This window comes from Drosophila gunungcola (genome assembly GCF_025200985.1).
Source record: "Drosophila gunungcola strain Sukarami chromosome 2R unlocalized genomic scaffold, Dgunungcola_SK_2 000004F, whole genome shotgun sequence".
Taxonomy (NCBI): Eukaryota; Metazoa; Arthropoda; class Insecta; order Diptera; family Drosophilidae; genus Drosophila; species Drosophila gunungcola.
Window position 1 is genome coordinate 3939360 of NW_026453167.1, and position 995906 is coordinate 4935265.

General features: G+C 41.2%; 126 protein-coding genes, 5 long non-coding RNA genes and 1 other non-coding gene across 217 annotated transcripts; 70 read left to right on the top strand and 62 right to left on the bottom strand.

Annotated features, from left to right (window-relative positions):
* The first annotated feature begins 4683 nt into the window (after nucleotides 1-4683).
* Nucleotides 4684-44332, top strand: LOC128253791 (uncharacterized). 4 transcript variants are annotated; one of them, XM_052982473.1, is made up of 4 exons: nucleotides 5495-5631; nucleotides 14438-14578; nucleotides 32582-32788; nucleotides 42779-44332. In XM_052982473.1, the coding sequence occupies exons 3-4, from the start codon at nucleotides 32638-32640 to the stop codon at nucleotides 43003-43005; spliced, it is 378 nt and encodes a 125-aa protein (XP_052838433.1). In that variant the 5' UTR covers nucleotides 5495-5631; nucleotides 14438-14578; nucleotides 32582-32637; the 3' UTR covers nucleotides 43006-44332. The 4 variants fall into 4 exon arrangements, with proteins under 4 accessions (XP_052838431.1, XP_052838430.1, XP_052838433.1 ...); XM_052982471.1 differs by lacking the exons at nucleotides 32582-32788; nucleotides 42779-44332 and adding an exon at nucleotides 15134-15218 and having other exon boundaries at nucleotides 4684-5631; XM_052982470.1 differs by lacking the exon at nucleotides 14438-14578 and having other exon boundaries at nucleotides 4805-5631.
* Nucleotides 38864-40930, top strand: LOC128253794 (uncharacterized). Its single transcript, XM_052982476.1, has one exon. It carries the CDS (start codon nucleotides 39029-39031, stop codon nucleotides 39653-39655), a length of 627 nt encoding a protein of 208 aa, XP_052838436.1. The 5' UTR covers nucleotides 38864-39028; the 3' UTR covers nucleotides 39656-40930.
* A 4389-nt stretch (nucleotides 44333-48721) lies between the features above and the next one.
* On the bottom strand, nucleotides 48722-49174 carry LOC128253796 (uncharacterized). The gene is given in 3 exon segments (XM_052982478.1): nucleotides 48722-48867; nucleotides 48869-48881; nucleotides 48946-49174. Coding segments are annotated over 3 exon segments (237 nt in total). The 5' UTR covers nucleotides 49077-49174; the 3' UTR covers nucleotides 48722-48774.
* Nucleotides 49175-54246: 5072 nt separating this feature from the next.
* Nucleotides 54247-56681, bottom strand: LOC128253786 (Golgi pH regulator). The gene is made up of 7 exons (XM_052982465.1): nucleotides 56458-56681; nucleotides 56125-56395; nucleotides 55844-56069; nucleotides 55592-55776; nucleotides 55352-55533; nucleotides 55111-55296; nucleotides 54247-55050 (listed from the first exon to the last, which is right to left on the bottom strand). Exons 1-7 carry the CDS (start codon nucleotides 56497-56499, stop codon nucleotides 54775-54777), a joined length of 1368 nt encoding a protein of 455 aa, XP_052838425.1. The 5' UTR covers nucleotides 56500-56681; the 3' UTR covers nucleotides 54247-54774.
* A 297-nt stretch (nucleotides 56682-56978) lies between these two features.
* On the top strand, nucleotides 56979-59930 carry LOC128253784 (nischarin). The gene is made up of 4 exons (XM_052982462.1): nucleotides 56979-57320; nucleotides 57380-57613; nucleotides 58508-59387; nucleotides 59449-59930. Exons 1-4 carry the CDS (start codon nucleotides 57105-57107, stop codon nucleotides 59592-59594), a joined length of 1476 nt encoding a protein of 491 aa, XP_052838422.1. The 5' UTR covers nucleotides 56979-57104; the 3' UTR covers nucleotides 59595-59930.
* LOC128253790 (ankyrin repeat and LEM domain-containing protein 1) lies at nucleotides 57624-58487 on the top strand. Its single transcript, XM_052982469.1, has one exon. It carries the CDS (start codon nucleotides 57671-57673, stop codon nucleotides 58448-58450), a length of 780 nt encoding a protein of 259 aa, XP_052838429.1. The 5' UTR covers nucleotides 57624-57670; the 3' UTR covers nucleotides 58451-58487.
* Nucleotides 59931-60056: 126 nt separating the features above from the next.
* LOC128253782 (uncharacterized) lies at nucleotides 60057-62188 on the top strand. The gene has a single exon (XM_052982460.1). It carries the CDS (start codon nucleotides 60268-60270, stop codon nucleotides 62062-62064), a length of 1797 nt encoding a protein of 598 aa, XP_052838420.1. The 5' UTR covers nucleotides 60057-60267; the 3' UTR covers nucleotides 62065-62188.
* A 71-nt stretch (nucleotides 62189-62259) lies between these two features.
* On the bottom strand, nucleotides 62260-69515 carry LOC128253774 (uncharacterized). The gene is made up of 7 exons (XM_052982449.1): nucleotides 68503-69515; nucleotides 68133-68437; nucleotides 67545-68069; nucleotides 67393-67483; nucleotides 65987-66840; nucleotides 65565-65932; nucleotides 62260-63581 (listed from the first exon to the last, which is right to left on the bottom strand). The coding sequence occupies exons 1-7, from the start codon at nucleotides 69386-69388 to the stop codon at nucleotides 62705-62707; spliced, it is 3906 nt and encodes a 1301-aa protein (XP_052838409.1). The 5' UTR covers nucleotides 69389-69515; the 3' UTR covers nucleotides 62260-62704.
* Nucleotides 63590-65539, top strand: LOC128253783 (uncharacterized). The gene has a single exon (XM_052982461.1). It carries the CDS (start codon nucleotides 63782-63784, stop codon nucleotides 65537-65539), a length of 1758 nt encoding a protein of 585 aa, XP_052838421.1. The 5' UTR covers nucleotides 63590-63781.
* A 1179-nt stretch (nucleotides 69516-70694) lies between the features above and the next one.
* On the bottom strand, nucleotides 70695-72072 carry LOC128253788 (lipase 3). Its single transcript, XM_052982467.1, has 2 exons — nucleotides 71920-72072; nucleotides 70695-71846 (listed from the first exon to the last, which is right to left on the bottom strand). Exons 1-2 carry the CDS (start codon nucleotides 72010-72012, stop codon nucleotides 70743-70745), a joined length of 1197 nt encoding a protein of 398 aa, XP_052838427.1. The 5' UTR covers nucleotides 72013-72072; the 3' UTR covers nucleotides 70695-70742.
* A 529-nt stretch (nucleotides 72073-72601) lies between these two features.
* LOC128253793 (probable splicing factor, arginine/serine-rich 7) lies at nucleotides 72602-73440 on the top strand. The gene is made up of 2 exons (XM_052982474.1): nucleotides 72602-73245; nucleotides 73311-73440. The coding sequence occupies exons 1-2, from the start codon at nucleotides 72673-72675 to the stop codon at nucleotides 73389-73391; spliced, it is 654 nt and encodes a 217-aa protein (XP_052838434.1). The 5' UTR covers nucleotides 72602-72672; the 3' UTR covers nucleotides 73392-73440.
* On the bottom strand, nucleotides 73392-74034 carry LOC128253795 (39S ribosomal protein L41, mitochondrial). Its single transcript, XM_052982477.1, has one exon. It carries the CDS (start codon nucleotides 73931-73933, stop codon nucleotides 73433-73435), a length of 501 nt encoding a protein of 166 aa, XP_052838437.1. The 5' UTR covers nucleotides 73934-74034; the 3' UTR covers nucleotides 73392-73432.
* A 228-nt stretch (nucleotides 74035-74262) lies between these two features.
* LOC128253781 (angiogenic factor with G patch and FHA domains 1) lies at nucleotides 74263-80758 on the top strand. The gene is made up of 9 exons (XM_052982459.1): nucleotides 74263-74532; nucleotides 74593-74713; nucleotides 77343-77479; nucleotides 77652-77747; nucleotides 77973-78381; nucleotides 78454-78939; nucleotides 79000-79120; nucleotides 79178-79283; nucleotides 79349-80758. Exons 1-9 carry the CDS (start codon nucleotides 74341-74343, stop codon nucleotides 79496-79498), a joined length of 1818 nt encoding a protein of 605 aa, XP_052838419.1. The 5' UTR covers nucleotides 74263-74340; the 3' UTR covers nucleotides 79499-80758.
* LOC128253787 (hexokinase type 2) lies at nucleotides 74712-76290 on the bottom strand. Its single transcript, XM_052982466.1, has one exon. The coding sequence runs from the start codon at nucleotides 76130-76132 to the stop codon at nucleotides 74768-74770; it is 1365 nt and encodes a 454-aa protein (XP_052838426.1). The 5' UTR covers nucleotides 76133-76290; the 3' UTR covers nucleotides 74712-74767.
* LOC128253779 (uncharacterized) lies at nucleotides 80092-99178 on the bottom strand. Of its 2 annotated transcripts, none has more exons than XM_052982457.1 (8): nucleotides 98787-99178; nucleotides 92270-92929; nucleotides 90908-91093; nucleotides 89837-90846; nucleotides 89585-89732; nucleotides 86958-87203; nucleotides 80296-80423; nucleotides 80092-80230 (listed from the first exon to the last, which is right to left on the bottom strand). In XM_052982457.1, exons 2-8 carry the CDS (start codon nucleotides 92913-92915, stop codon nucleotides 80117-80119), a joined length of 2478 nt encoding a protein of 825 aa, XP_052838417.1. In that variant the 5' UTR covers nucleotides 92916-92929; nucleotides 98787-99178; the 3' UTR covers nucleotides 80092-80116. The 2 variants fall into 2 exon arrangements, with proteins under 2 accessions (XP_052838417.1, XP_052838416.1); XM_052982456.1 differs by having other exon boundaries at nucleotides 89585-89735.
* LOC128253797 (uncharacterized) lies at nucleotides 82871-84036 on the top strand. The gene is made up of 2 exons (XR_008267486.1): nucleotides 82871-83214; nucleotides 83472-84036. It is a non-coding gene; the product is annotated as an uncharacterized LOC128253797 (long non-coding RNA).
* An 8207-nt stretch (nucleotides 99179-107385) lies between the features above and the next one.
* LOC128253775 (integrin alpha-PS3) lies at nucleotides 107386-119154 on the top strand. Of its 2 annotated transcripts, none has more exons than XM_052982450.1 (8): nucleotides 107386-108030; nucleotides 114669-115662; nucleotides 115741-115843; nucleotides 115909-116493; nucleotides 116554-116683; nucleotides 117134-117496; nucleotides 117566-118454; nucleotides 118519-119154. In XM_052982450.1, exons 1-8 carry the CDS (start codon nucleotides 107840-107842, stop codon nucleotides 118621-118623), a joined length of 3360 nt encoding a protein of 1119 aa, XP_052838410.1. In that variant the 5' UTR covers nucleotides 107386-107839; the 3' UTR covers nucleotides 118624-119154. The 2 variants fall into 2 exon arrangements, with proteins under 2 accessions (XP_052838410.1, XP_052838411.1); XM_052982451.1 differs by lacking the exon at nucleotides 107386-108030 and adding an exon at nucleotides 112777-113187.
* A 1171-nt stretch (nucleotides 119155-120325) lies between these two features.
* Nucleotides 120326-126479, top strand: LOC128253777 (integrin alpha-PS3-like). Its single transcript, XM_052982452.1, is given in 10 exon segments — nucleotides 120326-120592; nucleotides 122471-123399; nucleotides 123402-123460; nucleotides 123525-123627; nucleotides 123826-124404; nucleotides 124458-124587; nucleotides 124824-125186; nucleotides 125258-125993; nucleotides 126054-126298; nucleotides 126354-126479. Coding segments are annotated over 9 exon segments (3186 nt in total). The 5' UTR covers nucleotides 120326-120434; the 3' UTR covers nucleotides 126183-126298; nucleotides 126354-126479.
* A 561-nt stretch (nucleotides 126480-127040) lies between these two features.
* On the top strand, nucleotides 127041-131317 carry LOC128253778 (integrin alpha-PS3-like). 2 transcript variants are annotated; one of them, XM_052982453.1, is made up of 8 exons: nucleotides 127041-127287; nucleotides 127839-128763; nucleotides 128828-128930; nucleotides 129129-129704; nucleotides 129764-129893; nucleotides 129974-130336; nucleotides 130401-131097; nucleotides 131152-131317. In XM_052982453.1, exons 1-8 carry the CDS (start codon nucleotides 127118-127120, stop codon nucleotides 131194-131196), a joined length of 3009 nt encoding a protein of 1002 aa, XP_052838413.1. In that variant the 5' UTR covers nucleotides 127041-127117; the 3' UTR covers nucleotides 131197-131317. The 2 variants fall into 2 exon arrangements, with proteins under 2 accessions (XP_052838413.1, XP_052838414.1); XM_052982454.1 differs by lacking the exons at nucleotides 130401-131097; nucleotides 131152-131317 and having other exon boundaries at nucleotides 129936-130149.
* Nucleotides 131318-131365: 48 nt separating this feature from the next.
* Nucleotides 131366-159133, bottom strand: LOC128253773 (transient receptor potential cation channel trpm). The gene is given in 32 exon segments (XM_052982448.1): nucleotides 131366-133352; nucleotides 133861-134018; nucleotides 134244-134381; nucleotides 134652-134858; nucleotides 134975-135359; nucleotides 135716-136003; nucleotides 136691-136923; nucleotides 137335-137458; nucleotides 138016-138137; nucleotides 138208-138307; nucleotides 140319-140464; nucleotides 140926-141116; nucleotides 141314-141471; nucleotides 142076-142225; nucleotides 143247-143303; nucleotides 145026-145178; nucleotides 145240-145451; nucleotides 146143-146176; nucleotides 146178-146333; nucleotides 146396-146588; nucleotides 148831-148932; nucleotides 149043-149199; nucleotides 149276-149462; nucleotides 150313-150460; nucleotides 150809-150965; nucleotides 151949-152085; nucleotides 152207-152366; nucleotides 153328-153400; nucleotides 153539-153679; nucleotides 153745-153907; nucleotides 156845-156927; nucleotides 158150-159133. Coding segments are annotated over 32 exon segments (6090 nt in total). The 5' UTR covers nucleotides 158477-159133; the 3' UTR covers nucleotides 131366-132302.
* An 11304-nt stretch (nucleotides 159134-170437) lies between these two features.
* LOC128253785 (NADH dehydrogenase [ubiquinone] flavoprotein 1, mitochondrial) lies at nucleotides 170438-172004 on the bottom strand. Its single transcript, XM_052982464.1, has one exon. The coding sequence runs from the start codon at nucleotides 171927-171929 to the stop codon at nucleotides 170469-170471; it is 1461 nt and encodes a 486-aa protein (XP_052838424.1). The 5' UTR covers nucleotides 171930-172004; the 3' UTR covers nucleotides 170438-170468.
* A 12229-nt stretch (nucleotides 172005-184233) lies between these two features.
* On the bottom strand, nucleotides 184234-185598 carry LOC128253762 (G patch domain and ankyrin repeat-containing protein 1 homolog). Its single transcript, XM_052982433.1, has one exon. It carries the CDS (start codon nucleotides 185513-185515, stop codon nucleotides 184502-184504), a length of 1014 nt encoding a protein of 337 aa, XP_052838393.1. The 5' UTR covers nucleotides 185516-185598; the 3' UTR covers nucleotides 184234-184501.
* Nucleotides 185599-185997: 399 nt separating this feature from the next.
* On the top strand, nucleotides 185998-192275 carry LOC128254328 (DNA repair protein complementing XP-C cells homolog). 2 transcript variants are annotated; one of them, XM_052983353.1, is made up of 6 exons: nucleotides 185998-186463; nucleotides 186525-187360; nucleotides 189138-191080; nucleotides 191142-191609; nucleotides 191673-191841; nucleotides 191900-192275. In XM_052983353.1, the coding sequence occupies exons 1-6, from the start codon at nucleotides 186282-186284 to the stop codon at nucleotides 192175-192177; spliced, it is 3876 nt and encodes a 1291-aa protein (XP_052839313.1). In that variant the 5' UTR covers nucleotides 185998-186281; the 3' UTR covers nucleotides 192178-192275. The 2 variants fall into 2 exon arrangements, with proteins under 2 accessions (XP_052839313.1, XP_052839314.1); XM_052983354.1 differs by having other exon boundaries at nucleotides 186528-187360.
* On the bottom strand, nucleotides 192257-196907 carry LOC128254329 (uncharacterized). 2 transcript variants are annotated; one of them, XM_052983355.1, is made up of 4 exons: nucleotides 196811-196907; nucleotides 196486-196673; nucleotides 195075-196397; nucleotides 192257-195018 (listed from the first exon to the last, which is right to left on the bottom strand). In XM_052983355.1, the coding sequence occupies exons 2-4, from the start codon at nucleotides 196528-196530 to the stop codon at nucleotides 193075-193077; spliced, it is 3312 nt and encodes a 1103-aa protein (XP_052839315.1). In that variant the 5' UTR covers nucleotides 196531-196673; nucleotides 196811-196907; the 3' UTR covers nucleotides 192257-193074. The 2 variants fall into 2 exon arrangements, with proteins under 2 accessions (XP_052839315.1, XP_052839316.1); XM_052983356.1 differs by having other exon boundaries at nucleotides 196747-196827.
* A 472-nt stretch (nucleotides 196908-197379) lies between these two features.
* Nucleotides 197380-200200, top strand: LOC128254330 (ADP-ribosylation factor 6). Of its 6 annotated transcripts, XM_052983359.1 has the most exons (5): nucleotides 197380-197613; nucleotides 198289-198405; nucleotides 199046-199348; nucleotides 199413-199582; nucleotides 199650-200200. In XM_052983359.1, exons 2-4 carry the CDS (start codon nucleotides 198324-198326, stop codon nucleotides 199553-199555), a joined length of 528 nt encoding a protein of 175 aa, XP_052839319.1. In that variant the 5' UTR covers nucleotides 197380-197613; nucleotides 198289-198323; the 3' UTR covers nucleotides 199556-199582; nucleotides 199650-200200. The 6 variants fall into 6 exon arrangements, with proteins under 6 accessions (XP_052839319.1, XP_052839317.1, XP_052839318.1 ...); XM_052983357.1 differs by having other exon boundaries at nucleotides 199413-200200; XM_052983358.1 differs by having other exon boundaries at nucleotides 197380-197583; nucleotides 199413-200200.
* A 13338-nt stretch (nucleotides 200201-213538) lies between these two features.
* On the top strand, nucleotides 213539-224304 carry LOC128253832 (photoreceptor-specific nuclear receptor). The gene is made up of 10 exons (XM_052982517.1): nucleotides 213539-213957; nucleotides 216443-216797; nucleotides 219663-219766; nucleotides 221357-221471; nucleotides 222293-222348; nucleotides 222425-222742; nucleotides 223202-223410; nucleotides 223613-223774; nucleotides 223836-224000; nucleotides 224056-224304. The coding sequence occupies exons 1-10, from the start codon at nucleotides 213912-213914 to the stop codon at nucleotides 224236-224238; spliced, it is 1713 nt and encodes a 570-aa protein (XP_052838477.1). The 5' UTR covers nucleotides 213539-213911; the 3' UTR covers nucleotides 224239-224304.
* Nucleotides 223277-224210, bottom strand: LOC128253833 (uncharacterized). 2 transcript variants are annotated; one of them, XR_008267490.1, is made up of 4 exons: nucleotides 224076-224210; nucleotides 223825-224009; nucleotides 223484-223754; nucleotides 223277-223415 (listed from the first exon to the last, which is right to left on the bottom strand). It is a non-coding gene; the product is annotated as an uncharacterized LOC128253833 (long non-coding RNA). The 2 variants fall into 2 exon arrangements; XR_008267491.1 differs by having other exon boundaries at nucleotides 223821-224009.
* Nucleotides 224305-224838: 534 nt separating the features above from the next.
* Nucleotides 224839-225381, top strand: LOC128254139 (uncharacterized). The gene is made up of 3 exons (XR_008267515.1): nucleotides 224839-224965; nucleotides 225025-225188; nucleotides 225244-225381. It is a non-coding gene; the product is annotated as an uncharacterized LOC128254139 (long non-coding RNA).
* A 753-nt stretch (nucleotides 225382-226134) lies between these two features.
* On the top strand, nucleotides 226135-248484 carry LOC128253750 (netrin receptor unc-5). Of its 7 annotated transcripts, none has more exons than XM_052982404.1 (11): nucleotides 226135-226686; nucleotides 227376-227905; nucleotides 234762-235656; nucleotides 236523-236804; nucleotides 237577-237747; nucleotides 239618-239671; nucleotides 241426-241770; nucleotides 244348-244476; nucleotides 244573-244783; nucleotides 245506-245579; nucleotides 245969-248484. In XM_052982404.1, exons 3-11 carry the CDS (start codon nucleotides 234984-234986, stop codon nucleotides 247279-247281), a joined length of 3252 nt encoding a protein of 1083 aa, XP_052838364.1. In that variant the 5' UTR covers nucleotides 226135-226686; nucleotides 227376-227905; nucleotides 234762-234983; the 3' UTR covers nucleotides 247282-248484. The 7 variants fall into 7 exon arrangements, with proteins under 7 accessions (XP_052838364.1, XP_052838362.1, XP_052838366.1 ...); XM_052982402.1 differs by having other exon boundaries at nucleotides 227381-227905; XM_052982406.1 differs by having other exon boundaries at nucleotides 226135-226549.
* LOC128253751 (mismatch repair endonuclease PMS2) lies at nucleotides 248474-251712 on the bottom strand. The gene is made up of 8 exons (XM_052982410.1): nucleotides 251516-251712; nucleotides 251295-251454; nucleotides 251094-251237; nucleotides 250464-251032; nucleotides 249769-250408; nucleotides 249002-249715; nucleotides 248694-248948; nucleotides 248474-248633 (listed from the first exon to the last, which is right to left on the bottom strand). Exons 1-8 carry the CDS (start codon nucleotides 251639-251641, stop codon nucleotides 248593-248595), a joined length of 2649 nt encoding a protein of 882 aa, XP_052838370.1. The 5' UTR covers nucleotides 251642-251712; the 3' UTR covers nucleotides 248474-248592.
* Nucleotides 251713-252023: 311 nt separating this feature from the next.
* On the bottom strand, nucleotides 252024-257409 carry LOC128254158 (DNA replication factor Cdt1). Its single transcript, XM_052983017.1, is given in 4 exon segments — nucleotides 252024-253336; nucleotides 253338-253830; nucleotides 256188-256870; nucleotides 256956-257409. Coding segments are annotated over 4 exon segments (2223 nt in total). The 5' UTR covers nucleotides 257037-257409; the 3' UTR covers nucleotides 252024-252370.
* On the top strand, nucleotides 257377-265876 carry LOC128254157 (SRSF protein kinase 3). Its single transcript, XM_052983016.1, has 5 exons — nucleotides 257377-257516; nucleotides 258156-258310; nucleotides 258602-259168; nucleotides 260459-261412; nucleotides 262238-265876. Exons 3-5 carry the CDS (start codon nucleotides 258670-258672, stop codon nucleotides 263185-263187), a joined length of 2403 nt encoding a protein of 800 aa, XP_052838976.1. The 5' UTR covers nucleotides 257377-257516; nucleotides 258156-258310; nucleotides 258602-258669; the 3' UTR covers nucleotides 263188-265876.
* Nucleotides 265877-290790: 24914 nt separating this feature from the next.
* Nucleotides 290791-291067, top strand: LOC128254161 (metchnikowin). Its single transcript, XM_052983021.1, has one exon. The coding sequence runs from the start codon at nucleotides 290836-290838 to the stop codon at nucleotides 290995-290997; it is 162 nt and encodes a 53-aa protein (XP_052838981.1). The 5' UTR covers nucleotides 290791-290835; the 3' UTR covers nucleotides 290998-291067.
* A 6910-nt stretch (nucleotides 291068-297977) lies between these two features.
* Nucleotides 297978-362678, top strand: LOC128254156 (uncharacterized). Its single transcript, XM_052983015.1, is given in 19 exon segments — nucleotides 297978-298780; nucleotides 302308-302508; nucleotides 303702-303810; nucleotides 303872-303977; nucleotides 304555-304671; nucleotides 305031-305276; nucleotides 306081-306260; nucleotides 306342-306467; nucleotides 307808-307954; nucleotides 342029-342180; nucleotides 342878-342934; nucleotides 345604-345728; nucleotides 346714-346869; nucleotides 348916-349353; nucleotides 354826-355041; nucleotides 355731-355864; nucleotides 355995-356090; nucleotides 357259-357453; nucleotides 357524-362678. Coding segments are annotated over 19 exon segments (5964 nt in total). The 5' UTR covers nucleotides 297978-298119; the 3' UTR covers nucleotides 360026-362678.
* On the bottom strand, nucleotides 306540-307474 carry LOC128254160 (uncharacterized). The gene is made up of 3 exons (XM_052983019.1): nucleotides 306958-307474; nucleotides 306780-306903; nucleotides 306540-306727 (listed from the first exon to the last, which is right to left on the bottom strand). The coding sequence occupies exons 1-3, from the start codon at nucleotides 307324-307326 to the stop codon at nucleotides 306630-306632; spliced, it is 591 nt and encodes a 196-aa protein (XP_052838979.1). The 5' UTR covers nucleotides 307327-307474; the 3' UTR covers nucleotides 306540-306629.
* LOC128254159 (uncharacterized) lies at nucleotides 310257-312109 on the bottom strand. The gene is given in 4 exon segments (XM_052983018.1): nucleotides 310257-310947; nucleotides 310949-310974; nucleotides 311027-311153; nucleotides 311456-312109. Coding segments are annotated over 4 exon segments (624 nt in total). The 5' UTR covers nucleotides 311837-312109; the 3' UTR covers nucleotides 310257-310857.
* Nucleotides 362679-363131: 453 nt separating the features above from the next.
* LOC128254171 (uncharacterized) lies at nucleotides 363132-375130 on the bottom strand. Of its 2 annotated transcripts, none has more exons than XM_052983037.1 (5): nucleotides 374580-375130; nucleotides 367918-368327; nucleotides 365554-365774; nucleotides 364176-364747; nucleotides 363132-363894 (listed from the first exon to the last, which is right to left on the bottom strand). In XM_052983037.1, exons 1-5 carry the CDS (start codon nucleotides 374764-374766, stop codon nucleotides 363548-363550), a joined length of 1737 nt encoding a protein of 578 aa, XP_052838997.1. In that variant the 5' UTR covers nucleotides 374767-375130; the 3' UTR covers nucleotides 363132-363547. The 2 variants fall into 2 exon arrangements, with proteins under 2 accessions (XP_052838997.1, XP_052838998.1); XM_052983038.1 differs by having other exon boundaries at nucleotides 363764-363894; nucleotides 364146-364747.
* Nucleotides 375131-378795: 3665 nt separating this feature from the next.
* Nucleotides 378796-391263, bottom strand: LOC128254163 (nuclear factor of activated T-cells 5). The gene is given in 7 exon segments (XM_052983023.1): nucleotides 378796-379331; nucleotides 379893-382599; nucleotides 382602-382739; nucleotides 382956-383106; nucleotides 383108-383323; nucleotides 390988-391044; nucleotides 391127-391263. Coding segments are annotated over 6 exon segments (3429 nt in total). The 5' UTR covers nucleotides 391009-391044; nucleotides 391127-391263; the 3' UTR covers nucleotides 378796-379135.
* Nucleotides 391264-393834: 2571 nt separating this feature from the next.
* LOC128254021 (uncharacterized) lies at nucleotides 393835-395631 on the top strand. Its single transcript, XM_052982786.1, has one exon. The coding sequence runs from the start codon at nucleotides 393835-393837 to the stop codon at nucleotides 395629-395631; it is 1797 nt and encodes a 598-aa protein (XP_052838746.1).
* Nucleotides 395632-396153: 522 nt separating this feature from the next.
* LOC128254022 (uncharacterized) lies at nucleotides 396154-398462 on the top strand. The gene is made up of 2 exons (XM_052982787.1): nucleotides 396154-397894; nucleotides 397978-398462. Exons 1-2 carry the CDS (start codon nucleotides 396154-396156, stop codon nucleotides 398379-398381), a joined length of 2145 nt encoding a protein of 714 aa, XP_052838747.1. The 3' UTR covers nucleotides 398382-398462.
* A 1202-nt stretch (nucleotides 398463-399664) lies between these two features.
* On the top strand, nucleotides 399665-404251 carry LOC128254023 (uncharacterized). Its single transcript, XM_052982788.1, has 2 exons — nucleotides 399665-401417; nucleotides 402519-404251. Exons 1-2 carry the CDS (start codon nucleotides 399665-399667, stop codon nucleotides 404249-404251), a joined length of 3486 nt encoding a protein of 1161 aa, XP_052838748.1.
* A 935-nt stretch (nucleotides 404252-405186) lies between these two features.
* On the top strand, nucleotides 405187-407006 carry LOC128254170 (uncharacterized). The gene has a single exon (XM_052983036.1). It carries the CDS (start codon nucleotides 405187-405189, stop codon nucleotides 406969-406971), a length of 1785 nt encoding a protein of 594 aa, XP_052838996.1. The 3' UTR covers nucleotides 406972-407006.
* A 4328-nt stretch (nucleotides 407007-411334) lies between these two features.
* LOC128254169 (polypeptide N-acetylgalactosaminyltransferase 1) lies at nucleotides 411335-416240 on the top strand. The gene is given in 6 exon segments (XM_052983035.1): nucleotides 411335-411394; nucleotides 411480-412393; nucleotides 412395-412456; nucleotides 413841-413973; nucleotides 413975-414363; nucleotides 415026-416240. Coding segments are annotated over 5 exon segments (1806 nt in total). The 5' UTR covers nucleotides 411335-411394; nucleotides 411480-411793; the 3' UTR covers nucleotides 415648-416240.
* A 196-nt stretch (nucleotides 416241-416436) lies between these two features.
* Nucleotides 416437-433933, bottom strand: LOC128254203 (kinesin-like protein KIF13A). Its single transcript, XM_052983096.1, is given in 19 exon segments — nucleotides 416437-419482; nucleotides 419546-419857; nucleotides 420152-420769; nucleotides 420828-421238; nucleotides 421327-421389; nucleotides 422788-422880; nucleotides 422942-423044; nucleotides 423410-423439; nucleotides 423923-424068; nucleotides 424129-425632; nucleotides 425634-425792; nucleotides 426094-426408; nucleotides 426471-427043; nucleotides 427101-427677; nucleotides 427853-428369; nucleotides 428443-428606; nucleotides 428740-428827; nucleotides 432799-433051; nucleotides 433791-433933. Coding segments are annotated over 18 exon segments (5808 nt in total). The 5' UTR covers nucleotides 432854-433051; nucleotides 433791-433933; the 3' UTR covers nucleotides 416437-419402.
* Nucleotides 433934-435141: 1208 nt separating this feature from the next.
* On the top strand, nucleotides 435142-440800 carry LOC128254164 (nose resistant to fluoxetine protein 6). The gene is given in 7 exon segments (XM_052983024.1): nucleotides 435142-435353; nucleotides 437151-437508; nucleotides 438301-438993; nucleotides 438996-439137; nucleotides 439200-439565; nucleotides 439922-440465; nucleotides 440530-440800. Coding segments are annotated over 6 exon segments (2202 nt in total). The 5' UTR covers nucleotides 435142-435353; nucleotides 437151-437177; the 3' UTR covers nucleotides 440656-440800.
* Nucleotides 440801-441021: 221 nt separating this feature from the next.
* On the top strand, nucleotides 441022-442897 carry LOC128254173 (uncharacterized). Its single transcript, XM_052983040.1, is given in 3 exon segments — nucleotides 441022-441828; nucleotides 441830-442402; nucleotides 442466-442897. Coding segments are annotated over 3 exon segments (1599 nt in total). The 5' UTR covers nucleotides 441022-441156; the 3' UTR covers nucleotides 442820-442897.
* Nucleotides 442852-444259, bottom strand: LOC128254184 (uncharacterized). The gene is made up of 3 exons (XM_052983062.1): nucleotides 443577-444259; nucleotides 443333-443516; nucleotides 442852-443279 (listed from the first exon to the last, which is right to left on the bottom strand). Exons 1-3 carry the CDS (start codon nucleotides 444147-444149, stop codon nucleotides 442912-442914), a joined length of 1125 nt encoding a protein of 374 aa, XP_052839022.1. The 5' UTR covers nucleotides 444150-444259; the 3' UTR covers nucleotides 442852-442911.
* A 57-nt stretch (nucleotides 444260-444316) lies between these two features.
* Nucleotides 444317-445381, top strand: LOC128254188 (V-type proton ATPase subunit D 1). Its single transcript, XM_052983065.1, has one exon. It carries the CDS (start codon nucleotides 444414-444416, stop codon nucleotides 445152-445154), a length of 741 nt encoding a protein of 246 aa, XP_052839025.1. The 5' UTR covers nucleotides 444317-444413; the 3' UTR covers nucleotides 445155-445381.
* Nucleotides 445382-445536: 155 nt separating this feature from the next.
* LOC128254180 (translation initiation factor eIF-2B subunit gamma) lies at nucleotides 445537-447277 on the top strand. The gene is made up of 4 exons (XM_052983056.1): nucleotides 445537-445787; nucleotides 445847-446355; nucleotides 446411-446551; nucleotides 446616-447277. Exons 1-4 carry the CDS (start codon nucleotides 445631-445633, stop codon nucleotides 447180-447182), a joined length of 1374 nt encoding a protein of 457 aa, XP_052839016.1. The 5' UTR covers nucleotides 445537-445630; the 3' UTR covers nucleotides 447183-447277.
* On the bottom strand, nucleotides 447188-454058 carry LOC128254183 (putative mediator of RNA polymerase II transcription subunit 12). The gene is made up of 3 exons (XM_052983061.1): nucleotides 453835-454058; nucleotides 448375-448836; nucleotides 447188-448313 (listed from the first exon to the last, which is right to left on the bottom strand). Exons 1-3 carry the CDS (start codon nucleotides 453837-453839, stop codon nucleotides 447455-447457), a joined length of 1326 nt encoding a protein of 441 aa, XP_052839021.1. The 5' UTR covers nucleotides 453840-454058; the 3' UTR covers nucleotides 447188-447454.
* Nucleotides 454059-461267: 7209 nt separating this feature from the next.
* On the top strand, nucleotides 461268-469359 carry LOC128254191 (formin-B). 13 transcript variants are annotated; one of them, XM_052983082.1, is made up of 3 exons: nucleotides 461268-461397; nucleotides 461453-461489; nucleotides 468707-469359. In XM_052983082.1, exons 1-3 carry the CDS (start codon nucleotides 461335-461337, stop codon nucleotides 469120-469122), a joined length of 516 nt encoding a protein of 171 aa, XP_052839042.1. In that variant the 5' UTR covers nucleotides 461268-461334; the 3' UTR covers nucleotides 469123-469359. The 13 variants fall into 13 exon arrangements, with proteins under 13 accessions (XP_052839042.1, XP_052839030.1, XP_052839041.1 ...); XM_052983070.1 differs by lacking the exons at nucleotides 461268-461397; nucleotides 461453-461489 and adding exons at nucleotides 461555-461693; nucleotides 461767-461857; XM_052983081.1 differs by lacking the exons at nucleotides 461268-461397; nucleotides 461453-461489 and adding exons at nucleotides 461910-462176; nucleotides 462232-462295.
* Nucleotides 469360-470130: 771 nt separating this feature from the next.
* LOC128254182 (solute carrier family 35 member F5) lies at nucleotides 470131-473245 on the bottom strand. Of its 2 annotated transcripts, none has more exons than XM_052983060.1 (7): nucleotides 473037-473245; nucleotides 472162-472490; nucleotides 471952-472092; nucleotides 471841-471894; nucleotides 471174-471777; nucleotides 470702-471113; nucleotides 470131-470643 (listed from the first exon to the last, which is right to left on the bottom strand). In XM_052983060.1, exons 2-7 carry the CDS (start codon nucleotides 472249-472251, stop codon nucleotides 470595-470597), a joined length of 1350 nt encoding a protein of 449 aa, XP_052839020.1. In that variant the 5' UTR covers nucleotides 472252-472490; nucleotides 473037-473245; the 3' UTR covers nucleotides 470131-470594. The 2 variants fall into 2 exon arrangements, with proteins under 2 accessions (XP_052839020.1, XP_052839019.1); XM_052983059.1 differs by having other exon boundaries at nucleotides 473020-473245.
* An 8559-nt stretch (nucleotides 473246-481804) lies between these two features.
* Nucleotides 481805-520987, top strand: LOC128254162 (uncharacterized). The gene is given in 7 exon segments (XM_052983022.1): nucleotides 481805-481858; nucleotides 483957-485870; nucleotides 498783-499547; nucleotides 514363-515057; nucleotides 515476-515584; nucleotides 515586-515634; nucleotides 515693-520987. Coding segments are annotated over 6 exon segments (3903 nt in total). The 5' UTR covers nucleotides 481805-481858; nucleotides 483957-484583; the 3' UTR covers nucleotides 516691-520987.
* Nucleotides 520988-522121: 1134 nt separating this feature from the next.
* Nucleotides 522122-526238, top strand: LOC128254181 (beta-galactoside alpha-2,6-sialyltransferase 2). Of its 2 annotated transcripts, none has more exons than XM_052983057.1 (7): nucleotides 522122-522345; nucleotides 523214-523482; nucleotides 523566-524108; nucleotides 524747-524844; nucleotides 524939-525218; nucleotides 525809-525906; nucleotides 525979-526238. In XM_052983057.1, exons 2-7 carry the CDS (start codon nucleotides 523317-523319, stop codon nucleotides 526147-526149), a joined length of 1356 nt encoding a protein of 451 aa, XP_052839017.1. In that variant the 5' UTR covers nucleotides 522122-522345; nucleotides 523214-523316; the 3' UTR covers nucleotides 526150-526238. The 2 variants fall into 2 exon arrangements, with proteins under 2 accessions (XP_052839017.1, XP_052839018.1); XM_052983058.1 differs by having other exon boundaries at nucleotides 522299-522320; nucleotides 523300-523482.
* Nucleotides 526239-529969: 3731 nt separating this feature from the next.
* On the top strand, nucleotides 529970-549309 carry LOC128254167 (matrix metalloproteinase-14). Of its 9 annotated transcripts, none has more exons than XR_008267526.1 (7): nucleotides 529970-530257; nucleotides 536561-536758; nucleotides 543722-544125; nucleotides 544365-545280; nucleotides 545342-545510; nucleotides 547803-548053; nucleotides 548310-548451. XR_008267526.1 is itself a non-coding variant. In XM_052983031.1 (6 exons), exons 2-6 carry the CDS (start codon nucleotides 536600-536602, stop codon nucleotides 548471-548473), a joined length of 1722 nt encoding a protein of 573 aa, XP_052838991.1. In that variant the 5' UTR covers nucleotides 529970-530257; nucleotides 536561-536599; the 3' UTR covers nucleotides 548474-549309. The 9 variants fall into 9 exon arrangements, 7 of the variants coding, with proteins under 7 accessions (XP_052838991.1, XP_052838987.1, XP_052838993.1 ...); XR_008267527.1 differs by having other exon boundaries at nucleotides 545342-545420; XM_052983031.1 differs by lacking the exon at nucleotides 547803-548053 and having other exon boundaries at nucleotides 545342-545420; nucleotides 548310-549309.
* An 18-nt stretch (nucleotides 549310-549327) lies between these two features.
* Nucleotides 549328-551496, bottom strand: LOC128254177 (protein painting of fourth). Of its 2 annotated transcripts, none has more exons than XM_052983048.1 (4): nucleotides 550887-551496; nucleotides 549927-550811; nucleotides 549636-549842; nucleotides 549328-549541 (listed from the first exon to the last, which is right to left on the bottom strand). In XM_052983048.1, exons 1-4 carry the CDS (start codon nucleotides 551188-551190, stop codon nucleotides 549414-549416), a joined length of 1524 nt encoding a protein of 507 aa, XP_052839008.1. In that variant the 5' UTR covers nucleotides 551191-551496; the 3' UTR covers nucleotides 549328-549413. The 2 variants fall into 2 exon arrangements, with proteins under 2 accessions (XP_052839008.1, XP_052839007.1); XM_052983047.1 differs by having other exon boundaries at nucleotides 549328-549577.
* Nucleotides 551497-551591: 95 nt separating this feature from the next.
* On the top strand, nucleotides 551592-552391 carry LOC128254202 (uncharacterized). The gene is made up of 3 exons (XM_052983095.1): nucleotides 551592-551674; nucleotides 551736-552095; nucleotides 552152-552391. The coding sequence occupies exons 1-3, from the start codon at nucleotides 551595-551597 to the stop codon at nucleotides 552357-552359; spliced, it is 648 nt and encodes a 215-aa protein (XP_052839055.1). The 5' UTR covers nucleotides 551592-551594; the 3' UTR covers nucleotides 552360-552391.
* A 102-nt stretch (nucleotides 552392-552493) lies between these two features.
* On the top strand, nucleotides 552494-554740 carry LOC128254166 (RNA-binding protein 28). The gene is given in 4 exon segments (XM_052983026.1): nucleotides 552494-553688; nucleotides 553747-553774; nucleotides 553776-554003; nucleotides 554064-554740. Coding segments are annotated over 4 exon segments (2001 nt in total). The 5' UTR covers nucleotides 552494-552552; the 3' UTR covers nucleotides 554673-554740.
* Nucleotides 554741-554749: 9 nt separating this feature from the next.
* Nucleotides 554750-555459, top strand: LOC128254198 (uncharacterized). The gene is made up of 2 exons (XM_052983090.1): nucleotides 554750-554961; nucleotides 555024-555459. Exons 1-2 carry the CDS (start codon nucleotides 554903-554905, stop codon nucleotides 555409-555411), a joined length of 447 nt encoding a protein of 148 aa, XP_052839050.1. The 5' UTR covers nucleotides 554750-554902; the 3' UTR covers nucleotides 555412-555459.
* On the bottom strand, nucleotides 555428-556474 carry LOC128254196 (NADH dehydrogenase [ubiquinone] 1 alpha subcomplex subunit 8). Its single transcript, XM_052983089.1, has 5 exons — nucleotides 556411-556474; nucleotides 556185-556348; nucleotides 555832-556007; nucleotides 555680-555770; nucleotides 555428-555626 (listed from the first exon to the last, which is right to left on the bottom strand). The coding sequence occupies exons 2-5, from the start codon at nucleotides 556311-556313 to the stop codon at nucleotides 555495-555497; spliced, it is 528 nt and encodes a 175-aa protein (XP_052839049.1). The 5' UTR covers nucleotides 556314-556348; nucleotides 556411-556474; the 3' UTR covers nucleotides 555428-555494.
* Nucleotides 556472-557411, top strand: LOC128254190 (uncharacterized). Its single transcript, XM_052983068.1, is given in 2 exon segments — nucleotides 556472-557147; nucleotides 557149-557411. Coding segments are annotated over 2 exon segments (732 nt in total). The 5' UTR covers nucleotides 556472-556553; the 3' UTR covers nucleotides 557287-557411.
* Nucleotides 557412-557427: 16 nt separating this feature from the next.
* LOC128254200 (larval cuticle protein 9) lies at nucleotides 557428-557923 on the top strand. Its single transcript, XM_052983092.1, has 2 exons — nucleotides 557428-557556; nucleotides 557611-557923. Exons 1-2 carry the CDS (start codon nucleotides 557545-557547, stop codon nucleotides 557878-557880), a joined length of 282 nt encoding a protein of 93 aa, XP_052839052.1. The 5' UTR covers nucleotides 557428-557544; the 3' UTR covers nucleotides 557881-557923.
* A 145-nt stretch (nucleotides 557924-558068) lies between these two features.
* LOC128254199 (pupal cuticle protein Edg-78E-like) lies at nucleotides 558069-558718 on the top strand. Its single transcript, XM_052983091.1, has 2 exons — nucleotides 558069-558150; nucleotides 558210-558718. The coding sequence occupies exons 1-2, from the start codon at nucleotides 558139-558141 to the stop codon at nucleotides 558627-558629; spliced, it is 432 nt and encodes a 143-aa protein (XP_052839051.1). The 5' UTR covers nucleotides 558069-558138; the 3' UTR covers nucleotides 558630-558718.
* Nucleotides 558719-558998: 280 nt separating this feature from the next.
* LOC128254194 (isochorismatase domain-containing protein 1) lies at nucleotides 558999-560205 on the bottom strand. Its single transcript, XM_052983084.1, has 3 exons — nucleotides 559982-560205; nucleotides 559698-559907; nucleotides 558999-559353 (listed from the first exon to the last, which is right to left on the bottom strand). Exons 1-3 carry the CDS (start codon nucleotides 560102-560104, stop codon nucleotides 559060-559062), a joined length of 627 nt encoding a protein of 208 aa, XP_052839044.1. The 5' UTR covers nucleotides 560105-560205; the 3' UTR covers nucleotides 558999-559059.
* A 15256-nt stretch (nucleotides 560206-575461) lies between these two features.
* LOC128254179 (leucine-rich repeat neuronal protein 2) lies at nucleotides 575462-577420 on the top strand. Its single transcript, XM_052983055.1, has one exon. The coding sequence runs from the start codon at nucleotides 575600-575602 to the stop codon at nucleotides 577004-577006; it is 1407 nt and encodes a 468-aa protein (XP_052839015.1). The 5' UTR covers nucleotides 575462-575599; the 3' UTR covers nucleotides 577007-577420.
* Nucleotides 577421-577743: 323 nt separating this feature from the next.
* On the bottom strand, nucleotides 577744-579120 carry LOC128254187 (antigen 5 like allergen Cul n 1). Its single transcript, XM_052983064.1, has 2 exons — nucleotides 578986-579120; nucleotides 577744-578613 (listed from the first exon to the last, which is right to left on the bottom strand). Exons 1-2 carry the CDS (start codon nucleotides 579118-579120, stop codon nucleotides 577864-577866), a joined length of 885 nt encoding a protein of 294 aa, XP_052839024.1. The 3' UTR covers nucleotides 577744-577863.
* Nucleotides 579121-579300: 180 nt separating this feature from the next.
* LOC128254193 (antigen 5 like allergen Cul n 1-like) lies at nucleotides 579301-581038 on the top strand. Its single transcript, XM_052983083.1, has 3 exons — nucleotides 579301-579568; nucleotides 579624-580012; nucleotides 580465-581038. The coding sequence occupies exons 2-3, from the start codon at nucleotides 579678-579680 to the stop codon at nucleotides 580796-580798; spliced, it is 669 nt and encodes a 222-aa protein (XP_052839043.1). The 5' UTR covers nucleotides 579301-579568; nucleotides 579624-579677; the 3' UTR covers nucleotides 580799-581038.
* Nucleotides 581039-582563: 1525 nt separating this feature from the next.
* On the top strand, nucleotides 582564-611833 carry LOC128254178 (translation initiation factor IF-2). 5 transcript variants are annotated; one of them, XM_052983050.1, is made up of 8 exons: nucleotides 582564-582657; nucleotides 583645-583851; nucleotides 598063-598404; nucleotides 599408-599490; nucleotides 599634-600316; nucleotides 603488-603830; nucleotides 604618-604998; nucleotides 611221-611833. In XM_052983050.1, the coding sequence occupies exons 3-7, from the start codon at nucleotides 598401-598403 to the stop codon at nucleotides 604990-604992; spliced, it is 1488 nt and encodes a 495-aa protein (XP_052839010.1). In that variant the 5' UTR covers nucleotides 582564-582657; nucleotides 583645-583851; nucleotides 598063-598400; the 3' UTR covers nucleotides 604993-604998; nucleotides 611221-611833. The 5 variants fall into 5 exon arrangements, with proteins under 5 accessions (XP_052839010.1, XP_052839009.1, XP_052839012.1 ...); XM_052983049.1 differs by having other exon boundaries at nucleotides 582571-582657; nucleotides 583648-583851; XM_052983051.1 differs by lacking the exon at nucleotides 582564-582657 and adding an exon at nucleotides 582673-582861.
* Nucleotides 588752-591049, bottom strand: LOC128254175 (cytochrome P450 9c1). Its single transcript, XM_052983041.1, has 3 exons — nucleotides 590761-591049; nucleotides 590159-590693; nucleotides 588752-590102 (listed from the first exon to the last, which is right to left on the bottom strand). The coding sequence occupies exons 1-3, from the start codon at nucleotides 590937-590939 to the stop codon at nucleotides 589242-589244; spliced, it is 1575 nt and encodes a 524-aa protein (XP_052839001.1). The 5' UTR covers nucleotides 590940-591049; the 3' UTR covers nucleotides 588752-589241.
* Nucleotides 611834-612206: 373 nt separating the features above from the next.
* On the top strand, nucleotides 612207-616734 carry LOC128254195 (uncharacterized). 4 transcript variants are annotated; one of them, XM_052983086.1, is made up of 4 exons: nucleotides 612207-612296; nucleotides 612384-612519; nucleotides 612582-612639; nucleotides 616310-616734. In XM_052983086.1, exons 2-4 carry the CDS (start codon nucleotides 612454-612456, stop codon nucleotides 616630-616632), a joined length of 447 nt encoding a protein of 148 aa, XP_052839046.1. In that variant the 5' UTR covers nucleotides 612207-612296; nucleotides 612384-612453; the 3' UTR covers nucleotides 616633-616734. The 4 variants fall into 4 exon arrangements, with proteins under 4 accessions (XP_052839046.1, XP_052839047.1, XP_052839045.1 ...); XM_052983087.1 differs by having other exon boundaries at nucleotides 612211-612326; XM_052983085.1 differs by lacking the exons at nucleotides 612207-612296; nucleotides 612384-612519; nucleotides 612582-612639 and adding exons at nucleotides 612979-613330; nucleotides 613397-613454.
* On the bottom strand, nucleotides 613478-615707 carry LOC128254176 (aarF domain-containing kinase 1). Of its 4 annotated transcripts, none has more exons than XM_052983042.1 (4): nucleotides 615574-615707; nucleotides 614095-615219; nucleotides 613938-614037; nucleotides 613478-613875 (listed from the first exon to the last, which is right to left on the bottom strand). In XM_052983042.1, the coding sequence occupies exons 2-4, from the start codon at nucleotides 615205-615207 to the stop codon at nucleotides 613520-613522; spliced, it is 1569 nt and encodes a 522-aa protein (XP_052839002.1). In that variant the 5' UTR covers nucleotides 615208-615219; nucleotides 615574-615707; the 3' UTR covers nucleotides 613478-613519. The 4 variants fall into 4 exon arrangements, with proteins under 4 accessions (XP_052839002.1, XP_052839005.1, XP_052839003.1 ...); XM_052983045.1 differs by having other exon boundaries at nucleotides 615438-615575; XM_052983043.1 differs by lacking the exon at nucleotides 615574-615707 and adding an exon at nucleotides 615289-615431.
* A 172-nt stretch (nucleotides 616735-616906) lies between the features above and the next one.
* On the bottom strand, nucleotides 616907-620407 carry LOC128254172 (probable ribonuclease ZC3H12C). Its single transcript, XM_052983039.1, has 6 exons — nucleotides 620134-620407; nucleotides 618583-618690; nucleotides 618326-618529; nucleotides 617553-618265; nucleotides 617266-617487; nucleotides 616907-617201 (listed from the first exon to the last, which is right to left on the bottom strand). The coding sequence occupies exons 1-6, from the start codon at nucleotides 620290-620292 to the stop codon at nucleotides 616997-616999; spliced, it is 1611 nt and encodes a 536-aa protein (XP_052838999.1). The 5' UTR covers nucleotides 620293-620407; the 3' UTR covers nucleotides 616907-616996.
* On the bottom strand, nucleotides 618839-620101 carry LOC128254201 (uncharacterized). Its single transcript, XM_052983094.1, has 3 exons — nucleotides 619566-620101; nucleotides 619389-619507; nucleotides 618839-619328 (listed from the first exon to the last, which is right to left on the bottom strand). Exons 1-3 carry the CDS (start codon nucleotides 619854-619856, stop codon nucleotides 619112-619114), a joined length of 627 nt encoding a protein of 208 aa, XP_052839054.1. The 5' UTR covers nucleotides 619857-620101; the 3' UTR covers nucleotides 618839-619111.
* Nucleotides 620408-621229: 822 nt separating the features above from the next.
* Nucleotides 621230-623564, top strand: LOC128254165 (transcription factor grauzone). Its single transcript, XM_052983025.1, is given in 5 exon segments — nucleotides 621230-621456; nucleotides 621521-622809; nucleotides 622868-622925; nucleotides 622927-623259; nucleotides 623320-623564. Coding segments are annotated over 5 exon segments (2037 nt in total). The 5' UTR covers nucleotides 621230-621339; the 3' UTR covers nucleotides 623560-623564.
* Nucleotides 623565-623593: 29 nt separating this feature from the next.
* Nucleotides 623594-624715, bottom strand: LOC128254186 (S-adenosylmethionine sensor upstream of mTORC1). The gene is given in 3 exon segments (XM_052983063.1): nucleotides 623594-623869; nucleotides 623871-624095; nucleotides 624097-624715. Coding segments are annotated over 3 exon segments (912 nt in total). The 5' UTR covers nucleotides 624631-624715; the 3' UTR covers nucleotides 623594-623716.
* Nucleotides 624716-625159: 444 nt separating this feature from the next.
* On the bottom strand, nucleotides 625160-626251 carry LOC128254189 (uncharacterized). Its single transcript, XM_052983067.1, has 3 exons — nucleotides 625718-626251; nucleotides 625548-625655; nucleotides 625160-625490 (listed from the first exon to the last, which is right to left on the bottom strand). The coding sequence occupies exons 1-3, from the start codon at nucleotides 626105-626107 to the stop codon at nucleotides 625254-625256; spliced, it is 735 nt and encodes a 244-aa protein (XP_052839027.1). The 5' UTR covers nucleotides 626108-626251; the 3' UTR covers nucleotides 625160-625253.
* A 130-nt stretch (nucleotides 626252-626381) lies between these two features.
* Nucleotides 626382-629643, bottom strand: LOC128254205 (uncharacterized). The gene is given in 5 exon segments (XM_052983097.1): nucleotides 626382-627687; nucleotides 628600-628823; nucleotides 628826-629124; nucleotides 629168-629264; nucleotides 629267-629643. Coding segments are annotated over 5 exon segments (1413 nt in total). The 5' UTR covers nucleotides 629523-629643; the 3' UTR covers nucleotides 626382-627150.
* Nucleotides 629644-630210: 567 nt separating this feature from the next.
* On the top strand, nucleotides 630211-630953 carry LOC128253741 (putative ATP synthase subunit f, mitochondrial). The gene is made up of 3 exons (XM_052982390.1): nucleotides 630211-630269; nucleotides 630336-630418; nucleotides 630543-630953. Exons 2-3 carry the CDS (start codon nucleotides 630340-630342, stop codon nucleotides 630785-630787), a joined length of 324 nt encoding a protein of 107 aa, XP_052838350.1. The 5' UTR covers nucleotides 630211-630269; nucleotides 630336-630339; the 3' UTR covers nucleotides 630788-630953.
* On the bottom strand, nucleotides 630835-632415 carry LOC128253740 (uncharacterized). The gene is made up of 4 exons (XM_052982389.1): nucleotides 632371-632415; nucleotides 631592-632041; nucleotides 631200-631536; nucleotides 630835-631141 (listed from the first exon to the last, which is right to left on the bottom strand). The coding sequence occupies exons 2-4, from the start codon at nucleotides 632025-632027 to the stop codon at nucleotides 630955-630957; spliced, it is 960 nt and encodes a 319-aa protein (XP_052838349.1). The 5' UTR covers nucleotides 632028-632041; nucleotides 632371-632415; the 3' UTR covers nucleotides 630835-630954.
* A 92-nt stretch (nucleotides 632416-632507) lies between these two features.
* LOC128253739 (uncharacterized) lies at nucleotides 632508-655199 on the bottom strand. 4 transcript variants are annotated; one of them, XM_052982385.1, is made up of 9 exons: nucleotides 655070-655199; nucleotides 654340-654591; nucleotides 645340-645398; nucleotides 644704-644752; nucleotides 640331-640559; nucleotides 640192-640258; nucleotides 634650-635134; nucleotides 634272-634590; nucleotides 632508-633674 (listed from the first exon to the last, which is right to left on the bottom strand). In XM_052982385.1, the coding sequence occupies exons 3-9, from the start codon at nucleotides 645388-645390 to the stop codon at nucleotides 633477-633479; spliced, it is 1398 nt and encodes a 465-aa protein (XP_052838345.1). In that variant the 5' UTR covers nucleotides 645391-645398; nucleotides 654340-654591; nucleotides 655070-655199; the 3' UTR covers nucleotides 632508-633476. The 4 variants fall into 4 exon arrangements, with proteins under 4 accessions (XP_052838345.1, XP_052838346.1, XP_052838347.1 ...); XM_052982386.1 differs by having other exon boundaries at nucleotides 655074-655188; XM_052982387.1 differs by lacking the exon at nucleotides 654340-654591 and having other exon boundaries at nucleotides 655070-655162.
* A 2304-nt stretch (nucleotides 655200-657503) lies between these two features.
* LOC128254394 (testis-expressed protein 9) lies at nucleotides 657504-659848 on the top strand. The gene is made up of 2 exons (XM_052983472.1): nucleotides 657504-658308; nucleotides 659173-659848. The coding sequence occupies exons 1-2, from the start codon at nucleotides 657692-657694 to the stop codon at nucleotides 659765-659767; spliced, it is 1212 nt and encodes a 403-aa protein (XP_052839432.1). The 5' UTR covers nucleotides 657504-657691; the 3' UTR covers nucleotides 659768-659848.
* A 134-nt stretch (nucleotides 659849-659982) lies between these two features.
* Nucleotides 659983-660353, top strand: LOC128254395 (neuropeptide SIFamide). Its single transcript, XM_052983473.1, has 2 exons — nucleotides 659983-660156; nucleotides 660213-660353. The coding sequence occupies exons 1-2, from the start codon at nucleotides 660024-660026 to the stop codon at nucleotides 660296-660298; spliced, it is 219 nt and encodes a 72-aa protein (XP_052839433.1). The 5' UTR covers nucleotides 659983-660023; the 3' UTR covers nucleotides 660299-660353.
* A 71-nt stretch (nucleotides 660354-660424) lies between these two features.
* On the bottom strand, nucleotides 660425-664095 carry LOC128254393 (steroidogenic acute regulatory protein-like). The gene is given in 13 exon segments (XM_052983471.1): nucleotides 660425-660787; nucleotides 660845-660968; nucleotides 661033-661574; nucleotides 661637-661651; nucleotides 661653-661742; nucleotides 661798-661950; nucleotides 662129-662262; nucleotides 662327-662459; nucleotides 662529-662582; nucleotides 663109-663267; nucleotides 663339-663487; nucleotides 663554-663694; nucleotides 663779-664095. Coding segments are annotated over 12 exon segments (1752 nt in total). The 5' UTR covers nucleotides 663654-663694; nucleotides 663779-664095; the 3' UTR covers nucleotides 660425-660688.
* A 119-nt stretch (nucleotides 664096-664214) lies between these two features.
* LOC128254392 (peptidylprolyl isomerase domain and WD repeat-containing protein 1) lies at nucleotides 664215-666890 on the bottom strand. Of its 2 annotated transcripts, XM_052983469.1 has the most exons (10): nucleotides 666594-666890; nucleotides 666333-666536; nucleotides 666090-666273; nucleotides 665802-666034; nucleotides 665528-665741; nucleotides 665168-665470; nucleotides 664986-665104; nucleotides 664719-664839; nucleotides 664443-664662; nucleotides 664215-664386 (listed from the first exon to the last, which is right to left on the bottom strand). In XM_052983469.1, the coding sequence occupies exons 1-10, from the start codon at nucleotides 666757-666759 to the stop codon at nucleotides 664240-664242; spliced, it is 1911 nt and encodes a 636-aa protein (XP_052839429.1). In that variant the 5' UTR covers nucleotides 666760-666890; the 3' UTR covers nucleotides 664215-664239. The 2 variants fall into 2 exon arrangements, 1 of the variants encoding a protein (XP_052839429.1); XR_008267545.1 differs by lacking the exon at nucleotides 664215-664386 and having other exon boundaries at nucleotides 664523-664662; nucleotides 664719-664903.
* A 123-nt stretch (nucleotides 666891-667013) lies between these two features.
* LOC128254389 (RNA polymerase II subunit A C-terminal domain phosphatase) lies at nucleotides 667014-670758 on the top strand. The gene is given in 8 exon segments (XM_052983467.1): nucleotides 667014-667558; nucleotides 667560-667603; nucleotides 667708-667801; nucleotides 667876-668312; nucleotides 668433-668614; nucleotides 668668-669840; nucleotides 669968-670183; nucleotides 670238-670758. Coding segments are annotated over 8 exon segments (2679 nt in total). The 5' UTR covers nucleotides 667014-667159; the 3' UTR covers nucleotides 670372-670758.
* An 8-nt stretch (nucleotides 670759-670766) lies between these two features.
* LOC128254391 (unconventional prefoldin RPB5 interactor-like protein) lies at nucleotides 670767-673172 on the bottom strand. Its single transcript, XM_052983468.1, is given in 5 exon segments — nucleotides 670767-671197; nucleotides 671250-672720; nucleotides 672777-673015; nucleotides 673017-673076; nucleotides 673143-673172. Coding segments are annotated over 5 exon segments (2121 nt in total). The 3' UTR covers nucleotides 670767-670876.
* A 782-nt stretch (nucleotides 673173-673954) lies between these two features.
* Nucleotides 673955-677512, bottom strand: LOC128254017 (E3 ubiquitin-protein ligase ZNF598). The gene is made up of 6 exons (XM_052982781.1): nucleotides 676922-677512; nucleotides 676719-676864; nucleotides 676084-676647; nucleotides 674784-676023; nucleotides 674520-674717; nucleotides 673955-674463 (listed from the first exon to the last, which is right to left on the bottom strand). The coding sequence occupies exons 1-6, from the start codon at nucleotides 677216-677218 to the stop codon at nucleotides 674266-674268; spliced, it is 2643 nt and encodes an 880-aa protein (XP_052838741.1). The 5' UTR covers nucleotides 677219-677512; the 3' UTR covers nucleotides 673955-674265.
* Nucleotides 677513-678094: 582 nt separating this feature from the next.
* LOC128253697 (inorganic pyrophosphatase) lies at nucleotides 678095-680217 on the top strand. Its single transcript, XM_052982304.1, has 6 exons — nucleotides 678095-678319; nucleotides 678745-678863; nucleotides 678940-679335; nucleotides 679398-679549; nucleotides 679611-679720; nucleotides 680041-680217. The coding sequence occupies exons 1-6, from the start codon at nucleotides 678118-678120 to the stop codon at nucleotides 680070-680072; spliced, it is 1011 nt and encodes a 336-aa protein (XP_052838264.1). The 5' UTR covers nucleotides 678095-678117; the 3' UTR covers nucleotides 680073-680217.
* Nucleotides 680218-680230: 13 nt separating this feature from the next.
* Nucleotides 680231-705762, bottom strand: LOC128253698 (crustacean hyperglycemic hormone). Of its 6 annotated transcripts, XR_008267477.1 has the most exons (5): nucleotides 698355-698706; nucleotides 696591-696868; nucleotides 684219-684436; nucleotides 681576-682923; nucleotides 680231-681163 (listed from the first exon to the last, which is right to left on the bottom strand). XR_008267477.1 is itself a non-coding variant. In XM_052982307.1 (3 exons), the coding sequence occupies exons 1-3, from the start codon at nucleotides 689378-689380 to the stop codon at nucleotides 681055-681057; spliced, it is 375 nt and encodes a 124-aa protein (XP_052838267.1). In that variant the 5' UTR covers nucleotides 689381-689738; the 3' UTR covers nucleotides 680231-681054. The 6 variants fall into 6 exon arrangements, 2 of the variants coding, with proteins under 2 accessions (XP_052838267.1, XP_052838265.1); XR_008267478.1 differs by lacking the exons at nucleotides 696591-696868; nucleotides 698355-698706 and adding an exon at nucleotides 705666-705762; XR_008267479.1 differs by lacking the exons at nucleotides 696591-696868; nucleotides 698355-698706 and adding an exon at nucleotides 701446-702464.
* Nucleotides 705763-706628: 866 nt separating this feature from the next.
* Nucleotides 706629-707305, bottom strand: LOC128253930 (chorion protein S38). Its single transcript, XM_052982642.1, has one exon. The coding sequence runs from the start codon at nucleotides 707245-707247 to the stop codon at nucleotides 706792-706794; it is 456 nt and encodes a 151-aa protein (XP_052838602.1). The 5' UTR covers nucleotides 707248-707305; the 3' UTR covers nucleotides 706629-706791.
* A 1155-nt stretch (nucleotides 707306-708460) lies between these two features.
* LOC128253754 (zinc finger CCHC domain-containing protein 8 homolog) lies at nucleotides 708461-710379 on the top strand. Its single transcript, XM_052982417.1, has 4 exons — nucleotides 708461-708599; nucleotides 708657-709322; nucleotides 709374-709493; nucleotides 709550-710379. Exons 2-4 carry the CDS (start codon nucleotides 708741-708743, stop codon nucleotides 710219-710221), a joined length of 1374 nt encoding a protein of 457 aa, XP_052838377.1. The 5' UTR covers nucleotides 708461-708599; nucleotides 708657-708740; the 3' UTR covers nucleotides 710222-710379.
* LOC128253755 (small integral membrane protein 14) lies at nucleotides 710331-712377 on the bottom strand. 7 transcript variants are annotated; one of them, XM_052982421.1, is made up of 6 exons: nucleotides 712061-712126; nucleotides 711939-711996; nucleotides 711737-711844; nucleotides 711359-711455; nucleotides 711255-711300; nucleotides 710331-710842 (listed from the first exon to the last, which is right to left on the bottom strand). In XM_052982421.1, exons 4-6 carry the CDS (start codon nucleotides 711428-711430, stop codon nucleotides 710631-710633), a joined length of 330 nt encoding a protein of 109 aa, XP_052838381.1. In that variant the 5' UTR covers nucleotides 711431-711455; nucleotides 711737-711844; nucleotides 711939-711996; nucleotides 712061-712126; the 3' UTR covers nucleotides 710331-710630. The 7 variants fall into 7 exon arrangements, with proteins under 7 accessions (XP_052838381.1, XP_052838385.1, XP_052838379.1 ...); XM_052982425.1 differs by lacking the exon at nucleotides 711737-711844 and having other exon boundaries at nucleotides 712061-712147; XM_052982419.1 differs by lacking the exons at nucleotides 711737-711844; nucleotides 711939-711996; nucleotides 712061-712126 and adding an exon at nucleotides 712307-712377.
* LOC128254024 (uncharacterized) lies at nucleotides 712336-714568 on the top strand. Its single transcript, XM_052982789.1, has 2 exons — nucleotides 712336-712408; nucleotides 712833-714568. Exons 1-2 carry the CDS (start codon nucleotides 712336-712338, stop codon nucleotides 714566-714568), a joined length of 1809 nt encoding a protein of 602 aa, XP_052838749.1.
* LOC128253752 (breast cancer type 2 susceptibility protein homolog) lies at nucleotides 712505-720442 on the bottom strand. 6 transcript variants are annotated; one of them, XM_052982414.1, is made up of 7 exons: nucleotides 719509-720442; nucleotides 719385-719456; nucleotides 716994-719324; nucleotides 715894-716473; nucleotides 713974-714580; nucleotides 712810-712941; nucleotides 712505-712749 (listed from the first exon to the last, which is right to left on the bottom strand). In XM_052982414.1, exons 1-3 carry the CDS (start codon nucleotides 720365-720367, stop codon nucleotides 717022-717024), a joined length of 3234 nt encoding a protein of 1077 aa, XP_052838374.1. In that variant the 5' UTR covers nucleotides 720368-720442; the 3' UTR covers nucleotides 712505-712749; nucleotides 712810-712941; nucleotides 713974-714580; nucleotides 715894-716473; nucleotides 716994-717021. The 6 variants fall into 6 exon arrangements, with proteins under 6 accessions (XP_052838374.1, XP_052838372.1, XP_052838376.1 ...); XM_052982412.1 differs by having other exon boundaries at nucleotides 713974-715812; XM_052982416.1 differs by having other exon boundaries at nucleotides 713974-716473; nucleotides 719385-719450.
* On the top strand, nucleotides 714734-716515 carry LOC128254025 (uncharacterized). The gene is made up of 2 exons (XM_052982791.1): nucleotides 714734-714740; nucleotides 714786-716515. The coding sequence occupies exons 1-2, from the start codon at nucleotides 714734-714736 to the stop codon at nucleotides 716513-716515; spliced, it is 1737 nt and encodes a 578-aa protein (XP_052838751.1).
* Nucleotides 720443-720670: 228 nt separating the features above from the next.
* Nucleotides 720671-723604, top strand: LOC128254387 (polyadenylate-binding protein). The gene is made up of 3 exons (XM_052983465.1): nucleotides 720671-721051; nucleotides 721120-722031; nucleotides 722275-723604. Exons 2-3 carry the CDS (start codon nucleotides 721315-721317, stop codon nucleotides 722497-722499), a joined length of 942 nt encoding a protein of 313 aa, XP_052839425.1. The 5' UTR covers nucleotides 720671-721051; nucleotides 721120-721314; the 3' UTR covers nucleotides 722500-723604.
* Nucleotides 723605-725127: 1523 nt separating this feature from the next.
* Nucleotides 725128-726561, bottom strand: LOC128254026 (uncharacterized). Its single transcript, XM_052982792.1, has one exon. It carries the CDS (start codon nucleotides 726559-726561, stop codon nucleotides 725128-725130), a length of 1434 nt encoding a protein of 477 aa, XP_052838752.1.
* Nucleotides 726562-727125: 564 nt separating this feature from the next.
* On the bottom strand, nucleotides 727126-728852 carry LOC128254027 (uncharacterized). Its single transcript, XM_052982793.1, is given in 2 exon segments — nucleotides 727126-727841; nucleotides 727844-728852. Coding segments are annotated over 2 exon segments (1725 nt in total).
* A 278-nt stretch (nucleotides 728853-729130) lies between these two features.
* On the bottom strand, nucleotides 729131-733201 carry LOC128254028 (uncharacterized). Its single transcript, XM_052982794.1, has 2 exons — nucleotides 733122-733201; nucleotides 729131-730647 (listed from the first exon to the last, which is right to left on the bottom strand). Exon 2 carries the CDS (start codon nucleotides 730640-730642, stop codon nucleotides 729131-729133), a length of 1512 nt encoding a protein of 503 aa, XP_052838754.1. The 5' UTR covers nucleotides 730643-730647; nucleotides 733122-733201.
* Nucleotides 731435-737620, top strand: LOC128254386 (mitochondrial proton/calcium exchanger protein). Of its 2 annotated transcripts, none has more exons than XM_052983464.1 (5): nucleotides 731435-731455; nucleotides 731852-732177; nucleotides 733804-736127; nucleotides 736195-736491; nucleotides 736560-737620. In XM_052983464.1, the coding sequence occupies exons 2-5, from the start codon at nucleotides 732105-732107 to the stop codon at nucleotides 736917-736919; spliced, it is 3054 nt and encodes a 1017-aa protein (XP_052839424.1). In that variant the 5' UTR covers nucleotides 731435-731455; nucleotides 731852-732104; the 3' UTR covers nucleotides 736920-737620. The 2 variants fall into 2 exon arrangements, with proteins under 2 accessions (XP_052839424.1, XP_052839423.1); XM_052983463.1 differs by having other exon boundaries at nucleotides 731439-731530.
* A 1830-nt stretch (nucleotides 737621-739450) lies between these two features.
* Nucleotides 739451-740806, bottom strand: LOC128253911 (uncharacterized). The gene is made up of 2 exons (XM_052982617.1): nucleotides 740304-740806; nucleotides 739451-739913 (listed from the first exon to the last, which is right to left on the bottom strand). Exons 1-2 carry the CDS (start codon nucleotides 740682-740684, stop codon nucleotides 739581-739583), a joined length of 714 nt encoding a protein of 237 aa, XP_052838577.1. The 5' UTR covers nucleotides 740685-740806; the 3' UTR covers nucleotides 739451-739580.
* A 6142-nt stretch (nucleotides 740807-746948) lies between these two features.
* On the top strand, nucleotides 746949-748848 carry LOC128253813 (proteasome subunit alpha type-7-1B). Its single transcript, XM_052982493.1, has 3 exons — nucleotides 746949-747136; nucleotides 747196-747425; nucleotides 748110-748848. Exons 1-3 carry the CDS (start codon nucleotides 747035-747037, stop codon nucleotides 748537-748539), a joined length of 762 nt encoding a protein of 253 aa, XP_052838453.1. The 5' UTR covers nucleotides 746949-747034; the 3' UTR covers nucleotides 748540-748848.
* A 462-nt stretch (nucleotides 748849-749310) lies between these two features.
* On the bottom strand, nucleotides 749311-751201 carry LOC128253760 (T-complex protein 1 subunit zeta-like). The gene has a single exon (XM_052982429.1). The coding sequence runs from the start codon at nucleotides 751136-751138 to the stop codon at nucleotides 749540-749542; it is 1599 nt and encodes a 532-aa protein (XP_052838389.1). The 5' UTR covers nucleotides 751139-751201; the 3' UTR covers nucleotides 749311-749539.
* Nucleotides 751202-751676: 475 nt separating this feature from the next.
* Nucleotides 751677-752766, top strand: LOC128253910 (suppressor-of-stellate-like protein). The gene is made up of 3 exons (XM_052982616.1): nucleotides 751677-751759; nucleotides 751832-752371; nucleotides 752430-752766. Exons 1-3 carry the CDS (start codon nucleotides 751749-751751, stop codon nucleotides 752587-752589), a joined length of 711 nt encoding a protein of 236 aa, XP_052838576.1. The 5' UTR covers nucleotides 751677-751748; the 3' UTR covers nucleotides 752590-752766.
* A 2959-nt stretch (nucleotides 752767-755725) lies between these two features.
* LOC128254366 (trichohyalin) lies at nucleotides 755726-758918 on the bottom strand. Its single transcript, XM_052983434.1, is given in 3 exon segments — nucleotides 755726-757249; nucleotides 757993-758215; nucleotides 758217-758918. Coding segments are annotated over 3 exon segments (2226 nt in total). The 5' UTR covers nucleotides 758787-758918; the 3' UTR covers nucleotides 755726-755816.
* A 571-nt stretch (nucleotides 758919-759489) lies between these two features.
* On the top strand, nucleotides 759490-761478 carry LOC128254370 (uncharacterized). Its single transcript, XM_052983438.1, has 5 exons — nucleotides 759490-759596; nucleotides 759659-760129; nucleotides 760808-760896; nucleotides 760957-761274; nucleotides 761335-761478. Exons 2-5 carry the CDS (start codon nucleotides 759676-759678, stop codon nucleotides 761476-761478), a joined length of 1005 nt encoding a protein of 334 aa, XP_052839398.1. The 5' UTR covers nucleotides 759490-759596; nucleotides 759659-759675.
* Nucleotides 761479-762009: 531 nt separating this feature from the next.
* On the top strand, nucleotides 762010-762640 carry LOC128254376 (uncharacterized). The gene is made up of 3 exons (XM_052983444.1): nucleotides 762010-762066; nucleotides 762120-762445; nucleotides 762505-762640. Exons 1-3 carry the CDS (start codon nucleotides 762010-762012, stop codon nucleotides 762638-762640), a joined length of 519 nt encoding a protein of 172 aa, XP_052839404.1.
* A 923-nt stretch (nucleotides 762641-763563) lies between these two features.
* Nucleotides 763564-764134, top strand: LOC128254029 (uncharacterized). Its single transcript, XM_052982795.1, has 2 exons — nucleotides 763564-763929; nucleotides 763988-764134. The coding sequence occupies exons 1-2, from the start codon at nucleotides 763564-763566 to the stop codon at nucleotides 764132-764134; spliced, it is 513 nt and encodes a 170-aa protein (XP_052838755.1).
* A 3817-nt stretch (nucleotides 764135-767951) lies between these two features.
* On the bottom strand, nucleotides 767952-809367 carry LOC128254365 (5-hydroxytryptamine receptor 1A). The gene is given in 10 exon segments (XM_052983433.1): nucleotides 767952-769239; nucleotides 769913-770038; nucleotides 770156-770287; nucleotides 771076-771246; nucleotides 771248-771567; nucleotides 771648-771720; nucleotides 774308-774424; nucleotides 775421-775546; nucleotides 775633-775861; nucleotides 808264-809367. Coding segments are annotated over 9 exon segments (2262 nt in total). The 5' UTR covers nucleotides 775855-775861; nucleotides 808264-809367; the 3' UTR covers nucleotides 767952-768264.
* LOC128254377 (dynein light chain roadblock-type 1) lies at nucleotides 784856-785468 on the bottom strand. The gene is made up of 2 exons (XM_052983445.1): nucleotides 785318-785468; nucleotides 784856-785246 (listed from the first exon to the last, which is right to left on the bottom strand). The coding sequence occupies exons 1-2, from the start codon at nucleotides 785398-785400 to the stop codon at nucleotides 784931-784933; spliced, it is 399 nt and encodes a 132-aa protein (XP_052839405.1). The 5' UTR covers nucleotides 785401-785468; the 3' UTR covers nucleotides 784856-784930.
* On the bottom strand, nucleotides 785947-786981 carry LOC128254375 (leucine-rich repeat-containing protein 40). The gene is made up of 2 exons (XM_052983442.1): nucleotides 786861-786981; nucleotides 785947-786808 (listed from the first exon to the last, which is right to left on the bottom strand). Exon 2 carries the CDS (start codon nucleotides 786794-786796, stop codon nucleotides 786077-786079), a length of 720 nt encoding a protein of 239 aa, XP_052839402.1. The 5' UTR covers nucleotides 786797-786808; nucleotides 786861-786981; the 3' UTR covers nucleotides 785947-786076.
* On the bottom strand, nucleotides 788475-789897 carry LOC128254368 (uncharacterized). Its single transcript, XM_052983436.1, has one exon. It carries the CDS (start codon nucleotides 789778-789780, stop codon nucleotides 788554-788556), a length of 1227 nt encoding a protein of 408 aa, XP_052839396.1. The 5' UTR covers nucleotides 789781-789897; the 3' UTR covers nucleotides 788475-788553.
* A 2371-nt stretch (nucleotides 809368-811738) lies between the features above and the next one.
* Nucleotides 811739-814247, top strand: LOC128254367 (luciferin 4-monooxygenase). The gene is made up of 4 exons (XM_052983435.1): nucleotides 811739-811931; nucleotides 812009-812403; nucleotides 813031-813147; nucleotides 813207-814247. The coding sequence occupies exons 1-4, from the start codon at nucleotides 811782-811784 to the stop codon at nucleotides 814147-814149; spliced, it is 1605 nt and encodes a 534-aa protein (XP_052839395.1). The 5' UTR covers nucleotides 811739-811781; the 3' UTR covers nucleotides 814150-814247.
* A 446-nt stretch (nucleotides 814248-814693) lies between these two features.
* On the bottom strand, nucleotides 814694-858472 carry LOC128254378 (uncharacterized). Of its 3 annotated transcripts, none has more exons than XR_008267541.1 (3): nucleotides 858360-858472; nucleotides 858069-858262; nucleotides 814694-815660 (listed from the first exon to the last, which is right to left on the bottom strand). It is a non-coding gene; the product is annotated as an uncharacterized LOC128254378 (long non-coding RNA). The 3 variants fall into 3 exon arrangements; XR_008267540.1 differs by having other exon boundaries at nucleotides 814694-815677; XR_008267542.1 differs by lacking the exon at nucleotides 814694-815660 and adding an exon at nucleotides 857137-857228.
* LOC128254369 (probable isocitrate dehydrogenase [NAD] subunit alpha, mitochondrial) lies at nucleotides 819620-820957 on the bottom strand. The gene has a single exon (XM_052983437.1). The coding sequence runs from the start codon at nucleotides 820882-820884 to the stop codon at nucleotides 819754-819756; it is 1131 nt and encodes a 376-aa protein (XP_052839397.1). The 5' UTR covers nucleotides 820885-820957; the 3' UTR covers nucleotides 819620-819753.
* LOC128254374 (serine/threonine-protein phosphatase Pgam5, mitochondrial) lies at nucleotides 836297-837692 on the top strand. The gene has a single exon (XM_052983441.1). The coding sequence runs from the start codon at nucleotides 836372-836374 to the stop codon at nucleotides 837188-837190; it is 819 nt and encodes a 272-aa protein (XP_052839401.1). The 5' UTR covers nucleotides 836297-836371; the 3' UTR covers nucleotides 837191-837692.
* LOC128254373 (chymotrypsin-2) lies at nucleotides 838763-839869 on the top strand. Its single transcript, XM_052983440.1, has 3 exons — nucleotides 838763-839097; nucleotides 839156-839432; nucleotides 839494-839869. Exons 1-3 carry the CDS (start codon nucleotides 838835-838837, stop codon nucleotides 839845-839847), a joined length of 894 nt encoding a protein of 297 aa, XP_052839400.1. The 5' UTR covers nucleotides 838763-838834; the 3' UTR covers nucleotides 839848-839869.
* Nucleotides 844505-858541, top strand: LOC128254364 (uncharacterized). The gene is given in 20 exon segments (XM_052983431.1): nucleotides 844505-844619; nucleotides 844622-844862; nucleotides 847571-847626; nucleotides 847685-847917; nucleotides 848000-848187; nucleotides 848424-848519; nucleotides 849668-849879; nucleotides 850900-851056; nucleotides 851701-852226; nucleotides 853238-853529; nucleotides 853673-853926; nucleotides 855342-855474; nucleotides 855476-855771; nucleotides 856213-856440; nucleotides 856516-856656; nucleotides 856732-856935; nucleotides 857020-857205; nucleotides 857377-857460; nucleotides 858105-858170; nucleotides 858412-858541. Coding segments are annotated over 20 exon segments (3774 nt in total). The 5' UTR covers nucleotides 844505-844541; the 3' UTR covers nucleotides 858515-858541.
* LOC128254371 (UBX domain-containing protein 2B) lies at nucleotides 845741-846826 on the top strand. The gene has a single exon (XM_052983439.1). The coding sequence runs from the start codon at nucleotides 845856-845858 to the stop codon at nucleotides 846807-846809; it is 954 nt and encodes a 317-aa protein (XP_052839399.1). The 5' UTR covers nucleotides 845741-845855; the 3' UTR covers nucleotides 846810-846826.
* A 194-nt stretch (nucleotides 858542-858735) lies between the features above and the next one.
* LOC128254032 (serine protease inhibitor 42Dd-like) lies at nucleotides 858736-859937 on the top strand. Its single transcript, XM_052982802.1, has 2 exons — nucleotides 858736-859723; nucleotides 859785-859937. The coding sequence occupies exons 1-2, from the start codon at nucleotides 858736-858738 to the stop codon at nucleotides 859910-859912; spliced, it is 1116 nt and encodes a 371-aa protein (XP_052838762.1). The 3' UTR covers nucleotides 859913-859937.
* A 463-nt stretch (nucleotides 859938-860400) lies between these two features.
* LOC128254088 (GPI mannosyltransferase 4) lies at nucleotides 860401-864213 on the bottom strand. Its single transcript, XM_052982902.1, is given in 4 exon segments — nucleotides 860401-861177; nucleotides 861883-862315; nucleotides 862318-863775; nucleotides 863830-864213. Coding segments are annotated over 4 exon segments (2472 nt in total). The 5' UTR covers nucleotides 863987-864213; the 3' UTR covers nucleotides 860401-860753.
* Nucleotides 864214-864843: 630 nt separating this feature from the next.
* Nucleotides 864844-866206, top strand: LOC128253982 (serine protease grass-like). The gene is made up of 4 exons (XM_052982737.1): nucleotides 864844-865101; nucleotides 865175-865226; nucleotides 865292-865473; nucleotides 865579-866206. Exons 1-4 carry the CDS (start codon nucleotides 864846-864848, stop codon nucleotides 865965-865967), a joined length of 879 nt encoding a protein of 292 aa, XP_052838697.1. The 5' UTR covers nucleotides 864844-864845; the 3' UTR covers nucleotides 865968-866206.
* A 360-nt stretch (nucleotides 866207-866566) lies between these two features.
* LOC128253931 (sodium-dependent serotonin transporter) lies at nucleotides 866567-875979 on the top strand. Of its 6 annotated transcripts, none has more exons than XM_052982647.1 (8): nucleotides 866567-866689; nucleotides 869748-870204; nucleotides 870784-871060; nucleotides 872911-873121; nucleotides 873176-873628; nucleotides 874268-874562; nucleotides 875200-875400; nucleotides 875461-875979. In XM_052982647.1, exons 2-8 carry the CDS (start codon nucleotides 870016-870018, stop codon nucleotides 875704-875706), a joined length of 1872 nt encoding a protein of 623 aa, XP_052838607.1. In that variant the 5' UTR covers nucleotides 866567-866689; nucleotides 869748-870015; the 3' UTR covers nucleotides 875707-875979. The 6 variants fall into 6 exon arrangements, with proteins under 6 accessions (XP_052838607.1, XP_052838604.1, XP_052838605.1 ...); XM_052982644.1 differs by lacking the exon at nucleotides 866567-866689 and adding an exon at nucleotides 867059-868400; XM_052982645.1 differs by lacking the exon at nucleotides 866567-866689 and adding an exon at nucleotides 867059-868400 and having other exon boundaries at nucleotides 869759-870204.
* Nucleotides 875980-876628: 649 nt separating this feature from the next.
* On the bottom strand, nucleotides 876629-878161 carry LOC128253932 (26S proteasome non-ATPase regulatory subunit 7). The gene is made up of 2 exons (XM_052982649.1): nucleotides 877790-878161; nucleotides 876629-877728 (listed from the first exon to the last, which is right to left on the bottom strand). Exons 1-2 carry the CDS (start codon nucleotides 877962-877964, stop codon nucleotides 876887-876889), a joined length of 1017 nt encoding a protein of 338 aa, XP_052838609.1. The 5' UTR covers nucleotides 877965-878161; the 3' UTR covers nucleotides 876629-876886.
* A 565-nt stretch (nucleotides 878162-878726) lies between these two features.
* LOC128253814 (serine/threonine-protein kinase 10) lies at nucleotides 878727-888179 on the top strand. Its single transcript, XM_052982494.1, is given in 13 exon segments — nucleotides 878727-878886; nucleotides 879703-879852; nucleotides 880087-880503; nucleotides 880570-880768; nucleotides 880829-881139; nucleotides 881207-881347; nucleotides 882359-882434; nucleotides 882501-882830; nucleotides 882833-882861; nucleotides 882929-885175; nucleotides 885236-885342; nucleotides 885398-885530; nucleotides 886328-888179. Coding segments are annotated over 11 exon segments (4953 nt in total). The 5' UTR covers nucleotides 878727-878886; nucleotides 879703-879852; nucleotides 880087-880179; the 3' UTR covers nucleotides 887384-888179.
* A 4001-nt stretch (nucleotides 888180-892180) lies between these two features.
* LOC128253815 (muscarinic acetylcholine receptor DM1) lies at nucleotides 892181-903977 on the top strand. Of its 4 annotated transcripts, none has more exons than XM_052982497.1 (5): nucleotides 892181-893006; nucleotides 897690-898860; nucleotides 899311-899494; nucleotides 899549-899736; nucleotides 901378-903977. In XM_052982497.1, exons 2-5 carry the CDS (start codon nucleotides 897899-897901, stop codon nucleotides 902510-902512), a joined length of 2469 nt encoding a protein of 822 aa, XP_052838457.1. In that variant the 5' UTR covers nucleotides 892181-893006; nucleotides 897690-897898; the 3' UTR covers nucleotides 902513-903977. The 4 variants fall into 4 exon arrangements, with proteins under 4 accessions (XP_052838457.1, XP_052838458.1, XP_052838455.1 ...); XM_052982498.1 differs by having other exon boundaries at nucleotides 897696-898860; XM_052982495.1 differs by having other exon boundaries at nucleotides 892181-893002.
* A 137-nt stretch (nucleotides 903978-904114) lies between these two features.
* LOC128253825 (uncharacterized) lies at nucleotides 904115-905328 on the bottom strand (the record flags this gene model as incomplete). Its single annotated transcript, XM_052982510.1, is given in 3 exon segments — nucleotides 904115-904908; nucleotides 904911-904955; nucleotides 905214-905328. Coding segments are annotated over 3 exon segments (405 nt in total), but the record flags the coding sequence as incomplete, so codon positions are not given.
* Nucleotides 905329-907145: 1817 nt separating this feature from the next.
* On the bottom strand, nucleotides 907146-937847 carry LOC128253821 (serum response factor homolog). The gene is made up of 4 exons (XM_052982506.1): nucleotides 935944-937847; nucleotides 931422-931670; nucleotides 907885-908266; nucleotides 907146-907817 (listed from the first exon to the last, which is right to left on the bottom strand). The coding sequence occupies exons 1-4, from the start codon at nucleotides 936559-936561 to the stop codon at nucleotides 907654-907656; spliced, it is 1413 nt and encodes a 470-aa protein (XP_052838466.1). The 5' UTR covers nucleotides 936562-937847; the 3' UTR covers nucleotides 907146-907653.
* Trnan-guu (transfer RNA asparagine (anticodon GUU)) lies at nucleotides 909566-909639 on the bottom strand. Its single transcript has one exon. It is a non-coding gene; the product is annotated as a tRNA-Asn (tRNA).
* An 11563-nt stretch (nucleotides 937848-949410) lies between the features above and the next one.
* LOC128253822 (CCAAT/enhancer-binding protein) lies at nucleotides 949411-952361 on the top strand. The gene has a single exon (XM_052982507.1). It carries the CDS (start codon nucleotides 950020-950022, stop codon nucleotides 951406-951408), a length of 1389 nt encoding a protein of 462 aa, XP_052838467.1. The 5' UTR covers nucleotides 949411-950019; the 3' UTR covers nucleotides 951409-952361.
* Nucleotides 952362-954322: 1961 nt separating this feature from the next.
* LOC128253827 (uncharacterized) lies at nucleotides 954323-956545 on the bottom strand. The gene is made up of 3 exons (XR_008267489.1): nucleotides 955798-956545; nucleotides 954934-955070; nucleotides 954323-954741 (listed from the first exon to the last, which is right to left on the bottom strand). It is a non-coding gene; the product is annotated as an uncharacterized LOC128253827 (long non-coding RNA).
* Nucleotides 956546-976122: 19577 nt separating this feature from the next.
* Nucleotides 976123-985902, bottom strand: LOC128253823 (tubulin beta-3 chain). Its single transcript, XM_052982508.1, has 4 exons — nucleotides 985632-985902; nucleotides 978928-979036; nucleotides 978626-978870; nucleotides 976123-977997 (listed from the first exon to the last, which is right to left on the bottom strand). The coding sequence occupies exons 1-4, from the start codon at nucleotides 985686-985688 to the stop codon at nucleotides 977044-977046; spliced, it is 1365 nt and encodes a 454-aa protein (XP_052838468.1). The 5' UTR covers nucleotides 985689-985902; the 3' UTR covers nucleotides 976123-977043.
* Between the last annotated feature and the right edge of the window lie 10004 nt (nucleotides 985903-995906).

The window sequence follows — 995906 nt, forward strand, 5'->3', positions numbered from 1 at the left end:
CTTATAAATAATAAATACAACATGTTTCATCATTAATAAGGGGAAATTAATTAAATCACACGTACGATGGATATTTCATTTCAACGCCTTTTCAACGTTGCGTATGATTAATTGGCATTGTTAGGGAAACAACAATATAGAATATCCGTACATATATCATGTCAACCCTAATTCAATTACCGTTAGTGACTTTCTCTGTTGCCACAAATCAACGCGGCAGATGAAGTCGGCTAACAAATGAAGGTGACAAAAGAAACGCTTTTATCGCCGACATGACATCAGATATTCAGATATAAGGGACGTGAGATAAAGGGCCTTGACCGTTCAAGGTGAAAAAGTCGAATAAATAATGAGACAGGAATGCGAATAAATTGCTTTGCAAAAAGAGTGCCATACATACAAATAATAATACTCAACAGAAAAGCGGAAACGGCGGAGTTAAGCCGCGGAATAAATACACAGATAAATTACTTGGCAAGTTTTGCGCTTCTTTCAAGTACTTACGGAAAATCGGATTCTCTTTGCGGGAAAACCTTAAGAGCACATACAAAACTTCGCTTTAAATTTATTTGCTGGCTGTCAGTTTTTCTAGTAGACCTGAAAATTGTTGCGCTCCGCTGAACTTCAGACTTGAAAAGAACGCAAAAAAAAGGACGCGAAAAACTTTCCATTCGGCTCAAGTCTCGGGAGGGTAGTGCAAAAACAAAAAAAATACACATACACAAATATAATAAATAAAATAGAGCCGAAGTAAGGAGGCGGCAAATGAGTTGGGAGGAGGAGGCGGAGCAAAGTCCAAAGGGCATGCCAGAGTTCGCAGCCACGCGGCGTATACGTATTTTTCTTATTCCCATTCCTATTCACAGAAAACAAAACACAAGAAAAATCGAAAAGCCAACACATTTTTATCTGAAAAACAAAGCTATTTATATCTTTTGGGCAACATAATGACCTGGCATTTCTGCTGGCAAATGATGCGCAAAGTTTTGGGCCTTAAACTCTCGAGTCTAGAGACTCTTGAGTTGTCAGTCATTTTATCAGGCTCCGAAAAAGGGTTTATGTGTCGCTGGCGCGTTTTTGCCATCATGAAGTCGTAGTCGAGTGCCAGGGGATTCTGGAATTTTTGGCCATGAATTTACGCCACCAAGCCTTCTGGGTCCTTCTGTTTGTCCCTACATTTTTGGGGTGTGCGAACTCACGCTTTCAAGGCTGTTTTTCCATCAGTTTTGGAGCGACGACAAGTTCTGGCTCTTGTCCTGCCACGTCCTGTTTTTGTCTGCCAGAATGCAACTGCTGAAAAGGACTCAAGGCAGTCGCAGCTGTATGCCAGTTCTTCACACTTAATTGTTGGCCCTTTTGGCATCCTTCCTGCCCAAGAATTTCGGAAATCTTTAAAGAGAATTTCGGGGGAAGCCAAATTTAGCACTTCGGAATGAATAATTATTTTAAAACTGCTTCATGCTCAATCAATATTCAATTTGCTTTTTACTTTTGAAATATGAATCGGAATTCAGCGGGACATCACAAAGCCCTGGTTGCTTTAATGGCCATTTTAACTCAATTAATTTACATAAATTGGTTTTTTGTTGGGCTTTTATTAAATTTGACTGAAGCTTCTGTCAATGTTTGACTTACCATGGACATTTCAATTAAATAAAATCTGTCGTTTTGTTAATTAATTATTTTTTTTGTGGCGACTCGTACTCAAGCGGCACCCAAGTTCATTACTAGAAAAGTTTCGTTACTTAATGGAATACCAGTGAATTGTTTAAGTTTAAATCTAAACTCCTTAAGCACGTAAACATATTGCCAGGCTATCATGGATTTGTTAAATAGTTTATTTAAATTAAATTAATTTATCTTAAAACTTAGTTACATTATGTTTCAATATATCTGCTTTTTGGTGGATATTCTGAGTCTCAGCTCAATTTCTGTTTGTTTGTTCCACTTATGCCATTTGCAATGTGAAGCTTATTTGCATATCCTATAATATGCATGTGGGGAACCAAGGAAAGATTTGATTAAAACTGCCGCAGGTTCACATATGCAGGTTTACGATTATTCGCGGCTTGCACTCGAACTAGACTAAACGGACTTTATTATTTTATTATTATCTTTAAGGTAAACGTGGTATACACTTCTAGAAAATAATATTTAAGATAATAAAAGAAAAAAGTAAACTTTAAGAAAAACAAAAAGTTAAATCTATAAAAAGGAAATTTCAAAATATTGATGCGTATTATTATTGTAATTTTTAATAGTTTAATAGTATAAATGGAGATTATTAATAAAGATTTGAATATTTTTTCCTCCGTTTTTTGACAACTATATACAAGCCCTTATTAAGTTGGTAATTTATTGAATTCCTTTAAAAAGTTTTCCACCACAACGATTTCTAGGCCTAATAAATTTTAAATAACCCATTTAAAATCTTTGTAATTTTTTAGGATGTACAGAGAGATGGGATGGTAATGAAAGAGCCAAATGGGGAACTAAAGAGGAAGCCACAATAAAAGCCAACCAATTCATTTGTCTCACGCACACTCTAGCACATTTTATAGCACAGTGAAGTTGAGTAGCCAACTCCCAAAAATAAATACTATACCAACAAGAAAACAGAAAAGGAAGCCAGATGACAGCTGAGAAGCAAAAGATATAAGCTAGTTGCCTTTTATGAATTGCTATATACGTTCAAAGGAGCGGCCCGTGTATTCATTGATATTTTTATGGGCCAGGTTTTCAGCTCGGTAATATTCCTTTTTTATTTGCATTCCCTTTGGCTGGGCCTTCATTCAGCTGTGTTACACGCAATGTGTATGTGTGTGAGAGAGTCCTTTGGCCTGCCCTAGTGTGAGTGTGGCTGTGACTGTGAATGTGTCTGTGTCTGTGGTGATGATGATGCCATTGCCATGGCTGCTTTTGCTGCTCTTAGGATTCTGGTAGCACCGCAACGCTTTCTGCGGCTCCTCTAAGCCACATTGTCCTGAATGACCTGCGTATGTGTGTGCGTGCGTATCTGTGAGTCGGCTTTGGCCGTCGGTTTGTTTATTTGCGAAAAAGTTTGCAGCCAGAGCTGGCTAACAACAACAGAGGCAGCTGCTGCTGTTGCCGCCTGGCTCAAAAGCAACTCTCTCTTTTTGAAATCTCTTCTCTGGTCTTAAGCAAAACAGTTCCTAAACAGTGGAATAAGATTGGGGATATCTAGCCGAACAAAAAAACAATTAATTGAAAACATTTTAGGAGCTTTAGATTACTTTATTACTCAGCTTTAAAAATAAAATTTTATTTTTAAGCATATTTTAATTTAATTAAATTTTTAAAAATGAAAATAAAACTATTTTGAGCAGAGCAACTATCCAAATATTTATTTATAGTCACAAATCTTAAAATTTAAGAATATATAAATTAATATTAAGTTCACAGATTTAGATAAATTGATTCTGTAATAAATTTCCTGAAAACAAAAACATTAATATACATGTGGTTTTATACATAAATTATATATTACTTATATCAAAGAGCGATGAGTGTGTGGGTGCACTTGAAACAGAATACCACCAGATTCTGCTTAAATAAACAGATATTAAACTAGTCTCTCAGTTTTAAAGCTATCTGCATGAAACTTTCCCAAAAGTTGTCTTTCTATTGCAGGTAGTATATAAGTCGGAACGAGCCGGATCGGACGGACTATAGCATATAGCTCCCATAGGAACAATCGGAAAAATAAATGAAAAAAAATTATAACTTTGCTGTTTTTTAATTTTTTGTTTAGTTCTTCGACATATAGTAATGGTAAAATATTTCCGATTTACGGTTTAAATTTCATCAAAATCGGACGACTATAGCATATAGCTCCCATAGGAACAATCGGAAAAATAAATGAAAAAAATTATAACTTTGCTGTTTTTTAATTTTTTGTTTAGTTCTTCGAGATATAGTAATGGTTTAATATTTAAAAATTACGGTTTTAATTTCATTAAAATCGGACGACTATAGCATATAGCTCCCATAGGAACAATCGGAAAAATAAATGAAAAAAAATTATAACTTTTCTGTTTTTTAATTTTTTGTTTAGTTCTTCGACATATAGCATTATTTTGTTCTACTATCTTGCATACTACTTTCCTTATATATTGGTAAAATTAACACGAATCCCAACTACTTTAAAATTCTATTACAAAAATGATCTTTTAAAAGCTGTTTTGGAAATATAAATATGTGAGGAAATTAAGTCTTTCAGTAAGTAACTTCCCTTTCAACAAAAAGTTACAACTTTATTAAATTTTCAAAATTATTAATATGAAGAGGCACAGATCCTTGTTAGGATGGTCAAAAGAATCTAACAATCTTAACAATAGTAAGGACTTTGGATGGATTCATCCTGAAAATGACATTCTTTTTTCACTGCATTTAAAAAAGGTTAGAACTGACTTTACAAACGCCATTAAATTGCTTCAAACTTTTATTTTTAATTGTATAAGTTTTTATTGGAAAATTGTTGTATTAAAAGTTAAATTTTTTATAAATACGTTAAAAAATTTTGAAAAATGAAACCTTTGCTTGAGAAATTGTATTTTTTTTCTTTTGTTTGAATTTAAAATTTAATTTAAAAATTTTTAAATTGTCATTGGTTACCAGCCCACTGTGAGTCCTGCGAGAGAGAGAGAGTACACATTCTCGCTCTCGCTTTGAGGTCCTGTCTCTCTGTTTCCCTGGGCTTTGTGTTTCGTTGACTGCCGGCTGGCGCGTCGCTGCTTGTTGAGCTCCCAACTGCTGCTGCTTCTGTTGCTGCTCCTGCAGGATTTGGGGATTTCGGGCATTCGGGGTCCGTGGCATCCGCAGTGAGGACGCGTCGCAGGCGCCGTTCAGTGTCAAAGTCAGTTGTGCCTGAGCTTGTGCCAGAGACAGTCAGTTTGTTGCGCTGCGAGTCTGCCATTTAGCTGGTTTCCGCTTCCGGTTCCGTGCGAGTTCTTTGGCTGATAACCTGTGGTTGTGCACCTTTTTCTAACGACTTTTGTAAACAAAGAAAAACTTTTTTCAAGGAATAACATTAGACCAGCGTATTTTTCTAAACATTTTTAAGCAAAAAAAGGTTTCGTCTCGTGAAAGTCAAAGTGCAAATTGGCCCAGAAACAACAAGTATAGTTCCATAAACTAGTTTCCAACTTGCTACTGTGGGTGTGTCTGTGTGTGTTAGTTGGATCGTGTGTGTGTGTGTGCAATTGATTAAACAAAATAAGGGTAACCTAGGCCAACTGAAAGCGGAGAGACCCCACCAAAATCCGCGGACTAAATATCCGAATCCGAGTGAATCCCAATCCAGAAAGATGGGCTGCAACACTAGCCAGGAGCTGAAGACCAAGGATGGCTCGGCCATCGATGCGGTCAGCAATGGCGATGCGGAGCCAAGTGCTCCTCCCCTGGACGGCGAGTCCTCCTCCAAGTCGTCAGCGAACAATCACACAAATCACGCCAAATCCAGTTCAATTATCTCCAATGGCGATGCGAAGGCGGCCAACGGGGGCGGCGGCGTCGGCGGGGGGAGTGGCAAGTCGGAAGCAACAAATGGCATTGACCGGCCCTGCGACAAGGCGGCAATCACGGAGCTCAACGACGACGACGAGGACGAAGGTAAGGCGGGCTCAATCTTCGATATTCAATACATTCATATCAACACCTATTTAACATTCGGTGTGACTGTGTGGGTGTGGGTGCACTCGGAAAAAACGAACCCCAGATTGTGTTTTAATCAAGAGATATTTTTTTATTTTGCTATCTATCTTTCGAACTATAATTTACAAAAAACATCGTTCTTTAGTTTCGTTACGAAAAATAAAACTTTGCCAATCTAAAATTCTGAAACAAAGATGTTTAATTGATATTTATAATTGATAATATTTGCTTAATATTTAAAGACAAAGTATTTTTAATCTTTTAAAATGTTTTTTTAGGCAGTACCAATATTATTCTTTTCTTATATAATACGTCGTTAACTAAATAAACCTGCTGGTATAAAATAGTGCAGTTAATTCATTAACGAATTAAACGTGCTGAAATGAAAGATTGTAGTAAATTAAGAAATTAAAAAAAGATTTATTTTTATCCTAAAAGAACTTGTTGACTATTGCAAAATTAGTTGTTTATAGTTCTCAATTTAAACTTTAATAACTTCTAATAGGGACACTGAAACAAGTTTAATTGACAAGTTACTAGTAGTCAAGACTTATTTTTCTCCGAGTGTGTTGTGTGTGCGGATGAAAGGAAATCCTGTGACCAGGGGTTTCAGCCTTATTTACTGTATCAACACGCTGGGCGTTCTCCGTTATCGCAGTCGCCTTTTTGCTCGCACTTTTCCATTTTTCAGCTCAGCTTTTCCTGTTTCCCCTCTCCTCCCGTGCTTAATGGTGTCGCAAATATGAATTGTTTAACTGTACACGATTGTATATAAGGAGATGTATACATTTGTGTGTATACACTGCACTCCATTACAAGCCACTACGTCCGCAAGCATTTTTATACGCCAATGGCAAATTTGTGTAAGATCCTTAACTTTGTTAAGTAGCCGCCGCGTTGCCGGCCAGTCGCCTTGGGCACAGTTTTTCTTAATGCACGTTAAGGCAGTTCATGCTTCTGTTTATGTTATCTAATAAGCGTAGACGGAATTTACTTTTATGGCCAGCGATATGGGCCATATCATAAGACAAATTCCATAGCTTGCTTTTGGGGACACAAGTTGAGTTTACGACATATGAATCGGGAGTAGGGTGATAATAACGTTTACATTGGCCAAAAGAAAAGCTTTTAATACGTTTCATTGAGGGGAAAAGATCTTGAAGAGAAATAGTAGTGTGCCCTGTTAGGTCAGTTCACTGGAAATTTTCAGTAACTATTTTAAAAGCTTCGATACATACTATTGAATAGAAAATATCTTAAAGAGTATTATTTATTGGGAATTGCTATGTTTCAATTTGCTCCTTTTACTAGCCATTTATTATAAACTATTTTAACTGCTTTCGAATTTTTACCACAGCAAAGGAACTATTAAATGAATAAAATGGTCAAAACAAATTGGTAAATCGGAATAATAATTGCTTTTGTTAAGCTGCTGTGTTCATATTTAATGGACTACTATTTTCTGCAAAAACAAAATATAATACAATTATTTTCAATTTGCTATAAATTCAACTGCATTTTCACCTCAATAACTTTTTACTCATCCCAAGACTCGGACACAAAGTTCGGGTAATGCCATTTGCAAACCTCAAATAAGCAGAAACGAGCACCACAAACATTTAATTAATTTTTGCTTTTTTTTAAGAACTTTGTGCGGTTTATTTGCTCCTTTTTTTGAAATAATGAAAATATGAAAAAACCAACGAAGCCAAAAACGAGAGCATACATCGTTTCCAGAGAATGACTCATAAATTACCACAGCCAGCTTTCCCCAGTGGCAGGTGCAGTAACTGTTTGTTTAGCTGCCGTTTTCCGCACATTTTCCCGCTCGCTCCCTCTTTTCGTTTCCCAGTTTTTCCCAGAGGGAGTGCTGATAAATTGTATAGCGACACTTTATCAATGGCTGGTTGCACGGCGAAAGTTACCCAGAAAATTTGGCTCCCTGCTAATGCCACAAATTATAATTATTGCTTAGCAATTTCCCTGCTGCTGACTGCTTTTAATTTGCGAATATATATATTCGTTATTCACGGCAGCTGCTCACCATATTTTCCGGATAATATTTTGCAAAGGGCTTAGCCAAACTTATTGTGGCTTTGTGAAATTTCAAGAATATCTCGAAATATAATGAACTTTCAGGAATTGAGGCTAAGTTAGAAAATTTAAATGAGTTCTTGAAGCCAACCATGGTTATTGAATATTCAATTTCATTTGGGTTATAGTGTTTCATAAATATTTGCCAGCAGCCTTTCGGATTCTTTATCTTTTTGCTTACCATAAAGTTACTTACTATAAAGTTTAGGAAGCTCTTCAAACTTTTTGGGTTTCCTCTGCAGAAGCATAAAAGAAAAGCTGGGTAAAACATAAAAAGAAACTAAAGGAGAAACCCAAATCAACCATAAAACTGCCGCTCGGCTACGCCATTTATTCCGCCACCCAGAACACTTCGTATTACAAACACGTAGACTGTATTTCAATTTCATTCCGGTTGCCAGTTAAACAAAATTAAAAGCATAAATCCGCCGATGGTTAAGTCGAAACTGAGTTTACTGAGCACACTTTTTTGCGGCCTGTCAACTAATTAAGAAATGGCGATGACGACGCCCATTTTATTTCATTTCCTTATGATCTTGGCTACGCCCAAAGCGGAATTACCTGAGAATTGTGAATGGGCCAGGAAGGATATAAATTGCCAATAAAGATGTCAACTCATGCAAAGTATAAGCCTAAACAAGCAGACACGAGACGAAGGGCGGCAGAACATGCTAAGTCCTTGCAAAGCTCCTTTTCAGACGCTTTTGCCTAATGTGAAATGCAAATAAGTGCCATCCAGTGTTTGGTGTTCCTGCTAGAGACAAGCAATTAAACTCTACATATACACTTACGGACAGAGGGAATTATCCTTAAAAGGTTATTTAACGTCTTAAGTCCGAAATATCTAAAAAGGATTTAATTGACACGTCTTGTTGATTAAAAATCAAGTCTTGTACTTAAACAGCTTAAAGAGTGTGATTAAATTATTTGAATATTTTTATTATTATTCATTTCTTTGTTTATTTCATTCAAAATTTTAAGATTTTAGTTATAGAATTTTATTATCATATAATCAATATAAACAAAAATGTTATAAAACTCTATATTCTCAACCATGTGAGTAACAAAATCCGATTTTCCGCGCACAAAAGCGCGCATTAGCGGCAGATTAAAAAGACTGCGGGCTTCTTCAAAGACATAAGGCAAAGACATAAGCTTTTTAATTGCGTTTATCGCTGAAATTTGCATAATTTTAATTAAATTTTTGACAAGTCCTGAAGCGTTTTCTATTCCCGCTTGAGGAGAGTGTACGTAACTTATTTCACTTGGTTAATTATGTAGCAACTTGTTTGTCCTGCTAACGTTCAAAATGTCCTGCTAATGTTCAACTAATTGAGAGTAAATACGATGTCCTACTTGCCAGCAAGCAGTCAATTTGATTTATTGAGTAAATGATTTTCTGTGGAAACACGTATTCTGTTTACACTTGCCATAAGGTGGGTGCGGCATTTGCTCGATTCCCGGTGGAAAGGTTGTCATGTTGATGAGGTGCGTGGCTGTTGTCGGTCTAATTAGCGCAATTCCTGTTCATGGGTGTGTCCTGTTGATAAGCTGTGGGTTACGAATGCGGACTAGGCGTTGCCATAGGCAAGGGTTGAGAATGTATTCAATTAGTTAAACACAAAAATTTGTTATAATTATTAGAAATGATACATAATCCTTGTTTTTATTCCTTTGTTAGCAATTTTTTCTATTCTTTAATGTATTTTTAATACAAACATTTTATTTTTCGGTTATGTTAGTAATACGCTTATAAATTGTTTTTGTCATAGTATCCAATTAATACTCCAACTTTTTTAATAAAAGACCAAAGTATCGAAGCTATAAAACTTTATTGTTAAACATTTAAATTTATTATCCAATCGTTTTAAAGAAATAAAAACACCTTTTCCCCCTCCATTTTGCGTTGACAGTCTGAAAATCAATAACTATAAAATATTTTCACGCCAAGATATCGAGAGTCGTTAAATTCTACCGGGCAAAAGCATTAAAATTCAAATTTAGCAGAACGTTCACAGTCCATTTGGTTGGCAAGTCAGCCGTACCAATAACACGTATCCGCCGCGTTGGCCCAACGCATTTATTTCAATTTTGGCGCCGGAAAGAGAGAGGATCGTCCTGTCCTCGCCTAAAAATACTTTTTGGCAATGGCCTTGCCCACAAATATGAATAATATGTGGGTCGTCAAGGGAGAGAGGCAGCGGCATATTTACACGAAAGAAATGCATAAAATTGGACACTGGGGCGGCATTAAAGAGCCAGACAAATGCCAGAAATGCGTGCCCGAATGATATTTAATATCTATGTCCGACTCCAGGATGGCCACAAATTGAAGAAAGTCGGCGCCAAGACAGGACAATTATGCATACCACAATGGGGTGGGGCAGAAAAGGGGAACTGGGCCATTAGAGCCCATTTATATGGATGGTGATGTGTGCGGCGGTGGTTCTAATGTCTGCGTGTTTGCCCTGCTAAAATGCCTTTTAAACAGGCGCGCAAAGCATTTCCTAAGCTCTGCAATTTGCGTCGCCTCACCATCGGAAATGATAAATTGACATTTGTCCGCCCTCTTTGCTGGCTGGATATCCGGTGTTTCCATCCAACTCCATCCAACTCGTCGGTTCAGGTTGGCTCGTCGTTATTATTGTCATTGTTCTGTTTTTATTGAAGCGCTTCCGCACTGACTGCTGATGCTGCCTCTGGGATTGCCGTGACATTCTTGTGCCACATAGCGTTCCGCGGAAGGATTTCGCTTATTGGACTTGAGATGTGTTCCTCTTCAAAATTCCTTTTAGGAATAGTCCTTGACTATTTCTTATTTGTATTATACATTTGCTTTTTGTTTATTCCTAACAATTTTTTTTTTTTGCGATTTGCAGTTATCAGAAATTTAAAATGTCAAATGATTCACAAATTATTTTAAAATTCATTTTGCAAGTAATTTAAGATTTTAAATTTTAAATTAAATGACTTAATTCTTTTAAAGGCATAATATTTTATTTAAAGTTTTTAGTTTGGTAGACAAATTGTAATAATTGCTTAACTTACTATAAAAGTTATTTGAAAATTACTTTTATAACATCTTGGTTGACACAAAATAAAAATTATTTATATTTTTGTTTTCCATGAATACATTTTACTTTACTTTTCCCAAATTTTTATAAATAATTATTCATGTCCATTCATTGATCTAAATAAATGAAAAGAAAGTGTAATCTTATTTAATATGAATCCTTTTCTTGCCTTATTTTATTTTTGCACTTCCAGCAATTTCTATTTTAGGAAAAAACATGATTGTCTTCGAAGAGTTTACTTTCTGCGACTTTGTGGACTGGCTTATGAATTTCTTATGTAGCAATTGATATGCCCACATTATTTATGATGCTTATCGCTCGGGTTTGACACATCCCCCTTCTGTTGTCTTGGCATTTGTCACTTGATGCAAATGTATGCGCATATAATTTGTATTTGTGCTGATACACATTTCAGAGATATCATGGCTCTTGAATAAACCAAATAGCGACGAAGAATAGAGCCTGCTAGCTGTGAATGATTGGTAACGATTTTTGGTTATCGCATTGCCTCCGTTAGAAATGTGTTTTATGGCTTGGAAGACCATTTTTTAAGCCAAAATTTATTGCGTTTTGAATCTGGTTCAGTGCCCCTATGATTCAAAAATTCCATAAATGGGTAATGTCATGATAATGTCTTATTTATAGGAGTAATTTCCTATATCCAATTTAGGCCAAGGCTTCCGAAAATAGGCTGGAATTTCTTATTTATAAAACTCTCGAAAACTTACCCCCAAAAACAATTTCAAGCACGCAGTGCAGCGAAGCACACTGAGGAGCCAACCAAATTGGAAAATATTTCAATGACTACTCTACTTTTGGAGTGTGTGTGTGTCCTAATCAAGAGCACACAACATAAAGGCTAATTGCACAAAGCCAATGCCAGCCATCCCCTACTATCCACATTCCAGCCCAGACAAAACCGAAGCGGTGGAATGGCCCCGAGCAGCCAAACAGGCGACTAATGAAGTGCCATCCATTGTTATTCTCAAACACGATAATGGATATTACGTATATATGTACTATACCCATATATATTCGTATAATAGCAAATTTAATTAAAAATTGTGTACTCCGTACTTAACAAGATGGGGTGATTGGCCCACGCTACGTATACGTCATATTTGAACAATATTGGCAGCTGAGCTGTTGCTTCCGCTTTCCAAAACAAAAACGATAACAACAAGGGCGCGGGAAATAAGTCAAAGCACTGGGCCACTTTCACGTTCCTTCGCCGCCAAGTTTCCTTGACAAACAAAGCGGAAATTGATTGTATTACCAGCAAAAGCAACAGCAACGGCCACGGCAACGGCAACGACAAGATACGTTGAGGGCAGCAAAGCATAAAGTAGCAATCGAGCATACGACCCCATGTACATGTTTTCGACGCCAGGACAATAAAAGTGGCGCCGATTTACCCTATCGGCTTAAGTTCCTCGTAAGCTCTAATGGCAGGGGCCTATAAGTTGGGCGTACTTTAGCATGGCTGAGTATGCACAAATTGATGTAAAATACGATTGATAAAAGAGGGCTGTAATCCCTGGGAAAGCTTGATGAGCTGATAAGAAGAGGTACATAATCCCTGATTTCCTGCTGCTGTATGGCTTTAAGGCTCAGGTCGATGCTTATTTAAATTTATTTTAATTTTCTCACTTGGAGTTTCTCAATTAAAATGATCAAGATTTATTGAGTTTAAGTTGATTTTTTCGTAATGTAATAGATAGTATATATAAATATTTAAATAAAAAGCTGCTCGTTTCAGATTAATTATTTTTCCTTAACAAAAAGCTATACATTTTTAATTATATGCGCAATATTAGACAGTATTGGGAATTCATAGGGAAAAAGGAACACTGGGTATGAAAGTATCCATTCATTTCTTCCCAGATCCAAAAGACTTCGTGTCTCGTCTGAAAGCCTTTTCCTTTCTCTTATTTCTTGTGCATAGCATTCTTTATGCAATTAAGCTGATTATGTTTTTGTTGCTCAGCAAATTTGGCAATAATTGCGTGCCCCAAAAGAGGGTAGAAGTTTTCCGCCGCCCATTTTTTTGGGGCTGATTAAAAGTTTAGGGAAACAAGTTGAGGCAGGCAGGCAGCCGTCTGTGCGATGTCTAACTTTGAGTAGACTTTACTTAGTCCTGTCAGTGCACAAGTGTGTATGTGTGTGTTTGGGTGTGCCTGTATTGGTGCCTTGTCATTGGCAGCCCGGCTCATAATGCTTTTATGTTTCGGGCCGCCGGCATCGGCTTGCACAGGGAAATGAAAACTGTTGGAGCCAAGCTAATTCCATAATGAATTTCTCAAGTCTGGCCACAGGCAAAACATGCCTATGTGCACAAGTATATAATTTATAAACATATAATCGATATTGTTTCACAATTTATTGGCAGCCATGTCGGGGTAATGGCTTTTGGTTTTCCGACAAACTTATTTAAGGATCGAATGGCAAGTAAATGGAAAAATTGGAATGACCTAAACAGAGAAAATCCTATTTTTGGCCTAACCCACTTTGGTAAGAACCAAAAATGGACTAAAGAAAATGGAATTTAGTAATCTAGTATTTGAAATTTACTGAATTAAAATTTAACGAAAAAATAAATACATACTCTTAGCTCAATTTTTTGGTTATAATAATGATGAAGAATTAACTGAAGTAAAGGACTTTATCATTATAAAGAAAATAAGAAATTTGCAATTATTTAATGAATCGAAAATATAGCTGAATGCAGAACTAGCTATTCAGTCATTTTAAATCTACAGACTATTTAACTAAAATACAATGGGCTTATTCAAACTGCAGTATCAAGTTAGCATATCCCCTTCACAGGTTTTCAAACTTTTATTGCGAATTTCGAAGCACACTTATACCAAGTTAAACTTTCGCAACTCCACTTGGCAATTCTTTTATGTCATAACTTCACCCCGAAAGGCCACTTCACACGGAAACACCCCTACAAAGCCGTTCGTAGACACAAAGTATCTCGACTTCAAGAGCTCACATTTCAATTCGGTAGTTTCTTTATTTCTTGTTCTAGACAAAGGCAAAAAAATGAAACTTTTCGTTATAACCAACGACTCGCACTTAATGGCTATTTATATGATTAAAAAGTTGAGTATGCAGGAAATTAGCTGAAAATTTATGATATGGCCGGGCGTTGATGACTGGGGCGGTATTTTGGGAAAAGGGAGCTGGGGAAAACTGTGACAAAAGGCACTACTAATGCGAACGGACGTCAAGCTGGCAGGTAGTGCGTGATTCGTTGAAATTGACTTGTATAAACAAATATCGTGTATACGCAACGTTTTCATTTGATACATTTATGATTGCGTGTGTCTTGTCAATGTGAATGTGAATGTGCAACTGTTCTCGACTTTCACTTTGCTTCAATACACATTTAATTCACCCACTTCATTAGCCTATTCGCTGTCTCTTTTTCTGATTGCATTACTTTACATAAATATACAAATATAAATACAAATATTTTTCCATATTATTGATGGCATATTTTAATGGTTTTTCTTCTGTATTTGTCTCTAAACACACACAAATCTTGATAAATGATTTGAAAATCTATTAATAAACCCAAACCGATGAAGAACCGGAGGTGGAGATACACATACCACATCACCATCATCATCATGGCAGCAAAAAATTCCGTCGAAATCCCTTGAAAAATTTGGATCTCGATTTTAAATTCGATGTCAATTCGTTTTAGCCAACAACAAAATCCTCGACTGGTGTGTGATTATCGCAAGATATCCGCCTTTGTTGTTTATTCAGAGACAACAAGCGGAACATCTAGCAAATAATTGTATTAGCTAGATAATATTTCTAAGTGTGTCGCTGTTGTTGTTAATGTTTATGCAATTGTTGATGTTCCTTGTTAATACTAATAAAAATTGTTGAACTCTTCGTAAAAGTAGCCAAGAAATAGGCAGATGTTTCATATAAGAATGCACGTACTCACACAGTTTTCTTAGATTTTCGAACTCTACTAACATTGTATTTTAATCGTAAGAATTGGCATGTTTTCTCACTAAAGACTTTCTAAGAAATCCTTTCCTACAATTTAAATTAATATTTTTAGCTGGCAACACTTTTCCTAACCAAAAAAGCTTTCACTTAAAGCTTTTCTGAATTCATTTTTTTATAACTAACCAAAGCTTGAAAAGTTCATATGTCTATCCATAATATCCCTTTATTAGCGAGTTGAACGTTATTTGTGAATTACTTGTGTGTTTTACGTTTGGTGCTTACTTTAACTGATTTACATTTATTTTGTGTACTTGCAGGTAAATATTGGCATTTAAGATTCAACCAAAAACATCAGACCCTTTGTGGCACCAACAGGTATTTAAAGTTTTTCAACTCCTTTCATTTGGCCTTGAATAAATAGGGGGAAATTGTGAAAAAGCTCGTGAAAGCTGGCCAAATAAAAAGCTGAGCTTTGCGAACTTCACTCAAGGTGCCTCGATTAATTTCCCACTCAGACCTACTTTCGGCTCGTTTCCCGGACCGTTTCAGTCAACACCAGTTAACAGTGGCCCAAACACAACATCGGCAACCCATGTCGGCCACCCGAATGGTTTACAGGGCCACCAGAAACACGTTTTTAACCAAACCCACACGCCAAACGAGGCCAGTTTCACAAATCAAGCGGAGCGTTCGGTTCGATAGGTTGCCCCACTAAGAATCCAAGCGGAAGTCCTTTGAGCCTTTGACAAAAGAGAAAGTGCGCGCGAATTTAAATATTAATAGAGAAAAGCAAACTATTGCTTTGCCAGTGTCTTGTGCTGAGCCTTTTCTAAGAAGCGCTAAGGTAATTTTTTAATTAAAATATAGTATTTTTAGTTTTTATTTTAAAACCTAAAACCTAAATAAATAAAACATTTGATAGTTCAGCATTTTTGTGTTGTTCACTTTACGACTTTCAGGTGTGCTGAAAGTGGGCATAAAAATCTGAAGCATTCCGATAGTAAAATAAATATTTCTCGGCATCCAGTTGGGTAACATCTCAGTCCCTGATTCCTGGTGACGCACACCAGTCCTCCGTGCCCATGAATAAATAAAACTTTTGTGTGTTTCGCCCCTACACCTCTCCCTTTTGCCAGGGTCCAAAGGACCTCCGACGCTGGTCCCCTATTTTTAACATAAAATAACATAAAATCTGCCTGGGCTCTGCAATTTTTTTCCCTCCAGCTTTCTGTAGTTTGTTTTGAAGTGTCATCTTGGAGGTCGACTGAGTGCGGGCTGATGCCGAGTAACGACTTAGTTGGATATTGATTTGGTATTTTTATCTTTATCACAGCCATTTGCATCTAATCAGCCTAAAATTGACGCCCAAACTTGGCATATTTGATTTTATTATTATGTACATCAACATACCATTGGTAATTATAGTTGTTGAGTGAAATATTTATTCAGATTTTCTGTCGTGCGCATTCTGTGACCCGATTCACTTTGTCATTTTTTGTGCGGTCTTAATGATTGAGTGTTGATGCTGTGGGGTGGATTTTCTTTTTAGGCTTTTCAGTCCATTTTTTTTCAGCTGAGCCGCGCTATTTTTGGCAAAGCGTCCAATTTAATTAAGTGGCATTAAAAAAGGCGCCAGAAGGGATCAAAAAAAGTGCAGAAGGGTGGTGAGGATTAAAATAGCAGTAGGCAGAGGAAGATCCTTCGGATTTACTGTGAATGCATGGGCGAATAATGGTCGGAACGAAATTTAAAACTTGATAAGTGTCAAAAAATGTTAATACATTTTAATCTTTTCAATTATCTGTACTTGAGCCAGACTTAAAAATGAAGTACCAACTAATTTATTATGTTTTTGTATTGAAATCTTTAAATATATACTTAAAAAACAATTAAAAACTTTAATTTTATTCAGTAGTATTTAATTAATTTTAGATTAAGATATTAAATATTGGTTTTTTGATTGAACTTCCTTTTTACTAGCTAAAGATTTTATTTAAATCTTATAACAATTTTCTAGTATTCAAAAAAACTATGGCTACAAAATGTTGAAAATATTTGTATGGTTGGCTTAGTAGATGATTAATAACTCGTTCAGCTGATTTACAGCTTTGATTAATGAAAAAAGCTAATTATATCCAATTATTCAACCCAACAATCCGGGTAAATTATAAATCGACGGTGTTGAGCAAAAAAAAAACAAAAATTAGTCTAATTTTTCAGGGGTCTCTAAAGCAATTTTAATACCATACCTCGTGACAAAATTGGAATTCCAAAATGGCAACTTCCTTTTTGCCGAAACTAAGACAAAGTTATGCCAAATACTTGCGCCCAACCACCTTTTACAGGATCATCTGCTCCCGTGCATCAGCTGTCCAAACTTTGGAGGAATTTCATTAATGCCTTACTTTGTTCTCACACCCCAGCGGGAATTTGTTTCAAAACGCGACAAAGCAAAAATTAAATATTCAATTTCAGCCCCGTGGCAGCCACGGCACAAAATGTTTCTGTGTTAAAGTTTGTCACACCCGGAGCTGAATGGTGTACGGGCATTATATCTCGGCGGAGTGCAAACAAACATGCCACATGCAATATGAGCCGCCGAGTGAAACAAAACAACAGAAAACAAAGCGGAACTCAGGACTCTGCGGATGACACATGACCTACAACGTTTTGTTATTTCGGCTCGTCTCGGCTCTTTTCACTTTTTTATTGTTCGGTGAAATATTTTTATGACTTGCTTTACGTGAGCTCCGGATCCTGCCAAGGTTATGGGGCTAATGTCGTGTTGCCTCCCTGGCCAATCAATCATTGGCAAGTCCGCTTAGCGGATAATTTGAAAAAATAAATAAACGAGAGGAGTTATGCAAATGCAGGCACGACAGAGTTTTTGAAGGCCCAAATGAAATTAAACAAATGTGATGGATGGCAACACAGCAAACGGAAACAAAATGTTAAAAATTGTAATAAATGTTTATTAATGTGATATTTTTTAGCTGAGCTCTTGAATTATTGGTAAATATTTCAAAGATTTATTTTAAAAGCAGATAGGCATGGTTAACTGTTTGGTATAAACCGAAACTCTCAACTTTTTGCGAATTAATTGAGAGGAATATCTTTTTATTATGAAAATTAATGAATTTTTTCAAGCTTCAGTGCAAGCGCCATAAGTTATCATCACTGTCTAAATCTGCTGAAGAAAGTACTTGAAGAAAAATTCTTATCTCACCACATGACTGCTCAATATTTTCACAATGACAGCACCAAAAAAAATTTATATATTCCTACAAAATCCCTTGTCAGAATTTTCTTGGCCCTAAAGCCCTGTACAACTTTAATTTGTGATAATCCACAGACCTTGAGGCAGCACATAATGCCAGGCTGGATGTGAAGCATTTTAAACCATCTCGCATACAGGACATCCCCTCTTGGATATACACATTTATATGTTGTGTGTATACAGAGTTATCAATTTCACAAAAGAAATCATTCAGGCGCATAACAACAAAACAGAGAGGAAAATGGTCGACATGAATGTGTCCTGGCAGCATTTCATATTTCATATATGTATTCCAACCGCTCTCCTGTTTATACAGATGTCAAGTGACGTATCACCACCGCCCCTTTTTGCATACGGATACAGAAACTCGTACTCGTACTCGTACTCCCATATAAGTATGCTACACCCATTTATTCGTAACAAATTGGAAACGTGTTTGCTCGTCTGTTGACACTGACTTTGACTTTTGTGCTGCGCATTCAGTTCGCCATAATTCAATTTTAGAGATATACTGTGACAACAGCAGAGGGCACTTTGCGGCACACCTTTGTCATTTTACGTCTGGTTTATTCTGTGGCCACACATTGCTATTTTCAAATCAATGGTCAGCCAGCATACAAACATTTCACAATTCTGACACGTCAAATTATAATGCTAAACTAGTCCAACGCTAGTGACAAGTTGTCCACTTTCATTCCTGACTCTGCTGACTATGCCACATAATTAATGCCATTGACAAACAGTTATTTTCCTGGCCAACTCGGCCACTTTCAGCCTTCGAGTGTTTGCTCGTCAATCAGCGCGTTAAATTGTCGCACCACCAGCTGCGTTGCTCATACGCCGCGTGTTCAGGCGAACTTTTCGGGCCATTCCGCTACAAGAACTCGGGCTGCTTGTGTTGACTTTGCATCTTTGATGGTTAGTTGGGCTTTCATGCCAAGCCCCCAAGGCTTTGAATCGCATAAATTTGCCTTTCACTTCAGTTTAAGCACAAGTTTCTGGGTAGTTTGCCTGGTTAGCTGATGGAGTGTTTAATAAGAGTTAGGCCACAGTCTAGCGATATGGGTAATAGTCCAAGTTTAGCTTTTCAAGTTGGAGACTTCAAATAAACTAAATAATAGTGCAATTTAAAACTTTTCTTGTTGGCTCAAAAATATTTGAAATAATTTAAAATGAAATTTAACAATATTTTTGAATATAAATTAAATTTAATAAGTTAAAATAATGTTTTCAAACTCGACAAAAATATTTAAATTGATGCAAAATTGGTAAGCATTAGGATTGTATATAATCAATGAAAAAAATAGCATTATTTTATTTTATTTCATTTTATTATTCCCTACATATTAATGCTCCATATATGTCAACTACCCACACAAAGAGCCTAAGCCATATCTATTTTAATCCGGCCTGTTCAATTTTCCGAATATCCGTCACTCTGGCTGCCAGGCCAAATTGTGCTGCTATTAATAAGCCCACGAAGGCCTCCTGCTGACCAGAACTTCAGCCATCTCCCATCGGCCATGGCCTGCAATTTAGTGGGGCACTTTTCACGGCACGCATCGCCAGATGGAGCCGCAGTGTTGGCCATTTGTCTAACGCTGCGACACCGTATTCAATTAAATATTGAAAGACGTGGCTAATAAATTACCTAACGCAACGGCAGGAAGCAGAAGTCCAGACTCGAAACCGAACAGGGTGAATTATTCAGGCCGTGCTCATAAATATAACCCACATTAGGGGCAATCGTTATAGATCTACAAATTGCCTAATATTTAATAGCCATGGGTCTGGTTGCGGCACGAGCACTTTTAATGGCAGGCAGTCATCGGGATTGAGTAGCTGAAGAGATTTATACGCCCCGTTGACAAGGCACACGCACGTGTTTGGGTTCTGATTGGAAGGGGTTTGGGTTTGGGTTTGGGGCCGGCATAAAGGAAATCACTTCTTTTTTTTTTGTTTGTTTGTTTGGCCACATCATAATTCATTTGTTCGAGGCCCGAAAATGTAATTTCCTAAATCAAACCCGGCCTATTGTCTGTCGAATTCAAATTGTGTTCAGCGCCGCTGAACCCCGAATCCCGAATCCCGATTCGCAGTCAATAACATCAAATTCATTTCAGTTAGGGATTTTCGGTCATTAAATGGAATTTGTACGCCCTGAGTTTTCCTGTTTTGAGCTTCGCTGTGCTCCATTAATTCACTCCAGTCAGGAAATTGAAGTGAAAGTATTTCGGGATCTCTGAAATGTATCTGTTTGGGCATCAGTGATTGTGTGGGGATTTTAAAATGTTCAATCTGACAGGCAAACTAACCTTTATCTACTCGTTAAGGTTGAGCTAAGGTAGGCCAGGGTCATCAATAATTCCGAGGCAATTTCGGGCTGTTTTAAACCAATTTTGTGAGCAGTTGATAAATCTCTTCATTGGGCCAGATAAACCCCGTTGAAAGTCCATAGCATGCACTTTCATATTTTAGCCAAGACATCCTGTCGATACTTTTGACTTCTTGCCTTGACAACATTGACTGCCGTCGACAAGAACGACAAACAGCTATAGTATACATAGTAGTAGAACTAGTAAATTGGATGGGCCAATGTTCAAAGTATGCAAAGTCAGTGGCGAAGCAGCCATGTTGCCACAGTAACCAACTGGCAGCAACCTTGTTATGGCCAACGAAGGAGCCAGCACCACCCCCATTCCTGATTTCCCTGCCAAACTAAGATCAGATGACGCCGCATAAGCTGTCCTCGGGACATTTGATACAGTTAGTCGGGACGTAAGAGCCAAGAGCCAAGTCCGTCAGTGGCTCAATTCACTCGATACACGCTCCTGTTTCTTTTCCTTCGCCTTTTCCGTCCGTCAGACAGCCAGTCGAGCATGTATTTCCTTCCATTTCTGCGCTGCAGCGCAGAATTTCCGTTCCAATGCACTCTGATTGAAAGTCTTATGTGCTGCACGGTTTCTGGTGTTGGTATTGGTACTGGTATTGGTTCTGGTACTCGTACTCGTATTGGTTTTGGTATTCCTACTGGCACTTGTATTGGTGTACTGCCTGAAGGACCTCCACGCCCAAGAGCCACTCGACTGTGTCGTATTTTTTGCAATTTTAATGTGCAATGACGTAGATGCATGAGCTGATAATGTCGAAGCGCCCCCGTTTTCGATAAGGCAGCAACTCAAATAAAATTTGCAGACTGAAACGGAAAGCGATCGGGCTAAACTGAAACGAACAGGGAAATACCCTGCATAAAATTGGCCAAGAACACTAAATATGTATATAGGAACACGTTATTGTCTTATAATATATTCCCAACAGCTTAAAAATATTAGGTACTTAAAATAAAATATGGAAAAATATAAAAAAAGGACTAGTCACCAAAAAGAAAAAAAATTAAAATTAAATTTTTTAGGGCTTAAATGGGATGAATTTAAAATAATTAAAATTTCTAGAGTTGTACAATACATACTATTCTTACCTTGCTTAACTTAAACCAATAAAAAATGTGATTTAAAAATGGATTGTTAAAAATACAAAATGGTCCTAAAATATTTTGAAACTCAAGTTAAAAATAAAATTCTCATACTCAAAAATATTAAACATGTTAGCTTAAAAATATATTCTTCCAACAACTATGGATTTAATTTATTTTGTAACTTAGGCAAATAGTTTGGTATTACTTTTAAAATGCATTAGTTTAATCCACCTCTTAGGCTAGATACAAGTCAGCTATAGAAGACCCGGAAAATCCAAAGTAAAGTGCAAAAAGTCGGTTACATTCTTATCCATTATCCTTTCAACACCCACAGATTTGGGCACTCCAGGTCTCGTCGTCACCGCAATTCAATGGTGGCGATGTGAATGCGAATGTGTAAGCGAATGCCCCTCCAATCATCGAGTGCATTAAGTGTGTCACTCGGCAATGGCCTCGCCTTTGTCCCCCGGAGAGAACCCTTTGTTGCACGTGCAGCGCTGACAATGCAACTGTCCACGAACCCTTCAGCCAGGACAATGCGAGACAAAACGCTTTTCACTGCTTTTGGCCTTTGTTAATCGGTTTCCCCGCGAGCTTTTCGGCCCGCTAGTCCGCTGGCCCGTCATCGAGTACGAGTTCGAGTGTCTAATTAAACCGAGCGAGTGCTCTACTTAGGCGCTATCAAATGTATCTTTCGCTTTTTTAAGAAGACTTCAAGGCTGGAATGGTTTTTTGTGAAATTGCTTTCGCTTTAATTGGATTGGGGTCGCCGGTTGCGGTGGGTCGTGTTTATCCAGGACGATTTGGGCGATACGAAGTACGAAGGACCAAAGGGCCACGCGGGCCAAGGTCCTGCAAATAAGAGAATTTACCACCTTCGCTCGGATTTCTTCTCGCATTTATTTGCTTTACAGCATGTTTGTGCTCATAACTGTAAATCCGTTTTTATTATCCGCTTTTAAATTACCCAAGAGCTCCAGGCCAAACTGGCGGATGGATCCTTTTTGCGCATACTTTCCGATGTTGTTATTTCTTCTTTCCCTCTGGAAATTCTTGGGGCTACAAATTTTAAGCTCACTATTCCTCCTTTTCGCATGTAAACTCGAAACTTGAACTACAAAGGTCGCTGGCACTGGGCATCGCTCCATCAGCCCACTCAACATCATTGCTATTCGGAGTATTCCTTTTGTTGTCCTACTTTGCCATGTTTGACTTTTACAACACAAACTATTGGGGTCTCAAAATAAATAACCAGCATTCCTTGTAAGTATGAAATATGCGGTGGAGGACGGAAATCATTCTGAAAAGCAAGCCAAGGACCTTGATTTATGAGCCTGATTGGAGCAAGGGAATTCCCTTTTAATTGGGAGGAATTCTGCAAGGAACGCAAGGGCTTCGTTGAATGTGTTCAAAGATGTGCTTGAAATTGCCATTTATTTTGCTGTTGCAAAAGTTGCGAAAGTCTCTCTCATTTCAATGAATTTGACAATTTCTACAGTCATAACATTTTTTAACCTCTTACTTTATTTTTGTGGCAATAAGCATAATTCTTAGAAAGTAGAAATTATGAAACTTGAAATTTGTATTCAAGTTGAATAGGTTTCCTATTAAATAGCTGTACAATTTCATCCCCACGGATTTGTGAACCCAAAATCTCGATTAATTTCATGCCCGACAAAGCGCAATCCAGTTCCTCGTTAAAATTAATCCCTCACCTCAATTATCGTAAGCTCCAGTCGGTTTTAATCTCTTATCCTAACATATCATTTACTGGTTCTTAGCTGTTCGTATTTATAATTAAACCATTGCCGAAGGCTCCATGTTCTCATTAAATGCCAAATACACCTCTGGCGCATCAGACAAAAAATTGTTTTTTGGCAAACACGACGACTTTACAGCAACCCACCTGTCAAAAACTCGAGTAAAATCTGCTAACGAAAACCGGAGATCCCTGCCTCAACTGCTCGGGGGCTTTAATTGATTTTAATATTTAATTGCGACAACATTGAAATGCAAATATGCTCAGAGAGTTTCGACATAAAATCAATTTGGCAAACTGCATAATAGAAAGGAGGAGGGAAAACTGCAAGCGAATAAATTTCAAATTTGCTTGTACCTTAATCGACATGTGCAATTTCAAATCTATTGCAAGAGTGTCTAACAATTTTGGCTATGCATAAAAGTACTAGAAAGGATATGTGATACCATTAAAAATAAATCTAATGTCGGGGAAGTTGATTTTCCTCGAATTGCCATTTCGGAATTCATTCTCTCACGCTGCTAAACAACTCGGTTGTCACTTTGCAAACATTTTTGAGTGACAAACAATTTGATAAGCTTCTTTTCAGCTGAGCTGCTTTTCCACTGTTGACTTTCCTGCACAACAAAAATACATATAATGACAAACTTCAGGCAGCTTAGAGTTTCCACTCAATAGCTGCAGAATTTAAAGCTTGCTATTTTGGGGCTCATATTTGCTGGACTCTTGAAAAATCGCACCCTTGTTTGCTAATCAACTACATAAGTGTCACTGAGTCTTTGGCTGTTGTAATTTGCTGGTAGTAGTTTGTAAGGAGCAATGTTAGAAATAAGTTCTTTGGCATCAGAATATCACTCTTGCATTACACTGAGAAGAATACTTCAAAATGAACTCCTTAAATGGTGTCTTAATTTTGTATTAAATGTGGGTGCTTCATATATTGTATTTAATATTGCATACATTTAGACACCTTTTTAACACATTTAAAAAACCTAGGGACTTCTGTACCAACCCCCGTTGACATAAGGAAATAATTTTTCTTATTATTTTTGCATCTCATTCGATTGTAGGTGTGTCATTATTTTTTCTTCAAAGCTTTTGTATGTAATATTGTATTGTAATTTTATTTAAGATCAAATTCTATCTTAATTATAGTTCAGCAACAACATTTACGCTTGGTACCAAGCAAATAATACTTATACTTTCATCTCAGAGTAGTCATCTTGCTGCCTGGTTTCAATTCTCTAGATCATCGTTTTGGCTTGCCACTTTATGTCCGTCCAGCGAGTTGTTTGTGGGAGCGGTTAGTGTTGTCTATTGATGAGCTTGTTGTTCTTTCATTTCCTTTGGTGCTACTGGCAACAAAATGCCACAAAATGACACTCGAGACCAGCAGGCGTCTCCGTTTCATTTCCACTCAGTGTTTACATTTGCATGTTTGCATTAGAACCCACACACGCGAGGGGCTAAATAATATATAGTATGCTATGTACATCCAAGGGTTTTCGGGGACCTTTGCTTATGACTCTTTTGGGGCCGTCACCAGTTAATTTAATTCAGTTTTCCACTCGCCCGTCTAATTGAGTGGTTGGTCAAGCTTTCTTTGCGTTTGGCGGGGTAAAATGGAAGAGATATGTTTAGTCAAGTTGGCTTAGGGCTCCTTGGGGTCTCCGAAAAGGAGACACACATGACATGCTACTTAATTTGACTCAGCTAGCTTTATGTCATTTATTTTGTGACACTGACAGTGGAATTAGTTCAATTGGAGCAAGGCAGCTGGTTGGTCTTGTAAATTATGAGTTGATATGTTATGTGTATACGAAAGTGGCTTAAATTCTGTGTGTATGAAACAATAAATTATCTGGGGTTATTAAGTCATTTTATATTAATAGCGGTTGCTAAAAAGCAAACATTTGCTGAGATTATTATTATTTTATTTCAGTTCGATACACTTTTCCATTTAGTACCGAAAACACCATTCGACTCTTTTCAACTGTCAGATAAATGTCAAATTTGGACCCACTTCTTCAACGTTTTGCAATTTATTCTGCTCATGAGCTGACAGTTTTGTTAATTTAAACTGACATTTGAATGCGCGCTCACACACACAAAATGCGCGCTTGCATAACCATAGCCATAACAATAACAATAACAATAACCATCTCACTTAAGAACAGACAAAAGGTGACAGCCGCAAACAACAAAAACGGAATCCTTTTGCGCAGGCAAAAGTTTAAGTATAAATTACCACAATAAATATAACAAAAACCAAAAACAACAGCAATAATGCGAACCACTTTACAAAACAACAGCAATAACAAACAAACAATGGCAGTCAATAGCTCACGCATCAGTGGCAAAGAAACAAAATATATAAAAAAATAAAAAAGGAAAAACGAGAAAAGGCCAACGGAAACTGCTGCACAGCACAATAATGGAAATGAAAATGGAAACGTGGCCAAAACAGGCAGGAAAAGTAAAAGATTTCCTCGTAAGCATGACGCTTCGTTAAGTTTTTTAATGGTCACTTTTACGAGCTCACCATATATAAAAGGTGAAAATTAATTTTTCGCATGTCAGCTTGCAATTAATTCTCCAACTCCACAGAGCTGCGAAAACGGAAACTACCTTTACCTTAACAATATAATAAAATACCAACTACGAAACAATAAAACACCATATGTTACTCAAACAAGTATTACAGGAAATTGATTTTATGAAAAAATGTTTAAGAATATACACCATCAATACCCTATTCATAAAAAATACCTTTTTATACAATTTGTAATTAATTTGTTGTCCTTTATATCGATAGTTACGATGCACAACAATTTTACTTTAAGAAGATGTTAAACTTGGTCCTTAAAAATATAAGTTTCTTGTAGAAAATATGCTTTCCCTGAAAAATAAACGTAAATAAAGACTTTTATCTTAGTGTTCTATATTCCAAGTTGTACATGTTTAAGTTAAAAATCCGCTTATAAACTTACCAGCTGTCTGCATTAAATAAAACCATTAACCCCTTTTAAGATAGGTTCCATACGCTGTTCGTTCAATTCATGATTAAAACTGTACTCAATGACCCCAACCTGGACGAGCATCAAAGGCCTTGAAAATTATTGGACCTCTGACCAGAAGAACCAGCCTGCAAATCGCCATTTGGCATGCTAGCCAAGGCAGTTAACGTTGGCTCAACATGAACTCTGGCCTTTTGCAGAAGCCAAAGGACCGCCAGCCGAATCCTTTGCACTTGCACTTGGGTTTTATGGTCCTGGTAGCTTGTTGCTCCTCTTCACTGCCATCCGCGTCATCGACGTAATAAGTTTCAATTTCAATTGTACTGCACAAAAGGAGGGCAATTCAAGGGCCAGATGCCCACAGATAAAAAGGGGATCCTTTTTGCCCTTGCAAGGGGATTCTTTATTAATAAATGAAACTTTTACAGGTCTCTGGCGCTCTAGCGTTCTGGCGTTCTGCTCCTGGCTTTGGCCACATAGAAACTCTTTCTGCCTGAAAACTGAATCTGGTAAAAGGGCGATTGCGAATGTGAATGTAAATGCGACTGTTGCTAGAGTGCATTTTTTTGCCATAACTTTTTGTGCTGCGTTGGCGCGCTTTGGCTGTTTTAATTTTGTTGGCAAAAGTTACAGGCGCATTTTGAGTAGCATTTTAATAATAAATATTGCACACGCTAGCAACTTTTCCTAGAGTTAAGTTAAGAGGAAGGCAAGCGTGGAGTATTCTGAGTGTTTTTTATAAAAACACCGGAAACATGCAAATACGTGGGGTGAGTAAAAAGAAACATAGAATGTAAACACAGCTCAACACATCCGGCATACTTACAGCCCTAAACTGCAGACAGTAGTTTTGCAAAAAAAAAAAATAAATAAACTGCAAGTAAGCTAGAATTTTAAATACCATTTGTAAAAGTTTCCTCATTAAATATCAAATATTTTCTCACTTGGCTATTTTTCATGCACTTTCCCTAATTTCACAAACTTGTCAAGCTTGAAGGAAAAGTTTGGACGTTTGTTAATTGAATTCTAAAGTTTTCCTTTCCCATCGCAACCAATTGTATTTCTAATCAGCGGGTTTCCACTGCAGGGAAAATATTTAATCAAAATCAACAGTTTGGTCAGCAAATAGTAAAATAAAATTCTTGCGAAGCACGTAAGCAAATTGTCAGCAAATGGAATTATTTATTTTGTATTCTCAAAAGTAGGACGTGACTAGCTTATGCCCTATCGCCGAATCGCCAATTGGGACTCAGGCTCAACGGTGTCATCAGCTTGTTCGTCTTCATAATTTCCTTGTTGTCCCTTCTTGCATACCAAATGGTTTAGCTTTTATTTGTCTTCTGTCCGGGGCGTACGGAGCATATGGCCAACTTTAAATAATGTTTACACTGGCTGGCTGCCGAAAAAACTTTCAATTTCTAGTCCCATAAAAAATGAATTTTGTGGTAATTCAATAACGTATTTTTCCCATATAAAAACAATTATGCAGTCAATCAAAATTGAATTTCATTGATAAGAGTAGATTGGATATAAATTAAATATATGCATTGAAGGAAATATGAAAATATAAATTATAATAGATATATATGGTTCACTTGGGCATGTTTCTATTTAAATTGGTTTTTATCATGAATGATGTTTCCTCATTTCCACCCAGTTGGACTCCTTTTTCCTACATGTCCATTATAGAAAATTGTGGTTGGACTGAGTTTAATTATGCAAAGCCTGTTCATTATGGGCCATCTGATTGTGAGTGCCAGCAGCCAGTGTTGGTAAGTCACATTTAACTCAGATAAGAGCCCTTAATTTATGGCACATTTTGACCGTTGGGTTCTGCACATAATTTCCCCGGGCTAAGCCCAACAATTAGGTGAGCCCAGTTAAGCAAATTGCACTACATAAACTCCAATGTTCATTTCCGTAAGGATCAGAACCCCTGGGCCGGTACTTGATTGGAAAAGGAAAACTTCAAAGTAGTAATCGATAAACCACAACTGTTTCGGAGTGACACACTGTGGTTTCTCTCCCACTTCGCTGCATTACACTTTATCAGAAATGTTTCCATTCCCTATTTGTGGTTGCCAGCACGTGCGACCAACATTTCCATTTCGTGAGCCCCCCCCCCCAAAACAACTTTCGCCTGATAAATGTTGGCGTTTTACAAAACGGTAATCAACCAAGGTCACGAATTGAAAAGAGTGGGGCGAAATTTTTGCCACGCACACTAAAACTACTATTGAAATGGGAGAAATTAGAGCGCAAACAAATGGACGTGGCAACCGTTCACAAACAGTCACGGAAATAAATAAAATAAATCAACAATATAAATTATGACTGAACAAAACGTTGAGTGTCTGCTGGATAACAGTTGAATTACAGCGTACAAACCCAGCCAAGCAAACTCATAAATAAACAATTTTAGTTGTGTGCTATTAATTTGCCACCAAAATATGACATACATGTATTATCGCAGCCACAAAATAGATCGTATCAAACCAAACCTCTCAGGTTGGGAAAGTCTGGGAGTGTGAACTGATGGACCTAAGTGGCTGGATAAGTGAATGTGAATGGGAAAAAGTTGGCCAAGCTGTATATGAACATTTAATGGACTATGTCAAGCTTAAATGGCTGTCAAGGGTTGAGCCATCTGACAGGCATTAAGGTTAATGAGTCATGTGTGGTCAGGGGAATCCCAAAAAAGCAGACTATAAAAATTACCCACCTAGGCTGCATGGAAAAGTTTCGGTTGGGTGAAATCTGTTCATTAAAAAAATTTCATAGATCGATGTTATATTTCTTCAATGGCAAAATAAACATTTGAGAATGGCCCCACGTTTGGAGCCATTTAGTAATGGAGCGTCAAATTGTTTACTTAACAACATAAAGTGAGATCAAACTAGATGTTATCTCTCTAACTAACATAAATCGTTTAGTAGATTCTCAATTTGTCAGTTCTATGTCTCTCTTCAAGGTAAAGAAGAAAAGAATCTAGTTCTGTGTTTTACTTTACTGTAAAGAAGAAAAACATCTAGACTAAAGTTAGTTCCTACCGAGGGCGTCTCCTTTGGGGCTCACATTACGTCTCATCGTCCACGGAAATTACAGTTTACGTTGTCGGATCTGTAATACAAACGAAAATCTTAATAAATAAAATTGTCCTTCTTAAGCGGAGAGAAATCTGAGATACAGTTTGGTTCCTGCTGTTATGACATCGCTGTTTGCTTATTTATTTAAGTTCTGGCTCGACTGAGCTCACTGTTTATGTTGTTAAGGCCAAGAAACAGCTGGGCCAAGTTTTTTCCTGCTGCTCCTTTGCCTCTGGTCTCGTGCATAACTCATTCGTTTTAATATTCTCCAGGCATTGTTCGTTCGCCCTCCGGTTAGCATTTATTATATTTTTTTGTGAAAAAAGAACTGGGCCACCTGAATATAGGTTTTAATGCCAAGTAAAATTCAAATAAAATTGCAGCAAGCATCTGACAGTCAGCAATTTAATTAAAATAATAAATTGCATGTAATTTGCTGCAGGCGATGTCGAGCAGCAGGTATTTTATTGCAATTTTGATGTGTATTTTAGGACAGGTTTAAGCGACAATATTTTAAATTAAAAAATTAAAAACATCAGATGGTTTTGTTAAGCACAAACTATTAAAGTATTGCCTAAAGTTTTCTAAAAACCAAACGCCGGAATAGCATTAATTTGTCCGAACAGGACAAACGACAATTGTCAAGAAAAGATAGAAAAAAAGCTCAGAAGAAAAGGGAAATAAAGAGGAATACGAGCTCTTAGCTTATGAATTTTAATTGCGTAAATAACTTACTTGTTCATTGTGGCCAAGTCGAAACCAGAACTTGAATCCTGCCAAGGAGCTGAGAATGGAGAAGAAAAGGAAAAACCGACGAGCTTGACAAATTTAATCATATTTTTCCTGCCGGAAGCGGAAATGATTCCGGGTTATGACCTGGCAAATGGCGAATTATGAATGAATTAAGTGGCAAGATGGAAGATGGCTTTCCACGTGCGGAGGAGCCTGTTCCTGGCACCATATTGAGAGTACCTCGTGGGTAATTGGGTGCGTGTTGCGTTTAGTGTCAGGCACTTTATATACCTGGGAGATACAGGTGTGAAAGTGAGCCCTCATTCCTCTTCTGTGTTATTCAATTTTTGTTGCCATTGGGACGCTTTGGCATGCCTCTCCTCGCTAAAATTTATTTCTCTGCGGCTGTCAGGGCTAATGAGCCACATGTAAAATTTATTTAATTATTTTGCATGCATTTTTCACTGTATTTTATAGTCATACTAAAGCGGAGGTCATTAGGCAACAGTGTCAGGTGGGCTATATAAATTTTCATTTTCTCCCTGTTAGTTTTTAATTATAATTTATTAACTAAACTTCTGCAGAACTAACCAATATAAACAAAACACAAATTTTTATTTAATACAAAAAGGAAGCCGCTGGACAATTAATAAACAAAGCATTGTTTGGCGATCTCATTTAAAATGCAGCAAACATATATTTATTCAAATGCTCAAATATTTCAATGAATCCTTTAAATTTCGCTTTATATGACGCAAACTTTCATAGCACGCTTCTGTAGCAGATGGCAGATTGATAAATCCAGTTGAGCGTAAAATTTGCATTTCTATTCAAGTGTAAAACAAATAAAGATTTTTACGGTTTTGTGGGAATTTATTAAAAAACGTTCGTGCAATATATATGAGATATTTACGAGATTTCCCAAGCGCAAAGCCCCCAAGGCAGGAAGTAAATATGTTTTTATTTGATGCGAATCCGATAAAAGGGAAAACCATTGCAAAGCGGAATAATCCTTAAAGCGTAACTGGAACTCAATGCCGTTTGGCTTTCATCTTGATTCGGGATATTCGATGATTTAACAGTAGTAGGGCCAGCAGAGTGGGCAGCTATTAAAAGCATAGCATTCGCCACTTGACAGCGCAACCTTGCCACACCCCTTCTACCGTTAGCACTTAATGCCCACAAACCAACAACCTACCAACCACCGCCCACTGGGGCAACCTTGTGCCAAGCACAAACAACTAGTTTTTAGGAAACGTTTCCCTTTTGGCTTCGCTTTGCCTTATTGATAGTGTTTGGCAGGACGGCCGAACCAAAAGCCTTACGTGTCAATTTATTATAACTTATTCAAGGCCAACAGGGCTGTTTTTTTTTTGTATTTCTTCGGTATCTGCGTGAAAAATGCCATAAAAAATGAATGCTGACCCAGGCGGCAAACACGAGAAGCGTTGGCATGAGTGGGCCACAAAATGGGGGAGCAGGAACATGATCACTATATTTCAGTTTATTGCATACATTGCCTCCATTCTCGCCCTCATTCACTTCCTTCCCTCGTTCTTCGCAACGCAAGTTGCGCTTCAAGTTTATTAGCAGTATTTTGGCCCTTTTTCCCTTGTCCTTTGAGCCAACTCCTCTGGCAGAGGGCCAAAAATTCCGAAAATGCGCTCAGCTCGATTCAAAATCGATTGGATTGAGTAGCCCGGGGTAGGAGATTTTGGGCAGGGGAAATGCCCGAAGACCCCTTTGAAGTTAATTGTTTGAAAGCTGCAACCGAAGTTTTAAGAACTGTCGATGATGTGCCAAAGCAAAAGTTGGCCCGTCACTGAAGCTCGAAACACATGATAGCCTGGTCATAAAACTCATTTTTATCCATTCGCAGTGTTGAAGGAGAGACATAAATTTGATATAGCGTATTTCAAAGTGGTCTTCACTAAAGGAAAAAGTCACAATAATGGGAGATAGTTTCCAAGTTTATCCTGTGAACAATTTTGTCTTTGAAGCTATTGACTTAAACTGGGAATTTTGTTAAAGAAATTTGTCGAACGTGTTGAATGAAAAATGTTCTTTTGAAAGAGCTGAAATTTCACAAAGAGTAAAGCTAAATTTGATAAGCTCTGAATAAAGGAAAATCCAAGCAAACTATTTAGGAACATAAGACCTCTGAAAAAAAGGAAAACAAAAGGGGAGACAGTTTAATTTTTTGTTTAAAGCTTTTGAGTTGGTTCGTTTTTTATTTATTTTATAAAAAAAGAAAGGCCAAAAGCCAGTAACTACCTTCAGCAGCTCAGAATAAAAGAGAAATCTAAGCTTGAATTTAAATTGGTAGAATAATACCGCTTTTTTTGGGAACACATATTTACCATTTCCCTATGAACTTTCCATAATGTCTCCTGTTTCCTGTCTCCACTTTTAATTGCAGCAAAAGCCGCAACAAAAATCCAAGCCGTCTTTCGAGGCCACAAAGTGAGAGAAACCATGAAAAAATCGGAAACCAAAACTGCGACCAACAACGGCAGTGCCGCCGGAGCCGCTCCATCGGCAGCAGCAGCAGCCGCAGCCGAGGCAGCCGCATCCGCAGAGCCAACCAAAGCCGAACTAGAGGCTGAATTCGATCCCAACGACAAGGGTAAGTGGAAGTTACAGGACCCTTAAAGCCTCTCATAAGGTGCGCCAGCTTGGGTCCGTGATCTAATAAAACTAATAAAAGCTTAAACTCTAACTTAAGACCCTTCACTTGCAATACAGTTTTATGAAATCTACGTAGAACATAGCTATAGATGGGTACAACCAAAATAAGGGAAATGAATTAATATTGTTTACAATTAAACAGTTTTTTAAAACACCCAGAAAATTTGTCATAGAAAATAAACTATTGTTACATGATTTTTTAACTTTGGAGGATGAACACGAAAGTAAAAAAATAAAACTTATGTGGTTTAAAAAGAAAAGGGCTCAGACCTAAGTTTTAGACTCTTCGGCGTTGAAATAAAATTAGTACTTTGAATCTAATACAGTCTGTAGTTAGTTTATTTGTTTATTTATTTATTATTTAATACAGTCTTTAGTTTATTTTAAAGACACACTTTTTAATTCTAAACTTTCAGTTTGGTTTTATTTTTTTTCTGTGTGCTAGAAGTTATGTTTATTTTCAACAGATTATTTTAGTTATTTAAAACGAAATTAATTTTTGAATTATTTTGGTCTTTAAAAAAACTAATATTGCATTCATATTATATACAAATATATTTCTTTGCAAAATAATATCAAAGACAAAAAAATAAAGAAATTGGGATCGAAAAATTCATTTAGAAATATGAAAATAATACAACATTTATTTTAGCAAGTCAATACTTGTTTATAAGATTTATTTTAAACACAAATGTACAAAACTCCTATCCATGCCTAGATTGTTAAGATAAATAAATAAATATATATATATATATATATATATATAATATAGGGTTTTTCTAAATAAATATCTTTATTTTTTGAGTGCCCTTCAGGTGTGGCAAAGCCAAGCACAAAGGGAGAAACTTTCTTAGAAATCGAATTTGCAGCTCCCGAGCATTGTAGATTCCCCTGCAAATATTGTCGTCGAATCAGCGGGCTTACACAACTTCGACTTCAAGTTGGGGATACAAGCTGAAATTACAGTTGGGCTTCCGCCCGCCAACCGTAATACAAACTTTTCGTGTTGCGCAATATATGAGAATTTTCAGCAAAAATATTTGTCACTTGGCTGGGACACAAGCTGGGAAAGTTTGTGCCTCCACGACGAAGAATAACCGGGTTATTTGGGAAGGGGGATGCCAACGCGTGGACTGGGTCTGGGATCTGGCGGTGTCAGCCATTGGTTATTTAATCGCTACGCTCATAAATAATGAAATCTTGAAGACAGCTTAACCCTATTAGGACGTTTCAGGCGTTGGCAGTTTTCAGCTATAATTTGCCTAGGGCACAAAGAGCCGAGGGCACTGCGAGTCGAGGAGGAAACCGTGCCCGGCTCCCTGGCTCATTAATAAGTCAGAGGCTGTCATCGGGGCGTATACGCAACCGCATTAGGCAGCACTCGGCTCCTCAGCCAGACAACAGTTTCCATTGCAAGTGCTCACGTGTGAGCCGCCTTCATGGGCTTAATTATAGTACCGGGTGGGTCTCGAAAGGCGGATTCTTCTTCAGTGGCCTGCCATTCATACGACGAACATTTGTGCGACGGCTAATTAGACTCGCCTGAGAGCTCAAAGGATGCATGGGGCATGCGGAGGACCCTTCTCTTTTGTGACCGAACACATACTCAATTAGAGGCGTTGAATGGCACGGGCGTGAATGTCTGCCAGGGGGTAAGTTAATTTTAAAACTTTGACCGAAAAATTCATAATCAGGACTGTCTCTCATAAATCTCTGCAGAGTTCGCAGAGGCTTTGGGAAAATTCCATTATTCATAGTCATAATCAAAAGTGTCACAAAATTGTCTAGACTTTAAGGAGTGCTTTGCGATTTTCAAATTAGTTTATATATGTTATGGCAAAGGCCTTGTTCATAAATTTCATGTTATTTCATTTCAATGTTTCTTTGTATAACTAAGACTTATACCTAGGTTGAAAAGGACATTTAAGCATTTGCATCAATTTAAGTAATAAATTAATTTTATTTAAAAATTTTATTAAAATAATAAAAGGTGTTCCATTTACAAAGCCTTTATAAACCTTATATATAAACAATTCAATTATTTATGGTCATAATCAAAAACTGTCTAGACTTTTAGACGTGCTTTGCAATTTTCCAAATAAGTTTTTATATGTCAAAGTCTTTATACATAAGTTTGATTTCAATTTTTCTTTGTTAACCAATAACTTAATTGTATTTACATATTTTATTTAAATAATAAAAAATATTTCCATTATTCTTTTCAATAAACATATTGCATAAAAGAAAGCCTTTACAAGCCGTATAAATACGCGATTGCGTATATAAGCCGAATAAGTCCATAAAATTTAAGAACTAAACAATCGGAAAACTCAGCTCTTTTGTACCACATAATTAGATCCACCTCATGGCCTTATCCCATATTTAACCAACATGGCAGGCACGCTTGGCTTATCCGAAGTAAACCAGTTAGGACTTCATCATTATTCACAGTTATCGCTCGCAGGCGGCCAACAACGACAAGCTAATGGTGTTGGCCTAGTTGTAAACTCGCCTTGCCGACGGCATATTGTGAAATTGCATAACAATAAAAACAACGACCACAACGAACTCTGTTTAAGGGTTTAAAGGGAGCAAAACAAAAAATTGAAGCACACATATGGCCAGGCAAAAGCAATTTCTGAGCCCAAAACTGCGATTTTAGCCCATTTGGTATGCAAATGCGAGCAGACATATGCACGTACGCACACAAAAGGGACAGGGAGACTCTGCATGTGCACGAAAATCGAAAGCAATTTAAGGATATTTTCTAGTACGTGTGTGCATTTCGCATTTGGCGCAAACATTTGCGGCTTTGCTTTGGCCATTTGACTTGCAATCCCCTGTCTTTGTGCAATCCATAAACTTCCCGGAGCCAGGAATACAACTCACCTACGCACTTGGCCCAAAGCCTTGTTTTGTTTGTGTCTGTTGTAGTCTGACCCCAATGCTGTTTGCCTAATCGCTCCCTCACTAATTATTGTTCATGGCCAAAACGCCCACCAACAAGTCAGCATCCCGCCCTCCCAATCAAAAAGAGGGCCAAAATCGTCCCCCAAAATCTATGGTAATTGAACTGCATCCGGATGGTTGTCTGCCTTAATTGTTGGCGGATTCCATTCGACTGTGATGAATTATGAGCAAGCATTAGGCCTGGTTTGTTTAATTTGTGGGACATTTGATATACATTATCTACTGTTTGCAAAAACTTAATTGGATTGGCATAATAAAATAAATCATATTGTTTATTTATGGATATTTAAAACACCACTTAATGTTGACTCACTTGGAAATCTTTCATAAACGCTTTGATTTTCCTGCTAATATAGTTTTAATCAACGCTTATAAGTTGTAAAATAATAAAAATTTAATTGCAAAAATCTGTCATATCTTTTCCTGTATAGCTAAAATATTGCATACTGTCTTCTTAAATAATTAAACTTTTTAACCAACTAAAAATAAAATGTTTAGGATTTTTATAAGATATAGTTAATTAAAAGCAAAGTTGAACATTATTTCCGATTTTTGCATCATTTAATTTAAGAAAAAAAGTAGGTAACGGGCTCAATTTATTTTAATACACACTTAAGTATAAGATACAACAAATCAAACAAAAATTTAAACCACTAAAAAGTATAAAGGGGCTTATCAACTTTAAAAAATGCCTTCTTTATGTGTTTACGACGTCAAGTAAGATAATCGACAAAACTAAAATTTTCATTTTTCTTTTTGTTTAATTTTAGCATATTTATAATTAGAAGTTTAAAAATCCATAATTTTAGCATTGTTTGAACTTGAAGATTGTTGTTTCATCTCAACATGACGTCTTGAGGACATCAAAATCATGACCATAAATTCATGTGTCATTTTTTAAGACCTGTTCGTGATGTTGCTGCTAGTGCTCCCAACAGCAACAGCAACATGAACAGCAGCAACATCAACTACATCAGCAACTGCGATAAAACAGCAGCGCAGCGCGTTCTCCTAATTGGATTTTTGGTTTTAAGCAAGCTTGTAATTCCATTTGCACCGCCCGGAGACCCACAAAAAACCAACAATGTCAGGCCAAGCCATTTAAGTATAATGTTAAGTGCTCCGCCTGTTGTTGGGCGAACAAAAAGGCGGATCCAAAAAAACATGCGACAAAAAAAGAAAATATAAAGCAGGAGGAACAAAGGCGGAAACGACAACATTGACATGAAACACGCAATAAGCAGCAAGCCAGCTAAAAACAATGTTTTAGCCGCTGAATTGGCGATTTTTTGCTAGCCCCAAGAAACCCCTACAAAAATTTATTGTATATACTATATATATATATATAGATATATACAGGTGGACTGTGGACCGCAAAACGGGCCAAAATAGACAAGAGAATGTCGGAGGCTTGGACCCGTATTTATATTGCACGGTGGCCACAATATGCTTGTATATATGGCTTTTCTCGGGTGACAGCTGGAGGTCGGGTGTTTATTTAGCTACTGCTAAACGTTTAGCAAGTGCCGACTTTGTTGGGCCTTTTAAATATTTCAACGATGCTAGCACCTTTACGTGCATTTTCTGGCCCTTATCCAACGTGTTTATTGAGGCCCCAATAAAATTCACTTTGTTAACATTCAACTGCTCGTTTGAATGCGATTTGCTTTGCCTGCCATGTGTGGAGTAAGCAATTAACTAGGTCACACACTTAATCTTAGTCAAATTTAAAAATGAATATTTCACGAATTTTCAATCCTTTGCCTTATTAAATCAGCGCCCTAATCCAGTTAATAATGGGCAGGATTAACTTTAAAACAAGCAAAGTTTTAATGAGTTTCCCAGCAAGGTTTGGCCATATTGCATAATAAGCCTTAATCAGGTTTTGTGCCAGGGATTAATATTAATTAAAGTTTTGTTTGAATTGCTAGGCCAGAGCCCCATCTGCGAATATTGGACTAAAATACATATTATTCAACGTACTTAACGTTGGTAGACAAATTTGCACAAAATCTACAAATGCAAACAGGAGAGAAACCAATAAGTATTTCTCAACGGGTGACTGTTTGTCCTTCCAGTAGATTTATTTGCTCTAACAACAGGACCATGGAAATGAGAAAAGCACGTTTGGAGGAAAGCCCAAAGTGGACAAAAACTGAGCAATGCGGAAGGAAAACCACAAGACTTTGTTCTGTCGGAAATTGAAAAATGGGCTTAGTCCTTATGGCTGTGGGGTCGCAAGCAAGAAGCAAAAGTAGATGGCCAAAAGTAGATGGCCAAAATGGAATCACAAAATCTTGGCAACCGCAAAAGCTCTCACTCACAAAAACGTTTGGCTTAAAAATTCCATTTAGCGGCTTATTATCGTGGTTGATTTGTCACAATTTGTCGTTACTTTCAAAGGCCCACAAAAGTAGGCAATGGAGTCTGTGACCCACAAGGTAAACTGTGCGTTTGGCATATAACATTTCGGATGGCCATTTTGCATGATTTAAATCAAAATGGAGTCACAGCTGACAGATGTTGCATGACGATGTCCTGTAGTGAAGGGCCGAGCTTCTGGACTGGGTAATTAAAATGTATATTTACGACAGCAACTTAACATCGTAATTATGACTGCCGACCGACGACAATGACAAACGCAGGACTCAGCACACTCTGTGCGAGGAAATAAAATTGTGCACGCTATAAATCATCAAGGTTTCCAGAGATTTCAGGGGATATGTATTTATGTTGAATATTTACTTAAAGGTACTTATTAATTTGTTTTTCTTACTGCCCACTTTACAATGTTGAAAGTTTGTTCCTAGGTACTCTTTTAAATTAAATAAAGTATAGATTTTATAGAAAGATCACCATAGATTAAAGGCATGTAATTGTTTAAGTTTTCTTTCTTTTTGTGAAATATTTGGATTTGATTTTCAAGACACACTTATGTAAACTAAGACTTAATTTTTTTTTGAATGTATACAATTTCTATCCTTTTACCTTTTAAAATTAATTTGCTCTTAGAATGGTTTATAAAATATTTATTAAATGATTACAGTTACGGAGGCTTTCAAACTTATTGTAAGCTCAGTAATCACTGAAAAAACTGTCTTCTTTTCACTTTTATCTAACTTTGCAATCACCAAAAAAAAAAAAAAAACTGGTAATTAAATTATTTCTTACATAATATTTAACGAATCGAAAAACTATTTCATGCGAAATGCCTGGTCAATACACGAACTACTGGTTCATCCGAGTGGTAATGGTGCTGCTTCGCTGTTTGTGGGCCATGTTCTATCTGTGGGGAATGATCCATGCTGCTGCCATTCTGCCGGTTCCAGTGGAGTGCTGGACGCCAGGTTTCTGGAGCAGCAAACGCTACTATGTATTAGGATACAAGAGCCTGATCGACTTTGATATCAAGACAGAGCTTTGTATCCATATCCTGGTGAATTTCCTGATGTACTGTCTGTTTCGCTGCTGCAGCTGCAGTTTCTTAGGAGCCCGATATCTGGTCGGTAATGTGAACAAACCCCATATGGATTATGGCCTATTGGTCTTCAAAGCTCCGTATCTAATTGCCTTTCTTGTCTGCTGGGTGGTCAGCACCTCAATCACGGTACTCGGAGTGAATCTTGTGGCTAAACAGGATCAGAGTGACTCTATTTATAGTCTGTACGGTCAGTTCGGCATTGCCCTGCTGTTCAAGCTCCTGGTTGTGGCCAATTTCTATTCGGTCTGTCTAAAGACCTGGGCCTATTTGAAGATATTCGAGGCGGAATCCAATGAAGGTCTGATCACAAACCAAAATTTCGGCGATCACTTGAATTTACTCTTTCGCGTTTGAGAAAGTTCAATGATATTTTTACCACCTATTATTGTTATTTTGAGGGAAAAAAAAAGTTGGCTGATAAAAAATGTTCTTGTTTTATGGGATTTTTCACTTAAGTTTGAGTATAGGGTATCCCTAATTCCACATTTTGCAATCCAAAACATCTTGTTTGTCTATTTATGCTCATTATGTGCGTGTCTGGGTCGGTTTTTGTTTATTATTTCTGACACAATTACTAAGCACACGTCACGGATTTGCACTTTCGCTAATGGAACTCACCGCCATACACACGCTCGCCAGCACACTGTCATATTTCATAGACCAGCTTTGTTTTTATTTTCCTTCTGTTTTAATACAAATTTGCATTGTTGTGCGAATGTGGGTCAAGAGCGTTGAATCCTCCACACACACACACGGTGACGCTCAAATACGGGGAAAAGTGATACACGTGTGCTGGAGCTTTTGCTTTCGTCCCCACTCAATATTCGCAATAAAAAGGAAAGCGAAGGACAGGTGGAAAGTGCAGGTGATGTGTGGCTTATGATTGATTTCATATCCTTTGGGGATTGCCGCTCAATGGAAGCTGAAAATTGGGTTATAAGAAATAAGAGAGACACAGAAAAAAACTAAAAACCTTGATTTGAAAGGAATGTTAAAAAAACCGAAACGGGCATGCAAGTTAAGCAAACTCCAGGGAGAGCGAAAAACGGGCAGCGTGTTAGTCAGTCAATCAGTGGGACGTGACCAATTGCCCCAAAGCCTGGGCACATGCAAATCCAAGTCCCATGCCAAGGTGTGCATCTCCGCCCACTGTGCAAACGCCCACCGCCCCCGGAAGTGCATGCCATGCCCACACAGAAGCACTGACATTTTGCCAGAAAGAAAAGCAAACTCAATTTGTATGCCTCGCCAACAGGCAGGACATCGGGACATCAGGACATCAAGCAGATAGCAGATAGGAGTTCGCAGGACGAAGGACGAAAGCCGCAGACACAAAAAGCAACATGCATACGGCCTGCTGACAACTTTTCCGACACTCCAGCTTGGATTTTGGACTTATGCGGTCCTGTGACAGGACACGCAGTGTACGTGATCGGCTTTTAACATGTGTTGCACGGCCGGCGACATGTGCAAATCTCTGCCAGAAAACTTTGCACTTGGAAAAACTTATACAGAAAATGTTTAAGTGCTAAATAAACTTGTATTGATTTAAATAAACTAGTTAAGTGGCAAGGATATGGGGTACTTTTTTATTCTTTCAAAAGTTTTTGTATTTATTTTATAAAGTAAAACTCGATTATTAAATAACGATTTCACAAATGATAAAACAGGTCGAGTCTTTAATAATATCTTTTAAATGTTTCGAATGCTGAATATAAACTTATTAAAAGTATAACTTTGTATTTCTAAACATTTTTAAATTAATACACATTAAAATTAATACACATTATTTGAACATCCTATTAATCCGTTTATTTAACTTTCATATTTGACTTTTAAGTTTGTTTTTTATATACAAATAAACTAAATGTTAAATTGTAAAATATAGCACTTTTTAAAAAGATTAAAACTTTAAAGCAAAAATCAAAAAAACAAAATTTAACTTTCTATAATCTAATTACAATATATGTCTAAAGTAAAGATATATTTTTGTTGTGTACATTTTGGTATGGCTCCAAGGCAAAAAGAAAAAAACTCTAGAAAAGGAGAACAAATTTTTCCTCAGGTAGAAGATTAAAACGTGGAATGAATTGGAGACAAATTCTATTTACGGGGCGTACGAGTCCTAGTTGATTACTGACCGAGCAGCCGCAACAGCTCAGATCGGCTCAGCCTGTCTAACTAGTTGCAGCCACATCCTGGCCCGGAAAATGTCACAGCACAGCTATTTGCACGTCTTGCTGATATTTTTAAATATTTTATAAATAAACATAAATGCAGCAGCGGCAAATGGCACGTGCCGTTCGGCCGGGTCACGATATTTAGCGGCCTTGTGTGCGTAATTTTATAAAATAGCACATGCCATAAGTCCTGGGCCAGGACTCTTCCGATGCCAGTCCTCTAGGCCTCGGCCAAATGCTTATCTTGGCCCAACTCCAATTACGCTTAGCGAATTAACACAAACCCACTTTCCCCCTGCCCTCTGGCAATATTTGCATGGCCCAGTGGGCTAACTTGGCCCGCAGGCAAAAGCGAAATTTCGTTGCGGAAATTGGCCAAGTTAAATGTATGCACTTTCGTAGCGTAAAAATCTCAACAAAAAAGGAACATTTTTAAATGAGAACTTTCTCTGAATTTGCATAAATGCAGAAGTGAGCAATGGGAAAAGATGACAAAAATGGGAAACGACAGCTGCAATGATGTAATCTTGCGGCTGACAACGTAGAAAAAAGCGCGTTTTTACAAGGCTATGCATAGTTTAATGACTTTTTCCTGTGGCCCGAAGCACACGTATTTCCTGAGCATTTTTACACAATTACTGGCTAATTAGGATGAGCTTGTGCTGGGGCAAAAAACTGAGTTAAAGTGGCACGTAGTGAAAGACACGCGTGACTTAACCGCAACCACATGCATCCTGGGCCAGCTGTGAGCTTAATTTGCGGTCAGTTTCCTCCATCCATCCATCCATCTGGTCCGCACTTGGTCTGGATTATATATGCGTCCCGCTGCGCCCAACGTTGCGTATACGTAATGAGATTAGCCGGAAAACGTGGTCAAAAGAAGAAGCATTTATGCTAAACATTCTGAAGAGCGACGAGGGAATAATTCGCTTCGTGATTTCGATTATTTCTCTTTTTTACAAGCAATCTGGGATCCGTGGAAAAATTATGGCCAGTGTTGGGCTATAAAATACAAAGTGGTGGTCAGATAGCGAAAAACTATAACAATAAATTAAAGTAAAAACCACACAAACTCAGTTGAAGCTGGCATAAGGACCCTGGCTAATTGAAAAAAGTTCACAACAAATTTCGAGAAACAATGTTTGAGTATCATCTAAAGTTTCAATTGGCCAAGAAACACCAGACAAGTTTGGACACTCTTTTATATGTATTTCGGGGCGTTGGCCAAGTAACCATTTAAGCGCAACTAGAACACTAATTCACACAAACTATCCGTTTCTTTTCGCTTTGCCCGCAGATCTGTGCCATGCTGCATTGAAGATTCAGTCCACTTTCCGTGGCCACTTGGCACGAAAACTGGTCAACAAGGATGCGCCCGAGGACGAGGACATCCAGGAGATAACCAAGAAGGTGGCCGAGGAGTTGGACATAGATTTAACCGATCCCGAGCTTAACAAGGCTGCCACCAAAATCCAGGCCTCGTTCCGCGGCCACAAGACCCGCAAGGACACCAACGCCGAGTAAGGAGTCCACAGATGCACATGTGGAATTTTTTTGGTCCTGGCTGGTCGAGGCACAGATGAAGCGTCAACTAATGCATACGCAAGTGAATAAAAAATTTGGTAAATTGTAAATGTGTAAGAGGCCAACCAAGATGAGGGAGGGCACACAATTGTAAACTTTTTAGTGAATATGTTTTAGCCCGAACGGCAAAAAACCCCAAATGATTCTCATAATAATTATATAAACTAAGTCGAAAGCAAGGTTACGTATTATTTGCAAAGCTTTAATAAATTAACAAAGAAATCACATTGTGCGAGAAATGATTCGGAATAAGAAGATATTTACGGAAACATATTTGCGGCTTGTCATGTTTTGATTACTAACCTTTAGAACCGTAAATTTGCGTTAGTTAATGTTTAATTAAATCTAATTTGGTTTTTGGACAACTCAATTAATCCCAAGACAGTAACTAAAACCAAACTAAAGTAAACTAAAGTTAAATTTTCAAAGAAAAACCTAATGTTACAAGAAAAGTAAATAAATAAAAGGCACGATGTTCCATAAAGTTTATTGTAGGAAAATGCGAAACCAAACAAAACAAGACAAATGCAAGGAAAATGCTGAACAAATTTTTTGGAAATCATTTCCATTTTGTCTGGCCAATGCCAAAAGTAAAAAATTAATTGTACCTACATGCATTCACATGACATGAAGTAAAAACCAAAGAAACTCAATGTTGTTTCAAATTAAGGCAAATTAGGGGTACCCAAGCAACATGATGCAGCTTCAAAACGTCAACTCAACAATTTTTCAGCCCCCGGGCTCTATATAAACTGATAAATCAATGAACATGAAGATAACTAATCTGGTGGCACAATTTTCGTTTTTCTACCAAGTGTATTACATATTTGTCTACTTAACAATTGATCCTCGAGAGGGAAACTGAAATACACATATATATATATATATATATATATATATATATACCTATACAAAGGCAAAGAAATGTATTAGAGCGAGTTGAATTGGAAAATATTTTTTTTCGGCCACGGCTGAGAAAATTGTTACCATGTGGGCAACCAAAGCCACTAAAGAAATATTTAAAATTCAAATCAATTAACTACAAAGAATTAATAACAAGCTAATGAAGATAATTGAAATTATATTAGAGATCAAAGTCAAATTCGAATAAATTGCATAAAATTATTACATTTAAAAAACAGATGGGTAAAACCAGTTATATGTGGATAATTGACAAGAAAAAACCAAATATGAAAGCAAACCATATACAAGCCGATGAAACCAAAACAAAGAATGTCCCAACTAAATTTTAATTGAGTAATAAAAATAAATACAATAAAGATGCCAACTTTGATTATTTTAAATGGTTCAATGACAGGTAAGTAATGTCTGCTTTTATTCATTATTGGTAGCTAAAATTATTTTATTGACAGAAAATAAAATTTTGGTTTAATCCTAATCTAAATTTAATATTTTCAAAGCTCTCAGAGGAAAGCACTTAATCTTTATGGCATCCTCACATAATCATAATCATTTGCTGGCCAGTTTGGCACTAGTCCTTAACCATTCTCAACCACTCACTACACATGGCCAACATTTAACGATTTTTAGTTGCCACCTCAAGAGCTGGAGAACTCCTCCTCCAAAAACAGTGGCTTCCTGCGGCGATGGTGTGCTGCCACTGTAACTGTCAGTCGTCAAGGACATTTTAACGTTTTAAAGGATGGTGGTCCGAAAACAGTTGAATCTCTGCTGAATTTTCCAACAACTTAATGGTTGGAATATATGTAAGTATTTTCTTGTGCATTTTACTGATGGGTGGGTCGGAGAAACCACTATATTCAGGTGGCTTGTGGCTCACAATTTTTGAGATTCTCTGGCCCACTGTGCCAACGACTGACATGAACTTCAGTGACAGTTTTAGCACGAGAAATTTTCATGACAATGACGTTGATGTGGCTGACTCTGACAATACTTGACCTAGATGGGCCTGTGTAAATTATCTAGTGGAGGTAAGTCCCGGGCACTTGAGACGCCAGAGGACCAGTAAAGGGACTTTCAGCGCATTATCCTTTGGGCCAGTGTTTACGGCTTTCAGGCTCAGTCAAAGGCAGCAAGTATTTGAGCGGAAAATGCTCTGTGAATTTTCCCCCTCCCTCCAAATCCACAGAGAGTGCTTCGTCAAAATTTGGCAAGTGTAGGTGTGACTTCCAAATTGAACCTGCCACCAGAAGGACAGCGAGATAGCGCGAGAAATTTGCATTCCACAGCATCGTGCATGCATGTCAATTGGGAATCCCCAGTCCTCAGGCGCACCGCGTGGATGTTTTAAAGTGCTCCGGAGCATTGAGTTAACTGCTTTTTCTGTTTTTTTTTTTCGTGCGGCGTCGCTTTACGGCTCGCAAATATTTCACCCCGTTGAATTTATGCGTGCTGAAAAGAGGAAGCCATGTTGGCGATGCAACATGGCGTATGCGCAATTTATGAGGCTTTCAAAACAAAGCGATGTGCAAGTGCACAGCAACACCGAACAGAGGAGCAGGAGCTAAAATGGAGCAATCGCCTGTGCATTGAGTGCCCTGAAGGGGAAACAAATGTCACTTTAATAGTAGTTGCCAACGCGCCTTTGACGAGAGCTAAATTTATCGCTGCAACCACTTAATTTGTGTTGGATAAAAATAAAAACGTGGTGGCGGATTTAATTTTTCCTGCCGTTTTTGCTCATAAAATTCGCCGACACTTCCGTTCAGACAGTGCTCCCTAACATTTATCGCACATTTGCAGCGGTACACACATCGACATTCAATTTCGAAAAACCTCGCTCGCGCGGTGGCAGCCGTCAGCAGCCAATGCCACCAAAATCCGTGCCAAATAAGCAACAGCCTCACATCGGTGTCACCGGATGCCACTCCCTGCACTGTCCTGGCCTCCCACATCTGCATCTGCTTTAGCTGCAAAAACTGTCACCTTTTAAGCTGCTTTCAAACCGTTAAATGTGCCACGGAGACGCAGAGTCCTCGACAACCCCAACTGATTCCAAATTGGGGAATGGTATTGTCAAACTAAATATGTGGTTACTAACACTTCTGATGCGATATACGTATGTTCAGTGTTATAAGTTCCTGAATTTCATTTATTTGTAATTGCTTAGAAAGCTTACAATTACAGCTATGTTAGCAGCAGAAAAAAACTAGACTCAATCTATAGCTTATCATGTTGCTCACCTCAACTGTAAACTACATTTTTTAAATTTGTCCCAGTTTGGACAACTTTTATACTTATGGTTGTTTCCCATTTGAATAACAAATTCTGTTTCTCATTAAATCTCATACATTTTAAAGGAAAACTTTCGAGTGCATGTGGACAGAGAATTATATTTTGTTTAACGAATATTATGTATGCGTCCAGTTGAACCACAAAATGTTGTGCTGGCGTTATTGTAAAAGTTGAAAAGTAGAAGCGACATATTAAAAGTGGAGCGTGACTTTGGAACTAGTTTCGTTTTCAAGTTGGAAATTTAAAGTATATAACTTTTTAATATAAATAGTAGCAGATTATATAGCAATTAGTATAGCAAATGTTTTATCAACTAGACTTAAAATAAGTATTCAAACATTTTTGTAAAAGGAAATGCATTTTACATCAGTATAGTACTCAACAAATTGTACTGTCTTTATGATTGCAATTGGCTGGCCAACTGCCATGACTTTCTCGCCCTTTTGCATAAATGCTGCCTGTTAACAAGTCGTTTTCAATCGCTTTCTCCTTTCATAGTGCACTTTGATTGCTGATGTTCATTATGCAAACGTCTTATAAATCAACGCAGCAATTTATTGTTTTTTATTTTTTTCATTTTTTGTCTCTTTTTAAAAATATTTTACTCTTTTGATTCTTCACATGTTTATTTTATTAATATAATGTTCGAAATTTGAAAAACACGGAGGAGGCGGACAATAATGAGGATTCCAACGAGGATTATACTGTTTTTTCCTTGAAAAGTAATTGAAAATTACCTTCCGGTTCCAAAAGATATGACTTCAAATCACTTGCATCCTTTTTTTCTTTTACGCACATATTTCTCAAAGATATAAATCCTGTGGGACACTTCTTCATTTTTTCAGGGGACCTTATTGCTTTTTTTTCTGGGAAATATCCAGTCATAATTTGACTTAATTTGACACACCTCTGCTTTGATGACAACCAGTATGAGCCACCTGAGGGATTTCAGTTACGAATATTATGCATATTATATTCTGTTGTAGGTAAATAATACATACGTCGGCATTCTACTGGAGGTTTTGTAGTCGGTTCTGCGTAGCAACGTCCACTTTTTTTGTTAAAAACATATCCTTCCGGACACCCGCAGCTTAGATCGAGAAAGCTCAGGGCTAAAAGCAAATATAAATACCTTCGATCCATGAGAAATCCAAAAATGATGTGAAGTATTGTATCGATGATTTGGCTAAGATGCTTTAGCCAAGAAAATTTGTATTGGCTACGGTGATTTTTCATAGCACAGAACAAAAATCGTTCAGAACAAACTAAATTTGTTACAAAAAAAAAATCAAAGATAAATTTATTAAAAATTGACGCCAATTGTATGTCTACGGGTTTTTTTTTTAGATCTAAGCAAACTTTTTTTTTCCAATTTTTTTAAGCATTATAAAAGTGTAAACACCTCATAAGCCTCATAAGCCTCATAAACCTCATAAAGTTGTTTATTTTAAACTTTATAAAGATATTTTAAACTAAATAATTGAAATAGATTTAAATTGAGGTTTCTGATGCTATTATAATACAGTTTAAAACTGCCAAAAATTAAATTTGTTATTAAAAGTTATTAAAAATCCATTTATATTTTAATTTGTTTGACGTTAACCCACTAATTGCAAAACCTTAAAATCTAAATCTTATCTAACCAACGCAAATCAAGACTAATATACATTTGTTTCCAGCTGCTCCCACAGCAATTTTAGTGTCATTTTATTTAATTATCGGGTGGAATGAGGACGCATATGTAAATGTGTATTGGGGGTTTGGGATTGGGGGTCTTCGTTTTGCATGACCAGCTATTCACCTGACTGTAATTACTTTTACTCAACGCAGAACGAAACGGGGCGGTAAATTTAATTTACCGCTCTATTATCCAATTTGCACACGACAGACGGAAACTCACAGATAATAATAATAAAACTATAGCGAGGCAAAAAATCGATAAACATTCAAGAATTTTTCATGTACACGTACTGCCGTTTGCGGATATTTTGACAGGCAATCTTGATTATATTTTGTTGCACAGCTCGCTCGTTAATATTTATTTTTGTGCTACCTGAATGCATAAATGTAGTGAAAAGTTTTGCTCTTTCAATGGCTATTGATTGGTTAGCAAACAATTCACATACAATAGAGGTGTTTGTTTTTTATTCGCTGAGAAAACTTCTAAAAATGAAGTGGCTTCAATGATTAATGAAAATTCTTAAGGGAGGACCAACCCTTTTCAACCTTTCTAGCAATTTTGAAGACACATCTTGAACTTATAAGAGTTTTGATTACGGCACAAATTGTTGCCCATTTGCTACATATTGAAACAAGTCGATAAAGGGTTGTTTGAAAAATTCCCTAAAAAGGTCTTGCAACACCATGGCCCTAAAGTATCACTTTGTTTTGCCAGGAAAAAGCCAACTCAACCAACCAAGAGAATGGCATTTAATTTTTCACATTTTTTGTCTCCTCTTTATTTGTCTGGAAATCCTTTTATTTCTGCAAATGTTATAAATTATGTTTATGCTTTTGTGGGTTTATTCCTGGCTTAACCCAGAAATTAGTTGTCATTACTTTTAATAGTCTCGCCTCACCTTTTTTTATAGTTATTAATGCTGCAGACCCTAATGGTCTGTTTGGGTTCATTAAGTCCGACAGGAGTGAGGTCCATTGTCTGGCTATGAGCCGAAGTAATATTTTATACACTTTTTTGTCATTGGGTTCCACTGCCTACCCAATGGACATTTGCCGTAGCCACCGACGGCTTCGAAAATCATAATCAATACTACAATGAAGGGAGAAAGTTTCATTTCTAGTGAACCATTTCCCAGTTTTGTGCCCCACTCGCCTCAACTTTATTGATTAGCCAAGGTTTGGGCCTTTCAGCTCCGAGGCGATTGTCACACAACTGCCAGGTTGCTTCGCTCCAGAGGGAGTAGTCCGAAATGAAAATGACAAATTACTGCGCCACCACCACACCTGGCAGTGTGGCAATCGAAGAAGTACAAAATGAAAATTTAGCCACGAACACGTTATTGGCCGCAGGCTCAGACCATTGATTGCGTTCTATGATAAAGTAGGGTTTTCGGTGATGTTTGAAAATGGATTAGGTACTTAAATTTAGATTACTCATGACCTTATATTCTTTAAACAATATAATGTATTGTCATTTATAGCCTTTAGTAACGCATATTGATTTCTTTTAATTGGACTTGCAACTTATATAACAATAATTCAATTCGATTCTAAAGTTTTCAAAACAACGCCCTCAGGCCTTCAACATTTTGCTTTTACTCTTACCTTAGTGCCGACACAGTTTACAATTTAAACAAAAAGTCGTGTGTCAATGGGGCGTATTATACAAACTTTGCTCACCATGTCTTGGGGAAAACTTAATTTTTAAAATTCTTCTGTTATATAAATAAAGCTGAGAAAATGGTTTTTAACACCTTCTTAAACAAAGTTTCAATACAAGTGATGGCCAGAATTGTAATAGCTGTGTAGACTGTAACAAAGAAGAATTAATAGTTATTTCTCTTTTTTTCGTCACCATGGAGATGCAAAAGAGGCCAAATTTAACATATCTAAGCCTTTAAGACTTTTCCTGCCTCTTCAGATATTCCTTATCCTCACGAAATTCGTATATAAACACCTTTGCAGCGAGAAAACAACTTAAACACCGCTTAATGGGTCTCAGTCGGGCTCGGCGAAAGTCAATTCAATTTGCATAATTTCCATATTAATAGCACTGGATGGCACCACAGCAGAGACACAAAACTGAGCCGATGGAAGTGTCTCGCTCTCCATCCGTCTCGCTGGCAATCGGGATGTATCCTGGATATCCTTCCCTTTCGATGGACCATCGTGTAGCCACGGATGCGCAGAGACGGAAGGACACTGTCGCTGTTTATGACAGCTGTGATTGAGGCCATCATTGACAGCGTTAGCTGCTCGCTGGAAATGGCCAGTTGGCCCTACAATCACAATCGCATGGGTTGTCCTGTCGCTAATGGAAAAATGGGTGCAATTGTGGCTTATGAGAAATTAGTGGTTACACAGAGGAAAATATATACTTTAGAGGACAGTTAAAAATGTAGGATTATATATTTTTTTATGTCCGCGTTTGGTTTTTTTGTTTTTAATGATCTTAGCTAAATTTATAGCTAAGTGCATTAAGTTTAAAAAAAAAAAACTTCTGAAATTCTTCAGCTCTGACTTTATTATTTTGAAACTTAATATCAAATCATTTGAAATCAAGATTTGCATCAAGTGCTCTCCTTTATGCATATCCTTTTAAATAAAATGATTTCGAGGCTGCAATATTTTTAAACGATATGAACTTTTGAATTAAATTCCAAATATTGTATTGTATATGTATTTAATAGCGTATTAAATTATAAGCTTTATACTTGTAGCGTAAGGAAAAACCCATTTTGTAATAAATTAAATCAAATAAAAACATTTAAGACAATAAGCCCCCTTATACAATTCTTATACTTTTTTATACCATTTAAGAATTTTACTCATAATGACACACATTTTACGTTAACCAAATACGAATCAACAAAGAAGGCACCAAACTATTCTGGAAAAACAAAAATACATTTCTGATAGTGCCCTATATGTCTTTTGATTTATTTTTTGATAATTTGGGACGCTACTTATTTTAAATGTATATTTTTTCTTGGCGCAGATACTTCTAAGCGAAAAATCTCTATAAGGTCTCTTCACGCCCATAAAGAAGGCTTTTGAGCCCCGCGTAATAAGCTGACAAATTGGGATGCAGATCATAAATCCGCACAGACGGCTCGGCACCCGCATTGTGCTCGTTCGGGGCGTAATAAAGCAATCTGCGGGATATCGGGCCGACAAACTACTTCGCACTTTCTCTGCTTCTTCGCCAGGAAAATCTTGCAGGTGCAGTCAGAGGTGCTGACACACACAGCACACAGGCTCACCTATGACAAACATGTCTTATCAACATTTATGGCACTTTTATGGGCCGCTGGCACACTCACGTGCCCGTTAAGCTTTGGCGTGAGTTCTGCGAGATTCATTGGAGCGCAAAATGGAGCAATAATCCGGGTAAAGTTTCCAGGTGCAAATGCGATGCCGATGGGAAAGCACCTGCATAATAAATAGCTGCACTTTTCGACGGAGTGTGGGTCAATCGTTAATTGAACACACTATGTTTTTCCATTTTTTTTTAATATTACCGGTCATTAAATTATTGAGTCGCTATATAGATTACCCTTGACCACCCACCTCAGACACAGCATCATCAGCATCATCATGATTGTCCACGATGATGGCGCACATCTGAGTTCTATTGGGAGTTAAAAAAAAATGGCAATGTTCAACATACATCAAGGCTATGCAACAAAAAACGTTAATACATTTTCCGAAACAGGGTGTCTTTAAGGGAATACAGAATATAAGCGAGCTTTAACGTATGAAAAATTCAAATGGTTCACCTATAATTACAAGTAAGTCGATACTTGTATGCCCCCTGAATCCCTTTAAATATTGATTAACAGATTACCCTGTTTTACTGCCAATTCAATTGGCCTGCTATCATTTCTCATGGCCGGGGCACGTTGCAAAACCTTTAAATATTTGATATGGCAAATAATTTGATTGGACAAAGATATTTTGTATCCAGTGTTAAGTTGAAAAGGTAAGCACCCCCCCGGTGGATATTCACCTCAGCGCCAGACCTAATGAACTGGACATTGCTATGTATAGGAAACGGAGTCCCAGTCCCTCTTTATTTCCTCTGTGGACTGGCCATCGCGTTCTACGGCCATTTATGGCTTTCATCTGGTAATCAATGTAATAATTGCCAAGTGCCTTGATTACTGTGCTGTTGCATTTCGGTTTCGTCGGAATTGTTGCTTTAATTATGTGGAGCCGAGCCGTCCACTAATGAGTCGTCCAGCTCGTCGATGGAGATGGTCCTAATTAGTTGGTTGGTTGCTAGGTGGGAACTCTTGGACGCTGGCAATCGATGAGGTTAAATGGACCTAAAGCTAAAGCGAAAGGTTAACGGATGGCAAACGCTGGTCATTAAGAGCCAGTTTCAGTTGCCTGCGGATGGAGAAAAAAATCTGATCAAGTTAATGTTATATAGACCAATCATTAAGATTTCCCTTTCTAACTCAGTTTTCAGAAAATTAAGCATTATATATTATATAACCCATCACATAAAAAGGAGAATCATACCTTACTTTTCATATTCATATTACAAAGTTATCAAAAATACTTGTGCTTGCATTTGAATTTTAAAGCTATTACTCATAAAAATAAAAAATAGTAGAGTGCTTTTTAAGCCAGTTTTCAATTGAAACAGTTTAGTACTTATGGATTAAAATAGTTTATAAATTTCTAAGGAGTCTAGACGTTTTGGTATTACTAATTTGGAATTCTTTTTATATTTAACGAAACCATTTATCTCGTTACCTCGTTTAAGGACAAGACACTTTATTTTCTTATGCCCCAACTAAGTCCCCCACGTGCTATTATCCCAGGCACATTTATCTCACGGGGAATCGTATGTAAATCTAACCGAAGAGCTATTGCATAACTTGTCACAAAATCGTCGGCAATCTGACCAAATGCCGCCTGCTTATGCTAATGTCTTTCTCATGTCCCGAGGCGAGACGCAGACAGATAACCGCAGTCACAAACGCCAGTTGTTACCTTAGCCGAAAGTCGGGCGTCGCGGATCTGACGCAATGCAAGTCAAAAGGTCAAATGTCAAGCGGAAAATATGCTAAATATGCATAGGGCCATCAGGAGATGAGAAGAAAGGGGTAGAGAAATCGGGGACTTTGTTTGCGCAACAACAAACCGTTTAAGCCTTAAGCCAAGCTATGTGCTCCTTTCTGTCAATAAGATCAGCCAGATTTATCCACATAGTATAGTATAAACGTGTACTAGTTTAGTAGGGTAGGGAAAACTCCGAAGATAACCGAAGGTGCAAACAAGGAAACTAATTGAATTTATGCTAATTAGCCCACCGTGCATGTGGCATGCAGCGTTAATTATGGCAGCCTCGGCATACGGAGCGTATGCGTAATGTAAATGAAATTCTAATCAATTGCTTGGCAAATTTGCATAATGGCCATGAAGTCGTCCCAGGCAGAGCAAGTGGAGCAGGCCAACACACATTATCAATCACTAATCGATATGAAATCGATAAGGTTTAATGTAAACACGCAAAGCGAAGGGAAAGCAATGCCCCATTTTCCATTGCATTTTCTGTCTAATTAGGCAAAGCGTTGTCTCTCCTCCGTGTTTAGTTACGAATTCATCGGGTTTCCAGCCGATTGATTCGCCATCATATATTGCGCTTTTGACTGCAGTTTTTGGTACGCAACCACCTTCTTGCTTCTTTTCTGCCCCCCGACCTCACTTTTTGTCGCCCCGTGGGAACCCTTCAATCATTTTTATTTCATGATTTATTCATCTAGACACCCGGAATGCTTTTCACTCGGCTGGAACTGCGGCAGCCGCAACATTTTAATGGCATTTGTAGCCAGCAAAGTGCGCACATGGTTATATCCTTATCCGCCGGCTTGGGACCTGGAACAGTTGGCCATTTTTATTTTCCGTCCCGTAGCATCGCGTTTTTCGGGACTTTTAAAAAGTTGCCCATCTTTAATTGCAATTGCAATTTTATGTTGTCATTTTTTTTCTGCTCTCCAAAAGCCCTCCAGCAGTGGGCAATGGATTTGAGTGTAGGGGCAATTTCCTTTAAAGAGGCCTCAGGTGTTTGGCAAGGTACATATACTGAAACGAAGGATTTCTTCCCGAGCTAGGTCAAATTTCGTAGTGAGCATTTGCAAAGCAAGATTGGCCAAACTTGAGTAAACCCTGGAGAGATAAACATTATTTTAAAAGAATAAATATTTAGATTTATTATTTGTTGTAGGTACACAAATTTTCTACCCGACCCAAACTAGCCCATTAGAACTTCCCACTCTAAGCGAACCCGCACCAAGTTATCCAACAATTCGTTTCAGTTCCACTCAAGAAGCCACCGGAGTACTATTTTTAGACAAGGGAACATTGGGATTGAAATTACAGTAGTAATTTTAACTGCTGCAATGTTAAAACGTGACTCACTCAAAGTTGAGTGAACACCAAAAGGCAACTGGTAACCTAAAGACCTAAATCAAACAGCTGAAAAGCTTTCCGGAAGCTTTAAACAAGGATGTTGAAGCTCCGAGTAAATACCTATTATTTTACGATGGGAAATTATCTTAGTACTTTTCTAAAGATAAACAGTTCGTTGTTTTATTTTACCTAAACAAACATATGTAACTTTGATTTTTGTGCATCGATATACAGACATTTATCTTATTCTGCATTACTTACATACATACACACTGGTATATACACGGATTAACATAACTTAAAGCTTGCACTAATTATGCTAACTGATTCTAAATCAAATCTGCTTATCCTAACACGGGAGCCGAGGGCCCCCAAGCGTTCAAGCTGAAATCAGTGCAGATCGGAATCGTCTACGCGAACTGGCTTGCGAGACAGATAAAGAACAATGATGGTGGTCAAGGCGCTGACCAGGAATATGACGTCGAACCAACGATGGTAGAAGTTAAAGTGCAGGTTTCCCAGCACCTCGGTGATAATCACCCGATATTCGGCTGGCATGTTCATGCGCATGAGCAGCACCGAGGAGCAAAAGTACATGCCCATGATCTGACCCAAGATCAGCACAATTATGTTGCTCGACTTGCTCGATGAAATGCGGTAGAAGAACTGGAAAAAGTTTAACTTGGCTTGGGAACATTGTAAAATGTAAGGTATTAAGCAACGCACCTTAGTGAGAGTTAACAGCAATCCTCTTATGGAGGTGACCACAATGCAGCCAACAAGCAAAAATGAAATATGCTGGTTCCAAAAGGCAAAGTCTATGTCAAAACCGCACCAATGAATGGCAATCTCCAGGCCACGTGTCACTGGATCCTTGCGGCCCACTCTATCAAAGATGATGTTGATGCAACACTGCAAACAACAGATATTATTAATAATCAATAGGGATAAAGGTTTTAAGGCGTACCATAAATATCTTGTAGACACAGTAAACACTAAAAAAGTGGCCCAGTACATTAAAGTATTTTCCCTTTAATGTTTGCGACCATCTTTGGCGTTCTTCCATGTTTTTCAAAGAACTTAGTTCCAAGAAAACAGAACGTAGTAACTCCTCCAATCCATAAACTTCTTGTTTCAACTGATTGATGTCTGAAAGTATTCATATATTGAATTAAATTATAGACTCAAGCATGGCAGCTATAAGAACCTTCGCCGTTGCTCGTGTTGCGTTGAACTGCCGAGGTCAGCATATCCCAAATTCTGGGTTTTGCTGGGTGCAGTTTGTTGTGATTATAGACAGCCAGGGAAATCCTCCGCTTCTTGGCCGTCAGCATGTCTACCGTCAGAGCCAAACGACGCTCGAAGCAGATGATGTCATTCCGCGACACTGGCCTGCCAAAAATGGGAAATAAGTGCATGTCACACAGAGATAAGGGGAAAAATATAGCATTTCAATTACTTGATGAAGTAGGCCATGCTGGTGTAGGGATAGTTGACGGCGCCGAAGCCGGAGAGAATGGCCATTACGGTGACCCCAATCACACTAATCCGGGAAACGCCCTGTTCGATCGTAAAGATGCCATGGGAGGCGCTTAGCAAGGGAAATGGCTCCCCAATCCGCCAGAGTCCGTAGAGAAAGACGAACCAACAGAATGTGGTCAGAATTCTGACCCATCTATCGGAAACTATAAAAAGTATAACTAGTTATATGGCAATTTGATCACAGAGGGGCTCACTTACAGATCGAAATGCTGTGTATCACAGAGTAGCAAATGTAAATGGGTATCACAGCCGTCGTCATAAACAGTAGCAACGTGAGACCCAGTCTCCAATGAAAGTACCGCGAACTGGACTCCAGAACGCCGATGATTTCGAATATGATCAACTCGAACATGGTAATGGATAGCGCGAATGTGGATGAGAAGATCAACTGAACGGATATGTGTCGGATTTCATAGTGCTTGAAGAGTTCCTTGTTAAAAAACAACCAGCCGCCGGCGAAGAACACCATCTGCAATTGGGTAAAATGGGTGTTACTCTGTATAACATATCCAAATTGAGACTCCCACTTGCCTGCGACACAAAAACGATCACACAGTCGCCCAGGAAGGCCATTTTTGGGGCTCGTCTTCGTTCAGCTCGGATATGTTAATTACTATTCGAATTGCCTGGTCACTGGCATTGCTTAGTTAAACTATATAACGTTTAAAACAACTGCTCTAAGAACTGAAAATGCCAACAAGCAAATATAAACAAAAAAGCCGAATGACCAACAATCGATTTTTCGATAGCTTTTGAGTAAGGGCTGGTTATATACTGAAAAATATACTATTTGGTATTTATATTTTTATTGTGCTGCTATTTTAGCTTTTCTAAGGCCAGATTTGTTTGTAGAGGTCAGAATTTATAACTTTCTCAAAATGTTTGGTCATTATACAATTTATAAATATAGTAAAATTATTTTTATTATGGTTTCAATTGCAAATGTAATTTTCTGAATGTGTGAAAACTGTATTTGAGTTAAAAATTGGTTATACATATTAAGTATATTTTTTGTTTATTTTAGCTATAGCCATTTCTTCTAGCTGACTTATTTTGGCTGCGCATATCTGTCAGCACTAGTGGAGGAACGGGCTGATTGGCAATGTTTACCAAATGATTACCTGCTGGATGCGCAACCGGATGCTTGAAAAGATCTTAGGGAAGCGGAAAGGACAGCGATGGCTTGCTATTATCGCCAACACGAGGACACGACGGTGACGGTTCCGAAGTTCACCAACGAAAACTCCAGCGGCGGGGTGACCTACTACGACATCAAGTTGCGGGTGGGAAAGGTAGAATGGCTTGTGGAGCGGCGCTATCGGGATTTTGCCCAGCTCCACGATAAGTTGGTGGGCGAGATATCCATTAGCAAAAAGCTCCTGCCGCCGAAGAAGGTACGCCCCCATGGAAAGTGTAATGTAATATGGCAATGTGATTAACACCCCACTTTTAGCTTGTTGGAAATAGACAGCCCGCTTTTCTGGAGCAACGGAGGGAACAGCTGGAAACATATTTGCAGGAGCTGCTCATCTACTTCCGCACGGAACTTCCCCGGGCTCTGGCCGAGTTCCTGGATTTCAACAAGTACGACATCATTTATCTGCTGCAGGATCTGGCCAAGCTCTTTAACGAAAGTGGAGATGCCTTGCTCAGCTCCAAGAAGGAGTACAACCTTTCAGCCCTGGAGGTGAGTTTTTATCCTTTGAATTTATTGTTAACTCGTTTCCATCTTCCACACTGAAATATGTCAAAATTATTAGTATTTAGTTTTACACAAACTAGGCCATTGCAGCTTAGAAATATCTTCAACAACCTTGTCAAAGCTAGAGGCATAAACTATTCCCTGGGTACGCTCCACAAACATCACACTAGTTTCTCTGCAGAACTGGAAAAGACCATCAATTCGGAGATCAGTTTTAACAATATCAGGTACCTCTACAAGTATGTCCAGCAGCATTGTAAATGGTATCAGGAGAATGACTGTGTCAGTCGACATTACTTCAACTATTTGTTGCTGGATCCCCGAGTTACCAACAAACTGAGGGAACGGGCAGGAAATCTTCATAAGATGGATGTTTGGAACACATTCCTTCGAGCCATTTTCTACGTAGGAAAGGGCAAGGCCACCCGCCCCTATGTTCATCTTAAAAAAGCCCAAAAGTCACTGGATGAAGTCAACAGCATTGCATTAGTCAAGGACCCTAAATTAGCCTTAATAGTGTCCATTTGGAGAGCGAAACGTGGCGTCTTACTAATACAAGCCTTTCAAGACATTTCGTCAGAAGATGCGCAAACTCGTGAGGCTTCTATTATCGATGCTCTCAGTATGAATCACTTGACCAACCGGCGGTTGGGTGTTTACTGCGGTCCAGCTCGAAGTAGTTTATCAAGTAGAGAGCGAAAGTATCTGGGAATAGCTTTGCTCCATAAACTGCTGGGGAAATTCCTAGCAACCGAAGAGAGTGAACTGTATCCTTTGAAGAGCACCAAAAATGTTAAAGACAAGGCTGCAATCGGAGCCTAAAATATATTTCTTTGTAGTATTTACAATATTGTTTTTCTTTTTATTCCCCTTTTGCAGGTCTTCGCTATTAGTGAGCGGCTAAGTCTTCCCTGTCCGCCGAGCCTGGATCGTGGTGGCAAATTTGACTTCTCCCATGTGCTGGACTTTTGCACACAACTAGTGGCCTTGGTGGTGACACCGGTGAAGGACAACGCCAGCTATGCCCAGGACTACAATACGGTGGATGTGCCCATCGGTCGAAGCAATATCATTCCGAATAGACTAAACTTCAATCTGAATGCCTTTCGCAATCTCAAGACGCTCAAGTTCTCGGCCTTGTCCACGGAGAACATAGTGGACATCGAGCTTCTCAAGCCAACTCTCCAGACAATCTGTGTCCATAACACGACCATACAGAACATAAACCAAGTGCTGCTCTGCGACAATCTGCACAAGGACTGTGATGTGCCAAGTCTGCTGCCAGAGGCAATCATAGCATCCTCCTCCGGCTGCAGTCCCTCCACTTCGAATGGTAGTGCCTTGCTTAGTGCGGACGCCTGGCAGGAGATTACCGAACTGGATCTGACTGGCAATCTGCTAACCCAAATCGATGGCAGCGTAAGAACAGCTCCAAAACTGAGACATCTAATCCTCGAGCAAAATCGAATACGGAACGTCCAAAATCTTGCCGAGCTTCCTCATCTGCAGCTGCTCTCGTTGTCCGGAAATCTCATAGCAGAGTGCGTTGACTGGCACCTGACAATGGGAAATCTTGTCACTCTGAAGCTGGCGCAGAATAAGATCAAGACGTTGAGTGGTCTGCGGAAGTTGCTTTCACTGGTGAACCTTGATCTGAGCTCCAATCAGATCGAAGAGCTCGATGAAGTTGATCATGTTGCCAATCTTCCACTGCTAGAGACTCTTCGGCTAACTGGCAATCCCCTGGCGGGCAGTGTGGGTAAGTTTTCTATTATATTCTATAAATATATATATAGAAATTCATTTTCATACCGCTTTAGACTATCGAGCTCGTGTCTTGGCCCGTTTCCACGAACGTGCTGCTGAATTATCTCTGGACAATGAACCTGGAAACCAGCAAGAGTTGGATACCGCTCTGGTTTTGTCTGCCCTGTTGCAATCTAAGCAAAGGCAGCAACAGAAATGATAATTCTTGATTCCATGACTTCACAAATCTCTCCGAGGAATTTCATACCATTTTGATTTAAAAGTATTAATGGTTGAATTTTCCTTGCGATTTACCCCTTAACAAATATTTGTATATAAAGGTTGTGGACTTTTAACCATTTAAAGATTTCCTACTATGATATTTCCATGTTTAGCCGTAATATTCTTTATTTATTTTACGTGTTCTTTATACTCCCACACGTTTTCAGCGAAATTTTAAATATGTTTTTTCGTTTTTGTCCACCCGAAGTGCAATAAATCAATGCTCACCTCCAAATGAATAGTTAAGTAATTTAAATAAATTATATAATCTGACAAAAAACTGTTTCGCATTGAATTTTTTATTAATTTAATAACTAAGTGTAACACGAATGTAACTGCAACTTTTAGTTCGTGTTCTTAAGATAATTATCAAAACTATTTAAAACCCATTTACTGATACTTAAGGATTAAGAGTACAATTTGACTGGTAACGTCTATATCCACATATAACTAATTTCGATGTCAAAATGACGGTTGCACAATGTAACATTCCCTCTTTTTTGATCATTGATAAGGCCAATCAAGGTTGATTATATTTAATTATTTCAATTATAGCCTACCTTATAAGTCTGATGCAAGGACTTTGAGAAATCACAACGAATTCAACCACAATGCGTGGAGTGCTTGTATTCCTGCTGGTCATTTCCACACCTGTCCAGTTGCAACTAATTCGAGGAGGTCACAACATAACTTTCGTGAAATCGGTGCTGACAATCATAGGGAGAAGGGAACATTGGAAAAACACCCCCATCTTTACGGGCCACAATACGAATGCGGATGAGCTGAACAGTCTGATCTTCTGGCTTCAACATGCGATGGAAGTTACCTGTCACACGGTGGATACGTCTAGAGCAGCTCATATGGAGTATCCTCTGGGTCACTACAACATAAATTCGGATAATTCGGTCAGTTTGCTCTTCTGCTTTAGCACCCAAGAACTGATTTGGTTCAATCTGGATATGGGACTTCGAAGGTTGCGTCGTATGCGGCTGATTGTCGTTTTGCCCGTCAAGCGAAGTGCTTCTTACAAGGCTATGATGAGCTTGTTCAAGAGACTGTGGCACTTTCAGTTCCTCAACGTGGTTGTTCTTCACAAGAATCAGATTTACTCATACACTCCGTATCCAGCTATACGTTTCTATAAGCTGGACCTAAGCTCTGATCCACTTTTTCCGCCATTAACACTAGATTTTCAGGGTTATGTGGTGTCCACCCCGGTGGAGAATGATCTGCCGCGAGTGTTTTTCGTGCGGGATCAGAAAACCGGAAACATGCTGACGAGAGGATTTGGATATCGCACATTTGTGGAGTATCTGGTGCGGCACAATGCCTCGCTGCACGTGAGCAATCCCCACCAGGATCATGCCACCAACAGTAGTGTGAATATGGGGCGAATGATGCAGCAGATATGGGATGGGAAACTGGAGATCTCCTTGCATCCATATGTGGATGTGCCAGAGAAAATGGGAGACCATAGCTATCCCTTGCTGGTGGCCACCAATTGTCTGATAGTTCCCGTGAGAAATGAGATATCCCGTCACATGTATCTTTTGCTGCCTCTCGACCAGTGGAGCTGGGTAATCCTGCTCGCTTCTGTTATCTATATAAGCGGCGTACTCTACTGGATTCAGCCTGGACTGCAGCACCGCAGCTGGGATCAACGGATTGGCTTTAGCATTCTGGAAAGCATCAGTTGGATAATATATATATGCGGCCCCTTAAGGGTTTACAGACCATCGCTGAGGTACTTCATGGTTTCGTTTCAGCTAACTATTCTGGGCTTTGTGGTCACCAGCTTGTACAGCATTCAGTTGGCCAGCTTCTTCACCACACTGGTGGTCGGTGAGGAGGTGGACAGCATGGAACAGCTCATTCAGCAACAGCAGAAAGTACTGGTGAAGCATTACGAGATCAGCACTTTGTTGCGCCACGTGGAACCACATTTGGTCAACGAAACAGCCCGACTTTTAGTGGGCGTAAATGCCAGCGAGCAGGTTTCCGCTCTGCTGGCATTCAATCGCAGCTACGCCTATCCTTTCACCCTGGAGCGATGGGAGTTCTTCTCGCTGCAGCAACAGTACGCCTTCAAGCCCATCTTTAGGTTCTCCTCCGCATGCCTGGGATCCCCGATCATAGGCTATCCGATGCGACGGGACTGCCATCTGCAGTGGTCCCTCAACATATTCATCATGAGGATCCAGGCGGCCGGATTGCTGCAACATTGGTTCGTCTCCGACTTTAACGATGCACTGCGTGCTGGCTACGTTAGGCTCCTGGACAACGAGCTTGGGTTTCATTCCCTGGACATCGATTATTTGCGACTGGGATGGTCTGTCCTGGGAAGTGGATGGCTATTGTCCGCTATGATTTTCCTTGGCGAGCTCTGGCGTTTTTACCATCGCCTCTAATTTATAATAACCTAATTATATTCCTTATCTGCTGGTAAAATTATTTCAGCTCTAATTTGTATCTCAATTATATTAACATTTATCAAATTACCATTACTTGAAATGGGCTTTCTTATTAAGTCATTCAAATCTATCATCTTAATTAAATGACTTCTTGGAATTTCGAAGCTACCTAAAATCCAATTAAAAGCCAAATTTAAGGACAAGTAGATTTATTAAAATTACAATGTTTTTGCGTCATTTACAAATGATTAGTTTCCAATATCCAAATGATTTTTTATGTATTAGACATATTTAAAATATAAGATACAGATCCCATTGGAGAGGAATGGTTACACCGGGATAAATGGATATTTTTAGGCGTAAATGCGTAAACCCGGTGTGGCCAACCTTTGTGCAAATGAGATTTCATTCAAGATGTTGATTAATGTCAAAAGTGCTTAATTAGATAATCCTATACAATTTTAACTGCCTTCATATTGTATTGTTTGTGCTTAGATATTGCCGTGTTGATTTCAGTTGCTATAATGAATCCGGGATATGGCCGATGTGTGATCAGAATGTCAGGGATGAACTCCAGCTAGTAGTTCTGCCAGTGGAGAGTGTAGTCGCGTGATTTCAGCTTTCCATGTGGCTTGTATCATTGTGGGTGATGATGGTGCTGGGCGTGATAGTGCTGCTGCTCGGCGGCGGCCACTGCGTCGAACATGGGCGTGTGCACCTCGCCCAGAAACTGTGGCGTGGGAGGAGCGTTTGGCTCAGACAGCTCGCCAATCAGCGGCATGTCAATGTCCGTGGCCAAAGAGCTCTGGCCGTAGTTGCTCAATCCGTAGGGCTGCTGCTGGTGGTGCTGCTGCACCACCGAAACTTGTGCGTAGTCCTGAGTGGCCTGCACCTGCTGCTGCTGCTGCTGGGCATCCAGCATGACTGGGGCCGCCTCCATTTCGCCGAATTGTATTGCCCCCGGCTGCTGCACAGGCATGCTCTGGTGAACCGGATGGTTCTGCACGGGTTCATGCTCCACTGGCGCCGACAAGTACTCCTGTTGCAGCTCCGCTTGGGGCTCAACCTGTGGCTCCGGCTCATGCATCTGCTGCTGGTGCTCCACTTCCTGATGATGACGATGATGATGATGCTGCAACTGCTGATCCTCCGGCGGAGGCAATATATCGGAGTTGTGATCGGCGACATCTTCGGCTGCCTCGCTGATATCCGCACCCTCGCCCGAAGTCTCCCCGTCGCGTCGCACCAAACCCAACATGTCCAGCATATTGCGTTTGACGGCATTCTCGTTGGCCGCCTCCAAACTGGGATAGCAGGTGCTAAGACCGCAGTTGGCCAAGTGCTGGGCCATCTTGTTGCCATTGCCGGTGGCAAAGCCGCATATGCAGTGCATCTCCTGCGGCATATTCACCTCCATGGCGTCCACAAAGTTGCCGTTGCAATCAACGCCATGACGGAACTGAGCTCGTTCGCAACAGGTCTGGTAATTGCACTTAACGCAGTGCAGCCAGCCGCTAAAACACAAAGAAAGAGTACATTTTTGATTAGAGGTTAGTTGCGTAATGTGCTCACACCCCCAAAGAACCTATCCTACTACTTATTACCTCCCTTAATTCGGGCCAATCAGGCTCTATTAAGTTGCATTAAATCAATTATATTCTAGCTTATAAACCTTTTTCCCGGGTTCTCACCTGCCACAGTTGAATTAACCACCATGTGCAAAGTGCCAACGATTCTGTTCCTGATTTCAATCGCAGACGTTACAAGTGGTGGTTACAATGTGACTATGTTGAAATCAGTCCTAGCCCGGGAACAGTGGACAAATACTGCAATCTTTGTGGGGCACAACACGAAAAACGAGGATCTGAGTGGTCTGATCATTTGGCTGCAACAAACAATGCGTGTAACCAGCCTGGTGACAGATTCAACTATCCAATCCGAGAAGCTAAGACCTCTTGGCCATTTCAATTTCACTGAAAAGAATGCCATCAGTTTGCTCTTTTGCCATGGAAAACAGGACGTGGTATGGTTGACTCTGGATAGTAGTCTTCGTAAACTACGACGCAGTCGTTTGATCATCTTGCTGGGCTCCCAAAGAAGTGGTTCCCATAAGGCTATTTACTCCGTTTTCAAAACACTATTTCATTATCAGTTCCTCAAAGTTGTTGTCCTGCACAGAGATCAAATGTACTCCTACACTCCATATCCGTCGGTGCGATTCTTTAACCAAAATATTAATTCTAGTACGCTCTTTCCACCTGCAACAACGAATTTCCGAGGATATGTGGTGTCCACCACAGCGGAAAATGATATTCCAAGGGTGTTTCATGTGCAAGACCCTGTCACAAAGCGCAGGAAGATGCGGGGATATGCCTATCGTGCATTTGTGGAGTATTTGCATCATCATAACGCCTCGCTACACCTTACTTACCCCGATGAGGATCTTGGTCCTGCGACCAGTGTAAATATGAGCCGCATTATGCAGTTGATAATAGACGGAAAATTGGAAATCTCCCTGCATCCTTACGATAGCACCCTGGTCAACACCGTCAAGAGTCATCCGCTGCTCATATACGAAAACTGTTTGAATGTGCCAGTTCGCAATGAGATTTCCCGACACATGTATCTCTTGCGACCATTCCATTTGCACAGCTGTTGCATTTTGTTCTTCGCAGTGATATACATAAGCGGCATACTCTATTGGCTGAGTCCGAACGGAAGCACCTGGGCGCAACGCTTGGGTCAGAACTTTCTAGATGCCTTTAGCAAAGTTATTTTCATCAGCTCACCTATAACTACAACAAACTACAGGCCATCATGGCGCCACTGCATCGTTTTTCTAAAACTGACTATTCTGGGTTTCATCACCACAAGTTGGTACAACATCCAGTTGGGTGGTTTTTTTACAACCTTGGTGGTGGGAGAGCAAGTGAATAACATCGATCAGCTCGTCCAGCAGCAGCAGAAGGTTCTGGTTAAGGAGTACGAAATCAAAACGTTTCTGCGCCATGTGGAACCGAGATTGGTGGACAAGGTGATGCCTCTACTGGTGGGCGTTAATGACAGTGAGCAGGTGTCCGCCCTGCTCGGTTTTAACCGCAGCTACTCCTATCGATTCACCGAAGAACGCTGGCACTTTTTCGCCATGCAACATGCCTTCAAGCCGATCTTTCGCTTCTCGACCGCTTGCTTGGGATCCCCACATATTGGTTATCCCATGCGCATCGACAGCCACTTTGAGGCGACCCTCAACATGTTCATAATGAAGATCCAGGATGCGGGACTGCTGCATCACTGGCTGATCTCGGACTTCAACGATGCATTGGTGGCCGGATATGTGAGGTTTCTAGATAATGTTCTGGGTTTTCAAGCTATCGATTTGAACACCTTACGATTGGGTTGGTGTGTTTTGGTATTTGGGTGGATATTGTCTGCTTTGGTTTTCACTTGCGAACATTTAGCTAATAAATGAATGATTTAAAGATTTCTGCACTCACGTGTAATGTGTCTCTTCGCTGGCGTAATCGGTGTTGCACTCGGCACAAGTCTTGCCCTCCAGGAAGGCGAAGAATACTGGGCGCTTGTAGGTGGAGAACGGCGGCTGCTCCCGGTGGTGGGTGCGAATCTTTGGCGGCGGAATCAACAGCGAGTTGTTGAGCAAAAGACGCACCGGTTTGTTGGTCTTGATCATGCTGACATGATGCTGCACGGCATGCTGCTTAAGATCGCCCTTCTCGAGAAAGGTAAGCGAACACTTTTGACAGCGCAGCGAGGGATCCCGCTTGTTGATGTGCTCGTCCAAGTGTAGGAAGTAGTGTTCGATGCGCAGCTGGTTAACAACGCCGCGTTTCGAGAAGTAGAATATCTGAAATAAATAAATGAATACCTTGAACAATCAACTTTAATCTAAGGTACTCACATCCAGGCAGTAGGGACACTGCAGGAAGTTCTGGTGCTTGTGGTCGTCGTAGAAATGCCTGACCAGGTCGCGGTGAGAGGATGAACGATAGCCGCAGGAGTGGCACCAATATGGCAGCTCCAGCGTGCTGTGCGCCTTCTGCAGATGGGCCGTCAGCAGGTGCAGGGAATTGTGACGCTGCTGACAGATTAGGCAGTAGTAGGAGGGCGAGCCCTCTGTCTTGGTCTCGGTTGGATGCATGATCTGGTTGTGCTTGGCCAGAACGGACTCCGTGGGGTGCTTCTCCAGGCAGAACAGGCACTGGAACTGATGCTGCTTGCCTTCGGGCGAGATGTGCGACACCAAGTGCGTCTGCAGCTTCTCGTTGGAATCGAAGGAGTCGCCGTTTAGGCAGATGGGGCACTCCACTGTCTTGGCCAGGTGGCTGTGTGCGGTTCGGGGCGTGCTGTACGGGAACATCTCGTAGTACTCGTCCGTGCCATCGCTAATGCCGTAGTAAAGCTCCTCGAGGCCCTTAAGATCGTCCACCTCCTTCTTGATAACCACCGGCATGTTCTCCTCCTTTTCCTTTGTTTTTTTACCGGGTGTTTTAGCTGCAAGTCCCTTGGCTGCCAGCGATTTGGCCAGGCCTTTAGATGCCGATGCAGGTCCAAATGCCTTGGAGGTTGTCGCTTTGTCACCTTTTGGCTGGTTGGTACTGCCCGGAGGACGACCTGGACCCTTCTTAACTGGCATTAGCGGTGGTGGAGTGCTCACCGTATTTGGTGGACGGCCACGCTTCGCTCCGGTTGGTATCATATCCTTTTCCTTCTTTGGAACCTTTGAGGAGGCAACGTAGTCGGCATCGTTGATTGCTAAAAACATACAACAAACCGATTTACAATAAATTTTTACTAGGTCACAAAACTTATCCAAAAAGCAGAAAAACTCTTCATAACTAAAATACTATAGCATCCATTTCTCAGCGGAAATTTCGTGCCAATCAACTTAAATATAACATTTTACTTTGCGTTTTATCACTCCAAATGAAAAAGGAAATCAAATAAAAACATATTTCTTAAATTTCATGCAAGTTTATTGGTTGTTCTCTTAAGAGTGTGCTTTAAAATAAGTTAACACGAAAGTTGCCAAAATGTAAAACTTAAATTTTATGTTTACCACTTGAGTATAACAAAACTACACTCCACACCCAATGATTGCATAAATTCCGAATTCACATAACACAATCAGAGGATAATAACTTGGACCTGAGCTCAATATTTGGCTTAAGCGAAAGTAATCAAACAGAACGAAAACATTTCACTTTGGAGTGAGAAACGCAGGCACTTTCTTAACAGATTATCGATACGCATTATTTTAGTCACGGCCTAAATTAAAACTGGGTACAAAAGAACGAAACTACTAACGTTTCTTCAGGCGCTTGGGAGCCGCATTGGCCGGGGTCTCCTTATAGTTGGCGGGCAGAACACTCCAGTCCTTGAACGGATTGGTGGCCACCTAAACGGAAGAGGCATTGAGTGTTTGCTGGCAGTCATTTCATTATCTCTTTACTGCTTACCTGATACAGTCGCTGGGTGATGGTCTCATTGGTTGTCACCCTCGTCTGCTCGGCGATGTGTATAATAATGTTGTTGAACGCCTGCAGGGCATAGGTGCCAAAGGATTCCCGCCAGACCAGCTCGTCAAGGAACTGCTGGATCATTTGGCGCGAGAGCAACGACAGGGTGTTCTGGAACATGCGCGGCACAATCCGGCGCAGGTACTCCATTACCGCAGAGTTGTTGTGCTTGGCCGTGTTGTCGGTGGCAGCTGCCTGCACGATATTCTTGAATCCCATGCTGAACAGGGTGATCTTGTCCACGGTCAAGTCAATGCAAATGGTGCTGTCCTTGTGCACCCAGCGCGAAAGTGGCTCTAGAATGGCCTGGAAACGCTTCTTGTAGTTGCGATCGCCATCGGTGATTGGCTCCACCGCGCGCAGTCGAATGGATTTCTCCGCGTAGTCATAGACGCCCAGAACCTCCACCTTAACCTGGCGCTGGGATCCGTCTTGTGAAGTGGTGCCCAGGGAAATGACACCCACCTTTAATTAGGAAGGTAAAACTGTGATTAAAAACCCTTTTTTTTACTGCCAACTATTAGTTACCTCCACAAACTTGCCGGGGCCGCCCAACTTCTTGCACTTTTGATGCACCGCTAAGGTGCAAATGGCTCGTAGCCAGGTGTAGATTCCCTTGATGTAAACACTGTCCACCTTGACCCACTGCACCACGTTCTGTATGCTGGTCTGGCAGGCCCAATGGTAGATTAGTTTCAGCAGGAATGTGGGCGGGTGCTGGGCTCCTTCGAAAATGGAATTGTTGAATACGGACACAAAGCGATAGGGGCAACATTCGCTGATCCAGACATAGCCACCAGTGTAGGGGAACTTGGTCACATCCGAATAAATGCCTAGGTCATGAAAATTTTCAATTATACAAGGGTTTAATGATTGTAGAGGATCCTAAGGGACTCACCCAGCTTCAGCTCGTTGTTGCGATGGTTGATGCAGTGCTGTTGGGCGCGGAGCAGTCCCTCCTGGAGCAGCCACTCGCAGAACTTGTTGGGCGTAAGCATGAGCACCAGCTTGACCTTGGAGTCCAGCTTGCTGCGCGTGGCAGCCATGTCCTTGATCTTGAGGAATGGCTTGGCCAGCACCACGAGCGAGGGGTATGTCTTGCCCTGCATCTTGTTGTCCTTGCTCTCCTTGCCGTCCTTGCTGTCCTTGCTCTCTTCGGTGCTGCCCACCACCAGGCCGCCCACCGAGTTGACCTCTGCGGGGCGGTAGTTCTTGGGCGGCGACTCGATGTCCGGCTTGTGTTCCTTGGGCGACTTCCCGCTGCTCTTCGGCAGGGGTGAAGATTTTCCAGAGGAGCCGGCTGCAGCGGCTGCCTTCTTGCCCGGCTTCGCAGAGGATGTGGAGGATGCATTGGCTACGGCCACGGCTTTTTTGCCCACCGACAGGGCCAATCGCTTGGCCAGCGGAACATCGTCTTCGCCCTCGTCCGAGGACTCCAGGTAGGCGATGTTGGAGGGCTGACGCGGCGGTCGGCCACGCCCCCGTCCGGTGCCAGTGTTTGGGGTGGCGGGCGACGGAGGGGGGTCCGCCGCCTTGGGCGGCTTCTTGGGCAGCGTGGCCTCCTTGAGCTCCTGCAGCACCTTGCCCTTGAAGGAGTAGGCCTGGAACACCTGGCCACTGAACAGCTCCTTGCCCTCGTTGGCGCTGACCGCGCTCTTCAGCGCCCCCTTCACCGCATTGTGCTCGCTGGTGATCTTCTCGTAGTACGCCAACTGTGCCGGCGACAGCTCCTCCACCCAGAACTCCATGTCCAGCGAGATTTCACTTCTCGTTACGCGCGTCATCTTGGGGCTCACTAGTTAACCGACCACTGGGCCAGCGAAGGCGTTATTTTTATATCAATTTGGAGCTACAAGAATTTTTTCTCCGCTCGAATTAGCTTTTTTTGCGTGGATGTACCTGCCAGTGCGAACAAACATCGATTAGCCTATCGATATCATCGGCTTGGGTCTTGAAGCAACAATCGGTTTTACGATAGTTTACAGATAAATGGACATATAATTTTAATATCAAAACGTTTTTTAAAACGTTATTTTTGAATTATTATTATATCTGTGGTAAGCCAATTATATATTCGAATTATTATAAATTTTAACTCTCTACTGCATGAGCATAGGAATAAATTACCAAATTTTTTTTTATAAAATATTATGTGTTTATTTAGGTACAAATAATATAGATTTAAATTTGTTTTTTTTGGGACATAGTTGAAAAAAATATATGAGACGCTTACCTATGGACAAATTATATATTTTTTATAAAGAAAACTTCATATTCTGTTACAACAAAAATAATATTAAAAATTATTTTTAGCGATATGGGTGTTATTTGACTAAGCCAATTAAGTTTCAAATTCAGCGGCTGCACAAAACTGATTAAAACTTGAGATAAGGCAACAGAAAAAAGTTTTGAAAATATAATTCCAACAGATAATAGTGCAAAGGAAATAACTGATAAAATTCAGATCAACTCATAAACATAAACAGTTATATCACAAAAAAAAATTATTGAAAATAAGAAGCCATATATGGCTTTGTAAGCGGTAGAGGGTTAATTGATTTGAACACGATTGTAATATAATTTTATTTATTTATTTTACTAAATTTGTTAAATTTCACTTTGATAGATATTGGTTGTTCTTGAAGGAATACCCTATTTTATATGAGGAATACCCTCAATAGTCATATTACCTATCGATATTTTGAGAAGCGATTACAGAGATTTAAGATAGCGCGAAATTTAAACAACTTACAAACTACTGTCATATCAGCATGACTTCAAGGAAGTATGTAATTTTTACGTCAGGCCCTCGTGGTCTCGATTTAAGTTTTAGGTTAATAAGTATTCAAAATTGCCCCATATTTGCTGTTTGCGAAAAATGCATGTTTACCTTAACAAGTATTAATAAAATTTTTTTTAATGTTGGTTTTAATTTTGTAATAAACAAACTCTTTATTTAATTAGAAAGCTAAAAATAGCTGTTGTCTATTTGCGTTGTTTTGACACGGTGAAGTGAAAAATTCAACTTTAATTTATGACCACTTGTAAATTGTCAGCTCATTAAGCCCCCGATTAAGTAGCCACCCGGTGGAATATTTTTGTATCACAATGGCAAGTAGCTTTATTGACAGAGCTTGTTTATGCACTATTGATGTCATCAATAACTCGGTCGTAAAGAATTTCCTTGATATTTAGACCCCACAAGAAATCAATGTGGTTCCAACGCTCCTGCGGCAGGCGATATGCACTTCTGAGGGCCTTTGGATTCATGGTGTACCGGAGGCGATCAACGTCGATCAGACTGGCGAAGTAGTCGTTGTCACTGTAGTACAGATAGGTGGGCACCTCGATGCCCTCCACGTCGTATTCCGGCGGAGTCTTGCTGCTGTACTTCTTCTTGTTGCGCGTCGAGCCGTAGTCGAACTGCCGGAAGTAGCCCGAGTTGTACTCCTGCAGGTAGTGGAAGATCTGGTTGACCGAACAGCCAGCTGGAGTGGTGGCCATGATTTCCGGCAGCATCGTTTCGTTGATATACGGCGAATTCCAGCCGCCCAACAGGAACAGGGTGTTGGTGCACATGAACTGGGAGATGGCCTCGTCGCTGCAGAGAAGGGCTCCGAACAGATTCATCAGCTGCGTGTTGGGCAGGAACTCGGCGCTGCCGAAGAGCTCCACGAAGGCATTGGGCTGACCCAACAGGGGACCGCCCACCGTGGCCAAAGGACTCTCCATGTGCTCCATCCACGCCACGGGAGCCAGCAGATGAGCCGACCTGATGCGACTCTTGAAGCGAGGGATCATCGAGTTGAGGACGAAAAAGGAGGTGGTGCCTTGGGAGTGACCCACATAAGACAGTTGATCCACACCAGTGCGGTAGAGTACGTAGTCCATCATTGCGGGCAGATCGTAGATCCCAATGTCGTGCCACTCAAAGTTCCAGAACGGCTGGAGGAGCGGGGATTTGGTGGCATGCTTCTTGGAGTAGGTGTTGCCCCTGGCATTGCCCATCCACACATCATAGCCCGCCTCGGACAGCAAGTAAGCCAGTCCGCTGTGGGGTCCTCCGAGCACCCAATCCGAGGAGGAGCACAATAATCCGTGCATGAGGAAGACGACAGGTCGTCGGCCATCGTTACCCGTGTTCTTGGAGTAGGGAATACGATGCATGGTCAGGATGTAACCATCTGAGGTCTGCACCTCGTGCTCCTCGATCACATAGCCATGTCCTTTAACGAGGGTCACCTGGTAAATGGGAAGATCACTTGGTTAGCCAGGACATTCGAGAGTGGGAGTCAAGGACCTCCTCAAAACTTACAGTGGTCACCACACTGGCTCGTCCCGCATCCGCTGGCAAGGCTATAACCAATCCCAGACTTAACAAACCGGCTATTAATTTTAGCAGCCACATTTTATATATCACGGCTGCAAGTGCTTTGACCACTGACTTGGTCGCCCTTGCCTTTTATATGCCCCCCAGGCACTTGATAATAATTCCTAGATTTGGCCAGCTAATTTATGACTGTTTTTTTTTTGACCACAACGTCGTTTATTCGCCAAGACTGATAGATCGTGTGGGAATTTCGATGGTAGGTGATTTAACTTACTAGCGGTCAATGGCGATAAGGCTTTCCCTATCATCCTCGTTAATCTTGATAGCTTCTGATTAGGCATAATTGCTGTGCGTTTGAGAGCAAATAGTATTTCCTGCTTGTACTCCATTGAACTAGGCATTACTTAACATTTAATCAGGTTTTTGACTAAGTACAAAAAAATAGGCATAGTTTATATATTTCTAATTAAATATATATGTACATTACTAAATAAATTTTATATTTTAATTATACCACAAATATATATATTTTTTATTAAACAACGATAATTACAATTCAAACTCGCGCCATTGTACTTAAATTATAACTTATCGATATACCAGAAAATCGATAATTACACACACACGCATTCAAACAACAATTTAAATCGATAAGTACACAATACAGACATTGTTCATCCCTAATAGTTGCAAATTAAATATTTATTTGTGCCCACTTTTTAATTAGGATAATAAATAATGAGGGATCGGGACCGTCGTGAGAGAGATCGTGAGAGGGACAGGGATCGGGACAGGGATCGAGAGCGGGATCGCGACAGACGCCACCGGTCCAAGTCGCCCGCCAGAAGCAGCCGGCAGAGCTCCAAGTCGAAGAAGAAGAAATCCAAAAAGTCGAAGAAGTACTCCCGGAGGAGTCGCAGCAGCAGTCGCAGCTCCTCGCGAAGCTCCTCCAGCAGCAGGAGCAGTTCCCGCAGCAGACACAGCAAAAGCAGGAGCAGGGACCACAACAAATCCCGATCCGCATCCCAGAGGACCACAAGGGCTCCCAGTTCGGAGAGCAACTCCAGGTCCGCGATCACATCCTCAGTTGCCCCTGCCAAAACCAAACCCATTGATCTGCTGGACACCAAGGTGCTGAAGGCTCTGGAGACCATAGACGAGGACTCCTTCAAGCCAGCCTCCTTCTTCAGCTCCCGGGATTCAAAGGAATCCTCTGAGAAGGTGATCATAGACCTAAACAACGAAACGGTCACAGTTGCCAACAAGCCAGCCATTGCAGTCAGAAACGAAGATGTAATATTCCATCCGAACGTGAGTGGGTCACCTGGTGCTCCGATCTCCCTGCTAATGGTCTTTCTTTTGCAACCCCCTCACAGTTCCTTGGCGACCCGGATCTCAAGGCAGAGAAGTGGCTGCGCAAGCTCTACAATTACCGCCAGAAGTACACGCAGGAGTAGTCGAGTTCGGACTCTGTATTTAAGAAACAATAAACCTATGCCTAGAATATATCGCTGCCCGTCTTCCGGGCGCGCTGCAAGGCCTCCGCCGGAGTCAGTTGCTCATTGGCCGAGGGCTCCTTGGCACTGCCGTCTGCCTGCAGTGTGCCCGCCTTGAAGTCCTCGATGATCTTCTGCGAATAGACGGCATTGAACAGGTCCAGGCTGGTGAACTCCGATTGGACGACATCCGGCGCCTTGTAGGACACATATGGTTTCAGTTTGCAGCCGGTCAGGTCGGGCACTATGATGTCCGGAATCTTTTCGGGAATCTCCACGTACTGCCCGTCCACCATTATGCCCGTGTCGCGCACTCCGCGCTTGTGAATGGACACCGGCGGATTGGCCATGGTTTTCTGGGCCTCCTTAACCACGCGCGTTCCCCGCTTGTTGTACACATTGAATTTACGGAAGTTCCGCTTGCCCTCCAAAACGGATGAAGTGCTGATGGTCCTCTGTTGGCAGCGGAGTGCTATGGGCACTAGTTTCACACAGCTATTCATTGTTATTTAGCTTTTTGGCGAGGAAAATGGTTAAATAACAAATGCGGGTGCAGTGAACAGCTGATTGCTGAACTAGTGATGACACTTAAGTGGATAAGGAATTGTTTCGAGATTAAAATTGAATTTAAAATTATAAATGCAGTTAATTATTAACTGTTATAAATTTAAGGAATATTTTAAGACTTGTCTCTGCTTTGTTATTTTATTTTTAAGTTTTTATACATTGGCAATACTTATTTTTGAGTGCAGCTAACAAACATCTCTAAATTATCGATATTCTTACGATTATTTTTGCCGCTTGGCAGTGTTAAAAAGCACTGTTAGATTAATAGTGCAATAAAACTCCCAAAACGGCTTGTGTTTCTTATCACAATTTGTAAATTAAAAAATTTCCTTGTTTTCAAGCAATGTCGTTGCCGGCTGAAGAGGAGGAATCAACGGAAGGTTCCGCGGATCATGATTTTATCGAGCTGAAGAGCATGGAGGATGTGCAGGCCTGCGAGCAGCAACAATTGCTGCAGTACGTCGAAAAGCTGCACGGAATTATTCGGAAATACGACACCAAACTAGCGGCCTATAAGCAAAAACTGCTGCACTTTGTGAGTTCGGATATTTGGGTTACCTAAAACCATCTCATTTAAAGTGATTTATCCCCAAAGCTAAACCAAGAAAAGACTTCCTGCGACAAAGCCGTCCAAGCCACCGAATCGGAGTTGCAGGAACGCCAGGATTCCCCAAACAATGATGAAGACACCGACAAAAAAGACAAACCCAGCGATTGTGAGTCAAGAGTTTCTTTATTCCTTCTATTATTGCTACAATTGTAGTTAGTACCTACTTCGATTTGCTCGCCACCGCGGCCACCAGCGCGGCTCCACGTCCCGATCCGTCCTCCGAGAGCATTATGTCCCACTCCTTGTCCGCCTTCACCAGCTTCTGCAGCGTCTGCCGCATGTAGGCATCGAACTTCGGATGATACCGGTACACTGAGCCATCCATGCCGACTATCACACGACGGTTGGAGGTCCTGTTGACCAGGCCACTCACTCCGATGGCCACCAGAGTGGCCGCCCGCTTGGCCACGCACTCGCAGATGTACCTCAGCGTCTGGCAGTCCTCCACGGAGGCCTTCTCCAGGCCGAACACTTGCTTCACGATCTTCCTGGTGCTAGCAAACTCCGGGAACGAGTCGTCCTCGATCTCCGAAATGTAGCGCGTCTCGAAGACCTCCGGGTTCTTCTGCAGCACACTGGCGAACTCCGGCCGCCGGCTGCTTTGCTTGAAGATCAGCCTGCGCTCGAGGGCGCGCAGCAAAACAAGGCGCACCAGGTTGCCCAGGTACATGCCCGCCGTCATCTTTTCGAACAGCTGCTCCGAACGGTTGATGGACTTCTCGTCCACCTCGCGATCGTACTCGGTGCGCACAAAGTCCAACTGCCCGCCCTCGCCAAAGGCACCCCACTCCGCGTTCACAATCACCTGCCGTTTCGTCCTCTTAAATTCCGCTTGAAGGAGGTCCACATTCTCCACATCCTCCACGTAACAGGCATTGCAGCCAGTGCCCACGATAACGCCCAAACGGCAGTCGGCGTTGCGATGGGCGCAGGACATCAGTGTGCCTGTTGTGTCGTTAAGAATGGCCACCACGGCAATGTCGGCATCGCCGCGCCGCTGAATGGCCTCGTGCAGCATGCGGCCCACATCCTCGCCCTCCACGCCGGGACAGTCGAAGCCCTTGGTCCAGCGCACCAGGAGGCCCTCCTTGAGGCCCAGCTGCACGCAGGGAAATGAGAAGGTGAAGCCCAGCGGCAGATAGGCGGTCTTCATATCGTGCTTCTCGACGAACTTGGCCAGGCAGCCGGCGATGTGATCGAACAGCTCCACGCCTGGTCCCACCATCAGGTCCTTGGGCACGGCGTAGATCTGCGAATCGACCGTGGCATCGTGGTGACCCTTCAGCGAGACAAGCAGCACCCGGAAGTTGGTGCCGCCGAGATCCAAGGCCAGGAACTTGCCCATCTCGTCGCCCGTGGGCAGATCCTGCACGTACGTGGGAAAGCACTTCACATTGGCCTGCGGATGTGTGGAGCGCTTCAGGCCGCGGGCTACCTCCAGGCAGAAGCGACTGTACACCTCCTGCACCTGGTAGTCGCTCAGCACAAAGGGTTGCATAAGTTCTCGCACCTCGGCGTCCAGCATTTTGCTTGGCTAATCTTGGTTGTAACCGCCTCGAACGATGAGTAACGACTAACCAGGCGCCTGGCCAGCCCACGGCGATTTGGAACTGCACTGGAAACTGCCTGATAAGACGGGATGCAGTGCGCCAGACGTGGAAACAACTGCTGCCATTGCAATCTGGGCGCTGCGTAGCAAATTAAAAACGAAAACACACCTATGTAGCTGATTTGCGCGGATTAGGAATCTGAATCTGAAACTACAACTGCGCGATATGCTAATCGCTTAAGTCCCGGCTGCTGCTCGTCAATTGCTGGCGATAGCTCCTGATTTGGCACCCTACAAATTAGTTGTAGATCGAGTCTAGTTTACTATTTGGATGGTTAAAAAAGGCCACCATTCACCAATGCAACTCAATCAAGAAAGACATGTATTACTTAATCTGAATAACCTAACATTCTACATCCTTAAAATCCCATTGTCCATTTTAAAAGGCTGGCTTATAAGGAAAACTAACTATAAAAATTGGTTTCTTTATGCTTATGAATTTATTTTAATATTAAGAATTGTATAAAAATTCATTTGGTAAGGTTATTTACACAAGTCAGACCTTTATAAATATTTTAGGGTGAAGTTTAATATATAAAAATTAAATTAAATTTAATTTTCTTATAAAGAGAGTGCAGAATTCGTGCAAAAAAAATGGCAAGGCCACTTTTCCATTTGCTGGCCACCATATCGAAGACAATAAAAGTCATAAACTGTCACTGGGAGGGTAAAGCTGGAACACGCCTCCTGAGCTATCGCAGAGATAGTGCGGCTTCAAGGAGTGCATCTTACATGTACAGCCCACCCACTTCCCTATCTGTTGGGGTCTCAGGTCGATTAATATAGCGTGCGTCAAACATCCCGGCGCGCTAATGCCCGAGATTAGCGCTAAAGTGTCGCACGGGCTAACGCCACTGCCCCTGGCTGAAAAACCGACCAGCCCTTCACACCACTTCTAATATGATTGCAATGATTGCACAAGAAAGCCGGTTGTCACGTAACCTGAACTACAGTTTTACGAGCTTTAATAAGGATATAAATCAATAGCCATATCTAGAACAATATTTATTTAATTGATCGATATAAAAGTATACCCTTTCAAGGCCTTTTAAATATTATAAAACCTAATCAATAACAACCATAGTATTCGTATTTACCATGATTAAAATGCATTTCAATTTTGCAGTATCGGCGACGGATGCATTCAGCTTTGTGGACGAGATGCGGCAGGCGGCCAAGCACGCCGAAAACCTAAACAACTTCGTCTACGAGCCGACCTCGGGCATGTACTACGATCCCAAGACGGGCTACTACTATAACGCGGTAAATAAGCTATAAACAGCGTACGTAATCTTTATGACGTTCCGTTCCGTTCTATTCCGCGATGCGCCGATGCCGACTGCACCACGGTGACTTTCAGGGGTTATCGCACCGGCGAACCTACATCAATGACTCGAATAGTTGCTAATCTCTCTCTCTCTCTTCCTGCTTCCAGGAGTACGGGTTGTATTACGATGGGAACACAGGCTGCTACTACAGCTATGACCACGGCAAAGACTCTTACGAGTTCCACTCGCAGGCGCAGGTGCAGGTGAGTGAGTTCTTAGCCACGGACTCCTGTGCCACACCACGACCACATTAACCAGCGTTCTTCTCCTTCTCGCTGCGCAGCCTGTGAGCGACTGCGCCTATAGTAGCCTTTTAGCCGGGTTTCACAAACTAAGCATAGACCGAATGCGTAGCAATGCATTAGGTAAGCGCCAAGGCCCAGAACTAGCGATAAAAACGCGGATTTCTTTTCTCCACTTGGTTGCAGGCGAACGAGGCGGCGGCGGCCAAGCCGGAATCGGCGGACGAGGACGAGCAGCAGGTCGAGTTCGATGAGCTGGGCGGCGTCATTACGGATCCAGAAACGCTGAAAAGGATCAAGGCCGAGAAGCAGAGGGTTAAGGAGCGAGCCGAGAAGTCCAAGCGCAAGGCCAAGGCAAAAAAGAAGTCGAAGAAGCACAGCAGGAAGAAGCGCAAGAAGGAGCGTCGCCACAAGTCGAGGAAGCGGCACAGGGACTCCGGGGATGACCGGGATGAGGATGCCGAGGAGGGCGAGCTGTCGCAAAGCAGCGACTCCAGCTCCGACTCCAGCGACAACGAAGCTGAGAGCAGCAGCAGCAACAGCGACACGGAGGACAGCAGTGTTCCGGTCTTCAAGGCTGCCGGTCGCTTTCAAGGTGCTTAGAAATTCCGCGTTTTTATCGCCGATTTCTTAGGTCTAAACCACTAATTCCTTTCCTTTTCCGTAGACATTGCCAAGAAGTATCCGCCCTCGCTGCGCATCATTGTCCAGGAGACCAATGTGGACGCTCTAAAGGTGGGAAGTCTGCATTTGATCACCTACAAAGGTGGCTCACTGGGTCGCGAGGGTGCCCACGATGTCATCATTCCGGACGTGAACGTGAGCAAGTGCCACTTGAAGTTCAACTACGCGGCCAAGCTGGGAATCTACAAGTGCCTGGATCTGGGCTCCCGCAACGGCACCATTCTCAACGGTTCGCCCATGGCCAGCGATGCTATGGACCTGGTGCACGGCAGTGTCATCACCTTGGGACAGACTAAACTCCTGTGCCATGTGCACGAGGGCAACAGCACCTGCGGGCTGTGCGAACCGGGTCTGTTGATAGAGTCACCTGCGCCGGCTGTGGCCACAGTTGGCGCATCCACCGCCACTGTATTATCCCACAAGGAGCAGCTCAAGAAGCTGCAGCGCAAATATGGCCTGGAAAACGAGAGTGAGTGGGTCTTACTTAAAGCTTAATAGATCTTATTTCTCGATTTATAATGTATTTCAGAATTTGTAGAGACCATTGGCAATGGTCAAGCCTCCAACTACAATGATCGTGCCGCAACTAGACGTGTCAAAGTGGGCAGCAGCACGGATAAGGAAAAGACCGAGGTGGCTTGTGTGAACACGTAAGTAGTTGCTTACAAAATTCAGCTTTGCGGTTGATCAATGGCCATATTTTTTAGTGAGATTGGCAGCTCCAACAAGGGCTTTAAAATGCTGAGCAAACTGGGCTGGCAAAAGGGCGATACTCTGGGCAAGACCAACGCCAGCACTGGACTTTTGGCGCCTGTAAGTATTTAGGAAAGCTTACCATATACAAAACTTACCCATTGCTGATTCTATTTTATTCACAGATCAGTGTGGTGGCCAATGAGGGCACAAGTGGACTGGGGAACAGTGACCCAGTGAGCTCCCGACCCATGGACAAACGAAAGTTGGCCAACTTAAAGATCACCCAGGCGCGGTATCAACGCGCCAACGACATATTCGATGACAGTGATTAGAAAAAAGGCATTTATGATTGTTGGAAACACATTTAATTAACAATTACTCAAACATATTCATAAGTATTGTATATATATGTATGCATATATACATCGGTTCTATATATATTATATGTATATATTAATTCAAAAATCTTGCTATAAGGTTAAGCTATCAGTCAATTAATTAATTTAGCTTCGCTTATGAACAAAAAGAATAGAGGGAAGGTTATGTTAAATAAATATGACGTTGCGTATGTGGATCGGATCTAAGCTAAATGCGAGCGAAATGCGCATACAAACCAATCGTTTAAAGTAATTACGGTGTAGCCTATGTTAATGTTAAATACAAAAGCCTCTTAAGATATGTGGTTTCTCTTGCGATACATGCTGGATAAGAATTGCTGCAATACGTTATGTTGTATGTTGTATGGTTGATAATACTTTGCCCTGTATGTATGTAAAATGTATCCGATAATATAGTGTAGTGTAAGCTTGGTTGGCAACAGCCTAAGGCTAAGGCCCATCCACCGATTACAACACGAAAACGCACAACGAGAATCTTTGGATGTTGGAACTACGGAAGAACACGCTACATAATGTGGACTATGTGGGCCGTGGAGATGCCTCCTCAATCCTCTAGCAGCTCCCCTGGGACTTGACGCCAATGAAGTATCGGGATTCGCAGGAGTGCTTGTGCATCTCGCACCACGAGCTGTATGTATGGTTGTTGTAGCCGCATATTTTGTGTACCTGATTGAATCATTCACTCACTGATTAATGGAACATTTGGGTAGCGGATGGACGTCTACACTCACCGGTCGCTGCTGCTTCCGCGGACACTTGTAGCGACAGGACACGCACCGCGGCTGGCGCGTCTGCAGATCCACCAGGCAGCTATCCTTCGGCCCACACTTGATGTCCGCACAGCTCACAGCTCGGCCCGCTGCAATATAAAGTTTACGATGCGAGCGCATTAATGGCGGCTGCCTGTGGTTAAGTTTCGGCTTTGTTTTATGACTGGCAGTTTCGGTTTAATGGCCCCTGCACACTCGACTGCATGTCCTGCCCTCCACGAGACTTCGGGCAGGTGCTGCCCAGATTACAGGAGACGAGTCGCACCAGTTTGGGGAAAACTTTCCAATATTTTAGGGCCCAAACCAGTCAATTTCAATAAAAAAAACTTGCCCTTGGCGATTCATTTACTCATTAATGTACAATTTGTAAGGATATTTTTAGAACTTAGTCCTTAATACTTTGTAATAAACTTTATAGAAATTATTTCTGGCATTTTATTTGGAACAAAAACAACTATGAAGAGTTGATTTAAGAGGATAAAGGATGCATATGCATATTTAAATCTGCTGTTCTTTCCTTGTGCCTACTGCAAATTCAATTTTCTAAGCTAGCACATTATTTACACCACGCGCTCGGATACAGCAACACAAATCCACAGAAAAAAATAGTTTCAAAAAACAAATGTTTTAAAGTAATTTAGTAACAATTTCATTGATTTCGGAATAAAAGTAAAGCCAATTTTTATAAAGCATTTTGCTAAATTAACGGTGTAAAAAAGAAATGGATTGTTTAGTTTTAATTATAATTATTGGTTTTTAAATTTTAAAAAAGAAATTAAGAATCAAAAATCATAACGTTATCAGTTTTTTGTTCACTTTGCATAGTTCATTTAGGATAACTAAGTTTTGTTCTCGTTTGCCTTCTTTAAATCTGTTTTACTAAAATATCCATAAATCGTTAAATCTGTTTTACTCAAATATCAATAAGATCACCGAAATGGAATCATATTTCTTTCTGTGCACAAGGGCTCTTCCTTTTTGCCTTTCCCCATCCGCATCCCCATCCCCATCCCCATACCCATACCCCTGCATCATTGAGCCATCCGCGCAAGACTGGTAGCATCTTCGGACCGGGCCAACAGCCCACATCCGACTGGTGCGACGGCCAGTTAGCCAGTTAGCCAGCTAGCCAGTCAGCCAGTCGAGCAATAAAGCAGCCAAGCGGTGCGCAGCCGCAAATGCGGGGCAAAATATATATGTATTTATCGTCGACATGATCTGCGACTTGGCAACATTGTTGCACAGAGCCCTCCGGGCATTGTCGATCGGAATTGCATTGGCAATGGAGGTGGAGCTGCAGCTGGAGCTCGAGCTGAAGCTGAAGCTGGAGATGGAGGTTGTGGCTTGGGTTTGGGCTTGGGTGGAGCCGCCAAGGGAGGTTGGATGTGTGCGACTGCATCTGCAGTTCGGTGCGTGAAAGTCCGCCGTCTAGCAATTCGTAACAGTTAAAGTTTATTAATTTCAACTGCCAATTTAGCTTTAGGCAGATACGTCCTTTATGCAGAGAGGTGCAGGAGGGGAGGAGGTTCTCCCCCCTCGATGTCCCGCGCACTTGTTGATTGTGATGGATGTGGCAGTGGCCTCCAGAGCGGGAGCTGCTGCACCGCTGGTCATGGCTGATAATGCCGTCACAAGGCGAGCCAACTATAATTTGTTATGTCGACGTGGTTTAATCAACGCCGGCGGCCGTTGGCGGAACTTATTGCAACATTGTGTGGATGGGATGGGATCTGAATGGAATGGAATGGGATGGGCTCTTCTGGTCCGGTTCGGTTCGGTTCGGTCTGGTCTGGTCTGTTTTGGTCTGGGATGCGTCGTGGGTCATGTGTCTGGTGTACATGAGTGTTCCCATTCAGCCAAGACCGGCCATTTTGGCATTGCGTGTTGTTTAAGGTGATTTTAATACGATCATAAACTACAGTCGGCCCAGAGGAAGAAGAGCCAGACGCTCGACCAGACAAAAGTGACGTCGCGACGTCGTTGGACAGTTGGACAGTTGAACAGCTGGACAGCTGGACAGTTGGACAGATGGCCATCCCAGACCCAGACCCAGACCGGACTTCATCCACTCTTCGAGAGTTTGCAATCACAGAACCTGCGTCGCCGCAGAACGTTGCGAAAATGGCGTTTTAATGGTTTGTACGTGTAGTCATATTTCTTGGGGCCAACGGCAAACTTTTCGTGGCTTGTGCCGTGGTTTGCCGGCTCTGCCCCTCTCCTCTCGTTTCCCCCTCTTGGAATTTTTTCAAGCCTGAGCCCGGATCGCGACGGCAAAATATTTATGTGAAAGCAGACAAAAACAAACAAATGCCCAGAGAGCCATAAACTTACTAACCATGAAGATAAAAAGGCTGAGGAGCCAACGCATTATCTTATCGCCAGACGATCCACGTAACATAACGAGTACAGACGCACATTAAGCAGCAGGAAGGAAGCCCAGAGACGCGGAAGGAGCAGGGCTCGAAACCAGGGGCATTCGGTTGGGACGGGCATCGCAGATCAACAAACTGCATGGACTCACGCACACGTGTTTTTCATCTTGACCATAAGACTAAAAGCAAGAGTGAATAGTAGCTAATGATCTTTATTTAGAACCCGGCTACCGTTAAGGGGGATTACGAAAATGGACGGACAACCAGTGAATGAATATGTAAGTGCTTGTATCTCTTCTGCAATCTAGAAGCTATCTAATGTAATTAGCAAGTAGGCTTTGAAAAATATATCTTAGAATTTGGAGTTGTTTGTGCTTTACCTAAGGAAAGTCCATTCAGTTTTGGTTCATTGTGCTGTGAGCTCTTATACAAACCACATCAAAATTAAAAAAAAAAAAGTTACATAAAAAAAAAAAAATTTGGAAGAATTTCACGACTGTGCGTTAAGGTGTGTTAAGTGAGAAATGTGTATATAGAGTGGTGTGTTCTGAAATTAAGTGAAAGCTAAAGAAATCATGTGAAACCGTAAAAATCTTGAATAAATCGAGTGTGAATGTGTATGTGTATCTAGAAATCTTTCCGAAATTTGAGCGCTGTGTTTTCTAAAATGAAGTGAAAGCTAAAGAAATCATGTGAAAAACAAAACAAGAAGCCCCAAGAAGTTCTAATAAGTACGGTTTCCTTTTTTAATAATTTGTTTTTCAGGTTCAACTTTCCCAAGTGGATATATCAAAATGCATGAGCTCAGATGGTTAAACGTTACACGCAATAAAGGTTAATAAATGAAGTATCATGTAGTGACGCCGAATACTTATTATGAAAATTGAGGACTACTACACAGCCACATCATTGATAAATAATAATACCGAACAGAATGACCGTATGGGGGAATTTTGTCAATGGCAGCTGCTGTTGGAGCTTTTGTTTTCGCATTAACTACACGCTGTAATTTGCAGCAAAACACTGCAATTAACAGGCAATTGCAGCACGGCAGCCCTCTTTTGTCTTCAGCCCCCATGGCATACTAAACTAGTTTATTCCGTCCGTCTCCATCTATGTCTCCCATCCCATCCGATTTGCTCAGAGGCTCTCGAGTTCGTCTCCGGATTTGGTGCGACAGCGACACGCCCTCCACGCCTTCCAGCACCACTGATTGCCACACAGGAAGAAAATTTATGATATATACCAAGTTTCTTATAACTAAATGAAACTATTGCCCGAACGTTTAAACAGAATAGTATAATATTTAATATACCTAATATCAGCATGAGACGTGTGATGACTTATTGCCTACATAAAGATACTTGTTAGATCTGTTAGAATTATAACACAACCGTCAATGAATACCTAATATTAAAAAATACCTTATCAAAATGATAAATATGTTTTCAGAAATGTAATTCAATGAGCTCAACAAAAATCAATATTATTTCGAATTATTAAAGTTACTCTTAGATCTGTAAGAACTATATCAAAAACGCCGAAATGAAATCGACTTTCATAATGAATACCAATATCAAACCAAAACTCAGCAAACTGCAACTTTGTTTTAAAAATGTAACTCAACGAGTTTAACAAAGCAAATTTAAACTAAATGGTCATGCTATGAACTGCGAGGAATAAACATATATATAGATTAGTTCAGTTATTTCGGTTTAAAATGAAACGTTTAAATTTGTTTAAATGGTTACGTTAATATAAGTAATTAATATAATTTTTTTATATTTTAAATGAAAACATACATGTTTCCAATTGTCTAGATCAATTATAGATGTTAATGCAATGTGAATGGCTGAAGAAAAGTTATCATATAATCAAAAATGTATAACTATCTATTTCGTAATATGCAGAATGTAAAAATTGGATTTATTTTTTATATCATAATTAAAAGATTTGTAATAATAATTTAATTAGCTCAAGCAATACATATTTTTTTAAGTAAATCAGGTATTTTCATGAGAACATTGCTGATATATTTCTTAAAAACAAATGTAACCGATTGTTCCAGGAAAAAAAAATGATTGGTTCGAGGGTCATGGTATAAAAAGAAATCGTTTCAATTAGTTTAATAATTAGCTTACCTTTTAAAATTTTTCAGCATTTTCTTTTATTTTAAATCATTAAAAAATGTATGAGGTTCTCAAATATTACACATCCTATGAAATGAATATAGCGTTTACGAATTGTATTTAACGAAGACTTTATGAAACTTGTATCAATATTAAATTAATCTTTCTGGTGGATGCGATTGTTCCAATTAAAAAATTTATTGGTTCTGGGGTATAAAAAGAAATCGTTTCAATTAGTTTAATAATTAGCTTAACTTAAAAAATTTTTCAGCATTTTCTTTTATTTTAAATCATTAAAAAATGTATATGGTGCTCAAATATTACACATCCTACGAAATGAATATAGCGTTTGCGAATTGTATTTAACGAAGACTTTATGAAACTTGTATCAATATTAAATTAATCTTTCTGGTGGATGCGGTTGTTCCATTTAAAAAATTATTGGTTCTAGAGTTTTTGTATAAAAAGAAATCGTTTCAATTAGTTTAATAATTAGCTTAACTTTTCAATTTTTTTCAGAATTTTCTTTTATTTTAAGTCAATAATAAATATTTCTGGTTCTCGCACTTATGGAATGTTAAAAAATTAATATTTTTCAAAGAAAATTATAAAATCGATAAAGAAGAAAAAAATGGACAAAGAAATAATATCCATGTTACATAGATCAGTTTGATATTATGTAATAGATGAAGATAAATGTCTGTCGCAAAATACAAAATTATGATTGAATCGGGAGCCTCGAGTCTTCATACATTATATAAAAAATTTTAATCAATTTATATGTAGAAAATATATTTCTGATATCAAAGTTAATTTTAAAGAAATAATTTTAAAGAATTAAGATTTTTTCTTTTCCTAAAAATCGTTCTGGTCAAAAATGACACATCGAGACGTCTTCATACTTTTTATAACAATTTTAATCAATTTATTAGATTTAATTTGCTTACCACTAGTTTTGCAAAGGATATAGTTCAGATATCGAAATATTTTTAAAGAATTAAGATTTTCTTTCATTTCTTCATATTGTTCTTAATATATTAATATGAAAATAATATGTAAATGATATATAAAGAAATAAGATTTTTTCTTTTCCTAAAAATCATTAAATAAATGCTGATATAGTTCAGATATCGAAATATTTTTAAAGAATTAATATGAAAATAAAATGTAAATGATATATAATATATAATTGGATGAGACTATTAACTGTTCAATGCCAAATGCAGCTATAGCATATATATACAATGACAAGGGTGAGACGCAATACAACATCCCAAGATTTAATTATTCCTGTACTCTTATTATGACTCGGGATTTATTTATCCCTGTAATTCCTATACAATATCTCAGGATTTTACACAGCACATCGGGATTTAATTAATAATAATAATAAAAGTAAAATAAATTTACCAGATTGGAAAACTATGACAAGGGCGAGACATATTTGTGAAATCTCTTTACCTTCTATGGCAGTCATCTGATCAAGCGATTAAGTTAAAAATATGACAAATATGAGGAATGACACTTTACAATAAAGTTGGTGTGCAGCACTGAATGATTTCTCGCTGTGCACTTTCTGTCGTGGGCCGACTTGGGGCATTATAATTAATTGGAAATCGGAGTCGATCAATCGGATGGCAACCGCAGAATTAATAAGCATGAATGATGCCGACGACGCGAGTGTTCGCTGTAATTGTGGATGCGCCAGTACCCGTACTTGTAGTCAATGTGGAGCAGAGCTGACGGGCTAATCAAATTGCTGGCAATCATGGAGCCGTATAAGCAAATGTAGCAATTTCAGTCAAACACCGAGAGAGCCGGCAACTTGATATGGCCAAGCTGCAGACGACAACAACAACATCAACAACAACAACTTGTGGCTGTGACGCGATTCGATTCGCCTTTAACTCAACTAAACTCGGTTCAACTTGGGCTGGCTGGAAACCTCAGTCAAGTCAATCAAATGCAAAATTGCGGTTCTTTGTTGATTGTTGTTAAATTCGCACAACCGCTATTCAGCACCGCGATTGCAGGCAACAATTTGCATTTGCCGAATGCAACTAGGCTTTCCATACCAATTAATTTGATGGATTTTCGCTGTCTGCAGCCAAAAAATACATACCTCGACAGGGTCCCGGATATGCCACGGCAATGGAACGTCCAATTTTGCAAATCATTCGATTTATATCACAGGCGCTCCTATATGTCTTGCCATCCACGCCGCACACGGCCTCACTGGCATCCAACTCCGCATCTGCATCCAGTCCATCCCAGGGACACTCGATCCGGCAGGAGATGCAGTGCGGCATCATGTACTGGTCCTCCACGCAGGACAACCCATTCAGGCACTGGACTCCGCTGCAACTGTCTACGGAAGGTGGATAAATTAAAGGATTTTGTTATGAAATATGAAATATATTCTGGGATTAAATGTACAAGGACTTAGAAACTGGCTCAGCTTAATAATTATAGAGTATATGTGGTTAGCTTTTTGTATTAAAATTAACAAAACAAATATTTACTTATTGTTGTTATATTTGAAGTGTAGTACCTTCACAATACAATTAAATGTAAGCCACAATACTTTTGTATCAAGTTAAAAAAAAAAAAACATATATTTTATTGTATCTTAAATATACATAGTACATATACAATACAATTATATGTAAAACACACCCTAAATATAATTTTACTCAATACTTTTACTAAAAAATGTCATTTAGTTAACAACGTCATAGCTTATTTACAGTATTACAATATGTAAACCACACCCAAAATATATTTTTAATTAAACTACTTTTGTAAACGGTATCATATTGTATGTTTAAAATAAATATTGAATTTCCCCTTTTGTAAATAAAATGCACCAAATAGTTGCTTTTCTAAAATGTAACCTTTAACCTGTAATATATGTTTTTAAATTAAGTGTCCACTATTAATTCCTTATTTTTTGTCCCTTTCAACCATTTGAAAAGAACATGGCCACTAATCATCGCAAGATGCTGCACCTTGCAACTATGTTTTTGACATTTACGAATGCTTTTCGCATAGAGGCGCTGATTGTGCCTATAAATAAGTAGTTGGCCAATGTCTATGATTAGCCTGAAGACCGTACCGTACCGTACCCCCACTCGTGGACTCTCGGATCTCTTGGGATATACATGCGCTTATATGGCCGGCAATAAACTGTCGAAATTTATCAGGGGGACATATGCGGCCCGTTGATGCGAAAAAAAACGCGAAACGCCTTGGCGCCAACTGCGACACTCGCGAAATATTGCAATCATTTTTCTGCTCGCAATTGAATGCGAATGAGTGGTCGCCGGAGATCGGATCGGAATTGCCGATTGGGCATTCCATTCGATATATTGGCACGCGCCAACGTTAGATTGCTGGAATTGCTGTTGCTGTTGCTGCTAGCCAAGTTGGTGTTGCTGCTGTTGCTGTTGCCACTGCCATTGCCGGTTATGTGTTGCAAGTTGCTCGAAGCTAGTTGCTAGTTGCAGAAGCAACAGAACAGAACAGAACAGAATAGAACAGAATGTCGTGTGCTTGCGGCTAATCCAACAAGTTCTTTGGGTTCTTGGCTCATCGTTCTTGTACGCCGTTTTTATTGATCATTTGAGCATGTTTGCGAGTGCTTCCTGTATCATTAAATTATTACACAACATTTCTGGCTTCAGTCTGGCTGGCTGGCTAGCTGCTGGCTGGCTGGTTGGCTGGTTGGCCAGTTGATTTCACCACTGGCGACAAGTTGTTGGCCGTAATTGAAATGTGCAATAATTTGTCATCTAATCTAATTGTGGCGCTGCTGCGTTTTGGCACGCGAGCAACCCAGTCCACCTACACTCACAGAAATGTTAAGAATTAATGTAGCCAAAATAATCACTTAGAAAAGCACACGGCCTAAACTAAACATAGAGCTGAGAACCCTCAAATAATAAAGTTAAAATCTACACAATTATAAATATCTATTTTGTTATCAAATTAATGAACCATGATTAATTGGTCAACTTAGTTTTAGCACATCGGAGCTAATAAGGATGATAATAATTATTTTTATAATTAAATTAAAAATGTATGGATTTGTTTTACAATATTATATCATTATTCAATTTGCGGTAACTTATGATCTAATGCTTATCAAAGTAACTTATCTATACTCCTCTCCTCATTTCAATTTGACCACAACTCTGAATAAAAAATACTCGAAAATAGAAATTAATAAAAGTGCATACAAACAGAAAAAAAACTATTTTTACATGAATTTTAAACTGCTGGGTATGAAAAATGTCTCAATAAGTATTATATTAACACCAGCTTAGTATCAAAATAAAACTAACTAACTTACTATCTAATTAAGGCCTATAGGACTATAGCTTTAGGCTCTTCGGTATAGAAATGAAACTAAAGAGTATGGGGGCTATATTATTATTTAGTATTGAACTAATACTTATACTTTAATGCTGTCTTAGAAAAACTAAACTTTTAATTTTTTTTGGGTGCACTAACATTCAAGTATTTTAAAATATTTATTTTTGTACTCTTTTAATATATTGTTATAATTTTTTGGGACGATAAAGGTATGTAGAATTTTTCAATTTGATGTATTATTTTATACTAGTTCAGTGGCTATAGCAAACATTATTCTTAATTAATTAAATCCCAATTTGATGTATTATTTTAAACCAGTGCAGTGGCTATAGCATATGGCATATGGCGTATGGTAAATGATATTGGCGGACTCACTCTTGCAGTGGCCCCGATAGGCGACCTCCAGTTGGGCGTTGTTGGTGCGACAGGCGCGCTTGCGCAGCTGGCACTCGGTGTTGTAGGTGCGTCCGTCGGAGCCGCAAACCGGATTCGAGTGCTGTGGCTGCTGTGGATGCTGCTGCTGCTGCTGGTTAAAAAGCATCCGAGTTAGCCCCGAGGAGTAGGCAATGGTCAGTGGGCAGTGGTTAGTGGTCAGTGAGTGAGGAACAATGGAGAATGGAGACTCACCAGTGGCAGGGGCTCGTAGATTCCGATTCCGATGCCGATGCCGATTCCGCCCAGAAGAGCCAAGTCATGGGCATTAGCGAGGTCTGATGACGCAGCCGTTTCACTTCCGCGTTGCAACTGAAAGATGCGATTTGGCTTCGGATTCGGATGTGAGCCAAAGTCAGAGCCAGAGCCAGAACCAGAGACAGAGCCAGACATTGTGGTATTTGCTGACTGCTGGGCTTCTGTTGCCATTCGATGGTGCAGTCCATTGTCTGGACTTGGTCTTGGACCGGGATTTGGAGCATGCTCAATGCGTCTGGCATGCTGGTGTCTGACTCTAGCCGACTGTCTATTAATGTCGTTGGCGGGTTCATTAGCATTTGCCAAGTCGCCAAGTCTAGACTGAGCCAAGTCTGCAACTGCATCGGCATCTGCATCTGAATCTGCATCTGCATCTGCATGTACAGGCGACTGCCTGGGCGTCTTGTCTGCCGGGGACGAGTCATTGGCTCTGGCTCCTGTCGTCATTGATCTTGTTAAGTGTTTGCCATGGCTGTTTCTGTGCCTGCGCCTCTCATAGCCCCTCATCTCCACTCGGCCACGTTTGGCAGTGCCAGCATTGGCATTTGCGTTTGAGTTTGAGTTTGTGGGCTGATCTGGCACTGGCTTTGGCACTGGCACTGGCACTGGCACTGGCAAATTGCTGCTGTCTATGATCAAAAGTCTCCGGTGCTTCGACTCGCTCGGCAGCTGCAGCTTTCTTTGGTTATCAGCACGTTGGCGTTGCCTGCCGCCGTCTAATTCTAAATTGTAGTTGGAATTCTCGCTACTTAGGCTACGGGATTCGCGCGACATGTCCTGTTGCTGCTGCTGTTGCTGTTGCTGTTGCAGTTGCATTTGCCGTTGATGTTGCTGTTGCGTCCTGCGACGCAGCGCTGCCCCGCATTCAGGGGCACAAACGCACTTGGGCCGACCCTTGCGCTTCACACACTTTTTATTGGCCCCGCACTTAAAGCCCTTGCAGCTTTCTAGTAGGCATAAATAAGGCATAAAACATAAGTTAATAGTCCCCAAACCATAGCCACTCACCCATGCAGGGCGAGCACTCCACTCCGCCACCAATGGCCGTCGCAAAGAAGTACTCCACGCTGCTCAGCTCGCGATCTGTGTAGGAAAAGCTCTGGCTGGCGCCACAACACTCCGACCTCGAGATGTTCGTGGAGAAGACTTGGCCGCACTTCCCACTGCCCAGGTGCGTCTGCCAACAGGTGCCACCTATTAAGGACATCAAAACATTTATTTAAAAATTTCAGAAAAATCCCTTTTCCCTCCAAAAGGCCAGAAAAGATGCCTTGTAACTCCCCTAAGTTTTGAGGAATCAACTTAAAACCTATCGCAAATAATTCTAAGCTTCTCATTGTAACCTTCTTCTTTATCCGGTTGTTGCACAAATGTTATACCACCAAAAACCAACTACATTTTTATGGAGAGGCCAAAATCTTTAATGAACAAATTGTGTACTCAAAAGCAAAAGTGCCAAATATATATACAATTCATAACATTTTTATCACCGAAAAGTCATTGCCAAAAATATATGTAATTCGAAACATTTATTACATATATGTATATTCATGTAAAAACATATATATTTGGGAATCTTTGTTTAAAATTCTTAAAACTCAAATGCCAAATGTATTAAATCTTTGATTTTGGCATTGTTTAAATATTAAACCATAAAAAAAAACGATTATATTTATAGCAAATATCTTTTAAGCTAATGAAAAACATTATATACAACTTATAAAACAAATATACAATATTTCTTTTTTTTAATGGTGTAATGAATCATGCTAGCCATGGCCAAAAAATAAGTTGAGTTGACAGTTTTAATGTGTTTTCGATTTCTCAGCGTTTATATAAGGTACATGAAAACCCAAAAAAAAATAAGGTGTAAAATGAAAATTGTATTTCCCTGAGCTAACCGGAAGAAAACAGTTCGAGCTCCCCTTTCACAGTGGTCAAATTACGTGCAGGTATTGGACTAAGCAAAACAAATATTATTTGTTTACGTTTGAGATTCAGCAGGAATGCGATGTGCCGGCTGCTAATGGAAATCGCGCGAGCTGATTGCAAATATTGCTGTGAATTCGCGCGGTTTTTCACACATTTTTGTTCATCTGGATTTTGATCTTCTGCTTGTTGTGATCGAATCGATTTGGCAGACCCAAGCAGTTTTTTGGATTTGCTGGATAAACAAACAAGCGGAGATATGGGCTGTGAGAAATTGCGTCACATTTGAGAATAATGTGACACATTTATCAAGGCGAATGAACTGGCGAATATACATATATGCAGGCGCCACTCTCTTGAGATACTATTCAGAGATTCAGATACAGATGTATCTGGCAGATGCGGAGAAACTGACATGCAGCTAGCTAACTAACTACTTACCCGCCGCCAGGCGAAAATTCAGTAGCAGCAATCCAATTAACAGAGCCATCAAAGGCTGTCCAACCAACTGATGGCCAGCGCCAGTAGTTGCTGCTGCTGCTCGCGGTGTTGCTGCGGTGTCGGCTGATGTTGCTGCCGTGCCTCTTGGTGTTGTTCTCGTGCAGCGTATGCTTTTCATTGGACTAGAACTGGTCAAGTGTTCGTGTTGCTGCTGGTGTTGCTGTTGCTGTTGCTGTTGCTGCTGCTGCCGGTGTTGTTGCTGATGTTGCTGTTGTTCACGTGCCATTGACACCTCGTCAGAGCAATCGGGCAACGCATTGACGTCACGGCCATGGCAGCAGCAATTGGCCAACTCTTGCAAAACGCTCCATGCGCTTACTATAAATAAACTTAGAATTGTTCTACATTCGCGGCTAGTTGCTCTTGCCAATTGTGTTGCTGCCGTTGCTACTGATGTTGATGTTGCTGCTGACGTCTTTGACATTGCTGCCGCTAATTGGCTCAGTGTACGCGCTTCCGCTGCCGTCGATCTCGCAGGAAGTGCGCGGATGGCCGGCATCGCTGCTCTGCGCTTGAATTTGTAATTCGATTTTAGAAATGTCAAATTGTTTTGGCTGCTCGTCGGCTGATGATGATGATGAGGCATGACAACGGCAAGTGCTGCGGATAAAGAAAAAAAAGGGTAGGCAAACGCACTCGAGTAACAGGTAACAGCTAACAGGTAACAGCTAAGAGGTAAGAGGTAAGAAGTAAGAGGCAAAGGATGGATTCAATTAGACAAAGCACACTGCCACTCCAGCTCGAAGTTGGAGTGGCACGCCAGCAACATGATGCAACCGGCGGCGACAGCAGCAACAGCAGCAGCAGCAACAGCAGCAACAGCAGCAACCACAGTCAAGCACCAAGAATGTTTTGCACAAAAACGACGGCCAAGAGGCAACAATTAAGTCTCAAACGTTGAGTTGACATTGAGCAGGCGGTTTTCAAAATGCGACTACTAAAAATAAAGAACCTGTTGCTGCTGCCGCCGCTGTGTTGTAGGTTTGCCGCATTATGCACCGTCTGTCTGGCTCCGTGCACATAGAGAAAGTTTGGAATAAATAATCAAATTATGAAAATTTAAAAAAATTTGCTTATTTTACTTCATGAGATGGGCAATCAAATTTCATTCAATAATTTACATTTGTGGCATATAAAACCCTTACATTTTTCCCATTTGAGTACAACCTTATAGTAGGAAAAAATTGTTCCTGAAGTCAAGCTACCACATTCTAGAACATCGATTGATTTTTTCAAATTAAAAGCTTTCGGGAGAATTCAAATAATGAACTTTACGAAACAGCTAAGTTCAATCACTCCGGTTGACTTTGTTTTTTTTTTTGGAACATTTTTGTTATAATACTTGATAGGGTTTTTTAAAAGTTTTCGAACAAAAATCTTTTAAGAGAATTTAGGTACTAGATTTTTCGATTCCACTGGAAATAGTTAAATTTTATTTTGGGAAATTTTTTTTATTTGAATTGCACTTTGCCGAAATGCATTCCCATTATCAATTTTTTGACTAAGCTTTTCATGTTTCGCTTTTTTTTTCTTTGAGTGTATCTTTCCCCTTTAGCAAGCCTCTATGCCTGCCTGTCTGTCTGTTTGTTTGTTTGTTTGTTGGTTTGTTTGTTTGTTTGGCTGGTTGTTTGTGACTTGCAGTTTGGCGCGCTAGTTTGGCATTTGTTTTATTTTGGCTGCCGTTGCCATCGCCGTCGCCGTCGACGTCGCCATGACTTAAAGGACGTGCTCAAGACAACAACATATGCAGACGGAAAAGAACAGACTGAACGTGACTGGAGTGTGACGACTTGGCTGGAGTATCCTAATTTGGCCAACTCGGCGAACGTCCTTGAGGCGACTGTGCTACCCTATTCAATTAGCCCACTTCAGCTGGGTCTGGCCCTCAACCCCCAACCCCCTCAACCGCTCAACCCCTCAAGCCCTCAAACCAGTATCGAAAGTTCAGCTGCTGTTGCAGAAACCGAAACTGCAGCCCTTTCCCTCCGGCAATTAATGACCTACTGCGTCTGGGCCTGGAGTTCATGTCCATGGCCCGGCCAAAAAAATTATTGCGTTAACACGCGTTGCGACATTTTAGATGGCGGTATGTCGGTCGACTGCAGTCGGACTGCAGTTTCGTCGACGTCTCCGCATCCGGCGGTTGTCCATTGTCCAGTTGGCGCGCCAGACGATGTCTGCACTCACACAGAGCCGCATAAAAAATATAAAAAAAAGAAGCACAAAAAAATAACACACGCACTTGCCGTGGAGCTGGCGATTGGCGATTGGGGACTGGGGATTGGGGATTTTGCAGTGCAGTTGCACTGCAGTTGGAGCAGCAGCTCGGTCTTCGGCTCGAGCTGCATTCCTGCAGCCCAGGCTATTTTTAGACCCCGGTCAGTCAATGGGTTTTTATAACCTTTGCAGACGGTATCGCAAATAACTTGGTTACGACAAATGTAACGGACTAATCCACATGTACGAGCAATATATCCCCCGTTTGCACCGAAAAAAACCGCTTTCGATTTAAATAATAGTCTCGAAATCTATTTAAACAAGAATTAAACTTTGATTTTTGCATTTTTTTGGAACTTTACTAATATTCTATTTTTGAAATAACTATATCTAAAAACATTATACACAATAATCTCAAAATATATTTAAATCAAGAATCGATTGCTAGAACTAAACTTTGACTTTAGTTTTATACATTTTTGTCCAAATTGCATTTTTTGTAAACTTCAATAAATTTATGTTTATAAAAATTGCTTAGAATTTAAACAATATTTTCGAAACCTATTTAATACAAGAATCTGTTGCTTGAAATAAACTTTAACTTTGGTCTTATATCTTTTTGTCCAAATTTCATTTTGTGAAACCTTCATAAATTTTATGTTGTTGAAAAGCTGGTAACTTGTTTTATTTAATTTCTTAATTTTTCTTAATTTTTCTGGCAGTGCGGTGAAAGTGTTAATCAGACGTGGCCGTGCCTAGATAAAATGCCGCAGATTGCAGATTGCAGCACCCACCGATCGCGACTGATCCGCTAAGGACATTCGTTTGGCTGACTGGCGAACCTACCAGGTTTTGCTGTACCCAACGTTTTCGTAAGCAAATGCTTCGAATTCCTTGATGCTCGCAGAAATGTCTTTTGGGCACAGCCACAAATAACAAATAAGAAAAGTACAGGAGCAGCAGCGCGAAAAAATGCAAGGAGCGCCGGAGCAACAGGAAGGCACAAAATGCATTCTCTTCGGCAACTGCATTGCCCAACTCAGGGTCCACACAAACACACACACCCCAAGAAGCAGACTGTCTGGGGCTATATATATATATATATATATATATATATAAATATATATACACCATATCCATACCATATAACTATGGCGAATGCCTTCTTCTGGAGATGCAGTTTGACCGTTGGCCGCCGCTTCAAAAGACCTGTTTTTATGTTTTTGGGCATTTATTCTGGATTTTCGCAAAATGTGTTTTTTTTTGTTGTTGTGCGCATTTTCGTTTGTATTGAATTGCATCTTCTGCTGCGCTGATCCTGGGCTGTTGTTGTTGTTGTTGCTGTTGTCGCTGCTGCTGCACTTCAGCAACAAGTGCATAATTTCAACCTCAAGCTCGAGGCTGGCCAAAAAACTTGCATCAAACGTGGTGCTAAATTTCACTGCGGTTCTCTCAGGTATTCCACCATAAACAACTTGCACCGCCTTCAGTTACATTTGCGTATTAGATTAAGCTGCTCCCAGGCATTTCAGATCCCAGATCGCAGAACTCCAAACCATCTGATACGCATTATTGTGAGGTGGACTTAGTTGGAAGCACGTGCTCTGTGTCCCTTTGTCCGGCCCAGAAAACCGATTCTCCAGACGGCGGCCCAGAATAATTTAGGGAAAACAGATAGAGTTGCCAAACAAACAGAACGCGACAACAAGCTATCCTATCCTGAGAAACTTGTAGATAAATAATCCAACTGCACAGAACACAATTAATGCGTTAATAACAAACTGAGATTACTGACAAGTTAAAATTGAGTTAGGGCTTTTATCAATTTGATCTGTGAAGAAGTTCTTTGTGCTAACATTTCTTAAACTAATATTTTGTGCGTTATAGATTGAGAAACTAATCTAGGGCTTCACAAAAATCTTAAGTTACGTTGATAGTTTTCTGCTAATTTTGGAAATTTTTGAAGCTCAGACTTTTATCTATTCAAACGTAGTTTGTTTACTTACTCTTTCTGCTTAAATTATATTTGGGTTATTCACAATCAAGATTATTGAAAGTTTGGATTTATCTCTTGAAGCCTGTTGAAACTTGTACTATTTTTTTTTTAGTCTGAATAAGGCATCGATTGATTTAATCCTTTTAAAATAATTGAACAATCCTTATTGAACATATGTTCTAACTTCTTGAAAAATCCTTATTAGAACATTTATTCTAACTTCCTTCAAAATCTAGAGATAGGGTCATAGCGATCGTTTTACGACTGAAGTAATGACCTCGTATCGCATCTGATTTCTTTCCGTGTGGCTAAGCATCCATTCTACATTCGCCTGGACTCGCAATCCAGTCACCACCGACCGACTTTGAGCTCCATTCAGGCCGATTGCGCAATACCGATCGCGAATGCCAGACCCGGCTCTAAAGCTATTTTTAGCTTTTTCCGTTCTGCGGAACCCTGTGGGTCGCCCAACAACTGAATAACTGTGCTGTGCTGTGCTCTGAGGTTCAAATCGCTAAGAAAAAAACAGAAAAAAAAAAATAAGGGTCAACGTATTTGGTTTCATAAGAGTAACAAAACGGCCCAAATCGAAATCGATGAGGCTGGCCGGAGTTTGGGGGATTCTAAGGAAACAGTTTGTCATTCGCCAACAACAGGAAATTCCTTTCGGCAAACTCATCAGCCAAAGTAAACTGTGCGTCTCCGTTTTGGCGCGAGATGAGATTAATGACACTTGGACGGCAGCCCCGCCCCCTTTAACGCCATACGCCCACTTGGGCATTTGCATATGACAGCAACAGCAGCAGCAGCAGCAGCAGCAGCAGCCTCGTTGTTTGTTATGCAAGCAGTAAATTTTCAATAAATATACATAAGCCAACAAACAAATCAAATCGAACCGACTGTGGCTGTATCTTCAGCAGCAGCACCGCAAGAGGAGACAGCTGGACTGCCTGCACGGAAAGAAAATAGGCTAAATATCAAATCGAAGTGAGCGGGTCAAATAGGTAGTTCCCATAAAAATGAGGACGCACTTCCATTAATCACACTACCATCTGCCAGCGAAGTACTGGAGATTTTACTAGCTTTTTTGCAATAAAAAAGTTTAGCTTTAAGTAATAAACTTAGCATTTAAATAATAAAATTGATATAATTTTTTTAATCTTTTTGTTTATTAGTAGTAGGTAGGTTTTAAAATAAAGAAATAAATAATATTCTTTGTAAACAACAAAAGCGTAAAACTTTAGACTCTAATAACCAAATAGCCTTATAAACTTTGAACAATTTTGAGCTTTCTGTGACAAGTGCCCTAGCCATTAGATGATCGTTCTAAAACAGCAAAGCTAAATTATAAAGCAATAAAAATTAATTTAATATTTAAACATCAAAATTAAATATTCAAATATTACATATTAATTTAACAATCAAATCAAATTAAAATTCAGTCTCCAAAATGTTTATTTAATCGAATAGGTCATAGCATCACATTTTTTTTCCAGTGCACTGTTGTTATTGCTGCTCTGGGCGGAGGCTCGGCTGATAAACACAGACATATAGACAGTCACTGACCACTGAGATCCGTAGACTGCGACAGCTAAATGTTTGTTTTGCCAGCGCTCGAATGCCACGCGTTGCACATACGCAGCGTTGGCCGAAAAGAGGAAAAACAAAAACAAAAAACGCCACTTGTCACTCGAAACTGTTTGTAGTTGATTCGCTTAGAAGAATCGCTCGACGGCTCATTAGCAACGGCCAGAAATGTCCAAAAGTAAACAGGAAATATGCAGGATGGCCGGGAGAAAAGCGCGCGCGCTCTTCAAATTTGTTATTTGCTTATTCGACTTCGCACCACTCATCATCTTCCGAATCTGAATGTGAATGAGAATCAGTATCAGAATCGGAATCTGATTCTGGAGCTGGAGCTGGAGCTAACGCTGAATCTGAATCTGAATCTGAAGATGGAGCTGTGAGCTGCGAGCTGCGAGACTCAGCAAACCGCAAATAAAAACAAATATCGGCTCACATGAAATCCGAGCTGTTATTGAGTCTTTCGATCGCCTTTTGTTGACAACTATGCAAGAATTTTGTTATTGTCTGAGATGGGCAAATGGTACGTGGAAAAATCTGTCTGTTACAAATGTTAATTAAACAAAATATCCAAATAATACCAGTTTGTCTGGGGCTGGGATTTCATTCCGGAAAGCGTTTCAGGAACTCCTGAAAACTAAACGATTATTATGAACTCACCTTTTTAACTGCGCCTTCTAGCGATGTTGCGGTTTTAGAAATAACTTTCGCACTTAGACTTGTTTGTTTGCCAATTAATTAGCGACCAACATGCAGAGAGTATGTGTATGTATATGACACTTTTAGGTATTACATGAAATCAAGTTTAATAAAAAACCCAAAAAAATAAAAACATTTTCTGCACGAATGAAAACAAAATGAAAAGTTGCCGACTCGCGATCGCACTTTTGCCCACAATTTTCGCTGAGCTTTCGAATTTCGAGACTTTCTGCCTGGCTTTATTTACATTTCCCCGATTTTGTCTGTTCTGTTCTGGAATCACGAAACTGGGCACAGCACTAGTCTTTACTTGTTACTTTTAACTGGGGACCAGAGACGTGCGCTCCATCTGATGGTCGAATGCCGACTGAATTTTGAAAACCAAAGTTCTCATTTAGGTAAGAAAAGAGGCAGCACTCTTACACCCATACACATGCTAAGCGCTGCACTGTGGGACAAACTAGCACTTAGTGTGCCATTAACTTATAACTAAAAATACTGTTATTTATTTATTTTTTAGAAAAACAAACGAAGGAAAAATTTTTAATTATTTAAATCAGACAAAAAAAAATATTTAAAAAAAATACAAAAATTGTTTGTTAAATTATCAAATGATTTCATGCCAATTTACTTAAGACTCTATATAAAAAATAGAACCAGGCCTAATAAATGTTATTTAATGGAAAAAACTTTACAAGCTTTAGCTCGACTTTACATGCAGCTCCTTTAGCAAATTGGTTTCTGCGCATTTTGTGTTTAGTTAAAATTACAGGGACGTTTGAGAACTTTTTTGAAGAAACATCTAAAGCATCTTGTGCTGCAAACACATATTAGCAACTATTACGATTGATTTAATTTTAAACTTATGATCGCTAAAAGGGCATTTTGTCCCATTGTGCAAGGCTGCTGTGCAGCTGTGTGCGTGAGAGACACGCAACATTTGTCGGAAATGCATTTCCGGTTGGATCGCAACATGTTGCCGCAACATATAAGCTCGAACGCTCATTAAATGCAGCGAAAATCATGCAGCGGCCATATAGAAAACATATCTTATCTGCGGCCTTAACTGTCTATTGTTTGGCCAGAGCAAAGCGGCAGTCAGGCAGCCGAGAAAAACGATTTCTTTATGGTGCAAACAGCGTCATAATTTAGATCTAATTGTCAGATACTCGTACTCGTACTGCCGGGCCACAAAACTGCATGTCGCTGGGCCCAGCAGCCTCGGAAAATGTGAAAATGTGGAAATTAAGACATTTGACGAGGGAGCCGGCGCACTGGACAGCCGAGGAGCCGCTTTGCCAGTTGCGATTTTTACGTCAATTACGGCGCGGAGCGTTTTATTGGGCAATGGCGTGCTGGGCGCGTATTAAGCCCGCTCGCTGATAGCAACCACCTTCGCCTTTCCTTTCCACTCGTTTCCCGCTCACCTGCCCATCTGCCCATATGCTCACCAGCCCACCTTAACCCACTAATGATGGCCAGAATGGATACAGATGCATGCGGCTGCCACATCGACGGCTATTTATTGGAAGTGCATCTAATGAGACATTGCCATTGCTCGCCACAATTCGAGGCGAGTGAACCGGCGACGCTTGTTTGATACATGCCATTCACCCTTTCAATGGCAAAGGAAATGTTTGAAAACGCATTTAATTAAACCTAAAATTATGTAGCCATGTCCAAAGTATTAGTAAAAAACCTAGTTGCAATAACAATTCATAAACTTATTCCTTTTCGAAAGAAAAAGTACCATTACTTGACGATAACAACAGTATATAAGTTATATTATGTCTTATAGCAGATAAGCAAGCTTACCATTTTAATTCAGATTAGTAGAAGAATAAGACAATATATTTAATTGTTAATCAGCTTTCTTCCATTTCGATATATGTTATGGAAAATGTATGAAGTATTTACTTTTGTGTTATATGTTGTATTATAAATATTCTTCTTTAAATATTTTACTACACTTACAGTTAAAGTTACCAACTAACTCCAAAAGGATATACCTGTTGTATAAGTGGCTTAGGCTTCTAGTTTTAATTTTAAAGATGTCTAGATTTAATATAAAACCTTATTTACTCCTCTCGTAGATCTGGAACTGGATTTAAATTATCAATGTCAACTTATAATTTTGTTTCCACATACTTACAAACTACCTACTTAAAAAAATAAAAAAAAACAATTAAAAGTTTTCTAATTAAGTGACAACAAATTTCTATATCTTTGTAATTAACATAATTCCAATTCGAGTTATTATGCTTTCCTTTTTGAACTCATGGTCCTAATATTTTAAGCAGATAGGTATTTTAAAATGCATTTAAAATAAAAAAATTCATATACTCACAATGGCTATAGAATTCGATTTTATGAATGAAATTGGCAACCACATATTCCTCCGCTTGTTTTAGTTTCCGCCCATCAGAATAAATCAAATGTCTCAAGCACATCAAAGCGCCTTCTATGACATTTGAACTGCCAGCGGAAATGAATGAATGGTCTTCGAAATAATTTGGCTATAAATAAGCCCATTTCCCCGAATTCAGTTATGCAAATCCAACCCACAACGTTGCGTATGCGTGATATGGCCAAGTTCAGCTATCTTTGACATTTCTCACGATAATTAGTACCAATCAGTGGGCGGCAGTAGGCGTTGGGCGGTGTGTGGTGCAAGGGGGCGTGGCTCAGGTGGGCCTGGGGCAGCTTAAGTGACGGCAATTTGCGGTGCCTCAAGGATATTCGATGACAAAAAGAAATTGCTTTGTATTAAGCCGTCTGCCAGTGTCTAGACTGATTTCCCTAGCCCATGTGTGGTGTATATGAACAAATATATTTAGTGTGTATGTGTGTGTGGGGGAGTTGTGTGTAATAGTCCGCTTAGGCTTGCCATGCTGTCGGCACTTTACATCAAAGTAAAGCCATTGCAATTGGCTAGACAGCGCCTTATAATCCTCTGTCGTTAGTCGGCTGTGTGTTTCGTTCCGTTCCCGAACTCCATTCATACGCACTTGCTTGTGAATTTGCTGCTGCGGTTTGGTAATGGATAGTGCTGACCAGCTAGCACAATTGGCCCATGCATGATTAATTGCGTTTGGTGTTTGTTGGCCAGCGAAGGGAGCCCCAGAATCTTGGCCAAAACTTAGCTCCCAGTATGTGATTTTTCCCTGGGCGGCATTTCCGATCGCCAAAGCTGTTCGTTTTTATTTCACTTTTAGTACGTGCTGCCCCTTAAATAGTTTAATGCATTGTTTTATGGCCGAATGACTCATTTCCTTGGCAACTCAGTGATAGGCTATTTCAGTTAAGCTATTACAAGTTCAGAAATTGCCAGTCGGAAAAAAAAAAATAAAACAATTGTAAATTTGAAAGTAATTATTTTTTTTTTTAGAAAAGTATGTTTTACTGATTAGCAAATAAAGTCAACACGAATATTTTTGAACATCCAGCGATTATGTACAAAAAAACATTCTTAAAACTTCTTCAAATACATATAATATATTAACAATAAAAAATAAAATTGGAAAAAAATTGTTTAAAAATCAATAAAGTAAACAAAAGATAACAAATTTGAAAACATGATAAACCGCTTTGTTTTAAAATTCCGATAACAGATACGGCTCACTCACTATCGAAAAGCTGGTTATAGTATTTTTCAGTATCTACATTTTGTTGGTACAGTGGCGACCTCTACCTCTGAGTATATGCTACAGTGGCGACCTCTAGCTCTGATGCAATAAACACTTTCTTTTCCATCTGGTAACGCTATGCTTAACTGTCTATAGGCAGTTTAAGCCTAAATTAAATTTAAATAATATTAATTCATATATTTTAGTTTCGAGTTAGGTAAAAAAAAAAAACAAATGTTTGAAGAACAAACTGTTATTTTAGTATTGGTTTTCTTATAGTCGATCTGTATAACCTGGAACATTTAAAGTAAAATTTCCAATATATTCTTAACCAAGCTAGAAATTAAATGATAACATTCTAAAAAATATAACGTTTTTTTATCAAGTTATTTGGACATACCCTGATAAAAATTTATAATAAGTTGCTTTATAAAAGTGTCTTGTAAGTATGCTGATAAGTGAAGAAAAAACTTGCTAATTAGTTATGGAGGAACATTGCAGATATGTTTGGAAAAGATAAGAAAATTAAATTTTTAACGTAAATTACCTCTTATTAGGCTTTAATCTGTCCTTAAGACGCCAATCAAGTGTATAATGGCATTCAAACAATTGTATATATACAGACGTAGGTATATTTAGGTATGCATACGTTCCCCAGACTTTTAAGCCTAATTATGTAAAAAACCATAAACGAAGAAGTAAGCCTTTGTTGGGAGTTTGAGATGTGTGCAGTGGCTTTGCATTCATAAATCCGAAAAAAATCCAAACGGCAGCTGCGACCGCAGCTAATCACGTTCTTAGCCGGTCATGATTTGAATTTTAATTTTGATGGCTGTTCTGGGCAGGCGACGACAGGCACTCGCTGTTTTTATGTGATGTGTAAGGAGCATTTAACAGATAGTCTGATTGTTTTATGACGACAACGTGCCAGGCGCAACGAACGAGTGCCGATGGCGACACTAAAGATGACAATTACAACTGCCGATCTTACGGATCGAAATGGCTCATTTGCAGTGACATTGTGGGATTCGAAACACGAGATTGCCTTTCAGCTAACCCTGAGCCAAAAAATTAAAAAAAAAAAAAATAAACGATCAAAACGGCTTAAGCTGACGTTTAGCGTATCAATTACATGTCGTTCGGTTACTCCCTGATGGTAAATTGCGGTCCCACATCTCGCGTTACACACTTGACATATATTTCGAGAGTTCGGCATTTATTTCGAGTTCAAGAAGCATTGGAGACAGAGTACCGAGATCACAGCCGGAAGGAGAGTGAAATGATATTTTGTGTTCATTCATTGTTTTACGACACTATCGCAGTGAAAGTGTTTCATGTCTTATGGCCGATTTTTCGCATGAAAGGTGGCATTATGTGGGCGTCGTCTGACACTCATTCGGCCTCCGATATTTGGGCCAGTAGATCAATTACGAACTGGCCTTTTTTAATGAGCGCAACCTGTCGCCGGCGCTCGAAACTCAAAGGGTTGTTGGTTGCTCATTAGTTTTACGACTCTGTCTCGCTGGCCTACAAAATCCTTGCTATTCCTTGAGGATTTATTGCTCACCTCACTAATATGCAACAATTTTATTCTCTGAGCTGCATGGAGGTATATTTTTTTCTGGCTGGCAAACAAACCCCTCTATCATATTATTAATATTTTGGTGACGTCATAGGAAGGCGAACACCTGCATTGATTCACGGACGTGTTCAGTTTTTTTTTCTTTACACTTCCTTTTGACATTTATGCCTTCAGAATGTCCAAATAAGGCGCCGCAGCTCTGCAACTCAAGCTCACGTCGCCGATTCGGTTAATATACGTATAAGTACATTGCATACTTACAAAAACACACGGAAAAATAATACAAATTGTCATGGATTTTTATGGTTTTACAAATTTTAAATGCTAGACATTTTATAGTTATGGTGAGTGTCAAGATACTTAAAGTTAAAGCTCCTTCAGTTGAAAACATGAAACATTAGTTAAATAATAAGTTCAGGACATATTCTCATCTTTAATTGCCTGTAAAACAAGATCATAAAAGTTTCTAATTATTTCTTTAAAATTATTTATTATTAAGAATTGATTTCTCTATTATGATTTAAGGACAGCAGCATATTTTGATTTAATTTTGCTTGAAAACTTTTTTCCTTAGTGCAGCTCACACCGCCACGGCTGTGTTATTGTCGATTTGAGAGATGCATGTCGCTGCGTCTCCCGTTCAACTATTTAATCACAATGTGCTGATAAATGCCCGCCGCTCACAATGCAATTGTGACAAGTTGAAGCGCTGAAACTTCCGCCAAGTGTAGCGACAGATTGTAGCTGGGAGCGATCCATTTCAAGGGCAGCTCCCCCATTTCAACCATTTCATAGGCTCATAAGACCGATTCGAACAGTTCAATTTGCACCCTGTTTTTGTGCGCTGCATGCTCGTACATCTGGAGAATGGGATGTGATCCAGAAATAGCTGCTGCCCCCGATTGCGGAGGAGGTACTGGGGTTGGGGGGCTGGGTCATGAACTTCAATTATGTGGCTGTTAAGGGGGCGTGGCCTCTCCGCCCCCCGCCCCAAGCCGCCCACCAGCAGGTGACGTGTTGTTGCTGTTGGGGCGCTGCAATCGTTGCCGTTGCTGGCGTGCACTCATGTTGCCGTCGGGCAGCAACACATAATTGCTGTCAAATCGCCTGGCGAGCATTTAATAGTGCATTTCAGTGGCGGCATGGCCCAAAAACACTTGCCACGCCGCATTTGAAAGCCGAATTAGCTGCCCTTTTGAACTTCTTGTGTTTACTTAGGGCCACGCCAAGCATTCGATTTTAAAACTTTTAACAAGAATTTTATTTATGAATCGAAATAGGAGCGTTCGACGACTTGTGAATTGACTTTTATGGGGGTAATCTGCTGCTGCTGCTGCTGCTTCTACGGCTGTTCTTATCGGTCCAACTTTACCAGACCTCAGACCCCACTTTCGTTTTATTAGTTTTTATTGTTGTACATTGTCTTGATAAGCGGAATGGTTGGACTGCGTTGGAAATCAATTACTTGGACGCACAAACACTGGGCGATCTAAGCGCAGTTTTCCAGCTTATCAGGGCAACGTCAACTGAAGTTCTCCCCTGCTGATCTAATTGAACCCACTGAACCGCTGAACCCCCGCGTGCTGGGCTCAATTTCATGTCACCGTATCGTAAAGTTAATAATTTGTGGTCACCATCCAAATTCAACATTCAACCTACCCCAATGTTGGGTGGATAGCGCAGCAACTCGTATGCCAGGCAAATATTATATGTGCCCTAGAGCTGATAAGCAGTTTGATTGCTGTATAAACAAGGAACTGTGGCCAAGTTCAATGACAGCGTATAGAGCCACCCGTGAGCCGCTCAATTCGGGTGGCTACTCGTCCGGCAATCGTGATCGGCATCCTTTATGTCCGCCATATGCTCTCCGCTTCCATTTGCACTCATCCACATCCCAAAATGTGATCACTCAGAGAAAAATGTAGAGATCATTTCAAAGTTGATGATTCGTCAGTACAAAACAATGTAGAGAAATGCAATACAATTTATAAAAAATAGTTATATACTTTTTGAATCAGATGGGTTATCTTTAGATTATATCTCTAGATTTGGCATAAAATGTGTATATTAGCGAAGAATGCCTATTGGCTTACATTAATTGTTCATTCTTTAGCTTCCAATGGAGGAGATAAAATATGCAGCTGTAATCTACAACTCAAAGGTCTTTACTAGTCCTACTTTTGATGTGATAAACAAATGTTCTAGTTGGAAAACATTCTTACTAGATATGCCATTGTATTTAAACTTTAAGTTGTCTTGGAATATCAAGATCAATTAGCTCTTTTTTACTGTGCTAGTCCTGGATGGCCTGCATAAAGCCCATTGTAAATATTAATTATAACGAAATATAAGAGATGATGAGGAACAAATAAGCAGGGGCTCCTTCAATAAGTATTCATAATAAAATACGGCTCCCTGTTGGAACTCCATGGTGACAGGCAGCGAGAAGGCGACGGTGCTCGATGTGTTCTTTCTTTTATTTTTTTTTTACACAGGCCCTCGCACTTGGGCGTGCACTTATTTATGTATGTGCGTCCCAATGTGTGCGGCAATCGCGTAGGGGGAGTGTAAATGCAAGTGGCGTTTCGAACAAGGAGAGCCACCACCCGAAAATGTCAAAAGCGGATTGAGGTTGTACTTAAAACGTATCCTTATATATAACAATGTAGTAACATTGTAAGATTCACACATGTTTTAGATTAGTCATGTTATACAATCGTTAACTTTTTAACAAGAATAAATTGAAATGATGACTACATCACCACCTTTAAATCAGTTGTTTTTTTTCGGCGCTCGAAACTTATACATAGAATCTTTCCCAAACTGGTAAAACAGGTTTAAACATCTATTCAATACTAGTTAAATTTTGTATTCTCAAGTTTTAAAAATTACATCTATTTGAAAAAATAGTTATTTAATATATCAAGAATATATTAAAACAATAAAAGGGAACTAACATAAGTGAACAACAAATATTGGTCTTAGGCTCAAACTGTTTTCTATATAATTCTCTGTAGCACTACAACAATCGAAAGAAATTACAATAATTAATTAATTAATCAACATGAATACAAAATATTTAATTCAACTTATCAATTAACAAAAATAAAATAAAAATGTAAAGTGTCAAACGTAAGGAATATGCATATATTAATTCTTCACAGTCGAACATGCTTTATTGTGTGTTCGCAGGCCAACACGCAGTGATATATGTGTTGAGGTTTTCGTCACAGGTCAGAATTTCTTTTTCGACCATCGTGTGGGGTGGACACACCGGGCAGCGGATTCGACGGCTGTCGCTGTCCAAGTCTGCTGCAGCACTTGAATTCATTTCATTTCGGTTCGAGTCGTCGGGGAGTGAAAACGTGCCAAGTTCGGTTGCACCACTGATCTCTTGCCTCGCTTTTGGACTAGTGTTGCGGAAACAAAATCCCATATATGCTGTGTATATATATGCTACATATTAATGCAGATAGCATGGTCCACTAGTCGTTATAGCGTGTGGTTTACAACAACTTGTCGCCGGCAAAAGTGACAAAAGCCAAACAAGTTTGGCCCGATTTTAAGCTAGATCTCGCGAGAGCATGCCAAAAGCCGGCTGGGCTTAATTAAATTAATATAATTTCGGGAGAACGATCTCGAGTGTGTGAGTGCTTCAATTAAATTCAATAAATCATAAATAAGTGAGTGCCAACCCAACGGATCCTGTTTTAGTGGTGTGTTTCCCTCACGCAATTGTGATTTATTGGCCGAGGGTGAATTCAAGTGGAATTACGAATGCGAAAACTTAATTTTGATGAGTTCCAATGAAAGTTGAATCGAAAATGTTCCCCCTCATATTCCTCGCCCTCGTGGCCCATCTGTCCACGCAAATCGAAGCCTTTAATTTCATGCCCCGAGCGAGCATGGTGATAAACGCCCCGACGAATCTTAAGTTCTACATGAACCAAACTCGCAGCTCCTACTTTGGATACACGCTAGTCATTCGTGAAACCAGGTGAGTGCTTGCCATTGCCCATTTTCCAGCTGGGAATCGCTGTCAATATTTGCATACATGTAGGGAGTGTGAAACTTGGATACTCCATCCGATAACCAACATACCCACCAAGTGTTTGACTTGGCGCAAGACAAGCAAGGGCTTTCAATTCGGAGCCAACACCTCTGTCAATATTTTGAAACTTCTGACACACGGAAATGACGAACCGAAGCTTGCGAAATGGGTACCAACAGAAGTTGCAGCTTGACAAAATTAGTATAGCTATTGGGCGGTTTATTGGCACTTAACACTCGGTCGCTCTATTTGCCTAGCAATTAAAATGTTATTTTCGCCTACTCGTAATTGGATGCCCAGCGTATGAAAGTAGATCGAATTTCAGGACAGAACTAATGGTGTGTCGAAAAAAAAAACCCAACTTGAAGACCTCTCGAAAACAATACCACTTCAGGCGGAAATTTCCAAAAATAACAAAAAACTGGCTACTTCAACTTCAATTGCCAGCAGTATTACAATCGCCACAGATCTGAGAGATCGCGACTCAGTCTTGAACAATTGACAAACCCGAAACACTTTTCAGTGAGCTGGGGCGACCTACATATCATGTGGCCAGATATGTAGACCCGATGGCGGCGACTTTTGCTTGGAGTACGGGCCCCAGAAATGACATCACACACCTCAAATGGCGCCACAAATCACAGTTAATTGAATAAGAAGAAAGTGGCCAGATCGAGGTTCAGATACACTGCTTGAGTTACTTTTGTGAAATATGAGCCCCGAAGTACTAGCTCAAGTTATATGGTTTATTATTTGTTGCAAAAAACAAAATATTAATTAATTTTTTAATATTACCTTAGAAATTAGTATAGAGTATCTAAAAAGTTGCCACTTAAATTATGTTTGCCAAAATCCAGGCCACAGCTTCGGATAAAAGACTTTTGTTTTTTTTCTACCTGATGAGTACATCCATATCTTGTTTTTATTCTGGCCATCAGCCAGCCTAGTTAGAATGCAGTACTCGTACGTGATCATAACGAGCTAGCTCTTGACCATACTTTATTTCCATAAACCTGGGTGGGTAATTTGGAACTTCCTCTACAGTACCCCCCTCTGCTCATTTTTTATTACCAGCACTTTAAAGCCAAAAAATACCCATGACTCTTGGCCATTACGAAGTGCGGCTAATTATGTACGGAAATTGCGCGTAAAATCACGTCAAGCTGTAATTTATTTCCCATCAATTGAAGTTGGCTGAAACAAACAAAAAATTAGAGGGTTTGTTTATGGCAGCAGGCCGTTGTATGTGCTGAAATCGAAATAAATGTAAAGAAGAGTGCACTCCACTGCTCACTGTTGCCCAATACCTCTTGCATTCTGGCGAAATGAGTCACAAGTGTTTCCAATCCGATTTGGTGGCGATGGCGTCTGCACCACACGCCCCCTCATCCCGATCCTCGCCAGCACTCCCCCTCGACCAGCTGACACCACACACAAATATTTTTAGTCGCCTTACTCTGGGTCATTAAACCGAATTCCGAAAACGGAGAAAAATATGTGAAGACTCCACAACGGAAAACGCTGCAGCATGGTTGCTTTTGTTCTTAACATTTGATGACCGCAAGCTGCAGCGCTTCTTTGTTTTTTTTTGTTTTTGTTGTCTTATTTGTATTTTCTTTGGCTGATGGAGATGGCGCGGGAGATTTGTGTGGTCCGCATCATGGCTTATTGTCCGCTCACATAAACAGTAAACAGTTTTAAACAAAGCGCCACCGCCTCGCACGTCTTCTGATAAAGAACTTACATTAAAACACAGAATAATATTTTTGAATTCAATTTTATTCCATTTTCAAAAACAAATTTAAATTGTTTGATTCAATAACTTCTCAATCGCCTTGATTTCTTTGGAATAAACAATCAATAATTAAGATCTTATAAGAATTTAGGGGATTACAAGTAATAAACTAGTCCTTAAATATATAAATGGAGAAGGTAAAATATAATTTGAAATTTTATGAGGTGCATCTTTTGTTCCACTAATGTGAACCCGGCTGTTTTTATGCACTAAGGCCAAGAGAAAAGTGGAGTTGGGGGTCATATGCGTGTACGTTTTACGGTTTACGTGGTCATGACTCATGTCTTGGGGAAATAAGTAAGCGACAACTTTTGTTCACTTATTTTACCACTCAGACATGCCGAATTTTCTGCATTTCTTTGCCGCCATCAAAGTGAAAACAAATGTTTGCTGACTGTTTACGGACTCACTATACCACCACTTTGTTTTACTTTTGGCATACAAAAATTGTGGATCAGGTAGCAAAAGTGACGTGTGCTTGTTACTGGCCTAACTCAATCTGTTGACATTATTTTTTATTTATTGACGTTTTTTCACGCATGCAATCAAGCTCAAACTATTTGTTTCGCGCCGTCTTGCGTATAAAGTTACGACTGAAATGCAGGCGTTGTGAGTCACCAAACTGACTAAGCCAGAGATTCGTTCCGGGGCAAACTTGTATATAGATGTGCATAGTTGTACGAACAATAAAAAGTAAATCAACAAGCTAGCGGAGGTCACAGTGATGCTTGAGAATCATTTGATGCTATTTTTATACCCTTGCAGAGGGTATTATAATTTCAGTCAGAAGTTTGCAACGCAGTGAAGGAGAAGTTTCCGACCCTATAAAGTATATATATTCTTGATCAGCATCACTAGTAGAGTCGATCTAGCCATGTCCGTCTGTCTGTCCGTCTGTCCGTCCGTCTGTCCGTCTGTCCGTCCGTTTATATGCAAACTAGTCTCTCAGTTTTAAAGCTATCTGCATGAAACTTTCCCAAAAGTTGTCTTTCTATTGCAGGTAGTATATAAGTCGGAACGAGCCGGATCGGACGACTATAGCATATAGCTCCCATAGGAACAATCGGAAAAATAAATGAAAAAAAATTATAACTTTGCTGTTTTTTAATTTTTTGTTTAGTTCTTCGACATATAGTAATGGTAAAATATTTCCGATTTACGGTTTAAATTTCATCAAAATCGGACGACTATAGCATATAGCTCCCATAGGAACAATCGGAAAAATAAATGAAAAAATTATAACTTTGCTGTTTTTTAGTTTTTTGTTTAGTTCTTCGAGATATAGTAATGGTTTAATATTTCAGAATTACGGTTTTAATTTCATCAAAATCGGACGACTATAGCATATAGCTCCCATAGGAACAATCGGAAAAATAAATGAAAAAAATTATAACTTTTCTGTTTTTTAATTTTTTGTTGAGTTCTTCGACATATAGCGATGTTTAATTATTTCAGAATTATGGTATAAATTTTATCAAAATCGGACGTCTATAGCATATAGCTCCCATAAAAATAATAAAAATATATAAAAATAACTATCTAATAATTGAGCTGCAAATCATCATAGTTTCAATGTTTTTTTTAGCACATACTCAAGTAAATCATAATTTAAATGTTTTCAAAAGTATTTAATTAATGCAATAGCTGCAAGGGTATATGAACTTCGGCTTGCCGAAGTTTGCTTTCCTTCTTGTTTTTTTAAAGTCAACCAAAGTAATATGCTTACGAACAAAATGAAGCAATTGGAAATATAATATTCTTTTCATTTTTATTTTAAGTATGTGCCGGTAAAAAAAAAGCTTTTATTCTTATTTATTTATTAAACCCATTTCAGTATATACAATATTTTATCGGTTAATGCACTATCATGTTTATGGCTTTTATTTGTTGTAAAGGCCTCTTCGATTTAAACTGCGGAAAACTCATTTACAATCAATTGGGTGAGACATGAGTCACCCTAAGCGACTGATTAAAAAACACTTGCTCTGTTATGAAACCAATTGTTGATTAATTTCCTATAGAGAAATTCATGATGAGAGCCTAGCTGGATAAGGTAAAAATGGATATCTTCAGAACATACAAATTAGATTCTTTATACAACCATTAAATTTATATCAGAATATAATTGCAGTATTACTTTCAGAACACGCATTTTTCAAACATTCTCATTATTAAGACACTGACTTCCGGTAGTCTAAAAAAAAAACAAATGTGTTAGGACCTGGTAAAAAAAAATTGCACTTAAGGCCCGATTTCTGGTTTTTATGATAAGCTAAGTTCCAAGGCTGACAGGTTCCATAAGACTTCTCAGCTTAAAACCTACTTTAAGCTTATCATGAGGACAATAAATTGTTTTTATCAACAAGCTCTTTGCCCAATAAATAAACATTTTTCCCCTGAGACACTTTGGTATCCAGAATATTTTTGCCTAGCATGCTTACATGTTGAATTTTGCCTTCTTGTACATTTAAAATATACTATATTATAAACAAAATAAAATTGATCTTGGTTTTTGTTCTGTATTCGATTCGGTAAATTCAGGATGTCAGCAAATTTAGGCTTTTGTTATTGTTGACTAGATCTAGTATTATCGTTGGGTTCAGATATGAGTCAGTCCTGGTGGCTGCTTAAAAAAACAAACACTTTGATTTTCTTATATCTCAAAGTAGTACCCATGATAAGTCCGAAAACGGAAAACGGCAAGACAAGCGTTTTGAAGATGGTATTCACGGCACTCCCACGAGAGTGCCAACGGTAAAGTGAGTAAGCCAGGCCAAAACAGAGCGGCTCTCTCGCAGCTTTCGGCTATCGGGAGACGCACGATCGTGTGTCGTTGGCTCTCTCGTCACCGCTGCCGAGTGGTAAAGTGCTGGTCGATGGGTCTTTCCAATAGTATTACTCATTTAGTAGCTTACAAACCCTCAATCGGAACGGTTTGCAATCCATTTCGGTCGGTGGAGTAGTTGCGGTTGGAGTTAATAAAACGAAAGTGATAATATATTCCGAAGTTAAGATAATACAGGCGTCGATCGCGTGGCTCACCGTGTTAGCCAGTTAAATAATCGTGGTCTACACAGAAAAAGAAAGCTCTGCCTCTGCTGTAAAACTGCATAAATATTAATGGCGCGGCAGCAAGGTCGCGAATTCTGGGTGGTGCTGGTGGTGCTGTTTGGCTTGGCCAGCCACTGCAATGGCTTTAATCTTTCGCCACGACCCAACAGGCAGATAGCGGATCCCCAGTTCGCCACCACTCTGCCCAAAGTGCGTGCGTCATATTTCGGATTCACCATGAGCCTGCGACCCAATGGGTAAGCTTCCGCATCTTCACTTTACCCACTCCACACTCCAAAAAATCGGGGGCTAAACAGGTTGTGAGCGATGAATCACGCCGGCCAACGCCAATCGAATAGTAGCTGTAAAACTGAATGAACTTTTTTGAAAAAAAAGCAAGTCCAGTGTCAAAGAAACAAATTCCGTACACTTAATGCCTTGTGCAAACGATGAAGTCATACTCTTAATATCAATTATCTACACATAGCAAAGAGGTGTAGTCAAGTACATATATTATATGTTATACACATATAAGTGCAAACATATTTTTATGAAGATATCAAGCTCAGTCGCGGTTCCAAACTGGAAGTTATGCAAATATTTGCAACGCTGCACGTCCGAACCTTTGTTGGCTCAATAAGTCAGCTATTTAGGGCGGAGTTCGTTCATTTCTATAACGTTTAGATTTGTCAATGCCAATTTGTTATCAGCCAACGTTGCCAGTTTCGTTTAGTTTTTAACGATTTACGATAAGATTGCCGCTGAAACAGTGAAATTCCGCTAAGGCGGCCGCACCGTTGATAAGCCGCCCTCCAAATACACATAGTATTCTTGCCCGGGAGCTACATACAAGTATGTTGCAAATTGATTACGAATCCAGGTTGATTGGTCCCCCCTTCTAAATGTCTTATCGAATTTCCATTGTCAAGCCACTTTACCGACTGACTGACTGTCTTTGAGTTCAGCGAAAAAGTCGACTAATAGATGAGACATACTCAGTAAATTGGCTTTATTGTCTGACTAATACGAATAAAGGGAGCGTAACATTATCCCATATATTTTCATGCTTGCCAGGTAAAGGCGTATATATACATACTCTACTTTGAAAACTAATATGCATAAAATGTGGTAGCCCTTGCCGAAATACTTATCTCGAGGTGCCATTTCACATTTATTTGTTTGCAAATACTAAAAGAATGCTGTCAAGAGTTTTGTTTGTAAATGAGTTTTTTAAAGTGTTGAGTACACTGTTTTAAATAAGTATGTTTGATACATTTTTATTTACAGGAAGTGCAGGTGTTTATAACATTATGTTTGCACTTCCAAAATACTCTTAAGCAAAACAACATAAATTAAAATCACAACAAAATATTAAGAGTATTGGAAATATATGTGTACGATATATCGTAACTGTTTTTGTTTATGGATTTTTTTACAAAAAACAATAAAAGGTTCATTAAATCTTAAAATAATAACTTATCTTAACTGGCACAGAGTTGAAGGAACACATTGGATAAACCTAAAGAAAGATTCATAAGTTGATCGATTATTAATATAAAAACTAATCCAAAAGTCATGCAAACTGGCACAGAATTATGAAAAATAAATAAATAACTGCTTAATTAGGGTCAATTGGTATTTTAAAAATATATTACATAGTTTTTTACTACGAGTAATGATAGCAATTATAATAAACATAAAATAAAGCCACATCTTTCGCATCTATCTGTTTTTGCAGTATCATAGTGGGAGCTCCTCGGGCGCAATCCACTTTAGAATCGCAGCGCAACATCAACGAGACCGGGGCCATCTACCGGTGCTCCCTGACGAACGGAGCCTGCAGTCCGTATGTCTTGGACTCCCGAGGAGATGTCGATGCGCCGTACAACGAGTACACCTGGGACTCGATGCGCAAGGACTTCCAGTGGCTGGGCGGATCGATGGACGGCGGCACCCGCGACACGGACAAGCTGCTCGTCTGTGCCCCCCGATTGTACGCTACCAGTCCCAGGGACTACCACCTGCACGGCGTGTGCTACTGGGTCAACAACACACTGGCCAGCACTCCGGGGCACGTGACCCGCATCTCGCCACTGCGCCTGAAGGCACTGCAGGTGATCGAGGAGGACGACGGCGTCAAGGCCAGCTTCAACTACATCATGGGCGAAATGGGTCTGAGTGCCCATGTGGCGGACGACAACTCCAAGTTCCTGATCGGAGCCCCCGGCATCAATACGTGGAAGGGATCGGTGGTCCTCTATCGGCAAGTGGATCCCGTGGAGAATCCCACCGCCAGCAGACGTGACACGAGCAAGGCGCTCCACCACCGCGCCATCCGTGATGTGGACACCAACGAGTATATACCGGAGCACTATGCCCCCGAGATCCCCAAGCCACTGCTTTGGAAGCAGGAGGATGACTCGTACTTCGGCTATGCCGTGAGCTCCGGCTACTTTGACAGCTCCAACCCGAAAACCCTGCTCTACGTGGCCACCGCTCCGCAGGCCAACAAGCAGTCCGGCGAGGCCTACATCTTCGATGTGCGGGGAAAGAGCATCCACAAGTTCCACGTCTTCCGGGGCGAACAGTTTGGCGAGTACTTTGGCTACTCCGTTCTGGCGGAGGATCTCAATGGCGACGGCAAGACGGATGTCATCGTATCAGCTCCCTTCCACGCTCTGGAGGATTCCTACGACAATGGTGCCATCTATGTGTTCATCAACAAGGGCTTTGTGAGTAATGAATTGCCATAACTATTGGTAGGCTATTCCTAAAACACAAAGCTGACTAACACTCTCCTATCATTGCAGTTCAACTTTGAACGGAAGATTTTACGTTCGCCAGTGGGCACTAGAGCGCATTTCGGAACTACACTTGCTCGCCTGGGCGACATCAATCACGATGGCTATAATGGTGGGTATACTCTTCCCACTTTACATATGTACCTTATTTTATATTAATAATAATGCTTTCTAAAGACGTGGCCGTGGGAGCTCCCTTTGCCGGAAACGGATCGGTGTTCATCTACCTGGGCGGTGAACTGGGATTGCGGGATCAGCCAAGTCAGCGACTGGATGCTCCTGCCCAGCAGGCTTCCAAGTACGGATCACACATGTTTGGACATGGTCTCTCCCGCGGATCGGACATAGATGGTAACGGATTCAATGACTTCGCCATCGGTGCCCCCAATGCTGAGGCCGTGTACCTGTATCGCGCCTATCCCGTCGTTAAAATACATGCCACCGTGAAGTCGGAATCGCGGGAGATTAAACCGGAGCAGGACAAGGTGAAGATCACCGCCTGCTACCGGCTGAGCACCACTGCCAGGGCCACGGAGGTGCAGCAGCAGGAGCTGGACATCCGGATCGCCATCGACACGCAGTTGAAGCGGGTTAAGTTCGCCCAGTCGCAGACCAACGAGATGAGCTTTAGGGCGAATGCGGGCCTGGGCGAACAGTGCCGGGTGTACGAGGCACAGGTGCGCTACAGCGAGAAGGACATTTTCACGCCCATCGACCTGGAGATGCACTACGAACTGACCAAGAAGATACCCGACTCGGAGGGTGAAGCTTTAGGCTTTAGATTTAACCGAACTAAGTGACTAATGTCCTCATTTTCAACAGTGTTCTGCGAAACCTGCGTGGCTGTTGATCCGGCGGAGCCAAAGGTTTATACCGAGAAGATCATATTCAGCACGGGCTGTGCCACCGCTGTTTGCACCGCCGATCTGCAGTTGAGGAGCAAGGATGTGAAGTGAGTATAGATGTTTTAAAGGTTGAAAACAAATGTTAGGGAAAAAAACTAACATTACCCTCTTTTTTTAGTCTTCAAAAGTCTCTTTTTAATATGTTTTTAACTGCTCGATTGCTAGCTGCAACTAGCTTCCACTAAGTCGGTTTCCTCAGCAAAGCCTTATCTATCAAAACCTTATCTATTCTCTTCTTGATGTTGGTGAAGCTCAATATCATCGACTACACCAATTTTCCCTAATGCCGAATGATTACTCATCATACTGCCTCATGAACTCTTAGGACATATATGGTAGCTCCTCAATGTTAGAAAATATTTTCAGAGCAGTGAATGTCTAAGGGGCCACTCAACTAAAGCGATCTCCCTTGTTTCGTTTGATTTTGTTAAATGAGTAAACACTTTCTTTTTATATCAGTGTGATGACTAATGCCATCTTGTTTTATTTGTCCACAGCCCCACTTATATTTTGGGCAGTGCCGATACCCTGCGTCTGAATTACGAGATCACCAACAACGGAGAGACCGCCTATCTGCCTCAGTTCAACGTGACCAGCACCTCGCGTTTGGCCTTCGCTCAGGTTCCCGGAAATTGCAAGGTGGCCGATGCAGTAATGGTCTGCGATCTGAACCGAGGACGACCACTGGCCAAGGGTGACAGTGACTCCGTGACCATCAGCTTCGATGTGAGCCAACTCAGCGGACAGTCGCTGATCATCCATGCGGAGGTATTCAGCACGGGCTACGAGAAGAATCCCACGGACAACAGACAGACCAACGTGATTGGCCTGCGGGAGTACACCGAAATCGATGCCAGCGGGTAGGATTATATATATATAAATTTTATAGAAGTTTTCTCTTAACATATCAATTCCTCATTGACTTTCAGGGGCCAGACAAACGATCAAATCGATTTGGAGCACTACAGCAACTCGGCGGAGATCATCAACAACTACGAGATCAAGAGCAACGGGCCCAGTGTCATCGAGCAGTTGACCGTGTCCTTCTACATACCCATTGCCTACAAGGTGGCTGGCCAGACTGAAGTGATACCCATCATAAACATAACCAGCCTGAAGATGCAGGCCTCCTACGATTCCCAGCTGCTGGGCGTGGATCTGTACGACCAGAACAATACCCTGCTGATTGTGGAGCCCCTTGAGGTGGCCACCACCACCACGCTGAGCGGAGGCTTGGAGCGCACTGTGATCACCCAAAATGGACAGGGCTACGACATCCACACCAGTGGACATGTGCACCAGACGATGCAGGTGCTCGACACCGACACGGTTTCCACCGCCTCCATGTCCCGCCGGCGTCGCGATCTCAAGGCCTTGACCGCCCACCGGGAGCAGTATGCTCGCATCTCGAATGTCAAGGCCCACGATCTGCTGAGCGATGACTTCAAGGACAAGCTGCCGGTGAATCGCACCATCGTGTTCAATTGTCGCGATCCCGAGATGACCATCTGCGTGAGGGCCGAAATGCGCGTCCACTTTAGGCCGGAGAAGTCCATTAACCTGAACATGCGCTACAAGGTGGATCTGAACCAGGTGAATGCCATTCTGATGGACCCCTGGGAGTACTTTGTCATCCTCACCGACCTGAAGCTGCTCAAGAAGGGCGATCCCACGTCCAACTCGTTTCTGATCAACCAGAGGATCGAGCCGAACATCATATCCAAGCATCTGGAGGCTGGACTGCCCATCTGGATCATCATTTTGTCCGTGATCGGTGGCCTGCTGCTGCTCGCCGCTATAAGCTATACTCTGTACAAGGTATGTTCTTGCGTAATTTGAATGAATAACTAAATTCTGACTTGATTCTATTAACTATCCTTAGTTTGGCTTCTTCAATCGCGCCAAGAAGGAGGAGCTGGACAGGTTGGTTCAGCAGAACCCCGTCGAACCGGAGGCGGAAAACCTCAACAGTGGGGCCAATAACTAGCTCGGGACAAGATGTTCCCTAGCCGTATACACATCACATTCTAAATGGATGGACCAGTTACTAAATCCTATTTTCACAACGGGAAGACTACCTACCCACTGAGTGTGTTCTCAAGCATTTAAAAAAGCAGCTTAAAACGAAAAGCGATCTACGAAAAGTACGTGCAACTTGCAAACCTCAAAGCATTTAATGTTCTTGTTGGTTTCACTTTCTAGTGGCACAAGTCGTGTGCCTTGTAATTTGTAGCCTACAACTAATTTGTACGAAAGTCCCATGTGTGCTGTACCAGCCATATTGCCATTTGTTGTATATATTTATTAAACTTTTTAATTAATCGTAATTTTAATGACGTTGTAAGGGCAACTTTACATGGCGACGTAAAAGACTTTATTAATGTGTAAATTGTAAAAACGAAATAAGGATATCATAAGCCTCAAAACAGATTGTTTAGAACTTATTCTTGTATTATAATAGAGTATTAAAACAACGAAGAATGAATAAAAATGAAAACGAAAACGAAACAAAGCCACGTCGAAAAAATGGTATATTTATTTTCAAGGAAAAGGTAAGATTTCAGCCAGAAACTTGAAGTTTAAAAATAATCAATTTAAATAAACTAATATATTTTTACATAAAAATAGTTATTGAATTTAATTGTGATGTTTCTTAATACTAAATATGACTAATTTTATTAAAATATATATAATTTTATAATATGAATTATTTTTATACCCTTGCAGAGGGTATTAAAATTTCAGTCAGAAGTTTGCAACGCAGTGAAGGAGACGTTTCCGACCCTATAAAGTATATATATTCTTGATCAGCATCACTAGTAGAGTCGATCTAGCCATGTCTGTCTGTCCGTCCGTCTGTCCGTCTGTCCGTCCGTCCGTCCGTTTATATGCAAACTAGTCTCTCAGTTTTTAAGCTATCTGCATGAAACTTTCCCAAAAGTTGTCTTTCTATTGCAGGTAGTATATAAGTCGGAACGAGCCGGATCGGACGACTATAGCATATAGCTCCCATAAGAACAATCGGAAAAATAAATGAAAAAAAATTATAACTTTGCTGTTTTTTAATTTTTTTTTTAGTTCTTCGACATTTAGTAATGGTTTAATATTTCAGAATTATGGTTTAAATTTTATCAAAATCGGACGACTATAGCATATAGCTCCCATAGGAACAATCGGAAAAATAAATGAAAAAAAATTATAACTTTTCTGTTTTTTAATTTTTTTTTTGTTTAGTTCTTCGACATATAGCAATGTTTAATTATTTCAGAATTATGGTATAAATTTTATCAAAATCGGACGTCTATAGCATATAGCTCCCATAGAAATAATAAAAATATATAAAATAACTATCTAATAATTGAGCTGCAAATCATCATAGTTTCAATGTTTTTTTTTTAGCACATACTCAAGTTAATCATAATTTAAATGTTTTCAAAAGTATTTAATTAATGCAATAGCTGCAAGGGTATATGAACTTCGGCTTGCCGAAGTTTGCTTTCCTTCTTGTTTCTTTTTATATGTGTTTGAATAATATATTAAAAACCATCGTGTGGTTACGTATTTTAATATCTAAAGACGTATCTGTATGAATTTGCTTATGACGAGATGAAATGACACACAATTCATACAGATTCGGCGCCTTGCCAAATGTCACTATTCCGTTCAGTTAATTTCGAGGAGTCGAAGAGTTCGGTTGTAAAAAGTTTGACTCGCAAAAAAGTGGTTTAAAAAAAGTGCTACTAAGCATAGTGAATAAATAATTTGGTTTCTAACAATTTAAATTAAAGTTAAGTCAAAATGTGCGTCCTGATTTTTCTGGTATTTTTGGTTGTGCAATCGCAAATCGAAGCTTTTAATTTGTCGCCTTATCCGAACCGAGTGATAAAATACCCGGGTCACCCGAAACAAACACGCAGTTCCTATTTTGGTTACTCGCTTGTTATCCGACCGAAAAGGTGAGTTCCAGTGTTTCTAGCTAGGATCATAATTCAGCAAATAATTTAAGATGATTTTAGCATGTTAGTGTTTTTATCTTGATATGCTAAATAATTAAAAAAGAAAAATAAACAAAAGGGAACAGTGAAGACGAGTGCCTCGCTTATCAAATACAATAAATATGATTTTCCAAATCAATCATCTAGCATAAAAGTTAGTACGGTCTGCTGACCGACAGATGCCGCCAGGCGTAACAATAGGGCTGCTACTGACGCCATCTGTCGGACGGCAGACCACGGTGCTATTTGGCTTTTGTTTCTTAAGACCTTCTAAACAAAAAGTTTAGTTTACAGCATATACGAAAGATGAGCTATAGCAATTTGTGAGTGTTAAGGCAGGCACTCTGAGCTAGTTAGATATGGCTAACATTAAGTAAGAGTTGTGCATTTAATTAAGCATTAGACATAATTATAACATGTATATTATGTTTACTTTATTTATAAGTTGTTAGTCATTTTTATACCCTTGCAGAGGGTATTATAATTTCAGTCAGAAGTTTGCAACGCAGTGAAGGAGACATCTCCGACCCTATAAAGTATATATATTCTTGATCAGCATCACTAGGCGAGTCGATCTAGCCATGTCCGTCTGTCCGTCTGTCCGTCTGTCCGTCCGTTTATATGCAAACTAGTCTCTCAGTTTTAAAGCTATCTGCATGAAACTTTCCCAAAAGTTGTCTTTCTATTGCAGGTAGTATATAAGTCGGAACGAGCCGGATCGGACGACTATAGCATATAGCTCCCATAGGAACAATCGGAAAAATAAATGAAAAAAAATTATAACTTTGCTGTTTTTTAATTTTTTTTTTAGTTCTTCGACATTTAGTAATGGTTTAATATTTCAGAATTATGGTTTAAATTTTATCAAAATCGGACGACTATAGTATATAGCTCCCATAGGAACAATCGGAAAAATAAATGAAAAAAATTATAACTTTGCTGTTTTTTAATTTTTTGTTTAGTTCTTCGGCATTTAGTAATGGTTTAATATTTCAGAATATCGGTTTAAATTTCATCAAAATCGGACGACTATATCATATAGCTCCCATAGGAACAATCGGAAAAAAATAAAAAAAACTTATAACTTTGCTGTTTTTTAATTTTTTTTTTAGTTCTTCGACATTTAGTAATGGTTTAATATTTCAGAATATCGGTTTAAATTTCATCAAAATCGGACGACTATATCATATAGCTCACATAGGAACAATCGGGAAAAAATAAAAAAACTTATAACTTTGCTGTTTTTATACCCTTGCAGAGGGTATTATAATTTCAGTCAGAAGTTTGCAACGCAGTGAAGGACGCATCTCCGACCCTATAAAGTATATATATTCTTGATCAGTATCACTAGGCGAGTCGATCTAGCCATGTCCGTCTGTCCGTCTGTCCGTCTGTCAGTCTGTCCGTCTGTCCGTCTGTCCGTCCGTTTCTACGCAAACTAGTCTCTCAGTTTTAAAGCTATCTGAATGAAACTTTCCCAAAAGTTGTCTTTCTATTGCAGGTAGTATATAAGTCGGAACGAGCCAGATCGGACGACTATAGCATATAGCTCCCAAAGGAACAATCGAAAAAATAAATAAAATAAAATTATAACTTTGCTGTTTTTTAAATTTTTTTTTAGTTCTTCGACATATAGTAATGGTTAAATATTTTAGAATTACGGTTTGCAATATCTGCAAGGGTATATGAACTTCGGCTTGCCGAAGTTTGCTTCTTTTCTTGTTTGAATTTCCAGCCATGACTCTGGATCAGTGATTTATTATTATGAGTAATTATTTACGAATTTGATTTTTCCGAGAAATACCTAAACATAAATCAACTCTTTTTATGACTTTGCAGCATAATTGTGGGAGCACCCCGAGCTCAATCCACTTTGCAAACGCAAAGCGCCATTAACGAGCCCGGGCAGATCTACAGGTGCTCCCTTGAAAACGGGGACTGCACCGCGTATGTACTGGATTCGAATGGAAACTATGATTCGCGCGATGAGGAAAACTTGAGCTCACATCACAAGGACTTCCAGTGGCTCGGCGGATCAATGGACGGAGGCACCCAGGATACCGATAAGCTCCTAGTTTGTGCCCCACGACTTTACACCCACAGCAGTGGGTTCGTAGATGACTTATACCGGCCCATTCAATACCACCTGCACGGAATCTGCTACTCGGTAAACAACACATTGACCGCCCGTCCGCAGCACGTGACGCCGATTTCCCCACTCCGTGCGGCAGATAAGCAGGAGATCAAGAATGGAACCGAAACTCGCAAATACTACATCATGGGCGAACTGGGACTGAGTGCTCATGTGCCGGATGACAACTCCAAGTTCCTGATCGGAGCCCCGGGCATCGATGACTGGAAGGGATCGGTGTTCCTGTACCAACAGCGGGGTTACGTGGAGACCACCTCCAACGTAGCTAAACGTGACACGAGTAGGGCACTCAGCCAGTTACGACCTAAGCGGGATATCTCTTCTAGGAAGAAGATACTAAAACCAAATTGGGACCAGGAGATTGACTCGTACTTTGGCTATGCCGTGGGTTCCGGCTACTTCAACAGTGCTAATTTGACCACCCTGCTATACTTGGCCACCGCTCCCCAAGCCAACAAGCAATCCGGTGAGGCATATATCTTTGCTGTGGATGAAGGTAGAATCCACTGGCAGCGCACATTTCGGGGCGATCAGTTTGGCGAATATTTCGGCTACTCAGTACTGGCGGAAGATCTCAATAGTGATGGAAAAACGGACGTCATCTTCTCAGCTCCCTTCACTCTCTGGACGATTCCTATGACAATGGTGCCATATATGTGTTCATCAACAAGGGCTTTGTGAGTAATAAGTTGAACTAGCTTTTCGGATTTGGGCTGACTAATGCTGAGCTTATCATTGCAGTTCCACTTTGAAATGACTATAGTGAAGTCGCCAGCGGGCAGCAAAGGCCGTTTCGGAACTACTCTATCGCGTCTGGGAGACATCAATCACGACGGATTTAATGGTGAGTTTTGGTCCACCCCATTGAGTCGAATCGATCTAGCCTTAAACGTCTATCAGTCAGTAGGTAGCAATCAAATACATTATGTATACTATGCCTCTTTTAAGAGCTTTAGATTTGGAGCAATTTATTTAATGGCAATTTGCATAAAAACTAAGTTAATTTTAAATTAAATTTATTAAAAATTTGTTCCTTATACAGACATTGCCGTGGGAGCTCCCTTTGCCGGAAACGGATCGGTGTTCATCTACTTGGGCGGCAAACTTGGATTGCGGGATCAGCCAAGTCAGCGACTGGATGCTCCTGACCAGCAGGCTTCCAAGTACGGATCACACATGTTTGGACATGGTCTCTCCCGCGGAGCGGACATAGATGGTAATGGATTCAATGACTTCGCCATAGGAGCGCCCAGTGCTGAGGCCGTGTACCTGTACCGCTCCTATCCCGTCGTTAAAATACATGCTACGGTGAAGTTCAATTCACGGGAGATAAAACCGGGGCAGGACACGTTGAAGATCTCGGCGTGCTTTAAGCTCAGTACCACAGCCAAGAAAGCTGGTGTGGAGCAGCAGGAAACGGACTTCCGGGTGATCATTGACAAGGAGCTGAACCGGGCTAGGTTTGCCCAGACACAGTCCAATGAGATGAGCTTTAAGGCAAATGGCAGTCTCGACGAAAGATGCCACGATATCGTTGTTCAGATGGGCTATAGCCCTATATTCGATCCCATCGATCTGGAGATGAGCTACGAGCTGGCGAAGAAGGTTCAGAACTCAAAAGGTGAGCTCAAATTTGGTATTTAACTAAATCACTTAATAGCTTGCCTTTAATAGATTTCTGCGAAACCTGTGCGATTGTTGATCCTTTTGATTCGAAGGTTTCATCGGATAGGATCACCTTCAACACGGGATGTGCCAAAGATGAGTGTGTCGTCGATCTGAAACTGAAAAGTAGGAATGTGAGGTAAGCTAAGATTTAGGTATAAGTTGTTTAATCCTTTCAGAAGGATATTATAATTTTGGTCAATAGTAATGGAGACATATCAAAAGATTACTAGAACAGCCGATCTAGCCATGTCGGTCTGCCAGTTTTACCCCTATCTGGACGAATCGCGGAAAATCGATACAACTTTCATTGTCTTTAAGCAAATTTCGTTTTTTGTTTTGTACTTTATTTTAATGGATTTACTTTGCTTGCAGCCCCACTTTTATTTTTGGCAGTGCCAATACCATAAGTTTAAGCTACGAGATCACCAATAACGGAGAGAACGCCTACTATCCCAAATTCAATGTGACCAGTTCGTCGAGCCTGCCTTTCGCAAAGGTTCCTGGAAATTGCTTTACTGCCGAAGCCGTCCTGGTGTGCAAACTGAATCACGGACGACCGTTGGCCAAGGGCGTCAGTGACTTCATTACCATCAGCTTCGATGTTGGCCAACTCAGTGGCGAATCGCTGACCATCTCTGCAGAAGTGCATAGTGCCGGAAGTGAAGAGAACCCCACGGACAACATTCACATTGACGAGATCAGGTTGCGGGAGTTCACCGAGATCGATGCCAACGGGTAAAATTAAAAAAAAATTTAAAAAAAAATCGGAAATAATAAAATCCAACTAAAATCCTTATTATTTTCAGTGGTCCCGCAAACGGTCAAGTTGCTCTAAAATGTATATATTCCTCTGCGGAAATCATGAACCATTATGAGGTCAAAAGTCGCGGTCCCAGTAGTATCAAACAGCTAACGCTGTCAGTATATATTCCCGTGGCATATAAGGCGCCAGGATCTGAAGTATTTGTGCCCATTATTAACATGACCAGTTTGCATATGCAGGCCACCTACGATTCCCTTATGTTGCCCATCAAGCTCTACGATCAGAACGATACTCTGCTCAATACGTTTCCCATTGCAAATTCCACTCAGGGTGGACTAGACTACGACCAGACCCGAAGTCGTAGGGATCTCCAAAGCCTACTCGTCAACCAAACAGAGGAAGCTGGCATCTTCTTCGAAAGGCTTTTCGAGAAGCCGCCGCTAAATCGCAGCATTGTGTTGGACTGCCGGGAAACCAACACGACTATCTGCGCACATGCCGAGATGCATGTCACATTGAGACCATATAAACCCATCAACCTAAACATAAGCTTTAATGCAGATTTAAGGGACATTAAAGAGCCCTGGGAGTACTTTGTCATTCAGACCGATGTGGAACTGGTCAAGGCGGGCGATCCCACTTCCAGTTCGTTTGTGATAAATGGGCAAATTGAACCGAGCGTGTTATACACGCATGCTGGACTGTCCATCTGGAAAATATTTATGGCCGTAATCGGTGGAGGCTTGATCCTATCTGCAATAACCTATGGTTTTCACAAGGTTCGTACTGCATTGGCTAAGAAACTTTGTATTCCTAACATGATTCCCTTTACTTCATAGCTTGGATTCTTTAAGCGCACCCTTCGCAACAAAAAAAGGAGGTTGATTCGCGAAATTTTTGAGGAGGGTATGGTAGAAGCGGATTTGAGTACGGATGCGGAGGCAGATATAGAGATTCCTCTCAACTAAAACCATTAAGAATTATTTAAAAGTGTGTATAATCTATAAGAAAACAGGAAAGTTGTTGGTTCATCCAAATTTATAAGTTTTTGGCTGCTATCAGAAAAATTCCATAACTTTATACTGTAAGTAATACAGATAATGTACAAAAACATAGTTCTAATCATATACATAATAAAGCACTTACATTTTTAAATTGTTCGTTCGTAATTGTTTCTGTGGAACGAATACCACAAATTCTTGGGCTTAAAGCTATCAACAATTTTAAATTAATAAGTATACATTTAAACAAAAAGTTAAGGCAAACCAAATTTTAAGAAAAGATAATAAAAATGTTAAAAAACTTTATATTATCAATCAAGAAGTAGTTTTTACTTTTAAATTACAAGGTAAAATGATAAGGCAAAAGTATTTTACATATTTCAAGCATATTGTGATTTATTAATCTGTTCATGATATGACCCCACATAAAACGGCATTATCCAATAATTAATAATCGCTTTTGGTTAGTACAGTGCGCAAAAAAAAGTTTACAAATATTTTATATGAAATTTCAGTGCACAGTGTATTTAAATTTGTTTTGCCCACTACATATTTATTTTTTGCAGCAAGTCAAAAAAAGTAGATATGTTACTTATTCATATCTTAAATTGTTTTTATTTTAATATAACGCATGTAAAATTCAATTTAAATAGATTATTTCACAGCATTATATTTACAGAACACTAAATGAATGAGTAATTTAAGTATATAATAGTAATAATACATAATGTTGATTCATGGGTATAATGTTTTATCAAACAAAATTAGAACTCTGCTCTGCAGCATCTCATTTCATTTACTAACAAGAATTCGCAGAGTGAACACTCGAAATTTGGCTGCCAGCTTTATCCATTTAAAAACAAATTAGTTATTTTAAAGTTCGAACACAAGTTAAGTTAAAAATGTATCGGCTGCTTTTCCTCGTATTTCTTACCTTGCAATACCAGAGCGATGCTTTCAATATTTCTCCTTATCCGACCCAAGTAATAAATTCCCCAAGCCATCTGAAGACCTATTTGAACCAAACGCGAAGTTCCTACTTTGGGTTCTCGCTCGTCGTCCGTCCTTCCGGGTAAGTTGTCCAGTTGCTAGCTGTGATCATCGTGAGGAAGGTTCCAAAAGTGAAATTAGGCCTACTGAATTGTGCGAAATTAAATTAATTTACAATTTCACAAAATAAAAACTGTTGTATGGAATACTAAAAAACCAAGGGTTTTTCATGGGCTTTATCTTGATATCTGTGAGTGTGTTCTCAGCGGAACATTTCTGGAATTCGTTGAGATTAAACGTGTAATATAACTTTGGCGAACTGAAAACACTCAACCCTATATTTAAGGAAAATATTAAATCATGATATTAACACACAATGCATATTAAATGGCATAATTAAATAGTTTAATTGATGAGGAAAACGTTAGATTTAAAATGGTTCGTAATTGATTAAATGCATTTTGTTCAAGTTAAATATGGTTTAAATTTAAATTAAATATTTATATTTATATTTATTTAAATAACTAAAATCTGGATTGGATTAAAATCAAAGCGAAATATCTTTAAATTGAGTACGAAATATAAGGACCTACTGCTTTTTTTATTACCAGTGCTTTTCATTTTTGATTGCAGCATTATAGTGGGAGCTCCTCGAGCTCAATCCACCTTAGAATCGCAGCGCAACATCAACGAAACTGGGGCGATCTTTAAGTGCTCTCTTACAAACGGAACCTGTTATCCGTATGTTGTGGACTCCCGAGGAAATGTTAAATACAAGCGAGTTTGCCCCATTTTCGAGGGAGAAGGGAGGGACTTTCAGTGGCTGGGCGGAACCATGGACGGCGGTACAAAAGATGCGGATAAGTTGATCGTCTGTGCTCCCCGATTCTACGCTCCCACCGCTGACGAATACTATATGAACGGAGTCTGCTACTGGTTGCAGAATACAAATACCAACAATCCGGAGAATGTGACCCGCATTGCACCCCTACGCTCGATATCTATGCAGGTAAACAAGGCCAACGTAAGCTACTACTACAAGATGGGCGAACTGGGACTGAGTGCCCATGTCACGGATGATAACTCCAAGTTTCTGATTGGAGCTCCAGGCATCGATACTTGGAGGGGATCTGTGATCTTGGATGACAACCCGACCGTAAGTCCTCAATTAGAGGACATGAACTCCAAGAAGTGCCCCCCCAACGACAACCAGAAGAAGCCACAAAACTGGGATCAGGAGAAGGACTCGTACTTTGGCTATGCCGTGAGCTCCGGATACTTTGACAGCCTCAATCCTGCCACCTTGCTCTACGTGGCCACTGCCCCTCAAGCCAACAACCGTTCCGGCGAGGCATACATTTTCGATATTCAGGGAGAGGGCATACACAAGATCTACAAATTCGAGGGCGCACAGTTTGGCGAATATTTCGGCTACTCAGTACTGGCGGAAGATCTCAATAGTGATGGAAAAACGGACGTCATCTTCTCAGCTCCCCTTCACTCTCTGGACGATTCCTATGACAATGGTGCCATATATGTGTTCATCAACAAGGGCTTTGTGAGTAATAAGTTGAACTAGCTTTTCGGATTTGGGCTGACTAATGCTGAGCTTATCATTGCAGTTCCACTTTGAAATGACTATAGTGAAGTCGCCAGCGGGCAGCAAAGGCCGTTTCGGAACTACTCTATCGCGTCTGGGAGACATCAATCACGACGGATTTAATGGTGAGTTTTGGTCCACCCCATTGAGTCGAATCGATCTAGCCTTAAACGTCTATCAGTCAGTAGGTAGCAATCAAATACATTATGTAAACTATGCCTCTTTTAAGAGCTTTAGATTTAGAGCAATTTATTTAATGGCAATTAGCACAAAAACTAAGTGAGTTTGAAAATAAATTTATTAAAAATTGGTTCCTTATACAGACATTGCCGTGGGAGCTCCCTTTGCCGGAAACGGATCGGTGTTCATCTACTTGGGCGGCAAACTTGGATTGCGGGATCAGCCAAGTCAGCGACTGGATGCTCCTGCCCAGCAGGCTTCCAAGTACGGATCACACATGTTTGGACATGGTCTCTCACGCGGATCGGACATAGATGGTAATGGATTCAATGACTTCGCCATCGGGGCCCCCAATGCTGAGGCCGTGTATCTGTATCGCGCCTATCCCGTCGTTAAAATACATGCCACGATAAAGCCGGAATCGCGAGAGATAAAATTGGGGCAAGAAAAGGTGAAGATCACGGCCTGCTTCGGGCTAAATACCACTGCCCCAAAAAGGGGTGTGCAGGAGCAGGAAGTGGACTTCCGGATAACCGTTGACCTGAACCGGGCTAGGTTTGACCCAGCAAATACTAACGAGATGAGGTTTAATGCAACTGCTAGTCTAGACGAGAAGTGCCGCCACTTTTATATTAAGGTGCGACATAACGGACACAATTTTGTGGCCATCGAATTGGAGTTGCACTACGAACTGGCCAATAAGATACCCAACTCTGGGGGTAAGCTTAAATCCTTGAGGTTTTTATATATAAATTAATAGGGAGTTCACTTACAATAGAGTTCTGCGAAACTTGCGCCATTGTTGATCCGGCGGACCCGAAGTTTTCCACGGAGAAGATTATCTTCAGCACGGACTGTGCCTCCGATGTTTGTGTCCCTGATCTTCAAATTAGCAGCAAGAAAGTGAGGTATGCCAAGTGCAGGCTAATATATATTTATATATTTATCAGGGTCATGACTAATACTATTCACATTTCAATTTTCATAGCTCAACATATATTTTGGGCAGTTCCGATACCCTGCGTATGATTTATAAGATAACCAACCAGGGAGAGAAGGCCTACCTGCCTCAATTCAACGTGACCAGCACATCCCACCTGGCCTTTGCTCAGATTCCCCCAAACTGCAAGGTCGTCGACGCAGCTATGACTTGCGACCTGAACCACGGACGACCGTTGGCCAAAGGTCAAAGTCTCTCCATCACCATCAGCTTCGATACGAGCCAACTCAGTGGACAGTCGCTGGTCATCCATGCAGAAGTCTTTAGTGCCGGAAACGAGAGGAATCCCAAGGACAACAAGCAAGCAAACAGTATAGGCCTTAGCGAATTCACAGAGATCGATGTCAGCGGGTAAGATTCAATAACCATCCACATCTAAGTAAATCAAACTAATCTGAGTCGTATTGATTTTCAGAGGTCCTACAAATGGTTTAATTGTTCTGAATCATTACCCTTACTCCGCGAAAATCATTGACCAATATAGGATCAAGAGCCTTGGTCCCAGTACAATCGAACAGTTAACGATATCATTTTATATTCCTGTAGCCTATAGGCCAAATAATTCTATGGCAATCATACCCATCATGAATATTACCAGTTTGCAGACGCAGGCCACCTATGATTCCCAAAAGTTGGGCATTAACTTGTACGACCAGAATAATACCCTTCTCCATGGTTACCCCTTGGAAAAGTTTACCCGAAAGCCTAGGCATCTTGGCCGTGAGGCAAATGATAGCATCTCGGAAGTCCTGACCAACGAACTGCTCGTTGGGAGCAATCGCAGCATTGTGTTGGACTGCCGGCAAACCAACATGACCATATGCGTCCGGGCCGAAATGTGTGTCCAATTAAGGCCGGACAAACCAATTAACCTAAACATAAGCTTTAACGTGGATCTCAAGGAAGTGAAGGATCCATGGGAGTATTTTGTCATCCTGACCAATCTGAAGCTGCTCAAGAAGGCCGATCCCACAGCCAAATCGTTGAAAATCAACCGGAAGATGGAACCAAATGTGATCTATAAGCCTGCAGAACTGTCCATTTGGATAATTATTATTGCCGTGGTGGGAGGCGTGCTGCTGCTCGCTTTCTTAACCTATGCTCTTCACAAGGTACGTTTTGGTGTTGGTAAAAGTTTCTTATATTAAAAGCTGTTTGCTCCTTAGTTGGGATTCTTTAAGCGCGAAAGAGGAACTAAAGAAGTTAGCTAAAAAGAGTCGTGAGGAGTTCGAGGTAACTGCGGAGGGGTGAGGAGCTGGAAACGGAGGAACCATTGGAGGCAGAGGTTTTCAATATCTACTAACTCAACCTCCTAGTCAAACACATGATGTTCCATATTCAGGGATTGGTTTTAAAAGAACTCCTTTGATGGATTTCTTAAAGTGTTAATAATTTATTTTAATAAAAATAACATAGAATTCTTAAAATAAATAAGTACACTCATAAATAGTTTATTAAAATGCATTGTTATTCTTAATCCTTGAAAATATTTAAAAACTAATCTAAATTATTAGCACACATTGGCCAAACATGAACAATTTAATCGATCTCATATCTCATATACACCTATAACATTTACTCTATTTATGTACAATAATATCTGGGGCCGCCATAAAAAGGCAGCTGCTCATAGAATACACGAACTTCTCACCCCCACATAAGCAAGTAAAACGGGCTATCTAAGGAGACGATATACACACATTACACAAGAGCTGTGGACTACAACATGGGACTCGACTCACAGAGTTACAGGTATAAGTAAGTACAAGTACATTAGGCTGCGATAAGTTTCTAATTGAGTTGAGGTAAGCGCTCATGATCGGCTTGGATAAAGTAGAGTGGTTGCTTTCAGATATGTTTTGTGTGAAGGTTGCATGCAACGTTGCAATATGTACGACTGACTACAGCTAGGAGTTTTGTAAAAGTATCGAATATGTGAATATGATTTAAGTGCGATTTCTTTGGTGGTTCCTATTGACACGAAAACGATAGTAGATATTCCAAGCACCTGCACCTGCACCTGTAGAGTGTATAACAACCACAACAACAACAACAACAACAACAACGACGACGATGCTCTTGCTTTCTAAATAAATACTTGTATAAAAATACAGAGAATTTGTGAACTATGTATTGTCAAAATCATTAACACCTATGTAACTTGCGACCTGCTCGATTAAGAATATGTATGCCTAATCTCAGATATCTGTTTTCCCCAGATCTCAACGCTACTTCATTAGCATTTGCATCACCCCACACTCCTGTGACTAGTACAAGTTCTACCCATTGAGCTGATGGATATCCATGGGCTACTCTGCTAACACATTGTCTCATTGAATGGCGGGTCCTTTTCCGATTCGGTGCTGCTCTTGATGTTCGACGACAGCTTGGCGATCTCGTCCTGCACCAGATGGGTGCTGATCTGGGGTATGGTCAGGGCCGGACTGCTGCTCTTGGCGGACGAGCCGCCCGATCCCTCCTCCGTGCTGGAGCTGCTCTCCTTCAGCACGTTCATGCCCAGCTTGCTCGCAAAGGGCTGCGGCTTGAGCGTGGAAATCAGTTTGGCCTGGCCAACAGCTTGGCCAGCAGCTTCGGCCATCTCTGGCAATGGCTCCGCCGGCTGAGACGGCTTGCCCTGGTCCACGCTAAACTGTTTCTTCAGCTGCATGGGACGCGCTGGCGGTGCCGGCGCTGCCTGCGTCGTCACTGGCCCCGAGGCGCTGAGGTCCAGCGAACTGGAGCTCTCCTCCCGCAGTCGCCGGCCGTCGGCCGCGCCCACCGAGGCGGTACGGATGGGCTGGTAACGCGCCGTGGCAGCGCCGCCCACAGCGCCAACGCTGATGCTAACACCCGTCGCCGAGTGCGAGTCGCCGGCGTCCAGCGAGGGCTCCGCCGTCAGCGAGGGCGTGTCCACGTTGTAGGAGCCCGTCAGCGAGGTGTTCGTCTCGTTGGAGCTCTGCTTGATGAAGCGGTACGGATGCACCGAGTAGTCCGTCTCCGTGCTGGAGTTCTTCTGCAGGCTCTCGCTGGACTTCTTGAACAGGCGGCCGGTGCCCTCGTACGGCGGATTGAGGAAGTCACTGGTGGCCCGCGTGGGCACCAGCGGCGATGGATACGCCTGCTGCTCCATCGACGAGTTGCGCTGCCAGGGACGCTCGTTCTTCAGCTGGAAGCCGCTCGAGCCGACGACCATGGCACCGCAGCTACCAGCCCCGCTGGTATCGCTACTATCGCCGGCGCCGCCGCCTGCAGCACCGCCTCCTCCGCCCATTAGGTCGCCATCCGCCGAGGGCTTCGAAGGGGACAGCTCCACGGCAGTCTCGCGTCGCAGCGGATACCGATGGCTGTAGTCTATGGATACGCCGATCTGTTGGGGGAAAAAATGTGGGTTAAGTTAAGGCAACTTTTTGTGATAAAACTGGGATTCTTATACCCTTACAGACGGTATTGTAATTGCAGTTCAAAGTTTAAAATATACAACTGCAGTCAAAATAACAGTAGTGGGGCAAAAAAAGTGCTTAAAAACATATAATTAATGCATTTTAATGTAATATTAAATCTAAATCTAATATTTACCACATTAATTAAATTTTTTAAAATTAAATCTGTAGTTTAATATGCATTGTATTTAATAATATGATTTAATAATTAATATTGATATACAACAATATTTCATATTAATTTTTAATACACAATTTTAAATCCAATCCAAAATGAGGTTTTGAAACTTTTGATATTGCTTTAGTTTTTAAGGAAAATGACATTAAACAATTTGAAGGAAAATAACAATAAATTCTCGTTCATCTCGTTTAAAAGGTTTTAAATTTTTGATATATTTTATTTTCTTTTCCTCCCCTTTCTATTTTTGTTCATACCTCAAATCCATGGGCGCTGGCATCGATGGAGCCGCGTGACTCAATCAGTCCCTCCAGTATCTTGTAGTCGTTCTCCTCGCACTCCTTCAGATGCTTCTTTTCCAGCAAGGCGGCTGCCTCGGCCCGGGACATCTCCGTTTTGGGACGGTCCAGCGAAGCTGTCGATGCAATGTGGAAAAGCAAACATGAGTTGGGTTGTGCACTCAATGGAGATGTTATGTGGGAAATCTTTGCTGGCGGCGGAAGCAAGGCAATGATACGGGTGTTGCGCATTCACCCGGTTAGTTATTAGCACTTCGCTCACGGATTTTTGGGAATGCCCCACTGGACCTCAGATGACCCTCGTGACCTTATGACCCTCGCTTCCTTTGGGCCTGGCTTACCTTTCTGACTCGGCAGGGAGACCGTGGGCGATGCTATCATGTGGCAGACGCTCTCCAGCTCATCAGTGATCGAGGTGTACTCGCTGTGCAGTTTCAGCAAGATATTTCTGGAGGGTTTCGCATGCAATACTGATTTACCTAGAGTTCGGAGTTCGTGGTTAGGTTCAGAGAAAAGATGTGTGCGAGAGAACAAACAATAAGGACTTATGGTCAATGGTTAAATGGTCAGTGCTAATTTGTTTGGCCAAATCGATTTGCTGGATTGGTAGGTTTGGATCGGTTTTGGATCGGTTTTGGATTGGCTTTTTTCTGGTTAGGAGGTATGGCATGACGGGATTAGTAGCCTGAATTTAGAGCGCAAATTTGAGGCTGTTTCTGGGGAAGTCCACCCTTTTGATGGTTACATACCCGGATGAATGGAGCCCTGAGCTACGGGCACATCCTTGTCGCTGTCCGGCTCCGATTGGGTAAGGCTCATTTGGCGGCGGGACAACGAGGCCAGTTGGTTGAGGCTGATGTGCGATCGGTTCATGTCCGCTCCGGTCAAAGAGTAGGTCTCCGAATTCCGGCGGCAAAGGGAAACAGTGCGTTGGCGGAGTGCACGATGTCTGGCAGCTGTTTGTAAATGAAATTTATATTCAATTATTAGTATAAACAATTTGGTATATACAACACAGGTAAAAAGAAGGCAACACAGAAAAGATGAAGCGGATTGGCGACTAGTGAATTACCCTCAAAGCTGATGTCTGGAGCCGCATCATCGGAGTTCTCGCCTCCTACCAGCGTTTGGTCGTCATCGTTGGTGCCCATTGGCGTTAGGGTGTCCTTGCTCTCCGTGCTGGCACCCGTATCCTGGCGCACGGTCACATACGGTGTCCGCTTCACAGTCTCACAGGTCGAAGGTCGCTGAGAGAGCGGCAAATAGATGTCCGAGTCCGCCTCCGATTGCATGGATGCCTTGCGCACAACCTGCTCGTTGAGTGCCTCGCGGGACTTGACCACTTCATCGGGTTCCTCGGGCAGTGGCACCACCTCGAAGTGAGTGCCCTCGTCGAAGATGTACGCATCCGGACGAACCTCGGTCAGCGAACGATTGAAGCGACGTCGGGTGGTCACCTAGATATTTTCGCCAATAAAGTGTGAGCACAAAAAAAAGGGGAGGTCATGGATTCAATGATTTATTGCATAAATAACATATTTTAACAAAACATTTCAAAAGTATAAATATATAAATAAAAGTAATACAACACAATAAGGTCCCTAATGAAAATATTCTAATTAAGTATTAAACATTTATTTGTAAAACCCCTAGAGTTGGTATGACTGCAATCTAAAAATAAAATGTCTCCTAAGTCATATTGTCATATTGTCATTTGAGCAATCTAGTTTTTGGTTCTCAGAATATCGAGTTCAGAATGACATTTTCTGTCCCAGTGTGCTTGGTATTGCAGCGATATGTAATTCAGACGCACCTGCAGCGAATTTAAGTTCAGTCCGGCACCCAAGCCCAGTGGCACCATGGCTCCACCGCCTCCTCCGCCACCGCCACCACCTCCATTTCCGCCGGAACAGCCGCCAGCCTCCGTTTCCGAAATCGAGATGGTGCGCATGCGCTGCATCTCCGCCGGAATATTTATCGTCGAGCCACGCAAATCATCCGTGCCTGCGATGTGCGTGGACATGAAGCGATGGATGACGGCCAGATGGGAGAGTATCTGCTCCGAGGACTCCTCCATCTTTCGCAACCGGAACTCAATGTTCTGCAAAGCAAAAGGAAGCAAATTAAGTGGAAGGATATATAAATGTATTTTTATGTGACGAACACTGGCAAAAGACAAGAAAGGATGCTTCGGAAAATCGAAGTTCACATACCCTTGCAGCTATTGCAAAAATTAAACATTCTTCAAAACATTAAAATAATGATTTACTTGCATATATTTTTAAAAACATTGAAGCTATGATGATTTACAGCTCAATTATTTGATCGCTCCTACGGCTGCTATGTGATATCGTTTTCCAATTTGAATAAAATAAAAAGCGTAACTCCAAACTTAGACTTATGTACTACCTGTAACAGGAAGACAACTTTTGGGAAAGTTTAATGCAGATAGCTTAAAAACTGAGAGATTAGTTTGCGCAGAAACGGACGGACAGACGGACGGGCATGGCTAGATCGACGCTCCTAGTGATGCTGATCAAGAAAATATACACTTTACATGGTCTGCTTAACAAACAAAGGGTATAAAAATCTGCAACGGCTGCAGTGAAATGGTCGCTCGGACGTGTCCAATTTTCAATTCACATGCTGTCAGTACCCATGTCATTTCGGATAACACGAATCACACACAAAATTTACATAAAAATGCAAACACAGGATTGAGATGTCACAAAAAAAAAAAAAAAAAACAAGGGCAAAAGAGGAGAAGGGAGCTCTGATTACCACACACCTGAACGGTGGCCGTCTGTATGTTTTCCTTCTGATTGATGTCCTCGATTTTCTGAGACATCGTCTCCACTCGCTCCGTGGTGTTCTTCACCCGCTCGTCCGTCGACTGATTGAGGATGATTTCCTGCTCGTGGAAGAAGCCCTCGACGCATTCCTCCTCGAAGTCATACAGCCGCTCCAGGTCGTCCTTCTCCAGGAACAGCTTGAGACCGTTGTCCCGCTGCACCTCCAATCCTGCGGAATGCCGATCAAGTGGACACATGTTACATGGGTTGGTTAGAGGGCGGAAAATGAGAAAAACCAAGATAAACCAACAACAATAACAACAGCGCCCAGGGAGAAATTGAAATCGAAATCGAAATGCATGAAATGGTAAGGAAGGCAAATCGTTTCGGCATAACCCAATTAGGAGGTGTTGTTATTGTTGTCGTTCGCCAAGTGGCATGGTTGATTTCAATTCAAAAGAGCAGGTGGCGTATACGTAATGCAGTTAGTTACAGAAGCACACACACAGTCGACAGTTGGGGCAGGCACGCGGGTGGGAGAGAAGTTAGATATTTGTACATTATTGCTGCTCAGCTCACAAAGGCCCAGACACGATAGACTCACAGGGAACAAAGCTAAACTTGCTCATCCCGGGCTCACCTTTCGCCTTTCGCACACAGTACTTGAGCAGCGAGTAGAAGTGGCACAGCGCGATAAAGGGCGGCGGCAGGACGGGCTTCTGCTGGTACTCCATCACCACGGTGAACCGCTGGAACATCCAAACCTAAATGGGCAAAGGCATGTCATTGAAAATGATCAGTTAACTGGGAATATTTTGGATGAAAATGCATCCTATTTGTGGCTAAAGCAATGTGTTTGTTTGCTCAGTTTAAAATCTACTTTAAATTTTTTTTAATTTTCATTACTCTTTTTCTTATTACTTGATAGTTTCAAGTTCTAACTAAAATCCTTGAGACAATCACGAATGAAAAATATCAGAATGCAAATTTGCAATAATCAATTATAATGATAGCAGAAAAATAAATTTATTTTAAAATATAAACTATGTGCTATGTGTTCTTTTTTTCCGAGTTTTAAATTTATTTTAAAATTGCTGATAATTGCTCTTACTTTAAGTAAGAGTTTTCGTATTAGAAAGCTTTTTGGATTGTTTATGTATATTGATAGTTTTAAATAGGGTTGAATATAATATATTGAGTTGAATTCTTTAAATTACTTTCCAAAATATATGGGATTGAAAAATTTAGATAGTAAAGTAATAAAAAAACATAGCCTTTGGCTTAGTTTTGTAAAACACCCCCAGCATTCGATCGCACTCACCTGATGCGACACCGAGTTGACCTCGTTGAAGATGTTGTTGAACACGGCGATGAGCAAATTTATCAGCAGAATATTGGCAATCAAGAGATACATGGACATGGTTATCGGCGTTACCCAATGGCCTGCAATCCAATTAGTTGGCGTGTGTTAAACTTTTCGTTAGAGCCATGGATTGTGGGCATTAATACTCACCAGTGACGCAGCCCGGCTGGCTGGGATCCTCGCCGCAGGGAGGGTCGATATCGCCGGCGAACACCTCGCCGTACAGCATGAAGTAGGGCTGGAAGGTGACCTGGACAACGATAAATTAAAATCACCATTAAAGCGCCATCTGATAGAACGTGGCCCATCGCCATCGCCATCGCCATCGTCATCTCCATCGAGACACGAAATGGTTGGGCGTAATTCAATTTGCGACCGTCGCCAAACATTAATGCAAGTTTTACACATTGAAACACAGTTTGGTTATTTTTAGCCAACACCTGTCGGCATCTGTGTGTGTGTGTGTGGGTGAGTTTTTTAGGGGGTGGGTGTGTATGGGATGCAACATAGTTTGATTTCTAATTTTCCGAAGCATTTCTTTCGAAATTGAAACCAGCATGCGCTATATATATTTACACAATGATGTCCCATCTCATTTGCATAAAACAGCTGGATCACAAACAACATTATGCAAAGGTTTTCTCTAATTAAAATTTTTGTTTTTGCCTTCTAGCAGTCATCTATCATTCATTAAATAAGCATTGATGCTGACCTAGAGCTAAATATTTGCATTAAGCTGCAGCAGGCAGCTTACAAATTTGCATGCAAAACAGATAATTATACTATTGGGATTAAATTAACGGTGAAGATATTTCGAGCAGGCAAAACCAATACATAAATTAAACCAAAACAAAAAAATTCAAGACTTGATATAAATATTCATAAGCGACAATAGAGTACACACATTTACCTTAAAGCGGCTAAAGATTTGGGCTAAATACTTCTTTGTACATCATGCAGAATACAACGATTGAAAAAAATGCGTTTTGGACCAGAAGGGAGGAGAAGAGTTTCGGCACGCCGAAGCTGGCCTTACCCTTGCAAATTCAACTCGGATTAGGCTTTGGCAACCTTAAGTCGAGGCTTTTTCTGTTTCCTTTGCAAGAGCCGAGGGGAGAACTAAAGAATTTCAGTTTTCGGAGCAGAACTAAGCTTTAAGCGGGTCAAGAGTCAGGGGAGAGAGCAAAAAATAGGTTAAATATTAAGGGGATTAAGTCGAAAATCCAACGGAGTTGAAAGTAGGAAGGAGGGAAGTCCACATAAAACTCAAGTTGAAACACACTCATCTCCATCAAGATACAACATCAACTATAGACCACACGAATATGCAGCATATAGGCACACAAGGATATCTGAGTATTTTCTTATTTATTTATTTGTTTTTTTTTTTTTTTTTTTTTTTTTGGAAGACGCAGCTAGAGCATTCTACAGTCGGCTCTCTAAATAGCAAACCAAATCACATCTTGCTTTACATTTGTCAGGTTGCCGCTCGTCAGATTCGAATGCTCATTGTGGTTGGGTGGAGCTGCAGATGTAGAAGTGGTGGCCGCTGTGGAGCTGGAACCCGAAGCGGTGGTGCTGGTGCTGCTGCTGGTGGTGCTGGCTGCAGTGGTGGTCACGGGTGGTGCACCCATCGTATGGTAGCCACGATGATAGCTGGAACGGGTATTGTGCCCCAGGGCACCTAGAAATCCGGGGGCCGTAATAGAGCCGGCAATAACCTGGCATTTTGGCAATATTCGAAATCATTTAACGGGCGATTTATGTGATTTATGTGATTTATGCGATTAAAAATGGCAAAAGGTGAGGCGAGATAGTGACAGATTTGAGTTCGAAATGTAGGAGGGACAAATGACAGAAAGAAAGAAAGAAGAGTACAATACGAGACGGTCAATTTAAGCGGCATTTGTTAGGTGATTTTGATTAAATTCTAATTAGTCAACTACTTAATGTAAAATGGGTGGTGGTGGAATGGAGCACCCATCGACAAAACTACTCATACGTAACAATGTTTTGCTTGCACCACTACTGAGGAACGCAGGCCAAAAACTTGCTTTGCTTGCTATTAAGTAAATGTATGTACTCCGCATCGTAAGTAATATTTATGGCTAAAGCTGCAATAGAAATCGTCGTAAAAAGCACACTCTTCTGTGCGTGTGTGTGGCTGTGTGTTAATGAGGCTGACATACGCACATACACTCAGATCAAGGAATTAGTTTATTTACAGGTAGTCGAGAGCATTAAGTTCTTAAATAACCCACCTCCTTGATTAGACTCCAGGTGGGCTGTTTATTGGGGTACAGAATCGCCTGTCTGCTGACCCCAAAACTCATCAGGACGACGGCCAGCAGGACCACAAAGTATATCATGTTCTTCACCATTTTACCCATCATGGTGACCAGGGGACCTGCAAAATATTATTCACGATTAACTCGAGTTAAAGAGTTTCCCAATACAAATTTTATCAAGTGCAGCAGGTTTTGCACGGCATTTGTTGAATTCCTTTAGTGTTTAACCACTTGGGAAACTATAAGCAACTAAAATATAATTTGTTTTTAAATACTGTAATCTACAAAAAATTTTAGCTAACCACACGACTTCTTAATTCGCTACAGATTTATAAACCCACTGATATATGCTTTAAATTAAAAAGGAAACAAGTTTATGTGCGGCAGGTTTTACTCTACATTGTTTAATGCTTTAAGCTACTAGGCAACAAAAAGAAAGTATATTTTTATATAGTCCTAATATCAAGGAACTTTAGATTAGCAGATCTATATAACAACCATTAACTGTTTTAATTTAATAAAATATAGTTTTTGGCCTATTTTAATTCTTAGTTTTTTGACTTAAGAACCCCAAACTTACCCAGATATTTATTCACGCCCAGGATGTTAAGGATGCGCAGGTACCAGTAGATGCTGTCCACACAGTAGATGACCCGTCCAATGTCCATGGTATTCTCCCGAAACCGGAAGGCCAGACCAATGACGAAGAGTATTATAGCGGCGCCATCGCACGGATTCCACATATTCCACGCCCACACCGAGAATTTATGACTGAACGGCGAATACGTATTAATGGGACCCATCGAAGACGCGTTAATTCATGCGTGAGAGGCACATATTGAAGACAAAATGTAATGGAAATGCGCACAACTGTGAAATCCGCCCAGCTTCATTTGCACTCATTGCCAGATGCAATTAAACACCAATAATGGAGGTGTGTGCGGGGGGATGGATATGGGTCTACTTACGTAATGGCCACCGGTTCGGAGGATATAATTTCGCGCACCTTCTCGAAACCCAGCGTGGTGATATATGCTATCGAGTACCACTCCTGCCACCGCGGCATCTTATCCATTTTCACCAGCACCGTGAAAGAGAACATTATGAGAAAGAACATGTAGGCAATCTGAAATGGTGGAGGTTGAAGCAAATGAAACTAAAGCAAAAAGAATTAAAGACCTTTCAAAATCATAACCAGGGTCATGAACTCAGAAAAAAAACTTATCTTTTCACTAAAAATGGCTACCAATATAGTCAGTAATTTCTAATTATTACCAATTACTTCGACAAATTGCACTACAAATCAAGAATTTGATTTTAAGAAGCAGGTGACTCAGAAAATTATACCTTTTAGGTATTTTGTGGTGTAATTTATGTTTTTCGTTTTTTGTTTCATTTTTAATTTTGATTAATAGTAAATGATTTTCAACCATTGAGAACTCATTTTATGAGTAATTAAAATTTATAAGAGACGAAAAAAATGTACCCTAAAAAAACCTCGCATAAAAACCAATATTAATTGTATCCCCTACTCAAAGTTGGAACTGAAAGTGCATTTTTTCCAAATGAGTAGTTTCTGTTCTAAGCATTGAAAAAGTTATAACTAAATTTATGAGACAGTTTTTTTTTTTAAACTGCTGTCTGAAAATTTTTTCTCAGTGCTCTTGCATCGGAAATGGAGCACACTAGCCATAGCCATACCCAGATCGATAGTTATTTCCGCCACTTACCGAATCGGCCCAGAACTTGGTGATGGGCGCCGTGTAGAACTCGTAGAACTTCTTTTTGAGGCGCAGTGGCTGGTGCTGCTTCACCTCGTTGTACTCGGAGAGATTGAAGAACTCCCGGAATTGGGCGGGATCCGAGTCGGTGAGGGAGACCTGCGGAGAGATGCGGACGATATTAGTGGGCCTGCTGGGCCGGGACGCAAGGCGGAGAAGCGTTCGATAGTTTTTGGCCTTAATTAAATCATCAATGTGCAGTGAGAGCATTCAAAGAGAGAGCCACGTGAGGATACTGTACATTGGGGGATTGCGTATACGCCCCGTTAAATCAGCGTGTCAAATGTGATTTGCTTTTGCTTTCTAATTAATTTGCTGGTGTTTAAGGCTCGATTTGCTGTTGCTATTTATAGGCGTGTTTAGTTTCCAGACACACACACAGCATGCAGAACAATTTAATTAATTGAAGCATTATGCAAAACAAAATGGATTTAGCCACTGGGTATTCGTATTCCCAAATGTGTTGACAAAAAATGTAACACTGTACGTACTACTGAGGAAAATCGAAGGGAATTTAATAAAAGGTGTACTGTTGAGTTTGAACAATTGGCTGCGAATGAAACTACGAAATGCACATTCCAATAGGAATAAAATGAGACAAACTACGAAAGCCAGTTACAGAAATGCCATTGAAATTAAAATAAATCTTGAAGGAGTAAAACTTAAATACGGGTTCAACTAACTTTGGAGGGCTGTTCTTCCGCTCCAGCAGTGAGATTAACCTGCAAATTGATACGACACAAGTACTGGGACATTAGAATGGCGTGTGGGGATGTCAAATTCAATTGTTCCATCCCTATATAGATGGGTGATTGAGTATAGTAGTAGTAGTAACTGGGTGATACCATTTTGTCGTTTGTGGGGTTCTGGTGATTCGTTGTGTTTTTTACCTACGGGTTGAACTACAATAACCAAATAGAAATAAAAACAAACACGGGGGAAAACGGCATTTCGTTGATTCTGTTCTGTGCTGTCATTTCAAGTATACAAAATGATATGCGGGTTGAGCAAAATGGCAGTCTTATCGCATTCTGAGTCGAAGGTACGAGGTATTGAATGAAAAAATATACGAGTAGGTTGTGTGTGTTTTTTTTGGTAGTTTTTTTGTGGAATTACTCACTTTGCCATTTTCGTGTACTTTTGTATCGCGCACTGAGTAAGTATCCGCCAATAGAGCCTGCAACAATTCACGCACATTTTACGCATTTATCAGATAGGGAAATCACTCTTTAGTTTTACTTTCTAATCTTATTGAGCGGTGATCTTTGGACAATATACTTGATACTTGAGTTCAGATGGAGAGGTGTAGAAGTGTAACAGCGTGTTTTTTAGGTACAGTATTCCAAGATGATTTGTAGTTACAGAGAAATGTTTAAAGTGAAAAGTATTGAAAATATTGGCCAATAACTTGATCACACATACTTAGGCATTCCACACATATATACACGGGGTGAAAGCAAACTACTATTAAATACAAGCCCTTGCCTTCCTTCCTTTCACTGGCACTCAATGAAATTTAATTTGATTTGCTGATTAAGGGATTACCCCCTTTTATGGGAAAAGTGGTTGGATTTTGTGCAGTGTCCGTGTAACTGAAAAACAATATTTGCACAAGTGCCGAGCTTCCCCTCGAGTCTTTCGACTGGCAGTTTGACATAGACCTGCTGGAATTGTGGCATTTGATGTGGTTCTGTTGGCTTCACTGAGTGGCTGGATGGCTGGGTATGAGTTTGTGCCGAGATTATTACTTAATTTAACTTTAAGCCAGCACTCGGCTTTTGCCCATGATTATCATTACACTGCTAATGGAAATTCGCACTCAATTCGAGCCAAACGGGAGGACTTTTAAAATTTTATGGCAAGCATTAGAGGTGAAAAGCTACTCGAATGTAATGAAGGGCGGGCAATGTTCGGTCACTTACATCTGTTGAATTCGAGACACTCTTAAAGGAGGGCGAACTATTTTCAGTTGGCACAAGCTTGCACTTTGTAAAATACATATTCAAATGATCATTAGTGGTGAAATTACATTACATTAAGAGCTGAGCGAGATGTTATGAATTTTAAATGAGTCCTATTCTCCATTTTAGAGATTCCTGAACCATTAAAATATGAAAACAACACGTGTTCGCGCTGCCGCTTGGTTAAGTTTATCCAAAAATAAAGCAATAAACATAAAAAATCGATAAAAATGGAAAAATTTTCAGAGAGCCCTAATTGGAGAGCCCCCTTTTTAAAGTAAGTTAGTTATTTTTCAAAGTAACTGGAGCAGAAAAAGTGTACATTCCCTGTACATATAACGATACAGACCAAAGCACAAATATTTACGAAACAAATAAAGTGTGAAGATAGAATGTTCGATTCCGATGGCAAACATAGAACAGTACATATAGTTTTATGATCTGGCAACCAGATAGAGACAGAGATACAGAGATAGAGACAGAAAGAGAGCAGAGACAGCAAAGAGAACATATACGTGTGTGTATGCATATAATAGATATAGATATAGTTATAGACGACTTGAACAGCAAAGTATAATAGGAAGCCATGTAGTTGGCATAGATCTGATTGGTTGTTACTACCTTTTCGCGATTATTAGCACCCGCACCCATCCTATATCTCAAGGAAATGGATCTTTTGGCTTTTAAAAGGGCGCTCTATAAACAGACAGATTTTGATTTAGGATTGATGAACAGCAGAGCGATAAATCGTTAAGTGGTTAATGATAAACGTTAGATTTCAGATTAGTAGAACAAACATAATAACTAAACGCTGAGCTGAAAACGTATAAAGACACACATTTATGGACTGGCACATATAGACAACGAAACCAAATCAAACGGAAAGTTAGTAAGAAATGAACAAAGAGCTTTGGGTTACTTAATTAATAGCCAAATACCTCGGCATCGGGCTGCGAACGATCCGAGTCGTCATTGTCCAGATTCTGATTTTCCAGATGCTCCTCCTCAGTCTGCGGCATCTGTTGGAGCTCCTCCTTCGACTTAAAGTCCAGCTGCCTGATGTACAAGGGCATCGCCAAGCCCAAAATTACCTAAAATTATAATTACAATAACGAATAAAATAAATAAATTCTAGCCAAAATCTAAACTCACCTTAAAATTGGTGTTCTTGCGGGTTCGCAGGCCACCCATCCAAAGATCGGCCAGGATCACCTGACTGCAGGGATGAGCCAGCAGGGCACGATGGTTGGCAGCCACAGCCAGCGAAAGGCAACTCTGATTTGACCAGGAGTGCAACTCACAGGTGAGCAGGCGTTGGGCCTTCTCGGCATCCTGTCGGTAGCTAAAGTCCAACAACTTGTTGCCTAAAATATAAACGGAAAAATATAATAAATTTAACATTAATGCCTTATAACTAAGCATATCAAAAAGAAGAACTTCGGGGGTAAAAACTTGTTCTGAAATATTTAAAAATTTAGCTTTCTGCAGGATTTAAATTAAAACATATTTTTAAAAAGTAACTCAGAAAGTCAAAAATATATTATAAATTATATAGTACATTAATAGTAACCTCACTAAACTATCATTAAAGTAATGATCTGTTTATTTTGATTAGAAAGTCTTTTGGTCGACTTTGAATAATTAAAAAATATTTTTAAATATTAACTCAGTGAATTAAATACATATTACAAATAATATAACACAATATCTCACTAAATCTCACTAAACTATCTTCAAAGCAAGGAAAGATAGATAATCTTTAGGTTAACTTTGGCAAATTGAAGGAATATTTAAAATAGTAACTGAGTAAGTTACAATTATTTAAATAATCAAACAATATTGTTTTCTTATCAATGACGAATTTATGATAATAAGATTCTAATTGGGTTTACTTTGCGTATGTTAGAGACTAAAAAAACTTTTTAAACAATACAAAATTATTAATTGATTATAACTTTCTTGTTGTTGACATATATAACATATGTGTTATAGGCGTAATTTTAATCAAAATTAAGTTCTAAATAGTTTTTCTATTTGAGTGACCCTTTGACCCACCTTTGCTCTCGAACTCCTTGGCGTAGGAGCGCAGCTTCCTCGTAGATTTCCGTATCCAAATCGTCCTCGGCGGCTTCGTGGGCCATGGCCTTGTACAGTTTGCAGGACACCAGTGACTTGGCCAGCGCCTCCTCGCCGTGCGTCCACATGAGCAGAGCCATCTGCTGTCGCTTGGTCAGCACGGCCCAAATCTGGAAGGCAAGGCTCGATGTGCAACAGGGCGGATGGGGGATGGGTGATGAAAAGCGCTTACCAGCAGCTCGTTGAAGGGGAACTCGAAGAGGGCCATTTCCGAGGTGAAGGGCAGCAGGCCGGTGACCAGGCTGAGCGAATTGGCTCCGGCATATCGCTGGTACTGGTAGGTGGAGGACTTGCGGCAGGCATTTGCATAGCTGTTCATAACCTTGGCGTAGATGGGCCGAAATTTGCGGCGCGTGTAATAGGATCTGTGGGGAGGCAAAAGGAACGGAAATCTAGTTGCGATTGGGTTCTTGGTTCTTTTGCGCCGGCGGCGGCAATCTAATGCTCCCGACGATTTGCCTCAGTAACTTCGCATTGTATCAGCTTTTCTCAAAAACGCCAACTGACTGATGGACATCCGTTGCTGCAGGGAGACTTGAATAACAATGAAAACGGCTATCCATTTCGATTGTAATTTTTTCCATTCTTGGCCCTTTGTTTGCTCACAGCTTAAGAGATTTCCATCGCGAAATGTAAATGTAATTTGCTTTGGTCTCGTACTCGCAGGCAGAACAAATTTATTGGCCTGACCAAATTCGGAAGCACCTGGCGGCGCTTTACGAGCGCACAATTAAATTCAGCACATCAACACAAATGTCCATAAATTATTTATGACAAATAAAAGGCAAATCAATTGAGTTGCCCCCTGAACACTGAACCCTGAAGGCAACAACCAGCAACAGGCCAGGACATTCGCTTTTTATGTTAATCAAATCACAAAACTTTAACGCTTTTAATTATGGCCAACTTTCCAGCCTGCTCACGACATCGACGACACATTTAAATGTCTAGCAGTCTAGACATTGAAAGCCAGGCAGCAGTCAGCCCAAAAATGCCAGAAGCCAGGCTAGATGTAAGCCAGCCGACCGAGAAAAGGCCAAGGACCGAATCCGAAAACCCTAATTTAATATAAACACATCAGTTGTGAAGCCGGCTCATTGCCTAGATAGCCTTTGCCATTTAGATGGGCATTTGTCAGATGACTTTCGGCCAAGCCAGGTCCTTTGATTAGAGCACAAAGGCCAGAAATCACGGAAACAGTGTTTCGCTACCATGGTAGAATAACAAACAGAAAGCCGAACTACAAAAGACAAGTAGTGTCAAATTTGTTTGCTTATGGTTCGCATAAAAAAAGGGATTCTATACGCTCAGTAAATAAGGGCTTCAACTTTACTTCAAAATGGCTTTATTGAATGTAAAAAGCATTTAGGGACGAAACCAACGACAAGGACCAAAATATCGAGATTGAAAATCAAGGGAAATTAACTTTTATTAGTAATTGAATTCGACTTTTGATTGATTTGTTTTATATTATATAATTCTATTTAGTTATAAAGGTTCATTTAACCAAAAACCCGAAAGCATGTTCCTTAACTTTGTTGTTTAATATAATATTTTAATTAAATTTCTGTGTTTCAACCAGACTGAAATTGAGCGATTTAAGTGTTCAGCTGGCCCAATCAAGCCAAGTCAACTTGTTAGGGCCACAGTTTTGTGCATGATTTTTAATTAAATTGAGTGATTCCAGGGGGCGGTCAGTTGGCCAACGGAGGTGTTTTTTATTGAGACCACAAACCGCTTTTGAGGGGTCGGGTTGAGCAGTCACTGACCCAAACAGCCGCAACTTATGAGCGATATTAAACAGAATTGTGGTCGCCAGAGCCGCGTTAACTGAATTTAAGCAGCACCGCAGCCGCGTTTTCGCCTTGCTGGCGAAATATTAATGCTGCATAATTAAGGGGTGCTTTGCTTTGGCATCCTGTTCTCCTTTGACTTTTGCCCTCCAGTTCTGCTCCATTCTGCAGCATCACCACCAGCAACATGACAAAGCGAAACAACCGCCAACTGCCAGGCAACGCGGCTCTTGTTAACTTGATGTGCAAACTTATTACACTTTCATGAACAAATTTTCAGGCATCAGGTTTAATCCGCAACACGTTTGGGGATGACTTGGCCCATTGAGTCGGGCAAATCTAACCCTTTTTTTTTGGGCAAATCAAGGTGAGGTGTTTTTATGTTGTTTAGTTTTGAAATGTGACTCTAAAGAAAAACATTAGACAGTAAAATATTTTAAGTTTATGTAACAATAGTTAAGTTTCTATGACTATTTATTTTTGTGAGCTTGTACCTTGTTTTCCCCAAACAAATTTCTACAATTACTTCTGTAATAACAATTTATAACAGCGTATAATGTTACTGGAATTAACAAAAACCTTGATAAGTGTGGAAAAAACAAATGAAAGAAGAAAGTACGAAAAGACTGGCCCACTGCAAATCAGTAATTTAAGAGGTTTTCAAATGTTTCATGAGCTATTTTCTTAGGGATTTTCGAATGGTAAGCAGAGCAAATAAAGAGGCTTATCAATTTCTTTTTCGCCGCAACATTCGACCATTTAATGTGAGCTGTGGAAAAATAGCAGCTGGAAGAGCTGTTGGCACTGCACTCACCGATATGCGCCGCCCATTAGTTTATTGATCACCAGGCCGATGTCGTGGAGCGTGTAAATGTAGCCCTTGGGTATATGCGGTCGGACATCGCGCAGTATGTAGCTGAATGAATGGAAACGGCACAAGGACAATGTTGAAATTTGCATAGGCCAAAAGCAAAATATTTTTTTTGGAAGGCAGCATCAATAAGGAGAAAGGAAAGCAAAACTCACCCCAGCGTGTTGGCCGGACCGTGTTTGGTATTGTAGAGCTCCTCGAGGCGCGGTATTGTTAAAAATTTCTTCATCGAAACACCATTTTCCAGCAGTAATTTGACAAAATCGATTCTATCGTGCTCCAGAGCCTGCATCATCGCCTCATCGAGGGCCCCTGCAAAGACATTGTAATTTAGGCAAATGCAAGGATGGGGTTGGGGTGAATCACCCTAGGCTTGCTCATCACCCACCATTGGGCCATTCCTGGCCGTAGACGAATATCTCGCTGCGCGCTATGTCCACCCGATTCCACGTCAGGGCCAGACTCAATTGCTCCGGCGGACTGAGATGCTGTGACTTAAACAGGGCCGTTAGGATGGTCTGATCCAGCTCCTGAGCCTCGCCCTCCGGCTTTTCCTGTATGCGAAAGACGGTAATCTGGAGGAGAAATTGAAAAAAAAAAATAAATGTACATAAAAATAAGGAGAGCACAAAGTATCTCGAAATGTAGCCCAGCGCAGCCCCCCTCGTCGCACATAATTTGTTTGCCTAGGCCTGGGCCCCGGGCAAAAGGACATGCTAGATCCTGCCGCCGCGTCCTGCTCATTCAAAAACCAATTAAAATCTTAATAACATCTGCGGCGGAATTGACGAAATGCCAGCACTTTTGGCACACAAATATTCGTACTCGTACTCGCACTCGCACTCGGAAACTGCCGGTGATTTAAAATTCATTACACGTTCAATTGAATTTTGTAGCCTAATTATTTCAACGGGTGGGTCTACAAGCATTAATTAAAAATTTAAATCGCTGCGCGTAAAAGTCTCAAGTGATTGAAAAGTTAGCCTCTCACACTTTTAATAAATTGAAGCTCCCATCTTTTGGGGCAACTTAGTTGAGCAAAGCCCCGCTGGGTTATGCGATTTTAATTGATGGCTCACACCTATAAATAATTCCAAGGAAAACTCACCTGGGGCCAATTTCTGCACTTACAGCTAAGGGAACTTTGGCATAAATATTAAATAAACAACTCGGCACTGTGGGTGCTTAAATAATAATAAAATGCACACTATAAAGGTTTATCTTCTGCATATGAAAGGTATGAAATAAATTACTCAATAGAAATAGCACTCCTGGCCACACTTTCATTCCAATCGTAGTTGTAAACCCATTTACTTCCTCAACATATAGTTTCAGGAAATTCAATTTTAATGTCAGTAATAGCTTAGAATAGCCAGAACTTTCACACAAAATGAAAGAAAACCCTCTATTCCCTTATTATCTTACCAGATTCTTGTTCCGCGTGCACTGCAGCAGTTCCTGATAGAGTTTCTCGGATTGGTCCAGGCCCACTTCGAAGGTCTTTTGTATGGTCCCGATGAGATAGTCCCGCATTGACTCCAGCACCGGCTGCTCCTCGCCATCCGAGGCATATCTGCGTACAAATTTTGTCAGACACAGCATTGTCACAGCTCGAGAAAGGGCGCCCAATTATTCAGACTAATTAAACAACAAAATTAAATGTGGCACACAACTGAAAAGGTTCGTTCCCCGGTTCCCCTGTTTTCTTTTTGTGGTGAAGTAGGCTTGTGTTGGGTAAATTTAAATAATTTGCCAAATGTCGCATGCCGGGTGAAAGGACATGCCAACATGTTCTTAATTAAATTTACACAAACTGCGGTTTCTCATTTCTCTCCCACGACACAAGGCAAACTTTACGCTTTAATGCCATATATCTTAAAGGTTAAGCATATTGAATAGCCGAATCTGCAGCTATACTCACTTGTGGACGAAGGCGAGCAGGTCGGCGGCACGCCCGGATCCGTCACATACGACCACCGGAACCGGCGGCGAATCCGTCACGTACTCGAGCACCGCACGTATCGTGTTGGTGCCGCCCTCGATCACCAGACAGACGACGGGCGTACTGGAATGTGTGACTACGGGAGAATGGCACAAGAGGTTAAGATTTGAGTCGGGCAATCCACGGGGGACATGCACGGGGATTAGTCTGATTCACTGGGTGCAGGCCGCTACTGGGGGTTCAACAGGTCGATTATGACTCTTCACCTGGTGTGGTGTCGAAACACTCAGCGAAAGTGTGTAACTCGTTATTTAAATTAACAAAATGTAACGTACTTGTTGAGAATTCTTAAGAAATAAATACTTGCATACTTGAAGAGAGAAGAGTATACTACAAATAAATTATAGAGTTGCGGTATAGATTAAAAAAAAATGTTATTCAACTGAAACTAAGAAACTAGTTTTCCCAAGAGTTGCAAAAGTTTCAAAAAAAATTATTTTAATGTTTGAAGCAAAGAAATTATTTAAAAGAAATTAAATAAATTTCAGTATACCGTTTGTTTTAAGCCAGTGATTCTTTGCTAGAAGTATAAGTAAATTTTAAAAATGTCTTAGGAAACTGGTTTTGTTAATGGGTTAGTTACCAACATAAAAAACCTGACTTATCTTTAAAAAGAAAAGTATAAAGAAAATGCACAGTTGTTTTGCATATAATATATTATTATGATAAACATATTTCAAATATATTTATGATAAGAATCTCTTTAAACTTTAAGCAGCTTAGAAAAATTTAATTTTAATGCATCAAGGGTATTCATTAACTCTTAGCTTTTTGTTATAGGAATAAAACTGTCTAACTGTCAAGCAAAACAAATCGTTTTTTTAGAAAGCCACCTCATTATGAATGTCCTATTGTATTTTTTCGAGTGCAATAAAAACGCCCGACAAAAGCTCGCCACATCAGTCTGAAAGTCCCTGCCATCCGGAGCTTAGCCCGCGGCAGTGGCCATGAAAAGAAATGCCTCTCAATGGCCTCCGATGACAAGGAGCTTCAATCTGCGGCCTGATTGGCCTTTTGTGCTGTCGAGCTGTCACATTGTGGCTTTTGTCGCCGACTTACATGGGTGCAGCTTCAGGTTGGATATGAACTTCTCCAGCTTGCGACGCAGGATCAACTCGGCACCGTACTTGGCCTGGGTGCCATTGTCCACCAGCAGGAAGTAGGCATGGCGATTGTTCAGCACGGCCAACTTTGATCTAAAAAAGGGGAGGAGCCAAGGCAACAGGTTACTCGATTTAATTGCAGTGGGAATTGCAACAGCTAAGTAGGCAGTCAGTGAGTTTAAGGCACTGATTGGTGCCATAAAATATGCATTACCTGGGCGAACTAATGCTGTGGCAGGGCACCTCGCGATTGTGGCCCAGCAGCTCGTGATTGCGCTCCACAATGCCCCAGGGAGCGATGCCGATGCTGACCACTCGTCCTGTCCGCTGTTGACCCTCCAGGAGCAGGGCGTCGCCTACTTGCTTGGTGACGCCTGGGTTGGGGAGCAAAAAAAAAAAAAACAAGCCACGTTGAGCAAGTGCGTAAACAAGTTGGTCTCCGTCTCCGAGGATTGCGATAGTCTCACCGCCCCCTCGCTCTTCGCAGTTCCAGATTTTTATATCTTAGTTGGGGGGATGTGTCTAAAATTTAATAACAACTCAAGCACAAAACCCAGACGACGACAAAAAAAGGACGAAAAACAGTCGAATGAAAAATGTAATAAAATATACGGGGGATCCTGATGCGAATATGATATGCACAGCTAGGAAGGAAAGGTCCTTTTATAATATTTTCTGTATAATCACAAACAAATAAATAAGTTAAGCCACCACAGTTTTTTGTCATATAGGAATAAAAATTTTGGTATTTTTTTTTATGTAAAAACTGATGCTTTTTTTGATTAATGAAAACTGGTACGTTATCAATTACTTCCACTCACTTAAAAACATTTTAACCAACAAATTGAATAATAAATTATCCTTATTTACAAAAGGCTTATATAGAACTTTCATTTAAAGAGCGTGCTGAAAAAAACGAGATGGCTCATGTCCACCCTCCGTGGCCTGGATAATCCAATTTACTTGGGTAACCCACTTGCACCTACACCGCCTTTCCCAAAGTAGTCCCAGTATACCCCAAACATTGGCCTACTGGGTAGCACAATATGTTGACGGGCAAGCAGTTGAAGTGTGTACAATCACTGGCTGCGTGATTTCCGCTTGGGATTTTATTTATTTAATTTTCGACTGGGGTCGCTCATCCACACTCTGTTTTCCTCCGCTTTCCTCTTTAAGTTTTCCGTTTTTTCCGGGCCCCCGTTTGTTTGTTTGCTTGTCTGCCCGCTTTCCTTGCTCATTTTGCCGTGTGCTTATTTAAGTTGGCCTGGCCGTAATCGTCGGCCATAAAACTGGGTAGTGTCCTTTCATAAAACTTAAATGAAACGGAATGCTCACCGGTGTTGGTGCCGCCGGTAAATATCCAGGCTCCCGTGGTTTTGGCCGCCTTCAGCAGTCCCTTGCGTATCTCCTGCGAATCAAATAGAAATCAGTTTCCGTTTCAGGGAGCCACGGCCATTCAATTAGCGTGTGACACACGACCCTTCTTCTGCCACTTTTGTTGCTTTTGGGCAAAAGTTTGGGCCCCGCCATTCGCAGACTTGCTCACCTTTTTCAGTTTGGCCTGCAAATCAAAGTTGGCCTTGCCGCCCTGCACGGTGATCAAAAGTTTTGGCAATTCCAGATTCCATTCCTTGGTGAATAGCTGCACCAGCAGCTCTGGCCGTGTGTCGAACGACAGGCGAACATACTGGAAAAAACACACGACCAAAAGTCATAAAAATAAAAACCCCTCTAAAAACGATTTCCCTCTACCTGAGCCTTTGTGGGATGGGCGCCACCCTGGAACTCGATAGTTCCGTAGGCATCTGTGGGCTGCGGGCGGGTGTGCTTCGTGGGCAGCCATAGGTCTCCCGGCGACCCACTCTCGATGCCCGGAATCGTCTGATGCGTGATCTGGGCCTGCCCACAACAGCATCTGCAAAAGGTAATTCACATTACATTTATTTCATAGATAAGAATATAACTTAATTTTGTTCTTTGGGCTCATTTAAACAAACACTTTAAGGAATCAGTTAAATGTTTGTAAGTCAATTTCAGAACCCATAATTCACATTAGTTACCATTTGCTTAAAAGATAAGAATATAACTTAAGGATTCAGTTAAATATTTTTAAGTTATTGTGTACATACATATTAATTTATATAAGAACATCTGAACTATGCTTCATCATTCCATCAGATGAATTTATAATAAAAGTGTCATTACTGAATGTGAGTAATCGTAACAAAGTTTGAATATTATTGAAAGAGAATTTAATTATTTTTATCAATAATAAAGATTCAGTTAAATATTTTTTGTAAGTCTTTTAGTACATTCAGGTAACATTAACGCAAATTGAAGAACATTTGGTAAGTCTTATCATCACATCAGATGCATTATTAATAAAAGTATAATTACTGAATGTAAGAAAATCGTAATCTTAGGTCAGGAAAAGATTTAATTATTTAGTCAAATATTTATATATCTAAAATTGTTGAAAAGAATCTGCGAAATGAAATCTGAAGCAGATTCAATTTTAAAGTTATATTTATTTTGGCACAATGACTTTCAATTCTTTATAAAAAAGCAACACGTAGCGATTCAATTTCGTATTCATTAAAATGGGGTCTTTTTTCCCCTTTCTCGTTTTTGGTTTCCCATTTTCGTTTTCGATTTTCTCCATATAATTAAGTTTTTGTTCATTTCAATTCAGGAAAAACGAGACAAACCAATATCCAAATAAACGCCTTGATGTGCTTTTAACAAAAAAAGCCCTATTTAAATATCACACTTAACACTTGAGATAGCAGTTTCATTTTTGAAAAAAAAACAACAGATGAGCAACAACTACAGCTTTAAGGAGCAAGCCATGCAGGTATATCCTGAGTACATCCTGACCATTCCGCCCATCGAATGTGTTGACTGATGCGTGGGTGAAAATGATACTGGGCAAACAACAGGCACACTGCCACGCCCCCCGGGAGAACACACACGCATCCGCCTTAACCTGTCACTTTGTTTGCAATGCCCACGTGTGATATAAAGCGTTATTTACGCCCGTGTGTGCCTTAGTGTTTGGCTTTGTGGCCCCCCGAAAAATATGGCAGCAGCAAACGCAGAGGCAATAACATGAACCTGTCTGACCCGACCCGACTGACTGTCTGTTTGCTTGCCAGCTGATGTTCTTGTCAGGTGCTTAAAATTGTTTGCTAAATAATGCATTTCAATTAGAGCCCCCAAACACACATTCGCACACACACGCACACACACAGCCTCCCTGGAGCAATTCCCGCTTGAGCCAAATAAATCGGCTTGAATAGAAATTAAATAATCAAATTAATCGACACGTGTCTGTGGCACATTTCACCGGTCGCGAGTGATGTGTGGCAGACATGCCCTATACAGAACAAACTTTCCGACTTGAAACACATTGTGCTACATTACAAATTTCAATTATGAAGTCTTCGAGTTTGAGCTTTGTTGTACAAATATTCTGTTTGTTATATTGTTTAATGAAATTAAATCAGGTTTTGCATTTACTCATGCTATAAGTACTTAGAAAAGTGTTACATTGCAAACTTTTACTTATAAAAATGTTCGGGTTAATAACTTAGGATAAAGTCTAGACTTTGATTTATTCGATTTATAATTACATTTTAATTATAAATTAACTTCGCCAAACTTGATATCTGTCCAAAAATATTAATTACTACTTTATTAACTTTATTCAAAATTCCCTGCAAATGCTATAGGTACTTTGAAAAATGTTACAAAGCAAACTTTTACTAAAAAAATGCTTAGTTAAATAACTTTTGACAAAGTCTACATTTTGATTAATTCGATTTTTAATTACATTTTAATTATAAATTAACATCGCCAACCTTTATAGGCTGCCAAATATATAAACTGCATGAAAATGCGAAATTTCCATTAAAACTTTAACTTAAATACCCTGCAAATGCTGTAAGTACTTAGAAAAATCTTACATTGCTAACTTTTGCTTATAAAAAGATTTAGTTAAATAGCTTCAGACAGCCTACACTTTGGATAATTCCATTTTTAATTACATTTCAATTAAAATCCACTTCGACAAAACTTTTGAAGGCTTGCCAAAAATGTTAATTACCTAAAAAATGCGAAATGTCGATTTGAACTTTAACCAAAATACCCAGCAAATCAAACGTTTCTTCTTAAACTTTCTTCTTAACTTTAAAATTCCATTTAAAGTTATGAAAGTTCAAAGTATGAATGATGAAGAGCAATTTTGGGAAATTGTTTTTAATTAGTCAAGTTTGAGTTATAGAACTACGACTGAAAGTCAACTCGTTGAGGACAACTAATGGAGATGCTTTCGGGACTGACAGCTACCGGTTGCCGTGAAAAGCCGGCGGGGGAAAACTGTAGACCAGCTAGCAAATATTTGGCCAGCCAAGTGCTGATAACAGCCGTGTAAAGTCAGTTGGGGCCATAAACCCATCTCCGCTATCTGTGCTGAAAACTTTCACCCAGAATCTGTTTCTGGATCTGGTTTTGAATCAGAATCAGAAACAGAATAAGAATCAGCAACAGCATCAGCATCATAAAGGCCGCGGCCCGGCTTGTGGCGCATTTATCTCAATTGCTGGTTCTTGGGAAAGAGCCTGTCATAATAAACAATAAATGCTAACGCCCAAAACGAAACTAAATACACAATGGCGTAGGAACTGGGCCACTGGCGTTCCACTGCATCTCGGCAAGCGTTTTTGATATGCGAAACTGGGTCAAAAGCTTTCGTCTTGGACTTGGGACCTCTTAGTCTGCCTTCCCCTTTTACTGCTGCTGCCTCTTATAAGATGTATTTTAATGCAAATAAATGAAGTTAGACTTCACTTACCTTGTATCGTCCTTTGGGCATGGTATAAATTTGATGCACTCGCGCTTCTGGAAATTGGTCTCGATCCAACTACGCGGCTGGTGCTGCATTGAACAAAATTGAAATCGGTTAAAATATTATTTGTACAATTTATACACCTCTTTAGTACGAATTCGCATAGTTACACTTTTTATACACTCAATATACAGCTAGAGGAGCAAAATGGAAAATAACTTGAAGGGAACAAAAGATTAATTCAAGTATACAGATCAACGAAAGAGTCATAGAGCATGACTGATATCGAGGGTTAAGGGTGCCTAAAATATGCAATATACAAATAATCGGAAATATTTGTCAACCAAAAGTTGAGTTAAGTTCGGTTTAAGTAGCCTCAGTGAAGAAGGTTTGAACAAATAGATTTAAATCAATAAGTTATAAGCCAACTAATTGAATTGCAAATAGTTTTTAATAATTATTTAGTAATTACAAATTCTGGGGATAAACAACGACGACACAATACAATCACTATTTTAACATTACTAATTCAAAAACAAGTACTGAAAAAACAAATTGGTTAATTGACAATAAACGAATGTAACAAATAAACGTATGCACTTACAGAATAAAATATTTACAATGTAGGTGAGGGGGTTGTCGTTGGTTTTTACGTTCTTAATTTATATATTTACATTTGGCACTGTTGAGCTAACCCAGTTTTAATATTTAATTATGCAAACAAACAAAATAATCTAAATGGAGCTGGCATTTCTGGTTTTAGGTTTTGAAACACGCTTATCTTTTAAAAAAAAGTACGTTTTTATACTGCAACAAATTATTAAGGGTTAAATTAAAACAAACAAAGTGTTAAATAGCTTGGATATTCTGTTTGATATAACAGTTTTTTCACCTAAAGTACAAAATCTCATTAACTAACAACGCCTTTCAAGCTCTTAATCTGAATAAAAATGTCCTTCCTTTAAGGTTTTCAAAAACAAATTGCAGCTAAAATGCCCTATGTGATTGGCAGCTTCTATGCACTATTGGCAGTTTATGCTATGTAAGCCAACCAAAGTCACGTTTTTATGACGACTTTAATCCTCCGGCACCCGCACAATTGATTCCAATTTCGAATCAAAACTTTGGCTAGCTGCAACTTTGGTATTACGTGTGGCAAACAAAAGCCAAAGTGGCAAACTTTGCAGAGTCAATGTGGGATTAGCCAGCCCCTTGAATCCACTCAGAGCAAACAGCTCCTGGGATTCCCAGTGGTTAAAAGGGGGAGCTTTATAGTGTATAGTGGCGGATTGGGCCTGCCTGCCTGCCTACCTCCTTCAGCGGTTCACTGCCGGCATGGGCCTTCAGCAAATCCCGCACGTTGAGTATGAGGACTTTGGATAGCGTCGAGGAGACCGAGGAGCGTTTCCGCATCCGCTGGCGCCGGCGAATGCCTAGTGGCGTGGATAGCGGACTTCTGGGGGATGGGGTGCCACAAGTGGGTAGATGGGCAGCTGCCTCTGCCGCAATGAAGGCGGATGTGGAGGCGCGCACCGAGCCGACAGCCGGTGTATTGCTATATCTCCGAACGGTGGAGAAATCCTTCGAAATTCGACGCAGATATTTGTGCGGAGCAAGCGGCGAGTCGGTTACCACCATGATGATGCTGATGATGATGTTGCTGCCCTCCCGCCGGTTTTATACGCTATTTTCCGCTAATGTGCTCTAATTAATTGAATTTGAAGCGGTTCGCGAGCAGCAGCTGCAACGGAATTTGCATCCGCAACCGAATCGGGCGACAGGTGAATCTCGACTGACACGCACCTGCAGCTCACCTTTCGGTCGGCTCATCCGAAAGCCGCATATACACATGGCCAATCTGCGAGAGCCCACCTCCATTTCGGACTCCCATTCCCAGATGCCAGTGGGTGGATGGGATAATGCTCTCGTTAAAGATAAGTCCAACTACCTTTAATCTACCTAGAAACATTTGTAGATCGAAAAGCTTCTCGCTCCATTTTCCCACGCGCCCAAAAGTATGAAGCACTTTGGTTTGGACAAGTTTATAACCTTTAATAATGCCGCCTAATAAGCCAGAATACCAGCCAAAGGACATTATTACAGCTGGCAGGAGCAATTGTGTGGCCAGCCAAATTGTCATTTGGCCAAAATTTGATTAGTGGCAGTTGGATTTGGGCCAAGACTCTGGAAATTGGGTGCAAGGACATTAAATAATTGCCCTGATTTAGTAAATAATGGATGGTCTAAGTCAAATGCTATTTAATTTGCGGAATTGCCAGCACTTCGTAAGCACAATCTACTAAATGGAATTCCTGGTATAATTCAGTTAATTAATCACTTTTGGCAGCTCAATGAAAGGAAGCGCTGCTGCCAATGAAAGCCCAGCCTCTAGTTCAGTTATCCAATGAAATATTTATTTAAAATACCTTTTCTTAGCATATGGGTTAAGTGCACATTAGTAGGCTATTTTACGAATGCAAACGATTAGGTTTATAAATTTAAGTAAACAAATTATAATTAACAACAGCAATTGTGGGCGAACGAACAACGAAAACAATTAAATGATATACAAATTAAAGTGGAATGTTGATTGCTTACCCTGGGCACGGTTATATTTATCAGACCCCAACAGATTTTTTTCAGTCCCCATGGTATCTTTAAGGGTTTCGTTTGGTTTAGTTTCGGTATGGTTTTGTTTTCGTTTTTGTTTTTGTGGGTGTACGTGGACAGTGACATTTAGATTTTACAATTGTCAAGTTGTTTTAACGTTTACGTGTCACAAACACATTGCAGATTTGGTTTATTGTCGTCGTTTAGAGGTCGTGGTAATCGTTGTTTTTGATGTTTCAATATTGGTATATATTATTATTTTATCATTTGTGCAATTTCGAACGCCAATTTTGAACACGCACGCACACACACAGACACACGAAATGGTGCATTGAAAATTCAACAACATATCGTGGTTGGCATATTATTCATAATGTTTTTTTTTTTTTTTTTGGATGTGTTGTTTTTTTTGTGTGGTGTGGCGGGTGTATGTGGGAGAATAGAGTGTGAAAACACAAAAAAGATTAATTAACATATCATAGCACAATAATTTAAATGTATAATAAGGATTGTTCATTGTGTCGCAGAACGAAATCAAATCCAAATCAAGGTCGAAAATAAATATATATTTTAAAAGGACCACGTTTTCGTTGGGTGTTTTTGAGTTTTACGCATAGATTGGCGTGTCAGTGTACATATGTGGGATTTGTGTTGTGCAAAGCAATGTTGAAAATAGAAGAAAAATATGATGTTTTTAAAATTAGTTTTCAGACTTAAAACAAAACGCTCTTCTCCGTTGCGTTCGGAATACCATTTGTGTGGGGGCAAAACTAAGTTGACTTACTACCAGACCGCTTTGATTATAACTATTCTTTGACAAAAGGTACTCAAATCAAAGTATTAATGTGTTCTAATTATTTTATAAAACATTTTCAATTATTTAATATTATTAGTGTTCAATTTTACATTCTAATTTGAAAGGTTAAGGCTACTTGTCCTGAAAGTATGCACCTACTGGTTGACTTAGCTTTGAATTACCGAGCGCAAATCATCCTGACACTTCTGGCCCGTAGCTTATTGTGAAGGACAGACTCGGTCTGAGTACTTTGCCTGGTGTTGATACAAAACGTTGGCAGTTACATCTGCAGCTAGCACTCAAGTAGCAACCAGGAAAGTGTCTGCACTGCACCTTCGCAACTACACTTTCTAGGTGGCCACACACGTGGGTGACAGCTGCAGGTGGTGGCCACAGGTGGGGCTCAAGTTCACGAGCTCACACACTGAATTCATGATATTTACCACAAAAATGAATTGGGGACCAAGGACTAAGACCAGAAAATGACCACAAAGCACGTCCACACTTTACTCGAAACTGGTTTGAATAATTAAAAACCAAAAATCTCTGTTAATGAATTAGTTTATTAATTTTAAATTGTTCAACACAAATGAGAAGAATATAGTAAAGAAGATCTACAAGCTAATATTCTTGCAGTTTAAATACGAAACCCTAATTCATTAACAGACGACAGATATGTAAAAATCATTCAATAGCATATCGTAAGCAAGATAAACAAATATAAAATGGAACATCATTTTCCTTTACTCTAAACATATATATTTAAACTTCAATCATGTTTCTAAGCGCAAAGGCTTAGAGAGAGCTAAAAGGAATGTAAAAAGTTAATTATTTAGCTTTCATCCGAAGGACTTTTCGTTTCCGATTTCAGTATATTTGTACTCCATGCAGTTTTAAATAGTTTAAAATGTGGTTTTCTAACTGCCAAAACGACACATCAACTGCAAGTTTACATGAACTGAATAAAAATGGTTGGGCAAAGTTTAACAACTCATAACTCCGAGTTCCCACGGTCACGCCCGAACAATTTCTCCGAGCGGGAGAAAAACCAATTAAACTTTTAGCCCCCCAAATAGACGAGAGCTGAGCCGCAAAAAGTGGGGCGAAACATTAAGAATGTTATGCTTATCTGCTGCCGAAACGAAACCTTTGGGCATTCGATGTAGCCATATAAAGCATAGCCATATATATGCGCCATTTTATAATACGAGTACCAGGATGTGGATGCATGTTGGCATCTCTTCGGGGCCGTTTCATGCAGCGTCTATTAAAATAAAAGCTTTTGCCTCCGGCGCAACCGAAGAGCCACAAAACTTTTGTGTGGGCATAAAACACAGTTCAGTGGATGCGGAAGGAAATGTGGCATATTTCAAATTAATTAAACGGCCGGGCCGCAGAACAACAGAGCCATGGCTAATAGCCATTGACGACCGAATATAAAATATAAAATAAGAGCACTATAACAGCAGCAGCAACTTAATTAATTAACTTTTGTTTAACACTTCATTGGAGTTCTTGATTTCAATGGATTGGATTGGAGGCAGGGGTCATAGATTTTACCCCTTTGACTTTCTGGTCGGAAATTGCTAAACTAATTAGGCAGTTTGCTTTTGAACTCCCACAGGAAATCAGAGAAACAATGGCCAAGCTCGGAAATATGCCATGGAAGTGAAATAAAAGAGCCATGCACATGCGGTTATCCAATTAAGTTTACCATCCGGAGACGGGCATAAAAATTGATGCACTCGCAGTTAGGATTAAACCGCAGCCCGATGATGTTCGGCCGCAGGATGCAATTTGCCGGGCCACCTGTCTTGTCGATCCCGATAAAAGTTGTGCAACATAAACAGCACTTAATACGCACATCAAGTCCCGTCATCTCATCCTATCGTGCATAATGCAAGCTGGCGAATAATAAACGATAGAAAGGGTTACGGATGGTCCTTCAGTGTTTCACCTGCTGTTGACTTGCGGGCTCGCAAAGTGGAAAATTTGATGGTGTAGCTCGGGAGCTCGGGGGCTCTGATGCTGGTCTTGCGGCTGTTGCCATGGCTGATGAAGTGCCACATTCGTTCTCGCAAAACGCCAGAAGACGTCGCCGTGGTGATGGATTCGAAGAGCGAAGTGGCAATGGGGGTATTCAGCGCATTTGCCAAGTCGCGCTTTTGCATGGCTGAGTCTCCAAGGAAGTGCGAAATTGACTTCTCAGTTTTCCCCTAACAAAGTTTATTCACTGGCTCCGAAGCAGAGCTGCTAAACATCCATTCAAAAAGGGATACAATTTAAGGGTTAAGCACAATTCGTGCTCCACGAGTGCTTCTAAGAAACGCCCCTGAGAATAAAATAACAACAAAATAAGTTGCCCAAAATAGTTTGCAAAACTTATGTCGATCGAAGACCAATATAACTATGCTTTTAGATTTTTCAAATTTAAACAAATATTAAAACAATTAATTAAAGCTCCCAGCATTATTTAAGTAGTTAAACTTTACCATAAACAATTTTTAATATAAATTATTGATTAATTAAAGTTAGTTATACGTATTTAGTAACATAAGGACATGGATGAATATTATTGCTTAACTTACTAATTACTTTCTATATATTAAAGAATTGCAATAAACTAGAGTAAATGATCAAATGTTTTCACTAATAAGTCTGAACTGACATAAAATAAGACGATATTATTCACACACGCATTTTATTGTTTCATTTCAAACAATAAGAGTGTAATTTTTTCCCACTAAAAGCCAAATTGCCATCTCTCAGGCGAGAGTACTTCGTAGCGGAATTCTCTACTTCACAGTCGACAGCTGCTGATTAACACAAAACGACAACAGAACGGCGGAGACATCGACAACAGAAACAGAAACCGAAACAGCAAATATAGATATGTCAAGCGAATCACCAATAGACCGGTTAGACCTTAAAAACCCACAAGACGCAGTTCTCTGCCATACAATCGCCAATTAAATACAATTACTCATGCAGGGCCCGTCTACTCACAAACATCCATTTGGTCTCGAAGTACATGGTCAGCTCCAAATGCACTTGCTCCGCGGGTTTGGGGGTATCCACATGCTCGAAACTCACTCACGCGACAAATCTAATCTCCCGGCGAACAACGCTTACTGTGCGTACACCGAGAATAAACTTCTTAAAACGATAGTGCGTTCTTGAGACAGAGTTCGGATATGTGTATTTCGGTACTTTAATTACATTTTATTGCAAATGTAATGAATACCAATCTATTTAGTTTTGGAATATTTTATAAATTTAAATCGAATTCAAATTAAGAGTCTGAATTAAAAAAAAATAATGTTTAATTATTTTAAGATTCTCATTTTAAACAATTACAATGATGAGTATATAAAAGAAGATCTTAGAGATAATTTTTTTAAGATGCTTAAACATATTGTAACAATATAAACAAAATGTTTAAGAAATGGTTTCTTTTCAGATAATTTTATACAAAAAAATTTTTTACGGTAAATATTCTTTACTTAACAAAAGACTTTTAAGTTTTTTTTAGTTTAGTATTTATTTTTTAGCTTTGAAAATGGTTCTAACATATTAGGTAAATTTTTTGAAAACTTATTGAAATAATCATCTACTCTTTGTTAAAGGAACACATTAAAATGTTTCTGGTTTAAAACATACAGTTTTTGAGACTGTTATTTTTGTTCCGTTTTCAGACCGCCTTTTTTCTCGCGGTGTAGGCGCTTTCGGAGCGAGCGATTCCCGCTTGGCTCGCCCGGAGCCGCGTTGAGCACTGAGCCATCGCCGCGGAGAGCTTGCCAGTCGGCCAAGGCGAGCGGTGTCAATTAGCGGCGCAAATATAGCGGCAATATTATCGACAAAAATACAACCAAATACAGAAAAAAAATCGAGAGCGATAAGCCCCATCAGAGAGTAACTCATAGCGTTCTCAGCGATCTCAAAGTGTTTCGTTTCAGTATGTGAACTCTGGAAAAAATTTTAATCCAAACTTTAGCAGTTTAAAAGCGTTTAATGCCCATCGTAAACGGAAAAATATGAAAGACATAATTATGTTGATTTTCAAAGTTTTTCATGCTGGCCCCCCTGGCCAAGCAGTTGAAGTTTTGCTGGCGAATAAGTCAAACAGCTGGCCCCCAACTCGTTGCACACTGATAAGCAGCTGTCAGTAGAATGTTGGATAGTTTTCATGATAAGACCGAGAAGAGAGGAAACTAGAGACCCAACCAGATACTCTCAACCACATTCACAAAACAGGTGTCAATCATCTAAAGTTTTGGTTTTGGTGCATACTTTCAGGCGGCAAGTGGAACTTTCTTCCCTACATAATTTTTCAGGCTTGTTCTTATCTTCACTTTAATTCTGACAATTTTTAAACATTTTACTTTTCATATACTAGCGTTAATATTAATTCCTGCAATTTATCTTTTATTGATTAAGTGAAACCACAAATAAATGAATCTACCTAGTACTAGTATTTTTCGTATTTGTACTTCATAAATCATACAAAATAAATCTTAAACTATTTAAAACCAATTCATAAAGCAACTTAAATTGTAAATCATTATTCAATTAAACAGTTAACTAATCACAGTTAAAATCTTTAAAACTCATTATATTCCATATAAAAGTTAAAATTCATCAACCAAATGGCTTAAAGAAACTATAAGATAATGTGACAAAATTACAAAACAAAACAAAAATATTTAAAACACATACTTTACAGTTTAAGTTTAATGTAATCTACAGTTCTCTTTTAGTCGGCATTCCGGTAACTATAAAAAAGTTTTTTTTTTAACAGTTAAGACCAAAACTTAAAATGTTTAAATATACATATATACTAGTACCAAAAATGTAAAGTCATTGCACTAATTCACATTTGCAAATTGTTGTGGCAAAAGTGAAAACAAGAACAGGCCTAATTAAGTAAGCTAAAGTCTAGGTGAAGAAGCAAGCTACTTAAAATAGATATCCAATAAATACGTTAAATGGCCAAAAAGTTGGGCCAACTAATTACTACGATATAGTTGAAAAAGAAACTACGAACAAGAACTGGCAATTGTTTGGCTACAGACTACACTAGATAGTTTCCAACAAGGCTATTGAAAGGGGGGGGGGAGGAAGAAAACTCAAGAGGAAATTTATAGAGCGAAATAGTTCAGCTTTCCACAACAAAGCAGTTTGGCAGTCAGTCAAATAGCAATTATAGAGCACAGAGCAGAGGAAGAGTTTGGGTTGTGGATGGGTGAAATATATATATAGATCAAATTAAAAGCACCTGAAGAGATAGGCGTTAATGGTGGAGGGGAGTTTGAGAAGATATTCGGATACCTCTCGATCTCGGGTAGTTCGATTTTGCTTACCGGTTTCGCTTTGGGTTTCTGCTTGGCCAAACGCTTCTGTTTCAACATCGTCCACAGCGGACGCACAGACACGCACACATAAACAACTGAAACAGGAGTGTGGGAGGATTGGGAGGATTGGGAGGATTGTGGATGTGGTGGATGTGGACGTTGAACGTGGGATGGTGGACGGTGGACGGTGGACGACGACGTTGGGTATCCGCTTCAATTGATTTCCGCCTGCGAGTGAGGCTTCTTGGCCTGCAGGGTTAAGAAAAACAATTATGAAATATCAATTATTTATGGCTTGGTATTGCTAGTCTCGCTTTGTATTTGGCGTGCAGGCATGCAGAAGGATATTGGTGCTGTGCGTCAATACTCCGCAAGGGGATTTGTCATGCAGGAAACGAGTACGAGAAAATCCCCTATAAAGCACTAACTCTCTAAAAAAAATTGAGACAAGCTCCCCATATTAAAAACCCGCCTTTGTGCGTCGGCAACAGTGTAAACAAAAACGGGACAAACAAATGAAAAACGAAACGAAAACGAATGCCAGGACACACAAAATTGAAAAACAAAATAAATACAATGGAATTTTCCCATTCACCTTGCACCCAATTATGAAGCTCTCCAAGGAATGCCAATGAAAGGGTTTTTTTGTTAATGTTAATGCATGCTAATTGTGTTTGCTTAAGGAAAACAGGACGAGAAAACGGTAACGGAAACGAAAACGAAAACAAACGAAGACTCAAGATCCCCAAGAGCTTACCTTGACGGGTTTCTTTACGGGCACTGGTCGCGAGTACTGGTGGTAGACCTGGACATGATTCGATGTGAATTTACCCAACATGTGTAGCTCGAGTTGAGGGTGTCGGCGGATCGGGGCGGAATGGTTGATGTAGTTCTGGAAAGATAATATATATAATATAATAAAGATAGTTTAGTAAAAAATCTTATCTGGTAGATTGTATGCTACTCTTTCAAAACTCAAATGAGTTTATCATAATGTAAATCCATCTAACATCCTTTTTTGTATAAATAAAACAATTAAGAAATCACTCCATTTTAACTCTTGGCAAGCCCTTTTATTACCAAATTAGACTCAATCAAAGCAAAAAAGGATTTGATGTTGTACGAAGTTTTTAATTAACATGTACATATACATTTAATGTTCAAAATGCTACACCGAGTTTTGGTTTTGTATTCGTTGAGTTTTGTTTTGTTTCCGACAAACTTAGGCTCTTAAATAACTCCTTTTGGAGTATTACAAAAATACGAAGTTTGGAAATAAAATGCTTAAAACGTTTTTAATGTCAAACGAATTTGTGTATTTTTTGTTCATAGAGTCTTTGCAACCCCTTGCGGCAACCTTCGACCGTTGACTAACTCCATTTGATCTCCCCATGCGTGGGCATGTGGCACATGGCCCAGCAGACTCCGTTTCCGTCGCCGTCGCCGTCGCCGTCTCCAATCCCGAATGCGTATCCGTCTCAAGTGACAGGACGGGCGCTGAGCTGAGCTGAGCTGAGCTGTTCTTCATTGCAGTAATGCGAGCTGGCCAGAGCAGCAGCCAAAGTTCTGGACAGGACGTGAGTGGGCGGATCGGACGGAGCTGAGCTGGGCCAGAAAGTGAAATAAAATAAGCGCTGGAAACAGCAAAAGTTATGCCAAGTATTCCGGCTAAGCATGAATCAAGTGCCATAACACGAAGCACCCTGGCACCCCTAGAAACAGAAAACGACAGGCAAAAAGCCAGAAAAGCGAGAAAAGCCAAAAAAGCGAGAGAAAGCAAAAGTAAAGTAGAGCCGAAGAAAAAGTCCTGCGTCTGGATGGTGCTCTTAATTTGCGGAATTCGAGACATTCGCTTTCATTCGAGATTATGCTCGAGCATTATAATCCGCTGGAGCTGGGGCGGTGGATGTGTGCAACGAACACTCAGGATGAAGAGAAAAAAAGCTAGTAGACGACAAAATCAATATCTAAATACGATTTCCACCCACATGTGATTAACTTTTGTGCAGTCAGTAAGGCACAAAATTGAGATAACGCGTCATTAAATTTATGCATGAACAAAAGACATTTTATCGTTGGTCCTTGAACCCTCCCCCCCTAATGATGGCTCGAACTTATAATTGGACTTTAATAAGCAATTGCCTGGCAGGCAATGTGTGTGTGCGTGTTTGTCTCAAATTATTTGGGATGCTTTCTTTAATTTGTTGTTCGTTCGATGATGATGAAAGCAAGAGTACTACTCGGTGGCAATGTGATTAACTGAAGTGAAAAGCGAAAGCCATATCAATCGTGGATTAAGTACCGCAACTATTCGCAACAAACTTGGTCGCCAAGTTTACAGCGGTTTTCTTTTGTAATTTGCAGTGTGCCACGAGGACCACCACTTGAGGAGTGTTCTTGAGTGCCACAATCAGTCTGCCAAGTCCGACGAGGGCGCTGGGTGTGAAATTTATACGCCAGCCCGCATTTGCGTCACTGTTTAAAGATTTCTCCCCCACTGGCGCGCAAATAATTGCGACGGAAAGGAGACAAGGATGAAACAGTCCGCCTCCGGGAGAACCAGAACCAGGACCAGAAACAGAACCGGAGCCATGTGCCCCGGCATGTGCACAGTGGCCTCACCCCAGCTTCGCATTATTTCCGTTGTCCTCGTCACTTGTTTCATTACAACGTGATTCTAATCCTCTTCGCTTTCGCTGAACAATTTTCTTTACAAAAGAAAATCTCATATGTGTCTCCGCCAAAAAAGAAAAAAAAACTGCCTTTATTAAAAGTAATTAAGTGGCATTTTTTCATTCACTTGTTCAATTTGCCTAGTGGGATTGATGGGCTTAATCCTATTACGAGTGCAGTCAATAAAGGACATTTAAGCATTTAATGTGTTTTATTATTTATATACTATTGGCATCAAAACAATTTTTTGTAAATTGATTACAGGATATACTATTAGAAACTCTTATAAATTGTTATTGGACACGTTAAACACGTTTTAATGGCCATGCGATGATGATGATGTTTACGTAACAATTAATTAAAGTTAAAAAATAATTTTATTATGGTATGTAATATAAAATTAACCACTACATTTTAATCCAGCATAACTCTGCAACTGGTTACCAATGTTTCTAGTAATTTTTTGTTGATTTTCATAAGAGTGCATTTACATTTAATTCAGTAATCATTAACTAATTTATATACTATTATCCTGCATAATTCTGCAACTGGTTACCAATGTTTCTAGTAATTTTTTGTTGATTTTCATAAGAGTGCATTTACATTTAATTCAGTAATCATTAACTAATTTATATACTATTATCCTGCATAATTCTGCAACTGGTTACCAATGTTTCTAGTAATTTTTTGTTGATTTTCATAAGAGTGCATTTACATTTAATTCTTTAATCATTATCTAATTTATATACTATTATCCTGCATAATTCTGCAACGGGTTTGCAAAATTTGTAGTTATTTTTTGTAAATTTCCTGAAAAGTGTAACCCCAAAGTGGCCGTAACTGTTAATTGTATGGCCATCAGTCATTGCCAATTGTGGTTTGAGGCACCTCTGCGGACACTGTCGTCAAGTGTCAGGAGTGCTCGCCTGCCTGGATGAATGGGTCCCTAATTGAGATAAGACTGACGCAGGCTGCTGCCTCCGGCGATGAGAAATGATCCTGGCCAGCATGTGCCAACTCAAACAGAAAAAAAATAACACTTTCGCTGCTGGCCCGTAAATACGGATGGCACTTTCTCCATCTTCAGCGCTGTCCGAGAGCCAAACAAATTAGCGGGGCCAAGAGCTGTGTATCTGGGCAGCCCTGATTATTGGCAATGCAAGCAGCCGCCGGAGAAAGGATAATGGCAAGGGTAAACTGACCCACAAACACGATTCAGGGGCACATGGACACGTCCTCGTGTTGGGGGTAAATCTTTTCGTGTTTGCTGCTCTTGTCTCTGCAATCATTCAAGCGCAGACAAATGCCCTGGTGTTTGTTTATGTCAACATTGTGTCCTCTGCCATTTTGACCCACCTCCATCACTACACTTCCACTCTCACATGCTTTTCATCCTTCATGATTTTTCCCTGATTGTTTTTTTTTTCGACAGGACATGGCCAACATAATGGCTCTCATCAGCCGCAAAGTGAAATCCAAGAGCAACCAGCTAACTAACGAGAAGCAACGACCACAGACCGGATTGAATAGCCGTTTAAATTGTCATCATTCGCCGTGTGCCATCATTGATTTGCGAGCCCAGAGAAGAAACATTTTTTCCATTGGCTGGTCTGGATTGTGGTGCTCACTGAAAGTAGCCCAAGATTTATTTCTTTTTGACCGCATTAGCCAGAGCTTAGCCAGCCATTCATCTTAATTAAATCTCTATCTATCGTTGAACAATAAGTTTTAGTGGCCGTTTGTATTCACATTTCATAGGTCAGCTGGATTTTTCTGCAGACTAATAAAGTTTAATTATAATTAACTTATTTCCAAATGATTAGAAGAATAAGAGCAAATAAATTATTTGGTTTCCTTATTCATTTGCAAAAGTGTGTCGCCAAAATTGGTCATAGTATATAAGTACAAGTAATAATGTGGGCGTAAATCTTGTGGTCATATAAAAATAAGCTGTTAATAAACAATTTTTGTATATAAGTTTTCTGCCTCTGCATTTCGAGAACTCATCAATTCGCATATTAATAAAATCGACTTATATTATCTGGGAGCAAGCACAAAATATAATTTATGAAGGCAAATGTTTGCCATTTAATAATACATTTCAGTTTTGTGATTTTTCAAAGCAAATTGCTAAGTATAAAGTATTAATAATTTAATTATATTAAATTAAATAAGTAAATAGCTAAACAATTTAGGAAATTCAAGATCTCTTAGCATATTTAAGGATTCTTTGCTCTATCTGGTTGCTAAACATTCGCACTAGACTCTCGGCCACGCTAACTTGGCTATAGGCCAATGCGCAAATGGGTTTGCTATTCCTGATCTTATCCGCTATGGCCAGTGTCCAGTCGATCTCGTGCGGATGTGTCTGACCCTTGACGAATCGGGCGAACATTTCCGGTAGCCATATGGCACCATCCCGGCAATAAGTGCACTGTTTGCAGGTCTGCTTCTCGAAGAACTGAATGGAACGCAGCATCACAGCCAAAGGATCAATGTCCTTGGTCATCACAATGACAGATCCACAGCCCAGACCACTGCCCGCCGCCGCTAGGCAATCGAAATCCATTAGAACTTCAGCGGCCGTTGGAGGATCCAGCAGGGGTGTGGACAGACCACCTGGGAATACGGCCGCCAGATTATCCCAACCGCCCTTCACTCCACCAGCGTGTCGTTCTATCAAATCCTTCAGGGGTATAGACATCTCCTCCTCCACAGTGCAGGGATTGTTGACCTGACCGCTGAGGCAGAATAGTTTGGTGCCCGTGTTGTAACTGCGACCCAATCCTGCCCACCAGTCGGGACCTCTTCGCAGAATGGCGGGCACCACGGCAATGGACTCGGCATTGATCACCAAGCAGGGATGCCCGAAGTAACCCTTCTCGGTGAGAAAGGGCGGACGACGACGAGGTCGTCCCAGTTCACCCATCAAACAGTTGATCAGGGCCGTTTCCTCGCCACACAAGTACCGATCTCCCCGCTGGATCATCACATCGAACTTGATCCCTGAGCCGCAGGCACTGTCCCCCACCAAGCCATGATGGTAGGCCTCCGCCAAGGCAAAGTGCAGGTTACACGCCTCGTTGTAGAAACGATTGCGGATGTATACAATGGCCCTGGAGCATCCCATGGCCACTCCCACCAGCAGCATGCCCTCGATCAGTTTGTGCGGCTCGTGGCGCAGAATTTCCCGATCCTTGCAGGTACCCGGCTCTCCTTCGGCACAGTTCACAATGACAACCTTGGGCACCTTTTCCGACTTTGTCTGCCGCAGGAACTCCCATTTGAGTCCGGCATAGAAGCCGGCTCCTCCACGTCCGCGCAGTCCACTCTTGCTCACCTGCTCCATTATCCAGTCGGGACCCTGCTCCAGGAGATCCCCGGTTCGATGCCAATCGCCCCGTTCACAGGCTCCCTGCAATCGCCAATCGTGGCGTCCATAAAGATTCTGGAAGATCCGATCGCAGTCATCAAGTGGCCCAAATTTGGTCTTGCAATTGGGCCTATAACCCTTCGGTGGATCGACGATGGAAGGCCTATCTGGACCTAATTTTTTGGACTTTTCCGGTTGTTTGACAGCTTCTTTAGACACCGTTTGGACGAGACGTAGCCGCTGTTGCCACAAAGACGGCAAATTGTTTTTTGGAAACTTGCGAAACATCTTGTTGGCTTATAAAATAGACTACATGTGTATGACTAAAAAAAAAACCCGAATCTGGAATGGCAACTTAGTCATAGAATGCGGGATATTGTAAGAATAACAATTAGCAAAAAAGATTAAATTACTTAACAAACTTATATACTTTTGCAGTTACCTTTACGATTATAAACCAGTACTACTTTAATATTTTCATATAGAAAAGGTTTAAACAGTATAATACCTATATTGAACAGTTAAAAGTATTTCGTTTCCAAGTATGCTTGTCACAAAACTCTGACTTTTACTGCATATGCATAGTTAGTGGGATATATAGATTTATTATCTATTTATATCTGCCTGTCAATTTCCCAAATTTAAATTCATCTGTCTGAAAAATGATGGCAGCGGTCTGTTTGAGCTATGTAAGATGGACTTCGGTTCATTTTATTCGAATTTGTGCTCAAATTAGAAATTGAAGGCCATAGCTAAACCAGAATTTGGGCCGAAATCCTTTTTTAAACGAGTTTCCTGTCCCAAAAGCATAGACAAGGGCTGGCAGCAAAGTAAATACATCGGGCCAAAGTTGGCCGACGACAAATTGGAAGACTGAAAGTAGCGCAACAAATGCTGCCATAACGACAATGGGAGCACCAACAGCAGCAATAAATTTAGGAGTATACAGGCAACACAACCACCTATCCACCCACATCCACATCCACCAGATGTGGGTCTGCTTTTCCCACTGCGACGACATGTGCGAATGCGTATACGTAATTTTCTATGAATCGAGCAGCAAAAGCAGCAGCAGGAGCAATGGCACCGACAGCTCCTTTCAATTTATGCAACCAACCGACAGCAATTCGCCTTTAATGGCAGGCAACAAAAGGCAAACCGAAACCAGCTGAACTGAGCATGAAAATGTGGTGCTACCTGGAGCATCCTGGAGCTACCTGAGAGCGCCTTTCAATTAGCGCACATTGTGTGCCAAAATTAAATGGTACTCGCACGCAATTGAGTCGCCTGCAAGTTTGACGACAAACGGGAGTTTGCTCGCGGCCAACTCATTAGCATACACTAATGGGCGCCATACGGCATCCTGCAGAGACTCTGAGATGCACTCCTGCTGCATTAAGAGATTCCGAGCAGGTGGCCATAACAACGCACAAATCCCGGTTATAATTGCCGGGATTGTTGACTTAGGACCGCGGTGGAATTTCAGCCACCCTTTCTGCGCCAAGACACAAATTTGGCCAACAGTTTTGGGTCTTGAGCACTAGGAAAAATAAATGACTGACATTTAAGAAGACAAATTAAGTAATAAAACGTTATTTTAATAAGATTTAAATAAAAGTTTCTCAAAATTCATGTAAATAGATTTAATTACTACAAAAGCCATAGATTTCCGTTCTGTTTGGAATATTAAATATTAAATATTAATATTAAAATTAAATTATGATGAATTGAATTTTAACTGATAAAAGACGTCACAGATATCACCTTAAAAAACTGTATATTCAAGATAATTTTAACTCGTTCAAAAAACATGGTTTTTCTGCATATTGCTCGAACATTTGTAATTTTGTCGAGTGTTTGCGTTTGCCCTCTCAACTGTTATGCCAGAAGGTAAACTTGCAATACCCCACAAATAGTCGAGTTGTCGCGTCCCTCGCGGGAGGTGTTTGTGTTTGTTTTATGAGCTTGGTTTGCTCAGCTCTGGCTGATTTCGTTATTATTATTGCTGGGTAATGTTTTATGGCCATTTTGTGGCTGTTTTCACACCAGTCAGGCAAAGACCACAAAGCCACCGACCAAAAACAACCAGGACAGCCGACGCTGAACACTTTTCTGCCCCGCGTAAAGCAAACAATCACCGCACACCGGAGATTAGCTCTAATGGAGTAGCCATTCCAGTTTCAGTTTCACCCCACAAATAACTGAACAGATCCCATCGCGGAATTTACTTTCTTGTTTGCATTAACAAATGCATTGTGTACTCCATTTGTGGGCTTTTGTATTATGTGTCGAACACATTAACGATAGGATATTTCAGGTACATTACGGATAACTACAGTATATTAGATTGTGGTTGTTCATTTATAATAATTCAATAAAACACCTTGTTCTAGTAAGGCCACAAAAAATCTTAAATCGTTAATATTGCATTATATATATTAACGAAATTATATACTATTACTATACATTGATTAATATCGGTTATAAGCCAGTCTCTGCAGTCACTTTAAATCCGCTTTGCTACCAAGGATTATTTCAAGTTCACAATAGAGTATTTAACGGCTTACACAGGCTACATTCCTTCCTTAAATTTATAGTCCTGCATGACTTTGTGCTTTTTTGTCCTTACCTCGGCATGTGGTGGAATGTGATTTATCAACCATTTAATGGTATGTACAATGGACGTGAACAAAACGTTACACAATAAAATCGGAAATAATGAACCTCTATAATGTATCGATGATCACACTGATTGACTAACACTGTTCCATTTTTTATGCTAATTACTGATGGATGGAGACGCAGGTTCTTCGCCTCAAATGGCGCTAACAGACTCTCAACTAACTGCATTTAGCACACATTTGACACTTGCCACATGTGCCAACGAGTCGATATTGGCACACTAAGCTAAACAGCAATCAATAGACGCCCAAGGACACTCCCGCCGCCATCGACTTAAATAAGCTAATTTGCATGCACACATGGAGCTCCTGGTGGCAATTTGTGAGCGTCGACGACAATGCCAGCAAATTTACAGCCCACGGTGGCAGTTGCAAGTGGCGCAGCTGCACATTAATGTCCTGGTTGGGGATGGCTCACTGGCATCCAAGCTGTTGTCCCCCCCAGATTCACCCTCAGACCTCAGACGATTGTGGTTTGTCTTGAGTCAGCCTTGTAAACTGCCTGTCGTTGAATGCGCCTGGTCTTCTGCGGCTGCCTGCTTTTGCTATCAGACATCAACTCATTATCGAGTAAGGAATTGAGCAGCTTATCCAACTGTTGCATGGTTCCATTGCCTCGTGTTGGTTTTACAGTTTAACAGAGACTCATGAATGTATTAATTAAAATGCAGAATCCAAAGGTAAGCTGTTCAATATACACATAGCCCCAGCTTAAATACTTCCAGTTCAATCAAGAATTATTATCAAGTCAATAAAATTGGATAAAAGTAGTTGAAGTGAAGCATTTAATTTTCACAATTCTAACAAATAAATTTTGTTTCATTGAATGTTTGTTAAATAAAACCAAACGTTCTCATTCAAGGTATAAATTTATTTAGGAAGCAATATTTAAATCTATGTTGAATGTTGGTATTCTGTTAAGAGTAAGGTTAACAAAACTTATGTTACCATACAATGAAATCGATTTAATTGAAAATCGATTAAAATTTGTATGTTCATAATTTGCACGCTTGAAAACGACATTAAACCAAAGAAATTCGCTGTTTACTTGCCATCTGTGCACGCATTTAACTCTTAAAAACAAGAGTTTAGCCACTATGGTAAATATTGTTTTAAGTTTCACACGAGAAAACCAAGAAAAGTCAGATTTACACAAGCTTCACTGTTGTTCACTTTTTTTACTTTTCGTAGCGCACTTTTGCGGGCAGCACATTAAAGCGGTAACTTCGGGCATCAAAATGTAAAAGCAATCTCAGTTATGGGCAACAACAGGTACCAGGTAACCGAGTGAAAAGGAGCAGGTGAAAACCGTAAAATTCACATTTAAAAGCAGCACACAACGGGCTAAATGTTGGGAAGCCGGGGCGAGCCCCATATACAAAACTGCAAGTATTTATAACATGCAAACACGCGGTGGACCATGGTCATTTGCATGCTGACCCCATACGAGCGCGCACAGATATGTATGCTATGGTATGGTATGGGTATGGGTATGCTATGGGTATGGTATGGTGAAAAAGTGGTGAAGGGTCAGCGGCTGCAAGTTAATCACGTGCTATGAAAAGTCACGCAAACGGCGCAACTGGCGACCCCTGTAAAAAGCTTTGAACATGGGCAGACAATTTCAAAAGTCGTGAAATCAGGGCAGTCGACAGTACATGCAAGTAAATGTGTAATAATGCACATAAAACACCAACAAAAAAACAGTCAGTACAACGAATTGAGGTTACCCAAGTTTTGGAGGTCAGGAAACCAAACTTTAAGAACAACAAAAGCAAAAACAGCACAACTTCGAAATTGCAATCTAAAAAATACACAATTTGTTTGTGCAAAAACCAGCCCTTTTATATCCTAACTTGAATTTATGGCGGTGTAAATGCGTTATTCTGTGCATATTTCCCAAGCTTAAAATAAAGTTTTAATACTTAATTTAAAATTTTGTAAAAGCAATGTCACTTAATTGCATTCGACTAGTTTTTATAGTCAGTCATGGAACTCTAGTATGGTCGAATATTTAATATCACTCTACCATGTTATGGCCAAAGCTATAGCTATAAAAATGTCCAATTCCAACAGTGCGTGTCAAGCTCACGAAACACAAAGGAATTTTATTTGCGACCGGTTTACGACCGGTTCTTTTGATGGCAATAGCATGAACTAGCCAAACTTTCCACTATTTATAACACTCAATTATCAACCGTGAATCTGAAACTTGTGTTTCATGGGAGCTATTTGAATAAGGGAGCTATTTTAAAGGAACTGCCACTATTAAAATAATTTCATTTTTGAAGCTGAATTAATATACCATTTTTAGATCTACTATTCAGAAAACTACTCACTCAGAAAACTACATGAAATTTTGCTTCTAAGCCTTGTACTAAGCTCATTTAAATATTCAAGTGAATGCAGAATGATTGCCACTTTTTAACACGATTTCCCAAGGTCAGACAGTTTTGCTCGCCCTTATGTTTATCCCTATGTTTGAATTTCACCCATCCTTTGTTCGGGCCTTCCCTTTCACGGGGTCACGCGCATAAATAAATTCCAAAAGCTGTCCCATTCGTTGCAATGACATGTCAACACTTTTCCCCGGACCTCTCCAGACGTGTGGTGCAAATAAGTTTACCACTTTCTTATGCACGTAACTTTCGCTGCAAGTTTTTGGTTCCTCAGTGTGTGCCATGCGACATGGGTGTTAGGTGAAGCAGTGCTTGATGCTCCGGGTTTCTGGCCATTAAGAGGCTTATGTCCGCTTTTAAGGTGTGTTTGTGTGATTGTCGATTTAATGTGAAAAGCTTGTTTAAACTTTAAACCGATTGCCATATTTGCACATTCGGCCAAATGGAACACAATGGCACCCAAAGCGACCAACTGATCCCAAAACCCAAATCGCCAATATGCCTTTGAATAAACGCTGGATGGGTTGTGGGAAGAGGTATTTGGCCAGCAATTCACGGGATTTGCATTTAACAGGGTCCGCAAATGCGGACTTTCAGGAGCCCAATGTTTGCTAATACATATACATGCCGCCCAGGCACTCAAAACGCTTGCCGAGCACAATGAATTGTGAATTGTGTGCGGGCGAGTGGAGCCGAAGGTGCAGGAAAGAGTAAAGGGAGTGAAATATAAAACCTATTACAAAATATGTTTGTGTTTCATTAAAAATGTAAGAACCTCCGGACGAGGAAAAAACGCAAAAGCGTTCTGTTTATGACATGCGACAAATTTATTTTGCTTCAGCACATCTGTATTAAAAATGCTTTTCTGATAAAGTTATAAAAACGTGCACATTATGACTTGCGATAGATAGAAAGCGAACGAAAGCGACTATTTTATATTATGCACAAAAAACAGAGTGAAATAATAACAGACCAAAATCAACATATGTATGATATATGGAGCATGCTAATATTATGGTCAGCTTAATTGATAAAATTTGAAATAGTGCTTTCTGACATTTGTTAAAATAAGAAGAGCAAGCAACTATAACGCAATTTTCTACACATTTTGATTTATGTTGCTAATTTCTATGAGACCATAATCCAATACGGATATCTGCAGCATAATAATTATGATCAATTGCACTATATGATTAGGATTGTTTAAACTGGAAAAACCAAAAAGTCAGATATTAGTTATCGCAATTTGTGCAAAAGTATAACCCAATAAATCTGGTATTTTAATGTGATAGACCGAGGTCAGTTATTAGTGATTAAATGGCAGGCCATGTGTTATTGAGAGTCATCAACATGAGACTTTTTCTATTGGCCATCAATATGTGGATTAGACTTGCATATTTTTCTGTTTAGCTTCTTTTGGGATGGCACAAAATCCAATCAAAGTAATCTTTGTTTTATGTTTGAATGGTCAGCTGTGGCACCTACTTTATCAGCTAAATTTGACCCCTCTCCCAAATACTCAAATATATTAAATGCACGTGCTTCCAACCCATATATTTCATGTTAGCTCTTCCAATAAACTTTAACCATTGAGTAATACTTTCACACTCTTTTTTATTGTCTTCAAAGAAGTGCATTCTGTTTGGCTTTTCTGGTAATAATATTTTTGTTTTGCTTTTCAGATCATATATCTGTCTGGACTGTTTAATTCGATTCTCTAGGTGAGAGCTGAAAACTTTCGCTCGTGGATAAGTGAATCGGCAAACAGATTATTCAGTTGCTATCGCATTCGCAGAGTCTTATCTATTATGGTAACGGCCTGAGATTGTGAAGAACAATAAAATACATTTTAATTGCCTGGCCCAAGTCAAAAACCTTTCGGATAAAAACATATTAAAGTGGCGGCCGGCCTCTGTCAATAAAAGAGATTAACTGCAATCAAACTGAAGCACTCTTAAGCCGTAAATAAATTAAATATTGCAATTAAAATTTCACGCACTTAAAACATTATTTGTTAAGAGATTTTATTGGTAAACACGCGGGGATTTATTTGTTTACCTTTAAAAGATATGATATGTTATTTCACGTGCCTGCTATATAAATCATTTTGCCAGGGTATTAAAATACGACAAGATTCTCCCATTTCATGACGCAATTCGCTTAAATGGAAGTGTGTGCGCCAAGTTTTCAGTGTATTTATCTTAATCAGGAAACTCATCTTAAGAACCTTGAATTTTCTGTTTGCCCTGTCGCTCCAGACGTCCCATCTGAGATTGTATCTGTATCTCCATCTATGGGTGGCAGATGTATCTCCTATCTGTATGCCTTCTCTGTCTGGCTAGTGAGTTTTGTTTGCTTGTGTTTTATTGCGACTTGTTGACGTTCTTATTGCCGCTCTGGCTGTTGTTGTCGGATTCTCAAGTTTACCAACTTGCATAGCAATGAAGCGATATGAATATGCGAAGTCTGGGCTGTTCGGGATCCACTTTCTGTTAGCCATTTTGCCATTTTGTCATTTTGCCATCTTTTATGCCACTTCTGGTGGCACTTGCATTTGGCGCCAGATTCACGCTCACATTGTTGCCAACAGCCTGACATAATTTTCAAGTTTATACCGCCGGGCTTTATGTTCACCTATCCGGGAGGACTACCGACTACGGCAACGTTGCCATTCCCATATACTCGCACTCATAAGCCGCAAATGTTTGCTCTACGTGTCTTTCTGATGTTCTCCACTCCCGGCGACTAATGCATTAAGTCGATTTCGCGCTTCAATGGACTTTGTTGCCGCTGCCACAAGTTTTTTGGCATCCTTCTAGCCGTATAGGTTGCCTTTTGCTGAGCCACTTTTACACGCTCAATCGAATGCCTCCTCCACTTTCGACCGACCCACGACCCACTGACTGACTGACTGACTGGCTGACATTTTTGCAACATTTAGAGTCTTGAGAGTCAATGGCACGTTAATAAAACGTCGCCAAACGACCTGGGATTTTCGCATTTTCCGATAGTTACCCGTAGTTGTGCGTAGGAAGCTGACTTAACCCGTAATCAGGATTCAATTAAGCTTTTTTAAAGAAAATTTAATCAAACTTCGCTGACCTTTTCCGCTCCCGGGAAAGCCAATTAAGAGCGGCAACAATGAAAGTCCCGCTAGAGAAGGAAAATCGAGCCGGAGTTTTCATAGCCCGGGCCCTGGCTTAATTAATGTATCAATCTTTTTGTTGTAGCCACTCTACGGAATGTCAAGCCCTTCCATGGGGCAATTAAGAGCCTATTGAAATGTTGACACTGGCCACAACAGGACACATTTCGGGGGTTAAAGTTTGGCCTGGGAAAAGTTTGTGCGTGTTTTTGTGTGTGGGTTTTTGGTAAATAACTTTCCATCGGGCGTGTTAACAAGTCGCACGCACATTATTTCTAATTTATGTGCATATTTCAAAACGCGTGGCCTTGAGAAGGAAAACGAAAGAATAGAGAACAGTTGTCTGGCAAGTTGGGCCCTCCCACTAAATCACATGCATACGTCTTGCGAATGAGTAATGTGAGGCTCGTCACTCAGTCGTCAGTTTAGTTCCCCCCGAAAACCCCATGATACCCACCCGAAACCTCCTTCACCACTAGCCTGAGTCTTATTAATGTTAATTACTGCTGTTGCTCCACGCAAAAGCTCTTTATCCCTTTAAGCCACAACACATTTGCGAGCTTGCCAACAAACTTCAGGCCTAATTTCTGTTAATTTTTTTGCGCCACGCCACTGACACACTGGCTGCCAGAGGCGTCGCTTTAAGGGGCGGATACTTTGGGCAACAATTTATGCCGAAAGTTTTGGCAAATTGCTCATTTCAAGCACCGCTTGGTATGCAGCACCTTCGCGATATTAGAAAATTCCTTCAGGTAAGAGATTTATGCCAGCCATCGCCCTGCAATGTGCAGACACATGAACATCTCACCAAAACTTGGATTCCATTTGGAATTCCGGCAAATAAAAATTCTTTAAAATTTAAAATTTAATGTATTTTTTTTGTGTAATATCAAAACCTTTTTGCTTTCCCAAGATAACATATAAAAAATATTTTATTTGTTTGAATATAAAATAATTTTTAAATATATATATATATTCTTTGGTTGTATTTAAGTACACAACCATTTGACTACACAGAAAATGGTACACACTTTTTATTTCCCCTTGTGCACAAACGCTCACTAGCGTACTGCGAATTAATTTGCATTTATCTAGGTGGACTTACCTGGGAGAACACTTTAAAGACTCGGAAAAGGCGGCCAAGCGGAAAACGCTGGAGCAGTAACACTTGTCTCTGCGTATAGTTGATGCTGAATGAACGAAACTGCGGGTGCTGTTGCTTCTGCTGCTGTTTTTGGAGCTTTTCTCGTAGACACTTTTAAGACCTGGATGCCCAAATATTGGATCAAGCATGCTTAAATTTGTTTTTCAAGTTCATGCGTTTTGTATTGCTCATTTCGATATTGTTGTTTATAATTGTTGTAATTGCTTTAATGGTTATTATGTCGGTCTCCGCAGAATGTTGGCAGGGTATTTGGATAAACAATCTAAGGGTATATGCCAGGAATTTACAGTGTTTAGCAATTAAGAAATTTAAATAATATAATTTCCGCGTGTTTTTGCTTAGTTTCGTTTGATTGCAATTTATTTTAACTACACGCAGATATTTGGGTTTTAGTTTGCATCACAAAGGAAAATGAAAATTGAAGGGCCCTTAGAAGGAGAAGAGCCCCAGAGTGGAAACTCGACTTTTCCCCATTGCCATTGCCATTCCATTTGCCATTGCTATTGCGTTCAGGCAATGACCCGGAAGTTTTGGCATTTCATTTATCTCATTTCTGAGCTCTTCGGTCCGCCTCTCTTGGTTTATTTTACAATAATAAACATTGAACATTTTCATTTCGGCTCTTATGCATTTGTTTGGTTTACGATTTTAAAGATTTACGAGATTTGATTCCACCCAAGCACTGAAGTAAATAGCGTCTGCTGGCCTTCTGCTTATACGGTTGAACTTCAATAGCTCAAACCAGTAATGGTTGTCATTTTTCAGAAAAAAAAGTCTAAGAAATAAACATATCAAATCAAATAAGAAATTAAATTCCTCGTTCTTTTAAGAAAACGTTTTTTCTGCACACTTAAACTTTTGATAAGAAATTTTCTTTATGAATATGTAAGAACAGTCTCATTTATCCGATTTAAATTTGCTTTAATAGACATTATAGCTTCGAGGAAAAAAACAAGATGACTATGAAAAAAACCGATTCATGTTTGAGTAATAAAACATCAAAGATAAAAAGTGTTGAAGCAAATTTTTTGTTTCTTTCAGTAAATATCGAGTTTCAAAAAGTGTAAAGAAAATGATTGTATGTAGGCAAGTTGATCTGTACATAGAAAAACATGATCGCAATTTGTTAATACAAGCGATGACTAAGAAAGGACTGTTTTTTGGAAAGTGTACATTTAGCAAGCTCGGAACAGATTCGGAGCATTTCAAGGCGTCGCTGAGATAATAAAAATGTTCTATTTAGTTTTTTCCTATTTTTATTATTTGTTCCTCCCCCTCTGCACTTGACTGGTTATAGCATTGTGTTGTCTAAATAATTGAATCGATGGGGTTAATGGGAAAGAAATGCCGTGTAAGGTCCAGTGGCGCGTGTAGAAGAAAATACTGGGGGAACGGGAGCTTTTAGATTGAAATTCATTTAAGATGAATTTTATGTTAGCTCACATGAGTTAACCAAGTAAGATTCGATATCTGGGAACGGTAAGAATAGTGCGGCCCTTTATCGTAGTTCGGCAATATATATATAATTTTTTAATTTTGAAAGGGAAAACTAGGTTATTTTTTTATTCGACTTTTGTGTCTTACTTCTGTTTACTTTCAAGGGAACGCTTGACCCCTTCCTGATCCGCCACTGGATAATTTTACAAAAACAAGCAAGTTCATGGAGAGGGCCCTGATCGGAGGGGGAAGGGGTGGGGATTGGAAAAAAAGGGGGAGGCTGGCAATGACGATCCGAGCGCGAGAGGGCAAAACGCAAAGAGAGAGAAGCGTGCGAAGAGAGCAGAACGATATGTACATGTTCAATGCAAACCAAACAAATCACCGAAATAAATGCTACGAAAATAAACCATAAAGCCCAAGAACATCTGAGCGTATATTAAATAATATTGTTTTATGCAGAGCCCGTGGGAGAAAACTGAGTTATTCCGAGGACTTAGTTAACGTTTTGTTTGTTATCACCCACGGTGCAATCACATGGCCGCGTATTTAGTTTAATTATTCAGAAATATGTAAGTGTAATTCTTGCCAGCTTTGCGTATTTTGCAATTGCGCGTTTTTTGGACAGCGGTTAAAGTAACGGGACACTACACACACGAATATCACAAAAAAAGCACTGGCACAGCACACGATAACGGTTTAGCAGCAAGACGTCGGCATATTTGTTAATTATTTTAAAAATTATTTAAATGCGCGCAGCGAACCGCACACGTTGGAGCACCAACAACAAATTGCGGCAAAACACTCTCTCGCACACACACACACGCGGGGCCAATCAGCTGTTCGTGTTGATGATCGGCAGCGCCAGGGCTGCCACCTCTTTGCAATTCGGAATAAACATTTTGAATTTAAAATTCTTTTTCCGTTGACCAACCGTTTTTTCCAAACACTTTAATAATTCACTTAAGCTGTTTACCAAAAGTGGAACGCCTGCTAGCGGTGACCTTGGGGCGCCGCACTCCCACTTTTAATTGCCGAGCGTGTGAGTACAACTTTAAAACACGCACTGCAAACTTATTTTTATTGCACTCCGCGGCCGCTTTTTGCTAACGGTACAAAAAACGGGAACCACCTAACGGTACAGCAGTCCGAACACGACTGGGCGCAGGATTTCGGAGAAGTTCCTTATATACCGTTCGTCGTAGTGGGGCCAAAGAACGAAGTGGGGGTCAAAGAAACCGCAGGACGCAGGCGCAAAGCGGAAACCGTGTCAACGCGGCCTCAGGGTCAGGACTTTAGGATGTCATGGAGAGAGAAAGTGCCGGAGAGAGAGCACATGCAACAGTATTATCCAAAACTCACACTCCTTTTAACAAGTATCCGCATCCTAAACATAAGCACACAGAAAGGTTGGCAGTAGGTGGAGCTGGAAAGGATTGGACAAGCCAAGGTCACCGATTCAGGATCAACCAAGTGTTTAATTATATTTTTTGAGCTTATAGTTTAAAATTAAGTTGTTTTACTTGGAAAAAGTTTAGTTTTGTATTATTAGGAATGAGATTAAACGAACTTTTTGTTAATTTGCCAACTGCATAGAATTGATATAATAGAAACAACAATCTTTTAGTTTTATATAAGTACTTTACTATTCACATTCTAAAGATTTAAAAAAAAACAGATGTTTTGTTGCTAACTTAGGTAGCATTTTAATAAATCAGATAATTTTCTTTTAGAATAGTTAAAAAACAGATGTTAATGTATCCCTAATCTTATAGTCAGGAGGTTTTCCACTGCAAGTGGTTAGGCTGAAAACTAGCATTATGGTATTCCTATTCTATATATATTCTTATTCTTATAAACGTTGTAAGAAAAACGTAATTTAAAATCTCCCATATTAATTAAGTTTCATTTTGTTGGTGTTCAATCTTAGAATTAAATAATTTGGTCCTTGATGTACAATACAAATAAATGATAGGCCGACATAATTTTCATCTATATACAATGTATAATTCTAATCTTCAAGATGTAATAATTTAGCTTAACTCCCTGCGTAGATGCCTCTCCCGCTTCCATTCCCGCACCTTTTCCCGCTGCATATCGCTTCGCGTTCGTTTCGGCTGATTTATGGGATCCCTTCTCCTAACAGCGTTTAAATCAAAGGCTCCAAAGTGGGTGACCCTCGCCGGCTGCTGTTCGATGCCCAAGCCTGTGCGTTGCTTGCGCAGAACGGTCTTAACAGGATACAATCGACCGCTTTGACTCGGCCCCAGGCCGTGCTCCTGATCCCAGCCCTGCTTCACCATCAACTGGAGACCCCGATTCTTAGCGGATATATTGAACTTGTGCAGTTTATGGGCGGGCAGGGCCTTCAGATTGAACTGATGCACTGTGGAGGTTTGATGAACTGGCCAGGGAGTCTCCTTGTAATCCCGTTTGCAGATTTCGCAGTAAAAGGGGCTGTTGATATCCATTGATTCCTCATCACCACTGGTTTCGCCGGAAATGGGTAGAGTTTCCAATAGTTGTACTATTTCCAAGTGCCCTTTTCGCTGGGCCAGCTTTAGAGCTGTGTTCCCAGATTTGTCAGCAATTTCCACATGGACTTCTCTCTGGAGAAGCCAGGCTACTGCTTCGGTGGCTCCTTCGCAGGCAGCCATCATCAAGGCGGTCCAACCAAAAGAATCCCGGGAGTTAAGCTCGTCTTCGGAGATTGCTATTTGGGATAACTCCTCCACTTTGTTGCTGGTGGCCAAACGAAAGAACTTGCTCCTATCAAAAGGTAGTTGTGGTTTCCTTGGGACTCTGCTTGCTTCTTTTCTTGTACTAGGACGAGGAACTGAAACTTGGGAGGTGGTAGGTGCATCCAGCACCTCCTTGTAGAACTCCTGGGCCTCCAATCCATTTAAGCCATCAATTTTGTGTTTGATTTGAACAGGGGATTCGGGAACAAATTCTGGGTCCCCTGCTCGGACAAACCGCTTGAGTTGCAGGGGCAGAGTGGTCAGAGCCAGCCAATTTGGATGCAGTTCACCGGAGGAATTCATCATTCCTATTATTTTCAATTAATTTTGTAAATAAACAATTAACAGATGTACTCTGGTAGTGTTGTCAAGTGCCCAAGTAAATCGATTAGCGATGACTGTTCCCATAAATAGATAGACCTGAAAAATTGCGGTAAGATATTTTTGTCGTTTACTTTTAAATTTAGTTTTAATTAATTTCAAGTTGTTTTCATTTAATGTAATGTTCAGAACATTTATTTTAAAATTTAATATATATATTTATTATTATTAATATACATTTGTTAATTTTAAGATCTTCCATATAAATAATGTGGTTGTTGTTGTTTGTTCATAATATCTTGTTTTATAATGTTTTCTTGCTGAAAACAACTTATTATTTTTAATAATGTTATTTTTTAGAAAATAGGCTTAAATTGAATTATTTAGATATAAACGCCATGAAACCGTTGGAAGATATCCAAAGTGGGAACACGATTCAAAATGTATTCCCATTGGAATCTGGACAATTTCCAACACTGGGCATTGACGCGCTGTTCTCGGCCTCTGCTTTTTGCCTGTTTTTCTACCCAAGCGCGAAAATGTGAATTTCGCAATTCATTTAAATCGTCCAAGCTCAAACAGGGGCAAATTTATCAGTTAAACTCACAACCTAACCCACTAAACAGGAGTTAAAGGCACAAAGGATAGTCTTGTGTAACGCGTGCCCCAAAAAACTGCGCAGTAAAAATCAATAACTAAGTGGCACGCCTCGCGATACATAAATGTAAAGCGCCCCCAAAAGCAAAGGAAGATGTCCGACGAGGAGGAGGATTCCGTGTCCGAAGGATTCTCGGCGAGCGAGGACGAGTGGAAGTTGGAGGACGCCAAGGGGGAGTCGTCGGACGACGACGACAGCGACTTCGATGATCTGCAGGCGGAGGGAGGAGCCGCTGGTTCCAGTGGACGCTCCTCGGCCGTAGCGGGCAAAAAGGGGTGAGTATTGTGGTCAGGATCCTCTGCTAGCCTTTACTTACTTGCTAACCCAATCGCCCAGCAGCGAACAAAAGCCGCCCAGCGGCATCAAGGGCTCCTCCGTGAAGAAACGCAAGCCCAGTGGCCAGTCACTGCGCTCCAAGCTGTACAACAAGTACCGACCGCCACCCAAGACATTTCCCACTTCACCATCTCAGCAGCAGCAGCAGCTGCAGGAGAACTCGCCCCGGGCTTCGGGTTCAAAAAACGCCAGAACGCCCAATGAAAGCGGTGCACGGGATCAGCACGATCCTGCTGATTCCAGCAGCGAATCCAGTGTGGAGGACTACCTGGTGAATCCCGCCGAACTCGATCTGCACTCCACCTTCTTTGCCGGCGGCCAGAAGGAGAAGGAGAAGTCGCCGGCGCCCCATTTCGATTGCAATGCGGGCATCACGAATCTCTCGGACTCCGGCTCCGGTTCGGAGGACAACAACGAGAGCAGCTTCGAGGATAAAGCAGGCAATGCCTTCGACTTTCGCGGTCTCCTGGAGAACGCGAACAGCTTGGAGCGCACACGGGATGCACTGAGCAAGCGGAATGCCACGGCCACTCCGCAGAGGAGCCAGGCTGCCACCATGGATGTCAATGCGCTGCTTGCATTGGGCGAGAACCAGAACTACCAGAGCGTGGAGTTGGAGGAACGGGAGGGTAATCAGCGGAAGAAGGCGGGCGCTGGAGGGAGAGGAGGAGGAGTAGCACCACCAGTTGCTGCTGCACCACCGACCCTGGATGAACCGTCGCGCCTGAGCAAGACCAAGTCGACGCGGATCAAGCGCCACACCAAGACGCGACCCGTGTCCACAGTGGTCGCCACTGCCGGCGACACCGATGATTCCGATTTTGAGGAAGTGGCAGGTAGGCGAAAATGCAAGTAGTTTGGCTCCACGAAGATGGCAGGAGGCAGTACAGCATGCTTACCAAAAGTTGTGGTTGTGGCGCTGGCATTTCTGGTATCTGATAAACAAAAAAAAGCTTCCAAATTGCTCTGTATGAGACTGTGTAGTTTTGTTTGTACTAAGTTTATTTGTCAATGTGAAGATAGAAATCATTAACTTATCCGTGCAGTTGCGGTCGAAACAAGAGCATGATTTAACATATTAGTCCCAATTATTTAGAGATAGAGATAGAAACCACTTTATAATTGATTTATCTATTCAAATGAACATTGTTTAATGTATTCCGAATTCATATTCTCTTGTTTTGTATCAAAACTCGATATTGTAAAGCCCTTACTTCGACCGCAACTGTATGCATGAATGTACATTTGGAAGAGCCGCGTCAAAATAATGGCCATGTATCTACGAAATACCTATTTACTGTAACATATTGTTAGTCGATTAGACTGAGGAACTAGCGTATGAGATGGCTCTTGCTGAGAACGCTTTATCCAGAAACTTGGCTTACTAACCTATTTATACCCACTTAACCAGGCCATGAGTCCGTTGATGCATGCCCTCATTAAGGAGATGCCAAAAACCAAACAAACTCAAATCCCAGTTGTCCGCGGAAAATAAAAACAACTTAAATCTATAGAAAAGATCAAATGGAAAAACTATCATAAAAGCTTGTTAAAATCAAATCAAAGTTTCTTTTTAAATGTCAAACAAATCAAATCAACTAAAAACATTTCTGAACGTTTTTGCACTAGCTTAAGCTCAATCTGCGTGTTAAATGGATGACAAGTCTAAAGCATAAACTGTATGTTTATCGAATTTTAAACGTGGTTTAAATGTCTGCACACGAGCACCTATCGAAATAATCTGTTAATCAACGATACTTTTCTCAGAAAATGCATTTATTTTAATATTTTTGGTGAGTTTTCAATTTCGGTTTGCCACGCGAAACAGGAAAAAGTCCAAAAGACTCCAGTTAACCAAATCAAAACGACGGAATACAAGAAGATTTTAAACGCAAAACCAGTAAAATAAATAATAATTTTGAATAGCTAGTCAAATGGCCAAGTCAACTATTTGTGTACTTACTTTATGGCAATTGCAAGTGTTTCACAGAAATTAACAAGTAGCTAACGAATTAGAACTGATGTTTAACGAATTTACTTTAGCGAAATTGTATTCACTTAACATAAAAAAAATCTGCATGCAGAGTATGACATCTAATTAACTAATGATATACTCAAATAAACGATGCAATAAATCAAATGAAACTCGTAATTTTAGCGCAATTTAGTGAATGTTGATTGTAATTAACTCGATAATTGAAATTTAAAATGCACTTTAAATGATATAAATAAATAAATGCAAAATGTTGAAAGGACTCCAAGCTCTCTGTCTGGGTGTTTCACATCTGCCCTCCCTGCCCAATCCTCCCGCATTTTCATCAGTGATGGGAAGTGTCTTAGTATCTTAAAATATTTCTTTAGTTTTCTGAAAATATTAAACATTATTGTTAAAACTTGCGTTGCACTTTTAATAAGAAATCTAATAAATTCGCATTTAAATTTATATTTATTGGAAACTATTTAAAAACCTATAGTATTGAGTTGAAATTATCATCTTACCTTTTGTATATTTTAAACTATATAACCTTCTAGAGGAAAACCTAACAGTTCCCATCACTGTTTCTCATTCAGTTCAGTGCCACATCATCACCCCGCTTCCAATTCCCTTTCCAGATGCAGAACTTTCCTACGACGACGAGGAGGCCGTCACGCCGAACGTATCCGGCGACCTTGAGATCCACGTGGGCCTCCAGGGACTACGACCCACCAGGGAACAGAAGACCCAGCTCGAGCTGGAGATGGCTTTAAAGCGTCGCCTCAATCGGGACATCAAGGAACGCCAGCTGCTGCTGCACAAAGTTAGCCTGATGTGTCAGATAGCTCGCAGTTTGAAGTACAATCGATTGCTGGGCGAATCGGATGCCCTGATGCAAGCTGCCCTCAAACTACTGCCCAGTCGGAATGCCTATCCCACGGAACGGGGCACCGAACTGAAGTATATGCAGTCTTTTGTCACCTGGTTCAAGACGGCCATCAAGCTGCTAAGTCCCAGTCTATATTCCGAGCAATCGAGTGCCACCAAGAAGGATATTTTGGATGCCTTGCTGGCGCAGATCAAACGCAAGGAAGCCCGCTGCAAGCAGGATATGATCTTCATATTCATTGTCCTTGCGCGGGGAATGGGCATGAACTGTCGCCTGATCGTTAATCTCCAGCCAATTCCGCTGCGTCCGGGGGCCAGTGATTTGATTCCCATTAAACTAAAGCAGGAGGAGAAGAACAAAAGTCAGACGGTGGAGACCGAAGAGGAGACTGAGGATGAGGAGCCCAAAAAACATAAGAAGGCAACTAAACCTAAAGCCACTGCTTCCAAAGAGGCTGAAAATAAGAGCAGTGATAAAAGTACAAAGAAGGAGGCCCCCAAACCTGCCAATTCTTCATCTTCAACCTCCAAATCTATTAAGAAAGAATCACAAATTGCTAAATCAAGTAAAGCCAAAGAGGTTAAAACAGATTTCAAACCCAGTCTTGCAACAAAATTGGTTGAAAAATCCAAACAAAAAGACTATCATAGTTCCAGTAAATCTGATACTTCTTTTGAGGAAAAACCAACTACCTCTACAAGTTCCAAATCCTCAAATTCATCAAAAAAAGAGGATAAGAAGGTTGCAAAACCAAGTCTCGCCTCAAAGCTGGTTGAAAAATCCAAACATCAAACATCCCATAGCTCCAGCACATCGGACACTTCTTTTGAGGACAAACCAAGTACCTCGAAGGCGGCTCTTGCTGTTTCCCCAACACAAAACAAAGTAAAACCCCAATCGGCTCTGCTGAAGAGGGTCACCACTCAAGCCGCTGCTGAAGCAGGAGATGGCAAGAAACCCAGGACGGCTCCTGTGGCTACCTTCTCCCCGGTTGCAGGACGAACACGCAGAGCCGCAGTGAAAGCCACAACGGTGGAGAAACAGCCGCTTGTTGGATCTCCCGTCTTGCCCAAACTGGTGCTGTCCAAGGTGAAGCAACTGAATGCCAAGCACAGTGACACGGAGAACGCCAATCCGGTGGAGAAGCAGCGCAGAACCCAGGAAACCCGATCACGCAGCAAGTCCCCAAAAGTACTCATCTCGCCGAGTTTTCTTGGCGCCAAAACTGCTGCACCTCCAAATCCGGCACCAGTACCGCCGCAAAGGAACCAAAAGAGCCCAGACACCAAGGCACGAATCTCGCCCAGCTTTCTATCCGAAGCTGTGCCTGTTCGACAGCTGCGAAGACGAGGCCAGAAGCCCAGTACGTTGGGCATTCCCCAGTTGGATGGCGGCGATGATGCGCCACTGCCCAAGAAGCGCATAAGGTTGGAAAAGCTGCAAAGGTCACAGGACTCGGACGAGGTATTCGAACCGGCCAAGCCGGTGAAGAAGGCTCCTGTGCTGCCCAAAGCAGTGCAAAACCTGCGCAAGGATCGCCGCGTGATGTCCACCGACGATGAGGGCGGCTCGAGGGCCAAGCGTCGAACAGATGCCTCCGACATGTGGGTGGAGCTGTGGTCCGAGGTGGAGGAGCAGTGGATCTGCATAGATCTGTTCAAGGGCAAACTACACTGCGTGGACACCATAAGGGTGAGTTCATACCACATTTATATAAAACCCTACGTATAATGACCCCTTCTTTGCCTTGCAGAAAAATGCCACGCCAGGATTGGCCTATGTATTTGCCTTCCAGGACGATCAAACGCTCAAGGATGTGACTGCCCGCTACTGCGCCAGCTGGAGCACCACTGTTCGCAAGGCGCGTGTGGAGAAAGCCTGGTTGGATGAAACCATCGCCCCCTATCTGGGGCGTCGCACCAAGCGCGACATCACAGAGGATGACCAGCTGCGCCGCATTCACGCCAACAAACCACTGCCGACGTCCATTGGCGATTTCAAGGACCATCCGCTTTATGTGCTGGAGCGGCACCTGCTCAAGTTCCAGGGCCTGTATCCACCGGATGCGCCCACTCTGGGCTTCATCCGCGGCGAACCGGTGTACGCCAGGGACTGTGTGCATCTCCTGCACTCGCGGGACATCTGGCTCAAGAGTGCGCGCGTTGTGAAGCTGGGCGAGCAACCCTACAAGGTGGTCAAGGCGCGCCCTAAGTATGACAGGGTAAGTAAAGTGTTCCCTTCTAAACAGGGGACTACATTGGATTGTTTTTTTAATGTCTTTCAGAACACACGCACCGTCATCAAGGACCAGCCCCTGGAGATCTTTGGCTACTGGCAGACGCAGGACTACGAGCCACCCACAGCCGAGAATGGACTTGTGCCACGCAATGCCTACGGCAATGTCGAGCTTTTCAAGGCCTGCATGCTGCCCAAAAAGACTGTGCATTTGAGGCGTAAGCATCATAATAGATTTACAATCCAACATAATCCATTTTTCATACTCCATTTCAGTGCCTGGTTTGATGAGAGTTTGCAAGAAGCTTAACATTGATTGTGCCAATGCAGTGATTGGTTTCGATTTCCATCAGGGCGCCTGCCATCCCATGTACGATGGCTTCATCGTCTGCGAGGAGTTCCGCGAGGTGGTCACGGCCGCCTGGGAGGAGGATCAGCAGGAGCAGGTGCGCAAGGAGCAGGAGAAGTACGAGACCCGCGTCTACGGCAACTGGAAGAAATTGATCAAGGGTGTGCTCATACGCGAGCGACTGAAGAAAAAGTATAACTTCTGATTTCTGTTTGTAAACTTGTTTCGTTTGAAGTGATTTCCTATTTTTGTTTGTACTTGAAACTTATTTTGATTCCAATAAATTGTGTATTTTGTAATCATTGTTTCGAATTCGTTTATTAATCGATTGTTTAAAAGTTGGTTTTCGTAACTTTACATAGCATAGGCGTTAACTGTTACCATTTGGTTTCAAATTTAATTTACAAAATTACTTTGTTTTCCGAGTAGGTTAAGAGATTTTATAAGATACAAGAACGTTTAGAGATAATAAGATCATGGTTAGTTGGGTTATAGGTTCTCCGCCAATTTGATTGCATAAATTAATATTAGCTGCGTATTCAAGTCTAAAATAATCTTTACAAGAGCATGGAATGCTTTAGCAGACTAGTAAAATAAAGCGATTTTTAACCAATTACATTTCGCATTTGATCATTTGGCAAAGGTGCAAATACATATATGAATAAATATAAATAATGGCTTAGTTTAAAATAAGAAAGTACAAAATCCGTTTACGTTTAAAGAAAGAAGACATTGGTTTCACATTGAGGGGTTGTAACAAACAAGTGCCTTTGATTTTGCCTCCACCTTGAGCAGGAATACTCCACTCCAAGCTTCCACTAAGTTCTTAAAGTTTAAATATTTCAATGAGTGCGATAGGAAAAGTATAAATAAACAAACACTTAGAAGGAACAAGTGAAGAGGATAATTGAAATCATAAAGGGACCATTAGATAATGAAATGGTGATTGGATTAAACAAAACAGTTCCATTTCAGAAGACTGATTCGTAAATGTTGAAAAACCTTTTTGAAATCTAGCAAAGAGATTGATACTCAAGAGGTTGGTTTACTAAACTGTGGAAATACTAAAGTCTGACAGGAGCTGGGCAGGATTATCATCACCTTACGCCGGCATTGAAGCAGTCAAGTGGGCGGCCGTGGATCCAGTGGACACAGACCCATTGGGCGATCGCTGGCGCTGTGGGCTGCTCTGCGCCTTGAGGTAATCCACGAACATGCGCCTGGCCTGATTCAGCACCCTGGTGACATCGTGTTTCCTTACCATTTTGTCGAAGTGCATCGCAATCTCGTTGTAGTCCATGCCGGCCTTCATGATCGTGTTGCGGTGCTGCAGCAGCAGGGTGAGGCACAGGAACATGAGGAAGGCATTGCCTCCGCCGAATTCCGAGGGCGGAGGTAGTGCAGCCGCCGTGGCGTTCAGTCCACTGACTCCATTCAGATGGGCCGAACGCTGCGGGGATCGCGTGTAGGCGCTCTCATCGTCCGCATTCGTGGCGATCTCCACCAGAGGCGATACCTCCACCAGATTGGGCTCCGTGGAGATGGGCAGGATCACCTCGGGCAGACTGCTGCTGTTGCGCATGCCCAATGGATTGTGCCCGTCCAGGAGAAGAGAGCTTTCGTCGATGAAAGGATTAAAGGCATGCGACTCGTTCTGCTGGACGCTATTGCTCTTGGCCGCCAGTCGCTGACGACGTCGCATGTGCAGCTCACTGACATCCGGACAGGTGATGATCTCGTTCTCCTTCAGGTCCTCCACCAGGTCCAGTGCGTCCTTGTCCAACTTCTCGTACTCGATATCGTCCCGCTTCTCGCCGCCCTCCGTAAAGGGCAGTCCGAACACCTGACGATCCAGATTTTCCGCCTCGAGACGCAGCTCACGCGTTATGGCCGTCGTCATGGGATAGTACTCCTGGTCGGGGTCTTGATCCTGATCCGGCGTATTTGAATCGTCGGGATCGCACTGGTGATTGCTCTCGAGATCTAGCTGCAGGTTGTAGCTGCTCAGCTCCTGCGCCTGATGTATGGCCGTGGCGGCCGTGGACGCGCTCCAGCTGGTCTCCGGCAGCGAGGAGGAATCGGATTCGTCCAAGGAACTGCCCAGTCCACCCTTCGTTAGCTGCACCACCGGTTTGGTGACCGCAGTCGCAGCCGTCGCCTGTTGCGGCTGAGTGGCAAAACGATCGGAAATACGATTCTTGTTGATTGTGGCGAAGTTGAGGAATTCGTTGAAGTTCTTCACAAGCTTTGGCGGCATCTTTCGTTCGGCATCGTCCTCCCCCCCTTCCCCGTCAAAGGATAGCCCGATGCGGCTGGTTGCCGCCAGTTTTTCCTTGAGATCTTTGAAGTGACCGCCACTGGAGTTGCTCACCCGTTTCACACTCTCGCTCACTTGGCTGGCATTCGTGGCCAGCTGCTTGGCAATGATGTTACTCACGGCCAGAATGTTTTTGTGCTGCAGCTTCGCCTTGCGCTCAAGGAGATCCTCGTCGAAGTTGGAAGAAGACGAACTGCAGAGAAAGGCCCGACCTGGCGAGACTGGAGGTGTGGCTTCACTCATTTTCTCTGGTGCTCGCTGGGCATCATCCTTAAAGGGATTGGTTTCTAAAAAGCTGGGAGAGTCCTTCCTATCGAATACATCATCATCTTCGCTTTCCTCGCCGGCGGACAAGTCTTGTGCAAACTTTGTGTTCTCCATGGCGCCCTCGATCAGCGCCAGCATCTTGGACTCGTCCAGACTCTGATGAACCTTGGACGAGGTGCGTCTCTGCCGGCGAGCAGCGGCGGTCGCATGGCGCGACATATTGTCGTCGAGGCTGTGGTTCAGCCGCTTCGTGTTGTCCAGGGCATGGCTCGTGCCCAGCGATGAGCTAAGTGAGCTCAGCGACGCCGAGGAGCTCTGGCGGCGCAGGGCGCAGACTTTAGTGTAGGGATTCTCGCGAGGCTTGGTCAGCAGATAGGATGGGCTGGTCGGCGTGGCGCTGTACGAACTGGAAAAGGTGCTGGCACTATTGGGCATTGAACAGTCCGTAATGGGTACAAACTCCTGAAAGATATGTATTATTAATGACGTACAATTTAGGTAACAACTCACAAACTAACCTTTTCGAAAAGCGGCAGCTCCTGCTCCCCGCCACTTCCGTAGCGCAGTGAACTCCACTGCACCTCCAGCATGCGCAGGGCATCTTCGAAGGGAAACTCGCGCTTCAGCTCCAGCAGCAGCCAGCGGTAGCAGAAGAGCAAGTCGTCCGCCTGCTGCGACTTTAGGTACTCCCAGAACTCCGGATCGTAGAAGCTCAGCGCCTCCGTCAGATGTGCGAACTTCTGCGTCATCGCAATCCCGTCCAGCATGAAGTTCCCGCGAACGCGTGCCATTATGGCACAGAAGCAGATGTAGGCCTGCGCCTCGTCGTTCATGGTGACCAGCAGTGGCGAGGCAATGTCCGACATGCCCTGGCAGTACGACACCGTGGGATGGTTCAGAGCATATGTGGTCAAGATATTGAAGAGCGCCGCGATATTCTGATTGTCGTCGCTGCCCGCGTAGAACGGATGCAGGCGGTCCGTGCGCAGCACATCCTTCTTCACCATGCTGGTCACGTAGGCCAGCTCCCCGGCCGCACTGCCTCGCTTCACGGCCGCCTTCCAGGTGTCCCGCAGTCGGCAGTACTGCTCGGACTTCCGTCGCATAAACTCCATCCGCTGGTGGCCATCTAAGGCCAGGCCGTTGCTTCCACCGGGATAAACGTTGAGCAAGTGCTTCCACACCACGCGCCGCAGGCTGGGTTCAATGCCGCCCAGGAAGATGACCCGGTGCAGCTCATCCTTGCGCTGGATCTGTCCCAGAGCGTCCAGGAACAGCCGGAACTCGCTGTCGCACATGGGCGGTCGTGGCGGCAAGTTTGCCATGTGCTCATCCGAAAGGTTGAAGGCTTTCTGCACAATCGAGAAGGTCTTCTCCATCTGGTTCAAGATGGAGCTGCCCAGTTTGGTCTGCATATGCTGCACATACTTCTGGGAGACTCCCAAGGTCTGCAGGGGTGACATCAGCTCGCGGGCGGGCGCAGGAGGAGCAGGAGTGGCCGGCGTTGGTGCTCCCGTTGAGGTTCGGCCTGGCGACGCCTCCGTCTCGCATTCCCTGACCACGGTGAAAGGCTTCACATCGATCTGCAGGATGAGGCAGGGCTCCGAGGCGGTCTGAATGGATATGTTGTGGATGCGCAGGAAGGCGGCATCCAGATCCCAGTCGGAGCGCACGGCCAGGTAGATCTCATTGCCCGCCGGATCGAAGGCCTTATACTTGATGGAGAAGTCCGACTTGACGTCGAAGGCCTTGGCGAGCAGGGAGTAGAGGACCTCCAGCGTGGTGATCTGCGGATCCACGGAGAACTTGCGCCACTCCGGCCGTGCTGTGGGCTCGCATTTCTGTGGGAGGAGATTCGAAAGAGATTGTTAGAATGTCACAATTAAAGCAGCCCTTTGTTGTCTCGCCTTCTGGCCTCCTTTCACTTGCCTTCACTTTCACCCGAACCGCCTCCCGGGGACAAATGCCTGCCATGTTTTCCGAGTCTGACCTGGACGACGACTAACTCAGTTCCATAATTCCCCAGTGCGAAGCCAGCAGCGTAGAGTGTCGTAAGTATTGCTCAAAAATCAAACAATACAAATCGCGAACAGACTCAAAATCGAAGAACCCAGAGCCTGTAAAGAAAAAGTATACAGATTAGAATTACAAATTGTCATAGCAATATGGCCCATAACTTCCAAACTTTACCGTTTAAACCTCGAAGGTAAAATATGAATCAAATTACAACTTTTAAAGATATGAATGAACTTACTTGTTTGGGTCGTCGATAGGCTAATCTCCGCTTTCCGATAACATGTAATCGAGTCGACTCCAGTCATCGGTACCAGTGTGACCGCCCTTTGATACTTAGCGAAAGTAAATATACCAAAATATTTGTATGACCATTTCCCCAAATATCGTTAAGACTGGATTATTTATCATTTAGTTTTTATATATAATATTTAATATTTTATTATTATATTGGTATTGGAAAAATTATGATATTCATACAAAAATATATATTAATTCAATTCTCAAAGAAAGGAAAAATAAAGCACGTTCTAAAGTGTAATATTTATTTTCCGTAACTTAGCTTAGTTAACTAGTTAATTAATTAATCTTTGTGAACAATTAACAAAACTATTTCTGTTAATCGAAATTTTACGTTTCAAAAGCATTAAAATTGAAAATTCCTCCTTAAAAATCTTTAAGCCTTGTCTGCATTTCAAACTCAACCTGCTTTTTATTTACAAAACCACACTAAAAAACTTATTCCGTGAATACCAAACGAATTGAGTGACCAGTGACAGCTCTTGGTATATTCCAATCGCGCTTTTGGCATTTTTAAGCGCGTTTCGTAATCTCCTAACCGCAGATCGTGTATGTGTATATAAATACAAGAAGATTAGTGCAAATTTGTTGTTGTTAGTTATAGTTTTTTGGCCGTGGTGTGCTAGCAAATGCATTATTTGCCTGGCCCGCGCACTTAGGCACTACATGTTAACGGATTTCAGGCCGGCGTGGAACGAATTGGGCTGGAAAGCGGTGCGTAACGGCGGTCGTCAGGAGACTTGGGTGTGTATATATGTGTGTGCGATGTGCATGTGTGTTACGGGCGTGTTTGTGACGTAGGCACGCGAGAGAGCGAGCGAAATTCCGTAGAATCTGAGAAACCATCCGATATCGTGGGTCCCAAGCCGGCTTTATATGCTCGGTGGTGGGACGGAACGGGGCTAATCCACCCACCCATTTAGTGGAGCCAGCGATAAGTCCGTAATTGAGATAACTCTGCCTTAATTTACGAGACACTATAGTGTTTATCTGTCCAATTGTACTATGTATGTGTACGAGTATGTGTGTGTGCGTGTGTGTGCGTGGAAGCTCTTCCACTGATAAATTCTGCCTCTTCCCCGTTTTTTTTTTTGTTGCTTTTTAGCAATGAGCTGACAATGTAAGTGAAATTATTATGCAAAATAATGCTCTTAACTTCCGCCGTCGAATAAGCTCCTCTATAAGGCCTGTGTTTGTACGTCTGTATATCGTATGTGTACATATCATATACGCGCCTTGGCGCGTCGGCGTTCTTATATCATAAATTGATATGTTAACTGCCAGTGAGGCAAACTGTATTACAATGGCTTTATTATCTGGAAATTCACTGACCCTGCCCTGAATCCCGCCCCACCATCGTGTCGGTGATATGCCATGTTCATTCGAAACCCCTTGTCAACTCCCTTTTTTATTTTTCAGATTGGCTAAGGTTTAATGGATGACACATCAGCACCATGGGAAAGCTACTGTCAAAAATTTTCGGCAACAAAGAAATGCGAATTCTCATGCTCGGACTGGACGCGGCTGGAAAAACAAGTGAGCATAACTAAAGGGTTTTCGAAATTGGATTTTGGACCTATTTTTGTAAGATATTTACTCTAGAAACAACTTGGATAGATAGGATAGGTAAATGAATGAACACAAATTTCTTAAGACTTTGCAGTTATGTATCTTTTACATTAAGGAATATCTCTTCGTTTTTATTTCTACTATGCAGATGTATAGTAAAAAAAAACAGCAAAAAAAAAAAAAATCGTAAAACTAATAAGGGAAAATTTTAAAAATATTTCTGATATGTCAGATTTTATTGTTTAAAAATTGATTCATTCAATATTAATCATATCTCAAAATGCCTCTGGATAAATATTAAATATTTCCATACTTTATCTATTTCTGATTTACATTAAATTTTTGTTTGTAGTCAACAAAGTACCTACCATATTTATAAAGTATCAGTTAGGGCTAATCTTTCACTTTTAACCTTCTTAAAAGGCTGACTTACTTTATTATCGATCTGAAAAATTGGAATCGACTCTTAGGAACTAAAGTATAGGTAACTGAAACAAAGCAATTACTATTAAAAACTAGCTTGGTCAAAATCGAATTCGAACACGTTATATTTTCGTAAATAAACCAAATGGACTTATTAACTTATTTTGTTTTTGAATACCCACAGCGATCCTGTACAAACTGAAACTCGGGCAATCAGTTACAACGATACCCACTGTGGGCTTTAACGTAGAAACCGTCACTTACAAGAATGTCAAGTTCAATGTGTGGGACGTGGGCGGACAGGATAAGATTCGACCGCTCTGGCGACACTATTACACGGGTACGCAGGGTCTGATCTTCGTCGTGGACTGTGCGGATCGGGATCGGATAGACGAGGCGCGCACGGAGCTGCATAGGATAATTAACGATAGAGAGATGCGCGACGCCATCATACTGATATTTGCTAACAAACAGGATCTGCCTGATGGTAACTAATGCCTTTTCCAGCGATCAATTTCAAGCTGCTAATGCATCTTCTTTTTGACTTGCAGCAATGAAACCCCATGAAATCCAGGAAAAACTAGGTTTAACTAGAATAAGAGATCGCAATTGGTATGTACAACCATCATGTGCCACATCCGGCGATGGCCTGTCCGAGGGCCTCATTTGGTTAACGTCGAACCATAAGTTATGAGAATCGTAATCGAGCATTTTCTTATATGTATGTATATGGCATGTATTATTCGAAGCGAAGCAAAAGCAAAATATTCTATTTTATTTATACAAAGAAAACAAACGAACCGCAAGCGCATAGTAAAAGCCCAACTCGTAATTACGAACGTACATAAATTACAAATGTTGAATATGGTATATAGAAGTCAGATATATATAGTGATTATATATACTCTCAATTAACCAACCAATATTCTCACTAGTAAAAATACACATAACTACAAATAAACGAAGCATCAACAATTTAAGCAGCCGGAGCCGGTAAATATCCGTAAAGTAAATTAAATAAATGCGTGAAGCACAGAGACATAAAGCTAAACATCAACGGAGATTAGCCTTAAGTAAGTTTTTCTTGTAAATTATATTGATGAGACACGTAAGCAATAAGTTGAAAGCTTGTTTATTGCAACTGTTACTATATTTGACTTGAACGAGGGTAACGAGTCTTAAATAAATTGTAAATAAATATTCAAATTAAAGCCCATATACAACAACAAACAAAATAAAAGAAAACACCGAACAAACAATTGAACAAACCTATAGATTGCTATTTAGATTAAAACTGAGTCTTCAAAATATAACGAAATAGTAACTGTGCCTTCCTCAATGTGTGTCTATGGTCCGTCATTATTTTCCCGATCCCTACAGCCACCGTGCTCAATGGGGCATTCGCCGAGCCGAAGGAAGAGCCCTGGATTCCCAAACCCCGGAACTATCTCCGACCGAGGCATCCTGACTTTAGTGTCAAACGCATTTGGTTTGTATTGTGCGCTCAATTTGAAAAGTAAACATGCCACATTCAGGCCATAATTTGGAGGGTAAATGTACCTGGCCATACCTGGGTATGATTTGTTAAACAAGGCGTGCAATAAATCTCCCATTGTTTCACAATCCTCCCTCAGTTGATGAAGATATTCTTTGACATTGGCCTGAAAACGATTTGCAACTACGTTAGATGAAAGAACAAACAAATTAAATTTTGTTTTTTTTTTTGTTGTGGGTGTTAATGCCGTATTTTGGCAAGGCGTACGGACTAATAAATTAAAGAGTATTAAAGAGTGGTTTAATTAATGCTAAGTTGTGGTTTGTCTTCGCTGGTCACAAGTTCTGTTAGCAAAATACTTTTCCAGATCCCTTCTTATTGTTTAAAAAAAAGGTCTTTCAGAGTCTTTATAGCAACCGTTGGATATTCCCATTATCATTATGCTACACAAGATCCTTTAAGACCACCACCATAGGTTTCTTTATGCCCTTGATGTTCGCCGTTGAACCCTCAAGTTCCTTCTTGGCCACAATGCTAACAAAAAAGCCATAAAGTACAAATATAAGGAACAAAACAATTTATACTTTATATATCTATTAAAAAAAATAACTTTAAGTTGGAAATAATAGTTTTCTTAAAAAGATTTGGTTTAAATGAATATATAGAACGGGCCTGGTGTTCTCGTATAATTGTTTTTCATATCTTTGCTCCAAAGCACTCTTGATTTCCTTAAAAAACCTTAAAAATGTTTCAAAATGGAAAACAAATTAAAAAAGAGTTTTTGGATTTTTGTATTGATGAGTAATGAATATGATGTTCATAAGAAGACGCCTTGGTATTTGAACGTCATGAAGGGTGTTAACAGACCAACACATAGAGAATCAAGATTAAAGCAATTGTTTTTACATTTCGCTTTTAATTCGTACAAATTTTAAAAGATTATAAAAAATTAGATTTGGCTTAGAACATGTTTTAGATTCTAAAACGTCCATAAAATCGTTCCAACTATTTAAATAAGATATTTGAAGGTTCCTTCAAAAATCAAAAAACCATTTGAAAGAAACATTTTTTAGTTTTAAATTTCAGTAAAAAGCTTTTCAAAACCAAATTAAAAAGTCTTAATGTAAATATGAGGGTATTTTTTAGTAAAACCATAATTGTTGTTGTTATTCCAAAGACTTTTTTATATATCGTTTAAAAATCTGCGATTTAATGACACCAAAAACCTTTATGTCAACCACCATATCCGCATTCATTCCATTTTGTCCGCCAAATACGCCCTGACCGTTAAATCATGAGGACTGGCCAGAAAAACAGCAAGGTAAGCCATTAATATGAAGGGTAATGTATTCCAATTTAGATTAAGAATGATTTTTTACCCATTAGCTTACTCACCAGTATTTTTATGTCAATTTGTAGGATTTATTAAAGCCCAAAACAGAAAAGTTATTTTGTATTAAGTTTTGATTTGAGTAACTTTTTAGGAAAACTTGTTATTTTTTATGAGAATAACCGCATTGTTTCAAAGGTATTTATATTCTTTAAATAATATAATAATATAATATAATTAAATAATATCTTTAAATAAAATAATCAATTGAGTCACAGACAGAGAAAGCACCACATGTATTTTTTTTTATTTTAATAAAAACGCCACAAGTTGTTTTCTTTAGTAAATATACTATACTTTTATTTAACAGCTCGATTAAAATGTAAATATCTTTGATCAGAATTAAGATTAAGAAATTTAATCAAACAATCCTAGTTGCGAAATAATATTTATATTGATATTGATGTTTAGCTGCCGATACAGTTAGATTTTCAAATTTTTATTTAACACACAATCTTGTTTTTTTGTTACGAAACATTTGGCCTCCTGCAAAAATATCTTCCCTTCGCTGGAAGCATTCGTCTTAATTCGGCTCCCCAAATTGTATTGTTACTACCACCATTGTGATGTTAAGGGAAACCTGAATTAAAAGTGGCAATCAAAATCTTTAAATCTCTCTGCATGCTCTCTGATCTAAAATTAAAAATAAACTGATGATGACCTTAATTTTGTAAAATTCTTTTATATGATTGCTTTATTTACTGTTTAAATGTGGACAATTTAGTAGCGCCCTCCATGCTGTTCGTAATGTCCTTCATGTCCGTTATGACCTTCATGACCTTTATGTCCGTGATGTCAATGATGTCCACGATGTCCGTCGAAATGTTCTCCCGGACTGATCCGAACACCAGGTTCGCCGTATCTTCCAAAAATGCGTGGCTGCACGCGTCCGTGTCCTTCTTGTCCGCCGTAATATTCCTGATTTATCCGAGCACCCGGTCCGTGAATACGTGGCTCTGAGCCTCCGTATTCTCCATGAACTCGCACGGCAGCGGGTCCGACATAACCTCCGTCGTATCCAGGTCTTGCCAATACATCGCCCAATAAGGCAAATAGGACAATCTATAAATTATTAAGTATTTTTAAGTTTGGGATTCTGTTTTCACAGATTAGTTGCCTTACCTCTAATTTCATGTTGAATTATATTTTTAAACTGAAGTCGAAAGCGAGCACTGTCCCTTTTTATACCAGATCGCAAGAAATTGTCAATATGAAGATTAGACTTTTAATTACCTATTATAATTTAATAGCAACAGAATATAAAATAAACAAACCTTCGATTAATTTTATAATCTGTCATTACCATGTATTGTTAATATCTTTTAACAGACGTCCTTGTTTGCGCACTCAGCGCTTGTATTTAAATCACTAGTTGTAGGGCGAGAGCGGGAGCCAATAAAGCTTTCGTCTGTTCGCTCTTGCGAATTCGCCCCGTCTCTCGCCACCGTAGCATAAGTTAGGTTCTAAGAGAAATTATTGAAATATAATTGTTAGTGATCCATCGAACATCATCGTAGCCACTCCTTTTCGTCGCGCTTTCGACATAGTTTCACAATTGTTCGCAAATTAAAATCGTCTCGAACTACTGCGTTCACAAAGTTTTCGCGTTGTTAATACAAAATAGTATTAAATTTTTCATGGTGACCCCGACGTGATCAGCAGTAGAGTTCGCGAGTTTTAATTTTTTTGTCGGTGAAAACTATAAACAATACCAACAACAACCAATTTATTCGTGTCGGTTCGGCCAACAAATTAAATTCAATAATTTCGTCGCTGGAAATTTTCTGCCGTTCTTGAAGTTGCGCCTGACGTTTCGGCAATTTTAATTGCTCAATTTGCTGCTGCCGCCAATGGAAGACAAAAAGGAAGTTGCAATTATCAAGTCGGCCATCCAGGTATAGAGTGCCAAAAGTTGAAAGTTAATCTGTGGCGTTTTGTCAATTGTGTTTTGGCCCATCTTTCAACTTTTTGCATTCGTGTAAAAATCGGTAGATAGTGAGCATTCTAACCAAGAAATAAAAATTTGCATATACATACTAACAACCAAAATTCTACAATAAACATAATCTATTTCGAATTATACATATGTGAATCGCTTTGGCCAAAGAACAAGCAATAAAATACTCGTCGTCGACCCAATTAGTGCGAACTTAATTCCCCCAACTTTCGTCGTAGTGAGCACCAATTTAGGGTATAAATAAAAATAGCTGGAAAAAAAAAAGTGCAAATTGTAAAAATTGAAGCTCTCAGAAAATTAGCGGCAATAACTTTCGCTGCAGTTTGTACGAACATTTCCCGCGCTTTTCAGAATTTTCCCGCGCTTTTCCAATTTTCCGCGCTTTTCATAATTTTGCGCGCATTTTGGCATCAGGCTTATATATTCGTTGCCCTTAGTTATCGGTCAGTGTATCATTCTCCGTTAGCATCTGCATAGGAAGAACCGCTAGCCGCGTACACATACACACGCACACCGACACCGCTGCCGCTATTTCGAGTTATCTTTTGTCGTTTTCGTTCTCGATCGCTGCAGCAGTGCAATTTTCGGTCTGCCTAAACGTTTGTTCGTTTTGTCGGTACGCTTGAGCTTGAGCGGTAACTCCCCTACAGTGCGTGCGTGCGGCATATACTGTCGCAGGGTTTATATAAAAAAAAATATAAAAACCCTATTTAGATTTTTCGCTGTAATTCTCTCGGCACTTAGCTCCCTTACACCGTGTGCGATCGTTGATTTTATTTTATTATTTAACAAAAAAAAAAAAAAATAATTTAATAAAAATAAATATTTAAAACCTCTTCGATACCAACTAAATAAATACAAATAAACGCAATGGCAACTAAGGATATCGAAGAGCTTAAACATCAACGAGATGTTTGCATGAAAAGTATTAACCGAACTTATCGCCACTTAAAAGAAGCTAAATTATCTATAAATCCGGTCGAGCTTGAGTGTCGATTAGAGATTCTAAATACGCACATTGAAAACGCTTCACTTTTGCAAAACCAAATAGAAGTGAAAGATACAAAAGATGTATACCGCGAAGAGTTGGAAGAGAGGGCCGTAATGACAAAGTCATTGCTGATTTCAATTTTAAATAAGTCCAAACAAAATAATATCGAGAAATCCGCTCCGCCAGCAAATCGCCCGCCTCAATGCCGTCTGCCGAGCGTTGCACTCCCAACTTTTAGCGGAAAACACTCCGAATTTAAAAATTTTATAAGCCTTTTCGAAACTTTCGTTGACAAAGATGACACTTTACACGATATTGAAAAATTCAATCATTTAATTTCGTGTTTAGCTGGAGACGCTTTAGGAACAGTTAGGGCCTTCCAAGTCACTGCGGAAAATTATCCCAAAGCCCTTGCTAGCCTGAAGCGGGTGTACGATAATGATTGTCTTATTTTTTTTGACAACATATCGACACTTTTTAATTTGCAAAAAATTTCCCAGCCTTCAGCTACAGCCTTGAGAACCCTCATCGACACGGTCACAGCCTTGTATGACTCCTTGCTGTCTATTGGGGATGATAGACGCATTACTAATGCCATTTTAATACATCTGGTAATGAGCAAGGTCGATGCAGGAACTAAAAGAAAATGGGAAGAACAGTTAGATTATACTTCGCTTCCACTTTGGAGCGAATGTGAGGCGGCCCTCAACAGGCGATACCAACACATGGTAGCAGAAGAGGCTTCCAAGCCCAAAACTGTTCAGCAGGCCCAATCTAACCCTAAGAAGAATGGAAATAGGAGTTTTTCGTTTGTCGCTGCCAGGAACGACTCTGTTCAATGCATGTATTGCAACTCAGCTGAACATCAGATTGGAAACTGCGCTTCCTTCGCAGCCCTGACAGTTCAGCAAAGATTCGATTTCGCTAAAAGAGCACCCTTATGCATTAACTGTTTAAGAAAGGGTCACACGGTCAAAAAATGCAAATCGAACAGATGTAGAGTGTGCAATTCCTCACATCACACTTTGCTACATATATATGCCCCAAACACAAATCTCGCGTTGCCACCTCCTTCTCAGCCCACGCTCATGCAGGAGTCTCCATCCACTTCGCATGTTTTGCATGCGAATGCATCGGATCGAGTCATTCTTGCAACTGCTGTTGTGAGCGTCCAAACAAAAAGCGGCGAGTTTGTATTAGCTCGAGCGTTGCTCGACTCTGGTTCACAATTAAACTTTGTAACCGACGAGCTCGCTCAGAGGCTCAAAATTACAAGAGAGGACGTGTGCATGAGCTTGCGAGGCATTGGTGGAACTAATGCCCAAGCCACAAAAAAAATACACACGATTGTGAAGTCGCGAATAGGGAACAGCCAATTGTCGTCCGATTTTTGGATTATGAAAAATATTTCTGGTTATCATCCGGATCAAGCGGTGAACACCAGCGGGTGGAGGGTGCCTGAAAATATTCAGTTGGCAGATCCATTCTTCTTCAAGCCCCAAAAAATATATATGCTTATCGGCGCTGAAACATTCTTTAACTTTTATCTATTGGCCAGATAAAGCAGGGGCCTGAATTCCCCATCCTACAAAAGACAGTTCTCGGCTGGATAGTGTCAGGCAGATGTGCCTCTGAAAATAATAAAAACGCTGAAAAAATGGTACATCTCAGCTGCCAGGAGGAAGCGTTGGAGTCAATTGACACAACCCTGCAGAAATTTTGGTCTGTGGAGGACTTGCCGCCCAAGGCTAAAGTCCATACTCCTGAGCAACAACTCTGTCAACAACACTTTGAGAAAAATACTCAAAGATTGTCGTCCGGTAGATTTTCGGTTCGTTTGCCGTTTAAATCTGACCCAAATACTCTTGGTTCGTCATACGAAGTTGCGAAACGTAGATTTTTGTCGCTAGAAAGGAAATTGTCAAAGGACCCTTCGCTGAAGAAGATGTATATTGAATTCATGGAGGAATATGTTTCACTGGGCCACATGTCTTCCACCAATGACAAAATTCCGAATACTCCGCACTATTTCATTCCGCACCAATGCGTTTTACGGCCACAAAGTACTTCAACTAAGTTGAGAGTAGTTTTCGATGCATCGAGCCGTACTTCTACGCAGGTAGCGTTGAATGACATCTTGATGGTAGGCCCAACTATTCAAGAGGAGCTGTACTCGACTCTGCTTCGGTTTAGATTGCATAAGTTTGCCCTTGCGGCCGACGTCAAAAAGATGTATCGCCAAGTGATGGTGGACGAAGCTGATCGTAACTTCCAGCTCATAGTATGGAGACGAGATCCTTCTGAGTCCCTGAAAATCTTTAAGTTGAACACCGTTACATATGGAACTTCGCCAGCACCCTTTTTGGCGATTCGGTGTTTAATGCGGCTAGGAGAGATGGCGCAAGCAACTCATCCAAAAGCCGCAAAGGTTATTCAGAATGATTTTTATGTTGACGATTTGTTGACTGGCGCCGGATGCGTTGAGGACCTGCAAAGCCTTCGAGACGAAGTTTCTCAGGTCTTGCAAGAGGCAGGCTTTGAATTGGCAAAGTGGTTTTCAAACTGCCCAGAGTTATCCGCATCTGATAGCGCTGTAATGCCACTTATGGCAGACTCAGACGTAACCAAGACCCTTGGCGTGGTTTGGTTACCGGTTAAAGATTACTTTCAATTTCGGTTGGATGACTCTTTCCTGGATCTTCGCGCGACAAAACGAAATATTTTGTCGGTGACTGCTCGACTTTTCGACCCACTTGGCCTCTTGTGTCCTTTGGTCACAAAGGCAAAGATGTTGTTGCAGGAACTGTGGCTTCGAAAATTAGATTGGGACGAGTCGCTACCGATGCAGTTGCTCACGTCGTGGGAGACGTTTAAAGCGACGCTTCTGCAGCTGCCTAAAATTAAGGTATCGCGATTCGTCAACACAGATCCACAAGTCCCGATTCAAATACATGGTTTCGCTGACGCTTCCATGCGAGCGTATGGAGCGTGCATCTACATTCGGACTCAAACTGCTGAAGGTTTGAAAGTGTCTTTATTGACCGCCAAATCGAAAGTAGCTCCCCTCAAGACGAAAACTTTGCCTCGCCTTGAGCTGTGTGCAGCTCACCTTTTAGCAGATCTCTATAATCGTGTCAGGCCATTGCTAAATTCTCCCATTGAGAATGTTTTCCTGTGGACAGACTCCGAGATCACTTTACACTGGATTAAAACCCATCCCTCGTCGTTGTCGGTTTTTGTTTCGAACCGGGTTGCAGATATTCAGGAGTGGTCGGAGAAAGCAATTTGGAGACACGTTCCCACGAAAGTCAACCCAGCAGATATAGTGTCCCGAGGATGTGACGTAGAGGAGCTTACAACGTCCATTTGGTTCGGTGGGCCTTCGTTCTTGCTAGACTCAGAAAATAATTGGCCTGTAAATAAACATTTCGAACTGCCGGCTGATGTAATGTCGATGGAGCTACGCAAATCGGCAATAGCTCTCGTAGTCAGCCCAGAGCCAAATTATGTGCTTCAGAAAATAGAGTCTTTTTCGTCGCACCTGAAGCTTCTGAGAGTTTTCGTGTGGGTTTTTCGTTTTATTCAAAGGTGCAGAAAGGTGTCGAAGCCCTTTGAAAAAAGTATTTCGCCAAGAGAACTGGATTTCGCTTTTGATAAACTTGTCGAAGTTGTCCAATTTCACGAGTTCAGGGACGACATAAGTAAAATTCGGAAGAATAAACCGGTAGCAACGAATATTCAAAAGTTAAACCCTTTTCTTCAGGAAAATAAATCGGATTGGTGCTCCTCGACATTGCTACGAGTTGGGGGTCGGTTATTGAATGCTCCTATCCCGTACGAAGCCAAATTCCCGTTGTTGCTGTCTAAAAGCTCACAGTTCGTCAGATCCTATGTGTCATACCTGCACGTTACGAACTGTCACGCTGGCCCACGAGCTCTCGTAAGTCGTCTGCGCGAGAAAATCTGGCTAGTTAATGCTCAAGAAGTCTGCCGACGAACAGTTCGGTCGTGCATGCGCTGCTTTCGCTGTAAGCCGCAACTTTTGACGCAAATTATGGGAAACTTGCCAGCAGATAGACTTCGAGCTCTCCGCCCGTTCAATATTTGTGGCGTTGATTTTTGTGGTCCCTGCAGCACAACGTATCGTATCCGTGGTAAGCCACCGTACAAGTCGTACGTGGCCTTGTTCGTCTGTTTTGCGTCCAAAGCGGTCCACTTAGAATTAGTGTCTGACCTAACCACTGATGCGTTCTTGTTGGCATTTCAAAGGTTCGTGAGTCGTCGCGGGATTCCGGAAAAGGTGTGGTGCGACAACGCCACCAATTTCGTCGGCGCAGATCGCCACATGAGAGAGTTCCGAGCCCGTCTGGAGGAGCAGGGGGGCGGTATCGAAACATTCGCATCAAAAAAAGGATGCGAGTTTGCGTTCATACCGCCCAGAGCACCGCACTTCGGCGGACTATGGGAGGCAGGTGTGAAGTCTGCAAAGCACCTGTTCCTTCGGACGGTAGGCCAAGACCTCTTGACCGCGGAGGAGCTCGGAACTCTGCTCACCAGCGTGGAGGCCGTGCTCAACTCCAGGCCCCTCGGCGCTCTAAGCAGCGACCCGAACGACGGCGAGGCCCTGACCCCCGGGCATCTGCTCATCGGCGGCCCTCTTCTGGCCCCACCATCAGCGGCGCTCCCGGACCAGATCAGCCTGACCTGCTTGCGACGATGGCGAGGTGTCTCGTCTCTCAGGCACAGGTTCTGGCAGCGATGGTCCCGGGAGTACATCTCCAGCCTCCAACAGCGGTCCAAGTGGCACCAGGGGGAGCCCAACCTCGTCGTGGGAGCGCTCGTCGTCGTCGCAGAAGACAATCTTCCGCCCCAGCAGTGGAGGATCGGACGAGTGGTAGCGGTGCACGCCGGCGCCGATAGCAAGGTTCGCGTGGCGGACGTCAGGACGCAGGACGGCGAATATCGGCGAGCTGTCCACCGACTGGCCCTGTTGCCCGTTCTGGGCTGAAGGACGTCGTCCCTTCAGAGGGGGCGGTGTTTGCGCACTCAGCGCTTGTATTTAAATCACTAGTTGTAGGGCGAGAGCGGGAGCCAATAAAGCTTTCGTCTGTTCGCTCTTGCGAATTCGCCCCGTCTCTCGCCACCGTAGCATAAGTTAGGTTCTAAGAGAAATTATTGAAATATAATTGTTAGTGATCCATCGAACATCATCGTAGCCACTCCTTTTCGTCGCGCTTTCGACATAGTTTCACAATTGTTCGCAAATTAAAATCGTCTCGAACTACTGCGTTCACAAAGTTTTCGCGTTGTTAATACAAAATAGTATTAAATTTTTCAGTCCTTTTTTCGAAAAGTAAGTTTCTTTTTACTTAAGTTTCGTACATCATTTGTTACATAATCTGTAAAATACATTTAATCTGTTTGATGAATACTCTCATCTAATATGTTTACCTAGTAGAATATCCCAAAAATGTTGATAACATAAACAATAGGTCAGTTGAAACCAAAAAAAAAAACAAAATGTAAATCAAAGACAGGTTTTTGTTTTTGTTTGGTTTTTTCAAATATGTTTTTGTTTTTGTGTATTGTATTCTATTATCTTGTTATGACTAATATCAAAATATTTAAATTTTTTAGAAAATATAAATGGAAAAAAAATGAATATTTATATTTGGGCTTTAGGTTAACGTTATGCCAATTTTTATTGAATTTGTTGATAAGCTAAAAATTAAAATACAATAATTTCTTTCAATTATAATCTTGGAACTATTGAGAATCTATAATGCTTATTTAACAGTCAGTTTGGGTTGGTGAGTAAACAAATATAAGCATAAGAGAGCATGAGTTTTCATTTAAAGTGGCCAGTACACATTATTTACATTCATTTAGCGATTAATGAACTTAAAAACTTCCCACTTTGTAGGTAAATAAAATAGACAAAGGGCTTTCAGACACGGGGTTGGATTTATTACAAATGTCTAAGCTAGTCAACCTCTATTTTATTAAACAAAAAACTTTTTTAAAATTAAAATGTCAACTATACGCATATAAATAACATGTTATATTTATTGAAAAAATAAAGTTTCAGACCCCAACAATCCTACTTGACCGGAAAGTAAATCAAAGATACAAAGTGTCTGATTGTTGAATAAAAGAGTCGCCCATGAGTTTTGATTGATTAAATAAAGTGCACTGCACTTTATAAGGTTCGCAGCCCTCCGCCCCCTCTTCCACCCCCTTCCATCCACCACTGGGTTGTTGGGATTCACAGAGATTTGCCGATGTGTGGGTGTATTCGTGTATGTATCCTGGCAATGCGAAATGTCGCCGTTCAAATGTCAAGAACCAACCCTGTCGCCTCGTTTCGTCCTGCTCGCACGACATCAGCTGTCCCGCTCGCACAGCCGGTTATCCTTGATGCACGGTTATTACAGGATAACGCCGCTCTCTCTCTCACTCTCCTTCTTTCTCGCTCTCTCTCGCTCCTCCCTCGACGTTGTGGGCGTGGCTATGGCGGCAAAGCGCTTTGACTTTTGCATTTGTTCACTTTTGTCCCGAGCATAAACTTCTGCCAGCCGCAGCTGCTCTCTTGCTTTCTCCCCCCACAAAGAGAGAGAGAGAGAGAGAGAGAGAGTGGAGAAAGGAGCTGAGCAGAGAGCGGGAGGAGGGGCTGCGGCTTGGCAGGATCCTGACTGTTGTATTCCGACATCTCATTTGTTACAAAGTTAATGTCGGCGCATTAAGCATGGCAAAAGCCCCACAACGAAATCGGGGAACGGAACGGAGGAACCTTCTCCGGAAATCCCCACCCATACCACCCACTTCCACATCCACTTCCACTTCCAGCCTGCAGGCAACATTTATCGATTATTGGATTAGTGGACCCGGGCCGAACTTTAGCTCTCCCAGAATAAAGCCTTGAATAACAGCGCTTTGAAATAATCCATTAAAATATAATACAGAAAAGGTAAATAAAATTACACAATCAAAATTATTGATGTATCAGTTGATACAAAACAAAAAAAAACTAACTAGTCCATCCTTTTGAAGTGATTTAGCTGTTCAATAATTTAGAAAGTAAGCTAAAATGTTATTATATTCACAATACAAATCAGAAACATATATTATTAAAAACATATTATTTTACTCTACCAATAATGCATGTATGTAAATATTTACACAAATTGATTTCTTAATGTTTACCAAGGGAAATGGGAATATTTTTTTATGAGAATTTTTTAAGAGAATTGCATAGGTCTCCTTAAAGACAACTTTGAAATTTTATAAACATATGTGCTTCCAGTTTTGATTAAGAGCAGTTCGCGTTTCAACGTTTTTAAATGATTACGTACCAAAAACTTAGGTATTTTGTTTTAAAGTATAATAACTGTTCTTTATTAAATTTTTTTTCGATAAACGGTTGGGCCATTAAAGAGTTTTACACTTAAAAATATATAAAAGGTATATAAAGGTAAAAGTTAGTTAAATAATCTTAAAATTATTTTTTTTTAATTTTAATTATATAACAATAAAATAGTAGTAGCTTAATATCTAAGCAAACAGGGGACCAAAAACAATTGATTTTGAGACTTAATTAAAATATATAACAATACGACAGTAGAAGTTTAATATCTTAACAAAACAGGGGAAGAACAATTGGTTTTAAGAGTACATCTTCCAACATGCTGATTTAAAATCAACGATTATTAAATTATTCGCAAATAAGGATTATTTTCTATCCCTTATTTCTACGCATTTAAAATACTATTTTATGGGTCTATAAATAAATCATTTAAATATACTCTATGGATTCTAATAGTTAAAAAATAATTTTTTAAGACAATTTAATCAGCAAATAAATAAATCGCATTATTGCTTTTCTAAACTCCTTGGGCTATAAATTTTGGTGTACTTTATGCAGATTCTAGTACATGCACACCAACGCCTACAGAGCAACGAGCAAAAACAATTTTCTCTTCAATTCAATTACAGTTAACTGGGAGGTGGCAATTGTGGGCGGAAGAGGGTGTTATTGTGTGGGGAAGGGGGAGGTTGGCTAGAAGACGAGGCCAAGAGTGACGTCGTTGGAAGAGGGTCAAGAGGGAGGGAAGAGGGGATAGAGGAAAGTAAAGCGCCGACATCACAAAGGGTATTATAAAACAAAAACAAAATGTCAAAACCCAAGACGATTATACCAGCAGCAGAGCCGCGCAGCTGCGTCGCCCAGTTTGTGGGTGTATGTGTATTTGTATTGGTGGGGAGCCACCATTGCTCTGCCCCTTCCCCTGTCCCACTTCCATTTCCGTTTCCGCTCGCCTCTCTGCTCCTTGCTCCTTTTTTTAAGTCATGATGGCGGCCGAAGCTTCTCTGATTGTGTGTGTGCGCAGAGAGCGCAGAGCCGGGTGTTTATTGGAGATTGCGATTGTGGCTTGGCTTACCCACACACACCCACCCACACCCACACTCACAGTCACACTCACAGTCACACTCACACACATACACATACACTATGGCAGCAAGGACATGCTGCTGCCGCAGCATCAAGAAGGAACGAATCAAAGCAAGCCAACAAGCAAATGCGCCACCAGAGTTGCCACTAAAAGTCTCCGTTCCCCTTTGCAAAACAAAGTGGGCGGGTGGGTAGTGTGCGGTTATCCTTCGCTCACTGCTCCTTGCTCGCTGCTCGATGCTCGATGCTCTCTGCTCTTGCTAGTGGTGTGTGCGTGTGTGTATTAGTGTTAGTGTGTGTCCTGTGCTGTGCTGTGCTTTTTGTCCTCACAAACACACACGTACATACACTCGAACCCCTGCTGCTGCCCACTCAGCGACCGCGGATTATATCCTGCGATATGGTTTTTTCCTAGTCTGGGGTTGGCCCGTTGGCTGGTTGGCCGACTGCTGGAGTGGACACATCACTGTTTAGCTCCTGTCACGCTTTTATGATAAATCTGAAATCCGGAATCTGGAATCTGAAATCGTACATCGAGACGTTAACATCATCGCAGCATAGTCGCAGTGCCGTCGGTTTGGATCGGATTTGGTCGGTTTCATTAGCGGAATTCAAAGGACTCCACAGTTGCCGTCGCTTTTCCACGGGTTAAAATAATCATGGAGCTAAGTGTGTTTTAAAAGTGAGGATTTAAAAAATCAAAATAAAAGTGTTGTTTGCTGCCGAACGTTAAAAAAACCGTGAAATTTTACAACAACAAACAGCAAAATGAATAAAGAAGAAAATTCTTCCGAAACGCGTCCTTCATCCCAAGGTAAATTTAAATATCTAACAAAAAAATTAACTAAAAAATTGCATAAAAATAGTTCCAAATATTGTATAATATGGAAACCGTGCTTAAAAATTGAGATGTTAAAATATTTCTCTTAAAAATAGATAAAGTACACATATGATTTAAATAAAACTATCAATCTTTTAAATCAGAGTTATTAAAAAACTGTTTTTCCCATCTGAAAATCAAATTATTTAATTGTTTTAAAGGAAATAAAAAGAAAAATGGAAAAGAACTAATAAACAGCAACCATATTTGCTTCTTATATTAAGGGTAATATCACGTTTTAAGGGAAATGGTTTGTGAAATATAATTAGACGTTTTTTTCGGGCGCCTTACTCCCACGATTAATCAGGTCACGTTATATGAAAAAAATGAAAGGGTTTCTTTTAAAAGAAATTAAAATGCTGGATAGCCAAAGATTTCTGTTTAAAATGTCTGTCATAAGAAAAAATTAAAAAAAAAAGTTTAACTGCTTTTGATATTTTAAACCTGAAAGTGAAATACTATTTTCCATTGCCACGTATATTCATACTAATAAAATTGTGAAATAAATTCTTAGGTGTGGATTTTTAAAATTATAAAGCTTAAAATTATACTCGTTTTAATTACACGATTAACATTTAATAATTACTGTTTTCTTTTAATGTCCGCACTGATACAAAAATCGAATAATAAAAATAAATATTTGACAATTGAATTCAAAGTATGTATAATATTTAAATTAAATATAAAAGGCAAGTTAAATTGCATGGTTATTTAGTTAAAATATTAAAATTTATGATAAATATATCCGGTTTAAAATAGTTCCTATTTAATTTAAATTAAAATTTTCAGATATTAAAATTAATTCCGAAAGTATTCAAATATTTTAATATTTTTATATTTAAAATAATTAAAAAACGCAATAAACAAAAATCAAACCGAAAAATATTTAAACTGAGTAAGAAATATTTTGAATTACTACGTTTTTTCACCTGTGCGCAAAATACTTATATTTTGGATGTTTGTAGCACAGATCAGTTGATGATAAAGAAAATATATCTTCTGGATCAGGATTACCAGGAGGGTCAGTTACAAAGCTAGGGACTGTCCATTCCTTTTCTTTTTTTAAATACAAAAATAAAACAACTTGAAAAGAAACAACCCAAAACGGATTTGACTGTTTTAATGACACATTTCCAATTTCAATTACCAATTTGTAGTAACGAGTTGTCTGCGGAGACACTCGAATTAAATCGATGCCCAACATCCTGATGGCATGCACGAGTGGCCGAGCAAATTCAATTTGCGATAATCACCAAATTGAATTAGACCTCGAGTCAGGCCGCCAAAAATTTCAGAAATTCATAACACAGCCCTCAACACTTTTGTGTGTTGGCAGCAGTGGCAGGAGTGGGCCAAAGTGAATTTCAACGAGCTCATAAAATTAACAAAGACGGAGACCCGGAAAATGCAAGCATATGACGCTAATCCTCTGGCATTAGACCGCAGATCCCTGCCAGTTGGTACCGGCTGAAAGGCTGAAAGGCCTTCTGACTTTGTCTTTGAATCCGAACGAACAACCAAAACCAAAAACCAGGAACCCTGGAAATGGTCCATCGCACAGCCAAGTGGCGAGTGTAACAAATGTGTCCTCGTCCTCTTCCTCGTCCTTCGAGGGTTAAGTGCATCAAAAAATCAGTAAGGAAACTACAATCAAATTAGGGTGTGATGGCAAAACAATCGTCCCCCGAGGCAAATTTTGCGCACAGATTGCTCGGCACGCTCTGGTCGAGAGCCGTTTGGCTTAATGGCACCCTAATTGAATGTGTAAATATATTTGCGGATTACAGGGCGTCAATGTCGCCACGCAGGGATAAGATCGGCAGGTTCTTCCCCTTCTCCTGTGGTACATCTGACAAATTGGGATTTAATTTAAATGAACTACATAAGTGATTTTTTATTACCACTGAGGGAATGGGAATAAAGCTAAAATCAGATCTGAAATTTTAAATGGCTTATGCTTCAATGAGATCAAACAACAAACTAAGTTTATTTCTGCCTCTTGCTGGTCAAATTTTCTATAGCAAATCTCAGTTAATAATAAATAGCATACTCCTTCTACCTTGATCAGTTTGGACAATGGATCATGAAGTTTTCTTATTGGTAACTGATATTTAATTAATACGTGTGCTGAGAAAATGAAATTATAGCTTAAATATTTTTATTAAACACACTTATAATTAGTAGAATAATAAAAACCCTTATAAAATGTCGGATCTTAAGATCCTTATTTTTTGAAAACCTGTTTTTAATTGCTTTATCAATATAGGTTATTTCAATGGAAATAATACAAATTTAATTATTGTAAGAATAAGTTATGTATAAACCAAAAGAAATTATCCTTTTAAATGACTTGTTTTAAATGTAAATTAAATTGTTTTAAATACATTTTGTAGCATACTAATGTTTTGAATTATTTCAGAGCTCCACAGCCCCCCGCGGCATTGCTATACGCCCCCACCGACATCAGTGGGCGTGGCCACGCCCGCACAACCACCGCCCCCTCATCCCGCCGCCCCCAACGTGTCCGCTGGTCGATTGCTGAGCTGGAACCATAGTGCCGCTGCAGCGGCTGCAGCAGCAGCAGCGGCGGCGAACTCCATGAACCACACGTCGGCCAGTGAATCCTCCTCGATGACCCGGATTAAGGGCCAGAATCTGGGCCTCATCTGCGTGGTGTGCGGCGACACCAGCTCGGGAAAGCACTACGGAATCCTCGCCTGCAATGGCTGCTCCGGATTCTTCAAGCGCAGTGTGCGCCGGAAACTCATTTATCGGTGGGTAAACAGAGAAAAAAAATATTTTTTAAAAAGAAAAAGGTACACATTAAACAAAATAAATGGGTGTTCATTTTTCAATTGCATCTTAATACAAAAACATACTTTTTTTTATAAAAAAAAACATTACCATATTTTTGGTACAGAAATATCTTAAGCTTTGTGAAATTTTTTTTTAAAACTTACCTCCGTAACAATGTTTTAAAAAGTATGAACAAAATCCAATGAATATTTTTATTTTTTTATAAGCTATCAAAACTATTTGTTAAATATTCTTGAATCATTTTTTTTTTCAAAAACTTAACAAACTGAAGCGACTTATTCAGTTCAAATATAAAATGAACCGCAACAAAACAGAATATAATTTACTGATCTGAAACTGGATCTTAAAATCTTTATAAATGTTTAGTAAAAACCAAAAGAAGAAGATTTTTTAACGAAATGATCAGAGTTGAAAGCATAAAGTTCTTTAATATGTTACAAAACAATCACTACTTTTGTCTGTGTAGATTTGAGTGCGGTCCTAAGTCCGGTCATTACCATTTCATTTCCATTAAATGTTGCTACATTTGCTCAAAGTGGGTGGTGCTGGTGGAGTGGGCTGCTGTGCCTGGAGGCCCGTCTGGCGGATTACGGAGCTCTGCCAAATTCATTACAATTATTCAAATCTTTGGGATTTGAGCGTCAACTTTTGAATGCGCATATTTGCCCTCGCGTTGACTTTGTACCCAGAATGGCATCATGTGCGGATGCCAATCCACTTTCTCCCCCGATTGCAGCTTAAACTGTAATTGAATTTAAAGTGAATTCGTTTAAAACTTTTTATTTCAACGTTGAAATGCGCGAAACCAAAAATAAAAACAGGAATACACAAATATACGAATCAAAAACTGAACAAAGTTTGTTTTAGGTTTTCAATTATCATTAAATCAGCCGAATATCCCATAAGCCAAAACGACAGAATCAGAATCAATGGCAGCAAAAACATAAAGTTATGATACAGTAATGTATATTTTGTGCTGCGGTTTTCTTTTCCGGCAGGCGCGGTAAATCACAAACGTCGAAATCTCTATATCCCAGCGGTCCCATGAGATTGATATGGAGGGCTTAAGCGCAAAACACTTGGCCAAATGTGACCCGGCACCCTCATCCTCCCTCAATCTCCCTCACCCAAACTCCCGACATCTTCTTCTTTGCCCACCGACTAAGCCGAATCGCAACAAAGTCAAAAAATGGGGGCGGTTCTCTAGATAAAATAGAGCAACATCCTCCCCTGCAGAGGAATGACTAAGCGAGGCATACACTCCAGACTACGGACATGGAAAAGGGATACGAACGGGGAACAGGTCTAGTGTATATTCTCACCGACGTGACTTGTTTTCCGATTGCCGACAGAGTCAATCTGGCCCCTGGTCCTTTTTATGTCCTTGTCTCCGGTGGTCCCATTAAGCCGTTTTCAATTATAATCAATTGCTTCCAATCAGAACTTTCGAATTTATTCACCGGAATTTTCTTTTAACATGATAAAAATCTATACCGTTTTTTCACAGCTATAAAAATACCTATTGGAATTTATGAATATAGTTGATCTAATTTGGAGGGTTTGTAATTTATCCACATGTAACAGTTTTGATATTTATATTTGTTTATTATAATTTTCTTTGAACACTATACAAATCTATAAAATTTATTTTACATCTATAACAAAATTTTAGGATTTCATGCATTTATTTAATATAATTTTTTAACATTTTAGATACTTATATTTATTAATAATAATTGTTGTGGCACCTGTTTAACGTATTGCATTCAATTGTTTCATCTTAAATCGAATATTAATATATATTTTAAAACTACATAAAAGTCATGATGTAGATTTTATAATTCTTACATGTTAAAAATTCAAGAACTTTCAGTATTTGAAATCATTTTACTTGTTTTTAGCGCTTGCGAAATATAAAAACTTCGAATAAGTAAATTAGTAGAATACTAGAAATTTTATTTTCAGGAATGGTTATTTAAAAGTTTTTAATTTATTTTAAAATGTCTATTCAATTAGAAAAAACCAATCTTTTTTAAGGAATAGAAAGCAAAATTTCTAGAGTATCAAGGCTTAAACCATTTTGTGCCTTCAGTCAAAATGGGTCCTCTTGAGGCCATTTTCCCCGTAGTTTTGGTATACATAAAGTGATGTGTTCATCGTCTATTTCTGGAAGTTTGTTGGTATGAGAGATGGCAATATTATGTGATTATTTTTATAGACCCACACAAGTTGGCATTCCAACGGAATGAGAAAGCCCATTCACACATATTCAATTTACTTGATTTGTTTACGAAAACCGGACATTTGCATACACAAAATACCTAAATTATATACTTTTATACAAGGGCTGTGGCTGAAGGATACATTTGGCTAAGTGATTTGAGCCGAGGCGCCACGAAGCACATAAAATGGATGCGAAACGGGCGACTCGAGATTTTAGGAGCGTTGGCCATCTTTGAGTTTTGGCGCAGGCTTAGTGGGCAAAAAGGGAGGCGATGACTGGGCTAAAAGTGGTTCTGAGTCAGGGGATTTCCGTGGGTGGGATGTTCAGAACACGCCACTCAGCCCTGATTTGATTAAAGTTCCACGAGGGCAGAACAAAAGGACTGGACCAGAGGTCGATGAAATAGAAGCAGAGGTCCTGTATATATCCAGCAGATTCAGAAGTGCTTTTGTGGCTGGATTTACGCTCGGTTGGCCTTAGTCTGCTGCCGAAATCGACAAATGTTGCAATTTTTGACACGACAAATCTCGTTATCGCCCCAGGATAACCTGATTATGTCTCCTGGCACTATTTTAATCGAATCTGATTTCTTTTTCAGCTGCCAGGCGGGAACTGGACGCTGTGTGGTGGACAAAGCCCATCGGAATCAATGCCAGGCCTGCAGGCTCAAGAAGTGCCTTCAAATGGGAATGAACAAGGATGGTGGGTATTACTTACTACTACTCACTTCTGCATATTATCATAACTCAACTCGCTCTAATGAACTGAAGCACGTTTAATTGGTCTTTAACAGGACCTCAAAAGCCCGGCCACACGTGCCCCAGCATTTACGTATCTAACCTCGAACCCTTTGCCACGAACACGATGAAATCCCACATCAGGGAACATCATCTCATTTCGGGGTGGTTCACCTCTGGGTGCGGGTGCGGGTGCGGGTGCTCCTTTCGCCTTATTTACATATTGCTCACCCAATTGATTTGTTACCTGCTGCTCGTGTTGTCTTTGACAGATTTTATGCAGCTTTAGCGCTGCCACTTCACTGCACCCCAATTGTTCATTTTGACTGAAAGTTTTACTCATTGTTTTGATGGCTGCAGAAACTTTGAGCAAACAGTGGCTCGATTTCTTGAATAGTAAATAGACAAACAGCAGCCGTCACTCAGGTTCAGGTTTATAAAATCAATACGAATCGATTGTGCTTACCTTTTTGCAAGTAAAGGGTCACTAGGGATTTATGAATATGAAAAACTTGCTCAATAGGTTTCTTCCTACTAGTTTACTGCAAGTATCTTGATTAAACATCTTTAATATGTTTTTGTATGAAGCTCAGACACATTTATCTATACATAAATTAATTTTATAATAATGTGTATGGAATCGTTAAAAGTTATAAAAGTTTCTAAACTACATATATTAATAATCTTTCTTTAAACCAAAAAAAGTCATAAAAATATATGTTTGTTTTTCACAATTAAAAGCTTAATACTTTTTTGTTTTCTAAAGGTTAATTGGCTTATTTTAAATAGTTAAAAAAATATTTTACAAGCTTACAAAATTAAACTGATGTCATAGTTGAAAAAGTCTTTAAGGCCTTCTTTAAATTTTTTTTTGTATAGAATATTTTTTTTGCAAAGGTATACAATTATATTATCACTGTTTTAGTTTAAAGAAAAGCTATTCATTTTTTTGAGAAATTAAATTTTATAACCTTTAAAGCAATGAGCCTGATAGTTTTTTGTTGAGAACTTAAAAAAGGTTAGTATCAAAGCATATAGGTCCATCCACTTATTCATATCAATTCACATTCAAGTCGTGACTTTCACACCATATATTCTCACCAGGGACATTTCACACTCTATACCAACTCTATGATGGCTCCTTTAATTTACCCGTAAATTATGCGAGTCGTATGGAAAATAGCCACAGTTTGCGGATCCGCCATTAGCGCGAAGTAGCTTTTGTGGCGCAGCCTCATTGTGCGGTGAAATTGCATAAACAAATGGCGAAACAATTTGTGGGCGTGAACGGCACGTGACCGCAAAACCAATTTGCCATCAATGGATGGCCTTGTTCCCCTCGTCGAGTCCTCGGCAAATTTCATATGCTGATGAGGAACGGCGAGGACGAGGACAGGGTACACGCGACTAGATTTGGGCCTGCGATACCTGTGCGCCTCGAAGCGATTTTGTCAGTGTGACATTTCCTCATTACGAACACGTCCACGTCCACGTCCACGTCCCATCTAGACTCCGCTGAGTGCTCATGTTAGTTGCATTTGTTTTCCAATTACAGCCGTGCAAAATGAGCGGCAGCCCCGCAACACGGCCACTATTCGACCGGAGACGCTGCGGGAGATGGAACACGGACGGGCTCTGCGCGAGGCCGCCGTGGCCGTCGGAGTTTTCGGGTAAGTGTGTGTTACCGTTTCCACGGCCGTGCACTCAAAAAAATTCCATTTAAATATTGAAAGTCTAATGACTTTGAAAGCTGTTTTTTTACAAAAAAAAATTTAATGAAATGAAAGGTTTAAAAACACATAAATGCACTTATCGAGTGCAGACAAAATATTATTTTGTAAAATTTTCGGGCTAGGCTAAACCTTTCATAGCTCATAATGTAATATTGCTAACAAAATATAGTCTTGACTTCTTTTTGATGAATTATCCTTGAACTATGAGTGTTTATCTATGGTTGCTTAAACATCCTTATTTCACAAAGATACACACTAAATTTGTTTGTGCCACTGAAATTGTTCTTAATAATTGAAATCATGTTAAAAACAATTTTCAATCATTTTATGTATTTATTCTAATATAATAAAACAAATGAAATGAATTCTTCTTTTCTTATTACACTGGTCGGAAAGTAAAATTTTTTTATTATCTTTTAAATGAATTCAAATTAATTATCGGAAATGTTTTCAATAATGTTATATTTTTAAATAATATTTGAAAGCTAATATTATATATAAAAGGAGAAAATTTAAGTTGATTAAGGTGAAAATAGACAGCAACTTATTGAAGACATACATAAAATTATTAAGGCAATAACTTCAAAACGCACTTAACGTATTTGAAAGAAAGGTATATTCTCTAAATACAAAATTTGTTTCCAAACAATTAAAAAATGTTATAAAGTAATTTTTTTGAGTGCATGTGGTGTGGCTGGGCTGTCATCAGCATAAGTCTATCTAACCGCCCAAAATCTGCGGGCAACTCCAATTTGCAGACCACCCGTGCTACTGTCGCCGCCCTGCTACGGCTCCGGACTTCTCCCACCGCCCAGTGAGTAGCCACTGCCCCCCGGCCCCCAGTTTATAGTTTCGGCCCTAACTTATGCCCTTTGTTGATCCCTGAACAGCACTGGGCAGCCTGCCGACTGGACGACTGCTGCACCACAACCACCTCACCTCCTCGATGCAGCTGGCTGCGAATCACATGGGCGCCGGCAGCTTTCCCATGTTCAACGCCGCCTCCGTTCACCACTCGCCCAAGGAGAAGGCCTATGGCATGGAGCTGGCCAACAGCGGCAACGCCTCCCACTCGACCAACTCGAGCAGCAACCACTCCATCGACCCGAGCTCACCGGCCCCGGAAAACGCCAAGGAGAAGAACAATGCCGGCGGCAGCGTCTCCTCCATCAGCTCCTCCAGTCCCACGATGGAAAACGACAATGATGGTGGGTAGTCTAAAATAGAGTCATGATTATTAGGATATTAGATGCTTTTAACATATGCTCGTGACTTTAAGTACATAACAAAATCAAATAATTTTTTTTTATTTTGTCAGAGTTTATAATTATTTGTCTAAAGTTTTTGAACGCTTTTTACAAAGGATATTATACAATATTATAATATAATAATGCTTTCTATGTATAATATACGTAAGCATTTATGACTAATGCAATGGTATAGTAATATGAATGATTTATATTAGAGATGTTCCATGACTAAATCACCTCACAGACTTAAAAAAAAAAAGAATTACCATTTACATTTATTTGTTCATAGCTAACATAATGTTTATAACTTAAGCTAAGTTCAGCTCTTTTGGGTGACTCTCTCCTCTTCTTCAATAAAAAAAATATATATATCAATAATATAACCTATATACATAACTCATTGGCAAACCTCTGCAGATGACTCCATAGATGTAACCAATGACAACGAGGAGCCGCACACCGTCAGCAGATCGGATTCCAGCTTCATCATGCCGCAGTTCATGTCACCCAATTTGTATGCCCATCAGCACGAAACCGTTTATGAGACGAGTGCCCGGCTTCTCTTCATGGCCGTCAAGTGGGCCAAGAACCTGCCCAGCTTTGCGCGACTTTCCTTTCGGGATCAGGTGGGCTTAAATTAATAAATATTATCTACTAATAAAAGCTAGTATTGAGCCTCTGAGGTACAAGGATAAATACCATTTTAAGAGGTTTGGTGTTGAGTTATATTTACATTCGGCATATAGTATGTTGCAGAAGGAAAAATTAATTTTAAATGTTGTTAGTTCGGATATTAGGAATATTCATAAAACACGCTTTCCTAATCAGGTGATTTTGCTGGAGGAGTCCTGGTCCGAGCTGTTCCTGCTGAATGCCATCCAATGGTGCATCCCCTTGGATCCCACGGGCTGTGCCCTCTTCTCGGTGGCGGAGCACTGTAACAATCTGGAGAACAACGCCAATGGCGACACTTGCATAACAAAGGAAGAGGTAAGTTTTGGCAAACTTTATTAAATTGATATTTATTTATGCGAACCTACATTTTTGGCAGCTGGCGGCGGATGTGCGAACCCTTCACGAGATCTTCTGCAAATACAAAGCGGTGCTAGTTGATCCTGCTGAATTTGCCTGCCTCAAGGCAATTGTTTTGTTTCGGCCAGAGACACGTGGTCTGAAGGATCCAGCGCAGATTGAGAATCTCCAGGATCAGGCGCACGTAAGTATGCTATATATGGGAATAGGTGATGTGAACTAATAAGTTAATCTATCAGGTTATGTTGTCGCAACACACGAAGACGCAGTTCACGGCCCAGATTGCCAGATTCGGACGACTCCTGCTCATGCTGCCACTGCTGCGGATGATCAGCTCCCACAAGATCGAGTCCATCTACTTTCAGCGCACTATTGGCAACACGCCCATGGAGAAAGTGCTCTGCGACATGTATAAGAACTAGTTAACTCGTGCTTTAAGTTGTAACAAATTTAAATAAATATGTTTTTGTGTCTTGAATGTTAAGTGACATGACTCTTAGTCGTTTTATTTGACAGTTAGAAGCAGCAGAAGCAAACAAAACTTCTTATTTTGTGAGCAGAGTGTATATTTGATTGTTGATTTAGTTAAAATGTTTCATATACATTAAGAGTTAAGCAATTAAACAATGTATAATTATTACGTTCATATATATCATATTTGAAAGTATCAATATATATTAAATTTCAAGATATATTTTTGAATATAAAATTAAATATTTGTATGTCAAAATTATATTAGAGGAGATCAAGTGATCTTTAAAATTTGCTATCAGTCGCAGAAAGGCGTCAATAATTTTACTGTCAGAATATGTTGTTGTAACTAACTATAGTCCGCGAAAATGTAATTAAGCCTGGTAAATAAAAATGAATCATTTGGAAAAGCTGGCGATAAGATGGTACCAACATGTAAGTTGAGTTAAAAGCTTTTAGTAGGTAAAAACGAACAAATGCTTTGTTAAAAACAGACTTCTGCCTTTCATATATAAACTGATTTCATTGCTTCGATGAATGCAGTACCAAAAGTTTCTTTCACTTGCTTGACTCCAGCACAAAATAAAAAAATGGTGCATTTAATTTCTTGCTTTATCCTTTTATTGATTCTTGGATTTACGATTGCATTTAGCTATGAAAGTTACAAACAACAAAAAGGTGCAAGCATAGTGTGTTTAGTTGCCTGTTAGTGAATAATAACCAGACTATATTATCAGCTATTTGCCATCTACCAGTAAATTATGGAAAATGTGGCAAGGGAGTTTTTGCCTGGTACTACGACCCTTTGAAGAAGTCCTGCATCCGTTTTGTTTATGCCCTTTGTGGAGGAAACAGGAATCGCTTTTTTACCAAAGCAGAGTGCGAGGAACTTTGCCTAAAGGTAAGCTTATTTTACTTTTGGAGGATTTTGTTAATTTCATCATTTTTTTCGCCAGGATTGGTAACCAATAGCTGCCATTTCTTCATTTTATCTCCAATGTAAAAGCTCAATATATAAACATTTTTACAACCAAATAAAAAAACTAATTCATTTGTAAGCTTAATTTTTTTTTAATTCTTGCTAAATTCTCCATGGAATAAACTTAAACAAATTTACAATTTCACCAATTGCTACTCTTTTTTATGACAATTTTACCAATTCCTAATCTTTTTTATAACAAAAATAATATATATTTATTTTGCTGTTTTTCAGGAACATAAAAATAGTGTTCATATTACTGTTCTTGGGTACAAATTTGTAGTCCTTTTTACCAGATTGTATAATAATTATTTTGTTTGGTCTGGCAGCACTGGCAAACATAATTTTTAGCTTAGTTTCTCTACCTGCCGCTTGTTACAGTAAACCCAAGTAGATTAAATGTAGAATTCCAAAGTTTGGAAACCGAACGCTAGATGTCGCCAAAATTATTTATGAATGAAATACGAAGAAATTTAATAAAGTATTTTAATTGATATACAGTACACACCCGAAAGCGCGAACACTTATGACATTTTGTAATAGCGATTAAATTGCTCGCAATATTTTATTTATGATTCTTAACATTGCCTTGAAATTCTTCCTTAATAAATTTTCTTTAGCTTGGCTGCCTGTTTACTTTTCTGCATATACAATTGTGTTTATCGACTGTGTTTAAAACTGTAAGCCAACTATTTAAAAAACATTTTTTTACCAAGATTCTAAGCGCAAGTCGTGAGTGTTTCTCTAGAACGAGCTCTCTTATCTATGAAATCTGGCGCCAAAGGATTCAAAGTCGCTCCCGGAAAACCTTCAACCCTGATTGGAGCCCTTGGCGCCGGCTGGTCACACTGTCCGGCGGGAGTAATCTGCGGGAGCACAGGCTCCAATTTGAGCCAAAGTGACTGAGTGATGCCAAAGGAATGCGCTCCCCGAAAAAAAAAAACAAAAAAGTTTCGTCGGGAAAACTGCAACCCATGTCTGGCTCATAAAATGTGCAATTAAACCGCAATAAATGGTAAAGTTCAAGTGAAATAACGAGAAACTACGTATAAAAAAAAAACGGCAATCAAAGCCAACAAAAATCTCCTGGCTAAGGTGTGCGTGTGTGTGAGTGCGTAGTGTTTTTAGTGATGGTGTGTGTGTGCGCGCACAACAAAATATAAATAAAACTCCAATGTCACCGAGTCGAGTTGATAAAAAGCAGCGCTAAAGGCCTTTTAATTGCCGCTGCAGTCGATAAATCATCAAACGGGAATGGAATATGAAAGCATCTCAGGAATCCAGTGCGTAAAATTAGAATGCAACAACGACAACGACAACAACAACAACACGCGGGCGGAGGCAGGAAAGATACAAAATAGCCAAGGAGCCAATATACATACTCGTACCTATACATCCACATCAACGTCCACGTCGTAAAGTGCGTCCGAACGGGAGAGCGTTCTCTCTCTCACTTACTCTCTTTGGGCTCCCACTCCCCCACTTCCTGCACATATGCTGCGAAGAACAACAACACAGCATGCTCCTCCTGGGGATGCTGCGTGCGAGGGGAGAGAGAGAGACAGAGAGCGCCACTCCGAATCAAAGAGCGCAACTACACTTAAAAAAATAAGCAATGCAATACGTCTAAAAACATGTCTTTACAATTCCGATGTTGATTAAGATATAAAATTTTTTATTGAAATTTGACAAAATTTATAGATGATAAAAAAGAGTTGATTATCTTGATTAATTAGTTAGACCTTTCAATGATGAGACACAAATTTTATAAATCAAGCTGGAAGTGGTTAAACCTTAACTTCCTATACTTAAAAACTAAAAACTTAAAAAAAAAAAATGATTAGTTATAAGAGATCAAAAGAATAAATTTTAATAATAAACTACAACATGGAAATACATAAATTAATAGTAGAAATAACTGAAAATTGATTATTCTTGAGTCAACTTGTTTTGCTTGAGTAAGAAAATTAGAAATTCAAGTTATACAAAATGTAATTTATTGTCAAGTTATACATTTTCCTAGATGTATATATCAAACCTGCAAATACTTGTTCTAAGAACGGAATTTTTGGTGTGATTTTCTGACCTCATGATGATTTTTTCTCCCAGTGCAGGGCTCTATGTCGTTGGTGCCTTTTGCTCTGGCCACGAACAATTCACGTTTCACTTGAACGGAAAACGCCGAAGCAAACGGACGCAACGCACGCCGGCTCGACGCAGTGGTTGTTTTCGAATTTCGTATATTCGAGCGCGCGCGTATTGAAAACCAAGTGCGAGATCGTGTGAACGGCGATATATAGTTATATGCGGGATAGAGATAACTTACCTTGTGCCATAGTGTCAATACCAGCAGGATATCTTCTCCGTGCTGAGTGAAAAGCGTAGTGAAGTGCTCTGTCGTCATAATGAGTGTAAGCGGAGACAAGTAAACTAAAGGCGATAAGGTTACAGATGTCCTAAGCACACACAACAACCCAAACCCAAACCCTAACACACACACCACACCAGTGGCCTCTGCAAGGATTTCAGGGGACTGGGGACATGTAACTGGATCTGGATACATGTTGGCTCCTAAGACAACAGCCCGCTCCTTTGGTCGCACTGCAGCAGAAACGGGAGCAACAAAAGCGAGACACCGGGTAAGTAGCGATGCTTAACTATAATAAGAAACCCCAGTTGCTCGGACAGGATAAAAACAGGACACACAAAGGGGCGGCGCACTGCAGTTGTCGGCCGTCGTCGCTTCCTGCGCCGCTAAGTATGCCACTGCAATGCTATTTTAAGGTGCAAAGTGCATTGAGTAGGAGGTGAAGTGAAGTGCCGACCAGAAGCAGGGCCAGGACCAGCTAACCATAACCCACACACACACACACACACACACAAACACACACTTTACAACTACGGTGACAACACACAAAACGTATTCAAGTGTAACTAAAGACGACCAATTCACAAACAAACAAGCGAGCCAGGAGCGTTTGCGGGGGAGTGGGGGGGAACGGAACCGACTGGAGCGGATCGGACGACCCTCGAACCATGTGACCGCGGGGGAGTGGGGGGGGACCACAGGGCCTACAGGGCGAACCAAGGGCCGCTCGCTAATGTTTATTATGAAAAGCGTGCCCTTTTGAACGCCATCGTGTATTTTTATTTTTATTTGTATTTTATGATTGCGCTTAGCCATGTGTATTTGCTGTGAGACGAACGGTGTGTGCTAGTGCACAGGAAAAAAAGACATCATGGAATTTTAACTCAGAGCACCTGAAAAATATAAAATGTTTTTGCTTTAAGCTTTCTATAATAGCGATGATTTATTTTCTTAACTCATTTCTTTGAATGATTTATAGAGTTAAACGATGGCTTTAAATTAATACTTGCCTTGGACATTTTTCCACTTTGTTTGTTATTGAATGATAAGGGTTGATAAAAGGAAAAACAGTTTTTAAGATGATATGATTCATTACTTCTTTAACTTTATAGTAGATAAAAAAGATCAATCAACTTAGTTTTTAAAAAAGAACCAATTTTGAACAAACAACAAGTAAAAATTAAAATTAGTAATACCATTTCAACAATTGCACAGATCAAATACGGGTTTAGGAGCTATTCAAAAAAAAATTACAGATCATATGAGTTTTACAACACCCAATAATACTGACATGAAACTACTATAAATTAAAATGAAAATACTGTATTTCGGGGTTCTAGATCGATTTCTGAAATTTATATTTTCTCTCAGTATGTTTATTTTTGTTTTTCTTGTCACACACTGGGATGGGGGGTGGACGGGCGGCTGTCGAGAGGCCCTCATGAGAGTGCAGCACTCAATTCATTGATAAAAGATGCAGCTACAATTATAATAACAACTCCGAACGGCGGGATGCCGCGATCAACATGCCGCAATTACAGTTATAATTCGGGTCTGTAACCGTTATTCAAATGTAAATTCAAATGTGGATTGCAATTACCAACCCTCCGCGACAAACGGTGGGTCGGTTGGTGGGTCGGTGGGTCGGTGAGCGGGTAACAAACAATCGCCAATTGGCATATAATGATCCCCTTTGGACGTCGAAACGTCCTAACTGACTGACTGACGTACCGACTGACTGACAGACAGACAGACGAAATGGAATGGAATGGTATTATGCTCTGGTATGGTAAAAAATGGTATGGGTTTCAAACAACCAGCAGCGACATTCGGAACAATTCTCAGGCCTTGACAAATGCACGTAATGATTGGACTCACACTTTGGTTTCTGCTTTTTAACAATTTACGCGCAGCTCTTACTCTTACCCCTTCACGAGTTCTCACACTCGGCCCACTAGTAGTCATAATTTTAGGGGTTGTGCAAGAGCACAGCAATCGAAACTCAAACCCCGTCGTAGATACAGATACAGCTGTTCCCTGCGATGGGCAAACGGCAAACAAGGGCTCGGCTTTCGATTTTCGGGACCAGGGGACATGGGAACGGAACGTTGCATGAACATCTTTGACTCCTGCGGTGATTAATTGTCATTCCAGCGTTCTACAACATATGTAGAGGTCGTATAGGCTCGATAGGTTCCGCCAGGGTTCATGGGACCGGGACGCGTCTTAACACTGGATTATATGTCGATCGAAGAGAAAGAATAGGCTCTTTTCATTTTCTTTCGGCAACTGGCTTTGTTCCGAACGTAGGGAACGTAGGTAGCCGCTGGTAGCAAGGGCGCAGCCGGGCTTACCGTCGTAAATCGTTGGATTGAACCGAGCCGATCGATGCCGGTGAGAATCAAGAGGGAATTAACATGCCTAGGTAGTCTGGAACTGGCAGAACTTTCTACACACCCGAACTCTTATCATTGCATCTTGGGCAGTTGCGTAGGCAACTACTATGTATTTTACTATTTTTCTGTATTTCTCTGGCTATCATCAGCTGGCATCTTGTGGCACCAGTTTTGGCAACATAAATTAGGCCACGGGCATCAGTTGTTTGGAAACGGACACATTAGAACTTTGCTAATACGATACAAATGATAAGGGCCGTCATCAGTTGTTCAGTTTGTGCTACTTAGGCAACTGATGGAATCATAAATAATTTGTTTATTGCAAGCAGCCGGGCACAAGTATGCTGGCCCTCCTATCCCTCCCCCACATCATTTAACGATTGTATCTAGTGTGTCTTGTAGTAACATGTATGCTGTATCTGGGCCCATAACTCATGCTTGAAACTTTTGTTTCTACTTCTAATTCCTCGACAATTACGCTTAATTAATTTAAAGATGTTTGTTGTCGTTTCGCATCCCCCGTTGGGTTGTTCGATCAAGCAACGCTCGTCGCATTCAATTTTGAGCAGTTATGACGGCGGCACTGGGGGAGGATTTTATAAATAGATTAATTAAAATCATCTTTAATTGTTTGATTACAAGACAAGCGTGGCCCGAAACCTAAAATGCGAAGCGAGCTGAGTTTTCACAATAGCTGCCTCTATAAGGTCTCAAGTTGCCCAGTGAGCAGTGTGTGTAGTGAGTGTGTGGGCAAAATGCGCAACATGTGAAATACAGATGCCTCAGAGTTACCAGCACGGTCCCTTGGGCATTAAAGATTTCATTTGTGCTACAGATGTTCCGGCGATTGTACAACATAACTACAAGGAGGAGTAGCAGAAGCCCAAGTCACACGCAATTGAGGCAGCGGCATCTGCGGCAGCCACATCTACTGCCACATTCATATCTACAGCCACATTCACATTCACATCCACATCCACATCCATGGATCCACTTCAGGGCAGTCACCAAAGCGACTGGCGCAGCGTTTCGAGTGGCATTTGATTTTAGTGCTCGAGAGTGTGTGCGCGAGTGCTCAAGAAGTATAAAAATTATTGCTGCCAAGCAACTGAGTCAGTCAGTCATCAATTATTTTATAGAATGCTCACTTGTTTTGTGTGTTCTGGCATTGTTCCCCATCTCCCAGTCCCCCATCCCCCATCCCCCAGCCCAATCCACATCCACATCCTCATCCCCCGAATGATGGCAGCCGAATCTGAGTTCTTGGAGTTCACTTGGAAGTTCTCATTCGGCACAGGAAGGGCTTCTCCGCCTCTACACTTCGCTGAGACTCCGCAATAGTTGTGAAATTAAATTGAATACGACGCCGATTATCCCACGCAGTCTTCCATTCGCATTTCCCATTCATTCAGGCTGGCTGCCTAGGAAGCAAGTGCCGGCGACACAATCTCATCCACCTTCTCCGCCTCCGCGGAATCGGAGAGCTTGGGAAATCATCAAAGTTCAGCGGGACTTCGGTGGCGTCTCTCCTCACAATATAGGATGATTACATGCACACGCAACTCGCGTATCTGGCCATAAATCTCAAAGGCTGCACAGAGAAAAAAAGGACCTGAAATGGGGGATTTCGTTGGCTTGGTAATCCATCATTTTTTTTAAGTCAAAATATTTCTGTTCTGCTTTAAAATATATTATTTTTAAAAATAATGTTTACAAGACCACAATATTCCAAGTTTAATATAACAATTGCCGTAATTCTTAACTGAATGGATTTAAACAAAAACAAAATTACCAATTATAAACAAAAATTTGCAGAACTCAGTAGCCATCGAATTTCTCAACTTTTTAATTTGTAGAAAAATCTCATTCAAACAAATCTCATATTGCGAAAATCAATACCCATTAAAGCTTTGAAAAGTGGATTATAAATTTGTTTAATACCATTCAGTCAAACGCAGTAATCTCTCTCCAGTCTGAAAAGTTAACACTGCACAAAACCTTTCTGAACTCTGAATTGCAGTATTTAGCAAGCTGAGTACTTATCTCATTACTAAGTTATAATTAAATTTAAAGTTTACTTATTTTGAATGACAATCTCTGGTTAGTGCTTAAACCATTTGTACATTTGTGGAACTACAGTACAAAACTTTATCTCTGTGAAGTGTGGATTTACATGAAAATATTTTCTTAATTTCCCAAAACATTTTATTGCTCAGTGCATGTGCGTGTGTGTCCCACAGTTTGTCATTCAGTCATTCATTGCGAGGATGAGGATGTGGAAGTGGAGGGGGGTTCCCCGGATGCTTGCGTGCCAAAATCAATGCATGTTTTTTATTTGCCAACGACAAGTTTGCATTCAATAAATAAAACCCATTCGATTATAAAGTACACCCGCAGACAATGAAATGTCGCTGATAAGCGCCTCTTACAATCCATTTGGCCTACTTCAGTTCATTAAAAATCTATTAAAAAGTAATGTACAATGCCCCTCCGCCCCTGATCATTGAAGCTTTTGGTCCGATAAGGCAGGCTCCAAATCGATTGAATCGGGGCATTTTATGTGCCAGACTTTGATTAATCTCGCCATCAGTGGTTCCGTTGTCATGTCAATATGTGCCTTCAATTCAGCATTATTCTTCACAGAAGCTGCTGCTGCAGTAATAAATAAGCTTTGTTTATATGAGAGCTGAAAATCAGTGTTCGATTTTCGCTGATGGCGATATCGATTTACTTTAGCCGAAATGTAATTTAGCTAAGCAGCCCGAGCCCGGCACACAATGTGGCCCAATCTCGGCCTCGTCAAACAAAAGTCTAGACAAATCGAAAACAAAACGAGCTTCAATATCCCATCTATAATTGAATGCACACACAAAACAAAGCGGATAGAGCCGGAAGAATACTATTATAATCTGGTCAGTTACATGAGAGCTGAGCCCGCCCACACTCCAAATATAGCATATAGCATATAGCATTTACCATTTACCATACACCATCCCATCCACACACGAAGGAGAATATTGACAGACACTCAAGTGTCCACAAGCACCCTGTAAATTCAATTGAATTACGCATAAAGGCGCTTAAGCCGAATGAAACGATGATGACGACCCATCAAATGTATTATTTCCCTTTAACTTCTGATTACCCGATATTTTATTACGATTCGTGGTCACGGCTGCTACTGGGTACCTCTGATTTGGCTGAGTTTGAGTTGGTGACTGTGAGTTGTGAGCTGTGGCGCATGGTCTCCGTCTCCGTCTCCATCTCCCCGAACATAATCACTTATCGCATATCAGCGTTTCCGCAAAATTTACATATCGACTTTTACTTGATGCGCCTTTTAATGGCCCCACGTCGTCGTCGGCAATAAAATTTGAGTTTGAGCGGAGGGCTGCTTTTGAGTTTAAACTTATGCATGATTAATACATAATTACAAAGACAAACGCATAAACTCCAACTCGAAGTTAGGCTCAAAGACGGGGGCCGGACTTATCGCGGTGTTCGTGCAGGCATGCCTCCTTCATTTCTCCGTGTTCCCCCACTCCACTCCAGTCCACTCTAGTCCAACACCACCGACCACATAATAGCTCTGACAAAAGACAAAAGACAAAAGGCGCTTTTCCCACAGCCCGTGTAGGATACCACGTCCTGAACGAACCGCCTAGGTGCCCATGCCTGTGCCCATGCCCAGAGAACTGCAGTGTGGCTGGGCATACTTATACCTGTTATTAATATTTCGATTAGGTACCAACGATTCGTAGAATCTGACGCATGACTTGCATGGCTAATGGGAAATATTTTGTAACTTGTGACCACGTTGCCCTACACTTGAAAAATTGGTCGGTCGTTGGGGAGTATTGGTCCCCTGATTGATGGAGACAACTCATCGATTGTGCTGTGGCAGGACAGGAAGTGTCCCTAAGTGCAGACGATACATTTTCATTTTTCCATTGATCCTGTCAGCAGATTGCAATCGGAGTGAACTGAAGTAGGGCCTTCCCAGGGCAGGAAATGATATCTAAACACGGGAATACAATTTCAGATAGTTTTCTTCGTGAAGAGAGCATCTTTAATGGAAGGGTATTGTTACATTATTATTTGGGTTTCTCATTAGACCCTTAAGCCACCCTTAAAGCATTGTGGATTCTGGAGAATGTGATCGTAAACTGACACCTTTTATTCTTGATATGAGAAAAGGGTTTTGCGTAATAAAACGGCAGGTGTGCAGCTAGGAGTATCTTATAAAGAGTCGAACATCCATAGCTCGAATTACCATCTGCCACTAAAATAGGTTGGAGTTTATACTTTTACTCATGCTTTGTACTGTCAAAAAAAAACTACTTTAGCATGTATTATATATATATTTCTGATCCGAGAGTTCTTATTTTTATTTGATAATTCAATATAAATACTTTGAGGTCCCTATTTGTTATCAAATAGCTGGTCTATTAAGTTTATTATCAAACTAACAAGAAATACCACCAATAAACCAATATTTCTATGTCTGTAGAGTATAAACAAGTCGTATATGATGGGGTAATCCAAGTCCGAGACCATAAGTTTGTTAATGCCAAGCGTGTTCGTCAAAGATATGAGCACTTTAGTCAAGCCATGGACACTTTCGTGGCTTGACAGACCGCTTGGTAAATAATCGCCTTATTGCCAAGTGCGCAAATTGCCTGGCCGAAGTAGAAAAGGTAGCTAACTGGCGTTTCTTATCTGACTTTCCAGATCGTATTCACCACGTCGGCGGAGCGAGTGTGCAGCTAATGCTAATGCCAGCTCCTTCAGCTAGCTTGCCACATCGCCAGCAGCAGCAGCAGCAGCAGCAGCAGCAGGAACGACTAGTGCAGTTGCAATTGCAGGTGTCCCTGCAGGTGCATCAGTTGCACAGGAAGCGCAGGACAGGACGACACCTCCGACGAACGACGGGCCAACTGACAGCAGTGAAGCATGGCGGTGATTAATAAAGCCGGAAATGTGATTGCCCTGCTGGTTAGCCTGCAGCTAATCCTGCTGCTTTTGCTGCCAGTTTCCGGGGAGTTGCCGCAGCTGGACTATGGCAGTCTGTCCGCCTCCCTGGAGGAGGATGCAATTGACCCGCTGACGGCGATGGCCCCCTTCGCCAATTCCCTGGTCACCGAGGAGACGGCCTCGCACAAGAACCACGTGGAGTTGGGCAACAGCAGCGAGGATGAGAATGCCAGGCCGCCACAGGGATCCTCCTCGGCAGGAGCATCCGGAGCGGCAGCGGGATCGGGCATACTCCTGGAGGAGTTCAACACCGGCAAATTGAGTCCCGGCGAGGCCAGCAACACCCTGCCCATTTTCCTCATCGAACCGGAGAGTGTGTTCGTGGTCAAGAACCGGCCGGCGGTGCTCAAGTGCAAGGCCTCGCACTCGCTGCAGGTGATCTTCAAGTGCAGCGGCAGCTCGCAACCACCGCCCTCCACGCACGAAACCCACGTGGACCCGCACACGGGGGTCAACATGGAGGAGGTCACCGCCACCATCCACCGCGACCTGGTCGACGAGTTCTTCGGCGACGGGCCCTTCAAGTGCGAGTGCCACGCCTGGTCGTCGCGTGGCGTGGTCAAGAGTCAGGCCGCCACCGTCCACATTGCCTGTGAGTACACTGATAAAAAAATATGAGTTGTTTGCCAAAATTATGCACCTTAAAAGATATAAAACTTAGCTACAAACTAAAGCCTTAGCTTGCATAAATTATAATAAATACATTATTTTTGAATAGAGACTCAATTGTATTTTTAAAAAGTTCGAGTTATAAGTATAATTTTAATATAAACAAAAAATAATGAGTCATTTATATTAAATCAATATTAGAAATTCCCGTACAGACTAAACACGTTTTACTAAAGTTAAACATCAGTTATCATAAATTAAAACGAAAAAAATCTCTGGTTGTGATCCAAAAAGTCAGAATAAAAATTAAAAGTATAAGGTTACTAAAAAATAAAAACAATGAGTCATTCAAACTGAAAGCAACATGAAGAGTTTACATCAAATTATCTAGAATCTTAGCTTATAAATCTATTTAATTTTTATGTTCACTATTTTAAAAGTAATAAATCTAAATAATGCTAAAGCTTTTAAAGAAAATGTGCAATCAAAGAGCTTTTATTAGTGACTTGTAACTAATCGTAATGAACCTACAAGCTGATATATCTTAAATCCTTATTGATAAAAATTTAATTGTAAATTAAACAGTTCAACATCAGTTACAACAGCTGAATTTTTAGGAAACATAACATTTAAGTTATTTGTTCTACATTAAGTTTCAACTTATCCAATTATTTTCTTCAAGTGTTTTAGCATGTTCACTAAAGTGTACATTTTGTAGTTAGCATTGCACCTTGGCCAGGGGTGGCTTCCTGTCAACAACTGACCCTCGCTTAGCTTACCCCTATCTGTTTCTGAATCTATATCTATAACTACATCGGTATCCGGCATCTGTCCTTTCACCCACCACAGATATTCGCAAGTCCTTCAACCAGTCGCCCACCTCGCTGCGCCTGGAGCTGGGCAGTCGGGCGGAACTGCGCTGCGAGCCACCCGGCGGCTTCCCCGAACCGAAGCTCACCTGGCACAAGAACAACGCGGTCATCACGGCGGACAGTGAGCCGGGGATCAGCGTTTCGGCCGGCACGCTCACCTTTCGCCAGGTGGCCCTGCAGCACATGGCCAACTACAGCTGCAGTGCGGAGAATATAGCCGGCAGGCGCGTCTCCGATTCCGCCGTGCTCATCGTTTATGGTCAGTATTCAAGGGCGCCAGGGCACAGTCATGAATTTTAAAGTTCGTTTCTATTACACGGTACTTTTTATGGTAAAAATAATCAAAAACATCCATTTGTTTTTAATAACACATATTAGAATACAAATATCACAGATAAAAGGCAAAAAAAACCCACAGTCTTTTTATACTTCCATGTCCATGATTATTGGTTGCTCTTAAGTAAATTTTCCCTATAAAATTATGTTCCATTATTTACAGCTTAGAATACGAACATTTTAATAAAAAACACCTAATTGTTTTTTACTGAAAATCACTCTTAATATACCACCGCATTATAAAACAAAAGTCCCTGCCTTAAGCCCTTGTCGTTCATTAAAGTTTAATCTCGGAATAACACAATTTCCTGGTTCTTGAGGAGCCTCGTTAAAATATATCTTAATGGAAATAATTTTAATTTAAATTTATTTTCTTCTTTAAGCTCAAATTTCATTTGAAATTCTTATATATTAAAAAGACAAAATATAAACCTATCAGATTTTATTAAATTTAAAAATGCCTAGCAACCTGGCAAGTATCTTTACAAACATGGCTTCTAAAAGTAATGAGCTTTGTATTTAAACATATTGAATTGATAAAAACAAATGTTCAACGATGAACCAAGTTGAATCTGGTAGATTTTTAAACCTTAAACCCTTGATAAGTTCTTGGATATAAGCACCGGTTAATCTCATGCCCGCTTGACTGGTCGATAACGCTCTTAATTGTTTTATTTCTGATTTCATTTCCGCAGTCAACGGTGGCTGGAGCACCTGGAGTCCTTGGCGCGAATGCAAGTGTGCTGGTAAACCGAGTCAGGGACGCAAACGCTCTCGAACCTGCAACAATCCAATGCCATTGAATGGGGGCGCCCAGTGTCCGGGCCCCCAGATCCAGAAGTCCCCCGATTGCGCCGCATGTCCAGGTACGTTCCTGCGGTCATCCGCAAAATTGTGGGCGCAACGAATTGCGGCCAACACGCCCATTATACGGGTTTTGCTGGTGGGTTGAGAAAGGTGCCAGTTGGCAAGCTTTAAGGCAGCTAGCTGGTGAGGCAGCAGCAAAATTGTCAATTTAAATGGCATTTGCGGCCGGGATTCCAACTTGGGCGCCACCTGCACATCCCCGTTTACCCAAAGTCCCTTTGTCCACCCCGCTGACTCTGTCGATACATCTCCTGGAGCGTCGAGAACAACGCGTATTTTTCACACCAGGGAGGATGGGTGGCGCCAGGGGAGGGGAACGGAGGGGGTGTAGAGTGGCAAGGACAGTCCAAAATACAAAGCACTGCACAACGCAAAAGTTCAGGGGGCGTTCCACACAAAAAAAAAAAATAATAATGAAAAAAGACAAGATAAGCTTAAGGGTCAATGCGAACTAGGAATACTCTAAGGATTTCAGTGATTATCATAATCCAAATGAAATGGGATTTACATAAATGATTAAAGTGGTATTGAAATTGATTTGCGGCGTACAGGATTAGTATGGAATATTTCAATTTTTGCTTCATTAGAATTTAATCCCAACTTTATTGGAGTTCATGTTCTGGGATTTAACAATTTGTTAACTTTAATCTTGTTACATTTTTATAAAATATTTAGGTAAAAGTCAAAAGATAGAGTTCAAATTTAAATTGGTAAAATGTTTGCGTATATACTCACTTTATATAATAAATAGGATATTTCTCAAAAGAATTTTTTTTTATTTAAAAAATTTAGAATACAGAAATGAAAATATAGAAAAGTTAACTCAAGTTTATTATTATTTTGAAACTGAAGTTTGTATATGTATATAGCCAAAACTATTGGAGTTCATCATCTCAAGTTCTTTTTAAAGAACAATAACTTAATACATGTACTTAGTACTAAATATAGACCAACCCCTCTGCATAGTCACCATGCCCAGTTCGAACAATGGCACAATACATTTTTGAGTGAGTGCTGAGTATTTCATTTTAAACACGCATTCGGTGTCTTGGACCGACGACAGATATCTCCACATGCGAGTGCGTATATAGATGGATAGATTGGGCCGCCGACTTTGGCAGTGGAGAATGATAATGGGAGCGGGAAAGGGAGCGGGAACGGGAGCGGGAACGCCTGCCGTCGGCGTGCCACCGACTAAATGGTGACAAAGGAATGAAACCGGGGGGAAAGGGAGCAGGGACCAGAGACTTGGGACCGAGGATGAAATCTGGAATGGAATGGCTTCAAATGGAGTGAGGTGCATTGGTGGTGGATGGGGCGCTCTTTTTGACAGACGCACGGGCGGCATGTGTTTGAGACTCTTCACTTTTATTCATGTAAATTTATTGTATTGCATTGTATTGTATTGTAGTGCTCGCCCAGATACTCACCCACACGGAGATTTCGTAGGATACTTGGCCAGGCGCACAGCGGGCACAGCAATGAGCAATTGTTGACAGACAAGCGGGGCAAATGGGACTGTGAACGGGAGTGGGAGTGGGAGTGGGAGTGGGTATATACGAGAGTATATATACTCCAGAAGGGGGCCTTTCGGTCGTCAAGAGGGGGACCATTGCCATTGTGGTCGGGGGTATTTCTTTTCTATGAAAAGTGTGTCATAAAATTAATTTTAAATTTCGCTTGGCTTTCGTTTTTTCTCGTTTTTTTTTTTCTGGTCCGGACTCCTTCAATCTGCCGACTTTTCATCCCCATGGAACCGTGTCAACCTTATGGTCCTGCCGCCACGCCCACCAACGCCTATGATTACGCCGTCATCCCGTCATCCCGTCGTCCCGTCGTCCTGTCGCCACTGTCGCCTGCCAACAACAGAGGACACTCAAATCGTGAGCCCTGATGGATTTGACATTTCGTCGAGTAAGCGCAGTAAGTTGAACCGAAAGCCCGACAATGTGCATTTCCCTCAAAGGCTTCACATCCCGGGAGGTATGGAGATGGGGATGGGAATGGGGCTTCCCGGAATGGGGGCCAAAGGATTCAATACGACATTGTGTTCGAGCAGTTAAACTTGAATGCTTAACGAGCCGACGACAGTTACATTTTTAAGTTGGGCATCCCCCATATTCACTGGGGCCTTAACAATCCAATAAACAATCGTGTTAAACCGAACCGGAGGCATCAGAATCAGCATCAGCATCCAACCAAGCGTGGCGTCATTCGTTTCGGGACTTCTCCCAAAAAAAAAAGGAACTTTAACTGACTTTAACTGAAGTGACTTACTTTCCTGCGGGGTCGCAAGTGACGTCACTGCGGCAGATAGCAACTTAAAAATCACTTACCACGACTTACGCTCTCTGATTCATGCAACAGTCTGGCTGGACTGGACTGGGCTGGGCAGGGCTGGGCTGTTGTCAAAAAGGATACGTCCAGGGATGGGGGGTTGATCAGGATGCGCACGGCATGGCGTGGGGGGAAACTAAATGCCTGGCAATGTGATGATGGCTGGCGACAAGTCCGGAATTCAGTGCGCCCTTTTTGGGGGTGGTTTTATGTTTCCAAAACAGGAAGTGCCAAATGCCGATGTATTTATATCAGTATGTGTGCACACTCAGGGAAAAACTACATCTGGAATTGGTAATTGGATGATGGAAGCTTACTCGATTTTTAATGAATTAAAAAGAAGAAAGCTGGACGTAACTAAGGTATTCTCTAAAATGTTTAATAATAAAATGTTGTTTCTTAAATAATAAAATAAATTAACTTAAATGTTGATTAAATTTTGTGTTTAAGAGATTTTAACATATCGACAATCACGATTTATATATTGAAAGCAACATATTTTAGCAGAACTGTGTTTAAAATACTCTGTCGTTTCGAAATAATTTTATTCTAGATTATTTCACATTTTATTTGTTTATTAATTTTTGAAATGTTGCTCTACAAATTGATTATCAGTTAATATTTTAAATATACATTTTAAAAGTATTATTATTTATTTATGAAGCTATTTTGGTCGTACAATTTTGTTTTGCTGTTTATATTTTAATTACATTTTGTTGTTCTTTAATTTATTAATACTTATTTACATAACTACTTTGTCTCAGTGCATTGCTGTCGAACATATATTTCAGCTGCCATTGGCATGCATCACACCATGAACAGTTTTTGGCTTTTTGTTTAGCTTTCGGACTTTCCGTTTTCCCGACCCTAAAAGAAAGCAGGGAAATTGAAATAGCAAGGCAAAATGCGAAAATAGAAAAGCATTAAAATGACAATCACTTTTACTCACCCACCCACGCACAAACCCCCAAAATCAACAGAGGCGTCGCCAATGGCGTAAAGGGGGGTAAAATGGAAACAAAAAAATTAGAAACAGGGACGTAGGAGGAGGAGGAGGAGGAGGAGGAGGAGGAGGAGGAGGAGTAGGAAGACCCACTAATTTTATGGTGGGAACAAACTTTCGATTTCTCCCCATGGACCATCTATTAGAGCGTAATTGTGTGGCAGCATCCAGAGGCTAAAAAGGGGGGATGGCCACGTCCCTGGTCCCTGCTCCCTGCTCCTAGTCGTGATATATGACCCGGGGAGTGCCGCTGTCGGGAATGTGTGCTAAATCATGTTAATATGACTTTTGATTTCTAAACTGCCTGTGCTTTTGCCCTTACCCCATCCATTTGCAGTGGCCCGCTGGTCGGCGTGGAGTGACTGGAGCATCTGCTCCGCGGAGTGCATTCAAGTGCGTCGCCGGAAGTGCCTGACTCAGGGCCAGACTCAGATTTCCGAGGCGGCGGAGGAAGCCGGTGATCTGCTCCTCGGAGCCGGTGTGGGCATGGCCGCCCTCATCGCCTCGGGTGGAGCAGGAGCAGGAGGAGGAGCGGGAGGAACGGGAACCGGGGTAGGAAACCCCAGCGAAGCTACTGGCTCCAGTTCCGACAATATCCCAGGATATGGCAAATCATTGTGCGCCGGAAAAGACATACAAACGGCCGAATGCCGCGGCGAACAGTGCCAGATTGGCAAGGATGGTGAGTAGTAGTAGCAGTAGTCCATGCTTATGCTTATGACAAGGATGAATGCCAGCCCGGCTGGAGCAACAAAGTAGACAGTTAGACAACAGAAGCCAGATTCCAAAAACCCAACCTCTCACTCTCACACAAAAGCCGAGCACTCAACGCTGATTGTCACAATGGGAAATTAACCAAGTGCATTTGTTTGTGCACGGCCACGAGCTTATTTATATATATATATATATATATATATATAGCAGTATAGAAAGTATAGAAAGCCGGGCAGGGACAGTTCACCCCAAAAAACCCCCCAAGTCTAAACTCTTAACTTCCGACTCCCAATGGCAGTGCCAATCCCCATACCAATCCCCATACCCATACCCATACCCATACCAAACCCAATCGAAGAAGGGTCCGTCGCAAATCAATCGCAGCAGCAGCACTTGGAATTGAGATTTAAGTGGGGAGTCGTCCCACACAAGTCTCTTTGGCTAAGGGTTTATGTGCTTTGCCAGATAATTAGGCGTGCGGCAGAAGACAGCAGCATCAGAATCAGAGTCCACATCCTGCCCCATTTGCCACCCCAAATTCAGGGCTTTTCCCGTGTCATTGTTGCTGTTTGCGATTCGATTTTCAATGCTGTGTGTGCGGCGGGGGAGTGGGAGTAAAATTGTGCGATTGACCCAACTCAAACATAGTTTTGTGCGGTCCATGGGGATCAATTAGATGGCTGTCACAGTGTGTAATTGAAAGGATCAGAGTACAAGGACTCTGGCTGGAATCTCTTTTTTTTTTTTTTTTGGCAGGTTTGTCTTTTATTTGATTGCCTGTTGAAAAGTTTACGAAGAGCGACACGACGACACGACACAGTGCAGCTTATTTTCGATTTTATTACGATTGGGCAAAGCTCATACCAATCCGGGCCAAATCCCTGGGGCCACCGATACCTGCGGCTTCATCATGGCCCATTGTCAGCAGCTCTTCGTACTCAACCATCTGATATTAAAAGCGTATTTGTCAGGCCAAGGAGACGAATCCCCTTTTGATGTCCCGTGCAGGAGGCATTAAAAAAGAGGAAAAAGCTGAAAAGTAAAAACCAGCATGCAAAATGCACAAAAGCGAAGGGAAAACGAAAGCCCTGAGATCCAAAAGAGATCCTTGGAGTATCCCAGTTGGGGATGCTAGGGACTTCAACTTCTACTTCTAGTGCTGTTTCCGATGCTCTGCTGCTGATTTACAGCGAATATAATTGCTCATTTCATACATTGTATAATGCGTCCCACCCACCCACTCACTCACAGGGCTAGAACCCTACTATGGCATAATAATCATAATATATACAGAGTAATTCCTTGCGCTGCAGCGATTCCTTTTTGGCCAACCAGTCACCGCCAGCGCCAGCAACAATGACGACAACAATCACAGCAGCGGAAACAGGCAGCGCAACAATGGGCGTCCGATGGGTGGGAGTACTGGAGATGGGCATGGATATGGGCATGGAGATGGGCATGGAGATGGGCATATAGATGGGGAATGGTTACTGGGATGTCGGCGAACTGAACTGAACTGAACTGCTGGCGACGGGGGGCCGCCGGCGAATAATAATGCGAAATAGACGGAGCTGGACTGGGGATGAGCATACAAACATAAAACATTAAATACAGACATACACTGCTCTGCTCCGCCAGATACGGATACGCATGGCTGCTCGGGATTGATGACAATGGGTGAGAGAGGATGCGGATGCCTGTTTGGTTATGGAAAAGTTCAGTTCAGTTCGGTTTGGTTCACTTCAGTTCAGTTCGGTTCGGTTCGTTTTTGGTATGGTATGTATGGCATGGTTTTGGTTTCGGTTTCGGGTTGACTCAACGTCCATGAATGTGTGGATTTCGCTTGGCAGGCATCCTGAAAAGCATGAGGGTGGCGGATTTACGCAGAAATCTTTCGTTTTTTTTTTTTTTTTTAATGCCCAAACACACAAAGATTGGCAATTGGAATGGGGTGGCGGCATTGGCAGCATCTTGGCTCGCCGGCTGGAATTGCAGGCAGGCTGGCTTTATTGCCATTCAGTTGTGTAAAAGGTGAACGGATTTTTAAGGACCATTTCCGATGATAAGCTGGGAAATACTCAGTAGTTATGTGCTGATTGTCGGAACAAAGAGAAATACGAAGTTGTAAAATAAATCAAAAGACAAAAAAAGAGAGTTAAAAAGTATACAAAATGAGTAATACAATTTAATTTTAATCTGATATTCCAATGCATTTACTACGAAAAATAACGATTCTTTTAGGCTCCTTTATCAATATTTTAAAAACAAAAGTGGATTCTGTAGCACCCCCATTCTTTGTATAAATTTTTTTTTTAATATAAAATTGTGTTATTTTTAAAGCAATAAATTGTAAAACATAAATTTATTTTTTCAAAAACCAATGTATAATCCCTTTAATGCCTAATGTTAGTAAGATTATTATGTAATTGTTACATATTTTATGTGTGAGTCTAGTAATAAATATACCTTCCATTGCTTGAGATTACAGGGTATAATCAGCCGATTCAGCAGTTTAATATGAATGCGCATCTTTTCGCCATTGCAGATTTCGATTGGACTCTCTATCTGGGACTGGCCTTCATAACCGCGGTGTGTTTCGCCTTTGGAACGGCGCTCATCTGCTGCGCCCGCCGTGGCATCCGCGCCAATCCCCACTACAACATGGCCCGCTCAGGTGAGTTCAAACAGGACTCCTCCTGCGTCCTGCGTGCTGTTGCGTGTTGCGTTCGCCGCCAGCAATTGACCGTTTGTATTCCGACTCCGTTTGCAGTAATGGACGCGGATTATATGCCCGGCGTGGTGGAAAAGAAGGAGATGCGCATGCACATCGAGGCCAGCAACATGGGATACGATTACGTCAATCCCGGACATCGTTATTTGCCCGGCGAGCACATCATGGGCATGGGCATGGGCATGGGCATGGGCATCGGATGCGGAGGCGTCACGGAGCACCACTACGATGTGCCCAATCTATCCGCCAAGTGAGTCTACAATTAAGCCATAAATGTTATTAGTTTGCCCTCTTATATGTCCTTTTTATCCTTTGGTTACTCTTGAGTCTTGATTCTGATACAATATGGTGTAAATACTCTGGCCATAAACTTTATAACTTGCAAATAAACAGGGCACCATTTTAATATGAGGAGATTATCTCCGATTTCGTAGAAGTTTTTTAAATTCCCTTACTTTTATTTGAAAAGGGCTTAAACATTATTAGGTTTTTGATATATCTTTTTTCTATTGTGAACCTTCTTTTGAATTTCTACAATGAAATGGTTAGAATTCGTTCCCATTTCAACTTTAATGACTCTTAAGTTATATTGCTTTTATTTAAAGAGGACTTAAATATTATTAAATTTTTTCTTGAACTCCTAACATTTTTAAATATCCGCCCTTCTTAGTTGTTAAAGTTAAAAGATTGTCAAGCACAAGGGGGCTAACATTTTTATATGACTCATCAGTCATTAAAATTCGCCTAAGACCGCGTATAGTTATGCGCTTTTTAATATTCTTGTCACGGATATTAGGTACTCACAGTTAAGTTATTTCCACCATACGATTTTTTGCTGCTTTTTAACAATGTGTAGACATAAACTTTTTAATCTTCTCTTCTTTACCCATACCCTTAACTTTTAATACTTTTATGAGCCAAAAGACTTATGAAAGACGGTTTTAATAATTATGGATTGTTCCTCCTTTTCAGCTACACAAATCCCATAGACCATTTGAGTGTGGACTACTTATCCGAGACCGGGGAATCCTCCACCGCAGATACCTGTAAGTAATAAAAAATTAAATAGTATAAATAAATATCTGAGTATTGAATTCAACATTTTATACTTTATATTTAATTTTAATATTAAATCATAATTGTAAATACAAAGCGTTTTTAATGGCAGGATTTAATATAAAAATTCTTTAATTATTGTTGAATATATAGATTAAAATTTGATTTTAATACATTTTATTTAAACTAAATATGGTTTAAAATAAAATTAAATTTTCAGTTATTAAAATCAATTTCGAAAAGAGCCAAAAGTAAAATTTTAAAACTTTTTAATATTTTGATTTTAAATGGATGAAAATCAAAGGAAAAATATTTAAATTGAGTACATTTACTACGTTTTTTTTTTACCAGTGTATATAATATCCTTTTTCTTCAACAGCCAACTCCACATTTGATATGAACGGCAAGCTGTCCATACTGAACGCCTCGAAGAGCAGTAGCTACGAGCTTCTGGGCAGCGCCGGAGGGCAGCTGCGCCTCTATGGCGGAGAGCTGCTGCTCTTCGTGCCGGAGCACGCCATTGGGAAGCACCTGAAGAAGCACGTGTCCCTGCTGCTGCTGAGCGACGAGTGCAGCCGCGTGTCCTGCGCCACCGAGAGCTCCATCCTGTGCAGCAGTGTGGTGCACAGTGCGCCGCGCAACTATAGCTTCGTGAAGCCGGTGATCCTGAAGATTCCCCACTGCCTCGTGGCGCCGGAGCAGTGGCATGTGCACATCTACCATGCGGACAGTGAGCACGACGAACTGAGTGTGAACTGGCGGCGGGCCGTGTCCGTGGGCGAGGAGACCATCAACACACCCATGTTTGTCCAGCTGGAGGCCAGGCATGTGTTCATCATGACGGAGCAATTGGGCCACTTTACCGTGGTGGCGGAACCGCGCGTTCAGCAGCCCTCGATCAAGATGAAGCTGCTGGCGTTCAGTCAGCACACCCCGCCCAGCAGTGCCAACTGCAGTTTGCGCATCTACGTGGTCAAGGACTTCCCCAACAGCCGGGACATCTGCGCCAATGTGGAGGCCAAGCTGGGCGGCAGCTTCCTCGGCGAGAGTCAGGTGTTCGCCTTCTCGCTGAACAGCCGGAACCTCAGTATCCGCGTGAGAAGTGCCGATGTGGAGGCGGCGGCCCCCTACGAGCATGCCATACCCTACCAGCACATCCTCAGCAACAACTCCATCCTGCACTGCGAGTTCAGCTTGCGGCGGCAGGACCAGAACACCCTCTGCGTGGACTTTGGCCAGGGCAGCGAGGATGACTACTATACCTTCAACATTCCAGCCCACTCGATGAGCGGCTCGGCGGAGGAGCTGGCCTCCACGACGAACACCACCATCTCGATCGATCGCCAGGGCAACTATGTGAACGAGAGCTGTGTGATGGACTTTGTCCAGCTGCCGCATGCCACCAAGCGTCTGATCTGCGCCGCCTTGGATCCTCCGCGGGCGGACGAGCGGGACTGGCGCTTGCTGGCCAAGAAGCTCAACACGGATCGGTACATCGCCTACTTTGCCACCAAGGCCTCGCCCACCGAACAGATTCTCAACCTGTGGGAGTGCAGGGCGAACAGCTGCCCCGGTAATAGTTCCAACTCGGTGTCGCACACGATAATGGCGCTCCTGCTGACGCTCAAGGAGATGGGCCGTCAGGATGTGCTGGACATCATAGTGGAAACCATTGGTCCACTGTGGATTTAAATTAGAAACCCAAGGACTACCTGTTGGTAGGGCTCCTTTTTAGAGAATTTGGCGGAAAAGGAACCTGTTTTTTTATAGAATTTCTGAAACTAAAAGAAAAAGCTTTAAACTTTTAGAAATTTTGTTTCCGCCAAATTCAGTAGAAACAGGAAAACGAAAACAGGATGTATTCAAAACTTAACAAACTAAGCGTTGATTTTCTCTGTTGAGTTTTTTTGAAAAGTTTCTCCCAATTTCACCTGTCTTCACCCAGTTTCCAGTGACAAATCACTATTTGTTTCCAAAGATAACTTATCCGACAAACATATATAACACCTAAGAACTGAACCACCTGCAAAGTTTGTTAACGTGAGATGGGAAAATCAGCGTGAGGCCCTTGGTCCCTTGTTGTTGAAAACAAAAATGTTCATGAGTTGCCTTTTATTTACAAAATGTATGAACGACGCAAACGAAAAACAAAACGAATCGAAACGAAACAAAACAAAATCTGGAAAATTGGAATCGAAATGACAAATGACAAATGAAAAATATTGAATCAAAGTGTAGCTGTAGTCATATATGATGTAGTCACTAAGTTACTGTAGTGTTGTGTTCTAAGGTAACTTGCTCAACGAACTCTGTTCCCTATGGGTGCCATGCATTTTATACACTAAACAGGACGAATGTAGCGATTAATTATACTTGTGGCTTAGCAAACTTATAGTTTTAAACACTAAACTCTAGGATCTACGATTGAGTAACTGTTTGTGTACGATACGATACGACAGCTGTAAGATACGAAATATAAATAGAGTAAGTTGTGTATGGCCAATTACGAAAGACAACCGACAGACGTTTGAGTTGTAAACTGTTTGCCAAATCGTTGAATTTCTCAGCCGACTCTAGTTACGAATAGTCACTAAAAGGATGAGCAGCATTTAGTAATCAAAACTAAGCCATAGCACACATATACCCGAAAGTATGTAGCCTCTCAAATATAATATATATATATATTTAGTGTACGATCTAGTAATAGTTATTAAACAAAACAACAAAACGAGTAGCTTGTTAGACATACTCAAGTGATAACCTTTGTATTTGTCTTTAGTTGTAAGTCTGATCCTGTCGTTTAATCGTTAATCAAGTAAGCATTTACAGAACAATGACGTATACTTAGTGGCTCAAAAGAAAAGTTAAATAAAATTAAAACTGCAACAATAATAACCGTGTGTTTCATGCTTTGTTTTATAACCTATTTGTAACTATTCTAGATTCTGTTGAGGTTCAGAAGCCACCTCTTCATCTTCATCGTTGTCTGCCAACATTGTGATATTAATAAGATGACGCATTGTGGGTCGACCATGTGGGCAATTCTGATAGATAGACATTTGTTTAAACATATTCTTCTGTTCAAAGACACATTATAATATTACCCAAGGCTGGTCGATTTCTCCCCATTTGGGTGATAAGTCTCCTCATTGTTGTGGTCCTGTTTAGAGCAGTGCCAATCATCACGGATTTTCGACAAGCTCGTGAAGCAAACATAGCTCTTACCCTAGAGGGTCGACAAATGGTGCCCTCGGGTGCATCCTGTAGCATGAATATAAGTTCATCGATGTCCTCTTTGCCAAATTCCCAGCGCTTGCTATGCGGCTTGCCCAGCAGTCGCACCTTTTTTGTGGCAGGAGCTGCAATCAAAGAATTCTTCAGTAAAGACACTATATATAAATCCAAAGCTTACCCTCATGATCGATCTCGAACTTGAAGCCATTCTTTTCGAACACAGGCAGATGGTCAATGAGCACCATTTCGTTAACAGCCGTCAGTTCCAGATTTTGGGGCACCGTCAAGCGCTGATACTCCAACTGAGTGGTGCGCTGCAGCGTCTCAAAGTTGAACTTTTCATCGGTGGCATGCTGATCCACAATAAACAGATCATCCTCTAGTTTGACTATGATAAAACCCAGGTTAAACTGTCCTATGATGTCCATGCGGGCAAAGTCCTCCTTTCCAATCTCCCTTTGCAGCTCCGCCTCCGCATTGTTGTTTTGGTTTGGATTAATTTCGGTCTTGAAACGCAGACGTTGCAGCTTGGCTCGTGCCCTGCGATCCCGCTGTTGCTGCTCCTGGGCCTTCAAGGAGGAGGCAATCTCCTCCAGCGTGGTGCACAGTTCTCCGTTTGAAAAATTGGCCGGCGGACCCTCATCCACCTCCTCATCGAACTCTATGCGAGTGGGCAGCTCAATGTGGTCATCATCGTCGCTGGCAATATCGGTTTCTTCGGATAACTGGGTTAGGCTGGGCGGATCTGAATGAGTTTCTGGCGGGGACTTCTGTTTGGCCAGGGCCTTGGGTTCTGGCTTGATTTCTATGATGCTACGTCGGCTTTTAACTGGTGTAAAGACTTTGCAATCAATGCGAGCTTCTTTGGTTGGTTTCGTCAAAAGGTCATAGGCTAAAAGGTGTTTACATTAGTTATTGGATAAGGATTATTTAATGATTTCCTACCTTCCGACTCCTTAGCCAGTTCTTTTAAGTTCAGGAAACTATTATCAAGACTACAGCCCTGTTCCTTGCTCTCCTTTCCCTTTTCATTATCACTTGCTCCTTCAGATTCCGACTCGCACTTGGAACTCTGTTCCTTGGGCGACTCTTGACTGAGAAAAGTATGAATCTTTTGCATCTTCATGGAGCGAGTGGCCAACTCTTCGGTTTCACTGCAGCGGCGCTTGACAGGAACTGATGGTGCCGTGCCCTTGGTATCGCCAGTGCGTCGCCACTGGGTGAGCACATCCATGAACCTCTGCGAAGAGCTAATGGGCACATCTGCATCGTCTGCTTCGCCATTCCTGTCTTCCTGGACGAGTTCTTTGGGGGATTCGGTTTTCTCCTGCTTAAGTTTTGGCTCCAGCATGCTTACAATGGTGGTGTTTTGCATCTGGAATGTGGCTGGCGTCTGGCCAAAGGTGTCCAGCAGGGATTTCTTCAGAGCCAGCAGCAGAATCCTCTCATTGTTGATGAGCAACTGGCGTTTGTCCGGCGTGAGATTCACATCGACATCCGAGCGAGCGGTCACAATATTTAGGTAGATAAAAGGCTGCTGCTGGACATTATAGCGATGGTACACCTCGTTCATCACCTTGGCTATCTGAAATAGTTAACATTTCTTTTAAAAAAGCTTTTCCATGGGGTGTTTTCCTCACATTCTTGGGATCGCAGGGCCTTGAATTGACGAAGAAGTACTGGCGATCTCTGCTAGAACGTCCAGCGCCATGTCGGCAGCTGGAAATGAAACCCTCCAGCTGAAAGTCCGCCTGGTTAAGACGCTCCACATCCTCGGCGCTGATTTGGGGGCAAGTGGTGTCGGCTGCATCTGCGGAGGACTCCAGATCGGCCCGCAATCCCGCCTCGCTTAGTTGACCCTGCTCAAAGGGCGACTTTAGGGGCACCAGATCCGCCGCCTGGCGTGCTCCAAATATGGCCGATATATTGGCCAGCACCTCCTGGTTGCCATGCGTCTGCAGCACCACTGTTTTGGCGCCCTTGGGCGTCTGATTGCTGCACAGGATGCGCACTCCTTTGGTGACCAGACAGTAGGCCTGCAGGATCTGGCACATCTTGGTGAACTCCTTTTTGATATTGCGGGTGAAGTCACGACGACGAACTGGGAGTGTGGCAAATAGATTGGCCAAAGTCACAGTGGTGCCCACGGCACGGGCACAAGGAGAACGCTTCTTGATCCTGCCATCGTGGTCGAGTTCCACCTTGATTCCTGGAATTTGGAGGTGGTTTAATAAGCTTGAGAGTAAATAATCCCCATGACAAGGACTCACCCACTTCAGTGGACTCGTGCCGCGTTTGGATGACCATGTCCGACAAGGCGCATAGAGAACTTAGAGCTTCGCCACGGAATCCAAAGGTTTCCACGCCCAGCAGGTCCACGAATTCCCTGATTTTCGAAGTGTGGTACTTGGCAGCTGTGGGGGGAAAGGATTAACAATCTCTTCTTGCATAATACAGATCCTAGAACTCACTCATGCCCTCCAGATTCACTTCCTCGACGCCACTGCCATTGTCGCTGACCTCCACGCCCTGCAATCCCTGATCCTTCAGCTTGATCTCCACCAGAGTGGCACCCGCATCTATGGAGTTCTCCACCAGCTCTTTGACAGCCACCGCCAAGCTGAGAACCACCTGTAATTGTTAATTAATAAAGTTAAACAAACATAAACAAACTAAAAGATATAAAGTTTACCTGTCCGGAGCAGATTTTGTGCACTGTGTCCTTGGCAATGGCCTTGATTTGACCCGAAATTGCTGTGGTGGGTGGTGGCAGTTCCGCTTCATCTTCCTTATCCGCTATTTGGTCGCTTTTTTCCATGGTTTTTAGATAAATAAAGACTATTATTGTTCTCTGATTATGGCGCGTTGTTAGCGGAAGTGTGACCAGATTCAAACATTCTTGGGTACTATTTTGTAAACAAGAACAAGTTACATTACAACGTAGATTCATGTAAAATAAACTTCTGTCGCCTACCAATAGAGGGCGCTTTAGTAAGTACTAATAAATTAACCAGAAGTGAGAATATTTAAAAAAAATTATAATATTTACCGAATGAGTGAAAAACATGTATCAAGAGTAAGAAATCCAATAAAATCATAAAAAAAACCATTGAAATGAACAAATCAATGAATATGTTAAACATAAATAAACAGTTTTATCGTATTTCACTTCCCAAAACAAAAAGTAATTTAAAAATAGATATAATTTTCCAGCAAAAATATTTATTTATTCAACGTGGTACAACATGAAAAATGATCTTAAAACTACCAAATATAAATGTATAAACGCTTGGTCCAAATAGAATTAGTTATAATGATTGCTTGGGTAATGAATGTGATGAATCCGATCCTGGGTTGTCAAGGTGCTTGTGGATGTTCGATGTATCAGATGTCAGAATGGTTTGGAAGCTTAGCCTAATCTGGTTGCATTATCAAGTATTGGGCTAGCTAGTTAAGCAAGGTACTTAAAGATATAGCTGGATGAAGCCACAGGGTCATTGCTCGACGGGGTCCCGCGTCCTGGTTGCGTTTCCTCCGTGTATCCGGTTCAGTTGCTCTTCGCGTTCGCCACGCTCTCCAGCTTCTCGATGATCTTGTTCATGTCCAGGTCCTTGGCCACCTTGAGGTACATGGTCTTGCGCACCTCGTGGAAGGATGCCCAGCTGGGCAGCTCCTTGGCCAGCAGCTTGAGGTGCGCCTCGATCTCCTGCGGCGTGAGATTGGCCCGGAAGCTGTTCTGGATCTTCTTGATGACCACTTCCAGGGTGAGCACACCCTTCCGCTCGGTGACGAAGACATTGCGCAGGTGCCGGGCCAGTTCCGGCAAGCGGGAGTACTTGGTGGCCTCCTGATCCTGCGAGGGTCGCCGCGTCATCGCCTCCAAGGCCTTGGCCGCCTGCTTGGCCCGGATCTTCTCGATCAGCGACTTGGGCAGTCCCTTCAGCAAATTGGAGCCTGCATCTGGGGCGGAGCACTCTTTGACCGTTGGCTTGGCAGTGGCTGTTTGATCGGTTGCAGCTGGCTTTTCCGCAGCTCCTGATGGTCCAGGCACATCCTTATTGGTCTGAGTGCCCACTCCTGGCGGCTGTTCCTCTGCCTTCTTATTGCCTTCGGCTGCTGCTTGCTTGTCCGCCTCCAACTTGGCCTCATAGCGATCCATGGCCCTCTCCATGGGCGTGGCGCAGTTGAACAGATTCCTAGCCGTGGACAGGATGTCCCTGGCCGAGGAGTACTTCTCCACATTGGGGGGCTGGGGCAGCGCGGCCAGTTCCACCTCCGGGCAGCTCTCCAGATCGAACTGCGGATGCCAGCGGGTCAGCGCCTTGTCAATGATGATCGGTGGATCCTGGGAACGCAGGAACTGGTCGTGCGCCCGCATCACCCGCTCGAGGAGCAGGCTCTGGAAACGCTGCATGCGCGCCGTCATGACGTGTGGATTCATGGACGTCGACTGAGCCGACGCGAGCACATCGTCCTCGTCGATCTTGCCGAAGCGCTGTGGCTTCTCCGACTGGCTGCTGCTCGGCCAGCGGCTCCACATTGGGACTGATGATCAGCTGGAAGTAGTCCGCCTTGGACACGGATCCAAAGTTGCGCGTCTTCACCTGGCTGAAGATGAAGGCCTCCGGATAGACGTGCCTGATCTGGGCCAAGTGGGTCTCCGTGAAGTTCTTGCGCAGCATGCGCTGCACCGCCGGCTTCAGCTTCTTGAAGCTGATCGTTTCCTTGCGGTTGTGGAACATGGCCACCACCGAGTCGAGTCCCTTGAACACGTCCAGCAAGTGGCGGTACTTGTACGGCAGCGGCAGTTGTCCGGCCCGCGATCCCTCCACCAGACTGGCGTAGCGCTTGTAGGCCGGCACCTCCACCAACTTGACGGGTGATCCGTTCTTGGCCGGGCTGAAGAGCAGACGCTTGGACACGTCCGTGTGGCGCGGCGACATGAGCTCATGTTTGTCCGGCGTGGGAGGCGGTAGTTTAGTGGGTGTCTTGAAGGTCTTCAGGGGGCTAGAATGGAGAAACAGGGAGTATAATCAGTAAATTAGTACATTCAACTATAAAACTTGGTTTAAAATATAATACTACATATTCTGCTTTAAGGGAGATGTCTTAAAATGTGTTATTTATATTAATAATAATTATTAGTTAGTAAGTTGTGTTAAAAAAGTATTAGAGCCTTAAAGAAATTTACCTAAGCCCTTAGAAAGTAAATTTATTGATAAATAGTGCTTAAAGTTTATATTATGATAAAAATATATATTTAGTAAATTAACATTTTCTTAAGAGTTTTTATTTTCAGATAATAAGAAATCAGAAAAGTATAAAATAAAAAATCCTGTTTTGTTTTAAATCATTTAACAAACAATATATATTTTTTATATGAAAATTACAAATATAATTTAAAAGGTCTCAATTTAAAATTCAATAATTTCATGTAAAAGTATTTAATTTATTATGCTCATTATTAGTTTTTTTTTATGGTTTTTTCGAAAACTAGCTTGATAAACGATCGAGTATGATAATAGCATTTGTATCAATTTAAAATTCAAAAAGGGTATTATTAGGATTTCAGTTATTTTACAAACTAGTTTGTTAGTTTAAGCCAATTAACAAGCATACAAAAATGCTATTTTACCTAAATGAAAAATTGCAAGTGTGATACAGATTTTGTCTTTTGTAAATTTGTTTAAAATAATAAATTGCATCATTTCAAAGATCTTTTGTTATGAAAAATCCAAACAAACATATTTAAATTCCTGAAGCACCAAAGTGGTTTGTCATTGGGAAAGGGATTTCCCTTGCCTTTTCCTATTCGAAAATAGTTCCTATTCGGGGTCCTCGAAAACTTCCTTGAAGAAAACCGTTACGAAAAAAGGTTGCTACCTGAGCAACAGACCCAAAACACACAATATACACACACACATCCCGATGGTGACTCGCATTCCCATGCAGTACAGCAGTTAAGATCCTTATTTTGTTCCGATGGAGAGAAAGCAACCCCCGAATGCGGGCGGAAAATAAGTATTTTTAAAGGGAAGGGAAGGGAAGGTCAGGCAAGATTGTAACGTCTGCGAAGGGTAAACATATAGCTATACCACATAGCGATACACACACACACACACACTACATAGTGTAGCATGGGGAGGGTCAGTCAGCCAAGCCAGATAGCTAAGTATTTATGCATGTTGTGCAGACGTCACGAATCAGCAGCAATGGCTCGTGGAAAAACGACTATATGGCCAAAGCCAAGCCAAGCCATCGGTGACTACCACTGCTAGAGTCTGACTTGGGCGGAAAATGTGCAACTTCAGCAACAGCCGACGAGCGAGCGCTTGAATAACCCGGAGACCCGGAGAGCGACCTCGATTGCAGCAGAACTGCACGGCACGGCAGCAACTGCTGGCCTTTCGCTAAATGATGTTACCCGGTTTTTTTCACAGTCCACACTCCATACGCCGTGGTTTGTTTATGCCGATTCTAGGCCACCAACCAGCCAGCCAAGTTGAAATTGTTGTGGCAGGCACAAATCTTGCGCATTGTGTTGGAGCTAACTTGATTCTCGATTTAAATATTGTGGGACAGAATGCTATGTAGGATGTGCAGGACATCACACATATCTAATCCATAATCAGGAATATATCAGTTTATTAAAATAGAAACTATTGCAATATCTTTTATCAAATTAATGTTGTATCTATTAATGATGTATCTATATCATATATTCATGCAATTACTTATAAAGATTGTTAAGATTCAAAACGAATAATGAATGGTTTCCTATTTCATTGAAATATCAATCAGAAAATTTAATTTCAAGCATCATTCCGTAGGCCAAAGGATAAAAAAAGGTTGATTACAAGTATTCTACAGGATACAAAGCAGAATGCAACAAATACTTATATTTTATATAGAAATTATAGGATTCCAAAGACAAAGCCAGGATATAAAATATTATACAGGATATAATATTGCATATGGAAGGAATACCTTTATGTAAGATACATAGGTAAATCTTACGATCATAAAAGAATATAAGGATATAAATCAGAATGCAAAAAATGTTTATATATTTTAAGGGAGGAAATGAATTTGAATGAATTGAAGTTATAAGATTTCAAAAGTAAAATTCAGTATATAAAATATTTTACAGTATATAAAGAAGCATATGAAAGGGTTACTTCATAGCTACATTTTATGTAAGATAGGCAAATATAATTATGATACAAAGTAGTATGATTGAAGAACACAAAAGAGAGAATTACAGGAATACACAGGATATAGGTCGGAATATAGGATATAGTCCCTACTTAACCAACTTATTAATTTATACACTATACTAATTATTACATAAGTCTTTAGCTCACCTTGTCAGCACCTCCAGTTCGATGGTGTCGAACTCCTTGAGCTGCACGCTCATCTTCGCCTTGGAGGGGGAGGGGCCAGCCTCTCGGAGCTTCCGATTGCGCTCCTCCTGCTCCTTGCGCTTCTGCTCGAGGGCCGCCTTCCTGGCCAGCACCGCCTTGAGCTCCTGCAGCTTGGCGCTGCGCGAGACCTTGGTCTTCACCTCGTCGAATGTGAGCTGGCGGCGCAGATCCACCCCGCTGCTGGCCTTGATGGGCGAGGCGTCCTTGAGGATCTGCTTGGTGGGCGTGCGCAGGCCGCGCTGCACATTGTCCGCATTCTGCTGGCTGCTGTTGGTGATGGTCAGCTTGGGCGTCAGCTCACTGTTGGCCGACGACGGCAGCTGCAGCTCCTCCTCGTCCAGCTTGCTGGACTGGGCCTGTTTCCGGGGCGACAGGGTGCCCTTCTTGATGAACTGCACCAGCTTCGGCTGCTTTACGTGGCCATCCAACTTGGCGGCAGCTGGTGTCTTCTTGGTTTTGCTCTCCTGGCTGGCGGTGACAATCAGACGGGCAGCAGTGCGTCCGGATCTGGTGCGAACGCCGCTGGCCACCGCCTTCAGGTTGTCCAAATCCGCATCCTGGTCGCCATCGCCAGTTGTGGGCAATTGTGAAGGAGTGGCATTTTCAGCGGGTTCCGCCAAACGCTGCAAAATAAAAGCCAATCTTAGCTAGCTGCACTCGCAAAAGATACTTTTGTATCTGTCCACGTTGCTGGGGCGGATTGCTTACCCTGTTCTTGATGGCAGTGGCATCGTCCAAGGCGGCGCGTTTGCGATTGGTGAAAAATGCAGCTACCGATGGCTGTGCCATTGCTTTTGTGTGTTTTTTTTTTATTCCTAATTAAAAGTGCAGCTGGCTAAATGGTCTATCAGCACTTGGGCTCGGTTGGCAAATGGGCACGTCTGGCTTTTAATCACTATTCACTAGTCTTGTTAATTCTTTTATCGGTCACCACGTCGTGCCAGCGCACTGCTCAAATTACAAGTGGCCACACGATTTTTCACTAGATGCAGTTTCCCTCCAAAAACTAAAATTGCGCCAAAACGCCTCTAGTGTTGTAGGTCACCGAATGGTCGATCGTCTAACAGCACTGGCCAATCAGCTGGTCACGCCCGTCGCCTTGCAACACTGATCGCGTGCAGAGTTGCTTTTTCCGTAGCAGTTTTTTCCACTTGCGGATTTTTCGTTGTGCGCGTGTTTTTTGCTCGTTTCAGCTGCATTTGCGGCAGCTGATCGACGCCGGCGAATCGAGATGCTATTGGCCTAATCCGCGGCCACTTGCGAAGCCAAGTAAGTCGGGGGAAACTGCATTTTTGAGAGCCATTGGCAAAGCGAACGCTGCGCAAAAATGCCAAGCGAATTAAGTACTAGTGGGTGCAAGCGAGGCGGCATTATGGGGCTGCACCGTGCAAGCGAGCTAGCTGAATCGCATAACGTAGCGAGCTTACGTTACGTTGTTATTGGTGTTTGTTTTTTTTTTGGTTTGAGTCTGCGCTAAAAGGTAGACCTTGCTATCAGTGCTTCCGCTTTTAGCCAATTTTTTGTTGTTTTAGCTATTGTTAACTTTTTTTTTAAATTTATTACACACACCAATTAAAAGTCATTTATTTAACTGACTTTAGTGATTTGGTACGGAATGTAATATAATTTTAATGTAGATATTAATTTTAATTAGGTGTTATAAATAAATATACTACGGTAAAACGTTTGCTTCCCATAACCTTAATAAAGCAATGTAAATTTTTAGAGACAATAATTATTTGTGTATTCACAAAGTAATTTTTAAAAACATTTTACCTACATTTTAGCAGTTAGAAGAAGAAAACCAACTGGGACCAAATTTAATTCCGTAGTTGTCCAATTCTTTAAAGTTCATATGTTTCAAATTAGGCGTTTCATTTGGCATTACTGATTCCCAGTTTCTTGCAGATTTTTCCAGGGCCGATGGTATTTTGTGAGATTTGCGGTGCGGTCACACTGGAATCGAGTTTTGGGATTTGGCGTTTAGCGAAGATTTTTTGTGCTAATTTTGTGCAGAAATCGAAGCAGCAGCCGTGTTAATTGGAAACAAGTGGGAGCCCGAGGCAAGTAGACAATTAGCTGATGTTTTAGCTGATTTTGCAGCTACGTTTTAACTGTGTTTTGCGTTGAAACGAGAGGGCCGTGAACCTAACAACAGAAAAAACAGGGCAGAGGCAACAACAAAAGCAAGAAAAACAGCGTGAACCTCGAACATTGCCTTTTTGAGATTTGTGCACGTTGCTGTGTGTTTCTCTTGTCGTTTCTGTTCTCTAATCCCCTATTATTTCCATTTTTATCAGCCTTCCCCTAAACACCTCTTTTCTCTCTTCTGCTCCTCCTGCTTCGCCATGCAGAACAGCTGTTACACCTGGCCGGAAATAAAGGGTATAGCAGTAAAATAGAAGCGACCAGCAGCAGCGAAATGAACAAGGCTGACGTCAACCGACGCGTTTTGGCCATTCAGGCGAAGAAGAAGCGTCATAAGAACAACAAGAAGCGGGGCAAGCAGAACGGCACTGGTGGCCCCCAGGATCAGCAGCCCAATCCCAGCCAGAATCCCAGTTCCCAACCGAATCAGAGCAGCGAGAACTTGCAGGCACCGGATAATGCTAATAATAGCCATGCGGATGTGCCAATTTCGGCTGCCTTTAGCAAGGTAAACGCCACGGCCACAGTTTCCACGTCCAGCGGAGGATCCGGCGGCACTCCCGACCAATATCAGCCACCACAGGCGCAGCCACCGAAGTCCAAGAGCAACTCGAAAAAGGAGCATCTGCAGCAGCAGCAGCAGCAGCCACCGCGAAGCAGCTCCAATGAGTCCTACGAATCCGAGCTGAATAGCGAGAACGAGGAGCAGGAGCTCAAGGAAGACTACTGCAAGGGTGGCTACCACCCCGTCAATATCGGTGACCTGTTTCAGGGTAAGGCACCTGTTAGCACCCCTCCACATATTGGCATTTACCGACCCAAAAAAATAAAAAAAAACCAGCAGCAGCAGCAGCAGTAGCAGTAGCAGTAGCAACAACAACAACAACAGGTTGCCAAAGGCGCACAGCACAGATAAATCGAACGCACAGCGGGTGGTTCTCCCCCTTTTGGGCAAGGGTTGTTTTTTCGGGGAGCAAGGAGTAGGAGGAGTGGAGGCGCCTTCTCCTCGTGTTGTGGCAACGACAACAATAGCAACAGCAAAGCGTTTGGGGGCGAGCTGCTGTCACCTCCGAGCATTGTCGCCCGGAACTCCACCCCTTTGCTTGTTTTCCCCACCCATTTTATAATGCCAGCTGCCAGTTGCCAGCTTGCCGCTTTCCAAATCCATTTGCTGGCTCTGCAGCTTTTGCAGAAAGAAAATCCAAGCTATCGCTTGACAGTGATAACCCAATGAGAGCCTGATAACGACCAACAAAGCTCCACAAAATCACTTCATAGTGCTGCATATTATTATGAATCGAATCGACCAAGTTTTCTGCCCCCCTCACTTGTTCTGTTTTATTAATCCAAGCGGATTTGCAGCAAGGAAGAATTATTAATAGAATTTCACTAGGTTTAGGTTATTATAATGAAGAGGGAGAAATATTTTGAGAGTTATAAATATGTTATATACTCTGTTAGGTGTTAATCAAAGTATTATTTATTAAGATTTCATCAAATTACTATTACTTTGTTGCTCTGTTTCGGTAAAATAACTTGATCTGAGTTTATTTATTTTATATTCTTACAGTCTACATTGAGCATCAGCAAAAAACGTGTCAAGTGACAAATTTGACCTATTTTGGAAATGCTTTAAGTCTTAACTCTTATAAAAACAACCCCTGTTAACTATGGCTTTCCCAACCGAAATTTGGCAAAGGTTATAACATTGTTATGAGAGCTGAAGCATGAAACCAGTTTTCGGTTTCTTACAAGCCCCTCAGGCTGTCCATCTCAAGTAGCCACCGCGAAAAGAACGCACTCGACTGCATTCACTGCCGGAATTTAATTGAATTTAAACGGGTAGTAGCAGCAGTAGTAGTAGTAACCCTGCGGTCGGCTAGTCGCTGGGTCAGTTGTGATGTGACAGTGATGCGATTAAAATGGATTTATTGCCGACCGAGGCGAACATTTGTGATTTCATCTTCCTAAGTGGTGCCGTGCTGCCCTGTACCTGCCCCAATCCCCTGAACTTTGCCCCTTGACGAGAAGAGCACGAGATTAATGTCATTTTTGTTCTGCAGGTCGCTACCATGTCATCCGAAAATTGGGCTGGGGTCACTTCTCGACCGTCTGGCTGTGCTGGGATCTGCAGGAGATGAGCTATGTGGCCATAAAGATCGTCAAGTCGGCGCCGCACTTTGCCGAGACGGCCAAGGACGAGATCAAGATTCTTAGGACGGTGCGCGAGACGGATCCATCGAATCCACGCCGGCAGAAGACCGTTCAGATGCTGGACGACTTCAAGATCACCGGCGTCAATGGCACCCACATCTGCATGGTGTTCGAGGTGCTCGGCGACAATCTGCTGAAGCTCATTCGCAAGTCCAACTATCGAGGCATACCGCTGGGCAACGTGAAGACCATCACCCGCCAGGTGCTGGAGGGTCTGGACTATCTGCACACCTGCTGCAAGATCATCCACACGGACATCAAGCCCGAGAACGTGCTGCTGTGCGTGGACGAGCCGCATGTCCGCTCGCTGGCCACCGAAGCCACCCAGTTGTACTGCATGAACTCCAAGATGTATCCCTCGCTGGTCAGCCGGGCGCCCAAGGAGTATCGCGAGCCGCCCATCACCGGCAAAATGAGCAAGAACCGCAAGAAGAAGCTCAAAAAGAAGGCCAAGAAGCGCATGGAGCTGTTCAAAAAGCAGCGTGACTACCTGGAGCAGGCGGGCGGTCAGCCAGTCGAAGGCCAGGATGCTGGCGAGGATCAGACGGACTTCGGTGTCAATCACAATGAGGTGCAGAACGGCGATGCTGGCATCTCCGATGGCGATGAGGACGTGGAGGTGAAGCAGGAGCCGGAGGACAATGATGGCGACGAGGACGAGGAAGTGGCTGCTGCGCAGCCAGTGCGGAAGGAGAGGCACGAGCGCAAGGAGCGTCCGGAGCGAAAGGAGCAGGCACAGCAGTCGGAACAACAAGCTGAGGGCGCTGACAAAGCCAAAAAGAAGAAGAAAAAGAAGAATAAGAGTAAGTCACTTTAATAGGTCCAAAAAACATTTATTTTCTTTATTTTGTATAAAGCTAACTTAAGGTTTAGAACTTGAAACTAACTAGTTAGCAAGCATCTAGAATTTTGACAAAAAATTGAATTTATTGATTAGCTTAAAATAAATAAAATGTTATATTTGCATTTAGTTATTATAAGGTATGTTTGTGTACATTTTTGAGAACAAATAACAATTTTAGTGCCATTATTGTATAAAAAACGTCTTCCTCCAAGACTTTGTCCATATAATTTTTAATAAGTCTTGCGGTTGCTGAATGGGATTACATTCCACAACCACAAAACATTTTTGAAAACTATGGAGTCAAATCAAAGTCTTGCGGATGTGGTTTTGATCCCAATTCCATAACCAGTCAGACTTAGAATATGAAATCTTGATGCTATAATAGCACCAAATTTGTTTTTTTGTGTAGAAAATGACAACAATTAAATACTTAAGAATTTTCACTTTGTTTTATGCTGAGACCTTTTTTTTTTTACAAAAAGCTTATAAGTTTTTAAACTTCAAATGCGACTTTGCTTTTTAATGTCTATTAAACTATTTGTTGTTAAGAAAAAGATGGCAATTTCACAATCGCAAGATAATCTGTGGTCAATGTTTTGCGAAAGTGGCTTTGACTTATTAAAAAATAATAATTTTAAAGTTTTGGAAATGGTTTTAATGCAATAATATATTTTTTGTTGTACCAAATTCTTGTTTTGTCTCTTTAAGGCTTTTTTTTATTACTTTTATAGCCTTTTTTCAAAGACTTTGGTTTTTAATGCCTATTTAACTATTCTTTTTTTAGACAAATCCAACCAGCCGCAAGCTCAGCAGGCGCCACAGCTGGAGAACTCGACGAGCAGCGGCGACAGCAGCAGCGCCCTCAAGAGCCACCAGATCAATGGCAGTAGTAGCATTAGCAACAGCAACTCCAACACCAACAGCAACTCGAGCGGCACTCTAAAAGGACAATCAAATGGCAAAAAGATGCCATTGCGACCGAAGCAGGAGAAGCAACTGGAAAAGCAGCAGCAGCAGCAACAGCAGCAGCAGTCATCGAATCAGCAGCTGACGAACAACAACAACTCCAGCTCTAAGCCCAACTCGAATAGCAATTCGAAAATCTCAAGCGGCTCCGTGGAGAACTCGTCGTCGGCCACAAATGGGCCGTATTCTGAGCCCATGCTGCCACCGCCTCCTCCGCCACCGCAGGCCAAACACAGCAGGGCCAGACGGGATCCGGCGCTGGAGGAGTGCAGCGTCTATGTGAAGATCGCCGATCTGGGCAATGCCTGCTGGGTGGATCGCCATTTCACCGAGGACATCCAGACGCGTCAGTATCGCTCGCTGGAGGTGATTCTCGGCTCCGGCTACGATACCTCGGCGGACATCTGGAGCACTGCCTGCATGGTGTTCGAACTGGCCACCGGCGACTATCTGTTTGAGCCACACTCCGGCGACACCTACTCCCGCGACGAGGACCATTTGGCGCACATCATTGAGCTGCTGGGTCCCATACCGCGCAACATTGTGTTCCGCGGCACCTATGCCCAGCAGTCGTTCAACCGGGGCGGCGAACTGCGCAACATCACCGGCCTGAAGCCCTGGGGCCTGATGGATGTCCTGCTGGAGAAGTACGAGTGGTCGCACAGCGAGGCGGAGTCCTTCGCCTCGTTCCTCAAGCCCATGCTGGAGTTCGATCCGGCCAAGCGAGCCACCGCCGCGGAGTGTCTGCAGCACCCGTGGCTTAGATAAGATACGATGCAACCTGGTTGTTGGCTGCGTGCCACCCAGCCAGCAACGGCAGATGGAGCGGTAGTGGTAGCGGCAGCGGTAGTGGGAGCAGGAGCAGGATTGCCGGCGGCGGCGACGGGAACGACAGAAGGCGGCGGAGGAGTTAGCGGTGGTTATGTGGAATCTTCGGCATCGGTTGCCACATTGGCCTCCATCTCATCAATTGCTTCCACCTCGGCGGCAGCAATGGCGGCACTGAAGGCCCGTCCTTATCTAGTGGCACCCTTTGTGACCACAGCCTCGGCGCCATCCACTCCACAGCCACATGTTTCAATGGCCACCAGCACGGCCCGCACAGCGCCAGCCACGCCCACACGTCGTCGCATTGCCGTTGGAGCAGAAGACGTGGACCTGGTGGAGGACTTTGACGTGGGGCTTGCCGCCCAGTTGGAGGAGCCGCAGCTGCACACAAAGAGCAAGTCGCAGCGCTTCTTCTGGCGCAAGGCACTGCGGCGCGTCTTCCAACGCCGCAAGTGACGGCGTCGCCGGCAGGACTTGCCCCGCTGGCATCGTCCCGCCCGTCGCTGTCGTCGCCGCAATTTGGCCGAGCGGGTGAGGCGCATCTGCGCCTGCTGTGCCTACGGTCAGATCCTGCTGCGCGCAGCCCGCGTGGCCCTCCTCAGCTGCATCCGCTGGCGAACCCGTGGCAACATACGCAACAACAACTTTTACTTCAGCAACCACTAAAGCATGAGCCAGAGAGCCAGAAAGCCAGCAAGCCAGAAAGCCAGAAAGCCAGCAAGCCGCCAGCCAAGCAACCAGCAGTCGCTAATCTCCGTGCTTGCTCCAGCTAACTCGAGTTACGTTTAATGTTAATGAATAACCATTCGACTAAGTTATACAGCAGCCAGCGCCAGCGCTTAATTTATTTCCTGTGTTTTACATCGACAATTAGACTATTTTTGTTGCTACATATGAAATTATAAAATGTATTACCGCCTATTACGAACACGTCCCCACGAATCCTGTACATAGGGTCGATAGAGCTCGATCCCATTGATCCATTGATCAGTTTAATCGAAGCGACGCATCCGAAGGCGAGCGAGAGTTTAGCGAGAGCGAATGCCGCATACAAACCTATAATATAGGCCCATATCTGTTACTGTACATTTAGCCAAGAGGCGAATCGGCAAATATACATTTATATAGCGTACACATAGTTAAATGAACTGGAGTCGATCCATCGATCGGTGGCTCACTCGCTCAATTGTCACGTTGCGATATTACGATATTACGATGGGCTGAGATGAGGAACCGCAGATGGATTTTTATTAGCATATGTAAATGTACATGGATGCAGAAACTTGAGCTGAACATAACAATAATGAGAACGTAGTTAATTAGTTTATCCTCGGCTTAGTGATCGACATGAACAATTTGAAATGGCATTAGTAGGCATTAAAGCGTAACCTGAAATAGAAAAGCGAATGCACTACCAGCAACAACCACAAGTGAAACGAATCCTTAACCCCGAATCGGAACTAATAAGCATATAATTCTAATTAAAAGTAGCCGCCACTAACAAAAGTATTGTTCAACATTAAATACTAGCGCAAGCGCAAAATAATTGCAGCTTTATTGGATAGATAAAATATTCTAGACACACAAACACACAACAAATTTGGCACACTTATCACTAACTAGAGCCACACAAAATTTATGGAATTTTTCTCACCCACTCTCAACACAAGCATATAAATACCTAGAGGCCACTTTAGTTAAGGCTAGAAGTTAAAGGCGATATTTTCAATGGATAATGGAAGGAGCTAAGGCGAGGGATTATCAGACATGTAGAAAGTGTAGGGCCCAGTGTCCTTGGCAATCGGATTGGAATGGCAGGGGATGTGTGCATAACTGACTATTGACTATTTACGAGTACGTACACACTGCATATATATGGATAAGTGGCCTTATTAATTCGGTTCTTCGCACCACAACACACCACACCACACACTACGCACCAGAAAACCACAACCTCAAACACACACACGCATCCAAACCAAACCAAACTAATTCACAAACAGATACTAAACAAATCCCCCCAGCCAATCTGAGAAAGCTATTACAAACACGATTTACGCTGCGCGAACTAAGAAATTAAAGAATTAGGTATGAATATTATTGTAACTGGAGCAGACATTACTGCAACTAGACAGCCTAGACAGCCTGGCCAGCTAGCAAGCAGATATCAATCTAAATTTAAACTAAATGTGTCCAAGTTGGAGGAGAATTGAAGAATGAGAGACGGTTCTTTGTAGAGTAGCCCACACACAGTCGATCTTCGATGTTGTCATCAAGTTAATCATAACATAAATGCAAATTCAACAATCTTCGGCTGGCCGATGTTTCGAAAATACTTACCGCATATACTCTTTGAAAAACGCCCAGACTTCCGAACGAAGCTACTACACTAGACTTTTGGCATCAAAAGTGGAGGAGAGTCCCCCCACAGATGACCACTTTGAAATGAATTAGAACCAGAATAAGAATCAGAAGCAGAATCAGAATCAGGAACCCAGCTGCCGAATTGCAATTCCAGTATGTTCTCACGCTTTCAAAGAGTATGATTATGAATTATACGATACGATACATAATTTATTGATGTAGTTATAAACAAAATAAACAACAAATTACACAAATTGGAAAACAATCGTCGACACTGTTTCATTGTTTTATGTGGAGTGGAGTGGAGTGGAGTGGATTAAAGTGGAGTGTATTGGAGTATGTGTGTGAACATCGAGCAGAGTATCTATGTATCTTTTGGCCATAAATACACGCCAGCTTACAGGACGAGCAAAGGATTGAGATAGAGAGACTCTATGCCATGCCGGCGATTTATGACCACATAAAATTCACAAAAGCATTGAAGTCCTCAATGAATGGTTCAAGCGTCGAAGGGGCGACCTTCGACGGGCTCACATTAATTCCATGGTATATCCTCAGTCCCCGAATTCATCACGTTTGTTTGTCAATGGCTCGAAATTGAATTTTATCCACACGTGCACCCGAATGTCCGACCAGAAGCGATGGCCACTCGTTAAATGCTATGCACATATTTGCTATTGCTGTCTTTGTAGCTCAATGGCAATGGCAATGGCAAAGGCAATGGTGCACAGGTGCCTTCAACTTGAGCTGAGCGGAAAAGGCCAGCGCCCAAGGCTCCGAAGTCTCCAAGTCTCAATGGCATCCGGCGAAAGTTAAGTCCTCGCTGTTTGCCTTAGACTTTGCCTTTGCCTTTGCCTTGGCCAACTTTCGCCCAAGAATCCTGGAACCTTTGGGAATTGATCTAAGACAAATTCGAAGAGCACAGCGCACACATCGACTCTGGTGTTTGGTTTATTGTTGGCCAAAGTTTCGACTAAGTGAAAAGTGCTCTGCGTCCAAGCTGGGGATCAAAGTTTTAAGCGCGAGTAAATGTTGTGCAACTCATCCGGGTTGCAAATAAAAAGAAGAGTGGCCTGCACAATTAACCATCTTAGTGCTTCAGTATATTATAGATTCCAACTAGTCTAGAATAAGCATATTCGTTTGGAAAACACAAATAAATCTTTCAAAAAAGTAGTTAAATATCAAAAAAATATTTTCTTAATATAACCAAATTTTATAAAATATGTTTATGTATAAACAAATGTTTTATTTTCAAAAGGTTAATTATCTATACCTTAATCGAGATAGGAAAAATTACTTTAGTTTATCGTATTTCAATTTAAGTTGAAGTAATCATTCATTAATTTTTAATTTTTTTTTTAAACTTAAAAAAAAATTGTTAAAGACTTTAATTATTAAATTAAACTATCAAAAAAGCGAAAGAAACAATATAATGTTTATGCTACTTTTGAAAGTATTTAATTTTTAGTTCAATCATTTGGTTCATTATGAAAATGTTCTTTAAGAAAAAAAAGTTTTAAATACTCCAATTTCTTAATTAAACCTCTTAATGTTTAACAACCACCCAAAAACAGAAATAAAAACAAACAAGAATACTTTTTAAACGACAAATAACCATTTAACGTTGTTAATCCATAACTTTTGCCCTCCTCGCGTTGAGTCCAATAACGCTTGAGCACTTCCCAAAAGAATTAAATATTCTGCTGCTACTTCTGAACTTGCAAATACTTTTTAAAGCCCTCACAGTTGAGTTGAACTCCTTGGGATGGGCATTCAATTTCATTTAGTCGAGAGTTTGGTAACAAAACCAAACCCGCTTTCAATGTACGCTAACGAGACCCGCAGTCCATTCGGTCCAAGAGCAGGTTCATTTCCACACCCACATCCACACCTAAACCTAAGCCCAAACCCAAACCCACACCCACACCGAACCCGAATCAGGATTTGCTTATAAATGTCCAACAAATGACAAACTTGACAAAACAGGGACGGCAAAAGTTTTTTGCATGGCAAAGGAAAACTCTTCAGACAAGTCGGTCAGAAGTTTTGCGGAGCATAAGAATAAACCCAAACAATTGTGCGTCTTGGTCGTCCATCAGGCGTCCTTGATGATCGATATTTGTCACACACAAACACAACAGGGACAAAGGGACAATGGGAACTTTTAAAAGGTCCTTTTTGTAGATGCGGCGAAGCGCAAACGATTATTCAATTTGCACTCGGTGAATCTGAGCCCCGATGGCAAACGTTTAGCATTGTCGACCTCTGTTTCCACCATAATACCCACTACCATACCCACACCCCACTTTCTCCTCCCGAATCGTTGTGCACTTCCAAATGTCCTTGTTGAAAATGCCAGCGAGTGGCACACTGATGACATTAAGTAGCTGTCGGGTTGGTCAGGATTAGATAGCAAAAGTGCCTGATGTTAGTTTAAAGTAGATAAACAAAAGCGGATTCACCCCGCGCACCCGTTCCACCCCCTCACCCCATTACCCACTCACACAGCTTCTCGTTTCTGTCTGTCAAGCTGCCCATTGTTGTTGTTGCCGTGTAGACGTTGGCGGTGTCTACGGTGTCTACGGTGACTATGTAGGGAAACATGGACTACAGAGAAAAGAAATATCATCTTAATAATAGTAAATAGTTGACAAATTTTTCGAATTTCGACATATAAAATTTTAAAATTATATTTTAATACAGTAATGGTTCTGAGTCCCAAATTTCATATCATTATAAATACATTTATTGAAAATATAATCTGATTATGTTGCGAAACTTAAATATGGATACTTATTGACCTATTAGTGTGCCATGAAAATCATAAACAACATAAGCAAATATTTTATCGAAATATTTCAAAATATATATTAAAACTTTAACATAATTCGCTTTTTACTTCATTTAATTTTTCGCCTTAAAAACCAAGCTTTTGAAAACTCTTTTGTGTTGCCTGTTCATTTGACCTATTTTTTAGGAATTATCAATGAAGATTTGGAAATGTAGTATTTTTATAATTATTACAATGAATATGAAAAAGTCAAATATCTTATATACATTACAAAACAAAAGGCAAACAACTAATAGGCTTTTAATGTTTTAATTTTGTAAAAACTTTAATTACTTTTTTCTCAGTGCTCACCTCAAGACAAAGTTCTCATGTGGGTTGTTTTGTCAACCGGGTATCCTTGTGTTCACAGAGATTACCCTTTGGTTTACCTTATACTCGCCTTTGAACTAAAACTGATTATTGAAATGCCAATTAAATTGGCTAAGAATTCTTCGGAATTCCTAATATATTAAAACTTCCACAAAGTGGAGTTGGTTTAGTTTTTGCTTTGTCAGATCTATGGCTCAATTTTAAGTACTGGAATATGCAGAATGCATTTACTCAAAGTTCTCCCACTTCTGTTGAAATCCAGCCCCACACTTTAATTTTAAAATAGGCAACCACTTGTGGGCGCAAAATTCATTTCATTTTCGGACTGACTCCGAAAGTTTTCAGCCCCAGAGAGAGCACAATATTCTCTCTTCGACTCTCTTAAGTTACGAAAAACACTTTTCATTTCAACCTCAAGATGTTGTTTGTTACGTTGGCTTTTCTTTAAACGCTAAGATGCTGCCCACGGCAAACTTTCCCAGCATAAAGGAAAAACTTTGCGCCACTTTCCAATTGAACTTTAATTTTTAAGGCGACTTTTCATAGGGGCGAGTACTCCCAACTTAGAGCAAAGTATCCATGCTTAACACCATCTCTGTAAATATTAAATTGGGGGAAAGTGAACTTAATTAAAATCTATGTGCCGTGGCCAGGACGCCAGAAAGCTGTTATCCCCACAAACACATTGAGAAACCGAAACCTCAATGGGTCTTGGGCCAAAGTACTCACGGGCCAACAGAAATTCCACAGAAATTCCCGCTTGAAGCGACAGAATGAGGTATATAAAATGAGATATCCTTGCTATGTGAACAACGATGATATATGAAATATTTGCCAATACAAACACTGGCACTACAACGGACAAACAGGCGGAATCGTATTTATTACACAGTCCCTTGAGGAAATGGTCATCTGCTGGTATCATAAATTTATGAAATGCATTTACAAAGCGTGTAGTTAATAAACGGCATTGGGTTTTGGGGAGCGGAGATAATAAAATCGAATGTCAATTGAATTTGTCGAAATCAAAAGGGAAATAAACGATGGCCACTTGATTAAATTTATATATCTGCTGTCCGGATTCCTACAACAACTGCCAAACACACACACACACACATTGTCCTAGGGGGAAAGTGCTGCCATCTGAGGATGCGTCACTATCAGATGGCACTCCAATTCTTGACCGCCCTTTGTTCTACTGCCCGCCGTCCAGTTGAAACCAAATATTTGCTTTCGCCCCGCAAAAGAGGCGGCAAAGCCAAAGACGTGTTCATGGCCCTAAACAAACAGACTGTCAACAGTTTAAAGGTTGGTCCAGCAAACATGGTTAGACCCACTTAATTGACTTTAATTTACCAACCGAAAACTGACCCATTTCTATAAATTTATAGCTTTAGATAAATGAGGTTAGTTGGTATTAAAATAAAATCCGTATTTATCTAAATTAATTAAGTTAGGGTTTCTAATGTGTACGAACGAGTTACACGGAACTTGTAATACTAGGTGATAAGTTTGGAAATTTGGTCTTTGTGTTGTTGTGAATTAAAAACCATTTCTGATTACAATGTTTAAGAAGTCAAATTTTTTATTGCGCTGAAACCAATGAGAATTTTATTTAAAATTCCCTTTTTTTTCAATCTTAAATTTTACTCCATTATAAAAATATTTTAATATTTAAAATAAAAGCTTCATATTTACTTTTCCTGATGAGAATGAGGTTAAATAGGTTAAAAGTTGTCACATTTTATAGGTTGTGCTATTTCTTAATTTAGATTCCAATGTAACTTCCCATTTCTTTTTGATATAACTAACTTTTCTTTAAAATTTCATCACAAATTATATTTAAAATGTCATTTTTTTCAATCTTTAGTTCTATTGTACAAATATGCAAATAATATTTTTACATTTGTAGCTTTTAATTTACTTTTTCCTAAAAGGGTAAATTGGAAAAGTTATAAATGTTGTCACATTATTATGTTGTGCATTTCTTAATTTTAGATCCCTTGGGGAAGTTCCACTTCGTTTTGATATAATTAACTTTTATGTGCTGTTTTTGCTCCATTCCTGGGTGTTTGGTAATCGCCTGCAGTGTGTGTGGGTGACGGCAAAATTGCCTTTTAATTGCATAATGTTTTTCTTTTTTCAAATACAATATTTGCACTTGAAATTGCCGAACAGCACACATGTCCATGTCCGTGTGTTAGTTAACTCCCACCCATCCGCATTCGTCTCATGGCCACTATCCACTCTGCAACACCCTGACCCCCCCAAAAATCCCAGTGTGTGACCTTGAAATTGTTATATCTGCACACAAACACACGTAACGACTTGCTTCTGTGCGTCTATGGGTGGCTGGCTAAAATGGATGGTGCCACCCATTTTGGGTGGTTAGATAGCTGGATAAATGGTTGGATGGGTGTTGTGTGTGCGGTCTGACAGTTGAGCTGTCTGCCCGCTCCAGTTCCACTGTTTGCATTTGACATTTTCAATTTGCATGACAGTTGCCCTGCCATCCTCGCATCCTGGCATCCTGGCACTTTGGCAGCTGCCCAGCCTCAACCGTTCAATTTGTCACGTAAATGTCCCGGCGGTGCGAAGGGTTTTTGGTTGGTTTTACGGATTTGGCTAACACTTCACGTACGACCTTTATATTTACCCAAGATCTGTTATACACAGGCAACAAGCGGCCTGCCTAATTACCTTCTGCACTTCCACCTTCTTCACTTGCTACCCAAGATTTTTGGCCTGATAAAAAAACAAAATGTCTTTGTAAACATCTGAAGAACCCGTGCGGCACGCCATCCAAATTTCCAGACTTCTGAGGAGGGAGTTTAACAAACTTTCTTCCAGCTAATTGATGAGCCCACGACCCTCAACGAATTCCTTTCGATTTCATTCAATTTCGTCGTGTTTTGGGTCCGAAAGTTAATTTAATCACGGCCACGAGCTGGTTTGCCCTTAAAAATGGTACTATGATTGGCAATGGTTAGGCAAAACAGTATTTATTTTCTTATTTAATTTCTAAAACATTTATTTAAATAAGATTGCTTAAAAAGCTTAACTGAAAAAAAAATTTTGTTTTTTTTTTGCCTCTTATTTACATTTACAGTATTATTACTTTAAAAATTACTATTTATTTTATCACTTAGTTTTAGCAAATTACCTCATTATTTTACACCCATTTAAATATTTTATGTTTTGCTAAACTTTATGAAATATTTACCTTAAATCATTTGAAAGCTTTTGTTTCAAGTTTTTACATTAATTAACATGCTGGTAAAAATTTAATAAAAGCACATCATCACAATTTGGTGAGTAATCAAATACTAATCAAATTGAATGTTTGCTCTTTGGTAAATGAACCAAATGGACAACAGTGTTGTTTTATATCAAGTACAAGTAATTTATATAAATTGAATGCTAGTAAGAATAGCCTATGCGGTTTATAAAATGTTTTTGAAGGGTATCAAATCTATCAGTTCTGATAAAATTCCTCTGTTTGCCCACTTTAAAGTCCAAAAAGTCTGGGCCAGCATTTTTCATGCCAAGTAGTTTAAGCTTTTAATGGAAGAAGCTTGTTCACTTCGGTTGCGGTTTGGTTTTTGGTATTATGATGTGTTCGGTTTTTGATATTTATAAGATGCCCACTGCATCCCCATCATCATTTGCTTTCAGTTTTCCCTCATTTTATGGTCGAAAATATGCCGCATTTGCGGGTTACTTTTTTGCGCAACCGGAAATTGCCGGAACTTGGCGCTGGCACCTGACAATTATAGCCATAACGGTAAACGTGTACGTACACGGCGAGAGTGGGTCTGTGTGGGTGGGCAATTATTTACGGCCGCCATTTTGGCACATGTTCTCGACTTTTATAAGGACTGCTAATGGCAATGGCAGATATAAATCCATTTTAAGCCGCGCCAATAATGAATACATTGAATGCCAATAAAACAGGATATTTATGTGGAAATCTATAAACTAAGCCTTTAAAGTTTAGTTTCTTAGTTTAACATTGTTTCAATTTTGTAAATTGTATTGCTCCAAAATGGCCGGCAAAAAAAAGAAAAAGTAGTCCTTAGATGCTGCAAACCAATGAATATTATATAAGATACATGTTCATATTCAAAAACTCATTAGCTCTTAAGAAAAACCACAATTTGTCAGGAAATGAACTATTGTTACATGCATTTTAAAAAATAAATATATAAAAAATTTCTTAATAAGATGAGTATTTATACCACGAAAAAAACAAAATAAAACGTATTTGGTTAAAAACAAAGCTTAGACTACTACTATAGAAATAAAAGTATAGGAGTTTAGAATTGAATTAATACTTCATACTTTAATACCGTCTTTAGTTTATTTTCAATAAATATTTACTAAAAGTAAACTTTGGTTGCATTAAAAAAAATAAGTTACAATTATTATATAAGGTCCAATGCCTTTCTACTAATAAGAACTTTTGAATAGTCATGATGCGGCAAAAACCGACTCTATCCATTCGGAACTTCTCAATTGGAAACTCAGTCAACATTCCTTTGCGGGCATGAACGTATTGGTTGTATGCACTTATTTCTGACCAAGGACTCAGTGGGGCTTAAAATCTGAAAGGACTGCCAGCTCAACACGAATGTGTCAAAGTTTGACAAATTTGTGCGAATTTCTCCTTTGATTCTTGGGCTTTTTTGTTTGCCATTTCTGTTTTCTGTTTTCTTATTTTTTATTTTTTTTTAGTGCCTTCCGTTTTCCGTGGGCGCATACAATTTTTATTGACATTTATTTGTGTGTGGGTCGCTGCAGTTGGTCGTATGTCAATGCACCATTAAGAATTCCCTTTTGGCCCGGCGGCAATCGATTTCCATTGTGGAGCTAAAGGTCCTCGAAAGCCGACTCCTTACCGCAGCCTGTGTGTGTGTGTGGGTGTGTGCGGGTGTGTGTTGATTTACATATTTTGCAGGCTTAAGTGGATTTATGGAATTCTTGGCTCTGCTGAGCCTTTGCATTGAAGACCCCTTATAAATTGTTCATGCGACGATTGCAATTCGTTTCTTTTATCCATTTCCCTCGCATTCCCACTTGTTGCACTCACTTGCCTCTCGTATTTACTGTGGAAATGGCTAGCAATTTCCGTTCGCTGTAGCCTGTCTGTGGCCAAAACTAATTGAGATGGCTAAAAACGCTGGCGGAAATGTCACTCTAGTTTTTTTTCGGTCCCTAAAAGGACGCATAGAATGGTGGAAGGAACGCAAATACCCTCGAAGAAGAAGCCATCACAAATGTAAATATATAATGGCCGAAGACCAGGACTTGAGCAAGTTGGTGGTTCGGGCGGTTCTTTCCTAGAATAGACACAGATATAGATATAGGTTTAGATATAGAGGCAAGGAGTCGGTTAGCCGGGTTCTCGAAAAAGGTTCTCGGGCTGTTGAAGTGGAGCGCCAAATGAATTAAATATAACCCAACCAAGTCAGTCTAAAGTGTATGCGCTACAAGCTCTTCGGTTGATTGCCACTCCTCCAGACCCTTCAGCTTTTGGCGTCCCGGTCCTCTCACCTCCCACCTCCCACTTGTCCCGTTCCCGTGTCCTTGCCGAATGAAACTTCGATTTACATTTCGACTGCAGCAAGTGGTGAGGAGACTCTGACGTAACCTGCTTACGTTGTAAAACTCGACCAAATACAGTCGAATTTCGATAGAGCCCCCCATATGTCTTGAAAAAAAATAGTTTATTTTAGTTTTGGTAAATTTTTAAACAAAATTTATATATACTTTGTTATGTCTCTTCTTTTAGAAACCCCAAATTTGTATATTTTGATTTGTATCCATATAAAAAGGTTTAGCTTTAATATAAATCAATGGAAAATTAAGAAGCATTTTATGAAACAAATCAATGTTAAAGGCAGAACATTTTAGTTCACTATTAAACCTGATAATATTTTTATTACATATATAAAGTTTCATCTAATAAAAGTTATTATTATTTACAACAAATTGTTCATAAAACAGTGAGTTAAAAAAAACTATAAATATATTTCGAAGTTAAAAAAATACAAAATAAATTAAGAAGCATTTTTAACATCATTTTAAAGTTTAAAGGCAAAAATGGTTTAATATGGAAGCTAATACAATTTTCGATTAGATTTATTAAGTTTTATCTATTTTTTTCTTTAGGATTTTTTATTTCAAATACAAGAAATTCCACTTATTCAAATTGTTCTTAGCCAATCTAGTCTGTTTTGACTACATAAGGGTAGGTAAATCAGGTAAAAGGGGGTGTCCTTAATAATTCACACCTACATGAAACGGCAAAGTCCTGTTTGACTTGCATTTTCCTCTGTTGTTTTACACCTTTGCCGGATGGGGCTTTGGAGCGTTGGCAAAAATTTTCGTTGTACTTGACACAATAATGGCTACGAAATATGAGTCCAAGTGACACTTCAATACCTTTTATGTGGCATGTTTTCGGAAGAACGAAAAACCAAAAAGCTTTTGAGTCACAATTTCAGTTTCATTTTGTTTCTAGAATTTTTCGTATTTTGCCATTATGCGAGAATTAATTTTTGATTTATGTGTGCCCCGCAGCTATTGATTTTTGCTGCACATGGAAGCCACATTTCTGGATATTCCCTGCTGGCTGGTGCTGCCAATGAATACAGATGCCAGGCCATAGTTTCTGGCCCGATTACATCACAAATGCCACTTAATACCTGGTCGAGCTGTGGGGCTATTTGTTAATTGTCCAAATGTTTACACATGAGCAGCAAGTATCCAGCTAAACTTTTCCCATTCCGATATGAATAGTGCTTTTTGTGGGCTGGACTGGGCACCCGCTTTTATTTTGTCCGAAGCTGCCCCCATTTAGTTCCATGGCCCCGCTTGTCCTGCATATTAAAAGAGACCCGTAAATAAATAAGCATATTCAATTTTGTATGGAACGTGAATGGTATCGAAATGTTTAACAAAATACGTAATACGTGACCGTGCAGAAATCGCCACTGAAACAGCAGCAGTAGCAGAAGCAGAAACTGAACCACAACCAGCGAAAGCCACATCGGCAGAAGCTTCACAAGTTTCTGTTGCGGTTTGACACTTCCTTACACAGAGAGAAAATACCATGATTAAAATTAAATGGTAGGAAATTATTCAAACCTAAATAAAACAAGAATTTTTCGATTTAGTATGCTTGTTATTTTTAAGATAATTTTTTGTGGTCATGTTAACACTACAATTTATAAGGATTATGATCCTATACAATTAATACTTAATAGTTTGAAACGGACCGATATTTCACATACGAAAGTATACAATTCCGTAGATTAAGATAAGATATGAAACCCGAAATCTTATCTTGGTTATAATATGTATTATATATAGTATTATTTTCAGTGCATCTCCAAAATGTTTATATTTAGGCACGAAGTGGTTGGCTTTCAAGGAGCTGCAATGCAGCACCGACAATTGGCAGGACATTATGATTTACTTGGCCGTCGTGGCCGGATTCCTTGACTGAATTATTTACTTAATTGGCCCCCAAAGACGTACGAGGGCATATCAAATGTCAGAGTTGGAGTAAACAACGGGCTGAACCGCGTTACACAACTGTCAAAACCACATAGATGTGGCTGAGTGGTTGACATTCAGATCTGGGGGAACTGCAGCTGGATGGAATGGGATGACATTGAAATGCGCCACAGCATGACGGGAATATTCATTTGAATTTCGAATCAGTTTCACATTTGTAAGCTGCACATTGTTGATTGCTCTCTACAGCCAACTATCAATGAACCAGCATGATGAGTTGATTTGATTTCGAGGTTATGCGGGAAACATTGGTTTTGACTCGAAAATTTGCATGATTTTAATTAGGATTTCATTTTTTTGGGGGGCTTCCCTTTGATGGGAATACAATGGTCAGCATTTGGCAGGACAATGTGGAATTTTTGAGGCTCCGTTTACCCATTTTGTACTCCTTTGTTCGTACTTACTAACCGCTTGCTTACCTTTTTTACAAATCCCCCATTGTTCTTAGCAGCTTATTGCTGGCTTGTGTAATTTAAAACTTTTCCATTTACCCCTCCAGCAAACGGAATTTAATTTAAAGTTGAGCTCTTCAAGGATTAACCTTGAACCTGCAACTTCTGCACATGCTGCCTTTTCTAATTCTATTTTCAGTTCATTAAGCGGGATTTTCAGCACGTTATTTAAGCTGCGCAGTTGCCAAGGAACAACTTAGTCGATGGCTCGGGAAAAGCAGTTGGCACAATTCCCGACTATAAGTGCTCCACGACGTGCTGACATCCTCATCTCCCTTCTCCCATCTCCCATCCCAGCGAGTCATCTCATTTAACTTTGCCAAGTGGCGTTTGTGTTGCTCCATGTGTTGCAATTAGTTTGTCTGCCTGCACTGTGCAGCGTCTTAAGTTTTAAAGCCCCGAAGTTTATTAAGTCCCAGTTCGGTGCCGCCTGCCTCTCCAAAGGTGTTCGATTGCAAGCCGAAGTTTAGCCCCAGATCCTGTAAGGACTTTCTAATATATTTACCACTGCCAATGGGATAAGTTGTTGAGCAATGGAAATGTAAGCTTAATTGGAATACCGCTTGCAAAGGAAAAGTTTTAGTTGCACATTCAAATTCGTATTATGGGAAAATCGAAAGATAATATGCAATGAACTGAAGTCTCTAATTAAAATAATCTTTGAATAGACATTTGGTACGCTTAAATGTGATTGAAATTCTCAAATGGAAATAAATCCCTTTCATAGAGACATTATTAAGGCTTAAAACACAGTATTTAATGTTTACTTTCAACTTTTGTTTGCGGTTTACATAATAACAATTGCATGTGCATATGAACATATGTATTTATATTACAAATGAAATGTAACTTTGTTAATTCAATCTTTCTGTTTGTCCAAATATTTGTAGGGATATCAAAATAAACCACAATATGTAATTTTCGATTGTTTATATTGTGGAGGCTAGTTTATGTAATTGTATTGCTTTTATAATAAGGTTATTAAATAGACTAAAATCTAATTGGTTAGTTTGTTGTCAGAATCAAACTTGTCGCATAAGAGACTGTTTGCATTCGCTTTTCCTTTTTGCCAAACCCAAAATGCCAAAGCAAAAACACAATATCTAAATTAGTCAGTCAAAAGGCAACAGTGTAGCCCACGTAATAATTGCCTTTGTGCTGCTTTGGCAGCTTAATGAAAATTTAACAAAGGTAAATGTAACTGGAAGCTTATCTTTCGGTTAATCGAAAACTCCAGAGCCCCGGGCATCGAGCAAACTACACGGAGACACGCAGGGCGGTGGGTGGTCCAAAGTGGGAGTGGCAGGTAGTCGGGACCCAAACACATTTGTCAAATATCAAACAGCACAAATACACATACCCATACGCAAACCCAAACCCATCGCGGCATACGTTCCGTGTTCAATTGTTTGTGCTGACAGCTAAATGGAGGAGACTCAGTCAAATGGATGCTACCCCGTACCTTGTTCCATTTACACCGAAAGATACTTTGAATTTTGTATTTAAATAATTAAAAAGCCTGCTCAACAGATTTATTAATATTTGATAACAAAAATTCATAGTCAAAGGTTTAATCATATTAAAAAAATAAATGTGTCACTGAATTTATGATAAGAAATATATATATCATAGTCTGTTTAATTTTGGATCATAATCTTTAGGTTAATTTATATTTTAAAATTTAAACTCAAGTCAAATTTATAATTACTATGAATTTTAAATTAACAATCTAAATCAGTTTATATTTCGCCTTTATCCTTTAGATCATATTTATATTTTTGTACGGTAAACTCATAAAAGAGTTTTGGTTGCTCAAATATTATATTCTGTATGAAAAAAGTTATTAATTTTTTTTCGTGCATTTCGTGCTTATTCAGCTTTTTAGGTTGCTGCCCACCGCACAACATTAGCATGGAAATTGTTAAATTGAAATTGTCATTCACATTTCCGATGCTTGAGTGGGCTTCTTTTTCGCTTGGGTTTCGGCTCGCACAAATCACGAATCGATGTTTGACACGTCATCGCACCGGACTAACCCCTGTCACTTCACTTAGTCCTGATTTGGCTTAAATCCTAATTATACCCACCAGAACTGACCATAATTAGTGCGCAGACTAGTTGGCAACTAGAAAATCGATATGATTGACCGAGTTGAAATGGTGGGTAGACCAAAAATAAATACAAATTACAAGGACTTTGATTGAAGGCTGATTCGGATAGACAGGCAGACAGGTAGGTAAGCCGCTGAGATTACAATTACCCCAAAATGGGCATTTAATTGAGCGTCTTAATAATTATAATATAGCAGCGGTGGCGTACCGTTGGCAACGCTAATTGGATTCCTAATTAAGCATACCGCCGGATATAGCGAGTTGTCAGGGAAACTTGAGGTTCGCAGGCCTGCAACTCGACCAATTATCGTTAACGTGGCGCTAATATAGAGTGGGCTCCACTTCTTGGTCCGAAACGTGCCACTGGAGATGCATCACTGCGGAATGACAATGGCATTGGCCCCGTGACTCCCGACCGGTAATTAAAACTCAATTATGCGGCTACAAAGTTGACAAAGTGGCCACGTCAAAGTAGATAAATTTCATTTACCGCCTGAAAGTGCCATCGTTGCACTTGGGAAAACTTCGCTCTGCCATGCCGTTCACACTTGATGGGTCAAAGCAGAGATTGCACGGGGCGGCGATTGCAATTTGCCAAACTTTCCAATCACAAGTTGTCTCAATAATTGAGCACATCGAGTAGTTAGGACGTCGACAGGGCCAAGGTGTTATACTATACTGTATGATACGGGGTATGTATGCGCGTGTGACAGGATGAGGATCCTGCGGCGAATGCCTTTCGCATTCCCAATGAGGCATTGACATCCCCGGAACGTGTCCTCCCAGCAACAAGTACGCGATTCCAGCGTAACGCATCAATAAAAATAAAAGGAAAAAGAGGATATCTGCCGGTGACTGAATTACCAGGAAAATCACATTTGGTCAAGGATACGTCAAGCGCACAAAGATTTCTGTTTGAAAATATAATAGCACATTTTGGTTTGTGATAAAATCTGGAATTCGTCTACAAATATTATTTACTAAGTTGGTCTCATTGTTTTCAAACATTAGTTATAATTTAAATTTTGTAACTTTAAATATAATTACTCAGCCAAACTGACAAGTCACATTAGCAGAGTAAGTACAAGAATGTCATAATGCTATATTTAATAATTATTTAAATTGCTTAAAAATAAATTAATAGAGCTGTAGACTAATTTATGAATACATATATAGGATTGGCAACTCCAGATATTTGAATTTTAACATATCATATGATTTATTAACATTAGATTAACAAAAAATAAATCGAACCACAAAAAGAGAAAAGAATGGAAGAAGAATAGATAATGAGTTTAAGCAGAGGAAGTTCGCGGTCTGTATAAAATAAGAAATTTTGGAATTAAATAAATCAAAATATTTTTAACCAATCAATCTTCATTATACAATTTTAACTCAATATTTTAACAACTCAAATAAACTTAAAGAAAATCCTTTTTTAATAAGTTTAAGAAACATAATTATCAAAGACTAATATCTTTCAAGTTTGAGTAGGTAATAAAATATTTAAAAAGTTTTATTGTCTTAATATTTTGTTCCAAACTCAGCAAAGACATTAGAAGGGTATAGAGGAGCCAACTTGTTAAAACCAAAGTTGTTCATCGAGTTATTTATTTTGTTGCCCTTGTTGTTGGCTGCTCTTGGACGATTTCATTTACTTGACGAATGTGGCCGTGCAGGACGAAGGTCCAACGCTTCTGGCTTCATTAATATTTATAACTTGGCCTCTCTAGCAGGAGCTCTAAGCTTAGCCAAAGCCGTAATAATTCCCCCGACCACGCAATCTAAATCAGCCCGCTTGGAAACTCCGTTCCGAAGCTGAAGACAGCTACTTGGCCCGCTTAACAATTTCAATTTCACTTTCAATCTAATCTAAATTACATGATATGCGCACAATTTGAACGCTAATGAGCAAGGAATTTGCGGTAAGGCGGTGGCGGTGTAACGCTGCGTATGCGCAACATATTGCGTGTGAATTTTAATTAAAAACTTTTCTCACTTTCCAACCAAGATAATCTGTATCCCCGACCCTCCCCTCGTTTCCTAGAAATCTTCCACAGCGAATCCAAATCGGATGTCCTTTCGTGTTGACTGCTGTTGTTGCTGTTGCTTCGATTGCATCGATTTTCTGCTTACTTTGAACACCATTTGAAAGAAGCTTAAGCATGTCTCTGTTATTTGCACTACCTTCGGGCGAAACCTGATTCCTTGGCCAGCAAACAGAAGCTGGTTTGCTGAGGAGTTTTGGAAGTAGGGGTAAATATTTATCTATAATCACCGTAATGCGACTAAGGAGGTTAACGCTGACCATTTGATTGTACAAAAAAAAATATTATAGCTATCAAGGCATTAATTTACAGAATGTGAATGGAATTTATATTACAAATTATTTATAATATGGATACACTTACTATCTGAACTTTATATTAAGAATACAACATTCCTTTTATTTATAAAACTTTAATTTTGTATGGGATTTTTTGACCTTGTATTTGAATACAAAAATTGAACAGATAAACTTGACGTCATAATTGGTTATACATTTTTATAACTTTAAGCTTAATAGTTTATTAAAGATTAAGTTAAAAAATCGCTTAAGTCTAAAACATTTTAAACTAAGTATATTTTTTTTTTCAGAAAATTAAAACTAGCCGTAAAAACCGAAAATAAGAAAATAAAAAACCTTAAAAAGGTATTTTATTAGATTTAAAACTAAACCAGAGTGTTGACAGACTTGGATCTTAAATATTTGTCACTTTATTTTTGCAATAATAGTTCAGTCACAGAACATTCAGAATTCGTTAAGCTCTTTCTGGCCTCTGAACTGCTAATTTGGTTTTAATTTACACTTAATTATGTGCATTGCTGGGGCAAAAGTGCAACAGATTGCTTGGTGGGTGTTCCATTAATGTCCTTTGTTGTGGCATCATTATACCTCTTCCCCTTCGCATCTCTGCCCCAATAACACATTTCCAAGTTGCTGGTCGGGTTATTTAATGTGTGCACATGTCGGCGGAGATGGGGGAAATTGACTTATGACCAGAACTTTTAAAAGCAGGATGAGATAGGTAGCAAGTCACTTGGCTGGGCAAACCAATTGACTTATGTCAAAAAGTTCCATTAATCGATTATGAGGCATTCGAATAATACATTAGTAATGCAATTAATTAGAAGAATTAAGTATTCTCACGGCCCAAGGCGCAGATGATTAACTTCCATGGCGATTGTTTTGCTTTTTTGGCCCAACCACTTGCTTGATTCCTTAGTTGGCTGCTCTTTTTCTGGCCAAGAGAACGCTCTTTACTCTTTGGAATCCCAATATTCAACATTCTCTCTGCCTTTTTGCCACGCAGTCGCAGCTAAGTTATTCCGAAAATAAAGCAGCCGACCTGTGGACGTTGCGTATACGCAGAGTTGTCGACGCCGTTCGTTTGGAATCACTGTTCAGTCGCTAGCTGGACGTGATGTTGGCCGGAAGGGCAGCACGGCAAAACAAACTATAGACTCATCACAACAGAACAGCTGAGAACTGAAAGCCGTTGGAGAAAGAGGTGTTCGTGCCGCTGAAACAACAAGTATCCACAGTACTTTCTCTTTCGGTCGTTTGTCCAAACCCAAATCCAAATCCAAAAGTGTGTGCGTGTTAGCCAACAAAAATCCGAGTGCGCGCGTGTGTGTGTGTGCTGTGCGCTTTTTATCTGGATGCAAATTAAAGCGCAGCTCACCTGAAAAGTATGCTTTAAATTTCTACTATCGCCCGCTTCTCCGCTTTGTTTACTTGTAACTCTGGAAAGTTTTTATTTAACTGCCTGGGCGCATTTACATAAGTGAACTTTGGCATGCGCGCGGCCTGCTCCACATGTAGCCGTAACGACGACGACGACGACGTTTGCACTGAATAATTAATGCAATCAAGCAATTTGAACCCGTTTCGTCGTGAGTAAGCCAGTGCCAGTGCTGGAACGGTTTCAACGTAGCCATAATCACTGAAGTCACTCAAAATAGAGTTCAAAACAAACGAAAAGAGATAACCTGACCAAAAATTCGCTAAATACACGAAGCCTGAGGAACAAGGAGGGAAGACTATATTTTTCGAGAGCACTATACTATACTATACTACCGAGAGCCTACTATATACTTAGTGCTAACTGACCACGCATATTCCAATCATAAATTATCGTGATAAAAATTCTTAGGCGCTGAAAGCCCATTTCAATTTTCACCCAAAAACGCTAGAAGAAGAATTGCCCGTGTACGAGTAGAAGAAAAATATTGAGAGAAAGAGAAAGAGGGAGACACTGTCTGCAGACCAACAAATTACTAATAATAATTTTCAGATTTAAACGACAACAAAAGCGAGGCAAACAAACATCTGCTGGCCACGCAATAAACATATACAAATAAATGCGGGTATATAGCAAAATGTAGACAGCTTGGCAAATATATTTCGATTAAAATATAAACCAAATTGAACTGGACAGAGCTTTGACACGAAATCCAAATCGCTTGCCAAGTGTCTTCGCCAACGGATTTCACACATTTTGCCCGATTATTGCGGCAACAATAGAGATAAGATTCGCAATTTGGGGAAAAGCGTTTAAGTGGTTGGGGAAAAAGCAGCCAACAGGTTGTCGACAGCAGAAAAGAACGACATTTATTCAAAATTGGTAAGTCTGAATAAGAGTAAAGTGGAGTTAAAATAATAAATAACAAATATAGCATTTGATTTTACCCTAATTGGCAGAAACGTTTGATTTAGAAGTATATTTAATGGTAACGAAATGTTTCCTTTTTGATAATATATTAGTTGAGAGCTTTGGTTTAAAGTTTAAAAAAAGTGTGGGCATTGAAAACTTTATTGAAACTAAATTTGAGCTCCTAAATTTTGAGTAAGCTTACGAATAGGTTTAAATGTTTTGAAGGAAAAACAAATTTGTGATTTTATCTATTCCTTGCACATTGGAAAATCTATAGTTTTATACAAAGAATTAACTAAAACCTACGACCATGACTTATTTATGTTAGCACCTCCGAACTTTAGTTAAAACACGACTTTTCAGTTAAGGAATTAAAGTGTCAAGGGGGAATTTTTACCGCTCCTCCAACTGTCACTTTTTTTTCGCAAAGGTGCTGAACGTGGCTCGCCAAATCCTCCATCCATTATCCCCGTAATCCAACTCCTCACGAGATGCCATCCGTCAAAGCCCATTCCCCCGAGCAGCGGCAACATGTAAATGCTGCTGTAGTTCCGCTCGTAACATATGTGTGGGCGAAATGAAAAGTTCGCAAGGAGTAAACTGTAAAAATACTGACCATGTCGCAAAGTGCCATAAACAATTTTACAACATTTTTGCTGTCATAAGATTAAATGTGCATAAACTGGAGGGGCAAGGACAAAGGACGAGCAGTCCTCCACAGATGGAGGAAAACAAAAAAAATATGGGAAAGTGGGAAAAGAAAAGAGAAAGCTGGGCAATAGAGCGCTGCGATGGGTGAAAGCGAAACAAAAGCAATAACTATTAAACAAACACGACAATTCGCTTCAACTTTGGGGCTACAAAAAATGGCTGAATACACACAGACGGAAACAAACCGACTTTATGGAAGAAAGAAAGCAACACCAAAAGCAGAATGGCACAACAACAGAGGCACACAGATATGCATACACTGGGGGAAACCCATGAATTAAATTACGCAATAAACGCGATGTTCTGTACGCGATGTTCTGTAGATGTACACTACAAAATACAGTTCAATAGTAATAGTGCTTAAGTCTTAAAATATTTTGTATTAGGCAGTAGGACATTTTAAAAAACAAAAGATTATATGGGATAGGATTTGTTAATCATAAATGATAGTACAGCTTAAACAAAAAAGATAAATAAAAAATATATTTTAAAGGAAGTTAGTCCCAACATGAAATTATTGGAGGTTTGAAACAGTTTTAAGACTAATTCATATGATACAACAAATTTTTTTTTGGGAAACCAAAACTAATTTACTTTTAAAATGGAAAAGTACTCTTAAAGACAACAAATTTTTGTTTTTAAATTGAAATACCACAATCTTGATTTGAGTCGCATTTTTTCGCTGTGTACACATACACATGCTCATATGCATTCATTGCGAGCTTCTTTTTTATGGCCGCAGGCGGTGGGTGGTCGAAGGGCGGCATAGGTATTGTTACGGGTCGACGCGGCTATAAAGGTATGCAGCAGGCAACAGACGACAGCATCCAATTACAAAAGTGAATATTTCGAGACTTGTTGGTTTGACTCCTCCTCTCGGTCTCCTTCCATGTTGACCTTAACATTTATTTCATCTGCTTCTTTTCCCGTTTTTTTTTTTTTTTTGTTTTTGTTGCTGCCTTTAAGTGACTTTCAAGTTGTTGTTGGTGCCGCTGTTGCTGTTGCTGTTGCTGTCGCTGACCTGATTCTGATTTCTTCTCCAGTGGCACGCAAACCAGACCACCAAAACACCGGGGCAATTCCAAAAATGAAAACATTTCACAGCGTTTTTTTGGGTGGGGAGAGGGTCTTGTGGGAATAATGAGTGGGCACGCGACCGTGCCCACTTGAGCACGTTTTACATGAACTGTCGAGCCAGCCAGGCGTTGATGATGGCATGCTAATAATGACCACGACCACCATGCTGAATGGCAAAATAACAACAGCACAAAAAAAAAAATGGAAAACACCAACAAATTTTTCCTGCTTTAGCATTTATGCATGGCCTGCCTGCCGGCCTGTCGATTTTACACATTATTCACGCGAAAATCCCCCGATGGCTATCGATGCTGTCCTGCTGTTATTTGTCTTTGGGGCTTTACCCCCCGCCCACCAAAATTCCTTGTGCCAACAAGTGTCCGCTTCGATGTTTGGGCAGCGAGTGAAATTTAATTAGATTTACGGCAGCTTTCTCCATTAAGCACTGTTTGTGCTCGCCCACCCACGGCGTATACGCAATGTGCTCGCACTTAAACACACAGGAAGCAATCACCTGCTGTTGACCAACAAAGAGCACATTGTCCCTTTGCCTTTTGTGTCATGATTTTTGTATGCCAGCCAACATGTGTCAGACGGTCTTAGTTCCACTTTGGCTTTTGGCTCTTTTCAGCCAAAAAAAATGGAATGAAAAAGGAAGCACTGAAATGGCAGCACGTCCTGTGGCCCAATGACGTGTGGCAATCACAAGGTAGCTCAATAAAGGAAGAATCGAATTTCTAGCCAGTCTCAGTCGAGCTCTGACTATCAAAAGGCTGCATTTTTGAGTGATATGCCAGCTTCCCGGGGCCTACAGCTTTATTGTCTACCCAATTTTCCCCCGCTTGCCATCGAGTTTTGATTAACTGTCAGGGTGGCTAAGGGAAAATTATGGGTTTCGCTCATGTCGGGAAAACAAACAAAAATATTTTCACAGAAGACCCTCTGCCAACATAAACCGCCGTGTTGTAACTGGATATGTGTTTCCTAAGGTTAGGTAAACAAGCACGCTTTTCTTATGGTGGATTTTGGAAATGGATCGAAAAATGGTTAACCTGTAGAGAATTCTGCAGTTGTAGTAGCATTTTAAAAATAAAAACATTTTTTATGTTATTTCGATAAAATAGTAGTACAGTTGTATATAAGAATGTTTTCTAATAACCTAATTTTAATTCATTCTTAAATTCAACTTTACTAATAATAAAGTTTTGTATTTTGTCAAAATAACATTAAAATTGTATATGTTTTATAAATGATACTTAAGAATGTATGTATGTGATAGGATGTGCAACATATACTAAAGAAATAACTTGGATAATTAAATGTAAGTTAATTTCTTATTTTCATAATACTTAGTATCATATACGAGTATATTCTTTTATTATATTATTAAAAATCTAACAGATTAATATCCTTTTTGCTTTAATATTCAGCGATTAAAATCAGAATTATTTTTGATGTAGATTAATAAAACTATTTGAAACTATTTTATTTAGGAGTATTAACTCCAAAACATATTCTTAGTACAAAAAAAAGGAAATATTTTCTAGCAGCTTTTTCATTCTTCCATTTCAAATCGCCAGAACAAATATGCCCAAGCAGTTATTTTTGTGGAATGACTAGGAAAACAAAAGCATTCCTCCTGCAACGGGGAAATTGAAGTGGCGGGCAGAAAAAGGCCGTTAAGGAAATTGCAAAGTTAATAAAAGAGTAGTCGACGAGGCTATGCGGTTTGGCATTTAGCTTTAAACGCCTCATTAACTGCTTAAATAGCAACATGTGCGCCAGTGCGATGGTGTGTGCAGAGGGTGTGTGTGTGATGGTGTGTGTGGGGCTCTGAGTGTGTTCATTATCACCTGTCCGTCCGGGGCGCACTCAGACAAAGTGAATATGATAACCGTGGGGGAGGCGAAGGACCTGCCATTTCCCGCAGGATGCTGACATCGCACAACGTACTTCTAAGTGCTTCATCTTGTCTGAATAACATTCGGGGCAGGACCTGGCCAGGATGAGAGGAATTTACCTCATTTCCAGTCCCCCAGCTACAGCTACAGCTCCCAGATCCAGCTCCATTTCCCATTTCCCTCACCAGAAATGAGCTGGCGCATTTATGGCAGCCATTTTCGGGACGAGCAACTGGCATTTAATGTCCCGCCAGAATTCCTGCTTGCCTGCTGCCTGCCTTCATACGTATTTAATGAACTTTGTATTCTTGTTTCAAGCTCGTCTAAATAGCTCTTTTTGGCTTCGGGTTACCTTTGCCCATCTCCTTCCCATGGCTTATTTATGATTGCCCCTACAAGAGAAAAATGCATATTTACGAGGATGCCTATTTTCGGGCGGGTTTCCTTTGCATTTCAGAGCGTTTTCTGGCATTTTATTGATCCGAGTCTCTGAGTTATGAATTTTCCTTAGCAGCAATAAACTTAAAAACTCATTTGGCATGCTAAATGCATAAATTAGGTTTTCTGCATTCCTAAATTTTACAGCTATAGATACTTACTGCTTTTGAAAAGGTTTCGCCATCATCAAAAAACAAAACTGGAGAGCCCACAAATGTTGCCACAAATTGAAGTGAGTTAACTAAAAGTTAACTAGTTGGCTAATTAGTTTTTCAGACAGAGTATAGCATTTCATAAGGTCATAAATAAAAGCGATGTATGCTTTTTCCAAATAAAAGCTGACTTTGTAAAGATAATTTTGCATTGGTATACAAATGCACGTTGCAAGGTAGAAGCACGCAATAAACATGTATCTCTAATTTGTTCAGCCTTTGCTGGCTTAACCGTCCTAAATTTTTCCAAAATCCATTAAGCTGTCCAGAAACAATTAGAATAAATCCCCATTGTGTTTGCCCAAAATTTTCCGGGATAAAGACATAAAATGGCAGAGTGAGGTTTATTGGAATTTAGTATGAAAAAATAATTCTTAATAAATACGCTAGAACTTGGGTTTATTGACTGATAAAAGTTTGTCCATCAGCTGTCAGTAAATTGTATCGCCTGCTAGAGATTTTCTTTGAAATTCGAAAACAATGAACTCTCGCTGATTTGACGATGAATTTGCAAAATATTTGCCTTCGAGTGTGGCCGCACATAATTAGAATATATTTCTTAATGATTTCTCAGCTGTCAGTTTGTCGTCAAGGCCGTATCGATTTGGCACTACCAAGAACCCATCGAGTGTTTTACCTTCGAGCGGGTATCCGTTTCCTAGGAACGGTGCGAAAACGTTTTCCGCCACTCTGCAGGTTGACAACTTTTCATGTTTTCAATTGAATTGACTCCATCTGCGTTCTTATCGGCTCGAATTCAAGTTTTCATAGCTCTGCGTTTTTCCCAAATAATTTTTTTACTTTGCCTCTTTGCGGAGTGGGTGGTTATACATTTATACATTTATTATTTTTTTCTTGGCTTGTTACTCTTGTTACGGTCGTTAGCCCTCGGGGGCGTGACGGTGGCGGGGGCGTGGCACTTGAGCTTAGCCTGCTCAACAACGATTTGCAAGAAACATTTCAAAATGTCAGGCGCAGCTACGAAATGAATGCCAAGCGAAATGGCAAAAGCAAAAGCAAAGCGAAAGTAAAGTTAAATTTTTTGCACCAGCTCAGCTCAAATTTCTTAGCCTAGTTCTTGGCCGAAAGTCGACTTTTCAGCCATTACCCGTCAGGGCCAACAAGAAACGGCAGTGATTGATTGACTAATGCCTCAATTTGCCGGTCTCCCGCGCTGTTTACATTCGGAATCTATTCAGCTGTTTACGCGCAAGCCAAACATTTATTTTTTAATGCGCAAACCATGGAAAATGGATTAATTTTATTTGGAATTCTGTTTGATTTATTTGACTTATTGTTGCCGAAGAGAACATAAAGGGAATTTTCGTAAACCAATTTTGAAAGCGGAGATCAATTTAAATCGATTTGATAAACAAAACTTTTTTTTAATGTTTAATGTACACTTTTTGTTTGTCTTATTGGTGTTTTGCGTAGTTGGTGGAGCGGAAATTGCGTCAATCAATTCAGTTCACCCCCTTTTTGTTTCGAAGCTCCGCAAGTCAAGCGTTTTTAAGGCTTAATGAGCCGTGACTATAACCTCTTTTCAGTGCAAAAAGTAAGCAAACAAACAGTGAAATGCATGAGGAAAATTACTCAAAATGTCAGTCGAGTCATTTAAAGGGCAACATCACCCTCATTCTCACCCTCTCATTCCGTTTTCAGCACCGGGCTGCTGTAAGAAAACTAACAAAGTGCTCTAATCGAGCCAAGGGGCAATTGCTGTGCTGCTCCAGCTGCATTTTCCTCCTCCAAATCCCTGCTCCCCAAACACACTACCTCGATGGTGTGATGTCATACTGAACAAAAAATCCTGAACAAAATACAGGTTGAGCTAGAAATCAGAAGTTTATCAGTTCTCAGATAACAGGAATGGGTTAAATAACAATATACTTCCTGGCTTTTTAAATAGCATTGCATTAGCTTTTTAAATTAATTAATTGTTTGACTTATGATAGTTTATTAGATTAGATTTATGCTAAAGAGTTTTTTCCTTTATTATAATACAAAAGTACATACTTATATAAATACAATTCTATTATTTTTAACCTGTGCACTAAATAATAAATGTCAATTAATAAGAAGCAAATATAAAACGAAATAGTGATTTTCACTCGATTTTCATGGTTTTCACGAAAGTACATAACTAACAAGAAATAAAGAACAAGCTATTAAAATGAAAACAAACTTTTTTTTTGTTTTTAAGGGGAATACTTAAATAAAATTCATTTATTTCTCATTCCCGATTTTAAATTTTCCAAAAAATTAGCTTAACTTGAAACACATAATGAAATCAATCCATAGTAGTTTAAATTATTTAATTTTACAGTAGTTTTACTTTTGTTAGTTCAAAGTATACATGTTTTAAAATATTTATAAATTACTTTAAGCGTACACTAGTTTTTTTCTGTGCACTTCCTATGAGGTAGAGAAGGCTGAAGCAGGGGCGGCCCTGGGAAGTGGGCGTGGCTCCGTGTTGACGCATTTTGTCTATGCCTTTGAATGGCTGCCGTGGCTGTTGGTGGGTAATTTGCAATGCAGAAAAACCAGCAAGCCGCTGAATCCGAGTGTTCTTTTGAGGACCGGACGAGGGGGGTAAGCCCCACAGGGGCAGCATAAATATTCAGCGAGAAATGTCATATTTACATTTAGTCTAGGCTGGCAGCTAATCCGGCACCGTGGGATGCCCCCATTGGGATGGGTTCCCCTGGCCACAATCGGTTATCTGCCCTCGGCTGACACTTGGCCGTCATTCATTCGGCTGCTTATCGCAGCAGCAGCAGCTCAAATAAAAAGTCCCCGAATCGTTTGTCTGGGACTGGGCTATAAAAGCTTCGCTGGCACACAGTTGAAAGCATCAATCAATTGCCGTCACCGAGCAAAGATGCAACTCAATCTTGGAGCGATTTTTCTGGCGCTGCTGGGAGTAATGGCCACGATGGCCCCGACGGTTCTGTCAGAACCTCATCGTCAGCAGGGACCCATTTTCGACACGAGGCCGTCGCCCTTCAATCCTAACCAGCGAAGACCAGGCGGAGTTTATTGAAGAGTACTGCTGCTGATACCGTTAACACATTGAGCAAATTAATACAATTAAAGCAAAACTGAACATCAAAGCCTGACACTGTGTAATTTCATTAATTGTACGCTGATGGGGCAAAGCGTACAGGTGACTGGAGGGCAATCAGCAATCGACTTTTACGGAACATTACGGAATTATATAGGGGGATGTACAAACTTAAATAGTTCTTCTTGTCCATTGGTTCATGAATACTAATTGAAACTATGGTGTGCAAAACATTTGAATGCAATTTAATTTGCATTCGGCATCTTCTCGGCACTCGGGGCGTATGAGTAATCACAGTTGCCATCGATTGCCATTCTCAATGTATACTACACACTTCTTCTATATGTATGTGCATATTTAGATGCGAATAAAAATTGAGTACGCGCAAACATTTCAATGAGGTTCACACACAAAAACGACAATTTCTTCCTCACCCTCTGCTTATTTCTATTTTCAGCTGCGATCGAAGAAAAGCGCTAAGAAAAACACTTGCAAAAATTAGCAGCAGCAGCAGCTGATGGCGAGAAGCGGTGCGGGCGGCCATTGATCTATAAATAGTGTTTTGAACACTTTCTGCGCGTGACAGCTGTGACAGCGGTGGCGGCCATGACGTCATTGGCTGGATAAGACACGTCACGGATGCGGTATAAACTGGTCTGGCTGGGGCGAATAAAAAGCATATCGCGCATACGCCGCATTGACCCAAGGCAATTAAAAGCGCTCGAGTGTTTTGGCGGAGCGCGCCATGGCAGCGATATGATAATATATACAGCAGCATCATGCGTAGCAGCAGCAGCAGCAACAACGGAACTAGGAGCAACATCTGCAGCAGCAACAATAGTACGACAAGCAGCAACAGCAGCAACATCAGTAGAGCAGCCATGAGAATCGCGAGAAAACACAGCAAGAAGAAAGAGCGGCGGAACACAAACAAAAATTGTCAAAATATTTCAATGCTTACAGCTGCTCGAGTCCTCAGTCTAAATTCGTCGTCGATCGGTCGTAGTTCCTGTTGTTGTTATTATTATTTGTTGTGTGTGTTGTGTGCCAGCGACATAAGAACAAAAATTGCAAAAATTTAAGGAAGTGCAACTGAAACGACTCGAAACGAGCCCTGAGCCCTAGCCCAGCAACGAAACGAAACTTAACCAAAAAAACTTAACCAAAAACCAAAACCAAAGCAAAAGAAAAACCAAACCAAAAACCAAACCGAAAGTCAACTCGTCATAACACATTCATGTACCACATATGTAAACCCAGTGAATCGGACAAACAACAGTGCGTGTGTTGTGTAAACAAACAAATATTTGTGCTACATTCAAATTACAGCGAAGTAAAGAAATGTCAACCCAACAATTCGATAATAATATAACATCGCTGCAGATTTTCTGAACGGTGAGTTTTATTTCTTGTTAATGAGAAATGTATAACGCCACATCATTAGGAAAGCTTTTTTCGCCTTCGATTTGAAATGATTTAAATTATTTTGTTTTTTGTATTAGGTATTGTTTATCTGATTTTGTGTTTTTAATAAAAATATTTTGGTTTATAGATTCCTCTACAAAATTGTGGTATTTTTATTTTTGGTTTTAAATTTGGTGTTTGAACGCAGGTAACTGAGCCATTCGCTTGGCTTAACCATTTTATTTTATTTTTTTCGATTTTTATATTCACTTACCTGCCTTTTTGGTAGGTTTTCCACCAGCGATATGGACAGTTGCTGTTTAATTATCCTAATGTATATTCCAACCCCGAAACCCGCTCAGGGCCCGAAAATGTCGAACTTTTGGCGTGTGTCAGTGTGTGTGTGCATGTCAGACGGAATTTCAATTCGAGTGGGGACCCATAGCCATCCCAGAAACCCAACCCTCTGCGCCTGGTTTTGCTGCTCGGGTAGCTCCGCAACGGGGGCCCACGTTGCGAATACGCAATTTGCGTTGAAGCTGCTCCGTGTTTCGCTTTCGCCAGCCTTCTCCAACGTTTGCTCATAAATTGAGTTTACTCTTTTCGACAGCTTTGTTTGCCTTGCTTTCGAAGCTTCTCCCATCTGCTTCGCCTAATTTCCTTTTGCATAAGTATCACATGTCTATGCTACCTGTATCATTGTGTTTTTCTTTTCCTCTCCCTCTGATGGTTCAGTTCATTTCAATGTGCAAGGGAATTATGGCGAATTATGGCTCACACAAATCAGCACAATACTTTATTGTTGCCAATGTTTTCTCGGCTGGAGTACAGAAACGCTGGCTGAAACGAGATTGAGTGATCCATTAGATGAAGGACTTTCCTCTTGATTGGCAGTGAAATTAAAGTGAGCTAGTTAGTTCCTTGGCTAAATGGCCAATAAAAAAAACATGCTCGTTAACTTGATTTTTGCTTTAATTTGTTTCTAGTTTATAGGGGACCAGTATGCTCTACTTTTAGTTGCACATTGTTATAATCAATTTAAAAATAATATATAAATTCTACATTTTTCATGAGGTTCAGCAGTTTCCTTGACCTCTGGTTAAAATTTCTTGCTCTTGTTTTTGTAGCACGCACAAAAGAATTTTTGATATTTGAATTTTCACAGCAAGCCAAAATAACAACATCCCTGTATTGTATTTATTTAAATTTTTTTCAACTGAAGGACTAAAATACTATTAAAGCGGTTTTATATAAAAGTGAGAAGCAAGGACATATGCTGTCAATATTAAAGAATTTCATTTATTTACATTCTATTAAATCTAACAATGAGTTAGTTAAACTTTTTGTTTAATAATAAGCTGGGTCATACCTAAGTGCCAAACCGAGCTGCATGTTTTTTTAGCGAACCGCAATTGTAGTTGAACATGTTCTCAACAAACAAATATTTACTTATATTACAGAAAGAACATCTCTTAAGGCCCTTAGTTTGAGGTGGAATTTAAAAGCAGGGTCAAAGGCACCCAAGCAAGTTCCCTTGATCTTAGCATATTTTCGTATCTTCGTAGCCAGAGAAGCAAAAGAAGAATTTGGTTAATTTGTATTCTCATAGCGGGCAGCGAATACCTCGGCGTGCAGACCCACTATAATACATTTGTTTATATGCTTTTAAATATAAATATGTGGCCCGTGTTCTGGGCTCACTGCCATGTAATTATGTATGTCTCTGGCCGAGAGCAAGTGCATCATCGCATGGCATCGCATGGGCGCCTTCACATTGCTCCTCTTCGCTGGTTTTTTTTTTGTAGTATTCTGGCCCGCCTTGACAATGCACTTGAGTCAAGTTTGCTTCCTCTAGTTGGCCGGCTTTTCCTGGGCATTCTCGGCATCTTGGTATCTCGGTATCTCAGCATTTCTTCTGCCAATATGCAGCTAGCCAAAAGGAGGGGTTTCACTGCCTGTTTATTTATAACATTTTGTTTGCTGCTGTCGCTGCTGCTGCTGTTGGTTGCTTTCCTCGTTCTGATAAGAGAACTGGCATTCATTGTTTTCTGTAGTTAATTAATTTTAATATAAGTGGTTGACATTTGCCCTTTCATGGCTTAAAAGCTGCTGCTGCTGCTGCTGTTTGTGCATTTTCGCAAAATTGCTTTCGGTTGGATTTTCCAACAGGGGGTAAATAGCTTTTAAAATGCCAGTCGTCGGTAAAGGAAAAAGAAGGAGGAAATTCTTCGGTGCCCCGGGTTTTATAACTTTAAGCCGGAGACTGGAAAACTTTCCCTTTGGCCGCCCACTTTCACTTACGCTCACCCAGTTTGATTGATCAATGTTGACAGATTTAACGAGCTGGTAAAGTGCAGCAAAACAATTCAATTATGTGTGTGTGTGTGTGTGTTTGCGGGTGAAAGTAGAGGGCGGAGTAAAAGGAAATATTTGCGTACCCCATCGGATAGTGTCATCGGCAGCAGTTCCTTCTTCTTGTTCGCTTTTCCCCGCTTTTCAACCTTCGAGGCCCCCGCCAACTAAAATGGCATTAAATATGGGGAATTATTCATGCGACCGCCCCTATCTGGCAGCTAATAAATAATTCACATTGAATTAAATTGCGTGATTTCTTTTCGGCTCGGCTCGCCTTGCCACAAGAGCTGTAGCCCCCCATTTATGAAATGCAATTTCTGTCTTGGCTTTGCTTTTCCTCATGCTCGCTCGTGTTCCCCTCCTCCCCCCTCAAGCATTCTTCTTGCAAGTTTTCTTTTCGGGTTTTCCTCATTTTCACATACGCACACGCAAGGCCGCCGCTCGCGATATATGAATTTAATCTCCACCGATTTCTCGTGCCGCTGTGCGCGTAATGCGATTTTAATGCCGGCCAAGGACCCGCCCTCTCACATTTTGTGGGTGAATATTATTGGGTCAGTATACATTGTATATCAATTATGCAAATGGTAAATTTATAATGCAATTGAAAAACATAGGCTTCAGAGAATCGGGAAGCCTTAGACGGAAATGCGGACGAGGACTTAAGAACAACAAGGGTTTTTTTTCAAAAGATGTTTAGGATCCCTAAAATTCTGTAAAGCATAAATAGAAACATTTTCTGATTCATATATTTTCAAACTAAATTTTTCCCTTAATTATGTTTTTATTAAAGACTATAAACGTACATAGCTATATAGTGTTCTATTTGTGTAACATTTTTGATCTTAACAATTATATTTTGAAGTTAAACAAAACAAAATCACATAATCCTTATGTTGTTTTAAATTTTCCACTTATTTTGTTAATTGAAATTCTTTTTACACTTTGCATAGCAGGCTTATAATGTTTCAAGTTTCTGATAAACATAACATTAATTTGTCTACAATTGGAAAGCCCATCAACTTTGTCTGGCAGTTCAAGACAATCGCAAACTATAATCACTCATCCGGTTAATTCCGATCCGATAATTAAAACGGCGTGTAACCATTGGGTATCATGAATATTTAATGCAAATTTAATTGATATGGGCCCATCGATTGGCCAATAAAATGGCATAATAATAAGCCTTGCATGTGGCGAGCCAGAAATCCACCCACCACCCTACTCACGAGTGGCTTCAACACGCACATTCTTAGTGGGCGGAACGGGTGTATTGGCCAACTTTGAGCTCAGGCTGTCATTGCCAATTCCTGTTAATTTGTGTTAGAGAACACACCACTTAAATGGCAAACAATGGGGTGTCTGGGACTTTAGGTGAAGAAGGTTAATGAAAGCATATAAGTTTTATAGTGGTCTTAAACCATATATAAATAATTATAATCCAACAGTTTCCCAACCAATTTTAATTGAAAAACAAAACTTTTGTAAGCCTTGTTAGAAAAGTTTTTATAGACTGTTTTTAAAATGTTATACTATTTTTCAATGCTCGCTAAAAATCATATAATTGGGGGTGCTACAGAAATTACTATCGCTTTGAAAAAAGAATAAATGCACTAAAAATGTTGATTATGAACTTAAATCAGTTCCCTAATTTTATATAATTTTAGTTAATTTTGACACGTCTTATCATTTGAATTTTTATCATTACTCCTTAAATGTATGTTTTTTTTTTTCTTACTTTTTAAGTCATTTTGATTTGTGAATTTTCTGAATGCACTTTTTGATTGTTTTCAAAACCCTAGTAATTGCTGTGGCATCCCCATAAATAATGTTTAGATTTGTAGAAATAATACATCCATGGGTAATGCGTACCCAAATGTTCTCATAACATGTGTTTTATTTACCACGAACATCATTTGTTTACCCTTTTTCGTGTAGCATTTGTACAGTTGGCACTCTGACAATTAAGCACCTGGCCTCTAAGTTGTTTGGGCCCTGGCCTTGGCCATGCAAAACCTGGCCAGAAATGTGCTCTCTGTCGAACTTTGTTTACCAACTTTTGGGCGGGTGGGAGGTCCATGGTTCGACCCAAATCCTGACCCTGGAGCAAGAACTTCTGCTCTTCCAGGGAAACGAAACAATTTAATGAGCAAAAAGATTCGCATGAATGAGTGACCAGCGCAAGGAAATGTTTTTAATGAGGCTGGCGTTTTTTTTATTCTGCTTGTGGCCAAACTTTTCTTTTGTTTTCTAAAACGTAACCTCCAGTAATTACAACTAATTTATCGTACTCTTGTTCTGTTTCATTCCCTACTTTCAGCATCGTCTTCAAGCAACGACAACATGCAGCGATCCAAATGACAGCACGTCCCCGAGAAATAAACTAAACTTGAACTCACTTTGTGATATACCCGAGTAGCAGAAAGTACGTTAAGTCCTTAGTTATAAACGAACCTATTGTTTAGCTAACTTAAAGCACTTTAGTTCGACACAACCCACAAAAGACAGACAGCTGACAGCACTGCTCACAGAGAACCCCAAAAAAGACAGACCCACCGAAACGCAGATTTTAGTGCCACTTCACAGACTTCACAAACTTCACAAGCAAATAAGAAAGCCAACAGCTGAGATCCACTTAGCACCATGCCACATGGGGTATGTGAGGAATGTACGTAATATACCCCGCCGATGAGCTCATCTGTATGACCTATGGTTTCTTTGCGCCCCGTGTGAAACCGCGACCCTCACTCGACTGCCTGCCCGAGCCGCTGGTGCCCATCGAGATTCCCGCGAGATCAGCCCGATCAGCCAGATCAGCCAGCAATCCAGTGGGAAGCAGCACCATCCTCAAGGCCCCAAGTAGCCCCACCACCACCACCGCCAGCAGCCACCAGCCCGCCGTTGTCCACTTTGAGGCCAGCCAACCAGCACTCGGCCCTTTCTATCCAGGATCACCGCCTGCCAGCCCAGCCTCGCCACCGGAGTGCTCCAACTTTTTCAGCTTCGAGGAGCCGGTCCAGAGCCAGTTCCAGAGCCAGTTCCAGAGCCAGTTCCAGAGCCAATCCCAGAGCCAATCCCAGAGCCTGCCGCCCACGCCCACACGCCGCACATCGCGCTCGTCGCTGACCCACTCCAACAACTCGAATCTCTCGCAGCAGGGCTCCACCAAGCGGAGCAGCCTACGGAGGAGCCACCAGCGTCCGCCGGCTGCGTCCATGTATAATGAGTATGATGAGGCCAGCAGCAGCGGAGCCACTGGACCAGGACGAGCACCATTCCAGCGCAGCAGCGCCGCCTACGAACAGGATGCGGGAGTAGCAAGTGGAGGGGCAGCACTAGAATATGGAGATCTCCGATCGCGTAGCCCCAGCATCTTCCTGGAGCCACCCTCTCCGGATCCCACCCATGCCCACTTCGGACCGGGCTGGGGTCGACCCATGTCGCCCATGGATCTGCCCCCAGAGCGATCGTCGGGCAGCAAGTCGCCCACGGGCAAGTCCCGCCTGCGGCCCAAGCTCCATCTGCCGCTGGGCAGATTGGGGCGGTCCAGCTCCTCGGACACAAGGGAGAGCAACAGACTGCGCGAGGATGTCCATGTTCATGTGGAGAATCCGGTGTTCAGCAGCGAGAACCTGCGCCACAACAACTTCGATGCATTCTTCGAGGCCCGCGAGCCGGTCATCAAGGTGCAGCCGCGAACGCCTCACACGGCGCCGGCGGACGGTAGTGGGCGTGGCTACTCGCCGCCCCTGGAGAACTATGCGGGCGTCTACGATTCGCCCAGGACGCGGAGTCCGGCGGGCAAGAGCGGTGGCGGGGGCGGCTTGTTTGCTCGCTCGCCTCGCGAACGGATGGCTGGCTCAAGGTCGCGCAGTGCGGATCAGTGCGACGGAGCGGTGGGTGGAGCACCAGCACCACCCAGTGGCTCCAACTCGGTGGGCGGAGGCGGTGGGGGCGCTGGAGGCGGGGCCAGCTCGAGCGGAGCGCACTCCAAAGGTGACAGGTGCCTTCCAAGTCTTTTTCCGCACCCGCTAATCGAATCGTTCACAGTTCTTTTGCCGCGCGTCTCGTAGAGCAACCTAGAGTTGGTCGCCATAACATGCCACATGCGGTCTTGTCTTTGGTTTTTATTTATTACAGGGAATTCGATTTGATTTGGGCATCAAACATAACCACCTAAGCCAAATCGCATCCATACAAACCTGTGAAATTAAAATCCAAAACATTTCTGTCAGTAAAAAAGCAACGTTTCATCTGCAAGTTTGAACTGCAGTTTTGAGTTCTGTTGAAGTTTGATAATGCCTTTAAATCATGCATTTGTACTAGAGTATCCTTGGATAAAACTATAAGTTTTAGACAACGAATTTAGACAAGAAAATAAGGGTAGTAAACCATTAAAGTTGAGTTATTAAAACTGTGTCTTCACATCTTGTTAAAATAAAAAGCGTTTTTTCTAGAGTTATCGATTTAGGAATTACTTAGGTCTGTTTTCTGTTTTTTATGTAATCTTAAATTTATTAGTAATCTTAAATTTCTTGCTAAATTTATCTTACAAATTGAATGAGTATCATGTGGAAATTACTTAGGTCCGTTTTTTGAAGGTATAAATTTTATAGGCAGTTTTCAAAGAGAAGTATTATCCTTTAAGTTTGTTAAATTTAAAACAATGGTCAATTAGATTGTGAACTCGCTTAAATCGTATTTTTTACAAAAAACATAAACGCGTGTAATTTAATGTCCTTTAAAGTAGTTTTTCTGTCTAGCTAGTTCTCTAAGATTTAAATTCCTGAAAACAAATTGATAGGGTTTTATTATAAATGTTTGTACCCGATAACCGCTTGTTGTAAGGTACTTATTTAACACACAATTTGACTTCAAGTACAGATATCAAGTTAATTCGCAGTTAATTTCCAACCATTTGCTCTGTGATTTGACTTTCATATTCCTGCACTGAAGCCTTTCAATTAGCTGTATTAGGAGCGCTTTCTACTACCAACTCGTACATAATGAAGGCAGAATCCTTACAATGGACTCTCTGGATTTGCCACTCGTAGTTTTTCCAAGGATGCCCAACCTTTGGCTCTGCCAGAGCGTTTGCTTTTCCCATTCTTGTGCCGTCCTCGCTTCGCTAACTTTCGGTACTCAGCTCACACACACAAAGCTAAAAGGCGAATCGCGAACTTGAGGTGCTAAGGATGCTTGACTTTCCGCTCGCCATCTGCATATCCATATCCTCGCTGCCATATTGCTTGATCCGGGTCCAAAGCTACTTCTCGCATGCATAATTGGATTACCTGGGCCCGTGTGGATGTGATGTGGCACTACTATTGCAACTGCATTGCGTGCCCCGAGCGCATTCTCCAAATCCGAGCACGCACATAATTCCTTGAAAAACTAGAAGGAGAAGGAGCACATCCTGCTGCCACCGACGTCCCGAAATGAATGCCAGCTTAGCAGGGCGTGAAGTGTAATCAACAACAGCGATAACGACATCCTTGCAGCTGGCACGTGAGCTTCAACCGCCCGAGATCCTGCCAAAAGCAAACAAAACCACCCATAGCCATCACCCCCTCGAATCCATTTAAAAGTTCACAGCGCGGCAAATTTGATGACCAGCGGCAGAGTAAATCAAGAGCTACGTGATCGCTGGCAATCTCGGACACGCATTGTTTATTCCGCCTCAAATTGGACGCAGCTAAATAGGATGCGACGGGTCCTTTAATAATTTCTATAGCATACTTTCGTGGGCGAGGCGCTGCAGCTCAGCTCCTACATATTTCATTTGGACAGTAATTGAGCCTCGTGTGAGCGTGTGTGCAAACAAACATGGCCAAGTCAAGCCCACAGACAGACACTTTGGACACTTTGGACACTTGGACAGGCTGAACTGGACTGGAGTGCCGAGTCCCCCAAGTCCGGGTAAAACAATCACAAGACATCGCAAACGAACGGGCTCTCGAGTCTTTTTAGCTGACAGTATGTGTGTTCAAACGAAATCTCGACTCTCGCCGCGGCAATGAAATTACGCTTCATTTATTGATTGAATTTTAAATGAAGGGACTTCCATCTGCCCCCCGATTTTGACTTTGGCCTCCAACTGCAGACCGAAAGAGCGAAAAGGACCAGCAAGCCATTCGAACCCTTGAACAGTTGCGCCTAAAGTTATAGGACTTGAGTTAAAGTCATGCAATTATTAGAATTAGTACTTACGCGCTGAAATGTATTATGTGAATATTTGATACTTTCTTCACGGAATTTAAGACAGTTTTAAGTTTTTTATAAACGAGTTCTTAGTTAAGGCAAACAAATATTCTTAAATCTTTATTTTAAATTAAAGAAAGCAGTAAGCTTATAAAAACATTGTCTTCAAATATGCATATTTCTGAAAGCATACTGCTTGAAGAAAGCAGTTAAACTTGAAGAGAATGAAATGTTGATAAAAGCTTAATAAAAATCAAAAAAAGTGGGTTAGATTTATCAATATTTTTCACATTTTGCACAATTTATCCACAAACATTTATTTTATTTTAGCTTGATAAGTATAAAAAACAAAGTTAAGCATATCAATTAAATTATTTCGCAGAAATGAGTTCATAAATTCCTTCACATTAAATATTCTTAAATTTTGCAGTTTAAATTAGAGAATAGAGTAAGCTTCTAAAAACATTGCCATTAATATGATTATTTTTTAAAAAGTCAAGAGGAAATGTTACTTCTTAAACAGTTAGTTATATAAAATTTTCTTTTTTTTGCATTCGCTTTGTATTGTATTTATTAAAAGAAAAAAAAAATTAACTGTGAGTCCTTACATTCCGAAACGTGTTCAATATTGATTTAGTCTTTAAATTCAACAAAAATAGTATCTTCATTTTTAAATATATTTTAGTTTAGATTTTGGATCGTTTATTACTTTAACAAGTCAAAAAAGAATGTTCAAATCAAAAGACTAAACAAAACTAATAATGTAAATATAAAAACCAATGTTAAGTTAAATCAAAATGCCATAATTTTGGCCGCTTCTGTTAGGTTTTTCTTGTTGACTTTGGTAATGGGGCTCGAGTTTAGGCGTTGACTTTGACTGAAATACTCGAATTTCCGCCTTGGCCCAAAACGAAAATAGAAGCGAAAGGAAAAATCAAGGGGGGCGATTGGAGTGCTGCCTCCACTCATTATTTATGCATAAATACAAAAGGCAGCGATCTGTTTGATTGGCCAAGAGGGTCGGAATGCGGCGGCGAAGTGACTTGTGTATTTATCGCAGCGTGGCCAAAATAATTCCTGACATTGCCCGACGGATACTTTACTCTACTATACATCTACCAAAATCAAATCAAATCAAATCAAATCACAATCCGTTTGAGAATTCTCATTTGTTTGCTTTCAATTCGTTTTGTTTTGTTTGGAATTTTCGTTGCGTTCTGTTTGTTTTTTCTCTCTTTAATTGTTTGGTTTTACGAGTTGATTAATTTTTGGTTTGAGTGAAAAATCAATAACAATCGGTTAATAACGAAATTGTCGACCCGTTGGCAGGTTCTTCGGTAAAATCTTCAAGTGGTCGAAGAAGTCGTAGGCGGAGGATCTTCGGGTGGAGGGGACCACGCGGTGGTTCCCTTAGCCCTCCGGGCGGCAGGATGGCGTCCTACAACGGCGTGCTCAAGGATTACAGTCACAGCAGTTTGAACGAGGCTTTCAAATCCCAGAACAATGTCAACTTTAAGTTAATTAAAACAGGTGAGCAAAGCCCTCCTCAGTCAAAGCCAATCTATTTAGTGTATGTAAGTCGGATCCAATTCATATGACGGTGACACACGGGACTACACATGTCGTGTGCCAGCTTTTAACACCTGACACGCTAGCCAGGTGGGCCAAAATAAAAATGGTGAAAAAAGAGGAGAAACAGGGAAACAAAAAGCAATTTATGTGGCAGCATTTTATTTGATAAGTTTCGCTTGTCACCTTTATGGCTTATTGATTTCGATTGTCAATTGTCTTTGTCGGGCCATCAGATTGAGACATAAATCTGTTCCGAGCTTGTCGCCTCTTCAGCCGCAAAAGGCTCGTAAATTCTCTATCCCAGCTCATAGTATGTTTACACACGAACAATCTCCGGCACAGCTGCAACTTTTCGACATAACTTTGACTTTGAATTACGGCGCTGTCACTGAAAGTTGTCCCAGCGGATGGCACCTTTGGCACTTGCATTCGGTAGAGCTTGTAGAGAACATACCCTCGTAGTTGTAGCATCAAAAGTTTTTAATAACATTTTCGCTGTGAACTGCATGTAAAATCAGTAGGGCAAAAAAAAAAAAAAAAGAAATGCAATGTATTGATTAAATTAAAGTTGCGCTGAGTTTATACTACACATTTTTGACAACCTGTTGCTGTGGCACTATAAGCGCGTATCTGGCGTGCCATAAAACGTTTGCCCCATAAACTGGCAGGCTAAAAAGTTGAAAGCCAAGTGGAAGCCAAACAGCCATGTTTGTATTTATGCATAATCGTAAATATGATGGATTATCACTCCTTTTTAAAGAGGCTGGCTTTTCGCCTTTTACAGCACATAAACTTTTGGTACTTTTTGAGTAAATGTCTTGCTTAAAACTTGACATTAAAAAATAAAACAAAAGCTTGCAGTACTTTTTGAGTAAATGTCTTGGTTAAAACTTGTCATTAAAACACTAAAGCTCTCACCTGGGAAAAACAACAATAATAAATGTTAAGCTAGTGAGTGTAGCCTTGAATGCTGAAATATAGATACAAACAAACACAAAGACTTCAGCCGGAAGTGCCCACCTCTCCCCTGTGTGCATATCCGTTTCCGGTGCTTTTTATTGTCTCAACTGCTCGTCATAAGGCGTGACTGCCTCCTAGTTTTGCTTAGCCTTAGCTTCAGTACTTACTTACTCGACCTAATTCAATTACAGTATCCGATTTCTCCGAAACACTCTCCCGTCTGTACGAGGAACACGCAACTGCCCTCCAAGTTGCGGTCTCCAATTATCGCAAGAAGAATGCCGAATTACGAAAAGAAAGGTGAGTGCCTCGAGCGATTTTCCAGCCAAATTGATGCGAACGTAAACCGAGTGGCGTGCAGACCCGCCTGCCACTTGGCCATCTTTCAGGCATGGGAAACATTCCTGCAGGAGGTCGAAACCGATTCACAGGCCTGCAACGATGTGGCCAGCGTCCTTTCCCGCCAGGTGAGTCTCTTAAATAACGCTTTTCATCGCCGAAATTTGGGCCAACAAAGCAAATGGCTTAATGGCAATATCGTGTCGCGTTAAATATTCAGTTGACTTCACCGGAAATAGAATCGAACGAATCGGCACTGCACTTGTCCTTAAAGAATTTTTAATTAAATTATTTGTGGAATTCAGGCTGCCCTTAGAAACAAATGCCAGGTTTCTATTAATAATGATAAATATGATAATTTTATTTGTACCAGTTACCGCATCGATCGCCTGTGTAAACCACATGCGAATGTGGCCTTGAGGCCGCAGAAACAAAAAAAAGAGGAAAAAATATTCTCAATTTGCATTATAAAAAGCAGACTCTAATTATGGTTAATTAGTGGGGGGCGTGGCCGCTGCGGGGCCTTGGGAAATGACATGTGTTTTTCGAGTGCCGAATAATGTTGTTTCGCTGCCGTGTTTGCTTTTTTTTTGGTTTTGTTTTTCACTTGTTTGGCTTACACATTTAATTTTCATTTTTCACGATGATTTTCCCTTTTTACCCGAACGACGGCATACATAATTTATTTACAAACCCAACCTGCAGGTGTCTCGACCAATGCTGGATAAATCCTTTCATCGCAAAGTTCAAAGCCGTAAAATATTCACACACAGGGAGTCTTTCGAGACTATTATCGCAAAGACTGAAGAGAAGCTGTCAAAGGTGAGTTTAATTAGCAAAATGTCTTGATTAAGGCTATGTAAATCCCAGAAGTGATCTGAGTGATGAGGGCTTTAAGAGGGCCAACAGAGCGTAAGCGTATTGTGCCTGAACAGAAAATTAACTAAAAACTGAAAGCCCTGTTCGTAAAAGTTTTGAATCATGGCCAACAGTGCGTATGCGTATTGTATCTTTAAGGCAAAGCCATGTTCCGACACAATAAGCATACGCACTGTTGGCCCGATTCAAATTGCCTGTCCATTGTGCGTGTGCCCATTCACCCTTTTCTGTGATTACCCATAAATTGGCCACCCCAAGGCTCAATTCCACCCAAACCCAAACACTTTTTTAAACCCCCGCAGTGCCGAGTGGACTACAAGCAGTGCCACCTGGCCCACCGACAGAATCCCAGCCAGCACTCGCTCACCGAATACATCGACGCCCACAACGCGTACGTGCAGCAGCTGCATGCCACCAATGGCATGCTGGAGGCCTACCACTCGGACACCCTGCCCCAGCAGATGCAGGAGCTGGAGGAGATCCACAACGACCTGGTCGCCATTGTGTCCGACTCGCTGATGCAGGGCGCCGAAGTAATTGCCGGCAAGGTGAGTGTGCCCCACTGCTAGGGCCAGTTTCAGGCGGTGATTTATCACTGCAGCAGGTGGTTGTTGCTTGTTGGTTGCCCTGGTGTCACCATTTGGTGGGGTCAACACATCCACCGCCAGCTGGAATTCAAGTTAATTTTTGCAACGCCTTTGTTTCCTAAAAAATAATTTGTACACGATTATTATAATTGCCCGGTGTAGCAATTTGCCGTGGTAATTTGCCTAATGCGTGGGCAGGCCCACGCTAATCATGGCCCACGCTAACTTTTTACATAGCGGGGGCTTTGGGGTAAATTAAAAAAATTATACCTACAAATGGGTTACCTTTCGGTTTTTAACTCTGTGAAATATAAAGAATTGATTGTGGCTAAGGTATGTTTACTGTAGCTAACTAAGGAAAGTTTTTATAATGCTAAAAGGTGTAAGACCTCTAAGCCTATTAAGCAAAATAGATAAAGAGATGGTAAGAAAATAAATTTAAATACTTCCTGGGGGTGCTTAAAAAAACACCAAGGTTTATAAAAGTGTGTCATGAAAAAACAAATTATATATCAGACTTGCGGATTGAAAAACTATTATGTTTTTTTTATATTAAATACATAAAATTTTTGCTTTAAAAAGTCTGAAATTATATATATATTGATAGAAAGATATAAAACCTAGTAAAAACATGTTTTTATATTTTAAAATGCCCAGTTTTATTCAGTGGCACAATATAATTGCTGTGGCTGAAGGATGTCAACAAAATGTCTCAGGCAGGCAATAACGGACAACAAATAAAACCCTAATCCTTCCCATCCCCAGGCCAATGACCAATCCAAGCGGTACAACAGCCTGACCAACCAGTGCAGTGCGGTGTCGCCTCAACAGGACCTGGTGAACTTCGTCCGTCTGCTGGCCCAGCCGTCCCAGGCCCAGAAGATTCCCCGACGGCTCTTTGCGACGCCCCAGTGCGAGGCTGGCGAGGAGGCGGGCGACCACAATGTGAGTAGCCAGTGGAACACCTATCATCCAGAGGGTTTAAGCGAACGTGTCCTTGTGGCCATGTGCATGTGTCCTTTGCAGGAGATGACGCCCTGCCTGCGAAACGAGCTGGTCTTCGACCGGCACTCCACTTTGTCACAACGCTCCGCGCTGGAGTCGCTGAAGCGAGAGGCCATCGAATTGGAATTGCAAATACGTCAACTGCAGGTGAGTTGAACTGACCAAACAGAGAAAGAAATACGCACTGTGGTATTAAATATAAATCTGATTTCAACGTGTATCGACTCAATACCTGTTGGCATTTATTTTTTTAATTCAACCAAATGGTTTTTAAAGCAAAAAAAAACCATGTTGATTTTATCTGGAATCCTACAGTTCCTCGCTCTCTGAGGAGTTTAAATCATCAGATTGAGTTTGGAACTTGCAAATCAATGATGCAACAACCATCAAAAAATATGCTGTAGTTGCTAAAACATGTTACATTAGCTATCAATCAGATTTAACATTCGAAATACTTACTTAAAGATGGCAGTGTCGACAAGAATTGCGTCACACTAATGTTGCGCATAGTATCATTGATATTCGTCATAAGAGTTGTGAAGAGCGAAATGTAAATCCAAAGAAACAGGCACACTTGGTAACGCTAAATGAAAAAATGATTTATTTACTCCTGTTTGTATCTGTTAAGAATTCTCACCCATTTGCTTCCTATAAAAAGCAGCACTGAATTGAGAACAGTTACCAATGCGAGTCCCATGCGAAAATTAGCATTTGTGCGATATAGAAAAAATCTTTTGATTATGCCATCTCTATCGATTCTTGTAACCCAGTAGGGATCCGGAAATATAGCACTTGGAGTTGGCTGGTTGACCAGATGACAAAAACTGCAGATCTGCACCACGCTCACAAAGGCCTCAAAAGTGGCTATAATCCTACATCCTTTTTCCAAGTTGAAAAAATACAGACAGCTGTTTAGTCTTATGGTATTCAAGTTGCGCCTAATGGCTTGCAAGCGGGATTTGGCCCCAGTTTGCGAACAGACGAGTGTTTTCCCAGCAGAAGACATTTTCGAAGGATTAAAGACTTATAAGGAATGATATATGCTCGAGCAAAGTGCTCATGAAACTTATAAACTAGCCTACTATTTACAGAGAAAGTTTTCAAGAGTAAAATAGGAAAAAACTAAATTTCGATTGCCAATTTTTTACGACAATAACAACGAATAAAAGTAAAAACAAAATCGTACGGTTTATTCATTAATTTCTGTAAATTTATTCTGTACTTGAGAATTGAAGAATACTTTATTTTAGGGTCTGAGATATAACTTTTTATGATTTAATAGTTTAGAATTCTTAATTGTACACTTATAAAATTATTGCCATCTTTTTGTAATGTTTTAAAAATTGTTTTCTTAAAATATTGTAGAAGCAAATTTATTATATAAATTTTCAAACATCAGGATACATAAAATAAAACAGATTATTTCTTATGTTTTCCTTGTTGAATTGTATGATTTCATGAGCTGGGCTTAATTGTTTTCCCTGCAGGACTCCATTGAGGCACTGAATCGAACGCAGAGCCGCGGGATCGAGGGTCAGCTGTACAACAAGGTCAACGAGCTGCAAGAGGACTTGTCCATGAAGAAGTTCGACCTGCGGGCCAAGCAGATCCATTTGGCAGCCATAAGGGCTCAGGTGAGTTCTAGTTTTTTGTGGGGTGAAAAGCTCGCAAGTTTAGTAGGAAAATGAACCCATGGAAAAGCTATAAAAGAAGGGAAAGTAACCAGATTGAAATTAAGTTTTTGGCCACACGAAAGCTTTACCTTAGCTTTTCACGGACGACCTGTTGCTGGCAGCTTTTCTGCTGGGGGCGCTTTTCATGGCCGAAATCTAATGAGTTCCATTTAGGCGGGGTCGGGACTTCTGTTTTCCGCCACGCCCCCCGTGTGCACGCTCCAAAGTACAGAGTACAGATGAACTGGCGTTCGTATGTAGGTCAAACAGCTGATTGCCGACTGCGCATGTGACCCAAGCGTTTCCCCGTCTCTCTCGCTCTCGCTGATATGTGGCCGTGGAAAGCCGCCATCAGGCAGCGGCCAACTGTGTGTTAGGTTCGTCCTTCGCCTTTCGCTTAGTCCTGCGGTAGATTGGCTTGTGCGTGGTCAGTGCGGCAATATGGCTTGATTTTCCGTGCAGTTGCGTGTTTTTCCTCGTTCATAACGGCCATGCTCAACTAAAATTTTCCACTCTATGTGTGATTTACATTGTTTTTGTGTGTGACAAGCAATTACAACTGCTGTGTGGCGGGTTGGCTCATACAAAAAAAAAAAAAAATTCGCTTTCTTTTGACTGTAACCTCAACCTCGGAGCCACCAAGTGAATCAGCTGTTTGCCGAACGGGGCTCGGAAAAGCGGAAAAGCCAACTGAGAGAGAGAAAATTGCAACGCTTCGAAGCGTTGCCAGACTTTTGCCCTTTTCAACCCGATGTCGCTGTTTATAAAAGCAGCGTGCAACGGTCGCTCCAAGTCAGTCACGTGCTTGCATTCCGACGTATACGTAACGCGGCTCGCCAGCTCCGCTCTTGAATGATCCGCTCGACAAATTAGCCGTAGCCGTTGCCGTTGCCGTTGCCGTAGTGCCGTAGCCGTAGTGCCGTAGCCGTAGTTCCGTAGCCGTATCCGTATCCGCAGCCGTATCCGTAAGCGCGCTGTCGTCGTCGTCGTTCTTCGTCGCGTCTGAGGTGTGATTGGCTGCCAATCGCGCTAAATTGCAGGGGCTAAGCTAAATAAAAACTACGCAAAACGAAACACAAAACAAATAATCTAAATCTATTTATATTCCCAAAGAAAAAAAAAACAGACACCACTCATATATAAAGATATATCCTCCTAATATATATATGCATAATTTTAGAGCGCAGTTCAGGGCAGGCTTTTCTAGGCGAGTTGTTCTCGATTTTGATAGCCACACAAGATAAATTGAATTGAGTTCAGCGCGTAAGTAACCAAACGATGATCAAAATAGTAATGCAACCAACTAGTCGACAGTCTATGTAAAATAACTTAGCTTTATTTATCAATCAATCACGCATACGCACCGTGCGCTCAAAGAATTTGATTCCAAAATATAAAAAAAAAAATCTATAAAAACTATGAATCAATGTAGCACTGCCAGAATTTCTAAGAATCTTTTGCTTGCCTTTCTACCAAATATTCTAGCCAAGTAGTCGAAATTCGTGGCCACAGAGCCAAATTCACCCATCCGAAGCTAGAGCAAAAAAATAAACACAACTCAAAATAAAAAATAAAATTCAAATAAACTAGCTAACCAACAAAAAAAAACTCTCGTATGTACTGTAAATAACCAATACTCTTTGCTAATCTAGATGTAGTTTAACTTATCCATACTTATCAGTAAATGCAACATCAACTATGTAAAAATCTATCTAGAGCTAGAGGCTCGGCTCGCTTTGCATTTTGTAATTTCGTGACCTTTGTGCCTGCACCGCACCACTATAATTAAATGTGGGTGCAGTCGCAATCGCACCCGTACACGTACTTGTAAGCAACCACCCAAGAACCACGAACCACCCACACCACACCAAACCACACTTCGCATCCGTAACCGCATCTGAATCTAAATCTGAATCTGAATGTCGCGAGGAGTGGAAATCCGTTTGTGAACGGCCAACACTTGAGAAAAACAAGAGACTAGCGACGAAGTCGGCGACACTCTATAACAAATTGTTAAAAAAGCAATCAAAAAACAAAAACACTTTGCGTAAATACCAGTAGCCGAAAGCCACAAGCACACGTACACCCCCTTACAATTTTATATAAATAAATATATATATAAATATACATATATCTGCCCATCATGCGCGTTATCGTTCTGAAAAAGAATCGGCCTAACAAACGCGGCACGCCCACCGCCACGGCAGCGGCCTCCTCCTCGCGAGAACCGCCCAAAAAATCGCCATACGCAAAAGTAAGAATTTAAAGTCGATACTTGATACTCGATATTCGATATGATACCCCTACCACCAATATTTGGTTTCAATTTTCGACGATGAAATTCTCGTTATTGCGATAACGAGCGTTTCAGCCTTTGTTTCCTGTTCAATTTGCCAGTGCAATCAATTTTTGAGACACACTCGTACGGTTTGTGCACATTTGCGTGAATTTTCCATGCAAATGTGCAAGTTTTCGCGCCGCGTGTGTATATTTCATGATTTCGAATGCAAATGCAATTACTTAGCCATAAATATCAGCATGTTTAAGTAGCAATCTGTGCATATGCTATATAGCCTAGCTCAAAAATTGGTTGTAGTGGCCAGGCATGCTATAACTAAATATTTACCCAACAAAGTATTCATTTTAATTACAAGCGATAGAAATAATCATAAATTGTAATTAAGCTAAAAACCATTTAGATTGCGAGCATTTATTATTATGGTCTTGTTCTAGCAATAGAAATTTATTCTGTTTCATTAAGAGTACTTGCTTTTAAAAATAGGACACGCAAATACTTTTACAAGTAGGACCTTGATATATTTTAAATATACATATGTGGTACCATTACATTATCTTGCATATAATTAAGCTTCCTCGCTTTGTGTAAAAAGCACTACCGTTTCCTGAACACAGGGACGAAGTTTTTTCTGCAATTTCAAAATTAAGGAGGAAACCTACTGCGCAGAAATAGATTTCAAGAACTGCAAGAGGTGGAATTAAGAAAATAATACGGTTTGGGTTTTGTGTGCTTACAAATTGAAAGGGTACAAATGAACAATTTCTGCAGGTCTGTTGTTTCTTGCATAATTTCAATTAAAGTGCTTATCATCACGGTTATAACTGTAATGCAAATCCAAAGGACTAGACAGGATATGTGACCCTGAAAAAGATTATATATATTATATATTTTACTAAAATTTTATTTTGTTTCATTTTATAAGAGTTGCTTAAGACTATTTAAGCGAACGTAACGTAACTTAATTAGTTTTGAGCCACTTTATACAAATTAAACAAAATAATATTTGGTGTTTTATTGGAAATTTGCCAATTAAAATGCATTGATGCATACAAATTTTCTTGCATAACTCCGAAAGTACTAATCCGATCGATTTGAAATTAGTTTTAGATATATCTTTTTCGATGTTTACTTTATGTGAAACCTTAGTTCTTAAGATAACTTACCCATTCGGCACCCACAAAGAGCAGTAGAGACCTGAGCACAGTCAAGGAGTGTAGGGTCTTGCTAAAATAGAGATTTGTTTCAAAGATAGGCATTGTCGTGTTGGGTCCGAGCATATCCCCATCAGGTTCCCTAGTGACCATTAGCGAATCCAGCGACTCCGTTGTGGTGGTCCCTAATCCCACTTCCATTTCCATCTCCGCCTTGTAAATGCTGCACATTTGCAGAACATTGACAAGAGCTTCAAAAACGGCTATCAACTTGCAGCCCGTTTTCAAGCCAAAGAAATAAAAGCAGCTATTCAGTCCCCTCATTTCATTGATATTTCGATTTAGTTGAGTCCAGCCGTTTGGCGAGTCCAGCAAATTTCGAATAAACGACATGCTCGGATGCCGATTTCAATGGATTACTAGAATAAATGCCGTTGAACGTTTAGCTGCCAGCCTACTAATGAACTTTTCATCGTCAGCCACTGATTGAGTTTTGGGCTTACTTCCGATTGGCCATTCGGATTTAAGTGCACAAGAAAATCCAATTTGATTTATACGCTGCGCCAAGGAGAGCCCGAAAATGGAGGAAAATCTAAAACAATTCAATTTTCCAAGTGTGGCAGCCAGAAACAAAAAAAAAAACAAAAAACCAAAAAAAAAAATCGTTTCCCTGCTGTTCCGCCAAAACCCTCCTCACTACTACTTGTTCAACTTGTTCCGCCCGTTTCGATGGCACAATCAGTTGCCCATAAGCGAAATTCCTTTACTGATTTCCTTTTAAAAGCATTTTTCGAATTGTCTTGACTGCGAAGCAGCCACTTGAGTCTGCCCTTCGGCTTTTTTTCGCTCATTTCACATTTATTCGACTTCCTTTTCGTCCCTCTCTCAAAAGCCTAGGGCCAAGTCGTGTTTCCCATTTATTTATTATTGTTTGGCGTGCTGCTGCTGCTGCTGCTGCTGCTGCACTGACAACTCAAAAAAACTCTGAATAAGCCTTATCGAGGGCCAGCCAATATGCTGAAAATATTTCAATTCAATTAATAGTCAAAACTCATTCAATTTATACATTTAAAATGCACAAATGGACCACCTGCAAAGGCGATTAATTTCAGAGGACTCGTTTGAGTGCCCGGGATTTATGTCGTGTCGTCGCGAAGGTCAAAAGCTGTGCTCCTAAAGGGTTAATTTTAAATTTATGGCTCTGCCCTTCTTACTTATTCCTGGCGAATGCGTATGCGAATGCGAATCCTTGCCCAGGGACCTAGGCCAAATCCGTAGGCCAATCGTGAGGGGCGGCAACAAATTTGCACGTTAACCGCTACAACAACAAAGCAACAATGGCTTCCCCAATTTATGTAAGTGTGTGGGTGTGTGGTTGTCTGACATGTGCGTGTGTGGGTGACACAGTGATATTTCTCTGGGTCCTGACACGTTATCTGGCCAACAACGCTCGTGCCCGAAAAGGACCGACCCGTGTTGGTTCCTACTTTATTTTATTGCTTTAATAAATATGAAATGCGCTCACTTTTTTTGCAGAGCAATCGGCATAGTTTCGCTTTTTCGCGCGCCCCTCGAGTGCCCTCAATTAGTTACCCAAATTGGGTACTTCTTTATGACAATCCTCCAAATCTTAATCACACCGACTTGATGGCCACCAGGAATTGATGCCTACGCGCTGAATAGGCATTTTTATATGCATTCCGGTCTATATCTATGGCTATGGAAGGCGAAAGCATAATTTGCTGGGGCATAAATTTTAATTAATCATAAAAACGCTGGCATAAAAATGACAACAGGTCCTGGCAACGCTTTTCTTTTTCTAAACTCTCCTCTGGCCGCTCAATCCCCTCCAGCACAACAGCCAGGAATTCATACTCATGTTTAATAATAAATCACAAGACAGCCGCCGCTGCTGAGGAGTTGGAGCTGCCCGCGGGCAATTCCGGTTGCATCCTTGGAATCCGCACAGAAAAACTGGCAAAGCTGCGGCAAAAGCTGGCGAAAGTCAAATGCCAAAGGAGGCCCCAGTGAAATGGCGCCGGCATAAAAGGATTTGCGGCTAAAGGCAAATTTAATTAAAGACATCAGCCGGGCCCAGCGCCTCGCACACAATGAATGGCGCCGAATCAGGAGCAAATCCTTGCTTCAGCCCTTTTAATTGCCCACTACCTGTTCCTGTTTCTGTTCAGCGGCAAAAGCACCAACAGAAGGACGAACAACGAACAATGGGAATTCATTTGCGAATTTTGGTATCAATTAACCGACCGCCCATTCATCATCGGAATCGTATCTAACGGATGTATGCTTCAACTAATTTAGTGAATGAACAGGCGGCGCAAATGTTCTGCAGTTTTGCATTTCACGCTGAAGCTTTTCGCTGTTCCCTGGTAAATATTTAAGTGCCAGGGTCACAGCTACAACCACAAACTAAAAGGATCTCTGTCATCGAAGAGATACGACTTTAAGATACCCTTTGCTCACTGGACTCCTTCCAAAATAGGTTAGCATTTAAACAAAGTGCTGATAGTTGAATAAGTGTAAATTAATTCGATTTTATTTATTATATGTTATTTTTTTACACCCTACAATTTTAAGATGTCTGTAATTTAATCGTAATTAGACAGTGAAGTCTATGTCATGGAAGTTTATAACCCTGCTTGGTATGGCCATATTCGCCACCGAGTTCGTTCTGGCCAGCATTTTCTCTCTGGCATAAGCAAACCTTTCCCAGAAGGAACTGAAAGCCAACTGCGATCTGTCCACCGGAATCCTCTCCATGATCTCGTGTTTGGGGACATGTTCGCTGTCCGATTCCTCAGTGATCGGATTACCCTCTGTTGTCCACGTGATTGGGTCCATTGTTCCCGATAAGTGGTATTGGAACACGTGGCTGAGCGCCTTCGACATTCCACACTGCTCTGAGCACCAAGACGTGGCAGATTGCCTTGCTTTCCGGCTTCATTACTGTACTCGGCATTACTTGGCCAAATGGCCAAATACGCCTCCGAATTCTCAAGATTTCTTTGCGGTACATTACTTTCGTCGAATCCATTACGGGCCCATACAGCACCCAGTAAGGCAAATCACAACAATCTAAAAAAGAGAAGATCGTTAATTGTTTCAGAATATATTTGCACAGATTAGCTAACTGACCAGTAATTCCATGTTGATTTAAATTTTGAAACTGAAGTCAGCAGCAAGAAACGGCCCTTTGAAGTTGAAAACAAAACAAAATGCTAATCAAAGACGGGAAGCATCTGTAACAAGTGTTTGTTTATTTAAATTATTTGTTGTTTTTGTCATGTGTTCGTCATAGAAACTAAACAATTTTTACATGAATTTTAAACATAGAATAAGTAATTAAACTTCAATTTCAGACTCATCGGTACAGAAATAAAACTGAAAGGTAATGGGGATATATTATTTAGTACTGAGTTATTACTTATGCTTTACTACTGTGTGCAGTTTATTTTCAAGGCACACTTATTAAAACTAAACTTTCAGTTTTTTTTTGGGTGTTTGTATTAGCTTGGGTTTTCCTAAATCTTGTGGAATCTTAGATTATTTGTTATGACTAAAAATGAACTTGTTCTGTTTTTGTTAATCTTTGAGCTGGCATGACGCAGTCCATTTCTGGCAATAATTAAAGCAGAAGCGGTGAACTTAGAGCACAGCAACAAAAAACGTATTAATTAACCCGTTTAATTTTGATTTATATTTGAAAAAAGTATGATTAAAATGATTCTTTTTACTCAAAAATTAAAGGTGCTAACCTTTGTTAATTGTAATGGATAATGTAAATCTTATAATTAACCATTACTAAATAAATCATTATTGAACAAACCAAAGCGGAAGTTAAAAGATACGAAATAATTTTCTGGAATTTTTGTATCACAATTTGTACATTTTCAATTTGTTTGGGTTTCCTATTTTTTAAACACTTTTTGTGCCGCTCAAGTACAGGGTATAAACATAGATACATTTGCTGGGGGCCAAGTGGGAGTGCCCTTTGGGGTAGTATGGCTGAAATAGACAGACAAATAGACACTTGGACAGACAGATTTTGGCTGTTTGGCGCTCTAGAGATTTCACATTTCGTTGACGCACGAATGGCCCGAAAAAGCAGTTTTCAGTTCCGATTCCTGGCACTCGCCACGGGTATCTGGGATATCTGCATGTGGGTATGGGTGTCAGTGTGACTGTGAGTGTGTGTGCATTCATTAAAATTTCATTTGGAAATCAGCAGAAATGCTGCTGTAATCTCTTCTAGTCATTTGTTTTGCCAGCCACTAGAACTTGCCATTGTATTTCCCTCGGCTCGCTGCGCCTTGGATGGGAAATTTTCGCCTGTCAGCAGGAGCCAAGTTGATGGAAATCTGTGCAATTGGTACAAAAAGTGCAGGGACAAGCAAATCGTAAGTTGATATGCTTGTGTCTTGAATATTTTATTGCTGGATGGATAAATCTAATCCAGTTCTAAATGGATGTTGTGCTCAGTTGTGAGCGCAAACAAAGTTTCACTTGGAACTTAAGCATTACTTGTAAATGAAACATTAGAAAGGACATGAGCTTAAGCCATAATTTGAGAAATTGGACTTCGGACGGGTGTCTTTAATGAAGGGCCGTTAAGTTATTCACTAAGCCACGTTTTTGGATCAAAATTTACTTTCGGGTGATTTTACAATGTTTAAATAAGGCTTAGTTAAAACAAGCTTATAAATTGGCTGCACAGTTCAATATAAAGATGAAAAATGTATTACTGAAAACCGAATTACCATTAAGATTTTAAACTAAACTATCGCAAGCTTGGATGCATATTTGTTTTATTGTTATAAAATATTTCAATGGGTGTGCGTGTAATTTAAATTTTCTTTTTAAGTTTTCAATCAAATTTTATTGAAATTAAACTAGATGACAGCTTGGGATCCCCCTATTTATTTGACCAGAAAATTGTTACATCTTTGCCGCTGTCGTTGCAAATCGAATAACATTTTTATATCTCCCCCGACGGTTGCAGGGAAATTTACGATTGCGTCAGAAAGTATGCCATTGCTGGCCAAGCCAATAAAGTCCGTTCTTTATGGCGGCCCAAAGTCCAAAGAAAAGGGATTTGGTCGAAAGACAGAGCAGACCTAATGGTTTTAAAATGCGCTCACCCACTAATGCGAACCCTTCAGATCCGTTTTACCGCCCCTCCTGTTTATCTGACATTCATAGTTTATGTTCCATGTTCTGTTCACCTTTCTCAACAAGATAAACGCGGCAGAATTTTCCTGGGAAAATGGGGTGAAGGAAAATGAGGGGAAAGTGTGGCAGGTAGAAGGAATAGAGGGAGTAAAAGCAGCAATGATAAAACTAGTAAAGCATACAACATTGTTTGACTTTGTGGATTTGGTGAGGCATGGAGCAATTTCACTTTGCCACTGCCACTGCCACACCCACTTTCCGCCAAGCGCCTCAAAGCATTTTTGGCAGTTAACCCGTAAAGATGATAAATGCGAATGTCTTTGCCGTTTGAGTTTGAGTTGTTGCAGTGCCCCAACTCAACGAATTTATGGGCACCGGCACCCGAATCTGCAAACACAACGAGAAGGAAAACAATCAGAGAAAATGGCAAGCAAAAAAGAAAAAAAAAGAAAAGCCGAGGCCAAGCTGCTTGAGTTTTCTTCTCCTTGGGAGATTGACAGGCCAGCAGGCCAGTTGGCCGAGTGCCATATCCTCCACTGCCACTGCATCCGTCCAACTTCCAAGCCGAAACAGAAAGTCACATTAATCAACACTTAAACGTTTAATTGCCGTACATTAATCTTGAGGTTAAGCCGCCTACGCCCCCAAACAAAAAAACAACTGTCAATTGGGAACGGTGTGTGTGTGTTCTTGCGGCCTTTTCCATTTTCCGCCTGCTCCGGCATTAATTGTGTCATTTGGCAATTAACTTTGCAGCCCCGCAAACTGCGGGGTGACAAATTCGGGGCTCGCCGCTTGTAAATATTGATGAGCCGCGGCCAAGGCAAATCTGGCCCAAACCGAGCTGGCCAAACAGTTGATGGACCGTTGCCAAAATTATGTTTGAGCTTATGCCGCTGGCTTGCAGCTGTCGCAGTTTTGATTGAAATATGAGCGCGGCACTGCCAACGCTGTGACCTCAGTCACAGCCAGAAATTCTGGGCATCCAGAGTCCTGGCTTTCGCGACGAGTTAATTAATTTTCACGTTGACATTTCATTCTGCTGTATATTTAATGAGCGGGCTTCGGTTTCGGTCGCGGTTTCACTCCCCCTGCCTCCACTCTATTTATCTGAAACAACGTATATTTTCCGGGCTGGCAAACAAGTAAATATTGTGGCGAAAAGCTTATACTAAGATCTTGATAGGTGTCAAATGGAATGTCATAATTTCACTTAGAAATTGTCTTCTATTTTTAGCAATTGGTTAATTTTAATTTATTGGTTAATTTATGAAAATAAATGTCCACATAAAATGCTTTATTCAATTGGTAACGTATAAATACTTTTACAGTTATCGTCAAATTAATAATAGATTTCTAAACCATGGAAATATCAATCAATAATAGTTTAGAAGCAACTTATCTAAAAATCTACAATTATTATAGGTAAATTTTTAGAATTTAAAAGATTAAATTTAAAAGATTGATAAAAAAATGTTTTAAAATTTTCAATTTGAAAAACAGGTCACTTAAAACATTTACATTCCAATTCAAAGTGGTAACGTTATAAACGTTATAACGATATAAACTTATTTTTTTATATTGTTAAAAAATCATTTACTAGAGTATATCAAAACAGTTAAACATTTTCATTATCCTTGAAAAGCTAAAAGAATATGAAAGAACTTGTAAGTTTCATTTTATTTATTGTTTAGTTAGCATTATAATAAATTAAAGAGAAAGTTATTCTATACCTTAAAGATATGTTTTTTTAACATTTAAAATTTACATGGTTATTAAACATTTAACCATGAATTTCTAATCTAAATTAGAATTAAAGTTTTGCAGTAAGTTAATTTAACTCAAAAAAACTTTAGTTAACACATTTTTCTTACTACATTTTTGAATAATTTATGGTTGAAGTTTGTGCCAACCCTGACAGTACTTATACCCATCAACATATATTTTCCGGATTGACAGAAAAAAGAAAATTCGTGGCGAAAGATGATAATAAAAGCCAGATGTATGTCTAAATAAACTCCATAATTTCATTTGGTCGCTGCATATTCAATAAGCAAAACTTTGGCCGCAAAGAAAATAAAATAATAACGTTTACCAGCCGCATAATCTATACCCATCTCTTGTTCCATTTCGCCTTACATTTCTATTCGTCTCTTTCTCTTCTGCAAGTGTGTGTGTGTGAGTGTGAGTGTATTTGCCTTTGCAAGTTGCATTTCGCCTTCAAAAGGAAAAGTTTTGCACTATTTGCTTGGCACTTGTCTTTTATTTTGCCTTAAACTTACACTCTCCCCATTTTCCCCTCTTTCCATTTCCCATTTTCTTGGTTTTTTATTTTCCGCTTTTTCAATTTTTATTTATGCAAATAAGTTTCGGCTGGCATTGTTGCCCGCCGCTGCTTGTTATCGCATAAGGATGTTGTTACAAGTTTACTACTCACTCCCTCCTTCTGGCCCGCCTTCATCGTTGTCTATATATCTTTATTTTTTGTGTTTTTCTGTATTTTCTGGCGTATTTTCCTGTGTATTTTCTTTTTGGCCCGGCCAGCATGTAGATGTTGGCCACGGCTGGTCGCCCACGACAAGTGCTACGAGTGTCGGTAAAATAGTTGAATAATGGCAAACGCCATCGCAAAGGCAATGGCAATGGCAAAGGCACCAGAAGTGATACTGTCTGCTCTTCGTTGTCGAAAGTTTAATTATCACTGTGTTTTCCCTCTGTGTGCCATGTGAGTTTTAGTTTGCTGTTTGAATTTTAAACTTTTCACTCCCCCCACTTTTTTTTTCTTTTTTCGGACTGGCATTTCTGTGGTCCTGAACTGCGAACTTTGTGCATTTGAACTGTTTTTACCCTCCCATCTGTCATTTATTTTTGTTGGCTTTTTTGTTTTTCGGTTTTTTATTCTGTGGGTTTCCAGCCAGCAGTCCATTTCTGTGGTCAATGGGCATTGCATACTTTGAGGCAAATTCGAAGAAATCACGCATACGCCATGTGCTCGGCAATTAACTCGAGCGCCTGAGCATTTTGTAATGCCCCTGTGCCAGCCAGGCAGTCATCCGAAAAATTTCCATATTCATGTGCACACACTCACGCATTTTATCGCAGTTGCAATTTTTTTTTCCGGCCCCAGCCTCATGCATTTTTATTACTGCTGTCGTTGGTGCTTTGCATATATTATTAGTAGGCGGTTGTGCAGCTGCAGCTCCTAGCTGCAACACCAGTATGTGAATGTGCCTGTGCCTTTCCCATTCACATTTCCCATTTCCCATCAAGAGCAGTGTGCACCGCACTCATTTGCAGCGTTTGAAATATGCCAAGGAGCTGCCACAAATTTGTGTGCCCAGAAATCAATGAACAGCTACACAGCGAAAAAATTAAATATATTTTTCGATATTGTATTTTCCTTTGGTTCCTGCCACAAGTAGTTTTGGATACCTATATTTTTAAATAACCAATGCGTTAAATACAGATAAATCGATTTTTTTTGCGTAGAATTATTTTTAATTTTTATAGAATAAGGATAGACCTTCAATGAGTTTATTTTTTGTATATGATATTTTTTCTATGAATATCTACACAGCGAAAAAGATGTCTTATTTTCGATACTGTATTTTCCTTTGGCTCACGCCACAAAAATGAATTTTTGAGTACCTATATTCTTAAGTAAGCAATGCGTTAAATATCTTTATTCAAATATAGATCTTTTATGTAGAATTATTTATTTTTTTAGGATAAGGAAGTGTTTTTAAAAGACCTTAACTCTTGTTTTATATGACATATATAATTAATTGTCTTAATTTCTTGGATTTAATAAATGAACTCTTAACTTAAATATATGAATTAAAATACACGAAAACTACGATGAATAAAAATATAAAAATATAAAATTCCTTATTTAACAAAAACTTGTTTGTTAATTGAAGAACAAATGTAATTGTTCTCTGTGCAAGATAAATTACCATAAATCATAATTTGTGACCTCATTTTTTACAAGTGCATTTGCAGGAAATGGGGTGTTCCCTAACGAAGGACTCCTTTTTATTTTATTACTCCCATTTTCGCTGCCTCTCAGCTTGAAGTTCCTTATAGAGCAGGCACTTCATTGCACTGCCGCAGCATTTCTCAGGAATCTGGGACTTTTGCTGCTTTAGGTGAATGGTAAACGATGCCACGTGATGTGCATAGACAAGCGGATTTGCATTAATCGTGGCTGCAAATGAAAAACGCGACAGCCAATTCAGTGACACCATCAATTTGCGATAAATCAATGCGATGCTGGGGGTGGGGATGTTGCAATGGGTGGGCTGGGTGGCAAGTATGCATGTCATTTAATCTTTGCTTTCGCTGACGTCGTGACAACTTGATTGCGAAACTCGCCTGGATTGTTCGCTTCAATTTCGATTCGGTTGGGTTCGCAGTTGCCATTCGCCAGTTGCCATTTGCCAGTTGCCATTTGCCAGTTGCCATTTGCCAGTTGCCATTTGCCGAAAACTTCGTGGCACGTTGCGGAGCTTCAATTAAAGCCTCGTTTGGGGGAAACTTTACTGTGGCCAAGTGCCCGGCACTAGTCTCATTTGAAATCGCATTTCCAGCTCCTCTCGCACATGAAAATATGCTGCAAATACAATAAATGAGGCGGAGGTAGAGCAGTGCGAGTAAGTGCAACTGGTACAAGGCCGAAAGTTTTTGCAGCACATCGAGAGCCACAAAGCGCAGAGCGTGGCGCTTTCTTTTCTACATTTGGTTCAGGTATACTAGTACATGTATAGTACATATACTTTAGTAACGGCAGTATAGCACTTTCAATGGCCGTTCGAAAATGTGCGAGTTCGGGCGTACTCGTGGTATCAGTGTGTGTGTTTTTTTGTGTGGGCGTGTCGCATTTAAGCCGCCGAAATCGCCCTGGGGTATACCATCCTATGTGGCTTTAATAGAAAACGAGCGGAAAATCGCTTATTATGCCAAAAGGAAATAGTTGCTCTTCCTCCTTAACTTTTCCATTGCCATCCTTTATTTCTTTTACTTTCGGCTAGAAATGTGCCACCGACAGCGGCCGTAATTTGACTTTATATATTTCTTGGTCTTAGCCATGAACCGAGTTCATGCTAGATTTGTCTTGCCAGCAAATTTAGGCCATAGCTTTGGGGGGATTTTCCAAAAAGCAAAACTACTTAATTGCACAGGGACTTTGAGATCTCAGGGCGACTTAAACTTCTTCTCTTCAGTCGCTTTAATTGGATTAAAAGCGTCATCGATTTGTATAGATCAGCAGAGAAAAAGCTTACGTGTCTGGCATAGCTATCGTTTCATTTCCCTTTCATTGTGCTGCTCATTTGCCTGTGAATCCAAACAGTACACTTGTAAAAGCAAGCTTTTTTATATATTATTTAATTCAAATTATGTACTTTTTTTGCAACAATTTAATCACTTTAAACAGTATGCTGTTTAACCTTTTTAAAATAGAAAAAAAAAATGGAATACGCTTTATTAAATTTGCATGCCATTTGATGCTTTTGATATTTTCATGTCAGTTGCACGAACCACAAGCATATTAATTACAAATATCAGGAGCTAATGATATGAACAATAATTAAATTGGTTATTAAACATAATCATGTTTTTCTATGTGCACACAATGGCCAAGAGGTGGGTGTGGGATGCAGCTGGCTGGTGTTAGCGAAAATATTTTCAAAGAAAACATTGTTCGTGCTCTGCTCTGCTCAATTTATAAACGATTCGTGCGGCAAATGCATTGGCTTGGAATTTTAATTGGATGATTTTTGGCCGGGGCCACGTGTTGTTGGCTGCAGAAAAAGGGAAAAAACTATGCGATAAACATATGTATTCGCAAAACTGGTGAACTGGTGAGCTGGTGAGTTTAAGCAGCTTTGCTTGCCGACAAATATTTCAATGTTGTGCCAGACCAGGCGTTCTGCTGCCAAAGATAATCCCCCAGCTCGACACATATATTTTATGGGGCGTGGTCGTGGGCGTTTTAGGGTCCAGGCACGAACAACTTCCATTTCCACATTGGCAGGCCATAAACGAGCTCGAACGTGGGTCCTGCTCCTAGAGTGTCCTGCCATATATGCATGTGTATGTGTATGGTGAACGTACGAATATGTATAATGATGTGGTCGGTCTTCCAGTCTCCGTCCTGCCAAGCGTGAAATATATGACAAAAGGAGCAAAACAAAGCTGGCGAGTGTTAAGCTAAAAATACGCATGCACAGGGGGCACACACACGCACACACACGCACACACGCAGCCGAACAATGGCCAAAGCCAGCAAAATCAACACCCAAGGAGACCCGGACTTGGGGAGCAGCTGCTCAAATCCAATAACAAATTATATGCACTAGACAATTGGTCCTTTATTGCGACAGCGGCGACAGTGGCGAAAGGAGCGGCAAGGACGACGATAGCGATGGCGACTTTTATGGCAAAAGTGCAAAATGATTTACGATTATGTTGATAAAATGGCTTAAATAGTATTTTCATTTCTTGATGCTCGAGTGCACTTTGTGGCATCATCCCAGCTACACACTCACACACACACACACATACGAGCCAAGCCGTATCCTTACACCCACACACTTTCAATTGTCTGCTGCGGCCAAAGTGCCGTATGATTTGTTTGCGCTTAAGCTGCGACGACAGCGATGGAGCTTTTCCTGCTGCATACTTTTCAGCGCCAAGATTACACTCACACACACACACACATGTGCTTTGTTTCTGTGTGTTCTGGATGGCTTGAAATATTCATGGCCCCGACGCTCCTCGTCCTTTTCCCTTTTATCCTGCCTTCCCTTTAAGTTCCTTGCCTGCCAAATGTCTTGACTTTAAAAACTTTTTCCCCTTTGCATATGAAATCCTTTCTGAAAAGCGGAGTCGGATCACTGGTCATATGCAGCCGGCATTGGTTTCCCCCATGCCAGCTCGCTCTGAATAATGAATGCCCAGGACGCAGCAATCCTCGATTTTTCTTGTTAACTTTCGTCCGCAACTTTTCACTGCACTGCCCAAATCCTAGGATTTCTTTTCACATAAACATGAGGATACAAATTTACATACTTGTTGCGAAAAAAAAAAATAAAAATCAGGGAAATTACGAAAAATTTAAACTAGTCTTAAGAAAAGTTTTACAGAATCAACATCTTGCTAAAAAAAATGTTAGTTCTTAAATTTTAAAAGATCTAGTTTCTTAAAAGAATATAAATTATGGTGTCTCAATCTATGGCCTTTGTTAATTAATTTTATAATTTGCTTGCCATATCCCCATTTAAAAAGTATTGTATGGTATTGTATCTATCAAAATGGTTTATTTAAAATTAGATTTCTATAAATCTTCTTAAATATAAAATGGCCATTAATTAATCTAATTTCACTAACAAAAACTATGAATATATATTTTATAAATATTCAAGTAATCTCAGAATTGAACCCAATAAGTATTTTTTTCTCTGTACACTATATCCATATGCCTGTGCAGCTGCATCAATTCTTATTGATAAAGCCACTCTGGCAAAAGAGGGAAATATACTCTGAAGTCTGGATGCAGAAGCGATGATTTAAATATTAATGCACTCGCTTGGCATAATTGATTGAAACCGCAAACATATCACCCAAGAGTTCATTTCATTTGTCAGCTGTGCGTTGAGGTTAAAACGTGTTAAGATTAACTGACACTTTTGGAATTAGACTTTGGCTAGGTAGCCTTTCGTCTATTTCTTCGCCTTAGCCATAAAACCCCCATAAACCTAAATCCAATTACTTTACACACCCCGAGTCCTAACGCGCAATTGACTTTGTATGGCTGGCTAAAGGCAAATTGCCCGTGAAATTATGGCAAATACTGGCAACTTTCAAGGCCGGAGAGGCGCCTGCAGAACACATAAATCACATCTGCCCAAGGCCTCGAAATCAAATTGTGGCCTATTTACTATTTTTATTATTATGATTAGATGTGAGTGCTGTCTGAGTGGGGTAAATATCGGAAAACAGGGCCAATAAGTTGTGCCTAAGCTTAAGCAGCCCCTCAAATCTGAACAAATGGTGAGCTTATGAGGTGCAATCGCAATCGAAATCGGTCTTTAGCCTCCAACAACTGACCTGTCAACTGACTGACTAAATGTCTGACTGAACGATGGACTGGCTCTAATTGGATTTTCGATTTTCTACTTGTTTCACGCACGCAAGTCAGCAGGCCCGTTGACGTTGTTTTTGCTCTTGTCGTCGCTGATGGCGATTAACTTAATTAATGTCACACACTAATGACAACTCAATGCGATTATGCTGACATTTGCATTGGCTGGGAGCGTCGGCGTGGCGGACTAAATTAAATTGAGAAATTAACAATGAGCGAGGAGGCAGCACGAGGCGAATAAATTGGCGTTTCAATCGGCCATCCAGCTCGAGTGGCAAACGCGATTAATAAATGAATAGCTAATGAGTGCTCCGCCCCTCAGTCCGCCCCATAATCGCACGAGTGTTGCTGGGAGGTCTGACTTTTTAAGCCCCTAATTAGTTCGTTATGAATTGCACAGCCAACAGCAGCAGCAATCGGCATGGCAGAGGTATGGGCAAACTAATTGAGATTGGGCATGGCAAGTCAATGGCAGAGCCAAATGATTCGCTTCTAATGTTGGCAGGGCCCCTGATCAGGTCTTTTGTCAGTCACACTTGATCCATATTCCGGAATCCGGATGCCATGTTCCACTTTCCACCAACAGCGGCAGCTGCAGGATGCAGCAAAAGCAGTAGATGCAGTAGATGCAGCAGCTGCAGCAGATGCACTAGCAAAAGCAAACATGCTGTCGGCTCTTCACTGGTCCAATTGAGAATGCAAATTTGTGAGCCACGCAACACTCAACAAAAAAACTTTGAAAAAATTTAGATTTTTAACAAGATAAATGGTAAAAATCTATTTTATATGTGCAATACAGAAATGTACATGATTATGAGTTGAAATAATATTAATATTTGAAAGGCATCAATATTAAACAATTAAAAGAGGACTTTTAAAATATTATTTATTATACTTGTAAGCGGAAGAAATTTTTTTTATTTTCTTCAGTAATTAGTTGAAAATTGTACCGAGACACTTACTGTTGATAAAAACTATCATAATTTTTTGTCATTTAAAAAAATAAACAACAATTAACATACAAAAATGTATTATTTTTATAAGCTAAGGGATTATTTTAAATTTGTCAGAGGCCATAATAATCAAATATGAAATATAATTATGCTCTATTTACGGGTTAAGTTGCATAGAGAAAATTAGCATTTTAAATTTATATTGAGTGTTTTACTTATTTTTACTCTTTAAAAGGTTTCGACCTTTTTTGGCACCCAAAATGTTTCGTTGTTAATTTATAAGGGGTCATATTAAATAAATGAAAGCATGCTTTATTTTTTTTAAGCGTGAATTTCATGTTTGAGCTTTTTCAACTGACACTTAGAATCTTAACTGAAAGGTACATTTTTAGAATGACTTGAAAGGTTTTTTTTCCTACTAAATTTGGAAAATAAGTTCCAAGATTTGTGTCTCGATTAAAGCTGAGGTGGCCCTTTTTTTGTCGACTGTAGCAGTGACTGGGACTTGCCTGCCGCTGCTCTTGCTCAATCATCGGCTACGCGGGCTGAGGCCTCGTCATCTCCAGCTACACTAACAGCCTATAATCGCAACTTAACATGCTAACAGCGAGGCTGTTGAGGGCCAGAAGTGGCCAGGAGCAGGGATCCAAGGATCCAAGGAGCGGCGGCAGCGGCTGAACCATCAGTGCAAACATCCTTCACATGCCGGATATCGCACAATCTCGAAAAAAGCAGAAGACAAAAAAATAGTGAAACCAGCTTGACAGGCTGCCATCCTGCTGCCAACCTCAACCTCGCCGCTTCCTAGTGCCCCATGTTGCACTAAATGACTCGCCCACAGCCAAGCCCACACACATTTGAGGGGGGGGGGATATGTCGAGTGCGTTGCACTGAATTTTACAGCTTTTGTTTCGCCGTTCGAGCTGCTCTTTCTCCCCTCGACTGAGCTTGTGTTTTATATGCGTTTATCTACCCGACTGCCTCCCTTTTCGGTATTGTTCCTGGCGCCAGGCCTCCTTTTGCTTACTGCTCATCCCGCTTTGCTTATTGGCAGAGAGGTCCTTCGTCCTTGGTCCTTGTGCCTGGTGCCTTGTGCCTGAGCAACGTTTACAAACATCCAGTTGAGTGGCTCTGAGTGTCATTGTTCTTGAACATTTGAACATGTGTTGTCAGTGCGAGACCTGCACGGCTGAATGCGCCCCAGCCCGATATCCATCTCTCGGCATATGCACTGCAAGAAATAGTGTGCCACTTGCCGACTTGACTTTCATAACTTAAAGCTTGCGATGTGGTAACTTTCGTTTTAATCTGCTTTCATTATCATAACTTTCACCAGCTCCACAAGAGTTGTAGGGGTGGCAACTTTTTACCCTTTACGAGTTTTCATCACAGCTTCGTTTACTTTTTAAGTTACAACAGTAATCTTATAAAAGTGCCTTAATTAACAAGTGCAAAGTGCATTTAAAATAGCTAAATTAAAAACCATATTACAGCTCATCTTGTGTTATACTTTGACAGCTTGGAAAATTTATAATTGATATTTTATTTCATAGGCAATTTGTGGCAGTCTTATCTTTTCATGTAGCCTTTCTAGTTAATTGCCTTAAATCGATTTATCATTTGTCACTTATTTTATTGATGGCTTTTTTGTATGACTGAAGTTAATGGTATTTGTTTGGTATTAATATTATAGGTGTTTTGGAAATTATATTATTTAATCAATTGTTTTGGTAAAAAACTTTTGTTTCTCTGTTGCCATTTTCTGCTTGCTAAATCCCTCTGACCCTCACAAAATCATCTCATCATGCTTTTGGCCAAAAAGCGATTTGATTATGAAAATGATTTCGACCAAGTTTTAAAATTCCGGGTAGGAAACACTCAAGATGCCAAGCCGCCGAGCGGAAAACTTTGGACCCTTGTCACCTTGTCGCCTCGCTGCTCACTTTGCCAATATCTTGCCAAATCCAATATAACTGCAGCTGCAGTCGTAGAGGGGGAACAAGTGCAAGTAGAACCATTAGCATTTGACAGAAGAATGGAATAGAAGTCAACAGAAGAGCGGGCCAAGTGAGCCTCTTGAAGTGCGCAAAGGCGAAATGGGAAAAAATATTTGCCCTGCCAGAAATTGACAACTGTTTGCTTAGTTGACAGTGTTTGCACCCCGTGGCCAAAAAAGCGGGAACAAGAACGAGAATGGGATTGCCAATGCGAATGCGAACGCCTCGAAGCAGCCGATCGATGCAGCTGTCTCTGAAAGCGGAAATTTGACACTCTCGGTCCCACTTTCACTTTTGCTTTCGCCATCGCCATCGCCATCGCTATCGCTTTCACCCCGCAGGGCCATAAACAAGGGAATAGTGCGGGGAAAGTGCGAAAGTGGCAGTGAGGAAGATGAACACATTCCATTTGCTAGATGCTAGAATGTTGCGCGTTATATCAGCTTACGTTTTAATGGCACTGCCGCTGGCGCTTCTCGCCAGTCAATGATATAGTTTCGTTAGCCGTTCGCCGAGCAGAATGTGCCATTACATGGCGGTCGGATCGAAGGACGGGGAGGAGCAGCGCGATGGAGACATCCAGGGCCAAACTATTTGATTACCAATTGCTGCTGGAGCAGAAGCGGACTGCCGAGGATATCTGATGATGGCTTTTAATTGCCGCATTCATTTCAAAGAATCGCTAATGCTGCAAGTTGTACGGTGGAAAATAAAGAAAAATAAAATGGCAAAGGGCAGAGCAAAAAAATGGGAAAAAGAGCTAATCGTATAATGTCAGAATGGAACAATATGCTTAAAGAGCACTCGAACTTATAGTAGCGAAGTAACAAAGTAGAATCCAGCAAACGAGAAGAGGGAAAACTCTTTAAAGTAACTTTAAAGTAAAGGATTTTTTATAAGACATTAAAGGAATATAAAAGGCAAAGGCAATTTACATGAGATATTATTTTAAACATCTCTAAAGCTATCAATTTCTATTCGATAAAACTTATAAATATTATTATTATTAAAAATTAAATAAACACAAATTAAAGAATTTCCCTAAAATCTTTTAAAAATTACACTTAATCCTCTTTAAAAGTATTCAATATATAAAATATAATTTTGAACACCTTTTAAACTTATAGTTTTCTGACTTACAAATTTTATTTACTCTGACACTGTTTTTTTATGTGTGTTTTCTTGTTGTATATTCTTTCTTAAACCAGTAAAAAACTTATAGAAAAGGCGAAATTCAAGTCCATAAGCGAGTACTGCAGCCGTTTCTTATCTACCCGAAAATTAATTAGTCAACTTAAGTTGAAGGATTTCTATTTCCAAATTGCTTTCTGGGCCACAAAATCGATTAAGAACTTGACCGAGAAAGTTTTCCAGCCACTATCTCTGTTGAAATCAGGCTAGTTTAAAAAGTCTACTATCTTGTCCATAAATTTGTAATTCGTATTTCCCAGTTCCAGCCGCAGAAACTTTTGGGAAAAACAAACTTGCCAGTGGCAGGCGCTTTCCAGCAAACGAATCGATAAAAAGAAATGACTGGCAGAAAGTGTAAATAGAACTATTTGACCCTGAACAACATCATAAATGTGTCAGGCGAAGACCAAAAACAATTTGTCAGCATGGGACGGTACTGAGTTAAAATATAATAATATTATGTCGTGCCCCAATAAAGCCCACCCTCTCCTCCTTGGCCAACCAAACTTTAATCAATAAATTGTACTATTATTAAACCCAAGCCCTCCATCGCCTGCAGTCCGTGTCCATGTCCGTGTCCGCTGCTGCATGTTGGATAAATGCTGGCTGTTGGATGTTGAATGTTGGATGTGTACTGTGTGTGAAGGGGGGCCCGCAAATATTTGTGAGCTGCTTGTGGCAGACTCGTAACGATGCCCGAAAATATGAGTCCGACAAGGAGTCCTTGTGTGTCGGGCCCACAGGCGGAGATACCCGTGCAAATGCGGGTGTTCCAGCCACATCTTGGCCCCAAAATGTGTACGTGTGTGCCCGGGCTCCATCCTTTGGCATCGTTACGCTAACAAGCTGCAGCTGCAGCCCGAAAACACTCGGCGAACAAGCTCGTGATTTTAGAAACTTCCTTTAATTTAGTATTTAAAATACTCTTCCTTGTTGTAAAATTCGTTGTTTTAAAGCTAGTTTTGTTTTCGAAAAGTATCTTAGGTTTTTTTTATGGTATTTACTTTATTTAATAATATGATCACAACGTTTATTTTTACCTAACTGACCTCACATTACCTTTAGTCAAACGAAAAGATCCCTTTTAGAGGTAAAAAGGTAGTGACGGTCGCACCTTTAACATATACAATTTAAAATACTGCATACAAAATTTCTTATACATTTTTTGTGACGAAAAAATATAATATTTTAATTGTGTAAAAAATTCCCACATTTTACACAACTTTCTGTACGCTGCAGTTAATATTTTTGCTTCATGCCCTTAAAGGTATGTTCCTCACCATGTACACTGCTCTTTCTAGTAATGTTGGCTTCAATATAAAACAACAATGCTCTATTTTTTAACAAAAACAAGTTTTAAACATGTTTTTTTAGGTAGTAAACCAGGTTTAAGTGCCAATTTTCCGCAGTGTAAGGACCCTGTGATCCTATTCCCCACATTCCACTCCCATAAATAAGGGCAAAAGCCAAGCACAATGTATGAAGGATGCCAACCAGTCCTTGCGAGCAATTTGTCGGGTCGGAGCTGTGGGCCCGAAGCCGGTGTGCCTTGGACGCTTGCTTAATTTTACATCAAATTTATAACTGACTTATTGGCACTTGGCACTGGGATTATGCCTTCCAGGCCAGCACTTCCCCAAACTGCACCGAGCAGTTGTTCGCTCACAAGCTATTACGTATACGCAGTGGGTGTTTGTGCGGGTGTGTGTTTGTGTGTGTGTGTGTGTGTGAGTGGGGATGACAGGGAATTGGGAAAGTTTTTGCTCCAGAGAGAGATCAGGTAGTCGGAAATTCAAATAGTGCCGCAGGGGAGAGCGAAGCAGACGACCCAGACCAGAAATACTTCATTTATGCAATTTGCAATATTGGCAGCTCAGCAACACGAGTGGGCGCATCCCTCGGCTTTCCTCCTCGATTCCTTGAGTTTTTGAATGCTCGAATCCCCGATTTCCGCATCCCGAATCCCGACTCACCACCTCACCGCTGGCAGCTGTCGTAGGTTTCGTTCTCGCTTTTTTATCAAAAGCAATTTTGCACTTTCTTTGGCTTGGCCTTTTAATAAATTCCGCCAAGCTTTGCATTTTCAGCAGTTTTCCCGGCAACATTTCTCCGCCCGGCTATTCCACAGCCACCTCTCGGCCGCTGCTGTTTCGTTTTTTTTCCCCACTGCTCTTTGTGCTGATTTTAACACTTTTCGAAATTTCCGAGTAGGCCACGAAATTGGCAGAGGCCACCAGTTCACCAGTTCACCATTTCAGCAGTCTACCATCTGCACAGGCAACGGCAACCAACTGTATCCGGGTTGAGTTTTGGCAGCGCCTCACCTTCATTTTTTGCTGGAATTTTAATGAAAATTTAAATAATTGAAAACCATGTTGCAAGTGCCACAGGCGGAGTCCACAGATAGTTTTGCATATTAATGAGAGCAGCTTCCGTTCAGCGAACGGCTTTAAGAGTTCCTGGTTAAAGCGATTTGGCAGGTGACCAAAAGGCAAGGTGTTTACCTCGGCAGCTCCTTAACAGTGCAGCATGCACAGCGTTTGACAATGACAAATGATTACTTTTATGGCCGCGACCCCGACGACTGAGCGGGCACAGGCATTAAAACTTTCGTCTCCGACAATCTGACACCCTAGACTGGTATTCACAAGTACTGAAAGAAATTCATAGCACTAGCAAAACAAATTTTCCAAACTGTTACACATCTATGCAAATAATATTATTATGTCAAACAAGAATTTGTTCAAAAAAGTATCTTAAAGCCAAATCATAAATTATCCCTAAGAATATAAAACGATAAGTCTAAATCAAACATTGGCAACTAGAAGTGTGAATTATTTTAATAAAAATTTTTAAATAGAGAATATATATATCCATTCCAGTAAGATCAATACTAAACAATTTAATTTTTAAACAATAATTTAGTGGTATCCCAAAAAAATTGAAATAAAACCCTGGTGAACATAAGTATGAATTATTTAATATTTTTTAAAAGTATAATATATAACAAATTATCCAGTCAGATATAATTGTTCTTCAAAATGTAAAGTTATTGTGAATGATTTAAATATTTATAGATATGTTTACTGTGAACTAAAGTTGTAAACTGTAGCTACAGAAGGATTCCACCCTAGCTACAGAGTATTGCAACTGAAAAGTTATTTATAACATTACTTAACTACTTCTGTTCTATACTTTTGTGGGAAACTAAGCTAAAATAAACACCATTAAATAGTCGAATTGCCTCGGGCTTTTTGGCATTTCTCAACTACTTAAATAATATAACTCTGTGTGTTCAATATTAATTAAATTTAGAAATAGATGTTTAATATTGATATAACCAAAGGAATTTATGGGATATTTTTCTCTGTGCAAGGAGGCAGGTAAACAGCAGGAGGGCCTTATAAGCAAGGTGCGACATCCCGTGAAGAAGTTTGTGTGGGTGTGTGGGTGTGTTTGTGTATGTGTCAGTGTTGCTAGGGCTTTGGCTTTCGTCCTGACAGGAAGTGGTCTCAGCTACTTACCACGCAGTCAGGTCCAACACTTGCCTCTATTTATACGGACAGGTCCTGCGTCCTTCGTCCTTCAGTCCGACTAATGCCTCTCCTAGCCAGGACTACTTCTCCTTTCAGGCCGTGTCCTGTTTACCAAACGAATTAAATTGTTCGCCTCGAGTGTATTTTGTGTTTTGACGCACAAACATGAGGCAGCAACTGTGTTTGCTGTTGTTGTTCTTATTGTTGTCTGCTATTTGCTGTTTGGTGTTTGGTGTTTGCCGCCACAGCCTCGAGGCTCCGAATTTGTTAATCTGTGCCACTCAATCAGCGAAAGCCGTGCGATGGGGCGATGCGATCCATTTTTGCTCCTTACCAACACACTAATTATGCACGTGTCAGGATACAGTGGGGGATAAATGGCAAATAACGCCCAGAAATGGGTAAATACAGATTTGTGATAAATTCGTAGCCGAAGAAGGAAAAACAAACATTTTTGATTTATTAGCTTTGATAAGTAAAAATAACAAATAAATAATCTAATCATTTGCATTTTCTCCTTTAAATTATATTTTCTTTTTTTCCGAACTTTATGTTAAGCAAATTTCACAAATCAATATTTTGTGCTTAACTTAAATAAATAAAAAGTAATTTAAATATTCATTTCATTTTTCTTTTATTTACTTACTTTATTTGCCAGATTTTTCCTTTTTGCCAACCTAGATTAAAGTTACTGACCACAAGCACTTAATGCCTTCAATTTGTGATTGAATTTTGGATAAGCTTTCCACTTACCGAATTTATTCGAGCGCACATTAAGTCGCATTTAATCCACCCAGGCCATAGTACAACTAAACGCTAGGGGAAATAATGGCTACGTTGCACGTCTCTATCTCTGTCAGAAATGGTGCTTATTAAGTTTGACTGCCAATTGGGATTCCGCTCCGCTCGGCTTCATTCGCATACGCCCACCTGGGTCGAGGTATATGATTAACGACTGCATTCGCACACACACGCTCGCACTGAGACAAATGTGACGAGCATTTGACATCAATTATCGCGCCCAGGCCTTAGCCAAAAGCAACGTATGTAGCTATAGGTTCTATATTTTCCAACCCACAATCCCTCCTAGAGAGGTACGTGAGCCAGGGCCATCGATTTTCATCCGTGAAGTTGGCTTAAGCCAGCCTGTCATTGAGTTACGCGGCTCGTGTGCAGGCAGGCAGGAAGCTCGAAGCACCAAGCTCGAAACACGGAACAAGGAACACGAAACATTAGCCAAGGCCAAGTTAATTGATTTTTTATTAGCAACCAGCACGGGCCAACCAAATACAGACACACAGCTCACCTGGAGGCCGAAACAGTTGAACTTTTGTAACTTAAACTTCATAAATCGAAGCCTCTGCCAGTCATGTACGTTTTAGGGGCTGATGTATACTATGTATCTTTATAACACACAAAATCTTCTTTGAATGTTAACTCGGGTAAATAAGCAATGAAAAAGTTAAAATCATCTACATCATGCAGAGACCGTAAATATGTAAGTGCTTTTTTACACTAATATTTTAAATAGACAAATGAGATTTTTACTTTTCCACAAGGTATATAAAATAAATTTGGAAAGTTATTATTAACTCCTGCCTACAAGTTCACCAAAAGTCCAGCCAAATTGGGCTTTTTAAAATAAAAGTTTCAAATATTATTAAAGGGTCCTGCTTAAAAGTAATTTCTGTTCAAATCATTTGTAAATAAAAATCTCAAATTAAGCATTAAAAGTAAGACAAACCTATCTTTTAAGCAAAATAAGATAATTATTAAACAGCTTTAAAAATGTATTTAAGTTTTAGTGGTTAAGTGTTCAAGCAATTAAAAAAATAAGTTTTTTTAAAGAAAGTAAACTTGAAATCTTTAGAAATGTTTAAGCACAATCTTTTCAACAAGAATTTTAGAGTTGAATATCTTCAAGGATTTCTTGAACACACAGGGGGCACTTAAATCGAGCACGTTTTTTTTAGCCGGCATTGATGATTTTAAATACATTCTATAGACGATTGCGTTGGTAGATAGTACTTTTCAGCTATAGAATTTCAAACGTGTTTGGAATTTCAAACGTGTTTGGAGTGGGAGAGTGACAGGATTTTTCGAAGCGATGAAAAACCGCAACGTGATAAAAAATTGACAATTTTCAATTTGAGTTGCGGAAATATTTTGATTTCCTTTCTGGCGGCGCACAAAAACGTGTGCAGCTCACATGGGCGCATATGCTGGTCAGGGGGAGGGAAAGGGGCTGGTGTGCACTCACATGTCCCGCTTGTCGCAAATATTTTCCGCTCCATTTCCCGCAGAGGGAAAAAGAGGAGACTACTACTACTGCTGCTGTGAGGGAAAGCCACAGCGGGCGGCACTTTGTCAGTGCAATAAAAGTTTGCGTGTGAATTGTGCTGCCCAGAAGACAAGCGGAGAGCTTCAAGCTGCCGGTGGCTTAATCAGCTGGGAAAGGAGAAAAGCAAAGGGGGAGGGGGAAGTGGAGGGAGGTGGGGAGAATCCTTCGGGAAAAGCATGCACTTTAAATTATGCATATTATTCGCCCGCTCACCCCACCAAGTAATTAAGTAGATAGCAGCCAATGTGGGCCCTCACTGCGTATACGTGATACTTACATAATATACACGCTCACATTTGCATACACATACGTTTGGGTAGGTAGGTGTGTGCAGGATGTGTGAGCCAGCCTCAAATGAGTATTTACGAGTGTGTGTCTGCGGGGAGTGCCTGGTGAGGCCTGTGCCGGCGTTTTAATTAGAAATTCATGCGCCTAGTTGAGCAGCCTCAGTAAACTTTTGTAAGCCCCGCTTGACTGACTCACTTGACTTGGCTGCCGTCCAATGTGAAGGCGTAAAAGAGTTTTTTTTTCTACAACCCACCCCAGCTTTGTGTTGTTTTCCCTTTTTGCATATTGATTGATAAGCAGTCAGCAGCAGACCGAAAATAAACTCAGAAATTGGGGGCCCATTGATTAATCGGTTTTAGGCTGACACGTCCTGGCCATTTATCAGCAGGCCAATAAAAACAGATTCAATAGATTGGCAGGGTCAGAGTGGTGATTCATTTTGCACATTCCGCATGCAAATTGAATTAAAGCAATCTTAATTACATCGAAGTGAATTAAGCTGTGCTCAGGAAACCGAAAACTTTTGCTCAACCGCAAGGCACACTGACAGACAGACAGGACTCTGACAGGACGAGTGGAGCAACCAGGACGGGCACGTAGCCGGAACTTCTAGGGGCTTCGGCTACGGGACTTAACCGAGTATGTCATTTTATTGAATCAAAAACCACTCAGCTATTGAAAATCAATTTGTGCTGCAGCAGCAGCTGCGGAAGTCACTCACATTCACAGTCGGGCTAACAGAAAATGTCCCCGCTCGGACAGGAAAACCCTCAGCCACAGAAAAAGCCACACCCACACGCTTCCATTTTCCGCCTTTACACTTGCAATAATAATAAAAGTACATAAAAAGCGGAACTCAGAACTCAGCACTGCCATTTGCATCCAGCAGAAGCATTTTTGGGGTGTTTGTGTGTGTGTGATCAGCAGTCGTCGCACATAACGCCTCTTAAACCGATTCAAAATCGAGTTAAGGGGACAAGGACGACCAGCACTCACCTGTTTGTATTCAAAATGATGCGGCACTGTGCCACTGAAAACTGATGGCATTCACGTAGAAAAGGTACGGAAAGGAAACGAAACGAAAGGAAAATTCCCAGCACCGGAGGCGAAAACTCACTTTCCGTTTTGTTTTCGGCAATAAAAATAAAATGTTAAGAGTGTGGTGGGCCGTGGTGGCAAATGCAAATTACATTCGGAGCTGGAAAAGATGTGAGGATGCAAGTGTCATTACAGGAAGAATCAGAGGGCATTTCACGCAGCATAACCAACGCCCTTGGGGCTTTTTCGACCCTTCTTCCCCTTGCTCTACACTCGACGGCTTAATGAAAGCCTTTGGCCCTCTTATTTGGGTAAGAGCAGCTTAGGGTGGTGGTCATAAAACAAAATGGGGCGTAGCACACGCACTAACCAGCCCACAAACGGAAAAGTAAGGAGGGTTAAAGACTTTCATACCTGACCTCCGGAAAAGGCGTTGAGCCTGAGCCGATTAAGCTTATCAGCCCAACCAGCTCCAAAATGCACACTGTGTGTGGCGAAAACCAAATAGCATTCTGCAATTTTAATTGTGGCCAATAAATTTCCCATCCGTCAGGTTCGCAGTCCGTTTTGGAATGCGTCCTCTGCATATTTATTAAGTGCAGGGAACTTTCCCTGGCAGAATGGCACGAATTGCGGTTAACCCAGCTGGGCAGGTTTGACTTGCCTCTGTCATCCGTCGGCATTCAATCCCTGCTCTCGCAATCGCACTGGCATTTGTTATGGTTGCTGCTGCGGCTGTTGTTGATTGTCAAATGCAAATTGAGCCGCCTCAGATTCTGTCTTTTCTGCCTTTTCATATCCTGAAGCTCTGCAGCTGCTTTGTTATCGTTTGGACTCAGAGCTTGATTGTCCTTATTCCTAAAAGAATTTTGATTTTAAGGTTCTTAGCTTTTTGTTAGGAACTTTTATAAGCAGTTTATTTATCAGAAAGCTATCACAGATTAAGCACTTACTAGAAGATGGCAACGAAAAACAGAGTAATCCTTAAAAGTATGCAGCAAATTTTACAATTACGCTTTTAGCAACAGATTGGTATTACTCTCACGGAAATAAGATTATGAAAAGGCAAAACCTTTTGATCCTTTGTCTTAAAATCTGCGTTAAAAAAAAAACCGTTTTTAATTTTTGATAGATTTTTTAGAAATTTTAATAAAATTGCTTTTTTCATTTTTTTTACGACATAGCTTTGCAGAAAAGTGATCTAAACCAGCACTTCTAAGACCATATCTTTTCTTATAGAAATCCGTTGTCCAAAGAACATACATTTAAAGTTTTGGTGCTTTCAATCGATTGCTTAGAAATTTGTATTATGCTTTCTATTTTGCAAAAAATAACATTGCCGAAAAGTGAGCAATAACCACCTAATAATTTTTCTCACAGAAATCTAAAGATTTCGAAAGGCATAGCTTTGAAAGTTTGTGGTTTAAATTTCTAAAAATCTGCGTTAAAATGTTAGTTTGTAATTATCCTTTTTTTTTTTTTGTTTAAATGCCTTTTTAAAAAATGCACTCAAAACCAGCAATTTAAGACCAAAACTTTTCCATAAAAATGCCATTTTAAAAATACAAAGTCTTAAAGGTCCAAAAAATTTCTGAGAATAAGATTTTAAATGTGGGTTTGTAATTTTGGATATGCTTTCTAAAAATTGTTATTTATTTCAAAAAAGGCTTTAACCCTTTATGACTCCTTTTTTAAGAAATTGCAGAGCAAGGCAAGTTCAACTAAGTGCTCAACAAATTTGTAGAGCTACCTTAAAGACCAGGTGTCTGGTCTGAAAGTCGCTTTCAGGACCCTATCTTGCCAGGCTGTTGTGTATGTCAGTTGCAGTTTGCAGTTGACACAAGCAATTTGAAGCCGCAATTAATGAAAATTGAAAAGTGTTCGCTCGCATTACGCATACGCCAAGTGGTCCTGGTCGTGGTCCTGTGCCTGTTTGTGTGTGTGTGTGTGTGTGCTACATCCTGAATTGGATCGATGGAGCATTGTTAGAGTGATGTGGTTGCATAATCGCTGCTCCACATTGCGCGCTGCAATGATCACACACTCACACACACAAACACTCACAGAGAGGACACACGGAGGACACACAATGACACAGCAGGAGCAGCAACAAGCAAAGCCATTAGAAGTTGCAACAGTTTTGCAACCAACAACCCCCTGTCCTGTTTTTGTGTTGAATCATTTCTGCGCTCAGAAGCACTCACTAAAACAAATAAACACTTTGCGCATTGTTTCGTTTTGACAAATGCGTGTAATTTACGGAAATGTTGTGTTTGTACGTAGCCTTTTTCAAAGTCCCTCGCAGTATGCAGCTATCTGGGCATATTCCCCTGCTCCTTGCTGGCTAAATAGTCTTAGGCATGTTTGCAGAGCTCTTGGACTCCTTAGCCAGACAGTTGTAGAGTCGGCAATTAGTTGGAGTTGAAAAAAAAAGAAACCCATCCACGTCCGCCCCGCACACATTCACACTTACTCTAGATTACAAAGACTGCAGCGGGCTAGAAAAATATAGGTTAAAACTGGATGTTAGCCACCCGCCATGGCTGCTCGTCAAAGTGGCAATAAAATATGCTTTCATATTGCCAGTGCTCGAATGGGCCATCGTGGGCCAATTGAAATGCTTATTACAGGGAGGAGTGGCATAGTATCTGGGTAGCTGGGCATCTGGGCATCTGGGTATCTGGGTATCTGGCATCGGGCTGTGGTTAAGCAGATCAAGCATGGAATCACAAAGGACTTCTCCTTTGTTGGCCAGCGCGCTTTGTTGCGGCCTTAATGAGGAAATTTCCATTGGCCGGCCTGCTCGAGTTGGCAATTTACGATACCTTTGTGGTTTCAATCTAGCAATGGGCAACATAATTAAAAATTGTGACAGCCATAAATTATGTTTTGGGTTCCTCCGTCGAGACAAGAGATGGTAGATAATTAAAGTGGCTGGGAAAGTGGCGTAGAGAGTAGAGCGCAAAAGAATACAAAAGTGGGCTCTAAGTCACTTTTTTTGGGAAAGTAGCTTAAAAAGCCAAGTGAAATCAATTAGGTCGCAATTTATGTCACACAGAAAGTGGATGGGTGGGGGATGGCACTTTAAGCCTTTTTTTAGTCCTGGCCAAGGCAACATTTGATTTCAGTCTAGCAGTGCAGCAGCAGCAGCTGCTCCTGATTGCACTGCACCGGGGGGATGCCCACATCTAAAACGCCCCCATCTACGCCCCTGTCCATTTGGCAGCTGGCTGCGGGCTTTGACGTCCCCTTTTTGGATGGGACTTGGCCTGTTGCAAAGTGTCAAAACGTGTACTTGTCGCTGGCAGAATGCTGCTGCTGCTGCCGTTGCAGCTCCTTTAATTTGAATTTTATGCACTGCATGCATAAATTTATGGCCCTGGACACGCCCCCAAATGGCGATGACAATGACAAAGGCAACATGACAGGCACATGTCCATTATGGCCAGACCCTGCCGTCGCCACTCATTTAAATGTGCTGGTAGATGGTTGATGGTAAATGGTAGATGGTAGATGGTAGATGGTAGATGGTAGATGGTAGATGGTAGACACCAAAAGAGCACTCACTAGCTGCTCAAGACTGGCCATCCGCTTCTAGCTCTTTCTTGGCCATGTCTTTAATCGTTTGACCAGCATTATATTGGGAAAGCATTTCCATTTCCGGCATTTGCATAAAAATTAATTACACATTAAATATGGACGCTTTTGTGCTGTGTAAAAAATTAATTTTTAACTGCAATCGCTGCGAGTGAATTAATTTGTATCGACGAATTCTTCGCAATCACTAAATGGCATTCCAGTGAATTTCATCCTTTGTTGTCAGTCCCGGCGATTCATTGGTTTTGATATCGCGCTGCGCCACATGGACGCCGAATGCATGGCAGACTTAATATCCTGTCTGTCAGCTAGTCAAACCACCCACCCAACCATCCAGCCACCCACTTTAAACCACCTTCCCTATGTGTGGCCTCGCACCAACTTCTGTCAGGCTGTCAAAGTGCTAAAAATAACATGTCGAAAACGAGCTGTTTTGGGGTGAAGCGAAAAAACAAGGTGGAAAACCCAGCCGAAATCGGAAACCGAAAATCGAACGAAACGCAGCCAGGCGAACTGCAATGAACGCGTTCTGTTGCATTATAAATACCGCAATTGCATTGAGTGCAATGATTTTTAACTTGTTCTGACGTTCTGACATCATAAAATCACGCTTCACTTCAGTCTCGTGAAATTCGGTGGGAAGAGCGAAAATGGTTTTGCGATGTTGCGATTGACGAGCCAGCACCAAAAAGTTAATGAAATTGACTGACAACCAGTAAATTAAAGAATTTGAAAGGTTTCAGGTGTCAAAAGGTTTTGAAATTCATTTTTAGTTTTTGTATCTATAGTTAATTAAATTTGTTTGAAATTATTGAATCAACTTATTTTATCAGTAATCATTTGCTTTGGCTTCAACTTAATAAGGCCATTCAAAAGCAATAAGTCTATGATTTATAACAAACGGATAAAGGTCATAAATTTTTAGAATTATTTTATATTAATTGATGGTTCCAAAACTTTACCTCTTTTGGTATCATAATATTGCAGGTACTGGCAGCTTAACAATGCAATAACACAAAGCACATAAGCCAGATATTTATTGTCGATATTATAGCTTTATTTTAGAGGTCTAGTTATGTCATAAAAAAATAAATAATAATAAATTCTATACCATTATTACTATATAAATACCCAATTATAATCGTCATTAAACTTATAAATTAAAATTCTATAATCATCATTGCTCAATAAAAGGTAATAAAAAACCACTTGAGATGTCATAAGAAAATCATCATCAATATTTCTAGGTAATAAAAATGAAGCTTTTTCAAAAAAAAGGGGACAATATGTGTTTTATAGTTGATGAACTGTTGTACGATTTTTCCGTTCCGAACGGCTTGTTAATTGTCCCCTGCTTAGAACGAGATTATATTTTTGCGGTTGAAAAAAAGCGTATAAAATGCATTGCAAAGCTCATCTAATTATGCAACGCTCATGACAGATAGCAAACCAAATGTGCCCACAACTGAACTACTAACTATGTACGTACGATAATAACAAGGATAGCAAGGACAACTAGGCTTACTAAACTGTGACCCCATGTCACACGTGGTTTTAATTATTGTTACAGGCTGTGGGTGTGTGTGTGTGTGTATCTGTGAGCATTTGAGCTTGTGTGCGTTTGTCCGGGGCATAATTACATTTTGTGGCATTCGGCAAAGTGTTGATTATTAATTAAAATGGCTTTATTCAACGCCTGCAATAGACACAAATGCGATGCCCGTCATAGTATCAGTATTTAAGCATTCCTTTGCCTAAATACTGTCCCTGTTATCATGGCTCCATTATGGCATAACGAGTGTTTTGAATTGTTCACTGAAAGAAGTAAGATTGGGGATTAAAGACATAGTAAGAAAGAAGAATTTATTATGCTATAACAATTTATGAAGTCTATAGCAATATTTAAAGTAAGATTAGTTTATTTAAAATGTTTTTTTATTAATTTTTGAGAGCTTTATCATAATCTATCTTCAAACATATTTTTGGATCGAGGCTTAACAAAAATATTTAAGTACTTTACAAACAGAAATTTTTACTTTCTAACTTTAATAATACAGTGTATATCATTGGGGTGGAATATCTTTATGAGCTTCCATCCTTTTTCTCAGTGCATGTAATATGTGTGCATGTGACAAGAACTGAAATCAAAATGGTTGGCAAATAGTTGCAGACAAAGTTGCAACGGAATGCAACGAGTTGCGAGTGTTAATGGCCTGTAATTAAACTGCAACGTGAGACGTTTAAGTGGAAATTGCATTTTGGCTAATGCACTTTCTCACCCCCCGTTTTCCACCTCTTTTTTGGTATTTTGCAGAAGGATCTGTTCGTAAGCAAAGTTGAGCCGACCTCGCCGCGAAACGAACGCAAATTCTCCGCTGCCACAGCGCCATCGATGAAAACAAAGTGGCTGAAAGCATTTAAGAGCCTAAAGCCTGCTGGTTCTGGTTCCGCACAACAAGCAGATAGGTGAGTACTAACTGCACCAGCTTTTCCTTTTTTCCCAACCAACCAACCATCCACCCACCTACCATTTTCCCGCTGTTACACAACATTATCGGGCATAGAGCAAGGCCCATTAAGTCGAATACAAGCCGCAGCAGAGTATCTAGTAACTACGAGGAGGCGGGCGGAAAAGAAACCCCAGCCAGATACAAAATGAAATAGTGCGGAGAATACCCAGTATACCCAGTATGCCAGTGGAGGGAGGAGAAAATCGGTAACGGGGCCGCCCGCACATTAATATGACTAAAAGCTTGTGGAAAACACGAAAAATTATTCAGCCATCCAAGGGTAGAGCAGCCGACCAACATCCCCATCCCCATTACCATTCCCATTCCCATTCCCATCTCCATTTGCAATAAAATACTGTGAAGGAATTCCTAATATTTGCACAATCCGGATTATGCAATGCAATGCAGCAATTGCACTTGCAATTTACAAGATAATTTCATGCAAATTCAGGTGCATAAGCCGGGCGCACTCCACTCTAGTTTAAGCTAAGCTAAGTTCTACTTGCCATAATAATGATCTCTCCACTTCTTCTCTATATAAATTTACGTATATACCATCTCCATTCGAACACTAAATGCATTTAAAATGCTTTGCCTAACCAAAAAACAAAAAAACAAAAAAAATGTCTCGATATATAATCGCGATCTATCAGCCAACCACCCCGACAAAATCAAATGTACCACGCTGTATCAACCGTATTGACTTTGAGGTAACCGAAATTCACCAAGAACCACAACTAAAAACAAAAAAAAAAAAAACATCACCCAGCATCTAACTATAGTCCCATTGAAACAATACCCACTGTAATCAATGCGAAAGGTTGCTGTAATGTTGCACGCAAATGTAGAATTAGCTGAGAAAATAAACCCCGCTTACATCCCGGCTAATTGGTTTCAAATATCGACACGACACACTGTTTTATTTGCCTTTGTTTGTAAATAGATTTCGATTTTGATTTCAATTTCAACACACATTTTGCGAGAACACATTTAATTTGTCTTCGGGCGCCGTAAATGCCACCTGCGTCCAGTAAGTGTCATCAATCACGTGTGGGGCGGCAATTAAAATCCATAGCTAGTCGAACTGGCACAAAGACAATGGTCTGGATTCTGGTTCAGTATTCTGGATTTGGTCCAAGTCCAGCAACAAAGTTTTCCCTGTTCGATAACTACGGATAAATGTGTCGCTATATGTGTGTCCGCTTGTTCGTTTTGTCCGCTTTTGTCCGTTTTTGTCCGTTTCTGTCCGTTTTGTCCGTCTGGCTGTTCCATATGTTCCGGACAAGTTTCCGGCTGACTACCAGTAAATTCCACTCGGCGCTATTCAAGCATTGAAAAATATGCGAAAAATTGCAAAACTATAAATTCAGCAGCCTTCTTTTTCCACCCACGTGCACAGAGTGCAACCTAGAAAGTGCCAACTTGCAAATGCAACTGCAAGCGTTGCAGCATCCAGTGGCAACAATACTTAATTCGTGCCGCCAGCTTGCCCTGCCAATGATGATAAATCGGAAAATCTTCTCGGCTTAGTGAATGGCCAGAAGTGGGTAGGGTGCTTAAGTGGGCTCTATCTCTTCAAACTTTATTTCGAAATATTCGCCACACTTTTTGGTGGGTATAAATACACACGGCATGAATTCACTCGCTCTTATATATACATATATATATTTGCAAACGTGACAAGAAAATCGCAGCCAAAAGTTCGGCTGGGTTATATTGCAAAAGTTTCGTCTGAAATTACGGAATGACCGAAACTAAACCAAACCAACCGCCTCCCTCGCAAAACAAAAATGAAAAAGGAGCCAGTTACTCATTACTGCTTTTTATGGGCTGTTTTATGTTTTTATTTCTATTTTCCTGCATTTATAGTATTTTGCCCGGCCAGTGAAAGTTTTAAGTTGCACACAAACCAAACTAATGAATATGTTATGGAAATTATTATAATTAAACCATTACTCATGCTGCCCAAATAGCCAAAGAATATCCGTTTTGTTTTTAGCATTTTGCCATAGCTCTGCACCCGAAAAAAGAACCAAACACACACACCCACACACATCTCCTCAAAAGCCCAGTATAATTAATTAAAATTAACTCCATAAACCCCGAAACTAGATAATTCCCTTAAGTATACCAATTAATCGTAATTACCCCAGTATAAACCAGTACTATATACTGAAGCATATCAATTGTATATACCTGTAAATTGTACATGGCCTAGATAATCAACACCTCGGGCATTATTTGTTAGCTAAGTCTATCAGTTAGTTTGATCAATATTTAGTTTAAGAATTACGAATATATATTCAATGTCATCGTGTCAGTGTTCATTTGTAGCTGCCAATCACGATGTTGCACTTTCTCCCACCGCCCCACTGCCAATGAAAATGGCCAGAAATGTGAATGTTTTTGTATACTTTACGCATTTGCAAGAAACAACTTTATAAATATTGTGCCAATGTGCTCAGCTGAATTTATTTGCCAGTCGGTCTGTGAGTCTGTGTGTTCATCTGTGTGCATAAGCCACTTACAAACAATCAACGTCGAGTCCTAGGCCTCTGAGCCTGGTTCTGCCACAACAATTGCCCCATTGTGAGTCTTTCTCCCCATTTTCCCCACTTTTCCCAGTTCTCCCACTTTTCCAGCCCCGAAAGTCCTTCGCTTTTTTTTGCTGGTAAATAAAACAAAAGTGCCAGAGGGGCAGGAAGCGAGAAAGAAGCCCTTGCAAATTGGTTGTATCTCTCTTGCTTTTGTATAAATATGAACGAACACGAAATGGCCGAAACGAGTTCGATGTGCACACAATATAAATAACACAATAATTTGCATAAGCACTGTGGATTGAGAGATCTGGCCAAAGCACGAGATCACGAGATTGTAAAATACTCGGGGCAGTGATTAATCGACCAATTTCCTGTAAATCCAATTAGGTTGAGTACTGCAACCGCACAATGTGTGTGTGACTGTGACTGTGACTGTGTTTATTTTAAATACAATTCTCTTTAATGTATTTCTTGTCCAAACATATAGACACACGCACCATCGTTCTGATTAATGTGCATTGTCCGCTGTTCGCTGTCCGCTGTCCAGCGTCCATTGTCCACACACCATTGTTCATTCGCCATTGTTTGCCGTTGTCACTTTGTGCACACACAGCGTATAGATATACAGAAACATAAAAACATAAAACATAAACATAAATAGCATGTGAGCAGCCTTCAAATGCAATGGCTGTTCATACGATTTATGAACATATGTTTAGCCATTTCGGCCAACTCTGCTTGTGCGGTGGGGTTTTCTGGGGAAGAGTGCAACACTTGCGACTCCACCATCGGGTCCACCCACTAACTAACCGCCTCTTTTGGCATCGTCTCCCTCACAGGCGCAATGGAGCCTCCAGCACAGCCTCCGAGCCGCTGCGTCCCAACCTGGATGGCAGCCACCACCTGCAGGAGTACACCTACAAGAAGATAACGGCCTGCGACGTCTGCTCCCAGATACTGAGAGGTAAATGTGCCCAAAGTCCCTTAATCCGCTTTATAATAGGATTGGCTACATTTGCCAAGCATTTATGTAAGGGAATAGAGAGAGGAGAAAAGCTATTTAGACTGTTTTATATTTAACCATAATAAAATGGATTTAAATAAAATAGGGATCTATTTTAAATCTGACAATTTCCAAAAAAAAAAAAAAATATTTTAATACTAAATCATGGAATATATTGTGCATAATACTTATTATTATGATTTAATATTTAGTTTAAATATTAAATATAAAAATTTGAATTCAATTGTCAGATGTTAATTTTTACTATTTCATGTTATATCAGTGAACAGGCTAGCTGTCATAGATTGTGCCTATTTGAATATATTTTATTTTAAAAGCATATCGCCCAGAATGTTAAACATTTTTTTTCAAATTTGTTCGAAGAAATATTATACATTAAAAAAGTTAGCTAAGTATAATAAAGCTTGAAAAATTTGCGATTTTTGAGCTTTTTCTTTAGAAAGTATTAGGGTTTTTTGTTTAAAAGATTATTTTTAAGTGAATATGGTCATTGTTTTCTTTATATACATTTTGATTAGATATTTTATACAACAAAGTACATGTTTTATAAAGTAACTCAAGTATGTATACTATTAATATAACAAAATAAATGTTTTATCAAGTATTCCAAGTACTTTAATTATTAAAATAATTGTGTAAAGAATACAAAATTTTTGAATATCAAAATAGTAACCGTACCCGAAATAACCATTTTAATGGTTACTTCTACTTTTAATATTTTTTTTGCTCAGATTGAAAAGAAATTGTCTTAATTTTGCCAATCAACTAAAAATATCACAATTTAATCTGTTGAAATCGCGAACAGACAAACAAATGATTTTAATTGGCACTTTGGGTATTGTAAAGTCGGCGCACTTGCCTGCAGCACTTCTGCTACTCCTTGTGGAAAAACATTGCTAACATTGCTCCGCTTCCGCTTTTGCAGGCCACACACGCCAGGGATTGCGGTGCCGCATCTGCAAGCTGAACGCCCATGGGGACTGCGCCCCCAATCTGCCGCGCTGCCAGCCGAAGCAGAAGTTGCTGCGGCGCCAGAAGAGCACCTCGGAGCTGGAGAATCGCGTTGATATCGAGGAAGAAAGTGAGTATCTGGCCCGCACCAGCATCACAGCCATGGCCCCAGAAAAACAGAAAAACAGAAACAGAAACAGCTAACAGAAAACAGCAAACAGAATTCAGATTCAGAAAACAGAAACAGGCTAAACACACTACTCAACATACTAACCGCTTGAGGCCGGCTAAAGAGTTGCATGGGTTAATGAAATTCCCCAACAATTTGTTCGACTGTGTTTGCATCGGGGCATCAGAATCAGCATCAGCATTAGCATTAGCATGTCCTGCTGCAGGACGAGGAATCCTTGTCCTTGCATATACCACTGATGTAGGATGGCCAACATTCAACTCACCTTCCGTTTGGGAACACAGACCGCATCAGCAACATTTTGTTTGCCGCTTGGCAAACATTTATTGATTCGAGCTGGCCAAAGAGAATGCCGAGTCGAGTGGGTGTGGCTGGTATGGGTATCAGTTGATTTCACAATGGATTTATGGCACTCGTGGGGCATTCAGATTGTGGCACTTTGATTTGTGTCGCAGTTCTCCAGACCTCAGCGAGCAAGAACTTTTGCAATTTCCCTGGCTCCTCCTACACACCCATACACACACACCTCCAAAACACACACCCAAACAAACACATTGTAAAATATATCCTTAGAGTTCTAGATGATGATTTCGATTTCCTGCCCATTGAACCGTAAGAAATTGTCAGGAGGATAATATAATCTGTTGCATACCTTGCGGGTGATATTTTGCCATTTATTGTAGTTTATCCATCAACCACACAAATTCCAAATTGCCGACTCTCAACTCTCGACATTTATTTGATTAAATCAATTTGAAATCCTCTTCCCTTCCCCCCCAAAAAAAAATAAATAAATAAAAAATAAAACAAATACCAAACGAAACACAAATAGCCTCGCCACAGGAGTCGCTTGTTGCAGCTGCAGCCGATCAGGCGGCGGATGAACTGAATCCCAATCTGAATGCGAATATGAATCCGAATCCGAGTCCAAATGCGAGCGCAAGTCAGTTGAATGTGCCAAATGCGAAGTTCCGTCAAAAGACGCCCTTTATGCATCGCATTGCGCAACTAGGTATCGGTATCCCAATGAACTGTATTACTCGATTACTAGTATGTGCCATAAACGTACATCCAACAACATCTAATTTTACAAATATAAATATTCGTATAGTATGCGCCAGATACTCGATTGAAATGCGCTTGACCTTATGATTTTGTTCCGTACTTTGTGTTTGACTGTTGCGCTTTTGACCCACTTAATTAGCGAGATATTCAGCGAATGACAACCAGCTCAAAAAGTAAATACACACACCCCAACACACAATCAACACACCACACATGTTAAGACCACAAGAGGATAAGTCGAAAATACCCTGGAAAAAATTAGAGCTGGGGGACCACTCAACGAATTCAGTTCAAGTAGTGGAGCATGTTGTAGCCGCAACACTCAGTACTCAGTAATCAGCATTCAGTACTCAGTAATCAGTAATTATCGAAAAGCTCACTAGAAATTGCCTCACTTCTCATACACCGCATAAGTGTTTTTGGCTACTGTTTTTGGATCGGTGTTTGGGTACCACATCGTAGACATCTGGATCAGAGGTCACCATCGGGTCACCTAGCGTAAAGTAACATCGAGCTTAGCTGTTCGTTATTATATGTACCTAAACCCAACCCCCACACACTCAATTATAAATTCAAATTCATGACGCCCCCCCCCCCCCCTTCTATCATCAATCTCATACCCAATTATCGAATCGCCCCGAAACCACTTGCAATTTGTACTAATGCACTTCAACAACGCATCAACAACATCATCATCCCAATCCGACAATTGAAAATCGAATCGAATCGAACCAATCTGAAATCAAATCAAAAAAAAAAATGGTCCTTCATCAACCGTACCGTCAACTCTCCTACTTCGGCACCAAAAAAAAAAAAAAATTCAAAAAAATTCAAAAAAAATATATAAAGAAATAACCGAAATCGATCAAATTTACCGCGTGCTGAAACAAGCCGGCGAACTCAAATCCGGGCATCTTGCAGCAGGCGTCGACAAATCCGTCCAGGGCAAACAGTTGGATGGCGGCGTCGCTGGAGGATCAGGATCGGCACTTCCGGTTCCGGTTCTCACCGAGCGGGAAATGGGCAGGGCCCCGCCCCCGGACATACCCATTGTCAGTGTCTCGGAACTGGCCCTGCAGGAGCAGCAGCTCCAGCAACTCCAGCAGCAGCAACACCAGCAACAGCAACAACAGCAGCAGCAACAGCAACAACAGCAGCAACAGCAACAACTACAGCTGCAGCAGCAACAACAGCGCAGTCTGGCATCGGTGGCGCAGGCGGCGGCGGTACGGGCGGGACGTGGGGTCCGGCCGCCTCCCGTGGCCATGCCCATTCTGGGCGTACAGCTGCAACAACAGGAGCTGCAGCAGCAGCGCGGCGGACTGCCAGTGCCCACGCAAGACATTTCGAGTAGCTCAGGTCCGAGAAGTCGCCAAAATGCTGCCCAAGTAGTTTGTCTTATTATCTTTCTCTCTCTCTCTCTGTCTCTGAAAATCTATAAATCTCTGCATTTTTTCGCTCATTTAACATTTTTGCAAATTTCTTTTGAGTGAATCCTTGGTTGTAGTTTCGGTTTTGAGTTCGATTTCCCACCAACCAACAACCACAACCTCTCCAATTTGTATGTCTCGAGTCCCGGATCCCGTCTCAGTGCCTCAGCTTAACCATTAAAAACCAAACCAAAGTAAAGTCCAACATAACCAGTCACCAGTCACCAGCCACCAGCTCATATTAGTTAATATACGGACTACCTTTCTTCTCTCACCTTTTCTGCACTCGACTTGTAGAGCTGACCGTAGTAGTTCATCTCTATCCACATAGCCGCATTAGTCACACACAATTGCATTCCCTTTGCGAACATATTTAGATTTGGCATAAAAACAATTTCAATTTCACAATGCGCTAACCAAATAATTGCTCATACGCCCCATTGCTTCGCTTTTGGAGTTGATAGATTTTTTTGGCCAGTTTCAGCACACACACACACACACACACACACACACAAACACACACTATTATAACAAATAACTAATAACTCACATATAAATATGCATTTTGTGTATAAATAATTTAATCTAGATTTGAATTTGAAGCAGTTACCGAAATATAGTACTTTGTAGCTTAGCCAACATCAATTATAGCTTACGCAAACACATGTAGCATCTACGTATCATATTTAGTTGAACGTAATTAATTTGTGTATGCCAAATAGCTTGTTTTCCTTAACCATCCTGATTTCCCTAGCATTCTCTGTTCAAATACCGAAACGAGCCCAGCCAGCACACAATCAACTGAAAGTGAAGGGAGGTGAATTGCAGTGAAGTGAATTGGGTGAATGGAGGGGCCTGAGTGTTTGTCTACGCGAATGAGCTTCAATTAAAATACATGTCCTGTCGTTTCGTCTCGTCTTTTCCCTAGAGCAATCACATTACAACATGGTATTGCCTTTTTGTCGCCTACTTGGGGCCACAATTCAGACCGCTCCCCTTTGGCCGCAAAGTGCCCCAAATCTTGGCAAGTGCGCACATAATTAGCGCCACAACTCTTGCTGACTGCATACTGTTTGCTACTGGCAACTGGCAACTATCAACTTGCAACCTAGGCAAGTACAACTGCAACATTCCCTGCGGTCTGCAGTTGCATTATTCCAATTAGGAGAGTGTAAATGCAGCAGCGAACTGATTGATTGCAGATTGCCTTTTGCGGCTGCAGTGGTTGCCTCTGCATCTTGGCCTGACCCCAATTACCGTAGTTGTAAGTACAGTTCCATCCGAATGGCCAATGCCGCACACAGAACTCACATCTTAGATAAATAAAACTATAATTTAAATGAAAAACACATATATATCTATATATTCTTTCGTGTCCATATCTTTTTTGCCAATTTTCGTTTCGCTTGCCAAACTCAAAATTACCAACCAATAACCCAACCAACCAACCAATTAACCACATCAAACAAACACACCAAGAACCGCGATACGGCCAGTTCTTTGCCCCCGTATCGAATATGTCCAGCTCGGCGTACATCAGCAATGGCATTGGCATCAACTACTATACGGGGAATGCCCAGCAGCTGGGTGCCTACATGCAGCAGCAGCAGCAGCAACTTCAACAGGTGGCTGCCATATCATCGATTTCGGCCGGAGCTTCGCCAGCCCACCAGCAACCGCAGCAGCAGCAACAACAACAGCAATCTGGAAGCAGCACCAGTGCCAGCAGCAGCATCAACGATCCAGGACTGAGGAGGCGACTTTTTGCCGGAATCCGGCCATTATCCGTTTTTGGGCGCCTCCGACAGCAGCGATCCTCGCAACATCGATCGATCTCGTTGCCAGAAAGTAATTACGAGACAAAACACCTCTTCCGAGGGGACAGCAACAACAAGCACAATTGTACTAAGTACAAGAACAATAACAATACCAATAACAAGAACAAGAACAAGAACCCAAACATGCCGATGCAGAAATCGTTCCATCTCCCAGCCAGCACTACTTGCAGCACCACACCATCATCACATTTCGGGGATTTGCGGGACAACTACTATAATACCATAGACCCCAGCATCGTAGACACGAGTTCTCGTTGGAACAGTACTGCATTTGATTCCCACTCGACATCGATGTTTAGATTGTGTTTCCGTGTTCTGTGTATATCTCTCTTTTTCAATTGAATTTATTTGGGGCCACCGCAGTTGCATCTGTCGTATGTCGTGTGTCTCTGTGCGTGTTTGTTTGTTTGTTTGTTTGCCTGTTTGTTTGCCCCAATGCCAAAAGATATGTAGAGTGGCAGGACGCATTTTAATTATTTCAATTTCGGCGAACCTCGCTCAGCTCAACGCAGCTCAACTCAGACCAGCACAAACCAGCACCATTAAACAATGGTCGGATTAAATGCCAATTAGTCTTAACCCAGTTTACACTTCAGCCAAATGGCTCATTTCCGTTGCGGCAGCAGCGAACGCAGCGAAAGCAACTGCAATGCCATCATTTGTATACATGGCCGAATTCCTTTTGCCGCTGAAAGGAACTTCATCATGCTTCAGCTTGGCTGGAGTCGAAAGGAAACTTGCTTCACGGAGTGCATTTCATCCTATTACACTTTAGAAAAGTACAATTTGGGACAACAAAACTGGATTCGAGAAAGTTTTGCTCTTTAAGTGTAGCTCTTTAATTAAAATTTATGCATAATTGCAATCGAATGTTTTTTTTAAATGACAATTTAGTATCTCAAAAGTTACAATCTTTTTTTAAGCATATAAAACAATTTTAATTAGATCCTATAAAATTGGAGTTATTTTTAAAAAGGAAACTATATAAAATAAAATTAATCCTCTAAGATTTCCTTCAAAAATATCTTATTTGCCATTCTTTTTAATCATGAAAATATCTCTCGGTGTAAGCAAAGTGCAATAAACTTAACCGCAGAAAGAATGAAAAGCTGGATAAGGATCATAAAGTAAAACTTTACCCTAAAAGTTCAAAATTAATTAATGAATTTTGCCTACAGTTAAAGCTGACTTCATCCTAGTTCATTTTTTATCAATTACTACATAAATGATTAAATTTCAATTTAATATCCTTTTCACGGGGAAAATCCTAAGGCCTGTCAAAGCTTTATGCAAAGAGCAAAACATTTAAACTTGTTTCCCGCATTTGTTTTCTCTGTAGTTCCCTATTTTCTGTACTTCTCATCCTGCCACTGTTTATGCCACAGCTTCGGGACTTCTGTTGCTGTTGGCATTGCCGTGTAAATTACAAGCCATTGTCAACTGTTGTGCAAAAATTCAGCCGCACAACTCGCAAGTTGGGTTTTTTTCGGTGCTGGGTGTGATGGGTGCTTGGCGTTTTCCGCCGGATGCTGCATACAAATGTTGCAGACGGGCCAAAAAACTTTTTCGCCAAGGCGCGAGTTCATTTGCGCTTAATGTTTGCTGCATTTTTAATGCCACTCGCATTTTAAAGTCGCGCTGCCAACTTTTTGTCTTAGGCGAGGAGCAAAACTTCTTGTCAATGGGTGGATGGGATGGGATGGGTGAATGGGGTGGGTTGGCTGGGAGCCGAGAGGTCGGTCCCAGGCCGAACATAATTATGCTAAAAATTGTTATGACACACAATCTTTTTGCGCTCCTTATTTTTTTTTTGTTCTCTTTTTGGGGCCGCCTTTCGTTTGGCCTTCCTTTTTCCCAACCAACCAACCAACCAACCAACCAACCGAGCTACCAAGCAACCATCCTACCATCCCACCAAGCAACCCATTCCTGCATGCCGCCATCTCGTAGTTGCCGGTCTCGACTTCCTTGTGCCAGAAGTTCTGGCGGGGCTCGGCACTTATTTTCCCAGGATTATGTTTCTGCTCTATTACTTGGGCCAGGGATGCTGGTCCTCCTCCTCCTCGAATCTCCTGCTCTGGGTCTGCGTCCTCCTCTGGCTTGTTTTGGTTTGCTTTATGCATGAACGCTGTCTTAATGTTTAATATTTTCTTTCGGGCTTCTTGTCTTCATTTAACTTAATTAGTTTTAATTCACATTTCTCGGCGAGTCAGTCAGCCAGCTGCTGCTGCGAATTCAGCTTGGCCAGGGCAGTAAATCGATCGAAAAGCTACTAACCCGACCATGAAGTCAAAGAAAAGCTGCGCTCGAACTATAAGCGTAATATATATATGGTGTATACTCGATACAGCATCAGCGCATCCGAAGTCTGAAACAACACGACCCTTTGGTGAACCCCTGATGCTCCTCAAAAACCCGGAATCCAATCCGGATGAGTCCAAGGGCAATCGGCGAGTACGATGAATTAAGGATAAACAATGAAGATGACGAAGCGAAGACGAAGAGAGTGGAGGAACTATTAACACTTTAATTTAATACAGTTCTAATGCGATTTATTGTTTAAGTTCTTGATTTTATTATACCCTAGACACCTAGCCCAATTGATGTTCTAAATGCAGCACAGTAATTATTATAAAATACTCCTCATAGTTAAATTTACCCACTACATACATACAATATATATTTATATCTATCGTATATCTTAGTTAATTTCGATTCTGCGAATGTGCGTGAGCCAGAGAGCAATGTTAAATGTATATTACGATTAAAGTATTAAGTCATTTCTGATTACACCGCAATTATATTCTAAATGTTGTATGATTGTTGTAAATATCGCACAAAATACCCACACACATCATCCACAAACGAATGACTATAATAACACGAATAAAAAGCAAAACGATATCTGGCCTTCCTTCACTCTTAAGATATATAAATATATACACACACACGAGATCACTTTCATCTGGCACAGGGCGATGGAAGCGAAACGAGTTTTCTATGATTTTCTATATATTCTGTATAGTCAAAATCCTGATTGGCCAACACTGAAACACACACCGCCATTATTTTTCTTACGTTGGCTTTTGTTTTTTGCGGCAACTGAAACGGGATGACTAGAAAAGGTACACTGGATATGCCAAAACACACTCGCTGTCTCTTCCTGAACGTGTCGAATGTTGCTCTGTTGCAAAATTAAATATATATATATAAAACAAAAACATTTAATTGCATTGATCAAGCTACAATCTTTCTATCGATGTCCTTGCCAAAGGCCACTAAATGTTCAACGTCTTTTCAGTTTGTTATTGAACTTATTTTGGGTTTTTTGTTTAGATCTGTAGACGCCTAGATTCCAAAATTTGGACTTACCAAATGCTTAACAAAACGAAATTAAAATCAACAAATTTTTATTCCACATTTTACTGCCATTTTTTTGCCAACTGTGTACTGTCCGACACACAACAAAAAAATTTGCCATACGATCCAACACAATAATTGAAAAACAAAAAATAAAAAAACAAAAAAAAAAAACAAAAAACAAAAAACCCCAACAACAACAGCACCGCACTCACCGCGTCGCCAAAAGTTGAACTTACGCATGAAATCCCTGAGCCTGGACTCGCCCGAATCGTCGGAGCTGCACGGCCAGTTCAGACGACGGGTCCAACTGCCCGGAACAGGTGCCTCCACATCGGCCGGCTCCGGGTACTATCACGGTGGGTCCGGAGGCCACCTGGAGCACAGCACTCCGCCGTCGAACAACAGCCGCCTGCACTGTAAGTAGCAACCCAGTAAACGTTTCCGTTTCCGGTTCCGCTCCCGGTTTCCCCAAACGAACCGTTACCGCTAACGAACCCGATTCCGATACCGATTGCGGACACCGACGTACGCTGCACCACTAACCAGTCCAACCACCAATATCACCACCCACCCACAGCGAATCTCGGTTCCCTTAAAAATCTAATTTCCAAACTAGTACGTATGAACAACACCCACACGCAAACTAAACTTTTCTTAACTGCTTACTACTATAATTACTATTACTATTAATATTACTATTACTATTACTATGTAAATGCGTTGAAGACGTAAAGGTCGAGTAAAGTAAACTTTTGTTGAGTAGTTCGATTTCGTTCATCTTTTGTCTAGTAGTTAATAGCAGCTTTAAAATACATGCCAACTGTAGTCTAACTAACTTCATCTGCTGACCACACATCTTCAACCTCAAGATGGGGGTACCACTTCCAACCCCCCATCGATATACCTTTCTAGCCTTTTAGTATATGTGCGTATAATTTATCTGTACAATATCTATATCTTCTTTTTCCATGGATATTCTTCTGATTTTTTCGTTCATCCACTTGCATTCGATTAACCAAACCAAACCGTAACCGTAACCGTAACCGTAACCGTAACCATTGAGCCTGTCCTGGAGCAGGGACTAACGCATCCAAAACCATTACAGCACCATCGAGTCCCTCGCATCCGGGGCGCAAACTACTCTACGCCACACGTGGAATGCGTGGCGGCAGCGTCGATCTGCCGGACGAAATGGAGAAGTCACAATCCTCGGCCAGCACCTCGCCGTGCCTCTCACCCGTAAGACATCCCCAGGTAGTCCCCAGTCCACTTATCCTAACACCATCGTTCATTTGCCTGCTCCGTTCAATCGATTGCACTTACAAAACCTGTACTAATCCAAAACCCAAACACATTTAACGCTTTTAAGAAAACCCATCGTCTGTTGCCCACGAATCTGTACGTCATCATCTACAACTTCAAGGCGCGACATGCCGATGAGCTGGACCTGAAGGCCGGTTACAAGGTGAGCTAGTCCTACTGTCCCTATCTACTCCATAAATACCCTCCGCATATGGATGAGTTTATGAATAATGTACAAATGCGCTTTGTTTAATCCGCTAAGCGGTGTACTTAGTTTGCACAATGGCTGCCAGGGAAATTGGTTAACTAAATCAGAAACATATACGCATATGTATATGTACATTCCACGCTCTTTATTCAATATTAAAACGAACAATGGCAAAAATACTTGTTTATTTATCATACAAGCGAGCATATGAAGGAAGCTTTTTTTCCACTGCGTAAACAGGGCGAAACAAACAGTGAATAAGAAGAAATAATAATAGTTACCGACTTTTTGTGTACATTCTCTGATTGCGAGTGCCTGCCCGCCGCCGGCAAAGTGTTCAATATTTACAGATTAGCTTTTGTTTGGACTGCGTCCTTGTTCGCGAGCTGGTTGGTTTTGCCAGCGGTGCAGGATAGAGACGAACTTTTTGTTTATGGCAGGATTCTGGGAGTTTACTACGCGGATCGATAAGTGTTTTTTTCTGAAGAGCTTATTCCTAATAACCGAACTTCGAGGAAGAGTTGTGCACATAAAATACAAAATTATGTCTTATAGCTTAGGTTTTTTCATAGGTATACTTTTTTGAGTACTTCTTTTTATTAGCACTCTATAGCAAGAGGCAAGGCATTAAATAAAGTGAAACATTACAATCATATATGTATGTATATATAATTATAATAAATAATATTTGAATAGTTAGGATGATGTCATAAAAAAGTATATAGTATTTGACAAACTTTTTCAAGTAGGTACTTACCTTTTATACTCTTATAAAAGTTATCAAAGGTGGAACGCAGTAAAACGTGAATAATATATGTATATAGTTTGGAGCTTGCCACTTGTATGTTTGCACTAAAATTAGTTTGTATTACAGCGGTTGTAAAAGGCTTTAGAGTATACTATTTATATATATTATTAATTCTATGAAAGGATAAAAAAACAATAACGTAGGTAATTCCGATTGCCACAAATTTGTATATTATTTATGATTATGCTTGTGCAAGCTAGTCTCACATTTTATAAATATTATAAACCAAATAATGGAACTGCTTACCTTAAAAAATAATAAGCTTAAGAATTCGCGTTTACTCATAGCTTTTTATGATATTTACATACAAATCAGGTGACTGTCATTGACAATTCCGATCCGGACTGGTGGAAGGGAAAAGTTCTGGGACGCGTGGGCTACTTCCCCTCCAAGTACTGTGTGCGTCTGAATGCCAATGAGAAGCCGCTGCAGGTGACCCACAATCTGCAGGTGTCCGACAGCGAACGCGGCGAGAATCTCACCCTGCTGAGGGACCAGATTGTCATCCAGGTAAGCAGAGAGCAAGGTTGCTTCTTCCTTAATCACATGGCTCTGTTATCCATTCATCCGGAACAAAAAGACCGGCGACGAGGTCAACGGCATGGTGATGATCCGTGCCGCCGAGCACGGGCAGGGCTACTGCCCGATCAAGTATCTGCAGGAGGTGTGACAGCCAGAAGAGGACGATCCGCCTTCCGACGAGCGGGACAGACCGCACAAGTCGTCCATGCAGACGTCGTCGTCGCGGACGACGGACAAGACCAAGCGTAGGATTAGAATCGTAGTGTCCGAGAACAACAACAACAGCCTAGCTGCTAGTAGCGTTGCACCCCAATCCACATCCACATCCGCTTCTGCCTTCACCACCAGCCAGCATCATCACCACCACCACCATCACCAGGTGCCGAGGGAGTCCAGCATCGAGACGAAGCGGCTGAATATCGACTACGGCGACGAGGGCAGTGGTGCCGACTGGGACAAGGACCGCGAGGTACTCATCCTGTCCGGGCGGCGCAACAAGAACGACAAGAACTGGGAGAACTGGGAGCGCATCAGGGAGCAGAAGCTGGAGAAGATGAAGGGCATCTGCTTCGAGAGCTATCGCCAGTCGAAAAGGGATAAATTGCTGCAGGCCAAGCCGCGGCCCAAGCAACTGGATCCCACCTGGTACACGGACAACATCTACTCCAACCGCTCCGACGACATGGACGAGGACTATGTGCCGGATTGCCTCAAGTACGGACCCTTTCGCACGCTGCGCGACATCCACGAGCTGGACGAGAAGACGGGCGGCATGGGCGGCACGGAGGAGCGTCGTGTGGATGGCGAGGGTTCGCCCGGCTATGGCCTGCATCGCTCCAAGAGCTGCAAGGAGTTCCAGTACCCCAAGTCGCAGAGCTGGTGCTTCGAGGGCAATGTCTTCGAGGCGGGCGGTGGTGTGGCCAGTGGGAGTGGCAGCTCCGGCGGCCCAGCCCCACCCGCTGCCACCGCCAGCACCACCACCACTACCACCTCCATACTGAAGAACAGAGCGGGTGTGCCCAAGTCGTACTCGTTTAGTGCCACCACCAAGACCATGCCCTTCGACATCATCGACTATGAGTTGCCGCCCGCCTCGAATACGCGACGTGAGAAGCGGGAGGCCCTGCGGCGGAACATGAATGCGCTGTGCAGCAGCAGCTTGGACCGCTGCTGTGCGCGGGATCAGTGCACCAGTGCGCGCTGCCTGTTGGAGGACATCTATCCGGGATCGGGATCGAGGGTGAGGCCCCGGGCGGCGGACTGGCTTTTCGAGGAGCGGATGGGCAGACAGCGCACGCCCGCCGCTCCCACGGTCATCTGCTGCTGCTCGGCGGCCGAGGATTGCTGTTGCCACCGGCAGAGGCAGGCGCCACAGCCACCGCTGCCGCCCGCTCGGCCCCGATCGAGGCCCATTTGTCCGGGTCACCATCCCGCCGCCGAAGAGGAGGAGCACATGCACTGCCGCTATGACACCGACCTGGAGCACTTCATACGCGCCGAGCGAGAGCGTCTGCTGCTGCAGGACAAGTTCCTGGACGAGGATGAGCGCTATCTGGCCGCTGCTCCGGCTCGAAGTCCGGGGAGGCGCTATCCGGCGGGAAACTACCATCGACCGCCGCGCAGCAAGTCGCTGCTGGAGATGCAGCCACCCACCAGCCTGTTCGACGAGGACACCTGCTCGGACACCACCGAGATCGATCTGGAGGACTTCAACATCGACCTGGAGAAGTACTGGGAGCAGCTGGACAAGCCGCCCAGTCCCATCAACATGGACATGCGCCGCAACATGCACAGCAGCCTCAAGGTGAAGAACGTGAATGTGCGCTGCTACAACAATGGCCAGCCCATCGATCTGCACGATCGCGAGCACGAGCGGTTGATGATCAAGAAGTCGCTGCTGGAGGGGATGCCCTCGCCGCCGCAGCTGGACTCCAGCGAGTCGTCTTTTTTTGATTCCGCTCCCGCCGTTGCGACAGCCCCCGCCCCCGGCCACGCCTACCATCACCGAACCGCCTACGGAGCACCGCAGGGCTATGGCCACAAGGTGTACCCCACGGTGGACACCCTGCCGTCGTACCAGTACAACAACTTCTACCCCGAGCACAGCCATCCCACGGTGGGCAGTGTGCTGACACAGCAGCCGACGGCTGGCATACACCATCCCTCGGCCGGAGGTCACTCGGCCCTCAGCCTGATCAACAACATCTTCTCGATCTACAAGCCCAACAAGTACTCGCCGGAGAACTGCCAGATGAACTACGAGAGCAAGCCGGAGCCGTGCAAGAAGATGAACGTGCCGAGCACGCACCGGCCACTGGGGGCAGCCAGTCATCCGTATCCGGCTCCGTCGGGCCACGACTACATGCACTCCTCGATGAAGCGACCCCTGCTGATCAGCGCCGATCAGCCGCACTTCAAGATCATACCCGAGAAGACGGGCCTGAAGATCTCGCCGCTGTTGAGCTACGAGGATTACGGCGGAGGAGGGTGTGGAGGCGGTGTCGAGAAGCAACACCACAGACTGAGTAGCACGGCACGGCCTCTGATGCTCCCGCACTGATGGTGCTGGACCTTTCCGTGGTATGGCAATGGCAATGGCAATGGCAATGGCAACTATTGTTAGTTGGGCTATCTCCAACTATCCCAAGCAAAACAAAAAAGACTCGCGAGCAGCGAACAGCAACCCAAACGCACAAATCAACTGGGTCCAGCCAAAGGAAAAGGGAATAAAGGAAGAAACCATCGGGGGATCATTGGGATCCTCTACTCCACTCCACCAATTCGCCGTCTTCGTCGTCGTCGTCCTTGTCGTCCTTGTCGTCCATCCGCACAATTTGCTTTTGGTTTAGCCGGGCAGGTGTTCCATCGCAGCATCCTTGACACTCCAGTGTCCAACAGGACACTCCAGCAACCACTTGAACAACAGCAACAACAGCCATACCATTGGAAAACAGCACTGCAGACAAAGAAGACAACAGCATCAACAGAACAGGCAACAGTCGTCACAAGTCAGATGGAAGTGAAAGTGCAAGTATTAGTAGTGTAATGATTTGATCAGCGGATCGATTAGGATTAACTAACACAATCCTTATACACAAGACACACACACACACACACAGACATTTGTATACAATCAATGTGCTTTTAATTCGCTTAAAATCGCTAGTTAAATATCGCAGTTCGATAACCACTAAACAACAGATTCACTAATTTTCGAGCAACTTTTAAGCAATCAAGAGCGTATTCAATAGAACAATGTGTAGATCTAAGACGAAAGTGTTTAGTCATTAAGCCGTTCATATCGCGTTTCATATTCCAGTATGAACATATTGTATACCCTAAACACTCTGTAGAAAGCTAAACGGATTTTATTAGTACCGATGATTTCGGTATCTATAGAATATCTATACCCAGACTCGTGAATGTCAGCGGCACTTATTTTGGCCTAACAATATATATATTGCGATAATTTTGAGATGCAAAACGAAAACTAAGGCGAACCGTTTTTATTGTCACCAAAAATTTTTTCTATTTTTTATACCAAACAACTTTGAATCAACTTAACGGGCGGAGCTATTGAAATTGCTACGATCGATAGGGCTAGAAGCTTTCCCCATGAGTTGCGGCTACTAGGAGCGATTATACGAATGCATGCTTATGCGATTTATATGGATATAAATATGAATATGAATATGAATTTGATTAGAAGCGATGTAAAGATATGTGTGCGTTGAGATCTCGATAGGAAAAGCGCTTTTTATAAACTAACTAGATTTGTATCGAAATGTGAAACATTGAATATGATAAACATTAATTGTACTTTTATGATGTATGCGTATCCACTGGCCTTATTTATTGAGAAGTAACCAAAACAATGAGCTGAACCCTCTCACACACTCACGTACACGTAAGCACACAGAGACACACACACAGACATCCCAGAAAAACAACTTGAGAATTACAGTTGAGATATTCACAAAGATTCAAGCTTATGGCTTTGCGTCACTTTTGTTAATTGTTTTTTGGCGTCCAATTTTACATGATAACTAATGTAGGACTCTAGACAAAAAAAAAACCAATCGAAACTATCGAGCATAGATTAACTATCGAGTATTTTGTAGTTTGTAAGCTAACTAAAACCTAAACCAAAACAAGTGAAGATAACTTCTTAGCGCGAGACTCCTTGTGCGAGAAAATTTTGAATTTGAATTTATTTTTAATGACTTTTGAATACAAGACGAAACAATGTGTGTGAGACATTTTATCAGAGATCGTTTTTTATCTATTTAACATTTTCTTGAACCACATACAACAACTATTTGCTAAGTGTACCCTATGGCCTATGAGTTAGTTGTAAGAGAAAGTTTTTCCAAGCCCCCGTTTAGACCACAAAACAGATACTGGTACTGAAGACAGGCGAACAGGGGGCATACTGCACAAAACCCAATCTATGAAATATCCACACTCTGCACCCAATTAATTGTACGATATATCTATATCTATCGAGTAACGAGTATTTACGATCACCTCTAGCCAATAAGGATGAATTGTATTGTAAAATGAAATGGAATCGACGAACACGAAAACGCCCAAATCTTATGAGTATGTAAGCAAAGCCGAAAACTTGAATTCAAACAGGATAACCGCTCCCCGCGGCCATCTAAACTGCTGAAATTGGCACTTAAGTATATAGGTATACACACACCGCATATGTGTACTTATGTACACTGTGCAACGTAGTAGAATTTTCCGACTAAACACTAAAACATACTTGGAAAACGTAGCGCGACATATGTGCAAGTCCAAGGTCCCCGGCAGCCTATCCAACCAAATCGATGGGCTGCAGTTTAAAGGGCTGCAAAACTTGGCGAAACAGCTTCTTGTTTTTAGCGTAAATTTTGTTTCACATATGTACGTATGTACGATTAGGCGACCAGCATGACGATGCACCTGGCGCACCTGCAGGTAGCTAGCAGAAAATACATGTAAACAGTAACTAGAAAATGGAACAATATAATATCAGTGCAACGTAATATATCGGTTAAAATAACAGAGGCAACACACAGAACTCAACTCATTTAGCACCACCCCAGCCCGCAATTTGAATGTGAAAAACACCACTATCCCCTCATCCCAGAACCGCTTCTCCGACGCGACCCCATTAATTTACCTGAATTGCAAATAAAAAAGATGTTCAATTCGATGTGAAAAAACAACAACAAACGGTGTTTGTATTTCAGTGTGGGTTAGTTTATATATTCACTGTTGCCTGAAAGTAGGCAGCAATATGTACGCTTCACGGCGTACACTGGGGGAAAAGGCACGTTCTGAAGTAAAGAACGTAATTATTTGACTAACAAGTAAGTATTGGAACTAGATGTTTGGTTATAAAACTCTAATTATTTTGCTTTAAAAGTTAAATACTAAATTCAAAAATTTGGAGCTCTAATTTGTTAATTTTGTCATTGGATTTCAGCTTTAAGCAACTATTTTATTTCGATGTTTATTAATGACTGTTCTTGATGTAAGTTGAAGCTAGACTTATTTAAGACACCATTTTCATTTTTAATTTGTATAAAATTTTTCTTGATTTAAAAATGTTATTTTATACTGAATATTTATCAGCTCCCCATGTTGCAACAATTAAATTCCTGGCTACAAGTGGCTACTTAAACACTTTGCTTTTTATTCAGTTTTAAATTTATATCACATTAAATTTTAAATTAACAGAATTACAAAAGTTAGTCGATTCGTCAGTTAATGCTGCTGCAGCTGCAGTGTTTGTTTTTTTTTTTACAATCATCATTATTATTACATTTTCAATTATCGGAAGCTACTTATTGGGTCTGCCATCTGCCGAAGGCGACAGCGGCGTTGACAGGACGGCTGGATTGGTAAATCATAAATCGTAAATCGTAAATCGTTAGCATAATATAGTCAAACATTTAACATAGAGTCACACTTAAAGCTATCACTAAATTGGTTTTATAAGCTAATTGCATCAGAGTCAGTCAGAGTGATGTTGCGTATCTTATGAACTAAGTTTTAATCAGGTGCTGCACCTGCTTGTCAGGCTTACGAGCTAGTTCGTTGGCTGTTCCTGTTGCTGTTGCTGTTGCTGCTGTTGTTGCTGCGGGGTATCGCGGGGTGTTGCTCCTGACAGAGCTGTTGCTGCTGCTGCTGCTGCTGCCGCTGCCGCTGCTGCTGCTGCAGTTGTTGTACTTGCTGCCGCTGCATCCAGATTCAGGGTGGTGCTGCTGGCCGCCTTTTGGTTGGGAAAGAGCACCGAATAGGCCGGCGGTGGGTCCAGCTCCTCGTAATTCGGCGGCGAGGTGGCGCCCAGGTGGTCCTGGCCACCACCTGCTCCTCCATTGGCAGCGGCCAGCGCCGCCTCCCGCTCATTGTTGACCGCATGCTGCGATGCGGAGGCTGCAACAGAACGTATGGATTCAATGTGAGAGCTCAAGCGACAACACAGAACTGGGGGAAGTGATAGGGGATAGTGATAGTGATAGTGGTTTTTTTGGTTTTTAGTTATATGTTAGTTATAATTTAGCGGAAAAGTTAGACACGGTCAGAGAGCACAGCATGTGAGTCGTATTAACGGTTTATGATGTGTGCAACAAGGGGGAGAAATGGAAAACACGCATAAATACAATGGCCGAGTGACAGTGCCTTACTTGGACTAGACTATGGTGCAATAAACGTACCCCAGAGGCCGCAGATGAGCAGGGCTCCGCCGCACAGGAGCATGCCGAGCATCAGGTAGCCCCACGGCCCGTACTTCGAGAGGTCCGAGTGCAGGCCGGATCGCGTCGAGTTGCGGCGGGTGAAGCCACTTCCCGCTCCCGTGCCCGCTCCCATCTCAGCCGTATCGTTCTCCGGCCGCTGCAGCTCTCCCTCCGTCGACAAACTGGGCCCAATGGAGTTGGGCGAACCATCGCCGCCCGGCTTCTTCATGTCTTTGGTGTGCACTTTGCGCAACGTGGTCGTCGACGTGGCCGTCGAGTTATCCGAGCCGCCGGCTCCTCCATCGCTGCCGTTGCGCGGCAAATCCTCCGGTGCCGTGGGCGCATCGTTGGCAAACAGATTACGGAACACTTCCAGGGCGAACTGCTCGAAGAGATCCGACTCCAGGCCTGCGGGCAGGTGGCCAGCTCCCGGGCGATGCTGCTTCGAGCACAGCTCGTAGTCCTCATCGCTGTCGTACTCGTTGCTATAAGGACAATGCCGGATCCCGTCGCAGGCCAGCTCCTTGGAGATGCACAGAATGGGCTCATCGCTACAAGAAAATATAGCCATTAGAATGAGATATTTTTGGATTAAATCTATCGATATATCAATCATTTATTAAATTTACAACTTACATCCCAGTTTAAGGGAATTATGAAAATGTAGCAGTAAGAATGAGAGATCTTTTTGGAATATAAATATCAACAAATTGTTTATAGCTTACATCCTAATAAGCGCCGAATTTTACAAAGAATTAAATCATATATTATATAAAAAAGGTTAATATATAAATTATTAAAAAGTTATAAGATTTTTGAATTTGAAAAATGATATTGTATAATATTAAATGTTGATATTATTTAAAATATAGGATTTTAATTGTTTCAGCGTTGATTTTAAACATTCAAATGGTAATGATAAATTTCGTTTCAACTGTGTTATCTTTTAGGTGAATTTCGTTATCTTTTTATTATATTGCCTAAGCTTAGGCTGAAGTTTATTTATTGCTGCTCGCAATTATAAATCTTTATTATCATTAAACTTTTCTTATTAATTTGACAGAATTATATTTAATATAATTTTTTATATTCTTGAGTAGATTATTGTATATACTTAAACCCTTGGCCAAATGTATAAATATTTCGTATATATATATGAGGAAAAATAAAAAAAGGTCTCATTTGCCAACAAAGTATTGTGTTTTTATATTCGTATGTTTCAATTTAAAATTGCTTACACATTTTTTTAGCGAATTCAAAGTTTCAGTCTTGTATTGAATGGAAACATCAATGTATCTTATGTCAATTTGGAGAAGTTCAGTAGTAGTGTGCGGTATGCAAATGTAATCCGACTCACCCGATCTTCAAGCACTGATGCTTGCTGCCATCCTTGCACTGCTCGCCCTTGCCCAGAACCGTGACCATCAGCTTGGAGCGCAGCGAGTGCTTGCCGTGCTCCCAGACGATCTTGACGCGACCGTGGAAGAGCCTCACCGGGTCCTCCATCTCCGAGGCGGTGTCCTCCAGCTGGCAGGGATCCACTCGCCACTGGGGCGTGTGCGGGTCCAGCGAGCTGAACTGTCGGCGCAAATAGAACGCAAATAGAAGGCAAATTGAACTTTTTAATTATGGGCGACTGGCTAAAAGCGTGTGGCCTAAGTGCGTACTGAATGTTGGCTGCGAAAAACGTGCGAGCAAACAGTTTACACGATCGAAATGCTAATCGCTTAAATTGCTTAAATCGCTTCACCCCATCGACCACGCCCACACTTCTCAACTGACGTGACGCGAATGGCCAAGTTCAACAAAACGATCAAAAATCAACGAAACGATCCAAAAAGATCGAAACTGCGAATGCAAACACAAATAATGCAAAATTAAATATTTACGCTGGAAAAATACTAAAAACAAAAAGCTGTGAAAGCCTCCGCCAGAAACGAGAACTACGCTTTGAGAATCCCATGAGGGGTAGATACATATATTATATATAAAAATAAATCCATTAATGTCTGCGCTGTTTCACGTGCAGAGCGATAAGCTATAAAAAAAAAGCAAAATGGATACGGGTTCATCTGGCTTTGTGCTCCCAGGTTCAATAACTGCGACTCGGTAGACAGTCCCCATTGTAAGTGCACTCGTGGTAAACAACAATTAGCCAGGGTGTGTCGCCATCGACAACGGTTAAACCAGTTCTCCAGTGATAAAAACACAATGCTATTTACTAGATATTTTCTTCTAGTCAGCTCATTAGGATGATGCGGAATGCCTTGCAATTATGCGACGCATCAATTTGCACTTCTCACCGCCACCAACACCGTCACCGTCAGCGTCGCCGTCACTCCGGTGACGGAACAAAGAAACGCTCTATTCTGGGCATGCAAATGTGGATATGCCTTCCACTCCCTCATCTCCCCAATCCCAAGCCAAGTTCATCTTTTTTCAGTAGCATAGTTTGCCTTTATGGCGACGCCAACTGTCAGTCAGTCGGTTCAAGTCGACGGATTTATGGCGACGCGACCGAAAGTGTTGCTGTGGGACTGCGCGGTTGCTGCCGCTGCTGTTTTTCTGATGTTTTTCTGCTGTTGCTTCCCTGGCCAAATGCTGCAAACGTGTTTCAAATATCAACAACGAAAAAATGGGCCCCGCCAAATGCTTGAAATTGGCGCGCTTATGCAAATACGCCGCTTTTCTGGCTTTGGCGCGGAGTTTTTGGCTCTGCAGAAAGTGAAACATTCCCAGCTGTGTTTTGGGGGCGTGGTTCAATGTCAATGGCCAAAGCTTTAATGGAAAGTTACTTATTTAATCGAGAACACCTTGACAATGTCAACTGATCAGCTGACGAATTACGACTGGCTTCGCATGAAACCTGCCGGTAATTGGAGACAATTTCACATGTCAAACTGTCTCATCGGAAAGCCACAAAAAAGTAACAATGTCAATCGAGAACTTAAACTTGTTCGCTCGATAAGTCTGTTTGTGAGAACATGAAATGCAGTCGGCAAAACTTAATCTATTTGACAATGGCAATTGCCAGCAAATTGGGCAGCAATTTTTTTTTTGCTTTGCCGCATAAATTAGAAATAGATATGTCATAAAAGATTTCGGATGAAGTCATACAAAATAGTGATTTCATTTCACTTTCTTAGGTGTAGGAGACTCCTAAAGAGTGGAAAATTACTGGCTATTTGTTCTTGAACTCAGCTTTTTGAACTTTTGGATCCGATTCTCACACTTGAATCGCTGCGCATGCGCAGTCAAGTGGTATTTTTCGAAGCAGATGAATGGGATCAAAGAAACTGGCAAATAATTCGAGCGGAAGGTGCAGAATATGGCAACATAGCACTAATCAGCGAAAAATAACTACACTTGGGAAAACATTTTTAATGTAAAACTAGAGTCAATAAACTAAGTAGCAAATACAAACAAATCTATACAACAAAAAAGGTTTATCTAAAATCCTGACTTGTCATCTTTCTTGATAATTGAAAAAGCTTAAGTTTTTATAACCGAGTTTATTTATTTTAAATTAAAATTGTTGATTTTTGTGTAGAAATACAGCCTAGGTTTCTTTTTTTTTAAGCCAAATATATGAAAAATATGTTTTTTTTAAGTACTCTTTTTGAGAATATTGTCTAAACCTTTCACTAGTTTGTTTTAAGTGTGCTTAATCAATTAAGTTGGCCTTGTCGCCATAAACAGGGGCTAAGGTGAGTTAACTTACAATGTTCAGGGGGCAGGTGCGTCCCACAACCCGGGAATTTGTGGATGAGACGATGCCCTTCGTTGAGTTTAGCGGGACGGAGGACTCCATCACTCCGCCGGATTTGGCAGTGCGCCGGAGTTTGGATGAGTTGCTGCTCCCTGCCACTGCGGCCATGATGTTCGTGGGCGGACTCCTGGTGGTGGCCGCATCCAGAGGCGGGCTGTGCCGCAATTTGGGCAGGATAAGGCGCACTATGAAGCCATAGTTGGGCGGGGCACTGAGGATGCGGGAACAGGAGGGATTCTCCGCTCCATACGAGCCCGGCTTCAGTTCGATGATGAGACTAGATTCTTTGCCTTCGCTCTCGATGAAGTGCTCGTGCTGGGCACTGCAAAGTGGCTTGAAAGTGGGATGGGACAGCAGATCACCTGAAATGGAGAGTTTCGAAAAGCGAATCAGTTATTGGAGCAGATGCCTTGAGTTCAAATTCACAGTTGCCTGTTAATTTCTACATCAAATAGGTCTGATGGATGGTCTGCCATTTGTGGTCATTTGGGTGCGGAATCCATCATTCCCAACCAAAACCCATGGCATTCAGACGAAATACGCGAGTTGTCAATCAATAAATAACTCACAGTTTGACAAAAATAAAAGGGCAAACAAAAAACTGCGATGCGACAACTCTAAAAATAGGATTTTTGTGTGAATTGGCAGGGAAACGGAATGGATGGCACTCCAATTTTGGGGGTGATGAAACCAAACCAAACACAGTTCGAAAATTCAATTAATGCGAATGGATACTACGATACTACGATAATTGAATGACTACGTTACGTTTACCTAAACACAGCGATACAAGTGGGCCTCTCCGTTCAATTATTTTGCACCCGATCTCGAACTTTGCGCCGCAAAGGTTAAAGATTCGCACAAGCACTATTAAGTACTTCAATTAATAAAGTACAAATACAAATACAAATACAAACACAAGCGCGTATGGCGTGTAGGAAAACTACTTTTGCATTGTGCTCAGTGGTGGCCATACGTACATATTCTGGGTCACTGACTGCACCACATACGTACACCATTATTATATTATATTACCCAGGCTGTTGCTGCAACAGCGACTTATTGTTTGTCTGTTTTTGCAGCCGCCCTCGCTCTTTTTTCTCTCCGCCGGGCAATTGCCACACAGCTTTTGCGAACTATTAAACATTTTATTAAACAATTTGCATTTTTTGCTCCGCGCACCCAAGTCTGAGTATGAGCACTCGTGTGCACGGGTGCAATTTAGCAGCTAATTCCCGTTTCGAACTTGACATTAATAGCCAAGCGGCTTCGAGCTGTCCACGCGACCTGGAGTTTCAATCATCATTTTGGCAAATGCACTCATTACAACCGGGCTAATGACAGTCTTTTAAGACTGTTTTATGCGGCAATAATTGTAGATTTCAGTAATCGATTCGGTTGTTCTAGGGAAAGTTGAACAAATAACACTCATTCAGTTTCCACACACACACAACATATTCAATTAGTCGCAATTGTTACTGAACGAAAAGCCATTAGCACTGTAATACAATGAATTGCATACAGTTAAGTAATGATTAGTGCTTATTTGATGGCCAACAATCAGAGAGCTCTAAAGTATCAGAGCGTCATTGCTAATTGGGTTAAAGGCGCACAAGCACAAGCACTTGCCGCCAAATAAACACATATGAATCCATCCGCAAGTTAACTTCGCTTTGTTTGGGTCAAAGCGGGGAGTTTATAAACAGAAGAAATGGGTTTACGATTTGGGAAGCCAGCCAAGCGGGCAACAAAGAAAGGGCCAGCAGTTCCACCCAATTTTTTCACTAAATATGCCGTTAATAATTTGTCTACGTTTTCAGAGCAGAACCGAGTGTTACTGGGTGATTTTTTTGTTGTTTGGGAAAGCAGAACGCTTTCCCGGGGGAAAGTCAAAACCTGGTACTTTAAGGTGCCATCGAAACAAAGCTTTGAAGCTCAATGGCTATAGCATTAACGTTTTGGGCAAGGTCAGGTTAACAAACATGATTACACAGATGAACATCAAGACAAACAACTAGCAAACCAACCAGAAAACTCACAGACAAACATGGAACACAATTTACAGTCAAGTTGGGCACTGAGAAATATAAGATTAGCTTAAGTGGATATTTATAATGTACTTTTGCTAGACTTAAGCATGTACGAATTTTTACTTTAGCATCTTCAGAATTACCTATTACCTAATTACTACATGAAAAAGTCCATTCTTTTGTTAATGTTAATAATGTAGAGTTCTGTTCCAGCCCTTATAGAAGTCATACTATTTCTTCCAGTGCACTTCTATTTATCTGCCAATATCTCGCGATGTGTATCCACGGCTCATAGTGTGCGTAAGTATGCGTGTGTAGGTCAAGCAGCAGCAGCCACTTGAATTTGAAAAGGGCACATTAAAATGCGTAGTCAATGCCGATACACAAGTTATAGTGCTATATACAGTCCCCTACGCTGAGTGGGCCAGTTTCGAGTTGTTGTTGCTGCTTGGACTCAGATTCGGATTTAGACAAAAACGGAACTTGGCCAAGAGCAAACTGCAACTGCTCGTGCAGAGATTGTCAAGCGGTTTGAGGGTTTTTTTTTTCCCCCATTTTTTTTAGTTCTGCTTCTCGAGTGGCGACTGGGCATAATAAATTCTGTGGCTGCCACGCGATGCGGACGCGTGTTGCATGCTGGATGGATGGATGCTGGAATCTGCTCACTCGTCATAATTACGCCCGGCTGCCTGCGGAAAAGGGGGCGGGGCAGTGGCAAAGGGCGGGCGGAACAGTAAAAGCGCACGATGGAGAGACACTCGAAAAAAGTTGTTGTTAAAAATTACACAACACTCGCACACACACACACACTCTGAGGAAGCACACATACCCGGAGTGAACGCCACTCGACGCACAAACAGAAACAAACAAAAACAGTCTGCAAGTGCAGTTTGTTATACTCTTCCCCGCGGGGGGATGCCATAAACCCATAAACCCTTCACCCAACTTGTTAACTCTCACAATCGAATTACGGAATCGATAAGTTATCTGTAAGTCAAGTGGAAGGCTTTCAATTTTGCCATGTTCCGCATGAAATATTTATGGGAAGTACCATTTCAAATGCCATGAGATCGCTGCAATTGAAACAGAGTTCTTTGGCTAACGTATTTGAGACCTGGAGTTCAATTCTTAAGTCAAATGAAATATTCTTAATATAACTTAAATTTTATTTTTTATTACTTCATGTTTTAGATCAAAGGTTATGATTTTATGCACTTTTAAGTGTAACTTTGAACAGACTTTTTTAATAAATAATTTTTTTTTAATTGCTTAAAAATTCGTCTGTATAGAGCATTTGATCTTCTGCTTTCAACGCTCATCATTCTATTTGCTTTATTTTTATTTGTGCAACTGCTGAAATTGGGTCAACTATCAAAGTCAGAATGGCAAGGGTTAAGTGCTTCTCCCTCCATCTCTTTCTCTTCAGTTGTCTCTGTCTCTGGCCCATTCTCTGTCTGTGCCTCTCTATCTAGCCTCGCACCTTTCCCGCTTTCCCGCTCTCCAGCTTTCTTCTCCCGCTTTTCCCGCCTGCCCCGCTTTCTTTCACATCCACATGGACAGCGCGCTACATTTCCCGTTGGCCAATTTTCCTAATAGGTCAAGCGAATGTGTCATCATGTTGCTGCTGTTGGCCACAGTCGTTGCTGTTGTTGTTGTTGTTTTAGTTGTTTTCGTTGTAATTTGTCTGTTTGCCCAACTAAAGAACGACAAAATAAATAAATTGTACAATAAACAAGAATTCTGGCCAACTCGAATGGCAAGGAACTGGGCATTTGTTGCTGCAGCTGCTGCTGATGTTGCTGCTGTTGATGCTGCTGCTGCTGCTGTTGCGTGCAACACATTGGCAGACCTAACGGCAACTGTTGCTGCTTAACTGGCCAAGCAGTCAGCGGAATGGCGGCAAGTCGAGGCGGAAGCCAGTTGAACATGACTTCTAATGGCCGCATACATAAATCAAAGACCCATTTTCAGCACTTGGCAGCGAAAAAAGTATTGAAAATGTTAGCAAAAAATATGCAACACAAATGCCAAACATTGCCTTAACTACTCGAGCAAAATGGCAGTTTTTTCTATGGCCATTTTTGTTTTTTTTTGTTTATGAACAATTTGCATTTTAATTAAGCGATTGCAGATGCTTTATCGCTCGTTGTCTCTCTGGCAAAAAAGTTTGAATTGGAATTGAAAAACGGGTGGGAGTGTTGGGTGTGTGTTTGTATGTGTGTGTTTGAGTGTGTACCAGTGCCACCTAATTGAACTCAGATGACTTTTCGAGTCGCATAGCGAGCAGCTTCTAGTCACAGCAGCCTTATAAAACCCGACTTTGGGGGAACTTCTCCAAGCCCATTCAATCCAATCCAATCCAATCCACAGATGGCTGCTGGCAACATATGTTAATTCTACTTGATATTCACAACAGCAACGGCAAAACAGAGCTGGAAACCAGTTTGCAAACATGTACATGGCTAAATATACATATGAATGTTTATGGCTGGATAAATAAAGCTCTTCGACTCGACTGTTTGTTGTGCTAGCCAAAAAGTTCGGATAGAGTAAACACTAGCCCAGATCAAGATTCGGTTTTAGATTTAGATTTCGATTTAGATTCGGGGAACACCTCCTAAGTGGCTGCGCACTTAGGAAAAAATTGTATATTGTTTAGTTCTTTCATTTCTAATGATACTTAAGTGCTTTTTTAAAGGTTTTTTAGAGGTTTTTTAAATCAAAGACATGAAATAGGTTTTAGATAGCTAATTGTTGAAATGTTAAAAGCACTAATAAATTATCTAATAAAAGTAATGTTTCCATTGACCAAGTACAATGGTTCCCATCGTCTTTAATGTTGCTTTTATGATCTCATTTATGTTGCATTTTCTAGTTCTTATTGCACCCAAACCCATTTGTCTCAATTGTTTTGTGAGAAGATTGTAGTTAAGATCTATCGGATTGAATTTTAAACATTAAATTCTGTATATATCTTTAATTTTGTATGGACTTAATCTCTTTTATCTTATTTTGCTGATCTTTTTGTTATAACTTATTCCAGTTTGATCTTAGATCTTATGATGTTTGTTGATGAGTGGTCTATGTTTGCATGGATTTCCAGATCTTTCCTACGAAAAGGCCTCTGAGGTCATTGGAACACCGGCTCTTGTTAAGTTTTTTTTTGATGGTACCATCATCGTTAACCCCTTGTTGCAACGGAGGAGATCAAGATGTGTAGTTTGCCAATTTGCCTCTTTGTTCGGGCCATAACTGTATTTCAATGGCAATGAGGTCGTCTGGCGGTTGCGTTTTCTGTTCTCCGCTTTGTGTTTTTTCAGTTTTCTGTTTCAGGTTTCACAAAAAAAAAAGTATTTTCTTTTATTTTGCATTACATTGTTTTCTTTTTATTTTGTTCCATGCCGCAAAAACTTCCGCGTGATTTATTTACGGCGTCTAGCTGATTTTTATTGCACCCCACGCTCAAAGTCATTCACGAAACTTAACGCTTATCAGTTGGCTTTGCTTTGGTGACTCGCAGTCGAATTTGGCCTTTTGGCAGAAATTAAAACCAAATCAAATACGAAACCATGTGCACGGCGGGATCGGTCAAATGCGGTTAAGATCGAGTGAGTGGGGGAAACGACAACCGGTTTCCCAAACAGAAAACAGCACAAATAATCGGTGATAAAATTAAAAGCACACACAACAAACGACAGTGGTTCACAACGCGTATTTTAAAGCCACGGATATGGGATGGGTGACTAAAAAAGAGGCTATAATGGCAGAGATTAGAAAGGCACCGGTTAACTACAGTCAATACTCGAGAACTTAACCTAGCAAGTGTGGTTAATAAGCATTATGCTTAGAAAATTATTATGCCAAACAAATTAAATTATGTTCTTGTGATGCCCATGTAACCCACAAACAATTCAGGGTTTTCAGAGCTTTAAATAGTTCCTAAACTTTAAGTTGGACAAACATACATATGTAATTCAATAAAGTATGTTTAGTTTGAGTCACACAGAGCATGACAAATTCTGGTAGGTGTGCAGTAAGAGTATTAGTCTTGAGTTAATGACAATTGTATGATTAATTTCATTAATAAAGGCTGATATCAAGTAAGTTTCAAAATTCAGTAATAGATTTGTTTGAACTTTAGAACTTTGAGTTTATATTTAACCTGTATGAAACAAGTTTACATTTTATTTCAATGTATTTCTGAGTTACCCAAAATGCCTCTTAACTTTCTCGGAATTACCGTTAATTCATCTTTGGAAAGTCCCAACTATAGACGTAAGTGTAACGAGAAGTGAAATCCAAGTCTTGAACTTTTGTGTGGGGGAAGTACCTCCTGTGGCCAGATCTTGTGACCCGATACTATGGACCGCTTCCTCGAATCCGGTAATTATAAAAACGGCGAATACTTAAGGGCACTTCAATTACCAGGTATTTTCAACTATCCATCCTCCCACCCTTTCACCAATTTCTTCTTCTTCTTTTCTCTACACCGTTTGCACATAATGCAGCGGCGCCTGATTAAATCCCCCCAGACACAATTTTCCCAGGCACATTTTCAATTTTTTTTTGTTTTTTGCAACTAACCAAAGACCGCTGCACTTTGGACCATGGCGGCGGAACTGGCGGCCAAAAGAGTGATCAACGCCCACGCGCAGTAAATGTGCAGAATCCGCGGGCTGTTGCGTCGCTGCTGCTGCGCCTGCGCCCCATTTTGCTGTTGTTGTTGCTGTTGTTTTTGTTGGGCGCAGCGAACGCAGGCGACGGTCGCCATGTTAGTTGCTTTTCAGTTTTCTTATATATTTTTGTTGCTTTTGTATTTTAAAACGGCTTTTCAGAGCCGCCGATTGTCGTTTTGCCTTTTGCTATCGAATTTCACTCGACGACGCGCACTAAAACAGTTGCTTTTTCGCGATTTACGCGGTTTGAATTGCGCAATCTCAAAACTAGTTCGTCTAGGATCAAGATCCGTTAATCGCGAAACTCCACTCGCGCGCCCTTTTTTTTTTACTCGAAGCCAAAAAAGGAGCCGCCCTCGGCGTCAGCGACTTTTCTCGCTGCTATTTTTTCTCGCTGTGCGCCGCTGCTCGAACTCGCGAACTTGCTGCGACGGCCGATCGAATTTGACTGTGAGCACAGCTTTGGAGCCCAGCGGCGACGTCAACGCCTCTGCAGCGCCACAAGCCGGAGATCTCTTTTAGATTCACAGAGAGAACCAGAGCGGAAGACTAAAACACTTCTCTTGTAAGCTCTCTTTAAGTTACGAGAGAGCTCAAACTAGTCACAAAACAAAAACAGCTGCACTGAAAGATAAATATAGATGCAGATAATGCATATAGATTATTATTATTGTCTACAATCATTTCCTTGTAAGCCGATTTTTTTATAAAATATATAACATCTATAAAAAGTAGATTTTCATAAAATTCAATATTATTATTATTATATGCAATTCCTAGTATTGCATCCGTGGGAGAATCGAACCAAACAAACCAAAATAAATGTCCGAACCTTCAACTAGAGTCCCACAAATAAATAAAATACCCAAATAACCAACATGGCGTATGAGTCATTTTTAAAAATTTAGTTAGCAAAAGACATTTTAGTTCTGAATAGAAATAAAACTGAGGAAGGTAAACTTATAAGTATAACAAATAAAAATGTTTAATATCTAAGCAAAAAGCGTTTCTGTAAAATAAGGGATTTAAAGTGTTTTGGATTATTTTTTATCGGGCTTAAGCCATCTGATTTATTTAAACTAAGACTGATAAAAGCAGGATGGATACCTTTGGTTTCTCTGCATTTAAAAGCATTTATTTTTGTTTAAAAAACCATTAACCAAAAACAATTCAAAATGAAATGAAAACAAAATATGATAAGATTTTTATTTCAGATCACCATTGACTTGATTTGAATGGTTTTGATCAGTGATAAATTTTGTGTCAATTGATTTTATAAAACAATTAAACTTTTCTTTCTGTGTAGGGCTCGTAAACAACGGTAACGCTACAATTTAACTAACAAACGGCAAGGCAGAAAGACACGAGCCAAGGAAGCAGCCAAAAGAGAAATCGTGAAGAAGGTAAAGGAGGATAAAGAGAAGTTGTGGAAGGGGGAAGGGGAGGTTCTCCTTCATCTGCCACCAAGATTTACAAAAACAACCACATAAGGCATGAGCAATCAGTGCAACAATTCTGCTGCGCTCTTCTGACTCACGGAGCTTACGGCGTCAAACGGATTTTTGCATTTGCATGTTTTTGCCTTAGTCTTTGTTGTTGTTGTTGTTATGGCCGTGTGCTATATTTTTTGCGGGCCCTCTTGTTTTTTCGATTTTTTGTTTATTTTTTGGGTAGCGGGGGTCTGTAACCCAATTTTGAAACGAGTCAAGTCGATGCGAGCAGAACAAAGTGTGCAAAAAAAGGAGAAGAAATGAAAAAATCGCAAAAATCAGTAAAACACATTGGATGTGGGAGACAGAATGCGAAAATTACAGCAAAAGACGTTTGTTCGAGTGACGCAAAAAAATCGAAAGCAGTTCAAACAACATGTGTCAAAAGGGATGAGCACGAAAAATACATCTTCAGCCAACGAGATGAATGCATACCTCGTGGTTCCCCGTGGGTATATGTGTATGCATCTGTGTGTGGGTTTGAGCCAAATTGGAGTTTACCTTAAGCCCAGCCAGATGACAGGACACGCTGCCAAGGCCAACCGACTCGGAAAGTGGGTTAAAGCCCCGTTTTAAAATCAGCACAGCAAGATACAATTTTAGGTCACCGGATTTGAGAAACAAAGCATTGATCTCCTTGCCTTGTGATGGAAAATCACTACAAATTGGCTTATTTCCAAACTCAGCTGTGCTAATAATAGCAGTCAGTACAATGAATTTAAGTTGATTCGATTAATTTGAACAACTTTGTTATATGGTTTCCTATTTTCAACGTAAAAGAAGATGAAAAAAACAACTTTATCTGAAAGAATCTTGAGGATATAAATTTTGAACAATCTTATGAAACGTAATCGTAATTTCCGGGAACAGATATTTTTCCTTTTAAAATTTGAAACTTAAACATGTAACCTTAGCTAAAACTACCAAAATCTTATTATACTTTTTAAAATATACTAATAATGTTTTTATAGATATATTGCCAAATGTTAAAAAGAATTCTTTATTCCACATTATTTTCTAATAATTACCAAAAACTTCATTCACTCTACACTTGTTTTGAAATACTTTTTAAGAAAAGTGGTGTTTTGTGTGGGGTATTCTTATTTATTCTTATTTATTTTCAAAACATTGAATCGAAATGCCAGAATTCCATATCTAGTAACCCCTGGAAGACTCAAAAACTTTCGTGTCGCTTGCAAAGTCTTGAGCTTTGTTTGTCTTACAAAGAAAATATTTTGAAAAACGCTCAAACATTGCATAAGTCAAATAAACATTCAAAACGAATTGCCCGAACCGTCGTGTATCGCCATATCTGAAACTGCTCACTCTTGGCAACAAGAGTTGCAGCCAATTTAGCCGGTATATGTGCAGCACTACATATATGTATAGTATGGCCAACGTGAAAAACCAGGCTTCGTTTCACGAGTATGTACTGCAGTTTTTGTGCTGTTATCGCTGCATTTGGCCGTTTGCCAGTCTACGCGAGTTGCGAGTTGCTGGTTTTTTCGGTTGCCAGTTGCTAGTTGCTAGTTGCAAGTTGCTGCCGGGGCAACTGTTTTTGTTGCTGGCGTGCGTAGTTGCAGAGCTAAAAATAAACCGTATGTAATTATAGTCGCAGCGACTTGTTGCACCTACCATGCCCAAAAATAAAGGAAAACACGTCAAAACATCCAGTCAAGAAACTGAAGAAACTGAGAGAGAAAGAGCGGCCTAAGAGAAAACATACTCTTTGGGCCAACTCTCTTTGGCAGCTTCTAGTCACGTCTACCGCCGTGGACCAGATCCGATATCGGTGTATGCTATATGCGTGTATATAGCTGGGTCACGTATGCGTATGATTTGTGGGCGCTGCGAAATCTTGTCCTGCTATCGAGACACGTTTAACTTCTTGCCCGCAGAGACTGCGGTGGCCACCGGCTAGCCTTGGCCCAAATTAAGGGGTCCGATTCAGACGATATTGCCCTCGAATCAAAAGTGATCTAAGCGAGTTGGTAAACAACGAAAATAAGCTAAAACTTGCATGAAAATTATAGTCTAGAATATTTTAATTGGGTACTATTTATGTAGATTTTGTAAAATAATAAGTAATATTGCTGTTCATATTATTTAATTTTATATCTGTAGACTTAAGCTTAAAGCTTACATGCACAGTGGCGCTGTAAATGAATTCGGTAGTAATGGGTACTCAAGTTAGTTACTTACATTTACTATTGTTACAATTTATTTACTTTATTTACTTTTGACACGAATTATTTATACAAACTAATATTACTTCGTTTTAATAATTTAAATGAAAATTATCATGTCGCTTTACAAAATATTTTCTGAGCCAAACTATAAATATTTCCGATGCACAAACCATTAAAGCCAGTTAAAAAACGATCGGTGTAGAGATCATGTAGATAATAACTTCCGTTAAATAAGGTAGAAAAACTAAACGTTAAAATAAATCAATAGAAGTACAATTTAAATTAAAAGGAAAATTATATTAAAGTCAAAAAATACCATTAAAATATTTCTTTCAGATCTTTTAAAAGACTTAATCATCTACGACAGTGTTTAAATTTTCTATGTTTTCAAAATTTAAGGTGTTTAAATCTCCCGAATTTTCTAGAACACATAAAAGAAACCAAATTTGTTTTCAATTTTCTTGTTTATTTTAATATTTTTACGTAAATTAACTTAAATTACGATAATTGTAACATCAGCATAGAATATTTACAAAATGGAAATACTACGAGAGGATTTGATGCAATGCCGTGATCAATGAAACGATTTTCTCTTTTTTGTTGTTTTTAGTGGAAAATGTGCAACCTGAGGACAGAATAAGGAAAGTAAGAGAAAAACAACTAGGGAAGTGGAAAAAAAATAAACACGAGAGGGGGGTTTTCAGGGGCGCACGATGATCATGTCTAGTTGAGTAGCTAAATGGCATTTTGTTGTGGACTGCGGCGACTCGACTCTATCGCGGTGTCTATCTGCGGCGCAGATGCATCATGGACTCCAGCGAACTGGGGTCCAAGGTGGCGGCGTGCTCCAGATCCTCGCTGCTCGCGTTCTCCTCGGCCACGTTGACGAACGTGCTAGAGAGCTCCCCATTCAGTCGGTTAATGCTGCCCGTTCCAATGTCGTACATGAAGATCTCCTGCTCCGCGGAGGCATCGGTGGATCTGGAAAGGGAAAAGTGATTAGTGGCGGGCTCTGGTCAGGATGGTAAATACGTAAAATAGAAAGTTCCTTGGAAGGACTAATAAAACATTTATCGGAAAAATGTCATATAAATAAGTTAAGAGGTAAGAGGTAATAAGACGTAAAGTTTTAAATTTGTAATTTCTAGTTCGATTTGAGGGTCAAAGGCCTATTTACACATTCGTATCTGATTTTCAATAATTTAGGTATTTGAGAACTAGACCTGGTTGCAAATGTAAAATTCTTAAATGGGAAATCCGAATGTCTAAAAATGTCCGAATCATAAAAAATGTTCAATTTCATACTTTTTTATATTAGCACAAAAAGCATATAAGTTTAGGTTTAAGTCCAAGTTAAAATAAGCTTAAATTAAAACTTTTTAAAATTTTAAACAATTTTTCAGAATTTTAAAAGGGAGTTTAAAGGGCTATCAGCTTTTATAAATCTTTTTAAGATTATTAGTATGGGGGCTGGAAAAAAAACTCAAGTGAACTCAAGAACTCAACCATACTGTCTACCGTAAAAGCTAGGAAACCACTTACTTGGTCACCAGGAGAACCACAGACTGCAGTTCCAGATCCGTGCGCGACTCCTTCTCCAGCCAGCGCTTAAAGTTATCCTTGGTCGGCTTCTTCACCAGCGTCTTGATGAGCTCGCCGCCAAGGAACTTGACCTCCTTGCCGTCGGCACTGCGCGCCTCGCTGCTCGAGTGTGCCGGGTTCTGGGCCTCGACGGGAGCCAGCACCACCACGCTGACGATCCGCTTGCCCAGCAGCTCCTCGCTGTCGGGAATGGGGAACTGGGCGCCGTTGATCTTCAGGGGTAGATAGCGGTTGTACTGCTGACGCTCTGCCAAATCCACTGGCGTCACCACGGTGGCATCGGTGCGCACGTACTTGTCGCTCACACTCTGACCTTGGGCGGCATCGTAGCGCACCACCTTCACGTCGAGATCCTGCTTCTGGGGCAGCGAGTTGCTCTGCTTCACACGGTCCAGTTGCTTCTCACTGAGAGCCACCTTGTCGCCATTGGGCTTGACCACGGTCAGCACCTTGTTGGTCTCGGCAATCTGGGCGCCACCACCGGCTCCATAGAAGTGCTGCAGATGCTCGGCGGGCAAGTTCTCCAGGGCAATGTCTCCCTGCTTGTCGTAGTCCAGAATGGAGATATCTGCGTTGTTCAGGATGCCCGAGGAGAAGAGCTGCTGGCGGAGATCGTCGGGCACTTCGTCGGGCAGTTGGAGCAGCGTTTGCGAGGCCTTGCCATTGGGCGAAGAGGCGGGTGTGGAAGTGGGCGGAGCAACGGGAACGGGCGCTGCAACTGGAGCTGAAACTATTTTGGGAGCCTGAACCTGCTGCTTCTCCTTCTTATTGCGCTGCTCCAGCTCCTTGAACACATCCGAGTGGAAGGTGGACACACTGAAAGGTGAGTTATCACTAGACGCAGGAGCACTGATCAGTGAGGTGGCTGGCTGCCTGGGCTGCTGGGCAAAGTTGGTGCTGGCCTGAGCCTGCAGAGCCGCGGACTGGGCATTGACATGCACCACCGGCTCATTGGCCGCCTGGGAGTACTGGCTGTAAGTCACATAGTTGGCGGATGGAGGCACTGGCGTCACCACCATCACCTTTTGGCCATGAGTGGATTCAGCATAGACAGGAGGCTGGGAAGGAGCTTCGCTGGGAAAGCTGGTGAAGTGGGATTGGGAATGCTGGCCATTCGATGAGCCCGCCGTTATGTAGTGACCAGAGATGGGCTGCTGAGCAGTGGGTCCCAGATTGGGAGCGGGCACATCGTGGATCACCTCATTTCGCGTGCTGCTGTAGGCAAACTGCTGATGTTGCTGCTGATATTGCTGCTGTGGTTGCTGGGCGGGAGCAATGGGATTCTGGACAGTCTCCGTGATGTGCTGCTCAAACTTGGGAATGGACTTCAGCAGCTCCGTCTCCTTGGAAGGCTTGATGTCGAAATAGTTTAGAGCGCTCTGGTGATTTTGCTGCTGTGCATGTTGCTGCTGCGCCTGCTGCTTCTGCTGGGAGTAGTATTCTGGCAGTGGTGTCGGGGAACGCACCACAAACTGCGGCTGCTGCACGAATTGAGGTTGACGCACAAACTGATATGATTGCTGCTGATGCGGCAACTTCTGTTGCTGTTGTGGCTGATAGTGTTGCTGTTGCTGCTGCTGGTAGTTGACATTGTCCAGCTTGACGGGCAGGGGCAGGGGTTTCGGCTGTGGCACAGGTGCTGGCGTGGGACGGAATTTAACTGGCTGATATGGCGCTGGAGTCACGCTTTTCGGCGGAATTGTGGGGAAGAATGGCACTTGCACCTGCTTGTGGGGTGGTTTTTGATATTGCTGTTGCTGTGGTGCCTGTTGCAGGTGTTGCTGCGGTGCCTGTTGCAGGTGTTGCTGCGGTGCCTGCTGATGTTGTTGATGCTGCTGCTGATGTTGTTGATGCTGCTGTTGATGTTGCTGTTGGTGATGCTGCTGCTGCTGTTGATGATGCTGTTGCTGTGGGTACTGTTGGTTGTGGTTGATATAGTATTGCGACTGTTGCACCAGCTTGTTGAAAATCGTCTGTGAGGAGGTGGAGGGCAACTGTTGCTGTGTGATGCTAGGGCGATGTTGCTGCTGCACTTGTTGTTGCACCTGTGCTGCTGGCTTGGGGTAACTGGGAGGTGGACCCACCAAGGCTGCCGGCGGCCTAAAGTAGTTGTTGCCGTGCTGCGTGGGCAATTGCTGCTGCTGCTGCTGTTGCTGTTGCTGCTGGAAGTTAAGGGGCGACTGTTGCTGGTAGTTGCTGCCAAAAAGGAGATTCGAAATGGGTCCGGGTGCCCGGCCAAAGTTGCTCTCTCGCCCATAATCCGCTCGGGTGTTGCCCAAGTAGCCACCCTCCGATTTGGCGGACACCGAAGGCGGCAGGGCCACCACCTGACGCTGGATGCTCTCGGCATCGTGCTCCTCCAGAATGTGACCCGTCTGGTGCTGATTCTCCGCCCCGAAGGACACATGAATGCCGGAGTTGCTGTGGAACTTCTCCGAGTCCGGATGGATAATAGTGCGCAGGGTGGTGGACTTGACAGGTGGCAGTGGAGTGACCGGATACTGGATGACCTCCTCCTCCTCCTCCTCTTCCTCCTCGTTGTCATCGTTGTTCAGCGAGGCAATTGGCGACTCCAAGTGCAGCTTGTTGTTCTGATCCTTCTTGTAGTTCACATAGAACACATGCACCTTCTCCTTCTTCTTCTTTTCTTGGTCACAATGGGCTGGGCGGGCTCTTCGGCTAGCGTCTCATTGGCATCCTTGATGATGATCTCGATGATGGGCTCCGGAGCCTCCAAATACTGAGGGTATTGGGCATAGGCGAGCCCAAAGTTGCCGGGATATTGAGCTGTAATTTAAAAGGTTTTTAAGTTAATAAAGTATTAATATTTCTATTTTCACAGAGTTGGATTGAAATCGTTTTCTAAATTAAAAACAATCAGGAAGTAACTTTTTCCGTTGTTAATTTCAATCAAACTAAGTGGAATGTTTGGTGATGATTACCCCAAATCGAAATCCATTATTATCTGTGAAAATGGAAACCATTTCTTTCAGGTTTACTTACCAATTGCATTTTGGGCATTGTAGTAGCCAGTCTGGGGATAATAACTCGCCGTGTTATCCACATAGCCAGCCCTCCTACTGGCCACTTCGGGATACAGATAGCCAGCGTTGCCAAAATCATACAGCGTTCTCTTGCCACGATTCTCGCCCGGCCTTCAAAGCCTTCGATTGGCGGGTGGTGGATGTGGTGGTGGTGGTGGCCTTGGAGGAGGGCGATGCCGAGGGTGAAGGCTGTTTGGTGGGCTTTTCCGGCTCTGCTTTTGGCTTGCTCTCTATTTTTGGCTTCGCCGAGGTGGTGGTACTGGTGGTGCTGGAGGATGAGGATGAGGCAGTTGCCGTGGCTCCAATGACCAACAGCGCCAGCGCCAACTGCAAATTGAATAGAAAGTTGAGGATTAGTACTGCTGCCAAAATATTTTAATTAAAAATTCGTGGAACTCAAATTTAGTTTCGCTTTAGGCCATAGCCAAAAGATACTGATCAGCATTGAAAGCGAAATTTGTTTGGGGGGGGGAATTTGTTGGAAGTTAAATCATCCATAAATCTTCCAGATAAATCTAAAAACATGTAAAAACATGGCTCCTGGAAACAAATATTTTAATTGATATCTAGTGGACAAGGTCGAGACCCCGACAAAAGCCCAAAAACTGAAACCAAAACCCAAAAAAAAAAAAAAACTTTTACCGGCCAAAATAGAAGATGGCAAAACAAATTGGTGAATGCCCAAAAAAGGCGAATTAAAAACGCAATAAACTCGAACATCACCAGTTAACGAAGCCGCAACCAATTAGCCGAGCCAAAACTATTTTTTCACTTTTGCATTGGGTCAATGTCAAGTTGGGGCTGTGAGTTGGAGATGAAAATGAAATGAAATGGAGAGGCTGAGATTGAGTTGTTGACCACAGAATTGACAAACCACCAACTTGATGGGTTAAAGGCAAGGCAAGGCTCAAGCTAGCTCAAGCTCAAGCATTTCATTTTGGCCCGGTTTTCGCCTTTTAATTTGGCATATCGCGATGCGGTTGATCGACGAACTTGGAGCTGGAGCTGGTGCTGGTGCTGGTGCTGGCAGCCATTGAGTCATCATCAGTAATCCACTGGCGGATGCCTTTCTGGCTTAGCCGTGAAAGTTGCCCTGAAGTGCGGCGACGAATTTCAATTGACCGCGGGAGCCGCTTTCTGGCCACGCCCACGCAAAAATGCCAAATACACAGACACACCAATGGAAAACTCAATTCTGTCTTGAATTTTTCCACCGAACTTTCCAAAACTGCACTTGGACTGCAAATGTCAGCCGAACTGTGTGTTTGTGTGTGTGTGGGCGGTTGACATTTGATTTGTATCTATATAATAAAGTACGAGTGCGAGTATAACACATTTTGATGGCTGAGCAGAAAGTGAAGTGAAAATAATACACACTCGACACTCGACGGACAATGAGCGTTACCCACTGCCATAAAGATCGGGGCTTGGCCCAGTTCAACTCTGTCGATCGGTGGCGTATGCGCAATCTCACGGTAGTAGTCTCGCCTGATTATGGCATCTGAGTCGCAGTCGCATTGTTTTTATTATTATTTTTATCGTTGTTTTTGGGGCGGGAGGCAGTCCGGAGTGTCATGTCAAAACGGAAGCTGTGAGATCTTGTTTTGACAGCCCCGTCGACAGCCTGTTCCTTTGTTTTCACAGTTTTAACGCAGACATTTTGACAGCTTAATGATGCCCCCTTAATTGCAATTGCAGTCTGCAGTGATGTCACTGCTCTACTGCTCGATTTTTGAGGGGCTAAGGGGTTATGCCATAACATATGCTAATCAGTGAAGCCCACACAAACAAAACCTTTGATTATCCAACAGTCACTTCCCAAAGAAACTGTCACATTACCATACCTGACCTATGGATAACTTCCAGTAGTCCACACACTCCGATGACCACATACAATGGCCAAATGGCCAAATGTCAAAGATTTGCCAAAACAAAGCCAAACAAAATATGAAAAATGTATATAAGACAAAACAAAAAGAGAGAAATAATCAAATCAACATCACCATCGACAGACAGACAGACAGACAGATAAAAAGCGCGAACAGTCAAAAGCAGTTCATGAAAAGAAAGATGCTAACAATGGGAGAAAGTTACACATCACACTGTGCCACTCTTGGTAAAAAGCCATCAAAATTCATCTCAAGCCAGAGCCCCAAAATACTCGACAGCTGAACTCGCACATTAACATAACGAAAATGTTTACAAGCCAATAAATCTAGTGTCTCAGCCGGAGAGTTTTCCTCCATTTGGCCACAAAATGCGAGAGAATTATGCAATCTGGCCGGGCCAAGACAAAAATTTATTAATGAAAATGAAGAAGAAACCCGAAAATCTTTGGCAAGCATTTAGTGGGCAAGTGTAAATCAACGGCAGACACTTCTCTAACTGCTGCTGCTGTTGTGCAATGGTTTAAATGTGTTGCTAAGGAGATGGTTAGGAGATGAAGATGGCTAACCAGTTGAGCGACCGCAGGACTAACAACTTGTGGCATGTGGCCAAAAGAGCCAAGTGGCAGCTACAATTGATTGCCGGCACGTTTCTGCGGCTGGTTTTTCGCTTGTTTTAGTGTTTGCCATTTGCTGTTTGCGTTGGTGTTTAAGACGATTGGCCAAGTGAAATCTGGCCGACAACTTGTCTGAATTTGCAATTGTACAAATAGCCAGGGAAGTTCTCATGTAAACTGTGTTTATTTTCGACTGCGGCTGCTTTGTTGTCTGCATGTATCATAAGCCGAAGAAAAGAGGGGACAAAAACCAAAAACCCCCCTTGCACTTGATGATACACAGTTATGATATGTGCCAGTTGATCTGCCATTGTTAGGCTGTCTGTCATGTGAATAGATTGCAGATTGCAGATGGCAGAGTGCCGATTGCAGATTGCACAGACAATCAGCCTGTGACATGGCACAATTATTCTGGGCCACAACTTGAAAGTCATCTTCGTGCGAACCACCTTACAAGCAGTTAGCCCCAGAATCGCAACTTGTCTGCAGGCCAATTATCCGAGTGGCTACGAGGAATGTCAGTCATCGCAAAATGATGCAAATGTGGTTGCCAAAGAACATAAGACATTAGCATTAACCGTAACTGACATCATTTCCCATTGCCAAAAATTAAAAGCTAAAAAGTATAAGTCAAAGAAAAAGAAAATGAAAATGAAAAGAAACCGAAGCGGATGTAAATAATGCGTCACTTTCGCGTTCGTTTTCACGCGAAATTGCCAACAATCTGGTAAATCCTTATAATTAAATCCCAGGCCCTGGTTGCATAAGAAAGCCAGCCAGCCAGCTGTCCAAATGGAACAACAACTGTAGCGCGACCAACAGGAATGAGGAATGAAGAAAGGAAGTGAGCCGCTCAAATTGAGGTGTAGAAAATGTGAGACTTGCGAAAACAAACGAATGACTGAAGCGACAAACTTGGCATGCGAGATCACAGACCCCCCTTGATACGCTGAGCCGAACTAAATGGTGTAAAAAACCCGTGTACGAAAATAAAACATTTATCGTTTTCATGCCGTCATTGTCTCTTAGAAGTGGCATACGACCACCGAAAACGGAAGTTGGCGACACGCCAGTTGGGAAAATGTGGACCATTCCATAAACCATTTCGCGGGGGTAGGGGGAACTGAAGTTTGGAGTTTGGAGTTTCAGTTAACGCCAAAACGCGGAGAAACAAAAGGTGAAAAATATGATGAATTATTAAATGAGAAGAAAAATGAAAGTGTTTTTGTGCTGCTTCTGCTGCCGCTTCTCAAGCGGCGGGTTAAGTGCACACAGAGAAAAACTTTAAACGCAAGCTTTTTCGAGTCGCAATCACCATCTTTCAAAATATCCATTTATGCAAAATCACTCCAGTAATGATAATTAAATGCTTTGGGAAGTTTAAGTACCTATTAGTTGCCTAAATGGAAATTCAATTTGCAATTACCTTTGAAATCACTGCTAGTTATCTAAAATGGTATTTCTTTTAAGTGCAGCTGTTGCTTATTTTAATTTTTAAGCTTGAGTTGAAGGCCATTCCAAAACGTGTTGGATAATAAATAAATCAATGATATTTAAAATGTTATTTTTGGAATTTAATTTGTTAGACAAAAATTACTAAAAACAGCTAGTTATTCATCTGTTGCTTTAATTGAATTTTAAGCTTTAGTTGACCAAGCTATACAATATAATAAGTAAATCAATGAAATTTAAAATATACATTTTTTATTTACTGAAAAAATTCATTAAAACTAGCTGTTGTAATTTTAAGTCTAAATTAAATATAAAACATTAAAACTAAAAATAAAGAAATAGTTTTAAGTGAAAATGAAATCAGTCTTCATTAATCAAATTTTGCTTTATTAAAATGTAACATTAAAAAAGTTGTTTTATTTAAACAAATATTTGTATCCATTATAGTTATACTTCATTAGTAAATTGATTAATACTTTTGCCAAGCACTAGGAGAAGATATATTTAAAACAAGAAATCAAAATCAACATAAAGATGTCGCCTCATATTATTAAGATAAGTTTCGTTTTTAAATGACCCACTGATGTGCCACAGCGCTATGTTGGTGTGAAAATCATATTGAATAATGACCAATTTGGGTGCTATTTTTACTGTGCATACCGCGGCGTGACATGGATTGGCCCCGAGAAAGCTGGCCGGCGGAAGGAGGTCCACCTGCGCCGACAAGTGGCAGCGTTTCGTGTGCGTGCCCCGTGGAATCGGAGCTGCGGGTGTGGGAAGCGGTCTTAGCGGGTCGGACCTGTGCGTGAGCCCCGCCAGCCAAGCTGATCTGCATAATGGGCACTACCGTCGAGTGATGGGAGATGAGATGTGGCTGCATAGCGCGCAATCCGTTGCAGGCCAAAGCAAATGTAAAAGTTGTCCAACCACTCGGCCAAGGGATCTCGACTTCAAATGGTGGAGCTTGGAACTTGGAATTGATTCGCAGGCTTTTCCCCATTCAAATGTGGGAGCAGAGATCTCAATTGTAATCTGACCATTGCAATTCATTCCATATTTCTCGCATTTGTGCAATTTTTGCAATGTGTCAATTGCAAATTACCAAGTAATGAGTAAATTGAAAGGCAATCGAACAAATGTTGCGTATTGGCAGTGTCCAACAACAACAACAACAACAACAGGTTATGCAAACGGCGACAAATCAAGCAAATTAGCCGGTAAGACACGAGTGAGCAGGCAGCAACACTTTGCAAACAAATGGCCACCACTGCAGAGTGCAAATATTGCCACCGAAAGGAGACGAAAACAAAAGACTTAGGCAACAAACTCGAGGCTCGTCTCGCTGCCCCGTGTGGAAATGAAAGGCAAGTCCTAATTTAGTAGCCAATCAAATGATACAATCCCAATTAACTAACCAATTCCAAAACCCATTTCTGTGTTGAGGGCGGTCAGTGGCAGGTTTTTATGTCTTCCCTGTTAATTACTTAACTGCGGTGCGGTGATGAGCTAAGCGATGAGCAAGGTCGTTGCATAAAATACATAAAATTCAAATAAACAATCGGTAACCCTCGAAGAAAAAGCTCGCATAAATTAAACAAATACCAGGTCGCTGATAGCTGGCTGATAGCCAGCCGGAACCGCGATGAACTCTGGCCGCATTCACGAACCAATTGCGTAATACACTCTCTTTCGCCCTCTCATCGCCGTGGCGGGTGAAAAGACAAATAATTAAGAGGCCCCCAAACATGTTAACGCCACAAATTAGTAGGCTGCCTAATCGAGAGCCGAGCAATTTCGGTTCATCATTAATATTCATGGGGAATGCGTGCAGTCTGCAGTTCAAGATGCTGGTCGCTTGAGCAACATTTAATTAAACAAATATACGAGTATATGGCAAAGCCCGAACGATGACCACCGCATTGCGGATACTTGTACATTGTACAGTGTACATTGTAATTGCGCGCCAAACAGAAAACTGTCTGCGGTCGCAAACCGCATTCCAAAATATGAATTCGTGTGTCGCCGCCGCATCCCCATCGGTACATTCACATCTTAACGGTCCGAGAGCCGAAAAACTGGCCACTGGCAACTTGCAACTCGTCTTCAATTGCAAGAGTTTTCCTTTTATTCGGTGGGCATCTTTCGATGGCGATGAACCAGCAAGGAAATAATTGAACGAGAAGTGAAAGGTGCATTCCTTGTTCAAGACAAAAATTCACAGGGCTGCACTTGCCGAAACTTTCGACCGGCAATCCAAATACATAATAATAATCGAATCAAAATCAAAATCCAAATCAAAATCCAAATCCCAATTCGAAGACGAAATAAATCCAATCAACTTTCTACACTCCACAGACAAGCGGCAAATGGACAGTTTGCATGCGTGCAGCATATTAAAATATGCTCAGCCTCGGCCTATTTGGGGAATCACTAGTTTTGGGCTTCGAAGTTGTGTGGACAGCAGGGGAAAAGACACAACAGGTGCTGAAGTGAGCGAGTGTCGTGAACAGCCGCTGGCCAAAAAGCCTCGAACAGAAAGCCAGCCCATTCTTCTTGGCTCAACAGACATGCGCAATGACAATCAGCATTTTCTTTTTTCACTTGCCCGAAAATTAGCCATGAAATACTCGTAGTTTTCTTTATTCGCACTCCAACTATACAATCCCAATAGTGAGTTTCTGGGCCAGCTCCACTTTGGCATTTATTCGGAATCGCATTGAATTTAGCCAGCAGAAAAGAAGTTCAATAAACGAAGCCACTTACACGTCTTTTGTAAAGGTTACACACATCATGATCCAAATAGCAATGGCAGCCACTAATGATCATCACGGGGATTTTCGGCTGCAAATGTTTAGAGTCATCTCTGGTTGATTTTTGCAAAAGCCCGATCTGATGGCCATTTGGCGCCTCGATTTTGAAAGGCAGACGAATACACAAAACAACGGACAGACAGACTGAGATCGAAAGGAGGACAATTTGGATGTGATCTCGAGTCTCGGCTCTCGAGTTGATTTTGCTGATGATGCAGATGAAGACGCTAAATGAGCGCAGCGAACTGCCCCATTCAGTTCTTCAGCAGGTGGCTGATTGCATGTGATTCCATATTGCAAAAGGAATATGATTGTGTAAATAATGAGATGCACAGAGAAAAATGGTTATTACAGATCGGAATATAATAACCAAATCAAAAGTAAGAACTTTGATATAGAAGAAATCGCAAAAATTGGGAATACCTTTTTATAAAATACAATATTCAACGGCATAATTATTATAAAAGTACTCATACCTTAAGTAATTTTATAAAATTTTAATGAATTCCGCTTCTTATAGGCAAAACAATCAACAAAGATTTCAATGAAAAAATATTATAAAAAGGCATACCTGTGTCGAATTTAATTTTAGGAAAACAAGAAAAGACCGTGAAAAGATTATGTTGTACAAAAATAAGAAACAAAATCTTTTGTAAATTAATAAAAATGACATTAATAATCCGCATATTTCTTTTTGTTATGAATATTTACCAGTTGACTAATTTATGCTTTGAAAAATCTGGCAATCAATCAACAAAAAACTTAAAAAAAATGTCTTTGACAGAAAATCCCCGTGCTCACATTAAAGGCCAAGAAATTTGTTAATGCAGAAACAATAATAAAATTGGGAAATGTGCAAATCAGGCAATGGCAGGGCTAACAAGAGTGCTGTAAACAATGGGACAATTTTCTGAGCAAATCCGCACATGTGCGGATCGCATGGATATAGTGTACCTATAGAGATCCATGAGATAGGCAGACATTTCTTCGCGTAACAAGTGCCAAGTTGAAGTCTTGGAGTCGCGGCAGCCGGAAGGCAATTTACACTTGGCTTACTTCGCTTACTTTTGTTTGTGCCCCGTAATGGAATGACACGATTTGTCAATGTCAACGATGGGGAAGAGGTCGCAGATCGCAGGTCAAGCCAGCGATGACACCTTTGAGATTAATGAGCCCTGGCTGGTTACATAAGTAGCCACTTAGAGGCGTTAAGTCCACCCACTTACCAAATATGGCAGAGTTCTCATCGCAATTTAATCCCGAGTCCTTGTGGCTTACAGCTGCTGAAAATCAAAACTATATTTAATAGGCACTCGCGTGAAGTCAGGTTAACTATAAATATAGCCGATCTTGCACTGCACCCACTCTTTTTTGGCGATTATCCTTGAACGCCGAAAAGGATATACTCTCGCAATTGGGAGACACGCGCGGAGCAATGGTTTTTAATCGCAACCAGGCCGAGTCGCTGCCGTATTGTAACTGAAACTTCGCGTCGAATGTGGCCAACAGCTTGGCCCAAACGAAGACAAAGCCAGTAAAGAAAAGAGAGAAACGCGGCCGAGAGAGTTTCAAGCTCTTCGCCAGTGGAAGATGGACCCTCTCACCTCGTGGTGGGTTTTGCGGTTCAACTTGAAGATTCCAATACCAGATTCAAGTATTCTCAATCAAAGCATCGAAAGTGAATCTGGATGTCAGCAGTAAAAACAACACACCAGCCAGGTCGAATTCACTTTCAATGGCAAACGCTTCAGACGGGGAAATGAAAGAGAGTAGCCCGTAATGAAACCGAATTTGTGCCGGCAGCCGTCTGGTCAATGTGTGTTAAAATCGCCGGCAAAATGTCGGACAAACAAACCCAAAAGTGGGCACATTAAGAGAGCCACGCCAAAAATACAATGCTCGGGCACTAACAACAAGCAAAAAAAAAAAAAAAATGAAATGAAATGGCCCAAAACAAAAACACAATCGAAGACCTAATGAACAGCTTGTGCAGATTTCGGTGGCTCTTGGCTCTTGTTTTATGGCTCCTTGGATTACAAGCGATTTGACAGGCCAGACAAAAGAGTAGGGAGTGAAAGGAAGTGCAACCAGTTTTGTTAAATTATTATAATAAACCGTTCTTATGCGCAAATCATATATTGGGCTAGTGGGGCAAACGAAATGGGTTTAACTTATTTATGGAAATTTTTGTTAATGCTCTCGTTGGTCCATTTTCAGCAAACTGTTTTATTTGTGATTTAAAAAAAAAGAAGGAGTAGCAAAAAACTTTTTATACTGCTACCATAGCTATGTCATAATTTTTTAATTACAACACAACTTTAAATCGTTGCTTTAACAATTAGCACCAATTCATTTAAAAAAGCATTATGAAATTGATTACCAGTTATTAGTTAAATTTATTATTTTTGGAACACAATGACTGCAGTATATTTAAAAAAATTTGGAATAGGCTTCCAAGAAAACCGAAAATACAAAAAGTTTTTTAAGCCAGTTAGAGAGAGTAATAAAATACTTACAATTTTTTTTTTCTAAATAATAAAACAATCAGGTAATCCAGTCTATAAACAACGATTTTTCTTTCGTTAACCATGAAGAAATATATTTTAGTAAACTAAATTAATGGCTGTTATAAATATTTAAAATGGCAATAAAAACTTGAAAATTTGCCGTAATTAACACCAAGCAATTAGCAGCAATTAATTGTAAAAGTAATTACGAAATTGCCAACAAACAAGGTAGTGTGCTTCTAGGAAAATGTATATAGACCATTAAATAATACTCCATAGGTGAGCAATCAAATACTTAATCGGTTTCTTTTGAGGTATGTTTATTAAGAAAATATTTTCGTTGAAAGATATTGAACAATGTTCGACTGGCAGTGCAACTGGTAAGCTATGTAAACATTTACCGGCCATAAACAGCCAGATTCGCCATACACTCGCACGTACGCAAGCCATTACAGCCAAATCAAGCATACGCAGTGTGGAGTGACAAACAAAGCATTTTTGCCTGTCGTTCGTTCGTTCGTTCGTTCGTTGGAGATGGCTGCAGTTGCCGTTGCAGCGGAGATGAGTTGTGCTCCACAGCTGGTCATGGCCAGGCAATTTGCAATAACCAAAAATCAATGACCGACCGGTTTTGCATAGGCTTTCGGTGCTGGTGCTGGTGCTGGTGTTGGCGGTGGTTGTCGATGGTAAGGTATGGTAACGTAACAACTTTCGCTGAAACGTCATTCAGCGGCAGCGGAGAGCAAAATGGCAAAAGGCAGGCCAAAAGAGATAAAGCAGCGATATCATCGCCATCCCATGATGAAGCAGAAGAAATTCAGTTTCAGTGTCGCCTTTGCCATTGGCTTTGCCTCTGCCTCAGCCTCAGCCTTAGTCTTAGTCTTCTCTCTCTGTTCGATTTTGGCCATAAATGCATGGCGCTCGGACCAGTTTGGGGCAGTTCGGAAGTGCAGCTGCATGAAGCGCTCCATTTGAATAATTGAAATCCACTTGCACTGCAATTAAGAGCACAAAACGAAATGTTTGCGTTTATGCACTTTCCATGCAGGACACCCGTCCAAGTCAAACAAAATCGAATGCAATGAGCCGGCCTGACTTGGCTCAAATTGCCGGAAAATTTCATTTCAGCAATCGAAATGTCTGTCTGCCCAGCGCTCTTAAAACATGCTTAGAAATGGAAATGCACTTGGTGTTCGGTTCGAGTTCATTTACGAGTTTGCAGCGGAAGTTGTTAAAGACCAATTGAGAAATTCAAATGGGGCAATCGCACGCACAAGGCCAAAACTGTTTGGTTTTACCCCCTGGAGGAGACATTCTCAGCTTACTGAAACCCGAGTCCCGCATAAATGTCAGCCCGAAAACACTTTAGAGTGCTGCCTTTAATGGCCATACATGGTTTGGGAAATGTGTTGAACATGGATATTGCATGACAACCAGATATGCATAGAAATGATACACGGTTTTTAAATACCTTTCAAATTACTTGGGGTACTCTTCACATTCTGTCATATTTTTACTGTGCAAATATAAAGGACTCGTCCTTTTTGCATTTGCAACAGTTTCGCGATGGCTCTGGCATGGCTTGTCATTTTTCTCAGCTGCTTTAGCCAGTTGAGTGCCCAGTTTTTCAATAACACTCTTCCCAAAGATATTGAGTTACAGGAGAGGTTACTACGAGTACTATTACGACTTAATTTGGAAGAAGAGTTCAATACTGTGCTGGTCTACGGAGAAGAATGTCTGTTCCACTTATTGCTGAGACACTTGGGAGTACCCACAATACTTGTGGCTTCGGGAAGCACAAATTACGATTGGAGTTTCAGCACCTCGACCCTAATACTAGCTTGTAAATCTGATGCGGAGAACGAGGAGAATTCCAAAACCCTACTGAAGTTGCAAATAAACAGAAGGCTTATTTATGTGCAAAATAATACTCCCCCTGAATCTGTTTGCAACAAATACGCCCTCAAGGAGCAACATAACATTGCCATGGTCAAGTCTAACTTTGTGCAGTCGGATATCATTTACTCCTGTCGCTACTTTCAGACACCCAACTATGAAGAGAAACGCTTCTTTGAGCATCAACCCATCTATATTGAGAACTTTCTGAATATGCTTGGATCTGCCATAAGAACTGTGCCGGACCTTTTGGTGCCGCGAACTATGGTTTATCGGGATAAGAAGACAGGCGAGACTAAAATGCAGGGTTACCTGGCCAACTTGATAATTACCTACGCGCAGAAACTGAACGCCAGTCTGGAGATTGTAAACATAACTGAGCTGGGCGTCGAGAAGGCCAGTGTTTTGGACATTACAAACTGGGCTAAGGAGGATAAGCTCGACATTGGCACCGCCTTGTCCAGTTCCTTGCAGTTCAAGAGCTTGGATGTCGTGTGGTATCCCTACTTGCTAACCGGCTACTGTCTGATGGTTCCAGTGCCCGCCAAGCTGCCCTACAACCTGGTCTATTCGATGATTGTGGATCCGGTGGTGCTCAGCATTATCTTTGTGATGTTGTGCGTGTTCTCGATTCTGATTACTTACACCCAAAACCTTTCGTGGCGCAACCTCACTCTGGCCAACGTCCTGCTGAATGACAAAAGTATCCGTGGTCTCTTGGGTCAATCGTTTCCGTTTCCCCCGAACCCAAGCAAACACCTCAAGCTGATCATCTTTGTGCTGTGCTTCGCCAGCGTTATGATCACCACCATGTACGAGGCCTATTTGCAATCCTATTTCACCCGTCCGCCGTCTGAGCCATATATTCGTTCCTTCCGGGACATTGGCAACTTTTCGCATCGCATGGCAATTAGCAGGGTGGAGGTGAATGTGCTTACCTCGCTAAACAACTCGCATTTTCGGGAAATAAAGAAGGACCAGCTGCTAATCTACGAAGACTGGTCGGAGTACCTAGGGCTGCGTGACTCCTTCAACACGAGTCTCATCTTTCCGGTGTCCGTGGACCGCTGGACCACCTACGAAGAGCAACAGAAGCTCTTTGCGGAACCTGCCTTCTATCTGGCCACCGACCTCTGCTTCAACCGCCTCATGTTCTTTAGTCCCCCGATGCGGCGGCACTTGCCACATCGCCACCTCTTCGATGCACACATGATGCGACAGCATGAGTTTGGCATGGTGGGGTTCTGGAAGAGACAGAGCTTCCTTGTGATGGTTCAGCTGGGCCTGGGATCCCTGAAGGACCTAAGTCACAAGAGGGACATTGCGGAGAGTCTTTTGCTGGACGATATCTCCTGGATACTGAAGCTTTATCTGGGAGCCATGGCTCTGAGTGTTTGCTGCTTCGTATTGGAGCTATCGCGATGCAGTGAGAGGTGGAGTCGTTTTTGGAGACCTAGAAGGTGAACAAAATGTGGTAAAACAATGTATAAAAATTGAAATTTTTTAAAGTCATTAAGAAAATATATTTTGGCTTTGTTTATGTACAAAGAGATGATGTCAATATTTATAACAATTATTTTGGGCCAAGGGGAACAGTTTACTTTGAAGAAGCGTAAATATATATTTTTAAATTCCAATCTGAAAATATCTAAACTGAGGCTATTCAGCTAGAAAAAAAACTGTTACCCCTTTACTCCTTAGTAAATATAGCTATTGCTTTTACAAGGTTAACAACACAAAAAATGCATGTGAAAGGCAAATATGTTTTCCAACCAGCAGTAAGTCCAGAAATGTAGACACCAACACAACTTTTTATGGTAAATGTTTTTCAAAAGTAACACAGCCTGAACATTTTTAAATAGGCCATCAAACATTTAGAACACAGTATAAACCCCTTATGGGCAGAAAGCATGCAAAGTATTTAATTAAATTGATGGGACTACAAGCAGGAAAAACACATGGTATTAAATCAGTTCGGTGAAGACCATGGTTGGGCTAACAATTCTTATCCTCTGCCTTGGACAAATCAGAGGTCACTTCCCGGTTCTTCCCACGCAAAGTGAACAAGACCTAGAAAAGGGATTATTTAACCTCCTTTTAAAACTAAATCATGAAGAATTATTTGAAACACTGCTGGTCTATGGAGAGGACTGCGTTTTCCATGCGCTATCCAGACGTTTGGAGGTGCCCACAGTGCTGGTGTCTTCGGGGAGCACCAGTTTTGATTGGAGCTTCAGTAGCCTAACTTTGATACTTAGTTGTGGTCCAGACGATGAAAGGGAATCGATCTTCCGCACACTCATTAAACTTCAAAGGAATAAGCGCCTGATTTACCTACCAAAGGATACGCAGCCAGACTCTGTGTGTGATAGCTATTTACAGAAAGAGCAATACAATGTAGCCATGGTGATGGAGGACTTTAACAAGACGGGAGTGATATACACCTGTCGGTTTTTTCCATATCTCGAAATTGAAGAAGTAGGTCTAAGTGATAGTAAGCCCATTTACATTGAACACTTTCGAAACATGCACGGAAAGCCCATCACAGCAATGGCAGATCTAGTGCCTCCCCGATCCATGCTGTATTTAGATAAAAGGAGCGGAAAAAGGAAACTGACAGGCTATCTGGGCAATCTGATAAATAGCTTTACACAAAAAGTTAATGCCTCCTTGCAATTTGAAATTCTAAGCACGCAAGTCAGCTTTACAGAAATAATAAGGAGGGTAAGACAAGAGGAGCTTGACATCGGCATTTCTTTGGAGGCCTCAATGTTTTCAGCTGGCTTTGACACAACCACTTACCCATTCTTGCTAACCAGCTACTGTTTGATGCTTCAGTTTCCCTCAAAGTTGCCAATTAACCGGGTATTTGCAATCATCATAGATCGTCGCGTGCTCAGTATTATCTTAGTGATTTTCTGTCTGCTTTCCTTGTTGCTTATTTACAGTCAGAAAATGTCGTGGCAGAATCTGAGCTTACCCAATATCCTGCTTAATGACATAACACTGCGTGGCCTCTTGGGTCAATCACATCCGTTCCCCTCCAATGCCAGCAAACATTTGAGGATGATTTTCTGCATCTTGTGCTTCGCCAGCATGATGATGACCACCATGTATGATGCCTATCTCCAATCCTTCTTCACCAATCCGCCATCGGAAAATCCTGTTCGTTCCTTCAAGAATATTGGAAAACTTAAGCAAAAGCTGGCGATCACCGCAATGGAAGCGAGATCGCTGAGCTTTGTCAACAATTCACAATTTTGCGAAATCAACACAGATGACATTCAAATCATTGACGGATGGAAGGATTTTTTAAAAATGCGCGACTCGCTTAACATTAGCTACAGTTATGTGGTGACAGAAGATAGCTGGATCATCTATGCCGAGCAGCAAAAAATCTTCAAAAAGCCAGTTTTTTACTACGCAGGGGATCTCTGCTTTTCCCGTCAGGTGTTCATGTCCATTCCCATGCGAAAATACTTGCCGTATCGACACATCTTCGAGGAACACATGATGCGGCAACAAGAGTTCGGATTGGTGAGCTACTGGAGGAGTCGCAGCTTCTTCGAGATGGTGCGACTAGGCATAACGCCCCTCAAGGACCTAAGTCCGCCCACAGTGTATGATCAAGGCCTACTGCTCCAAGATGTGTCCTCTATTATGAAAATGTATGTCGCCGCCATGCTGCTCAGCATTTTCTGCTTTTTATTCGAAATATTAAGCAGAAGTAAGTTTTGGAACCATTGGCGAAGTTTAAGGATGTAACAGATGAATAATCTTAGTACCTACTAATCGTTTATGTGTCGTCAGGAGATCGTTGGACTTCCGTTGCGGAGCAACATAAAATCTTCAAGAAGCCAGCTTTTTATTACGCGACTGACCTTTGCTCCTCACGTTTGATATTCTTGTCCATTCCCCTTCGTAAATATATGCCATATCGCCATCTCTTCGAGGAACACATAATGCGACAGCACGAGTTCGGATTGGTGAACCACTGGATGGCAAACAGCTTCCTGGACAAGGATAGAATGGGCATAACACCCTTCAAGGACCTTAGTCCTCCAACAAGGCAAGAAGCAAGTTTAGTTGTGGAAGATATTACCTGGTTTCTGAAACTTTATGTTGCCAGCATGGTGTTCAGCATTTTCTGCTTTTTATCTGATATTTTTAGTAAAAGTGAGAAGTGGAGACGCTGGCGGGGAATAACAAAGTAACTCGAATGCTTCGAGTACCAGATAAACAACCATTGACCCTGCTTTGAACAAAATGTTTATATACCTAACCAGTACTTTGAACTCCGGGAGCCTCTCTTACAACACATTTGAATCAATTGAAATTTTTCAAAAATAAATATATTACCAAAAAAAATTGTTAATATAAGTTTTTTCATTCAATTAAATAAATACAAATTATAACACTTTAAAGCATTTTAATAATGGGTGGTTATTATAAAATTATTTGAATATTTAGTCTTTTTGAGTTTACTTAACGAAGTTCACGTTTTAGTTGGCTAATAAAAGTTTGTAGCCTTATAATTACCAACGCAAACGAAACACGGAAAGTGCATGACGAAAGTCTTTAAAATGTCATGACTGCTGAAGGTTCCAAACAATTTTTAAAATGGTGCAAAAATATAAGCAAAACGAAAAATCATTTTACAAAACGAACATGATTCAAAAATTTTTAATTGTAAATAAAAACGAATATTTGTCTTGAATACTGTAGATATAGGGAGTGAACATTTATGGTTTATGAAGAGTCTAGGTACAAGGTGGCCATGAACTGGAGATTCGGGAACGACCACAAGCTGCAGAAGGTGAGCGCCGAGCTTATTTAGATGTTCTAAAACTTCTACCAATTCGTGTAAGACTGGATCTTACACCGTATACGGATTTTAGCGAGCCTCCCGAGGCATTGGCCATCGACGTAGATGATCTTTACTAGCTCTTGGGCTTATATTTATTTGCATTGGGCATCAGCTGCTTTTGCTTTGCCCGGAGCTTCTGGGATCTTCGAACTGCTGGAACCGCTTAAAACACACATAAATAAGGAAGCGCTTCTAATTAACATCTTAATACTAAGTATTTTATTAAATTATATGGTCCACATTTAAATAAGCTTGTTTATATTAAAACGTTTCACTGGAAACTCTGAAATGGAGGCTTTTATTGATGTACTGATACGCTATACTTAAATTTACGATGTTGATAGATTTTAGTATTTAGTATTTTCTGCTTCTTATGTAAAATAAAACGATGGGGAAAACTGGAGAATAAACAAAACCGCCAGAAAACCATTAAAATGTATCCATGAGTCTATAAAATTGTAATGCCACCCCTATTCGTCGAATCATGTGTTTTAGAGCTCAAACCTTTCAGGCTTGTTAACACAATACACATGGGAAACATGAATACGGCATGCCATTTCAACAGTGCATGCATATTAAAAGTACAAAACGTGAGGAAAGCTCACGAATTTTCCCAGTAACATGGAAACCATGGCCTGGTGGATTATCATTCTTCTCTGCGTTGGAAACTCAGGTGCCCAGTTAATGGATGTACGCAGTAAAAATGAACCCTACTTAGAGGAAAGTCTGTTAAGTCTTCTTCTAAGATTGCAACTGGAGGAGACCTACGACACTTTGCTTGTCTATGGAGAAGATTGCGTTTTCCACTCCCTGTCCAGACGTTTGGATGTATCCACAGTGCTGGTGTCCGCAGGTAGCTTCAACTTCGATTGGAACTTCAGCAGTCTGACCCTGATAGTTAGCTGTGACCCCGAAGCAGAGAGGGAGGTCACCTATCGCACGCTTAGAAAGCTGCAAAGGAATAGGCGTCTGATCCACCTGCAAGGCAATATCCAACCAGAGTCTGTGTGCAATCGCTATTCACAAAAGGAGCAATACAATATAGCAATGGTGAGAGAAGATTTCAATAGGTCAGGCGTTATCTACGCCTGTCGCTTATTTGAAAATCCTAAAGTCGAAGAAGTAAACTTACTGGACATAAGAGAAATTTACATTGAAAACTTTAAAAACATGTTTGGCAAACCTATAAGAACAGTGGCGGATCTTTTACCCCCTCGTTCCATGGTTTATCTGGATGCAAAGAGCGGTGATATGAAAGTGACAGGGTATGTGGCCAACTTGATTACCAACTTTGCTGAGAAAGTAAATGCTACCTTGCAACTGGAAGTTTTGGGCAATAAATACATTGTAAGGGAAATACTAAAGATGGTGGAGAACGAACAGCTTGACATTGGCACTACCTTGGATACCTCTTTGAGAACAGCGATCCTTGAAACATCCAGCTACCCATACATTCTGACGTCGTACTGTCTAATGCTACAGGTACCAGAACAATTGCCCTACAATATGGTCTATGCCATTATTCTGGATCGCCTGGTCGTCGGGATTATCTTTTTGCTGTTCTGCCTGCTCTCCGTACTGCTAATATATAGTAAGAAAATGTCGTGGCAGGACCTGAGCCTGGCCAACATCCTGCTGAACGACAAGAGCCTACGAGGCCTCTTAGGCCAATCGTTTCCGTTTCCCTCCAACGCAAGCAAACATCTGAGGATCATATTTTGCATACTTTGCTTTGCAAGCATCCTGATTACCACCATGTACGAGGCCTATCTGCAATCGTTTTTTACGAACCCCCCACCTCAACCTAAAATTCACTCCTTCAGGGATATTGGTAAATATCACCCAATTGCAATCCCCTCAATAGAGATTGATTCCTTGATCAAGACAAATAATTCGAATTTCCAAGAAATTCGGCAAGACGACTTAGTAATCTTTGACAATGTGCCGGAGTGCTATGTGCTGCGCGACTCATTTAACTCAAGCTACAGTTTTGCGGTGACGGGAGATCGTTGGAGCTCCTACGCGGAGCAGCAGGAGCTCTTCAAAGAGCCAGTCTTCTATTTCGCAAGAGACCTCTGTTTTTCCCGCCTTCTATTCATGTCCATTCCCCTTCGAGCGCACCTGCCATATCGACACCTCTTCGAGGAGCACATGATGCGACAGCAGGAGTTCGGCCTGGTGATTTTCTGGCGGAGCAACAGCTTCTTCGACATGGTGCGACTGGGACTGACACCTCTCAAGGACTTAAGCCATCCAAGAGCATACTCTCCAAGTCTACTATTGGAGGATGTCTCTTGGATTCTGAAACTCTACCTGGCTGCCATGGTGCTCAGTATTTTCTGCTTTTTATTGGAGTTGAGTGGAAAAAAGTGGAGGCGCTGGCGTGAGTTGACGAAACAACTTTGTTCTAAATTTGACTTTCGCAGAGGACTCTAGCTCACTTATCATCGCAATTTCTTCGGGGTGATGCTTAAAACATGGCTTTTTTGTTGCTATTGAGGTTTTGGGACCTTTAAGCTTTTGGATAACCTTAAAAACATTTAAGTTAACATAAGTTAATTAGTAGTCTTAATCTCTTTTAATATACTTTATACCTTTTTTTAACTTTTTGATGTGTAAGCTGTAAATTAATAAACTTATATAACCATGGCTATGCTATTATGGCCTTTTCTTTATCAATGCTAAGAAAATGTTATTTAGTGTTTTTTTTTTGAGCGAACGCAACTATTACCTTACAAAGAAGGCATATGGCCAAAAAAAATCGTGGATATTTAGTGTGCTTGGCATATTTTAGTTCTGGTTGAAGTTAAGAGCACTTTATTAATATGCTCACCACAACCAATACAATCCTCCAGCTGCTCATTGTCCCTAAAATCTCAACGTTTATATGGACGAACAACCGGAGAGACCGATGCAAATAATGCAAATAATTTATCATTAAAGACGCCATTTGTTTTTAAAACTAGTAATTAGACAGTCATCTATTGTGTTCTCATAAGGTGAGAACATAAGAATGGCAAAAGCTTATAAAAGTGCTGGTGATTGCTGGTTATAGAGCTATAATCGCCACTCTGCAGTTGTTAGCTAAATAACGGTATCTTATAGACGGGGACCTGAATTGTAGTTTTTTTACTTGTTTGATTTATATTTGGTTATGGTTTAATAAGTAAATTTATAGATGTCATCATGCAATGCACGTAAAATGAAACAGTGGCGGAATCTGTAGAATAAACAAACACAATAGAAAACCATTAAAATTTATCCTTGAGTCTAAAAATTTGTAATGCCACCCCAGATTGTCAAATAATGGGTTGTAGTTCAGGATTGTTAACACAATCCACAAGGGAAACATAAAAAGTGCATGCCATTTCAACAGTTCATGCATATTACAAGTACTAAACGTGAGGAATGTTCACAAATTCTCACAGTGACATGGAAACCATGGCCTGGTGGGTTATCCTTCTTCTCTGTGTTGGGAACTCAGGTGCCCAGTTAATGGATGTACGCAGTAAAAATGAACCCTACTTAGAGGAAAGTCTGTTAAGTCTTCTTCTAAGATTGCAACTGGAGGAGACCTACGACACTTTGCTTGTCTATGGAGAAGATTGCGTTTTCCACTCCCTGACCAGAAGTTTGGATGTCTCAACAGTGCTGGTGTCCGCAGGTAGCACCAACTTCGACTGGAACTTCGCCACCCTAACACTTATACTAAGTTGTGGGTTTAAAGCCGAGAAAGAGGAAAACTATCGAACCCGGATGAAGCTGCAAACAAACAGGCGTCTAATCCTTCTAAGGGAGGATATTCAACCAGAGACTGTATGCGAATATTACACGAAAAAGGACCAGTATAATATAGCCATGGTAAAAGTCGACTTCGATCAGGACGGAGTAGTCCACTCGTGTCGCTTTTTTCAAGACCGAAAATATGAGAAGATTAATATTTTCGATGGTCAACAGATTTTCATAGAACAATTTCGAAACATGCGCGGAGCTCCGATCAGAACAATCTCAGACAACTTCGCTCCCGGATGCATGATTTACAGAGACCCGAAAACAGGTGAAGAGAAGTATACCGGATTTCTGGCTAATTTGATAGTTCACTTCGTGAAGAAGGTAAATGCCACCATGGATATGCAGGTGAATTTGAGTGAGGCCGGAGAGCAAATAGCGTTCGATAGAATTTCAAATTGGACGTCGGAGGACCTTCTAGACATTGGCATGAGCGAAGGCGCATCCTGGGACATGTCGAACTACGATACGCTTTCTTATCCGTACCTAGTAACGTCCCACTGCTTCATGGTTCCTCTTCCGGACTTGGTGCCATTCAGGGAGCTGTACATGCTAATCGTAGATCCCCCCGTCCTGGCCGCCCTCTTTGTTATATTCTGCACCATCTCGCTGCTCCAGTTCTACACCCAGAGGAAGTCCTGGCGCGGCTTGAGCCTGTCCGGCGTGCTGCTAAACGATATTTGTTTGAGGGGATTTGTGGCTCAGCCGTTTCCTTTTCCACTTCAGTCCAGCAAAAAACTGAAACTGCTGTGCCTAATTGTGTGCTTCACCAGCCTCATGAGCACCACCATGTATTTGTCTTACCTCCAGAGCTTCATGTGTGGTTTGCTGCACGAGCCGATTATGCTCAGCGTACTCGATGTGGAGAAGTCCAGGTACAAGGTGGCAGTACCCTGGTTCGAATTGGATTTGCTGCTAAGCCTTAACATCACCAAAGAGAAGATGCTGATCCTAGAGGACGCCGACCAATTCGATCGGTTGCGGGAGAGCTTTGATGGCAATTTTATCTACCCGATAGTGGAAGCGCGCTGGAGCACCTTCAACGAACAGCAGAAACTCTTCGCCAATCCCATGTTCTACTACTCTGATTCACTCTGTCTATACAACGTCGACACCTTGACAATTCCTATTCGACGACACCTGCCCTATCGCGATCTCTTCGAGGAGCACATTATGCGCCAGCACGAGTTTGTCTTGCCGATGTACTGGATCGCTCGAAGCTTTATGGATATGGTAACCCTAAAGCTTACGCCGTTTCAGGACTTAAGTCCACCACGCCGGAATGATCAAATCGAAATGGGGGATATTGTTTGGGTTTTAGGCATGTTTGGTACTGGATTAGGCATTAGTTGCTGCTGCCTTGCCATTGAGCTTTTGGGATCTCTGAGCTGCTGGAAACGCTTTAAAACTCATAGGGTTAAGGGTTAAGAAATAATATATTTGTCACCAGAGCTTTGATTAATCATTGCACTGTATTTTAAAAATATGTTTCATCGTTATCTGAATAAAGTTAACGAATTTATTATGAATAATAGTGGCTCTATTGGGGATATAATTTGTTTACTTCTGAATGGATATGAGAGAAAACTAAAAGTAACGGACAGATACCCGTGATTAAATTAAAATAATTACCTTTTTAAAATATTGAGATACTTACGTTTGCCATACCTTATTAAATGTTTCAATAAAAACAAGTCCTATATCTCTCTCTCTATTCCCGAGATCTCGACGTATATTAGCTTATTTACTCTTTCATCGTCCTTGAACTTTTAGCCATGTTAACACAATGTGAGAAAGATAACAATGCACTATGGGGCAAACGACTACTTATTGTGGCGTTAATTAATAACTTAAAAACGAAGCAATTTTCTCGGGCTTTGTTTTTTAAATTAAATCTATGAAACGGAAAGGTTACGGGAGTTACGCCCTTTTTAAGGGATTTATTTTTTGTTATATACTAAAAAAAATTTTTTTTTTGTATTCAGTAGATTATGTGAAAAAAATACACGTTTGGAAAAAAATTGGCGTGGTCTTACTTTTTTATTAGGATATAACAGTTTTTTTTATTTTCTTTGTTTTCTTTTTTTTTAGCAGATGATAGCCTTTAACAGATGATAGCTTAACAGTGATGCGCTTTGTTAAAATTTTGTGTTTGCAACATTTAAGATTAGGGTTATTCCTATCCATCGAGATTAAAAAAAAATATTTGACGACTTTTAAATAATGTGTTTTGGCCAAAAAATATGGTCGGTGGCCCCATTGTGGAATGGCATGCCTAACGAACATTAATGGTTACAAATTAGAGGCGTTTAAGGTACAAAACGTGAGCAGTGCACGGTATATTAAACAGTCACATTAGAGCCATGGCTTGGTTAGTTAGCATTCTATTCTGCCTTGGGATTTCAAGGGCTCAGTTCTCGGATATAATTGTTAACGGGAACCTAGAACTACAGGAAATACTATTAAGACTTCTCGCAAAATTGCACCTCGAAGATAAGTACGACATACTGTTAATCTACGGAGAGGATTGTGTTTTTCCTTCCCTAACCAGACGTCTGCCAATATCCACAGTGCTGGTGTCTTCGGGAAGCACAAACTTTGATTGGAATTTCAGCACCCCAACACTTATACTTAGTTGTGGGTTTCAAGCCGAGAGAGAGGAAAACTATCGAACCCGGATGAAGCTGCAAGCAAACAGGCGTCTAATCCTTCTAAGGGAGGATATTCAACCAGAGACTGTATGCGAATATTACACGAAAAAGGACCAGTATAACATAGCCATGGTAACAGTCGACTTCGATCAGGACGGAGTAGTCAACTCGTGTCGCTTTTTTCAAGACCGAAAATATGAGAAGATCAATATTTTCGAGGGTCAACACATTTTCATAGAACAATTTCGAAACATGCGCGGAGCTCCGATCAGAACAATCTCAGACAACTTGGCTCCTGGATGTATGATCTACCGGGATCCAAAAACAGGTGAAGAGAAGTTCACCGGATTCGTGGCCAATTTGCTAAACAATTTCGTGGAAAAGGTTAATGCCACCATGGAAATGCAGGTTAATTTAATTGAGGCCGGAGGGAAAATATCGTTTGTGAATATTTCAAAGTGGACGGCGGTGGACCTCCTGGACATTGGCATGAGCGAATCCGCATCCTGGCATATGTGGAACTACGATACGCTTTCTTATCCGTACCTAATAACTTCCCACTGCTTCATGGTTCCTCTTCCGGATTTGGTGTCGTACAATGACCTGTACTTGCTAATCATAGATCCGCCCGTCCTGGCCGCGCTCTTTGTTATATACTGCACCATCTCGCTGCTCCAATTCTACACCCAGAGGAAGTCCTGGCGCGGCCTGAGCCTGTCCAGGGTCCTGATGAACGATATGTGTTTGAGGGGATTTTTAGGCCAGTCGTTCCCTTTTTCCCTTCACTCCAGCAGAAAACTGAAACTGCTTTTTCTGATTGTTTGCTTTACCAGCGTAATGTGCAACACCATGTATGTGTCATACCTGCAGAGCTTCATGTGGGGTACGCTGCGCCAGCCGATTATGCTGAGCGTACTCGATGTGGAGAGGTCCAGATACAAGGTGGCCATACCCAGTTTCGAATTGGAAGTGCTGCTAAGTTTAAACCTCAGCGAAGAGAAGTTGCTGATCTTCGAGGACGCCAACCAATTCGAGCGGTTGCGGGAGACCTTTAATGACAATTATATCTACCCGATTACCGAAGTCCGCTGGATCACCTTCAACGAACAGCAGAAGCTCTTCGCATATCCCCTATTCTACTACTCACATTCACTGTGTCTATACAACGTCGACACCTACACTGTTCCCATAAGACGTCACCTGCCCTATCGCGATCTCTTCGAGGAGCACATTATGCGCCAGAATGAGTTCGGTTTGCCGAGGTACTGGATCGATCGAAGCTTTACCGATATGCTATGGCTGAAACTTAAGCGGTTTGAGGACTTAAGTCCACCACACCTGAATGATGAAATCGAAGTAAAAAATCTTTATTGGGTATTAGGCATGTTTGTGGCTGGATTAAGCATTAGTTGCTGCTGTCTTGCCATTGAGCTTTTGGGATCTATAAGCTGCCGGAGAAGCTTTATAATACCTATGTGTAAAAGGGTTAAGAATTAACATCTTTGTCTGTATTTAAATTTAGATTTACCTGATCATTGCCTTGAATTTTAAGAACATTTGCCTCGTAAGCTAAACAAAATTAATTATTGTTTTAAGTTGTTACGCTTAAACTTTAAACCACTAATATTAAAACTTAAGGTTGCCTCTAAATCTTTTATTTACGTTTTGGTTGGAGTTGGGAGATAAAGAGGAAAGAACATTTTGTCCTAGTTAAAAAGTCCGATTTTAACATTTGCTCTTTTTATTTCCGAGATCTTGAAGATTAATTTAATTAATTGAATTTAAAAATATATTTGGGAGTTAGATGCTGGTGTTTCGCCTTGAAGCTTTTAGAATCTATAAGATTCTGGAGACGCCTAAGAAATTAATACTTTTATCTTTAAAAATTCGAATAAGCTATTTGACTAAAATATTTTGCAACATAATCTGAATTAAATGAAAAAGTTTCGCTAGCATGACTTAACTAATTCCGCCCAACCTTCGTCAAAGCCATAAAACAAACAAAGAAATGTTGAATTGGGATTAGCCACCTCCGCACAATAAATGATAGCGGATATGGAGACGCAACGGTTATTGTTGGCCCTGTGTTATTCAAATGGGTCCGAATCATCACATCGGAGGTTGCAAACATTGAGACAATGCTCAATTTTGGATATTGATCGATACGCGATATTGATTTTGATGTGGTTTTAAAAGACAATCGGACGTATCTATAGCTGTCCATCTGCGATGCGATTGTGAAAACCCCCATCGAAATGTGCATTCCAGCAGATATGATGAGTCGACCCAATGAACTGGGCAAATGTTCGATGACATCTCACATGATTGGCTCTTACATAAACATGCCCAAAACCAGACGACAATGCGGGTGTCTCAGCAGGGTCCGAGGATTATGCAAATAACCAACTTGCTACCGCCATAAAGTCGCCTTAGTTTGTGCATATTCGATCCGATTCATAATTTCGATCGTCACTTTGGCGCCACTTTTGACGCGTGCTGATTGGACCTAGGGCACCGGAATTAAAATTGGAATTGGAATTGAAATTGGGATGTTGAATTTGGAGTTGGGGATTGGGTAACCGGCTAACCCCCAAACTGGTATAGTGGGTGAAACAATGGCATGGCATTGTCATGGCCAAGCCAGTCAGTATCGTGAAATCTTTCACTTTCGATTTAGTTGTAAAACGAAGTTCCCCTTTTAAAATCGATCGAACTGGATCATAAATCACGCTCGCTAGCGTATGACAATGTGGCATCATTACGCTTCTCAGGCTGATCAATTTGTCATGGGAAGTCGTGGACTTGCTCCAGCTCTGATCCGACACAATCCGATCAGATCCGACCTGTGCTCATCCTACCTGGCACTGTTGAAAACTCACAGCAATCATCGCAATTGCTCAACCTTTTGACATTTGCAAAGGCATTCGAGGCGAAGCGAAACGAAAGTCGACCATAATCCGTAAAATCTATGGCAAACATTTTTCAATTGCTAACCCAATCCCAATTCTGTTATTATCATCATTTCCATTGATGGATGGTGATCGTTGGTCGACCATTTCTTGGCTGCTTGTATGATCTTCAGGGTCATTTAGATTTAATAGATTTCTGCGGCTCGAGTCATTATGGCCAGCACCTTAACCGCAGTCGGCTCACATGTGTAACAATGTCTGTCTGGCAGCGGTTAAACTGTTTTTCGCTTGTTGTTTTTAACCCTTTTTTTATTGTTGGACGCGCATTAATGAGACCTCGTTGGGGGCTTCAGGCACCCTCGTTATTGAATAGAGTAATTTTCAAAAATTATTTATCGAGCACTTCTGCTATTTACACAAACGTTTTTGCGGCCCCTCGACGGCGGCTTAAGTTTCAATCCGGTTGCGGCTCATAACACTTAAGAGCCAACTAATTCGACCTCAGGCCATTAAGCATTTCACAAATGTGCTGAAAATGCATAATTTTCGGTGGCGATAATAAAAGAGTATTTCAAATTTCAAATTTAAGAGGTGTTAATTTTTTCGACCAGAGAAACTAATCTGTTTCAATGCCGGATTCGCTGCATTTTAACAAACTAGTATTTTGAGGTCGCACACGAAATGAAATTCCGATTCCAAAATCGCGTCTCCCTCTTTCTGCTCTGTGTTTCGGGGGTTTTCGGTAACTAAAACAAAGGCCCCCGCCAAGCAGGTTCATCCTACTGTGCCCAGACAGACTTCAAAGTAATTTATTTCCTTCCTAGTTTTTGTCGCTCAAAGCCATTAGGGAGTTTTAGCCAAGATCGGCAAAACAGTTGCCACCTTTCAGCGACTTCCAGTTGCTTCCCACAAATGTGGCGTTCGACTCCGAAAACTCCAATTACCATGCCTCTTTGGAGCACTTTGAACTTTAATTTACTTGCTGCTGGGTTGCTGATCTGGCCTGTGGCGCCTCCCGCAGCGACACCAATGCGTATACGTAACGTAATAATTATGCGGCCCAAGAGCTCGCATTAAAAACAAAAAAAAAAACACCAGATTCGTACGTTAATTAGGTAAATTAATCACAGACCTCCGAAAAACGGGGACAGTCTTGTTTGGCACCAATTCGAAACATTACAAAATGAAAGTTGCCATGAGAACCAAACTCAATAAGAATTAAAATAAGATTTAAGCGAGCCGAAAGCAACATCGGCAACATGTGGTTGCATGTTTGGGCCAACAGGCGGAGCAACAAGTTTTAAATAGGAAACCCATTTGTTTCGCTTTACCAACAAATGAACATGCCATTTGTGCATTAAGTGCCATCCAAAAGTGTCAAGTGCGCGGCAGTCAGTCGGTCAGTCCCTTTCGTTAGCAACGGTACTTAAGTGCAGGAAATATTTGATTTAAATTTCCTCTCTTTTAAGTAATTGATGTGACAACTGGGGCAAACAAATGCGTGGTGGAAGAGCATGGCGTGCTGGTTGGCTATAACTATGCATTTCAAGTTCACACATCATATAACAAGCCATAATGACAGTTACTAACCCCGACAACTTTATCTTGCCAGAGTACTAAATATTGTTTGCAATGATTAGTTCACTAAACGATTGATTGAGTTCTTTCGTTAAATCTATTTGCTTTCATTTAAGTTTAGCAAGCGGTATTTGCCAAAACTAAAAACATTTGTTAATGTTTTGATGAGTTAAGGTGCATAGCATTATTTTGAGTTGGTCAATAAATAATAAATTATTTAAAAAAAAAATAAATAAATAAAAACTAATAACAAAAAAATATATCCCCGTACTTATATTAAAACTGAATAAGTGAACAAAATTGCTAAGCCAATTTGTAATGCAACCCCAAAATACACTTTTAAACTTATATTTCAATCCTTTTAAATTATAAAGTTAGTTCATGCTAATCTTAAATTGGAAGCCTTTTGTGACAGGAGTTGTTTTGCAGCTTTAGTCCAAGGAAGCTAATTTGTTAATTTAAATAAATACGCAAAGTACTTTCTGTATTTTAAAATAAACACCAGTGCAAAATTTTTAGCCGTGACACAATCCATGGCTAAAGCACGGTACTTCCAGAGTTGAAAAAAAAAGTTACAAGACCGTGTTACCAGATCATCAAACGGTCTGCCCTAGATGCAAGTCCAAGCTAAGTCCGTAATATATCTACCAAAGTTCACAACCGCACACTTTGACATTGGAAAAAAATTTGTTTTCAACTAAACAAAACAAAACAAAAAACAGCTTTGATTTTATTATAGAAAGAATAGCGAAAGAATTATTGAAAACGCAAAAGTAATATTTGCCATTTGAGGAAGCCACCCAATAAACGGCTGAACCCCGTGACGGAATTATTTTTTTAATGTTGAGTTTATTAACCTTGTTTAAATTTATATTTCGATGTTACTTACTAATTACTACATTTTGTATGCTATAAAGAACTAAAATTTTTAATTATTTGTTTTTATTAAAAATAATGACGATACAAAACTGACCAAATGGAGTTTAATTAATCAGCAAACTTTTTTTCATTTTCTTTTTGACTTAACTTGTTTTTAAATGGGTTCGAGCCCTTCATATATTTATTTAAAAAAACAACAAGCTAACCTATGTTGAACATTTTTGGATACCTTTTATAAAAAAGTACAATTTCAATGTTCGTTTATGATTGGTTTATAGTTAACAATGATCTGCTAACTTGCAGATATATACTCTACGCAGATATGTATTTTGATAAATATAACTTAAATTATTAAATTAGGCAAGGCAGAAAAGTTACTAAATATAAGACGATTCGGAAAAAAGCATAGCAAAGTATAATTTCTTTTTCCCAGCCACCAAGGGGTTTTTGCTGCAAACATTACCCTTAAGGCCCACTGTACTGGCGGTATAAAACTTTTCGCAAGCACTTGGTCACACTAAAGAGAAGCAACAGCGTAAAAAAAAACATGCTGAGTACGTTTCTTTTTGTTGTTTTTTGAATGGTTGCTGTTTTTGTTGTTGTTGTGGCAGTCGCGCTTAGAATTAATATTAAATTTAGTCGTTTAAGCCACTCCACAAAGCGGCGCGGCGCTGAACGGACGGAAAACGAGCAGAAACTGGAATTGAACGCGAACGCGAACGCCGAGAGCCACGAAACATATGTGTCTGTATATTCGCCAGCGATGCGGAGCTAAATGATTGAGTAGTGGACAAACCAACGGCAATCGGATCTGGCAATCACGATCCCGATTCGATCCGCAGAGCCACGTCTGCGTGGAGCTACCTGCCCAGTGCTACCTCAGAAACCCCTTGGAACTCCCTTCCCATCCCATCCCAGCCAGCGGATACCCAGCAGATAGCCAATCCAACAACATGCTGCCTCGGTTCCGTTCCTTTTACGGCAAGCTAATCATCTTCATCCTGGTCGCCCTGTGCTTCATCCTCTACAGCAAGGTGCAGCAGAATGGATCGCCGGAGCAGGAACAGGTGGCGCCACCTGCCCGGGTGGCCGCATTACGCGGCCATGGACGCGAGCGGTTCGAGGCCTACAGCGATAGCGAGAACGAAATAGCGCGACCCGCCACCCAATCACCCTACGAACAGGTCATCCAGCTGGACCTCCAGAAGCAGCAGGTGGGCCTTGGCGAACAGGGCGTGGCAGTGCATCTGTCGGGCGCCGCCAAGGAGCGCGGCGATGCCGTCTACAAGAAGATCGCCTTGAATGAGGAGCTCAGCGAGCAGTTGACCTACAACCGGAGTGTCGGTGACCACCGGAATCCACTGTGCGCCAAGGAGCGCTACGACGAGGGATCCCTGCCCAGCGCCAGCGTGGTCATCATCTTCTTCAACGAACCCTACTCCGTGCTGCTGCGCACCGTGCACAGCACTCTGAGCACCTGCAACGCGAAGGCCCTCAAGGAGATCATCCTGGTGGACGACGGCAGCGACAATGTGGAGTTGGGCGCCAAGCTAGGACTACTACGTCCGCACCAGGATACCCGCCGGCAAGGTCACCGTGCTGCGGCTCAAAAACCGGTAAGTTAACCAGATTATAGGGCTAAGTTACCATCTTCCAACCAATTTTATATCGATTTTGGTTAGCTTAGATTCTATAAGCTATTTTTAGTTTAAATTGGCTTTTTAAGACAAGTCCAAAAACATTAATAGAGCTCTGTGGCATTTGTTTTTAATGTTCGACTTAAAACTTAATGAATGAGATTTGTGAGACGCCCCCTTGATAAAGACTTTCATTTCGAGCAACCTAGTTTGATTATTATTAAACACTCGAGAAAATAATATATAATCTACAAAGTGGATTTTCTGATATAATTGAACATCAACAACACATACTTGATGTACAAAATAATGTGATAACGTAAGTGCAATTATTGCCACATGCAGTTAATAGGCAACAATCAACCAAAAATAGTGGTTACTATCAAACTAAATACGCAAGAACACCCATTAATAAGAATTATAAATCATTTTTTATTTGTGGAGTTTGATTTATAAAACTACAATATTATTTATTTTACAAAATATGGGACTCAAGCTTTGCAACTTTTACTGTATTTAAATAAAGTAGAAACCTAACAAAAGTGAAAGGAGCTTAAGTTATTAAGTAAGTTTCTTCAAGCCTGTAGAATCTTCAATATTTAAATAGTTTTGATTATGAGAAAATAATATCTAGAATCTTCAATATTTAAATAGTTTTAATTATGAGAAAATAATATCAATAGAATTGTATCTCAAATCTCGCAAAACGGCAAATTTACTATTATTGTGACCTTTGATATATGCAAATCGAATGTGTTAAACTTTAAAGCACGCGTTTCGTTCTTGTGAGATACAAATTGCTAACACTCATTACTTTATAGTGGCGAGGGCATACTGTAAATTCCAAAATCATAACTGGGCGAGGTGCCAAGAAGTGAAAAGAAAACACCTAGATTCTCCCCATCATTGCCTGTGAGCTAGGAAAAGTTCAGCAATTCGGCTAATCGAATCGCTGGCTGGTTGAACTCATTTGAATAACTTGTTTGCCATGTCGGACGCGCATGGAGCATCTTCTTTTTGGCCAGAACCGACAAACGCTCAAAAGCCAAAAACCGAAAAACTAAAGACTGAACAGCAGAAAAAATGAAGAGAAAACCAGTTCGTCAAGTTACGATTATGTGTGGTGTTGTGGGCTTGACTTTTTGTAACTCCCAGACTTGGTTTCTGCGTGCATTACACTCGTCAGCCCGCGAGCTTTGCACACTTTCTGATGACTTCAAGCCGCCAAAGCCATGTAGGCTGGTGTTAATCGAGCTTGGCAAACGATCGAAGGTTTTTGGCTGCTGACCCAATAAATTTGTTTTGTTTTGTTTGATTTTTGCCCTTCACATTGCTAAAGAAAGTTTTCGCCTCTCTTTTCCAGATTGGGTTTGATTCGTGCCCGATTGGCCGGAGCTCGAATCGCGACGGGGGATGTGCTCATCTTCCTGGACGCCCACTGCGAGGGCAACATCGGCTGGTGCGAGCCACTCCTGCAGCGGATCAAGGAGTCGCGGAACGAGCGTCCTGGTGCCTATCATCGATGTGATCGATGCCAACGACTTTCAGTACAGCACCAATGGCTATAAGTCCTTCCAGGTGGGCGGCTTCCAGTGGAACGGCCACTTCGACTGGATCAATCTGCCGGAGCGGGAGAAGGAGCGCCAGCGGCGCGAGTGCAAGCAGGAGCGGGAGATCTGTCCCGCCTACAGTCCCACCATGGCCGGCGGCCTGTTCGCCATGGATCGGCGGTACTTCTGGGAGGTGGGCAGCTACGACGAGCAAATGGACGGCTGGGGTGGCGAGAACCTGGAGATGTCCTTCCGCATCTGGCAGTGCGGCGGCACCATCGAGACGATTCCCTGCTCCCGGGTGGGACACATATTCCGCGACTTCCATCCCTACAAGTAAGTTATATTCAGGGGTTATATACAATTAGAAGTCCGAAAAAATCCAATTTTCCAGGATTTTTTTATCTAAAACTTTGTGGTATTTAAACTGTATTTTAAGTCTTAGTATTAGTACAAATATTATTTAGAAAGGAGCTACGGGTGCTCCTTTAAAAAAAAACTATATCTCTGAATTGGATACTTCAATACTAAATAACCAAACAGATTTCGTTAAAGTGATGTTAAACTCATCGAAAAAATAAGCAATATAAAATTTGTTTGTTTTCTTAAACAAAAAAAAAATGGATTTTTGACCATTATTTCGGCCTTAAATTGTTTATTATTTATTTGTATACTTGTCGGTGGGAAAAAACCTTCGATTAATTACTAAAAAAAATAAGAAGCTGGTGATAAAATTTGAGACTATGTTGGTCACTGACTTTGAGAAAAACGCGTTTATAGTTTTTACTTGTACTTTCAAGCTCTTTGAAACGATATGAAATTCTCTGTGTGTATATATATACACTAAGAATAAAAATTCATGTTACCATTTAAATTATAAATTTTACTAGAAGGCCCTCAGCTGCTGTTATGCTAAAACTCAACTCAGATTTATTTTGTTTTGATCTCTGACATTATCTAAAGCCATATTCTAATGGGCTCATTTGAATTCTTTTTAGATTCCCCAACGATCGCGACACACACGGCATTAATACTGCCCGCATGGCTCTGGTGTGGATGGATGAGTACATCAACATCTTCTTCCTGAACCGACCGGACCTGAAGTTCCACGCCGATATTGGCGATGTGACCCACCGAACGATGCTGCGCAAGAAGCTGCGCTGCAAGAGCTTCGAGTGGTACCTGAAGAACATCTATCCGGAGAAGTTTGTGCCCACCAAGGAAGTGCAGGGCTGGGGCAAGGTGCATGCGGTCAGCTCAAACATATGCCTGGACGATCTGCTGCAGAACAACGAGAAGCCCTACAATGCGGGGCTATATCCGTGCGGCAAGGTGCTGCAGAAGTCGCAGCTCTTCTCCTTCACCAACTCGCAGGTGCTGCGCAACGAGCTGAGCTGTGCGACGGTGCAGCACAGCGAGTCGCCACCGTACCGGGTGGTGATGGTGCCATGCATGGAGAACGACGAGTTCAACGAGCAGTGGCGCTACGAGCGCCAGCACATCATCCACAGCAACACGGGCCTGTGTCTGGACCACAAGGGCTTGAAGAGCCTGGACGACGCCCAGGTGGCGCCATGCGATCCCCAGAGCGAATCCCAGCGATGGACCTTCGAGCACTGAGCAGAGTGGACCGAAAAGCGGGGGGAACGGAATGGGGACCGGGATGGGGACCAAACCAACTGAGAGATACTGACTAACGCCGACTGAACGGAACTCGAATTCAAATCAGAACAACACTGTGTAAATATCGAATACTAGAACTATATATATATTTTCTATACACTGATCGTGTATATTTAAGTTGAGGAGACGGACGGGGTAGCTAGTGCAAATCAAATGGAATCAAATCAAATCAAATCAAACAGCAAATCAAAAGCAAACGAGTCATTTGGAAAGCTAATAACAATTAACTGTGTGTTGTGTACTTTGTGTGTATAAATATAAATAGAGCAAGTTGTGTAAAGATAGTATGTCGGAACAGCCACATCCTATCTAAATGATATAGTCTTCATGTGATCATATGTAGGGATGTAAGGCAGGGTGTGGAACGATTGCATTCCATGGCCAGGGGATTCACCGCGGCAATAACCAACTATGTAAACTGTAAACTAAAAGTGTTGTAAGCATTTAACTACTAACATAACAATTTTGCCATTTGTTTTCATGAATAAAACACTTCCGACTGGAGGATGCAATGCACATCTTCAAACGAACCACCCCAGTAGTAGCCTCATTTGTTTGGGCCGGAGCCAGAGGTGTTGGCCCGATGAAATGTAACCAGTTGTGGTGCTCTCAAGGTCGAGTTCAGGGCTAATAAAGTTGTAGCTGCTTGTTGACCCAGCGGCAACAAGTCCGCATGCAGGCCCCAGCTGTGAAATTAAAGCCAACTCCATTGAATAAAAACATTCATTGCATGTTTGTATATTTGTATTTATAGATATAAGTACATATTTCATATTCTCTTTTGTTTTGTTTGGTTGAAGTTGTTCAAATTTGCTGATTACGCGTGTATTTGTGGTTTAATTTCTCTGGCGTGTTTGCAGTAAAATACTTAAATTGGAGTAAAACAATTGTAAATTACTAAAATTATCTGTATGGCTTCCGCTGCTGACACCTACTATTCTGTATTTGCAACTACTAGTGAGGATTGAACTCAACTGGATTATCTGCACTTACAAAACGACCGAACCAAATTCATCAACAATGGCTTTGCTACGATGCGTCTGTTTGTGTACGATGATAAAGCAGATCTAGATCATACGTATGCATGGTTTATTTTATTCATTAACTCGTGGCTGAACTCTTTGGTTAGTTTATTTAACGGCTGATGGAGTCGCGCCATAATTGAGGTGTAATAACATTTATTCGTTGACCGTGCTAAAAGCTCTAAGAGTGCGCAAACTTACGAGTAAACTGCTTCGAAGGCCATCATCTACCGATCCTATATCTCATATATTCCATATGTAATATGTAATATGTAATATGTGTGTGCCTAACATTCCGATACGCTAGAGGCTAGAGGCTATATGCAATGGCAAAGTATTTTATTTGCGGGTCTGATTGCGTGGGAACTGCACTAGATTGCACAAAAATATGATTAGTTCTTTAGTATAACGTCAAGGTACGATTTAATTTGTCGGCGTTCCAATCGATCGCTTCGGCTACTTGATTTCTTTGCAATGCACTCTGTGTGTGTGGTTCGGTTCTACAACTATGGATTCTCGATCTATTTTACAATAAAGCCCAATATGTGCTGCTAACTTTCGCTTTTCTATCGGGGTTCCGTCGTTACGTAACTCAATCAACCTCTAGTTGACAATTATTTGCGCTAGTTAAATGCGTTAATTTGTTTGCTGATTTTGCCGGTAATAAGTGCCCCACTATGTACATTCACGTGATTAAATTAATTTCTGAATTATAATGCTCAACCGATGTGAAATGCGGCGTCTACAAATTGCACACACACATACTCAATATTTAAATAGTTCTGTTTCAGTTAGGTTTATCGTTATCATTGGTAAATATTTATGCCTTTTACAATAATGTATATTCATGAATATCCATGCAGTGTTAAGTATAATATCGTAGTTGTATCTTGACCTTGAATTTTCAATTTTGGACGTATTTTCAAGTATATTTTGGTAGTTGCTTTTCGCTTTTACGCAAGTAGAAAAACAGTTCGAAAATATATACCTAATATATATATAAGTGGTGTATAATTATGTTTTGTATACACTGGATGAATGGCTGTAGATCTTCCAGTTGGGCTTTCACTATTCAACGCCTCCCAACTGCTTCTTGCTGTTGGATTTCAGTTTTAGTTTTCGCTCTTGGGTTTTTCTAAGTGTAAATCGCTCTTATTGTTTGGTTTTAAATTGCAATCTATCTCAGACTCAGTTTTGGAGTGCTTTGGATGTTGGTTGGTTGGATGGATGGATGGATACGTTCACGGTTTTACGTACAAACGAACGCGTCAGCCGGTGCCGGATTCAAAACATTCACATTTCCATGCTCTGTCGGCACTTTACTTTCGGGGGGCCACAACACTCACACTTAATCCTTTTCGTGTACGATTATTAAAGTATCTTAACATAAAATTAAATACTCAATGCAATTATTGCTTTCTTGCTTTTTTGGACAAACACCAGCTGGTGGCTCGGTGTTCAATTAATGGTTATTTAAAACGCCTCACAAACATAGTCGCACAACCTTCAACATTGATTAATACAACTTAAAGATCCTAACACTTATATTGCACTTTCTGGACGGGGTGAGAAAACAAAAAGAAATCATAACATAATTAATGAGGTACATATACGATAAAATCAATTTTATTTATATATATATATGCATATATAAAGGGAAATTATAAATACATCACATCAAAATAATACAATTTACAGATCAACTGCGCCGCTGCGAAGCGTCTTAATCGGGGAGTAAGTTCCAAGATGCGATCATCTTGGGAGGCTTCAATTGCTCGGGCACAGCTTCATAGAATATGTTGCTCTCATTATTACTAACATTGTATTGTATTGGTAATTGTATATAAATGCGCTAAACAGAACATGAGCTCGGGAAAGGAAACATGGAGAAGAAATTATTGCAAGGTCTTAATCATAAATATATACAAATGATTTTTATATATTGAATATAGTCAATAACAATTAAAAATATAAGCTCATAAAGTCACATTGATATCAAAAACAATTGAACTAAACTAAAGGCAAAGAACCATTACAAAAATATATATATAGATCAGTAAAGCGCTTCGTTCAAAAATCGAAAAGCAATAAAAGACAATTAACTACACGAACACAAAACAATGGAATCAGAATCAGAAGTGCTCTTAATTCACACATAGATTAATCGAAAGGGTTGCTAAATTTTACGATCTCGCCCAAGTGTTCGAGGTATATTGCAACTACGCCAACGACTGCCCGGCTTGGTTTAGTTTCGATTCGTTTTGTTTCGTTTAGTTTAGTTTAGTTTAGCTAGATTAGTAATTAGTTCTGCTGTAGACACCGCCTTAAACTACTTAGAGAAGCGTGGGGGGGAGGGTTAAGTGTACGGCATTTCATTTGCGGCATGGTGTGAGAATAGTTAAGTAAGCTAGAATATGGTTGGCATGTGGATTATGCTCCGCATTGTTCGTTGCTCCTCATCTGTCATCCTGGGTGGCGGCCTTAGAAGGCCGTCGAGCGTCGATTGGCATAGCACTTCTTGCCATGACTGTTCGCATCTGCAGCGCCGCTGGTTGCACGCAGTCTGTGGCAGGTCGCCGGCTGGCTGCTGCCCGCAGCACTGGTGGCCACCGCCGTCGATTGCCTGCAATTAGTCCAGCGCTGCAGCTGATGCGAACACTTGGGGTACAATCATTTGCGCGCCGAGAGGTTTAGCGAATCGCCGCGGCTCTTGGAGCGTGTCATCGAGCCAGTCATCGAGCTACTCATCTCTACATTGCAAATAAAATGTATATTAGTGAATCGAAACCCATGTGCAATGCCAACCCACTCACCTTTGCTGATGCTGTTGCTCTTCTCGGCCGCCTTGTAGGCTCGCATCGCCTTGCCGCGCTTGTCCAGCATCAGCTTGTCGGAGCGCACGAACATGCCGTGCTTGGGCTTGCACTGGAAATACTGAATGCCCTTCACGCTGCCGTCGTTCTTGCCCGTGGGCGTGTCCAGTTCAACGCCTATCCAAGCACCGGGCTGGAACTCCGTGGTGCCCACAAAGCGGATGACGCCGCTAGTGTTGTATGGCCGGATCAGAACCGACTCCCCCACCACTATCCAATCGGGCAGGATCACTTCCACATCCTTGCTTTCGTCTGGAAGAGTTGGGACATTAGGTGTCAAGTATCAGAAAAATTGGCACATTAGATGTCAAGTTATTTTGCAAAAAAAAAAGCGTTTAACGTTAATGTTAAGTTTATAGTTATAGACGGCTATCTTATCTTTCAATGCACATATATTTGTCTTTTTGTTTCAAATCCACTTCAAGTTTAGATAGTTATACTTTAGAAATATGCAAAAATAAGAAACCAATTTTTAAATTTAAGAGGGTGTCTGCCTAACTAAAGGCTAGCACTGTGCACAATAAAATATGTAAGTTCAATAATCACCATCGACTTCTGTGCTGCTGGACATGATGCTGGAGTCCATGTACGCGGCCAAACCCTCCATTTTGGCCACCGATGCCCGATGATTGATGCGCGGTGCCTGACTTGTGCTGTTGCTGTTGTTATTGTTGTTATTATTGCTGCTGCCATTGCTCGGAGGCTGCGTGTTCTGGGATTTCTTGCGCCGCACCACCTTGCCGGCGGGCAACTCCTCCTGTACGATGCCATCGCACTCGAGCAGGTCCTCGGAACTCTGGCTCACCTCGTCGGAGGAGGACCTGTTGCCGTTCTGATTGTCTGTGGCAAGCTCTGTTTGTGATTCGATTTGCGGCTCAGCTTCCTCCGGCTCCTCTTGCACTTCGATCTGTACCGGCTCCTTGACCAACACCACGTTGTTATTGTTGTTATTCTTTGGCAACTGCTCGCGCTCGCGCTCATCCTCGTCGCTTTGTGCGTTCTCCCGGGGCTCCAGCTGCTCCAGCGGATGCGTGAAGGTCTCCTGCAGTTTCTTGGCCTGCGGCTCCGGCTGCTCCTGTGCTTTGGCTTTGGGCATGTCCTTGAGGAAGGGATTGACGCGTGCCTGCCGGTTCGGTGGCGAATTCGAGTTAACTCTATCGAAATCTGCGGGGTGAAATAATAATTATAACCTGATAACAACTATTTAAGAATAATATCTCACCTGGCGTCTCATCAATGCTCATGGAACGCATTGAGGCGATGTCCTCGTTGCTCAGATTGTTGCAGGAGACAGCCTGGGAGCCGTAGCCACTGCTGGTGGAGGAGCTCATGCTCAGCGTGGCCAGGCCGGTCAGATGCTTCATGTTCGCGTTGGCACTGGACGTGTAGCTCAAGTAGCTCTGGCTCGAATGGCTGCTCACGTCCATGAACGAGTCCATGGTCTTGGAAGCCGTGAGGCGGGACCGCGTGGCCAGGCTCTTGTTCTGCTGCCGCTCCTGTTCGTACTCGGCGGCGTACTCCGAGTCGCTGTAGCTGTCCTCCGGCTCCTCGTCCAGTGATCTATGGCCGCCCAGCGGCTCCTCGTGCAGCGTGGTCATCCGCATGCCCAGCAGCTTACTGGTTGCCGGCGAAGCTGTGGAAATATCAGAGTGTCATGGTCAGTACACGGATTCTTTGGCGAGAAAACTTGTTGCTTAGAGCTAGCTAGACAAACCACATACGTTTCGTTGGCGCAATTCTCAATGTGTTCAAGTTCAAATTGAGATTCAAAAATGTTGGACGCGCTGCATTCCACATTTGGGGGCGGGGGGAAGATAATGATTATGCGTTATGTTTAGTTACAATGCAATTTACAGACTTCGATGAGTGATCAAACTGGCCGGACATGCGACTACCTCGCACCCCCGGCAACACACTAAAGAAACACATTAATGGATAACAAAACAAAAGGTCTAGGTAATAGGTTCTAGGGCTAATAAAACTCTACAGATACGCGGCTCGTGCTAAGATCTCGTGCTGTGTGCTTGGCTGCTTTGTGATTTGTGCACCGGATTGCATGGGTGGCTGGAATGTCCAGAAGGTGATGAATGTACAACTGATGGCCATTGCGATGTCTCGAGTTTTTGGTTTTGGATGAGAGAATGAGAGTGACAGTGAGAGTCTTGGGTATGATTTGAAGACAGATTTACCAGCAAACAGAACTAACACAAAACTACATGTAAACGCTTCTAAATGGGGGCGGAGGGGGGTCACAAACCGCATCCCTTCTTCATCTGGGGTCATGAATGGATGAGTGGATGAGTGGGTGTCGAGATGTTGGGTTGTGAGAGACAGACAAACTTAAACTCAACTAACAATCAATGCATAGCAATCGAGAATGCACCTTCGGAATTCAATTTGGCATAGGTTTGGCCTTTACCTGACAGCAGAGATATTGAGCCTGTTGCCCGTGGAATTTCATAGAGATTTGGTTATGTTAAAAACACAGAAAAGAGTTGGACAATGTGAGAAACCAGATAGTAAGTACGATAAGCTATGTGGGCGCGGTTCGTTTGGGTTCAGTTTGGGTTCGGTTCTGTATGGTTCATGTTATCGTGGATGCATGTCAATTTATATGATAAGCAATGGAATGTGGAACAGTAGTGTGCATCAAGACGAAGAATCGCTCGAGTCTTCAGATCGAGTTAATGCGGTTGCTCTTGCTAGTTGCTTGGTTGCTGCAGGTGTTGCATCGAAGCAAAGCAAACAAATTAGGTTTCGAAAGTTTAACTAAGCAATATGCGACAGTTCACAGAGTGTTTGCAAACTATTTCCCTTTTGGGTGTTTGCTCTTGAGCATGAAAAAAGCGGTTGGAAAAGGATTTATCTTGTTGCCATTAAGTTTAAGTCAGTTTTAAGTTCACTAAGTACAGCTACAAGTAACAAATTGCTACTGTTTTTATGGATTATATGCATATCCAAAACATGAAACAAAGATAAATCCCCTGCTCTTGAGCTTGATTGTATAAAATGTTGCCTGCGCATAAGCATATGCAGAAATACTTAGTCAAATAAAGTATAGTGGATATAAAAACTCGATTATATGGATTATAGTTTCAACATTTTTGCTCAAAAATTAATGGTGAGTATATTGAAGAAAACTGTTGGGTGAAAGGAATTGCCTGGATCAACTAAATACGCACCAATGCCAAAGGCTTTTCCGGGAGAATCATCGCTGCTACCTTTGCCGCCAAAGCTGTGGCGATTCCGGATGACTCCGCCTGTTCCAGTTGGACCTGCTGAACAAAATACAGATATTAAAATCCACAAGAGTTGTTATGCCCAAGTAAAGCTCACCTGGCGTAAACTTGCTGCCCAGCGCACTGTTATTGAGATCGGCAAAGGACTCGGATCGTCCCACATTCAGCAGCGACTCCATCGATGCATCGAAGCGCATAATCTGCGTAAGTTTATTTATGAGTTGCTTGCATCATAAATTTCGTTTTCGAACGATTTGATTTTATAGAACAAATGTTATTCAACAGGATGAAATAAAAATGGTCGAATTAAAAACGAAAAAATAAATGAAAACAAAAATGGGAACTAAAAAAAACCAACGTTTACGGAAATGGCAAACTGAAGGGCGCACACAAAGGGTATTGTTTTTTTTGTAAGATAGTTAGTAAGATAGAACTGAAGAAAACTTCAACTACTTAAGCTTAATGTACAGTGCTTGGCACACAGGATACAAGGATACAGATACAGATACAAGAGTAGAGAATAAATAGGAAACAGGAAACAAAAAGGAGGATACTAGTTACTTACACTCCCGGTATTGGTGGTGTCTTTGACCGCCTATGTGCGCAGTGAGAAGCGTTTTTTGGGCAACACACACACGTACACAGCATAAACATAAAGACAGGATAATACCAATACGGCACACACACACGCACACACACATAGAGGGAAATTCAAAATTGCAGGAGGTGCGCGCCGAATTTCGGATTTGGTTAATTTAGTCATTGCGATTGTCATTGTTATATATCGGTGGTTAAACACAAATGTTTATTTTTTTGAGGGGGTTAGTTTGGTGAAAGCGCATAGAAAAAAGTGTGAAAAGAGAAAGAATTTGCGTTTAGTCAGATGTTCTTGGTTAATTTTGCTCGAGTGTGTTGTTAGGTGAGTAAGTGGGTGTGGAAGCACAAAATTCAGCAGCAGCTGAAGAAGCGGCGGCGGCAGCGACGAATTGTGAAAGCGGCGCAGCAGCAGCAGCAGCGGCGGCGGCGGCTCGATGGGATGAGCGGGGAAATGGGGTGGCCAATCGGATGTCATCCTTACCTGCGAGAAGTTTGGCACACTGACGGTCTTTCGCATGCTCAGCGGCTGGCCATGGGCCGTCTCCAGCTCCTTGACCGCCACGTTCTGCCGCAGGCGATCCAGTGTGAGTATGCTCTCCACCGCCGAAACGCCACGAGTGTATTTCTCTAAGGGATTAAGAGATTAGTAATCCGTTTAGCATGGTAGTGAATAGCCAAAGCACTCACCTATGTAGGTTTCCCCGTCACTGGCCGAGCAATCATCGCCGCTGGCAGCCAACTGGGCCAGCGACTCGCGATCCTCCAGCTCCTCGGAGGCCTTGGGAATGTTGGAGACCACCTCATAGGTGACGCCGCTCTGCCAGATGGCGTTCTCGCCCCGCACCAGTCGGAACTTCTTCAGGCGGTCGGTCAGCGTCTGGCCCTTCTTGATGTTTATGCTCAGCCGCTTGCGCAGCACCAGATCCATGGGTGCCGGATGCGACAGACGCACCGTGGTGCGCAGAATGAGATACACACGCTCGTTGGCCTCGGTCACACGGTTCAGGGCCTGGCTGTCGTGCATCGAGGAGTCCCAGCTGGCCACACAGCACACGTCCTTGTCCAGATGCTGCAGGATCTGCAGCGTGTAGAACTTGTGGCCATGCTCCTTGGACAGAATCGAGTTGATGCCGGCAATGGAGAGCTCGTCGTTGGTGTTCTGCGCCGACAGATCGTCGCCGTTCAGGTTGAGGAAGAGCACGGGCACATGGGGCTCCATGCCCGACGGTGGCTCCCACGAGGCGGGTGCTCCGGGAATGCCTGAGCCGGGCGCCGGCACCAGCACCGCGTTGCGCTCCTCCGTCAGCGAGACCCACTGGTGCACCAGGCTCAGCTCGCGCTCGCGCTCCTGCTCGTTCTTCTCCTCCTTCTTGATCAGCATCTGGATCTGCTGGTCCAGGTACTGGCGCCGGCGACCCAGCGCCTCGCTCCACTTCTCCCGCAGCACTGTGAGATCCTCCTCCTGGTACGAATCCAGCGGTCGCTGCAGCCGCGACCGCACCGTCACACTGCCAATGGCCACGTTCACGATCGACTGGCAAATGATGGGCAGGGTGCCCGAGTTCTGGACCGGCTTGACGCGCACATTCACCCGCCGCTGCTGACCCTGGCGCAACTGGTAGATGCCGCCGGTGAGGACCTCGTTGCGGTTGGTCACCTCCACCGGCGAGTACTCGCCGTTGTCGTTCAGCTCGTGGATCTCCACCCAGAGCTCGATCTTGCGCGACAGCTCCGCCCAGCGATCGACCAGGGATCGCGCCTTGGCCTGCTGCTGCTCCACCTCCCAGCCCTTGGTCCTGGAGAAGCCGGCACTGCGATGGCCCCACACCTCGATGGACAGCGCCCCCTCGATGCAGTGCTCCAGGAACTCCTCGTTGATGGTCACCGTAAAGTCCTGCGTGTGCTCGAACTTGAAGACCATGTTCTGGTCGTGGGCCGTGGACTCGGCATTGATGACAGGCACCACCATCTCCTGGTGGCCCCAGAAAGTGTACTGGCAAAAGACGAAGTTGGAGAGCGACAAGGGCAGGCCACTGGCGCACTTGATGGTCACACGGCAGGTGATTTGATTGGAAGTGGCATCCACCGGGTCGTCGTACTCATCCCGCGAATCGCCCGACGACTCGGATACCGACTCGCACATGCGATCCTGCGGCATCTGTCCGGCAATGCGCTCGATCTCCACCTGCAAGCCGACCGGCCACCTCACCCTGCTGACTGATGATCGGTGTGTGGTAGTCCAGCTTGACGTCGTGGAAGAGAACCTCCAGGAATATATTGGCCACGCCAATAAGATTGTGGTTCTCCTGCGACTCGTAGAACGGATCCTGCGGCTTGGCACTGTCCTCGTCCTGCGGAATTGCGAGATCAGTTAGCTTTAAGGTGGAAGCTCCCAAACAATACTAGCTACATCATACAGTTTAGACGTGTGTGTGGTGTTCATGTTTTGGGGTGGTGGGGGTGTGGGTGTGGGTGTGGTGTCTTAATTACCTTGTCGTCGTACTCGTCGTCTGAGAATGGCTCTATAAGGGGCTGTAGTCAGGGGTTAATTGAATGCGTGTGTGAATCGATACAATTATAAATGGTTAGTAACAGCACGGCACAATGGCAAACAGGTTGGATGAGAAGAGGATCGAATCGATGTCAACATACCAGTCCGTTCAAAACGCGCTCCTTGTGATCCTGGTACATCTCGCGCATGTCGATCAGCTTGTTCTCCAGCTTCTCCATGGTCCAGATCTGGCTGCCGGAGTTTGTGCGCTTCACCAGAATGGCGGGCTCGCTGACAAAGGCCCCGCGCCGCCTGTTGGGACTCAGATTGGCCGGCGGTATCTGCAGGGTGACTGAGAACTTGGTCTTCTTCTCCATTTCCTCGGCCAGGAAGTTGGCCTCCTGCACTAGCGAGTTGGCCCGCATAATGTCCGTTTTCAGCTGACCCAAACTGCGCCGGAACATCTCGTCTCGTTCCTGCAAAAACCAAAGTTATAGAGTAACTGAAGTGACAGTTAATAGGAGAGATCTTAGCTCACCTGCGCCCACTTTTCCACTCGCATCTGCGAAGTAGGAGTATTCGGTGTTATCTTGCCCATGCGCAGCGGATCGTAGGGGGCATATGGAGCATACGGCGTGCTGGGCGAGAGAATGTTGCGCAGCTGCTGGAACTGACGTTCGTACTCCTGCCGCTGCTTCTCCAGCGCCACCTGCTTATCTTCCTCGTGCTGCCGCTCCAGCCGAGCAATGGCCGTCTGGATGGGGTCGTTGCTCAGCTCGTTCTGCATAATCTCATCGCGTGCGAAATTGTAATCAATCAGTTGCGCCGGCGTCTGAGGCTCCGAGGCGCACATACTCGTGTTGTTGCTCTTCGGCGAGTTGACGCGGAAGAAATGGTGGTTGCCCCACAGGATACGGTCGCCGTTCTGCAGCGGAATCCTCTCCACAGCCGCCGATCCGTTGACAAAGCAACGTGCCCCCTGCACAGGCTCCAGGTACAGGCCACTGTCCTCGATGGTGATCACACAGTGCTCGGGCTGGATGCCCAGACCAGACAGTTGGATATCCGGCTGCTGGCCACTGATGCTGCGTCCGCCAATCAGTGTGCGTTCCTACAAGCAGAGGGGATTTATTAATCTATTTTTTTAGGGGTTTGACTTAGGGTTCACCTTAAGGTAGTAGACCAGGAGCTCGTTGAGGGACGGATCGGCATTCAAATTGACCAAGTAGTACTTGTTCTTCTCCACCTTGATGCCGCTGGCCTGCACACTGATGCCCATCTTCTCGAGCGCCTGCTGCCGCTCGTTCTGGATGCGCTCCGTCTTGACCAGCTTCTCCTCCCAGGTCTGCGAGATCTGCTTCATCAGGTTCTCGCTCTCGGCCAGCTTGTCCTGCACATCGCCCACCGGCGACCCAGTGGCATGCTTTAGCATACTCCTGAGCGTCTCCACCTCGTGCCGCAGCTCGCGAATGATGCGCGCGTTGGGATCTTCGTTGACCACAGCATGGTTCACAATGCGCTTGGCCCGATCCGCATAGCGCAGCGTAGACAGCGTCTCCTCGTAGTTGTCCGCCGAGGGTGAAATGGTGGCCACCATCACGGTTCTGGAGTTTCCGCCCAGATTATCTTTTAGTAGCCAGGTGAGAACGGAGTCGCGGTAGGGCACGAACTTGTCGTTGCCGCTCTTCTTGCCATTCGATTGGTCGGCCAGCTTGGAGATGACCAGACCCAGCGTTGTTAGAGATCTAAAGTAGGTACAAGATTAGCTTTGAATCAAAACTAGATTGATAACCACCGGGAAAGCAGGTCACGGCAATGCGGGTTGTTTAAACTTATCATTTAACTCAATTGCATTACAAATGACCTGCATAACCGGTGCAAACCAATGCAAACCAAGATTGTTGACTAATTTTCACGCACTTGTTGATGTTGGAACCCTCCTTGAGACGATCGCCAACGGCTCCCGTTTTCACGGCCCGCTCGGAGCCAGCCAAATCCACCAGGGACATGCGGGACACCTTCTCGCCACTGACGCCAGTCGCCTGATCCGTGAGTATCTGGGTGAGGACCACCGAGAAGACGGCATGGGAGCGCGACGACTCGGCGTTCATGTTGGTGGCCGCCACTGTTCGCGACTTGTTGCCCTCGGTCATGAGGTTGTCGATGTCCTGGTAGGATGTCACGGCCAGCTGCGACAGTCCATCAACGTAGGGACCCATGACATTGTGCTCGCGCACCTTAAGCGACTGCTTGTTCGGCTTGGGGTCGAGCAGATCGTGGACCTTCTCGTTGTAAATCTCCATGTAGGACACCTCCACCTTGTACATCAGCTCCGGCGTGGACTTGTTGGCTATGGCCGAGAAGAGCTTGTCGCACAGCCGTGGAATGATGCCCTTGCTCTCCTGGGAGCCCATCATTGTGTAGGACTTGCCAGAGCCTGAAAAAGAGTGAAGTGAATAAATGATCGATTGAATACGTGAATTTGGTGAATCATTCGGGCTGCAACTTACCTGTCTGGCCGTATGCGAATATGCATGCATTATAGCCCTGGAATGCATTATCCAGAATTCCACGTCCCACGCAATCGAACACTGTCTCCTGGGACGCAAAGTTGTCGTCCTCGGGGTTTAATGAGTAAAAACAGTGATCGAATGCAAATGTCTTTGGTTGTTTTCTGTTGCAAAAAAAAAAGGGATGAGAAGGTATTAAGCAAACCGCTTACAATACAATTTAATCGGCTAATTAAATATCACATTACAATTCAAACTGCCTCTTTGGTAATGTGGAATTTTATAGCTTCTTTTTACCTTTCGATTTTCTCCAGTGGTGGCGGATTCTGGAGTATCGTCTGCTGTTTTTCCATTTCCACGATACATTTTGTACCCAGTTCGATTTCTGAAAGTTAACGAAATCACTGTTAGCCCTCGGTTCCGGAATATATTTATATGTTATGTGTGAAATTGAGATAATTTCGCCTTTATTCCGCGCTTGGGGTGATAACGAGTTCAAAGTGGCAAAAACAATTTAATTTTATACTTTAGCTATACCCTGCTCATAGCGCTCGAAAGCTTGTGTGTTGGGTTTTTCGTATATGAGTGCGAAAATTGATTCGCAGAGAGCGAGGGGCGATAAATGTGCATGTTGGGTATAAAGCACCAATGCCACAATAATCTCAATGGAGAGAACCTTTTAAATAAATTGTAAACAATCTTAGAAAGGCAGAAGCGCAAGTTGCCTAATAAATATTTCAGAAGCAATAAAACAATGAGCGATTTAAAAGACCTCTTAACGAATTTTCTGTTGCCCTTGGTATTATCGTGCCGAGATTTTATGATATTTCAAAAACCTTGCTGATTAGATGTGATAAGTCATTGGAATCAATAATTTTTAGTTACACTGACCTGAATTTTGTAAAGATTTTTATAAGCTATGGGTACGTATATAACATTAAAGTTTTAAGAACTTTTGGAAGATAGACAAGCATGACAAAATTAAATTCAGATTTGAACATATTTTTTTTATTTTGGTAGGAATACAATAGCCCTGATAAAGTGGTGTTACAATTTGAACTTAAATATTTATTTTGCTTATGTTTGTGTATGACTACTTATCATTTGAATTGCTAACAAATGAACAACATATGAGCTTATATTACAAATTCCATTTAAAATGCCAATTTGAATATATTTACCCTATTGATTTGTTGAACTAAATAACTGCTGTTATAAATTTTACATAACTTTGGTTTTTGGTAATGATTTGCAGGTATATTTATTTATTTATCATTTTCATATTAAATATTTAATTATAGAATTTATCATGAAATTGCGTTCATGAAATGATGCATTAAATATAGCCAAATGAGGTGACCTTATCGGGCTGATTATTCCATTCATCCTGGCTGATTTTATACAAAAAAGTGCCAGCTAATAAATCGTGGAAATATTTCAGTTGCGATGCCTCCCCGTGTCCTTCGCATACTTCATTCACTCCGAACGAAACGGAACGGATCCAAATGGCAGAGAACGGCAATAAGCAAGGCATACTACTACTGCTAACTATATGGCACACAAAACATGCCGACGAAGGGGGAAAACAACGTCAAAACCAAACCCAGACGGGCAGACACATTTGGGCCCACACACAAGTCGCTGTATGTACAGCCAACAGCCAACAGCCATCAGCCATCAGCCAAGCCATATCCTGGTGTGTTGCCTGGCCTTTGGAACTTCCGTTCCGCTTTATGTTACAGAGCCGAGAACGTGACATGACATGGAAATGAAAGCCACAAAGGACCCAGAACCCAGAACCCAAAGAGGACGGCACAGGACAAAGTCGACCTGACCCTATCGCCTGGTTTACATGTCTGGCCCGTCCATTGCCTCAAAATGTGACGAAGGCGTGCCATAAATTATTTGATGGTCTCATTTGTAGTTCTGGTCAGTTGATTTGATAGCTAGCGACTCCGTATAACCTCAAACGGTTTTCTCTTCGCTATTGTCCAACGCTGAAATTAACATACATACACTGGCAGAGTGAAAACAGGTTAAGCTTTTTGGTAAGAAGCAAAGTAACTCTGCTGTGACTTCATTTCGAGCTTGTTTCTACTGCCTTTGGCTCTGTCTTTCGAGTGTTGTCTTTGCGTTTGAGATTGCCTTTTCGGTTTTCATTTTACGCTCTGCTGGCCAGCTCAACACGAAGAGGTCACTAGTTACGGACATGGCCCAAATAAGTTGCCCACGATTGACTAATGCCAAGCACTTCATGTGTGTAACTTGGTATCGCAAAATAAACGCGTTTATCAGGACTGATAACGTTTCTGCGCTGCTGCTTATCGCAGACATTCTGGTGTGACTGCGACTACTCCCTTCAGTCACAAAAACAGTCAACGGATTAGGCCGTTTAACAAGCAAGCGAGCAACATGACAACAAACAACATCGTAGCCCAGTCAAAGGTCTAAAAATAAATGTGGTTACTAAGTTTGCGCGTTCGCCTTCTTTGGCAACACAAATATTGGAAGTGACAAATTATGATGGATCAACTAGCAGTTGTTTTTTGTTTGCCAATATATAAGTCACTAGAGCTTTTACTAACACAATTAATTATTTTCACAAACAACAAGCACAACAGCAGAGGAACAATTGAGCAATCAAATAATTAACAATTTAAAAGTGGAAAACAAAATATGGATTGTTAAAAAAAAAAATTCTCAAAAAAATAAGGGCAATTTAATAATTCAGACTATAAAACTGACCAAGGCTGAATATTGTAGAATATATTCTTATTACTAATATCTTTTAAATTTGAAAGAAACTACTAACTAAGGCTATGTTCCTTTTATTATTTATCTACAGAAATATATTAAAGTGGGACAGTAAATAAAACTGGTTTGATCCCAGTACTTGAAGTAAATATTAACAAATGTGCAATCATTGGATAACCTTTGCCATTCAATCGATAAAGCTGGAATTTAACCGGACCTTGCTCCATATAATCTAAACTAATTGTAGAATTTAAATAATTGTGTCTTATAAGAAAAAGTATATATGATTAAAAAGATAAAATGTTTAAATCGTTATACATTTTTTTTTTTGTGGATGTTTCCCCTTAAAGTCTTGCCACTGTAGTTGAAACTCTTTCTATAATTTATGTAAATATAAACAAATGTGCAATCGTTGGAGAACGTTTGCCATTCAATCAATAAAGCGGGATTCCGAGCGGACCTTGCCCCACGCACAGGCATCTATAAATGTTTATATGTTTGGCACACATGGCATTTGGTTGTGTCGTATGGAGCCCCCTTTTCCGCTGCCATCCTTCGTTTCCGCCGTGAATGTGAGTCATGGATAAGCCAAATGAATGATCAGTGTTGACATTGGAAACGCTGACGGCGCTGCAGTTGTTATTGCTGTCTTGTTTTTTATGCACTTGCAACACTTCATGGCTGCAGTGGGAAACGCGAAATTAGCTGGAAACGAATTCGTTTGTCAGACGACCAGGGACCATCCCGTAGGTAGTCGCTGCAGTAGGTAGTACGCTTTGCTATACTATACCTATACGCTTAAATCCAGCGAAAAATCCGCTGGCGCAGCAGTGGAAAAACGAAACCGTATTTCAAAGGAAGCGAAGAAGCCCTTGTAAATTTCGTTAGCCTAAAAAAACAGTCTCTGTCTCTGCATGGTTGTGTTTGCATTATTGATTGCAGGCAAAACTGCAGTGCCTGGTATTGTTCAGAAACAATGTGGGAAAAGTGCAAAAATTGAAAGTTCTGGCCACTCAAGGCTGTTCTTTTTGAGTGGTATAAGAAAAACCTCATTTAGGGATAAAATTTGTACTTTTTGGGACCTGATATTATAGATTGATATAGTCAAAGGTAATATGAAAAATTTTTAAAATTAAAAATCACTAAAATCATATCTGATGACAGAAAATTGTAAAAACAACGTATGAAAGCCTAAACAAAGATAATATTAAGGGGATATTACTTTGAATAGTATCTGTTTTCTCCATTTATTTTTCAGATCCCCCAGCGCAGTTATTAAGTTTTGAACAATAATACATTTTTAAAACGTCTGGTTATCTGTTTAGCTTGATACTAAATCTAATAAAATATATTTTTTTATTTATCAAGAAAATTTACTTTGATGCATTGAATTACGCTTAATTTAAATTAAATAACAAATTTTAAAACACAAAAATTATGTATTTTTTTTAACCGAAGTCAGTGAGTTAATCGAGGGTTCTATTGTATATTTAGTGCAAGCCACTTAACAAACAGAATATTTAATATTTTATAATGAAAAACGAATGATAAATATTTTTTTCCAGTGCGGGGATTATCTGAGCAGGGTAAATCTACACTTACCACGACGATTGAAGGGTCGCACCCTTACGGCGACTTTGATCTTATCACTTGACATCGCGGATGCGGATGTTGCGGATGCTTCAGATGGACTTGGAGTGCGGGATGCGGGTGGGTGGGGCGTGCGTTGATTCCGGCACCACTCGCGGGGGGCGGGGGCGTGGTTAGCTCCTTCTCCTTCTGCTGGGTGGCTACTTTTTATTATGTTTAGTTGCTGGTTGTTTTGTCGTCCTCGCGGGAGTTGTGTGCACGCAATCTGGAAGGCAGGTGGAAGTCATAAGCTGACTCACAAATATGTGGCTTTTGTGGAGCGCGAAAAAAAACTAAAATAAATTATATATATTGTGTGAGTTCAATTAGCGCCACGCACACAGGGGCACTTTCTAACAGTAAAAGACGGGTGGGGTGGGCTAAGGGGGGTGGATTTCCATTTCATTCTCGCCGTTTGTCATTCACTTTGTTTTGCTTTTGCTATTTTGCTTTGTTGTTACTACGCACACACACACGCACACGTTTTCGTTTTATTGTCATGTGCTGGCATTCCGTTATTTACGCGAGACACACTTAAATATTTGCTGGAAATTAGCTAATTAAGATTATGATTCGAGTGTCCTGTCCGATTTTCAGGGTTGTTGTGCAAATAAAATAATAAATACATACAGATGAATTCTTTTTCGCACTTGCTCACTCACACACACACACAATCACATAGAGCAGCAGGTATGCACTCTGCACAGGTATATTTATATTAACCCTCTAAAGCCCCTGGCTATTAAATACCTAGACTTTTCGAGGCTCCCCAAGCAAAACTGGCAAAAAACAACGCCAGGCTCCACCGCCCGCGCGAAAAAAGTCTCGCACGCAGAGCTACTTCTTTGAAGAATCGATTTTTATGGCTCTCTTTTCTTTCGGGGGAGCCTTGACTTGCTGGGGGGCCTATTTTTTAGCACTCTCGAGGGTTTCTATTATTTATTTTTGTGTTTCGATTGTAGCACCTTTTGCTCCGTCGTTGTTGCACTTGGTTTCACTTCAATTTTGCTTTTTTGTATTGCGTTTTCATTTTTCGCGTTTTCGTTTTTCCTAGCAATTTTTACTAGTGGTGAGGAGTCATCGATTTGTTTTGCGACTATCGGAGTAGGGGTGGGGAAACATCGATATTCTTAAGCTATCGGCCGTATCGATGTTTGGCAGAGATAATCGATTTGTGCATTTGCTAAGTTCTCCGGAGTCCCCGAACGGCGTTGCCAGTTCAGTGAAATTAGTTTATTTAAAAACGAATTTGAAAATAAACTCTAAGATATTTGGCATTTCTATACAATTGGGTTTTAAGGCTTTGCTTATCTAGCCTAGTTTTAAACACAAACAAGAAAATAAATTGTTAAGCAATTTTCTTGTTTTTTTTGTGCAATGCTTCTAATTCTTCTTATTTAATTGACGTAAAAATGTAGATTTCAATCCTTCCTGCCAAATGTACCAAGTGTACAAGAAAACTTAAGGAAACAGAATGTTACAGGATTTTATTTACTTTTTACGGCGGCAGAAATAGCAATTACATTGTACATCTTAATGTTATTTCAATTGTAAGGCCCTGTAATTTCTGTTGGCAAATCTGTCCAAAAAAATGTTCCAAAATTACAGTAAATTTTAAGGAAGAGAGTTTTTTAGCAATTACATTCTACATTTTGATGTAATTTCAGTGGTATTGCCTTGTAATTTTGGTTGACCCTGCTGGTAAGCAATTACGGAACTAATTTAAGTAAAGGATTTAACTTCCTGTATAAAGTAGAGATTCCCTAAGTCAAACTTTGTTTGAAATATACAGTTCCGGCTTAATTTTATAAAATTAATTATAAAAACTTTAATCAAAATTGTACATTCAAAAGAGTAAATGTCTTTAACAAAATCTACATACTTTTTAAGACATGTATTCCAATGTATATTTTTGTCTATGAAAATCTCGTAAGTATGAAGCTTGACTGTCCTAAAAAGGGAACGCGTTGTAAAAGCGCTCCTTGGAGATCCCAATTCCGGGGAACGCCTTCTTATCGTCGCGGTGTCAATGAACGCGATCGATTCGATCGATCGGTGTGAAAAACGAGAACGCCAAGACCGGCACTTAAAAGCGCGGCTTTGTGACGTACGAAATGGCCGATCGCAAATGCAGGCCGTACGCAAGATTCCCAAAAATAAACAACGCGAAGAGCAGTTTCGCTTTCATCGCTCGGTTTGTTTTCATTCGAATCTGTATGTTTTTTTTTGTTGTTTAAGCCCCGCTTGATACCTGTTCACGTGCGTTTGGCGCCGACGGAGTTTATAAAGGTTTGCAACGCAGCGAAGGGCGCACAGTTCCTCGGAAAGACGCGAAGCTGCGTGAGCCGCGCTTAAAAACTAAAAAAAAAACAAACTAATTTCAAATCCCCGGTTTCGATATCAAAACTTTACAGAAATAAACAAACAAACAAGCCGAAATAATAACAAACGGAAACTCTTGTCGAACAAAAGCGAATGCCAAGGACGGTTCTATATTGATTGGATACTTGTTTGCGTCGCAGCTGAAAGTAGGTCACATTTTATTCGTTTGCATTTGATTAAATCCGGGACTTTAATCGATCCGAAAGCCAGTTTTCTATCCAATCCACAATCCACGCCTTGACCCTAAATAAATCACCATTTTCTTATGGCACTGCCATTAATAAGCAAAGATACATAAAACGCAAGCCAGCAAACATGGCAAAACCAGTGCCAGTTCGCGAATATTAGTTACAAAACCCATCGTTTGTCCAAAAACTGGGCGATCGGGATCCGATTCGATGGCAAAGTTAAGGTGAAGGTTCATTTGCATAGCCAAAGCCGAGAAATTAGATGCGAAACGATGCGCAGATTTACGATTTACCCTTGAAACGGTTTCATCCAAAAGCCATTAGCTGCCATCAAATAAATGCAAACTTCGCTATCGGTGGCTTAACCGAATCTGCGCGTCTTCGAGAGCAAAGAAAACATGGGATTTACCATACATATTGTTGGGTTTTTGCCCACGACAGTGCCAAAATTGGCAAAACGCCCGGGGGATTAATTCTCGAATTTCTACCCCCCAATCAACCTAAGCAAACATCATTTTGGGATAAGTGTTTTGGGCAAACACAAAATTTGGCCAATTTTATTTATGCCTGCGAATTCTGATGCACGTGGCTGAAGCTACGTAGATCGTAGAAATATTTACCACACACGCACTCTAGTCGTTGACCTCTGCCAACAATTTGCAGATTTGGGTGCAAATCATAAAAGTAATAACACTGAACTTGGGGAATCAATGGGGGCGCACTTGAAATCTCATGAGTCAAGTCGAGTGACAAGTTTGATTGGCTTTTGCCTTTGGCAGCCCATAAACCTTCAGGTGACACTGTATTTTTGAGGGTGAATTTCTCGTGAATCAAACTAATCCGCTACATTGGAGCCTGACATTGAGACGCACTTACTGCTCGGATGCGGCTAATTGATGTTTGAATTGAACTCCATTGGCAACCATTACCACTTCCATGTTCTGCGATCGGTTGATCGGGTGGCAGGTGTACTTCCCCTTTCTTAAGTTATCTTAAACCATTTAGGGTTAAACTCATTGTGGGTGCTAAAATATCTATTGTGCTGAAATATCATATCTAGTCAATATTATTATTCAAAGAAATTTCTCAAAATAATAAGTTTCAAGTGTTTTGAGACTTGAGGTTTTCAACAACTATTGAATTAATTCAACATGTTGCTTTAATAAGATATTATTTTATGAAAAAAGAAACACATTCTTGATTTTAGCCCTCTTGTTTTCTCAATTTACCAAGCAAAATTATAAGCCACAGTTAGATGTAACTAATTACTTGTACTGAGGTACAATATTTTGGTAAAAAACATAAGGCTATCTTTCACTTTACTCTAATAATAAGCTTTGTAAGGTATTTAGGCACTGTAATATTTTTATTTTTTTGTTGTTTAACTTGATACCATTAATTAGATTTGTTTTTCTTAAATGCTAATACAAAAATCAAAATTTCACTGCAACTTGAAGTTCCTTTTTTTACAAAAATCAAAATCAAAATACTTCAAAATCATTCATTAATAAATTACAGCGAATTTATGATTGTTAAATATTTGTGTGCCTTACAGAAAGGCAGAAGTAACGGAACCTGAGGCAAAAAATAAATTTTAGCAATTGTTGAACAATCGAGTGCAATATACCCGGAGTTACGGCTCTCTCAGCTCGTAAATCTTTTCCGGTAGGAAGTCGTCGTAATTTGAAAGGGCTGCCCCTGGTTTTCGTAACATAAGAGTGCTCGTATTGATGGGTAAACAATTTAAGTTTCCAGCTGCCGCTCGTTGGCGGTGCATTCGGCATGGAAAGGCACTGGAGGTCGGTCTTAATCGTCAGCATCTTGGCTTTCGTAGCGGATGCAGCCGTTAATGAGTCCACTTTGCGACGGCATCGCTATGACTACGGACTTTTCAATGCCAGCCTGGAATTGTCCACGGAAGTTATGGCTACAAATATTCCGGAAAAAGAAGGATACACTGTCCAGTCACGGCATGAGCCCCATCTCATCCGGAGCTCCGTCATCTTTGGGCTAACCAAAGTGGCCAACGAGAGCAATGTGAGTCCCACCTGCCACGCCCACCTGAAACAAGTGCAGCGGGGAATTCTCAGTAAACAACCTTGGGCCATAAAGGGTAAGTAACCAGAAAGTAAATTGTGTAATTTATAAACCATAAAATATGCAAATTAGTCGTTTGCTTTAACGAGGAATCTACTACATTTAATGTTGATTTGAAAGCAGTTATACTTGCAATTATAGAAACTTGAACACTAACCACTGTAATGACTAGAAAAAGTAGTAAACGTATTCAGAGTCAATTTTAATGTTTTTTGATTCGATTTGCCGTAATTAGTCATTTAAAATATGGAAATATTTATTATTTTAACAATTAACAAAATCGATTTTAATATTATAAATATTCAGTTTAAATGAAAGCCACATTAAACAGCATATAAAACAAATAGGACCCATTTCAAACCAAATATGTTCCACATCATTTCAAATAATTTGATTTTATACGGAATTTAAATATGAAACAAAAAATATTCAAATTAACAGCCAGGGATTTATCTGTACTAATCCAATATTTTTTTGTATCACCAGAAAAATATTAATATGGCCTAATTTATTCTAAAGAGCGCTTGATTAAGGCAGTTTAATTAAAAAAAAACACTTCAATACTAAATAACTTTTTAGTTTCTTTTTTTATACCAAAAGGTCTAAAACTGTAGTCTAAAAGCCTGGTTTTTAAACCTCATATGTTTTATTTTGTTACTTTTGTGGTATAAATTTAATACTTATTTTGTTGAGTGATTTTTCATACCCAATAGTGTTAAATTATGTGACAATAGTCTAGTTTCTATGAGAATTTAATATAGTAATTAATATAATTTGAATAAAATAATATTTTTCCTTGAACTGTCAGTTCTTGATGCCTCGGGAACCAAGCCGTCCGGGTTCGTATTCGGGCAGAACTACTGGCTGGGCAGTCGGGAGGCGTGTCGTGGAGTGCAGGGACCCGTGGGAATCACCTTGTCCCGGAACTACGAGCGGGTGATGCACTACAGCATCCTGACGCAAAGTGCCCCCTTCGAGATGGACTACCGGGTGATCTACCTGCGGCATCGCTCACCCTGGCAGGTGGAGATCAAGGTGATGTCCGAGCAGGTGCTGCACATCGGACTGTGCCTGCCCAGCGCCTGTGCCTCCGAGGAGGTGAAGCAGCTGGCCAGGGACTATGTGGCCGGTGGTTCGTTCGCCGAGGACGACATCTTCGACATGCAACCGGAGGTGTTGTACATGAAGGATCTGAAGCTGAGCGAGCGATTCTACCAGCGGTTGACCTTCCGATTGGTGGTGGCCACTGTCCTGGTAACCGGAGCCTTAATGCTCTGTGCCCAGCAGTTGCGGGTGGCCAAGAGGGGCGATGAAGTGGATTCCGGTCTGGCTCCCGTGGAATCAGAGATCTGGCAGGCTATGGATTCCATCTTGAAGTGGCAGCCACTCCAGAACTTTGTGTCCTGCTTCGATGTGGCCCATAACTGGAGGAAGATCAGCGCCACGAGGGCAAACCAACCGGGGGAGATTCCCATCATGAATGGATTGCGATCGGTGTGCGCCATTGGATACTGATCTTCCATGTCCTGTGGTACATGTACTTCACGGTGCACCACAAAACGGTGCTGATTTCGTACGCGGAGAAGGTCTTCTTCCAGTACGTTTCGACGGCCCCTCTTCTGGTGGATGTCTTCTTTACCATCAGGTGAATATTACCTTTTAATATTTAAATTAAATATTTATATAATTTATTTTACTCATTAACAGTGGCTTTCTGCAAACCTACAACTTCCTGAGAAATGCCCAGCAATTGGAGGCAGTGCGTCGCAATGGACTGTGGGGTAACATGAAGCTCTTTGGTAAGTTGCTGTTCCATCGCTACCTGAGATTGGGTCCACTCTACCTGGTGGTGATGGGTAGCGTGGACTTGGCCTTCGCCTACATCGGCGACGTTTCCGTCTTCCACATCAACGAGCGGTTCGACGAACTGTGTCCCCAGCACTGGTGGCGCAACCTGCTCTTCATCCAGAACCTCTTCGACCACCGCGAGATGTGCGCCAACTGGAGCTGGAGTCTGGCCTGCGACATGCAGTTCTTCCTGCTGGCAAACCTTGTGCTCTTCATTTACGCTAGGTGAGTCCTAAGTCTAGTAGATCCTTTAATAACTCAAGAAAAGCGTCGATGAATTCTTTAGTAATAAATATAATAATTTAACACTATCTAAAAATGCATGCACACAAAATTTAAATATATGTAAAATCAACAATTTAATTGTGGTCCCCACTGAAACAAACATTGAATAGTTAAGATAAATATCTGACTATTGAGTTCAAAATTTGATGTATATTATTTGAATTGAATTTAAAATCATAATACTAAATACAATACAAAGCAAGTAACGAGGCATGCATATTATACAATTCAATTAAATCTTTCTAAATAATTTAGTTTATAATTTCAATGTAATGTTTAATTTTGTTTCCTTGTAGGCATCCAAAAGTGGGGAAAGTACTGACGATCTCCGGACTTCTAGCCACAATAACTTGGTCCTACGGGATCGGGATTACGAACAAGTTCGAGTTCTCCTTCGACTCCACTTATGCCACTGGCACCCAGATATACACGAGTCCCTTTGTGAGGGTGCTGCCCTATATCGTGGGTGCAATCGCGGCCTGGTGCCTCCAGGAGCAGCGATTCCAGATGGAGCTGAGCGAACAGCAGACCCGTTGGCTGTGGCACTTCAGTCTGCAGGTGTTCCTCGGCTGCATCTACTCCACGGTGAAGCGGGATCTGGGCCACCTGATCACCATATCGCTGTTTGTGCTGGGTCGGGCTCTGTTCTCCCTCACCGTTTGCTGGATGATCGTTGGCAGTGCATCCGGAAGCGGAGTTTGGTGGTCGCGACTTTTGGAGGCCAAGTGCTTCCAGCATCTGAACCGCCTGTCCTACGCCATATATCTGCTGAATCCCCTGGTGATTGCCCTCGTGTACAGCCTGACCAGTACGAGTTCTGCTGTCGATCCCTTCCTGCTGGTGGGTTATCTGCTTTTTGATCCTGTTTCACATAATTTAATTTTTATTTTTGTATATTTTTCAGAGCGTCATCTGCTGCGGCTTCACCATGATCGTCTATCTTGCCTCCATTGCCTTTTCGCTGGCCTTTGAGCTGCCCTACAGCAATCTTTCGAGTTTGCTGCTCAGGGGAAAACCCAAAGCCGCATAAACTGTGATTACCTCTCATTGTTAACATTGCATCTAAGTCACTTATTAATAAGAATATATGGTTACAACAAAAATGTTGTGATTTGTTTGTTTGAACAACTGACATTGAAAGAATTTAGTAAAGACTATATTAAATAAAGCTAAGAGTAGGACATTATTAACAAAACTGTAGAGACTTTTAATGACTTTTTGGCGCCAAAATTTTAAATATCCCTGTGGATTCTATTGGATTGCAGGTGGACCCTTTGCAAAAAAAAGGGGTTGAGTCCGCGCTTAATTGGCTCTAGTGTGACCAGCTAGTTGCATTGCACAAATACGAGCTTTTCCCGTTAACCGTAAGTAAGCTTAATGGCAAGTTAAGGAAAATATCTACGGCCACACTGACCGCGTCTTAAAAAAAGAGGATCTTTTTCCAAAAAATATTGATTTTTGCCCACTGCCCGACCGCGTCCTGCCAAAAGAAGCCGTCAGCCAGTTAGCCCAGACCGAGAACCAGATCGAAATGCCCAAGGAAGACGCGGAGCCCTCGGCGAGTGGCGTTGGGGTGGGGGGCACATTGGTCGCCAAAGAAAGCGATGTGCCTCCTCCTCCCGCGGAAAACGAAAATGCGACCCACAAGGAAAGCGACGCCTCTGCCTCTGCCAGCGTCTCTGCCAGCGTTAGCAGCGCCTCGACCACGCCCCCGCCCGCCCAAGACGACGCAGAGGAGGCGGAATTGCTGGAGCGGATGCGCGGCGATGCCGTGGGCAACACCATGTACAGCAGTCGCTTCATCCTGCAGACCGTGATGAAGTTGGTGGAGCTGCAGCCGGAATCACCCCTGGAACAGCAGCTGGAGGACGACCTGTGCAAGGTGTGGGACATGTCCGTGGCCCCCGAAGTGGTCACCCTGCTGCTGGAGAACGAGGCCATCGATCCGATCATGTACTCCTTGATTGCCGGCTGTGAGGATGTGCGTCTGTACGAGATTCTCATCGGACTGCTGGGCAACATGTGCGCCCAGGTGGAGTGCGCCGAACTGCTCACCTGCAGTAATGGAACGATGGAGACACTGTTTAAGCTGACCAACTGCATGGACACCGCCATGCTGATCCAACTGATGCGCCTGTTCCAGTACATCATGGCCCATGTGCTCAGCGGCAAGGAGCAGTTCGCCGTGGACTGGTACATCTGCTTTTGCCGCCTTCGAGAACTCCGCCCAGAATCTGGGCAGGATTCTGCAACAGTCCGTCAGCGATGAGCTGCTGGTGGCTGCCCTGAAGGCCACCAATGCTGTGCTGGCCAGTTGTGCCCTGGTGGAGGAGGAGAACGCCAAGTCTACATTGAATCTGAAGCCCTTTGCGGAGGTCTTCCTGGTGCCAGAGCTCTGCGATGGCGTCAATAGCGCCTTCCTGCGACTCATGCGCGACGACCAGTCGAAGCTGGCCGACGAGGAAGCCGGCGAGGAGAACGGCGAGGCTGAAGTGCTGCCCGCAGTGGCCGCTCAGGACAGCGATGAAGACGCCGACGTTGGCTATGACTCGTGCGGCCCGAAAATAACCTGTGATGTGGAGATCATACAGACCTACCTCAACATTTGCACCATTCTGGTGCAGCTGCCCGAGGCGCAGGCCTCCATGGACGTCTACGCGCCCAGCATAGTCAGTTGTCTGGCCCGGATACTGCAGTTTCTGCAGCAGCCGCTGCAACTCATTCCATTGGGCGAACGCCAGGAGGAGTATCTGGAGGATTTGGCGCACATTTGGAGTGTGAGTTCAACTATTTCCCCTGCCCACTTATGAATGTTTCTAGTAAACGATTCCCTGTTACAGCGCCTCAAGTACTTCTATCACAAGGAAGCCTTCTCAAATCTACTGGAATTGTGGTACCGACTCAAGCAGCACATCGATAACTACACCGGATCAGATCCAGAGACCAACGACTTCGAGGATGACGACGAGGAGGAGGACGCTCCCAAGGAGCAGTATGTGGAGAATGCGTTTAAGCTGCTGCGCCTGCTAGCCTGTATGGTGATAAAGGCCGAGAACTCGGATCTCCAAGAGATTGGCGATGAAAAGGTGCAGCTTTTCGTGTCTGCACTGAAAGCCGAAGGGGAAGATTCAATCTTCTCGAAGGCCCTCGAATGCCTGAGCGATAATATGGATAAGGAGTCGGGCCAAGCCTAAAGAAAATACCTCCATGAAAGGAAAGACAAAAATGACTGAGATTGTAGCTTGCAGCACAATATATTCGTAACTTAGTGAGTATCCGTCTTTAACTAGGGCGCCTCGGTTCCAATGGCCTGCAGTTTTTGGCGCATCATATCGCTCCACGATTGTTTTCCCAGGCGGACGCCTTTGTCGCCAGTGCTGCTGACCTGCAGGCGGTGTGTATTCGATTTGTTGAGCAGGAATTTGCTCTTATCTTCGTTGAGAGCATGGGCCACATGTTCCAGTTCGGTTTCCAATTTCACTTCAGCGGCTGTCACCTCTATGTGGAGATCCTGCTCAATGGCTTGAGATATGTGAATGATAGCCTCGTCTTTCAAGTTCTGGGCATCGATTTTGTTATGACCCACTAGCTCGGATAGTTGCAGATTTAAGCTGCCTCCTTTGGTCATTACTTGGAGATTGCCATGTACTCCAGCTAGAATATTTGAATTGTAGCCACATAGTTTGACATTTCTTAGACTGACCTACTCATGTTGATTTCCCCCGACTGGTGGACATGCACTTGGCTTGTTTTGTGGACATTCTTGAGCTCCAGGCGTCCTGTTTGCGTCTGAAACTTGGAGTTTTCCACATAGCAACAGTCAGTTACAATACTGCCAGCCTTTGTGGAGCAATTCAGGCTGTCTCCCTGAAGTTTGTCCACTGAAATGTTCTGTAGAGTGGAATTAGAAGTCAATGGTAGGTTTTTTGGGCTATAGTAATCCCTATTTACCCCACAATGTGTCTCTATTTCGGTGATCTTGCCCAGCAGCGTGCCTTGGCAGTTGATGTTTCCGTTTTCGCTGTACAGCTTGATGTTGGTGGCCTTAACATTCTTGGTGAGGATGCCTCCAGCCGCCTTGACTTGCAGCAGCTCACTCTGGACTCCCTCCACCCGGACATTGCCTTTGGCCTCCACGGAGACATCGGATCGCACGGGAATCTGCAGATTGCACTCGAACTGCGAGGGCTGCTCTGCCAGTTGCTTGACCACCACATTGACCACCTTGTCATCATCGGTTATTTTCACATCCAGCGAGACATTGGAGTTCTTGACTTGGCCGCCGCACATTTGGGCTATGAACACATCTCCGCTGGTGTACTGATGCACATCCGCGGGCTGGATGCGCAGGAAAACATCGGACTTTACGTTGATCCTGGCAAAGGGGTTTACATAATGCAGGATCTCCTGGTGGACCATGCGCTTGTTTACGGCCATGATCGGCTTGAAGTGGGCGCGGGACTTTTTGGCGTATTGACGCAGGTGGTGGTTTAATTGCGGCAACCACACACGTTGCAGCAGCATTATAAACCCCAAAAAGAAAACAAAATAAGTCAGTTTTGTTTACTTTTAAATGCAAAATCAGCTGTTTGGGGTAGTAACCAACACTGCTCTTTGGAGTATTTCCCAGCACTAACTGCAATCGATTGCCTGCTGGCCATTGCCAACACTGCCGTCCGTCATTTTCCAGTTGGAGTTTTTCAGTGTTCTGCGACGGTTGCAATTTTTCTCGATACGCAGTTGAAAATAGTTTAATCCAGCCAATTACCACCCGAAACAAGCAGCAAAATGTCCGGAAAAGATAGGCTACCGATCTTCCCGTCCCGTGGTGCTCAGATGTTGATGAAGGCCCGTCTAGCTGGCGCACAAAAGGGCCATGGCCTGCTCAAGAAGAAGGCGGATGCCCTCCAGATGCGATTCCGCATGATTCTGGGCAAGATCATCGAGACCAAGACCCTGATGGGCGATGTTATGAAAGAGGCGGCCTTCTCGCTGGCGGAGGCCAAGTTCACGTCGGGCGACATCAACCAGGTGGTGCTGCAGAACGTGACCAAGGCCCAGATCAAGATCCGCACCAAGAAGGACAACGTGGCGGGCGTGACCCTGCCCGTTTTCGAGTCCTACACGGACGGAGCCGACACCTACGAGCTGGCCGGCTTGGCCCGTGGTGGCCAGCAGCTGGCCAAGCTGAAGAAGAACTACCAGAGCGCCGTCAAGCTGCTCGTGGAGCTGGCCTCGCTGCAGACCTCGTTCGTCACCCTGGACGAGGTGATCAAGATCACCAACCGTCGTGTGAACGCCATCGAGCATGTGATCATTCCGCGGATCGACAGGACACTGGCCTACATCATCTCTGAGCTGGATGAACTGGAACGCGAGGAGTTCTATCGGCTGAAGAAGATCCAGGACAAGAAGCGCGAGGCGAGGATCAAGGCCGATGCCAAAAAGGCGGAGCTCCTGCAGCAGGGCATCGATGTGCGCCAACAGGCCAATATTTTGGACGAGGGCGACGACGATGTGCTGTTCTAAGTATTACCGTGGATGTTGTTTATTCCAGCAATATTATTGTTAAACTATTTTCGTTCTGTATCCGTTTCCATATTGTAATTCGCTAAAGGGCAAGCCACAAAACTTATTTGTACCTAGTAGCAAAAGTGTGTAGACTATTCCAATAAGCAGAAAAGTATGTATTCCATTTTTGTAGTGTAGTGTAAGCTGCGCCAACCATGCATTAAAGTCTTGTTGTTTCATAAGAAGAGCATTTTTTGTGATTTCTGATTGGAAAAAGGGATTTTTCTTTGCAAAAAGGGTCATCTGACTTTTTTATACAACGGCAAAAGCAACAAAAACAATGACGCAGTCACATGACAGCGAACATATGTCCAATTGGAAACAGTGTTGGGCAGCGCAAGCAGTAGTGGCCCCTTGCATTCGATCAGCTGTTTGCGTGGCTTTTTTGTATTTGCACGCTTTTTAGCCGACTTTTATAATTTTTGTGTGTGGAAATGACCAATTCCGAGTTCCAGGCTGTAGTTTTTGCCGCGGGGCGTGGCACCCGCCTGCCCGAAGTGCTGGGGGATGCCCCCAAATGCCTGCTGCCTGTGGGCCCGTATCCCCTGATTTGGTATCCACTAAATCTGCTGCAACAACACAACTTTTCAGGTAATTCTGGTTGTCATAAGTGAAAAGCTTGGTTTAAATTGTAATATTGTCTTCTATAGAGGTCATTGTGGTGGTTCTGGAGCAGGAGAAACTGGAGATACAATCGGCACTGGAGAATACACCCCTTAAGCTGAAATTGGACTATGCAACGATTCCCGGTGACAGTGACTTTGGAACTGCGGACAGTCTGCGCTACATATACGACAAGATCAAGTCGGACTTTCTGGTTGTAAGCTGCGACCTGGTCAGCAATGTCAACCTGTATCCGCTGATCAACAAATTCCGGGAACATGACGCCTCTTTGGCGCTGCTCCTCTTCCCCAGCGGCTTCGAGTCGGATGTGGTGATGCCCGGTCCCAAGAGCAAGCACAAGCCGGAACGAGATGTCATAGGCATCCATGCGGCCACCCAGCGATTGGCCTTTGTGTCCGCCGCCAGTGACTGCGAGGAAACTCTCAATATCCAGCGGCATCTGCTCAAGAACCGGGGCAGATTGGATGTGTACAGTCGCCTGGTGGATGCCCATGTCTATGTGCTGAAGAAGTGGGTCATCGATTACCTACGAAGGGTGAGATAGGGTGTGCAGCCAGGAGAAATATTAATCTAACAAGCGATCTTTGCAGAAGGAGAACATATCCACATTTAAGGGAGAGTTCCTGCCGCACTTAATCAAGAAGCAGCACTCCAAACGACCGCCCAAAGCTGTGCAGGACACAACCTCGGACGTGGGCGTGGTCACCAAGAATGAGGATAATGTTTTGCATGTGAGTAAGGCATAAGCTCTGTGGGTATTTCTTTGCTAACTCCCAAAATTACTCCCATCTGCAGTACGTGCCGCACTCCATTCTGGACCAGAAGATCACACAGACCTCGCTGTTCAACCAATCTCTGTCCCAAGTTCCCTATCATGGCGACGTGGTGCGCTGCTATGGCATCCAGGCGCCCAAAGAAGCGATTGGCGTGCGGGTAAACAACACACTCAGCTTCTTGGCCATCAATCGCAAGTTGGCCAGCATCTGGAACGAGCTGTGTGGCGAAAAGCATCCACTAATCTCGCCGGGAGCCCTGGTGAAATCCACTCAAACCAAGGAGATCATTGCTGCCGACAATGCCAAGCTGTCCGAGAAGACCTCACTTAACTTCAGCGTCTTCGGACCCAACTGCATCATCAATCCCAAGAACATTGTGGCCAACTCGATCATCATGTCCAATGCCATCGTGGAGGAGGGCTGCAACATCGACAACTGCATCATTGGCCATCGGGCGGTGGTCAAGAGCGGCTCCGTGCTGAAGAACTGCATCATTGGACCCAACTACGTGGTGGAGGAGGACACCCACAGCCAGGCGGTGCATCTGTCCAACGCGGATCAGTTCATGGAGATAGACATACAGTGAGCGGCTAACTTAATGTGGCTTCCTTTATTAACGAATTGAGTTAGAAGGCGGATTCTTCTAGCAGGACATTAAATATTACAAATAGGTACACGAAACTCGCGCAAGGATTTACGGGCCTGACACAGAGAGCTGGGGCGAGAGCGCTTAAAGCTACTTAGATGGGGAATGGGAATGTACACGAGAGGTGAGAGGATCCGAGGGAACGACAAGACTGTTTTTCTGCTCACTCCTCCACTGGGCCATCCTCCGCACTGCCTCACTGCCGCACTGCCTCACTTCCTCCGCTCGTAGAGGTACTCGTCCTCGTAATACCTTGGCGTTGTGGCAATGAACACCTGCGGTCGGCGCTGCTGCAGCGAGATGTTGATCTCCTCGGGCGTGCGGAAGACCTGCTGCTGCTGCTGCTGCTGATGATGTTGCTGCTGCAAGTGCTGCAGCTGGGGAGCGGCGGTGAAGAAGCGGTACGGCGCTGGCGTCACGGTCGGCGCCAATGTCTGTGGCCTTTGCTGATGCAGCTGCAACTGTGGCTGGTGCAGCTGATGCAACTGCAATTGCGGCTGCACTGTGGTCGCCGGCAGCGGCTTCCGGTAGGCCAGTGTTGTGGGCTGAGGCTGCGGCTGCGGCTGGTGGCGGATCTGCGTCACCACTTGTGCCTGCGGCTGGGCCTGCTGCTGGTGCTGCTGGGGCTGTTGATATTGTACCCTAACCTGCGGCTGCTGGTAGGCCACCACTTGGCGATGTTGCTGCTGCTGGGGCTGTTGCTGTTGTTGGTGATGGTGTTGCTGCTGTTGCTGCTGCTGGATGCGTGGCCTTGGGGCGGCGGGCAGCTCCTCCTCCTCCTCGTCGTCGTAACGCTCGTGCTCGTAGTAGTTCTCCGGGAAGTAGCGCTCCGAGTAGCGCAGCGTCACATTGGGCTTGCTCTGGTGCTCCTGCAGATTGATGGGCTTGTACAGGTAGTCGTTCACAATGTGGTACTTGGAGGACTGCTTGCAGATGTTGTCGTGCGAGGGCGGCATGCAGATCAGATGGATCTGGTGGAAGGTGAAGCCCTCGGGGCAGATCCACGAGTGCTTCTGGCTCTCCTGGCAGTAGTGGAACACTTCGCAGCTCAGCGATTCGTCGGCATAGTATCTGCAATTGATGTTTATTTTGAGAAATTGTTAACCAAATACTTTCAGACTTGGGCACCCACCCGGAGTTCCTGTCCGTGCAGCTGAAGGATGACTTGCTGAGCAGAGTGGACAGACGATCGGGCTCCTCCACCTCCTCCTCCTCCTCCTCGCTCTCCTCGCTCAGCGGCTTCTTCAGCTGGCCCTGGATCTTCAAATAATTGCTCTGCTGCTTGGCATTCCGGTTGGCGTACACCTGGCGCGGTGCCTCCTCCTGATCCTCCTCACTGTACTCATAGATCTGGCGCTGCTGCTGCTGCTGCGGCTGCTGGCGATAGGCCAGATGGGTCTGGGCCTGGGTCTCGAAGTCGTCCAGCTCCTCCTCGCCGCCGCTGGCGTTCACATCCAGCGATCTTGCCTCAAATCCCTTGGGCTTGGCGGTGGTGGCCGTGGCCGAGGGCGCTCCGGTGGCGGCTCCTTCCGCGCAGCTGGACCACAGAACTGCGGCCACAGCCAGGACTAGGAGCACTGTCGTCGACGGCATGCTGCAATGGAAGTAATGGCCATCAGTCGGATGAGTCAGCCTGCTTTATGATATGGGAAACTCTGTGGCAACCAGCAACAATCAAGCAACCAGCAAAAACGCGGGAAAATATTTCTGCGAACCTTTTCGCGAAGATGCCGCCAAATTGCAGCAAAAGAAGGCAGCATCATCGGATCGTCATTGGCATCGGCAGCCCAGCGACCAGTTATGCAAGAGGCCAGACCAGACCAGACCAGACCAGCCAGCCAGCCAGCCAGGGCAGAAAACTTGTTATAAGGCAAACACGGCAACTGCAAGTCCCAGTCCCCCAAGATCGAAACGGGCCATGGAGTTTGGAGTTTGGAGCTTGGAGTTTGGGGCTGGGAGGTGGAGTTGCAGTTGGAGATGGAGATGGAGATGGAGATGCAACTGCTACTGCGAAGGCAAGGAAAGCTGGGCTCTGGGAATCACTGATCATGGCATACGCTTGAGCAAGTCACCCCAAAAGATTAGAACACAAGTGATCCACTATTTTTGATTTGGAAAATGTAGGTAGGATATGCTAACTAGTCCACATTTAAAAGCAATGTTTATAAATAACTTTCGCATTTGATTTTGGCTTTTGCTAACACTATACGTTGGAAAATAATTATTATTAAAAATGATACTCTGTTCGTAAATTAGATTTTAAAGCATAGGTTTAGGATAGGTGATACCTAAATAGATTCTCCAAAACTATAGATTTAATCAAAGGATGTATCTCCTAAACCTTAAATGTAATCTATTTGATTGATTTGAGAAGTTCCAATTTATATAGAGAAGTTTCTAAAATATTATAATCAATATTGTTTAAATAATTCCTTCTTCATCTAGTAACATTATCTTATAAAAGTAATCTTCAAGTGGTTTCTACCCCCTGCCCTGAGACCCCGATCCCATAGTTCATGTACCCCACCAGCAGTCAGCATGATGAAGATGCTCAGCCTGCGGCGGGTTCAATTTGAACGCCATTTACCCGAGACGGAGACCCACTCGCTCACTCGCTCACTCGACTTGGCTGAATGTCAACTGCTGTTCATACGCATAATACATATATCTAAACCCTGACGGGTGGGGGGGAATTCCTGGCCTGGAAACCGATCCGGTGCTGGCCAGTCCAATTAACCAACGTTACGTGCCAGCATCTAATTGGGGCCATAACGTCAAAGCCCGAGTAAGAGTCGCAAATTGTTGGGCAAGGTGAAATATGTGAGCTGTAATGAAAGCAACAGAGCCAGAGCCAGAGCCAGAGCCAAAGCAAAAGCAAAAGTCAAGCCGGACTTTTACTTTTCACGCCGATTGGCAGTCGCTCCAGTTGAGTGTCCGGCTGTGCGAGTGACTTTGAACCCGGGTCCACGGCGGATTTTCATGGATTTGGGCCAGGCCAATAAATCTGGAGAGCGTCTTATGCAAGTATCGAATTTTTCCAGCTGGCAATTTGTCAGCCTGTCGCTTGGCAGCTGCAAGTTGCAAGTTGCAAGTTGCAAGTTGCAACTTGGGGGGACCTTTGAACTTTAAGAGCTGGCTGAGAGTGCCACTGTTGCCAGTTGCATTGTCACTGTCAGCGAACCTTTTGCGCAATCTCCATGGGAATCCGGTGGAATCTGCCCCAAGGAATTGCTCCCCCTGGCAGCCCATGCAAATATCTATCATACAACACACATTCCACCAAAGCAGCCTGGAGTGCTCCACTTGCGGCACACACACAGCAGTCTTTCGCAGTCACAGTCGCAGTCGCAATAGCCAGTCTGTCTGCCATAAATGGGGAATTGGTTGCAGTTGCAGTTGCATGTCTCGGGATCTGTCTCTGCTTTTGGTCCAGATGCAGACGTTATCGCACCGCAGTTACATCATGCATATATAGCACATAGCATAGCATAGCATAGCACAGAGTAGAGGCGATGCGTTGATGTTGATGCTGATGGTTTTTGCCCCATTCCCCAGATTTAGACTTTTACACTTTAAAAAAAAAAAACTAAAATTAAATTATTTTGGTTGTGTTTGGTTATTAAAATAAGGTTTATTAAATAAGGAATTATTCAATTTTGAAGAATTGATTTTATATCTACAACATTTCATATAAATATGATTTTAATTTGTTTAAGTTATTTTAAATATAGAAAATTAAATTTTGAAGAATTAATTTTATATCTTAAACATTTCATATGAATTGAATTAAAATATAAAATATCATTATTTGAATTTAACAGCCAGACTACTTTTAGTTATTTTAAATATGGAAATATTACATTTTTAAAATTGATTGTGCCACAACAATATTTCATATATATATTTAAAACCATATTAAACTTAAAATACTGCATATTCCACAGTAATTCAAATATTTAATAATAAAATCATACAATTTAATTTTGATTTTATACTTCATTATATATGAAATATCATATTTTAATTAAATAGCATGACTACTCCTTTTTTTTACAAGTGTACCCTCCGCTCACCCACTTTTCTGGAAACCACAAGACAGGCGATGCCGTCGGTTTCGTTATACATTCAAGTATTCAAGTCGCAGTGGATTTTTCTGTGTGCCACCGGGTTTTCTTGCGTATGGAACGCTCGGACTATATTTGATTTTGATTTCCTTAAATGTTGGGTGTGCGTCACGTTAGGCGGGCATTTTTGGGGTGACATAAGCGCCGGTCTTGGGATATGTATTACGACATTTGTGCAGGCAACAGCTGCATTTTGATAAGTGTACTTACTGGTGCTTGGCCAACGAAAGTGCAAATTTCTTGTATAACACAGGGGAGTAGGCTGAGAATTAAGAGGCGAGTGCACTTAGCGCCACAAAATAGCCGCGACTGCCCGCTGTTTTTCAGCCATTTCAATTTTCATGTTCATTCCCATTTCCATTTTCATTTCGGCGGCTCTTTAGCATGTAATCTGCTCGAGTTTGTTGCCCAAGTCTTTTGTTTTCACTTGTAACTGTTGCTGCTTGATTCGAGTGCTTAATTAAACACAAGCTCGTTAACACAACTCCCGATGCCATTAAACTGTGTGAAACATGAAAGCCCAACCAAATAAACTACATTGCACTGCCTTAATTTCGTTTTTTTTTTCCATTTTCCATTTTTTTTTTACTGTTTCTCTGGCAGTTTATTTTGTTTGTTACAAATTAAGCGGCGTTAATGTGCGTGCAGTAAGACGGTTTTGCTTTTTAATGTACTGGAAATTTACGTTTGTCTGATTTCGGGCATCTGGATAATGTGGCGGCATAATTGCTTGGCAATGGATTTTATGTTCCACCGTTTTTCTCTTTTTGTCTTTTATTATCTCATGTTATGCCGTGGTAATTTTCACAAATCTGTGACCTTCACTTTGGTGGGGGCCCACTCTGAAGTGGGTGTGTTTATTTGCTTGGCGTCGATGACGGGCGAAATCCAACGAGCCAAGGCAAAAGTGAAAGAAATCAATTCGATGTTCGATGGCAATTTATTAATTGCTCCCCAAAAAAACACACCCCATCGATAAAGTGACCACAAATCGAAAACAATTACAGCCGGGCGGGCGGTGGGCGGTGGGCGTGGCTTTTTAGGAGGCACGCTTGGGCAATTGCGCATTTCTGTGCGTCGCTGTAATTCCAAACGTTGAAATATTGCGTATACGCCACATGCGTCGCAGTGCGTGCATTTGATACAATTACCACTCATATTCGCAGTCACTTATATAATGCCCAGAGCATGAGTAATCCACACGACTTGACTTTTAGAAAGGACCAGCTTTGTGATGCAATCTGTCACGGAGATTGGATCTCCCCGTGTCCAGCAGGCGTGACCATTTGGAGTCCTAATCGATTGATCTACTCTCGGCCACTCGATGGCCATAAAGCAAACATAAATTACTGCATATAAGATCACAGATTGCCTAATCTGCACAGGAACGAAAAGTCTAGTATGATGATTGATTGTTTAAAATGAAATTGAAAAACAATATGAAATTAAGTTGTCCGGATAGGCACAATTATTAATAAATTTGTAAGTTTATTATTCACCACAGATCTCGTTCTCTTTCAATTTTGAACTAAAATAGAGTCGATGTAGGATAGAATGCTCTTCAACTTGGTAAGTTCCTCCAAGATTTACCTTCAAAAAGCATTTGATTAAAAATTTACTACTAAACAAAAGTAAAATTCAGACTATATATGGCATCGACAGATTTTCCACCAAATTGCAAAGCAATTAAAAGCCAATTCCAAAGAATATAAAAATGTTACTTGAACCAATATTTTTCAGGTCGAATATATGTTTTTTTTTTTTTTAATATTTAAAGTAGTTTAAATTGACCATGATTTTATCATAAAAATCTAATGGAGAATAATTAGATTTATATAACAGTTTTTATAGGTATCAAGATCAAAATAACTTGATTATTATTTAAGGTAGTTAAATTCAACATGACTTCATCATAAAGATCTACTGGATAATAATTATAGTTATATGTCAGTTTTTATAGGTATCACGATCTAAATCTACATTTTTACTTTAGTAGCTATGAAAAACCTCTTAGAAAAGACATCCCAACTTCTCTCTGTGCAGCAACTCATATAAATAAGTACAAGTATCCCCTGGGTTCAAGTCAGCTGCCTCAATGAACTGTCGGCAAACAAAAGCGAAAACTCCCACGCCAAAAAAAAAAAAACACACACACACAGAGACAGAGTCAGAAAACCAACAGAAAGATATAGAAGGAAAAGTCAGTTGGGGTTTTGTGTTTCTCTGTGAGTTACGTATGTCGCTGGGTTTTGAAATCGCCCAAAAGAATATTTTGTGGTTGCCAAGCGGGCCAGAAAATTGGGCCGAGAGAACCCCGGCGGAGACCGAGACAATACCGAAAATGTTAATTACTGGTTGCGGCGACTGCAGCACGAATTTGTGGCCGCGAGGCAGGCCAAGTCCAGGTTCAGACTCAGATTCAGATCCAGGTTGGGACTATGATTCATAGTCTGGCTTTGGGCACTTACTGCATTCTGGGGGCGATCGCCTGACGGTATCCAAATAATCCAAATAGTCTTGGCTCCGGATCACACACTGCACTGATCACTGTTTGTTTCTTGGTAATTTATTAATCACTTCGTTGCACTGGGCAGCTTGGCTTCGCTTCTTCTAACTGCTAGCTGCTAACTGCTAAGTGCTGCTGCTGCTAACGGTTCACTCGTCTGGCTCGAACAACAAAATGAATGACTTTCTTTGGCTTGTTTATGTTTTATACCAAAAAGTCCACACTGAGCCGAAGCCGAGTCCGCCCATTGAGAGGATTGGCCGAGAGAACGGCCCCTTCTCTGTGCTTCTCAATGTCTCGGGCCTGGGTTTTCTCTCTACGAGCCTGAGCTCTTCGTTTCTCTATTTCTCTTTCGCTGTCTCAGTGCCACTCAAAGATACCTTTGCAAGTTGAGTGGAGTTTTCCTCACTGCCGCCAAGTTCGTTTCTTAAGTCTTTTGATCTGCACAACAAGAAAAACCTCTTGAAAATTGATAAGAACAGGTAGCAATTTAATGTCATGTTTTTTAGTGTTTATAAAGTAATATTTATGTAACAAAAAAAATTACGATGTTTTCAATTCTTTAAGAAAATACATTTTTAGAAATTAATCACATATTAAGTTTTGAAAAAAAAGGTCTATACAATTTAAGTTTTATTAAATACAAAAATAATTCTTTTAATATTAACAAACTATTTTATAGAGACCTTTCCAGATGAACTAATTTAGTAAGAATATTTTAAAGTGTTTTCACTACAAATACATGCTTTAACATAGTTTGTTTTTTATATTATTACTGAATCTGCTAAGAGGGTTTTGTAACTGTATTTATGCCAATTTAATTTTAGATTAAATACCAAAACCTAGAAAATCCACAATATCATGTGGGAATATTTGTCTAAGACTTTATTGATAGAAAACATTAGCAAATTTGTAAAAGAAAAACCTTTTCTGTGTCCCGCCGACAGGGATTTGGCTTTAGGCTTGCCCATTAGTCATAAATGAATTGACATTACTCATGCATTCAGATGTATATCGAAAGATCTGTAACTGTTTGGGGTTTCGAAAATGAAAATGCCTGCCACACATTTGCATCCATCAGATCAGATAGTCGTAAGTGGCCGTCGAAGTGGCCAGATAGAAGCCGCTCAGATATAGTGTAATTAACATTTTCGCTGTTGATTTTCTCAGCCTTCGCTGCGCATTTTGCATGTTTGCTATTTTCAATACAATAACAACAATCAGTTGCAGCGGCAAAGGCGACAGCGGCAGAAGCAGAAGCAGAAGCATATAAAAAAGAAATAAAAATCATTTGCGCCGGTTTCTTCAACGAGGCTGTGACTGCGACTGCGACTGCAACTGCACTAGCGATGATCCCACAAGCGAACTTCAGACCGCAGAAACAGAAAACAAAAAACAGAAACAGCAAACAGCTAACAGCTAACAGCAAACAGAAACAAAACCTGTGCGGCAACTCATCTCATCCGCCGAATGAAATGCTAAAAGCTACTCACCGACACACTCGGCGCACACATGCCTGCATTTGTTTGGCTAATATGAATTAATTTACAATACTGCAGACGCCTACTAAAGGGGGGGAAGGGAGGTCTACTAACGCCTCCGACTGTTGAACTTTTGCGTTTCTGTGCCGCACTTGCAGCTCAAAATGCATCTGTATCTGCATCTGCATCTGTATCTGTATCTGCATCTGCATCTGCATCTCAATTCGCATCTGTATCTCTCCTCAAGCAATTCAATTCCATGCCGTTCAATGTCTGGACACTGACCGCTTGCATATAGCCGCAGATATCTGGCGTGGCTATATATATATATATATAAACGATTTGGCAATGCATGCAAAGAAGCGTAACGCAAAGAAAGTGCAGCCAGCTTGCTGTTATGATTGCCACCGTTCGAATAAAAAAAAAAAACAAAAAAAACTAAAGTGTTTGAAGCCTGCGATTTTCAGGCAGGTGATATAACAAGTTCACATAATTTGCTGGATTTTCTTTTCAGTTTTTTTCTCCATCCCCATCCACATTACATATTTCCACCAAGCCCGACAAACAAATCAGGCAAACTTGCTGCTGTCAGCAAATCAGCAAATCCCAAACAGCTTCACGACTCGAGGAATAATTGCAGGTTGGAGCTAATCAAAATCATTCCCAGGCGGGTGCCTCAATTATAAGGCATAATTAATAAATCTTTTGCCGGATTAGTCAGCGCAAAAGGGAAAATCCACTTGCACACACAGAAAAACATAAGTTTCAATGGCTTGGAAATAATTGATTTTACATGATGATTGATTGTATGCTGTTTTATTTTATTTTTTTGGCTGGGTTATTCATGATTATTTTTGATAATGCCAAAAGAATATTTTCAACCTTGCTAGTTTATTTTAGGGAGCTATTTTTAAATGAATGAAACCTTTAGCTCTATATCTGCAAAACTTTAGGTACGACCTTATAGTACTTTCTTTTTTAATGTGAGTAAGCTATAATTCTAATCAAAATTATACTAAGAGTTTAATAAAATATATCCCTTATGGATTTGTAAACTAAACTACATAGTTTTGCCCAAATATGTTGATAAAAATATTAGAAGTTTTGGTAAAAGACGAGTTATATTTGACATTTTCATCACATCAATCAGGTTATAATTAGTACCTAAAATTTTGGACAAAAAGATTAAATATCGTGTAGTTTTGATGTTTTCAAACATATCTTTTACTTTAACAGAATTTTCTTTAATTTCAAAATGTATTTTATTTAAAAGTCTTGCCAAAACACCGAGAAACTGCTGCTCCACCTTAAAATGTTTTTTCTTGAATTTCAAAACATATTTTTTTCTCTGTATGTAGGCTTGCCCAAACACCGAAAAACAAAAGGTACACCCAAATGCACCTGTATCTGCAATGTCGCTGACTCCCTGCCAGCAGCGATTGTCCCCTAATAACACGGGTAAAAATTCATTACACGAACTAACTGGCTAACTGAGCTGGCCAACTGCTGGCCAACTGCTGGCCATTATGCAAAGTCCAAGTCCATTCCGAGCCATTCCATGCCAAAGCCATTCCAAAGCGGCACGTTTCGAGGAAGTTGATTGTCACAATGCCTCTCATAATCATAACTGTGTTTGCTGCCCCATCAGCAGCTACTACGGCCATACAATACCATCGTAGTTTGGTAGTAACAATGCAAAAAACGACAACAACGACGACCACGACGGTCAGGTTCAATGGGGGAAATTATAGACATTGCAGCCACAACAAAACTGGAAAAAATATTGTAAAACTGAAATCGGACTTGGGCAAGATCTGGCCAAAATATTATATGTCTTTGAAATTAGCCCCTGCCTATTACAAATTACTAATGCGCTTTTGTCAGCTTGGCCAGATTTTGTGGCTCCATTCGAGTGCCCCTAATCAAATAGGAAGAAAAATAAAAATGCATAGTTTTAAGCTTTTCTTTTATTTTTAGCTTTATTGCAGCTCTTAAATTTACCGAAACACTCAAACATAATGTGTTTCAGTGCAGCGATTTTACTGCTGCAATTGAGAATTGGCCAGTTGAACAGTTTGCAGCTGACTTTGCCACCAAAAAAAAGAAAAAAACTTAAATAATAAAAAAAAAGAAAGACAATAAAATTGTGAGGAAACATTTCGCATGTGTCCATGGTCCACTCTTTTGTTTATTAACTAATTAGCCCTAATGCTTAATGCTCCACATATTTTCCATCTGAGATGCGAGTGCGTAAGTTTTGAGTTATGTCACTCGGTTTTCCCCTCATGCCGATTTCAATCTCAATCTCAATCTCTCAATAGGGGATTTCTCAAGAATTGCGCGCTGTATCGCGATGGAAAAGCGAAAGTAAATCTTGGCTCAGAAACGGCGGATCCATTAGCGTTCTAATAGACACGTCACTCTTGAAGTTCTAGGCCGCGCCGAAAGAGTGGCGAATTGAAATTAATTACATCGAACGCGCCTCGAAGTTCTCTGGGCGTTGTTTAAGCACTCCATTAATGACTTCGAGCCGGGATCTGTTTTAGATTAGCAGTTCGTTAAATTCACACACGAATAGATTGAGTAATTTGGCTCATACATTTCAAGTGGTTTTATTGGGGCTCTTAATAAAGTTATATGTGTTTAAAGGTTTAAAGTTAGCTATGCCAAATACAAGAAATTAATCAGTTAAGTTTAATATCTTTATTTTAAAATATAATTTAACACTTTTTGTACTTACTTAAGGTAATAAAGGTGTTTTAAAATGAATTTAATAGTAGAATAACTTTCTGAAATTTAAAAAATATATATTATTACACTTCTAATACTAAACTAAAATATAATAGAACATTTTTGTGTTATTAACCAAATAAGTTTATTATCAATATATAAATGTAATTTTATAATGCAAGTCTTAACAGAAGAACGTATATTTTTCGACTTCAATTTAATTAAACAATTTAAATATTATATTTATTTATTTATATTTATATTATTACACTGCCAATATTAAATAAGCAATTAAAACTAAAATAAGGTATTTAAAATAGGATAGACCATTGTTGTGTTAGTAACCAATATTATCCAAATATAAATTTCATTTTATAATGCAAGTCTTAACAGAAGCAATACATAATAGCAGTAAGTATATTCCTAGACTTATAATATTAAATAAACAATTTAAACAACAAGTTTTTAAAATTTGAAGTTGAAACTCAAAGAATGAATTTTGTTGAACTGAGTTATTTTTTAATATGTGCTAGTTTTTTTTTATAATATTTTATATGACGCTTTCTATAGAGTAACTTTCCCTCGACTTAGTGTTTAATCTTTTAAATTTATTCCCCCTGGAACATTTGGGAGATAATTGGTTCACATTAGCCCCGCGCTTAAAGTTATTTAATAGATGATTAAAGACCCAAACAACTGACATCACCCGCCAGCATCAGCCAGCAATCACACACCCACAATAGCGGGCAGTCGGCTGCGAAAACCGTTGAGATTAATTCACATTCACAGCGTCATAAAAGTTATGACCATCGTTTACGCCAAGTCAACAATGGGCAAGTATTAGACGAACTCCAAAGCCGGAACTTGTCCGCCAGATGATTTGTAAGTTTTTTCGGCTGGATTGTTGATTGTTTTTCGTGGGCTATCAAGATCAGATCGGATCAGATCAGTGGAAGTTACGTGTTAATTCAAACTCACAAGCTCGCTGCATTTTCCGTTTTCGGTGCGGAAGTGACTGTGAACTTGACATTGAGGGGGCGTGCCCTGGGGCCCAAAGAAATGCAAATTTCTGTCCATTCTCACAGCCCATAAGCAAACAAAAAAGTGGGAGATTAGAGCGGAAGGAAGTAGAAATCGAAAGTGAATTTAAGTCAGTTTCTAAACTACTTAAAAATGGCCAAGGCACACGCTAAAGGTTAATGACAACTTTATGGTGAATTCGATCTTAAATAAGAAATAAAACTAAAGTTGAATAAAACTTTTGAACAAAAATGTAGTATTTAAAATATATTTTTTTAACATTTAAGCAGCAATTGTTTAAAAAATGAAAAATGTAAAATATAGACCGTATGACAAGTAGAATGTTAGTTTTTATAACTAAAAACCTTTTTTGTTATTTCACAAAACATTAAAAAAGGTATAAAAAAATGCTTTAAGTATAATATAATTATTGTTTTAGTCAAATCACAATTTGTAAACAAAGTCTGGTGGCATTGCGAACTTAAATACTCCTTGCAGATCATGAAATAAATTAATCAAGCCGCAATGACAGATCCGAAATGAACACATTTGGCTTTTCGAGTGCCCAAATGTATGTGCGTAATTCAATTGAAATCAATTGCAATGCCTCCGCCAACAAATTGCCAATCCACGCCAACCTCAGCCATCAAGTGGCAACAAAGAAAATGGAAATGGACACGATAAAAACCCAAGAGCTAACAGCTAACAGCCAAAACCAAGCAAGCCAAATCCGCTTTTGTCCAATTGTGGCGCACTTGAAGCATGAAGCGTGCCCATGGAGCAGCCACCTGATGTTGATGGCGATGGTGGACTCTATGGACGGATGGACTTGATGGACAGATGGATGAGCTCCTCCGCCACGGACCAACCAATTGGGCATGGCTGGCTGCATTAGCGGGCCCATGGAACGCCACAAAAGAAATGCTGACTTGGACTCGGAATTGGACTTGGACTTGGGAGGCTGGGCATGGGTATGGGTTTGGGAATGGGAATGGAAATGGATTCGGGTTGATTCGGGGCTAGCGGGCTCATTAATTTCAGTTCAAGGCATCGAAACATTTTTGTATCTTTACGTAAACTCGCTCGTTCCGTTGCCGATTTGTAACAATAAAAGACTTGAAGTGGGGACGCGAGAAAAAAAAAAACAAGAAAAAAAAAACCAAAAAAAGACAACACGAATAAATTCGCAATTTTTGTTACAATTTTCATTGTGTTGGGTGCAGTTAGAGGTCCGAAGGCAAGATCTACGGACGGACACTCCCAGGCCAACTATTAATTATCACAATTCAGCAAAGTCTGTTTGTTTTCGGCTCCGACCGCCCTATAATTACCCGAGCGGTTCACTTTAATTGCCTCAGATTTATTAAATGGGTCAGTCGCAGTTGGGTTTTTCTTGTTTTGTTTTTCTTGGTCTTGTTGCCACTGTGAACTTGAAATTTGAAATTGCTGTGCGATGACCATTCGAGTACAATGCAAGGGTACCATACAAAAAGATCATGACTTTGTTTTTCAGCTGGGAGAGTTCGGCATTTCAATTACTAGTGAGGTGGGAGAGTTCCGATTTTGCACGGTTAGTGGAAGAGTTCTGAACAACAGACCTATTTCACCACTCTTGTTATCTAGCTTCCAGTTTGTAAGTAAATAATACCTTTGATTATACTCTTGTTCAAGGTATTTTTATCAAGGGTAGACATTTGCTGTTCGAAAAGAAGGAATTTCCGTTTTATGAGAGGCTCACTGAATAGGACTCACTGAACCTTAATCTGCCTTCCGATTCCTAGAAAAATGACTTACCCTTTATTGGTATGTTTTAATTTTAAACAGGTGACTTGGTGATTTTTTACTGATTTTGAGTTGTATATATATTTTTTTAAGTTTTTTTTACCTGTCTCTTTCCTTTTAAGCCCAAAATTGACTTTTAAAATTTAAATATATTTTCTTAAATTATTTTGAAACCTTGTAGACATACTTACATTTACATTATCTAACATACATTTTATTTTATTTTCTAACTACAACTAAAATTGAATATGTTCTGTAGGGTATTCCAGGTTCGGTTTACTCTATCTAATTTTGACCGATAAGTTATAATCGGCAGTTAGCGTAGAGCGATTAAAGTATGTGGACATCAGGGAATTTTCGCGTTCGATTGCTCCATACGTCTGCGATTTGGAGAACACGCTTTCAGTTGGCAATTCGCACTCATCAATTTTGGGACATAGAAGACCGAAATGTCCGAAGCTTTTTACATTGTCATGCTCTTGTTGATCGCAGCAGCCTGCATTTTCATCAAGGTTAGTTGTAATTTTGGTTTAAACAAGACAACTATTACATGTATTTACCCAACAGGTAGCAATTTCGTCGGCCAGAAGGCATCCAAACGGAGGTAAGAGTAATTACGAAAAAAAAGGTAATACGGTGATAAGATATGGATAATGGGCAATCGAAATAGAGGGGGTTCCGAAATCGACAGCTTTCGATGGCTAGTCAGTTGTCACAAGGCATTTGTCCCAAACGGATTGATAAAGCCATGGGCGCCGGATTGAGTTCCTTTTCCGTGGTGCTACTAGTCACCATAATATTAATAGTCGTAAGTAGCTAATGGCGAACTTTGATCCGGAAGAAGGCAATACAGGATTTTATTCCCCTCCCTCTCCAATTAGTTCATTTCGAATGCATACCACAAGGCCAAGAGAGCTGGCCAAATGAGGGATTACAGGGCCAGAACGGAGAGGACCATCGACACACGTAATGGTGAGCCGGGCTAGTAAAGTACACAAATAGGATTAGCGAGTCATAGTAGTTGATAATTGAAACGTAACTGGTCGCACATGCCTGCTTTTTTGCCTCTGGCTATAATTAGCTCTGATTTGCTTATCTGGTTGATGCAACGCCGACTTTATCTCTGTTTATCGTAAGAGCTATATCACAGTTTGGCCAGGGGCTTGTTTTCCTTATCCCGTGGGTGGCTGCTCATTTGTCATTCCACATCTCCCAGAATCGGTTCAAAATGGATTTCGTTGAGGGCTACTACTTCCTGTCCTTTATTCTGATATTCCTCATTCTGATCAGGGTGAGTTTTGGCCTTATCCTTCCACCGATCTGTGGTTAATTGACTTCTCCTCAAGTCCTATATCTGTCCCAATCACAAGTGGAAGTGCGTGTGCTGTCTGCAATACACGACGGAAACTGGTGAGTTTGCTCAACCCAAGACTGTATAAAGTAACTCCACTTCCATTAGTCAAATCATCCAAATTATAATGTGAGAAACTAGAAAAGTGAAAATCAAAAAGTGTTTATTAGAATCGAATGTATGCGGAAATCTGGTTCTTTGGCTTTATCTTGCTGATCGTCGTATCGCTTGTCGCTCGGGTAGGTTTCACCCACTCCCACTTCCTTGATAAAAATATTTCACATTATAACACCCTCCCAAGGAGTGCTATCTGTTTATCAAGTTGAAGATCGATGAGTGGAACATGCGGGTGTATGCCCGCCTCTTGCGCCACGAGATGATGTTGCGAGTGGCCATGGAGGGTAAGATCCAGGTTCCAGTGCTCCTATCACTTTGCAAAAAAAGCTGCGAAAGCTCTGCTCCGATAAGATAGTGAATGTTCTTCGATGGGGGGTTAACTGCCTTATAGCAATAAGTAAAATGCTATGATATGAGCCAACAACTTGAATGGCATTCTACGTCGTTGCTCGCCAATTACCGCCAGTCTAAAATAATCCATCGCAGACTTTACTCGGTGCGGTGCTCTTAAATGATGGATGCGATCGACATTTTCTACATAGCTCTATTAGTTTTCCTGATGTTCGTTGTGAGTTGTCACTTCTAAAATCAGGAATATATTCTTGATGGCGATGGCCTTTCCCTTAAAAAGTGGGAAGAGTAGAGCTAGATATCAATCAAACATCAAGCAATCTTTGTTGTAAGAATTGAGAAAAATAATTAGTTGAGAACCCTTAAAAAAGAGAGGAATAAGTTATTGAAAACCCTCTAGCATACTTTAATGACAAATAAAGTTTATATTAACTCGTTAACTAAAAAGTCTTCAATCATGAGGTATGTTCCTGATTTAATAGATAGTTTTTTTTAATTTAAAACAATTTTCTGCTTTATAGTTGTGCACTAATAGCAAAAAACTTTTAAAATGTGGAAATTCCAGTAATGAAAGTCACGGGGAAGGTGTGTCTCCAGGTGCGTAAGTCCCATTTTCCGATCAACGATACCAAACAATGGACTTAGAGATTAGACTACTTAAAATAGGTTCCTAACAAAGCTTTACCATTTTCAGTTCATTTAACCTTAAAGAAAGTTAAATGTTTCATGTATTATCAGCATTTCTTATATCTTTTTACGGTGTACAATTCAAGAACTCAACCAATTTAATCAAGAGTTATATTCCTGATTTTGAAAGGTACTTTAGGATGTTAATCATGATCTTTGCTCCAACAGCTGTGCTACAAAAGCAGGAAAAACATAAACTCCGAGGATAACAATAATACCGAGAGCTATATCGATGAGGGCGTATCCCCAGGTGCGTAAATTTTCGAGCACGATCCATTATGCCGATTGTGTCGAATGTGCGTGTATGTGCCAAGTTTTAATCGCAAAATTGTCCATCTTTTGATAAGGAGTGTGTTCGATTTGGTTTTGTTTGGTGATTAGGCTGTTAGCGATGACTGGCGTTGCCTTTGCCATTTCAACAAGGTTTCTTGTGCACGGCGAACGGTGGAAAAATTGTGTATTCTGTATCAGACTTCCGGTTTTCATTTAATTTGATTAAATCAATTTAATCATGGTCTATTACGCTTTCATGATGATCGGCTGGTTTCTCATAATCTCGATCATATTGATTCTGATGCGAGTAAGTTGTAATAAGATTTGGCTTGAAAAACTCTGGATATTGGTTGATCTACTATTGACCTTTTAGGCTTGTTGTCTTTGTGCCCGGCAGAAGGTTCCCAGTCAGAACACCGCCAGTCAGAGTGGTCCTTCGAGCCGACAACCAGGACGCGTGGTTCAGAGCTATAGAATCGATCCGTCAGGAGTTAGCTTGAACACAGGTGAGCAGCCATGAGTCACAAGCGTTTCCCGATAAGGCTATCTATTTTTCGTTCTTCGCTGTGCTTATCGATTGGTCAAATGGTTGAATGGTTGGTTGGTTGGTTGGTCTCCAAATGGTCGGCAGTAAAATTAACTTATTCAGATGAGCGGACGCAGGTCGGCAATGTTGTAGCTAAGTGTCTCTGTTCCGTAAAATGGGTGACCAGTTCCGTTGGAGTGAGTTCAGTGTCCTGCTGCTCTTCTTCGTGTTGATTTTCTACTTTTCTGTCAGTGTGAGTTATGGGCCAAAAATATGTATACAAAAAAAAAAAAAACACCCAACGGGAGTGAAACCGACAGATAATTCCAGAGATGTGTGGCCCAGAAGCGGCGCCGAAGATCGCCGGTTAGCCCGCCCCTGAGCAGATTCGTTTCCTCCTGCCCCTCGTCGCCGGGATTGAGTAGTCGACTCAGCTGGACAGCAGGTGAGCCAGCTCAGGTGGTCAACTTTTAATTTGTGGCAGTCGCATTCGCGGTGAAAAGGTTCTTCCGGCCTTCAAAAATATGTTCTTTTGTCTGGCCACAAATTAATCGCTTTGAATGAATTAAAAATTGTGTTGTGTTCGCGCTTCCACGCTTGGCTAGCATTTGATTTTGATGGTTTTACAATTGAGTCTTTACAATAAACCTACAACAAAATTTTGCTCTTTTAAAAGAATCTAAGCAACCAAGAAAACTAAGTTTTCTGGAAATTAAATAATTTAATAATAATAATAATTTAAAGAAACTGCTTTCAAGCTGATTACGCATACGCCTTAAAGTTACGTATACGTAATATTATTATTTTATTTTGTTTTTCTGTGGAAAATATAAAGAATATTAAATATTAAAAAATTCATAATATTAACAATAATAATTATTGTTTCCTGAAATTCCGCATTAAAATAAATTCAAATAAATGTTCTAAAATCAACAATCTACAGGTAAAAATATTTGATTTCAAAGTAAATAATTCCTAATGTAAATATTTCTTATCTTATCTGGTTTCTTCCATATTATTTGATAATCATACAAGTTATAGCACTGAGAGAAAAGTTAATTTAAATTGAAATTATTTTGTGTTATTAATTTTAAGAGGAATGGGCCACATAGCATTTATGAATTTATAATGCTTGATAATGAAATGGCTTTGTGAATTATTTTTAAATACATTTTATTATTATATTGATTTTATAATAATCCTTGGTTAATTAGTTTCGCAGACTTTTGCAAGTCACGTGCTCGTCTGGCATTATTCAAAGCGCAATTATGCGCATATCTGTCAGATACAGATACATTTACGGCTGGCACACAGATATACCATTTCTATTCTAATTGAACGCCAGAGGGAGACAGAGGTAGCCTATCTTATCGGACTTTGTTCGCCAAGCGCTTATCACATGGCCCTTGACACACCTGTTCACGCCGCCCCCTCTTTTTCCCACTTGTCCCACCCTAACTTTTCACCAGTCGCCGATAAGTCTTGGCCAAAAGCCAGCCGCGCGTTATGATATGACAGTTGGCCTGAGGCCTCTTCACGGAGTGAATACACAATGCCGCCGGTGCTCCCATATCCACGTGGATAACCCGCCTTTTCCGATACTAATACCGATACCGATACCGATCCCAATACCGATCCCAAAATGTCGAACGTACCGCCCTACCTGGTTTTCTTCTTTCTGGCCTTCATCTCCTGCGCGGTCACCTTTTGCTGCCTGAGATTCTGCATTTGGGTGTGCTTCGAGGCCAGGAATTCCAGGATTCGCAGGCAAAGACATGGTAGGTTTTTTCTGCACCCAAAACAAAGTTATTTCGACTTATTTTGGGCGGCTATCGGAGGGTATATACCATATATATACACAGACACTTGGTTGCCTTGGCCCAGATAAGATTAGTTGGAATTTAGCTCCGGAGAGTTCTCAGTTTAAAGTCGCCCCTCAAGTGATTCGATTGTGCATTTGGCGTTGACGCAGGTTTATCGCAATGGATTTCTTTCTCTTCTATGTGGGATTGTTCTTCATCTTCTTCCTGATCATGCCCATGGTCTATTTCGCCCTGCAGGTATCTTTTTTGGCCTTATCCTTCAACTCTCCCTCGCTTAATCGCTTGTTTTTCATTGCTTAACTTACTTATCAACTATATTTGCCAACGAAAGTTATCTAAAATGAGGAAATAAGTAATTTCTTAAAAATAGGAATGTTGTTATTGTTGTTGATTCTTTGACGAATAATGATTTAAAACTTTTAATGTCCTAAATCAATCGGATTAAAGCTTTTTTTTCAAACGTAAATTTTACTTTCTTTGCCTATAGAAAAAATGAGTTCTTTTTGAAGGAATTCTTTTTTATGCACTAAATCAATCAGTTTTTTCTTTGCCTATATTTATTAGAATATTTTTTAATAGTTAGTCTAGAAGGAATTCTTTTTGTACTCTTTAAATATTTTTTCTTTTTGAAAATTATAATAATCTAAAGACTTTAAGCGAGGGGCATAGGCTTGCATACCCTTCCGATCACTGACTACCCCCGATTTTCCCTCCAAGTTCATACTATGGGTTTGTTTGAACAAATGCTGTGGTGGCGATACTAGGGGATTTCAGGATCCAGTGAGACGACGACGTCGACGACAACGTCAACGAGAACGTCGCATGGTTGGCATTGGTATGTACCGAATATGTATTAATATTAATGAGCAGGCATATCAATCTATCAATCCCGTTGATGAACTGATATTGTGAGCAACTGATATGCTGTGGACGAGTGTGTGTGAGTGGGCGGGTGAGTGGGTGATGATCAAGTGCTCCTATAAATCCATAAACCCTGGAGTGTTTGTTTTGCGGACTTTCGCGATAAGGGTCTCTTTGGCCAAATGCCTTGCAGATATTGCAAATCAGTTTTTTGGGGGTCAGTCTGCTGGAGAGCTCGATGCACAATGGATGCGAGTCCCCTGGTCACTTTTTTCGTACTGCTGCTCATTGGCTTTGTGGCCTATGCAGCCCTCCAATTTGCTGTCATCTGGATTTTGAAATTTTGCTGCGCCAGACGTCGAAACTCCCGATTTGAGCTGTGTAAGTTGCACTGCCTTTTGAATGGGCATGGGCCCTCGTATATATTGTGTGTATATCTGATAAATGGAGCAGAGCAACGTTTATGGGCTATATGGCCAGCCAAACATGGCGGACAATCTAATCGCAAGCGACTAATCAATTGCGTGCCAAACGGCAAACTATGGCCAATACTAGGGCCCCCAGGAAACGTAGTTGGTGGCTGTTCGTCGCGTCGTTCTGAGTTTCTACCTTACAATGCACGGATCTGAGCCCACGATGGACTGGGGTAGTAGCATCGGACTGCATGTGGCCATCTACATGGCCCTGGTCTTCCTTTTCTTCTGCCTCATACCCCTGGCCTGCTACTACATACGCGTGGAGAGCCAAACTCTGGCCAAGATCTGTCAGCCACGATGTCGACGTCAGCAGAGTCGCGGGAATGGGAATCGGATTCGAAATCGAACTCGAACTCGGAATCGGAGTCGGAATCGGAGTCGGAATCGTCAGCGATACGACATCGGAATTGGTAACGTGTGCCAAAAGTGGGCAGGCATAGAGGTAGCGTAGAGGTAGCCTATCTAATCGGTTGTACTGGAGGCGATTACTATTTAGCACTCAGTCTTCGAGGATCGCGGAATGGGTATAACTGCTAATCTGAGCGTGGCTCTGGGCTTTGTGTTTGCCACATTCGTAGTGGCCCAGCTGATATACGTAATTATCCCTAGGCAGAAGGCAGACCTTCTGCCAGCACAATTATAATGCCCCATAACTGATTTATCTATTCGATTTGCATTCGATAGCTGGCCAAGCGTATGCACGACTCGCGGACTCGCAATCGTCGCCAATTAGAAGCTGGTACTGTGTATATATAAAATGTAAAACATTGGGAATAAAATCACCGAAATCGGTCATTAAATGGGCCTTATCAGCAAGAAATTCCGAGTGTCTTAACTAATATTTGTGTTATTTTAAGCAACTGTGATAAAGTGATGAAATGTACATCAAATCAATGTATGAATGATTGTGAACCTCAATCTACATTTTTGCAAATTATGTACGAGTATATGTTTGTATTTTTAAAAAAGAAAACTATTTTAAATTTCTAAAATGATTTAAAATTCTATAAATTGGTTTTAGATCTTGATTTCTTTTTAATACGTTATGGATTATCTGTGGAGTGTCAGTTTTTTCCGCTTGATTTTGTATAATCATTTTAGTTTCCAGAAGGATGATCTCGACCTTAACGCGACCTTTAATTTTTTTATTATGATTGATTATTTTATTATACGTTTTATTTAAGGCAATTATTCCTAATGTAAGGAATTAAGTTTTCAGAGTTTTTTTTTAAATTAAGTCATTTTTGGTTAAAATGGTATTGATTATATACATTGGGTTTTAAAAAAAACTATTCTAATTTCATAAATTCTCTGTTTTCCCCGTATACTCACCTTTTTTCCTTCGCTTTCTTGCAGACCGCCAGGGCAATGCGTTCAACGTGCCGGATGAGCCCTCCGGCAACCGCTATGGCGACATATTCTTCATTGAGCCCGGCAGCGTGGAGGCCAACCGCATCCGCGACCAGCTGGAGAAGGACGAGAAGGACTTGCCCAGCTACGACGAGGTGATGCGCATGTGCAACCTGACCACGCCCACGGCGGCGGCAGCGGGGACGCCACAGTCGCCCCTTGGCGAAGTGCCCGCTCCCATTGGGATTGCGGCACTGCCCGCTCCTCCGTACTCAGAGACTGATCCTCAGGCGGCGGCTGCCGCCGGAGGAGCCACTGTCATTGCGATGGAACCCGTGGAGCCCTCCACCTCGAGAGCCGCACAAACTCCGCCTAGCTCTGGTGGCTGCGGGCCACCTGCTCCTCCGCCAACTGCTGTGTGATCCGCCGGAGACACGGAGTCGCCGGGATATGGACCTGAAGCATTCGCCGTGCCACTCTGGGCCACACAGATGCCAGTTTGTGTGCGCTTTCAGTACAGAAATGAACTTGTGTGATCTTATTGAGTACTACATACCTTGTTAAGCGGTAGAGATTAAGTGCCCAGCTATTGTAAATATATATTTTAAGCGTCTAGGATGAAAATTAAATGAAAAGTGAGCGAGTTAAAAGAAATCAAATTGAATTTATGTCTTTTAATGGGCCAATAAAGGTAATAAAATAAGTTAAAAATAAACATATCAGTCATGTTTAAAGTATAGTCGAACTTTGAAAACCAAAACCTTTAGTTTTTATAAAGTCAATAGAATAAACTTTAGTCATTAACAAAACTAGTTATTCTTTTAGTGACTTTGAGTAAAGAATTATTATTTGTAAACAAATTCAATAATATAAATTCAAATTTGTTGCAAGGCGGAATAATTAAAAAAAGTTTTTAAAGTAACTAGTTTAAAATTAACATATCAGTCATGATCTAAAGTATACTCCAACTTTCAGGACCAGAGCATTAACAATTATAAAATAATTTGAATATAGTTTTGGTTGCCAATAAAAGAAGTTATACTTTTGAAGATTTTGAGCAAAGAAAGTTTTAGTTATAGAACCTAGACAATATTTTAAAATACATTTAAACTACTATTATTCGTAAACAAATTAAAATATATAAATTATAGTTTGATGCAAAGCGGAATACTTAAAGAAAATTCTATTTTTTTTACTTATTTACATTTAAATTGTGTACATTAAAGTTCAGCATGAGTGGAAGATTGACTTAGCCTGAGCTGATTCATATATGAATCAGAATCAGATTATGCTCATAAACAAAACGTCTGATTAAGAACCTATGAATTATAGAAAGATAAACTCAAATCAAGGGAAACTTTTGCTCAACTCATGCTGTTTTCTATGTGTATTTGCTTTAGGCAGAGTTTCACACAATCCCTTTTTTAAGCTTACGGTAGACAAGTTTTATTTATTGTTATTAGTTATCAATATGTGTATGTGTCTCCTTATATCCATCTTGTATTGAGAAGTCAACAATTATACAGCTAAGCGCAGCGTGAGTACCGAGAAAATACAATAAATTATAGGTGGACTTCAGCAAAACGTTTGTAGGCTATCACATAGATAAACGGTATTCGTGGGTGGCTAAAGCTATTTACAGAGAATACACTTGTAAGGTTATAATAAATAGTTGTACGTAAGATCGCAACACAGTAATATCCAACGGAAAATGCACAAATGAGAAACGCAAATCGGGGCAGAGTGGGAATTGTGCAGGACTTGTCCCTATAGATTAAAGAACGATTCGAAACGAACTCGTGAACAGCCAAGTTTTTAGATTGCATTGCAATGAGCAACATTCAAAGTGTGTGTGAAGCGCGATTTTTACAAAAAAGCCTCCGACCATCGGCGCTTAATCGCTGTTGCTAATCAGCGACTCCTGCTGCTCGTCATCGTTGACCCTACATGGGAAATTATCCTGTTCAAAAGCAGTTCATTTTGGCAGAATAAAAGACTCACCTCACAATACTTGGCTTATGGCAACGGCAGAGTTTTCTATACACAATCCTGAACAGCTTCATTAGCGGATCGGAATCGTCGTTTCGCATCAGCAGCGATACGAGTATGAGGGCCAAGAAAATGGGCAGTGAACCCATGTAGAACATCGGGGAGTAGGGCTTGTTCTTGAGCAGGACATCGAACATGATGGCCAGCGGAATCTGCAGCGACATGGCCAGTGTGCCAATCAGCGAGGAGGTGAGAAAACAGCCCCAGAGCCACAGCGCCTCGGCCAGCACAGTGCCAATCAAACCGTTCAGGAACAGCAGGGCAAACTGACCCTGACTGGGCAGCTCAAAGGTCTCGATCTTGGTGAAGTGCAGAATAAAGAATATGGGCCACAATAGCAGGAGATTCCAGAGACCAACGAAACCTGTAAGCAGGCCAATAAATAAGCCATGATATCACCATGAAATTAAACGAGTTGGCTCACCGAAAAACAAAGGTATATCGACCTTTTCCTCCGTATCGCTTTTTCGCTTCACGAAAACCAGATAGGCGGCATAGAAGAACGCACTGAATAGGGCCAAAAGGACGCCTCGCGTCATCTTCGTGTCGTGGAGATCGTTGATGGTGATGGCCACCACGCCGCCAATGTTCATGGCCACGGCAATCACCTTGGTGATGGTAAGCTTATCGCCCGTTGCCGAGGGAAACACAGCCGCCAGGCAGATAGTGAAGAACGACGACGTTGAGCTCACCAGCGTTATCATGGCCGTCTCGTCCATTTCCAGGGCCAACTGAAAGAAGTAGTTGGCCACGAACCAGAGCAGGCAGAAGAGTAGCGCCGTCTTGGCCGTCTTGTGGTGGGTCTTCTGCCGCCTAATCCTCAAACTGGCCGCATACGAGAGCCGGGCCATCAAGGCATCGGTGGCCTCATGGGCGGACATCTCCCTGACCTCAGCCATCTTACTGAAGCGCACACTCCGCACACTGGAGTCATCGCTTTCGGTGCCGGACAGCGAATTGGAGGTGCCATTGCCAGGAGCTGGGGCTCCCTGGTGAGGCGATCTGATGGGCACGTAGGTTGGGTCTCCCTGGATAAGTACAATAACAGATTATACAATATTCTGAAGCTAATTCATACTGTTTTGGCCTACCAAAACAGCCTGATTGGAGTAGTAGTTCTCGTCATCAGCATTCTGCTCCATCATCTAGTGGAGGAAACTAAAATTTAGTAGGGTCTATTATAAAACTATTTCCTTTCTTACAGCATAGTTTCCATTTTGACGCTCGCAGGACTCCTTCCAAGGCGCCAGGATGCCAATGACTAGCAGATAAATGCTGAACATGGAGGTTTTGAAGTAAGTGCAGAAGAAGGGCTTTTCAAAGTTGGCCTCATTGTACAGAAACTAGAATAGAAATTAAAGAAAGTCAAGCCGATTGCCTTAATCTATATAGATATATAAAAAAATCCTTACCTTAGTCAACTCGCTGGAGGAAACCCAAACCACATCGACTAGTATCAGTATGGATATGCCCAGCAGCAGTTTTTGGGTGCGACCCAGCATGATTTTCCGTTTGATTTTCGAACGTTTGCCAAACGGATTATGCTTAAATTTTTCCGGCTCTCAAAAGGTAATGTCTTTCTCCTTGGGTTTTCTATTTGCAAATAACTATTTACGCTTATGCCGCCAGCTTTTCGGTTTCATTTTTGCGACGTTTTTGGCTTCTGCTTTTCGGGGAAGTGATAATGAGTTTATTCAAATCTCAAAATTGATAGGTCTGCGAATTCACGATATCATTGCAGCTGAAATGGATAAAAGGAAAAGTGGGTGGATAAGTGGGCGGTCAGGAGCTGCATTTATTGATTTTGTTTGGTTGAGTGGGTGCGGCATTATTCGAGGCGTAAATCACTACTTAACACGTTCGATTTGAGGCGTTATATATTTGTTTTGTTTTTTTTTTTTGGTAGTAACGTCTTGGTCAATTAGCATCTGATATCCATGGATATCTCCATCCAATTACGGATTAGCGCTGACTGATGGGATCAGATGAGTAAATTGGTATAAACAAATTAGCATGATTCGCGGGCTACTGACTGATAAGCTATCTTGGAAAGCCAATTGTTTGATTGGTAAATATAAATATACATTTCGGTGGGGGGCGGGCGGTCGAAGTGGGCGGAGCAGGTTGTTGATAACAACGCAGAAACAAAATCAATAAATGCCAGCAGCGATATGGCAACAGAAAAAAGCAACAAGTCTGCTGGCCACCACTTAATTGTGATATTAAAAGTACTTCAAAGGTAACAATTGGCTAATTTATGCACTTCTTACCAATTATATTTACTTACCAATGGGTAAGTAAAACCTCGCCGCAATAGTTTTCTTTTAGCTTTTTCCGCTGGGAATTTACTTTTCTTTGTTTCCTTGTTGAGTAGCCTAAATGCAGTGGTTTATCTTTTGATTTCGATCGCTTGGCTTGGGGAATAATGTGCGTTTATAATACTGATTCTGATTATAATTTTTTGATCCGCACAGCTGGAGTCGGTTTTAGTGGGGCCATAAATCGCACAATATAACCAAAAGATACAAAAATATACCAACTTTGCGGGTATTGTTGCTTTAACGGCTACAGAACATCTGGCAACGTTGGCTGAGAGGGAAACTTGGCTAAGTGAACTGAGTGGCAGCGCAAGTTAACGGGAAAAAGGTGGCAGTATTGCTTACCCGCCAAACCTTTGAGGTTTTAAAAACATAAAACATTTAATATATTTTCTATTCGTTTTAATTGTTTAAAGCAATTGCATACATTTTTCTTAATACTTTGTTCAATAAAGTAATCGCAAACAATGTTGATAAAAAGGAGCTTACTTTTTTTGAACGTTCTTTTAATTATGCAGCTCTATGAAGAACAAAGTGTGTTTAATTGCTATACTCAACATTTTATTTGTTGTTATTTATTTGTTTAAGATAACTACTTAATGTTCATAACGTTTAATAAATTATTATACCAAGCTAACGTTTTCAAATATTGAAATCTTTTCAAGCCGCTGAGCCTCTGACCTTAGAAAGCAAGTATTGAGCAAGTGTGATTATTTATTAAAACCAGGAATAAAAAACAAACCTTTAAGGTTTTCATGGCTTTTTTTTTTTAAAATCAAATGCTCGTATATATAAGAGTAATATTTGTGCAACCTATCGATAAATGGGCTAGCGCCTTTTGGGAAAATACTAAACATACCTAGCCAAAAATCGATAGCTGCAGCAATGGGCGGCAATTTTAAACGATTTACTTATGAAACTTGAAATTTTTGATGTGCTATTATGACACTTGCCAATCAACCACTTTCGGCTACCTAATTTATGCAAACAATGCTGACAAATTACTTGTATACGCGTGCAATTTAAAGTGGAATTATGCCGTCACGCCTGAAGGACACGCACACTGCCAAATTTGGCGGTCGCAAATGATATTCAAATACCCGGTTGATACTCGAGATTTACGCCGGAGACAAAGCCATCGCCTCCGGCGAGATACACGCAAACTGAACTGAATGGAGCAGAACGGAACGGACCGGGACTGCATACCCATGGCTCAGTTTCACTTTCATCACTTCAAACCCGATTAAGCACCTCATTTTATGTGTTATTTATCTACTGATTGGATGGCGATACGGGGCAGAGGAGCAGCTTTAGCCCTCCAGCTTGGATTTGGGTGCGGTGGTCTATTGCCCTTGTTATTTTCCACTCGGCGGGATGTTCGCCATTCGCCTTGCCTTGCCTTGCCTTGCCTATTAAAAGACGACAAAAATACGCGTATAAATGCCACATAAAACAATACAAAGAATAATAGGCTACCATTTTTCACCACCCCACCACCGCACCGCTGATGGGGCCACACCCACTTTTGCGAGTCTGTCAGGCAGCCACTCAGTCGGCGACACCTGTCAAGCCCCCACTTTCTTCGCTTTCTCCGCTTTCACCAGGCGCGTATGTGCGTAGGCATAAAATAAATAAATAAAAAATTGACTACCAGACGAGGACCCACTACCCACTACCCACTACCCACCACCCACTGGGTGCTATGCCGTCTGTTCGTTTTTCGCCCGGACCGAGAAAATAATATTATGTCGACCCATTGAAACGAGCATGATGTAATTTTCTTTTCCGTTAAGTTTCATTTGCTCGCTGAGTGAAAGTGGCTTTCCCATGTTGACACACACACACACACCGACAAACATTTCCTTTATGATTTTCGGGGCAGGTGGTGCATTGCCGGCATTGGTAATTTGTGAATTTGCAATTGTAAATTGTAAATTGTAAATTGTAGATTCCGTGCCTCAGTCGAATGACATAATTCCGGGGGATTCAATTATATTGTCATATTACATAAGCCGATTACAGCGATGATAACAAAGCATTAAACTCATTAGGCGGCCACTCCAACAAATGTCAAAACGGAGACAATGGCAGCAGGACGAGAAAGCGAAAGCGAAAGCGAAAGAGAGGGCACGAGTGACAGTGACAGAGAGGCGAGATGAGATGGCAGCTGGTGGAGGCCATGCCCATTAAATGAACTTATCAATAAAAAAATGAAAGCAGTGGGAAGGAGCGGAAAAAACAGCACACACCCCCAACAGGAATACAGAAGAAAAACCCTAAATAATACTAATATTTAACCCCAAGGAATTAATGACAACGAATTGTAGGTTTCCATTTCCTAAAGACTATAATTAAAAAAAAAAAGTTTTTAAAAATGTTACCTAGATCCACTGACACATTTTGACTTACATGAACTTGGTGAGTTCTTTGCATAAGATTTTATATCTTAAATTTAAATCTTTAAAAGTAGTTATTAAATTATTGAAAAGAAAGTAGGATGCACACTTGACCCTTTATATTCTTGTTAAACTAAATTATAGGTATTCAATTCTATTTTTTTTTAAATCGTGTTTATTTAACCAGGTTTTCAGTTGTATTTGTGTTTAATTATTATATGGATTTAAAACAATTATTAAAATCTAAAAACATTTCGATTGTGATAATTTCAGAATTGTGCAAATCCGTCTGTTTCCGTTAGTACGGAAATATGTATAAATTCACTTTAGCCAAGCTCGACCGTAGAAGGACAACAAACAGTGAAGGGAAAAAGTCGAGAAAGACAATAAAGGCAAACAGAACATAAATTGAAGCAAGCCGCGCCAAATATCAACAAAAGCTTGCCCAGTGGGTGGCAAACACATACTCGCAAACAACCAAATGCGCTAACCCAAGCAGAAGAGAGACAAGAGATGACAGAAAAAGAGGGAGAAAGAGAGACAGAGAGAAAGCGCGCAGAAAACAGCGATATCGCATATCAAGAAAAATCACAGCCAACAGAACAACAAAAAAAAAACCCCAAAATTAAATGTCCCCAGTGGACGAACAAAAACTGAAAGCAAGGGAGCTGGAATGAAAAATGATTGACTTTTATGGTGTAGCGCATATTCGGTCTTTAACATAATATTTGTCATAAAATTAAGGGCTGTCTGGGAAGGAGACGGGGTGTGAAGAGGGGCAAACATTGTCATAAAAAATTTGCTAAATGCCGGCACACACAGGAAGAGCTTCCTTTTGGCCAAGGCACAAAAGTTCATGCAGTTCACAAATTGTGCGATACACATACACACACGCACACACATATGCGCACATTTCCGGTTAAAATAATAATGCCCAGGATTGAAAGGAGGTGGGTGAGGATGGGTGTGTTAAGGGAGAGGAAGGACGATAGCTACCAACAAAAGCAATAATTATGGCAAACGAGTTTGCCTCGTCTTACGCCTTTTGTCGCCCATTTTCCTGCTTTGACATAAGCCTTAACCTACAAAGATGCGGAGAACAGCTAGCCACCCACACACCACCACCACCCACAGAGCCACCCATTCACCCACCCACTCATACAAACGCAGAGAGACACCCAATGCTTTTGCTGTCATGTACAAGCAACAAAGCAATCGAAGCTGGCCCCTCATCCCGTTAAAGAAGCCGACTATTGTTGGCCAGCTACCAAGCAGACCTCCCACCTTCCACCCCCTACCCCCTTAGCTATCACCCACCTAAAAAACCCCCCTCCCCCCACCCCTCAACCACCCCCTTTGCCTGTCTCCCTCTCCTTTTCTGTGTGTTTGTGTGCAGGAAATTTCGTTTTATGCGCGAGACAAATCGCACCTTATTATGTGAGACGCGCATGTATGTGTCCGTGTGTGTGTGTGGTTGAGTGCGTGTGTGTGTGTGTGGGTGAGTGGGTTGTTGGGTGCCAATAAGGGGGCTTGTGCAGACATTCGGTGGCTTGGTGTGTGCGTTTCGACTTTGCGACGAGCCATTATCCACACTCATGCACCCACGCTCTATCTATGGCTTTATCACCCAACAACAACAACAACAAACACACCCGCCCGCACTCTCACACACACCCATAGGAATTTACATTTTAGGTGCTGCATATGTGTACCGATAGGGGAGAGAGTGTGGGTAAGGGGCTGGCCAGCGGATGTGCAACTCCCATTTCATTACATTCATTTTCAATCCAACTAACAAAAAAATTACAAATCTCCGAATTTAAATTTGGTTTTAATCAATAACATGCATCATACCGTGAGCTGGTTCTTAGCTTGAAAAAAAAACTTCATATATATATGATTCAATTTCCAGTGATAGCTCTTATAAGATATCACCATCCACTAAAGAAATAGTTTTAGGAGAAAACTTTAGCTTATCTCACATAACTTGAAATACGGACTTTTCGCTTTCTGTTGGTACTGGTACTTGGTTAAATCATCGTCATCCGATTGCAGGCAATTTGTCATAACAGTTCCTCTTTATCCAAAAGCTCTCTTTTTTGAAGGTTCCCCAAATTCAATTTAAATCGCACTCGAATCCAATATGCTTCCAGAAGCTAACCTTGATTATCTTCTTAAATGCTTTTATCTGCGCATTTATTTTGCTCCTCCTGCCATCGCGAGGATTGCAATAACCTATTTTGGCTAACCGCCCTCCCAACCATCATCCGCCTTCGCTTTTATTGCGCGCATTTAACCGTATCTCCAGCGCCATCTCCAATGGCTGCCAGTTCGCAGTTCATAGCTCGCATAATTATCAGACAGCCGGACCCATTTGTGGGTCAAGACGGACCAAACGAGTCTGAGTCCGATTTCGAATCTGAGTCACAGTCATCGTCATCATCGATAGGCGCCGAGCATTAGTTTAGTTTCCCTTTTGCCTTCCAGCGTTTCCAGGAAGGCAGCAGACACCACGCCCGCTACAGCAACAACAGGAATAGGGCGAGGAAAATCGGAATCGGTAAGGAAGCAGCAGCAGCAAGAAGCGGCTGTCCCTTCAAGCTTCTTTTTATACATAAAATACAGTCGAACTCCTTTTAACTCGACAAGTTGGACTAATGTGGCGCACAACGTGGGACCAAATTAAGAAAGTTCGACTTGCTGAAGTTATAAATCGACAAGAGTTTCGGAAAATAACGTTTCCAAAAATAATTAAAGTTTTACATTTTGTGGACCACAAAATAATTGGCGCCCAATGTGGGGCTACCCTTGCCAAAGTTCGATTTATAGAAGTTAGACTGTGCTTTTTGGCGGCATTGTTTGTGTTTGCTTTTGTTTTTTGGGTGGCGCTGGGCGCTGGGCGGTGGGCGGTGGAAGGCTCTCTGTGCATCCGCTCGCCGCGTGACTTGCCCGAGGGATTTGTGCTAAGGCGGGGGATGTCCTGCCGCTGCCTCCCCTTTTATCACATTGTTTGGCCGCTTTGTGCCTGCGCGAAATTTCATTCACAAAACTTGCCTCTGCCTCCCGCCGCTTCTCTGTGTGTGTGAGCGTTCCTTTTTGCGTTTGCTCTTCGTGGTGCGTGTGCGAAAAAAAAGAAAAAATTAAATAAATAAAATGAGCAGAGCGACTTGCGCGAGGGAAGGACTGCGCAAAATCCTTGCCGCTTCCTTTCGCCACCCACTTTTGCTGCCTTGGCTTTCCTCTCGTTTCGTTTCGATTCGTTTGCTTTCGTTTTGGTCAGGCGGCGTCCTTGTAACGGTTATATCTGAAAAGCTAAGCGTCGCAGCTACCTTGGCACGCTAGCAGCCGAAAACCCAAGCTGGCAAACTGGCAAACTGGTGAATTGGGGAACTGAAACTGCGAAACTGAAGATGGCGCTGAAATTGAAGAGGATGCTGCCCCGAGATGCGATGGATGCTCAACTTACCAAACTGTCAGATGCGGCGACGATAACGAGTCTGATTCTGACTCGAATGCTCTAGCACCCATCAAAAACCCCCTCTTCGCACTTTTAAACTGTCCTGGTAATGCATTCGATAACGTCCTGCCAGGCCAAGAGTTTTGTGTATCAATCAGCGCAGAAAGTATATTTAGAAACAGAAAATAAATCATTTTAATTAATCAACGGAGCGTTAATCCGATTAATATCTAGGCTATATGGTTTGAAATCACCTCCATAACTGACAAAGAAACAATCAAAGGGTTAAATATAGCATAATCAATGGTCTTATCTTAGGTTTAAAGATACAACTAATTCTCTTGAAGCAGTGTAAGTTAAGGGGCAAGGCTAAAAGATTTTACTAATATATGAAGGTAGTTCTTATTCTTTTGTGAATAGTGAAGGGATATTTAAATATAAAATTCTTTATTCACTAATTTTTTTTTAATTTTTTCAAATCAAATTTATTTAAGGAAACTTTAACTTTATTAGTATCCTAGTCCTACAAGTATATTCACTTTATAATTAATGCATTAGTCATTAATTTTATTGTAAGGAATTATTTTGTACCCTTGTCTTTCGAAAGAGTATCCATGAATCTTTATGCTAAAGTACAAGTTAAGTTTTCCCTTCTAGTTGTTGGTATTATTTTGTTATTTGTGCAGGCATTTTGGTTTTGTTTTCCATTTTCTCAGTGCCTCTCACATCCTCCCACACACACATACGTTCGCTCGCCGCAAATTTTCTTGAGGGATATTCCGTTTCTTATCAATTTCTGCACGCACACCGACATGTGCGAGTGTGTGTGTGAGTGTGTGTGGGTGTGCGCCCGCATAAGTTTGACACATTCATATCCATGCCACAAACACCAGCGAGCCATCTTCCATGTTCTCGATGTCCTGGCACTTTCACTCTCCTCGTGGCTCCTTGGATTCTTGGGTGCTTGGTTCTTTGGCTGATTCTTGGGTGCTGCTTGCTGCTTTTTGTTGGGTGGGTCTGGGCCTGGGTCTGGGTCTGGGTTTGGCTCTGGGTCCTTTCCTTCCGTTCGTCCTCTCTGCACGTCCTGTTGTCCTTGCATGTGTCACAGTTATTGATTGGAATGCGCATAAATTGAAGCAAACTGCTTTCCAAGCCAAATGATTCTCGCCCGCTTTCCTTCCGCCTTTGTTGTTATATAGTAATCTTTGTCTTTTTTCGATTTCTGTTTGTTTTGCTTACCCACTTCACTTGGTCACTTTCACCGTCGCCTTCGCCGTCACCGTCACCGTCGCCGTCGCCCCCATTGGACCGAATCGGGTGTGGCTAAGGCTAATATGGCCATGGTCGGGCCTTCCCTTTGATTTGTCGTGGCAGTTACTTAAGTTAATTACCAAAAAGAAAACTTAATAATTCAAGTGCTGTCTGTCCTCCCATTCACTGTCCTCCCATCTTTTGGCCCGACTAACCGCCAACTATTGAGTGAGTGGCTGTTCACTGTTCACTGTTGGCTGTTGGCTGTTTCTACTGCCATCGACTCTGCTGCTACTGTCGAGTGTCTGTTTGAAGGTCGGCGTGGCCTTGGATATTCATCGCAATTGGACTGCCGGCGAGAGCTTGGCAGAATATGCATCACCGAAATTGGTCATCAACTCGGTTCACGTTGAAAAGGCTCTTGCGTGGATTGTTTTTCGAAAATAACATAGTCCATTTTTTTAAACGCTCAAAAGGTCGTCAGTTTTCATAAAACTGACTTATAACACTTGACCAATCAAGGAATATTAAGTATAACCATACATAAATATAAGCATACATATAATTTATATACTAAATGCAATTGAATATTGAACTTTATACTTCTATAACTTAAAAAACCTTATGAAAAGAGAAACAGAAAACAAATATCTGCCCTATATTAATACAATTTTATACAATACCTTTACAGAAATGGAATTTGTAATTCAACATTTATTAATTTCTAATGAATATTTGCGATTAAAACAATATATTATCAGTATTTTTAAAATTTAATTTAATTTAATTTGGTATTTTTATTTTTTACAAAGCGTACAAATTATTAACGCCATTGGTCTTCCTATCACAATAGTTGGGTTTCGATTGAAACAAAGTTTACAAATTATTGAGCCAAAATTCAATTGGTTTTCGTATGCCGCATCAATTGAGAAGCATATTAATTGGCCGTGTCCCCATTATCTCGCCGCTAATTGCCAATCAAGTAGCAGCAGGCTACTGCAACTGGGGAACTGCATCGCCTCCCGAGGCACCTGGTAATTATCTCTCCATCGACTTCACCATGCGACAACATTCCGACTCCGCCTGACTTTGGCCTAAGCTGGCGGGCGAAACTAAAACACGTCGAGTGGGATTAAACGACATTATAGGGTATTACACATTTAGGCCAAGTGAGACAAAGACAAGACGCCATAACGAAATGCGCACACAAAAGCCAGAGACCGAAAAGTAAAAGTAAAGGCAAAAACAGAGGGACAGGATGGTCGAAAGGACGAAATAGATGAGTCGAGTCAAGTGGGGACTTCTGAGTGATTCTCTCTCTCTCTCTCTCTCTCTTTCTCCGCTCGTGTGATTAAGTGCCCTGCAGCAAGTAATTCTTCTTACTTCAACTCGTCGAACTGGCCTCAGAAATGGCTTTTCGAAATCGCTGTTAATCGCTAACAGCGTGCTCTGTTAAAGGACGAAAGCAGGACGAGTCCTGGAAAACGGCGGAGAGCGACAGCGCATGGGAGAGCAGGCGGCTCTCCGTTGTCAGCTGCTGTGCCCTCGGGCGTGAGCTCGTGCGCGGCTTCGGGTGACTTCGGGCACCACTCGGGTCCTTGTGGACCGCTCGCACATTCCAGTCGAGCGCCATCTGCAATTGTGGCACAGTCAGTGCCGTTTGGGGCCATCAGCAGGAAGCAGGATTGTACGGTATTTGTCCTGCGACGTCGCGTCCACAAAAAACACACCAAACTGTAGCCAGTAAAAGAAAAAAAAACACATAGCAGAAGCATTCAGTTCTTCACCGAATTCAGTGAATAAAACGGTACTCGGGTCCTCAGACTTTTTACAGTGGCCGGGGGCGATGGCTAGTCTGCGAAACTAATCCAAATATAAACCAAAATCAAAGCGTTAACCGAACCAAAAAAAAAATCGAGAAGAAAAGAAAAGAAGCAGGAAAATCTGCCAAGCATAACTCTCGAGCACTGCCTACCACGCCACGCCCCCCGCATTCGGCCGTGTGTCCCCGCCCACACATGCGAAAATAACCGTTACACGGCCGTTGATGCTGCGCTCTGCGGAAAATAAGAAGAAGAAGAAGAAGTAGGGCTCCCCCCACCCCCAAGTATATAGTACATATTTACCTATTTACATATTTGCACGTAGGTAACCCCCACCGAGTATTTGCCACTCGAAAAAAAGTGTTACCAAAGTGCTTTCGAACTCGTTAATTCTCGCCCAGAAAAACGGACGGTTGCGCCCCCACCAAAATGTTATATAATGCAAAAATTAATGCCCCCGCATTTCGGGGAGTTTTTCGCTCGTTCATCATAATGCCGTTCGATTCGCAGCGTATATATGCGTATATATAGAAACAACACAAAAAAGTAAAAGAAAACCAAAAACCAAAAACCCGCTAAAGAGTGTTCCAAAGTTTTCGTGCTACGTTCCGGGCTTATATAAGCGGCTGTTGTACTGAAATGAAAGGATCCCACAGCCAGCACACGCACCAACAAAAAAAAAAGAGAAAATTCTTATACATATACATCTAGCCACGAGTGTGCGTGCGTTCGTGTGTGTGCGTGTGTGTGTGTCTGTGTGTGTGTGCGCAGTGTCAACGCAGCAAATAAAACAAAAGTGAAAGTTAACACACAAAGAGCGAAGGCAGAAAGCCTGCGAAAAAAGCAAAGAGGACAATCGAAGATTTAAATGAAACACGAAAAATGCTGAATTGAAAGTCTAGATTCCTTTGTGATACACACGTTCTCGAGGGTTATTAAAAGGCAAAAAGAAAGTGATTTGGGACTTTTTTGTCTTAGGATTGGTGTCTTTTATTTGAAACATGCTTCTTCGATTTCCACTTCTTGGATTTGGGGCTCTAACACCAATACCAAGGTATAGCGAACGCCAAGAGAGGGACACATACGCATAGGCTTACCACCAATACAGCGAAAGGGGCGACTTCTTTTGGTCCTGCGGCCTCTTTCACTTATTCCTCTTCTTTCTCTTCTTCGTCATCTTGTTCCTAGCCAACTTCTTCTTGTTGGCTAAAATACGAAAAAAAAGAAGGAAAAAAAGTGGCATGCGGAGTGCTTGCCTGGCTGCCCTAAGTAACTACTCACGCACACACTCGCGCTTGCAGGACTAAAAAGAGAGAGAGAAAGAAAGAGAGCGCGTGTGTGTGTGTGGGTGGGTGAGAGAGCCACGGCTTACACCCACGAATTCGAGTACTCGTGCCCCTTTTAGTGGATCCCTGCGTTCGCTGTTTTTGTGTGTTTGCAGCGAAAGCCAACAAAAACAAGAGAGAAAGCTGAAAGCAGAAGCAGAGCAGCGAATTATATAAATTTCTTTGCACTGCCTCTGTGTGTGTGTGTTAGATATACGGGATTTCCACGACCGTTTTTTTCGGCTTTCTTCTTTTGTACGGAGTTCGCGTTCGTTTGGTTTTACCGTTCACAAGCTTCGGCAAAACGAAGAGCTAGTGCCATCTCGCTCTGTGCGAAAAATATTAAAACTAAATTAACATAAAACTGAAAAAAAGGACACCAAAGCGCCTATAAATGCCATTTATTAATAACTATTTCTAGACAATGAAGTTCCCAAAACATGTTCTTAACCATTAGCTTAATGATTTTGAGAGAGCGCAAATAGAGCGCATTGAGAAATCGAGAGCGTGAGCGCACAAAATATTTTCGAACATCACCCCCCGCTACAAATTTTTTTTATTTTACTGAAAAACACACATTAAAATCGGAAAAATGCCCCGAAAAGTGCCTAACCACAACTTCTTTGTCTTTGTGCAGATTTCTTAATTAATCAATTATGTGAGAAACCCAAACCCCAACTAAAAAAAAAATTAAGAAAAAAAAAACCAAATCAACGAAGCAAACGAATTTCAAAATGTCCAATTCCAATTCCAAGGTTATTGTGCACCACCAGCAAATACAACAATAATACAAATAATAATATTATGAGAGTAACAGAAAATTAAAGCGTTAAGCGGAGTGAGTTTTTTTCAATCCAAAAAATCGTTGCCTCCTAAAACCAAAAAAAAAAAAAAAAGCTTACTATTCGAATGCTGGCCAGTGATTAGCTGGCGAAAGGAACTGGTAATCTGGCCGGGATTCATGCCGCTGGATGTGGACGACGCAGGGCAGCAACTGAAGCTGGAGCGGCTCTGGCGGAGGGACAAGAGGGATCAGAGGGATCAGAGGGATCAGAGGGACAAGAGGGACAAGAGGGATCAGAGGGATCAGACGACGGGTCGAGAGAGAGCCGATCGCCGATCGCCAACTAAGAATACCGCTCCGCAGCCCACACTACTGATGATGATGGGGCCATGAGCCCATCATTACTCGCATTGAATTGGAGTCGCAAGCGCGTCTCAAGCGGGCCTGCACCATGCTAGCACCGCCGAACCCGAGGTCAATATGCGGCCAGGACCCGGGCTGGTCGTGATGGCGCTTGCGTTTATTTCGGGGGCTCGGCGTGGCAGCAGCAGCAGCATCAGCTCAGCAACAGCAACACCAACAGCAACAGCGGCAACATCTGCGGCAGCAGCAATATCTGCGGCAGCAACATCCGCAGCAGGAGCAACCACATCGGACGGCGGTGGAAGCAGGGGGGGCAGAGGCAGAGGCGGTGGAGTTGCAACCACGTTACCGTCCACTGGCGAATCTTCATCGTCGTCATTCGTTCGCAGCTCTGGCTCGTACCTGCTGCCCATCTTCCTGCCCCACCATTTCGAGTTTGCGCTACACTTTCAGCACCCACAGCTGCCGCCGCGGGAGTACAGCCAGTACCAGCAGGCGCACTCCGAGTCCTGGATATCCTCGCGGATTGCGGACAGGAGGCAGCAGAGGCGTAGGCGTCGCGAGAGCAGCAGCAGCAGCAGGGACATAGCAGGTAGGGCAGGCGGAACGGGAGCGGGAGTGGGTGCGGCAAAAGGAGGTCCTGCAGCAGCGGGATTAGGAGTCACAGCGGGCACAGAGTTCGGCGACCAGCAGGAAGCGGATCCGGAGGCGGAGCAGGATCGCGGCCTGACCGTGCAGTTCCCCTCGTCGCAGGCCTACGACGAGGACCAGGACATCTTCGCCCTGGTGGCCGAGGACGATCTGCTGTCCGAGGAGTCATTCGATCGCCTGATCAAGCTCAACGAAGACGCCGACGAGGAGGACTACAATCTGCAGCGGCAACAGCAACCCGAAACGGAAACGGAAATAGACACAGAGCCAGAGGCAGAGAGCGAGACAGAGACAGAGACAGAGACAGAAACAGAGAGGGAAGCCGAAACGGAAACGGAAACTGAAACCGAACAGCAGCAGCAGGACGAGAGCCGACTGATTGATGAGGGTGTCCTGCAGCACAACGACAACGGCAACAGCAACAGCAACGGCCACTCGAAGGAGTTCGCCAACAGCTACGATAATAACAATAACAAACGAGAGGCCAGCGGCCACATCCTTGATGGCCAGACGGCCCAGCTGATTGGCCACAAGGATAACAGCCTGTCCGCCGTGGCCACCACCGAGTCGGCAGGAGCCAGCAACAGCAACAGCAAGCAAAGCAACAGCGACAGCACCACCACCACCACATCCTTGCCAGCACCCGTGGATCTGAAGAAGTCCATACTCGGCACTGCGACTTCGTTAACACGCCTTAATCCTTGGATATCAGCCTGTGATCTGGCACAGCCGGGCACAGCAACCGACTTGCAGGTGAGTCTCACGGCATCATCTTAATTTCCCAGAACTTATTTGCCACCCAACCATCAAGAACTTGGCAATTACATTATTTTCTGGTTTAACAAATTAGTTTTTTCTTAAATTAGAAGGCGTAACTCTCCATTTTCCATTGAGAAAGGTTATTGCTTACAATTTAGCAGATGCAATACCGTTTTAAGGAATATTGACTTAATAATCTTTGCTAAATTGAAGAACACATAAGGAAGAAATTCTTGAAATTAACACATGCATTTTAAAGTTATATAGGAAATAGGTTAGAGTACGAATTTAGCTTTCTACTTTAAGTAATTTAAAACATCACCAGATACTCGGAAAAAGCTGTCCAAATTTATAATATCGACAAGTGCAATTATTGTTTATTCGGAAAAATGTTTTTTAAAGAGCTAACAAACTATAATCTTTTCTGGATTAACAAATTAATTTTTACTAAGAATTAGTATTTATCCATTTTCCACTGAGAAAGCTTATTTTTCAGCATTGCTTACAAATAAGCAGATGCAATGCCTTTTAAAAAACATTGATTTGTTTAAATTGAACAACACATAATAAAGACATTTTGGGAATTAACACATTTAAAAGTAATTAAATGTAATATAGGAAATATAACACAGTACGAAGTTAGCCATCTACTTAAAGAATATTTAAGACATGACCAGATACTCGGAACAAGCTGGCCAAATTTACTGGGAACTTTTTAATACTTTTATAATGTCGACAAGTGAAATTGTTGTTCTTTCAGAAAAATGTTTTTTTAAAGAGGATTGCAAAGGTTTTTTAGCCAGAAATCTTCCTCTTGGTCAAGAGCACAATTCTTGCATTTAAATGGATATTTTTTTTACTCTGCAAGAAACTGTCAAGCAATCGACAACAAAGCTCGGCTTAAGTGCACACCGATGCAAATACGGGGAACACGCACAAAGGACCACTCGAATGCATATACAAATTGTGTGCATTTCAAGGGGATCTCAGTGCGACAGGCAAAGGTCCCTGTTCATTGCGACTCAGGAATATTGAAAGCCGCTGTCAGTTGTTGGCCATCTTGATAGCTTTTCCGATTCCCAGAAAGAAAGTGCTGCCTAAACGATTTTTGTCATGCGATCCAATACTTTTAAAGTCAATTAAAGTTTGGTAAACGGCAACCTTAAGTTTTTCTGGGGGAAAAACCCTGCCAGCAAGGCCTTTTGCACATTATTATTGTCGCTATCGAGGCAGCTACTTTGGCGTTGTTGGCTTGCCACTCCAAACTGCCAAAGGAAAAAGCGATTTTTTTTTCCTCGCCGCTATACAGTATTCGTTGTGACAATTGTGCGCCACATCTTCGGCCACTTGAAGTGCCACGACAGCTTCATCATGGCCGGGGAATCATCATCATCGTCTTCGCCGGAATCGAAATCATCAGCGGTAGTGCTGGCAACTGGGAAAACGTGCTGCAAATCAACGAAAATGCCTTGGTAATTGTGCCACAAAGTGGGCGGGTGGGTAGAAGGTACAGGGGCACAGGCAAACACTTTCAAATTGATTTCTATTCTACTTTTTTTTCGGCTGCCTCGTTTTTGGTAGCCTGCCAAAGAATTCCATGCACTCAATTGGCTCTGCCAAGTGTAATTGAGATCTTAATATTTATTAATGCATTCTCGCCCTAATGCAAATTTAATTGAATCGAATAGTTTCTCGCCTTTTTAGACTTTTGCTTTTACCAAAACCACAACTAAGTTGATTCTTCGACTGACAGACAAGTAGCTGGAATCCAATTTCGAATGGCAATTGCTTAAGCCGGTGCCGCACTATTGATTTTTCAATTATTGTCGGATTAAAAATACCTCCTGGCCAATGTATTTCGTTTCGATTGTCTATCATTCAGCCAACTGGCAATTAAGCAATTAAATCAATCAAGCCGTTTCGAGGACTTGGCTAAGAAGAGTAAGATGGTTGTTTAACTGCTCATCTGGTCAACTTGAAACTTATTGATTATTGAATAAATATGTAGGTTACCTTAAAAAGTAATTCGGCTTTATCCTTGTCTATTTTAAATGCAACAAGATAATTCATTACGTTTATTTCGTTTCAATGATAGTTTATTTATCTTTTATATATACTACTAGTATAGGTAAAGATTTTATTTTGGCAGGTTATTTGGAAGAATAGCCAATATATTATATCACAAATGTTTATACTAAAATTTAGTGACTAGACTGGGAAAATAAAAAGTTTTAAAATTAATTTTATTTAATTTTTTTTATTTTACAAATAATATTTTTCTAAAGTATATCAGTTTTGGTTCCACCTTATGATTTCGCTGTATTTTTCCTGGTAAAGTAACTTATCAAGTGGCGTTTTCTTAGGCTTAAGAAAAAGGACGAATTTTTAAGGCAATCAAAAATTTACATTAATTTGCATACAAATCGTATGTATCTTTCTTAAAAAGTGTCACATTTTCAGAACTTTTGGTAGATGGAAGGCTTACCTGGGATAATTGCCTTTCTCGGTTTCGCCTGTATCCTTTGGCCAAGGACTTAAAGCCGCTTAGGAAAGGCCGAAAATTCCGTGTTCAAATTGCAGCACAAAGACCTGTCCGAACTTTCAATTAAGTCGTGTCCCAAAAAGAACGACACGCCTGCATTGAAGCTGCAAATTAGCCAACAGTTCTTCAGTCGCCGGATTTTCAGTTGGCAGTGGGCTAAGCTCTGCCTTTTGGCCGCATTTTCCCTGCCATTCTGCCATTCTCTTTTGGTGGCAGTTTTTGAGTTTTTTTTTGCGTTTTTGCGAACGCGAGTGCTGAATTTATGATGGCGGCCTGTTGATGTGTTGATGGCCCAGTGGATTGGGATTCCAAGGCAGGCTGCAGTTAGGCTCTTGTCACTGTGTCGAGTGCAGAGCGTTCGGAACATCGAGCACTTGGATGTGTGGCCTTTGGGGCCCGGCAACGAGTGCCTTTCGAAACTCAATATCCTGGAGTCGAAGGAATCGAGTTTTGTTGCTCGTTTTCAGGTGATTAAATCAGTCGTATCCTCGGTTAGCAATCCTGGCTATTTGCTCTCCAGCTAGTTCTGTTTGTTACACGGGAGAAACAAAACAAAAAAAACAAAACACAAACACTCCAGTCGAGCGTAAAAACTTCATTGGATTCATTAAACTTTTGCCTGTAACTGTGCAAACTGCGAATTGAATTTGCTGTTGAAACCCCTCAAATTCAATTAAAAATCCTTTAGCTTTGTTTGGATTTAATTCAAAATTTTCACAGAGCTCTACGACCCCCAACGTGGCTGGCTCATGGTGGGTTTTAACTTTCGCAGAGCCGAGAGAATGTTTATTTGTGTCAAGGATGTGTACAAAATCAATTATTTTGTAAGCAGTTGCCGCCGTTGCTGCTGCAGTTGCTGCTGCTGCTGCTGTTGCTGCTGCTGTTGCTGCTGCAGTTTGTTATTGCTCCTTCTGGTTACATCATTCCCACTGTCGAGCCATCGAGAAGTCGAGAAATCGAGCCATCGGAACCCAGCCAGACACAAATAAACGAAAACTGTCATAAATTTTCCGCCCGCAGGCAAATGATGCCAGTTCTGTGGAATACCGTCTGCCTGAATGCGAATCTGAATCCAGATGTCTATATGCATCAATTGTGGTAATTTGCCATCGCTGTTTGCCATCCTTGCCGCCTGAAGTTTAATTCTCTTGATTTCTACTCTTGGTTTCGCAATTTCAATCGAATGAAAAGATTGCAATTGATTACAGGAATTGCCATATGCTAATTATTTTGCCTTAAGTCATCGCCGACGAAAGCAATGTTGAAATTGGATATGCTGAAGACATATTTTGCCAAAGAGCTTTGTTTTTAAATATTTATTTAGGCAAAGCATTCAAGTTGCATAAGGATGATGAATAATCAATCAATTGAAAAGTTCTTTTAATTAACTTAAAGGTTACTATGAAAGTTAGGAGATGTGGATTGTAGGAATGACATCATTTGAATGATTAATAAAACAAGCATTTAAAACGGAATTTCGAATATTCGATCCTAAAGTGTGGAATTAAGATTTTCTCACCTCAAGTAACCTAAAATTATTTAAACTATAATTTTACCTTTTGATTCTGGGATTTAACTACATTGTATTTAATTTTGCATCAATCAATCCAGTCTAAGCATTCAAATTATATATAAAGCATTTCAAATTGAACTGTTGAACTTAATTTTGAGTAAGACTAAATCAAAATTAGGCAATTGACGAAGCCAAATAATTAATGCTAGCCTCTTTGTGGTTCGTTTCCAAAGTCTAAGCTCAAATGTCTTCACATTAGACTCCCCGACACAGACAAAGTTTAATTAGTTGGCTGCAGATGAGCCAAGAAGCTGTGCCACCTTCGTGCTGGATTCGCATGAAACGCTAATTGCCAACAATTTGCATTTTGAGCTTGTCAAATGAGGCCAGAACTTTTACCAACTCCCAGCTCGCCCCGGAATCGCGTGCATTGATTGGCTCATTAAGGGAGGTTTGCAGGGCAGGGCAGGTTAGGTGGGTTTTCCCTCGTGATACTTGAATGCAATGTCCAGGCTAAATACACAAAACAATTACATTAACCCAGGGTGGGTGGTGGATGTGGAGGTGGATGTGGATGTGGAAATGGGAGCCACATCCAGGGCATCCGGCTAATGCAATTATGGCCAGCGCCTGGACCCCGAGCACGTAGATTGCCATGGGACTGGGGAGCTTACTAAGTGAAGCACTGCTGCAGTTTTCCACACTACCATTCAACCCATTTCAGCCATTCACCCATTTTCCACAATTTCCACATTTTCCCCACACCCTGCTTTGGGTTTTTCATTTGTGCCGGCGCAGGGCGTAAATTATTCAATGAGCATTGTTTCAGCAAAAGTTGCAAAATGAATTTCTACTCAAGAATTTCATTACGAGTTCGAAAACAAGCAAATGCAGCTGGGGAAAAACAAAGTGAGAGCGGCTAACAATGGCCAGGGTCCTTTTCCTCCTTTTTTTTCACTGCTTGCCCACAGCTGTCCACATGTTTACATCTCATTTCATTAAATTCCACAGCCACATTCAACGTATTGTTCTCATTAGAAGGGAAGGATAGGGCTCTGGCGCAATGCCGGTAAATGTTTGACAAATTAATGTTGATAAAATTGTGTGGCATAACGACATGGCGCCTGATCCTGCGAGCGTGTGTGTTAGGCAAACCAATATGTGATGTGACAGACAGACAGGTGCGTCGCCTCTTTTTTGCCTTGCTTAGCAGCTCACCTCCTTCCAATTCCCTTTCTTTTTTACTTTTTTCCTTCCTTTTTTGTTGTTGTTGTAAGCTTTTCCTTTGGGCGCGGTTTTTCCACGAATTTTCGGGGCATTTGTTTGCCTGTTAATGGGGTCTCGCGTGGCCATATAGATTGATATATGCATAAATAATGAGCGATAAATACGGGCGCTGTTTAAATATGATTAAAATGATATAAACGCCCCCGCCAGCGAGCTCTTCAACTTGATGGATCGCCTTTGTTAATGGTCGTGAAACATAATTCCAGCATTACTGCTAACATTAGCATTAACCCCGGCTCCTAATCGGCACTTTTATTAAACTAAAACAAAATAATTGATTGGTAAATAAGTTGTAGGGTATGCCGTGCCTGCTTCCTTTTTAATATTTAGTTGGCTGTTGGAAAAGTCATATAACCTATATAAACTTTCATTATTTGGCTAAGAATAACTTGCTTTTATTTTATTTTTATAAAATGTTGCTACTGTTGTGAATTGTTTCACTGAATTTGTAATAAATCAGTTTTAATAAAAAAAGTCATTAAATTTTATTTATTACCCAGTTATTAAATTAGTTTTGGCTGCTGTGTATGCTTAGTTGAAACAAATTAAAATGATATATATTAAATAAGTCATAATATATTTTACCTTTGCCAATTAAAACATTTATGTGTAAATTAATTTTTTATAATTCATTGCTTGGCAACTTTTGAAAGCAAATAAGTTTTTGCTGCTCCAATAAATACCTTTCTATGTCATAAACGTTTGAAACAACAGAGAATTTACAAAAGGAATTTGTGGAAAAATGAAAATTATTTATGAGCCAAATGTGTTAGAAACTAGCAAATATTTGATGACTGAATGTGAGATATATGGAAATTGTGGGGAAGAGAAACACATTTGATTGCTTGCCAAATCAAACAAAAAAAATGCCACAAATTCTCGGTAAAGCACTCTATAAAAATCTCACCCTCTGTTTTAGTTTTTGTTTCTGTTTTTGGTTTTGGCCACTTGAGTTGCGTGTCGAAATCATTTGTCTCATTGGAGTAGACCTCGGGGAGTCCTCACTGAATAATGCACGAACCGTAGCTGTCCAGAACGACCTGAAAGCACTCGTGTTTCGTTCCCTGATTTGTTCTGCTTCCTTGGATATTTCTTTGCAACAAACCGTTTCCGCTTTATTTGAATCTGATTTCCGCCGAAGAGAAAATGCTCGGGTGCCCATTTTTGCCTGCCAATTGCACATCGAAAATTGTTGCATAATTGTGGAGCAGACTGGTGCTGAGCTGCTGGATTACACTTGTTATGCAAAGCAATGCAGCTGGCAAATGCGTGCAGTTCGACAATGTGCAAAACAATGCCAAATGGCAGCGAGTGGGGGGCGGCAATCGGGCGGGGGACGGGAGGCGTGGCGGGGTCGGGTTCATGTTTATGATTTTGACAACAAAACGGCAGCGAGCACCACCACCCAAGGTGAAACGAAAGGGGACGGGCCATGTGACAAACAATTTGCCTACACCTCACCTCCCATTTTAACATCCCCTCGACGCCCCTTAACACCCAACCCCCATCATGCCAAAGCATGTCCCTTGCGGCTTTCAGCCACGTCAACGCGGCCATGTGTCTGTGCCAGTTTGCATCTGTGTGTGTGTGTGTGTGTGTGTGTGTGTGCATGTGGGTGTTAGCCATGGCTGGGTGTGTTGGTGTGTGTGTCGCCTGTCACTTTTTACGCTACCCACATCCACAGCCATACAAAACAACCAGCACTGACGAACTGCATAAATATCTAAGCGAAATTGTGGCAACAAACGAATATCTGATACCTCAATGGGGAATTCGAACAAGCGCTGGTAACGTGATACTACACACTATCAAAACACGTCGATTTGCCAAAAGAGATTGGTTATATAACCAACATAGCATTTGGAAAGCAATAGGGCTCGTATATCTAGCAATATACCTGAGTAACTGAAATTAATTAAATACAGAAATCCTTAAGGACGTACAAATATGGATTAAAAGAAAGTAAACTGCCTGGTTGGATTATCTAGCTTTGTCAGTTACCTAAAATTTATCAAAAATCTTTAATGTTTATAAAAACCTTAGAGTTTGATTTCCCTAATTGCTTACAAATTTTTCTTTAAAATTATTTAGGTGGAAAATATTTTAAAATATTGGATCAAGAAACTTAAATGTTTAGTTTATCCCCATCACATCCGTACTGGTTTGGAAATTTATTTTAAATAGTATTTAAATTGGAACATTTTACAAATAATTTGCAGTTTTAGGTATACCTTTGCATTTATTTACCCTTATAGTATATAGGCTTAGCAAACAGATAAAAGGCACAAAGAAATTCAATTATAAATTTTAAATTAGGGCTAGCATATACTTGTATTCAAAAATGTGTTGTAAATAAATAATCCCAGAGTTAAAAATCTTTGGGGGTCTTTTTTTTTAGTTTTTTTATAATAAAAAATTTAAAATAAACAAATGCGTGAGTACCACAGTTTAGCGGATTTATTTAGAACTTTCTATAATTATTATATTAAGGACTTTGGTAAGAATTCTTGTAACAGCTTTTAAAAAAACATAAAACCATGATTCAATTCAAAGAAACATATGTCGAAAATCAAGTAATGTCTTGAATTCTTGCTTTAAACTTGGCCCAGACGCCTGAACTCGATTGCCAAGCAATTTGCATCGAGTTGCCGGAAATGGTACATTTGAGAAGCCAGCTTGAAGAGTCGTATTATCCTTTTTCTTTGGCAGGGTATCGCTCACCCACACATTTGAGTGCATGCATTTGAAAATTTGAGTGCTGCTTGCGACATGTTCTTGGGCTGTTGTTGTCGTTTCCATTGCCGCTGCATTCTTTTTTCCGCCTGCATTGTTGACAGGCGCTAAAATTTGACATACACACATGCATAGTCGTGTCCCTATCAGCACGACTCTGTGTGTGTGGGTGTGTGTGTGTGTGTGTGTGTGTGTGTGTGTGTGAAAATGTGTGTGTGAGCTAGGACATTGTTTGAATTGCCCGTCGAGGTTAAGCTGTAACATTTAAAGTGTTGTCGGTTCCGTTTGCCGTTTGCCATTGTACATAGTTGCTGCTGCTGTTGCTGCTGCTGCTGCAGTTGCATGTTTCTGCTGTAGATGTTGCCGCTGTAGATGTTGCTGGTGTTTAGCTCAAGTGCACTTTGCGTTTTTTCCCTTTTCTGGGCTCACAAGTTGACATTCCTGCTGCCGAGAAGGCAGCTCTGACGGATTTCAATTGCCCCCCGGCAAAAAGCACTCGGCAAATGTTTTGAATAATATTTCGCTTGCCCAACTAATCAAGGCATTAATATCCCCAGGGCTCGGGGCATTTAGGGGTTAACCGTCCGCCCCTAATGCCATGTCACATGTCCATCAGAGATTGTCGCCGGGCCAGGACTGTCATAGGTCAAGAAGGGCCAGGAGCTCCTCCTTGGACCTCAAAGGACCTCCCTTCCCCTTCCGTCGCCCTCCTGCAACCGACATCATTGTGTATGTGTGTGTGTATGTGTGTGTGTGGGTGAGGGTCCACTTCCATTGTCTAAGCATTTAGGACCTCGGCTTATTAGACATTGTGGCCACGCCCCCCTGCCCCCCCAGAACCTTTGGCCACCTCTCGCTCACAGCCGTGCACAAAGGATCACAGCCACAAAGGACATCCCCGGCCATCCAACAGAGGGCATTAATGTGTAGTTGTAGGCGTGTGCCATTAGCCATAATGCATACTCCATTATGCCGGCATTGTTTGAGTTTTTGCGCCCCCCATTCTCCTTGCTGTGGGCGTGTGCAATGTCCTGGCGAACAGGGAGCAGAAAAAAAGTATCCACGGAAAAAAATGGTATATAAATCTATAGATTTTTATTAATTCAAAAAGCTAATTGGTTTTAGAAATTATTAAATAGACTCTACAAATTAGCTAGATATTTTAGATAATTTGAAATTATACATTTAAATCCCACAAGCTCTTAAACCTGCATATTGCTATTATGATGGCCTTTAAAAGTATCTTCAAGTGTATATAGAAAGCAATACTTTATTGGAACACATGATTTTAGGCACCTAGTCACCTAAAAATCCATTGCAAAAATGATTTGAATCATTAATCAAAGATGTCTGAACTTTTGGTTCTTTTGAACTATGATGTATAATCTTGCTTTTGTATCAATATCTTCAAGTTATTCCCCTTACTATCAGATCTACTCAATATGCCAATGAATTATAATATTTTGAGTGGCGGGGTCGCTCTTGTGGATTGCTAATGCAACAAAAGCCCAAAGTCCAAAGCCATCAGACTCTCAGTCAGTTTCAGTTTCAGGTCCACAGTCAAAGTTAATGACAACTTGCACAAGAACACTTTGCCCGGCCGCAAAGACAGCTGGCGAGTGTCCTGCACACATGAATGTTTCAGCATCCTAGGCAGGAGTCCTTGGCCATTGCAATTCCTGTTGCAATTTCACAGCACCTTTCCTTTTACCAAACTGGTTATGAATATTTCATGTAGCCAGTCGAATGCATTCAATATGCCCTATATGTATGGTTAGACATTTATGGCCAATGGATTGTAACACTTTTGAGTCAGGAAATATTAAAGGATGCTATTTGAAGGGCTTACAAAATGCATGGCAATAAGAGCTTTCGTTGCCTCGAAGTAGGCTTAAATGAATTATTAATTGATTTAAGTGAAATGAGGCTCATTATGAAGTTGGCAATCGAACTGAAATGGGAAAGTTTTCAAAGTTTGAAAGAAGTTGAGGAACGGGGCCTTTTCAGGACTTCCGCCCCCGGGCAGGAACTGTAATTTCTTATTTTGCCTGCTGCGTATTGAAGAATTTATCTTTATTTTTTACCCCAGTACAAATTCCCCCGCCACGCCCCTGTTTTGCCCCCGCCTCCGCCCCTCCCCAGCCGCATTGTTGTGCATTGGGCCGCAGCTGGTCTGCCATTAAATCAACAATGGCCGTCCGTACACGTGCTCGTCCTTCTCAACGGGTATGTGTGTATGGGGATGTGTATGTCCTGTGTGTGTGTGTGTGTCTTGCTGTATTAGTTTCCCTTTTGTATGATTTTTCATTTGAGTTAAGACCCTCTGCTCTGGCCACCAAACCCCACGGCCTGGGCATATTTGTGCGTATTGCAAGTGAAATTCTCTGCTGCTTATTGTTATTGCCCCGGGAACATGGAAAACGATTGAGCGCCAGGATGGGGCAAAATGGGTGGACTGAACTGGACTGGTCTGGAGGAAAAAGGGCACACAGGACATTCAGAACACAGAGCTCGGCGCACAGGACACGCAGCAATTGAGAGTTGTTGATTGTTGCATATTACTCACAGCCCGAAAGTTCAAAGGGTCATCGCAGCGGGCAAGTTGGGTCTGATTCTGGTTCTGCTCCTGCTTCTGACTCTGAATTTGTTCTCAGCTGCAACAAGCAAACAAAATAAAAAAAACAGAATTTCCGGTGCATACTCCAGGGAATAATGCCCGTATTGTTCAACCAACAAGAAGTCGGATTATTCGGACTTTAACTGATATTTAAAATTGTACTGAAAAGCTTACAGCAACGAGAGTGTTTGACCTTTACAATTGAATAGTTTTCATTTATTTCATGAATCTTTTTAATTGTTAACATAACAATTAAAGGTTTATATTTTCTTATTTACAAATTAGCATTCTTGACATTATATATTTGGAAATTTTTTTTTAATAATCCTTGCACATTTCGCTATTGGTAGTTTTAAAAATATAGAATTATAATTTAAATTATGAAAATAGTTGGGTATCCAAGTACATACTGTATTAGTATCATCATCTAAGCCAGCATTGGTTTTGGCTCAGGCAGGAATGTAAATTAGCTAATATTCATTTAATTTTGTATATAATTTAATAAAACACATTAACATCATTAAATAAACCATTTGCTATTTGTTCTTTCTACCCACATTTATAAGCCATATGAATACGAAGGGAAATTGAAGTAGAATGTCTATAGACCGAAGCGGGAATCACTTTAAATTGAAAAATCTCAAGCACTTTGGCTCCAGGCCATTAGCATCTCTTCCGAAAGTGCAATATGAGGTGAAAGCCAACAATCGGGATAAAATAATTCTTCCTGCCAGGATCGTAAATATTCATGATATAACCGGAAAGCGATTAAATCGCTAAAGGTTTAAGGCTCCTGTTGCAGCGCCAACTTCAGTGAGGTCCTGCCGCTGTAGCTACGAGTACTCCAATATTGATAGTAAATGCCGTAAAGTGTTCTACGGAAATTCTGCAGCCACGCGTACTCGTTTTCCACACCCCCTCCCACCCCCCACTTTTCCGCCCCTCGCTGTGTTTTTTTTTGGTGTTGTTGTAGCCGCTGCCTTGAGTTTTATGCAAGCATGTGGAAAATTCCAACGAAGTGCGGTCATTTTAATAACAAAAAACATCAGCTCTTTATGCACTCAATGCTCCTGTTTTTTTTTCGTTGTTCGCTGCTTTGGCTTCTATTTACTTGTTTTTTTTTTTGTTTTTTGCATTTTATGACTTTCGCTGTTGTTGTTAGCCGAGCGAAACTTTTCCAATATACCAGTATGCTCTTTGTTTTTCCTGCTGCAGATGGTTGTTGCTCCCCATTGGGTTGGTTTTCCCCTGGGTGTGTGTGTGAGTGTGTGTGGGGGTGCGTTTGGGTGGGTGGTGGTTGTGTTTGTGTGTGGCTATTACAGTCGGTTGGTATAATTTTTAAATCACACAAGACAGTTAATTAATGGAGGGATCAGGGCTTGGAAATATTTCAATAAATATGAATGAAATTGCAAGGATTACATTGCTTTCACATTTCTGGATCAGGAGCATCAAGTTTGCCGTGTTCAAGTATTTATGAGAAATCTTTACAATCAGTTATTTTGTTTGCATTTTTTTATAGTTTTCCTTTGAATCATCGCATTTTCAACATTCCCCTCCGTTGGTAAACCGATTCTATCCTCTAAGCACTTTCACACTCAAAGATTAAATGCCATATAAAATCTAGACTGAAAATCTCTGGAAAACAGTAGTCGTCAATTGTCATACTTAAATCAGGGTGGTCTCTTAAAAAAGACATTCTATTCTTGATCTTAAAGTTTCATTACCCTGGATTCACTATCTGCTTCATTTCCTGCTTTTATGTGGCACATTGTAATTGACCAACTTTAATTGAGATGAAGTTATATAGTTATATCTCTTGGTTCCACCTTAAAGGGAAGATGATGATGAAGATAATTTTAAGTTCCTTTTTTTAAGACAAAACCATTTTTTTTATTCTTTTATTGCTTGTGTTTAAAAGACTTTGAACTTTATTAACAATTTTGAAAAAGCTTAAAACTTTTTAATGAACAAGGAAATTAAATATTTGGTTCTTAAATGATCCTTATTGAAGGGAAATCCTTGAACATATTTTGTTTAAAAGCTAGTAGATTTGGTATTTTGCAAGGATTTGTCACTGGATAATAATATACCATAAAAGCGTTTAAGGTTTTGTTCTTGGTGACTTGTAGATTATACCCCTGTCAATCCAAACTACCTTTCCAAATAAACATTTATACTAATTGCCCGTTGCTATCCCTCCTCCCATTGCAGGGTCAGTGCTCGGCTGGTACACTGCCCATGGCCTGGGTCGATGAGGGACCCGGGCCCCCAATCTGCCCCCGATCCTGCGCCGAACAGCAGCAACAGAGGCCGGCGGCCTCCAAGGCGAAGCGGAGCGCCACCAGTAACAATAAAGTCAAGTATTTCGTAAACTATAAGAAAGCCCAGATGCGTTTGCGTCGCGGTGGGGAGTACGCGATGGACGCCACCGAGAGCCATGCCCCGGCGGCCAGCGAGCGACCAACGAGCACCACCGACGACCAGGAGGATGTGGATGGGTCCTCGTTCTCCACCAGCACCACCACCATTCCCATTACCACAGAGGAGGAGGAGCTGGTGCCGGAACCGCAGCCGACGCTGGCTTATAGCCACCTGCATGCCCAGGAGCCGATCCTGATCCAGCAGCAGGATGAGCAGGATGAGCAGGAGGAGCAACAACAGTGCCTTGAATATCTGGGCGATTCCGCCGAGTCGAGTCCGCAGCATTTGTGTGGCCTCCGGTCACCTGGTCACCTGCTGGAGCGGCTGAGGGTCCTGCGGCTGCGCAACTGCTGCGAGAGGAGCGTCTTCAGCGCCCTGCACACGCTGGCCTTGAACGCCAGCCTATCGGATCGCAGCGAGTGCGTCCGCGTGCTCAGCGATCTGCTGGACGTGGACGGACTGGCCAACAGGATCACATGCGAGCTGGCCGAGATTCTGTTCCGTTTCGACTGTCGGCAGGTCTACTCGCTGATCAATCAGTGCGACGACTGCAAGGTGAGTTGGCTACTTTGAATTTCTTGCAAGAAGCAAAGACCATTACTTTCCCTTAAGTTCCCTGGCCTTTAACCCATCTAATCCCCTATCTGGCCACCCCCTACCCCCCACAGTCCACGCCCCTTTAAACCAATTAAGCCACAACCCCATTCGCTTTCCACTTTGGCCCAGGCCAAAACTCTTCCGCACCGCGTGACATTTTTAGCTGCTCATTAATTATTAAAGTTGAGCTGCGAAAAAAGGGAAAAACTTAAAACCAAAACCGAAACCAAAACCAACGGCCCTAAAAAAGCAATTTTGCACTGAGAGAAAATTTGAGAAGTGGAAATTTAAAATATTAAGAGGTATAGCTTAAAAAAGACAAGGCATTAGAACAGAAAAGGTAGTTCAATAAATTAAGTATATAAATTAAGTCCTAACATAACATAAGGAACAAGCAAAGTTCTTCGTAAGAAATATTTAAATGTGTTATTTTTTGTTAATTTTTCTACAGTGCTTGACCAAAGGACCCCAGTTAAGCTTTTAAGGTCTACAAGTTTATCTATTTATCAGGCGCTCCCCGAGTTGATATTCTCCCAGTGAACAGGTCCTGTGTAGCAAAGCAGATGTCAAAAACAGTAAGCTTTAATCCGCCAGGAAAAAATGCCTGTTTGCATTTAAAAATTCCCTTTGCCCTGCCCCTGCCATTGGCCATTCTCTCAGTGCAGAGCTCATTGAGGTCTCATGCCGCTTTTGGCCCAAACCCAAAGACCAGGACTCTTGTCCAAGGATTCATATTTCAGTCGCGTAATTATGGGCCAGTCGGGGAAGGAGTCCGCGTTGCGTTGCGGTTAATTTGTGGCACTTAAGCTCGTCGGCTGCAGTTTCTCCGAAGCGTTCGCTACATAACAACACCAGATTTCGGTTGCATATTTGATGTCTGTTCCATATAATTGGTAATTATTCGTCGAGTGCCGGCCAGAGGTTCCTTTCCTTAACCTGAAAACCTGAAATGGCTGAAGGGGCGAACGGAGGAGCCGGCTGAAACAATGACTACGCTAATGAGGGTCTCTGTGGGTAAAGGAAAAACCTTTTGAATACTGCAAAATCTCTGCGAGGCAGTACAAAAAAAAAATGAAAAAAACTGAAATGTGAATTGCGCTGATTAACAAAACTTGAGGCAAATGCTAAGCAGACGGCAACAGAACAACAACAACAACAACAAGAACTCGGGCCAAAAATACACAAGATGTGAGTGGGTGGCTCGAGGTGGGTGTGGGATGCAGGTGCTAGGGGCAGACATATGCACATACACACACAAATTTAAATTTAAATTACGCATACGCCTGGTGGCACACATTTAATGCGCTGTGCAGCCGCAGAGGCAACAACAACAAGGGCCTTAAACTAACCGAAGGATTGGGATTGCAGGGGGAGAGGAGGGGGTGTGTGGAGAAAGGGGGCCTGGAGAAAGTGGAAAAGAGAATCAGAGCAGAGAATCACCAGCAGCAGCCTTAACATAATTCTAGTTCGAAAATCGCTTTCTCTCTCTCTCTGGAAATCAGTTAGCAGAGAGTGCTAGTGAGAGTTTTCCAGGACCTCTATTTCACTCTCTTGCGGTGTCAGCAGGATACACTCTCTCGCTCTCTCTCTCTCTCTCTCTCTCTCTCACTCTATCTCTCTCAGCTTCCCTGACTTTGGGGATTCTGCAAACTTTTTCGCAGTTTATATAAGTTTCAACAGGCCAATGTTTTGTTAAAAAATTCCATAAAAATAAAAATACAAATTCAAATTTCTATGCAACTCGGCCTCGGGGGAATCCTGTAAGCTTGCACAAACATTTAGTTTTATAATATTTTCAGGAGCCAAACTTTAATTAGCTTTAGCTTGCCAAATTGCCCGACAGCAGGCATTGGGATTTCCAACGGCAGCGTTTGAATTTTCAACTGCGCGCGCTTCTCTGGCCCTCTTTCTCTCTGGTCGGCCATTCAGCAGAAGGTTCCTTGGCTTTTCCAAAGTGCCAGCCTCGTCCACACGGGCAGATTCCAGTACAAAACACGTTTTTGCACATGGCCCGAGACCAGAGTTTGGACTTAACCCCGCCAGTATCGGTAACACTGGGCTGTGATATCACTCATGTATGTCCAGTTAACCGATTTAAGTACTCGGTCCGACTCCACTGGCGATTGCATATGGCATCATATCATATTTATTTATGATTACCCACCTTTCTCGACCGCAAGTTCGTCTAATTAGTCGCAAAAGGCTTGACATTGTGGCCGACCGCAAAGGGAAAACTCATTGGCCGGAACGGAAGCTTCAAGGCAACATTTTGTGTCCTTATTTGCGGTTTGGAAAACAGTTTTGGGTGCAGCACGGACCCAAAAAGACGTTGATGGTCCCATCATTGCAGCATTTCGATTATTTTGGTCATATTTGTGGACATTTTAATCGTTTTTCAGGGCCGCATAATGAGAGGACAATATGATTTTGTTGATGGTAGTCAAATTCTCAAGAGCCTGACCCTAAATCATCTTTATTTATTTCTTTGCTGATTTCGATAGCTATTTGTTAATTATTTTTTGCTTTTAATTCCTTTATTTTGTGATTATTTAAGTTAAATTTCCAAAAGTTAAATTTCCAAAATATTTTTATTATAGGTACTAAAGTCTAAGGTTTTTTTTTTGTAATTGCCATATTAACGTTTATGAATTTGCATGCACAGAATAAACTTAAACTGCTGATAAATCGAAAAGTGTCAGCCCCAGAAAATGACAAATAAATATTGGCCACTTTGCTTAAAACTCAATTAAGGCGGCAAAAAATCACAAATAGATGAGCATTCTATGCACACATGCATATTTATGAGCTAGCTTAAGTATGCACAAAGCGACAATAAATCGTTGACCTCTAGAGCCAGCAAAATAAAAACTTAAACTTAACCTGAGCATAATAGCGCCAAAGTTTAAGCTTTGCAAAACAATTTGCACTCGGATAATTCCGATCAATTAAATCAATTCAATCACCCATTGTTTAATTTATATTATTAAGGTATGCATATTCTCCGAATTGGCAAGCTTGCACATGCGAAAACCTTTATCAGCACCTTTTGCTGTCGACACACACACATAGTTTGCTGCTGTTTGGCCATAATCTATTTTCATCGGAGATTTCGATTTGATGTGGTGGATTTTCCTTATTTTGTGTCTTTTCCCCCTCTGGCTTTTTTTTGTTTCATATACTTTGTGGCAGTGGGTATAAATTTGCATTTTACATATAGACACATATCGCATAACCTTACGTCATCGAAGGAGCGTCGATGGAAGCTTATGGCTGGGTGCTATTTATTGGGAACGGAATGGAAGGAGAAGCCGTTTCTCGACGAAAGAAAATTGTCAAAAGCGGAAGTAGCGTAATTTCATAAATGATTGATTACAAACACTTTACACGCATTCTCACTTATGTACGCCAATCACACACACACACACACACACACATACAGTCGCCCACACACATGTATGGCATATCCTTGCGAAGGATAACGCTTTCTCTTTTCCCACATATTTGCTTAGGTGTTTGGGCCATAAACGATTTGTTGCTGTTGTCGCCTGGCGACAGCTGACAACACTGAGCTGTATTACACTATAGCCGCGTTTTGTTGGGTCCGCTTTGCACTTCTTTATCCCCGCATCACCCACACCCCCACCCCCTTTGCGGCTGGACACATGTGTGCGACGACAGCGAGGAGAAAAACTTTCTGTGTTCCAATAATCTTTTCCACTTCCACTAGCATTTTGCCCCGTGTCCCCAGCATTTGTTTCCACCTTTTTTTTTTTGCATTGGCATTTGGCTTGGCTTGGCATGGCTTGGCTTCCTCGTCCTGTTTTGCCTCCCTCGCAGCTTGCCACTTTGTGCAATCTAGCAATTTATCGAGTTCTGCGTGGGCGCCGCATCTTACAGATTATAATCCCGCCCGGGGTGGTGCTAGTGCTGGTGGTGGAAGTGGAAGCAGCTGGCCCAAGTCTTCAGATTGATAGATTTCACTTTGCGGTGCACGGTGGATTAAGGAAAAAGTTGATTTAGCGGCGAGATTCCTGAACGCGATGGGATCCGACGGCTGTATTCTATAAATAATCCTGGCAGGACTAAGCGAAAAAGTCGTTTTGATTTCGATTTTGGCACTCTTTTGCTCTTCTTCAACTAAACGAATATATTTATAGGGCAAGTTTTTGTAAAAAACTTACTTATCATCATTTTTATTTTGTGAAGAAAGAAAAATTGCTTGTACTGAATTCATTAATTTAATATTTTAAAAAACAGGGTAATGAAATACCTTTAATAAAATAAAAGAGAGTTTAACAATAATTTAATATACAAATTCAATAAGAATGATAGAAGTTAAACTAAGCTACAATCGATATTAAATTGCTTGTACTGAACTCGTTAAAATAATGTAAAAGATTTCAATATGAATGATATAAAACAAACAACAGAAGATTGTCTTAAAAATGTCTACAATCGATATCAAAAATGTATGCTTTTATCCGCTAACCCAGCAATAAGCATTTGGGTCACAATCCTCCCCCTGCACTAACTTCCTTGGAAAACTTTCTCCCCTGATTAGCTCCAAAAAAAACCCCCTCGGTTGAAAAGCGTAGCAACTTTCGCTTTTAGCCCTCAGAAATATTGCGTATACGCCATGTAGGCTGAGTTGTGGGTAAAAGTTTCGGTTAAAGGCCCTCTACGCCAAATGAATGGCGCAATGCAGCGGAAAATTGGCCAATTTGAGCAAAAAGAAGAAGAAGCAGAAGGAGCGCTAATGTGACCAAATGGAGAAGTAGTGGAGAAGTGGATAAGGCGAAGGATTCGCATTGAGCAGCAGTAAACGATTAATCAATAAAACGAAGCCTGATGAGCAGGACACAGACAAGGACCGCAGGACAGACAAAAGGGTAGCAAGGGCAGCAGCTGCTCCTTGGGGTCCTTCCCCCCACTTCCCCCCGTCCCCTCCCCCTTGCAGATCCCCTCTAGCTTCGGGTGAGCTGGGGGCTCCCACGTTGACTGACAAGTCTTTGTGCAAACAGACGCACAATCCCACTCACAAACACACACTCGCAAATAGGGACAACTCACACACTCACACACACACACAGACCAGCTCGTTGCTGACACAATATGAAAAATGTTTTTTTTTTACCCCCTCTTTCCAGGGGATGTGGCTTCTGAGTGGGAGAGGGGGAGAAGGGGAGGGGGGCGCAGGGCATGTTCGTAATCCACAATCGACAAAGATAAATCGCTTTTAGTGTGCTTCAAAGCATTTATTTAAATTTACGCTCGCTCTCTGTTTCTGTCCCTGTCTCGCCCCCACTGTCTGTCACCTCGCCCTTTCTAGTCAGCTGCACTGGAAAAAAATATATGTAAATAGAAATGAAGGGCAATCTGATCACACCCTTCTTAGGAGTCACAGAAATACCTTTCAACTAAATGTTCTTTAAAAGTCATTATCTTTTGCTTTTCGTATTCTAGACCAAAGTAAAAACTTTTATTTAGCAATAGTTATACTACAAAGTGTTACTTACATAAGTAATATCAAAAAAAATGTGTCAAAGTATATAATAGCAACCTTTTTCATTCAGAAAATTTATACATTATTGCATTTAATGCTCTGTGTGATTTCAATTCCCAAGCCATATAGTTTTGTTCTTCAATGCCATTTTTGTTGTTCGGTGCAGCTGGTAAAAGCTGAAAATTGAACCCGAAAAACGAGACTAAAGCTGAGGCCAACAAAGGCCAATGAATTATTTGCGGTTGACGCTGTCCGCTGACGTCATAGATAGGCGTCTACGACAACTTAAGCTACCCTGCAATACACTCCACTCATCGCCCACACGCAGGACTCAGGACGCAGGACACCCCATTCTCTCGTCGACTGGTAGCAGGCATTAGCGTCATTCATACTTTGCGACTAGCTTCTTCTTGGCGCTCAGCATGTGAGCCGCCTCCCAAAATTATGCCACACCCACTATGGCATCCATGAGGTGCGTGAGTGTGTGTGTGTGCGGGTGTGTCTGTCTTGGCGAGAGTGTTTAACTGCCTGTAATGAGCTGCCAATGACTCAGCCTCGGTCGACGCTTAATGAGCAAATTAGTCGGCTCCGAATTGTTTTGTGCTCGAATCTATCTATCCCAAATGGATAGCTGTGCAGAATATTATTTTAGCCAACAAATAACCATGACGGGGTTCCTTGTTCCTATAAGTCCAATCTTAACAGATTAAAATATATAAACCTTTATACTCACTATAAAAAGAAATATTAGCAGATGCATAGGTTATTAAAGTTAAATTTAAATTACAACTACTGCGGCAATCATATAAAATTTTTATGTTTTTAGCTAAAAATTAAATTGAATATAGAAAAATAAATGTTAAATTTACTGCCCACCGTTTTCCACCGTACACCAAATCATACCCCTGATAAGTTTAAAGGCATTTAGAATTGATTGGTTGAGTTGCGAATTGGTTTCCTCGAAACGTTTCCACAAAGTGCCCATCGCAAGGCCAACATTCTGCCGATTATTTACATATGTGCGTTTTATTGGGTCGGACATGGTATAATGGGGAAATTCCGCGTCTTATTTTTAATTAAACTTTCAATTCATATTTGCCGTCAGTTAAGCAGCTTTCAAGGAATTGCGCATGCTGCATATCTGAAATATGGAACAAACCATACATCATGACTGAATGTCTTTTTAGCCCATTGGCATGACTGCATTCTTCTCGGGCAAATGTTGCAGACGTGGCACGACAGCCACACCCGCTCACACTCCCACACCCATTTGGCGAAATCGACTTCGGCCAACACATTGAGCTCGGTTTGTGCATTATTTACTTGTGTGTGCCACTGGCATCCATTGTATTTGAATTGTCAAATCAGTGGCAGCCAACGAAAAGGGACGGGAGGGGCTACACAATGGCCGACGAGGGGAAGTGCATAGACAAACAGACGGAGCATCCTCCGGGTTTGTATCAGCGCCCTCAACGGCTGACTGACTCAACCGGACGGAAGCTGCAAAATAAACTAAGCATTGCATTTACGGCAAAATAAAGCGGGCTGAAAAAACAGCTACAATGAAAGGTTAGGGCACAGGCACACAATAAATATATCACATCGATGTCGATTGAATATTTCTTGTTTCCAGTCAGATCTATAATCTGTTTAATAACATTTAGGTTACCTACAATATCATTGAATATATATTAATGATAATGATAATAATAATAATAATAGGCTTTGGAAAAATCTGATATTGTTGTTCAATTTTAATAAAATTCACTAACTAAATAGTTGCATATAAGAGCACACTTAAATTCCCTTTCAAACAAACAATTTATACAAATAAAAGCTATTAGGCCAACATAATGATTAAATTAAACAGGTCCAAAAGGATCTACCATTTTGTCTCAGTGTTTTCAGACAAATTGGTGGGAGTTTTCCCTGACTGCCCACAATATATAACCCAGTTTCCCCAATTAGTTTAACGCATTCTACCCAAAAAAAAAAAATTCTATCTTCCGGGGACATCCCACCTAATTAAATACTAACTAATGTGTTTGTCCATACTCCAGTGGACAACTCAACTGGCTCGTTAAAAGGAGCAAAAAATGATAATTAGGAAGCCTTGTGAAATGGAAAACCCTCCGCAATGACCCTTCAAATGCGTACATTATCTGTTTGAATATACTGGCCGTGACTAGTGTGTGTTTGCTTTAATGTTTATGCATGTATGCAGCGCTGGGTACATAAATTCCAACACTTGTCGACCAACATATCCGTCATAAACATTTCACATCAGCCACAACGTAAATTTCACTTAAATATGCAAATTTCTTTTCGCCCCCGTAAAACACACACAGGAAAGGGGGCGAGAAATGGGAAAAGAGTGCTAGAGGTTGACATTTCAACTGTTTCGCGTTTGACACAATATGATTCAAAAAGCGAGTGAGCTGGGACTCAAAGCAAACACGTTAATTGAAAAATTTACCCACATTCCGGCTATGAAAATATATATGTATGTACAATATATTTATGCAAGAATGTATATTTACAATAGCAAATGTTGTTGGCCAGTTATGACAGGCAATTAAATTCCGACTAGGGCAGCATTTTGTTGCCCAATTAGCCGAGTCTGCCAGCGATTTATAAGCGCACTTCGGGTTGACAACAGGCAACAGACATTAGACAATTATGGAAAGGCGGCAAAACGCAAAATGAATGCGGACAGTACAGCATAGCAGCTGAACAAATGTGCCAAAAAATGTTCATGATAATTTGGTACGACACCCTTTTAAACACTCATCCGCCCCGTTGGCCGGCGACCAGCGCTCTCAGCCGCCGTTAAAGCACCAACAGCTCTGGCATTTTGTTATGGGATTTTGCGGTTTTAAATTTTGTATTTGTCGGTTGCAGCACGTAGATGGCTGGCAAATGGGATGGGTGTTCGGATGGGTGTGGGTATGGGTATGGGGATGGGTATACTACAAAGTTTTATGCGCTGCACTCTGTAGGTAACACGTGACCGTGTGGCAAACAAAACAAACGAAGCAATGAACCAGCCAACGAAAGGGAAACAGAAACCAGTAACACAGAAAGAAAGTGCTGACGAAGGGGATGGGTTTTTCCAGAATGTGTTTGGGGGGTACAGGGACATAATGGCCCTTGCAAGGCGTTTGTTCGCTGGTTGCAAGCTGCAAAAACCGCTCCGCAAGAAGGCGGGCTACCCACACGCACACCCAACCCCCACACTCATGCCCCACCGACACACTCGCCGAATGGATGGAAAATAAAAGTTTATCCTTGGACCAACAGCACAGGCATTACTTAAGCACAGGCGGGAGGGAATGGAATGGGGCAGGACACGCTGTGTGTTCTGCTTATTGCCATAGCCAATGCGACAACACGTGCCGCAGCTCCATAGTTCCACAGTTGGTCAAGTGCGTTGGCGTGGGCGAGGAGCCACTGTGGCCAGGCCACTTTGAGCTGGTTAACAAAATAAGCAGACACACACACAGCATAGTTCAGCGGGTTTTCACTGCTCCATTGAAATGCACGCCGAACAAGATATCTAGCCAAGTTGCGTTTTAATACCACACTATATTTCTGGGGAAACGGATATACCAATTTGGTGTCACTTTGCCCCTTTTTATTACTACATTTTTCAGAACACTTCGTTCGGCTTTCAATGGAAAATGTTCCTGGTAAACTGTGGTTTAATACCTTACCATGTTTATTACTCACTCAATTAAGATACATTTAATATTAATTCAATTTCTTTGAGCTTTAATTTCCTTTTATCTGTTTCAGTGAATGCATCTTTTAGATAATCAATTAAATAAATTTCCTATTAGTTTGAAAAAATTGGTATTGATTTAAACTTATTTAATACTAAAACTCTTAAGGGAATACTATCAATACTTCTTAAAAACTTTCTTAAAAAAATACTCGTTAATTATAAGTAAACATTATTTTATACAGCCAACATATGGTTACTTAACCCACGAAGTTTCCAGCAACACCCTCAACTCAAATAAATTCCCTTTGAATTGTTATTATTATTACTTGACATAATTGAAGTATTTACTCTGTAGAAACAATAACCAGGGACAATTCGAATTTGCATTTAATGGCTGTAGAAATCATGGTTGATTGTTATTTATGGAGTGAATTTTAATAAATGTGTTTTAAATTTTCCACATATAAAAATCTGTAGCATGCTTTTGTGGGCGGCGATTCGCACACAAACCAAAACACACACCCATACTTACACATACACACACGCATCGTTTCGTGAGCCATTATGCAAATTGGCAACAACATGGCAATGGAAATCGAAATCGCAATGATTGCCGAACCAAAACGAAAGCCGAAAGAGTCGAAGAGCCAGCTGTAATGCCCGGCTCTTACTACTCATAAATTTACTGCAATGGTACAAATCAAATCATAACTTATTTGCATACATACGAGGAAATGCCTAGCTGCTCTGTGTGTGTGCGAAGGTCCTGTAGGCCAGCTTATATACAATGTTTGTGTGTGTGTGTGTGTGTGGGCCATATCAATTACATTACATAGTCCTAGCTAGGGCATTTGGTGTGCTGCGCAAATCTTTGCCAAATTCAGTCACGTTTCCATAACACACTGACCAGGACCTCGACCACAACAGCCAGTCAGCCAGTTGGTCAGTGGGCAAAGGACCCTCATGAAAGTGTATTAAATTCATGCTGAAGTTGGGGATTTTTCGCCCACACTAGCGGTGGAACGAGTGCGCTTAGAAAGCCATAAAATATTTATGTCTCAGCCAGTTTGCGAATGAATTTGAAGGCCAATGCAGGAGCATAAACTTTGATACACTCAAGCGGGCCAATCGAATTGTGAATTGACTTGGGGCGAGTGGTGGGGAATCGATAACGCAAACAATATGCAAGGACAAACAAAGTTGTTCCCATTTCGCTGGTCATCGTAAAGAGGTTTCGTTCACTCAATAGTTTTTGTTTTTTCAATGACTATAATTGAGCTTTATTGACTAACGTAAATAACAAGGTTGACTTGATCGAAACGAAAATAATGAAAGCAATGACTAAACATGTTTGATGCTCCGACACTGCTGCTTTCAACCGAAAAAGGCCATACTAAAAATACTCATTTTTTCAGATTTGAAACTGCGAATTTGTAGTAGATTAGGTCTTAGTAAGCTTTTGTTCCTTTTTTCCTAAAAGAATGCAATAAGAATATTTGACAAAAAGAGAACGTTTATTTATTTAATTTTGTTAAAATTGTTATCCTGGGATTCAAAATAAACAAATAAGCTAGCTAGTCAGCCATAACAAACCAATTCGTCATTATAAAAAAAAATCGTATAATTTTCGCCATGTTGTTTGGGTTGTGCCCTGTGGCTTATTTATATATTTATTATATTTTTTTTTATTATTCTTGCGCCTGGGCAACGTTTGCGTTATTTCTTTGGTTCAACGGCTTATGAAATTATGATAGTAAAACCCGACTACGGCAATGGCTATGGCAACGGCAACGGCAGCCATTTGAAAACTCGTAAATCAACCCACACGCAATGTCTGGTCCGTTTGGCAAATATAAAAAGAATTCTCTTGCCTTCATTCTTTTTCGAAAAAAAAAGACGAACAAAAATTCAATTATTCGCCATATGAAACGGTCATTGACTGACTGATGGTCAGTGGCAAAGGTTGCTCACTCCCTTTTCTTTGTTGTCGCCTTTCTATGGCCTCTGACCCCTTAACCCTTAGGTTGGCCATTAATGTTTACGAGGGAGCGAGCAAAGTTACAAGTTATTTTTTCTGCGGACGTCGACCATAAACGTTATTCGTATTGATATGGCTGGCTGTAAAACCGGCAAAAATCTTGGCCGAGCTCACTGGGAAAATACATAGATAAAATTAGAATTTCATGACCTAATCTGAATTTCCAATTAAGCCCGGCTCATCGGACTCATTATCGCATATTGGGTTGGCAAAATTTTAAGCCACAATCCACTATGCCCATTTCCATCCGGCCTGGGAAATCGGAAGTGAATCTGGGTGACAGGAAGTGCGAAGGACGCGTCGCGAAGGTCACACATCGATGGGCAGGCATAACTCCGGCTTATTTACTGCCCGCATGTGTGTCGCACCCCCATTCGTCCTTTTCGTCCTCTTCGTCCTTTTGCTGCAGGCTGCCTGCATGGCCCTGCTGATGTCGATGCTGATGCTGATGCTGATGGTGTCATGTCGGCGTAATGGCCGAAAAGGACGAACAGGACGAAAATCGGGATTTTGCGTGCGGAATGACTTTTGCGGCCCGCATTTAAATGAAGGCAAGCTTAAATGGATTGCGACGCGCTGCCGGGGATAAGTTTAAATCCACTTCTTCAGCTCGGATTGATTTTTGCAGCTCCTCCGTGTGAAAGTTGTGCGCCAGCTAGCTGCACAGGCTCCAATTATCTCTGCACCTGGGGACCCTCTAATTGAGTTCGCCGTTTGAGACTTTTTATTTGGGCGTCGGAATTCATTTAGTGCAGAGTGCAGGCGCACATACGATATGTACGATATGTACGTATACGTATACCAGATGGGACAGGTCGGGCTCAAGTTATCTGCCACGTGCCACACGGCTCGGCTGCATGGCTGGTTTCGCGGCGAAGAACACTACACGACGGTGTCCTATTAATGGGGAATACTTTTTTGTAATTAAATAATAATTTAGCAAGTGGGGGCCCAATGGGGGGAGATGTGACGACGATCCCGCCTACGCAGGCCGAAAGCCTCAAAGTTACCACAGCAACAGCCACCCTTAGCTTTATCCATATATATGGTACAGAGAAAATAAAATAAGGGATATATTTTCGATTTTAGTCTATAGACTAATATTCCTGTACCAATAAAATTAAGAATATAATAAAATCATAGCAGAAAAAATCTTACTTTCCTTTAAAGAACATTCTTCAAATAAATGTTGTACATGTTATATATATATGTATAATACCAAATTCTCCATTATATAAACCCTTTTCTTAGAACAATTGAAAAAAATATTAAAAAAAAAAGGTTTACTCATTATTATTTATGAATATTTATTTAATATTTTTGAATAAAAATTTTATCCAATAGTTTTTTTTCACACTGTGCACATTTGTGGGTATATTTATTTGTATACGAGTATTTGGGGTTTAATGTCAGACACTCGCTGAGTTTATGGGGTCGTTGTCTTTCATGGCCAAAACAAAATGAGTATAGTTCTTGATGAACTGCTCACAAATGTTTTGGCTGTATCAGATAATCCGGTCGAATTTAGTGCCGCTGATGATCGAACTAGTCTACCGATTTAGACGAAAATAAGGAGTTTTATGAGCTTAAAATTTGCCTGGCCAAAAGCATTTTAATTTTCGATTTCTTTCTGGCCACAAACACTATTGCCCGCAGTGACAGCGGTGGCAAACACAAACAATTAGCCTTGCCAACTGCAGCCGCAGGCCAACAGTGCGTATACGTGATTTATGAATGCGGTGCAAGCTTTTGCGGTTATCACGGGCAGTAGGTAATTTTAGAGCCAAGACGCATTAAGGACAAAATGAGGGGAGAGCTGTGCGTTAATTCAATTAGTGTTGTGTTGTGTTGTGTTGTGTTTTGAATTCGGCCTTTGCTCAGCAGTGCTTTGTTCAACGCACATGAGCACGATACTCGATAATTGATTTAGACAATCAATGCACTTTGTTGCACTTTAACTTGGGGCAATGGCAATCAAGAATCTGTATATATATTGTGCATACTCTCTGCTCCTTTGCCTGCGCACCAAAGTCACCAGTATATGCATATATACATGAACAAAAACCCAATGACTTTGGTCCCTCGCTCCGAATCCTGGAATGCAATGAAAACGTAAATTCCTCTGGCGTCCACGTCCTTGCAGGCAAAATGTGATGGCAGTGCAGACACATTGATAGCCACAGAAATGTTGGCCAATAGCAAAAATTTCACCTGAACCAAATTTCTCTGCCAGCCTGCGAAGAGTTGTTTTGTTTGGTATTTGCCTTTGACCAACAGTTATGGGCAAAAAAAAAAAAGTTGGGCGGCAGGGCGGTAAATTCCAAAAAACTACTGCAATAGTTCTGACAGAATAGAAAATCACAACGAGAGCACACGCCAGCCAGCCAGCAACAAACAGAAACAGCAAAAATCAACAGCAGCATAGAATAAGCAAAAATATTTTCCCTACCTTCCAACAAATTGGCTGCCAAATGAAAAAGCTGTCGGAGGAGCAGAGGGAAAGCTGAATGGGCAGATGGATGGGTAGATGCAAAATTAATATGTGGAGTGTGCATTCTATGGCCGAGGCAACCATTCGAAGCTGAATTTTGGCAGAGTCGTCGGGAGGAATTTCCATAACTGTTTATATGAAAGCCGGGTATAAGTACGACGCTTTGTGTGCACTTTTATAGCAGCATGAAATGGATTTTTATTAAAGTATGCAAAAAGAGGTCTGCTCATCGTTATTCAATTGTGTTTTTTCTTTACCGAAAGATTATCAAAATAAAATATAATAACATAATCATAAAGCTTTTAAATGATATGGCTGTTCTTTCTTGGCATTTTGGATAAGTTCATGTAAACTTCAAAATAGTAATGTTTAAGTTTATGCTGATATTAATATACAAACATTTTAGTATGAGTTTATAGTTTACAAAAAAGAAGAGAATTGAACGAGAAAATAATTCTAATAAATAATATAAAAATAATATTTTGATATGAATTTAAATTTGACAAACAAGAAGAGAGTCGAACGAGAAAATAGCTCTTACGAGTATAAATATATTGATATTAATAATTAAATAGGATTAATAGAAATTATAGTTAACAAACAAGCACAGAAACGAACGAGAAAATAATACCTTTAATTTTATAAGATTAAAGACTAAGATTAAAACTTTATAGTTGCCAAGCAAGAAGAGAAACGAACGATAATATAATACTTCTAATTTTATAAAATAAGAGACCTCTCCTTCCATTTATATTGCTTTCATTAACAATTATACACATAATTAGCTAGGAAAATGAAAGCGATACAAATTTCTTAAAATCACAGTATCCTTAGCATCGCATATAAATAAGATATTATATATAGATGAGCTGGGAAAACCCCTAATTGAGCCGTAATTCAATAATTTCAATTAAACTTCCACAACACAAAAGCGAGATCCCATTTCGATTGAAATAATTTAAATGTGGCCCAGGGACCTGCATAATTGATGAGCCTTTTCAATTGCTTGTTTTGCAGGAAGCATATCGTCGCTGGGTCTGCAGTACACTAGTGCCATACTTTGCCGAGCCAAAGGACGTGTCGCCGAAGCAGAAGCCAAAGCCAAAGGACGATGGCCAGGGCGGCAAGAGCAAACGCTCGGCGCGAAGTGCAGCGATGGCGACGACGGACCACCGGCTGGACGGCATCAAGCATAAATCTCTGAAATTAATCAGCAATAACAATAAATCAAATAACGGCAATAACATGAACGAGCGTCAGATTAATCAGAAGCATGACAAGAGCTCCAATGCGAACGCGAACGCGAATGCGAATGCGAACTCAAACGCCAGCGCCAACAAGGACATTGACCGCAGCGTGGAGGAGGCGATTGGCAGGGACCTGGCTCAGACATTCTACGATGTTGTTGGCCTGTCTAAGCCCCGTCACGGAGGAGCGGAGCTTCAGATCCAGGTCCTGCCAGATGACGGCGACGAACCAGCACCCGATGCGGACTCCGAGGTCGAAACGGATACGGATACGGATACGGATGGGCATGGGGATGAGGAAAGGGACAGCCAGAGGGACAGGGAGACGGAGGGGAAGGATACGGATACGGATACGGAGAAGGACATGGAGGCCGAGGCCGAACAACAATCCAATAATTTCATATCGACTGCCAATAATTCGGATCCCAGAGCCACGGATCCAGTGATATCAAAACTACAGAAGAGGTGAGCAAACGTTTAAGCTGATTAATAATTTATCACTGCCTAATTTGATTATTAAGAATTATAACATTTTATTTTATTATAAACAATCAATGAATTTAATAATAATTTTAAATGCAATGAAATAAATTAAAAATATTTCAAAACCCATTAATCGCATAAAAGCAACAACTAATGCAATAACGACATTAACTAAATTAGGCAAAGTTATAATTACAATGTGTTAAACTAAATTTATTAAACATTAGTAATTAGGAAAGTTATGGTCACATATTATTAAATAAGCCAGCACAATACAATATATAATTAATTATATTTTTTGTTATCTCAAAAACTTTTATTGCATAGTAATGAACTTAAATTTGAAATTTTTATTAAAATATATTTTTAATGCATATATATTTTTCTATATTCGCCATAGATCAACACGCAAGACAGAGTTCCGTAAGCGGCGCCGTATCCGGCCGTGTCTGAGCGTCTGCCAAACCGTGGAACAAAAGTGCCCCTACCTGCTGCCCGCCGATCGCGCCCCCTGCGCTGCCCACCCAATATGCCGGCGAGCCGACATTTCTCTGCCTAGGTGAGTGTTCCTGTTCGGAATTTAAATAGATATATATATAAAGTACTATATTTGCCAGATCAAAACATACCCGAAACAGGGGCGCAACTGGAGAAGTCGAGCTACGGCCCCAACGACTGCTGCTACAGCTACTGCAATGGCCCGTCGTCGGGCATCTGCACCGTGTGCCCGGACTTCGGCCAGGGCACGGATCCGGATCCGGATGCGGATGCGGGCAACTCCACCCGCCGAGTGCACAACATCACCATCTCGCTCAGTTCGCCGCCCGGGGAGCATGCTCGGGCCAAGAGCGTGGCTCTGGCGCTGCGGAACGTGAGCCGCAGTGGCGGCGATCCGGATGCCGTGGACGCGCTGATCGAACGCCTGCCGTACTACGCCCGCCACGAGGGCACCTTCTACTACGACGAGGAGGGCGAGATGCCGCCGGCCTCGCTCTCCGGCGACTGTGCCGTGGTGCCGGCCGTGACCACGCGCTGCACCATTCCGTACTATGCCTCCGGCACGGAGGCGGTGGCCAAGCCGCCCACGCAGCTGCTGATCTGGCTGAGCGCCCTGCTCGGCCTGCTGAGCAGCTGTGGAGCGGCCAGGCAGCGGTGGAGCAGTGGCTGCCAGTGGAGCAGCGGCTGCGGTGGGGGGCACCGGGCACAGCCGGGCAATCGGCAGGCGCTCACCTGCGAGGCCAGTTGCCACGAGCAGGAGCTGGTGAAGAGCCGCAGCAGCGGGCAAAGGACTCCGGCAGCGGCTGAAGAGAAGCAGCAGCAGCAAAAGCAGCAGCAGCAGCAGCCTAAGGACCAGCCCCCTAGGTACTGGCTGTGGTCCACGTCCTGGCACTCGTACAGGCTGACCTGCAGCAAAGTGCGATACTTTAGTAGCCGCAGCAAGTTCAAAGGCGAGAAGGGAACCAAGGAACGGGCGGACGCCAGTGGAGGAGTGCAGTGGAGTCGGGGGGCAGGATGCATTGGGACTAGGAACTATCGCTACTTCTACTACTACAACTACAACATCAACGATTGGTGGCGGAGATGGTGGCGCTGTCTGAGCAGCGGCGCCTTATAGTGCCTGCAAAATGTATGCGGCCAGGATAAACAGTGGCAGTGGCAGTGGCAGGACAACAATGACGACTCCCTCTCTCTCTAGTGAACAAGCGATACCAAAAACTAATAATAATAGCTAAATCAGAAACGATACATTATTGATGTAGCAATGGTCAAACAACAGACACACACACACACAGCAACACACCAAAAACACACCATGGAATGCGTATGCGTATTAAACGAAGCGAAAAACAGAAACCACTTAAATATTTATGGTCCTCTTTCAAACGAAATAAAAACAAGCATGAATTAATTATAAATCTCTATTGAAACAAAACCAAAATAGCATATTTTATTACAATTAGAACAAAGAATATGAATATTTAATTAAACAAAAAGCAACTGCCACAAGAATAGGTTTTTTAGATAAACAATAAAGGAAGTATAAAAAGAAACAAAAAAAAAAAAAACAAGAAGACATTTAACAAAACGCATACAACTAAAATATAAAAGGGGATAGCGACGAAAAATATAAATAGTTAATACTTTAATTACTGGCGAACACAAATACAAAAAACATTTAGGTTAGCTAAGAAAACCAAACAAGGCAAAACGAGATAAAAAAATCCAAATTTACTAGACTAAAAATTTGAAAACGGCAAAAACGATTAGAGGAAATTGAGAGAAAATCCAAGGATAGTAAGGACACAATTTCAGTCAGAAAAACAAAAAAAAAAAACAACGTATAGGCCGCCTATCAACCACCTTTCAAAGAAAAAGCGAAACGTGAACTTTAATTAAATTAGTTTAAACAAATACATATGCATATGCGTATGTGTATGGGAAAATACTATAGTCAAGGTGGGCGCGATTTGATTAACAATTAAAACAATTAACGGGAAAGGAAAACGAAATGAAGCCGCAAAAGTGTCTAAAAATGTCTTTATTTAGTTTAAAAATAAATAAGAGGAAACGTAAACATTTGTATAATCCAAGAAAAAAACAAAAGAGCCAAAATGAAAAATGAAAAATGAAAAAAGAGAAGAGTATGTAAAACGCACAGTAAAAACGTATATTTAAGATTCATCGACCGACGACATAGCAAAGGGGATTCTAGCGGAAATTTGGATTCGGGTAACAAACGGAAGCATTACCAGCATATAGAACCATGCGCCACATAACACATGTATGTAATTGCATATATGTACGATAGATATAGTCAAAAATGTGCAACGTAAGCCCCAAAATAAGATAGAGAGGCGTGGTCAGAAACAACAACAACAACAATATACCTACTATATAAATACTAACAATGAATAATAATACTTTTTGTAATAAAGTGAACTCTATGTAGCATATATATATATATTAATTATATATATGAAATATATATATTTATATAATATATATTGTCTTAACAACTTATCGTACATAACTTGCAGCAAAAAATGAAAACTATGAGAAAAAAAAAACCAAACGAGATCCCCTAACGGCGAAAACAGAAAACCAAACGTATATAATTAAGTAATATTGAAATAATTAGTCGTATTTGGTATTAACTATTAACTATTAAAGTAAGAACTAAACAATTTGAGAGAACCCTCTGATAGAGCACACTCGCCCACACTGTCACAGATATAGAAAGACACCTTCTTTGAGCACTCTCCTAATGGTTCAGTTAGTTTCCCTCACCCAATCACCTTCGACCCTTCACCTTCGACCTTTCACCTTCAACATTTCACCTACCAACTGTCACCTGTCACTCCACTCCAACCCAATCTCACTTCTCTGATACCCTTCCATGTTTTCTGGGAATATGTGTTTTGTTCGATCTTTTTCTCTGAGGTCTATTATCGAACGGTTTAACCCACTGCAGGCAGTGTCAGAGTTACCAGGATTTAAGTCTATTAGGAATTCTTTTCCGTTGGTTAATCGAAACGTTTCCAACACGAATTTCCACAACAAGTTTGCATTACAAAAAAAAAAAATACTGACGAAATTACTTTAGGAGGAGGTAGCAGGATACGAGAAGGACGATGGTATGGATTTTGTTAGATGTTGTAGTAGAAACGTAAACGATATAACGAGCCTTCATTACGAACCCTCCATTTCTCTCCGGTTAGCGCCCCCATATCAATAAATCTTTGTAAATACAGATTACGTATGAGCAATTCGCCACGACTCCATCGGCACAGTTCCATCACCGCAGGATCCATACACTATATATTCTACTTCTCGCTCTTATGATTCAGCAAAGTTTCCCTCGACTGTGGGCATTTGCGCAACTCTTTCCATAATTATACCAAAATGTATGAGTTATCGTGGCCAAAGTGCAGCATTTCACTTATCTCGGCTCGTCAACGGGGTAACTGTACAATGGGGCGAATGCATAACCTTTTCTAAGCAAAACAAGGAGCGTGAAAGTTGGAGAAAGGCGGGGCAGAACGAAACCGTTATCACCGTTATCAAAACATTTCTATGGCGGAACGGAAATGGAAATTTAAACGGAAACGGAAATGGAAACGGTAACAGAAACAAAACAGCAAAGGAACAGAAAGCAGAGTCAGCCGCTGGCACAAATTGCGCGCATATAGAATGCAAATTGTTATGAATTATTGTGTACTTTTGTAAAACTTTTTGATATATATAATATAGTTAACATGAATAGATGCCTAAATAATAATAAATTAAATGTTAATTTATTTAAATGTAAACAATAAATAGAGAAGGACACTGGAGTAGGCCTCGCGGATTCGGATTCGGAGGCGGTTGGATGGGGGCATTCCGGTTTGTTTGTTCGTCAATGCGACTCGATTCCGATCCCGATCCCGAGCCCAAATCCGATCCCGGGCATTTAGCGTATGTACGAAATAAATTTTAGGCACCGGAGAACGAGGATCTTAACGCCAATTCGTTGCACGACGAGGCGACTTCCCTTGTGCATAGCGAAACTAGTTGAATTGTGTATGTAACGTGGGTAAAAATCATAGCAGCAGCAGATCTAATCCATCGACTTTGCATGGGCGTGGGCAGTACTTTACAGTAGACAACGCATCGACACCATCTCATGCGATCCCCACTCTCACGCACACACACACACACACACACACACACACACACACACAATCGATTCAAATTCAAATCCAAATCCGAATCAATAACCAATTAGCACGAATTATACAATAATTTTTGTAATTGATTAGCCGCTGCCACACAAGCAAAACCAAAAACCGAAAAAAACAAAACGAAAAACAACAAGCAAAATCCAAGCAAAACTCCGCTGCAGCGTACGCTAGCAATTATTTTTTACAAAAACCAAAAGAAAAAAAAACTATTTAAAATATGTAAAAAAAGAGATTTTTAAAAACCGAAACCAAATTGGAAAGACAAAATTCTTTTTAGGCCAAATGAAATTACATAATTGTGTGCCAGGACAAAAGTGACAAAATATATAAAAAACAATGGAAACGTTAAAATGTGTTGTATTTGATATCATGCAAGCATGCACAGAAAAACCGAACAAAGGCGAATAAATAACAAACCAATTAATATAAACGAAATTCATAGCGTCAAGTCAAATTTAATTTAATTAAATGAAAACATAGACTAATTTAATGGAAAGCCACACAGCTAGCAAACAAAGAAAAACAAAAGTCTCCATAAAATTGAGTACTCTAACCATAGAATTTCCCGAATGAGAAGTTTGCATAGTGAAAAATCGAAACCAACAATGACAAGCCCCTCCCAAATAAAAGTAATTTAGTGAAAACTGATAAAGAAACGTAAAATCTAACATCCCACTTGAGACAGCTAAAAACTTTAAAAAAACTAAACTGAAATCTTCTGTACTTGTTATTAAAAGAAAATACAAAACTTAAGGATAAAGAAAATATAGAAAAAATCAACAAATTATAAAAAAAAAACAATGAAAATCCAAAAATAGAACACGGTAAAAACGAAATTTCATAGTCCTTAAGCTAAAATTTAAACAAAAAAAAAACGAAATGAAAGTAAATTCCCCCAGCCAAACTATCTAAAATAATGAAAATGATTTTCAAAGTGGACGGAGAAGGAAAATAGTAATACTACGTAATAATAATGGCAACTGGCATAATTATGGTAATTGTAAAATAATTAAACAATGACGTAAACGTAATACCAAAAACGGAAAAAATCGAAAATAATAAAAAATAAATTGTTGTTATTGAATGTATTTGTATAGAAAAATTATTATGATTATGACGATGAATAATAAATGATTACAAAAATAATAATTATTGTTCAAACCGAAAAAGCAAACAAAAAAACAAAACAAATATATATATACGAGAAAATGTCTTTGACTTCCTACTGGGATGTGGCGGAGAATCCCGGGTCATAGGTTAATCGACACGTGCCAAGTCCCGTGGGGACACACAACGTGGCTTTATGGTCGGAAAAAAACGAATAACAAACACAATAATTAGGAGCTCTCGGGGGAACAATGGAAACGGATAAAAATGTTTAAAGTGGATGAGATGGCAATATACAATGATTTAAACAACGAATGCCTAAATTGATTAAGCTTGAAAAGTGGTTGTATTTGAACTGAATTTTCTGTTTTTGAAAGAATGTTAAAATTCAGTTTCGATTTTAAACTCGTTCTTCACTTATTTATTTAACCAATATTTTGATTACCAGTTTTTTCAATATTCATTTTTCTAGACAATTTTTCAACAAACGAAAAGTTACAAAGGATTTGCTTGATTACAAAAATTAAAATAAATCAAAACGCTTAAAAAGTTTTGAGAATTCGTAAAATTCAGTTTTCATTTAAATACTTTCTATAAATGCTTGTTTTAGAAATTTTGTAGTGACTAATCGTTTCAAATATGATTTTTTGTAGTAGAAGAAAATTGGAAATAGGTTGAAAAGGTTTGAGTCGGGTAATCAAATTTGTTTGAGGTTTGGATAAAAAAGTTAGAGCTTAATTCAATTAAAGGCTGCCCCATAGTTATAGGCATTTTATGGAAAAAATAACTATGCATATCAGGGGAGCTCTGCCTGAAAATCTAGATTTCCCCGAAGCAGCAAGACGGCCAAAGTGGCAACAATCAAGACGGAAAAGTCGGAAAAGTCAGAGAAAGCAGAGAACGCAGAAAAGCCAGCGAACGGTGGCAAATGGCATGTTCTGAAATCTCGCACGCACTTGCGTTTAAAGTGCTGCTTGGCTCGTTCTGGTGGAAGTGGTTTACCCCCGACGACATTGTATTATATAACTTGTATAACTTTCACTTTCCGGGCCCGCTCAACGCAGGTGCTCAGCGGTAGTAACGGCGGCAACATCAGCGGCGGGCAGCCACAACAACAACAAGCACTCTAATTAAGCGCGACCAACAAAAGGGGGGGGGGGGCAAAGGACGAGTAGCGAAAGGACGAAGGCAATCGGGATGCCGCTGCCGAAGTTCCGATGTTCCGAGGCTCCTCCTTATCCGAATCCTTCGGCTCTGTTTTTGGCCAGGGCACTGTGCCGCCGATTCGCCGACTTTTCAGATACGTTTCGGCTGGCGAAAGGGAAAGTTCGAACCGCGGACGCGTGACCCGGGAAATCCTTCGCTTTTCCGGCTGTTTTTCCGACTTTTCTGCGGGCTGCGTGAGAACGCACTTTTGGTACGTGTTTATCCGCCGTAGGAATGTGAGTTTTTGTGGGGCCAAATATTTGCCCAGCGTTAACGAGTTGTGCGACAACGGTCAAATTGTGTGTTTCTATTTGCCCCAGAGCACTTGCGGTTATTTTTGCATACTTTTATTTTGGCGCCACCTGACAAAACAACACACACAAAATGTAAAACTGTAATTGCAAACATGTCCGAAATCATTTATTTGTCAGGAAAACTTTATGCGAACTGACAGCTACACGGATTTCTACTCAGGCCTCCTAAATGCAAGTAGTAAAAGGTCAATGCTAATTGACACTGACACGGCAAATGAGTTGCGAATTTCCGAATAATTGGAAATTCAATTACTTTCCTTAGCAGAAGTTCGATTGTTTGGTAAAAGTCGGCAAGGCGAACAGTCTGGGCCAAACTTATTTAATTGTTTTGTACTTCTTAAGGCCCAATTTGGCCCATTTAGTCTTTTGCATTTAAAGCAAGAATGTTTCTTTTGTTATAAACAAAGTATTTTAAAATTTTGTTAATTGTGAATTTTGAAAGAGCATATGGTACATAAAGACTTATTAGTTTTCGTAATTACAGTTTGGATTGGCGATTTTGCAAAGCAGCTTTTAAGTAAAATTGGTAATGATCTGTTTAAATTAAATGCTAATTTAATAAATAATAATGTTTAATTGTTTGAGCTGCAAAGCGAGCTATTTTAAATGTAACATTTCCTTCATTTTCAGATTTTGTTTGTTACGTTGAAGTATTTTCCTTTAAAATTATATTGCCAAAGGTTAAGTGTATGAATATTTTGGAATATGTTGTGCCGTTTTAAAATAATTGTGATCATTTGTGTGGTGTGTGCTTTCAATTGTGAGGTGGCTTGTTTTGAATAACCTTTAGAACCCTTTAAAAAATCTGTTGACAGTGGCCGTGAGGCCAGCATCTTGGTCTCATTTAAATATTAATTGAGCCACCCGTTCGAATAGCGTATTATGAGCGGAGAATGAGGCGAGCGACACGCGCATTGCCGGGTCAGTGTCAGGCCCTCCTCGTCAGCCTCATTATAATCGTGTGCGCCGCATTAATCATTCAAAGCGAGCGAATCGACGAGGCGAAAGCTCAGCGGAGACGCGAACCCGGCGTGGTGAATTCGTGGGAACCCGGCAACGGTGCGTATTAAATTAATTCAACTCGATGTAATGACGCAGAAAGGCGATTGCGCAAAGTAATTGGGGAAATGCAATTCACGCAGAAAATGGCACCGCCAGAAATCGCATGGCGCGCAGTGTGTTCCACGTGCGCTGGAATCCCAACGAGAAGTTCATTGTTGAGAGTCGCGAGAGTCCAGCCATCAACTCCTCCAAACTGGCTCCACATCCCCGACTAAAGGTGTCCAAGAACACCAAGCTCACCCTCAGCCCCAAGCTGTATCTCTGCCATGACAAGCACTCGGAACTGTGCCACAACAAGACCCAGCAGTTCCGGCAGCGCATTGTCCAGACCTTCGAGAAGGCCATGATTGAGTCGGTCAACGAGTCGCAGGCGAACCACTACAACGTGGACTACAAGCCGGTGTTCGGCGACAGCTTCGAGGAGCAGTACTACCCCTCCACCTGTCTGGTCATGGAGGCCGGCGTGCGAGTCCTGCGCCGCAAGGATGCGCCCTTTAACAAGCTGCCCTTCGGCCGGCTCTTCCCACGCCAGAAACTCTTTCGCAACATCAAGGACATCAAGACCTGTGCGATCGTCTCCAGTGCGGGCTCCTTGGCGGGTTCCAAACTGGGTCGTTTTATCGGTGAGAAAACTGCAATGTTTTTATAAAAATATGTAAGTTATAAATATAACCAAAATATGTGTACCTATTTCTTTAAATAATAATAATTAAGTCTTTTAGCTTTTGTAGTATGCATATATAAAAGTACATATTGTACTCTGGGTTACATTGTTATTTCCAAATATGAAGGATCAGCACTTTTCAAGTGCAATCGTAATTTGATCACAGCTTGGCGACAGCATCAGTTTAGTCCACACATGCACATAACATTCCTTCTCAGATATTTATTTCAATTTCTAAGAATATAGGGCACGGACTCTCAAAGAGCCGTCTTGAGAATTACGAAACATTTTCATTAAAATTGAAAAATATTCGGAGAGACAATAAACAATTATTCTAAAATATTTCTTTAAATATTCTTTGTTAACTTTCTTTTCATATTTTAGTCCAAAAATATTTTAAACGTTTTAGGCGCAAAGTGTTATGTAAAACATTGTTACGCATTGATTTGTTATAGAACTTTTGTATGTTAAACTGCAGTGGCGGCAGCGAACGGCCTGCATGCACAATTAGTCGGAAGAGGCCGCCCGGCGAACGATTTGATTTACCCGTCTACTCTAATTCCGTTTATTTTTGTGGCTTTTTTCGCCCTGCCCCAGACACGCACGACATTGTGATGAGATTCAATCATGCGCCAACGCAAGGACACGAGGTGGATGTTGGCAGCAAAACCACAATTCGTGTGGTGAATTCGCAAGTAGGCTGGAACGCAGTTTCCCAGTTCCGCACTTTCGATTGCAGTTTGCAGTTTGCATTTTGCATTTACCGCACCCCTTCCCCCTTCCCCGCAGGTGGTGACCAAGCCGGAGTTCGACTTCACCCATGCCCCCATCTTCCGGAACGTAACAATTGCCGCCTGGGATCCGGGCAAGTACAATGGCACCCTGGAGGATTGGCTCACCAGCGCGGACTACGATCTGTTCACCAACTACGAGATATACAGGCGTCGGTATCCCAAGTCACGCGCCTTCCTGATCGATCCCCATTCGGTTTGGCGCCTGTGGCAGAGCTTGCAAATGTTTGCCGGAAACCGACCAATCAGCCGGAATCCGCCCAGTTCCGGTTTTATAGGTAAATAGCTATTGAAGAAATGAAAAATACGTTGGTTTGTAATTGGAAATAATTTAAAGTAAGATAACATTCAGTATGGATATGAACATTTCGGTCTCCTTCACTTCAAATTTAGTAATTTTATTCCACTTCAAGCTCAAAAATCGATCTATCAGTTTTCTTTCACCTTATCCTAATTATAAGTATATGTATAAGTATTTTTTTTTCAAATTATTAAAAGGTTACGAAATATTTATAAAAATAATGTAATGATGATAAAAGCTTCAATTACTAACTGGTTGCTAATCTTTCTTTCTGTTAAATAATCCATTTCGGATAAGAGAAATGCAGTGAAGCCTGTAGTTTCTGTTTAAAATACCACAAACAATAGGGAAAGTATTTAAAATTGCTTTCTGCTTGTAAAAATATTATAATTATTTTATTATATGTTTTTATGAGTTTAACAAATATTTATAACTTAAAATATATATGGCTGCAAAATTTTCTATTTTCTTGGCACTGTGACTTTTAATTTAAAATGTATTAAGTTTTAACGGCAATTATTGTAATTGTAATTATTTAATCACATTTCTTGTGGTATCCTTTTCCAGGATTGGCCCTGCTCCTGCCGCACTGTCCGCAGGTGGACTTCGTGGAGTATGTGCCCTCCACGCGGCTCAATGGCCGCTGTCACTACTACAGCAAGGAGGTGGGCCTGAAAATGCATTTACTCGCTGCCTTGTCCCATTCTGAGCCATCGACTTGGTTGCTTTATTCCCAGATGAACTCCGCCTGCACATTCGGCTCGTGGCATCCGCTGGCCGCCGAGAAGCTGATGGCCCTGGACATGAACATGGCGGAGGACGATGACATGTCGGTGTTCCAGTTCGGCATCCTGCGGATCCGCAGGCCGGACAAATTGCTCTGCGGTTTCAACTTCTTTGGCTACTGAGCTACTGAGGGGCATTGAATCGCGATGCGATGGCGGAAGTGACAGTGACAATCCAGGTGCATTTAATCAAGCGGTTTTCATCGAGTGCAATAAACAATTCAACTTTGCAATGAATATTAACTGAAGTACCATACACTTGGAGCGGCGGAGTGTGGAGTCGGGAGTCGAGAGTCGGGAGTCTGTGTCCCAAGTGGATTCTGTTGCCTTTTGATTGCTTTTCCTCTCGTCTGATGGCTGGTGGTGGAACAAAGCCGAACAGAAGTTATGACTGTCCTCATGGATTCATGTTTTGCTTGGCCATTAAATGCCATAACTGTTTGTCTACACGGGCGACCTGAGTGCAATAAGTATTATTATTATTATTCCAGCACCAAGGATCTTGGGCGTGGGCGTGGGCGTGGGCGTGGAGAGGGCAGGAAAGTACTCATTAATACGTGATGCGGCAGGCCGAACGTGCGACGACTCCAAAGTGGGGAGACAACAGCAGAAAGTCAGCGTTATGATGGCGTGGCCGGAGTTAAACGCTGCGTATACGCAATTAAATAATATATAGCCAAAATAAATATTGCGATTCCATTGAACCAGGAACAGGACACAAACACAAAACGAAAGTTATGACCGAAGGGCAGCGCCCAGCATCTCGCAAGAAAGCAAAATCGAATTTAAAGTTTGATGGCAAAAAACAGAATAAGTTGAGTTTCTTGAACTTTTTTAGCCCACCTGCACCTTCATTATTCCACTTGTCGAAATATTGCTCCTTTGCATTTCAAAAGCCAGCCATAAAGTTCATCTAACTCAAGGCGAAAAAAAATAACAAAAACAAAAGAAGTGCAGTCCGCATTTTTGATTTAAATTTCCATTTCAGATTTTTATTTGACAAATGCAAATAGCCAGACAAGTTCACGTGTTTATGTTTGCCTTTAGGCAATTCTTTGTTTTGGTAATTGTGCAGCACCCATTGGCCACTGGCCATTGGCCGTTGGCCACTGGCATTTTGGTCGCCAATATTTTGACATTTTTAACCAGCTTTGTTTTTTTGCATTTCTGCTGAAAGCTCTGCGCGCAGGCGCGTTCGTTGCCCTCGTGTGAACGTGTTTGCCATGCTAATAAATCAGCAAAACAAATTATTAATTTTAGAGCTGAAAGTCATAAAGTGATGGTGCGCGTGTGCAAGACGACTCTATGGTAATAGGGCATTTGATTCTGATGTTCCTCAAATAAATCCCTAAACGTTTGAATACTTTAATTTGTTTTGAATAAAAAATCCTTATCCAAAGTAAGGTGACACATATTTAACTATATAACAGCAGTAACAGTCAGTGCGCGACATTTCAAGATTTATTTTGTTTTTATCATGCCCTTTGTTTTATTTTATTATCATTTTTACATAGCTATTAACAACTTGCATTGTGGTTTAATACATTTATAAAAATAATATTGTGATTATCTATTGCTTTTTATTGTATGACATATTTAAGTTCAGTTGCTCAAAACTTTTTGCATTTGAAGATTAGATTATTAAATTATTAAATTATTAAATTTACTCACTTTGTCCTAAATTTTACTTTAAAAACCCTTGGACAAAAAAAAAAGAAAAACATAATTTTCTCTTTATTTTATACGGTCTTAAATATAGTGCTATTGGACTTATTATTAATAATAGATTTCTTTTATATTAAATTGTTTAAATTGCCACTTTTGCAGCAATTTTCCAACTAAGCCAAATCAAACAATGAAATTTTTGAAACAAAATCCTTTTTTGGAAAACATTTATTCAAAAACTAACCAAATTTATAAATGTTTATTAAAAGTATAGGTTACCTTGAGCTTGTTTGCCCAAAGGGAACTCTTAAACCGATTTTATTTTTAGGAGTGTGTTACATTTTGCATATAATTCCTAAAGTTTATGGATGGGGTAAACTCATCCCACATCGAAGCCCCCGTAGTTTGGATCCAACTTTTATGTGGCATGCAAATTAAGAAATGTAGCTTTTTATTGGATTTTTATCGACTGCTGAATGACAGCGCCGGTCGTTTGAGAGGGTCAGTAGTGACATGGACATGGACATCTGTTTTGAGAATCGCAATCGGAATGCCTCCTCCTATGCCCCCAGAACCTCCCCCTGAAATGTCAATTTGGGCTGACTTCAATGTTGTGCTAATTGAAATCAAGTGTCTAACAATCTATCTATCTGTCTGGAAATTTCGGGATGTAGGGCTCGATGAGGCACAGTAGGCAAACTGATGACTCAGGGGCCGAAAACTAAGAAAATAAATTTCTGTTTTCTTCATTGGGTTTATTCATTTGCATTGCACGTCTGTGTTTGCCTTAGCTGGCTGTGGTCTGCTTTTGTTTTTAATAAATTTTAATTTCGGGCTAAAGTATTACTCAAGGGGATTCCAAGAATCACCGGGATAGTCAGGCGTGGGCCGAAATAAAATATGAAACATAACTTATGCACTTCTGTGGTCTGCCTTTGACAAAAGGGTTAAACCAGACTTGGTTGTGGGTGTGTGGACACTAGGGTGATGCATCTGGGTGTGTCCTACGACCACAACACGTAGCTCTTTCGGCCAAGATCAAGACAAAAGATGGCTGGCACAAAAAGACGGCGAAGAGTCAAGGTCGGCAGTCAACTTTATGTACTTTTCATTATCTCTTTTAGATATATGCGACTTGAAAAACGGGAGAAAATGTCTTTAAGTACACTGGGTTGGGCAGATTCTGTTCAATAAATTCTGAAGAACTGCACTTTATAGTAGTAAGTCTAGGATTTATTAAGGAAATGCATACATAGTCATACTGAGCTTAATAAAAACAATAATAAAACGATCGTTAAAATGTCTTATATATCGAATGGTATCTTGAATTCCGGTTGAGCCATTTTCATTTTTAATTTAACGCTCTGTCATTCACTTAATGACCCAAAAAATATTTTAATTAGTTTTAAGTTCAATGCAAGTATTCAATACTTGCAATCTATTTTCTGTGTGCTTAATCATTTGCTTGTATGTTTAATTAAAAATCTCCAAATAACACTAAAGACCACATCAAATAAAATAAATTGCATACTTAATATTAGCAGCCGCATTAAGCCACCGCTTGAAGGATTTCTTTTTGTGATCCGAAAAGGAGTGGCCCCATCAATCAGTGCGGTTAATCAAACAATCACTCAATCACACTTCCTGCTTGCCATTGAATTCCTCTTTTGTATCTAAAATCCTTAGTTTATTTCTTTGTGCGACAGCCATATCAAAATATTTAATTGCAATACAAAAGAAGACATAACACTTGATTCGTCGAGTAGGGAACCTCCAGATGGGGGGGAATTTGTGGGGCATTTGAGGAAGACAGCCAGAGGACGGCATTCCAGCACGTTTGAGTGCGTATAAATCAAAATATAAGAACAATATAACGCGAAATTTAGCATCGCAACGAAGGAAACCGAATCAGAATGAATCGCAGTGGAGACGGGCATCGGCATGCATTTCAAATGATTCAGCTTGGACTTCCAGCCGAAGAATCAGTGCAAGTGGAGATTACTGCCTGCGCAATGTCTACCCCGATGGGTCAGACACTATCGTTTAGGCCTGACCCTCTGATTCATCCGGTTAAAAAACGGAACCGGGATCGAAGAGTAACTGTTGTGTTATCCAAACAAAATGAGGAAGATCCCAGAGACACTCGCGAAAAGGGGGTGCTGACAGGGAAGGACGCTGGCATCAAACTCAACGCATCTGAATGACTGGCATTTCGGATCGGAACGACATCCGATTTCGCATCGCCTTGCGTCCGACCATATAAAAGAATCTAAGCTGAGCCCCACCAGCCTCAGTCTAGCACAAAAAACGCACAACGAACTTGCAGTTACTGAGCAGCTTGCTGCAGCAAGGCAAATCTTAGAAGCACATATAGTATATGCATATTTAAACAAATTACCGAGTTTTAAAACAAATTAATTTGTGCTTCCGCTGCGTGAAAAGCTTTCCGCTATCGAAAAAGTGCGAATAAGTTGGAGAACTGAGAGTGAGAGAGAAAGCAACGCCCTCAAGTGAATCATAAGTGGATCTAACAGTTAGCGAAAAGCTCACTAACAGCAAGCTAGAGGTGAGTCCTATTTAGACTAGCCCCTGTTGCTTAGCTAAGGATTAGGGTGAAGTGAATTATCAATATTTATTTTTTCTTTATTCCAAATTTATTAAATTTGAATGTATTCTAAAATTATTGAAACAAATTGATATGTACCAATTAGCTTTGAAGAATATTCTAAAGTCAAATAAGATCCAATCACCCATTTGATTTCTGTGCATAATTAACAGTCAGCTATGAGCTTACTTGCTGCTAGTCCTAGCCATAAAAAGATCTTTTTCTTTAATCCTGTTCCTCTGTAATCACATGCATTCTTAACAGTCAGCTATAAGCTTACTAACTGTTAGTCCTAGCCACAAAAGAGCTTTTCCTCCAATCCTGTTGCTTTGTAATCAAATGTTTAACTAGCAGTCAGCTATAAGCTTACTAACTGTTAGTCCTAGCCAGAAAAGAGCTTTTCCTCTAATCCTGTTGCTCTGTAATCACATGCAAAGGACGAAGGGCAAGGGGCGTCTAACTATTTTCAACCACCAAAACTAGGATTCCACCTATGACAATGTGTGTATGTGTGTGTGTGTGTGTGTGAGCGTGTTTTTATGATTATTCGCGTGACTCGTAAACTAGAGGCGAACACAAGCAAAGTTTCTGGCCATTAGACTCACACACCCGCAGACTGGGCACAAAAACAAGAAGTAGGGGTAGTACGAAGACGACGACTCGAACATTATTTAGCTGCCACCACAAAGGCACAAAGCTGAAACAGAAAACAGAAAACAGAAAACAGCAAAGCCAGACGAGTCGCAATCGGAACTTGCTGTGAATCGGTCGCTTTCGCATATCGCACCTCTCGGAATAAGTTGTTTTTAGCAGAAAGTTGGGAATATTTCTGCAGTTAGCCAGAACAAGAATATGGATAAGACCCAATCATAGCAAATTTGCCCTCTAAAGTGAGAGAGTGATAGTGACTAGAGTTTGCCTAGCTCTTATCTAACTTCGAAGATCTAATCGCAATCGGTCGCAGATAATGGCTGATAAAGTTTAAAACAACTCAGTGAAGAACTTAAAGAAAACAAAAGCCGCTTTGTACAATATTTGTTGGGGAAACACGAGTAACCGACTTGATTATTTCACAAAGTTAAGTTTATGCAAGTTCTGTTTGCTCAATTCGAACAGGCAGTTTTCGTCTGCTCTGCCTTATGGTAAGTATATTAATTTAAATGACTCATCTCCGCTGGGGAGTTCCACTTTCTCAATGGGCAAAGTGGTCACAATGGGCATCATCAACAGCCGAAAGTGATCATTTGTTTGCACTTGGCATTTGACATTGCGATTGCGGCCCCACTGTAAAGACCCGGCCTAAACAATCATCACGTAGCCTAGCCACTTTGTAACATTCCGATACATGAATACATATAATTATATAGATTCATCAGATACTTCATATATCGCTGCCAAACGACTATCAAAGCCTGACCGTGACGTGATTGAGTTTTAGAAATAGTTTTTCGCACTCAAAGTCAGAGAGTCGCGCACTCCATTCAAATAAATATATACTATATTCATATACAATTAGCATTATCGGCCTAATCTGTATGACAATTATATGTTCTGCTTGGCTAGGTGCCACAGTTCAAAGGCAATGGCAAAAGTCAATGCGAAATCGCTTGTGGTGTGGTGTGGAAAAGTTCATTTCACTGCCGGCGAAGGCAACAAACCTTAATGCCGGGGGGCATGGTCTAAAAATACCATAAATAGTTGTCATTAAAGGCAGAAGCAGCTCATAAATATTTCATTGTCCCAATGGCAGGGCACAAACTGCATCGCACAGCAGGCGACGACAACAAGTCAACTTGTCCACAGCCATAACAGAAGAATGAACACATATATATGTACATATATCCAAATGTATATATGCCCAGGGATCAGAACAGAACAGATGGGGAAGTTGGTGGGGCTCTTAAAGAGGCAACTGACAGCAGACCAGATGCACTTGGTCCATGGAATGGATAAGTGGCAGCAACAGCATCGGATTTGTCTCACAGCCCTCGCTTTGTTCTGCCAACTTTTGCCCCGTTCTGCCAAGTTCTGCCAAGTACTGCCAGTTCCATAAAGCGAATCTCGACTTGTCGTTAAGGCAAAATGCCGCCTATTATCTGGCTGTCGGATTTACTTTTCGCTTTTTAGCTGCATGCCCAGCTGAAACCTTTGGCTTGGGCTGGTAAACAATTGTTCCGGGCGATTAATAGAGATTTGTTTGCGCTTAGGTAGCAATTTACTTCACGTGGCCCGCCGGCTCTGGACTCGGATTCTGACTCACCGAAAATTGCACTCAATTGAAACTAATGGGATGGCACTGACGTACTCTGGAATATTTTATTGATTCTCAGAAGAAGATACGCAGAGATGAATAGCTTATTAGCACTGGTGGCTGGTGCTAATAGGCGGGTCTTGAAAGCACATATGCGATCCAGATGATTTATAAAAGCAGATAGAGGAAACAAATCACTTCATTCATTTAAATCCGAATTTGTTACTGGCACTTACAAACTATTGTATTCATTAAATCTTTAATAAAAATAAAAAAAAAAATATTAAAAAAGGAAATATTTTAATACTTTATAGCTCACATGTAGTAATAAACTTTTATTCATTTTGTGACTTCACGCCTGCTACCTAAATATATTTGGCTTATCTTTTCTGGAGCATGTCACATTTAACATTTAATAATCATTCAAATGTTGAAGAGGATTTCCTTTCTTATTCATCCAAATTGTTTTTTAATATTGTTTATTTATTCTGAAATTACTTAACTGTGTGTCTTTTGTTGATATGGTGTATTACTCATTAATTTCGTTACGTCACAAAACATTTGTGTCTTTTAAAATATGCTATATTAAAAAAATAAATTATTATTTGTAGGAGACTTGTCAAACACATTTTTAATAAGTTTATCAATTTTGTTTTTAATATTTAAAGTTCATGAGACAATCATTTAAACCGCTAAGTCCAACACACTTTGCAGTTTTGTGAGTGCCCATAAGCACATCTTTAGCCCCAATAAAATGAGATTATCATTTATGAACTTAATCATTTACGCATTACTCATACGCTCATTGAGAAATCGCTTGGACACGGGGAATCCAAACCGCAGATTCATTCATAAATATTTTTTTCTGTTAGGTGCGAGACGTGGCGGAAATTCATTTGAAATCGAATGCGATTTTTAAGAAACAAAAGCTGTTAAGTTTTAACTGTTTGCCCAGGGGAAAAGGGAATACGTTAAACCTCAAGACAAACTGTCAATTGCCACTGAGTGTTTTTTTTTTGTGGCCACTGCGGCTGCTGTATGACACATATGTGGATGATTCCAAGAAGCCGCATTACTCATACGCCCCCCTCTCCCCAGAGTGGTGATGTCGGGGGAGCGGGAAGGGACAACTTCGATTATTGGCAACAGGTTTCCAAAGGTCCCCACCGCCACGGAATCTCCAGTTAGCATCGCCTCCGTTAAGAAAAAAGCTTTTCCCCTTGCTTTTATTTTTTGTCTCCCAAAAGCTCAAAACACGATCGGTACCGCCTCTGCCGTAGTCGGCGTCGCAGTCGCAGTTGCCGTCGCTGCGGACTGCAACAGTCGTAGTCGTTTGCCAGCGACCGCTGAAGATCAGTTGAAATTTGCGCGCTGCTCAGGGCGGATGTGTTTAGCGGCGAGAAATACAAAATAAACAGAAACGAAGTCTAACCCGAAATCATATATTAACCTAAGCAAATAACGCTTCAATCCGTTCAAAAGAAGATATTTCGAAAAGTGAACCAGTTCAGTTTTGAGTTTTGTTTTTGAACGCGGAAACAAGCGGCAAAATGGAAGTGCCAGCGGGCAATTAGTGCAGCCAGACATAAAGACACACAGTCAGCAGAGTCACTCGAAATTAAAGTAGAAACAAAAGGACTGCGATTATAAATTATAAATAATAAACAACGACAACACATCCACAGCGGAATACGCAGCGACGACAGCTACAACAAACAACAACAGCAACAACAACAACAACAACAGCCACAAGAGGAGAAAAAAGAAAAATGTATGTGCCCGAGAGCTAATTAATTAATTTGTAAGTGTTGCAAGCAACATGCAGGCAACAAAGGCAACAATAATAGTTCATTGATCTGCAAATGCATCCCACTCGGCTTGGCTCGACTTGGCTTGGCAGTTAATTGAAAAGGTCAAGAAGCGGGAGCAAACTGATAAATCAGCCCATTAATCAGGCCCACACACACCCTATGTGCACTCCACTTTGGAGGTGAACTTGAACACCAAATCCAATTTGGAAGTATTTCGAAATGGGCAACAGCTACTTGCACAACTTAACGATACCGCAACCGATACGACTGGGTGCTATCACTAAGGTCAAGTTCTAGTAACACTTGGACACACAGCCCGTCCGAGTTATACACCCAAATATTTATTTGGTACTTCACAACATAACTCCCAGCCGATCCCCATCATATCTTATCGCTCACATGGCATATTCACCCGCTGATAAGGTGAAGAATGCCAAAAGGCTATGGCAAGTGGATTTTTTTGGGGGTATTTTTCAATGGACGTCATAGAGACGGGCGGTTTGGCAAAACTGGTTGGCATCTAAAATCATTTATTATTATAATTTATTTGTAAACGAGCTTTGCCATCCATAAATTTGACTCACGATCGCTTCTTCGAAGCACTGCGATTCAGAGAAGATTAAATGGAACCGGCTAACCGGTTTGCTGGCCAAATCTACCTTATCAGCTTTAAGCAAAAGCCTGTTTATGACCCAATTTAGAACATCGCGCACACACCCAGACGTGTGCTACATGTTGTATACGTAACCATTATGATAAAAACAAAAACAGGGCAAACTTTCGCGTAGAATGCAATTGCGCCATCGATTCATTTGGCCAAGCACTCAAAACTAGCTTTTATTGATCCAACAAGCGAGTGAAATGCGTTCATTGTTATGACAACCCCATGTGGCCTAACCCATCCTCTCCACTTTCCCCTTCACCCCATCATCAGCGGAGTTAACCACACGGCGCTAACCTTAAACTGTCAGCCAGCCGACCTTCAACCCACCCCAAAACATTTGCCCAAAAAAAAAAAAGAGAAAATGGGAATTGTTTATGGTATTTGCTTAGCAGAAATTATTGTAATCAGATAACAGCAGGCCAATGGGGTGTGCGTATATTCATTATATATTTGCATGTTCATTTGGCTGGATCTAGCGGCTAATTGCCGTACATAAAAAAGCCTGTTAAAAGTGTCCGCTCAGAAATCCCCAGCGATTAGTCAGCAACAACAAGGCAGACTTTACTGTACAGTAGATATATATATATCACATATTCGGAAAGGTGCCTGCCACACGGCGTATACTTGATACTACTTATCGCACTTTCCAGCCCGTCATTTCTGCTGATGTCACACAAGTACAATGGGGACAAGACTGAGACAGATCAGCATAGGTGCAAGATATAGTGGGATAAACATGTCCATAAACATTATTGTTTATATAGTAGCGATTTCTGGCACTTGTCTCGCGCCCTAGGTCAACATTCGTCCATATCAAGTGAATTATATGATGGCTATTTTTAGCACATTAAATATCTGAATATCAACAAAAGGCCCCACAATCCTTTACGGTTATGGCCAACTTGATATTTACCAGTCTAAAATTAAGCTCTAATTGGAGTCTAAACTTACACACAAGAGCCGTTTATGACGTCCAAGCTAGCCAGACATCAGACCACATGACTTCTATATCTTGGCCGATCAAAATATCAGGCACCGGACAGATGGGGGGCTCAACGAATCCGAAATACTCTACGTGGGGATTACGCAGATATGGTGTTTAATTGTGCAAATGTTTGTCTGTGATAAGGGGATATTCTCAGGCCGATGGCTTAATGGCTTTACAAGATGTGAGAGTGCAGTTTGTGGGCTCAAAATAAAAAGCGTGCTACGAGCAAACATAATAAAGGGTATACTACCGCTCAGTTTGGTCACCTCAAGTGTGGCCCCACTCGAGTTGTACTATTTTCTACTACGCCTTGGAGTAGCAAACCTCCGATTCTCGGCAACGCCGGCCACTTCCGTTTGCCGTTCCACCTGCCACAAAGAATGTGTGCCACATTCAACCTGTTGGAAAGTGGGAGTGGCATTTCCGTTCGCCCTTTTGCACTTGTACTTGGCCTGGTCCCTTTTCCATTCTAGCCTGTTCCTGTTTGCTGCTTTATTACTTGGCCGCCGGCTTTATGAAATATTAATTGACCTTTTTTTTGCCTTTGCAGTGATATAAAGTTCAAAGTGCTACCAGCAAGTGGAACTACATGACAATTAGACCAACAACGGGAATAATAACAAGCAACAGCAAAAACAGCAACAAAATGACAAACTGCCAAAGTTCAGTGTTCGTAGTCGTAGGCACCCTGCTTTCAATTCTGGCAGCGGCACAAACGGCACCAGTATCCACCACCACACAGGCAGAGGTGAGTAAATAATTAAGTTATTAACAAAACACAAAAAAAAAACAGTGTAATGGTTCCCAGTAAATTGCTAAATTAAATAAACATTCATCTAAAATTTATACAAAAGTTTGTAATGCACACAATGTAAGGCATGCAATCAGTAACAAAAAAAGAGAATATAATACTAACCAGTGTTAAATATTCTTTTAATAAAAAAAGAACACAGCAGGGCACAACATATATACTAGAAAGAAATGGAAATTGAAAAAGCTTGGGATGTTTATACTCAAAAACAAAAAAGGGTATTATATTAACATCAAGCAAATAACATTTCTGTATTGAAGGGAACTGTAAACAGTAAATTGCTAAATTAAATAAACATTTTTCGATTCATCTATAAATTATATAAAAGCTTGTAATGCTTTTCCTCATGCACTGCTCAAAACGTAAAGCATGCAATCGGCAACAAAAAAGGGAATATAATAATAACAAGTACTAAATAATTGAGTAATAATAATATCATTAAAACAAGAAAGAAATCGAAAATATAAACGCTTGTACATTCAGAGAAAAAACATGACAAATTCAAATATGTTCACTTTGAAATAAATATTTACGGTACTGATCAATTGGGTAACACTTTCTTTTTTTATAACACAAAGTACTTTACAATTTGAGTATTAAAGGAAACTCAGGGCACAGCATTTAAACAGGAAAGAATTCGAAATGGAAATGAATCAGAATCAGAATAGAGTCAGTTTGTTGCTCTTGAGATAGCCGCTTTGTCTGGCTCTGCCTAGCCCGATATTATGTATTATATATACTATATAGTTTATATGGCCACTATGCGGCTTTACTTCCGATTTGCATGACAGGCGTGCCAGGCGCTCAGAGTTTCGAGCTGGTTGCATTTGGAAATTATACTTAATCTTACACTAGACATACTACACTGTGCATACGGGTATCTGGTGGAAATATTTGGTATTCACGAGTGTGACTGTGCAACAGGCTCACGCGCATCGCATGTCAACGGGAATTTTTATTCCACTCACACACTCGATTTTGGCCCGGCTCAGAGGTTCTGGCCTTAGCCTTAGTCGGATGGTCGGAAAAGTGCATGTCCGCCGGCTAATTGCAGTCCGATTATTGCTATCGTTATCGCTCGTGACATTGTTGGCTTTCCACCAGGAAAACTCACACGCCCTTGACTGGCCAGCACAATGATTTAAATGCATTCCCTTAAATGAATGTCATTTCTCAATGATCTTAAAGTGGTGAAATATCTGTAGTAATAAGAAGTACTATCACTGATTGGCATAATTGCAACCCATGATATTTTTAGAAATTCCCCCTCTTTATTTCACTAAGTGCCATTAAATTTGCCTAAGATTCTTAGAAGAGATTCAAAAACACATTTAAAATTCAAGCTCGACGTGCTTATCACCGGCCAAATATACATTTTTTGTTTAAGCTCCCATAAATACAAAAAATATTGCATATACTAAATAAAAAGTTTTACAAATGCCTTTTAATTTTAGAAATGATTCAGAAGTAGTAAAAGACTTCTCAAGTTGTCTGCGGGTACTAAAAATTGCAAAACTTTCTTTTACCAACCCTATTGATATTTGATGTTTAAAAATAAAAAAATGAAAACAATAAAATCATTGACAACAATGCTAGTTAAAATAAAAATACGAATTAAAATTTTTTTAAACAATTTTATGAAGATTACAAAGTAATAACAGATAAGTGCATAGCCATTATATAAAATTTTTTTGGATTGCTACATGTGATTCAGAAGCATTAACTTCAAATTACTTAACAAAAAAAATTGATAACATAACGCCATAAATTAAAGCTTTCCATTAATCGAATTATTCCTCCTCGCCAGCAACTTGATTTCCACGCTTTCAATTTATAAATATTTATCTCCGGTTAATTGCTTGTCATGATTGCTGTTTAGCTGTTTAGCCGAATGTAATTACCATTTACAATTTCAACAATTGCTGCAGCATCGGCACGTTTGCACTTGGAGCTATCTACCCGAAGCTTATCACGTTTACTGGCCACAGACTTGCATAAATTAGTTGGGAAAAATGGGGAGAATCGATGCCAGAACTTCCTGATTAGCCATTTGCGATTGCCTGCCTCTCACAAATGATTTAGCCAATCGATTCTATTCGATTTGATTCGCTTTGATTCTGGGCCCCAGCACGCATAAGCGCGTGCTTAACATTGTTTTTAGGTTTTATTTATGTTTTACGTGAGTGGCTAATTGGTATGTTGGCCGCGTTGCCTATAACTTGGCTCGTTGTCGCTGGCCAGTCGCCCCAAAAGCGGCTAAAAGGCGACACTCAACCGCCGTGTGTGACGTGTTCGTCTCTCCAATGTCAGGTTCTTTGTTCCCCGCAGAACGCTTTCTAATAAATCTCCCCGGAGAATGCAAATCGTGCAGACCACCGATGGAGCAAGGAGGAAATCGTGATTTGATATGTTTTCCACATACTCATTAGTTATCCTCATTGATTAGATCTGTTGCGATCGGATCGGAACAGGAAAAACTATATCCATTACCAAGTGAGTCATCGGTCTGGAGAGCAAGTATACAAAATAGAGCTGTCAAAAGGTTAATTACTCGTTCGAATGAACGAAATTGAAATGAGCTCAGGCATTCGTCATCGCTGTGGGCGAACAAAATAGGCACAACACGCCTAAGAAACTCGTAAAACTTTCCTGGTTTCTAAATTACACAAAATTAAAGCAATCTTTAGGAAAATCCATTCGTGTATTAGGCTAATTTACACTTTCCCAACTCACTTTTCTGGGCAAACAAACCAATCAATAGTGTGTGTTTTTCGCCAAGTTTGATTGATTTGCCTATGAATTAGTTGCGTGCGACCTTCGCGAGGTGCCAAAAGCACAAAGGCTGCAACAGCCTTGCCGTTGCTGGCAAACAAATAGTCAGAATAGACAGTTTTTGCTGCGCCAACATCCTTTCTCCTTTTCAGACTTCCCTAAGGTCAGCCATAGCTTAGCATTTCACGCGTCTTGCCATAAACAACCGCCTAAAACGGCTTGCAATAAAATCCTTTTTTTCCAGACTTTTGCATGAATAGCGCTTTTTATTGTCCGGTTATCTTAGCATCTTGACGCTTATTTATCGCTATGTGAATTAGCCACTTGCAGGGGGGGCGAAAAAAAGCTGGCCGAGAAAAAAGTGGTAGAAAGACACCTTTTTTTGTGTATGGCGTATGGAAATGTCAAATATTTTGTGGGAGTTTCCTGGGCCAACCCACTTTGGAAACCCTTCAGGTAAATGTCAAGGAATTTGTCTGAGCTGAATTATGTGTTTTATGTGTCTAGAGAGCTGGAGTTTTAAATGTCCAGTTTGTTGCTTAAATTTAAAAGTTCTTTCTGCGCAAAAGCCTTGCCTTTATGTACAAACTCTACGCTTCGTAACCCAATTTAGTTGGCCAAAACCAGCTCGAAATTCTTTCAATTTAATTCCTCTCTCTTTGGTCCTGAATTAAATTGAAATCGTTATACAACTTACAGCTGCATTTAAGACTGCCCAGTTGGCCCAGTTTGTGTTTTACTTTTCCTTTGGTTTCAGTTTTCGGTTTTGGCTTTCGTTATAGTTTTGAGTTTTCTTTTCCAATCTGCCCGTTATAGAAAACCAAAAAGAAATGCCGCCAAATGAGGCGCCTGCGCTTCGATTTGCGGCTGAGGTGCGAGGGGTAATGATGTAATCGCCGGGTTAAAAAAGCATTTAAACAAGTTAAGCCTGTTTGCTAGTTGGCAGCGAGATTGGACAACGCAAATTGCATGCGCAGTGGCGGTGGGAAAATCGCAGGGAGAAACCTCCGCTATTTGCCTTTAATTGTCGCAGACACTTTCGTTTATGCACGTGCCACGCAAATATTTGTGCAACTAGGTCTAGGTTTGTTTGCAACCCATTTGCAAGGGGAATTAGTTGTTAGAACCCTACCATATCCCCCTATATATCGGAATAAAAGTCAATGACCCCCGGTGACCCACATTGCGAACGCAAACTAACCACGCACCCCCGAAAAACGGATAAACGAAGAGGGTAAACCCCAGAGTTTTCCCACTCTCGATGGCCAATAATTTTCTCATCAATTTCCACGAAACCGGGCACGTCGGCGGTTATATACGAGAAGTATACACAAAACGTTACTTGTTTATAATTTATGCATGTCCTGTTCTTGTTTCGTACGGAAATAAACGAGTACGCCTTCAATTTAAATGGGTGGAAGTTCATTGACCCCGAGGAGCAGTTCCCTCTTGGTTTGCTTACCTGCAAAAGCCATTTCCACCTTTCGAAATCAAATCAAGTCGGCAGCTCTGCAACTCTGCAACTTTGCAAACTTTGCACCTGTGCAAATTGTGTTAAATATTTGAAGGTTGCATTGCAATTGTAGCATACTTTCCGGGGCTCACAAACACATGTGTGCATACACATGCCCATCTGCAGTTTTGCTTTGGGTCTCAAGCCCCCGTGGGCCATTTCCCACAAGTTCAACTCCTTCGGCCAAGTAAACCAGGCAAGCAGGTCAACCATCTGAATAGATATTTTCCCTGGCAAACTGGTAGTTACTATTTGTGCTACACAAACAAAAAGGTATATAGATTCACTGGATTTCCAAGGCTTAGTTTGTATCAAGAAAAGTTTTGATATAATATACCATGTATTTATTTCGAATATACATATACTTGAAAAAGATTTACTTCTTAAAACATTTAATTCCTTTACCGAAGTTTATTTGTTTGCCATACTTGCTAAATTCCTTAATAGACTTTTTCCTTTGAAATTTTATTGTTTTGATAATCAATTATTAATCATTAAATTCATTTACAGACTTTTTCCTTTGTAACTTTTTTGTTCTGATAAACAATTATAAATCAGGCTCCCTTAAATACATTTTGAATACATAAAATTCCTTAATCAAAGTTTGCTAAATTCTTTTATAGACCTTAAAACTATTTTGTTTTGATAAGCAATTATAAATCAGACTGTTTGAAATTCAAGTAATCTTATTTTCTATTATTTTTCAACACTCACATAGTTTTTAATGTTTTAGACTTTTTTCCAGTGCACTTGTAGTAAGTAACTCAGTAAAATATCTAGAGTGCTGGGGCGTGGCGAAAGCCATTCTTTGTTGACATTTTTGTTTTGATTATCCGCCAAACAGAGGCGGGCAAAAAAAAACACAATTTGTGTCAATGTCCAATAATAAATTGAAGTGCAATTTCAACGCCCTCTGAAACGTGACCCAACTGCAGTGCCGTGGCCCTCACCCCTTGCAGTCCGTGTAATTTCAAATAATTTGCATGGCCACGGAGCATCTGATCGTCCGAATCCCCGCGAGAATCGCTAATCACATGCAAGTGCACGTATATCTCAATCGATGCGGATGCATTCGGCCCATGAAGTCGTGGCAATGGAACAGGTGTAATGCGGAGTCGAGTAGTCCGATGACTCCCGAAAAAATAAAGTCTATGAAAAACGTTCAATTAGTGGACAAACATTTCCGTTTTAGCCCCGACTACTTCCGTTTGCCTGGTGACGCACTCACTTTTGAATGGAAGAAATGCGTCAGAAATGACTCAATTACGGACAGGTTGGGTAGTCTTTTGTTTGCTGCCAATGGGGAGTTATCTTATCGATGGAAGATAACCGAAAGAGCTCATGTCTGAGGCCCCGAACAATGCATTTGATTGCTGTCAGTCGTCTGTTTGTTCTATGACAAAAGCTGCATTACAATCCCAAGAAACTGGCATAACACCTTTTCACTGATTTCTGGGTAATCAAGGTGTTCGTGAGGGGGAGGCATTCTCCATTCTCCATTCGCCATTCGCCATTCGGCATTGTGCACTGCGAGTAATTATGTTAATTGCATAAAGAAGAGGCATTCCTAAGGTCGCCGTGGATGAGTCAATCCGACTGACTGTCAGTCAAAGTGTTCTGAATCTGAATCTGAATCTGAATTTCGAGTGGATCTCTTGAGAGATGAGTGAAAGATACTTTCCACTTGAACCCCGCTTTGTTTACAGTTCGTTTACCTTTTGTGCTGACCCAGCTGATCGCTGGTAGAAATACTGGTAGTCAACCCACCCAGAAAAAAAGATCACAGAGCCACTGGCAGAAGACGCGACTTGAATGGTTAAGGTAATAAACCAGCTAAATGTTTACTTCCTCGCAGGCGGAAAGAACACAATAAAATTAACAGTCAGCTGGCATTATGCAAGATTCGGCAAATCATTATACAACATGTACCTATACTTATATACCTATATGTGAGTTGCGGCGGCGTCATTAAGAATGTGCGACACATAAACGGCTGCTGAACCTGATCCACATGCCAAATCGAATTGTATACGCTTCTGCCAAAAACGTCAAGCGCATAAAACTCTAGGCCCGCTGTAAGACAATTTTCCGTTGTAATTGGCCAGACAACAAATTCTATTTAGCTAGTGAGCAGCTAACTGTTAGGCTAACCTCGCATTGTTCTCCAGTCATCGCACAAGTGCACTTCCCTGATGGGCAAACTGTTTTCATTCGATATCTCAATGTTACAATTTACAATTTACAATTTACAATTAACAATTAGCAAACGAAACGCTTCCTTAATGTTACCGATGCTCGACGGGGATCGATTAAGAGTTTTCACACCTTCGCCAGTCACGTATGGCTATGGCCATATATACATATAATACATTGTATATACATATTGAGCATACGCAGTGGGGGCCCCCTCTCCCCAGCGGTTCATTTATATAAATTATAAGCCACTGTGGCAGTCATAAATTATGCAAGTCAGATGGACAGTGTGAGGAGTAGCCAGGACATGCCGTTGCCGGCCAAACTGATGGCCATAAATCAAGTTGGCCCCAAGGGGTGGCCATCGGGCGCAGCCCATTGATCTTTGCAGTCATTCAACCACCGTTTCCCCTCTCCCCCAGATCTATCTGTCCCAGTTTGGCTATCTACCCGCCTCAGCGCGCAATCCGGCGAGCAGTGGCCTGCACGACCAGCAGACATGGGTGAGTGCCATCGAGGAGTTCCAGAGCTTCGCGGGCTTGAACATCACCGGCGAGCTGGACTCGGAGACCATGAAGCTGATGTCCCTGCCACGCTGCGGAGTGAGGGATCGCGTGGGCACCGGCGACAGTCGCTCCAAGCGGTATGCCCTGCAGGGCAGTCGCTGGCGTGTGAAGAACCTCACCTACAAGATCTCCAAGTACCCCAAGCGACTGAAGCGCGTGGACGTGGACGCGGAGATCGGTCGCGCATTCGCCGTGTGGTCCGAGGACACCGATCTGACCTTCACCAGGAAGACCTCCGGCCCCGTGCACATCGAGATCAAGTGAGTAGTTGGTTTGGTTGATATTACAGTTAAATAAGAAATAAAGCAAACTTATGTAGGGTGAAGTTAATATACCTTTGATGCTATTGGAAAAATTAAATATTTTATAAAAAGACTGTATTTCGATGTATGATAAAAGAAAAGTTAAGTCTTGTTCATGCGGTTTAGTGATTAAATATATTCTTTTAAGAAGTCTTACTGCTAAGGATACTTACCACTCTACCCCCCTTCCTAACCAGGTTCGTGGAGAGCGAGCATGGTGATGGCGATGCCTTCGATGGTCAGGGTGGCACCCTGGCCCACGCCTTCTTCCCCGTCTTTGGCGGAGATGCCCACTTCGACGATGCCGAACTGTGGACCATTGGCTCGCCGCGTGGCACCAATCTCTTCCAGGTGGCTGCCCATGAGTTCGGTCACTCCCTGGGTCTGTCCCACTCCGACCAGAGCTCGGCCCTGATGGCTCCCTTCTATCGCGGCTTCGAGCCCGTCTTCAAGCTGGACGAGGACGACAAGGCGGCCATTCAGTCGCTGTACGGCAGGAAGACCAACCAGCTGAGACCCACCAATGTCTATCCGGCCACCACGCAGCGCCCGTTCACTCCGCCGAAGGTGCCACTGGACGACTCCATCTGCAAGGACTCCAAGGTCGACACGCTGTTCAATTCGGCGCAGGGCGAGACCTATGCCTTCAAGGGCGACAAGTACTACAAGCTGACCACAGACTCCGTGGAGGAGGGCTATCCGCAGCTGATCTCCAAGGGCTGGCCAGGATTGCCGGGCAACATCGATGCGGCCTTCACGTACAAGAACGGCAAGACGTACTTCTTCAAGGGCACTCAGTACTGGCGGTACCAGGGTCGCCAGATGGACGGCGTCTATCCGAAGGAGATCAGCGAGGGATTCACGGGCATTCCCGATCATGTGGATGCGGCCATGGTTTGGGGGGGCAATGGCAAGATCTACTTCTTCAAGGGCAGCAAGTTCTGGCGCTTCGATCCGGCCAAGAGGCCGCCGGTGAAGGCCAGCTATCCCAAGCCCATCTCCAACTGGGAGGGAGTGCCCAATAATCTGGATGCAGCACTCAAGTACACCAATGGCTACACGTACTTCTTCAAGGGCAGCCAGTACTACCGATTCCACGATGCCCGATTTGCTGTGAGTAAAGCAAACTTTACAAACTAACTTAGTTATTTAACTATACATTTATAACCTTTAGGTGGACTCGGCCACGCCCCCCTTCCCCAGACCCACCGCCCACTGGTGGTTCGGCTGCAAGAACACGCCCTCGTCCACAGGTAATATCGTCGAGGGTTCGGACAACGAGTTCGAACAGCACTCCATGATCGAGCATGCCGACGATGGTAATGGTGATGACTTCGACGCAGGTGAGTGGGACCGACTCCGCGGTAGTTTTGTTTGAGCCCAAATCGAATCGAATTGAATAGATCGAATGGATCCACGATCATCGAATCGAAAAACTTTGTAAAGTCAAAAAGATCTCATAGAAAGAAGTCTTGTATTTGTATGAGTTGTTACTTAGCGACAAGCAGTTACGAGTCATGAAATGATAATGATAATGATAACGATAATGATAATAATAATAAATCCTATCTATATGGTATGTTTAATTAAGTTAATGTCTATGTAGTGAAATTCTATTACTCAAGTCGAATGTGTTTGTCTTTGTTGCCTATGGAAGAAATACATTTATAATACTTATTGAAAAAAAAAAAACTAATTACCAAACTGTGTATGTCCAATGTCTTTTGCTCAGTCTATATATATATTTTGTATTTATATATATATATTGTATATTTATTAATTTCTCTATACTCTTGATTTTGTGGTGTTTTACTTTAGTTTTGTTTCAGTGTTTTCAAGCTGAGTTTTACTTGGCAGAAAACAGCTTTCTTTTAAAGTATACGACATAACTAACACCTTCAACAGAAGTAACTTTTTACTAAAACCTATATTTAATTAACATTTTAAACCAGCAGTACTAATCCCAAAACTAAACCAACTTTGCAAAACTTTTCACTTGCTAATATATGTGTGTTCTTTCCATTAACCAAACTAACCCTATCTATACATTTTGCTTTCGGTATTTTGGAATTATTTGTTTACTTTTGAACTAACCAACTCAATTTAGCATACCATGTACAAAAAAGTTTTTTAAGCCTAAGAAACAACTATTAATGAAAAAGCCATACAATAATTTAATATCTTGCTTACAGTTTAATAGCCAAGAACAAAAAATATAAAGCAATTATCAACAGCAACGACAACAGCAACAAAAACTACTGGTCAGTCGGTCTCACTAACTGTGGTCGCAGATCAATTACCACCAGAAACCATTTTCCTAGCCTATAAGTCACGATCCTAGCATGCGCACAATCTAACCAACTAAACTGTAGAGCCATCAAAACCAATATATCATTTATAGCATCTGCAATGAGTTACTAACTAAATAACCCCTAGAAAAGCAACACTATTTGTTAAACACCACAACAAGTACCAGAAATGGAAACCCCCACCCTATGGTATAAGCGTATTTCCGTATTTCCGTAGCACTAAGTATTTATACAGATATGGTACTATTAATATTCGATTTTCCACACCCCTGAACTAAACTCTTTACCCTGTAGTCCAAAAACCGCATAGACTAGAGTTCTAGTGTTTATGCGTAACCGTTTCCTTGTTTTGGCACCCACCCTTGGCACCAAATTTCAAATGGCTAAATGGCTGGGCTGAACCACACGTAAAAACCACCCACTTACCACTCACCACCCACCACACCCACACCCACTCCACCAATGTTACACTTACACACCTGAAATGCCCACGTTAATTGCATGAAGAAACCAAACCAAACCAAACCAAACCGAAAACGATTACTTACTAATCTAGAGCAAAAACAAAAGATTTACACCTGCATGGGAAGCAAAAAGTCGGCTGGGTAGGGGTATTATAGTGCTATATATGTATATATATGTGGTCCACACACATCCCGTTATGACCCACAATCGGATATTTGTACGACACTCGCTTAACAACCGCATGCACGTGCCTGGCCCATAATCGTTAAATTTGCATTCAACAAAAGCCCCAAAAAGCCGAGCTCCAAAACCCGAATTGTATACCGTCATTGTCATCTGTCTGTATGTATGTATGTATATTTCTTGCAGGCTTTAAGAGACGTGGATATAAAAACAAGAACAATTAACCACAGAGCACACAACCAGAAAAAAACACATCCAGTAAACAACTACAAGAACAGCCGAACCAAAACGAACACCAACTCCATTTACCCACCCACCCACATACTATATATCATACTATATATATCAGAAGAATTACAAAGCGAATGTGCCGCCGTTCCATAAAAAGCATATAGTAATCAAAGAAGAGCTTATTCCGAGTGCTACTGTCTTTCCTGTCTTCTTCTTCCCTCTTTCGTAGTCGTAGTCTCCATGCTCTACTGTAGTATCATCATCCAAATTTTTAGACTACTATCACATAAGTATTTGTTTGAGCACATCCCCAAGTGTCCTTCCTCGATTTATACTTTCCCGAAGAATTGTTGTATTTATGCTTTTTCTTCTCTACTTTTTTTTTTGTTTTTTAAACAAAAAATATATTATTTGCGGTTTTTGTACAAACGCACTTGGTACACACAGCACCGCAAGTGCCGAATCAGGGTATTCTGCCCGGCTGGATGTGGGGCCTAACGAACAGATTCTTCTAGAGGATCTCGTGCTCGGTCCAGCCATTAGTGTTTGTCCATCGAACCCGCTTGAGTGATCTCTGTCTGAATAAAGTAAACCATCAAATCGAAACATATATAACACATGCCACGCCCACGATCTGCGCCGCCTGCCGAAACGCCAAACCAAGCCAAATAGAAAGAAACGAGTTTACAGAGTGAAGAGTATGTTATATCAACTATTTTTATTTGATTTCCCCCCTCCCTCCCTTAAGTTACTTAAGTTATATTTATTTTTCTAATTGATTTCTTTTAATAACTCCCAACAACAATCACGTCTCCTGAAAAAAAACTTAATACAGTTCTACAACTTCTATAGCTTAGATCTAAGACACTTCCGCACAAGACATCCTTAAACTTAAATAGCTTAACGTATAACGTTACTAACTTGGTATTTTGAAATCCTGATTTTTGCCAATAGCTGTGGGCGATCACCAGTCCAACGACGAGCCCATCGCACCGGAAGTGGCCGAGCGAACCGGAAGTGGAGCCATGTCGCAAACGAAGCTGACGAGCAGCTCCGCCGTTAACACTGTGATCACCACCATCCTGATGTGCCTCGTCTCCAAACTCATCGTTAGCTAAAAGAGCCTCCGATCCCAGCGAAATATAGATAGGCAGTGCATTTTGAGAACCACACAGGAACAAAGTTTCTACAATTTTACCGCACGTTGGACACCGAAAGTGCTTAAAATTCAAATGCGTAACATCATATCGAATACGATGATAGGAAATCCAAATAAAAATAATAATGAAAAACATAAACAGAAAATCGGAAACGAAATCGAAATCGAACAGAATATCAATTGTAAATTGAGCGATCAGCATGTGAAACAGGTGCCTTATCAAATACTTTTGTTGTTGTGTAAATAAAATCAGCCTTAAATATAATGAAATAGTTTATAACATTCCACATTCTAACGACAAAAAACCGATCAGAAGTCATATCATAGCAGAAGTTCTTTATGTGTAGCCAACAACTGTTTTGGTAATGACAAATTGCGATATTAAATTTAACGAGCCATATGCAAAGAATTGGAGAGAACCAAACAAACATTATACTGAGCATTGAACGTACTTTAGTTTAGATTTAATTGTTAATGTGTGCACATGGGACATGAACTTCCGAGAGTTCCTACAGCTGTGCAACAATTTCGCAACTGTAAATGTTTTAACTTATAACGAGACGATACGTGACTTGACTTGACTTGACCATATATAAACTAATATGAAAATCATCATCGAGTACATATGATTATTGTATAAGTGATATTTAAGAGAGTCCCTTAAGCGATATTTGTTCGGGTTTAATATTTAAAACCGAAATATTATTTAACTTACGTATTATTATGTGTAATTTTAATTTGTATACCATAAATGTACGCTGAAATGAGAGAAACTGAACAAAACCGAAAAGATAACAAATAAACAAACAGAAATACAAAACAAAATAAACTAAATTATTTATTTATTTTTAAGAGTCGCCTACGACGAGTAATTTGGTAGACGTTATTAGCATGACAGCTTAAGGATCAGGATCGCATTCCAGCTGAGCGTAGAGCTCCTCAAGTCTGTCATCCTTCTCCGGCGAGGTCCTCAAAGTCTCATACTTGCCAGAAGTCAGCTTTGCACTCTTGCGTCGTCTGGAGGGACCTGAAAACATCCAGCCAAAACAGCAAAAACGTGTTGCTGAGTAAGATACGAGGATGCCCGTGAGGCAGAGGACATTATTGGAACGTTAACATACTTTTGGCTTTCTTGCGGTTCTCGTCTAGCGAATGTGCAGTCGGCTTGCCAGCCGATTCCTGGACGGCAGTGCCATTTTCGGGAATTCCCAAATAGGCACACTCCGTCTTGATGTCGCGCATTAGGTGGACTGCATTGGATCCTATTATACAAGCTGATGGATTCCCGCACGACTCTATTTTGGGCGTCAGATCTGATATTAACGAATCTGTAAATAAAAATGACATTAACTTATTTGATAGTTAAACTATCAGAATTGACCGAATAATTGGACTAGTAAATATATACATACCTCCTAAAATGTTCTGTTGAACTTGCAGGTTCTTTATGATGGCACCGTATTCGGCCATCTGGCGCTTGAGCTTTTGAATCTCCTTCTCCTGGTCGTTCATCTTATCCTTGTCCTTGCGCTTGCTCCTGCCCTTGCCACCACCACTGGAATCGGAGCAGTTGTCGCTGTCGCTGATGATAATCGACTCCACGGGCGGTGGCGTTATGACCTTGCAGTCGGCGTTGTCGTCGTCGCCGCCATTTGGCGAGGGCATCCTGTGATAGAAGCTGGTACACTGCACCGTGGGCAAGCCGGCGTGCTTCCGTAGCCGCCGGTAGCGGACCGTGAGAGTACGGCTATTAAGTGGACAATTGACCAGCTCTCTGAACGCCTCTATGGTGTGGTCAGGTGAGGCGTAGCGCACGAAGGCGTAGCGAGCTCGCTTCTCTCGCTTCAGCGCCCTGATGTCCACTCGCACGGCGTTGATGAAGTAGGCCTTGATGGCCGAGGTGGTCATGTTGAAGGGTATGTTGCCCACGTACAGCGAGCAGGGATCAATGAACTCGGCCTGCTCCTCGTCGGTGAAGGGCTTGACCTCCGCCTCTAGGTAGCCGGTGCCAAAGCGCACCCTGTTGATCTCTCGAATAGTGGCCTCGACATCAGCTCCGACCCTCAGGTGCACCAGGCAGTGGCGCGGAGCCACGGAGGCGGGCAGAACCACGTCCTGAATCTCCCTCGATATACCGGCCAGCATGGGAGCACTGATATCGGGGTCTGGGAACCGGATGAGGAGCGCCACGGTTGCGGTGGACTTGTTGGTCAACTCGCGCTCCAGGGCGAGGGCTCTCAGAGTATTTTCGCGGCGGAGTTTGGCCAGTTCGCGACGGGACATCTTGGCAGTGTCGGCTAAGGGGATTACCAAATTAGGCTTATTAAGATCTGGGTTTTGGATATGTGTCAGTCAGTGTTCAGTAAGCTTACGTTTCTTGTTATCAGTGGTACTATTCTCCAGCTCGGCATCGTTGTCGGAAGTTGGTCCATCGGCGGCCGAGTTCCACGGCAGCAATTGACTCCCGGCGGGAGTGGTCTCGAACAAATAAGCCTCCGGAGGAGGAGTGCATCCGTTGGCCGTGTAGGGAGCCACATGCTTGCCCAGAATCAGCTGGTTACCATCGCCCGGCGATGGCTCCATCACGCCTATGATCCTACCCTGATCCTCGGTGCTGTTCAGGCGTTTCGAGACCGGACCGTCGCCCGCTTCTAGGGCCGCGCGTTTCGAATCCATTTATGTTATCAAAAATAGAAATAAAACCCGACCTATTCAATGTGTTCCTATCTAAAATTGTGGAAAAAACACTGTTGTTCACCAGCTGTGTGTCTTGCTGAGCTTATGGAGTTAAACTGACTAAATGTCGAATCTATTGGCAGCAGCTGGCAAACAGCCGACTAAGATACGAATTCGGCATTGTTTCCTGGCTTGGGAAGTGCCCCAATTGATTTTTGTGTTATTCCTGTTGTTTGAGTTAAAAAATGGTGGAGGCTTTTTCAATTTTGTGGTCAAATCACAATCGCTAGAGCCAGCTGATTTTCATTCAACGACCTGGCAAGGCTGGCGCACAGCTGATTTCGTTGCCACACTGTTTTTTTTGTTGTTGGTCGATACGGAAACATATGTAATAGCAAAACAAAATGTGTGCGGCTCTTTTACGAAGTGTTAAATTGGCTAACTTAAGGCCAATTACGGCTATATGGCATAACCAGGGTCTGCAGTGAGTGATTATATGTTTATATATGCAGGAACTGGTTTAATAAAAAGGCCTATCCATTCAGCACAAGTAGTTCGGTCTGCAAGTGGCGCAATGTGGCCTCCGGCGAGGTGGAAAGAAAACTTTTGACCGGCGACAGGCTTCCGGATAACTACAAACTGATCTACCGTGCACCCATCGAGAGCTATGTGACCTGGACGAAGAATATGTCCACTGCCACCACCTCGATTCTGGGCTTGGTGGCTGCCTATCACTGGGCTACCACCATGAATTTCGTAAATATGGTCCAGAAAATGGACATTGCTATACTGGTCTCCCAGGAATCTGATCTGTACTACTTTCTAACGGGATTTGTTCTCATCAATCTGGCGATACGCGCCTTTGTGGCGAAATATCCCTTGAGAATCTACAAGAGCTCGGAAAAGTAGGTTGGCATAGATAACATTTAATTTTTTATAATACATTCCACCTTGCTTTTAGGTATGTGGCTGTCTACGGATCCCAACTGCCACTGGGAACTGTGAAGCACTATTTTGAAAGAGGTCAAATAGCTGAATACAAAAACTTTTTGAATCCCTGGAGCCATATTATGTACAAACTGGGCAACCGCTCTTCCATGCTGCTAGTTGACTACTTTAAGACGCCCTCGGAGTTTCACCAGCTATTCGCGACCAAACAAGATACTTAGTTTTGTACCACATTGTTTTACATTGTTAGAATATATGTTTTAGAAAAACGAAATCTTTTGTAATTTTTTGTAAACAACCAAACAGCATTGCCAGATATTGGCGCGTAGTGTTGGTAAAGAGTGTCCCACAGAGTTATCGAACTGCTCCCACCTCTAATTCGATACCAAAACAATTGAAATCTCCACGTGCGAAATGGAGCTTAAAAAAATGAAACCCTTAACAGATGATACGGCAGAATCCCCGCCAGAAACGGTGGGCGGGGAGCAGGCCCGGAAGCGGCGCAATCCCTTCAACACACAGCGCCTGAAGGAAGAGAAGGAACGCCGCCAGAAGAAGCGAGCACGCCTCATCGTGCGCAACATTAGCTACAAATCTACGGAGGACTCTATGCGGGAGCACTTTGGGCAGTGGGGCACGCTAGAGGACGTGCATATCCTGAAGCGCGGCGACGGCAAGCTGGTGGGCTGCGCCTTTGTCCAATACGAGACCATCAACCAGGCCACCAAGGCGATTCTGCACTCCAATGGCAAGGAGCTGCTGGGGCGAAAGCTATTTGTGGATTGGGCCCTGGGCAAGGATGAGTACGTGGCCAAGAACCCCAAGGATGAGGAGCCGGAGGAGAAGAAGCCGAAGGTGGAGGTGAAAGAGGAAAGTGGCGATGAGAAGGAAGTCAAGGAGGAAAGCGAGGAAGAAGCTGCAGAGGAAGAGGGCGATTCCGGGGATGAATCGGAGGCGGAATCGGAATCCAATGAAGATGAAGAGGAGGATAAAGAATCCGACGGCGAGGCGGACGACGACGATGAAGATCAAAAAGAAGACAAAGACGAATTAAAATCAAAATTAAACATTGAAAATGTCAAAAAGGAGAAGCAAATCTCCAACGATGTCCAACAAGGCTGCACGGTCTTTATTAAGAACGTGCCCTTCGATGCCGAGGACGCGGATCTGCGAAAGGTATGCCGCAAGTTTGGCTTGGTCAACTATGCCATCATCAATCGGCAGGCGGTTTCTGGCCACTCCAAAGGCACAGCCTTTGTTAAATTTAAGGCCAAGGAATCGGCAGATCTGTGCCTGCAAGCTGGCACCGAGTTCAAGCTAATGGATGAAGTCCTGGATCCTCATCCCGCCCTGAGTCGAGAGGAAATGAAGTCAAAGCAGTCGCAGGACAACAAAAAAGATGACGCCAAGGACTCGAGGAACCTGTACTTGGCCAGAGAAGGTCTTATCATGTCCGGAGCAAAGGCAGCCGATGGTGTTTCAGCTTCTGATATGGCCAAGCGCCATCAACTGGAGCAGGTTAAGACGCAGGTGCTCAAGAACTTGAATCGGTAAGATTGTAAGACATATTAATTATATACATTTCTAATCAAATGCTTTTAATCCCAGGTTTGTTTCCCGCAACCGCTTGTCCATTCCACAATCTCCCCCAGAACTACGACAACGAAAAGCTGAAACAAATGGCTCAGACCTACACTGGTTTCCGGCCCCACGAATGCCGAGTTATGAGGGAGCAAAAGATTACACCGGAGCATCCGCAGGGCAAGTCCAAGGGCTTCGGTTTCCTCTCCTTCGACACGCATCAGAGGGCTTTGACAGCGCTGCGGAAATTGAACAACAATCCCAGTATATTTGGAACCCAGAATGTAAGTGTTTAAATAGGTAAATTCCATCCAATCACTTACATTTTCAACTCTTCCCTTTAGCGCCCCATTGTGGCCTTCAGTATAGAGGATCGCGCCGTTCACAAAATCAAAGAGAAGCGCACGGAGCGCTCCAAGCTAAGCAATCCCACATACCAGAACAAGCAACAGCAGCGCAAGGAGCAACGCCAGCAGAAGCGTAATGGCCAAAAGGCCAAGCCCCCCGTTCCCCAGACAGACAACAAAGCCAAGCTGCAGAAACACATCAAGAAACTGGAGGCATCGCGGGCAGCCAAAGTCGAGGACAAAGCCGCAGAGAAGATGCAGCCCAGCGATGTCCAGAGCGACTATGTGGGCACGGCAGCCAAGCCAGGAACCTCGCTGAAGATGCGATCCAAAAAGAAGATTATCGAGCAGTCAAAGGAGCACATGAAGAAGCTGAAAACCGAGAAGCGCAAGCAGAAGAACAAGAAGATACGGGAATCGCACCTGGCCGAGCGCAAAGCCAATAATCGGCCCAAACAGGGACGAAAGAAGGAAAAGGATGACCTGCGACCCCTAATTAATAAGTACAAGAACATGATTAGTGGAAATCAAGAAGGCGGCGGCGTCAAGGGTGTCACGGGAGGTAAAATTAAGAAGCCTAAGCGTACCAAGTGGTACACGGAGTAAAGTTCCCATGTCTTGGTTAAGAAATGTTATAGCAATAAAACTATATATGAGAAAACAATCCAGGTAAACCGGGACTTTTTCCTAGGACTACGGATAGAACATCTGCTTTAGCTATGATTCTACCTGCCAAGTCGGGTATATATAGTTGGCGGAGTGGCCGAAGCTCTTCAGTATTGCCTAGCAGTGCCTGTGAAGCGTTTCGTTCGCACTAAAACAAATTTATCTCAAAGATGGCTCCTCGGGAGAAAGTTGAATTCGTACTAGTTCGCCTGGCCTATGTGCCGTACATGTAAGTACTCAATATAGCGTTTCAAAACGATCAAAAACTCATTTGAAATCTCATTTCCACAGTCATCCTCTGTACCCGCGCATCAGCTACCAGATCAGAAAGCATCCTCCCACAGGATCGATCATCCAAGTGCGCGATTGGTTCGAGCACGTGATGATGAGGGAGCGATCCAGCCTCCCGCCGGATGTGAACATTCGCTACGCCGAGTGGCGCATCATCACCGGGGACGTGGAAATGTTCCAGGTGCAGGGCTGTCGCTTCGACAAGATCATGCTGGTGCTGGGCGAGGAGAACATCTCGTGGGTTTTCTATCAGAACATGCCGCTGCATCGCCGCATCGAGGGCAGCGCCTGCTTTCCCGTCAGCTACTGCGGCTGCTGCCTGAACAATCAGTACTTGGACATTATGGCCAAGATCAAGCAAACTGTGTCGAGAAAGAAGATACGATGAAATAAATACATTCGAGTACTAATGGAAACAAGAGTTTATGTTAAGATGAACGCTTTCAAATTTCACTAGGCGCTAGCAGCTGTCTATTCCAGCCAGTGGAAGCGGGAGCCGTACTTGGCTGGTGGCTTGGGGTAGTCCTCGGGCAGACCGGGGGTGGCATCTGGATAGGAGATCTTCTCCTCCTTCTTGGGCGCCTCGCGAGCTGATTTGATGACCTAAAAGCAGGTGGGTTTAGTAGTGTTTAAGGAAATCCCGTCTAGAAACTCACCTTGGCCCGGGAGAAGTAGCCGTAGGAAGGACGATCCCAGTCAAAGTTATCCTTGATGCACTTATCAAACACTCCCTGCGTCTTGCGGCATCTAAAATGTTGTTGAACTTGGCTTGTAGTCTTTTAAATCTTTAAGATCGGTGGGGTCTTACTGTGAAAAGGCCATGGTTCCGCTGCTTTTGTCCAGGCAAGTGGCGTACTGCATGAACTCCTCATGGCAGCTCTTCTTCACTTTGCGGAAAAAGTCGAGGGCGCAGTTGGTCACCGCCTTGCCCTCCGCCAAGCAGGCGCGCGGATCGTCCAGCTCCTGCCGGCACAGCATAAACTCCTGCAATTACATCGCAAAGCAAACGTAAACAAACCGAGGAAGGTGCGTTTTGAGGTTAGGTTATATAACTAAAGCGCTAGGATTTGGCCCTCTCCTCGACAGCCTACTCCTTTTGGAGCTGTTTTTCAGCTGGGTACTACTACCGGGAGTACTCTGGCTTAATCTGGGGGTACTAACATTATTGGCCTGCTCGCATTGCTTGCCCAAATGAAAGGAGCCAGCACGCAAAGCCGCCGACGAAAGATTCAGCTCCTGGACGTTCAGCTCCGACTCCTCGGGCAGTGTTGTGTTGTTGGTGATGACCATCGTAGCGTTGTTGTCCTGTCCGTTTAACAAAAAACCTGCAAGGGGTTTTAAAATGAATAAAAAACCCAAAAGTTCTTAATTTTGTGGCCAAATTTACGTTTGCCTACAACACAACAGCTGATTTTGTTTCAGGGCTGCACAGTCACAGCTGTCAGTCGTACTTATCGATAGTTTAGAGAAACAAACACATTTATCGATAGCAAGCTCTCAATTTGAAATTTCAAAATCTAAGCTCTGAAAATGATTTCTTTTATTTTATATATTTGCATATTCTTTGCCGCGGCAGCTGCACGCAATTTAAAAGTAGTTAAGTACGAGGACTCGGTTGACACCATTGTTAAGGACCTCATCGACAATTGGCAGTCTCCATTTGTTTACCTGAAAAGTCGCGGCTACCTGCCAAAGAATCTGCCTGATTTGGATTTTCAGCAGCTTCAGGGGAATTTAGTTTCAGAGCTGTCCTTAAAAGATTTAGATGCCCTCAACAAGGACTCCAAACGGGAGGTAGAAACTGAAAACGTGCTAAAAACCGATGAAAAGCTTGATCAGCGAGCAGCCCGTTCCCTGGAAGATCCCAAGGAACTAGATTTGAAAAGGATGTTCCAATCGTTGTTCTCCTCCAACGACAAGAATGCCTCCGAAGAGATTAAATCAAAACTGGGTGTATCCTGGGACATGAACGCTCTGAAATCCTCTGCCCGTCTGGGAGCAAAAAAATTTCTGGACAAGTTTAATAGCAAACGAAATCAAGTGGAAAAACTAATATTAAATGAAGCACCAGATGAAGTACAGCAGGTCATGATATCACAGCACGACTTGGAAAAGAAAAGTAACTGAATCTATGGAAAAGGGTTCATATAATAAACCAAACTTTCTGAAGGGTGTAGCCAAGATTTTGAGCAATCCAGAGATAAGGACCAAGGATTGGGACTCAAAGCCGGCCCTAGACACCTTTCTTAAAGCTACGGCATAGAAGTTTTAAAATTCTTGATTAAATGTTCTTGTAGTTCCGAATTGAGGTGGCCCAAAGCACAATTAATTAGTTGGGGGCGGCTGGCCTGCTAGTGCCAGAAGCAGACGCGATTGAGACGCCGCAAATTTGATATTCATGGCTGTCTGGTTAATCTCAGTCATTAGCAGATGCGATTGAAACCCGTTTAGTGGGCTAGGCAACTTTGGCGTTGTATAAAAGGCCGCTGGCCATTGTTTCAGATCCAGTAGCTGCTCTAAAATGCTGAAATACGTGAGTTTAATCGGATTAAAAGGGATACATTATTTGACCAATATCTATCTTCAGGCCCTTGTTCTTGCCCTGCTAGTGGTTTTGGCCAACTGCAATGAGGAGGATGTCCAAGCCCAGCTGGTGAAGTCGGAGAACCATCAAAACCTGGACGGAGCTGGTCAGTTCGAGCACGAGATCACGGTCACCAATGGCATCCAGATCAAAGCCCACGGCAATGTAAACGGCATACAGGGCGAATACTTTCTGCCCGGCGAAGATGGCAAGCAAATCCGGGTGACGTACACAGCCGATGCAACCGGCTTCCATCCGAAGGTCGAGGAGTGATCGCTTGGCCTTGACTATATAATATAATATAATATAATATGTATTTACACAAAACGGCTGTTTGCCATAATGATGTTGTTGTATCAATTAAACGTTTGTGGCTTTGTGATCCACATAATTTATAACTTCACGGGCAGATTGGGGCTCAACAGGTTACTCAGGAATTCGGGAACCGACTTACATATTCGTTTTGTGGGGTATTTAAGACCTTGGCCTGGTTTTGCTGGGCAACAGTTGAGTTGATTGAAGGTTAACAAAATGTTTCAATATGTAAGTTGATGTGGGACTCCTGAAAAGTGATCCCTCTGATCAATTATACTTTCCCCCAGCTGGCTTTTATCCTGCTGATTGGTGTGTGCGTGGCCAACGACGATGATGCCCATGCCCAGGTGGCGAGTCAGTACAAAAAGGAGGATGGCCATGGCAAATTCTCCTATGGCTTCGATTTAACCAATGGTATCGGAGCCGGAGAGGTTGGCGATGAGCACCAGGTGCATGGCGAGTATCACTTCACCTCGAAGGAGGGCCTGCCCGTGAAGGTATCCTATACGGCGGATGAGCATGGCTATCATCCGCATGGCGATCTCCTGCCCACTCCTCCGCCCACTCCAGTGGCGATTCTCAAGGCGCTGGCCTACATCGATGCCCATCCGCAGAGGGAGGAACACCGCCCAGTTGTCCATCATCATCATCATCCTGGGCATGCAGTGCATCCGACAGTCAGACCGCATGGCCATCGCCATCACTGAGCACTCGAATGGGTCATATTCCGGCCAGGGCGTCGCTGATTTCCCACTGCCATGCCCTGTTGAACAAATAAAAGGTTACGACGCAACAACACTCAGCCTTATAATCAATGGAGGGTGGCGGCAGTACATAAAATACGCATTGTCATCCGCATAATAAGGAGCCCGGCGGAAATGGTCCGAAGGTGGGGGAAACTCGGCGGAAGCGAAGCCATTCGAGGCCATTGTTAAATGGCAAATTCAAATATGGACTCGCCCATTGTGCGGGCGCATTGGAATATGTTACGGAAATGACAACTTAAATGGGTGCTGCTCCCATTTGGCCCATTATCCCCTCGCCATCCGTTTATCCTTGAAAAACACTTTGCTGCATGATGGTTATATAAATGCAATTGGCATCATCACATATATGTATGGACACATAAGGGTTCCCTCACAGCTTGGCACTGCCCACAGGCAATCCGTTCCCGTTGCGCGTGAGTTCCATGTCCACCGAGGGCTGGTTCACTAGTTTCCGGACCACATCGAACTTGGGGTTGTTCTTGTCCCGAACCAAGTCGAAAATCACGCTTTCGCTGGTGGTGATCACACATCCCGCCTGGCGCAGGCGATCCAGAGCCAAGTCTCGATCTTGGTTCAGCCTGGAGGAGCAGCAGTCCGCCACTATGTAGACGTTGATGTTCTGCTCGAGGAGATCAATGGCAGTCTGCTCCACGCAAATGTGGGACTGTGGGGAGAAAAAATGGGGTTAATTTGATATGAATTTAATTTGCTTAAAATTAAATCGACTTAAACTTTTCCATTTTTGAACAAGTTGTGCTGGAACTATATGGGGTTTTTAAGGATATCAAGTTTTTGAAGTTTTATAGAATAAAAAAATAAATAAATAAATAAAATAATAAACAGTTTTATAGATTTTAGAAATAGAAATTTGACGGAATAAAAAGCAGGGTATTACAAAATGTTCTTCATTATTGGAGAACAATAAACAGTTTTATAGATTGACTTTTCATATATATATAGCCCTGTTTGTGGGTACCCCAAAAGCGATTTGTAATTAACACAACCCACCTCCAGGCCATACAACACCACGTCCTCCGGCTTGTCACTGAAAATATCCTTGATCACAGCCTTGACTTCCGGAGTAAACATGCTGAAGAGGGTTTTTCCGGAGACCAGCTTTGCATGGCTCACATCCAGTTGGGCCACAGTTTTTCCAAGCTTTTCCGGATAGTGTTCGGTGACAATCAGTGGAACATCCAGAGCCTTTCCCGCCTTGGTCTGAAATCGATTACGGGCTAATCTTAGATAATCCAATGATAAGAGATCAATACCAGAATCAAAGTTCAACCTACAAGTTTGTCGACATTCTTGATCATGTTGTCGAAAAGCGGCATAGCAGGTCGGAATTTCTCCTGAATGTCGCATAACAGAAAAAGGGTTTTCTTTGGGTTCAAGTGACAGCGTCGCAGGGCCATTTTGATATTTATTTTTTAAATAATTAATGTTTGTAAAAGACACAATTTTCACCTGCTAATTAAACTGATTGTAACAGCTGTTCGCTACCAGGGATGCCGGAAAAGCGAGACGGTTTTGTGATCGATTACAGCTTATCGGCGGGTGCGATCGATTACGCAATAACCGGTTCGTTTTGCATCGACCGTTATTTTTTAATGTAAGCCATGCTAAGTTTAAAGTATTTTATTTTATTAAAAATATATAAAAGAAAAATTTCGAAATTGATGCCTTCTTAAATGTTAAATATAAAAAGTTTATCAAAAACCGTAAAATTGTATATGTGCAATATGTTCGTAAAGTAGGTCCACTTCGACTAAGCAGATGTAAAGCATAAATGCTGATAGAGCACCGAAGATAAGACAGATCACTTAACCGACCAAGATAATTAAAAATCTCACATAATCCTCATTTAATTTAACTTTGCCCGAGGCGACATCATCATGTAAATAATTACTAGCCCGCCCCGTCCCAGTGGCACCTAGGCCAACGGCAATTAAGTCGAAGCTGCCGCTCAGCCAGCAGATTTATATTCATAAGCCGAGGCAACCTGGAATCCGCAGGCATTTATAATTGAATTCCTCGCCAACGCCCCTTTCCGCCCCCGACATTATAGTAATGAAGCCACCGGTCCAGTCAATTTCAATAACGCAATCAAATGCGTGCAGTTTCAAAAACCACAAATGTGAAGCGCTGGCGGTGGCTGTAGAGGTGGACCCAATGCCATTGACATGCCCGGAACGAGTGTTGTCCGGCGGAGCCATAGCCATAGCCATAGCAATCTCTTGGACATTCCCGGCACGTAGCCTCGATGGACCCGATACTTCGGCCGGGAAAAGGAAGCCCACGATAATGGCCATGGCGAGTCGCATGCATATTTCAGTAATTTGCTCCGCCTTTTGTGTGCCACGCCCCCTTCCCTATCTCCCAGGTTTTACCAGTCTGCATATTTCATGAGACCCCAAAGTTTGCGGATGCTGCAATTTGGGGGCTAAAGAAGTGAAACCTTAGTGGAACCACTCAAAAAGTAATCGAAATGTCTGAGACAAACACATGCGTACGCACCTTAATGGCACCTGTATTTGCTATTTGCCCGGGATTCTGTATTCATGACGCCTCGCTCCCTAGTCTCCTAGAAGAAGTCATCTTGATTTTCAATTTCGACGCCATTTGCGCTTCACCGGAATCGAGAGTCATTTGCATTTTTCTTCAACTACACTTTCACTTGAAAAGTACTTGCACTTGCTGTTTAAAATGTAGAACATTTCGGTGGCTTACTGTAAAATAAAAAACTTTGACCCTTGAATAAAAAGTTAATTTAAGAGTCTACTTAAAATTTAGTTATGTACACAAATTAAACCATAACATTTAAGAATAACATTTTTTCTCATATATCCCATTAACGATATATGCCATAAAACGATAATAAATTGTAAAAATACGTTCAAAAATATTGTATAAACCATATACCACTAGAAGTAAAATATTTTGTTCCTTGCCATTTAAGCTATTTAATTAAGCTTTTCCTTGCGACTCCAAAAACTTAGCTCCCTTCTTGAATAAGTGTATTGAGTGCGTAGTCAAAAAGTGCTAATGCTAATAATAAGTCGACACAATTGACAAAAAGTTTTTTCATTTGCAAAAGTAAAAAGTAACAGAAAAACAAGCTTCCCTCAGCAATTTGTTGGCATCTCGCAGCAGCAATTTATTGAATGTGAAAATTTAAAATTGTTCATTTGAGAACAATTTGTGAGCATAAAGTAAAGTCGAATTGTTTTCGTTTTGTTATTTTAGTACATTCAGCCATAAGTTCGAATATATGGCAATAAAAATCCAAGATGTTTGGGGAGCAACAACAGCAACAAGCGCCCAGAGAGTTTGTGCGTCTGTCTGACTGTATTTTTATGTGATTTCTCAAGCCATCTTCCAACTGGGGAAAGTGCTCTCATGCGAGATCGAATGGGGAAACTGGGAAAATGTTATGCCATTTATTTGGAGTATTCAAGTCTTTTGGCCTTCTGCACCCACCGCTGCCCTCCCCTTTTGCCAGTGCCATTTGCAATTGTGCAATTTACCCAATGAAATGTAAATGCGAATCAATTGTAGTTTTATTTGCAGTAATTCCTGAGTCGACAACCCCGACTTTGTGTAAACGCATTTAATTTCGAATATTCAATTTCTATTTCCATTTGCATATTGCTATTTCCGTCAAATATTGGAGTTTAAAGGCTCTCGGTTAGTCAGTTAGGGGGAGCAACTAAAAGAGTTGAGGTCCCGTGGCAGTGGAGAAACATCAGAAAGCACTTTGCACGGAGGGAAGGGAAACTTTTCGTGGCCCCCAAAACATATGCATATATACATATATGCACAGCGCAGGTACGTGAGGCGATACCCCAAGCCAATTTGATTTGGGCCAACCACGTGTGCCCTCTGTTTACAACTCCCGGGGTCGCCTGCTTCGCATGCATATCAACGATTCTCAAATTGGCGACGAAATGATATGCCAAACTACACACGGCGCAGGAGGAAAATATTTTCTTCCCCGGAAAATTCTGGCACCCAATCCGCCAGTCCTCCAGTCCTCCACCATTGAGGACATGCAGCCACATCGACATTATCGGGGGGCACAGGCACAGTCACAGGATGTAGGTTGTCCTCCGTAGGTTGTAGGTGTAGCTAATGCTTGTCACGTCGCCTCCAACATTTGACAAGGCAAATTCGCCAAAAATTCCGCCTTCCCTGACTTCGGGACGACTCTTTGTTTTTTACCGACGCAACGAAGAAAATGATTTTCGCAGGTGAATTGGAAAGCGCGTAATGTCGTAATGTTTGACTTGCCGGCAGGCACGTTGCCAACACATGTCCTCCAGTCCTTACAAAATCTGCACTGAGAGAAACCAGAGCATTCGAAGAGTAAGTGGAACAAGAATTTTAAATTAATTTGCATTTAAATCAGTTTTTTATTTTGATTTTAAAACGTCTTATTATTTACAAAATTAGTTCTGAGAAGCTTTACATTTCTTAGATTTCATATTAAACACTTCATCTTTAAAAGTAACAAATTAAATGTAAACCTAGTTAAAATAAAATACTTTTTATTTAACTAAATTGGTATTTTTTCTGGAATAAAAATAATCTTAAGTTTTTACTGAAAAAACTGCAATAGTAATTTGTCGAATTTGCTTAATAAAATGCTAGTAATGCATAGATGTTTTTGAGTCTCATAAATAAAAAAAAACCAAACAAACAATATAAATGTGGGCTTAACAAAATGCTTATTATTTTATACAAGTGATTTAAGTTTAAAATAAATGATGTAAACAAATACAATATTAATTTTGGATGAGCAAAATGCTAAATATTTATAGCAAATCACTAATGTAATTAAAAACGAAATTTTACTTCAAACCTCTCTAATTAATGAAAATTAAGCAAAAGCTGGGACTAACCCAAGCAAATGTTTGTAAAGCTCACTTAAATTTTTGTCTGTATCGATTTAAAGTGTAAGCTCACGTGTCGCATCGAACTTGGCGGACCACGGGGCGTATGCGTATTCCACTTTTGCAAATTGGATGAAAATCTTTGGCTTTTCAGCAACGCAATTCTTTTTTCTTTTGCCACCAAGCAACCAAACCCCCAACCCGTTGCCCCAGTGCGATGCATCAGGCTGGAAATTGACATGTCTAACAGAGGGTTGCATTGCTCAAAAGGGCAAAATGGTAGAATTCCGGGGTTGAGCCTCCCTCATTCATCACGGCACGCCTGGCCGTGTCACACAGCATAGCATGGCTGGCTAGCCAGCATATATGCTGTACACATTCGGGTCCGACAAACAGCAGCAACAATTTCGAAGAAAAAGGATTTACAGCATAGATTCAAAACACCTACACGCAAGACAGGACAAGTTCTTGGCAGCTTACTCCGTGTTTCTTGTTTCTTGGTTCATTTTTTTCTTTCTTTTCCCTACCTGGATTACTTATTTCTGTAAAGTTTTGCCCCCCTTTCGCCTGGCCGCAAACGAAAACAGATTCAAACAAATTGAAGAGCTCGGCTCACCTTGGTGCCCATTAAACGTGCTGAACTGAACTGAGCTGAGCACCTGAACATATGTTACCCAGTCCGACGGGTGCGAAATGTGCTCCACGTTGGCCCAAAACGAGGAGAAAAGCCGTAACTCTTGGCTCCACGTTTTTATTGCCACCAGAACTTTAAGGAGATTGCAACAGGAATGCTATTCGCATTTGGCCTAGCTACTTGCCGTCACATGCGGTTCATTGAACCGAACGTCAAGCGGAGCGCATTTCCGGATTCCGCATTCCGGAGTCTTGTCACTCCGCCGGAGTCTGCAAATAAACCCGGCTGAGTGGCCTGCTTGGAGACTGCAACTCCAACATGGCTTTGATAAATGTGCACATAATTATGGCTCGCCCGTTTGAATGGGTCTGCCTTGCCTTAAAGCCATGTAGCGTGGCCTGCTTAAAGGTCATATCCACAGCGGGTCTTAATTAATGTTGCATAATTAACAGTAAGAGGGGGGATGGGAAGGGAAGGGAAAAAGGTAGGAAAACAAAGTTAAAGCACGGCAAAGAAAAACACAACCGAAAAACAAAAACTTTTCTAAGCATCTGCAAAACATAAAGCATACAAATTCTCACATCCCTGCCCAAGAACATGAGAAAAAAATTGCGGCAGGCCGGGCTCAAAGGAAATGGAAAAGGAAAACGTCCCAAAGGGCAAGCGGCGCCAAAGGCGAAAACAATGCCCAAAAGGGGCGTGGCCAGGGCGGGGGAATCCCCCACACATTTTCTCGTCTTTGCCGCTGACAGCCTTTTGGCCACCTTCGACTTGGGGTAGCGCCTTCAAATTGGCGCCAAGTTTTAATTATTCCATCATATTTATAAACTTTTGTACTTGCCATGCAGACTCATTATGTGCGTCATCCACCCACACTCACACTCACACACACCCGCACAACAACAAAGCACTCACACACACACTCGCATTTCAATGGTGACTTTAGCTGCACTGGAAAAAAAATTATTATAGGACTATTATTTTACTAAATATTGAATTCATTTAAAAAAAATAAACGACTAAATCTAAAAAATGTTTTAAAACTGTCTGAAGCTTTGCAATAAAATGTGAATAATTTCATGTAAGTATAAAGTTATTAATTGTTTAATTCACATGGAACCTTCTTCTTTAAATCCAAAGTTCCACAATTGAGTTTCAGCTTGTAGTTTCACCTATCAGCATTAAAAAGTAAAAAAAAAAAAAACATTTTAGAAAGGAAACAATTTTGTAGCATAGGGACAGTTTTTCAAACAAATCAAAATCACCAATTCAAAATCACCAGAACCTAGGTAATTTATTTCCCATATATTAAGATTAAATTATTCGCCTCTTTAAATTCCCTTTCATTATTATTGCAGTGCAGAAGCCAAGTGCCTTGTTGTTGCCGCTGTTTCCCTCTTGTTTTTGTGTCGTATCACAATAATGGCATGGCGACAACGGCAGGACAATGACGACGTCTGCCTGCTTGGCTCCATCCTGGCCAGGCATAAAGGAGTACCAAGGAGCAGGGAACAGAGAGCAGGGAGCAGGGATACGGCGGTGGCACGAGGCGTTACTCCATAAAAATGAACAACAGCTTTTTATTGCCGAACAATGAAGGCGAAAGCAGCTCTAAACAACCAAAGCAGAGCAAAGTTCGACCTTTCCCCTTCTTGGCCGGCGATCCTGTTTGCCAGAGTCCTTGTCTTTGTTTGCTGCTGCCGCCATTGGTAAGAGCATTTAATGAGGCTGTCGCATTATTGTTCAATTGTGCTTGGAACGACTCAGCTTGGCCGAGGAATTTCAATAAATACGGCTAAGAAATTGAGAGAGTTGCCCTATAAGAGGTTTATGGATAAATCGAAGAATCGAATTAAATCAAGCATTTATTCGACTCAATCCAGCAATTAAAACGAACAATAAAGTTTAAAGACCTAGTTTATTGCTAGCTGAATGCGAAAATTAATTGAAGAGTGAGTTAGTTTCAAAAAAGGCAAAAACAATTAGGGCAAACAAATTAAAGCAAAGCCAAAATGTATACATATCCTATAAGATATAAAAAACTATATTTAATGGGCATTAAATTCTTTTCTTTTTACAAAATTTAGCCTCGAAGGTTTGCTGAAAGTTAAATAATTGTAATGTATTTAAATTGAAAATAAAATCTAACCTCTGCAATTGCGAAAAAAATTAATAATACATTTTAAGAACAATTGTTGCTAAATGTATGTTAAATGAAAAATAAAATCTAAAATCTAAATCCCGGTGCCAATTATAAAAAAAATAAATAAATAAACGAAAACCCGTAACAAAGTTTTATCATGCAATTATCAGCAAAATTCCAAACATAAATCAAGCGAGCCAATTATTTCAAATATTTCCTAAATCAGCAACAAAAATAAATGGCCAAATAATCGGTTAAATAAATCAGAGGCCCAAGGCGGAACACGACATGACTGGATTAGACCACCGAAATGTAGGGACCTTCGGTGGCGCAACTGCCTGAGGACTCAATTAATGGAATGGAAACGAGAAACGAGAAACAAGTCGCCTGGTGGCTCTTTCGCTGATGAAACTAATAACATGTCAGTCGAATTACGCACCAGGGCACACAGAGGCACTACCTCATCCCAGGACAACCCATAACCATCTGCAACCCACTGCCACAACACTCAAAGGCTAAACGAGGCTCAGCGCTGACACTCAAAGCCGACAAGTTAAGCCTGTCGCACATGGCGATTAAGCGGCGAAAGAAAGAAGCCACCCCTTCACCCCCCCTAGATTAGCACTTTGTTGCAGTTGGAAAGGCTGGAATTCTGGATACCCATGCCCCATGCCCCTTTTTCAAGGGCTTCGTTAGCCCGCCGGAAATTTCTGGGCCCTCCAGCCCGCCGGCATCCACTACGTATGAGCAATATTGAATCGCAATGCAGTTGCAGTGGTGCAGGGAAGGGCAAGGGCAAGGGAGGGAAGGGAGGGAAACAGTGCTGAGGAAGATGGCACGTAGAGCGGCAGAGGATCCACATCCACTGAATGTGCATAGTTAGAGTGATAAACTGCTTTGGCACGGAAATGGCCCTGGAAATGGAAATGATGTCGAGTGTGCCTGTGTGCATAAAAAGGCCAATTAGAGGACGACTGAGTTGCACGTTTTCCGTCCAAGCACTGAGCAAATTTTTAAATGAAACTGTAAGCCTAGAGTCCCGTCTTTGTTACTATTTCAATTAGCAACAAATTTCTCACAGAAAACCGATTTCAAAAAGGCATACCTTCAGGTTTGTGTTTTTAAAAATCTGCGTTTCAAAGTTGGCTTTTAATTTGAATAGATTTCCTTGAAATTTCCTTTCCTTCTTTTTTTAATAGCTTTGCAGAAAAGTTACCGCACTTATAGGCCGCTAATTTTTTTTACAGAAATTCCTATCTAAAAAGTCATACCATTAAAGGTTTGTGGTTTCTAAAAATCTGGGTCTAAGAGTTGGTTTTTAGCTTTGAATCAATTTCCTAGACATTTTAAAGACATTTTAAAAAAACGCTTAACTTAAAAAAATGTGGTTTAATTTTTTATCGATTTTCTTGAATTATTATTGTTCTATTTTTTTCCAAAACTGGTTTTGCAGTATTGTGACCTAAAATCGGCACTTCTAGGCCATTAATTTTTCATGCAAAAATAGGATTTTAACAAGGCATACTTTAAATTAATCTTCGTTTATATGTTGGCTTTGTAAATTAAGACCGAATTTCTTCCCTTTTTCTAAAAATTGGATTTTAGTTCCATAGCTTACTCATAATTTGCTTCCTTATGGCCAAAATACAAAAATTGTTAATCTAAAAATAAGGACTTTTGGATGGAAGATCCCAAAAATATTATTTTTCAACTTTTGGTTGGTCAGTTTCCAAAATTTTGTTTTTTAATACCAGTAAGAGTATTTCTGTTTGTGCACCCGTTAGCACCTTTCCACCGTAATTTTTCTCAGTGCCCTTGTAGGCGGCACAGCATACACTTGGCGACTGACAAATGCCAAATTTACGACCGCATCTAACTTTTTGCCAGCCAACATATACACTCGGCTCGCCTGTTTATATTTTAGGTTTCGGCCTAGGAATTTATGGTTGCAGGCAAACTTTAAATGAACTTTTCGGGGACAGGGGAGCGTGGGGTGAGGGGAAATTAAATAAGTTACATGTCCCGGCATACCGCTCCTTTCGGCATAATCAAAAGTTTTAAATGCATCATAAAAAAGGGAACTTCCTTTTTGTTTTTTCTGTTTTGGTCAATTTGAAAACTTGCCGGTGACGTATGTGTGGATTTATGTGTTTTATTTACTTTTCTTGTTTTCTTTTTTTTTTTTAAGCAGCAGGGCTTCTGTTTATGACAAATCTAGAGGCGACAGGTGGAGGATATCTGTCAAATGCAGTAAAAGCAGTGGCACCGAACATAAAAATATTTATGAGTTTCAATATCAGCGGGAGCAACAAAGGCAATAACAAGTGCTGCATAAATTTACCTGGTAATTTCAAGGCGTGTCCTTGGCTCTTGAACTTGATATGTGAGCTGTCTATGTACTTTGTATACATATATCTTAAGTGGCTGCTAGCTACCTTGTGCATTAAACATTATTTGGCAAGTCGGCCGAAATCTGTGTTACATAAATTATCAGCCAAAATGCTCTTAGTCCTGACTTGAAGTCACTTTTATTGATTGTTTTTCGGTGCTGTCTGGGCACCAGTACCAAGAGTAAGAGTACTCGTGGCATGACAAAGCAGAAGCGGCGGGGCCATAAAATTTCAATTATCGAAAATTGCCCTGGGATACCGCCACCACTCATAATATAATTAGCACGAATGTTGACGTTTCAATTAAATTACGAAAATCATTTCATACGAGCCATGCTCGATATTCATTTTGCCGGCATCGAGCAAGACCATGATTACATACTACTTTTGCCAAAGGTGTCTGCGATCCGAAGGAAGTGTGTTTGTGGGTGTGTGCGCCTGTCAAGTGTGCTTTGCTGCTGTCAATTACACACATCCTTTAGCTTATGAGTGCCTGTGTTTGTGAGTGTGTGTGTGTGGGGTGTGTGGAAGGGGGAGAGGTATTACACCTGGAAAACCCTGATTGCCAGCTTTCGGGCTGCATCTTTTGTTATCTCGTGGACTACAGACTTTGAGCTCGTAATTAAATTAGACTGCACTTATTGCCAACTGCCAGATTTACCCATCCCATCGCCTTAAAATATGCCCCAACACGGCCAGACTTCAATGGCAGCGCCACCGGCAATTGACCCAGTTAACTAGCACCACCCCAGGACCTTCAGTAGGCAATTGTCTCGGATCTCGGATCTCGACTCTCGGTTCTCGGTTCTCGACTCTCGCGTCGCCCACTTTACTTCATCTAGTTAAGCGACCTCTCAATGCGTGACACAATCCCTTGACCCATAAATGAAAAATTAATTTATTTGCTCCAACTGCTGCAGTTTGTCTCGCATTCATTTCGCGTCCTCCTTCCCAAACAACGAATTAAAAGAGCTGAGAGCGCAAAATGCAGTGGCTACACAGGAAACAAAGAAGATGAACTGTAAAAACAATATATTGTATAAAAACTCATATTTAAAAGTGTTATAAAATGGATTAAATGAAACAACTACGATCCTTTAATTCATTTTGAAACATTTTTCTTATAGAGTTTCTATAATATTTGCCAAATGTAATATCTATTTGCTTTTAAGTTGCAGTGGCTACACACGAAACAAAAATGGTTACTTGCCGAAATTAATATTTTAAAAACATGTTTGTAACATGTTTGCCTCCTCCACGTTTGGCTCCTTCTATCCATTTTATAAAATTTTTCTTATAGAGTATCGATACACTTTGCAAAATTTAATAGCTTTGTTTTTGGAGTGCAGTGACTACACAGGAAACAGAAATGGTTAATATATAAGAAAATCAAGTTTAAAAAATGTTTGTAATTGGATCCTTTTATCCATTTTATAACATTTTACTTATAGAGTATCGATACTATGTATGTGCAAAAATGTAACAACTAAATTGATTTTTTTTATTGTAATGGCAAAAACCACAGAAATGTGGTTAACACAAAAATGTATAACAAAATGTTAAACAAAATTTTTCATTATTTTTTTCATTGCATTATTAATTCAATTGATGCATTTTAATAAATTAACAAGCCCGTAATATTTTACTAAACAAAGGGTTGTCAAAAATGTACAGCTACAAAAAGTTCATCAGTGCATAATTAACTAACAAATGCCTTTTTAAAAGTGTCTTTGTAAGAGCCACTGCCACTTCATCTGGCTGACAGTAATTTAATTTGCCTGAGCAAGACAATAAGTGGACTCGCTTACTTGGCAACTCTTTTCCCCCGGCTGATTAAAACAGAGGACTTTGCGCGCTGAAACTTAAGTTTACGATCCAATCAAGAGCAGCATATAAAAATAAATGCTGGCCAAGCGAAAGATGAAGAACTAGCCTCGACTTCGATATATATATAGTATTATGTAGTATACTAAACACATATATTGGAGACGCTGACCGTAAAAAGCTAAGCAATAAAATTGGAAAGAAACAAGCCAGAGGAAGACGACTGTCACGGTCTGTCGTTTTCCTCTGGCTAATGGCTTATGTAAGAGCCCGAAGCCGGGGGGCCAGGACCTCGAAAGGACCTCGAAAGGACCTCAAAGGGGTGTGAAAGCCTGCCGGGCTACCAAACACAAGCCCACGAAAACAGCAACAGACGTAAGCGTCTTATTAGATTTCCGTGTGTACTTTACGTCGGGTAAGGGACTCGGGATTCGAGTACCGACGAAACCACGGCGACGCAGGAATTGGCAGGACAGCACTCGCATTAACAACTTCATTAGGGCCCAAATACACACAGACACACAGGCATCCAGACATCCAGACATCCAGGCATCCAAACATCCAGACCAAAGGCAAACAAACACACACACATGCTTGGCCAGCTGCTAAACTCAACTGTGAAGTACATTAATTTTGTGGGCTTTTGGCAACTGGCAATAAATCTTCGGCTTTCCTTCGGCTATCCATAGCCAGTTGGAAAGGGGAGGAAAGGGGGTGCAGATTGACAGCTGGATTGAATTGGGAAATGCAGCCTCAGCTGACATTTATGGCCCCGACAAGGCCGAGAACAATGCAGCACTGCTATCTCCCAGGACATCGGCCCTTTTGTTGTGCGAGGCAAAATTAATTAGTGCAGCCAAAGTATCCGACAGAGAAACAATGTAGCCGCAGCAGCAATCGGCCAAAACAAATCAAATTACAGAGGAGCTGGGCGCCGAAACTGTTGACACAGGATCCGGGGAATCTACTCCTCTCTTCAGTGGTCCACCAGGACCAACACTTTCGTAATGGCTAGTCATAGTGCTGGTACTTCGCATGTTGGCTGTGGAGCAACAAATGTTGCAGCTGGCAAATTGCCTTTTCCAACGAGTTGGCAATAAAAACGCTGAGAGGCTTGCAGAGCTTTTGCAAGGATACCAAGGGAACAGCAACCACAAGACCAAGGACAACAAGTGGAAAATGATTATTCAAAACAGAAATTTCCATACCTTCTTGCGGATTCCTCAATGTGAAAGGTTAGGCATAAGCAGTATTGGATGGAAAACTATTATTGAAAACAGAAATTTATATGCACTTAGGATAATATGTATTTCAATGGGACTTAAAACCAAAACAACTAGACGTTTTACTAATAAAAAAAAGAAAATTGTAATACACAAAGTTGCAGCCAAACAAAAAACAAAAAGTTTTGTTTTGTCAAGTGGGTCTGGAAAACAAACAATTAATTAATTCAATGCCAAATAATATAACGCCCATACTTTTTAGTTTAGTTTGTAAAGAGTTTAAAGAGTAACTTAAAGTTTAAAATTGTAGTCTAAGGCCTTATTTAAAAAAAAAACCGAATTTTTATTTTAATATTTTCGTGATATAAAATGAATACTCATCTTATTGAGAAATTGTATTTAGTTTAAAATTCATGTAATTCAAGAAGTTTTGTTTTTTAATTAAATCAGCTAAAAATAGAGTGTGTAGTAACAAGTATAAATATTATAGCTTAAATTAAAGTTAGTTTTAATTTTCATATGTAAACCATTAGTCAAATAAAGTACAAAATCATAACTCAAAATATTACAAGCCTTGGGCTATTAGACAATCCCAGAAACAGCATTTCGTATGCTAGTTAATATTATTAGGTAGTAAATCATTGTTCAGCATATCAACATTCACTGGGGCAGCAAGACATATGCTCATTACAAGCAGAAAATTCCTTAAACAGCATAATCCTGCTTAATTAACATTGAAAATCTGTAGTCGGAAAAGCTGCCCCCTGCGTTTAAGTTATAGTACGGATTATTGGGTTTGTACATTTTAGCATTACAACCATTCTTCATCTGTTATTCTGAATGGGGTTTCTCGCCCTTAAACTCCCTGGCGTATACTTAATATTTAAGCAGACAAGAAGGTTGCCGGCCATTATTTGTTCATTATTCAACTGTTATCAGCTTGTATCTGAGCCAGAGGCAGAGCCAATCCAATATTCAGTATAGTATAGTATACGATAAAAGGGGCTTCCGGCCCACTGCCTGCTGCGGTCAAAGGTCGCATTCTGTGGGCACGTCTGCCCATTAGAGACAATAATTTTCTTTAAATTTGTCGATTAAATTGAGCGCAGCGAAAGCGAATGATATCCCAATGGCAACCGCAAGTGAGTAATGTGTGTGTGTGTGTGTGTGTGTGTGTGTGTGTGTGTGTGTGTGCGGGTATACGAGTACACTCGGCTTAATGTGAGTATACTCGGCTTAAAGGCCGACTAATGAATTTAGCCCAAACCCGTCGGAATTACGAGTTTTAAATTGCGTGACAGAAACGCTTTCAAAGGCAATTAGACGGCGAGTGAATGTGTGCGGGCTTTTTGCAGCATACTTGGCCCCGAGTTAAAAGGCCATGACAGAAAATGTTTAGCATACATACGAGAATCCTTGAGAAATCCCTGGACCAGGACATGTGACATTAGCAATGGCATCGCAATGCCACCGATGATTTCCCGGAAACGGAAGCTGTAGCCAGTCCGCATTATCGCAAATTAATGCGCCATTATTAGACAAATGCATGACAAGCGATTCAATTAGGGCGCCATAAACTGTCCGCCCATAGATATATATATTTGTATATATATAAAGCATGCCCACTATATATACTCGCTGTGACAGTTGGCTGACATTGCTGGGGCATCATTATAGTCAATTGCAGAATGGCAGGATAGCCTGCGGATAATCAAGCGCTTTTAATGATTCCGCATTCTGTGTCTCTGTGCAAAAGGGGGAAATTGCATTTCTGCCATTGATTGCCAGCTTTAGTTTTTCCCCTCTTTCCACTCCACTTTCGCGAGGGCCATCAAAAAACAATTTAATATTAAAATTTTCATAAATATTCAGCCAGCGCGACCCAGGACCACACTTGCCACGGCTCGGCACGTTTGGCCAGGATTTTATTTTCCAATTCGTGGCCAACAAACCAAACGCAGGAACCTTCTAACCTCGACAGCTGGCCCAATTGATGGCCGTTTTTGATTCGGCCTATTAATTAACAATTCCATTATTGCAGATGTGCCAAAATTGGGCTTTAATTAAATTGCTTGTAATGCGGTAATTATCACAAACACACACATACTCACACACACAGTCCAATTTTCCCCTGTAATTAATGAGTTTTTAGTTAAAAATACATTTTTGCTTGTAATAATGACTTGAGGGGCGAATGGGAACGGCAAACACCAGCATGTGCCTGGCATTTTCAATAAATTAAAGCACACACACACAGCTCATTAAATGCTTTACATGTGTTGGCCTCTCCCCACTTTTGCGGAAAAGTCAAGAAGAAGTCCCTAATTTATGCAAATGCCTATGCCAAAATGGGCGACTGTGGGTGTGCGCCCGTGCACTTATGTAAGCCTCATCAATTTTCCATTGACACAAAGAAGAGTTCTATCACCCCAAAGGCACTGAGCTCTGAACACTGAAAACTGGGCGAGTAGTAGTAGAGTAGTAGAGTACAGCAATTGCAAATGTAAAGGGGGCACCATAAAGTTCGTTATGGAGCTACAAAAAAAAAACCCGAAAATAAGCTCGACTTGCAGATACTTTTTTCATTTTGTGCAATTTTCAGTTACCTTACACTTTAATTAAATACTGAATTTTGGCCATAATAAAAGTCATATTTTAGTTGTGTCATCTTTAAAAGGCAATACCAATGTAAACCACGAAAAAATTGTCAATATTTGGAATTTTTTTAAAAAGACAACACTTGATGCATTTTTTTGAAATTGATTGCACATAGTAAAACTTAACTTTTCAACTTTATTTAAAGATTTTTTTTTTACAAAAATAATGAGAAATTACGTTTTAAAGTTCGTAGGTCATTGTAATTAGAATCCATTTAAGTTGATTGAGTTTTAATATTTAACCATTTGATCGATCAATTTATAGTAGAGCTATGATGTCAGCAGTTTTTGATGCCTATATTAAAACTATTTTAGATACGACCTGGCCGCAATTTTACAACATTTTTGAAATTATAAACTATCGATTAGGCCAAAAAAAAATCGTTTTAAAAAAAAAATAACATTTCTTTGGCCCCTTAAATTTAGTTTATAAACTTACTGAACTTAATACTAACCATTCATAACATTAATGGCTTAAAATCAATTTTACATACAGCTTGGCTACATTATATACCCTTAACGAACATTATGTACCCTTAATGTGAACCTTGAAGTAGAGTACTGTACATCCTTTCGACATATCCAGCAATCAGCATGAGTCCCCAGCCAAGAGCATAAAGCGTAATTACAATTTGAACTCAAATCCTGACTCTAAGATGCAATGAGCTAGATAAGTTCCCCATCCAAAAGGGATTACACATGACTTTTGAGAGGAAACGAATGTCTTGCTTTCTCGGAGTATCAAATTGGGGCTTGTGTGAATCCATCAATATGCCTGTGACTTAACCAAGGGATGAGAAATTTTATGAAATGATTAATGAAAGAGATATCAGAAGATAACAAAAAGCTGCCAAAGGCGATAAGGCTACTATTTATTTATTGAGAGAGAGACACCCAGATAAAAAAGTTAAAGCTCTGCGCTGCTATCTTATCAAGAATTCAAATGCTTTTGGCTCTCGGCACTGTTTTGTTTACCACTTGGCTGTTGCCCAAATGGATTTCAATGACTAAGCCGAGCAGTATGCTTTGCTGATAAATATATTGGAAATATATTGGAGTCAGGGAGCTTTTCCGTCAGGCGATAAGATATGGAAGTGGCAGCCACACACCACTCATCGTTCCATTCAGTACACTAAGAAACTTAACGATGGCCAGATGTTTGGATGTTACGAGAGGAGGGCTGGGCCTGACCTTTGCCCTGCTACTGCTCTGCCAGCTTGTCCAGGCGGAGATTATCGATGCGGAGGAAACGGACCGCTTCTGCTATCCGGAGACCATGAAGAACTCGCGTCGCTCCTGCGAGTGCAGCAATGTGAGTGCTTCGCCCTGGGGAATGCGTGCCCTGCACATCGACTGCAGCTACAAGGAGTACCGCGTGCGGGATCTCTCCCTGCTGCTGCCCCTCTACGTCGACACGCTGGACCTGTCCTGGAATGCCCTGGATGCTGTGCCCATCTTCACCAGCGACAGTCTGCATCAGCTGAATCTGAGGCACAACAATGTTTCCCAGTTGCTGGCTGGCAACTTCAAGCAATTGACTAGTTTAAGGGAGCTCTATCTGGGCTGGAACAGCATTGTCCGCGTGGAGGTTAACTCCTTCGAGGGTTTGCCCCATCTGCAGGTGCTCGACCTGGCCCACAACAATCTGCACACGCTGCCCGGTCAACTGTTGGCCCCCCTCTTGGTGCTGGGCACCCTGGATCTGTCCTGGAATCGCCGTTTCAACGAGTCTGGCGGCGGAGATTTGTACACCGCTCTGGGACTCAACTGGAAACTGGCCACCTTGCGGCTGGATGCCTGCAGTCTGGGTGAACTCCAGCTGCCCGTGAATGCCCCCCTGAAGGAGCTCTCGCTGCGCCGGAATCAGCTGAAGCGGATACCCAGCCAACTGCCGGCCACGCTGCTGCGCCTGGACATCAGCGACAATCTGCTGGAGGAGCTGGTTTCCCAGGATACGGTAAATCTTACCCAGGTGCGTCAGCTCTACATCGAGGATATGCCGCTGCTGCAGAGCGTGGCGGCCCATGCCCTGAACTCCGATGTGCTGGAGACCTTGAGCTTCCAGAACAGCCGGCAACTGAGAAGCCTGGATGCGGAGGCCTTTGGACCCATCGCTAGAACCACCACAAAGCAGGCTCTGCGGTCGCTGAGCTTTCGTGGCACTCTGCTGCGCTCCTTTAATTCCACGCTGGCGCCGCTTTTTACGCAGCTTGCCGAGCTGGATCTCAATGGTCTGCCGCTGCAGTGTGACTGCGAGTTGGTCTGGCTGAAGCAGTTGCCCATGCAGACGAATGGCCGTTGTTACAAGCCATCCCGCATCCGCGGCATGCTGGTCACCGCCGCCCGGAGCGATGCCTTCAGCTGCGACACCTGGCCGCGTTGGGCCTACGGCCTCGTGGTGCTCACCCTCATCGCCCTCAGCGCCGCGGGCATCTACCTGATCGTGATGGGTCTGCGACCGCACCGCGGAGTGACCATGCGCCGCAAGGTGGGCGCCAGCAGTCCCTACGCCCGCGTCACCATCGAACCCAATCGCCAGGAGAACCCCCACTAGAGCATGTTAAGCCAACTAACAAATAAGTTACTGTATTTAATAGCACTTCAGTAGACAATAAGGCCGCAGTCTTGCAAATGTATGCAACTAATTGGCTCAGTTTATCATTGAGCTGGGTCAATTCTATGACAGTTTTAAACTTAAAATGACAGAAAAATAAAAATTCAAAAATAAATGGTAATATGTAGAACAAGGCGTGGCTATTTCACTACTAAATTAAATTAGTATGAGCCAAATTATGGCTTAGAAATTCTAATTTTCGGTAACTCCTGTGGACAAATTTAGTTTAAAATGTGACAAAAGGATTTACCAATTAAATTCAAAACTAGAAAGAAATGAACTAAAATGATGATTATAAAATATCCTTAAACATTATATAGACACAAACATTTTAAGGTAAAACACTTTTTTAGTCGAAAACAACATTTTGTTTTAATTTATCAATATTTTAACGATACTACTACTATGCTTTTTCTACGATATTTGTTTCTTTGTTTTTTAATTTCTTTCAGTTGCACTTCTAAAATGAATAGTTAAAAACTGTAATCTGAGGCCTTATTTCAAAGCCACTTCAGTTTTAAATTGATTAATTCGTTGTATTTATTTAAACACATCTCATTGAGCAATTTTTAATGCCTAATAGTTAAAAAAATTCATTTAATTTCTGTGATAATTTTTTGTTCGTGTGCAGTGGAGTTTTGGACTCTAAACCCTTTTCAATTCAAACAAGCTATATATTAAGAATTGTTTTGAAAAATTGTATTACATTTCAAAATAGTAAGAAATACATATTCAAAATACATTCATATAAATACACAAGTTTGGGGTATTTAAAAAAGTAAACCCTTTATCTCCATTTAGAGAAATGCCAACTTGATGTTGGGATGATAGGCCAAGCCAGGAACAGGCTTCGTTGCCTGGTCCTCACTGTACTTGATTGCGATTCGAAGCGGTGGCTTGATGTGGAAGCGGTCGACGGCGTTCACATCGTAGTGCTCCTCGAGGGCGCAGAGATTGGGGTAGCGCGGATTGCGACCCGACTGGCAGCCGGTGCCGGAGAGGAGGCCCACCTCGTAGGCGGGTTCCCCGACCACATTCTCGCGGGCAAAGTTGCAGACGATGAACTGCTGGTGCCAGCGCTGGTCACTTCGCTGCCGGAGCACTCCACATCCCATGTGGGTGGCCCGCTCCTGCATCAGTTGGCGGAAACTGGTGATGTCACTGGCCGGATCCGACACACCCAGCTCCTTGGTGGCCCTTTTGTACTGGCCAAACCAGTTGGATATCTTGTAGCCCAGCAGCTCCAAGTCGCTGTGCCGTCCCGCGCTGAAAATCACATGCCCCGTCAGCTGGCCCACGTGCTTGAAGCGCCTGGTGTTGCGGCACTCGTCGCCCGCGAGGCTGCACCTCTTGGCCGCCAGCTCCGCCAACTTGGCCAGCTCCGGATCCCAGCGGACACTGGCCATCCGGTGGGCGGCCTTAAAGCCGGCGAATCCGCCCGACGCCACCTGGTTGCGATAGAAGTTGACCTGATGGACGATGAACGTGCGCAGCCGATTGCTCAGCGGTATTAATCGGGCCTCACTGCCGCACTCGACTCCGAAAGTCTGTTAAAAAAAACATTGAAAGAGTAATTAAATACTAAAGTCATAAAACATATTATTTAGTTAATTTAGAGCAAATAAATCTAGATTTATATACAAGCAAACCCCTTATCGAGGTAAGAAACTTATAAAGCTTTCTCATATCATTTTTTGTGACGAAGAGGATTGTTTGTTAAGCTTTAGTTTATAAAAATGTATGATACTCTAAAAAATGTATTTATTTTTTCGATATCAAACCAGCTAGGATCATTAAAAAATATAAAATTAAAAACCTGCTTCTAAAGTTATAAAAAGTTACTATATGTGTAGGCAAGGAGATCGGAATTGAGAAATATATTTGTTTATATTATTATCATGTTCTCTGAGTAAACTTACGCCGTTGTTGTTGCATGCCACATGGTCGTTGGAACGGCGACACCAGTGCTCCTGGCAATAGTCCCAGGCTCTGGTGGGAAACAGGTCCAGGGCAAGGATCACGACACAGAAAAACCACACTCGAAGCAGGAACATTGTTGACTGTAAAATGGGATATAGAGTAAATTATTTACCGGCCAATCCAAGCCCGGAAAATTATAATTTGCTTGGTTTGATAGGTCGAAGAATGCGAAAAAAATCGGTAAAAGTCATATATAGTTTTCATTTAGAAACTTTATTTATATTGTGTACATTTCTCTAAAGCTTTAAGTTTTTTAAGAGCAAACAAACCATTTACTAAACGTCAGTCACACATTATCAACCGCGCAAAATAGGTTCTGACTTAAAGATCCAGGGATTAGTGTGGGTTCGGAAGCCCAACCATCATGTGGTTGAGCTGTTTTTGTGGAGCAGTCGGGTTGCTATTTCTCTTTCACCTCGATGAAGTCATGTGCGTATCAAATGTCAATTTTGCTCCTTGAAAAACTGCCCATATGACGTCAAGCCCAATCGACTGCCACACATTGCATGCAATCACACCGGAGTAAGTAAACCAGACTTACCATTCAATTCGTTATATAATAGAATTCAATCCGCAGAAGTGGTCTACGAACTGTGGTAACAAGCCAACGCTGCTCTCCGTAACCAAATCGATGCAGCTCTATATCCTGAGCATGCACAATAGTCTGCGATCGATAGCAGCCGCGGGAACCACTAGCATTCCACGATCCGGCAGAATGCTCAAGCTGAGCTGGGACACGGCGCTGGAGAAGGTGGCCTCGCTGTTGGTCATGGAGTGTGCCCTCCATCATGGGCGGCACTGCCTCTCCACGGAAGACTTCGATGCGCCCGGAGTGAATACCGCTTACAGAAAGTTCAAGCGGCGGCAGGAGCCATTCAAGATCATCAGGTCGCAGATTAATGCGTGGTATGACGAAAATAAATACCTGGAGCATCAGAGCTTGCAGACTGCATCCTTTAAATCTGAGTAAGGAGCAGTGTTGAGGTGTACCTAGTCACACTCCTAGGTACAAATTCTTGGTACCCTTTACGTTAGGTAAAGATTTGTATTTGTCTTAAGAATAAGCTAAGTTAGATATATTAGGTACTGAAATATTTTACTTCTTAAACCCTGACACTATAAAGTATATATATTCTTGATCAGGATTAATAGCCGAGTCGATCTAGCCATGTAAATGTCGAGATCTGGGAAACTACAAAAGCGTTTATTTCAAAACGGAGCCAAATCGTGAGAGTATGAACTGTCACTCTGAGACATGTTAGATCCATGTCTGTCGGTGGATACAAAAAGGTTCAAAATCAAGCTAATATCTTAGAAGTTTGTTTATTTTGAAGTCCTCTGCCGACGCTCTACAATTTGACCTCTGCTTTAAATGTTTAATTGTTCCATGGGGTTTTTCTCGGGGTGTATATTTTCAGAAAAGAGACCGGACACTTCCTGAACATGATGGTGAATCCCAGCAGTGACTTGGGCTGCGCCGTGGCCCTGACCCAAAAGAATGGCTACTACCAGCAGTGGCTGGTCTGCCTGTACAGCTGTTCCCCCAAACAGGCGGAGCCCATCTGGGAGTTCCGAGGACATCCGGGCAGCTTGTGCATCGGCGGGGTGGATCCCAGGCACTCCAGTCTTTGCGACATCTCGGAGCCGGTCGAAAACTGCCGACTTTTGGGCTTCAAGGAAGGGCGTAGCGCCATTGCACCGGGAAAGGAATTGGCATCGGTCATAAGGAGCCATATGGCTTCACATCCATAGACGACATAGACGACACATAGAGTCATAATGGTCACCTCCCACTACACTTCCCGTCATCTGCATCTTCTGTCCAAGTTGCTGCATTGTAATTTTAAACCCTCTCAACTAATATTTAAAGGTTTGAAGATTATCAGAGTCTTGAGAAATTTTAGAGAAGTTTGTAAAATATTAAAAAAAAAAATAGGAATTAGGAAATTGCTCATAATTATACAATATATTGAACTCCCAATCATAAAAGAAAAAGTTATACACATTCAACATTATAATTTATTTATCTTGCCCTACTTAAGCCGAATTGACTTAAAATCTGTCAATATGCCACTTTACTAAATGCTTCACATTGGGGGACCAACAGAATTTACATCTCTGGCCAACTGGCTTCACTCTGTTGATAATAATAATAAAAAAGTATGCAATAGTCGCCGTCATAAATATTCCGACCATCAGCTTTAGTCGCGAGGGTGGCGAGAGATTTACGAGCATTCTCAATGGAATTCGCATATAAAAATATTTTTCTGCGCCGCGTTTCCTCCGTCCGGACACCGACAACCAGTTTGGTGCAAATTATTAATTTCGATATCTGACTGGCAATTATTGTACGCCAAATGACCAAGGGAAAATGCCTACTTCAGTCCTCCTGAATTAATTTATGTAAGGGCCGAAAATTTCTGGAATGCTCAGATGGAGAATGCCATTGTCTTTTATATTGTTTTATACATGCAGGATGGGTATGTAACACATACTATGTATTAAATTATTAAAAAGTTAATCCCAATATTGAATTTTACATGTAATTATGATGCCATTTTTAACCCGCCAACTATTTTATTTATTTATTAAACTAAACAATAATGGAAGAAAAAAGATAGGTTTTTTTTATGAAATTTCTGCAAAATAATGCTACAAAATTGGAATGACTTTTAATGCATTAAATTTGTAATGAGAAATTTCGAATGACAAATGACATATTTTGTTGTATTTGCCATAAAATTTCCAAACAAATGGCATCCACAGCTGAACTGGATAAAGTTGTATTAATTTCCAAATAAAAATAACACTCTTAAAATAAATTAAATTTCAAAACTTGAAATGAAAATTTATCGGTAAATTTTTCATAAAATTTACAAACAAATGTTTAATTTTTGTAAATTTTCGCAAAAAAAAACATGGTGGCAAAAATAATACATTTTTTGAAATCGGTGAGAAATTAAGTTGTAAGAGTCAGGCTTTTAGCTGTGCTTTCCATTTTGGGCTAGCTGGCAAAACCCTACCAACCTCATTGAGTAAAAAATAATAATAGAGTTTGAAAATCTTTTCAGTTGAGAAAAAATACAGACATAATCCTGATAATTTATTCATCTTTAAAGTTGTAAGGCTTGCTAACAATCCTTTGCCGCCTAATTAATCGCATAGGCTTTGCCTTTCCATGGGCTGAGGAGCAGATGTGGGAGCAATTATTGACAAGTAATTTGCATTTCATTACGACAATCTATCAATGACTGGCCCGTCATCGGCGACGCCTGTGCATATTAATTGTGGGCCACTTTCACACCGTGTTTGTGCTTTCGTCTTGGGGCTTTGGTCTTATGGCCAAAGGATACGGATCTCTCCCGGCGCCTGCGTCCTGCGGACGTGTGCCAGTGGCCCAGTGCCACGAGTTGCATGCCACTCCGAATGCCACTCCGAAACCGAATCCGAATCCGAATTTTAAGCCCCAAATCGGAGCCATCAGCATCCAAAGTGACGCTGTGTGCCAGTTGTAATTGGTGCGTCGAGGCGAGTGGACGCGCTGGCGGATGATTGATGCGAATATTGCGTATACGTCGTGTGTGCGGCTCCAGCGTTCGTCGTTCGTGTGTGTGAGTGTGTTAAGTCGAGAGGCCCGTTAATTGTTCGCTTGACATTATGGCTTAGATGTGCGAATTGTAAACCGCTTTCAAGGGCCGCCGGCCGATGTTGTCTTCTGCTCGCTCATCAATAAATTATAATGTCCTAATACCAATTGACAGCGCTGGGAGCGTTGGCGGCATGCATAAAATATCAAAAGCATTTTGGGCCCCAAGGTCTGGCGTTATCATCAGCGAATGAGCAATGGCAATTCTCCGGTGTGCCGATGCTTAAGTTGATTTTATTTTTCGCATCTGGGCGTACACACATACCCCACACACCCCCCTTTGCATTTATTAAATATTCAGCGTTTATACGCAACAACACAAAAGTCGTTGCTCTTGTTGGCGCCCTTTGCTCCCATTTTTCTTCAATTTTTTCGCTTTTTTTGTTCCATTTTTGTTCTTTTGGGGGTATCTCAAGCTGAGAAGCAAAACAATCCTAATGTACATTGACAGTGTGGTCGAAGGCAAAAGGCACCCAGCCATGGCCAGAACCACATCCATATCAGCCCAGCGGGCTTAGCGAGTCATGTTTACTTAATGGATACGCCAGGCAACTATTAAGTGCTCCCCAAGCTCTCGGGGAACCATTTCTTAGTTACCATCTAAGCAGGGCCAAGCGGATGTTAGATTTAATATGGCCATGTCAGTTAGCCAGCCACGTTATCTGTATTTTGGAAATTAGGAGCACCCTGCCTTAGCCATTATACGTACTTACTATCACTCCTGGAATCATTTGACTGCGGGGAATTCCCCCCTTGATTAGCCCCAAAAAATTGCGATTTGACTGTGCCCCGGGGGAAAGCTGCATTTGCTTATCTCGATGGCCCCATCTTCAGACCATTACCCCTTCCCGCACCGAACAACAAAGGAATTCCGCGGAAAACACTCGCCTCGGCCAGATTCCTTTGCTTTCGCTTCCCTTCCTTTTTAATTTTAATGCGTATCTTTCTGCAGCAGGACTGCGACAAAAAAGAAAGGCGGCAGGTGAGAGAAGTGAAAGCAGAGCCCAGAGGCTGAGGCGAAAAAAAAAAAACAGAATTAAGCCAAGTTGAAGAGCGAGTAACAGACACCGCCAGCGGGCGGTCCAAAAAGCCAACTTCATTTACGTCTGAAACGCAGTTGAAATAAACGACTTCACGACACTGGCGGATTTCCTAAAAAGTAAGTTAAGCCTATGCCACCACGGCGCATCACCTGCCATCCCGCTAGCACCACCCACTGCCCACCACCCACCACCCACCACCCACTGCCCAGTACCCACTGCCCACCACCCTTTCAATCCTGCATCCTGCTTTCGGCATTCCTTCACCTGCCGACTCAGCTCATTATAGTTGGCAATCGTTGGAAAGCGGAGAAAGTAACAAAGACAGTACACGGCGAATAAAATAGCAGTCACTGTTTCTACTATTACTTGCGACTATTTAAATCGTTTTGAAACCATTAAACTAATTTATGTTAAAGATCTTTCAGTAATAAAATTATAATTTAAATACTGTTTGATTATTTAAATAATTATTAACATAAAACTTTAAGTATATCGAACATAATATAAATTAAAATGAAAGTATAAAAATAACATTCACAGCTTATACCATGACTAGTTGTTGTTTAACTCGTAAAAATCAAATTTATTTCCATAATGTATAATATGTAAAACATTTTCAAACACACTATCTCCTATCTCATCAAATGATTAACTTATTTCCTAATATAATATCATCATTCTTAGCGTACTTAAATGTTATACAAATTGTTTAAATAAAGCAGCAATAACTAATTGCATATTTTAGCCATTGATTCGATTTATCTTGTTAGTACTTAGTTAGTGTTTAACATATTGTTTGAGTTGACCAGCAATTACTAGCTCAGGCATTGATTAGATTTGATTTGGTTAAATAAACCAAGTAAATTGATTTCAATTACTAGTTTCAAGCTCAAAATAATTGCCAGCTCAGTGTGCAGTGTGTGAAAGTATCAAGTTGATTTGACATATAGATGCTGTTTTGGATACCAAAAACCCCATATTTTTCTCCATGTTTGAGGGCCTGCGGCTAAGGGGCGAACGCAAAAGTAAGTCAAAGACAACTTGAGCTTTTGGCCAGTTGGCATTGTTTCAACTCGACGGCGGATGTGATGCTACTGCTACTGCTCCAGCTCCTGCCACTCGCATTCGCATTCCGCTCATCCAAGCCGAGCTGCCGCATTCCAAACCGTTTACAATTGTCGTGGGCGCCTAATTAAATTTCACAGCCTGGGCAAATAAATAAGCACAAGCGATTCTTTTGGCCTACTGCAGAGTATGTGTGTCTGTGGCGGATGGGGGTCCGGAATCGGAATCGGAATAGGAATCTGGGATCCGGATGCAACTGCCACTGCATGTGGCATGTGGTGTAGTGAGAGGGGTACGACAACAGCTGGCGGCGTAGAAATATTAAAAATTTTTACCTAGGGCTTCCTGCGACGGCAGCTGCCACATGCCACATGCCACATGCCACATCCTCTCGGTTGTTCGAGGGGATAACCAAAGCAAACCGAAAAATGTCACACAAATATGGACCAAAGCGATTTATGTGCACCAGCTCATGCTTATGACAATGCCAGCAATGCAAATTCACGCTTGGCCAGTCCAATGTGCATTAGACAGTAACACTGGATGCTGGATGCTACATGCTGGATGCTGGGTGGAGCATATAGACCTTGCAGATGGCATTAAGGATAAACAAAAATGTTGCAAAAATTGCTGTAATGCGAAGGAGCATTAAATAAAAACCGAAAATAAAATTATGTTTATTTTCCCCCATCTCTCGCCATTCTCAATGCGAGTGTGTGCGAGTGTGTGTGGCTTCTGGAGGAGGTCTTCAAAAACTTGCCAACGACACAAGAAACTTTCCCTTGAAGCACTCTCCAAATTATGCTTTTCCTTCTTGTTTTCCTTATGGGGAAAACTTGCTTACACCGAATTCAAGAGACGTTAACAACGTTTTCCCCGAGCAGAGCAGAGCAGAGGGAGCTGGAAAAGGGGGGAAAAGCTGGCTGCTCGTATTTATATACAAGCTGCGATAAGCAGAATGAGAGCAGATTCAGATGGGACAAAGATATTTGACTACAAGCGAACAAACAGTGTCAGGCGATTGAATTACATAGTTTCAGAACATGGCGACTTTCGGCATCATTATGGTCCTTGCCTATTGTGACATTAAAGGCCATCAAAGAATCTTAAATTTTGAATTTGTTTATGGGGTTGCAGTAATTATTCATTTAAAAGCAAGCGTTTATAGTGGTAGTTCAACATATTTTGATTTGCGATGAACAAAATTTTGCTTATACCTATCATAAGTGATTATCATTTATGAAGAAAATGATTTTTAATTATTACATTTTTGACGTTAAATCATTTATCTTGTTTATTGTTTTAAATATTATCTTATACTTAAAAGCTAAAGTTTATTTTAAAAGTTTTTTTAAAGATTATCAGTTGCTTAAAATAGGAAATCAATTTTTTCTACCCTATTTTGAAGTAAAAAATCATTGCAAAATAGTATAAAATGTATATGTGGTCTCAATTAAGTTAACAAAACATTTTTTTTAAGCTAAATAAAAATATGGCAGCTAATTTTGGTTACCTGTAAATAAATGATTGTTATCTTGATGATTTACATAAGTTACCAATTTGGCAGGCAAACAAATTTGATAAATGTTCAATAGAATCAGCAAGAAGCGTTTATAATTATCCATTTGTCACGGTTTTTGGGCTTGATGATTGAACGCCGAGACTTTGAAATTCCACCGAAAAGTACACATATGAACGTACACCAGGGAAAACACTTGTCAGACACCCTCACAAGCGCTATCGCTTCGTGCTTATCGCAAAACGCATCTTAGCCAAAGCAGAAAAGCGTTGGGAAAGCAGGCAAAATGGGGAAAAACCAGAAGGGGAAAACTTGTGTGCGACAGTTTGGCATTGTGCGAGTATTGTGCCAAATTGTTAATGCTCAGCATTCTCGGCTCGCCTTCTCCTTTTGGCTGCTTTCGCTGCTTTTGCTGCTTTTGCCGCTTCGTCTTATTGTTCTTGGCATTATCATTGTATCGTCGTCATCGCTGTTATTCTCCTATTCTCCTACTTTTCCCCACAGCCCACTCCTGCATCCTACATTTTTATTTTATTCGCTTTTTTTCGTTGTTATTTTCTTTTCCATTCTTTTTTTTTTTGCGTCTGCCGGGAGCAAAATTTAATGCTCCTGGTGGCGTCTGGCGGTCGCGGCGCCAAAGTTTCTTTATGACCTCTGCTCTGAATCCCCTAACCCATACCACATATACTATATACTATATACGTAGTAAACCCAACCCACATTTGTGTGGGTGAATTGATTGATAAGGTTGCTGTGAACAAAGCAAAAAACCAAAAAAAAAAAACCGGAGTGGCAACAGAAATAGAAATAGCTCTGCGCTGCTCTGCTCTGCTCTGCTTTGCTGGTGTCGCCACAGTTTATGACGTATTCCAGATTACGCATACGCAGCAGTGGCGGCGGTGGCATTTGTAGATTACGCATACGCAGCGTTGACAGGACGGACGAAACTCAAATGCAGCCCCCCTAAAACTGGAAACTCGAAACTTGAGATGCCGGCGGCAAACTGGCAAAACTTCGGCCATAAAACGAGCGGGCAGAAACCGCAAAGCGTTTGCTTAGCTAAACCCGCCAGCATCTCGCAAACTTTTCGCTTTAATTCCACTTTGCCACTGCCACTGCTTTTGCCGTTGCCTTTGCATTTGGCTCATTTTTAAGCAAATATTGTGGCAGACTTACACACATCCATATGGCATATATGCCATGGGATTGCCGCCGGCACCCACATGTGACTCAATTCAAGCAGACGAGAGACCAGACCAGACGAAGACCAAGACCAGCATTTACATGGCCAAAAGAGGGGCAACAACATTGTTGCAGCGAGGACGTCACAACGAGGGTGCCAATAAAAAAACATTCAACTAATTTGAAGTGCGTTGAAAGTTTTACGAACCTCCAAGGCCCCAAGCTATATGCAACTAATTACGTGCGTTACATTGTGCGAATAATGGCTGGGCGAGTGTACCATGCTATATGTTATGTGTTATGTGTTATGTGTTATGTGTTTGCATGGCCATATCTGGTAATTGCCTTTGCTTTTTATGGCTCTGAGCCGCCTTAGCTGTAATGACCATAGGCGTGCTCCGGATTTGACCAACGTCACCATCACCGTGGCCATCAAAAGATGACAAAGTTGGGGCCAAGTTCTTCAAACTAATCTAGTTTATCGGCCATGTGGATTGCCAGTTGGGTACGCAACAAATTTAACATAAAAAGACACTTAAAAGCTGAGATAAAACTAAGCAGGTTAAGAATTTGGTTAAAATTACAGGGCAGTAATAATGAAGGGAAAATAAAACTGAGACAATTAATGTATGAAATTTATTGTTTCTATTGCTTGGAATTTACATTTTTGTTCATTTATTTGTTTTTAACATTCCGGAGGGTATAACAACAAACGCGTTAAAATGTACAGGATGTATAGATAAATGATGTGGATTATGACAATAATTGAATTTTATTAATGTTTATTTAGTACCTCTAGTTTATAGTTGAAATCTGATTTAAGAAAGTCTATGCTTAAGCCTATTTGCCTCATTTTAAAGTCTTAAAGCTCTAGGATATTGACTTCTTATCTTAAAACCATTAAACGTTTAGTTCAACACACCTTCACAAATATTTTAAGATCCCTTGAGGTTTCGGAAAGCTTTATTCCCTTAGAAAGAAAATAGAAGGCTGAATAGAACAATCAAAACGAAGGACTTGTGGCCGACTCCTTCTTTTCGAGTGACCCAAAGACAAACAACATATTTTTTCCGTTTGCCAGTTTTGCCTACGCTCTGTCAATCAATTTCGATTGGATTCTTGGAACACAGATTGATGTTAATTATCTGTCTTTGCTTTACTGCATTCACTATGACAGTCGATTGAGGGGTGGGAAAAGGCGGAAAAGCTTCGAGAAGGAAGATTTCCCGTGCTACACCCAGAATTTTCCGGGCTCTGCAACAGAGAGTTTATGACACGAGCGTAATATAATTCATATTGTACCGAAAAATTTTAATGCCGCCTGAAAAATAACTCCCAATAAATAATCCTTAATGTCCTTGCGAGTGGGTGGCTCTGCGTGAGTGGGCGCATGTGTGGCTCATGTCGGCCCATTCTCGTGTTGTTTTATGCGGTGAAACCGCACCACATACAACCTGGGTGGTTGGATGCGGCCATGCGGCCATCATGTCCTGACAGTATTATGACGTGGCTTGTCGCCGGCTCCTAACTCGGAATCTCTGCCCGTGACATCGACTTTGGAAACGGGAAAAGCCGTGGAAAAACAAAGCGAATGGAAAATGAAACATGGCCGCGACAAATTTGTCAACACAAGGGTGTCCAGATGAAATAAATTGCCTTGTTTTTGTTTCGTTTTTTTTGTGGTTTGTTCTTTCCCTTTATTATTATTATATATGTATGTGCTTGAGGGCGTATTATCAATTAAGCGGATCCACGGGACTCCAGTTTGCACCAGAACAGTTCCCGGGGCATCAGACGAAAGCCGGAAATGCTGGCCATCATATCACGAGGAGTGCGTTCCGTGGATTTGAGGCGGTAGCGCAGGACCAACTGGAAGATCAGGGACTTCACCTCCATGAGGGCCAACCGGTTGCCAATGCAGCTACGTTGGCCCACTCCGAATGGCAAATAGGTGAACTGCCGGATCTCGTGCTTGTGCTCGTCGTCAAAGCGCTCCGGTCGGAAAGCCAGTGGCTCCGGAAAGTTCTCCGGATCGTGATGAATTGCCATTATGGGAATGTGCACCAATTCGTCCTTGCTTACATTGACCAGCACCTCGCCCTGCTCATCCCTAAGCTGGAAATCAGCACTACACATGCGATCCAGGATGAAGGCCGGTGGCCACTTTCTCAGCGATTCGGAGACCACGCAATCCAGATACTTCATGCCCATCAAAGTGTCGTAGTCGAGCGGCTTATCCCCAAGTTTCTCCTTGACGGCCAGGATTTCCTCGTACAATTTGTCCTGCACCTCGGCATTCATTTGCAGTTCGTAGCAGGTGAAGCTCAGGCAAGTGGCCACCGTCTCGAATCCCGCCGAGAAGAACAGCAGGCACTGGGCCAGCAGATCTATGTCGTTGAATTCGGCACGAGCCTCTTGGTTTCTGTCTGCATCCTCCTTAGAGGCTTCTTGATCTATTTTAAACTGCTTTTGAGCCTCCATTAGCAAGTGGATCATGTCGGGGCGCACTATATTCTGCTCTTTGCGACAATTCATGGCATCAAAGACAAGTTTCTTAAAGTATTCCACGTTGTTCATGTCCATCACGGGTACACGCAATGCCTAAAAATCAAATAAGGGTATTAGCGAATAATACAAAATGAGGTTTTTTCTATTACCTTCATCAGTTTGGGCATCAGAATGTAGAACATTACTTTGAGTGCGTCCCAGAAACGAAACTCCGAGATGCGCTGACCAAAGGAGAAGAACTCATTGTTGGGATCCTTGAAGGAGTTGACCTGAATGCCAAAGGCAGCCGTGGCAATCACATCATTGGTGTAGCGCGTGAAGAAGTCCTTCAGCTCCAGTTCTGCATTGCCCTCATCCAGCTGGCGCTGCACGAAGCCCACTGCCTCCACATTGCAATACTGGATGAGCTCGAACATCTGGCGGATCTTGAGGCTGGTAAATGTGGGCGACAGGGTGCTGCGCATCTGTTTCCAGCGACGATCCCGCAGACTGAGCAGACTCTTGGACAGAACATTGGTGTCATTGGGTCCGTCAGAGGGTCCCTTGCGATGGTTGGCGAAGTTGTCGAAGCTCTTGATGCCCACCTGACGAATGAGTTCCGGATCCGAGAGATAGTACAGAGGATCACGCAGGTTGTACACTCCATAGACCTTGTGCTGCTTCAGTCGCATGTGCATTTCAATGCTGAGGATAGAACAGGAAAAAGGAAAGATTTTAGTTGAGGTAATTCTAAGTGCAATATTTCACCCACCTGTGTCTTACATACGAATCCTTGCCCATCAGCACTGACCAGGAAATATTACCCAGCAGCGGAATGGGCTTGTCATGGGCCACGCCCCGTTTCGTGAAATAGCCGAAGGTATGAACAGACCATTTGTACAGAAACAAACCGCCGAAGGCCACGAATATCAACAACTCTACGAAAACCATGGCAAATAAAATTTGGGGACTAAGGGGGAGAGAACAGGGTTCTTTTAATCGAATTGCGCAGCGTGGGCGAGCTCCCAAAAATTCAGAGAGCGTCTTCGCCGGTCGACAGCCGAAACGCCACTGAAGTAAACAATTTGCGCTCTCTTTGTTTATATACAACCTCAGGTATATAGAGTAGGAGAACAACAACCGGCAAAATGCATAAATGTGTGGAGCATTGGTTCATCTGTTTAAGGGAGAAATTTAAGAGAGCGGGTTTACTTATCAATTAGCATTTTGATTCACATGCTTATTAAAGAGTTCTATCTACACAAAATATAAATATAAAGAACGCATTAGTTTAAAGGTTGCTATGTAAGCATTAAAAAGCGACATCATCTTTGCAAAATTTTCATAACATAATGAAATGAAAAAACAAAACACATGACGTCACTAAAATCTATTTATAGATCGTAATGAACAAAACCTATCATTAGCAAACGTTTGTTTGTGCATTTATAAAGAGATAACTGTAATCTGACAGTAAACCATATGCGGAGGAGATTACTTTTCGGTTTTATTTTTAATACCAAACACATAAATCCTTAATATACCACACATGTGTGAAAGAAAATTCCATCAGTATCTGCGAGCCGACGTACATAAGTAGATTCAGTTCTCATCTGAGATGAACTTGGCATTCGGCATGTCATGCCTAATCTCATCGGCATAAACTAATTTCAACATTAATCCCCTTAAGTGACTCAACTATTTATTATAAAGGACTTAGCGACGACAGGGCAAGGGAGGGAGTTACGGGTCGCTTAAGGAGCACAGGGAGCTACGTGCCTGGGATCTTCCTCCATCGGAGACCTCAAACTCAACCCCAAACAGAAACCGAAATGGAACTTCTGTCACTTGCTGCATCTTACACTGCAAAGGAAATATCCCGGGAATTAAGAAGTTCCCAATACGTTCTTTTTTAACTTTCGCCGGACTATGGTGATTTATAGTCACTAGTGTATGAAATTGAAGGACTTCTTTTGAACCGATTGACCTAAAATATTAATAATGAAGACAAAATCTTATTCAGATTTTTAACTCAAACGTTCTGAATTAAATAGAGATTTCCATATCTTAAGATTGTTTTTCGTTTTTCCAAGTGCCCAAGAAACCATCTGAGGTGAACACACTAGTATAATTTCGTGCGTGGTGTAAGTGGTGTAAGCATAATGAAATTGCTTGGAGTTTGCAGGTTGGAAAAGTTTAGTGTGCCGACAGCTAACTGGCTCTAATGCGAGAGGTCCTAGTTCTGGTCCTCGTCCTTGTCCTGGCCGAAGTCGAGGTCCTTGGGCAACCAAATCACGTCCCGGCCAAATGACAAAATTTGCTTGCATTTAGTGAGCGGCTAACGGAAAATTATTGCACTGCTTGGCAGGAAGAGAGTGATAGAGAGAGAGAGCAAAAAAACAAAGGAAAGAAGGATGGGAGGGAGAGCATAAAGCCAACAAATCGGTTGGCAGGCAAAAATCCCGTTTGATTCAGCGGTCAGGAAGGAATATGAAATGAGAGCCAAATCAATCTTTCGCTCACTCTTTTGAGCTCGAGTGCTCACTCGCCTTGTTGTTGGGAATTAAATCTTTCTTTCTTCGTAACTGTTACTTTGTGCCAGTGGCGTAGGTATGAAAAACCCCCCTTGAGATGCTTTTTAGATATTAGTTCTTTTAACTACCTTGGACATTGAAAAACTCAGCACTTGGGGATACGATCAAAACTGTTTCTTAATATATATAATAATTGCTAACCAAAAATTTTACATTTGAAGGTCAGGAAGGATTATCAAATCGGTTTCTATCTTTTTTCGAAACAGTTATTTTGTACCAGTGGCGTAGACATGAAAAACGACCTTTGGGATGACATTTACATATTGCTTTGCTAAATGAGTTAGGATATATCCTGTTAATTTTCAACTTTTCCCAAAAAAAAAAATTTAGAAAAATATAATTCATATGCTTAGGTCAACACAAAAGCTAATGGCTTTTTTATAATCCCAATGCATTTATAAAAGCCATGTCTTTATACACATCAAAAGCTTAGAAGCTTAATCCTTATTAAATTCAAAAAATAATAAAGCTTCCATTTAGAATTATATACATTTCCATTTCACAAAACTACCCAACTTAATAAAAACCCTTCTTACGTCCCTGCCTTGTTCCATCGTTTTTGTTTTTGCTGGATATCAAATGTGTTTACATTGGCAAAAATGGAGAAGGGCAGCGAATAATAGTGGTTCGTGGGGAGTGGAGTGCACAGAGCCAAAATGGCCAAGTACTTGAAGTCGTTTTTTGTGCACTTCATTGGCAACCCATGGGTTTGGGGCCATTTGAATGGTTTGTCCTCGGCTTCGTCCTCGTCCTTGGCTTTATTGCTGTTGACTTGGCTGTTCTCAAGTCTGTTTTCGCTGCCCATCCCATTCTTTGGCCAGCCATTTGCCATTAGAATTCAAGTGCCGCCAGAAATCTCCCTCGCAGGAGGAGGCTCTTCTTTGATGTCCGGCCAAATAGCCAAAGTCAATGTTTTGACATTCTGACTCTAATTAGGCCAAAATGATGTGTTTTCTCTAATCAAACGGATAATAACCGTAGCCAGCACTCGCGGCCGTGCACACAAGCGCAAATATTTGTGATTTTGAGTGCCCAGAGCGGTGTGCATGTGGTGGTTATATCCTGGAGGAGGAGCAGGGGGAGCAGAAGCATTAGGAGGAGAAGGAGGCAACGCACTTGGCATTTTTCCTGCATTCCCACCCACTCTCTCCCACTCAAGTGGGCAGCAAGCCGCAAAGAAAGTAGAAAGTGATGAGAGGAAATAAAACTGGAAAAGAACTGGAAAAAAGCCAGCTTATAAGATTAAAGTTGCAAATACCCTTAAAGATCTAAGTTATTGTTGGCTAAATATACCCTTAACATGAAATTTAAAAACCCAAGGACTTTAATTAAAAAATAGGCTAACAAAAATTAAACAGAGTGCCAAATACAATATTACGTTCCGAATTCTGGTAGATTCATAACATATGCGACTTGCCCATTTTTCATTGCATACTTTTAGATACCTTTAAAAATTACTTCAAACCCCTAATAAATTTTGAAGCACTCCCAACACAGAAAACTATAATACAATTCTTAAATGTTATTTTGTCAGTCAGAATAAAATTTATAATACTACATTCTGCTAGGGTATACAAATATGCTTGAAAGGCTCTTGGAACGCCTTGAGCCAAACACTTGGCCACTGTTGGCAGTGTTTGCTCTTCAGTTTTCCTTCTTTTATATTCCTGTTATCCTGCAGAATTTCAATTTAACTTGCTCTCTTTTGCTGTATGAGTTTATAATTAAAATAAATAAACAAGAGCTCGAGCATTGGATGCAAAACCTCATAAATAATTGCCGTTTCGGTTCGACTGAGCGATTGAAAGGCACCGGAATGTATGCAACCTAAATTGAGGCATGTCCGAGGAGGTCCTTTGAGAAAAGGCCGTAGAGCATATCAACCGGAGTACGAAGCGAAATCCTGAGCAGGGATCCTGTGGGCCCGGTCAAATCCGCTTTGAATAACTGCTTATTGGAATGCCAAAAATGTTTCTGCCCGATAATCGCGCCATAAAAGGCTTAGCCAACTGCATAGTGGAAAAGGAGACACACTCACACGCGCCGAAACCACATTCCATATAAAATGTTAATTTATTGCCATTGTGGGCCATTCCACAAACGATGTTATTATGCAATCGCTGGCAAAACAAGATTCGGAAAAATGCCAGAACATACAAAGCGAATCGGCTAAAATTTCGGTTTAAATGTGTTCCTATGGGCAGTGTGGCCCCCAAAATTTATGACAAACGGAAAACGTTTTGGTTAGATTTTTTCGGACGAAAATCAACAAATTGCAATAAATATTTTTGGGGCAAAAAATAAAGTAGGCACTGGGGGGACGCGAAAACAGTGTTCTGGCCCACTTATTGATTCCATGCGATGTGCCGCCTTGTCGACAGGATCTCGGGGCAAGTGGCCCAAAGACAATACCCGAGCTGGCGGCCAACACCTGGTCGTACGTGACCGGGGCCAAGAATTTATGTGTGCCGACGGAAATCGAAAAACATTTTTTATGCACACATCAAATTTATGGCCCCCAAATATGGACCTGGCCAGATAGCCTCGGCTCGCCCATTCCAGCACACATTTTTGAGTTTCGCGACCTCCGGCAAGTCCCCGGAATTTCTCTGTCAAATATTTGCTCACAGAGCTAGTCCGCCGGCACAACGCGGGTCCTGTCAATCGCAAATTCCAGATCCCGGGGTGCGGGTCCGTCATTCAGTCATGTCCCCGCATAGATGAGTTCTGCTTTGTACGCTTACCCTCGCATTGGGTACTCGAAATTTTTCACTCGTTATCAATTCTCCAACATCAAAGAAGTTTTCAAAGTTAGCTTTTACACATTTTACTAGGTTTTTGAGATTAGCCAAAAAAAAAGGTCTGAAAGCATGCAACATAATATTTGGAGTCCGAAAGTCTGTGGGATTAATTTCAAAAGTCGAAGTCATTTTTTTCATTGCATACTTTTAGACAGTTTTTTTTTTTTAATTTTTCAAAGCCCTACCGATTTTTGTTGCACCCCTATAACAAATTGTTACTTTTTGTAGCTTTTTAAAAAATAATAATAAACTTTTAAATGCTCTTCTAGTGAAATTTTTTACATTTAGTGATTACTTAAAGCATTAAACTTTCTAAGTTTGAACGCACTTAATTTTTATTACCTATTACTATTTGTTTTAACATAATTAAATTTTTTTTATCATTTTTCTGGGGACTTAGTTTGAATTTTTTTTTGTATTGAAATTCTAAAAGCCTTTTCCTGGAAATTTTGACGATAAAGCTTAAAGAAATTTCAAAGCTGATTTAAAGTTGAAAAATAATATTTGTTTCGTATTTTGTATTGAAAATTTTGCTGCCAAAATAAGCACCCACAATCGAATCACTTTTATCCATATAAGTTGTCACAGTGATGGGAATTGTATTTCCTTGCTCATCACTGGCCAAAATAGGAAAGGGGATTGTACCACTGCCTAATATATGATAAGGATGTGTATACAATATGGGCCTTGACCCCCCGTTCCGTCGCCTCCCCTGTGCGCACTCATTCAAATTTATGCGTATGCCTAAACGCTGATTATGACAAATATGCCACGCTCCACTGGACATCCCACCCACTTGTCCAGCCCCCCCTCCCCCTTGAAGCAAATTCCACCCACCACCCCCTTGTTTCTATAGAGGCTTATTATTTCTGTAGGCCTGTTTGTTTGCCAGCATTTTGTTTACTTTCGGTCAGTTGACGAAAATCCCAAAATAAATACAAGTTTTATTATTAGCTTGATGGAGCAGGGAAAAACAGGGGATCCCCAACAAATAGCCCAAAATAAAATGGAATCAAGGCCGGATTTCAGGCCCCATTCAGATGCCCACTAATGACACGCATACAACAGGCATACACATATAGTATATATAGGTACATTTTCTATAGCCACGCACAGGGAGGGCGTGTCAACAATTATAATGTGCAAATTGTTTGATATGCGTGTGTGACGGTGTCACCTGCCACATTTGCTTTATTGCCGCTCATTAGAGATGCTCGACGAGCAGCAGGTGAACCCTTCTACCCTTCCACCCACTATCCACTATCCACTACCCCCCATTCAACTTTTATCACTCCCCGATGTTTTACATGTTGCTCTGTTGACTTCCAGCACGTATTAGTTTTTCGCTATGGCGCAGCCCCTCATCAAATCCCAGCGATTTGACAGCAAATGACAAAAGATTTCTGCTCACCAGCTGCTACGACACTTTGATGAATGGGGTCACCAAGTTGCGGCTGCCAGGACCTACGCCAGTGCCACATAGCGATACAAATGTTAAACGCTTCACCGATTCAGGTTCATCTGCACACAATCACGCGCAAAAAATGTCAAACAAATTGGTCAGCAATGTTGAACGTTTATTGTGCACTGACATAGTCAAATTACCTTAAACCTAGGTGAAGATTACTTTTTAAAGTAAAAGTTAAATGTTTTTGACTTTTGGAGTTAAAGCAGCCTAACAAATACAGATGGCAGATAGCGTACAATATGTTTTAAGGAACATGTTTTGGGATGCATTAATAATGATTTAATGATGGGATCAAATTGAAGGTTAATTATCGGATAACACACAATTAGCCATTAGGTAGAATGAAATAGAATGTATTGCATTTTTCAGTTTGATTTAAATTAAGAACAAATCATATTTCAATATATCACTAATATGAGTTTTTATTTTCATATTCAAAAACATGAAATATTCATGGTAATTATAAATTAAATATGATTTTGTAGTATGATTATGTAGAGTACAATCAATTACTGTTAAATTCAGCTCAAAATATAAATAAGTTTTATTTTTCCCCGATAAACCGTTAAATCTACAAACGAACATGAGGAAATAAAAAAACCTTACCAGTAATTGGATAACAATTATATCACAAGTGGCAACTGTAGTGAAAATAAATCTGTTTAATTAATGGCGAGTAGAACAACGTGGCCACTGCTGTGTGTTGCAGAGCTTTGAACAATTGTTCAAGTGTAAATGGCACGGAAATCATATTTCCATTTCACTCATTGTTAGCACTCAACCGAGGCTTAGGATTTCAGGGCTCCACTTGTGTCAGTGTCGATTGTCCTGGGCAACGGCGATTATATTGCGTATGCGATGCGTAATTGTCGGAATTGCTGCCGGACTGAGCCGTACAATCGCGCTAAGCCAACAATAGAAGGGTATTACGGTCTCCGGACTGCGTAACTAATCCCCAAGGCGAACAAAAAAAAAGGATTATTTTGATTATTCTGCGTGTTTGCCCAGTGAGAGTGGAAAGTGAGTGGGTGCAAAGAAGGCTGTTCATTTCAATGAACTTGCCTTTCAAACGAAATTTTATCATGCTTGGCCAGGCCGAGTTAACCATTTCCCAAAAAGTAACGCAACAATAAACCGAATGCATGAACTGAACAAATCTGAATCGAAATTTGCTTATGCCTGTGCCCCTTACCCTTATTTTCCATTCGCAGACATCCAATCCCTGTGGCTAACGAGCTGGCTCAGCGGGAGGACCAAGCGGAGCACCGGAGGAGGAATCGGAATCGGGAACGGAATCGGTGGAATCGAAGGAGTCGTTGGCCACGAAAAGCGCTCAGTCAACGTTTACACGCTCCAGCAGGCGCATAAGTTTCCGCCTCAATTCGGCGGCGTTGGTAATTGCAGCTTTGATTGCCGACGTGAGCTGGACAGGACCCATCAGGGCAAACCTTCATCGGCATCGGCATCGGCATCCCGGTTCCGCCAGCAATCAACACCTTCCTCGGCAACGGCCGAGGAAATCTACGAAACCAAATTTATTGAAAGCTCAATGGGTAAGCAAGAAAACAACACTCAAATATATGGCACAATCACAATCAGCAGGCAGCAATAAGAGTTTAAATTAAATTTTCGCCTTTTCCCCGGCATTCTCCCATTTCTAAATCCAAAAAGTTGAAACAGAAACGTCGTCTGCTGTTTGATTTCATTCCTAAATTTGCATAATTTTGTTAAGCAACCCAAAAAGCCAGTAATCCAATCTTACACTGAAGGAAGCTTTTCAATAGGTCAGACTTTTCTTATGCCCAGAAGTATGCATATTCTGTTTGTTCTAATATATTATTAGCCAAATAAAATGCTTAAGTAGTAATTTTTAAATTCACAAAAATAAATAACATAATTTGTATGATCTAAGGGACTTTAACGAAAACTATTTGTTATACCCGAAAACAAAATATATTCAAATAATACAATAAAATACAAATAAATCAAGACCTCTTTGCCGTTCTTTGTGCAGCTAAATAATACAAATAATTTTATTTATAGGAAGTAGTTTTAGATAAATTTCTTAATTATGTGAGACTCTGGCTTTATGGAAATTGAATAAAAACATTTTGTTATGCCTGAAAATTAAATATAATAAATTTTTTTAAAATACAATTGACATAAATCAAAGCCCCTTTACAACTTAACAAACTAACTAATTTGGATTTAATAAGAACATGATTTATAAAAAGTAGTTTTTGTATAAATAAATCGGTATCATAATTATGAGAGACCCTGGTTTATGGGAATCAAAAAAAGGATTTATTAAATTGGTTTGACATACAACTTACATAAATGAAAATCCCTTCTCTGTGCAGCTTAACAAACTAATTAAACTAATTAACATGGTTTATAAAAAGTACAGTCGTGTCTTGTATAAATAAACACATAATACATTTATGTGAGACCCTGGTTTGATAAGAATTAAATTAAAACTATTTGAAAAGCTTGAAAATAAAATTGATATGCAATAAAATTGACAAAAATCAAACCCCTTTGCCATTCTCGGTGCAGCCCAAACGATGGACGACATGGTCTTCCAGTGCAGCAATCAAAATTCGATTTATGTGCTTAATGCCAGCTACGGTGCATATGGGGTGAGTGCTTTGCGATGCGGGTCCCATGTCCACTCATCGGGCCATCGTGCCATCCACTTGCACAACTATCTGAGCTTCCTTCGTCCTTTTTTGGTCCCATTCCCATTCCTTCACCCAAAAATATATATCTACCATCTTGACAGGACTATGGCACATATGCGGCAACAAAGCGTGAAATAAATGGCAGCTGGAGCAGAGCGGCGGCAAATCCAATTGAGGCAACTTGCTCGAGTGGCGTCCTGCAGCATAAATTCAAAACTTTTGGCAGTGCCGCAGCAACAACAACAACAACAACAACAGCAGATGCGGCAGCGGGAAGCGCATCAAACTACGTAAATCCTGTCGGTACATCAATGTCAACCGCAATGTGTTCACCGGCAACGGCGGCCCTGCAAAAATTGTTCAATTGCAGCGCCGGCATCGCCTGCCAAAATGTCACCCACGCAGCCACCCACAGCAACCACAGCAGCAGCAGCAACACCAGCAGCAGCAACATCAACGGGAGCAGCAATAACAATAGCAACCATAACAATAGCTGCCTGTCAGCGGCAGGCGGAGTAACCCAAAACGGCCGCAATAGGAGCCGAAGTGGCGAAACGCTCGATGGCCCAGCGGGTGTGGTTACCTCCACAGGAGCAGGAGGTGGCGTTGGAGGAGCAGCAGCAGCTGGAGGACCAGGACAAGGCGGACTACCCCTGATGCCAAAGAAGAAATGCACCAATGTCAAATCAGCACTTATTGCCAAGAAGACAAAGTTTCTCAAATATCTCGAAGAGGAAAAATGGAGCAGCCATGCCGGAGCAGCGGAAGATGCTGGCGCCATCAGGTATGTAACAAACAGGCACTCAAAAAACAGTAGCAGCACGATTAAAGGCATTATATTATTCTGCTTTGATTTGCTTAAGAACGTTAATTAACATTAAAATCATTAAACTGTTTCTGATTATAAATCTTCTCAAGTGCACAAAAGTATGCAACAACATTTTTGAAACCTAAAAGTCAGTTTGATTTACTTCGAAATACGGCGTTAGTTTTTATACTGCATACTTTTGGACACCTTTTAAAATTAATGACAACCTTATTGATTTTTTGGCACCCTACAATAATTTTGTTACAGGTTAAAATACTTTATAGATTTGCAGCTATTTTAAAATTCCTTGAAAATATTCTTATTTGTATATTACAGGGTCTCTAAATAGTAGTATTATTTTAAACTCATAATAATAATAATAATTTTAAATAATGGCGTACTGATTATGCATAAAAATACTTCTCAAATGGAATATTTAGTATACACCCAAAGCACTTAATTATTTTTTTTTACTTGGCACATCAATCTACTAAACTTTATTTTTAATCCTTAAGTATTTTTGCCAAAATCGTTCTTTTTAAAAATGGGCTGTCATACATTTGTTTGTTATATCAAACTCCTACGATAAGCTATTTGCAATAAATATTTAGTCTTGAGCGGTTGCAAAATTTATTATTGTCTTTTTGGATAAAATGTCCTTGCCTTTTTCTTTTCTCAAAGTTCTTGCATTGTCCCAATATTTTTTTTTACATTATACTTTAAGTGTAGTTGTATGTTTCAGTATGTGGGCTACACTGTCAGCGGAGCCATCTTCTCGCCGCCGCAAAAACTTATAAATTCCCATAAATGTTATAAGGCATCTTGCAACGCGCTGCAAACTGTGGCAAGTTTTTATGATGGCAATCTGAGGGGACAAGTGGTGGTGCGGTGATGTGGTGGTGGTGCTGCTGCTACGGTCTTAGTTGCCATGCCAAAGTGTTTTCTCATTAAGTTGATTGAGAGCTGAGCGAATTCCAGCAGTTCCAGCCATTCGATTATTTCTTAATTAATTATTAAAGTGCAGCAATTGTCGTTAGTTGCCTCTTGTGTGCGAGTATATCATTGGGTGTGTTTCCTTATATCGATTAGACATTGCTCATTCTCTCCCAAGGGTGACTTTTTAATGGCCAAATGCGCTTTTCTTGTTTTTGCTGCAGCTATTAAGCGCATTCAATTATCTGTCAGCGGACACTTTGTTGCAGCGGCAGAAGCGAAAACTTTGCCGCGTTGTTCATGAAGTCATAAGTTTTGATCATCATCGCTTAGCAAAGTTGTTCACCCCATTTTCCTGCTGCTTTTCCGCATTTCCAGCATTTTCCGCCCAGCAGTCATTTGCGAAATTGAAAAATTAACGCGCTCGGCATAAACATAAAGCGAGGCGAAAGCATTTGGTGCTTAAGCAGGGCTTAAAAAGTGGATTAAAACGTCGACGGGGCCAGCTTATAAATGTACATATTGAAGTGCAATAATCATATGATGGGGAAACTTAATGCCCAAGTTGCACTTACAAGTTATATAGAGCCCCCACCGACATCACTCATACGCAAAGTTTTCGAGACCCACTCCCCCTTTCGGTTATCCTCTTTGTAATAATGATGTCAAAAGTTCGCTCACTGAAAATTTGCGTCGGCAAAGGCGGCTGGGAAAATTTCATTAATTGCATCAGGCAAAAAGGGCGGGCATTCGCTTTGATTTATTAGTACCCTGTGCGCATTTAATTAGTAAACGTCAGCTCAGGGGAAAAAAAAAATGCAGAGTTTTTTGCCTGCTTTCCCTCCCCCCTTCTTAGGCATTTTCACGGCGGAAAATTCTCGGGCGCACATTCATCAACTTTCTGGATGGCGACACCAGCTTAACTGACAAGAATGACTCCGCCAACTTGTGTCGCAAAATAACTGCGCAAATTTGTTGTGCAAAGTTACTTACTTTTGCATTTTTTGTGCAGTCTGCTTTTTCTGCTGATGCGATTTAAGAGCTCCCCAGCTCGCATTTAAGCCCACCAAAAAGGTGGCTTAATTTATTGTGGCCACTAGCTGGAAATGCTGCTGGGACAATGTCCGATTGTCGCCGCAAATTAAATGGCTCGCTTTGTTTTCATTTTCAATTTTCTCTTTTTCTCTGCCCACCGGTGCACCACCGTTGGAAATGAAAAGTTGCAAAACTGCTGGAGCGGTGATTTATCGCTTTCATCGATCGGCTTGCCTCTGTTATCGCTCAGTCTTTGCTTTGGCTCTTTTATGCTTCCACCTTTTATTTATTAAATATTTTTAACAAAAGTTCCCATCCAGTTATTTAAAAACGCTGTTCTAAAATCAACCAACAAATCCTTAGTGGTTTTGATATTAGTTTAAACAAATTATAGGGTGGAATAAATAACCAAAGCTGGATTATTATTATTTAACATTAAACAAATTATAAGGTTGAAGAAAAAAACAAAAATAAATTAAAGCCTTTTGAAGCTGAATTATTATTATTACCTTTTGAAGCTGGGCTATTAAAATTTATAATCTTATTACTTATAGTAATAAAGATATTTGTGCTACTTTAAACAAATTAAGTTAGATGGAAAGTACAGAAACAAAAAAAAAATAGAAATAAGGTTGAGGATATAGAATACCGAACAAAATTAAAATATTTTAAGCTGGATTATTATTTTGTATAATAATAAATCGTTTCATCCTTTGGGTATGCCAACTGGGGCTAAAACAAAATAAGCCAACTAAAACACTTTGGTGAATGGAATATTAGTCGGATCGATATGAAATGTGGATGGGAATTAAGAGCACAAAGGCTTTGTGTTCATGTCAGAAATCCCCTTTTTTTTTCAATGCTGTGGCTGCTGCAGAGTTTAGCATATTGGTTTATTTTCTAGTATGCAACTGATATACAGGGGTTTAATTTCCATGTACTGTGCACATCGGTTACCATAACCATGCCCGGGGATACCATCCCTTCTCCACTTTATATCAATTTGAATGAGGTGAAGGGGAGGAGGTGGCACTGAGCTTCACTTCCTGCTCCTCCTCCCCCCTCCTCTTCGTCCTTTATAATCGCTGCGAGTCCTTCCGCGCCACTTGCAGCCATTTGATACGCGTTTAGTTTAGTCAACCAAAAGCTAAATAAACTTTCATTTAACATGCTCGACAGCAATGAGGCGGAGCCACCCAGCGGAAACAACTTGAAAAATCAGAGCAACAGTCGGCAGGCTGGAAATGGAAATGGGAATGGGTATGGGTATGGAAGTGCTGGTGGTGTTAGTGTTGGCGGAAGGCAGCTGAATAAATTGACCAACTGGAGCGTGCATAATGAGGACAACAGCACAGCAACGCTGACCAACAACCAACAGCAGCAACAGCAACAGCAAGAACATCAAGAACAACTACAACTACAACAGCCGGGGAAATCAAGTTTCGAACTTTACCAGGAGGCAGCCGACATTTTGGGCCTGAGTTGCAGCCTCTGTGATAATTGCCGATGCCTGGACTGTCAGGTGAGTGACAATGGGAATAATGGGACACACCATAAAAGGTGTCTCCAGGATGCGAACTGGTCCACAGAAGTGAATAGATTGAGGTGTAGTTCGGTCCTAGTCACCACAGCATTAGCTTTGATTCAATGGCTCTTAGTACTCTGAACCTTTCGTTGATTATTTAATTTTGTTTTCTTTTTTTATTTATTTTTAATTTTTTGTCGCAAATACAAAATTTAACATACTAAAAATGTGCCAATCCCTACTTAACTTAACTTATCAGCCTTATGGCATTTGGCAGTTGACAATTAATATCTAACATTTATTTATTATTATTATTGTTATTTTAAATAGAATTATTTTAATTTCATATATTGTAACCACTTAAAAATTAACTCTATAGTCTCTTATCTTCTACTAAAACTAAATAAGCCACATATTTATATCACCTAACCCAAAAGTACTTAAGAAAATGTAAATAACTGCATTTAAATATAACAATTAAGCTATATATTGTTTTCTTATTATTTCCTTGTTTTATTACTTTTTAAACAAATATATAAGTTTTTTTTGACATCGTTATATTCAGCTGTTTCACTATGTTTACTTTATATGTTATGATTTAAAAGTAATCACTCAATAGGGTTCTCATAAGCTTTAAGTTAAACTTAATAGTTATAGACGCGGTTGTCCCAAATGCAATACACTTTGTCTTCCTGTAAGGTTAGCTCTCCTTAAACAGGGCCAATCATTGGCTCAATCTTGAGCACAAACTAACCCATCTTCAATTTACTGCCCCACCACACAGAGCGGTTACTTTGACTGCGACGACGACGATGAGAGCTACTCTGAGCAGTCGCTGATGGACGACGAGTACGATGAGTTCGACTGCAGTGCGGAGGAGCTGCAGGCGGTGATGGCCGGACCCCTGGATGGGGGGGATGTGCCCCCTAACCGGATACCCTGCTGCCCACTGGACCCCAACTATCACGAGGTGCACAAAGGGGATCCGGATTCCCATTCGCCGGACTCACACACGCTGACGGAATCTCTGGGTCATCGGTTGGCCATCGATTTTGATTTAATTAACGCCACTTGCAGCCAAGTGCTGCAAAATTGTGAAACATTCAACGAATTGAGTCTGCTAGATGCTGCCACCGGATCAGAGCGTCCTTTCACGTAAATCCAGGTAGGTGAAGGTGTAGGTGTAGGTGTAGTTGTAGGTGTTGGTGTGCGGCATGCGAGTATTACGTGTGTTGTCTGTAGGGCATTTCGTGAATTCCTGAGCGCTGTATGACAACCATTTCCTCTGGGGGCTTTGATTTCACCTGTCGCTGGTCAAAGTGCTTTCCATCTATCTAACCAGGGATATGGTTGCTGGCCAAAATCCAGTGCGGACTCGCATTCGCACTCGCAGATTGCTATAGCAATTTCTCATTCGTTTCCTGGCAGCGAGAGTGAAACTGAAATTGGGGTTTATGCAAAAATGGGCAAATTGCATTTTATTTGAGGAAAACGTAACCAAATAAAAGGAAGCTGAAAGTCGACTAAAAGCTATCCTGCTTTTCTTGGAATACTCTTTGTTGTAGGGTTAAATTCGGATTAAACACTACTATTGTTTCGTAAATTTAACAATTGATGTGTATTAAATTGATGAGTAACAAATTACTACCACAGAAGTATTTAAACAAAATGTATCTGGTTTAAAAACATGGCCTTAAAAACAGTTTTTCGACTATAGAAATGAATCTTGAAAGTGTGGGGATTATATTATTGATTATTAAATTAATACTTATATTATATGAATCATGAATACTTTTAAGGACCGTCAACACTGTAGTAACTGTTACACCCTTGAACTCGATGAATGCCGGGTACAAAAATGCCGCTGAGTTGGCAAAGCTTAGTCCAAAGCTTGGCCAGCGAAATTCTGGGGGGGATTGGCTGGGTGGTTGGACCACAACAGTGGCAAAATGGCCTGGCACTTGGTCAGTTTATTGCATTTAGTCAAGTTTCGCCGTTTGCATGGACGATTGCTGGCAACAAATGAAATGCGGTGCTTGGAGGTTGCAGAAATGCAAAAACTGTTTTGTTGCAGAGGCTGGGGGCCAGCTAAATTTGATTTTCGCACATACACACACACACACACACACACCCTCGGAAGCAGGAATTTTCCATATTTGTTGTGGGCTCAAAGCAATATGCAAAACATGCACTTCCGTTTGTTTTTCTCCTTGCCATTTATTTTTTGTTTTGCATTAAACTTTCCATGCTGCTCTCGTTTATTATTAAAGGACTTTTTGTTTGCTCGCTTATTCAATTGAAATGCAATGCAGGCCAACAAAGAGCACAAAAGCCAAGCTGAAACTATGAAAAATTCATTGCCATCAGAACGGCAAGCGGCAAAAATGGCAAATCGAGAGCGGAACTTAAATCGAATTACATTTACCAAATGAAATTTAAGGAGCCGCTCCTTGCCAAGTGAAAAATGACTGCTACAAGCGGTGGCAATAAATAGGATGCTCCTCGTCTGGCAATCCTCTATCCTCTATTCAATCCTCCCCTCCCCCGCAACACATTCCCTTTCCTTCCCATTTTGGCCATGCTCCGCTGCTCGCTGGCAGCCAAAGCGTCCAAAGCCTACCATCTAAGCCCCGGAGGCTTAATGTCTACAATGATGCACTGAGAACTTTATTTTGGTCCTGATGTTACAAGTTGTTTTATTTTGAAACCCTTAAATTAACTTTAAACCCTAAACCCTTTTGAAACCCTTAAATTAACTTTAAATATCCGAATATATTCTCTTACCTTATTTCCAAAGTTAAAGTTGCACTGGTTTTCAAGCCGCAAAAAAACAAATTTACATTTCCCAATATTTTAAGGTAGAAACTTTATTAAAAAAAGTTGTTCTTTTTTTTAACGTTATTAGAAAAGCTTAATACCTGCACTAAGAGATTATCTTTTGCCAAATTACTAAACTATTTAATTTCTGCGCTTATTAAGATTTAATATTATAAAGCTTTTTTAGTTTTAGTGGGGTGTGAAAAGTACCAAAAAAAATCTCTATATTTTATAAATATAAAAAAAAAATGTTTCAAATCCTCTACCAATATAAGTTTAACATTATATACCTTTTTTGGGTCTTGTGGTCTTTGAAAAATACCAATAAAATAATCTATATATTTTATAAATCTAAAAATAAAATGTTTGAAAAAATACTCATACCATTTTATCTTGTGTATTCAAATTTTATTGCCTACCGAAAGAGCAACTACCTTTTTCTTTTAGTGCACAATACTGCGCGTAACATGTTGCGAATGTGTTTGCTCGAATATGTGTGTGTGGGTGTGGGTGTTGACCAAGTGCATTGGCTGTTGTTTAACCTTCTCCCAAAAGAGCCAGCACCCGAGAGCTGCGCCAGCTGTTGGAGCTGTTGGCCACTTGCCAGGCGCCCAGTGGAATTCCGCTTGGCTGAAAGACAATGCACTTAAAGGGGGTGCTGGCCCAAAAAACATGGGCTCCGGCTCACATCGCTCCGCCCATGTCAGCTACTTATGCAATTTCTGCCCACGGGGCGCTGGGCGCTATTGAAAAATCATTTTACCTTAGATTTTCCGACATGGCCAATTGGCCACCCTCTCCACACACACACACACACACACACACATACAGAGACAGCCATTTAGACAGAAGCAAAAGCCATTAAAACATGCTCACAAAATTTAATTTTACGCATTGGCCACAGAAGCTAAAACATTTTGTGTGCAGGTTTTTATTATCAATTTACCATTTCAACAGTGGTCGCCATTTCATGGCTGTCCTAATGCCAATAAAACTATGTAGCATAAACCTTTACGTTGCACAAGGGCAGAAGTAAATGATAAAATAATGGAATGATATTAATAATAATAATAATAATAATAAAATGGAAGTGAATGTAAACATTTGTATAAATTTAACTAAAAAGCCCAGATAAATCAGTTAAAATTTTTAAATAATTTAAGTTCATGTTAACATTTGCTTAAATTAAGTTCATTGAGTAAAAGTAAAAAGGTTTTAGACAAAGTATTTAAACCATTTTATAAACAATTTTGTATATCAATTTCTAAAATAATTTGTTTTTTTGATTAAAACTACATTAATATTTAAGGAATAATAAAATATTTATGTAAAGCTTTATTTAAGTAAATCTGTCTAATATAATTGCGTATTGTTCTTGAATATAAGGTGTATATAAATGTTTTTTGTAGACGTGAAAAAGTAAGCATTAGAGTGCTGTTTTTTTATTTTTTCTTGCCAAATCATTAATTTTTCAGTTTTTCCCCCAAGTAGTTTCTCAGATTAATGAACGCCAGTCCCCCTAAATCAAACTTTCAAGTCCCTTGCGGTCTGCTATTGACGGCTAAACCAAGCTAAAGTGCTCCTAACCACGGTGCACTGCAAATCCGATTGCAATTGCCATTAGAGTACGACCGCAGTACGCCCACAGGCCACGCCCCCGCTTAATGAGGCTTGATTTAATTAATGCCGCATTACCTACGTGGCCGGAGGATGAAGTCCCCGACTGGCGGACCCCGGGGTCCTGAATCGGGAATCGCAACGGCCGGATGGCAATTGGAAATTGGTAGTGGAGCGGAGTGGGGAGTGGAGGGGTGGGGAGCGGCGACAGGATGAACCACATTGCCATTTGCTGATGATGATAATTTATTGCCCCGAAGGGCTTACAGAGCCACCATGCCCCCCGTCTTGTCCCCCTCCGACAACTGCGACTCCTTGGAGGAAACGATTTCCGTTTGGGCCTGCTTGGGGCGGCGTGGGCAAATATTTGCCATGGCTTTCTATTTCCCCAGCCAGGCCAAACAAATTGTTTACAATATTTATTGTTTGTTCGACGTTCTGCGGCCGTTGACAATGATGAAACGGCAACTTGGGCGATGGAGCCGCCCAGTCGGGAAATCAGGGCATGTGACTTGACCAAAGCAACGGGCAAGGACTTTCCGCTCGAAACTGGGAAAGTCTGGGATGTCTTGGATGTCTGGGTCACGACAATCGGACGGCAATGGCGTCAATGCTCATTTCCGTCGACATATTTCCATTTCCTTTTTGCTTCGACATTTTGCTCCGCTTTTTCGCTGGCTGTTTGTCCAAGGATTACCAGCAGCTGGCACTCCCTCCGCATGTCCTTCGTCCTTTCGTCCTTCGCGCAAAGTGTAATTCATTAAACTTTATTGTCCAGCTCCCTTTCGCCTGAACCTCGCTTTGAGTTCAACTCCAGTTTAATTTGCTTTTGCGGCAGGAAAACCTCATTTATGGCCCTTGTACAAACACAGCAACTTTTAAGCGTATATTTAAAAAACAAAGCACAGAAAACAAAAAACAAAAACAAAAACGCACACAAAATCATAATTAAAATTTTCAATAAAATCTCTGTAAGCAGGGCGAAAAACAAACAGAAGCGCTTTTGCTGGCTGCCTGCTAATTATAAATTATAATTTTCCCGATCCTTTGTTGCCGAAAATTAATCTTAATGAAATTATTCAAACAAAAGTTTTGTGCAATCGTTGGGGCGGCGGTCGCATTTTCCTGCCCGCCGGCAATTAATTTCGTTCAACATTCATGGACAAAGTGAGAGCACGTTTCGATAATGAAAGCCGCCAACGGCCACGCCCCCCTCCGGTCCCACTCGTCACGCCCCTCCTACTAATTGTGCTTACAACTTGATTCCAGCTGAGCAACTTTCCACACTCGAAAATAGCCTACACCACATAAAAGTGCTAGGACGAAAGTTTCTCCCCTTTTTCCCCGTTTTGGCCAGCCCCAAAATGTATGCTATCTAATTGTTAAAGCATCGAGCAAATGCCATAGAATCAAAGCAGCTCCCCTCTGTTGAGATGAAAATCTGACACGACCGCTCTTCAACTGCTATTTCATAAATTTGAATTTCAAATTTAATACACACACACTCGCATGGGGAGAGGGTGATTGAGGAACATAAGTGCCACAGATTCGACTGCCAGATACCTCAAAATTTAATTTTGAGCACAGGCTCAAAATCTAGATTTACGTGCTGACAGAGTGACAGGTGGTCTGATATCTGCAGTCTGTTGCTGACATCCAACTGAACTGGAAAATAGTAATGGAAAGATTATTTTTTCTCATTATCCAAAGCCAGAGAACGTTCAAGGCATTATGTTTCACAAAACAATCAGTTCATACGAACTTTTTTTAATTATTTATTATCTTTAAGGAAAACCTTAGCAAGCTCAAGTATTTAATACTCAATTTAAATATTTTATAAATTGCGATTTTTAGTTACATTTTTTTTCAATATTCAAGTTGTATTTTTTTTGGAATTTATTTTGATACCTCATTGGAATGTAAACCTTTTTTAACTGATATTTTAAAAAAATTGTTTTTCACTGTAATATAAATATTTTAATAAAAAGTCTTATCAATACAAGTATTTAATATTCAACTTAAATATTTTTAGCTTTAATTTTTCCTTAATTGCGGTGTTTAGTTATTTTAAATATGTCAATACTAAATTTTTGTTCAATATTTAAATTGTCTTTTTGGGAATATATTGTATTTATATCAGAAATATCTCATTTGAATGTAATGTACTTGATACACATAAAAAGAAGTTGAGCACATTTTAAAACTTTTTTTTACCTTATGCATTGTGTTATATATTATGATTTTATTTAAAATGTCAGAATGAAATTTGAATTTAAGAGCCCTGTTTACTATTCCTTGCTTTTAAGTAATATTATTTAATTTTAGTGATCTTTTAAAATAATGATTTTAAAATAAACAACAATGAATGGGTATATACCCATCATCGCTTTCGGTTAAAGCTCCTGCCACAAGCAAGTTTCTCTCGATTCTAAAGTTGTAAAGTTCTATCCTTATGCAAATTGATTTGTGTCGTGTGTTTCTGCTACAATTTCCACCCAGTCTCACCTTGTGCGTGTGGTCTATGGTATTCGTATGTATTTATTTGATAAAGGTTTGTCTATGCTGGCACTTTCAGTTTACATTGTTAACTTGGAGGCAAAACAAAACTATTAACAAGACATAGTCGGGGATAAATTAATTAAAATGTCAACGTGAATTTTTCTTTTGATACCAATTTACGTGTGTACAGAACTTGACAAAAGTTGTATGTTTTTTGAAGTTGGGGCGATGTCTTTAAGGAAGCCGCCTGACAGGCATGATTTAAGCCAAAACCAGTGAGAGTAGGTCTATGAATCTTTTATGAGCACAGACCGTGCATAAAAATTAAAATAAATTTCGTGTGTGATTTTAATGCGATGGTGGGCATGCATATGCATATTTCCACTTAGCCATAGAGTAAACATGTCGCCCAGCCATTTACTTACCTTTCCTTTCCTCCCTTCTATTTACACAGGTGACGAACTAAAAAGGATTCGGACTCTGCAGCTAATTAAAGTTGAACAATGGTCAGGAGCCCATTTATTGCATCTGACACCTCTTACAGTGGCTGCCAATTGTATGCGTACCCGCCCCGGGTGTTTGCGTTTCATTTATTTTCTTATTTTGATTTCAATTAAGTTCCGATGCAAACAGAGAATATGGAATGTTGAAAATGTTGAAAATATTTTACTGGTTAACAGGAAAGCTTTCGCTGCCATATATCCTATATCAATACGCAATATATAATATATACTTGTGTATATGGTTGAACAGTATGCAAACGCGTGACGAAATGGTCAAACAAACACACACACACACAAAATCGTAAATAAATTAATTGCGATTGGCGATTGTCGAATTGCAATTTCAATTTCAATTGACACGGCGGAAATTCAATTGCAGCGAGCACTAGCGAAAATCCGAAACGTTTCCATCGATTATCAGTAAATATAAACCACATATGCAAAAACAATGAAATATAAATAGTGCCAATTTCATATTCATATATGAATCTATTCGAGTTGCAATGCAATGCAAACCAAACCAAAATGAAATACAATGGGATTATGTAGCCAACAAAACAATTTGAAAATTCAATAAAATATGTATCTCTAAATATATGTACGATAAAAGCTCGATGTTGGTAGTGCTTAAGTATTTAAGAATTTTCGTGTGATTCTTTTCATTCGTTCAATTGATTTCAAATCAAAGAGAAACATTGGAAATATATTTGTGTTGGAAAAGACGAACTGTGTGTGCGAATTCTTTTTTTGTTTTTTTTTTCCAAGGGTCAAAGGTCGTTCCTTGGCCGGAATGCGAAGGCACACAAAGCCAAAGCCATTAGCTTCAATTAAGCGTTTAACAACTGACGACTGACGGGCAGAATCCGGCGATAACAGCCGGCACAAACATTAAATGCAATCTGGCCGAGATAACTGGGCCTGCACCATACGAGAGTTGGCCATTTGGTAAGTGGCTGCCAGTTGGCCCAGTTGGCCCAGTTCGCTCATTAGTCTGTCTGCCAGGAATCCCCTGCAAGCGAAGACAAAGGTGCTAAAAAGTCCATCAAATGCTTAAAACGTAATCAGCGTTTTGGCCCAGTGTCGCCATATCTTATCGCTTTGACATGTGCCTTAGGCTTTAGAGTGAATCACGGTTTACGCTTTTGGCCAAAACAACTCATCTTGAGGGTCATTTCAACCGAAACATGGATCATCTGGGGGCCCTACTACTGGCCCTGTGCGTCTTCAGCTTCCTGCTCTTCCTGCTGCGCGTGAGTGTGCCCATCTTGGCCAAGTTAGTACATTCTGCCAAGTATCGAGTTTGGTTTTCCAGGTGCTCCTGATTGCCTGCCGCTCGTTCCCGCTGTCGCTGCGCCTGAAGGAGGAGCAAGGTGAGTGTTTTTTTTTTTTTAGAGAGGGCAAACATAAATATTTGCCCTAGTTGGGCCACTGAACTCGTTCTTGAGATGAGTGAGAGAACGAGAGGTTTTCCCTCCCGGCCGCTATAAATCATGGACGACATTAATATATATTTATGCGAGTGTTCCGACATATATCTATTTGCGCACATTTATCATATCGCCGCCTCATTAGATAAATTGCCAACGCGAACACGAACAAAACACAAAGCCCTGGCTCGACACTGGTTTTGTCACCTTATCAGCTAACGATTACAAAGCAAATATGTGTGTTCTTGGTTTTGGTTTGGGTTTTTGGCCTGCTGTCTGACCCATGCCCGGATGTCCTATCAATTTCGGTGGCCAGTAGTTCAGGTTAGTCGGGTTTGTCAGTTTGTCAGAGAACGGTTGTCTTCAACTTCAACAAAATCGTATCGATCAGCTCGTAATAAAAATGGCACCTGCCTTAAACACAACGGCCAGCCCTCTTTTGAGTAACACTACTTCTGTGCTAAACACTACACTTTACACCACTGAAGCTACTATTTCGCCATCGGAATTCAATTACACAACTATCACCATTTATGTGGACGATGGTCCATACATGTTCTTCTATCCCAGCTATGTAGTTTACGTTGTGCTGGTCTTCTTCTTTGTCATAGCCTTTCCTTTGGCCATGATTTTGGTAAGCCTATCCTATAGACGAGTCACCCTTTCCTCCTGCTAATGATTCATCCGTTCTCCTCCGAAGAGCGCCAAACGCAAACGTGAGGCAGGTGCCCGGAATCTCGCCCAGCAGAGACAACGAGGTAAAGTTCCCTTTCCAGGCTCGTCCAGAGTTTTTGTACTTTTAATTTGGGGAACCACACTTAGACTAAATAACCTGCTTGAGTGCTTCGAGGAAACCGAAATTGATCAGTCCCAGGTAGAGGTAGTAGCAGTTGAGCTTGAGCAGCTCCCATCGTTCGCGCACCCGCAGCCAGAGGATTCGCGAGGAGGAGCCGGCTGAGCCGGCGGCAACCTGTTGGGAACGCTGTTCGGCGTACGAGGATTGCACACAGCACTTGGACATGACCCAGAAGGCGGTCATGCGGTTCTGGGTGCGCAGCGTGGACTCGATGCCGCGGATCAGGTCGTTGGTCTTCAGAATGAGCAGCATTTGGCGGTCCACCTGCTCCAGAACGTCGGAAATATGCGGCAGCACCAGCGACGTGTTGTTTGCAGCGTGTTCTTCTGTGGAATCACAAGGGATAGCTTTGAGTAAGTGGAGAGGGAGCATCTTAGCTCTGAACGCACCTCTTCTTTGGAATATTTCACTTTGGTGAGGCCCTGCATCACCGTCTCCCAAGGACGTCCCGTCACCATGCAAGCAAACAGACCGTACAGATCGCCCTGGAAATGGGTATATACATTAGATGGGTTAAAGTTATACAGCATCAACTAATATACCTTGATGCCCAGCTGCTCGCTGTGCAGCCGCATTGCCTTACGGTCCACATTGAGAATGCTCAGCCAGAGTTTGGAGTAGTCGTACCGGAACTTGTCCGTCAGATTGGCATACAGCCCATGGTCCAGCAGAACGATTTCCAGGCTGTCCTTTGGCGTGCGCCGCACCAGGATGTTGCCCGGATGCGGATCGCTGTGCACAAAGCCGGTGCGGAAGATCATCTCGGAGTACAGCTGCCCGATGCGATTGGCGACCGCAAAGGTGTCAATTTTGTTACGCCGGATGTAGTCCAGATCGGTGACATGACCACCCTCCAAATACTCCATGACTAGGACGCGAGACGAGCTGTATTTCCAGTAGATCTTGGGCACCCGCAGCCAGGAGTACTTCTCGAACTGCTTGGCCACCTTCTCGGCGTTGCGTCCCTCGTTGAGGAAGTCCAGTTCGATGGGCAGGTTCTTCTTGGACTCCTCCACCAGCCAGTGGATCTTGAAGTCGGGGAATATGCGCGCCAGCACATTGACGGCCAGTTCCATGGTCTTCATGTCCACGCGGGAATTGCCCTTGACATAGGGATGTTGCACCTTCACGGCCACCACCTCGCCGCTTTTGAGCCGCGCCTTGTGCACCTGGGCCAGGGAAGCGGTGCCCAGGGGCTCCCGCTCGAAGCTGTCGAAGATGTCCTCCGGATTGCAGCGCAGATCCTGGCGGATCACCTTGTACAGGTCCTCGATGGGGTTCTGCGGCGCATCGGAGTGCAGCACCTTCATGGTCTGCACGAACTCCTTGGGCAGCAGGTACTCCAAGGCACCGATGTGCTGGCCCACCTTGATGTAGACGCCCTTGTTGATGCATATCAACTGCAGCAGCTTCTCGGCGGCTATCTTGTGGACGCGGCTCTTCGCCGCCTTGTACTCCGACGTCTCCTTGTCCCAGTCCCTGTAGTAGAGCTCCCGCTTGTAGGTGAGTGCCACGTCCACGACGGCGGCGGCGGATCGGGACAGCCGGACGATGCCCAGCGAGTTGGGATCGTAGTCGTTGGTGTGCAGGCTCCAGCCGGCGGAGGCCAGTCCGGTGCCCACAATGCCGTACCCCAGAACGCGACGCAGCAGCATCTCCTCCTCCGGCTGAAAGACAGAGATTGTTCAGTCTGGTGGCCCGAAAAGAAGAACCAACAGGTGTCAGTGGCGATTAACCTTGGCGCTTTCACCTTCGTTTAAACGCGCACTTGGTACTGAACTACGGAGTCGCTGAGTCACACTTTGCACTTTGCCCTCTGGCAAACTGATTTTGGGCAAATCGCACACACTAAACCTGTTGCAGCTTCGCACACATTTTCATTTACATTTTCCACATTTACATTTCCCACATGCAGCGGCGCAAACTTTCACCTCGGCGATTTGGCCCGCGCCATTATGTAAACACCTGAATGAAGGTGAGCCGCTGCTCACTTTGGAATACCTGCCAATAGTTTCACTTACTCGATTTTGTGCGCTTCAGGTGGCGCCGCGTATTCGACGGCGCGTAGGTGTTGTAATAACAAAGTCTGTGATTAAATTGAAGCGCCTCCGACTTTTTCGTGGCGCAAACAGCTGTTCGGCTGACGTCACAGCAGCTGATCCAACAGCAAAGTTCAAGGGCGTAGCCAGGGTCTTACGGAAGGGGCTTGAGTAAACTGTAAATATTACAAACATTACTTTATAAAAGAGGATAGCCTAGGTGAATACTTAAAACAAGTTCACGTCTTGCGTAATCCCTTTTTATAGTTGACTACGCCCTTGGCAAACGTTTAGCGGTTAACAGAAAGCGGTTAGCAGAGCAGAGCAATTAATGTTAATTTAAATTCGAACTTTAATGTATTCAACTTTTATTTGATTTCCTTTATTTAAATCTTTAGTTGTAAATGATTTTTGTATTACACATTTTATGCCGTTTGCAAGCTAAATTTGATACTCATCTGATTTAAAAGACAGTTTATTTATGTTCAAACTTAAATTGAAATATAAAGTTGCTTAGTATTTGTAAGGTAGTATAAATATAAGTACTATATAAACTCATAAATATATTTGTATAGCTATTTTTATTTTTAAGTTTTGTTTGCTTGAAAAAGAAAATAATCTTATTTTAAAGTAAACTAATTTTAAAAAAAATTTTAGTTATATAAGTAAAATAAGGGCAGGCATTTATATAATCAAACTGATCTCCCTTTTTCCGCAGCCCGTCGCCAAATGGAGATTAATGTGTCGAACAGTTGCAACGGCGGCTCCGGCGGAGCCACCAACGCTTGCATGACCACCCAGGACGAGGTCACTGTGCTGCCCAAGACCTTGGATCTGCCGCCCAGCTACGATGAGGCCGCTTTCAGCGATCGAAAGCAGGACAGCACCCTGACCATAGCCACTAGCTTGGCGGCGAGCAACCCCAACTTGGCGGCTGGAATCAACGAACCACCGCCAGTTTACGAGGCAAACGTGGCCACCACGACCACATCGACCACCACCACCGTTTTTTTGGTCAACGGCCAGCCACCAGTGGTGTAACTCGGCAATGCGTTTCACAGAAATCTTACATTATTCTTATTTCTACCCCTTACAAAACACCTGTACAGTTTTGCCTATGTAAATAATCTTTGCTCCTCGAAACTTGTTTTTATTTCGGGCGGGATCTTAAACTAATATTCCTACTCATTAAATACGCCCAACCTATATTTACATTGTTCCCGGTAAGATGAGTGAGTTCCGCAAATTAATTTTGAGTTCCGACTTACCTAACACACCTAAAAGGACAAAATGAGGAAAATTGGAGGGACCGCAATAAACCTAGTAACTCAAAAGCTTTATACACGAAACTAAACAAATTTTAACATAAATAATAAAGGCGTAGCTAACTAAATAACCTCAGGGATTAGCAACGCAGAATTTCGTCAAGTTTAGGTCCCCATCGGCCGTAGGGATCTTTGGGAAGAATGAATATATTGTCGCACCACGTGTAGCCAAGAACGCGATTCTCGACGATCATTTTGAAGGCAGGACTTTCATCAATGAGGTCTCTGTAGTTGTCGTTGGAAACTACGGCCGCATTCCATTCGTAAGCCAGCTGCAAAATGAAGCTAAAAAACGAATAATATAAGTGGCATTTGCCTGGAGCAAAAAAAGGTAATCTATAAAGCTCACCGATCATCGTAGCTGGATGACATTTGACCGGGAATATTTTTGCATGGCGTAAAAACTATCTTGCCCTCCTTGTGCAACTTGTCCAAAAGCTCAGGATTTGAGGATTTATAGAAGTTCTTCCGAAACATTGGCACTACAGCCTTGCAATTGTGGCCCATTTTGTCGAAGTATTGCAAGCAATACATTATTCCCTCCGAGGAGAACACATTCGAGTTTCCATGGCTGTTGGCAAAATATAGAAAAAAATATGAAGATAATTGAGGGTGTGTTGTGTATGGAAAACTTACGCAAAGGCCACATTGCTACCGTCAATAATAATAGACCTCTTGTTTGTTTTCGGCTTGCTACTGGTCTCTCCTATCTCCTCCGAAGGGTTAAATGTGTTGCTATTGTAGTCTCCAAGTTTTTTCTTTTCGGCAGTGGTGAAAAAGCTGTCATTTATCCGGCCGCTTTTCTCTTTGGGCTTTTTCTCAAGCCTTGTGCTCCTCCCTTTCTTTTTGCCCTTCACCAACGGCGGTGAATATGATGGAAGTGGTATGTAATCTTCTCCACCAACAAACCCAATGGTGTCCTCAATAATAATTACTGAATCGTTGTTGTCTGCAACTGGACTGGGCACTCGTTCCGGGCTATCCACCAAGTTGATGGTGGGCTCTGCCTTCGTGATGGTTGAGTATAAAACTTCATTGTCTGATTTTGTTTTTACACGCAAGGCAGCCTCTCTGTTGCTATCTTGAACTATCTTCGGTGTTGTTAGAGACTCGGCGCGACGCTGGCAAGCCTTAAAGATTTTATCACTTGTGCAGGGCTCATCATCGCTATCATCGCTTTCATCGCTATCATGGCTATCACCTTCGTCTCCACCATCATCATCAATGTTTATGGATACATTTGGAGTCTCCAGCAGCACGCAGTCATCATCGTCGCTGCTCGGTAACTCCTCGATGATTTCACCGTCTTCAATTGTGTCATTTCGATGTTTGAAAACACTTTCAGCGATCTGTATTTGAAAGGAAATAAGCATATAAACAAAGTTCATAATAGTCCTGAGAATGTTTACCTTTTGCGGTCTGTAGAACTTTGGTTTCGGCACCAGGGGATTCTTTTTCGGTGATTCTTTGCTACGAAAGTCCAATCTGCGCTTAATATTAGGGTTTTTTTGTACCTTGTATTTTTTCTTTATCGAGCTGAGCAGTTTTGATATCACTTCGCGATCTAGTTGCTTTTTTTGAATGGCCTTGCGTTGCAGTCTTTTTGGTGAGTTCTGCAGAGGATCGCATGCTATTATTGGGTTATCTTTGAATGACGATTAGTTACCTTAGCTTTGAGGTCCCTGAACTTCTTGAACCCCTTGGTTTGAGCCAGAGCGTTTGGTCTAGGCATTTCGGCGCTGGTGCTGGAGACCACTATATCTTGTGTTGCTGCCTATTTGGAAAAAAAAAAAAAATCTATTTAATATCATGCGAATGTGACTCGATCGTATGTTTAGAAAAGTAATTCTGCTGTTACTTTTCCTACTTACTGCGATTCAATATTTCTTTTGTTCTTTAAGTGATTTTAGAAAAACTACACGTTTTGGTACATCATTTACATCAAGTTTATTAATTATGAGCTGGAGTCTACAGGGCTTACGTATATATCTAGGCGTACACACTAACTAGGAAAATGATTTTGATTACATTTGACTTAAGTGTAAAATTAAAAAGATGCATGGCAGAGAAGGTTCCCTGGTACAACGTACATCGAACGCCTTGCAGTCAAACGAGGTAAAACGGCCAGTAAGTACACAACTCAACAGCAGTAAACAAAGCAGCCCCGTCGCATTCTCATCCCCTTCAGCTCCAGTCTACTGCTTCTTCTTTAGATCGCTAATCTCGCTGCGTATGTTGGCCCGGGCCATCTCCTCGTACTTGTCGTGGTAGTCTCCGGTGGCATAGATGGAGGGTATCATCAGCAGGGTCTCCAGCACCTTGATGCGCATGGCCTTGTAAGTGGCATCGTCCAGATTGGCGTACTCCGAGCGGAGTAGAGTCGTATAGTGTTTGTATTCCTCCGGCGAGGAGCTTGAGTAGTGCAGAATGGCGGAAGGTTAGCGAGAGGAGGATGGGTTAATAGATACTCACGCAAGCACCACCAGGTCCACATCTTGCAGCAAATTGGCCTCGTCGTCATGGCACCAGGTTAATTGGTTCTCCGGGGTCTTGCGCCCCAGCAGATTGCAAACCAGACTCTTGGCATGATCCTGTTTAAGGTATAAGACTCCAGATAGAAGGGTTTACCCAGCACGGATTCTTACTCACATCCTCGATGACGGCATCCTGGCAGAACTCCTCGAAGACCTCGCAGTTCTGCTCGGCACAGCTGCGGTTGCCGTCGAAGTGATAGTACTGGAAAAAGGCGGCCAGCACAATGTTCGGGTTGGCCACGCCAGCCAGGTGCGGCTCCTTGCGCTGCATCATCTCCTGCCAGTTGTGGTAGGCGCGTGCGGGATCCTCGGAGCTGAGGTGCTGCTGGATGCGGGTGAACCACTCGTTGGCCACCTGCTCTGGCACATCGTGGTGCTCGCACACCTTCTTCCAGATCTTCTCCATGTTTGGTGGGTTTATTTGGTATAAAACTTTGGCCTCTGGTATGCGGATTTGCTGGCCTAAACAGCGATGATTCAGTTGGCTGGACCTGGTGTGTCTGGAACTTTTCACTATTCGCTGGGAATGTGGGAAGTTGGGCGCCGGCGATTGCGCACTGCCCAACAGAGCCCCCACCACTTGGTCACCACTCGCGGGAAAACAAAAGCTGCGCGTGCCACCGACGCGAACTCGGAAATGTCGCCAAAATGGGGTTTATTCAAAACAGAAACTCTAAACTTACCGCGTTACTTGGAGCAGATGGGCCATCTACTTGGGGATCGACGGCTGATAACTTGAGAAGGATTTCTGATGCCTTGGCGGAGGCCAAACCCTTCTTATGCCACTGCTGTTTCGTCTTTTTGTTCTTTTGGTGTCTCCTGCTCTTTTTGGTCTTGCCCATTATTGGCCCAACACGTCTTATTTATGGCAAACAAATAATTAAAACTCTCGATCTTTATTAAACTCTGCAATAGGCAACCAGCTGATTTAGCAATGTGCGTGTTTTGGTATTTTTCCAGGCGCTAGACACTTTCCACAGCGTCTGGGCGCGAATTAAAAGGCGCTAGGGTATTTTTGTAGGGCTGTCGCATACGTATTTTTTAAACAAAACCATGGAGCAGTTATCACAGATAATGTTCATGATTAATTCAACCATTTATCAGCTTATTAATATTCTTAGCTTATTAATATTCTTGAATTGCATTAATTTAATTCTAGGTATTTTCCCACCCAAAATATCTTAATTTGAAAATTTATACACTTGTTCAACATTTATATAAAACGTATTATTACTATCTGAAATCATTTATATTATTTATTCTGTCATTAACATAAAACTATTGGGAATAAATTAATGTTTTAAATATAAACTTAATTTTGTTTTTTTTGTTACGTAATAGTTATTTTGTATTTCTAAAGCAAATAATTATTCCATGATCCACAATTCATTGGTCGTTTTCAGCAGAGCAACATGAACATTGATCACTGATGGATTTCTTACGATAGAGCTGCCGAACGCGTATGATCACTGATCATGATGCAAATATTCTTCCTCATGATCAGCAAAAAGGGAGTTTACAAATAGTATGCTAGCCCATACCGATAAGTAAATATCGCTAAGAACAAACATAAAAATCAGAGTGTTAACAACAAATCAATTAATACAAATTATTAATTAAGGCATAATGAATCACGCTTATGATCAGCATAACAAACTATACCACTTATTACTGATCCATCTGCTGTTCTGCTGAATACGCCCATTTACCTTCCCAGTCACGATGATTATTGCCCAGCTGCCGATAGTATCGGTTCACAGACATATTATACGTGCACTTGACAACCCTGCTTTGCATTGGACGAAAACAAATTTTTGCAAAATCGTAAACAAAAACTGTGAGTGGAAATGGAGCAGGTTTAGGGGTTTCCCACTGGATCCGCTGACATCATGACGACCTGCGTGCTCTGCCTGGCCTGCTCGTCCGCCGGCTACGGACTGCAGTCCGCGGAGGGCGTCCGTCTGAACATTAGGGCGACCATAAACAAGCACTTTTCGTTTTCCGAGGTAAGCTGTGCGCCATAACCGCAAGTTTGGGTGCTTAGGGGACTCACAATTCCCTCTCCTGCAGGTCCTCACGGCGGACAAGGAGGCGGCGATCTGCCGGGAGTGCTGGGACTGCGTCAGCAGCTTCGAGGAGTTCCACCAGCGCGTCTCATGCCTGCACCAGCAGAGGAGCAGCGACTCCAAGAGCGAGCCTATCGAATTCTGCGGCGCGACGGAGGATGCCCTCAATCCGCTGTACTCCGTGGAACTGGACGCCCTGGCCGAGGGTTTCTTCGCGCCCAGTGAGGTCAAAGTGGAGGTGAACGAACTGGAACCTCTGCCCAAAGTGGAGTTGTTGGAGGACCCAGTTAAGACGGAGACCAAAACTCTTCTCAAGCGGTTGGGTGTGAGAACCGAAGGTTCTCCACTTCCGAAGAGGCGCATCAAAAACGAGCAGCCAGTGGACAGTGATTCGGACGCACCTCTGGCGGATTTCCTCTCTCCGGACATTAAGAGCAACCCCAATGGAACAGCAAGAGAAGGCGAACCCACCAAGGGCCGCCCGCTGCGAAGGAGCACGAGGCGTGGACGTCCGCCCAAAGCCAAGCCCGAGCCCCGTGCCTCGCCCAAAAAGGAACTGGACTCCGATGAGGACGACAAAGACGACGACGATGAGGACGAGGCCAGGGACAACAATGACACGGAGTTCGTGGCTGCCGAGGCTGTCTTGGGCACCGACGACAGCGCCAGTTCCTCTAGCGAAAGTAGTGGCGAGGACTCCGACAACAGCCTGCCCGACATTGAGCCCGAGGAGCGGTACGCCGAGATTCCCAAGCGCGTTGTGGTGAAACCCAAAAAGTACCGAAAGCGGGAGAAACCGCTGGTGCCACCCGTTCGCCTGAGCCGCGAGGAAATCGAGCGACGAAAGCTCCAACAGAGCGAGTACGATGAGATTATCCTGCAGTTCTTCAAGAAGTTCCCCTGCTCCGTCTGCAATCTGCTGGTGCAGAACTTTGCGGACATGCGACGACATCAGCGCGTCTCGCACAACATCGATTCCGGTTTCATCGAGTGCTGCGGGAAAAAGTTCCACATACGCAAGGCTTTGGCTGAGCATGTTCTGGTCCACAAGAATCCGGATCACTTCATGTGCTCGCAGTGCGGCCGGGTGTTCCAGGACTCGCGCACCCTGGAAATTCACGAGCAGACGCACACGAATCCGGAGGTCAAGACGGAGCCGAAGGAGAAGCGGGTATACCAGTGCGAGAAGTGCCCCAAGAGCTTCACCACCAAGGCGGCCATAGAGTACCACGACGTGTCCAAGCATGTGCCCAAGTCAGAGTTCAAATTCTCCTGTCCAGAGTGTAATAAGAAGTGGGTTTTCTTTATATTTTTTTAGCTGATTAACCAACTAAACTTTTGAATGCCATAGGATTCCCACGGAGCGCAAGCTAAAGGAGCACTTGCGCTACATGCACGACCCCGAAACAGGCCATCATCTGCGATAAGTGCGGCAAGACGCTGCGTTCCCAAACGAATCTCAAGAAGCATCACGAGCTGGAACACTCCGAGGAGCCGCGGCCCAAGCCCGATCCCGTCCAGTGCGAGATCTGCGGCACCTGGCTGCGCCATTTGTCCGGACTGAAGCAGCACATGAACACGGTGCACGAGCCGCCGGGCGGCGAGCATCGCTGTCACATCTGCAACAAGACATCCACCAACTCCAGGGCCCTGAAGCGCCACATCTACCACAATCATCTCTGCGAACGCAAGTTCAAGTGCGGGATGTGCGAGAAGGCCTTCAAGCGGCCGCAGGATCTGCGGGTGGGTCATTGAACTAGTAACCTAGAAAGCTGATACTCATGCAGAGCCTTCTGTCCACAGGAACACACATCCACGCACACCGGCGAGGTGCTCTACACCTGCCCCAACTGTCCCATGACGTTCTTTTCCAACGCCAACATGTACAAGCACCGCCAGCGACTCCATCGAGCCGAATGGGAGGCGGACCGCAAGAAGCCGCTGCCACCGAACATCATGAAGATATCGCAGGGCGCCACCACGGCGATGAAGAAGCGCCAAGCTAGCGGCGCCCTCTTCCCACACCCGGAGCAGAAGCAATAGCATTTGTCCGTTTACGACATCTATAGATAGTAGATAAATCGTCAACCATTATTATTAACTCGCACTTAACACACAGATAAGTTAAGCCATAAATAAGTAGACATGGACATATTTACATCGATTTATGATATGATATAGTGTTGTATCTAATCTAGCCCTAGGCGTCGTCCTGCGGTATCCGGATCTCCTCGCTCATGCCCTCCTCCCGGTGAATGCTGGCCCAGTGCTGGGCGAGTTCCCGGCTGATGGCCTTGCGAAACACCATGCACGAGATGTGCGGCAGCTTCTCGAAGCGCACCCGCAGCAGGCCAGATCCTGGCCAGCGAGTAGCGCCAGTTCTTCATGAGGTGCGCGTTCTTGCCCACATGCTGGGAGTCGGGTGTGATGAGCACGAGGATGCCCTCGGGCAGGAGCAGATCGTAGGCCTTGCGGCAGCACTGCAGTCGTTGCTCGGCGCTGGGCATGTACTCCAGCAGCAGGCTGAAGATGACGCACTCGTAGTGGTTCGCTGGCAGCCTTCTCACGCTACCCGCCTCCTAGTTCCGGTTGATCCAATCCATGCGCCGCCACCTCCACCTTGAGGAAATCTGCCTGCAGAACATCCTCGGTGGCCGGGCACAAGTCCAAAGCAGTGACCTCCAGGTGCGGAACACTGGCAAAGGGGTTGAAGCAGCTGCCCACATCCAGCACATGCAGTCTGTCCGGCGGCTCCTCCATCAGCCTGCACTCCAACTCACCCAGCTTGCCCTCGGCTCTGTAGGATTCCAGGAGACGCTGCTCACGCTGTCGCTTCTGCAGGTAGATGCCCTCGGTGAAGAAGTACTTGGTGATGTAGTCGATGGCCCACTTGATGCGGCTGCGTGCCTGCAACTCCACATTGCCCTCGTTGGTCTCCCATATGGCCGCCAGTTGCCGCATGGCCTTGGCGTACTCCGCCAGGCGTTTGGCATTTCTGGGACTGGTGTGCTCCTGCCAGGCCGCCGTGGCGCCATGTTCCTTGGTCAGCTGGCGCAGGCTTTCGTGGCAGCTCTTCACGATGTTGGCCAGGCGCTGGTGCTCCTCCGTGGCCATTCCGAAAGCGTTTGATTGGATTGGATTGTTTACTTCGGACGGGTAGCGTGTATTGGGTATGCGCGTAGCTCGATAAATAAGGTATCGTTATCGTTATCGCCTTTAATTCAATTTTGCGGGTGTACCGTGAGGTTTGAAATGGTTCTAGAAAGGAAACGGTCTATAAACTAAAAGATATAAAAGTTGTTACAAAACTCCCAAAAGTATCGTATAATTCTAAAAACCGAAAATTAAATTAATATTTCATTTATTTGCCATCCTTTTAGTTTTACTTGATTTTTTTTCATACATTATTAATAAATAAAAAAAACTAACGAACATTTAACATTTTAAATCATTTTTCAAAAATAAATGATTTAAGGAAAACATAAAATAATAAAATTAAAGAAAATTATTTTGACCAGACTTTTTTTTTTCAAAGTATAGGAAGTACCACAGATAGTGTTAGTTTGCAAAACTTTGTATTGGTTATAATTTAAATGCATTTTATTTTTGGTACTTAATATCTGAAAATCAAAAAACTTTAATAATGTTGTTGCTTCGGGTTTATTTCTTGTTCCCGAATCGACAGTCTTTTTTTAACACATTTTAATTTAAATAAATTCTATCACTTGGGATTCCTCTTATACAACTCCCTTTCCATCTGATTTTGTGATAATCCTTGGATTGGGAGAGTCATCGAACCAGGACATGACATTGGCGCAAAGGGCAAGGACCTCCATGCGAGGATTCGGGGGAAAGACGCGGCCAAAACACTCCAGCAACATTGGTTGTCGGCGTACCACCTCGTAATACTCCTCCTCCTGAATATTAGTATCCTTGTCCAGATCGAACTTCTGGAAGAGCATTTCTTTCATGTCCTTTAAGAATGGTAAATAAATATCACAAACATAAAAAAAAAAAAAACATTGCCTCACCAATCGAAGCTCAATGGCTTCGTCTTCGTCCTCGTTCTCAAAAAATTTGCTAACAAAAGAGCCCACCTCCTCGCCATTCAACTGCTTGGAATCGGTTTTATCGTAGATCTTTCGAATAATAGAATATTTCATATTAGTCATAATTAACTAGAATTTCCATTTTGACTCACCGAGAAGGCAAACTCCATCTTCATCTGCAGATCTCTGGTAAAGTAGATGGTAAATAACCGCACAAAGGCATCCAAATGCACATGTTTGTCCGGAAAGAAATCCGAATTTCTAGTGCCCGGAGTATGGGCAATTCTATACACAATAGTCGCAATATTGTCGCGATCCACAATCTCGAACAAGAGCTCCATCAGCATGGTGAGTTGCAATATAGTCATATATTTGGCCCTCGATCCATTAGCCAGGACAAACTTATGGTAGAGCATCACAATGCTGACCAACTCGCTGTCCGTGAAGATTGAGTCCTTTCCCAACCGAGCAATGGCCTTTACGTACAAATAATTGAAACGGGCATTTTCTAGGGTATCCAAGGTACCGTCCAGGTCCTTCATTTTGTGTTACTTCCCGAAAAATATTTAGTTCCAATAGTTACTTAGATACACGGTTTTTTATAAAAAAAAAATATTTTTGATTACATTAAACACTGATTTTACATCAATCTCTACTTTTACGTTAGAAAGGTTTTTTAGAAAAGCATCCCTCGATTCATATGAAACTCATTTAAAAAACGATAATAGAAGCATACACACAGGCTTAGCACATAAAATCAGTTTGATCGCTCATTCCCAATCCCTTTTTAAACTTTTAAAACAATAATCCCAACTGTTTACACACTATGTATTTGTATTTCATTATCTAATGGTTTAATTTTACCTTGCTCGCGCCCCATATACGGCATTTATTAAGCTGAAGCAAGTGACAGGATATTACAGCGCTATACAACACGACGTACAGTAACTTATGATTACACGAATTATAAAAGTTTCTCGTTAATGTATGAACAAACATACATTGATTTACATATTTACGGCATGGTTGCACCCTATGTATAAATGGTAGTTATGTAAAAAAAGGCTTAAAACTAAACCGAATGAATATATAAAAATAATACAGTGGCCATAGAGAATACTGACTGATGAGTAAATTGCGTTCTGCAAAAGGGGAACTTATCCAGAGTCTGTGCTTTTGAGTATTTTCTTTGTTTGTTTGTTTGTTCGACGACACAACCGCGTTTTGAATTGATCTCTTTGCCAGGAATACTTAACAGATACCGATACAATTATATATTTATAATACTAATTTTCTTGAAAATGCAATGTCTGTGAGTTCGTGTGTGGTGCGAAATGCACAAAAAACAACAGTCCATTTGTCCGTGTGGCAACTTGAGTGTGTCGATGAGTATTCGTATTCGTTTCCGTATCCGTATCCGTATCCGTAACCGGATTTCTGCATTTCCGGCTAACCGGATGCCGCCGGATGAGCTACATTTCGCTAAACGTATTTCAAGCTAAATTTTAAAGTACTGTTGATGTTTCCTCTAAATGCCCTTACACGCTAATTGCTGGCAATCCGTACTGTGTATGCAATGTGAGCCCTAATTGCAGGCGGCGGCGGTATTGAGCGCCAGCGCCCCCTCCGCACTGGTCGATGGCCCCGCCTCGTGGACATTGTTGTAGTCCGCTTTGGCATTGCACTTGGCCGAGCTCTGATCCTGTATGCTTCCGTTGAGGCCGCTTCCCTTCAGCGAGTAGATGCCCAAGCGCGCCTCGTGCTCCCGCCGCTGCTGCCGCAGCCGGATGTCGTGCTCCTCGCGCATGTGCCGCAGCTTGAGGTCCTGCTCCTGCCGGTAGTAGGCCATCTTCACCTCCTGCTCCATCTGCTCGAAGCGCAGCTTCTGCTCGTGCTCCCGCCGGGCGTAGTCGATCTCGGCCAGGCGAGCCTGTTTCAGCAGCCGAAACAGGTCCTGCTTGTACTTCTGCTCCATCTCGGAGGAGGCAACGAGATCTAAGGGCTGGCTATTCGTGTCCACCACGGCAGTGGCGCCCAGGGAGAACTGCTGGAGCGAGCCGGTCTGTGCTACGCTGTTGGAGGGCTCGTTCTCGTCGGACAGCAGCGACTGAGCTTGGGAAAGCTGGTGAAAGATGAAATATCATTAGTAAGTTTTATAATTCTTAAATTAGATAATACCATTTCGAAATACTATCTAATTACTTAAAAATAAAAAAGTAAGTTTACGATTTTAAGGGATGATGCAGCCAATTCTATTGAAATGAGATGCGTAAATCTTATCTTGAGAAAAATGTAGGATTTTAAAGGATAAAGATATGTTTCATAAAATATAACTAAGCCTTATCTGAGCTATGTAATGTATTACTTTAAAGGACAATGCTGCCAAACCTGAGGATATTCTAGACTTTACGAATTCTGCTTACTTAACATAAAAAGAAAAACAAAAACGTTTTGACTTAAAGGTATAATACGGCTTAAATCTTATCTTCTATATGGAAAATTAAGAATTTTCAGGAACAAGGATATGTTAAAATGTAATTAAAATATTAAAATGTATTTATAACTAAGCCTAAACTAAACTAGACAGACTAGACAATGCTGCAAAATCTTAGGGTAACCTTATAGTTATAGTTAAGTCTACTTTAGATTATATGGGTAAAAATCTTTGTTTATACGGGAATCTGTTAAGGATTGACTTCCGTCCCAATTCAACTAAAAATCACATTTAATTACAAATCAGTTAAGATTGGACAGCATTGTCTTTTGAAGTTATGCTTCGCAACCTGTGTAGCTTAAGTTCTTTAAAGCGCATCCTTTTCCTTGAAAATCCATAATATTTCATAGGGTATAAAAGACTTAGGCATCTGATTTTAGCCTACTAGAAATCACTTTTAATTACAAATCAGTTAAAGTTTGACGTTATACTTTGCACTCTTTCTAGTTTATATTATTAAAATCATAACCTTCTCCTATAAGATTTAGGCATCTGCTTTCAAATAGAATCTGTTTCGGATGGACTTGTGTCCCAACTCACATTCCTCTGTCTGCGTTTTCGCGGCGAGGCTGCGCCCTTCTCGTTCTCCTCCCCCGTTTCGGCGGACGCTTCTGTCTTGGCGCCCGAGGGCGATGGCTTGGCCTTGGCCCGCTTGCGCCGCTGGACGGGCAACTGGGCGGCGGGAGTGGCCTCTTGCTGCGAGTCCCCATCCCCACCGGCGGTGGAGGGCGGCGGCGAGGGGATGGCGATGGTGGAGGTCTGCAGGTGTCCTCGCTGGCGTTCGTGGAGTTGGGCAGAGCGGCCAGCGGCATGTCCTCGTCCTCGTCGATGTCCAGCAGCTCCTTCTTGGCGACGCCGTTGGTGCTGTTGGCGCTGCGTGTCTGGCTGCGCGAGGTGACCGGATCCTTCTGCATCTCCTCCAGGAACTCGATCATGCGCATGCCCTCGAGGGCCTCCGCCTTCGGATGCTTCTGCTGGTGCTCCCGCTTGGCGGAGTTCTTCATGCTGCGCCACTGCACCTGGATCTGCTCCAGCAGGCGGTGTCGGAAGTTGAGGGCATTGAATCTGAATGGGAAGTGGGTGTTAGAAGAGGAGCTCATCCCAAAACCGTATTGCGCAACTTACTGCTTAGGTGATCTGCGACCACGCCAGACGCTTGGCCTTTATGCTCTTGGCGTCCACGCTGCGGTTCTCCACGAAGGCCACTTGGACTTGATGACCTCGAGGAGCAGTCCCCGTTCGGCTTCCTCCCAATTGAGCGAGCGTTTCTTGCGCGTGCCTTTCTTTTTGCCACCCGCGCCTTCCTTTTCGCCAGCATCCTCGGCCGCATCCTCCGCGTTCTCCGCCCCCTCGTCCGCCGTGGCGCTGCTCGACTTCTGCGGCTTCAGCTCCGCCTTCTCGTCCTCGTCGTCGTCCTCCGGCGGCGAGGAGGATCCTTTGGTCAGCAGCTCCTCCAGTTTCATTGTTTTTGTTTACAAATCCGCTTTACTGTTGGTTGGATTCCAATTCGAATGGCCAGGCTTGCAAAAATCGTATTTGATTTCTGTATATACTGGAGTTGCAGTGTTGCCAGGTGGCGCAACTTAAAATGCTCCTGGTATTTTTGGGGCTAGCAAGAAACATACTGAAAAATACTGATGTTCCTGGGAACTCGAAAAAGAGGGCGCCAAGAATACAAAGCTTACATGATATAAAAAACGAAATAGGTTACGCTTTTACTTAGTTATATATAATATTTTATTACATAATGTTCTCAACTGAGTAAATTTTTAATTAGCCTTCTCAAATGCGAACAAAATTATCGTGACATTTTTTATGTATTTTTGGGTAAACTTTCATATTAAAATAATTTTATGATGTTGCAAATTACATAAGTGTATTGGGTTTAATTATACTAGCCTCTAAAGTAAAAATATGTTGAGACTGCTTCCACATATATATTGTTTTTGTTTTAGTTTTAGTTCTTATTTTTGTATTATTATTGTGTTGTATGGATCAAGCACAATATTTTATATTATATACTACAGAATTAAAGACGACTTCAATTAAATTAAATTGTAAAAACACATTTAAATTAAAGAACAATTTTTTTATAAATAAATTCCAAAATGGTCACCCTAGCCCAACGGTATTTGGTATATTTGTATCGAAAAATACATAGCCTGCGCCGCTTCGGTCACACTGATTGTCATACTTTTGGTATCGAACGAGTAAGTAGCAGGCGTAATTTTTCGTTTCATAAGACTCTGAATTAAGAATTATTTTAACCAAATCAGCGAGATGGCTTTCGGTGACTATCCAGTTGAGTACAACCCAAAGGTGCACGGGCCCTACGACCCGGCCCGCTTCTACGGCAAAGGTGAGACAAGTCCGTGAAATTACGTAATTTTCGCTCGGTGTTTTGCGGCAGGCGCAGAGCACATTTACACTGGCCGACAAACAAGACAATCAATTTACATAATTCTATGTTGTTCGATTCGCAGCCGATGTGCCCTTCGGCCAGGTGAAGCTGGGCGAGATCGGCGCCTGGCTGGGACGCCGCAACAAGACCCCCAACGCTGTGGCCGGAGCCGTGAGCCGTGCCTGGTGGCGCTGGCAGCACAAGTACGTGTTCCCCAAGCGCGCCGGGATCGCTCCCTTCTTCCAGCTGACCGTCGCCAGCATGACGTTCTTCTACATGATTAACTACACCAAGTTGAAGCACCACAGGAACTACAAGTACCACTAAGCGGCGGCTCCGTTCCCGATGGTCCTGCATCTAAACTGGATCTACACTTTCCACACACACACACGGCGTGCGAGAGGCGGGCAACCGGATTACCACCACATAATAACTATATTTGGCTTTTGTGTTTTGAAAACTGCTTAAGTGAATAAAACGGCTGCGAATAGGACTCAATCGTTTTCGCACTCGAAGACCGCATTTGGGCCAATGTCCAGCTCGGATTCGGAGTGCTCCCAGGTGGCAGTTGGCCGGGCCGTGTGAATTTCGCAGATGAAAGGCAGCTGCCGGTCGCAGTTTAGGGTTTTCCAAGTTCCCTGAGGCGTTAGGGCCACGCAGCTGGCATTTGTCAACTCCTGACTGGAAATTTGTACATATTAACATTAATAATAATCTTGAAAATACGATGTCAACCCACCTGATACGAGGATGACCTGCCTCCCAGGCTCTATAAAGAAAGCACTGCAGGCTTTCCAGCTGGGAATTCCTAAAATCCCGGCGGCTAAGGGAAGTGGAGCTATTGTACACCAAACCCACATAAGCCAAGAAGATATTTGTCTCTATGGGAGGCCTCTTGTTAAACTCCCGTAACCACTGAGCCAAGGAGTTGGTTCTGTGCTCAGAGGCTACGTGGGCCAGACTGCCAGTGAACTCCGAAGAATTGGTGCAGGTCAAGGAGGCATTCAAGTAGATACTGGGCTGGGTATAGATCACAAATAGGCCAGCTTGCGGTATGCAGCTATAGTTCCGGACAACTGGTTAGAATAGCATATAGAGTAGATGTCCTAATAGATTTTTTGGTGTACCTACTTTCTGGCCTGCCATATAAACTGTAATAATCAAAGCGACTATCGTTGACCATGCCGGAAAAGGTGCTATTCTGGGGACACGGCAGCACATGGCAGTTGAAAAACTCCCCAGGCTGTTCGAAAGCAGTCAATCGACTCCGTATGTGCTGTTGCTTTTGAGTCTCCGTTCCCAAGGATCTCTGATCGTATATGTTTTTCCTTCTCTTGGGTCCTCCAGGAGCATAGTTTATGGCCAGGCCCCGCATTTCAACAGCTAGATTCACGCAGTCCTCCAAGGAAGAGGTATTTTCCAGAGCCAGTGCATCCTGCGCCGAGGCTCGTTGACACTGACGAACCAGGTGGAACTGCACCTGATGCGATTTTTCAGTGGGACAATTTAGGGAGCACTTAGTAATACCCATCAGTAAATTAAAGACAAGAATTGTGATAGTCGCCATTGCTGTCAAAATTTCTGAATACAAAACCATCAAAATTCAGTAATTTTATAAATTTATAATTTAAAAAAATTGATTATATGAAATACGTATAATACACATTGTATATATTTTATATATATATGTATTTATAATTACTCAGGACAGTATAAGTCAAAAGGTACAACTTCAAAACTCAATTTAAAATTGTTTAATTTTTATAAATTTAAATATTTAAAAAGGCATGAGCTCACATTTAGAAGAAATCAAAACTCTTTTAATATCACATTAAAAAATTGGAAAAGTTGCAATAGCAAATATTTAAAGAACGAAAACGCTATTCCATGCTTTTCTTAAAAAAACATACCTTTTCAAATATTAAGTATATATTTTCGTAACCAGTTGAGTTCAATCCTAAAACCACACTGATATTATTATCCATTTGTACCCCCAGTTACATTGTAACCCCAGACAGGTAGTGCCACTCAAAAACAACAGCAGGTATTTAGGTCAATTTGAGTTTATTGTTCAATGATTAATATTAACTTAGAGGTACACTAAAATTGAGCTTTAAAATATGAATTGAATTGCGTGTATTGAACGGCTCCAGAGGAGCATTCCCTTAATTGTTCAAGTGGGCGGTGGAATGCTCGATTGAAGCGGTGCAAAGGCGTAAGCTTACTTTGAGAACTGTTGCCAGACATTCCGTTTTCATTATCATATATCAAATATTATATATCATATATCGGTATAGTAAGTGGCTGATCGGGACGGCTGCTTTATAATAAGGGCTCCTGCCGCCAAGGGTTTAATACGCGTTAAGTATATCAATGACAAGAAAATGTTCAGGAAATTCTACTAAGAGGGCGCCGAGTGTTGTAGTTTTGGACCTTTGGCAGTTAGGCATCCGATAAATTAATAAATTACGAATAGGATTTAGTCGTTAAGTAGATACGAGTACAAATATCACCTGAGCGTCGGCTGCTGCATTCGTTGTTAGTTCGAGTGATAAAGTTAGGGAAAGTACAATAGGTTAGTAGGGGTTCTTGGGGTAGTAGGGATGCAGAAACACGCTTACACTTACAGTGGAGTGTCTGAAGGAAGGGCGAGTCCAACACCGACTGTGCGGAACAGAGTTGAATGGCTACCAAACCATACCATCTGGATATGGAGTACCTAAGATCTCTGCGACATTAGCAGGCAATGGGGATGGTGCCCCGCCATTGCCCGGTAATCTCTGCACATCATATTGCAAACTAAGACTAGGCTTAATCTATGGAACAGCCGCTGGACGACTGACTGCTCCGGCATCCTTACAAACTAGGTGGCTCCCAATCCTACCAATCGTTGACTACCGCAGCGGCACCTGCGCGACCTAATCTCCTCTCTCTGATTTTAAACACTTTGAGTGTTGTACATTTTGGAAACGTTTGAATTTTAAATGGAATCTTTGAGGACCTCCCCATTCCGCGCTTAGCTGCTGTGCGAGAAGGCGGTGTTCGTGTAGGGTCCACTGTAGATGGAGCTGCCCGAGTTCGACACCGTCTTGGTGCTCCTGCGGGCCATGATGCAGAGCACGGCGGCCACCACGGCCAGCATGAGGATCAGGCCGGCGATGGCAATGGCTATGGCGAAGGTGCGCTGTGACACGCACAGAGCATCATCCAGAGTCTGAAATTGAGGGATGTATATTTAATATATGTGTTAAATATTAAATAAATCTGTAATTAAGGGAAGTATATTGAGTATGTATGTTAAATATTAATAAATAAGTATTACATATTTAAATAATGCACTTCTATTTACTTTAAGGTTAGCTTTGAAATTTAATAAAAGTAAATTTTAATTTGTGCATTTCTTTAATATTGGATTATGTAACTTATCTTAAAGAGTTTTTAAAGTATAATTAACTCCTTGTTCTAAAAAATTCGCGTTTTTAAGTTGATTACGAATCAGTATTGCCTTTAATAAATTATGCATTTTAATTCTATTACGTGAAATGTCTTAAAGACATTTCGAAGCCTCATCTACTGAATCTGATAAGGTAACTCTTTAATTTTCTTGTTCTAAAGAACTGTTAAAAAGTAAAATCATTTCAGTCTGATGGGGTTCCTATAAAATTTAGAGATGGTCCCAATTAAGAACAGATTTTAAATAAAGTATATACAAAAAAAAAGTAATATTTTATCATGTGCTAATGTGATAGCTGGTTAATCGGAATCATTTGTAATCAAATTACTATGGTTATATAAATTCCCAGTCACCCACCTTCTCCTTGTAAACCGCATCGTCGTCGCTGTCATTGGCATTCTCGTTCTCATTGACATACAAGCCGGAGAAGACCTCAATGGTGGCGGGCAGGCCGTCCTCCTCCTTGCTGTCGACCGCCGTCTGGCGCTTGGGTCGCTTGCCGCTGCACAGAGGAGCCTCCTGGCAGGTGGGATCCTCCAAAGCGCACAGCCGCACATTGCACTGGTAGTAAACGGAAGTGGTGTACGGGAACTTGTGCGCCGGGAAGGTCACATTGGCAGCCAAACGATCCTCGGTGTAGTTGAACTGACCCATGATCTCGTTGTCCATGGGGCAGCTGTTTAAATAGGTCATAAATTATGTATATAAATTTAAATTATGTTCATGTTGACTTACCCATCTTCGCCCACCAGTCGCTGTTCTCCCCAGCCCAAGCCATCGCGAACTATGCAGTCCGTCACATGGAGCCCATAAACCTGCTGTCTATCGATGTTGATCACTATGGTCAGGGGATCTCCGATCTTCACATCGTCGGCTATCTTGTGCTCGTCGTTGTAGATCTTCATGTGGCAGGCGGGCATGGGGATCTCGTTGTTGCTCACATCCTCCTGCTCCTCCTGCGGCGCATTCGCATCATAGACATCCTCCTCGTCGAGGTCATCGTCCTGCTGCTTGTCCAGCGATCGTCCGTAGTCCCTGCGATCCTCGCTGCGGAAGGCCTGCGGCTTCTGGGCGTGCTTGCGCAGATACTTCTTGGGCTTCATGGCCGCATCGCGACTCTTGTAGGCACAGCGAACGTGGTAGCCGCGTCCCAAGTCCGTGATGAGCTTCAGGTGCGGCTGCAGCACTATGGTGTTGAAGAACTCGATGCCACCATCGTCCTGAAAGCAAACAAATTTATGAGTTTTTAAGCACTTGATAATCATAAATCTAAATCAGTCAAGGAACTGCACAAATTGATTGGACTAATTATCATATAAATAATGATATCACTCCTTTTACATGTTCCAAAGGTAAGTAGGTTGTTAAGAATTTAAACTTTAAAGTTGCAAAATGGGTGCTTATGGGCTAAACTTGGTTTAGAACTAGGTTGTACAAGAAACTTTGTTAATTGATTGGACTAAAATATTAATATCAGAGCTATGTAGGTTGTTTAGAATTTAAGTTTCGTAGTTGCAAAAATGGTACCAATGGGCTAAACTTAGAGCTAGGTTGTTATCGTTTTTTTATGGTCGATAACTTTGTAATTTCATTAATTATTAGAATTATAGTATTTTCTTATCACAATTAATTTATAATATTTTGGAATAAACTTTAACCGGAGTTTTTAAGGGTTCTAAACGTAACAGTAAAAGTAAATATATTTTTAACCGATTACAAAATAAATTTTAATGGCTTTTACATAATTTTTCAATGGCAATTGTTTATCGTTTCCAGTTCCTTTTTTTAATTCAAGATTTTACCAAGATTTCCAAAAGAATTGCAATACACATTTCAATCGTTTTTATTTCAATTTTAAATTACTATTTTTTTTTTGCCAGTGAGTGTAAGTATAAGCTTTCTTCAGCTCAAGTTATTACCATTAAAATGAGAATAATATGATACCTTAAATTACCACGTACTGACAAAAGACCCGGACAACAAACCCGTTCGCCCCCAATTCACTAGGTGAGCTGAACTGGCCACCGGCCAAAGCCAGAGCCAGAGCCAAAGCTAAAGCCAAAGCAATTGCTAATGCTAATGCCGAGAAGCCATATCTGCCACCTGAACCCAAGTATAATGGCGGCGAAGCCCCTTCTCATTATGCATTCAGATTCACGCTTGGCTGCAGCCAGAAATCGCCGCTCAGAAGTTGAGTGTGCGATCCAAGACAGACAATACTCGAGTGGGGGCTGTGGAGCACTTCCTGGAGTCGCCATCAGAATGGTGCTAGAGCCGATCGGCCAGGTGTGACGTGGCCAGTCGTCTCAACTCACTCCGGGGAGCTGTGGCCCTTATCTCCTCGCAAATTAGCCAAGTTTGCATGATGAATTTTAATGGCTTGTTACTTAGGCACTTGGGAAATCCAAGAATGCGATGCTGCCATGATGCAATTTCCCTTAGGTAGGGATTTTTAATTGAATATCCGCTGGGGAGAAAATCTTCTTGGCTGGTTATTAACACCTGCAGGCATTCATAATTACACTCTATCTTACTCTTCAAGATTTACTGGTTTGTACAGAATTTTTTATGTGAAAAAAGGAATAAAAACAACATGTTTTTTTGTAAGGTGAGGTATGGATTGTGCTTGTTGTTCATAAAAAACTAGTATTGTACTAATATATTTGTTATTTTATGAAGGCGATAAAAATGTTTTTATTATTTCTTCTTGTTTATTGTAAAGAATTAAATCGTAATTAAAGAACTTATATTTTTGCACTAAAGTTTTAACTCAATATATATAAAAACTATATAAAGATTAAAAGGAGCTCAATGCATACTATTGATGTTTATACTTTCCTTAATTTTTTAACCTAATAAAAGAAGAAAAAACGTAACTATATCATGTTGTTTGTTATATTTTCTGAAGATTGGATAAATCTTAAATACAGTTACTTCTTATTAAGTTGATTTGCCAATACAGTGAATCACCAAAAACATGGCTTAAATTCTATTTCGAATATGTTTGAAGTTTTTCGCTCTGTGTACTTGTAACGGGTTATTCGCCCATCGGTGATTGTGCTAATTCCAACGGACAGCAGAAACAAATCGAGTACACACTCGATGGCGATGGCAGGAAAATAAAGCCAACTGCGCCGAAGAAAGGTGAGGTAATGACGGAGGTAAGTACATACACCACCAGCTGCCAGCTCGGAAGTTTTGTAATTGGGTCTCTACGGATTTGGGCACGGAAGTTCTTCGTTTAAGTGGGCTCTCCGCAGGCGGCTTTATTCTTAATAGCAACAGCCCCGATGTTTGTTGCTACAGCAGGCATTAATCGACGGCCAAAAAAGAAGAAGCTCTAGACTCTGGCCAGTGTGCGATTTATTGCCCAACACGGTTTCCGCTAAAGACAAGCCACGAGATGGCTAGAAAGGGTATAGTAGATGAGAGAACGGGCAGGGGCTTCCTCTTTTGTTGCCCAAGTGCCCATAAGAATCGCTGACAGTTATGTTCGAGTGTCAGTTCTCAGCAGCTGGGCATCTCGGCAGCTGGGCATATGGGCATCATCATCTCAAGACAATGGGCCAATAAAAAGCATAATAAAGTGACATTTAAGATTTTCAAGATTCTAACGGTAGAAAACCCTATTATGTCATTATAACACTTCTCCACATAAACATGGTTACCGCGCGGCAAGTGTAAGTGTATCAGATGTATGTGGCCAGAAACAGGTTCAAAAGCTGGATGAGTGGGAGTATGAGTCCGAGGCGAGACTGACCTTCGCTCCAAACACGGCGGTAGCTGCCTTTAAATATCAATACCATAAAGACCATAAAGCGCTTACATGTTCGGACATTTTTGGCCTTTTCATGGTCAGCCGACGGCATTGGTGGCCAATGAACGCATTACCATCGGACAGAACAAATTGATTTCACTGCGAGAGATGGCTTACTAGCTGAGCGATGAAAAATTGGTTTTCCATGGGAGTTCTGGGTGGGGGGGGGCAATTCAATTTTAATTAAAATTGCGACCCTGCGAGTACCTGTTCGTGGCTGATTTAATTATGCCTGACATGCGCACAGCCAAGACCCTCAACTCAACTCACTTCAAGTCGACTCCTCAGGGGAGCTGTCGCTCAATGGCAGCAGATGTGGCTGTGGCAGTGGTGGCTTGTCACGCGACTTTTTACACTGCAATGATGAGCTCATCGCGACACGATGACGTAAGGCAGGATGGCTGCCATTAGTGCGACTGCACGCTGGATGAGACCCGCTCATCGTGTTTAATGGCAAACATTTAAGATATCTACCTTGTCGGGCCTTGGACGCCTCTGTTGGTTTGCCAGTATTTGCGGGGGGTAAATAATATTTACTGATTCTTACTTATTGAACACTTTGTGTGAATTGCTTGAATCAACAGAAAAAGAAAAGAACAGGCGGAGCGGCGAAGGACAAAGCAATGAAAAACGAAAGACTTAAGCAACGAACTGAGCGAACAGCAAACTAAAGAATACTATATAGTATGTGCTATTTATGGCAGGTAACCCTCAATCTGTACAGTGATCATTAAATTTTTATTTCGTTACCACTTTTCGCACATAATATTAATCAAAATCAAATGACTTAGGCAACAAACTTAGGTATGTGCTTATACATGTACAAAGATATCAAAAATACATGCTGGGAGTGTCAGTTTTCGCATAAATCGTTATAAAAATTCATCTGTGCTTAAATTTTAATACATGATTACTATTTGCTGGCTTAACCATAACTTTTAAAAGGGCATAAATAGTAATTCCAAACATCAGTATACTATATTCTGTTGTGAACATTTTTAGCACAAAACATCGATAACAAACAAATGACTTAAGCAACAAACTCAGATATTCAACTGCAACTTATTACCGCACATTAAATATCAAGTAAGCCTATCTCCATCGCAAAAATCTAGACAAACTAATCCATATTTCTTTCTTGTTAAAAACATAACATTTTTTTACGGAGCTTATCGTCAATTCTTAAATAATACTTAAAATCAAATGCCTCGTAAATATATTAAAGCACATTTTAGAAGTTTTTAATTGGCTGTAGCAATCATAAAGTAGCCAACTAACCCAAATCGATGACTTCTCATAACATCTTGGGGTTCTTGAACGCACTGCACTTAGTTGCCACATTGCGGCTGTCAACTGTCGTAACTGCAATTAACATTGGTAATTTTAAAAATTGTGTCAATCCAATCGAGCGAAAGGAAAAAGCGGCTAACAGCAGCCGCTACGGGCAGCAAATTACAAAACACTGGCCCCATAAGTGCCGAGAAAATTACATTAAATATGTATCACATTCGGACTGTGTGGCAGTGGCTATAAAAATGCCTCTGCTGCCGAGGTGCGTGAGTTGCAGCCGCATTAGCCCGGTTAAGTGCTAATTGAGATTTCAAAATCAGATCCCAGCACAAACACAGCCCGTTGTTTGCCCGAATCCATCGACTGAATGAGCCAATAAATAAGTCGGGCCATATACGTATTAGACAAACCCAATGGCGAAGCGAGAGACTGAAATTTATATGGCACATCTTGGCCGTCTTTCGGATTATTTGATATCGTTTGCAGGGTGATGGGAGACGGCTTGTCACGCTCAATCGGGCGGTTCAGATCAATAACACGCTTGCTCAGGTCAGAGATCTTGGGAAAACTGGCTTTTGAGTGATTTTTTTGACTCAAGAAATAGATTCTGGCTATGAAAATTTATAATTAAATTGTTTCTAGATAAGCTTGTTAAGAAAATATTAACAAGCTTGTTAAGAAAATATTAATTTGACAACTTCCCAATTTAGCCTTACTCATTTTTACGTAATCATTTTTTCTTAGAATACAAATTTCACTACTCAATCACCTTTAGCTGAATCTAATTAAACGATAGACAAGCCCATCATAACCATTAGAATCTTAATTTTTATCCACCATGTCTAATGACTAATGATTTTAGCTGAAAACTCTGTGAGGCCATCGCAATCGCATCGTTATTTTAGCCGCAAAAGGTGCGTGAGTTGGCCATTTCTGACTCAACCTTTCAGTGGACTAATCATCTTGGCATATGGACTTTACCTTGTAACCAATGAGCCGGGTCTGGCTGCCTTATAAGTGCTTAAGCTTAATGTTTAATTTTTTATTTGCATGCCAAAATGGTAGAACCAGTTGGGCATATGGGAAATATGGCGTCACCAACGATGTGCTATCTATATCTATAGATATACCATCTGCCTGAGTGGGTGTTTAATGGAATTCTAGACTTACCGTTTCCTTCGGCATCGTGTTGCAAGATCTCAGCGGCAGTTTGTACCGCAGGGAGCCCACATGATCTCTGCGGGGTAGTGATTATTAAATGGATTAAAATCTGGATTGGATTAGCCAAAGTGCCAGTGGCCACGCTCACCTGTATTCACTGAGGCAGGTGGAGTTCTTGGACAGGCCTTTCGGGTAGATCATGCCGCTGAACAGCCCCGTTTCGTGATTCGGGGGAGCATCTTTGATGGTGATCAGCATCGAGCCGGACAGGCACTTGATCCGCACACTCGGCTCCACCGCCGGCTTCGTGGTGGAGGCCACCTCCGCCTCCTTCTCCGCCGCCGCAATCGCCTCGCTCAGTGAGCTCTGCGCATCCTCTGCAAGGGGAAATCGAGAAAATCGGGGAAATCGGAAATTATGAAATGCAAACAGTAACACGACAGGCCCACTCCCGAAAAAGCACAGTTAGACGGCCAGGAGGCAACCTAAAGAGTCATTGGCATAAATCATGAGCGGAAAACCCAAGACAATGGCTCATGGGAGCAGTATTTAGTTAAGACTATGGCTCCAAGTTGAAGCTGGCATGCGGAAGACTATAGCCAAATACTTTAGTGCACTAAAACTAAAATGTAAAGCTTTAAACTAGACATTGACCAATAATTTGTTGATATCAAAGACTAAAAGTTCATGTAAAACTTTAAACTTTTTAACATTTGGAAACTAAAAATGATTTTTACATTTTCAAAACAATAATCACTTTTACATTTCCTCATAAAAATATGAGTATATATTTTAAAAAGTATTTAATCACGGTTCGTAACATACATATATAATTATACAAATAACTTTAAGCTTGTAAATGTATTACAGAGTTTTTCCATAAGTTCAAGATGTTTTTGAACCGTACTGCTTGAACTACAACTAATTCTATAAATATAATTTTAATAAGGATAAAGAGTGAAACAGCGTTCAATAAGTAATCATTTGTTTGAAAAAGGTCTATTTATTGCATGGTAACTCCTAACATTATTGTTATACTTATTAATACGATACAAAAATAAACTGCAACTCTTTTCCAAAGTAAAAGCTTTCCAATTCTCATTGTTCAGACAATAACTATGATGTACTGGTTGGGCTAACTAAATTATAACAACATTTTATTTAAGACGAATCCTAAATCGTCAAAAGAATTGTGCAAAATATGAAATTGATTTATTCTTCGGTTTAATAAATATTGGTTTATACTATACATATAAGGTAGTTTTTGAAAATAAGATTTTAATATAGATGCCAGTTAAATTATTTTGAAATTAAAATTTTCTTGAATCCGAATTGTTTTTTTTTTGAGTGCATACTCGTGACATTGAGAAGCCATTGAATATCAGCAGAAGCGGCAGCATGGGGCGAAGACACGCCACAGAAGCGCTCGTGGCCATTAGAAAGACGCCGCGCTGCAAGTTCCTTGAACTTCGGCAAAACAAATCGAGACCCAGGCTGGGATTTGGCTGTGCTCTTGGCATTTCCTGCTTTCAGCCAAGAACTCCCCGCTGGCACCTCAGCTCCTCCTCTGCAAAGGTACACAATTGGCCAAGAAGAGACCACGAGCGGAGGAAAGCTGCCCAGGCACGTTCGCCCTGGCAGTTGGCGGTGTGTATACAGTATATAGATATATATGGTTCGGATGGCTGGGAATGGGATGGGATGCCTTCGGTCGAGTTGGTTCAACGAACCTTGCAGCATTTCGCATCACTTACTGCGGTTCTGGGCAAAGTAATTGCATGGAACACGGCCATCGCAGAGCCGGTTTTCTTCTTACTGGAAGTGGATTGGAATCCACATCCACTTCCACTCCTCGACTCGACTCAACACGACTCAACTCGACTGGCACATAAAACATTTAATGGCTTTCTATTATGTATAATTTTATGGTCTCGGCAGGCGAGCCGAACTACACTATGCACTCCTCAAATAGAACAAACTAGACCAAAAGCCACAATGGTTCGCATAAATTACTCCTCTCCAAGCTGTTTGTTCCCTTGGCATTCAGCGAACAAAGAAAATGCAAAAACCTCAACCTAAAGTATACATCTCAATCGCAGTGTCGTGTGTTGCCTCGAAAAATTAATCAGTTTTTTACTCTCTGATTTATGAGATATATTTCGTGATTTAGATCTAATTTGAGGCAAATTATCGATCGCTTTCACCAAGTTTATGGACAAAGATAGATTTTAAGTGCACAGATGGATGAGATTGGGACAGAAAATGAGTCAAAACAGGAAGGCAAAGATCAGGCTCAGATCATCAATTCTTTTGCAGCAGATCTGACTTCAACAATAACTGGTACATATACGAAGCAAATTGAAGTGGAAGCTGAACCAATTGAGTCAGCTCTTGAGCTAGAAGTTAAATCCTCGCTGTCCAATCAAGAAGTAAGTGGAGGGTTCTAAACTAGCAAGAAGTGTATAAATAATATGATTTCTAATCAATAACAGCTTATTATTAACGAGAATGCTTATACTACTGAAGAGAGTTTTAATTCGGAGAATATAAGGTAGGTAGCCTTTATAATAATATTATACATTAAATAGTTTGTTAAGAAAAAAAGTTCACATTAATGAATAATATTTTTTTTTATTAAATATAATCATAACAACAATTATGTTGCTTTCCAGTTCTGCGAAGTATAGTTTTCTTACTTTATATCGAATCTAAAAAAAAAACTTTCTTTACCTTTTACCATACAACCAGAAAAAAAAAAATAAAAACCAAGGAGTGTGGACTACATTTCCTTAAATAAAATATTAAAGTAGTCTTTGACTTAACAACAATTATTGTTGGTTTTAAGTCCATAATTACTTTAATATTTTAAAGAAGGAAGTGAGTTTATAATGCAGTTCGCTGGCTAAGTCATCATTGGTCGGCTAGAAAGATTCTGATGGAGGATCTAATGGACTGTGTGCGTTTCTGCCTACTTCCTCCGCTTTTTCTGATATTTCTGCAGCGGGAACAGAAGACCCTGGTATTGAACAGCATTTTCCAAAGCCCCAAAATCCAGGAGACAATCAACAAAGCCTTTGTGTGAGCCAAACCAGTAGTTAAAGTCCTGGTTATCAAAGATCTAATCATCCAGTTACATCTCCGCTGAACTCTGCTACCTGAAGGAGTGCATCTTCGGTTTGGTCAAGGAGTTCGATCCGCCGGAGCAGAGGCGGTGGATATTCGACAAGCGGTGCTCGTACCATCGCCATCCAGGTGGAAACCAGGGAGAGTTCTTCAGCTACCAGCAGTTCCTCAACTATTTGCAGTCGCTGCACGAATCGCTGCCCGATCATGGCTCCTAGGTCAACGGGGTCTTAGCCAAATCCAACTCCAAAAAACAAAAAACGAAAACCCAAAAACGCAATGTGAAAGCCAGAAGGAAGTGTGCCGCAATGTTTGGCCAGTCGACTCCAATAGACTTTTGTTTGCCATGCGATTATAATGCCTGCTTTCGGCTTTCGGCGTTCGGCTTTTGACCAACAGAGTCAACAGAGATTTTGCAACCAGAAAGACAACAGTCAACTTAGCCAGTTTACTTAACAATGGCAAACTTCGCTGGCGGATTAAAGTGGAGTGTCTTTGCAACTAATTAGGTAATCGTTTTGGGAGGGGGAAACAATTCATCATTGTAATGCTATTTTTGTCTGAGGAATTTGTATCCTATCTTTTTAAATAAATTTATAAGTTTCTACACATAAAAAAAAGTTTCGTTTTAACCATTGTGTGTTGATAATAAACTACAGACAGTATTAAAATATTAGAATTAGTTCAATCTAAACAACCTCCATACTTTTTAGCTTCATTTCTATACCGAAGAGCTTAAAACTTTGGTCTAAGGCCTTATTTTTGAACAACATAAGTTTTATTTTGAAACTTCCATGGTGTAGAACATTTTCTATTCCCAATTTTCTTTTCCATGACAATTTTTTAAATTTTTAATAATAATTTATAAGATAATACTTTGCAGGGAATATATATTGAGCTTTTCTAAAGCACTTGTTTATCTATTTACATAATTCTGTGAATGGTCTCCAATTGCTTTACCTCTTTAAAAACCTATATGGGTTTGCATTGTTGTTACAAACTTTATAGGTACAAATTAAAATTGCAATCAAAAGACTGTTTTAGTATTTAAATTATTTTTATAGTTCTCAATTCTTTAGCTAACGTTTAACTACTACACTTCTGTCCATATATATATTTTTTGATTATTTGACCATGCCTTGTTATAAAATGTTTACCAACCTTTATTCTCAATAACAAATATTTAAAATCTTGTATTAAAATATTGATTTGTACTACTTTGAGCGATAACCAGTTTATGGGCTAGATGTTGATGCCTCATTTGAATGTTATTTAAGTGATCGGAGGCAAACAAAAGCCCCCCGCGTCTTCGCTATCAATTTGTTAGCAATTTTTCTTTGGTAGCCCCAATCCATAGAATTTGGTTTAGCTTCTTAATAGACAGATTTATGTACTCACTGACTGCCGTTGGTATCTGCGCTGCGTGCGTCGTCAGAGCTGCGATTGTCTGCAAAGAAAGTGGAGACAAGTCACTCATTAGCATAGTTGGCATGCTATATGGGATATAGACTATACACTATAGATACCCGACCCCTTTGGGCCACAAAGCGTTGACATAAATCACGACAAGCCGACATTAAGTCCCTGGCATAATCCATCGCCAGTAAGCTTCTTTAATTAAAGTGGAAATTTCGTTTTCGTGTTGCCGGCAGATAGAGGCAAACATTATATTCTCACGATTCTAAGGCTTCTCTCCAAAGGAAACTGGCGAATAAACTTTCGCCAGCTTGTTGCCTGGGTTAGAGTTGAACCCGAACCTGAAATCTGCTGGATCTCGGCTCGATTTGGAGGCCAAGCGGCTTAGAAGTTGGGGCCACGGTGTGCCACTTTTGGCCACTTGGCTGGAATCGCATTTAGCATACGGAGGAGGAGGCGGAGGGAGTCGCCAAATGGCCTCCAGTGTCTCCTATTCAGGTTAATCGCATTGGCATGCAATTGTCATTCAGTCGGGCTGCTCTTTGATTGATGTGTTCTGGCCGACAATTCCGGCAATTTCTCTCCAGAATACTATGTAAAAAATAAAATAATACTTACGATTAAGTGCAGCGCCGTGTAGAAAATTTCCATTGGAGTGCCGGTCTTCATGGTGTGAACTGCAAATCGAAAGACGGATATTAAACCTTGGCAAATAGTCAAAACTTCAAATATATATAAGACTGAAAACAGAAAACCGGTTCCACACCCACAACGAAACACGTATAGGATTATGCTAAATCACTCGAACACCGAACACAGACATTCTGTAATGAATTTCGTGGCTCCAGGGCGAACTTTCTGTTCGCCAAATGGGTCAAGTCAACAGAGCCGAATTTTCGGTTCGCGTGCGGACTCATTGCAAATGGGTTAAAATCAGCATAAAGTGGTAGCTTGTAACTCAACCTAAGTACGATCTAAAAAGTATCTGCAAGATGCCAGCAATCAAGCGCAGAGCAAACAAACAAGCGTCAACTGCAACTCACGGCATCATGACTTTGATTTCCGCTGGTTTCTTGGCTCGGCAACAGAAGCATCAACGGCATTACGAGATATTAAGCGCATATCAATAACCCGTGACAAACGCTTTTCCACTTCCTGCCGAGCGGTGAGAACTTCGCTGGCGAGTCATGGCCAGGAGGGTATTTTCAAAGTGACCACTACACGGTAAAGAATATGTGGCTCTATAGCTTTTTATAAATTAATAACATGGGGAAGTAATAAAAGAGAGAAACCCATCATCGATTTCAGAAATATTAGTAACATAATGGAAATATAAAATAAAAACTACCATTCGACTATTGCCTTAATGTTTTTTTAATAGTGGTAAGACTTTTACTTGATATTTTATTATGTAAGACATACCGTTCGCCGTTTTTCTTTAGCTGGTAGCTTTCGCTATAAAATAATGCAACATTAAATGACAATTGGATATTAATTAAAGTAACAGTTAATCTTTGAAAACGAAAGACATACATATGAATATTCGCTGACATATAATATACACCCAGAAAAAAGTATGGTCTTAAACATCAAAATATGGGCACAAAATAAGGTAACCTGGGTTATTTTTTGCAGCTAGGTAACAAAGACTTATTTGAAGTCCATGAAAGCTAAGGCTATAACGGTCTTAAATATATTTCAAAACCCTAATTTTATTTTAATGAAAAAAATAGTGCCCCCAATACCTTAAAGTTAGGATCATTGCTGCCTTTTAAATTTGTATTTATTTACATTTCAATCATTTAAGATAAAAACAGCTTAAAATACATTATTTGGTGGCTATGATTTATGATTTATAAATAACACTTCAACATAATATTTCAAATATGAGATCTTATTCTTTAGAAAAATATCCTTTTAATTATACATATTCAATATTGATACATATTCAATACTCAATATTTCAAAATAATATTTCAAGTATGAGAATAATATCTTTAGAAAAACACCTTTTATTAAAAATATTAACCAAGTGAAAAAACCAATTGGTCGTTCCTTTATGACTGAACAATCACCACATTCTAGAACCTATAGATATGAAATACAATCCAGATGATAGCCGAAATGAGATCATATTTTTCCCCGTGCATGCTGATCATTGTCTTGGGCGTCACAAGACAGCAGTAAAATGCGGCTTACGTTGATGGCCGAGAGGCGATAATGATTTGTTGCTACCACTGCCGCTGCCGCTGCCAACACATTTCATTCACGGCAACAAACACACATGGCGATGATGTCACAAGACCAGTACTCGACTCCACTACATCCACATCCACATCCACTCACCCCGGATCGAGATTCAGACCCCAAGATACGGCTGGTTATTATCCAAGAGGTGTAATCTCGTTGCGAGTCTGGTTGCTATTGAAATTGGTTCGCCGGCAAAACGGGGAGAAGCTCGGAATTGGGTCAATAGATATCTCTTGAAATTGATAAATTGTGGGCATTATGCAGTGAGCACACATCAATTTGTCAAAGTAGGCTCACACTTCCTGAACAATGCCGAAACAATCACAATCCGTAGACAAACGTGGCTCGGAGTCGAATGCAAATTGCCAACTGACGCCGGCCAACATCATCCCACCAGCGTACTTCCACTGGCATTGCAATAAATTAGCTAAAATTAGCAAAATGACGCAAGCGGCTCTAACCGAGGCAGACAACAGCTGAAAAAAAGTTCGAAATTGAAAACGCAGCTCATGCAGGCAAAAAATTAGTTGGAAAAATGCGGCGAAACACGCCAACGAACATTATGAATAATGACTTTGATTGGCATCTGCTCTCGTTACCCAGTTCGAGCTCTAAAAGTGAGCAAAAGAAAATAAAACATTAGGCCAAATGCTCAATGCCCAAAGCCCAATGCCCAATGCCCAATGGAAATGGCAAACTCCAACTGACCTTCAATTGCGTTCATCGGTGATAAGGGAAATTGCATCAAATTGGGGCACAAATTATAGACATTTTGGTGGTCATTATAAACTGATACAGGTTTTTTGTTTTCCTTAGAGAAATACAGAAATCTACTATAGAAAAATAAAAAGATTTGATCGAATATCTTATTTTTTATCATATTTGCAGTGAAATCTAACACTAATTGTTATATTAGCAATTTTTTAGATTTTTAAAACATGAGCTCAAATTTATATTTCATTAAATCAAAGTTTTAACAAATAATTGATTAACCATCGAGTTAGACAGCTTTTTTTTAAATATTTAGTGGCAATAATGTAGAAATAAAATTTTTACAATTTACAATATAAAAAAAATTGTATTAAGAAATACTACCTTTTGTTCAATAAAAGTCTATGGTATATTTACCATCGATTTTTACTCTGTAAGTCAGCATTTCCTGCAGCTGCTATGCATTTCCTCAACTTATAATTCTACCCATGAAATCCAAGAACTCTTGAACAGAATATAAATTATGTAATGATGATTCATTGTCCAATCAATCGTGTGCATTCGATTGAAACGGATAACATCAAGTGTCGATTTCAATTCATTTGACACACATTTTACAGAGCAAATAGCACCGAAATAACTAGGCAAACAAAATGCTAAACCAAAAAACAACAAAATGGGCCGTGCAACTGAATAAATTAAATGGGTTTTGCGTGCACGACGAGCCAACAAAGTAGTGTGTTTTATTATTATTTTGTTTAAACAATTGCAGTTTCATTGAAGTGTGTGTGTGCTCTGTTAATGTGGCGGCTAAATGACCTCGCGTGTTTCCATTTTCCCGTAATTTATATGCTTTTAAATACACAACGAGGGTATGGGTATGTGTATGGGTATGCAAAAAACGAAATATTATAGTTTGGAAATGCACACTTAACTTTACAGCTTTCTGCTTCAGCGAAAATGGCTGGGAAAAGCCGAAAAGTGTATGAAAAAATGCGTGTAACTATGCGTAAAATTGCGCTGAAGTTAAATTATTTGAAAATGAAATGTTGATAGCCCCGTAAATGTTTTGGGCCGGGCGAAACAAATCCCTAATGAAGTGACTAATTAAAGGGAACGGACCACCCGTAGACCCACGTATCTGGGTGAACCACATTATCAAGAGCCGCCGTCTTGGGAACCCTTTTGGAAATCTCAGAGATCTCGGGAAATTAGTCAATTAGAATATCTGACGACTCCCATCGCAAGCTGTCAGATCTGGTTCCAATCTGAATTGCCAAAGGCAATGGCAAAATCACAAAAAAAAAACTGTGTTAAACACACAAACTCAAGCTCACACACACTGACAGCGAGTCTAAGCCACAACTCACTAACGTGGCTCTGACCCATTTGAAACTATCGAAGTGGCGGCGCTGGAGGGGGTTCTCCTACCATTCTACCAACTTTCGGTTGCGGTTTGCCATTAAATGGGAAATCTCCGCCGTACATCTCGGCTGTAGTGTGATCAATCACACGGAAAGAAATATTGCCATGATTACTTGATAGATTTGATGACTAAACATTTACCTTTTATATGTATAAACAAAGTTAAGATGTCAAAAAGTAGAACATTCCTACCTGTGAAAAATTCTACCTCATACAAGGAGTTGTTTTGAAATTTAGGGCATACAAAATAAAAATATAAAATGGTAACAAATTCAGAATATATGTAATAAGGAACATAAACTTAATGTGTGCATATTGCATTTATCTGTTTCTAATATAATATATAGATGCAAATAACTAGTCAATAGTAATAAAAATATCTTTTTTCCGGCATCTTTATTAAAATTTAAATGGTTTTCTAATCAACAAAATAACAGAAACGTAAACAAATTTATAACTTTATAAACAAATAAAGTATCTGTTAGCCCAGCTTAATTGGAAAAGTTTAGACCAAATGAATACAACTTTTTTATGTAAGAAATTACAAATTAAACAATTATCAAAATGTTGTATATGAACATATATGGAGTCTTAATATTTTCAACATATTGTAATAACAGGGCTTAAGTTCAAATGGAAAAAATTCCAGGATAAATATTCCATATATTTCCATATATATATTCTTCACCACATGATAGATTAAAATACCGCACGAAAACTAGTAAAAATGTAAAATATTCTATCGCTTTTTTTCCAGAAATTACAATTACAAAATTACATTAACATATACGATTCTTCGTTTAGTTCAAATGAATAAATAGCCAGGCTGGTAACCGTTTAGTTTTATTATTACATTCAGGAAATCATGGGCCTTAAAAAAACAACTTTATTGATTTTGATTTGTTTTTTAAATATATTTGAACCTTCATATAGAGCTCCTTTTCTTCCTGTGTAGAATAACGATGCGTACGGCTAATTTCGCTGCAATTCCGCTGTCGTAGAAAGTAAGTTGGGGCGGGTTAGGGCCTTGAAGTTTGGTCTTCCAAACACCGAACACCGCTCCGAAGATGCATTGTGCGATTGTCCCGCATTGTTCTTAATGACGGCAATTAACGAGTCGAACAAAAAGGGCAGTTATACCTCCAAATGAGGTCAGTGCGGCTTTATTGCCAGACTTTTTGGACTTAGCTTTTACTTTTACCTGGGCCAAAAAAAAAAAAAACAAAAAAAAACTTCTAGTTGGCCAGCGGGCTAATCAAGCGTCTGAGATCGAATGGCAATTGAGGCATCGACTTTCACCTGCTTGTGTATGCAGGCTTTGTTTTTCTCGAAAATCAGAATTTTAAATTTAAATATAAGTCTCGTAATTAGCTGGCATTTGATGGGGAATTGATGGGCTTCTGAAACCAGTCAGTTAGTCAGTCAGTGCGGAAAGTCAACGGTTCGGAACGAAGCTTAGTTTTTAGCCGACGATTGGCTCAAGGTCAATGCAATTGTCTCGCCACCGCCGCCTTTGTTCGCCTCAAATGAGCTAACAATGCTTTAATTTGCTGTTGGCCAATTGCAATAAACGCCAGCGCCGATTTCGTTTATAGATTTCGATTTGGCCAACAGCGGCAGCAGCCAGCGGTCTTAAATGGACAATTGCCCATTTAGACAATGTGAGAATTTGAAAATCGCGCATCATTAGGAGGCACATGGAAGCCCAGCCCCAAAATGCGTTGACCTGGTTGTCAGACGTTGCCACACGCAGCATTAAACTGGAGCGTGGAGACATCGCCTGGCTTGCCACACAAAATGTGTGCGAACCAAGTTTGGGTCTTAAGACCAAATACTGCCCAATCCGTTGCGTATTTCCAAGCCGCAGTGTTATGTTATGTAAGTTCTCTGCAAATGGCTCGCTTCCCTGCCATTTGTCAAGATGTCCAATTTGGCTCAAACGCCGACTGGCTGACTGGCAATATGCAAAATGTGAAAAGCACTGATTGGACACCCACAACTGGCCCGCGGCTCAGCCTAAATATATTTTTCTCTCTCATTTTGACGCCTAATTTTTGTGGCTTACAAGCTTTGCGGCTATTGCTATATTTTTTTGAGTCTTTGCCACAAAAACTGAAAAAAAATAAAAACCAACACAAAACAAACGGCAAAGAAATTCGCATTGAACGTGACTTGAGCTAAGCTGTAGACATGAATGTGTTTGATTTTTATCAGAGCCGGGTCTACAATATTTCAGTTTTAGCCATTTACTTTGCGCATTTTGCTTTGCCTTTTTGCCTTTCGACTGGCGCCCATTGTTACCCGCTGATTTTTCTGTGTTTTTTATTTTTTATTTTTCCTTTTGCCCCGAAGGCACAGCTAAAACTAGTTTTGTAGTTCCGTTTTTGCTTGGGCCCCGGGCTTTAGCGTCTAGAAGTACTTAAAATGGAGGCTCCCAGCGACATTGGCAACGGCTACTGCTGGTCAACAGGCTGGGCATGGGCCTAATTCGTCATTAAAACTCATTTATTGAGGGCTATTTTAAAAGCAGATACTTACTGGCTGATGAGGGAATCCACTGATGAGCCAGAGACACGGGCATTACTAATTACCGCCCTCCAGTGCTGACCTCATGGTTCACATAATAACTCTATCCAAGTTTTCCTTGACTCGGTATATGTTTAAGTATACATCTTTTGAAGAAGATTTCCGCCTTGTACGAAGAATTAATGATCTCATTCTAACCTAATGGGTGCACAACTAAACAGAAGTAAGAAAAGAAAATAACTAATAGGTTTCGTGCTCTAACAATAAAATATTGTTTTGAAAAGTTATTTAAAAGTATTTAATTAAAAGTTTTCCAAAAAAATATTGTAAATATACATAGTATATAGTATTGTACCAATAGTATATTAAAATTATTGTTTATATTATAATTTTAAATTTTAAAAAATCAAAATATTTAGTTTGTTTAGCAATTAACTAAATTCTGTATTTAAAGTATGATACATATATACACAATTGCATGGCAAGACAAAACAAATTCACTGTTATGATATTACTAAAATCGTATGTCCAATAAATTGATAGTATCATAGTTTAAGCAAATACTTGTATATTTTAAAATTAACAAATAACATACTTATTTTGTAATTTCAAAAAATACTAAAATAAGAGAACTCGAGGAATCCCAAAAATGCTTAGAACCTATTTTAAACCGTAACAGATATCCCAGAACTTTTGCCATTTAGTAAGCCACATCATTCGCTGCTCATTTCCTTTAGCCACACTCCAACTCAAAAGTCTTGGCCTGCCACACCCCATTTAAGGTTTGTATTTGAAAGTGTTTTGGAATGAATTGAACAAACTCGTATTCAACTGCAGTTGCCGCGTGTTTTTTTGCGTGGGGTTTTGGTCTAAGGTAAAAGCCTGCATTTAAGTCCGCTTGAGTTTGCCAATGTTGATTTAATTCGCCAACGCTGGCGGAGGAGGCAGGGGAGTTTGGGGGCTGAGGTGGTTTAGTGGCGAATCAACTAGCCAGACGACTTTTCAATTTCGGCCAAAAAACAAACAAGAAATCCAATGCACATTGTCCAGACCGGAGAGCAAAAAATGACTCATGCTGACTATGTTTTCGGGCGCGCCTTTCGCTGGCATTTTGGGTTTTTGCATAATTAGGGGCAAGCGCCAACGTGTCGCATGAGTAATGCAAGCCTCAAGTTCGTTGCCTAAGTCTTTCGTTTCAACTGTAAATCAATGGCAACGAATAAGCGGAAAAACTAAATTCGAAAAGGTCTTAGCCTGGTTGAATGAACTCACCATTTTTGGCGCTTTCTTTGTCAGTTCTTCGGCGGTAGATTATAAATCATTCAACACACCTTTTGGCAAGCCCACACGCATTTCTTGGCTTAGTTCATGAACCCCCCAAAAAATTCGCCATTTGTCATCATTGGCTTTTCGGGTTGGAGGAAGCTAGATATTTATTTCTCTCATTTAAGTGCGCCCATACATGCGTACAGCAAAATAATACAAAATTATACATACAATCATATTTTCCGTCTTTATTTTATTTTGTGCCCGCTTCAAGGTCACTTCAAACCGCTGTCTGGCTGTTATATAAACAAGTTAACTACACGATGGCTCTGAAAACTGGTATTCGAGCAGCTCGAGCGCGGATTCGCCTTTTAATTATACAAATTTTACGCTTGCGTTGGCGTTCCTCAAACGCTAAAGCTTTCTGAGAATGTCAGAGAACTGGGAAATATTCAACAGAAGTTAAAGATACCACCACTTCGATATGAAAGCAACCATTATTCACTAGAAAAGGCGTTGCATTCAACGCAGATGAAGACCATTACATGGGCCAGACAATATTTTGATAGCTAACAAACCACAAATTAACCAATTAATAGGCCATGCATCACCGAAAAATGAAAGGTTCCCATATAACCCATACCCAGCACACTACAGATGATGCAAGCCTCTCCATCAATCAGCTTTCCTAATTGCTTCTTTAGACGCCAACTCATATACAATGGAAATGAAGATAATTATGGCCCTGTGTGATCCGTGGAAGTGCTAAAAGTTCCACAGGGAGAAGAACTTCTCAGGGCGGTTGCTGTTGGGTCAGCCAATTAGCAGCAGATTCCGGCTTATAATGGCCGCACACAATGTGTGGAAAATGTGAATGGACTTAGGGCCCCGATGACACATTACTTATGCGCTGCACAACCAGGAATGGGCATTGAAAACTAGGAAGCCTGGAAAAGCGGATATCCGTGATGTGACTGCCTAAATGGCCAAAACCCCATACCCCAGCGCCATCATAATATTTGTGTCCCCAAGATGGTGATGTAACTGGCTGCGAACTTGGCAGCCAATTTTTGGCCACAGGCAACCTTGGCAAACAGGTTCAGATCCCCTGGCAGATGGGGACATTTTATTATATTTTTTATTCGCTATTTCTGTTCAACAAAACCCAGATAAAAACCCATTTAATTTGCACAGAAAACAGATTGCAATGCTACTTCAATTTATTCCCCCAAGTACAAGTATTCCGTGAATCTTGAGAAAACCGGTTTGGCTGATGGATTTTTGGCACATCCACAGCGTTCGCAGCGATTTATGAAGTCATCTTTCGGTTTTGTTTTTGCCAAACGGCACAAACTTCGATTTTTCAGCCTGATTTTTAACTGTTTCTCTTTGCGGTTTTGCGGGTTTTTTGTTTTTCTTGGCCAACTCCATAACACTCACCTCTATCCAACTTCGCCCTTTTTGCGTAATCCAATTTGTTATGTGTCTGTTGTTTTGGCGATTTTGCTATGCTTTAAACTGGTTGTCCGGAACGTTGATGATTTTTAAATATTTTAACGAAATTTTGGTTTCACATTAGTTTGATGGTTTTTTTTTTTGCTATACTTCCTTAATGGTTTGTATTTTTTTTATTTGCGGGCTTCCTCTATAATTATTTCGTTTTGTGGCCAACACTCGTTTTACATGTTAACGCTGCGGGAATTGCACATTTAAGAGTTGGCCAAAGAGACAAAAAGAGCGGCTCCTTGGCGAATTGTGGCAAATTGTTGTTGCTGCTGCTGCTGCTGTTGCTATTACGCTGTCTCAACACAAAAGACTGAAGCAACAAACTTTCCGACACTTTTACACTTCCCCAGAAAACAACGCGAAACATTCAAAAGATTCACAAATCATTCAGCACGTATTGGCTGGGCCCGGTTCAACCACCCGTCGTCGTTGTCGAGCTTAATAGCTTCCCAAGGGCAACAAAAATCAGAGGAAAACACGACAAAAATATCACAAAACAACACACAAAATACACAAAACACAGCAGCAACAACCGCAACTATTTGAAATCTCGAAAATCTTTTTCAATCTTTGGGGATGGCGTTCCGAATCCGTTTGCACGATCCAATTAGAATCGAGTAAACGGAATTCAAGCCGTAGAATTCAAAACACTTGGGAAACTCACGCACGATTTGGAATCGAAACGAATCGGATCGTATGGAAGGGATCGGGATCGTGGGTTCGTTGAGCGCTGTGGATGTGTCTAGCACACCAACCTGGCCAAGACTGAAGCGATCGCACTCCGACAAAACACGTCAAGACGGCGGGCCAACCAACAACCGGTCTTGCCAAGATTCGGAGTTACTTCGCTCTGGGGTTTTCGGCTTTCGGAATTCGGATCTCGTTCGTCGGAGCAATTGGCAAGTCTAGGTTCGCTCTTACAACGAGCTCTTTATAAAGTTTGATGGCACTCAGTACACAGGTATTGCTGATGTTTGTGGTCGCCTTGGTGTCGCCGCCAGTTTTTCAGCAACAACACGTCGTCCAGTTGAGCTGCACTTGATGATCGACGGGATAGGGACTGGGGGCCACGCTCCGCTGGCTCCCTTTAATACACCCATGAGTCCAGACTGTCTTTCTAATGAGTGCGGCATAATTAGAGGGTCGGGCGGGGTGGTCATCCCATATCGCAAGTCAGCACTTGGGAAAACAATTGTATGGAATTTTAGAAAGAAAAGAGGTTTTAGGTAAACTAGAGCTCCTGAAACTTTATTAAAACTAAAACACATCTACAGCAGTTTTAAAGGGGTTTCTAAACTAAACAAAATTATGCAACAAAACATAAATTCTTTCTAGAAATTATCTAAATTAAAGTCATAATTTTCAGCGTGAAAACAATTTTTGATAAATATATTTAAAGTTTTCTAAATTAATTAAATTAAAACCCCAAAGTGGCAAAAATGAATAAATTATTTCCAAAGAAAAAGACGTTCCAACAGAAGTTTTGCAGAATTATACTCCAAAAAAATTCCAACAGAATTTCTTATAACATTATATTCACATTTGGTTAAAAAAAACGAAATTAAAATTACAATTTCTATTGGAATTTTTTAAATATATCATAAAAATATTGGTTCTGCTTCCGTTCTTTCATTATCAAAACAGATTTATAGTTATTATCTAAAAATGATTTGTTTTAATAAAGATACTACTAGTTTTCTAATTTTCTTGACTTTTTCGAGTGCTTAAAAAAAAACCCTCCAGAGCAAGCGTCATGGTTTTGGCCACAGCTGTGCTCGCGCAACTGGAAGCCAGGTTCTGCTCAAACTTGGCAACAGACCCGCTGCAATTATGGCCAGTGTGTGGGCTGTCACCAGAACACCTTGATGACGGCATATATAGTGTGTGTATAGCCACTACTGCTGAGGCTGATTGAATCAACCAGCGGCCTTTCGCTGTGGGACAAATGTTTTATCTTCTGTTGTTTTACTTCGGTTGCACATAAATCTTGAACTTGCATTTACATTCTGTGAACCCAGCACCCTTGCACCCTCGAAAATACAGGTACCAGTACAGGTAGCTGTGACACCTAACGACGACCTCGAATTGTTTTTATTTTCGGTGGTATTTCCCTTGAAGTCACGCGTTTCTGTTTATACTTTTAGTTATACCAATATTTATGATTATTATGCGTGTTCTTCTTTTTGACTTTTGATCTTCAAGGGGAATAGGAATAATGGGTTTAAGTTTACGAATTACTCCTTTCAGACGTGAGAAAATGCTTGGCAGTAGCGAAGCAAATTCCCCCAATCAACAGTTTTATGCATAAAGTATTTACCATAAATTATCCATAGGTGTTTCTAATGGTTATGTTGTTCAGATTGGATTTTGAAATAGATATATAGATTGTTCTTGACGAAGGGAATATAAAATATGTATATTTTAATTTAACATTTCAACTTTGACGGAGTTTATATCATGCTCTAACTTAAAACATAGTTAAAAATTTAGCCAAACATCGTATTTTGTATTCTTAGCTATACCCTATTGCCCTTAAATAATGGTAAGTTTAAGTTTGTATAAGACTTTTTCTCAGAATCCATTAAATTTCATAGAAAAGCACAAATTGTTCGTGAAAATTTTGGCTTTGTTCCTCAGTAATTAGAACATAAAAATGTATTTCAATGCTTTAAATAGTTTTATATACATAATATTTAAGCTACTTCAGGGTTAAGCTCTTAAAAAATCGTTCGTCTTGCTATGACCGTCTTTTATGGTTTGAAAAATTAGATTTCTGATTGAGTTACATCATGCTAATTCTGAAGAGTATTTGCATAGTCAGCCCACGCTATTTTCGTATCTTTTGTGTGAATTATAGCGCCCACACTTGCCGCAGTTTATTAAGTTCCTCATTCCGCAAGAAAGTTTCCAAAGGGGCAATTGCCAGCCCAAGCAACAGTCGTCTGGGGGGGGGGGAAAAATCGAACAAACCGAACCAAACCACCCCAAACAATACAGCAACAGAACCCGGACATGGACATGGACTTCTCCTGGGACCGGGGGCGATTCAAAGAACCCAGCCGGGGAGCCAGGTGACTAGGTAGCCAGGGGTTACTGTCACTGTTTGGCGTCCGTAAAAATTTATTTACTTCAAGCAAATTTATCATATCGACTCTGATTGTGGAGATAGCAAGCAAATTAAATCTGAGAAAAATTCAATGTGTTTAGTTGGTCCAGGTCATTTATCAAATCAAAGTTCCCATTGCCACAAACATAATCGCTGTCCGCGCATTGAGCCACCGCAAATATGGCCGAACTTTTGTGCCGCGAGAAGGAACTGTTCAAAATTAACCAGGAGCTCAACCTGCTGACCCTCAGTTCGGCCGCCGAGGCCATGTATCCGGGCAAAACGGGTTCGCCCACGGCCGTGGCCGTGCCCCGATATGCCACTTTCCAGAAGCACAAAGGTCCGAGCAGCCTGCTCCGCAAAAAGGGCATAACCACTGGCCAAGTGCCCACCAAATCCCATCCGAGAACTCCGCCCGGCAGAGATTCATTGGTCACAACACCGTCACCGCTGCCCGACACCAACAATCTGCTGGCCAAGACCAAGACGCCCGACTGGAGGAGCTCGAAGCCCGCGCCCCAACCCACTTCGCCCACCAGCCGCACGGTGTCCAAGTTCAGCACCTTCACGCGGGATGTGAGCAGCAAGACGGCCACGTTCGTCAAGTACCGGAATCCCCACTTCAGCGAAAGTGCCTCGCTGGACGAGCTGCTGCGGAACAACAATGTCGAGGATGTCGAGGAGGCAGCCCGGAAACAGGAGGTCCAGGTCGAGGTGGAGGTCACCCAGAAGCGCGAGAGCACCACTGTCGTCAATGGCCAGCTCAAGAAGCAGGTCACCAAGGATAACTTTATCAAGTAAGTGGGCGAAAACAATTATATGGCAGGTTGAAGCAGATCAAATATATGCTCAGGTTTTAATTCCCTGCATTTATATACTATCTGATCAATCCTTAACTCAGTCCACACCATGGTTTTTTAAAATATATTATGTAATAAACATAATAGTCGGGGGCTTATCAATCTTGAAATACTTTTTCTAAGTATTATTATTTTAAGAAATTCAATTTTTTTTTATATCTCTATATATCTCTAGGAATTGACCATCCATGTTAAGTATGCTTTTTGAAATTAAAAAATAGATAGGGTCTTCATATGGTTGTCTTTAATTTGCCTTCCTAGCTTAAGCCGATGCGAATATATATGCCCTTTTCATTCTTCAAAATCACAGCAAAAGTAATTAATCACAATTTTTTATAATCAAAATCAAATATTTTCTTTTATGAAATTTTGTGAACATAAGACGTTGTGTTTTTATCATTTAAAACATTAATTTTTTTCTCAAAGTTGATTTGGGGTTTTGAAAATTGTTCTTCCAAACAAGTTGCTATTTAAAGTTTTAAAACATATTATTGAAGCATTAGTTGGCTATGCTTTAAGTTTAAACAGAAGTATAAATGGGAGTAAGAAATAAGCCTAAGCCTTAATCCAAACTTTGTAAAATCAATGTGTACCAATCAATCAAAGTAATACATTTTTTTGCCCGTCTCAAATACAAGTTATTATTAATTCAATTCATTATTAATTCAATCTAAGCACACAAGAACTGGTAAAATAAAAAATTTATACAAACTGTAAGTCAAAGGTCTAGTAATTTAAGATCTAGTAAATAAAAATAAGCAATCAGAAAGACATGGAATACAAAACCCGTTCTCTTGGCAGGTTCCTCAAGGCCAAGGTTGCCATCCTGGAGGAGGACCACGCCCACCACGCCGGCGAGCTGACCCGCCAGAAGGAGCAGCTCGAACTGGCCCTGGAAGCTCAGCGCAAGTCGGAGCACCAGCGCGACCAGACGATCAGCGCCAACAAGCATCTCTCCGAGCAGTTGATGCGAGCGGAGCGGCAGTGCGAGGATGCCAGTCGGCGGCAGAAGGAGCGCCAGCAGGAGTTCATCGCCCAGCAGCGGGAGCTGGAGCAGCTGAAGCGGGACGCCAAGGTGGCCAGGCAGACGACCATGAACCTGGAGAATCGACTGTCCCGCGCCCAAGAGGATGCCGAGACGGCGCGCCAGGAGCTGAAGCAGCTGCGCGACGAGCAGCGCGACCAGTTGGAGGCGCAGCGCAAGGAGCTGAGGCAGCGGGATAGCCGGATCCGGGCCCTGAAGCGCCAGCGGGGCGACCTGCTCAACGCCTACAAGAAGCAGCTCTACATGATCGACAACCTGAAGCGGCAGACCAGCTGCCTGGAGCAGTCGGCGGCCATTGGGTTCGGCGAGAAGGAGTTCAACAAGGTGCTCGAGTGGAATGCCAAGACGTGACTCCTAGGCTAGGCATCTAAGCAATGTACATAAGTGGAATGTAATTACATTTGATGGTCTCTCACTCGGCCAAGTCCCCCAGCAATCTCGTTTCAATTAGCCGGGGGTTAACTCAATTAGTCGGCATCCTTATCTCCTTTGACTTGGGGTATAAAAGTCAGCGATTCGGCTTGGTTGGGCACAGAATCATCCGGTATCCAACAGCGCTCAGACCTCAATTCGCACACTGCCCACAACGCTCAACGAAAACTGCAAGATGGCTCTGCGATTCACGCTCACTCTGCTCCTGGTCACCATCCTGGTCGCAGCCCTGTTCCTGGGCTCCAGTGAGGCCGCCTACAGGAAGCCTCCCTTCAACGGCAGCATCTTTGGCAAACGCAACAGCCTGGGTAAGCCATAAATCCATATTCTGATAGACCCATCCATCATCCATATCCCCGTCCAGACTATGATAGCGCCAAGATGAGCGCCGTTTGCGAGGTGGCCATGGAGGCGTGTCCCATGTGGTTTCCCCAGAACGACAGCAAATAGGACCACGCCCTGCGACTGCACCTCCAAGAACTGATCTCGAGCCTGCGACTAGTGCACCAGCGACCGGTGGGCAGCAGATGCTCCACCTGCGCCTGCTTCTGCGACTGAATGGGGAAATGCCGGACGTTAGAAAAGTCATGTATAAAATTTATAGTGTAAGCCGTGCATATAGGTACATAGAACTTATGCCATACATCATATACATATACAATACTCAATAAACTTACAGCACTGAAAATCTTGCTCTTCTGTTTCAACTTCAACTTCAAATTCCAATTCAAATTCAAAATTATTGCAATATTCTAATAGATACCTGGCTGCTGCGCACAGCACTCGCACTTGAGATACAATGGGATTAAAATTAAAATACAGTTTTGCTTATTTGATTGCCTAGTGGTTCCTGGGGGCTCGGCCACGCCCCCGTTGCCTCAGTTCGTTGACATGCTTGCGCAGATTGGTAATGTAGTCGGTCATGGATGAGGTGAGCGCCTGCAAGGAGTAGTCTTGGGATTAAACTATTAGAAGGTAAGGAATTTTATGACTTACTGCATCCAGGACATAGCGAGGAATATAGCCTTTTAGGTCCAAACAAAGCACCCATTCCACAATGCAGCTATCCGACTTGCCAACGATTTCACGGAAGGCAAACCCGCTGACAATGTTCTGACCTCTGGAAACGGGGAGAGCCGTATACACTTTAATTTGGAATTTTTTTTCAAAATAAGCGTACCAACCTTGTGTATTTAGATGAGGGCGGAACACCCGCATATTGCACACTTATCGCGGAGGTAACCCAAACTTTGTCCTTGGTCTTGCCCACACTTGGTACCTTTGGTTTTGTCATGGTTTCCGCTACGATGTCAGACTGGTCCTTGGCATCCTCGAACTCATCTTGATCCAGCGGCGGTGGCTCCTCCTCGAAGTTCACAATGGGACCCAGGCTTTTGGCGCCCAAGCTATTGCCCAGCGTATCGAAGGGCGCGGTGGGCGCCTTCGATGAGCTGGGAAACGTGGCCTTGCAACTGGACACGCTGCTGGGCAGCAGCGGTGTATGCGAATCGCCATCGGAAATGGTGCTAACACTGCCCTCACAGGAGCGATTTAGACTGCTGTTGCCATCATCGCTGCTGAGCTGGGCCGCCTCGTCGTCGTCGCAGATTTTTCCATTGTAAAAGAGACGACAGGAGCGCAGGTTGACAAAGTCCCGGCTCTTCACCATGCCACCGCCTCCGCCAGCAGAGACCTGATAGGTTATATCGGTGTAGGAGTTGACTTTCTGCCATAAACAAGCAATATTATTAAAAGGTTCTCGGCTATATACTCTGTTGCGCCACTCACTCGCACTATTTTTGACTTCTAGAAGGGCTGGATTCCATTTCGGACAGTCTTCTATGCGATAGAACAGATCTTCCATTAGGGCCTTAGCTGGATATTTGATGCGAGCCTGTGCAAAATATTTATTAGGTGAAAATATAGGTAAATAATGTTTAAAAACCCACCGTGAGTTTGTATATCTTGCCAATCTTCTCACGCTGAGTGCTGTGTATAGTGTCGCCCTTTTGGGTCACCTTCTCCACCTTCCAATCACCCGACTCGATGATCTCAAAGGCCTTTCGCAGGCAATCCAAGCCCATTTGGTTGTACTCCTCATCCTGAAATCCGACCGAATAAAAAAGGATTAGTAAGACAGGAAGAACTTCAAGCAAACAACTACCAATATCATCTGAACAGACTCTTTTGATCGATGGTGGCACAATCATTCGCTCAGCATCTTATATAGTCATAGTTGATCTGGACCGACTTAAGAATGCGCATTCATGAATAACTCACCTCCTCTTCCTCCTCGTCGGAGTGACGAGCCGTGTCCATGGGTGAATAAAAATCAGTAACACTTTGCGGCGGTCGTTCGTGCTCTATCAAAATAGCCGGTTGATCCATGGGAGTGCGATCATTGGAGGTCATGGCTTAAATGCAAAACACAATTAGTATGGAATCTGAGATCAGTGAACAAACTGAGTTTGAGCTTACTCCGGAAATAGTGTTGAGCATGCCGTTCCTGGGGAATCACACGACAGTCCAGGAACCAGGCTTCTCCCCAGGCCAATATAAACGAGGTTATTATCAGGACGACCTCAAATACTTGTTGCTTGGAATCCAGCCACTGATGGAGAGAAAATATGAAGTTAGTTAGTAGCAAACTTGTATGTTGTGATAGGGTTTTGAGGCTTACATCGAACACAAACACCTTGGAGATGAGGAACAAACAGGACCCACTTGTAGAGAGCTGCAAAGGGAGTTAAATAAAATTAAATCGAATAATATAATGAAAGAAATTGTAAACAAATCAATCATAACAAGCTGTATGAACTGTTTAGCTAATCTTATCTTATCTTTTCTAATGGAATCAGTATTATAGGCATTAAATTCACGAACCACACATGGCTCATAGCTATATCATGTATTAGAATTCATAATTCATAATTATTACATAACATACATGTTCTATAGTTCGAGGATCTCTTAAAAAGAAAATCAATTGAAAATGTTTAAGAATTCGTAATTACATACAAACTAAACAAAGAACACTACATGTTCTATTATTCGAAGGTCTCTGATAAATACACAGAAATAATGAAAATAAAATCAGCTTAATATTCCGAAATGTTCAATTTTAAGAAGTCATATTTACATATAGCATACATGTTCTATAAATCGAGAGTTTCTTTTGTAAGCCAAGAGATGCAATATAATTTGAATTTTTTACTAAGTTCTTAGAAATTCTCTGTTTTTAAGGATATAAGATAACCCACCGCAATGATGGACCAGTGATTGATGTACAATATGGCGTAGAAAAAGATGAGAACGACGAATCGGCAGATGGCAATGGCCACCACATCGAAGAGCGACTTGTAGACGGTGTACTCCACGATCTGTTTGTGGAAGGCAGTGAATATATTGTCGCCGTTGATCTGCAAAACGAATGAATGAATCTCAGCTGAATCTCATTGGAATTAACGCAATCACAATCACAATCACGGACCACAATGCAAATGAGCCAGAGCAAAGAGACGAAGACCAAGTCGAATGTGACGAAGAGGCAGAAAAATCGGCGAACCACGGACATCCGACCATCCTGCATATAGCCGGCGAGGAAGTCCTCCGTAATCAGGTTGATGGAATGTGCTCGCGCTGAAATTGGTTAGTGATCTATATAGTTTGAAGGGGAATCAACTAGTTATATGGTCTTATACTCACACATATCATATTGCATGTTGTAGGCGCTATTTCCCTGCCGCGCATTGGATAAAATCAGCTGGGCGGTACTGCGGACATCACTTGGATCCATATGAGACATGGCAGAGTTGGTGTTACTAAACTTAGCTCATGACTTGAATACTAAAATTAGAGACTTTAAGTATGACTAACTTTAAGGGTCAAACCTTGCAGATAACAGATTGGGTTAAAACTCTATATACGCACCTCGTTTGCAACCAAACGTAAACAGAGCCAAAAACTAGGTTTCAAATATGGAGCAATTCTAGTTATAGATCGGCGGTTATAGATTATTGATATGCACAAGTGATTCGTCAGCTTTGCTTTCTTTGTTTTTTCTCAATCATAAACAAAACTTCTCAAATGACAAGTACCCGCATATGTTAGTTCTCAAAAAGCAACTCCTATATTCGGTATACACTATTTAATAATAAAATTTTAACCTCTAATAATGGAAAAACCACAGGAACTGGCGGTTTTATTATTAGCGTTTTATTTGTCCTAGTTTTAAGCCTTTTAATTGCACTATCTGAACAAAAGGGAAGCCGACGAAAAACAGCTGTTTAGTGTGCCGCACTTGGATTGTAAAAAAATACCAGATAGCCAAAAAATACCAAACGTTTGCACAAAATGTTTGAAAATTCAAATTTTTTAATTTATGCCTCTGTTTAATTACTCAGGTGTATGGATATAATTTTAATGTCATCGTAAGGTTTGTCCGTTTTGGGATTCGCCTTTGAATTGCATATGTTGAGTACCACTTCCATGCCGCGATAAACTCGTCCGAAAACAGTGTGCTTATTGTCCAGCCAAGGCTAAAAATGGAATTTATTAATAGTTATATTGATTAAATAAACTAACAAATAGCTACCGTTGGCAGGACTGTTATGAAGAACTGGCTGCCATTCGTATTTGGGCCGGCATTTGCCATGCTAACCGTGTACGGACGATCGTGTTTTAAACTTGGCACAAATTCGTCTTTGAAATCGCTGCCCCAAATGGATTTTCCACCCGTGCCCGTTCCCGTAGGATCGCCAGTCTGCACCATAAAGCCCTTGATCACGCGATGGAATATGTGTCCATTATAGTACCTATTAACATGGTGCAATTAAAACATTAAGTTCAACTGTATAACTTCAATTCATACCCATTTTTCGCATGAACACAAAAATTTTCCACGGTTTTGGGAACCTCCTTGAAGAACAACTTCATATGGACATCACCTTTCGTGGTGTGGAGCACCACGTTCTCATAAATACGTTGCACGACTAGAATAGATTGAACATTTTGTATTAAATTGGTCTTGAAATTTTGGATAACGATAACCTTCGTCTTGAAAAGGTGTTAGCGTGCGATAAAAAGTAGGTTAGTTGTTAGTAAACGAACACCAATTAGATAGTCCATAACCAAATACCTGTAGCCTCTGGCACCGCGATAATGTCCTCCTTCGACGGCTTCTCGTTGAATATATCGCGATCGACATCTTGCAGATCCGACGGCAATCTTCGGCTGAACAAGTAGAACCGGTTTTTCCTATAAAAAATTCAATATTCTAATAGTTAAGTTCTACAGCATTTGTTAGACGTGTTTACTAACTTGTAGGCTGTACAAAAAGCTGTTGGATCATTCAAAATATTCTGCAATGCGGGGTTTTCACTGGCCTCCTGCTCCATAGTAATGGCAGCTTTTTGCCGCTTGATTCTTCCCTGGAAAAGAGCCACCTGCAGGGGCCGAATGTTGTCCGTTTTCCCCAGAATGGTGACGCAGCGATTCGTTACCACATTGATCACCTTGATGCCCAGCATCGTAGGGTAGAGTAAAAAGTTTCCCGTGCTGTCGAACAGAATATTAAGGGTTGTGTTTTGAGCAGTCTTCTCCAGATCTCGCTCTGCCGCCATCCTGTAAAGGTAGAAGTTTAATATCCAATTTCTATACATTATAAAATAGATTTTTTACCTCCTGCCAAACTCCATATTGGGCAATGCGTGCTGCGTGTGCTGCATTTGTGTGTACGTCGAAAGAGCTTCATCAAATACCCGGATTAACTTGCCCGTGTTGAACTGAAAAACTCGCACCTTGCGATCTGTGGAAATGGCGGCAAATCGTTTGCCATCCGGCGTGGCAGCCAAACCCGTGACTTGGGTCTTTTGCTTGGCAAACTCAAAGAGACCTTTTAACGATGTGATTATAGTTATCTTAAGAGCAAGTTGATTATATCAGCAAACTATACTTGTATCCAGTTTGGAGTCGAAGTTGACCAGGCGCTGCGGAAACTTGTAGTCGTGCTTGGAATTCTGCCAGTACTCCAGAATGCCATTGCGATCCACAGAGATGACTGTTTCCATGGCCACATTCAGGCACATGGCCACCACGGGAGCCGAGTGCAGTTTCTCCAGGGTGTGCAAGACTTCTCCCCCTCCTTGTCCATCGTAGATGTGAATGCAGCTGCTCTCCGAATCCGTTCTGCAAGGAAAGTAATCTTTAGTAACCAATCATTCGGTTTTAACCATAAACTTACATGGCCAATCCTTGCACGGCATCTCCTGGCCCATTTATCCACTCACTGCACTGCGGCGTGTAGCCCAAACGAATTATGTTGATCATGTCAAAGTTGACCACATCGAAGACTTTGGCTGTCTGATCCGTGGCAGCCGAGCAGAGCAGGGTGCCACTATCATTGGTGGTCAGGGATTTGATGGGTACTAAATGATTAATGGCGAATTAGCTAAGCAAATGAGATCTGTTTAAGGTATAGACCCACCTAGATGGCTGCGGAAATGCTTGACAAACTCGATGCCCAGCTCGCCCTTCTTCCAGAACTTGATGTGGCCATCCAGACTGGCGGTCACCAAGAAATCCGTTTTGGTGCACACCAGATGCGTGATTACATCGCGGTGCATGTAGCTCCTCTCGTAGCTCTCGGCATTTGGCAAATTCTCCAGGTAGATGTGTTCATAGGGAAGCACTATTGGGGAATTTGGGAATTGGGATCAAAGAGTTTAGTCCATAGAGTTTGTTTTACCTTTTTTTTTCTTGGCCGGCACAGGGGCGCTTTGCTCAGAGGGCATTGGTCCTATCCAGGCATCCTCCTCGCCCTCCGCCTCTTTTTCGGGTGCGGTTCCATTCTGGGATTCCTCCTCGTCCTCTGGAGCACTGCGTTTAAGGTCTTCCTTTGATTTCTCACTCATTTTGTGTAATAATAAACAAAAACACAGGGAATCTGGATGAGATTTTACCGCCGTTTGGAGGGTAGTGTTGGAAAGTGTATAAAAGCAGCTGATTTTAGTCAGCGCTGAATGTGCTTAGAGTATTTTCTGGAAATGGCTTCCAAAAACTACATACACAACAGTGCAAATAAATTCCATTTGAAAGCTCTTTACCGGAACAATAGGCAAAAACGTTGGAAATGTAGAGGTAACTTTGCCGCGTTTGCCGCCCAGTGCTGCACAACGAACCCAAAACAGCTGTTTTTGGCCAGGGTTGACGGCGCTTTTGTGCGAATGGCTCGCAATATTCACACAAATTGCAAACACAACAAGGCACGGAGATTTAAACAAATTAATTGTATATAAAAACGCAAGCCCAGCGATGCAGAACATAGCGGACGAGGAGGGCGCGACGCCCAGCCGAGCGGCAGGGGGCGTGGCCGCCGCTGGAGCAGCCGAGGGCGACGACGGCGGTGGAGGTGAAGGAGGAAGCGGTGTTGGAGGAGTAGCAGCAGGGGGCAACAACAACAGCAACAACAACAGCAGCGGCGGCGTTGGCGGCGGCGGCATCATTGTTTTGAGAGCTGCGCTGGGAGAGAACGAGACGAGAGCGGTAATCAATAAATGGCGGGTTCGCGAGGGACAATTCGTGTCGGCGGCCCAAATCCTGTTTCTCTACCAGCCCGTTGGCGAGGATGGCAAGCCCGGAAAAGTGACGTCCGGCAGCGGAGACTCCTCCTCCTCTTCCATCCAGAAGTACAAGTCCCAGCGCGCCGGAGTCGGTGAAGAAGCGGCTTCGCAAGGACGGGGAGCTACTGGCCAAGGGGTGAGTTTGTGGGTGTGGGTGGCAGCAAGTGGGTGGTGGGGGGAATGCAATTATGCAGCGTATATACACCGTATACACACTAACCGAGCCTGCCTGCTCTTTAGGGATGCCATTCTGGAGTTGTCCGAGTGCATACACACCACGGTCATCAAGGACATGTGCGCGGACTGCGGAGCCGACTTGCGTCAGAACGAGAATGTGAGTACACACACATGCCGAAGCCCCCCTCCCACTAATATAGTGAATAATTAAAAACCCCCTTTCGCTTGCAGGGACAGACATCGGAGGCGTCGGTGCCCATGGTGCACACCATGCCCGATCTTAAGGTCACCCAGAAACTGGCCCAGAAGCTCGGACACGACGACACCCGCCGCCTGCTGGCGGACAGGAAACTGGTGCTGCTCGTCGATCTCGACCAGACGGTGATCCACACCACCAACGACACGGTGCCGGAGAACATCAAGGGCATCTACCACTTCCAGCTGTACGGACCGCATTCCCCGTGGTACCACACGCGCCTGCGTCCCGGCACCGCCGAGTTCCTGGAGCGCATGTCCCAGCTGTACGAGCTGCACATCTGCACTTTCGGGGCGCGCAACTACGCGCACATGATTGCGCAGCTCCTGGATCCCGAGGGCAAGTTCTTCTCGCACAGGATTCTGTCCAGAGATGAGTGCTTCAATGCCACCAGCAAGACGGACAACTTAAAGTGGGTTTACTTCTCAATCTAGCCCGATAAACTGGTTTAAACTTAAAGCGAATTTGAAAAAACCAGAACAGGCCTTTATAATGTTATGCCAACATTTAATTGCAACTCTTTTATTCGCAGAGCTCTGTTTCCCAATGGCGATTCCATGGTGTGCATCATCGACGATCGGGAGGATGTGTGGAACATGGCCTCCAATTTGATTCAAGTGAAGCCCTACCACTTCTTTCAGCACACGGGCGACATCAATGCACCGCCCGGGATGTCCAAGCACGAGCTGGATGGCGAAGGTGTTGACTTTAAAGGTTAGTATGCCACAATTCACCGAATCTCTCTAACAAATGCCCAATTCCCGCAGAGATTACCGAGAAAAAGGAGGACAAGGAAAAGACAGAATCCAGCAGCGTTGTGAAAAAAGAGGACAGCGATAAGAGCGACAATACTGTCTCGAGCACAAGTAAAGACGACGAAGGCAACGAGGAGTCGGTGGACGTCTTCGAACTGGAGGGCGACGCCAAGGACCCAGAGGTTTCCAACTCCTCCAGTGCCACAGAGGCGCCCAAAGAGTCGAGAGATAAGTTAAACGGCAAAACTGTCGCCGAGGAAATCATGGTTATAGACGACAGCTCATCAGGCTCACCAGATGCTGACAAGGCGGCCAGCGATGGCGAGGACGTAGTTGTTATTGATGAGAATTCCAAGGAGAGCACAAAAGTAGAGGTGGAAGCCACACCGTCTGAGGGAAACGAGGTGGTGGCTTCATCCACCAGCTCGTCGGAGGAGAAGAGCCAGAAGGCCGACGAAGATGTGGCCACCACGTCGAAGAGTACTCCCAGCATTCGGGTTCCACTCGACGGACAGAAGCAGATCGAGATCGAGGACCCCGACGACTATCTGCTGTATCTGGAGGTCATTCTGCGCAACATTCACAAGCGATTCTATGCCATCTACGACGAGACCATGGAGATACCCGACCTCAAGATCATCGTGCCCAAGATTCGGTGCGAAGTGCTGCGCGGCAAGAACCTGGTGTTCTCTGGCCTGGTGCCCACGCAAATGAAGCTGGAGCAGTCGCGGGCGTACTTCATTGCCAAGAGTCTGGGCGCCGATGTGCAGCCGAACATTGGCAAGGAGATCACCCATTTGGTGGCGGTCAATGCCGGCACCTACAAGGTGAACGCCGCCAAGAAGGAGGCCGCCATCAAGGTGGTAAATGCGAACTGGCTGTGGACCTGCGCCGAGCGCTGGGAGCACGTGGAGGAGAAGCTCTTCCCGCTGGATCGCAAGGTGCGCAACAAGGGCCGCCAGCCACCCGCCCATTGCCACAGTCCCGAGCACGTGGTCAACTACAGCGAGCGCTCGGAGATCTCGCCGTCGAGCAGCAAGCAGCAGGAGGAGCAGAGCGGCAACTTCCGCGAAACGCTCAATCCCCTGCTGGTCTTCACCAACGCGGACATCGAGTCGATGAACAAGGACTACGAGACATTCTTCGAGTCGGACTCGTCCAGCGACGAGGGACCAGTGAACTTTGGTGAGGATTTTACTTGAATACCTACAACTTTACCCACTTGATCGCAGTGTTCATTTTGGGAAAGATATGGTTAACTCTAAAGTATACTGATGTTTAATTAAAATCGCTTATATTTTACTTATTTAAGAAAATCCACCCATGGACAAGAAGCTGCTAAAGCGAAAACGTGAGGATGACAACTCCAATCGAGCCCATGACTTCTTCACACGCAGCGAGGATGTGATGATCGGAGCGCCAAACGTCTTGGAGTACGACATAAGCTCAAACGAGGAGGGCGACGACAAGGACGAGGATGCGGAGGCGGATGACGACGACGAGATGCCCAGCGCCAAGTTTCGACGAGGTAGATCATTAAACTTTTGGCAATTCTGGCCTATTAATAATGTAAATTTTATAGGGGAAGAGCTGCCTTCCGATTTGGAGATTGGGTCCGACTCGAACAGCGAGAAGGATCCGGAGGACGAGGACGACGGCGAATGGAACATGATGGGCGCCGCCTTGGAGCGGGAGTTCCTCGGCCTGGAGGATTAGCTACCCACATTGACTTTGACATTTAGAAATTCTGCAAACATCCCGCATTGGAGGACCCGCTGTACGGCCACCCAAGACATTTTAGTTTCACTGTTGAGCAAGGAGTGGTCAGTGGAGAGTGGAGCAACCGGGTACGCTTATGCTTAGGATCCGTACTGTATGTATTAGCTGTTAATATGTACTTTTAAAGTAGCCTGTAAGAGATCGCACATGGGCCGGCAACGCGGCTCCTCCAATCGCGGTGAATTTTTGAATCAAAAACTCTCATTCTGATCTAATGTAAATTGAAGCCTAATGTAAATGTTTTAAAAATAAATTCCGTTTCCGCGGACTAGTATCTAGTGTTTAATTTAACAAAAAAAATAACAAAAACAGAAAGAAAACAAACAAACCAATTGTACACCACACCAGTAGTTGTTTATTGTTTGCGTTGTGTTTGTAATACAAATTCACATTAAACTTGAACAAATATACGAGTAATTCCCAGCTGAAGTTTTACTCTTCGCTACGTTTTGTTGAGTGCGCGCTGCTCCTTGAAGCGGCTGACCCGCTTTTTGGGCGCATGCGAATCGATGAACTTGCCCTGTGGCAGCGGCTCCGGTGCCGTGGGCTCCTCCTTCTCCACGAGATCGTGCATCACCTTCTGGTAGGCACTCATGTCGCGCAGCTCGTCCTCCAGTGTGCGCTCTTTCTTCCTCTGCTTCCGTCCCTTTTTACCCTTCTTGGGCTGCTGGCTGACGACGTGCGGTTCCAATGCCACAGCCTCCTTGTTCCGGAGTATTGACTTTGTGGCTGCTTCTCCCTCAGAACCACATGGCTTGGAAAACTGCAAAGTTAAAAGATTAAATTCTATTCCCAACTGATTTCGATGATCTTACCTGACTTCTGGGATCTTCATAGGCTGATCCACGCGCAGCTTCGCTCATGATGGGCACTTTAACCTGCTCCTCGCCTTCGAAGCCATTAACGTATATGGGAAACGACTGATTCAGCTTTGCCACATCCTTCTCATATTTCTCATAGAAATCCGCTGGGTTTCCGGGCATAGCATCATCATCTTGATCTTTTTTGGGAGAAGGCACTGCATCGGAATGTTTGAAACTAATGTGTAGAGTGTTGATACGTCCCGTGGACTCTTCCAGAATTCGATTGAGCAAGTCAAAGTCCTGGACACTCTGATTCTCCTTGACAAACTCAATGTTTCTTTCAACCTTCTGCAGAATATCCGAGTTTGTTTTAGGCTCTTTTTTATTGGCTGCTGGTATGGCATCAGCTTGATCACTTTTGGAAGAAGGCACAGCATCCGAATGCTTAAAACTAAAGTGTTTTGCTTCCTGAATTCGATTGTGAATATCATTTGTAGGTGTGATACTATCGTCCAGTTTTATAATATCCCTGGAGTTCTTCTTTTTCGCATTGGGCAGCATTTCGGCCACAGTTTCTTCCCGTCTAAACTCTAGCTTTTCATCGGCAAGAGCAAAGGAAATGCGACGTTTGTTTGTGCTGGCTTCAGGTACAACTTCAGGCTCTTCAATGGGTTCCTCTTCGGTGTTTTTCTCCTCGTCATCCCCATCGTTGCTGGCCTCCATCTCCTGCTCGAAAATCATGTCCTGCAGATCGTCCTCCAGCATGACCACCACGTTCATCAGGTGAATCAGCTCGTCGCTTATGAAGTTCACCTTTTGTATCTTTCGCATTTTGGCCTTGAGCACCTGCAGTTGAGCTCTGAGGAAGGGCTCGCGTTCTTCGTTGGGCAGGAGAGACATCTGTTCTCGTATGGTTTGCACCTCCTCCTCTTGGTCCCCATCGTCTTCATTTTCATCAAGTGATATGACTTCTTCGATTTCCACAGCCTTTTTGATGCCTCCTACCCGCTTTTTGGCAGTGGGAGTATCTTGATACCCAGACATTAGCTGTCGGACTAAAATGTCCGTGTTTTTCAGGCTTTCTTCTGCTTCCGGGCTGAGATCTGCAGCTTCTTGCTGCTCCTCAGCTTCCAGCTTCTGCCAGAGCTCCGACTCCTGCTCTTGGCTTAGGGATTTGGCAGGGGGTTCGGTATTTAATGGCTCCTCATTGAGCAGCTCTTGCAGCTGCTCTTCGTTGACATCGTCGGGATCTAGACCTAGTTCCTCCATCATTTCGCGCTCCTCCAGCTTTCTCAGCACTTCATCATCGCTTGCTGAAGGTTCCGCCTGCCGCTTGACCCGCTCCTGTTGCTTTTGCTGACGCACCCGCTCCCTGTGCTCCGTCATCCACTTGTTGTGCGACTCCTCGTTAAAATCTTCCACGATTTCCACCTGATCCTCATTGGGCATGGCACCCTCCATTCGCGGAGTGTTAAGTTTGTTCCTGGAAGTCAAGCGTAAGCATTAGTTGTGCCGGTTTCTGTAACCATATACACTTACGTCCAGAGATCGGATTCGGTTTCCAGCTTTTTCAACTGCTCCTCGGCCAGTTTCAGGCGGTGGCGACAGATCTCCTTGGCCTTGTGGGCGGAGCAGGCGGAGAAGTAGCCCTCGTAGTGAGCCACCAGCAGCTCGTTGGTGTGGATCAGCTCGCCGGGCATCAGGGCCTTCCCACCGATGGGCACCATAACCTCCACGCTGAGATTCCGGGCGAACAGGTCCAGGTTCCGGATGGTGGTACTCGTTATCGCTTTTGAACGCCTGCCAGCGCTCCGTTTCGCTGGCGTTCTTATCGAGGGCCTATCGTGCCGCGTTTCCAAGGGGAATCCCATAGTAATTGCATTTAAATATGGCCACAAATCATACCTGTCGCAAAACATCCTCGCGCCGGTCCATTGTTTTTGTTGCTTGGATGATCAGTGTGACCGTTGCGCATCCAATGAAATATACTCATTCATTAAAAGAAAACATAATAAACATACCGCAGCTTTGCGCAGCGAATTTTAATTTTCAAATTCATTGCTTGCTCCATTGCTCTATTTTAGTAATTTAAAATTTTTTACAGACTAAGTTAACCAAGTAATTAAATGCATCCCTAGTCTTTGTCATTTTTATCATATTCCATTTATGAATATTTTTTTTAAATTTATTTAACAAAATTAATAATAATTCTATATTTGTGTTTCTTAAATTGATTTTAAACCTGTTTTAAAAATGTGTTTTGATTTTGAATTTTTTAAAATTTATAACTCAGTTTAATGCAATCAATCATGCAATTTTATTAAAGTCAAAAAGCTTGTATATTTCTCAAGTATTCTAAAAGCTTAAGTTTAAGTGGCATATTTAAGTGTTTCATGTGCCATGCGAATTTCACAATTTTATCAAATCGCCAAAAGCATCCATTTAGATTCCAAATCAAACCATGTTTCTCAATTCACTGAAATACCCAGAAGTAGTAAAAGCACACAGTAGTTTCCCCAGTGTGGCAAACAATGTTGATAAGATAGCAGTTTGCAAGCCGTTCCATATGCCTAATGATTGTAAATCAGCTATTTTCTCGTCCTAAACAAGCAATTTCCATTTGGTGATAAATTCACAGCCACCATATGTTCTCTTTTGATAAGAACAACTAAAACAGACAAGGACCACTGACATCCAGGCTTATAACAAAACTAAAATGTGATTGATTTGAACTTTATTAGGTTTCGGGCATTTGCTAAACACAAGCTCACTCGTAAATATTAAAAACGCATCCCACACCAACAGGCTGCTCACTATGCTACTGGACAACTGGACTAAGTCCCATAGAACATATTGCTTCGTGGCGGCTCGCTTTGCGGGGTGTTATAGTTCGGCTAGTTCACATTCGGTTTCCACTCACTACATGACCTGGGGACATGGACTTCTGCTTCTGGTTGATTGAAACGGTATATACATAGAAAATATACAGGGGATAAAGCTTTTGTTGTCCTATGATCCACAAGACGTCTCAGTTGCGGTGCGTATTGGAGGCTGAGCTTCCCAGCACGGGGAAGTTCTTGGTGAGCTCATGCGCCTGCTGGTGTTCCTGCAAGTCGGCGGGGATGAGCACCTGTTTGCAGACCTTGCACACTTCAAGTGACGGCACGGATTTGCGCTTGGCGGGCGACAAGCTGTTCAGATGCTGTTTGTGCACTAGATAAAGTTCCTGAAATGTATGAAGATTAAATAGTCTGTTTGTAAACAAAGAACAACAACTCCAACCTGCTGCTTGCTTATATCAGGCAGCATGGCCAGCAGCTCCGGGAACAAATTGTAAAACGAATCAAACAAGACGTCCTGGCAGTGCATGTAATAGGATTGACCAGAACAGGATCCATCGCGGAACTTGGACGACAGTATGCGAAATACTTCTAATGCCTGCGGGGTTTGGATTAAGCCCATGACCTCGTCCACCAATTTCTACAAGACAATTTATTATGTTAATGTCAATGAAACTGTGTGATTTTGAAAAAGATATTCCCCTACCTGATTCCTGGAGCTGGTATCTGGTGGATCGATGTACGTATAGTGGCTAGGTACAATGTTATAGGACTCGCCCATCGAACTGGTGAAGGTGAGATTGTTGGGCAGCTTGGCCACCGAGTTAACAGTCACATTGGACACGAAACCAGGCGGTGGTTTGAGCGCTCCTCCAGATCCCAGGCCTGGTGGAGCACGTATTGGTGTGGGTGGAGCACCATTGGCTCCCGACTTTTGTTCGTTGTTATTGTTCTTCTCCTTTTGCTTGCCCCCCTTGGGCTGATTCTCCAGATTGCTCTTTTTATCCTTCGCTTTCTTATCTTTTTTGTTTCCCTGTTGCTCCTGAACATTGTTATTAGTGGCCTTGGCTGCCGGCTTTGCTGTGGCTGTGGGCAAAACAGGTGCCGGTGCCACCTTGGACTTGCGATTCTCCAGCTCGCGCAGCTTCTTCTCGGACGTTGGCTTGGACCAGTTCAAGGAGCCAGATCCATTAGTCGGCTTCGGAGCGTTGCCCCTGCCGGAACTGCTGGCACTGGCACTGGCACTCGGGCCCAGGCTGGGGAACTCCGAAGCGGTGAGCTTGGGAGCACTCTTCTTCAAGGCCTCCTGTCGCGCCTTGGCCTCGTCCTCCTCCTTTTGTACCATCTGCAGCTTATGGAAGTTGGTCGGGTTGGCCACCGACACATAGTCGTCCGCCAGCGACCGATGCTTAGCGGATATATTCGTCATGGGCACCGCAGAGCCGCTGGGCAACATGTCCTCCTCCAGATTGCGCAAGTTCTTCTTGTTGCCCTTGCCCGGCAAAGCGGGAAAGTCTAGCTGCGGTGCGCCTGCCTTTTTGGCCACGGCTGCTGGCCGATTGGAGACATGCAAGAGCATTCCATTGCCGGACGGTGTACTGCGATTGCCGGCAGATGCCGCCGCACTGGTTGGTTTCTTAAAGACCGCCGCCACCGGATGCTGGGACTGGGCAGCTCTGGCGGCGAGGCTGCTGAAACCGCTGGGACCGGCCACGCCACCACCATTTCCCCCTCCAAGCGCCGGAAAGTTCTCTTTGGTCCGAGCAAGGCCCGAGGTGCCGCTGAGATTGCGCATCGAGGGCGGCGGCGGTCTCACCAAGGAAACGCTTGGAGCTGCGGCGGTGCCTCTCAAAGTTGGAAACTGGTCCTCGTTGCCGGCATCGATGCTCACATGACGCTGGCTACTCGATGGCAGATCGTCCAGGTAGTCGTTGTGCTCATCGTTTCTACGAGAATAAAAGAGTTTAGAAAGATCTTTTCTTTGCTTTGAATGACAACCCGCTCACCTCGCTCTCATATTGGCTATGCCCTGCTCCGTCTGACCGCTGCGTCCACGCGGTCCCAAGGTGATTTCCAGCTGCAGGGTGCGCGTCTGCTTGGCCTGCTGCTTGTTGAGCGACTTGCCGTGCATGTTGGCCACGTGCGCCTTGTACTCGATCTCATTTCGGAAGGCGCCCACGAACTGCTCGGTGGCGCACTTGCCCTCCTCGCAGAGAAAGTGCTCCTGCCGGAAATGATCAGCCAAATCCGCATAGTCGTTGTAGAACTCATTGCAGCCGTCGGCATCGCAGAAGTGGCAGAAGTAGTGCTCACGCCGCAGATGCCGGAACAGCTCGTCGCGGTCCAGGTAGCGCTTCTTGCAGTACTCACACAGCGGATGGCCGCGATGCGAGCGATTGTCCGGATCGCCCTTGCTGTTGTGCAGCTGCAGCTCCGCCTGCGTGTAGCACCTGCGCTCGAACGTGAAGATCTTGAGGGTCTCCACGCAGAGGTCGCAGTACAGCAAGCTGTGCTCGCTGCGCACATGGTTGCGCAGGCCCTGGAACGTGCGGTACGGGGGGGCATCGCATCTGGGTTTCAACACAAAGAAAAAAGGGGGAATCACACTACTATGACAAATGTTCTGCTATGACGCATTTACTTGGGGCAGGGATGGTCGAGCAGCTTAAAGAACTGCTGCTGAATCTCGGCGCTGCAGAAACCGATGCGGTACTTCTTGCTGTAGAAGTCGGAGCGGTTGTTGGCCTCCAGTTCGCGATAGGGTAGCTTCTCTAGCGTAAACAGTACCTGGGAGAGGCAAGATGTGTTTAAAAGAGCTCATCTTTACAGAAATTGAGGTGTTACCTTGGACAGGACGTGGCGGCAGATGGGGCATTCGTTCTGCTGGCAGAGGACACGCATCCGGGTGGAGCACTCGTAGCATACCGGGTGATCGCAGTCCCCAATGGAGTAGATGTCCACATTCTTGAAACACACCACACAGGCATTGTCGTCGATGCCCACCTGGTTGTCCATGGCCTCCGGCTTGACCGCAGCCGCAGCTGCAGCGGTCTCCGTGGCTGAGCTGGGCACTCCGGATCTGGGGCGACGGTGGTAGTGGTTGGACGGCCTGGCCGCGGATCTCGGCTTTCCGTTCTGCATTTCTCTCGAGAGCTTTTGCAGCGAATATGGAAGGGGGGAAATTACTTGTTGCCAAGGGCACTGGGGAATCAAAGTGCAAGGCCTGCTCTCTGGTGAATCAGCCGGGTTCCTTTCTTATCACAGGTACTCCCTAGAATACGGTGCTGCACTTGGCCAGCGAAATCAATCAAATAAATGGAATATTTGCAACGCAAACACGAGGCAACACGCACACACAACGAAAAACTTGAAGGGAAAACTCTGAAATAAAGGTGACAGTGTTGCCAGATGAAAAATCTGCTCTCGCCCTAAATAATCCAGCAGAACCCCGATTTACCCATAAATTTATCACATAGTAAAATTTAAAAAAATGTATTTCTTCCTTGAGAATTATATTGATGAGAGATACGAAAACATATTAATCATTTACAAAAAATTAAAGTTGGTGTTTGATATTTTGTAGTCTTGTTTACAAATCAGCTAACTTCTGTATATTGTCTTATTTTTAATATAAAGCATACAGTGTTAAATTGTAAAATTCTTCAAGAAATAAACACTAAGATTTCCCCCTAAAATTCCCCCTAGATCGTAAAAAAACTCCTAGATCTATGGGAAAACCCCTAATCTGGCAACACTGTCAGGGCTGACGGCAACGAAGGGTCTCAAAATTTATTAAGGGTATTCAATTACTTTCTTAAAATTTAAAAACATTTTTTACTTTCCTGCGTGGGTGATGTTAAATTATGAAGTGGATTTTAGCAGATATAACGAATTTGTGCAATAAATGAGTTGAAAGCTAACACTGTGCAAGAACATATCGTTAGAGATGGCAAAACATCGATAGTCACGGACAAACATAGATAACATTTTAAAATCATCGATGATTTTTACGTTTCTATCGAAGTTCTTCCACCTCTACAATGTTGGCAAAAATTTCAAGATCTTGCCTTTCACGTGCGGTTGCTTGTTCCTCCGGCTTAATTCCAACCTCATCAGCGGCTTTCACCAGCAGTTTCAGACATATTCAGCTAGAGCGAAAGCGCACGAAACCATTAAAAATGGCCCTGTACGAAACCGTTGAGAAGGGCGCCAAGAATTCGCCCAGCTACAGCCTTTATTTCAGTGAGTAGGCCAAAAGTGTGTGGGCCCAATGTGACCCGGCATAACCCTCTGGCTTCCCAGCCATGCATTTGCATATTGCACGAACCCGATGCAGTTACAACACGGGGACTAAGTTAATCACAGCCGGGCTGATTATGCAACAAGTCAAACCGGACTCTGCTTAGTTAACTCGTCGCTTTATCAGCACTATCAGACGATGATTTGTCTTTGCGGCGGAACTGGCGGAAATATCAAGAGTTTCGTCCTTATCTTTGTTTATTATAGCTTCCATATAGCTGATATCGTAATTGGGGGGCCAAAATTCAGTAGACCAATCAAGAAATTTGTGACCTTTGTCTAGACCATAGCCCTATCAATCAAATTGCGTGCCCCAGTTGTCATCTATATATCATTTGTACCTACTAATTTGTGGCCACTCTCCACAGAAAACAAGTGCGGCAATGTCATCTCGCCGATGCACGACATTCCATTGTACGCCAACGAGGAGAAGACCACCTACAACATGGTTGTGGAGGTGCCACGTTGGACCAACGCCAAGATGGAGGTATGCTCGAACTTTCTCCAGTTCAAGTTCAATAGACCTTTCTAATTCAACTTTTGCATGTCCACCCACCCCCTAGATTAGCCTCAAGACCCCGCTGAATCCCATCAAGCAGGACATCAAGAAGGGCAAGCTGCGGTTCGTGGCCAACTGCTTCCCGCACAAGGGGTACATCTGGAACTACGGAGCCCTGCCCCAGACCTGGGAGAACCCCGACCACATCGAGCCCTCCACCGGCTGCAAGGGCGACAACGATCCCATCGATGTCATCGAGATCGGCTATCGTGTGGCCAAGCGCGGCGATGTGCTGAAGGTCAAGGTGCTGGGCACCATTGCCTTGATTGACGAGGGCGAGACCGACTGGAAGGTCATCGCCATCGATGTCAATGATCCGCTGGCCTCCAAGGTTAACGATATTGCTGATGTGGACCAGTACTTCCCGGGCCTCTTGCGCGCCACTGTGGAGTGGTTCAAGGTGGGCTTTAACATTCTCCTTTCAAGACATCCTCCTTTAAACTCTTTTTGAATATCCTCCAGATCTACAAGATCCCCGATGGCAAGCCGGAGAATCAGTTCGCCTTCAATGGCGATGCCAAGAATGCCGAATTTGCCACCACCATCATTGCCGAGACCCACAAGTTCTGGCAGAATTTGGTGCACCAGAGCGGCATTTCCAGCTCAATCTCCACGTGGGTGTCATGTCCTTTGATAGTCCCATCAAATACCTAGCTAAATACAAACTTTTTGCAGTACCAACATCACGAACCGCAATTCGGAGCACGTTATTGCCAAGGAGGAGGCCGAGAAGCTGCTGGCCGAGGCCCCCGAGGGCGGCCAGGTGGAGGAGGTGTCCGACACAGGTAAGGTTCACTATGTTAGATCGAGCTTATAGCCGCTTCACCCGATCCCAACCAAAAACCACGCTACTCCAACACCTGCTTTAACCAGAAACTTGCAAACAAATTGGTTACACAAACACAACCTGCATGCTTACTAATAGTTACTTAAATATGTCCAGTTACCAACCAAAAACTGAAAATTACCCCACGCTGTAAATACTGCTATAAACCAAATACTTGTAATTGGCTTGCTTGCGTTTGTTAATCGTTGTACATATATATATTGAATGTGATTTTGAAATAAACCTCTTTACAAACCATGTCCCTTTTTGTTGTTGCAGTCGACACTTGGCATTTCATTCATCTCAAGTGAGAACGAGGAGTCCTGGAATGATTCCACCACAAGACCCACGATCTTGTCGTTGTCTAATCGAATCGGAAATGCTTGCACTTGCACTTGTGAATTATTGATATTGGATTATATAGTATGTTGAATAAAGTTTTGCACCGCAATCAAATTCGCTGCCGGTCTCCTCTTGAAATATACAATCTTTATTTATACTTTACGACTAGATCCAAACAAGTTTAAATTAATTAATAGTTATGTAATCGTAGGGCATATGCAATAGTACACATAGAATCGAGTCGAATTATGCCTTGTGGGGTTTCTCGGATGTTTTTTTCCGTTCTATTGCCGGGGATGCAAATGTGGGGAGGTGTGGAACGTAAAATTTATTGCCGTAACAAGTTAACTTAAGCTTACGAAATAAAAGAAATGTACAAAATAGTTAGGCGTTATAAATATGTATGTATAGAAATCTTTAAAAGAAGACAAAAATAATTTATTTACATCAGACATTTTGATTCTTGTTCGTTCGTTCGTTTGTTCTCTTATTGTTTGTTGGCTTTCTCTTTTTTCAATTTGCTCTTGTGCCAAGAACTGAAAGAAATTAGCATAATTCTCGTAGTTACTAAAACTAAGAGCTCCACGAGACTGTTTAACGGATCGATGTGCATGACAGAGAATAATACAAAATAAATAAAAACCAATTTTCACTTTCCGATATGCGGTGCGGATAAGTAACGTGTAATAGCTTAGTAATTGTTTTCATCATTATTTTTTTTTCAACATTTTTGATCTGCTTTCTCTTGTAGCTTAGTCGTTAGTTTAGTTATTTCTTTAAGTGGTACACATTCCTCGGGTCGATCGTTTCCTGGTTGCCATTGTTCCGTGCCGTGTTCTGCCACAGTTATCATTAATACATAGTGTACTTTAGTTTATTTTAGTTTATAGTTTATAGAATTAAGTAGCTGCTCGTGCCAGTGACGGTTGCCAGAGCCCAGAAAATAGCAGTTTACTTTCGTCCCAGGGTATCGCGCCATTCGTTGTATTTGTCCATTTCCTCGTGTAGTTGAAGAGCCTCTATGCAGGCGTTGAAGAAGGGCGATCCAAAGCATTCTTGCCTGTTTTGAATAGATCGAATGGGGATTAGTAAAACTGATTTTAATTTACATTTTTGAATCAAGTTTGCTCAAAAACTGGAGCCAAAATGTCAAAAATTCCTTGCATATACAACAAAAATACTTAAACTTAATTTTATCCAAATTTTTCGTTTCAAAAAATTTGAGGAAAAATGTCAAAAGTGAATAATATAGTACCAAAAATGGTAGATTATAATTTTCAAAAATGATTTTTAATCAAGTTTGCTCAAAAAAGAAAAAGCAAACTGGTCAAAAATTCGTAATTATTTAAAAAGTACAAACACAATATTTATGCATATTTGGTTTGTGTGCTTGACTGAAAGCCAAAAAAAAAAGTTGCACAAAGTCAAAAATCAAATGTTAATAAAAAAAATTAAAATAAATAAAAACGTACCAAAACAAAAACGGTAAGCAGACGCTTTTAGTCGCGCCAAAAACGCGCGCAAATCGCCGGCTGCTGTATGTCTGTCTCTTTCACCTCCTCTATGGCGGTCTCTTTCTCTGGCGGCTGTCTGTCTCTTTCGCCGCCTCTATAGCGATCTCTTTCTGGGGTGTCTGGGTGTTTGGCGGCTCTGCGTCGCGCATTCGCATTCTAATTCTCATTTATCACAATTTTGATGCTCTCAAATAGCCAGCGAATGATTATCTTTTATTATTTTACATGGGGGCTTATAATCGTTATTGCCACATTTGTAATGCAGTCCTTTTTCGCGTGTTTTTACCAGGGGTTTTTGTTTGTGTCTTGCACAAATTGCGTTCTTGCGTTTTTTTTTTGTTTAACATTTAGTACGGGCGTTTACTGTAGTCGTAGTATGCGGGTAAATGTTAGGTTTAGCTTTAGATAGGTATATGTTATATTTCCTCTTTTCGCCAACAAATTTACGCTAATAGGGGTTTTATCTTTACAAAATAGCACAAAATTTTAAGTGTAATACATTTGCAAAATACTTTCGGTCTCGTGTGCGGTGTGTGTGTGTGTGTGTGTGTGTGTTTGTTGTGTGTGTGTTTACAATGAAGTAGCTCTATATATTTTTGCCCTTGCGGGAAAATCGTGTAAAACGTTAATTTTAAATGCTGCTTTTACAATAGAATACAAAAATAAAAGTAATAATTTTACATTACACGGATTAAATACAATGGATCTCGTTTTGTTTATTTTATATACACAACGCATAACGCAATAATAATAAAACAAGCTAAGAATACTTAAAAATAAATACTTCGGCTTCTATATGGGGGAGTTACGAGATCTGCAAAATCCGCATCATCATCATCATCAATCGCTATCTCTCACTCGCCCATCGATTATGTTACTTACAACAAACGCATAACGTTCTCAATAAATTAATAAAAATAATTCGTTTTTAAAAAAACACATATATAGTAAAAACTGTAAGGCATACAGTAATAAATAAGTACGAATTAAATTTGGGCGTTTTAATATTTTAGATTTCTTTGTTCTGGCTCTGCATTTGTGGTTGGATTAGTTAAATTCCCATTCTCCATTCCACATTCATTCGCAGCATATTTTCAACTGTGTGTGTGTGTGTGTGTGTGGTTGTGTGTGTGGTTGTGTGTGTGAGGGGGAGGGGAATTAGAGTTATGTTTGCGGGCCCATGTTGAAGGATATGGGCGAGCCATTCACTACTCTCAGAAAGTGCTGTAAGTTCGATATTTCCTCTTCGGGTATTAACAGCACTTTCAGGCATTCGCCAAACCATTTTGAATCAAAGCAGTCTTTCCTAAAATTAAACACGAAAATCATAATCAAACACAACGGTAATGGTAACTCAAAGTCGTTAAAGTGAAATACTAAATATGTTGGAAAATCAGGAAAATGAAGTCGTAAGCGGAAAGCGTAAACGAAAGCGGAAACGGAAGTGAACAAAGTAGTCTAGTGGTAAACGGGCTTGTGAAACGGATAGGGCGATCCATTGATCACTTTCAGATAGTGCTGCAGCTGCGAAATCTCTTCGTCGTCGATCAGCAGGACCTTAAGGCAGTCGCCGAAGGTCTCGTGGACGAAACAATTGGCCCTGCATCGAATAGACAAGAAACATAGATATAGGAGGTCGCACAGAGAAATTAATCAGAATGGTCAGTAAAGACATATTTTTAATATTGCAATAAAAATCCGAAATATTATTAACAAAGATATCTTTTTTAGTGCAATTCTCAGAAACCATTGAATTGTTTATAGATTTTTTGGAATTTTTTGCAATAACTAATCAAAACATTTAAGCTGAGTCAACTGGCATTAATATGTATCTATACAAATTATAAAATTTTAATTACAATTCTTTATAGCAAGTTCTGTAATTTAATCATGTCCACACGATTCATGGTAAATCCAAATATTTTATTTTGAATTAAATACTATTAGATAAACTAATTAAATATGTTAATAATTACATTATCAAGTTTTTAGTATATTTATTGATATTTTGAAAAACAATGTAACATTCAAATATTAAAATGTTTATTTTTACTGTGGGGTTTTTCTTTCTCTTAAAAAAAAATATTAAGGTTTAAAATTTTTTTCTTTTTTTTGGCGTTGGTTTTAATATTTGAAAATTTAATTAAAATTTATAACATATTTAACTTGAATAAAATGCATTTAAATCAAATTAAGTAAAATATTTGAATATTAAATCAAGTAGTATTGCATCCTTGAGATTTAATATTTGAAGCTTTAAAAAAATTCGAAGATCAAAGAAAGATATTATAACAACAAATCCAAATTGGCAGCGTGGTCGGCTGTCGTTTTTCTCTGTGCGTGAAAGTCAAGGGGAAAGTAGCTGTCTGGCTGGGCGAGGAAAGAGCCCATAAAACTTATAGAAATAAACGAAGGTCCCGCAAGAGCATTTCCCGAGACCCCCGGCATTTGTGTCAGGGTCTGCCAGCACTTAAGATCATAATTCGACCGAATTAGCATATTTTTGGCCTTGCCTTGAACGCTGTAAGGGAATCTCTCTGCTCCGGCGATGAGTTAGTTAGTACATCTCCTAAAAAATGAGATCCCCAAAATGAGACTTACTTGCATAATCGGTGTATACTCGTCTCGCGGAACAACTGATAGCAGTCCTCGCAGATGCGGTCCAGTCGGAAGAACATGGTCTTGTTGAAGATGCCCTTGCACTCCAGATCGAAGAAATTGCTGCGCTTCGACAGATTGTGGTTGTGTGGCAAGGCGGCGAAGATTGGTATCAAGACGAGAAACAGCACCACCGAGATCTTTATGTTGCGGGAACACATCTGCAAAGGAGTGAGAAACCGGAAATGCATGTAAAAATAGATGCCTATTTATAGGTGCGATCAATTAACTGCCTGGGCAGATGGCCAGTTCGTTCGTTAACTGGGTAAGCAGATATGGGCCAAGCCAAGCTGGGCATCGCTTTGGGCAAACTTGCCGCCAAAGGACAGGGGCAGGGGCAGGGGCAAGGGCAGGTTAGCCAGGTGGCAATCAAGCTGCCGCTGCCGCTGCTGCTGCCACTGCTGCTGCTGCCCCATCGTAGCAACTATATAAATAGACCTCGTCCGACAGAGCCGTCTGCCGCCTGGCTAAAAATAATCCCCCCCATCTCCGATCCCAATCCCCATCCCCATCCTCATTCTCATCCTCCGATCGTCTGCCCAAAGGTGCAATTGCAATTGCAGTTGCTGTCGTTGCCGTTGCCGTTGCCGCAGACGATCTTATCGCAGGAGAACTCTATAAATAGCAGCGGCGATTTCAATGTTTATAGCATTATTTGCCATCTGTCGGCGGGGCTTAATTTATGATGTAAGTTTGCCGCTTTGGCGGCTCAAAGGAGAGCCAATTTACGGGCGGACGGGCCCCCAAAAAACAATTGTATTTACTAATATCACACACAACCGTATTTGTTTACTTTGCATATTTTATCAATTTGCGCGCCCGCTCGGAAATTACAGCATATATATACAACATATCATATATACATCTGTGGCATTCCAAACTATTGAATAATTTGATTAAAAGTGCAAATTTTTCCATTGCGCGCTGTGCCAATTGTTTGTTTGCACATGACATGTGTGAAATTCTTTCGACCCCCGTCTGAAAAATTGAAATGCTGAATGAAAACCAAAGCAGACACAACGACGTCGACTATTTTGAGAGCGAACAACAAAAAAAGGAACAAGCGAATGAGTATCAACAAAATGAAAGTGAATTTGTTAAACAATTTTTGCGCTCTTGGGCCGATAATGATTTAAAGACATATATTGCTTTAACGAGTTTTTTGTTTCGGCTGTCGGATCTGACGATCTGTGCGTTCTAAGATCTTTAGCAAATTTAGCAAATTGATTTTTTATTGCCTTGTTGATGCCTTCAATTAAGTTGAGCACATTTTTTCGTTGATTTATGGCCGTTGTATGGGAATTCGTGAAATGGGAATGGGGCATTGGGGACTGCGAATGCGAATGGGATTTCTTAGAAAGTTCATCAGTCGCTAGCCAATGGCCTAGGCCGAAATATATGCATGTTTATACCAATGAATTGGCCGCCTATACAAGCGAATTTACGCCCCTAAAAGTATGCTCAAAAATGGTAATTAGTTGATTTAAATCGAAATTGTTGGAAAAATTAAGAATAAATTAAACAATTTAATGTTCGTTTTAATTTTCTTTTGAAATTTAGTTAGCTTATTTATTTTGTTGATTTATTTTTATTTTAAAAATATTTAAATTGTAAGAAATTTTGGGGAATACCAAAAAATATATAAGTCATTGCATCTGTTGTGCCATTTCATTGACTTAGATTATATAAAAATATGTTGTTGTTAATTTTTATAAGACTAAAACTTCGTTATTGAGATAAAACTTTTGATAAATTTTATTTTCTGACGAATTGTATTCATAATTGAAACAAACTTGAAAGAAATACGTGAATTTATTTCATCTGTCGTCATAGTTAATAGTAACAATATTTAACTGAGGAAATAAGCAAAATATTCATCATCGCTTTCATTTTTAAAATAAAATTAAAAATCATTTTTGAAATCTTTAGTAGTTGTCCGCAAGCAAATATTTAATATAGAATGTATCTAAATATATATAAATGAAAGCGTTTAGCCCATAGAAAATGATTGTGGTTAACCGCAACAATAATGTTTTTCTTAAGCTTATTTAAAGTTTAATGACTAGGAAAATATAAAATTAAAAATGATTAAAAGAATTTGATAAAAACCATTGGGTATTCCTGCTTCAAATACCCCCTACCAACCACCTAGTAACGTTTTCTTATTTGCGCAAAAAGTGTTATTGGCATCTGGATTTCCACCACGTGTGTTGGCGACACCGGACCACCGCATCGAAAAGTGCAAGTTGTGGCCGAATGGGGAGCCCAAGCCCAATGATGGCACATAGTATTCGTTTCGTTAGAGATCTCACAGCGATGTCCCAGTGCAAAGTGCAACAGCTTGCGGACGAGCGATTCGATTCGATTCGATTCGAGTTTCCCCGATGGATTCGGCTTTGGCTTAAGCATCAGCATCTGGTGATAATTGGCTTCGAGTTGCACGATTTATGGCATCATCGTTCGGTGCAGGCGGCTATTTTTAATGCTCTTTTTTTGCCGGCCGCATGAATGCCATAATTGATATGCGAAACGCGTCAAAGATAATGTAACATGGTCTCTTTTCAGGGGGGGGGGGGGGCACATTATGTTGAACAGGGCAAGGGAAAGTTGAAGGAGAAGTTGAATGAATTGATCCGTCGATCGAATGGCGTCATCATCGTAAAAAGGAGCCAACGAACGAAGTCGTCGTTCATATCGATCTTCGATCTGAATTACTTGTGTACATATATACCATATAGCATCTTCGATCATCATTATCATCGACATGTGCTGGCAATTTGTTTGCATTTTACTTTTGATTAACTGCCAATTGATTTTATTTGTCGGCCGGCACTTTGTATCAATTCAAGTCGCGAGCGTGTCGCACATACAAGTCATCCCATTATTCGAATTCCAGCCACTATCTATTTGTCCAAAGCTCTATATGCTATATACGTACGTATACGTATACGTATACGTATTTTTATTCTGTTTCGTACCACTGAATCATTGGAGCGAGTCGCACGCACGCCTCTCAATTGCCATCTTGCTAATGTTGTTGTTGATTGCCGTCTGATTGTACACTATTCAACTTTGATTTGATTGCTGTTTTCGCCGATGATTTTATTGCTGCCAGGCGACATTGAATGAAGTCATGAGCCAAAAATAATTATGTCAATTATGACAGAAAAACGGATTGTGAATTCTTTTTTGCGCAATAGTTTATAATTATTATTATGCTCAGGGAATAATTGGCCAAGGGGTATGCTTGATTGAAGATATCACAAACAACAATCAGGACTTAAATAGAAAACACGATTAACATAAATCTATTTATTACTAACTACTTAAAGATCTCCTGACTAAATATCTTGAAATGGTAATATTTATAATTTTTTAACCTTGAGTCCCTTAAATTATATATTTATAAATAGAAATCTGACTAAATGTCATTAAATGACAATATTTATCTTTGTTAAACCTTGAGTCTTTTAAATTAAATATTTATAAATATTAGAAGAGTTAAAAACTAGACTATTTGTCTAGTTAGTGTCCCAATTTCATTAATCAAATATATATTCTTTCCAATGAGAACCTAATAAATCAAAAGGCATTTCAAGGTCGACTCCCTATAGCTTGATCCCCTTTTTATAACGCCCACCCGGAGCTGTCACGAAATGCGCTATTAATAGAACACATGGCTGGTTCAAGTCCAGCAATTCCTTATCAGTTCCCTTTAATTTCGTCTCGGTATGTGGAAAATGTTATCTATATCACGATATATATCATCGGGCATTATGTGGATTACAAAGCGGCACTGAAGCGACTGCAAAACTGTGCATTCTATATGCCAGATATACCTGATTGCGATATGTGTGTGTACCAGTACTATAGTACTGCTACCATATATCTTAACGCTTGGCTACGCAAGCATGGCAAACCGAAAGCCAAAACATAAAACACAGGCCCCCTTCGGTTTTTGTGTTGCTCTTTTTTTCTGTTTGTTGTACATCGCAACTAAAAAGTGCTTAGCCACGCAAAAACAACACCACTAGTAGCGGACAAAAACAACAACGAAAAGCATATATATAAACGTTCATGGCGAGACTGCTTGGTACCAGCAACTATAGGCCAAACTGGCACAACGGCAAGCAAGTGTTGCCTGCGCCTGCGCGAATCACTAAATGCCGCTGTTAATTTGATGGACATGCCGGAGTCTCGTACTCGAGTCTCCTCTCCCCATCTGCAATTTGCATGATATGTGTCTTCGATTAATATTCATTTATTCATGAAATCTCTGGGGTATGCCAAACAGGAAAGGCCGAGTGGAAAACCAAATCTTGCAGCGGGTTGGCCGCTTGCAACCCGTGTGCACTGGAGAAAACGATTCCTAAATCTCTTTGAAATATCACCTAACACATTTCGCAAATCATCCGAATAAATATTCACTTGCATCGCATGATTATATCACATTCGTATTATATTTTGCTTAGATATATGAACAAATAGGAGGTGTGTTTACTGCAGAGATAAGATTAAGCTGTTGGTTTTCCTTGGTTTTTCATGAATATTAATTATTTAGAATTACGATGCATCAGTTTTTGGGTTTTTTAGAACTTGAGAAAGCTATTAATTGAAATTCTTAAAAGGTTTTGGCTTAGAACTGAACAAACAAACAAGTTATCAGCTTTAGGGGAAAAAGTAAACTTAATCCCAATTTTTATTTATTTTTTAAAAGCATTACAAATCTCTGTTTTAGACATTTTGTTAATACATTTTTAAATTTAATGCTGCAATGCATCAGTTAAAAATCTAAAAAAGAGATGTCTAAGATTTTGAAAATTGTAAGAGCAAGAGCAAGAGCAACAAACTTATCATTCTGCAATTAATTTATATAATTTTAAAGACATTTCCCACAGACACAAGCTGAACTCGTGCGCAGTGCAATAGACACACTTTTTGTGACAGTTGCGGGTTCTCTTGAATAATTCATTACTTGCAAACTTGCAAACGATTCATTGTGGGACCTGAGCTAATTCGGTTTAATTTTCGAGCAATTTTACATCCTCCCCACTCACAGTGACTGCCGCCAATGCAGCGATTCTATGGCTTCCATCCGCGGGCATGGCTCAGAGTCAATTGATCTGAATATATTTATATCCAATTGATATTATTGAGATTAATGGCGAATGGTCGTGTTTCGCAATAGATCTTTGGCGTCTGCCAAAAGGCAATTGGCCGCGCACTTCGAGTGCCGCTCGTTTTGGTTAAGTCTTGGATAAACAATCGCGATGTTTAGACAGCGATGACAAAAGTCAGTCGGCAAACAGCACGAGATATCCAAACCGAAAAAAAAGGCAAATAAAAACACAAATAAAAAAGAAAAGTAACACAGAAACGAGAACGACGCGCGAGCAATCAACTTTTGTTGGCAACACAAAAATAAAACTGAAGATCGCGAACGGCTGTTCAGGTTGCATGGCGATGGCGATGGCTATTGCTACCGCTTTGCTTATCAGGCGGGCCCACACAGATACACACGCACACACCGAAACGGAAAGAAGGCGACGACAGCGAGTCTGGCGCAGTCGGCGAAAAAGTATCTGAGTATCTGAGAGATCGTCGCTACGCTGCTGAAAAGAGAGCGAATAGCGGCGACTGGCTGTGGAACACTCAGGCGTATACGTGATGTGAATGCCTATCACTTGAGCCGCACAAAACAAGTGGAGTTGGCCGTTAAAAAAAAAAATCACTGGAGAGCTGCACTTGTCCTGGCACGCTCATAGAATATCTAATTACTATTATCAAACTAGTTTGGACCCGCCCAGGTTTTCCCCCTCTGTCTCCCCCTACCCTGTCGCATCCATTGGAAAAGTGAATTAATCAGCCATAAAACCAGTGAGACTGCTACTAAATTTTCCACCTTGCCCTGGGCGAGTGGAAACTTCAACCGATTATATCTGGTTAACAAAATGAATGACTAAGCGGTTCGAGTTAATTGTCATAAGTGAAGTAATTTCCGCCAGTTCTATGAATAAATTGCCCACAAGTAGTTTATTGTTTTTATAACGCCTTTAAGTGTAGATAATGAAGGCGTTTTAATAAACACATGGAATTCATTGCATACATTTGGGAGTTTTCAGGGAGCTATTTTTTTTTTTTTTTTTTTTATATATAAAAAGTGTCTATGTGGCAGCTTGAGCAGGTTGTAAATAATGGAGCTATTTCTGTAATTGCTTCATTATTCAGATTACAACAAAATATATGATCACTCTCAATGTTTTTTCTTCAATATTTGCAGTAATTTCTATCAAATTGCTTATTAAGCACTAAGCTCATATTGATTTTAACTAGTCTACATTTGTGTTGTTTGCATCGTTTTTCATCAAACACAAACAGCATCATTAATATTATTTTATCTTTAATTTTACTCACAAGAACCCTTATCTTTTTTTTAGCGTTACCTATTAATTTATTTTCTATACAAGACTATCAGTTTCTTTTTATAACTTATCTAATTTGTTATTATTTTTTATATGATTCCTTTTTCTAAAAACTCTTTCCTAAGAAAATACCCATTTTCATGACTATTTAACTAAACTTAGAAAGCTAACGAAATAATATTACTAATTAATAGAATTAACATTTTTTTATTTAATTTAAATTACACATTATGACTAAGGACCTGTATATTTATGCGGTTTATATCTTCAAGTTAACTTTTGTAATTTTATGAAAACATTAACAAGTTAAAGAATGTAGTTTATAAAACCTATAACAAAATTTAGCAGTGTATCAGATTTATTTAAGGAAATTAATAAAATTTCACATCCTCTAATTCCTATTTGCCATTGATCCTAATACATGAATTTTCATTTTGATCTTTATTTCTAATGTGTTTTGAATATTTCAAGCATTTTAGTGCCAACCCTTTAGCTAACGAATGGAATTTGAATAATATGTATATCCCGCATCACTCATACGCCATGTTGCACTGGCCCACCAATTAATCTGCCAGATCTGCAACCATTTTCTGTCTGCCGCTCCAACGTAATAGCTATCACATGCGATCGAGAAATGCAGCCGCTTGCCGCTGGCCATATTGTATTTGTATGTAGTATCTGCTGCTGCTGCTGACGTTGTCGCGCGATTTTGCCAGCCAGTTGGGCGACCGCCGACCATTTGGCACAAACAGACTGACAAACTCGGACTCACATAGATACTCGCACTCAGCAGCACTCACACACGACAATTGGCTTTTTATTAGTTTAATTGAAAGCAAAACAATTTAGCATGGCGAACTGGTTTCAGCTCGTTTTCCAAATGCATGCCAAATTATCATACTCGACTCGAAGGGGGTTTGTTTTTTGTTTTTTCTTTATTTTTCGTATTTTTGTTTTTTTGTATTCGCAACGAGGCGGCCAATTTTGAGCCAAAGTTTGAGTTGGAATCTGTATCTTGTATCCGAATGTGAGGCAGATGTTGGGGCAGCGGCGCACAGAAGCGTGTCACACGTTTCGCTCTCACAAATATTTACTTATATGCATTGAATTCGTGTATAAATAAACAAGTCCATTGAGGAAATTATTTGCAAAATATTCTGAGAGGGGGGGGGGGGGGGGGGGGGGGGGGGGGGGAGAGGGGAAAATAAAAGTGCAAAAATGTGCAAGCTGATCGCCTTTTTGCTGATTGTGCCAATTTTGCAGTGTTTTTGTTGCTGGTGGCGGCGCGCTGAGCGCTTTGTTTTAAATAAAATCGTAAAGCTTATAAATCACATAATTAAGTTTTGCCCCTTCGAATCGGACTCGATCGGAGTGTTATGGCTACGTGAATCGTATTAATGAAACGTAACCCAGCGGGTGTTGAGCTCTCGATAGGGCCATTACGCCCCGCAGCTGGACGTCTCATCTGAAAAATCGGAATCTGAAAAGGAGGGAAAGCGGTAAGGGGATCACCGATCACCGGTCGACAATCATGAGGATGATGATGATGATGATGATGATGATGATGATGATGATGATGATGGCAAGGTGTGGTTTATTTTCGGTCGCCGGCGATCGCGAAATACGCGGAATCCTCACTCGATCAGAATCACACTTAAGCTGATTAAAAGTAAACGCCTCTTTAAGTCACAATCAAGGGGTTTAAGTTGGAAATAGAATATAGAAGTGAAAGCGTTTGAAAGTCTCAAGAATTAACAATCAGGGGGCTTAACATAAAAGGAACATATTAAAATTAAGGTGTTTTAAATTAAAAGAATTATTAAATTGCGGGGATTGACAATCAAGGAAGATTTTAAAGCGCTTAACTTGGGAAATATGACATACAAATAAAAGTGCTGGGAAAGCTCGGACGAAAGTTAACTGTCAAAAATAAATTTAAGCGGATCATCTCGGAAAGAGAAAACATTGTTAGTCCCATAAATTATATTATGATGGCAAGCAAAAGTGTTTGAGATTGTGACTGTATCTACTTAAAACTTTTTAATAAGAAGTTAGGGTTTTCAAAATTTTTTTTAAATATAAGTATAATCAAGCCTCCAAAATAATTCTCTGATCAGCTTTATTGAGACATAATGTAAACTTAATAAACTAAATTTAATTTCAAAATAATATATGCATAAAAAGAATCTTTTTTTGTCATTATTAAGCCCAAATTTATTTCAAATTTTGTTTCGCGTATTAGTGTGATGCCAATTTCGCTAAACGTGGCGGCAATTAACAGAACGAAAATACACCCCAAAATATTTGAAATATTCCAAAGTGACGACCTATATTTGAGATTTTTCTTAAAATTTTGGCAAATACAAGTGTTCACAATAACCATGCCGCGAATGTCAAGTCGCGGCAGCCAAAACGGAAATGAGTCATTGGCAAAGTGCGAGGCAATCACGATCAAACAAACCAATTACAATGAGCGGCCATTGAACGATCGGGTGTGAATAAAAACGTAAAAAAAGAAGCAGCAGATAGCAACAGCAGTATAAGTTGGCTATAACCAATAAGTGCACTGCCTGACACACAGATAAAGCGTGCTTTCCAAGAATGCGAGAAGTGCCCTAAACGGAGTGATGCACATCAAAAAATGAAGGACTAAATACATCTCATATTTTGTGAATGTAAGTGATCGAATGATCTAACTTGTATTTTGTATCAAAAATAGATTACTTATATACAAGGATCTCTCCAACATTTATTTATATTTAAAGAAAGAGCACTTCTGTCACCCAAAGAAAAACATGGCAAAGTCAAATATGTTTACTTTGAAATACATATTTACGGTACTGATTTAGCCCCGAGAGGTGTTTTGTTTAAATCAAAGGGTTTCAATTTCATTGTTATTTTTAAGTATGACAAAACTTAGAATTAAAAAAAAAAAATGGAAATCTACAATTTTCCTATTGAAAACTATTTGAAAAACAATGTTACATTCATTTACATTATTTACTATGCCGTATTTCTCTGGGTGAAATTTCAAAAGTTGAAATACAATGGTTATTAAACTGGTCTCTGTAAATGCAACTTTGATATTATTTTTCCGGTGTGAAAATCGTTTGGTTTTTTTATTTTGGGTTTTTTTTACATTCCATTCGGGTGCTTGGCTTGGTTTTTCCATTGGCCAATTCTCTTGGTCTAATAAGGTCACCTACAACTCCAAGCCGCCGCAACAACTATTCCGATCGCAATTGCAATTGCAATTGCAATTGTCGTACGGCCAAGGACGGAAGAAATGTGCGCGAGGAGATCGGGCGAGTCGAGTTGACGTCAATTAAATTGGCTAAATGCCTGAAACTAGTTTTAGCCCGCTCCCCAAGTCGATTACATGACACAAAATCAATCATTAACATTTGTATATCGCAGACATAGACGTATGTGGTACGTATTTGGTAACCTGTCGTTGGTCTCCAACTTTTTAACTTCGACGGGCCCCCGTTTTCAGCCGCCTTTGTATTTATTGTATTTCACTGATGTTATGGTTTTTGTTTTTGTTTTTGTTTTTATTGCTGTTGTTGTTTTGGCTGCCGCTGTTATTGTTGTTATTGTTTATCGTGAAGTTTTAATGACGTTCTGTCAATTTGTTGTTTAATTTTCATGGCTTATTACAGCATTTCATTTGCCTGCTGACATAAGAACCCATTAATAATTTAACGATCAGATCATTTATTAATAACAGCAACAGCGGCAGCGCCAACTAATTGATAATGATTATATGTGGAGATATGTGGATTTTATGGCTGGTTAGGAGTTAGCGGGGCATGGCCATAAAAGGCGAAAATTAATTTTATTTGCAGACAAGCCATAAAACTTGGCGGTTGCATCAGCCAATTTCAATGTGAATTGCGGGTCATGATTAAGACCAATTTCCAAGCACAGCAGCTCCTATACTCCAAATTCTTTGAATTACTTTTGAGTCATTGGTGGTGAAGATAAATATAGCAATAAGACAAGACATCACGAGATGAATAAATGATAAGGTTGCGTTGAAAGAGTGTAAGTGGTTTTTGATATCACTTGTAAGAGCTGTGACTAAGTGTGTTAATGGTGATTTTTTCCCAATGGGATTCTCTTTTTTCTTATTTCCTTAATGGTGTCTTCTAAATAACTTTTTGTTTATAAATATAAATTCCTTAATATAGCTTTGCGTAGCAAGAAACCCAGTTAAGTCCCACATAAATAAACAATCGAAGAGGCAAACAAACTAACCGCCAGCAACAGAGTTTTGGGGCATTGAACTGCAAGAAATAAGCCAAACGACAAGTCGGGAACAGTTGGCAGATGTTATAAGGCGCACAAACATACAATTATACGCAAGCATCGCTAAGTGTATGTATATACTTGTACTCGTATTCGCATGCATGCTAAAAGCATATGCATATTGTATATTGTATGATATATGGGCAATGACTGTGGCGCAGGAGAAGCGGTCTCTTGAGTTGCCAACATCAAAGTCGCGTATCTGCGAAATACATTTGTATCTGGACTCTGGTCGTGGTATCTCCTGCCACACATTAACCCCGAAGAGAGGCGCACACGCCTCCATTTGAGTGCGCCGCAATTGCTTTTCAATTAGCCAGAGTTGCGGAGGAGGATCTGTGGGATCTGTGAGATATCTGGGATGCGACTGAGGTGGCGCGTGGCTGTGATTTATCGCAGAATTCAATTAGAGCCACTTCAGACTCTGGCCAGCCGCAAAAGGCGAAGGTCAGCCCATTGACCGTTGACCACTAAAATGTGAGGTAAAGGAGAAAAATTGCGATTTTAATAGAGCTTTATTAAAAAGAGATGAAATTCGAACCATTTAACTGAAAATTGGCAATAAAACTTGATTCTAAATAAATTATTTTTCCCTTTAGTTTTTTGTGCACTTATAATCCTATGAAAAAAAATGGTTTTAAGATATTATTTTTAAGTGGATATAAAAAATCTATTAATTTAACAAATAATCCAGTTTCCTAAACGATGCACTAAATAAATTAAAAAATTAAAATTGCTTACAATAAATATTGGCAACAAAAAAGTTAATGACTACTTTAATCAGCAAATTTCTTAAGCAATGTGTTTTTCTTATAATTTCTAATGAAACTTGAATCATTAAAAAATGGATTTTCTTAAAAAAAAAATTGAGCTAAAAAATACATCGAATAGGGATTAAAGATTAATTTGCATTCGAGGCCAAACGTTTTTACTATAAGTAGGTTTAACTATTCTATTAAGTTGAAATCTTAAGACCAGATTTCCGGACTTAAGATTTCAATTTGCTTTGTAACGGGAAAAAAAGTCGGCTTAAGAAAGTCTTAACGTTTCCAAGAATTCTTTATACGATTATCTATGTCTGGACTATGATCTCTTGCAGTACCAATTGTAAAATCGATTCTTTGATTTGCCAGCCCGTCAGACTTGTCAATTGACCTGAATGTCTCCATTCAATTTTCCCTTCAATTGGGAGCTGCTGTTGCAGCTCAATTTTTCCACTTGCTGTCCGATTCTGCACTTTAACTTAAACTTTAACAAGAACCGCCAACAGTCATCGGCTGCTGTGAGGAAAGCCACTTCGTCATGGTGCTCATCATCCGCCATTTGGATCATGATCTCCGCAGGCGATCGAGAGTCTTTTCAAGTTCATTAACATGACACGCTCCCATCAGCAGCGATTCCATTCCCCCTTCCCCTCTCCATGCTGTTCCTGAACTTGAAAAGTGCACTTCCCCTCCACCATCGAGCCACGCCCCCCATTCGAAGGAAGGCCCTTTGTTGGGACAACATGTTGTTTGTATTAAGTACTATATATATAGAGTGTTGATGTCAATTCTTATGGCCCGACCAGATTAATACTCACATTTAGTGACAGCTTCTTCATAGCGAACGATTTGTGTCTGTTGCTGTTTCTGTTGTTTGTTGGTTTGTTTGCTCTCTTTTTGTTTTGAGAGAAAGAAGTCGTTTGTTTGCGTTTCTAATTATTGTATAATGTCGAAACAAAATGTTTGCTTAAGTACTTTTGTTTGCTGTTTAAGTACTTGGTGTAACACAGTTTGGTTTTATTGTTTGCCTTATTCAGGTTTCCTAGTTTTTAAGTTGTTTGGCCGCAGTTGTTTTTTGCTTTTATTTGTGGACTATCTAAAATTGAAATAAATACGTTAGCTCTGCTTTCCCACGAACTTGGATTTGTTTTCTTCGATTGACAGCGTCTAATTCGATTTTAATCACTCTTCTGTTTGTCTTATGCAATTCGGTTTAGTGATGGCAGCTTAAGCAAAAGATTGACAGCAATCACCAATCAAAGTTTGACAACTAAATTTGCCTTTAAAAAATATATATTTTTTTCGTGCAAATATTCCTTATAAGTCCATATGTAAACTGGCATGATCGCTGATTGTCATTTATTGTTATTAATGTTGCTGCTGCCGCTGTCGTTGATTAAAATCATTTATATGCATCGGAGATGAACGGGTTGCCGCTGCAGCAGCAAAAACGGCAGCAAAATCAGCAGCAGGGCCCAAGTTGCTACTGCTGATGTTGATTTATTTAGCCGGTCCGAGTCCGAGTCTGAGTCCGAGTCCGATCGCTTCGCTGGCTGCATTTAAAATGTCGGAAGTGTTTGCACGCAAAAAATAAATACAGCCACATATAAAACACACATCATACCAGAAAATATGTGTGTTGTGTTGTGTTGTGCTGCGTTGTGTTTCTCAGCATAAATAAAATATATATTTCCTGTTGCACACGCACTATTAAAGCTATGGCAGCAATAGACGCCGGCGATTAAATGCGAGATTTCGAGGAAATAATTCCCCAGTCAGCAGTCGGCAGTCAGCAGTCGGCATTTAGCAGTCAGCAGGGCCTTAAATTTCGAGCTCCGAATGCCAGTCCCTAGGGATTGGGATTGTATGGGTGTATGCGTCCATGCGTCCATACGTCCACTTATGACATCATCGCCGGATCAATATCGGTCGAATATCAACGAAAGTTGTTCTGGTCGCTTGACAACACCAACACCACATACCCCCACATACACCACACAAAAAACACACAGAATGAAATGAACAAAAAAGGCTGACCAGCATGAAAAGAAGCAATAACCAAAAGAAACTCAGATTGCTGTTGCTGGTGTTGCTGTTGCTGCTGCTGCTGCAAGGTGGCAACATCATGCGAAAAGGGCAACAAGGCAGTGGTGATATGATGGCCATAACCAGCAGGTAGTTTTAGTTACCCGCTTCTCAGTCTTCTGGCAATTCGGTCAACTGACGCAGACAATGATTACAGATTACAGTTTACAGATTACAGAATACGGATTGCAGACACAATTGGTATTTGGTATTGGACATTGGAGGTTGGGTAAGAAAAAACAAAGCATGCCCTGCATTTACAAACGCATTAAGCTTATAATTGTTGTTTAATGTTTCCTCTTTTTTTTTTTTTGGTTGGTTGGTTGGTTGGTTGGTCCACCAGTACTTTTCCACATTCGATCGGGATTTGTGCCATTTGTGATTTTTTTTATTTTCGCTTAATTTCGCTTGATGTTAATTGCTGCCAATCTTGAAAGCTGCTCCAAGTTCGAGTTGTATGTTTTTTTGTTTATAATTAAACGTTTAACGTTTATTACATTTTCGTAATTCTGTTTGTTGCTTTCGGGCGATGGAAACTTTGCGTTTCGTTCGATTTTTAGTGCTGGGCACCGACCGGCACGAGATTGCGGGGTTACAGGTTATAGGTTGCGGTTTGCACCGGGTTGCAGGTGACCTTTGCCAAGCGATTTTTCAGGGCTTTTCACTCGCGCGCTTGCGTTTGGTAAGACTGTAAAGACACTTGTTGGCTTGGTGTCTTTTTTTTTTTTTTCGGGCACACACTTTTTGCTTTAATATTCTTCGATATATGGAAACAGAAAAACCGAAACCGGAGTATCTCAACTTGGCTGCGATGCTTACTTGTTGCTTCGCGTTTAAGGACTACGTCGCAACTCGGCGGTAACATTGTATTTTAAGTGAGCGGACCGCTGCGCAGTCGGCGTCTCTGTAGGCGGCGTCGTCGGCAGCGCTCTCGCAGCGCCTGAGACTGTATCTGTATCTGTATTTGTATCTGTATCCGTATCTGTGTGGCGTGCTGCTCTTGGGCGATCCAACTTGTTGCCGCAACATGTTGCCGCAACACGGCGATCTCATAGATACAGAGACTCTCTTTCTTCTCGCTTTTCTCTCTCTATCTCTATATCTCTCCCTCATTTTAAGCCACTTGTTTTCGCCGGTCTAACTGTTCTTGGGTCTGTAGGGTTTCCCCGTTTTATATATAATACCTTATTGCTAATCAATGCAATTATCAATAGCGGTAATTGCAGAGCAATCTCTATTGTTTTGCGCGGGAATGGGAAAATCGTCGGCCAAAGATCTCATGTAAGCGATGACGAGGCTTTTTTACCAACAAGCCGGAACTACCACTATGCGAGCATGGCCTAAAAATAGGTCCTGAGAGCATAGTTTTCATACCTCTTGAGCAGGGTTAAATGCATCTTTTAAATTAAGACTTCATTGAAAATATTTAAAAGGGAATTCTTCAAAAATAGACCTCAATTTAAAACTAATATAATAGTTCAAAAAAAAAAATTTTTTACGACAATAAAAAAATTAATAACTCTTCAAAAATTGCTGTCATTTTAAGTTTCGTAAAAATATTTTACAAGTTTTACATTGTATAATACTTTTGTTTAGAACTTTAATCTTTTATTTCAAATCGGATAGAATATTGGCTCAAAAACATGCTTTAAGTTCACTAGAAAAATTGGTTTCAATTCATATTGTAAGTAAACATATAATAGTTGCTCTTAAGGGATCTGAATTTTTTAAGCAACTTGAAATTTACTTACAAATACTCACTCTGAGACCTTAGAGAACAGAATCCCCCAAGAGTGGTGTTAATCAATTTGATAATATTAAGCTGCCTTGTTAAAGTTGCGTAGATCGACGCTGCGTCACTTGTCTGCCCATTGCGATTGCACTTTTTGTTGATTAATCTTATTAGACGCAATTCATCATGCAGGCGTACCTTTTCACCCCGCTGGACATTCCCAGTCCCACAATTGTTGTTATTAAACAGAACCGAATACAATTAATGACCAATTTTGGTCATTGCCGTATCGGGTGGGATATTGCAGCACAATTAGCATAAATCGATATGAGGTTTTGGGGTCAGAGGGGTACTTTACACATATTTATTCTGGATGACTCAGTTTACCTAGATGAACTGGAATTTAAACAAATGGAAAAAAACCGATCAATGGAAAAATATTATCCAACGGCGTTCTGTGACAGTTTACAGTCTCTTATATAACAGCATTAGAAGTTTTCGTTTATATTATGATGATCATTCTTGGTAAGGGAAGGTCATTAAAGAAGTTGCCTATCGGGTTTCGCAATTAAAGTGTAATTGAGTGTTATTGTTCAACTATTAATAGAGTAAACTATATAGATTGGTGTCTTTCAATGCTCCGAATAGTATGCAATATGAAATGTCACATAAATTAAGATGATAAGTAATGACTCTATTAAAAGCTATTAAAATAAATATGGATATATATTTAATATAAATAATGATACATTTACGGAAAAGTCATTAATAAAAGCATTTAAATTAACAGATATCAAGAAATGTTGTATGTACTGGCAAAGCCTAGAACGAACTCCAAATAATTTATACAGATTAAATATAATGAATAAATAAACGGATTTTACGGATTTAGCTTAATTAAATAATCAAATACAATTTTACATAAGTAATTTAATACAACAATTTCATTCAACAGATATTAAAAAAGATTTTATTAAACAGATTAAAGAGTTTCCCACACGCAAGAGCTGATCAATTGGGATGTGAATATATAGGCGCTGTGGCAAAGCGACACTTTACTCGCACACACAAACGAACATAATGGGGCACCCATTACAGATTTAAATAACGGAACCGGAAATTGCCTTAAGAGAATCTTGACTTACATATAAATGTAAGTACCTACTTACTTGGGCTCTAGCTGAAGCAAAGCCGAATTTATGATAAGTAAAAATATATTTTTCCCAAAAGCGTCACTCACTTAAACTACTGACCTTGTAACAATTTCTTTTTACACGAATTTGTACCCCTTATTTAAGACATTTAATTTAGTCGGAAACGTAATGCAGGGCCAGGGACAGGGACGCAGACTATTTACGAATTCACTGTACTTGGTCGCCCCAGTGTTATTAACCTCCAAGTGGGCCAGACCCGCCTTCCGAACAAAAGCTGAACTTGTAAAAAGGGTGTGACACCGCTAAATGCGAATGCAAACAATCAACAAACGAACAAATTCGCGAATGTCGATCACAATTCACTGTGCGAAAACTCCATTGAAACCGCGAGGATGGTCCTGTCTTTAAGATGGCTTTGAAATCATTATTTCTCAATACTCTAATAAACTGCGAGGACTCCATTCATTATGATTGTTTTAAAAATCATTATTTTCACAGCTATTTAAGAATAGTATTATATATTAATAGTTTTAGGATAAAATAACCAGCTCAACAATTTGTATTGGAAGTTTAAAAAGGTCTTGAAATCGCTTTGAAAAAACAATAAAATTTTAAAGTCGAACCTCTGGATTAATTCACTCGAACCCAATTTTTCAGAGTGTTGGAATGCGAAATGGTATTTTAGCTGGTCTTTGGTCTTACCTTAGGCGCTTGATTCGGGTTTGGTGCGGGGTTTTCTGTGGACTTGGCCACCCAAACTTTCGGATGTTTATCGCTGATATTCTGGTGGGTTCTGCGGGGATCTTAGGATTTTGAGGGGGGCTTGGGAATTGAAGTTGTTGTGGGGCACAAACAAGTTTGTTTACTTCCCTTTTTTTTGTTCGACGCGAACTTTTTTATGCCCGCAGCGATTCTCTGGTACTCGAGTTTATCGCCATTTTGTGTGGATTTTGGTTAGGTCTTTGTGTTTGTTGGGTGTCCGCTGATAACGCGTCACAGGGGGCGTCATAAGGGGGCGTGCCCAGAGCGAACTTTTTGATTGCTGCTGCTTCCACTTCATTCGCTCCACACTCCGTCGCTCCCCTTTCGCATTTTCTTACGGTTCACACGCGACACTCTCTGCTTTCTGCTTTCCACTCTCCACTCTCACTCTCTTTCGCCCACCGATTCGTATTCGTGCGTGGTGAAAGAGCAAAGCAAAACTGGCGATAATCGCAGCAATGAATGGAAATGAATGTGAATTGTCGCTTGTTTGTTTGTTTGTTTGTTGTTGCTGTTGTTGTTGTTGTTGCTGGCGGTAACTGATCTACACGCACTGGAAAGAGAGCTGGCGCACTCCCACACTCTCGCTTCCTCCCTCTCACTCTCTTTTAGTGACATTCAGTGCCAGGAGGAACTTGCACACTCACACACACGCACAGGGGGTATCTTTGTAAATATATTTCCACATAATTGACACTCCACATCGATGTTACAATTACAACTGCACTGCGAACTTGCAACGTCAGCGCAATTTCACGTTCGCACTGATTACTCACACATGCATACTATCTGTATTTGCGTATTTATTTAGCTCACATATGTATATATTTTAGCTTAAAATATTTGCTTATCTGCTGGATAGCTATATCTATAGCTACAGCCAAGGCAACGTACGCGATCGCGACACAAGGATTTTCCGGCAAAACCAAAGTGAAAAGAAAAACCCCAAACGGCATGAGAAGCGAAAGCAGACTAACTGCAAACATGAAATGTCAAAATGCTGGGGACCGTTCTGCCATGCACACCATCACACACACACGCACACCAGACCACACGAACATCATGTGAGGGGACGAGGGTGGAGCGAAAAGTTTGCCAAAAGTTACACAGCCGAAAGTTATTCTGCGAAAAGTTAACGGCCGAAAGTAACTATGCCAAGAGCTACACTGTCAAAATTCACACCGACTTAGTTAGGACGTGGTTTTTAATATTTTCTGTCCCAATTTGCAATATTTCTTTAAAATGTTAACGATATTTGATAATATGTAATTATATGAATAATTTGTCCAAATTATATTATAAGATTTTTAATCCAAATAAATCCTTAGTGGTTTAATACCTCTTAAACTGGTTTTTCTGGGATAAAAATATATCGCAGCATTCTTTCAGGAGCCTCTGTAAGTGATTACAAACCACTAGTAATTATGTCAATTGTTTGTAACAGTTTAAAAATAATTGAATTGAAAACTCTAAGATCACCCCTTGCTGGATATATGGAACGCTTATTGCTCGAAAGAGCACGCATGTGCCAGCGGTTTGATTCGCTTTTCGTTTCGTTTTCGAGTGTGTGTGTGTTTGTGAGACAATTCGGCCCCAAATCTTGCCCACCCACCCCACTGTCCCACCACCCCTCGATCACCCGCTCTACCCCTGGAAAGAGAAGACAAGCGCCTCTAAGGGGTCTTTAGACGAACAAAGGAAGTGGCTCGAGGGTGATAAGTCTACATGCATATCCATATCCATATTCACAGCTACTTCCAGCGGAGAGTCATGGTCGTTGTTTATCGGGTTATCGGGGTAATTGGCCCCCATTCGCCTGCATTCGCTGCCAAATCGACGCCCCTGTCCACTGACTTTAGCTTACCGTGTCACAAACGCACACATGCGCACGTTCGCTAATTGAAATTGAAGCATGTAACTGTAAGTCGGGCTCTCGCAAGGAAAACGTGAGCATAAGCCGCTCTCGATCTTTCAGTGGAGAGCGGCTCCTCCCACCTTGGAAAGAGCAAAAGAAGAATGGTTGGGAAGTTCGAGTTCGAGTTGCCTGGAAATGCGATGTAAGGAGTGTGTAAAAAGTTTGCGGCGCAAATTATTGCCCATTTCCGTTCTGTCCCACTGTCTCTTCGTCTGTCTGTCTGTTTCTCCGGCTTTTTGTCTTTCCGTCCGTTTTACCCAGCACCCGCAGAAGCTAATAAATTAGAATCAATTACAGACAAACTTCGAACCACGCACTTTTGAATTCTATAAGCTCGAAATTTGCTTTTGACTTTTTATTCCAGAATTCAGAAAACTAAAGTAAATTGTATATATTTCCATTAACAAATAAAACATAAAATAACTTGGGTAAAAAAAAATTGAAAACTTAACAATAAAATTAATTTAAATAAAATTAAATAAGAGCTTAATGTGGGTAAGTGTTTATATATTAGATTGAAAATATACGCTTCTCAATTTTTTTATAATTGAAATATTTTTGTTAAATTTAATAAACCATTGGATAGTATAGTTTTAGGTATTCTTAACAGTAAATCCTATTCAAAAGCTGCAATTACTAACTATTTATTTTAAACCGTGTTTTTAAAATCAAATAATAAAGATAAGGCCTCTAAATCGAATCGAAGTTTTGTTTTTAATGGTAGTTGGACTGTAAAAATAGCTGCGATTGAAAGCAGTATGGACACACAATGTAGGCTTGTTAACAACTAGATTTATGAGCATTCTGCGCTCACGCCTGGCCCTCGGCTCATATATCATGCATTTCTTATATTTATTGCATATTCAAGTTTTGCATGCAATTAAAATATTACGTATACGTCAGCGGAGTGTCAACAAACTGGTAATGTGGCACAAGTGTGATTCAATAAGCCGGGTAGAGGGTGTTGTGGCCCCCAGATGCGATCAGAATTTAGTACGTGTCTGGGGTCTGGGGAGTTACATATGTGGCCTGGACAAGGTTATATAACCACCCACAAATCGCACAGCCATAAGACATATGAAATAAGAAACGCTGCACCGCCGGACCGAGTTGACTTGACTTGACTTTGACCGGTCGGTCAATTTAGCTGCAGTTGAGCGGGCTAATTGCCGCTTTCAGATCTAAATGAGCGGCGCACACGCAAATGATGGAATATAAACACGGCTACGGGCACTTGAGCGGCACAGGCACACATTGCAAGGAAATGCCGCCAGCCGGGCAGGCAGGCAAAAGATTTTAAGATTTGAAGATCCGAGATTCCAAATTCGCGACTCGGGGGCACTTTCTCAGAGCCTCGCAAAGGTCAAAGCGAAAACGATCTGCAGATGTATCTCGGTTCGTGACTCTGACTCGTGATGGGCACTTAGGAAATCCAGATATAACCGATGCCATTTAGAGAGACGCGCCGCAACATAAATAGCAATTCCAAAGCCAAACAATTTTCAATTGCCAAATGCCCGCGACGCGATGGCTTTTCCTCTCGCTCACTCGATGTGCCGCCAACGCCGCCAAACTCGTTTCCACTGTAATTGAAACTAGATCTATTTTTAGATCCAGTCCCCAGCCAGACGCCAGCTCAGAAAATATTGCCAGAGCCGCCAATCGACCACAAGCGATCAATCGATCGATGGGTTTATGTGTCTCATTGGGTTTTGAGACCCACGCAGAACAAGAGTGTGATATTTGCTAGGATAGTTGAACAGCTATCCCCATTACACTAACAGTGTAAAAACTATAAACCTATCATTAAAGTTTCTATTTTGAGACTAAGGCTCGCCTGGCAAATAAATTTGGGTTTTTTTTTTAATTTAATGGCACAAAACATTAAGGAGATTTAGCAATGCCACAACAGCAGTATCATAACACTTAAAAAAATACATAAAAATAGGCTTTGCAAACTCTACTTTTATTAACAAACTTAATTTTATAATAATTTTTTTTTAGCTCTAATTTCCAGAGTTATGAAAACTATTTCCCCATTTTTCAGTTCATTTGTCAAAGGACTTTATATTGAAAGCGTTCAACTGGGTTTTTTAGTTCAGACAGATTCCCTCAACAAGCTGATATTCCGAAATTGTAAACCGTTCAGCTTAATAGTTTACAAAGAATCAGCTAGATTTATTTTAATTCTAGTTTTTTTTAAATCCCTTCTTGAGGCTTACGACGATCTTAATTCCGTACTCACCATTCTGAGGGCCCTTTCGTTGGGTTGACGGATTAGCGGAATGAATTGACTATGGATTCTCCGACGAGACTAGCACAAAACTCTGTCGATGCCAAAATGTTTGCGAAACTTCTGGCCAAGTGGCTTTTATACGCCGCTCGCATCCAGCGGATGCGGATGCAAGGGCTTGGGGTTGGTGGTTCGGCTTAGTGGTGGTGGTGGTGGTAGTGGTGGTGCCGATGGTTTTGCATAATGCGCGGTTAGTATTGGCTGATTACAAAGAGCCCCGAGACAACTCAAACTGAAGTCAAGCCAAGAAGAGCGTATAAATTATACGATTGTGGCCCCTTCAGAATGTCTGTTCTGGTCATATGATTATGATTACGTTGATTAAAACGCGCTCTTATCGCCACTTGGTCCGCTGCTGTGTGTTAATGTGTGTTGTCCCATGCCGAGTGCTGTGTCCTCCTTCTCCGGCGTTTTAGCATCCCATATTTCGCATCCGCCCCGTGCGCCCGCCCAATTGCAATTGCTCATACGCCGCGTTGGCGACAGGACAGTCCGCAAGTGCCGCCTCTCAATTTGCCAACAAAGGGACATCGTTAGGCAAACGGATGATGGATTCATTATGCACATCGATATGCGCTTATTGAAGTCTCAAGGCTATGGGTTAATGTGTAACCCTTTCCCTTTCCTTTTCCCTTTTCTTTTCCATTTTTCTTTCTTTCTAAGGGCTAAGATACTTAAAGCTCTTTCTGTTAACCACCATATGGAACACCACGTATTTAGCTACTAAATTTATGGATGGTAATTTAATATTAAATATAGTATTAAACCAACTAATGTGTCTTTAACAGTGAAAACTATTTAAGCAAACCTAAAGTACAAAAACCATAAAGCAACTACTTGTATCTATGTAGTTATTATTCTTGTTTTTAAATAACGAAATAATTATTTTATTTTTTGATTTAAAAAAACACGTGATTGATTTCAAAAGTGTACTTATACATTTATTTTTGTATTTGCTTGTTTAGTAGAACAAGCATTTAACTTATGATTATCAATAGTTAATACAATATTTTTGATTTAAGCCAATTGGTTTATTTATATTTTACCTTAATTCATTCGTTATCGTTCGTATAGCTACCTAAAGTTTTAGCTTATCCTTGCCATGATGACCGTGTCCGTGCCCGTGACCATGACCATTTCCACCTCCTCCTCCACCTCCCCCACTTCCTCCGCCGACGACGACGGGCTTAATCACCACTACGGGCTTAACAATCACGGGTTTCACAAACACGGGCTTTGGTTTGACAAATTTGGAAAGCAGTTGGCTGGGATCCTTCAAGAATTCCGGCTTTGGTGGCAACTTGGCTAGCAGCTGACTGGGATCCAGCATGGGTTTCGGTTTGCTCAACTTGGCCAGTAGTTGACTGGGATCCGATAGAAAGGCGGGCTTTGGTGGCAGTTTGGCCAGCAGCTGACTGGGATCCGGAAGAGCTGGCTTGGTTTTCTGGATGGTCAGGGTGCCCTGGACACCACAGGCACATAGACAGGCACATCCGATGGCCAGGAGCAGCAGGTTACTCTTGGGCAGATCCATTGTGAGTGTGGCGGCCCAGGGAAGAAGGCATCTATTTATGGTGGATGATGCTCCCGTTTCCCGACCTCATTGGCATGCACCACCTGCTGCCCGATCTTGGCGAGCTTTTATTCAAATTTTAGTCGATCGAATCGATCGAAACTCTTCATACGGCAGGCGGCGGCATTCCACGCGTTCTGTCGGAAGAATTCCCCGAGTGTATGCTGAATTCACAATTACCGGCCAGGCAGGGTTTTCCTTCTCGTAATTCTGCGCGACATTTATTCATGATCGATCTGAGTTGGCATTCAGCAGGCGATCCGCGAGATTCAAATCAGACATGACTTGACGTCTTTTGCTCCCGAGAATCAAGGCTTTCCATTCGCATGCCTAATGTGTGGAGATAAGTTGACATAATTTCTGAATCCGAAGGCGGAAGTAAAAATAAACAGCTCCTATTTTAATGGTGTTTTGGGTTTAAAGATTTAAATAAAATCATTCAATTTTTAAATTTTGTTAATCTTATTACATTACATGGTAATCTTTTTTTAATTATAAAAAAATCACAAATTTATAAAGCATTGAAATTAAAAAATAAGTAAATATACAAAAAAAATTAAATCTAAATTAGCTTTAATTTCCTTTGAATTCCCTATTAAAGTAAGCTAAGTGTTACTTATTTATTAAACCATAATTCTTTGTATAAAACGTTAAAATTATTAAAATGCTTTTTTTTCTTTAAATAAAAACTAAAAATAATAAATAGTAATTTACATTTATTTTAATTTTTGAATATAAGGTAATTCAAACTGAAGTAATTTTTTTACCGTCTGCCAAATCAAAATATAATATTTCTTTTAAAACCAAACTTGTATTTTTAATTGCTTCATATCTTTTTAGTTTGGAAGCCGTTGCAATAAAATTTCATATTTTTGTTGCTCGTGAAAAAGTTTAAATTTCTTCACATTCCAAATTAAAAACGGGCCAAAAGTAGGCAACGTTTTAAAAAATAAAAAACACACTATCGATATCACATACCGATAACAAATATCGCATCCAGCAATCGAAGACAACACTGGTTTGATTATGCGTTTGTTTTGTGTAAACACGACAACCCTGCTAAACAAGGGAGAAAAAACAAATTGTTTTGCAAACAAATCTGTGTTATCAGAGAAAATATAGATTTAAACAGATATGGACGACAGCGTAATACTGCTAGACGATTCGCAGAACAGCGTGGAGATCGTGGAGGACGACGTGGAAGACGGAGAGCTGGAGGATGAAGTGGAGTTCGTGCCGCCTGAAGAATTGACCCAAAAGAGGTCGAACCTGCCGCCAAAAATGAGGAAATTGTAACAAACAATGTCAGTCAGGTGCGTGCTTGTTTATATATCCATTACTCCGATCAAGTCAGCAAACGTCTCTTTCAGCATACCACGCAAGACGATGGGGATAACCTGGTTTTCGAGGTGAGATTCGGCAATGAGGAGCACTTCGCCAGTCTGCAGAAGCAAATGCTGGAGGTTTTGGAACACACTTATGCGGAAAAGGAATTGGATTTCAGGGTTAATCAAGAAGAACTGGTAATAGCTGCCTTTGAGAGGAGTGAAGATGCTGCGGACACTGAGGATCTCTTCATGATCGACACTCAGCCGGTGGCCAAGCTAAATGCCTCCCAAGTTCCCTCCTACAAACGCTGCAATTCAGACATCCTGGACGAGCAGACGGAGGCGCGGAAGAAACTCAAGGCCGAGGCGGTCAACAAGTGCTTCCGGCCCAAGGCGCAATCCTCGTGCTTCAATTGCGGCGACACAGATCACTCTCTGCGCGAGTGTCCCAAACCCAGAAACAATGCCAAGATAATGCGGGCCCGCCAAAAGAACAGCCACCGCATGGAGCGGTATCACGTGGACGCAGAGCAGCGCTTCGGTCACATACGCCCGGGGAAGATCAGCACCAAAACGCGCCATGCCATGGGCTACAGTCGCGTCCAGTTGCCATTCATGTTCTACCGCCTCAGGGTGCTGGGCTATCCGCCCGCCTGGCTGGAGGACGCCAAGGTCCAGGGCTCGGGCATAGCCCTGTTTAATGCAGATGTGAGACTGACAACTACGCTATTAGCTAAATGCTAACTAACCTTCTTGCAGGGCACCGAGGTCATCAAATCCGACGACGAAGATGGAGAGTCTGACACCTTTAAGTTCGACATCAACAAAATAGTCGAGTTTCCTGGCTTCAATGTCCAGCCCGCTGAAAAGTTTTTCGATGTAAATATAAGCTACAGCTATGCCCAAGACTCTTTTAAAAACCTTTAACCCCCAAGGACTTTAAACACCACAATGTACCGCCATTTCAAGAGAGCCAATCCAAGGCGAACTTTATCAAATTGCTGGGCGAAAACGTGACCAACGGTTACAAGCGCAAGAAGCTGGTGGATCTGCCAGCGCCCCACGACCAAGAGCCCGTTCCCAGCGAGAAGCAGACCAGCTTCGGTGACTGCGACATGGAGCTGGTGGACGAGGCCGAGGATCCACCGCTGCCACCATCAACGCCTCCGCCACCACCACCCCCGCCATTGGAAGATGAGCAGGAGGCACGCTCGCCATCACCAAGTCTAGATGATTTGAGGGCTCAGCAGGAGAAGCTTTTGCAGCAATTGGAGTGCAACACCTCACTGAACACGACGGCAAACGATTCTATATCACAGACTGACCTGGATGACACCTCTGAGGTGGCCGAGCCTGCAGTGAAGTCCCAAGAGATGGAACAAACGCAATCAGCTCCTGCGACGCCCTTCAAGGCTTCCTATGAGGGAACGCCCTTGCTGAAATTCTCCGTTTACGACAAGTTGCCCGTGGGCAGCAACTTCAAGGTGGGCGTCAGCGATGTCATTAACTTTGAGAACCTGCCCGACTCCACCGGGAAATACGAACAAATGAAGGGTCTGCTGAAGAACGTGCGCGAAAAGATGGTTAAACTGCAAAATGAGAACTGACAAGCCCATGGACAAACATATGCAAACCACATCTCATCCCGCCCACCAATTGTACAATATTTTAAATGTTTTAAAGCCTCTTGTAAAAACCAAATAGACAACAGAAACATGTTTTCCAAAGTCTATTTTTAAAAATTTCCAAATATGTTAGTTAATAAGCCTGTGTTTTGTTTTTTGTGTATGCGGTCTTGCGTTTTGTACAATGTAAGGTATGTATAATTTTTCTAATCTGTGTAAACGTGCTAAGGGATTTAACCAATTGAATTTCTCTGGTTCGATCCGCCATCTAGGCTCTAGTGAAGAATTTTCTTTCTCTTTTGCTGGAGAAATAACAAAAAAAGGAAATGCGTATTGCGAATTGTGTTGTAGAAGCTCAGGTTTTGGCAGAAGCAAGCATCCGCGGCCACATCTAGTTGATAGCCGGCGGAGGAGGCGGCGATCCGTCCTGATTATTGTCACGTCTGCCGCCGGCGCGCTTGGTGCTGCTGGTCAAGTGGCCCCAGGTACTCGGATTCAGTATGTACATGAACATGGCAACGATCAGAAAGATCATTGCGACGGAGAAGCCGCTGCCATCGTCGCGACCTGCGGCCTGTGCCTGCTGCGTCGAGCGTCCGGAAACTGAAAAATGGGTTGTATTGGTTAACTTAAAAGTCCTTTGCAATATAGGTACAATTGTTGCATACTTTTTGGGGACCATCTACTGAGAAGGCTAACTAAAGAAACTTTTGTAACCGTAACATTTGTCCGATCGTTATCAAAATAGGTATTTAAATATATTATTTGATTTAGAATAAAAAGCTGATCTTAGCTTAATTCATAAATGGATATTTATGAATAGCTCTGATTAATATTTATAGTGTTATTTTAAATATGCTTGCAATTTTCTGCTGATAAGAAAAAAGTTTAAAAAAAGTCTTTCAACAAAAAAAATTTGTTTGATAACAAAATAAAGCAAAATAAAGTTTTTCTTCAAACACAGAACATTAAGCTAATAGATTGAATTTCTAGGAGACACCATGGTAGAACTCACCATCGAAGCACTCAGTATCTGTGCAGGCATTCTGGTTCTGCCGTATCTGCAAGGAAAAGATATAGGATCAGAAAAGAAGACGTCCCATTAATGCTGCAACCTACAAAGTTGATAAGGCGCTGCATCGCATATTCCTGCGACCAGACGCACTCGCAGCCATCGAAGTCGTCGGACATGGTTTCGGATTGAGTCTGATTTGAGCTGCGGAGATCCAAGTTTGTTTTCAAATAATATATATTTTTTTAAAGATTTTTATTTTAGTCTACAACCGTTGACGTGTCTTTCAAACAGATCTGAACAGAGAACGAAGAGAACTGTTTTTAAACAAAACGAACTCAGCTGAGACTAATTTATTTACCAGCCGCAATCGAGCAATATAGTATATGGACTGTATATATGTTTGCACGATTCCGATAAAGTGGGTTTAAGTTGGCGAGAGCGGCAAAAAAAAAGAGAGAGCTTGGAAAACGGGCGGTACGTACTGGGTATATGAAACTGGTACCAAATGTAATTTTACTTTATTGTAATACAATTTCAATTTTGGAGTCGTTGGCAAAGCAAAGTTATTCGATTGACAGTAAACGCAAATCCTATAAAAAAGAAATCAAAAGAAAACAAAAAGAAATCAAAGCCCCACAATGTCCACCCCAATTAATTCCCATATACACATACATACATACATACCTAAGCCCCCAAGTTTTCTGTATAAGTATTTTGACATAAAAACGCGATTATCAAAAACCTAAACAAGACGACAAGTTTTAATTATCGTCTCGACAAATAGAGGGCTTATCAAAATTAATTACAAGGTCGTTTCCGTTTGGAGCTCCGTTTTTTCTTCTTTTCAAAAACGTAAACACAACTTTCCCATTTTGTTGTTGTTTTTCCAATTGAAGGCGTAAACAAACACAGTTTGTGGGCGTACATCAATTTAATGGCGTTACCTTCCAAAACTTTTCACTTAAACGTGCTTCCCGTGCATGTCAATTGTTTTTGTAATTAAATTATAGTACACTTTTACCCCTGCAGCGTAACAATTAACTTTTTCTTACCAACTGGAATGGGAATAATAACTGCACATATGGTAGTGCTGGGTAACGACCAACACTGGAGGAAAGTATCGATGGAACTGCTGGCAGTGCTGGAAAGGTTCGGTTTGAAAAAGTACTCGGAAATGGCGCCCAATTAAACATTTAAATACCTAGCAATGTAAAATTTCCCTATTTTCAATTTACGTCTTTGCATTTTATATAAAAAAAAAGAAAAATTTATCCCAATTTACGATTAGTTCTAGCGTATGAATTGAAATTAAAATTTACTTACAGGGAATTTTACTAGAATTTGCACTCATTGGTGTCTGATGTAGCAGGAAACATATATCCCGGATAATGAACCTTATTGTTTTACGACCTCGGCTTTATTGTGATGGTTCTTTTTCGTGAAGGTGTAAATGAGTCGATATTATAGTAATACTACCTCCGCAGCAGTTTATCAACTAAAACGGTTTTAGATGCATTAGATAATCCCATTAAAAAGATAATGATAGGTGCGCTACTTATTTTTTCCGTCTGCTTTTAGACAGCAAACTTTTAGAAGCTTCATTTTGCCTCCGCTTAACCATCAAAATGTTACTATTTTTGTTAGCATCGGTTCTTTTTCGTTTCGTTGGTGCTCCTGATTCGGATTCCTACGTGGTTATTAATGAACTCAATCAGGCTCTTAAAATAGAACTAAATGTATTCATAGACTTCGAGGATTTTGGCAGTTATAATACACTTTACAATCTGGACACACCCAAACTTAAACTCACTTTGGAATGTGAAGATATTAAAGATTTTCGAATACGTGGACGTTTTACAGAACGAACTCTAATCATAGTAAAACTAAAGGATTCAGGACTAGACCCCAATGTAGCGGACTTCCTGCCCAATCTGTTGGACGAACTTCATGAGCTATATATTGTATTCTTGAGCACGGAGGAACCAGTGTTTTTAAAAGAGGACCTATTTACCTACAGCTACAAACAGGGTTTCGTTAATGTGATTTTGCTTCACGGCAAGGATCTCTACGGCTATCTACCCTATCCATCCATTCAACCTATTAAGCTCTCAAATATCTCCGAGTATCTCGATACAAGAAGGATTATTCGCAATTTTCGGGGCTATCCCATACGCACTATTCGAACCAAAGGAATTCCTCGCGATTTTGAGTATTCCAACGACCAAAATGAGCTGGTTCGGGCAGGATATGTATTTGCGGCTGTTAAGGAGTTTACTATTCGTTATAATGCTACACTTATAAGTAAGGAATCGCCCAAAGGATCTAATGTCGCTGCATACCTTGCCATAGCGGAAATGCTGAGCAAAAAGGAAATCGACATAATCTGCTTCTACAAGGAGTTGGGGTGGTCTGTTGCAAGCACAGAGCCTCTTTCAATCGTCACCTCTCACCTTATGGTGCCCCATGCCATACCCATTTCCAGCTATTTTTACTACTCGCGACCCTTCAGTTGGACTCTTTGGCTGGTCATAGCTTCAACTGTTTTATACGGATCTCTGACATTGCATCTGAGTTCGAGAGAGAAGCAAATCGATGTCGGGAAGTGCCTACTGTATAGCCTCAGCCACATCCTCTATACCTGCCATGAAAAAGTTAGGAACACAGGCTGGAGAGCCATATCGATTCACATAGTTCTAACAAGCTGTGGCTTCATACTCACCAATCTCTATCTGTCCACGCTGTCCAGCATCCTGACATCGGGATTGTACGAACAGGAGTACGATACACTGGAGGACCTGGCCAAATCCCCGTTTATCAGTCTGCACGACGAGTTCCACTGGACGTATTATACAACATTTACCTTTCTGCCGGAGGCTCTCCGTAGAAACAGCATTTCTCTAAACGTATCTATTGTGACGGCCTATCGCGATGGCCTCAACAAGAGCTATATGTACTGGATATCGGATGATCGAATAGGAATGGTCCTTAGGCAGCAGGAACTGCTCAAAAAGCCGCGCTTTTATAAACTGAGTCAGCCAGTAGGCTACTCCCTCGAAGCCCACTGCGTGTCTAGGAGTTTACCATACCTCGAAATGGCCAGTCAGTTCATGAGGCGACTCCACGAGCACGGGATTGACATCAAAATGAGGGCGGACACATTTCAGGTGCTGATCCAGCAGGGAATATATACCCTGATGAGGGATGATGAGCCGCCGGCCAAGGCATTTGACCTCGAGTTCTACTTCTTCGCCTTTGGTTTGTGGACGCTTGGAATGGCTTTGTCTTTCGTGGTCTTTTTGGGGGAGTCTTTTTAATTGTGCAAGTCACTTATAAAAACATTTAATTCAATTAAAAGCAAAAGGCAATTACGACTAATTTATACGCGTTTCATTTCATAATGTTTTTGAAGTAATCATTGTTTTTGTGCCCCTGTTGGCCAGTCAATTATCATAACAAATGTTGTAGCAAAGGATAGTGTCATGTCATGTGAGCATTAAACCAAACCTATAAAAGCTTATTTTCACAGCTTAGTGTTTATCAAAATGTTCTCACTTATGTTGGCGTCGGTTATTACCATTATCCGTGTGTTTGGTGCTCCAAATTCGGAACCCAGCCAAGTGATTTATGAACTTAATCAGGCTCTTCGAACAAAACTCAATGTGTTTATTGATTTTGAGGATTTTGGCAGTTTTGACCATGTGGACATACCCAGAATTCAACTTACTTCAAAAATTGAAGCTAGTGAGAATCTTCGAATACGTGGACATTTTACGGAACGAGCTCTAATCATAGTAGATCTAAAGGACTCTGGACTGGACCCCAAAGTGGCCAACTTCTTGCCCAATTTGTTGGACGGACTTCATGAGCTGCATATAGTATTTATGAGCAAAGGGGAACCATTGTTTCTAAAAGAGGACTTCTACAGCTACTGCTTTAAAAAGGGTTTCGTTAATGTGATTTTGATTTACGGCCAGGACTTCAACAGCTACCTACCATATCCATCCATCCAACCTATTAAGCTCTCAAATATCTCCGAGTATCTCAATACAAGAGGGATTATTCGCAATTTTCGGGGCTTTCCCATTCGCACTCTTCGATCCAAAATAGCGCCTCGCGATTTCGAGTACCACAACGATCAAGGTGATCTTGTTCGGGCAGGATATTTGTTCACGGCTGTCAAGGAGTTTACGTATCGCTACAATGCCACTCTTGAGAGTGTACCCTTGCCCGATGTACCTGAACACGAAGCATATGAAGCCATCGTGGAGATGCTGATGACGAAAGATATCGATGTTGTTTGCTATTTTACACCATTGGAAATCTGGTTCAAGGTGCCACACACAGCACCTCTTTCGATCCTTACCGAGTACTTCATAGTCCCACATGCCCGACCAATTTCTAGCTATCTGTACTTCTCCCGACCCTTCACTTGGACTCTGTGGTTGGTCGTGGCTTTGACCGTCTTTTATGGCTCCCTAATGCTGTATCTGACCTCGGGAAGGGCACGAATCGAGATCGGGAAGTGCCTACTGTATAGCCTCAGCCACATCTTGTATAACTGCCACCAAACAATCAGGGTGACGGGTTGGAGAGATGTACTCATTCATGTTGTTCTAACAATCAGTGGTTTTGTACTCACCAACGTCTATCTGGCCACGCTGTCCAGCATCCTGACATCGGGATTGTACGAAGAGGAGTACCATACTCTGGCGGATCTGGCCAATGCTCCGTACCCCAGTCTGCAGGACGATTTCTACAGGATCCAAATGCTGGCGAAAACCTTTCTTCCCGAAGCTCTTCGACGGAACAGCTTGACCCTCAATGCCACCTTTCTGACAGCAAATCGAGATGGCCTCAACAAGAACTATATGTATGTGTTGTACGAGGATCGCCTGGAGCTGATCCTGATGCAGCAGTATCTGCTGAAGACGCCGCGCTTTTACATCATTCGTCAGAGTGTGGGCCATGCCCTCGAATCCTATTGCGTGGCCAAGAGTTTACCATATCTGCAAATGACCAGCGACTTCATGAGGCGTCTGCAGGAGCACGGTATTAACATCAAAATGAAGGCGGACTCCTTTCGTGAGCTGCTTCAATTGAGAGTGTATACCCTGATGCGGGATAATGAACCGCCGGCGAAGGCATTCGACCTCCAGTATTACTTCTTTGCCTTTGGATTGTGGGCTGTGGGCATTACGGTCTCTCTTGTGGTCTTCTTCCTGGAGGTAGCCAATAGCCGATATTGTAGTAAGAGGCATTAATTAGACTGAAGCTGTTAGTTTAAAATTCCGCCTTAGCAATTCGCTTAGCCCTGGGCTCCTACAAAACTCTACTTTTTCTGTTTTTATCGTTATCTGAATAGTTTATGCAACAAACCAAACACATCTGAACAGCATTTAACGAAATATCTATAGCAATACATTCAATCTAATAATTTGTGTATTATAAAAAACAGTTTTGCCGATTCAAATGAACAAAATAATAAAACCCCTTTCAGTTTTTCCACAACTAGCAGCTCCTAAAAGCGCCACTATGTATTCAGCACATATACTTTATGTATGTAACAAAACAAGGGTTTGACAATTTTAATTGTCTTGATGCTTGATGATTATTATTATAAGTCTATAACTTAATCCTGTTGAGCCCATTTAACTAAAACTTTCAATGAATAAACGAATTTAATAAATGTTTTGTTTAACTTACATAACGAAAAAAAAAATCTAAGAAATATAAACCTACCGGCGATTTATATTCAGAAGGGATTAGTCTAATAGCGGCTCCGACTCAAGCCAAGTCTTCGAGATTTATTGGGAGGCATGCAAATTGGGGACATATCCTCTGCATTCTGTCTTATGTTCGTGGACTCCTTGGCCAGATTAACATTTCTATCAGCGAGCGGCGTACTGGTGAAAGTTGGCATGGGAGCAAATCGTGGTTTAACCGGAGTGGCAGCACTTTCCGCAGAAGTTCCAGTTGGCGTGCTAATCCGCTTGCTCCTTTTGCTAAGAGACAAATTCCGGCGAGCTATCACGGAAGTCGTGCTGCTCTTGTCCAGTAGCGCTTGTGATAACGAGGCGTGGATATCCTGCGGCGTCAGAGCACTGTGGCACGAGGTAGTCTTTTGCAGTTGCCTGCTACACTGGGGACGATTTTGTTGTGCTGGCGAGTTTCTTTCGCTGCGGCGCCTCTTACTCGATGGAATGCCATCGGAGGTGTCTCTTCTGTGCTTGGGTGTGACCACACTTGGGTTATCGGCACTATTGGACATGTTTTGGGTTCTCTGGGATAGCCTGGGAAAAACAGAGTCGTTGAAAAGGTCATCCTCCATTGGAAAAGGCAAGTCATCGTCTATTGGAAAACCATGGAACTCTTCACCAGAAGCACTATCTGTAGAGTCCGAGTCACCTTCTTTAGGTTTACCAGCTACATTTGTGGGTTTACACCTAGGAATTTCAGGTGGCATCACTACGGCCACATCAGCCATCAATTTGGCAGCTCTAACTCTCATCTCCTCGGATATTTCTATGCGCTTATTAGAAGCTGTTCGAAACCCAAAGCATTCTGAAGTATATTCGGTTTGTCTTGTTAAGTTTTTGTCTGTGTGACAATCTCTAGAAGGCATTTCTTTAGAGATTTCTTCTGCTTGGACTTCTGCCATAAATTTGGCAGCTTTAGTTTTCATTTCTTCAGACACCACAATTGGTTTATTTGCAGCTGTGCAAAAGCCTACACAGGCTGGATCAACAATTGGATTTACTATACAATTGTTTTGCAGATTTGAATCTTCAGATTTAAATTCAGCCATTAATTGCAGAGCTTTGTTTTTCATTTCTTCAGAAACCACAATTTGTTTATTTGAGGCTGTGCGAAAGCCTTCAAATATGGGTTCATTAATGGTTTCATGAGACGCACTAGAGATTTCTTGATTCATTTCTCCAGCCTCAACCTCAGCTATCAACTTAGCAGCTTTCTTTTTCATTTCATCTGATATTTCAATGGGCTTATTTGAAGCTGTTCGGAATCCCACAAACTCGGTTTCACTTGCGCATTGGCTTAGATTCTCTGAATGCTCTTGAGTCCTTGATTTACGTTTCTGACTAGGTTGATATAAACCGGATTCAACTTCATCGATTAACTTATTGCCTTTTGTTTTCATTTCCTCAGACACTTCTAAAAACTTGTAGGCCGTTTTTCGAAAGCCAACAAGCTGAGGAATGTTCATCGACAGCTTTTTAGTAGGGGTCTTTCCTTCAGGAAGCTCAGCCTCATTTCTATGATATGATTGCTGGGTTTTGATCTGTTCAGGTACTGCAGTAAGCTTTTTCGAGGTAGTTGGAACATCATCTGGAATAACCATTGGCTGCCATTCACTGAAAGCAATCCCCTGAAGAATCACGTCGTCGTTTGATTGACTTGGTTGTTCTGTAGTTTTAAACTGTGCTATGAACATGGCTCCTTTACTTTCCATTTCTTCAGTGATCTCAATTGGCTTATTTGAGGCTGTTCGAAAACCAACAAACTCTTCTGACACCTTCGGCTCAACGCTATCTGGTTCATACTTCTGCTGATGTGTTTCATCTTCTTTAAAGTCAGCCAGCAACTTGGCAGCTCGATCTTGCATTTCCTTGGAAACCTCAATTTGTTTGTTGGACGCTGTTCGAAATCCAATAAATTCTGGAATCTCCAATGGTTGCCAGTCGTCAAGTTGGATTCCTTTCAGGAACTGCGTGTCATCAGCGTCTTGGGAGGTACTTTTTTGAACAGTATCCTTAGGAATTTTCTGAGAAATCACTTCGCTTGGCTCTAACTTTACAATTTCTTGGGTTGGCTTTTTGGTTTCATGAATGGACTCTTCGGGGATATCCATTGGAGTTTGCCATTCGCTGATTGGGATGTCGTCTAATATAAGGGTGTCTGCGTTTTCCTCCTTTACATCTACTGTTTCCGTTTTAATTTGATTTGTCAAAGTGGTCTTTGGTTTAGAATCCTCACCATCCAAAGACATCTTTTCTGTGTTGTACTGTTCCATGAAGGAATCTGCGTCAGACCAATCGTCGCACAATTTTATATCTGTAAGGGAAGACGGGCTTTACTTGACTATTTCCTATGGGAAACGTTTTGTTATTTTACCAAGTTGAGAGTGCATGAATGTGGTAGTTGTTCTACTATCGCCAAATAGAGTGTCAGCCAAGAGTCCTGAAACAAAAGTTTAGAAATATGAATGCTTTTTATAAAGTTTAATTAAATTCCCTACCTTGAGGCTTAATATCACAGTTTTGAGATGCTTCAAAAGTGAAGCCGATCTCGAGAAGGTCATTTTTTAGGTTGATTAATTCAGTATGGGTACACTCCGCAGATGAATTCTTATCTGAAAAATTGTTGCTGTGTTCCCGGGAATACGAAGGTTTCTCCGAATCTCGCCGAGACTTAGGAGGAAGATCTATCCTTGATTGGACAGCAGGTGTTTGGGCATTATTGGGATAAGGACTGGTGTTGCTTAAGGAAAAGTATTGACTTAGATTTTGTAAGTTCTCATGTATCTTCTGCGATGTATTGGCATCCAAGTTGCAAACGGCGGCTGTGGAAGAGGCATTATTGAGATCCTCCTGCACGGAGAGATCTGAGGAGCAGCTTAGGCGATCCTCTTCTTCGTTTTCTACGGCCGCAGCAAAATCCTCCATTTGGGAAACTCTTCTCCTACTGTAGCATCTAATCCTTTTCTTGCGAAATCTGAACCATGGCGGGGATTCGCAGGTGGGAACATCCTCCTCCTCCACGTAGGTAGGAGATGAGCAGAAATCTCTCAGGATCATCTGGACGATTTCCTCTCCGGGCGTGGGATCGGATTGGGCAAGCAGGAGGTCCTTCAAGCAGACAAATTCACTGGTGGCAGGCACTACCCGATCTTGTCTTTGCAATCGCAGAGCATGCAAACTGTCCTGACGATCGGCATTATATATACTGGCCAACTCGTCGGCCGGAAATCTCTGATTTCCTGATTTATCTGCCGGGTTTCCATATTTACAGGTTTCTCTGTTTCGGATATGTTGTGTGGATATGGAGGCATTATCCTCCCGGGTCTCAGGACTCGCTGGTATCGAATCCAGGTCCATAATCTCCCAAAATTAGTTATATTATTGCATTTGAAGTAAACAAGTGTTCAACGTTATTGTAGTTGCAGTTTGATAGGCAGGCAGGCGCCCCAAAACAATCGATATATTAGAGAGGAGAAGGCGCAGCCAAATGAAAATGTGACTGCTTTGCGAAAACCATTGATGTTTTAATTTATAATATATGTTCCGGCTTGGAATGTAACAATTATTCATTTTCTTTAATTATTCTTAAAATCAATCGATTGTTTTAAGAAAAACATCGATGTATGAAGCAGTGCAAAAATCATCGATGTAATCGATAGTGCCATCGATTTTGTTTCCAGCTCTAGCTCTTGCAAGAAGCGACAATTTTTGCATATAATACAATTAAATAATAAAGGGCGACCGTCGAGGCTGCGAAACCTGGTTTTTATACTGCTCCAATTGCTGAAGAATCTAGTTTAGGTGCCACCCACGAAAACCAGAAAGTGATAACGCAAAAACTACAAAAAGAGCTCCCAAAAGAAAAAAAACGCAGCGACGGCCCAAAAGTGAAAGCCCCCAGAAAAAGTACAAAAGAGCGAAAGAGCAAGAGCAAAAGCGAGAGCGAGAGAACGGTGAAAAGAGTCTGGGCGAGAGAAAAACGATTTTTTCAGAGAACACCGCGATTTTTTGGTCATATTTTGTGTGCAATTGCAAGACCTGGTAAGTGCTTACATTTCATCGAATCAGATTGGAAATAATGACTCCCAATCGGAACCCGCCGCAATTAGGTAGTGCGAGGAGCCGACAAGGAACAGGACCGGAACACACAGACAGCCTTCAAGATTCTCGGGCACTTCTACAGCGGCGTACAGATCCAGAGCCAGAGCCACGGCCACCAGAACGCAGAAGCCACCGCTACCTACAGCACCAACAGCACTCCACTAGCCGCCACCACGCTCCACCACAAACAGCCAGCAGCCATCATGTTCGTCAACTCGATGACGTTCCGCGGCAATCCGGCGAACTACCACCAGCAGCAGCCGGCCCTGAACCACCACACGCTGGCCGCGGCGCACCACCAGCAGCAGCTGCACCACCATGCCGCCGCCGCCGGTCACCTGGGCCACGTCGGCGGCGGACATGCGGCCAGCAATCACCTGGCGGCCGCCGCCGTCCTTGGCCGACATGGCGGCCACAACTCCCTGGGCAGCGGGCACACGTCCAGCTCCTCGCATTCGACCAATGTCGGTGTGGGCGTGGGCGTGGGTGGCGGTGCCCTGGCCAGCGGCTCCACCGGCGGTGGCGGCGGCAGCGGTGGCAACAGCTCCCCGGACAGCGGCAAGATCTATATCAAGAATCTGGAGCGATCCATCGACAACAAGGCGGTGTACGACACGTTCTCCGTGTTCGGTAACATCCTCAACTGCAATGTGGCCAAGGACGAGGATGGCAACTCGCGCGGCTATGGGTTTGTGCATTTCGACTCGGAGGAGGCCGCCCGGGCGGCCATCGAGAAGGTGAACGGGATGCTGTGCAATAACCAGAAGGTGCACGTGGTCAAGTTCATACCACGGCGGGACCGGGAGCAGGAGAAGGCCACGCACTTCAAGAATCTGTACGTGAAGAACCTCAGCGAGGAGTTCACCGAGCAGCATTTGCGTGAAATGTTCGAGCCCTACGGTCGCATCACCAGTCACAAGGTACGTTGTTTTTAGTTGGTTTTGCTTCTGGTCACCTTGTTTGGCCAGCGGGGGTGTGAGTTGGGCCGGGTGGTTGGACGACAACCATGTGGCACAGTTTCTCACGCTCTTAAATCCGCTCTTGCCACATTGCTGCGCATGCCCATGGAGTTAGGGGGCAGTTACACTGGGCGGCCCATCTGTTCAGATTTTAGATTTGTTTATATTGTATCATCGATTTGATCCGATCTCCGATCCTTGCAGCTCATGTTGGACGAGGAGGGGCGCTCGCGGCGCTTCGGTTTCGTGGCTTTCGAGAATCCACAGTCGGCGCTGGCCGCCGTGATTGGCCTGCATGGCAAGCAGCTGGGCGACAACAAGTTCTTGTACGTGGCAAGAGCTTTGAGCAAGGCCGAGCGGCAGCAGGAGATCAATCGCAAGCTGGAGGAGCGCAAGCGCCAGAAGGCCGGCCAGATATTCTACTACTAAGAATGCGGCGGCGGCGGAGGCAGCTGATCCAAGGACATCGCTAGGAGTTGACTCAGACCCACACACATACAATATACACCCATATATAAACCTATATAGTTATTTACGAGAAATTGTATCGAGCAGCTGAGCGAAAAATCAGGCAGCAGGCAGCAAGAAGGCGGGCAGGATGCTACTCCTGCACATTTACATTTAGAAGTAGGCAAAAAGTGTTGCAACACAGTTGAAATTTATAGAAACACACAAACACACACACAGAGGAACATAGACAGAAAGAGAAGCATTACACGGAACTCTCAATCGAAAGGATTTTCTAGGCATTAGGACAAAAGTTTCTTAGCACTCACTAGCGTTTTTTTGGACTTAGATGTTTGTCTTTACTGTTGAATTTAGTGAGCAGAGGCTTCGCTGTCAGCTTCTCGCCTAAAGAACACATTGCGTACACGTATTTCGAATTGTATTTACCCACACCAGGCCCACGTTCACACAGGCCCGCCCTTTGGCATTAAGTCTAGAACGCGCGATCGCAGCTAGAGCTACGCCCAGCCGAGTCCTGGGCAACATATGAATATTTACACATACCTATTATATATTAAAGCAAAACTAAAGCTACAAAACAAAAAAAAAACAAAAAAACACAAAAAAACAAAAATGGAAAAATGGAAAAAATACAATTGATGTAACCCCAATTAACAATTGAAGCACTCACTCTACGTATATACATAAACATATATATTTAACGTAAAACCCATTACACGCTGTAGTTAAAAAGCGTTTATAATACTCACACACTCTACGCTATAACTAATACTTTTGACGAGGAAATCAAGTGCAAGCATTGCGAAAGCGAACCCTACACGTAATTTATATAGTAGACGCAAATGCGGAGGAGGGAATAAATCGAAGCTGAACAGAAAAATAATTAGTAGGAGGGCCCAGAGCCGCTCCTGCGGGCAGTACATGAGTATTAAAATTTTAGCAATTACAAGACATTTTTGTAATTAATTGTACATTGTTTCAAGTAGCAACAAACGAAAATGAAACCACAAAACAGGACCGCAAAGACAGCCGTAATGTAACGACAAAACAAACAAAAAAAGAAAAACTAATTGAATATAACCAATCCAAGGAGTGTACACAATGCAATGTTTAAAATCTTTTAGAATATTATTACGGATACAAGGCACGAAATAAAACCCTAAAGGAGAAAAAATCACTTTGAAGGCAGGCGTGTATACAAGTTCGGCCCATGGCAAATTAAACCGAAATAAAAGCAAATACATACATAATTTAAGATTATTGAGCTTAATTTTTAACATGTTTCCAAGAACAGAAAACGAAAGTAATGAGAAAAAGAGTAAAACAAAAATATTAAGAAACCCAAAAACCAAACAATGCTAAACTCACTCAAAATTTGTAAGATTCAAGTTTTGCGTCTAGACATACACACATTGTATAGTTAAAACAGTACCACAGAAGAACAAAAAATTAAATTACATAAAAATAGTTATAAATGATGGCAATATTTAGGATGGCATAATTAATGTAACCCTCATTTGACAATATTTATTTTCCATTACATTTCATTTTGAGCTTAGGTTGCTCGCTCCCTTTGATCTTAAGTTTTTTTGCCTAGGGAGCGACCGATATTACGATTCTAGTTTTCAGGACAAACGTAGGATTAGGCCTCCACACTCTAACTCACACAGAACATATGCAATATGAATTTACAAGACAAACAAACAAAAGAAAATTATGCAATTGAATAATATTTACACAAATGTACAAAACAAAAAAAGAAAGAAAATGAAATTTATTTTCCTTTGCCAAGCAAATGCGACATACTTCTTATTATTATTAGAAATTATAATTGTAATTGAAACTTAATTTTTTGGTAATTGCTTTTGCAGAATTTACCTAAAAACAAAATAAACGACAAACAAAAAGAAAATGAAAACGAAAATGAAAATGAAAAAAAACCCAAAGGACAACCCTTTTATAGTGCTAAATTTTTAGAGAGTACAAGAAATGTTAATTCAGTCTTAAAAAATCTTAATTGATAAACACAACACACAAATAACGAATTCCATTTCGAACCCGCAACACAAACACAAATTAACTCGATTTTGCACCATTTGCTAAATGAGACATTACAACACCTGCATTCGATTCTACTCACGAGAACCTAGTTTTTATTTACATTTTTACATTTTTTGCTTGGACTGGGGTGTGTGTGCCCCCTCGAAAGTCCCATTTTAATGACTAGCGAACCCCACACGCGAAGCACAGATAATACTGACACAGATGGCGTATAATATATGCATTATATATGTAATTCCATTGAAACGAAAATCCTAATTATAACATATTACAAATACCTACTTATTAACAAACCTAAAAACAAAAAAACAAAAAACAAAAAACCAAGCGAAAATGAACAAGAAAAAGGAAAAACATTTAATGATGAAAATCAAGATGCAGTGAGCAGAGACATGTGAAACTTGAATAAAAATGCTTTTGCAAAAAGTGTTTGAAATTGCGACCACAGCGGTGTATTTATTTATACATTTATTGATAGAGTTTAAATTTAAATACTTTTTTTTGTAGTTAATGCAAAATAGTTTAAAATTAGATTCTTCGGTGCCACTTGAAGAAAAGTGTTTCAAGAAGCAGTACCAAAAGACTGACTATGGTTCCACCGATATAAGCAATCCACACGTAGTACAGATCCTGCCAGATAAGATCGTGGTAGCCACCATCTGAATGATCTACACTGTAGTTCAGTTTGCCCACGGCCATTAGTTCGTGAAAGGATCTCCTGAACCACAAACTGTACAAGCCACTGGCCAGTGTGTGACTGAGATATCTGTTGAAGGCGTCGCGATATATTGAATTTCTAGCCATCGGCATTGTTACTGGCATAAACGGTATGAAGCTTATTTCGTTGGATTTTCGAAAGACTGGTCGTCGCAATTTAATCTGTTTCAGTTGGAGAAGGGGCCACAAAGTATTGGTTACAGGATAGCCAAAGGAGGTGTTCAGCTCGTTCCTTTTGGCCATAAACTCCACTAAGGAGGGGGTTATCTCAAAGATGTCTAGGTTTTCTGCCAGAGTATCTTTACCAATCGATTGATTGAGGGTGTACAGTTCCTGCTGGGAGATTAAGATCTTTCCATGGGTTCTTCTCAAATCGTTGTAGCTTAGTATCCTGTAAGCAGCTGGCGGATTGACGAGTAGAGTTGCTAGATTGACACTATAGAATGTACTAACTATTAGACCTGCCATCATCAGCAGGCTGTACAGCAGAGTTCGACTCAATGATAGTCTGTGCGGCATGACAAAGGACTGCGCCAGGATGGCTCTCAGAACATGATCCCCAAAGATGTCACCGCATCGCAGCGTAAGGCGTCCTTCGCCCGCCTCCAAACGATGGGCATTGACCAGCAGTAGGGCCAAGATGATCATCAGGCCCAAGAAGTATCGCCATCCCTTGAGGTTGAAGTACAGACTGGAGAGTGGCATGTCGGGCTCCACGGGCAGCATTAGAAACCAACTGCTTATCTCGCCCACATAGCTGGGGTAAAACGGTTCCGGAGCAAGTGTGGTCAGCACTAGGGGAAAGTCCACCAGACCATCGCGAAGCAACGCGGAAGTGACATTCTCACTGGGAGCTTCGTTTTCCGGCACCAGATCCCAACGCACCCGTAGAGAGGTGTTCAGACTGCTGGCAAAGTTCCTGTAGAAATGGGTGAGGTATCCAGTCATGTGGCGGCGTCCCTCCTTATCGCGATAAATCACAGATCGGGGCAGCATGTTGTAGGGAATGGTGGATATAGGATAACCTTGAGAGTCCCTTACTTGGGGTTCAAAGAACCTACTCACTTGGCTTGTATTTCGCATAACCAGTTTAAAGCAGGGAAAAGCATTATAGCTATACACAAACTCCCGATTCGAGACACTCAAAGCTAGAACATTTAGCATCTGATTAGAGCGACATTTCTCAAACAAACTGCTTATATTGGTTTCCAGTCGAACCATGAATAATACTGGAGTGCCCCGCATATCCATAAGATTTTCACACAGGGCCATCAATATGCCCTCCTCCGCAGAATCCAGACAAACTAAAGCCAGTATCTTCTTATTAACTTGACCCTTAAGGTAGTTGCTTTGATTTGCGTTAAAGTTCAAGTAGGCAGAACTAAGATCAAAGTCACTTTGCTGCCAACAGGCATCAGTATTTTCTCCAGCACTAATTAAAAGTAATGGACCGATATGATAGCTCCAGTTTTAAAGAATGAAGAATGTTAGACAAGAAACCGTTATGGGCATAAACTAAACTGTATGCTAATATAAGATAGCAACTGATTTTAAACCACATCTTTTTGCGTTTACTCTTCTAAGGTTTTTCGCTAAATAATCCAAATTAAAGTAGACTTCACGTTTATAACGGGTTCGAACAAACCGCTTTTATAGACTTAATCACTAATGGTAACCAATCAATATATTTCCGTGACATGCAATTTTTTTAAATCCATAACCCTAAACCCATGAAATTGACAGAGCGATTAAGGTTTATTTGTGGTTACTAATTTGTGGTTAATGTAAATAATAGTAAGAAATTATCCTTTAGTGGAGAGTCTTCTTCACACTCCGCTTGTGGTATACCAGCTCCATGATAAAGATTAGGAAACTTAAGATGGTTTCCACCACGTAGGCTATCCATACAAAGTAAAAGTCCTTCCACTTAAGATCACAGTACAATTCATGATTTCTATCTTCTTTGTAGGAGATTTTTCCGATGTCCACCAATTCGTAGAAGCTACGTCTGAACCAAAGTCTATATAGACCGCTATCATGAGTGAGTGCGGTGTATCTTTTTACAGACTTGTAAAACACTGAGTTCCTTGGCATCGGTAAATTAAAGATTAAAAACGGCAAAAAAACCATCTCTCGGGATCGGCGGAATATGGGTCGACTAAGCCTAACTTGTGACTGCTCCAATTGTGGCCACAAGGTAGGGGACACTGGGTAGGCATAGTTCTCATCCAAAAATAGGCGCTTCTCTTGAAAGTCCTCCGAAGTGGTGGTCTGGAATATATCGCTGTAAGCATCGTAAAGTTCCGAGCCCATAGCACTTCTTAAGTCATTCAACTCTCTTGACATTACAAGGACCTTCATCTTTCGGCGGCGCATTTCATCCCAGTCCAGGATTTGATCAGTTGTCGGTGGATGAACGAGCCAGGTTTCCAGACTGGCCGTGTAGTAGTTGCTCACAAAGAATCCATGAAGCAGGATCATCCAGTAAATAATCATCAGCTTAACGGAGAGTCCTTTGGGTAAAAAAATGGTTGTGTCAGTGTTCCCTGCAGGACTTTACATCCCTCTACGTAGAAACGCCAGGTGGGACTAAGGCCCAATTCTATGCGATGGGCATTACTAAGCACAATTGATAGCAGTAGCACTAAAGGTATATAATTATAAAAACCAAATTTAACGAAAAAACTAGCTCGGGGCAGGCGTGGTTCCATAGGCAGGATCAAAAACCAGCTGGATACCTCCATAGGAACGACTTGTTGTAATGTTTGTTGGCTAAGAATATCTATACCGAGCGGAAAATCCACATCATAAATCTCCGAGAGTTTGGTAGCATCCATCAAATGGGTTATACCCTCCTCCGGAACCAGGTCCCAGCAAATTTTGAGAGTTGCATTAAGGGTGCTCACATAGTTCCGGATAAAGCGGCTAAGGTAGCCGCCCATCTGACGAGTTCCATCGGCAGTTCGGTAGATCACGGTCCTCGGCATTATGTTGTCCGGTAGTGTCTTTAGGGCATAGCCCCCAAGATCCTTAAGTTGTTGCTGAAAGTATCTCAGTCCTTCTTTCACCTTTCGTCTTATGACCTTTAATTTGGGGAATGCCTGAAAGCTGTAGACAAACTTCGTATCTGAGTCCTTGAAGGCCAACACATTAAGCATATTTTCAGTGAAACACTCCAGAAACATACTACGTATGTGGTCATCCGAAGATGCAAACAATATGGTGGGCGTATCTCGCATATCTTGAAGATTGCTGTAGATTGCTCTCATTAAATCATTTTTCTTTTCCTTCAAGCAAACAAGTACCAGAATCTTTGAATTTAAGATGTCTTTTAAATAAAAACTTTGATTCGCATCGAAGTTAAGTACGGGAACGTCGTCTTCAAAGTCTTTTTGGTTCCAACAACTATCACTTTGACCTAAAAGAAGAATAGTCTCATAATACACCTGTTCCTTAACTGTTTTCAATATGTTATTCAACGAGAAATTCTGTGCATCTACCAAACTGGTTAATATAAAGTACACCGCAAGACGCATTTTAAATAACGACTGCTCAAAACGATTTGGTCAAATAAACTGAAACTTGACCGACCTTTCAGCTAGGGTAAGGGATATTATGATAAAATCAGTTATCAATCAGCCAAGCAAATGGAAATCAATAAAAATTTAAAATGTCACTGGTTTTGATTGCAAATAGATGACAATATAAAGACACCTTAAGCACAAATAAGAAAACGAACTGCATATGAAAGGATTAACATTTATTTGTTTGTAAGTAAATAAGTAAAACATTAGTTCTAAATGATTAACATATGTTAGTTTAAATAGTATTCAAAAACAATAACGTTTGGTGTCTTCTTCAAATGCCATCTGTGGTATCCAATCTCGCCTAGAAATACTATAAAACTTATGAGAGTACCTCCCATAAAGGTAAGCCAAACAAAACTTAAGTCCTGCCATTCGAAATCCCGATAGTCCTGATGATCCTTGTCTGTTTTGCAGTTTATTTTACGAAGGGCAATCAGTTCGTGGAAGCTCCGTCTGAACCAAAAATCGTACAGTCCGCTTTGCTTTGTGAGTGCCCTATATCGATTCAGTGACTTGTGAAAAACCGAGTTTTTCGGCAATGGCATGGCCATCATCAAATATGGTATAAGCTCTAGCTCCCGGGAACGACGAAAGATGGGTTTCAGAAGTTTGACCTGAGCTTGCTGCAAAAGTGGCCACAATGCGCGAGTTACGGGATAAGCGTAAGATTGGTTCATAAATAAGCGCTTGTTTTGGAAATTTTCCGAGTTTGTTAATTTAAAAACATTGCTATTGTCATCTATAAACTCCTTGCCAAGGGCTTCTGTCAGGCTATACAATTCGGTAGGCACAATAAGGACCTTCTTGTTGAGGCTGCGCATTTGATTCCAGCTTCGGATTGGATGACCTGTCGGTGGATCTACTAGCCAGGTTTCCAGATTGGCCGTATAGAAGTTACTCACAAAGAATCCGTTAAGCAGGAGCAACCAGTAAAGGAACATCATCTTGGCGGAGAGTCCCCGGGGTAGGATAAATGCTTGTGCCAGGATTCCACGCATGACTTTATCTCCCAGGACGTAGCAACGCCAGCTGGGACTTAAGCCCACTTCTATGCGATGGGCATTGAATAGTACCATAGCCACTAGGATCATTAGAGGTATAGTCCTCTCTAAGCCCAAGGCAACGAAGAAAAAAGCTCTGGGCATGCCGGGTTCCATGGGTAACATCAGGAACCAGCTAGAGGTTTCCATTTGGACATTTTGTCTGGTCGACCCATGCTCAATTCCGTGAATGCCCAGCGGAAAGTCCACACCATTGATCTCCGAAAGTCTGACTACTTCCGGAAGTTGGGTCATGCCCATCTCCGGAACCAATTCCCAGCAGATTTTGAGTTGTGCATTCAGGGTGCTCGCATAGTTAAGGATGAAAGGGTGGAGGTATCCAGCCAACTGGCGATTTCCATCGGAGTTCCTGTAGACCACAGTTCGCGGTATTATGTTGTCGGGCAGTGCCTTAAGGGTATAGCCTCCCAGATCCTCAAGTTGCGGCTCGAAATATCTACGAACTTCCGTTAGACGTCTTTTAATTAAATGAAACCTTGGGTATGCCTGGTAGCTGTAGATAAACTCCCTATCTAAGCCTTTAAAAGCAACCACGTTGAGCATTTTTTCTCTGAAGCACTCCAGTAGCAAATCCCTTATGTCGTAGTCCGAAAGAACGAATAATACGGTGGGTGTATCGCGCATATCTTCCAGATTTTTATATAGAGCCAGCATGGTTTTTCCTTCATTGTTGTCCATGCAAACTAGAACAAGAATGTTTGTGTTAAATGTTTCTTTCAGATACAAACTTTGATTAGCATTGAAGCTTAAGAGGGGAACATCTTCGTGAATGTCCTTTTGTTTCCAACATGAATCACTTTGAGATGAAGCTTTTAAAAGAATAATTGACTCATAAGACAGCTCCTCTTCAAGAGATTTTAAGATGTATTTCAAGGCAAGACTCTGTGTGCCTATCAGTCCAATGACAGCTATCAGATACAATGTTAGCCTCATTGTCAAGTTGACTGCTCTACAGGACTGGATACGAGAAACTGCAACATTCAGAATATATTCCTAGTTATGTAGGATAATTAAAGGAAAGCATTCAAGTAACCAGAACCAGTAAACAACAAAACAATGACAATTCAATTGTCATACGTTTTAATTGGACTTGATTTCAACATAAACTGCATTTATGGTTTGTTTTGGTTACGGTAATGCCTAAGATGCTTAACACCACTTAAATAATTAGCTGCCGGGTTTCGTAAACAAATAGAAATGGGTAGTACATAATAAAAAATTAAACTTAAGATTTATGGTTTAACAACTTTTAAAACTTAAGCCGTTTTTTTAATTATTGTAAAATCTAATAAATTACTATTCATATTTTTCAAATTAGAGCCTTTTTATATAACGTTTTATAATTTTTTTTTATTTTCTGTGTAAAAATGATTTAAATTAGGGATTTCCCCTAACGAAAAGTCAAGTCCAAACCGAAGTTACATGAATCACCCTATGTGTGGGATTTTTTAAGATTCGCAGCGCAGTCACACTGATAGCAAACGTGAAAAAGTAAGAAAACAGACGGTTTAGTTATTATCATTTACCAGGCACTAAAGCGTTCTACTAATGGGTTATATATAAACGGTACAGAGCGCACGGCATAATCAGCGGCTAAATGATTTACCGGTTGTCAATTGCATGAAAAGCGAAAATAATTAGTAAATTTCTAGTGTAGTTGTGTAATTTGATTTGAAAGAGTTCGAGGCAAAAACAAAAACAAAAAGCTAGATCGCGCGATATTGCGTCGATGACGTAGCTTCTTGCGTGTGTGTGTGTGTGCTAACTTTTTCGTTTTATACATCAAAAAACAATGTGTGATTTAATCAATTTATTGACTTTTAAACCAAATCCACAGTAGGCTAACAGCAGAAATTTCCGCCTTTTATTTACATTATTTTCTATTAGACGAAAATCGTGGAAAGGAAACCGTAACATTGCCCCAACGAAAGAGGAAGAGGCAGAAAGAAAGATAAACGATAAGCTAAAATCAACGGCAGGAAACTAAAACAAAAGAGGATATAAAACCGAGCGACAGAGAAACCAAAAATACACAATCTCCAGACAGTTTGTCGGAAATTCAAAATTAAAATTGAAAGTTCTTTGGAATCGGATTGGCAGCCGAGTCGAGCCACGCCCCCCACCGCCCCTCGTCGTCGCCATGAACGCCCTGCTACGTCACAAGGGACGCAATCTGCGAACGAGTCATTTGGCCCAGAATGTCTACAAGCGCTGTAAGTTTGCCAAAACAAAGAAAACAAAACGAAAATCCCGAAAACTTTCCATTGATTTTGCCCCTTTGGCGTCCGTGTGTGTGTGTGTGTGTGCCACTTATCCAGTGTTTTGTTTTGACTGCACTTTCGCTGGAACGCAACAGCTGACTGACTGGAAACTACGACGTGCGCTGGAAAGTCTATAGTAGAGGGATATGAGCAGTGGCGGAGCCAAATGTTGTTTTCGGGGGATCCGAATATTTTTGTTTCTATCAAAATAACAACAAAATGATTCTAGATTCATACAATCTTAACCGGTTTTCAAACCCTTTTCTGCTCCCTTTGAGATACGCCACTGCTTTTACGTTTTGGGATCTTACCTGTAAATTAAATTAGTCACTTTGTTGACTTTGGATCGCGACATCTAATAATCTAATCTTTTGGTTAATATATAATACAAATAGGCAAAGGAAAAAACTAAGAGGAAAACTTTATGATCTTAGCAATAAAAAAAAACACTTTGATTAAATTTAATATATTTTAAATAAATAATTCCAGTTTATCAAGATTGTTTATTTCGTCGTTGATTAAGTTAATTTTTTTTTGTTTTCTTTGATATTACATTCTTGCTGAATTAATAACAAACTAACTGTCTCCTAACCAATTTTTGAACAATTCTTGTAAACAAATCTTTTCCCTCTACATGTCGCTCACAAATTTAGCATTTCTAAGAAATACCCTTACAAAGAGCAGGTGCCTACGACAGGTACCTGAAATCCCCAGACAAATAGGCACCTGCGGAAAAGTACAGCCACAGTTCAGTGCAGAAACTATTAAATAGACCTGAAAACAGGCCCGAAATCGTTTAAAAGACCTGAAAATGGGTCAGCAAACGCCTTCACTTTCTCAGCCACAGTTCCTTTTTCGTATTCCCTCTTTTTTCACACAACCGCACATTCATTTACCTTGAGCAATTGCCAAGAATCGGAAAATCAAGTGAGATAGAAGAAAAGAAAAGGAAAAGTGCGCTGTAAACAATTGCACTCGGCGCACATTGCTAAATGTTTGCTACATCGTTTATTTATAGAGATAGAGATTCGCCATGTTTGTGTGGATTTGGGTTCGCTTTTGGTGATTTATGTAAGCTCTCCACTCCAGGTGCTAATTTTCGCCTGTCGCCTGCGATCTTTGCCTTTTCTATTATCAACTCGTTGCCGCTACTCCAAATCCCAACAGAAATCCGTAATCAAGGCGTAAAACGCTTATCAACTGCAAACTTTTTGTTTTTTGTTCGTGGTGATTAATAACTTATTGTGTGCTTTTATTTTCATTCTTCATTTCTCATTTTTCGCCGGGTGTTTAAGATTGTTGAACTGATTTATTTAGAAAGAAAGGAAATGTGTTTCGTCTTTTGTCACACGAACGTTATTGACTATACATAGATTCAGTCCACTGACCTCACATTGCTTTTGTGCTTTGTTATGGAATTATTCCAGGGTTTACCTACAAGTCTATTAGGACTTAATAGGTACTTCTAGAATGCTCAATATAAGATTGTTTTGTTACTTACAAACTATGTTTATCGTATTAAAATGTATGAAACTCTTGGAAATGAATTATAATAAACCCAAATGCAACCTTTTGCAGATCTCAAATCCAGCTGCTGTGCTTGCAGCTCGGCTAACTTCACAGATGGCTCCGCCACAGCGAGTGAGCGGCACCGGAGATCGGCGTCGACATCGGTGCTAGAGATTGGCAGATCGCTGGCCGACAACCACCGGAGGTTCCAGCCACACGCCAGCTATGGTTATCACTATTCGGGCCACGGATTCAGGCATCTGCATGCCAGCCGGACGATGCTGGAGACGTCCAGTTCGAAGATCGATGCGACCGTCAAGAAGCTGAAAAACCAGCAGAAGGAAAAGGTCGAGGAGATCATGAAGGAGGTGGCCAATGCTCAGGCAACAGCAGTGGGAGCTAGTTCTGCTCCCACCGCCAGTGCATCCTCATCGGAGAAGGGTCAAAGTGCAAGTGCAACGACAGGTTCCACATCGGCGACAGCCTCGTCGACGTCTTTGGCCACGTCCACGGACAAGACGTTGGCCAAGCCAAAGAAGCCGCTGCGCACACGCATTTGGGACGAGCTGGTGCACTACTATCACGGCTTTCGCCTGCTCTTCATTGACGTGGCCATCTGCTCCAAACTCCTCTGGCGGGTGCTCAATGGCAAGGGGCTCACGCGGCGCGAAAACAAGCAGCTGCAGCGCACCACCTCGGATCTGTTCCGCCTGATCCCCTTCTCGGTGTTCATCATTGTGCCCTTCATGGAGCTGCTGCTGCCGTTGTTCATCAAGTTCTTCCCCGGCATGCTGCCCTCCACGTTCCAGACCTCGAGCGATCGGCAGGAGAAGCTGCGCCAGTCGCTGGGCGTCCGCCTGGAGGTGGCCAAGTTCTTGCAGCAGACCCTCGACCAGATGCCCGTCCAGCACAAGGAGCACAGCAGCGAGGAGGCCAAGCAGTTCGAGGCCTTCTTCAACAAGATCCGCAATCCCACAGAGCCTGTCAGCACCGACGATATCATCAAGTTTGCCAAGCGATTCGACGACGAGATCACCCTGGACTCCCTGTCGCGTGAGCAACTGGCCGCCCTGTGCCGTGTCCTAGAGCTGAACACCATTGGCACCACCACGCTGCTGCGTTTCCAGCTGCGGCTGAAGCTGCGCTCCCTGGCCACCGATGACCGGGTGATTGCCCGCGAAGGAGTCGACTCCCTGGACCTTTTGGAGCTGCAGCAGGCTTGCAAGGCGCGTGGCATGCGGGCCTATGGACTGACGGAGGAGCGCCTTCGGTTCCAGCTGAAGGAGTGGATCGATCTCTCGCTGAACGAGCAGGTGCCGCCCACACTACTGCTCCTCTCGAGGACCATGCTTATTTCCGACGACAGCATCACCACCGACAAGCTGAAGGAGACGATGCGCGTGCTGCCGGATGCAGTGGGCGCCCACACACGTCACGCCATCGGCGAGAGCGAGGGCAAGGTGGACAACAAGACCAAGATCGAGATCATCAAGGAAGAGGAGCGCAAGATTCGCGAGGAGCGCGAGGAAGAGCACGAGGAGACGATTGCCAAGCGCACGGCCATCAAGGATGAGCAGCCCGCTCCGTATGTGTTTGCTGAGAAGCTGGCGCGTGACAACAACCTGCTCGATCCCAAGGAAGAGCCTTCGGTGTCCGAGACGGACAAGGGCATTTCCTCAACGGATGTGCAACTGCTGTCCGATGCTCTGAAGACGCTGTCATCCGATAAGCAGCTGGTGGTGGAGAAGGAGACGATCAAGGAGCTGAAGGAGGAGCTGGCCGACTACAAGGAGGACGTGGAGGAGCTGCGAGAGGTGCGCCAGGTGGTCAAGGAGCCGGTGCGCGAGAGTCGAGCGGCCAAGCTGCTGTATAACCGGGTCAACAAGATGATCTCCCAACTGGACACAGTGCTCAACGATCTGGAGCACAGGCAGCACCAGATCAAGCAGGCCGATTCCGGCGACTATGTGAGTGCTAGTCCCACTGTGGAGCCGCAGCAAATGGTGCACATCGACGAGCTGGTCTCCACCATCCGGCGCATGAAGGAGTCCTCCGACGAAGAGCGCTTCCGGGTGGTCGAGGATCTGCTGGTCAAACTCGATGCGGACAAGGATGGAGTGATTTCGGTGCACGAGATAACCAAGGCGGTGCAGAGCATCGACCGGGAGGCCACCAAGATCGACAAGAAGCAGCTGGAGGAGTTCACCGAGCTGCTGTCCAAGCTGGCAACCCGGCGACGGCACGAGGAGATCGTGCGCATTGATGACCTGATGAGCAACATCAAGGTGCTGAAGAAAACCAGCGACGAGGCACGTCTCAAGCACATCGAAGCAGTTGTGGAGAAGTTTGATGGCGACAAAGATGGCGTGGTGACCGTCAACGATATTCGCAAGGTAATTGTACCACACAAATTGCAGCCAAATGCGTACTTTACTAACTAAGTTTTTGTACTGTTGACAGGTGATGGAGTCCATTGGTCGCGACAACATCAAGCTGAGCGAGAAGGCCATTGAGGAGCTGATCAGTCTGCTTGACAAGGAGCAAGTGCTGCATGCTGAGCAGAAGATTGAAAAGGCCATTGCCAAGAGCATGAAGGAGGCGGAGAAACTTAAGTCCGAGGTGGACAAAGCGGACAAGGATTTGGCCAAGCTTGTGAATGACATTCACGACTCAGCCAAGGAGATTCAGGACATTGCCAACGAAATGCGTGATAAGGAGGAAACACTAGCCGACAAGGCTAAGGAGAGTAAAGCGGAGGTAACTAAGTCACTTTTAAAATATAATACTTCATACTTATTAATAAATTTTAATTTGTGCCATTTTAGCCGGCCTTCCAGGATACGGCCAAGACTTTGAAGGACAATGCTAAGAATCTGGACGAGACGACATCGCCGAAAGACAGCAAAAAGGATCCCAAAGCTTCGTCTGGATCTGGTCCAACGGGGAAGTCTGGCGGTGGTGCCAGCAGCGGAGGAGGAGGAGGTGGTGGCATTGCCGTTGGCGGACCAACGACGGAATCGGCGCTCCGTGAGACGGCCGAGCGGCAAATGGAAAAGATTCTGCCCTCCACGGACATTGGTCTGCCGCCCACGATACAAACTCCACCCAAACCAACGACGTCCAAGAAGGCCACGGCCACGGCATCCACCCTGTCCACGACGATTACGGCCAAGAAGCTGCTCTGACCGACCGACCAGTCCAAGAAGGAAGCGGCCGAGACGACTCCAGAGCGTGTAGTACCTAAGCCGAAGTGATGTGATGATGATGATGAGTAGAGAAAGGGCGGAGGAGAGGTGCTGCTCGTGTGTCCCCATATTGTTCCGACTATACAAAGAATTAATTGTTACCACTTAACATAAAAAACATAAACGTAGGGAGAAACGTGAATCGAAACGAGGAGGCGACTCTGTATTTAACTAAATCCATGATCCTGGATCGGGATTAGAAGAGAGTGTGCTATACTTAACGCGTGGCTGTAGTACGGTATCTTCTCTAAGTAAGGCACAAATCAGAAACTAATAGAAATACATAAGAATATACCCATTTATCGATGCATCTTGATTTCTAAATTAGTTTTACACATTCACCCACAGCTACATGCGCAGTGTGTGTTAGATGTACCTCCCATTCATCGCCTGATCTGGCGATTGACGACTTCACTTGGCCTAAAACAATATTAGCGAAGCGATTGTGATCATTAAGCGAAATGTTAGTTTACGATTTATACCCTACTTTTATTAATTTGTATTTACGATGGCCACGAGATATTGAAGTTTAATTGAAACCACGTGATAGCTCTAAACAATATAGTGTGTGTGTGCTTGAATTAGCTAGCTAAAGAGAATTTGTAAAAGTGTTTCGCAATAAAAGTTAGTACAAAAAACGATTGGCTGAGTGTAATTTACGGGCTCCAATGAGGCTACAAAGTTTCTTAATATTTGTGAAATGAATTCCCATGCAATGTGCACAATTTCAATCTGGCATTATCAACAGTTTCCCAGAAATTACTACATAGCAACCATTTGGGAATTTTAAATATCTGACTGCAGCCAAACAATTGCTCTTGGAAACCGCATTGATTGCTCAGAATTCTATTTTTGCATTGTTTATGGCCTCGGGAGCGGAATGGTGTTCCATGAAACCCAGTTTTGCCAACTGGCCGGCTGTGATTCGCAATCGAAAGCCACAAAACCCAAACTTTTATGGCCAAGTTAGTTTTGCACCAACGAGAAGTGCAGGAGCAGTGCACTTTCAGCATCATATCCTGGGCAGTAGAAGTAATAAAAAATTACCACAAAATGTTCAGAAAATTTCATCTTTGCCTGACCGCTGACCCATAATTTCTCATCATGTTCAGCAACGGCCAAGATGGTGTGGTATTCGTAAAATATTTAGAAATGCTCTCGATTGGTTTGGCCCTTGCTACGGAACAAACAATGGAATATAATCAAATCAAGGCTGTTAGTTTGATCTACGATGCCCGAAAATCAAAACCAATCTGTGCTTAAATATGGGAAAACTTCCGACCAACAAAGAAATCGAAAACAAATAAACGCAAAACGGTGGAAAAGAATGAAACGGAAATTTATTTAAAGGTAAATAAAACCGGCAAAACCGCGAAACAAGCCAAATAATAATAAACTTCAGCTCCGCTGGGAGGGAATTGTTGTTTGCAATCAGGCCAAGCCCAACAACCCAACAACCCAACAATCCAGCAACCCAACAACCCAACACTGCAGACAGACCAACTCGATGGACAAATGGAGGAGGACATGGTAGATGGACAGGACAGGACAGGACGGGATGGGACGGGAAAGTTCTGCAGAGTGTCTCGGCGAAAGTTTGCTCAGCTCAAAGTGCTTTGGATGCAACAATGAAACTCGAAATCTGCCATGAATTGCAGACAATCAGCGACAGAGGACAGAGAACATAAGACAAGCTGGCCGTCCGGGTGAATTTAAAGTATTGCGCCATGGAACGAAGTTAATAAGTTTGAAAGCCAACGCCCCAGAGAATGCGAGTGAAATAGTGCTGCAGGATGTGGCATAAAAATGGCAAAATTATTTGAAGAAATGTTACAAAACAATTAAAAAGTTGCCGACTTTCATGAGTCAATCAAAGGAGCGGCAGCCGCAACGAGTTGAGTTTCACTAAGAGTTGCTCAACTTTGCCCCCCGCACTTTAAATGCCAGACAACAAGCATACGCCCCGTTGTACGTCATGTGAGAGCTGCAGCAGCAGACATCCCTTTTTGCCCACAACTCCCCAGCTAATGCAATTTGCTCTTGCTGAATTTTATTTTCTAGCTAATCAGAGCCAGAACTTGAAAAACGGGGCTGTCAGTTAAAGCTCCTGGCAGTTGTTCCACATTATACATATTTCGGAAGGCGCTGATGCACACCAGATGCAGATGCCCAAATGGATTGCTGCATTTTTACATTTAATTTGTTTTTTCGCAGCAATTATATTCGAAAAAAGTTAATTTGCTCTGGCACGAGTTTTAGACATTTTCCGACCCTGCAAATAAAATTTTTATCTCGGATGTTTGGCAGAAAAAAAACATAACTGGGTCACATACAAATTCCTTGCAACAAAATTAAATCTTGCGTTTTATTACAAATCGTTAGAAAAAATAATAAAAATAATATTTTCGGTATGGTTTTTATTATATTTTTTATAGACGGGTTTTTGATTTGAATTTTAAATTCATTAAAAGTTAAAGTTTTAAAAATATATTATTACCAAAACCTCGTTTAAATAATATTATTCTTAAATATATAGACACTTTTATGAAGCAACATTTACGACGAGAAAATTTGACAGGACTGAATGCTGGAAAGGTTCATCTAATCCCGTCTGGGTACTCGTTTCTGGAAGGGATCGGACTCCCGATGAAACCAGCCATATCGCCAGCTAGTCGCCTCCGGATAGTTGTACTTGTCGTCTGGACTGCGTTCGTACCGCCTCTCTAGGTAGCTGATCCGCTGGCCATTCCTCAGTAGTTGAAGTTCGGCCGCCGGCACCGATTTCATGGGAAAGACCCGACTTTGGCCAAACCTGTACTCCTCCAAGTGGGACAGGTGGTAGTGGAATACTCCGGAGCCGGAGGATCGGTACATCCGGCTGGTCACTGTTTTCGAGCTCCTTAGGGGAATGTGGAACTGCTGGGATCTCGTACACTGATACAAAATGGAATAGTAAAAATTAATATCTGACTATTGAAATCAAAATTCTATTATCAAAATTTAAATTAAATATTTAGTTATAATATACAATGCATTTTAATTTGTATGATTCCATATTAAAATATTTTCATTAACGTGGAAAATCTTAGATTCAAAATTTGTACTATTTGATTTAAGTTAAATATTTAGGAGATGGGTAAACGCCATCTTTTCAGAAGAAGTGGCCAAAAAAGTTGCGAGCAGCAATTAAGTAATTAAGTATTCAGATAAAAAAATCAATTCCGAATTAGTCAATTTAATTGTAATATAATATGTATATTTGTAAATAACTAAAAAAACGAAAAATATTTAAATTTAGTATTTATTATTTGTTTTTTTTTTTACCAGTGTAGAAACAGTATTCCGATTGGTTGCCGATTTTCTGGAGGAATCTGTAGTTGGAGTAAGGCCCTTTATTGTTTTGAACTTTTTCTTATTAACGATTTTCTCCAAAATATATGCTTTATCCAGTGCTGTTTTAATTCCTCGACTTGGATTAGACTTCAGCTGCTCAGATGTCGATTTTTCCGTTTTCTTTTCGGAATCCCTTGGAGCTGATAGATCAGGAGAAACTGAATCAGACTTGGCCACATTCTTGGCTTTCTCCACTCGAAACAGGGAACTCAGGGCTGATTTGGACTGGGCGGGTTTCACAAACTTCAGTGAGTCCATGGTCGTATTCGCCGACCTTATATTACTTGACTTTCCCGAGCACATTCGCTTCATGACTGCACTTTAAAATTTGGATGTCACTTATTTATTTAGAGATCTAAACGTTGTGATTATGCCACTTATTCATACAGAAATAATTATCAATTTATACTGACATTGACAGAAAAGACAACGAGCTGTTGTGAAAAGTTAGTATCAAATATAGGTAAATTCTAATCATATAACTTGAAAATTTTTTTTTTGCACAATTTGTTGATTTAATTTTACTCAATTTTGTTTGCTGATTTCTTCTGGTTCTTTTTATTTGGTTTGTTACTCATCTATTGGTCTGCAGATTTTTATAAGTGTTGTCAAACTCATGGAGTGGATTCTTAATATTGTTGGCAAACAATTTTTTTTAAATATAAAAAAATTTAATTTAACCGATTGTTTAGAACAAAATGGATAAAAATATTTGGTTCTCAAACACTTATAATTCCACTCGGCCAGCAAGAGTTTATGTCTTTTTTAAATATCTGTTTGGATTCTCAATAAATGTTAAACTGCAGCTGAATTTTCCTTTTCCTTTCCACATTCTTTACTCGTAACCCGAATTTGTGTTTATTTTCAATTTGTGTGGTAGTGTGAACATATAAAGTGGATTATACAGAGATAAGAGCGCTCTACAGACACATTTTTCTTACAATTCCCATGCTTTTTTTTCGTGCCTGACCAAAAGGAAGCGTTGGCCCACACGTTGGCCATAAAAATATCGCAGATATGTCGCCAGACTGTGAAATGTTATATGCATGGGGTCGCGTGTCGTGGCTGCAGCCATTGCAGTAGCACCACGAAACTCCATAAAGCCCGGAGAAATCGACAGGAACTCTAAGGATATATATATGTGTATTTATATGTATATTCGGTCTTGTACCAATTGGCTTGTTTATTTCCGAATCTTTTCTGTTTACCTGGTGGCTTCTTTAAAGGTGTTTTCGGTGGACGTTTTTTTTTTTTTTTGTGGGTTTTCGGGATTTGCTTGTTTATCTTCACCTGTACTGCATAAATTAGTTGCACGTCTTTTTATATGTTTTATTTTTCATTGCTTTCTACATATATCACTGAAATTCGAAACTTTTGACGTGTGATACAATATCGCAGATTGATTTTGGCCAACTTCTATGTGATAGATGGGCGTAATGTCATTGCAATGCATTGCGGAAGTGAAAAATTGAACGACTTGCAACTTTAATAAGACGAAAGTGCGCGACAGCTGAAGGACTCACAATTTCCTCGACCCTCGCTGACCATTAGCGGAAAAGTCGCTCTTTCCACTTCGATTTGACTCGAATCGAATCGAATCGCTTCCATTTTCATTTCCATTTTCTTTCGCATGCTGCATTTTTCTCCATCAATACCTTCCCTCCATCTCCTTAATTTGCACAGCATTTGTCGCCATTTGGCTTTTAGTTAGCCGGGAAATGCGGAAAATGCTGGAAAAGCTGGACAATCGGGGAGTTGGGGAGTTGGGAAGGCCAAGCTGCTGACTGATGGAGTTGCAGTTGCACTTTACTGCAATTGGTTGCACTTTATTCGCGGTTGCGTGAGTGGAACTCGAAACTTGGCAATGGAATTGGCAACCAGCAAGCTAAAACTTCTAAATTGCATTATTGTAAGCCCCAAAACCCCCTCACACAACCATTTCGCTCCTAATTAAATTGAACACTCTCGATATCCGATTTCAGCTCACATATTAATGATGTAACGACTGGCATTTCTTTCCTAATTGCGGTTTGAGTTAATTGTTTTAAAACTATAAATTGAATTGCTTATAAAAAGAGAAATAATAATAATAATTAATAATTAGCTATATTAATTTAGCTATTTTTTCCTGGCAAAAAGCCCAGTTGATTATACAAAAATAAAAAAAGGACGAATAATGTGTATAAATAAAAAAAAACATAGTAAATCAAATTATTTTGTACGCAATTATTTTTCGCTTTGATTTCATCCAATGTGGTTTTTAATTATTTTAAATATTATATTTTACTATTTTCGTAATTGATTTTAGCGTCGAAAAATTTAATTGTTATGCAAATTTTGAACTATTTTAATTCAAACATTTTTAACATTAATTAAATTATTTTGATCTTGAAATTTAATATGCATTGTATTTATTATTATGATAAAGTATTTTTTTTAATTATTATTAAATTAATTTAATATATTAAATTTATCATTTTTAATTCAATAGTCAAATATTTAATTTTACTATTAAATTGTTTTTTTTTATCAATGTGGGATTGTATTCATTTTTTTGGTTTTCTTAGTTAAGAAAACTAGTTTATGATTTACCGATTTTCATCTCAGTTATAGAGATGGTAGACAGGTGCATCTCCAGCCGCCAAGTTCAAGAGAATCAACGGCAATAAGCTCAAACGACCTCAAAACCGACAACTGAGTGGCGGATGCTGTTGGCCAAGCCAAAGTTCGTTGACTCAAAATGGCACTTTGGGGCCGGGCACTCACAAGATCTCCATAAGCAACTGGATGATGAGCAGCAGCAGCAGGACAAAGGGGATAATCGGGACAAGCAGGACAAATAGGACAAACAGGAGGTGGAGCTGCGAAAGGACTAAGTCAACAATGCCTTGCGCATTGCTAGGTTTATTAAAAAGGGCTCAGGTGAATGTCGGAGCGCCATTTGAACCATCCGGCGAGTCCCTCGTTTTGTCCCCTGTGTTTACTTAGCCGAGACACACGCAAGCTTACGTATACGTAATATAGAGATAGAGATAGGGAAACCAGAAGCCCTGAGTTTGCCCTGGCAAAGTTTGCCCCTAGCCTCCGACTCGGAGCAGCAGTCCGCCGTTAATAGTGAAAGGTCATTTGCATTTTGCCATCGTCAGCTTGGCCATGGCCAACCAAGCAAATATAGGTACTACAAACGCTACGACGCCTGGCGGAGAAGGGGCCATTGGTACAAATATAAAACTGATTAAATGGCCGAGATTGGAAGAGCGGTAAAAATATTTACAAAGAACACAACAGCACTAAAAAAATATTAAAAATATATCCAAGTTGAACGAAGATTTTACTATTTTTCGTACATGCTGTGTTGTTTATTTATTCAACTATAGTCCAGTTCTACTAGGTGTAATATTCATTAATTTATTTAATTTTAATTTTTATACAAATATTAAAAAATTATTTTATTTCTGAGCAGTTAACTTTATGCCTATAAAGAAACTAAAACAATTTGTTCTTAATAATAACAATTAAATTTTTATAGAAGGTAAATGCTGAAAAATGACAAAAAACATATATTTGTTAAATATTTATTGTTTTATCATTGATTTTTTCATTAATTTAATGTGGGTTTTTTTACTGTAGCCAAGTTAAATAAATAGTGAACTAATCATTGTGCGATAAAGCGAGTAAATAAAAGACGGATTTAATGCAATAACTTCAATAATTTCAAAAGAAAGTGGGCAGCTTGGCAATAAAAATTATATATACTTTGCACAATTTGTTTCTGAGAAGTTAACTTTATGCCTATCAAAAAACTAAACAAATTTGTTCTTAATAATAACAGTTTACATTTAGAAAGTATATGCTTAAATTACCTAAAATATACATTTGCTTAACATATAATGTTTTGTCTTTAATTATTAAGTTCTTCATTAATTTAATGTAGGTAATTTTTACTGTAGCCAAGTTAAATAAATAGTGAATGAATCATTGGGCGATAAAGCGAGTAAATAAAAGACGGATTTAATGCGATAACTTCAATAATTTCGAAAGCAACTGGGCAGCGTGGCAATAAAAATTATATATACCTTGCACAATGATTAATTGACAAATTTCAGAAATATGTTGTTTTTTTTCGCATGCCACAGGCAATCGCGATATGGCCACATTTTCAGCATGTAAACACGTTCCCAGCGCACAAACTCCCATGCAGATACCATCGCGATCTCAATCCCCAATCCCGTCATGTTCAAATCGCTCGTCATTAATTTCCACACATTGGAATGGGAGTGGGATTGGGATTGGGAGTGGGATTGGTATTGGGAGAGCGATGGCAGCACTTGAAACTGTGCTCCAAACCTTGTTTATCCACAACAGCGTCCTCAACTTTTATTGGGTCTTTAGTTGCGCTGGCGACGAGGGTTTGGGAGGGGATTTAAGTGGGCTTTCGGGGAGTTTTGGGTGGTTTTTTTGGGCGCTGGGTTGGGGGAACAAGAAAAACAACAATCAACACCATTTGACGCTACAAATTAAGCTGGAAGCAAACAAATCGTGGTAAGTTCGCTCGGTTTTGCCCGCCAAAGTTTCTGCTGTTTTTAGCACATGTTGTTGCCTTGTTTTATGTGCCTGTCTCTTCTGCTTTCCCGCTTTCCCGCTTTTACGCATTTTCCGCTTATTGCTCGGGCTCAAGCCCCCAAAACCCCCAAAAGCCCAATCCCCAAAACGAATTCCATTCCACTTCTCGCTTGTCTCAAGGGCAATTGCCGGTTCAATGTGAAGCAGCCTTTTCGATTGGCAATGCTCACTATTTATGGGGTAAAAGTGCTTAATCAAATGCCAAACGGCGGGGGCGCGCACCGAAAACACGGCGTATACCTAATTTACGCACATTGCCGGAGGCCAAAATCTTCCTTTCACCATCTGTGTTTTTTATGTTGAGTGCTAATGAAGTCATGCTCTTAACATTGGAAAATTCATATTTAATTAACAAGTTTGACAAGGGCTTAACTGTTGATTGAGGACTTAAGACATGAAGAGTGTGTACCATGTTATTGGAAACATTGAATTTATTAAATTTACACAAAGGCAAACTAAAATAAAAAGGAAACTTTATTAAAGTAATAGAAAAAACTACTTTTAGTTTTCCAAGAAATCTTTTAAAAATTATGAAATTCTTTAAAAACCATAACCAGTTTCCTTAAAGTTTGCGTATAATATTAAGTCGATTTTAAAAAATAGCAAGTTAATTAAATGAGAAATAAATAAATGCAATAATTCATATAAATACATTAGTAATAATGACAAATATGAGAACAGTTTTCCCATAGTTTAATGCAGATTACACGTTAACACAAATCACACTATGTTTATATTCTGCGGCTTGCTAGTATGCCTTGATAAATGCCTTTATTCATTCATTTAGCACTATGCCTGCGGCAATGCCAAAAAAAATAGTAAATAAAATGCATTGCCATCATTGCAAAAAAACATATTTGCGCAACTTTTGAATGGGGCGACAACGTGTGTAAATTCAAAATGCCTGGTCTTTTGGGAAAATAATTAAATTTCTGTAATTCTATTTGCAGATGGACTTTTTTTAGTTTAATTTATTTATTTGGCAGCAGCATTTTTAGTAAACGTTTGTTTTGGGGATTGGCTATTTTTGGTTGGCACGTGTTTAATCGTGGTAAGTATGCGCCACAGCTCCAGGACATACAGGACATTCAGGACTCCTCGTTCGGTACAAGGTTGTCATAAAATGTTAAATATAAATTTATGGCAGACTGCTCGCTGCTGGCATACTAAGCACCGCATCAGGAGTCCACAGGAGAAAGGAGTCGCAAAAGGACCTCGCAGGAGTCGAGGCTTTTCCCGGTTGGCTAAGCACATTAGCAAAATGAAGCTGTTTCGATTACGTTTACATTGGCCAGAGATTTGCGCTTTTGTTGCACTTTGTGATTTTGTTGTCAGCATTTCAGCCACAGGACTTTTGTAGAGCAGCTGCCAAGGACTCAGGACCTTTATAAATGGGATCAGGTGTTGGGATTGGCTTGGCCGGAATAGTCAACCAAACAAATTGAAATATTCACTTATTATTGCTGAAACAGTTTTGCTATAATTGTCCTCATTATTTATGTTAACGATAATATGATCAGTGTGGTAATTGTTAATTCGCTTATAGTTGAATTATGCAGATTTACCTTTGTTGCAGCAAATTGAATTAAATGATTAATTTTAAAGGCATTTAATTGCTAAAACGCCTGATGAAAATTTTAAGTGAATTTAAATAAGCTATTAAATTTAGATTTTATTTTGAAGCCACATGATAGAAAATCATTAAAATCATATATTTTAAATGGTCATTTTGTATCATTATTATTATAAAAATTAGTGGGCAATGCTTTGATTTAAATACAATAGCTTAGTTGTTTATTATTAAATGAAAACCAATATTTTTAATATTTAATAAATCTATAAATTATAAAATAAATTATAAATTATTAAACAACAACAACAAAATGTTATATATTGATTTTAAAATTTTTTTTTTGCCTTACAAAAAAACTTACACGTTCTATGCTTCTTCCCTCACTTACACAATTTTCAGCTCCCAAACAACGTGCACATACATTTTATTACATTCTTAATATTTAAAATAATTTAAGCCAAGTAAAATGGCCGAACGCTATGACCGCGCAGTGACCATTTACTCACCCGATGGCCACCTGCTGCAGGTGGAATATGCCCAGGAGGCCGTTCGCAGGGGTTCCACGGTGGTAAGTCTTTGTCGTCTGGCATTGACCACTGCTTAATCTGCTCAAAACCCACCAAAAAGATGGGTCTGTGTACCAACAACGCCATAGTGCTGGGCGTGGAGAAAAGGTCCGTGGGCGATTTGCAGGAGGAGCGAATGGTGCGCAAGATTTGCATGCTCGACGACCACGTGGTAATGACTTTTGCGGGGCTTACGGCGGATGCACGCATCCTGGTGAGTCGCGCCCAGGTGGAGTCCCAGTCCCACCGCTTGAATTTCGAGAAGCTCGTGAGCGTTGAGTACATAACCCGGTGAGCAAAAATCATCTTTCGCTGTGACTATACTTACTACACTGGCAGGAACGAACTTGTGAGAAGTCCGATCTAAAATTCAAACCTATTTGCTTCTGAGAAAATATTTTATATTCAACAAATTTGTTTTATAATATGAAATTGTATGTAATCGTATAATTTAGGAATATATTCAAACGGTACCTTACTTTTTACAGTTGTAAAAATAAATTTTTATAAAACTGTCTTTAAAAACCTACGTCCAAGAGAATGTTATCCTATTTTAAAATCGATGAGTATTTTTATAAATATTTTTAAAGGCACCTGTCATAGTTGAATATAATTTTATATATAAAAAATTTGTTGCTTAAGACAACTAATATATATAATTCGGGAATATGTTAAAAAGGCTCTTTACTTACTACAGTTGTGAAAAAAAAACTTTTATGCAACTAGCTTTTAAAATCTGCGTCCAAGAGAATGTTGTTCTATTTAAATATAGTATATAGTTTGTCCATTAGAACTATTGAATAGAATTATTTTTATTTGGGTTTGCCCTGGTTAATTAAAAGTGATATTGCCTGCTTAAAAAAACAAGATAAAATAATAGCTTTTCTATTTCATTTATTTACAGACCTTATAATTTTCAACTGTGTGAGCCAGAGATTAATTTTCCGTTTCTGTTCGCTCTTTTCCATTTCGCAGCTTCATAGCCCAGCTAAAGCAGAATTACACGCAGAGCAACGGGAGGCGTCCGTTCGGAGTGTCCTGTTTGGTTGGGGGCTTCGACGAGGACGGCACTCCGCACCTGTTTCAGACCGAGCCCTCGGGCACCTTCCACGAGTGGAGGGCCAGCAGCACCGGGCGGTCCGGCCAGCCGGTCCGCGACTATATGGAGAAGCACGCGGACGAGATTCTGGCCTCCGTCGATGAGCCCGCGGCCATCAAGCACATAGTCCGCACTCTGATGAGCGTGTCCTCGCTGAATCACAACCAAATGGACGTGGCGGTGCTGAAGTACAAGCAGCCACTGCGTATGATTGATCGCCAAATGCTGGCCGATATTGTGCGAACAGTTCGCACGGAATTGGAGGCGGAAGCGGAGGCCAATCGGAAGACCCCCCGTGTTGGTTAATTTTCGGACATGGCCCTGGGTCAAATTCATCGCCCTTTCAAGACCAATCAAACGTTGATATCCTTAGCTTCTCGAGCAATTCAATTTTGACCCGGGAGATGGGGGAAAAGTAATCAGCAGGAAAAATGTGTAAAGCGGACCAAATCACTTAATTTGTCTCGAGGGCGTATTTGTTTACTTTATATCTCCAGACGAAGGCGCGTCCGCCTCTCTTTTCAGGCCAACCAAGTTAAAAAGTTTTAAGTGAAAATGGGAATTGAATTTGTAGAGGAAAAAATAAGAGAAATGCGCGCACACATGCAGAAAATATTTGTCCAGGCTTGGATTTGATTTGCCTTTGACGGCCAAAGGTTTATTCTGTCTAGAAAATACTTGGATGGGAATTGACTATCGAAAAATAACCGAGTTTGACATCGCATATAGAAATCTTATTTAATTTAAAAACATTTTTGTTCAATATTAAAATAACTTGGCTCAGAAAAACTAATTTAGGGGAATGGAAATATGGAAGTATGAGAGATCATCAATACTTTTGACTTCAGGCGTAATCTAATATATATGGGAAGTCTTATTTAGCCAAAGACGAAAAGGATAATTAATGTTGAAGATATAAAAGCATATGCTAAAAACCATCAATAATTTTTGGTTAGAAGAGTATTTATTTTTTAAAATAATTTATAAAGGTGTCTGACATATTATTTTATTCATTATATAATATATTTTTAACCAATGGATATTTTACATGACATCATTAATATTTTATTTTATAAACTAAAACCTCTTTAATATTTTTTTGAGTACAAGCTCAGTTTTTTGCAAGCTGTTAAATGGAACTTAGGATATCCTGTTCCTCTTGAACTTTGTGTTCCCTGGGCTGTCATAGTGGCCGTCAAAAGTTTACCCCCCTATTCCTGAAATTGAGTACTTCAATCAAAAGTGGGCCTTCGTGGGTTAAAGGTGTGTGCTTTTATTAAGGAACCCTCACGGCTTAAGCCAAGGCTTAACCCTTCAAAGAGGTCATGCCGGCCTGCATTATTTCATCGGTGAGCAGAAGTTGGCCGGCAATAATGGAGCTGGAGTCCAGGATGTGTCGCCTCACACAGAAGTTGTCAAGGATGCCTGCGGATGATGGGTCCATGGGTTCCCCCGTTGCCAGGTCGAGTCCTACGAACTCCTCCGTCTCCCGCTGGGCGTCAGTCAGCTTGACCATGGTGTCCGGCACATCAAAGCCACTGTTTGTAGCCAATGTCTTGGGTATGACCAGCAAAGCCTCGGCAAAAAGTTGGACACCCAGTTGGGCCTTTCCCTTGACACAGTTTTTGACCTTTAGCAGTTCCTTATGGGCCCTCAGTTCGAAGGCTCCGGCACCTGGAACCACACACTCATCCTGGATGGCATTCTGAACGGCATGTAGACCATCGTGGATGGCATCTTTGATGGCTGCAATCTGGTGACGGGCTTGACCGCGAATCAAGATTGTCACTGAAGTGGGATTGCGGCAGTGCTCCACGAAAGTGTACTTTGTTTCGCCCAACTCCTCCTCGCGAACCAATCCGGCAAAGCCCAGATGCTCCTCCCTCAAATCCTCCAGGGATTGCAAAGCCTCTCCTCCGCAGGCTCTGACCAAACGCTCCATGTTCCTGCTTTTGGCACGTCTTAGGCCCAGAATTCCCTCTTTGGCCAGTGACTCCAAGGAGGGCACATCGATGCCTTTCTGAGTGATGACCACAAATCCATTTTGGTTGCCCGCGCAGACTTGCTTCTTTAGTTCTACGATCTTGGCAAGACGGAGATCTATAAAGCGATGTTCCTCGGTCACACATTTATACACCTCTTCGGCGGTTTTGTAGTAGAACCCTGAGTTCACAGAGGTTTTCTGCATTTCCAAGGAGACATTGCAGGTGAGAATAAAGGCATCCTGCAGGATCTTCGGCATATTCACATGACGACCGCCATGATCGAGAACTAGACCTTGAACAAGCTGAGTTTCCAGTCCGGTGTGCTGCAGCATTTCCATTATTTCTATCATGTTGAGATCTAGCAGATCCCTGCCATCACCACGAATAGCCAGAACAGCATCCACGCAGATATCGGTGATCATGTCGGCCAAACCAGGTTCAAGTTTGGTTCTCAAACTGGTTCTGGCCACAGGAATTAAGGCTTCTCTTTCAATGGCAGTGGGAATCTTTAGGGATTCCAGTACCTCCAGGGCCCGTTTCTTGGCCCACATAATGCCCTCCACCAGCAAACGAGGATGCAGTCCCTCTGGGATGAGTAACTCGGCTTGTTTGAGCAGCTCACCAATCAGGAGCACCGTGGACGTGGTGCCATCTCCCAGCGAATCGTCCTGGGCTGTGCTTGCCCTAGCGATCATGTTGGCCGTGGGATGGCGAATGTTCATCTCGTGGAGCAGCACGTTGCCATCCTTGGTGATCTTGATGTCCCCTGCCGGCGAGACGAGCATCTTGGTGGTGCCCTTTGGACCCAGATTGGAGGCCATGAGTTTCTGCAGGCCCATGGCTCCAGCTGTGTTTATGGCCAGAGCCTCGGCAGCTCGCGCGATTTCAGCCTTGGGATTCAGAAGACTTACTGCTGCCATGATTTTATTTATTTATTATTATATTTTTTTAAAATGAATTTTAAGGGAATGAATTATCAGAGACTTCTAGTCACCGCTGACAAACAGATGTCAATGTGACAGCTTTTTCCAGGCACACTATTTATTTTAAAGGGACCAAAGAATGATTGACTGATAATATAGGAGTGGTGTATCAATAACTGCTTATTTTTTTATTTGTGAAAGCCTTTTTCCAGCTTTTCCCCTAAAAAACATGTGAAATTTCAGGAATTGGACAATCTTAAGGCCCTTAGATTTTACATTAAAAATTTGACAACACTAAAAAGTCAACACTGATACAAAAATAAAAAAAAATAAATATAAATATCTAGATATCGAATACAAAATTGTAAAGTTCATATTTAAATTAAAAATAATACCATTTTATTAAATACAATGCATGTACAATACACAGATTTATATTAAGATTGATTTAATATTAAGTTAAGTTTAATTAAGTTTAATTTGGCTTTAACTAAATCTTTTCCAAAACAATCGAATGAAATATAAAAAAGAAAAGAAGGCCTTGACTTTAGATGTCATTGAAAAATCCATTTGACTCCTTTAATTAAAACTCATTAGTTTAGCCAACATGTCGGGCTCGTAAGTATTATTACTTTCTCCAGTTGTGTATTTTTACACATTTAAAATAACCCATTCTATTTTGCGTTTCAGCAACAGCATGATGGGAGAAGGCAGCTGGATCAGTTGGTTTCTTGGCCTCCAGGGCAACGAGTTTCTGTGCCGTGTGCCGTTGGATTATCTAGAGGATAAATTCAATTTGACGGGTCTGGAGACGTTGGTGGGGAACTTCAGCCAAGCCTTTGACTTGATATTGGACCCGCAATTCGACAACGAGGACTGGGGCACCGTGGACACCTCCGATGCGGAGCAGCTCTATGGCCTGATCCACGCTCGTTATATCCTCACCACGCGCGGCGTGGAGGATATGTGCCTGAAGTACGAGCGGGGCGACTTCGGTTCGTGTCCGAGGGTCTACTGTAAGGGGCAGAAGACCCTGCCCGTCGGCCTGTCCGACCTGAGCTGTCAGAGCCATGTGAAGGTCTACTGTCCGCGCTGCCAAGACATCTTCCATCCCCGCACCCGTTGTGCTCTGCTGGATGGAGCCATGTTCGGGACCAGTTTTCCGCACATGTTCTTCATGCAGCTGCCGAACAAGAGACCCCAGCCACCCAAGGATAAGTATGTGGCCCGGTGAGTGCTAAACCCATATAGTTTTGTATTTGGGCTATATTATCCACCCTTTTTGCAGTCTCTATGGCTTTCAGTTGCATCAGAAGGCCCTCAATCCATCACAAACGCCTGAGGAAGAGCCCAAGAATTCAGGACCCTCGCTCAGCCAGTCTACCTTTGGAGCATTGGACAATTCCCAGGCCTCGTGTCCACCTTGGCGACGATTCAATGGGATTTAATGTAGCACTTTAAGGCATGGATGTCTTTTTCTTGCAATTAAACGAATTCCTTATCAGTGCCTTGATATAGCCAGATATTATGCACCAATAGGCGTACATATATACACCCACTAATCAAATACAGATCGTTTATAGCTGGCCATATCAACCACTTGAATAAGTAGCAAACTTAAGAAGTCTTGTCGTTAATGGAGCTCATAGACCTGGGCTTTTAGGAACTGAAGCAACTTTAAGCGGCCTATTCATCCGCTTAGAGCTTAATATTTTGCACTGAAAGAAATTAGAACCCATACTAATAAATATTGGAAACACAAAAAAAAAATTTTAATTTTGTATTGCCGTTTTCTAGTTGAAGTTTTGCTTGAACTCAAGGTAATTTTAAGCGTTGGTTAAGGTTTTTAGCTTTTTATTACACATTTTATTTAAATAAAAGAGATTCTAATACTTTTTTGTTATATAGAGCTGTATAGATGTATTTAAATAAACATAAAACTTAATTTCTCAGACTTAGATCGAAATTACTACTACTTTTTCTTGCTCTGAAATGTTATTATTAAACAGAACTCATATTTTTTTAACACAATTTTCTTGGAGTACATAAACTTGATTTTATGAAGATGAAGAAAATTGCCAGAGATAGTAGAAATTTTATATTTTATCTCTGTGTGACTTGTGTACGCTGGATTGCGCAATCAAAATCCACTTGCCAGCACAACCTGCTAAGCCGATAACGGGAATTACGCAGAGCTGAGGACTTGAGTCCTGCGAGTCCTGAGAGTCCTGTGAGCACTGCAAGGAGTCAGCTTCTGTGTTCCACTGGCCTCTCCAATAAGTCATGCCTTTATTATTATTTACTGCCGCCTGGCCGCTTTCAGTTTTCCGCTTCCCACTTTCCGCTTTCCACTTTCCACTTTCCGCGCCACTCTACGCCTTTTCCCTGTCGAGCAGAGAATGGTGCCGACAAGCATTCTCAGCCTTTCTCCTTTTCGCCATCTCTCACAGTTCTCGCACTTTTCACACTTAATTTCATTAAGTAATCTTTCATACTGCACTTTTATTGAGTTTTAAACTGGCAGACCGTATAATGAGTATGGCAAGCGAGGAAAAGCAAGGGAAAGCGAGGGAAGGCGGGGAAAATGTGAAAGGAGGAAGCTTTTTAAGAGGAAGTAAGCGTTTTGTTTTACATTACAATTGAGCTGAGAATGTGTTTTCTTATTGTCTGCTGATGGCATTTCACTTGTTGCTCCTTTGCCCGCCATCATTTATTCATGGCGAATCCCTGTTTTATTTTTAATATTTACCCAATTCCAGACGGCACACGTTTTGTAGCCTTAGTTCTGCTTGGATAAACAAATCCGAATGTACAGGTAGTAGTAAACAACGCACTTTCATTCGATTGTGAACTTTGCTGCAGGATGGCGTTTTCATTTCTTTTGTGTCGTTATCCAGAGCCCCGGGCGAAATGTGTTTTCAAGAGTGGCCGAATATATGATTGTATCGCCACAGGCTCCGCAATTTCTATCCGCCATCCCAGCGCCGACAACCAATTTTCAGAAAGTTGTTTTCCCGAAGAAATATTATTGTTTGCTGGCTTTCGAAAATATTTCGACTCCCTTCGCCGGGCAAACAATATATGCATTCGAACAACGCCCTTGCAATTTCAATTTTATGAATGAGAAAGGTAATACAAAAATATATACAAAATAAAATCGCAAACATTTCGAAAGCTTGTTTAAGGCTGATTAACTTTACGAATATTGTTTAAATTTAAAGCCCCACCTTTTTGTTTGCTTGGTTGCTTTTTTTTTTTATTTATTTTATTATGTTTTGATTTTAAAAAAGATACTTGTAGTTTATTTCATTTATTTACTTTAGTAAATATACTTGAGTAATAAACATTGCATTTAGCTATGGTTTAATGATATTCAAAAAGGCTAGTCAAAGTGTTCTTTTGAAAAAAAGGTTTTAAAGAATAACTTGAATGTACAAACATAAATCCAACTTGTCTAAAGTTAAGACAAATTTAATTTTGAGGTGATTAAAACATTGGACGCAAAAAAAAAAAGAAACCAAAATACAAATTCTATCGTATTGTTTTATATATATTAATATTTTATTTAATTTATTTATGGGGAACAGCCAACCAAAGTTTTTAAAAAATTTGAAAGTTTAAAAAGTAAAGAAATTTTCGCGCTATTTCATTAATTGTTCACAGACATTGCTGTTATTAAATTTTAGATGTCAAGCAGCGTTTCCTAATCCCTAGTGCTGATTACCATTCAAATTAAAAGCCATTGTGGCTTGTAGCTCAATTTTAAATCGTTAGTGTTGCTCATCTTTTTTTTCCACTCTTTATCCCGACTTTTAAGCAGTTGAAGTAATTTTTAGACATTCCATGATGAGCCCAGCCTGAGCTAAGCGATTCAGCAATTTATGGTTAATGGCACCAAATTGGTTAACTTTGGCAGGCGGCAGGCAAACTTTCTTAAAACTTGGCAAAGGCTCCGGTTCCGTTAATTTGGAGCTGAGCGGTCGGTTGACCAAGTCACCGAGTCACAAAGCCAACTGCAAGGTCCCAAACGCCGGCTGATTAGCCCACTGGGAAAGAGGACCACCGTAATTATCCTGATGAGATTGGCCGGCCAGGCCGGAATTGGGGTTCATCAGCCTGGTTAGACTGGTTAGACTGGTTAGCCTGGTTCAAATTAAGTTACTGCGGGCCAAACGCCGGACATGTCTGCCCGGTAATAAGCTAAATGAAAACAAAAATGGATGTCACTCAGTCACTCGCCAAATTGATGAAGATGAAGTTGGAGGCGGATGGAGGATGGCAGGATGGCAGGATGGCAGGATGGCAGGATGGCAGGGTAACCCAATAACTTTGGCCACGCATTAATTGGAATTTATGAAGATGGCCACTTTCCGCCGGAGATGCTGTGCCAAAGAAAGCGCGTAATGCGTTCCAAGTGTCACGGGAAAGGGTTAGAAACCCCTTGGACAAATGGCAAAATGGCAAATGGGCGAAAGGCAAGTGGAAGTGGAAATGGAAAAGTGGGGAAAGGGAAGAGGACTTGTGGGCCAAGTTTAAGTGCTTTTAAAAAACCATTAACGTCATTTCCTTTGCTGTCTGACCCTCTATTTTTTTGCTCCATATTTATTCTTTGCAAACGGACAACATCAATGCAATAAGTTCTTGAAACGTAAATTTTGGTTAAACAATGTCTTCGTTACTTGGATTTCTTCTTGATGGCATTGGGCTGCAACGATCCAGAGCCCCAGGTTCCCTGGGGATTGGGCACTGGTGCTGGCCTATCATTGCCTGTTGGTGGACGTTTCACCAATGAACTGGCCTTCCTGGAACCGCGATTTATTCTGGGTGGCTGGGATTTGGGCAGGGGTTTTTCTGGTATAGGTGGTGATGATGGCTTGGCCAGCTTGGATGTTCTTATTGCCGGAATAGTAGCTGGCGGAGGAGCTCTCAAGCTGGTCACTGTCTCCTTGACAACGGGCTGCAGTTTGGGTTCATTCAGGGAGCCCATAACCCTTTGTGCAACCTTTTTAAAGGCACTCGGCTCCCTCTTTTCAATCTCCGGCATGGGTGGCAGTTTGATGGACTCCCCGCTGATCCGCCGGCGATTGTCCAGCGGATCGTTGTGTATGACCTGCATGGGACCGGGACAGGCACCTATGGTGGGGGGATCCGTGTAGCAAACATGACGGGCGTAGTCAAAGGAATCCCGGCTATCCGTGGCCGGCATTCCGCGGCGATGGAAGCAATTGATGGGACACGAGGCCACGCACGGCGTGTAGGGCTTCTCCACCTCGGCCAGCTTCTTGATCTTCACCGAGTTGCAGTAGATCTGGTGGCGATCGGCCACCTGCTGCTCGCGGCACATCTCCCGCTGCTCGTACTTGCGGTAGGCCAGCTCCGCCTTGGAGTAGTAGCCCGGCCAGCAGTAGTCCCTCAGCCGGCTGCGCTTCACCATCCTGCCCTCCGGTCGCATGTCCAGCTGGTTCTGCCGCTCGTACCGCTCCACGGCCGTGGCTATGGGGTATAGTGGGCGACCCACGCGGCGCGACTCCTCCATGATCTGCACGGCCTGCTCGAAGAACTTTTTGTCGTCCTCGAGGTAGGGATCCTCGTTGCAGGCCGCCAGGTTCATCAGCTCGGCGCGACGCTTCTCGAGGAACTCCTGCCGCTGGCCAAAGAGCACGGTGCGCAGCTCCTCCTTCACCTGGTCCCGCTTGCGCTTCTGCGAGGCCTCGAAGTGGCGATTCGCCTCGGCGTTCTTGAGGCGACGCGCCACATGGAAGCGCTGCAGCTCCTGCTGGCGTCGCAGCTTCTCCGCCTCCTGCTGCCGCTCCACCAGCTGGTACCTCCGGCGCTCCCGGGCCAGCATCTCACGCTCGCACTGGCGCCGGTTCTCGTCCACCTGCGTCTCGAATGAGTAGCGATCCTCCGCCTTCGCCTGCCGCTCCTCCAGCTTCCTCTGCCGCTCCTGCTGCGCCTGGCTGACCACCAGAGCCCGATCCTCCCGCTCCTGGATGCGCTTCTGACGCAGCTTCTTCACATGGCTGCCGTAGCGAGTGTCCAGGTTGCGACTGGCCACGATGTACACGCAGTTGCGACGGTCGTCGATGGCATCGCAAATACGCTCGTCTGCGGGGTAGGAGGTAATAATAAGAGTTTACTTTTATTAATAAACAACATTCCATATTAGTTTTTGAGTTAAGAAACATAAAATTAAGAAAATATGTTGTTTTGGGTGATGAAAGGTAATAAGCGTTCATTTATTTATGAAACCATGACGAAAATCAAAAGACACACAACTAAGAAATGATGTTTTCTGGGTGAAGGCATTAATAATTATAATAATACTACACTTAAAATATAGTAAAAAATGTAAGCCTTAGTTTCAAAAGTTAAAATTGTAAGTCCTCTTTTTTTAAATTTTGACGAAATAAATACACTAATACAGTATTAATGAGTATTTGATTTTAACATAGTTCAAATATGTAATCCTAGTCCAAGCATTTTATAATTTAAATATTTTTGGCTTTAATTTTTATCCATTGTGGTTTTTAGTTATTTTAAAAAACGAAATAGTACACTTCTTTCAAAATTAAATTTGAATTTCGGAGTGGATTTAAATATCTTTAAAATTTTTTTTCCTATTTACTTAAATAAATATCTAAATACTTGAAACGATTAGAAAACCTGTTTAATTAAATATTTTTCGATTTGACTCAAGTATTTTAAAATTCAATAATTCAATTAAATACGGACTTAATAATATTATAATTTTTTATAAGAGCTAAAAATAAAATATAAAATAAAATATATATTTTAACTGCCCCATTTTTTATAAGTGTATCTAAAGCCAACATTTCGAAAGTACTCACGCTCTGCAATCTCGGCCTTTTCCTGGATAGCATCCCGATGGGCCTTGCGGTAGAATTCGACTTTGCGGGCCTTCCTCTCCTTGAGCGCCTGCTCCTCCTTGTCCTGCAGGCACTTGTACTGCGCCCGGTCCACCTGCACCTCGAAGATCCTCTCCTCCCGCTCGGCCTCCCTGATCTTCTCCCGCGCCGCGATGTCCTCGCGCATGCACTTGGCATAAGGCCGCATTCAGCTCCTGCTGCCGGGCCACCTCCTCCTCCTCGGTGGCATGACCGAAGGGCACTAGGGCCGCAGGACACAGCTCCTCGTCGGCCCGCTCCTGGGCACGAGCTGCCTGGGCGATCTCCTCGTTCAGGCCCTCGTTGTACTGCCTCTGGTGGATCATCTCGCTGAGGAGAAGGGCCTGGTGCAGGGCTCGCGGTCCGGGCTTCAGTTGATCCAGCAGAAGATTGGCCCGCATGATACGCTGCTTGCGGCGTCGCTCGTCCATCAACTTGGTGGTCACCTCCTTGACCACCGTCAGTGCCTCCTTGCCCTTGGCCCTGGCCGACTTGTGGACTTGGGGCACATTGGGATCGGTGAACAGGCTGCACAGCAGGTCGTTGCCATCTTTCAGGTACTGCCGGTACCTGCGCTCCTCCTCCACGGCCTCCAATTGGGCGTGTTTCTCATCCTGGCGCGATCTTCCCTGGATTGCCGCAAAACGCTTGGCCGAAATCACCACGGGATGTCGATGGAAGCGCTTTCGCTCGAACAATCCATCGGCACCGACTTCTTTGGGCTTGCACGGGTTCATTTTGACTATGGCAACATGTAGGTAGCTCGCTTTAGAACTCAAAATCCAAAAATATTGACTTCTTTGAGGTGTGAAATGTATGATTAAACTGCTCTGAAAACTCGATCGGTCTGCTTTGGAATGGAAACTAAACTAACAATTAAAGGGTGCTGGGGTTTTTACCGAACTTAATGATCATTTTTTACCCCCCAAAAACATTAAAAAGTCATCATAGTTTTATATAGATTACATAATTTTTACTGGTGCGATCTAGATCGCATGTTTAATTGCAACATTGAGAATTTATTTAATTGTCATTCTGAAAATTATTTTCTCTCTCTAATGGAAGCATTTTTCACCCTTTTGCTTGATATAAATTGGTGGTCATTAAGTAGTAAAATCTTGTGTAACTGTAATGTGAAATATATGAGACCATAATACCCATTAATTAAAAATTATATATAAATAAAAAAAACAAATAATAAGTAAGGCTCAGAAAAACTTAATGTTATATTTCAAGCGTAGACAAAATCATATCAGAACCCTTTTTACAAAATACAAAAAATACAAATTTACAAAATTACAACTGACCAATTTTTAGATATTCATAGGGTGTAAAAACTAAAATATGGTATTTTTACCAATTGAAATTTTTAGCTAATAAGCTAAGGCTAAAATTAACACTATAAATGTTCATATCATTCGTTAACGAGGCAATAAGTCCGCAAAAATGTTCAGCATATCGGCAGTCTTTTACTGGTGTCCATAGTCATGAATCGTGTGATTATCATTTTCGGAGCTTCGGTGCTAGTTGCTTTTCTAGTCTGTAGTGTAAGAAACATAGACAGTAGTGACAAAGTCTACTCGTAAAAAATAATTTCATATATTTTTAGGAGGCTCCCTTTGTTAAATGACAAACGCAGTCTGCAAGTCGTACAACATATCGTGGGTTGTCGTTCATTATTGCCGCCTTAAGGCATATTCCAGGAACAAGACTAGCTTGAATATAAATGCTACATTTATAGAGCCAGCCAACAATATATTTCTCAAAATGAAGATGATGAAGAAGGCCAGTGGCTATAAGCCATTTTTGTTTGATTACACCATCGATGCCTGCGAATTTATGAGAAAGCGAAATCAACCCTTTGCCAAAATAGTCTGGAACTTGTTCAAGCACTTGTCCACGGTTAATCATACCTGTCCCTATGTGGTGAGATCGCCAATTAATGATCAAACTAATTATTTTCAAAACACTGTGGTTTTTTTTCAGGGCTTGCAGATGGTAAGCGATTTTCATCATATTGAATTGCCTTTTGTTTTACCAACTGGTGACTACCTACTTTTATTAGACTGGATATTTGATGGTAAGCCACAGTTCGCTACAAATGTTTATTTCACATTTGTGGAGGATCTGTTGAAAACCTAATGAAAAACTAATGAATGGAAATAATAAAAAACAATTAAAATTATACAGATTAAAAAAACAAAAAGCATTCTATTGTTGCCCCTTCTAACTTCTTCTACCTTAAACGTGGTTAAAAAATAAAAAAAAAACAATCGGATTGGTATGTTTTAAATAAATTGTTTTTACAACCTTTGTCAGATCATTAGCAGAACATCATATTGTCATTAACGTCAAAATGATTATGTCACTAAATCAAAAACCACACCCAAACAAACGATTTGTAATAATTTTTAGAGTAACAATCCCAGTTGATATCTAAAAGTATTCATAATAAAGACTATTATATTATCTGACGGGTTAGCGTTTTATCATATCACTATGTTGGAACAATTTTTTTTATTAAAAAAGTTATAATTCTAACCTTTGTTACTGATGATATATATTTTTTTCAATTTAAATTATTATTTGGGATTGAATATTTTTTATTTTTATTTTGTAGTCCAGTGTAATGTGCTAAATTGATTCAGATTAGTCAACATTTTCCCCAATAATTGGATATTGCATATTTAATAAATCATTAGGTGAATCCTAATCAATTTGTTCTTTATTTTATTATGCAACAAATGTTAACATTTAGAATTGAGTTGTGATTCCGACCAAACAGTCATGGATTCAAAACTTTTCCTACTTGGAGCATTCATCAGTGTTGCATTTCTGGTCTGCAGTGTAAGATAACTAAGATTTTAAAAAAAATTATAATGCAATACTAAACGTTATCTCTGTTAGGAAACGTACTTTGTTAAAATGACTAATGCAGTCTGCAAGTCTTACAATGAATCGTGGGTCGTTATTCAGTATTGCCGACTGAAGGCCCATTCCCGCAACAAAACCAGCTTAAATATAAATGCAACCTTTCTGGAGCCAGCTAATAACATTTTTGTTAAAGTCAAGCTAATGAAGAAGGCCAATGGCTATAAGCCATTTCTGATTGATCTAACAATAGATGCCTGCGAATTCATGAGAAATAGAAATAATCCCGTCATCAAGATCATATATAAAATGATTAAGGATGTGTCCACGGTGAACCATACCTGTCCCTATGTGGTGAGATCTCATTTTTATAAATACCTGATCCAAATATTAGCTATTCATATTATTTTTTAGGGCTTGCAGACGGTGAGCGATTTCTATGATATCCGAATTCCCGTTCCATTGCCAACTGGAGAGTACCTACTTTTAGGGGACTGGATATTCGATGCTAAGGCGCAGTTCGCTACAAATGTTTATTTCACCTTTGTGGAGGATTAATAAACGAAATGTTAAAAGCATAAAAACTAAAACAAAGACCCGTCTCTAAACTTATTAAATTTGGTGGAATTTATGGATCATAAACCCTTTTTTTTGTGTTCTTGCAAAGAACACCGAGAACTGAACTTAGCAATCACTCTAACTCCAGTGGGGTGTTTTGGATCATTAACCCCTTACTTTTAAAATTCCTAATTGTGGTATAAAATATGAATTTTGGCTCACCATCAAGCTATCATTTTTTTTTTTATTTTGTATTAAAAATTTTATTTGGTGTGTATTCGTCATGTGCTACAAATTCTTATAAAAAACAAAATTTTTTTTTTTATATTTTAAATGACTTGATGTGATATTACAATTTTAATGACATGTGCTTAATCGATTCCAATCCATTAACATTTTTGCCAATACTCGGACATTGCCTACTTAATTAATCGTTAGGTGAACAAAAAACAGATCATGACTATAGTTTAATTAAGGTTATGCAACAAACATTAAAATTTAGTATTGAACTGAGACTTCGACCTAGCAGACATGGATTCAAAGTTGTTCTTTGGAGCTTTTATTACTGTTGCTTTTCTGGTCTGCAGTGTAAGATGTCCTAATTTTTTATGTGCGAAGTACTAAAAATCATCTTTTGTCAGGACTCGTACTTCGTTAAAATGACCAATGTAGTCTGCAAGTCTTATAACGAATCGTGGGTCGTTTTCCATTATTGCCGACTGAAAGCCCATTCCCGCAACAAAACCAGCTTAAATATAAATGCAACCGTTCTGGAGCCAGCTAATAACATTTTCGTCAGAGCAAAGTTTATGAAGAAGGCCAGTGGCTATAAGCCATTTCTGGTTGATTTTAAATTAGATGCCTGCGAATTTATGAGAAAAAGAAATAATCCTGTCGCTATTATCATACATAATATGATCAAAGAAATATCCACGCTCAATCATACCTGTCCCTATGTGGTGAGATCGCATTTTGATAAACATTTGATCCAAATATAAGCCATTTGTATTTTTTTAGGGCTTGCAGACGGCTGAGCGATTTCTATGAACTTCGAATTCCAGTTCCACTGCCATCTGGAGACTACTTACTTCTATTGGATTGGATATTCGATGCTAAGACGCAGGCTGCTACAAATGTTTATTTCACCTTTGTGGAGGATTAATAAACTAAATGTTAAAAACATAAAAACTAAAACAAACACTCTTCAAACAAACTTATAGAAATTAGTGGAATTTATGGATCATTAACCCCTTGTTTTTGTGTTGTTGCCGAGAACACCGAACACTGAACCTACTAATCACTAATCTTACTCCAGTGGGGTGTTTTGGATCAAATTCGTATTTGTGGTATAAAATGTGAATTTTGAAGTTTGTCATTAAGAACGCCTATCAGACTTACCAATAACACTGGCTTACCAATTTTAAATCGACAAAATCCTCCAGAGCAAAAATGTTTTTTTTACGTTTTTTACTTGTTTTTATCCTATTCTATTCTTTATCGCCAGTTTTGTATAACTGATTTCGGTAACCGATAGTTTATTTTACTATAAATATAATCTTCTTACTCATGTTATGAGGATTGGTTTCTTAATATAGATGCCAGAGCTTTTCAAAGTGCAGTTGCAGCTGCATTTCTAACGGAAAATTACCTATTTTTTTTTAGACTGGATATTTTATAGTCATAGTGTCATTGATTTAAAGGTGGCTATAAATCATTAAAAAAAACTTAGATATCATTTTTTTTTATATATGTTTATTTTGTATTGACTCTATTATAAATTTTATTTGGTGTGTATTCGTCATGTGCTACAAATACTTGTAATTATACTTATAATTTTACTTTCATAAATAACATCAGGTCGAAAACAATTTTTAATGACTTAATTATAAAATTTTAATGACATGTGCCTACTTAATTAATCGTTAGGTGAACAAAAAAACAGATCATGACTATAGTTTTATTAAGGTTATGCAACAAACATTAACATTTAGTATTGAATTGAGACTTCGGCCTAGCAGACATGGATTCAAAGTTGTTCTTCCTTGGAGCTTTTATTACTTTTACTTTTCTGGTCTGCAGTGTAAGATGTCCAAATTTTTTATGTGCGAAGTACTAAAAATCATCTTTTGTCAGGACTCGTACTTCGTTAAAATGACCAATGTAGTCTGCAAGTCTTATAACGAATCGTGGGTCGTTTTCCATTATTGCCGACTGAAAGCCCATTCCCGCAACAAAACCAGCTTAAATGTAAATGCAACCTTTCTGGAGCCAGCTAATAACATTTTCGTCAGAGCAAAGTTTATGAAGAAGGCCAGTGGCTATAAGCCATTTCTGGTTGATTTTAAATTAGATGCCTGCGAATTTATGAGGAAAAGAAATAATCCTGTCGCCATAATCATACATAATATGATCAAAGATATATCCACGGTCAATCATACCTGTCCCTATGTGGTGAGATCACATTTTTATAAACATATGATCCAAATATAAGCCATTTGTATTTTTTTAGGGCTTGCAGACGGTGAGCGATTTCTATGAACTTCGAATTCCAGTTCCATTGCCATCTGGAGACTATTTACTTCTATTGGATTGGATATTCGATGCTAAGACGCAGTTTGCTACAAATGTTTATTTCACCTTTGTGGAGGATTTTTAAAAAAAAATAGAAAAACCCAAAAATTTTAAGAATCTTAATGAACTCTTTACCAACATTGAGAAGAGTCTTTGATCGTAAACGCCTTTTAATGTTTTGATGAACAACAACTGACCAGTTTCACTAAGAAGTTATCACTTGTATTTGTTTTTCTGAATTTCTGTATTTCCTGCGAACTGTTGCAGATAAATATAGCAATTAAAGTCATTTTTATATATGTTGAAAACCATCAATAGTTCAATTATATTATTACTAAATAGTCAATCTTTTTTTGGATAATTGTTTGGAAATTGCAGAACTATTATATGGTCAGGCTTCCATTATCACAATAAATATTTGAACTCTCGTATTTAGTTGTGGTTCCAGTCTAGAGTCACGAATTCAAAGTTAATCTCACTTGGAGTGGCTGCATTTTTTGCCTTTCTCGTCTGCAGCGTATGATTACATACAATTAAAATCAAAATAAATTCAAAGCTAAGCTTAGTACATAATTTTCAGGTGGCGCCCTTCGTCAAAATGACCAATGCAGTCTGTGAGTGGGTCGTTTTCCATTATTGTCGCCTAAAGGCCTATTCGCGAAGCAAAACGCGACCTTCCTGGAGCCAGTTAATAATGCATCTATCAAAATGAATTTGATGAAGAAGGAAAATGGCTATAAGCCATTTCTAATTGATGTTACTTTGGACGCCTGCAAATTTATGCGAAAACGAAATAACCCTGCACTAAAAGTGGTCTGGAATTTGTTTAAGAATGTGTCTACAGTGAACCACACGTGTCCATATGTGGTGAGATCGCTTTTTGAGTTTTCTATCGATCATTTTTAAAGCTTTTAATTGTTCTTAGGGCTTGCAAGAGGTAAAAGACTTCCATTGTATTGAGTTACCTATTTTGCTACCAAGTGGAGACTACCTACTTTTATGGGATTTGATTTTCGATGGAAAGAAGCAGTTTATTACAAATGTTTATTTCAACTTTAATGAGGATTAAAACGACGGTACAATAAGAAATGTACACATTTAAATGGCTGGCAAAGCTGCAAACGGAAGTGGAGTATTTATTGGCATATCTTATCTATAAACTTTTTTTGATTTCAAGTCTATTATAATATAATGTAAGCTGATAAATCAAAAATCGTTATGGTACAAACCTATAAAATGTTCAACCGATTTAGTAAATCATTTTTTTTAATTTGTCGTCATGCTACAACTACCCAAATAAACTTTTGATTGTTGTATCTAATATTAAACTAAATATTCACGAAACTTAATATTTGTTAGTTTGAGATACTTTTTGTAACACTCATAAAATATAAATATATATAAAATGTGTCTTCACTGTTATTTATATCAGTATTTATATGGTTGACTCCTTTAAGGCCAGTTTTCATCAACCGTTCCTTAGACTTTCGTATTTGATTAATTTGATTTAAGCCTAAACTAGTATTTTATTTTTTTTATAGCTAAATAACTTTTAAATCACCGGATTTTCGAATGATTTCCTCAATTAATTTCCGTCATAAATTTTTGTTGAAGCCCGCAAACGGTTTCAGTGCAGCTCATGATACTTTGATACTTTGGCCATCCGCAATTAGATGAACCCCAATTATTGTTAATCAAATTAGCCAAAAGCCTCGGAGGAGAGATTCGTGGGGCAGCAGTGTGGGTCCAAATGGTGCACATTCCAATTCCCGGCAGGCGTCAAATTATACAGAAAACTCAGATGGCGAACAAATGCGAATCAAGGAAGAAAAAGGAAAAGTTTACTTTCATGCGAAAAGTTTTTTCGGTTGGGCGGCGTGAATTTCTGCACCGAAAATTTTCATTTGGAGCGTTATAGGGGGTACTTTTTTTTGGCGGGGGCGCTGTAGGCGTGGTCAGATGCCAAACACCGGCGATTATTGTTACAAAATGCAGCGAGGCGTGTAATTTTTCGGGCCCGAAAGAAACGCAAAAGAATCCACATCCCCATCCAGATTCAGATTCAGTTTGCGATTCAAATTGCCAAAGAAACCAGTTGCCCTTGGGGAGGGGAGAATGCGGCTTCTGAAAATTGTTTTGCGAAAATTAGTTTTCAAACTTTTCCTGCTCTTGTTCGTTTATCTTGCATTTCTGACGGCATCGTCCTTTTTCTCTTTTGCCTTCTTGCCAGCGTGGGCCAATGAAAATCTAAACGCAGTATGCGGATATTAATTTGCATTTGGCCCTTGACAGTCTGGGATTCGTGGTAGCTCGGTGGCACAATAAAAACCAAATTTGAATAATTTTAATTTATTTAGCAACGGCAGCGGCCAAAATTGGTCTGTGTTTTTTATGTAATTGTCATTTCTGTTGTTGTTATTTTTAAGGATCCATTCGGTGGCTTCCTTTTTAAACGGTTTCCCCGTAATTGCCATGAAATTACCTTTTGAGTGAGCCAGAGTGTGCCATTTTTTACGGCAGTAGGAAAAAAACTTTATGAAAATCGTTTAAGTGATATTTATTTATTTTGATTTAAATCGTTTTTTTTTTGTTTTGTTTTTGGCGTATTCAATACATAATTTATTAAACATCTCGCGTTCAATTAACTAAAGTTAGACATACTTAAACTGTAAATTTATTTTGCTTTAACTATTACATTACTTAGCTACAAATGAAAAATGATTTCACAATAATGTTCACATCAACCGACTTAAATTCTTGACAATCACAAAGTTAGGATTTGATTTTGATTCGTAGAACAGTGGGTAATTTGGTATACGACTCGAGCTATGGAACTAGAACTATGATTAACCACAACGCTTTAAGGTCCGCCAGTATCATAGACTATATTGATCCTTAAACGGTAGAGAATGGAAAAGGAATTTCTAGCAGGATCTGAGAGGAAAGTCTGATATCTCTTTGTTTTTGTTATATTCACGGGTTTCTGAGTGCACAGAAGAGGACAACCAAGTTGGCCAAAACCATTTACAATCTATTCTATTATTTAGATTTAGATTTAGTTTTAGATTTAGATTTAGCCAATGCACACACACAACAAATAACAATTATGATTAATTTATGCATATATGTATGTTTGGTTGGGAAACATAGGGTATCACAAACATTGAATGAACACTTACTATGGTTAACTTGGCTAATTTCGATTGCAGGGTCATAGTCGTAAGCTTAAAGAAGGAAAAGGAACAGTCTAGCTAAGGAGATTTGGATATCGTTAGATGGCAGCGAGTTCAAGCTTTTCCTTTCAGCTCTTTATAGGATTTGAACTTTCACAGATTTTATAAGATTTACTATAAATTTGCTTGGTGCGAATTACAATTTTTTCAATGCCAAAGACGGTAGCTGATGATAGTGATTGATTGATTTCTCTAATGACAAAAGCTAACTGCTGATGGTATCTATCAACCAAAATTCTCTAAGCTAAAAACGGCACAGTAAAATTAAACATTAAACTGTTTGAATGTAACATTGCTTTTCAAAATATAATCGTTCACTGATTAAAAATGAAATAGTTAAAATAATATCTGACTATTAAATTTAAAAGTGTATGTTAAATAATAAAAAAAATATTTAATTAAATATTAAATAAAATGCTTGTAAAATTGCATGATTGAATAATACAAATTAAAATTAATGTGGAAAATATTAGATTTAAAATAGTTCCTATTTGATTTAATGCATTTCATTTGAGTTAAATATGCTATAGATTATTACTAAATATTCAGGTATTTAAATCATATCCCAAAATAGTTAAAAGTATAATCAGAATTTGTTTAATATTTTCATATTTAAAATTAGAGGAAACATATTTTAATTGAATAGAAAATATTTGGATTTACTACGTCTCGTTTACCAGTGTAAAAACATGGTTATGTAATAATTGGAGTTAAACAATATCATTACCGCAATTATGTATTTCAAAGTGATTTGGATTTGCCCTATAAGTTAATGAAATTAAGAAAGCCCGACTAGCCCCTTGTGATCTCCCAGTTCTTAAGCCTAATACACAACACACATATTATGGTTTGCTCATGCGATATTATATAGACACTCACACGCACATACACCTATGGAATCTTAATGACACTACTCATTCTCACTCCCTAGTCCTTCTTAATTTCGGGGAATTTAATGCCCATCCGTAGGGGCTAACCCATCCTACTTGCGGTACTCCGCCAATGAAAAGCCGGCCTTATCCGGCGGCGGACTGTGACAGGCGGCGCGAATTCTTGAGAACCGCAGACTGCCCGTGTGCGGATGGGTCCGCATCTTGGCCTGCTGGTGCAGCGGATGGTGCGAGCACTTCTGCGACTGGCGGGCCAGCAGCTGGCTCTTGGCCAAGATCACATCCTCTGCGTACTAAATGTCCGGAATGCTGCGCCCACAGGTCAGCTTCATGGATGATTCGCCATCCAGGGCACCTCCTCCTCCTCCTCCTCCTCCTCCTACTCCGCCGCCCCCGCCATTGGCGGCCTTGCTCTTGGCACAGTTCACGTCGTGGAAGAGGTGCTCACACAGCTTGGGCTCCGAATTGGAGAACTTGCCCAGCTCGGCGGCAGTGGCTGCCTGGCTGAGATTCAGATCCAGTTGCAGATCGCTGGCCTTGCTAAAGGAGGTGGTCTGCTGCTGGTGGTGCTGCTGCGGCTGGTGCAGCTGGTGCACCAGGTGGTGGGGGTGGGTGTAGGGCAGGTGGTGCGGCAGGTTCTTCTGCATGGCGCTCAGGTTGCCAGAGCTGACGGTCCGCTCCAGGATCTCGCCCCAGTACTTCTCGGACAGGCCCTCAATGTCGGGCCGCGTGGTGGCGAAGGCCTCCGTGGCCTGGTGGCCATGCAATCCGCCGCCCATTGTGCCGCGTATGTACTGTGAGGCACTGCGACTCAAACTGTTGGCCCGCGAGCGGCCACAAATGCCCAAAACGGAGCCACCAATCGAACTGGCCACTCCTCCGACTCCACTGGCTGAGCCTCCTCCTCCACTGGCTGGACCAACTCCTACTCCTCCTGCTCCTCCTCCTGGTGGTGGGCGGGATGAGGGCGGTTCCGGGGGAATCGGAAGCGTTGTGATTTCAAAATCGTTAGCATTGATGTGACAACAGCCTGATTTGTGCTCGGGCGTATCCTCATGGGGGAAACACTAAAAACAGAGAGCAAAACGGAGGATGGCATCATAAATTTCCACTCGCACAAAAATTAATAAGGATTTTAAATTCGCATTTACTCGGGCAGAGCACAAGGTTGGCCCATAAATATTCCACAGACTGACCCCCGGCTTTTTGCGGAAGTAAATCATGCAACTTGACTGCGTTTACCCAAAATAGAATCAAGGATTTTCGGCATGCTATGGGGTAGTGGTAGTGGGCCACTGTAAATGCCGTTTTGCATTTGCTCTTTCATAATTCAAAATCACTTTGCTGGACTGGTTATTTTTGTTGCTGCTGTGTCTGTTGATTGTTTACTTTGCATGGAGCCATAGTCTGCCAGTTTCCTGGGGCTTACACCTTTGGTTTTGGATTTATGGGTGCTCTTTGGAGGTCGGAGCTGGCAGGTCCTGCATGCATAGCTGTTTTTGTACAAGCAAAGTTGCCAGCAAAATATGCGAGGATGCAGGATGTGCACTTGGGTGAAATACCCATATTTGGGAGGCAGAGAGGTCAATGAATGTGCGGCCGGGGTGTTTGAAACTGGTATAAGCGAATCAATCAATCAGAGCTTATGACAGATTTGCTGCTGAAACAGACACTGCACATCGCTTCGGTTCGGATATGCTGTAAATTAACCCCAAAAAAGCGGAAAAAAGGAAAACTCACTTTGTTTGGCATCAGTTGGCGACTCAGACGGCGGAAATCGGAGTTCAGCAGCCAGTACATGAAGGGGTTCCACAAACTATTGCTCAACGCCGTCCAGGTGACCAGGAAATCGAGAAACGGCGGCAACTGCGGGCGGAGATAACAAAGAATGTCACACAGAATCAGAACTGATGAGCCACTCGTGGCCGCATTACGTATGCGCCCCGTTGTACGCAATGGAAAGCAAACGAAACAAACACTTGCCTTGGATCCAGTGCAGGCAGTGACAATCTCCTGAATCGTCCACGGAGTGACCATCACAATGAAGCCCAGAGAGATGGCAGCCATCGAACGTGAGGTGGATCCGCTCGAGTTCTTCTCCTGGATGGGAACAATCTGTGCCAAAATATGTGGAGGCAATGCAATTAAAGAGGAGAACAATGTCACAATTGCTGTATAGATTTTTGGACCAGCAAAAATTGTTCAATACAAACATATTTGCTTTTTGTATGTATGTATGTATCTTGTATGCTTCTTCCCTTTCTTTGTTTATTTTTTTAAATATAAAAAGAAGTCAATGGGGAATGTAAGCTAGCCTAAACTAGTTTTATTTGTGCAGTTTTATAATATTTAGTACATTCTAAAAAAAATCACCACACCAATTTGTTCATGAATTAATAATTCTTAGCTCTAAATTCAATTGTCGCCTTTTTATAATAAATTTATCAAAAAATCTACAAAATGTGGAGATTAATGAATTGTAAATGAAAGCAATACATATTTAATTTGGAAAAACCTTATCTTTTTTAGAGCCATTTTTGATATATAAATTTTTTAACAACTCACCCACGACCTTAAATTTTCTCTTATAAGTTAGTGCTAAATAGTAAAAGCTATAAGTTAGTGCTAATAGTAAAAGCTAGAATTGAACTTTTGTAATTTCGTTTGATAAGCTTAAGTTGTAAAATTTGAAGTTAACATGAAAATTTGTTTACAAGCTGCAAACAAAAAGCTGTCAGGATTCTTTAAATTTGAGGTACGCATACCGATAGCCCTAACCATTTGTTTGCCTTGGAAGCCAAAGCAAGTTTAGCAGTAAATATACTAAACTTAATCCCCAACTCAGTCGCTTGAACAAACTGTTTTGGCACCCGCCTCCTGCTCACTTGGTTCACTTGGCTCACCTTTTTGGTAATTTTGTTTGTCATGTTCGGCATGCCGGCCAGTCCCATGCCCATGCTCATGGCCATTCCGAGGTGGCCCATGGGATGGCCATGGTGGTGCGGGTGGCTTGGGTGGTTAGGGTGGCTAGGGTGGCCTGGATGATGTGGGTGGTGCGAGTGGCCGTGGTAGAGGATGCGAGTGCAATCCCGCCTGCTGATGGTGTTGCTGCTGCTGATGCTGCTGATGCTGATGCTGCTGCTGGTGGTGTTGATGCATCTGGAGCTGCTGGGCGGCGGTGGGATGTGGATGGGGGTGTGGGTGGTGGGCGGCGGCCGTGAGCGGCATGGTCGGATCGTTCAGCCGGAAGCGGCTCATGTGGAAGCTGGAGCCGTAGCAGTACATCAGCACCATCGTCGTGGGAAAGTAGAGGGCGCAGGTCGACAATATCCTATACGAGGGTTTGCTGTAGAAGGGCTCGCAGGCCATTAGACCTGTATTGTTGAAGTAGTAACCTGCGCATATACATATAGATTATATAGATTGATGCATTTGAGGGCATATTGATGGCAGGCTAATCACGCTGCTGGCTCACCTTTGGGCAGCACCAGAAAGCCAAACACCGTCAGACTGATAATCCAGGTTAAGCTCAGTATGGCCACACAGCCCTGCAAAATGAATACACAATTAATGGAGCAAATTTCCGCCAGATGTGAGTTGATTTATGGCTTGGGAAGCCGAAAGCAGCACGTTTCTGGTGCATACCGAAACAACATGTGTTTTAGACTATTATTGGATTTTAGGTGTTTCGATATTGGGTGATTAGTTGAGACAGTAATCAATTTTAAAGCCGTCTAAAAATATGCAGCAAAATATTTTAAGCCTGGAAGTCCCAAGTTTTCATTCCATAAGGCGAATTTCTTTTATTCACTGCATAGTTTTAGACCGCTTTTTAAAGTGATATTGAATATTTTATTTACTAATTATATTTAGCCAAATTTGTATTACAAAAACATATACTTTACTTAATGTTTTCTCAAAGTTTGTTCTTGTTTGGGAACATTTCAGCGCACCTTTCATCTGACAATAACGAAGAGACGAGGAAAAAAAACAAAAAAATTTAATAAAATCTTTTGATTATGCTGAAAACATTAGGTGAAGTTTGCTGACCACAGATAGAGAGCGATACTTCCGCTTTTTTGAAATGGAGAAGTGCTGCCACAGTCATAACTGACTCGCTGGGTTACTAAATGCAGCATTCTGACAGGGAAAATGGGAGAATATTGTCCTGTCCCTCAACGCTGGCCACCTGCACAAAATAAAAATACCCACCCCACCTATCCAAAGTGCCAAAGTCATAGCAAAAAAGAGGAGAAACAACTTTTGTCTGTGTCTCTTTGAAACGGTCCATGGCTGTGATTAATTTAATTTACGCTATTATATTTAAAACTTTGGCCAAGCGAAAAACCAACAGTCTGAGAGGTCAAACAATAAGAGAATATATTTCGAAATGCAAACATTTTATTAAGCTGCAATGCCAAAGTTTTTTATAGAGTACGAGTGGAAGTTTAATTAATATGGGCACTTGGAAACTTTTATTGAAAATTATAGAAGTGAATTTTAAAATGAATTTTAATATAAAATTGTGATTGATAAATAAGTCAAAAATGGGATGAGTTCATTAACAAGTTCAAAGATATATTTTTTTGCCTGCTATTAAACAAAAAAATCATAAACCGAAATGATTTTTCAAGACTGCATTTGAATTTGTGGCACTTTAAAAAGTAAGCAAAAACGAAAGTCAAAAGTTTCTGATGCCATTACCAAGTTCCGACGAGTATTGGTTTTTCTTGAATCTAAAGTGATTCCCATTCAGCATCCATTTATTAATTTTCGACAGTGCGCACACAATTTTTGCGAATCAGGGCGTGGAAGAGTGCCAATTTCGCCTACTGGCCCCATTTTGGAGGCCAGATGATCAGAAAAATCATAAATAGTGACGATTTTTTAACCAGTAAAAAAATTGCGAACCAATTTTATGCAAATTTATTTTCCACTATTGATATTCCTCTGTTTTCCTCGGTTTCCCCAGTGTTTTATTAAGCCTGATTGTGTTTTCGTTTATTTGTTTAAGTAACAACCTATTTTTAAAAACCCAAAGAAAATTGAGACCTAATCCGAAGAGGAAAACTAGTGATTATATTTTGAAGGGTTTTGAGTTGCTCTTCAGTATTGTTTTTCAAGAGATTATTTTCAGTTGGAAAAATATATGTAAATTTTCAAAGGGATTTGTTTGTGGATGATATTTCGTTTATATACAATGTCAATTGAGAGATAATTAAAACATGTTAGTAACTGAATGGAACTAATACTTTTGTAAGCCCCACAGGTTTCAAATTACTGTTGCATTTAGTTTACTGAGTGAAAAGGTACTTTCAAAGCTTGTAATACTAATTTGAATAATAATTCCCACTCTAAGTGGTGCAAATGTCTTTAAAAAAAGTTCGATAATATTTTTAAAACAAAAATAATAATTTGATTGGGGGAAAGGACATTCAAGGTTCGGTTTCGTAAGCTTACTAGTCTTCTAGCCTTCGTTTTGTTTACAGTCCGGGAGCCATAAATCAGGCTGCTGGGGAACGGGAAATAGAGTTGGTAGCTCGTTTGCTGCTTTTTGGCCCTGCTTGCGGTTTCCGTGGGAGGTGCCGCTTCATTTGCCTGCCTTCGTCCTGGAAAAGGACTTTGCTGTGGTCGTCGCCCCTTTGCCAAAGTCATTGCGCGTAAAAAATCTCTAGGCCAACTTTTACCCCCCCTCGCCCCCTGACTTTTTTTTTATTCGTATTTTATACACTTTTCGAATGTCTGTACGAGCTGGCTCTCGTATTTTTTGTTGGTTTTTGCCAACTTTGCGTTTTCATTCTCCGTGATGCTTTGTTTTGCACTTGCTCTTTGGCTTCGACCCCGCCCACTTTCTTTTTTCTGCCTGCTTAATGACTGTCAAGCAGCTTAAAGCCCATTATCCTTATTTATGCTTGCGTAATTGGCTCGTCGACAATATTGTGTAGTTGTTGTGCTTGTCGTCCCGTTGTTATTGTCGATTTTTATTGGCGCGTGATTTCTTGTAATTACGCCAACGCTTTGTTTATTGTCCTTGCGCGAGCATAAGAATAACAAGATAAGGATCGAACTGCATCGTGCCTTATCTGAGTAACCCAAAAAAAAGAAGGAAATTCTAATATCTACACAGAATCTTACCTTTTTGCTGGAGTGCTGGTAGTAGCGTCGCGGATGCAGAGCACACATATATCTATCGACGGCCATGCAAACAAGGATAACGGCACTCTGCTGGGAAAGCGCGCCGCGTAGCAGAGCCTGGAAAATGGGGAAAATGTGGTAAATGCGTTAGTGCTAGTTAAGAAGTTTATTATTTATATTATGGCTTTTTCGCCTAAAACTTTTCTGCTGTCCGGCGCGAAATGAAAAACTTGTAATGGAATTTTTTCGGCGTTCCCAACTAATATGTCGAGATTATAAATCGTCAGTATGTGTAGAATACCAGTGAGTTATGCAGCGAATGCGTGTATGTTTTACCAATAATCTTTTAGAGGCAATAAAAATAACTCGTTTATTTTAATAGAAACATGAATTGTTATGTCTTGGGAATAAGCTATGAAGTATTATTAAATAAATATTAAATCAAATTGTATGTATCAAATTAAGAAATTAATGTAATCGATGTGACTAGCGCAGTAAATTTTAAGTGATGTTCTTGTAGCGCTACGATACTAACAATCTAATAAAATAAAAAAATTAAAATAAAATTAATTAATCATATCAATGTGATTTCGTATTAAAAAAGTTCATAAATTTAATTGAATGAATTTCATTTGGAATATTAACAAACATTTTGTAAACTAGATTTTTGTTTGATTTAGTCAAGTTAAAAAGAAATCCCATTGCTAAGACTCTTTAAAATACATTTATGTACAGTTAACGAATTTTATTTGATAGTATATCCAATAACAATGGTTATTCTCCTCCGTGTTTAGTTAATTAACCATGCTGATAGCCGGCAATTTATCGCCGATTCTGCATCTGAGACCGTGGTATTATACAATTTAATGTGCCACACACTTGAATATGTTAACATTAGCATAACACATTATTCCGTGTGATAATCGGGATTTTCCGTTTTCATCTCCGCCACTTATGCGCTTTAATTACCGTGCTTTGTGAAGAGAGAGTTAATTGACCGCAGGGACAACAACATATGCCCCGTAATTCTACAACAAATTAACGTATTTCCTCCTCACCTGTTGGCCCTGTCGACCAACACCAACACCACAGCCCCAAAAAACACCCACTCACCTGTATCTGACAGAAGATCTCTCCGTACGGCCAGCAGTGAAACAATGCCGGCATTAGACCGAATGGTGTAATTAACAGACCAATTGTCAGGTCATTCAGGGCCAGTGAGGTGAGCAGATAGCGGGGCTGTCGAGGGTTAAACACCAGATACAAGGAAAGAGGGGGGATTACCAAACCGAATGACGATGAGGCATCAGCCGGCCTCCGCTCACCTGTTGGTGTATGTAGGCCGCATAGCGGCGATTGTTGATGACGAAGATTACCAGGCAGTTGGCCCCGATGACGCCCAGGGTCAGGACCAGAATCAGTACCGCCTCGATGGTCTCCGCGATCCCAATGTGGGCGATGAAGTTGTGGCCCGAGTAGCGCGGATGCGAGCAGCTGGAGTTCTTCACGGCGGGCGCCACTAGGAGGGAGCCGGTCTTGAGATCCATGGCAGGGCTACAAAAAAAAATCGACACGAAATAAGTCAGGAGCCTTTAGGAAAAGCATTAATTTAACCCGATATACCCAAAAACTACATCAAATTGTTTTTACGGTTCTGATTGCGCTAAAAAGGAACTTTAAATAGTTTTTCTTGAATTTATTTTGATTTAAATGTATGTGAAAAAACATAAACATGATAGTTGGTTAAAATAAAATCTTATTAAGAAGGGTTATCCTATAATATGTAAAATATATATGAATAAAGTAATTTACCTGAATGACAAAAGCAAAAAAAATCACAGAAATTACTAGGTTTTAAAATAACTTACGGAGGTGTGTTAAAGTATGCAAAAAAAAGGAGTGGTGTCTTTCGGGATAAATCCCACGGTTTCTCAGACTTAAAATAATACATTTCTAGCATTTAAAAAGTTACATTGCGTAAAATATTTATTTATATAATTAAACAAATAAAGTTTTACTAGTTGGTCCAATTAGGTCTTCTCCAGTGAATTTATAAACTAGTCATATTATGCACTGTGTGCAAGCCATGTGTATAAATTAGGTGAAATTGCCTATACGCCCTGTGGCCATTAGGTCGTCCGGCCACAAAGCCCAGCGCGCAGTTTCTTTCGGAGATGCCTTCCGTTGCCATTTCCGTTTCCCCTGCGACGAATGCAAAATGTCGGCGATTTGTTACGCCATAATGAAGTCGGAGCTTGTGAAAGGGAAGCCGCGCTGACGATTTATCAGCCAGGGAATAGCTAAGGCGACTGGATGAGGATGAGGTTGAGGATGAGGATGAGTTCGGCCGTCGACGAAACCGCAGTGTTGTCACTCCGCCGGAGTGCTGTTGCTTTGCATCAAAAGACAATGGCGGAACAATGGCCCAATATGGCGGCACATCCGGTTGCCGCCATTGCCGCCCCGAAAATATCACAGTGACATAATGAAAGTTAACAGGATAATTGGATGGCTTGGATGGCTTGGATGACTTGGGTCTACAGTCTACGCGACATTGTTCGCTATAAATCAAAATACTCCCGTCAGAGTCACGTTGATATCTCTCTTTGGCGAATCTAAGAGCGCCGTGAAAAATGTCTTGTGCAGCGAGGCAGTGGCTTTAAAGAGTTTTCCGCTTTCCATTTTTCCGCTGTCGCCGTCTGTCCGTATCTGTATCTGTAGCTGTATCATTTGTTTGTTGTCGCATCTCTTATTAAGTTTTGCCACGCATACAGTGTTCTATATATGTATATGCACCATGGTATATCCCCAGGCAACCATCGCTGATCTGGGCCTTGATTTATCGTGAAGCGTCCAAAGTCGCCAGAGAGTCGGGATGTCGCCGGGCCGCTCGGTTTTATGCTAAGTCCACAAATCACCGCATGATATATAACCGAACTGAACCGAGCGGCAAAACATTACAGCTCACCCAATGGCCAAATGGCCCCAATGTCAGGATTTAGTACGCTAATGTGTCTCAGTTGAGCTTCAGGTTTTTCATTAACAAAACGTTGTGCTGGCGGCAATAAATCCTCAACTTGGGCTGAATCAATTAGGATCTGGTTAGTGAGTGGTATCCGCCGTAACCGCTTCGGGATTCAGGTTTCCACTCATCATGTGTGTGTGTGTTCGCTTCGGTTAAAAAACCAATTTCAATTTCCAAGTAATGAAAAGAGGAAATTCGCTTAATTCCTCGCATTGTTAAGTCTGGCGTAATCGAAGAGTTGCAACTGCACATCCAGAAACCCAGAGAAGGCAGACAAAGCAGAGCAGAGGGCGAAGGTCCTGGCGAAAAAAGGATAACGACGGCAGACGCAAATGCGAGACCGCGTAATTGTTTTAAAATGCACAACGAAAATGGCAATAAATGGCAGATCCAATGGGTAAAATGGTAACTGGTAAATGGTGACTGGTGACTGGTAGCTGGAAACACAGCTCGTTCGGTCATGGGGCAATGCCATTAAAATAAACGAAATTTCCATGCCAAATTTTAGGGTCATTCGGCGGGATGCACGGTTGAAATAGTCATCAGGATGCTGTGACCGCAGCTCCGTGATCCCATTTCGATGACACTGCCAAAGACAAATGCAGAATAAATAATTTAGCTGCCGGATTAGAGAGCCGCAATCCGCTTTTGAATTTACACTCAAGTAACTGCCATTAGTGGCGAACTATTGCATATCATTTGGCGCCACCGCAGATTTGCAGCTGCAGCTGCAACAGCAACAGCAACAGCAATTGCAACTGCAACTGCAACAACAACTGATGTCGCCCCCAATCAGCGCCCATTGTGCATCCGCAGCATCCTAATCCGCAGCCAAAGTTATTGCTGTTACTTGGCACTGGATTTGGCCAGGATGAAAATAACAACTCGCAACGCACTCCCGTCCAACCGCTTTTTGCCCAGCCAAATGGCTAAGAAATGCGCAAACGTTTCACGGCAAACTGGGGACCAGGTTATCCACTGCACTGGAATAAAAATTTTGTAAGTCTTAAGTAATAGAGAAATATGCAGTCATGTTTATGACACAGTTCATTGGCTTGCTAATTAAAGGCAGCCTGTATAGTAATCAGAGCTGTGTGGTTTTGATTGTTTATTCATTAAGATTTAAACTTATTATTGGACTATTCCAATTCCTTGGTGTATTAAATGTATAATCCTAGCTCTTAAAGTCATTAGAAATACAAAAATCCTGTTCTTTGTTTTAACATTAAGCCTGGTGTCAAGAGAAAACTAGTTTATGTGCAACTTTTAATCTCAAGGAAAACGTGTTTGAGTTAATACAACAATTGTTGTGAACTTTAAAAAAGAAAGGGTCGTTTTGCGAGCTACAAATATTAATTTTTCCAGAAAAGCAATAGTAGATAATAAAGTGTATATAATGCGCGATTGATGAATAAAATATATTGTAGATTTTAAATATTTATTTGTAAATTTCTTAAAGATAATTTTTATTTATTTATTTATTATTTTTTAAATAAATAATTAAAAACACAAGTGTATTTCATGAGTGATTGATAAACCAAAAAAATATTTTAACACTTGGGATTTATTATTTAACTTTTAAAAGAGAAAATTGGATTAATAATATTTTTATTTAGGACGGTTTAAAAGCAGTGTATTCACCCACAAAAAAGGGCACTAGTGCTGCAGCCCCGAAAAAGGGACACACCGAAATTGCTGGGCATAAAAAACAATGCGACAGGAGCAGAACAGCAGAGCTCCATCGAGCAGAAAGGACGCTGGATGCGGAAGGGGGGGGAACGGAAGTGGGTCGGGGTAAGGGTTAGGGCGTAGGGAACACCACTTCCACATTCACTGTGCGTTTTGTCCTCCCAAAGGACTTGTGTGTGTGCGTTTGTCTCTGTTTTTGGCCCTCTGTGCGTGCGTGTTAATGCACGAAACCGTAACGCCAGACTGAAAGAAAAAAAATTTAAAACCAGCCTGACGGCGATGCATTTCATGCACATTTACACTGCGGAACTGGCAAAGTTTTACCAGCATCAGCATCAGCAACAGCAACAGCAACTGTGATCTTAAGCCAATGCTGACATACCACAAATGTGTGTGTGTCAGCTGCATTTCACATGCAAATTTGCTGGGAGAGTATCCCATTTTTCTGTTGGCTTATGTATAAAACTTTCTTTGAGGCCACTCACTTGGCACATGGGTCGAAGCTGATTTCGTTTGACAAAATGCTCCAGCAGCCACCCGTTCTGACTGATTGCCACGCCCCCCCTGCCACGCCCATCAGTCTGGGAACATGGCAAGTGCTTAAGCGAGATTGTGTGGGGCCAAGTGTGGATTTTGGCTGGGAATTTGTGTGCTCAGCCGAAAAGCTGGCCTAAATTGACTAGTTGAGGCGACAGATTATCAAAATTACTCGACATTGTCAAATGGTTTTGCTTAAATAATTTTCCATTGATTGAGGCCAGACACCTGGAAATGCGATAATTAATATCGGCAGATGTCATATAACAGTTGAGTTTCAGCTGCCGCCAACATGTCGTATACGAGTTGTACTCAACACGAGAAAAAGCAAATTAATTATGAAATGAATTTCATAGAGGCAAACATTGTGCGTATGTCACTCTGTTATGCCAAGCTGTGTTTACTTTTAAACAATAAGTTTTTCTTGGAATCAAGCCAAGATGTTGCCGAGCTGAACATGAGCTATTTAAAAAGCTCTTTACAAATATTAAATTATACTGTTATTATTTAATAGGTGGTTTGCATACATATATGAAGACATTTAAATATGAATTATGAATATATTTAAATTTGATTGTCTGTTTCATAACCTTTTGTATCAGATAATATGCAAATTGAAACTGGTTGCAAGCACTTCCTTTCTGGTGCGTTTCCATGCAAACGAATTAAATCACATTAGCTCTTTTTAATGGCGTTTCGTGCCCAAAAACTGATGGCTGATGCATGCAAAAATCAGTAGTATATTAAATTATTGATTCAGTGATGAGCCATGAGCCCAATAATAAACACTGAAATATTTCTGCAGGCATGTTTTGATACAGATTTGATTGGCATGCAAAGAGGCTTCTGTACAAAGGAAATAACAAAAAAAGGCGAGGTCATTCACGTATTTAGGGCGGATACAAAAGTTTGAAAGCCAAAACGGTGCAAACGGAATTTAATAAATACGTGCAAGGCATTTGTAATTTTTACTCGCACTCGCAAAGCGTTTTGGCGATGCCTTAAAAGCTAAAAAACTTCCCAAAATAATCACCCGCTTGGCTGCAATTAAAGAGCTCCCCGCGGCCATAAAGCGAATCCCCTTGGAAAACACACACTGAATGTGTGTGAGTGTGTGTTTTGGCTGTGTGTTTTTTGGTATTCCCTGGTAACTTTTGCGTTTGCCATGCGTGGTCACGTACACGTGAAAATGGCGTAAATGTTTTAAAAGTTGCATCAAACTTGTTATGAAGTATTTGCCCCACAGAAATGAAAGGAGCAGCCAGTGGACCCCTTTCCACCTACTCCCCCATCCCCAGAACTTGCCAAGAAATTGCAATGCATGTGCCACAGTCCAAAGAAATTAGCAGAAACATTTGTGCGCTTCAAGAAGGAACTTAGACTTTTTGTGTTAATGATAAGGTGGCAAAAACCTTGAAAAGCTGCTATTTGAGTTTATATTTATTTTATTGAGAAATTTAAGTTTGTCTGGATTTGTGATTCAGTAAGCTCAACACCATTTGCAATAGTTTGTTGTATATTTAAATGAAAATATTAACTTTAAGGAGTATAGGGACGATTAACGTATTTATATTTATATTTATTTAAGGGGCTATACCAGTGTAACCCATGAAACATGAGGCTATTTTCGGGAGTTAAAAAAAAGTATGTACAAGTGTATACGGTATATATTTAGCAATATTTTACAGTTTTTTTTTTAAATAAAAAAATTCTTAAATATAACTGAGTTACGTGCTGCCTTCGGCCGTATGAAAGGCTCAAACATAAAAAATTATAAAAAGGTTATTAAAGTTAAAGGTATTCACCATTGCCATTTTTTAAAAATATCAAAAATGAATAAAATGGCCTTGTAAAAAGTGTCGTTTTTGTGGTAAAAAATAAATGTATTTTTAATGCAAAACGTACAATTTGCAACCAACTAAAAATATGTTATGTCATTGTATAGAAAATTCGATATAATACAAATTAACACAAATTTTTTACTTTAATCGATGATGTCAACAATCTTAAAAATGTCGTTTCAAGAAAAATGCGTTGTTAAAAATCATAAAACAAAATCTTTAATGTATGTATTGTGAAAAATAATTCCTTGACAATTTCTTATTTTTTTTACTGTTTAGACAAATTTTGTAAGTACAAGTTTATTTTAATGAAATCATTCTTAAATCTTTTTGCTCGAACTTACTTAAGCAATATATGTACAAGTTTACAATATATTTTTTTCGAGAAATAGTTCCCAAATAACGCAGCTAGTAACTTGAACTAACAATGCTGCTTAAAACTTTGTTTCTAACGTAATTATTCAACATTTTCCACTGCGCTGTCAGGTTTTGCTGAAAATGCAGAGAGGTAGGCTAGGAAAATCGTCAACCGCAACGACAACACTGAGTACAAAGTTATCTTTTGCTCCCGGGGATTCGGCTCATGTTAGTTTTCAAGTACGAAATAAGCAGAGTTTCCTGTGCCGGTTTACTTTTGCCAGCCTTTGGCGTCGCGACCAGGTGGAAATGGTGGATAAAATGGGGAAAAATCCTTTTGGACGGTGGTGATGTTTCTCTTTAAGCCACGACATGCAATTAAAGCATACCCCCTTTGGCGATTTTGTTTGCAAAATTTTACTGTCTTTGCCTTTGCCAGTCAGTGCGGATTATTGCGCCGACAACTGAAAGTTAATGTTAATTAAGGCCTGAATCGGAAGTAATTTTCCCCTTTGCCGATTTCTTGGCTTTTGAGCCGTGAGATATTAATGCCCAACATATTCACCAAGTGTTTTCATTAATTAAATGTGCAGTTTGCAAGCTGCACTTCAGATCTCTTTCCTAATGTCGTCGCTGGATTTGATTGGTTATATCCGCTCACTCACTTACCAAGGACTCAAGGAATGCTTTAAATCGAGGCTTAATTGGAAAGTAATTAAAATGAAAAATGCCTGTAAGCCAGTGGTCTTTTGTTCGGTAAAACAAAGGAGAAGGCCACCAACAAACAATGGAAGTAGTTTTTACCAGCAACAACCAACATTCGGCGTTATAATTTTCAGGCTGTCAGTATAAATTATTTTTAAATTGCTATCGGCACCGTCGTTGTAAATTATGCATTTAATAAATACTGCATATGGCACTTTATAACGCTAACTGATTGATTTGATTTTCTGCCGGACAAATTGGAAGAGCTAAGCCAATCAGTGTCAGATATATGTATATTTGGTATATTAAATGGCGAAATCTGAGTGATGAGCTGGACCATAAATGCTCGCTCATTTGCAGCATTCGACACCATTGTTAATCCCGAAAAGGGCTTAAATGGCACTAATTAAGGGCAGCACATGTTGGATTGGCTGGCAAGATGAATGTCCGCAAATGCGGCAAAAGGGAGGACCATTAGTCATGGGAATATGTTGGCCAAAAAGAACATGGAAATATGGAAACAAAGAGATGGGGTAAAATCCCTGTTGGAGTTCACTTAACAGATCGTTTATTCAACCAGCTGGAATATTCATGTGTCTAAGGCTTAAGCAAAGTATTATGGAACTATAACAGGCAATTATGTGTGGGTTGTTTATATGGCCATTGTTGATTTAGCTTTTTTCAATTTTTACAAAAGGTCTGACTTTGTGTACACACCATTATTAAATACAGTTTTTAATCGGCTTTGGCTGGCCAACAAATAAACTGCCGTATGTGAACGTTAGGTTTCGATGGACTTTTGCTTTTATGGACATTTGGTTTTGTTGGTTTAAACTGGTTGTTTGCGTCTGCAAAAGTAAATTCTGATAATATTCAAGTGGTATCGTCTGGCCAAATAGCCCTTAACCTTTCGAAATTATGTTCGCTTACACGCAATTTCACGATTCATCGCGCGCCAGACGTCGAAATATTTACACGAAAGGCCTAGGGGAATTTGCGTGAATTCTCGATTGACGGCATATTTTGCATGACTTAAAACGCAGAACTCTTTAAATAAGGCCGGTAATTAAAACGGCAGTCGCTCAAACTCCACTGAAGTGGAGCTACCATGTAAATTCTCGCCTCTTACATTATTAATAACTCTCGAATATTCATTGAAAGTCAACGAAATTCCGTATGCTGCATTCAGCTCGGATCGGATCGAATCGAATCGAACAAATTAAATGTCAACATGTGTCGAATGCTCAGCACTCTGGTCACTTAATCACGTCCAGGGATTGCTCAATCGACTCCTTGAACTCCTTTGGCAAAATGATGAATGCAATCCATGACCAGCAATCTGATGGCATTATCCATCCTGCATGGAGCATATTTACAAAAGCCAACCGTATTTGCTGTTTCGTTATTGTTAAGATCACATTTGCGTTTAGCGGATTTGGAATTTAGTGACAGGCAAACCGTAAATATTTGCACCAAATTGGATAACGAAACAACCAAATACACAGCAGCACAAACAACGGAACACATGTATCCCGGGAGCTTAACAGGCGACAAAATACATACGTAAGGCAATTGCCACTGGGCAAATGCCGCTGTTTTTGTGCCAACAACAGGTTGAATCAATACGCGCAATTTGAAACTAAAACAATGCCGAAATTTCTGCCGAACAATAGGCACAATGGCAAATAGTCATTGTGTGACTTTGCCATTTCCTGCCCCGAGGGAAAACAGAACTTGATTTTCGCACTTTTACAAAATTCTATAAATTGGCTACATAAATAGGAATATGAACCAGGTTTGGAATGTCAAAAAAAAATTAATAAATAGCAAAAGCTGAGTGCAATATTATTAGAGAAATTTGTAATTAAAAAAAAAAAAAACAAATATAAAATGTTCTCAAATTATTTTTGCAGTGTCGAAACAAATGGATAATGGAAACAGAAACAGAAACAAGAACCACCAATCCACTACCAAAAGGCACGTTGTGAGACGTGCGAAATTTAATTGCCATTATCTTTTAATTTTTTCCGTAATCAGCTCATGCTGTTCAAAGTGTGTGTGTGGTTGAATATTTTTGCCGTACTGACAGCCAGCGGAATTGAGTTCAAATGAAGCTGCAAAGTGCCTGCCAAAGAACCAAAAACCAAAACCCGAAGACCAAAGACCAGCGAAGATTAATGAGTGTGGCGGGTCCAATTGAGAGGTCGTTTCATTCAGAGGGGCTCCGAAAAACAACTGACAACCCAACGGCATGAATATCCGTACGCCGTACTAATTGCCGCTGTGATGCATTTTTCGGATGTTCAAGCGCTGCATAAACGGATTAGTTTGCTGTCGCTGGGCTTTCCCAAAATGTCCCATGGAAACCAATTTCAACCGCGACTCATTTGCCTCAATTGCATGCAATTTTATTTCTACTGGAACGATACACATAGCTTAATTAACTCCGCTCATCAGTTGAGATTTAATTTATGTTGAATTTCGTTTAAACTTTCTGAACTTTTGGACGACAATCAAAATAAACTCTGCGCCTAAGGTCATGTGTATTTCGCCGATATTGGAGCGAATTCGCATGAATGTTATATCGTTCGAGGGATCCAGATCCCTGACCACATTGCGGGCCATAAAAAGAAGTGGCTTCAGATTCGAGACATATTGAAAAGTGCGCCTCGGACTGGAGGTGGATCGAAGGGGCACTCCCTGGTTGTCCAGAATTATAATGTCACGACCTCCGCGATGGGCGAAGAGGTCGACGAAGGCATCCCCATCGTATGATCTAATGCGACTGTGGAGGACCAGAAATTACCAGTGAAATGTTTATGGTTGCTAAATGGTAAAAAATAATTTGGAACTCACGGAGCCGCCTTTTTTACGGCTGGTGCGGCTTTCACAGTTTTACGCAGATTTTCTGTGGTCGATTGCCCAGAAGTTTTCGACATTTTGCTAGTTTATAAATAACACCTTCTGGGAAAGTGGTGTATTTATCATAGCCATCTTGTATTTGACAAAATATAAACACAAAAGCTGGTTAATGTTATAACACCAAAATTAAAGTTAAAATTCAATTGAATGGATATACAATTAAAACACAAGTAATTTTAGGTTTAGCCCTATGGTTCAGTTATGAATTTAGCAAATTAGGATCACCTAAAAAACGCAATTTCCCAATATTAAAGTTTCTTTTTTTTTTAAATTCGCGGTCATGGAAGACTTGTTTTTGCTTTTGCAAAACACGCAACATTGAAAATTGATTACAAAATAAATTAATTTACCTTTATTTTCTGTATGTGAATGTCTTATTAATTTTTAGAACATTACCAAAATTTAGAAGGAGTTTGCAACATTACAATTTTAAGCCATTTTACAACTACAAAGAAAACCCGTAAAAGTACAAAACAGGGTTGAAACATTTTCAAAAGTAAAAGGTTTGATAAAAATGTTGTGTTACTAGTTAAAACTAAAATTTGTTTCTTTTTTTTTAAGATAACTATATACATTCGTCGCTTTATTTTACAAAATGCTTTACAACTTGATTCATATATTATGACCAATATCTGATTTAGATGGGATACTTTACATTACAATTTTATTCATACACAATAGCCAATGTCTGATTTAGATGGGAATGCGGGTTCGCAAGTAGCTCAGCATCGACTGAGTACCCATGCTTAGGATCTGATGACGCGGCTGGCGGAATGGGTTGCCCCACAGCTCCAGCTTCTGGAGCTTCTGCATATTTCCCAGGACTGGCGGCACTATCCGGATGTCATTGTTACTCAGATTGAGGTTGAGCAGCTGCGGCAGGGCGCCCAATCCCTGGGGACCGGCATCCATGCTTTTGATTTGGTTGTCGTTGGCCAGCAAGGACACCAGGCTCTCCAGCTCGTAGATGGAGCGTGGCAGATGCTGAAAGCGATTGTGGGAGATGTCCAGCTCCTTGAGCAACTTGAGTCCGCCCAACTCCATGGGCAAGTCGCACAGCAAATTGCCGGAGAGATTGAGGACAACCAGCTTCGAGAACTGAGAGATATTGGGGGGTATGAAGCAGATCTCGTTCTGGGTCAGGATCAACTGGGTGAGCAGCTCGCTCAGCATGTGAAGATCCTTAGGAACTTCGCGCAGCAGGTTGTTCTCCAGGCTCACAATGTTCACCAGCTCCTGGCGAGCTGCCTCAAAGACCTCAATGGGCACCTCGCTGATTTGGGTCGATTTGATGTTAAGGATCCGGGTATTTCGCATTAAGTACTTGTCCGGAAATACGGATCTTTGCTCCTCCGAATGCGCCTCTCCCCCCTGCAGCCGTGGGCTATTTAGTCCGTCACCAACCATTGTCATATGGGGTATTCTCTAATACCAAACTGGTTAATTGTGCGGAAAAACAATAGGAACAAAAACTTACAGAATTTTTTGTAAACTATAATAAACCGTGTGAGTTGCTTCGACTGATACAAATTTGAAACTGATATATAAATCTATGTGACAAGAGTGCTCCTTTTACAAGTATTTGCAAAGGCTTTTTGATCAAATAAATGTTGCTAATAAAGAAAATTTTAAAATGGTAAAGATTTTAATATAATTAAATCTGTAGCAATTTGTATTCAAAATAAAACAAAAAGGAAAGCAAACTTCGGCAAGCCGAAGTTCATATACCCTTGCAGCTATTGCATTAATTAAATACTTTTGAAAACATTTAAATTATGATTTACTTGAGTATGTGCTAAAAAAAACATTGAAACTATGATTATTTGCAGCTCAATTATTAGATAGTTATTTTATATATTTTTATTATTTCTATGGGAGCTATATGCTATAGACGTCCGATTTTGATAAAATTTATACCATAATTCTGAAATAATTAAACATTGCTATATGTCGAAGAACTAAACAAAAAATTAAAAAACAGAAAAGTTATAATTTTTTTCATTTATTTTTCCGATTGTTCCTATGGGAGCTATATGCTATAGTCGTCCGATTTTGATGAAATTGAAACCGTAATTCTGAAATATTAAACCATTACTATATCTCGAAGAACTAAACAAAAAATTAAAAACAGCAAAGTTATAATTTTTTTTCATTTATTTTTCCGATTGTTCCTATGGGAGCTATATGCTATAGTCGTCCGATTTTGATGAAATTTAAACCGTAAATCGGAAATATTTTACCATTACTATATGTCGAAGAACTAAACAAAAAATTAAAAACAGCAAAGTTATAATTTTTTTTCATTTATTTTTCCGATTGTTCCTATGGGAGCTATATGCTATAGTCGTCCGATCCGGCTCGTTCCGACTTATATACTACCTGCAATAGAAAGACAACTTTTGGGAAAGTTTCATGCAGATAGCTTTAAAACTGAGAGACTAGTTTGCATATAAACGGACGGACAGACGGACAGACGGACAGACGGACATGGCTAGATCGACTCTCCTAGTGATGCTGATCAAGAATATATATACTTTATAGGGTCGGAAACGTCTCCTTCACTGCGTTGCAAACTTCTGACTGAAATTATAATACCCTCTGCAAGGGTATAATGATGCTGAATAAGAATAACATTCATATCAAAACTATTTTTAAATGCTTTTCGATTAAATTAAAGTTGCTTAAGCATTAGAAAAGCCTTAAAGGTATTAAAGAAAATTTTAAAATGCTAAAGTATTAAAAAAACCTTAAAAATACTGAAGAAAGTTTAATAATAATCATCTCAAAAGTATTTGCAAAAACATTTCGAATAAATGATTTTTATTATGTATTTGAAATTATTTTAAATTTATTTCAATAAATAAAATCAAATATGAAGATGTTTAAAAATAATCTATTTAAATAAGTTATTTTAGTTGTTAAATATATTTAAAAGGATAATGAATCTTTAAGCATGCAAAACCAAACCATTTTGATGACTAAAGAATTAGCTTTTCAAATAAGTTATTTGTTTTGTTAAATTCTTTGTTGAAGTATTACATTTATTTTAGGCATCAGCTTTGTCTTAAGTACATTTTTTTATAAATATATTATAAATTTCAAGCTTTCCCTTAAAGGGGCTGGTTTTTTTGTACTGCAAATCAGTTATGGCTAAGTTCTAAATGAAATTTTTAACTTGATTCGAGCACGCCACATTCTTTCAACTCGATCATGTTGTGGCTCATGGGCAGGTGTCCGATGGCCTCCTGGATCCGCTCCAGGAGCTGCATGCCCTTGCGCACCTTGCCGAAGGCGATCCTCCTACCGTTCAGGATGGACAGCGGCTTGAAGCTGATGGTGAAGTTCACGGCCGTGCGGGCATTCCCGCGGACATATCGGCTGGGAAAGGAGAGGATGCCGGCATCCACGCCATGGTTGAGCACCTCGAAGTCGTGCTCGATGTTGGTCGGTTCGGTGTTCCGTTGCGGATCCATGGATAGCCGGCCCTCCATCCAAACGGGCGCCAGAGCCCGGCTGAAGACGATGGATCGCTTGCGGTTCTGGGTGCAGATCCTCATGAACTCCAGCACCACCTGCGGACAGGCCTCGGTGAAGAGCTGGATGGCCAGGCGGCCCTGGATGCGGGCCTCCGGCACCGCGATGTCCAGGTAGATCTGCGGACGCAGCAGCTTGCACAGGATGCCCACGTCGCACTGGGCGTCCATCAGGCGCTCGTAGCGATTGATCACATGGAGCGGGATCTCGCAGCTGAAGGAGCCCGAGGACTTCGGCTTGTAGCGCTTCGACTGGCCGAGCTGCGGATCGAACAGACCACCACCCTTGTGGAACACCTCATTCTTTTCCAGCTGCCGGCGCTCCTTTTCCCTTGCCAAGTTGGCATTGCGCCACCGACCAGCTGCCAACCTTTCCGGGGATTTGGTAAAAGTACGCAGCGTATTATTGCTCTTCTTGTAGAGGGCCGTCAGCATCTCCATGTAGGACAGCTCCATGCCGTTGCCCTCGATCTGGACCTTGGGCGGCGGCAGATGGGTGTTCACCTTGCCCTTGATGTGGCTCATGCGATCGCGGTGCTGGCGGTACAGCTCCCGCTGCTCGTTCATCACCATGTGGGATCTGGTGTGGGGCAGGTTCCTCCGCGACGTGGGCACTGGAATGAGACGCTGGTGGTGACGATAGTTGTTCACCAGTGCCTGTTTCTGCACATTGAAGGTGGGCTTGGGACGCGGCTCCTCCACCTGGCCATCCAAGCCCACCAAATTGGGATTATGGCTTTGGTACACCGGATTGGTCATCGTATAGGGTCCACGCTTCACGGCAGCCACATACGAGGTCATCGAACTGGGTACTTGGGGAATCTTGCCTCCCGAATTGCGTGGCACATCTCCGCGGATGAACATTGTGGCTAAATTGACCAAAAGTCTATACTTGAATTTTAAATTGCTAAGGGGTATTCCGTTAACCCTTTGTAATTGGCTGAAAAACGTTGACTGATGGAATTTATTGGGGAGAAATGTCGAATTAACAATCATAGGTAACCCAGTTTGTGCAGTAAAAACAAAATGAAACAAAGGCAATTGAAGCGCATGGCAACATAATTATCTGCCTAATGCTAATTTCATTAACTGAAACATATAGGCTGCACAAAACATAATAAAATGCCCGCTATGCGTGTGGTTTTTTGTTCTTTGATGCGGAAAACAACATGAAATTGCAAATTTTTGCATCAATTATTTATTTGATATATGTATATATTTATATTTATTTATTCTGCAGTCGACGCGTGAAATATAAAGTTCAATTTAATTATTTTCAACTATTTTAAACGAAATTAACACTGCGGTGGGCTCATAAGTGCCAACCTATTTTCGCGTAATTAGTGATTTAATTAAAAACAGCAAAAATGCACGTCATTAAAAACGAAATATTTGCCTAGTTGTTCTCTGCACTTCTAATTCGCATTGTTTATTGTGTGAAAAGCTACAGATAGTTACCAATTATTCCATATCTTAATGTTACATACATATTAAAGTACTTTATTTATTTTTTGCTCATTTATTCCAGACGAAAGCAGCTTTGGTTATATTTCCACTCTTTTGACTTTTTGTAATCGGTCATTTAATGGGGCATAAAATGATTTCGACACTTTTTGTCATTGCCAATTGGTGTTTTGTAAGCCCATTGGACCATTAGGAAAATGGACAATTAGCGACCATAACACTTGAACAATTGTGCGACATAGTTTGAATAAATTGCGGAGCTTAAAAAAACTAAAACCTACTAATTTTAACAAGCTTTTTGCGTACAAGCCTAATCAAACATGCATTTAAATGTGCATCCTTTTTTCCATGGATGCTATATTAAATCAATAGCAGAGCTTTCACTGATTTACTTTTGTTAAAAACGGATTAAATGATATCAACGGCATATGATGCTCATATTCAGATAGCCGAAAAAAAATATAATTGATTGTTAATATGGTTGGGCATTTGCGGTCACAATTAAATGATTAATGCGATTGTGAGCGGTGTAGGGGCTTCAAATTAAAGATAACCGTGCCATGAATATATGTGCGCAGTAGTCGGGATGGTCTGAGGCATTAATGCCCTCCACTCAGCCGATTATGAGAACATCAACTGAAGGACATCCCCGGGCCGGGCCAAGTAAAGTAAAGAGTGCCGGGCCAAAGTGTCATTAGGGCAACGCTCTTATCGCTCAACAATCAACGTCAACGTGGGTGGATTGGTGTCTGTGGGTGGCTTTGGTCCATAGACATTGAACCACTTAAGCGGTTTTTTGTTCTCAAGTGTCACACCCATCAGTGCTCGTATCATCACATCACCCACTCTTCCCTAGTCCCTCTCAACTTACACGTGTTTTGTACTTTCTCTAGTGCCATGCTGTGCCCCCCTCGCCATGGTATTCATATATTTGATATTCATATTTCAATGTACATCTTAAAAATGTGTCAACAATAAACCCACACATCCGTGCGGACAAGTGACTGCAATTTGATCAAATACATACACTGTTCCATATATACACGCTGCATTTGAGCTATTTTATTTATTTTGCCCACAATGGCCTGTGACAAGTATTCCGAACGGAATGCTTGACATCTTCAATAAACCACCGTACGCATATACGCATTGGAATGTCGGTCTAAGGCCTGGTTATATTTAAAAAATTTAAACTGCTTTTAGCCAAGTGCCATACTTTTAAGGCTAGTTCTCAAAACATACAATTAAATCGCCGGTTAAAGAAATGTTGAAAATATAATTTAGAGATAAAATCGGGAATTGAAATATATTTAAATATAGATTTTTTTCTCCGTCTTTTCATTCTGGTGGATCAAATAGCTTAGCTTTAATCCTTAAAAATGTAATTTAATATTTAGAATGCCTTAAATTGTATTAAGACTTGCGAACACAAAAAAAATGTAGTAAAAATTCAACATTATTGGGCTAGTCATAATCATCTTTTGATGAAATACCCCAAATAAACATATTTTTTTGTGAACTATAACGTGACCTTGATGGCATTGCCCGCAAATTCTCCTATTATTTTTGTAGTAATTTTTTGATGGGCGAAAACAAAAGCCGGAGCCGTTAGTTAAGAGCATTATGGATCATAAATGCTTTGGCTGCGAAAATGTGATTTTATTTTGTCTGCTCTGACGCGTCTTTTGCCTCCATTATCCCAGCATCTGGCTTATGGAACCTGTCTTATTGCTGCCCCGTCTCCAGGATTATACATATACTTTCGCCTGGATGTGTGTGGTACATGGCACAAGTGTGTATTTTTATGACATTCTGCTTTTTTTCTCCCCAGCTCATGGTTGGGAGCACTTTGTGTTTGTCATATTTTTTCCACCGCCGAGATGTCAGGGGAAAAGCAAACCAAAAAGGGAAAGGTCGGGGAGATTTTTGGTAGAACAGGCGAAATCATGTAAATGGAATATGTGAGTATTTAAGCTGAGATTTAGTGAAGGCAAAGCCATGGTTTAGTCAGCGGTTTACCATTGCAAATTAAGAGAAATTAAAAATTACTTGCTATTAACTAAGTCTTTAAGAATGCCACCAATTTCCATCCAGTCCATTTAATCAGCTGTAATTAGCCCATTGCTGCTGCTAAAATGCCATCAACTTCAGTCCCATGTTTCTCAATCCGACAGACGTTGAGTGTCTGAATTGGCTAGGCCCTTAAGCCATCAGTTAATTAATGCCATTAATGCCTTAGCAGTAGGTCTCGAAACCAGTAATTAACCGAGTTGACAAATCAAGTTTGCCCTAAAGGAGCATACGGGATTGGCTTATATCAGTTAGCAGGCAGGCTTAATTATCAATAAGCTAAGGTGTTAATAGCCCGACGACAGCAGGCCTGCAAAGTTCGGTTACCGCCCGAAAATGTCAACCCACAAATATTTAATCCAATTCAGGGACAAAAGTGGAGGCAGTTCCTTTCCACACATTAAAAAACCATTTCAAAGGATTAGGTTTTGGGCTTGCAGCCCTTTCCTTATCCCCATTCCCACAAGCTAACTCATCTGAAAGTTACCTTACCTTTTGCCAAAGCCAAAAAGGTAAACGTGCAAAAGATGTCGTGCCAAAGATGAGAATGTTCAGATACAATTTAGGGCATCCTTGTAATCCCCAAACAATTTATTAGCCAAGGAAGCCAATTAGGTTAATGTGTTGAAAGAAATCGGATGCTTCACCTTGAAAACACAGTTTCCCTAAAATGTACTTCATTAAATGATTTCAAAACAGAAGCTATAATTTTAAGATTGCCAACACATTTGAAATTTTTTTTAGCATATTTCTACCTAAAAGGATTTGTGTAGTGATGCTTTAGCCGTGCCTTAATTGAATTTGTAAAAAGGACTGGCAAACTTCTTTGGCTCGAGCTGAAAACTGCAGGAGCCAAACCGTTTAAATGCGGACATCTGGGAATTGCGAACGTGAGGGAACAATTTAGGGTCTCGAATGCAGGCACTTTTGCTCTTTGCTTTGCCTTAGTGCAGTTTTCCGGCAAACTGCTCGTGGCGGGGGGCTAAAGACGAGTGTTCCTGAGACACTCACAAAGGGCTTACATGCGTTCGCTTTTGGACTCGCTCCCTGGGAAAATGGCCACAGAGTTGGCTCTGAAAAGCCATTTATCAAGACATTGCATAACAATGGCGCCCTGCGCCCTGCTCCCTGCTTCCAGCCACAAAGAATATTCAAAGCGAGTTAAGCTGTATGATTTGAACACGTGTTAACAACACATAAAAGCAAGCATCGCTTTTGCCATTGGCAAAGTGAGTGCGATGGAGTCTTCCAACTAAATAACTAAATAATCCTATATGGACCTAGTGAAGCAGAAATAAACGAATCGCCACCGTCCTATAGACTAAAAATGTTAAATAAATAAATGCTTTTGCTGGAGTCCAGAGAAAAAGCACCGCACTCACCGCAGCCAACAAAAATAATAGCTTTTGAATGGGTGAGGTGAAAATATTGCCGCTGGGCATGCGCCTGAATGCAGCTGGCAAATTGCACGGATCATAAATTAAAATCAAAAGCAAAGAACCCAGACAGGAAGCGTAAATTTGCCAACTTTAAGTGGAAGTCTAGTACGGTGGCTTAATCTTAAGTTATAACTCACTCAGTCTACCACTTATTCTTTTCAGGGTTGTGGTAAATCATTACGTAAATTGCACTTGTGATGACAGCTTTTGTGGTGTTTTTCTTTTAAGCGTGTTAAAGATTTATAAATTAATTTTTCGTAAAGAGTAAAGTTAATTCGAAAATCCTAGTTTGTTAGACCACTATTAATTTTTATTTATTGTAAAATCTCTTCTAGTTTTTAGTCAATTTAAAATTTAGTACTATATTCCACCTATTTTGGATAGCAGATCGACACCATCCTCTAAATTTTAATTTATTAAATTGATGTATTGAATTTGGGGGTGACTCCTCTCTAGTATTAAAGGTAGTTTTAAAACTTCTGCTTGGAGTTTTCATTTATTACTGATACATTTTTATTTTCTATTCCTATATCTAAATAGACGCTGAGACGACAACTTTATTACTATTTTCTTATGTGCTGCTGCTTAATATCATTTTTCTGCATACATAACTTAACACTCGACTTTTAAGAAATTGAATCTTAAATGTACATTTTAAGATCCCCTTTTAAATACGTCAGTTTTGAAACTTCCGCTTTATGTGCCACGAAAATGACTTCCTCAGCCTGTTGCAGACATCCGCTGGAAAGCAATATACCCGTACAGCTAACGAGTACCGGGTAAGGAAGATACCGACCAACACACACACACACACACACACATGGTGGAAAGTCAAGTGCATGCAGTGAAGGCTGGTGTGAAAAGCCAAGGAAAAGTGGAAGCTGACTGCCACAAAGCAGCTGTAAAATAGTTTTAATATCCGCTAGCAAGTTGCATTGTGTTTGTTGCTGCTTGTTTTTCCCTGCAGCGCTTTTCCGCCCACTCCGCTTATTTCTTTAGCTTTCCCAGTTGGGGGTTACTTTGGTTTTCCTTCGCTTTCCCCTTGGTTTTCCTCCCTTTATCCTCTGTTTTTCCCAGTTTGTCACCTGCTCTCGGTCGGTTGCTGCCTGCTGCCAGCTGTGTGATTGCACATTCATAAAATTTCCTATCAGCCCCTCAGCTTTGTATGCCATATTGCACAGGTCCTTTGAATTGCAGCTCATTTGTAGCGTTTGGCTTGCGGATATTCGAGCCTCGACAAATCAAAGTGCATACGCACACCCGCACAGTTTCATCACAAAGTGTCTGCCACTAAATAAACTTTGATTTATTTATACGCACTTTGCACTCGAAATGCGAAAAAGACCTTTTGGTCGGGGCAAATATTTTGTGGCCTTATCCTTGCCATCTTCTGGAATCCCCACTTTTCTGGTCTGTGTCAAAGGTAAGTACATTTTCGGCTTCCGGCCAAACTTCGCAAAATCACAATTTGCTGGCAGTTATGCTGGCTAGACAATTAAGCAGTACATTTTCATAAGTGCCGTTGGAAAAAGAACGAAGTCACTTATGCCAAACTTATAATGTGGCCATAAGAGTATGCTTAAATGGCCCGAAATGTGTGCGTAATGATTTGAACTAAAAAAGCATGTCTTAATAGTCTGTTAGTAGGTAAACTCTTATGATTATTCGACATTAAAGCCGCATATGAGCAAGTTACCTTAAATGGGAAATTCAACATTTGCTTTACAATTAGTGAATATTTTTGTCTTGCTAAAGATTTTGATTAAATATTTTTTGGTAAACTTTTAATTAGATGTGAGTTTGTTCAACAAAACAGATTGGTTCTTGGGTTATCATAATCTTATGAAATTGAATTAGAGTCCTGTAGTTAAATGTACTGGCTAAAGTATTCTTTAAGTTGTTGTTGTTTTAAATTAAAAACATATCCAATAATTTAAGGATACTACTAAAGCTCTTTAAAAAAACTCCAGTTTATAAATAAGACAAAAATCCAAAGATTAAAATGATATAATGATGTAAAACAGGGTTCGTTTTACTTTGCTGCTTCAAAGAATTTTCCATCTTTTTGTTCACTATGAAGACAGCTGAGTGAAGTTGTTTGAGAGACTTGTTGCCCGGACGGAGAATCTGCATAAATCCTCGTTAACGATGTCACATCACGTGACAATATGAGCAGAGCAGGGATTTAAGTTGCACTGCTATCCGGGGAAGTGCCTGTGCAGTAGTAAACTGGAAAAAGGGGAAATTGTTGCCATTGCAGGAGTCCTCAAAGTCAACCAACCCCCCACATTTTCCGCCTCTTCAGCCGAGGGAATCCAGGTGTGCTGATACTTAACTCACAATGCTTACACGTTTGCTTTACACCGATTGCTGCATATAGATTGGAAAATGCGGCAAAATGCACCTGTTGAAATGGTGACTTTAGTGTGAACGCAGGTAAAAATGAATTATCGTTTAACTCTTACATATGGCCCACTTTAGCAATTTCTGTATGAGGTTTGGCCATAAAGACTAGGAGCTTTTCATGGGTTTTTGGTATAAAAACCACTGCCAAGATACTTCACATTTTTTTCTTTTAGATATACGCTTCAACTTCGGTGCACGTACACTTGACTCCTACACTGGTTATCCATTCCGCTGGCACAAAAGCAATAAAATCACGTAGAAATACTTGCAGAAATCATAAATTCAGATGTCAATTCATAGCCTTGGCCTTGAACAAGGGAAGTAACATTTTATGGAGAGAAAGAAAATATAAAATTTTTCTTTTTTTGCATTATCTATGCATTGCCATTGACTTCCCCAAAAAGCACGTATGAATCCTAAGATGGTCCATTAATAACCACCCAAATAAACCCATTGTCGAACTCTTTGTCGATGCCTATGCAAATTTCGTGTCACTTTTTGCAATGTCTTCTGATACACGATGAATTTCGCCCTACAATCGATTTATTTTTACCGGATTATGTCTTTTCCAACTCAACTCCAAGTAATGCACACAACCGAAGCACTTGGCTTAAATCAAATTGCTGAGCAAAAACACAATTTCAGCAAATAGTCAGGAGACTGAAAGACGCCGCTTGAAGAGCACAACACACCCACAAATCTAATGAAGAGGGCATTCCCTGGCAATCGAAGATACTTACCGCATCCAGCTGGCCCTGATTGACTTCGGTAGCCAAAGTATCTACATCTACAACGGAGTATCTGTATCTGCAGCAACGAACTGAAATAACTTGGAATGGATTGCCAAAATGGGAGAATTTCCAAGTATTCGACTCAACGGGCACGACCACAAAATCGCTAAGTGAGCAGCACGTAAAATCTATTTTGATTGTTAACAGTATGCAAAGTTTGCTCTTTCTTCGAGCACTATCGGTATTTGTTAATTTAGGTTTATTTCCCGATTTTTCCTCAGAATTTTATAGGAAAAAATGCAAAACATGAGTCTTCGATTTTATTTAATATTTTTTTGACAAAATATTTGCACACATTTTTTATAGACGTTTTTTTCTTAATGCAAATATATAATTGATATAATGGTAATATATATATTATTTGAACTTAAGGTTAACTTAAATCAAGATTCTTCCAATGAAAATAATTTGATAAATATTTTTTCCTGTGTAGCTATTGTTTTTCCAAATATTCCGATTGCACTTTTGCAAAACACAATCCAGTCTCTTAAATGGATTATTTATATTTTTTGGCAGTTGTTTGCCACTCGAAGCTTAAAAATGTTTTTATGCCCTGCAGATAAATAAAACGTTGTAATATTCAAGCGCAGGCTGGGGTCAGGCCAAATAAAAATATCCAGCCGACACAAACGTGGCCATATCGTATATACTATGTATTCATATATGTGGGCGCTTAAATGCAAACCATTTAAGACCCGTTTTGGGCCAAAACGGAAGTTGGTGAGCTGGTGGACGTGTGTTCCGAATGTTGTTCTTGTTGTGCTGCCACTGCTGTTGTTTCAGCTACTGCTGCTGCTGCTGTTGCTGTTGTTGTTGTCTCCGCCACCTGTCGCCCGAGGACTTGGGAGCTGATATTTCAGCTCCGGCTTTATCCGCCATCCACATCTCGGGCGCACACGGCGTATGAGTAATCCGCATGACGTACGCGCTCGCTTCACGTTTATTTTTTGTTGTTGCGTTTTTTTTACGTATTCTGAAAGCGCAGCTGCCACCACAAGTTTGTGCCGAGTAAATTAAATTTTAACTGTGAGTTTAGCTTAAATGGAAAGTTTCCGATCCCCGATGTGGGGCTTAAAGGGTTTAGGGGTCGTGGGGTTCGAGGGGATCGAGGGGTACGAGGGGTTAAGAAGTCCCCGCCTTTCTTAGTTTAGTGGGTCTTAATTAAAACGCGAAACTTGCTCTTCATGTGTTTTTGTGCGCCTCTTGATGCTTAATTAAAATACTTATACGACATGTTGTACATGCACATGTGTACCTATCTGCCGCGTGCGCCATGTAGAGTGTGTCAACAGCTGCTCAGCCCACACCTGCCGGCCATGTGTGTGTTAAGGGGTGTGTGTTGCCCACCTGAATCGAGTGTGCTCCGGCCTCTGTTCCTCCCCTGCTCCTTTTTCGTCCTTTTAAGCTCCTGATTCTTGGCAAAAAGTGCGCAATCCCCGCTAATTTGCCATTCCCTGCCAAGTGACACCATTAGCTGGCTTTGCCGCTTTGCGGGGCTTTTCACGAAAGATGAGCTACTTTCGAGCAGTCATCAAATGCGGTTAGCAAAAAGTGTTTCGTTTTTTTTTCTATCCTTAAATAGCTTTCGTATCCATCAAGTTATAAGTTTCGCCCTTAAATGCCATTTCCAAATCAGTAACTTCCCAAGTTCAAAATCTTCTCAATCCCCAGAGATATTTTAATTAAAAGCCGTTAGTCTTTTTGCCAGGAATTTCGTGGCACATGGCGTTCAAGTTGGCGCATGAAATGAATTATGTTAACAGCCATCCGTTGGCGGTAAATTGTTGGGCCCAACTGCCATAACCGCATTTTTCGTTAATTTCACCGTTTTTCGGGTGTCGTGAGTGCGGTTGGCGTTTTATGGCATTTCTTTGTAAAGATTTTGCGGCTGCCGGTTGCCGCATCGCGGCTGACAGCGATGACAACCAAGTGACTGATCCCTGCACCATATAGGGTTTAACGCACAGGATGCTCCTTGGCTGCTCTCAGACTAATGAGCGGATGCGCCCGTCGCCCGGCGTTTTAAGCCAGGAATTTGTTGTCGACGTCGTCGTCGGGCTTAAATGAGTTTAAGCGATTTGTGTTTCTTGGATGCCACACGGAGAAAAAAATAGCTACACTTACAGCTATTCTTTGAAAATTAAGGAGAATTATTTTGTTGTCTGAAAGTATGCAACATAATATTTTAAGTCTAAAAGTCCCTGGGATTCTTTCCCAAAAACGACGTTTATTTTTCATTGCATACATTTAAACACGTTTTTAAGCCATTTTACAGCCCTAAAAATTTCTATGGCTTTAGTCTCTTGTTTTAAAAGATTCATTAAACATTTAAACAAATGCTGTGTTTTTTAAAAAACAATGACAAATCTCAAAGTTAATTTTAAAATATAGCTTTAAAGTAATCTCTGTGTAACTTATTGCTGTGATTAAACGCATGGCTTTATAAGTAGTTTAGCAATTTAGCCTTTTCAGAGTTTAAACCACAACACAAGGGGGCAATGAGGTTTAAACGTCACTGCCTTCGATCATGCTCATAAGCAAATTCCCCTGGGATTTGCCCCCGCCTTCTCTTTGCGGTTACTCACTCGCTTTGAGTGACAATGTCTTGTTAGCCAAATTGGATTTAGCTTGGTTAGCTTTAAGCATATATGCGTATATTTATTCAAACCAGTTTGTGCATGCAAGCTACAGTTTTTCGTCGGCGAAAGTTGAAAAAGGGTTATCAGCACGCAATCAGAACGCACCCTCGATCCTGAATGGAGGACGCCTCGTCCTTCGGCTTGTTTTCGTCCCTATTTTCGCCCTATGCTTCGACTTCTGCTCCTGACGTTTATTATATTGCATTATGCGAACATTTCTATTGGTATTTATGCGCGTGCTTCTTTTTGCGGCATTTTTCGGATTTTGTGGGTATCCTTATGGGTCGCATGAATAGGGATGTGTGTGGGTGTCCTAATTTGAAATGTGCTCGCTTGACTTTTTTATGAGTATGTTTGCGACACTTCAGTCGCGGCATTTTGGGATTTATTTTAATGTGTTTTCATTTTTGCTCAATACCATGCCATGTTATTGGCAGACACATACACGACTGTCTATTTATGAATTATTTATTGATAACAAGTGCAGAACAAGCAGAGAAGGGCTGAACAGATATGTGGCAGACTGTAAAGTTTCGCTTTGGCTCTGACAGCGAACCGAACTTGTGTCGAATTATCCATTCAAATTGGCAGCGAAAACTTTGGCCAAAACTTTTCCAGTCCAAAAGCCACTTAGCCACCGAAAAGTCTGCGCAAGCGATCCAAACTATCTGATAAGTATGCAATGCAGTGACATCCTAAATGTGTTAGGCCAAATTCAATAAGACCCAAACGAAGGGTTTTAATTTACAGCCGTTGAGTGGCATTTTTTCAACAATTTCTGGAACATAACTCAAGCCAGGGGAATTTAATTCGATTTACATATTTAAATAGCAAAAAAAAGCACACGCAAACGCACGTGTTCCATTCAGGAAATAAATGACGACATTATGCGCTAGATATGCCGCCAATATTCTGCGGTCGTACATTAAGCTGCCAAAAGGAAATCTGATCAGGACAACAGGACGGAAGGGTAACAAAGATAAGCGTAGACAAACCGATGAAAGCCTCGCGGCTGGTGTCCTTAACGCACTTAAATATACACAAACCTACAATATTTATATACACAAAAAATATAATAAAAGCAAAGAAGGGAAGCCGAAAAAAATGAGAGAGGCATAAAAACGCCAAGTAAATAGCACTACAATGTGAAAAAATGAAGATGAATGCGAAAATATTGCGTATCCGCCGGGATGGCATCGAAATCTCTCGCGCTGCGGGTGGCAGCCCTGATGTTTGGCGCTGGCATTTGTGGTGACAATCCTCCGCACCCAGCTTATGGCTCTTAAATCCGATTCCAATACTTAAATCCTGCGGCACGTAAGTGCCAACTTTAGTTGTGGAAAACTTGTGCAATTTCAATATCCAATCAATCAGAGTTTATTTATTTTGTGCAGCGATTAGAATCAAAAATAAATTAGAATAAATATTAAAAGTGAGGAAACTTTCTTGTGCCTCTAGTGGCAGATAAAATCATTCATAATTCTTATGTGCCTCCGAAAATATATTGGAGGAATGCAAAAAAAAAAGCGGCAATAAAAAGGAAGAATATGCCGCAAACTTTATCAAGAATTCGCAGGCTAATGGATTTTGTGGGTAGCATGAGAAATGTAAGAAAACATTGAAATCAATGAAAAACTCTGTGCTAAATAAAATTGAAAAAAAATCAGTGCACTGCGTCAGTTAAAAAAAAAATGGACAGGGAACAAAAATACATCAATATGATTGAATGTAAGAAAACAAAACAACTTAAAATAAAGTACAAAACTGAACATAGGATTCAAGCAGATTATAACCTTAAATTTGAAGTTCGGAAGACTAAAGCTGTGGAACAGCAGATAAAGTACCCAATTCTAAAGGAAACAACAAGGACGAGAAAAAAAGATAGAAAATGTGCAGACTGTAATCCAAAATAGCCATTGCTGAGCTTGTTGCGAAAGGGCCCAAGCCAAATTTGCGACTAAAAGTTCATTTTTGGGTTTTGTTTGAGCTGTTTGAAACATCGAAAATCCCTCAAAACGATTTTTGCGGTTTGAGCATGGGTTTTACGTCACTTCAAGAGGATTTCGTATATGATTTTTATTGAATTTTATGCAGAGGAAGAAAGAATTCAATTTAAAATCACTTATCTCGAGTTGTTTTCATACCTACAAGTATTGAAAAATTAAATATGCTTTAGCGAAAATTGCTTCAAACCGAAAAAGTTTACGGAAAATTAGTTAAGCTCTAAAATGAATTGATTTTTATTGCTGCCATTGAATATATAAGTCTGCAAAGCTTTTAGAGTTAAATCTTTAATCCGTTGAACAATATTTCTCAAACAATTATTTTAAAAACTTGTGGCAATGTTAAAATGCGTTTTGTACGTTTTGCAATATTCGCAAAACTACTTTTAAACGGAAACTTTTTCTCTGTTTTTCCACAAAAATTTACTAATGGAAAATGGGAGAATAATTCCTGTTTTGCCTTTTGTTTTTGTAATAATTTTGCAGTTGAAAACTATAGTTTCATGTTTTCTGTTTTACCAATTGACCGCCATTGCCCTCGCTGGTGGCAATCAATAACTCATTTCCCCTGCCTCTAATTAAATCCGATTCCCCTTCAATCAACCGAGAGCCACAAGAGCTTAAATTACCAAAGAAAAAACTCAAAATAAATCCCATTAAACTGGTAAACCGCCGGGGGCGACAATATGCGAATAAACGACTCGGAACAACAAGGAGTAATGGAAGTATGAAATCGTAAAAGTTAAAGTGCCTTAAAAACATAAAGAAGCAAATGTCCCAAGTGCCTTAAAGTGTATTACATATCTCATTCTTTTCTGCTCGACTTCTGTTCCGGCACTGGAAAATCCATTTCCCCTCGGATTCTCCGGGGAATTCCCGTCAACGCTAAGGCGACTTATGCCCAGCGATGGATAGGAAGATGGGGCCTTTGTTCTTCAGCATCAGACCTCAGACTACAGACTACAGACTACACAAATTATGATAAGCACTTAAGTATAATAGGCCATGGAGCAGCAATCAATGCGGGATCCAAGTCCCCGCTGACTATTGAGCAAATGAAAGTCCGAGCTCCGAATTCCTCCGGTTGAATCTCTGCCAAGTGCATGGTCAGCAACGTTCTCGTTCTAATGCCATCGCACTGTCTCTTTCTTCGGGGGCCCAACAAACAAAATAACTTAGTTTGCTGTCGACAATTTTGCTTGCCAAGAAATTTTACAAATAAAAATAGAAAACTTCAATCGAATAATGTGCCAAATAGTTGTTTTCTCTCTCACTCTCTTTATATTTACATTTGTATATTTGCTTATACATATTTATGGAGTAAAATGGTGAAAAGTAAAGAAAACAAAACGGCAAACGCAGCCGGAAAATGGCTTGAAATGTGTCAGAGGCATACATTGTGAGCGGAAAAACTGAAAGCTTCGGCCAAGACGAAATAAATTATGGCAACAAACAGAAAAATTAGTTCAAGCAACCCACACGAAAGCCAAAACAGGCCAAAAGAATGAACTATTCTACTGGCACTGGTAAGGTCATGGAATCTGACTAACTACTATAGAATGCTGATTCCCAGTGGCTCTATTTGCCAAACTTTAACGGAGCAATGCAATTTTATACACACTGAACTGGAAATGTGCCGGCCAAACAAATCCTTGGCCCTGGACCTCGAACAACATTAGCACATGTCAGTTGAAAGGCTCCCAGAGGAGCCCCTAAAAATGACTAAAATTGCAGGATTTAAACTGCAGCTATTAATAAACTGAAAACGATACAGGACAAGGGAACTGGCGATCGAAAGCTTTTGTCTGCCCAATTTAACTAGCGCCCGACGGCAAACAAACCTGCTCGGCTAAATTTTGCGGTGTCCATCTGTCCCCATGGTAAAGGAGAACTAAATCTGTATGCTGGAATGTGTTTCTACTATACATTCAAGGACTGAGAGTTCGGGAGAGAGTCGGCTGAATGGAGGACATACAAACAAGACGCTTATTATTGTTTGCCATTCAAGCATCAGCCGGGACTCGCTGTGCGGAACCCAAAACATCGGATCCCCGAACATCGACCACTCGACAAGCACTACGCCGGCAATCAAACAATAGAGGCCAGGCCCGAAAACTGCGCAAATTGACCGATGAATTGGGCGGTGAATGGAGCCGGAAAGATCCACTACAAAGTGAATATTAAAGTGTTATTTATCGGAATATTACACAGAAAGTCCATTAATAGTAAGCAAGAAATGCCAAATCAATATGTTCAAGAAAGCAAATAAAAACAGCGCTTCAAACATCTACAAATCTTAAAGTTTACTCCGAAACTCAATATATTTGCCTAAGCTGAAAATTTTGCCTGAAAGTGTGCTTCTTATTTTTAAAAGTAAAATGCCATGTAAAATGTATCAACTATTTTACAAGTTTGTCTATATCCCACAAAATCTACAACTTTAGAAAACATAATTGCCTAGTTTGTTGTTGAAAACTTTGTATTAAAATTATGTTTCTATTGTCAAAAATGGTTTAAAAACCAAAATATTGATTTTTTTTAATTTTATATATTTAAAAAGTTTGAGTATTTTTGTCTCAGTGTAGGCCTCTATTTAAACTTAATCAAAAGCAACAATAATTCGCAAAACAGGCAAAATGGGCGTGCTTGACCTTTAGCTGACTATGTACCAAATACCTGTGGGATGTCAAACTTTAATTTCGGCTCCCTTGAGAGCTTTTAAATGCGTATACGCCGGGTGGGCCGCGCGCAAATACAAGCACGTCGGATAACGAAGCAATTAAAAGGAGAACGAATGCAAATATCCGGCTGGCCAAAAAAGGAGCAAAACGAAGTGAATTAATGTGGCGTCAAATTGAATGACAGCCCGCCGCCAGAAAAGGTGGAAAAAACGGAGAAGCAATGGAATTAAAGATGCTGATGGCGCTGATGAGTGAAAAGCAGGCAAAGAAATGGGACGACAATTTCATTTCAAAAATGCAAGATGCCGTGATGAAGCTGATAAAAATGAAGTGGATTCTAGCCGGAATTATAAGCAGCTGTATGCAGAGGCGGCGGGTCCACTCCGGATCCGTAACAAGGGTCTGGACACAAATCCAGATCTTTCTGAAAGACGACTCTGTGTCACGTTTCAGTTAGCCAAATAAAAATGGAGTAAGAGGTGGACACTGCTGCGGGCCAGCACAGGCAAAATGATGAACGGGATTACACAAAGTACTGGGAAAACTCGGAGTTCTATAATGAAGACGCCCGGGCACACGCCTGGCTGACAATCCATTTAAGTCTCGTCAAAGGGTGCTCAATGTCCGCCTGCAGACAGGAACCAAGACAGCATTTTAATTGAAGTCTGCAGTCTGCAGACTGCAATCTGCAAACAGCCAATAGTTGCCATGGACACTTTTAAGAGTAAATAATCTTAAATATTTCAGCAGCATACGTTTTTTCGTCCGCTCCTCGATTACATTTAAAAGTTCTGCGCAGCCATTTGTTGTCCAACAGTCATGAATTTTTCATGAATTTCTCATAAATGATTTTATTGCTCAATACCGGCAGGCAGACGAAGGCAACAGGAATCCATAAAACAAAATATAAATGCTTCGTTAGAAGCTTTTGTGTGCCCTGGGATAATTTAATATTTTCTTTGACACTCGAAATCCAAACAATTCCTTGGGCTATAAGTGAATGCTTTGTCATGATTTCTTTCATTACAGACCGACACCAAATGACAAGCCAGCCGCAGCCACACAAGGAACGCCAAAGTCAACGAACGAATGCACACACATTCTGATTTGGGTTTAATGAGAGTAGGGTTTCTGCCACCTCACCACATATATGTTATATGGTATACAACTATCCAGATATCAGATCCAGATCTCCTACTCCTCCCCATATATGTGTGCAAATTATTATCCCAGCCGCATACACATATAGATATACATTTGAGTGTTGATTTACATTTTTGATTTATTTTATTTATTTAAGCCCCAGCCTTGTGTCTCTGTGGGTGTGTGCGAGTGTGGGTGTGTGGGCGTGTGGGTGTGTGGGTGTGTCGTAGTCTAGGCCACAGAAATGGCAAAGCAACAAAGCTGGCAAAATTATTGCTGCCATAATTTTCATGCTCTCATTCGTATATTTTCCTTGTTTTTTTTCCTTTTCGGTTTTTGTGGATTTATCACAGATTTTGTTTTTTATGTAAGTGTTTTGTTACTTTCTTTGTCCTGGTCCCCCATATTTTGCTATTTCACAGAGCCGAGCTACTTGAACGGAATTATCACTGGCAGATCTGCAAATGCTCCAATAGCTTACGGAGATTTACAAATGGCCCAGTTGACCTCGGGTTCAAGTTACTAGACAACCAGCATTTCAAGGGGGTAGACTTATTTAAAAAAGTGCTGCTAAGTGATCAACTTTATGCTGTCTGTTTGGAAATTGGTTTGTCATCAATTCATTTAACCTATGGTATAATTTTGATACCCTAGACTTTATGTTTATCTACTAACCAAAACCACAAGTCACTACCCACATTTTAGGTGTCATTTGTTTACTTGCTCAATGCAGATTCAATGTACTAGACAAACAAATCAATAGCAAATCGAACAGCATTTCTCCTTGCAACTTGATGTTCGTTTGTAAACCAGCTTTATTATTAAGCCCGCATTTGAACTGCAATTTTGACTTGAGGCGAGTTTGTGTTTGAATGGGCAATCATCAGTTAATAGAACCTATTTTGATGCAGTGCTTCGGTGTTAAATGGGCCATAAGCTGTAAATTAAATTACAAAGAGGCAGCAAAATTTATTGCCAGTAAAATTTGTGTTAACGTGTTCGGTCAGTAATTATTTTATTTGCCCTGCGGAATTGGATGTTTTGGCCAAATATACTGTTGTTTTGAGGACAGAACTTCCAGAATAAACAGTTGAGCACCTCGACCCAGATGAAACGACATCACAGGGTGTTGAACCTAACGGGCCTCCACTGTACGTCGGTCGAGTGGCTTGTGTATTTTTCATAATTATGTGTGCACATTACTCATGAGCAGCCAAATGCAAACAGGGACAATGCCAGATGCAGAGCGTAAAGTCCGGTACCGAGGAGTACCGACTGTAACAGTAACTAGGCAAACATTTGCCGTATTTTATGGCTAATTTAATTGACTTGCCCAGCTTGCTTTTGGCCATGTGTTGTATTGTGTTGGCTGTCTGTAGTTATGATGGCTGGGGGCTCCTTCGATACCTCATGTTTGCTTGTGCGTGCGGTGCCTTTGATGTTTTGCAGACTCGTTGAGAAATGTTCTTATTGGCAATACAAGTGCTCAGAAATTCCAGACGGCCAAGTATCAAGCACAATCAACGGATTTAAAGAGGTGAAATGGAGCAACTTTATGAACTCGATGTTGAGTACAATAAAATGAGGGGAAAAAGAGTAGTGAAAAATAAACTCTTTTACCTTTCATTCGAAAGAATTTCAAAAAAAATGAAAATTTGTTAAGGCAAATATATTTGTTGATTTTATCAGCTTTGAAAGTTCATAAATTTACTACAGTACACTTTGAAAACATTCGGAAAATGACAAAATTGTTCCAACAGTTAAAAAAGATTTAATTTCAACAAAATGTATTCAATAACTTTGCAAAATATTTCAATATGGTTAGGAAACCAACACTTTGATACGTGCTCTACAGCATATTTGGAAATATTTTAACGCCATGCAAAGGATTTGCAGTCAATCCTCTCAAGCGGAATGGAATTCTCAAGCGTTTTGGCCAACACACACTCCCAGATAACCGAACCCATTCTCCAGCGACCCAGACGACGTATTCCATTTGTGTGTTCCAAATGTTCTGGGCAAAATATGTGTGGGCATGAAATACCTCCTTGTGGGCCCAGCATGCTCTATATTCACTTAATTATAGATGCGACACGCACAAATTCCGGCCCTCCTCAGTGGACATTGTTATGGGTTCTTGCCCCAAACTGGGAACATATTTATGCGCCCTGGTTCTGACCCTCTGGGATTCCTGGTCTCCTTTTGTCCATTTCATGATCGGACACGCAGCAACAGTAAAGTAGCAATTACCAGAAGTAGCAACACATGCAAAGGACCTCAAAGAACCTTTTAGAAATTTGGAAGCCGAATACGAATGGTTAATTGGTTCCTGGAGAATCGCATAAAACGGGTAGCTATGATTGACATGTTCCCAAAAGGAAGCAAAATGTATTGTAAAACATTTTCAATTTAAGTCGCTGTGGAATTTTTATTAATTTAGTTTTTCAGAAACATCTCTCACTCAAAGTGGCACATAATTGTATAAACAGAAAAGAATTGTTTTCACTCATACGCAGTGTTGACACATTTAATTGAAAGAAGGCAGAAGCTTACTTTTAATGGAATTTTTGTAATTTTTACCACACAATGCCAATCAATTGAGGTGAAAAAAAAACAATTATTTTCCTGGAAAAGGCCTCAAGTAAAATTCAACGATTGGCAGGGAAAAGAATGCACAAACGCAAAAAATGAAAAACATCTGCTGCACTTACCATTCACATCACACGTTCAATCTGTTCGCTTTGCTGGAGTTTCACGTAGTTAACCAAACAAGGATCGAAACAATGCAAAAAGTGCAGGGCAATTCTTTTTTTGTTTTTGTTGCACAACCTTCGTCACTCTGCAGTTCAGCCGGAAAAGAACATGAAACCGCGGCAACTAAATTTTGTTGTCAAAACTTCAATTGTTGGCGGCCTACTGCACGAAAAGTTCGGGCCAAAACATTTTGACAGGCCGGGGATAGAAGTTTAGAGTTTAGAATGGAGAAGTGAGCAGTGAGCAGCGAGGGCCAAGAAAAACTTTTGCGAAAAATGCCAACGTGTGAGGAGGCAACACCGAATGGGCCGAGATTCAGTTACGAGCGCACTTAACTATCACGGCCAACTTTGGAGCACTTAACAACACTTGAGCGAAACTTTCTACTAACCGCATAGACATAGACTTCTTTGGCCATATATATGTTAGTCGCTTATCTGTGGCTAATTCGTGGCAGACTGGCAGACTGGCCGACTCTTGGCTAAACTTTCCCTTTATTGTCCAGGCCACGGCAACTATTAATGATTTTCCGAGCGACTCGTAAGCCGAGCTTGCAACCGCCTCGTCCAAGGAATCACCGCAAACTATCTGAGCTTGGCCAAGTCCCCAGACAGCAGACTGTTGGCAGCATCAGCATCCTCTAGTGCCGAGTCCTTCTCGGCCGAGAAACATCGTCGCCGTTTATGAATGGGGCGATGTTTGTGGAACGTTTGGCAAACGAAACCCGTCCCGCGCATGCCCACAGGGCGTATGCAAGATTTATGACAGTTGCGCCTGGCCGAAATACATCGAAAACACGTGGCGGCGGTCCTCCAACCAACAAGTGTGATAAGCGTGATAACGCCCGAACGCAAATTCCACTGTTTTTTCACAGCTCTAGTTCGGCGATTGTCTAAGGTCAGGGACGATGACCGCAAACCGCTGACAGAAAAAATTGAAGTCACTTTTGATTACAAAAGAAGAAATAATTACCATTTCGCTTAATATAATTAATACACAGTATACTTATTATCTAGAAAATGTATTAAAGTTTTTTTATTATTTATCATAAAGGTCGTAACTAAAAATTAAGTTGGAGCATAGAAATACCAGATTCCTGTTTAATTTTCTTATTCTAGTCAAACAAGAACTAACTTTCTAGTCTTTACAAAATATTTAATAAATATCTTAAGTTCAACCCTCAAAAAAGTTTAATGTTTTGTAAAGGGACTTTGGTAAATAGACTTTAATAGGATAATATAATATAATATAATATAGAGAAATTTAATATAACAAGATAATTTTGTATGTACTTAAGAAGGAATAGGAAAATCGTGTTAATTTTTTTAAACAAATATTTTGTAAAATTAAAAAGTAAACTTAAATGAAAAAATAAATGAAATAACTAAAGATTTTGATATATTTAAACTTAAACTTAAAATCAAAATCTTTTAGTTTTCTTTCAACTTAAGATGGTTAAAATTTTTGGTAGTCAGTGTAAAAACAGATAATCGTCTCCCTTGCATTTAGTTATCAGTCAATCCAATTAGTTTCTATGTAAGCTTATCATCTAAAGTATTTAACCTTTTCAAGAAAACGTTTAGTTCATTCAGAAGCAGTATAGTGGGAAGATAACTTTTGGCAAAATACTATTTCGTGTAAGGCATAGTCAGCCCACACAATTATGCAATATTTAGCACTTAAGATATATTTTAAAAGCTATCCTGGAGGCCATGCTAATCTATCGTAGAATTGAGCATAGGTTCACTTTCATTCAAAAACTGGTAATGACGCATAAAGAGATAAGCTGTCGAATAGTATTATTTCCTTATCAGACATCAACTGTTAATTCAGTTGTGTAACAGCTTGCACTCGAAGTGACGTTAATTAATTAAGCTGGCACTACAATGGCCCATCTCATTACCCCGACAAACTTACAAACTTGCGGTGTGGTCACCTGGGAGAGAGTGTGGAACATGGGGCTCTGCCTGAGGGCGTCTCATTATAATGCGCGTTATTAACTGACATCTCATGTCACGCTCGAGCAACCACTTTAAAGGGAATCCGCCAGAACGGACGCCCAAAACCGCCAATCAAATCGATTGGCATTCGCTGACAAGGAACATGTGCTCGTCGTGGTCGAATATCTGAATGGTGATCTTATAGGACTTAAAGCTTTAAGTTGCGGAGTCGTCGTTATTTGCATGCACATCGTCGGGAGCATCTTGTCCGGGGTCTTCTTCCTTTTCCTTCTGCACTTTCGACGTGCCCTGCTCATTTTGCCAAACAAATTCAGAAACACTTTAAACTATTTTGCTTGCTTTTTGGCCGTTCTGTCTGTAATTTCATGTTAATATATGCATGCAGGGTGTACTTCAGGGTGCTTTTGGGGCAGGGGGCGGCACCCGCGTTTGTGGGACGCCAACACACAATGCAAATAGCGCAACAGGGCGTGACCCTTCCCAAAAAATATTACAACCATAATAAAATGCCAGCGTTGAGTTCATTTTAAAAGGAACTATTTCGGTGAGTCCCTTTGAAATCAGCTGAGGGAAAAGTTAAAGCTGAGCATGTGAAATAAGTTAAGGTTGAGCAGAAAAAATTGTTTCTGTAAAATATCCTTCCTAAAAGTTTCTTTAAAAGTCGTATCTTATGTTTCAACTTTGCCTATAATGTTTATTTAGCAATATCGATAACTTTACAATATTTGTTAGGCTGTGGGCTTTATTAAACAAGTTACTACAAATTTAGTTCATAAACTTTTTAACTAACACCTTTGAAAGGCTTTAAAAGTTATATTTTATATTTATCCTTTGCTTTTAATGTTATTCTACCAATATCTGAAAACTCTAAAATAGTTATCAAATTATTGTATTTACTTTTAGAATTACTAAGAATTCTTTAGCGCCAGTTATTTTTCTTTATAATACCTTAATCAAAGGCTACATAAAAAATTTTTTATTTTAAGTTTTTTAAATTTCTGAGAAATAAATATAACAAAAGTTATCAAACTGTTGTCTTGATTAATACCTTTACTTAGAATTCTTTAAATTATATCTTAGTCAAGAGCCACATTTATAGTGACTCATCTTAGCAAACACCCAGAAGAGGTTTATCAACTTGCATATTAATTTTTTTGGAATATCATTTCCAAACGATACGAATTATTTAGATAAAGCTTACTTAGTCACTTATTCACCGAGTATAGAAGGGATACCTGGCAAACGCCGTTGCCATGGCACTACACATGCGGAAGTCACTCTCGCTTTTGAGCGGAAATGAAAAATAATTGGCTCAAAGTAGATTAGGCGAGCCCACAACAAAAATCAGCTGATGTTACCACAAATCTTCGACTTATTTCGGCCAAACTTTGGACTCCACGCGTGTGCCGATTGGTGGTGCTTAATTGATATGATAAGCGGGCCATCAAGGCGATATAAAAGACAATTGTAAGAGCTCTGGCCACTCAGTTGCGAATTAAAACTGGACTAGCAAAATGCCGACAAAGGCAGTATTCCCCACCTTCTACAACAAGGAGACCAAGATCTGGAGTGGCCCGCCAAGGGCCACGATGTACGACCATAATGCGTCTATCGGTCAGATCGTCTTCAACTCGCTGCGCTGCTGGCCCACCAATGTGATTCAGGTAAACGATTGAGTGACCACCACCAGGAGGATGTGTTTGGTGTTCGGAGTCTGATGAGCTCGATTATATAAAAGTAGATCACCGACGACGACGGCACCGTTCTGACCAACGCCGACATGCTGGCCTATGCCACCCGCATTGCCCTGTTCTTCAAGAGCGAGGGTCTGACCCAGGATGACCACGTCGGGATCATTGCCAACTCCAGCACCTTCGTGATCCCCGTGGCCACCGCCTGCTTCTTCCAAGCCACGCCCTTCCACGCCGTCAACTATTCGCGGGAGCCGACCATCATCAAGGGGCTCTACTCGGTCACAAAGCCCAAGATCCTGTTCGTCGACGGCCCCGACTACGAGCGCATCAAGGAGGTCACCAAGGAGTGGTCCCCCAAGCTGATCACGCTCACCGGAAAAGTGGAGGGCGTGACGAGCATCGAGGATCTGGTGAAGCCCCATCCCGCCGAGAAGATCTATGTGTGAGTAATCTATTTGTAATAATATAAAAAGCACAATTCAACAATTATTTCTTGACTAACAACAAATGGCTCAAAAAATAATATATGTTTTAGGAGTAATTATTTTGCTCAACAATTTTAGCTTTAAGACGCATTCCCTTGGAAGAGATTGCTTTGTTAGCTTACTAAGCCAATCACGACAAACCAAAAAAAACATTTCCAATTTTTTTTTTTTTTACATAAAAAAAGTATAAAAAACTTTCTTGTTATTAATTTTGTAGTTTTGTTAATAATTTTTTTTACAATTTTTTTTTATCTGAAATATTTTTAATGACATAATATGGTAGACAAACGGTGCGTATTCTTTGAAAAATGAATACGATCAAAACACATGTTCAACAATTAAACACATTTTTAAAAATAGCTTTCCATCAATATATATAGTCCCCAAATTAAAGTACTTACGTTACATAAAATTTGTATAAATTTTCTAAATGATGTTTTTTGTTTTTAAATAATTTTCATGTTTCAAAAAGCCTAAATAATATAAATTTTTTTAAGTTGTTACAAACCGAGTTGACTATTTTCGGGAAAATTATTAGTACTTGATTGTTTTTGATAATGATTTACAATTTGTACCCATTGCAGCCCCGCAGCCTTGGCCACAGGTGGTGACCAAACCGCCGTGGTGCTGTGCTCCTCGGGCACAGCTGGTTTGCCCAAGGCAGTGGCCCTCTCGCACCGCCACATTGCGTCCACCAACTCGTGAGTTTCAATGAACCCATTAAGCACTCCCATATAACCCAAAATATCTCCACCTGCAGGCTGTGCATCAGTACCGATGTGGTGTACACCAGTGCCACCATTGACTGGATGACCGGATTCTCGATAACCGTAATGAATCTCACTTGTGGCTTCACCCGCATCATTTCCAACAAGATCTTCAGTGCCGAGTCGGCCCTGTACCTGCTCCAGAAGTACAAGGTCAACTGTCTGGCTATGGCTCCTTGGCAGGCCTACGAGCTGTACACCAGTCCACTGGCCACTCCGGAGAAGCTGGAGACCTTGAAGATGTCCTTCGTGATTGGGGGCTGGATATCGCTGGCCCTGCTGCGCAGAGCCCAGGAACTGATGCCCCGGACCTACATCATGTTCTCGTACGGAACGACGGAAACCGGCGTGGTGACCATCAACATCGACCATAGCCTGGAGTGCTCGGTGGGCAGAGTGGCGCCCGGAATGAAGATCAAGATCATCGACGAGGATGGCCAGCAGCTGGGCGTGAACCAGACGGGCGAGGTGCTCATCGACATTGGGCTGAAGTGGGAGGGATACCTGGCGAACCCAGAGGACACTTTGGCCACCATCCAGAATGGCTGGATCAACCTGGGCGATCTGGGCTACTTCGACGAGGACAATAACCTGTATCTGGTGGACCGCAAGAAGGACCTCTTGAAGTACAAGTCCAAGCACTATTGGCCCAACGAGATCGAGCAGATCATCGCCGAACTGCCGGAGGTGGAGCACGTCTGCGTGGTGGGAGTTCGCGATGCGAGGTATGGCGATGCCGCCGGAGCTTTGATCATCAAGAAGGAGGGCGCCGAGATCACTGGCCAGCAGATCATCGACCATGTGGCCCAGCGCGTGGTGGTGGACTACAAGCAGCTGAATGCAGGAGTCATCTTCGTCGATCACTTCCCCAAAAACGCCAATGGCAAGGTCATGCGGAGCTTGGCGCGCGAGGTCTTTGAGGAAACCACCAAATAGGACTAAATTCTAAATCTATTTTGAAGAATAATGTAAAGAAAAACTTAAGTCTTTGTTGCTCGTGATAATTAAAGTGTACATTTTGTTGTTAGTTTAAATGTTGGGTTTTATTAATTGAATGTATAATGACAACTTTATTTAATCTAAAAATCTATTATTTGTAGAAATAAACTACATTTAGATGGGGTATTTTAAATTTAAGGCACATTTGGAAACTAGGTATTATAATAATTATTGTAATGTTTTTATGGAAGCGTTCTCAAAGAATTGTATATGTTAAATTATGACAAATGTATTTTAGTAAAACTAAATTAGATTTAAATGTTGTATTCGGATTTTAAGTTATCATAATAATAATTTTAATGTTTTTTATGACGGGGTTAATATTAATATTAACTTTTTTTAATGAGCAACTTAAGTCTAAACTGTAAATAGACAATGACTTGCATTACGTTTTATCTGCACTGCCCAAAGTTTTATCTTTTTAATTAAATTAAAAATGTGAAATGATTAAAGCTCAAATCCTGATAAGATATGTCTCAAATTCAAAATTTTGTTTATAAAATATGTGTCTACTTATCTCACAAAAGGACAATTAAATATGAATAATTAATATTTAAGATCCCAATTAAAGTTAATTAACTAAATATCGCTGTTGACTTCCAGCCTCAATTAACGAACCAAAGCAAATTTCATTTAATTCAGATGAAGTAGTTTGAATAGCATTTCAACCACGTTCAAGTGCGGCCATCAACGTGGTTTTCCGGTTTCCAAAGTCCGAATAATAGTGAATTTCCGTGCGAAAATGGCAAATCCCTGGCCTGATCCCTTTCGGTACATAGCATGAGCACCTTTTGTCACAGCAGATGCGGCGGGTAAATGCGTCCATTTCACGGTTATGGAAATGAAAATGTCTGCCAGTCCGATTGCAATAATTTACCTTCCGGTCGATGGTGGCATTTTGTGTTTCCGGTTGCGTTCGCGGCTATCACAGCCGCTGTTTCCGCCGCACGCTGCACAATCTGCTCCATTTGGCTGAATTTTCGGGGGCTATGCAAAAACTCGCATGACCGCAACTCTTTAATTGCGCTTTTTGTACCAGCAAATTCAATGTAGCATGTCCTGTTTGGTTTTAGTTAAGCGCGTATCCTTGTGGCTTGCACTAAAGGGAATATCCCGTTGCTGTTTCGCTGTTGCACTCACATTGCATTCTTTGTGCGCCGTCGTCGCCATCGTAAATTATTCAAAATTTCGAGTCGTAAATAAACGCTCATAAACATAAGCACAATCGTTGTTTACGGGCCTGCTTTTGAAACCGGCAACGCCCACAGGACAACTTTTCAGCTCTGGGACTTCAGGCACTCGTCTGCGTCTCCGTCTCCATTTTCATTTCCATCTCCGGATGCCACAAGCCCCTCGTGAATTCGGTGGCAAATTGCTAAAATCGCTGGCTTCCCATGCGAGTTTGAAGCTGGCTTGCGGGAATCCCCGGCAATATTATGCGGTGGAAGCTGCAATTGAGACGAAACTTTCGGGCTTTTATATTATGTTTGCAAAAGGTATATTATTATTATTATTAAATTGTTATTTCAGGCTTGTCAAATATCATTCTATAATAAGATCTCCCATAAAATTAAATTAAATGTATACATTTATTTTTTCATTTTAAAAGAAACTGTTTGACAATCAAACATGTATGCTCTAAAAACGATTAAAATAAAGAAAAAATAAAAAGTATAAAGCCATTCTAAACGTTATTAACCATTAATTATCAATATAATCTAATTGAAAATGCAATTTTATATTGTTTAATTTTCTTCAAAGCTTTCTTTTGAAGAGGAACTTTTTGAAACTTTTGGTGGCACCTCCAACTTGATTGACGGTTGGCCAAATCAGTGGTAGATTTGGGTTTAAGTTAGCTTTGTTTGTTGACAGCCATAGCATCCATCCATGCTGGTAAGAGGACTTAACTGATCCTGGCATTGATGCCTGGTGAATGGACTCAAGACTTTTGACTCGGCAGCCAAAAGGCAATTGTTTGATTGATGGACACCAAGCTGGCGGGTTTCGATTGCTCGCTTAACTAAGTGACGTGGATGGCAGCCAAGGTCTTTATCTGCAGGGGACACTCGATCCGAGATGAAGGTCGATGGCACCACCAACCATCAACCACCCAATAGTCGGCTTTAATCACCCACTCACTAATTATGCCATCGCCGCTGGCAAGTGCACCTTCCTCGCAAACGATGTTTACATGCAATTACCGTCTCAATGTTCCGCTGTCAACTCGAACGCTATTTTCCATTGTTTATTACATGATGCTCTCGGCCCAGCTCGATTCGGTTAAGGGGAGCTAAGTGCAGGTGGAGTACGCCAGGTGATTCAGGTGATTCTGCGATTCCAGGGGAGGGAGTGGAGTGTAGGAAGTGGAGTGCATGGATGTCCTGTCGGTGGCATGCTTAATTGCATTGCTGTCGGCAATGTATCATCGCAGAGCCATTTCTGTTTCGGTTTCAGCTGCACGAGCTGGTAAAAATGTTCGTCGCTAATGTCGCAAATGTTTGCTCTTGGCTTATGACTCCGCTCTTGGCCAAAACACGAAACAGAGCCAAATTGCAGAGAAAAGGACGTTGTTGAGCAGGTTAATTTAATTGCTGCATTCCAGAGTTCTCATCGTTGTTTTAAGGCCAACTGTTTGGTTTTTAGGTTACTAAAAGTAATATTACTAGATGCTTGTTTTTATTTGGTTTAATTTAAATCTTATTCAACTATGTATTTCTGAAAATCTTGAAAATCTTAAATACTAAGGGATTTATATATAAAATTTGAAAATTTCCCTAACAATAATATTTAAAAATTTTAAAACATAGCTTAAGTCAAGATAAATATTTTTTTTTTATTGTACACTTTATAAAACTCTTCGTATTTATCGAATCAATTTCTTTTACTAAATTAAACAATTAAATAATTCGGGAACAAAATTATTATTAATTTAAAATTACGTGAACTAACTTAAAAATAGTAAATTGTAATTTTTAGACCCCTGTGTCCATTTTCTTTGGCTTAAAAATCTGTTTAAATTCTCTCAGAATATATCCAAAATCCCCTCCATACCCCAACCCCAATCATAGCTAATTTATAATAGGGATAACAGATTTGATAAGTTAATTAAAATGCAAAGATTTACTTGAAAGGGCCATAGAATCCGCAGACATTTTCAAGGAAGAGTTACGGCAAAGGCAATTTAAGTTGTTAGGCGCCAATGAATTATTCATTGCGACTCGTTGTCGTGGCCTACGCGTCGATGATTAAATCAAATGGCTTCCAGCCGTTGCCACTGCCCCCCGCAAGGGCCCAAAAACTCACTCAAGGTCGCCACCCACACCCACCCACCGGTCATCCTTATCGCTGTGGAAGTGCAAATGATGCCCACGGGCTGAATTACCAAAGCATTCGGCTGCCAGGCAACTGTCAGCGATTTCAAGGGGTTAATTGTGTCGCAACCCGCTTAATTCGCTGAAATTTTCTATTTGGTAAAGGTCCAAGACGGGACGGGAAGTCAATCCCAGTCCCCGATTTCTGTTCGCAGTTCGTTGCCTTGGGCGGAAACAAACAAACTTCCAACTGACTGGAGACAGAGTAACAAAAGGTCCGAGAAGGTCAAAGGTTGCGCATTCGAAAAACAAAGAAATAAATAGAAGTCCATAGTATAGACATTCATTTGCGACCAAAGAATTTGAGTTTTTTGATTAAATCTGGGATTTTTTCGGAATTGCCTGCTGCAAATAGAAATCCTACAAGGCACACCTCAGCTTTTTCGGAATTTTTCGCATTCGTAACGGATGCATGGGCCAGAAATTGAATGGACATTCAGCAGCATTCTGCCCATTTCGTTTTGATTTGAATTTCCATTTTGGTGCATTGGCCATTTGCTTTTAATAAAAATTCATCAAAAGGCCGAAGCAGAAGCAGAAGCAGAATCAGAATCAGAATCATGTGCGCCAGAAGTCATAAAAAGGGGTGAAACAATGGCGAGCGTGCAACCGGAAACGGAAGTCGACGCAGACAAACACCAGATATGAAAGGGCGCCATTGCGAAAAGGGAAAAGGATCCAAGGCTCGAATGGAACACACAAGTCGGGAGCAAAGGCAGTAGCAGCAGAAGAAGAATCCCAAGCAGCAGCAGTGACAGCAGAAATAAGCTGCCCCTTTTTTCGACTTCACAGTTCTCTGAGATGATTTTTAAATAAGCAAGTATACGTATTTTTATGGCATTCCAATTTTGCGGAACAGAGCGAGAATTGTAGTTACAGCAAGAGCTCCCTTCGGCCAAGGACTAATAGGCAGGGCCTTGACAGCACGTCCTGGATGTGGAGCGAAACGAGATGGCGAAATGGCAGCAGCCATAAACGAAAATGTGTAAAAAGCTCAAGCGGCACTAAAGGACTCCCCCCTACATGCCACCAAAATGGGGCGAATAGGTGCATAATGGCCGACTGACACTGTGGGCAGATGTCAACATGTGCTTTTATTATCAGAGAGAGAGAGCACCGCCATTATCCTCCCCTGCATCCTGCATCCCTCGTCCCTTGCCGCCGCTCCACGTGGCCACGTGGCAGGACTCGAAATGCAACTTAATTAAGAGCCGAAAAAGCGGCAAAGGAAACTGCAGCTGGCATCTGTGGCGGTTAATGCCGGACGGCCATAAATCTGCCGAAATGCACGGCAAGCACCAGAGATCTGGAAACTGGATGCTGAAAACTGGCTACGTAGAACGTAGAACGCAGAACGGCATGGGGCTATATAAATATACGACTGCGACTGGCAAGCGATAGCCAAGCGCATTGTGACTTTTATGACCTCCTCCGAAGCGAGTGAATTAAATGCGAGGTAATTACATATTATAAATGTGTTTAGTTCGGTGATAGTTTCCCCCAGAAGAAAGCTAGTTATCACAATGTATTCGCCGGGCACATAAAGTCACACGGACAAAAATTACCAACATCATTTTTTTTTCCAATCGTAGATTTATATATGGGATCACAATAAGTTTGGTAATATTTCTTTAATTGCGGAATTTTTCCTTCTCAGTCTGCTTTTTGTTTTGCTTATGATGTACCACCTTTTATCTAATAATGGTTATTTAGAGGTTACTCTGGTATCTTATAAACTCTTTCATAAGAAAAGTCAGAGCACTTATCTTTTATTTTAAAATTTCATAATTATAATAAATACTTTTAAAAAACCAAAAAAAAAAATGTATGCTAATTTTAGATATTTTTGTTTTCTTGTGTTAATGGTAAGCAAAGAGATATCTTTTAAAGAGATTTAGTATTATTTGTTATTTTTATAACAAAACTCACAAATACCTTTTAGGTGATTTATGTATTTTTAGTTTTTTTCTTAACAACTTTTTGTTTAAAATGTTTAAATTGTACTCTTTTTTAAAAAATTTTGACTTTATTTAATATTTTTCATTGTTTGTTCTAGGAAAAGTCACATGCTTGTTTATACGACGTTTGCAGAATTTGATTTATGTGTGCAATTAATTTTAACTGCTGTTTAAATGTTTTTTGTGTTTAATACAAACTAGTTATAATGCTATTAATTCTCCTGTTCGAGGCGATCGCAGATGGCCTTGACGAACTCGGAGCACTTGGCCGTGCCGCCCACATCCTGGGTGCGGATATCCGTGTCGCGGTAAACCCCGCGAACAGCACACTCCACCTGATCCGCCTGCTTGTCCAACTTGACGTGGCGCAGCATCAGGACGGCACTGAGCAAGGGCCCAGTGGGATTGGCCAGATCCTGGCCAGCCAGGGCGTGGCAAGCCTTCATGCGGCAGTCGAACACGGTGCCCAGACTGCTCACTGAGTAGCCGGGGCAAATGCCCGGCACTCCCATCATTCCGCCCGCAATGACGCGCATCACATCGCCGTACATGCTGGACGAGACCAGGACGTCGCTCTTCTTCGGGCTCATCAGGATCTTCATGATGCATGTGTCCAGATAGTGCTCCTCGTACTTGACTTTGTCCACGAACTTTTCGTGCTGCGCTCGCATGGCCTCCAGGAAATTGCCATCGGTCAGCTTCATTATGTTCGCCTTGTGGGCCACCGTGATCTTTTTGCGATTGTGCTTCACCGCATAGTTGAACACGAACTCGGCGAGCCTCGCCGCTCCGGTGGTGGTGCTGACCTTAATAGTTTGCATGATACCCGGAACCACCCGATGCTCGATGCCGGAGTAATCGCCCTCCATCTGATCCCGAATGATGACCACGTCGAAGTCGCCGTATGGCGAGTCCAATCCCTCGATGTGGGAGCACAGGGATACGTAGGCGAACTGGGCAAACTGCTTTCGGATTTGGCGCTGCCAGTGGCGACTTTCCACGGGTCCCTTGATGCCCACTTTATTGGCACGCAAGGAGGCCAGGACTTCGGTGGAAACATCCTGGCTGTCGGGGGCCATGTACTGCTCATGGATGTCCCACTCAATGGGAACCTTGGCCGCACACAGCACTTCCTGCACGGCATTCATCAGTTCGGGACCCACACCCTCGCCATTGATTAGGGTGACCTTAGTCACCTTCTTGGCATGGTCACCCTTCTCCTTTTTGTTGGGTTTTTCCTGTGATTTCGACACACTGACATTCTTGGACTGATCCTTACCCGAATAAAGACGATAGCCCATCGATCTGAGGTGACCCAAACGTAGTCTCCGCACGATGTTCATTTTTGAAAATTTGGCCCAAAAAGTGAATTGTGACTGGAAGGGATTTGTTTGCTTAGGCTACGTATTCACCCATCCCCGCAAAACACTTGATTTGGCAGGATTTCAATTGCCTGCTCATAAATTCCCGCGAAATATGTCTTGGCAGGGCACAGAACTGGGTCACCGGTGGGGGATTTAAAAGTCGTTGTGGCCCGCTTTAATGTGAATCCCGGGCACCTGAAATCCAGGTGCATTTCGTGTGCTGGCTCCGCCCGCGGCTGTGTAAATGTGACAAATGGCTTGTCAACGGCTGTGGGCCGAAACCCAGAAGCGACTGCTGGCGACAGACAAATGTCCGCCCCGCCAGTCAGGGGCGTGGCAATTATGAAGTCTGCGGCTGTGATTTTTCACAGAGGGCGTGACCGTCTGCAAAAGCACACCATTAAAATCGACGACCATTAAGAGCAGACCACTGGTTGTGATATTAATATTCAGTAATTATTTCGCGCGCCAGCTGATTACAATTTCAGAATTATTAATGAGGTTTTTCTCCATTTCATCCCACTGGTAATCAGCGAAAACAATCTATTAAGGTTTTACGACATCTTCAACTCACTTTTACGAGACAGAACCGTAAATCCTAAGAGAGAGTATCTTACAGATATCGAACAAAAGTAGGAACTTACTTGAATGTGTTTGTCGTCCCGTGCTTTACTATCATATTTTATCGCGTATGGCCTCTATATTGACAACTTTTGGCACATAAAATCCAACATTGTGCAATTCGCCAACAAAGTCGGTGCAATGAATGGCCAAAACTTAGCAAAGTTTGTGTAAACATTGGCCAAAAGCTAACTGCCAGGCAGCGCACTTACAATGTGTGAACCCAAACTGTTATTAACCCCAGCTCATTGTTCGGCAAATTGAAAGTTAGATTAGGGCGATGGATGAGGTGAACCGAAGGACAAAAGCCTTGAAAGGTGACTTTTTGATTGGCATATTCAATTCGAGGACCTGTCCACATGTCGGTTTGTTTGGTGACATTTTATTGACATTCCATGCCTACTCAATCATCAAGATATTAATAAAGAAAAAAGTTTCGTAAAAACTTTTTACTTTACTTTTTCAAATCTATCGCTTAAGAAAACATACGTTATTTTTGCTGTGCGTTTTAAAATACTGATTTAATGGCCTAAAGCACGAAAAAATGTACTCGAGTTTCCGGTTTTGTGATTAAAATAATTCTCAAATGTCGGAACCCCTTTAAATTCGTTTTTAAATTTTTAATGGATAGGCATTCATAGTTGACAAATTATAATTTTTGTGAAGTTTCATTAAATAATCATAATGTTACCCCTTACAAAATGCGCAAAAATTGACCCAAATACTTTTTTTTTTAATTCAACCTGGTAAGCTTCACAAATCACTCATTAGTAAGAACAAAAAATCCAAAAGAAATTGCTGATTTCATAAACCAAAGCCGAATTAAATTAATGTCATTTTGTCGTTTATTGTACATTTTGTTTATTTAATATGTCTCATGCTTTATGGTATTATCGCAAAAAAATATTTATTCTTATTATGAGATTTAAAATTTAATAATAAATAATACTTAATTTATAGGTGCATTTATTGGTAAGAGTTAATTAATTATTTATATTTTATTTCTCATCCAAATTTTACTATCAGTTCTCTGACATAATTAAAGCAATTCAATTAAAAATGGATTGCTTAATCTAAGTTCAAATTTTGCCAAGTGCAAGCCAAAAAGGATACGTTCGCGACCTTCAATGAGTCTCAGGAGCTTATCTAAGTGCCTGCACTTAAAAATCGTTTAAAAATGTTACAAGTACCACAACACAAGAACAGAACAAGTCGGTTGCCTTGAAGGAGAAGGCAATATAAATGCATGGCTTATTTACAAGCTGTGTGTGCTCTTTCGAGTGCATACATAATTCGAGCCATTGTGTGTAGTATTACATATGCGGATGCATTTGACGAAGGACGTTTTCCGGGAAAGCAGAGGGAAAAGCGTGGTAAGTGAATTACTTTTCAGCATCTGCGAACTCATTGAAATCCACACCGGTCCACTCACACATGTAAGCCGATCTGTGGGATTACTTTCCCCTGCGGAAACGCAATCGCTATTATGTAGTTAGTCGAGTGCAGTCTGATGATAAAGCTTTTGCCATATATCAAGGTTATTTGGGGTAAACGCTGGAATGAGCAGTTATGATCCGCTGATTTTCATTAGCTGAGCCCGCTGCTCATGAATAATACATGCCAAGTTTATCATTGCAATGGGCTACATGTTGATTTAAGCCTTTTCAGGCCCTTTTCGCCCCTGGCCAAAAACAACTCTTGCCAAAATATTGGCAGAGGAAGGAAAATAAAGAGTTTTTCACACCCAAAGCAGCGGACAGACAGATTTGGTTGTTTATGTAGTCAAGGGACGTGCAACCCTTTTGTCAATGGGGAGGTTGCAAATTTAAGACGGAGAAAAATACTGTTGCATATTTGATTGTCTCGTTCAATATTTGCATTTTCGGTCTCGTCAGTTTTCCTTCTACTTTCTTGCTTTTCTGGGCTCACGCTTTGTTTGATTTCCCTTCAGAGTCAAGTTATCGAGTCCAGGAGGAACCCTAGTCCTTCGACCATTACCTTCAACAGATCCAGTGGCATCCGGCTGAAATCAGAATTTGCATTTCTATTGTTGCCCTTTGTTTCTTCTGCATCTCATAGAAGTGCGGTTGGCCAATGTAAAAGCGTGTGAATCACAGCACCTGTTTTTGGCCAGCAATCGGAGTTGCATTGCACCGAAAAAAAATGGGTTAAAACCAGAATTTTTGACACGCACCTGATACCCAGGATCAAGCGGAAATTTGGTTATTACGTGGCTCACTCGCACCAACAGTCGATTATTTATTGCTGGCAAAAGAATAATCAAAACCCAAAGCGCAAATGCTTTTTGCGGGTCACCTTTGAAAAAATAATCGAGCATTCGAGTGCCGAGCATGGCCAATATGTATTTATTTATTGCTCTGGCTTGGCATTAATTACAAAATACTATTTGCACGGTGAAAAATACGTTATTTATATGTGCACAGAAAAAACATTTTAAATGTGTACTTTTAATAAAACTCGATTTCAGGAATAAGCAAATACAAAGCTTGAATAATTGGTTGCGTTGTTTAAGGGCAAGCTCTTGAAAAATAATGCAATTAGTTATTTTGATAACAAGTTTGTACGACCTGCATAAATGGTTTAGCAACAAAAGAATTCGGTGATTAATTAGTGGCTTAATTGCGAAGTGTCGCTGCCTGACCAACTAAATCAATTATAAAGTGATTCAAAATATTTATCCCAAGCCTCGTTTGTGGTGGCCCACATCATTTTCATGGCAATCACCTTATAATATTGAGTCACTTTGCGGCTGGCCACAAAAGCAAATTCCCAAGGGGAGTTTGGAGTTTGGAGCTGGGAGCTTAGAGTTCTCCTGGGACAGGCAGCCTTATAGATTTGCCTAACGTCTCAATTAAATAAACATTTTTAATCAAGCTGAGAGTCTTGAGCAAACAAATATGCTAGTGCCATTGGATTGATTAGCATGTATGCAAATAAATAAAATGTAAACAAGTAAACATATATTTGACAGCTTCGTTTTTTGAATAATTTGGCCAAGACTAAACTACAGCTGTCGGGCCTACTATTAAATTTCCTTTCTTTTGGATGATCAGTAATTACACTTAAAATGCACAAAAGCCACACGAGCCCAGTGCATGTATATATACAGCGTTCGACAGTATTCCAGACACAATATTGAGAATATTTTTGCACGCAATGCGGTTTGTTTATGCGTTTGCCGAAGCGTAAAAAGTCGCACAATGTGACAGTTAAATATTGTGGGTTATATATATACTTTTACGATAACCCATGCACGTTCCACGACCAGGCGGCAATAACAGGAAGGCAAAAAGTTAATTAAGTTCTTAAAGGACTCCTCTTTTTTATTTTCTGCAGCCATTTCTCGTCCTTTCGCTCGTTCTGTGTGCTTTGCATATCTCAGCGAAAACGATGGCAGTACGTGGAAAATGAACGAGGACGACGAAGAGGTCCTTTAGTGCCGGAGGTGCAGCAGCTCACATAAATTGATTCCATACAAAACCGTATAATTCATTCTCGTTTCGTTTGCACCTCGATACCCGGCTGCATTGTCCGCCGAAGCCGGAGAAAGCTGGGCTGCTGGTGGGTCTTAACCCTCCGGATTACCATCGCATCCGCACTACCGACGGACAATATAATAAATCATGCAGCCCAACGGGGCCAAAAGTGTCCCGACAAATCAACTTTTATTTCGGCAAATGTGATGAAAGCGTTTTCAAGTTGAAATAAGAGCACGAGCTAAAATCTTTCCAAACGATTCGTTCAATTATACCCTTTAGAAAGCTTTTAAAGGGAAATAATACCAATTTAAACATTTACACACCCATTTTTATCCATATTTACATTACATATAATGTCTGTAAGGCATAAATAAAATCATAAAACTCACAATAGACTTAATTTATGTTTAGAAAGCTGTACAACTGCTTTTAGGCATACGCAAAAAAAAATAAACCAAAAGGTCATAGAAACTAAACTATTGTTCCATGAATTTTTACCTACTAGGTATGAATAAGTTATCAACAAGATGAGTATTAAATTAATACCACAACAATATGAAAATAAAACGTATGCGTAGACTGCAGCTTAAGACTCTTTGGTATAGAAATGAAACTAAAAAGTGTGGGGTATAAGTATATATAAACTGTAGTAGTAATTTAACACACTTTGCAGTTTATATTTTAAAAATTTCTTGTGTAGTAGTAATACACTTTTATTCTGTACATACGATTTGCTCATCAAAGTTTAATTGTGAATCTTGGAACATAGCTCAGTGCTAGCATACATTCTTAATCTTTTTGTTGGCATTCCAAGAGTCTTTTTATTATTCTTTGAGTATTTTTATTAATTTACAATATTATCTTAGAATTATATTACAAAACCATCGTTCACTAAACAAATTAAATTCTAAAAGGCATTTGTTAACAATTTAAGTCTGATTACAAAGGTAGCCTTAAATAAATTCATCATTTCACCTCATCGCACCCGTCAAATCCATGTTCCCTTTTATGCGATAAGCTTTTTAAAACTTTTCTTAAACTCACCGCTTGAGAGACTCTTTTTTTCTGCACCTTTCATGCACACTCCAGGCGTTTGTTGTCTTAAAATTCCGCCTTCCAGCTAATTAGTTTACTAACCATTAACACCACACCGGTGTCACCGCCACTCGGAAATGCTCCCTTTTTCCAGGTTTACAGGTTTTGCAAAACCGTGACTTGATATTTCGCTCACGTAAAGAGTTGACGGCGCGACTTTGGTCCAACTCGGCGGTAACTTTGTGCCAAGTCAGTTTATATCAAGTGCGAAAAACGGACAACATTTTGATAGTTGAGACAGGTGAGCAAAGCTCTTGGCCCTCTCATAACTCAGGGACTCGAAGGAAAGCCTTTTGCCAATGGCTACCAAATTAAATTACGGCTACATATTAGTTAGAAGTTGCATAAACAAGAAACAGGGCGTGGTCGGTAGTTTGGAGAAGTGTTTTGCAATTTCAGCAGGCGGGCAAATTGCAGGGCATTGCACCGCCCACTGGCTGTCACTTCAGTTTCCCGGCTCGCCGGACAAACTTGAGCCAATTTTATGCTGCAACGGCAGCCCACAAGATGAGGGCAGAAAAAAGGGCCAGCCAACTACTGACGTCTATTACTTGCCTTCTCAGCTCAACGGCTCCTTCGGCTGGGAGCTGTATGTACTATATTTGGCCGGGGCTACTCACTGTCTGGGCCAGGGCCATAAATTATTAAATTTTAACAAGTTTTTATGCAACGGCAACATCCTGTCTCCTCGTCTGGCCGTCATCTCCACCTCGTCCTCCGTTGGCCAAAATCGGGCAACTTGGTTTACTTTGTCAGTGGCCAGGAACGTGACTGAGAAAAGACGGGCCGTCCGTCCCACGCCCCTGCTGCCACGCCTCTAATTGCCAGGCATGCGGCTACTTTGATTGCAATAATGATATTATTAATTGTAACAAGTTTTTAGAAGAAAGCTTCAAACTCAACTTTAGATTTGCCGCTTGTTTGGAGAAATCATTTCACTGAAGGTGTGTGTTAAAGTTCAAGGAAAACCAATTTAGCAAACAATTTAATACTTTACTATTTCGAAATCTATATGTTATTGTGGGTTTAATTATTATGCCACAACATAAGGCTTTGGAAACATAACTCTCAATAGAGAAATTAACTAAATGGAGTTAAGTCTTTTTTGTATTTTTTAGTTTTGCTTATATTTACTAAAAATATTATGCTAATATTGCAATAAATGCAATCCATTAAATAAACTAAATCAAAAAACTTTTAATCACAAGTCCTAGCAGCATGAACAAACGTCACTGGACATTTTTAAAAATTATTCAGTTATATCTAGAGCTTAAGGTAATAGCATGAATGTAAGCCGCATTAAAAACTTTCTTTTCTGGCTTTAATTTTATGCCAAATAAATAAGAAAACGGGCAAAAGGAGCAAGGGCAGCCAGGCAAAGGCGGACCAGACACTATTTAGTATTTTTCCACTGACAACAAAAACGAAGAAACAGAAAACAAATTAATTATTATAATTACAAAAGAGTGCGGGATATGGCGGGTGGAGAGCGTGGTTAGCGTACACCTCATTGTTGCATTATAAAATGAACTCGAGGTTTAATTATGGGCCGTAGCCGGCACTTTTACCGCAAAGCGAACGAAAGCAACACGTGACTCCAGGACGAAGGCCGAAAGGAGCAACGGCAACGGCAACGGCAAAGGCAGCAGCCGGCCCAAATGGTTGCCATAATTACGGAATATTATGCTGCTTAACGAGTATCTTCTGGCTCTTTCTGTGGCCGCCACAGCCATACATTATTTATACCATTATGTGGGAGGCGTGAATGGAACCTGAGCCGGAAGGAAATCTGTGCGTAAAATTATTCAAAAGTGCCGCCAACGTGACCAAAATGAGAAAGCAAACATGCTCAAATACACATAAATTGGCACCGATTTCGCAAGCAAAACTATTTGAAGTCGAACAAATCATAGCCTACTTTTCGGTGCATACTTTACCTTGACTCGTTACTAATAAAATCAGCAGCCAGATTTTAACTTTAGCTAACTGGGATTATCAAGAGCAAGCCACTTATTATTTATGAAAATTGTTTTGCCTGCTACTTGAAAACTTCCTTGGCCTGCAAAAAGAAAAAAGTATAGGGCAATGGAAAATGGTAGAGAAAAGAAAAGAATTTAAATTAAAATGAAATTTCTTTAGTTTTTACTATGCAAATTGCTAATTGCACTCATCAACCTCCTCCCTTAATGAGAAATGCAAAATAGTCTCAATTTATAAAATGTTCAATGGCCAAACGGGGGCAAAAAAAAAGTAGCTGAAATGCAAAGCTGAAAAAGATGAGCGGCGAGTTCGTTAAGTCGAAAATTAAGCATTGGCCCGGGAAAAGAAGAGCAGGTTGGATTTGGATCTAAAGGGACACGGACACGGACACGGACTGGGTTTCTATGTAGAAACTTAAGTGCCCAGAAATGCGCACGCACTGAGGCGTACAAATTGTTGGGGGACCTGCAAAAGGCGCAAAAGAACGGGCTTTCTCCTCGTAGACTTAAACAAAAGTTCCCAAGCGCTGCTTTCTTTTTCGTTTTCGCTTTCTTTTTACGATTTCTGTAGCGCCTTTTATCACTGCGGGACGCATTATGCACAGAGCGAAAAGTGGGGGGCGGAAGTGGGTGGCGAGTGTCACGGATGCCACAGAATGGTGCTGTAAGTGTGAAGTATTTGCATGAGAATAAACACCGAGTCGAGCAGCGCACCGGAAATGGCAGAGAAGGAATAGCAAAATAAATGGAAAGACAATAGGGTAGTGTCATTTGTAATGCCACTCCCAGTTGTTAATTGAAAGATTAAATATTAAGAGTATTTTATTTTAATTAAATAAACTACACCAGGTAGGAACACAGATTCACGTTTCATTGCCAGCCGTTTCGCTGCGTAGTATACGGAAGTGCAAGTGTATAACAGTTTGCCAAGGAGGAAAGGAGCAAAGGAGGTCGGCACAAGTAACTTTACATAAATTTGCTAAATTCGAGACCGGATTAATTTGCATACTTTATACATCTTGATGAAGGCTGAACTGCCATGTAAAAGTGGCATAATTGAGGCTATCAACTGCTGCCTGCATACGTTGCGAATGCAAATGAAACAAAGGAAGTGCGGAGGTCTCAAAGTATATGTATTATGTATCGGGTGGAGGTGATGGATGGACCTGAGCAACTTAGTTAAATGCTTCAGCCTCCAGGCACACAAAATGCTGGCATAAATTATTTTAAAGCCCGGGGAAAAAAGGGAAATTGAACATCCGTTGCTGACTGAACTAAAGTAAAGCAAGTCGCTGGAAAAGCGGCAAAAACACGGACACTGCCACGGCCGGAAACCATCTGTAAAGCCCAGCTCAACTATGACACGGCTTGCATGTTCTACACAAACTAACTCAACTCAACTGAACTCAGATGCACCGAAAACTAAATAATGTGCTCTTTTAGGGTGGTTCAAAGTGCCTTTACTCATACGACTTGAGAACCTAGTTTTAAGTTTCAACTTTTTAAGTATTACTCATACCACACGTTGCCGTTTAGTATAAATATCCTGCACATTTAATATTTTATTTATTCTCTTAATATGTTATAAAGGCATTACTCATTTTTTCAACAATTTACTTAATTTGAGATTTAAATATTATCACTTTTAGAATTTAAAGTCCTAGTTTAACTTTGAATGTATTACTCAAACGACACGTTGTCGATTGGCAAAATCTTCTTGAATATTTAATATTTTACTATTTTACTTAATTTGTTATAAAGGCACTAACACGACACCTTGTTTTGAGGTTATGACTTTTATTTAACTTATATATATAAAAAAAATTTGGTAATTACTCATTTTGGTAAGTGCATTTTAGCGTAGACTTACCAACCTACGTCTGATAGCCTTGGTTAGTCCCACCTTATAATGGGTTCCTAATACTGAAGGAAACCATTTTATGCACCAAGCAATCAAGGCTCACCCTAGGCAACCCACATATCTATCCAGTTTGCCAGCTGATAGTGCTGATGACTCCGAAGCGAAAACGCTTTTGGCCGCCGCCACTGATGACGCTGGTGGGCGGTGGGCGGGGCGGGCGAGCGTGCGAAAATGTGACTTTGAGGCGGCAGGGGAAATGGATAACCATGAATGAATGAAAAGCGGATGTTCGCCACCAAGCCGCCGTCAGCAGGGCAGATTACACCAACAATTAGGGCCAAAAGCGGAGCCGAGACCCGGAATCAGATGGAGCAGAAGAGCCCCAAACATTCAGCAGTTAGCAGGCCAAGTGCCCAGAGCCAAGGGAACAATTCTGGAGCAGTGGGGATAAGCAAAATAATGTGACAAGGCTAAATGGCGGAGCTGACATTGCACAACTCCAACTTGGTTGGTTGGCTGGCTGGATGGCTGGCTAAAAGGACATGGCCGAAAGCCTGGAGCAGGACCTGCAGGTCGTCGGCATGGCGACGCGGACTAGATTTCTATATTTTCAACTGACTAAGCCAAACTTTTGTGACTTTTAATTGTCGTAAAATGCAATTACATCACGCTGCAAGTTGGTTGCCTTTCCTTGACTTTCATTCGCAATGTAAACACTTGCACTCCAACTTAAATAGCTTCCTCACAATATTTATGAGGTGAACTGAAATGCTCTTAGCATTTAATCTCGGGGAAAACAACCTTTAAATCAATGCAGTGCAGTCAGGCGCAAGATCTTAAATCGACATGCTTCAATCGAGAATAAAACACTCCAGATCACACACACACACGCGAGTCCTTGTTGCAAGGATTACGTTGCTTATCTGTCCGTAATTCTGAACTTTCTCGAACATACTTATTCAAATGCATTGTAACTTTACTGCATCCGCAGTTGTGCGAGTATATGTGTTCGGCTTAAAAAGTTGCCATGACTTTCGGTCACCACCGTTATTGAAGGGTATGGATACTGTCGAAGTGTATTGGTTTTCGCATGAACTTTCAGTTCGGGCTATTAAAACAGAAGTAATAATGATTTAAATCTCTGCCATTAAGGAGCTGACAACTTGAAGATGTATTATTTATACTTCTTAAAATGCTATTGAGTCTAATTCATTTTGTTTAAAATGTTACTTAAATTTAAAAATATTTTTACACAACAAATATTAACAATTTCATTTATCAGCAATTGCCTTGCCTTAAAAACCAATAAAATGGCTTCAAAAAAATTAAAAACTTTCCTTTTATTGATAAAAGAGAACATTCATTGTATTTATTTTTTATATTCCACATATTCCATAAATAAATTAAGTTTTCTATTCTATCTGGTGTTCGATCAAGAACCAACACAAAGGCCAGCCCAATATGCACTCCATACCAATTCATCCGTGAGTCCCCAGTCGTTGGCATTGTTCTATACATGTAGTATGGAACATTCCACAACCATAACCATATGAGGAATTCAACCAAAGAATTGTTCAATTGCCAGAACATAAACGTGTGCGTGTATTTTTTGCCCTTTGTTAGTTTGATTTAGGCGGCAGTATATATGAATTATTATAGTTAAATATGGATATTTATTGCGATTTTGGGGGCGATTGTTGTAACGTTAGATAGTTTTGACCCGAAAATGCAGCTGAGGCAGAAAGCTTTTGATCTGCCGGACAACCGAGTCACATATATATTCATGCATTTTAATTTTATGGCCCCTCCAATGGGCAGCCCTTACTTCCATTCCAAAGTTTGTCTCATTTAAGTAATATTTATTTCTTTCGAGTGGTTTTCCGCAAAAGGCAGTTGAGAGTGCCCACAAATGTAATTGCATAAAAGTTTGGTCGAAAAACCAAAAATTATGAAATGAGCAAGTTTCTCGTTTGTGGCTTTTTGACTAATCAAAACGGGGGAGCAAAATGCGTTTTTAATAGCAACTCAGTCACAAATCGAAGACGAAAATTGGAGTGCAGTGAATGCAATAAGTTTAAAGGGCAATATAATTAGATTTCCATTAGAAACTCAACAGTCCAAAGCGGGACAAAGCAATCAAATTAGAAATGAACAACAAGCCAACTGCAAATGCAGCAGGCTAGCACAAATATAAAATTTATGGGGAGCACATCGAAAGTAAGCAAATATAGAGCTAAGTCCGGGATCGTTTTTAGCCCCTGGCTTGGGCCATAAATTGTAACGGCTTTTGGCCCCACCTTATGCAGATTTGTTTAACTTCAAAAGAGCCAACAAATTGCCAGACATTGCCTTTTTCTACCATACCTTATACAGCTCCTCGAGCTGACTTTTATTTGGCTTGTTTTCTGTTCGCTGTTTTTTTTTCCATTTGTATTTTTCTCTCAAACATTAATCCACTAAACCGTAAACAAACGATGGCAGTCAACAAAGGGACCAACATGGCGTATGAGCTATTGCGTGTACCATATGTTTGCCGATGTGTGCGTTGGGCTAGCCATATTTTAAGCTCCCCTGCACAATTCTGTTGTTTCCGCATTCCGTTTCCATTTTCTGTTTTCTAAATTTTTTAGCGACTGCAACTGCAAGCCGTTTTCACTTCAAATTGCATCGCCCCTGAATTATACGATTCTGGGATTTATTGCACTGCTAAGGGTCTTAAAGATGCCATTTCGAATTGAAAACTGTGAACTAAATGGTACTCCTTTTTCATTTAAATTTACATTAAAAGGCTATTATTTTTCAATATAAATTAAATACAAATATTTAAATTGTATACATTAGTAGGAATTGAATTATAATTAAAGTGAGTGTCTAAAGTAAATATCAAAGGATTCTTTCAAAGGCCCTAACAATGTTTCCTTTTTATAAATAACATTTTATGTCTTAAGATTAGTGTTCAATTATTTAAAAACTAAGGAAAATACATTAAATTTAATTTAGTTGAAGTCCAGATCTTTGAAATAAGTTATAATGAACATGAAGAGTATTCACTTAATACTGTATTTAAGAACCTCACAAAACATTTAACAAGACTCGATTAATTGAATTTATTCGAACACAATACGTATCGCCTGTACCCATTAAATATTTAAAAATAATCCCATTTGCTTTGTGCGTGCAAGCTGGAAAATTGTGAAATTAAATATTTATGTGCCCGCTGAAAAGTTTGCGAACCCCTAGAGTGCTTATCCTTTCGCAAAAGAGTCACAAGGTCGAGCCGCAATGGGAAACTTGCCTTTCATTGGCAATTTGTATTTGTTGTATTTGTTTTTGTTTCCCTGCTGTTGCTTTGTGTGTGTAATTATATTTGATCACAAAAACACGAACACCAGCAAGCGGCAATGAAAGTTAAACAATGTTTGCGGCTTTGCTATCCGTTTCCGCAATAATTTCTCGGATCCGCCTGCGAGCGTTTTGCGGCCTTGACACAATTTCCCCAGGAAAACTTTTGATTTTGCCACAAGATAATTTGCTAGCTGACAAAATGGAAAGCGTGGGCGTGGCACTGGGTCGCGGCCACTTAAAGTAATGCAAAACGAAAGGAAAAATCCAAATAAGGAAATCAAAATGGCGGGGCAACATGAAAGGCAAGCGAAAATTGAACATCCTGCAGCAGGATGCGTTGCGACTTGGCGGTAAAGGCAGAAAAGGCCAAGAGCTTCCAGCCAAGACGAACACCATAATTATGGGTGACCGCGATAAGACGGAGCAGTGCTGAATGTAAGGGAATTGTGCGAGTCCACTCCACGTTGCACGGGACAATTGCCGCCAAGGACTACGCCCAAGGATTCCGATTCCAGCCGCAGTGGGTGGCCACCATTTGCCCTTATGGCCAAAGGATGGGACTCCACTCTCCTCGACTGGTCACCCTGTATGGAAATGGCAGAGGCAATGGCGATGGCAATGGCGATGGCGATGGCGATGGGGATGCCCCACTTTGCGCAATGAGAAATTTCCGCTCGCTCGTTCCTTTTCTTGCTTGAAGGATGACATTTTTGCAAATTGCCATCATAATAATAATCAAATTCGTGTAAATTTGTTTGCAAATTCAAGAAGGAAATGGTGTCAGCTGCCCCAGTTGCCCGCACTCACCGAAAAGCAGATACAGATGGCTTGGGATTATCAAGTTAATAGCTTTTCTCGTCCTCGTTTTAGTTTAATGCTGATGAAATTGAAAACATAAACTACACAGAACTACAGGCTCTAGCTCTGCAGTGATTATGGAGATGGCTTTTGCACAATTCTTGCATGTGACGGCAAATTATTTCTTCTCTGAAACGGATGGCAATTAATTAAGGGAAAAAGGGTCCAGGCAAAGGAAGGAAGTTTAAAATACATATATTTAATATTAAGGTTATAGTATTAATACACCTTAAAAGTCATTGCAACTTCCATATTATAAAGTTTATAGGATTTGAACTCAAAACTCAGTCCAAAATGAACAAAGGTAGTATTTAATCAACCCCATTTCCCGTTTATCATAACTTTCGTTTTTTAAATTAAATTGCCAGCTATAAGCCTTTCTTCGAGGAGTTTTTCAATGCATTTCATGGAAGTTGCCAGGATATGAATTACAACTTTAAATTGACTTGTCTGGCATTCACACCCACCATTACCATTGCACCGCCTTTCACACACATACTTATTCAAACACCTTGTAAGAGTAATCCCCACGTTTCTAGGCCGCACAATGCGAGACCTGTTTTATGGTTACTTCAAGTGGCTTATTCCGAGAGCCCCACAAAAGTAGCTGAATGAATATGTGTGTGGGTGCAAGGACAAGCTCAGGTGAGTGTGAGTGCACAGGAAAAACGGCAGCTCAATAAAAATATGCAATTTATTCAACGTACTATAGAATTATATATGCAATAGTGGTAAATAAATATGAACTTTACTATTTGACGTGGGAAAACTACAAAAAAAAAGCAGCGAAAAGGAAAGTTTTTTTTTTTATTTCACATTGTTTGTATCTAAATTACATTTAAAAATAACAACAATAATTTTTTTTAATCAAAAATCTAGTGGGAATGTCACAGAAATCACAAGAGTTAGGAAAATAGTTGAAAATGTGTGTGAAAGTATGCCACTAGAAACTTCTTGTGTTTGAAAAATGCAACAATAAGTTTTAAAAGTGAAAGCCCTTTGAATATATTATGACACCCTTTAAAGCAATTTTAAAAAAAACTTAAGATTTTATTTAATTTTTTTAATTTGTTATTTAGTAACATTTGATAACATCGAGCAATAAAACCTAAAATTTTTGTATTTATTTTAACAAGCATTTTACTTTTCTCTGTATCCTTGGCTTAATAATGTGTCAGGGTGAAATACTAGCCAAAGCCGTCAAGCTCTTTTTACCACAAAATCCACTTTTGCGAACAGATAAACCGGCATTAGTCTGATCTGTTCAGGAAACTTGCTTAATTTCAATTCCATGCGGTCACCAATCGATGGGGTTGAACCTCCGACAACTTCTCAACTTCTGGACGTCCGCCTTTAGTGGTGATGATGGTGGCGGTGGTGGTGGCACGTCAAAAGTTTCAGTCAACTTCATTAGGCCAAATCCGACGGCCAACAGACTGGGGGACTGGCAGCCATGGTCAGCCACTTGTGGATATCCCGGTGGTCCCCACATTTAAATGAAGCAAAAACTTGGACAAAGTTATTCAGCGAATGATATGCCGGTTGCCCTTTTCTGGCTGACTGGCAGAAATTAAATGGCCTGAGAATTAAAATGGGTAGGCAAAAAGGCACTCATTTGCAGGAGATTTCCCCTTCGAATAGGTTCAGAGTTCACAGTTCGCAGTTCACAGTTGACAGTTTTCCATGGCATCACCTGGCTAACTTATTCGGTTTTTCGCCGCCTGATTGTGGATGGGCGTAAAGTTTGCCGCTCAAAAGTTGTTCTCGAGTATCCTGCCGAGGGTAAAACAACTTTGACACAAAACTTGGCCGGCCAAAACCTTTCAAGAGTCCACTTTTCCAACTCTTTCAAAGCCCCATCTTCTTTGTCTTGAATGCTAATCAAGAAGGGGAACTCAAATCTGAATAAACTTTTAAAAGTGCGACAAAACCCACTGAAGAGTCAAAGTTGATTGCCATTGCAATGGAGTTGAAAACATAATTGGCTGGTTATTTAAGAGTTTGGATGACTGAGATGTGAATAGGCTATTAAATGTGCTGAATAAGTTAAGATGGGTAGTCTTATTTATTGGGAAACTATAGAGACAAGAGAAGCTGGAAGTGTCATTTTTATATTTTGAAGTTTAAAGTGTCATTTTTATATTTTGAAGTTTAAAGTTAGGTTTTAAAATATTTCGAAAATACACTTCTTATTCAAACAAACTGCCATGAGATATTCTGCTCTTTGGCGTTCTGTGGGCGCCATGAGCTGCGGCTCATTGATCACCTACTTGACCCTTCGGCTGCTGGATGGCCAGAAGTCCTCGATTTTTCCGAGTGGAGAGGAAGGAGAGGCTAAGAGGGAGTTGAGTGGCGCCTGGCTGCATCATTGGGATCTCCGCAAGCCGCAGCTGCAAAAGGTGTCGAATGGCGCGGAGTCGTCGGCCCTGCGACACATTATCCTGGTGCGACATGGCGAGTACACGAAGACCCTGAACGGAAGCCACCTCACGGAGCTGGGTCGTCGGCAGGCGGAGAGGACGGGCCAAAGGTTGCGGGAAATGGACCTGAGCTGGGACCATGTGGTGGCCTCCACAATGCCGCGGGCCGAGGAGACGGCCATGATCATCCTGAAGCAGCTCAACCTCGATCCCCTGAAGATGAAGCGCTGCACCTTGCTGCCCGAGGGCACTCCCCATCCGGGCGATCCGCCCGCCAAGAGGAGTGCCCGCAGCCTGGAGCTGGCCTACCGGCGCGATGGCCCGCGGATCGAGGCCGCCTTCAGGCGGTACTTCTTCAGGGCCAGTCCGGAGCAGGAGCACGACTCCTATCTGCTCATCGTGGGCCACTCGAATGTGATCCGCTATCTGATCCTGCGGGCCCTGCAACTGCCGCCGGCTGCCTGGACGCGGCTCAACCTGAACCACGGCTCCATCACCTGGCTAACTGTGTGGCCCTCGGGCTATGTGACCTTGCGCTGCCTCGGCGACTCCGGCTTCATGCCCGTGACCGAGCTGACCCATCGAAGGCCGTCGTCGCCGGCTTAATGAGACCATAACTAGCTCATGATTAAAGCTCTACTCCCGGACTCGTCTTGGGCACGGACCAGTTCATTTGGCAGCACGAGTGGGAACGTGACTTCCGGCACATTTTGTTGCAACTGGTGCCAAAACCACTTTAACTTTGGCCAAAATCACTTGGCCAGCACACAGCAGCCAGCTGCATTTGCATCCGCATTCACATTTACAGTCACAGTCGCAGTCACATTCATGTGAACATCCACATCCACATCCAGTGGCCACAATGCCAGCGGTTTTGGGGGGCTGTCACACCCAGTGCGGTCATGCCGCCCACTTTTTGGCCAACCGGCAGTTGGCACATTTGCGCTACTCTTTCGGGATTGTCTCTGCTCATTAGTGCGGCTTTAATTTTGGTTATTGCGCCTGTCCCATGTTGTTCGGTTTTGGTTTCTGGTCTCGGTTCTCGGTTCTCGGTTCCCCGCCTTTGCTTTTGGCCATCGGCGACTTTGTTGTTGCCGCTTTGCCGCTGGCTTTTCATTAAATTTGCATGCGTTCACAATTTGAATTTAATTTGTAGCGGGTGGTGGGGCGGGGCGGTCTGCAAAATTGCATTATACCCATCCGCCTAAAGCGCCTCAACTGCCACTCACAACGAGTGTCAGCTGCTAAATATTTGCCTCGCCACAGAAATTCTGGAGCGCATCATGGCAAAAAGGCAAGTGTTTACTTTATGGCCCTGTTATTGCTGTTGCGGTTGGCTGCCTCAAAATGGCCCTTGACGTCCGTCCGATGTGCATTATAATATGGCAGTGTGGTCCTATGGGCGAGTGAGTATTGTGGGTTTAATCGGAAAAAGGTTTTAAGGGGTATATACAGTTTTTTTTTTTATTTATATTTTAGAATACACACAAAAACTTGATATCGTAGTTTTTAAAAAATCTTTAAATGCGTTTAAACGATGAGGGATCCAATAAGCCAGAAGTTATTAAAGAATCTGAAACAATATCTTCACTTCCTTCTGATAAGGCAGAAAGCTTAATGATTGATTGCTACTGATAAGGCTTAGCAATAAATGTTTACTATAATTACTACTTACGACTAAAAACACTTTATCAATAAGAAAAAACCTTTTTTATTTAGTTCTCTAAGAAATGGCACACCTATTTTAAAACAATTTAACATTTATACAATTTATGAAATGGTTAGACTTATTGTTTGTTACCTACAAGCCTACTAGTAAATTGATAACAACAACTTGAAAGATTACCTTATCAACCACGTTAACTTGAATTTACCATATAATGACCAACTTGATTTGGATTTTTATATATTAATCTGGGGCAGGTTCGAGTTGGCTGTCAAGGTTCTTGATTATTATCGGAAGCCGTTTAAGCAATGAATTATAATTCTTTTTATGGGGGTACTTGTCGGCAAACCATCAAACAGCATATCAGAAGTGTTTTATTAGAGGGTGCTTCAGAAATTCCAAATAAATCATTTATAAAAGATTTTTTACGAAAGACAACATTTCAATTTCTTTTTGCCTACGTTTTGGTGACCTTTATAAGCCCTAGTGATTTCTGTAATCCCCCCTTTATTTAAAGTTCACACCATACATAAAAATACCTATTCATTTAAATAGCCTTCAAGTATTTGATTTGGAATTTTCAAATGGAAATCGTGATTGTTTTCATGGGACTTATCTCATGCTGTTCGCTGGTCGAGGCTGAGCGTGGTGTGATCAGCGATATTAGTGACGAGTCCTTTGAGATGTTGATATCGGGCGGCTACAGGCCGAAGAGCCACCGGTTGTCCCGACACGTGGTCTCCATTCGCACCCAGAACTATGTCCGCCACCGGGGAGACAATCACTTCTGCAGCGGCGTCATGGTGAGCAGTCGAGCTGTCCTAACTGCTGCCCACTGTATAACGGAGTAAGTGCCATTAGTCCTTCGTGATAATACATCCATTAACCTAGTCATATCCCCGTAGCCGGTACAAATCCTCGATGAATCCACGGGGCCTTCGGGTGGTGCTCGGGAACATTAGAAGACTGGCCACGTATGAGGAAATCGACACCAGAAGTGTGGATCGCCTGGTGGTCCATCCGGAATACATGCGCTTCAAAAAGAACGACCTGGCGATCCTGAGACTCTCGGAACGCCTGCACAGCGCCAACCATAATGTTCTACCCATTATTTTGCGCAAAGTGGCCAATGTGACCTATGGCGATGCTTGCGTCACTATCGGCTGGGGTCAGATATATCAGGTTAGACAATACCCTGTACCCCGTATAACCTCTATTTTATAACAACAGGTCTAATTCCCAGCACGGTCCTTATGCGGATGAACTCCTTTATCTGGACGTTGTTCTGAGGCCGCCCTCGTTTTGCAAAGAGATTTTGGGTTCCTTTTCGCCAGAACTGAATGTATGTGTGGAGCCCAAGGCCGAGGGTAGCACTTGTGTCGGCGACATGGGCGGACCACTGATTTGCAACGGCGCTCTATTTGGCATCATAGCCGGGCACTTGGGCTGCGCCGGCGGCAAGGCTATGCAGTTCTTGAACTTTCTACACTACAAGGATTGGATTGTGGCCACTATCCAATCCCTATCTGATTGTGGCTTTAAAGCAGCCCCAAGCTGGATTTTTCTAACTCCCTTCATACTGATTCTAGTAAATTGATAAAAAATACTATTATGAGCAACAAATAAAAATGTGGTCGCTTTCGAATACAAACTTTATTATAATTATGAAAAAATATATAAGATTAGGAGTGAATAAAATAAACTGTGTAAATGTTCCAATTATATAAATTCTATCTGATTTACTATTTCTTAAAGCGGATTTCGAAAGCGTGCCTTTATAAGCATGAGAGTGACTCACTGATCTTTATCACTAAAAATCTACAAAATCTTGGATTAGGAACGATTTTCAGCACATCTTTTAAGTCAACAGTGTGAGAGATGTCCGATAAACTCCTGGTAAACAACATTTAAACTTACTAATGGCTTGCTAATTTCTAACTCCGATGCTAACAAACATTTAACGTTGTTGTCCATTAGTTTCTTTTAGGTTGTGCCCACTCCACTTTTGCACCTTCGATGTAGTCTCGTCCTTTTTGGCCGCATGGCTAACGCATTTGCAGTGCGGTATGAGTCATTTTTGGCCACGACTGTCATTGATACAGCGCACAAAGGACGACAAATGCACACAAAGACGAACCCAAAAGACCGGAAGTGAATGGAATGTGATTGTGAATGTCTGTCGTCGGTGCTGCCAAACTAGATGCACCTCTGCGGATGTTTCCGGTTGGGAGGGAGCCCAACTCGGGGCCATCATTTCAGACCTTAAGTTTGAAAGCCTCTTCGGGCTGGCGAGCAAATCTGACGTAAAATGCATAAATCAAAGGCAAATTGAATTTTAGCCATGAAAGGCACTTCTGCCACCGAGGCAGTAGAGGCTGTTGAGGCACCCAGGCGTTGTCCTTGTCGTTGTCGTTGTCGTTGTGCTTGTCGTTGTCGTTGTCGCTTTCGTTGTCGTTGTCATTGGCGTATCCCGCTGCGAGCTGTGACAATATGTTGAGGAAAATGCCTGGGAAAATGCCGGGGAAAATGACGACCCCGCCCTGAATGTTCGCCTTCGTCGTGCTTAACTTTAGCCAGCTCCGCTTTCGGCTTTCAGCGATGGCAAAACTTTGTCTGGCTTGGCGTTGATGCAACTTTAAAGTAAAGTCTACTTAATGCAAAGCTCAAGGCGCCTGCCGCCAACACAAACACAAACTGCGAAATTGGTCGTTTGTGCTTATGAGATATATTTGGCATTTCCACAAAAACTAAAGAGCTTTTAGCCAGGCTCTATATATAACAAGGGTGTGTCCTCGAAATATCTAATTTAATAAAATCATTTGGTTTGAGGCATACTAATTAGAACAGAAAGAATATGAATTACATTTCGATATTTCCACCTCTGGCATCAAGTATGTATAGAAAATGTTTAATAAAACCAATTTTAAACTTTGTAAGAGGAGCATGCAAACAAAATTATATATATATATGGGATAATTTAAGTAAAACTGCTTTTTTGGTTTTATCTTTTATTCGCCATCATGGCTTAAGGAAAATAACTCTAGTTAATCTTTTGATTTAAAATAGTTTCAAGAATGAAAACTCCATTTAATTTTTTGTGAAATTTTTTAGGTCTGTATATTGTGTATTTTTTTAGCACAAACGAATTTTTTTAAAATTTAAAAAACAAATGCTTTTAGTTTTTTCCCTCCAAGCATACACACCTAAATTGATGTTTACCATTATTCTAGACGCACTTGAATTTTGTACAACAATTTGTAGGCTTGGTATTAACATAATTTAATGCCCATAGGCCAGTGCTTTTCTGTTTTTCTCCCAATAAACACGGTTTTTCCCGCCTCAGCAGCACGTGCTTTTCCCCTAAGTGAGAAAACAAATGCAACTTACAGTCAGTATTCACCATACGCCTATTGTCCATTTTCACTCGCTGTTTGGTTAATGCAAATAGTAAAACAGGGAAAAATTTCTAAGTTTTCTTTGCTGATTATTTGGGCCTAAGACCTTTTCACCGTTCAGTCGTCGAACGGCGCTGGTCGAGCTTTGTGGTAAAATCGCGAGGAAAATCGAGTCAGGACACACCAAATACTCATGGACATTAGCACCGTAACTAATTATGTGAAAATGAATAATTAATTGGTTGATAATTGCCGGGTTGATTGCATGAAATGTAAACACCGAAAAATTGTCACAAAATCGCATACGGTCAACAAACGAGTTTTCAAATGTGCTCAATTACAAATCGATTTCAACTCAATTTCGGGATTCGGCAACGGAGTGTTCAAATAAACGAAACGAATCAACATATCAAACTAATTGCAGTCGAATTTAAATAACGTTCAATTAAAAGCATGGTTCGCAAAGTCAAACCCATAATCACACCATATATGCATGTGTAAAGTGTGTGCAAGTGCTTAGCGAGGGAGGGAGACGGAAAGAGCAGAAAAAGAGAGAGAGAGAGAAAAGGCTTCGATTCGACATCAATCAATTAATTGAAAGCCCAAACGAGGTGCGTAAGTTCATTTGGCGTGCAATTTGTTAATTAATCGAATCCGGTGTATTAGCACAAATTGGAGCGTTAAGTCTGACTCATAATACTCAATGCAAATTGCTGACTTTAATTTAACGTGTTATTTTGCCTTGCATATAAAGTAAGTCTGTAAAGTGTCAACAGTACTGGAAATGGTTCAATAATAACATTAATAAGGCAATACAAAATGATACTTAATGCTATTTTACTTTGGGGTAATAAGTGTAATGCTAACAAAATATTGTAATATGTATATTTGAAAATTCACTATGTTACTTTAAGGCATCCAAACTATAGCTTTTAAATATCCTTATACTTCAACCTTAAACCCTTTCCATTACTTAAAAGATCTAATCTGTACCCCATTGTGCAGTAATGCGAATATCTTCACTGTAAGCCGCATGGAAAGTCTTTTACTGGGTGTGACCCAATGCATTGAACTCTGCCACCTCGGTCCATAATACCTCGTCTGTTATCATTGAACGGCTTTCACTAATATCTTTCTAACAAGCAGAGCAATGGCTATAATAATGGGGAGATAATAGGCGACAACAAGTCCACACATTGCGTATCGAGTTGCCTTCGAAAGAGCTTGGCCAGCAAATTCGAGCGCCTTGACTCGTGTCCACTTGGCTAACATAATCGCCCATGCAGAGCCAGCAAGACAGCAAGACAGCAAGCCAGTTCTGTATGGTACATATATATAGAGAGGGAGAGGTAAAGATAGAACAAGGGGGAGCCATGGCAAAGTCCCACCCAATGCATCGGGGTATCGAGTTTTAATGACCCACTTTCCAGCTCAAGACTATTTAAGTTCGGCCAGCCATCTGTATTGGTTTGCTCTAATTCCGAAAGTCCCCTGGCAGAGCAATTAGTATGGCCAATGGCCAATGGCCAATGGCCAGCATGAATGGCCGATAAAGGCGGCAAACGGCGAACGTCGTATTGTCAAGGAAAACAAATGAGTTGAGTTAACCAACGGTCACTTGAGGGGCTTCCACCCGGGGTGTTCTTCTTCGGTACTTCTTCAAAAGGCCCCAAAAGAGATGTCTGGTCGCAGAAGCACTAAATGCAAAAAGAGAACTGCAAAAAAAAAAGAAAGAGTAATTTCACAGTCTCTGAAAGTCATTACCCATTGATATGTGTACTGTGTAGGAGGTGAAAGAGTCGCCTTTCGTTGCTTTTTTGCCAGCTCTTTTTTTTTTGTCTATTGTGTGTTGACAGCATTGGAAAGGGCAAAGGCAGCGCAAGATAGAAACTAAAGCGAAAAATGAAATTAATAGAATTAAGAGGTGAAGAATTCAATTCAAGGCAACATTCAGGGACAGCAATTAAATGGAACACCACCTTGACAGGAATGCAGCGCTGGCATACGTTGCGGATACTTGATTAAATAAAGCCACCTTAAAACAAAATTAGAAACCTTTTTTTTAAACTTTTAAAGATAAAAAACCCTTGGGTCATGAGAACACACAGACCCATTAAACGTTAAACTGGTTTACATTGAACGCACTGCGTATTGTTAATACTAGTAAACTGAATAATTTGTTTAAGTCGGCCCTTTTTGTATAGAATAATTTAAAATACTTAACAAACCTTTAAAAAATGTTTAAAGCACCTTATAAACGCAAAGACTGATTAAAAGTAATAGGGGCTACTAAACAATATCGGCACACATTGCGTATACGTAATATATACAAACAGCTTAGGGTGACACCTAATAGATTTATGTTGCACATGCGTTAATAAATAAAATTAAGCTCCCAAAAAAACTATTCCTATCATAAATATTTATTATATTTATATATTGCTGTACAAAATATTCAGACGACACCTTTACGTTATCCTTAACAAAAGGTCACTTGGTATTTAATAAAAAACCAATTTAGGTCGCCCGAAATTAAATTTGTGTGAAAAATATGTGCAAATTTCTCACGGCTCTGCAATATTCATTAATTTGGTGAATGTCACATACTCTCTGTGAGTTACTGGGGACCCCTGCTAGTTTCTAGTGCTTCTGAAAGCCCAATTCCCGCCTGCAAGCCAGCGCAGGAACATACATATGAATGCATAATTGGAACATAAAATTCCGAAAATATTTTACAACATTCTCCGTGGCTCCCATGTGAGTGTTTTGGGTTGCGGGTTTCGTTTTGCCGGATACGGTCTCCCCCTCGACCTCGCCTTGATGGTCATGCCTGTTCCGCATTAATTCATTCGCAGAACGGAGGACCAGCCAAGGCAAGTCAGCCATCCGGCCGAAGATGGACCAGCGTAATCTAACACTGCCAACGCCAGCCGCAACAACAATTATGTCCTCGTCATCCGCAGCAGCAGCGGCAGCGGCGGCTGTATGGCGGGCTTGGGAGTCGGAACTGCGGGAGGACCAACAACATCTGCGCTGGCAGGATCCACAATAGCTTTAGCCACAGCAACAACACCGGCCACGGATGCAGCAGCAATAACAACGCCAGCCACATTTTTTACCTACAGCATACCAGGCATGGACATAGCGCCAGGACCATTTATATTCACCTACGTTAGTGAATTTTTATCGCTTATCACGCCCGAGGAATTGCCGCTGGGTAAGTCCTTCCCCCCCACGCCATTCAACCGCCCCTTTGTCGCCATGGGGGCGTGTCCTTGTGTCCATGTAGGGGTGCATATGTGTTCGAAGGATATCAGGGAATGGGTTGTGGGTTTGGGTTTTGGGTTTTCGGTTTTCGGTTTCCACACTGTCTGCTTGCCAACAATGAAGGCATTAGAGATGTAAATTCAGGACGGCATTTGATAGGCAGGCAAGTTATTCAGCACAGATGGAAGTGCTTGGTTAAATAGTGCACACAGGAAAAAATCTTAATAATATGATTTAGATATAATTGTCGAAATAACATTAAAACTATTTGAATAATAAGCAAATTTTACAATTACAATTACAATTTCTTACATTTGTCCCACATTCTTTAAAATCTAAACCCATTTCATTTCATAATTATTTAACAGAAAACATGTTCACCATTCCCTGCCCCTGCTAATTTAGGCTTAATTAATTATAACTAATAATATTATTACTTTTTTTTACATTTCACGAATACGTTGTATTACACCCAGAGAAAAGCCCCATAGTAACATTAAAAATTCAAATATTTAAATGTAAGATTGTTTTTAAATAAAACTTAAAACATTATTTAATAATTATTATTATTAAAACATTATTTATCCAATGGAAAATTGTAGATTTGATTTTTTTTTTAAATTTTAAGTTACATATTTGCATACTTAAAAATAAAAACGGAAATGTAACACACTTTAATTTAAACACAACACCCCTATTTTGACTTACCATGATTTTTCTCTGGGTGTAGTTTTAAAACAATCAAGGCTTAATAGTTTCAATGGCACTAATACCTGAAAAGGGGCCCTTTCCACTAGAAATTCATGTTGGTCGAGAGAATGAGGGACTGTGGGTGTGCCACAAGGCACAGGCGGCCTTGCGTCAGTGATCAGCCTTCGGGCAACATGTGTTTGTAAACTCACTCCATCGAAACAGCCCCGGAATTGGATTGGTGCCTGCCCAGATGACCGATGAGCAGAAGCTGAGCACCTTCATGAAGCGCCATGGGGTGCGTGAGGAGGTGGCGCGCCAGTACCTGAGCTCCAACAACTGGTCCCTGGACATGGCCAGCAGAACCTTCGAATCGGAGGTGGATGGCTACCAGGCTGGCGCCTCCGAAAGTTCCTCCGATCACGAATTGCCAGTGGGCAAGAGGGTCATCATCGACAACTCCACGCCGGCCATCACCAACAACGACAGCGATCGAAGTTTGCGGGTCTGGGGCCATGGCGTTCGACTGGGAAGCGCCCATCCCATTAACCCACCTCCCCAGTTCGCTGAGGAAGACTCGGATGCGGAAACCACCGATGGCGAGCACACCATAGTTGTCCTGCATCTCTGGTCGGAGGGATTTTCCCTGGACGATGGCAACTTGAGGTTGTATTCCTTGCCCGAAAACGAGCGATTTCTACGCGCCGTCTTGAGCGGAGATTTCCCGGAGGAAATGCTGCGAGTGCCCAGGGTTCAGTTGAGTGTTCAGGACCACACCAACGAATCCTTTCGCCATCTGTCCAGGAAACAGTTCATGGGTCCTGGTAGACCCCTAAACAGTCCTCCTTCCCGAATAATAATGGACGGACCAATGCCGGTGGAACCTCAAGCCCTTCAACTCGACGAACTGGCCGCCATAACCACTGTGCAACTGAGAATGGCCGATGGAAGTCGAGTGGCAGGACGCTTCAATCTCACCCACAACATTGGTGACCTCTATAGCTATGCTCGGCAGGCCCGGCCCGAGCTCTCCAGTCGAAACTTCGTCCTGATGACGGCGTTTCCACGGCAGGAACTCCTCGAAACAGACACCCGCACTCTGGTCCAGGCCAATCTCTGCAACGTGGTGGTCATCCAGCACTTGAACGAGGAGCAGGCTGATCCTGATCCCTTGTCCAGTGAGGCTTCCGAACAGATTGTAAAATAAACATTGGTTGAGATGGATGCGTTGGGAAATAATTTTATTTTAGAAACTATTTAGCTACTTTGGCTGCGTATCAAAACATTTAAACATATTTTTTTTATTTTAATTATTGATTTTAACAGCTTTCTAAATATATTTATTAATATTTGAAGCTTTAATTAAAAATAATAGCTAAAATTTAATTATAGGAGCTATTGCAACGTAGGATATTCCAAATATTAGTGTGTTTGAACATTATTATTGTTATTATTATTTAATGCTATAGTTCAAAATACAAGCTAAAATTTATTTCTAGGAGCTATTGCAACGAAAGGTTATAACAATTATTTGCTTAATATTTTTTTGTTTTTGTTATTATATTTAATTGCGTATATTTAGTTAGTAGTAATAATTAAAATGTTTTATTCGATGGGATTGTATTAATAGTGTATAAGGAGAGGAAGGCTTCTGTTCTGTGTGTGATATTATAATTCTCGGCATCATTAGGATTTGTATTATCGGGGAAAATACTTGATGACAGTTTTCCGGAGTCTTTTTATTATTCGTCATAGGACAAATATCCTTATTTCAATCTATGCTTTAGGTAGGTTTCGAATTATGATTTTGATATTCATCAGGTAAAAAAGGGTTGTTAAATTTTGAATGTCAAAATCATGTATAAATATTATACATATCCTTTTGGTTCACTACCCTATAATAATTCATGGACTGCTAGGTTATTCTTTATTAATTTTGAAGTCTATACACTTTTACTAATGTTCCAGATTCCATACGCGATGTATTACACAAAAATACCAGCCTGCTGGACTTTGCCTCCAATGTGAGTGGTTAACGAATATGTAATTTTGATATCTTAATAGCATGCCCCACCCTTTTAGGCCATTAAAATCGAGTCCGGCTTCATTGCCCTGATGAGCGTGTTCGCCATCCTGGCCCTGGTGCCCCTGATCGCCACCTGTGCCTGGTGCTGTGGCCGTCGCTCCACCCAGGACGAGCTGGACCACATACGGAATGCCCCCTGCCACATTCGCGACGAATCGCTGGAGGAGAGTTTGCGGTGTCGCAAGAGCGCCGGACTGGTCACCCTGTGGATTGTTTTCATTCTGCTAACGTGCGTTGCAATCTAAAGAGCTTTAAGTTTTTGCGGGGGAGAGTAATGAGGGCAGAGTAATGATAAGTAACTGCTTTCACAGGCTGAGCGACTTCAGCATATTCTACGCCAACAGTCGCCTGTCCGCCGGCATCGAGATGACGCCCGAGATGGTCAAGTCAGCCGTGCACGACGTGGAGGTCTTCCTGAAGGACACGCATCTCCAAATCAAACACAAACTGGATAATGGCTTTCACGTTTCCGTGGAGCGGGTCGTCAAGGATCTGGAGGGTCAGTCAGAGCAGTCGTTCACTCAGTCAGTCGTTCGGCAAAAGTTTCCCAATCGCCTTGCCAACTTTGTGACGCCAAGTACTCGAACTCCCGCCCATTTTATAGCTTTACCGCTTTATAGCCTTCGATCCATGCACAGCCATAATGCACAACTTTTACCGCACTGCCGCGATGATGTAAATGCATGTTTTTTTACATATATACTAAATGCGTTTGTGTGTGCCTTTCTTCCGCAGACGTGGATGTTCTCCTTGGCGAGCCGATTCAAGCGGAAATATCCGCACACACTGGCCTTGAGCTGGCCTATGATTCACTGACGACACTTAGCCTGGGTGAGTACGGATGGTTAAGTGCTCCCCATGCGATGGGCATGCGATTGTCTGGTCACGGACTTGACCCAAATTCCATTATTCCATGTTCATAGTTCGGACAGCATGGCCATCATGGCCAGTAGGCCTGGCCCACCCGCTATTGGCCAAACATGACAATAAACCACCAACCTCAATAAATTACGGGCCCAGAAGGGTGTGACCTTTGGGTGGGGCTTTAAATTTTATGCTTTTTCTCTCTTAATTTCACTTCTATTTCGATTACCATTGATTGCGGTTTGCATGGGTCGCAAGCAATTGATAGAACATTTATGGGTTTAAGAATATGATTCAGTTAAAAAATACAATACGGACATAAAATATATATTAAGGGATCTCCAAAACTATCACTCGGATCAACTTGAAAATTTAGGACAATATTCTGGAGATGTTGCTTATTAAATATTAAGTAAAAAAATCGATTTTTAAAACCCTTTAATATATATATATTAACCAATTGTTTCACATGGTTTTAAATTATTTTATATATCAATTATTAGTTCAGTAACAGATTTTATATTTTCACAATATATTTCTTTAATATATTAAAATTTGTTTAATTCAAGAATATTATGGTCTATGATATGAAAAAATATTGAATACTCTTCACTGCACCTACAAAATTATTTACATAATATTACAGATCAGGAGTTAAACGTTATCTAAAATATTTTTTGTAAGGAGCACTTATTCAAAATCTTATCATAAATTTCATAAAAAGAAGTGAAGACTTAAAACGCACTTTTAGCAGAAATACTCCAGATAAAGTCTCCTCTCAAGTCAAAACAAAATAAAAATCAAAAAATCAAGGCTGTCGCATTACGCAGGCCATTGGCAGATATGTTGGCAGTGGCTTTCAGTCAAAAGCAATTGTTTGCGCCCAATTTCATTAGGGGAATGCAAACGGAGGCAGCCGGATGCGGCGAAAGTCTTCCTACACAATTGCCAAGATGACAACTCCATTATGTTCGCCATCGAGCACAATGTGTAATTTGGAATCATGCTCCTGTGACGACTCCATGAATCCTTGACTACCTCCCCCCTCTCCCCAAATAAAACACGCTACAATAACGCTGCAAATAATAATATTTTCGTGCATTTGTCGCTGTCAGCGAACGCGGAGCTCATCTACCGCGTGCTCATGCTGCAGGAGACGGTGGGCAGGGCACTGAAGCTGTCCCAGGAGGCGTCCGCCAGGATGGAGGAGCTGCAGATCCAGCTGTCCGTGCTGCAGCGCCAGTGCACGTACCGCGACCGCCCGCTCTGCGACACGTTGCGTATACGCAGCTTCGAGGAGAACGGCGTCGTCGACGCCCTGAAAACTGTGAGTTCATTGTCGGGCCACGCCGCTCGATTATATATCGCTTTTTACGATGATACCCTTGCCGGCGCTGGGATACATTTGATCAGAAGTCGCAAAACCTATAATAAATCTTTTATGGTCATTGAGATAGTCAAGGCTCTTGCAGCCCTTTAAGGCTTTTGCTTACGAATTATTACAGACTTTGTTTGAAGATTTTAAAATTTAATTTAATTTAAAAGCCGCTTTAATAGAAATTCTTAAAACATTGCCTTATTGTTTTTAAAGATTTTTTACTTAGTATCTGAGTAAGTGCTGCATCTATATAAAAAGCAGACAGAACAAACCAACTATTTTGTTTATTTATTTATTTTAATTTTTTTATTTACGACGGTAAAAAATTATTATACTTATTGATTAAAATATAAAAAAATTTTATTTAGTTATTTTTATTAAGGATTTTTTTTTGTATTTACGGCTTTAAAAAAATCAATGAACACAAGACATTTTCTTACCAATTCAAAATTGTTTGTTTATTCTGAAATATTTGTAATCCGTTCTTAAATCTAAAAAGGTTTGAGATAGGTGTATGCATTTTTTGGGTATTTATTTGCTGAGTTTTATATATTGTTATTTAACTTTATAAAAATGTTAGACAGATTTTAAAAGGATTAGGTCGTATACTAAAGTAAAGATGATATCGAGTAATAATACTTTATATAAATATATTGTTTGAGTAGTTTATTTAAATTGGGATTCAACTGCAGACGCAAACTTTCCTTTTTAAATAAAATATTGCGCTAAGTTAAAATATAACCCTACTAAAGAGTAAGCTTATATTGATAGAACAGTTCTGCAAGGGTATTCAAAGCTTCGGCTTGCCGAATATAACCTTCGTTTATAGTTCAACGTATAAATAATTTGTGCTCTGACTTCCTCCTGCACCCTTTTTCACCCCCTTCGGACTACACTGTTTTTCTAATTTCACCCGCAATATCTTATTTCCTGGACAACGGAACGACGACATCGCTGACAATTTGTCAGCTGCAAGAGGACCAGAGCATCTTCCGAATGCGCTACTTGGGCGAAATTGAATTCGGTGCCACTGTCAAAAATCTGACATCGGAAGTTGGCGTGTCACGTTCCATTTTCAGCAATTTCCCGCAACAAGTTAAACATGACACGGCATATGAGCGGAACTGTGAGTAGAGCAATCAAATTAAAAGGAAGTGGGTGGAGATATTTAAGTTTAGCTGCCAACCAGGCCGTAGTTAATCGGCTATTCTACATCAAAATCCATATTGTCGTACCCCCGACCACAAAACTCAATTATGGCAACTGACTAAGTGTACAATTCAATCAATGGCACAGGTGTCAGGCTTCCCATTCATTTCATCTCTACCTCTGCAAAGAACCCATGAATCGGCAATGCAATTTCCGAAACATACAGATAAATACACAGAAAAATCAATTGATTTTATGTCAATCTAAATAAATAAATTAATATATAAATAAATATAGCTAATTGTTTCAGAAAATATACACACCATATTAAAACTATATTACTTAAACAACAATATTACATGATTACTAATAAGAATTTATAATCTCAAAAGAACATTTATTCAGCTCACTCTGTTATATCATTTTTTTTCTCCCTCTTGTTTTAATTTTTATATATATTTATATATATATTTATTTTTGATATGGTTGGTTGATTTACATCAAGCCCTTCTATTTTCTGTGTAGCCACAGAACTTGCTCAAGTTTGGCTCCCAATATTAATTAGTGTCATTGGGTTGTTGTCTGTGGATGCTAATTGAATTGGCTCTAACTTATCGACAGATACGTTGGAACAGTTGGCCAGTATTCGGCACCGGACGACTGCCAACGCCCAGCAGCTGACCTCGACGGTGAACGGACTGCTCCGGCGACTGGAGGGCACCTGGTCCTCGCTGCAGCCCGCCTACAGTCAGCTGAAGGAGTGGGCAGATGCCTACTGGAGTGTGGGCTGGATCGCCGGCACGGTTATTGTCTGGGTGATGCTCTTCATGCTGATGTCCTACTGCTGTTTCCTCTGCGAATCGAATGCCAAGTCCGGTGTGGTCTTCTTCATCGCCGTAATGCTGATCTGTCTGGCCAGCATTTGCCTCACCTTTTATGGGGTATTTTCCCTGGCCGTTGGCGGCAATGCCGAGGTCTTTGTCTGCCGATCTCTGTATGATGAGGATTACAGCATGCTGGGCAAGCTGCTGGATAAGCCAGGTTACGCATACGCCCAGGAGCCGCAGAACGGGATCATCGGAGAGCTACTGCGTCCCGCCGGAGTCAATCGGTCGGTGGTCAATGTGGGTCTCGGCCAGGCCCTCAGGTGAGTCCCTGTCCACTAACCAATGCCGCACATGTGTATCCAGAGTTCCCAGGTAGCCAAAAGCCCAAAAATGCCAGCGTTGAAGTAACGAATTTTGTTATCCAATTACTTTGATACTGTACGTGCCTGTAATTTTGATTGCCCACCCAAACAGACCGAGTGTATGCCGTAGCAAAATCGAAATATACACCAGTTAAATGATTTAATCGATGTGCAGTTTGAAGGGAAACTAATCCGAATTTGCACACAGTAAAATGGAATTTAAACTTGATATTTAAGAAATAACCAAATATGGTTTTCCCCCTTGCAATATGATTTTTTGATTACCCCTTTTTGGAATGCCCCCTTTTACTTGGCTCCCCTTCCCAGAATCTCCTTCTAAGCCAATCGTATCCCCCTTAATCGATTCCACAGTGATTACCCTTTTCTGTGATTATTGTTGCCACTCCCTGAACTTTTCCTGTTCCGGCCCCAACTTGGAAAACTTAGCCAGCCGCAATGCACTCTCTCTCTCGACTTGGCAAGCTGTTCGGCTTCGAAAGCCCAACCATCCCATTTTGCAACTCAAGGATGTGGACCAGAACAAGCCGAGCAGCCTACGGCCCTAAGCCGCAAAGTTTTGAAAGCCCAGTGAAATATGCTAGCCACATGGCACTCAATTTTGCAGGGACCGAAGCAATGCCAATTCAACTAGCCACACGCACCACCCACTCAAAAAAGCACCCAACCGACCACCCACAGCCACCCACTTGTAACCGCAAATTTTAAGCACGATTCCAATTATCCGGCAAGCTACAAAATGCACATGCAGGCGGGTAGAAATGTGCAGATAGCGTAGGGAGCTTAAATTGCCCAATTTGCAAGGGCGAACCGCCACCACCACCCACTGCTCACCATCCCGTAGATATTTTATGGGTGCACTCTTATGACGTTTCTTTGACAACTTTTCCACAAACTCAACTCAACACAACTCAACAAACACAACAAACACACACATACACACACACACAGAGGCTGCGAGCAAAATCAAGCATCGTACAATGTCTTTCAATTGGATGCATTCGTGAATACCAGCAAAATAGCCGACCTGAGGCAGTTCCCCAAAGTGTCCACGGCCATCGATGCGATATCCGTGTCCGGGCGAACGCTCCTCTCGCTCACGCAATCCGTCCAGAACATTTTGGAGAACATGCTGCAGACGTCCTCGTTCAATTTGACCACGTACCGCAGCAGTGTGGGTGCGCCCACGCCCGAAAAGGATTTGGCCACGTTCATTGATCAGATGCAGCGGGTGGCCTTGCAGGTGAGTGTGCACCTGCTACTCCTGCTACACCTGGGGCACCCCTACCCACCCCCTGATTAGTTTCAATTAAAAGGGGGCTGGGTGGCTGTACGTGCCCTGCATAATGCCGTAATTCAATTCAATCATCCGATTTGTGTCGCCAGATTCAGGATGTGGCCACGTCCTCGCGCATGACCACCCTGGGCAGCCGCTCCAAACGGCTGCAGGCCTCCATTCTCCAGCCGCTGGAGAACCTCCAGAACGAGATACTGTACCACCTGACGGCCCTCGAACTGCAGCGGGATCCGTGGGCCAAGCAGGTCAACCAGACGCTCAACCACCTGAAGAGCATCCAGAGCTACCTGGAGAACAAGGCCGGCGAGATATGCCACAATATGACGCGAGCGTACACAGATCGGTGAGATATGACTAGTTCACAAAGAAGTTGTTGGGAGACTTGCAATACTGTGTTTATGCTAAGAGTGTCATGAATTCTTGAGTATGCGATACAGACGAATGCTTAAAGTAATAATAAAAGCAGAGATAATAGACGTGTAAAATTAGGTACCAACGTACTTGTCTGCGCCTCACCATTTTTCGCATTTGGTTTGAATTTATAGTCAACTTTTATGAAATGATTGCATGAAATGGCTATCGCATAAACACAGTATATGATATATTCTTAGAAAAGTTTTAATTTAAAAAGTTTAATTTATATTTGTATTTCGCTTTTGACAATTCATAGCTAAATACGAATATTAAAGGGGTTACATTGAAATATCTAAAGGTTTCATAATCATAACAAAAATCACCACATGCATGCTTTACAGCCTTAAAAGATTTATTTGGCTCAGCCGCAGTTAAACTTAAGCCCACAAATGTTGTGTTGGTGGTTATGTAAATTACACAAAAATTTATAATTTTAAACTTATATTAGGGTTTCAAAAAGCCCATAATACCTTCTTTAAATAAGGAACAAATAAGCTCTATAGTGGCTTGCAAATATTGATACCTGCTCTATTTTTTCTTGTTTCTTATGTGAAAATTCATAACTTTAAAACTGATACCAGGCTTTTAATTTGAAGCCATTACTCGAATGCAAAACCAAAGTTCTAACCATCTCAATATAGTTCACCAGAGTATTTTGCAGCACAAGGCCAGTAATTTTCGCACGAAAGTCAAGGCCCCACACTCTGGAATTTTGTTGCCATTTGGCCACTTTTCCGCCTGTGGCACTTGCAACTGAATTCTCGGTCTGTCTGCGTGTTTGACTTTTTTATTGTGTTGCTCTTTGCCCAAACAAGCAGAGAAACAAACAACTCAAAACAATTGTAGTGGTGCACTCGGGTGTGCTGCACATAGTTTCCGGTTTTATCAGATAATTGAAAGTCCTAATCGTTTGATTAAGTTTGCCAAGTGTCATGATTGCATTTTTAGTGTTATTCCAAGTGCACTCCTACGTTGCCACACAGACATTATGAGAGGTGATGTTCGGCGAGGAATGCTAAATATTTTGCAGCCAGGATTTGAGAATGCCCGAATGTAAAGGACATTGCTTTAGGAGTTGCTTTAACCTTAAGAAATTGCTTGTGCGATTTGTATTCTGTTCGGAATTGTTTCAGCCACTTATGAACTCAAGTGCTCCTTAAACGATATGGGCAATTAGTAATCGAGTTATCATTCCATTCTTGAACTTGTTGTCTTAGTAAATTTAAGTATTAAAAGGTGGACAACGTTGTTTTTAAAATATCTAGAGATTAAAATAAAAAACAAAAGGGTAATTATACATACTGATTTTTAAGATATATATGCTAAATATTTTTACCACTACAGACTAAAGGCCTACTTGACCACGAGTCGTGCCACCATGGAGTCCCAACTGGGCGACACCACCACCAAGTGTCGACCCTTCTACGATACCTTCGACGCCAGTCGCACCTTCATCTGTCGCAACATGGTGGACTTCAGTCAACGGCCTGACCTTCTTCATCTTCCTCACGCTGCTCCTCTGGGCGATTGGCACTCCAGTTGGCCTAAATCTAATCACTGTCCAAACGCGACTGAATGTGATGCAGGCCGCTCATTCGCGGAACAAGGGCCGGCAGAGGAGGAGCGATCGGAGTCCGGATCAGGAACAGCGGAGCGGAAGTCGCGGGCGGAAGAAGCAGCGGACGAGCAGTGCGGGGGCCAGCGGGCGGAGCGGCAATAGGGAGCAGAGCCGGGAACGCAGCACTAGCAGCGTGACGAGACCAAAGCCACCACTGTGAGTTCACGTTGGGCGCCACTTATTTTAAACCGCTTAATATTTGTTCGACACACTTTATATATTTATAAAAAGTGAGATTGAGATACGAATGATGTTTTATAATCAGACACTAGTATTTGATAATTCGCTTCCATTTAGGTCTAAATGGTGGACCCATAATTTATTTATTGGAATAGACTAAAATTCACTTTTAAATTTCTTTCCAACATTTTTTCTTAATTTTATGCATTTTAATGATTTCCTACTTGTCATTAGTTTGTCATATTATTTCAATTAATCTGCCTTTAAAGTTCATTTTTGTCAAACGGAGGAAGACCTAAAACCTAAGTAACAACCAGTTAAAATTTCTGGCTTGTGACCACGATCATTTCATTGGGCATTGTTCAAATTATCCTATTGTTTTCCAAGTGCATTTCTAATACCTAGTACCCTTTACAGAAGACGCACTGCCACTGAAGAAACGCTGGACCTGGCCGACGAGGACTCCACCCCATCGAGGCAACAGCAGCAGCAACAGCCACAGCGTCGTCAGGAGCAGAGCCAGCGGGAAATGGACAGGGAGCGGGTTCGGGAGCGGGATCAGAGGAGCCGGGAGCGGGAAGTGAGCCGGGGCCGTGACATTTCCGCCATAAATACACCGGTGCGCAGCCGCAGTCGCCAGCAGCTGTGAGTAGCAATCCCCTATTGATCCGCCTCATCTCGAACTCATATTCAATCATATGGCATTTGCATTTACATCAGGCGCCACGATCCCGAAGATGACAATTGGGGCTCATCCAGCGGACCCAGTAGGGCCAACTCCCATGAGCGAGATCGCGAGTCCAGTCAGACTAGAAAGATTCTGAACATTTGGCAGTCACGTAATAAGATCAAGACGCCACTGTAAGTCGAGGACCCCTTTTAGCTAACCTTAGGTGCCCGCCATTTCTGATATGTCTTACCCTCCACACACAAAAGTCGACGGCAAGGCACTGAGGAGTTCGACTTTGATGATGGCCAAGAGGAGAGAGGGTGGCAGAGCCAGAGCCAGAGCCAGAATCAGAATTTGAATCAAAATCTGATACAGATTCAGAACCATTCCCATAACCAGTCCAGTGTCAGTCCAGAGCAACGACCCGATCCGCGCAGCCAGCGCTCCAATCTCCGTACTAAGCCCAAGTTGTAAGTGACCCCGCGGTGACCCCGCTCCGCTCCACTCCGCTCCCCTCACTCACTCTCTGCCCCCCCCCCTTTTGTGCATGCCAGACGTAGTACCAATGCGGATAGAGCTAGCAGTGAAACGGTCCGGCGTCCCATTACACCCGTGCTCAGCGTGAACCCGGACATTCCGGCGGCCATTCCGATGCCCAGGACGCCGATGCGTCTCAAGAGCAAGGTCTCGCTGACCGCCCGAGCTGTCCAGGACATTGTCAACAAGCGGAATCAGCACCTGTGAGTGTCTCAGTCCCGGAACCCTGAAAATAAAAACATACCCATAGCCAGTCTGACGATCACTGCACCTCCACTACCGATACACCCACACCCATTAGCAATTTCAGCATTTCTTCTCTGTGTTAAAAACTTTGTGCTAAAAACTAAACAAATGGTATATATACTCCATAGCCAACGCACCGGCACCGATGAATTCGACTTGGATGAAAGCGATGCCTACGGTGCTGGAGGCCATTTGGATGCGGACGTTGCGGCGTAAGTCTTAGTTCTAAGAAAAGTGTTACAGAAATCTCAAAACTTAAGATAGTTATCGATATTGATAGCTGTTGATATGAGCTTGAAAATAGATGGAGATACATAACTATGGCTATCGTTAAGAGCACTTAGTGATCTCGTTTTAATCGATTCAGCTACAAAAGGTGAACTGATAAAAAGAATGGAATAAATGGGAAGTCATTTATTTAGAAATGTTATATGCAAATTTCCTTAATTTTTAAATGAATGCAATTGCCTTTAAAAAGTTACCAGAAAATATACTCTTAAGAATTTTTTGCACATGATTACACAGGCAATAAAGATTGATTTTTATATATGATAGTCAATTGGATGTCGATGAGCTTAAATGGCTTAACATAAGATTGTTCTTAAAGGGGATTGCCTGTGGAGGTTTTCTTACCTTAACAAGCCATGAATGGAACTGTAACGTGACCATGTCGAAATTGGTTCGTCAGCAAATATTTGAATAATGAAATGAGCGGTGCCATAAAACCATCAACTTTTCAAGAGTCTAGCCAAGCCAAACGACCTTAGGCTCACCTGAGATTTCTGTGACACCTCGGATAATGGGGCAATTGAAAACTCACCCAATAACACTGATATCCGTGATCTTTTTTTTTCAGCGCCCGACGCACGCCGCCCAGGGGCGCTCCTCCGCCCCCTCCTCCGCCAGCGGTCGGCTTGAACAGGTTCTACCAACGTTATTAACCGTATTCTGTTGCCAATGAGTTTGTTTTTTGATTTGGTTTTGATTTGGTTTTTTTGATTGATTTGATCGAATCTTGAGCACATGCCAGAGACAAGAGAGTACCAACCAAAACACACACACAAATTCTTATTGTGTTCACAGCGACAAAGTCTATATATTCTGAACTTACTTTCTCTCCCCGCCCGGCCACCGAAAATCCGCACTAATAATGAAATCAGTAGTGATCGCACGGTGCGCTGGAACAAGGACGAATCCGAGGACTTTGAGTTCGAGGAGGTCGACGCGCCGAAGAGTCCCATGTACTTGAGCCACAATCGCCATTGAACCCATCGAAAACGAAAACTATCGAACCCATCACGAATATGGCACTTTGTTTTGTATTTCGCGTTTAGCACTCCCTAGGTTTAAGTCAACTGTAGCCATAGTGTCGATCAAGTGTGTGTTCTGGCCACTTGACAAGCGTAAATAAATAAATAATCTGTAGCGAATACATTTCTGTGTTAACATTTTATTTTAGCTAATGTTCAATTAGTAACTATTCAACAATGCCCAAGATCGTGTGGAGTGTCTTGTGTCTCTTATATTTCATTGCCAATGAAGTCAGCCCGAAAAGGTTCACCACCCTTGAGCTGGCTTCGAAGGTCATTTTAGAGCTATCCGACACCAACATGGTCATCAGTCCCACAGCAATCGATGTGGCCTTGGCCCAAATCTACCTGGGAGCCGCTGGAGAAACCGAAGCCGAGCTGAAGGACGTCTTGGGCTATCCTGGCAGCACAAAGACAGAGGTCTTGGAGGCCCTACAGCGGAGAAGTCCTGAAATCAAAATATCCAGTCGCATGTATGTGGCCAGTGGAATACCCATCCTGCCAAACTATCAACAAATGTCGAGGAAGTATCTTCATGTGGAGGCCGGGAACGTGGACCTCAGTTTTCAGGGAGCGCACAAGATCAACAGCTGGGTATCTGGTAAAACGAAGGGCAGGGTCGTGGATCTCATAGACTCTTCAATGCTGGACGATGCGACGAAAGTGATTCTCGTAAATGTGGTCATTTTCAAAGCCTATTGGAAGTTTCCCATTAAGAAGGTTTCCTCAGGCAACTTTTACCTGCCGGATGAGAGGCGCTCGGTGGCCGTGAAAATGTTGGATCATGTGGGCAGTTTCTATTACAGCTTCCAAGACGAACTCGACGCTCACGTGGCCGTAATTCCCTTTGCCAACTCAAGTCTAGCCATGGCCCTGATAGTGCCCAAGACTTTCCGGGGAATCCGGAAGGCTGAGGACAATCTGAAATCCCTCAACTTGGATGGTCTGAGTTTGAAGAAACTCCAAGTTTCCCTGCCCAAGTTTAAGATCAAATACGACCAAGATCTGGCCCAGCCACTAATTGATCTGGGTGTAAAGAGCATATTCAACAACGCCGATCTCTCTGATCTGACCAAGTCGAAAGATAAACTTAGGATCGACAGCATACAGCACTCGGCCGTCATTGAAGTGAATGAAAAAGGATCCAAGTTTGCAGCAGCAGCAGGTTTACTATTCACTTTATGTTTCGTATAGGGCTGCCCTGGAACTTTTAAGTCTTCTTTCAGATGATGAAATACTAGCCGGTCGATCAAGAAGGGCTGGATTATTGGTCACTGGCAACCGACCTTTCCTGTTTGCCATCGTAGAGGGCACGAAAATATTCTTATTTGGGCGATTGAGTCGTCCCGAATAGAATAAAATACACATTAAATACGTTTGATTCATTGCTTACATCTAATATTATATTATAATATATATAAGCTAGTGTTGAAAAAGGTACTAGATTTATGGGCCTCAGTAAGGTACAAGATATTTGCAAAAAATACACATATAAAGCAAAAGGTATCAAATATTTAAAGGTACAAAAAAGATACAAATACATTTTTATTTTATTTTTTTTTAGTTATTTTGAGGCTAGTAAGCTTTTCGCTAAGATCTAATTGAAATACGATAGCTTTTATGAGCACAAGAAAATATGTGAGATTATAAAAACATTTCTTTTCAAAATATAAATTTGGAAAAAGGATATCTGCAGGGTGCAGCTCCATATTAAGGAGCGTCTAAAACAAGAGGAATATCTAGCCAAGATTTATTGTATGGTTTATAAAATCAATGCCTAGGAAAGTTAAAAGGTACTTAGGTAAAGTAAAAAGTACCACATTTTGTTTCTTAAGTAGGTTACTAGGTATAAGGTCAAGCTAATTTTCAATGGATAGTTTATATGTTTCTTTTAGATTCTATTCTAATTCTAAGGTATAGATTAAAACTTCTTAAAGGTAAGGTCAATGTGATAGCCGTTAGTAATTCTCTGTTAGCATATGCACCCCAATAATGCTTTCAAACAAGTCAGAGTGTTCGCTTAAACTCAACAGTCAGCTTTGCTGATGTAAAGTTCTTAATCTGTGTCATAGCTATTACCATTTATCTGTTTAAAAATGCACACACTTATATCGCTTTCAAATACGTTTTCTTAAGTTGTCGGTTTATTTAGTGTATCGAATCGTGTGAATGTGTCAATGAGTGGGTCCACCCGTTTACTTCTTCTTCAGGAAGGGGCTGACGATGGCCGGAGCCGAGTAGGTGGTGATGGGAGCGGCATAGGTGGCCACGGGAGCGGTGTAAGCTGGAGCTCCGTACACCGAGGCGGTGTAGGCGGGAGCAGCGGCGGCATAGGTGGAGTAAGCAGGAGCGGCAGCAGCATAGGTGGAGAAAGCAGGAGCAGCGGCGGCGTAGGTGGAGTAGGCAGGAGCAGCGGCGGCAGCGTAGGTGGTCACGGGAGCACTGTAGGCCACAGGAGCAGCAGCGGCATAGGTGGCGGCATAGGTGGCCACCGGGGAGGCAATGTAGCCAGCCTGGGCGGCGGCGATGCAGAGGGCCAAGCAGATGAGGAACTAAAGGAAGGAAGGCAAAATCGATTCCTTAAACGCTGAACATCCCGAGTGGCCAACTGATTCTTACCTTCATGTTGATTTGGTTGTTTGGGTTGGTTGGTTTGTCAGTGACTGATGCTTTTGGCCAATGTTCTCCAGCATTTTATAGGCCAATTGTCGCCGCATTGCCAGAAACGGGTTTCCGGCTTAGGCAGCCCAAACACAAAACTCTAAATCAGAACACAACGAGATTTGCGCCTGGTTGAACGTTCAATGAACGCGGATGCCGCGCCTTCACGCCCTCAGATGTTTGTGGGGAATTAACAGCCAGCGGCGTGTCAAATGGATTACTCTTTTGCACCATTGAGCATTCGTCAACTGAAATAGACGGGAATTGCGATTCTGATTACCGATTGTTTGTGAGTGTTAAGTGAATTTGTGGCAGAGTTCTGAATTACCTCTCAAATCGGATTTCCTTTTTCCTTGCTCATTCGGTATTATTGTCCTAATTATTCAACTCGAGTATTTGTGAAAACTTAACAGATAGTTTAAGATTAAGTAGCTATTTGGTAATGACTAGGCATATTTATAAAATTGAAGTTTGTTGTGCACTAAGCAGGAATGTTTACAGAAGCTTTACAATAAATAGTTAAAAGTTGTGCTTTGCCAGACTTGAGTTACAATAAAAAGTAATAAATCTTAGCCTACAACTTTGGTTCAAGGCACTTTGAATAAAGGAAATTGCGAGCATTACGCTGGTCTTTCCGTTAAAAATGGTTTATGTTTAAGTAGCACAGAAAGCGGCTTTTTGCGCTTAACATCGATCTCGTACAGCGCCAGTCCAAGTTGATGGACGAAGGAGCTGAATTGCTTGTTCAGGTAGGCAAAGCTGAGTGCTGGTGGCTGTTCCAGAGCACAGGTGCCCCGCAGATCGTCGTGGGCCCAATGGGGAGCATCCACATCGCAGGGATGCCTGCCCTGCAGGCGGGGCAACGCCTCCGTGGAGAGATGTGGATAGAAGACGTTGATCAGCTCGAAGTTGAGGTAGCTGCTGGCATTCGAGTGCACCAGTGCCTCGTGAAGATCTGCACTGAGCGATGCCGGAATGGCCATGTAGAGCTTGTAGCGAAGGCGACTGGCTCCCGACTGCTTCACCTCGCAGTTGCCACTGATAAGCTTCACCTTCTGCAGCAGCAGGTCCAGAGAAAGTCCTCCGTACTCGTACAATAGAAATCCCGCGGACGACGATATCGCTGATGCGTCTGCCTATTAAAGTGCAGCACTCTCGAGCTGGGAATGTTGATCAGATGCAGGGGCAAGCTATAGATGTGCGATGTGATCAGGTGAACGTGCGTGGCAGCCGGCTTGGTGGCCACCACATGCGAGATTTCCGCCGCCAGGGGATAAACTCCCGCCTGATGGATGAAGCCAAAGAAGAGGGTCAACGCCACGTTGCTCACGTACCAGATCTTCAGCAGATAGGGTCCCGAGGCTTTGCTGGAAAGTAGCCTGTCGTAGAAGCGTCGCAGCAGCGGGTGATCCTTTTGGAAGGGATACTTGGCACTGAATCCCGTGATCAGCTTGGGGGCATGTAGCAGCAGGAGGGGAAACGTGACGGGCAGCAGGAAACGCGGCTCCTGGTGGTTAATCAGCGAGAGAAAGAAGAGCGGCACGAATATGGCCCCCGACATCAGGGACACGATGCTCTGGAAGCGCGGCAGCACTTGATACTCCGCCCGGAAGAACCTAAGCAGCAGCTGGGCAAAGGCTCCCAACGAAGCCAGTGCCAGGACGTTGAAGAGCATGGGCATGTTGACCATTAGGTGGACATAGCAGGGATGCACTCCATGGCTGGCTGTCTGGGCCGAGTCCAGATTCGCCTTGATGAAGTTCCACGGCGTGAAGACAAAGTTATCGATGCTTAGTTGCATCATGTGCAGTTCTCCGAGGGTCAAGTGCTGGTAGTACAAGGAGTCGCAGAAGATGAATACCGCCAGGGCGGGCAGTGCGCACAAACAGAAGAGCACAATCCGCAGGTTAAAGTCCCGGAAGGTAACGCTCCTGGTGCCCATTCCTCGCAGCAGCCAAAAGAAGACCATGGGCGCTCCGAAGAGCAGGAATGTGGGTCGATTGAAAACCCCAGCCACACAGATCGTGGACATGGTCATCAGGTGCTGCAGATTGTGCGCCGGCAGCGAGTTCTTCAGCTTCCAGATCCGCACTCGCTCACTGATGGACTCCGCCTTGTCGTACTTCTCCTCGAGAAACTCCTTCTTGTAGACCACCGTATTGGTGCGCAGCATGCACTCGGAGACCAGGCAGAGCAGCCACGAGCACATGGCCATTTCCAGGCTGTTGGAGAAGGTGCGTGTGCCGAAGACCAGCAGAATCCAGGAGCTGCCCATGGCCAAAAGGCGGATTTCGAAGCGAAGACCATACAGCCGGCAAATGCGGTACAAACAATAGTCGTTGGAGTAGGAAATCAAGGTGTAGATCAGACGGGGAAAGACCACATAGGTGTACGTGCCCAGAAGCTCCAATTGCCAGCCGGCTCTCAGGCATTCGGCAATGAATTCGTAGAAACTCCAGGGAATCCGGAGCAGCGCGAATGGCAGAACTATTGACCTCACGGGCAGCGAGTTGTTGAACTCCCAGCTGCGGGTGTGTTCCAGCCGAAAGTGATCGCCTGAAAAGAAGGTAGTTGTAGTTAACTTTATAGGGTATTTAATATAATACTCACCTGTCATCACCTCCACGCTCTGGAAGAACTCATCTGGATGCACATAGCCCAGTTGGGGCACAAAAACCAGCAGCAAGCGCACTGCCGCAAAGCAGAAGTAGGTGCTCAAGTGCCGGTCGCCGGACGAGCGATTCTGCCAGAGCTTCGTCAGGCGCATTTCTCATTAATTAGCCTCTTTTAACTACCAAAACTTGTAGTTTTTTGAACAACAATAATAAATACAAAAAATCAACAACAATCACAACGGTTCGCAGGAAACAGTGTGACCGTCCGGTAAATCAAAAAATCACAACGGTTTGCAGGAAGTATTTTGTGTGAATGGCATCTTAGGTCACAGCGAAATTCTGAATGAAATCATTTGCGATGTCGTTCAACACTGATAAATAAATTCTCTAATATCGATGTGAATGGCATCGTGGAACACTGCTTACTGAGAAATATATACTGAATGACCACTGCTTGCTGAGAGTAGTTTTTAATGTGGCCATAGCTGCACTAAGCAGTTGGACAAGCACTAAACATTTTGGCGGTAAAATTTTGGAATCACTGGGGATTCGAATTTCATATAAACCAATTTCACAATTTAAGGTAATTTTTTATGGATAAGCAAAGCCGAGCCATTAGAACTAACTTTTAACTTGAAGTACTACTTTAGTGAAATTTAATAGTATTTTTGTTAAACGAAGTTATTACATATTCGTTAAAGTTTCGTAAAGAAATCAATAACATTTTTTATTAATTTTCCAAACATTTTAGAAACGTTTTTGGGTTGTGTTTGAATTTGTGGATAAAAAAACTATTTACATTTTTCCGACTTTTTAACATATTTTTTGTAAGGAAGTTATCTTCTTGATTGCGGTCACATATGGTTTTCCCTGAATTGGCTTTGCTAATCTGTAAAATGTATTGACATTTTTGTTTATGAATACTAGCCTATGTTTCAATTGAGCGATAAGCGTGGGACCCAAATGTTCCTCAACCGCACACCAGCACTCAGTTTGATATAAGCTTGGACCATGAACAGTTCGCTCAAAGTTTTTGCCCTTTTGTGGCTAATAATTTCCGTAATTCCTTCAAATCATGGCGATTCCCAATTTTTGAACCCCGAAGAATACAGAGTTTACGATCAGCTGAAAAAGCAGGATTGCGGAATACAAAAACAAGGAGGTAATCATGGCAAGGATTTTCCGATGTCCCAACCTTGGATGGCTTATATCTATGATGAAAAAAATATACAAAATTGTCGCTGTGGAGGCACACTTATTTCGGAAAGTAAGTTTAAATTTAAGATTAAGATTAAGCTCTGGAGTTTTTTACTTAATTATTTGTTTACTATTTCATTCAGGCTTTGTTTTAACTTCTGCTCACTGTCTTGCTTTTTGTCCTTCATCTAGCGAGTAAGTTAATGAAAATTATATTGAATTATCGATGGTTAAACTAGTTTAATCATATTTCTAAACAGATTTAAAGTTCGACTGGGAGAGCACAGTCCCACGACTTCGAAATACTGCAAGGAAACTATTTGTGCACCACCAGTGAAACATTTTTTTATAAACGAAAGTGTTTTTTATGATAATTTTGTATATTACCAATTTGGAAATGATATTGCTCTGCTGAGATTGGACCGAAAGGTGGTCTTTAAAGGTTGGTAATACTAAGTTAAATAAGAATTTAAGTTAAAACGCTACTTTAATTAAATTGAAAATAAATTTGCATACATAAATAATGTACTTATTTTTTAACGAACAGATCATATTCGACCCATTTGCCTGCCTTTAACCCCCGATCTCCAAGCGATTACCTCATTTATGGGACAATCCTACACCGCTCTCAAATGGATGCAAACCGGGAAAATCCCAAAAGAAAATCTAGTTGAGGAACATGTGAATACGGAGCAGTGCTCTGTGGACACACATGAGTCGTTTCTCTGTACCACCGAAAACACTGAATGCCGGGAAAACTCGGGAGGGCCACTGACTTGGCTGGGAAGATACTTTGGATCCACGCGATATTTGATATTTGGACTGGCCAGCCATGGAAAAGGACCCTGTGGTAATGGTCAGAAGGCCTACTACACAGATCTGCCCGCCTTTATGCCCTGGATACTCAAAACGCTTGCCAAATATCCAACTTTATGAGGATATTATGAATAAATTGAATTTAGGCAATAACTTATTTAAACAAAATGGAATCCAGAACCTTGCTGATTTAATTTAATTTATCAATTTTTATATTCATTTCAGCAATAAGGGAAAAGATTAAAAATTAAAATAGGGTAGAAAAAATAGTGGCTTTACAAAGTGTTCGGCAATCTATCAGTACAATCTTGTTCATAAAGAAAATATAGCTTTAAAATTTTTCGTTTGTTATAGATGAACTTGAACTACAAGATTTCGCTATGTTTACATGCCTAAAGTGAAAAATGTAATAAACAAACCAATTTAGAAAATAACAAAAGCTGTAAGAGACTTTAATTGTAATGAATTCTTGCATTAATGACAAAACAATTTAAAATAAATTATTGTAGCACTACTCAGCAATTTGGAGCGACCACCTGATCAATGGCAATCCATTAAGATCTCACGCCCTCCGTTTATTATGATAAATGATAAACGTGGAGCCGATGACGTAGTTTGCGGCTTGGGTAGGAAATTCGATGTCGCATTACAGTTATGTAAGCCCAGTTTTGTGGCAAAATAGTTCAGGAACGCACATTCAGCGATGATCCGCTGACGCTGGTGGTTGGAACGGGGAATATAGTACACCCAGAGAAAAATCATGGTATATTTATATATTTTCACTTTGAATTAAATACTTTCGGTACCAATTTAGCCCCGAGCGGTGTTGTGTTGCAGTCAAAGTGAGTTACACTTTCATTTTTATTCTTAAGTATGGAGAAATTTAGTTTCAATTAAAAATAAACAATTAATTATGTTACATTATAATGCTTTTAGTTTATTTTAAGTAAGTTTATATTTTTAAAAACAATGTTACATTCAAATATTTCAATGTTTAATTTTATTATGGGTTTTTTTTCTCTGGGTGTTCATCCATGGTACATCTACATCTCTATATCCATTGACAGACACACAGTCTAAGGGCAGAAAATAGGCAGTGCTCTTCATCAACTATAGTACAAGATCGCCTACCTCAACCACAGAAAACGTGAGCAACCCATGACGACTCCAGATAATACCCCACAAAACCCCCCGATCCGCGACTTAAAGTGCCGATGGCGATTTGCAATTACGCTGATTTACCCACTTGACAATTCGCGTCGAGTGTGCGCGCCACGCTCTCGCAATCTCCGCTCGCAATAATTAGCAAATAAATACAGAAAAGTTTAATTAAACGCAAAAAAAAGACACTTAATGATTCCCAATAAAATCGAGTGATCAAATGACCAAATGGAAGCATCCGGGTCTTTAAAAATCAGTTAGCTGCCGCCATTCAAAGAGTAAACTACTTAAAAAAATATCCACAAGTGAACTTCGCCAAAAACCAAGTGAAACCAATTTCCACAGAATTCAACTATCTTTTAAGTTATTTGTGATAGCGAGCTGTTTTTCCGTGGAATTATAAATAATTTCTGTTTGAATTAAGAGGAACTAAATGAAAACAAACAACTCGAAAGTGTCAAGTGAAAATTAAGGTGCTGCTAAATAGTAAAACAAATTAGTGAAGCTAAAGAAAAAATGTATAAATAAGTAAAAAACGTATTATCAATCCAATCAACCTATTTTATAAAAAGTAAATACCAACATTCAACTGTTGAGCAACACAATAAATTAAATTTAAATGCCTTTGCAGTGACATGTTTTTAATGGAATAATATTAGCCTACAATTTGTGCAACAAAAAACGCTGTAAACTAAAACGAAAAGTGGCAAAAATAATTTGCTGCTAAGCAAAAAAAGTGCCGTAACTACTAATTACTTTAATTGCACACACAAGTTTGCTTGACTTCGCTTTTGCTTTACTATAATATAATTTCCGCAATTATCGTTTTCAACTCGAAACTGAATTAGTGAAATGGAACTTTTGCTCTTGTCAATCGGCTGGACGGTATTGTAATGTGGCAACCATTTAACAAGACAAACTAGGCGCTCTTAATGGGCCACGCCCACTTGTGGGAAGGCAGGGGACGGACGTTCAATCAACTTCGATGAGCAACAGTTTGCTGCAATTTAAGTTACACTTTGCCACCTGTCCGTCGACTTCTTGTTCGGATGCCTGTGCCTCCAACCCCCAAAGGAGGATACTGCGACCAGAAACCAAACCGAGCCGAAGGATACTCGGCCATTCGTCCTGCCGACGACTTCTTAGCGCCCGCCTGCGCAGCGAGCGTATAAAAGGACGACTCCGGCCGCAGGATTCATCAGTTTCATCAGCCCAAAGGAGCGGCGCGCGTCTCTCAAATCGGACGCATGGAAGTCCTACAAATTTGAAATTTGTGCAGTGCCTTGGACAATATTCAAAGTGCTTAATTTAAAGTATGTGTGGCAAAATAAAAAGTTAAATTACTGCCGTTTGTGCTGAGAAACGCAGTTCTTCAAGTTTAATCCAAAACAAGTAAGTCCAATGAAATATTTGAAATAAACGAAAACAGTTTTTTATATTAATGATATTTAGTGGACATTTAAATATAAGATAATATTTAATTTTATTTAAATACAACAAGCTGTATAACCTAGCAGTTCAGTATAAAAAAAATATTTTTCTGTCAAAATATTAAGGAAATGATTTATTCATTTCTTTTTTTTTTTCTCAATAAAAATGTATTTTTTTTAAGTACTCAAAGATATTTAATTTATTCGCAAAAAAATAAAATGTTATTGTATAACTTTCTCAAACATAAATATTATTTTCTTTTATTTTAAGGCTCCACGAATTAAATATAGTTGTTACCTTTTAAAGCAGATTTTGAAATACAAAAAATTGTGTATGGTAAAAAAAAACAGCCTTCTTAAAATTATAGACAAATGTTTCGAATTTGCAATGTTTAAAAATGTTTTATCCCGATTCAAAAGTTCTTTTCTAGACAAGTCCTTTTGTTTCTTGGCCAAAGCGTGTTAAGCCAATTGTTATTAACTTTTAAAATATATCAACGTTTTTAAACAATATTATACATTCATTCCAAATAAAAAATAACGTTTAGTTTAAAAAATGGTGAATGTATTTTTTAAAAAATGTGTTAATTTTTGTTTTATTAATTACATTTTTAATACTTGCTAAATATCTTTTGCGAAGCATCTGATGGACATTCTTCATATCTCTAAGTGCCTTTTGATTGCTTTGAATTCGGTTTTCCTGTCCTGTATTTTTAGCACTTATCAAACGCTTCCCATTTGGAAATTCCGTCTGTGGCCCGTCGGCACATGTGAACAACTTTCTTTATCTTTATCTGCTGTTTGGCTTCGCGTGTGGGCCACAATTAAATGGCAATTAAAAACTCACACAAACGCCCCTTTGTATGAAGCCCCTGCTGACGCAGATCAAGGCTGCAATTGTTTTCATTGTGAATTCGTTTAGCTAAGTGAAATTCGTTACGCATACGCCACGGTGGCCAATTTCAAATTTAACGCTGCAATTCAAGGAGAAACCTTTAAAGTAGTTAAGGGAAAACAGTCGCCCGGAAATGACAATATTTCACGACATTGACATTGAGAGGATTTTTGCTGGCCATTAGTGCAGTTTAAAGGACACCGCGGCTATTTGAATTCACAATTCACCAGAGTCTGTAGTAAGGGGCATTAAAAATTGTACATTTAACTATTTTATTGAACATCTCTCGTACGGTATGCAAAAATCAGTTTATTTCAATGCTTCCCCTGGGGTGAGAAATTCGAAATCGCTTGCCAATAAATGACCATCATTAGCCATGCCCCATTTAATGCGATTGTTTAACTTTCGTTTCAGTTACTGGCCAGTCGATACAGCGAGTTCAGCATGTGAGAAGAGTAGTGGGGAAAATGCAATTTTCACGACCACAGCGATAAACGGGCCGGAAAAGCGGAGGGATTGCAGATTGCCGTGAAGAGCCGCAAATTGAGCGCAGATTTCGCTTTTTCTGGCCCCCGGACTTTAGTTCAGAGTTCGGCTGGCTAAGCTAGTGCCGCGATCGGCGTACACTGCCACGCCTCCAGGCACCACGCCCCCGCCCCTCAAACGCCCCCCACACGGCAACATGGATCGCAGCGGGAGCACCGATTTCGGAGGAGCCGCTGCCACGACGGGCCGCTCGAACCCCGCCCCCTGGAGCAACGACAAGGAGTCGCCGAACAAGGACGAGGACGACTCCAACGAGGACGACGGCGACCACGCAACGCCCGCCAAGGTCACCGACCCGCTGGCCCCCAAGTTGGCCAACAATGAAGTGAGTTTTCTGGGCTGACAAAATGACACAAAACATTTCCTTGATTTTAACAATTATATTCTTTGATATTCATGTTTCTCATATTTTATTTTTGCCTTATCCTTTCCTTTTACTGCAAGTACACAAAAAAATGTATTTAAAAAAAATTTGTTTTAAATTTAGAGCGCACAAACTCTGACCCAATTCGAAAGACTAGTATCTAGAAATAGACAGAATCAATTTTGGTTTAGGAATATATACTTTGTGGCACAAAAACAACAATTTAGTTGAGGATTGATTTAACTAAACAACGATTTTTGTTTTCTGCTTTTAAAATTTGTTCGCAAGGAAAGTTTTCACAAAAACATAAGTAATACCTACCATCAATGAAAATAAGTGTATTGTCAGTTTTTATTTTATTGTACAAGAGGAAAAACCCTTATTATCTTATGATATAGATTTTTATAAAACATTTGTATTATATGTAATATGTGTAATGATTTTAAACAATATAAATATATACTTATATTTATTTTACAGATATTTGTGAAATTGTTTTTAGTTTAGGATAAAATTACAATTTGCTTCACCTCATTTTAGCGCACTTTGGTGGTGTCCGTGACGGAGAGAACTCGAGAGACGTGGGGCCAAAAGGCCGAGTTCCTGCTGGCCGTGATTGGCTTCGCCGTTGACCTGGGAAACGTGTGGCGATTTCCGTACATTTGCTACCAGAATGGCGGCGGTGCCTTCCTGGTTCCCTACTGCCTGTTCCTCATCTTCGGCGGTCTGCCCCTGTTTTACATGGAACTGGCTTTGGGTCAGTTCCATCGATGCGGCTGCCTCAGCATTTGGAAGCGCATCTGCCCGGCCCTAAAAGGTGAGTGTAAAAGCCGGGATTTCTACTTGCTCTTGAAAAAGTTGTAAAAAACCTCTATGTCAGCCCTAAAAAAATGACAAACAAATAAATATGAGAGTGCCTGGGGCTCCGTATATAATGCAAGATTATATGGCAATTTAAATGAATTACAAATATTGAGTTTTAGTCGCAGAAGGTATAAAAAAAATGTGATTGCATATTGAAATCTATAAAAAGCGTTCAATATTTGCGCAGAGGACCTTTAGCCTCGAGCGCTAGCATTTTGTAATGAGAAATTAAGTATACGCAGCGTGGCTCGGCGAAATTCATATAAGACACAAAACTCGTGTGTTGTTGATGTCTGATATTTTACGCTCGGCCGAGCATTATTGTCTCAGCCAGATTCCAAGGTTCCAAAGGCCACCACCCGCACTTGTTGGCCGCACAAAGGACCAAAGATTCCTGTTTTCCGTTTTTTTTTTTTTTTTTTGTTTTTTGGGTTGGGCGGGGTTTTTTGAAAAATAAAGGGAACTGTGGGGAAACCATTGTGTGTGTGTGCCGGCGACATTATCAAGCAGTGAATTGGATAAGAGTCACCAGAGCTTGTTGCAACAATTAACGACTTATTCAAGCGGAACGCACAAAGCCCAAATCAGGACCTCCATCCGGGCTGAAGGCCCTAATTAAATTGTCCTCAAATTGATTTACAGCAGCGATGAAAAGCCAGCCACTGGAGGGGAAGTCCTCTATTCAAAGTTTTGCATATCGAGTTGATAATTCCATTAAGTGGCAAACAAAACGCATGGGCCATGGGCTGCCCCACTGGATTTGCTGCTGCTCGCTTTAAGTCCGCTCGAAACTTTTGCCAAGTCACTTTTTGTCTAGGCCAAATCCCACTCCAGCTCGTCGCTCGTTGCTCGTCGTAAAAAGTCCAAGAGCAAACACCACTTTGTGGCAGTCATCATTTGCTCAACAAGTGTTTGCTTTGGCAAACCTTTTGCCGAGCGACTGGGAATGAATGAAAAGCAGCCGGAAAGCCAAGCGCGTGGAAAACTCAAAGGAGGCTAAATCACGTGACGTGTCTTATTGGCCTCATAAGTAAGCGGACGGAAAGAACGGAGGGTGATTTGTACAAAAGATGAAACCTGCAAATTGTCACGCGGGAATAGAATAGAAAAGTCCTCCAATTTCTTTTCCGATTCTCCCCTGGCCGTTTTCAATCAGATATATTGGTTTTCCCAGGCCAAGTTGGGCTGGCTTTTAAGTGCTACCTGTTGATTTGCATATCTTGCAGTCTTGTTAAGCGAGTAATTAGGGAAATTAATGGAGATAATAGGGATTCTCAAAGAGTATATCTAAACTGATAATATTGGATTAAGTTCATAGTCAAAAATAATAGAGAACTCATAAATACATTACTAATAGTACAATATATAAAATAATTAAATAAATATAATAATGCAAGTTCTACAACAGTATTTCAATATTTGATAGCTTATTTAAATAATTAAAATGTGGATAAAGGGTTTCTAAGGACGTATATATAAATTGATAGTATTTGATTGAATTCATGGTAGTTAATTATAAAGAGCTCATAAAAACATTAAACAGAACATCGATTAAAAGATATAATATTGCAAGTTTTATAACAATATTTCAATTTTAATTCTTATTTATTTAAATAATTTGAATCAAAGAAATAAGAAGTTCCAAAACGAATTGAACAACTGATACAATAAAAACTGTTTAGCATTATATAGTTAAATTTACTTAACGAATCTAAGGTTTATATTTTTCAAACTTTGACCAGTTTACTAAATAAAGTTAGTATTTATAATCCAACTTTATTCTGTAAACCCTCACATTTCCAGGTGTTGGCTATGCGATCTGCCTGATAGACATATATATGGGCATGTACTATAACACCATTATTGGATGGGCGGTGTACTATCTCTTCGCCTCGTTCACGTCCAAGTTGCCGTGGACGTCCTGCGATAATCCATGGAACACGGAGAACTGTATGCAGGTGACCAGTGAGAATTTCACGGAGTTTGCCACCTCACCAGCCAAGGAGTTCTTCGAGTGGGTATCCCGGATGCATCCTTAGATCCTTATCCTTTAGCGATTGTTTTGCAGGCGAAGAGTGCTGGAGAGTTACAAGGGCAATGGCCTGGACTTCATGGGTCCGGTGAAGCCAACGCTGGCACTTTGCGTTTTCGGTGTCTTTGTTCTGGTGTATTTCTCACTCTGGAAGGGAGTGCGAAGTGCCGGAAAAGTGGTGTGGGTCACTGCCTTGGCTCCATATGTGGTGCTTATCATTCTGCTGGTCAGGGGAGTTTCTCTTCCCGGCGCAGATGAGGGCATCAAGTATTACCTAACCCCAGAGTGGCACAAGCTGAAGAACTCCAAAGTTTGGATTGACGCCGCATCGCAGATATTCTTCTCTCTGGGTCCCGGATTTGGCACCCTGCTGGCCCTGTCCAGCTACAACAAGTTCAACAACAATTGCTATCGGGATGCCCTCATCACAAGTAGCATCAACTGCCTGACCAGTTTTTTGGCCGGCTTTGTCATCTTCTCCGTTTTGGGGTGAGTTTTTATAGTTTAAGTTGCAGAATACTTAATGTCCATAGTGGTAAACTCAGTTACTAAAAGGTTTTTTAGATTATTAATAGTAATAAGTGTTAGGAATTACCTAGAAAATAGTACCTAAATTAAATAAATTGTTAGGTTTTAATTTACCGATAAACCAATTAACAGAAAATTGAGATTGCTACAGAAATTACTGGACTTTGAACTTATTTATTAAGGTTTCTAAAAGTATGCTACGATAAATGTTAAGTCCGAAAGTCCAATCAAAGGACAACTTTATAAATAATTTTAAAATCTTAGTGATTTCTGAGGCCCCCCAAATAAATTAACTACTGAAATGTGAAATAGTATTGGTAAGTTGAAGATAATACTTATAATACTGCCACGCCATAATGATTTAAATTAATTAATTTACACATAAACCAATTAACAGAGAATGGGAATTACTACAGAAAACGTTTATTAAGGTGTCTAAAAGTATACTACAATATATTTAAATGCTGAAAGTCTAATGAATTCCGTTCAATAGACTACGATATATTTTCATTGCCTACTTTTAGGCACCTTTATAAGTGATTTATTACTGAATTATGAAATAGTATTGGTTAGTTAAAGACATTTGTGTTTTTCTTACAGGTACATGGCTTACGTGCAAAAGACGTCCATCGACAAAGTGGGCTTGGAGGGTCCCGGACTGGTGTTCATCGTCTATCCGGAGGCCATAGCCACGATGAGCGGATCGGTGTTTTGGAGCATCATCTTCTTCCTGATGCTGATCACCCTGGGACTGGACAGCACCTTTGGCGGACTGGAGGCGATGATTACGGCCTTGTGTGACGAATATCCGCGAGTGATTGGCCGGCGAAGGGAGCTGTTCGTCCTGCTGCTCCTCGCCTTCATCTTCCTGTGCGCCCTGCCCACAATGACCTACGTGAGTACGCCGGTTCAGCCAGATTCGGGCCTTGATTCGGTTAATTAACTCCCAAGCACCCCTGATACATATGCATGCATGACCAAGTGGCCCATTTAACGCACCATCTAGCTGATAGCAACCCCTGTTTAAATATGCCAGCTAGAAGTCGATGGATTGCCGTGTTAAGTGCTTTCTATCGTTCGCCAGTTAAGCTCCACACACTCCCACTCCCTTTTCGCTCTCCTGCATTTTTATCACCTGTCAAGAGCGGTGGGCTTGTTTGCCTTCAACCTGGTCAAACAACCACCAACGATGGGCCAGTTGGTCCTGCACCAAAAGCACAAAAGTTCTTACTCCCGCCACTTTATCTGATTACATTTGAAATTGTAATTTGCTGCCTTCTTTATTTCTGCCTGTCCTGGTCACTTGGTTACTTGGCCACTTGGAGTGACCAGTATCGGTCAAGGGATCAAGCTATTCAATAACTCAGCCCACAGCCATTAATCAGTGCCAGTTGAGAGGGAACCTGTTGATGGGAGATACGGTCTTGGTCTATTATGATGAGGCTATACTTAAAAAAGACGGGAAAAACTTATAAATTAGCATTAAAGATATACAGAAACTAAATCCATATAAAAATTCCATATCCTTTCAGGGCGGTGTGGTGCTGGTCAACTTCCTGAATGTCTACGGACCTGGATTGGCCATACTTTTTGTGGTCTTTGTGGAGGCAGCCGGAGTGTTTTGGTTTTACGGCGTGGATCGCTTCAGCGCGGATGTGGAACAGATGCTGGGCAGCAAGCCAGGTTTATTCTGGCGGATCTGCTGGACCTACATTAGTCCCGTATTCCTGCTGGTGAGACATTAGTTCAGCATTCAAAATATATTTAAATAACAAATTGTGAAACACTTGCAGACCATCTTCATATTCTCCATAATGGGCTACAAGGAGATGCTGGGCGAGGAGTACTACTATCCGGACTGGAGCTATAAGGTGGGCTGGGCGGTCACCTGCTCCTCGGTGCTGTGCATTCCCTTGTACATCGTCTACAAGTTCTGCTTCGCGTCGAAGGGCGGATGCCGCCAGAGGCTGCAGGAGTCCTTCCAGCCAGAGGAGTCCTGCGGATCGGTGGTGCCCGGCCAGCAAGGCACCTCGGTGTGACATGACCACGCCCAGGTCCGTCTCAACATCCGCACCAGCTGCACCAGCATCAAGATCTACAACTTTAACTGCAGCAGCATCAGCAACAGCAACAGCTTGTCACCAACAACCTCAGGGGCCGAAGGAAGGAGCTGCCAAGCGGCCTTCCACTCAAACAATCTCAACTGCAATTACACCTGCCCGCCGGAGGATCAGATTCGTAGCCGTAATCAGCATCAGCAACAGCAACAGCATCGGATCAGCAGCGATATCATTAGTGCTAGTCTTAGGCAGTCGCATAGCCATAGTTTAAGCCTCTGCTCGGTGCAGAGCAACCCCATGATCAACTCGAGGATCCCACTTGCTGCCGAGGACAATAACTGCTCGCTGAGGTTGAACAGCTGCCAGCCGCTCAAGTTCCCGCTGGCCAGCGAGTGGCTGGTCTAAGGGGAAGCCTCTGTCTCTATCCCTATGCCACAGGGAGTCCTGCAAAGCAGCCATTTTGCAGGACTCCCCGATATGTCATTACCGAAAAGGGAGGAACGAGGAACTCAACGTTTAATCTAGTTTGTTGGCTAAGTATTCTAGTTGTGTCCAGCCATTCGACGGTGTTAATGTAAACAAAAACCCTAGCCTTAGTTCGTAAGCGTTAACTAGCTCAGCTGTAAGTCAAGTGAAATTCGGTAAAATGCTTTCTAAGTAGTAACTGCTCTAAGATAGAGGACGCCCTGTACAATGCATTACTCACACGTTTTTCTCCGATTTGGAAGGGCGATCGTAAGACAGCCAATTACATTGCCTTTCCAAGGTGTTTGATGATTTAATTGTTTTAAATATAATTTCGGTTTTACGAAATAAGAAAACAGAAGCAACAAAGTGTTTCTTTTGAGTGGAACAAGGCAACTAGCTGCTCTAAAAGTCCTTCAAGCAAACAAGCGGAGTATTTAAATTATTTAATTTTTAATTACATAAACTTGCCGTTAGTTAGTTACGCGTAGCTGGCGAAATAATAAAGAGGGAGCTTGATTTCATGGGGACAATGAACGATGAATGGTGGCAATGTATGTTTATCTGAGGCCATTGCACACCCACGCCGGTGTCTGCAGTTCCTGGACGCCACAAGGAGCAGCAGCAGCAGCAGCTAGTCCTGCGGGCCCTGCTTCTTTCGCTTGCGACGGGGCTTGCGCTTCTTCTTTCGCTCCTATTTGCGCGACCCCTTGCCGCCTTCGTCCTTGCCCTTGTCGGCCTTCTCCTCCGCCTTCTTGCCGTCCTTGTCCTTGGTCTCCTTGTTGTCCTTGTCCTTGCTCTCCTTGTTCTTCTCCTTGGCCTCCTTGCTGTCGCTCTTGCCCTCCTCGGCGTCGCGGTTCGCCAGCTTGTTGTTGATCAGGTTGTGCAGGGCAATGATCGAGCGCACCATGGAGGCCAGATAGACGACCAGCATCTGGTCGTTGGTCTTCACGTACATGGTGCCCGTGAACTGGTCGTTGGTGATGTCGGGCAGCAGGTTGAAGATGTCCTGCAGCTGGTAGACGATCTGGTGATTGATGGGCATCTTGCTGTCGCCCACGCGCTGCAGATACTGCTTGATGTCGCGCAGCTGGGCATTCAGACCCTTCAGACCCATCAGCTGGTTGGTGATCTTCTGCGACAGGCTGCCCACGGTGGTGTCCTTGATGTCGCGCAGCAGATGCTCCACGCCCACTTCCTCCGCCTCTTCGGCGCCAATCTCGCTGGGCACATGCTCGAAGGTTTTGCTGGTGGGCGAGCCGTCGTCGTGGACCTCCTCCACGGATATGTACGCCTCTGTTGGCAGGCCCAGATCTTTGGGCTTGGCATCGATGATGACCAGCACGGAGTTCGGACAATAGCGGCGCACCAGCTCGTTGATGGCTATGTCGTTCTGGTGCAGCTTGGGTCCTGTGTGGTACCAGCCCACCACTCGTTCCCGGGCGTTAACCTTCTTGAACATGCCGTACATGTTCTCCAGGTAATCGTGATCCAGGAACCACACTGACTTGTCCTTGTCGTCCTCGTCGAAGGGCACTGCAAATGGAAATGTGTCAATTTGAGCTGTATTTCCAGATGTTCTGCTTGGAGTACTAACCTGCAAAGCTGTTGGACACATCGAGCACTCCCTTGGAGCGCCAGCAGCCCAAGAGAACACCCACAACGCGCTTCTGGTTGCCAATCTTGCCCATCCGATTGAAGTGATCCACCACGGACAGCAGAACCAGTGGATGCACTATCACTTTGTTTACGCTCACCTCCAGCGACGGCATGTTTGTGCTTTTTTAGGGTTTTTCGGTTTGCGGGTTTCTGAGACGTATGCACCGCTTGCTAGGTGCCAGACTGCTTATTTTTTTGTGGGGTTCGGCTTACTGCGACTCCTATATTTCGCGAAATTACCTGCAATTTGCGGCTAAAAATTCAGAGCAAAATGACAAGCAGAAACGGTTTGCGGTGTGGCAGCCGTTTGTTTTCGTTAATATGCCACAATGCCACGCTCAAGGTGGATGTCTGCCACGTCGACAACTGGTCACACTCTGTCGTACGCGGGAAACAGAATTTATTCGTATTTCCCCCATTTTTTTTCCATCCGTATGCTGCGAAAATGCTTAATTCGATTTCGGGAAGTTAATTAAAGGCCGACTTAAGTAGAGTTCCTAATTTAAACTTCAAAAATCCTCTAAAGTGAGTAATAAGACTCTTAAAGCAATACAGTGCTGCCAGATTTTTGCACTAAATTTCACTATTTCCGTTATCTCTTTTATATATCGCCCTAAATCATGTTGAACAATTTTTAGGACCTGTCCCATATACTTATATGGAACAAAGAATTACAAGTGCTTAAATATCAAAGATTTATACAAATTGTATAGATATATACATATTTATACTTGTATGTTACATAAAAGGAATGTGTCCTAAGGCTGCAATAAGAAATATAAAAAAAAAACTGATTGGTTAATTTGTTTATTTAAAAACAGAAAGGGTATCAAAAATTTGACTTGCCGAACCCAACTTCCTTTCTCCTTTTTGGTTATATTTATGCCATCGACAAACGGTCACACAGTGCTTGTGGAAAAATCATGACAAGAAAAGCGCCGTGCAGACAGTTAGAAAGTGTGCAATCGGACTGCGGAAGTGCGAAAAAGAACGGTCAATGAGGCTGCACCTGCTGCTCGCCCGCAAATCAACAAAGTAATTACGCTGCAAATCGATTAATTTAATTATTTTCGTCGTTGGCCTGCCTGTGTGTGTTTGTGTGTGTGCAAGTGTGTGTTGTTTCTGTTTTTGCCCTTGGCGAAGGCAAATAGTGCTGCTCTCCTCTCGCACAGATGACCTAAACGCCATTTTTTGCTGGCCTTGCCAGACCGCCGGCAACGTTGCAATCGCAACGCAGTGGCAACACCAAGCGTTTGCGCGAGAGAAATTTCTAAGCGTTTTCGGGGGAAAATACATTTTAAACGCCTCCGCGAAAGAGTGTGCGGCTGAAAAACAATAAAAGCAGAGATAGTGCAGAGATTGATAAAGCCGAAGACCGAAACAATGAGTGTGTGTGGATGAGGTAATGCCCAAATTCCCAATTCGTGACTGCGTGCGTCCCCAAGTTTCACGCCCATTTGCCGACATCGTTTGCTCCGTGTAATCATCAATGAGTGGTTGCGTTCACTTAAAAGTGCGATTCGTGCGCGTGTTGTTTACAAATTGCGAGCTGCATAGTGCGAATTCAAGGCGCCACAACTTATTTGCCAACTGGTCTCTGTAAAATCGCCAGTTTCACCGAGATTTGGCCAAATTAAGTGGTAGACGGGGGGCGAGAGAGAGTAAAATAGACTGAGGGGGGGGGGAGGCTTAAAAGCCCAGAGACCAGCTCACAAACACTTGGATGCGACGCACGCACACATACCTTCACACAGTCACACACACGCTGCGCTCTTTTGTCTACGTCTTTGACTTTTTCTCGTTTGTAATCATTTTCCTCCCATTCGTACGTGTTTTTTCTACAAATATTAGAGCTCGCGAGCTGCTAATTAAATTATAAAACATATAGAAGCGCTAAAGACGGGCCAAACCAAGCCCACAATCCCCGCTCGTTGGCCTATTTCGCTAAAAAAGCGAAGGAACCTTAAAGAGAGAGTGCGAGTGCCAAGAACGTCTGTAAAGGTGAGTTTTTAGACATACATAGTAGACCCACAAGAACTGGGCTAATACTACGGCGGTTCGAACGTTCTATGGGTTTAACCGTAGTTCCACCGGATTTGAGCCACAGCCAAGTCCATACATTGCCATACACCTGCCGCGTGCCGTGTGTCGTGTGCCGACGAGCCAATCAATAATCGCTTGCCAATGTCCGCAGCTTTCACCAAATCTAGTTTTCCTGCTTGGACTCTCGCCCAGGAGCTCACTATGTAGACTCAACCCAAATCATCATCATCATCGTCATCAGCAGCAGAATCAGCAGCAGCAGGGGAAATCTACAAAAGAGCGAAAATGTCTTTTATAAACAACCTGAAGAAGGTCTTCCACCTCGGCGGGGGTGAGGCCAAGAAGAAGCGCCTGTACAACAACATCAAGATGGACACGGATCCGGAGGAGTTCTGGGAAATGGTCGGTGAACTGGGCGACGGGGCCTTCGGAAAGGTCTACAAGGCCCAGCACAAGGAGCAGAAGCGCTATGCCGCCGCCAAAATGTGCCAGTTGGAGGACGAGGAGAACCTCAGCGATCACATGGTCGAAATCGACATTCTCTCGGAGATCAAGCACCCCAATGTGGTGGAGCTGTACGAGGCCTTCTCCATCGATGATAAGCTTTGGGTGAGTATCTGAGTGCGGTTTTTGGAATCAGAAAACAAGTTATCTTTGGTATGTCCCCACCTACAGATGCTCATCGAGTACTGCGATGGCGGAGCCCTGGACAGCATCATGGTGGAGCTGGAAAAGCCCCTGACTGAGCCGCAAATTGCCTACGTCTGCAAGCACATGACGGAGGGTCTTACCTTCCTGCACCGCAACAAAGTCATTCATCGCGATTTGAAGGCCGGCAATGTGCTGCTCACCATGGAGGGCGGCGTTAAATTGGGTAGGTCTATAGGCTACCTCTCAATCCAATCATCGATTTATATAAACTTGCACATTTCAGCGGACTTTGGCGTCTCGGCCAAGAACAAACACACCATGCAGAAGCACGACACCTTCATTGGCACTCCCTACTGGATGGCCCCGGAGCTGGTGCTCTGCGAAACTTTCCGGGACAATCCGTACGATCACAAAGTGGACATCTGGTCGCTGGGCATCACGCTCATCGAACTGGCCCAGATGGAGCCGCCCAACAGCGAGATGTCGCCCATGCGGGTGCTGCTCAAGATCCAAAAGAGCGAACCGCCCAAGCTGGAACAGCCTTCGCGATGGAGCAAGGAGTTCAACGACTTCCTCAAGAAGTCTTTAGTCAAGGTGGGCTAACCTCTTTGATCTGGAGTAACTCTTTTTCCTGACTGAAATGTTCTTCTCTGCCCGATAGGATCCACAAGTGAGGCCTACAACGGATGTGCTGATGCAGCATGGCTTCATCAACAGGCATCTAGATGCGAAGCCCATCAAAGACCTGCTGCTCGAATACAAAGCCGAGGTCGTGGAGGAGGTGGTGGACGATGAGACCGAGGTAAGTGTTCCCTGGTAGTCCCTGGGATGTATCCCTGTGCCCTGCACCGCACCCACGTAGACCAAATGCTAGATGTGATGATAATCTCTACGTTTTCTCACCTCTCCAACTGCTCTTTCTTCTCTCTTACACGCTGCCGCCTCAACCCAACCAAAATCGCACCGCGCGATATTTTATTTTCATACGTTTATCTTGGTTTATTCTCGACTATTCTTTGCCTTGCGTTCATGTTACGTTGTGTTGTGTTCTGTTCTGTTCTGTTCCATTCCACTCTGCCAAAATGTCGCAATGTTTGTTCTTATCATTATCATTTGTATGTGGTTACTTGGAAATAATTGATATAGAAGCTTAAACGCCAAGTGAAGCGGCGCTCGCTCTATCAGAGGGTTGGTAAGTCGTTCTACAGCAACCCAGCCGTCCGCGCTCCGTCCGTTCCCGGCACCCGTACCCGCACCGCCCATCCGGCATTGCATCTCAGTGGGCGGTGGCACAATTAGTTTACTTATTTTATCAGCATTGCCAAATGCTGCTTATCACTTAGCTCCTTCGTTGTGCTTGTTTATGTGCTTTGGTTTCTCCGTAAGCCCTTGCCTTGCTATCGGTTTCTAACGGTAGCTATAGAAAGCACACTTTCAATCACACAGGGTTTTAAATTACTAATCAGTCTGACCAGAAGTGCCCGTTTCGCTATCTGAAAGCCTCTTACATCAAACACTCAGACATTGTTTATGGAGCAATAAAAGAACGGATTAGCAAACAATGCGTTTTTGGCTCAACGTCGGATTTAAACACATTCTTTTGGGATGGCTTTGGTGCTTAAAAATAGGTATTACTCATAGTTGTGATATTTTTTTAAATTATGCAAATTCGGCATGTCGAATATGGTTAATTATAGTAAAATATTTGTTGTTTGAGTTGCTGATGTCGTAAAAGTCAAGTAGCCGTGCTAGTTTTCTATAGGGAACACTATAATTATCGATATGCTAATGAGTCATTTGTAATCTTCCCCAGGAACCCCGCAACTCGGCGCTCCAGCTCGACCTGGACGATGACTCTGCTTCGCTGCAGAGCCAAGACATTGACAAACGTAAGCATCTCAATTAATTGATTTACTTTTAGACCTCCAGCTTATATATGCTTTACCCTTTTGCAGTTCCAGGTACACCTACATCCATTTTGCGGGATGCCAAAGAGCAGTCCCAACCAAGTAGCAGTTTACCAATCGCAGCAGCGGCAACTGCAGCAGCAGCAGCAGCTACAACCACAACAAAAGCAACAGCAACCACTCCGGACAGACCAAACCACACAAAGGATGACAATGCTGAAGCGGCAGCCCAGCAGCCGCCGCATACCAAAGTGCCAGCTCCAGCGCCGCCGTCGTCGTCCCAACAAACGCCTCCACCGCCAGTCCAGCAGCAGCCACCAACACCACCAGTCCCAACCGTGCTGCAAAAGAAACCCGAAGATGTGGCAGCTGCAACTGAGCAGCTGAAAAAACCGAATCCGACAAGAAGGTAAGAACTCCCCTTCTGGTTTAACAATACCAAACAAACTGATTTGAATGCTCCCCCTCTTTTAAAGCACTTTGTCAAAAAGGAAAAGGGCAAAGCGCCGCCCCCACCGTCTCCCTTGGGTCTTGCAAATGCCAAGTCGCCGGCCAGCGACTCCCAGACATCTCCCAAAAAGCAGGCCACGCCCGAGCCCGCCTCCTCAGTCACCACGGCCATTGAGGTGGCCATTGGCCAGGAGGCGATGGAGCCGAAGCCGCAGCCGCCCTCGCCCACAGCCTCCTCCATTGTGTCCGTGCAGTCGGTGGCCTCTTCCAGCTCCTCGGGTAGCGTTTCGAATGCTGTTCTCAGCTCGAGCACTTCGCTGATCACCATCAACAGCGATCCACCCACACCGCAGCATCACCAGCAGTTGCCAGCGCCACCAGCGCAGCATTTGGTGCTGCCCAACAGCTTGGAGTCTGTTAGCCAGATCACTGTGGTGACCAGCACCCATCCGCCGGTGATCATCGACAACTCGGTGGTGCCGCCGCCGCAGAACGAGGTGATCATTGTGTCCAACGATCTGAACAAGAGCACCCACCTGCACGAGTCGTCGACGGACGACGACTTCCCCTCGCTGGACGACAGTTTGGGCGATGCCAGCAGCACACCGCCCCACAAGCAATCCTCCATGATATTGGCTGTCAATGAGCCGGCAGGAGTGGTGCCCACTCCGCAAACAGCATCCACTGTCCACGCTCGCAAGCTGGACGAGAGTGAGGTGTTGATTGTGAGTCCCTCGTACGCGGATGATGACTCCGCCTACAACACGGCATCCGGCAGCCACAGTCACGATCACAGCGACCATCTGATGGACACGAGCCACGTCTCCGTGGTCACCGTTGGCGACGAGGGCGTCAAGGTGAAGGACAGCAGCAATGAGCTGGGCAAGCGCCAGCCCAATGGACTGGGCCTTGTGCCCGAGGACGTTAACATCATTGTAAACCGATTCAAGCAGGAGAAGCGATCGCCGGACAGCTCGCTGAGCGAGAATGGCTCGGTGCGCGGCCGCCGGGGCATCGAGGTGCTGGTGGGCGGCAGCGGGGGATCCGACGTGGACAGCATCGGCACCAACACTAGTCAGGACAGCCGGAACGAGGTGGATCACAATAACAAGCAGCAGCAGCTGCAGCCACCAGCGGCAGTGCTGATGCCGCCACCGCCGCCGTCGGTGACGAATAATAACCACAGTCATGAGACCATCAACGAGGAGGAGGAGGTGGTCATCCGGCCCAAGACGAGGGTGCCGCCCGTGGTCAAGTCTGTGAATGCCCAAGGCCTCACCAAAGAGGAGATTGAGCTGCGCAATCTGCGCAAGAAGACACGAAAGCGCACGCGCAAGTTCGAGATCGATGGCGTGCAGATGACCACCACCACGAGTCGTGTGATCTACGGCGACGATGAGAACGGACGAATCTACGACGACCACGACTTCCGCAAGCAGGAGCTGCGCGAACTGAAGATGCTGCAGAAGCAGGAGAAGAAACAGCAGACCGAGCTGTACCTGAAGGAGCAGCAGGCCAAGGAGCAGCAAGATCGCCGCTTCGAGCAGGAGCGCTCCTCGCTGGAGAAGACCTACGAGGCGGACATGGACATGCTGGCGCGCCAGCACAAGCAGCTGGTGGAAAAGACCGAGCAGTCGCAGGAAAACGAGCTGCGCTGCACGTCCAAGCGCATTCGCTCCGAGCAGGAGCAGGAGCTGAAGATCTTCCGCGAGAACCTCAAGCAGGAGATCAAGCTGCTCAAGCATGAGGTGGACCTCTTGCCCAAGGACAAGCGCAAGGATGAGTTCAAGCAGCGCCGCTCGGCCATGGACCTGGATCACGAGGAGAAGGAGCGCGCCTTCCTCGATTCCCTCAAGGAGCGGCATGAACTGCTGCTGCGACGACTCAGCGAAAAGCATCGCGAGCACCTGGCCTCCATCAACCGCAACTTCCTGCAGCAGAAGCAGAACGCGATGAGGACGCGGGAGGCCCTCCTCTGGGAGCTGGAGGAGAAGCAGCTGCACGAGCGCCACCAGCTGTCCAAGCGGCATGTGAAGGATCTGTGCTTCATGCAGCGCCACCAAATGATCATCCGGCACGAAAAGGAGCTGGATCAGGTGAAGCGCATGCTGCAGCGCAAGGAGGAGGACATGGTCAAGAAGCAGACGATGGAGAAGCGAGCGCTGCCCAAGCGAATCCGGGCAGAGCGCAAGGCACGAGACCTCATGTTCCGTGAATCCCTGCGTATATCCACGAACCTAGATCCAGAAGTCGAACGCGATCGCGTGAAGAAGGTACAAGTGAACTAAAAAGTTATTGCGAGAAAGATGAAATTATACCGATTTCAATTGCAGTTCCAGGAGCAGGAGAAGAAGCGCTACATGCAGGAGGAGCGTCGGTTTGAGGTCAAGCATCAAAAGCAATTGGAGGAGCTACGCGCCACACGTGAAAGCGCCATAAAGTGGGTTATTTCTTAACTATCCCCTCCGCCAATACTCATTTAACACTATTTGCAGAGAGCTGGAGCAACTCCAGAACGAGAAGCGCCGGGCTCTGGTGGAGCATGAGCACTCCAAGCTGTCGGAGATCGATGAACGACTGAAGGGCGAGCTGCGCGAGTGGCGCGAACAGTTGGTGCCCCGCAAACAGGTGTGTATGCCAACAGGTCCCTACTTTTAACCCGCCCAAGAGCTCTTTCAGCAAATACTCTCCGCCTTACTTTGTTGGTGTTATGTGTTTTTTTTTTATTGATTGTACAAAGTAGCTCAACTCGTTTAATATAAGTTGGTAATGATACTTAATGTATATTGATTGGTTTACGGTGAACTGTGGTGTCTTGTGCTACCCTCTTTCCCTTAAAAATAAAAACCCATCCCGACCCGTTCCGTCAAAGTTGCGCGGTTTAGAGATGAGCCATAGACGGGGGTGGACTGCCTAGGTTAATTTAATTGTCTTTACTCAACTGTTTGTCATTCAATCAATAAGTATCTGACTCATTCGTTTGTTAGGTGAACAGAAAAGAGACAATGAATCATCATTAGATAATATATTTCTTATTGTTAGGCGGGTCGGTAATCTTTGCTACTGATACGACAACTGGGACATTGACTGACGAACCACTAGCTCATCTTTAAACCGCTGCCACTTGGCTGAACCAAGGCTGAACTTAATCCAATTATTTTTTCAACTTTTTCTCTCTCTTTACACCCACGCAAATGCATTCACTTTGGTGGCCTACTGTACCTACTACTACCTACAAAACTAAAACAAAACAAAAACCAAAACCGATAACTGATAACTGATAAAAACCAAATATATAAAAAATGCTTACCGCTGTGCTTCCAACTACTAACCAAAAAACCAAAAAAAAAAACCAAAAAAACCAACCAACCGATCAACGGATTTGGTCATGCATGTGTTTAACAACCAAATCGAAACGAGCATAGGAACTGAACCAACGCATCAAAGTGGCCATCGATCAGCACGAGCAACGTTTCGGCCTGGTGGTCAATCGCGAGGAGTTCGAGGACCAGGAGGTGGAGCTGCCCGTGCACCTGCGCAACATCTACAACGAGCGACCCTTGCGCCTGCTGCCCCGCAACACCTTCATTGATCCGCAGCACTTGCCGCGCTCCCGCTCCTCGCTGCTGATGATGGGCGGCGGCGGCAGTCTGTTGTCCAACTTCCGCGGCTCAGCGCCAGATCTCAGCCGCAGTGTGCCCAGCACTCCGATCCTGCACAAGCAACAGCGATCGCAGATGATCAGCGATCTGGTGCTGGAGGAGGACGAGGAGCAGTTGCTGAGCGAGCAGATGAAGCGGGCCAGCGTGACCACGTTGCCGGCCCAGAGCCAGCTGCGCCTGATCACCCAACTGCCGGCCAATGAGCTGGTCAAGGTGGTGACCACCACGCCGCCACTGAACAGTGCGGAGGATGCGAATGCTGCCAAGCCAGCTATGAGTACTTTCCGGGGCAGTACACCCCCGCCGCCGCCGCCGCCAAAAAATCCTAATGATCTGGGCCTGGTGAGCAACCGATTCAGCCGCCTGGATGCCCAGGCAGCGGCAGAGGCCAGCGGCGGCGGCGTGGAGCTGCGCATCCACGAGGGACCAGTGCTGACGGCGCACACGCAGCGGCTGCTGCACACCACCTCGTTTGCCATCAAGCGACCCTCGCTGGCCAGTCGCAGCAGCGGCCGATCCTCGCTGAGCAGTGCCCAGTCGATGTACAACATCAACGAGCTGTCCACGCGTTACACCAGCGATGCAGACTTGATTTTCGACTCGGGACGCAAGGCGGCCGCCCTACTGGACGAAGTGCAGCCGCAGCTGAGGTCCTCCGTTAAGCCGGGCCACCACAGTCGCCTCAATGGCAGCGTGGCATCGGCGGATTCGGCCGCCCCCTCGGATGATTTCTACTACGACCTGTATGCGGCCAAGTACCGATTGCCGAGGGTCAATCAGCGGCAGCACAGCTGCGAGGAGGATTCATCGGCCATCTAGGAGACCAGCGACGCAGAATGATCCATTGCGATCAGCACTTGCCACGTTGCAGCAGCCAGTTTCCTAAATGCACTACTAAACACTAACCAGTCACTCAAACCTGTACTCACACCTACTGACAACAAATCCACCTGCTTTTCATTCCCCACCTGGTGCTGGCTAAATGCTCGTCCCCAGTAGTCAGTCCCCCCGAAAACACCTCATCTTGCTAACCGAATATGTCTAGCCATAGCTATTCTCACCTATTAACGCGAACGCGCTCTGCATCGGAAATTGCCATACACTCTGTCTTGCCAAAAGTTGATTATGTTTGTTGGAATTGCTATGCTATTTTATTGAACGAAAAGTGTTTTGTTTTAATGTTTAAGTATTTGCCTGACTTGGACCAGCCATCCACTTCCAAATGCATTCCATTTAAGCAGTATTATCGAAGTACTTAGTAAACGAAACGAGAGAATAATAAAGAATACAATCAACATTCCACTTAGCCACATGCCAAGCATTTGTGTAGCCATATCTTACTCTAAACATTCGTATAACTGTAAACATACAAATAAATATTATCATATTGCAAATTTCATGATGCTTCACTGTACACACCCACTCTTACACACACATATATATATCTATAAACACACCCACATGCAAACAACAATGCGCTGCTATCGAAAACCAAAAAAAAAAAAACAAACAAAAACCAAACCAAATCAAAAAAATCTGTATCCAAAAACTTTTCTTGCCGGCTCTCCTCTTCTCGTAATGTGTAAAGCAACTACAGCAGCGGCTGCAACAAGAGGTTAGTCCTTTGATCTATCCCCAGTGTGCTTCCCAAACCATGGGATATGGGTCGTATACTTCATATCTGGTGGTTGCGGAAGACGACACTGTGTATTCTACATATGTATAGTTCTTCAGCTCTAAATGTCCTACTAATGCATGCGCTATACAGCTAAACTTTCCTTTCACCCCGATTTCCATATCACTCTAACTTGATATTGTGAGACTGAATGTTGTTGCCTAGTAAAGTGTGCACTTATTGTCTACATTACTAATGTATAACTGATATTCCGAAAGCAGCGCCTGGAGGAGACCTTTGCCCAGCAACTGGACGAAATGGAGACCCTGTACGGCGGCACCCTGATTGTGTCCATGCCCTCGGACACGCTGCAGCGAGATCACTTCACCGGCTCGACGCGCAGCAGCCTCAGTTCGTATTCCGAGGGCTGAGGCGGGCCGGGAGCATTATAACAAAGGAACTGCAGCGGCAGCAGCTATGACAGCTATGCAGAACGTAACAAAACAATTGTCAGCCATCCATTAAGGCTTCCGCCAGAGATTGGGCGCCTCTGCCTTGGCTTATATATATTATATATAGATATACATAGAGAGAAAGGGTATATATATTTCAGATGGACGTGTATGTATGTAAGCCGTGCCAAGCAGCGCGTCGGGTCAAGCTTAAGTTTTTTGTGTCGTAAAAACGTATTGCATAAGTTTAATTTTATCATCTTGCAGTGTATGTTAGCCTATTGTTCTATTATTATTTTTATTATTATTATTATTATTGTACATGTCTATCGATCTATCGAGAAATCCAATCCATATCTATGAACCATACATGTCCACATGTATAGGCATATATGTTATATGTGCACGAACCGAACCGTCAAGAGCAGAATTAAATTTACTTAATATTTATCTATGTTAAACACACCACACACACACTCACACCCTCCCGCTCCCGCAAACAAAAGGACAAACATACGTAAACCAAACAAATATTTTTTGTTGACCCTATTGCTATTGTAAATATATCTATAAATAATGGTATCTTAACTATCCAACTTAACAGACACACACACACACACACTTAGAGACAGAAAAGTTTAGCAAAAGTTAATATGTGGCAATAGGAGAAATATGTGAGATGTTGGGATTCCATAAAACAAATTGTGTGAGCACTCGAGTTTCGAGTTGCAGACGGACGTAGATATGCAGATGGAAAAGGAGAGAAGGCCGTCGGGTAACGATAAAAGATATTTATATTTGTAAACGTTTATGCTTATATATTTTATATAAATATATATATATATATATTTAAAATTAAACAAAAACAATATTCATCAAAAAAAATATTAAAAAAGAATAGAAAAATTACAAGGAATTGTTATTTTCTTTTTTTGATGGAACAGACTAAAGTCTGATAATTGCCCGAGACTTTGCTCTTAGCCAATTTCTTTTACCCTAGCTTTAATTTAATTTGATGAGATTAAAGGGAAAACTTTGCCGTCGAAACTTCAGCAACTTAACTGCAGTAACTCAGCTTGAGTGAGGGCCAAAGGGAAATTGTGCTCGAATTTTGGAAAATATGTCAGTACCAAAAATTGCTGAACTCACGCCGGCATGCCAGCAATATCTGTCCACTGGGCTTGGCATCTCTCTAGTTGAGCGATGGCATGCTGTGCCTTTCGATTACATGGTCAACGGTGCGTATGGGCGATGTGGGATGTGGGGGCACTTTGAAGAATTTTGCGGCTTCGTCAAGCGAGAGTGTCGCTACCAAATTCCAGCATATGGGATGCATTGGCCACTGATAAACTCGACCTTCCTGCAGCACTCGATTTTTGGCCATTTATTGCAGCAGTTCTTGGGATTTTGCGAGCTCAGGACCACACCCACATCCCACTCACAATCAATTCTGCCCCTAATCCGTGCCGGCCATTTCCTCGTCCCCAACCCCCGTGCGCCCAGTGGCACAGAGCTCTTACTCGTCTTTCCTTTTGCATTGTCCATTTATGTATTTTATATCATATATGGGTATGACGAGCATACAGAAAGTATCCGCAGACCTTAACACATGCCAAGCCCAAGGGGAAAGTGCGGGCTTGTCGGTTGCCAGGATTTGGATGGGTGATGTAGGTTCTGTGTGGGAGGGTGTGGGTTCACTGAGGCCACTGCCACTGCCACTGCCACTTCCAGTGCCAGTGCCATTGCCAGTGCCATGTCAGGCGCGTTAGATCCATTGTTGTCCAGTTTAAACGCAACATGAGTTGCTATTAATAAAGCCAAGGCACTTGAGGGACTCGCGCGTAATTGTCAATGGGTTCGAAGTTAAAATACTCTAACGTAATTACATTTAGCTGGACAATCATCAAAATGCATTTTAGTTCCCAGAAACTCAAAACAGAGTCTAAATTTGAAATTGTTAATATACAAAAATTCAGGTTCTTAAGGGATCTAATGTCATTACTTTTAATTTCAATGTTTCTGTTAAGGGAATAAATATTATTTTCAATTTAAAAAACCAAAAGGTAAAGCTAAAAATTTTAATTAACTTAAGATAAAAGACTTAAGACTTAAAAAAACTTCATGTTAGCCCGATTAATAACCTTAAAAAAATAATAAATGGCATGTTTTTGTCTGTCATGAAAAAAACCAATGATAAACGGTTTATCTGGCTTTCCAAATGGAGTGGTGGTTCAGAATGCCACTTGAACCTAATTGTGCCCTATCAGGTGATACTATTTTTTATTTGATTATTTAAATAGTCATATGACTCTCAACAAGTCTATTGAAGTTATTGACACATTTATGTGTGTAATCATTTTCTTGTTAATCATTTTATCACGGCTGATAAACCGCCTAATGTTCATATTTATCTTGATACTTTGCCCTGAAAAAAAAAAAAACATAATACAGTCTAACTATTTTGTTGGAAAAAGAAAGTATAAATAGAGGGGAAACAAATTCTATGGCACAGAATTTTCTTAACTCAATATTTTTTGGTGGTCGTGAAGGTAAGACCATAGTTTAAATCAACCCAAACATTAAATAAATGATTTTATTACGGGGTGTATTGGTTTTGCATTATCTTAAATTAAAATAAATTAATTAAAAATATTTGATGTATTTTGTACTCATTTATGTATTTAATAAACATCTAGTTTAATACTATAAAGCGCCATAGGTCTTAACTTGCTGTGCTTTAAATACAAAACAACCTAATAATTAAAATTGATTCAAAGCTTTCTTAAGTGGTTTCTTTCCTTACAAATGTAGTGCTGGCCCAGAATGCCCATTGAACTGGCAATTGTGACCGTACGCTGGTGGTATTATTTAATTGAAATGTGAGAATGCGCTTTTCCAGCGTTTCCACTTCACACGAACACCCTCGCAGCGCCACTCACACTAACGCGCTACACTCATTCGCCAGGAGTCCCATTGAAAAGTTGCCAGTGTTGTTGGTGTTGCTGACACACTTGGTGTTGTTGCTGTTGCTGCTGTTGTTGGTGTTGTTGGTGTTGCTGTTGCAGATGTGGCAGTCGTAGATGTGGCTGCTACAGAAGATGGCACTCGAGCAATGCCCGTGGGCCTCGTGCGGACTTGTCTTCGCCACCTGGAATCCCCCTTGCCTTCTAATGCCCCTGCCATCCCCCCACGCTCCCCTTTCAGTTGGACTGTTGCGGCGTTTTCATTCATATTCATCCATTAAGTTCCGCTGGCAGCACATTTTCGGCTGCACATACACACACACACACACACACACACACACACACACACGGAACGCACACTGGCGCATTCCATTTTTCCGTATGTCCTTTGTGCGAGGGTGTTCGTAAAAGGATGCTCGCCATGTTGCCCAACAAACACAAATTCCAGCATAAAGAAGTCGCGTACTCTCCTGCTCTCCCCCTTCCACGCTCTCTCCCGCTCGGCTGCTGCTGTTCGGCTCTGGCCTCTCTCTTCGGCTCTGTACCGTTATATACCTTGGCTAAAATTTTCAGCTTCAGTCCCGGATGAGATCTAGCAACGTGCGCTACAGCCTCTCTATTTCCGCTGGAAAAATAAACTAGAGCCATAAGGCCGAGTGAGAAACAAAACGCGTGCAAAAAGCTTCCAACTCGATTAATTGCTATCTCCGAAGCCAAGGGAATTTTTCAACAACAAGCAATAATTAAATACATAAATAATAGCTAAATAATTAAGAGTCGTGTGTGTGTGTCATGTCTCTATATGGCGAATATAAAATAAACCCGATTACAATGTTAAATGTGGAAACTTTGGGCACGCAAAGCGTTCTCCCAGCAGCGTAGACGCCGACTGAGGCAGAGCCAGCGGCAGCGACGTCGGCGTCGCAGTTCGCATTGTGTATAATAAAATTGGCGAAAGGCGAAATGAATTGAGCAGGCAGTGGATAGAAAGGAGCGAAGGAGGAGGAGGGGAGCAGGAGCAGAAGAAGAAGCAGAAGGAGAAGGAGCGGCAGGAGCAGCAGCAGGACTAGAAAGCAGAAAGCCGAAGATGTGCGCGCACAATACAAAAAATTACAAAGCATACTTTTGGGAGCGGCAAATGGCCAAAATCAACAGAAACAGAAACAGCCAAAGCAACAGCAACACCAACACCAAAGCAGCGACGCCGGCTGAGGCAGCGACTGCGCCAGCATCACTAAGTACAAAAACAAAAACAAAGTCAGAAGCAACAACGCATCAACAACAGCAAAAACAACAGCGATGTCACCATTACAACGGAGCGTTCACAAATAAGCAATAGGTTAGAGCAAGAGGGCATCAGAGAGCCTGGCGAAAGCGAGAGAGAGAGACAGGGAAATAGAGAGCGCAAGTAAGTAAGTGTCCGTGTGTGTGTGTATGCATGTGTGTGCGTTGGCTGCGCTGTCGACGTCGGCAGCGGCAGCGCTGCTTTCTCCGTTTCCAGTGCTCTCGTTTTGATTAAACTTTGTGCGAGTAGGTCGGTGGGGCGCGGCTCAACGCCCCTGACGCCCGCCCGCCCGCAACACCACCCCCTCGACCTCCAGCCCATCAGTTCGCACAACCTCACCCAAGTCTGCACAGCGAAAAAAGGCACTAAAAAGCGCCATAAAATAGACACTTTTCGGAGCAAAAACAGTTGCTCAAAGTCCTTTTAGGGGAAAGCGAATATTTTTAAAATTTTAAAAATCACCAAGAATGCTCAAGAGTGTGCATAGCGCAAAAAAAAAAAACATTTAAACAGTCATAAAATCGTTTCTTGACCAAAATTCATTAAAAATTGTAATTTTATTTTGTCACAAACAATTATCCTTGTGATTAGAGGTATTTTCAGAATAAATTAAATTAAAATTTTTCTTGATATTATATTCAAAAAAATATATATTTTAAAGATAACTTCATATGAAGTATAGTGAAATTATATCCAAAATCCTTTGGTTTTTTGAACGTAAAGCTGTTCTTGGGAAAATGAAACCGGTTTCGCCCACTTTTCTCCCTGTGTGAGCACATTTCGCATGGCAATATGCTTAGCGGACAGCCCGAGCATAAGGTGAAAGCCAGTCCAGCAATTTAATTTCCGCAAACAAGCCAGGCAAAGCAGCTCGCTCGGTCCGAGGAAAAGCAGGCAGCAGAAAACAGGCAACAGAGAGCTAACGGCTAACGGCATCCGCTTGGCATCAGCAGCCATGTGGCAAGCAATTAAACTCGCGCAAAAATTAACATAAGCCAGCAGAAAGGAGAAAAGAGCCCAAGTGAAAGACAGGGCGCTCGAAAGTATGCAAGCTAGTTGGCCTGGCCTTTCTTTCCGTTCCTTTTACTTTTCCCAAAGTGTGTGTGTGTGTGGGCTAGTGGGTGTGTGTAAATAGGCGTAAGCGTGTGTGTGTGAACGTTGACAGAGCCCGCATAAAAAGAAGCGAACCAGAACGAGCACGAGAATAACCAGTGCAAAATTAAGCCGACTGTTGATGAGCTGATCAAAAATACACCCTTTTCAGACAGTCAAAATTGGCTATAGAGGGAAATATGTAAAATATGCACAACTAGATCCTAAAGTCCACTTGATGTTATTTGTTTAAAGCCTAAAGTCCTTTTAATTTATGTCATTTCCAAAAAGTTTTCCATCAACGTTTAAAATCATAAATAATGGTTTCTGAATGTTAAATATTTCTCCAGTTTTCTGCGACAATGTTTTACGTAGAACGTTTTCCCGAATTATAAAATAACAAATTCATTTTCTTGGTAAACTTAATTTTCTTTAGAATTTACATGTGTTTTCCATTTAAAATTTACGAATGCCCTAGCTAAACAATCACTAATTTTAGCACGAGCTATTTAAGAAATGAATGTCGTTAATCAATTGTTCACTTTTTCTTTCATTTTAAGAACTGTGTCGCCCAAAGCTTCCCAACAAAACGATAATTTACAATGCAACCAATTGACTGGTGTTATTATTATTTACAATTGGCAAATTGTGCACCTAATTAAAAGCTTAATTTATAGGGTAAAGGCATAGTTGCCATGGGTGCAAAGTAAAACGTGAGCCCTCTTGATTTGATTAGCGGTTGCTTACTGTGTTTACTTCAGCGTTCCACCAGTTCGTGGCAGTGTCATAAAAATAGCCTAATAAATGGCAAAACAAATCCTCGCGGGTCGCAGGTTGCTCACGCATATGAGTGTGTGTGTGTGTGTGTTACTGTTTTTGAGACTGCTTTGTCCGTGTGCGTATGTTATATGGTTACTTGTGTATTTGCGCCCGCCGCATTTGATAATAAATCCATAAATCCTTTTTTATGGCAGCCAAAAAGCGAGGCACGGCACGGCAACAAGAAACTCAATTCGATTACTTGCCAAAGGAGCGGTCGCCTGATAAATTTGAATGTAACGTAAAGCGGACGGACGGCTGGCAGTTGGGAAATGGGAAATGGGGCAACTGATTACCAATAACTAGCTATGCCCCATAAGCTGACGTGGCCAAGTCAAAATCACGTAGCCGAGAAATAACGATGCAACTACTTTTGGTCTTGAACAAGAACACTAACCTCTCACTTTAAGGATAACCAAGTAGTATCGACTCACACGAACCACTCGACTCCTGGGATTTGTTTTTTTCATTTATTGGAAATGTTCTGCCCTCTCCATTTGTTGCCGAGAATGAGAATGAAACTGAGACTGAGAATGTTGTTGTTGTCAATACGATACGTCGGCTCAATTTATGGCGCCCCATTGGTTTTACCCATCTCCATCTGTAACGTCGACTCCACCAGTTCGTTAGCTTGTTTTGCAATTGATTTATATGTGTGTGCGTGTTTTCAATGAGATAAACAGACGGATTTTGATTGATTTATTGGTTAACGCTGCATTTAATTGGGCATCCATTGGAGTTGCCATAAATAGCCTAAAACAAGAGCAATGCAAAGCCCATGGAAATTGTACATTGATTGAGCTCGACAAAGGTCAATTGAACCATCAATGTGCACATTTCAGTTATGCCAATTTCGAGCATGTAAATGTGATGTTTCAATTGGTTTATTAATTGAAGCAATTTTCATTAAGCAGCGGATTTGACGGCGTGTAATCATGCAACCTAAATGTAGGCAATGTTTTTTGTGCAGGGACTTGAAATTTATGTAATTATGAGAATTGAGAATTACAAGTTTAGTCGGCTTTACAAACAGCTTTTTCTTTTCTCAGAATTGATTTAATTGCTAGCTTAGAACAACTCAATCTAAATAGAACAGCTGTTGGTTTCTCTTGCATTCATTTGCAGAATTGCAACAATTCAATATAATCAAAGATTAAATGGGTTTTCCAAGAAAATATTACGTATAAGTAAATTAGTTTTCTGACCCTTTTGTGGCCTGATTTGTATGAAAACGCCCTGACCAACGACAATGGCAGTGCGAACAATAACTTCGCATCCATTGAATGCGAATCAATCACGGACATCTCATTGTGGCCCGTTCATTTCACCACGTATCATTGCCTATCAATCAGGTGACAGCCATGGCGTATGCGTAACGTGACTTTTCATTTCGAGTGAAAAACTTTCCAAATCAAAGTCGCCGCGCACAATGGCTGCCAAATGAAAAAGCCCCCTCATTTCCAGACACGTATAGGCATATGGCCAATGACAACATCAATAGTTTTTGAAAAGTGTCAGAGGAAGCCGCCTGGAACATTTCCGTGCCAAAGTGTCGGGGCTCTCAGCTCGATGCTCCTTGTTCGAGCCAAGTTCTTCCTCGACTGTTGCACTGTTGCTGGCTGTTGTTATTTTGTGCGTCTTTTTTATGTCGTTTTTCTCCACTGCCACTGCCACTACCATTGTTGGCAACAGTAATAAGCGAACAAACGAACAACAAATGTTGTGGGTGTGGCTTGTGACTGGGCTGAGGCCTGCCAAGGAAACGCATTCAAGCCGTTTTCAGTTTCATTTACATTTACATTTACATTCACATTCACAGTTACATCCACGTTTTCATTTCCATTAAAACAAATCACACAGAAAATGTCATTTTGCAGATGGGACAAAGCAAGTCAGGCCCCTGGCATTGTAAATATATTACTTCGCTTTCCTTCCTACGATTCCCTGGCAAGCCCAAAGGATGATGAGATATATCAAAGGCCAGTGCCTTGGACAGTTTCTCATAAATCTCGCCATTCTGCTTTTTACGGCTCTTATCCGCTGTTCTGGGCGGATTCGTTGGCATTCGTGGAAATGTATGCAACTGACTCGTGATTGCTGCATTTCCCAACCACATGCAATTACGCTTAGTAGTTGAAGGTCTTAATGTGATTTTAGACACTAAGCTCAAGTATATTTCGGTGCTTAACCGCCCAAGTTGGCTTATCATAATTGTCGCTGCATCCGAGTGCCGCGCAGGAATTCTTCATCTTGGTAATTATTTTCACCGCAAGTTGTTCCTCTTGGCGAACGTCCTTCCTCGTCTGTAAATTTCCACATCTACTTAATTAATTTAATAATTTTCTTTGGCGCCATTTTACAGCTTGTCGTTTAGCATCTATTTGCAGTTTATTACTGTCGTTCAAAATGCTGTAAATTCGAAAAGTTACGAGACCCTTGAAAGGTTAACTATAAGGCAGTAAAGGAAAAATGTAAAGTTTTAATTTTACTTTTAGATGATAATAAAAGTACTTTTCAAAGTTTGTGTTTAAAACTTAAAAATAAAGCAATATTAGAAATGATAAGATAGGAATTTAATAATAAATTTAAATTAATTAAAAGAACCCCTTAAAAATAATAGTATAATTAACAATTAACAAAGTTTTTCATTCACCAATAAAACTCTTACCTAATTTAAATGAAAAAGTTTAAAAAAGGGTAAAAGATAGATTAGTATTAAAGTTGACAATTACTTCAGACTCTTAAACAGTCAAAATGTTGTATAGGAAGTGGAAAATCCCATTTCCATAACTTTTCCAAGGACAAGTGTCTAGAGCCATCACAGTAATTATTTCAGGGTGTTTTCCGGTCGGACCGCTCTGTAATCCCACCTAATATTCCGCTTTTTTATTGCTTGCAGGGCCAGTGGAAAAATGGCCAACGCCTTGCGTGGGTGCAGCCAAAAGGATAAGCAGCGGATGAAGGCAAACTAAACGACCAGCGAATTATAGAGGGAGAGCAAGAGAGAGCGAGAGAGTCGAAGAGAGAGAGAGAGAAAGAGCGAGAGCCAAAATATAAAGAGAATCATAATCCCTACAGCTGGAAGGCAGATAAAATCACGTATCCGCCATGGAGCCGGTGATGAGTTTGGCATTGGCCGCCCACGGACCGCCTAGCATACTGGAGCCGCTGTTTAAAACCGTAACCACGAGCACAACGACCACCACGACCACGACGACCAGCACGACGACGACGACGAGCAGTCCCGTGGCAGGATATGCGCCAGGATATGCGCCAGGCACGACCCTGCTCACGGCGATCCTGGAGAACCTCACCTCGACGGCGGCCAGCGGTCTGTACGACCCGTATGCGGGGCTGTATGGCAACCAGACGAACGGCACCATGGGCTTCGAGACGAAGGGTCCGCGCTACTCGCTGGCCTCCATGGTGGTCATGGGCTTCGTGGCGGCGATTCTGAGCACGGTGACGGTGGCGGGCAATGTCATGGTGATGATCTCCTTCAAGATCGACAAGCAGCTGCAGACGATCAGCAACTACTTCCTGTTCTCGCTGGCCATCGCGGACTTTGCCATTGGTGCGATATCGATGCCGCTGTTCGCGGTCACCACAATTCTGGGCTACTGGCCGCTGGGTCCCATTGTCTGCGACACCTGGCTGGCCCTGGACTACCTGGCCTCCAATGCCTCCGTGCTGAACCTGCTGATCATCAGCTTCGATCGGTACTTCAGCGTGACCCGACCGCTAACATATCGCGCCAAACGCACCACCAACCGGGCGGCCGTGATGATCGGCGCCGCCTGGGGCATCAGCTTGCTGCTCTGGCCGCCGTGGATCTACAGCTGGCCGTACATCGAGGGCAAGCGGACGGTGCCCAAGGACGAGTGCTACATCCAGTTCATCGAGACCAACCAGTACATCACGTTCGGCACCGCACTGGCCGCCTTCTACTTTCCGGTCACCATCATGTGCTTCCTCTACTGGCGCATCTGGCGCGAGACGAAGAAGCGGCAGAAGGACCTGCCCAACCTGCAGGCGGGCAAGAAGGACTCCAGCAAGCGCTCGAACAGCAGGTGAGTTTATGATCCTGCCAGGCTTGGGTCATCAATAAAGTAGTATCAAAGGATTGCTCACAATAAGAACTTCATGTGTCTGACTATTTAATTCTATATTTAATATATTTATATACCTAGTATTTAATTTCAATATTAAACCATCATTTTAAATAAAAAGCGTATTACATTGCATGATTTAATATAAAATGCTTCAATTAATGTTGACAATATAATTTTTAAAATAGTTCACATTTGATTTGAATAAGTTTTACGTTTACATCTAAATATGGTTTAAATTTAAATTAAATTTAAATCAAAAGGAAAATATTTAAACTGCGTATATTTTACTAAAGAGAAATCGTTTTTGAATGACTTATTCCATAGGGGATTTAATTGTTTCCTCAGAAATTATAGGCCTTAGTTTACAAGCTATTATTCATATTAACAATTGAATTATTAATTTTCTAGTGACGAGAACACGGTGGTGAACCATGCGTCCGGCGGCCTGCTGGCCTTCGGCCAAATGGGCGGCAACGACCACGACACCTGGCGACGGCCGCGCTCCGAGAGTTCGGCGGATGCGGAGAGTGTCTACATGACCAACATGGTCATCGACTCCGGATACCATGGGATGCACTCGCGCAAGTCAAGCGTAGGATACTGTAATCAAACCCATTTACCGATTACTAATCACATTGACTTGCAGATCAAAAGCACGAATACAATCAAAAAATCGTACACCTGCTTCGGCAGCATCAAGGAGTGGTGCATCGCGTGGTGGCACTCCGGTCGCGAGGACTCCGACGATTTCGCCTACGAACAGGAGGAGCCTTCTGATTTAGGGTATGCAACACCAGTAACAATTGAAACTCCTTTACAAAGCTCCGTCTCCAGGTAGTAAAAAAACAATCAAAATTCTGATCTTTAATCGTCTATATTTCGACACAATCGTAAGCCGACACCGCACCAAACTCTCACTCTCTCACCCCAAGTTCTTCCGTACGATTCGCGTTTGGAATTGCACCCAGAGCACTTTTCCGTTAAAAGCAAAAAACAAACAAACAAATCGCACCCAAATATATACATATATGTGTTTCTACTTCGATTTCCCGTCCAATGCCTGTGCACACAAACGAAAAGTGGCAGTGGTATAAAGTGTCCAACACACAATCCTTCACTGGCCATCGCGATGCACCAAAAACCCATTCGCATTCGCTTTCCCATTACAAATCCCCTCCACTCCACACACACACAAATCCATCAAAGTCGTAGCATCCAGCACTAAAATAATCCACGTAGATGGAAGGCTTTGCACCACTGCACACAGTGAGGCTTACAGTCCAAAGGAGGTGGCCATTGTGCTACCGAGTTCGTTGATTCCGATAGCTGTAATTAATTCATGAAATTGGATTTGCACAAGTGATAGTTTCAGCTTAGCTTGCAAATCTCCCATGCGGGCTAAGAGCAATTTCTGAATATGAAATTTAATGATTGCAGTTAAATGTCTGCAGAAACTGCATTAGTCGTGTTCCGATGTCAAAGGTTTTGTTTTGGCAGCCTCCGAAATCTCTAGAGATTTGAGAGCGCTTTCAAGGGTGTTGTAAAGTTATTTCTAGCAGAAAATAAACTTTCCATGTCATGAAATCATGCAATAAATAGGCTTACAAATGTTTCTTAATTCGAGAAATTCTATGCAGCTTCTGTAGGTTTATTTGACAAGCTGGACAAAAAAAGGTCTGAAAAAGTATAATATTTTAAAATATGTCTATGGAAAATCAGCTTTTAAAAATATTTTTTTGTAAATATAGTCTATATAGATTTTATTAGAACAAGTTTTACCTGTTTTGCTTATTTTTTAAATTTAATTAAATTAAAATTCATAAATAAAGCTTTTCCTTAAACATCTGTTTGAATGGCCACAATTTCGGTTCAATAAGCAAGAGTCACAATAATTATATTTTGATGTTTGCACATTCAGCCCCAAAAACTTAACAGAGCTCAATGAAAATTTTCACGCATCGTTCCCTGGGGAGTAATTAGCAAAAATAAAAAGTTGAACACATTACCTAAAATGCAATTTAAACTGCAATCCATTGCCAAGTGAATTAGCGAAAATGAGCTTTCGCGATATAGCAGCAATGTGTCACCATTTAAGACAGTCCAAAATTTATTCTTGCAATTTATAATTGAATGCCATAAAAAAGCATTTTAAAAGATATATGAGCATTTCGCTGGACTAGCCCCAATTTATTTTTGTGCCACTGGCATTTGACTAGGTAATCGATTTAAGTTGCGATTTCCGGCCACTTGTTTCCATTCCAAAACGCACTTGACCACATGAATGTATTTTGTATGTAATGTGTATGTGCCACATTTAGACGAGCATCCTGAGTTTGCCCCCAAGTTGTTTTGTTGTTTTTGCCTGTCAGTGTCTGTTTTGGAGTGGTCCAGTCCACTCTGATGTGTTTGAAAATGCGTTACCAACAGCCACCACAACATCCTTTCGCTTCTCTCTTTTTTTCGTACCACGCACAGATGCACCTCGATGAACGTGATGCGGGACAACTACTCGATGGGCGGCAGTGTGAGCGGCGTGCGTCCGCCCAGTATTCTCTTGTCGGATGTCTCGCCCACGCCGCTGCCACGCCCACCGCTCGCCTCCATTTCGCAGCTGCAGGAAATGGGTGCGGCCACGGCGAATGTGAATGCCAGTGGCAATGGCAATGGCAATGGCAATGGCGTTATTAACAACAACAACAACAACAGTAACAACCATAATGGCAATGGAACGGTAAATGGAAATGGCGGCGGTGGCGTCGGCGGAAACGGAAGTGGAATCGGAATCGGAACAGCCGGAAATGCAGCGCACCGCGACTCACGCACACTGCCCGTGATCAATCGCATTAACTCGCGTTCGGTGAGCCAGGATTCGGTGTACACGATACTCATCCGCCTGCCATCCGATGGGGCATCCAGCAATGCGGCAAATGGCGGGGGCGGGGGTGGTGTAGCACCTGCTGCCGCAACCTTGAGCCTGCAAGGCGACTGTGCCCCCTCCATCAAGATGATACACGAGGATGGGCCCACAACGGCGACTGCGGTGAATGCCACAGCAGGGGCATCTGGAGCAGCAGCAGCAGCAGCAGCAGTAGCACCTTCAGTCGCCACCCGACGACCTTTGCCCTCGCGCGACTCCGAGTTCAGTCTGCCACTCGGCCGCAGGATGTCCCATGCCCAGCACGATGCCCGGCTGCTCAACGCCAAGGTCATACCCAAGCAGCTGGGCAAAGGGGGCGTGCCAGTGGGCGGGGCGGCCGGGGCGCACGCCCTCATGAACGCCCGCAATGCGGCCAAGAAGAAAAAGAAATCACAGGAGAAGCGGCAAGAGTCGAAGGCGGCCAAAACGTTGTCGGCCATCCTGCTGAGCTTCATCATCACATGGACACCGTACAACATCCTGGTGCTGATCAAGCCGCTGACCACCTGCTCCGACTGCATACCCACGGAGCTGTGGGACTTCTTCTACGCCCTCTGCTACATCAACTCGACGATCAATCCCATGTGCTATGCCCTCTGCAATGCCACCTTCCGCCGCACCTACGTGCGCATCCTCACCTGCAAGTGGCACACCCGCAATCGCGAGGGCATGGTGCGCGGCGTCTACAACTAGACTAGTACACATATTTGTATCTATGTATTTACATTTAATCACCCACTCCAATCTGATCTGGCCAGAGTACCGGTTTAACTACTAGTAGTTGCAATAAGTGTTGTGTGCTAACATTTTTTGGGCGGCAGTAAAACCAAAACTAGGCTTAGTGATTACCCATATTGACAAGCAGTACTGATTTTTTGATGTCTAGCCCCCGACTATATACACGCATTACCATTCGCGGAGGGGTTGCCTTTTCATTGTTTGCCAGAACTGAGGTTTTCGATGGTTTCACAAGTTAAATTAGCAGTTAAATTATGCAAGAGAATTGCCATCAGCTAAATCTCTTGATCTCAAGTTCAACCTACTGCTTCCAAACATGCCAAAGATCTCATTTAGGTATCTTTAGATTTAATTCCCCAGGCAACCCTCTCCCAGCACCTATCCATCAAAGTGTAAATCACCAACCAATGATCATGATGAATCATGAAACCGAAAAGCGAGAGATTCCAATTTGTTAGGCGTTTACGTACTGTTAGGTAGGCACATGCTCGATGCAAAAAGAATTTAATAAAAAATATAGTGGATTACGATTTGCAATTCATACACATACACATATATATAAGGATATATTATATTATATTATATATTTATTATTATATACATGGCAAATGAGTTTAGCTTAAGTTGTTGGCGAGGGGCAGAGAGGCGAAAACCCAAAAAGCTTTAAAACAAGTTCAAAGTAGGAAGGATTAAGTTCTGGTTGCAACTTGGCCAACCAGTGGCAAATATGTTATATGTTATGTTCTCGTTCCGATTTTCGTTGTGTAGGTTGCGGAGGGGATATGATATGTATTTAATCGTAGGGGGAATATTGTGATTGTACTGCTCGTTTTCGATAGTTTGAATCGGTTTTTTTTTTGTGTACAATACATGTGTGTAGAAACCAAAAAAAAAAGCGTCAAATCAATTTGTAGACACATACCTGCTAAAATATCTGAATATGTATGTATAAAATTACGATTATTTGTATGTATTAAGAACGCAACCCACCATGGTTCAACAACTAAGAACAAACCTTTTGTAAATGACGAAAAAAAAAACCAAGAGTAAACCACAGTAACGCAAGCAATATGTTTGGGAAATGTGTCGAAGAGATGGCCCAGTTGAGGAGGGATCAGGCGATCAGGTGATCAGGTGATCAGGAGTACGGATTCGGGGCGGGGAACTGGGGGGCCGGAACTGGGACGGAATAGTATTTAAATATATAACCCACTAGGTTGTGCTGAACGTGGCCAATCCATCGACTGGCGGACCATCTCTTTGGACAACAGCCTCGAATCGTACCACAAACTCATAGCTGTTAAACCATAAATGCTTCTTCGAAGTGCACCAATTCCAGTAACTAAACTAAACGTAAACCGCAAGCATATTTAAAGCATATGAGAGAGTAAAATACATACAGTGTAAGCCAAAAAAAAAATGAAAACGACATCCAGGTACTACGATATATTCGATGCGATCGGGGGAGCGAACATTTTTAATGAGTGTGTAGGTAACGTAACCAATTGAAATATTAACAAATTGTTGGCCCCCGTTTCTCTGAGTGTGGCGGGGCAGGGCGGGGGCCTAGACGCGAAATCAAGCCGAAATCAAAGCGACATTTGTAGTGTCTGTGACACAATACGCATATTTATACCTAAACGATACGATACGATATATACAAGTACATATATATATATAGGAATCCGACGTTTAATATGAAGAAGTCAAGAGCAACAAGAGCAAGTAAACCAACCAAACCAACAAACCCAAAAGACATGATTTACAACCACGCACACACATCCTAATGAAGCATATAGTACAGCGATACTGCAAACAATATATATCCGACTAAGGCCAATCCAAAGAGTAATACCAACATATAGCCTTTAGACGTACATATATAATCTCGGACACTCGATTACAAATAGATCACGTTTTTTGACTACCAGCGAAAAGGTTTGACATATAGCATTACGGATGAAGAACAGATGGACAGCATTTTGATGATGAGAGCAGATTTAATTGCATACAATCTAATTGTTTGGAAATATACTACGATATATAGTAATACATATATAATTTAAAGCTAACAATAAAAAATGTGAATGAAAGAGAAGCAGAGTTTTAGTCGGGGTTTTCGGGATTTTCTTGTTCATCTTCAGGATTTTCCTCTGGAGACCTCATCAGCATTTGGGCATTCTTCTGTATGATCTCCAGTTTCTGCTGCATCAGCTCCTGACGCCTTTGCTCGGCTCTTTGCTGCTTGTCCTCCAGTTCCTCCAAAGTGAGTGGCTGCGAACTGGCCGCCTCCTGCATCATCTGCTGAATCCTCTTCGGCGGCTGACGCAGTGTCTCATTTAGCGGCATCTCGGATTTTCTTCGCTATCCAATGGAATGGTGAAGGCCTCCGAGGCAGCTAAAAAACGGGTTTCGGCAAGCTTAAAAATTTCCATTAAATCGTTTAAGGGGTTATATGCAGTTTGATTAAAAAAAAATATATTTTTCTTTTATTTTCTTAGTGTACCTATATTTAAGCATACACACAGAAAGTTCCATCGAAGGTTTTTCCCACCGACAAATATTTGTTTCATAAACAATTTAAAAATTTAAAATTGTAAAATTGTTTTTTTGTCGGCTTCTAGCTGTGTATAACCCCTTAGTAGCCCAAACTCACGGTACTCCTTCTTGCTGGCCATTTTAGTTGTAGTTGACTTGGCTGATTTTCGGTCGTCTGCGGTGGCGTCTACGGACTTGGAACTGGAGCAGCCCATGCTATGCAACCATTCAGGCGCAAGGCATTACGGCTAAGACTTCCGTTTTAGTGCTACCTTCACCGTTGCGGTTTCCGTTTCCGTTTTGCTGGCAGATGGCTAAAAACGATGCTGATGTGATTTCCTGCTGCACTGGCTTGGTTACAGCCAACATTCAATTTCCGCCGCCGTTCAGCTCATTAGACTACGGCCGACTGCAGCTGGGGCCACATTTAATGGCTCATTAGTATTGATTTTCTTGGGATATTCCGTAGGTAACCGTAGGATACTCCAGGACACTCTAGGACACGGCCGTTTGTCTGGCCAACACGGTGGCAACTGACTGGAGAAAAATGCAAGTGCAAAGTTTTCCGCGCGCGTGACCATTATTAATAATCGTACGACTGGCCAGGACAGCAGAACGGAACGCAGCAGGATCAATATTCACATGAGCCTTGCGTGGGTGCGGTTAATAATGAAGCAACGTTAGCCAGGACAAACACGGACAGACAGAGGGACACGGTCTAGCCCACAGAATGTCAATCAACCCGCTGTTGGCCATAATCAACGCTAATTGCGGTTTCATTCGCAAGCACCACCGTCGATATCCGAGTTTAGTGACCCACTCAACTTTGACCGGGGCCAAACGTGTGTGGGATGGCTTAGTCTTTGCGTTTGATTTCTGTCTCCGCCGTCGACACTTGGCCATAAATGCCCACATGGCCCAAACAACCAACAACCAACGGCTTCCGGCCGAAGACCAAGTCCAAGTCGAAAGAGCGAAACCCACGGAAACCGCGGCGCGTGCCAATCCACCGCCCAGGTCGTCCGCACTTAACCACCGCACAGTGGCCACATTTGACATGGTTTTTAGCCAAAATTATAATTATTTTTTAATACGATTTACGGCATAAATAGTTTATTTATTGGAACTTAGGATTTAAACGTTATTTAGTAAATGTGTATAAACCTATTTGGGTTTTAACAATGGAAATTTGAAGTATTTTTTAAGTTGTTAAATCTTTAATTGACCTTTGTTTTGTTATCTACAATTACATTTATCATTAATTTAATTTCTTCACAGCTTTCTATACAAATCTTTCTTAATATTCAAACATCTTCGAACCTTCTTGACCTGTTATTATTTGTAATGAAGAAACCAAGCTGCTTTAACAAGAAAACATTCCTTAGGTCACAAGTTTGGTTTTAAATTTTGTAAAATAATAAAAATGCTCCATTGTGCCTTGGGCTGGCAAGTGGCAACCATTAGTATGTGCCACACGTTGCGCCTTTTGTGGCCTTTTGTGGGTCTCCTGTATGCAAAGTGCCTGCGCCGAAGCGGAAGTACTCGTCCCTCGCTCATCCCTCTGCCCGCAAAAAGATCAATGGGAAGACGAAGACGAGGGCCTCCTTAGCCCCAATCGAGGGCCATAAGCGGTAACAGGTGCTAGACGGCGAGCGAGTACGTCCGTCCGTCCAACTACCTGCGCCAGTAAGTAATGAGCGACGTTTAATTAGGTTAAGTGTCAATAAGATTATGTCGTCAATCAATCAACTGCACAATACCCACCACGGACACATCCATCAAGCGGCTAAATACCAAACGGCAATTGTCCGTCGCTCTTTTTGTGAGTGTGCTTAATCCAAGCACTCTCATAGATACAGATACACACTATATATAGTAAAGTAGTATATACCCGCCAGTGAATGTCCATAATTATTGGGGTGGGGAATTCATTTGGGGCGTTGTCTTTCGCTAGATTAAACCATAAATTACTTTGCAATCTGCACAAGCCGTTAAAATTATAAGGATAATCGTCTACTATTTCTATATAAATAAAACACACACAGCACGATTTGATTTTATGCAAAAAAAGTGGTTTATATGTATTTATGTATTGTATAATAAAACAATATAAACTAGTAACAAAGCAACATGATCTCTGCGATTTAGGAACATCCATATCATCCTTGTTTTCCATTTCTCATTTCATCATCGATCATTAATCATCTCGATATCAGTGTAATGCCTTTACGATGCATAACTTGCAAAACTTTTAAAACTTACGTATGTAGATATGCCGCTGGCATCTTGGGTGCCAGATCAGGGTTCTTTTCTTTTCTTTTCCTTTCTTTTTTTCACATCTTCTTGTATAGGTATAAAAATAGTATATATACGATATAGTAGATATAGTATGACTTAGACTTAACCGGCGATCGTCTACGAAAACTTTGGATAGACTTTAAGAGGGTAGTGGTTGTGTGATGGTAATCTCCTGCTGATGATTTTCTTTTCAGATGTTTTGGGCAAGTGTGGATAAACGCAGTTCTCAATATGGGATAAGCAGTGGGCGTGGCAGGGGGCTAATCGTATTCCTGTTTGATGGTCAAGGGTTTCTCGGCACTGGGATCGCTTTTCGATGCGCTGCCTCCTCCTGAAGCCGATCCTCCTGAGGCCTGTAACTTGTTGCTCTTGATGAGGTTGGCCGCCGTGGAACTGAGTGGTATGGTTACATACTGATTGCCATCTGTTTGGGGAGATAAAGGTTTATCAATTGTCATCAATTTTGTTAAACAGATCTTGGAGTTTGTTACCCTCTTCAGCGTGGAGCTGCAAGTGTCCGGTTTGTATGAGTTGCCTCAGCATTTTCTGCGGTATGTTGGCAAATGAGGCAGCTGGGTAGACATACTTGCTGTCCGCCGGGGCCGCTCCTCCGCCCCCTCCTCCTCCTCCTCCTCCACCTGCTGTGGAGGTCGAGGGTCCGGTGTTCTCAGTCTGATAGTTCAATGCTGGCATGGCCTTGCAGCCAGAAGTTGACGAAGATGAGGCCGCCGCTGAAGATGTGGCTGGAGGAGCTGATACCTCTGTTTTGCTGGCCGTCAACTTGGCGGCCACCACCTCGGCAGCCTCCACTGGCATCTCCACATCCGACGAATCATCCGATTCGTTGCCCGACGAAGTGGGTGATCGGTCATCCTGCAAGGAAAGAAGCCACAGAGACACTCGATTAGCGGTGGTAGACAAACAGTCTGGTCTGTTGATCTTAAGGCTAAGCCTGGTTTGAGATGATTGGGAATGGATTGGAAGATCTTCGCTTTGCTCTGTGGCCTGTTCTATATGCCAGCCAAGTGCAGGGAGCAAAGAGACAAGACGAGACGAGATAACAAAAAGAAAAAAAAAATCCAATATGTTTGAACCAAATATGGCGCGAAATTGCGTATAAGTGCTGGCCAGGCTGTTCGCCGGCACGCATCTCAATGAGCTGGCGTTGCCTTAAATGTGCACACGCGTTAAAGAATTTAGAATATTGATTTCTGACTCTCCGGCGATCGGGGAGCGACGTGATCGGTGCGGGGCCATCATTGTCGTCGTCGCACCGCATCGCATCGCATCGCATCGAATCGCCTTGGATGGTATCGCAAGCGTCATTTTAATTTTGATTAGTGCCGTCCCTCGGAGACGGCATACAAAAAAATAAATCAAAATAATTGCAAACTGTAACAATGCGATCGCCATTTTGTGCGAGGGAGATCGCAAATTGCATTGCGCATACGCCGCGTGCCCCTGCCACATCAGCGGACTTCCAATGAAATTGTAGCAGCAGCTACAGCAGCAACCACAGCAGCAGCGGCAACAGCGGCAACAGCGGCAACAGCGGCAGCATTTCGCGAAAGGCAAAATCGCATTGTTGCCGCTAAGCTGACTAAAATGGGCGTCGTCATCGTTGTCGTCGTGGCAGTCAAGCGACTTGGCCAGTGGATCAGGCGACCGCCTTTTGAGTGACAGCACCAAGACATTTTAATTAGCAAAACCAACGACGACAAACTGTCTCCAAGTTGCCATGATATACTTGGCCACGGCAACACCAACATGTGCATGTGCAACTGTTGTTACGCTTGCGGTTTTCAGTTGCAGCAGAAGATGCGAAAAAAGAGGGGCAAAAACAACTAGAAGGCAGCTGAAAGTGGAGCTGCTCGTGTAAAGGTTACATTGTGCCCAAGCTTGCATTTTATAGGGCCTTAAATAAACCTACACTGGCTTACAGCACATTTTTATCTATCAATAATAATCAAATTAAATGTTTATCTAATCTATTCTTTCATAACGACATTTAATTTACAGACCTCCCAAAGCGTTTGCAATTTCACTTCAGTAATTGAACAATTAAAATTCGCCACACAAGAGTAATAAATATAAGTTTTATTAACAAAAAGCACTAAGGAAGCAATTTGATAGTAAATAAAAAAAAGAAAAAATAAAATAAAAAAGTTGTGCCGCCCCCGGGTGGACTCGAACCACCAACCTTTCGGTTAACAGCCGAACGCGCTAACCAATTGCGCCACGGAGGCTCTTGGAACTCGCTAAGAAATAACACCCTCAGGTATTTCCACTGACATCATCTTAGGGGTTGATTCCATTATTATGTGATTAAATCATTTCGCGCATTTTCTTTGTGCCTCTGCTTTATGTAATCATGATCTTATTACGAAATGTTATAATATACATTCTTGAGCAGTTTAAGGTAAATATAATACGAAATTATATGAATTTTTCATTGTGCCACAAATGACAAAGAAAAAATGTAATGCATTTGTTGACGACGTGCCAAGAAATTCAAGCTATAAATATTTATATATTAAAATCATTAAATGTTCTAATTTGATTATCAAAGGTTTTGATTTACATAATGCTGGCAATAATAATTCATTGTTGACTTTATCTTTCTCTAACTTGCCAGGAAATTATATATATATATATAATGAAATATTACATTTAATGTTTCTACCTATCATTGGCAAGGAAATTAATTTCTAAATAAAGTTGTTTGTCCTAGCACATAAGGTGCCTGTCACTTTATTAAATTTTATTTAGTGTCTCAGATGGTATTCCAAATGAAGAGCCTTGCAATTTCAATTTGCCCTGCATCAATATTGAATTAAGTTCCCAGCAATGGATGCAGGACGACAGGATGAGTTTGTCAGCGAATCGAACAGTTTCATCGATGGCTTCTACTGCTGATTCTGATTCTGATTCAACTGCTGCTGCTGCTGCTGCTGCTGTTGATGCCAACTGCAACTTGCCAAATTGATAGTCGTGTGTCGTGCGCAAATGCCGAGCGTGTCTCATTAAATGACAATTAGAGTTTGAGCCTGGCTAAAAGCAAGGCAAAAACTACAATCGGAGCGGAGAGACTCTTGGCAATTGGCTGGATGGAATGCCAACTGGCCGGGCCAATGGCATGCAATTTATATAAAAATAATGCCTGGCCCGGCCTGGCTTGGCCTGGCATTGTCTGGCCGATCTGGCCTCGCCAGTGGTGGATTCGAAGTTCGAACTTCGGGGTTTGGAGGCTTGGAGCCTGCGACAAATGCAATTATATAGAAATTTGTCTTGCTGTGATATGTGCGGCATGTTGTTGTTGTTGTTGCTTGCTTTGTTGTTGTTGTTGTTGCTGCTGTGTGGCCATCGGTAGCTCCAAAAATAGTCAGTTTGGGAAAGGCTAATAATAAATGTTGGCAATAGTCAGTCAGCGAGTCGTCAAAGCATTGAATGAATGAATTTTCAAATTGGCTAACTGACATTCACAACCAAGGTGGCATTTTATTTGCCCCAAAAGTGAATGCGAGTGCGAGTCAATTCGGTGGCCGCTGCTGCTGTTGCAGTTGCAGTTGCAAACAGCAGTAGTTGCAACCACCACTGCACCACCAGCGCTCGTGTGGTGTCGTGTGACCTACACCACCGCCAACTGACTCAGTGATTGACGGATGGCACATTTGCCAATTGATTAGTTGTTTTTACCAAAATGGTTGCTGCCACAACAAAAGGCGACAACTTTGTGGCAGTCAGCACCCGCTTCAATCGCTTGAAGGCTTACAAAAACAAAAGCCAAAAGGCAGGGGGGCTGGGGGCAGAAAGACAGAAGGACCAGTGTTAGCCCATTCTCAGTTTAGCTGGCTGAGATCGTTCAGCATTTGGCCAATAAACATTTGCATTTTGCATGTTGTTCTCTGTTGTTGTTGCTACTGTTTCTGTTGTTGTTTCTGTGGCGGCTGCTACCGTTGATGCCGTGTACATCTACCGACACTGATAACTTTAAGCCGAAAACAAAGGAATAGCCAAATGTGCTCTCGACTGAAGCCAGCGGGCTCCATTGATGCTGGCGCTTTCAATGAAAACATAAAAATAAAAATGCAAATTAAGCCTGGCAAACGAAAGCACTTAAATCTAACGCACAATTGCCCAGGGAACAAGCCAAAGGATAACAGTGGCGCAAAAGGGTAAGAATATAAGATGAAATGGGTTTGGTGTGTGGGAAAAAAATTGTTTTTATGGCACATACACAATTTTTAACACAATAAAAGAGTTTCTAGACTCCATAAGAAATGTAAACATGATTTTTAAACCTCGGTAGAAATGCTTTTTGTTTAAAATTTTTGACTTTAGAAAGGGCTTGTTGAATACGTTATCTTTTTACAAATTGATATTGATTATTCCTTTAGCTTAGTAATTTAACGCAGAGTATTTACATTTAAAATTCAATATGATAGAGGATTTTGTTCTTGTTCTTGTAGTTATAACTATAACTACAGCAAGACAATCAAAAATTTAAACAAGGCACTCATTTCATACTTTGCTTCTTAAGAATTAAATAATATTAACAGGTTTCCGGTAAGTAGTTTCTTTTTTACACTTTACATTTGAGTTCCACTATTAAGCAGTTTTAAAATAAAAATTATTTTAAGTACCTTAACCACTGTTCCTCAATTTTGTAGGAGGAATCACACAATCACTACCACAGGACAGCGGCAAACATTCTGAACAGGAAACGTTGAGGCAAATGTTATGGGATGGCAATGGCGATGGCGATGACTCTGGCTGGCTAAGCAAAATGGGGCGGCTTGGCTTGTGAAACCAAAAGCCGAAAACTAAGGCCCAACTCAGTTGACACGAAGCGGCAACAAGCGAACAACCAACAGCCAACGGACAACAACCAGCAGCCAACAACCACATCAGCAAAAGCAGAAGAAGCGACAACACTGCGTAGACATTTGCCAGCTAAACTGGGAGTTTGGCCATTTGGTCTGGTCTTCACAATTGTCGTCGCATCCGGGCCAGGCCACAATATGGAGTTTTAAAGCGTTTATATCCGCAAAGCGAGGCAGATCAGAGCAAAGCAAAGCAAAGCTTTCTTGCCGGCTTTCTGTTTTTGGGCAAATCACAGTTTTGTGTCTTTTTCTTCTGTGCTGCGGGTTGCGGTTACACGGATTCACGCGCTAAAGAAAGCGGCCAGCAGGAAGTAGAGAGTTGAGTCGATTCGTCGTGAGTCTGTCTCAATCGAGCAGCCACAGCCGAGTAATCGACCGGAGGGTTCAAATTCATTAGTTCAGACCATTGAAACGGAGCCTCGAGTCAGTTATGATGGGAATTAGCATCTATTTAAATGTCTGCGCCGCATTAAGATGCCACGATTGGCCGGGAGAGTACGAAAAACGAGCTTATTGTTTTCAGTTACCAATTATTTGGCCAAATTGCGAGGGGTAACCTGCTGCTAGTGCACTGCCGAAAATTAAATACATTAAAATATGTTAAATTGTATTGCAGAAAATAAGTAGCTTTCGATTCAAATTTCATTCAAGTAATTTCAGTAGAAAAAAAATGTAATTGTTTTCTTTTTATTTGCCAATAAGGTTCTGCAAAATTTGACAGGTATCCACAGCACATAAATAAAACCAAATGTTTTAAAGCTACTAAATTTTTTAAAGTCTTTTTTCAACTTGATTGATTACCATAAAAACTTTAAATCTAAACAAAATTGGCTAATTATTGCTTTGAAATTAACAAGGTTGAATATATTTTTATTGAAAACAAAAATTGGGAAAGACAATTTTGAAGTTATGAATCCAAGTTAAATTGGATTTCAGCTTCGTATCTGCTTTTTAAGATCATTATGTCTTTGAAGAAGAGTACAGCATTTTTGGTGATATATATACATGTCCTACTATTATTTTCCCGCAGTGTGGCAGCCAAAACGATTGTCCTCAGGCCTAATTATGCGTGCGCCGACAGGCGAACAAGAGGCAACAGGACAACAGGCCGCAGATGAAACGCCACCGATTAGCCTGTGCCGCTCCCTCTGCCCCCCTCTTCCTGTTCCACATCCTTAGCCGCTGGAGGGGAGCTCCTTGCCACCGATTGCCGCAATTTATGATGGGCACTAACAACCACAAAACTAGCCAAACAAATGAAATGGAGTCAGACACAAACCGGCGGGCAAACAAACAGTTGAATGGAAATTGCAATTATACGAATACAAGATCTCAACTCGGCGTATGTTAAGTGAGTCGAAGGACTGGTGGGGTTGACTACTCATGTGGGTGCCCAGACAAACTGAGTTCGATGTTTGGCTAGATTTAGCCAAGCCAAAGAAGGTCCCTAGCTGAGCAAACAATCTGGAGCCACTGACAGCGATTAAACTCTATAAAAAAGTCAATTGTATGCTGGCTACAGATGCTTAGATTAAGTGGAATTACAAATTTTTATCAAATAAGTCATTTTAATTGAACAATTAAAATATGACAGAAAAAAAATACTGATAGAAAAATAAATATGCGATAAATTTTGTGTTTTATGATTGTCATTTAAAATATTGCTCAAATATGTTCTTAAACCGAATGTTGGGACTGAAAATTTTCTTCCCAAAGATGGCCTTAATATTGATAGGAAATTGAAAATAGCTAAATTTTATATTAAAGAGAAATTGGTACGATTAATATTTATAACTAATGTTTTAAACATTTTTAAGTACTTGCAATTATAGAAAGGCTTTTGAGTTATTTGAGTTAATAAAACCAAGTCTTGCATAGAACGATCTTAAAAAACATTTTTTAATGTTGAAAGCCAATCACAGAGACATTACCAAGCTGACAAAATGGGTATATCTGTGCTAATTTAATTCAAACTATAAATCTAATTCAGTTCGATCATAAAAAGGCCAGTATTTTTCAAACTGCCAAACTGCAAAACTGCAAAACTAATTGAAAAATCAGTTTCAGCACTTTGAACAGCGCCTTCATCATTAGTCAAAGACCAAGTCGAGAATTCTTTGGATTTCATTAAATTGTGTCATTTTACAAAAATGAACAAAAGCAAAAGCGTGCCCACGCCCACAAGCGAAAGAAAAAATATTCAATCGCTGATTTCATATTTTTTTGCGCGCCAAACTGGTTACACCCAACAAATTGTTGGAGAACGGAACGAAGATATCTGTATATATACCATATGATTGAATAAATTTCAATAAATACATGCAGAGATACGTCATTTTGTAGCAGGTTGGTGTAAATTGAATTTTCATGCCCCAAGCAAAGCAACCGGGGACCACTCACACTCATTTGTTTGCTTATTTGTCCCCACGCAGCCAATGTATATAAAGCCCGGCCCAAAATGGAATTGCTGAGCAAGTCAAAAGCGGGTCTATAAAATCTAATACGCACACGAGCATCGAGCAAACTGCAAGTCCCGCCCACAGATCGTCGCTATATGGAGGACCATAGTATATAAAATATAAGTGCCTAATAAAACCCGAGAGAGTGCGGCTTAAGAGAACCGCTTTGAAGAGTGTGGATCGGTGGTGGTGCAAGCGGATCGGTTGTATATATATTTTGTTATAGCTTCCCTGTCGCACTAGTCGCCTCAACTGCCGATCGCACTCTTAAGTCTCCGCAAACGGGTTTCTTCTCAGGTTTCTCCAGCGGGACTCAAGAGTTGCGACCGCTGGGGCTACGTTTTCAGTCTGTGAGCTACTGCGTGACCTGCACGACGATCGAGGAGCGATCTTCAGCTTTTTTGCCTCGATGGTTGCGATGGAAAGACGTGAAAAGTGTGATTAATCAAAAAGAACTGGGAAAGTGTGTGTATTAACATTAATTAAATCGAGAACATTGAAAGATGGTGACTTGAATACTAGAGACTTGATCGCACAGTGATCATGACTGCTGGCAAAGAGATAAAGAAGATCGGTGTTAAATTAACACTCGCTTAAATATAGGTAAGTCTAAAATTACTCTAAATTGTGAAGTAAAAGAAAACACAGAAGTTCCTTAAGGATAGATCTTGAAATCAGTGAAATAATCATATAGAGGAGTACTTTTTACTTAAATTTTTTAAATAAAAAGAGATTCAAGAATAAGTACCTTAATAGATTTTAGATTCATTAAAATAATCATATAATAGAGTACTAATGAGGAGTATAATAATTATAACGAGCCGCAGATTAACAAATTTTAAATTACAGTTTTAAAATAATCTTTGAGTTTTATTCGTAGCTAAATAGATATAAAGATAGTTTTAAAATCAGTGATATAATCATATAATGCTTATAAATATAGCTAGGGTTTTAATAATAATATTCAGCAGATTGATGTATATAAACATTTTTAAAATAATTAAATTAATTATAATATATGTTTACTATGAAATCTTTGGGTTCTATTCATGCCTACATAGTAAACAAGTTTGTTAAGTGATGAATTATAGCTGAATTTAGGATTAGATTTAAGGACATATACTTCAAAAAGTGCTTCAAAACTTTTTAAATGTACTTTGCTTACATATCACAGCAATATTTAATGTTTCTAGAAATTGGGTTTGCAACTAAGACACTTTTCGGGGTACTCCATCAATCCTTGACCCCTTCTGACCAATGATAAGTGCAGGCGGCAGAATTATGGCCGACTTGTCGAGAACAGTGGCGATGCACCGCAAGATAAGCCACTCAGCGAACTGCAAACAGTAGCCCAGCAGGCCGACAACTCAATCACGGGCCTACAATCACACAATCACACAATCACCCCTGCGGACTGGGCCCAGTTAGAGGCCCCGGGAATCGAGTATTGGCCTGGTCAGAGTGCTGGCCCAAAAGGGGTTGGGGTTTCGTGTTTGTGGGCCCGCCACATCGGCGTCCACATTTCATAAATCAGCATGAGCGCAGTTGCAAAACGGCCGGGGGAAATGGAAATGGCAATGGAAATTGTGCTCGTTCGCCTTGGCGAGCTGGTGAAAACCGCCTGCTGCGAATCCTGGCTATTTATTGTATTTTAACAACATTATAAACGAGCATTTAAGTGGCGAGTGTTTGGATTGCTGTTGGCCCGTTTTGATTTGTGTTAGAATGCAAAATCGAAGACAATAACCAAATATCCCCGCGATACCGACAAAGCCGTTTCATAATCAGTCGGGACTGGCAGACTTGCGGGCAAAACTTGCTGGCAATAGACCATTGCCAACTTCCAACAGGCAACTGCCAACTGGCAACTGGCAAGGGGCAACATGCATTGGCTTGGCCATAACGTTGTCGTTTAAGCCGGGTCAAATGTCAAGCACATTATTTTTGTATTTACGTATAATAAATATAAAATGCATGATGCATTTTTGATAGATTTTCATGCCAATAAACAAGCTAAACGAGCCGCTAGAATGGTGTTTAGGCCAACACCATGGGCCCGACTTCCCAGCATCGAAGCAGAAGTCGGGGCTTCGACGATTCCTCCAACTGTTTCTGTTACCCCATTGTGTGGGTACATAAATTTGAGCTCAGCGAAAAAAAAAAATGTAACCAAAAATAAATAAACACAAAACGACCAGGAAGCTGCGTTTTGTGGGTCCTGGGTCTCGGTCTCATATAATTTTGTGTCTATGCAAATGTACGCGCTGCGCTGCGCTGCATTCGGTTTTGCATTGGCCCGACTTTGGCCTGACTTTTTGGTCTGAGATGTTGAAAAATCGACGATGATCGGACGGCCGATCGAGTCTGTCAGTTGAGTCAGGCAGCCAGGCAGTCAAGGAGTTTGATACGGAGAAGCCAGACCAACCACGTTGACGTTCGCCAAACAATGCCTTGTTGACACTGATGGAAAATCTGCGTGTCACAAATATCAAAAATGCAATCGTTAGAAAGCAGGACGAGCCAGCCTCCCTCTCTTCGCATGTTGGATCCCAGATCCCATATCCCCACATCCCATATCCCATATCGCATATGATCCAATCCAATCTGATACGTCTGCGGGGCGGAGAAAACTGTCAACTGTCCGTCGAGTTTAGTTATAGATCTTATGACCGATATGCTAATGCCTGATTGCCTGGAAATGCCAAGTAGCCAAAAGTTTTTATGCGATCGGAAAGGCGAAGTGAAGGCGTTGCAAATCAGTTTGCTAGAAAATGAAGGCAGCAGGCACTCTAAACATCATAACAATCTTTTTGGTTAAAAACCCTAAAAGGCTGTTAGAGCAAACTTATAAATTCTTTGAATATAAGTCTTCGCAAAAAAACAATTGGATAACCAAATCAATCAATCGATGACTTTACAGTCTGCATTAATGTGATATGTACTTCGAAAGTATCTCATTCAATAAATATTTATCTAAACACGAAGTAAATTCCTTGCTCATATTGACTAAGGTATGAACAAACCTGTGCTCAATTCTACAATCATTTAATAAAATCAATCAAATCAATCTGATAAGTAGATCAAATCTTAGATTTTACAGAAAGAATAAAGAGAATAATAAGCCCATAAACAGTGCACTAAATGTGGGTAGTCTATAGAGGAATCTCAGATAAAATCTTTTCATATTTTTTGATCATCTGCCAATAGAGCCACTTTTACCCACCACAGCACAAAACACCTTTGGCCTAATTGAATGCCAATTTATTGCATTTATAGAAACAATAACAAATTCAGCTCACAAGAAGCTCTTTAAACAAATATGCCAAATACAATATAGAAAAAAGCGAAATGCACCGAAGAGAGTTGGGCAAAAAAGGCAAACTAAATTACTTAACAAGCCGTTGGCTTTCGACGTTGGACGTTGAACGTTGGTGGACGTCGTCGATGATTTACTTGTGCGTAATAATGCAACGCCCGCAATGCTGGCCGGAGTCGATCGTGGGGCTGCTCCAGAGGAGCTATGACTGGACCTGAAGCTCCTCCAGTCCAGCATTCGTACTCCTCCGCCTCGAGAATCGAAGGATGCCAATGGCGAGGCCGAGGTAAATGCATGTGAGAAGAAGTATAACTGGGAATGCGCCTCAATTTAAAATGCGAATTACATTATCTGATCAAATGCATTCTTCAGTGCGCTCCAGGAGGAGCACACACACTCCGTGCGGACGATCCACTCAACTCCACTCCACGAGAGGATCCCCATCATGTGTGTGTGTGTGTGTGTTTGTGTGTGTGGAGGCTGTGGAGGCTGCACAAATAAATAAATTTTAAAATACAAACAAGTAGCGCGCGCAAAAAGCGCCGAGTGGAAAATTCGTGACAGCAATTGTTGATGAGCAGCGTGTGAACAGCAGCAGTCCCGTGTCCCCCATGTTACCAACCCATCTCGGCCATCCATCGATAACTCAAGATCACAGAACACGGAGAGCACAAAAAACAAAAGCAATGTTGTCGGGCAAACGCGTAATATTGAGCGACTAATAGCTGGGGCTTGACTTGAAAGCGAACGACGACCGACGGACGACGGACGACAGATCGACGGCGGTTCAAAACTGGGCCCGTACACCTCCGCAGTCTAATTAACTCCTACGAGCAGCGGGCCACAGTTTTTAATTAAGGCGCGCACACACTCGATACTTTTCATCATATATATATCATATATTTATATATATATATAACAAGAATCAAATGTATATTAAAGTCCCAGAACAACAATAACAGCTAAACAATCAACCAGATCGTGGGCAGCTAAGCGGCCAAATCAAACAAAAGAATTGCACAATTACAGCGAACCTTAGAAGCGACGGAGTACTCAAGAATTTCAAAGAACACTGGGTTCAAGAGTAGTTTTTCCCACAACACAAGCAGTAATATAATTGATGCGTTGACAAGAAATCAATATAACAAGGGGGTCTCAAAATTAATCCCTTTCAAAATCAATTTCGGAATTTCGCATTTAAAGCAACAAAAAATCAAGAGAAACTATCTATTCTTAAACAACCTAAAAAGTAATATTCTAATATGTTAAAAAAATGTCTGCCAAACGAACTAGAAAGTTTTAATATATATTTCTTTAAAACGTTAAGCATTTTTGTAGAAAGCATTGGCTGTTTATGCCTAAAGCCTTAAAAAATGAGAAATAAAGAAATTTAACAGAAGTTTTAGTTTTAATATTAAGCAGTCAGAAAAACTAAATATTTAAGAAACACTATCCGTTATGAATTAGGCATTTTAAAAATGTGATAAATGCCTAATGTGCCTATAAATCTGAAATCTTAGCTATCCCTTTTTGTTAATTTTTTATTTTGTGCTAAAAAATACATTGAACCAGGCAAGGAGCAAGTTTTTTAAAATTTATAAAGTATTTAAAGATCAACATTGGAAGTAATGTTTTTAATTTTTGTGTTCGTAACTACAAAAGTACTTTAATGAGAAGTTAGGCCCAAGCTTTGAAATTTGTTTAATAAATACATAAAGCACAGCAGTGCAAAGCATGAAGTCAACTATCTGTATGCCCAAAATTCTTTAGCTTCAAAAATGAAAATTTAGTTCCTTATCTTATGTTGGAGTACTAGCAATCTCCTCCCAAAAATTCCATTGCTTGCAGAGGCAATGAAATGCCAAAGTGCGCAAACTGTGCCAAGCTAAATTCTGCCCACTCCTCCGATCGCCTCCGCCTCCTGTGAATCTGCGATTCTGGGATGGACTGGGGGACTTTTGGACCGGCGGACTGGTGGACTGATGGACTGATGGACCGACTGACTGTCTGACTGTCTGACTGCAGAGACATCAATCTAGAAACGGCAGGCAGAAAGATAGCCGGGACAGACGATTGGCAACTCGTTGAGAGTTGACAATAATGACGATGGGACGTCGTCTTCGTTCGCATCTCTGCCTCGCTGCCTCACTGACTCGATGACGATGATAGAAAGTAAAAGAACAGAGGCAGCATCTTGCATTTTAACTGCAATTTTAATGAGACGTGGGAAAAAGAGTGGACATATGTAGTCGCATCCAGTTCGTCTGCCTGGCTCATTTCGTAATTTGTAAAACTCGCACGTTGCCGGCATTAAGGACATGCAGATTTTTCTGCCAGTCGGTCCCTCCGCATTATTGATCAACATTTATGGCTATATTTTTAGTGGAAGCGACCGCTGCACGAGCAGCAACAAATTAGCACTGACAGGCGGCAAAGGCAAGGCAATGCAAGGCAATGCAAGGAGCACTTCCGAGACAAAGGACCACCGGCCAGTGTGGCTTAGCCATTGTCCACTTGGTGGCACTAGGCAGCAGGCAGGCACCATGTGGCCATTGGCCATGTGGCATGACCATGATCGGCGGCAACTCTAGCCAATTGGACGCCTAGCGTGAGCTTTCTAGGTGGCATCCTCGGTCCAACGGACAGCCGATGCTTGTTAAATGTTTGCCGCCAAAGAGAACGGTTCGGAACAAACAAAATGTGTCGACTAGCAGTTGTTGCATGTTGCAAGTTGCACGTTGCGTGGTGGCCATTCAATCCTTCCCGCCACATGGGCAAAAAGAAAAAAACGAAAAACGAAAAACATTCGTGAGCGTCATTTGAATGGTGTGATAATTTTTGCGCCTTCGTTTGGCAGCTTTGGCAGTGAATTAATTGCGTGCCACATTATAAATTTTGGGCTCCCTTATTAAAGGCTTTCCTTTACACTCGCGGACAGCAAACACACACACACACTTGTGAATTCTCACACGCCGCAACAGCGGCTAAAAATTCCAAAAGTTTGGTGGCATGTTGCAAAGTTGTTGGGTGTTGTTGTCGCCGGACGTGTGGGCATGTCAAGGCGTTGTCGCGTAAGTGGCAGCCAAACCAAGCCAAGCCAAGCCAAACTGTTTGCCCCACTGCCAGCCGATTTTCAAAGATCTTACGCAAATATTGCGCATACGCCGGGTGGCGCCCAAAAGAGATTTTCCATGATGATTTGCAGAGGGTAAGGATAAGAAAATAATCAATAAATCCAAAGTTTGGGCAAAAACTAAACTTTTCTAAGTTGTTTTTTTTTATTTGTTTAAGCTATCAGTTTGAAATGATCAACAATTTCTTTCTTTTTCTTTAAATCTTAAATTCTTCATGATTTATTTGTTAAGTTTTTATAAACTTAATTTGTATTTGTTTGAAGTGAATTCTTTGAAGACCCAACAAGTATAAACCTTCCCAAAAGATGACGGAACGGCAGGATCGAAAAAGGTCGCTCTTTTTAATTTTTTTTTAATATTTTTCCAGTTTTAGTTGGTTTATTATTTTAGAACTACGGTCTTCAATTCATTTAAATCGGACAACGATAGCTGCCAGAGGATTGCATTACCTTTCCGGATTGCATTTTGGCCAAGCTTGCAAATTGAAAATCAAAGCACGAAGAATATAATTAATTTTTTTTTCTGCTGACCAAAATAAAATCATTTTTTGTAAACGACATTAAACGTAATAACGTAATTTCCCGATAAGTACAACTTAACCCAGTAAATATACAATTTCCTCGGCTTTTCCTAGTCTAGCACATACATACATATATAAGAAAAATTTCCATATGCAACCCCTGATTCGTAGCTCCCACAACAACTGCCGACAGATACGATAATTCTGTGTCTCTTTCTAAAACCACAAAATTTGCATATCAAACGCAGCAGAAAAACAACCAAAAAGCAGGCAAAACAGACGCCGCGCAGTCGCCTTTCATAACAACAACAACAATAGCAACAACTAAAGCACATACAGCAACAACAACCATAACAGCTATAGCCAAAACAACTACAACTGGGACATGAAGCTAATGCATGGACAATGTTTTCTTCCACTTTTTTTCTCGCTTTTGCAAAATTTGCGTATTCTGAACGATACGAAATTAAGTAAATTACAATATTGTACGATGATTGTCGTAGTCGAAGTTGTTGTTTGCTGTGTTTGCTGTGCTATATTTGCGTGAAATTATTATGGCAATCGATTTGGGACCACACACACGCAGACGTTGCAAAAAAAAGCTACGAAGAAAAATAGTAATAAAACTGGCGATAAAATTATTATTGATTACTCATACGCTGCATGTAACGGCCTAATGAAAACGGGCTAACTGCGATGGGCTTTCTACGAATAATCGATAACGATGACGATGACGCGATCGCCAGTTAAAGATAGCAATAGCCAGCAATTATTTTCGTCATAAGTCAGCCAATGTGGCGACGATTTCTCGCTGCACTCGGCTTTAACCTGAACTCGACTCGGCTTTTGGCCACCGACGCGCTGCACTCGCGAAAAACAGTTTAGAAAGATTCAAATTCGCCACAGAACAACAACTTTTCAAATAAAAGAAATTGTGTTTATTTTAAAGAAATCGTTTAAGTAAACTGTAATAGCTATAGTATTAAATGTACGTAAAAAAAAAGTTGTGATACATTCAAATCAAAAAAAATGTCGTTAAAAAAAATTATAAATTATAAAAACATATTTCTCTAATATTTAATGTGTTGGTAAGCTATTCAGTTTATTCCTAGTTTTATTAATGACTTGGTTCATTAAAAAAATTTATAATCAATCGAGCGGTAGAAGTTAAATTTTCTAAAATTTTAAATTTTCTAAATTTATTAACCAAAGTATAAAAAAAGTTTTAATTATTCCCTTGCAACAAATGAAATAAAAAGAAAATGTATAAAATAAATCGATGAAATCATAGGGGCCGATGAAATAACATAAAACATTTAGTTTTGTATTAAAATTAATTATAAAACTAGTACTCCATTTAAAATAATTTAACTTAGAAAAATCTACTGTATCTTTTTTAAAAAATGTTTGTTCATTTTTAAAAAAATTGTTCTAGAATTTAGAAACTGTTTGCTACTTCTCAAATAAATCTGTTTGTGTGTTTAAGAGCTACAAACAAAGCTTTGACAAATTTCTTAAACAAAGGTAGCCCATTTTTTTGAGTGTACTGATGTTGTTGTGCTGGTTTTTTTTCACCGCCACTCGCCTGTGTGAGTTTGCTCAGTTCGCATACATATATATATATATATATATCTATATAATTGTTGCGCTTCGCACACAAGCTTCCAAATAAGGGACGGCACATGTGAGCTGAGGAAGCTATAACTATCGCTGCAGGCTACGCAAATCGCTGGCGTTTCCACTTTCGCATAGATTTCGAGGGAAACCAACGCATGCCGCCAATCAGAAGTTCAGCCCGTTGATGCAACCGTCACAAAAGTGGTTCAGTTGTGCCAGGTGGTGACAAGTCGCCGTCGCCGGTGGTGCTGTGCTGCTGTTGTGCTGCTGTTGTGCCTGCCCCAAAAGCGATCGACGATCAATGGTGATGGTGGTGGCGGTGGCGACCAGGAGTCGGCTGTCGTGCAACATATGGCAGCGATGACAACGCATGTTAACAGCTTTTTAAAGTCGTTGCACAACGGCGGCAGCAAACAGCAAACAGCAAGAACAATAAGCGCCTTTTGCCACAATTCCCAGGCCGATAAGCCAGCCCAGCCGAATCGATGTTTATATATATTCGCATTCGCATTCGCATTCGAATTCGCATGTATATTTAACCCCGCGTGCCACAAAAGGATGCCAAATTTGGCTGCAATCCGATATGAAATGTCCCAAAACTGCAGACAGGAAATCTCACGCGTGCCACCGGCAACAGCGGCTCACTGGAGCGGATGGAGCTGAAGTATATTATCCAAAAATGCGGTCTGGCGTGCCTTTGAATTAAGGTATCGATTTAGCCCAGGCCAGCGGACCAAGCGGTGGTCATCTCTCCGTCAGTTCAGTCATTTTCATTCATTGTTGGCGCGCGCTCATTGTTGGTGTGAAATTTAGCACAACAGCAACAGCAGCAGCAGCAGCAGCAACATCAGCACACAGCAGCAACATCAGCAAACGGCAGCAACATCAGCAACAAGTGGCTGCGGTTGCAATGAATCCGCATAACAGACATACAACAAACGGACGGACCGAGACTCTTAAAATGCGGCAAAATATTTCTTGCTGTTGCTCTGGCAGTGCCACTTTAGTTGCCGCCGTTGTTGTGGCCAACAAAAATACTTTTTAAACGCGCTGAAGCGTCAAGTCAGTCCAGCTTTCAACGGATACGCACAGGATCAAGTGTTATAAATGTTAATTCGCAAATAATTGCAGCGGCCGCTACGAAAATACACTCGTTGGATTGCTTAATCGCAGTCAATCAGACGATGAGACCAAGGTTTGGGTTCGCCTGTCTGCATCTCGGTCTAGGGAGTAAGAAAAAATGACTTTACCCAGGGTTTAATTGAAAATTTATGGCACTTTCATTAGCGCCGACTGGTATGATGGCATTAAGTTCATTCCCAGCGAAAACTTTCAAGTTTAGGAAGCGAAGGGAATGTATATATCATATAGGTAGAAATGATTACACACATATGTATCATATAGATTGTGTTGATTTCAACATTTGATTTTATTGTGGGCAGGAAATGAGCTGAACCAGCCGAACATCGATTGTTGTTAACTTTTGTTAACCGTGCGGACTGTGGGTAGAAGTCGGCTTTTGCCCCGTCCGTGTGGGAAGTCCGCGTGTGCTTCATTATATAATGAATTGGAAGATGGGCACAATCGCAATCGCAAACAAAACAAACGCCAGCTCAAAACTTTTGCCTAGAATTTATTACTACACGTGTTTTTCTTCTTTAAAGTACAGTTTGTCTGGAGTTTACGCTAAAAACTTGCTACCAATTTAGATGTGCAAAAAACTGACAAAGTTTTCAGTCATTGGTTAAAGTTTAGAAAATATTTGTCAGCACTTTATGGGCTTGTTATTTGGAAAATCATTGAAAACCATTAATTAAACAAACAACTAGGAGGTAATAAAAGACTGTAAGATCAAAAACTGCCAAATATTTGTGCTGTAAATTTTTAAAAATGTCCCTGACTTTGCAAAGCACAAAATAAAACCAAAATGTAATTTATTTGTGTCTTGAGTCTAGTCAAAAGTTTTCAAATATTTTTCTAACATTTGGATGTGAAAAAAGAAAGCCAAACACTCTCGAAATGAAATAGATCAATGTGAAATTAAAGGAAATAGAGGAATTTAAATAAAGCAAGAATAGAAATACTTTGGTATCAGGAAGCTAATTTTTAACTACAAGGTTAACAGAGTTTGTTGCATTTCTCCTAGTAAATTTAGAGATTTCAAAGAAACAACATAGTTTTTATTGCATGACAGTAATAGCAATTGTAACTTGTAAGTCTTTAATTGATAAATCATTTTGAACTGCATAATTAAAAAAGTTTGATGCATTTTCTCATAGTTAATTTCCAGATTTTTCAAACCCAACAATTAGGCAAAACATCTTCATAGAAAAATCCACACTATGAGGCAACCAGACTCGGGGAAAAAAGAGATATTCCCAGCCATAAATTGGTCAGTGAAGCGGAGCTGCCTTTGCCTATATAAGTAGCTAAGGAGGGGAGCGGATGGCGCAAAAACCATAAGTTTCCTCCAAATCGCTGCCTCCGCCACGCTCCACTGGATGGGCGTTGCATTGGGCGTGGCTAGGCGGTGGCGGCGCTAGAAGAGCCATGACAAAGGGGTGGGGGGTGGTGGTGGGGTGGTGGGTAGGCGGGAAGGTCGCAGAGATTTCAACGTGGATAGCAAAGAATTTTGATTAACTTGGAAAATCATTGGAGTAAGTCGGTTCGCTGCGATTGGGATTGGGTTTGGGATTGGGATTGGGATTGGGAAACACAAACCACTGAGGCAGATAGACTCTAAAGCACACAATGTACGCATTATTTGTTTGCATTGCGGCCCAATAATTGCTTAACTAAATGTGAGTCCTGCTGAAAGGCCAAAAGCGCCTCGTTAAGGTCTCAGTCTGGCTTTTAAATAATCACAATGAAAGCAACAGGGCCAAAAGCAAGACAACTTGCCAGAAGAAAAAAAAAAACAAAAAACAAATACAAAAACACAATACAAAGAAATAAGAGGAAAACAAAACGATTCGAAACGAAAGAAAAGAAAAAACGCTCACAAATTGTCATTTCTTAACCTTTTCAGATTGCGAAGGCGGCGAAGAAGCGGCGCAGAAGCAGAAGCAGAAGCATCAGCATCAGGAGTTGGAGTTGGAGGATGCCAAGCGGCCAAGTGGCCAAGTGGCCAGTTTGCCGGTCGCCGCCAGAAGTTGCCGACTCACAATGTGTGTGCGCAAAGGCTTTAAGAAATGCCGAATTCCAGAAGCTGCAGTACAATCAGTTGAATTAAAAAACGAGCGCACAGACAGTGGACGACGGCTGGATGGGATTGGGATTGGCGATGGGGATTGGCGATGGGGATGGGGATGGAGATGGGGGATTTGCTGGCTGCTGAAGTTTCAGGGGCTCCACTGGAGGATCGCCGGCGATATCATCGCGTGGTGAGCGCGGGCTAGGAAATTAAGAGGACATTGTGGCGGCATGCGGTTAGAACTTGCAGCGGCGGCTTAAACACAAAATCCGCACTGGAGATTCCTTGCGTGGCTGCGTTGTTGGTGGCTTTTGGACAGCTGGACGCTGGCTGACAGAGGTCGCCCTCGTACGTAATCGACGAGCATTGCAAATGCTTTTGTCCTCCTCCAGCCAGCCTGCGTCTTGTGCTGCGCACGTGGCCATGTTGCTGACGCAGCAGCAGCAGCAGCAGCAAGCGGCAGCAGCAACATAAGCAGCAGCAACAGCAACAGCAGCAACAACCAAACAGCAAATCAATGAAATGTCGTTAGAGGCTCGAGCGGCACGCAGCATCGATAGTCAGCGAAACCGCAAAATGCTTTTAATTTCTCAAACTGATATGCACCCGTGCTCCCACTGCTGTGGAGGAAAACTTGGGCCAGAGGTTCGACTTCCTTTGTTTGGTCTTATTTCTGTTTGCAGGTAATTCAACAGAAAGGTTGCCTGATGAGGTGGCAAGAGGGTAAAGATCAGCACATTACTTCGGAACGGAATCAGAGAAGGCCAAATAGTACATCAATACAAATAATTGCAGGCACCCATATAAATTCTATGAATATAAACAATTCTTTTTGGAAAGAAAACAAACAGCAAACATCGGAAAAAAAGACATTTAAAAAAGTGAAGAAACCATGTTTATGAAAAAAAATTTATGCAATAAAAGTTCAAGCCAAAGAATGTGTTCAAAAGTCTAAAAAAATTGTATCAACCTAGATTAACTTTTATTTACCTATTTTTAATTACTAAGCATGAAAAAAAATGGTTTTATCTGATCAGATTCCCAATTGTATATCACATTTTGCCAATTGTAATTAGAATCCTTACCAAACTAACGAAATTATTGTAAATGTCTTCATTCTCATTCTTTACACTATTACCCTTTCAAACAAGAAAGAAACCAATTTTGTAATAAATACGAAATCGTAAAAGCCAACAAACTTGCAGCTTTAGTTTTTACTGGGCTTCGTGGGCGGCCTAGATGATGATGCGCAGGTGAGCGACCATAGAAGGTAATCTATGTAGCCAAAACACCCGCGCAGACTGATGGATCGCACTCTTGATCCGAGCCAGATCTTATATACATAATGTGAGCTAGCAAATGTTGGCAAACAGCACAGCACAGCACAGCAAACAGCAAACAGCCCACTGCAAGTCAACAATTAACCTTGGCTGGACAAAGAGTTGGCGGCGGCAGAACGACCTACAGCAGCAGCGGTACAAGTTATGGATTTTATTTTATCAGTCAGCTGGCAGTCAGCTACCAGCGTTGACTACACAGGGAATAAAAAGTGAGGGGTTTGAAAATTATGTTTGCGTTTCAAGCAAATATTTCTACTTCTATGCATAGCGATATAAATAGCGATATACTTTACTTTGTTTAGATTTTAATAATTATTTTTTTTAAAGTGTGGTCTAAGCTCATTTTAAATTGGTAAAAGTTTGTTTTCATGCCAGTTTTTTTGAGAAAAATTACGGAATAACAGTTTCTTTTATAAACCTATATCCAAATTGTTTTCTAAGTTGAAAGCAATTTCCTGGAGATTAAACATTAAAACAAGACTTAACATAATTATTTTATTTATTCTCAAAATATCCAATTGAAATTGAAAAAGGTGTTGCAATAAGTTGCCTTTCATATTGGGTTTAAAATAATAATTTCTTTGTGTGTAGAGCAACAACTGATGACCTGAGCCGGCGTTGGTGTCACACCCACAACATTTTGGCGTTCATTCATCGGCCCATGCTGAATGGAAAAACAGAGCTGAGTTGGAAAAAGCGAGGGGCTGGGGCCGAGTGGAGCGGAGCGGAATGGGACGCAGATCGTGGTGGCACACGTCATCGGGGCAACCAAGAGTGGTGGCCAGTGGTGCCTACGCCGAAGCTTTTGGCATTGAAAAGTACGAGCCACAAACGCGATTTGCATGCCAAGCCAGGAGAAAATCGAGGGGCAAACTCACCAACTCACAAACTCACAAGCTGACTAACTGACTGGCTGACTGACTGTTGGTGCATGACGAGATTCAATGGTGGCTCTGATCGATTTATGAACTCGTCGTCGCCAGCATTGTTGTCATGACGTCACAAAGCCCCCGCAGACGAAACTTTTTGGATATTCGGGGTCTCTATGGGAGAAGCGGAAGCTCTTTGCAACATATCGAAAGGAAAACAAAAAAAAATACATATGCTCGAAAATACGAAAATACAAATTCATTCATGGAGAGCCGCCGAGGAAGACAGCCCACTCGCTAGTTTGAGTTTATTGAGTTTATTGCTGGCCGTGTGTAGGCTAACTAGAAACTTTGGGTTCGGGGCTTAGGCTTATCGCGGTGCTCTTAACCTTGCTCTTGAAACAGCTGGAAATATGTTTGGGGGCACTTTTACATTATATTGCGTCGATTTTTTTTTTTTCTGTTTATTATTTTATAATATTGCGCTAAATAATATATATATATATATTTATGTTTCTTTTGTATAGATACTATTTTGTGGTTCGTTTTTTAAACATATTTTGATGGCTTATTAGGTAAATTGCTTTAGGGTTATTCGATTTACGTCTTTTGTTTTGCTTCGGCGCATTGCACGATCTATTAAATAATAAATTTAACTAGTATTAAAGAAATTACTCGGCTTTCTGTTTGACAGAAGTGTTTTGTCGGTAATTAAATTATGTGTGCTTGCTTGTTGAGTATTTTCTTTAATGAAGTAAAAATTAATTAATAAATTAAATTTAAATTGCCTTTGATGTGAGAGAACTTGCTTTGAGCTGTTTTTTAATTTGGTATTTAAATTGAAATGTACAATAAATATTAGTAATAAGAGCGAAACAAGCAAACAGCTCAAAGGTGAGTAAGAAGCGGTTATGTTGCATGGAATAATTTGGAACTTAAGTTTCTTTTTGAGCGATTCGTCATGCAACATTCCAATTAGTAAGTGTCAATAAAAGCCAATTGGATCAATCAAATAAACATAAGCTATAGAGTGGTAAATACTACTAACATTAAGCTAAACGAATCCGGAAAATACGCTTAAAACTTTACGGAGCACGCTCATCACACACGCATTCAATCTCTCACACTCAGGAAAAACACGGCCGCCGGCGCATTCGACATTTGTATTTATTTGCTATCAAACTTGGTAACTAAGTGTTGTAAACGCACTGGAGCTGTTCACCCATTAGACTCTGTACAGCAAATCTTTACGGAAAGTTTCCCCTTCTAGTTATGTATGTATGTTCTAGGTATGTATGGTATTGCACTTATGGTTTAAAAGGACTAACTAACTAAAGCAGTCTCGGCTGTGTCTCGATGTGTCTCTAGTGGTTCGGTAGAATGGCACTGGGTTAGAAGCTGCAGCTGATGCGACAATTGATCTATTGCTATGGGCTATGGGCTTTGGGATATGGGATTTGGGATATGGATTATGGACTATGGACTATGGAATATGGGTTACACGGGAGGAGCTGTAGCTTTGCTATGGCACAGTCGCCTTTAAGTAAGAGTCTTGACTAGTATACAAAAAAAATGTAAATTACATTACAATTAATAAAAAACACAAAACACTGCGATAAACAAGAACAAAACGAGCGGCGAGATCGAATTGGCCATGGATCCGAAATACGAGTATCGAAGTTCGATCAAGCCATTTGCTGCACTTTGGATCTGCTAAACATATAAACTGCTGTCTAACTAAACTGGCTTGGTTTTTCTGCGAGAAAGCGTCGAAGTTTGGTGTTTTGGTAATACAAATTTTTTACGCATACAAAAAAATGATTCGAATTTCTGGGGAACAAGTTATTCTATCTTTTTTGTGAGGTCTTATGGCTAACTGGCTTTTAGAGGTTTTCACTTTAACAAACTTTTTTTGGCTGCTGATTTTGTTTTTGTCTATTAAAGAGATTTTTAATGATTTAAATAGTAATAAGTGCATTTTATTGATAAAATGTTTTTGGCACCTACGTTTACAATATAATTAGGTTGAATATTCAAATGTTGAAAAATTAAACACTAGAGAAAGCATAGTTTTGAGTACTATAGCTTTTACTTTAAGGTCTGAACAACAAATTTTTAATGCTTTACTATCAACCACTTCAAGCTCCTTTGAAGGACAGCTTGAACATTATTATTAAAGCAATGAATTTGTGTTTTAAAATTATCAGAACTACTCTAAACTCAAGTAAAATTGTACTGGATTTTATAAATAAATATTGTTGTATATAATAGGGGGAATTACAGTCTGTGAAAGTGAAAACCAGAAAACAAGATGTACCCAATTAAAGACCTTGGCTGCCTAGCTTAGGTTCAGGAACTGATATTGAAAGCTATGTGCTGAAGGGGCACACCACCCCAAGCCTCCGACGCTGTCCGCAGCAACCAAGTCCCAGATATTGCCTAGAGAGAATCCTAGCCAGAAACCTAGCGCTGCGCATGCGTGTGCGACATGTGCGAGTGCGTCGAGTGCGGCGGCGGCACGTGCGGCACGTGGGCGTGGTGCCCGTGTCCGCCGTACTGGGCGTGGGAAAGCGGCGAGGCCTGGCCACCGCTGTAGCCCGACTGCATCAGACTCTGCTCGAGGCTGTAGTGCGAGGGCGGCGCCGGCGGGTGGCCCAGATGAGCGTGCCCGTGGTGGCCGTATATCAATTGTCTTACTTTCGAGTCCTCGTCGGCGATATTGTAGCTGAGCTCCGTCTCCTCGAACCCGGTGGCCGACATCCGCTGGTCGCCGCCTCCGACGCTGGGCGGATCCGGCGAATTGAGGCAGGTCTGGATGAGCTGCTTGCCCGCCTCCGAGGTGATCATCGGCTGCAGCTTGCGCGTGGCAAATGTGTACACGTGGCCCGTCTCGCTGGCCACCAGCAGCATCACCTGCGTCCCGGTCAGCGTGGACAGCTCGTAGGCCTGCAAGTGGAATGAAGAGAGAGCAGAGGATCGTGTTAAGTACTCGATGGTATCGGAATCAGAATCGGTATCGGGTATCAGACTGGCTAACCGCCAGACTGGGAAGACTGAGAAGACTGAGAAGACTGAGAGGACTGGCCAGACTGGCGAAGCGTGTGTTGGCCGAGCGGCACATAAATTTACCCACCAAACTATGCGATTATGTTGCAGCGATAAGAAGCGTTAAGCGTGGACCTCGAATCTGGCGGACTTTAAATTACCAGAGATGGCCACGTGATTTAAAGAGTTCTTAAATGTGATATTCATTTAATCGTAAAGCCATAGCTTATAAACCATAAGTTTGAAATGCAAATACTTTTGAACCTAAAGGTGTGCAAGCATATTAAATAAAAGTGTTATCAAAGTTATCAAAAAAGAAGCCAAAACCATTGTTACTATTGAATCTAAAGTATTGCCAACAATTGATATCTTAAGAAATATCTGTTTGTAATCAACCATATTGTTTCGATTATAATTTTTTCTTAATTGGAAAGTGCTATTAATTTTGATACTTCTAGAAGTAATAGAAAAATTTTAAATAAAGCCATTATTTTGAAATAGAAATACTATTGAATTCAAAGGATTGCGAACAAATGATATTTTATTAAATCTCTGATTTCAAGATTTATAACAAACAAGTTTGTTTCTCTAAGAAAAAAATTGTTTCTGTTATCACATTTTCCTAATATTAATTAATTAAAAATATGTTAAAGCCAAACGATAATAATGCTCTCTAAATTGTTCATTAAAAACTGATTAAATTAAAGTTCATTCTAAAAAAGGCTTCTTTAGTGATTAAGCCCTTTAATTGTTTATTTATGAAGTCATGTTGGTTTAAAATAAAGACATTTTTAGGCCACTTATTAAGCTATATCAGATTAAGGTGCTCTATATTGTTTTGTAAAACAAGCTTATCTGCTATAAAACCAAGTAGATCACGGCAAAGCCATTTCGTATGTTGTGTGTCAGAGAAATCAGTAAGTCGGACCCTTTTATTTTTGCTTTCCGCTCAGCACGCCCACGCAAAAGACCCGAAAGTCACGCAAGCATCGCGATGGAGCTGCACGCTGGATAACACCTCCCCGGGCCACAGACCGTATTGGTGTACATTAGACGGTAGCCTAAGCTGCCTATCAACAGCTCGTAATTACTATAAAAGCGATAAAGTCGCTGTCGGTCTGGCGGGCAACAGTTTTTGCCACTTTTTGCCACTACGCCACTACTACTACTGCTGCTGCTGGCGAGAGTCGAACACAGCGCATAAATAACTGGCGGACCAAGAAGCAAACGCTTCGGGAACATTTATTAATATTAATGAAATTGTTGTACACATTGTTGGCGAGCCTGGATTGGGGATTGCGATTGCGATTGGGATTGGGATTGGGATTGGGGATCGCATCGGATCGGATTGGATTGGATTGGATTGGTTTCGGATGGGATGGGGGGATCCCCCACTCCATACACAGACATCGATTGGCTGCCAATTTTATGTGTAACATGTGTAAATGCAAACAATTGACACGGTCCGAAAGCGGAATCTGAATCGCATTTCGATTATTCTTGTTCTGATTCTGAATCTGCTTCTGAGTAGGTGTCGATTGTATGCCTAGGTACCGGGCATTGGGTGTTGGATATTGGGTACCCGGGTATCCGCAAAACCCGGCCAACAATTCATGTCAATTTGAATTTCGAACAAAGACAAAAGGACACGACACTGCACTGGCGAGGATTGGGGTACGAAAGCGTTGACAGGACAACAAGGCAGCAGACCCAGAGACCGCGGTCCAGATGGAGAGTCATTTGTTAGAAGCCGATTGTTGCCTGTTGACCCCCCTCCCCTTTTATGTTGTTGTTGCTACAGCCTGTTGCATGTGGCCAAAAGGCGAGCCGACGTGGAGCCCGGCTTTCTGGGGGCTTATCTGGGCACAATCTGCCGACGAGGCTGCAGCCTTAAGCTTCCGTGCTGCTGCTGCTGGGCCCCCGAAAACAATTCCCAAGCCAAAGCCAAAGCCAAAGCCAAAGCCTCGTGATTTCAATTTAACACCTTTTGGCGGCATTTTGCGCCTGTGTGCCCTTTTGGCCATGGCCAATTGTTGCGAACTTGTCCGTCGATGGCCGTGCATTATGCAGAAGCGAAAGCTCGAATCGATAACAGCCAACAGCCAAAAGAGCCCACGCAATTAGGCTGACCAGCCAAATGAGATCACTTCTGGACATTAGCTCACTTTTCACTTTTGTGGCCTTTTTTGGCCTCACCACCACAACCACCACCGCCCACCCACGCTAAAGGTCTCCAGCTCGGCGGCCAGATCGAAATGACCAAAATTGGCCAGTGGAAAGCATGCCAACAGGTTGCCGCAACGCGACAACTCTCTGGGCCAAGTTCATTGGCCGCAATTTGTTGGTTGCTAGGGATTGCGAATTGCAGATTGCCTTTGCTTTTGATTTTGCTTTTGCGCTTTTTTGCTGCGACCGCTGGTAGCGCCAAGTCCAAAATCCCATTGTCTGCCTGTCAACTGTCCGCCGGCTGGACATCGATGAGGGATCGCATCAAAGTCACCAAAATGATATTTTTTGTTGGAACGCATATAGCGGCGCAGCGGTCTTTTGTCCCGGGCGTGCGCCTGTCATAAGTTTGGCCCCCGAGAACCACAATTTCGAGTTGGGCGAGCCCACGTCCCAGGGGTCAAATGCCCTAACCAATAAAGTAAGGCCCAAAAACTTATAATACTTTTTTATATTAAACTCATTAACTCAATAAACTCAAGTTCTAAAAACATTTCCTTAACAATGTTTATTGTTTGTCTAAACTTTTGATTAATTAAAGCATTCTAAAACAAAGTTCATATGCTGCACCTTGTTTTATTTATTCTTTTTATCTGTCTTCTGTTTGTCTTCAATTATCTATTTATTTATCTAGGGTATTGAAAACTTCGTTTTTGCAAAACATTCACCTCTTGAATTTTAGAGCTCCTACGTTTTTATTTTGTTTTTGGCCTGCCTGGGTCAAATATTTCATAAGATTTTGTGTCTTGGGCAAAGATCGTGCTGAGATCGTGATTTAGCGCCGCGATGTTGATGCTTTTTTGTCTGATTTTGATCGGGGGTTTGGTTTAGCGGCCATAGAAGTCTATTTCAGAAATGTGAAAAATTTCATATGCAGCCCCCAGATCGATGGAAAGCAGCAGGAGCAAAGCAAATCCAGTGGCATTATGTAAGTTTGCGTGTGAAAATTGGTCATTTGAAAATGCCAAGGCACTGGCCACATTGCAACGAGTGGGGCAGAATCCGCAAGGAGCACGCATCAATTGTTTTTGGGGGGGAGTGGCAGTGTAGTGGTGGGCTTGTGGATTGTGGGTAGCAACTGGTGGGCAGCAGCCTCCTTTGAATGCAATTGCGGCGGCAAATTAACATTTTATGAAGCCGAAAACAAAGGGAAACGCGGAATCGTGGGCTACCGCGCTTACACAACGCCGCCAAAGCGTTCAAACAGTTGGCCTGAACAGACGCGATCTGGCCAAGAACCAGAGGATCTGTGGCTACTGTTCTAGAGCGGAGCGAGGAAAATTCGCTGGCACAGTGGTTGGGTCTAAAAGTTTCAGAAAAGACTTAAAAAATCTTTATTCTTTTCTTTCAGTCAATTCTTTGAAAGTAAATCCTATGGAATATGTATTGGAAATATCTAAATTGTGTCACTTTATTAGATAATGATATATTCTAACAATTGTAGCACTATCTCGCCAAAAATAAAAATAAAATTTCAGAAAACATTTCTTTTCCTTTAATACCAATTAGATTATTTGGACAGTTGCAAATTTTTCCAACAAGAAAAGTTAGCAGAATGGAAAATAAAAGTTTTTAACAAAAAAGAAACTTAAGACTTTCTCCTATTTTTAATACCAACATTGGGGCAACCATGTTCATTGATGTCAAAGGATGTTAAGGGAACTTTCGGTAACAAGTCATCTAATTGGCTACTTGAAGGGGATTTTCCTATCCTATCCTCACCACTGTGCCGATGGCCAGATGACGATAAATCCCCGCTCTTCCTGGAGAGCGGGTCAGAACAATGCCAGTTCTTAGGGAACTGAGTCCCCGAAGCATTTATTAATTGCACATGCGCTGGAAACGTGGCCCAATGTCAACATCCCAATTGCCAGAATCCCAATCGTGGTTGGGATCGTATGTGGGGTTGGGGATTGGGGATCGGGATGGGTTCAGGATGGGATCTTACCTTCTTCATGATGCCCGTTTTGCGCTTGGAGAAGGTCGTGTAGCGACGCAGCTTGTTGTCGATATATTCCATTTTGATTTTGACACGTCCCTTTGTCTTTTTGCCATTGGCGGGCGGTGATTTCTTGTTGGGCAGTGGGTTATAGCTGTCCACGGTGTCGTCGACCACTGGACCGCTGGACACGTTGTCCAGTCCTTGGAGCGTGAGTCCTCCGCCGGTGGAGCGATGGTGATCCTCGTAGCAATCGCTGCCGGAACGTTTGAGTCCCCGTTGCTGTTGTTGTTGTTGCTGGGGGTGCTGCTGCTGCTGCTGCTGTTGCTGATGTTGCTGCTGTTGTTGTTGCTGCTGTTGCTGCTGCTGCTGTTGGGAGGCGTGTTGTGGGCTGTGGAGCGTTTGGCACTGGGTGGGTGGGGGTGCTCCGCCGCCGCCGCCCGCGGGATTTGGCCGCTGCATGGGCGGCACACCGCCGCCCATGTTCTGCAGCAGACCGCCGGAGGGGGGGCGTGCCCCGCCCAGGGCGGCATTGCCGTACATGTCCGCCGGATCCGCCAGACTCAACCCGATACTACTCATCGAGTAGTTCAGGTTGTAGCGCGAGTCGCCCCGCGTCGGATCCATTCTGAGGTAAAAGTTCTCCACCGTGGAGCCGTAGAAATCCAAGGCACCGCGCGCGTCTATTATTGCTTGGGTTTTCGGGGCTGCGGCACACTTTTTCTTTCGCTTTATAGTACTACTTTCCTCGGATTTCTGCGGATCGCTTTTCTTCTTTTTTCTTCTTCTATATTCCAAAAATAAAACTACACACAAAAACAGAACAACGCGCGCGTTTTGCTGGCGTTTTTCGCTTCTTGAGTATGTTCTGGCAACGGGGAGCGCGTTTCTCGTGCGGTTTTCTTTGGCCCGGTTGCCTGGGGGCCTAACGCTTTTGGCCCGGTAATCGGACAACCCGGGTTTTTGGCCAGAAACGCGAATTTTTTAAGTGCAACGCCGACGTTTTGCAACACGCACACGCACGCACACACACACACACAGGAAAATTGACAGCTGACAGTCCTGCAGTGTTGGAATGTGGCGGAAGTCCAGGGATGCAGCGTTCGAGTGTTGCAAAGCTAAGTCGTTTGGCGGTTAATTTGAAATTTGTTGCAAAATACAGAGTTCTTGTTTGATTTGCGTTTTGTAGTTTTTGATAAGTTGTAGGTTTTGCTTGACTGTTTGTTTAAGTTGCTTTATTTATGGCGTTGAGTTTCTATATGGCTTTGTGTTTAAATTTAATTTATTGCTTCATGCTGATTATTTATTTATTTATTTAATTTTGTTTCAGGTATAATATTTAAGCGATTTACTTCCTGATTTTTTTTTATTTGTCCTCTAGCTTAATTGTTTTTATTTTGCTCATCAATTTATGTTGTCTTTCTTTTTAAGTATTTAAGTTTATTTTTATTTTGTCAGTTTCTTTTTTATCGTTATCATTGAAGGTTGTTCCTTCCTCTATTTTTGAATGCTGATTCCTTCCTTTTATTTATTTTTGTCTTTATATGGCTTTGTCTTTTAATTAATTTTTAGTTTAGCTCTTGAAATCTTCCACTTAGTGTCTCCTTTTTTTAATTTCCGTTTTCCTTCAAATTTGACTTAAAGTCTTTTTGTTATAAAAATCCTTTTTTGATTTATTTGAACGCCGTGCAGTTATGGGAAATATTTATGGGAAATATTTGTGTGGTTTGTTTGTTCCGTATGCGCTGCATTTAGTTTGCTTATTTGTCGCTAGGCACTTGTTTGGACTGTTTACTTTATTTGTGGCGATTTTATTGTGGTTAATTCCAAATACGATTCGAAACGACGAGCTAAACTTGCGATCGATGGCTGACGTTGTGCTTCAGATGGCGTGCAAATGCCTAATAAACTTCGGTTTTTTGAAAAATACAACGACGATCTTCGTTCCAAACTTGGGCCGAACCGGTTCTCTCTTTTCGAAAGAGAACGCCTTTCCGTACGCCGCTCTTCGATCGAAGGAAAAGAGTATTATGTACATAAAAACCCCCCTTATTTATTCGTTTTTTTTATTTTTTTTATTTTTTTGTATGCCGCGCCGCTGTCTTTCATTTTGCAGAGACGGCTGGCTTTATGGCTTAATTAATTAGATGGCCACGCCCCCATATGCATACTCATTCGTTGCGCAGGCGCATAGATTGGGGATTTCTGAGTAGAAAAATAGGTATATAGATAGTATACGGTTGGCTCCGCCCCCTAAAAAAAATACCACGTGATTGAGTTTTGTAATTACTTTGTACGCCATTTTAACGTGATCTTTTCGGCTATCAGCTTTTGTTAATTTGTTATTTTGTAATTTCTTTTTACAGATTTTACAGCCTTGCTTTTGCTGGACATTGGACATGGGACATTTCAAGTCCCCACTGAGAAGAGCCAAACAATAACAACAACAACAACAAACAAAAGCGATACACTTAAACTATGCCAGGAATTTTTTAGCCCCGGCCAATATGGTCAGAATGGTCAGAATGCTCTAGAGGATTTGCGTGGTGGGCCCACTTGTACACAGGAGCACGAGTATTTCGCCATGTCCTTAAATAGAGGTTCGCAAGAAATAGAGGTTCAGCCAGGCGCAGAAGGGGGCGGGTGGGCCAGTGGGCATGGCCACGTGCAGTGACTAACAGATAGCAACAGCAACAGCAGGGAGATATAACATATAGTAAGCGTTAGCGCAGATAAATCGATACACTCTCCTCCGCGATCTGCGATCTTCGATCTGCGATGGTGATGCATTCCCCCGGCTGCAAATGGTCATCGTTGCCTTTTCCAGCCATCGGTGTCGTTGTCGCCAGCTTGTCTCTTCCGCGAATAAGCCAGCTTCAGAGCTTCTGAGCCAGGCTCCCCGGTTCCTTGAGCAGGACCACATCCACATCCACATCCACGTCGTACTCCAACTGATGTCGATTTATCCCGCCCAGCCCCCCACCCGCATCCCCTTGCATTTAATTAGAATGAAATATAGGAACTCGCGTTCGAGCTCCTCGATGGTTTGTCTACCTGCCCGGGCTGCCTAATGATTTAAATTAATCATAATGACTGTCAAAATAGAACGTTTGCCGCTGGCAACGGATCATATAAGGATCGATCCACGCAGCGGGCACCTCGGTCTTGGGGTTCATCTGCCTCCAACACACTGACAACAAATTGGGGTGCTTGTCTAAGGACATTGGGGAAGGTATTTGTTGATATTAACATTATGTATTTCCTTGGGGCTTTGATAGCAAGTGATGACTTATTAAAGCTAAATGTTCAATACCTGTTCTTATTTTGTTTTGTGATTGATTGGCCATAAGATTGATAAGGCCATAAAAGTTTATTGTTTAATTTTTTAAAAATATGATACATTCATATTTTTGTATTTTAATAATAATATATAAACAAACAAAATTCGTAATAGGTTTTAAATAAATATTTCTTTGTCAACTTTTCGCAACAAAATTTAATAAAAAATGGATAAAAAATGTTTAGCTTACATTCAGAGGGTTTAACATTCAATGTTAGTAACTGCATTTAGCAAAGTTGTGAAGAGTAAAAGAAAGCCGTGAAGTGAACTTAACCAATTTTTGTTTTTTTAATAACACTTTAATTTTAGTTTTAGTTTTCTATTTTTTTAGTCGAAGAATTTCACTAGCTATTAGCTTTTATGTATGCATTTATGTCAATAAAAAGTCAATAACCTGTTTAATTTGGATTTAAGTCAATATATATAAATTGCAATACATCAATACAAATTATTATGACTTCAGCAAATGATGTATGAATTTTCCCGAGTGCATGTCGATGGAGCTCCTGGTCCTGCTGACATTTCATCATACTCACACGGCCCGGCTTGTTGGCCCGGTCTAAGGTTCTCACAATTGTAGACGCGTTCTGTGCAGCGCTTACTAATTGGTTAGTTGGCTGCAGGCTGGGGTTTTCAGTTTTCAGTTTTCAGCCCGTGGTTGGCTGTGGCGATCCTCCTTTCTCCTTTCCCCTCGCCTTTCTCCAGCTGCAGTTGGCTGGCTCCAGTGCGGCTGTCTTTCTAGGCGAACGTCAGCCTGTCTGGCCGAGAAGTCTTGGCTAAAAGGCCTGCAGCTCTCAGCTGGGAACAACTGCAACATGCTGCCGCTGCTGCTTGAGGCTTTTTTTTTGCCATTCGATTTTCCACGGAATTCTCCTCAGCTAAACATTTCTAATACTTAATTATTTGCCAGCGCTGGCTCGCCGTTTTACGTGCATTTATTTCAGCAATGGCGAGCAGAGGCTGCTGCTGCTCCTGTTCCTGCATTCCGCATTACGTAATCCTTGGCGAGTTCACCTTCAAAACGGAGCCACAGATCATCGAGCATAGCCATAGCTATTCACATACACCCGTCTATATTCCCGAATTTATATTTATAGCCCAGGAGGAACGGTTTGTTCCATTTACGATTTCGAACAACTTTTTGATTTGCCGTTTTGGTCTGTCCCGTGCAGCTAGCCACATTTGTGTATTTTTATATATAGACTTTTTTACTATTTATAGAGCTTCTTGGGCATTTGCCTTAAGCCAAAGCCAGAGTGTTTTAAATAGTCGAAATATGTAAATATCTGTTTTGTCTTAAAATAAATGAAAAAAAATTATAACTTTGCTGTTTTTTAATTTTTTGTTTAGTTCTTCGACATATAGTAATGGTAAAATATTTCCGATTTACGGTTTAAATTTCATCAAAATCGGACGACTATAGCATATAGCTCCCATAGGAACAATCGGAAAAAATAAATGAAAAAAAATTATAACTTTGCTGTTATTTAATTTTTTGTTTAGTTCTTCGAGATATAGTAATGGTTTGATATTTCAGAATTACGGTTTCAATTTCATCAAAATCGGACGACTATAGCATATAGCTCCCATAGGAACAATCGGAAAAATAAATGAAAAAAATTATAACTTTTCTGTTTTTTAATTTTTTGTTTAGTTCTTCGACATAGAGCAATGTTTAATTATTTCAGAATTATGGTATAAATTTATCAAAATCGGACGTCTATAGCATATAGCTCCCATAGAAATAATAAAAATATATAAAATAACTATCTAATAATTGAGCTGCAAATAATCATAGTTTCATTTAGTAGAATCATGTCACCAAGTGGGCAAGTATCTGCAAGATGTTGGGTGAGGATTTGGCTAAAGACGTGAGATTTGATTGGAATTTCAGTGGGAACATTTTTGTTTCGCTTGATAAAGATTAAAAAGAAGGGTTATTGTATTGAAATAAATTCTAAGGTAAATGCCATTATGATTAAGCAATAAGCATACATTTCTAAGCAAATATACATACATGGAAAACAACTAATATATACCTAGCAATTTGAATCAACACATAAATTAACACACAACTTCTGATACAAAAAAAGAAAACATAAATAAGCATAAAACAAAAACCATTTAATAGAAATTAATACAAATAAAAAATATTTATAAATATGTCAGCGAAGACTTATTAAAACATTCATACAGCAAAATAAATATGTAATTTAATAACAACAAGAGCAACATAACAGACTCGATTTTATTTATAATTTAGGTAACTAATAACATGGCGTTGATATAATAAAAACGTCAGCAAGTTCTTTTAAATGCATTTTTAGAGACTAATATAAATGTAATCTTAAACAAAAGCCAGCAATTCCCCAAGTAATATTTAAAATAGGAAATCTGTTATTCTCAAACGAAGTTGCTTGATTTACACACTCAAACCACCAATCACACTCCTTATAGAGTTGCGATTCGCGATTTGCGATTCGCGATCGGAGCAATGAATCTGATTGAATAAAAGAACGTGGCACATGTGGCATGCATCACCAAAAACTCAGGTGTCTAATTGGGCGCTGGGGTGACAATGAACCACTTAACCAAGCCAACTCCAGCTCCAGCTCCAGCTCCAACTCGATCGCACTAAGCCATGAGATTGACAAAAGCCGGCAAAGAAAACCGCCAACGCCGAGGAGCCAGCTCAAAAGTCGAACCAATTGGCAATTGGTACAGGCGATCGCAATTTTTTTCTTTTCTTTTTTTTCTTTCGTTTTTTGCCTCATGAATAACGCATAAGGATTGGCTTTGGAATCGGAATCGAAATCAGGATCGGGTTCGGGCTTGAGTTCTTCTGGGGCTTTTCGAGGTTTCGGGGCAATTGTCTGGACGTTTGTGTTACAATTTAAATAAAATTGCGGCTCCCTGGGCGAAAACAAAAGGAAAAGCAGACATCACATGGGGGTTTTGAGTTTGAGTTTGGGTTTTCGATTTTTCGATTTTTCGGTTTTTTCGGTTTTTTCGGTTTTTGGTGTTCTTTTCAAGTGGCAAGTTGCAAGTACCGTTGGTGCACAGGAAACAAAAGCACCGCTACAATCATAAAACGATTAACAGGTCGTGACCGTTTCACCTGATTACCGGTAGTCCAGCTCATTTGCATGCGAGGCGCACGCTTTTTTCTGTCACTGTGACAAGTGCAGGAAGCTCGGAACTTCCTCTCCTCCTCTCTCTCGACCACCACACCACACCACTTAGTTCTAACTTCCTCGCCTTCCGCGCATTTTAATTCACTCAATATTTAATTATGAATATCGAAAGACAGACAAAGATTGGTGCGTGCCTCGCATGGAAGTGGCTAAATTCGAGGCGTATTCCCTTCGTTTTTGGCCCCAAGTCAAGTTTAGTTGGGGCACACTAACTGGGGGCCTCTACAAATTAGAACAGAATTATCCCACGCATCTCGGATAATGTACGCGAAATACTTGATCGATTGCCAGCGATCGATAGTTTGTTGTTCTTGCTGCTGCAATCCAGCAAACAAAAGCAGCAAAAGCAGCAAAGCAGCAAAAGCAACAAAAACGACGGCAGACAAGGAGGATCGTCATCGTCGCAGACAGTCGAGAAAACCATCAGTTGCAGTGGCCAACGGAGAACAGCAAACAGCAAACAGCTAACAGAAAACAGAAAACAGCAGCTTGGGATCTTCGCATCTTCGCATCTTCGGATCGTCGGATGGCACAACAAATTTCAGCGCGTAGAACGGTAACTTATTTTTTCCTACCCGCTAACTAAGGGGTAATTAGTGTAGCTTGGGCTATAGGAAAGTTACAAAATTAGATTCTCTACTGGGCCACTTGTCATCTTACCAAAATTTCCTTAAAATAAAGTTAACGTTGTAACCTTTATCCGAAATTATTCAATAGGTTTGTTTTAAACGGCGTAATTTGCACATATCTAAAATTGTTAAGCATCTTTACCTTTGTACTTTTATAATGTAATTATATTTCTATATATTGTGCTTCTTAGTTTTAAACATATTTTAATATAAAGGAAACAATACAACAATTTTGTTTACCAAATTCTCAAATATATTGTCTTTAACTTTGTAATTGTATTTTATAAATGTAATTTAATAATGTGAGTTTTAGTTTAAATTATATTTTTTTAAGGAAACAATACAAACATTTTGGGTACCTAACTGTTAAAAATCTTATCTGTTAAATTATTTGAAAATTGTATTTGGAACTTATTTTAAGGATAGATCATCAAATGATAATATCTACCTTAGAATAGCATTTGTTTACGTTAACTATTTAGGTACCATTTTAAATTTAAAAATTCAAAAACGCACATTTCTTAATAGATATATGCATTGTTAATAATACTGAAGCATTTGTATGCCTAAAAGTTAAGGCAACATATTATATTTATTAGGTTTTAATTCGTAGGTTTTGTATATTATACAAAACTTTTGACTTATGGTGTTTCAACTGAAGTTGTATGAATACTTTTTACCAATGAATAAAGGATCCTTAGATGACGGGGTATCCCCCATTCGAGATGTATATGCCCACCTGACTGGGGTCCACTTATTGTCAAGCTGCGCAGTGGAAAAAGGGGAGTCGGGGGATCGAGAGATCGGGGGATTCGATCCAAAGGAGTTGGAGGAGGAGGCTCACAGAGCGATGTCTCCAGTTTGGCTGTGATAAAATGTGCGTAAGTGATCAGTTGGAAGACAACGACTTGGACTCGGACTCGGACTCGGAATCAGAGACTCAGACTGAGGCTGCGACTGCGACTGAGACTGAGATTCAGACTGGCACTGCGACTTGGGGTTAAAATTCCTGGACTTGTGCGATTCCTGGCGTTTTTTGTGAGGCTGCTGCTGCTTTTTCAACTCTCTCGGCACTCGGCAGCATTTTAAAATTACAAGTATGTAATTTTACTGAAATCAAGCGCTCATATGAAAATTCCACTGGCACTGCAGAAGCTGTCGATCGATCTCGATCTCTCGGGCAATTGTGGAGCATTTTTAATTTGTGCTCGTGCACTTTTGCCTGGAAAACGGAGCAATGGATTGGATTCTACAGTGGATGGCAGTGGAGTGGAGGGAAGCGACCTTATCGCGCCCACTGTGCACAAATGCACACACAAAATGTCAATTCTGCGCACGTCGCTTCACCAGGCATCCCAATCAGTCGTGGCCCGGCCAGCCACTATATAGCCCCGCGATCCCCACCAAAATCTGGAAACGGAGAAGGGGGTGGACCAACTGGACTCCTGGCAGAGGCCCCATCAACTTTTGCTGGATTCTGCTGCCTGGCAGCTCGTCATCATTATCTCTGCGCTCTGCCAACATCACAAATAATATGAGGAAAGCACACAAAAAGGCCAAGACAATCGGGGATCCAAGGAGCAAGGGACTTCTGGCCTGCAAATAAACTATTTCAATCAATGCGTTTGTCGTCGGGCCATCGATCGCATGCCAAATGTAGTTTGGTATCCTATACGATGAGTTGTGGGCTCTTCGTCTTGGCTTTTCGAGGTATTTTTTGGGTGGGGTGTAGATGGAAATGGTTAGGGGCAACACAATGTTTCTCTAACCTTTCGAATTTAAAAGTGCCAAGAAAGACAAACAAGGGCATTATATTTAATTAAAATATTAAATATTTTATGAAATGATTAAATTATTAATAAGTTAATTATTGTTAATGATGCAATTACTGCTTTTAATATGTAACAAATTTAACGAATCAACTTTTTCAGATTTCAAATGTTCCGCCATTCACTTAGCAGTAAACTGCTTGCACGCAGTGAACTTCTTGCAAGCAGTAACTCATCATTCTGTATAGATGGCGCCACAAAAGTTATCGAACCACTTGAAGCTTATCAAAGAAACCGATATTGCAAGCAGTTTTCTAAACACCAAGCGCTTAAATTCAAAATGTAAAATCATTAAAAACTATACAGGGAACAATTAAATAATATTGCCAAGAAAAACCAAGATATTTCACAATGTGAACTGCTTTCGTGAAAACAATACTGAAATGTGTTTACACAAAATATATTTAGGCTTAACATAACTACATTTTGATTGTCATATCTTAAATTAGTTTACATTTTTGTATTATCGTAATTGGGTAAAAAGAAACCACTAAGTAATTTGAATTTGTAATCCAATAAAAGTACTTAAATTTTTAACCAGCAAATAAAATAAGTAGTTCAAATGAAATAAGCTAAAAATGAATTAAATATTATAAAAGTACCTACGTTAATTCGTTAATAAAGTTCTAAATAAATCACTGTCTTGTATAATTTATAACTTACCCTTTCACTGACTCATTGCTCCAAACAATTACATTCAATTCCCGAATACCTTTACCGCAAACTGCAATTAGTGAAAACTCTGGCCATTTCCACCTAATTGCAGTGTACTTAACACCATTCAAAATGCAGCCAGTTCGACGACCCCAAACTCTTTTCCAAAAGGGGATTCTCGTTCTTTCGTGCTTCACTTTTGACTTTCTGAATTTCTGACTCTACTTCCACAGAAAGCGAGCCGTTCCCTGTTCACCTTGTGCTGATGACAACAGAAATTAATAATATTTTGTGCTGATGCCAGCCGATTCGCCAATGAAAGTGGCTGGCCGGCTCTTCGGCGAAAAGTTTTCGCTGCCTGGTGCTTAGAAAAGTGTTCCCCACTTGCAGGGCCGTGAGAACAAAACCCACGAGTCATAGTCATTCAACCCCATCGACTCGAGTTCATTGCGATCGGGTTCAAATTTAAGGAAGTACAAAGTGAATTGGCAACGCGTCATCATCGAGATAAGGTAACTAAAAAACCGCAAAGCAAAACAAAAGCGAAAACACTGCCTAGAAATGATTGGCCAAATCTCTCAATTTATGGTCGTGTGTTTATAAACAAAATTTCGGTCTGATTTTTCGCATGTGTCAGACAACTCTTTTTTTTTGGCGGAGTGCAACGAACGCCACTTGAGTTGTGAATTGTGGCTGTGGCTGTGGCTGCTACTCGTATTTGTTTTGCTTACGCGCATTCGCGGCTTTTGGCCGTCTTATCAGTCGTTTGCCAAAATATATAAATACAAATTTTAAGTATTGCGCGTGGTCGTTGTCGGCGGGCAGGTAAATACGCCTACGATTTCCCTGGGCTGCGAGAAAAGAGATGAAGTAGATCAAATAGATATAAACAGGCATTTTATCTTTGGAGTCGGCTAGACTTTCACTAATTTTAGTATCAATACGTAAATATTTGGCCATAATCCATATTTACATAAGTTATAAACAAAAGCGAAATTGTTTGGGGGCGGATGGCACTTGCATATTTTTTATCTTATCAATGCTAGCACCTTGTGTGTTGACCAAAAGGTTCCATTTCTTATTTAGCAGGCAAATAGAAAGACCTTTTAATTTATTACATGTATGGAGACTTTAGAAGAGTCCTTAGGCTTAAGAACTTAAGAAAGATTACAGCAAGAAAGGCTAAGTAAACATATATTGTGAACCAGTAACATCAGTTTGGATTTAAGCAAATAGGAAATCTTTTAAAATAACAGCTTTAAAATATTGTAATTAATATATTTTATTAAAAAATGGACTAAGAAATATTATTACCTTAAAGTAAAATTTGAGATATTAGTCAATCAACTTAAATTGTTAGTAAATGCATAACCTATTTTATTTATGAAGCAGCTAAAAATGTATTAATTTCTATTTAAATAAATACTAAATCTTTTGATGACTTTTCCAGTAATATTTTATTTATTGAAAGTTTATATCGATCAAATGTTTACTCTCTAAGTAAATTTAAGCAGAAAAAGTAAACGACTTTGCATTGTTTTATTACCCAGTAGTTTCCCCATAAACAAGCTGATAAGATAAAATGGATCAAGAATCGATCTTGCCTCATTTAAATGACAGATGTCATCACCTTTGCCAGCTGATTAGCCCTGATCGATATCGGATCAGTTCTTGGGAAATTGCAACCCATAATGTGCAATACCCTAAGAACAATAAGGGTGCAGTTGAGATCGTTTTGAAATATTCGCATATATATCTTTTGTGCACGCATAAGGAAGCTAAACTCTTTTTTGCACAATCCCGATGTAGTCATCGATATCGGCGATATTTCCAATTCGTTGCAATAGCTTGACTGATAAGAAGAACAGGAGAGAGGCTGTCCTGTCATCGACATCGGAATGGAATACCCTCTTATCGTGCAACTGCGCACGGGGCGTATGATTAATAAAATCCAAATAAACAAAAGGTAGATACACAGCGACAAAAAAAAGGGAGGGAAGGTAAGGGGGGGGGACGGGGGAGGGGGGCGAAAAGAGAGGCACACCTTCGGAAAGTAAACGACAACTTGACCCAAATTAAAGACACGAAAACTCAGGGGGCGAGAGTGAAAATGTAAGCAAAAGAGAGCCGAGAGCCAAGAGCCAAGAGCCAAGAGCCCAGCCAAGTGACAGAGACAGCTTTTACAAATCGCTGCATTTAAATAAACAAAACTACGAGGCGTGCTAATTTTTATGAATTTCATAACATGATTTTAATTTTGAATCAGACAACGCTGCGTATTACGTGAAAGCTCTGCGATGCGTTGCGTTGCCACTGCCACTGCGACTGCGAAGTCACGCATGCGCGCCAAAAGTAAAGCCCGAAACTCCCCAAAAATCCGACGACTGCATTTCTAAGGCGAAAAAAGCAAGAGTCTAAACACAAATCGGAGTGGGCAAGGCCCCAAAAATTTTAAGGGGGGGGGGGGGGAGCGGATTGCCGGTTTTATGCGGGCGTGGTGTTGTTGTTTCTTCTTTTTTTCTTTATATAGCTTTGGCTGCCTCTTCTCCCAAAAACGCCAAAACCAAAAGCAAACGAAAATGAAAGCGAGAGCACCAAGAAAAAACGCTGGCTGCGCAGTCGACGTTGTCTTTTAATTGGTGTGTGTGTGCGTTGTCTTGAGTTTGTATGCGTGCTTTTTGGCTGCCTTTGTGTGACGTCACTCGATCAAGCGAATAACGGTGCATTGAGTTTTTTGATGAAATACACAACTGCATATTTTAACTTTGCAAGAAACAACAAATTCTATCTTTAAGGTGGGATTTAAATACATTTACATATGAACCACACAGAGAACAAATGTTTATTTTTTACCAAAGTTCGTGATTTAAGTTAATTATTTAATAATTAATTAGCTTATTCGAATACATAAATTCGAATTGAAAATTTGTAATTTATGAATGTTTACTTTAAAGAAACTTTTAAATTTCAGTTGCTTAGATGTTTTTTAAGTATCTATTAAATTTAATTATAAGCTGGTAAGTCTTTTAACAAAATTTTGTAACTATACAGAGAAAAACATTTTTAGCTATATGTTTATAAAAAACATCAGATGTTTTCCAGATGAGCACTAAGTTATTAAAGAGTTTTTAAATGTTTTTAGTGAAAAAAACATCAAAAGAATCATTAAAAATTATTAAAAAACTTACAGAAAGTTATTTTTTACAAAGAAATGAATAACATTTTATAGGTATATTATGCGAAATTTTCGGCCTAAAATAATAATATAATATTTAACAAGAATCTGTTTCCTCCAATATTTGTCTCTAGAAACTTAAGTTAAAACCTTAAAAGGAAGTTAATCTAAAAGTTATGAAAAAACTTATCTTATTACCTTATTAAAAAATAATCAGTTTCTTACAAAGTTTCTTCTTAGAAACTTAAGTTGTGCCTTTAAAAAACGCCAAAACTCACAAGCAAAAGCCCAAATGCATATTATTTACGTTTAATGGCTTACACTCGGACTTTTTGCCTGCGGCAGTAAAAACAAGAACTTGCCAAGTGAACTGCCTTGCGACGAGAGTAAAAGTGATTGGGAAAAACTTTTGCTTTTTTTTTACCTGATCTTGGCTCTCCGCTCGCTCTCATCCACAGGTAGTTGCTTTTGCTTTTGCTTTGCTGCCTTTGCTGTGCTGTTGCTTTGCCTGTTGCTGTTGTTGCTGTTGCTGTAAAGGCAGCGCAGTAACGGCGACGTCGACGTCTTTTTGGGGCTTTAGCGCGTTATGTGTGTGTTACATGCGCCGTCCGCTCATTTTCTTTTTTCTTCGGCTGCGTCGCTGCGCCAAAGACTTTTTCACTTTGCCGCGCGTTCGCATTTTGTCACAGTTACAATTTACCATTTGTCGGCGACGGACGCGCGCTCTCCAACTCAGTACGACAAATATACAAATCTCGAAGAAAAGCTCGCTCAGCTAACGGTTCTTCAGGAGCGCTGTCGTTTCGTTTCTAACACCACCACAAATACCAACCAACTGCCAACAACAAAAGGCAGCAGCGTCGGCCCGTCTCGTATAAAATCTGTTGCATCACTGCTGCGGCACTTCAGTCGTTCGAACGCGTGCGGCCGGAGAAGTGCAGTTAACAAATAATACAACAAAATAACAACAACAATAAGAATATTAAAAAAAAAAAATAAATAAATAAGCAAACATGCTGGGCTGCAGTGACCATTTAGGCAGCCTAAGATGAAGCTTAAAATATAGTTCATATATTTAAAAGACAATCGATAAACATTTCCAAAGACCTACTTACCTCAGTGCAATGCTTTAGGCCTTAAAAACAAAAAATAAACAACAAATTTCAAATTAAAATCTGAACTTATCTAAGAACAAAAAAAAAAAGCAGCCAAAATTAACGCTTTACAAGGCATCAAGATTTTACCCTCCTTCGCGCAACTGAAAATGCTGAACATGGAGTCGCCGCAGATGTACGCCGATGCCGTTCAGACATTGGCCCAGCTGGACCTCAAAAAGGAGCCGCCTCTGCAGCAGGCCACCATTGGCCAAATCACCCTGACGGCCATGTCCACGGCACAGCAGCAGCAGCAGCAACAGCAGCAACAGCAGCAGCAGCAACAGCAGCAGCAGCAACAACAGCAACAGCAACAGCAGCAGCAGCAGCAGCAACCTCAGCAGCAGACAACCGATGCCAACAACAATACTTCCCAGGATGCCGCACTCCTTGTTAAGCAACATGCCATGCATCAAATGCAACAGGTCGCCGCCTTGGGCAACAACAACAACCTGCTGCAGAAGCAAATGCTGCAGCAGTACACCACCCAAACGGATTTGGACGAGCTGACCACCCAGGAGATCACGCTGGATCTGCAGCACCTGATAGACGATCAGTTCAGGGACACGGAAACGCTGGGCATCTTCAGTGATATGGTGACCAGTCCGGGTGGACTGTCGGCCACCTTGCCGCCCAGTGGCATGGTTTCGGCGGCGGCGAAGGTCCTGCAGCAGCAAACCCTGCGGAATCAGCATGGCTATGGAGGCAGAGGGGGCGGAGGAGGAGGAGGCGGGGGAGGCGGTGGAGGAGCCCTGGCCTACATGCCACAGCCCGTGCATGCCACCTACAACAATTCCAGCGATGAGAACAGCTCCGTGGGCTCCGATTCCAGCACGATCAAGGAGGAGCCCATCGATCCGGAGTACAGGCGGCATCTGCAGGAGGCGGCCAACCAGCAGGTCGCCTTCATGGGCAACGGCGGTGGGCTGTACAATGGCTATGGGGCGGGGGTGAACGGGCTGTCGGGCGGGGGCAATCCCCTCAACGGCGGCAACACCACGCCCAGCAGCAACGGCAGCAATGGCAGCACCGGCAGCAGCAATGGCAGCCAGTTCACCAATCTGACGACCGCCAATGTGTTGGCCCACCACAATCTGCCCCACTTGGCGGCCGCCGCCGGAGCCCAGCACCTGTTGAAGCAGCACAGCAAGCTGCATGCCCAGCAGCAGCATCAGCATCAGCAGCACCAGCAGCAGCAGCATCGCAAGCACAGCAACAAGCACGTGGACAAGGGAACCGATGAGTACCGCAGGCGCCGGGAGCGCAACAACATTGCGGTGCGGAAGAGCAGGGAGAAGGCCAAGGTGCGGTCGCGGGAGGTGGAGGAGCGGGTGAAGAGCCTGCTCAAGGAGAAGGACGCCCTCATCCGGCAGCTCAGCGAGATGACCAACGAGTTGCAGCTGCACAAACAGATCTACATGCAGCTGATGAACCACGCCAATCCCGAAGTGAGTCGCGTGTGCCGCAGCTTCCTCAACACCAATGAGCATTCGCTGTAGCAGCAGATACAAAGAAAGTGTCCTTTGGGCATGCGATAGTATGTGTGTGTGTGTGTGACTGTCTGAGTGTGTGTAAGTGTGTGCATGTGTGTGTGTGAGAGTGACTCTGTCAAATCAAAGATTCAAAATGCTGTGTGGGTAGCTCGTAAGAACCATTTTCCTTCTGCTATTCATTGTTTTCTACTTAAGCAATTGGCTATAAACGATGCAGCCGCAGCCTGCAGTAGCCGCTGCACCGTTTACAGCCATCTGCAAAACTCTTCTGCCACATACCTCTGGCATTCCTTTGTACATTTTCTTCTACTCCACCCCCTTGTTATCATTGTAAAGCATATTTTTGTACTTAATTCTTAACGACTGTAACATATATTTCGCACATTTTTTATACATAATCTTATACATTATATCTTATCATAAAGTTAAGCCAAAGAAAAATGTTAAAAATATTTATGTAAAAAAAAATAACACGCAGGAAAGAAAGAAAGAAAAACATGGAAAATACAAAAAATCAAAACTTATTTATACACATCTAATTCAAATTTGTACATTACTTGATTTTGGTGTGCGGCTTTGCGCTATGCTTTATGCCACGCCCACTTCCACTCCCACTCGCCCAGCCCCCTGCTTAAAAAAAAAAAATAAACACAAAAACACTAGCAAATCTTTAGTTGTTAAGCCGATCGCCCGGAACATCGAGTAACCGCTTTACCTGCACAAGAACCCTCGAAGGAACCCCTCTGCCCGTAATTAACAATTATCTAGCGAACTCACCGAGTTTGCCGGGAATTCGCTTTTGAGAGAGCGCAGAAGATATGAATGCTATTAATTTGTAAGGCCAACGCAATGTTCTCATTTTAATTTATATATTCGTAAATTAAATATACACAAACAACAAAGAAAACCTGTAAAGCAAATCTAAATAAATTAAATAAAATTTACAATATACAAAGAAACTGTTTGTGATTCGTTTTTATTTCATTACACTATATATTTCAGCAGTAAATCTTTTCTTGCAGCTCAAAATTTCAGTACATTAGATGGTCTAACCAAAATAATATAATAATAATTTGCAACGCCATGAAACATTGCAATAGAATATTTTATAAAGGGTTTTTCTTACTTAAATAAATAAAAAATAATTGAATTTCATTGGTACACAGAAATCGGGTTTTTTATTTAATTTAGAAAATATTTATATATCATTTAATTTTTTTTTTTTGTTGTTTTTTTAATTTAATTTTATACTATTTGACTGATACTAATTCAAGGCTTTGTCAAGCACTAAATTATTTTCCATATAAAACGATATTGAAAAACGTTTGAACCCAAATGAAAACATTAAGTGCCTCGTATAGTTTATTGTGTTCTTTTATTTTTTCCACAATTTCTGTACCAAACTGCAATTAGCCCAAGACACAGTATGAATCGAAAAGCCCTGCCAAAAAATGTCTAATTAAATGTCGGCCATATTTAGGCGACAAAACCCATCTGCTGGGGGCCAAAGACTAGAAAGAGACGCATCATGCCAGCCCCCGAGCAGTGAAAGAGAGGGGCAGTGTCTCTCCTTTGGGCCGTCGTCTTGCGATGGGACAAATAAGACAAGCCAATGCATTTTGGGCTGCCAGGCGCGACAGCCGCGACACCAGGGAAGCCGAAGGGAACACCAGCACTGCGGACCCCCAGACAATTGCACGGCGGCCCGTGTTGACACAATTTGACAGTAAGACAAACCCAAAACGAAAAGCAAATTTATAAGCGACAAGGCGAAAACGAATTAATGCAACTCGAGAAACCGACAAATTAACGCGCCAGAGAAAGCCCAAACAAAAGGCCCAATGAAAATCTCTTAGAGACAAAAAAAATAAAGCAAAACAAAACGCATGCCATGCCATGCCGACCTGGGGCAGATAATCACTTACAGACATTTGGGTTCGAGCTAAGCCCTTTTGGGCTAAAACTTTCTTTCCATCTGTATCTGTATCTTGGTCAACTGCTGCTGCGTGCGCCCAATTTGTCTAGCTGCATTGTTGAGTACTTTGATTGATGAAAGCTAATTGCGCATGCACTCTAACCGAAAACGAAAAAAAAAAAGTGAAATTGCTTTGAACTTGTGGGTGTCGCTTGGTAGCCACAAACCCCAAAGTAGCCCATACTTCAATTTAAAGCTCGACTTTGATAAGGGTTCTAAGCGGCTTAAGGTGAAAGTTTTTCCCACTGTTTTTCCAGCCTTCCCCCCCCATCCCCCCTCGAGAGCAAGATGCATCTGGGTTTTGGCAGGCGGACAAAAATTGCCGCACAATTACTGCCAAACTAAGCGCCAAGCATTTGGCGCGTCCACGAGGCGTATGAGTTATGAGTGGCGGCAGCAAAGTGATAAATTTGCAACTGCAACGAGCAGATGAGGCAGCAAACACTCTTTTTTTCTGTCTTACCTGTGCGACGAGCTGATAAATGCTAATTACCGCAATGAAAGAGGCTGGGGAGATATGTTGACATGTCTTAAATCAGGAGGATAAGGTACTATGACGCCTACAATTTATAATAGCTGTCTTTATAATTTGTAAAAAACGAACATGTTCTTAAATTTAAAACATTTTAGGAAATTATATGATAATTACATTTCAATAAATCATTAAACTTCCTAAAATATTTGAAATTATATGATTTAACTTACCAAATGCCAATAAGTTGATTACATATAGTTTTTATTGAAAAATTCAGTAGCATTTAGTTAAACAAATAATAATAATGAGTATATTTTTACACAAAATGGCAAGCATTTAATGAAAATTTAACATCAAAAAAGATTATAGTGAAAGCAATATGACAAGTTTTTAATACAAAATAAAACATAATATATAAAAAGTAGTTATTGGTAATAAGCAAATGAAAACTACCTCCCCTTGTCCTAAAATATTATTACAACTAATGCAAAAGTGTTTCCTATGATGAAAAGAAAAATGTGTAATAATTTAATTAATTAATTCGATTTTAAATTCAGATATTCTGTAATAAAGATTTATAGATGTTGATGGCACCTGTACAATTATAATACTGTTGGCTTTCTGAGCTAGTCACTGACTTAATCCAGTTACATGAGTGGTCTGAACCAATTTGAAAAGGGATAGTGAAAAAGATAAAAGGTTGGACCCCTTCGATCGGCGTCACTTTCGGTTTCCTCGGTGATCAGCTCCAGATCCCGATCCAGCAGATCTCTATTCAGCATTCAGTTGTCATTCAATCCATCTTTCACACTCCAGTTCCACTTTGTCCGCGCCGCATTGTTGTGCCTCCGCGGCGCTTCATCTCCGACTTCAGCTTTAGCTGCAGCGACTATAAAAACCATAACGGAAAAAAGTGGGTTACTTCATTTTTATTTTCATGCCCCAAGACGGCGAAAGAGATGGCAAGAGAAAGACAGATAGAGAGAGAAAGAGAGGGAGAGAAACCAACTTTACATCTATCTATCTATCTTTATTTTTTCTTTTTAGCACAGATTGAGTAATAGTTAGTTGTTTGGCTTACATCTTAGAGCCAGGCTTCGTTCCCTCTCTTTTGTGTTGGTATTCGCCTGGCAACGACGATCGTGTGGCCAACACAGAGTGGTTTCACTTTCTATGCCGACTTCGACTTCGACTTCGACTGCGACTGACTTTTGCTATCTAATACAGCCACCGCAACAACAATGGGCCATCCAGTTACACCTAAAGGAAAAACTCTAAAAGTTTCTTAGACAAATATAAAACTCTAAAAACTCTTTAATATTTCGAATTTTTTATTTTTACTTATTTTTAATATAAAAGAAATTGATAATTTACAATTCTTAAAAAATTGTTGTTTTTCCTTTTTTGTGATAACAAAATTTACATCGAAATGCAAACAAATTTTATTTCAAGGAAGGGTAAAGTTTAAACAATTATTTATTGCTTTATTGAACAGTTTTAAAAATTTTTGCATCACTAAAGTAGCCTATCAATATTTTTACAAAAAGGAAATAAAATCTAAAATTATAAACAGTCAAATTTCCTTTAGTTAAATCACATTTTAAAAAAACTTTAAATTTAAATTGCAGTTCAAGTTGTAAAATTTACCAATAGTTTAGAATTAATTAAACCTGAATTTTGGCTTTGGTTGTAAATAAATTTTAGCTATAAATTATTTATGTTTATATGTATTTGAAATATTATTATATTATGTTTGGTTACACCTTAGGAATATATTTCCAGCTATGTATTTAAAGTAGCAAATTTAATTGTGTCTAAAGTTGAAACAAACTATTGTCGATATCTGCAAAGAATTGATATAAGAGACAAAAGATCCTATTTTTTCCATCGAAATAGTATTTTAATCAAAGCCTTTTCTCGCAGTGCAGCAACAACAATCGCTCACCTCTTTTTCTTCGCGCTTTGTTGTTTTCTTTCCACAATACATTGACTATTTTCTTTTCGACCGACGACGCCATGTTGGCCGCAGAGTCTAAGACCCAGACTCAAACGCAAACGCAGAGGCAAACTCGAGCTTGGAGTCTGAGATTCAGCCACACTCTCGGATGCCTGTATCTGTATCTGTATCTGCATTTGTATCTGTATCTGTATCTGAGTGTGGGGGTTATGTAATAGTCACGACTGCTGCTGTTGTTGTTGCTGCTTTTAAAGATGCCTTTTCTTTTGTTGGGCCGTCTGCTGCCTGATGACCAAGTTAAGATATTATGTTCGTTATGTTGCGCTTATTAACGTGGCCCACAAAAATTGTTTAGCGTTTTGTTTTGCTTAAACGAATTTTCCGTTATAAATCAAGCGTACCACGCAAAATAGAGACATTTTTGTGCGGCCGACGTCCAGATGGTAAATCATCATCAAATAAATTGTTTAGCCAAAGTGACCCACAGACGAAAATGATATCCCTTCTCCCCCTTTTCAATATTTTCCTTACGCAACTTGTCGACTGGAAATGCAATCCATCTACCTTCTCTCGGTCCAATCAGTCGGCACTGCCATTTGAAACAATTACACAGCTCCAACGCACATTAAAAAGAAATAATTTAACGCATAGTAAAAGTATCTTTGGGGAAAAGTAACGCACCCTTAGGGGAATTTAAAAGCAATTTATGGGCCTAGTTAGGCATTTGCACATTAAGAAAAAGAAGGGAAAGAAGGTAATGGTATTTGAAAGGCTGGAAAGATATAGAGTTCCGACTGAGACTATGATGTGTGATATACAAATAGTATGCACATCAATATTTATACAATTTATTAATTCGTTTTTATATAAATACAAATTTATATTAAATTAAACATTTAAATAAGTATTAAAAGTAATGGCTATGTTATGATTTAAAATTAAGAAGTAAAGGTAAAGTACTTTACCAAGGGGCTTAGATCAGACAGCACAAAATAATAAATTGTAAGTTAATGCCTTAATAAAAATACTTTTTAGTGTTCTATATCATCATTTAATTTTTGATTGAGAATAAATGTATGCCAGTTGCAGCTTGAACTGAATCAATCACTCCAAATTAAAACTAAATGTTTGCCAGATGCATAAAATATATAGAAAAATAAATAAGTAATGTAAATAGAACACTCCCTTCAATAAAAGCCAACCGAAAAAAATAGCAAAATCAAATGAAAGCAACAGGAAGAAGAGGAAGAAGAGTAGGAAGAGAGCGAGACAAAACAAAACTAAACTAAATCTAAACCACTCACCCAAAGACCCATTGGCCTACTTTTCTTACAGAGCCCAGCAACAACAATAAAAATATAAAAAATGCTAGAAAATAATCTCAACGCCAACACACGCACACATGGCTAATCAACGGGTGTCTGTGTGTTTGTGCGTCAAAATTTACAAGGGGCGCCCTTTTCGAAAAAAGTCGAAAAAAAAAAACGAAGACGAAAACGAAGTCTTCCAAGAAAGCTGCGCGCGCTTCTATTTTCAGCTGCGTTGGCGTCGACGTCGCCGTCTTTATCAATCTTGATTGGGGGAGGGGGTGGTAAAGGGCGGAGGGGGAAGGGGTGAGCGGTACGAGGGGGCGGGGCCGTTACTTATCTTAGGGCAAGACCCGCGTCCGCTGAGCGAACGAGATGGCTGCCAAAGGGCCAGACACTTGTTGCAAGCAGAACGCCCCACCAAAAAAAAAAAAAAAAACAGAGCAGCAACAACAAATTGACCCAATTTTTCGTACATTTTTTTCCTTTACTGCACACAGGCACAAACAACGCAATACAAACAAACCTAAATATGCGCCCTGAAGTCATAAAGAAATTTATACACACTGAAAACGAGAGATTTGAGTTATAAATAAGGAATATTATTAAAATTATACATTATTAATAAATACCTTAAATTTGTATTAAGTTCAAAAATATGTTTTTAAATACAAACACCTTAATTTAATCCAAATTTAGAACACTTTAAGTCTAAGCAATTCAAGTACATAGTTAATATTTTTTTATGACCAATTCCTAATCCATCAATTTAATTTCTTCTTAATTTAATTCAAAAACTTAATTGAAAACTTTTATTGAAAACAATAAAAATAATAAAATAAATTTTAATCAAGCCATTGGGTAGTTAATTTAAAATTGATTGTTAATTTGGAGTTTTTTTTTGTTCCTACTTTGAATAAATAAATATATTTGTATGTATAAGCAATAGCTTCTTTCTTTCGGTGTATATGCGACTAAGTGTGTGTGTGTTTATAATGCTCCCTTAATATTGAAATTGTTGTTAATTGTTGTTGCTGGTGTTGTTTGTTGTTTGCTTGGCGGCATTGTTGAGTTGTTTGCAGGGGGGAGATGAAGAGGGTGGGGTGACAGGGGGAGGGGCTGCAGCAGCCCAACACCAGAATTCACTTTCAATTTCTCGGTTTTTTTTTTTATTTTTTTGGGCGCATTGAAAGAAGTGTTCTATGCTACAGTAACAACAAATGCCAGAGCAACAAAATTTTTCTTGACTTTGGGAAAAGTGGGTCAGCAGCTGTAAAATAGACTCCACCAGACTGGGGGCCCTGCACCACCCCCCACTCCACCTCACCCCCCTGCACCACCCACCTAAAGGCAATCAAATCGAAAAAGAGAGAAATGTTTGTGCATTGCCAGTGGAATGTGTCTGGATATGTGTATCTGCGATCGCTGACTCTGTTTAGACGGTGTCTATTTCTCCTTTGCTTTTTCCTTTGCCTTTGCCTATTTTTTTCCGGCCCCGCCCCCTTTTGCCATTCGCCCACCCGGGGGCCTGTTAAGTAGGTCAGCACTTACGGCCCGATCGCATCCCCGATCCACAAGAGGTTTTCATTATCATGTGCAGCTGATGCAGCGACGGAGGCTGGCGGAAAGAAAGTATCTTTAAGTATTCCCAGTGTGTTGTAACACCAGCTAGTAATGGCAAAAATAAATGGTTTCTGGGCTTTTATGTCTAAACAATGCAGCAGCAACTTCATAAAATGTGTCTTTCCATAAGGAAAGGAGATAAAACAAATTGGGAATGTTTCTTTAAAGTACTTAGGATCTTGATAGATCACTACCAGAAACACCAAGAACATGTAAGGTTTACTTAAATATTATTTAGAACTCAGTTTACAAATAAAAGGAATTAAACCAATTATTATATTCTAAATACATTATTTAAATAGACCCCAAAGCCACAGCAATAAACTAATTTTGATCAAACAACACAAATACTTAATGTACTAGATCTATATAAATGATTGCAAGAAAGCAAAATTCATTCATAAATTTTGTTTTTATTACTTACTTGCCAAAGAAAATTTACTTTATGTTAGGCATCAATATGGATTTTAAAAGAAACATTTTAGTAACTAGCATTACAATTTTTAATAAATTATTGTTGGAGTTACTTAACTTTAAACTCCGATTAAATATCACTTTAATTAATATAATATAAATCCCACAGATACTTGTCTTAGGGAATGCGTATATGCTAGACTACTTTGTCTTTGTCTCTATGTCTCTTTATTTTCCCAATGTTCTCTCGACCATTTATTTTCACTTAAAAATAGCACCAAAAAAAGGTTCATTTCCCAGAGAACAATAAAATCGGCAAAAATATGTGTGATTTTCTGCGTCGCATTTGTTACAGCAGCAGCCAAAATCCCAAAAATCCCAAAAGCTGCCAACAAAATAAATAACTAAATAAAATGAATTACATTTGAATGTAATTAGTATAAGCATACAAATCTGCAAACTAGACGTTAAATCATGTGTTATATATTATGGTCAAATATGTCAAGATCACACAAAACTTTTGATATCACTGCAATCGGGGAAGTAAAGCGAGTTCTCAAGATTTTTAGTTTTTGTGTGGCGTGTTGAGAAGTTGTAAAAGGAAAAACTGTAGTTTATGATAACAAAAGATGCTTTATTAAGGCAACAATAAAGTTTCTTTGTACTTTTCGGTTAAAGTAGGTCAATTATTTGATGTCTTCCTGTATGCGGTAATTTAATGAGTCACAGGTACAATGACTAATTTTTATTAAGTGGTTATATCCCAGGAGATTCACTTTCTTTGCGCTTCCTTTTTGGACCTCCACTCAGAGAAAAAAAATATCTTAAATTATATAGAATATAAAATATTATTTGACAAATAAATTTATTGGTCTTTAATGATTATTAAGTGGGAACAAATATCTTTGATAATAGTTTATTTAAAAAACGTATTGAAAAAAAACTAAAATGATACTCAAGGTTTTTTTTGGTTAACTTGCTCTTTAACTTCAAAGTAGTGCTTAAAAGTGTACTTTATTTTTGAAAGAACACTTTACAAATAGGTTTTGCCATTTAATAGTTTGCTTAGAAAATTAAATTATAAAATAATTTTTAATAGAAAACTTGTCTTTAATTGTTTAAGTGCAACCAGCTTTTAGACTCTTTAAATGATCTTAACCTTTGTAAGGTAAGCCAAGGTTATACTTTCTATGTTTAAGATATATTTTGTATTGAATTTCTTTTACAAATATGATGTTGTATATAAATACGTATATTTTTTATTTAGTGCACACTTGATTTTGGCGCCAAAAACATAAGCCCACAGCCACCAGCGTTGCATTGGCATTGCCTCATTTCGCCGGCTCGACTCGACGCGGCTTGAGCTTGAAAGTAAAGTGGTTTGGCTTTCTTTTGTGGCACACGCTTTTGGCGCTGCTTTCCAACAACATTGGCTTTGACGTCGGCTTTGGCTTTGGCCACAACTCGGCGACGGCGACAACAACGACAACGACACAACAACGACAAGTTGTTGCCGTGTTGTTGAGTCCAAGGTCAAGAGGAAGACTTTGAAAATGCCTCAACAATGCGGTTGTGGATGTGGATGTGGATGTTGCCGCCGATGTGGATGAATAATGCAAGGTAAGAGTGAGAGTGAGAGTGAGAGTTGGTCAGGGAGGGGGGTTCACTGTGGCCTAAAGATCGGGCTTTGTCTTGGTCACCGTTATGCGGGCCAGTTCCGGTTTACGACTGGTTAACTGGTTGCTGATGGAGATGCAGATGGAGATGGAGATTCGATTCGGGGTCCCACAGCCAAGAGATCATCTCGAAATGTAGTCCATGTAACTGGCACAGCCACCAAAAGACGGAGGCGACGACGGGTTTTTTTTTTTTAATTTTAAGCTTTTATGATTACGCGAAAAGCAAAAATGGTGGCTTAAAAATCATTTAACTTGGCTCGCATCTCATCTCCACCTGTTGTCGCCTAACTCTTGTTATTTTTATGCATAGTTAGTAACAGTTAACGGAACTTCAACCCGCAGGAAATATATTTTCAGGGGCTCTGTTATTTCATTAAGCCCCAAAAAAGGGAAAGACAACAATTATGAGTGTCTGTTGCAATCGGCCTGAACTAAAAGAAAAATGCATAAGCGTATGTAATATTATTACGATTATACTTTTTGGGGTAGTTAAAGACAATTAAATATGTGAGCGTTGACTTATATAATCGTTCGCCCTGTTAGCTATGACTGCCCCGTGTTATTTAATTGCCTCCAGCCAACGAGAAAAACGAAAAGTAAAAACTGAGGCAAGCAACCAGCGGCAGCGGCAAATAAAATGTGTTTTAAACAGTTAATGCAACTGCTTATGAAATGAGGTTGCCTCGACAATTAACTCGATAGTTGGCCAGGCCTTTTCGACGGGATTTTATGTAAATGAGCACCAAGAGCAAGTCAAATAGTATTCGTATTCACCCGCGCAAAAATAAATAAAACCTAAAACTTATTTTAGTGGGTGTCGCGTGGGCATAGATATTTGACATTTGATAGGGCCAAAGACAAAAGACAACACAGAAAAGTGTCAGAATTAACGCTCAGACCTAATTGCTATTTAAGTTTGTAATTTCAGCCAGTTGGCGGTTCCTTAACTTGACAAAAGCCAAAGCTTTAAGTATTCTACCTTTAAGCATTTCGCCTATTTGATGTTTAATCAAATTATAACAGTTGTACCTGTACTATTATACCTTTAGTTCAGATACAGACAAATCAAATATATCTTTGTCTTTATAAATATAAGCCCCATATCCCCAAAACACTTCATTGTCCCTCTGTCAGAGTTTTCAAACATAACGAGGGACCCAGGAAAACAGAAAAGTTTTGTTTTGATTTATTTCTTTTACTTTTGGTTGAATAAAAAAAAAGCGAAAGTGGCCGAGCCACAGTCGACACCTTTTCACTTTCAAGGCCGCGTAATCAAAACGCTTCGAACGCTGTCAATACAACGCGTCCGCAGCCAAAAAGACACCGAAATAAAAAGAAAATAAAAACTACGGCACGAACACACCCGAAAAGACATCGGGAGTCACGCATGTGACCCACAGCACGGAAGTCGAATACCACATAAAATTAGAAATAAATAAAATATCTCCGAAGCGGACAAATAAACAAACAAAGATATTGTATCTGGTGCTTTGGTTCGGTTCGATACGGTTCGGCCCATGGCTTAGAATCATGAATGGGATGCAGTTTTATAGGCCACACGGCAGTTCGTTAGCGGGTTATATAATAGAAGTGTTAAGCGCTTGGCGACGCAACATCGGCTGCCTTAGGTCAGTGACGTAAGCCAATTTGAAAAGCGTTTACATTGGGAAGCGGAGTTTATCTAACGGATGCGCCTCGGGCCAGCGGAAGTTATAGGTCGAATGTTGCTTTGGCTAAAAAGAGATTGAATTGGGATTTTGAGTCAAAATATTAAAGAAAAACATAAAAGAAAGATTAAAGAACAAGAGCAATCAATTTACAAATCTTTTTATACAATTATCTTAAGATGCAAATATATCTTAAAAAATATTAAAAATATTAAAAAAATAATAAATAAATAATAATAAATAATAATTTGTCTACTATAGCCTGCTTAATCGCAACTAATTCATTAAATTATAAGAAAACTAAAAAAAACCTAAAATTATAATTTACATATTTGTTTGTTATTTTTTTGGGTAAACAATTTTGTTCATCTAACTTCTAAAACTAAGACAATTCCAACAATATCTTTGGTGTTTTAAATACAATTAAGAAATGTAATCCCTCAAATTCAATTTTTTGATTAATTCAAAAAAAGGGTACTTGGTCCAATAAAATTGAATAAATTGAATTTATTGGGTTCCAAGTGTTTTTTTAGGTATATCCGAATTGAGAAACTTTTTTTACATTTTAAGCTTTAATGCGTAGACTTGCAATATGGTTTACCAGTCTGTCAGTTTCAGACCTTATAAATAATTTCTTTTATACTTATATATATTTTCTTAATTTAATTGATCTAGTTTTATTTAATATTTTTTAATGAAAAGTAGCCGGGGATATCTTCACCAGTTGATAACTCCCTCCAGAGCCGATGAATACTGCATTTGGTAAAGTGCTCTCTATGTGAAAATTGTGGAAAGGAAATACAACAAAAACTTGAACTCAAGTGTTGAAGTGTCTTGGACAAACAAACAAACAAGCGGCGGCAACAGGAACAACAACAACAACAGCAAAAACAACAACAACAGCAACATCGACAACTATAAGACACCAGACAGCGATGCCGACAAACAGACAAACGGGACACCCCAAGAAGGGGGCGGGGCAGGGGGGTGGTTGGGCGGTAAAAGGGGCAGGGGGGAAGGGGGAGCGACAGCCACACACTTGTAACTGCATGCTAACATGTTTCACCTAAAAAAAAAAAAACGGAAAAAGCAACAACAAATTTTATTTATTTATTAAACGAAAACCAAAAAAAATAGATATATAGGCAAACTTGTTTATAGTTGTTTCTGTTTTTTTTTTTATTGTTGTTACACACAAATACACAGATACACACACTCTTTTTGGCCAGGCTACAAATGCGAATGTATGCTTAAAAAAATATATGCAAATGGGAAGCTCCGACCATCCGCCTAAATTCATAAAGTTTTTTTTTTTTTTTTTTTTTTGAGTCGAGTTGACAGCGGTTACATCACTTCACCGTTATGCGTATGACATTAATTTTTGCATACGACGACAGGCATAAATTAATTTCTTCTTTTTTAAAATCCCCACCAAAGCAGGAGCAGTTGAAAAGCTAAAAAGCCACTATTTATTTTGCTCCCCCTGGACAGTCACGCTGCTCTGATTGTGGTTCTTTGTTAGCCGCTTGCAAAATGGCCGAGTTTTGCCCAATATTTACCATTTCCTCACCAGCCCGAGCTTTTCCTTCAACGACTTTGAGAGCCCCGCTGGTGGCTCAGTTTTCCTTTCGCTTTCATTGACGCGTGAAGTGGCTCGGAGCGTAGGGCAGGAATATATAGTAGTCGAATAGTCGAAAAGTCGAATGGCAGCAGCTACAGCAGCTACAGCAGCAGCCAACCACAGCAAAAGCAGCAAGAAGAAACGGCTAAATCGCTGGAGAATGCAACGAATTTTTAAATACTCTTAAAGGGGAATTCCATTATAGTTTAAGCCAAGTTTTAAGATGAGTCAGGGACCTACTAAAAGTAAGTCAAAGTTTACATAATATTAGCCATATTACACATTCAGAAAACAAATGAATGACTCACGATTATAATACTGTGGTGTCACAGAAATCTCTAGATATGAATGAAACCTTTAAGTTAAACATTTATTTAAATTAAAAATTTGATTAACCAATATACAAAACTATGTCTAGTATGCTAGTTTAAAAAGACTGATATGTACGTACAACTAACAAAATGTAGTTCTAAGCAACATAGAATTAAATCTGTATTTACAATTGTCTCTCCATTTTTAATAAGCCAAATGTACCCTTTGCGCAGAGTGTTCAAAAATGCTTAGTTAATGTGCATTACATTTTCGTGATTCTGATCGATATCGCCAAGCGAGCGTCTCGTCTCCGTAGTTAATAGAGTTTTTGTTGCAGACATAATCAGCGAAGCAGAAATGCGGCCCCAATTCCCCATTTCCCCCCAGCCTAAAAAAAGCAAAAACAAAAACCTCCATAGTCATAGTCATAGTGACTCCGCCGTCCTTATAGATGCCATGTGCTTTTTTTTCCGCCGGATTTTTGATGATCGACCAATTAAGGCAAATGCCTAACCAAAAGATCCCCTGATCGAACTTCAATTTCAATTATTTGTCAGCGGCAGAAGGCCCACATGCTGCATAATACCCCAATATCGAACGATCGGCGTACGATAATTGATAATGGAAATATTCGTGTGTGTATGTAAGCTGCATTAAAGAAAACGGGGAAAAGACGGACGTCGAGGCACGAAAACCAGCAAGAAAATCAAGCAAACCAACCATAATAATATTAATTCCAGTGTGTGCCTCCACGTTCGTTGGTATTGGTATGAGAAACTGGGTCAGCGTGTCGACAAATATATGCACACATGTAAGTTGCTGTTGTTGTTGTTGTTGCTGTTGCTGCTGTTGCTGCTGTTGCTGTTGCTGCCGGGGAGCGATAGAAAGTGAAAACGAAGCAGCAGCAGCAGCAGCAACGGCGACTACGACAACAAAATGGCTATGACGAACGTACTGCGGCAAGAAAAATCACATAATCGCCGTCGACAGCGGCGTCGGCATCAACAACAGCAACAACAACAACAAAACAGCAGCAGCAACAACCACGAGCAGCAACATCAAGACGAAGAAGGGCGATCGGCAGGCAAATGAATTATAATTTAGGGAAAATTATGCACGCAGCACTGTAAACATAAATAAATAAATAACAGAGCCATACAAAAAATCGAGGCACAAATTAAACTCACGTCGCCAAAATGGGTGAAAATAATAAAAAGAGTTTCTTTCGAACCCACTTTTGGGTGGCCCTTTCCAAAAATAAAAAAATCAAAACAATTATTATCAATTTTAATGGTCTTTGGATACATAAATCAAAACAGATCACATAACATTTTGGATTAAGTGGGAAAAGTTGCTGGGAGTCGTTAATTTTTATATGCTCTTTTGCTTAAATCTAAAAATTTAATCACGAAGATATTTAAAGATGGTAAAATAAAAGCTTTTATGGCATCATATAAATTTGGTATCAGAAGCTAACATAACAAATAACTGGGATGTAAAAAAAAATTATTTAAAATTCTTTTTAACAGATAACTGTCTATTGTTAATTAATCATGAAAGAAAATTAGTTATTTAGTTAATACCTTTCTAACTTTTAATATTTTATTATACAAGTGGCTACTATATCCGCTGCTCCTTTGCTTCCTCAAAAATATCACTAATACGCCATGTCTTCTGCCTTTCTAAGCACATGGCAAGCTCGCTAAGATAGCACTAAACTAGATGTTGCATAACTGGCAAGTCCCTATAACAGCATAGATACCAAATAATAGCCAAAGTACCGAAAAAAAATCAATTTCATGTGGAAATTAGCGCACGTTTGTCGACTGTTTACCTTTGAGAGGGCCATAAATTGATGTGCCCCGAATAAAAACAAATGGAAAGAGAAGCCAAAATAGATAAATATGTCAACGGCAATACAAAGGGAATCAAAGTTATCCCCCGATCTCCCCGACATCTCCGGCATACCGATATAGCGATATAGCGATACTCCGATATAGCAGACACAATCAAAATCGTGACAAGGCAATTACAAGCGGCAAAGCGAAAGGGAGAAGGCAGCAGGAAAAGCCAAAGCCAAAGCCAAAGCCACAGCCTTTGAGCCAAAATCTCTGCCGAATGGTCAACATTTTGAGTGTGTTGAGGAGCTCATATAGGATTTTATTGTACGGAGCAGCAAAGTAGTCCCCCATGCCAGCAAAATCTATGCAACCGGTTAAGGATAGGCCCGAAAAACTCCAACCACGCCCAAACAAGAAAGCGCGTGGAAGATTACAGGCCCGTGATTAGGCCAAACAAATGTACAGTGTGCCTATGAGTGGGCAGAACTGCAGCCCGAAAAGAAGCAACCGTCGACCAATATAGCGCTGGACTAACTGGCTAAGCTGCAAAAATCAACGAAGCGCTGCAAAAAAAAAATGCACAACGAAAAATCCAACGGCAGCAGGCGATTGCGAAAGCCTGCGAAGATACTCCAAGACAAGCCAAATCGTAGTCACAGTCACCGTTTGGCGATGGCCACGTGACGAATCACGGGTACTTGCAGTCCTGGCAATTCCGTGACACGAAGCGGTATTGCCAAAAAAACAAGGAGAATTTAAAGGACGAACCAAAAATGATTTTTAAAGAATTAATATGATCACTTATTAAAGACTTGAAATTGGTGTGTTCGCATGGGAGTTTTAAACGTATTTATTTGAGAACGTATTGATAAAACCTAATTTCATTTGGTTTTTAGATTATAATTAATTGAGTTCAGATACCTACTTTTTGTAGGAAAAACATGGTTTATTTCCCATTTTTATTTATATTCCATTTTGTGACATATCCTGATTTTCCACACAATTCCTTTGACTAGTATTTTCGATGCCTAATAGCTTTGAAAATTACCCAAATAGCTGGCTAAGAGTTTCTGACCCAAATTAGCGACTGCGTGACTGTTTTCTCGCTAATCACGACCAACTTGCCGCCCCCGTGACGAACCGCTTGCATCTCTAGCCGCCACTAAGTTAGTAAGTCACTAAGTCAGTAAGTCAGTAAGTCAGTCTGTCGGGCGGTATGCGAACTGCCCCCTTTCTGGTCCGCCCCTGCCATTCCATATTATTCGATGCCATTCCATGCCATTCCATACCGCTCCGTGCCAACCGAATCCAACCCACTCCCGCTCCGGTCGCGATCCCCAGATCCCCAATCATTCCGTTTGGCATACATATTTGCTAGTAGCTAGTAGCTGGGTTTTGTTTTGTTTAGCGCTTTTGGCCCGGGCTCGGGCCCGGTTATATCATCGAGCACTCTTACGACGTGCCGCAGCCAAATGGTCAACAGCTTGGTCGCTTGGCTGGAGTCGCAGTCGCAGTCGCAGTCGCTCCAGCCGACCAGTAGACCAACAGACCAACAGACCAGCCGACTTAGGAGCCAAGAGCTGCACCGAAAGAAATTTTATACATGATTTTTAGCGAATAGTCACTCCTCTTTGCGTACCTGGATTTGAAAACTGATGTAGCAGTCTATGTTTTTGAGTTAAGAATTTTAGACCTGACATATCTTATTAAGTTTATTTTTCCCCGATCAGTGACTTAAAATCATATCAAATTAATTTAATGTAAAACCAAATATATTTAGAGTATTTATATTCTTAATAAGACCTTACTTCTAAAAAAGTAAATAAATAAAATGTGATTGTAAAAATTTGCAACTCAAATTAGTTCCTTTATTAACTTAAGTTCCATTTATTTTTCTCCTTTCCAAATACAGAGCCATGTCTTTTGGAACACGTTTAAAGATAACTTAAAGTCATAAAAAAATATAATATTTTAAATTTAAATTTATTTAACTTCATAAACAAATTTTATTGGTGAAACTATACACGTATTTGATTTCATTAAATTCCTGAAATAAAGGTAAGCTACACAAATTTTTTCCGCTGCAAAAACATGGCCATAAGAGCCATGGCTGTAGCCGTAGCCCGAGTCCAAGCCAAAAAGACCGAACGCGCGCTTTATGCATTTTGGGAGCGGTACGCGGCGGGGCGGGACAGAAAACGGCGTTAAATGGCCGAGTGGCCGACTGGTTGCTTGGCTGGTCAGCTGTCCGATCGGTGGATCGGTGGATCGCTGGAGTCCGGAGCCCCTGCCCCTGCCCCGCCCCTCGATCCCCATCGCCCCACTCTCACTATTCATTCATTCAGTTGTGCGTCGTCGCTCGCTGTATTTGAATAATGTTTGACCCAAATTCGAGTTTTGTGCGCTGTCTCTGTGTCTTTTTATTTTTTCCCTCCTGACAAGAAAGTGTTAGTTACTAACAAAAGCCTAGCTGAAAAGTCAACAATGTCTTTTATTTTATTTTATTTTATTTTTTATTTATTTATTTATTTTTCAACTTTTTGCATTAAAGCGGCTTTTATCATTTTGTTGTAACAGACAATCGGCCATTTTTTGGCTGCGTGTGAAAAGTTTCGTTAAGCTCGCTAAAAGTCGGCCATTAAGATATCAAAAATATGACAACAAAAATTCACAAAGTGGATTTGGCTTTCACGAAAAAAAAAAAAACTGCAGGCCAAAGCAACCAAAATCATTCGAGAAACGCACATCGATGATTCAGACTCAGACTAGTAAACAACCATCGTCCTTGAGCCACGAGTCAACAGTTTATAAATAAAAACAAACCATTAGCCATGGGAAAGTTGTTGATAAATATTCATTTTATTTCTGGGCAGTTCCCAGAGGGCTTGATCTCTATTTTTTTTTGGGAAGGTAGATTGGTATCAGGAAATCATTAGGAGAACTATTAGAAAGGTATGTCTTCGGGCATTTACATGGAAAATGGGTTATGGATAAGCTAAAGACGCTAATGTCCACTCCCTAATTTAATTTTTCATTCGTTACATTTGTTAAATGATTTCAGCCCTAATTTTTAACACCTTTGCAGAGGTGTAAATATTAGATAACATCAACGTTTTAATGTTTGTATTAAATTTGATTTAGGTTAAGTATCTTGTGCACTCATAGACCGCTATTGTGTCCAATTCCCCCGTTGGGCAGCAAAAACATGCTGCATCATTGACTGCCGTTAAAAGGCCATTTTACATATGACATAAAACAAAATAAGAGCCATGTGATCGTGCTTAACATACTTGGTTGGCCTAATGTTGCTCGTTGGCAGAGTGAAAAATCCGTAGCCAGCACATTAAATCATGGTGGAAAAAGAGAGCGCTCGCCGAGCTGAGCTGTTTACATGCAGTTAAACTTGATGAAAATGTCAAATGTTTTTAGTTTAAGACAAAGGCCACAGTCATACTCAAAAGTAATGAACAGGAAAACAAAAAATAAAAAAATACCAGCAAGTGACAACAACAAACAGTGCAGGCAGCAACATTAAACAATCAAAAGCGCAGATACGTGAGCTTATGAACGTGGCTCCGAGTGTCAAACGTCGGCCACTTTAGTGAGCCCCAAAACGAAGTTGCAACTTTTGGCCCTAAAGTGCCTTTTCGCATGAATCACCATTCATCACAGGAGTCTTTTGTTCAACAAAAGTCGTGAAAAATAAAAGCTTCTATAGCAAATTTGAATTTACAATAATTTTTATGGTGTGTTATGTAGGGATCTTAAGAAAATTTATATTACTTGGAAATATTTAAGATTAAGTTAATGCAAAAAATGTTTTACATGCTAATGTGTAATTTTTTTTTTATTTATAAACTCCTTTATTTTAGGTTTTGGACTTGTAATTTTAAATACAAAAATCGAAAACTAATGAATAAACAAAGTTTGTATTTAATAACGACTAAAAACAATAAATTATACTGAAGAATAATCAAAAATTCAGCATGATCTAACAATTTCACCAACATTTATTTTACCTGCAAGCTTTTAAGTGTTTGAAGTCAATTGAAAAAGTAATTTTCTATTTTTAAGTTTAAAATATATGCCTTCGTATGCATATTTTTCTATTTCTGTGAAATCTCATGGACCCAAACATGCCGTTCCCTGTGGAAAAGCTTTACAGCTGCTATAGCTACCTTGCACTGTTTAGAATTTACAATGATGCCTCATTCACTCATAAATATGCACTACATTCGGCTATGTGTGTCTTTTGTTTATCAGCCGCAGAGTTCAATATATGCCGACTGCGATAAGTCTAAGAACTTGCTTCCTTTTCGCTTGTGGCCTCAGGCTTCAAGCTTCAGGCTTTAGGCTTCAGGCTTCATCGAAATGCGCATTAATTTCTCAGCCGCATCTATAGGATATCTATGTGGATATATGTATCTATGTAAGGCAAGGCAATCAATCAAGCGACAGGCGGCACAATCAAATTAGCATTTGCATCAAATCGCATTGCAAATCTGCCGAGGCTGCTGCAAATCGGTGGGGAGATGGCGATGGCGATGGCGATGCCCGAACACTCGAGGTCCATTTCATTCAACTGGCAATAGTTATTAGCACCTATTTACCTTACCATAGTACACATAGTATGAACGACTTGCTACTACCTGTGGCAACAACTCATTAGACAAATTGCCCGGCTTGGCTTCGCTTCGATTTGATTGATTTGCAGCAATGGCAATTACAAGTGGCCAAAGAAGAAAAAGTATATCCACTTGTTGTCAGTTTTGTAAGTCTGTTAACAAAAAAAACTGGGGCGGACTGAACTGCCTTTCTTGGGAATATAAAACATGAAAATGTGCCATAACGGCACGGCCAGTACTTTGTGTGTCTTCCAAATTAAATGGAGTTAACTGTTAGCCGGCGACGTGCGTTAACCAAATGTCAACGGTTAATAAACCCGGCCCAAAATTAAACTCCACTCGAGATTCCACGAATTGGCAGGCGATAAAACATATGGCCAAAGAAGATCTTGGCTTGTAAAACAGTGGCCAGTGGCCAGTGGCTAGGTATTTTGCCGATTACATGTTATGGCCAAAAGTGTTAATGGATGGCAGTTTCCAATGTAATAACCAAGGCATAAATTTACCCACTCGATGCCAAAGTTAATTAACACACAATCAGACACCAGCACATACACCTTAGACCAACTAAAAAACTAAAGAAGAGAAATAAAGAAGCAAAAAAAACAAAAAACTTTGCAATAATCACAAAACTTACGTCGGCACTTCAATGCGCGAGAATGCACCGAAATTAGCCAAAATACAAAAAGTAAAGGAGGAGAGGAAAAGAGGAAAAGCCAAGAAAAACAGAAATTAAAGTTGTAAGATTACAACAGTAGCAGCAGATTGGCGCTGAGCTGTGTGTGTGTTTGGTTTTTGTTTTTTTTTTTTTTTTTTGGCTTCTTGTTGGCTTGGTTGGCAGAGGAGTCAGCCAGCCAGCATGCCATGTGAACCAATTTGTGGCATCAATCTCAGGCGTGATGTGAAATTGGCCAAGACGACTAACTAAATGAATCGCGGGAATGGCATTAGTTATTCTGCCTCAAATCACTTGACTCCTCCATTTGGGAGGTGACTGTGATGCAACTCTTTTCTCGAAATATTTTACCCACTAATTGTATGCTAAAATAAATGATAAATGCATTGGCTGAGTCACCATACGTTAGTCATCTATAAAATATCTGCAAATCGCGGCAAGTCGTTTGGTCATTGTTGGTAAATTAGTTACATATATATGTTCGAAATACCGTATCCTGCTAGACATTTTAGCATCAAGTTACTTTCAAAAATCAACAATCAATAAAACAAAGTAATATCATTAATTACAAAAAAAATTATACAACTCGATTAACTTGCAATAAAAATATATTTATTTATAATTTACAAGAATTATTTAATTAATTATTAAATAATTTAAAAAAAAGGCCAAAGCCCTTATTTTACGATTAAAAATTTGAAAAATTTATATTGTCCTACATTTTAAAATAAATTATCATGATATAAGCTAAAAGTAATTTATATAGGAAGTTAAAAAAAAATGTAAGGGAATAAATCTCCAAATATATTGTTACCATAAAATCCAGGGAAAAACACTATAGTAAAATTAAACATGAAAATATTTGAATGGTTCATTGTTTTTTAAAATATAAACTAACTTAAAATTATCCAATTTTTTAAACTAAAACTAAACGCTTCAAACAAAAATGATAGTGTAACACACTTTTATTTAAACAAAACACCATTCGGGGCTAAATCAGTACCGAAAATATTTAATTAAAAGTGCAAGTATTTGGATTTACCATGATTTTTCTCTTTGGTATAGAAAAAATGTAGCCAACAAATTATTTGCCATTAAAGAATGTTCAAATCTGCGAAATGTGATCGATGAACATTGTTAAAGTCTATTAACCAACGGAATTAAGTGCTAATACTATTGATTCGTCCTTGAGTGCCCATAAGTTTTAGTGCATTGATTTACACGAGTAATTTGCATGTACTGGGCCAAAGCTCTTAAAACTTTTCGTATGTCATTTGCGTTGTTTGCTGGTTTTGTTAGAAAAAAAAACTCTGGCTGGGTAAAATTCAGTGATTCGACTTAGAAGGCCCAGCCCAAGCTAAAACTCACCTGAAGCACTTCCGCTGCACTTACATGAAGTCAGGCACTTGTTGTTGCCCAGAAACTCGGCAACGCCGCAAGTGAACGTCTGCCAAACAAAATGAACATATGAGCCGGGGTTTTCGCTTTTTTGAATTTTTTTTACGATTTTTTTGGATATATTTTTTGGGGCCCACTGCGGTCGCATCAATGACCAAGTCAAGCGTGTATTTTCGTGTGGGCCTCTTAGTGTCTTGGCTTTGCGGATTTTCCTGGCCTAGCTGCAATTTGTCTCGTTATTGTTGTTCTACTCGTGTTTGTCTGTAAACCACAAAAGACAACCAAGAAAACACGTAGAAAATTGATGGCAGAAAATCAGAAAATCCGAAAATCAAAATGCAGCGTAGATCGGCTCTAGCCGCCGTTGTCTAAGTCCAATCTAAACTAGTCGAGGCGTTTGCGGTGGCTTTTGCTTTTGCTTTTGCTTTTGGCTACCACAGAGTGCATTGACGTGTTGTTTGCATGTGCCCCCATACCCCCAGCCCCCAGCCACGCCCCCTTGCCACTTTGCGCCCCAGTCTTCAAGCGGGTTTCGTTTTTGGGCTTTCTGAAGAATCGGCAACTAGCTGAAAAAAACAAGATTTTTTGTTTAATTTTGTTGTTGTTGTTTTTTATATTTTGTTGTGTGTTTCTACTGTAGTTTCTCGGCGAGTGCAATGCACTTCCCCCAGCAAAGTCTCCAGCCTCAGCCTCAGCGTCAGCTTCAGCTTCAGATAGTCGGGGCTGCACAAGTCGAGATCGAAAAGCTGCAGATATAGCCAGCAGATCCAGCCGAGTGAGGAGTAGGTAGGTAGGTTGGTAGGTTGGTAGTATAAGTGTAAGTGTAAGTGTAAGTGTAAGTGCAAGTATAGGTAGGTTGTTGTCGTCTCGGGAAACTGGGTCAATCACTGCTGCCTCGCTTCATGTTTCGGATTTTCTTACCATTGCCTCCTTCTGCCGGACGACGACTACGAAGACGACGACGACGACGACGACTGGCTTTTTGGATGACGATGACGGCGCCAAATGAGTGTAAGTTGGCAACTATTTTATTGCTTTTTCATTTGCCTATTTCCAAGCGATGTTTTGCTGCACGCCGAAAAAATGTGTGAGTGGTCAATACGATTGGGATAAGATTGTCTATCTGACGTCTGAAAAATAAACTTTTTTTTTAAGTTTATAAAAAAGTGATCTATTGGGGCTACATAATCAAATTATTAAAAAGATTTGTATTTTTAATTCCTTTAATCTTACAATTAAACACAAAAACATCAAATATTTTATAGTCATATAAGTAAGATAAGATTCGTTTTACCTTATTTAAAATATTCTCTTTTCTTACAGTTAAAACAATAAGATATATCTATACATTTAGAAGTTGATACCATAAAATTGTGTGACTTAACATCTTTCAGTGATTGCTGCTGTTGAATTTGCAGCCACGGATTACAGATTGATGATGGTTTCTTCGGCATCTGACTTGGCCCACTTTTCGGAGGCGGGTTCTCAGCTCCAGAAGGGGAACTTCCGCTCAGCATAAACCTTCCTTTTGACCTGTTGGACTGACATAACTAACGGTTAAACGCACTTTAACCGCTCACTAATGTGGCAGTCGGAAGAACGAGTTATAATGTTTTTGCCGGCTCAAAAAAAGGTTCTCGACTCTCGGTTCTCGGTTCTCGTCGTCATTCAGAAAAGCCGGCCGGCTCATTCGATCAAAAACAAAAATAAAACTGGTTCTCTCTTGCATTTGACTCTTCTTTCCGTTTTTGTTTCGTATGTCTGGGGTTTTGTTCTTAGCCGACTTTGTTATTGGCTGGTTTTTTATGTAAAGCTTTGTTTCTGTCACGAGACCGCTAAAGTCGCTTAATGTCTTTTAATTCTAGTGAATTGTCGCATATGAGGGCCGAGACAGTCGGCTAATGGAAAGGTTTGTGCGACTCTGAGATCCGTTCGAGATTATAATGTTGGCTCTGTGCTTTTTTAACGCGTGTGGCAAGTAGATTTTTATGTGGAAAAAATTACAGTTAATTGGTTGGACTTTTCGAGAAAATTTAACAAACATATGAGTAAGGCAAACTACTTTTTCTATAATTATAAAAAATCTTTGTCTTAATGGTTTTTGTTAAATATGAAAACAAAGGAGCTATACCAGATTAACCAATGGAAAATAATGTCATTGTTGGGATTATTATATTAAGAAAGTAATCGATAAAGTGCTTTAAATTTTTTTAAACTTGATAATTTTTTTTTTACAAATATATTATTGTTCACTGCTATGTGGTGGTCTTCAGAGGTGCATTAAAAGGACTCAATAAATTAGTAAGTGCATTAGAGGTAAAAAAAGATTTTAATTTGGAAACGATCGTTGTTAAGTTATGATGTCCGCAATTTTAAAAATGTTGTTTCGAGAACGTGCTTTAAGTTTGCTATTTAGAACAATGCTAACTAATACAGAGAATTATAACATTATTTCGAATGAATGGTCAATAACCCTATAAGTTCCAGACATAAATACGTTGTATAGGGATGCTACTTTTTAAAATTTTTATTACTATATAGAAAGCTTACCATTCGATTGGAGAATCATTTTTATAACAGAGAGCGTTTCTAGTTTAAAAAGCTATTATAAACTATTAAACCTCTTTTTTAAGAAGCCCCCCGTTCTAGATTTGTATTAGCATTTTAAAAATTTAACAAACAATTCCTAACGGTTATGTTGCGATTTTTCAAACTGCTTAAACACGGCGTTGCCAGTCAGTCGGGCAGTTCCTTATATTACTTACTATATTATTTTGATAGATAGCGCTACTCAATTCTACACTAACTCTACATAGCTTACAAGTCTTACATCTTACTTTTGCGTCTTACACGTTATCTACATTCAAGTAAAATTTTACATTCAGCCTTTTTTTAGCCATCTGGCAACGACATGCGCAACTGCCACTTGTTTAAAAAAAAGTAATGGTAAATATTCATTGTTTAATGGATTCAGCTCTTAAAATAATTTAAACAAGAATTAAAATCATTTATGTTTTTATATCAATCAATCATGTTAAAACAATTTGCATACTTCAGTGTTATATTAAACAGAAGTTTTTAAATCCATTAGTCAAAAATAAAACTTAGTAACCCAAAGATAATGTTTTCCCATAAGTCAAAGTCAGTTGATAATTTTAAATAAATTCCATTTATTATGTGTCAAAAATGTTTGCCATTATTAGTCATTTATTTGGGTAGAAATGTATTGTTTATTCATATAAAACTACAAGAGAAAGTAATGCACACGAATACAAAGTGAATATATTGTGCCCTAAGATTATGTAAATACAATTGCGGATGCATTTTAGAAATTGCCTTTATTGGAGGATCTCATGAGAGTGGTCAATCGATTATCTTTGGATAAGCTCGTATCGTAAATAGCTCTAAATGTATGTATTGCCAAATTGTCTTATGTCGTGTTGGACATTGGACATTTCTCGAGAGCTCCGTATAAATTCGTTTTCCTTCGAAATACTAGATACTTGTGGTTCTCTATCTTGCTAACGTTGTTGCAATATAAATAATTGTATAAAAATGTAGTCGGTTAAAAGTAGGGGTTATGAAAAGTGCTGGTGAAAGATGGGAGCAGTGGGGTGAAAATGGCTGCGAGAAATGCGATAGACGTGCCTCCGTGTAAAGTGTATGGGCGTATAGCGTAGAGGACGGTGACAAAAGTGCCGAAAAATAGACAAATAGATGAAGATGAAGATGCGTGATGCTAGATGTGAGATGCGAGATGTGAGAAGTGAGATGATGAATGAGTGATGGGGAATAGAGGAGGAAGCATGAGCTTTTGGAACATTTCCGTTTGATGTTCTAACTACGCTGGACCTTCCTGTCTGTCTGTCTGTCTGTCTGTCTGTGTGTCTGCCTGTCTGTGTGTTCGAGTGTCCTGCCTGTGTGCGATTGTAGTGGTGTGTGTGTGTGTGTGTGTATGTCCGATGGGGTCAAAGGATGCCGCAGTGCTTGGCCGCCAGCTGGTGCCGCATGCCGCGCAGCAACCGGACATCCCCGCCCTCACGCACGCCCCCCATTCCTCTGGCCACACCATTAAATACAATCGCCCTCGACCTCCTCCTGATTGACATCCGGATCGAACTCGTCGTCGGCGGTGGCCTCCTGGTACTGCTGGTACTCGGACACCAGGTCGTTCATGTTGCTCTCCGCCTCCGTGAACTCCATCTCGTCCATGCCCTCGCCGGTGTACCAGTGCAGGAAGGCCTTGCGCCGGAACATGGCCGAGAACTGCTCGGAGATGCGCTTGAACAGCTCCTGGATGGCCGTGGTGTTGCCGATGAACGTCGAGGACATCTTCAGGCCCTTCGGCGGGATATCGCAGACGGCCGTCTTCACGTTGTTCGGGATCCACTCGACGAAGTACGAGCTGTTCTTGTTCTGCACCGCCAGCATCTGCTCGTCCACCTCCTTCATGGACATGCGTCCGCGGAAGACGGCGGCCACCGTGAGGTAGCGACCGTGGCGCGGATCACAGGCGGCCATCATGTTCTTCGCGTCGAACATCTGCTGGGTCAGCTCTGGAACGGTCAGGGCACGGTACTGCTGCGATCCCCGCGAGGTGAGCGGCGCAAAGCCGGGCATGAAGAAGTGCAGGCGCGGGAATGGAACCATGTTGACCGCCAGCTTGCGCAGATCGGCATTCAACTGGCCGGGGAATCGCAGGCAGGTGGTCACGCCCGACATGGTCAGCGAGACCAGGTGGTTCAGATCACCGTAGCTGGGATTCGACACCTTCAGGGTCCTGAAACAGATGTCGTACAGCGCCTCGTTGTCGATGCAGTACGTCTCGTCCGTGTTCTCCACCAGCTGGTGGATCGACAGCGTGGCATTGTAGGGCTCCACCACGGTGTCGGACACCTTGGGCGACGGCACCACCGAGTAGGTGTTCATTATGCGGTCCGGGTACTCCTCGCGAATCTTCGAGATCAGCAGCGTGCCCATTCCGGAGCCAGTTCCTCCGCCCAGCGAGTGCGTCAGTTGGAAGCCCTGCAAAATGTTGGGAATTGGATATTATTAGCGGAAGAATTATACAGTAACCGATAAGGATTTCAATAATCATTAAAAAAAATAATTAAAAAAAACATTTTCGTTTTTTTTGATATTATAATAATAATTTCAAATAAGTCATATATTAATTTGTGGATATGCAAAACTAAAACTTTTCGAATAGAGCTTACTTTCTCTAGAACAATTAATAATTTTAATTATTCCCAAAGTTTGTGTATATTGTGAATATAAAATTTACAATTTAATTATTTTGCTCAAAAAGTGTATCAATATTATTTATAAGAAAAACGATTTAAATACTTTTACTTACAATATAAGGCCAACGTTCAGAATATAGTTTACGTTTTAAAAACAAATGGTATTAATAAAAACCAATATAAAAGACCTAATATTTTGTAAATAAACAATTAATATTAAAGTATTTTAGTTTCAAATTTGCATATTTAATTATTATTTACAAAAAAGATGTTTTGACTTGAGTTTAAGTTTTTCATGAAGGTATAGAAATTAACTGTTTTTTTAATTTTTTTCCAAGCTTGCAATTATTATTATATGATGTATGCCGTATTTTTAAAATTATAGATATTTTTGAAGAAGATAAACCAACCTGCAGGCAGTCGCAGTTCTCGCACTCCTTGCGCACCACATCCAGCACATTGTCCACCAGTTCGGCGCCCTCGGTGTAGTGACCTTTGGCCCAGTTGTTGCCCGCCCCCGACTGGCCAAACACGAAGTTGTCCGGCCGGAAGAGCTGTCCGTAGGGGCCCGATCGCACCGACTCCATGGTGCCCGGCTCCAGATCGAGCAGAATGGCCCTGGGCACATATTTGCCACCCGACGAGCGCGTAACGGCTAGAATATAAGAATTAGTAAATCCCATTGGGAGTATGTGCTATGGCAGAGTCTTACCAGATGCCTCGTTGTAGTAGACACTAACGCGCTCCAGCTGCAGATCACTGTCGCCCACATAGATGCCATTGCTGTCAATGCCATGCTCCTCCGAAATAATCTCCCAGAACTGAAAACAGCAATATGGGAGTAGGTAAATATTAATATAAATATTTGAAATATATTTATTACTTAATATATTAAAGATTAATAGATCAATTCAAAGTATTTACTTTAGATTTACTTTCTGTAGCTTAATTTGGCTGTATAAAGCATTAATAATAAGGTCTTTTTGTATCCAAGTTGAAACTGATAACCATTTCGAGCACGTTTCATTTAATTTGTTTTAAAACTCGTTCAATTAGGAGTAATTAATAGACAGTTATTCAGCTTAATTCCATAAAGCCAATTAACAAATTTCTTGGAAGTTGAGGAATATATAATTCTGAATTATAAAACCTGAATTGTACAAGAGGGCAAATGCCAATTTTTAGTTGAACAACATAATAATAATTCCCCTATATATTATAGATAAGATAAGATAAGATAAGATAAGATAAGATAAGATAAAAGAATATGTATAATTTATGTCTTAAAGAAGCAAAAGTGTTATACAGAAAAGCTAACTTTTTGATTTGCATTAGTTTAATAATGTCATTCACTATAATTCTAAAAAATAAAGGGTAAAATTAAAAATTTATATATTAACTAACTCCTTAAAATCACAATGTTGATATCAACAAATGCTGCTTCTTAATGTTTAAACATATTCTTAGTATAAGCCAAACATGTTTATTTCCATTCCCTCCAAAATCAGAGATATGAAGCTGCAACCCGCATCTTGGCAAGCTCCCATATCTATAATACCATTCAAGAAGAGATCACTCATCCTTATCATCCATCCCGCAGATATCTTTATAGCCCTAGTCGAGCACTTGGCGATTGCAAACTCTAAAGTCGGCACAAAGCCTTACTATATATTTCCGGAGTCGTTCATCAAGTTGAATGATTGTGCCCACCCAGCCATGTCAGAGTTCATGTTGAGCCTTGACATATGGCCGCAGCCACAGAAGCCGCCAAAAAAAAAAATATAAAACAAAAATATATTAAAAACAAAAACTGGGAACAATTCTAACAATCTCTGTTCCTGCCTCCTCCGCCAATGCGACAATGTGACAATGTGACAAACAACAAGGCGCAGCCGCAGCCCATAAAGTTTGAGGTTTTTCGGTTTTTTGGGAATAATACACCAAGGCATACACATATGGAATATATATGGCCTATCCATATAGGGGGCCCTGCTTGGGGCATCAAAAGTGAGACAGATTGCCCCGAAAACAAAAAATAAGGGAAGAATAAATTTATGTTTAGTTTTTCGAACGTCAGTTTTGGACGCCGACGAACATGCCCTGATTTAGTGCTAAATTTAAAAGATGCGTCCGGGCCAGTCAGTAAAAAATAGTGGCCCTCTCACACTCACTGTATGGGACATGGGACATGGGACAAAATCTCCACTCCACGGCGCTCCTGGGGAGAAATGCGCTTAAAAATAGACCAGCCCGTGGGTTGGGATGGGTTGGCATAGCACTTATATGGTGGCTCCTGCTGACTCATCAGGCGAAAGTTTTTTTTTTGGGGGGGAGGGGGAAAGTGCAGGCCAACGACCCAACGGCGACAACATCATTAGACGCCCCATTCCAAAAATGAAAAAAAACCCATCGAAATGCGATAAATTGAGTATATCATGGATACACAAACCATCGCCATCCCATAGATTTATTGAGGAAATGCTCTGCAATTGTTGTGCTGCGTTTAACAAGAACCAAATTTGGGCGCCGTTAGTTGATCATTAGCCCGACTATTTTTGGGGGGGGGATCAGCATAGACTCTCCGTTGGACCGAAACGCAGCTGGCTTGGCAACAAGCCCCAAGATCTGACATTCGAAATTCGAAATTCGAAATTGGAAATTGGAAGTCCAAGAGACAGGGGAAATAATAAAAATGTTAGCGGATCCCCAGACACAGACACATTCCTGCGTTGTCTGAGTTCTTGTTTCCCTTTTGGCACTTTGGCACTTGAACTTGACGTGCGCGACTATAAACAAAAACGGTCCCCATCCCATTGGGGTTCCTTTTGAAGGGGGGAAAAACTGGAGTTCTTTGTTTATTTAAACGGGAGGGAGAGACGAAAACTACATCAACAGAAATGAATCTCAGGCCAGTGCAATCTCAGCAAGATCATCAAATTTAATTGGAGTGTGGCCGCCGCTGCAATTATCAAGCTAACCATAACTCTAACAGCCACAACCACAATGAAGCTCGGCTTAAAAGGCCGGACGGGCGAACAAACAAAATATGAAAACTGAATTAGCACACAAAGCTGTTGAAGTGAAAAGTCGTTTTTCATGTACCCCCCTTTCCTCACCCCTCCCCAACCCATCCAACACTTCCTCTCATTTCCACTTTTTCACTTCTGCTAGCACGACCATCGCTGATCGCTTTACTTTTACATTCGACTAATTTCTCACTTCGGATTTTTCATTTTTCAAGATAATGGTTTTGTCGGAAAATGGCTTTTTCGGTGAATGTCAGTTGCAGCGGATGATGATGGTCGAGGAGGGGGTTTTGGAAAAGCGGCACACAGTTAGATTGTAATTATAGATTAATGGCTTTTTGGCGAGATTTATTTCGGTGAAACATGATCGGCAGCAGGAATTCAATTTGGTGAAGAAAAATCGTGTCGAATTCGATTTACGGCCTTTAAATCTTTCAGAGAACATTTCTTCAATGCAATGCCCCCATTTTATAATCTCTTTCTTTACACTGATAACAATATGGAATGGTATATGTAAATAACTGACTATTGAATTTAATATTTTATATTCAATATTTAAATTACATATTTAATCAAAATATTAAATACAAGGCATAATAAATTGCAATAGATGCAAAATAGTTCCTATTTAATTCAATTGCATTTTATTTAAGGTAAATATGTTTTAAATCCAAATTAAATTTTCAGATATTAAAATCAATTCCGAAAATAGCCAAATGAAGATTACAAAATTTGTAATAAATAATATTTGCATTTACAAAGTTTTATTTTTAAGACACTATAAAATTATCTTTAGACCAGCTCAATCTTAAATATAAAATACTTTTCTTGGGATACCTACTTAAAGTTAAATAATTTAGTTAATAATTCAATTATAAATTGTTTTATTGAATTGAACATTTCATATTGGTAAGTTAAAAAAAAAATTATAAATTGTGATTCTTCATTAATTGTTTTCTAACTTATAAAGTCTGTACAACATAGATTTTCAAAAAAACACATTTTACAGACAAGTTGGGAATGATCGATTGATGTTCTGTTTTTTTTAACAATTTTATTATTGTTTTTCTAACCCAATAGAAATAAAAACGAATTTCGATTACTTTTCCCTGGGTTTTCCTCCAATAAACTCTTTTCCATTACCGGCAACATCTGTGCTAACAATTTCGTATGGTTTAACTGCTGCGCGTCTATTCTTTTTTCGTGTAATTAATTTGAAAAGCTCTGCTGCCTGGCAACTGGCCTGGTCTAAACCCCTCCCCCCCTTTGGAGACCTCCGTCCTCCCACCCCCCCGTGCCACGCCCCTGCCCCGGCATGCGATCATGGGGCGACTGGCAATCGAGACGCCCTCATTAAGTGTTGCATGTCTGGGAGCCGCCACGAAGTAGCCACGACCAAGATGCACTTCTTCAGCGGCCCAGCCCCTCGACTCTTTGAGTCTTGCGGAGTGGGAATCACTCGGGCATGAACTTGGAGCCAGTCTTTCTTTCCTTCTTTCTTTCTGCCATACGGGGATCGCTGGCTGTGCAGAGAAAGACAGAGAGTGGTATTTTCACAAGATACAAAACATTTGGCATCAAAAGGAAATTCTTTTAATTGAAAGGGGGGTTGGCCCCCAAGCCCCCAAGCCACCAAAGCCATCAAAGCCACCCAAGCCACCCACTTCACCCAATGGCGGGCATTTGTCTTTGCTCGCAGCTGCTGTGGAGTGTCAAAAAAATGCGATAAGCATTCCCGAGTTTATTGACTTCGGATCTCGGTTGGATGGCCTCTGCAATTCTATTTAATCTCGCTGGCCCAAGTACATTTAATATGCAATAATCGTCGTGGTGCGGGCTAAAAAGGGAAACAGAAACTCATATATATGTCCCGATATCCTGTAACTGTATACAGGACAGCTACGTTGAGTCACTTCCTTTTTTTTTCCTCCTGCACTTGTGCGGTTTTCGGATTGCCCATCTATATTCATGTGCGTGGACTTGCCCCATTCTTTTTTATTTAAATGTCCACTCAGCTGTTAGGTTTTTTCGGTTTTTTCTTTTTTTTTTGGGTCTCACATTACGAGGAGGTTGGCTGCTCAAATTACCAAGACACAAACTTCCCATCATATCTCATTCGTGTACGCAAACGACTGTTTTTCGCTTACTTACCGCCGAGTGCGATTGCTGCCCCATAAAACCATTACTATTGCCGAAATTCCGGGGAAGGCAAAAGCCAAGCGAGTTTGCTTTTAAATTGAAGCTGCTGACTAGTCAGTCGTCTCATTCTCATTCTCATTCGCATTTTTCTTCCCCAAATTGACTCATATCAAATGATTAAGATTTGCTGGCTTATCTTTTGTGTACTTTAGCTGGCGCACTATTTTATCGCAACTACGCGGCTCGGCATACTATATAGGTATATGACCCACTTTGCCGGGGGTGATGATTGGAAATGAATCGAATCTTTAGGCATTGACATTGATGCCACAGAAAAATGCACTCAGCGGGGACCCACTTGTCCAAAACTGGTATTGCCAAAAATCGAAAAGAGTCTGTGGCAAGTTAACTGGTTAACTGCCTGCCTCCTTTTTTTTTCTCGAAGAGCTGCACTTTTGATTTCGGGGCGTGCTTATTGAGTGGACTATCCCATATATATTTTTGCGATAATTAAGAATGCTCAACTGGAAATCAAAACTTAATTGCTCTGATTCGTTTGCATTTCTCAAGTTTCCGTTTCTCGTTCACTTTGATTGATTAACGCCAAGTAGTGATATCACTGTTGTACTCGCTGATCACTCTCTGTATACACTACATGTAATTCGAGTGACTTTTATAAGCCGAGATCGCAACAGCTGCGTTTTGATTACTATTTACTGTTCAATAATCATAGAAATAAATATTTTTGAGTACCTTTTACCAGTTGTTTCACAGGAATTTGTACTTCATTTCTGGCTTAAATGCATCTACGATCATATCGTTTTTAAAATAATAAATATTTATTTCTTCAGTTAAGGTTCATTTTTATTTCTAAATAATATTGTTAGTAAACCTAGTTTTATCGCCTTAAGCATTGTGTATATTTTTATTTTAAGCAAGGAAAGCCTCCTATAAATAGTTATACTTTTCGGTCTTACTTCCAACTTTCAATGAGTAATTACTCTTTAAAATGAAGTAAAGTTCATTTACCAAAATAAATTTATAATGACCATGTTGGCCATTATTCGTACGAATAACTACCTATTTTTATTGCAATTTTTTGTGGTTTCTTGAGAGAGTGCAGGAAGCTCAAGCAAAGCGAAAAGATTTCTCCAGCCAGATTGTTCGAGAGATTTCCCTTCCTGCCAATTTCAATGGCAATGGCAAAGTGCAAGGCAGCGCAGGGAGCTCGAAATTGCAGAAATCTTGAAGTTTTCTTGCTGATTTGCGCCTTTGCCATAATTCTGCCTGCCCGGCAAGTCCCCTACCAATTTCCCTCGGGAGGGTTTTTGCAATGAATCACTTTTCGTGATCTGCAGCCGGCCCAACCCGTTTTCTTTTTTTCTTATTTTGGATTTTTTATTTTCTCGTTTTTTATTTGTGCAAAACAGAATGAAAGGGCATTTTGAGTGCCAGACAAACCAAAGCCAAATATATTTCTGCGGCTGTCCACTTTTTATGCACTTTGCATTTTATTTTATCGCATTTTTGCAGTGAAGGAGACGTTTCCGACCCTATAAAGTATATATATTCTTGATCAGCATCACTAGGAGAGTCGATCTAGCCATGTCCGTCTGTCCGTCTGTCCGTCTGTCCGTCTGTCCGTCCGTTTATATGCAAACTAGTCTCTCAGTTTTAAAGCTATCTGCATGAAACTTTCCCAAAAGTTGTCTTTCTATTGCAGGTAGTATATAAGTCGGAACGAGCCGGATCGGACGACTATAGCATATAGCTCCCATAGGAACAATCGGAAAAATAAATGAAAAAAAATTATAACTTTGCTGTTTTTTAATTTTTTGTTTAGTTCTTCGACATATAGTAATGGTAAAATATTTCCGATTTACGGTTTAAATTTCATCAAAATCGGACGACTATAGCATATAGCTCCCATAGGAACAATCGGAAAAAATAAATGAAAAAAAATTATAACTTTGCTGTTTTTTAATTTTTGTTTAGTTCTTCGAGATATAGTAATGGTTTAATATTTCAGAATTGTTGTTAATTTTCTTTTGCTTTAATTGCTGAATGCGCTGAAAAAGGCGGCGACATCGAACCGCGCGACTGAGCCCGATCATTTTGGAAACTCATTGAAAAACGTTTTCGGTCAATGTGAATAAATTAAGTGGCCAGCCAAAAAAAAAATAAAATTAAGAAAAGCAAAATAAAGCAAAATAAAATAAAATAAATAAAATAAAATAGTAGTGAGACTTACCTTAGCGCCAATTTGGTTGCCGCACTGGCCGGCCTGCAGATGGACGATTTCTCTCATTTTTGGGACTCGAGATTTGTTAGGTCAAAAGGCAGCAAGGCAAACAGGCAGAAAGGCAGAAGCTGAGTCTGGAAATGGATCTCAATGTGATGGATCTGGAGGAGGATGCACCGCACAGTCCGAGTATCTTTTGCTGGATTTTCAGAACGAAGGCGCAACTTCACCGCGCAACGCACAAGACACAACTGATCGGCGGACCAAGACTCGAACTCGAGTAGTCGCAGTCCGTCGACGATGTTCTGGTGATTTTTGAGTCGACTTGCGACTTGAGTGCCTGCCTGCCAACGGCGGTGGCCGAAGCGAGAGGGAAGATCGCACTCACACAGAGGCACTGGCGCACCGACACGCACACAGATACGCACACACACACTCGCTCGCACAGTGGATCAAATGCGGAATTCTCCAGCAAAAAGCTCTTCACATGGCAGCTCCAATTTTAGCCCATCAAAAGGGCCAAAATGAAATTGATTTTACAAATTCTTTTATATGCAAGTTTATATGTTTTTATACCGACAGCAAATTTTGCTTTTAATTTGTAACCAACCAAAACACTATTAATTATTATGAGATTGCATTCAATGTCTTGCTGGATCAACTCTTCAGTCATTTTTTATTGTATTTCGAAAAACATTGGGTTTTACAGATTAAATAATATTTAAAAAAAATTAAATCACATCAAGCCTTTTAATTTTTATGAATTTTAGTTATCATTATATCATTGTATCGTTAATCATAGGTTAATCATCATATTAAATCATGTTTTTCAGAGGCTTATCACCAAGCTTAAATGACACATTTACTTTAACTTTGCAAAAATGTTATTTTTTTCTTAGGCAAGATACATATGTGCTATGTCTACGTAAAAAAAGTTAAATTTTGATATTTTGTATGTGTCATTGAAGCAAACTTATTTTTTTTTAAGTTAGTTAACGCTAACACCATTAATTTTATTTAATATGCATTTATAATAAATTAATAACAAGTTTATAAAAATATATTAATAATAAATTTATTAAGATTTGCAGTAGCAACTTGTAAATAATATTACCAAACTTTTAATGAAGTTCCATAAATTCCAAGTAGAAAAAACATATTCTAATTTTAGAGGTTCAACCGTATTATGATGTGGCTAAAAATATATGCAAAGTGGAGGGGATTGACTTGGGGTGGTCTCAAATCATTTTTGGTAATTGGAAAGTTCATTCCTCAATCGGCGGAAGTTAATAAAAAGTTTTGCGAATGGGGTTGAGTCACGAGTTACCTCATGGGGAGCCCAAGTCACTCTGGCAAGTGTAAATCGGTGCAGCCTTTCGGTTTCGTTATTAATTTCGATTTGGTTTATGCACTGCCAGTATGGAAACACGCATCTGCATCTGCATGGGCATTAAGCTGTTCGTCTGGCACCCCGCCGTCGTTTTCCTGTTCCTAAGTTCACACATTTTTACGCTGTCAACTGCAGCGACTTTCACGTTCTAATTTTATCCGGCAGAATGCACAGGTATGCAACTCCCCGACATCCCGACCTCCCGACTTTCCGACTTCTCCGTAACCGTTTCTATATATCTATATCTGTGCCTTCGAATCTCAGACTCTTACGAGTGTGTGCATCCGTTGGCTCGGTGTGTGCACTTCCACAAAAGTGTCACCGCAGTCATTAGAAATGTTTCGTCTTCTTACATGTGTTCTTGCCTTCGTTTTGGAACTCCTAATGCACTCGGGGCAAAGAAAAGCGAGTTGCAGGGCATGGGTATGGTATTTTTAGACAGACTCCGGCTACGCTGCTGATTTTTCCTACTCGCACAGTTCGGGGATTGGGATTGGGATTGGGATCTGGTGCGGCGTCAGTTTCCCCATTTCCTTGGAAATCAATCAATGCCCCGATGCAAAGACAATTTGTAGTCGTTTTACTTTCTAATTGCATTCAAGTTGAAAGAGCAAGAGCAATGGCAATGGCAAGAGCAAGCCTAAGTGGGGAGGAAAAAATGACTTCGATCTCGATTCCGATTCCGAATCCAAATCCGAATCCAAATCCGATTCCTACTCCTCAAGTGCCTCTGTCAGGCCTATTTTCATCTCTGGCAGTCAAACCGCAAAATTCACTTTAATTTCGATGGCAAAACAAGCATGGTGAAGCGAATCGTTTGCTTTGCTCCGGCTGCACTTATATCGCTCCACCAATCTCTTCCTCCATATCTTCTATTCCTCTGTTTTGCTAAATTTAAATGCACCACAAAATAATCTCGAATTTACGAGCTCGAATAGACAAAATGTTATACATTCATGCGCAACAAGAGAACTACAATCTAAGCGCTCAATGGCGACAATCGCTCACATCTCGAAAAGGATTGGGATTTGGCAAAAGACATCGGGGCAGACACAAAGTTGTCCAGGTCTTCGGTACAACGGACAATAAATGCGAATATTGTCTACATTTTTGGTTGGCCAAATGGATGTAGAACTCTGCGCACAGGGTTTTGAATAAGGAGTAGGAAATGAAAAAGGCATCGAAAACAGAAGTTGATCCAAACAATATGTATGAATCCTTACTAAATAGTATTTAACCACAAAAAGGATTTCTTTATTTTATTTGTTACACTTTCTTGCGTATTTCAACTTCTAAGTTTTTCATCTGATTTCCAGCAGAAATTTAGTTATTGATATTGGAAAGCAGGACTCTTTTTTGATGCATATGATTTCTATGAGCAAAAAATGACAAGACCTTTATGATAAGATTAAAATAAAAAAAATAAGAAAAAAAACAGAAGAAAATGCATGCCAATTATTCCTGATATATCCGTAAAAAATTGTTTTATTGCCTTACAAATTTAAAGCAATAGGGCATATTTAGCGCTGTACTTAATTTTATTCACTAGTGTGATGCAAGTTATCAAAAAGGTTGTGTTATAGAAATTTATAAACTCGAATTTTTCACTTCCGATTTAAGTATGCAAATAAAAGGTCAATAAAAACAATAAAGTTTTGCATTACTATTTTTAAAAAATTCAACATTTATGTTTTGACCCGTATAAAACATATTAGTCGAAGATTAATTAACTGACTGACTTTATTTCTACAAAATGTTCTTTTTGTAAGCCTTTAAGAAGATATACATTTTTGTACTGTATGAAATCAAGATTTCTGTTTTAGTGTAGTTATAAATAATATATTCGAAAAACATATAACTTTGCATGTAAACTTACCTGAAAGGTGTTTTTGGAGCTTTAGATATATGTAGGCTGTCAATTTAACCTTTAATGAGGTTCTTATAGGATTAATTTTTTATTTTTCTCAAAGAGCAGCGTAGACTAAGTTGCCTCCAAAGAAACTAATGCTCAAAAGTATGGGAATTACAGCATGGACACATGGCCATTGTAAAAGGACCCCAGCCTGCCGTCATCAAGGAATCAATCGGGCAGGACTACGCTTATGTCGGCACAGGAAGCTCACTCACACACACTGTTGTATTTTCACAAAGCCCACCAATACCAACGAAAAGCGGTGGCCTGCACTTTGCTATAAGTGTGTGGCTGTGTTTGGGTGTGTGTGCGTGTGGTCACCCCCCGAGCATTGGACCATGCCCATCGTCCTGCGTCCTGCGTCCTCCGTCCTTCGCCCCTGGACCCTCACAAAAAGTAACAAATGTTTTTTTAGGATTTGTGTTTTGGGAATTTTTGCACTTGTGTAAATGTAAGCTTTGCACACGCACAAAAAACACCCACTCGCACACACAAAGCCACACATTTAGGCAAAAATATATGTATATAATACAAATTTGTAGCCAGCATTTGTCTTTTTTCGTATTTGCGCATTACCATAGTTAAATTTATTCGCATATAACACATAAATATATATATTTTTGCGTGTGCAACAGTGTAAATGTTATTATCGTGTTTACATAGTCGCCCATACGCAGGCAATTAGGTTTGATTGATTTGCCCAGAACGACGAATATTTAAATTTCTTTCGCAGCTTTTCATCTCTTAATTGCAATTTATAATTGGCATTTTAATTTCTGTTACTGACAAATCTTTTTTGTTCTATACAATTTTTATATGAAATTAATTTCGGATAATTGCATTCTGGTTTCCATGTGTTTTTCTTTTTTTTTTCTTTTTTTTTTGGCGTTTTGTCGGCTGCTTTTTGTGTCCGTTGGCAGCATTTTAATTGAATTTGATTGATTTTTGCTGATATTGTTGATGGAAAAATAATATTGTTGTAAAATCATAACAATTTTGTTTGAGAGGGCTGTAAGTGGAACCCCGTGAGCTACAGTTTTATCTGTGGACACAAGCCCTGAAGCTGACGAGAATTGAACAAAGCATAAACACCTGTGCAAATGGTGTACTTTCAACCCTTTTTTTTTGTTTTTCTTTAAATTATTCTGCCGCGGGAAAGACATTTAAAGTTGTAGCATACTACAAGGGATTGTAATTGTAAAATATTCTTAAAATTATAACAAATAGTTAAAGAAACTTTAAAAAAATATGAAGGCAAAATAAAGAGTGGTCAAGTTGCAGTCTCCTTACCTGAGCTCTTTTAAACTAAAACTTAGTTGTTATAGTAATTTATACCTCACTTCCCTTCAATTGTTAAAAATTGTTAAATTGAAAACTTATTTTTAAGCTGAAAAAGTTAGCAAAAATATCAACAACAAAAAAAGTTTTCTGGTTTGTCACATTTCTCCTGGACCTTTTTGAAATGAAAACATAGTTCACCAATTTGAACCTCACTCACCCCTTCAATTAGCCACCGCCGCAAAGTTGCAACTTTTGCTAGAAATTTATGCAACTAATTTTTCTCATACTTTTTTATGCAAACCCACCGCTTGCCTTGCTAACATCTGCTGTTCCTGCTGGCCAATAGTTTTTGCTGCCAATTAGTTGTTTTAATTGCAAAAACGTTGCCAATTATGCAACACGAGGCGGGACAAGCAGCAACAAGCGTTGCACCGATGAAATGACAATTTAATTGTTATGCCCCGCCCCGCTCCTCTCGCCGAAGCAATCTAAAATGCCCATTGCTTCCCCGAAATCGCGCATACGCCATGTGGCCGCTGGCTTAAATTGCCCAAGGAAGACCTTGCACCTTTCCAGCGCCGACAGCCAATCTCGAGGATATGCCCTGCGTTTATGGACGAACAGCCGCAGCAATTTCAATAAATCTTGGCAATCCCCTAAAAATATTAGCATAATAAAAGGCGCGACAACAAAACAGAAGGGTCAAGTCAATATCGGGAGGGCTTCCAGCGCATTTGGCACATTTACACAGACAGACGGCAGGAGCCGAAGCAGAAGCAGCAGCAGCAGCAGCAGTGACAAATTTATGTCAGCAACAAGCTATCAAGCAACTGGGCTACAACCACCCACCTACAACCGCCCCCCAAAACGACCTTAATACGCATAATTTGGGAGGAGCACAAGTGGGAGGCCTTGTCATATAATGTGCTGCAGGCTTCGATCAGCAATAAAAATTCAAATTTTGCACAGAGCGCACAAAAATGTTCGATGTGAAGCGAGGCTGCTCTTAAATCAATACCCTGGGATTAAGACTAGTATGATTTATAAAAGACAGGTGTTATAGGTGTTTAATACATAAATATTAGTTATAAGGCTTAACCCTGTGATGGAGTATTTTATGGACCTAAAATTTGTTACTTTTATATTTGATATTTATTTGGTAAGCAATAAAAATAATTCGTTTAAATTTAAAGTGAATGATATTGCTCTGACTTAAGCACTAAAAAGGGGGCACTTGCTAAAGCAATAAATAGGCAATTAAGTAATAATTCTTAATAATATGATTATCATCTTTAAAACTCGAGGTGTAAGACTAACACTATTCTCTAGGGAATAAAATACTCCATCATGAAAATATGCATTCTATTTTTGCTTCTCAACTTTCTCGTTTTAGATAATGTGTGTGATTGCATGGATATGTAGATGTTTCCGCTTCTCGCCTACATATAAACATTATATTGCCCGGGTGGGGAAATCGGCGCTCAATGCGATTCAGCTCAGCTGAGTTGCCGCCTTCACATTTTCGCCAATTGGCCAACAAGTGTTGCCAAATTGCGTTGCGGTTGCTGGCCATAAATAACGGTACTTTTGTCATTTATACACATAAATTGCAGCAGACGCTGAAACGCGAAAAAACGAAAAAAAAAACCAACGAACGAACGAAAAGCTTTTCCCAGTAAGCCAGTGCAGGAGAACCACTGTTCTGGCCATGTCCTGCTTTGGTGTTGGACTAAAAAAAAAATGCGGAAATGGAAAACAAAGGCCTAGGCCTCCTGCCATTTGTCCAGCCAGGATGCCAGGATGCCAGGATGCCAGGCTAGCAGGCTATCAGGCTATCAGGATACCCCGCCAATGCCCCCCACTAACGACATTGGCGACACGACGCAGCTGGCGCTTGCCATTTGGCAATAATTGTTTAATATGCGGGCGCATAAAGGCGGTCGCCCCATAAAAAACAACAACAGCGGGATTGGGGCAGCGCCAGCTGCGAGCCTTCAAAGTGAAATGGCTAAAACCCCCCCTTCCCCTCGCCATCCCCTTTCCCCCAGAGAAAGCAGCTCACACACGTGTGTCCTGTATCCTGTGTCCTGTGTCCTGGTGTCCTGTGGTCCACTGCCACTGGTGCAGCTGTCACGTATTCCCTATCAACTTGATTCGACTCGAGGCAAACTTCCAGTTTGCAAACAAACAAGCCAATGGCAAGTTGAAATGAATAGCAGGAAAAGTTTTGAAAAAGCCACGGTAAAAGTAATTGCGTTACAAAATGCCAATGCGGATTGAGGCGCCCGAAAGTATGCAGCATATTGGCGCAACCGAGTGTAAGCCGACTGCAGTTAATTACAAAACTGTCAAGTCCAAAAGGTGCCACGAATCAACGGGGCCAACACACTCACACACACACACACACACACAAAGGCAAAGGAACAGGAACAGAAAGAAAATGTGGCCAAGAGAGTTGAAAATATGGCATAAACCAAATAGGCAGATCAGCCATATAAACAAACAAAAAAAAAGCGAATCAAACCAAACAAAAGGGTGGGCTTGCATTGTGTTTGAACTTCTGACGCCGCTCCTGCATGTGAAATATAATTTTGCCGTATTGTTGTATTAAATGATGTCAACAACAGCCGTCCAGCTGAGTTCGAGCTACGAGCTACGAGTCTCCAGCAGTCGAATGCCCGACCAAATCGAATTTAATTGCATTGCCGCCGCACGTTGGCTTTTAATTAATTTTTGCTGCCTTCTGCTGCTGCTGCTGCTGTTGCTGTTGCTGCTGCAGTTCAGTCAGCGCCCCAAAAAGACCAAAACCAAACAAACTAAGCGCTCGCACACACACTCCCGAACCCCCAAACTCCCGCACTCAACCTCGCACTCGCATGCCAACAACAAACACAAACACAAGCGACAGTCGAAGCTCGACAGGCCAACATCAAACGTCATGCACAGGTGCAATGTAATTAGCACGAACTGACAAAGCTCCAAGGACCCAAAGGACGGGCTGGGTGGCAGGCACAGGGGCGGTGGCAATAGCAGTTACAGTGCCAGTGGCAGTGGCAGTATGAAACATAAAAACAAAAGCAAGCAAAACCTTTAAGCCCAAATGCATACAAGCAAAAGCGGAGCGATCCGAACCGATTCTGGCAGCAGCCACAGCAAGTGGCAGAGCCAGGCCAAAAGGGATGCAGGGTCAGACCGAATATACAGGTGCTCTATGGACTTAAAAGAAGCAGTAAAAAGAAACTTACTTTATAGTAGAAATTAGAAAAGCTCCTTCCATTAACACCAAAACACTTATGAAGTAAATCAAATAAATCTCATTCAAACAAACACAAATCTCTTATAATTTTGCAACAGGTGTTATGATTACCAGAGGCAATATTACTTAACGATTTTTATTTTTCATCTCAAGTTATCAATTTTTCAAAAAATGTGCGTGAAATCTATATTCAGAGATGTATACATGATAATTTGGCTAAATGCAGTCTTAAATTGTTCAGAACTATGTTTTGGCCAGTAAAATTGTCTATGAAATATGGTAGTAATGTTTTTAAACTACATTGAATGCATTTTTATATGCTGAGATGTTTAACATATATTAAAAGTATTAAAAGTTATAATAATTGTACATTTTAAAAGTGAAGTGTTCAACATGAAAACAGACCATATTTTAAAATTCCAATCCGTCACCATAATTACAGAAAATTGTAACAATTGTAACTATAATAAAAAAAAACAGTAAAAACTTTGTATTATAAAATAAAAATAAAATTTTCAACAGCCATAATAAAATTCCTAAAAGAAACCAAAAAATCATCTATACCATAAGTAGTCCTAATCATATTTTGTAACTAGCTTTAAAACAACCATAGTCGAAGGTTAAGTGGCTAATACTATGTTATCCTACGATAGCTTAAGTTTTGCGAACTATATTATCATATATATAAACAATAAATAGAATACAACGATTTTAATGTTAGTTTAATTATAAACACTCGCCTAAAAGTAGATTATTAAAACAAGGCAGTCCTTAAATGGCCATGTCAAGGAAAAGAGAATCTCTGGAAACGCTAGTCAAAGCCAAGATTAAGTCGGGCAATCAATTTGGAATACCCCGTTTCGGCAAGGGTAAAACAGACGAAGGGCAACAACAGAAACAGCAGCGGTGCCCGTTTGGTCGTAGCTCCACTGGCAGCGTTTTAATAGCTTTGGAATTCCAATGGCAGCTGTGGCGCCGTCGCCGAGCCACCGGCCTTAGCCACCCAATGCCGCCCACAAAATACCAACCACCACCCACCAGCCACCGCCTTCCTGTCCACCCAAACGCTTTCTAAATGAGCCCAAAAGGAGCAGGACGCAGGACGCATTCAGGACGAAGCGGCGAACAATGGCAGCGCCCGACGTTCTTGTCGAACATTTCGAAAAATTATTGAGAAATTTTTAATTTTCCCACTTACGCAGGCCAGGCGCACGCGAAGTTACAATTACAACAAAAAAAGCAACAACAGGAGCAACAGCAGCAGCAGCAACAGCAACATCAGCAGCAACAGCAACATCAGTTGCCTGTTGGTGTCAGCTGCAATGGCAGTTTTTGTTGTTGCCTTTATTGTTATTAGCTATGCGAACGTATTCATGCACTTCTGCACCCACAACTGCCATTTTGTTTATGACATCGACGATGGCGCCGCGAAAAAGGAATGGGGCGGAGGAGGCGGAGGGGGCGTGGTTTTGGCAGCTGCTGCAGCTGCAACTTTATGTGCATTTTCGGCATACGCATTTTACTTTGTATATTGCCCATCACAGGATCCCTTTGGAAAGTTCGACATATATTCACAATAGAGTATTCGAATCTCAATGGCAATCGAAAAATGACTTTTCTGTAACTGTCCAAATTCTAAGCAGATCTAAAACTAAAATGGATTTAAAAATATATTCATATACCTATCGAAAAATTATCTTATTCTTTTACTTAAACATCGAAAAACTGAAATTTATTCTGGTAAATATAGGAATCTTAATAAGGTTTCTAGAAATCTACAACATGAAAATAATATTTACAGACAACCACATTTAGTTATTTTATTATTCGAATTTATTTATTCAATTAATATCCTCTTTCTAAGAATACTTGAAAAACTGTATTTTTTAAAAATAAATATTTACAAACCAGTTAAGGATTTATAAATCAAAAAGTGGTCTCAATCTTTTGTAAACTAAAACAGACATCTTTCATTTACATGCAGCAACGAACTTTAAGGACAGAAACGAATTTTTGGGACACCTAATCAAAATGCTGGGAGTCGAAAAAAGTTTTACCCTATATATTGCACAACAAAGAATTCCTTGATTACACAATTTTGAACAAGAAAATATTGAAACCTAAATTAGGATCCTGTAAATCTAAAAGTGGACTAGTAAACTACCTGCAGCAACTTTTAGCCATCGAAGAACCTTTGGCATCCAAGGAGCAACACCATCGTTATTTTGTGCTCCTGCAAAATGGCGCCCAGCTTTGTTTGCCATTTCTTCGTTTTTTATGATTGCCTGCCACAACTTTTTCACCATTGGCATCGATATTGGTGGCCGTCGTCGCTGTTGCAATGGCGTTGGCGATATAGCGATGTTGCGATGTTGCGCTGTTGCGGTTGCAAGACCTTGTTGTTTTTGGCATTGTTTTGTATGGATTTTGCACATCGTTTATCTT

What these genes read in the sequence shown, in the direction of transcription:
- LOC128253751 (XM_052982410.1), bottom strand. Translation starts at nt 251,641, where the DNA reads ATGGAAAAAAGCGACCAAATAGCGGATAAGGAAGATGAAGCGGAACTG. An exon ending in GCACGAGTCCACTGAAGTGG is followed by an intron (nt 251,033 to 251,093) that starts GTGAGTCCTTGT and finishes TCCAAATTCCAG; the next exon opens with GAATCAAGGTGGAACTCGAC. An exon ending in GAGAAATCGACCAGCCTTGG is followed by an intron (nt 248,634 to 248,693) that starts GTAATATTATAA and finishes TCTATCTATCAG; the next exon opens with AATTGCCCACATGGTCGACC.
- LOC128254182 (XM_052983060.1), bottom strand. Translation starts at nt 472,251, where the DNA reads ATGCTGGGTCGCACCCAAAAACTGCTGCTGGGCATATCCATACTGATA. An exon ending in ACTCCAATCAGGCTGTTTTG is followed by an intron (nt 471,778 to 471,840) that starts GTAGGCCAAAAC and finishes GTACTTATCCAG; the next exon opens with GGAGACCCAACCTACGTGCC. An exon ending in CATAAGCCAAGTATTGTGAG is followed by an intron (nt 470,644 to 470,701) that starts GTGAGTCTTTTA and finishes TTTCCCATGTAG; the next exon opens with GGTCAACGATGACGAGCAGC.
- LOC128253781 (XM_052982459.1), top strand. Translation starts at nt 74,341, where the DNA reads ATGTCGTTGCCGGCTGAAGAGGAGGAATCAACGGAAGGTTCCGCGGAT. An exon ending in AGCAAAAACTGCTGCACTTT is followed by an intron (nt 74,533 to 74,592) that starts GTGAGTTCGGAT and finishes TTATCCCCAAAG; the next exon opens with CTAAACCAAGAAAAGACTTC. An exon ending in GGCTGCCGGTCGCTTTCAAG is followed by an intron (nt 78,382 to 78,453) that starts GTGCTTAGAAAT and finishes CCTTTTCCGTAG; the next exon opens with ACATTGCCAAGAAGTATCCG.
- LOC128254175 (XM_052983041.1), bottom strand. Translation starts at nt 590,939, where the DNA reads ATGGTTTTCGTAGAGTTGTTGATATTCGTGGCCTTCGGCGGTTTGTTT. An exon ending in GATTCGTATGTAAGACACAG is followed by an intron (nt 590,694 to 590,760) that starts GTGGGTGAAATA and finishes TTCTATCCTCAG; the next exon opens with CATTGAAATGCACATGCGAC. An exon ending in TGATGCCCAAACTGATGAAG is followed by an intron (nt 590,103 to 590,158) that starts GTAATAGAAAAA and finishes TTTGATTTTTAG; the next exon opens with GCATTGCGTGTACCCGTGAT.
- LOC128254021 (XM_052982786.1), top strand. Translation starts at nt 393,835, where the DNA reads ATGGCTCTGGCATGGCTTGTCATTTTTCTCAGCTGCTTTAGCCAGTTG.
- LOC128253774 (XM_052982449.1), bottom strand. Translation starts at nt 69,388, where the DNA reads ATGACGCGCGTAACGAGAAGTGAAATCTCGCTGGACATGGAGTTCTGG. An exon ending in TCACCCAGCGACTGTATCAG is followed by an intron (nt 67,484 to 67,544) that starts GTAAGCAGTAAA and finishes TCTTCCGTTTAG; the next exon opens with GTGGCCACCAATCCGTTCAA. An exon ending in AGTGTCCCTACTGCCTGGAT is followed by an intron (nt 65,933 to 65,986) that starts GTGAGTACCTTA and finishes TATTTATTTCAG; the next exon opens with ATATTCTACTTCTCGAAACG.
- LOC128254369 (XM_052983437.1), bottom strand. Translation starts at nt 820,884, where the DNA reads ATGAACATCGTGCGGAGACTACGTTTGGGTCACCTCAGATCGATGGGC.
- LOC128254184 (XM_052983062.1), bottom strand. Translation starts at nt 444,149, where the DNA reads ATGCTGCTGCAACGTGTGTGGTTGCCGCAATTAAACCACCACCTGCGT. An exon ending in AAATAGAGACACATTGTGGG is followed by an intron (nt 443,517 to 443,576) that starts GTAAATAGGGAT and finishes TCCACTCTACAG; the next exon opens with AACATTTCAGTGGACAAACT. An exon ending in GTCGGGGGAAATCAACATGA is followed by an intron (nt 443,280 to 443,332) that starts GTAGGTCAGTCT and finishes CAAATATTCTAG; the next exon opens with CTGGAGTACATGGCAATCTC.
- LOC128253779 (XM_052982456.1), bottom strand. Translation starts at nt 92,915, where the DNA reads ATGCCTCATCATCATCATCAGCCGACGAGCAGCCAAAACAATTTGACA. An exon ending in ATATCCGGGACCCTGTCGAG is followed by an intron (nt 80,424 to 86,957) that starts GTATGTATTTTT and finishes TTTATATTGCAG; the next exon opens with CGGGCCGAGCTGTGAGCTGT. An exon ending in CGCGGAAGCAGCAGCGACCG is followed by an intron (nt 80,231 to 80,295) that starts GTGAGTGTAGAC and finishes TGATTCAATCAG; the next exon opens with GTACACAAAATATGCGGCTA.
- LOC128254157 (XM_052983016.1), top strand. Translation starts at nt 258,670, where the DNA reads ATGAACAAGGCTGACGTCAACCGACGCGTTTTGGCCATTCAGGCGAAG. An exon ending in TATCGGTGACCTGTTTCAGG is followed by an intron (nt 259,169 to 260,458) that starts GTAAGGCACCTG and finishes TTTGTTCTGCAG; the next exon opens with GTCGCTACCATGTCATCCGA. An exon ending in GAAGAAAAAGAAGAATAAGA is followed by an intron (nt 261,413 to 262,237) that starts GTAAGTCACTTT and finishes TTCTTTTTTTAG; the next exon opens with ACAAATCCAACCAGCCGCAA.
- LOC128253784 (XM_052982462.1), top strand. Translation starts at nt 57,105, where the DNA reads ATGGCTTGCTATTATCGCCAACACGAGGACACGACGGTGACGGTTCCG. An exon ending in AGCTCCTGCCGCCGAAGAAG is followed by an intron (nt 57,321 to 57,379) that starts GTACGCCCCCAT and finishes CCCCACTTTTAG; the next exon opens with CTTGTTGGAAATAGACAGCC. An exon ending in ACAACCTTTCAGCCCTGGAG is followed by an intron (nt 57,614 to 58,507) that starts GTGAGTTTTTAT and finishes CCCCTTTTGCAG; the next exon opens with GTCTTCGCTATTAGTGAGCG.
- LOC128254176 (XM_052983042.1), bottom strand. Translation starts at nt 615,207, where the DNA reads ATGCTGCTGCGTCGCGTTCTGGGGTACGGCATTGTGGGCACCGGACTG. An exon ending in GCGAGCAGCTGGGCATCAAG is followed by an intron (nt 614,038 to 614,094) that starts GTATATTAGTTG and finishes ACCCATTTCCAG; the next exon opens with GGCGATCTGTACGGTCTGTT. An exon ending in ATATTCCAAAGAAGAGGTGC is followed by an intron (nt 613,876 to 613,937) that starts GTTCAGAGCTAA and finishes ATTCCACAGAAG; the next exon opens with AACACGCTGCAAACAACACG.
- LOC128253778 (XM_052982453.1), top strand. Translation starts at nt 127,118, where the DNA reads ATGTATCGGCTGCTTTTCCTCGTATTTCTTACCTTGCAATACCAGAGC. An exon ending in CTCGTCGTCCGTCCTTCCGG is followed by an intron (nt 127,288 to 127,838) that starts GTAAGTTGTCCA and finishes TTTTGATTGCAG; the next exon opens with CATTATAGTGGGAGCTCCTC. An exon ending in TAACCTATGCTCTTCACAAG is followed by an intron (nt 131,098 to 131,151) that starts GTACGTTTTGGT and finishes TTTGCTCCTTAG; the next exon opens with TTGGGATTCTTTAAGCGCGA.
- LOC128253832 (XM_052982517.1), top strand. Translation starts at nt 213,912, where the DNA reads ATGAATAAAGAAGAAAATTCTTCCGAAACGCGTCCTTCATCCCAAG. An exon ending in AACGCGTCCTTCATCCCAAG is followed by an intron (nt 213,958 to 216,442) that starts GTAAATTTAAAT and finishes GAATTATTTCAG; the next exon opens with AGCTCCACAGCCCCCCGCGG. An exon ending in CGCCGGAAACTCATTTATCG is followed by an intron (nt 216,798 to 219,662) that starts GTGGGTAAACAG and finishes TTTCTTTTTCAG; the next exon opens with CTGCCAGGCGGGAACTGGAC.
- LOC128253788 (XM_052982467.1), bottom strand. Translation starts at nt 72,012, where the DNA reads ATGTGGCTGCTAAAATTAATAGCCGGTTTGTTAAGTCTGGGATTGGTT. An exon ending in GAGCCAGTGTGGTGACCACT is followed by an intron (nt 71,847 to 71,919) that starts GTAAGTTTTGAG and finishes CCCATTTACCAG; the next exon opens with GTGACCCTCGTTAAAGGACA.
- LOC128254328 (XM_052983353.1), top strand. Translation starts at nt 186,282, where the DNA reads ATGTCCGACGAGGAGGAGGATTCCGTGTCCGAAGGATTCTCGGCGAGC. An exon ending in CGATTTTGAGGAAGTGGCAG is followed by an intron (nt 187,361 to 189,137) that starts GTAGGCGAAAAT and finishes TTCCCTTTCCAG; the next exon opens with ATGCAGAACTTTCCTACGAC. An exon ending in AAAGACTGTGCATTTGAGGC is followed by an intron (nt 191,842 to 191,899) that starts GTAAGCATCATA and finishes ACTCCATTTCAG; the next exon opens with TGCCTGGTTTGATGAGAGTT.
- LOC128253931 (XM_052982647.1), top strand. Translation starts at nt 870,016, where the DNA reads ATGGATCGCAGCGGGAGCACCGATTTCGGAGGAGCCGCTGCCACGACG. An exon ending in CATCTGCCCGGCCCTAAAAG is followed by an intron (nt 871,061 to 872,910) that starts GTGAGTGTAAAA and finishes TCACATTTCCAG; the next exon opens with GTGTTGGCTATGCGATCTGC. An exon ending in CCAGCCAAGGAGTTCTTCGA is followed by an intron (nt 873,122 to 873,175) that starts GTGGGTATCCCG and finishes ATTGTTTTGCAG; the next exon opens with GCGAAGAGTGCTGGAGAGTT.
- LOC128254187 (XM_052983064.1), bottom strand. Translation starts at nt 579,120, where the DNA reads ATGTTCCTGCTTCGAGTGTGGTTTTTCTGTGTCGTGATCCTTGCCCTG. An exon ending in TGGCATGCAACAACAACGGC is followed by an intron (nt 578,614 to 578,985) that starts GTAAGTTTACTC and finishes TTTTTTTAACAG; the next exon opens with ACTTTCGGAGTCGAGTGCGG.
- LOC128253740 (XM_052982389.1), bottom strand. Translation starts at nt 632,027, where the DNA reads ATGGCGACTATCACAATTCTTGTCTTTAATTTACTGATGGGTATTACT. An exon ending in TTTATATGGCAGGCCAGAAA is followed by an intron (nt 631,537 to 631,591) that starts GTAGGTACACCA and finishes TATTCTAACCAG; the next exon opens with TTGTCCGGAACTATAGCTGC. An exon ending in GCAGGTCATCCTCGTATCAG is followed by an intron (nt 631,142 to 631,199) that starts GTGGGTTGACAT and finishes ACAAATTTCCAG; the next exon opens with TCAGGAGTTGACAAATGCCA.
- LOC128254375 (XM_052983442.1), bottom strand. Translation starts at nt 786,796, where the DNA reads ATGACAATGGTTGGTGACGGACTAAATAGCCCACGGCTGCAGGGGGGA.
- LOC128253795 (XM_052982477.1), bottom strand. Translation starts at nt 73,933, where the DNA reads ATGAATAGCTGTGTGAAACTAGTGCCCATAGCACTCCGCTGCCAACAG.
- LOC128254028 (XM_052982794.1), bottom strand. Translation starts at nt 730,642, where the DNA reads ATGGACAACAATGAAGGAAAAACCATGCTGGCTCTATATAAAAATCTG.
- LOC128253782 (XM_052982460.1), top strand. Translation starts at nt 60,268, where the DNA reads ATGCGTGGAGTGCTTGTATTCCTGCTGGTCATTTCCACACCTGTCCAG.
- LOC128254201 (XM_052983094.1), bottom strand. Translation starts at nt 619,856, where the DNA reads ATGGAGAAGATCTGGAAGAAGGTGTGCGAGCACCACGATGTGCCAGAG. An exon ending in AGGATGCCGTCATCGAGGAT is followed by an intron (nt 619,508 to 619,565) that starts GTGAGTAAGAAT and finishes TACCTTAAACAG; the next exon opens with GATCATGCCAAGAGTCTGGT. An exon ending in GTGGACCTGGTGGTGCTTGC is followed by an intron (nt 619,329 to 619,388) that starts GTGAGTATCTAT and finishes GCACTACTCAAG; the next exon opens with CTCCTCGCCGGAGGAATACA.
- LOC128254368 (XM_052983436.1), bottom strand. Translation starts at nt 789,780, where the DNA reads ATGTTCATCCGCGGAGATGTGCCACGCAATTCGGGAGGCAAGATTCCC.
- LOC128254171 (XM_052983037.1), bottom strand. Translation starts at nt 374,766, where the DNA reads ATGGCGACCGTCGCCTGCGTTCGCTGCGCCCAACAAAAACAACAGCAA. An exon ending in GCACCTGCCCCCTGAACATT is followed by an intron (nt 365,775 to 367,917) that starts GTAAGTTAACTC and finishes TTGCGCCGACAG; the next exon opens with TTCAGCTCGCTGGACCCGCA. An exon ending in GCTCATCTGCGGCCTCTGGG is followed by an intron (nt 363,895 to 364,175) that starts GTACGTTTATTG and finishes GTTCTGTTGCAG; the next exon opens with CCTCCGCATCGCAGCATGCG.
- LOC128253783 (XM_052982461.1), top strand. Translation starts at nt 63,782, where the DNA reads ATGTGCAAAGTGCCAACGATTCTGTTCCTGATTTCAATCGCAGACGTT.
- LOC128254387 (XM_052983465.1), top strand. Translation starts at nt 721,315, where the DNA reads ATGTTCGTCAACTCGATGACGTTCCGCGGCAATCCGGCGAACTACCAC. An exon ending in GTCGCATCACCAGTCACAAG is followed by an intron (nt 722,032 to 722,274) that starts GTACGTTGTTTT and finishes CGATCCTTGCAG; the next exon opens with CTCATGTTGGACGAGGAGGG.
- LOC128254188 (XM_052983065.1), top strand. Translation starts at nt 444,414, where the DNA reads ATGTCCGGAAAAGATAGGCTACCGATCTTCCCGTCCCGTGGTGCTCAG.
- LOC128254170 (XM_052983036.1), top strand. Translation starts at nt 405,187, where the DNA reads ATGGCTTGGTTAGTTAGCATTCTATTCTGCCTTGGGATTTCAAGGGCT.
- LOC128254017 (XM_052982781.1), bottom strand. Translation starts at nt 677,218, where the DNA reads ATGCAGAACGGAAAGCCGAGATCCGCGGCCAGGCCGTCCAACCACTAC. An exon ending in GCCGCCACGTCCTGTCCAAG is followed by an intron (nt 676,865 to 676,921) that starts GTAACACCTCAA and finishes TGCCTCTCCCAG; the next exon opens with GTACTGTTTACGCTAGAGAA. An exon ending in ATAGCCAATATGAGAGCGAG is followed by an intron (nt 676,024 to 676,083) that starts GTGAGCGGGTTG and finishes TTATTCTCGTAG; the next exon opens with AAACGATGAGCACAACGACT.
- LOC128254392 (XM_052983469.1), bottom strand. Translation starts at nt 666,759, where the DNA reads ATGAGTGAGAAATCAAAGGAAGACCTTAAACGCAGTGCTCCAGAGGAC. An exon ending in AATATGGAGTTTGGCAGGAG is followed by an intron (nt 665,471 to 665,527) that starts GTAAAAAATCTA and finishes CTACCTTTACAG; the next exon opens with GATGGCGGCAGAGCGAGATC. An exon ending in GCTTTTTGTACAGCCTACAA is followed by an intron (nt 665,105 to 665,167) that starts GTTAGTAAACAC and finishes AATTTTTTATAG; the next exon opens with GAAAAACCGGTTCTACTTGT.
- LOC128254194 (XM_052983084.1), bottom strand. Translation starts at nt 560,104, where the DNA reads ATGGCCCTGCGACGCTGTCACTTGAACCCAAAGAAAACCCTTTTTCTG. An exon ending in TCAAGAATGTCGACAAACTT is followed by an intron (nt 559,908 to 559,981) that starts GTAGGTTGAACT and finishes AATCGATTTCAG; the next exon opens with ACCAAGGCGGGAAAGGCTCT. An exon ending in TGGTGTTGTATGGCCTGGAG is followed by an intron (nt 559,354 to 559,697) that starts GTGGGTTGTGTT and finishes TTCTCCCCACAG; the next exon opens with TCCCACATTTGCGTGGAGCA.
- LOC128254177 (XM_052983047.1), bottom strand. Translation starts at nt 551,190, where the DNA reads ATGGATTCGAAACGCGCGGCCCTAGAAGCGGGCGACGGTCCGGTCTCG. An exon ending in TACCACTGATAACAAGAAAC is followed by an intron (nt 550,812 to 550,886) that starts GTAAGCTTACTG and finishes TAATCCCCTTAG; the next exon opens with CCGACACTGCCAAGATGTCC. An exon ending in TCAACAGAACATTTTAGGAG is followed by an intron (nt 549,843 to 549,926) that starts GTATGTATATAT and finishes TTTTATTTACAG; the next exon opens with ATTCGTTAATATCAGATCTG.
- LOC128254202 (XM_052983095.1), top strand. Translation starts at nt 551,595, where the DNA reads ATGTGTGCGGCTCTTTTACGAAGTGTTAAATTGGCTAACTTAAGGCCA. An exon ending in TGGCATAACCAGGGTCTGCA is followed by an intron (nt 551,675 to 551,735) that starts GTGAGTGATTAT and finishes CTATCCATTCAG; the next exon opens with CACAAGTAGTTCGGTCTGCA. An exon ending in ATCTACAAGAGCTCGGAAAA is followed by an intron (nt 552,096 to 552,151) that starts GTAGGTTGGCAT and finishes CCTTGCTTTTAG; the next exon opens with GTATGTGGCTGTCTACGGAT.
- LOC128253823 (XM_052982508.1), bottom strand. Translation starts at nt 985,688, where the DNA reads ATGAGAGAAATCGTCCATCTGCAGGCCGGCCAGTGCGGCAACCAAATT. An exon ending in GCAACCAAATTGGCGCTAAG is followed by an intron (nt 979,037 to 985,631) that starts GTAAGTCTCACT and finishes TGCTGTTTTCAG; the next exon opens with TTCTGGGAGATTATTTCGGA. An exon ending in CTACTACAACGAGGCATCTG is followed by an intron (nt 978,871 to 978,927) that starts GTAAGACTCTGC and finishes CTTATATTCTAG; the next exon opens with CCGTTACGCGCTCGTCGGGT.
- LOC128253762 (XM_052982433.1), bottom strand. Translation starts at nt 185,515, where the DNA reads ATGATGAATTCCTCCGGTGAACTGCATCCAAATTGGCTGGCTCTGACC.
- LOC128254193 (XM_052983083.1), top strand. Translation starts at nt 579,678, where the DNA reads ATGCAGCTCTATATCCTGAGCATGCACAATAGTCTGCGATCGATAGCA. An exon ending in ACTGCATCCTTTAAATCTGA is followed by an intron (nt 580,013 to 580,464) that starts GTAAGGAGCAGT and finishes GTATATTTTCAG; the next exon opens with AAAAGAGACCGGACACTTCC.
- LOC128253813 (XM_052982493.1), top strand. Translation starts at nt 747,035, where the DNA reads ATGGCCGAACGCTATGACCGCGCAGTGACCATTTACTCACCCGATGGC. An exon ending in TTCGCAGGGGTTCCACGGTG is followed by an intron (nt 747,137 to 747,195) that starts GTAAGTCTTTGT and finishes CCCACCAAAAAG; the next exon opens with ATGGGTCTGTGTACCAACAA. An exon ending in AGCGTTGAGTACATAACCCG is followed by an intron (nt 747,426 to 748,109) that starts GTGAGCAAAAAT and finishes TCCATTTCGCAG; the next exon opens with CTTCATAGCCCAGCTAAAGC.
- LOC128254198 (XM_052983090.1), top strand. Translation starts at nt 554,903, where the DNA reads ATGGCTCCTCGGGAGAAAGTTGAATTCGTACTAGTTCGCCTGGCCTAT. An exon ending in CTGGCCTATGTGCCGTACAT is followed by an intron (nt 554,962 to 555,023) that starts GTAAGTACTCAA and finishes TCATTTCCACAG; the next exon opens with TCATCCTCTGTACCCGCGCA.
- LOC128254180 (XM_052983056.1), top strand. Translation starts at nt 445,631, where the DNA reads ATGACCAATTCCGAGTTCCAGGCTGTAGTTTTTGCCGCGGGGCGTGGC. An exon ending in GCAACAACACAACTTTTCAG is followed by an intron (nt 445,788 to 445,846) that starts GTAATTCTGGTT and finishes TGTCTTCTATAG; the next exon opens with AGGTCATTGTGGTGGTTCTG. An exon ending in TCATCGATTACCTACGAAGG is followed by an intron (nt 446,356 to 446,410) that starts GTGAGATAGGGT and finishes CGATCTTTGCAG; the next exon opens with AAGGAGAACATATCCACATT.
- LOC128253794 (XM_052982476.1), top strand. Translation starts at nt 39,029, where the DNA reads ATGCCTGGTCAATACACGAACTACTGGTTCATCCGAGTGGTAATGGTG.
- LOC128254189 (XM_052983067.1), bottom strand. Translation starts at nt 626,107, where the DNA reads ATGAAGGACCTGGACGGTACCTTGGATACCCTAGAAAATGCCCGTTTC. An exon ending in AGATGGAGTTTGCCTTCTCG is followed by an intron (nt 625,656 to 625,717) that starts GTGAGTCAAAAT and finishes ATTATTCGAAAG; the next exon opens with ATCTACGATAAAACCGATTC. An exon ending in AAGCCATTGAGCTTCGATTG is followed by an intron (nt 625,491 to 625,547) that starts GTGAGGCAATGT and finishes CCATTCTTAAAG; the next exon opens with GACATGAAAGAAATGCTCTT.
- LOC128253930 (XM_052982642.1), bottom strand. Translation starts at nt 707,247, where the DNA reads ATGGATCTGCCCAAGAGTAACCTGCTGCTCCTGGCCATCGGATGTGCC.
- LOC128253982 (XM_052982737.1), top strand. Translation starts at nt 864,846, where the DNA reads ATGAACAGTTCGCTCAAAGTTTTTGCCCTTTTGTGGCTAATAATTTCC. An exon ending in AGGCACACTTATTTCGGAAA is followed by an intron (nt 865,102 to 865,174) that starts GTAAGTTTAAAT and finishes TATTTCATTCAG; the next exon opens with GCTTTGTTTTAACTTCTGCT. An exon ending in TTTTGTCCTTCATCTAGCGA is followed by an intron (nt 865,227 to 865,291) that starts GTAAGTTAATGA and finishes ATTTCTAAACAG; the next exon opens with ATTTAAAGTTCGACTGGGAG.
- LOC128253754 (XM_052982417.1), top strand. Translation starts at nt 708,741, where the DNA reads ATGCTGGAGGTTTTGGAACACACTTATGCGGAAAAGGAATTGGATTTC. An exon ending in TAGCCCTGTTTAATGCAGAT is followed by an intron (nt 709,323 to 709,373) that starts GTGAGACTGACA and finishes ACCTTCTTGCAG; the next exon opens with GGCACCGAGGTCATCAAATC. An exon ending in CCGCTGAAAAGTTTTTCGAT is followed by an intron (nt 709,494 to 709,549) that starts GTAAATATAAGC and finishes TTAACCCCCAAG; the next exon opens with GACTTTAAACACCACAATGT.
- LOC128253741 (XM_052982390.1), top strand. Translation starts at nt 630,340, where the DNA reads ATGGCTTTCGGTGACTATCCAGTTGAGTACAACCCAAAGGTGCACGGG. An exon ending in GGCCCGCTTCTACGGCAAAG is followed by an intron (nt 630,419 to 630,542) that starts GTGAGACAAGTC and finishes TTCGATTCGCAG; the next exon opens with CCGATGTGCCCTTCGGCCAG.
- LOC128254370 (XM_052983438.1), top strand. Translation starts at nt 759,676, where the DNA reads ATGACAAACGCAGTCTGCAAGTCGTACAACATATCGTGGGTTGTCGTT. An exon ending in ATTAGACTGGATATTTGATG is followed by an intron (nt 760,130 to 760,807) that starts GTAAGCCACAGT and finishes GTTAACATTTAG; the next exon opens with AATTGAGTTGTGATTCCGAC. An exon ending in TTGCATTTCTGGTCTGCAGT is followed by an intron (nt 760,897 to 760,956) that starts GTAAGATAACTA and finishes TATCTCTGTTAG; the next exon opens with GAAACGTACTTTGTTAAAAT.
- LOC128254191 (XM_052983069.1), top strand. Translation starts at nt 467,490, where the DNA reads ATGCACGGATCTGAGCCCACGATGGACTGGGGTAGTAGCATCGGACTG. An exon ending in GCGATACGACATCGGAATTG is followed by an intron (nt 467,761 to 468,706) that starts GTAACGTGTGCC and finishes GCTTTCTTGCAG; the next exon opens with ACCGCCAGGGCAATGCGTTC.
- LOC128254394 (XM_052983472.1), top strand. Translation starts at nt 657,692, where the DNA reads ATGGCCGAACTTTTGTGCCGCGAGAAGGAACTGTTCAAAATTAACCAG. An exon ending in ACCAAGGATAACTTTATCAA is followed by an intron (nt 658,309 to 659,172) that starts GTAAGTGGGCGA and finishes TTCTCTTGGCAG; the next exon opens with GTTCCTCAAGGCCAAGGTTG.
- LOC128254022 (XM_052982787.1), top strand. Translation starts at nt 396,154, where the DNA reads ATGGTTGGGCTAACAATTCTTATCCTCTGCCTTGGACAAATCAGAGGT. An exon ending in ATTCGAAATATTAAGCAGAA is followed by an intron (nt 397,895 to 397,977) that starts GTAAGTTTTGGA and finishes ATGTGTCGTCAG; the next exon opens with GAGATCGTTGGACTTCCGTT.
- LOC128254023 (XM_052982788.1), top strand. Translation starts at nt 399,665, where the DNA reads ATGGCCTGGTGGATTATCATTCTTCTCTGCGTTGGAAACTCAGGTGCC. An exon ending in AAAAAAGTGGAGGCGCTGGC is followed by an intron (nt 401,418 to 402,518) that starts GTGAGTTGACGA and finishes TTGGGAACTCAG; the next exon opens with GTGCCCAGTTAATGGATGTA.
- LOC128253760 (XM_052982429.1), bottom strand. Translation starts at nt 751,138, where the DNA reads ATGGCAGCAGTAAGTCTTCTGAATCCCAAGGCTGAAATCGCGCGAGCT.
- LOC128253822 (XM_052982507.1), top strand. Translation starts at nt 950,020, where the DNA reads ATGCTGAACATGGAGTCGCCGCAGATGTACGCCGATGCCGTTCAGACA.
- LOC128254026 (XM_052982792.1), bottom strand. Translation starts at nt 726,561, where the DNA reads ATGCGGGGCACTCCAGTATTATTCATGGTTCGACTGGAAACCAATATA.
- LOC128254167 (XM_052983027.1), top strand. Translation starts at nt 536,600, where the DNA reads ATGACAATTAGACCAACAACGGGAATAATAACAAGCAACAGCAAAAAC. An exon ending in CCACCACCACACAGGCAGAG is followed by an intron (nt 536,759 to 543,721) that starts GTGAGTAAATAA and finishes CCTCTCCCCCAG; the next exon opens with ATCTATCTGTCCCAGTTTGG. An exon ending in CCCGTGCACATCGAGATCAA is followed by an intron (nt 544,126 to 544,364) that starts GTGAGTAGTTGG and finishes CTTCCTAACCAG; the next exon opens with GTTCGTGGAGAGCGAGCATG.
- LOC128254024 (XM_052982789.1), top strand. Translation starts at nt 712,336, where the DNA reads ATGGTAGTGCTGGGTAACGACCAACACTGGAGGAAAGTATCGATGGAA. An exon ending in GGCAGTGCTGGAAAGGTTCG is followed by an intron (nt 712,409 to 712,832) that starts GTTTGAAAAAGT and finishes GTCTGCTTTTAG; the next exon opens with ACAGCAAACTTTTAGAAGCT.
- LOC128253785 (XM_052982464.1), bottom strand. Translation starts at nt 171,929, where the DNA reads ATGTTTCGCAAGTTTCCAAAAAACAATTTGCCGTCTTTGTGGCAACAG.
- LOC128254367 (XM_052983435.1), top strand. Translation starts at nt 811,782, where the DNA reads ATGCCGACAAAGGCAGTATTCCCCACCTTCTACAACAAGGAGACCAAG. An exon ending in CCCGCCGAGAAGATCTATGT is followed by an intron (nt 812,404 to 813,030) that starts GTGAGTAATCTA and finishes TACCCATTGCAG; the next exon opens with CCCCGCAGCCTTGGCCACAG. An exon ending in CACATTGCGTCCACCAACTC is followed by an intron (nt 813,148 to 813,206) that starts GTGAGTTTCAAT and finishes CTCCACCTGCAG; the next exon opens with GCTGTGCATCAGTACCGATG.
- LOC128254371 (XM_052983439.1), top strand. Translation starts at nt 845,856, where the DNA reads ATGACCGATGAGCAGAAGCTGAGCACCTTCATGAAGCGCCATGGGGTG.
- LOC128253911 (XM_052982617.1), bottom strand. Translation starts at nt 740,684, where the DNA reads ATGAAGCGAATGTGCTCGGGAAAGTCAAGTAATATAAGGTCGGCGAAT. An exon ending in GGAATACTGTTTCTACACTG is followed by an intron (nt 739,914 to 740,303) that starts GTAAAAAAAAAA and finishes ATTTTGTATCAG; the next exon opens with TGTACGAGATCCCAGCAGTT.
- LOC128253791 (XM_052982470.1), top strand. Translation starts at nt 5,328, where the DNA reads ATGGGCTGCAACACTAGCCAGGAGCTGAAGACCAAGGATGGCTCGGCC. An exon ending in CGACGACGACGAGGACGAAG is followed by an intron (nt 5,632 to 32,581) that starts GTAAGGCGGGCT and finishes TTTTAATTGCAG; the next exon opens with CAAAAGCCGCAACAAAAATC. An exon ending in ATTCGATCCCAACGACAAGG is followed by an intron (nt 32,789 to 42,778) that starts GTAAGTGGAAGT and finishes CTTTGCCCGCAG; the next exon opens with ATCTGTGCCATGCTGCATTG.
- LOC128254377 (XM_052983445.1), bottom strand. Translation starts at nt 785,400, where the DNA reads ATGTCGAAAACTTCTGGGCAATCGACCACAGAAAATCTGCGTAAAACT. An exon ending in GCCGTAAAAAAGGCGGCTCC is followed by an intron (nt 785,247 to 785,317) that starts GTGAGTTCCAAA and finishes GGTCCTCCACAG; the next exon opens with TCGCATTAGATCATACGATG.
- LOC128253750 (XM_052982404.1), top strand. Translation starts at nt 234,984, where the DNA reads ATGGCGGTGATTAATAAAGCCGGAAATGTGATTGCCCTGCTGGTTAGC. An exon ending in GTGCCAGATTGGCAAGGATG is followed by an intron (nt 241,771 to 244,347) that starts GTGAGTAGTAGT and finishes TCGCCATTGCAG; the next exon opens with ATTTCGATTGGACTCTCTAT. An exon ending in CTACAACATGGCCCGCTCAG is followed by an intron (nt 244,477 to 244,572) that starts GTGAGTTCAAAC and finishes CTCCGTTTGCAG; the next exon opens with TAATGGACGCGGATTATATG.
- LOC128253815 (XM_052982497.1), top strand. Translation starts at nt 897,899, where the DNA reads ATGGAGCCGGTGATGAGTTTGGCATTGGCCGCCCACGGACCGCCTAGC. An exon ending in TGCACTCGCGCAAGTCAAGC is followed by an intron (nt 899,495 to 899,548) that starts GTAGGATACTGT and finishes ATTGACTTGCAG; the next exon opens with ATCAAAAGCACGAATACAAT. An exon ending in TTACAAAGCTCCGTCTCCAG is followed by an intron (nt 899,737 to 901,377) that starts GTAGTAAAAAAA and finishes TACCACGCACAG; the next exon opens with ATGCACCTCGATGAACGTGA.
- LOC128254373 (XM_052983440.1), top strand. Translation starts at nt 838,835, where the DNA reads ATGGAAATCGTGATTGTTTTCATGGGACTTATCTCATGCTGTTCGCTG. An exon ending in GCTGCCCACTGTATAACGGA is followed by an intron (nt 839,098 to 839,155) that starts GTAAGTGCCATT and finishes ATATCCCCGTAG; the next exon opens with CCGGTACAAATCCTCGATGA. An exon ending in GCTGGGGTCAGATATATCAG is followed by an intron (nt 839,433 to 839,493) that starts GTTAGACAATAC and finishes TCTAATTCCCAG; the next exon opens with CACGGTCCTTATGCGGATGA.
- LOC128253790 (XM_052982469.1), top strand. Translation starts at nt 57,671, where the DNA reads ATGTCAAAATTATTAGTATTTAGTTTTACACAAACTAGGCCATTGCAG.
- LOC128254183 (XM_052983061.1), bottom strand. An exon ending in TGCACGGACAGGAACTCCGG is followed by an intron (nt 448,314 to 448,374) that starts GTGGGTGCCCAA and finishes CATCAATTGCAG; the next exon opens with ATACTATGCCGACGAATCGC.
- LOC128254330 (XM_052983357.1), top strand. Translation starts at nt 198,324, where the DNA reads ATGGGAAAGCTACTGTCAAAAATTTTCGGCAACAAAGAAATGCGAATT. An exon ending in GGACGCGGCTGGAAAAACAA is followed by an intron (nt 198,406 to 199,045) that starts GTGAGCATAACT and finishes GAATACCCACAG; the next exon opens with CGATCCTGTACAAACTGAAA. An exon ending in CAAACAGGATCTGCCTGATG is followed by an intron (nt 199,349 to 199,412) that starts GTAACTAATGCC and finishes TTTGACTTGCAG; the next exon opens with CAATGAAACCCCATGAAATC.
- LOC128254179 (XM_052983055.1), top strand. Translation starts at nt 575,600, where the DNA reads ATGGCCAGATGTTTGGATGTTACGAGAGGAGGGCTGGGCCTGACCTTT.
- LOC128253786 (XM_052982465.1), bottom strand. Translation starts at nt 56,499, where the DNA reads ATGGCCTTCCTGGGCGACTGTGTGATCGTTTTTGTGTCGCAG. An exon ending in GATACACAGCATTTCGATCT is followed by an intron (nt 56,070 to 56,124) that starts GTAAGTGAGCCC and finishes TACTTTTTATAG; the next exon opens with TTTCCGATAGATGGGTCAGA. An exon ending in CAACACGAGCAACGGCGAAG is followed by an intron (nt 55,534 to 55,591) that starts GTTCTTATAGCT and finishes GAATACTTTCAG; the next exon opens with ACATCAATCAGTTGAAACAA.
- LOC128253739 (XM_052982385.1), bottom strand. Translation starts at nt 645,390, where the DNA reads ATGAAGACCGGCACTCCAATGGAAATTTTCTACACGGCGCTGCACTTA. An exon ending in GCAGATACCAACGGCAGTCA is followed by an intron (nt 640,560 to 644,703) that starts GTGAGTACATAA and finishes TTCCCCTTGCAG; the next exon opens with AGGATGCGCAGAGCTCACTG. An exon ending in ATGCGGTTTACAAGGAGAAG is followed by an intron (nt 633,675 to 634,271) that starts GTGGGTGACTGG and finishes CCTCAATTTCAG; the next exon opens with ACTCTGGATGATGCTCTGTG.
- LOC128254195 (XM_052983085.1), top strand. Translation starts at nt 613,100, where the DNA reads ATGGCACCTGCCTTAAACACAACGGCCAGCCCTCTTTTGAGTAACACT. An exon ending in TTCCTTTGGCCATGATTTTG is followed by an intron (nt 613,331 to 613,396) that starts GTAAGCCTATCC and finishes TCTCCTCCGAAG; the next exon opens with AGCGCCAAACGCAAACGTGA. An exon ending in CGCCCAGCAGAGACAACGAG is followed by an intron (nt 613,455 to 616,309) that starts GTAAAGTTCCCT and finishes CTTTTTCCGCAG; the next exon opens with CCCGTCGCCAAATGGAGATT.
- LOC128254029 (XM_052982795.1), top strand. Translation starts at nt 763,564, where the DNA reads ATGTCCAAATTTTTTATGTGCGAAGTACTAAAAATCATCTTTTGTCAG. An exon ending in ATCATACCTGTCCCTATGTG is followed by an intron (nt 763,930 to 763,987) that starts GTGAGATCACAT and finishes GTATTTTTTTAG; the next exon opens with GGCTTGCAGACGGTGAGCGA.
- LOC128254374 (XM_052983441.1), top strand. Translation starts at nt 836,372, where the DNA reads ATGAGATATTCTGCTCTTTGGCGTTCTGTGGGCGCCATGAGCTGCGGC.
- LOC128253793 (XM_052982474.1), top strand. Translation starts at nt 72,673, where the DNA reads ATGAGGGATCGGGACCGTCGTGAGAGAGATCGTGAGAGGGACAGGGAT. An exon ending in ATGTAATATTCCATCCGAAC is followed by an intron (nt 73,246 to 73,310) that starts GTGAGTGGGTCA and finishes ACCCCCTCACAG; the next exon opens with TTCCTTGGCGACCCGGATCT.
- LOC128254160 (XM_052983019.1), bottom strand. Translation starts at nt 307,326, where the DNA reads ATGTCTTCTGCTGGGAAAACACTCGTCTGTTCGCAAACTGGGGCCAAA. An exon ending in TTTTTATAGGAAGCAAATGG is followed by an intron (nt 306,904 to 306,957) that starts GTGAGAATTCTT and finishes TTTTTCATTTAG; the next exon opens with CGTTACCAAGTGTGCCTGTT. An exon ending in GTCGACACTGCCATCTTTAA is followed by an intron (nt 306,728 to 306,779) that starts GTAAGTATTTCG and finishes AACATGTTTTAG; the next exon opens with CAACTACAGCATATTTTTTG.
- LOC128254172 (XM_052983039.1), bottom strand. Translation starts at nt 620,292, where the DNA reads ATGGGCAAGACCAAAAAGAGCAGGAGACACCAAAAGAACAAAAAGACG. An exon ending in AGTTCTACAGACCGCAAAAG is followed by an intron (nt 618,266 to 618,325) that starts GTAAACATTCTC and finishes TTTCAAATACAG; the next exon opens with ATCGCTGAAAGTGTTTTCAA. An exon ending in GGTAGCAATGTGGCCTTTGC is followed by an intron (nt 617,488 to 617,552) that starts GTAAGTTTTCCA and finishes TTTTGCCAACAG; the next exon opens with CCATGGAAACTCGAATGTGT.
- LOC128254386 (XM_052983464.1), top strand. Translation starts at nt 732,105, where the DNA reads ATGAACGCCCTGCTACGTCACAAGGGACGCAATCTGCGAACGAGTCAT. An exon ending in CCAGAATGTCTACAAGCGCT is followed by an intron (nt 732,178 to 733,803) that starts GTAAGTTTGCCA and finishes AACCTTTTGCAG; the next exon opens with ATCTCAAATCCAGCTGCTGT. An exon ending in CCGTCAACGATATTCGCAAG is followed by an intron (nt 736,128 to 736,194) that starts GTAATTGTACCA and finishes TACTGTTGACAG; the next exon opens with GTGATGGAGTCCATTGGTCG.
- LOC128253775 (XM_052982450.1), top strand. Translation starts at nt 107,840, where the DNA reads ATGAAAGTTGAATCGAAAATGTTCCCCCTCATATTCCTCGCCCTCGTG. An exon ending in TGTTCATCAACAAGGGCTTT is followed by an intron (nt 115,663 to 115,740) that starts GTGAGTAATGAA and finishes CTATCATTGCAG; the next exon opens with TTCAACTTTGAACGGAAGAT. An exon ending in CAATCACGATGGCTATAATG is followed by an intron (nt 115,844 to 115,908) that starts GTGGGTATACTC and finishes TGCTTTCTAAAG; the next exon opens with ACGTGGCCGTGGGAGCTCCC.
- LOC128254329 (XM_052983355.1), bottom strand. Translation starts at nt 196,530, where the DNA reads ATGGCAGGCATTTGTCCCCGGGAGGCGGTTCGGGTGAAAGTGAAG. An exon ending in CGGTTCGGGTGAAAGTGAAG is followed by an intron (nt 196,398 to 196,485) that starts GCAAGTGAAAGG and finishes CTCCTCCCACAG; the next exon opens with AAATGCGAGCCCACAGCACG. An exon ending in AGCTGCCGCTTTTCGAAAAG is followed by an intron (nt 195,019 to 195,074) that starts GTTAGTTTGTGA and finishes CATATCTTTCAG; the next exon opens with GAGTTTGTACCCATTACGGA.
- LOC128253910 (XM_052982616.1), top strand. An exon ending in AAGGATAAGTATGTGGCCCG is followed by an intron (nt 752,372 to 752,429) that starts GTGAGTGCTAAA and finishes CCCTTTTTGCAG; the next exon opens with TCTCTATGGCTTTCAGTTGC.
- LOC128254376 (XM_052983444.1), top strand. Translation starts at nt 762,010, where the DNA reads ATGGATTCAAAGTTGTTCTTTGGAGCTTTTATTACTGTTGCTTTTCTG. An exon ending in TTGCTTTTCTGGTCTGCAGT is followed by an intron (nt 762,067 to 762,119) that starts GTAAGATGTCCT and finishes ATCTTTTGTCAG; the next exon opens with GACTCGTACTTCGTTAAAAT. An exon ending in TGTCCCTATGTGGTGAGATC is followed by an intron (nt 762,446 to 762,504) that starts GCATTTTGATAA and finishes TAGGGCTTGCAG; the next exon opens with ACGGCTGAGCGATTTCTATG.
- LOC128254032 (XM_052982802.1), top strand. Translation starts at nt 858,736, where the DNA reads ATGCCCAAGATCGTGTGGAGTGTCTTGTGTCTCTTATATTTCATTGCC. An exon ending in CAAGTTTGCAGCAGCAGCAG is followed by an intron (nt 859,724 to 859,784) that starts GTTTACTATTCA and finishes GTCTTCTTTCAG; the next exon opens with ATGATGAAATACTAGCCGGT.
- LOC128253787 (XM_052982466.1), bottom strand. Translation starts at nt 76,132, where the DNA reads ATGCTGGACGCCGAGGTGCGAGAACTTATGCAACCCTTTGTGCTGAGC.
- LOC128253697 (XM_052982304.1), top strand. Translation starts at nt 678,118, where the DNA reads ATGTTGGCAAAAATTTCAAGATCTTGCCTTTCACGTGCGGTTGCTTGT. An exon ending in GGACCAACGCCAAGATGGAG is followed by an intron (nt 678,864 to 678,939) that starts GTATGCTCGAAC and finishes CCCACCCCCTAG; the next exon opens with ATTAGCCTCAAGACCCCGCT. An exon ending in ATTTCCAGCTCAATCTCCAC is followed by an intron (nt 679,550 to 679,610) that starts GTGGGTGTCATG and finishes AACTTTTTGCAG; the next exon opens with TACCAACATCACGAACCGCA.
- LOC128253821 (XM_052982506.1), bottom strand. Translation starts at nt 936,561, where the DNA reads ATGGATCCGACGCGGGGCGACTCGCGCTACAACCTGAACTACTCGATG. An exon ending in AAACGGGCATCATGAAGAAG is followed by an intron (nt 931,671 to 935,943) that starts GTAAGATCCCAT and finishes TTCCACTTGCAG; the next exon opens with GCCTACGAGCTGTCCACGCT. An exon ending in GCAGCTCCACGCTGAAGAGG is followed by an intron (nt 907,818 to 907,884) that starts GTAACAAACTCC and finishes CTCCCCAAACAG; the next exon opens with ATGGCAATCAGTATGTAACC.
- LOC128254395 (XM_052983473.1), top strand. Translation starts at nt 660,024, where the DNA reads ATGGCTCTGCGATTCACGCTCACTCTGCTCCTGGTCACCATCCTGGTC. An exon ending in TGGCAAACGCAACAGCCTGG is followed by an intron (nt 660,157 to 660,212) that starts GTAAGCCATAAA and finishes ATCCCCGTCCAG; the next exon opens with ACTATGATAGCGCCAAGATG.
- LOC128254161 (XM_052983021.1), top strand. Translation starts at nt 290,836, where the DNA reads ATGCAACTCAATCTTGGAGCGATTTTTCTGGCGCTGCTGGGAGTAATG.
- LOC128253698 (XM_052982305.1), bottom strand. Translation starts at nt 689,380, where the DNA reads ATGCCCGCGGATGGAAGCCATAGAATCGCTGCATTGGCGGCAGTCACT. An exon ending in CTGCATTGGCGGCAGTCACT is followed by an intron (nt 684,437 to 689,332) that starts GTGAGTGGGGAG and finishes ACTCCTTTGCAG; the next exon opens with ATGTGTTCCCGCAACATAAA. An exon ending in AGTATACACCGATTATGCAA is followed by an intron (nt 683,218 to 684,218) that starts GTAAGTCTCATT and finishes TATTCGATGCAG; the next exon opens with GGCCAATTGTTTCGTCCACG.
- LOC128254181 (XM_052983057.1), top strand. Translation starts at nt 523,317, where the DNA reads ATGAGGCGAGCGACACGCGCATTGCCGGGTCAGTGTCAGGCCCTCCTC. An exon ending in GCCCAGTTCCGGTTTTATAG is followed by an intron (nt 525,219 to 525,808) that starts GTAAATAGCTAT and finishes ATCCTTTTCCAG; the next exon opens with GATTGGCCCTGCTCCTGCCG. An exon ending in GTCACTACTACAGCAAGGAG is followed by an intron (nt 525,907 to 525,978) that starts GTGGGCCTGAAA and finishes CTTTATTCCCAG; the next exon opens with ATGAACTCCGCCTGCACATT.
- LOC128253932 (XM_052982649.1), bottom strand. Translation starts at nt 877,964, where the DNA reads ATGCCGTCGCTGGAGGTGAGCGTAAACAAAGTGATAGTGCATCCACTG. An exon ending in TGTGTCCAACAGCTTTGCAG is followed by an intron (nt 877,729 to 877,789) that starts GTTAGTACTCCA and finishes TTCCATTTGCAG; the next exon opens with TGCCCTTCGACGAGGACGAC.
- LOC128253755 (XM_052982419.1), bottom strand. Translation starts at nt 712,335, where the DNA reads ATGTGCAGTTATTATTCCCATTCCAGTTG. An exon ending in TATTATTCCCATTCCAGTTG is followed by an intron (nt 711,456 to 712,306) that starts GTAAGAAAAAGT and finishes GGATCTCCGCAG; the next exon opens with CTCAAATCAGACTCAATCCG. An exon ending in TGCAGCGCCTTATCAACTTT is followed by an intron (nt 711,301 to 711,358) that starts GTAGGTTGCAGC and finishes TTTTCCTTGCAG; the next exon opens with ATACGGCAGAACCAGAATGC.
- LOC128254178 (XM_052983050.1), top strand. An exon ending in CCAGCTACGGTGCATATGGG is followed by an intron (nt 599,491 to 599,633) that starts GTGAGTGCTTTG and finishes CCATCTTGACAG; the next exon opens with GACTATGGCACATATGCGGC. An exon ending in GAAGATGCTGGCGCCATCAG is followed by an intron (nt 600,317 to 603,487) that starts GTATGTAACAAA and finishes CATGCTCGACAG; the next exon opens with CAATGAGGCGGAGCCACCCA.
- LOC128253752 (XM_052982414.1), bottom strand. Translation starts at nt 720,367, where the DNA reads ATGGACCTGGATTCGATACCAGCGAGTCCTGAGACCCGGGAGGATAAT. An exon ending in CTGTGATATTAAGCCTCAAG is followed by an intron (nt 719,457 to 719,508) that starts GTAGGGAATTTA and finishes TCTAAACTTTTG; the next exon opens with TTTCAGGACTCTTGGCTGAC. An exon ending in ATTCATGCACTCTCAACTTG is followed by an intron (nt 719,325 to 719,384) that starts GTAAAATAACAA and finishes CTTCCCTTACAG; the next exon opens with ATATAAAATTGTGCGACGAT.
- LOC128254196 (XM_052983089.1), bottom strand. Translation starts at nt 556,313, where the DNA reads ATGGTCATCACCAACAACACAACACTGCCCGAGGAGTCGGAGCTGAAC. An exon ending in AATGCGAGCAGGCCAATAAT is followed by an intron (nt 556,008 to 556,184) that starts GTTAGTACCCCC and finishes ATGTAATTGCAG; the next exon opens with GAGTTTATGCTGTGCCGGCA. An exon ending in GCTACTTCTCCCGGGCCAAG is followed by an intron (nt 555,627 to 555,679) that starts GTGAGTTTCTAG and finishes ACCTGCTTTTAG; the next exon opens with GTCATCAAATCAGCTCGCGA.